The sequence below is a fragment of the Manis pentadactyla genome, chromosome 1, assembly GCF_030020395.1.
Source record: "Manis pentadactyla isolate mManPen7 chromosome 1, mManPen7.hap1, whole genome shotgun sequence".
Taxonomy (NCBI): Eukaryota; Metazoa; Chordata; class Mammalia; order Pholidota; family Manidae; genus Manis; species Manis pentadactyla.
In genome coordinates, this window is record NC_080019.1 from 131,823,627 (window position 1) to 132,977,059 (window position 1,153,433).

General features: G+C 34.8%; 1 protein-coding gene, 1 long non-coding RNA gene and 1 other non-coding gene across 5 annotated transcripts; 1 reads left to right on the forward strand and 2 right to left on the reverse strand.

The window, feature by feature from the left end:
• Positions 1-245,064: 245,064 nt before the first annotated feature.
• Positions 245,065-247,047, forward strand: LOC130683595 (uncharacterized). The gene is made up of 2 exons (XR_008997420.1): positions 245,065-245,557; positions 246,760-247,047. It is a non-coding gene; the product is annotated as an uncharacterized LOC130683595 (long non-coding RNA).
• Positions 247,048-278,299: 31,252 nt separating this feature from the next.
• NCAM2 (neural cell adhesion molecule 2) lies at positions 278,300-783,252 on the reverse strand. Of its 3 annotated transcripts, XM_057501625.1 has the most exons (19): positions 783,049-783,200; positions 490,716-490,807; positions 468,529-468,603; positions 465,082-465,288; positions 463,019-463,162; positions 456,303-456,440; positions 434,123-434,240; positions 427,528-427,688; positions 425,217-425,362; positions 402,530-402,680; positions 380,797-380,984; positions 376,330-376,426; positions 357,639-357,812; positions 334,758-334,877; positions 331,200-331,321; positions 321,932-322,112; positions 297,893-298,097; positions 286,370-286,489; positions 278,300-283,658 (listed from the first exon to the last, which is right to left on the reverse strand). In XM_057501625.1, exons 2-19 carry the CDS (start codon positions 490,744-490,746, stop codon positions 283,547-283,549), a joined length of 2,490 nt encoding a protein of 829 aa, XP_057357608.1. In that variant the 5' UTR covers positions 490,747-490,807; positions 783,049-783,200; the 3' UTR covers positions 278,300-283,546. The 3 variants fall into 3 exon arrangements, with proteins under 3 accessions (XP_057357608.1, XP_036737422.1, XP_036737424.1); XM_036881527.2 differs by lacking the exon at positions 490,716-490,807 and having other exon boundaries at positions 783,049-783,248; XM_036881529.2 differs by lacking the exons at positions 278,300-283,658; positions 286,370-286,489; positions 297,893-298,097; positions 490,716-490,807 and adding an exon at positions 311,813-316,026 and having other exon boundaries at positions 783,049-783,252.
• LOC118910443 (U1 spliceosomal RNA) lies at positions 550,137-550,300 on the reverse strand. Its single transcript, XR_005023975.2, has one exon. It is a non-coding gene; the product is annotated as a U1 spliceosomal RNA (small nuclear RNA).
• Positions 783,253-1,153,433: the final 370,181 nt, after the last annotated feature.

Here is a 1,153,433-nt window from a genome sequence, read left to right on the forward strand (position 1 = left end):
GGAACCCAACATCTGAAGAGGGGGGAACAGTGGTCAGGGTGTGGTATGCGTTTTTGTGTATGTGTGTGCTAGAAGGGTTAGGGCTAGTAGCCCTAAGACAGAGATCAGAGGCTGACCATACTCGCTGTTCCATCCCCATCCCTAGGCTGAAGCAGTGCAAGCTGGGGGATGGGAAATGGTCTAGTCTCTGACTCACAACAGGTGGTCAGTTCTATTTCTGGAAGAGTTGATAATACCAGTGAGAGTGTAGACTCTTCGATGAAAGGAGAGGGAAAAACAGTATGTGCTATAGTTTAGAAAAATATTGATCAGCATTAGCTGAAATGTGAGACAGGTTTAGTAGGAAAAGTAGATAAAATTGTCATTGATAATCTAGATAGGAAGATAGAGGTTTGGAGTTCACAGAAGAGCTGTGGGGACTAAAAGACTGGACCAGTTACTCTAAAGGAACAGGAACAGAAGGAAGAAAAATGTTTCGTGCTAGGCTGAGAATTGATGCATTGGCTCTAAATTTCTGACTATGCTCAACTGCTTTGTAAATAGGAAACCCAAGGGTTTGTGGTTGTCATTTGAAATTAAAGAAAAATAAGTAAACCAATGTTAAATTCACAACTCCAACACTGTTAGTAGTTCTGGTGAAAAGAGTCTCTACTGATTTATGAGTTGGTCTGTGTGCTGAGGCCAGGTAGCCATTATATGCTTCTTATGTTCATCCGGCTTTTGATTTGTAAAACATGATTTAGTCGCAGTTTCATCACCAATGGTAAAAATGTGTGTGTGTTTTTTTAAATGACATGGTCTACTTAAACTTTTTGCTTTTAAAACTAGCCTCTGAATTAGAGCAATAAGAATATTTGCAAAAGATTAGCCCATAATTTGTAACCAAAGTTAATGGTCTTTATGATCATTCACAAAATAATCAAGTGATCAATAATGCTTTCTTTTTTATGATCCTATGTGCCAGAGTATAACTAATCCTGTTATAATTCCTGTTACTTTACTCAGGAAACATAGCAGATTTCTATAAAGAACAAGATTAATCTCTGACTTAGGTCATGAGAAAAGGAAGTATACAAACTAAAAATAAATCAGATATTTTAGTTTTCTGTTTCCATTAAAAAGTCCTACAATACTATCCCGTTTAAAAATGCTAAAAGTTGGAGATTGGAGAGCCCTTTTTGCAGAACAATAGAAATGAGCTAGTTGCCTAACTTTATGAAGATCGCCATAAATTATTAATGTACCTTGAAATAAGTTGAACGCCTTTTTATGTTTATGGTAAAGTGTCCTTTTGCATTTTTACTCATGGCTATGGGTTGTTAAGCACATATTGTACATAGAAATCTTGATAAAAATTTTAAGAGAAACTCATATTGTGTGCTAGCGATTCAACCGAAAAGTGGCTACTTCTGTCACGTCCCACAATAACGCCTTCAAAGTTGTCAGGGAAGAAGCTGTGAAAGCCTGAGATATTGCGGCTATGGAATATTGCTCTCACATCTGTATGCTAATAATAAAAAGTAGAACTGCAAAATTTGAATTTGCAAATATAACTCTCAAAATTATAATAGAATTAAACATGAAGACTTTATGTTTCATGCATATTTCACATCAAGCACTAGGTATGTGCTGTATCCTCGATTGTGCTGGCATATTTGCATATTAAATTCTTAGAACTGGTTCACAAAGACATCATAGGATGTGATATAGCAGTTGCTGTATGATGACAAATCATATTACCACGGAACATCTTGACAGAGAGCATTATGACATTCTAAATTTCTGTTACTTTGCATCTTTGTTAATGATCTTGACTATCTTATTCTTCAGCAGCTGTACTGGTTTGATTACCAGTACAAGCAATAGCATGTTATGAATGGCAAATGTTCAAGTCCTCTCTGCTGTTGTATCTCTGAGGAATGCACATGTATTCTTGGGTTTACATTGAGGGCAGTGAGTTATTTTCTGTGCCCAGCTCCTGTCAGTTCTCATGACCAGCAGGCAGATGGTGAGCTCAGTTGTGGGTCCCGAATCCTAAGCAGAAAGCACGTTTCTGTACTCATTGCTGAGTCTGACAAATATTTTCATTTTTTTAAAACACAATAGATGTCCTTCTATAATTAGTTCAGGGATCCAGCAGACACAACACAGTTGTAGTCCTACCCTAGTTGGAGTTCTACATCCTTCTTAAGTTAACCATCGTTAAAATTAATTCATGCTTATAAATTGGACTTTATATCCTTTGGGAATTGCATTATTGATTTCATTTTTAAAAATCTATATAATATCTTAAAATTTTGAATGCCACTTATCAATTATTAAGGTAGTGTGAGGTCAGTTTGGAGTTTTTGGAGAAAATATGCTGAACTGGTTAGGATAATTAGAAATAGATTTTAAAATTCTTGGAAACTACTAATGCTCATCCTAGATATGTTCATAAGTTTTAATCTATGAGAAACATATCTCTGAGACTGAAAATACATATCGTATACAAAATTTCTTATTTTTAAAATGAGATTTTGAAGTTTTAAAATAGCTATATTAAACCATAGGGTTTGTTTTTAATGTAGAAGATGCAAAGATGCCCAGATCTTGAAATACTAAAAAAGTTCCTTATGTATTTAGCATTGTCTCTCAAATAACTAAGGACAACTGGAAGTGATTTTTTTTTTAATTAAAAAATTTTGGTTGTCACCTTTAAATATGCTTATATGGCTAAGTCGAAGGAAATGTCCGGGAATCTGAATTTTTCACTTCAGGGGATTAATACTCAGTTGATTCCAGTTAAAAACACCAATGGAAATTATACTCCAGAACATTCTATATCTCCTTTAAGTTAAAGAAAATGGACAATGTGATTATTTTGCATTAAAAAATTAGAAAATTGTAAGCAAGAAATTTGCAATACTAGCTAATGCCCAGGATAGATATAAATTGATATTTATTTGCTTACATGTTTTTATTAGCATACTTTTGTCTACAGGTAATAGAAACCCCTAGCTGTCTGGCTTAAAAAATTAGAAATCATCTTGCTATTAAACAAGAGGGCTGGAGATAGAAGGCTCCAGAACTATAAATTTATCAGCTAAATTATTTCATAAGGACCAGTGGATTTTTTAAAAATCCACACTGCCACTCTTAGCATGTTGGCTTGTTTATTGGTTAGCTCTTCACACAGCCACAGGAAACCTGCAGCAGTTTTAGCCAATACACCCAGAAAGGAAAAGGGCCAGTGAATGAGAAGGAAAGATTCTTTTTTAAGATGATAGAAACCTATGCAGGAGGTTCCTGGGAAACATGCCTTTTTTACCTAATTGGCTGGAAATGCTTCACAAGCCAATGCCTAAATCCATCATTGGAAATAAGAATGGCACCTGAATGACTGGTTCAAACTGATCAGGTATGAAACCTGGAGCTGGAGAAGGGTGACTATTTATTGAGTTGGTGAAGGATGAACACAAAAACATGATTCCTCTAACAAATAAATAAATATCTGTTGGTCAGGCAACCAAAAGTTTTCTGCTAATGGGTTACTAAACTTTTCTTTAAATATTTTATGAAAGTTGTACTTTTTTTCACCTGGATCCTCTAAATCATTAATAAACCAGCTCTCTGTTCAGTTTTGTTTGACTTTTTGAATGAATAAGGCAAATATGCTTGCAGTGTGATTTGAATTTCTTGAGTTCCTCTGTTCAGTTTGAATATTTTTATAATACCATCATTTGCAAAGTTGAAGTTAAGGGATTTTAGATGTTCCTTAAAAGTAAAGCTTGCATTTGCCCAAGAGTATGTAATGTAAGTCCAGCAAGTACTCTTTTTTTTCTTTTTTTGGGGGGATCATTGATTATTGTGCTGGGAAGGGGAGATAACTGATAAAGGTTAAGAATGATGAATTACATAAGATAAGTCAATCAGGTATTTTATTTTTAATACAATGTTTCTCAGTTCCAACTAGATCACCCATTTGTCACTATTTTCTATATGCTGTTGATCTCAAAGGATATAAAACACTAGTTAATCACATTGTTTTTATTACTCCCAAATATATCAGCAAGCATTTCACACTGTGCTAGGCCAACATGATAGGAATATAGAATCAAGGGACTTTAGGATGCTGTGCTTTCTCCTTTCTCAGGTGGTACCTGTGATTGATGCTGCAGTTGCTAACATGGAATTCATGCTTGTTCTACCAGCATAAGACAATTGGAACAGAAAACTGAAGTAATATTTAAGTGATAAACCAGATCATCTAATATTAAAGTGATAAAGCCTGTCATCTAAAAACCACTCCTTTCTTTAAATTCTATCCCTAGTTTAACACATATAATTGTTAAGCTACAATTATAAGGCTCAGCATGGTATATTCAGATTTCTTCCCCTGAAAATGTACACATTGCCCATGATGGTATCAAGTCTGCATGGTCAGATTGACCAAAATTGGTTCAAGAATACATTGAAATAATTTTATCAGTTAATTGAATTTGGTCAAGAGAAGCAATAAGCTCCAAAACAATGGTTTAAACAAATTAATTTTTTTCATTTCTAGGAACTTTAAAAAAAAAGAAATCTTGGATTGGTGCTGTGGCTCCAACATGTTTTCAAAACAAACCAATCCCTTCTGACATTATTTGTTTCCATCCTTTTGATATGATCCCATTTTTATACTTGTAAGATGGCTGCCAGGTATCCTGCCATTAAGCTGGTATTTCCTGAAGGAAAAAGATAAAACACAAACTGGGTTCATGCTGAATTGATAATCTCCTTCTGAAGGGCTCGCGGTAACTTCTGCCTTCATCTCACTGATGAAAGCTGTATTATGTAACCACAAGGGCTGCAAAGGAAGTTGGAGATATTTTAGAGGGGGAGAAGGAGAAATTTATTAAAGTCACAAGTAAAGTAAATTGTATACTTAGGAGAAAGATGAGAATGGATATTGGGGAGCACCTAGCTATTTCGTCACATTTATGAGAATAAGAGAAGTATGCTTTTACTATCTTGCTTAACTGCAAAAGGGAAACAATTGCATAGACAGAAGAAATAAAGTTCACAATCAAGCAGATTATTGACTGATATTGGGGATACTTTGCTTGTCTTAATTTTTAATCTCCTATCATGTAATATATTCCATGTTACAGGGACTGATTACTTATTCACCAAAAAATTCCTTTCTCCCATCTGGACTTATGCTCACACTCTAACCGTTAGTCTGGGAAATAAGTTCCTAGCTCTATCTGTTGACATTTTATTCATGTTCAATTTCAAAATTTTTTTTTCTAGCTGGTTGTAATTTTTCCTTTTTCCTTGTTTGACCCTAATAGTACTTTTTGTAACCTTTTTAAAGGAATTTTACTTAGTAACTCTGTTTCTCAAGTTATTAGGTATAGTTTTTGGCTATTTTCTTGATTATATAGCCCAGAATACATAGTATTAATAATATTAATGAATAATGTATTAACTTACATGTCCACAAAAATATAGACAATTACAAATTGTGAATCAGGTCAGTAGCATAGTTCAATATCAGGAACTAGATTCAACAGAAGAGATCAATATTTGTCTTCAGACCACATGAAGATTACCTCTGCTACAACGTGAAGGTAGTCTAAATATCAGTGGTATTCAAACTTTTATGTCCACTTGAATCACTTAGGAATGCTAGTTAAAATGCAGTTTCTAACTCAGGAAGTCTTTGACAAGGCCCATAAGTTTATATTTATAACAAGCTCCCCAGTGAAGGTGATCCTGAGAACCCTCTAACCACATTTGAACAGCTGTGGTGGTGAATAAAGAATAGTTTAGGAGAAAGACATTTGAAAGTTGTTTTTTTTTCTCTAAATCTACACAGCTATAAATGGTACACAAATAAAGATAGTATTTACTTACAAGTATTAAATTAGCTTATGGCTAAAAATGTGTTTTAGAGACATCGTTGTGTTACTCTTTTAATCAAAATATCATATCAATTGTAAAAATAGGTAAAATTGTTCTTTTGAAATTGCATGTTAAGAATGTAAACATGAAAATAATTGATTTGTTGATAAACAAATGATATATATTTTTAATTGTACCAATTTAAAAGCAATGTCCTATTGTAACATATAAGACGTCCAAGGTCTTTCCACTTTGAGTTTTTGATCCTTTCTTTGCATGTCAAGTCCCTACAAAGATATGATCAAATTGTCTTAGAAGTGTGGACCATATACACTAAGTTCCTAAAACTATTCTAAATTACTCTGTAAGGCTCTATCTTGTTTAAGTCTTAGAACAACTTGGAAAACTCACACTCATATAGAATAAGACATGTATATCTAAGAAAAGAAGTTACATACACTGAAGCATTGTCAGCGTGTGACACCAGCTTAACCGTTTAGCAATTAGCACCCATAGTCACAAAACGCAAACTAAATCCAGAAGCTTGTTTCCTTCATCAAACAGTACAGTTGTTTGTATTTATGCACGGTTTAGTCATAGACCAGGTGCTTTGAGCTATAAATATGAATTCATTTTCTGAAATTAAGTCTGAAACTTAATGAAAAAAGCTGACTGTAATTGCAAATGACACATTACATCATGACAATCGCCAGTTGTAAATGATTCAAACAGCAATTGAATATGCCTCTAACTTGTTTGACAAAGATAGTGGGAAGACATTCCTTTAGCTCAATTTACTTTTAGTCTTTTACAGCTTCATTTCTCAGAGATATAGAGCCCATTTTCATAACTAAAAGGCCAATGGATTTTTTTCTCTGTATAACACTCAATTGCACTGCCCAACCCCTGCAGGGATACACATTTATCCTATTAAAAATAAAAGTTATTTCAAAAAACCTATCCAACATTACAGTGAAAATTGCAGTAATTGTTGGTGAAGATGATTTCTGTTTTGCTTTTTCACTAAATTAAATGTTTCTTTGTGGCCCAGCATGGTGGCTTTTGTAACCTTTTCAACATAAAATAAGCTGTTTACCATTTTCTAGAGTGTATCATTTTTTAAATAAAATAATCTAATGGATTGAATTCTTGTAAACAATGAATTCATGCAAAAGAGTAAGAAGTTTGTCTGTTTTGAATCTCAAAAGAAATTTTATGCTTTGAAAACTATTGGCTGTCAAATACTTTGTGTGTGCTTAAAAAACGTCATATACAATAGGCTCTTTAATTATGAAATGGCATAGTTAGAAACTTGTATGGGAAAAAATTCTAACAGCACTAAGTTCAAATTGGTATATTAATATTGGGGAACAAAGTCCAAGTGGTAAGAATTTTGTAAACTTATTACGTATTATTCCTTTTCTATACTTTGATACAGTTAAAAATAACTAATTTATCTTAATATTATTACACACATACCTGTTCAGTCATTCTCTTGTAAATTTACTAGACATTTCCAGCAAAACTGCCAATTTAATTGCCATGTAAATTCCAGAATGTGTTAGGAAAAAAGTGATTAATTAGACATTTTTGGTCCTGAAAATTAAAAGTATATGCTTTAAAGCAACACATTGATTATAATTTCCAATTGTATGGTTTTTGAGAATGTGATCAACAGATATGACTAAAATATTTAACACTACATCCATAATATCTGCATTTAATATCAAATTGTATTACTATGTAAGCCCAAGAATAGTTTGGGAGCTAAGATAAATTAGTTGTGTTACTTAATTTAATCTTCAATATCTTACAAATTTGTTGAAAAAAATGATTTCCTGTGATTTGTTGTGATTATAACATAAAATCATACGTTGAAAACAATATATTCTGTGTGTACATTTTGTTTTCCAAAAGAGTAAGAAGGGGTCTTAAACCTTTCATGGGCATGCTATTAGTTTAATTGGATCTCTAATCAGAGAGCAGTGCTAGCTGCTATTTCAGCAAAGCAGTAAAGCTGGAGAGCATAACTTCAACTCTCTCTGCAAGCCTTATTATTTTTTTAAAATTTCATGATACCAGTGTTTTAGAGTCTCAATGACAATCATGAACACTATGTTATGCACATGTGTGAAAAAATAGGAGGATTAGGAACTATATAAAATACTGTTATAGACAGTGGCATTCTTCATTCTACTTGCCATTATTCTGGTTAGTATACACCAGTTTAATAAAACATACACAGTTTTTTTGAATTCAGAGAAATAAGATGGAGCATTTGTATAATTTAAGGTCACCTTACTCCAGGAACAACTGAAATTTTCCCAGGAAGCCTGCAGGAAAATGTAAATGATAATGGCCTGAGAGTGAATGATGAGAACAGTAATTTTATTAGCTTGCCTTGAGGAGAGCAGTGAACTCCCACACTACCAGTGTGAAAGTTCCCTGACATTGGAATTCACACTAATAAAAGAATGAGTCTGTATTAAAAACTGTAATTCCTGACAGAGAGGAAATGGTAGTAGAGAGAGGGACAGGAAAATCAATTCAGTTATAGGTAGGACATTTGAAAATGAAATAATGAAAATAATTGCAAGTTGCCCAATGATGAAAACAAATAATATTTATTAAACAAATGTTATGTGCTAAGAATCTTTATGTGACAGAAACCAGGAAAACCAGGCATGACTCTGCTGTTAGATGAGCTCAGGCAAGTGATGCATTGACAGTGTACAGACAATGGAATAGTTTTGAAGGATAGAAAAGATGGACTCTAATAAATCAAAGTTTTAATAGCCTCCTGTCTTAGTCAATTTAGGCTACCGTAACAAAAATCCCACAGACTGGGTGGATGAAACATCAGGCATTTATTTTTCAGTTCTGGAAGCTGTAAAGCCCAAATCAGAAAGCCTGCAGATCTGGTTATGGCTTTCAGATGGCCAACCTCTTACTGTTTACTCACAGAGAGCTGTAGTCAGTTCCTGTTCTAGGGACACTGATCTCAATGGAGGCCCACTCCTATGACCTCATCAAAATGTTATTTCTTCCCGCCTCCATATACTATCACATTGGGGATTGGGGCTTCAGCATATGCAATTCAGGAGGTGGAGGGACACAAATATTCATTCTTTATCAGTTCTCTTCATGGTCAATCCCCTGATCCCCCACATTGTTCAAGGGTCAACTGTAATAACATCTGTAATTCTGGTTCATCACCTTCTTCTTGATCTTAATTAGAATTTGGAGTTAATGCTTATAATGGCAACATGGAAATTAAAATAATGTGATTATATTAAGCCTTTTGGTAAATAGGCATTTTATAAACATAGTAGGCACTGAAAATGTGAAAGAAGCATAGTAAATATTGCTTTTCTTCATTATTATAAATTGAAAATTTTGGTCAACTAATTAAAAATACAAGGGTGTTGAAAAGTAAAATGTATAGTAATAACTGTGTTTCCTATTTGCATAACATCTTATTACTAGCATGAATCTTAACACTCAAGCTATGAATTCTTCTTTATTTGTTTAATCTAATGGCTCTTTAAAAAAGATTGGTCTAAGAAACGTTTTCTATGTTTGGACATAATAATGCAGATTTAATAACTATTAATCACTTCTACAATCATTTAATAAATGATTTAAAGTCATTTTTTTTCCAGGAATTTATTAAAGTCATTTTTATAATGATGGAATAATTGAAACATCACAGGGCTTTATGAGGTACATTATTACACTGTGTGTGAAAACTGACAGATTTTGTAACAACTTTGGGTCTCAATTCCGTCATTTATAAGATGAGGATTAAGATACATGTATCAAAACTCAAATGGCTTTTTATCAAATTACTACTTCGTTTAAACTACTTAGTATAGTTTTTAACACATAATAGGCATCCAATTTACAATTCCATGGATGTATTCATTCACTTATTAAAAATATATTTATTGAGTACTTCTAATTGCCAAGCACTTTTCTAGGTGCTAGTAAGATGCAATATGAACAAAACAGAGAATGCCTGTACTTCATAGTCGTATTTCACACATTATACATATAGATATGTATATTGCAGGAAACAATATTATAAAAGTAGAATATTACCTTAGAGGTTTATTTGGAGTATATCTCAGTTCTATTATAATTTATTGATGTAACCAATTAAAGTCATCAGAAATCAATGTCATGATATTTATATATTTGCTTGAATTGAAGAGAGGTGACTTCTCTGTAGCCATCCATAAATGGAACATTCTTTATTACTTAATTCACAGTATTTGTAAGATGAAAGCAAAACAATTTCTGGGGAGAAAAATGCTAAAGATTGAGCTAATTTTTCTAAAGAGTGCATATTAAGGCTGTAAGGAATAACTTTTAATTGTTCCAATAGGCACATAGTGAATTTCACATATGAATTCTTATAATTTCTTTCAAAATAATGTGTATTTAGGTAAAAATGATTCTAAAAGGACCTAAGAATGATGAATAGCATGGTTAAAAATAGATGACCTGTGTCCTCTTCAAACATTTTTTTGGGCCTAATTAAAAGTTTTAAATTATCTCCTCAAACTTGGATATCTAAGGACATTAAATTGATATCCAGGTTTCAAACTTCTTTCCCAAAACTGGAAGCTATGGATGGCAGCACCTATGCATAAAACCTTCATTCCTACCTTGCAACCAGACACTCCTTCCTGGAACACCTGCTGCCTCTTTAAGCAAGGTGTATGTTTCCTGTTTGCACTGCATGCCTTTGCCTTACACCTTGCCTACTCCATGTATTTATTTTTTGTGTCGGAATCCAGTAGAAACTGAAGTTAAGTTTCCTCACTTTGCCTAAGGAAAAACTTTAGCATTGTAAGAGATAGGCTTGGCTTTAATATTTTCCAAAATATTGTTCTTACGTAATTCTTTAAACTTTTGAATAACATGAAGAAGCACATATTTGGAGCTTATAGTTTCAGTCAGATAACTTGTTCACATTATCAAATAATTCAAATGGATTTTTGATGGGATGATTTCCATTCTGGATTGCTATCAGTCTCTGAAATTGAAACACATGTGACTTAACACAGGCCAATTCATCTCATAAGGAAGTTTTTTATGTTATGGTTTGAATGTTTGTGTCCTCCCCAAAATTAATGTGTTGAAATCTGAATCCCCAAAGATGGTGGTATCAGGAGGTAGAACTTTTGGGAGGTACTAAATAGTGGAGGGAAGCCATCCTAAATAGGATTAGTGCCTCATTAAAGAGACTCAAGAGAGAACGCTCACCTCTCAGCCATGTGAGGACACAGTGAGGAGGTGACAGCTATGAATTAGAAAGAGAGCTCTCACCATAACCTGACCATGGCAGTATCATTGCAGCCTCCAGAGCTTTGATAATAAAATTTTGTTGTTTACAAACTACCCAGAATGTGGTGTTCTATTATAGCAGCCTGATCTGACTCAGACAAACCATGTCAGGGCATTAGTGTAGACATAAAGGATAGAAGAATTCATGTCTTACGTAGTTTACATTTTGGTAGAGAAACAAAAAACAAATCAGTAAAAAAATGGTTTTGCTCTAATTTAAGATAACAAATGCTATGTAAAAAATCAAATGTAGTAATAGAAAGTGATGAGACATGTAAAAGGATGGTTGCAGAAATCTCTCTGAGGACATAACATGCCAGCAGTGACATGGAGGTATGTGAGGAATAAGGCTTGTTGCAGGAGGAATCCTGAGCATTGGAGGTATTGCTCTTAGGACAATTTAATATTACCCCAATAAACATCCAGTCGTGCTAGAAACTATCTTATTATTGTCTGATAGCCTTCTCCACAATGTGATAAGTTGATAACAAAATGAGTGATGGAAATGGTGTGCCTGAAACCTGTCTAATACTTATGCAGAATATGTAGAGTTATTATTCAGGGAGAAAACTGGCATATTATTTTATAGGGCTATTCAGTAAGTTAATACACTACTATATAATTTGGGAGAAGATGTCACCCTTGAAAACTGGTTACATCACACTCTGGAAAGGGCAGTAATTGATATAAAACAAACAGAATGGCAGATGGAAAATAATAGACATTAAGGACTGTAACCCCAAATTATTTCACATGTGGTCAAATGGAGTCTAGATGTCAGGATCATAGTATGAAATCAGGGTTATATTTATTCATTGTTTCAATGAATATTAATTGAGTGATTTTTATATGTTATAGCCCCAAATTTTGGAGGGCACAGAAAAAGGAGCGATAGCGATTATGTCTAAGTTTTTGATTTTGGTAATTTGAAAATGCCAATCAAGGCATTCAAGTGAAGAAACAGCCTTGGGAAGGTGGGAGGAGGCAAGGGGGAAAACGTGTAACCAAACCACAACCAGGCTTTGCTGTACACACTTTTACTGCTACTGATCTGGTGGAAGACAGAGGGACAGCATTCTCATAAGGTAAGAGCTTACACGTTCTGCAGATAGTTCAGTTGCTGTTCCCTTCACAAAGGATTAGGGGAGGAGAAAATGAACTGGCAAAGTGTTTAAGGTGGATATTTGGCTTTAATATTTTCCAAAATATTGTTACATAATTCTTTAAACTTTTGAATAACATGAAGAAGCACATCAGTATTAAGTGGCAACAGGGATTGGTCCTTGGAGATTCCAGATTGGATACAGGGTACTGTAACATAACAGCCAGTAACATCAGCCATTGCTGATGTTGACATGTCTTCAGGTATTTCTTTTAATCACTTTAGAAATTATGAGAATTAAAAAATTGTATAATTTTTTCTTACATTATAATTTCAAGTCCATTTCAAAGCTCAAAGAAAACAATGTATTACATTATAATAATGCCTTTGGCACATTCAACAGTCATGGCCTGAAACACAATTGTGATATTAACAAAATATTACTTAATAGTTTATAGTGTATTTTTTACACAATAAGAAAATATAGTAATAGGAAACATGTAATTGGCCTATTAGATTTTAAAGTCTAACTGTAACTGTATGATAAATAAATGAGATGTATTTCTTATTATTTAAATCTCTTTAAAAGATAAATGACTATTTAAAATAATGTATTGTGGCATTTATAACATTCACACATATATACACACATGCATATAAATACATACACACATGTATAACATAAAAATCCACAACTTTTTGACAATTTTATGAAGACTAGTAAGGATAAAATTCTTATTTTTTCTTTAAATAAGGTGGAGCAGAATAATAACTAGAAATTAGACTGTGGATACTAATAGCAATCACTAACATAGCAAAACAAAGAGATAAAACTAAATAGGCTATCAAGATGATAAAATATATGCATAACAATACTCAGTTGTTTCAAAAAAGTCACAGAAAGGAAAAAAGTGAAGAAAAGATGAAGTAAGTAAAACATAGTGTGATATAAGACATAAACCTTACTGTACTGATAACATATTAAGTTTGATGGTCTAAATACTTCAATTAAAAGGCAGAGATTTTCAGATTGGAATATAAAGCAAGCTCTGACTATAGTTTGCCCATGAGAAAAAAAACTATAAATGTAAAACTATATATACGTTAAAAGAAAAAGGATTGAAAAAGGTAAAGAACACAAATACCAGTCAAAAAAAAGATAGAATTATTATGTTAATATCAAAAATATCAAATTCAGATAAAAATTATTACTGGGTATTAAGAAGCTCATCTAATAATAACAAAAGGGCTACTCCTTTAGAGGATATAATAATCCAGAATATTTATGCACCTAATAACAAACCTTCAAAGTACATGAAAGTGAAACCAACATATTACAAGGAGAAATGGAAGAAGTGACAATTACAATTAAAAGAATTTAATCCCCTCTTTCAACAACTGAAAGAACAAGTAGATTTAAAATCAGTGAGGATATAGAAGACTGGAATAGCACTGATCACCAACTTGACCTGACTGATAATTACAGAACATCCCAACTAACAGCAGAACACGTACTCTAAGTGTACATGAAACATACAACAATTCGGATCATAAGTCAAGGCTCAATAAATTGAAGAGGATTGTAACCATAAGAACCATATGAACCATATGTAACCATATGAATTAGACTTAAAAATAAAATAGATCTCTCTGACTAGAGTAGAATTAAGTTAAAAGCAAATACCACTAACAGCCAAGGAAAATCCCCAAAATGTATGTGTGAAAAAAGAACATTTCTAAATAACATCAAAGAAGTCAAAAGTGACATTAAAAAGTTTTTAGCAGGATGAAAATAAAAGCACATGTATCTTCTGAATTAGTAGGGTGGTACTAAAGCAATCATGGCAATAAAGAAAAGTAATCTCAAATCAAGGCTTTTAGTTTTGACTTTAAGATACCAAAATAAGAAGAAAAATGAAACCAAAAATAAAGCAATAAGGAAATATTATAAAGAAGATAAATCAATGAAATAGAAAAGAGATAAAACAATGGAGAAATATCTGTAAAACAAGACTGGCTCTATGAGAAAACAAATAAAATTGATCAAACTCTAGCCACACTGCTCAGGAATAAAAAGAGAAGTTAAAAACTATCATTATAAGGAATCAGAAAGGTAACAAATTTCTATGTGCTTACAGATAATTAGGGAATATTATGAACAATTGTACTCTAATAAATTAAAATTAAGTTCAACATTTCAAATTCCTTGCATAACCAACATGATGAAAGTCCACTGAAGTAGAAATAGACTTAAAAATAAAGTAGACCTGAAAAATGTTACCTTCATATAACCTGAATAGTCTATAAATTAAAGACACTGAAATTTTAGTTTAAAAATTTCCTATAAAGATAACTCTAAGGCTAAACTGTAATTCTGGAGAATTACATCCTACTTTTAAGGAAGAAATAATAGCACTTCTACAAAAACACAGAAATTTAGGGAGGGTGGAGCAGTCATTCTATGAGACCAACATTACCCTAAAAACAAAAACAAACACATTATAAGGAAAGAAAACTATCTATATAGTTTAGTATCTCTCTTGAGTACAGACGCAAAGAAAATGTTTACCAAAATTTTAGCAAATGAATCCAGCAATATATAAAAAGGATATTTCACCACAATCATTATTTTGAAAATGTAAAGTTGGTTTCACATTTACAGTCATTTAAAATAACCATATTGAATGATTGGTTCAACATTCAACACACTAAACAAACAAGCAAAAACTAACAAAAATAAGATCATCTCAATAAAGTCAGAAAAAAAACTTTGGAAATAATCCAATATTTATTCATAACAAAGATTCATAAAGCTAGGAATAGAAAGAACCTAATCTAATATCCCTCTCCCCTAAATTGCCCATGTCCTAAAGATATCAGAACTAAAGAACTAATAAGTGAGTTTAGAAAGTTTACAGGAGATAAAACCAACATACTAGAATCAATTGTATTTCTATATACTGGCAATGAAAAAGCAGAATTAATTAATAAAATACATTGATAAAATCTTCAAAATATGAACTGTCTAGGGATAAGTCTGGCGAAATATGTTCATGTCCTGTCCACTGAAATCTATGAAGCATTAATGAGAAATTAAAGGAGACCCAAAGAAATGGAGAGATATACCTTATCCTAGATAAGAAACCTTGATTATGTTAGCCTTTAATCCACCTTCCTTTAATTGGTTGATCAATTCAGTACAATCTCCAAATCCCATCAGATTTTTTTTTTTTTGGTAGAAATTACCAAACTAATTCTAAAATTCACTTGGAAATCATAAGAATTTGGAATGCCCATTTTAACTTTGAATAAGAAGCTGTGCTAAAAACACATCTTGGAAGTTAAAGGGTGACTGAATAGCAACTTCCAGGGACACAGAAAGTGTTATCTTCCTGGAAGCATATGTTCACGTTTCAAAGAGAGAGGAAACATGGAGCAAATTGTTATAAACCGTGGTTGATTCAGTACTGTAGATTACACAGACGATCATGAGCCGCAGAATAAAATTTCTTGAAAACAGAAATACAGGGATGTTCCTTCTACCTATGTAGATTTGCCTCCCTTTTGCCTATTAGAAAAAGAGGTATGTGCTCACGGCAATTAATGATTTGAAGGAGATAGATGTAGTGAACTTCCCAGCATCCCCTCCCCACAGAAAGGAGAGAGTCAGCAGCGATAGTACAGTATAATGGGCAAGCACCACAAACTGGTAAAGTAGAATAAAATGAGGGATGTGTCCTCAATGATGATGACCAAATTCGAATAGGGACAGGATATCACAGTGGTAAAACAGCAAACTGCTAGAATGCCCTAACTATTCCAAGAAGAACTTTTAGTACTGCTGACCTGCTTTATGTAAAATTTTACTTCCCAGAACTGTAAAATCAACAAGGGATATTGTTGTACTAGGCTAATTTTGAATAAGAAACATGAATTTTCTGGTAAAAATCAAACATAAAATGAAAACACTATAACCTGATATTAGTGATATCTAAGGGAAACATCTTTGAAATATTTGGTTGGACAGATATCTAAAACTTAAATGAGAGAAAATATAGTTATTAAATAAATATTTGAACTTAAAAAAAGACTTAAGTATCTCCAAAAATTATACTCCAAAATCATAAATGGCCCAATGAGAATGCAAAAGGAAATGATTTCATGATATTAATATATTTGACATAAAATTCCAAAATCAACATGTCTAAACATGTCTAAGGGTTAAGAAAAGTGTAAAGACAGTTCATATCCAAGAAAAAATGCATATGTCAGGAGTTCATAATTATAGTGTTAGGGGACCTAAAGTCTAAAATGCAATTACTACTTACAAAAAAGCAAAGGATGGGAATGGAGTGTCTTAGCTATGTCTGGAGGGGAAAAGCAGAAAGCCATAGGTCTGATGCTCAGAAGGAATCGTCAAAAAACAAACTGAAACATGAAAAGATAATGTCCCCAAATGTTCAAATCCATTTTCTCTATAATTTGGGAATGAGATTAAGATTATATTGATTAGAAAAACACTGATTAACAAAATAAATCAAAATATTGAGACAAAAGGTAAGAGAACCCCTCCTAATATTAAATGAGTTTAAGATTCCTGGCTCCCACCACTTCTGTCTCTAGGCACTGGGTGAACTAATACCAAATATCCATGAGAATAATGAGAAAACAAGGAGGTGAGGATGATAGGAAAATGCAGACTGAATGTTCTAGAGAGGAAGAAGATCAAGTTTCAACTTCAGATTGGATAGAGCTTGACACTGATCATGTCCAAGATGGCAGAACTCAGCATCAGCTGGTTAATTTGAGCACACTGAGGAAAAGAAAATAAAAAACCTGGAATGCTATCAAATAGGGAGTATTTGGAAAGGTCATGGATTGAGTTTAATAAATTACAGTGTTTAGAGTAAGGAAGATAATAGGTACATTATTTTCCTTGCTGGTTATACACATTTGGAATATTGGGTTAAATTCTTCATGAAATACATTTAAGAAAAATGCTGACTCTAGAGCAGTTTATATCTAGAATTATAAGAAGAATGATATGGACAATTAAAATAATATATTTTATAAGGTAGTGGGGGGGCAATGAAGACGTTTAATAAGAAGAGACAACAGTGACAATTGCAGGCATATATTTGAATGGATGGTGTTTGGACATGGTTTTGGAGATATTCCACCAAGTTTCATGAATACAAACAAACACAAAAGCCACAGCAAGAAAACACTTTCTAGTAATTATCCCACCTCCCCTTAAGGATCAGTGGTGTGATTTTATTTAGAAATGTGGATGCTGAAGTTAGTTGCCATTTATTGGAGATGTTTTAAGAAGGATGCTAGAAATATGAAAGCAATGGAAGTGCTGATATTCAGACTTTCTTCCAAATCTGAAGTTATGAGTGAGTGATTGTGTGCTAATAGGCATAACTATTTGCTAATCTGTGCAATTTTGAGAGAAGAAAGTGCAATCTGTATGTATGAGTATATACTCATAACCAGATTTGGAAGAAAGTATTCCCACCAAAACATTCTTCACTGCGGTGCATTATCCCTCATAAATGAGAACAAAGTAAAGGCATTTTTTAAATATATCACTGTATGAATGCTCACACACAACAGACCTTCATTTTAAAGTATACTAAATTTAAAGAATAGTAATGTACTCTGTCAGATGTGAAAATACAAAAGGAGTAAGGTAAAAAAAAAAGGTGAACATTAAAAAGAGCTAAATATATTATTAATTTCACTATTATGTGTGAAAACAATAATTGTGACTAATATTTATCATTAAAACATTAGAAATTAATTTCTAGGCAGAAATAATAAGGATAATGTGAAAAAAATGTATGTTTCTTGGGTCTTTAATATTTGCTAAGGTTTTCCCCTTTTACAGCCAAAGCTTAGAGGCACTGATTAGAGAAAACTTTACTTAAATGTACACATTAAAGGTGACCACTAAGAGAGTACAAAGGCAATTTTTAAATTCCAAACCATCAAAGGAATATGAGATTCTGAGTTTGGCATAATTTGGCATGGTGGTGGAGAGAAACAAAACGTTCAAGGAAGATAATGAAGAATTAAATAGTCAGCAAGATTAATCCCACCAAAATTACATTGGGATTTGGAGAATTTAAGGTCACTGGCAAAAAAGTATATGCTTTAATCAAGCCTCACTATGCAACTGACTCATCTATGATTTTTATAAATCAAATATTTAGCACAAATCTTCCCAATACAACCAGTACAATATTTATGTACACATAATCTTGTAATATATCTGGAATCCTGTGCTCTTAATTAAGATTCATTTTCTTCTTGAAAAATTTTAGGTAACTAGTTTATTGACTTAGTAGTTATATGTTAGAATATAAAACACTGTTGATAGAGGCTACCTCTAAAGCAGGGAACTGGAATGCCAGTCATGGGGACAGAACATAGACTTTCTTTGAATTTATCATGTTGGTTGTGTTACTTGCTGTGCAGTAAGTATATCTTCCCTTTACTGTTTTCGAGTCATTCTCCAACCTTCTCTGCCCTGTTGCCTGCTACATTAGGCTGACCTATGTTATCTACATCAGCCAGCTTCCTTGTGCTCTGGAGTTCTATTTAGGCTCAGTCAATAAAGTGCTCTGACCGGAAGCAGAGAGAGGTCAGGGTATTCACCCCTGGTTCTCTCCCTCTGAGGTTGCTTTGAACTGGCTGTGCATATTAATTGAATGTCACTGCTTCTCTCAAGGGAGGCTTTATTGGACAATTCTGTAATCAAGTCATTGTCTTTGCTTTCCATCTTCCTCTCCTTCAGGGCTGTGGTTTGGTGGTTGCTCCATGTTACCAAACCCAGGGCACTGTGCAGTCACTTACGCTTCATCCACAGCTCGGTTAACAAACTCTCTTGATGGCAACTGTGCCTTTTGGTTCCTACAGAAATCCTCACAGGTACACTGTCCCTATACCAACATTTTTCATAATTTCATTTTGCCAACTTCATAAGATAAATACATAATTTTTTAAATGGCCATAATTTTCATGTACTAAAGGAAAATACTTTATCCTTTTCATGTAAGGAGATGGAAGCTTCAGGGAATTAGAGATGAGTCATCATCGTCCCTGTTTAAATTCTTTCCCTTTCAACATCTTAACTATAAAAGACTTCTTACAACATAGTATACTGACATATAATGGCAGATACTTGTCTGCCTAGCAACCATTTTCATCTTCATTCTTTCTTGCAAAACAATTTTCCATGATAGAGGCTGAAGATCGTTGAAGTTTGTCTTCCCAAACTTTCTGTGGATAATAGTAGCCAAGCAGCTCAGTTTTCATCAATGAGCTATGAGAGAGGACTATTTGGGGTGAGTGGGACTTGTAGATGATATTCACTCTAATAAATGCAGGTGTTAAAAAGAGAAAACTTTTGCTGTCCACTTACCTCCTTCCTGCTTGTAACACTGCCATGTTTAGATCAGATACTTACAGGCACAACACTTGTCTTTCAGCACTGAGGGAAGATATTGCCCCATATGGAGGATGGAAGAGTAGAGAACAAGAACCTGGGTGATTTAGGACTTACTGAGGCTCTAAATCAGTTCTGGAACAGCCAATGTTCAGACTTATCATGTGTAATTGAATGCTGCTGTTTTTTAAAGCCACCATGAATTGTTCATTCTTTTTAGCCAAACCCATGTTTTATTAATATAGAAAGTGAGTTGCAAGTGTCACAATTCAACTTAAAATATGTAAGTCAAAAGGAAGAATTTTGAGTGAAGATATTAGCAACTTCCTCAGGACTTAATTGTATAAAAATAGCATGATCTCAGGAACAGTTGGAAGAAACTTCCAAAGCTTTTCTCTCATAGTGTGAGCCACCCAAAAGATATTCTCAGTTCTACTTTTGAAATTCCATGGAGAAAGCATATTCTATCAACATGCATCACTATTCCAACTTGGAACATCTAAAATGACTAGTGGAAGGACGGTGGAGAGGGATGGGAGAGAGCGGTGGCATTTTGCCCTGAGTGCAATAAATAGGATTTTGCATTAAAGAGAATTTACAAGTGATAATAAAACAGACCAAAAGTTCTGCTTTATATTGTCACTATATGCTAACAATTCTAAATAATGTTAATAGCCCTCTCTGTTGAGGGAACTACCACTAAGTCACTGGTGTGTCACTGGGTGGTGCTAGAAAAGCAGTGAAAAGCATTCAACCCCAGAAGCAACTATAGCATATAGCAACACCATCAGTATTGAAGGTCTACTATCTCTACTATATAGGCATGGTGCTGGCCACTAAGAAAAGAGTAGCATTTAAGATGAGAATGTCACCTGCTCTATGGAGCTTATAATTTAGTGGCAGACAGACATTAACTACATGAACACATGCTTACATTGTATTACATTTATATTACATATATTTATATTTATTTGCATTATATTATAATTATACATTATAATACATATTATAATCTATATATTTACAATTTATAATATAATCTATTATAATACATACATATTATACTTTTTATTATACTTGTACTTAATACACAAGAAATAATTACTAACACAAATTACTATATTTATGGTCTATTTGTGTATAATACATTATCACTAACTATAAGAAGTGCTCTGGGATAAAAGTAAAAAACTAAGACATCTTGACATACATTGAGATTTCAAGAAGGAAATGAGTAAGAGACTTTTAAGATAAAAACTAAATTGCAAGCCAGGTGAAGACTAAGGTAGGAATGTTACAAATTGTAAGTGAAGAACTTGAAGTAAGGAAAACCTTGTTTTTACTATGTACCACAATGGAGTCTTTAGAAAAATGGGAACAGATTAAAAACAAAAACCCTCCTCCATTTCCTTCAGAATCTACCATCAATTATTTGCTTTATTTTCCCTGCTTGAAAAATGGGAATCACAACTTTATATAAGTTGTTAAGTTGTGATAGTTGAATGTGTTAGTATTTGCACTTAGGACAATGTTTGCACAGATGCATTCTGCAAGTATTTGTTTATAAATGAAAATGATGGGTATATAGTGTTCTTAGGGTAAATTCCTAGGAGTGGAATTGCTGGGTCAAATGGTAAGTTTATTTTGAGCATTTTGAGGAACCTCCATACTGCTTTCCACAATGGTTGAACTAACTTACATTCCCACCAGCAGTGTAGCAGGGTTCCCCTTTCTCCACAGCCTCGCCAACATTTGATGTTGTTAGTCTTTTGGATGGTAGCCATCCTTACTGGTGTGAGGTGATATCTCATTGTAGTTTTAATTTGCATTTCTCTGATAATTAGCGATGTGGAACATCTTTTCATGTGTCTGTTGGCCATCTGTATTTCTTTTTTGGAGAACTGTTCAGTTCCTCTGTCCATTTTTTAAGTGGATTGTTTGCTTTTTGTTTGTTGAGGTGGGTGAGCTCTTTATATATTTTGGACGTCAAGCCTTTATCAGATATGTCATTTTCAAATATATTCTCCCATACTGTAGGGTTCCTTTTTGTTCTATTGATGGTGTCTTTTTTGTACAGAAGCTTTTCAGCTTAATATAGTCCCACTTGTTCATTTTTGCTGTTGTTTTCCTTGCCCGGGGAGATATGTTCAAGAAGAGGTCACTCATGTTTATGTCTAAGAGGTTTTTGCCTATGTTTTTTTCTAAGAGTTTTATGGTTTCATGACTTACATTCAGGTCTTTGATCCATTTTGAATTTACTTTTGTGTATGGGGTTAGACAATGGTCCAGTTTCATTCTCCTACATGTAGCTGTCCAGTTTTGCCAGCACCATCTGTTGAAGAGACTGTCATTTTGCCATTGTATGTCCCTGGCTCCTTTATCAAATATTAATTGACCATATATGTTTGGGTTAATGTCTGGAGTCTCTAATCTGTTCCACTGGTCTGTGGCTCTGTTCTTGTGCCTGAGACCATTTTTTCTTGAAACACTGTCCAGCTCATTCTACAATTTGTTCTAAGACCAGGTTTCCATAATCACACTGATGATACTGTTCCAGAGATGCTAATGAATAAAATGAGAATATGTTTTTTTCTCAGTCAAGATACAATTCTGCTGATTACAACTTGGGAATATATTGGTCTGATCCATGAACTTTCAGCCCAATGTTCCATAAGATTTTTTTTAACTGTAATTTCATTTGATATTAACTATAAATGCTTGGGATGGGTCTCAAATATGATAAACAGAGTTAAATATCTTATGGGATTCCTTTGATTCAGAAGTCTCATTGAATTACAAAAGTATATGAAATACTTTTTATTAACTGATTTTGGAAGTTTGGTAAGACAAAGTCTTGCTTTATACACTTTTATTTTTTGTGGTTTTATAAATTAACTATATCCATTGTTTATATTTACTTTTCCCCTCAAACTCTTTAGACCTCCAACACATGGCATGACTCAGCCTGAATCAGTATTGTCTTCTTCTCAACTCAATTCCAAATAGTTAATAGAAAAAAGCATAGTGCTTAAAACATTACATACATACTCTTCTTTACTCTTCTTCATGATCTTGGGGCTATACACTGTTATCTCTGTTTTACAGACAAAGAACCTGAAGTTTTCACACATTCAGTAAGTTGACCACATCACAGACGGAAAGTGTTCAAGTCATTCTGAAGCATATGATATAAATAGCAGAAAAATTAAAGCATGTCAGAGGGGGATAAATTTGAAACTATTTTCTGAAGCAGATAAGACAAAATGTTTTTGGGTATTTAATACTATTCTGCAACATAATGTTCTATCTCCTATAGCACTGTAATAAAGATACTAGAATATTAAAAAGCATCTGCCTTCTCAGCTTTAAAAATAATGATAATAAAGAGAGAAATGTGGTATCCACATATAAATCAAGTATAAAAACCAAATGAGTATTCATATTTGAACTGACTGTTTATAGTTCATAATGCATGAGCAAAACCGAAAGTTTCTGTGATGACTGCCCTTGTACTGTTCACTATGTAACTTATTCATTATGTAAGAATTTGTTCTACATGTAAGAACTTGTTTGTTATGCCTCAGAAGATTGGAGACTGACAAAAATTAGGCTTGGGGTGGAATAATGATTGTGCATTGAGCATTGACTCCCCTATACAGAATTTTATTGTCGTTAACAACCATTTGATCAATAAATATGAGAGATGCCCTCACAAAAAAAAAAAAAAAAAAAAAAAAAAAAGGACAGACTTCCAATGGTAAAATAAATTAGTAACCGGGATGTAAGGTATAGCATAAGGAATATAGTCAAGATATTGTAACAGCCTGGTAGGGTGATAGCTGGAACCTAGAATTATGTATATAAATGTTCTACCACTGTGTTGTACACTTGAAACTCATGTAATGTAATACTGTGTGTCAACTACCCTTCAATAAAAAATAATTATTAAAAAAAAAAAAAAATTAATTATAAAATTTCAAAAGAGCATTTTCATTACTTCATAAATTTCCCCCTCAACCTAGATTCTAGATGCATTTTTCATATCTATCTATCATCTATCATCTGCCAAAATTTATTCTGCTCTATCATGTAATCTTTATGAGTGAATATGCTCTCTGGAATATTTGTAATAATTGTCTTGGAATATCAAAACTATTTCTAATGCCCTAGTATGTTTTATTTGACCACCACTAACTCTATGAGCTTGAGGTCAAGGTGCTATAAAATATAAACAAATATTGACAAAAAATGAAATAGGTATATTGTTTCAGAGCAAAGATAAATACATTTACTCAGAAAACTTTTGGGCTTTTATTAAATAGTCATAAGCTTTTGATCTAGATTTTAACATCTCAAGGCCTCATTTGTTTCCTCTATAAGCATAACACTGTTGTCACATTCTTCACAAAGTTCCTCTAAGGGTCAAATTAAATCAGGATAAAATGCTGCAGAAACTGTCAAGTACTATTTAGAGAAAAAAATCTTAAGGTGTAATTGTTAATAAAATAACTACTTAACAGGAATTTCCCATTTATATTCACCTCTAACTACTCTCTGATGGCATGTTTTGCCTCTGAGTTAAACTCTGCCCACCATAGATTGTCTCTACTTTTACCTCTACTTTTTCTGATGCCAAAATCATAAAAATCCTGTTCACTACCTATTAAAATTGTTGGAAAATAACCCAATCCACCAGACCTGACTTTATTTCCCTGATGGCTGCTGTATGAAGATATAGCACCTGTCACACTATCTCCCCAGTAGGGTTCTTGCTAAAATTTTTGTTGATTTCAGTGTTATCATTCAAGATCCTTCCAGTCCCTTAACCCCAGAAGTTCTTTAATTACTTTACCTCCAATGATCTCACCCATGCACCATCTGCTCTGTGGTCATGCCCTGGTCTTGCTGTTTCCAGTAGTTATACCCCTTCCTTGATAGAAACTTCAACCATTCTGTTCTCCAATCACTACTTTCTATCTTTTCAGTCCCATGTTTTATCACTACACAGTTCCAACATCTTTCATCCATGCAAACTTTTTTTCCTTCAATCCAATGAGCTACAGTCCATCATGTCTTTATTTTTCTCATTACTTACCTTGGTTTCTATGATCTATCCATCATAGTCACTCTGTTTCATGAATTTGCAATTCTCTTCTTTTTCTCTTTTCTTTCTGCATTTTACTACCTTGGAAAAATCCCAGCCTTAATTAAGTCTAACCCTGTACATGTTCTGTGCCCACATCTGAGCAACTCAAAGTGGCTGGAAGAAAACACAGAGTCATACTGACTGATCTCACTTTTAACTCATAGCCAGTAACCTCAACTTCCTTCCTGCCAGAGAACCTCCTCAGTGTTACTTGCATATTTACTTTCCAATTCTAATCTCAACGACTGTATCTCACTTTTGTCTTTCTTCTCAAACAATTTTTTTTTAAACTGGGAAATCATATGAATCAGAAATAAAATATAATGTATTTCTATGACCTACCTACCTATATACATTTATTTATTCTCACATTCTGGTTTTCCTTCTGGTTTAAAGTTTTTTATTACCTGGATTATGAGCCAAGGCCAAAGGCCACATCCTACACTTACGCAGTGGAATGATTCCCTTTCAAACTATCTTCTCGAATAATTTCTTTGTGTTTTAAAATGTAAATTTATTATTAGTTTAATAAAATGAGTGTAGAATCTATTAAAAAACTTAATTACACATTTTCTCTGCTGTCACCAACTACACTGCTTTTTCCTCTTCACAGTAAAACTCCCAAAAGTTGACTATATTTTATGTACCCAATGCTTGTCTTTTCATTCTCTCTTAAACTCCATCAGATCACCTAATTCAATAACTACAGCTAAAATCCCCAATGAAATTTGGTTGTTCAGTTAACTGGACAATTATTTACCCTCATGTTACTTGATTTATCAGAGGCTATTGACATGGTAGATCACTTCCTTTGGATAAACAGATATTTTATTTGGTCCCCAAGACCCATAGCCTCCTAACTCTCCTCTTACCTAATCTTTCAGTCACTTTTGCTTATTTGTTTTTTACTTTTTGTAATGCACAAAGCTCAGTCTTCTTTTCCTCAACTATATCACTCTCAGTGATTATATGCAGATTTAGAACTTTAAAAATCCTATGACTTTGAAAACTTCATTTTTTTCCTTAGTTTGTATCTCTCATCTGAAATATACCTATTCAAAATATTCACTTTTGTGTTTCTGGGTCATCACAAACTTAGCATATCTGAATCTTCCTGATCTTACTTCTTCAGTTATACCCATTTCAGTAAATAACAACCCCATTCTTCCTGTTGTGCATACCAAAACCTTGGATTCATCATGGACTCATCTCTTTCTCTTTCATCTCATACAGCAAAACTAACAATGATTACTATGTGATTATGCTGCTCTAGCTGATACACACACACACAAACAATTTTTTATAATAACTAAGATAACACAATCATCAGTTTTTTTCAGATAAGATATCAGAATAAATTTAAATAGCACCTAGCTGTATAACATTAAACAGACAGTTCTGGAATTTAAACCAAATACTCTGGCTAAATTTACCTGCTCTTAACTAGTCTGTAATGCTTTCAAAATATAGCCAGAATCCAATCATCAATTTGCAAGGCCTTCACAATCACTGATTTGCTCTAAGTTGTCATTGTCCCTTAACTCCAGTACTGTAGTGTCTTGCTAACTAACTTCTCCAGGCTTCTACTCTTACCCTCTATAGTTCAAATTCAGAATGATTTGTTCTTTAAACATCTATATAATATCATTATCTCTTTTCTCAAATACCTTTAGTTCCTTCTCATTATCCCTCAAAAAAGTTTTTTTTTATTCCTAGAAAAGTACCAGATATTAGTAGATACTCATCAAATATTTATTGGATAAACTAATAGTCCATTCATATACTGAAAGTATTCTAACTTGACCAAATACCTTTGTGGTTAAGTTAAAGTTCAAACTAGGCATAAATCATGTTGTACATATTATTCTTCTTTTAGATGAAAATTGACAACATTAGTTGCTTATCTTACTGACAAAATGTTGTTACCTATTATTGCATAATTTGATGTGACATTTTCTGGAACTGGTTTGCCATGTTCTATTCAATGACAGAGGCAGAACAGAATAACTAATCCCCATCCATCCATAGCAAGTCTGGAATTAGACAATTTCCTAATTACCAATAGCTAATTTACTAGATCTACTGCTAAGGCAGTTTTTAAGTCTCCAGACACCATTCCAAAGGCTTGACCTATTTTCCTGGTCAGCTGTTGTAAACTTGTTCTCTGTATTCCATAAATTAGTTGTCCCCAAACTGAGATGTATGTATTATCACAGAAAGTGAGCAAGATAATCCAGTAGGGTGCAAGAAGAAAACATTTTAATAAATAATATTTAACCTTAGAGAAAGAAATTAATTCTAGTAATATTGAATATATGGATGAATACTGATCTTCTTACTCCATCCTAACAACAGACAGAAGATAGTTCCACGTGGTGTAAGATGTTCCTTGAAGGAAAGAGAGGGAGTTCGACCAGGAAAAGGGATTTACAGTTAAAACTACTTTTTTTCCCCTAACAGGTTTTCATGTGTTGTGATGTACCTATTTCAGGTTCATGAAATTTCTGGACAGTATTTTCTAGTTTTAACAAAACTAAGTCTAAAATGACAAACAGCTGAGAATATCCCTGCAAAGAACCATGGGTTGAAAGTATTTCTAGCAGAGTGTACACTTTCTTACTTAGAACATAGGTACTTTATCAACAATTATGGAAGAAAAACAGTGCCAGTATAATAAGGTTTAAAGGGAAGATGAGAAAAATTGAAATGATCAGAAAGCAGTTGGAAAAGTGCATTTAATTTTCATCTAAATATGTGCTATGTCTTGAGATCATGGTCAATGAATGTTAAGTCATCATGTTAGCAAAACTGTTAAGCACTCAGTGCTGAGAAAAGTACCAATTTTTATTGAGAAATATATACCAATAATTATTTTATTGGTAGTTCTTTTGTGTCAGTAATAAACGATATCAAATAAGATAAAAAATCATAGAATTGTTGCTTGTTTATCATTATTCCAACTTTGAAAATTTTTTCTTCTCTTTTTTATTTTGTGGATGTTTTATAGCACACACATATACATATCAGTAAAGCAGCTTAAATACATAAGCTATAAAGAAATAATATACATATATCAGGACTTATCACAGATTTTGATAATAGATGTGCATGATTAAAATGAATTGTCAATAACTATCTTAGAATATTTCTCAAATTATAAATTCTGCAGACTAAGCTCATAGTTTACACAATGTAGCCATACAAATCTAAAGCCACTACGGAATTTGTTTGTTCAAGCAACTGGTTAATTTGGTAAGTATTTAAAATCCATTAAATGGACTGTTTAGTATCATGCAGAAAAAGAAAGTGATTGAATTAATGCTAACAGGCATGTATTAAAAAATGTGAATTTTGATAATGTTTTAGCTAGTTTTCTTATAACATAGAAAACATGGCCTATTACAAAAGGCTAATTCATCATATTACAAAAAGTAGTGTGTGCATAAATGAACTTACATTAATTTGCAACTCAAAAGTTTGTTTTATTTATGATAAACTGGTATCTGTGACATAAACACAGTATATAATTGATACTAAACATCATTAAACATCAAATATTTTAAATACAAATGCTTATACTAATGGTTAACAGAAAATACAAACATTTTTACAGAACTGCAACCACTAATGTTGTTTTTAAATGTATAGTATAAATTTGTAATAATGCATATTTTAAAATTTATGCACATGCCAATGACTCATAGGTTTTAAATATAAAAATTATAAATGCAGCAAAATCAGCTATTTTGGATTAAAGTTACATATTCAAAATTCATTTAAATGTGTTTTTGAGAATGCCTTATTATTATATGTTTATTAATTAGAAAATAGTTGAAAAATAATTTGAAGAAAAAAGTTTAAGAGAACCTAGGAAATAGCCACAAAAATCATAAATCATGATGCCACACATTTTAAATTGTAGTTGCCTAAAATAAACTTATATTTCTCAATTAGAATTAATTAATTTATTATGTTTTAAAATGTTTAAATGAAAAGAATAAAACATAACTATTATATTATAGAAATATCAAACATTTCTAAAAGTCCTGGAAAAATTCTGATTTCATGTTAACATATAATATCTAAATTATGATTTTAATCTTCAATTGGAAACAGTTATTTACATTGTATTTGCAAAGTGTGGTTTTACTTTGATGCTTGGGCAGTTTTGGGAAAGACTTTAGGGGGAAAAAGGAGTCTCCTGGGTATTTGTAGAATTTTACTGAATCCCACCCAATTTTTGTCTTCTAATAAAGAAACTAAAAAGCAAGAGAAAAAAAAAAAAGAACAAAACAATTTGCCAATTTAAAAACATGCTTCAAACAGAGAAAAAGCAAAATAGTTCTATTTCCAACTCCCAGTCTCAATTGGTATTTCAATTAAATATGAGGTAGCCAAGTAGAGTAGTCAAATAAATGTAAGATAATGAAAGACGAAGTGCTCTTAATATAATCATCCGCAATTTAGTGTGCAAATAATAAATTGAGCTAACTGATGGCAAACCAAATGCAAAGCAGTCCGGACATTAATATTTATCATGTTCAAGGGAGTTCCCCACTTGAAACAACATGTAAGTAGAGTGAAATTTTTTAATACCTTAGAGAGACAAATTGCACTTTGGCAAAAGTGTTTGCCCTAACAATCAGGAACAATTTTAATTCACATTTGCAAGTATTACAGGAAACTTCTTAGCAAAATAGCAATGCTGTGCTTTGGATATTAAGACATGGCACCTCCCGCGCCTAATATGTCTACTAAACAGGTCAGTTTTACTTTCCAAGTATCTGTCTCCGTAACCCCACCTTTCCTTCCCACCCACAGTACACTGTAGCCCCATTCAGGTGAGTTGCTAACACTTATCAGCTTCTATATTAAAACATCCCTCCTATTTTTACCCTTGCATTCCCATTAGCCACCACTGACACAAACTAAGTTTTATTCCTTGAAAACAAATGTATTACTGGGATTCTCTGTTTAAAATAAGAAAAAGCATCAAGAGCAAGCAAACAAGTATAACCAACGAACATTGTTCACAACCTGTTGCCTACCAGAGATGGAGCTCAATTCTCTTCCTATGACTTTGGCTAATGTGTCCAGTTCGTGCACAGACAACTTTCAAAGTTTATGGACATGTATAGGAAGGTTGGATGTATTTGTAAACAGACATAAAATTAATCAGACCTTGAACTTCCTTCAATGTTCTGAAAATATCTACTGTACTCTGAACACATTCAGATTTTTCTGTATGATTTATAAAAGGCAAAATCATAAAGTGAGTTAGAAAAATACTAGAAAATTAATTGAAAACCCACTTGATTAATGATATATCTTTAAGGGCTGGATTTTGAATTTTTCTTTGTAGTAAGATATAAATGTAAAGTAATTACAGACATTTTTTCTTTTCTCTCAGATTTAAATCTCATTTTATGGAGAGGCTCTTAACTTTAAAAGAGCCTAGTGGGAGAAAGAGTTACATTATTTTAAATTGGGTTTCAGAGATAATCTATGAAATCAAGTGAAGGAACTGTTGCAAATTTGTTTAAATCACTGACCCAGGAGCACACCCATTTCCCCTCATTAAACTTATAAGTAACCAATCAGCACAGACAGATACTAATGGACTTGAAAGACATAGTAAGCCATATAATAGCTTATTTGTAGTATATTTCAAAAAGTTTTTTTAAAATTTTATCTGAAAATAAAATTATTCCTGTATTAAAGTCCATTTCCTATTGTTTAGTCATCTGGGAACATGGAAAACTGCATCTCCTTCCTAACTCAATGTATGACTCATTTCTATAATCAAATCACCCTTGTCCTTTCTTTCTCTAAGCTAAACAAATCTAATTCATTTAATTTCAATTTGCTAAAAGGTTAATTATCTTTGCTTCTCTTCTCTGACCATCTCCTGTTCTTCCACCCTTTTTAAATGTTTTAAAGTTCAGTCTAAAACTAGACACAATTACAGAAAACTGATTGATGTAGAACAGAAGGAAGATTACTTTCTATCCCTTCCATAATTATTTTATTCAATACTTTCTAAGTATCTGATTGGATTGTTTTTTATCATGACATTTCACTGTGGATTTCCCCATGCTCATGGACTTCATCTTCAGTAATCCTTTTTGTCCCCCTAAACCTTACAGCATTTCCCCTGCCTCAGTTCTCTTCTCAATTCATTCACACATCAACAATTTTGAGGTTCTGACAGTGTCATCTACCTCTGTCTCTATTCTCTCCAATCCATCTATTTTCCACTATTAGAATAATTGTCCTAAAGGGCATTGTTTCACTGCATTCTTTGGAAAGCAACTCCCTGTGAACCGTCACATTAAGCCATAGCCCTTGTGGTTTCTTGCAAGATGTTCTTTATTTCATCCCCGAATATGAAGGTAGCTGGCTCTACTTGGCTATATATCCCTGACAACTTCTCCTATAACAGTCTCTTTCTCTTCTATCGTAGCATTTGTAGTACTCCTTTGTAATTTTTTATTTAATTCTTTGTCTTCTCTGCCCTACTCTAAACTCAGTAGGAAGAGAGGCTATTTAATTCAATGTTATCTTGATGGCTTAGCGTTTTGTACTAGCACTAAGACTTTCAATACATTCTTGTCATCAGAATAAATACATGAATTAATTAACAACCAAATAGTATTGGGAAAATATTAAATTAATGTATTTTAAGTGATATCATAATTCAAATTTCTCTTCAGCCCAGTAGACATGTCTGACTCTTTTGTCTATCCTACAAAAGGGACAAAGGTGAATGTTATCTTAAAGGAGGGCACTCTGACAAAGCAGTAGCTCCTACGTGAAGATACTCTTGGTTTAGAGAAAGAGAAGAAGCAAGAGGGCACATAGACTTGAGGGTCCTGAACACTCATCTGGCTTATGATTTCATGGAGGACGGAGCCACAAAACTACAAGTGTAAATAGATGAGAAAGTTGAGTCTAGCAGGGTTTTAGTTTATGTTCTCCTGAGGAAATTTGGACCACTTTGAAGACAGGCTTATACCTATACAATTTTAGAAGAGAGAAGGTGCTTGATTTATTTAGGCCTACAAGGGCATTTAAGAGTATTCTTCCTGCACTCTGGAGAGACAGTTGAGAGCTAAGAGGTCTACTGTATTGAGAGAGAGTGAGGACCTCATGATTGGGGCTATAGCTTCAAGAGTCCAGGACAAGTACTGAGTAGAGCACATGACTGAGGCCTGAAGGTTCAGCATTTTTAGCAAGAGCTGTGGTGGTGTGGATCCACAGGAGCATCCAGCAGGCTCTGACTGTGGCAGGGCACAGATGAACTTTCCAGCCACCATTTGCACCATAAATGACAGGTGCCTGATGCTATGGAGTGCCAATGCATGGGCCAGTGAGGACCCAGAGGACGGGAGAAGGATCTAAGTTAGAGTTTACGCTCATGGCTTTGTCACGATGAGGACAGACAAGCATTTTTCTACATCTCAGGTAAACTGAGGAGCAGAAGAATTTCTGGAAGACTGAATCTCCTCAAAGGATACTATTTTAAAATGAAAATAGGTTTTTTTTTTAAGTTCAGTTTTCAAAGCTCCCCTCTCCTCAGCAGAAATGGAAACTTTTGAGCTTAATGAAAAGGTTCATAGGAAATAATAATAATACATTTTCTAGAATACTTGAGGGATGCTATGAGAAAATTGAACCCAGCAACAGATTAATGAAAGGGCCATTTACCCCACTGGCACTGGGGTGGATGTACGGAAATTTTCTGCCCTTTTACAAACTCTGTATATCCATTTTAAAACTGTATGCAGATCAGAATGTAATGACTTCCCACAAAAGCCAGATACAGTATACTGGTAGAAGTCTATCATCCACTTGGCCTTAATATCTATATCCCACTCTTATGGGATGAACTGTATCCTCCCAAAATTCATATGCTGAGTTCATACTCCCACCGTAACTGTATTTGGTAGTAGGGCCTTTGAAGAGGTAATCAAGGCTAAATTAGATCAATTAGCTCATAAGGACAAGTCTCTAATCTGATAGGATATCATCATGAAAAGAGTTAGTTGATATCTTTATTAAAAGACAGAGACACCAAAGCTCCCTCTCCCCTTGTGCACAGAGAAAAGGTCATGCGAAGACACAAGAAGATGATGGCTCTTCGTAAGTCAGGAGGAGAGGCCTCATCAGGAGCCAAGTGTTCCAGTATACCTTGGTCTTTAACTTCTTCTTCCATTACTCCAAGAAAATTAATTCCTGTTGTGGAAGCCACTCAACAAGTAGTATTTTGTTTTGCAGCCTGAACAGACTAATACACCCTCCTGAATAAATTTTCTACAGTCATTTCAATCTCTTCACTGAGTGCCATCATTTCCAATTTTGTGCCTTTTTTCATGAAACACCACACCTTCTTCATTGTTTCTAATCCTGCTACTACTGATCTTCAAGAATTAGTCAGCTTCTACCTTCCAGATACTAGCAGACATTCTTTTTCTAGGCTAAGACCTTAGAACTGAATGATTTAGCTCTTAATTGAAACTCTGTTCCTCATGTTTATTAGACTTTGAATTTCTTAGGAATGTGGGCAACGTTCATACTTCATGAGTAAATCCTACCACACCCAGTGGGAAATTTGATTACTGAATAGATTCTTTCAAGCTATGGTTAGTGTTGAACTTCCAGGTCTATTTCATTTGTTGTTTCAAGAGGTTATTATACATTTTAATCCCATTCTAATGATTAATTTCCATTATAATTGTACCTTTTTAATTCATTTTTTACTTTGTATAGTTTTTCAGATAAATTTATATTTTTAGTTTGTTTATGTTTGATTATTCTCTTATTGTTGTTCTTTTAAAATTTTACTAGGTGGCCTTAAATCTGAATATCATAACGCAGCTAAAATATTGTAGAAAAAACAGAAGGCATGGAGTTGGAGCCATTAAATAATGATCTCTTTTTTTCTCTGAACTTCTTAGAGCCCTCTTAAAATATAGGGAAAATCCATTCTCTGTTGTAAAGAGCAACTAGAAAAATATATGAAAGTGATTTTAAACCATGGAGGATGATAAAAGTACATACTGTTTGAAAAGATCAGAATTTAAAAAATTAAGTTCCAAATAATTGAAAATACTTTAAGAATAATTTAAAGCAGAATGCCACATCATATTTTGTGCACTACTGGAAAGGCCAATGATTACCAAATTCATTTATCATTTGATTATTAGTTAAAATATAATTGAACTTTTAAATGCCTAAATCAGCATGACTACTATGTTTATCACCTTGATGCAATTATCCTCAGGCAAATTTGCTGTGCAGGCTATAACCAGTTTATGGTGCTAACATAGGTCAAAGACCATCATGGTCAACTTTTTACTGCCACTAACTCTATGAATTTAATTTTATTGCTTTTCTGTACCTTCCCTTAAAATAAAATCAGTGAATGAGATTGAAAAAGAAAAAAAAAGAAAAGAAGAAAATGATGTTAGAAGATGTCTGGTAATGGAATTAAGAGCAAAATCAAGTTTAAATAACAGTGGTTTATGTTCTAAGGGAAGATACTTTCAAATGGGGCAGAAGGATAGCAAGGAGTCAGGAGAGCCGCCACTGCCTCTGGAGTATGGGAGAGTGTGAGCATGCACATGCGCATGGATATGCACAAGCGCACACACACAAGTGTCCTTTTCTCCCCATATACAATGTGTACTCTATCTTGCTCAAAGTGAGGTCTCTTGGAGATGATTTACTCTGCTGTATGTTACTAATCATCACCCTGTATCAACTTGTGGTTGTGACAAATTATTACAATTGTTACCCACAAAGTTCGTGGTATCTCAAGCCTGATTCACATATTTCCATTTCTTAAACACCCAAACATAAAGTATTGCCATAGCAAAACAGAAGAAACACTGTACAATGTTGCTTTTCCTATTTTTAAAAAAATCATCTCTAGAATATCTACTTTTCATGACGTAGGATATTTTCAATGAAAATAAAATACTACTATGTTGTTCATAGAATACAAAAAAGCATCATTATTAAAGGCAATTACAAAGTGTCAGTATCATTTCTATCTGGCTATTAAGTCTCTAATCAATATGAAAGTAGGCAGGAAGCAGAGGAGGTAATCTGTTCACTAATAAACTGTAAATGAAACCCTGTGATTTATTATATTTTTAGAATGTAACGTGACATAAATATTTCATTTCTCTCATTTCAAATATATTCAGAAACATACTAATGGATGTTTGGATAACACCAAAGTCATGAAGTCTGAGGTTTTAAAATTGAATTATGCTAAATTGAAAAACTAATGGGTTACTGAAACACTATTTTTCTCATAAAGAATCATACTCCTTGATTTTAATCATCTTTCACTCATACAGACTTTCCCCACTCTCCACTATCCAAAATTTTACAAATCCAGAATAAAGCACTTTTTTGTACCTCTAATTTCCCATTGTACTTCACTTTTTTCTCTTCTGGGGCACACTGCTTTCTATCTGAATTATACTCATATACCCACATATCTAGTTTTCCATATTAGGTTTTATAAAAGGTGTTTGAGGATATATGTTTTCTACAGAACCTGGTACAGTGTCTTAGAGTAAATATTCAACAAATATATCCTGAATCAGCAAATCTGTAATGGATTGTTCAAGGGAAGTTTCCTAACTCACTTTTCATCTGAGACATAAAATGAATAGATGCTACATTCCAAAATAGCTTGTAAGACATAATTCCAAGCAGACATTTTATACTAGGTAGTTAAGAACCAGAGGATTCGCCTACATCTAACATATAAAAGGATCAGATTTATTTGTAGAATTTTGTGAGGAGGGTGTAATTAGACAGACTTGTACTAAAATACCAATCTCTGACAAGGCAGAAAACGTAGGCTCCTATCTTCAAGTTCAAGAGGTGCAGTACCACTTGACAAGCTTACTATTAGTCTCCTGCCATTAGCGATTCAGGAGGCTAATGTCTGACCCATGCTTGACAAGGTTGAGAACGGGGATCTGAATAGAGCAGGACTGTGTCTGGGAGTGAGCGACACTCTTCTCCCAAACTGGTCAAAGGTGTGTGAATCCCAGCCACCTCTTTAAAAACTTTCCAGCTGCCAAGGAGTTCTGCCAGACAGTGAGATGTTCTCAGAAGAAAGAGGTGGAGAATATCTTCCACCAAAGCAGAAAGGGGAATTGGGAGTGTGCAGATGACAGATAGGCATGGTCTGCGTTGAGAGAGCTGTAGTTGAAGAGGCTCAACATAGGACAATGTGACCACAGACTTAAGAGCACAAAGGCACTTTGAGATAATACCTGTTCAGTCACACTTTCTGGCTTTATCTTTCCTTCCACTCCTCTCAGACCATCTTTGGAAAGGCCAGGAATCTTATACTGGAAGGGAAATACCATAGAGAAGAGATCAAAAGGACACCTATCTACTTCCAAAATTGCAAGTTCTCACCTGAAGCTCTCCTCAGCTGGAGGTGAGGGACATTTTTAATTGTTTTTGATTTTTTAAAGAACTTTCTTGATATATAACTGATGTGCAATAAACTACACAAATTGAAGGTACAAAACTTAGTAAATTTGACATATGCATGCATCTAAAACCCACTGCACAATCAGGATAGTGAACATATAATCACTCCCCTAAATTTCCTCATGCAGTTTTGTAATCCCATTCTCCCTTTCATCCCCACTCCACCTTTTCCATCCCCAAACAACCACTGATCTAGTCTATCATTAGAGATTAGCTTGCATTTTCATGAGTTTTATGTAAATGGAATCATACAGTATAAATTCTTTTTTGAGGGAGGAAAGGTCTGGTTTCTTTTATTCAGCAGAGTTATTTTGAAGTTCATCCATTGTTTTGATTGTAACGCTAATTCACTCATTTTTATTGCTAATAATCCTTTTTTTGTGCATACACAATTTATCTGTTTACCTGGTAATGACATTTAGATAGTTTCTTTTCTATTACAAATTATTTCTTCTATGAATAAATGTGTAAGTCTTTGCAAGGATACATATTTCCTTTTTTTAAAATTTGGATGAATATCTAGTAGGAGTAGAACAGCTATGTCATATAGCTGATATATGCTTAACTTAAAAACAAAAATAGAAACAGAAAAACTCCCAAAGTGGTTGTATCATTTTCTATTCATACCAGCAATGTATAGAAGAGTTCAAGTTCCTTTCTCTCCTCTTCAGTACTTGATATGGTCTGTCTTATTTAATATTAGCCATTTGAATAGGTATAAAGTATCTCATTGTGATTTTAGTTTTCATTTCATCAAAAAATGTTGAGCATATTTTATTGTACATATTGCAATTTACCTAAAACTAAACATTTCAAATTGGAGAAATTAGATCATTTTTATGACTTAAGTGACTCTAGGTATGTCTGTTCCCTGCTTAAACAGCTTACCAGTCATAATTAAAAGAACTTTTTTCAGCTTATTCTTTCAGTAAATCTCTCCTCTCTTAGTAGCTTAATAAATCTGTAATATATTGTGTAATAAGTTAAAAGTTGTATAGTTGTTAAAGTGGCAGATTCTTACTTAATTAAAGAAAGCTGCTTTTAGGAAACAGTAAGACAATTATTTACAGTTCTAGTACAAAGCAAGGCATTTGTGAGAAGTGAAGCATTTTGCCAAAATTAAATGGCAAAACTGAAGGATGATGTGGGGTTCACTGGATATTTTTAAATGTTTCAAAACAGGTTTTAGACAACTGTTTCAGACTAGAGGCTGCACACTCAGTATCACCTAGTTAATGAATAAAAATTAAATGAAAAATCAACAAAATATGACCTTCAGTGTATATTAAACACCAATGTTATATGTAGTAAACTATGATGTAGTGGAGGCTTCAAATTCTTCATATGTGTGTTTTGAAGAGTCTTATATATGTTCAATTTTTAATCTAGGACAGAAAGGAGCTTATGTTACATAACCTTATATTTATTATGTTTTATTCTATTTACCAATTATCCATACATTTCCCCAATCTATTTGCTAACTAGTTTATAAAGTCTCCTAAAATTATTCATTGATTCAATAAAATTTCTTTGGTAATGTTTTAAGAAAAGGTGTGTGTGTGGCAGGGGTGACCCTGACAAGTAGCCATGAGATATTTCCAGTTTGATAAATGCAAGTCCTTTGACATTGCATTAGACCTTTTGTATTATTGATCTGATGAGGAAAGGGAATATAAGAATGGTGATTTAATACTAACCCTCAAAGTGAGACTGCAGCAGCAGCCATGATCTCAGTCCACTAGGATGATTGCAAAAATCTGGGAAAAAAGTCATTTTAATACCTCACCTTATAATAAAGGACAAAATGATCACAAACTCCAAGAAGTTTCTTTTTCTGATGTCTGCATATTCTGAGAAAGCATGATTAATTTTTAATGTAATTTTTTACTCAATTTTTACTTTGGGAAATGGAAATTCTGGAAATGAAAAAAATGAGCTCCATTGCTTAGAATATTTTCAGAATTGTTCAATATATTTTATCAGCAGTGCTTAAAATGGAGAATAAGATGAATTACTCTTTTGGGTAGACATTTCAGACATTGTCCTCAGATTATATGTAGTAAGGTGATACTTTCCATTCCAGTTCCACACTAGAGGATCTGTTCTCTCTCCGACCCCTTTCCATATTATTACTCCCTTTCCCGACAGTGAAATACCTTGCTACAATATTCCACTATGTATACATACATACATACATATATATATATATATATATATATATATATAGTGACAAGGTTCAGTATATATATATATATACACACACATTCTCATTTGTCAGTCTTGGAATACATGGAAAGCATTTTCGAATTTACTAATCTGTATCAATATAGAAATCTTCCCAAATAGATTTCAGAATCCCTAAAAAAAATCTTTTTGTCTTTACACTGAAGACATTGCAGTCAAAATGCTATGATAATGTGCTGACAAGTAACTGGGGTCATTTCTTTGTTCCACCCTTCAGTTTAATTGTGCTTTTCATTTGAAGTACAGTTAGGCTAATTTATTTTCCATTTTGAAGATTGTTCCCCAACCTCACTTATTTTATTTTATTGACTATATAAAACCTTCATGTGAACCTGAATGTCAAAACGACACCAAAAAATGAGAGACATCTGAGAAGTTTTAGAACCATCATTCTTAGGTTTTGTTTTTAAGACGTAAGTAAATATATATATCCTATTTCTCCTTTCTTAAGCAAATGGAAGATACAATATGTACTTTGTTTCCTTGTTTTTGCCTAGCATTATATGGAAATTACTCCATATTAGTTAATATAGATTTTCCTCAGTTTCTCTAATAACTTGTAGTATAATTATACTAATTTATTTAGCCAGTATCCCATATTTGTGAATGTATTTTCCTCCAGTATCTTGCGCTTATAAATGATGCAGCAATGACTAACATGTTACTCACTTATTTCCATATAATTAGAGATAAGTCTTCACTCAAAAACGTGACATTTCTGGATCCAAATGTAAGTGCACATATTATTTTAATACAGAAATAATCTCTTCCTTAACAGTTGTAGCAACTTATATTCTTAACAGCAATGTTTGAGTGTTCATATTTCTGAGAAAGAGATTTGTTTCAGAGACTTGACTTTTGCAGTAATTTCAGATATTTGACTTTATCTAGCATTGGTTAAGCAGTATGTATAAATATACTTTCTTTGTGTCTGATGCTGGATCTTGAGGTATGCAAGTAGCAAGGAAGGGAGAAAAGGTGTCAGGGTGAGAGAAAAAAGCAGTGGAACCCAAAGTACAAGCTGTAGCCCATGAGGAGAGGCTGAAGTCTGGGTCACTGCAGATGCAGCTGCCCTTGGTGGTGTGGGTCTCCAACAGGTGCTGGATTCCCCATTGCAGAGCAAACACATGTCCAACTTAGGAGCTGGTGAAGCCAAAGAAGGAACAAGGGGAAGGTTAAGCAGTTGCAGGCCTTGCCACTGCCATTCAGGAAGAGGAGGGAAAGGACAGATCAGCAACAAGGTGTGAGAGCTGTTGAATGGCTGAGGCCTCACCTTCACTCTCCGAATCTCCCACAAGAGTTTCTCCTGTAACCCCCAGAACCCTAAAGATACAGGAAAGGAAATCATGGATAATGTCTTTCAACATAGCCAAGTTGACACATAACAAAGCCAAAAATGGATCCTCTACCAGATTTTTCTATTTTCACCACTTAAGTTCTCCAGTTGAGTGCTATGTGATTGTCATGGAAAGATTAGAGACTTCATTGCATGGTTTCTAAGTACAACTGTAGAAGCTGTCCATGTCCAGGCAACTGAGGAAAATGCATTTTCAAATAAATTAATCTAACCAGAATTAGTAATATATGGTACTGTGCTTGGCACAAGTATCTGGCAAAAAGTAGGCCCTCAGTGAGTATATAAGTGAGTAACTAGACTACTGAAGGTGAAGAAAGGAGGGAGAAACACAATATAAATGGACATGAAGCAGGGAATGAGGTGCCAGAAGTTTGATGGGTCTGGGGAAGCAAAAGAATGTCTGAAAAACCAAATATTTTGAAATGATAGCTAAAAGACTGGTAAACCAAACTCTGTATTTTCACATAGTACTTGTAACCCAATAAGTAGATGATGTTTATGTTTATTTTAAACTTCCTTGTACACCTTTACATTAATAAGAGTATTACAAATGTTTGGTGGATTTAGTGTTTTCAGGACTATGCACTAGAAAAATACTTGCCTTTTGCCTTTGCTTTCTACCATCAGCCACTTGCACAGATTTATAAAATACTCAAATCAGTCAAGAAATTAAATCTCTTTCATTCAGTAAATACCATGAAGCAAGCAATTGTTCTTTAGAACTGTTGCTTTGATAGCAGACAAAATATTTTATGAAGAATTTGAATGAACTTTTAAACCTGTGATTATTTTCTTAGAAAGGATTTTTTGGAAATGACCCAAACATCATAGATTACTAGTACACCTGAAAGTTGATAACTCTTAAAATTTTATTTTTGATATTAGATTAGCACAATAGACTACTGGATATAATCAGAGACCATTAATTGCTCTAACAGAAAAGACCATGAAATATCCCTTTGACCTGGATTCCTGTCTTGATGAAGCATTAAAGCAACCTGTATCAGAGCAAACTTATTTTAAAAATCAATAGTGATAAGTGATGGATGAAAAGTGCAGATCTATAACTTTGTGTGCAATAGAGTTTTTAATGGAACTAACCTATATGGTGAAAAGAGTATCATGTGCTCCAGTTAGAGTTCATGCAGGTGAAGGGTGGGAATTAGTTTAGCAAAAAGCAGAGAGAAAAAAATGAAAAGCTAGTCATTTTTTATCTTAAATACCATAGAGTATTCTATTCATTAGCTTTTGAAGTTTCCTGTTTTTCCATTGATTATGCAGTGTAATTATAACCATGCATTAAACAAGGTCACCTAGGACATTACTGAATATAGTAAGCTTGAAATTTAGTTCTGGAACCTCACTCCAAAATGGAAATGAATGTGGTTACTTAGCAAAATAATTCTCAAACGAATTAACATATTTCCATTTTTCCCTTTATGATGCAAATTGCCAATAAAGAGCTGTGCAAAATTTTACTGCACCACACTTAATGATATGGAAGTTCTTACCACCTAACTTTAAGATGTAGAAGGATTATCATAATTATTTCCAGCATTCTGAATTGTACCTTAAACATTTCTCACCAAATGAAACATAAACCAGTTGTAATTGCTAAGGCATTCTATTATATCTAAATACTAATATTCCATGAGGTGGAATAGAAGCACGGTTACTCTTACACATGCATGCACACCCCATATCTATTTGTCAACTTTTTGGTCCTACTTCTTTTTTCACTGAAAACTTAAATGTCCGATTAAAAGACTTTCTCCCTTCAATAGTCCTTACTCTGGAATACCAAACTCCAAATGTGTTGCCTGTCCAATACTGGTGTCTCAATTTTATATCAATGGTGAAAACCCATTTCACACTTTAAATCTTATTATCATGTGGAAGGTTTCAGCCTCAAAAATCTCACTTTTTTTTCTCCACATCCTAAAGAATATATTCAATGGCTTGATCTACTCTCTCTACCAGCTTCATTCTCTGTATTGTTTTCTTTCTACTATCTTCTCCCTAATAAACCCGCGTCTCCTGTAAGATCATTCTCCCTTCTACATTTCTGCATCCTGCACAAAATATTGAATTTTGCTGGAGGGAAAAACAATACCTTAAAATGAATATATTGTTGCAATTTCAAGTACACTGTTGTCAAATACTGGCAAATCTAATGGATCCATGCCTCTTATTATCTTATTTTATTTCTCAGCTGCATTTCCTATTGTTGATCACTCATTTTTCTTGAAACATTTTCTCTTAAGTCCACAGCAGAACCTTTCTTAGTTATCTTCCTGTTACATTGGCTATTACTTCCCAGTCACATTTGTTGGCTCCTCCTCTGCTTCTCTCTCCCCAAATACTGAAGAACTCTCCAATCTTTTCCGGGTTTTCCCTCTCTTCTAAATCTCCATTTTTCTTAAGTTATTTCATTTATTTCCATAGCTTCAAATGTAATGGCATTGCCAGTTGTACCTGTGGTGGAAGGACATATTGCTCCCAATTATTCACTGACCTTCTCTGTGGGAGGATTATGTTCTCCCACAACATCTAGAATATTGTGACTTGCTTTGACAAAAGGGTGAGCAGAAGTGACATATGCCATGTCTAAGTAGTCTAAGTATTTCAGCCATCACATGGTACTCCAAGTGTTCTTTTCTTTCTTCTCTTTTCTTTCCTTTTCCTTTCTTTTTCCTCCCTCCTTTACCATGAGAATCTCTTCCAGACTGAAGTTTTCATTTGACCTGGATTCCTAAGTAAAGACAGATGACAGGATCATACAGAACTTCAGCTGACATCTCATTGAGGAAGAAATTAAATTCCCTATTTGTATGTCACTGAGATGTGGGATTGATTATAAGTATCCTGCTTAGAATTTTCCAAAGACATTGCACACAGAATAAAATCCAAACTATTAAGCCTCTTTTAAAAAGTTCTACATCTCCTGGGTTTTGCCTAATTTTCCACTCTGTTTTATCAGTCTCCTCCCCTTCTTCAGTATGCTCAAGCATCTTGGCCCATTCTTATTTTTCCCTGGGTCTTTACACTGTGCCTGAAACAGTTTGTCCTGATCTTTGTATTTATGTCTCCTTCATTTTCTCTTAGACTCAGCTTAAATGGCATCTAAGGTAGATTGTATTAAAAGAGTCATAGTAATTCTCCTCCCTCCCTGTCTTTCTTTTTAAAAATAGAATTGGGATTATATTGAAACTTTGTGACCAGAGCACTATAAAAAACAGTAATAGCCCTAAAAAACAATCTTAGCAAAGTTAAATCTCTTCTACACATCATGGTCAGAATTTTTTTGCAATATTCCAGGTGTACTGGATTATAATTGACAAATAAAATTGTAATCTATTTAAAATATACAATGACATGATTTGATATACATTATGAAAGGATTATCACAAGTTAACACATCTATAACCTCACATAGTTACCCTTTTTCTGTTTTCTTTATGAGAACACTTAAGATCTCTCTTAGTAAATTGCAATTATACAGTATTATTAATTATAGTCACCATGCTATGTATCAGATCCACAGAACTTATGCATCTAATAACTGAAAATTCCTATGGTTTTACTAAACTCTCCCAATTTCCCCCATTGCTCAGCCCCTGGAAATTATCATTTGCCTCTCTTTTTTATGAATTTGATTATTTTTACCACATGTAAGTGATACCAAACAATATTTGTCTTTCTCATGGCTTATATTACTTAGCATAATTAATGCCCACTAGGTTCATCTGTGTTTTCTTAAGTGGAAGAAATTCCATTTTTAAGACTGAAAATATTCATATATAGGTCATCCTGCCCAAAGAAATGTAAGCAATTGTAATCCCTATCAAAATATCAATAATATTTTTCAAAGAACTAGAGCAAATAATCCTAAAATTTATATGGAACCACAAAAGATCCCAAAGCGCCTAAACAATCTTGGGAAAGAAGAACAAAGATGGGGCTATTATGCTCCCTGACTTCAAACTATACTACAAAGCTACAGTAATCAAAACAGTATGGTACTGGCACAAGAAAGACCTGTAGATCGATGGAACAGAATAGAGAGCCCAGATATAAACCCTTGCATATATGGTCAATTATTATATAATAAAGGAGCCATGACTATACAATGAGGAAAAGTTTACAAAAGTAAACTTGAAATGGTTTAAAGACCTAAATATAAGGCATGAAACCATAAACGTCTTAGAAGAAAACATAGTGAAAAATCTCTTGAACAAAAGCATGAGTACTTTCTTTTCTGGACACATTTCCCTAGGCAACGGAAACAATATAAAAAATGAACAAGTGGAACTACATCAAGCTACAATGTTTCTGTAGAGCAAAGAACACCACCAACAAAAAAAAAAGCAACCTACAGTATGGGGAGAATATATTTGCAAATGATATACCTGACAGGCGACTAACATCCAAGATATATAAATAACTCATACAATTCAACATCAAAAAACCAAATAACCCAATTAAAAATGGGCAGAAGACTTAAATAGATATTTTTCCAAAGAAGACATAGAGATGGCCAACAGGCACATGAAAAGATGATCCACATCACTGATCATCAGGGAAATTAATATCAAAACCACAATAAGATATCACCTCACACCAATCAGAATGGCAACTATCCAAAAGACAAGAAATAAGAAGTGTTGGCGAGGATGTGAAGAAAAGGGAGCCCTCTTACTCTGTTGGTGTGAATGTAGATTGATGCAGACACTATGGAAGCAGTATGGAGGTTTCTCAAAAAACTGAAAACAAAAATACCATGCTACCCATAGCTTCACTTCTAAGAATTTACCTAAAGAAAACAAAGTCTCTGATTGAAAAAATATATACACCCTTATGGTTATTGTGTCATTATTTACAATAGTCAATATATGGAAGCAACCTAAGTGTCCAACAGTAAATGAATGGATAAAGAAGTGGTACATATGCACAATGGAATATTATTCAAACATGAGAAAGAAAGAATTTGGGACAACATGGATGGACTTAGGGGGTATTATCCTAAGTGTAATAAGCCAGGTAGAGAAAGACAAATAACATAAAATTTCACTTATATGTGGAATCTGAAAGCACAAAAAAACACAAAATGAACAAAATAGCAGTAGACATACAGACACTTATAAGTGACTAGTGATTTTCATGAGGAGGAGGAAGGGTGGGTGGGTGAAATAGGTGAAGGGGATGAAGAAGCACAAAATCTCAATCATAATGTAAAATAGTTAATGGGATTAAAGTATAGCATAGAGAATATAGTCAATAATTCTGTAGCATCTTTCTGTTGATAGAAAGTACACGTGTTGGGGTGAGGATTTAATAATGTAATAATTGTTGAACTACTATGTTGTATACTTGAAACCAATATAATATTGTATATAAGTTATACTTAAATAAAAAGAAATTAAAAAAGAAAATATTCATGATATGCATGAATATATATGTAAAATAAATATTCATGTATATCATAAATATATGATATGTGTATATACAATATACATATACATATATATCAACATTTTTATCCATTCATCTGTTGATGAACACTTAGGTTGTTTTCTTATATTGGCTACTGTGAATACTGCTGCTTGAATATGGGTGTACCGGTATCTCTTCAAGACAGTGATTTCATTTCTTTCAGATATAAACTCAGAGGTGGGATTGCTGGATCATATGGGAGTTCTTTTTTTAATTTTTTAAGGAAACTCTATAATGCTTTCCATAGTGGCTCTACCAGTAAACATTCCCATCAGCAGCATACATGTGTTCCCTTTATTCTATATCCTAGACAACACTTGTTATTTATTGTCCTTTTGATAACAGACACTAAATGAGATAACTCATTTTTTGCGGTATTGATTTGTGTTTCCCTGATGAGTAGTGATGTTGAGCATTTTTTCAATATATATTGGCCATTTGCATGTCTTTAGAAAAAATATGTATTCAAGTTTTAGCCCATTTTTAATTGAGTTTTTGTTTGTTTTTTGCTATTGAATTGTACAGATTCCTTTTTCTAGATATTTAGCCTTATTGGATATATGGTTTGCACACATTTTCTTCCATTGCATAGGTTGCCTTTTTATTGATGGTTTCCTTTACTGTGCAGAAGCTTTTTAGTTTGATGTAGTCCCCCTAGCTTATTATTGCTCTTGTTTCTGTTCCAATGATCTATGTGTCTATTTGTGTTTCATTATATAGTTTGAATTCAGGCAGTGTGATGCCTCCAGCTTTGCACTTTTGCTCAGGATGGCTTCAGCTATTGGGATCTTTTGTGGTTCCACACAAATATTAAGACTTTTTTCTATTTATGTGGAAAGTGCCTTTGGAATTTTGATAGAGATTGCATTGAATCTGTTAATCAGCTTGAGTAATATGGGCATTTTAACAATATTAGCGCTTCCAATCCATTAACATAGAATATCTCTTAATTTATTTGTATCTCCAGTTTTTTTAAATCAGTGTTTTCTAGTTTTCAGTGTACAGAACACTCACTTCCTCACTTATTTATTGCTACATATTTCCTTGTTTTTGATGCTTTTGCAAATGCACTTGCTTTCTTAATTACTCTTTTTGATAGCTTGTTGTTAGTGTATAAAAAGGCTGATATTTTTATGCAAATTTTGTCTCACAACATTACTGAAGTTAAAGGTGTTTTTGGTGGAATCTTTGGGCTTATCCTTATATATGATCATGTTGTCTGCAAAGAGAAATAATTTTCTTGTGTTCTGGTTTGAATGCCTTTAGTTATTTTGCTTCTCTAATTATTCTGCTGGACTTCTAGTATTACGTTGACTAGAGGTGGTAAGAATGGGTATTCTTGTCACATTTCTGATCTTAGAAAATAATCTTTCATGTTTTCACCTTTAGGTATGATGATAAGTATGGGCTTGTCATATATGACCCTTATTATATTGAGGTATATTTCCTCTATACCCAATTTTTTGAGAGTTTTTATCATGAGATAATGAATTTTGTCAAATGCTTTTTCTGCATCTATTGGGATCATCATATATTTTTACCTTTTTTTTTTAATGTGAAGTATCACATTTATTGACTTGCTTGTGTTGAACTATCTTTGTTTTCCAGGAATGAATCCCACTTGATCATGGTATGTGATCCTTTTAATGTGCTGTTGAATTCAGTTTGTTAATATTTTTTGAGGATTTTTTGCATGCATGTTTATCAGGGATATTGACGTCTAGTTCTGTTTCTTATAATGTCCTTCTCTGGCCTTGCAAAGTATGTTGGAAGTGTTCCCTTTTTTTTCAGTGTTTTTGGAAGACTTGAGAAGGATTGGTATTAAGTCTTCTTGAAATGTTTGGTGGAAACCAGTTGGTCCTAGCCTTCTCTTTTTGGGGGAAATTTTTGATTACTGATTCATGCTCTTCACTAGTAATCAATCTATACAGATTTTCTATTTCTTTATGATTCAGTCTTGGTAGGTTGTATGTTTCTAGGAGGGTATCCATTTTCTTGTAGGTTGTCCAATTTGTTGGTATATAATTGTTCATACTAGTTTCTTAGGATCCTTATTTCTGTGGTATCAGTTGTAATGTCTCATCTTTTATTTCTTATTTTATTTATTAGATCCTTATCTGAAGAAAATTAAATCACTAACTCAAAATAGTATATGCATCCCTATGTTCATTGCAGCATTATTTGCAATAGTAAAGATATTAGAAATAATCTAAGTGTCCATTGATAGATAAATGGATAAGGAATATGTGGTAGATACATATTATAGAATATTACTCAGCCATAAAAAGGATGAAATTTTGCCATTTGCAACAAGGCCCTAGAGGATATTATGTCATGTGAAATAAGCCAAAAATAAATACTGTAAGACAGTACTTATATGTAGAATTTAAAAAAACAACACAAATGAACAAAAGAAACAGAAACAGACTCATATATGCAGATAATAATCTGGTGGTTGTTAGAGGGTAGAGGGTTGGGGAGATAGATGAAATCCATGTTAGCGGAAAAGATTAAAAGGTACAAACTTCCAGTTACAAAATAAATAACACAAAGAGATGTAATGTACTGAGCTAATTATTTTGTAACAAGTTTCTATGAAATGAAAAAATGACAAGAATAAAAAAGGATGCAAGACTACACAGTACAGATATGCAGTGAATCTTCTCAGAAATGAATCAGGTACTTGAACATAACTTTCTTAATTACTCTTTCTGATAGCTTGAATAGTAGTTGTAAGAATGGGCATTTTTGTCACATTTCTGATCTTAGAAGAAAATCTTTCATGTTTTCACTGTTGGATAACAAGATAGCAGTATCATGTGGCTATTGTTCTAAAGGAACTGGAAATTTCAGACAATAATAATTATATCTAAATAATTCAGTTTAGCTAAGATGAAAATTCCTTTATACCTACTTGGTTAGCTTAAATATATTGACTTCAGTTTACTTCTATGGACTTCAATTTTTAGAAACAGATTTAACTCATAAACTTATTCCAAACAAGCCTGCCACTGAAGTAACCTTTAAAATGTTTAAATAACTATTCATTTTCCTTAAACTAATTCAGTTAAATTATCTACTGAGATTAACAAATGTTCACTATTTTAAAATGGATTTTTATATAATTTCTAGACAAGAATAGACTTTTAAGAGTCTTATAACTTCATGTTTTTTTCCATTTCAGTTAAGTCATTTGCAATGATTAAGACATTGTTGTAGAATGCAGCTAATCATAATACTCTGCTAGTGCAATTATTTGTGCTTTTGTATCAATTACAAACAGATATGTATATTCAATACGTCTCTGCAAAATTGACCTTAAGCATTATTTTATTTTTGGAATTGTCTTAAAAACATGAAACTGAGACAAACGACTTGGAGTAAAAGTAGACAGAGCAATTAGAAAATGCTTATTGAGCTTACAATAGTAATTATTTATCCCCTATTACAGTTTCCAGTCTAAAGCCAACCAACACAAGCTGTTAGGAAATGGGTTCTGGATTCAGACTCCCTGGTTATAGACTTTAGACATATCACAATATTAAACTTCTCCGTCTCTATGTCCTTATATAGATGGTTTAAGGAGAAAATGAGTTATTAGTGAAATGCACAGTTAACGACCACTCAAATAAAGCTGGAGGTTTTTTCTTAGTCATATTCTTTATGTATTTCAAAGAATCTAAATTATTTTTTTAATGTGAACACTTCTAACTCTGACATTGTATATGTGTCATACACATATCTGAGCTTAGTTTCATTGCTTATGTTCCCTTCATTTGGTGTAATAAAAAATCAAAATGATGGAGCTGTAAAGATTTTTCCAAGGACAGAGAAGACTCTTACATAAGTCTGTGATATCAAGTTTTTTAAGGACACAATGATTATTATTTGAAATATGTTTCATTTAGAATTATTCAGTATTTTAAAACACCTAAACAAACCCTCACCTCTGTTTTGGTTCCCATTTTACTAATGAATGCCTTAGCAAACAATCTGTATCTTTCATAAGCATGTGGTGACTCTGATCGTCAGAACCGCAGAGCTGACAGATACAGCAGCTAGTTTATTACCATGTTATGTGCCTATGCAGGTGTAAAAAGGTAGAGTTCATCTACCCCATTCTCAAGTGATTGTATAGTATAATCAAGGAAGAAGAACATGAGAAAGAACTGTGGAACATCAATCATTTTATTAACTACATTAAACAGAGAGAAGTATAACTCAAGTAACACGAGGAGAAATATGATATTCTGCAGTGAATTTGTGTAAAAAGTAATACTGCTTATTACAATGTGAGTGAGATAGGTTTTTAAAAAACAAAGAAAATGTAGACTTTTAGTTTTGTAACCTGTGACTTAATGTAAAAGAAATCCTATTTTTCATTTTCCTCAAGCTATTCCAACTAACTTCTTCATCTAATTTACCAGCCAAATTGGTTTCCCAAATTCTAATATCTGCCTATGCTAATAAAATCTATAGAGTAATGTAATTACCTAATCCATTCATTATATGGGATAAAGATAGTACATTTAAAATGTCAAATAGAATCAAGGCTATCTGAATGAGAAATATTTTCAATTGTAATTTTTCCTTTCCCAAAAGAGATATGAAGGTATAATTTTCTGCATGCATGAAATGTTTTATATTAATCTTCTGAAAATAAAAGTCTCAAGAACCATTTCAAAGGTTAAAAAACTTCATATTTGTGACCTTGGACAGGTTTCCTAATCTTTCAGGGCCTCAGTTTCCTCATCCCTAAAGTGATAATTTGAGCAAAATTGTCCACTCACTATATCAATTACTAAGAATTTTATGAGTCCAGAAAATAATCAATTCTTTGGTTAGAAAATAATTTAGTGGGAGATAGCAATTTATTGAAGCAATTGAAATATTTGATCGACACTGAAAGCTGAAATTTAATTGAAAAGTTTTTTACAGGAAAAAGGTAAAACTACAGTTCAGTTCAGTATACCTAAATTTCTCCTTCGTATGCTTTGAGAAACTCTTCTTTTGTCTCTCACTGAAACAATGCTTCTCAGGAAAAGGAAGTGACCCACAAGAAAGGCAGAATCAAAGGACAGCTTATCCAGAGTCCATTATAATGCTTTGGTGAGACTGTTCAATATCAGGATGGAGAGTGGGAAAGAGAAATATAAGTCAATCAACATTTTATCTCCAGATCACACCTCCACACACACTTGAAAATAGATGTGATTTTAAAGTCTCAGTGGGTCCAAAACAAAACAATTTTTTGCAAAGCCCGTATACAGAGTGGCGTGTTTTATTGCATTTCCAGATATTGAATTTTTTACAAACTGAAGGTTTGCAGCAACCCTGAATCGAAAGAGTATCTATCAGCGCCATTTTTCCCACGATATTGCTCACTTCCTTTCTCTGTGTCACATTTTGGCAATTCTCTGAATATTTCAAACTTTTTCATTATTATTTATATTTGTTATGGTGATCTGTGATCAGAAATTATAACTTCTGCAAGCTCAGAAAGCTTAGCATTTTATAGCAATAAGCATTCTTTAATTAAAGTATGTACATTGTTTTTTCAGACATAAATGCTATTGCACATTTAATAGACTTAGTGTAAATGTAACTTTTATACATACTGGGAAACCAGAAAATTCATTTGACTTGCTTTGTTGCAACACTAGCTTTATTGCAGTGTGCTGGAACCAAACCTGCAATATCTCCAAGGCATGCCTTAAGGGTGGAGAATTTGAAGATGACAATCTAAATTTGAAAGGACATGTAGTAGATATCTCACAAAAAATATCTTTGAATGCTTAATATATTAGACACATAATATATATCTGTGAACAAAACATCAGAAATACAAGCCCTTTTAAGGATGTACATTCTAGGAAAGTAGATGTAGCTAACAGATAGTAGCCACGATATGCAAATTATATAACATGTTGAAAGTAAATGAGTGTTTTGAGAATACTAAAGAGAGAGAGAATGAGTAGATAAAGGGAATGAAAACGTGTTTGCAAATGGCTTTGCAGCCATGTTTAGCTGCATGCAGTACAGCCATAGAACAGCCAGGGAAATAACCATAATCAGGCTTTTCAAACTGAGCATGTAAATCAGGAAAAGGAGAAGTGATATGGGTATGAAGGCAAGGGAGGATTACTGTGACTGACTATAGCATTAAACTTAGCAAGCAAGAGAGAGAAATCATCAAATTGTTGAACAGTTGAAAAAAATGGTATATAGGATCAATGAAATGTATGTTTGGTGGGTCAAAGAATGGATTTAAATAAAGGATGAAGAGAGAATGCATTTATTTTAAACTTGATCCTTACACAAAATGAAGATTACTACAGATGATAGTAATGTAAAACATAAGGATTCTTGTGAAGAAAAAATAAAATTGTTGGCATTTCTATAAAAACATAAAGGAATGATATAATAATAATATGTTACAACAAATCATTGAGTATTTTTTATTAAGAAAAATAAAATAACTAAAAATCATGTCAGATTGAATTCATCAAATTATATAAACATTTTAGTATTTTATTTTCAATGTTATGCATCACTAAGATGACATTGGAAGTTTGAATTTGTTTTAATCATATTGGCAGACATTTTACAGATATGGAAACAAAGGCACAGATAAACAAATGACTTGTATGAAAATTCTAGGACTTGGACTGAGACTCAGAGATTCACTTCTACCACTACCTTCTAGAAAACAAAACACAAGTTGTCCTTAGTAGAAATGCTCAGTCACATCTTGTATTATTCAGTGAGAAGAGCAACAAGCATAGGAAATATTAATGGTAATGTCAAATGATAGGACTTATCCTATGCAGACTATTTAAACTATTATTTACATTATTATTTTATGTAACATTATGATAATTATATGTAATAAACAATATTTAGAGACATAAGAAATAATATAGAATTGATAACTTCAGAGGATAAAATTGTGAATATTCTTTTTTTCTTGCTGTTACTTTGGAAGAGAGGGGAAATCTCAATTGACTTTCGGTTAATTGCATTTTTGCCCATTTCCATAGTAATAAGAGCATTTTTTCTTATAGCAAAGATGCCAATGATTATTTTCCTAACAGATGCAATGGTGTCCAACTTCAGCAATCCTAATGCTCTCCCTGAATATATAACACAATTTATCATTTTGGAATTTTACTATAATGAAAATCCTTCAATGTCATTTTTCTCTTTGTATGGTACTAAATAGAGGTGAGACTATATTATTTCCTACTGTGTAGTGAGTCTGCATTTAAAAGAATAAAGAATAATATTAGACCTTCTGATTGAAATGCAGTTTAACCTTAATGTCATATTTTAAAAACATACTAAAATCTTCAGCTAGAATTGATGTAACTAAATATTGTTTTTCAGCCCAATAATTTTAAAAAGAAAAAAATCTTTTTTAGTGCATTTCAAAAAAATACTAAAATCATCAGTGACAAGGCTAACATTTCAGGACATTCAATCCGTCTTTTGAATATGCATTGTCAGACAAGCCCTAGATACCACCAAAATATGTTTCCTTTACTGTAAATCATCACCATGATTGCCATTATTGATCTGTAGAGTCAGTAACTGAATCTATCCATGGGATTCAACACCATCTATCTTGATATTATATAGCCCCATCCTCCTGCCTAAATCCATTAAACTGTCATCCATGGGTTTACATCATTTTTATTTGAGGGGCCTAGCGAAACTTTGCACTTCACTTGTTTTCTAAAACACTTCTAAGACCAAACTATCTCATCAGGAAAATTCCATTGTTTCCTGTTAACATCTGACACTAAGAATGGAGACCATAAAAACTTTAAATGGGAAGATAACCATCATCACTGAACATAATGTGACATATACAGTGCGTATGTTTATTTTCATGTTTATACATGTGCTTATATGAATGTAAAATATGATAATTTAAATATGCTGAAACATGGGAAATATATAACAATATCTGTCTTGGAGTACATTCAGAATCATTTAAGAATTGTTGAATACTATTTAAATACTGTCATCCATCTCCTCAAAATAATAAAATAGTATTAAAAGATGTTACTTATTAATTATATAGTTGATACAATTTTCTTGTAGTTAAGCTGAAGATATTTTGGACGTTCATGTCCAAGGACTTTCAAAGATTCATTAATGGATTTCAGTGTGCACATGGATATCCTGACAATGAATGCAAAGAGTTGTATCTATGTAAGTTTCTGCTAATTCGTGAGGAATAGATCAATAATTTTCAATAGACTCTGAGGAGATATCATGACTCATAAATTATTGAGAGATATGGGGTAACTAGGAAACATTGCTTTTTAATTTAAAGGATAATTATGAGAGTCATCTTGCTGAAAATAAAATGTGGCATAGTGTAATTGGTTTCTACTCAAAGCACTGAAAGTAAGCATTAAATATTGTTTTAATACCAAAATGAAACACTAAACACTGCACATCTGAAAAAAGTATGTTAAAAGTTTTAGAGAACAACAAATACATGTTGCATGCAAAGAAGATTATATATATATATATATACACACACACACACACAAGTTAAGAGTAACTTACATTCTGGTCTATATTTTCTCTATTCCATGGTTACAAATTACTTTTATACTTACAAATATAAAGTATAAAAACTGTTGTTACAATATAGTGTATTTGTCAATTATATTTCACAGGTCATGAAAATTTGAATTTAAATCATAGAAGTTGTGTGCAATTGAACATATTCTTTCTAACCACTATTTTAATTGTAAGGTAAGAAAATAAACTACAGCTAATTGAAAAATAATCACTCCCAGTTTTGTTCCACATTTTTTCCCCACATCAATATCTTAAATGAAAATTGAGAACAAATAAAATAAACAATTTCTTTTAACTTGATAGGAATGTCAATGCTCAATTAGAGGGAAAACAAAATCTTTCCTGCTCATGGTCCCAAAGTTTCCCTTTGGTTTCTCAAAGCCCTGAGAACAAAGAAGTAAAGCTTTAACGAATCTTTTCTTTTTTTAATTTGTTTTGGAAAATGCAACCCTTTACATTATGGTAAATTTTCTAAAATTTGTGAGAGCACTAACGAAAGCAAAGCTTGTTGAAATTCAAACACACACATTACATCTTCTCCAGAAAAATCATGTAACATAGGGTGCTTACCATATAATTATAAATATATTCAACAATAATGTAATGAATATACAGTGTACTTGATTCTGTATCTACTATCTATCTCTTCAAGGAGCTCACACTCTGGTGAATTATATAATTATAATACAACTATAACACAATGAATTAATGGTAGTGATAGAGATATACCCTAGGGAGTATGTTAGCACATCAAATGATGCTTTTTCTTACAGGATGGGTGGGTTGCTAAAAGTTTTCCAGGGAAAGTGACAGCAGGACTACACTGTCAATAGCTGCATATTGATCTTCAACTTCACTATTCTGTGAGCTCCTTGATCATGGCCACGTTATTTTGTATAACTGAATGTAACACACAACAAATATATCACATGGCAAATTGCAATGCATGCATTGGGTACCTTATAAATACTTGATAATGAATATACTTAAGTATATATATTCATCCAAATTTTATCATTTTCCACCCTAATTAGATCTGTTGTTTTACTAAAAACTGGATTTAGCTTAAGCATGTCTTGAAAACAGAAGTTAAACATTAATGACAAAGAATACATCTATATTTTTTAGGATTTATAAATATTGGCCATTGAAGCAGTTCTAGCCTTGATGAATTTTACAGTCATAGGTACAATTCTACCCACAAAGACATACACTCTCTATTCTCTCATTATATTTAAATAACCTATGTTATGTAGGTTATATAAGGCATGTTTAAGTAATACAGTACGATATAGATGGTCAAAGGGATTACATATGATTTGCTATAACAAGAATATGCAAATAAACTTTTCAAGATAGGTGAGTTTTATATATATTGGAACATCTATAAAGATATAAGTAAACATAGTTTATTTTCATGTTTAAATCATCATTGCAAATTTTCATAACAAATCTAAATTTGTTTTTCCATTCCATACGTTTTTAAACAAAAACCATTTACTGAACATATAGTGGGTGCATCCTTCACACTACAGATTTAAAGAGGAATAAGAAATAGTTCTAAAGCTATGGATCCGGAAAAATGTATTCTGTGTGATAGGTGTCAGGAATATTTTCAGATGAGTAGATATTTTATTTGGCTCTAACATATAAAAAATCTTATCTTAACCTCCTGCCCCCAAAATGACTAAGCCCTTCCTAATTAAAAAAGAAAAAGAGAAAAAGAAAAGAAAAGGAGTAACATGTACAAAGGCTATTGGTGTCAAGAAACTTGGCATACTTTCTCTGAGTGTGGGTAAGTAGGGGCTCAAGGTGGAGGGAGAATCAGGGATAGATTTTGCACCAGTTTAAGGAGTTCTAAGCATTATTCCACAAGCAGAAGGAACAACTGAAGGACTTGTAAACCGATTTGTTTTACAAAGTCTAGGTTAAGTGTGAGAAGTGGACTAAGTGCAGGAGAGATTTCAGACAGCAGCATGGATTTTGCAAGGGCTAAACAAGAGAGATGCTAGCTACCCTAATTCAACCTTTCTAATTTCCCACAGTAAAAAGAAGTGAAGGCTTATGTATCCTCACTCAGTCATATGCTAAGAGTCAGGTAGTGGAAACAATCTACTCTGGGGAAAGGCATTAAGTGTCTGGGTACACTGTAGAGAGATTTCAAACAATAATAACACAGACTAAGTGCTTTTTATTATGTCCAGGAGCCAGCAATGCTAAACAATATCAGGAAATATTGTTTGTTAGCTCAAGTTCTAAACAATTGTTCCAGTTAACATTAGGTTTCCATAATGTTTCTGAAACCTTCAGCTTATTGCATTTCTATTACTTATCTTTTAATAAACATTAATAGAGAGAATTTCTATGTGGAATTTCTAGTTATATAAATATTACCCAATGCTCTGAGATTCAGCTACACATATTCATCTTGAGTGTATGTCTACAAGAATTCAAAACTGTTCTACCTGCTTTCAGAGCATTTTGTCTTCAATCTCAAAAGTATGAAATTCTTTTTGCAAGAACTGTATAAAACTTTTCTTTTATGGGTTATCTTTTTCCCCCAATGTGAGGTTTTAAATGAGGTTAATCAGAAACGAAATATATTAACAAGCAACCAGAATCAGCCTTGAAAAATTTACAGTAAAGCACTATGGTTTGAAATCATACTTTGAAAATTAGTGCATGAAAATTATGTAGTAGTCAATTAATTATGCAATGGCAGAAGTGAGGAAATGGAAACTTACAAAGAACAGTAGAATCAAATTTCAAAGAATGCTCAGAGAAATGACAAAGGATGCTTATCGTATATTGCCAAAGACATCAAAAGAAATATTTTGTTGCTTTGATAATTTTCATCAAAAACTGGATAAGCTACATAAATTAATGAATCTATAATGTCAATGTTTTCTATCATTTAGCCATTTAAAAATAATTTTTGTGGAAGAAAAACAACCATATGTGTTTTTTTGTTTTGTTCTTTTTTTAATTTTTATTTTGGTATCATTAATCTACAATTACATGAAGGACATTATGTTTACTAGGCTCCCCCCTTCACCAAGTCCCCCCCACATCTCCATTCGCAGTCACTGTCCATCAACATAGTAAGATGCTGTAAAATCACTACTTGTCTTCTCTGTGTTGCACAGCCCTCCCCGTGCCCCCCTACACAATACATGCTAATCGTAATGCCCCCTTTCTTTTTTCCCACCCTTATCCCTCCCTTCCCACCCATCCTCCCCAGTCCCTTTCCCTTTGGTAACTAGTAGTCCATTCTTGGGTTCTGTGCTTCTGCTGCTGTTTTGCTCCTTCAGTTTTCTTTTGTTCTTATGCTCCACATATGAGTGAAATCATTTGGTACTTGTCTTTCTCTGCCTGGCTTATTTCACTGAGCATAATACCCTCTAGCTCCATCCATGTTGTTGCAAATGGTAGGATCTGTTTTTTTCTTATGGCTGCATAATATTCCATTGTGTATATGTTCCACTTCTTTATCCATTCATCTACTGATGGACATTTAGGTTCCTTCCAAATTTTGGCTACTGTAAATAGTGCAGCGATAATCATAGGGGTGCATCTGTCTTTGTCAAACTGGAGTGCTGCATTCTTGGGGTAAATTCCTAGAAGTGGAATTCCTGGGTCAAAAGATAAGTCTATTTTGAGAATTTGAGGAACCTCCGTACTGCTTTCCACAATGGTTGAACTAATTTACATTCCCACCAGCAGCATAGGAGGGTTCCCCTTTCTCCACAACATCGCCAACATTTGTTGTTGTTTGTCTTTTGGATGGTAGCCATCCTTACTGGTGTGAGGTGATATATCATTGCAGTTTTAATTTGCATTTCTCTGATGACAAGCGATGTGCAGCATCTTTTCATGTGTCTGTTGGCCATCTGAATTTCTTCTTTAGAGAACTGTCTATTCAGCTCCTCTGCCCATTTTTTAATTGGATTATTTGGTTTTTGTTTGTTGAGGTGTGTGAGCTCTTTATATATTTTGGATGTCAACCCTTTGTCGGATCTGTCATTTACAAATATATTCTCCCATACTGTAGGGTTCCTTTTTGTTCTATTGATGGTGTCTTTTGCTGTACAGAAGCTTTTCAGCTTGATATAGTCCCATTTGTTCATTTTTGCGTTTCTTTCCCTTGCCCGGAGAGATATGTTCTAGAAGAGGTCACTCGTGTTTATGTCTAAGAGATTTTTGCCTATGTTTTTTTCCAAGAGTTTTATGGTTTCATGACTTACATTCAAGTCTTTGATCCATTTCGAATTTACTTTTATGTATGGGGTTAGACAGTGATCCAGTTTCATTCTCTTACATGTAGCTGTCCAGTTTTGCCAGCACCATCTGTTGAAGAGACTGTCATTTCCCCATTGTATGTCCATGGCCCCTTTATCGAATATTAGTTGACCATATATATTTGGGTTAATGTTTTGTGTCTCTATTCTGTTCCATTGGTCTGTTTCTCTGTTCTTGTGCCAGTAACAAATTGTCTTGATTACTGTGGCTTTGTAGTATAGCTTGAAGTTGGGGAGTGAGATCCTCCCCAATTTATTCTTCCTTCTCAGGATTGCTTTAGCTATTCGGGGTCTTTGGTGTTTCCATATGAATTCTTGAACTATTTGTTCCAGTTCATTGAAGAATGCTGTTGGTAGTTTGATAGGGATTGCATTGAATCTCTATATTGCTTTGGGCAGGATGGCTATTTTGACGATATTAATTTTTCCTAGCCAGGAGCATGGGATGAGTTTCCATTTGTTAGTGAACTCTTTAATTTCTCTTAAGAGTGTGTTATAGTTTTCAGGGTATAGGTCTTTCACCTCCTTGGTTAGGTTTATTCCTAGGTATTTTATTCTTTTTGATGCTATTGTGAATGGAATTGTCTTCCTGATTTCTCTATTAGTTTATTGTTAGTGTGTAGGAAAGTCACAGATTTCTGTGTGTTAATTTTGTATCCTGCAACTTTGCTGAATTCCGATATTAGCTCTAGTAGTTTCAGAGTGGAGTCTTTAGGGTTTTTTATGTACAATATCATATCATCTGCAAACAGTGACAGTTTGACCTCTTCTTTACCAATCTGGATTCCTTGTATTTCTTTGTTTTGTCTAATTGCCGTGACTAGGACCTCCAGTACTATGTTAAATAACAGTGGGGATAGTGGGCATGCCTGTCTTGTTCCCGATCGCAGACAAAAAGCTTTCAGCTTCTCGCTGTTCAGTATGATGTTGGCTGTGGGTTTATCATATATGGCCTTTATTTTGTTGAGGTACTTGCCCTCTATACCCATTTTGTTGAGAGTTTTTATCATGAATGGATGTTGAATTTTATCGAATGCTTTTTCAGCATCTATGGAGATGATCATGTGGTTTTTGTCCTTCTTTTTGCTTCTGTGGTGATGATGTTGATGGATTTTCGAATGTTGTACCATCCTTGCATCGCTGGGATGAATTCCACTTGGTCATGGTGTACAATCCTTTTGATGTATTTTTTAATTTGGTTTGCTAATATTTTGTTGAGTATTTTTGCATCTGTGTTCATCAGGGATATTGGTCTGTAGTTTTCTTTTTTGGTGAGGCCTTTGCCTGGATTTGGTATTAGGGTAATGTTGGCTTCATAGAATGAGTTTGGGAGTATTCCCTCCTCTTCTATTTTTTGGAAAACTTTAAGGAGAATGGGTATTATGTCTTCTCTGTATGTCTGATAAAATTCTGAGGTAAATCCATCTGGCGCGGGGATTTTGTTCTAGGGTAGTTTTTTGATACCGCTTCAATTTCGTTGCTGGTAATTGGTCTGTTTAGATTTTCTGTTTCTTTCTGGGTCAGTCTTGGAAGGTTGCATTTTTCTAGGAAGTTGTCCATTTCTCCTAGGTTTCCCAGCTTGTTAGCATATAGGTTTTCATAGTAGTCTCTAATAATTCTTTGTATTTCTGTGGGGTCCGTCGTGATTTTTCTTTCTCGTTTCTGATACTGTTGATTTGTGTTGACTCTCTTTTCCTCTTAATAAGTCTGGCTAGAGGCTTATCTATTTTATTTTCTCAAAGAACCAGCTCTTGGTTTCATTGATTTTTGCTATTGTTTTATTTTTCTCAATTTTATTTATTTCTTCTCTGATCTTTATTATGTCCCTCCTTCTGCTGACCTTAGACCTCATTTGTTCTTCTTTTTCCAATTTTGATAATTGTGACATTAGGTGGTTCATTTGGGATTGTTCTTCCTTCTTTAAATATGCCTGGATTGCTATATACTTTCCACTTAAGACTGCTTTTGCTGTATCCCACAGTAGTTGGGGCTTTGTGTTGTTGTTGTCATTTGTTTCCATATATTGCTGGATCTCCATTTTTATTTGGTCATTGATCCATTGATTATTTAGGAGCATGTTGTTAAGCCTCCATGTGTTTGTGAGCCTTTTTGCTTTCTTTGTACAGTTTATTTCTAGTTTTATGCCTTTGTGGTCAGAAAAGTTGGTTGTAGGATTTCAATCTTTTGGAATTTACTGAGGCTCTTTTTGTGGCCTAGTATGTGGTCTATACTGGAGAATATTCCATGTGCACTTGAGAAGAATGTGTATCCTGTTGCTTTTGGATGTAGAGTTCTGTAGATGTCTATTAGGTCCATCTGTTCTAGTGTGTTGTTTAGTGCCTCTGTGTCTTTACCTATTTTCTGTCTGGTGGATCTGTCCTTTGGGGTGAGTGGTGTGTTGACGTCTCCCAGAATGAATGAATTGCATTCTATTTCCTCCTTTAATTCTGTTAGTATTTGTTTCACGTATGTTGATGCTCCTGTATTGGGTGCATATATATTTAGAATGGTTATATCCTCTTGATGGACTGAGCCCTTTATCATTATGCAATGTCCTTCTTTATCTTTTGTTACTTTCTTTATTTTGAAGTCTATTTTGTCTGATTCTAGTATTGAAACTCCTGCTTTTTTCTCTCTGTTGTTTGCATGAAATATCTTTTTCCATCCCTTGACTTTAAGTCTGTGCATGTCTTTGGGTTTGAGGTGAGTGTCTTGTAAGCAGAATATGGATGGGTCTTGCTTTTTCATCCATTCTATTACTCTGTGTCTTTTGATTGGTGCATTCAGTCCATTTACATTTAGGGTGATTATTGAAAGGTATGTACTTATTGCCATTGCAGGCTTTAAGTTTGTGGTTACCAAAGGGTCAGGGTTAGCTTCTTTACTATCTTCCTGTCTAACTTAACTCGCTTGTTGAGCTATTATAAATGCGGTCTGATGATTCTTTATTTCTCTCTCTTCTTATTCCTCCTCCTCCCTTCTTCATATGTTGGGTGTTTTGTTCTGTGTTCTTTTTAGGAGTGCTCCCATCTAGAGCAGTCCCTGTAAGATGCCCTGTAGAGGTGGTTTGTGGGAGGCAAATTCCCTCAACTTTTACTTGTCTGGGAATTGTTTGATCCCTCCTTCATATTTAAATGATAATTGTGATGGATACAGTAATCTTGGTTCGAGGCCCTTCTGTTCATTGCATTAAGTATATTATGCCATTCTCTTCTGGCCTGTAAGGTTTCTCTTGAGAAGTCTGATGATAGCCTGATGGGTTTTCCTTTGTAGGTGACCTTTTTTTCTCTCTGGCTGCCCTTAATACTTTGTCCTTGTCTTTGATCTTTGCCATTTTAATTATTATGTGTCTTGGTGTTGCCCTCCTTGGATCCCTTGTCATGGGAGTTCTGTGTACCTCTGTGATCTGAGAGGCCATTTCCTCCCCTAGTTTGGGGAAGTTTTCAGCAATTATTTCTTCAAAGACACTTTCTATCCCTTTTTCTCTCTCTTCTTCTTCTGGTACCCCTATAATGCAGATATTGTTCTGTTTTAATTGGTCACTCAGCTCTGTTAGAATTCTTTCATTCCTGGAGATCCTTTTATCTCTCTCTGCATCAGCTTCTCTGCGTTCCTGTTCTCTGTTTTCTAGTCCATTAATGGTCTCTTGCATCTCGTCCATTCTGCTTTGAAGTCCTTCCAGAGCTTGTTTAATTTCTGTATTCTCCCTCCTTAGTTCTTGCATATTTCTCTGCAAGTCCATCAGCATGGTCATGACTTTTGTTTTGAATTCTTTTTCAGGAAGACTGGTTTAATCTATCTCCCCAGGTTCCTTCTCAGGGGAAGATGTAGAAGATGTCGAAGCTGTCTGGGTTAGTCTTGTTTGGATCAAATTTTTTTGCCTTTTCATGTTGATAGGTGCAATGGTGAGCTATTGACTTTCTGTCATCTGGGAGAGCCAACGCTTTCCACTTGCTCCTGGCCTTTCTTTACTGGGACAACTGTGACCCCAAGTGGCTTGTGTTGGTCAATTGCATGTAGACTGGGTCTCTGTATCTTGCCGGGCTGGTATGGAGGAAGCTGCCTTGCTCTGGGTGTGGCCAGCCTCAGGCTGCTGCTCTGCTATGGCTGGGCCCCCGAGGGGTAATGGGCGGGTGGCTGTTTGTCTGTTTACCTCTGTGAGGGGTCTCAGAGCTGTTTCCCAGGAGGTTAGTGCACCCAGAGTTCCCTGGAATTTCAGCCGCTGGACTGTGCCCCTGGATGCTTCCATCCAGCTTTGGGGTCCCTGTCCCTTTAAGACTTTCAAAAAGCACTCGCTTTTCTTTGTCACAGGGGTGCCGGCTTTGGGGCCCGCTCACAGGTCTTACTGTCCTGCTTCCCTAGTTTCTGGCACTCCATGCATGGACTATGTGTCTGCGCTCTGGTGCGGATGGCTGGGGCTGGGTGATTAGCAGTCCTGGGCTCCCTCTCCCTCCCTGCTCCGACTCCTCTCCTCCCGCTGGGAGCTGGGGTGAGGGGCCTAGAGTCCCGCCAGGTTGCCGCTTGTATCTTACCTCTTTCACCAGGTGCTGGGTTCTTGCAGGTGTGGATGTAGTCTGGCTGTTGTCCTGTGTCTTCCGGTCTCTCTTTTAGGATTAGTTGTATTTGTTATATTTTCAAAAATATATATGTTTTTGGGAGGAGATTCCCACTGTCCTACTCACGCCACCATCTTGGCTCTGCCTCCATAACCATATGTTTTTAATAAACACAATTGAAATTTATGATGTATTTTTTGTCTAATGTATTTAGCTGGGAAATTTGTGAGAAGAGGAAAATAAAACATACTGTAATAGATTCCCAAAATGAATTTTTATGAATTTTTTCAAAGCTCATGTTTAAGAGTTTTCTAACAATTTGTATGCATTATTTCATGTGAAAGAATACTTTTGAAAAGTAAAATGTTTTTCAAAATTAAAATTAATAATATTAAACATTCTTTAACCAACAAGGAGAAAACAAAGGTTGATAAATCCACCTATAATACCTGTTGGACATGAAGATGATCAATTTTAAATAAGTCATTGACAAATTCATATAAGTTAAGGTTCAAAACAAATGTTGTAGTGTTATTTATTAATGCAACAGATCAATATTTAGGTGTATATTTTCTTATTTTTTCAAAAATTTGCTTAATGCAATTTTAAAAAGTATTAATACATTATTTTTCTGTCATTTTGTACACATGAAGTTTGATAAAATTCTCACTCTGAATTTTTCTAGCTATTATTGCCATTTGTTTCATCTTATTATTATTCCTGAAAATAATTGCATCATGTTGATAAGGGGGATATTAAAAAATAATCCACTCTGGCTGTCAGGCATGCAACTGCATTCATTAGATCTCCAAGATCTCTTGTTCTAAATCTAACCATGTGCCAACTTCAGAGATCATTTAAATAAATTCTATCCAAAATTCATTGTATGTATTGGATACTAAGGACACTAAGAAATTATTATAAATTTTGTTAGGTATGATAATACTGAGATTTTATAAGAAAATGACTATATCTATTATAGTCACACAATAACTGAAGGGCTGTGAAGGTCTGAGATTTGCTTAGAAAAAGTCCACCGTAGAAAAGAAAAGAATAGAATAAGAAAGAAATCAAGTTTAGAAATATATTATTCATTTTTTAATCTGAATGATGTGTGTTTACAGGGGTTATTATCTTATTCTCTCTATACTTGTTAAACAAACAGAATTTTTCTTGTTAATGTGGATCTAAACTGAAACGTTATGTCAGTCTGTTTCTGAGAGAAGCTGATGTCTAGCATGACTGAATAAAAGAAAAGAAGTTTGACTTTCTTATACTTGACTCAAAGACCTGAGAACTACACCAAAAATGAGTATAGAACAGAGCTACAGAGATACTTTTTGTGCTGGGGTTATAATATTTTGCTCAGTCTACCTGTCTTAATACTTCTCTCCCTCATCAGTACATCTTAATCTGCCTCCATTCAGACATTTCAGATTGAAAATAAGCAGATCTAGAAGTAGAAAAAATATAATAAGGGTTGTCACAAAAAGCAAATGATGGAAATAGCTCCTGTTGTAATGCATAATGGGAATTAGGAACCAGTTTATTCATCAGAGCAGTGATTCAGTGGGAAGAGAAGAATCCAACTCAATATAGTAATAGGACACAAATAATATTAATAGACTCAGTTTATCCTTTTTTACAGGATCTCTTCTAGTTGATTTATACAATGGAAAAAAAATAACTAGAGGCTCACTAATCTAAAGAAAGTAGCTTTTTTTTTTAAAGTTAGGACCAACAGATAGGAAAACATTTGCAACAAGTGTGGCTATGTGTCTGGGAAAAAACAGTGAGGACCCTGCAATGAGGAGGCTGTCCCAAACATCTCATCTCTCACCCACGAAACATTAGGTCTGGCAGGGCAGCAACTCCCAAATAGAAAATATGTGGAGTTAATGAAGCAATCAGTTGAGTCTTATAAGGACAAAGACCATACAAAAGCATAAAACAAGGTGTGAGAACTTGTGTGTATATAACCATTCAAGGACTGATCTGTGTTTGGAAAGGTAGAAAAGGAAAAGAGAAGACTTAGTCTGAAATTATTTAACTAGTAGAGACCTCTGGAGAATATCCATGAATACACTGCAGACTGTTATTTTTTTCCTTAAATTAAAAGTAAAATCCTAAGTGCAGGTCATTTTTCTGAAGAGAGGAGATATGAGTTTCATCAAATTTTCAACATATCCTTGACTTAAAAACAGTCAAAAGCCCCTATTATAGTCCAGCTTTATCCCTTTTCAAATGAGGCATATGAAATTCAGACCAATGAAATGTCTTACATAAAGTCACAAAGGTAGTTAAAAAATTAAGACTAAAACATATGTTTTTTCATTTGCATTCTTTTATTCTTTTCCATATATTCTTTCCAGTATCTGTACTATTCTCTGAAAAATTCTAAGAAATAGTAAAAATTTTCAACTCCAATAACTTAGTTATATACTGAGAGCAGTGAGGCTACGTTCTGTCCTTCAGGCTCCTAAAGCTGTTATTTTCTGTTGCTTCCTCTCTAAAGATGTTTGGAAGCCATTATAATAAGCCTAACCTTTTATATGTTCAAGGGTATTTATTAAATCTGTCTAGGCCTTTCAAGATATTCCCAATTCTTCTACTATTTCTTTACATACCATATTTCCCATCACTCTTCTATTTGTTTTCTTATGAAAACCCTCCATGTCTTTTCCATGCGTTTTTATGTTAGATAACCACAAATAGAAGATAAGGTAAATACTCATGTAAAATATGCAATTCATGAAGCATTTTCTATTATTTACTCACTACTTCTGTAGATATTTCACTTATGCAATTATTTAAGTCTCTCTACTGTTCAAATAACATACAAGTATTCATATAACTAAATACAATACTAAAAAATGTTTTAACACAAGTTTTTGAGATTTTTATGAAATTTCATATCAGTGTGGTATAAAGAGATGGGGCTATGGAACATTTTTAAACTTATTTGAAATCCTCTCTCAAAAATTAATTAAATTTGTAACATTAGGTATGTTATTTTACTTCGATGAGCCCCTAATTTATTCTTTTATTATTGAGATATAGGTGTATATAACATTATATTAGTTTCAGGTGTATAACACAGTGATTTAACAACTATATACAGTACTAATGCTCACCATGACAAATTTAGCTACCATCTATCAACACACAAAGATACTACACTCTTATTGAGTATATTCCCTATTCTGTACTTTCATCACCATGAGTAATTTATTCTATAATTGGGAGTTTGTAACTCTTTATCCCCTTCACCTATTTCACCTATGTCCCCACCCCCACTCTGCTACAGTAATCACCTGTCTGTTCTCTGTGTTTATGAGTCTATTTCTGTTTTGTTTGTTTGCTTGTTTGTTCATTTGTTTTGTTTTTCATATTCCACATATAAGTGAAATCATATGATATTTGTCTTTCTCTGCATGACTTATTTCACATAGCACAATGCCCTCTAGTTTAATATATGTTGTCACAAATGGCAAGATTTCATTCTCTTTTATGGCTGACTAATATTCAATTATGTGTACGTACCATCTCTTCTTTATCCATCATCTATCAGTGGACACTTAGGTTGCTTTCATATCTTGGCTATTGCAAATAATGTTGCGATAAATAGGAGTGCATTTATCTTTTCAAATTGGTGACTTTATTTTCTTCAAGAAAATTCCCAGAAGTGGAATTGCTGGGTCATGTGGCATTTCTGTTTTTAGTTTTTTGAAAAACCTCCAGTACTGCTTTCCATAGTGGCTGCACCAATTTGCATTCCCATGACTGTTCCCTTTCCTCTACATCTTCACCAACACTTGTTATTTCTTGTCTTTTGGTTAGTGGCCACTTTGATTGGTATGAGGTGGTACCTCATTGTATCTCATTGTGGTTTTGATTTGCATTTCGCCTATGATTAGTGATGTTGAACATCTTTTCATGTGTCTATTGGCCATCTGTGTGTGTTCTTTGGAAAAATGCCTATTCAGGTCAGAGGATTTATTTTTAAAACCAGTCATGTGGGGTTATATTTATAGAACTATAGTGGAACTCTCCAAATTTTCCTGGGTATAGATTTTGTTTTCTATAACATTTTATTTTTGTAAATAATATGTGCATGAATGTGTGTGTCTGTGGTACTGGTGGTGATGGATGGAGTTGATACTATACGTCCATCTTCAACGTTAGCATACAGAAATGATAATATTGATGAATTCTATACAAAGAAAAAATCTTTAGGAAAAAAATCCCACAACTCCTTATTGTCCCATTTTTTTTACCTAATAATTTATCTCTAAGAATAAGTTATTTGATAGTTTGGAAAAACAGCAAAACAGTGTTCCATGATTATGCCATTGTGAACCTTTCCCTGACAAGCCTGAAGAACATAGATAAAAGAGAACTGAAACACTATTGTACAATCAGTGCTTTATTAAGTAGCATATTCACATCTCCCAGAATTTCATTAACTTTCAAGTCTTTGCTTATTTTATTTATGCATTTGCTTATTTTCACAAGTTAATTTAAAATATGCTTACTAATATAAAGAATCCCAATAAATAATTGAAACTACTACTACTGAAATAGATATATTTTGTAGTCTGTAATATGCATATTATGGCTTTTGGTAGAAATGAGAATACTATCTTTTCTAGATAAAGAATAGCAGTACATACATTAATGTCTGAATTACAGTATGAAATAGCATAAGGTAGCATAATATCTCACAATAATAACACGGTACAATGTACCACTGTGCCAAAACTTTTAATTGTTTTATTAATAGCCTGGCAATATAAGTGCACATGTATGGTTATAATTCAACATGAACAATGTTTCTGCAGGCATTTTAACAGTGGATATTTTTACTGTTAGTCAAATCTAGGTTTATTATGTAAGGCAGGTAAATATGAAACAACACAGACATCTTACTGCATAGCTTAGTGACCAATGTATTAAAAAACATCTTTTCCAAATGTAAATAACCTTTGTATTTATTATGCCAAAAGAAATATAAATATTTGTCAATACTGAATTTAGTGAATGCTGTGTTTCATATGTGATATTTTTACTATTCTGTAAGTACATTAATGTTAACAAACAACTCTTCATTTTAGGTATACAAACTTAAAACAACTGAATTAATCAAAGAAAATATTTCATGACTCTTGGAGGATTATGTGAGCTGAAATATATATATTAAGTACCTATCATAGTGCCTGTTACTCAATATAAACTTGTTTCTTAAATTTCCTTTCTTCATTAATTTAAAGTTTGATTTAGTTTCTATAATTGTTTAATTCTGAGGACATTATTCTATTGAGGTCACCTGCCTGTTATTGATCACAGTCTCCTTTGTGAACCCACTTACCATATTATGCTCTTGTTTCTCTTTGGTTTTTTGATTGCAAGAAATTGTGGTCAATGATGACAGAGATGAGCATTATAAGAATAAAGAAGATACAAATAAGGAAGATATTTAAAGACCTGATTCACAGAGATCCAGCCTTCATGAAGATTCACTTTACAACTGGTTCTAGATTGAAGGTCACTATGGGATGCTAAGCAGTATGAATTTGTGTTTAATTATTCTCCTTTGCTCTGTATGACCCATGCATATCTAAAGTTCTCTTATTATTCCTGTTTCTCTTTCTCCTCTTCATAAAGCCCTCACAACTTTGATATGTATAAAACTTAGTATGTTCTCCAGACCCAATGCCTCTTGTGCAACCAACAGATCATGTATGTTTATTAGCTCAAATCTTGGAAAGATAATCTGAATAATCTATATTAATAATCTTAATATTAACCATGTTACAAAGTCTATAAGAAGATTTTGGATTCCTTGCATTTTGTTGTTTGTTCTGGATATATAGCTACGTGGTATAAACCAAAGCTGCTTAGTTAAAATGGGCTATGAATCAAAACGTTTCCATGATAAGGAAGTATGGATGAAATGTACACCAATCCCAAATCTGTCATCCTCTAATTATTATGCATGTTTTCATTTATCTGATACTCCCAGCATTGGTTACAAAGATACTGTTTGCTAAATGTGGTCTAACCATCATATGTAACTATTTATATACCCATCTAACAAAAAGTCTGATCAGAAATACAACCTGATACTAAATCCAGAGGTAAAGACACAAGACCTATTAAAAGGTGCTTGCCAGTCTTCCAACTTGTTTAATTAATTATAGAATTCATTTACTAGTTCAATCACAACCCCATTCTGATATTTCCAATTCTTATGAATCATATGGAATAAATAGTGAATATAAACACCATTGACACAACATAAGAACTTCAATAGTAAACCCCGTTTGTAAAAAAAAGAATAAAAAAAAAGATTAGGAACAACACAATATATTAGTGGCTGGTTGTATCATTTATCCATTGCTGCATTAAAAATATCACAAAACTTTGTGGACTAAAAGATAAACAGTTGTTTATGTTGTTCATGTGTCTGTATTTTGGGCAGGACTTGGGACAGTTTCAGCAGAGCACTTGTCTTTAAGAGGTTTATCTAAAGCAGTTCAGCTGGAGCTGAAGGATCTACTTTCAGAATGGCTAACTCACAGAGGTGCTATTTTATTTCTAGCTATCTGCTGAGACCTCACCTATACTGCAGCCAAAACTCATACGAGCAGCCATTCCATGGAGTCTCCCTGCCTTTCCAAGAACAAACACCCCCAAAGACCACGGTGATGGGTGTGGCATTTTTATGCAATATGTTGGGGCAGTGGTAAGGAGCCATTCACTCAAGGGCAAAGGACATAGGCCCAGTTATAAGTCACATTGTAAAAAGAACATATGGAACAGTGATATTGTTGTGCTCATCATTGGAAACTCAATCCACAGCAGTACTGGTTTGACTATATACCCCACACTCCAAATACATCACATTTCTGGCTATTGTTCTAAAGCAACCAAATATTTGTTTGTGATAGTGGATTTGATCAACTACTTAATCACATTGTAAATAATATTTCCCCCATTTGTTTCCTCATGAATATATGTTGTACTTTATACATGCCTAGAAAAGACAAGGTGGGAAGAGGCTCACTTTACTGCTCAAATGAATCACGCACAAAATAATGATTATCAGGCTTGGAATATTTTGATTAATTCAACTTATTCACAGAATAAGCCCACATCCACCAGAATTATGAAGTCTTCCAACTCTGTTTACTTGAATAATTACATTAAGGAGAATCTTTCACTTAAAATAGTCCCAGGCCAGCTAACCCTAGCTAACCTACCATAGTCCTCAAAGTATCCAATGTAGCTCCAGTACTAATGGAAAGTAATGTGCTCTTTCAGTGTAGGACAACAGCTCATAACAGCTTCTCCAGATGATTCAATCTAGTGAGCTTTCAGAAACTTCTACACTACTCAGTCTGTTCATGGTGTTAGTTTGAATTTTTGTGAAAGAAACTGTCTTTAGATATTACATCCTTCTAATCCCATTTTGCATAGACCACAGGTGAATGTAAATTAAATAGCCGGGCACCTCCATGATTGAGTCACCACGACCATGAAGTGGAAGGTCTGGGTCACAAAGGATGGAGCTTGACCACTGAGGCAGATGTAGCTGGACACTGCAGGGTGGAGATGAGGCAGGAAAAGGAAGCTTTCATTACAGCAGCATGTAGGAGAGCAGGCATACAGATTACCATATTCAGAATGACAACGGAACTTTTGTTTTCAATATCTGGTTTCTTATTACATTGCATCTCTTTTGCATTCAGAGTACATACCTGATTCATACTCTATGCACTACAGCTTGCACACAGTAATACTCCACTAATGTTATGTATATTAATAAAATATAGATTGTTTTGTAATGTATTAATTATATTAGTAAATTATAGAATAAAGGAATCAGTGGGTTATAGTGTTTATTATGGTCACTATGACATTGGGAGATTATGTAAGTAGAGTTCATGTCAACTCGTATTTACAATAATATGAAACAATTTTCAAGCCCTGAGTCAGGCACTTTCTACACAATGGGAAAGAAATGACCTATGAAGCAATTTGCTTGTATGTTTAGTTAATCAATTATTTAAATCTATCTTAGTAAACATATTATCAGGAAATATGTGTGCTCTAACTTGCCTATTAAAGGAAAATATTTCAAGCTTAATACCTAATCAGCAACCAGACACAATACCATTCACTTAAGTGCATTCTTATGAATTGACACTATGAATTCTCCTGCATTAGACACTGAAAGACTAAAGTAGGAAATCAAAGAGTTAGTAACAAGTTAGGGAAACATATTTTTTTCAAATATATTCTCTAAACATTTTAAACAGTGAGGTAACATGGTTATCTAAGCTATATATGAAATTGTGGACACAGAAGAGTGAGAATGTCAGGATGGGAGAAGCTGACCATGACCAAATCATATGGACAAGTTAGGAGCATTTATTTTGTGTAGCTGGGTCCTCAAAGGGGAAAGAAGTCATATCAGAATACAAAGAAATAACAAAATATTTCCTGACAGAATGATGCAAAACACACTGCATATATTTTTTCTCTGTTATTTTTTCATTAAATAAAGTTCCCTAAGTGGAACAAAAAAGGGGCCATTGTATAGGAATCACAAAGAAATAGTTCACATCAATGCTTCCTGTAAAGATTGGAATTCTGTCCAAAATTAAGATTTACATTATTGGATGGTGAACATGAGATGGAAATCCTGCCCCACAGAAACAACACGAGAGATGCATTTCTGGAAGAAGGTATGGAGAACTTTAATTTGTTAGTTTTAGTTTTGCAGATATTTAATGAGAGTTACCTTTAGCAACACAGTATTTCCACTGATGCAAAACTCTCATAAGTCCCAGGATTATCTAATTCCATTCCAAAGCCTTGCACAGCATTGTTACCTTCTGCTGTGGACCTTTTCTCATTGGGAAGTGACACATTGTGTTTTAGGGGCTCCAGCATATGAACTGTTAGCTGTCAGATATGCCTGTGAATGTGGCCATTCTGCTGAAATTAAGTTATCCCTAGACAGACTTGGAGAGGTGGAAACACTTCAAGGATTTTGAGCTGGATGCATTATACACATGTAGCAAAAATGCAAAGTGAAGGATGGTTATATATACCTTTCTCTGCATTTTCATATGTTTAATGTGAATCTATGACAGTAAATGATTCAACATAAAAATACCTATTTACCAACAAGATTTCCATTTCAGTGCTTTTAGACATTAAAAATATATAAGTATAAATATGCACACCTACATATATATTTGTGTGTATATTTTTAAATTACATGTATTTTACATATATATGTATATATGTATACATTAGATATATCTTTTCTAATATATGCATTACTTTCAAGCTATGCAAACTAAAAAGCTATGCATGTCTTAGGAAATATATCTAATGTAAAATAGACTAGATATGACTCAGGAAGAACAATTGTTAATTAAATTGATTGTTAGAATCCCCTTTGATTACTAATCCCTATTAAGCTTATAATAAAGTTACATTTCTTCCTTTTCTTAGCAATGTAATGAATTTAATGTTTTGGACATTTTTTTAAAGAAAACATTGCTCTATTAATGCGTTCTGAAAATAATTTTTACATGTTGATCCAGAATGTTTCAAGAGTGGAAACTTCCAAAAGACTCAGACATGACCTATCTGTACATTTCATTGTGGAAGACATGGCCAGGGAGCCCCAATAATTCTCACCTTTGTGTATTCCTTTCTCCTGGCAGTGGGACCTGTGACTTGTTTCCAACAAACAGAATATCAAAAGTAATGGAATGTCACTCCTGTGATTAGATTATACAGTATGGCAAAGATAATGGGATATCTCTCCAAGGTTTTTAGCAGCCTGAAAAGAAAGATTCTCCTTCCCTGGTTTTGAAAGTAAGCTGCCATTTATGGGAGGGCCTATGAAAAGGGCCATGTGGCAAGAAACTACAGAGAGCCTCTAGTAGCTAAGAGCCATCCCCAGCTGGAAGGCAGCTAGAAAACAAGGTCAGTTTGACAGGTGCAAGAAGATGGATTCTGCCAAAACCTGAGAGAGCTTGGAAGTGGATCTTGTCCCAGTAGAGCTTCTGATGAAAATGCAGCCATGGCCAATACCTGGATTGTAAGCCTGGAGAAACCCTGATCCAGTTCATTTGTAGCAGGATTTCTGATTTTTACAGAAACTGTGAGATATTACGTGTGTATTGTTTTAATACACTAAGTTTGTGGTAATTTGTTATAAAGCATAGAAATTATATACTCATACATTAATATGCCTGCAGTTAATTGAACACTTCAATATATCTGAAACTTATGAAATCAGGCATGCTTAAAAAGACCTTCATCTTTCATAATCATTTAACATTTTATGGAGAGATATTTAACAAGGAAATTATTCCATTTCTATATTTTGTGACCTGGGTCCATTAGAGTGAACATCAAAGCAGACAAAGAAAAGAAGGTGCCATTTTTCTCCCCTCATTTATGGTCCTAAAATGTTTAAAAGCAGCACTGTAAATCAGAATCATCCATGAAAGTTATTAAAAACTTACAACAATTAAATAATTAAATAATAATCAAAACTTTTCCACAACCCCTTAATATTTGAGCAACTGAATGAGTATCTTCATGTTATTTTTAGATATATTGGGGAGGGAGAAAAGAAGAAGTGTCTTTCCTCAAATGGAAGTAGCCCTTTTAAGAACTATAATGGCACATCTGATGTATTCCTCTAATTAATAGCCACAAACTTATGGCCCTCTAGTTCCTGCAAAACAAAATGTGGTCTGATATTCAAGGCTTTTTCACATTATGACTCCACTTACCTTCTTAACATCTTGCCCTCTACTCAAGATAGAGCAAAATGTTCAACTCTCTAAATAGGCAATGCTCTGCCTGTAATGCCCTTTTTTTGTCCACCTTCCAGTTTCATCAGTTCCCTCAAACATGACTCCCTAGTCCTCTGTCCTTGGGCACTCCTTCCATGCTGCAAGCATGCTAATGAATTCATTCTTCTTTTAGTACCAGCGATGTTGTGCTGGGATAATTTGTATATATATTTATCATTTTAATTAGACAACAATTTTCTTGAGGTCAGAGTCAGTGTCTTACTCATCCTTATAAGGCCAGTGCTTAGCTGATATCTATGCATAGATATATAGATACGCATGCGTATTTAAATATATAAAATGTGTATAGTAAATATCTATGTATGAAGCACTCGACATTTTTGAATCAATAGATATAAGAATATATTTAATTTTAAAATGCTTTCACAAAAAATAACGAGTCCTTTGGATGAAGCTTTTATTCCATAATCATTTCTGTAAATGTGTAAGTTAACTTTATCTGTCAGTATTTGGTCAGGCTCTGATGCCCAGTTGTTTAGTTGTATACTAGTCTAGATTTTGTTGTAAGGTAGATGTGAAATTGCTACATTTGCACTCAGTTGACATAAAGCAAAATAGACTACCCTCCATAATATAAGAGGGCCTCATCCAATTAGTCAAAGGCCTTAAAAGGAAACACTGAGGTGTCCTGAAGAAGAAGCAATTCTTCCTCACATGTGTAACATGCAAACCATGTCTGAGTTTCCAGGGTGCTGGATCACCTGTAGATTTTGCATATAAAACTGCGATAACAACTCTAAACCTGCATTTCCAGCCTGCGAGATAAGGACATAAATTTCAGATATACTAACCTCTACAATAGCATGAGCCATTACTTATAATAAATCTTTACATAGATAGATTGATAGATGATAGATAATAGGTGATAGGATGATAGTAGGTAGAGGTGAGTAGAGATATATCTCTTAATGGTTCTGTTTCTCTGGAGAACTTTGGCTAATACAGTGAACAAATTTTAATTGATGATGGATTAATATTTACCCTGTTCTAAAAATTTATCAACTCAACAAGAGAGGTAAAGGAGTCTTCCTGATCCCTTTATTTTTAATCTTAAATGTGATGCTGAGTATTAAATATGATTTACTCTTAGGAATTTTTTAAAAACTCACTTTTGCCATGAAAGCAAAGTGAAAATGCTGGATTTATAAAATCTGTCGTGATAAAAAAAGAAAAATATAAAGGTAAATTTCACTTTTTAACAACTTGTCTTGTGTATCCAAGTTGATGTGTAAACCAGGCCCTTGGTTTGAATAGAAGCTTACATGACTTAAAGATGTCATAATGAGATAACTTAAAAAGGATTTTGGTTGTTACATGAGCAGGGATATTTTTTGCACCATTGCAATTTTTTTTTGCTGAATTCCTATGCAAAATGAAAGGAAAATAATTATTGCTTTTAATAGGCACATATCCTGTGGAAATACTCAGAGCAATAGAGGTTGTGGTAAGCAGAGCAATGCCCCCTTCAAAAAAGATGTCCACATTCTTATCACCAGAATCTGTTAATATGTTCCCCTCTCTCATAAAAGGAATGTTGAAAATAAGACTAAGTTAAGGCTCTTGAGGAATGTTGATCATCCTGAGCCCAATACAATCACATGAATCCTTAAAGTGAAGAACCTTTCCCAGATGTGACAGAAGGAGATGTAACTGAGAAGAACAGCTGGACAAATACAAAGGCACAGGCTTTGAAAGTGAAGGAAGCTAACCCCCGGGCTAAGGAATGTGAGTGGCCTTTAGTGAGGAAACAGATTCTTTCCAGAACTTCCAGAACACAGTGCAGTAGGTGCCGGGATCTTGGTTTCAGTCCAGTGAGCCCCATGTCAGATTTGTGAGGGACAGAAATGCAAGATAATGAATATGTGTTTGAAGCTGTCAAGTTTGTGGTAATGTATTTTGGCATCATTAGAAAACCAATACAGAGGTTTTCTAACTAATTATGATATGTGGACATAGACATAATGTTATAAATACAAAAGAAAGAAACATAAGGTCAGTTTTGATAGTGTTTTTCCCATGTTCTGCAACATTGATATCCCAAAGTGTGCAACTTATCTGTTACATTAATAGTGCACCTAGAACTAATCTTTCTCAGTACAGTTCAAATGAAGTTACCTGGCACATGAAAAAGCGTTTGTTCACATTATTGAACTCTTATGACCAGTAGGCAGTTGTGAGCATACCTCAGATGGCTTAGTTGATGGCTGTTTGCCATTGCAACTTTCATATGATTCTTAGGAAGGACCTCAGTTTAGAGCTGCAGCCAACTTATGTGAAGTGTGAGGCCTAAGTTAAGGAAAAATAGGAATTTTGGACTTTATAATACTATCTTCCTTTTTAGTCTAGCATGGGCTGAAATTATTTTCTTCAGTTTTCTAAGGAGTAGTTTTGCAATGGCACTGTCTCCAATGGGTCACAGATGCAATATCCGAAGTGAAATCATAGGTTAAGAAGGTGTAGCAAATTCACATCGATTTTTTGCACAGCTTATTTTTCAAAAGTGTATGAATTTTCTGGAAATAAGAAGAGATTTCTTGACTAGGAAATGCTAAATGAATGAGTAAACTACAAGTTATGTAATGAAGAAATGTTTCTCTTAGCTGTTCTGTTCCCTATATAGAGGCAAATTAGTAAAGAAAAGGTTAAAATAAAAGGGAGATAATTTTTATCCTATCACACAGGATTATTATAAGGAAAAAAATTAGATGAAGAAAAAACATGTTTGAAATGATATACATATGGAAAGATAAGACTTCATTAAAAATAACAAAGCTACTGAAGAGAAATAGTGATAAAAGAAAAGTATTGTATCCTTTGTGTTGGTACTTTTTAAAATTTTTGAAAGGACTCAATAGTAGTGATAGCTTTAAAGCATTTCCTTTTAGAAATAAACTTTTGTTCAGTCTTCAAAAAATTGAGAATTTGAAAACTAATTGCCAGCATGCTCTATGCATTGTTTCTTTGATGTTCTTAAATACCCAAGTGCTTTGAAACCATCACTGTCCATTAAAACAAAAATACGAGACATATATTTACATGTATTAATGTTAAATTTCTGGTACTGTATTTAAAAAGTAATAAAAGGCAAAATTAATGCTAATATTTCACTTAATCTAGCATATCCAAAATAGTATTACTTCAACATGTAATCAATATTAAAAATTACTATTAATGTATTGTACTTTTTCTTTTAAATATATCTGTAAAATACAGTGTGCAGATTTTATTTTGGATGAGCCACATTTCAAGGACTTAATAACCTCATGTGGATAGTGGTTACTATATTAGAAAAAATAATTGTAAATTTAATGCTTTTACCATCCTTGGTAAAGACAAAAACAAACTAAAAACTGAACATCTGGGGCAAAGACTTAGCCATCTGATTTCTCAGAAAACAACTTGGTATACTGTCAGCCAGTGACCTTCAATCTGTGATGGAGGAATGGGCAGTTGGGAGCATTGGCCTCCCTTTATAGTGTCAACTAGAGTCGTTCTAGTTTATTCTAATTTTTTGTTTTATGTTTTCATGTTTCTTTGTTTTAAAAAAAAATCTCAACAATGCTTTAAGGAAGTGATCACAAAATAGAACCCATAAGCAAAAGGAAATCCATGGACATTATATATCTTTGGCCTGTACAATATTTTTATTATCATTTTTAACATGGAAAGCTACGCTTGTAGCTTCTTTCAGAAAAAGACTTACCTGTTCAGATATTCCTTGCATACCCATTCCTCAGTCATCCACAGACTGCTCTGCACACAGTATCTTATACTAGTTCTCAATATTTCTTTGTGTCACCTATCAGGTTTTGGCAGAAAATGAAATTTTCAATTTGTGCTCTAGCATCAGAGGTAACATCCAAGACAAGACACACAGGATATCTGCCCAGATACAGAGAAAGTCTACTATTAGTTTTCTTCCAGATGCTTAAACAACATTAAACACTGTAATTTGTCAGGAAATCTCAACATTTATCACAGGCAAACACAAATTCCCTTAATAAGCAATTCTGACAGATATGACATAAATAGTAATTCAGGTATTTATCAGGTTTTCAAGAACACAAATAAAATTATGTCATTATCATCTAGTAGTACTTGAAAAATTGAACTGATAAAAATCAAAGAAATAATTGTTAAACCAAGATTGAAGTAAAAGGCTCTGTATAAATGAAAAGTTCCTAGGTGGCTGATAAGTAAGGGGAACTTTTACTTCTGTTTGAGAGAATAGCAAAGAAAGGTTTTGCTCTCTCCTCTGAAAAACCTAAACCTCAGAACAAAATACCTGAAAAGGTGTTTTATGAAACAGTGGGCATGGGCAGTGAAGACTAGCTATCCATATATGGAAACAAACCAGAAGAGCATGTAATTGTCCTCAGTCACTACCTGGAGCAGGGCTGGATTCATGGCCATGAAAGCTGTGCAGCTGCAGAGTCCAGCACTTGGTGCAGTGCCTGCTGACACTGTCTGGGAATTTTTAATAATATTTGAACAAAGGATCTAGCCTCTTCCTTTTGCACTGGGCATACAAAAGCTCTGATTCAGGTTTTGAGACTTTCTACAGCACAGCAAAAAGCAGGGACTCTGAGGTGGAGTCCAGTGGATTCCCTGAATTGTGAAATGGAGCTAGAAAGGGTAGGGAGGCAGAGGCAACTAGAATTGACAAAGCAGAGCACCAGAAAGGAAAGGAATATGCAGAGAGAGGACTCTAGAAGACCTCAGATGGTCATCGAGGAGTATTCATCAGAAACATGAAAAGATGAGAGAAGGCTCAGGAAAAAAAGCCTGAAGGGAACAAAAGAGATGGTAAGCTGAGAATAGTGACTGTTCTCTCACACACCATGGTTGAAATAATCACAATTCATCAGGCATTGGGTTGAATCCTCAGATAAATGCTGTCTCAGCCAACAAAACTTAAAAGCAAATCCCAAAAGGATCAGACTGTTTTCAGGTAACTTCAATGTATCTCAGAACAAAGCACAAAATTATTTATAGAGTACACACATGCACACACACACACAAATATCCAGCATCTGTAAACTTTAAAGTGTCTGGTATTCAATTGAAAATTACCATGTATGCAAAGAGGTAGGAAAATTCTATCCATAATGAAGAGAACAATTTATCAATTGAAACATGAATTTGACATATATGCCATTATCAGAAGACATGACATTAAATACAATTATTATAACTGTTTATAAGATATTATAGCAGCTAGAGGAAAAATGAACATTTTTAGAGAGATATAGAAGGTATAAAAAAAGCAAAAATCAGGTAGGAGCCAAGATGGCGGTGTGAGTAGAGCAGCGGATATATCCTCCCAAAACCACATTTATTTTTGAAAATACAACAAAGAAAACTCTTCCTAAAAGAGAGACCAGAAGACACAGGACAACAGCCAGACCACATCCACACCTTCGAGAACCCAGCGCCTCGCAAAGGGGGTAAGATACAAGCCCCGGCCCGGCAGGACCCAAGTGCCCCACACCCAAGCTCCAGGTGGGAGGAGAGTAGTCTGAGCAGGGAGGGAGAGGGAGCCCAGGACTGCTGAACACCCAGCCCCAGCCATCCGCACCGGGAGCGCAGACACAGTGCATGCGTGAGGTGCTGGAAACTAGGGAAACAAGATAGTAAGACCTGTGAGTGGGTCCCTGCAGACATTGCACCCGGGACAAAGAAAAGCGAGTGCTTTTTGGAAGTCTTAAAGGGACAGGGACCCCAAAACTGGACGGAAGCGTCCTGAGACACTTAGTCCAGCCACAGGGAATCTGGGGATCTCTGGGCACTCTAATCCCCTGAGCAGCAGGGAGTATGGAGGCCCCTCACACAGATAAATAGCACCCGGCTGTTCCCCCTCCAATGCGGCTCCACCATATGGGAGCAGTGGCCCAAGGTAGGCCATGCCCACAACAAAAGCAGAGATAAACTCCATAGCAGCCGGGCAAGAATCAGAAGCCCTGTCTGCGTGCAGCTACCCAGAACAAGCCACTAGAGGTCGCTGTTCTCCTGGAGAGGAAGGCCATAAACGAACAAGAAGGGAAGTTCTTCCAGCCGTCACTCGTGCCAACTCTGGAAACTACATCTATCACCATGAAAAGGCAAAATTACAGGCAGACAAAGATCACAGAGACAACACCAGAGAAGGAGACAGACCTAACCAGTCTTCATGGAAAAGAATTCAAAATAAAAATCATAAACATGCTGACAAAGAAGCAGAGAAATATACAAGAGCTAAGGGATGAAGTCCGGAGGGAGATCACAGATGCCAGGAAGGAGATTACAGAAGTGAAACAAACTCTGGAAGGATTTATAAGCAGAATGGATAAGATACAAGAGGCCATTGATGGAATTGAAACCAGAGAACAGAAACACATAGAAGCTGACATAGAGAGAGATAAAAGGATCTCCAGGAATGAAACAATATTAAGAGAACTGTGTGACCAATCCAAAAGGAATGTATTATAGGGGTACCAGAAGAAGAAGACAGAGAAAAAGGGATAGAAAGTGTCTTTGAAGAAATAATTTCTGAAAACTTCCCCAAACTGGGGGAGGAAATAATTGAACGGACCATGGAAATACACAGAACTCCCAACGAAAGGACTGGAGGACAACACCAAGACACATAATAATTAAAATGGCAATAATCAAGGACAAAGAAAGAGTTTTAAAGGTAGCTAGAGAGAAAAAGGTCACCTATAAAGGAAAACCCATCAGGCTATCATCAGACTTCTCAACAGAAACCTTACAGGCCAGAAGAGAATGGCATGATATATTTAATGCAATTGAACAGAAGGGCTTTGAACCAAGGATACTGTATCCAGCACGATTATCATTTAGCAAGCTAAGATAGGCAGTAAGATACTAAAGAAGATAACTTTGAACCTTTGGTAACCAAGAATCTAAAGTCTGCAATGGCAATAAGTACATATCTTTCAATAGTCACCCTAAATGTAAATGGACTGAATGCACCAATCAAAAGACACAGAGTAACAGAATGAATAAAAAAGCAAGACCCATCTATATGCTGCAAGAGGATATAACCAATCTAAATATATATGCACCCAACACAGGAGCACCAGCATATGTGAAACAAATACTAACAGAAATAAAAGAGGAAATATAATGCAATGCATTCATTTTAGGAGACGTCAACACGCCACTCACCCCAAAGGATAGACCCACTGGGCAGAAAATAAGTAAGGACATGGAGGCACTGAACAACACATTAGAAAAGATGGATCTAATAGACATCTATAGAATTCTACATCCAAAAGAAACAGGATACACATTCTTCTCAAGTGCACATGGAACATTCTCCAGAATAGACTACATACAAGCTCACAAAAAGAGCCTCAGTAAATTCCAAAAGATTGAAATTCTACCAACCAACTTTTCAGAACACAAAGGTATAAAACTAGAAATAAATTCTACAAAGAAAACAAAAAGGTTCACAAACACATGGAGGCTTAACAATATGTTCCTAAATAATCAATGGACAAACGACCAATTTAAAATGGAGATCCAGCAATATATAGAAACAAATGACAACAACAACACAAAGCCCCAACTTCTGTGGGATGCAGCAAAAGCAGTCTTAAGAGGAAAGTATATAGCGATCCAGACACACTTAAATAAGGAAGAAAAATCCCAAATGAATAGTCTAACATCATAATTATCGAAACTGGAAAAAGAAGAACAAATGAGACCTAAAGTCAGCAGAAGGAGGGACATAATAAAGATTAGAGAAGAAATAAACAAAATTGAGAAGAATAAAACAATAGAAAAAAATCAATGAAACCAAGATCTGGTCCTTTGAGAAAACAAACAATATAGATAAGCCTCTAGGCAAACTTATTAAGAGAAAAAGAGAATCAACACACATCAACAGAATCAGAAATGAGAATGGAAAAATCACAAGACACTCCATAGACATACAAAGAATTATTAAAGACTACTATGAAAACCTATATGCTAACAAGCTGGAAAACCTAGAAGAAATGAACAGCTTCCTAGAAAAAGACAACCTTCCAAGACTGACCAAGCAAGAAACACAAAAGTTAAACAAACCAATTACGAGCAAAGAAATTGAAACGGTAATCAAAAAACTACCCAAGAACAAAACCCCTGGGCCAGAAGGACTTACCTCGGAATTTTATCAGACATACAGAGAAGACATAATACCTATTCTCCTTAAAGTTTTCCAAAAAATAGAAGAGGAAGGAATACTCCCAAACTCATTCTATGAAGCCAACATCACCCGAATACCAAAACCAGGCAAAGATCCCACCACAAAAGAAAATTACAGAACAATATCCCTGATGAATGTAGATGCGAAAATACTCAATAAAATATTAGCAAACTAAATTCAAAAATATATCAAAAGGATCATACACCATGACAAAGTGGGATTCATCTCAGGGATGCAAGGATGGTAAATCATTAAAAAATCCATCAACATCATCCATCACATCAACAAAAAGAAGGACAAAAACCACATGATCATCTCCATAGATGCTGAAAAAGCATTTGACAAAATTCAACATCCTTTCATGATAAAAACTTTCAGCAAAATGGGTATAGAGGACAAGTACCTCAACATAATAAAGGCCATATATGATAAACCCACAACAACATCATACTGAACAGCGAGAAGCTGAAAGCTTTTCCTCTGAGATCAGGAACAAGACAGGGATGCCCACTCTCCTCACTGTTATTTAACATAGTACTGGAGGTCCTAGCCATGGCAATCAGACAAAACAAAGAAATACAAGGAATCCAGATTGGTAAAGAAGAAGTTAAACTGTCACTATTTGCAGATGACATGATATTGTACATAAAAAACCCTAAAGACTCCACTCCAAAACTACTAGAACTGATATCGGAATACAGCAAAGTTGCAAGATACAAAATTAACACACAGAAATCTGTGGCTTTCCTATACACTATTAATGAACCAATAGAAAGAGAAATCAGGAAAACAACTCCATTCACAATTGCATCAAAAAGAATAAAATACCTAGGAATAAAACTAACCAAAGAAGTGAAAGACCTATACCCTGAAAACTACAAGTTACTCTTAAGAGAAATTAAAGGGGACACTAACAAATGGAAACTCATCCCATGCTCTTGGCTAGGAAGAATTAATATCATCAAAATGGCCATCCTGCCTAAAGCAATATATAGATTTGATGCAATCCCTATCAAATTACCAGCAACACTCTTCAACAAACTCGATCAAATAGTTCAAAATTTCATGTGGAAAAACCAAAAACCCCGAATAGCCAAAGCAATCCTGAGAAGGAAGAATAAAGTGGGGAGGATCTGGCTCCCCAATTCAAGCTCTACTACAAAGCCATAGTAATCAAGACAATTTGGTACTGGCATAAGAACAGAGCCACAGACCAGTGGAACAGATTAGAGACTCCAGACATTAATCCAAACATATATGGTCAATTAATATTTGATAAAGGAGCCATGGACATACAATGGGGAAATGAGAGTCTGTTCAACAGATGGTGCTGGCAAAACTGGACAGCTACATGTAAGAGAATGAAACTAGATCATTGTCTAACCCCATACACAAAAGTAAATTCGAAATGGATCAAAGACCTGAATGTAAGTAATGAAACCATAAAACTCTTAGAAAAAAACATAGGCAAAAATCTCTTGGACATAAACATGAGTGACCTCTTCTTGAACATATCTCCCTGGGAAAGGAAAACAAAAGCAAAAATGAACAAGTGGGACTATATTAAGCTGAAAAGCTTCTGTACAGCAAAGGACACCATCAAAAGAACAAAAAGGAACCCTACAGTTTGGGAGAATATATTTATAAATGAAAGATCCGATAAAGGTTTGACATCCAAAATATATAAAGAGCTCACCCACCTCACCAAACAGAAAACTAATAATCCCATTAAAAAATGGGCAGAGGAACTGAACAGACAGTTCTTCAAAAAAGAAATTCAGATGGCCAACAGACACAGGAGAAGATGCTCCACATCGCTAATTATCAGAAAAATGCAAATTAAAACCACAGTGAGATATCACCTCACACCAGTAAGGATGGCTACCATCCAAAAGGCAAACAACAACAAATGTTGGCGAGGTTGTGGAGAAAGGGGAACCCTCCTACACTGCTGGTGGGAATGTAAATTAGTTCAACCATTGTGGAAAGCAGTATGGAGGTTCCTCAAAATGCTCAAAATAGACTTACCATTTGACCCAGGAATTCCACTCCTAGGAATTTACCCTAAGAATGCAGCACTCCAGTTTGAAAAAGACAGGTGAACCCCTATGTTTTTCGCATTACTATTTACAATAGCCAAGAATTGGATACAACCTAAGTGTCCATCAGTAGATGAATGGATAAAGAATAGGTGGTATATATATATGCAATGGAACATTATTCAGCCATAAGAAGAAAACAAATCCTACCATTTGCAACAACATGGATGGAGCTAGAGGGTATTATGCTCAGTGAAATAAGCCAGGCAGAGAAAGACAAGTACCAAATGATTTCACTCATCTGTGGAGTATAAGAACAAAGGAAAAACTGAAGGAACAAAACAGCAGCAGAGTCACAGAATCCAAGAATGGACTCACAGGTACCAAAGGGAAAGGGACTGGGGAGGATGGGTGGGTAGGGACAGATAAGGGGGGCTGGGAGAAGAAAGGGGATATTATGATTAGCATGCATAATGTGAGGGGTGGGAGAAAGGGGAGGGCTGTGCAACACGGAGAAGACAAGTCGTGATTCTACAACATTTTGCTATGCTGATGGACAGTGACTGTAATGGCGTTTGTGGGGGGGACCTGGTATAGGGGAGAGCCTAGTATACATAATATTCTTCATGTAATTGTAGATTAATGATAACAAAAAAGAAAAAAAGAAAGAAAAGGGGGATTAGTCCCTGATAGGATAAAACTAAGTGCAATCAATGATTAATGCATGCGTTACATATCCTTAAGTTTGATCTTTCAATGGGTGTCAGATGATCAGCTATGGAAGTACATTTATCTGATAATATTCCTTTCTCTTAAAAAAAAAAGCAGTTCCTGTGTGGTGATCTCCAATAGGTTCTTCACAATGGTATAAAGGTCATATCAAAATGTGGGCAAAGGGTTTGTTTGTGTTTATACAGAGGATCAAAGCCTAATTGGGCTACCCAGAAAACGAATTAAGATATGATATGAAGAAGAACTTCCAACATCAACACCCTTTGGAAGAGTCATTCCAGAAGATGAACATCGAAAAACTTCAACAAAGATCCTGACGCTGCTGCAGTTGTAGCTGCATTCATCCCACTGGTTCCTGGACTTGCCATTGGAATGAAGAAGGAGATATCTAAGCTGGCCTGTGCATACAGTAAAACAACAAATTTGACTGGATCTATACTGTTGGAACTCAACCAAGAATTAGGAGAAGTGCAAGTTGCAGTGCTCCAAAATCGTGCGACTATAGACTATCTACTGTTAAAAGAACACATGGGATGTGAACAGTTCCCAGGAATGTGTTGTTTTAATCTGTCTGATTTTTCTCAAACTATTAAAATCCAGTTAGACAATATCCAACATATCATTGATAAGTTTTCACAAATGCTTAGGGTACCTAACTGGTTTTCTTGGTTTCACTGGATATGGCTGGTAATTGTAGGTCTGCTTTTGTTATGTAGCTGTATTCCTATTATGTTAATGTATGTGTGCAATTTAATTAGTAGTTTAAAACCTATACATGCTTATGTTACTCTACAAGAAGATATGTCAAAGAAATAATCAATCTTCCCATGTTTTCTTCCGCCTGCTACTTCTATAGCTTTTCTTCTTCCTAATTACAACCCTTTAGTAGAATTCGTGCCTCATATAGAAAATTACCGAGTATCATAATTCTTCCAAGTGGTAAAGATACTCAAGACACATGCTGGGCATAGAAGCCACAGGGCATAAATCTGCAAAGAAGTAAAAAGCTAACCTTTTCAAAGAATATTGCTTCTCTCTCACTTACAACTTTACATTTCCCTGTATGGCCCCAGGAGATGACTGGTTAGCCAGAGACGGGTAAGATTCCTCAAGGGAGGAACAACCTCAGACAGGCACAGTCGCAGGGGGGCCATCAGGAGAGAAATTGGGAACCAACAGAGGGGAGGCTTAAAACCTCACCCCCACTGTTTTGAGAAATCTTCTGCATCTGTGAATGTTTTGTTGCCCTTGTCTAGCTTAGATTAATACTTAGTCTATAGGCACAGACCTGATCATCTACATTTGCCCTCTTACAGCACTAAATTATGTTTTCTACCTTTATCTTGCATCTACCTACCACTTCAGCATTTTAATTAAAAAAATAGTAATAATAATAATAAGGGAGACATGTGAGATTCACATATAAATCAAGTATAAAAATCAAATGAATAATCGTATTTGACCTGATTGTTTATAGTTCATGATGCGTGATCAAAACCAAAAGTTTCTGTGTTGACTGCCCTTGCACTGTTCACCATGTGAGAACTTATTCACTATGTAAGACCTTGTTCACCATATAAGAACTTATTTGTTATGCTTCAGAAGATTGGAGACTATTGAGATATAGGCTTGGGGTTGATTAATGACTGTGCATTGAATCCCCTATACAGAATTTTATTGTTGTTAACAACCGTTTGATCAATAAATATGAGAGATGCCGTCTAAAAAAAAACAAACAAAACAAAAATCAAACTTTAAGCACTGAAAACTATAATGTATAAAATGAACAATATGTGGATGGGATTATCAGATTAGACACTGCAGAAAAAAGATTAGTGAATCTGAAGACACACCAAAAGAAACTTTCTAATACAAAACACTGAGACCAAAAACAAGTAATATAACAAAGAGATGTTTAACAGCCTCTAGAGATCAATTATATATGCAAGTAGAATCATCAAAGGAAGGGAGGAATAGTGGGTAAAAAGAAAAAGATCAATCATGTTTCACACTACAGAGATGTAATATGTTTATTCTGCTGACAGCACTTGACCAAAACTGTTCACATGGTCCCACAAGGGAACCCATTAGAGTATGATATTTCCTAAAGATTGCTAATACTTGGCAAAGAAGACAATGACTACCACACTTGATAGTTTGTTATCATGCATTTAAGTCCAAATCAAACTTTATTAGTGCATTATTTAGGGAGTCACAGTAACACTAGATGCTATAACAAATGTTACAGTTTCAGTAGCTTAACACGATCACACTTATTTTTTTATCATGTAAAAATTCATTGCAGGTGTTGCTTACATTTAACTTTTTATACATTTAAAATTTCAGGAATTTAGGCTATTTTCTTATTGTACTTCTATATTTTCCAATGGTCTTAGATTCTTTTTCTTTCAGATTTAAAGACAAAAAGATTTCGGAATAATGCTCACACTTCTTGATTCACTTGGCTCAAAAAACATTTCCAATTATATTCCACTAAACCTGGCCCCAACTTATTGCAAGAGGATTGGGAAGTGTAGTTTTCAAATGACAATTTTATAGGGTTCACACATTTTTTTGTTGTTGAAAGGCTATCTTTTCAAAAATCAGAAACAAAAGGAATTATTTTTTACACATCAGGATACAACAGTATACTTCCATCTTAGAGGAAAGATTGGATAACCACAATACAGTAGGTTCAGGGGTGGAGCTAGAATGATTGTCTTCCTGTCTCTTTTTCTCTTTTCTGTTTTTCTCTCCTTGGTACATTCTTCTGCTCCGACTTCAGAACATCAGTTCCACATGGTCTCACAGAAAGAGCAGTCTCACAGAGTCCTGGTCTCACATTTGATAGCTCCCCACACTAAAGAGAGAGTTAACTCATGCTTATTCTTTTCCCTTATTACAGAAGTCTTGCAGAAGGACTCAGATTGGTCCATAGAGGTCAGGTAATTACTTCTGAATCACATAACTTGACTGAAAGAAGAAGGCATATAAGAATATGAGAGATCTCTTATGAATTATATTTTTTAATGTGGTGCTTAAAAAGGCAGGGATGTTTCCAAAAGAAAAAAGTTCATGGTCAGAGCAAACAACAGCAAACAGTCCCTTTCTTTTGGTGATCTTTTCTCTCCTTTTAAAATTATTTCTACCGCTAAGAAACTCTTGCTAATTTCTACCAGCTCCCCACTATTGATCATTCCTATTAGGTAATTCCATAACTGTAAATGTTTTCCTTAAGCTCTCTACCCCAATTTCCTTATTCCCGTCTGTCATTGAGGATAGATAGACACTCCTTAACAGACAAAATTGAGGCTCTCAGGCATAAACATTCCAGATTCTCACTATTTTAGCTGAGACAGTAATTGTGTATAAATCATTTATTATCTCCTTTCCTTTAGTCTCAGAAACTGAGGCATAACCCCTTAAGTTTGAAGTTTATAATTTCTACCTTCTCTTCATCTGAAACTCTCTCATCACCTCCTGACCATTAATTCTATTATTGTCTCATTACTTTACTTTTAATTTTCAAATTCTTTTACTCTCCATGTTCCTTTTGATACAATCTAATACACATTAAATATCTGTTCACTATCTAGGAACTTGTACTGTTATGAATAAACGTGGTGGATACCCAACTGGTCTGTACACTGGGCTTGTTTGAGGATTACAAATGCTACCAAAGCTTATAGATTAGTTGTAAGGCACGTGGTGTGTGTATCAGGATTCTTAAAAGTTGTTCTCACATGATTCTTTTTTTTTTGGTAACATTAATCTACAATTACATGAAGAACATTATGTTTACTAGGCTCCCCCCTTCACCAAGTTCCCCCCCCCACATACCCCTTCAGAGTCACTGTCCATCTGTGTAGTAAGATGCTATAAAACAACTACTTGTCTTCTCTGTGTTGCACAGCCCTCCTCATGCCCCCCACGCACTATACATGCTAATCGTAATGCCCTCTTTCTTTTCTCCCACCCTTATCCCTCCCTTCCCACCCATTCTCCCCAGTCCCTTTCCCTGTGGTAACTGTTAGTCCATTCTTGGGTTCTGTGCTTCTGCTGCTGTTTTGTTCCTTCAGTTTTCCTTAGCTCTTATACTCCACATATGAGTGAAATCATTTGGTACTTGTCTTTCTCTGCCTGGCTTATTTCACTGAGCATAATACCCTCTAGCTCCATCCATGTTTTTGCGAATGGTAGGATCTGTTTTTTCCTTATGGCTGAGTAATATTCCATTGTGTATATGTACCACATCTTCTTTATCCATTCATCTACTAATGGACATTTAGGTAGTTTCCATATCTTGGCTATTGTAAATAGTACAGCGATAAGCATAGGGGTGCATCTGTCTTTTTCTAACTGGAGTGCTGCATTCTTAGGGTAAATTCCTAGAAGTGGAATTCCTGGGTCAAATGGTATTTCTATTTTGAGCATTCTGAGGAACCTCCATACTGCTTTCCACAATGGTTGAACTAATTTACATTCCCACCAGCAGTGTAGGAAGGTTCCCCTTTCTCCACAACCTCGCCAACATTTGTGGTTGTTTGTCTTTTTGATGATGGCCATCCTTACTGGTGTGAGGTGATATCTCATTGCGGTTTTAATTTGCATTTTTCTGATGATTAGCGATGTGGAGCATCTTTTCATGTGCCTGTTGGCCATCTGGATTTCTTCTTTAGAGAACTGTCTATTCAGCTCCTCTGCCCATTTTTTAATTGGATTATTTGCTTTTTGTTTGTTGAGGTGTGTGAGCTCTTTATATATTTTAGATGTCAATCGTTTATTGGATCTGTCGTTTACAAATATATTCTCCCATGCCGTAGGATACCTTTTTGTTCTATTGATGGTGTCCTTGCTGTACAGAAGCTTTTTAGCTTTATATAGTTCCACTTGTTCTTTTTTGCCTTTGTTTCCCTTGCCCGGGGAAATATATTCATGAAGAAGTAACTCATGTTTATGTCCATGAGACTTTTGCCTGTTTTTTTCTAAGAGTTTTATGGTTTCATGACTTACATTCAAGTCTTTGATCCATTTTGAATTTACTTTTGTGTATGGAGTTAGACAGTGATCCAGTTTCATTCTCTTACATGTAGCTCTCTAGTTTTGCCAGCACCATCTGTTGAATAGACTGTCATTTCCCCATATTATGTCCATGGTTCCTTTATTGTATATTAATTGGACATATATGTTTGGGTTAATGTCTGGAGTCTCTATTCTGTTCCACTGGTTTGTGGCTCTGTTCTTGTGCCAGTGCCAAATTGTCTTGATTACTGTGGCTTTGTAGTAGAGCTTGAAGTTGGGGAGTGAGATCCCCCCCACTTTAATTTTCTTTCTCAGGATTGCTTTGGCTATTTGGGGTCTTAGGCGGTCCATATGAATTTTTAAACTATTTGTTCCAGTTCATTGAAGAATGCTGTTGGTACTTTGATAGGGATTGCACCAAATCTGTATATTGCTTTGGGCAGGTTGGCCAATTTGACTATATTAATTCTTCCTAGCCACGAGCATGGGATGAGTTTCCATTTATTAGTGACCTCTTTAATTTCTCTTAAGAGTGTCTTGTAGTTTTCAGGGTACAGGTCTTTCACTTCCTTGGTCAGGTTTATTCCTAGGTATTTTATTCTTTTTGATGCTATTGTGAATGGGATTGTTTTCCTGATTTCTCTTTCTATCAGTTCATTGTTACTGTATAGGAAGGCTACAGATTTCTGTGTGTTAATTTTGTATCCTGCAACTTTGCTGAATTCCAATATTAGTTCTAGTAGTTTTGCAGTGAAGTATTTAGGGTTTTTTATGTACAATATCATGTCATCTGCAAATAGTGACAGTTTTACTTCTTCTCTACCAATCTGGATTCCTTGCATTTCTTTGTTTTCTCTGATTGCCATGGCTAGGACCTCCAGTACTATGTTGAACAACAGTGGGGAGAGTGGGCATCCCTGTCTTGTTCCCAATCTCAGAGGAAAAGCTTTCAGCCTCTCGCTGTTCAGTATAATGTTAGCTGTGGGTTTATCATATATGGCCTTTATTGTGTTGAGGTACTTCCACTCTATGCCCATTTTGTTGAGAGTTTTTACCGCGAATGGATGTTGAATTTTGTCAACTGCTTTTACAGCATCTATGGAGACGATCATGTGGTTTTTGTCCTTCTTTTTGTTTATGTGGTGGATGATGTTGATGGATTTTCAAATGTTGTGCCATCCTTGCATCCCTGGGATGAATCCCACTTGGTCATGGTGTATGATCCTCTTGATGTGTTTTTGAATTCAGTTTGCTGATATTTTGTTTTTGTATTTTTGCATCTATGTTCATCAGGGATACTGGTCTGTAGTTTTCTTTTTTGGTGGGGTCTTTGCCTGGTTTTGGTATTAGGGTGATGTTGGATTCATAGAATGAGTTTGAGAGTATTCCCTCCTCTTCTATTTTTTGGAAAACTTTAAGGAGAATGGGTATTTTGTCTTCTCTGTATGTCTGATAAAATTCTGAGGTAATCTTACAGCACTAAACTATGTTTTCTACCTTTATCTTGCATCTACCTACCACTTCAGCATTTTATTAATAATAATAATAATAAGGGAGAAATGTGGGATTCACATATAAATCAAGTATAAAAATCAAACGAATATTCATATTTGAGCTGATTGTTTATAGTTCATAATGTGTGATCAAAACTGAAAGTTTCTGTGATGACTGCCCTTGCACTGTTCACCATGTAAGAACTTATTCACTATTTAAGAACTTGTTCATTATGCTTCAGAATATTAGAGACTGTTGAGAATTAGGCTTGGGGTTGATTAATGATTGTGCATTGAGTCCCCAGTACAGAATTTTATTGTTGTTAACAACCATTTGATCAATAAATATGAGAGATGCCCTCTCAAAAAAAAAAAAAATTCCAAGGTAAATCCATCCGGCCCAGGGGTTTTGTTCTTGGGTAGTTTCTTGATTACCAATTCAGTTTCATTACTGGTAATTGGTCTGTTTAGATTTCCTGTTTCTTTCTGGGTCAGTCTTGGAAGGTTTTATTTTTCTAGGAAGTTGTCCATTTCTCCTAGGTTTCCCAGCTTGTTAGCATATAGGTTTTCATAGTACTCTCTAATAACTCCTTGTATTTCTGTTGGGTCTGTCGTGATTTTTCCTTTCTCATTTCTGATTCTGTTGATGTGTGTTGACTCTCTTCTTCTCTTATTAAGTCTGGCTAGAGGCTTATCTATTTTGTTCATTTTCTCAAAGAACCAGCTTTTGGTTTCATTGATTTTTGGTATTGTTTTATTCTTCTCAATTTTATTTATTTCTTCTCTGATCTTTATTATGTCCTTCTGTCTGCTGACCTTAGGCCTCATTTGTTCTTCTTTTTCCATTTTCAATAATTGTGACATTAGACTATTCATTTGGGATTGTTCTTCCTTCTTTAAATGTGCCTGGATTGCTATATACTTTCCTCTTAAGACTGCTTTTGCTGCGTCCCACAGAAGTTGGGGCTTTGTGTTGTTGTTGTCATTTGTTTCTATATATTGCTGGATCTCCATTTTCATTTGGTCATTGATCCATTGATTATTTAGCAGCATGTTGTTAAGCCTCCATGTGTTTGTGAGCCTTTGTACTTTCTTTGTACAATTTATTTCTAGTTTTGTATTTTTGTGGTCTGAAAAGTTGGTTGGTAAGATTTCAATCTTTTGGAATTTACTGAGGCTCTTTTTGTGGCCTTGTATGTGGTCTATTCTGGAGAATGTTCCATGTGCACTTGAGAAGAATGTGTATCCTGTTGCTTTTGGATGTAGAGTTCTATAGATGTCTATTAGGTCCATCTGTTCTAGTGTGTTGTTCAGTGCCTCTGTGTCCTTACTTATTTTCAGCCTGGTGGATCTGTCCTTTGGAGTGAGTGGTGTGTTAAAGTCTCCCAGAATGAATGAATTTCATTCTATTTCCTCCTTTAATTCTGTTAGTGTTTGTTTCACGTATATTGGTGCTCCTGTATGGGGTGCATATATGTTTATAATGGTTATATCCTCTTGTTGGACTGAGCCCTTTATCATTATGTAATGTCCTTCTTTATCTCTTGTTACTTTCTTTATTTTGAAGTCTATTTTGTCTGATACTAGTATTGCAACACTTGCTTTTTTCTCTCTGTTGTTAGCCTGAAATATGTTTTTCCATCCCTTGTCTTTTAGTCTGTGTATGTCTTTGGGTTTGAGGTGAGTCTCTTGTAAGCAGCATATAGATGGATCTTGCTTTTTTATCCATTCTATTATTCTGTGTCTTTTGATTGGTGCATTCAGTCCATTTACATTTAGGGTGATTATTGAAAGATATGTACTTATTGCCATTGCAGGCTTTAGATTCGTGGTTACCAAAGGTTCAAGGTTAGCTTTTTTACTACCTTACTGTGTAACTTAACTCACTTATTGAGCTATTATAAGCACAATCTGATGATTATTTCTCTCCCTTCTTATTCCTCCTCCTCCATTCTTCATATGTTGGGTGTTTTGTTCTGTGCTCATTTTAGAAATGCTCCCATCTAGAGCACTCCCTCTAAGATACCCTGTACAGGTGCTTTGTGGGATGGAAATTCCCTCAACTTTTGCTTGTCTGGGAATTGTTTAATCCCTCCTTCATATTTAAATGATAATCATGCTGCATACAGTATCCGTGGTTCAAGGCCCTTCTGTTTCATTGCATTAAATATTTCATGCCATTCTCTTCTGGCCTGTAAGGTTTCTGTTGAGAAGTCTGATGATAGCCTGATGGATTTTCCTTTGTGGGTGACCTTTTTTCTCTCTCTGGCTACCTTTAATACTCTGTCCTTGTCTTTGATCTTTGCCATTTTAATTATTATGTGTCTTGGTGTTGTCCTCTTTGAGTCCTATCTCTCGGGAGTTCTGTGTGCCTCTGTAGTTTGAGTGACTATTTCCTCCCTCAGTTTGGGGAACTTCTCAGCAATTATTTCTTCAAAGACACTTTCTATCCCTTTTTCTCTCTCTTCTTCTGGTACCCCTATAATGCAGATATTGTTCCTTTGGATTGGTCACACAGTTTTCTTAATATTGTTTCATTCCTGTAGATCCTTTTATCTCTCTCTGAGTCAGCTTCTATGTGTTCCTGTTCTCTGTTTTCTATTCCATCAACCACCTCAGCATCTTATCCATTTTGCTTATAAATCCTTCCAGAGTTTTTTTCACTTCTGTAATCTCCCTCCGGACATCTGTAATCTCCTCCGGACTTCATCCCTTAGCTCTTGCATATCTCTCTGCAGCTCTGTCAGCATGTTTATGATTTTTATTTTGAATTATTTTTCATGGAGACTGGTTAGGTCTGTCTCTGCAGATCTTCTCTCAGGTGTTGTCTGAACTATCTCAGACTGGACTAAAATTTTTTTTGCCTTTTCATTGTGATAGCGGTGGCTGTAGGCAGGTTGCAGGTGTGTCAGCTGGGAGAAGAAAGTCCTTTCCTGCTTGCTGGATGCCTTGCCCTTCTCCACTGCCTGTGTCCATTACGTGCACTCCTGGAGCAGCCACCAGGTTAGTCCCCTAAGCTGCTGTGTGCAGGGCCTCTGTCAGAGCAGTGCGGAGCCCTGCGGGGAGTGGCAGGCACACCAGGTGAGCTCCTCTGTGATAGCGGCGCCCCTGCCAGGCAGCTGTGTGGCAGCAGCGGCCTTTGTGTCTGGCCCAGGTGGCTGTGCATTGGGCTGAGATTCCGGTCAGCTGCTGGGAGTGTGCCTGCTCCCTCTGGCTCTGCTGCAGGTGCGTGTGGGGCTCTCCCTTGCGGGCCTCTACCAGGCTCCTCTGGCTCCACTTCTGCTGGTGCACGTGAGCCACACCCGGGATGTTTGGTCGCCACTGCTGCGGGCTCACACAAGCCTCTCCTGGTCCCCTCTGGCGCCGTTGGTGCACGCAATCTGCTCCTGGTCCCTTCCAGCCCCACCACCCCTGGCACGCACTGCCACTCTCCTGCTACTGGGCGGGTGTGTCGGGATCCATGCCAGTTGGAGGAATGACTGGCAGGCTGCCTAGTGACTTGAGGGGCTTCAGAGCTGCGCTGCCTCCCCAGGGTTTAGGGCACCTAAGGTTCCCCAGGATTCCCAGCTGCTGGCTAAGTGTGCTGGGACGACTTAGTCCAGCTATGGGGTCCCTGTCTTTTTAAGACTTGCAGAAAGCACTCACTTTTCTTTTGTCTCAGGGGCGCCAGTTGCAGGGACCTGCCACAGGTTTTGCTTTTCCGTTTCTCTAATATCCAGCACCCCATGTACCTTGTGTCTGCGCTCCGGGTGCGGATTTATAGAGCTGGTTGTTTAGCAGTCCTGGGCTTTCACTCCCTCCCCATTCCGACTCCTTTCTTCCCACTGGGTTTTGGGGTGGGGGAATGTTTGGGTCCCGCCTGGCCGCAGCTTGTATCTTACCCCCTTTGTGTGATGTTGAGTTCTTACAGATGTAGATGTATCCTGGCTGTTGTACTGCATCCACTGGTGTCTCTTTTAGGAATAGTTGTATTTATTGTATTTTCATAAATATATATGTTTTCAGGAGGAGATTTCCTCTGAACTACTCATGCCGCCATCTTCCCATGATCCTTCAGATAATTCTAATATGTAAAAGTTTGAGAATCACAGATTTATGTAATTTCTTAGCCAGAACCTGATTCACCATTTATTTAGCCTCTGCTACACCAGTCACATGCATTTAACAATGGCAGCATAAGTCCTATCTCACTTTTTATGACTGTCAAATTCATTCCCTTTGTATATACACATTATCACCTCTTTATTTAAGGAATTTATATTTTTTCAGTATTATTTCATAGATAAAATTGATTTTACTAACCTCGTACTTCCTCTTGGTCAGTAATTCCTGCAAACTGTCACCAGATATTCTTTGTAAATCAGAAAGCAGATATTTCATACCTGCTAAATCCAAGTGCTTTAGTTAGATTTATGAGACTATACTTAATCTGATACCTGCTTGGTTCTTCATTCACCTACTATACCACTTGCCCTCTATCCCAAGGTCTACTACATAAGCCCTATGCTCTGATTAGTGTAAACCTTCTTGGATTTCAACATTTAGCTAAGTCATCAACTCTTCTGTCCAACTTTACTGCTTTTCACCATTTCAACTCCCACTGCATACTCCCATTCAATTAGAATTGTTACTCTTTTTTTATGCCATAAATGGATTTTTAACCTTTTTCTATGAGATCTATAAGCTTTGCTGCATTATTTGTTTGTAGGTTTAGTTTCATTCCCTAGAGTTTAAGTGTTTGAAAGTCGAAGATTAATAACCATATATTATTCATCTTTGTATTATACTGTGTGCACTGAAGTGGTCATAACTGGGGGAATAGAAAGTCTACCTTCCAAATACTAATTCCATTTAATTAAGTCCATTTAATATTAATTCCATTCCATTCCATGGAAAGTAATATTTTCTAATGATGAAACTTTAGACATCAGGAAATATTTTGTCAATGATTTCCTTATTTAGATGCTAGCTACCATATCCAAGGGTAAGTAGCACTCGCACTACCTTCAATAAGGCTACACTGTCACCTGCATGGGTCCCTACCCTCATCTGATCCAGAAGTGCTTCTCCAAATATGAGCCTTGGACCAGAAGCATTAATGCCACCTGGGAATATGTTAGAAATATACATTTTAGTACCTTCCCCCTAGAACTACTTAATCAGAAACTCAAGAAAAAGATGTGAAAGTCCATGTTTCAAGTAATCTTTCAGATATTTCTGATGACCCAAAGTTTGCAAACCACTGTAAAGGTCAGAGAAAAAGCTAACATTTGCTGCCTGACTAATTTTTCCCTTTTCCATCATATATGATGACTGGGAAAGCAAGCTCTGAATGGGAATTATAGCCAACGTGCATCACCTGGGTAGCATGAAGAAGTGGCTTAATCTTTTGAACCTACATTTCCTCATTTATATAATGGGGCAAAATATTGCCTACCTTATGAATTGCTGTGAATATGAAATGAGTTAATACATAGAAAGTGCCTAACACAATACATGGAAAAGGGCTTTGCACAATGACCCTTCAAATTTTTAAATTTTTTTTCCTTCTCCTTTTGATATTATTGGGGCTTTCTACCATTACTATTATAACTATATACTATTTTAATATCATTACTTCTATTATTATTAGTTTTATAGTTCTTTAAAAAATAGCTGTAAGGTGTATTTATTCTCAGAGAAGTGGAAATAGGTGGAAGCAGATTGATAAGATCACATAGCGATTATGAAGTAAAACCAGGATTAAACTATGAGTCAGACTAACCACACCAGAGAATACAATCTTCATAGTAAATATTACTCCTTAAGTAATTTACATTTCAAGTGAAGTCAAAATTATTACTTTTAGAAATGTTTAGTACCTAAATGAAATGGAAGTTTTGTCATTTCATAAAAACTGCAGATACTATCATATCATGCCAGATTAGTGTCTTTTCAAAGAGTGGTAACTCAGAATGTCAAAGTGGAAGTACAATAAAAATAGGGTAATAAATGTATGATCTTTATGTGCCTGTTGATTTGCTTTTTAATTTGTAAGTATGAACATCAACTCAAACTGAAGTGTGTAAAAGAAATAACATATATTTCCTAATGATTCCATTTTTTTTCTATTTTTACTGCCCATTAACACTGAGGTTGAAAATTGTAATTTACCCAATCTGGGATTCTTACCCAGTGCCAACATGTTGCTGGGATCACTTAACTCTTAAAATATCTCTCGATTTGGGAATCCTGAGATTTTCTTCATCTCATTTGGTCTTCAGTCATGAAACCATTCAGGTTGTCATTGAAATGTTACCGTCTCCTGTCTGCTAATTTCATTCAGATTCTATTATTATTATTGCTGCCACTTTCATACCAATCCTAATGTCATGGGCATCTTCTCTGGCTTCTTTGTCACCTTGGGTATGGAAATCTCTGGAAGGTTATTTGTGGACCTCATCTGCTTAATGATGAAAACATCCATTCCCAGATTTGGTGGATACAGAATAGCCTAAGTATTTTGGTGTAAGAGATTGTGAACTACCGAGAGGATGGAAAAAAAAAATCAGTATCACAGACAAAAAAAGTTCAACCACATTTATAAACAAAGCATGTTTTCTGTAACACTGTAAGGCTTAAATCACATGTCCTTTTTAAATTCACCTTCAGTCTGCAGTCACCTGTGCCCTTGAACTTTCCTTCATTAAATAAATGAATAAATAACCACTCAGCTAATAAACTAATTCAATTCACTGGAACATGAACCATACACAATTCTAATAACTGTAATGTGTTGGCAGTGATGAGAAAGTTTATATGCACAAGCACTGACATTACAATTTTTATCCTAGAGAATCATGTAGAGAAACATATGGCATTCGCAATGTTAGTGATTAAATCTCAAGAAGCAGAAAAAAACAATCAAGCATTCCTGCAAAATTCAATGAAAGAATATTAATAATCGTTCATACATTAGTGGGGAATCAGGGGGAATAAATAGGGTTAACAAGAAAATGTAAGTTGAAATTGATAAATTTACTCTAAAGGGCAGAAATAAGTTCAAAATGCCATTAAGGCCAAGACTCAGTTTTTAGGAAGAATTGACTTATAATACAATAATTGGCTTTGTGTCCATTCACAATCACCAACCCCCCTCACCCCTACACACACCCATGCACACAGACTTTACTTTTTGATATGTGATTGTAGTAAATTTTAGGCCATAGATAGTTTTGATTATATAAGCTTATCTGCTGCATGAAATAATTCATACATTTATTTCAAATTTGCCTTAATAATAAGTTGATATTTCCATCATCTATGTAAATGAAGTGGTGGCTTATCAGATTAAACAAGCTGACTGCACGATGGGAAAGTCAAATACCTAATCCCTGTGTTCAACTAACTCTTAAGATTGCTATTGACCCAGAAAGAAAACAAAAATATCCACAAAATAGATGCTTAATGAGTATTTTTTTAATGGATAAATTTAAAAATAGTTGTCAAGGGAGAATGGAAGAGAAGGGGGAAAAATGGAAATGAAGAAAGACAGAGGAGGGAGGGAGGGGATAGGGAGAAAGAGAAAGAAGGAATGAAAAAGAGTTTTCAGAAGCTCCTCTGATGAGCATGTAAAATTCCTCCTTGATACTGTTCTTCCTATTACCATTCATTATTTCTTCCTTCAATTTAAACAAAACTTTGTGCTGTGGTATCAGCCAATTTTTCACAATAGAGATGGAGAAGCAGGCTCCATACTGTTCCACTTAGCTTAATCTCAGAAACTCTTTCAAAACTCACCTTCCTTTAACCCAGATTTTAATAGTTATTTCTGAACTATTGATAACTTTTTCTAAAGCATCCATGTTTCTTTGAAATGTCTGCTTCTACCACTGTATTTACATTGTTATAATCTTCATGTCAATTAATTCCAGGCACTAGACTCTCCCTAAAGGTACTACCCAAAAGGCACTCAAAAACTGTCAGATTAATTTCCCTAAATACTTCTTATTTGCTATTACTCCTTTCAACAGTTCTCCATTTTCTAAAATACCATATCCAAATTTATACCCTGACACCGTTCACAATCTGTTTGTCAACCATTTCCAAACTTGTCGCCTACAATTTCTGGACATAAAATCCCATCTCTCTACCCAGGTTTATTCCTAAATACCGTGTTCACATTCCTACTTTGGCATCTTTGTTTCTGGAGTTCCCTAAATAGGACACCCCAGGGGCCCTTCCCTGTCCCCTTCACTTTATGGATTTACTCCTGATCCAAAGCTCCAACACCCTTCCTGCTGGAAGCTTTCTGCAGCCAGCCCAGCCTGTAGTGCTCTTAGGCTCATCGGCGTGCTGACCGCAGCTGCTCTCAGCACACTTACCTAGTACATGCATTGCAGTGTTCAGTGTTTTTAGTTGACATTTCCCAAAGGACAGTAACCACATCATTACAGGTGACAGTGGCAAACAGGTTTGGCAGACCTGTATAGCATAGTGGGGAGGTGCATGGCTACTGAAACCAAATGGAAATGTACGTACTCTGGCTTAAGCCCTTACTCCTTTGGGCAAATTACTTAGCAACTCTGGGTCTTTTTTTTTAATCTGTTAAATGGAGATTACTTTATTAACCTGATAGTTATGTTGTGAAGAGCAAATGAGTTAACATATGTAAAGCTCTGAACAGGGCATAATAAATGATATTTCAAGCTTGGTTATAATAATAGTAATAACCATTAGCATTACTGTTATTTGAAAATAACCAACATTTTCAGAATTTAGGCATGATACTAACCACATTACATATTGTGGCATTTATTACACATAACCCCATTTTATTGAAAAAGCAAACGGATCTCAGGGAAGTGAGTCACATGTTGTAGGACACATAACTGTGAGGGTGAAATTCAAATTCATCTCTGTCTCACTCTCAAGTTCTGTTAATAACCCCTACCTACACTATGTAGATTTGCCACCAATTCCTCATGAGTGTTTTTTTTAATTGACTTTATCATATTTTGAAAAATAACACTTAATATAGCAGAAAAAAATCTTTAAGGCTCATCTCAATCTTTTGATTTCCATAGCCCAACAATTAATCTAGTCTTTACTTTGATTTTCCAAATTATTTCTGTGACTTGCCACAATATAATTTCCAGTTTTTAAGGTATTTCAAGGTTTGTAAATACTGTATGTGTTAATCTCACTATATGTTGAATTAATCTTTGTAAAGTAAGAGTTTCCTTTACCTTTTGGTGGGTTTGAATAATTTATTGTATGTATAATGACAGTTTTATTAAAATCCAAAGGCTTATTAACATAAGCTCGCATAGGATCACACTTCATCACACTAGAATCTAAGATAAGGTCTAGATGAATAAGAAGAGTTAACTTCATTTATGATAAACTTCTAGTTCTATTTGGTTCCTTAATAAAGAGCAGTCAATATTATAGATATAAAATGGTTTCCCATGTTCTCACAGCATTATATTTTCCCTTCCCCATATGTCCTTATTTGTACATTTTTTTGTAAATATATCTAATGAAAGATTATAAGATGAATATATGCCTGCCCTTCACCTACATAAATCCATTAGTTTTTCATTTTTTGCAATATTTTTCTTATCACCCTGTACCCAAATGCATAAAACAAGCATATACATACACATTTACTCACACAATAACATATGTGATGAAATATTTGAAAATAACTTGCACAGTTTACCCCGTAATAATCTATGGATATATTATGAAATAAAACTACTATTTTCTTCTTTCTTTAAGATATTGATATTTTTTAAGAGTTCAGGCCAGATGTCTTCTATGTAGAAATAAATAAAGACCACATAAATGAGAATAAGCAAAGTCTGTTTATTCGGAGCTTGTTGTACAAGGTTATCAGTCACCATCATCTGTGTTTTGGAAGATTCAAAGGCAAGCAGAGAACTGGGAAAGCATTAAATCAGAAATAAAAAAGAGAGAAGGCTTCAGGTATGCCCTTATTGGAGGCTGTTAGCATGAGGAAGCTGTTTGATTGGCTAACGAGAAGTGCAGCATCCTATATGATTTATTAGAAGTATGTTCTTGGCTTTCTCTTCTTGGTCCTAAATTAAAAGTGGGATCAAAAATCAGGGAAGCTGTCAGCTGTTAATTAAGTCTGGCCATTTGGAGCCAATTGTTACAGAGGATTATTTTGGGCTTCCCTAATTGGTTGCTATTGAAATGTTCTGATATATTACAAGTATTATAGAAAGGTTGTAGTTTGGCTTCCTGGGCCGGTTCTGTAATGAATGGGTTGACTTCCTGGGCAGGGTGTTCCAAATTTTGGTGTAAAGTTCTATTTCTATATATGGCTAGGCAACATCTATTTAAATATCTAGCCTCTCATATGGAATATCATACAATCTGGATATGTGTGGTCTCTCCTCATCATTATACCTACCTTAAACGTTATTGCAAAAAGCATTACGGTGGTTTAAATTCTCATAGCATGTCATATGAAGGTACATAGAGTCAGTGTGTCCCAATATTTGTGTGCTAAGTTGAATCACTTAGATAAGGTATTGTCCATCAATTTTCTCCATTGTAAAGGAAATTTGTACTTTTTGCAGCCAATAAGTAATTTGTAAGATCATGCTTTGAAATGCTATAAATGGCTGATGAATATCCTGTTCTCCAACAGTGTTTTACCCAATCCTTTAGCTTCACTGATAATTATTACATTAATGGTGGCAAGGTAGTGATCTTTCTGTCACTCTGCATATTAGTTTTCATTGTTCAGTAAATAAGAGCTTTCTCTTTACCCTCCTACATTTATTATTTAAAAAGTTTAAGGAATCTACAGAAACTTTTATTATTCAAATTTTTAAAACCATTATAATCAATCATATTTTTATTTCATTTTTTCTCTGTGTGTGTGCGTGTAATTCACAATCTGTCCTAAATTTGGCCCATGAAACACCTTTTAACCAAATTTTTGCCTTTCATACATTCACATCAGATTTGAATACCTCCTTGCTTTCAAGAGCAACATACATGCTCCTCTTCTACTTTGCCTGTCTCAAATATGGGATTAGCCATTTCTCCAAAGAACATTGGTTCTTTTTTATTTGGAACATATTATTACTTTATTTTTAGGACAGAGAAAACTGAGATAATATTTCCCACCTTGCTGGGGGTATTTGTAAAGAAAGAGCTGTATTGCAAATATAATAATCTAAATATTTAAAAAAATTATGCAGTGACCAAATACTCATTATCAAAATAATATATACTTCCAAATGACTTAATTTTCTAAGCAGTCACTGGCTTATTGAACCACTTTGAGCTATGTACTTTTCTTGAGTATTCATGGACTCTATTGGTAAAACAAAGTAGTTAAGACTTACACGAGACAAAATTCAAAATGTCTATTAGGTCAGGTATTTCTTTGACAGGGACTTTCCTTTTGTAATATAATAGTAAATAAAAATGACAATATCCAATTTTCTTTAAATTTTGGGGTATGGGAGAAAATGATTGCAGGGTAAGAAAGAAAAACTATTTTATGTAAATGTTTAAACTACTCCAGGCCAAGAAAATATTTGCTAGTAGTCATAATAGGAAAATTTGGGGATTTAATAAGTTAAAAAAAAGTTTAAAATTTTTCATACTAAGCAAAAATTGGAAAGTAATTAGATTAATTTGTTTCATTACTCTATATGAGAAGATGCAGGATGACCTAAATAGTTTTTTTTAAACTTTGACTGATACATGGTAAATGAGATATAATTTAAATAATATACACTTAATAGACTTGTAAAAGAAAAGAAAGATCATATTTAGAAATCAATTAAAAATTGAATAATTTATAAATAATTTTCAAACTAAATGTGACCTTTTCTATCATGTATTTCAAACAGATCACATATTTCCAGCACATTGAACTATCAATAACTCATGTAATAGTCTTCCTAAACACAGAAAAAAAATACTGCTCAAGCAATAAATTACTGGGTTCCTGTGAAATGATTTTATAATAGTTTCATTTATGTTAAAACAATTGACTTTTCATTTATATTAAAAGTAAATTATTTATTATGAGAGTTTTCTTCAGTATTTCCAAGTTTTCAATCAGTTTTAAAAGAGGGACTTAAAAAAAATTCAAAATGTTGAGGGCAGTCATCAATATGGAATTGACTAATAATTAAATTCATGTATTTGTTTTATTTATTTGCATCAACCCTGATCTTACTGGAAAACTTACTGAAAATATTATATTACATTAAAATATAAAATCGAATAAAATAGGTGATCTTCAAATTGGTTAAAGACAAAAAATTAGAAAATGTAGAAATTCCACCTACCTTGTTTTGATTTCTATCTGGCACATGTTTATTATTGTAACAAACCTCCATTTAGCATACCCTAAAAATGGACTAGAAGAAGGAACAGAGAAGTGTGTTAATAAGAAGAATTGAACTGCATTATTTACTATATACCTGATACCACTATAAGTGTTTGGCTAATTCACCTTTCCTTCTGACCACCTACCAGAGAGATATTACAGGCACCATTTTATAGAAGGAGATACTGAAACTTGGGTAAATTAAATAATTTACCTGCAATTGCTTAATATTGTGGATGGAGCTAAATCCCAAACCAAGCAGTAGTATTCCATAGTCTCTTGTCCTAATCATGAGGTAATAAACTTTGAAAAAAGGTTAAGAACAATATTAATTTAAAAAGTATTCTGCTTGGAAGTTAAAAGACAAGGATGAGATAAACACTGTTTTCAGATATATATATATTTTTTGCCATCTTATATATAAAATAAAACTCTCTTTAAAGTTAAGTGATTTTCCAAAAAAGTCCAGGAAATATTAGAACTGAGACCAGATTCAGATTTTCAAAAATTAAATTCAGGTTTTTTTTTGTAAGAACCTAAATCCTACTAATGAAAGTTACCAGGATGTGGCTAATTAAATAAGAGGAAAAAGGGGGCAATAATAATGATATCACATGTAATGATTACTCTGTGCTGCACTCTTCCCTAAATTTTATATATTTCAACACATTTAATACACAGAGCTATCATGAGGTAAGTCTTATGACTAACCCCACTTCTGAGATGAAGAAACTAAGGAATAAAGAGAATAAATAAATTTCTCTATGTCACAAAACTAATAACGACCCAAATCAGGATTCCAGTTCATGCAGTTCAGGTTGAGAGTTCTTGCTTTTAACTCCAAGGAAAAGTCAACATTTCAGTTTTGTGTTTGAGAGGATTTCTATTGGTAGAAATGGAGAAAAGAGGGAAAGCAAATGCTGTCTCATAATTTTCCCGCTGTTTGAGATACCAAAAAGGTATGATATCCAAACGGGAATACAGCTTAAAACAAAAATAGTATATGACATTAAAGCCTAGCACAGAATCAGAACAGGCATTTGTAAATCATCTACTAGAAGAAATATTTAAACAGAGTAGAAATAATAATATTGTTAACAATAATATTAATACAAATATATACTAAAATAATTAATTACTTTTATATTCATTTTGTAGTTTATAGAGTTATTGTCACATATATAACCTTACATATGAATATATATACCTAAATGTTGTTTACTTCAGTCTCAGAGATAAAATTCTATATGAAACAGAAAATAATTCTAAGAAAACCAAGGAAGAAACATCAGTCAAGAAATGGCTATAGACATAGGAAACAGTTCAAATATAAACCAAATTTCAGGGTTTTATAATGGATGATGAGCCAGTGAAAAGGACTGGTATTTCTCCACTTTCATGAAGTTTTCAAAGAAAAAAAGAGATAAAGAGAATTTAAAGAGGTGATTATAGCTAAAGAAAAAGTATCTTTTAGGATAGGACAAATATATTTAGAAACAAGGGAAAGAACTAATGGAGAAAAAGAATTTAAAGAATAGAAGTGGGGAAGGGATGGTGTTCCTTGAGACATGAGTCAATAAGGTGAGAATTCCCCTCCTTCCCCATAGAGATTATGAACAAACTACTAGATAAGGGAAGGTTCTGTAGAAAATACTGGACAAAAATCTAAGATTTTGTTTCAGAAAGTAGCCAGTAAATTACTCTGTTGAGAATGTGAAATGAAGGTAGAGATGTGTAAGGAAGTACATTTTGGGATCATGAAGAAAACCATTTTCAGTGAAGACTGTGGCATCTATTTTGGTCAACTTCCCATCTAAAGTACTTTTAGGAAGAATACAATATTTAATCACTTCTGTCTTCTAAACTTAAAAAATGAAGCTCATATTTTACTACCATAATCCAATTATTAGACATTCCTTTAACTGTTTTGCTAAGTAGACAGTCAGTGGTAACATCTAAGGAAGACTGAATGGATTCTGAAATGGGCTAACAAAGGATTTCTGTCATCATAAAATGTTAAATGCAAAAAGATTTTTAAGAATAATTGCCATGATTTATATTAGAACTCAGAGAAGGCAGAAAAGCCAATCGCTAGATGATTTGTCATCAATTGTTGTTTCAGCGTCCACAGGGACCTCACTGTTACTCTATTGTATACTGAAACTTACATGTGCAACAAATTAATTTCTAACAACTCATTTTTATACTGCGTTTAGTTCTATTTATTTTAATCTTCAGCTTCTGAAGATATTTTCCACGTGCTTGAGAGTCCAAAATATGCTACACAGCTCTTGTGGAAAAACAAAAGGAAATCATTAAAAGGTAGAAAAAAACAACAAATGAACTTTGCTTCTTATAACATCTAATTTCTTTATGACATGTGGATTCCAAAATATACCTAGAAAATTAAGGCCCAAGATTTTTTAGATTTCAAATGAATCTAGACTTACTACAGTGCTTTAGCAAAATACGTTATGGAATTCCTGGGGAGTTCTTGGAATATCTATACACAAGTCATGTGGAAGAGTCAGAGAGATGAGATGAAGGGAAATAGCATCCAATTTGTGTGTGAGAACCACAGATGCATTGTCCTTGTGAAATAATGATTATTTTGTTTATTGCTTCAGTGTAGAATTGTTATGTATACTGGTCAGATGTCTGGAGTACATATGAGTGATCTTTATCAAAGTTTTAGTAGCATCTGAAAAACTAAAGCAGCAGATAAAAGCCAAATGAAAATTGGTTTTTGTTTAAAACCAAAATGAAATTTCATTCTCTAAATATACTATAATTTGCAAGGGCAAAGTTCACAGTGGTCCATCTGGATATAACATGTTACAGATTCTTATGGTTGCTATAACAAACTATTGCAAACTTCATGGCTTAATATAATACAAATTTATTGTTTTACAAAATTCTGGAGGCCAGAAGTCAAAAATCAGTTTCACTGGGCTGAAACCAAACTGTCCACTGGGTCACACTCTCTCTGGAGCCAATAGAGAAGAATTTGTTTCCTTGCCTTCTCCAGTTTCTGGGGTTGTAATTCCTTGACTCATGGACTCTTCCTCCATTCTTTAAAGTCATTGGCAAAGCTTATTCTCTCAGACTCTATTCCCCTCTTCTTCCTTCACATGGCTTTGTTCTTTTGTAGCCTGTAGTAAATACCTCTTTTATAAGGATGTGTGATGGCATTTTAGAGCCAACTGGATAATTCAAAATAATCTTCCTATCTCAAGATCCTTACCATAATTTCATATGCAAAGTCCTTTTTAGCCATATAAGGTAACATTCACAGGTTCCACAGATTAGGACGTAGATATTCTGAGAGGATCTGTTATTCAACTAACCACAGCATATAAGGCACACAATGATCTGCAATATAGTATGTAATGTAGTTTTCCCCTTATCTGGTGTTATAAAAGGATATTGTCAGGAAAACTCTAAATAGTTGAGGATTTACATACTGAAAGCATATAGTGTCATAAAATCACATTTTCACAAATCCTTGGAAAACTGGCTGAGTGCCAACCCTAAGAGCCATCACTTCTTTCACTTACAAATCCTTAAGAATTTATAACTGTGTAGGTATCTCCAGGCCACAGCCCTATTCTGTCAAGGACACTGTTTGGCAAGTGTTTGCCCATGAACAAAAGTGTAGAAATATAACAATGAAAGCAGAATATCATGAGATAAAATAAAAATCAAGAACTAGGTGGATCCAAATGGCAATGAGAATAAAGCTTGGAAAGCTTACCAAGGATCTTGAGAGTTGATAGAGAAAAGAAAAGAAAAAAAATTATATATATAAATTTGGTGGATTGGTATGTGTGATATGTCAGTCTGGATTAAGGGTGCTGACCTAATGGTATCTGTCAAACAGCAATGACAGAAAATGTAAATGCATTTTTAAATAGTTTATTAAAATCACAATTCAGTAAGAGCAGCTAGCAAATACTTAACTTTATTTCAGATGAGTGGACGGACAGTCAAGCTTTGAAAAGCAGAGACCTACACATATTTTGACATGGCCTTATTTTGGCACAAGTATGCAAATTCATATCTTCACAAGTTCCTAATCAAGACATGAGACACAGTATCTATGTAACACCAATTGAGCTATTATATGCTGTCATCTTTGATAGTTAACTGTTTATATATTTATATAATAGCTCTTCAACTAGAACTTTTGCCCCTCATGGGATATAACATAGCATAGGTATAAGATATAAGAATGCATAGCAATAAATATTCTGAGAAAAATACTGTTTTCCTTCTGACAATGGCAAACCCAAGAGTTCAAAGTAAATCATGTTCTAAAGTCATTCAAGCAAATCTTTCTCATTTATTGTAATGCCTAGCATAACACCTGATGCATAGTGTGATCAGTAAAAGTATATTAACTAGAACTGGTTAATGTAACTTGTAAAAATAATCTGTGCCCAGCTAAATAATTTATTTGAAAGCAAGGAAAGAAAAAAAAGTTCCCAACATCAGGAAATTCTTAGCGAAATAAGACATTGTCATGTTTTTCTGGCAGAAAATAACAGGGCTCAGCCATGATTTAAAGAAGCTACCCTCCTCATTTTTCATCTACCTTTTAGATTCATGACTTGAATTTGCAGACATTTCTCAGATGACTAACTCGGGCTTAAGGCCGCTTGTCATAATGAAGGAAGGAAGGAAGGAAGGAAGGAAGGAAGGGAGGAAGATGTTACAGAGACAGTTCTATCTGGGCACATGGCCAACAAAAATAAAAATTAAATTTCAGAGTCCAATTTTCAGTGAGGTATAGTTGAAACTAAGTTCTGGAACCTGGTATATGTATACGTAGGCATACCCTTTGAAGTTACTGAAATATATAAAGAAAGAGTCAAACTCTTCTTTTTTTCCTTACTTTCTGCTGGTTGGAATTTGTACATAGCAGTTGCAGCAGGAGAGGTCCTTGTGGACTATGAACAATGCTTGTGAATGAAGGCTATCACAGGTTGAGCTCCCCAGTGCAGACACTGAAATGGAATTTAACATGCTCTATTTATTACTAGTGCCTTGTGGATCATCCATAGTAGAAGGTCAGAGAAGGAAACAGGATTGGACAGTGGGAGAAGTTGAACTGAGATGGAAGTCTCACAAGAGCTATAGAGCCAGAGCTGTCCTTCAGAAATAGTCTTGAAGTCGGTTGAAGTCATCAGGGCTTCACAGTCCTACGTTGACCAGTAACACTGTCTGTGGGAAAGCATGGGACCTTGGAAGAGGCAGTTCTTCCAGCCGAACCAACACCTTAGGAGAGAGACAACTGTGTGCTAATAGCTCACCAACAACTTGGAAAACAAATTCTTCAGTGATAGGGATATGACGGTGTATCACAGTGTCCGGTGCGTTGGCCATGTTCAACGGGTAATAAAGTAGAGAAGTGTCATTGGTCCTGGACCCCTGACAGAACTTTCCAGTCTGGACTGCCAAACTCCAGACTTTGAAATGACAGAAAAATCTCAAACACACTCACTGTGACATCTCCTTCACTTGCCCGGCTTCTCAGACTGTCTTATGACTGTGAGTGTCAAAACCTTATTTCTAATCTAAATCAAGTCCCAGCATTTTATAGTTAATAAAGTACATGGCATTTCCAGTTGAAGGAATGACTACATTTTTATTTCAACTTGATCTAATTAAAGTAAACATCATCCCCCACCAAAAAAGATATCCATTTTGTATTACCAAAAAGTCCATGTAGATGCTTTTACTTCATAATCTAAAATCTTAGCTCATAAAGCAATTCATGAGAGGATCTTTCCTATGCCATCTCATGATACTCTCTACATACATTCAAAATTCCTTTTCATTTCAATAGACTATTTTCTCTTTTTCTCTAATCTTTTGCCCATGTCATTAATTCTTTCTATATTCTATTATACTCTTCTCCAAGTAAATTTTATTCACATTTAGAATCCCAAGTTAGATTTTTCTGCTCACTCTCTCTACACTGTAACACAAGTGCATTTGAAATTACTCATCTCCAAAACATAACAACAGAACTTCATTACATTATTGTCTCCAGCTCCTCCAAAGTGTCTGGCCCATTGCAGATCTGCATTAATTTGAGCAGATGAATGAATGATGCATGAATGAAAGAAACCCCTGATTCCATTTATTCCAGTTTTCTCCCCTTTGCAGTTCAGTTTTCACAGGTTATAAAAGTAATGAAAAATAAACCTGAAAAACTTATTAGAATCAAATAACACACAATAACAAATATTAGAAAAAGTATATTGGGCTTAATTTGTTAGACATGGTGGAACCACTGAAAAAATTTTAAGGAGTTTTTAGGCAAAACCTTGAGTGTAAGTTCCAGGCTCTAGTCAATTAAAGATAATCAGAATGATTATTGTATTAATTGAAATCTTACCAGAAATGTGTGGTCAGGGTTCAGCTGTGAATCATCTAACAGGAGGAACTCTGAAATCAAGATAATGGAATATCAACTGTGTTCATTAGCTCTTCAGATAACATTAAACAGCAAGGAGGAATCAATTTAAAGTGACCTCCAGGAGGATAAACACAAACAGAACAAAATGCAGTTAAGATAAGATAAAGGAAATATAACTGGAGGAGATTTTTTCAATTTTTTAATTTTGATATCATTAATGTACAATTACTTGAACAACATAATAGTTACTAGACTTCCCCCATTATCAAGTCCACCCCACATACCCCATTCCAGTCACTGTGCATCAGCATAGTAAGATGCTATAGAAGCAGTACTTGTCTTCTCTGTATATACTGCCTCTCCCGTGTCCCACCCCTACATTATGTGTGCTAATCATAATGCCTAATTTTCCCCATTATCCCTCCCTTCCCACACAGCCTCCCCTGTCCCATTCCCCTTGGTAACTGTTAGTCCATTATTGGGTTCTGTGAGTCGGCTATTGTTTTGTTCCCACAGTTTTTTCTTTGTTCTTATGCTCCACAGATCAGTGAAATCATTTGGTACTTCTCTTCCTCTGCCTGGCTTATTTCACTGAGAATAATACCCTCTAGCTCCATCCATGTTGTTGCAAATGGTAGGATTTGTTTTCTTTTTATGGCTGAATAATATTCCATTGTATATATGTACCACATCTTCTTTATCCATTCATCTACTTATGGGTTTTGTACTTAGGTAGTATTTTGATTATCAATTCTACTCTTTTGCTGGTAATTGGTCTATTCAGATTTTCTGTTTGTTTCTTTGTCAGCGTTGGAAGTTTGTATTTTTCTAGGAAGTTGTCCATTTCTTCTAGGTTATCCAGTTTGTTACGATATAATTTTTCATAGTATTCTCTCATAATTCTTTGTATTTCTGTGGTGTCTGTAGTGATTTTTCCTTCCTCATTTCTAATTCTGTTTATGTATGTAGACTGTCTTTTTTTCTTGATAAGTCTGGCTAGGGGTTTATCTATTTTCTTTATTTTCTCAAAGAACCAGCTTCTGCTTACATTAATTCTTACTATTGTTTTATTCTTCTCAATTTTATTTATTTCTGCTTTAATCTTCATTATGTCCCTCCTTATACTGACTGTGGGCCTCATTTGTTCTTCCTTTCATAGTTTCATTAATTGTGAGTTTAGACTGTTCATTTGGGATTGTTCTTCTTTTGTGAGGTAGGCCTGTATTGCAATATATTTCCCTCTTAGCACGGCCTTCGCTGTGTCCCCCAGATTTTGTGTTGTTGAATCATTATCATTTGTCTCCATATATTGTTTGATCTCTGTTTTTGTTTGGTCATTGATCCATTGATAATTTAGGAGCATGTTATTAAGCCTCCATGTGTTTGTGGGCTTTTTTGTTTTCTTTGTGTAATTTATTTCTAGTTTCATGCTTTTCTGACCTGAGAAGCTGGTTGGTACAATCTGAATCTTTTTGAATTTACTGAGGTTCTTTTTGTGGCCTAGTAGATGATTTATTCTTGAAAATGTTCCATGTGCACTTGAGATGAAAGTGTATCCTGTTGCTTTTGGATGGAATGTTTGGTAGATGTCCATTAGGTCCATCTGTTCTAATACATTGTACAGTGTCTCTGTCTCTTTACTTATTTTCTGTCTGGTTGATCTGTCCTTTGGAGTGAGTGGTATGTTGAAGTCTCCTAAAATGAATGCATTGCATTATATTTCCTCCTTTAATTCTGTTAGTATTTGTTTTACATATGTAGGGGATCCTGTGTTGGGTACATAGATATTTATAATAGTTATATCCTCTTGTTGGACTGACCCCTTTATCATTATGTAATGTCCTTCTTTGTCTCTTGTTACTTTCTTTGTTTTGAAGTCTATTTTCTCTGATACAAGTATTGCATCTTCTGCTTTTTTCTCCCTGTTAGTTGCATGAAATATCTTTTTCCATCCCTTTGCATTCAGTCTGTGTATGTCTTTGAGTTTAAAGTGAGTCTCTTGTAGGCAGCATATAGATGGGTCTTGTTTTTTAATCCATTCAGTGACTCTATGTCTTTTTATTGGTGCATTCAGACCATTTGCATTTAGGGTGATTATCAATAGGTATGTACTTATTTCCATTACAGGCTTTAGATTCATAGTTAACAAAGATTCAAGGGTAATTCCCTTACTATCTAACAGTCTAATTTAACTCACTTTGTGTGCTATTACAAACACAATCTAAAGGTTCTGTCTCTCTTTTATTTTCCTCCTTTTTCTTCTTCCTCCATTCTTTGTATGTTATGAAACGTATTCTGTACTCTTTGTGTATCCCTTGGGTGATATCTGTTTAGCCTTAGGAACACTTTCATCTATAGAAGTCCCTCCAAAATGCACTGTAGAGGTGGTTTGTGGGAGGTAAATTCTCTCAACTTTTTCTTATCTGAAAATTGTTTAATCCTTCCTTCAAATTTAAATGATAACCTTACCAGGTATAGTATTCTTGGTTCAAGGCCCTTCTGCATCATTGCATTTAATATATCTTGCCACTCCCTTCTGGCCTGTAAGGTTTCTGTTGAGAAGTCTGATGATAGCCTGATGGATTTTCCTTTATATATGATCTTTTTTCTCTCTTTAGCTGCTTTTAAAAGTCTGTGTTTATCCTTGAAATTTGTTATTTTAATTATTATATGTCTTGATGTTGTCTTCCTTGGGTCCCTTGTGTTGGTAGATTTGTGCACCTCCATGGCTTGTGAGAGACTATGTCCTTCTCCAGATTGGGGAAGTTTTCAGCAATTACCTCATCAATGACACTTTCTATCCTCTTTTCTCTCTCTTCTTCTGGTACCCCTATAATACGAATATTATTCCATTTCAATTCATCACACAATTCTCTCAATATTCTTTCATTCTTAGAAATTCTTTTTTTTCTTTGTGGCTCAGTTTCTTTGTATTCCTCTTCTCTAATTTCTATTCCATTTACCATCTCTTCTACTACATCTAGTCTGCTTTTAAATCCCTCCATTGTATGTCTTATTTCAGATATGGAATTTCTTAATAATTGAATCTCTGACTTAAATTCATTCCCGAGTTCTTGAATATTTTTTGGTATCTCTATAAGCATGTTTATGATTTTTATTTTGAACTCTCTTTCAGGCAGATTCATGATTTCAATTTCATTAGGTCCGTTTTCTGGAGTTTGTGAGATTTTGGTCTGAATCATGTTCTTTTGACATTCTCCCAAAGCAGACCTCCAGGGCTGGTTGTTCAGCAGTTCTAGGCTTCCACCCCCTTCCCTGCTCCATTTCTCTTCCTCCCACAGGTGAGCTGGGGTTGGGGAAGGGCTTGGGTCCCACCTGATTAAGGCTTTCATAGTTACCCTGTTTTGTGAGTTCCGCTCTGTTCGTGAGGTCTGTGTGCAGTCTGGTTCAGCCTTCTTGTTGTTTTAGGGTTAATTGTATCAACTAACTACATTTCATACTATCTGTGGTTTGGGGAGGAGTTCTCAGTCTCTCCTCTCACACTGCCATCTTGTACATTAGTGCAGTTTTTATACTCTGTAATCCAGGATCTTTGAGGAAAATGAAAAGCAAATTCACAGGAGGGAAATGTAATATGTTAAATGGTTAATTAAGAAGTTCAATGAAGGAATAGTAAGTAAGAGGTGACCACAGTGAGAGGAGACCAAGAGTTCTATCCTGCAGAGAACGGGGTCCAGGCCATGTTCTGCGAGCTTTACAGTTTGGAAGGAAGTGGAAACAAACAGCAACATGGCAGGAGGCGTGTGAGGGAGGATGATCCCCTGCTGGATGTTTAAAGATATCAATGTGAGGTGCTATAGAGACAAACATAAAAAGCTGATTAAAATTTTCTTTGAATGACTTGAGTAAATTCTATTAAATAGGAAATGATGAATTAAATACCTTTTTGAGTCTGAGATGCTGATAAAAATATATATATTTATTGTCTAGTGTTCTTATCAAGAGGAAAAATGATAATAGTATGAAGTAAGAAAGTGGCTAACACTCAGGCAGAGATGGTATAGCAGGATGAGTGCTAGACTCATTGGTGATCTTGAAAATGGAGGTGATGAGTTTTACCAGTGATTCACTGGGTTTTCTGCTCAGAATCATGCTGATCACATTAAACAGCTGGTCACACTGAATTCTCCTGATTTTCCTATGGATAGATATTATCATCATTCTCAATTTTATAAAGGAGAAAAGGTTTAACTAGACTAAGCAACTTGCTTATCCTCATGTACTTGGGTATATATATATCTCCAAACCCATGTTTGTTGGGCACCAAAATACATATTCTTAAACATAATAAATATGAAAGTATCAGTTTCAAGAAAACATAAGAGACTGGCTTATTTTTTTTATCTATATATCTAATGTTAAACACATGGTATTTACTTAAATATTTGTTGAAATAATATAATAAATGAAAAATTTTGGAAACTAAGCTGGAAGATGCTGATATGTTCATGTAAAGATTATAATATGTTCCCTAGGGATTTCAAATTGGGTGATACATAAACAGAATTGTGTTCCCTCTAAATTTATATGTTGAAGCCATAACCCCTGATTTTACTGTGTTTGGAGGCAGGATCTTTAGGGGAAGGTATTTAAAGTAAAATGAGGTCATGAAGTTGGGACCCTGACCTGATCGAATTTGTGTCCTTAGAAGATTAAGTAAAATGTGACTGTATTTACTCTTACAACAGAGGCGCCAGAGAACTGTCTCTCTCTCCCTACCATGTGAGCACACAGTGAGAAGGTGGCCATCTGTATTCCAGGAAGAGAGCCTTCACCAGAACTGAATACTGCAGGAACCATGTTATTAGATTTTCGAGCCTCTGAAACTAGGAGAAAACAAATTATTTTGCTTAAGTCACATTTTGTGGCATTTTGTCATGCAGCTGGAATAGACTAAGACAATACCATTTATTTTAAAATACTGTAGTAAAAATTATATATTTTTTAATCAAGTTAATAGAAAGAGAGCTCAACTACAGACCTTTACACCACAAAGAATAAAGTCAGAGAACAAGTGATGAGGACACTGTAAGAACACAACTTTAAAGGCATTCCCCATTTTGTTATTCACTGGTTAAAGGAATATACAGGGAGATCTGTTGTTATTATTGTTATATTTTGCTTGTTCAAATCTGGGGCAGACACATAATTCTCTCTTTGTGATTTTGTTTTTGATACTTTGCCTTCTGCTGCTATCAAACAGATCTGATTTTTTTAATCTTATAGTAACACTTACTATAATTGCATATTTGTAGGATAAAAATAACATAGAAGTAGTACTATAGAATACCTGTGTAGATGGGACCACTAAGAAAATCATCTTATAAAAGTTTCTTCAGCATTATTTTTAATACTCTCTTTCTTTTCATTATTAACATCATTTCATAGCTTATGGCCTTGGTTTAGAGAAAGCAGCCTTAGCTTTAAGAGATCTAACCCAGTATCTTATTTTTCTTTAAGTCAATGTTCAAGTAGGAATTTGAGTAATAGAGAATTTTTTAAGTATGAATTGCTTTGTCTTTACTTAAAACTTTACAGTGACCTAAAAAGTGAGAAACACAAATCCACCCACCATAATAGCATTTCCTTGATTAACCTTTCGAGTTACATTTACTTGCAAAAGGTTTAAATGGGAAAACTAAAAAACAAACCACATTGAATTTCCTTGAAAAAGCACTGACAGCTTAGAAGTGAAAGAGACAAAAGCGTGGTAATTAATTTAAAAAATTTAACTTTCTTCAAAATATGAATTTGTTGACACAGTTTTGGTTTTATATTCTAAGCTGTAATTTGATCTTCTGTGTCCCTCATGTATTCTGCAAGAGAAAGTCTTTCTGTTACGATGGTATAACTGTGGGGGTAAAATATGTTCCCAGTCCAGGACAAATAACCTTTAAAGTCAAAAGCAGTCAAAGGCAGAAATAAAGCGGGAGAAACACATGTATTGCTCACAAGCAGTCGTCCACTCCTGCACCATGTGACTCATGACTCAGCTGCAAAGGGACCGCACCCAACCTCCCAGTTCCCGATATGCCCTTGCTCCCCGCCCCTTGTAATCATCTGTTGATATGGGCATGGACTACTTCTTTACACCACTTAGAAACACCTATTGAAATGGAGATGCACTAAGGCCAAGCAAGAGATTCTGGAAATTGCAATTTTACCCACAGAAGTGTTATCTGTTCCAATATTATTGAACTGTTCTATATCATCACCTGCAGAAATCATCAAAGTATCATTGGAAATGTTGGCTTTGCTAATTATAACTACAGCAAAGAGTATTTGATCATTACTTTTAAAAATGTAACCCCCCTGCAATATATCATTTGTTTTAATTCTTATTTACTTAGCAATATCGGAAAATTTTACTGATTTCTTCCTTTAAGTTTTAAACTTTCCTGAAACTGTTTTCCTTAAACACATTTTGAAAGGAAAATTCGTATCAGTATGGCAGACAAAACTGACATGAGAAGTTGACCTTCTACTCCAAATGCATAAAAATACTTCAAAAAATTACATTTTAATTTGACAAAGTTTTTAACACATAGCAACACAATATTTAGAATTTTGTTCCAAGAGTAATAAAGCATGTGCTATTTAATCTTATATATAACATTAATTATTGTTTCAACTTCTTGGTCTAAAATATTTACATGTATTCAATAAGTGAGTAGTGGCTTGTAGATAAGGATTGAAACATAATGCAAAGTAAATTCATTAAAAAATAAAATACATATTCTGTTCTAAAAAAAAAAATTTCAATAGGTGGGATTATCCAGAGATTTCATAGTTCATCACAAATATATTACAGAGAAATAAAGCCTGAAATATCATTTTTATATCTCAAATAAATATCTTATTGTAAAATAATTTTAAATTGCATGTCATTCTACACTCATGAATGAAACAAGACAATTTTAATTTCTTATTAGCTATATAACCGATGCAAATCAGGGGCCATTTTGCAAACATTATTTTCAAAACGAAAATCTTTTTTACTTTTTTAAAACTACCACAACAAAATTGTTACTCAGAAACTAATCATATTTGTAGCAAATTCTGTTTTTGAATTGTGCACCTGATAAATCCTTGCAGTTGAATCTCACGATAGGCTTCAAACTCAGGTTGCATCATTTGAGCCTCTGAATCTTAATAAGCTTTTACTGACACATTTTTTGCTGTTTGAGTCACACTCTCTATAAATGTTAATGTGTATTTTTATAGCATAATGTGTAAAGAACTGTTCTGTCCACTAAATTAGATGAAACTTTTAACATCATCTTGAAAAAAAGATGTATCAGCTGTTTCCAAACACTTTTAAATATGAGATATATAACTTCTCTAGACTACAAAATGAAGTTGGCAGAACTCATATAAAAATACTCTTGATATTCATGCAGACTTTTCTAAGACTAGTGTCAATAGAGAAAGCAAAAGATTAGATAAAAAAGAAGAAAATGTTGAAAAATCTGAGGAAAATAAAGAAGCAGCAATTGGTAAATATGTTTGCAACCAAAATATGTGGAGAACAATCTTGAATGCATCTGTTTAAAGGAAAAAGAAAGTTTTAACATAAATACAATAACCTTGAGGCAAATGTATGCAAAGATAGATTTAAAATATGTATTAATGCACATCTTTGATAGAGTTTTGCATTGCCTTTTCTTCCAAGGTACTTAGGAATATTAGGAAGAGTTTTAAACATGACTAAATTTGAGACTTCTTGTTGAAAATTTTTTTCTTGCTTGATAGCTTATGGAAATACATTTATCTAATAGGAAGAAAAATATCTGTTAATCATTCCTGTTATATAAGACAATGCCCTTTTCCTTTTCTGCATTTTTTACAAAAATGTGTAAAGGAAAGGAAATTTGTGTTGAATGTTTTCACTGCTAACAATACTAATGAAAATACTGTAATTGAAAAGTAAAAATAATTGAAAATACTCAAGATTTACCAAATTAAACTGGCAAAAAATATTAATAGAATAAATGTTTTATTACACCATATTATATAGGTCTGCCTTCTGAATATTTAATTTAATAACAATATAGCCCAGAACATATAACACTGAACACATGTAATAGGCAGCTTCTTTGCCTCAATAAATCTAATGGAAAATGAATTATGTTTCATCAAAGCAACTGAAGGTTCTCTGTTTCAGAGGCTTTGGAATAATACATCAGAAAAGTGATGGAAAACAAGTGTCTCCCATGCCATAAAATTATGGCAACATAAAATACATTGTGAAGTCCTCCATTGAACATCAATAAAAAATATATATCAAAATGTCTGTATTTATGTTTCTCATTCTGTAAGAAACACACCCTTCTATAAACTACCAAATTGTGAACAAGCTTCAGTTAAGCATGTCTTATATTTTATGTACATTTCATCATTCAATGGTCACTGAAATGCACATTAGGGATTGTAATATATTCTTCCCAACACTGTCAGTTTTAAAATTTAGATCAGATAAAAATCTGAGAATTTAGGCTTTTGTACATAGTCTCATATTAGATTTGACAACTAAATCTCCAGTCTCTTCAAGTATTTCTAGTCTAAAAATCTTTAAATTGCTTTCTAGTTCATAATGGCAACCTGTTTCAACAGATGTCGAGACAGCACATATCATCGGGCATTAATTTAAGGCCTTACATCACAAAGTACATTTGAATTATTTAAGCTGTTATTAGATTAAGTGACTGTATATTTGCAGCAACTAAGACAAAATATATGATAAATACAAATACACTATTCCGTGATTACAAATCCAAAAACCTCTGAAAACTCAAAGTATGTTCATAACTAATGGGCAGTAATATTTGACCCGCCCTATATTCACATAGGAAGTGAGGATATTTATAGTTTTTCTTCCCCACTTAGTGTGAATACTCATATGATTTTCTGTGAACATAACACTATGTTGATGATAGATCCTACTAGGACTGTGATATGCACAATATATGTACATATTGGTCTCCCAAAATCTCCAAAATTCTAATTTCTAAAACAGAACTATTTTGGTGCATTTCAAAAAAGAGATTATGGATATGTATAAAGAGTTACAGACATGGATTGATTTGTATATGTCAAGTTATCCTTGCATTCCAGGTATAAAACCCACTTGGTCACAGTGTATGATCATTTTAATGTGCAATTGGATTCAGTTTGCTAGTTTTTTATTGAAGACTTTAATGCCTACATTCATTGGGGATACTGGCCCATAGTGTCTTTTCTTGGAATATCTTTGGTTTTAGTATCAGGGTGATTCTGACCACATAAAATGAGTTTGAAAGTGTTCCCTCTTGAATGGTTTGAAAGAGTTTAAGAAGGATTGGTGTTAATTTTTTAATTAATGATGCAGCTTATCCATGAAGTTATTTGGTCCTTGGCTTTTCTTTGGTAGGAGGTTTTTGACAACTTATTCAACCTCTTTATTTGTTCATACAATAGACATCTTACTAAATATTTGCTGTATGAATGCATGAATGATTAAAATAATGAGGTCAGTATTGGCTTACTTCAGCATGAATTTAAGAATTATTGGATTATTGGAAAAAATCACTGGATGAAGAATTTAGATATTTGAGGTTCTATTTATTGTTTGATTTGTGACTAACTGCTCACTTTGGGTAAGGGCTTCAGTGATATAACAGCAAAAAAGAGGGAATTTACTACTTAATTTCTAATTTTCCTTTCCTTCTCACTTCCTATCCTCTCACTTTATGAGTGTTTTATCATTTCCCATAAAAATTATGGGGAAAAAGTGCCCAGTGGTCAACTTACAAATATCTGGAAAGCATGGCACATAGTGGGGATTGAATACTTTTGTTGAATAAATGAATGTATGAATAGATGAAAAATTTTAAGTATATCACTTTAAATATTCAAGTGATTAGCTTACAGATGTATTTTAAAAAATAATTCTGGGACTAAATAGAAATTAGATAAGCACTGCCAACTCTTCCCTAGTTTGTGCATTGAAAAGAGGGTAACAACAGTAGGAAAGCTATTGGAGGCTCACGTTCCAAGTGCGATGAGGAATGATGCTTGAGGGGCTATAGAAAGAATGCTATGGAATTGTGCCATGCTGGGAACTCTGTCGTCTTAGTCTTAAAAATGCATCTCTAGTTGGAAATGGATAATGACCTTCAGGAAATAAAGGATGACCTAAGCTTTCACAATATTGTTCTGATGAGGGGAATATATTAATCCAAGAAGAAATGTTGCCAACAATTAGTTCATTTGCTGAATTTCTGAAAATGCTATAGTCTCTGTCCTCAGAAAAGTTGATGACATAGTAGTATATTAATTTGTCTTGCACTAACAAGCTGAAAAATAATTGGATTCCACAGGCCAGCAATTCATAACTCCTATGAAAAGTTAGGCAAAGGTTAATTTAGTCATATTGATATATACTTCTCAAAATTAATTGCATTTGTCCAAGTATTGTAATCAGAAATATCTTGACTCATAATTAGTGTTTTTGTGTGAAGAGTTATGAATGTTACAATGAAAAACAATACTAGAGATAAGTACACTTAAATGTATTAAATCCACTCACACAGGAGCAATATGCTGCACTGAAAAAAAATCAGGAAGATCTTTGAAAGTTTCTTTTTGTTTTTTTTTTATCTCAAATGGGTAATAGATTATGAGTCTTTCCCAAAAGTTCAGAGTAAGCCAGGAAAGAGTACGATCCACAGCACACAGGATGGACAGCACGAGAGTAAGAAGGTCTGTTAACAGTGTCAGATCAGAGGAGGAAAAATTTTAGGCAACCTGAGGTGATAAAAAGGCAGTAGAAATTTTAAACAAAATGTTGAGAATGCCAAGTCCATAATTCATGATTTGAAGTGCTTTTCACATCAAAGGGAGAGCAAGTAGTAGAGGACAGAACAATTAAGTGGAGACAGAATGTCTGGGTTTCAGATGTTCAGAAAGGGCAGCAAAAGAAGAAAACCATAAAATAGACATGAGCGACCTGAACATAAATTGTAAGTGAAGTAGGTAGCCCTTAAAGGGTGTCTGTCACATGCTGCCATACATGGCAGCCCTAAAGCACCCAGGGAGAGCTGTCCACACCTCCCACCACACAAGGTGATAGAAAACCAGTCGGAGTGAAACATCAGTCTTGAGGGAAAATGTATTCAAAGTCAGGAAACCTGGATTCTAGGTTTAAGTATGTCTCATACAAAATATATCATCAAATAAGTAACCTAAGAATTCAGTTTCATTTCTAAACTAAAAAAAATTAGATATTAATTTAATAGTTATTATAGCTGTCAATATTGTGTTTTATTTATAAACAGTGGTCGACCTGACTGATGTGTGTTCCTAAAAGCATTAGGTATAAATAGAGATGTTGTATTTGAATTTTCTCCATTGAGGTAAATGATCAGTTAATGATAATTAACTTACAGTGCTATTTTTTTTCCACCTCTCCACACTTTCTAGCATGTCCACTAGTCACCTTTTACATCCTGTCTTCTTTCTCAGGTGTTTGAAAGCATAATCTCTTCTATCTTTGTTCTTTCCACACCTAGGAAAGTGCCAGACACCTGGGAGAAACCCAGTAAATATGAACTGAACTAAATTTTGACTACCCTTGAAAGATCCCATGATAAAACATCAAAAGCGTTGCTGCAAAATATCCAAGCACTCCATTTGTATTTTAAAAATGGCAAAAATTTAATAAGTTTGGATGAATATATTTTTTTATCATGTTTATTAGTTTGGGTTCCCAAGAGTCACCAGAAATAATGACTTGAGTGCAAGTAGTTGTTGAGGTGACCCTTAAGAAGCAGTGAGGGCAGGCAGACTAAGATAGGAAAGGAGGAAAACTATAACAAAGAAGGAATAATTGATATGTTATTACTTTGAGCCCCAGAGGCTCAGTCCCTCTGGGAACCCTCCAAAGAACTGGGAATTGTCCTGTGCAGGACAGGAGGCTGGGACAATTATCCATTGACTCTCATCTCCAGTGGACAAGGTTGTTTCTGGCTCCTAATGTCCCTGAACTTTTTATGGTACCTTCAGGAGAACTGAGTGACCCTGTTCAGTTTTAGAAAAAGGCTTTGGGAAGAAAGAGTAATGACACACAGCACTTTTCAGGTGAGACAGTCAGCCTGTAAGATATTTCCATCAAGGCTGTACTGAAATTAGAGATATGTAGAGGTGATATGTTACAGGACATAAAAGTACATGCTACACTAGCCTAGCTTAATATCCTATTTTTAAAAATTTATAAATTATGTTAGTGAAAACATGATCTCAGTGTACTAAATTGTCAATAATATATTACAGAAAGGCTAATATGTCAGTTCTATAAATGATTGTCTACCAAGTGTACTGCATGTGTCCTTTTACACATGTTTCATATGAAATGCAGTGCATTCGTTCATTATTTATTTATTCAATACATGTATTGAGGGATAACTATAGGTAGGCACTCTTCAGGCAAAGAGGAGGCATTTATGAACAGACAAATATGAAGCTGTTCCTCTTTTTTTTTTATGGAGAAGATGTTGCCAGGTCTTATATGATGTGACAACTTAGGAAAGTTGGTTTCTAACCATAAATATAATCTTGTGAATATTTGCAGACTGGCAAGGCCATGGGAAATCTGTTTTCCTAAATAAAAGTTAACATATGTCATGTTAAATGTTCTGTTTTTACCTATAAAGCACAGTGAGTGAGCAGGTCATGAGAATACATTTGATAGGTTGCAACTCCATTTAATTTTTAGCTCTCTCATACAGTATATTGAATTGAGTGCTTAAATACATCTTATGCCAATAATTTGAAGGCAATTAAATAAAAGCTTCTTGAGTTACGTTTGGATACTGACTGTACCAGTGATAGTAAAAATAGCAGCACCACTGACTGACACTTATTCAACAGACAGCTAGGATAGGGTACTTTATATACATTGAGAACTTCGGAAGAGGTTAGACAAAATGAGAGCAGAAAAAATTTAATAAGTTAAAAAAATCTGTAAAGAATAACACTATAAATTAACTTGCTATATATCAGAGTCTCTACATAGAGTCTTAGTATATTGTCCAAAAATCATTTCATTTGCAAAGAACTTAGTGCAATAGTGAGACACTATGAAATCTGGGGTGCAGGGGGTTCTGTCACTCCAGATGTCATGTCCATGGATGAGTCATTTGTAATGCTTCAGTTGTTTCATAAAGCAACTCTTTACACTCAAAATGTTCTCAAAAGTTTCACAGTTAAGATGTTTTCCAGAAACTCAACTTCTGTGAATAATTCTTAAAAAAAAAAAAGTCTGGTCAAAACATGGTTTATTTTGGTAGGAATCTGTTGCCTTGGACATAAGCTAAAAAATAAGTTTCAGTGTGCATAGATCGCATAAATTTTAAAGCTAAAAATGTCACTTTAAACTTTTCATATTTATTTTCACAATGCTTCCAGGTCAAGATTTATATAGAGGTGATATAAGAAATAGTTGTGATGTGCACATTAGAACTGGCCAATCAATTTGGCTTCTATTAAAATACATAATTTTAGTCAGATGAACAGCCATGTGCAATTTTTAAAAATTGGAAAAGACGAACATGATAAATCACACTTTAAAAATAGTTTCAATGTCTTTTCTTTACAGTTGTGAAGGGAAAAAAACCACATCTAAGTGCATACATAGATTATATGACAAATGAAATGTTTTGAAAAATGCAATGTACAGTTTAGTGTCATATGGAACTTTAATAATTCTTCATCTTGGAAGAACTTTTTGACCTTTAATCTCAGTAATGAAGTATTATGTTTCAATGTTTGAACTACTAAAAGATGGCTCCATTCTTTCAGCTAGTGTCTTTTAACTCCAAACATAGATCATTCTGTGCTTTGTTTTTATGATATTGGGACTGCTTCTCAGCAAGTCCTTTCCTTTCTTTCTGGCTTTCTAATATTTCTTTTCTCAGGGGAAACCTGAGAGTGATCAGAAGACAGGAGGGTCAGGAAAGAATCAACTTGTTTTATTTGCCAGTGTTTCTAACTTCTTCCCACAAATTAACATTCAGCCTGGCAGCGGCAGAGCAGCTGATGGCTCCAGTTCCAGGTTCTTTAACCTCCCAAGGTTAGCCTCCTGTGCCCTTGCTCCCAGCGACACAGCAACAGCGAGGCAAACTTCCTCCTGAGACATCTCAGCCCATCTTCAGAGAGTTCCTTCTCCAGTTGTCTAGGTTTCCATGATCACCATCTCCTCTGGCCTGTTATCTGTGCACTTGAGTGTTCTTTTGCTTTTCTGGCTTTCCAGCAACCATATAACAAATTACCTTATACTAAATTACCTCTGCTGAAATGCTTAATTTGATATTTCTGTTTTCTTGACTAAATTTTACTGATAGAAAAATATGTTCAGTAACTTACTTCCCTAGAACATTCTGTCTACATCAGTGAGTTTGACAAACCTAAAGAATTTTCAGAATTGAGTTAAAATAAAAAAGGCAAGTCAAATCCTGTGTTGATCTTTAATATTTTTTAGTTTTACATTTCTCAATGTGGGAAAAATATCAGACTAGAAATATTATAGAAAGAGATAAAAAAATTCCAAATATTTTAGTTGTTTTGGCATCTTTGTGACTATTGAGTGTCAGGTTACTTGTGAACAAATGTGCGCACACACACACATAGACATACTTACATATATATGTTAAAGTAATTTCTGTATTGTTTTGAAAACTGATTGAGTTATAATAATCACAAGTATCCTGGTAACTGCTTGTAAAGCTGTTTGATACAAATAATTCACCTATTCAAGTATTTTATCAATTACTTTTTAGTAGTTTAATATAAGAAAACTCCATTTTCAGAAGAGTATAAATTTCAAACTTCAAAAATAACACAGAAAGTACTATTATAGTACAGGTGCTATTTTTCTTTGATGCATACTTAAATGTCTTTTAAGTAAGGCCAGATAATTTTGAATTCCCAGTTGAAATCTGTAGAGTTGATGTTTTTCAACAACCATTGTAAGTTCTTCTATAAAGAATACGAGGAATGAATGAATGTGGATTGTGCTCTTTACTTCTCAAAATAAAAAAAACTGAATACTTATGTCAATGTGTAAGGGAGAAGGAAGAACTAAAAACAGAGACCATATTAACATATTAATATTATTATATTAACATTCTAATATGATATAAATATGAGTTACACCAACTCTGAAAACCAAACCAAATTAGATAAAGTATCACATTTTAATGCTATTTGGCCATCTTTTATCAACCACTACAGGAAAAGAATTGCAAAAGAAATAATATGGATATTATATAAGAAAATTATTATAGGAAACTCCTTTATGGTATATGGAAATAATATTGAAATTATAACACAAATTTGCAGCAAAACAATTAGAAGTGTTACGGGAATGTATGCAAGTGGTTGAATAATCTTGAAATACTATGGTTTTTTTTTTAAAGTACTGAGTTAATGTATTATGTGTGTTACAAGAAAGAATCTTTTCCAAAATTTCTTAAGAAGGTTTTAGATGAGCAGAATCTTATTGTAAATATCTGTAGGATGGGCAGTGGACACAAGATGCCATTATCTGTGAACACAGAATGGTATAAATAGAATATAGTTGCTACTTATAAAAGTGTATGAGGGGAGAATAAAATTCAACCTAGCCTCCTGTTAAGTTTTCTGACTTGTAGTTTCAAAGTGGAATTTGGGCCATAATATTTTTTCCACACATATTCAACTTGGTTTGGGCTTGGAGAATAATCTATATACACTAATCAGCTAATTCAAAGAATTAAAAATATGTTTTATAAGTAACAAATTGATAATGCTTTACTTAGTTCAGCCATGCCCTTTCCTTAAAAGAAAGTTCTAGTTAGGATGATATATTCATCAAACACATTTCACACAATGTTTTTACAAAATATTTGGACATCTGGATTTTAGTAATTGTAGTTCATGAAAAAATAACATTTGCAACTTTTCATTATATCTTGTTGACAACATTTTCATCTTATTAATTAGTTAAACTCATTGTTTGTTATATTATATATGCTCAAAATTAAGATATTTAAAACAAAAATCTTCAAATACTGTTATTCAAAGTCCCAGCTCAATGCAGTTAGACAGGAGGAGTTTCTTCCTACTTGTGTAGGAAGACTGGCATTTTTTTTTTTGTTCCATTCAGGCCCTTAACTGATTGTATGAGGCCCACTCACAATGGGGAGAGTAATCAGTCTATCAATTCATATGCTGGGTCAAGTTGACACACAAAATTAACTATCACACTTTTTATTAATTCTTCATTCTTAAAATATATTAAAGTGAAATACAGCTTTTTCTGCACCCTGCTTTCTTATCCAACTCTCTCGATTAAACTTGGGACAATGTATATTTCTTATCTTTAATGGATACATAATTTTCCATGGTGTATTTTTCCATGGCATGTTTATGACATATTTTGTCTATTTTCTTATGATAACAAACAATTTACCTGGCCTGGGTACAGAGGTGAGGAAGAATACAACCATGGCTGCTGTGTGTGGGTTTGAAGGAAAAATAGAAAAAATCAGTTTTATAGAAAAAATTATATTGAAAGTCAATGCTTTACTCTAACAGAGTGATTCTTCTATAAAGGCAAAATAAAATAGACTGGGGCAATGGATGGTAATAAGATAGAATCCTGGGAAAACAAAATAAACATGGCAGGTAGAATGTAAAGTTTATAGGAATGCCATGAGTTCCATGAAAAAATTCACATCTATTGTATATGTGTGTTTATATGCATGTATGCACTTATGTCAGTTTAAACAGAGAAGCTATTTGCTCACACAATGTGTTAGATGAAGCTAAGAAGACAAACTCAGCTCTACTAAAAGAGCTTAAAGAAAGTAGAAAATGATTTAAAAGCACACTTTGAATTATGTATAACAGATGATAATTTAAATGAGTAAAACTTAACAGTGAGGAATCATCTAAGGTTGGATGACCAGAATTTAAGTAGACAGCATTCTTTTTATGACTTTCCCTTATAACTTTGGTAATGATACAGTGGTATCATGATGGGCTATCATATCTAAATATAGGAAATTTTAAGATTATACAATTAAAAGTCAGAAAAATCAAGGGTTACCATGGCTAAGGTGACAGACATGGCTCAATATGGACAAAATAAGAATACAAAATAAGACTAAAAGGAGATCAGTGAACTCTGATAAATGGAACATATTGAAGAATACATGGTCATGACAAAGGAAAAAGCTGACTGCATTAAATATGAAGGTATTATAAAGGAGAAAGATGGGATATAATAAATAGAGACAAAAATTTCAAACCATGACATTTAGAAATGGTGTGATTCTGTGTACAAATCACTGTGTTATTTACCTGGGCTGCCATAACAAAACACTACAGACTTGGTGACTTAAATAACAGGGCATTTACTCTTCATTATTATACAAAATAACTATATTGATTTTTTAACTTCATTAGACTCAAAGATTTACATAACAGTGAAGATTTTACTTGCTATTTGAGTTATAAATAATTTTTACTAGTGTTTTAATCATTTGCAAAAATACCTACAGCCTACGATTTCCTACTTGCTACATAACTGGTCCATACAAACTTCAAATATGAATTAAGTAGGTCAAGGGTTTTTTGCCTTATGTTTCTCTTCTCCTACCAAGTCAGTTCTTTCATAGCTAACTTTCATGCTGTCTATGTTTTTTGTTCTATATCATAATAAAATTTAACAAAGTTTAAACATTCCCCATATGATTTTTAAAATCTTACCTCACAGAAACCGTGACCTGAGGACCTGCCAATACTGTGCATTTAGGTATCCATAAAACTGAATAGCATTGTATCCATATATATATATCCATATATATCCAATATATAATATATATAATTATATATTTTTATGTGTATTTTATATATTAATTAATTTATGTACATAAATTAAGGAATTCATATTAGGAAAAAAATCTTTAAGGTGTTCACACTTTCAAAGACCTTTAAGTTTTTTTTAGGCCTTTAAGTTATATTTGTAGTATTTTGAAATATATTCTTAGTATATACCATACATTTTGTATACATGATTTATTTTAAGATAAAATAAGAACTGAGAAGTTCCACAGTCACCATCTGTAAGCTGGGGGCCTAGGAAAGCTGGAGGTATGATGTGAAGGCCTGAGAGCCATGAGCAGATGGTATAGATCCAGTCCAAGTCTAAAGGCCTGAGCCCCGAGAGCACGGACAGCAAGAGAAGACAAAGGCCCTGGCTCAGTCAGGCAGAAAGCAAACTCAACCTTTCCTCCATGTTTTTGTTCTATTTAGGCCCTTAATAGATTGCATGATGTCCACCCACACTGGGGAAGGCCATCTATTTTACTGAGTTCACCAATTCAAATGTTCATTTTTTCCAGAAACACTCTCACAGATTCATCCTAAAGTAATGTTTCACCATACATCTGAGCATTCTGTAGCCCTGTCAAGTTGATACATAAAATGAACCATTACAGGTCCCATAAACATATTTTACCAGCCCAAGATCATTCAGTGAAGGTCTTAACTTATTCAGAATTCTGAATCCTAATAAGGACACTTAATATTTTAACTTTCTGATATTTCTGAATTGGCAGATAATTGAACTCCTATTTTTTTTTCTTTTATATTCTAAATTCTATTTTTTAAAAACCTTATAATCAAAGTCTATTTCGAAGCACAAAATGTATCACATTTCATTTCTGAACTGTACTTCTACCTGTTGAAATTTCAACATAGCCTTAAATCCTTGAAGAGTTGATACAGATCAAAGTGATTCAGTATACTACTGTTAGGATCTTATTTAACTACCCAAGAAAAGAGTGATTTAATCCACCTTTGAGTTTTCAACTCTTTATAAACATAATTTAAGAATTTGTTTAAAGGCTCATGGATTTGTTCTTATGGTTAAATTTTAAACAACTCACAAAAAAAGATCATATTATTGATATATTTTAATCTTTATTTTCCCATTCAAGCCTTAACACATTTAATGTTACTTTTTTTTATCCACAATGGGACCAGATACATTTGCTGAAAAAGGAACTATTTTCTATCTTAAGAAATTGAAATTTTATTAATACTTATTAGAATGACTATATTGCTTCTACTTTCCAATATGTTTTTTATGAAGTAAAGATTTTTTTATTCCCTTAGTACAATATTAATAGAAGCTTAACCCAAACTGATTCAAAACTGTCCAATGGGCTTGTGGGATAGGCACCTAGAACTTTATTAAGACACTGAGTAAACTCCTGGGATGAACTCATTTTAGATAAGGACACTGGACATAATGAAACTGATCCAACTAAACCATTAGAGGAAATGGTCTTTTCCTCAATTCTCTTTACTAGGCTGTGGGGCAAATTTAACTAAATTCAGAAAGAACTGTTTCTCTAAAACTATTCTGAGATATTGAGACAGAAATAGCAATACTTTAGTATGTTTTAAGACAGAATAAATGGTCTGTTCTGTCAAAGGCAGATGAGATTTCTAATACAGCATGCTAAAAAATACCCTTTGGATTTAGAGACCAGAGGGTTTACTTTCGACCCTGCCACAAGACCCTTTGAAGAGAGTTAGGACACAGTGGGAATTAACGGAGACAACTCTGACAAAAAAATTTTGTGGTGGAATATAGGAGATAAACAGGGTTATATCTTCATGGATATTGGATGGGTAAAACTTTTGCTCTGCTTTTTCAAGGTGTTTCTGTTCATTTTAACAATGGGAAAACTGAGCCATGATATATGAATGGAGAACTAAATAGTAGAAAGGAAGAAATCACAAATCTTAGGTAAATGTTAAGTGACATGACAAGGTGCCAAGAAGGAAATCCATACCACATGTGGAGGGTTTCATCTTTGCCAGGAGCAGATGCTTCCTCATTGTGAGAGGAAAGAAAAAGTAGGAGATGAGTTCAAATGCAGAAATCCCTACAGAATTTTTTAAGTAAAATGAAATTTTTATGACCCCCCAAACAAGGAAAGCTGTACAAGCTATAAAGCCCCTAAATCAGCCAGAACAACTTATGCTGTGCTGTGAAGATGCCATACAGCCATTCTCATCTGTATCAGGATTTGTACAGCTCTTTACCCATGGCTGAGAAGAGAAACAACCTTGAATATTCAAAGACAAGACTGAACAGTAACCTGGTTGCCATATCCTTGATGGAATTCTTTATGAAAATGAATAACAATCTTAAACATTGCCTCCTCTCAAATATATAGCACTGGAATGTGCATAGTATATTGTTTTAAGACACTAACAAAATGTAGCCTTGACAAACTGCTCTGATGAGTTGATTAATGTATCCTTATTGTAAAAAGGTATAAGGTATATAAACTGTTCTTAAACAAAGGGCGGACAACTGTCTGATCAGAACTCTTCCTATGATTAACTGTTTTACAGACATGGTCCTCAATAAGACTCTTAAACTCTGTCTTTCTTAATATAATAACCATGTTGATTTCTACCGACAAATTGAAATCTGAGATTGTATCTACCTATGTCTTCAATAGTCTCTGTAATATAAATGAGAGGATTTACAAGAGTTACAGTATACAGATGAGGAAAAAGCAGGGGTGAGAGTCATAAAAATGAGAATAGTGAATAGATGGTATAGTTGGTTAAAGAGGGACACTGCAGTATTTCCTACCTCACATGCTCTGTGGCTCTGTGGCATTACCACTTTGCCATCAAGAACTGAAATCTACTTTCCAACCTTCCTGAATCTGAGCAGACCCTCGGAATGCTTTCACCAGTATGTTTTGCCAAAACGATTCTCTGCCAGTTCTGGATGTAGCCTCTAACTGGGCATTAAGTTTCTGGTTTCTGTTCTTGGAATCCAGCTTCATTTAAGATGTGCAGCTGTCCTGAGATGTGTTATGAGAAGGCAAAGCCATGATGGGGGGCCACAGGGAATGAGATACCATGGAAAGAGAGATAGGGAAAGAAGCACCAAAGTACAAAACATCTGAGTAAGAAACCCACTTTGAATGTCCAGCACAACTTAAGAACTCAGACTGCTCTGTCCTCAGACAACCAAAAGAGCTTACTCTAGCCAAGCAGAATCAATCCAGAGAACAATGAGACATATTAATGATATGACTTAATGATTCAATGATTTAATTTAATGATTGACTTAAAACATTAAAGTTTGGGGTGGTTTGGTACACAGGAATAGATCATTAGATAATATTAAATACATTGTTTTGGAGGGTGCTAGTGTGAGCTAACCAGGGCTCACAGTAGGAGGAAATGCAAAGCAGTGTTGAATGCCTAAACAAGGTGTTCACCTTAACTTTGGCAAACTCTATGTGCAGTTTGAGTAAATCCATCCAGCAGTACTTATGAGCTGAGCATGAGCACCGAACATGAAGAAACTGTGTGTCCTTCATCTCAGGTTAGTGTTTAGCCAGGACAGGTACAAGAAAGGGGAAATCAGTCAAGAGAGTAGAAGATTACAGTAAAAAATTATTTAAGTTGTTATTTCTACCCAAAATGAGTGTTTCATTGTCTTTGATTGCTTTTACCATTTTTATTCAAACTCTTCTGGAGTTCTCTGAGTCTCTTCATCATCAGCAGTAGCATCCTTATCCTCCCAAAATATGCTTTTTCATTAAATCTACTCACAGTTTCTCTCCATAAAAATAATGGGTGGAAATCACTATACTTTTCCTTTGGGCTGCTGTATATAGTTTCTAATCTTCCTCAAGTGATTGGCATTAATTATAGATCATCATTCTCAGGAGGAAATGTCTTTTCAATGGTCTGATTTAGCACTGAGCTTCTCTTTGTTCCTCAAGTTGATGCTTATAATTTAAAATCTAGAAAATTGTATTGATTCTTGAAAGAGCAGGCACTCCCTTCTATGCAACATTTTCCCCCTAAATAAAGTTCCCTTTTTTAAAAGTTGTTTCATATTTTAAAAAACATGTCCTGTATTGTGTTACCTTTGATTATACCTGAAGACTTTATCAAAGATTAGAGAATCTATCTAGAACAAGAAATAACCTTCTTCCAGTTTTGCTCTATTTTTTTTTAAAGCTGTCTTGAGCTCATGAAATTGTTGATGTTCTTAAGCAACAAGTTAGCAATGATATATCACATATATGTCACACCTACATCTTCACCACACTCTTGAACTGTGAGTCACGGGTACAACTGCCAAGAAAAAAAAGAGCACTTGAAATTTTAATGACTGTGTTTTCTGTCTTACTGGCTGTCAGAGAGGGACTGCTAGTCCTTTTTTATGCCAAAAAACAAATAAAATGAGACTCATTTACACTGATTGTGCCAAAGGAAAAGGATGTGAGAAACTGATATAAAGAAGTTGAAATGTTCTTTCTAGTTTTTCTTCTTAGGAAGAGAACTTTACTAAGAAAATAAAAGAATCACATAACAGTAATCATTCTGAATTAACTTCTTAAATTAAAAATTGAATTGGCCATAATATGTTCCCTGTGTATTTCAGCAATGCACAGGAGTAGATAATTGATGGGAAAAATTTGACAGAGCCATTCAAAGTATGTAAAACCATGGGCTACAACTCACCAGACAAAAAAATGCATCCCCACTTTTTCCATACAGTCATGAAGCCTATGCATTATTTTCTAGTTCAGCCATTTCAAGTTGTGTAATCATGTCCAACAAAGAAGAAAATACAAGGCAGGCAATTTGTCTTCTGAGGTAGCTGAGCCACTCGCTAACCATTTATCCCCCTTTATTTTTAACACTCTTCACAGATATTCAAATTTAGTTTTATTTACATAACTGGGGAAAAGATAAGTCCACGTTTATATTCTATTTACAAATGCCCTTTTCAGTGAAGACTTTACATTCATAGATGGAAAACAAGAGATCCATATTATCTATGCTGTAAAACCAGATGACCAATGTTTTTTTCCTGTTAGTAAATTAGCTCTGAAAAATTTTAGACAAAGAGATGGCATACACACTCACATAGATTATAGCAGTCCCCCATTGTCTTTAGGTTTGCTTTCTGCAGTCTGGGAGCAGGTGATCTTCCTTCTGACATGCTGTCAGGAGGTCCATAGCAGCCTAATGCTAAGTCACAGTCCAGTGTCATCACAAAGGCATTTTTTCATCTCCCATCATCACAGGAAGAAGGGTGACTACAGTATCATAAAATATTTTAAGATAAAGACCATGTACACAAAGCTTTTTAATACAGTATATTGTTGTAAGTGTTCTAGTTTATTATTATTGTTGTTAATCTCCTATTATGCCTAATTTATGAATTAAATTTTATCATAGATATGTATATAGGAAAAAACATAATGCATATAGGGTCTGGGACTATTTGGGGTTTCAGGTATCTACTGGGGGTCATGGAACCTATACCCTGCAGATAAATGAGGACTACTGTGTCTTTATTTTGGCAGTGTGTTTATTCATTAAGACTTTGATTGTTGTCCATTGACTGTGCTTGAGCTTCTATTTAAATAATAAACTCATAGGTCTAGGACGTTGCTCAACTAGGAGTTGTCAACCTCTGGCAATTGAATACTAGTCTCATGTGCCACATGTAATTTTTTTCCATTCCACAGTCCAGACACAGAGCAGAGCAGGGCTGACTGAGCTGTCACTGTGATTCCTAAAGAGTTTCCCTCTAGCTACTCAAAATGACCATCACCTACTTCAAAATAGCTGTTTGGGGATTCAGCTATTCCCTTTCATTCTTCATACAAGATTATCTGCACATTGTTGAGTGAGCACAGTTCATATTTTGGCAGAATTGCCACATATCTATCAGTGACTTTTACCTCCTGTTGAAGTGCCAGACTCCGAAGTAAAGCTCCTGACAGTGTGGAAAAAGTCAAGGTCTTAAAGTCTGAAAGTTGGTTAGAATAGAACTGTCTTAAATATCTCAATTTTGTATGGAGTTAGATGTCACATTGGCAAACTATTCTGTCTCTCAGATTCACATATTTCCAACAAAACACAATAGGTAATATGATTCCCATGTCTGACAGCTTCACGACACCTGGTGCAGAGGTTAGAGAACTTGCATTGAGCAGATAAATAATAGCATTAGGATTCAAACTCAGCCAAGACCATACCGAATGTGACCTCTCTGCTAGATAAATAGAATGGGAGAAGGAGTGTAATAAAAAGGAAGAGGAATTTTATCCTTTTTGAGAGAAAGGAATTAGGATTAATTTTAAATAGCTACATATGATAATGTAGTTAAATATGAGGTGCTAAGTTTTAGTCCATTCAAGGAATTTCTTTCATGTGAATTATCTGTAGTATACCTTCTAAAAGTTCCTTTGAACAGTTAGATAAATTGATATGGCTAAGGCATCTTTTCTATCTAAGCCTGTATGTGTTGCTTTATTCCTTTTCCAAATTATCTTTGAAATTTTTATGAGAATAAAACTTACTGATTAACAAAATCTCATTTTAAATGATGTACTACTTCTGTCAGATGAAACTTATGAGAAAATATTAAACATGTAATAATTTATTTTAATGATTCAATACTAAATATTTAAACATCACCCTGTAGCTTTTGAAAATTACAATTCTCAGTGATTCTCTATAATAAAAGTTTCCTATTTGAAATTATGATTATGCACAATAACCATCAAATATTGTATAAGTAATAGTTAACAAAAGTATTTTTTATTGTTCTATACTTAATTAAATGACAACATTCAGGAAATTACCTATACTTGGAGCATTTTATTTTGGACTTCTGAATTTTCTTTTGAATTTCTCTGTTGTACATCATGCTAGCTGAATAAGTAATTTGTTATTGTTGTTTCCCTGATGGTCTAAATGCCTTAACCAGTTCTAATCTTCTATGTATTTAAAATAAACTATATTTCTACATTAAAGCTAATTTTAAAGGGACCCCTGTTAGTATTACATGGCTTGCCTTCCTTTATTTTCTAGAAGCACTATACAATAGCAATGCATGCAATTTCCAATTTTCTGGTAGCCATTGTAAGAAAGTTAAAAGAACAAGGAAATTTTGCTTAGTAAGATATTTTACATAAATTAATATATTCAAAATATTGTAATTTCAATGTGTAATCGATATTCAAATTACAAATGAGCTATTTTGCATTTTATACTACATATGAAATTCATTGTGTTTATATCTCAGTTTGAACTAGCCACGCTTTAAGGGCTCAGTATTCACATGTGACTACCATATTGGATAGTGCAGTTCCAGAAATCAGAAAAACTATCTCTGAATTACTTCAAATAAATGTATAAAAGTTGCTTAACAATAAAACTAAGTGCTCAAGTACTCACACTTTCTCTTAATGTTGACATTGTTTTTAAATTTTATGACAGAAAATTTCCCAACCAATTGAAAAGAAGACTCAGTAATATAATGGAACCATTGTGCTCATCATTCAGCTGCCAAAGGTATCAACTGATGGTGGTATTTCACCTCAATTCACATTTCATCTGTATCTCCACCAACTTCTACCCATATTTTTATTATAAAGGAAGTTAGAGACATCATAACATTTCATTCATATAAGTATGTATCTCTAAAAGGTAAGCCTTTAAAAAAAATATAACCACAATATCACTCATACATTTTGAATATGTGTAAATACTTTAATATTAACCAATATTCAGTGTCAGATGCTCAAATTCTAATCATTTCATAAGTGTCACAATTTTAACAGTAATTTAGAGACATTTAAAATGCTATTATACATTTTCTAAAGTTTCTTATCCTCTACAGACTTCCATTCTCTTTCTCTCCATCTCTCTCTTTTTCCCTTTCTCTCCTTTTCATTCATTTGAATAAGCTGCTTTTGTTTTTGTGTTATTTCCATTTTGTTTTGTTTTATTTAAAAATATTTGTTCCTGTAGCCTTTCCCACATTCTGAATTTTACTGATTGTATTACTATGAAGTCTTGAAATAACTCTCTTTGTTTACTGTATTCCCTATATATTGGTAGGTGAATCTAGATTTTTGGCAAAATTACCTTAGAACATATATGCGTGCTATTGTGCTTTTTTTCAATCTGAAGCACGTATTTTCCATTAAGCAGCACATATTGTCTTGTCTTCCTATGATGTTATGAGCTACTGGTGATTAATGCATCAATTTATTGCATCATTGAGTACTGCAATAAGAAAATATTCTAATCTAATTGTTCATTTTTCCATATAATACCCAGAAAATTTATATAAAAGGAAATTTCTGTAAAAGGTAATTTCTCATCATTTCATGCTTTATTACCCAGTAGTACCTATAATTCCTAAGGGAAAGATTTAGATACTTCTTTCCTTTGACTTTTTCAGCTTTCAACCTAGTTTTTTCTGAAGCTTCAAAATGGATTTTTTACAAATATAATTAACCTATGGGTATAAGTACATGTGATATATTTATTTTTTTTGTGATGTCAAATATGTGTTATCTTTGGGCAATGAAAGCTCCTGTTTGCATCCTTCTGCCATGATCCTAGCGCCCTTCTGCAGTTTTCTTTCTGTCTGTTACTAGGATATCACAGACTCACCTTGGGCATTACCTTGTTCATAGCTAAAATAAGACATTTCTCCTCCATATTCTGCCACATTTCTGTGGAAAGCCTATCTGGGCACAAGCTAGAGATGCTGTTGCAAGGTCTTTTTATACAAAGTGCTAGTACATGTTTGGTGTTGTTTGCTGGTTGTCAAGATAAAGGACATAATGAATTCATAATCATTTTTCTAATTCAAAATGTAAATTATAAGAGTTTTACTTAACTTGTTTTACCTCATATTTGTATCTTCTTTACCCATGCTGAAATCATTTCTCTGGGACACTGGGGAAGAAAGAATTAAAATATTATATAATTACTCAATTTTTATGTGTTATAATACATATAGCCATCTCAGAATAAAAATATCAGCATTATATCAAGCAACATGATTTTGAAGAAAAATGTAATACTTTTACAATATTTATTTTGTTCTGCAATGGACTGATAGCTGAATTACTGATTTTAAATCCATTTGGCAAATTCTCACCTGTGTGAATATGACCGTGTGTTTATTTATATGCATTTGTTATATTTTACTTTTGATTGTATTATTTTGGATTTTTTAGTTTATTTACTAATCATATGATGTATTTGCATGACTCTAAACTAAGCTTTACAAAGCAAGGACTATTTAAAGGAAGCCAAGTTTTTATAGAAGTCCCCTTCATCTTATTTCTTCAATTACAAGTCAATTTTTATTTCATTTCATATTCTTTTATGTTTTATTTATTGTAAGCAGATTTTTTTGTATTCTCCATCTTCCTTAGATAAAATGAGCCAAGCTATAAGTTACTTCATAATATATAGACATGAAATGCTATAACTTTTAAAATTCAGAAATATTTTAACAAAAATATTTAACCTTTTTGTATATAATGAAGGAATAAGAGACTATGTTTTGTTTTGTTGCAATATTGCCTCTTGTAAATTTTCTGAGGTAGAACTTCACAGATATTCAAAAAGATAAAAACTTTATTGTCTCCTTATGAAAGGGAGGTTGCATAGTTTTTCATATACTTCTAGACTTTTTGTTGGGATATGCATTTGAATTCAGAGCAATCTTTTAGAGAAGGGAACAAAGATAAGTTAGAGTGGTTGTCACTTAGAGGTGGAAAAAACAGTCATTGGGTCTGCTTCATCTAGGAAATTGGAGCATGACTTCAAAAAACTTTATTTCCTCTGAGTTAAATGATGTAACTTTCCCAGCAGGCAGTAACAATTACCCTCAGCAAGATAAACATATCTTCTGCAAGTATTTTGTATTCAATTTAAACTTTGCTTTTTAAAATAATATTTATTAATATGTCATTTAATGGATGATAAATCCAAGTAAGAACATTTTACTTTAAGTAATGTAAACCAATTCAGAATTGCTGTTAAGTTGTGATTTTGAATTGCTCCAGTCATGGCTAATTACCAAAGAAATGGTTCTAAATTATTTCCATTTGTCTTCTCTCTTAAATTTCAAAAAGAGAAAAGATGTTGATGGCTGAGGTAGTGCGTGATTTTCTCCAATCAGAGATTTTTGTCAGGTGTTATATTACCCTCTCCAATGAAAATTCACGTGCCCCAAATGCCTGGAAACAAGCTTACTAGAAATCATGATTATCACATTGCCTTGAATACACATCTGGGACTTTTAAGTGTTTTCTTTAACTAAAAATAGTATTAAAAGAAACCACACAAAATTCCTATAGTTACACATTATGAGAAGGTCAGAAATAGCTTGATCTTTTGCATAGATGTATTGTATATGAGTTTAAAATAAAATACCCTGCCAACTAAACTATACATACTTTTAACATAAACACCAAGAAATCAATTCTCTCTCTATTTCATAGTCTTTTATTCATATTTTAGTGCTCAGTAATGTGAGCCTGGACTTACTGGTTAAAAATAAAGGAAGAACTACCAACAGCCTGGAGTGTGGCATGCATGTGGTAAGAGCACATGTGAGCAAAGTCTCTATAATGTGGGAGAGGAAAATGTTCTGAGAGATGGAAGGCATAAGAATTGCAGTTTTTCTTTTAAGTACAGATACTATTGATCTCCAGTGAGTATTCATCATCTAGTTACAGAGATACAGAGATACACATTTCATTTAGTAAGCCGTTTTCACAAAACATTAGCATGTTCACACAGGGACCGAAGGACGTCAAAGTGATGATGATGAATCATGTTTTGGAAAATGATGAGCTTATGTTGCTTTTGAGATAAGCTTCTTTTTCAACTACTTGAATTTGGGGAATCCAACTAACGGGATGAGGTTAAAGGAAGGTAGAAGCCAAGTAGAAAAGAAAACCAATGATTAACTGCAAGTGTATACATAGGGTAGGCAAATGAATGTTGGACAGTCTCTGTATATGACTTTATTGCACAAAATATTTACCAATTCCTCCATATTATAACTTTCAAATTATATGTGACTATTTTCTACTATTACTATGGATGATTCAGAACTGAATCTAATTCATTTCATTTTTATATGCACCAGCAAATGATTAATTAAAGATTTTATGATAGGCAAGGGAAAAATACCTCAAGGCTGAAAGATAAGCATAACAAAAGAAATCCATTGTAACCAGGGGAAAATGCATGAGTCAAATATCTTACTCCTTTCCATTCCCTCTCCTCCTACATTGCCCTTCTAGCAATTAAGCTTCTTTTCATTCAGCTCTTGCAGATATTGAATTCTAAATATTGAAGAAACCATATTTCATTGAAAAATGCAAAACTTCCATTTTGGAATAAAAGATTTACTTTTAAGAGATGAAATTTTAATCTGAATTTCTCTTTTAAGGGTATTGCATTTCATTATTTGGAAGCCCTACATATAAAGAGGATGATAGATTATTTTTTTCCAAACTCAGGGTGTTTAGAGATCCTTTCAAAAAATGTTAATTTACTTTTAGATATGGAGATTTGGTTTTCGAATTGATGGACTGTTATTTTAAGGCTGAAAATTGTGTATCAGTCAACCTAACGTTTCATTCCACATCTTCAAATGAGTCATCTCCTTCTTTCTTAGCTATTATTTCCAGATGTGTGGTAGATGGCTGAATTACTGTTTTTAGGAGCTCTACTGTGTTTTTTCCAAGGAACATGGGAGCACTGACAATTGTCTTCATTGTTTCGGCTCCTAGCCTTGTCTACTAAAGTAACTAAGAATTGCATGGGGTTCATTGGTGACCCCATCTACCTTATGGACATTGTCTTAGAAGTTCTAAGATTAGTGGAAAATGTAGTTTCCAGTCAAATCACTCCATAAAACCCATAGTTGTGTAACTTTGAATTAAGTGCGTAGATACAATATAAATAACCCTACTTTTTAAATTACTGCTTTTACAGGACAGTTATTATTTTCACCTTACAAAGAAGGAAACTTAAGTCCAAGAAGAGCTTTAAATTATGCCGAAAAAGAAGCACCTAGTAAAACCGAAAAAAGACCTACAATCTCTGGCTCCAAATCCAGGGTTCTTTGTACCACCTTGTCCCTGTACAACATGTGAGGACCAGGCTTAGTAAATAGTTAATGCCTTGAAATACATACAGATGCTTAATTTCTCACTCCAGTTTTACCTTCTAGGTTTGAGAATTGTGGGATTAACTTCAACTCATTTTTTTCATGCCTATTTATGTTTATTCCCTCAGGCATTTCACACCCCACCCCAGTGATATCAATAAGGACTTTAAATTCATGATAAACTAATCTGTACCTCTGTCCTGTTCTCTCATTTGCTGTTTTTTAATCACATGTGTCCACTCTTATCGGCTACCACCTTAAAGATGTTCCACTAATATCTCAAAAATAAATTCTTAATTTTTACTCTGCTTTCCAGTTTCCCTACAATGCCCATTTGTTCTGCCACTGCCATTCAATCTTTGTGATTGTCCTTTTCTCTGAACATTTTAGATATTCTAATTTCTTGGGTTATGTGCATTGTTGATCTCTTCTCACCATTGCCGTCTTCAGGAACTATGAAATATGAAATAGCAACATTAAACAAAGTGATAAAAATGCACATACCAAAAGTAACTTTAAGTAAACAACTTCAATATTTCCTTACAAAAGTTTCGCCAAAAAGGTCATGATAAAAGTGTCTTGTGCTACAAAAAAAACAAAAACAAAACTATATCCACTGAGCACATTGCTGAAGATACTGTGCTTCTTGAGAGATCACCATCCTTAAGATACCATCCCTAGGTCTTCCCGATTCCTCATATGGCTCAATTCCTCATGAATTCTTTTCAGAAGAGATCTGAACTCCTATGACCTTATGTAACACAGCTACTCTTTTTTTTTTTTTTTAGGAAAATCCAAGGACGTAAAAAGAATGTTAGCAACATATTACATTTTTGGTACCTTTACAATTTTCAGCTCTCATTTTGTGGATTTTACTATTCCAATTAGAATCATCACTTATCACCATCACTGCTATCTTAGTAATTTTTGCAATGCCACCTAGGAAAAGCAGGTATCTGTTGTATCCCTTTACTATATCCCTGAGTGTTTTTATCTCATACAGAAAATTTCCTCAACTCATGCTGTATATATTCTTCTATTTTACTTAGGTTATTGTTATTATTTTCTTAATTTGCTTTTACTTTTTCTTTTCTTGTTCACTATATATTGATTTCCTAGCCATTTCTTCTTGCTTCCATGATTGGCAAATGAATGACAACTTCTTCCAGGAGAGGCTGGTTGTTAATATTTTTGATAAATCAATCTATCACTATAATGGAAGATCACACATAAACCAGATAGAGGAAATTATTTATCTTTAGGTATTATTGTCTATAAGCCATGTTGTTAAGACATTGATATTGAACACAATTTTCCTGTTTTCCTTTTTTTCTTCCTCCTATAGCAAAATACTGTGTAGTAAACAAGAATTTGATTTAGAGACATAATTGAGTTTTAATCCTAGTTCTGCCACTGAATAGGTTTGTGTCTACTTTTACACAAGACATCTTTGGGCTTTAGTTTTCTTAATCATGAAATGATAATGTAAAGGTGGCAATTAATTTTTCTTAGCTCCAAAACCATGTGGCACACTGTGTTTGGCCTAGAGTAAGTCAGTCAAAAGCAGAACAAATCCCACTCTTTTTTTCCTGCTCACATGTGATACATGGTGCTAGATGATACTTGCCATTTTCTTGAAATTCTTAAATAATTGAAAAATTAAGGAAAATGTTTCTTCTTGCTATTTGTTAAAGTAAGTTTATTTAGCTAATTATTTTTGATGTCTGAAGAATATGCAGAAAGATCAGCAGATTTCATCTGACCTAAGTAGACTAATGGTTTGAACACTTATGAATAAAATGTATTAGATTTTCTCATTATAATATTAGTTTCTAGAAATTACGTAAGTATTTTTGGTTATATATTTGTTTATTGCCTCTAATACCTAGCACATAGTCTATTCTCATTAAGTAGTTAGGTAATACTGTATTTAAAGAATATATGATATTTTATGACTTATTACACAGATTTTCTTTGTATTGTTTTTTCAAAATATGTAGAACCTGTATGAGTAATATAGACTTTGCCTAACATGGCAAAATCTTTGACCAGGTAGGAATATTAGAATTTTAAAGATTCCTTGTTACAGTAATGAATTTTAGGAATGGTCACATTTATCTGTGTGGGTTTTTTGTGTTTTTGTTTGTTTTTCAAATCCAAAGTATTTTACTGTGTTATTTATAAATTTAAACTGAGTGTTACTGAGAGACAAAATAAATATGTAGCCTTCCTAATTCTGTGTTCATATATTTGCATGATCTGCTACTAATTTTTGGAAATACATTTAACTTTAAATGTATTTAAATACATTTAATAAGTTCTGTTTCACAAATCTTGTTTAGTAAATCCAAATAGAAATCAGGACTTCCAGGATTGAATTCTGTGAAAATGGTATTTATTTCATTTCCTGAAAATAGAACTTTATGAAAAACCTGAAATTCAAAAGAAGCTATGTTTTCCTGAATGCTACTAGAAACCCAGGCAATCTTGTTAAAATGCCATGTTTTAATTTGTTTTATGGGCCAAAAGTAGGGCAAAAACTTGCATAAGTGTGTGTGAAAGATCTTCCTTACTCACATAAAATGTAAATCCAGTTATTCTGCTGTCAGAGTATAATTTCAAAACGTTAAAAATGTAACTATTTTCCAAGTATAGATTTAAAACATATCAAAGATTTATAAACTTATAAATGTGGGAGCTAGTAAGATACTAAAGCTGCTCTGAGAGCACTTGAAGAACAGATTATGTTTAGATCATTTTGTTTAATATTGTAGTTTAGAAACAAAATTGGTTAATGTGTATAATAGTGGTCAGTCAAACCACATCTTTTGAATTACTTTTTCTTACAGAAATATATATCTTATTACATAACTTCACAGCTTCTACATAAATTTCAAAGTCAAACTAGGTATAGTCTCCTACAGCTGGAGATTTTAGAATGTTGTTTTCTATAACCCTTTATGATATTAAAAGTTATTGAAACTTAAACAAAAAGAAAACTATTCAAGATAGTGAAATATTGTTGTTGTAGGTTATATACACTGAAATTCACCATGTTAGAAATTAAACCTAACAGATCTTCAAAAACGTTTGTTACTTCATTTAAAAATAAGTTCATTGAGCATTAACATATATAGCACACATTTTTTAACAATTAATGTATTTCCATAAAAAATAAAACCTAGTAAAAATTGCAACAGAATTTTTATATTTGTTTGCAAATCTCTTTGATATGTGGCATAAAGCTGCATTCAATAGGATGCAATATTTTGTTTCATTTGAAGTATATGAAAAAATTCAACCTCACACAGTTATGTTGTAGGAAAAGGTAAGATCTCATAGATGCTTGTAAGGGTTTTATGGATACCATGGGGCCCTCAGATCATATTTTGACAACCACCATCATTGAGAATCATATAATCCTTAGTTAGACCTGTACTCAGAATTAAAGTTCTTGAATAAATATGTGAATGAACAGATCAGGAAATATTCATCCTTTTTGAAAGAAAAAAAAAATTTAAGACATGTAATAACCAAATATTTTAAACTTCATTTTATAATATTTATTAAAGACTGACTACTATAAATGAACTAATAAGGGTCTTTGAATTTTAAAGACAGCATTTATAAGAGAGAGGTGCCCTATGTATATTAAATCTTCATAACCTATATGTAAAAATAATATTGTTACAAGGAAAGGAGCACTCTAAAAATTAACTTCCAAGCAACCACCAAGTCAGTTCCATACAAAATGTGTACATTAAAGTTTTTTGAAAACTCTTTATTGCATAATAATAAAAAAATAGGCCCTTTATGATGCATACTAAATAATTTCAAATACCGATCTCTCCTTTTTGATGCTATTTTGAGAATTGAGTTCTAAAGTTCATCTTTCCATTTTAATATCATGTTAATTAACATCTTAAAATGTAGAGCATTCAAATTATCACTTCTTCAATACTAATTTTTCCTCCAGTAGACTTTCTAATAAAAAAAGTTCTAATATTCCTATTTCATTCTTTGACATGACTTAGTCTGTCAAATGTATGTGAAATGTCAGGTCTCACTTCGGCTCCCCTAAGCTGTGTAACAGCCGTCATTTTGAGCTTCAGATTTTGGCAACCAATGAGGATGTAAGGATGAATGAGGCTCATTCTGTAACTTAAAGTAATTTATACTCAAATAGAATTCCAGAAAAGTAAAAGGAAAATTGTAATACAATTTGCTAAATGTGATAAAATGGATATTTGGAATCAGAAGAGGAACACCTATCCAAACTTTGGAAATAAAGGGTAGAATCTTCCTCAAAAATTACTAGAAAACTACATATGGTTTGAATATTTTGTATCATATGGTAGTCTATGTAGTTGACTACTGCAATGTTTTCTGGCTTCCCAGTAATAAAAGGAAACCTCCCATCCATATCAAACAGAACATTATATCTTTGACTAAACCATTAAAACACATCTTTAGCAATTTTTACTTCTTCAGTATTGTATTTCCTTTTCTCTCCTGAACAACTACTGTGAGTCACTTGTTTTCAAATATGTCCATAAATATCTCTGGTATGTGCTTTACCTTTATTGAACTTTGTCTTTTTTTTTTTTTTTTTTTTAAATAATTATTTTTTATTGAAGGGTAGTTGACGCACAGTATTACATTACATTAGTTTCAAGTGTACAACACAGTGGTAGAACATTTATATACATAATTCTAGGTTCCAGCTATCACCCTAACAAGCTGTTACAATATCTTGACTATATTCCTTATGCTATACATTACATCCCGGTTACTTATTTATTTTACCATTGGAAGTCTGTCCTTTTTTTTTTTTTTTTTTGTGAGGGCATCTCTCATATTTATTGATCAAATGGTTGTTAACGACAATAAAATTCTGTATAGGGGAGTCAATGCTCAATGCACAATCATTAATCCACCCCAAGCCTAATTTTCGTCAGTCTCCAGTCTTCTGAGGCATAACAAACAAGTTCTTACATGGAGAACAAATTCTTACATAATGAATAAGTTACATAGTGAACAATACAAGGGCAGTCATCACAGAAACTTTCAGTTTTGCTCATGCATTATGAACTCTAAACAGTCAGTTCAAATATGAATACTCATTTGGTTTTTATACTTGATTTATATGTGGATACCACATTTCTCTCTTTATTATTATTGTTTTTAATAAAATGCTGAAGTGGTAGGTAGATACAAGATAAAGGTAGAAAACATACTTTAGTGTTGTAAGAGAGCAAATGTAGATGATCAGGTGTGTGCCTGTAGACTATGTGTTAATCCAAGCTAGACCAGGGCAATAAAACATCCATGTATGCAGAAGATTTCTCTCAGAACAGGGGGGGCGAGGTTCTAAGCCTCACCTCTGTTGATCCCCAATTTCTCACCTGATGGCCCCCCTGCGACTGTGCCTGTCTTAGGTTGTTCCTCCCTTGAGGAATCTTACCCGTCTCTGGCTAACCAGTCATCTTCCGGGGCCATACAGGGAAATGTGAAGTTGGTAAGTGAGAGGGAAGCCTTATTGTTTGAAAAGGTTAGCTTTTTACATCTTTGCATATTTATGCCCTGTGGCTTCTATGCCCAGCATTTGTCTTGAGGTATCTTTACCACTTGGAAGAATTATGATACTCGGTAAATTTGATACGAGGCACGAATTCTATTTAAGGGTTGTAATTAGGAAGGAAGAAGAAAAGCTATAGAAGTAGCAGGTGGAAGAAAACATGGGAAGATTGATTATTTCTTTGGTATATCTTCTTGTAGAGTACTTCAGCATGAATAGGTTTTAAGCTACTACTTAAATTGCGCACACACATTAACATAATAGGAGTATAGTTACATAACCAAAGCATATCTGTAATTACCAGCCATCTCCAGTGAAACCAAGTAAACCAGTTAGGCACCTTAGGCATTTGTGAAAACTTATCTATGACATGGTGGATATTGTCCAACTGAACTTGAACAGTCTGAGAGAAATCAGACAAATTAAAACAACCCATTCCTGGGGACTGTTCACATGCCATATGTTCTTTTAACAGTAAATAGTCTGTAGTTGTAAGAGTTTGGAGCGCTACAATTTGCACTTCTCCAAATTCTTGGTTGAGTTCCAACAGTATAGATCCAGTCAAATTTGTTGTTTTACTGTATGCACAGGCCAGCTTAGATATCTCCTTCCTCATTCCCATGGCAAGTCCAGGAACGGGTGGGATGAGTGCATCTACAGCTGTAGCAGTGCGTGGATCTTTGTTGGGGTTTTTTGATGATCATCTTCTGGCATGAGTCTTCCAGAGAGTGCAGATGTTGGAAGTTCTTTTTCATATCGTATCTTAGTTCATTTTCGGGGTAGCCCAATTAGGCTTTGATCGTCTGTATAAACACAAACAGACCCTTTGCCTACACTTTTATATGCCCTTTATACCCTTGTGTAGAACTCGTTGGAGGTTACCACACAGGAACTGCCCTTTTTTTTTTTTTTCTTTGTTTTTGGTATCACTAATCTACACTTACATGACGAATATTATGCTTACTAGGCTCTCCCCTATACCAGGTCTCCCCTATAAACCCCTTTACAGTCATTGTCCATCAGCATAGCAAAATGTTATAGAATCACTACTTGCCTTCTCTGTGTTGTACAGCCTACCCTTTTGTCCTACCCCCCCATGCATGCTAAACTTAATACCCCCCTGCTTCTCCCCCCCCTTATCCCTCCCTACCCACCCATCCTCCCCAGTCCCTTTCCCTTTGGTACCTGTTAGTCCATTCTTGAGTTCTGTGATTCTGCTGCTGTTTTGTTCCTTCAGTTTTTCCTTTGTTCTTATATTCCACAGATAAGTGAAATCATTTGGTATTTATCTTTCTCCGCTTGGCTTGTTTCACTGAGCATAATACCCTCCAGCTCCATCCATGTTGCTGCAAATGATTGGATTTGTCCTTTTCTTATGGCTGAGTAGTATTCCATTGTGTATATGTACCACATCTCTTTATCCATTCATCTATTGATGGACATTTAGGTTGCTTCCAATTCTTGGCTATTGTAAATAGTGCTGCAATAAATATAGTGGTGCATCTGTCTTTCTCAAACTTGATTGCTGCGTTCTTAGGGTAAATTCCTAGGAGTGAAATTCCTGGGTCAAATGGTAAGTCTGTTTTGAGCATTTTGATGTACCTCCATACTGTTTTCCACAATGGTTGAACTAACTTACATTCCCACCAGCAGTGTAGGAGGGTTCCCCTTTCTCCACAGCCTCGCCAACATTTGTTGTTGTTTGTCTTTTGGATGGCAGCCATCCTTACTGGTGTGAGGTGATACCTCATTGTAGTTTTAATTTGCATTTCTCTGATAATTAGCGATGTGGAGCATCTTTTCATGTGTCTGTTGGCCATCTGTATTTCTTTTTTGGAGAACTGTCTGTTCAGTTCCTCTGCCCATTTTTTAATTGGGTTATTTGTTTTTTGTTTGTTGAGGTGTGTGAGCTCCTTATATATTCTGGAAGTCAAGCCTTTATCGGATGTGTAATTTTCAAATATATTCTCCCATACTGTAGGGATCCTTCTTGTTCTATTGATGTTGTCTTTTGCTGTACAGAAGCTTTTCAGCTTAATATAGTCCCACTTACTCATTTTTGCTGTTGTTTTCCTTGCCTGGGGAGATATGTTCAAGAAGAGGTCACTCATGTTTAAGTCTAAGAGGTTTTTGCCTATGTTTTCTTCCAAGAGTTTAATGGTTTCATGGCTTACATTCAGGTCTTTGATCCATTTTGAGTTTACTTTTGTATATGGGGTTAGACAATGGTCCAGTTTCATTCTCCTACATGTAGCTGTCCAGTTTTGCCAGCACCACCTGTTGAAGAGACTGTCATTTCGCCATTGTATGTCCATGGCTCCTTTATCAAATATTAATTGACCATATATGTCTGGGTTAATGTCTGGATTCTCTAGTCTGTTCCATTGGTCTGTGGCTCTGCTCTTGTGCCAGTACCAAATTTTCTTGATTACTATGGCTTTATAGTAGAGCTTGAAGTTGGGGAGTGAGATCCCCCCTACTTTATTCTTCTTTCTCAGGACTGCTTTGGCTATTCGGGGTCTTTGGTGTTTCCATATGAATTTTTGAATTATTTGTTCCAGTTCATTGAAAAATGTTGCTGGTAGTTTCATAGGGATTGCATCAAATCTGTATATTGCTTTGGGCAGGATGGCCATTTTGACGAAATTAATTCTTCCTAGCCATGAGCATGGGATGAGTTTCCATCTGTTAGTGTCCCCTTTAATTTCTCTTAAGAGTGACTTGTAGTTTTCAGAGTATAAGTCTTTCCCTTCTTTGGTTAGGTTTATTCCTAGGTATTTTATTTTTTTTGATGCAATTGTGAATGGAGTTGTTTTCCTGATTTCTCTTTCTGTTGGTTCATTGTTAGTATACAGGAAAGACACAGATTTATGTGTGTTGATTTTGTATCCTGCAACTTTGCTGTATTCCGATATCAGTTCTAGTAGTTTTGGGGTGGATTCTTTAGGGTTTTTTATGTACAATATCATGTCATCTGCAAATAGTGACAGTTTAACTTCTTCTTTACCAATCTGGATTCCTTGTATTTCTTTATTTTGTCTGATTGCCGTGGCTAGGACCTCCAGTACTATGTTAAATAACAGTGAAGAGAGTGGGCATCCATGTCTAGTTCCCGATCTCAGAGGAAAAGCTTTCAGCTTCTCGCTGTTCAATATAATGTTGGCTGTGGGTTTTTCATAGATGGCCTTTATTATGTTGAGGTACTTGCCCTCTATTCCCATTTTGCTGAGAGTTTTTAACATGAATGGATGTTGAACTTTGTCAAATGCTTTTTCAGCATCTATGGAGATGATCATGTGGTTTTTGTCTTTCTTTTTGTTGATGTGGTGGATGATGTTGATGGACTTTCGAATGTTGTACCATCCTTGCATCCCTGGGATGAATCCCACTTGGTCATGGTGTATGATCCTTTTGATGTATTTTTGAATTCGGTTTGCTAATATTTTGTTGAGTATTTTTGCATCTACGTTCATCAGGGATATTGGTCTGTAGTTTTTTTTTGGTGGGGTCTTTGCCTGGTTTTGGTATTAGGGTGATGTTAGCTTCATAGAATGAGTTTGGGAGTATCCCCTCCTCCTCTATTTTTTGGAAAACTCTAAGGAGAATTGGTATTATGTCTTCCCTGTATGTCTGATAAAATTCCGAGGTAAATCCATCTGGCCCGGGGGTTTTGTTCTTTGTTAGTTTTTTGATTACCGCTTCTATTTCGTTGCTGGTAATTGGTCTGTTTAGATTTTCTGTTTCTTCCTGGGTCAATCTTGGAAGGTTATATTTTTCTAGGAAGTTGTCCATTTCTCCTAGGTTTCCCAGCTTGTTAGCATATAGGTTTCCATAGTATTCTCCAATAATTCTTTGCATTTCCGTGGGGTCCGTCGTGATTTTTCCTTTCTCGTTTCTGATACTGTTGATTTGTGTTGACTCTCTTTTCTTCTTAATAAGTCTGGCTAGAGGCTTATCTATTTTGTTTATTTTCTCAAAGAACCAGCTCTTGGTTTCATTGATTTTTGCTATTGTTTTATTCTTCTCAATTTTATTTATTTCTTCTCTGATCTTTATTATGTCCCTCCTTCTGCTGACCTTAGGCCTCATCTGTTCTTCTTTTTCCAATTTCGATAATTGTGACATTAGACCATTCATTTGGGATTGCTCTTCCTTTTTTAAATATGCTTGGATTGCTATATATTTTCCTCTTAAGACTGCTTTTGCTGCGTCCCACAGAAGTTGGGGCTTAGTGTTGTTGTTGTCATTTGTTTCCATATATTGCTGGATCTCCTTTTTGATTTGGTCATTGATCCATTGATTATTTAGGAGCGTGTTGTTAAGCCTCCATGTGTTTGTGAGCCTCTTTGCTTTCTTTGTACAGTTTATTTCTAGTTTTATGCCTTTGTGGTCTGAAAAGTTGGTTGTTAGGATTTCAATCTTTTGGAATTTTCTGAGGCTCTTTTTGTGGCCTTGTATGTGGTCTATTCTGGAGAATGTTCCATGTGCACTTGAGAAGAATGTATATCCCGCTGCTTTTGGATGTAGAGTTCTATAGATGTCTATTAGGTCCATCTGCTCTACTGTGTTGTTCAGTGCTTCCGTGTCCTTACTTATTTTCTGCCCAGTGGATCTATCCTTTGGGGCGAGTGGTGTGTTGAAGTCTCCTAGAATGAATGCATTGCAGTCTATATCCCCCTTTAGTTCTGTTAGTATTTGTTTCACATATGCTGGTGCTCCTGTGTTGGGTGCATATATATTTAGAATGGTTATATCCTCTTGTTTGACTGAGCCCTTTATCATTATATAGTGTCCTTCTTTATCTCTTGTTACTTTCTTTGTTTTGAAGTCTATTTTGTCTGATATTAGTACTGCAACCCCTGCTTTCTTCTCACTGTTGTTTGCTTGAAATATGTTTTTCCATCCCTTGACTTTTAGTCTGTACATGTCTTTGGGTTTGAGGTGAGTTTCTTGTAAGCAGCATATAGATGGGTCTTGCTTTTTTATCCATTCTGTTACTCTGTGTCTTTTGATTGGTGCATTCAACCCATTAACATTTAGGGTGACTATTGAAAGATATGTACTTATTGCCATTGCAGGCTTTAAATTCGTGGTTACCAAAGGTTCAAGGTTAGCCTCTTTAGTATCTTACTGCCTAACTTAGCTCGCTTATTGAGCTGTTATATACACTGTCTGGAGATTCTTTTCTTCTCTCCCTTCTTGTTCCTCCTCCTCGATTCTTCATATGTTGGGTGTTTTGTGCTGTGCTCTTTCTAGGAGTGCTCCCATCTAGAGCAGTCCCTGTAAGATGTTCTGTAGTGGTGGTTTGTGGAAAGCAAATTCCCTCAGCTTTTGTTTGTCTGGGAATTGTTTAATCCCACCGTCATATTTGAATGATAGTCGTACTGGATACAGTATCCTTGGTTCAAGGCCCTTCTGTTTCATTGTATTAAATATATCATGCCATTCTCTTCTGGCCTGTAGAGTTTCTGTTGAGAAATCTGACGTTAGCCTGATGGGTTCCCTTTATAGGTGACCTTTTTCTCTCTAGCTGCCTTTAAAACTCTTTCCTTGTCCTTGATCTTTGCCATTTTAATTATTATGTGTCTTGGTGTTGTCCTTCTTGGATCCTTTCTGTTGGGGGTTCTGTGTATTTCCATGGTCTGTTCGATTACTTCCTCCCCCAGTGTGGGGAAGTTTTCAGCAATTATTTCTTCTAAGATACTTTCCATCTCTTTTCCTCTCTCTTCTTCTTCTGGGACCCCTATAATACGGATATTGTTCCTTTTGGATTGGTCACACAGTTCTCTTAATATTGTTTCATTCCTGGAGATCCTTTTGTCTCTCTCTATGTCAGCTTCTATGCGTTCCTGTTCTCTGATTTCAATTCCATCAATGGCCTCTTGCATTCTATCCATTCTGCTTATAAACCCTTCCAGAGTTTGTTTCATTTCTGCGATCTCCTTTCTGGCATCTGTGATCTCCTTCCGGACTTCATCCCATTTCTCTTGCGTATTTCTCTGCATCTCTGTCAGCATGTTTATGATTCTTATTTTGAATTCTTTTTCAGGAAGACTGGTTAGGTCTGTCTCCTTCTCTGGTGTTGTCTCTGTGATCTTTGTCTGCCTGTAGCTTTGCCTTTTCATGGTGATAGGAATAGTCTGCAGAACTGGGACGAGTGATGGCTGGAAGGACTTCCTTTCTTGTTGGTTTGTGGCCCTCCTCTCCTGGGAAAACAGCGACCTCTAGTGGCTTGTGCTGTGCAGCTGCGTGCAGACAGGGTTTCTGCTTCCTGCCCAGCTGCTATGGAGTTAATCTCCGCTGTTGCTGTGGGCGTGGCCTGGCTCGGGCAGCTGCTCCTAAATGGTGGAGTCGCGTTGGAGCAGGAGCTGCTGGGAGGCTATTTATCTCCGTAAGGGTCCTCCCTGCTCCCTGCAGCCCAGGGGTTAGGGTGCCCAGAGATCCTGGATTCCCTACCTCTGGATTAAGTGACCCGCCCTGCCCCTTTAAGACTTCCAAAAAGCACCCGCCAAAACAAAACAACGACCACCAAAAAAAAAAAAAGAAAAATAAATTTTTAAATTAAAAAAATAATAGTTCTTAAAAAAAAAAAAAAAAAAAAAACGGGGTGGTCGTTCGTTTTTCTTTATTCTCCGGTGCCAGCCTCAGGCCTCTGCTCACTGGTCTTTCTGCCCTGTTTCCCTAGTATTGGGGTCCCTATCCCTTTAAGACTTCCAAAAAGTGCTCGCCAAAACAAAACAGCAAAAAAGCAAAAAAAAAAATGGTCGCGCGCTTTTCTTATGTCCTCTGTCGCCCAGCCTCCAGTGCCTGCTCACTGTTCTTGCTGCCCTGTTTTCCTAGTATCAAGCGCCCTGCACTCTGGCCCGGATGGCTGGGGCTGGGTGTTCGGCAGTCCTGGGCTCCGTCTCCCTCCCGCTCTGCCTGCTCTTCTCCGGGCCGGGGCTTGTATCTTACCCCCTTCGCAAGGCGCTGGGTTCTCTCAGGTGCGGATGTGGTCTGGATATTGTCCTGTGTCCTCTGGTCTTTATTCTAGGAAGGGTTGTCTTTGTTATATTTTCATATATATATGTTGTTTTGGGAGATTTCCGCTGCTCTACTCACGCCGCCATCTTCCGCCCCTCCCCCTGAACTTTGTCTTTTAAGAAAGGATTCTTTGTTTGCAGATGTAGATTTATTTTGTTGCTTCCTTCCTCCTCTTTCCAAAATGTATAGTTAAATCATTTTCCAAATGTATCTTATTAGGCAGTGGGGTTTTATTTACCTTTAAGGGCAAGGTCTTTTCCTCCCTCTTTCAATCTCAAAATAATAATTGGAAATGTGGGCAATTTTGAGTTACACTCATTAACATTGATGTGTTATAAGTGGTGTGATAATCTGTTTCTGGCTTTTGGCAACCTATCTTATTTCTTCCCACAGCAGATTCCCTTCAAAAAACAAAATACATGCTTCAAGATTTGTGCTTTTACTTCTTTAAATCCTGGCTATGCCGGGGTCATCTTCAGCTTCTCAAATCCCATCAACAGAAGGTGCATCTAAAGAAGCTGACAATATTAGCCTCTGTTGGAGTCAAGATTCAGATATGTACTCCTGGTCTGCCAGTCAGATGAATTCATAAGGGACATCCATTAGGAAGGAAACATTGGGGAAAAAAGAAGCACATATCCAACTTTCAGAAGTGGTAGTGATTGTAAGGTCAACTCGTTTCCCATTTCAACTTCTGTGTTTGTGAAATCTTGTCTCTAGAGCTGAGAGGGGCAGCAGGAAATGGAGTGGTGCCCTTAGCCGCCTGTTCTGTATTTTAAGGCAGCTTTGTTTCAGTCCTGGCTCTCTAGTCTCCTCAGCAGCTCATAAACTATCAAAACAAAAACAAATAGTTATATTTGTCATAAACAAAACTGATTACTATGCCTTCCAAATAGATAAATCATAAAACCTATGATACATCCAGCATATTTTTAAACCTTCCTTGCAGGAAGCATATAAATTGAGGGCTATCAAGAAATAACCATAAAAGAAAGAAGTTCTAATTGACAAATTATTAGAATATGTGTATTCTACTGATTATAAATGGCTGAATAACATAATACCCCAAATTCTATAGATAACACAAACTTAACTATATTACAGTTTCTGGAGACCAGCCATCCAGGTTAGGCATAGCTGGGCCCATTGCTTTACCATTTCCAGGAGGCTGTCGTCAGGGTCCAGGCCCAGGTGTGTGCTCTCTCCTGGACACTCAGCTCAGGAACACAGTGTTTACAAGCTCACTCAGTGGCTGTGTTAGCTTTCAGTTCCTCACACAATGTTGGATAGCAGCCTCAATTTGTTGCTGGCTATTGGTCTGTGGCTGTTCAGACTTCCTTGCCATGTGGGCCTTTCTCACATGATTGTTTGCTTCATCAAAGCATGAAAATTGAGAAGGTAACTGGGAGAGCATACTAGCAATACAGAACTCGTAGTCTCTTGTACATTATTCTGGGAAGTGACAGCTCCTCAACTTTGCTCATTCTGATAGTTAGAAGCAAGTGACTCAAGGGGAGGATATTACTCAAGGCTGTGAATATCAGGATGAGGGACCACTGGTGGCCCTCTTCCAGTTTGCCTAACACAGTTTAAATTTGAATCATCCTGCATATGATAGCCAGAAAACAGCTTAAAAATAAGTTCTTATTTGTAAAAGTGTAATTTCTCACACTTTAAATGAGGGAAAAATGAGCTTTAAAGAGGTTTAGTAAGTTTCTGCCAAGTGTTTTAGAATAAGACCAAAGGAAAACAGACAGTGAGGTAAAGCAATTGCATTTGTTAAGGTACTAACACAGCCTTCTCCTGGGAGAAGATTTAGACTTCAACTACGTGTGGATTTTGCAATTAGAACTAAACAACTTAAGAGATATAACATGAAAGAAAAAAAAATTTAATTTATGTTGTAATAGGCAGAGAGAGTTTATAAAATGAGATTTAGAAACTTCAGAAGATATCCATAGACTAATTGTTTTTAATTACTGTTTCAACACTGATAAAATGAAATCAGTATTCAATATGGATTACTGTGAGTATTTGGCTAAAAAATAGTAAAATTCACATTGTAAATATGAGACCAAAAGAGTAAATGCTAGACAATAAAAAAAGAAAACACTATAGCCTGGTGAAGGATTTGATCACAACCAGGAAAAATTTTAATTTTAGACTTTATTGTTTAACTTAGAAAGATTTGGTGTTTTTTTAAACATTAATGGTAAGCTTGTGACATAGACAACATAGATTTTTTTACTCCTCAGAAGACCATCAGAATAGCCTGATAATCAACCAAAGCTGAGTTTATTACCTGCTGTATAAAAGAAAGTATTTATCTGGCAGAATTTTCCCTGGGAAAAGGGAAAACAGAGACAAATAGGGGTGTCATCATTAATAGGACATATTTCTACCAAGGATAAAAATATACAAATCTTATTAAATAATCAAAGCCTTGCTAGAAAGGGTTTCTTATTCTTGGAAGAAAAAATAAACTCAGAATTTGAGAAATGGATGAGAGGCAATTAAAACTCAACTCAGTGAAAGTCTTAGGTCACCATTACTTTTACATACACTGCTGAGTGGATTGCCAAGGGACCTAAAAGCAACAAGCCATTTCTGAAATGGGAGTATTGAGCACAAGTGGTAGAGATCTCAATTCTGCTTGGCTGGGATTTCTAGGACGGTGTCTATAGAGCTCCCAAAATCACCAGAGTTGATTATGCACAGTTGAGTTTATTGTCTACTACTACAAGGTATCAATTTGATAAAGTCTTCATGGTGTGGCCATGCAGCAAATATCAATAGATTTTTGTTGTCTTGAAGAGGGTAGTTTAAGGTGGGCCTTTCACTGTGAGGATCTGATTGGAATGAACAAATTTCATGAAATAACTTTTTAGGAATAATGGACACAGGGAAGTCTTAAAAATGAGTGTGAAACAGGGAAGTCTTAAAAATGAGTGTGAATAGATATAGGGTTTTTACAAATTAAATGGTTCCCTCATTTGAACAAGTTACTACCTTGAAATGGGGGCTTTTGGTTCAGATGGGAAAGCTACTGTCCTGATGATGTGGTTAGTTGAGCAGATTAGTTTCCAGGTAAATTAATTTCTGGGAAGTTCCAGAAGCAAATGTTGAAATTATTTACTGATTTACATAATTGTCTTCAAGGGAAAGAACTTCCTGGAACAAATGATAAAAATGGAGGCAGCTTTAATTCTTAGTACTAGTAGTTATGCTATGTGTCAGCAGGCAGTATTAGTTCTCAGTACTATTGTTTCTCACACTTTAAATGAAGGAAAAATGAGCTGTAAAGAGGTTTAGTAAGTTTCTGCCAAGTGTTTTAGAATAAGACCAAAGGAAAACAGATGAGAAATAAAGAAAGCTTTAATTACTGCTGGCAGAAATATTATTCTGAAAAAAGACTACAACTGTTTTCTGGTTGTGAGTAAACATTGTATGGTATTACACACATTTAGGTTGGTCATAAGAAAAGGGACAACAAAGCAAGAATTTGTGTTGCTGGGAGATGGTGGTGAGGTAAAATGAACAATCCCCAGTCTTCAGATGCACATATCCTGAGGGGAAAATACAAATAAATTGGGGATAAGAACACTCAGAGGATTGTATTTATCAGTAAAATGGATGGTTTAGTCATCATGCTTGCAACTTTGGCAACATAAGATTTTCAGGAAACATTTTAACTATGTACATCACCCAGTTATACAATTACAAAATGGAAAAAGCTATATTGGAATCCAAGACTGTCTTATTTTGAAAAACTGTGCTTTTAAGCAGGTGCTTGAGTGATAAATGGTGAGTAAATAAATAAATATACTATGATGTAGTCAGCATCATACTTTGATGACTCTTCACTCTTTTAGTTGTTATATCCATCTTTTATGTATATGTTCATACATGTGTGAGGAGGTAAATACATGGCAACTTATTTTATATCTCATGATACTTGATATAAGGCAGTATGAATACATTTTCTGATGATATAAAATTATTTCCTATTTCTAATCCTTTTTCCCCAGAGGGAGAAATGAATTTATTATTTTCCTTAAAGAAGAGTACACTGAACACCTGTTCTAATTAACCTTATTCAACTTTATTTAAATGTTACTCTTTATGTACATCAATTGAAAAATTTTGTAACCATAAACAAGAGTGAAGTACTACAACGCTGTCAGAAGTGACAGACATGACACATTCATCTATTGGTTTATTTATTCAATATATATTTATTAATGATTTTTAAGTACCAGATGCTATTGAAAATGACAAAATTTTGAATTCAGGACTCTTATACTGACCTAATGCCAATAACATATTGTTAGATAAAACAAGTTGTAGGAAAATCATTTATAAATACACATGCCATAATTACATATATCTATATATTTATATTATGTATATATACATATGCATATATAACCTGTCATATAAAAGTATGGAAAATACCCTTCTGAGCACTACCATTTGAAAAATATGAGAAATTATTTAAATTTTTTTGTTAATTGAGTATATTTTGATTATTTTTACTTTTACAACAAGCATATATTACTTCATAATGAAAAATAAAATTAAACATTATCATTGAGCAAAGTTCTTATTAGGCAAGCAAATCCTTTGTAAAGGTGTGAGAAATAACACTAATGTAAGTGTCATTAGACCTAGTCTTAATACTAGATTAAGTATTATTATTTTTAATTAAATGATCTTAAATAAGTGATTGCTTTTTAAAGTAAAAAGCATATGTTTTCCAGATAGAGTCTTCATCTGTAGAATGAGGCATTTATTTACTTTATTACAAATAGTTCTTCCTGTTCTAATGTCTTCTGATTCTAAATAATAATCAGAATACCCATGACAGAAAAATATGAGGAGTAGGGAAGATGCAAAATAAACTGAAAACATTATGATCACTAATTAAAGTTTACATACAAAAACAAGGATCCTCAAATTTAAAAGTATGCCTCATTTTTCTCCATGAATGTACAAGATTTACTGGATATGTCTACTGATTGCAATTCACATCAGGATAGGGAAAGGGACAATCTCTCAGGTGAGGTACTCAACTTAAATTCTTACATAGTTTTTCTAAAACTGGGATCTTTGGAAAACTAGAAGCAAAATAATTATGGGGAGTTTACAAACATGCAGATCCCTGGGTTGCAGAGAGAATCTATTAGAAATTTGAGGTAGATCCCAATATTTGCCATTTTTAAGAAGTTGCTACAAGTTTATTAGTCTTATAAGTGGTAACATCTGAGTACTACCTAGAATTAGAATTAGGAAAAAATGGTAGCCATTAATAATCACAAAATAAAAATAACAGGTGAATTGCTGACTTCATCATATCTGATTTAATTTGTTTTTTAATGACCCTGCAGTGTACGTGGATGACTGCTGGTTCCAAGTTATAGGAAGTCAAATTGAAAACCTTAGAAAAAATGTAGCATTAATATCATTATAGTGAAGTTAATGAGAGATATCCAGGGTAAGATAGAGCTAGGTTTTAAACAATGGTAGCCAATCAATAGCAAGGTAGTATGTTCACGTAGTTCAATTGAACCATAAGATATCTTCACAAGTTACAATCATTTCCACAACAACTGATATGAATCTCTCAAAAGACAGTCGGCAATTATACATACTGAATTTTTGAGCATTGAGTCTGGTGGGGAAATTTGGCTACACTACCACATTTCCAAAGGTGTTAAAAGACAAAATGGGTACCCCAAGTGCTCCCACAATGAGCCCAATGAAGTCATGACTTATGATCCTCTTAAGCACAAATGACACATGTTCAAGTGCAGAACTTAAAACTTATCAAGACTTTTGCTCAGCAGCCCATTTAAAGTAAACCATTTCAAAAGGCTTCATGTTGATAAAAACACAGCCAACAATCTTAAAAGATGCAAGTTAGTTAAGGAATTATATTTTGGGGGAAAAAATTGAGAAGAATATTCCTATTTGATTCTTTCATAGGAGCAATATATTTACAATATGTTTGTGGTAGAGTCATTTTATTTGCTTCACAAATGCTTTAAATGTCAGTTAAAGTAGTGACTGTAACTTTACTGAGATCATAGACAAACTTGACAATATGATGAAAATTTTGGACTTGTCACACGCAGAGTGCCTACCTACAGGAAATGTCCATGTTTTCCTGAATCTCTTGGAATCTCATTAGAGGATGTTTCTGTGAAAATGCTGTAATAAAGTAACCAATACAAATAGATCTTATTAAAGATTTACCTTTTCAAAGTTTGAAAAATGAAAGATGCTTTATGATTTTTTAACTGTCAATCATGCTGTAACATCAGGTAGGTTGTTCTACATATTAGTCATTTAATTGTGTCTGTCAAAATGGAAAATATGTGGGAAGTCACTTGAAAGTTCAAGCAAATTTAAATGAATTAAAGGTTCAAGTAAGTAATTACTGTCATTGGATAAAAGGTTACTTAGGATTAAACCTGACCACTCCATCTATTTTATAGTCTCCAGTCAAAGTTAGGTGGCTGTATATCATTGCCACTCTTTTAAAAGAGCTGACACAGGCATTAGTATGCTGACATTGAAACTAATTTTACAAGATATTTTGAATGTAACTAAGTATGTGACCTGAGGTCTAAAGATATCCTACTTTTCTTTAATTTTAAGGACAAATCTCTGACAAATTAAGTGCTATAAATCTCTTACAGATGCTGTCATGAGTGCCTTCAAATGCCACTCAATGTCCCCAGAATGTGGTCAAGAAAGAAAGATCAATTATGGGTAAACATAACGGAAGAGTAGCAAGAAAATAAAATTTTTCAAAGAATGCAATACTGATTCAAACTTCATAAAGTATTAGTCAAAATCCTCAAACACAATTAATGATATTTGAGAAGGTCAATTATAATCTCTAAAGCTTTAGCAGCAAAATATTTAAAAAGAGAAAAATAAAACACAGTTAAGGGAAAGTACAAATAAATTACAGTAAGCCTAAATAATGACAGGTAATTAATAATAATAATAGTTTGTTGAGCATCTACTATGTGCTGGGTATATTTTATTCATCAAGTTTATCTCCCAAATTGGCGAGATTTAATTTGTGTTCTCATTTTCTCTGGCCAAACTAAGAAGCAGTGAAGTTAAATAAAAGACTGAGGATCATATAAACAGAATGTGTCAGGGTCCAGATACAAAACCAGGTTCTGCTCATTTCAAAGCTGGTCTTCTCCAGTTAAATAGAGTGTAAGTAATCATTCAAATTATGTTATCATTGTTGTTATTAAATTAGGGAGGATAGAATTTATCAGTTAACCCTTGCTACATCACAGTGTGTGGCCTCTTAAAAATCTAGTGGCTTAAAACAATTTTTCCCTTGATTCTATTATTGTCCAGCTGGTTTGTTTGGTCTGGGCTGCAGGGTGGTCTAGGGTGGCTTTACTCTCATGCTGAGGCATCAGTTGGGACTGGGACCCGCAGGCTCTCTCTCCAAGTGGCCTCTCACACTATAAAATGTTAGCCTGGGCTTGTTCACTCAATGACAAAAGGGCTCAAAGAGAAGGATGGGCAAGTTCTAATGGGAAAGAACTGTTCAAACCTTTGGTTACTTTACCTTTGCTTCCACTAGCCAAAGCAAGTTACATGACCAAGCCCAGGTCCAAATGGTTAAGAAATAGACTCCATCTCTTCATAAGAAGTGATGCAAATGCTGTAGCCTTTGAAATACCTTCAACCTACCTAAGAATTGTCTATTTACTTATTTTTTAGCTCTGCCTGGGTTGTGATTCAAAATTTAAGTTTGTTTAATTTTTTTCTATTCTTCTATTCTCACTACTCTCACCAGACCTTGATGGCAGTTTTCAAACATGGCTCCAAATTCTCTGATATTCATTCCATTAAGAGAAGTACCTGTATCCCCTTCCATTAATATTATCATGGACTGTGTCATCCTCAATAAATAGAGTATAGAGAAAGTGATGCTATACGCTTCTGAGGTTAGTTTATGTAACTACCACATGGTTTTCTTGTATCACTTCCCTTCTGGATGGTCTCCTTTTTGAGATGCTTTCTCTCATAGTCCAAATCCCATTTTGGGAAGAGTCCCAGCCTCAATGAAAGGTATCTGTAGGTACTTTGGTTAAGAGTCCTGGTTTTGCTCGATAATCCTTTGAATCACCCCCATTCAGGCATTAGCCATGTGAATCAAGAAGTCTCCAGATACTCAATTTCCCCCAGCTATTGAATTTTTTCCATTAGAAATAACCCTTTCCTTGCATGTCTGTGACTGATTCCAGATGTAGAGAATAAGCAATCATAATGAAACGGGGGTTATGTAAGCTATTAAGTTCTAGGTGGTTTGTGATACCTCAATAAATAAGTTGAACACCTAATAGCTACTCTCAACCCTGACTGAATGGCTAATGTAACCTATCTGTTCTTCTTTAATCCAGATGCATTTACATGAACAACTCAAAGTTTTAGATAGAGTTACCACTGATTATTATATCATGAAAAGGAAAATACTGTAGATACTGGTAATCTACCAAGGAAAAAACCTACAAAATTAGCAGATTTCCTAAAGCTCTCCACTAAACATGGTCTCCATAGCTGACCAGAAGAAAACTTTTCTAGATCAGCTAACTTGTCAGGAACAAAATAGCTGTACCAATGCATTCAATAGATACAACTGTACACCTCTGCAGTAAGAGCGACCAGGCAAACCTGAGCTGGCCCTATGGCTATCAGGGCATGGCAAGATAATCTCTTCTTAATCAAAGTGAAAAGAAAGAAGGAAGACAACAATACTGCTACCACCAATAGATACAGTGAGAGCTGACCTGGTTTAGTTGGTAATCTCCAAATCATGATTTTCACTTTAAAAAATATTTTGTGATCTTATAAATGTAATTCACATTGCTATCCATAAACACAGAAGAGAAACTAAGTTGTTCAGTTAAGACACAAATTCACAATTTTTCTAATAACTGTTAAGCTAATCCACAAATTAGAAAAATAAATCTGAATTCTGTGCTGTATAGATCTTTCACAAAAATTTATTTGATCTAAATACCTATAACTCTCTTTTAACTAGCAAAGCAAGTCATCATGCTAATAATTTAATAGATGACCTACAGATATTTTAATTTTCCTAGACACTTAGTTGCCCAATGATTATCTTTTTTTAATAATGCATTCCAATAATATTCATCTGCTTATAATTCCATTTTAACCTATCATTTATTAAAGCTGCCATATATATATATATATGTATATAACTACATATATATAATTATGCACTTAAGAAATATATATATAATTGTGTATGATAGGCATTAAAGCCTGTCGAAAATCACAATTTTAAAAAGGAGTATTACATTAAAATACATTATATTCTCACGTTCACATTTGTTATCAGAAAGGCTTTTTCATTTATCTATGTTCTGTGATGGCTAATGTGAAAAAGCACATATGAATATGGCAATATTTCTGTAAAAATGTGTCATCAGTGAAGATAGTTATTTACAAAAAATTAGGTAAAATCAAAGATTTTTGTTGTAAATTTTTCATTACCCATAAATATTACAATTATCTTACTTCATTCTCAAGTTCAGCTCATTATATATTCTCCCCCCTGAGGGCTTGTTAAAAGTTGTCTTGGTAGGCTGGATTGATAGACCATCTGAGCAGGGTCGCTCAGGGCTACTTCAAAATCCCCTATCAGCCTTCATAAGTGGTCTCTGTCCCATTTTACTCTAATGATTTTTTCTGGGGTGGGGAGTCATTGAGGAAAAGGGATTCCTTCCAAATTCAATATACTGCCCAGGGTATTAAGAGAGGGGCCTTGTTTTCCACATATTCCTGGGATTCTAGGCCTTCGGTGTGACAATCAGTCTTAAAAACTCTAGACATGTGTTTCCCATGAGCTTCATCAGCCTCCCAAGTAAACTGAACCAAGACCTATGTAGATTTGTCTGAAATTACAAAAGGTCTACAAATTGAGCTTCTTCTGGGGGCTCTCACCATCTAAGTTATCCTTAGAAAATGGACATCAGGCTATTAAAGTGTTTTATTTAAATGCTTTTTAGTTTTACATGTATTTATAGAGTGTGCATTATAAAAAAAAACTAAAAAACCTTTTTAGGACATGTTCCTGCTGAAGGACAAAGGTTGGTGAGGCAGCTTTTGAGTTGTGATGTACATGCAGATTGTGAATAACATCGGCAGAATAGCTAGAGTGACACAACCAAGTTCGGGAGTCTGATTCTCATGTGGGTCAGGTGGCATCGTTCTGTGCTGTCCTCCAGCTGAAACACTCATGTCGAGAAGACATTTTATGAATGTGTGTTCATTGCTTATTGGAGGCTGGGCCAGGTAACACGGATGATTTCATGCCAACTATCCAACCTGCAAGGGACAAATCTTCAAAGCCTTGATTTACTAATAGAGGGTATTCTGCCATATTTTCATACATGGCATTCATGCTAGAGATACTAACCCATAGATACTATAGACACTACATTTACAAAGCAGCTTAATGGGTATTCCACATGGCAGTTGAGAGCAAGAAAATACTATGACAAATGATTTCATCAAATGTCCCTTTTGGCCTAAAAATTATATTAAATATATTGAGCTTGGATGCACACATACACACACACACACATACACACACACACACAGTGAGTTTATTAAACTTGGAAAGAATTCAGTATTTTGAGTGATTGGATGGATGGCCAAATTTGATCTCTAGTTTTAAGCAGTGGAATTCACTTTTATCCTAGATTACCTAATTTAATCCTTATTAAATATGAGAAAGGGAAGGAAAATCAGGTATCTTACAAAGATATATGATATATATATCCTGCCACTTGAAGAAATTACAACATAAACTAAGCAAGATGAATGAATATATTAAAATCTATATGTATGTCAATAATATTACAACCCCACTGAGCCCTGGAAAATATGTTCACTGTTCACATAACTGAGGAATAAACATTAGGCATTCATTGGAAAAATTAAAATTAATCTTTGCATTTATAAGAATAAAGCAGTTTTCTCTAACTGTAGAAATGCCAAAAGTTAATCAAATTTGAAAAGCTTCAAATGGCAACACTGTTATAATATTATAGTCATTTGTTCCACATTATACAGTGGAAATTACATTTTCAAACATGTATAGCCTAGATGAGTATAAATCCTCCATTTTTGATTTGCAAAGAGACTAACAATGCTGTTGAATGCATAAAGATTGGGAGGAAGGGAACAAGAAGTAGATGAAACACAATACTGGTTAATACATCCAAATGCTATCTCATAACACGTGATGTCTTTTGAGAAGTGACTTGAATTTACAATTGTACCTTAAAATATATCCATTCCACTAGGGATATAAACCAAAAGATGATACCTCACATTTTAAGTGGCTGAAAATTTTTAGTCACATGCTTCTGTACACAGGAAAAGAGAAAGGGAGACAATGAGTGCCACCTTAGCACAGGCACTTGCAGGACTGTGGCAGGTCTCTTTGGAGCGTGCTCATGTTCACATGCTTGAGCTAGGATAGCATGTCCCAGGCTTGTAGACTGTTTGAATGAACCATGTGACATGGCAAAAACAGGACACTCACTCTTAAAAGTCACGTAAATGAAGTTGATATTCCCGAGATTAAGATGAATTTAAAATATTCTGGTGGATGTGCATGTTTGTGTCTTGACACTCGTTCTGAGATTAAAAGTCACACAGCATCAAATCTGAGCTCTTCAATGAAGAACATTAGCAAGCCTCACCCTACTATTAATTCTCACTTCTTTTACTACTCTTAAACCTTGATTAGTCATCTTTTTTAATTCAAGAGAAATTAGCCATATTTAATGGTCTGTTGGAAGGCAGAGTAGATATATATTAAGAAGAAAGTGGAAATTCCAGACACACAGGCAAAAAACAGCTTTATAAGTCTTCGTACATTCAACATGTGTCTAGCAAGGCTTCTTTCCACTAGTTCCAGCTAATCGATATTATCAGTTAGTTAAATCCCTGCTCTCATAGAACTTGCATTCAACTGGGATGGGACAGATAATAACACAAGGTAATACTATAAAAGTTAGCTGGTGATAGTTTTGTTGAAAAAAAATAGTAGAGGAAGAAAGGAATATTGGAATGGAGAAGGAAGGAACATGGTTAACTATCTGATACACATGTGAGAAAAGGCGTTTTAATAAGGTGAAAGTGAGTGTGTGGATGAGACCTCAGTCTGATGTGTGTTCAAGTTAATTGAAGGCAGAGAGGAAATCAAGGGCAAAGATTCTGAGGCAGGAACAAATTTGATATAGCTGAGAAAAAACAGAGGAGCTAGTGAGACAGAGCAGAGTGGGTCAGGGAAAAGTCAAAGAAGAGGAGACAAGTTTGCACCCAACACGATGGCACTTAGAGCAAGAATGCAAACTGGGCTCAGGAACTTTGTGCCGAAATATGTAAGAGGTGTAAATCAATCTAGCTGAGTCCCAAATAAAATTCACTCTAACTTGTTATATTAACAGTTTTATTTTCCTACCAAGAAAACTGTTTGAACTTAGAATTTTTGGGCTCCGTAGTGTTTTCACAGAAGTACAGTGACAGAGTGAGCCTGCTAGGGAGACTGTTTAGAATCTACTGCAATAATCTACATGAGATGATGATCTGTGCATGGATTATACTGATGAATAGTAAGATGTGATAAGAGTCTGGATGTGTTTCAGAGGTAAATGAGATAGAATTTATTTGCTAATGGACAAAATGTGTGCTGTGAGATAAAAAGAGGGGCCATGGATAGATGCCAGAATTGTAACATAAGGAATTGGAAGAACAAAAGTGCTCCTCCCACTTTTTTAGGATGAGAATTAAGCTTTTTGACACACTAATATTTAGATGTCTCTTAAACATCTAAATGGATCCTGCAAGTAAGCTTCCAGATATATTAGTGTGGCGTTCAGGGGAAAGTTCAGGGCCAGGATCCAGCATACAGCAGTGCTCAGTGAGCTCGTGGCACTTGAACATGGTGTGCTCACCCTGTGAGCAGGAGGGGGAACTTGGTGGTCAGAGCATGTGGCAGTTGTCCTCCAATCGCTCAATTCTCCCAGTGAAAAATGGAAGAAGACCACTTCCTATGAGTAAGGATTGGATCATCTCTGTGGAGGTCCACAGAAGTGATTCTAGGAGAGAAAGCTCAACATTTTGTCAAAGGTTTCTCCCTGTGATTGCTATGCTGTCTCAATCCCTGCAACAATTTCTATCACTCCACTTTCTCTTTCCTCTTTAAAAGTGCTTCCTCTTCAGATATCCTTGAAAATGAAAATGTCTCTCTTCTGTAGACTATTTCAGTTGAGAGAAAGCAAAGGAATAAAGAAAAGCCCCTACCTTTCTGTCTCTTCTCTTCTGCTTCTCCCTCATCACCTCAGGGTTCATTTCGTGGTGCCAGAAACCTAAAAGCAGCTTGCCCAGGGCTCAGGGTATAGTAATTATCCTTTATATGTACCCCTGTTTTTTATTCTGAGCACCCCTAATGATGCTAGTTCATGACCATTGAATCAAACTGAATTGCAGTTTTAAATGTCACACTGAGCTTAATTTGATACATTAATTAAAATGACTTGTAGCTCAATCATTTATCACTGTTTAATTTAGATACCCTCCTTTGCTCTCTTTGTTCTTTACTGAACACCTCACATACTGCACTGAGCTTAGCTCAGTATCATATGAGATGCTATTCCTTGGGACATTTACAATGTTAATAGGGAGACAAGAAATGTATGCTTAAGATTTTTCAAACCACTGTCAAATTTCTGTATAATAATGAAATCCAGAGAATTACATTTTTGGTGTAGATTAGTTTAGTTTAAATGGTGTCACTTAAATGGTGTCAGATGGTAGAAATGCATTCAAGTGGAAAAGTCCTGCAGGCAGTTGAAAATGCAGGACTGATGCTCAGAAAATGGTGAAAAGGAGAGATGAAGATGAATTATTCTATCACATAGAAGTAGGTGTGTTTTGAAAGAAGTGCATTTGTAGAGAAAAAACAGTAGAAGATTGAGGTGGTTGCACACATTTGAGAACGTTGAGGCATCCATGAATTAGGACATGGCTCCACATCTTGTGTGTTACAGTACAAACCACTTGCCTTCTCTGAGACTCCATTTCTTCATTAAGTGATAGTGTAATATTTATTCATTGGCAGTGTATAAAATAGGTGCAAGTTGTCAAGCTACAAAACAAGTGTTGATGGTTGACTGCTAGCACCTCATCAAAAGCAGCAGAATAATCTAATGGACTATTAATAACCTATCTAATAAACTAAGGCCTATTAAACAAAATAATTATTAAGTTTTACTGGTTCCACTGGTGTCTTATTAAGAGTTCTAACAGAGTCTTTGCAGTGTCTCAGAAGGGGATGGTCAGAGGAGTATATTTGTAGGATGTTGGGGTCTGAGATAAAGCAGACTACTTCAGTCCTTCAAAGAGGGATACAAATACGTTTGGGCAAAGACTGTGATGTGACATAGTTATTTAAGACTAATGGACATGGTGAGCTGAAAATCTTAATAAGTAAACTACTGTTTAATAAGTAAGGTTTTTGGCCAGATTACCAATCTAATGTCCTTAGGGAGATTAATTTGCCCAAATGAGTTAGCTCTTTGCTGGGGAAAAAACAGCTTATAAAAATTTCTTAAATAAAAGTGAAGTTGTTTGTTGATTTATAGATTTTTCTTTCCTGGGCAAAAATTCCTGGAGCAAATAGGTAAGGTATGCACCTTGACTTTAGTTCAGGGAGACCGATTTTGGACTTCTGATCTCCAGCAATGTATAATACATTTGTGGTTTTTTTAAGCCACTATGTGTTGTGGAAACTTGTTAGAGCATCAGTGGGAAGGTAATACAACTTCTAAGCTCTTTATATGTTGGAACTGGAAACAAAAGTCCCAGAGAGAGTTTTTGTTTTTCTCCATATTATATATACTTGGCTCTTGTAGAGGGATGGAAGTGTTTGGAATTAGGGAGGAGGATTAGGTGGGATGCATTCCTACAAGTATTTTTCGACCTTGATTACACATTGGTATTACTCAGGGCACCTAAAACAAAAAGCAGGAGGCAGAATTCTAAAGCTATCCCTACAAAATTCCTCTCCCCTGGTTATCTAGGAACTGCTGTGAAGGGACATTACAGATGAAAGTAAGGTGATTCATTAGCTCACCTTTAAATAAGGAGAAGGACTTGGATTATCTAGTCCAATGAATCACATGGGCCATCTGATTAAAAGAAGGAAAAGAGTCAGTTTGATGTGGAGGAACAGGCAGAAGAGATGAGACAGAGTGCGAGACAGAGATATTTGGTCCACGGGAGGGACTCCATCCAGAACTGTAAGCTTTGCCCTTGGAGTATATGGGTCATACAAGCCAGGGAATGTGGGTCACTCTAGGATCCGAGAACAGCCAGCAGAAACACAAGGACTCCAGTCCTACTTCTGCAAGGACCTGAATTCTGCCAACAACCTGAACAACAGAGGAATTTGTCCCCCAAACCTCCAGATATGATCACATACTTGCTACACCTCGTTTTTGGCCTCATGAAACAGAGACCAGCCAAGTCATGCTGTACCTGCATTTCTAACCTACAGAACTGTGAGATAATAGACTTACTTGTATTTTTTAAACCACTAAGTTTGTAGTTTTCTGTTATGACAGAAATAAAAACAAAACAATACCTAATTTCTATCCTAGATCAATTCAAATAGAATCTGTTTGTGGGAGCTTGGGCATACATTTATTTTTTTGCAAAAGTCCCCAGATAGTTTGTCTAATGCAGAGAACCATGGCTGGGGTTACCAGGTAGCCCTGGCTTGCCATGGATTCCCTGGTTTGAGCACTGTAAGCCTTCTGTCTTGGGAAAACCTTTAGTGTTGGACAGACATTCAGTCAACTCAACTGCCTTTGTTACATGAAGCTGAAGGCACATAGAATATACAGTTGACCCTCAACTGAGAGAGATTTGAACTGTGCAAGTCCACTTATACATGGATTTTTTCAATAAATATATTGAAAATATTTTTATAGATCTGTGACAATTAAAAATTTTTTCTTTTCTCCATCTTATTTTATTACAAGAATATAGTATATAATACATATAACATACAAAATATGTGTTAATTAATTACTTATGTTATTAGTAAGGCTTCCATCAACAGTAGAACGTTAGATTTTTGGAAAGTCAAAAGTTTTCGACTGGGCAGGACATGGATCAGTGTCCTTTACCTCCTTCATGTTGTTCAAGGGTCAACTGCGTAACAGATCTTTTGGAATTGTACTTTTAAAATCACTGCAAATTTCTGTGCAAATGGTGTTTTTCCCCTCAGAACCTGTCTTTTGCTCTGTCTCCCTGGACAATGGTCATATGCATGTTCAATTTTTGTTTCTTCTAACACTTTCACACAGGGGCCTGGAGTCTAAAACTTTCACCAAATACATTTTGTATTCTTGCAGAAAATTCAATATTGTCATTTGGACACTTTTCATCATCCATTATGGGTTGCAACTGCTTTATTGAAACTTTATTATAAGTGTAACACATTGGGCATTTCCACATATAACATCTCAATTAAGGTAAGGAGCATTATGTTTTCACATATCATAGAATCCCAGTTCATACATTTGTGAATTGTTTTCACATGATCTGAAAAGAAATCAATATTCAATTTTACTATACACATGTATGTAATATTTGTACAATATAATGTGAATGTGTTTTCATTTCTTGGTGACCAAATGCTTATTGTAGTTTATCATAAACATAAGCATTTATTCATTTGTATTCTATTGTCCTCAAAAATCATTTGCTATAATGAACAATATATTATAAAAACAACTATTTCCAGCTCTCCATGCCATAAATACTCCCCTCTATAATATTATTCTTCACATTTTCTATGAACTTTTTCATGCTAACTCTATTGAAAGAGGCAAAAAATTTGCTTAACTTCACTGCAGCTTTTTCAGAGGAAAAAATGCACACACACACACACACACACACACACAGACTGTAAGGCAAAGTCACCTGATACTTTATGCATCCTTAGCATGGAAATGACAAATATACTGATTTGTAAGTTTACACGTTTACATGCTGAAATAAAATTCATGGGAAAAATAACAAATTGAAATAATTAGTAGGTCAAATTGTGGACTGAGCTATATAATCTAAATAAAACAAAAAAAATAATAAAAGTAAGCTCTACAAGAATGTATTGTTAGAATTTTTCCATTTAAAAATGACAATAGCTAAGTAAGGAATTTAGAAAGTCAAGATGTTTTCACTAAAGCCAATAAACAGAACTTGATTAGAGGAATTATAGTCATTAAAATTAATATATCAAAGCTTCATTTTTCTTTGAGTATACCTTCACCTATCCTTGCTTTAACATGTTCTCAGCTATGAGCCAAAAGTTACTAAGTTTTGTATTTTACACAAAATGCTGTAAGACAGAATATCTGCTTTAAAATTATTTTTCTTTTTCAATATTAATTTTTGCAAATTTATGTTGTATTTGTATATTTTATGCTTACTCTTTGAAAAAAACATGAGGTCAAAAATTATCTTTGACTTTATGTTATATCCTTCTTCGTGTATAAATAAACATGATCATTTTGGCTAAATTGATTTTTAGCTCAGGGAAATATAAATATAGAATGGATATGAATATCCTGTATTATTTTAACCTAAATCTCCCTCTTGCCTCAAGCTGGATTGATTGAATCTTGTCTTTTTTAAAACTACTTCCAAAAATACCTTGAAATTTCTGTTTTGAAGGACATTTATTTATTCACTCAAATCAAGTATCTTCTGAATAATTTAAGAGGTTTTCTTTTTTTTTCTACCTTAGGCAGGATCCTGTAAAACTAATATCATCTGATCAAGATGATTCACACTTTTGACGATTATCTAAATTTAGTATTTTATATTAAGTTGGAGTCCCCATGAGTGTTTCCACAATGACATAGTCAAATGACCTGGAAATACTTAATTTGTTCATTGTGATCAGCTTTGTTGAATTGCAAAACTGAAACTAATATTAATAAATTAGACTTTGTTAACCTGATAGTCCAGTTTGGTTATTTTAAAAGCAGGGTTGGTGAGATGTAGAAGCAAGGAATTAGAGAGTAACTCTTTGCTATGGATATAGACAAAGTGACTATATGTTACCTCTTTGAATAATTCCCTCACCTTGAGTGTGGTGAGAACTCTGACTTGATTCTGCCAATAGAATATGGCAAAGATGATAAGATAGTCGCTCCTGTGACTCTATTATGTTATATAAGACCCTGCTTTGGCAGAGAAGGGCTGGAGGTCCTGCTAGTCTTGCGGAAGCAAACTGTCGTGATGTCAGAGGTCTGTGAGAAGACCTGAGAGAGGGCCATGTGACAGACTGTGGGTAGCCCCTGGGAGCTAAGGGCAGCTGACAGCTGACGGGGAAAACAGGACCATACTTGTACAGCAGTGAGGAAATAAATTTTTATCAATAATCATGTGAGCTTGGAAGAGGATCCCAAGCTATAGAAAGGAATTCAGCTATTGACACCTAGATTGTAGTCTTGTGGCCATGAGCAGAGTACTCAGCTCCATCATGCATCATGCATGAATCACTGACACAGAGAACCTAAAATAGTGTACCCTCACCAACTGTAGGTTTCAAATATTATTATTTTGTTAATCTATAATGTATAGCATGGTGCTTTACTTCCTAATTTACATTTCTCTATTTATAAATGAGGTCATACATCCTTTATATTCTTAGAGCATTTTAATTAACATTTGTATTAAGATAATTGTAGATTCAAATGCAATTATTGGAACTTTAATTTCTAATATCTATTATGTTTCAAACTAAACATAATAAACGTATGTTACCATTATTTGGATTGTATTTTATTAGTTAATATTAATAAAATATATGCTTGTTTATTTGAACAGCAAACACACTGAAAAGAAAAAAAATAAAAATTATAATCATGTAGTACTAAATATGTTGTGTGAGGTTTCTTTTTATAATCACCGATATTTGGTGACCATCTCTCCTCAGTAAATATATACATAAATTATTTCAAACTCACTGGCAAGCAACAGAAACCAATGTAGAGTACATTACAAGCAGACAATCTGAATACTGAGAAGCAGAAACTCTAAAGAACCATGCCATATTCAGAACAGAACCTCAGTGAGCTCCAAGGATGTAGCTAACAGAGACCAAGGGACAGTTAATTCTAGTTGTCCCCTTGGGATTAATAAGTTCTAAATGTTAAGAGTGCTCATGTTACACCACTCAGGATCCAGGGAACTGTAGAACACCTTGACAGTTACCATCAGGACTCTGTCCAGTATATGTGTAGTGGGGAAAAGGGATGGCAGTTTGCAAAGGCTTATTAGTATGAGTACCCAGAGAAAACGTCAAATTGATGCAGTTCCAGAAGCTCTATCAGATGTCCACTACATATGCAATGTTATTTTAATGGTTTATTAGTATACCACTTAATAGATTACTTAATCAATCACTTTCTACTGAACATAAACTGCTTTCTAATTTTTGTCATTGTAATCATTATTCTAGTAGCCAAGGCTTCTAGGACACCTCCTACATTCTTGTTTAATGCAGTGTAAACTTCTTTCAGCAAACTGCCCATCAGAAAGTTTATTCCTATTTAAACTTTAACTGCTAGTTCAGGGGGCTATTTTCTTAACACAAGATATATGTTTTTCTGTTTTATTTCCTTGCTATTTTATTTACAGTTCTTGAATCTTCAAAGAGATGCAGAATTCAGATGTGCTATTCATGATGAATTTTTTTTGTGTGTGTGTATCGTCTGGCCTAATTATAGCTCAATTTTTCCACTAAAAAGCTTGTCTTTTATGTATTAATTAATAAGAGGTCTTTAAATGTTTTGTTTGTTAACTCTTTGCGTCTCTCATATATGTTACAATTAGTTTTTAAAATTGGTTGCTTCTTGTTTAATACTTATAACAATTGCATTATATAGAAGTTTCACATTTATAGAGCATCAGACTATTTAGTTTTGCTTTTATGATTTCTGCCTTTTTGTTGCTTAGTATGGTTTCTCAATGAAATAGTTTGTCTTTTTTAATTAATTGGTTGTTCCTGTGTGGTGTAGTAATCTAGTCTTAAAATATTCAGCTAAATCTTATATTCATCATATTTTTTTAATGGATATGCTTGGTGCTGTTAATGAAAATGATCAGGTAGCTGAACACACATAGGATCTGAAATATTCACCTTGGAAAGTTCTCTTCTGTCTGATTTGTTCAAAAAGAGGGCTTTCCCTCAGGAATGTATTTGTGTTTAACTGCCCTCCACTGCCATGGCTGTAGATGCTTCCTATCACATTGAAATGCAGGGAAAAGTTGGTTCTTTACCTGCTTTCTAGCTTCTTGCCTGAAATATAGGGACATTTGTAATCATTTAGCAAGAAAAAACTGACAGTATTTTGGCATTTATTCCCCTTAAACTCTTACCTGAATATAGATATGCTACAAGGAAGTTCTGCAAAATTGCCTGTTTACCTGTAGATGAGATACTAACAGAGTATTATTAGCAAGGCAAACTGCATCCTGAAGCTGATCTACAAAGATTTAAAAGTACTTGAAGCCCAACAGCCATAGTCAAAGCAATGTATGAACTCCTTTGAATGGTACTTATTTAAAAAAATATGGATGTGACAGTTTTTATTGTGAAATAAAGTAGAAATCCTAACATTTAAATGCTAACAAAAAATACAGAGTTTAGGAACAACTTATGCAGTAGCAGGTATCACAGAATGAACAGTTTTATTTAAAAAATTTTTCTTGATATTATTTATACAGATATGATAAGCAGCATTTTAAAATCTACTCCTAAAAGATAAGTTTAAAATTACTAAGATTGTGGATTATTCACAAAATTCATTTCCTTATATTTTCACAAATAAGAAAATAAGAGGTTACAGAAGTTAATAAAAAATATGTACTGTTTCATATTGTTTTTGGATGAACAAAAAAGTGTAATGCTTATTTCACAAATCCACATTAATGCCACATACATTTTTCTTTAAATTTTTTATTAAGGTATGATTGATATACACTCTTATGAAGGTTTCACATGAAAAAACAATGTGGTTACTACATTTACCCATATTAATAAGTCCCCACCCATACTCCAATGCAGTCACTGTCCATCAGTGCAGCAAGGTGCCACAGATCCACTATGTCCCTTCTCTGTGATACACTGTTCTCCCCGTGATCCCCCACACCATGTATACTAAACATAATACCCTTTAGTCCCCTTCTCCCCACCCGCCCTTCCCCACCCCTCCCCTTTGGTAACCACTAGTCCCTTCTTGGAGTCTCTGAGTCTGCTGTCATTTTGTTCCTTCAGTTTTGCTTCATTGTTATACTCCACAAATGAGGGAAATCATTTGGCATTTGTCTTCTCCACCTGGCTAATTTCACTGAGCATAATGTCCTCCAGCTCCATGCATATTGTTGCAAATGGTAGGATTTGTTCCTTTCTTGTGGCCGAATAATATTCCATTGTATATATGTACCACATCTTCTTTATCCATTATTCTACAGATGGACACTTAGGTTGCTTCCATATCTTGACTATTGTAAAAAGTGCTGCCATGAACATAGGGGTGCATATGTCTTTTTGAAAGTGAGAAGTTGTATTCTTTGGGTATATTCCAAGAAGTGGGATTCTGGGGTCAAATGGTATTTCTATTTTTAGTTTTTTGAGGAACCTCCATATTGCTTTCCACAATGGTTGAACTAGCTTACATTTCCACCAGCAGTGTAGAAGGGTTCCCCTTTCCCGCATTCTCACCAGCATTTTGTTGCTCTTAGTCTTTTCGATGCTGGCCATCCTTACTGGTGTGAGGTGATACCTCATTGTGGTTTTAATTTGCATTTGCCTGATTATTAGTGAGGTGGAGCATCTTTTCATGTGTCTGTTGGCCACCTGAATTTCTTCTTTGGAGAACTGTCTCTTCATATCCTCTGCCCATTTTTTTTTCCCCCACGCAAGAGATTTTATTATCTGAAAGAGAAAGTGGATGCCCCAGAGGTGGAGGGGGGGAGAGAGAGAGAGAGAGAGAGAGAGAGAGAGAGAGAGAGAGAGAGAGCAGGGAGAGCAGGGGAACAGAGAGACAAAGATAAAAAGAGAGAGGGCAGCAGCATGGTGCAGAAAGAGAAAGTGACTGCCCCAGAGGGAGGGTGGGGGGAGAGGGAGAGAGAGAGAGAGAGAGAGGGCAGCGGCAGCCACCTCTGCCCATTTTTTTATCAGGTTATTTGCTTTTTGGGTGTTGAGGCGTGTAAATTCTTTATATATTTTGGATGTTAACCCCTTGTTGGATATGTCATTTACATATATATATTCTCCCATATTTTAGGATGCCTTTTTGTTTTGTTGATGATGTCCTTTGCCGTACAAAACCTTTTTAGTTTGATGTAGTCCCATGAGTTCATTTTTGCTTTTGTTTCCCTTTCTCGAGGAGATGGGTTCAGAAAGAAGATGCTCATGCTTATTATATTCAGGAGATGTTTGCCTATGTTGTCTTCTAAGAGTTTTATGATTTCATGACTTACATTCAGGTCTTTAATCCATTTCTAGTTTACTTTTGTGTATGGGGTTAAACAAAAATCCAGTTTCATTCTCTTGCATGTAGCTGTCCAGTTTTGCCAACACCAGCTGTTGAAGAGGCTGTCATTTCCCCATTGTATGTCCCTGGCTGCTTTATCATATATTAATTGACCATATATGATTGGGTTTATATCAGGGCTCTCTGGTCTGTTCCATTGGTCTATGGGTCTGTTCTTGTGCCAGTACCAAATTGTCTTGATTACTGTGCCACATACATTTTTAAAAGGAAATATTTTTTCAATTTTTTCTCTAGACTGATCGGAGATCTCCATTGTTGTACTGGAAGTTTGTTATACAAGTCAGGGTTTTACTCCAGTTAATAGTTGACTTTGGCTTCTGCGATTTTATATAGTTGTATTTATATAACAGTGGTATTTTTTCAGGCTACACTCCAGAGTCTTGATAACAAGAATGAACTGTTTTTTTAGGCCTTGATTATTATTTTCTTCTTTACTGTCACAGGACCCAACAGCACTTGATTCAGAGTGTGAACTGTGAAGCAACAAGGAAACCAGCTCTGGAATCAGGTCGTTTTATACCCAGTGTCTTTTTACCAAAGGAGTGGCCTCTGGTGAAAGGAGTGTTCACAGTAGATTGAGTACAGGCTTTAGATGTGGTAGAAATGCATTCAAACCCACATCACATCTTCTTGTAGCTGCATAAACTTGGCAGGTTACTTAATCTCCTTGAAACTTGGTTATTTACTGTAAAACAGAGATTGATGTTTTATGCACATCATTGCTCTGCATCTTAACCAGGAAAACTTTCTAAAAGGCCAGACCCCTAAAAAGTTCTCAAAAATGTTAAGTATTTGCCTCTTCCCTGACTCCCTACACTTCAATTATTCATGTACACATAACCCTTTTCAATTGCCCCCTTGACATACCCTCAAGATTGTAGCCCTCATCATCAACTCTGCTACAGGTCCCTCTTTAATTGTCATTTTTTAAGAAGGAGACATTTGTGTTTCATTTGTCTCCTCTACAAATGTCTCCAAATTAGAGCTCTTGCTCTCGGCTGGCAGTGCTCTCATTTCTATCCCATCAAGTTTGGTAAGATTTACATTCTGTACTAAAACCATAGTTATGTTTACTAGCTGTGCCCATGAAGTGATTCTAAAAACATGTAGCAACAGAAAACACTCATTTGTCCTGTGATGAATATTCTTCAAAACTGAGCAGAGAATGAGCAAGGATTTTATTAGTCACACTGTGGATCCAATGTCACAGCTCCTGTGTCACTCATGGAGAACACTGATGACACCAAGTTTAAGTTATATCACTACTTTTAACACCCTGCACAGGCCTTTAATCTATCTTCAAGGTGTTCAGAGTGCTCAGCCTTGTATCATTTCCATCAATGCCTCGTTTTTATCAGGAAACACACCTTCTCCTGAAACTTAGTTGGAAACAAAACAACCAATTAATTTTCTGCTCTAATTCCCTGGTTGTTCTTTATTTTCCTGGATTCATTATTTCCATTTCTTCATAAAATGTCTGCTTCTCGCCTATTAGTTTTTCCTGTCCTTACAGTGGATTAATTATCTAGAGGACTATGGAACGCAGATGAATAGTCATTTTTTTTCAGAGAGCTTGAGAGGCTTAGCTCCAGTCTCTTCTGGTCTCTGGTGTTACTGGTAAAATACCTGGAACTCGGTTGACCATTGTCACTATTTACAGGCTTTTGGTTCACGGCTTGTAAGTCTTCTCTTGGTTGTAAGTAGTTAGGGAATTCACAATGTTACATGTTTCCCAGGTCTTTGTGTTGTTGTTCCAGTAATGGTTTTGGATAATCCATAGGCTGTTTCAATCAGGGGCATGTATCTTTATTCAGCAAAGGAAAAAAAATATTCTGTTAATGCTTATTGTTTTTCTCTGTTTTCTAATTCTCTGCTTTAGGAAATTTCTGCAGTCTGGTATTGAAACTCCTTATGTCTTTGCCTCTTAATTGTGTATTTCTTATTTCTTTATTTTTGTGTTTCTGAATCTAGGTGTTCTTGTTTCTCTTCCAACCCTACTGCTATTGTTTATTTTAGTAAATTCAAAATGGTCTTTGTTTCATGGATGCAATCTCTCCTTTTAACCTCTTCGAGGATTGAATTAAGCTTTTTTTCCTACTTATATTTTGTCCCTCAATTCTTCCTAATAACAGGAAGATAAAAGTCCTCCTCTTTATTCTTAGTGTTTCTCTTTCATGTTATAAAATATTCATGCCTTTTACACACCAACTTACACTTTGTAAGATTACAGAAGGTCTGTTTTGGTGGCAGGTTAGGTGAATGGATAGAGAGCCACTCGTTTTGCTGACTGACCTTTATCCTTTTCTTCTGAAAGGTTAAACTGAAAATAAAGAAGGAGATAAATACTCATTTACATTTTTCCCATTAATTCTTATAAATTTGGCTTCAGTTATCACTTCTGCCATACATAGTATTTGCTTCCACTTAATCCAGAACTTCCCCAGGTTTTATTGGCAAGATTGTTTCCCTCCTCTAAACAGACCTCTCATGTCTGAACATATTCAGGCTATGGCTTCATTTTTCTCTTTCATTTTTATTTTCAGTCAACATTCTTCTATCCTCTTTTAATTTCACTGGTGTGTTTAAAATCTCTCATGTCCTCCCCATACCATACAGTGACTTCACAGCTCCATTGTACCTATTCTTTCCATCCTTTTAGTGAGTCTTAATAAGAAGAGATAAATGCATTTTTTTCCAATGTAACATCCTGACTTAGCTATCTGAGAATGTACAAATAAGTGGGGTGAAAATGGGCTGATGTTTGTATTTGGACCCAGAATCCCACAGTTCGGTACTCTGCAGTGATAAATGGTGAAAGGCAGGGTTCTATCACAACTATCAGGAAAGCTTCCAAAACAGACAGGTGGCTAGCTCCCCCCTTGCTTTTACCATGCCATCAGAGGGAGGACACACTATCATTTCCAGGAAGAGGAGCCTGAGCAAGTATTAAAACAAAACACAAGACTTGTCCAGAAGCCTCAAGTAACACTCGTCAAACTAGTGAAAAAAGTCACTGAATACAAAGACTGTCTTTGTCTTTTTGCTCAGCCAAATCCCCCACTGCTTTCTGCAATATTTAGTCTGTTGGCACTTTTTCAGAGTTCTACTATAAAGCCAAATGGAAAGGGCTCTGTTGAAAAGCAGGTGTGTACTATCCCTGCTGCTTCCCTCGCAGGGTTCCCTTACCTAGACCTGTGGGAGTGAAGGTGGCCTGCTGTGTCTGTTTGCCTTTAGAGCTAATCTGTCCCCCGTCCTGCCCCCCTTGCTTACATTCTGAGTCTGCATTTCTTAACTGTGATCAGCTCACTATGTGGAGACAGTAACCACTTCCAGGGCACGCTTTAATTATTGATATAAGAAAGTCATTTCAAATAGGCTCTCTTCTTGTATATTAGCTGGTTTTGCTATTAAGAAATTAATGTTTATGAACCGCTTTTTTTACTCTAAAATATTACATGAAACCTCACTTAACTATCTGATATCAAAATGGCTGAGAAGGAGCCTATGGAAACTTCATATGTGGTGGAAATTCACGGAAGACCAAACCAGCAGTGAGTTGCCGTCTGCCATCTTAACACTTAATGTTAAACGGAGATTGTTTACAGACTTGAAAATAACCAACTGGTGACTCCGGAAACCTGGACCCATGTTAAGCTATATTGCTAAACCTTGAATGAGAACCAAATAGGAGGCCCAAAGAAGTTGAAGAGAGGTTCAATGTATGAGCAATGACATGCAAAAGTATTACTGTAAAATATCGTTTAGTTTTACTTTCTCAGTATTTCAGTAGATGAGTATTTGACATCATGATTAAATTATAAGACCAGTCTCGATTCTGAAACGCTGTTTTTAATGCTTTCTTTATTCATCTCTATTATAATCTTTTCTTATTAACCCTATTGGTTAAGGCCTGTTTAATCTCCTTTTTTTCTAAAAAATTATTTAGAAATAATTATTTCTACTGTATTATTTTATTATAATGCACAATTTTATTGTTATAATGCACAATTATTATAATACACAATTAAATACATGTCATCTGAATTTGATAATTCTTAAGTCCTTAGTGAAAGTTAGCTATTTTTTGTATGTTTCATATTTTTAGAATCATATAGGTTGATTCTTCCAACCTGAGTTATAGCTTCACTAAAGAGAGGTCTTTTTCAATGTGGTTTTTGTAGTTAATATGTTTAGTATGGAATGCTAAGTATCAAACACTCATAAATGCATCAAATCTGAGGCCTGCTACTCTTACAATCCAGAATAATATTAAGTGCTTGATAAGCTTTACTTGTTATAAAGAGTTAAAATTCAACTTCAGAGCTCTTCCTTTTGTCTTCCTGTATACTTCTTTAATGTTTAATGTTTATATTCAATGCCTCACTTCATAGAATGTCAAAATTGCTCTCTATATGCCCAGTCTAGACTAATATAGTGACAAGTGAAAAAGAATATGGCTTTGGAAAAGTATATAGGGTAAGAGAAATGCCTGGTGAAGCCTAAATTATGATCATTTTTTGGACTCTGTCCATTTCTCTTTGTGCTCAGTGCAGGAGAGAACAAAAAGTTTTTGATCTTCAGCTCTGATTTCTTGGCTTATATATACCCAATTCTATATCTGTATCACTTCTTCCTCCAAACCGATTCCATATTCCCAGCTACTTCAAGTTATTATATGCATTATCTCAGAGTCATATAAATGTAAAATTAAATTCACTATCTCCACATATTAATTTCCTAAATTCCATCTTTTGTTTGTTTATTTGAAATAGGGCTATGTAATTAAAATCAGGGATGTACAATTTGAATCATATATGTTTAATCCTTTATCTTGTATTTTTTCAAATAAGATTCTTCACATACTTTTTTGTAAATTACCATATAATCTGGAAATATTCAGCATGCAACCAAATGGAAAGAAGAGCAAAATTAATAGTACAATAAACTCTCTTATTTGTCAATTTTGGTTTTTAATTCCTCCTCCTTTGCTGGCTCATGGACAATGTGAGTATATGGTTTATGACTAATTACCACGAATCCCAGGGTGAGCCACCATATCTCTCAGCATTCATAAATTTTTCATGTCTAATTTTCCTATGAGTGAAAACCTACATAGATTAGAATAGCAGGCCAGCATTCCACTTATCATATCCAATACTGACAAAGTGGGGTTTGGAAATAAGCAGAGAACCAATTAAAACAAGTATGTGGGCATACATAGCCTAAATAAACCAGTAAGGAACTAAGCATGAAAGTAGAGCATTCATCACATTCCTTACACATTCTACTAGTTTCCAACGCTAGTCTCCTTATACTGCTCTCATTATTGTCCATTCTCTCCTATTCTACTCATTCACTGTCAAAATATTTCTACCCAAATGTCAAAGCCTTGAGATTCTAATCCTAATTTTATTATATATCATATTTTTGCTATTATCAAGTAAGCTTTAGGCAGACTAGAACTTTCCCATGACACACATACACAGGAAGTAGCAAAGAGAAGACTGGCAGCTTCACATTTATTCTAAATTTATTAGGAAGGTGCTGAATTATTTAAGAATTGTATGAAGAATCTTTACATGAAATATATTATGTAAGTGTAACAATGGAAATTTATTAGCAAGGAAAATTATTAGCAAGATTTGATTTCGCCTTATTGGACGCTATAACCAAAAATGCACTGTGGAAAGCAAATATTTTAGAACAATTTGTAACTGTCTGAAAAAGATGATCTTTTCACAAATTTCATATAATCTCACTTTATTTTTATGATTCTTGCCAAAAAAATATTTATCTGAGTATGCCAACACCTTTATTTCATCTCATTTTTTTTCATCCAGATGTGCTTGTTACATTGGTAACTACAACAATTAAACAATAATGGTAATTATATAAATGTGTAAAAAAAAACCCATATTTTAATAAATCACCAATAAATAGATGCTTAAATGTTCTAAACAATTAGTAAATGCTTAATAACTCACCTACATTTAGATTGTTTTCAGGGAAAAAAAATCACATCATTAATCTAAATTATGTAAAGATTTTGCACATCAATTTAAACAAATTCTGGAAAAAGATCTAGTTAAGTCTCTTCCAACACAATTATAGACTCACAGCATTTTTCCCTTGCAGGAATGATCTGCAGTTTATAGATAGAGTATCCAGACCAAATTTATCTTTTGGTTTGTTCTCTTGTCCCAGAGATAGCTGCTGAAAAACTGCTCTGCCCTCAGAAGTCGGCCTATGTAATTGGAGACAAGTGATGTCAACAATTTGCCCTGCATAAGTAAAACTTAAAGACAGGATGTTAAATCTTTTTAGTTCCAATTACTAGGTAACACTGCTATTAAATTATTGAGCTCGAGGTTTCTGGAAAAATTTAGAATTATACTTGGTACCCAATACCATTTTTGATATGTGAAATCTACATCATTATTCTGTCAAGATACAAGTCTAGTGATTGAACATGACCAATTGCTTGCTCTGGTTCAACTTCAATTTTATGGGAACTATGGTATTGACTCAGATTTCTCCTAGAAATACAGCATGAGAATTCAGGCCAAAATTCATAATAAGTCTAATTTTTAACTTCTCCACAGAGCCATCCATCTCATCTTTGCATGAAAACACCCTCAAATTTGAAGGGAAACACAAAGTTCGGAAAAGATATATGGATGAACAAAAAAGGATTACAGAGGACGTAATGGCATGCTGCGTTAATGCAGTGTTCTAAAATAAAATAACTTTTCTTTTTTTCCTTTTCAATACTATATTGACTTATTCATGGTTATTTTAAGAAATTGTAGGGTATGATAAACCAATGAATGTAGGTTTTATATACAATGGTTGCATGGGCATAAAAATCAGGTAGATGCAAACCTACATAGTTATATGTTGTTATTTATCAGTATACAGAGAGAATGCTTACTTGGAAAAATAATATTCCAATATACTATATTTCTAAATTAGAGATGAATTAACAAGATAGTAAAGTATAAGAATAGAAGAGGATGAGAGAATCATGGATGCGATCCTGGGATCCATCAATACTAGCATTTTATATAACTTAAGAAGCTTGTAATTAAATTGTTAAAGGTGGCATTAAATCCACATACATCTTAGACAACAGGGAAATCTTCAGTATAATTTATGTTTATTTCTTGCTAAACCCTCATTAGTGAATAATGATTTTCAGTTACCATTAAGGCACCTTGGCTAATGATTCATTTAAAAACCAGTTGTAGAGTCCTACTCTGTCTCTGGTTTTAAATCACATATGATATGGTCTGATCTTGGACACTGCCAGTCCCTACTATGTGTCTGGTCTTGAATTAAATATGAACATTACTTGATTTTTGGCACTAAAGCTGTTAACATTTTATCAGAGCATCCCTGGAATGGTATAATGAACAAAGAACAAGGTGTTTTGGGAAAGAAACATTGGATATCTTTCACTAGAAATCTTTATTTCACTGTGTTAAATGTTGTTATGCAGACAGTTTTATTTTAAAGGTTTTGAAGGACAATGAAATAGCTGTGGGTAAAAAGATGTCTTCAGAAATAGAGAAAGGTGGTCATATGTCTAAGAGAGCAGTGGCTTTGCTTGTATTTTTGTCTTACATGTCATTCAACAAAGGTTGGTGTGTGGTTGACTGCCTTGGATCAAGAACTAAAATGGAGACAGATTCTTTTGATGAGCAAGCGGTCCTGGCATCATACTTTTCTGATTGTATTATTAGTGTTAATGAATTTCCACGGTGTCTGTCTCTATTAGTCATTTTTCATTATCAGACACAACACCATGTTAAAGTCCTGTAAACTCTTTCTTGTGCCCTGAGCTTCTCTCACATGCTCACAAAGTTGTGACCCTGCAGCCATCATGATTCTGCTGACCCAACAAGTTTATCCCGGGCAGGTAAGATTATGGCTTCTTTAGTATAAGAGAAGGTGCCCCAAATCCAAACACAACCAAGGGGATAAGTTTGACTAACTTTCAAGAAAAATGTGAAAAATAATCGTCATTGCTGCAAATTAAGAAATCATTGGAGAGAAGTGATTCTTAAGGAATAGAGGCAGTCATTACTTTCTCTCTACTGTTGGTTTTATTTTCAGAGATAATACAACTTTTTCCTCTTTAACCTGGCTGATCTAAACTTTCAAAAGTGTACCATATTACTGAATCACTACAACACTGAATCTGTAATGAAGCAACTGCTGCACAATCCCTCCTGCCCTGCTGCTAGATACCAGTTAGCAGCTCAAAGAGGAACTATTGTCCCCAACAAAAAGCACAGCAAGTAAAATACTGAACACACTCATTTTACTTACCCTTCCTTTTTATTTATATACCTTTTGCATATTAGGCAATCAAAAAAGAAAAAAACCTTGTCTCCTTTTCAGAGAGGTAGTGAAGTATTATGCGCACAGATCTTAGGGTCATGTAGGTCAAAGGTTTAAATCCTGAATTTATCTGTATTTTCTTAGCCTCAGTTTACACCTTTGTCAAATGCCAATAAGAAATACAAACCTCATGAACTAGTGATGATTAAATGGTATTATGTAGGTAAAGTTCTTAGCCCAGAGCCTAGTATATAATAAGTGCTTGGTAAATCCTTCATATTAATTTTTATTCCACAATACATATGAAAATTGAAAGTTCAGTTATTCAGATTGCCACTGATAGGAGTGTTTCCTTTATGATGGGACATGACTTGGACTTTTTCATGATCAAGGTATTATGATTTTAAGCTAACTAAGAGATGATTGCTTAAAATTTTTCCTTTTCAATAGCAATAATGAAAATACAGAATGTATGTTTTAAAACACAAAGCATTAGAATGTAGTCCCTGAAAACAGTAAGACACCCTTTGGATTTTATCTTTAGTGGAGGCCTTGGACTAGAGCAAGTCAGTTGCTACCTGCCTCTGCTGATGGATACCCATTCAAATGGAGACCTAATCTGTCTGTAAGTACATTATAGACCAGAGGGTAGGGTAACTACTTCTTTTAGAAATGGACTATGGATCTGTGCTTTTATCAGCTCTATGCAACTATCACTTGATGGTAAAGAATGCACCTGATGTTTAAAAATTGCCCTAAATGAAAGGCTTTAGGGTGGGTAAGATGAAAATCAAGAGCTTGTGAATACATTATAGGCTGAAAGAATTTTTGGAAACTATTTCCAAGTATGTATAATGCACAAATTCCATAGTGAATAAAAGTTTGAAATAAGCTTTAAATAAGATGTTGAGAAGATGTAAGAAGTGTAGCTACTTTAATCTTAATCAATGCAACTTGTGATGAGGTAATGAAGAGCAGGCAATCAGTCAGAACCCAATCTATCCAAATGAAATCTCAAACAACAACAGAGGTTATTTTTTTCCTTTAGTTTGTGTTAAGAGAAATGGGCAATGTAAGTGCTGTGCAGATTTAATGTGCTAATGAAATCAATTCATCAAGTTTTAAATTATGTAGGAAATTAAAATAAGAAACTGTTCTGTACACAAAAGAGACTATGCCCCCAGAGAATACCTTGCCTTGATAAAGAACAACCCTAACAAATTTTAGATAAGATTTTTAAAATGTTATATATCAGGTGCTTTTAAATACTTTTCTATTTTTATTCTAAAAGTTTCCCTGTGAGTCTCCAGAATTTCTCTTTTAGGAAGGATTTTAGGAATGGAAATCTGGAAGTAGCAGCCAAAAAGATCCACTGCGAAGCTATTTGGCTAGCCAGAATATTGTTGCTCCTCAAATCGGATCAGTGGTCTACCACGTGGCTGTTGGGCACCTATCTAAGGAGTCCTAAGACATCCAAGGGTGTGTGGGAAGTAGTTTAAGAGAAGTAATTTTCAAATGAATAAATTAAATCTTTTATAGTAAATCTTTAATGGAGTTTCAGGTCCTAATTTTCCACCACCGTGTAATAAACTTCTCCTACATTTAAAAATAAAATACCTTTCACCAGTACTAAACTTACAGTGATGATTTTTCCAGAATATGACAAATCTGCAAGACATCAATAGAGGTGTCAATCAAAATATTGTTATTGGTTTTGAGAAAATAAGGAATTCCAATGAAAACATAAAAATAAATTTGAAAAACCAATGGTTTTCAACTATCTGTCTTCAACAGAAATTGAAAGAGTATCTGCTTGAATTGTGAATTGATAGGTCATTAAAGAAAGGATACTTGTGACAACACAGATGGACCTAGAGGGTGTTATGTTAAGTGAAATAAGTCAGAAAGGGAAAGGCAAATACAATATGATTCACTTATAAGTGGAATCTAAAAAAAACAAAACAAATGAACAGCAAAACAGAAAAAGGCTCATAGACTCAGAGAACAGATCAGTAGCTGCTGTAGGACAAAGGCTGTGGGGAGATAAGCCAAACAGATGAAGGGGATAAAGGACTCCAAACTTTCTATTATAAAATAAATTAGTCATGGGGATGAAAGTATAGATAGGATATATTGTAAATATTATTGTAATATCTTTGTATGTTGACTGAATGTGTCCCCCAGAAGTTCATATGTTGAAATCCTGACCTCCGTTATGATCATATTTTGGAGCCTTTAGGAGGTGATTAGGTCATGAGGGTGTAGTCTTTCTGCTGAATGGGATTAGTACCCTTATAGAAGGAACCTCTGTGACCTTTCTTGCTCTTTCTGCCATGTGAGGATCTGATGACAAGATGGTCAATCTGCAATCAGGAAGAGAGTTCTCACCAGAAACTGGATCATGCTGACACGCTGATCTTGGACTTCCAGCCTCCAGGACTATGGGAAACAAATTTCTGTTATTTATAAGCCACCCAGTCTGTGGTACTTTGCTATAGCAGCCTGAACTAAGACAGTTGCAATATGAAAATTAATGAAACAGAACAATCAAAATCTGTGATTTTCAGTCTTTAGCATAGTAATCGACTATGTCATAAATCTATAGTTTGTCTTCATTGTTTCATAGTACTAGATATGCAATCAGAATTTTTTTTAAACAAATGTGGATGTTCAGAGTTCTAATTTGAGTCAAATAACTTATTGAAGATGACTTAGCAAGTTTTGAGCCTAGGAAATTCATTAAACTCATAATTTCTGACCAACCATCTATAATTTCAACCATCAACAGACACAGAAACATATGAATAAATTAATAAATTTTGGTTTAGTTTAGCAGTTCATAGCTTTTTAAAGGAAATTATTTCTAAATAATGCTGTCTGGTATATCAGAAACTATTAACCAATTTATCTCCCAATTATATTTCTTAGCTTTTATTTCCTAGCTTCCTAACTGCTAAAAAGTATTATATCATTGAGAAAAACCATGAGAAACAAGTTTCCCTGTCATAACCTATACATTAGGAATATAGATATATGTACATACATACATGTTGTGGGTTAAATTGCAGTATTTCCAGAATCTCTCACCTGGTCTTAGTGCATCTGTATATCAATAGGTGTTTCCAAGGTGGGGAGAGAAGAAGTCCATCTCCATATCAGTAGGTGATTATATAAGGGGGTGGGAGGGAGCATACATGGGGATCAGAGAGGTCTGGTGGGGTCCTTTTTCAGCTGGGTTGCAAGAGACACAGGTGAGCAGAAATAGATGACTGCTTGTAGGCAATATAATGGATTTTTCCCACTTTATTTCTCCCATTGACTTATTTCCTCTTCAAAGATTTTTTGCCCTGAGGTGGAAACAAATTTTACCCCCAGAGTTACACATGTAAATATATATATGTATATACATGTACATATACATGTATAAATATGTATATACATACCAATACACATATGTGTATATTCAAATATATACACATATACGTTCACATACCTACAAAATTTCACATATACAAGTGCACACAGTGCCTAATTGGTGACAAGTAGTGCAAGTTTAGTGACAATGCATTAAATCTAATCAGAAATAATATCTTTAGTAGGAAATAGCTGAGCTCACCACTTGCTCAGACTGCCTGGCCTCTTACTCACCACCATGTCCGATTAGCCACTAAACACCATACTTACAAATATTCACTTATTCAACTCCCTTTTTCATTTCTATTACCATTTACTAATCCAAGGCCCTTAACATTAGCTCAATGCCCCTAAACCCAGACTTTATACTACTTCCAGATATCTGTCTGGCTTAGGTAGGATAATATCATTCAACTTTATGTCTTTTACTGACTCCCCATTGCCTTTGGCATCATATTGTATAATATTAACTCTACATGATAGCATAAAAATTTAATTTGAAGGAAGGAATTAAAAGTTGATTTAGGGAAACCAGTTAATGAGTTACTGCTATAATCTAGGTAATAAGTGATAACATGAACCAGGAAAGGAGTGAAACATAGGAAACAGTGTATTCTAACAATACTTGGTGAAGAAAGTAAACATGGATTGGTCATCAATTTGATAAGGAAAGTAAGGAAGAGGAGCGCTAGAAAATTCTAGCTTTTCTGAACTTGAACACTGGAAGGTAGTGATGATGGAAAGTCAATCTGGGTTATGACAAGCAGATGGGGATTCATGAGTTCCCTTGTGATGGGTTTAATTCAAGATGCTTTTGGAAAAAACATGGAGATGTAGAGTGGGTCCTTGAATATAAGAATATGGATATTCAAGAAGTCAGTGCTAGAAGTCATAAAAATAGAAGAAGAAAAGGAAAACAGTTGATATGGAGAAATTGCTTTGAAAATAGTGCAGAATTTATAGGTTAAGTGACAAAGTTTTTAGAAACATGGACATTTGAAGTCCAGATAGAGATGTATGAGACTTGATATGGTGGGACAGTGGAGAAAAATCAGAAGAAATATGTTGTTATAAAAGACAAGAAAAAAGAGTGGTTCAAGAAAGAGGACTTAAGCAAAAATGGGACCCTTTCTCCAATATTTCCTAACAATTGTGATAGTACTTTCGGCAGAGCAGTGAGAATGCAATCCAGACTGAAACAGATTGTTTAGAATAGAGATAATTTGCATATATACACTCTCAAGTGTTTGACTTAAAGAATGAGACAAAGAGGATGAGAAAGAACAGGGCATATATATACATGTCAATAGTAAAGAGTAGGTTAGGATGGATAAATTGCTCAGGACCTCATAATTAAAATTAAAAGAAGTAATTGACCAGCTTTGGGCAGTGGGTCAAACTTTACTTTCCCTACATTTTACTTCTTTTTACTTCCACTTTTCTATTTTAGTTGAAGCTTTTGGAATACATCTGCATGTCCTTAAAATGTGTAAGCACTCTCTGTGTCCCATTCTAAGAGGGAAAGACAATTTGAAAAGCATCAGTGAGTTAAATGCAGATACCCCAAGGCAAATAGTAGCAGAAACACAAGGTTTGGAAACATTCTGCATCATTTTATAGATTGTCAAAATGTTAACACAGGTAAATAAGGAAGGTTGTTTATTTATGTTAACCACAGGTAGTTAGCTCACCCATTAAGTACACACACACATACACACACACACACACATACTCACAGGCCTGCTTCTACAGCAATAAAATAGTAAAACCATGCAAGGGATACATAAGCACTTTATGAAACAGTTTTCAGTAATGACTGACATTCATATTCTAACTTTCATTCTAAATGATTAGTATGTTCTTTATATAATACATGCATAGCAGGTGTTTCAACCTCCAAAAAGAAGCTCCACTGAGGCAGAAATTAAGTAATTTTTCTGCTTCAGCAAATGGGAATTTTTTTAAGTGGAAAAGAAAAATTTCTGCTACCAAAGTAGAAATGAGGGAAGCAAAATAAGGTCAGTCTTATTTTAATTATTGATATTAGACTTGTGAGGCTAACTTTCAAGAGCCTGTGTAATGAACAAGAGTCATTTAATCAAATATTTGCACGTACAGTTTAAACAAAAGAGACTCTGATTTGAATGTACCCAAGTACCTATATATTTAAACAAACATAAAATAATCCACATGAGTGTATAAATCACCAACTTATTATCTATATATCAGCCTATAGGAAAAAAGTCAGAACTTGGCAAAATAATATGAAACATTCAGTTATAGGCTTATTTTATTTTAACCATAAAACTTAAAACTAAGATTTTAGAATTTGTCAAGAAAAGGACAGAAATATTACATTGGTTCATTTGGTTTTACCAGGCAGGTAATTTAGAAACCTTTACTGAAACAGATAAACAACATAATATTTGGGGCTTAGGAGTTCAGATATTGCTATAATTACAAGTATCAAGAAAACAGGTGAAACAAAACTTTAAAGTAAATAAATAAAGATGATTTTAATATTATGTACACACTCATGCTACCAATAAGAACAAAGCAGTTTACTTGTACAATGAAACTTGAGTCATTTTCTTACAGACTGAATTCATTCTCCTTGGTCCTTGAATTGAAAAGTAGAGACACAGTAGTGAAGCAGAATTTATTTGTGTAAACTCCAAGGGAGGAGTGGGCCAGAGTCAGGATAAACAAAGGCAAGAAAGGGAAGCTTATTGAACTCCTGCTTGGCTTTTGGCAAATCTCTTGCCAACTCCTAAAGCCAGTGTCACCTGGTGCCCAGTGTCCACTTGGATCTGCACGGCGTAAGAACTAAGTTCCAACTACCCCAGGATTTGGGGGAGCCTCAGAGCACTGGATGGAGTGAAATGATGTTCTGAGAACCTCCCAAAGGCAAAGAAAGGAGATTTTCAGGCAGGCTACTAAGGAGCATGATCATGCAACTGCTGTCCTGTCTGGATGACCCAGGTGACGGGAATTTGAAAGCCAAATCAGAGTTCTCAGTAACCCCTCCCTGCTCATGTAGAGTAGAACAGGGAGCGTGACCCACTCAAAGAAAGGGGAGTGTGGGCAGCCTCAGAGAGGAGGTGCACTTGAGGGTTAGGATCTGGGGTTTTATGGGGTCTTTTTAGGTAAGAGTCAGCATGAGGCATGATGTATACAGGTGACTCATAATTCCTTTGAAGTTTTGTTTTAAGAATGGGATTATTTAGATAACTGTGTTTGTTCAGATCTCAACATTCTTTGTACACATAGGTTTATTTACACTTTAGAGGTCTGTTTCCTGCCCTGGCTACAAAGTTACTTAATTAAGGGACTGGTAGAAGAGGAAGAACAGCATATAAATTAAGTTAAAGAATAAACTGGGACTCTTTTTGCAAGCTAAGTAGATTTTACAATGGCATGATTCTTGTCCTATTTCCCTGCTCTACCTCACGAGGTAAGGCAGAGAAGTCCTTGGTTGACTTTTCTTTATCTGGGGAATATCCAGACATTTCAAGGGTCACTCCTGGCCTTTGAAACTTCAACTAATTAACTCTAACTCTGTGGGTCGTTTCTGGCTTTCTGGTTTTATCTGGTTAACTCTTTGAGTCCTTCTAGTGGGCTTTGCTGGCCTTATTCTCCTTCCACCTGTTCATATCTTGTCTTTCTACCTAACAATTCCCTCTTTTTTATAGTCCATGAAAGTGTTGAGATAAATTTCTAGGCCCAAGATGGAACTGCTCCTGCATGGAGTGCCAACTCAGCAAAACAAAATTTGGATAACTTTCTTGTCTGTGTAAATTCTTCTCTTCACCAGAAATAATGTGTATCTAGTCAGCCAATATCCAAAAGTCCAGCCAAGTCTGGGCTCTATACTTATTTTCCTCTGCATTCTCGCCTCAACAAGACGATGGCTCCAGCCAATCAGATATTATCTGTCTCTTCATTGTTCTTTATTCTTCATCCTATAAAAGCTTTCTACCATTCCCCTCATTTTACAGTTCTCTGAGTAGAGACTGCTACCTTCCCAAAGTGTTAAATAAAGTTTGTTTAATTCTTGTCAATTGTCTTCTTTAATCATGTTTTAACAAAAAATGAACAAATATAAATGCAAAATAGGACATGTAACTTAGTTACCTTGCACTTTAATATAATAATAGTTTTTTACAATAATATTTATTTACTGAGAGCAACCTTTTTATCCATCGTTGACTTGAAATCATAAATCTACACAATAGGTTTTACCCTAAGATCTTCAAATTAGAATAGGCAACCATGTGGTTAATATGTAAATTATTCACAGTGGTTGTGTTTTATAAAATTCCTGTGAACACTAATGCAGTGAGTGCTGGCCCGTTTCATCTCAGGCAAATGCAGAATCAGGATGCTGCAAGACTCTGGTCACATTTTCATCAGCTTAGTACACGACCTTGTTTTATGTATGTCTCTGTTTAAATACACTGTATTTCTTGTATATTGATGATTCGTTAACATTGAGCTCACAGCCAACAGCGGTATATTTCATGACAGAATTAAACTTACACAACACATGTATTTTATTAGCAAAGCACATCACAGTCTTGTTGAATTTAGGAAAATTACACCTCCCTTTAGCACTAAACTAGGGGCCATCTTAAACATCAATGACAATAAACAAAAAATGTAGAAAACATGGCACTGAATAGTCCAGAGGGTGGTCTTTTTCCAAGTCATCGGGGAAGGTATGCATTGGGCAACTCAAATTTCGCTGCACTTGAAAGTGCTAAGAATATTGATTTTTGGGGTTCCCTGTAACTTTAAGAAGTCAGGCAAATTTACAAGTACAAAATCTATGAATAATGAAGATTTACTTTCTCTCTCCCTTTACGCTGCCAGTCCCTGATGATAGAGCTCCAGTGGGCATGGTCAGCTGGAATTGATGTAATTGTCAAAAGCACTTGAAAGACTTGAAAATTTGAAAGAAAAAAAAAGAAATATATAGAGGTTAAGAATAAATTCCTCAGAGCTATATCATTTAATAAATATATATACCATCATGGTTAGCAACTAAAAAGAAGTTATGTATGTATAAACTTTTTCCCTAGTTAAATTACACATGAAATTTTTGTTTCTTTTCTTTTGCTTTTGTTTTTATGAGGGGTAAGTGTATGGAAGGATTAATCTAAAATGGCCCATAGCAGACCCATGGGTGAAATCAATAGCTATGTATTGAATTGGACCTGCCATCTCTAGCTGACGGGCAGTGAATCTATCTGGTAGAGTAGGACCATTTGGGGGATTGCTAACAAGCTTTGAAACCTCTAATTACTCAAGTTTTCATTGTTTCAAACTACCAGTATATCAGTTTTCTGGGGTGAGTGTTTTCGAAGACCAATGCCTATTAATTTATTAAGATACCTGTGTGTATTTGTCAGGTACTGATTTTAAGATTCTTAAAATATAGGCATCATTCTAGAATTAGTTTTCAAAGTGATTAATGTACCCCAATATGTGACTATAAAGCAAGTCAGGGTCATTACTAAAACCTGTTAGCAGAAACATAGGGAAATCACCTCTGAGTTATTTGTAATACTTAATAAAAATTTAGAAAATGTGGCACTCTGGGAAATATAAATGGTGAATTTAAGAAACAGAAATGAGTCTATTTGGGGATAACATTAAATACCAAGAAGTAACTTTAAAAAATAAAAGAATCTTTTAAACAAATTTCAAAGATTCTTTGAAAAAAAAATCTTTTCATATTCCAAAAAGAAAACAGAATAAAAAATTCAGAGATACTGTGGCAGGAACAAAAGAGATTAAAATGAGAGAGAGAATTTAAAGATAGGTAGTTTAACCATATGTGGTTATCTCCCTTCCTATTCAAAACTAAATTATAGAAAAAAGTTTTTAAAAAAATGAAAGTCAATATGTACAAACACTAATGAGATTTCAGCAAGATTTGGGAAGTCAGCAGATTCAGTAGCTGACTTGGAGAAAGAGAAGGCAAGACCTGAGAGCAAACTGACCCCACCAAAGCCCACAGAGACACAGCACTGGGGACATGAGGGGACTTGAAGACAGAACTGAAGAAATGGAGCTTGAAGTTGACACTGAAAAAAGAAGAAGGAAGTCACCAGGAAGATCAAGAAACAAAATTGAAAAGGATAGGTTGTTTGATATATTCAAGCATTTAGAAAATAATATTCCTAAAATTATTTGACATGTTGATAGAGTACATAAGTGAACCCTATTTGATTAAAACAATGAATCACAATCATAACTCTATATGACTCAATGGTAGAGAGTATTAACATCATCTAAATATTACATAGTTCAAATAAAAACTGACTCATAATTTGACCAAAAATCAAGATTTTATTTGAAGAGGTGTCAATAGGTGGTAAGGAGCCATCCTCAGCTCACTTGACAGGAAGGCAATAATTATCTATTGAAAATTTAAGACGAAACAGTAAAAACTTTATTTAGAAGGATGAGGCAAATATATGAGGGAAAGGCTGAAAGATTTGGAAGCATTTCTCTCTAGAATTGTAAATCTGCGGTGGAGACAAGCAAGCTAAAAACAGGCATAAAAGCGCAAGTTAGCCATGAAACTTAGTGACATTTATTTTTCAAGACATTCACTTGAATGTGTTACTTTTGCCAAAATAAATATGAAACAAAAACAATAACTAGTGTTAGGAGGGGATTGGGCCAATTGCCTGTAGTAGCTGGTTTGTTGTGTCAGTCACACCACTTTGTAGAGTCAATGGTAGCACAAAACACATACTCTTGATATATTTATGTTCTCCCTCCTCTGTATTTTACCTGACTTCTTCTTTGTAGGTGTCTTTCATTAATTTCAGTTCCGTATTCCATTGCTTAAAGTATGAGTGCCCCCTAAAGCCATCTACCAACTGCTACCTTGCTAAACTGAGTACTTTTCCTATTGTAAAACGTTTGTACAATGTATTTCCATACTTCAAGTCAGCCAACATTACACAGCATTGGACTTTAACCTTCCCACTATGGATTTTTTCCGTCTGTATTTTCCCTGTTTAAATATAATTTTTCATCCTTCCCTATTAATTGAGTCTTAAACAGCATTCAAATTCTGCACAAATTATTCCAAGAAGCACACTCAGACCATTTCAGTCCTTAAATGACTATTCCTCCGGTGCAAATCAGCATTTGTTTAATGGCTAGTGACATGAATTAAATTCACACTGATTTAAGAATAAATAGGATTACCATTAGTAGAACAAAAAGACATCCTACAGTATTGGAGAATATATCCATAAATGACATATCCGATAAAGGGTAGATATCCAATTTATATAAAGAGCACACACACCTCAACAAACAAAAAGCTAATAATCCAATTAAAAAATTGGCAGAGGATCTGAACAGACACTTCTCCAAAGAAGAAACTCAGATGGCCAACAGGCACATGAAAAGATGCTCCACATCACTAATCATCAGAAAAATGCAAATTAAAACCACAATGAGATAGTACCTCACACCAGTTAGGATGGCCAACATCCAAAAGACAAACAACAACAAATGCTGATGAGGATGCAGAGAAAGGGGAACCCTCCCACATTGTGGAGAGCAGTATGGAAGTTCCTCAAAAAACTCAAAATAGAAATACCATTTGACCCAGGAATTCTACTCCTGGGAATTTACCCTAAGAATGCAGGAGCCCAGTTTGAAAAAGACATATGCACCCCTATGTTTATTGCAGCACTATTTACAATAGCCAAGAAATGGAAGCAACCTAGGTGTCCATCAGTTGATGAATGGATAAAGAAGATGTGATACATACACACAATGGAATATTATTCAGCCATAAGAAGAAAACAAACCCTTCCATTTGCACCAATATGAATGAAGCTAGAGGGTATTATGCTCATTGAAATAAGTCAGGAGGAGAAAGACTAGTATCAAATGATTTCACTCATATGTGAAATATAAGAACAAAGAAAAAGCTGAAGGAACAAAACATCAGCAGGCTCACAGAACTCAAGAATGGACTAACAGTTACCAAAGGGAAAGGGACTGGGGAGAGTGGGTGGGAAGGGAGGGATAAGGGGGAAAAAGGGGCATTACGATTAGCATGTATAATGTAGGGGGGAGGGACACGGAAAAGACAATATAACACAGAGAAGACAAGTAGTGATTCTATAGCATCTTACTACACTGATGGACACTGACTGTAATGGGGTATGTGGTGGGGACTTGATGATAGGGAGAGTCTAGTAACCATAATGTTGTTCATGTAATTGTACATTAATGATAGCAAAATGAAAAAATATATTAAAAAAAGAAGGGTTTATCAGCTGACATCCCTGGACAAGTGCAGGGGTAGAAGAGACTGTAGGCATAGCTGGGCCCAGGAATACCTCTCTCTGCATCTCTTAATACTGCTTTATTCAGTCTTGGCTTCATTACCTGAAAGCTCCTCCAACTGAGTGGTAAAGGGGGCCAGGAGGTCTCCCACAGTTTCATCCTACCAGTTTATAACCTGAACAGAAATAGTTCCACTACATTGTTCCAGCAAATCAGGAAGCAGATTTCCATTGGTCCAGCTTGAGGTAGTGTAGCTAGAGAGAAAATTATGCCAATTAACCAGGCAGGAGTCATGTTCATGCCATTCAATTTGATAGTTCATTGTGCTCATCGAATCACATGGTCTGTGACAGGAAGAGGTGCATTCCTAAAGGAAAACTGAACTAACAAAAACAGATTTCCACCATAGATCTCCTCTCTAGCCTCCTATACTTCTGGTCTACAGCACCTGACATTTAACATTTACCATGTATCACTGTAACTTCACTGGATTCATTCATGTATGTTTATGAATGCATATGTGTTTCCTCATCTAGACCATAATAAACCTTTATAGAAGGTTACATTTTATAGTTATTTTTTATATCCAGCAACCAGTTCAGTGATCCATACATAACAGAAGTTCAATAAACATTTGTGTATTATGTATAATTAGAGGGAAAGATGTCTAATAATTAATCAGCATATTTTATGCCAACTTGTGTGTGAAAGCCTATGATAAGGAGATGCTTGAATACATACCACATCACTCACTACAAGCATTTGTTATGGAGAAATGTTATGGACAGAAAGTTGAATCTATTAGCCGTGGTTCTTTCTCAAGACTAAAAATTGATTTAGTTTGTCAAACTGCATATAAACAGGCAGAAAATAATTCTGACCTTATGCAACAACAGAGTGTGGTATTTGTGAAACCAAAAGTTTTAAAGAAACACATCATTTAATAAACTGAAAATGGTTGTGACATTTTATAGCTTAAATGTGAATGAAAGGGCATTTCATCGACATTCATGATGTTCTAAAAACAAAGGAAATTACATTGTATAAACTGCATTAAGTAGCCAGCCAGTGTTTCTCCACACTGTTGATCATTGATGAAGACTGTGGATGGGTCTCAGGTGGCTCATGCACTGCCCTGCCCTGCTCAGTCCTGTACCCCACTGTGTGGCCTCCTTTCACTTGATCACATCAAAGCAGACACCTCGTCCTGCAGACTCAACTGAGCTGCTTCTGTGGCTTCTGAAGTCTGCTCGAAGCACAGAGGTTTGGTATAGGCAGGAAGCTTTTAGAATCCATGGCCTGCTCTCTCCTATTTAAATCCAAGCTAAGACATGCCTGCAGGAATGGTATCAATGGACCTGGGGTACAGAGCCCCAGAAGCTTTCTGGAGTACAATGATGATCAAGCTGAAAGATGATGGGGAAATGTGGAAAAGCCGTTGAAGAGCAGGAAGACTGAGGAAGCAGAGAAGGATGGAGGGCAATCATGGGTGAAGTGATCTCACAACATATGGTACATTGTAGATGTCCTCAGAGTGTGGTCAGGGTGTTCTAAGGCATTTTCATTAGCATTTAAGAGGTTGAATCTACTTATTTTTACATTAATTTTAAGATGTTATTTGCTGTTCACTCCTTTTCTCTCAGGAATATACAGTGTAATTTTCTCAATGTCATCAATTTAAGAACTAATGCATTATATGCTTATGTGTCTTGGGTTTTAAAATTTTCTCAGTTTATCTAATCCAATGAACATCCAGAGACATAAACCACATAAACAAAAGCTCTTTGGATTCCTCAATGCAGGCGTTCCTTGCTCTGTATTGTTCTGATATGCATGAGTTTTCTCTTAACAATACTGTGCAAATGAGAGTTGACACTAATTTTAAGTGTGTAAATTTGTCCTTAGACTAAGTGTGTAATAGAGAAAGCATTGTTCTAAGAGACAGAAGGCCTATTTCCAGTTCTGACTATATGATTCTACAGGATTTATTTGAATGCTTACTCTTTCTATCCTAATGTAAAGAAGAGCTAAAAATATCTCTTCAGGGTATCTCATAGATTAATTGTGGGTGTTTGATGACTTAAGACCAAAGACTATTAAGATCACAGAAACTGGGAAAAAATGATAAACCTTAATGATATACTACCACTACTAACAGCTGACGCATGGATACTCCTTATATGAAAAGCACCTTATGTGTTCTAAGCAAATGTCTGCTGATTTAGTCTTATAACTTCTTTATGAGATATATATAATCATTACACACATTTTCCATTTGATGAGACTGAGGTTAAGAGAGGTTAACTTTTTTTAATTAATAAACTTTACTTTTTTTTAGTTTTATTTATTGATTGCAAAAAAAAGACAATGCCTTTGAGAATATTTGGGCTCAAATAGATGCACATTTTAATAAGAGACAAAAATTTCAGAATATCCATTTTTAGTAGAATTTTTTCTGAACTTACCCATTACATCAGTAACTTCAGACACAGCTTCTCTCAATTGAAAACACAACGATCTACAGAAAGTAACCATACATCAATTACCTTTTGCAGCATAATAATAAGCTGCATTTCCATCTCCAGAATTCAGGGTTTTCCACATAATTATTTTGTTTAGCTTGAGATTCTGTCTTGCGCTGGCTCAGCTAATCTCTGAGATGTGCTCATACAGTTACTATTAGCTAATAATGTGACTGAGGCTAGGTGGTCTATGACAACTTCTTGTATATGTCTGTAGGCTGGCTCACAGTCAGCTGGATCAATGAGGCAGATGTGGTCATGAATCTCACAGCATTCAACAGGCTAGTGGGGGCTCATAAAAATGGTTTCTAAAGTAACTTTCTGTTAGTCCATTGGGGCTGCTATAACAAAATTCCACAGACTGTGTAGCTTAAAAACAGCAGAAATTTGCTTGTCACAATTCTGGAGTCTGGGAAGTCCAAGATAAGGTGCCAGCATAGTCCTGTTCTGTTGATAACTCTGTTACTGATTCATGGTTAGCACCTTCCCACTGTGTCCTCACTTGGTAAAAAGGGTTGAGGGATCTCTGTGGAGCGTCACTTAGAATATGCTAATCTCACTCATGAAATATCCAACCTAAGCAACTTTGAAAGTCCCTGCCTAATACTATCATCATCTTTGGGGTTAGGATTGCAAAATATTAGTTTTGAATATTCAGACCATAGAACTTTTCTTATATATGATCAAGTGAGATCACTCTTCTGAAGGACCCCATTCCTCCAGTGGCAGGAGTCACGTACGTAAGTCAGTAATCTGTGTGTCTCTTGAAAAACTTCCAAACACACCCTTCCGCTCCTACTGCTTTCCCTCCATTCACCTTCCTGCCTTTCAATCATATTAGTACCGCTAATTATTAGTAAGATGTTTTTACCCTATTTGTTTTGGTCTACTGAGAAGCCCAGGTTTCTCAGATCACTCTTTGTTCCTTGTACAGTAAACCTCAAAATTATAACCAAAAAATTAGTTCTTTATACCACCTTAGTAGTGTAATTTCCAAACATTTCCAAATTATGATACACTTACATAACTCCAGAACTCAATGCCCTGTATCCTACAAATATGTCCATCACCTTCTTGGTTAAATAAAGCTGGCTTATTCTGGAAGGCATGACTTTTTCTGTAGCCTTCTCATTTTTTTTCTTCCAAATCTTAATTTCACTGAATTTGTTAGTCTGTGTAGATACTCCACCTTTCTCCTCATTACTGTTTCTGATCTACTCTTGCTCTTCACTTAAAGAAGGAAAGAAAGAAAAAGAAAGAATGTAGGCAAGGAAGGAAGGAAGGAAGGAAGGAAGGAAGGAAGGAAGGAAGGAAGGAAAGAGAGGAAGGAGGGAGTGAGGGAGGGAGAAGGAAAAAAGGAAAAAAATAAAATTGTTTAAGTTTTTGAATTTTACATCATTAAACTATTCAAACCATCACCCCCCTTTTTAGAGTCATTTCCTCACCCACTGCTAATCTACCCAAGGCAATTCCTGTTAGAACTTTAGATGATTTTGGTACCTACAATGACCCTTCCAAGAGCCCTGGCCTCAGACTTCCTGGATCTTTTTTTCTCAAATGAACTTGTCCTTATACAGTCCACTCTCATGATTATGCCTGATTTCATCATTACTATAGATCTGAAATCCCTATAATTTGATTACTTATTTGCATAGCCAATCAATCTGCTTACCTTTCTTTTGCTCTGTTGTATTGTTTAAGTCACAACCTTAATGAAATGCAACTTTTTGCTTCGCTTTATTTGGCCCCTTGAACTTGAGCCTGGTTAGAAGAAAAAAAAAGTGTGTTGACTGGTCTCGATTTAAAATCATAATTAATTAATTCATGCATATAGTAGGCACAAATACTTCCCTTAATTCCTTACTATAATATCTGAGAACAGGATGTATGTTTACCAAAACAGAATGGATATGTGTTTAACAAAATTGAAGACCTGTGCTTTTATTTACTGTGGCCATCTTAATTTTTGTAACAACTTTATTGAGGTACAATTCACCTCGAATACAATTCACCCATTTAAATGTACAATTCAATGGTTTTTAGTATATTCATAGTGTTGTATGACCATCCTCACAGTTGTTTTGGAACATATCCTCACCTCAAAATGAATTTCCACACCCTTTGGCTACACTCCACATCCCTTAATCCCTAGAAAGCCATTTACTTTCTGTCTTTATAGTTTTGCCTATTCTGTACATTTCATATGAGTAGAATCATATTTTTAAGTAATGTTTAAATGTAATATAAGCTATAAAAATAAAAATCTGCATAACATGCTCTGAGTTATATTTTAAATAATATATGAGTTTCTAAAATTTCTAATAAGCCTATTTCTAGGTACAACACTCTTCAGTGAGCCACCTTTTTCACCAGTTTTATATGCTACCTGTTAGAACCTTAAAAGCATTTGAGTTTGGGTTTCTGGGAAGGAAGCAGAATATGATTTATATAAATGTATTTACATAAACTTATGCAGACATTTGTAATAGGTACTGAAATCCTAAATAGAAGTTATTTTTAAGGGAATAAGTTACTTAACTTTTTTCTAGATCAAATTTCTTCTCTCTTAAGAAGCATAATTATATATAACTCATAGAATTCTTTTTTAATTATTAAGTGAAAATAACTATGTTATGAGACCAACACAATTCATGTACCTTAAAAGCCTCAACAAACTTAGTTATTTTCTGTAAGCCTATTTTACATACACACTTTTCCAAGCCTTTTTGGTTGATTTTTCTTTATTTAGGTAAGAGGAACATTCAAAAAATTTTTGATGATATTATATCTGAATTCCATTTCTTTTTAACAGAGAATAACTTGACTTTCTCTGTGAAAGAGAAAAAAGAGTTTTGATGAGTCAAAAGACCTCATACTGACTTTGAAGTTATTTGAAAAGCGGTCATCAAATTGGAAATGTTGGACCATAGCTTTATTATAGAATCTTGTTCAGGAAGAGATTGAAGGGTGTATTCATCTGTTGAGTGTAGTGACTGTCACAAGAAGATTCTATGCATTTGAAGAGTGCTTCATGTATGTATTTTAAACAATGGGACAGATAATAATAGACTAAGTACACTTTTGAGCAAAGATCCCAATATGCATTTGAAAACAGGGAGAGTTATTATATACAAGAAAGTTTACAACTGAAAGGGGAATCAGATAGCTAGATATCAAATTATATATGTAATATATAGATAATGTATTTTTTCATTCCTCATAGTACTATTGCAAGAAAAAGGCCAAGTAAAAGTCATACAGACTATATTGTTGACATAACATTAGAATTAATGGATTCCTTATCATCAAAGGATAAAAGAAAGTTCAATAATTGTCAGAGCATGATGACAAAACTAGTTAACTCTTAGGTTGTGAAATGGTATTCTTCTAACTATCTATCAGGCTCAAATTTTCTGTGGGAGGGATCACTTAGTTGAGTATTGCTCCCACTGACTCCAAGGTCTTCAAAGTTCCTGAAGGTAGCTTTTAGGGAAACTTATGTAATTTGTATCATTTCTGTTATTCAAAAGCCCAGCCATGGGACCAGCCAGGTATGACTGAGTCATTAAGACACTTCACCACTTTAAAAGGGTAATGGGTCTCCTGGGAAACAGAGTTGAAGGATCATCAAAATGTCATGTCTATAGTTAGTAAATCATCAATGGCAATGTATGCCCTTGAATCCACTTTAGATTCTTCTGAAGATTTTTTTCCACATAAAAATGCACATTCAAACATTTATATTCAAGTACAAATTTAATGAGCACAGGCAATGTTGAAATATGACTTTGATAACTAAACTGATAAGTATACAGAAAGGGATCACTAATGTGTGTGTGTTTTCCTAGAAAATGTTCACTTGGGGTATTGATCAGTAACAACTTTCAAAAATGTCTTCTTCTCTCTGTTGAAACTACATACCTCCAGCCTCTTGAATGAAAGAAATAATGAGTTTGCAAGAGGTCTGTATTGTTCCTTTTCTATACCCTTGTCAGTTTAATAGTGCTTGACACAGTTTCAGCACATAAAACTCATGCCTTGCACTTATGTAATGAGATAGTGAGTCTAAAGCTCAAATTGTATGCTCAGCAATGTTTACCAATATTCTAAGACTGTTCAATGATGAAATAGTTCGTTGAGCTCCTGTTAATGGCATTGTGTCTGAGCCATTTCTAATTCCAATAAAGTGAAACAGGTCAGTATTGTACACTTAGTTCTAATGAAACAATTTTATGCAACCATACATGAGGTCATGGCAATAGCCTGAAAATTGATATTAAGAAATGTGTTATATTTCCTCAATAAACTCAAAGCTGCCATAATAATATTTTAGAAACTATACCTCACATAATGGTACACTTTACAATCTGCTATGTTCTATATTCAGATAAAAGATAAAGATTCTAACACTCAATACATTGCAAGCTTCTGGAAAACCTGCTGTGTTTAGTTTACCTTTTTATATAAAGCATCCAAGAACAGTACAGTTTTTAAGTCGCATTCAATACACATGTTTCGTTAGTCCCAAAATAAAATGTTTTGGTTCTGAATATTAACAAGCTTTCACTTACCTTTAATTTTTCCCATAGCCTTGGCCTTCATAGTGATTTTCAGTTTTGTTTTTTTTTTGTTTTTACCTCCTACGTGGACTCTTTAGTGTTGCCTCACTGTCCCTAAACGCCCCTCCGCACCTCTGTGTACAGAGGAAACCAGACCTTCCTTTTCTTTCAACCCACAATGGAACAAGACCAGCTCTACTTCTATCACCTTCAGAGGTTGGGTTTTTGCCTAAAATTTCATTAGGAAAAAAAAAGAATCTGGGGTTTACTGCTAAAATAAAGTTAAAGTACAATTTTCTAGATCATAGTACACAAACTGCTAATTCAGGGAACTTGAAATACAGAAACTTTACCTAATTGATTTATATCAGTCACCTTTAGGAGCCAAAATCTCTTGACTTATTCTAAACTATGAAACCACAGGCATTTCAAAATGAAATGAAATGAAATTGCAAGCTTCCCTGGTTCAGAAATTACTAATAAATTCAAGACAGTGATAGTTGAAGATATAAACCATGGAAAGGGCCCTTCTAACATGAGGCCCTATGTGATTACATGGGTTGCAAACCCAGGAAGTAAGTCCACCCACCCTGCCCAGAGGAAGAAAGCCTATATATTGCCATTTTAAATTATAAATATTTAAAACTGTTCGAAATAGTCTTTTCCTACTTGATGAATTATAAAAGAGATAATCTTTGGTAAACAAATAAAATCAGCCATTCAAGCACACTTCTTTATTGAGAGCTGTGCCCCTGAAACTCGTACAGAAAAACATGTACCACGTTGTGTGTCTTGAAATGCCAGCACAGCACCGTGTTGACAGTTAATCTGAAGGAGAATTAGGTCATTTAACAGCAGCATTAGTAAATTACTTCTTTAAAATTCTTAGTTCTTTAAATGCAGTAAATACCCACGTTTCCAATCTCTAGAACTTTAAGAGAGAGTTGTAGTCCACTGGAGGTAATTTCTTTATTGAAAGTGCAGTACTTTGTACAGAAAGAACAGTAGACAGCTCTATCAGGAATAAAACCCCTGCTATTAAAATAAGTAGGATGGCTACTGCCTGTTCCACAAGGGTCACCCTATAATTTGGAAGCTATTATATCAATAGACATATTAATTAAATGAAGGTCATTTCTACTCCAGCAGATGTCCAGCTAGGGAGATCATTATCCCTTGAAGATTCTGAATATGTTTAACATCCAGAAAGGGGATAAAAACGTTTCTCCTGAGCTTATGCATATGGAGTTTTATACATTTATCTTCTTTGTTCTTGTAAGTTACATAGGGTCATAATTAATAAGAAATTCTATAAACATATATAGTTATAAGAAATAACATGGAAACTATAATACACTTAACTATAGTATACTTTCCTTTATTGTTACATTTACATTAAATCAAAGAATACCTGTATGGACTAATAGCAAGCTATAGCTATAATTAAACTGAGTTCAGATCATGAAAGTTTTAGACTCCCAGACAAGTTTCCCTGAGCAGTAAATTAATATTGTGGAACATCATATTCAATTAAGTCAACAATTTTATGCAGTTATTATGCTCAAGGCATTTTACTATCTCCAAAAAAATACAAAATTGCTAACATTCTGGTTTCTGACCTCAATGACCTAACACTATTAAGTGAGGAAGGGAATATTAGTGGATAAATGGGGTATATACGAGTGTTTATAATTAGTTGTAATGCACATTGATACTGATATATGTAATGGCATTATAAATAAAGTGTTATGGAAAGAACATACAGAAGTGAGCCAAGATCAGTCATAATTTAGGTGTTGAAAGATGAAAATTTAAACATGGAAAGAGGAAAGCAAATTCTAAACATAGAGAGCAACTGACACAAAAGTGTTTGACATATGAAGAAATTATACACAGAACTTTAAGGATCTAGGTAGTTTTGCTACAGACGTGTGCGGGTTATTGCAAGATTCTTCCTATATCACTCCTTTCTTAATTTCTCATAGCCATCAGTTGATTCATTCTGTATGAAAAGACTAAAGACATCTAAGGGGAGAGAGAAAAAAATGGTAATCTATTCATAAAATGGATGGCTTTAGGATAAGTATGTGAATTTCTAATCTGATTTATATTGTTTAAAGCTGAACCCCCCTTTATCAAGTGCCCAAAGGGTAAAGGTCATTTAACATGTAGTAGTTAGCTCCAGTGACTTTTTAAATTATTCATTAATCAAACCATTTAAGATGTTTAAAATATGTTATTTGGCAGTTATATGGTTCATAAATGCTTTTGCTCTTTTAAAAATCTTATTATTTCCATTTATTCATTTCTCCCTAGGTCCATTTTAAAACAATATAATGAGGCCTCAGGAAAATCACTTAAGAATTGTTTCCAGAAGTTCAAACACATTGTCTTTTTATGAATAAATTTTTGTTTAATTTGTTTGTACTTAGTTATCCTATCACACTCTATAATAACTTCTTAGTAAGCACTCTAAAATCAAGATATTTGAACTACCTAATGAAACCTTTGGAAACAAATCAACCTTCATTTATTCAGGTGTGAATTTTGAACTCAAACTATATAAATGTTTAGAAATATCTTCATGACTCAGTTTTTTTGTGCCTTAGTGATTCAATTAATTTACTTGGTTACTTCTTTTTCCTTTCAACTACTAAGACCAGTTATGAATGAAAGTGCCTGAGATGAATACTTAAGCCATATCAACATTGATTCAACTTGGATGGGAAAAAAGAGGAAATTAGAGTTTTATGTTGAACAGCTCATGAGGATATTGATCATATATAAGGAAAACTAGGAGAGTGAATTGGAAGTACAGAGAATGAGGTCACAATGGGACTCATTGAATTTATGTTTCTTGAAGACCTCAAACTGGAAATACTAAAGAGATGTAGTTGGAAAGGATCCTGGATGAATAAATTTTAAATGAGTGTATATATGAAAACATGTGTGAATGAATAACAATTTTAGAGTCTGGAAAGACTTTGTAAACTTTAGTATGTGAGGCTCATGGTTGAAACTACAGGACTAGATCACTGGGCAGATATGAAAAAAGAAGACTAACAAAATTAAGCCTGAAGAATATCAACAAATTCTGGTGTATGAGAGGAGTAAGAGTCAGCAATTGATCCTAAGAATGAGCAACCAGAAAGGAAGGAGAATCAAAGTAAAGGGAGGCTCAGCAACCAAGAGGCATCAAAGAAAAAGAGATTATACAAGCTACTGACTTTAAAGAGATTGATATGATTGATCTTAGTCCTAGAATATCGGAAATGAAAATCATTTTACATTGAAGCACATTAATTCATATTAATGTTGTGATGTGTAGGAGACAAATGATATGCCATGTCATGTTGTTTAATTGAAGTTTTTGTTTATTATATTTGGTCTAATCATCTCTTGCTCCATCCAAATTCACCTTTTCTCAAGCAAAATCTAACCCACTATTCCATCTGTCTGTGGTCCTGGTCATGGCCCAAATCTGACAGTTGACTTTTAGCTATAAATGAGCAGAGACGTGGGGAAGTGCTTAACTTTGAGTAGATGTAAGCACCTGGAACTTAATTTCTAACTATGCACCACCTATATTCATGTTTCCATAACTTATTAAGGGCTCACAAAGACCAAGAGAACTGTATAGTTAATACTGACAGGTTTTACATACACCCTATGGCTACTGTCATAACAATTACTGAAAAAGTTTTGATTAAACATTTGAGTGTGCAAATTCAAATAGATATATCCAAATAGAGGAGGCTGCTAAGAAGTGTTCTGACAATGAGAAATCACACAGTTTGTGCGGAAGTTTTCCGTTCACCAACTTAGGAGTTATGTAGATCATGTTTAAGTCTGCAAGCCTAGTTCCATGATGAGTGATCTACCTCACACAGTTGCTGAAAAACAAAATACATGGTATTATTTCAGAATACTGGTATATAAACAATCTACTAAATTCATATCTGTGCACCATGAATATTATGAACATTTAATATATTTTTTAAATGCAAAATAAATTTTCAGCAGATTTCCATTTTTGAACCAAAAAAAAATCGTTGAGACAATTCTGGTTAAAGGTTTCTCTTGCAGTCAATAAATGCTTAGTGTTTGAAATGCATGCCTTTATTTTCTATTGATTGTAGCCTCTGTTTTGTGTAATATGATGTGCCTGTGTCCCTTTGAGTTGTCCAATTAATCCTGGTCCTACCTAAGTGTTGAAAGTGAGGATTGCTAAAATTTGTATTTTTAATTCCAGTTCTGTATTTGAGAATGTTTGACTACATTTAGGATTATTCCTAAAACTTTTAATTGTTTTGGAAATAAGTCTCTTTTGAAATTTAATTTTCTTTTAAATTTAAGATGTACTGTGTATTTTGAGGTAAAGGCAAAATTACGAACCAATGTTCAAAAATCCTGAAATCTTGCCTTGAAATCTCTGTAGAGGGAGATCTTAGAATAACATTACAAATATTTGATTACTGAGTTTGGGCAATTAAAAAGCATTAAGGTAGCCAAGCTGGAATTATTGGATCAAGAAAACCTCAGACTTGGACACAACCAGCAGGCTTTCAGGAAACATTTTTCAACACATATTTATGGGAAAAATGATTATTGGTTTTCCTTCCACTGTAGTTCTAGACCTTGTCTAGTGGACCCTCAAGGGTTATCTGAGTTTATGTGTATTTTCACTTTTGATGACTCTTCTTTTGAATAGGTTATTTTACTACTTCATAGGGTTAGAAATTAAATTGTAGGAAATTGATAAAAATGCATTAATTGTTATTCATAGCAAAGTGAGTAGTTTTTTTAGTGGAAATATAATGGACTTCTGCTCTGTAGAAAATATGACCCTAATTATTACATTTTCATTTTATAGCCCTATAAAATATAAACAAATTTTATGTATATACACACATACCCACATACAGAATATGTAATTTCAAAAATTAGAATTGTCATTTTTCATTACTTGATATCTTAAATGATTCATTTTCCATATAATTAGTTTCTTACCAACACAAATCTTTTCTTACCCTTTTACAACACAGTATAAAGTATCTTTTGTTATGTTCCATGTTCTTCTATACTAGATTAATTTTTAAAAGACTCCTAGAATGTATTCATTTCTCTAATATAATGACTTCATAATACAACATCAGGATGGCTTACTGATGAAAGCTCTTCATATTTTGAAGGAATCCCTAAGATATTCTCAAACTTTTACTAAAAAGAAACACTAGGGAGCCATTTCATTTATTAATAACTTCAGGGCAAATGGCAATATGGAAGACTAGCCTTATGAGAGTCAATATGCAATGTTCATATTTTAATATAAATGTGTTTTGAATCTTTTACTAATGAGCATTGTACCTGATACTATATTTATTTTGGATTCTAATATACTCAGACCTCTGAATAGTCATAACTTTTAAAACATATACACAGATGAATAAGTCCTATAAGTCTACTGTATAGCATAACACCTATAGTTAATATTATATTCAATATTTATAAATATGTTAAGTAGGTAGATCTTATGTTGTTTTAACACAAATAAAATAAAATATAGAGGGTATGAGGAAACTTTTTTAGTGATGGATATGTTTATAGCTTTCACTATGGTGATGATTTCATATAACCAAACTCATCAAGTTGTGTACATTAAATGTGTACACATTTTTGTACACATTTTTTTGTCAGTAATACCTCAATAAAGTGTTCTTTTATAAAGAACATAGTATACAAAAATGAATTATTGGAAACATTCTATTTAAGCCAAGCAAGCATTAGAATATAATAGTTTTAACTGCTCACACTGGTTGGATGAAAACAAACTTAATAATACACACAAACAATGGACTGAAAAATTTTCTATTGGTTTCCATGGAAATGTTACTAATCCATGAAAATTTGGCAATTTAACTATATCAGCAAAAATATTGATCAACCAAACTGAAAATTAAGAACAGAAATACATGGGCATTCACCTACATGTAGCTTGTTTAAAGAATAAAGAAAATGTTTTCAATTGTCTAATATTAGTAAGTAACCAAAAACATATTCTTTATTCATTCATCTAGTCAGCAAGCATGTCATAATTAAACTAATAAATTAATAACAGTAAGATAAGACTCATAATATTCCATGTTCAGTGATTCACTGGAAAGTAGTTAACACTTGTAATGCCTGAACATTCCTAAGATTATATGTTACTCCATTTAATGCCATGACAAAAAAATCCTAGAGGATTTTTGATTTTTTAATTTTATTAATAGTAAAGATGGTAATGACAATGCATTTTGCAACAGGATGAGAATTAAATATACAGGATTTTAAAAATATGACTTTAGAGACCATGAGATATGGGTCTGGCAATGAGTTCTGAACCACTCTTGCTCTACACAAATCACCAGTGAAGATAAGAAGCAAGCCTGTATTGGGCTGTTAAATTACTGGGTTTATTTGAATTGGGCTGGAGGAAGAGTATGTGAAGCCTTTGTTTGCCCCCAGATTTTATGTTTTTGTCAGTTCTAGTTGCTTTTGGGGAGATAATGACACTTTTGTGTCTTTCATGAACTAAAGATTACTTTAAAACACATCTGAAAAGCCACTGGGGAACTATGGCCACCAGTTGAGTTTGGAGTGGAATTACTCAGGCCAGCCTTTCACATTGCCCTTCCTATTCCACATTACACTGTGCTCTGGCTTTACAGACCTATTTTATTACGTGCAGAGAAAACATACTAAATTATCTTTCTCATCTAATTTTTTAAGTAATAATAATATGAGGAGTATGAGTTAAGGATGAACATTAATTTCTCAGAGGAGATGGTGAGTAACCTTTCTTAACTATTTCTTCAGTAGCCTGAAGTTTTCATAAAACATTTATTTCTCAGTTTTATTTTTTTACCTTTCCTAATCCAATAGGGTTTTAATCTTAACTTCTCGTTCAGTGATTCTTCTAATTTTCAATACTGTTGTAATTCTGTGCAGTGTTGACATGACAGGGCCTCCACTTTGAGTTCTAAAATTTATAAAGCTCTAAAAACAGAAAATTTTAATAACTCATCTGGAAACGAAACTTTACCTGAACTCATATGAATTTTATAGTCTCTTTGTTGTACTTAATGTGAATATTTATTTGTTTTGCTTCAGAATAATGTATTATGAGGCATTGTCCTAGAGCCTGTTAATAAAAACTACAAAATATACCATTTGGGTATTTTAGTAGTTTTATATGGCCTGAAAACTTCTATATTCTATTACATCTGGCCCCAAGAGTTTGGATTACAAATGTGTGGAACTCTACTGGTTATCCCTTAACTTTTTATCTCAATAATTACTTAAGTTAAAAATTCATCTCCTTCTCTTGCATCTTTTCTGTTTTTCCGATTACTCTTTGTGTCATCCATTGGCATCCTTTTCTGCATCAACACTACTTCTGGTGTCTGTACTCCTTCCCCTGTCAGTGTTAGCTATTGCTGCACTGGCTTTAAGAAGCAAGCATTTATTATCATTCACATGTGTGCAAGTTGGCTAGGTGCTCATTGTAGTTTAAATGGTGTATGCTTCTCCCTGCAGCTCTGTGAGTAGGCTGAGGAGGCACAGATTCTGCCTGCACTGGATGGGTAACTAGGTTCCCAGGTCCTTCATTTTCCTCCTGGAACCTAATCCTGCGTGGGTTAGTTGACCAACATCTTTTATGGTAATGCAGAGCTTCAAAAGAGCAGAGACTTGGGGGCGCATAGGAAGGAAGGATAGAGAAGAAAGGAGAGTAAAAAATGACAGGAAGGAATGACTGGATCTAATATATATTTTTAATACTAAATTTCTTCTATTTGGTTCCCTCCCATCTACCATTATATCTCCTTGAGTGTAGAGATCATAATTGAGGCAGGAGGTAGCCGGTGGGATAGGTAGAGTAGGACATGTCTTGGTGGAGATCAGCCAAGCAGGACATTGACATCAGACACTGTGGTCAGGCTGCCAAGCAGGACATGTAAGAAACCACTCCCTAGAATGACCAGCCTGGGAAACAAGGAGGGTTTCTGATTCCAGCCCAGCCCTTGCAACAAGTCCAGGCAACCAGGTGGACTTCCTCCTTTCCAGTGCTTATAATCCCCCAGAAACCACCACACAAAATTCTTCCACCCTTGGATCCCCTACTGATTAGTGGAAACTCTCTTCTTTCCATTCCTCATTAAAAGCTTTGCTGGTTGCTCCACACTCTTGCCTGCTGGCTTCATTCTTTGTCGCCTCCAAGACATCTGGGAAAAACAATATCTCAGCCAGTAACAGTAATGACTTATATGGCCACTTGTTATGGGAATAGGAGCATGGAAAATTAGAACATAAAAAGCTGAAGAATAAACTACCTTATTTTATTATAACCAATCCCCACTTTTGGAAATAAAGAAATATTAGATTTTTACCATCTAAATAAATACTTCCCAATATGACCATTGTAAGGATTACTCCCAAGATTTCATTTTCAGTATTTTTCATCAAAAACATTCCAAGCAGGGAACAAATATTGATTGCATTTTGATAGTCAACTTGGTATATTATACACAAATTTTATGTCAGAACATAGCCATTGAACATATGAAATAAGCCCTCTATTTTAAATATCACATTTAAATATTCCCTCTAATTAAATGTATTTAAATATTTTATTTACATAAATGCTACTCAATTAGCAATTTTTCACAGGTCTATGAAAATTAATCTTTGTATTTGGAAGTGCAGAGTGATGAACACTTTCAATTAGAATTATTCAGAAATTGTTGGTAACAAGGTTATTTAGAATGAGAAAAAAAAATGGCATCTGTTTCCAGTAATGGAAGAGTTACTTCAGGTTTTGAAAAATAAAGTTCTATCTCAGCTCACTGGTTTCAAAACCTGTATTTCCCTTGTTCGGGAGGAAATACTTTACTCTTTAAGGTTCTTCTAGCTGGTCTAAGAATTAAATTGACATGAGAGATTAACAGGAGAGAACCAAATTTAATTTTTATGTGCAATAACTCACATATATGAAATGTTCATGAGAAAGGTAAAATGAAGTATATGTACCATCCTGAGCTAAGGAATGGGGTAGAGGCTTGGGGCTCCAAAGTGATGGAGAGCAATTTCCTAGGCAATAAAGAGTAGATGTTTGGTAATTAGATGTTTGCCCTGCCCTATAGATGGGTCACTCAGATAAAATTTATCTCTGTTGTAATAATAGTTATCTTTGGAAAGACCCCAGTTTACATTTTTCTAGATAGTTAAGGGAGGGGGCAAAAAGAGCTCCTCTTGAGCCAAGGGCCTTGATTATCTTCAGCTCAAAATAGTCTGCATGAGAATGGCACATTTTGGGGCAGCCTGCCCTTGGCCACTACACTCCAAAAGCAATTTCCAAAACCATCAGCTGGGGCATTTGTTAGAAGTTCAGATGCCCAGTTTCATCTGCAACATGGTAAAAGAAATTCTAATGGTAGGAACTAGGAATCTTCATTTCCTCAGCATTTTGGTGACTCTTAATTTCATTAATGTTAAAGGGCTCTGGAAACTACATAATGCAAAGTGTTTTGGGTTAATACAGCATTTTTGCTGGCTGGAATAAATACATCACTGATGTTTCAAAATAAAATGGTGATTAAATCAATGAAAGAATGAATGATTTATCTTTATGAAAATTGCCTTTCTCCAAATATATTTATAATTGTAATAGGAATAAAATGAAAATTAAGTAATCAATTCTACCATCATAATACACTACAGCTGTTTCTACAGAAGTTGTCAGTCATTCAGAAAGAGTTTTGCTTTTAGTTGAGAGCAGCTAGTCCAGTATTGGCCAAAATACAAAGATGCTAAAAACTCTGCAAGGAAAAAACAATACTCTTTTTTTCTGAATATTTTTAAATTTTATCGATAAAACATCTCTATAGCAAAAAAAAGGAAATTAGTTCAGTAATTAAATTGGCACCTCTGAGGGTTTTTTTAATGTAAGATTATATGTAAGATTATTATGCTAGTTCAGACAGACAAATGGTGTTTGACTCTGATTTGGAACAATAGATAATATTTAAAATGTAGGTAAATAATTGTGCTGAAACATTTCCATTTAGGTCACATGGACCAGTCTATTTCCACAATAATGGCAAAATGATTAAGAACAATTGTATTAAGAAAATGAGTTTAACACATGGTATAGCCTTGAGGGCAACTATAAATAATGGTTTCTACTGTGGTTAATTACAGTAGAACATGACCATCAATTTTTGTTTTCACCATCTCTTCAGAGGAAAATCAAGAGTAATCCTTTTCCTTATAATTGCCTTTTTTATTTTCTTTTCCACTTGAAACAGCAAAAATTGCTATCACAAAATCTTTAATAATTGTCAAATATGATATTAAAGGTTTACTATGAAAATTTGTTTTAGGTTTGCTAATGTTACTGCACTATGGACATTATGTGTGCATGTTTGAATCACTTTCTGAGAGAGCAACTAAAATATTTATAAATTGAAAAAAGAATATTCATATTAATCACTGTCAATGTATATAAAATTAAAGGGGCTACTTTGTGATAGGCTGAGGGATTTGCGGAGGGACATTTATTGTTCTCTCTCATCAGTAACTTCCTTTTCCCTTAACTGAAGTCCCTCTTCCCAGACTGGGTCTTCTGAAATTCTGGAACCCAACGTGACTGCCGGTGGAACACGGAAACAAAGGCAAAGGAGCTCCGGGAATGTATTTAAGGTTACTGAACAGCACTGATCCTTCTGAAAAGACTCAGTGACCTGGAAATTGGTTTCACTCATTCTACAGAAGCTGGAAGTGAAAAGTAGGAAAGAGAATTTGAGACGTCCCTGAAGTTTGTGAACTTTTAAGATAGCTCTTTCCTTTTTCTGCTATTGAATTTTCACAAAGACACATTAGTATTTACTGCAGTGTTTTCATGTGGCTTCTAGGGTGTGAAAAACTGAACGAATCACTGGAATTTAGATTCTAAGGTTTTTGTTGTTATCTTAGTGTGTGACTATGGGTATGTGTTTGGATGTGACAGAGGCGACTACTTTGAGGTAAATGCAGCCTAAAATGCACATCTTCACAAATGTGGTGATAAGAGAAGAGGAGACATCTACTGTCAGGCACATGGTGACTTCTAAACTTGCAGGAGAAATTTGGATGTGGTGGTGGCAGATTGTGAGTCTCTTTATTGTGAATAACAGTTGGACATAAAATCTTTAAGAGATTCCAAGTTATTTCTTAAGGATATAGATTAGCAACTAGGGACCAGAAAGGATGACTTTAAGGACTTTGCAAGATTTTCTTATATTTTAAATTTTATCATGTCAATTACTTTTTATTTCCTACTTTTCCATAATGATTAACAAAAATATTCTAAACTAATTCAATCTGAAGACTTCCTTCCTTTAATAGAAGCAAACCGCAGCTGGAAGTCTTGGGCCTAAAAGAACACCCATAACTGGGTGACAGCAACTATCAGGTAAAAGTGGTACACTGCTCCGACTTGGTGGCCAGCTGCAAAGAAAGTGAAATCTAAGCGCAGCAGATTAAGGCCAAGACAGGCTCAGACCTGAGGAAGAGAAAGTGCCCTGTGAACAATCTCTGCCACACATGGCACATGAATCTCATATGATAGGACTTAACCATTCCTCTCTTTTTTTATCAAGCAAATGATTGAGAAGAGTTTTTTAGTACTTAAAACCAAGGAAGGAGGGAAGGAAAGAAGGAAGGAAAGGAAGGATGGAGGGATGAAGGGAGTGGGGGAGAAAGTAGATAAACATTAATGTGATGATTAGCATTAATGTCTTGTGCTATGAGGATATTACCCCAACTCTGTTAAGACTCTGGAGTCATAACCTACTTGCCCTGAGGATAAGCCATTTCATTTTATTTGGAACTACATGTTCTTGTTTTTATGTGAGGTAGACTAGATTATTTCTATGTTTTTTGAATTTGAACATTCTCTATCATCCTTTAGTTCTAGTGCCCACACTGCTTCTACCTAGCTACCTAGTCTCAGAGACAAAGGATGAACCCACTTCAGATGTCTCTCTTCTATAACAAAAGGCTGAGCAGCTAGTTATCAAGCTTCTTAGATCACCAGAATCACTTGAGGTATGAGTTAGAAATACTGATTCCTTGACTCCATACTATATCTGAATCAGTCTTCTGGAACTCTAGATGGCTTGAGATTCAACTTTTTCTCTGGATACAAATGCTAGTCTCCACACAGCTACATCAGAAACCCACTGGAAGAGATATCCATTTGAAACTTGGACCTATTTTATTCTTAGATCTACTCAATCTCGATCCCATGAAGTTATAGCAAAGGTCTATCTTTAACAAATGCTCCAAGTAATTTCCAAAGGAAGTCAGGAATGGAAACTACTGGGTTGATTCCTTCTTAGTTACAGTCATGACAAAAAAAGGAATTTCCAGCATGCCCAGGGGTGTGATATTTGGAAGTGGCGTTGGTCTTTAGTGAATAAGGGTGAAGTAATCAGAAATGAACAAGTATTTTCAGTGGTCAGACTGGGCTAATACCAAATGCTCACACCTTGTCTTTTTCCCTTCTCTGCTGTTAATGCAAGAAACATTTAAGGTTGTGGGTGAAGGAAGGAAAAAAGGAGATCAGGGAATTAGCTAAGCATATGCCTTTGGAAGTAGTGTTCCCAGAAGAATGGATGTCTAGAACAAATGTCCAAAGGCATTCCACATTTCTGATAGTAGTGGATTAGTGAAAGAAGTCAAGAAAATTAATGGGGGTCTTTTGGCCACTGTCTGTAATATGTTTGGTACTCTGACTGAAATGGGAATTGATTGCAAGCTTTTGAGCAGAAAAATGACATAATCGAACTTAAATATTTGAAGAACTAATGGTGATTTTCACAGCAAAATAGATTATATAAACGAAAAGTAGGAAAAGGGAGACCATTTGTCATGTAGTTGCAATAATACAGACACAAGATTGTGGTGGCTCAGACCAGGGAGGGCACAGTGGAATGGAGTTTGGCACAGCCACATTCTTTTTTCTATACCTTGGAAGAAAAAAGTTAAAGATCAGAAAGTGAAATAGCAATCATCTATATGTAATCCATACTTTTTAATCATAGAAATATTTCTTAGCTGGAAAGCTATATAGAAAAATTAAACACTTGAGTGCCCACCTGTGAGATTAAGTATTCTAGAATCAAATGAAGTCTGTGTTTTCTTCCACAGTGATAGCGCCCAGTCACGGTTTCCAAAAGCAACCATTTTTGCAATTCATAAATTCATCCACAAACTATATATAGGCTTGATTTTCCTGCTTTTAGATTTTATGTAAGCAGTATCTTACTATCTATTGAGTAGGATATATACATATATATGCCTTTTTAAACCAACATTTTAACTTTTAAGAATTATCCATGTTGATAATGTAGCTCTAGTTCCTTTGTTTTAATTATAGTTTTACTTGATTGTATGAATAAAATGTATCTATTTCTTGTGATTATAGAATTTTAAGAAATGTCACTGCTATTCAGGGGAATTAAAACTGTAGTGAAATACTTAGTATCACATTTTGTGAAATGTCTTTGAGCTTAGGATGTTTAAAAATTCAGCAGTGAATAAAATATAGCAATACTAAACATTGACTATTAAGCTGTAGTAACTATCATTACTGTTGGGTGGAAATATAAATTGCAGAAACTACTTAAGACCAAATTTGTAATAATTTGTAAAATTGAAGACTTCCACACTATAACTCCATATACATATATATGGTTCATTTTAAGAGGTACCAACATTTTTAAGCTCAAATTATCCCTTTGTCTTTATACTGTGATAAATTAAAAACCCAAACCAGTATCCATGGCACAGGTCAAAAGGGACTGATCTGAGGCACGTTCCCATCAAAACCAGCTCCTTGACAGGGCTCACACTGGCTTGGTGTCAGGGTGTTCAGTCATCTTTTCTTAAAACCTAATGATCTGGAATAAAATAACCCTTGTGCTGCGCTTTCCCCCTTCAGTCCTGGAGAGTAGTCAATTCTGGAGCCAGTGCCCCTGCCCAGGCCCAGATCCAGCTCCTGTCCCTTGGGAGGAGGCTCACATGAGTCTCCCTTGAAAGAAATTTGCAGGAGTTTCTGCCCCAATTCTCTCTGCCTCCCACCAGAACAGAACCAGCTGACACCTCACTGAAGCTGGTGCACACGTGGCGGGCCTTGATGCATCTGTGTTGGATGGCAGGCATCCATGGTGCTGCCAGGTCCAAATGAGTGCAAGCAGAGAGTGGTGGGGCCTGGGGAAGGCTGCCTCCACCTTCTGGCACAGGACAGACCTGCTGGGGCCATCACACCTTCTGCCAAGGCCTCCAGTGAGCCAGATGGAGGTAGGCAGTAGCAGAGCAACATATACACATGTGTGGATGTATTATATATATGTGTATAATATATATACACATTATATATATTATACACACATACACACAAATACTTTCTCAATGAAACTCTTTTACATACACACATGAACATGTAGACGGGATTGTCCATGGCAGCTTGTTTGTTATAGTAAAATATCAGTACTCTCCTAAATTTCCATTGACAGGATTCCATTTACACTGACTTTAAAGGTGGAGCTTACAGAAATATAGGCAAAAGGTATCTATCATCAGGATAAGAAACAGAGTAAGCAAAGGCATACAGGTAGGAAAATGCAGGCTTGACTTGGAATAAAGCACATCAGCTAGAATGTGAGATTTATAAAGGGTAAAATATGTGGTATATTCCTAAAAGGCTAACATCAAATCATGGAAACCTTTGCATAACATGGCAAGAAATACATACCTTTGTCTATAGACAGTGGATAATAAAAAGAGTGATTCCATAAACAATCACAGACAATAAGAAGATATATATGTGTGTGTATATATATATATATATACACACATACACACACACGTCTTAAAGCAAGAAGAGCCATAACCTGTTTGTGACAAGTACATTTGCAATCAACTATCTCATCGAGAGCAATAGTGTAAAATGAAGAAAGTATTAGTATTAAATAACAACTAAATTGCATTGAAGGTTTTATGCAGGGACCAATACGGTAGAAGAAAAGAAAGCAATTTTAAAGGAGCACATGGCCAGCATGGTTGATGAGAAGATGAAATCTCAGGGTAATAATTAAAATGCTGGGGCTGCTGATCATGCAATTAGCACATTGTTCTTGGTACGATGGACTTGTGTCTACAGTTTGATCATCCTTTGCTTAAAAAGAAGTAAAGGGTCTCAAATTGGAGACATCTGCTGAAATCATGAATACCTTGTTTACCAAATTCAGTAGCAGGAGCTATGCTAAGCTGTTATTGTGCTGCCATAATTAGAAAATAATATTTGAATTCATAGGAAATCAAGAAAACAAGGGTGGCATTAAATGCCAAAATGGAAAGCTTCAATAAAGAGTGATTTCAAGCATAATTGTCCCAGTCCTCTCTCTTTTATTCAAATAAGTAACAAAAGGGTCATAATCAGAGAGGTGGATACAGTTTTTATTTTCTCAGGAACAAAGAGTTTAGATCTGAATGAAAATATTATGCCAACACTAAGCTTCACCAAAAACAATATTAAACATTGGGAAACATCTGCTAACATATTCCCAGTGCGTTTTGAAATATTTTCTTTGACATTTAGCCAAATATGTCTTTTTCCCATTTGCTATTTTTTGAAAGCTAGGTCAAAGTCAACATTCATATAAGCAACAAATACATTCCGTATGTTTCTCGAAAGGCTATGCTTCTTTAGTAGAATGTAATGTGAACCCAGTAATATTAAACATGACTTAAGAGGGTGTAATCCACTATCATGACTATTGTTAAAAGTCATTTATTAAGCTTCTCCTTGTGCAGCTGCTCTCCTGTGCACTGCCTTAAATAAATTGGCAGCATGCTCCTTTGCCATCTGATATTTAACAATCGAAGAACAATAATTGTAAAAACAAACAGATGAATAGAAAAGAGGCTATTCTTTTTGGCAAAAAGATATATAAAGTAGTGAAGCTAAACTTCATTGAAAATTTGTACCTCTACAGTTAATTATCAACCCTCATCATCTTCTAATGTGTTTGGTGTCACTGTCCTTTACGTCAAGGTGGGGAAACTGTAGCTTGCAAAACTAACACAGCCAGTGTAGTCAGTAGAGGATTCAAATCCGGATCTCTTTGGCACTTTACATTAATATCAAAATACAATCTAAAGATACTTGAGGCTATCTGTACCTTTCCGTCCTTTGGCCTTGGACACTAATCATTTGACTGTTCTTTTACTCCTGAGACTTTGAACAGATCCATTCCCTTCCCCTACCCAATTTATATTCCTGGGATGCAGATTCCTGAATAAAATGCTAAAAATCTCATACAGTAGATTTAGAGCAGGACAAGTAGTGTAGCATGTTCATCCACCAGCTGGTAACTCTAATGCAAATGATCTATGAATCAAACTTTGGAAAACACTCCTTTTTTTAGAAGTGTTTTTTTATCTCTCCAGTTTAGCAAAAGCATACCTTTTGTACCCTTATATATCACTCTCTGAGCATTTATTTATAATGCTTATCACACTATTACTGTGATTGTCCATTGACTTATCAGTCTCCTAGACTAGATTTAAATATTCTTGAGGCAAAGCGTTATGTTGTTAGCGTTTGATTGCTCTGCTTCCAACTCGGTTCTCGTAATATTGTTTTTACGGAATAAATGGTTGTAAGAATGACTGACTTACTGAATAACAAATGCCATAGATATATGACAGACTGCTGAAAACATGCTTCTACTAATGTTATCAGTTAGCTTCCTATTTGTAAACAATACAATCAATTCTCATGTGTTGAAGCAGAAATATAATTAATTTAAAATGTGTTTGTTGGCATTTGGAATCATTATGATGTCTAGAAAAACAGGACTAAGGCTCTGCTTCTAGGAAAGAATGTGAAGGAATGAAAAAAAAAGTTGTATTGTTAAAACATTGTTGATGTTGCCACTACCCAAGTTCCCTCGCAGTTCCTGGGAGAAACATGACTGCTGTGCAGCCAAAATCAGCTCCAAGAATGGGTCAAAACTCAACTTTTACTGTCCCGCAACATCAGACACGTCTATCATTGCTTGCTCCAGCAAAAGGATGGCTTTCTATCTGTGTTTGCATGTTGCTACTTAAATTCTCACACAGGTACATCTGATTGAGGAAACATAGGTTACATGCCCATATTCTGGCTATAAGGAAAGCTGGGACTTTGTATTACTTTTCTTCTATGTTGAATAATCTGAGAACTTAGCCAAATATAAAAAAAAGCCAATCAAAAGATGACAGGCAGATGACACGTATCTACTATATTAGCCAAGTCTTTTTCTTCACCTATTTTGTGTAAACCATTGTGCCAGACTGGGGCTGGATGGAGAAATCCTCTTTATATTCAGAATTCACTCAGTTCAATAGCATTGGCTTTAATGCAGTCCTGCTGGTGCTAGACTTTTAGAAGACCTATATGCTACTGAATTGACACGTTTGGATAACTATAAGAGAAAATAAATCCTCCAAAACTTTTTGATTAACTTTAGGGAATAAATTTGAGTGGCACATTGGTATATAAGGGTAAAGCTCTTTCTTGTCTCCTGATAGTATTCATAAAAAGGTGAAAATAAAAACTTGGAAAGACTGACAATAAAATTTTATTGCTAGAATGAACTTATTGGTATGGAAATGAAAGTCAGGTGAAAGTTATTTAAAATGAGGAAAAGTGGAGCACCAGATCTTAACAGGAACAAGACAATGTCTAAAACCTGGCACAGAGAGCCTACAAAACATTTTCAGAGCATTTCTGAATAATATTCAAAATGCAGCCAAAATTATGCATAATTTCTTACATTATGCTTTAGTTCACATATACAATGATATGTTAAGCATTAAATTGATATGCAATACATTCTTAAATATACATGCCAGTTTTCATGAATTCATTCAAGTAAGAACATGAATTGTCTTGATGAGTTCAATATTTTTTTCAATTTTTTTATTGTGGTAAAATATATGTAACATAAAATGTACCATCTTAACCATTTTTAAGTGTAAAGTTCAGTGCACATTAAGTACATCCATATTGTTTTGCAGCTATTACCACTATCCATCTCTCAAACACTTTCATCTTCCGCAACTGAAACTCTGTATCCAGAGTATGGTTTCCCCATTCCATCTTCCCCCAGACCCCGGCAACCACCATTCTACTTTCAGTCTCTATTAATTTGACTACTCTAGACACCTCGTATAAGTAGAATCATACAATAGTAGTCACTTTTGCAACTGGCTTATTTCACTTAGTATGATTTCTTCATCTTCAAGTTTTATCCATGTAGCATTTGTCCTGAGTTGAATTCTCACTAAATCCCCTCTTCCTTGGAATCCTGGAAATATTCAAGATAAAAGACATATTTCATTTTCCACACAGAAAGCTTCAAGTCATACTTGAAATATACATGTTTTTTCAACTTGCATATGCAATCAATCACCTTGTGTCATCTTGTTCCCCAAATAATTAAAAACTGTGTATATTTCATCTCATCTTCATTGGCCCCACATAAGTACTACTCAACAAAATCTCTTGCCTCTGCTACTATGATAACTTTTCTACATCGTTTTCCCATTTCTACTCTCCTCAATCATCTCCACACAACAGCCATGGTCATCTTTTAAAAACAAATTATATCATGTCATTCTTCAATTTAAAATCTGAGATTCTCCATCTTCTCAGAATAAAACCGAGCTCCTTACCTTGGTTTTCAAGGCCCTGTATGACCTAACTTTTCCATCCCTCCTAAAATTTAGCTCTTAGGACTGTTGTATTCACTCACTTCTCTCTTCTCTCCAGCAACCCCACAGGGGCCCAAGCCAGCTCTTGGACTTTGCTCTTCTATTTCTGTGGTATGCTCATCCTTCAGTTCTCTCTAAATTCATACCCTCTTTGTTTCCTTATAGAGTACCTGTTGTTCTTTCCACCATCACATATTACAATTTCGAATTTCCTACTTGTGTGCTCATTTGTTGAAAGAGGTGTTTCCCACTGGAGTGTGGCCTCCATGAGGCCGGGCATCATGACAATTTTGTTTACTGTTATAGAGTCGGGATTTAGCATGGCAACTGGAAGATAATAGGCTGCATGAATTTTGGTTAAATGCATGAATGAGTGATATTATGTGATGAAATCGAAGAATTATTTTTCTCTGACACATATATCTGACAACAAGTGAGTAAAATTTCATGTAGTTACTGAAAATTCCAGAGCCACTCTGGGCTGCAAACCTGTTTAATTTACTTGAGAATCCAAGAGGTGTGTGTTCTTCATGATCCTTGCCTTAAAGTTGTTTACAGTCAAGGGGAATGACTTCTTACAGTGCAAAGCTGCTCTCATTGGAAACCAGTTTTGAAGTGTCCATGGCTCTCTTTGGTACACAAAGAAGACCATGAGTCAAATAAGTAACCTGTTGCTCAAGGGGAGAAGGAAGTGGAGGGAAGGGATATTTCAAAGGTTTGTATTTAAAAAAAAAAAATCAGGTAAAGTCAATTTTGTTCAAAAAAGGACAATGATTTTGAAGTAAGAATTGTTTATAATCCTTCTTAATACTTTATAAAATTTAATACATTAATTCTTTGTGATTTTGCTGCCTCTAAGAGTAAATGAAACTGGTAATTTTTTCTGAAGTTACCTCCCTGTATTGTTAATGTCATTAAAACAAAAGGACACTTAAAACGGCTTTACAAATATATGAAGATAGTATATCTGTGTGGATGTAGTTCAGTGCTGACTTCTTATATGATGATGCACAAATATAATGCACAATATACTCAAATCATAATTTTTAACACCTAGGAACCTTAAAGAAAGAATGAATACATTTTGATTTTTTAAAAGAGTAATATTGCCAAATAATGGAATCCTTACAGGTTTGTTAAAGAGATAAATTGGTCAGTTCATCTATTTTGCTGTTGAATTATTCCAGAGAAAAATAGCTGAGAGCAAGGGCCACATTGTGTTTGACATGCTCTGTTTCACAATATAATTCACAGTTTTCCACTTCTACCTAGCAATATATGAACTGTTTTTCATTAAAACCATGGCATATTTTGATTTTCCACTTCAGTTTTCCCAGGGAGAGAATGTCTGAGACCAGTCATTTGTGCTGAACTCCCCTTGAGAAGCACCACTATTAATTGGAACAAAAATGTTTGGATAGCAAATGTCACTGAATCTCTCAGGATGTTTCAAGCCTCTGCAGCAATGAGAAAACATAAAGCAAGTCAAGGAAATTAGAAAAATCTTATAGTTTGCCATCGTGTTACAAATTGCCTCAGAAATTTGACTGAATTGATCAGTTAATAGCATTTACTACATATCTATTACATATCAGGCATTTAACCTAGTCAGAGGTTCTAAAAACGAACAAAAAATGTCCCTGGACCCTGAAGAAAAACAATATCAAGTCAAAGATCAACATGATGAATGGCAAATGAAGGAGTACAATGTATTCCTGGCACATCAGAAGATATAAATCCTTGTTAGGGAATTAGGACTCTGGACTAGCTATTGCTGTGAAATTAATTATTCTAAAACATAGGGGTTTAAAACAATGAGCATTTATTTAGTTCTCAAGTTTTTTTAATGGCTAACAATGGACCTTGCTCATGTGTCTATGGCGGGGTATGCTGATCTTGACTGTGCTGTCACATACCTAGGGATGCAGTTGAGAAACTGAGCTAATTCAATTCTAGTCCATGTGGTCACTCATCCTTCAGTGTGTTAGCCCAGAATTTTTTACATGGCGGTCACAGAGGACAAAGGAGAAAACACAGAAATATGAAAAGATTTTTGAAACCTAAACATCGAACTGGCATTATGTTATGTTCACAACATTTGATCCTATTAATCAAAGCAAGTTTCAGGTGCAGCTCAGATTCAAGGGGTAGGAAAATGGACTCTTATTTCTTGATCGAAACAGTTACAAAGACATGATGCATAGGAATATGGATAGAAGGAAGAAAATAATTTTTAAAACAATTTACTGTAGCAGACAATTAAAAAGAGTGACTTACAACTTGAATTTTGACAATAAATTAGAGGAAAGTGGGACATTCCTTGGCAATATTGACAGGGATGATTCTGAATTTAATATATTTTATAGAGTCTTTCACTCTATCCTCATACCAACTTTATTCATACAAATTAAAATTTTACATCTAAGGAAACTGAAACTCAGAGAAATAATAAGTTATTCAAGAAAAACTGTATAGATTAATAAATGGTAAATAGTAAATTGACTCAAGTTGTTTTGACTCCAAAAGTGATATCATTTCAGTTTTACTGTACCATATGTTTGTAAGCAATACAAAAAATAAAAAATCTCCCAAAGTATATTATGGTCAGTGTAGTTTGTTTTGAACCTTCTGATATTCTTTACTAATTTCCTTATTATTTATTTTTAGTCATTTTTCATTTGTCAGTCATGTATATTTATTCATTTCATATATTTGTTATTGCACGTGACATATATATTTGTTGTATTGGGAATGTTGATTGCATTCCTGTATCTTGTTTTTTCCTTACAGAGGTAATTAATTTACCAACCGACATCCCATGTGACTTAAGGCTTCCATTAGCTGCAGAACTGCATCCTGTTTTCTCTAAGCCAATTAATACATGATATTCCGATGGTGACTCTCTTCAGTCCAAGGGTTGTCATGTGACCTCAACTGAACAAATCTGGCTGAAGGCATGAACTTTTGGAACTTGCCTATTGAGTAGGAACAAGGAAATATGTAGTTATGATTGTTATAAGCATTCATTTTGGGACAAGAAAGGAAACTAAACATGCACAATTGCTCCCTTATAGGATGGGCAAAGGGATGTGAATGATCTGATCCTTAATGATATTATTAAGCAATTGATCTCACTTCTACTTTCCTTTTGGATTTCCAATTACAAGACATAATGATTTTATAAATATTGTGTAGACCAGTTTTGTTGTTATTTATTTGTTATTACTTGCAGCCAAAGTAAAGATCTGCTAACCTAGATCTCATAATGTTTACTGTATCATCTCCTATCCCCCACCTCTGCCACTACAATCATTGCTCTTTTGTTTGGGCTCTTAAGTTACTTCTGTGTGAAAAAACTTGACTCCTGTTTACTCAATTACAGATTCAAATTTACTTAGGGTCACTGCTTTTTGTTTACCTTATTCAAGGCTTTGATAATCACCTTAGCTCTGCCTGGCAATTTGATTTCTTACATAGTTCAGAGTTGATAATTTCTCAAGACACAATACAGAGGTCAATACTTGTAGAATTACATTAAAGGGATAGTAAGATCGTCAGGAAGGGACATCAAAGGAGATTAGATTAATAAAGTAAATTCAAACTAACTTGTGAAGGGATTCGTTCACCATTCTAAGGAATTTTGAACTTCTTTGTGAAAGAGAATTTAACATTATTATCATTAATATGAATACAAAGAAGAAAAGTGGTCTGACAATAGAATACAAATTATGATACCTGGAAAATCAGGAGGAAAAAAAGTAATGTTATTGAACTGGATAGCTGTTTATTTGTTTTATGCTGATGGGTATCCTCTAGAATGTAGATGATATTCAAGTCTGATGTAAGATGAATAGGAAGTAAAATATAGCAATGAAGATGGACATAAGGGAAAAGATTGGATAAGTGCTTGCTATCAATTTCTTATAAAATGAAATAAATAAGTAAAAATGAAACAATACATACATATCACTTAGCTCACTTTCCATACATCAAAAGTATATCAAAACAAAATTTTTCCAATTATATTTCATTGGATATTTTAGGTCAAATGTGAGATGGTAACAAAGCTTAGATTCATGATTCATATCCTATAAAAACTACTTCTCTTTACATAAATTGTCATTCAAATAAAAGTTCTACCTGGCATGACAAAATGATCGTTTACTGGTATGTCTATGACTTTGTGTTTCATATATTTGTTTTCTACAATTGAGGATCAAACTAAACATCTAATTCATTTTAACGAAGATACAATTTGACCTTGTAATTTCTTTTTTTTAAATTGAAGTTTAGTCATACAATATTATATTGGTTTCAAGTGCATAACATGGTGATTTGACAATTGTGCAGTTCCCAAATGCTCACCATGATGAGTACAGTCATCAACTGTCACCATACAAAGGTGTTATGATATTATTAACTATATTCCTCATCTGTTTGACTAATTTATTTTTACTATAGAAGTTTGTATCTCTTAATCCATTCCCCTATTTTGCCAATCCCCCTATCACCTTTCCCTATGACAACCACCACTTTTTTTCTCTGTATTTATGAGTCTATTTCTGTTTAGTTTGCTTGTTTTTTTAGATTCCATATATAAGTGAGATCATATGGTATTTGTTTTTCTGTATGACTTATTTCACTTTGCATAATACCTTCTAGGTCCATCCATTCTTGCCATTAGACATTGTAATTTCTAAATAAAATATAATAATGTTTCTTACACTTTGATCCACAATAATCAATAAATGTTCTTATATATAAAACTTCAGAGATTGTGTTATATAGTTAATGAACCAGGAAAATATTTTTTTCTAAAACAAACATGCATAAATCTAACTTTCCTTAAAAAATTAAAAAAACAGTATAGTTTGTAATAGTTTATATTCATAAAATAGATGAAAAATGATTAGAATTATAAGAATTAATATGATCATCACAAATTTTAAGTACCATAGTTTAAATATTTTGGAGATTTATGATTGTTTTAATTTCATATTACATTAATGTATTTAGTCAAACTAGGTTTCAAAGTAAATAAACTGACTTAAAAACAAAATAAAATAAAAAAACAATAGAATCCTTGGAATCAAAGATCTCAGAAAGAAAGCTGTTTTATAGCGGCTTCAAATGTCACTATGTTTTACAAATTTGCTTTGAAAAAAGAACTTACCTGGAATTCTCTACTTTAATTAAACTTGTACGCACTGATAAAGCATATTCCAGTGTAATACATCATTTTCAGAAACAAGACTTCTACTTTGGGGCAAAGAAAGTAATTAAAAACTAGAAGAATTGATTACAACTTAAGAAATTTAAGATTACTTCAGAAAGTGCAGTATATTTCAGTGGGAAGGGGACAAATTAAACAAGAATGATTAGCATAAATCAGTATTTGAATATATGGATATCTGAAAAGAGGCTTATTAGGCTTATTTAGAGAACAGAAAATTAACATCAGAATGCACAGGCAACTAAATCAATGATTTATTAAATAAGTATTTCTTGAACATCTATTATGCCGCAACCCACAACCAACTTCCAGAGGTTTTTTTTAATATTGGAAAGTCAGATACATTTTACTCTTCTTACAGAAAATAAATGTTCTGAAAAATAATAGAAAAAAAAAGTGATGGAACAGGAATATTGAACAGGGCCAGGTCAATGTAACACATCAGTGAGAACAATGATTGAATTAAATAAAATAGGAGTTACCATAACTGACACATATAAAAATAATAAAATAGCTTTGTTTTGGGATCAAATTAAAAAGCACATTTTAATAGCTTAATTGGATCATCTTTAAGGTTAAACAAGTTAGTTGTTGGAATTATTCTCAATTCCCATTGCATGCTTAAGAAACACAAATTTAAATGTTGGCCTGGTTAAATTCTCTGATAGGCATTCACCTTAAGAAGATGGTTCTTTAGCTTTCAGAAGACAGAGTAATTATTATTCAGTATTGGTCAATGAATGCTTTTGACTGTATTTGAAATAGGTAAAGGAATGAATGAATAAATACATTATGACACTCTGTCTTATATGGCAAGAAGAGGAAGGCATCTAACTTCTTGAAACAACAAACCATCAACGTATTGACTTCTCAGCTACAATGCCACTTTTAATAGTAAATCACTTTAAAATTCTTCAAGGAGGGCAAATACTTAGAGTATCACATATACACATATCCACATAATACTTATATACAATATATATACACATATAATATAAATACTTCTGTATAACATCTATATCTGTATCTATATCTATATCTATATCTATATCTATATTTGTATCTATATATATATAGCTTTTGGTAATAACTAGAAAGAGAAATCCCTGTAGGCAAGGAGAAGCATGGTAGACATTAAATAACCAAAAGACAGGAGGCTACTTCACATCATTTCTTAACACACTACTGTCACAGGTTGTCATTTTATACATAGAAAAAAGCCAAAATACCTTCAATCACCTCCTACTTAGTCAAATAAATTTGGGGCCCACAGAGAAAAGAGGCACTTTTACTCAGAAATTCACAAACTTTAAAGAATTTGATTTTTAATGTATATTTAATGGATAAAGAATATATATTACATACACACAATAGAATATTATTTAGCCATAATAAAGAAACCCTGCCATTTGCAACAACATGCATGGATCTAGAGGATATTATATTCAGTGAAATAAGCCAGAAGAGAAGGCATATACCATTTTATTTCATTTATTTGTGGAGCATAAAAACAAAGCAAAACAATGAATAAAACAGCAGTAGACTTATAGACCCTGAGAAGTGACTGGTAGTTACCAAGGGGAAGGGTTGGGGTGGACCGGTGGGGAGGGTGAGGGGGATAAAGGGGCCCCAAAATTCTCAATCATAATTTTACTTGGTCATGGAGTTAATAGTACAGCATGGAGAATATAGTCCATGATTCTGTAACATCTTTCTATGTTGACAGATAGTATCTATACTAGTGAGGGTAAGGATTTAATTATATGGGTAGCTGTTGAGCCACTGTGTTGTATACTAGAAACAAATGTAAGATTGTATATCAATGATACTTCAACAAAAAAAAGTGAATAAAGTATATACAGTTTGACAACATGAGAAGCACCAGGAAATGAAGTCAAATTCAAAGGGATTTTAAAAGGTATTTAAAATATATAGTTTGAAAACAAAGGGAGGCATAATCAAGGTCAAATATTAAATATTATAGTTAAATATTATGAAGTTAAATATTGTAAAGCTTACTTTTGTTTAAAAAAGAGATTCATATACATGTAAAAAGAAGGAGATTTGCAACATTTATTCAGAAGAATAAATGAGAGTTTGACATTCAGGGAGAAAAACAGTACTTTGAGGTTATATCAATCCATATATTTGTAGCACATATTCTTTAGGCTATAATAACATTGACTTGGACTAAATTGCACCACTGTCTTTCCTGGGTCTCCAGTTTGCAGATGACAGATTACAGGATTTCTCAGCCTCCATAAATGTGTGAGCCAGCATCTATATCTCTATATATTTCTATGTAAGTATATAGATACATAAGGAATTTAATAATAAATCTCTTCCAGTATATATATATATATCCTATTGGTTCTGTTTTTCTAGAGAACCCCAGCTAATACAGGGAATAAGCATTATGCCACCTCCATTGATCCAGGGTATTCCATCTAGTTTTTCTAAATAAAAGACTTCAGCTCCTAAGTTGATAATTTAACAGCTTCCCCTTTTAACCATGAAATTTTTCACTTAGAGGGATCCTAAAAATATATACTTTAAAAAACAGCTTTAAAGTTTTAATGAGATATATTTCACATAACGTACAATTCACCCATTTGTTTAAAGGGTATAATTCAATCAATATTTTTTAGTATATTCATAGAGTTGTATGAGCATCACAAAAATCTCATTTTAGAAAATATTTCTCACCCTAACATGAAACCTCATTTTCAGTAATAGTTGCTCCCTATCTCCACTCTGCCCCCTACAAACTTCTCACTCTAGGAAATCTGTCTCTATAGATTTACTTATTCTGGACATTTCAGATAAATGCAATCAGGCAGTCTGTGATCTTTTGTTACTGGATTCATTATTCATTAGCATTATGCTTTAAAGTTCATCCATTTCTATAGCCTATAACAGTACTTTATTTCTTTATTGATAAATGATACTCTTTGTAGGAATATACCACTTTTATTTATCTAGTCATAAATTGATGGATTTGGGTGGGTTTTTTTTCAACTTTTGGGCCATTATGAGTAATGTTATGAATATTCACATACCAAGTTTTGTATGGATATGTTTTCATGTCTCTTGGGTCTACCGAGAAGTGGAATTGCTAGGTCATATAGTAACTCCATGTTTAAATATTTGAGAAAATTCCAAGCTGTTTTCCAAAACCCTATGATTTCCCAAGACTTTTTACATTCCCACCAGGAATATATAGTGATAACAACTCTCCACATACTCACCAACACTTGTTATCTTAGATTATAGCCACCTTGGAAGGCCTGAAATGCCATCTCAAGGTAATTTGACTGACGTTTCCCTATCAACCGACAATGTTGAGTGGTTTTCATGTATTCATTGGCTATTTACATGCCTTCTTTGGGGACATTTCTATTGAGATCTTTTGTCCCTACTTAATTGGATTGTTTATATTTCTATTACTGAATTGTAAGTATTCTTTTTATTCTGGATACAAATTCCCTATCAGATAGATGAATTTCAAATATTTACTCCTGTTCTGTGTGTTGTCTTTTCAATTCCCTGAGAGTATCATTTGCAGCACCAAAGTTTGTAGCTATGATGAAGTACAATTTATCTTTCTTTTTCCTTTTGATGTCATACATAAGAAACAATAGCTTAACTTAAAGTTGTGAACATTTACTCCTGTTTTTCCAAATGTTCTGTAATTTTAGCTCTTACATTTGCAACATATTTTTAATCAGTTTTAGTAAATAGTATGTAAAAGGACTTCAATATTATTATTTTCCATGTATACATCCAATTGTTCCAACATTATTTGTTGAAAAGATTATTATTTCTCTATTGAATTGGTGTATTTTATGGTCAGTAAGCCCTAAATATAAGAGCTTGCTTCTGTATTCTCAATTCTATGTCATTAAGCTGCATGTCTAGTCTACACTATTACTACACTGTCTTGGTTACTATAGCTTTGTAGTAAGTTATGAAATCCAGGAGTGTAAGTTTTCCAACTTCTTCTCTTTAAAGGTAGTTTGAGCTGTCCATGTCTTTTGCTATATTAATTAATTTGCTAGGGCTGCTATAACAAATACCACAGACTGCATACCTTAACACCAGAAATGTATTTTCTCAAAATTTTGGAAGCTAGAATTCTGAGATGAGGGGGTGAGCAGGGTGAATCTCTTCAGAGGCTTCGCTCCTTTGTTAGTAGAAGGTCATCTTCTCTCTGTATCTCCACATGGTCTCCCCTATGTCTGTCTATGTCCAGATTCATTCTGCTGACAAGGACACCATTCATAATGGATTAGGGCCCACCTTAATGATCTCATATTAACTTAATTACCTCTTTAGAGACCCTACCTCTAAATACAGTCTTATTCGTAGGTACTGGGTGTTAGAACTTCAATATATGAGTTTGATGGGGAGGGCAACTCATCCTATAACATTTGCATAACCATGTGACTTTGAGGATCAAATTTTCATAAGATAAAAAGACACCTTGGACTATAATTTCCATAACATTTGAAGTTCTCAAGGTAAGTCTTGAGCTTGTTTTGCTGATTTTATTTCAAATAATTAATTTTTTTATGCTACTATAAATGACATTGGTATCTAATTTCATTTTTATAACTTTTATTGACAGTTTATAGAAATACAATTGACTTCTGTCTTATAACTTTACTGAAATCATTTATTAGCTCTAATTTGCATGCACGTGTATATAAGTGAAAGTTTGTATGTACTTATTCTTTATAATTTCCTATATATAACATGTCACATAGAAGTAGGAATAATTTTAAAGCCTCCTTTTCAATTCGATGTCTTTTTTTCCCATCATCCTGCCTAATTTCTCTGGGTTGAACTTCCTGTACAGTGGTGAATAAAATGGTGAAAGTCCTTGTCTTGTTTTCTATCTTAAGGGGAACATCGCCTTGGAACCTTCATCCTAAGTGTGAGCTATGTCAGGGCAACTGGAGTCCAGTCCTGTTGGCCTGCCCTGTTATTGTGGGCATTGTGGGGAAGGTGAGCCCCAGTGGTCTTGAGTGTATTTGCAGAGTAGAACTTCTGGAATACATAGCTGTGTGGTATAAAAGTTTCTACTGTCCTGTCACTCTCTGGTTGAAACTGCCCTAATACTGAGGAGCTGTGTGGACAGGTGGACAGGAATCCTACCTTCCCGGCTGTATGTGTGTGGAGTAGAACTTCATCATGCTAAGCTGTGTGTAAGGGGGCAAGTTGTGGTCAAATGCCACAGACACTCTCTGCTTTAACTATGACATAACTAGTTATATCATAGTTAAAATGACATAAATGACAAAATCTGAGTATATTTTTTTGAGTGTTTCTCCATTTAATGTATGTCCTTAGTACCATTTCCAGAAACTTCAAAGGATTGCTTATGATTTTTCCATTAAATGATTGTTTAGCTGAGAGAACATTGACTGAGCTCTTCATACTGCCATTGTCCCATTGTGCAAGTTCTGGCCCCTAAAAAATGTAATTTTAAATGCCTTTGAACTTGATAAAATGTCACCATTCTCCTATACTCTTAGGATCATAAAATTATTAAAGATACTCAAAATTATATCCAATTGAATTCAGGATGCCTTGAATGCCTTTTTCATGGTCCAAGATGTTTATCTAGAGGATCATTTCAAGTTAGTAATTAGCCCATGCATTCTATCTTCTTCATCTTCATCAGTACTGTTGGTTAACATTTCTGTGTATATGTTTCATTATGGATTCATCATTTTTTAATAGTAAGTGTAAATTAGAAAATTTCAATCAATATTCATTGATCTAAAATCCTCCCCACTTTGCCACTATGATGGTCTGTTAATTTGGTCTCTGAGTCTTTGACATGAACCAATTAAACTTGAAACCTGTCTTGTTTTCTGACATAGCAATGCATTCCAAGTATATGTATCTTTAACTCCAAAGATGATAAATTCATTTCTCCAAGGGGCCATGAATCCATTTAGTGGAAGTATATTATAGAAGAACAAGAGTCTGGCTGCTTGGATAAATCATGGATTTGTAAGTGTTCATGGAACATTTCAATGGATCTAACTAGAATAATATTATTTTGAATTTAATACTATTTTTGTAATATATTAATATTCACAATACAGTGAGAGGACATGGCTGTAATTTAACTCTTGATTCATTAATTCTACTTCTGATAGTTTTAAAAATTGATAAGGGAAAGCATGAAACAGCTTTTTTACTTTGGATCTGTTTATTAAGCAAAATCATTTTTTCATGTTGTAGAGGTTCATTATCCCGTATTATTTCATTGTAAGTCATAGAAATAAAAGGCTGAAATGGGAGTTTAAGCAGTTGCAGATTCCGGATGAGAGCAAGGAACAAATACAGGTGGAAGAAACTATGACATGAATGTCAGTTCATATTATTTCTATTCTTTCCCGGTCTTAAGCCTTGCATGAAATGAGATCCAAACAGGCTTCCCTAAACCTTTTTCTATTGGGATCTCCACCTACTCTGTCTTTAACAGAAGCAAGAAAGGGGTACATCATGCAGAATTTAGGAGGTTGAATTCTGGTTCCAGACAGACCAAGGTCAATCTTTGCTTTGTAACTTTTTAACTGGATGATCTGGGCTAATTTCTTAGTCAGTCTTTGCCAGAGTTTCCTTTTTATGTGAAAGGAAGCAGATTATAATTGTTCCTACTTCAGATGGTTGCCATGAGGATTAAATGAGTTAAAGTTTACAAATATTTAATATTAAATGAGTATTACAAAACACAATAGTGTCTGGCACAGATGGTTAAATAAACCTTATATGATCCTTAAAGAATTCTTCTTAATGATAATTATTAGATCATAGTATTTTTCTTTATAATGAGCATACAATTTTGTCCAATATTTTTCTGAGTAATTGATAACTTTCCTAAAAAAATGACTAAAGACATTTACAAGTATTAAAAAAAAATAACTGCATGAAAAGCAAAAGCATAGGCAAACTATTTGGCCAAAAAATGTTATCAATCTTAAATATCTATTACTAATGTATAATAGTTTGAATCAGTATAACTTATGATTTAGGCAAAGAACACTTAAAAATCAAATTAAATTGTGGCTATTTACTGTGAATATTCATATAAGACATATACCACTTCAAAGGAAGATTTATAGCAGCACAGGAAATGATTATTAAGGTCACTGCTCTTTTTTCTACTTGTCTTTTATAAAAATTTGCCTCAATTGTTGTCTCTGATGGAGGCTGTATCAGATGTGCTCCTGAAGGTTCTTAATACATATGAGGTTCCTGGGGGTTAATTTCTGCTTCCATGGAAACTACCCTGGTGTGCACCAGTTTTAAATGACTTCCTGCAGGCTGACACCTGGAGGCATCTGCTCAAACAAACATCTTTCTTAGGACTGGAGCCACACACTAAATGAGAAAAAAGTTTAATGTTTGCCTCTGCATTAAATATACCAGTTAACATCTGCAATTTTAGGAAATTATTAGGCATTATCTTTGTAATACTTGTAGCTTAGCAATACTAGTCATTTAAGAACATCTTTTCTGACATGAAAGCAGTGAGTTATACGCACTGATAGAAGTCTCATCAATGTGTCATTTCTTCACTAATTTATTTGAAAATGTTGATTTGAAGTGCTGGCAAGATGAGGTAATTAAGACGCAGAGACTGACCTCAAGGATCTTACAATCAATTTGGGAAACAGACCCGTGAAAACGATTATTCTAAACAATCTGGAAAGTGCAACAAATACTGAGTATACAGGGTAAACTCTCTGTGTTTAGAAGGTACACTACCAAGCGTGGAGAAGGACTGATCATGGAGCTCTCTTTAGAATTGGCTCAGAACCTAAGGAATTGGGCAGGAAAGAATAAGAATGGCATGGAGAAGAGATACATTTTTGTATCTAGATATACATAGGATACAGTGAGTTATTTGTGAATATGGAAATAGAAAATACAAAAGAGGAAATTTTAAAAGTTCCTGAATATATAACATGGAGGTCACATTGTTATATTGTGGCTCCTAGTGCATATTTTCTAGGTGAAGGGAAGCCACTGAAAGCTTAACAGCAAAGAAGCATACCCAAATCTGATTTTTAGATACATCTCCCTGGTGGCCATGCAGCAAATGGGACGTTAGGAAAGACTAAAAGCAGGAGATGTTGGAGAAGGTGCTACAGTATGGCTCTAGACCAGAAAACATGAAAGTCTAAGATAACACAATAAATGGAGGAATATAGGGAAGCAAAGATTAAATGTTTGCATAGGAAAAAAAGTAAAAAGAACTTGATGAAGGATTGATTGTGTGGGAGAGGTATCAACTAAGACTACGTGTTCTCTTAGGTCACTGGTGGTTCCAACAAATGAGAGAGCCATTGGAGTGTGTGAGAACCAGGACTGTGTGTGAGTAGGAGGTGTCTGTGGGATACCCAGGTACAGATGACCAGCAGGAAGCTCTGCACCTGAGTTTGAAGTGCAGGGAAACCACTGAGTTCAACATAGAGACATAAACACATATCAGCCATTCTTAAATTCAAGCAATGGAAACTTATCCACCATAAATGAGTAAACAAAACCAGGGAATGTTGAAATATCCATGCTGAGCCTCCTTATGAATGGTGTCAACATAAAAGTGAAAACACATCTCAAACTTCTGGTAAAAACACATGGAGGGACTGAGAGTTCAGTGGGAACAAGAGGGTTGGGATCAAGAGGATTGGGATTATCATAGTTTATACATACCACATACCATATACCTGAAATTAAAAGTCTTTCTGTCCCCATTCTATCTTTAACCCCAATTCACGGAAGTTACATTAATTATATTGGTTTTTATTAATTCTGGTGGATAGTTTTATGAGTGTGCTTCTATATCTTAACATATAATGTTGAGTTAGGATATACTAACACATCTCCTCCCCTATAAAAGATGATTAAATTAGCATCTTTTTTTCTGTTTTATATTTCCCATTTTATACTTTGTGTTATCAAAGAATATAGTATTTATATTATGTTCTAAAACTGTAATTAAATTTCTGTTCCTATCTATAGATTTTTTCTAACCTTAAAACACATTGCTGGCAAGATGTGGTACATATACACAATGGAATATTATTTAGCCATAAGAAGAAAACAATTCCTACCATTTGCAGCAACATGGTTGGAGCTAGAGGGTATTATGCTCAGAAATAAGCCAGGCAGAGAAAGACAAGTACAAAATGATTTTACTGATTTATAGAGTATAACAATAAAGCAAAACTTAAGAAACAAAACAACAGTAGACTCACAGACCCCAAGAAGGGACTAGTGGTCACCAGAGGAAAGGAGTGAGGAGGGTGAGTGGTGAGGGAGTGAGATGGGGATTAAGGGACATTATGAATAGCACACATAAAGTATCAGGGACACGGGGAAGGCAGTACAGCATGGAGAAGACAAGTAGTGACTCTATAGCATCTCACTACGCTGATGGACAGTGACTGCAATGGGGTGTGGGGAGGACTTGATAATATGGGTGAATGTAGTAACACAATGTTGCTCATGTGAAACCTTCATAAGATTGTATAGCAATGATACCTTAATAAAAAAAAACCACATTGCTGGCATTTACAATACTGTGATGATGTAAATATTGATTGTTTTAGAATCAAACTGTAGGATTGGATCTTCAGTAACGGAAATGTAAACTTTGAACTTATATCTGTGTCCCTTAGAGGAAAATATTACAGGCAATTTTCAATATAGAATCAGCTTCATTTTAAGAGCTGAGGAAGGGGTAACATAAGTCAGAATTGTCAATCAATTTTTAATTAAGTAATTTAAAAAACATTTCTCATGTCATACTCCTACTTTTTAATATTTACCTTGTATTTATATGTTTTCTAGTTCTACCTAGAAAATAATTATTATTTCTTTTGGTCTTCTGTGCTACAATTGGTCTGCCTGTCTGGTCCCTTTTAATTCCCATTTTCCCCCAATATTCCAATTATATGGGTCAGCACCTTGTGTCAGCAGTTGAGATCGGATCACAAAACACAGAAGCCAGTATCGTTATTGTGTTTTCTTGTGTTGCAGAAGCTGGGAAGTTAAAGAAAAAAAACAAAGCAAAGCAAAAGCCTAAATTTCCTAAATTCTCTTGCAATCTAGGTTCTACAAACAGCGTTCAAAGTGAATTGTTGTGGAAAGACAGGCTGGGTGCTCGAGCCATTCATATTGTTGGAGAGAACTGAGGCCAACAGACTTACTCTAGAGCCATAGTTCTGGTGGCAGCCCCCAAGTCCTGGGGTCACAGCAAGGAAGTGGGCTCCTGGGGTAAACATGCAACGTTCTTATGCTGAATTCAATTATGATTTCAGGAGTCATTACTGACCTACCATCAGCTTTTCTAGTAGACCTTCCAACATTTTTGTGTATGCTGAATTCCCTGCACTAGATACTTTCTGCTTCAAGTATTTAACATGCTTTTTGTTACCTGCGAAGAAAAAATAATAACTTTTGTCTGGTATACATTCCTTACTTTTTCAATAAAGTAAAAATATTGTTAAAATATCTTAACATATATTTTTTAATGTATTTAATATAAATCTTTTTTAATCTCCATGAAACCTTAGAAATTCTGACATTTAATGGGACCTTATATAAGGGAGTAGAAGATATGTATTCAGTCTGATATCTAGTCAACAAATATTCAGGTTTTTATTAATAACTATAAAACATATAGAGCTAAAAGTATACATATTATTGATAAATTATACCTTTTGTGCATTCTTTGAATCATAAGTACTTATATACTTCTTTTTTTAAATTCTGTTCTATGTATTTCTCTATATGAAATAGATGTTAGAATTGTGCTAGAATTTGACAGAAATATTAACATCACACACACATAACTCTAGGACTAATGGTTTATACTCGGTTCTAAATTTGACACTTCAAACTATGAAGAACCTAGGTATCCATGTCACTTTATTCATCATTTAAATATAGTAGCTTGACAGTTGCTGGAGGCATGTTCAAGGCCTAGGACTGTCTTGATTAAATACTAATCAGTAATAATGCCTAGAAACTTGTGTCAGAACTGAGTGGTTTGAAAGGCATTCTTTGCTACAATGTTTCATTGGATACTATCAATCTCATTCTTCTAAAAGCATTGCCCACTCTATGGTATATTTGTTTACTTTTTTCCTTTTTTTGCCAACATGAAAATCAAGTTTAAAAAGTATACTTCAAACATGAAAATATTATCCCCAGGAAGATAAACAAATAAGCAGTTTCTTGGGTTGTACATAGTGTCACACTTAATTTTGAGGCATAAACTCATCTCTTAATAAATATTAGATGTAATAATAAGGGAATTAGAGTCCTAACAATGAATTTTATAAAAACTTGAAATAGAAGCTAATTCATCTTAAAAACTGACTCTAGTGCTCATTGCTACAGATGCAGTTTAACATACCAAGGTGATGAAATAGAACTGATAAGTTATGAATGAAACACGTGTGCACAAACATGCAAACATGATAAAGTAGCATCTAGGAGCCTCAATTTTCTTCCTAAATAAAAATTAAGTTCTTTATATTAAAATAACATTTACTAAGCTTTATGAAGTTTTCAATTTCTAATTACATGCTAGGAAAATACTGCTTCAAAATGTTTTATGCTCAAAGGGATATAGCTTCATAGGTGAAGACATTGTAAAATCTGTGTCAGATAACTAGAGCCACATTCAACATTTTAAAAATTTATCTCTTTCTGAAGTTAAGATATGCTAAGAGTTACTAAATGTGGGGTAGGAGAACTGGAGATAGAAGCTTATTGAAAATGGGATTGCTAAAAGTAGAATTAATCAATTAAAAGGTGATCTTTCTGCATTAAACTTTGCTTATTCTTTGTACTGTTTTAACCTCAAACTAGTTAGGAATGAAAGAAAGGTGGCTGCAGTCATAATAACAGAGGCACTTTAGGAGAATATGCATGTCCAAACCAGGATTGTGACTGTCTCCATTCTAAGAGTAACATTAAGGAAATGTAAAAAAAAAAACCAGAAAGGAATAGGAACTGGGGTGTGTGCATGTGTAAGCGGACTGTGGACATTGGAGAACTGACCTGGTGGAAAAAGGAAGGAATGTCAGAGTGACTCCACGATAACTCTCCTTAGCTTCTACAGCACAGTGATGAAATAGAACATTGGTCCAACAGTTTTAGTGTCAAAAACTAGGGTGAGCTTCTCTGCTTTTGTCTTTCATTCATGTGAAGGGATGTAACCAGTTTGCAGATGAACCATCATTAAAATGAAGGGCACTAATCAAGCATAGTAGATTGAATACTAGTTGGAATCTGATTATACACAATTAAATAAAAACACACATGGCATTTTCTTACCGAAATCATGAAAAAAAGCCATTTCCAAGGTCACATATCCTCTAACATAAGAATGCACAATTTAAGTCTGCCAGGGAGCAGCTGAAACTTGCCCTCTAGCTATATAAACATATTTTCATTCTAATATTTACTCAAACATTCATTATACATTGTTAATACCCCATTTAATTCCCCCTAAAATTCCCCACACCATATCTGAGAACACTGCATAAAAATGTATGCAGATTTATGAAATTTGTATTACTGAAAGAGAATAAGGAGCAAAAATTATTTTACCAAGAGATTGAATTTATGTATTTTTTTCTATTTTTATATGCATTTCTATATTAAATCAGTTACCAAGTAGGTATGCTATTAGATAACAAATGTTTGGTATCAATATATATTCTAAAACAATTATGTTTCATATTTCCTTTAATTTTTGTCACTAAATAATCTTCCCATCTTATTAGGAAAAATTTGCAAACTAGTCCCAAGTGAAATTGAAAGTAGATAATACTGTATTGCACACATTTAAACTGGCTGCCAGAGGAGAAAACTCAGCATCAGCAATGAACAATTACCTAAAAAAGCAACGGCTAACCTTTATTGAGCATTTACTATGAGCTGGATTCTGTGCTATGCATTTCCATAACATTATACTATTTAATCCTCACAATACTTCTGTGAGATCAGTTCTAACTCCTCTGTTTTAAAGGAATGAAGAAACTGGAAACTAGAGCGTCTAACTTGCAACCATGGTCACTCAGAGAAAATACAGAGCAATAATGATTACTTCTGCTCTTGTTATCTGCTGTCATCTGGACTCTGGGAAGACTCCCAAGCCTCCAGAGGCTGGTTGGAGCCACATGACTATTCTAATGGGTTGTGAGGAAGCAAATGTGTCACTTTGGGTGGGAGTCAATCAGGAGCCCTGTGCATTACCCACATTTTCTTTCACCCATACTGTAGCCATCGAGGCCATGAGATGACACAGCAAAGCTGTAAGATTGAGTGGCCTCTGTCCCTAAGGCAGAACTGAGGGCTATAGACATCCATCAAGTAACATTGGCCTGAGACTGAGAAATCAAACACTTGTTCTGTTATGCCACTAGAAATTCAGGGTATACTGATTAAATGGACAGCCTAGTTTATCCTGACTGAACTATGAAAAGGAAAGTGGTACCTCTTCTGGGATTATTAAATAGCAAGAGAAAGATCACCTTACAGAGCGAATATATTTTAAATGCTACATGCATGCTGCACTGAATAATAGGGTAGCAACTAGCTTCCTGTGGTATTTTGAGTTTAATTAAAATTACAAAACTTAAATGTTACTTAGCCATATTAGTCACAGCACAACTGTTCAGTAGTCACAGGTGACTAGTGGTTCCCATTCTGGACAGCACACAGTATTTCCAACGTCACAGATGACATCAAATATTATGAAAGACTAATTCCTACTTTGCTCCAAGCATCCTTCATATAAGCAATGATTCCAATATTACATGGATGCAGATGCAAAAGGCTTCTGAAATTCTTTCATGCCATGAATCCTTTGAGAAAACACTATATTCCATCGGTAAAAACAAAGTTGTTGGGGGGAAAATTTTTTAAAGATGGTCTTGGGTTTTTCCTCCAGAAATGTCTTTGCCTTTATGAAAATATAAATATATATTTAAAAAATTGAATATTCCTATATTATGCCCAATTGTGCCGGGGAATATTATAGTTTATAGGCCCTCCCATGTAATACAAAATAACTAAGTTAATAATTGTTCTTGTTCATGTACCCACACGTATTCTAATGCACAGGTCCCACTTCTCTGCCCATTGGCATCCATGGCAATAAAATTTCACTGCATGTAGAAAGGAAAAAATTGTAAGCAGACACGGCTCTTTTTAATTAAAGTAAAATCTCGGAATATTTATTTCTTATTACTGCTCCTAAATCTAAGTATGTAATTTTTTTTCTCATGTGAAAGAAAAGGAGAAAATAAATTGATCAGGCGAAAGGGGTTAACATAAGTGGAGAATGAGAAACTTCCTGAGCTAAAGCCAAAGCCCAACTAAAGCATAAATACATTTGAACATCCAGCACCTTGAAAAGTTATCTCAGCAAAGACTCAGGCATTTTTCTTTTCTTTTCTTCTTTACCCAATTCTCCATCTCAGTAACAAACTAAGAAGTAAACTTTAAGATAAAAATACCTCAAGAAATTACCAGGAACAAACTTCTCAGTGTTCCAGTTTTGCTTGAAGTATTGTGCCTATCTGTCCTTATCAAGAAAAAATGGACTATTATAAAATCCATTTAAGCAATGCCTGGGGAAATACCAGCAGCTCTTCCTTGTCAACTATGAGAGCAGAAAGGAGAAACAAATGACCACGGGGTCCCCCAGATTCCACTTTCATCCTACAATCAAATGCACTTTTGTAGCACACATGACGGGCTCCATTTTTGGCCCCTGATCAGTGACACTCCTAAAGCGAGAGGCTATGGGAGCAATCCGCCCTGTCTCGAGGAGCATTTTATCACTGACATTGTCAGGATATAATGGCAGTAAAAAGCAGAACAAATTTTAGTTGTCTTTCTTACTATATACTTTTTCAACTACTTACTTTTTCTTCAGCTACTTACTTTAGTCGGCTTTTGTATTATCCATGGAAAACTTGTCCCCTAATTGCCTGCACTGTGGGTGGGTCACTCTCACCAATTCACCCCATTTTGGTAGCCTCTCAAACTGATCACATGGACATGCTAGTGACATGAGCATAGGACTGTGTCTGGTCGAAAATGTGGAGGAGGTCAAATATTTACTTTTTCTGCAGGAAATTCAGGATCCTATGAAAATTCAGCAGCACATTTCCATTATATTAAGACTCATTTCTCAAGCTATACATGGTAGAATAACTTCTTTCCATTTTGAATTGACTGCCAATCTCAAATATCTTCTCAAATATTTTCACTTATTATGTCTATTCAATACTTCCTTTGTTGTTTTGTAGTTTAAATTATCTTAATATTCTATAGGGCATGGTTTATATAAACTATGCCAGCAAAAGTAAGGTTACATTATTTTATGAGTCAGTGCCAATTAATTTTAAAGGAATGGGATGTCTAACTCTTAGAAATGGCTCACAGTAAAGTGTGAAATAAAAACAAAACTAAACTAAAACCTTTGAAACTTGAACATTTACCCTGAGGCTATTAAAAATTACCATGTTAAATAGTTATAGAAAAAAAATAGTTAATAATACCCACATTCTGGCAGAATATATGCTGAGATTCAGAAAGATAAGATTTTCATTTAAGTCAATTATTTTTCCTTGAGAAAAAAATAGATAAGAGGACAAATCAATGGTGGAAAATATACAACAAGAATTCACTTTTAAATGAAATGGTTAGAGGTAGGAATGTTCAGTTATTTTCCATTAATACCAAATATCAAATTGACTGCCATCAAGATCAAGTGATACCACATAATTTTCTTCTGCCTTTTCTACAGCTTTCCCTTTTTAGATTCACCATAGTAGTTTGCAATCTAATGGTGCAAAATGCAGAGAAAAGTACAATTAAAATAAAGACACAGATGGTAGTATAGTCTGATAAACTCACTGATTAAAGAAGAATAACTCAAAGAATACAATGTTGCATTCTTTGAAAATGGAAAAGATGGGTACAATGACTATAAAACATGTTAAGATGACAAATCAAAAATTTGTGATTAGCAATCATCTTCCAATTTCAAACTTTCCTTCCCCCACCCTTTCTGCTGTCAGGAACTCACAGTCCTAATCATAACACATCTACAAAGCATAGACATTTCAATGGCCTTTTTCTTTATCTCAGACTTTCTTCGGGGTTCAACTCAAAGGGGCGATAAACTGGGACCCTGTGGATTTAAAAGAGAAGTATGTGACCTAGTTGGACAGTATTGTTGAATTAAATTTTTTCTTGAGAGGTTACTGCAGACATTTCAGTGGCATTTAGAAGTATTTTAACCAATTTTATCTTACAGCCTTAATATAATATTTGCTAATGTTTTATGGCATGTGCACAGGGCTGAGTTGCATTTACTACAGTACTGAAATAAGTATTACTGACTATACAGCAAAATACATAACAGGAGAAACTGATCAGAAAAACACAATGATAGAGAGAATAAAAACCATAGTATCAGATAGACCTGACTCTGAAACCTAACTTTGCAGGCATTATAGTGTGATGTTGTTCATATTTAATTTATCCAAATCTTTATTTCAGAAACTATAAAGTGAGGGTGTCACTATATGTCTTATGAGATTCTACTGAAGACTTGCCTTATTAATGCACACAAAGCACTTGGAACAGGTTTCCAAAATGTTTCTTAAAAGTTCTAGCATATTTTTAGTTATGGGATTTGAATTGTATGGTAATCTTGAAAAAAAATCCATGTCAAAATATTCTGCATCAACTAGATATAAACTTCATAAACTAACATGGCCATGTGATTTTTTTAAATTTATTTGCTCTTAAGTATGAACCTATCTGTAGCAGGTAAAATATTATTATGATTCAGAGTTTAAGAAAAGATTTCACTGTACTTTAAACTGAGAAAGGAAAAGTAGAAGAAGTAAGAGATTTAAGTTATCCTAAAGCACAAACTAGTACAAGTATATTGGACTAAAGAAAAACAGAACTGAACAAACAAAAGTGGAGGCCACAGAACATTTATATTTCAGGTAGACTATTTCCTGACTGTAGTCCTTTTACTCACTAACTTGTAACTGTTCTTTAAAACTAGTAAATAATATATAATCACTGCATTTGAATGCATAATTGAATTGACTGGTTCTGCAAAATCTTGGGAACTTATAAAAAGATTAGTTGCTTTATGGTGAAAGGGCAAGCTCCCAGATTCTATTTCAGCCAATTGGGACCCGGATCCTACTTCAGCCAATCAGGACCTGGATCCTATTTCACCCAATCGGAGCTCGGTCTCTCTCCTCTCCATTTAGTAAAGAGCTCACCCACCACCCTTAGACCCTGCCAACTGACCAGAGCCAAGACCTATCACCCCACCAACTACCCCTAGATCCAGCCAATCAGCCAGAGCCACAACCATCACCCCACCAACTGCCCTAGAACCCCTTAAAACCTTTGTGGTATTGAAACTTGCTCTCTTTCTCTGGCATCTTGCCACTGCGTTTCTGTAGATGAGAAATTGAGCTTGAGCTAGCTCAAATAAAGGCTCTTTGCTTTGGCATCTGTGTTGGCTCCTTGGTGGTCTTCTGGGATTCGTGACATTGGGCACAACATTTGGGGGCTCATCTGGGATCCCAGAGACCCCCAGGACTCCTGACCCAGAGGGCCCTGTGCTAGCTGGTGAGTGCACTCAGTTATCTGTCTGTCCTTGTCTACTTGTGTCTCATTCTGTTTTTATCTGTGTCTCACTGTTTTTGTTCATGAACAAGCCTGTATAAGCCTGTAGGAGCTCCAATCTGTATCTGGGTCAGCATTGACTTAGGCAGACACACTGGCGGGTCGCCGGCCAGGGGTCTTGGGAGATGTCCCTTGCCCCCGTCTGGAGGACGAGGTCCTCATGTGTGAGGAAAGTCGGCTGCTGCTTCAGTCCGACAGGCCCTCAACTTACTTTCAGTTTTGACTCGCGGCCATGGCAGATTCTTCTCTGCAGGTGCCTGTTTGTTGTTTGTCATGTTTGTCTTAGTCTTGTTGACAGAAGAAATGGGACAGACGCAGACAACCCCCTCGTCTCTCATGACAGACCATTTTTTTCAGACGTTAGGGAGAGAGACTCACAATTTGAGCACGGACGTCAGGAAGGGAAAATTTCATGTTTTCTGCACCTCCGAGAGGCCGTCCTTTATGTTGGCTGGCTGCTGGAGGGAACATTTAATCCAACCACTCTCTTACAGGTTAAAGATATTAGGGGAAGAGCTAACAACCTCAGTGTGGAAGTCCAGAAGGGTTGGTGGCAGACTTTTTGTTCTAGTGAGTAGCCAGTTTTCAATGTTGGATGGCTGCCAGAGGGAACCTTATCATTATGTCTCAGTCTGTATGTTTGTGTGTCTAAGTGTGTAAATGAAAATATCTTTCTACCTCCAGATGGTATTAATGAAATTGATTTAAAGACAAGCGCTTGTGAAAATTGGGCATTCTAAAACTTCCAGAAAATCTGATAAAAAATGTTAAGCATTAATGCTAATTTGGGTTTGCCTGAGGTGGGCATGTCCTTGTAGTTATCAGCTGCCTAAGTTTACCTAAGGTCATTTAAGTCGATGTTATCTGCTAAATCTTTTAAGAATAAAATGCTTAAAGGCTTGGCTTTGTCTAATATTCAGTAAAGGTCTTGTAAGTAATCTAGCATAGTTGTTACAAATGAGTGAACTAAATGAGTGTGGCAAGTGAACACCTCTTTAATTGTGTGTTACAGTGTGTATACCTACCTGCACCCTGAGAATCTTTGTAGTAACCTAAAATCTTCAAGTTTTGCTAAGTTGATATACTTTATGTTTAGTGAGAGATTGTGCTGTAAAGCTCATAGTTACAGAAATTATAAAATGTTCATAAATTTGTCAATCTAAAGAATGCTAGTGTAACAGTTTGCAATAGCCTGCTTCTCAGTGTTCACTAGAAATTAAGGTACCTAATGGTTTTAAGTTCTAATTAAAACTACTTAAAGTAATACGGGAAACATTTCTGCATGCTAAAGAATGTGTCTTTTGATAATAGAAAGTAACTTTGTTCTAAAGTACAGCTGTTTATTTAGAGGGAGAACTCTAAATATAAGAAGAAGGTTGTAGAAAGTTTTGGAATAATTTAATATAGTCATGCTATATAAAATTAAAGCAAATGAATCTTGGTATCAAGTACACAGCAAAACTAGAATTTTGTTTTCAGTTAAAAAGACAAAGTTTTCTTAAACTGTTGGTCTGCTCTTAATGTTGAAAGATTGCAAAAGGCTTTCTAATTGTTTTATCAAAGAAGTTTCTCATGCTTAAAGTCTCAATGAGTTGTCTGAGTATTTAAGAAAATGACATCAATATTAAAAAGACTAAAAGCTAAAGTTTGCTAACAACTGTGTAAACTTCTTTATTTGCCTTTGAGGTATTTTGTCATTCTGGTTAAATAGATAAGTATTGCTTCATAGCAACCTATAATACTATTTAAGCAAGTGCCAAATAAACTTTCTTCTGACAACGTCCCAAAATCAAATTCAAAAAGGTACTTTTACCTCTGGTTAACTCTGATATTTTCCAGAGGGCTCCTGGAACATGTCAGAGGAATTTTTTTTTCTCATTGGAGAAAGTATTTGACTAATTTGGCTTATTTATCTGATATATACTTACCTGCTTAATTACCTGGAAAGCACTGTCAAAGGAAATGATGCTAAACTTTGTTACTGTTTTTTTGTTACAGAAATATCCGAATTTCCTTATGTCTACTGTCTTGCAGTAAGCTCTCATCAGATCTTTAGCCATTGTCATTTGTAAGTCTTTTGCCATTTATAGTCACTGTTTTATTACTCCTACACTAGTAAAGAACTAGATTTCAGCAGAACAGGTATTAGTTACATAGGATTAAGTGAACTAAGGAAGATGGTTTTGTGACTTTTTGTTTCAGATGTTGCTGATAAAGTGTTTTAAGCTTTTTCTCTTAAGCTGACAACAGTTTCATGAATGACAATACCTTTATAAGCAGAATTGAAACATTTATCTTTCTCTCTACCTGACCCCTCAAGAATTTAAAAGCTTTCAGTATTTTTATGTTTCATGGCAGTATGTTTATTTGCATAAGTTCAATAAGAACCTGCATTCCTTGTAAGAGGACCAATTAAAAACACAGGTTATACTACCAAGGCTTTGACTGGAATGTCATACCTGAGAGACACGTGCATAAACTCAGATATGAACAGCTTTAAGGAACTAAGGTTGACTTTATAAGGCCTACAAAGCCTCTTGGAAGAACTGGCCTGGTACCTTGCTTACAGGGTTCCCAGCAGACTTACCAGGTGAGTAAGGAAGGTCACTTCCTGGCAGGTTCAGGAACCTCAAGATGTCTCGGGGACCTCGAGAAGAGAGGAATTCACCCAAATCTACAGATACTGCAGGCAAAACCTGATGGCAAGTCTGGCTTGGCTGTCTGGCCTCAAGAGGCCTTTAAAAGTTCAATCTGAAATTCCTTACAAAAAGTTCTAGCAAGGCACATTTAAAAAGAGCCTATGTAATCAATTGCTCTTCTTGATGCACTTATGCAAATAATCAAGCCAACTGTTAATTGTTTTCTTAATCTGGCTAATTCTAATAAAAATAAGGGTGATTTTAGAGAAAAGTGTTGTTTCAATAATGCTGTCTTATCTATACTAAATCCTAATATCCAGAATTCTAGTTTCCCCATAATACCTGACTATGATTCTCAATTAGAGTCTTCATATTTCTAGTTCTCATATTCAGGCATGCATTCTTAATCTCGTCAAGTTTGTCCTTCCAGAATAGAAAATCCAACTCCAGATGTTGCTACTTAATCTAATAACACAATTTGTTTTATCTTGCCTAGAAGCCACAAAACTGCAAATAGTAATAGGAATGAAACCCAGAATAGAAGCGCCAACTTCTGAGGCCCTCTCAGCTGACCAGTAATAGAGACCTTGCTGCTCCCTTTACTGCGCCCCCTTCTCAGCATGAAGCAGCCAGAGCGGTCATTGCCCCTTTTCCCTAGCAGCAGCTAGGGTCTCTATCTGTAGAGGGGAGAATGAGACAGGGACCATAGGCTTAGACAGAATAAGGTGAGAGCCTCTGGAGGGGGCAGGGCAGGATATTTGCAATCAGAGCAATGTAACTACATGCTGGAAACCCCCCCTTTACTAAAACCATGTTGAACATTAAGCTCTAGAATCATTCTTCAGTGAGATCAGTTAATGTTCCCCAGATAAAGAAGAGTAGCACATGTTTTATTATGTCAATCATTTGTAATCATGTATAAGATTCACTTTAGCATACTAAAAGGCCCAGCCCTTTGTGCTGTCTTTCCTCCTTCAGATCTGACTAGGTAATTTTGCAAGCTGAGCAACTGACTTAGCATGCAGACCCAGCTGTAGATGGCATAGTAAAAGGCAGGTTTCTTTAGCAAATAGACAATATCTCAGCCCACCTTAGAGGCTGGGCACGCAGTCTTTTGATGTGCTCCCGAACCAAGGCGCCAGTGTCCCAGAGAGAAATCAAGGCAGGAAATTATCTTTAATATTCAAGGACCCCTTGCCATCCTACTCCTTTTACTAACCCTTGGGCCTTGTGTCATCAACAGGCTGGTCCAGATTCTCAGAGACCACGTGGGGGCCGTCCAACTGATAGTCCTCCATGCTCAATACAAGGCCCTAGTAATCTTGTTACCTTTAGACCATGTATCCTCAATAAACTGATAACTTTTATTAAAGATAGAATTAATACAGTCCAGCTAATGGTGCTAAGACAACAGTATCAGCCTTTATCTCCTTACAACTGCAAAACCTTATTAGACCCATGATTGTGTCCCTTAGGATCCAGAGAAAGGGGGGAATGAAAGGGCAAGTTCCCAGATTCTATTTCAGCCAATTGGAACCCAGATCCTACCTCAGCCAATCAGGACCTGGATCCTATTTCACCCAATCGGAGCTTGGTCTCTCTCCTCTCCATTTAGTAAAGAGCTCACCCACCACCCTTAGACCCTGCCAACTGACCAGAGCCAAGACCTATCACCCCACCAACTACCCCTAGATCCAGCCAATCAGCCAGAACCACAACCATCACCCCACCAACTGCCCTAGAACCCCTTAAAACCTTTGTGATATTGAAACTCGCTCTCTTTCTCTGGCATCTTGCCACTGCGTTGGTGTAGATGAGAGATTGAGCTTGAGCTAGCTTGAATAAAGGCTCTTTGCTTTTGCATCGGTGTTGGCTCCTTGGTGGTCTTCTGGGATTCACTTTGGGCACCACAATGGAATACATAATCGTAGCCATAATAGAGACATCTCAAGGGGGAATATATTATATCTGAATAGCATGGCTCAAGGAAAAAAGTGAAATGCAGAACCTGCATTTTATTGCCCAACATCAACATTACAATTTCAATAAATCAACAGCATCCATTACATGAAGGTAGTGTTGCTAATTCAAATTTTACTGTAAGTGTGCTTTTGTTTGTAATTAATGCATTTATTTCATTTTATATGTGGTGAAGAGCCTTAAACCTAAGATTTTGTTTTATTTTCTATGTATTTAACACTGTTAAAAATATTAACTTAGTAATTGTGAAGATGTTGAGCATTCAGAAAAATATAAATATATTTTAAAATTTGGGTTATACAGAAAATATTGAGTATACTAATAAATGAAGCAACTATGCAATAATGTAACTGATTTTTAGCACAATGAGAAACAATGAAAAATTATTTAATGCAAAGGTAGGTGTTTATGTTTGTTAGTTGTTGCTTAAGTTGATAAGATCCATCCCTGTCAGTAATGTTTTTCTCAGCCTATATGTCTGTGACAGGCTGTTTTTATGTCAAAGATTTCCAAACCCACAGGATAAAAATCTAGAACCAAGTAAAATAAATAAGAAAAAGGAAGCATATATCCTGCCTTTTAAGGAATTAAAAATAAACATTTATAACATTTATCTTACCTTTTAAATTATTCAGAAGAGGGACAAAATAACATTGCAAATTAAATTGCATGATATGATGTTTATTGTATATCCTGTTTTTAAGAGAAAGCAGCAGAGCCTCTTTTACAATTGCTGCATGAAGCACAGTTTAGGAAAGGTGTGCATTGATAGGAAGGAATGAAAATTCTGAGGAAGGGAAAAAAAGAAAGACATAGGAAATAGAGAACAGAGTGCAGAGGATGTGTCAAGATTTGCTGGATAAGAGGAAATTACAGAAGACAGAGGCACATGGTGGGTAGGAAGCCCAGAAGGACCAGAAAAGGCGAAAAAGAGCCATTCATTCATTCAGTTCATCATTCACAAAGCAAATGATAAGCTGATTTATCAAGAACATAATCGAGCTCTGGTTTGTGCCAGACTCAGCTGGATTCTGGGTATGTCGTAGGCAATAAAATGAACACTTTGCTTGCACTCTGGTAGGAGAGATAATCAATCAAATGAAAAAACAAGCAAATATGTCATTAATTTTACTCACTATAAAAGAAAACAGGGAAACAGAGGGCATTTGCTTTCTTATAACTCCTGCTCACTAAAGACACATAGGCACCAACAGGCAAGAAAAGAATGTACAGAAGCTTATGCCTTAGGGTTTGTGTAAGTTTATTCTGTGACCACACAAGTAGAGCAGTTTGTTATTGTTTACACCCACTCTGTGAGGTTTCTGTTTTATGTTCTATTTTCAGTTTATTTTCAGTTTGGGACAGAAACATCTGGGCAATGATTTAATTAAAGATATCTGTGTTTCAAATGCTGATATTCCCTTGCATTGTCCTTGGAATCATTCACTAATTGCAGAGCAGAGCATTATGCAAAATGCACTGAATGACCACTTTTATTTTAAAATGTCAAAGTCCACAGGTTTTTTTTGAGACTACTAATTGATGCCAATATTTCTGAAATCATATATGGGGTTAGTGGTAATTTAATTGTATGGGCATTGTCTTATCAAATTAAATAAAAGTAGTATGATCTAGTTTAATCTTTGTAGAAATGTTACCCAATAAAATACTTAAGATGCACAACAATGTGAATGTTTTTCATGCCACAGGACTATATACTTTAAAAGGTTAGAATGATAAATGTAATGTTATGCATGTTTTACCACAGTAGGAAAAAGAAACAACAAAGAAATCCTTAGAAATATCTAAAAAATACATGCATAGCAAGGAGGAGTTCCCTACTGCTCCTTATACTCAGCTCTCTTTCCTTACCCTATGTAGAGCCATGGTCCTCAACCTCTGCTATGTATGGGACACATTTGAGATCTGTCTGATCAAATGGTGTTTACTCTGTGTATGTAAGCAAACACACACAATATTTTTAAATAATTTCATAGACCTCCTTTAGTTTATCTTTGAACCTTACAAAGGGCTTACCCCCTAGAATAATCTCCCAGTCATTTTTAATTCCTTGAATCAATTAAGAAAGATATTTTGTGAAAACCAACTCATCAGACAAACTATGCCATTCAAAATGAACAACTTCTCTTGCCCAGTTCATTTTGTGGAGAAATCAGAACAAAATATAGAAAATAAGGGTTGCTGTGTGAGAAGAGGGGAGGGAAGGCTGAGTCAGGACAGGAAGTACACAGAAGCTAAGATACGACACAGACAATAGAAAACGGGAAAGAGCTTTTCAGAGCAAGAGGAGAGGAAGAGCATTTTGGCCAGAAGAACCACCACAGGCAAGGCTGTGACAGAGTCTGTGGTGGGCAGGTTTACCAGGGGTTCTCTTGTGAACAGGACATACAGAGAGCAGGACAGCAGGTAGAGGCTGGGAGGGTAGGTTTCAAGAGCTTTGTGTATAGCAGCCTGTGGTGTACAAGCTGATCATGGAGGCCGCCACACAGTGGGACTGAACTGGAGGGCTGAACAAAGAAGGTTCTTGTCCTTGGCATAGAGTTGAATCTCTTCCAAATGAGTTCACTGCGGGCAATACAAATAATGCATTTAGTTTGCTACTGAGCACATCTGCAGGATTACTGCTATGGAACATAAGAGTGGTCATTTAATTCCTCCATGGAATAAAAGCCTGTCTCAGGACTTGATACTGCTTTGGCTCTGTGACAGTATGGAGACACATACAGTGTGAGAAACCATCAGGAATAGGGTTTTATTGGTGACCTATCTAATAATCTACAAGTAATGTCCATTTGAAATCATGTAACTGGAGCCAAAAAACAGCTATATGATAGTTTTAAAAAATCTTTTAGTTATTTTATTATTGCAAACCTGGAAAAGCTAATAATTTAAACAGCATAATTATCTTTTAAACACTTCAATTTCGTTACAATGAATGTTGTTGAGGCAAAAATTTTTAGGGTTCATAGGACAAAAACATTCTTCTTCAATCTCACTTCCATCTTCAGATGTCCTTCATTTAGCGTAAAATTTCAAATAGCAAAACCTTAATGACTCATTCATGTTCATGATCATTTATGGCCATTACAGCATAGGTCACTCACAGCTTCTGCTATCAAAACATTTAAAACCCTGCTGGGGCTTCTCATTGTTATTTGCTTGACATCCACTAATGATTTACCTTTGGGAACACTGCAGATGGCCCAATTTCCTTCTGATACTCATAATGAAGAGTTATCATTATTATTTTCTGTCCTCCTGGGGTACCCTATCTGTAAGCAAATAGCCAGTGGAAAGAGATAAATTACAGAGAGTTACACCGATAGACCACACCTCACAAAGAAACCTATGCAGTTACATTGGACCCAGACTCTTTAAACTTTAATATATCAGGAAAGAAGAGGGTAAAGATAATGAGTTAAATAAATGTGAAAGCACATTGTAATTGTTATATTATTTAGGGATATTTAGGATACAGATGATAAAAAGAAAAGACCTTCTCAAACTGGATTAAGCTAGGGAATGTGTTAACTTCAATAATTTAAAATTCCAGAGGAAGTGGTAGTTTCAACACAGCCTTTTTTAGAGGTTAAAATAATGTTATTAAATTTGGTTTCTCTTCATCATTTGACTCTGTTTCTCTAAGTTACTTCATTTTTGGACAGGAAACTCCATGTGGTTGGAAGATTGCTACCCAATTTTTGTAATTACATCCATGTTTAATAGGAAAGCATAGTTATCCTAACATTCCTTGCCAAAATCCAAGTACATCTCTTTGAGTAGGATTGTATCTCATGCCCAGCCCTGAACACAGAACAATGTTCTGGCGGTGTGGAAGCTGGTGGTTTTATTCCTGGCTCACAAAGTGCATATGTGGGAAAGGAAGAGAAAATGGAAAGGAGAATAGAGTCAGCCAAGGAAACAAGTCACCACAACAATACAAAACAGGTAAATGTGACCCTGGTATCCATAACGGATAGTTTAATCATCAAAGTCAAAGCTAGTGCCTTTAGAAATTGTAAGACCATATATGTTTTTAAATAGTAAACCTTACAAAGGCCTATTTTTGACTAATATTTTGATGTAGGCCCAAGGCATCTCTTAAAGCATTATGTTCTCAAGAGCAACTTTCTTTTGTAAAGCGTGCCCACAATACATATTCTAATATCCATTTTTTATTTTGTAAAGTAAATATATAAAGATCCTTTCAAAATAATCTGACAGCACAATACTTGTTTTAAACAATGTTTCTGTCTATTTTTCAGTTGCCTCCCATACTGTGTCAGCACTGATTTCTGTAGACACTCATAGAGCATGGTGTTACACTTTGTCTTCTTTTCCTAAAGCACACCAAAGCACAGATCTTAGATCTCCATTTCTGTTTCCTTTGACACACAGTGAGGGACTTCCAGTCCAGATAAGGTAGTGCAGACCTGCTTCTCCCTGTTTGTTGCTGTCCTTCTCCACTACATACAACTAAACACATCTTGTAAAACACTTGAAATAACCCGAGACAACCAACAAGGGTGCTGATAGTTAGTAGGAGGGTGACTGGGTCAGAGATTCCAAGACCTGTAAGACAGTGCAGAGGCAGCGTGGCTGCACCCTGTCACCCCCAACCCCTAAAAGAAAGTCCACGCAGACCTGTTGTCTTCCAGCCTCAAGGCCAGCACCCTGAGGCAGCCCAGTTAGGTTCCTATCTCCCTAAATCAAAGGAGAATCCCTCTGACAACATCAGGGATAGGGGGTCAACTGGGAACCCTATAAACAAGTGGCCAGCAGGGGAAGCATTCTCCTTTCCCACCAAATGCGAGCCAAGCCTCCTGGCTGCCTCTTTATTCCCCACTCGCCCACCCAGAGACCCTGGCCAGCCTGGGGTAGGAGAGTGTGAGAGTAGCCAGGGAAATCCCACCACAGCTCTCTTCTCACCTGCCAGGTTGGGAAAGACCTCTGCCTCTCATGCAGCCCCAGCAAGGGGAAGGAGAGAGCAATTCCAACAGATAAACCAAGCAGAGCAAAATAGAATTACAAGGGCTCTGAAAAGCCTTCTGAAACCTAAAAAAAGTAGGCTAAGGCCTGCAGGCTAAACCTATACAAGGTGCCTGCCTGCTAAAATAATAAATGAAAATGAGCATAAATAGCCCCCGAGTCTCCTAATTGTGGGGAAATAGAGTTTCCCTGGATTTCTCAGTATTCCTATAAAAAGATCATTGTTTCCCACCACTCTCCCACACCATGAAAATTAGATTTGTAGCCATTTGTCTACTTAATTGTCCTGATCCAAAATTGTAGTAAAATTTCATCCCTCTCTGTGAGGGATCCAGTGATTACACTCCCACTAGGTTTCTAGATTAAACCACCAAGTAGCCCTGAAGCCTGGGGCAATCTTCCTCAATATTTACATTTCATGAAAGAATAAGGACCTGGATCTTGGAAAGAACTATTGGTTATAATTTTGAGACACAGGGCTATCTAGAGCCCATCAAGTATTTTATTTACACAAGAAGTGGCCAGAATAAAGAGACCTTTTCAGGAAAGTAAGGACACCAGCCTCTTTCCTCTTCTTATAAGCAGAGAAAAAATTTTCCTTTATCACCTATGACACGTCCATCTACTCTCATAGGAAAACTTCCTGTCAGCTCCCGCCTTGTCACCCTGAAATAAGATAAAGTGCCTTAGAGAGGCCAACCACCTACTCACTGTGAAGTATTTAATAAGAAATCTGTCTTTGTTTCAGAATACCTTGAATATGAATTCAATATAAAATTATCAAGAATGAATATTAAGGGTATTAACTATCATCTCTCAACCATCAGTATTATAACCTTGAACATTAGGAGTCAATACTAACATAATCGACAAAATGCCCAGGATTCTATTGAAAATCACCCACAATGCTAAGAACACAAAAAAATAGTGGTTTGAATGAGGGAAAACGTTCAGCTGTTACCAAACACTGGAATGATTAGCTGTTGGATTATCTCACGAGGATCTTAAAGCAGCTATCATAAAATGTTTCACTGATCAATTACAGATTCTGTTGACACTAGTTTTAAAAAGGAAAATCCCAGCAAAGGATTGAAAGTTACAAAAAGAATCAAATGGGTATTATAGGACCAAAAACTGGAAACAAATTGATATTATACAACTGAAAAATAGAATAAAATAAAATTTAAAAACTCACTAGCTGGACCCCAGCTGGCCACTTGTTGTTTACGGGGCTCCCAGTTGACCCCCTATGCCTGACTCAATCTTTAGATCCCTTAGAGAGAGAGAGACTCAACCAAGTGTGGCTATTCTGATTCAGAGAGGGGTTTTTTTTAAGTATTTACAGAAAGAGTATAAAAGTTTTTCCAAATTTAATATGTTTCCAGTCTTCACTTCCCAAATATTTGATTTACACATTTGACTTTTTCACATATTTGCCTTTTTCATATCAAGATTTGTCAATTCTATCTTCAAAACACATCATTTTTTTAATTGTAGGAGGTATTCAACACAAATGACTAAAGATAAACTCCGTAAACTTGAAGACAGAGCAATCATATTCTACTACTATGAACAATAGAGAAAAAAATAGCTGCAGGGACTTTTAAAACAATAATAAAAAATCCCACATTTAAATCTTTAGAATCCTACAGGAGAGGAGAGAATAGGGCTAAATGAGTATTTGAGTAAATAATGGATGAAAACTTTCCAAGATTGGCCAAATATACAAACCTACAGATCCAAGAAGCCGAGTGTATTCCTAAGAGATTTAACCCAAAAAAATCCAGAACAAAGATATCATAATGTTGGAAAAACAAAGATAAAATAACCTAAATGGAAAATACTTCATACCAAGTCACAAAATACTGGTATTACTAGATTGCTATACATCAAATATGCATTTTATAATACCCAGAGCAACCACTGGAAAACTATACAAAGAGATACATCAAAAAGTTCTGTAAATAATGTAAGAACTTAAAAGTACTCCCAAAGCAATTTGGTTAAAATATTTTTTCTTTATTTTGACACTCCCTCCCTCACTTTTGCCAATGCCTTTCATGTCTTCACATATTTTGACATAAATTTTTTAAACCCTAAGGTCCCATTAAGGAGCCTCAATAATTCATTACTGAAAACATACCTGTTCAGGGCTGAGGTATTTGGGCCTTTAATTTTTTTTTCCGCTAAGATGCATTGTAGTTCTCAATCAATGATCTCTAAATCTTGCTGTTTACAGCATCACTTTAAGAGCTTCTAATTGGATAGGGGCCATACCCCATACTAAGTTAGTCAGAATTTCTGGGGGTAAAAGTCAAGTGAGAGTCGTTACTACTTTTAAATTTTCCAGGTGATTCTAACTTGTGGATGCCTAAGAACCAGTGATACAAGTGGTTACTTACGGTCTTTTTATTACTTACAGTATCTTTTGTTGAAGAATTATATGTATTGATTTAGTTTATGAGCACTTGGAACTGGAGGAAGATATGTTCATAGAAGAAAAAAGAATTATCAATAAGGCAAGTGGTCATTTATTTTAAGAATGAGCATTTCTAAATTTTGGAGATTTAAACTTTGTCATCATAATCATTTCCCAAACAACTGCTACCTCTCAGCAATCAGTATTTTAACCTTGAACATTCAAGTCAAATTAATCTGAGGCATTAAAATAAACCTTAAAAATGAAATTACCTAGAAAATCATAGTCAGAATCAGATGTCGTAGTCTTGGACAGTGACTGCCTGAATTCCTTCAGTTTCTGCTTTGTGTTGACATTTCCTCTTTAGGTTCAACAATAATTAAAAATTTGATGAGAATCTGTTGAATTCTGCTTTTGATACTAGTTTTCTTTGGCTGAGTTCTTTCCTTCTTTTTTAATTCAAAAACCTGTATGTTTCTACTTTTATTGATGTAAAATATATAGAGAGTAAGGAACACATAGCTCTTAGGTGTACAATTCAATGAGTAATGACAAGGGTAACATTGGCATCCTTTTGTTTCCTTTCAGTGACTTCAATAAGCAACCTGTTTTCACTTTTTTCACATTACATTATTTTACCTGTTATTGAACTTCATGTAAATTAAATTATATACTATGTACTAGTTTATGTCTTTTTTCTCTTTTTTTCTTTTCGCTTTCAGCCATTTCTTTTTATTTACAGTTTGTGTTAAATGCAAATCGATTACATAACACGAGAAATTACTATGAATCAAAACATAAATACACAAACACAATATGCAATCCAAATTAAGACGTACAGCATTTAGGTGTGAAACAAAAGTGAATGTTCATTCACACACACAGTAGCTTGAGATCTGTTGGGTATGGTTGTTCCAGTGTATGTTTCTAAAGATGGAAAAAATGACTTTGTAAATTAAGACTACCATGGCCATATTAGATTGGAACATCTGAGCATCCGTGTGTGACCGTGCAAACAAAAGACTAGGGAGTGCCTATTTTTAAAAAGCTTTCTGTGCATCAAGGCAGTTGTAGGAAGATTTACATTCCAGAATTAAGCCTATTTTAGACTTAAGACCAGGTTCTAACATCTAAAAATATTGATTAATAACAGAAGTGTTACAAGTGTGGCTATTCGGATTCATAGAGGGCGTTTTCTTAAGTATTTATAGAAAGAGTATAAAAGTTTTTCCAAATTTAATGTAAGTTTCCAGTCTCCACTTCCCAAATATTTGATTTACAGGTTTGACTTATTCACATATTTGCCTTTTTCATATCAAGATTTGTCAATTCTACCTTCAAAACACATCATTTTTTTTCGGGGGGTGGGAGCGGTTTACCACATTTATTCTCACATCTTTGTACACATGGCTGGTTCAGATGTGCTCCCCAGGCAGGTTACAGGTTCTGCTCCCCAACACAAGCCTCAGTAGGTCCCAGTCTCCTTGCTCCCTGAGCCCCAAGCTCCCTGCTCCCATACTCAGGCTTAATTCTCCAGGAGCACCAGGGCTCGACGGCTTGCTGTCTGCGCCCCCAGTGGTGACCCACTCCCTGCTCCCATGTTCCAGGAGCAACTCCGTGGGCAGGTCCCTGGTGACTGGTGGATGCCTGACCAGGAACTAGGAACACAGGTAGTGTTTCCTTTCTACCCCTCCCCTGGTTCTTAGGGTAAATTCCTAGGAGTGGAATTCCTGGGTCAAATGGTAAGTCTATTTTGAGCATTTTGAGAAATCTCCATATGGATTTCCACATTGGTTGAACTACTTTACATTCAAACCAGCAGTGTAGGAGGGATCTCCTTTCTCCACAACCTCGCCAACATTTGTTGTTGTTTGTCTTTTGGATGGCAGCCATCCTTACTGGTGTGAGGTGATACCTCATTGTGTTTTTAATTTGCATTTCTCTGATGACAAGCGATGTGCAGCATCTTTTCATGTGTCTGTTGGCCATCTGTACTTCTTTTTTGGAGAACTATCTGTTCAGTTCCTCTGCCCATTTTTAATTGGATTATATGTTTTTTGTTTGTTGAGGTGGGTGAGCTCTTTATGCATTTTGGACATCAAGCCTTTATCGGATCTGTCATTTACAAATATATTCAACCATACTGCAGGGTACCTTTTTGTTCTATTGATGGTGTCTTTTGCTGTACAGAAGCTTTTCAGCTTAATATAGTCCCACTTGTTCATTTTTGCTGTTGTTTTCCTTGCTGGGGAGATATGTTTAAGAAGAGGTCACTCAAGCTTATGTCTAAGAGGTTTTTGCCTATGTTTTTTCCAAGAGTTTTATGGTTTCATGACTTACATTCAGGTCCTTGATCCATTCTGAATTTACGTTTGTGTATGGGGTTAGACAGTGATCCAGTTTTATTCTCCTATATGCAGCTGTCCAGTTTTGCCAGTACCATCTGTTGAAGAGACTGTCATTTCACCATTGTATGTCCATGGCTCCTTTATCAAATATTAATTGACCATATATGTTTGGGTTAATGTCTGGAGTCTCTAATCTGTTCCACTGGTCTGTGGCTCTGTTCTTGTGCCACTATCAAATTGTCTTGATTACTATGGCTTTGTAGTACAGCTTGAAGATGGGGAGTGAGATCCCCCCTACTTTATTCTTCTTTCTCAGGATTACTTTGGCTATTCAGGTCTTTGGTGTTTCCATATGAATTTTTGAACTATTTGTTCCAGTTCATTGAAGAATGTTGCTGGTAATTTGATAGGGACTGCATGAAATCTGTATATTGCTTTGGGGAGGATGGCTATTTTGATGATATTAATTCTTCCTAGCCAGGAGCATGGGATGAGATTCCATTTGTTAGTGTCCCCTTTAATTTATCTTAAGAGTGACTTGTAGTTTTCAGGGTATAGGTCTTTCACTTCTTTGGTTAGATTTTTTCCTAGGTATTTTATTCTTTTGATGCAATTGTGCATGGAGTTGTTTTCCGGATTTCTCTTTCTATTGGTTCATTGTTAGTATATAGGAAAGCCACAAATTTATGTTTGTTAATTTTGTATCCTGCAACTTTGCTGTATTCCAATATCAGTTCTAGTAGTTTTGGAGTGGAGTCTTTAGGGTTTTTTATGTACAATATCACGTCATCTGCAAATAGTGACAGTTTAACTTCTTTACCAATCTGGATTCCTTGTATTTCTTTGTTTTGTCTGATTGCCATGGCTAGGACCTCCAGTACTATGTTAAATAACAGTGGGGAGAGTGGGCATCCCTGTCTTGTTCTGTTCTCAGAGGAAAAGCTTTCAGCTTCTTGCTGTTCAGTATAATGTTGGCTGTGGGTTTATCATATATGGCCTTTATTATGTTGAGGTACTTGCCCTCTATACCCATTTTGCTGAGAGTTTTTATCATGAATGGATGTTGAATTTCATTGAATGCTTTTTCAGCATCTATGGAGATGATCATGTGGTTTTTGTCTTTCTTTTTGTTGATGTGGTGGATGATGTTGATGGATTTTCTAATGTACCATCCTTGCATCCCTGGGATGAATCCCACTTGGTCATGGTGTATGATCCTTTTGATATATTTTTGAATTTTGTTTGCTAATATTTTATTGAGTATTTTTGCATCTACATTCATCAGGCATATTGGTCTGTAATTTTATTTTTTGGTGGGGTGTTTGTCTGGTTTTGGTATTAGGGTGATGTTGGCTTCATAGAAAGAGTTTGGGAGTATTCCCTCCTCTTCTATTTTTGGGAAAACTTTAAGGAGAATGGGTATTATGTCTTCTCTGTGTGTCTCATAAAATTCCGAGGTAAATACGTCTGGCCCCGGGGGTTTTGTTCTTGGGTAGTTTTTTGATTACCGTTTCAGTTTCTTTGCTTCTAATTGGTTTGTTTAACTTTTGTGTTTCTTCCTTGGTCAGTCTTGGAAGGTTGTATTTTTCTAGGAAGTTGCCCATTTCTTCTATGTTTTCCAGCTTGTTGGCATATAGGTTTTCATAGTAGTCTTTAATAATTCTTTGTATTTCTGTGGAGTCTGTCGTGATTTCTCCATTCTCATTTCTGATTCTGTTGATTTGTGTTGATTCTCTTTTTCTCTTAATAAGTTTGGCTAGAGGCTTATCTATTTTGTTTATTTTGTCAAAGAACCAGCTCTTGGTTTCATTGATTTTTACTATTGTTTTATTCTTCTCAATTTTGTTTATTTCTTCTCTTATCTTTATTATGCCCCTCCTTCTGCTGACTTTAGGCCTCATTTGTTCTTCTTTTTCCAGTTTCGATAATTGTGATGTTAGACTATTCATTTGGGATTGTTCTTCCTTCTTCAAGTGTGCCCAGATTGCTATATACTTTCCTCTTAAGACTCCTTTCGCTACATCCCACAGAAGTTGGGGCTTTGTGTTTTGTTGTCAATTGTTTCCATATATTCCTTGATCTCTATTTTAATTTGTTCGTTGATCCATTGATTATTTAGGAGCATGTTGTTAAGCCTCCATGTGTTTGTGAGCCTTTATACTTCCTTTGTACAATTTATTTCTAGTTTTATACCTTTGTGGTCTGAAAAGTTGGTTGGTAGAATTTCAATGTTTTGGAATTTACTCAGGCTCTTTTTGTGGGCTACTATGTGGTCTATTCTGGAGAATGTTCCATGTGCACTTGAGAAGAATGTTTTTTCTGTTGCTTTTGGAAGTAGAGTTCTATAAATGTCTATAATTTCCATCTGTTCTACTGTGTTGTTCAGTGCCTCTGTGTCCTTACTTATTTTCTGTCTGGTGGATCTACCCTTTGGGATGAGTGGTGTGTTGAAGTCTCCTAAAATGAATGCATTGCAGTCTATTTCCCCCTTTAGTTCTCTTAGTATTTGTTTCACATATGCTGGTGCTCCTGTGTTGGGTGCATATATATTTAGAATGGTTATATCCTCTTGTTGGACTGAGCCCTTTATCATTATGTAGTGTCCTTCTTTATCTCTTGTTACTTTCTTTGTTTTGAAGTCTATTTTGTCTGATATTAGTACTGCAACCCCTGCTTTCTTCTCTCTGTTGTTTGCCTGAAATATGTTTTTCCATCCCTTGACTTTTAGTCTGTGCATATCTTTGGGTTTGAGGTGAGTTTCTTGTAAGCAGCATATAGATGGGTCTTGCTTTTTTATCCGTTCTATTACTCTGTGTCTTTTGATTGGTTCATTCAGTCCATTTACATTTAGGGTGACTATTGAAAGATATGTACTTATTGCCATTGCAGGCTTTAAATTTGTGGTTACCAAAGGTTCAAGGTTAACCTCTTTAGTATCTTACTGCCTAACTTAGCTCACTTACTGAGCTGTTATATACACCGTCTGGAAATTCTTTTCTTCTCTCCCTTTTTATTCCTCCTCCTCCATTCTTCATATGTTGTGTGTTTTGTTCTGTGCTCTTTCTAGGAATGCTCCCATCTACAGCAGTCCCTGTAAGATGCCCTGTAGAGGTGGTTTGTGGGAGGCAAATTTCCTCAATGCTTGCTTGTCTGGGAATTGTTTAATCCCTCAATCATATTTAAATGATAATTGTGCTGGATACAGTATCCTTGGTTCAAGGCCCTTCTGTTTCATTGCATTAAATACATCATGCCGTTCTCTTCTGGCCTGTAAGGTTTCTGTCAAGAAGTCTGATGATAGCCTGATGGGTTTTCCTTTATAGGTGACCTTTTTCTCTCTAGCTGCCTTTAAAACTCTTTCCTTGTCCTTGATCTTTGCCATTTTAATTATTACGTGTCTCGGTGTTGTCCTCCTTGGGTCCCTTCTGTTGGGAGTTCTGTGTACTTCCGTGGTCTGAATGACTATTTCCTCCCCCAGTTTGGGGGAGTTTCAGCAATTATTTCTTCAAAGACACTTTCTATCCCTTTTTCTTACTCTTCTTCTGGTACCCCTATAATACGGATATTGTTCCTTTTGGATTGGTCACACAGTTCTCTTAATATTGTTTCATTCCTGGAGATCCTTTTATCTCTGTCTATGTCAGCTTCTATGCGTTCCTGTTCTCTGGTTTCTATTCCATCAATGGCGTCTTGCATCTTATCCATTCTGCTTATAAATCCTTCCAGAGTTTGTTTCTCTTCTGTAATCTCCTTCCTGGCATCTATGATCTCCCTCCGGACTTCATCCCTTAGCTCATGCATATTTCTCTGCATCTCCATCAGCATGTTTATGATATTTATTTTGAGTTCTTTCTCAGGAAGACTGGTTAGGTCTGTCTCCTTCTCTGTTGTTGTCTCTGTGATCTTGGTTTGCCTGTAATTTTGCCTTTTCATGGTGATAGAAATAGTTTGTAGAGCTGGGACGAGTGACGGCTGGAAGAACTTCCCTTCCTGTTGGTTTGTGGCCTTCCTCTCCTGGGAGAACAGCGACCTCTAGTGGCTTTTGCTGGGTAGCTGCACGCAGACAGGGTTTCTGCTTCCTGCCCGGCTGCTATGGAGTTTATCTCCGCTGTTGCTGTGGGCGTGGCCTGGCTCGGACTGCTGCTCCAAAATGGTGGAGCCACGTTGGAGTGGGAGCGGCCGGGAGGCTATTTATCTCCATGAGGACCTCCGTGCTCCCTGCTGTCCAGGGGGTTAAAGTGCCCAGAGATCCCCGGATTCCCTGCCTCTGGACAAGTGTCCTGGGACGTTTCCGTCCAGTTTTGGGGTCCCTGTCCCTTTAAGACTCTAAAAAGCACTCGCCAAAAAAAAAAAGAAAAGCCGCTCGCTTTTCTTTTTCTTTGGGCACCGGCCTCAGGGACCTGCTCACCGGTCTTGCTGCCCTGTTTCCCTAGATCCAGGACCCCTGCATGCACTGTGTCTGCGCTCTGGTGTGGATGGCTAGAGCTGGGTGTTCAGCAGCCCTGGGCTCCCTCTCCCTCCCCGCTCCGACACCTCTCCTCCCGGGAACTGCGGGGAGGGGCGCTAGGGTCCCGCCGGGCTGAGGCTTGTATCTTACCCCCTTCACTAGGCGCTGGGTTCTCACAGGTGTGGATGTGGTCTGGATGTTGTCCTGTGTCCTCTGGTCTCTATTCTAGGAAGAGTCGTCTTTGTTATATTTTCAAAAATATATGTGGTTTTGGGAGGAGATTTCCACTGCTCTACTCACACCACCATCTTTGCTCCACCTCCAACACATCATTTTTTTTAATTGTAGAAGGTATTCAACACATGCAGAAATAAAAAGCAGTCTGAAATAAGTCAAGGTCAATGTACTTCTACTCTTTAGAACCAGTTTAGCTAAATGATTCTGGTGCTCTTGTTGAACAGGAAAGGGTGATAAGTCTATAAGCAAAATGTACTCATTATGCTTGGATTTGGTGTAGATTCAATCCATCATTGCCCTGGCAAATATCAATTACTGTATAAAAAAGTCAAATGCACATGCCAATTACTACATAAAATGTGAAATGTAATGTCAAAGAATTCAGTTCCCAACAAAACAGTGATAGCTTATCAATGAAAAACTTTATCATGAGTACATTAGCATTAAATTGGTTCTGCTGAAACAATGCTTTGAGGGTGTATAGTAACACCTACAAGTTCCTTCTAATGTACATATAAATAGGATCATGGAAACTTTTTTGTGTTACCTGCTTTATGGTCTTATAGATTTCTTTTTTTTTTATTAAGGTATGATTGATATACACTCTCATGAAGGTTTCACATGAAAAAACAAAGTGGTTACTACATTTACCCACATTGTTAATTCCCCACTCATTCCCCAATGCATTCACTGTCCATTAGTGAAGCAAGATGCCAAAAATTCACTATGTTCCTTCTCTGTGCTACATTGTTCTCCCAGTGATCCCCCACACCACGTGTACTAAACATAATACCCCTCAATCCCCTTCTCCCTCCCTCCCTCCCCACCTGCCCTCCCACACCCCTTCCCTTTGGTAACCACTAGTTCATTCTTGTAGTCTCTGAGTCAGCTGCCATTTTGTTCCTTTGGTTTTCCTTAATTATGATACTCCACAAGTGAGCAAAATCATTTGGCACTTGTCTTTCTCCACCTGGCTTATTTCACTGAGGATAATGTCTTCCAGCTCCATCCATGTTGCTGCAAATGGTAGGATTTGTTTCATTCCTATGGCTGAATAGTATTCCATTCTCTATATGTACCACCTCTTCTTTATCCATTCATCTACTGATGGACACTTAGGTTGCTTCCATATCTTCGCTATTGTAAAAAGTACTGCAATAAACATAGGGGTGCATATGTCTTTTTGAATCTGAAAAGTTATATTCTTTGGGTAAATTCCAAGGAGTGGGATTCCCAAGTCAAATGGTATTTCTATTTTTAGTTTTTTGAGGAACCTCCATATTGCTTTCCACAATGGTTGAACTAGCTTACATTCCCACCAGCAGTGTAAGAGGGTTCCCCCTTTCTCCACTTCCTCAGCAGCATTTGTTGTTCTTAGTCTTTTCGATGATGGCGATCCTTACTGGTGTGAGGTGATATCTCATTGTGGTTTTAATTTGCATTTCCCTGATGATTAGTGATGTGGAGCATCTTTTCATGTGTCTGTTGGCCATCTGGATTTCTTCTTTGGAGAACTGTCTCTTCATATTCTCTGCCCATTTGTTAATCAGTTTATTTCCTTTTTGGGTGTTGAGGTGTGTAATAAATTCTTTATATATTTTGGATGTTAACCCCTTGTTGGATATGTCATTTATAAATATATTCTTCCATGCTGTAGGATGCCCTTTTTTTCTGTTGATGGTGACCTTTGTCATACAAAAACTTTTTAGTTTGATGTAATCCCATGAGTCCATTTTGCTTTTGTTTCCCTTGCCCAGGGAGATATGTTCATGAAGAAGTTGCTCATTTTAATGTCCAAGAGATTTTTGCCCATGTTTTTTTCTAAGAGTTTTATGGTTTCATGACTTACATTCAGGTCTTTGATCCATATAGAATTTACTTCTGTGTGTGGGGTTAGACAGTGATCCAGTTTCAGTCTCTTACATGTAGCTGTCTAGTTTTGCCAACACCAGCTGTTGAAGAGGCTGTCATTTCCCCCACTCTATGTCCATGGCTCCTTTATCATATATTAATTGACCATATATGTTTGGATTAATATCTGGACTCCCTATCCTGTTCCACTGGTCTGTGGGTCTGTTCTTCTGCCAGTACCAAATTGTCTTGATTACTGTGGCTTTGTAGTAGAGCTTGAAGTTGGGGAGCATAATTCCCCCTGCTTTATTCTTCCTTCTCAAGATTGCTTTGGCTATTTGTGGTCTTTTTGGTTCCATGTGAATTTTAGGACAATTTTCTCCAGTTTTGGAAAATGCTTTTGGTATTTTGATAGAAATTCCATTGAATCTATAGATTGCTTTAGGCAGGATGGCCATTTTGACAATATTAATTCTTCCTATCCATGTGCAAGGGATGTGTTTCCATTTATTGGTATCTTCTTTAATTTCTCTCATGAGTGTCTTGTAGTTTTCAGAGTATAGGTCTTTTACTTCCTTGGTTTGGTTTATTCCTAGGTATTTTATTCTTTTTGATGCAATTGTGAATGGAATTGTTTTCCTGATTTCTCTCTCTGCTACATTGTTAGTTTATAGGAATGCCACAGATTTCTGTGTATTAATTTTGTATCCTGCAACTTTGCTGAATTCAGATATTAGATCTAATAGTTTTGGAGTGGATTCTTTAGAGTTTTGTATGTACAATATCATGTCATGTGCAAACAGAGATAGTTTAACTTTTCCTTACCAATCTGGATGCCTTTTATTTATTTGTGTTGTCTGAATGCTGTGGCTAGGACCTCCAGAACTACGTTGAATAGAAATGGAGAGAGTGGGCATCCTTGTCTTCTTCCCAATCTTAAAGGAAAAGCTTTCAGCTTCTTGCTGTTAAGTATAATGTTGGCTGTGAATTTCTCATATATGGCCTTTATTATGTTGAGGTACTTGCCCTCTATATCCATTTTGTTGAGAGTTTTATCATGAATGGATTTTGAATTTTGTCAAATGCTTTTTCAGCATCTATGTAGATGATCATGTGGTTTTTGTCCTTCTTTTTGTTGATGTGGTGGATGATGTTGATGGATTTTCTAATGTTGTACCAACCTTCCATCCCTGGAATAATCCTACTTGATCATGATGTATGATCTTTTTTATGTATTTTTGAATTCAGTTTGCTAATTTTTTTTGAGTATTTTTCATCTATGCTCGTCAGGGATATTGGTCTGTAATTTTTTTGTGTGTGGTGTCTTTGCCTGGTTTTGGTATTAGAGTGATGCTAGCCTCATAGAATGAGTTTGGGAGTATTCCCTCCTCTTCTATTTTTTGGAAATCTAAGGAAAATGGGTATTAGGTCTTCACTAAATGTTTCATAAATTTCAGTGGTGAAGCAATCTGGCCCAGGAGTTTTGTTCTTAGGTAGGTTTTTGATTACCAGTTCAATTTCCTTGATGGTAATTAGTCTGTTCATATTTTCTGTTTCTTCCTTGGTTAGCCTTGGAAGGTTGTATTTTTCTTGAAAGTTGTCCATTTCTTCTAGGTTATCCAGTTTGTTAGCATGTAATTTTTCCTAGTATTCCCTAATAATTCTTTGTATTTCTGTGGTCTCTGTAGTGATTTTTCATTTCTCACTTCTGATTCTGTTAATGTGTGTAAACTCTCTTTTTTTCTTGATAAGTCTGTTTAGGGGTTTATATGTTGTGTTTATTTTTCTCAAAGAACCAGCTCTTGCTTCAGTTAATTCTTTCTATTGTCTTATTCTCCTCGATTCTATTTATTTCTGCTCTAATCTTTATTATGTCCCTTCTTCTACTGACTTTGGGCCTCATTTGTTCTTTCTTTTATAGTTTCATTAATTGTGAGTTTAGACTGCTTACATGGGATTGTTATTCTTTCCTGAGGTAGGCCTGTATTGCAATATACTTTCCTCCTAGCACGGCCTTGGCTGTGTCCCACAGATTTTGTGTTGTTGAATTATTGTTGTCATTTGTCTCCATATATTGCTGGATCTCTGTTTTTATTTGGTCATTGATCCATTGGTTATTTAGGAGCATGTTTTGAAGCCTCCATGTGTTTCTGGGATTTTTAATTTTCTTTGCATAATTTATTTCTAGTTTCATATCTTTATGGTCTGAGAAACTGGTTGGTACAATTCCAATCTTTTTGAATTTACTGAAGCTCTTTTTGTGGCCTAGTATATGATCTATTCTTGAAAATGTTCCATGTGCACTTGAGAAGAATGTGTGTGTATTCTGCTGCTTTTGGGTGTAGAGTTCTGTAGATGTCTTCTAGGTCCATCTGTTCTAATGTATTGTTCAGTGCCTCTTTTTCCTTACTTATTTTCTCTCTGGTTGATATGTCCTTTGGAGTGAGTGGTGTGTTGAAGTCTCCTAGAATGAATGCATTGCATTATATTTCCCCTTTTAATTCAGTTAGTATTTGTTTCACATATGTCTGTACTTCTGTGTTGGGAGCGTAGATATTTATAATGGTTATATCTTCTTGTTGGATTGACCCCTTTATCATTATGTAATGTCCTTCTTTGTCTCTTGATCCTTTCTTTCTTTTGAAGTCTATTGTGTCTGATACAAATGCTGCAACTCCTGCTTTTTTCTCTGAATTAGTTGCATGAAATATCTTTTTCCATCCCTTGACTTTTAGTCTGTGTATATATTTGGGTTTAAAGTGATTCTCTTGTAGGCAGCATGTAGATGGGTATTCTTTTTTTACCCATTCAGTGATTCTATGTCTTTTGATTGGTGCATTCATTCCATTTACATTTAGGGTGATTATCAATAGGTATGTACTTATTGCCGTTGCAGGTTTTAGATTCATGGTTACCAAAGATTCAGGGTTAACTTCCTTACTATCTAAGAGTCTAACTTAACTCACTTAATATGCTATTACAAACACAATCTAAAGGTTCTTTTCTTTTTCTCCTCCTTTTCTTCCTCCTCCATTCTTTATATATTAGGTATCTTATTCTGTACCCATTGTCTATTCCTTGGTTGACTTTGGGGACAGTTAATTTAATTTTGCGTATGCTTAGTAATTACCTGTTATACTTTCCTTACTGTGGTTTTATTACCTCTGGTGACAGCTATTAAACCTTAGGAAAATTTCCATCTATAGTAGTCCCTCTGAAATAGACTGTAGAGTTGGTTTGTGGGAGGTAAATTCTCTCAGCTTTTGCTTATCTGGAAATTGTTTAATCCCTCCTTCAAATTGGAATGATAATCTTGCCAGAAAAAAGTAATCTTGGTTCCAGGCCCTTCTGCTTCATTGCCTTAAATACATCATGCCACTCCCTTTTGGCCTGTAAGGTTTCTGCTGAGAAGTCTGGTGTTATCCTGATGGGATTTCCTTTGTATGTGATCTTATTTCTCTCTCTGGCTGCTTTTAATAGTTTGTCCTTATCCTTGATCTTTGCCATTTTAATTGCTATATGTCTTGGTGTTGTTTTCCTTGGGTCCCTTGTGTTTGGAGATCTGTGGATCTCCATGGCCTGAGAGACTATGTCCTTCCCCAGATTGGGGAAGTTCTCAGCAATTACCTTCTCAATAACACTTTCTATCCCCTCCTCTCTCTCTTCTTCTTCTGGTACCCCTATAATGCAAATATTGTTCCATTTGGATTGGTCACACAGTTCTCTCAATATTCTTTCATTCTTAGAAATCCTTTTTTCTCTCCTTGCCTCAGCTTCTTTATATCCCTTTTCTCTAGTTTCTTTTTCATTTATCATCTCCTCCACCATGTCCACTCTGCTTTTAATACCCTTCATTGTGCTCTTCAACAATTGGATCTCTGACCAGAATTCATTCCTGAGTTCTTGAATATCTTTCCATCCTCCATGAACATGTTAATGATTTTTATTTTGAACTCCCTTTCAGGAAGATTCATGAGGTTCATGTCATCTTTCTCAGGAGTTATATTAATTTTACTGTGTACCAGGTTCCTCTTGCATTTCATATTTGTATATGGTGCCCTCTATTGTCCAGAAGCTCTACTCTCTCAAGCTGCTCAGCCCCTGAAGCAATGTGGGGGGTCACAGGGGAGTGGTATTGGTTCCTGGGGGGGAGGAAAGAACTTTTTCCTGCTTCTTGGCCACTGTGCCTGTCTCCACTGCCTGAACCAGTGCTGGGAGCACACAGGTATAAGCCTCTATGCTTTGTGTTTGTGGTTGCTGTAGACAGATCTTCCCTCTGGCTTACCTAACACCAGGGTAGGTTTTGCCCATTTGTGAGCCAGTGGGGCTGGCTGGGAGAAAGGTGCAGTAGGCTGCCTATCACAGAGGGGGTCCTTGGAGCTGTGTAGCCAGCCAGGGAGCTGGAGCACCTGGAAATCGTGAAAGCTCCCCACTTGTTGGATAGTCACCCAGAAAATTTTGTCTATCTGTCCTTTCTCCTGAGCAGTAAGCTCTGTGCAATCCTTGCTCCTTTAGCAGCCCTCTTGGTAAGGGCTTCCTTGTTAGGAAGTCACTCAGACTGCCCACCTTTATTTTGTCCTAGAGCAGCCAGAAAGGGATCCCTGCTTTCCACAAGCAGCTGGAATCTCAGTCTCTCCATGAAATCTGCCTGTCTTAGCTTTCCAATCCCCTAATCACGAGAGTATCAGGAAAGCACCGTGAAATGTAGGTTTGTGCTCCCAGAGCAGATCTCTGGAGTTAGGTATTCAGCAGTCCCAGACCTCCACTCCCTCTCTGCTTGGTTTCTCTTCCTCCCACCAGTGAGCAGGGGTGGGGGAAGGGCTTGGGTCCTGCCAGGCCACAGCTTTGGTATGTTACCCTGTTCCATGAGGTCTGCTCTTTTCTCCAGGTGTATGCTGTCTGGTGCAGTCTTCTTTCCTGCTGCTGTTTCAGGATTGGTTGTATTAATTATATTTTTGTATTATATGTGGTTTTAGAAGGAAGCCTCTGTTTCACCTCTCATGCTGCCATTTTTAATGCAGTCTTATAGATTTCATGAACCAAATGAAAACTGAATCTCGATTCCACATCCTTTATTGGCAAAATCTATTCTTATTTCCAGGGTACCAGTTTTATGTGTCCATATTTAAGCCACATTAAGGAAATTCTCTCTTAATTAATTTGGATGTTGTCTCTCTTCATCTTGTACATGAAACTCCTGTATATTTAATATTGGCATGCATCATATACATAAACCCTTCACATGCTCTTCAATCAAATTTGGGATTATCAAAATTTTCTGTGTCAAAAAAGTATGGTGTGGAGTTATCAGATTCAAAGAAAATTTTTTCCTGTCACAGTGGATGCCTAGACGTTCTTTGGATTAGCTTTAGAAGAGGAGGAAGTATAGACATTTCTTGACTTGAGTCTCTTAACAGTAGAGATAGAAGGGAGAGTAAGAGCTAAGCGACTGGCTGTTGACTGCAGGGCACCAACAGCTGCCTTGCTGGGAGCATTTGCTGTGTCTGCGGCAGTGGAGGTATTCTGGGAGGGGTCATTTGAAAATGTAACAGTTCTTCAATTTGAGTAAATCTGCCTGGATAGGAGCAACACCAGAGCGCAGGGCCAGTCTGACCCTGTCCCAGGTCTGCTCGGACGGCACACAGTGCACCTGCGCAGGTGCTCGGTTCACTAGGACTGCGGGCTCCTAGGCGTAGCCAGGCGGTGTGTGTGTGTTGTTTTAGCTCAGCATCATGTCTGTGGGATTCATCCCTGTTATGGCATATCTCAGCAGCTTACTTTTTGTATTGCTGAACAGTGTTCCACTACTTGAATGTAACAATGATTTTATGCATTTTATGTTGATTTACACTTGAGTTATTTTTAGGCTTTGGTTATTAATAAAGCTGCTATGAAAACTTGCACAAGTCTTTCTGTGGACTTACATCTTTGTTTCTCTTGGGTGCATTTTCTCCCAAGAGTAGAACTGCTGAGTCATACCTTAAATGTTTAACTTTTAAAGTGACTTTTTTAGATGTTGACTATACCCTTTTTTAACACCAAACTGTGCTGTACACAAGTTCTAGAAGCAGTACATACTCAACAATGTTTGGTGTGGTCAGTCTTTCTCATTTTAACTACTCTAGTGGGTTTCAGGTGGTAAAGGTTTGCTGTTTTTACATATATATATATATTAGTTTATGGTGCCCTGAAGCTGTCCATATTTGAGCTGACAGATAGGAACTACACTAGATGGAGTGAGCATTTAAAAATATAGATAACTGTCAAATTACTGTGTTCTATACTTGAAAGCAATATAATACTTTAAAACAATTATAATTCAATAAAAACATATTAAAAATAAGAATTTGCTACAGATGAGAATTACCTTTTGAGCTGAAATCCTATAATATGACCAAAGTCATTTGTTTTTAATTATTTATATCATATAAATGATTAAAAATGTTATGGAAATAAGTAACTTTTAAATAAAAATAATCTAATTATCAGAAAAAAATATGAGCTAGAACAGAAACTTGGAATATAAAATGTGGATGGACTTGATTCATGGTTAAAACTTAAATAGAAAGACTAAATAAAGGAATTATGATATTCTATATCAGTATTTAATAAGCCATTATTGTGAGAATAACTTGCAGGTGTTCCATGAGCATTTGGTATATAATTCAATTGTAACAATTTGTACATTAAAACAAAATGAAATATTACCTCTTTGTTAAACTAATACTTAGATTGTTTCTATTGTTTTTGCAATATATTCTTTTGACCTTTTAATTTGTGTTGTTGTTCTGTTTTATTTTTGTTTTAAAGACATTTTTTAGAATAGTTTTAGGTTCCTAATAAAATTGAGAGATTTCCCATATATTGCCTTTCCCCACACATCTCTAACCTCCCCTATTATCAATATCACTCACCAGAGTGGTATATTTGTTACCAGGGATGAACCTAGAGTGACACATCATAGTCAACCAAAATCCGTAGTTTGTTTACCTTAGGGTTCACTTGTGGTGGTGTACATTCTATGGGATTAGACAAATATATAATGACATATACTCATCATTATATTATCATACAGAGTATTTGCAATGCCCTAAAAATTCTCTATGCTCTGCCTGTTCATCTTTCTCCCACCCCCATAGATGGCAACCACTAATTGTTGTATTGTTTCCATAGTTTTGCCTTTTCCAGAATGTCATATACTAGTTGGAATCATGCACTATGTAGCCTTTACATATTAGCTTCTTTCACTTAGTAATATGTATTCAGGTCTCTTCCAAAGAGTGTGTTTAAAGAAACAACTAAACTGTCATTCAAAATGGTTATACAGTGGTTGAACAATTTTGCATTCTCATCAGTGGTGTATGAGAGCTTGTGTTGTTTCACCTTCTCCAGCATATGATGTTTCAGTGTTCTGGAAAAATTTTAAGAATTCTGTATATTGCTGTGTCAATATCTCACTCTTTTATTTTTATTCACATGTTATTAGCATATGATATTGTTTAAGTTTGAGATATGCAATATGTTATTTAGTATTTTAGCAACTTTGAAGTATTTGATCCAGTATTGTTGACTATAACTAGAATGTTGTGCATTAGATCTCCAGAACTTATTCATTTAAGTGCAAGTTTGTACCCTTTGACCAACATATTCCAAATTTTTTCACTTTGCAGCCCCTAGTAACCATCATTCTACTGTCTGTTTCTACAGGTTCACCTTTTTTAGATTTTACATATAAGTAATACCCTACAGCCTGTGCCTTTCTCTGTCTGATTTATTTCAGCAAAATGCCCTGAAGGCTTATCCATGTCTCATGCTGAATAATAGTCGTGTGTGTGTGTGTGTGTGTGTGTGTGTGTGTGTGTGTGTGTGTGTATCACATCTTTTCATCCATTGACAGATGTTATGTTTTTTCCATATTTTGGCACATAAACTCAAAAAAACAAAAAATTAAACAATCCAATTAAAAATAGGCAGAGGAACTGAGCAGACATTTCTTGAAAGAAGACATACAAATGGCAAAAAAATACATGAAAAGTTCCTCAGCAAAACTAATCATCATGCAGATGCACATCAAAAACACAATGAGATATCACCTTACACGTTTTAGGGTGGCCATCACCAAGAAGACAAGAGATAACGCATGTCAGCAAGGATGCAGAGGAAAGGGAGGTCCTGGGTGCTTCTGCTGGGAAGGTAAATCGACGCAGCCACGGTGGAAAGCAGCATGGAGGTTCCTGAAAAAATTAAAAAGAGAACTACCACATGATCCAGCAATGCCACTTCTGGGTCATCCAAAGGAAATGATGACAGAGCATCAAAAAAAATATCTGCACTCCCATGTTTATTGCAGCATTATTCACAATAGCTCAGTCCTTTTATTGGTAGGTAATATAGTGCTGTCTTAATATCAGACAAGGTAGATTTCTGAACAGAGAATTATACCAATGGTATTGGATCTTTTCATAATGATGAAAAGGCCAGTTTGTCAAGAGGGCATAACAATTCTAAATATTTCTATATAGAATAATGAGCTTCAAAACAAATGCAGCAAAAACTGATAGAACTGCAAGGAGACATAGACAAATGCACAATTGTAGTTGCAGATTTCAACACCACTCTCTGAATAATTGATTCAACCCAGAGACAGAAAATCATTAAGAATATAGAACACTTAAATAGCATTATCCACCAAATTGACATAACTGACATTCATAGAACACTCCACAAAACTGCAGCAGCAAATACATTTTCTTCTCAAGTTTAGATGGAACGTTTGCCAAGATAGATGATATACTGGGTCATAAAATATGTCTAAATTAATTTAAAAGTATTCAAGTCATACAGAGTGTATTCTCTGAACATAATTTGATTTTTCACTCACCTGTTGATGTGCAATTGAAAATCAAAAATATTTCTCAGCTTATAAGGTACATGGTATTTAGAAATCTGGATAAATGATAAAAAGGCTAATTTGGAATTTCCAAGAAACATGGATTATTACACACTTGTTTATTTAAAATCAGTGACCTACATAACCTGTTGCTAATAGGAGATAGAACAGAGATCATTAAAAAAGTAGCCAGTTCTCTCCTTTAAAAAATTACTGATTTTCTCTTTAAAAACAATCAGTTTTTCCAACATTATCTTTGATAAACAATTAGACTTTGAAGGTTCTTTACCACTAGGGAATGAAAGCAAAGTAGGCAATTGTCCAAATGAATTTCACTTGAGGTTGATAAATTTTTCTCTCAGTTTTAAATAGCAATGCTTAACACATATTCTATAATGTTGTTCCTTATGTTTTTTAGACTATACCTATTTTATTTCATATACTTTAATATATCATAAAGATATGCAATTGATTATAACAATATTGCTTTAGTGTCAATCTAATGTGTGTGTGGATAGTATAACTAAAGACCTTGAGCTGTTAAACTAGTTGTATTCTGAGACTAAACTTGAATATTTTATTCATATTTGTTGTTTCTTGATATGTGATGCTTATTAGAAAAAAATCTCAATAGGGGTTGAGTGACCTGAATTTGAATCTTGCCTCTGTCACTTTCCAGATATATAAACCAATACACATCATTTCATCTTTCTGCTTATCAAAATGTTATACAAGTGCTGAGGTATCTAGTATCTATGTACTCTTTTATTCATTTTATTCTATTCCATGATTTCCTAAGTGTAGAACCTATGCTTATGTATTACAATTTTAATATTTAAAATATTTTACTGATCAGGTAGGATATGTGTTATTTAGTGCTGCTAATAAATCTTGCCCTGCGGAAAAGTCCTCTCTCACAGTGACTGCGTGTCTACAAAGTTTAGAGGCCTCTGCACTGAAGAAGTGCAACCAAGACATATTACCTAACAAGCCTTATTGGCACCTCAAATTTATTTAGTTAAATTCTGAAATTTAAGCTTGATCCTGATAACCTAATGGGATAAGACTTTGGAAGCCTCAGGAAGGTAAGGAGTGAATTTTGTATGTGGAAAAGATGTGAAAAGTTAGGAGAAGAAACGAAGTTGTTGCTCTTGGTTACGCCTCCTAGACTCTCAATTTAACTTTGTGTTTATTCATATGACTTCAGTTTAGCAGCTGGACATTCCTGTGTGATGCAGACAGATCTTGGTAAACACCTACATGCTGGGGCTTTCATTTGTAAGGTTCCTTCTTAGAAGCCAGTGGCCAAATAAGTGAGCTCAGTTACACCCACCGTATGGAGCAAAAGAACTGCCAAGCTGAGTCAGGTTTACACATATAGTCATGAAAAACATATTATTGCTCTTTTAAGCCATTACATTTTTGTTTGATTTGTTATTCAGCAAAAGATAACTGAAACAGAAGTAGAAAAACTAATGAAATGGAAAGCCATGCTTTCAACTTTTTTAATGAGTCAAATTTAGCTTAGTAAATAATTTAATGAATTATGAAACAATTGAATTTATTTATGGTCTGTCTCTAAAGAATATGAAGTAGATGCTTAGCACAAATTATCGGAATCAGTGTTGAATTGCGGCAGAAACAGAGGTAATCATGGCTGTCACTTATTGATGTTTTGTGCATAAAGAACTTCTAGATATTATCTCAATAAATCTTTTACTTCATGCCTTAAAGATGAATATTATTCACTTTACAACCACTGTTTTAAAGATGGAGAAACTAAGGTTCAAAACTTTATATAAATTGTTCAAGTCCAGAGCTAGCAATAGTTAGATAGAATTGGATCGTAAGCCTGCTCTATTCTAACTCTAGCATCTGGGTTCTTATCTATTTCTAATATTACTTCAATGATCCCCTTTCTATCCCCACTGCAACTTTGCAGGAAACTCTTCCCACATCTTTTTTCCCATGAGTAAAGATGTGGATCTCTTGGTTTTGGGGTTAGTGAAAATTTCATTCATGCTGTCAGGATGTTTCCACTAGAATTGGTAGGAGAGCTTCACTTAGTCAAACCTGGTGATAAATCTTCTCCAACCCCCACTGTTTGATCTTTAGCATATAGTCCACTCCCTTAAAAGGGTTCAGGTCCTTGCTTACGAGTTAGATGCCTATACCTTCTCTCAGCCAATGCCCCCAAGTACAAAGAAAATTGTGACTTCATTCAACAAACCCTCTATTTATGAAATGACTCCATAAAAGAATTTGTAATTATTTGATCTTGAGATGATAGTTTACAAATGTTTTGGATTGATTTGGCTATCATTCTTTCTTTTATATGTCTCAATCTTGCCAGTCAGTTTCATTGATCATGCTTGTGATAGATGAAAATAAGATAAGGTGATCCAGGGGGGAATGTGGAAATTGGAAGAAGAAGAAGAGACTGATGAGAAGTGAATTATCGGGTTATTTTTTTCCCCGAATACTAAGACACTTAATATTAGAAACATTTGCCTTATAGTCTCCTGGATTAATAAAAAGTCAGAGTAGATAATATTATGATTGAGTTTGAGATTATTCTAATACAGAGTACAGCTGCCTCCAACATACCTACCTCCTAAAAAAGTTTGTGTATGAAGGATGGCTTAAGTTATCCCGGAAGTTAAAATATCCAGATATATACATGTTGTTTTGCAGAGCAAAGTTATGCCTAGGGTATCTCTTTCTTTCTCTCTTTCTCCACACACACACACACACACACACACATGACATATATATATACATATATATATATATATATATGTATATATATATATGATACTTTACATAAAATAGAAATATTTATGTTTTGAGAACATCCTAACATGTGCATTGAAAATTCAGAGAAAATTGTATTTAAAAAGAAATTTGACAGACTTCGATATATGACATGAATCTTAGGAGATATACATTCATTACCTATACTACAAGTAAAGAGAATTTATAGTAGACAATGGCTTGGGTCAGAAAAAATGAGAAATTCTCTAGAATGTTTACAAAGTTTTACCCGATGCATCTCCATCATATATCAGGGATTTAATTTTAGCCTCTTTCTCATGATATAGTTTGCATTTCATTATAATAGTTTTTTAAATTAAATATAGGATAATGAGAAAACAATGCCTTTTTTGCACCTTTCAATGACTATTTAATGTTATTTTTATTCTTTTTTGTATGTCAATTGTAATGTTTGTAAGGCTCATATCCGCAGTTGCTCCCTTGTGAAAATCCAGCATTTTACTTTATTTTTTAAAGAATAAGTTACACTTTACATTGGTTTAAAAAAAAACGAAAACACCTTGTAGCATGTAAGGAATGATTAGCTTCTCTTCTTTTCTAAGTCAAATGAAGCCCTATAAGAAGGTAATCTATGTAATAATGAAAAATAAAATTTCAGCTGAACTAGATGTTAGTACTAGCTTATTCAAAATGTGTCTCTTAGCCAGTAAATGTCAAATTTCTGTGTGCATCAGGATTACCAGAAAGGCTTGTCAAGACACAGCTACTGGCCCCTCTCCCAGATTCTTCTGCCTTCATAGGTCTGTGGTGGGGATTCAGAAATTTACATTTCTAACAAGCCCCAGGGGGTGCTGATGTTTATGACCTGGGACCACATTTTGAGAACCACTGTTCTTACCAACTGTTTATTAATTAAACTTTGTGACCTGGGTACTGTGGAGAAGCCAAGAGATTGTGACTCAGGGTGAAGCAAGATGGCTGAAAGCACTCTCTTCTTTTGCATATATAGAGATGGGTTTGAAAATTGTTTTTAAAAATGAAAAATATCAAATCATAAGCTCACTTATTATTCAAAATAAACATAAAGTGCAACACTTTATTAAAGTAAAAGTATCTTTACTATTAATATACAAATGGTGAAGAGTGACAATTTTGATATACTGTAAGCCATACTTTCATGTCTCTCATAAATACAAAACTTCAACATTTGCAGTATAATTTTTACAGTTTAGACATATATATATGTACAGCATTTCATAGGGACATACTATATTGAAACAATAAGAAAACTCGGTGGTAGCTAACTTAAGAATATAGAATTTGAATGGAATATATAAGTTAAAGAAAATAAAAAAACGTATGTTTTAATGTATACTGAACACAGCATAGAATTCACATACCAAAAAAATATATTTAAAAAGGTTTTTTTAACCTTTATTTCTCAGAAGTTCACATATTCCTAACAGAGTGTAGAGGCAAATACTAAACCATAAACATTCCTTTAAGAATTTGAATATGTTGGCTCTCAACAGTGCTATTTATTTTATATAATGCACACTGTTCTTTAAAAAACCCTATTTGTGAAATTGAGTCATTGGTTCTATCTTTTTTAACTTTCTCTTCTGGATTTCACTAAGGTTGCTCCTTTGCATCAGTATAAATGGCCTAAACTTTTATCTAAGCAATGTTCCTAGTCTCTGATCCTGCACTTCTCAGAATAAGGCCCCTCTTAGCTATTCCAAATGGAGAATTCCATTTGCCTTTCTGGATTCCTTCAGTTCTTTGTTGCTCTATTTTCCTATGCCTGCCTGTGAGTTGAAATGCTCCAACACCCATTGCTTTGCTTACTCTTTTCTAAGGAAGGCTAAAACCAGATGCTATAGGTAAGTGTTTTCATTTTAGGAAAATAAGTGGAAATATTAAGGTTATATGGACAACTTTTATATTAATAATTATGAACATCATGTGACAAAATCCATAAAATTTATTTAAAAAATTAAAATACTAATGTATTTCAGTTATTGATTAAACCCTATAGTGAATAATAAAGTATTTTTTAAGAGTATTAAATGTGTTATTAAATAAATATGAAGCATTATATATAACATAGAAGTCTAAGAAGGGAAAAATTAATCCAGCAGCATGCTTGTATAATGTTAAATAGCTGCCTCTACATGGGTAAATGCAATTTTTTAAAAAGGTGAGGACAGACCTGCAAGGAAATAATATGTGTTCAGCAACTACTGTCTAGGCCCTTTTAAAACTTTCACATTTACACATATAATTGTTTCATTTCAGAACACAGTCCATGAGTATAACATTTTCTTGAAGTATTTTCACTTTAGGATTTAAGTTTTTCATTTCTGTGACCTTCCACAGGTTAGTTTTAGCATATGCTAATATATCCATATACAATTTCAATGTGAGACAATGCAATAATGATTCAAAGTGTTAATAAGAAGATGCAAATCTTTTTTCTCTAAAAATAAATAATGCAAATAATCTCATTAAAAAATATCTTCACTTATTCATAAACTTTGTTGAATAAGCACTCTGGAAATTGTTTTGAAAAAAGAACTCCATGAGCAATTGAAATTGAGGGTTTACATTATTCTCCACAAAAAGAACATTACAAATTTAATAAGTAATTATAATATGTTATTCCAATATTTCTTAAATTAAGAAATGAAGATCATTCTATCACTTCATATGTACATATTTTCATCAATGATTATCTTATCATCAACAAGAAAGGATGATTTATGATAACAAATAAATACAAAACAGGAATAACGTAGACCCAAGTGACACCATAATAATTCACCCAATCTTGAAAAGGTCATCTATTGTCTTTGTCTTATAACTGGTAAACTCAATTTCAACAATATCTAGAATGTATTTATTATCTATAACAATAATATAGAAAAAATAAATATATTTAGTGTGTGCATCAAATAATTGTTTTCTTATGAGTGGAAATAAGTTACACAGTATAATTTATTATAGTTAGATTTTGTATTCAAGGTAAAGTAGTTTGAATTGAGCTTATTCACTGAAGGTAAATAAGACAGTATTATTCAAGTGTCACAGATGTGAGTGATGCATATCAATAAAGACTGCAGTTACATTTTTTATTTTAATAAAGCAGAATGTCATGCTAATCCAAAGGCACAAATAGATCTTAGTAATTTAAAGTAAGCATAAAATGAAGGAATGATTATGAAGTTACAATTAATTGTTGGCACTCAAATAAATAATTCGATTAATAAAACCCTCTCCTTATATAAGTGTCTAATTCAAAGACTAAGACTCATATACACTTTGCTGGATCAAATAGTCTTTGAAAAATGCTTTTATAGGTATTAACATTAAAAATAAAGGAAAACTTTTAAAGATTAATGTTAGACATTAGTACCAATAGAATGGCAATAAATCAACCCACAAAAATAATAAATAAATCTTTAGAAACCACAATTCTTAAATTCCTTTACAGACCACTGTAAAATATGTTGACACATTAATTTGTGCCAGTTTTAAAAACAAAATATGTGCTAAAATGCTGATATTACTGCTTCCTCTTACATGTTGAATATAGATTGTCATTGCCTAATTGCACATAACTTATCAGGAAATATCAATATTTTCAGTGATATTTTCATTCTTTTGTTTAAAGTAGCATAGGGTTTTGATATTTGACACTACTTATATTCAGTCAACTCTTCTGACATTTTATACTAACATTTAAGAGTACTCTGACAGTAAAAATATCATTTGTATAGTTAAATGCATATATTTAGTCTAGAATAAAATGAAAAAAAGAGACACATTATTTTAGTTCTACTCGTATTTTACAATTTACTACAAGTATCTCTTATTTGGAAACTTTTACAGAGAGCAATTTGGAGCATTCCATTGAAATGTGAAAGAAAAAAAAAAAACTTTATCACAGTATTGCCTTGCTCCTGCATGGCACAGATTTCAAGGACACGAGAGAAGGACCACTCAGACAATTCAAACAGTCTGTGTACAATTAGTCCCAGATTAGCTGTTAACTCCAGGTCATTACTCCACATCAGTGGTAAGATATTTAACAGCATACATATATTTATATATAAAGCAAATATAAAAAGTAAATTACATGGGAAGTCCAAAGAAATGAGGGAAATAGAAGTTTTAAATCTAGAAAACAAAAATATTTGTTCTTTATTATGATTTCTCTGCTCTTGAAGTATAGCACAAATGTAACAATAGCAAACATGTTAAATTGCTTTCTCCATTTTCCCAATTCTTTCACTATCATTAATTGAAAACCATATAGCCCTATCCAAGAAAAACTAGCTTTCATGGCTATTGCTTCATGGACACTTTACTAAGCCCATTTACTTTGCACAAACTAATTCAAATGTTTTGACTAATTTTAGCACATTGGTACAAAGAGGGAAAAATAGTAAAATAAAGCAAACAGATGATCAGACAAATATAACTTAAATAGCAACAGTCAAACCTGTCAAAAGACGACTTGGATAATTCCTACTTAAGTTCTTAGGTAGGCATTGGAATTCTTTTTCTTCAGAATACGCCAGAAAGGATAGCAAGGAGAGATTCCTGCACTGTAACTCTGTAAATTATGGCAAGGACATTATGGAGACTTAGTACCTGGACATGCATATGAGCACATTCTCTTCTGCTGATGACTAAAAGTTTTATAGAATTAGTTAACTCTCTTGGCTGACAGTTTCAAACACTTTGTAAATAAAACTGTTCATGAGTGGCATTAATATTACATTTAATATTCATCAAATTATCTCCAGAGAGACACCCTTCAGCAGGTAGTTCTGAATTGTTTAAATGTTCTTCCAATGTTCTATTGGTATGCATTTCACAACCAGTCAGTATTTGACCTATAATACCACCTGAAATACTAAAGGTATGGATGCAATGAGGTCTAAAGAAACCTTTGGCTCTCTAGGGTAAGAAAGAATCTAAAACCTGCTCCCAACTGGTGTGTATACTTATAATCATAAATACTTTTTTTTAGCATTACATATACGTGAAAGCCAGTCTCTTACCTCTGGGAGCTTGCATAGCTTGGAAGTCTGGTATAGGCCCTAACAAGCAATATTAGAAAGTTTGTGTTGAATAGTTAAGGAATTTCTTTAACTAAAGTTTATCAAAATCTTAAAATGACTTCTAGCTACAACATCCAGAATACAAACAGATAGTGGAAATTCAATTGTTTATCACTGACACTTTATGACATGTTTAAATGTTAATTTCTCTTAAACCAAGAGTTTTAATTCCATTAGCCAATTACATTTAATGATTGACCTATAACACCAGGAAAATGAATTTTTAAGCAAAAATTATCTAAAGCAATGGGCAAAAAAATGTATCTGAGGATATGGTTTGAAGTATTTGAACATTAAGGACTTGTTTCTTGATAAAATATTTAAAAAGTAAATGATAATCACATATTTATAAATATATCAAGACAACATTGATATTGTTCCCATTTCAATTTACTTTATTTGAAGCTGAGGGCAGAAATCAATATTATATATTTCACTTGCAATACATTTGTTTTTTTGTGTAATCTACTGTGAGTGAATATGGCATATATAAAGAGAGAGATATTTATGGAATCTTTCTTATCTAATTTTACACACAACTAATATTCATTCAAATGGGTAACTATTTTGATCTGGCACTTCCGTCTATCAAAAGTCAACATTGAAAGAGCACTGTAATTATAACTTAAAAAGAGTTTTCCAAAGTTTCTTCAATTTTTAATATCTGCTAAAGATAACTGGCTCACTTAAGACTGGGTTCCCTGAAATTCTCCAGATAAAAAGTAAGACCTTTATTAAGTGTTTTCATTGTAAACTGAAATCCACTTTGATCATCTATTTGCCCAAGATAAGATTAATAGCATTCAGGGCTTTCTTAAACATTTAGTTTCCAAAGCTTTTATTTTGTTTTGCTTTTTCTTAAACCCCAATTTGTTGGAGAGGCTGTGGACTGAAATTCAGTTGTTGAGAAATAGAGCACATTAGCCATATTATGAATTGCAGTACTTCAATCAAAGAGTCAAATCAATAACCAAGAGTTGGTGCCAGTCAGGTCTTTATATTGAAATTCATAACAAAATTATCAACAACAATAACAGCAATAAAAGGAAATGGACTATGGGCAGGAGTATTTGACCATATGTATATGTGTACAAGCTATTCCAAGCTAGAAGTTTCCCATGAAATTAAGGTCAGTGGAATAGTTTTGGTCAGAGGGTCACTGCAATCCAAATGCTCTTTGTAGAGTTGTTCAAGCTTCTATAATCTCGGTGTTAGGCTTTGCTGTCATCTTCTTTTGATTGTATGATGTCATTAGAAACCTTAATTTCTATAGTTTCAGGATTTAGGACTTCTTTCCCATTTTCTTCTTTTAAAGGCAATTTTCTGGATGGAAATATAAAAATAATAAACTTCATTTGCTAAGACACTTTAAATGGTATTCCTTAACATCTAAGTTATTGTTTTATAGAAGGAAATATGCTACAGCTATTATAATGAAAAAAGAAATCAGATTTGTTAAAATAATATTAGACTGAAAGAAAAATAGTCTAAAAGAGAATAAGACAATATTGTCTATTGTAAAAATGCAATGTAATGAAGAATGATAAATGAAACAATGTATTTGTAAATTTAGATGCACCAGATCATTTGTTATGGGGTAGCTTAGATTTGATATGCAGTTGTTGTTATTAAAAACATAATTTAGTGTTTTGAAATGTAAAAAAGTCAAAATAGTTTTATATATCAACTAGATAATTTATTAGTGCCCAAGTTGTCAAGTGAAAAGAATTGAAAGTTGCTGCCATATTCTGTTACATAAACTTTAAAGGCTGGATAATTTTGTCATATTCTTTGGAACTCAGTGCAAATGAATATATTTCAAGAATTTCTCATGTTTTTTATATTTGCCTAATATGTTTAGTTGGTTTCCTTTTCACTGTCATTTTTTCTTGTAACTTTTGTATCATTTATGAACAATTTTTTAAACTGTTTCTCGTAATCTATGAAGCAATAATAATCTTTATTTCTTAATATCAAGATAGCTTCACAAATCTTACTATGATGACAATGAATCAAGATTTTTAGTTTTTTTCTATCAGTCTTAAATTCAGTGGTTTACTATAACATCTTGTGTATGTGGCTTTGGGGGTAGTTTTGCTTTCTTTTTCCATATTAAAAAAATTTAAGTTGCAAATAGAACTCCACTTTAACTCTATGACTTTAATCTCACCATTTTATTGGGCAGTGAAGGCTACTATGCTAGCTCCTCTGGGGTTTATTGAATATACAAGACTCCTCTGGGTCTTTTATATTTTTGAATGAGAAAAGTAAATCATTGTAGTCTGAAGATCAAAACCTTTATGTGAAAACTAACCAAACAAAAGTAAGTCATGGGCAAAAACTACTATGATCTATTGCTGGGAATAAAGTAGCATCTACTTTGCACCTACTAGGGCAAGCTCTTTTATGGGCATTATAAATAGTGAATTCACAGTTTTTCCTTTCTACCATTCCGAAGTACTGAAAACAATGACAATAAAATATTATTAAAATACTTAAATTTATTAAAATTGGGTCATTTCCATGTGTAGAGAAATTTAGAGTTTGGATGGAAGGTTGGCATAACGCTTAATTTCTCTCTTACTCAAATAACTATGTATTGAGTTTACAATGAAACATGTTTCCAACTAACTCTTAGATGTATTTTTGCATATGTGTCACTGATTATGTTTATGTTAAATTATCATTTGAAAAGATTACAATGAATTCTATTACTTTTATGGTAAGCATTTCTCTTTTATAAATGAAGACCAGAGCATTCATTAAATTATCTTTTCAGTTTTTGTTTTGTGATGTTTTTTAATATACAGCTGTTTCGTGAGGATATTTTCTTAACTAGTTTTCACAGACACCAATATATCATTTTGTGTTAATTAATCGAAGGAATGAGTTTTGTTGTGTAATGTTTTGCTTCATTGAAAAGACTTTTGATTTCTAAAGGGGAAACAACCCACCTTGTGAAAGCTGCCACTGCAAGTGTAAACGTCAACTTAGAATGCAATAATGTCTAAATGTAGTCACTAAAAATGGCCTGAGGATTTTATACTGAAATTTTAGCTACAGAGTAGTACTTTGGATTTGTCTAAATATTAATCATTTCAGGCCCTTGAGAGCAGAGAGAGGGGTTTTCTGAAACAAGTTACGTTCTTCACTTATGACTACACCTTGGATTTAGGATAAGATGCCTGAATCAAATTTACTTCAAAGGTCATGCTTGCTGGGAAATAGTGATATTTGGTTTGAGAAAGAATAAAATTTAAAAATCATTTTGGTAAGTAGTATTTAAAAAATAATATGATAGCCATGGTTTTGTTAGTATCAAATACATTCAGCAGAATACAACAATTACTAGCACTTCTCGATGACATCTTGGTTTTTTCATTTTAACTTTAATGTGCCTGAACACTATCTTTGCACACGTTCAACACCATTTCAGGTTTAGCTGAAATATGTACTATGGTTTTAATGGAGCTCTGATGGACACAGAAAGAAGTAAATAACATAATCTTGAATGGAGACCAAGAACCATTGACAATATAGATATTAAAATGATAGCTTAACAAACAGCATTACTTCCTCTTCACAACAAACATTATTTCTTTTTAAAATAGACTTGTGTATATTTAACACTATTCATATTTTAGACTTTCATGTTCTTGTTCAAAGTGGTGACTAATTTCCTGACCCATTTTTATTACAGTAAAAATCAATCACATTTTGAAAGTTTCACTTTCTTATAGAGTGAGATTAGTGTAGGAAAATCTAACTTTGCAACATGCTTCTATCTTTTTGATTTTCTGCGTAAAATTACAGATATATGTTTGAACAGTAGATTTTTCTCTGACACCGACTCAAATCTTCATGAGAAATGTCTCAGTAGAAAGTGGATTTTAGATTTTCATTTGTCCTTTCATTGAAAAAGAAACACTTTCTACAACTGACATTATTTGTAAATATATGCTACAAATAATGATAATGTGGTATCACTTTACAAATACTTAACTAAAAATAATTGAGCCTTTCAAGCTACATACTCAGGTTCTGTTAATGGTGTTGTTTCATTTGGCTCATTTACTGGACTCCCATCTTCATGATTAGTGATTCTTTCATCCTCTGTTCTCATCTCCACTATTGGTTCTTTTGATCCATCTTTCCTAGAAAAATAAAGAAAAATAAAAGTTTTACCTACTTAACGTAAAAGTGGATGCATCATGGAACATGGTTTAAAATCTCTATCTGCCCCCATTTCCTACCAAGTAAATCCAACAGTCAAAATAAAAATACCACTAATATTTTTTTTTTCATTTAAATTCATCTTGCCATGTATTTCCCACACAGAAAAAATAAAATTAATAAATTCCATTTTATCTAGAATTCTTTTTTCTCATGAAAATTTTTAATTTTTTGGCAAAAGTAGTTCAAATTTATAATTTTTAAATCTGAAGTTTATTTTGGGAAATAAATGAAAAATATTTTGTTAAATAAAATTTATGACAGGGAGTAGCTTTTCCTCCTAACTAGCCATATGCTTTACAAAAACTTTTTTGAAAAATAAATGGAAAAAATAAATATAGAAAACACTAAAGACTCCACAAGAAACTGTTAGAACTAATAATTGGATTCAACAAAGTTGCAGGATACAAAATTAATACCAAGAAATCTGTTGCATTCCTATACACTAACAATGAACTAGCAGAAAGGGAATGAGGTAAACAATTCCATTTATAATTGCATCAAAAAGAATACAACACCTAGAAATAAAACCATCCAAGAAGGTGAAAGACCTATACCCTGAAAACTACAAGACACTAATGAGAAAAACTGAAGAAGACACCAATGAATAGAGCAATTTTTTTCTGGACACATCTGTTGCAAGGGAAACAAAATAAAAAATTAACAGGTGGGACTACATCAAACAAAAGCTTCTGTAAAGCAAAGGACACCATCAGCAGAATAAAGGGACAACATACAGTATGGGAGAATATATTCAGAAATTATTTATCTGATAAGGGTTTAACATCCAAAATATGTAAAGAACTCATATACCTCAACACCAAAAAAACTGATTAAAAAAATGGGTGAAGGACCTATATAGACATTTTTCCAATCAAGAAATACAGATGACCAACAGGCATATAAGAAGATGCTCCACCACATAATGTGGGGTGGGGGGGTGCACAGGGAAGGCAGTATAATACGGAGAAGACAAGTAGTGACTCTATAGTATCTTACTATGCTGATGGACAGTGACTGTAATGGGATGTGGGGTGGGGATGTGATAAAGGGGGGAGTCTAGCAACCATAAATGTTGCTCATGTAATCATACATTAATGATACCAAAAGAAAAAGAAAAACAGAAGATGCTCTACATTGCTAATTATTGGAAATGCAAATCAAAAACACAGTGCGATATCACCTCATGACAGGCACAATGGTCACTATCTAAAAGACAAGACATAACAAGTGTTGGTGAGGATGTGGAGAAAAAGAGGACCTTTCGACACTGTTGTAGGGAATATAAATGGTGCAGCTACTGTGGAAAGCAGTATGTAGGTTCCTCAAAGAACTAAAAATGAAAACGCCATTTGACCCAGTAATTTCACTTCTAGGAATTTATCCAAAGAAAACAAAATCCTTGATTTGAAAAGATATATGAACCTCTATGTTTATTGCCATATTATTTACAATAATAATCAATATATGGAAGCAACCAAAGTGCCTGTCAATGGATAAAGAAGATGGAGTACATATACAATATGGAATATTATTCAGCAACAAAAAAAGAAATCCTGCCATTTGCCACAACATGGATGAGCCTAAAGGGTATTATGCTAAGTCAAATAAGCCAGGCAGAGAAATACAAATACCATACGATTTAACTTATTTGTGGATTCTGAAAACAAAATGAGTAAAATAGCAGTAGACTCATAGACACTGAGAAGTGACTTGTGGTCACCATGGGGGAGGGGTTGGGGTGGATGGGTGGGGAGGGTAAGGGGAATAAAGGGAAACAAAAATTTTCAATAATAATACAACTTGGTCAGTCATGGGGATGGAGAATACAGCAAATGATTCTGTAAGACCTTTCTATATTGACAGATGGTAACTGAAATAGTTGGGATGAGGATTTAAGAATATGCGTAACTGCTGAACCAGTGTGTTGTATCTGTGAAGCCAATATAAGATTCTATATCAACTAGACTTCAATAAAAAATTGCTTTTTGTAAAAATTTGAAATACAGAATCAGAAATATTGCTTCTATTCTGAATTTGGAAGATAAAATTTATGTGTTCTATTGCTTTATATATCTCCATGAATTTATATGAATAATTTTTATTATAATGTGATCACTGATTTATATTCATATTTTAAGAAAATAGCTTAAATAACAGCAATATTATAACATATATCCATGATATTTTCATTTATAATTTCATATACATGTCATTTTTATTGGACTTATAAGATATGAGAGTAATTAATTTATCATAATCATGAAAAATAGAAAGTTTGCTTCCAAGTTTCATACCTAAGAAACAATAAAAAAGAAAGAAAAACAAGGAATCCACTTGGTAATGATAAATTATAATGGTTGGAAATGATGCACTCATAATACAGAGTAGAAATATGGTACACACACAAAAGAAAAATAGGAAAGGAATGGTAACCTTCAACTACCCAGAGACGTAGTCTTATTTTACATTCCTGCAAATGTGCTCTTAAGTACTTACCTGAATAAGTTGTAAATTTGTGAGCAAACAAAAATCTGTACATAAATGTTTAGAGAAACACTGTTCATAATTGCCCAAATCTGGAACTAACTGAGATGTATTTCAACAGATAAATGGATTAACAAACTACTCTACATGTATACAACTGGATATTACTCATAATTTAAGCTATCAAGCCACAAAAAGACATGAAAGAGCTTTTAATGCATATTGCCAAGGATAATAACCTAGTTTGAAAGGCCACTTACTGTGTAATTCCAACTACATGACATTGTGGAAAAGGCAAAACTATAGAGACAGTAAATAAAAGCAGTGGTTGCCAGGGTCTCAGAGTGAGAAGGGAGGGATCTAATGGTAGAGCACTGAGCATCATAGGCACTGCAACTGTTATGTTTGATACTGTAAAAGTAGATACCTGACATTGAAATTACTTCTTGAAAATCAAGTTAACTAGGGTTACATGCAAAACAAAGCAGACAACAAAAAACCAACAATGGCCCACATATTTAACAGACCTCACAAATGTTGAGACTTAAATAGGAAAATGTCAAGGATCATAATCACTTTTGATCAGGTGGAAGGTTTGGTTGTTGCTTTGATCTGACTATGTAGGTAACTCACACATCAAAAAGTGAAGAATATTTATTGTCAGTAGGTAGAGAAAAAAATTTAGACGTCAATAATAAAGAGCTCTTTATACCTCTAAAATTTGTGGAGCATGCTTAGCAACATTCCCTGATCAGGGAGTCCAAGTAAGCAAGATCTTTGTATTAGTAAAGATGATTAAAGAGCCCATCACCATTAGATTTTAGTTTTATGTTGTTTTGTTCTCTTATTTTGTTGCTGTTGTTATTCTTCAATTAATTCTTTAAAAAAATTCTTCATGCCATCAATTTTCTTGATTAAATAAAGGATGATACTGTTTGGAGAAACATGGTTACTGTTGATTTTGAGCAGAAAAGTGATTCAGAAGGTTGTATTTTATTTTTTATTATAATTAATAATATGTATAGATCTGTGATTAAATAAAACAGAATGCAAAGAAAGGATAGAAAGTAGTGAATTTATATTTTAATTGTGTGTACCTTGCCAAAAATAAACATTTAAGCAAACAACTTTAAACTAGAAAGGATAAAATAAACATTACTCAAAGGAAAGAAAGAGTAATTAGAGAAAAAGGTGAGGTGGCTTAAAATCCTTATTTTTTTTTTAATGATCTGTTTTAATTTTTAACTAGCTGATATATTTATATAGTACAGACTACTACAGAAGTTTATAGAGGGAAAAGTGAATCTCCCAACAATTTCCTGTTTGTAGGATACTTAGTTATCTATCAGAAATACAATTGTTACATATATACATATGTATATATATATATCAGCATATATATGTGAAAATGCACATAGTTATTTTTACACAAGTGGTAACATACTAAGTGTGTGTAATTTTGCCTTTTCAATTAACACTGGGTATTTCCTGGAGCGTGTAAAAGAGCATTTAGATCTGCAGTTTTCCTTTTCATGGTGCACTACCTGTTGTATGTAGGAACTGACAGACATTTAGGCTGTTTCTAATAACCTTTCTTACTACAATACATACTATAAGGAATATAAAGTGCATATTTTATTTACCGTTTGGTAAATATACCTGAAGCACACACATATATTTTAGATGTGACATCACAATGATTATCAGCATTTTCTGTGGAACTATAAAGAGTTGACAGGCAATATTTTGTTTAAATTGGCTTAAAAATGTACATTGCAATTTATAGGCAATTTCACAATTTACAGGCTGGTAAACATTATACAAGTTCGGGCCAGATTTCTAGAAGTGATTATTAAGCAGAAAATGATGACAAGTACAGCAGATCAGTTCGGAGGATGTGCCCTGAAAACGAAGTAGCTGTCTCTAACATTCTCTGCAAACACATCTCTGTTCTCTGTTGCTTGGTTAGTAAACTGAGGTGAAAACAATACCAAACTAATTTCTGCAGAAGATAAGTGTCCGACATACATGCAGCACTCAATCAGTGTTAAATGTCATCAGTATCCTAGGAATACAAGGAGGATTTCTGTTGTGAAATATAGTAAAAGTTGTAACTTGAACAAATTAAAGAAAAACAAAATGAAAAATTCTTGATGTACACCAAAAACCATTTTATAAAATTCATTATTTTTTAAAAATATAAATGGAATGATCCATACAATAGCATCAAATCCTAATTTTGGGATAGGTTTGGATAAATATTTACAACAAATACAACATAAAATGATTAAGGGCCATGTCATGTGATCAGAAAGTAAAAGAAATGTTAAAAAACTATGAAAATGTCTAAAGTATATGGGCAGGAAAATCCAAGAAGAAATAAAGTGACCAAAACAAAATCATAAAACGAATAAACTCAAACTAAACCCAAATCACAAAAATGAAATTTTAAATGATATTTTTGCTTATTATATTGGCAAACTAAAAATAAATTTACAATATTCAATGTTTGAGAAGCATAGAGAAATATGTATTCTCTGACTTTATTGAAAGTGTGAAGTGGTATAGACTTCTGTAGGCAATTCACCAGGATTTTTCAGATTTGGTCTCCTACTCCACATCTAGGAGCCTAGTGTACATTTACAGCAGGACTTATGTAAGAATGAAGTTCAAAAGAGCATATTGTATTTCAATATCATAAACATATTAAAGGCTCATCAAAATTATAACAAAAAGAAATACATCATAGTATCTAGTACTATGGGATACTACTTACTTTATGAAAAGGATGAGTCAGAAATTTAAGTGCTAAAATGAAATATTAATGAAACTGCCTTGGTATATGAGAAAAAATTCAATAATAGAGATATATATGTATGTGCATATACAGATCAGCTGTGTGTGTGTGTGTGTGTGTGTGTGTGTGTGTGAAAGCAGATGTAATTCTTACATTTGCTTCTCAGGTGTTTATTTTTTCTAGCTTCTTTAAGGATTTTCCTTTATCTTTAAATTTCTGTAGTTCGAAAATGGTATGGCTATGTGTAGCTTTGTTTTTGTTTTGTTTTGGGCATTTACCCTCCGTGAACTTCCTGGATTTATGTCTTTATGTCTGATTTTAATATGGGGAAGTGCTTAGTCATTACCATTCCAAATATTTCTTCTGTTCCTTTCTCTATTTCTTCTCCTTCTGGTATTCCTATTATACACATGTTTTGCCATTTGTAGTTGTCCCACAGTTCTTAGATAATTGGGTTTTTTTCCAGTCTTTTTTGTTTGTTTGTTTCTTTTTAGTATTGGCATTTCCTATTATGATCTTGTCAAGCTCAGAGATTCTTTCCTCAGACATGTCCTAACTCCTAGTAATTTCATCAAAGGCATTCTTTATTTCCATTATGGTGTTTTGAACTCAAGTATTTCTTTGGGTTCTTTCTTAGAATATCCATCTCTCTGCTTACATTGCTCACTTCTTCTTGCTTGTTAGATAAATATGTATTTTTAATTACATATTTTAATTCTTGGTCTGATAATTCCAATGTCCCTGCCTTATTGCAATCTGGTCCTGATACATGCTCTGCTTCTGCAAACTGTTTTATATCTTTATATGCTTTGTAATATTTTCTTGATGGTGGAACATGATGTACTGGTTACAAGGAACTGTTAAATATAGGCCTTTGGTAATATCTGGTAAGGTGTGCTGTGGAAGGCATGTATTCGTAGTATTGTGCTAGGTATCAGTCTCTTAGTGAGTCTGTGCCACTGGACTGTGAACTCACACCTGCTTCTCAGTTTTTTCCCCCTTAAGTGGGACAGGATGACTGAGTGCACAGGAGATGTGTATTTCTCTTCTCCCGTATGGTGGCAGTAAAGAGGGCAGGAGTTGGGTGCTTCTCGTTCTGAACATTGAAAAGCCATTTACACACACACTCACACATACACACACATACACACTTTGGCCAGTTATTATTCCTTTATATTTCAGTTTTTCACAGCTTGCTCAGATATGTCTATCTGATAAGTCTTTCTTTTTTTTAAAAAAAAAAAAAGCATTTATGATAGAAATTACTAGTTTTTTACCCATTGGATTGCTTTTTTAACTGAAATGTGCTTTCAGTTAACAGAACTGGGAAAGTAGAGTAAAAGCTACATGATGGCAGAGACTAATTTGCTTTTCTTCATAATTGTGTCTTAGAAACTTAGACTAGTGCCTGACTGTGTATGTGTTCAATGAATATTTGTTATTATAAGTTAATGCTTGGGTAAATAAGAGTATAATTGTAGTTGCATGAAACAGGAATCATTATCTATTTTTATAAGTTAAGCTATGAAAACTTAAAATAAATGTAAATTTAAATTTGTAAGAGCCAAATAATGGAATTTTCTGAGGCTTTACCTGAATGCTATCCTTTATGCCATTGATTTTAGTTTCTCTTTTCTTCTGCAACATGACACTCTTTATGCAAGAATGCTCTAAATGTGTGATTTAAAGTGTTCCATAATAAATCAACATAGTCTTATAATTTGTGATAACATGAAAGGACTAGTCTCAGAATGCCTACAATCATGTTTAGAAACTAGCATAAATCCAATTAGTCAAGTCACTTTATCTTATTTCTCATTGAGACTGTATATAATCTTTTTCCAGTTTGAACACTGACATTTCGGAAAAACAACAGTTGAAAACTGTTTTCCCAAAACAGGGAAAAATCGTGATATAAAAAGTTCTGATGAAAAACAACCATGGAATTAACCATGTTTTTTCATCTTCCAAAGACTTTAAGGTTAATTAAACTCAGCAGGATTTACAAATAGAAGGGTTGGTGGATAAAATAACAATTAATAGAGTGAAATAAAAATAAACAACAGAACTTGAATGTTCCTCCTTTTGGACATGTTCATCAACATCCGTCTGGCTAAATAAGACAAAAACACAAAGGTCCTTTTTAGCTTCTCTTTTTTCACCCCAAAATAGTTGACTATACCTCAACTCTATCTAGACTCTTCACACTTTTATCTACTTATGGTATTACTACCTTGGTCCAAAAGACCATCATTTTTATGTGGAGTATTTCAAGATCCCCCTACCTAGATTTCCTTATTTTAAATCTTTCTTCTATATCCCCAGGAATCCATTCTTCACAAGAAGTTAATCTTTAAAAACTTCCAGAAGCTTTCTATTAATAAAAAAATTTCCTTATTTTGACCCAAGAAGATGTAACACTTTGGTACCTGGACAATTCTCCTCCCTGATATTATATCAGTTTCTCTCTGCTTCACACCACTCATGTTCATTTGGGTTTTAACATAAAAAGTTTAACTCTGTCTTAACAGTTATACCTGGACTGAATGTTACACCTGGATAGAATGCTCCTCCCTGCTCATTATATTGCTGGGTCCTTAGCACACACTCTTCAGTTTACATTTCACTACCCATGAAATGTCTTTGATAACCTAATCCCTAGTAGTAATTTATCATTCTGTATTTAATTTTTCTTAGTGCTTATCACTCCCAGATATTTTCATTTTTAGTATTTATTATCTGTCTTCCTACATTAGAACATGAGTTCCATGTAAACAAAGTTCTTGTTTTGTTCACCACTTTATTGCTAGGTATACAGCAGTGCTTGCTACCTAATATTTATTCCATGAATATTTTATATTTTCTCAATGGCTGAGAAAGAATGAAGATACATAAAATTCATCCTGGAGTTATATAGTTATATGTATGTTTATAGGTAGATAGATGTGCATCATATGTGTGTATATATATATATATATATATATATGTAATTATGTTATAGAATACATTGTTTTCTCAATATGTGGAAAAGAAACTAAACTAAATTTGGTGATATGTTCATTTAGTTAAGACAATGTGAAAACACATCAAGTTATTAGAAAGTAGAGTATGTTCTTATGTTCTTATGAGGAAAGCAAAAGAGATACTGGATAGTGAACTGACCCCACTATGCTTCAGTACAACACACATCAATATCTCATTCAAGTGTGGGGTATGGCCTAATTGCTGTTTGTTCTTTGTTATGTTCTGTGTCCTACAAGTAAGCAGGTGGTATTTTGATTGTGAATTAAATCTAAATTTTCAAGTTGAAACTGTATGCTATCTAATTTAGCATTCCACAAAGTGAAAATGTCCCTTACAGAGTATCTATGAGAATGGACATAGACAAATTACATCATAGGATTGAAATAGGCTTAGAGATAAAATAACAATGCAGCCATGCAGAGTATTACATTCTTCTATATCCCCGAGACTGGAAAATAGTGTATGAGACCACATCTATGTAAGAATGGGAAAACAAACAGAAATGACTCAACAATAAAAAGGGATGAATTACTGGTTAACAGAACACTGCAAATGAATCCTAAAACATCATGCTGAGTGAAAGAAGACAGTCAAAAGAGTACTCACTGTAAGAATCTATTTATATCAAGTTTTATAACAAATAAAAATTATCTATGGTGAAAAAAACTCAGTGGTTGCCTGGGAGGTCATGTGGGTTGACTGGGGTGGAGCATGAAGGAAATGTCAAGGGTAATGCTAAGGTTCTGAATTTTGATAGGGCTTGAGTTAACACCGATAGAAAGGTTTTTCCAAACTCATAAAATGCAACAATTTGTGCATTTTGCGGTAAGTGAGTTTTACCTAAAGAAATCACAAACAAATTTTCAGCTCTATATAATGATATGCAAGTTGAATTGCATAGGGGTTAAGTATACTGATATTTTTGGAAATGCAGAAGAGTTATGATGGATTGAGAGATGGATAAATATGTGATAAGGGAAATATAATAAAATATTTATAGTAAAATCCAAGTGGTTGATAAATGGGTGTTTGTTATAAAATTCTTTCAGCTCATTTATATGTGTGGTGTCTTTCATACTGAAATGTTAGATTCTATGTAATAGAAATACTCTAAGATTAAAAAATAAAGGAAGTATCCTTAATTCTTAAGAATCTCTATTTTAGTTGCAGGGTTTAAAATACACACATGTATATACAGGTATCACCTCATTTTTTTGCTCTTCGCTTTACTGTACTTCACAGATACTGTGCTTTTTTTGTTTTTCTTTTTTTAAAAAATTGAAGGTTTATGACAACCCTGTGCGAGCAAGTCTTTTGGTCCCATTTGTCCAATAGCATTTGCTCACTTCATGTCTGTGTGTCACGTTTTGGTAATTCCCACAATATTTCAAACTTTTCATTATTATTATTATTATATTTGTTATGGTAATCTGTGATCAGTGATCTTTGATTCCTCTACCGTATTTGTTTCGGCATGCCGCGAACTGCACCCATATAAGACAGCACATTTAGCCAGTAAATGTGTGTGTTCTGACTGTCCCACCAATGGCCATTCCACTGTCTCTCTCCCCCTCCTGGGGCCTCTCTATTCCCTGAGACAAAACTGCAGATGTGGTAAAAATAGGAAGAAACCAAGAATTAGAAGTGGTTTCTTGAGATAGCATTTACTCCAGGTAAAGATGCTATGAAGATTGTTGAAATGATAACAAAGGATTTAGAATACTACATAAACTTAATTGATAAAACGGTGACAGGGTTTGAGAGGATTGACTCTAATTTTGAAAGAAATTCTACTGTGTGCAAAATGCTATCCAACAGCATCTCATGCTGCAGAAAAATCATCAGTTAAGGGAGCAGTCAATCAATCCAGCACACTGTTCGTTGTATTATTTTAAGAAATTGCCACAGCCACCCTAACCTTCAGCAAACACAATTCTGATCAGTCAGCAGCTGTCAACATAGAGTCAGGATCCTCCCCCGAAAAAGGTTATGACTCACTCACTGAAGGCTCAGACACTGTTTAACATTTTTTAGCAATAAACTATTTTTAATTAAAATACGTACATTGTTTGATAGACATATGTTATTGTACATTTGAAAGACTAAAGTATAGTGTACACAAAATTTTTACATGCACTGGGGAACCAGAAAATTCATTTGTCTCACTTCATTGCAATATCTGTTTTACTGTGGTGGTCTGGAACCAGCCACATTGGCAGTGTCTCTGGGGTTTGCCTGTATGTGTACAAACACTCACGCACGTACACACAAACTTTATATGAGTATCTGAGTGCTTACGTTTTCCTGGGCTGTCTAATTATTTTTCACTGGTTTACTCTATTTTTGAAATTAGACTGAAATCTATCTAAAGACAAACAAAAGAGAAGTATTAAAGCTTCTTAATTACTTTTTTACATGACAATGGAGTTTTCCTCAAAATTCATCTCTGCATATTTTCTTGGAATTTCATGTTCTAATTAAATGAAATACCACAAAGAGCTCCAAATTCTAATATAGAGTCATCTTTTGATCAAAAATTGGAATAATAAATTCAGAATCTACAATAATGGATTGCATAGCACATATAATGTTACTATACAATCTTGAAAACGATATGTAGTTATTTCCTATATGTGTAGGAATTGGCATAATTTATGTTTTTAACCCAGTTCAACCAAGTTTTTAGCTTCAATTGCTGTTGATAGCCTTCTTTTATCCAATATAAACTGAAAAATGGTGGGAGAAATTATACATATGTGATTATCTGTCTATATTTAAATCATGACAGCAACTATTTTTGGTGTGGATACAATTTTGAGGTTTATTTCTTTCATAGTTTTGAAATCATTTGGCTCTATAATATGTCATACTTAAGGTCAGATAGACTTAAGATCAGAAACAGTGCAGCCTCACAGTTGAGCTGTTGACTGAGCTCAGAAAACAAAGCCCCTCTAAGTGCTCAAGAGTGACTGAGACACTTGTTTCGTGTAACATGATGCACGTGTTTGATACTCACAGGTATGCAGCTTTTCCTTCTTCGAGTTCTTTGCTTTTCCCACTGGAACCGCTCTTCTTCCCACACATTCTCCTGGTGATGCACATCAACAACCCACATTGCCGAATGAAGAAGCAGCTGACGTCTGTTACCACAAGGATTAACAGGAGTGCAGCAACTCCCAGGCCGATGACTGCTCCAAGCCCAAGACCGTTAAAAAGTGTATCTTAAAAACATACAAGAAGGTAATTTTATTAAACCCCAAATGAGAAAAGATTAGACAGTTCTTTTGAAAATAAACCTTAACTGAAAAGACAGGAAAACAGTGCTATTCACTGGCAGGCTTCAATTTCATCATTGTTGGGAGCCATTCCTGCACTTGCAAATAATATTTTAGGCAGATGGCATATTAATGATTTGAACTATTTTTATAAGAGTTTCTTTTTACTTTTACAGTTTAGTTCTTTAGAAAAAACCTTTTAAGTAACTCTTCTTTCCAATAGACTTTCTGATTCCCTGAGGGAAAGATAATGAACATTATCTTATCCCTGACTGCACTCATCAGAAAGTTGTAGCCATTAATAGATCATCACATGGTTAAAAGGAAAATGCAGTTAAAATTCCTGTGAGAGGAGGATTAAATAAATGTTCTGTATGGAATTATTTTACTTTTAAGTCTCAAACTTGCACATGGTGGCTCCAAACACTTTGTGTTGACAGAAAATACATTTTAAAAACACCTATTTTGAAAATCATTTTAGAATAAATGGTTTATTTGCAATTTTTCAGTTCATATTTTAACAAATCATATTAGAGGTGAACTTTTACAGGGTTATGGCACTTATGGTCTTTCTGAAGCTTATCATATAAGAGGATGGGATAAATGGGAGCTACTTTTACTTGGCATGTGTTTCCAAGAATTTCCAAAAGGAAAAAGAAAGTATCTCTGGAAGAGGTGATTGGATAGGCTGGAATATGCTGATTGACAAAGCAGAAACAGCAGAGGGTCTAGTGGTTGTGAAAATTAATCAAGTCTTATATGCCTGTAGTACAGTTGAATAGAAGAGTCGACTACACAGTTATAACATATATAGATAAGCAAATAAGTACAACAGAAAGAAACTAATGATATTGTATTATCTGCAGGGAAAAAGAGGAATACATAAGAAAATTTCATAGGATTAAAGTAACTATTAACATAATTATGTTAAAATTTGCTTACAAAGCATTTTTAATTATAAAATATATTTATTATTCAGCATCATAATGGCATACTAAATATATAGCTGATGTATAATATTAAGTGACAGGTATAGGGACAGATGTAAATTAAAACCACCTCTGAAATAAATGTATATGTAGAACAAAGTCATATTTTTAAAATTAGGTGTAATATTTTAATAAAGACCTGAAAAATTGTAATCCAAAGGTAATTATATAACTGTTCTTATTTTGAATCTACCACCACCAAGTCAGTCTTGATTAGGTTGCACCTTTCTGAATCCCAGATTATTTTATGGCAGAATGACTGAGTCTTGTCTCTAGATTTATTTTTTCCCAGGAAATACATGTTATTTATATTTCTCAACACTCTCAGAGCTTGCAGATAGATTCATAAAAATCATTCTATCTGTGACATAGTTCCCAGCACTTTGCCCAGGTGACACTGTGGCTCATCCGTGCAGTCTCCATGATACTGCAAATGAGAATTTCGTTGACACTGAATCAGTGATCTTTGAACGCTCATGCCCAAGCAAAGTACAATTTTTATTCTTATCCTTTTATTTCAGTTAAAAAAAAAACAGGTAACAAACATACACTAGTGTTGGAGGGAAAATATTTTTGTCATGTCCTTTTCAGAATCTCCTTCCTTTCACATTTTAATATAGTACTTACATGGTGATAATTTAGGAAAACTGTCTAAGATCCAGAGAAATGATTAGTTTACACAGAACAGTTCTTTTACCACATGAACCTACATGGAAACCAGACTGGAAAAATAAGAGTATTTTTCAGCCATGGGAATTTAGGTTTTTTTTGTGTTTGTGTGAAGTTCAAATATACAGGTGGAAAATGAGATTCCAAATATTATTTATCAATTTTCAAAGATATATCTATATATAAATCGCAAAAAACAACTAGTTGCTCATACTATAAAAATAATATATCAAGCAAGCTAGGATTTTTTCTAGCAGTTCAAAACATTATTTAATACATTTTCCCACATTATCCATTTTTAAATATAAATGATTCTCATCTGAATCTACTATTACAACCTAATGAAAACAACTCAACTATGAAATTTACTTGATTTTTTTTTTTCAAAATTCACAGGTAACCATTTTGAATATACTGCACATGATTTGAGAGCCCAAACATAGGAAAGATAGTTGAAAAATATGTATCTGATAAGGCTTTAGCTTAATTGACTCACCGATCCTCATGCTTTAAACTAGTCAACATCCCCCACCACACACACAGCACACACACTTCATATAGGGTCCTGTCACAAGAAAACATGGTTCTAGGCAAAAACTCCCACAGATCAGTGATAATATACCTGGTCTGGTATATAAGTCCCCATTTATTTTTTTTATACTTGAAGAGTCTTGCTTTGTACTTAAATGCACTAGACCTGGTGTCAGAAAATCCTGGTTCCATCACTTACTGTAGTATATCCTTGGGTGAGCCAGCTAACTTCTCTAAGGCTGAGATGCCTCTTTATTGAAATGGAACATTTATGAAAACAGAAACAGCTACAAACTAGGTCATGGGATTTTTGGAAAGATCATTGTAGATGTAATGACATACATAACACCTCTAGCACTTATTGTCCAGCACTAAGTAAACATTTAACAACTACTGGCTATTTATTATTATCATTATTATTTTTGTTGTTATTATCTTACTGTTACAAAATTCTGGATAAATGAAGCTTTGGTGAAAAAAAATAGACATCTAAAGTTAAACTAGTCTGTAAATAGATTTCTTTCATCAGAAACCTAAGGTGGACATTATCTTTTATTACATATTGATTATTCTCTTGAGAATACAACTTACTATTTTTTTAATAACTTAGGTTTAGCTAGTTAGTTTTTAAATGGTAAATATTTTATTTCTGAGCTTTTTAGCCAGTATATTGATCTGTTTCATTTCCATCTTTAGGGAAAGCTCTTATAAATATTTTATTTGTAAAGCACCTTATGGTGAAGGAATATTGATGCTAAAATAGCTTTTACTTTTTTCTAGAGAAACAAAATTATGCCTTGTAAACTTATATACCAAACATCTATAGTTTGGTACATAACTAATTTTTGAAGATTATGTGCAGTTTTTTCATGAAAAACATTTATTTTTATCATTGCAGATGATAAGATGGACTTCAAATAGGTTGTCATAAATATTTAAGGTTAGTTTTGCAAGTTGTTTTTTAAAAGCATTCATCTTAAGAGTACATCTAAATGCTTATATTTTCTCACATCTTATAAGGTTAAGCTACAGAAAGTTAAAATTTCTAATGTCTTCATTTTTGTTCTGCCATGAGTTTACACTGATGTGAAAGTTTACTTATTTACCTTTGGATTTTTCACAAACAAAACCATAAACATCTGTAAAAAACACATCACTAGGATTCAGAGACTGACAATGATTTATTCTCAGTAATGACAGTAATGACAGCAAACATTTAAAGGATTTAAAATTTTTCTTTTAGCTTTCCAGATTATTTACACATGTTTTTATGATATAACTATTATAACAACTCCATTACATATCAAGTCTCCTTTACAGATAAGAAAACTGAGGTCCAGAGAGGATAGTGACATAGGTCACATGTTAACCCTTGATGTTAGATCAGTACCAGTGAGGACTTCTTAGCTTCAGGTTTTTTATTGTTGATACCTATGTTAGGGTCAACATTTTATATTGGATAATCATCATCAAATCATCGAGAATAATAATATACAGTGAATAAATTAAAATGTGTAGTTTCCTTTCAAAAAAATGTCAATATCCATTTTTCCCTACATTACTGGAGAAGGGACAACTATTTAAATGAGATACAACCATCTAAGTTATTTCTCTGTATTCTTGTTTTTAGCTTCCTTTTTGGTGATCATTTTGTCTGTTCTTTGAAATGGATTTTCTATTCAAACTGAATAAGAATAAAAAATTTAGGAGTCATAAAGATCAAACACCTATAGTTTGGTACATGCTTTTTTCATTATTCTCAAATATGAGAAACAGTCCGAGTTTTTATACCCTCCCCCCAGTCTGCACTTTCCACCCAATGAAATTTAGAAATTAGTCACCTAAATCAATATATGTCCCCAGACCTTTATGTAATTGCATTCTAATAGTCATACAAACATATAATTAAGCATTAATATCAGAAAAAAACAACTTCATTTCAAATCTGTTATATACATGCCTATTAATTTTTCTGTTGTAGAAATTAACTCACTCGTGAAACACTGAATTCTCTGTGAAATGCATTATATTTGATAATATTAGTTTTTCAAAAACTACCACTATATTCATAAAACCAGCCTTGCTTTTCAACGTCTTCAATAGCCTAGTATTTAATTTCATTCTCTTTCTGTGTGTATGTGGAATCTTTTCTAAATGGATTGAGAATAACTTTCAGACTTGGAAATATGAATTTATGGGGAATTTTTTTTTTTATTTAAAAGTTCTCAAAATGGAGATTTCTTTGTTCCTCCCAGAATTAAAGTAGCTATTTTCATTTGAGATATTGCTAAATATAGTAAGTAAGCAGTTTAAGTGTACGAAAGACAAGAACACATTCAAAATCCCTTTTTTCATGACATTCATGACATTACTAGATACTATATCCTCCCACAGTGGAGGTAAGAACTTCTCTCCTGTTTATATGTTCTTCCTTCATCCTTCCCAGGGTAAAACATTTCAAACATCAACTGATCTATGGAAAATCCAGGTATAAATCTCTACACACAGACGTGTACATATATATATATATATACATATATATATATGTATATATATATATATGTTCTCAGTGGAAAGAGGCTGAGTAGGCAGTTTTCTGTAGTTGGGCTTCATCTAAGCCACAACGGTCAGTACTTTAAAATCAGACAGTTGGATTATCTAAAGACTTTTATGGCTACATGGTTAAAAAAATTAAAATGACCATGAATCCATTTCTGCCTCACAAACTTTCACCGAGTGCCTACTAAATTAGTGTAGATCTAGAGGGCCTTCCTGATATGTACTAAAATAGAACTAATATAAATTAATGTAAATCTTTAGGCATATTACACATCCATTTAAGTCCATTTATACTTATGAAGCCTAAGTTCTCCAAATTTAATTTCATTCACTGGATCCCAAAAAATGGAACAGAGGAACAAAAGGATAAGGTTTTTATATTAACATGGGCATACAGTTAACAGTAAGAGCTTTCACCAGAATTATGGTAATCTCATTGCATTATGGAGAAACACTCTAGCATAATACATACTTTTAAAAGAAAACACATTGCAATAATTTAAAAGTCAAGAACCATCCCTAAGGACTTCACATAGTTTCTTGTTGTGTTATGTTAGACAAGCTATTTTTCAAAATCACCTGTCACTTACAGACTTGGAAATTATCTTAAATTGATAAATTTACATTCTGTGATATTTTTCCTGGGATCCCTCAAATCAACAAAGAATAGGAAAGTGTAGTAGAAAGAGCTAAGGTACAAAAATGAGATGAGGGTTTAGACTGGGTCAGCAAAATAATAATTTTAAAGAAGATTTACAAATTTTCATTACTTTCAAACTTTAAAAACAGTGGGGATATTCAAAATAAAATACAATCACAATATTCCCCCAGTATAAATGAAGCTGCAGCCTTTATATTTCTTGATATAACCACTTGTCAAGAAAGAAAATAATTTTCTTCAACACTACAGACGTGTGTTGAGAAACGTCTTATTAAACATTTACAAGACTTCCTATTCCCTTTAGCGAATACAGGACCTGCTAAACAGAACCTAAATTGAATAAGAATTGTCTTTGGACTCGATCTTCTTTCAGTTCAACTAAACAGGGAATTATGTATAAATGTCATATTTATATATTTTAGGTATTCAGAAAAAAAGTATTCCAAATAAATAAATATTTATTTATTTATATATTTGAAATGACATGACTTTCAGATCACCTTTGCATGTGTAATCACACACACAAACTTTGATTCACTCATGTTTTAAGAGTCACTGTTAAAGGTAAATGTTGAAACCACCGATATTAGCAATCTGAGCACAATGTCACACCATTTCCATTTCTACAAATACAACATTTATGTTCTGTTTCATGACTATAGGCCTCCTCATTTATGGTGCCTGATGTTCATCTCTGAACTGATAGATCCATTCAATTCTGATTCATAATTTCCAGGTTTGAAATAAATATTTGAACTTCTGTGGTTTCCAATGTCTGGTCAATACCCCTTTAACTGTATTAGTTAGAAAGGAGAATAATTGCAGATTGCATCAGCAAGGATGATACCGTTTTCCATTAACTCAAAAAAAATTGTAAAAATTAAACAGCAAAATCAAGAGCAACTAAATTGTATTTTATATTTTCCCTCCTCTCTAGGCTACTTTCTTATTGCTTCTGCATACCCCCCATGAAAAATTGAATATACCCTCCCTTCTTGCACATTGCATTATTCTTTCACATTATAAGCAGGCAATACTTTGAAGTATACTTACACTTTGCAAATTGAACTGTACAATTACAAAACATAAAAAATAAATTAGAAGATGATATAAAATAAACATTTGTGGCAATTCTAATGCTTTTAATATCCACAGTGTCTTTATTGACCCATTTTTATGACCCACACACTACCAGTGAATATATCTAAATTACAAGTCATAATTATAATTTTATTATTATTGATAAAATGTGGATAATAATTCCCCTGTATCTTAGATGAAATATTTTTTGAGCATCATATTAAGAAATCAGTTTTAGAATTCCAAAACACTACAAATTATCATTTCATTTGTCATATCTATTAACCTATGCTCACCTTGTTTACCGACACATCTCTCTACTAATTACTTGTTTATAGGATCTTCCTTTAAAAAATTAGAACTTTTCCACTTTTACCGAAAACCTTCCTAGATTTTGGCAAATACAAACATTTATATTGCTAACATTCACCAGCTCTGATGCATAAAAAATTGTTAATGCATATTTACATTTAATAAGTGTTTTTTTATTTTTTTAATTTTTTTGACAAACTCTTCATCAATACCTAAGGTTTAAGATCATTTTCATTCTTCTATTTTAAATATGCATTTAATGTGACCAGAACTCAACAACTTTCTTAGTTTGGTGTCATTCTTTTTTCATTTACTTTTTATTTATATAGCAAATCTTTTTGGTCATTCCCTTATTTTGATATGTCAAATTAAAGTTCCTAAGCTTCATAAGCCTAGTGATAAAATGAATGAAAACAAGATAATTATTAATAATGTTCTTAATATCTTTGACAGGCGACATTGCCTTTTGTTCAGTTTGGGGACAGTGATATATGGTTTTCTGTATTTTCTCCTGTAATTTCACTTGCTGTCTTTTGTTCCCTCTAAGTTTTTTGTTATCATTATTTTACTTTTATTATTATGGTTATTTTACACAGTATTTTAGACACATTCATCTTCACTGAATAAGAAACAAGTTCAAAACTCTCATAAGATCATTACAAAGTGGATCAAAGTCTCCTCCCTTAAAGAAAGACTGCACTTTTATTTTCCCATCTTTATTTCCCTCCCATCTTCGTTTCCTTTTGGATAGCTCATAGCATCCGAGCGATAAAAAAGCATCTACATAATTGTTTCCTGTCAAACTGCACTTCATTAGAAACTTTTCAGGTTCGTTTGAGTTCATATTATTCAAACAGTTTGCTGCTTTTCGAAGTAGCTGAATGAAAACTGTGGGTACACCATGGAATCTCATGCATTTTTCAATGAACAACTTGAAGGAAAAAGGATGCAATGCTAGTAATATCTATGATGGCTGTGAAAAAGCATTGTCATCAGTAATGAGAAAACTGCAGAGTCCTTTACAGGGGATTGTATTTTTGAAAAAGGAATCTTGGAATTTTAGAATTAAAAATTGAGTAAAATTCAAAATTGAACTATAGTCATAAGAAATGTACATAATTGTATGAAATTGGTTCATAAGTGCTTTGTGACTAATCTGAGGGATTTTATAATTTTTAGAATCAAACAAAAGTAACTGCTATTATATAAATGAACATACAAAGAGTTCATGGGAGTTCTTTATAGATCTAGTAACAAATTATAAAAGTTCATGTCAGAGATTAATACAGATGTCAAAGTACATTTTATAGGATTTTCCAGTATTTTTGTCCTTAGTACTATTTGTAGGATCTATACCTTAATTTAGAAATTTTAAAATTTCAAATTGAAAATTCAAAATAAAATTCACCTACAATTTAATTATTACTCAATTTATTAATAAAACCTAGTGTTATTTATATATGTTTTAAATCCTCATACTATTTTCAGTACATTTTAATAAGGGGGTCATGTCCTTTCTGTGTACACAGTTAAATGATATTGACATAGACAGTTTTTTTCTTACTAAATTTCTTCATATAAAGTCCTTCTTTTGGGGGGCTGAAGATTGTATTTTGCATCACTATTCCCTACTACTGTGTCTCCATTCTTTAATCATATTGATTCTTCTGTCAGAATGTTCTGCTACATGTATAACTGTTTTTTTTTATATAAACTCAATGACAATCTAAAATTGTCCTTCAGATCACTTCTTCCTACTTAAAAGTATTATTTGGGAGAAGGTGGGGAAAGCAGCACTCAAAAACCAGATATTTTAAGAATAAACATCTGATTTAGGAAAGGAAAATGTGACTAACTGAAGAAATCTGGTTTAGTGATAGGAAAGGAATTGTAAATATGTATATTACATAAGTGGCATTTCTAATTGTAAAATTCTATACATTTTCTAAATGTCTCTTCCTATATGTGTTCTCTCACAAAGACAGAATTGTAAATTAAATATTTTTTCAAAATATCTTCTAGTCTTTTGATATCACAAAATGATATTTTTACCTAGGGATTACTTGGCCAAAAATATGTGATCACCCTTTAATTTATCACAGTGTTATCAAACAACTCTATTAAGCAGTTTTGAGGATAAAATAATAAGAAAAGTAGTGGACTTTCTTCTTTGGAGGCTGATAATATATTGGGAGGCTTGGAAAAGTCATGTAACCAAGAAACTGAAATGTAGTGCAATTAATTGCTTTCCTAGTGGTAATAGATGATGTGACCTAAGCAGATAGGTGGCGGAAGCATGTAAATTAGTGGTTAGTGGTCAAGGAGGGCATGACAGACATGATAATGTCTGAGTTGGTGCCGAAGAAGACGAAGAAGCTTTCTATGTGATGAACGGAGTCCAATTCAGTCAAAACAAGGAGTAAACAAATATAGAGACATGTAAAAATATGTGGTATATTCTGAAATTAGCAGATATTCATGGACATTATAGATAAGGTATTGGGGTGACTGGTGGGGGCTGGGGTTAAGTGATACATGATAGGGAGCTAGTGAGGCCTGAACTGTGGCTGTTGGAATATCTCCCTAGTCTCCCCTCTCTATGCCTGTTTCCATAATGCATGCAGACATGTTAACCCCAGCTCGATATTTGCATTGAAGAAGTGAAGCAATAGTTTGATTCAGCATCTTGTGTGTGATTAGTGATTGAATTAACAGATAGTTTGCGTTTATTAATACAGTTTAAAAATGGACACTGCATAAGTTAAATTATACTATACATTATATAAGACCTATGCTTGTAATTATGTATGAGTATTCCATATACTTTTAAATGGAATGACATTTCAAGTGATCCATAACTTTCACCCTTTTCTTTTTAAAAATATCTAACCAATCCCACTTAAGGTTTTAGTATCTATCTTTTTAAACAACTCCCTGTAATAAGTGAATCTAAATATAAAGCCAATCTATACATTATATAAGAATATAAAGTCATTATTCTTCCCTGGAAGTGTTGATGGAAACTTGTCAAATTATCAGTCTGAGTTGAAGTTACCCTTTTTAACATAAGAAAGAAAACTAAAGAACAGAAGTGCTAATTTAAAAAAGAAATGTTGGCTAAGAACTAATAGAATGTCTTCTGATTAATGTTTCAAATAATTGAAAACTCTAGCAATAATTATTTTTTAAATGTTACAAATCTGATGCAACTATAAACCATAAGAAATTGTGAATAATCTGAAGTCCTTACACAAGAGAATATCTATGATCTTATGAACACTGACATTTCAAGTTGCTATATATTGGAATGGGGATATTTGCTGTAAAACCCTCTAAAAAAATGGAACAAGGAAACAAAATATTTTATATGTCATAGTTTATTGTTCTCTCGCTAACTCTACATTGTCTCCATATGCAGTTTAAGTGTTATGATATGTGTTTGTTTGCTTTGCTGGAGGTAATTTAGTTATTTCCCAAAAGATAAAGTTTTCATTGGCTTGTAGGAAAGGGAGCTTCTTAGATTGGAATGAATATGATCGAAAGAGATACTGGCCCATGTTAAAGAAGAAAATAATTTAGATTTTTATTCCTTGGTTCAACCATTAACTGGGCAATTTCATTTTTCTGTTAATATTAAAAGGCTATTTCATACATAGAAATTACAAAATAAATTTTCTTTGCACAAACAGAAAATAATTTTTTAAAGACTATATTAAAAAATTGACTAATAATACCCATATAAGATTAAACTACAATTGGTATTGTACCAATGTTTATTAAGATTCCAAACTGTTTAATCTATTTGTTACAAAATCCTTAAATTTATATACGTTTGAATTTTCTAAATGTATAAGAAAATACATAATAATGAACAAGTATATGGGTGGCATTTTTATTTTTCAAAGAATTTATAACATATTCAGTTTTGCAGTTTTAGAAACTTACTGTATTATGTTTTAGAGACTTCAATTTTTGCACTAGGGTTATATAAAAAAATCAAGTTATGTTATTAAAGCTAAACATTCTAAACATACAGGGCCACTTACAAAGTATATTATTACATAGTGCATCTGAAATAATACCAAGATATCTTTCACTAGGTGAATAGATAAACTGTGTACATCCAGACAATGGAATATTATACAGTGCTAAAAAGAAATGAGCTGTTACATCATGAAAAGACACCAACGAACCTTAAATCCATATTACTAAGTGAAAGAAGCCAACTTGAATAGGCTACACACTGTATTATTCAAGCTATATGACATTCTGGAAAAGGCAAAACTATGAATACGGTAAAAACATCAATTGTTACCAGGGGTTAGGAGAGGAAAAAGGGATGCATAGGCAGAGCACAGAGGATTTTGGGGGCAATGAAACTATTTTGTTGGATATTACAATGGTGGCTACATTTCATTATTCATTCATCAAAACCCATAGGCTTTACAACACTGAGAGTGGAGCCCAATGTAAACTATGGATTCTGCATAAGAATGATTTGTCAATGTAGGTTCACAATTGGAACACATGTACCACTCTGCATGTTGATAATGGGGGAAGCTATGGATATATCAGAGCAGGGGTATATGGGAACTTGGACATTCCTCTCAGTTTTGGTGTGAACCAAAAACTTTTCTAAAAAGTGAAATTTATTTAAAAGCAGAAAAATTACAATGTTAACATCTTTAAAATCTTCATGGCAATGGCTAACAACCCTGGATCAACTGAAAATGTCTGTACATACAATATGCAATCTTTTATGCCCTTTAACTACTAAAAAAACAAAATGACATATTAAAAGTGATAAGTAACACAGAGAAAAGTTAAATATTTCCAGCTTCCAGTGTTTGTACGATGTAGCCCACCAGTGAGCCACGCCAGACCCTGCAATAGAGAAATTCATCTCTGTTCCCTTCAGTGAACTTTTCTTTGTGTCTGAGCCATTTGATGGTACAGTAAGTCTCGATCTAGTATATAAAAAACCGAGTATTTTTCCTGTTTTCTATCAACAAGTACTGAGAAACAAACTAGTTTTCCTGTCATTTTTCAAGAATTCATCAGGAAGTTGTGCATTTGACTCTCCATGTAACATACATGTATATCCAGTTTAGTCTTGGTGAAATTATATAGAAACAAGAGTAAATTGAAGGTGGTTGTTCATAGATTTCTCAAAACAGAAATGTAATTTGAAGAGATAATTTTAACTATTTTTTAAACCATCTTTAAAAAGGAAAAAAATAAATTCTATATTTTAATACAAATTTTTTATATTTTAGTATTTCTCTTTGTAATGATGAATGAGGAATCAGTAGAGAAGCAAGTATATAGATACTGTATGAATTATATGTTGAAGCTATTTATTTTGATTTCTTGAAAAGGATAAATGCTGAGATGGAAATATCTATTTTAATTTTTATTAGATAATAAGTTAAAATGTTATTTTATATTAATAGAAAATTATTATAAATTTCTACCAACATTGTAAAGAAGTAATTTTATAAGGCAATTTCAGAAAACATATAAAAATCAAAGTAATAAAATTTAACTTTTTATTCTTTTAAGAGTATAAACTCAGTGTGAGTTTAGTATACTGATTATAGGAAAGCAGCTATATACACAAGTTGAAGTGAGAAAAGCAGGAGCTGACTAACAGAAGTTCCATGATTAGTGGAAGGAAATATAGTTGGTTAGCACATGGACTTTCCTTTGCCACATAGTTTTTTCTATGGGCAGCTGAGAAAAGAAATCAAAGGCAATAGGTCAAAGACATCAGACATTTTAAGTTATAGACTAGAGATTTAGTTATGCCATCTTTGACTCAGTGTAACTTGACAAAAAAGATAGGAGGAAAAGTGAGAGTTCAAATTGCTTGTCCATGATAATAACTATAGTTATTTGGCTTCTCTGATCCCTTATTTGTTGATAAAATAATGGTGTTCGGTTTGAATACTAGAATAGATTTCCTCAAATCTCTGTAGTTTCTTCACAGTGGCCTGAAACAATAAAGTAATGGAAAGCTAATAAAGTAATATAAAGTTACAGTGACAGTTACTATAAAAATGTCCAACAATTCCCAGATACTCTGTTACCATTTCATTGTCAAGGGGCTTCAAGAAAAATAAAAGAACAAAGCAAATAACTCTCTCTCTCTCTCCCAATGTACAAAATTTCTATAAAATTGCATTAGTTTAAAAAAAAATTGCATCAGTTTAACAAAACATAGACATTATTTAAAATTCACTTCAAAATGTATAAAATATGTCTTTAAGTGGCATATGTATTAAGATAAACATTTGGGAGTGGGCTGTTGTGAATTAAAAAAGATTAAGTGAGCCTTAAAATAATGCAAGGTTTGGACATTTTCTTTGTAACTTCTATACTCTTTCAAGTTATCTGTCAATGCAGCATTTCACTATGTACAAGAGAAGTGTATACACTAATGTTTAAGCCAGCTGAAACTGAATTTTAGTAATTCATTAACCAAATAAATTAAAGAAGAATCACTTTAAGCATTTACATCTGGTTTTATAAATGTTGCCAGCAATGGAGGCTACTCAACAATCCTTACATTATTGAAATTAACTATATTCCTGTATTTTACTGACATAGTATCTGGTTATTTTGTTTTCCTACTAGTTCAAAGTTTCTAAGACTGTAGAAATAGTCTACAATGCAAAGTAACAGTATTTGGCATTATTTCTAAAGTATTTTTACAATATAAGCCGGCCAATGTTGTATTATTTATCCCAAAAGAAAAATCACTCAATGAGTGCATGTTTATTACATTGAGGTACTGGATTTGATCAGATTAGAAATGAAAACACACAACAAGGACAGGAAAGGTTTGTACCAGTAATAAAGAAAACACATATAACGAAGCTTTTCCTCAGTTTTCTTTATTACAACAATGAAGACACAGAGGTACAGAAAATAAAATGACATTTACTATATTATGAAACACATGCATAGGATTACACAGAGTGCTGGATATTATGTCAGGGGTTTTAAATAAGAGATGATACTGAGGACAAATACATTTATAATATGTACATATTTTTTCCAAGAAAATAAGCCATGATGAAAACAACTGCAACCAAAATGATCAGAAATAGTCACTTTAAAACAGAAGTGTTGTATATAAAATCAATGTAAGATGTGAGATAAAAGTATTCTTGAAAGAAGTTCATGAATTGTGGATGTTATTTAAAAAACAGTAATGTTTAATTGATTCCTTTTAGAAAAAAAAGAATAGTTATATTTATTTCATACCACTCTTAGTGTAGGTATACCATATTAATAAATGCTTTTCAACTATCTAAAAGAGTTCATCCAGATCCAAAAAAAAGATTCTCTCTTGCATAGTACACTTTGTTGAATATGAATGAATAATCATAAATCCAACTATACAGAGATGAATCTATTGTGAAATATTCTTTATTTTAGTTTCAATTTAAATTAAATACAATAAATGGTCATTCTTATGTAGAAAATATCTGAGTTAAATTATAATGGTTTCCAAATTGACTTAAGTTGCAAAACCAATGAACTACTGAGAATATTTCCAATTTTAATTTTTAATTTTAAAAGAACTTCTAAATATCTGAAAAGTCAAAATTTTTTTCAATGAAATTATTTGTGCACATACTTACTTTATATATACAACTGAAATTATACATATAAAGTGTTAATCCAATGTCAAAATATATATATATTATATTTATTTATTTAAATTTTTAAACACTTGAGATACTTTCAAAACAATTGAAAGAAAGTTTAAAAAAAAGGAAAAAAGAAACCATTAAATATTTCAATCTTACACATGTCTACCATAATGAATGCATGTATGTGTACATGCATAATGCTTTTGGAAATGATGAGTGTATAATTTATAAACCTACTTATTCCCAATGACTAATATAATTAGGAGAGAGAGGGATTAACAGAAATTACAATTTACCTAAAGTTCTCACATGTAAGAAGAAATTTCATAGAAAGAAGAATTTACTGCTACCTCCTATGCATACTGAATTTGCATATTTGAAGTATGTTATTGATGAGCTTTATAGTAATCTGATATAATTATAGAGTTTGGATTAGAGTAGAGAAACCAGTAAGGCTGAGTGATAAAAGGAGATACTAGTAAAGGGTGGGAAGTAGAAAAAGAAGATACCCATGTTTATATAAGAAATTAATCCTGATACTCCACAAGCAGATATGGCAGTCATTCATAAGCAAATCAGCTTAGCTTTACAACAGGTATTATATGGTCAAAACAAACTTTTGAAATGATTTAACATTTGGAGATATGATATACACATCAATAGACACAGACAAATATTTCTGAATATATAATGATTAACATAAAACTCACCTTAACATACAAGTTCATATTTTATACATTTCGGACATAGAATTTTATTTGGAAATCCATTGGACGAAAAAAATCATTTGATGATACCAGGGAGAGACTTACTATAGGCTGAATTTTTGTCTTCTTTAACAATAATCACATTTATTTAGACCCATAAACAGATACTAATTAAACCAAAAAGAACTGTCAGATTTTATGGTTGCATATAATAAAACTAAAAGTTGGGTAATAAAAAAATTAATTCAGCAACACTTCATATTTTTAATATTTTTTTAATCTGAAAAGATAATTTACAATCTCTAAGGGATTATTTATTGAAATATTAGCAATGTATTGTGTACAGTTTTGTGCTTTCCTATTATAGAAGGAAGGCAAAGCACAGAGTCTATAGTTTTAAGCTGTCTGAGAGTATTTTTTAAGGATTTATGCATATTACAGGACTGTAAAGAAACCATTCATCTAAGAATAAACATTTGGCCAAATGATAGATTTCTTGCTAACTTCAGGATTAAAAACTTGATTAGTACTTAAATGTTACAAAATCTAAAAAGAGGAACAAGTCATTAAATACAAATCATTCTGCTAAGATAATAGAATTTTAATTTTAGATTTTTTTCTGAACTGTCAAAATGTCAGTCTCTGTAGCATGCAAACCTGACTTTGAGTGTTCTTTATATCACTGTTGATGACATTGAGTTACAGAACATAATTTTTCAAAAAAAAATCAACTATTACCTCACTACAGACATATTACATGTTCTCCAAAAATAACTATTTTGTAATCATATACTAAGTCAAGATAATTTCTACATGACTTTCTTGTGAAAATCTATAACTTATTGGAAAGAACCAGTCAAGTTAAAAATGAATGGAAAAAATGGTTCCTGGAAGTGTAATTGTAACTCCTTTTTTTCCCAGAACTTTCTACATATTAGTAACCAACATATCTACATATTTGATAGAATATAATATGCATGATAGAATATAATATGCAATTACAATGACCTATTTAATAAAAAGAACATTGGCTATGGTGAACTTAAAAACAGAACATTCCCCATAAATAAGTTAGATTCCCATACTGCACGAATCAGGAAATCCCTTTGCTTCAGTAGTGGAGAAAGGAGGAAAGCAGAAGTGGGCTTAACTTATGGGTGGGTCACTTCTGCATATTATAGGCTTGTTGCTAGGTCAGAAGAAAGAAGGTTAGCAGTGGACAGCAATGACTTTGGAAAAGATAAATTAAAGAAAACAGACTATTAAAGAAAAGACTAGTCTTTGATCTTACATAAAGGATCCTGTAGGTATTTCTTTAAAAAGAGATAGAGAATACTTGCATGAAACAAAATAACTTTTTGATGAATGAATTTCAAAGCCCAGAATCCAATCATCTGATTTATCAGGCAAGTATGATCACTCTTGTGCATTTATTAAATCTTATTTCTTCCTAATTGTCCTGAATAAGTAGTAAGAATCTCTTATTTTGTGTTGATCACTTACCACTGGGTGTGGTTGGGAGTGAAAATACAAAACACTCTTTTCTCACTTTATAATGCATGAAAATGTGAAAACATCAGCTTTCTTTGAAAAGCTAAAATCTAGAAACACCTCTTTCTAATCTTCATTTCACCTTCTTGAAAACAGTAGCCAAAATATTTACTTCTCTCTGTGATCCTTGCAAAGAGACTGACTCTTAGATGTCCAGGAAAATGTAGTAAGTATATATGTTATTAGAATATCAATACTCGATGCCAGTGCAAAACAACAGTCTAAATGCATTGAATAGTGTTGCCGCTTTTTAAGAATATTCGAATTTAATTATTATTTATTTGGGGTATTGCAGAGATTTATTTTCCCTTAATGAAATCAGAAGTCAATATTTTTAAAATTGGTATTAACATTTAAAAGAAGAAACTGTTTCACTTTTATTCCTTATGACATTTTAAGTCAAAAGAAAATGGGCAGCACAATAGGGATGCACATCTAGTCAAAGTTGTTAGGCATATATTTATATAGTGGTAAAGACCATGAAATATTGTAACTGTTTATAAAGTTGTAAATTTACATTGTAAAGAATAGCAATTAAAACCAAGATAGAAGATCCACAATTCTACATAATAAAATGACTATTTATACAATGTACAACCATGAATATTGAGTTATATTTGCAAAATAATCAAATGGAAGAAGATTAGATGTAGCAAATGCTTAAATTCCAAGTAAAAGTGACATGATATTTAACAAGGTCAACTTTAGAAATTAAAGAAACATTTAGAATGAAGCAAATTATGTAGCAAACTAGTACCTGGAAGAAACAATCCTGATTCTAGTTCCTTGATCTTACATATAGGCATTGACAATTTGGGGAAAGGAAAAAGGCTATTATTGTTCGTGGATGAAGATACATGCATAATTAGTTGGACCAAAGAAAATACTTTGGCGTTGACAATTTGGGAAAGGAAAAAAGGCTAATTGTTCATGGATGAAGATACATGCATAATTAGTTGGACCAAAGAAAATACTTCATTATAAGTTTAGGTTAACTTTGTAAATTTGCAGGGCATAAAAGGAAATATCACGTGATATGACAACAATATTAAAATATGCAAGACAAACTTATGGCTATAATGAAAGAAAACCCAGCAGCATTCAGCTGCCATGACTGGCTTCCATTTTCGCTTTTATTCGCTTCACAGCATTTATCTGCATGATGAAAATTGTTTGTGAAAATAGAATAAGAATAACATAATTAAGGAAAAAAAAAAGGAGTAGAGTTACGAACATGAAAATAAAGGAAAAGAAGAAAGCGACATAGGAAAGAAAAAAAAGAGAAAATAATTAATGCAAGATTTGCATAAAGCCATTACCAATTTTCTATAAAAAATTACTTCGATACAAGACAAAGAATTGCTAACATCTGTATAAAACATTTCTGAATGGTGTCACATATTAAAAACAAAGTTGAGGCAATATTAATAATGTTTATTTCACATAATTCAGATATTAGTTCTGTCGTTGACTATTTAAATGCAAACATCTTCATTACTCCTTAATGAAGATACAACTTAAAAAGAAAAGTCATTGATCATTCCAATTTAGTGGTAATCCAACACTGCCACTTTAAATTTTCATATCATATTATGCAGTGTTTACTTATAATTTTTCTTGCCAAAATTATTTCTTAGAAAACATATTTTATAAACATATAATTTTAATAATAAACTACCAAGAAATGTAAATGAAAATTACATGTTTACATATGCACATATTTTAAAAGGGAACACAACTGTGATTTTGCACACTCAATGAAAATTTGCAACAATAGAAGCAAGAACATAGGCACACTCTGGACATATGTCATTCTCTCTCTTTTAAAATAATTTTGAGAACCAAAGATCAGGAAAGTAATTTATAGACTTACTTTTTCATTATGGACTAAACCAAATAAATATATTTTTGGGTGTAATATTTCACTTAGGTTTGAGATTCCCAGAATTCCTAGATAGTTAAAATGAAGTTCTCCCCAGTTAATAGAACTTCAACTTCATCCTTGTTTTAGAATTTCTCTAATTTATATTTTTAAAAGATAATAAATTTAACTTAAGAAAACACTTTGGTGTTTCCATGCAATTGAATGTTGTACTTTCTGTTCATGCTGAGTTATTCAGAGATGCCAAGGCATACTTGTATTTCTTGAAACTAGTACAGTGAATGTCATCAAAATAATTTTACTCTACAGTACAACAGAAGTGTAATAAAAAAGATTATGAAAATTTTTGCTGATACATTTTTTGGGTGATTTGTATCATTTCTTTGTTAGTCTTAAGTTTAATGAAGTCTCATGGAAGTAATACATAACGTGATTTCAGATGGTAGAATTATTTTGCCATTGGATTTTATAATATAGGAATGAAATTATTTGTCCTGAAGCTGTACTGATAGTCAATATGAAAGTTAGACATGTCTTCAATGCATAGTAATAAGGGTAGAGAAAGGAAGCAATTACTAAAAGATACTAAGGTCTTTCTTTGGTTAAAACAAACAATATAAAAACATGATCTAAGACAAAAATTAGTGGGAAATGTTTTTCAAAATAAATTTATTTATCTCCAAGGATGTTTTAAAACATTAGATTATATTCAATCCACTGTTAGTAGCATTTTTAGTCATTAAAATTACTGAACAAATAAAAACACATACTTTATCAGCCTCTAGCTCCATGGTTTTATAATCATTTTTTTAGAATTAATTTGTCATAACTCCCCAATATTCTCATTGCTTATAAAATGAGATGGAATTATGCTGTATGAATAATCTAAACAGGAATGTGATTGTGATTTTGCACATTCAATTTCTATGTAAATCAAGAAAAATATCTTTTGAGAGAAACATATCTTTCATAAGTGAAATTAAGAAAATACTATTAATCACAAAATACTTCTTTAAAATCAGAATCATAAACTATGGAGAAATGTGTTATCCAGTAAGATGTTTAGTGATAATTTTTCTTGCCAAAATTATTTTTTAGAAAACATATTTTATAAACACACAATTTTAATATACACAGAAAAGGCATTATTATCAATAGAATATATTATATTTAAATGCAAGGTGAGTATATTGTTAAAAAAGTTCTTCAGCTCAACAAATACATGTACTCTATATTTAGTACACTGCTTACAAAAAGTTAAGTAGATCTGAATGCACATAAATAATGGGATTCTTGATTCAAATATCCATAGACTTTATTTGGACGGTCTATAGTGCATGGTATATAAAAATAAATTAAAACTAAATTAACTTATAAAATGGAATATGAAGTCTTCAATGTGGCTTTCTATGAGGCTTTAGTAGTCAGTGGGTTCAGTCACAGCAACCTAGACATTATTTCGTGCCTTTTTATAGATAAATCTTTTATTTGTTCCCCTTTTCCACAAGGCTGCTCCAGTTTTGTATTAGCTGCACAGTTTAGAGGGAATGCATTCTATCTCCTATCTTCTCAGATAGCTTTGTCTGTACAGCTGTATTTCTGATTTCTCCTTGACTGCTTTATCTGTTTCATCAGCTGTGAAACACGTTCTAAGTCTTTTTCATCATAAAGGTCCTTCTAATACTGACTGCTTCTTTTTATTTTTCTTTTTTTTTCTGGACTCACCTTCACAGAAAATCTTCTTAAAATAATTTAATAAACATGAAGTCTAGACCTCCTAACCTCACATAAATCCTTACTTGATTCCTACCTAATTTATCTCTCCACCATGACAGCCAAGCTGTATGTAGTAAGGATGCTTCATATCTCTTTTTATTGAGTTCTATTGACCTGTCAGGAGCATTTGAAATGTCTAATGTGATTTGCATATTTTCTTCTTGAAGTATGATTCTATCTTAACTTCCAAGAGATTACCTATAAAGTTGTGTTTATCCAGGAGTTCTACAATATCTTAGTCTCCGGGAGGGATGTCCTCAGGATTCACTTCTCAGCTCTTCTTCAGTAACTCAAGAAATACTCCTTGAACATCTGTGCTGGGCCAATCACCCTTCTAAGCATTTGGGAGACATCTAAGGGTACCACAGACATCAGCACCTTTTCCTAGAGCTTACTCACTGTGGGGTTTTATCCTCACCCAGGTTTCGAATACCATTAACTTGGTGAGATTGATAAGATCAAAATGTGTTTCCAACATGACTATCTTCTCATCTTCATTCATACATATCTAACTACTGTTTGACATTTCAAACTAGTAAATATAAAACTGATCTTATGTTTGATCCTCATTCTCCAAATCCTGCTCTCTTATGAGATTCTTCTTCCCGAGAAATGGTATCAACTGTGCTCCAGTTGCCTAAGCAAGAAAGTCAAAAGTCATTAATATCTACAGATTCTGATCTGTTAGACAGGTGTGGTTAGTCTTTATCTACCATGTGTCTGCAATTTATTTATTCTTTTCTTTTCCTACTGCCATCACTTTTTTTCATTCTTGTTTACCCATCTCTTGCTTTTGCCTCTATGGGAAAGATTAACCTGTCTATAATGTCTGCCTATTTATATAACGTCTTACTGCTTTTGGGATCAGTTCTATAATTACTTTTGTGGTTTTTGGAAGACCATGGATTGTCTGGTTTTGGATCCCTTTCTATCTTCATTTTTGTTCACATACCTCCAGTCTCTCTTCCAGACATGATTTTTCTAGTTTCTACTGCAAATCAACTTCTTTCACTCAAAGACTTCTCCCATATATGACTTTTTCCTGGAAGATTTACTTCCTGTAAATTTTTTCTGGAACATAACTTTCTAAGGAAACCCTTCCCTAACCTTGCCAGGCCCCCTCATGGCAGTAAACCACACCAGCCCATCTATTAGTGTAATTATTTGGTGTTTCTTTCAACTCTTATTTAATGTCTCTCTTCTTTACTAGATCGTAAAATCTTTTGGGGCAGGGGCCAGTTCTGTACTTTACATACATAATTCCTCTATATTTATCTTAGTACTTGTCACAAAGCAAGACCCCAATAAATAACTGGAATAAATGAACGGATGAATCTTATAGTAGAACTAGAAGAAACTAGCTTAGAGATGAGGACATGCATATTAAACGAAATTAAGTCACAAGAGCAAAGTTGAAACTATAAACCAAAACTCTGCCCATTTTCCTTTAAGATACTGTCCACACACTGACTCTCCAAAATGGAAACAAAATGTTTTTATAGTAAATGCATCATAGCATATCTTAGCTCATTTTGTGCCTTTATTTATATTCTCTTTTTAAATTTATCTTTCTGTCTATACTTATTGTTAATTTTTATTAACAACAATTTCTTATAAAAATATCAGGGACTCTGGGAGTACAACATAAAATAACCTGTCTGAAATCTATTTTTTACAGCTTGTGTTTTTAATCTATAAAATATTATTAAAATGTTGCCATCTACTATATAAAATATTAACTTTTATCTCGATAAAAATAATTTCCTCTAAACATATGAGCTTCCTATAAATAATAAAATATTAAGATTTATGAGAATGGTGTACACTGTTGTAGTCCTCTTTTGAAGATTGTGACTCAGATTAAGAATCATATTTATATCATGTTCCTGATACCTGCATAGAAGACAATTACTACAAGAATAATACATTACAATTCTAGAGGCACTTACTGATGTTTCAAAACCACAGGGCAATGAACTTGATAGAACATTCATCTATCAAGTTAGGTATATCATCTTATAAGGATATTGGATTTGTCATATGACATAAAGTAGCTCCAATCTTGAACAGATCCTTTAGCCTCCCAAAGTCATATTTGTAAATGAGGATAACTCTTCCTTGTTCAGCTCAGATTCAAGAATACTTTTTAAATTTCTAAAAATTACACTACAGTATAAAATATCCATGTTATTTCTAGATGCTCTCAACGGCCTAATTTCCAATAATAATTTGAAGCACTATTATTTATTATTAGCAATTCAAATCTACGATATTCATTACCTTTATACCATACAAGCAATAGTAATTACTTTTTAATAGAAATATTAATTGTATAAAGCTGCTTTCAATTTTTAAAGATTGATGTATAACATAACAAAATCATAACATAATTAATATCAATTTGAAATTATGAGAGGGTTAAAGAGCATGACAGAATTGACAAATTTTTTTTCCAGACTCCAAAATGTTCTGTAACAATATTGACACCCTATTATAATATGACTTAGGTAAGCCATGCTTATGAATATGCTGCTCTCATCTATGTATATATAAAGAGAATATGGGTGTATGTGTATATATATATATATATGTATGTATGTGTATATATATGTGTCTGTGTATATATATATACATGTATGTATAAAATTTACCACTAAAGATTAAATGTGATAGCTAAAGGAACAGTAAGTGTTAAAATACGACCAATTTGACCATTTTACAGAGCTAAATATGACTATGAACCAGGATCATTCTTGCTTCTTGTTCTCCTCTATAGCATGTTTCTGAAAAAAAATTAATATTTCCTGTTGACTCTGATAATCTCACTAGTATGTAATGATGCAGGCCCTGTTACCTAACACAGGCAGTATCCACTAGGGGGCTGTGAATACCGACGTGGAGGGTCCTGCAACGCTGGGAGCCTTGTTGAGACTCTAGTACAGTTCTTTCTGGGGCTACGTCTGTGGCTCTTTCTGCCTCACTGTGCGGCTGATTTTCTTTCCAAAAGCAACTCACTTGGTCGGGCACAGAAGGGTTCATCATTAACCAGAAGCCCCTGTGCATTTGCGAGTGAGTTGTCTTTCTTGAAAAAGTTTCTAATCTCCACAGAGGTTTTTCATGTTGATTTTGAAGAGTCAACTTACCTTTTGTTCCTCTGCTCCTTCTACCTCAGCACTTCAACCACTAACACTGTCATAATGAACGTACAAATTAACCAATACTCCATGGCAAGACAGACTGAGAAATCTGGAGTGGGATATGCCACAGAATCACGGTTAGAACCTAGAATTTACACTTCCTTCTATAAAATTATGATTTCAATATGAAGAAAAAATCCGGAGGGGTTAGAAAAAGATGATGTCATATTAATTTTCAGCCTAAGAAAGCATATCATTTTCTTACCTTTAATAATGTTGGGCTTTGGTGGCATGCTGAACTCATAGACTGTAGGTTCTGAATATCCCAATCTATTGGCAGCTGTAATTTGAACTTCATATCCCATTGTCCACTGTAGATGCTCCAGAATAATGTGATCCTTATTTCCCTGCACTTTTTTCTCTAACCACTGGTCTTCTTTATCTTTCTATGAAGGCATTAAAAATACGTTTTGTAAATACCCAGACACTAAAGTTGTGATTTTTCAAAAATTTCATTAATATTGAGATGGAAGAAGGTTAAAAAAGGGTATTTTCTTATTTGAAGGGATAAATGAGTTGCCATATCAATAAAGTCATTTCTAAGACTTTTCTAGATAAATATAATGTCTTTTATATTAGTCAGAGGGATGATTTCATAATTAATTTTTGATAATTCAGCAATTGATAATTCACCTCCATTATGATTTTACTTTTACTTCACATATACCAGTTTGTTGTTTGGCTGCTTTGTTGATAATTAACATTCATGTGAACATGAAAAATGAAACATTACTAGTAGAAAAAACCCTAACAGCCATTAAAATAATTGCCACACTACTGTTTAAGGTTTGAGGTGGGGGAAAAAATATATTTTGCAAATAAAGTCTGGATTTTTAATGAATTTAAATTACTATAAGCATTTTTTATTACTATCATGTTTAGGTTCATAATGAAGAAGCATACAGGAGAAATTATTACCTGTTAAACAGGTTATTATCAAAAGAAAATTTAAAATGTTATCCTATCCTTGAGTATACTACAAATAAATTTGAATTATTTTTTCTAAATTAAATATTTTGGACCACATGATATTTGAATTATCCTTTATTGAAAAGAAAACACTATGGTTTCAATTAACACAGGACAATACATTTATATGGATTTATGAATTAAGCCATCTTAATGTGAACATTCAGTTGTGCTAATGGTTAAATGGTAAATGTTAACCATTTTAACGCAGGCAAGTTCCTTGACCTCTCTGCCTTGTTTCTCTCATTATTACAAAAATGACGGTAGCAGCAGCCTCTGTCAACTTTATGAAAGGAACAATGAGGAAAACCAAGTAGTTTATTATTCCAGGGCCTTAGGAATCAAAACCACTTAACAACTGACAATTCTTATTAAGGAAGCTATTTTCATAACAAGGAATTGAAATGATATTTTTCTCTGGATCCATGTATCTAATAATTTATCACTTCAATCACAAATCCCAATTCTCCAGAGGTATAACTGTAAATAAATTGTAGCCTGGCCATAGTTTCAGATAGATAATAAATGATAGGTAGACAGATCAACCTTTTTTAACCTCAGAGTTTATCCCAGTATTACTATATGTTGAGTCAATATTTTACAATGTTTCTTTGTCTATGAAGAATTTCATTGTTTTTTGAATTAACAGTGGAAATTGAGGATTTATTCTCTAAAATCATATTGTGGAAGTTAAACTCACAATTGCATTAAAAAATTGATTGTACTACAAACATGACATGTCCTTCAAAAGGAGACAAGCAGACATTATAGTTTTGATATCATACTATTATGTTCCTTTCTTCATTATTCTTAGTTATAGAGAATTTCTATTAGAAGGAATTGATAGGTGTATTTTGTTATTTCACCGAAAACTGAATATGCTATCACCTCTAACATAGCCATGAAGAAATTAGCACCCTGTATGTAAGTAAGACAATTAAAATTATCATATAAAAAAGAGACATTTCCCTTACTTTTTGAAACTTATAAATAGATTAATTTCTTAGACTGTTGTCTAGTATTATTCAAGGTGTTATAAGGTGTCCTGCAAAGGCCATGGAAAACTGAATAGTATGGGCCAGAATGCTTGTAACTTGTCTAAGAAGCTAAATGACTAGTAAAGTTAAGGAGGGAATCTAAGTTGCTTTTGAAATTTTTAGGGCAGCTGTACCAAACAGCCACAATTTTCCCAACACCCCTTTTCTTAGTCAATTCATTCATCAGTTTTTCATTCAGCCTCCAAGGGGTAATGAGGCTGTTCTAGAAATATAAACACAATAGTGGACAAGACATGTGTAATATGCTCATCTTGAAATTTACAAAACAATATGGAAGAAAGATGCCAGCTCTTTAAAAAAACAGAGGGTGCATTGGGAGCATGTAAGAAGGAAATGTAATCCAATCCAGGGGCAAGAAAGGTCTCCTCTGGGGAAGTGATGTCACCCACTCTGAAATAATAAACCCCGGTTTATTTTTTTCTTTTTTCATTCATCCTACCCTAGTCAAAGAAAAGGAAGTGTGATTCTTTCACAAAGGTTTGGATACAAAAATAAGTGCAATGATGAAAAACCTCAGAAAGATGTACAACACTAGAAGATGTAAAAGCAGACACTGTAGGCTTATTGTTTTAAGTCAGTATAAAAACACTCAGAATTATTGACCCAAAAAATTAAGTTTTAAAAAAATCTTCATTCAGAAGTAATTTTAGATGATACTTGATACAATATAAATGTATCTAGATACACATGTACATATATAGACACAATAAAATGAATACAACATAAATATTTGATAGGGTATAAATCGTGCATATACACTCAGATTCAGGAAGGAGAGGGAAGCGCAGGGAAGGCTGCAGGGGTAGATGAGGACAAAGGATGCACACAGAGCAGTGGAGAGTTGCTCCTGTAGCCTTCTTTTTGGCCCAGTAATTCAATAAGTTCTCTGCAACTATGAAGTACTTGGTGAGAATGAATATCTTTGTGGAAATCCACAACTGAGTTTTGCTTGGTATCTGAGTGGAGATATGGGTGAAAGAATCAGAAAATAAGCCAAAACTGAGATCTGGATTACCCCAGGATACAATTTATTCTTCAGAGTGATAGATAGACTTCATGTCATTCAGTAATCTTTCAAAAATACTATTTCTGGGAATCGAACATTTGAGGTGAAATTTCCTGACAAGCACAAGACATGCAGAAAGTCTTCTGAATTATATATCATTTAACTCTTAATTGATGAAGTTCTTGCTATGATAATTTAAAAGCCCTTCCTTCATTTTAGATAGTTGGACTGATGGCATACGGAACCAAAGGGAGTTTTAATATCTTCCCTAAATTAAATCAATTTCATCTTCCATTCAACATTAGACAAGGATGCTTTTTAATCCCCTAATTGTTATTCCTAGGGAATAGGAAAAAAATTAAAGTGGGTGTTACCAAATACTTCCCTAGACATCAAAATCTCAATTATGCATTTGTAGAGGGTCTGATTTACAGAATTTAAATGCCTAGGGAACAATTTAAGACAATCTAGTTGCAAAACGTTCCCCTAGGTAACTTAATGAGATGATTTGCTGAATAAGGTTATTATTAATAAGCCTATTAGATATTGAAGGGCAGCTGCTGAAAGAAAAATAATAATTTTGCTATGATATAGCTTTTCTTAAGCAACACTTTTGTCAGAAAAATAGATAGCAAGACTACGTGACAATTAAGAGCACTTCATAATAGTTAATCTAAAATAATAATATCAGTATATAGGGAAATATGTGCTATCATCTGCGCAGGGAAAAGATTAGAGGTCTTGATTTTCTTATTTTTCTTATTTGTCTCCTTGACTCATTTTGATCATAAGAAGAAGTAATCCACTAACTTTTTTTTTAAAGTCTCAGGGAATATATGGACAACATTACCTTAAATGGAAACTGTATTATTATAAAAAGAGAAGACAATAGAGGATGTGAATTTTAAGGTTCTTGTGGCTCCTGTGTGTCATGATTTAAGATTTTGTGTTTCTATGGAAGGCAGTTTCTGGTTTCTGAATTTCCTGGTAATATGGTTCAGCCAGTCACTACATGTACGACCTTAAAGAAGGCACCAGAATTCTTTAAAGCTCTCTTTGTTACTCTGAAATAAGAAAGGTGGTTAGCAATCTGGATAATTTAAACATACACACACATTCTACTGTGACTTGGAAAGATACAAGGTTTGGAGGTTTTCAAAAGTTTTAAATTCTAAGCTCTATTTTTTTCTGTCATAATGGATTCAAACTGCCTTTGTTCCATGTTCTGAAGCTTGGTAAAATTTTGTAAATGGGACCCTACTTAATCTATTCTAATCTCCATCACCCACATACTTCTTTAGAGAAAAATAAAATCTAATTATTCCTATTCATCACCTTCTGTGTTTTTACAAAACCCATAAAAATTCACACAGTGCAAGATTTTTCCCCCATGTAGTCATTATTTCTTGCATTTATGAATGTAGTTATAGGATTATTTATAATTACATAGACAAACTAGAGAGAGACTAACTTATTTATTCATTGATTCATTGATGCATTTATTCATTCATACAACAAATAGCCTATTTGATGCTATCAATGCAAGGATGAATAAAACTCACTCTCTCCATTAATAGCAAAGAAAACTTGCCAAAAACCTCAGGACTTTTCAATGTCCATACCTATTCATTTGAAAATATTTCAAAAATTAAACAAATTTCAACATACACACCTAAACATAATTAAAATAGAAAGCATCATTAATGTTATTAATTAGAAAATAAGTTCTCTTAACAACAAAAACTCAATTTTACATATTTATTATCATAATGCCCTTTTCAAAATCACCTTTGCTTTTTCTTTGGCAATTGAGATACAACCTTCCAGACTCCAAATAGCTTAAGAAGGTCAGTTAAGACTTACAGAACTAACCTAGAGCACCATTGCTGGTCCCTAAAGTACCTTCCTCACAATTGATTTTTTAAGCTACCAATTTTCTTGAGCCCTTCTTAGCTCAGGAAAAGTATTTAATGTGCCACACTAAGTGACAGTTATGGTTCCATAGCTATCATCAAATTAGAGAGAAAACAGTGAAAAATTCATGGAAGCATATAAAAACTACTTATTAAATTATATGAGTTATAATGACACTACAATACAAAGTAGATATAAAATAATCTGTATATAAAATAACTTCTTTCATTTTTCCATACACACTGTAAGATTAATAACCTTGTCTTCATTCTCAAAAATACAGTTTAATTTACTGACTTATTGTTAAAGATGTTAACTTTCACAAAGGGTCCGTTTAGAAATCTAATTCTGCTTTTATTGCTCTAGTTCTGTTGTAATAAATTCTCTCTTCTTACTGGGTAACTGAACAGAGTCATGTGCTCTAGCTACTACAGCATAACAGAATAATGTGTTTCCTAGTTCACAATCCATGGGAAGATATATTCTCTATATTAGGATATGGTTAGTCTCGTACTTCTCCCAGCAAAATGCACATTTAAATACTTAGGTTCCATGTCTGCTAGAAATGAACAAACACTTAAGGAATATATTTTCTTAATTTTTTCCCCTTAGACTATAACATATAAAACATACAGTCCTGTGTACATGGGGAGTTGAAAGATAGGGTCAAAGAAACAATCAAATGAAAATTATAAGGGTATTCCTTACTTTTGAATTACTGTATTTTCTTTCCATAGAAATTATCCAATTAAAAAATGCACTACATATGGCTAAATAATTTCCCAAATTATTCAGTTGCACTTTAATCCACTGTGGAATTCACTCAGTTTGAGAAAATAATAGATTAAGTGGGTTGGAATCATACAAAGAGAATAGATGATAAGGAACCTTTTTGAAATGGCAATTTTTTTGACGAAAGTGCAAATATCAAGGCAAATGCTGCTGTAAATCTTTAGCCACCAAATCTTGAACATAAAAGTTTTTAAGTGTGAGGAAGTTATCTGTTGAGAAAGAAATGCAGAGGAAGTTCTTTCCCAAGATTGGCTACTGATAGACCACATCAATACAACTTTACATTGAATCATAGTATTTCCAGTTAGACTGCAGAATGTGTTATTTCCAAGATGGAGGAGGTAGAGAAGGAAGGGAAAGAAAAAATAAGATACAGAGATAGTGTTAGTGTGTTGGAGAGGAAAGCATACTATTAAATGATAGGGTAAAGACCGAGTGGATCAGAACTGCTGGATATGGAGACCCAGGAGCAATGCAGCTGAGAGGAGACAAGGCTCTGGTTGGCGAGCTGACAGAATCTCACAGGCAGATCTCAGTTCAGCCCTCACTGCTGCAATATGGTTTAACTGTAAAGCCTCATGTTCTGGTATCTGATCTACCCATCAAGTCACCCAAATTCTGTAAGGTTCAGTTTACCCATGAAGAATGTAAAAGCATATTGCTTTATGTTTGATTAGTTACATATCTATATATTTAAGTCTCTAAGAGTGAGTAGTACCTTCTTTGAAGTACAAAGTAGAGTGAGGAATTACTTTCACAAACCTTACCAGAGGGTCCTAAAGTCCTACTATTAAAGCAACGTTCCCTGCTAATTGGTGGCATTATTTTAACATGTTTAACAATTTGAGGCACACACATAACTTCTCTTAAAAGATTAACTGTAATCCACAGTAAGGAAGCCAATATGAATTTGGTCAGCTTTTTAAATGATAATTTCTGTTTTAAAAAAATAAATAAATAGGCATAATTTCTCCTTGAAAAAATAACATTATCTCCATTTTTTGAGTCTGACTCTAACAGATGCAATATTGCTCTAGGGAATATTTTTAGTTTCTACAGTGACTGGAGCCCTACTGGCAATATAGAGAGTGAGGATGGGGATACAAACATTCTTCAATGGGTGGTAGAGCTCTGGAGGCCCAATACTGAGTAGCCAAAAATGCCAATTGTGCACCCTTTTAGATACACAGGATTCATGGCAAACTGCCATTGTTATGAGCTGAATTGTCTCAACTTAAAATTCATATGGTATAGCCCTAACCTCCAACATGACTCTACTTGGAGATGTGGCCTTTAAAGAGGTAATTATGGTTACAAGCTGTCATTAAAATGGGGCCCTAACCCCCTAGGACTGATATTCTTTTAAGAAAATGAAGAGACACACGCCCAGTGAGGACACAACAGAAGGGCAGGCTTCTGCAAGCCAAGGGGAGATTCTGAGGGGAAATCAAACATGCCGGCACCTTGATCTTGGAAATCCAGCCTCCACAACTGTTTAAGCTCCCCAGTTTCTATTTCTTTAAATGGTAGTCCTAGTAAACTAAGTCAGCCATTGCGATAATAAAGATAATTACTTTAACAATTGGTGGCAGACTCCACTGTTTTGTGGATCCAGTTCCCAACAATAACCACCTTTCCATTTAGTGTTAGTCATGAGATGTATTTCTAACAGGAGATAATTTTAAGTCTGCTTGGTGGGTTTTTTAGAAAATGTGTATGTGAATTACTGGGAGAGAAGACAAATTCAGCTTCAACAGTCTATTGCCTATTTTGTTCTTTCTGCTCTCTTCATATTCTGAATGTGGATGTGCAGTCACTGTCTTAGGAACATAAGCTAAAATGCTAAGGATGAAAGAACATTAAGAAAAATAATTTGGATTCCTGATTGTGTAGCTGAAAAAAGTCAGAGCATTCCTAAAAATATAATGCTGTGCTAATAAAAGTCACTAATAGATGAAGAAAAATGTAATAGGAAATAATAAATATTTACCATTACCAATTGAAATCAATGATTCTGGTTGAACTTACTATATAGCTTTTGTGTTATTTCCAATATCAACTCCTTAGAAAAGAGAAGTCAAGCATAGTTTTCAGCTTGAGGTAGAAATTATATATGTAGAGAACATGTTAGACATACTTTTTTACAACTTATTCTTGCATTTTATTGTTTACAAGGGGATTTTATTGGGGTTACCTGTAAATTCTACCATCCACGTCTATTTTGCACCATAAATTCCTCTAGGTGCAACTATAGGCCACAATCTGCATGCAAATTCTGTTTTTCCGATTCAATTCATGACTGTGGTTCAGGCCTATGACTCTTAGAGAGAGAGACTCATTTTCCTGCCAAAGAATTGTCGGATGATCACATCAGAATGGTAAAGAAACCTGGCTTGAGTAGCATGACACTATCAGATTCATAGGGGGGCCAGAGAGCCACTCAGAGCTGTTTTGTGGTACAGCCATGAAGCCTCCACAGATCAGCCACAAAACACAGCTGTTCATCATTCTCAGCATGATGACTGCAACAAAGAGGGGTCCTAGGAAATGGATATGAATTTTAAGTTTAAAATACTGAACTGATTGATGTCTAAAGTGGAATTGAAATATGCTATTCAAACTCCCCCTTTTTACTACCTTTCAAAATTCAGAAATCTGAATTTAAAAGGAACAGTATTATGATTTAGAAAATTATAGATTTGTGGGAAAATAGTTGAAATTAATCTACAAACTATTATGGAGCAATCACTTAAAACACTATTTGCTAATATAACTATATAGTAATATAACTAACTTGGAAAGTGTTAAGAAGTGTTCAATAAACACAAACATAAACTCGACACTGCATTATGGAGATTATAATAAAGCTTAGGAAGTAACATTAACAAAATTTAATGTAAAGTTGTGTTTCACTTTTGACATACTCCACAGTAGACACAAATACTTAATGATGCTTATAGCAAAGTATTTAGGAAAAATCACTTTTAGTGGCTTTTCACATCATTTTCAGCCAATGGCAAATTCCACTGGCCACTTTCTTCATTACTCTTCAACGAGAGGACATCCTTCATTTCATACAGGTACAAAAAAGTTCCAAGGCAGCTCCTAGCTGCCCAAAATCCCATACTAGCTAGTGCTAATTAAACTTGAAGAAAATTATTCCCTCTTCCTCAAGTTCAATTAGGCCATTCATGTTAAATGTTGATTAATTTATTGTTAAATAATCAACATTAAATATTTAATACCTTCATTTTAAGTTATTAGTAAGTTTATTAATAATTATTAAAAAATAAAAAATAATTAAACTAGGTAATTTTTGAGGTGTAATTTGTTAATAATCCTACCTATAGTAGCTAAACTTGAGAAGAGGGTTTAGCCTGAAGTTACTAATGTCAAGCAGGATGGAAGATGAAAATATCCTGCTAAACTTGCAGGGAAAACAGTATCTCATTTTGGAAATGTTGCTAAGTTTATTAATCACAAACTGAAAACTATGGCATTATTTTGATGATGTGTGCTTAGATTTTACCAAAAAAAACCCCCAAAAAACAGCAATCATTTTACGATTTGTAATGGTGAATTTCAGCAAGGACAAATAGCATTGAATTCCTGTGAGAACGATATATCATTGTTGCTACTTAATATGCACTCACTCCTGAAATGTCTATGAATTCAATATAAATTTAATACGACTTGAAAACACCATAGAAAATGATAATGGACAGGGTACTTACACTTCTGTATTTCACAATGTATTCCAAAATAGGGGCTCCTCCATCATCCTGTTTGGTGATACTGAGTTTAAAGCTCTTCCCACTGCTTGGCTGCCCATGGATTGATGGAGGACTTGGTTCACCTAAATATGCAATACAACATTCTTGATATTTGCACACACCTCAGATACCTAGAGAAACTGCATTTTAATAAAAATACCACTGTCTTGTCATAAAAATATACGATGTTATCCTGAATTTACCATTTGCTATTTGCTTTTCATTGCTATACAACTTCTGATCCTCTTTTCCTATCCAAGAAACAGCAACATTCATAAATCTAGAAGTATGCCAAAATAGTGAAACCTGAGGACTGAGTATATTATTTACAGTGATGTGCAAATGCTATGAGAATAGTACTGAATTATACAAGTGTACATTGTTTCTTGTGTTATTAATAGCATGCAAACCTATTTATTTTATTTACGTAAATTTATTTTGTAAATATTTTATATTAATGTATTATATATTGATTTAACATGTTAAGTCATCACACTATATGGAATATATATCTACCAGGAAAGATACGGCTTAGCAATTAGTTATCTGATTCAATGAACATTTTTTAACTAGATGCAGATTTGAATAAAGGAATTTTGCAGTGTTCAATCTATAGACATGTGTTTCAATATCTTTTTTCTTATAACTTCATGAATATACTTGCCTTTAATGTTATTTTTCCCCTTAAGATGGTCTTATTACAAAGATGCTACAATATTTTTAATAGTAACAGGGCTCTACTAAAGTGTAAGAATTTTCTACATGAAGGATGCAATCGCTGCTTGACAACTTAGACTGGGAACTCTCTGCTGTGTGTCACTTATGCGATGTTCTGGGCATGTACTGGCATCTTCTGCCTTGTTTTCTCCAATCCCCTGTGGATATGAGTCTGGTAATACTAAGGAAGTCTTGAGGCATGTGGGTAAAATTGCAACATTTCCAGAATTTTTCACCTGGCCTTAGTGTATCTCCGTATCAATAGGTGTTTCCAAGGGGTGGAGAGAAGTAGTCCATCTCCATATTATCAGGTAATTACAAGGGGGATGAGGGCAGAGCTGGACTGGAGAGGTTGGTTGGGGTCCCTTTTTGCAGCCAGTTGGGAGAGACACCGGAGAAAGTGGACAACTGCTTGTAAGCAATAAATGGGTTTCTCCCACTTTATTTCTCCCTTTGACTGATTTCTGTTCAAAGGTATTTTGCCCTGGGTTGAGAAGGTGTTATTCCCCCTAGAGTTACAAGGGACATGCTCTAGTTTGCAAGGCTACACAGACACTTGTAGTACCTGGCCTTCTCAAAGGAATGACAGGACAGACAAATTAAACAGAACAAAGAGCACTGTATATCTTCAAACCTGGAGAACCTGGGGTTTTTCTCATATTATTTTTATTTCTAATATAGTGTTTATAACCTTAAGTGAGTAAGTAGTTTTTTTGAGAAAGTCAAATCATTAAAGAAATATGACAGTTGGGTGTGTGGACATGCAAGTAAATAGTAATAATAATAATGATAAGTAGCCTTGTAAGGTACAGTCATTTAGAAACAAAGTATATAGAAGAATTGTAGTGATTGTCAGTTCATTAAAATGAACTAAATTAGTGTGCAGATATTATGATATGACTTGCATGTGAATGTTATGCATATTGTCTGTATGCAATATATTTCAATAAATGAATGAAAACTTTTGTAAAACCAGTACAACAATTTCTGAAAAGAATTTAGTAAGAGAGTATGGAAATCTAAATATTGTGAAATGGATTTTATACTCAAGTGTTTTAGTATTATTTATAAATTGAATTTTAGAATTTCCAGATGGAATAATTTCACTTAATAATAAATTGTAATCATATTGTTTTTAATAATAGCATTTTTAGGTAATTATAAGCAGACACTATATTTTAGCAACATTTAAACATATATGCTTAAAATATTTATGCCTATATTTAACCTTTAAAATATACCAAATTTGTGATTTCATCTACTTCTTTTAAAAATAAAGTTCAAAGCAAATGTACATTCTATCAGACAGAAATTGATTAAAATAACTGTTTCTATGAACTGTTAGAATGTTTATGCAAAAGAATATAAATAATTATCAAAAAGTAATAATGGATAATGACATATTAAGTACTTTGCACTTATTACCCAATTTAAACTTTAAAAAATACTGTGCAGCAGCTAAATATATATGTTTATTATTAAAAACCTAATGACAAACTAACTGTCAGGGTCTCAATGTCTAGAACAGAAGTCTACCAAGTCAACAGCAGTACACTAAGAAATCAGAAGTGTTATAATTTAAAAGGAAAATATTTTCTTAAAAAGGGAGAGGTGTTTTTATGTTTGAAATACCTAGAATGGTGTTTCATGAGTGAAGGAAAATGTGTCTAAATGAAGAAGGAAAGAAAGTTGGAGGTTAGCCAGCATCTTACTGAAGAGATTATGCCTTCACTGGGGACTGCGCAGTGACCCAGGAGATGATAAAAAGGAGAGGAAGCAAGACAAAATACACAGTACTTTGGGGAAAGTAAACAGCATGACCAGACTTTAGTTCAACCTACCAGCACCAAGAGTACTGTGGTAGTGGGAGGAGGAAGTGTGAGCAAGGCAGGCAGAAGTGTATGGACGGAAGGTGGGAATGGGAAGGTTGGTGCTGTTGAGGACTGTTAAGTAAAAATGTTAACACCTTTGTAAAGTCACTCTAAAATCATTTTAGTCTGAAAGTATGATTGTGAATCGTCCTGGTCAGAAAATAATGAGGGACTGAGAAAGATGCTGGCATCAGGAGTGGAGAAAAGAGAATGCATCTGAGATTTTATGAGAACCAACAGAGAAGAACTGGTCACCAATTAGGGTAAGATAATTTACTGTGGCCATTTTGACTATACTGCTATGTGTGTACAACAGTAGGGTTATGCACAGATTTTATGACAGATTTGTTGCATCACAGTCAAGTTTTCTAAATTTTTAAACAATGTGTTCAACATAAAAGAAACGGAATTCTTTTGAAATTTATCTTGACTGATTTACAACACCCTAAACAGGGTAGTAATGAGAACAGGGCTAGCGCAGTCTTACAGTCACCACTGTAACAGGTTTATTTAGTGGAGCCTTTTTCTCACATGTATGGCCAACATAATTTATAGGATAAAAACATTAGTCATGACTCATCAAAAGATCAGAATATTGGACATGTTACATAGACACTTTTTCTACTTCCTCACATAATATAGTCTGAGCACTTAATCCAAATAATCAGACTTTGAAGAAGTAGAATACCTTCTTGATCAGGAGAATTTCCTGAGAGCAATTTTACTGTCTATATGACAATGTGCCTTTTCTTTTCTTGCCTTGCTCCAGAGCAAAGGTATTTTTATAAATCTGAGATGCCACTATGTTCAGAAACCACTTGAACAAAGACATAATTCACTTCCCCAAAGTGCTCCCTGCATTCTAAAATCCCATTTAAATTTGCAAGTGAAAAGAATAGCAACAGAGAGCAAAAAAGAGATGATTACTTACGAACTGGCAATGTTTGGAAGATTTCTATTTTACTGTAATCTCCTTGCCCTTTTCCATTTACAGCTGCAACCCTGATTTCATAAGTTGTATTTGGTTCCAGGTTGGTCAAAACAACCATTGCTAGAAGAGAGATTAATGCATTTTAATAAGTAAACAAATCAACCTATTACAAAGCTGAGTATTTCGATTTAAATCTCTCCATAAAATACCCAAAAATGTGGGAAATACATACAGAAAGAGAATTTGTGAACAGTCCTCTTTTTCACCTCCATTTTAACTTTCTAACATCATTAAGTCACTTTCAAAAAAGAATATTAATAGTTTCTCCTGTGATGCTTACATGCACAAAGTAGAAAGCAAAATCTGTGCTTTCATTTTTTAAATATTTAAGAAATAAGAATGATTTAAATAAAATATCTTTACCATATCCATCCCAAATGTATATTCTAAATAGAATCTTCCTATAGAATTTGATGGAGATAGGGAATTCACCATACAGAACTCTGGCCTCTGGTATAAGGTTCTCAGTTCTAGAGCCAAAGTGGATCATTTATTTGATTATCTCAAATCAAATCAAATTATTTTTAATGCTAGTTTTAAGGCTGTAGTCTCTTGAATTTTCTTCTCCTTTTGTCATGTACCGGACTTGAATTCAACATGACACAAAGGAAGAAGAAAGAATCTGAAAACAGTAGAGGGGATGAAAAGGTTGTCAGAAACATCTCCTGGTTATGTCAACCTCTTTAATTTGCCATAAAATTTTAGATACAATTGCAGATTTCAAAATATTACATCTTTAAAAATTCCTATGATGTAGCTAACAAACTTCCATTAGATAAAACAGCCTTTGCTAAAGAGCAAAAATTAACCAGTAGAAATGGCAAAGCTTTGATAAACAAAAAAGAGAGAGTTATGTCTGGATTACATAATAACTCCAAGTCAAATAATCTGCTCATAATAGGAGATATAATCAATCAAAATAAATGTTTCAATCATAGTTACCCAGGATCATATTTGTAGAGCTATTGATTTATGTGAACCAAGACTGAAGTTGGTATACATTTCAATGAAATTCCAATATAAATTATTAGTATATTTCTGATAATGAATTACATTATAATACAGGTTCCCTAGATAACCTTTTTCATTCTACACTGTATAAATATAGTTAATGAATTTGGTTTGATACTTCCTTTATACCATTATTTTCCCTGCTACTATCATGACATAGCTCTTATACTATAATTATTTACTTTTCATTGAATTACTTATTAAAATAAACTATAGAAAGAAAAAAAGTTGCCAGAAGCACAGTAGAAATATTTTTGGTCTATGAAATGCAGAATTTAAAATATGAGAATTGTATACATATATATTTGCACACATAAATATGTGTATATGTATATGTATATATATATATATATATATACACATACATATTTTTTACATTTATCTGGTATATCTCACCATATATACCAGATAACTATTACCACAAAAATACAGAGTCCATATATCAACCAGGCTTTATTTATTCCAGGACAAGTGTCCTAAAAACAGCAGAAAGGATAAATTTCCAACTGGAAAAATTTATATTTGTATTTCTCAATTTCTCTAACTTTTAAGAAAACAGAACTTACTTTGAGAGTTTATTACCTCAGATTATAACACTTGGTGTCAGAGTTAAGGGATGCCACCTGGGAAAAGACTGACTGGTAGGGAAAATCCAACTGATTAGAAGCTGCAAGGATAAATGGGAAAACCAAGGCTTGAATTCTCACATTTCCGATGGCTAACAGTCTGCGAGCTTTTGGAGGAAATCCAAACCCAGTTGGTTGATGACCTGGAGTCAATGTACATATATTATCAGTCCAAGAAAAAGAATATAGCTACAATGGAGAGGTGAGTGCACAGATGGATCTGGTCATGCACATTATGGATAGGGAGGAAGGAATCCAACTAAGAGTTCGGAGGCTAAAATGCTAAGAAGTTGGAATCTTGTGCTTAGAAAGTTTTTGCTGAAGGTCAGCACAAGAAAGAATTCAAAAGTTTAAAATCCATCATATTTTATCCATTTAGTCAGTATATTAATAAATAAATTTAAAACTGTTCTGCAAAAGTTAAACTTTATAAAAGACTATATATTCTACAGGACTTATAATAAAAATGTTTAGGCCCTTGGACTATCAGTGATGTGGAGCTGCCGAAGTTCAATCCAATGTCATGGAGCAGTCAGTGTTGATTATCCTCCTCTTTTTTACCCTAATGGAGAATGACTTGATGTGGCATGGGGACATATACAAGCCTCATGCAGGAGCTTGTTGACTACAATAGTCTTTGTAAAAAGACACTGTTGTGATGTGTGCCTTAGACGCATGAAAGAAGTTATGTGACTCTAGGCCTGATTCCACTTCCGCCACTGACTGAGTTTAACCAAGTGTTAGGGCGGAGTTCATCTCTCAATTTTTAAATACAGTTTTATTAAATGACATAGAAACAAAAACACAAAAGTTGTGGATAAAAGAATTTGTGATCTGTGAAATAATCACCACCATACATTAATTATCTGTGTCCATGGAGATATTACCTATAGACTGTGAGATAATGCAAAACAATGGATAGTCCAAAGTTACTCATCTTGGATTCTATGTTTAATGGCAAAATACTTTGTTTATTAGTAAAAGCAGTCAGTGATATTTACTTATAACTATTAACATTTACCCAGATAATCTATGTAGAAAGTATTGTACACAACAATATATGAGAGATTCCTACAGAAGCTTTTACTGCTGCAGACAACTTTGGTATGTGAAATGTCTCTCCATTTTCCTGTGATGTAGAGGTGCAGCTGATACATACCATCACTTTAAGATCAAGTGCTGGACTGTAACTCAGCTGTGTCGATGAGAACTGGTTGTGCTTATATTTATTTGTTTGCCTTGATACAATTAAGCAAGAAAGTGATACTTAAAGTACCCATATTCAATTGTAAATAAATCTCTTCCTAATTCAGACTTGTAGAGATTGGACTGTTCATCTCTCTAGGTTAAAAGTGGTAACAATAGAGATTTCAAGTATCAGAGCATACCAAATAAGGGAAACGGAGGTTATTAAACAATTTCAACTATCCCCAACCCCAAAAAACACCCAACTTCACATTTTACTTCAATTATCTGAATATTTCTCATAAAAGCTCTTTCTGGTTAGAATTGTCAGCATTTCTTGAACATTTCAAAGGGGTTGTGAGTTTGCTTAGAGTGTCCCTCTGTCTCTGCTAAAAGGAAACTTAATTCTTTAATTACATTATGATTAATTCAGAAACTTGTTTCCTCATATTCTTTCTCTCCTTTATTCATTGAGTTTCACAGCAGAGCAGTTTGTGGAGGAGAGAAGCAAAGGTAAATACTGGCTGAACTGTTACTACAATGCTGGGCTACAACACTTAAAGGTGAAGTGGATGGAGGGAGCCCTTATAGAGGTCTTCAAAATTATAAGGGGGAGGCATGGAAAGAAACCTATTGATGCAAGTTTTACAAAGCATATATACATGAGGAAATCAGTCTGTTTTTGAGTTCTAACTCTGAAGGTTTGGGTACAATAACCTTTATTATGAGACTTATTAACATTGTGTGAACATAAAGATTATTGTGTGAAATAAAAAGAACTCCATAAATTGGGACCAATTTAAAGAGAAGGAAAGGAAAAGATTCGGGGGAGGCAAAGCCCGAATCTGTAATTTGACTTGCCTTTCTTAAATGAGAGGATATATACATTAAATCATCATCCATAATTTGCTGCCATATTACCAAACATAGGGTTTTTGAATATACAAGGTAGGACTTGAATGCAAACTACCACTTGGAAAACAAAGGGCTGGGGACTCTGTAATGGGGCCACACCTCAGTCGGGGGAGTCAGTTAATGTAAGACTCACTTTCCCCAAATATGACCATACAATAGAACAAAAGGACCACAAACAGAGGTGTGGGATGGGTTCTTTTCCTGTAATTATTAGAAATTCAAACTAAAATATTAGGTGAAAGTGGATTTAGATTACAAACTATGAAAAGTTCTCTAAAGACAGATGACATAAATTAAGGTCTTTTATAGTTATATTCAGTCAGCATGATTTGGAAATCAATGTTGTTCTGAAAATGATAATCACAAATCTTTCTTTGATATGGCAACAAGGTTAGGTTCCATAAAGAAATCTAGTTTCTTTCACTCATGTAATGTTTCTGCTTAATTTAAATATAATTGAGTTTCATAAATGACCATTTGTCACCCAGCTATACATGCAAAAAGCACAGCAAAATATTGAAATGCATGAAAAAAAATGGCATTTAAATTGGCAAACAGTAGGAGAAGAGACACATTTTTAAATTTTTTAACAAGTATGGGAATGATATTGCTAGAGAGACAAATTTGAAATTGTATTCTCCCTTTAAGAAGGGAATCAAACTTTTTTAAAGGAAGTTGGACAAAGTAAGTTTTCATTTGTTCAGATGATGTATTTTAAATCCCTTCCCTTTGGCTGTCAAGAGAAGCAAAGACTACAACATACTTACCAACCTTAGAACAAAATAAATTACACATTTGCTAACTAATTAGGCTGATCAAAGTTCTATGGCAAGATTAAGTTTAGCCATGCTCTTTTTGCTCTTTAAAACTCCTGGATCTTTTCATGGGGTTTTCCTGACATCAGTGTAAGCAGATAAGGACTCCCTAGATGTAGAACTGCTGTATCACCCTTGTTCAGGTTCTCAAGAACTGTGAACCAAACATGTCAAGATAGCCATGAGAAGTCGCAAAGTTTAGCTAGGATAAAACTGATCATTCAAAATTGTATTTGCTATTATCTCTTCAGGTAAATATGAAACTATAATGAAATCCCCTAAGTTTCTCACCTAAAGCTCAGTTTTTGTTCTCTAAACAACTAAAACAAGCCAATAAATTTTTTTGAGAGAATTCTGACTCCCTTCTGCAGAAGTGTATAAGTGTTGAACAAAAATAAAGATACTATAATATTTTGCCTTTTTTAATCTATTATGTAGAATTTTTAAATACTTTGACTCCAGTTATTCTTTATCTACATAAGAATGATTTGAGGGATAATTCCATTACTAACACAAAGCACCTTTAGTTTCTTAAGTTTATGTAAGTAATCATCTTAGTTAACTTATATTTTTATTTGCTTTTGACAATTTAAATTTGCATTTTTATACAAATTATACTGTCCCAAGATTCCACTAGTTGCAAGAAAACATAATCTCATCTTCTTAAAAGTACCTTATAGACTTTTATGAATCATAATATATAGTTTACGTGTATATGTGCTTTAATATAAATAACATTTACAAATGGATTGTTTGTAATAAATAATTCATATGGATATACATTTTGATGAATGGTAGAAAAGCAAAATTAATCAAATGAGTATGTTATTTCTGTGGGACGTTTGCTAAAAAAATATGTTGATAGGACTATTTTAATATCACAGCTCGCCACTTCTAAATTTTCATAATTTTTATTGTATTGCTTTTTATGTTCTTTTCATTATGAGTATAAACTATGCATTAAAATAAACAATTTGACAATTGAGTTTTAACTAACATAAATTTTATACAATACATATTGTCTCTTCCAGTCTAAGGGCTTCCCTTGAAATACGCTCTATAAAAATCTTGATTGAAAAACAGAACAGTTCCATCAAAAATATTTTTTCATAAACAATTCATACCTTTTTTATTTCAAATGTGATGTTTCTTAGCATATAAAAATTATTCACACAAAGAGAGTTCAATTGGTTTTTTTCCAGGACCTGCTTAGTATGTAAAATATGATAGCTGTATAATTACCAAACATTTACTTCTATACTCTAAAACAACAGGTTTTTATAAAATATTCATGAAATCTCTTGATGATTAAAAATAATCAGAATATTGCTTTACACTCACAAATATGTTAACTTCCCAAAATGCCTATACCCACAAAACTCTTTTTATACTACAAGGTTTGTTTGTTTTTTTGTTTGTTTGTTTGTTTATGGCAGGAGTTGGGAGCATAAATTAGGCTTTTGCAATTAAATGCCCCTCCCTCTACCACGCCTATAGAAAAGCTAAGTCTCACTGTAGCTGTTAACCTTGTAATAATATTTATACATATTTTTCTCCATTATTGATTACACCTTCTGTTCTTATATTTGGCTGCTTTATTGTAAGAAACTTTTTATTTTAAGGGATCTGGTGAGCAGGACACATATCATGCACATCATGTATATTGTTTTCAGTACTAACAGAGCCTTTAAGTTTGAATGCAAAATAAGAATTCAATAAAGACTTTTTGAAAGGCATTTAAAAAAATATGCCAAGCAAACCATTGCTTTGAAAGAAATGAACCCAAACAGGTCACATGCTAAATCTATGGTTGTCCTTTATAGTTTATTGACTCTTCTCTTGTGTTACTAAACATCTAAACCACGTTTTACTTCTCCAAGTGAAACTTTTGTTTGTAGGAAAAATTCACTATTCAAATCCCATTTGATGGTATTTCACTTAATAATTCACAGGAACACATTATAATCAGTAAAAATGCAGTGATGAGAGATTCATAGCAAAGTCAGATCAGACTGTGATTATTAAGACTTCTGATTCTTAGATCTCTCATTGTAGACTTAACAGTAAGTCACAGTTTGTTTTATGTACCCATTCAGGGTCCCTAGCCACATTTCCAAATACTAAGGAATGAACAGTTCTTACTCTGTCATTTATGCTATTATGTAAAACCCCAAATCATACGGAGTCCAAAATCAGATTCACAACCAACACACCAAGTGCAACTTGGCCCGTTTTTTCCCCCATAGTTTCTTTGAAAAGTTTTCTTCCTCTGTTTACAAAAAAGTTATATACTATTAAACAAACAAACAAACAAACTTGTAACAGTACTTAAAATTTAGAGAGGCCATGATTTTTCATAGTTAACTCAAATATCTCCATTAGTTCTAATCAATTGTTTGCTGTTTTTCAATGAATTTCAAGACATAGCAACTTTTTACTTTCCCTAGATATTTGGAAATGTGTTCCTTTCTGGGCCTTATTGTTTAATATGGATTTATTTCATTTTCTATCTAACTTTGTTTCAAATAAATTAATACAAATATTTGCCATTGATATTTTAGGGATTACCATATCCCTAAAAAAATTGTGACAAAAGTTTATCTGTGAATAATATTTTGCACATTTTATGAAAATGGGCAGGTATTGCTGTTACACCTCCCCTTACTGTTCCACTCCCCTTTCCCTCTGGTTGAACTGATTTCCCTGGAGATGTAAAGGACTGGAACCCTAAGAGGACCCTAAATTTACACCTCAGTCTGATCCTTGGACATACACAGCTTGCAACATCAGTTTAAAAGATAAATAGATAAAAAAGGATAACAGAAAATAATTAAACCTGGGGAAGGGAAGAATCGGATTTCCAGAGTCACCACACTATAAGATTCAAATGTCTAGTTGTCAACATAAAATCATAAGGCATGCAAAGAAACAGGAAATATGGCCCATTCAAAGGAAAAAAAATCAACAGAAAATGTCCCTGAAAAAGATTTCGTTGCACATATACTAGACAAAGATTGTGAATGAACTGTCTTAAAGATGCTCAAAGAACAGAAAATGATATAGACAAAGTTAAGGAAAAAATATATGACCAAAATAAAAAAAGAAAGAAATATAAAAGACAAAAAAAAGAAATTCTGGAGCTTAAATGTTCGTAGCTGAAATAAAAAATTAGAGGGATTCACAGGTAGATATGAGAACATTGAAAAAAGAATCAATGATCTTGAAGATAGCACAGTGGAAATTACTGAAACGAGAAAAGAAAAAGAAGAGATTGAAGGAAATTGAGCAAAGCCTAAGGAACCTGTGGGACATGATCATGTAGATCAACAATCTCACTTCTGGGGAAGAAGAAGAGAGAGAGAGAGAGAATATTTGAAGAATTAATACCTGAAAACTTCAGCCATGAATATAAACATTCAAGAAGCTAAGCGAATTTCAAGGTTGATGAACTCAAAAAAGCCTGCATCAAGACACATTATAATCAAACTTTCAGAAGTCAAGGACAGAGAATCTTGAAAGTAGCATGAAAGAAGTGACTCACCACATGTAAGGGATCCTCAATTGTGTTAGCAGCAGATTCCTCATCAGAAACTGGCAGTCTAAAGAAAGTGGGGTGACTTATTCAAAGCACTAAAAAGAAAAAATACTATCCTAAAACTGTCAAAGAATGTGGGAGAAATTAAGACATTCAGACAAACAAAAGTTGAGGGAGTCCATTGCCATTATATTTATCCTGCAAGAAATGGTAAAGGGAGTCCTAGAGGGTGAAATGAAAGGACACCAGCAGTAACTCACAACCAAAGGAAGAAATAAAGATCTCACTGAGATAAATACATGGGCAATTATAAAAGTTAGTAGTACTATAACAACAGTTTACAACTGCACTGGTGGTTTTCTATATAATTTAGTAGACTAATATATCTTTGAAAATTATCGTTTTAAAAGCTAACATTACTGTAACTTTGGTTGTAACTTCAAATTCTCTTTTCTATATAATTTAAGGACTCTAATGAATTAAGAAGAATTATCAGTTCATGTTTTAGGGGACACATTGTGTAAAGATATCATTTTGTGATAAGAACAACTAATAGAGATGGGATATAAAGGAGCAGAGTTTTTATATCTTATTGAAGTTCAGCTAGTATAGATTCAAATTAGAGTATTAAAAATTTAGGATGTTAAATTAAATCCTCATGGTAACCACAAAGAAAATAGCTATAGGTTATACACAAAAGGAAATAAGAAAGCAATTTAAACATTTCACTATAAAAATTGACTAAATAGAAAAGAAGTCAGTAATGCAGAAAATGAGGGGCATAAAAAGCTATAAGGCTATATGCCAAAAACAAATAGCAAAATAACAGAAGTCCCCCTTCTTGGTAATTATTTAAAGGTAGGTAAATGGTTTAAACTCTCCAATCAGAAGGCAGAGATGGACAGATTGGCTAAAATCATATGCAAATATCCACAGTATATCCATATTATGCTATAGATAATAGACTCACATTAGATGTAAAGACATCGAAAGATTGAAAGAGAGAGGATGGAAAAAATTATCCATGCAAATAACAACCAAAAGAGAGCAAAAGTGGCTATAAATATCAGACAAAATAAACTCTAAGTAAAAAATGTTATAAAAGACAAAGGAGATTCTATGTTAATAAAAGTTTCAATACAGCAAGAAGATACAGCAATTATAAATATTTATCCACTACTGACAGACGATCACAATATGGGAAGCAAAAGTTGACTGAAATGAAAAAAGATACAGTTCCACAATAATAGCTAGAGACATCAATACCCTAATCACAATAATGGATAGAACAATCAGACAGAAAGTAAGGTAATAGAGGATTTAAACAACAAAATAAACCCATTGTATCTAACAGAAATATAAAGAACACTACTTAAAAGCAAGAGTAAACACATTATTTTCAACTGCACATTGGACATTTTCCAAGATAGACCATATTTTTTCCACGAATTAAATCTCAACAGATTTAAGAAAGCAGATTTCATGCAAAGTACCTTCTCTGACCACAATGGGATGAAGTTAGAGATCAACAACAAAAGGGAAACTCTAAGACTCACAGAATAGTGGAAATCAAACATTATATTCTTGACCAATGAGTCAAAGAAGAAATCACTAGGGTAGCTAGAAAATAACTTAGAGATGAGTGAGAATGAAAACACCAATACCAAAAACTTATGGGACATAGCAAAAGCAGGGCTAAGGGTTAATTTATAGCTATCAATGCTTACATTAAAAAACAAGGAAGATCTCAAATCAACAATCTAGCTTTACAACTTAAGGAACTGGAAACTGAAGAACTGACTAGACCCAAAAGCTAGCAAAATTAAGGAAATAATAAATACTAGAACAGGGATAAATTAAATAGAAAATAGAAAAACAAAAGAGAAAAACTGATGCAACTAAAAGCTGATTCTCCAGAGAGATCAAAGAAATTGAAAATCCTTTAGCTATATAGACAAAGACAAGAAAGAGAATATTCTGATTACTATAAAACAATAATTAAAGTCAAAACATTGCTACCAATTCTACAGAAATAAAGAGAATTATAAGACAGTGTTATGAATAACTATTTGCCAACAAATTGAATAACCTAAATGAATTGGACAAATTTCAGGAAATGCAAAACCTACAAACACTAAATCATTAAGCAAAAGGAAATCTGAATAAACCTGTAGCTAGTAAGAAGGTTAAATCAATTATCAAAAATCTCCTAACAAAGAAGATCCCAGGACTAAATGGCTTTCTTTACTGATGAATTCTATCAAACACATAAAGAACAATACCAATTCCTCTAAAATTTTTCAAATAAAAAATAAAAAGGAAGAGTCAAGAACAATTCTTAATTCATTCTATGAGGCTAACATTAACCTGATACCAAAACCAGAGAAAGACACTAAGAAAGAGGAGGACTACTAGTATATTTTATGAACACTGATGCAAAAATGCTCAATGAAATACCAGCAAACTAATTTCAACAGCATAATAAGAGGATTATATATCATGGCCAAGTAGAATTTATTCCTGCAACATGAGGATGTTTCAAACACACAAAAATTAATTAATGTAATAATACAATTTTATAATTGTAGAATGTAACTACAATTATAGAATGAAGGAAAAAAAAAACACGACCATCTCAATTGATGCAGTAAAGGTATTTGACAAAATTCAACACTCTTTTGTGATTAAAAACAACTAAAAATACTAGGGATAGAAAGAAACTGTCTCGATATGATGTAAACCATACATTAGAAACCTAAAGTGGAACATACTCAATGGTGAAAGGTTAGAGATTTTTCTTCTAGGATCAGGAACAAGGCAAGCATGCCTGCTTTCACCACTTCTGTATAACAGTACTGGGAGTTTCAGCCACAGTAATTCAGAAAGAAAAATAATAAAAGATATCCAAATTAGAAGAAAGAAGTAAATTTTTCTCTGTTCACAGATGGTATTATCTTTTATGTAGAAAACACTTAAGATCACACAAAGAAAACTTTACAAATTAAAAAAATGAATCCATCAAAGTAAAAGGGTACAAAGTCAACACTCCAAAATCTATTACATTTCTATTTATTCTAAGAATGATTAATTTGAAAATGAAAATTTTAAAAATCAATATTAATAGCATTAAAAAGAATAAAGTACTTAAGAATTAACAGAGGAAATTGAAGATTACACAATGAAACCTACAAAATATTGATGAAAAGAATTAAAAGAGACATTAAATAAACAGAAACACATCCCATGTTCATGGATTGGAATACTTAATTTTGTTAAAATGTCAATAGTACCTAAAGCAGTAATGTATACAATGTAGGATGAATGGCCCCTGAAAAGATAGGAGGATAAGACAATGCTTCCCATCAAATGCCTTGAACCCCAAATCCAAAGCTCTTGCTATGTGCTCCTGCATCACAACAATATCCATTTGTGCAGGTAAAGACCTTTTTCGCAAAACATCCAAAATTGAGCAGCTTTACAGAGCACACTCATTTTCTGAGAAATACCCTGTCATTGACATGCCTAAGTCACCAGAACTACATAAGCAAATCACGTAAGGAGATATCCTTCCTTCTCTAATCTTAGGTGAGCTGGTAGCATATATCACACAGTGGTCAAACGCTGCCTTTTGGTCTGAAGAGCAGAGAAAATAAGTAGGAGTAATTAAGACTGCTTTTTGAAGAAGAATAACTGCTATCTCCATTTTCTCAATAGTGTACTTATATCTAAGATGAGAATATAAAAAAATGCTACAATAATTGTTTTAATCTTAGGTTGAATCAAGGCTTATTCAGATACAATAGAATTAGTTTTTCTAGAACAGCTACTTATATTAGTTCCTAGAAAAGCTTGTTGAGAAGAAAAATTTAGAGTAGAGCGAAACTAGAGAAGAAAAAGAAAACACATGAAAAATGGTGGATTAATTGAGGAAAGTCAATATTTGGTGAAGTTTGAATGGAAAAAACTACAAAATAACCTGTACCAAATTTACCTTACTTCCAGAGGGTGCTGATGTCTAGTTTTAAACCTTAAACTATTCTCTGATGCAAATAATGTAAGAGAACCCTGTGTGGGCCATACATAAGCCTGCTGCATGAAGACAGAGAGACTGGGGGATGGCCTGAGGGAGGGGGATTGGAGTGCATGGAAATAAGTCTTAGGAAAAACTAAAACATGGAAGGAACTAGATTCTGTAACAGTGGTGTTTGCAGGGAATTCCATACAACATATAATAAATAAACTATTATTGTTGGTGTGGAGCCCTCAGCCTAAAGTCATATAAAAGATAGGCAGCTTGCATTTTTGGAGTATTCAAGCCAGATTCTTCATTCCAAGAGGGCTGTTGATGCCATTGAATTTAGGGACAAAAGAGGGCACTGGAAAGTAGCAAGTCTTTAGTTTCATCAAAACGTTTCTCAGGGTTTCATCTATTAATCGTCACTATATTCCAATTTATACTTTTCAAAATGAGTTTGCTGACCTATCAGGCACAGGCATATATTTTATAAATCCAACTCTGTACTTCAAAATAATCTTGGAAATATTAATATTGCATGCTACTTCTTCACAAGTCTGAAAATGGCTATTTCAACTACATAAACTGATGTTTCCTCCAGATTCTATTCTAATTAAAACTTCTGTTAAATTTAAAACCTGGATAACATGTTTGGAATTGTATGTAATATGAAGTATGCTCATAACCTTAATTACAGCGTTTATAAACTAAATACTATAATGTTAAAATTACCTTCTATAGAATTAAAATATACTTAGCAATTGCACCTGCAATCACATTGTAGGCTTACTGGAATTGTGAAATGAAAGAAATGAAAAATACAATTGTGTATTTATTTCTAAATTGTAGTGAGTTATTAATTCTTTCGATTAGTGCAAATGGCAAGGATTTGAAAAAGTAAAAGGTTCTAATGAATGTCCCATTTAGAAAATGCCACTATTTTCAAATAAAGATTATTTTATTTTCAGGAGTAAAGAGAAATTCTACTATAACCTTAGACACAAATAAAGCCCAGCATATAATAATTTTGGTTGAGATTGAAAGGACTTTTATGTGTAATTCTAGCTGCTAACCAGTGTACAAATCAAAAGAAATAGATCATGATATTTGTTTTATACTCTGTTAAAAGGACCTTGATACTTTAAAATACTAATTTTTATTTTTATTTTGAAGACTGCAAAATGAGTAGCTGTTTTGCAAGATTATTATTTTCTCTTCATGTGTGCCCAATGAAGTATATAGAATAGACTTTTAGAGTGTTAAATGAGAGGATAATGATTATGTCATGTAGCCCTCCCAAATAAAAAGTCTTGCTACACCTGTGATACATGTTTTTCACTCAAAATTTAGTGTCAGGATGACTCACATTCTATATTTGAATAGTTCAAGTTGTTGACATCTAATTTGTTCAAAATTTTCATGTTTTGAAAATTAATTTTCTGTCACATCAGTGACTGGGATGATCACAAAGTCTTCAGCTAAAACTTAAAAGAAGAATATAATAATAGGTCCAGGCCTCAGTTGCACCCTAAACCTATGACCATGTGCAGAGTGAACAGATCAATTTTCATAGAAAATTAATTTATGAGTTATTTAGAATCAGAATCTACTAATAGGTTTTTTTTTTTTTGCTAAAATTTTCCTGCTAAATGACATTGCAATCAAATGAGGGCTGATATTTATTTCTAGGTAGTGATATCAGTAATTAGAAGTAAATACATGAATAGTTTATAATTAATTATAAACTTTTATGAACATGGAAAACTTAACATAAATTAAATTCATTAAATCAGAATAAATAAAGCCACTCTAAGGGCAAAAACCAGTAGTAGCTGAGATGTTCTTGACCATATAAACCTGTCTTTTCATAGATAAATCTATTTTTTAATGAATTCCTCAAAGGCATTGAGTATACTTATGTTTACAAAGATCTCTAAAACATTATAATAAATAATTAGCACAAACTACAAAACAAAGGCACAAAATGAGCATTTCCTATTCAAAATATTATGTATGCTTTAAAACATTTCTTCAGACTTTTAGCAATAGGGTCACCTACATAGCCAGAAAACTTAAAACATTACAAACACCACTTCCAAGAAGTCTTAAAGGCACATATTATTTCACAGAAAGGAAGGCAGGTTCAGAAACATAAAAAATGGCATAGATAAGGAGACCTGAAGCTAGAAGACCAATCATGTAATTGTTTTCTAATCAATTATTGCAGTCCTGTTGAAAACATCACTGGTACTCAGGCAAGGCAGAGCTTTACATGGATCTCTGCTACAGAAAAGTGGCTCTAAGTGTCCTGACCCAGGGAAGAAGATGAAAGAGGGAGATTTGTTACAGCTGGGACCCTGCATGTATTCAGGAAACTCAAAATTATTGGAAGGAACCCTACAGTATGGGAGAATATTTTTGTAAATGACAGATCCGATAAAGGCTTGACATCCAAGATATATAAAGAGCTCACGCTCCTCAACAAACAAAAAGCAAATAATCCAATTAAAAAATGGGCAGAGGAACCGAACAGTTCTCCAAAGAAGAAATTCGGATGGCCAACAGACACATGAAAAGATGCTCCACATCACTAGTTATCAGAGAAATGCAAATTAAAACCACAATGAGATATCACCTCACACCAGTAAGGATGGCTACCATCCAAAAGACAAACAACAACAAAAGTTGGCGAGGTTGCAGAGAAAGGGAAACCCTCCTACACTGCTGGTGGGAATGTAAATTAGTTCAACCATTGTGGAAAGCAATATGGAGGTTCCTCAAAATGCTCAAAATAGACTTACCATTTTACCCAGGAATTCCACTCCTAGGAATTTACCCTAAGGATGCAGCACTCCAGTTTGAAAAAGACAGATGCACCCTTATGTTTATCGCAGCACTATTTACAATAGCCAAGAAATGGAAGCAACCTAAGTGTCCATCAGTAGATGAATGGATAAAGAAGATGTGGTACATATACACAATGGAGTATTACTCAGCCATAAGAAGAAAACAAATCCTACCATTTGCAACAACATGGATGGAGCTAGAGGGTATTATGCTCAGTGAAATAAGCCAAGCAGAGAAACAAATACCAAATGATTTCACTCATCTGTGGAGTATAAGAACAAAAGAAAAACGGAAGGAACAAAACAGCAGCAGAATCACAGAACCTAAGAATGGACTAACAGTTACCAAAGGGAAAGAGACTGGGGAGAATGGGAAGGTAGGGAGGGATAAGGGTGGGGAAGAAGAAAGGGGGTATTATGATTAGCATGTATAATGTGGGGGGTGGGGGAAAGGGGAGGGCTTTGCAACACAGAGAAGACAAGTAGTGATTCTACAACATCTTACTATGCTGATGGACAGTGACTGTAATGGGGTTTGTGGGGGGGACTTGGGGTTGGGGAGAGCCTAGTAAACAATGTTCTTCAAAAAAATAAATAAATAAATAAAATTTATTGGAAGGAAGTAAATGTGTGGTTAGAAAACACACACACACACACACACACACACACACACACACACACACAGAAGACTGTTAGCAACTAAAATTGGATTGGTTTGTCCTTGAAGCAAATCCCAGTTTGGTAGGGGGGTTGGATAAATACTTCTTCGAAAATTAGTAACTTTAAACCTGCTCTCACAGTACAGAAAATCTCAAATTAAGAAATTAATTTAGGGTGCTCTGGTGCTTCCAGCTTTGCTATGCTCCACAGCTACAGAAGCAAAAGAGTATCTTCTACAGATGACTGCACCCAACCCCTAGGCCTTGCGTGATTCCCAGTAAACTAGAAAAAACAAAATATGAGATCACAATTTAAAAATCACAAAATATACTAGTAAACAAGCCACCATGAGTGAAATTCTGCTGAAACAAATCAATGAACTAAGAATTTATATAATTAAAATGTGATCATGAAATTAAAAACTTAATAGGTTTAATGGCAGATTAAACATAAATGAACAAAGAATTAGTGAACTTGTAAACAGTACTCAATAATAATAAAATAATATATATAGATATATTCTAAGTTCTGAAATAACTAGTTTAGTGTATAACTTGGATTTTCAGAATAAAGAAATAGCAAGAGTGGAGGAAGAGACAGTATTCAAGAAGGTAATTATAGAACATTTTCCAGGATTGATGAGACATGGATCTTCAGATTTGGAACACACTGAACTCCAAGCAGAACAAGTGATTGAAATACACATTAAGACATGGAATTAAATCTCAGGGCCAGGTTAAAGTAGATTTCATAAAAATAGCCAAAGAGAAAAGTCAAAATAGTTACAAAGTAATGACAATTGACAACAGACTTTGAAACAGTAACAATGGAAGACAGCAGAGGTAAAATATTCTCTTTACATTACAAAAGGAACGTAGCTACTAAACTTGAATTATATACTCAGCTAAAGTACAATTTGAAAACAAAGTTGAAATTAAAAAACATTTTTAAGTCTTTTGAGAAATGAATGAAAGCTATTGATGTCCTTTCTAGAATATGTACATACAGACAATTATGAAGTTAAAAATAAGTTTTGATATTTTCACTAACACTGAATCCTGTGCTCTGCTGCAGATCATCTAACCTTTACGATAAATCAAGCTACATTGCAGAGCCTGTGGACTTGGGGCACATTGTTTAGATTCCTTTTAATAATTATTTTACTAAATTAACCTGATTCTTATCAGGGTATTCTTAGCATGATGGAAAGAGCAACTTTATAATTACTTTTCTCACAATTCACATATATATAGTATTTATCATGTATGTTCCAGATTTTACATTCTTCATACAGTCTAGTCAATCATCCATACATGGGGTGGAGTGAATAAACATGTTTAAAATATATGACCTCTTCTTCCTTTCTCCCTCACCATTTTTCCCTTCTGCTTTCTTCCTTCTAGTAAGAAACTCCTAAGTAACAATAATATTTCAACTTCTAATTCATATTTAACTTGATTAGGTAAATTACCCCTTAAATTCTGTATACAACTACCTCTCACTACTCCCACTATATCTGAAACACATTGCAAGTCTCACACACTATACATTATACATATATATACATATATGTGTGTGTATGTATATACATATATATGTACATGCTCAGATATTCAGGAACACACCGAACCCCTATATAATGTCATACTCAATCTCTAACGGGCAGTAATTTGGTTCCATTTTCTCAACTCTTAACTGAATAGAGGGTAAAAAGTGCATAATCAATAGTACGAGATTTGGAATCAGATTTCCTGTCTGGGTTTGAATTTTAGTTTCAGTATCATTTATCCAAATGACCTTAAGGATAAGATGCTAAGCTTTATAATTTTAGTTTACTTCTTTACACAGATTGCCCTCAGCTTCATCCTATGCAAAACAGAGGATATTGATGCTACCACAGTTTGTGGTCAAAATCTATTTACTGAATTTATTTTTCAGTTCCTAACACAATGACTGAAATAGAATGAATATTTAGTACATTTCTATATATTGAATTGTGTCCCCCCAAAATCCAAACGTTGAAGCCCTACCCCCTAATGTGACTGTATTTAGAGGGGGAGCCTTTAGGAAGTAAATAGGTTTAAAAGAATGAGGTCATGTGGGTGGACCCCTCTGATGAGACCAGTGTTCCTGTGAGACGAGGAGGAGATGCCAGAGCACACTCTCCTCTCACCCTTCACCCTCCTTCTCTCTGCCATGTGAGGACATGGTGAGAAGTCTGCTATCTACAAGCTAGGAAAAGGGTCCTCACAGGAACCAAACGAAGTAGTACCTAGATATTGGACTTTTCAGTCTCCAGAACTGTGAGAAATAAACGTCTACTGTTTAAGCCACAAGTCTAAGAAATTTTGCCATAGCAGCTTGAACTAAGACAGAAATGTTAGCTATCTTCAATGTTATGTTAATTGCCTGATCACTGATATGCCTCAGCAGAAAAAGAACATGGTCATTAAAGAAGACTATTGATATAGAATATAGGGTGGAATGAATGAATTTTAAGAGTAACTTCACTCAAAACACAATACATAATCAGCAAATCTTCATGTGCTGAATGAGAATTTGCTCACTTATTACTATTTGCCAATTTTGTTTTTTGGATCAGCTAATAGAAGACTTGGAAAATATTCTAGAAAGCATTTTGAGGAGAAAAGAACAATATATTTAAATATGCATTGATAATTTACTTAATAGAAATCCTTTGCAATGGAAAAATCTGAGTAATAGTGCTAAATAAAGATCATAAATTTATGATCATAAAATATATTCATAACTATACATAGACACATGCATTGCAGAGTTTATTATTTCTCAACTCAAACTTTAACATAAGTTTTATGTCTATGTAATCAGGTCAGCTTTCTGCACTTTATTTAAATACATATGTACTAGAAAGGATATGGTAAATATGGAGATTTCAGCAAAGCTCCCGTTTGCTTCCCAGCTGCAGATAATTCAGCCAGCAGACAGTTAGGGTCTGCCTCAGGTGCTCTAGTTTGTGATCAAGGTAATACCTCATGCAGGGCAGAATTGCATATCTTTTAAAAAAGTAACTTCTGTCACACTACTGAGGAAGAAGAAATGACTGGCCAAGGGATCATGAACAGCCCATGTGGCCATGTAAGCAGAGCCGCCCATCATGACCCGGCTACTGACCCACCATATCATGAGGTCATGCTACTCAGTAACAGTCTATTACTAGTGAAGTGGTCCATCCAAGAAGTTCTCTTGAAACTTCCTCATCCAATTGGCTGAGGTTTAGTGGAACCCGTATTGCGGTTCAATTACTCCATTTTCCCAATTTTGATGCTTCCTTGCCCCCTTCAAAGGTATTGATCCCTAATAAATACCTTAAACCTTGGTCTTTTTTAAAAGTTGCTTCTGTAGGCACAGATGTAGCAAAAGGGGATATATGATAGATTCACCTTATAAAGAAAGACCCAGTTACTAGGGGCTATAAAATAATCTTTTCCATTCTCCCACCTCGACCAAATTTCATCATTCCCTCTGTTATTATATGCTTTTGGCACTTGAAAAACTGAAGTGAATAGGCATACTAGGTACCTTCACGGAGTTTATAAGCTAAGAGAGAAGATAAATGAGATTTATAACATATTATGTTATATAATATATTAAATATATAAATACAATATAATCTAAGAAATATTGTTGCTTGCTGGTCACTCATTCTGGGGGAAGAGACAATTTTAGTGTGAGAGCACTTGCAAGAAGGAGTGACTGCAAGAGCACCCCAGGGTAAAGGAGAACCTCAGGCAGTGCTAAAAGGACCTAAGCTTGTCTGATGGGAAGAATGTGAACAAGGTTCAACTGTCACTTTTAAAAGAAACCATGGTGCCTCAGTGAAAATGTGTGCTTAAGGTAGAGAGTTTAAGTCAAAATTATGTTATGTTCTCACAATCAAATTACTGATATAATTTTGCAGTAAACATAACCATGATTATGCACTTCTCATTTTATATTTTATAAGTATAAAGGATTTGTTATTCTAATGAATATCTTTACTATATCTTTAAAAAAAATGGTACATCTCTTTGCTAAAGGAAGAGCAAATGCTGGACACAAATAAATACCATGTTAGGAGTGGTCCCAATAGGGTTATTCAGCTTGTGTCCTCACTACCTTTTGTTTATGCTTTTACATTTACGTTTTCCTCTTAGTCACATATTTGCATTCATGCCTGCTATCCAAATATGAAGGTTACACTATGGAACACTTAAAGACTTGGGTTTTCATACATAAAATGAGATTACATTGTCGTTTGACAGATAAAATGTAAATTCAGCATTTAGGTACACTTTATCTCAAGGAGAGCGAATGGCATCAGCCCAGCAACAGGAAGTTGTATGGAAAAGGAGTGGGTGTGTTCCTATTGTCCTGGAATTTTCAACTGTGATAATTCATAAAGCAAAAAGTTGGCAAATACTAACCAATCTGGAAGGAGCCAGGCATCCCCTGAAAGGTTGAATAAGAGGCTGAGCTGGCTCTGCAACGTCACCACTGTCCAACCCCATTCCATATAAGAGGAAAAGCCCAGCAGAACATTGTATTACTGGAGTAGTGTGACTTCCTTCTAGGAGAATCCCTCTTAACTTGTGGCAAGTGAAAATAGCTCAAAGGGATAAACAGATCCTTCGGATTGGACAGCATAAACAGAAGGTTGGGGATATATGGCATTTCCATACCCCTTTGGAATTTTTGTTTTTATAGAAGTATAGTCTGTCTTCTAAAAGAGGAAAAACTGAGAGGCAGTCTAGGTTCTTAACATTGCAGCTTAAGAAGGATGTGCCATTTTTCTCCAGATTGGCGAGCTATAGTTATACACAAAACAAAACCTACTGAAGGCAAGCTGGGGTGATGTCTAAGGGGGTCAAGCTGAGCAGTGTCCCATCTAAATAAACTGTCTCCAAAAAGCCTTCTGGGGTGCTTGTACCCCACAGAAAAATCCCCGAGGGGCAGGTCCTTAGATGTCTGCCCTACAGAGAGCATAAGTGGCAGAGACAGCTCAAGGAGAAAACAGTATTAGAAAAATAAGAGGTATTTCACTTCTTTCCTCTTCCCAAGAGATAGTGTAGTTCATGGTACCTCCCCACTTTCAGCTCTCCAGGGTAGGATCCATCTGTCAGGGGGTCAGAGAAAATCTGAATGCTAAGTTGGATGTTATAAGTTTTAAACTGCAGGACTTTACTGAATATATTTGTACTTGAGGAAGACATAAATCTACAGTGTCTGCTAAGATGTTAAGTAATAAAAAGGGAGATTCAAAAAGAATGGATGAAAGCAGTGACTGGATTGAAAGTGGTGTTCGTACTACACTGAGTGGAGATCATGTAGTGGTTTGGTTACAAGACTGTAACCTGAATTAAGGGACTCAATAACACATGTATGAAAGATGAGTAAGCCATGGAAACCAGAAAGATGGTATCAATGGAGATATTTTCCTCATATAAAAGTAAAAAACAAGCTCCTTGGCAGGCTTAAGCCCCCCCAGTCTCAGGGCATCAGCATCAAATATTCCAATGAAGTGATTCCCCTTCCTGATATCACTGAAGTCACCAGACCGGTTTCTGACTCATGCTTTCTTTCCCACATAATACACCCACAGGTGAAAAATAATATCTATCATATAAACTCTGAATATCTAATTTCTGGGACAATAATTTCTCATTGTAAATGAACAAATCTTCTTTATTACATGTCAGTCTTACAAGTAGCTACTTAGAGATGTATACAAAGGGTACAAAATCAGGTTTTTGAGCTTTAACAACCTGGCCAGACTAGGGCCACCATAAATTCTCCATGGTGTTGCAACTTTGTAAGAAGTCAGGAGAATCTATTAACCTTCTCCTCCAGGGTGGAATGTGGCAGTATCATTCTGCTAAGTTTAATTTCTATTATGTTCAGACTTAACTTGTCTTTATAGTCATGCTCAGGCACCCAATTTGAATGTTCTTCAGTGTCAGAAATAATTTTCTCTGTTTCACCTTTTACCTTCTCATGTGATTTCTCTCTTAAAAAAAGTTCTTACATCTAGGGTAATGATTTCTTTTATGAGGATCCTTGAACTCACTCATCATTTGGGGGCACTCTCTTTATAAATCTTCTCTTCTGAACTATGCAGCCTGTGCACAAGGAGCATTACCAATCCAGTTTCTCATCATGAGAGAAATTATGAGAGCTGATGTGTTTGAGAGCATTATTTGAAGTATGCGGTAAATGACTGATGATTGATTGATAATATTTCTGACACTTAAATCAAAAACATGTGGTTACTTTCAGTAAAAACTGAACAAGAAGATGCCAACACAGGTGAGATTAGAATGGCTTTACCTGCTCTGTCTCAATTGTCCACTAGGACAATTCTCCATGGGAGGGAGGCTCATGCCTTTCATCTGCAGGAGGATCACGCCTCGTAGAACACTGAGGCCTCATGTGTTAGGATCAAGCCAGAGCCGGGGGAGCAGGGACACTAAACAGTAACAGTTCCCTACTTTATGCTACCCTTGTGGCCACTCAAAGTACTTCTATATCCTAACTAATAAGAGTCCAGCTCTGGTAATTTATGAGTATTTCCTGATTTAGTTTCTTCTCCTAATAATGGGAAAACAAATCGTATTTTCACAACATGATGAACTTCTAAACAGGGGAAAACAAATGCTCTAAATAGTTTTAGCTTCTCAGAATCAGAAAAGTCTATTACTCAAAATGCCATGATTAGTAGTAAAAATATGAATTTTCAAAATGCAATTTTGAAATAAATTTTAGTAGACAGATGAATTTTTATAGATGGCTTCATGAATACATACATGATGTAGATTTTATAGTATAATTTCACACCTACTTATGGAAAAAGTATTGTTAATAGATGAAAATGAAACAAACATTTCAGAATATTCAGCCATCAGATCTAACATGCCAGCACTTACTTCTCCACCACCAAAATTTTAAATGCTAATTTTTTTCCTCAGTACTGAACTTCTGTAATTTTATTAAACACTTCCATCTTTACTGAAGATGGAAATTTTCCACTGTCTATTACAATTATTCTCAAGAATAATAGGGCAGTGGAAATGTCTTTCCAACCTTACCCTATAAAAAGAAAAAAATGAGTAAATTTTGAAGGCAAATAAAAACTAATCACACAGGTATATTGAGGTCAGCTTGAATTAACCAACATGCTTTGAAATTACTGACTCACTTTGAACTCCATGGGAGCGTACTATTTTCCAGGTCTCTGATGCCACTTCTTTGACATCCACTTGATAGTGATGAATAGGCACACCTCCATGGGAGTCCGGCTTGTTGAAAGACACCTTGGCTGTGATCTGTGACAGCTCTATAATCTTCACACCATAGGGACTGGATGGCACATCTATGAAGGAACAAAGACCCAGGTAAGGTGGATGGGCATTAAGTCTTAGGGGGTTATGAGAATTAGGAATAAAGGAAAATTGCTGCCTATATCACAATATATCTGAATTACAAAGCTTGCATAAACTGCTGAATGATGTCTTTAATTATAGGAAAATACACACTAGTCAATCTTTATTACCGTAGCAAATAAAGAGTAAACTATCAATATCAAATTTCACTTACTGAGGGAATAATTTTGCTTTTGCCTTTTCTATGCAATATAAGCATTTTATTGCCATTCAAGGAGAATAAGCTTGTGTGTGTGTGTGTGTGTGTGTGTGTGTGTGTGTGTGTGTGTGTGTGTGTGAGAGAGAGAGAGAGAGAGAGAGAATGCAGGTACAATTAAAATATAAGAAGTAATAAAGATTTTATTCAATCATTAGCATAAATGATTATCTCTTGTGAAAATGTGAGATTTATTTCTTTTTGTTTATAAAATATATTAATAATTTGGGGGCAAATATTAAGTTTAGAGAAAATGTTAGTATGAGCTACAATAACACTGCAAACTGTTTAATTTCATTTATATATTATTCAATTAAAATAAACCTTCAGTTGAGATATTTAAGTTTTTATGCCTGTATTTTTAAAAAATGGCTATTAAAATCTTTCTTGTATGTGTTTTTATATCAACCCATTATTCACATTATTTCAAGCTCAATATGGTACTTTGGGTGGAACTTTATTTTACTTTCTAGTATACAAAACTTTTTAAGTAACTATATGAAAGGCTGAACAGGCAAGAGGAGAAAAATATGAGAGAAAAAAGTCACAAAGACAAAATTAATGAAACCTCTACTCCAGAAACATGAGGAATTAGAAGTACATTTAACATTAAAGGAATCTCTTGTGCCTCTCTCATCTCTCACTTTCTCTTTTCAATATCACATTTTAAATAGTCATAAAGCTTGGAAATTTACATATAATTTATCTAAATTATATGCATATATTATAATACATAATTTTATTCCTGGAATTGACATTACAAAAACAAAAAGGAAAAACTTAATCAAACATAATGCAGCAAATGTAAATTTCTGTTCTAATAACAATCAAACGTTCATATAAAAATCTCTAATGGCTGTCCAAAGTGAAGTGTGCCTTATTTGCTGGAGTTAAAAGAAAGCAATGAAGATCACATAAAAATATGCCTTATAAATGGTACTGGGCAAGAACCAGGAGGGTAGGTTTACAGCCTTTTAGATTTGAATATTGTACAGAAATGCAACAGTGTACATTTCAGTTCTAATTAGCAGCTCTAATTTATTTGAAGAGCATATGAAGTGCATTGTTATTAACTCTCAGGTAATGAAATAAGTATGCAGAATACTGATGCATCCTAAAATCATAGTTAAAATCTTAAAATCTTTTGTGTAAATAAATTTTTAAATTAAATAATCTATTCAAGCTGTTATAAACATTATTGTTGATTTCACGTCTCTTTCATCTCTGGGTTATAACTGTAAGTTCTTTTCATCTGTAGGTTGATCTAAAGTTTACAGAGGAGGAAAAAATATACACATACACAATAATTGTTCTTAATTTAAGACTGCCTATTATTCACTCCATGCTGAAGGACTCTCTAATGTCAACTAAGTCTAAGTTGGGCATCACAGCAATTATAACCTTCAGTTTAAGGATATACTTCAAAAGGAAAGGTACCTAGTACAGAGGAAGAAAGAAGAGATGTTATTCTTCTTGAGCTCCTACCTTTGACCATACATGCACCATATACATGATCCTTGGTTCTTTGACCACAGAGGTACCCACCACTACCTAAGCTGTGTTCTTTCACAAGATACAACTACAGAGAGAGAAGAGGCTTCTATTCTTAACACAAGGATACCATCACCAAAACATGAGCCACTCAGTGTCTTTTTCTAGCCATAGAGTCTACTTTCAGATTTGCTGACTTGACTTTTACTTAGTTTTTGGTGGCTTCTTCTTTTTGCTACCTGACTGAAAGGAACAGCATGCTTATGACTTGCAGCTCTAGTATCTTCCTAAACATTTTTTTCTACATTCTGATTTTATATGTCCAACCATATACTGACTACTAAATATTTATACATGCATACATACATATGTACATGTAATACTGAGTAAAAGTGACTGAAACATATTCAGTACTCAGGGAATACATGATGAATTAAAGGTTTCAGTAACTAAAAATTGTATTCAAAGATAGAGAACATGTCCAAGTCAATAGAGTTGGATATACCTAGAACCCATATGTAATTCTTCACTCCACTCTCTCAATTGTTTCATTATCATATTCATCCTTGAGTCTCTCTCTTATATATATCACAACTATTCACTGAGTTACTTTCACCATTGTTGCATCATAATTCTTTCCTCACTTCTTCCTTCATGTCTGCCTCTACCTGCAATGCCATTAGTGACTCCCAGCTTCCTTTTCCATTTGCCATCCACCAAATTTCAACCCAAATGGTGCGTAAATGCAAAATCAATCTTTCTAAAGCACCACTCTAATCACGTCACTTTCCTGAAGAGGGTATTCAGGAGCTTCCTCCTCTTTAAAACATCAAGCTTAGATTTTTCAGTCTGGTTTTCAAGATCCTGAATTATCTAACCTCATGAGGGATGTATGCATACAGAGGGTCATGTTACATCAAAGACCATCAAACCGCCCAATGTTTCAAATGAGTCTTGTAGCTTTTGAATTCCATACACAATGCCCCCATCATTAGGGCTTTAGTTACATATTTTCTAAATTACTTCCTAGCACCTTCCATCTCAATAATTAATAAGTGCCACTCATCACTGAGTGAATAAATAGAACAATTGGAACAATTGTGAAAATGCTTGTTTCTTTATTGACTCATTTCATCTTTTATGACCAGTATAGAATTGAGTGAAGAACCTGGATATATGTCATCAGAACCTGTGGATCCGAGTCTGTCCTTGCTAATTTATCAACTGCAATTTTGGACAAGTCCCTTCAGCTTTTCATCTATTAGTTGTTGTTGTTGTTGTAGTTTTAAATGGAGATTGGAATAATACCTACTGCAGGGTTGCTATGAATGTCAAGTAATGTATAGCACTTAAAACAGAACCTGGTACACACTAAACACTTGGTAAATGTCAGTCATTGTAATTTTGCTATCACTCCCTGCTAACCACACTCCTTCTATATGGTATTATAGTGTATCCATTGACATCTATCTATAGTTTAGTCAAATGAAAGGTAATAGATACAACACTGAAGCTCATCTTAGAAATATAAGCTATGTATAGTAACAAAGAGTTGGTGTCATGATCTAGGAGTCAGAAAAGACAATCTCTAAGAAACTGTGGAAGGAATTGCTGTATGACCCTGAGCAAAATAGATGCACTGGCTATTAGTTTCCTCATAAGCAAAAATGCAACAATACCAACATTAAAGTTGCTGTTGTGAGGATAAGTTGATGGATATAAATCACTTGGAATTCACAGATATTATTTTCACTTACCCTTTCTTTGAAAATGCTGTCAGTGTATAAATAATGTTGATAATTATTTGATAGTTTTACATATGCCTGAAGCCATAGTTTGATCAAAGTATAAATGTTAAAACTTATGAAAAGTCTGCCTTGGTGATCATTTTATCTTGTAACAGGTAGAGAAACAATGTGAGGGGATGCACCTCTGACTTTAACCCTGGAAAAATAAAAGTATGCAATTAAAATAAGAGGAACTAATAAGTTACATAGAAGTACAAGATGCCTTGTGAAAAATGAAGATGACAATAATCAGACACATATATAGATGTATGGAAACAGATTCAAAGCAGTTCATTAAATATTATGTTCCTCTATCTAACAAGAAAAAGCACCCTAAAGTGAAGATATACTGTATAAAGCAAAACTCTAAAAGTATATGCCCAAAGGTACTTGTATGGAAGAACAGAAAGGGAGCTAATGAATATAAATGACTACAAAAGAGATCTTGGATGAGTAATTTTTTAATAATAGTTTCAAAATGAAGATGAATCATGGGATCACAAAACAGTATTTCCTCATGCTTCAGAAAAAGCTGAAAGTATATAGTGAAGACAACAAAAATAAAAGAGTTTAGTTGTGTATGTATGTGTGTGCCTGAGTGTATGTTTTAGCTCTTCACACTCTTTTTCAATTGCATCCTCAATTCTCAGCAAATAAACCTCCATATCAAAAGTGAAAATAGAAGCCATCAAACAAGTTCATCCCCACTGTATCCTATCCCTTCTGCATGACCTATAACGGAAGACTGGCCCACTCTTCTCAAGGCTAAACCGTCCTTCTCTGAATGAAGGACATTTCCTTAGCTTTTCTCCAGCACACCAGATAATTCCTCTCTTTTCTTTTCTTCTCCTTTGTATTGTTAGTCTTTCTTCTCTGTCTTACTACCTCAAACTATAAAGATCTCCCAAATGACCAACTTTCTTCAGTCCTACTCTCTTCTCAGGCAATAAATTCTTCTGTTTCCCTGTCACATTGTTCTAACAGGTTGTTCTTAATTTCTGACATCCTTACTTCTGGGAATTTGGTTTCCTAGAATGCTGGGAGGCTGAGGCTAAGTATGGTTCAGTGAGTGACTCAGCTCTTTCCCCATGGACAAGGATCCGGTATTGCTAAACTTAGCTCAGTCAGAAGACTTTGATATTTGTCAACCGTTCCTGTTCTTCCAGAATGGTGTTTTCAACCTTACCCTGGATATGTTCCATTGCCACTCTGCACTCATTTCTATCATCTTAGCTATTCCCAAGAATGGAAAGCAAGAATCTTATTCACTGTTATGTTTCTAGGTGCCCTGAAGGATCTAAGGCACTTAGGATGAGATGCACTTGTAAGCACTGTAGAATGCTAAAGGACAGTGAATGCTATTCTCACTTCTCTGAGGAGGTGCCCATGGATAAGAGAGCTGCAGATGTAGATACTGACAGAAGCTGGATTCTCTATACCATAGTCTGTTCACACAGTTTCTTGTGAAGGGTGGCCATAGCATCAGCAGAGGGGTAGCTTGGCGGCAGGGCTTCCTGACCTCTGGTTAATGGGTGCAGACTTGACATCTGGACCTCACTTGTGATAGTTTATGACCTTGAAACCAGAAAGATGGGTGGCTATCTCTTGTCTTCCCTTTCCTCTGCCTTTCCAGTGGTCTTTATGAACATCTGACTCTTTACATTAAATTCTTTTCTGCTTGGTTTCTTCACCAGTCTCCATCTGATGAAAGTCCAAAATATTAAAGGAATTGTCACATAAAGGACTGAAATTCCTGGATTTAGCAAGACTCTAATATGCAGCATCACTATCAACTGCAGGCACCTCAGGGCGTGTGCTGAGACAGATTCCATCTGCTTGTGCTCTGAGTGACAACTTATTTCCAATAAGATTTTATGTTTTTTTCCTATTTCAACTGTGAGCTAACTCTAAGATTATAGCCAATCTGCAATACATCTGAAGCTCTGTAAATTCTTTCCCATTTCACTACCCACCTGGTTTTCTCCATTCACCACATACAAATAATTATTCTACTTTTCACAACTTTAATAATTATTTTACATCCAAATAATTATTTACCTTTTAGCAATGTTTGATCACTTATGTTTATATTTTTCTCCTGGTAAGTAGTTGTACTAACTTTCTGAATAACTGAATAAATGTTTCCAATTGTGCTTGTTAATATCCTTTTAACTCCATTGATTCCAGGGAACCATCTCTATTATGTTGATTTACTTCTAATATTCTCCATTGAAGTGCTCATTTACTCCTGAGGTATCAATGGAAATTATTGCATCTGATTATACCCCAGCCTTGACCCTTCTAACAAGTCACAGGCTCCCATATCCCATTAATAATAGGGCATTTCAACTCTGACTCATAAACAAATCAAATATAACACACTGAGCTCTTCATACATATAGTAATTCATCTGACCCTACTATGAGCTATGCTCTGGGGTAAAAAGGAGATAGGGTTCACTTCTCTTATGGAGGTTACGTTGGGATTACATAAAAGTAATTGTAATAAATAAATTATCTCTTATAAATACTGTGTTCCTATAAATACTAAGCAGGTAAGGGAGACAATTTAGGCAAACATGGTGGGAGAGCTGGAGTACTGCAATTTTAAACTGATTGGACAAAAATCTTTCCTAAAAATGTATATTTAAACAGACTTAAAAGAGAAGAAAACTACTCATATGAAAATGCTAGTGAAAGATCTAATTAAGTACACATTTGAGAGCTATGTCTTGGTGTTCGCAGAAGGGGGACAGTCTAGAGAGAAGCATGATTGAGGTAGAGGAAAAGCAGAGGGTGTGGAGAAGAATGTGTGGGGCCTGACTGTAATCACCACGGCTCTATCTCTGAGCAAAATATTATGCCACTGAAATGCTATGATAGAAGAGAACTTTGAATTAATACTTTTTAATAATCAGAAACTCTCTTGACCTTTTATTTAAACTACAGTCAAGGGGGATATGTGGCAAAGCAGGAAGACTAGTTTGTGAATTTATGCATTCCTCATTCAAAGGGAAAGCAAACCAATCATGCAGCCAAACAGACAAAAACAACTAAAATATGGAGCTTGATTTCATGAGAAGAATGAGGTTTTGGAAACACTTTCCAGTAGAGTCAAAAAGACTTGTCAAGGGGTTGGGTTGGAGTAAACAGGTAGATTTAAGGAAGACTATGAGTTTCTCGACCTGAACAACTGGAAAAAGTTGCCATTTGCTAAGATGTGAAAGAATGCCAAATGAAGATATGTAATAAAGGAGAATGAATAAAGGAGATTAGCTTTTAATTTCTGGGCACCTGGATATCTGCTTGCCTATAGAATGATTAGGAGAAGAGGGATTTTAGTAGTTGTTTAGAAAACTATAGCATTCAGGGGAAAGATTCAAGCTGAAGATATATTTTAGACTTCTTAGAATGTAAGTGATATTTAAATTCGTGAGAATTTAGAAGAATACCAAGGGAGTGAGTGTATATGAAACAAAAGAGATTCAAAACAGAAGGCACAGTGATTTTTAAAAGGTCAGTGAGAAGTGGAACAACGTGCCAAGGAGACAAGGAGAGGCCAGTGCGGTAGGAGGAAAAGTAGGAAAGCATGGGGACGTGCTAGCTAAGCTGGGGGCTGGGGAGATGATTCAAGAGGAAAGAACTGTGTAATATTCTCCTGTTAGATCAAGAAATACGAGGATTGAGAATTGACCACTGGATTGAGCAAAAGAAGGTCAGATACCTTGGTAACAGCAGGTTTTACAGAGCAGTAGAAGTAAAAACCTGACTGAAAGGATATGTGACAGAATGAAAGGAAAGTTATTAGGTATGGAAATTACAGTCAAATTTTTTTAATGAAGTGTATTTATTAAGAAAGGATAGGGGATGAAGAAATAAATGATAAAGTAGCTGAAGAATTCATATTCTCAAGATTTTTTTCCACTGTGGAAAAAATTTTTTTACACTGAAACCCACTAGACCAAAAGAAAAGCAACCCACTTGCCCAATATACGTACATACAAAAATATTACATATATATATATATATATATATATACATATATATATATATACACACACACACATACACACACACAAATATACATATTTTATATATTTGGGGCTACTTAGAGAAACATGGAAACTGGCAATTGCCCCTCCCTGTGCTATACTGAAATAAGTCTCTACATTGCTACCAGGACAGATGTTTCATGATAAATGGGCCATGCTATTTCATGACTAAAAATTCCAAACTTCCATTGCTGTACACATGATGTGACAGAATGCAAACACAGTGAATGTTTTTAAGGAGATCCATAATTTGATTTCTGACTACCTTTCTATTCATATTTCCATTGACCCCTTCACGAGGTGTGGCTCTCCAGTCCTCCATGAAATGCTCATTTCTTTATAGTGCCCACCTTTTCCCAGCAGGTATCTTTGTACAGTCATCTCGGTTCTTTCTATCTCCCCTTTTCTTCTTCACTGGACCTACTTCTAATACTGTCAGACTCAGCTCAAAAGTTGAGACCTTTTTGAAGCATTCCCCAAGAATTCCAAATGCAATTCCCTTTTGCATTCCCAAGCATTTGATTCACACTTAGATTGCAACCTTTATCTTCTGTACTCTAACTTTTTTGTAAATATTACATGCCATATATTATTCACTTTCAGGTTCCCAAGATCTGGAACAGTGCCAGGCACCCATTAGAAAACATATATATAGTGAGTGAATTAAATGATTAAGAACTGATGCAAGCATGGACTTCTCCTAAATAATATCTAACATCTGATTTCTTTTTTTTCAAAGGAGTATGAGAATTAGAAAATTAAGGGGATGCCATAATAGTTTCTTAAGACACACAGGTTTTCCTGATGGTTTTTGAAAAAAAGAGCAAGATGTAGACTTTTCCAGGCTAGATAATAAAACTGATCATTTAGAAACCCTTCTATTCAGTTGAAGAAAGTGCATTTCCCAATTAACTAACTTTAAACTGTTTTTAAGTTTTGTGTAATAAGAGTCTTGGTAAAATGAAGTCCAGGTATGAAGGTGAGTAGAATGACTATAGTTCCATATCTGCAGATCTGTTCGGTTGATCCATCTTAACCTGTAAGCAGGTCTTTATCCTCAAAAAGTCTTTGTATAGACTTATCTATTATTTAGGTGAAGTACAGATGACTATTTCATGATATTTTTAAATTAAATGATCTTGAAAGAGGGCTAAAAAATTGGATTTGACAGGGTCATCTCAGTAGGTTAAAAAAAATGAGCCCAAATAGGCACAATGAAATTTAACAGGGGTAAGTATAATGTCTTGAACTGAGGTTAAAAGAAATTGATTGTGAAGCACATCATGGGAGACCTCACTTAATAACAGTTGGTGTGTAAAAGGTGTAGGACTAGATGACAAAGTAGTAAAATCAAATGAAATTTTGTATTACCTAATAGAAATACAGTGTCCAGAATAAGTGAGGCCATTGTTCCAATATCCAGTTTTACTATGTATTGGTCTATGAGGCCTAGATCCATGTATTTTTTCCCTAGTTCTCTGAGTTATATCTAAAGAGGCATCAATAAACTGACTTCTACACAAAAGAAAAGAGAAAATACCAGCTATAATTTGGCTGTAATAGTAGCTTGCTTATGTTCATTTAGTACATGGCCTGTGAAGGTGCATTGAATTCCTGTCCTAAATTAGGTCACACCAGTCGTATCAAGTTGATCTTGGAATAGATGCTGTGAACCCCCTTCAGGACTAAGGTGTCTGTTCCCCAATGCTGGATGTGTTGTCTGCTGACAGCTTTACAGCAGAGTCTCTCCCCTAAAATTGCCCAGGATTAAGTGACTTTATCAGAAAAGTGTGTGAATTAATGCAAAAGTGAGGTGATCATACTAAGGCTTAACATGAAAAAATTACATTTAAAAGTAAAATATAACACTGATGAACTAATTAAGAAAGTTAAGAAAACTATGAATGAAATCATCCATTTAAATTTTGCAAGTAAAAGTCTGAAGAAAAACTTTTCAAAAAACCACATACAAATACACACACTGCCTTGTCAGATCATAATTGATTGGAAGCAGAAAACTAATAAAAGAATGATAATTGTTATTAACTACATGATTGCAATTTGATTTACCCTTATGTGCTCTATATTTTTTAAAATTTTGTTATCAATTAATCTACAATTACATGAAGAGCATTATGTTTACTAGGCTCCCCCCTTCACCAAGTCCCCCCCATACACCCCATTAGAGTCACTGTACATCAGCTTAGTAAGATGTTGTAGAATCACTACTTGTCTTCACTATGCTGCACAGCCCTCCCCATGCCCCTCCCTATATGCTAATTATACATGCTAATCATAATACCCCCCTTTCTTTTTTCCCCGCCCTTATCCCTTCCTTCCCACCCATTCTCCCTAGTCCCTTTCCCCTTAGTAACTGTTGGTCCATTCTTGGGCTCTGTGATTCTGCTGCTGTTTTGTTCCTACAGTTTTTCTTTATTCTTATACTCCACATATGAGGGAACTCATTTGATACTTGTCTTTCTCTGCCTGGCTTATTTCACTGAGCATAATACCCTCTAGCTCCATCCATGTTGTTGCAAATGGTAGGATTTGTTTTCTTCTTATGGCTGAATAATATTCTATTGTGTGTATGTACCACATCTTCTTGATCCATTCATCTACTGATGGACATATAGGTTGCTTCCATATCTTGGCTATTGCAAAAAGTGCTGTGATAAACATAGGGGAGCAAATGTCTTTTTCAAACTGGGCTGCTGCATTCTTAGGGCAAATTCTAAGAAGTGGAATGCCTGGGTCAAATGGTATGTCTATTTAGAGCTTTTTGAGGAACCTCCATATTGCTTTCCACAATGGTTGAACTAATTTATATTCCCACCAGCAGTGTAGTAGGGTTCCCCTTTCTCCACAACCTCGCCAACATGTGTTGTTATCTGTCTTTTGGATGGTAGCGATCCTTACTGATGTAAGATGATATAACATTGTGGTTTTAATTTGCATTTCTCTGATGACGAGTGATGTGGAGCATCTTTTCATGTGTGTGTTCGCCATTTGAATTTTTTCTTGGAGAACTGTCTGTTCAGCTCCTCTGCCAATTTTTTAATTGGATTATTTGCTTTTTGTTTATTGAGGTTCATGAGCTCTTTATATATTTTGGATGTCAAGCCTTTATCAGATCTGCCATTTAATAATATATTCTCCCATAATGTAGGGTACCTTTTTGTTCTATTGATGGTATGCTTTGTTCCATTTGTTCATTTTTGCTTTTGTTTCCCTTGCCCGGTGAGATATGTTCATGAAGAAGTCACTCATGTTTATGTCCAAGAAATTTTATGGGTTTTTTTGGGGAGTTTTATGTTTTCATGACTTACATTCAGGTCTTTGATCCATTTCGAATTTACTTTTGTGTATGGGGTTAGACAGTGATCCAGTTTCATTCTCTTACATGTAGCTGTCCAGTTTTGCCAGCACCATCTGCTAAAGAGACTGTCATTTCCCCATTGTATGTCCATGGATTCTTTATCATATACTAATTGACCATATATGTTTGGGTTAATGTTTGGAGTCTCTATTCTGTTCCACTGGTCTGTGGCTCTGTTCTTGTGCCAGTACCAAATTGTCTTGATTACTGGGGCTTTGTAGTAGAGCTTGAAGTTGGGGAGCCAGATTCCACCCCACTGTATTCTTCCTTCTCAGGATTGCTTTGGGTATTTGGGGTCTTTGGTGGTTACATATGAACTTTTGAACTATTTTTTCCAGTTCGTTGAAGATGTTGTTGGTAATTTGATAGGGATTGCATCAAATCTGTATATTGCTTTGGACAGGATGGCCATTTTGATGATATTAATTCTTCCTAGCCAAGAGCATGGGATGAGTTTCCATTTACTAGTGTCCTCTTTGATTTCTCTTAAGAGTGTCTTGTAGTTTTCAGGGTATAGGTCTTTCACTTCCTTGGTTAGCTTTATTCCTAGGTATTTTATTCTTTTTGATGCAATTGAGAATGGAATTGCTTTCCTGATTTCTCTATTAGTTCATTGTTAGTGTATAGGAAAACCACAGATTTCTGTGTGTTAATTTTGTATCCTGCAACTTTCCTGTATTCCAATATTAGTTCTAGTAGTTTTGGAGTGGAGTCTTTAGGGTTTTTTATGTACAATATCATGTCATCTGCAAATAGTGACAGTTTAACTTCTTCTTTACCAATCTGGATTCCTTGTATTTCTTTGTTTTGTCTAATTGCCATGGCTAGGACCTCCAGCACTATGTTGAATAACAGTGTGGAAAGTGGGCATCCCTGTCTTGTTCCCGATCTCAGAGGAAAAGCTTTCAGCTTCTCACTGTTCAGTATGATGTTGACTGTGGGATTATCATATATATGGCCTTTATTACGTTGAGGTACATGCCCTGTATACCCATTTTGCTGAGAGCTTTTATCATGAATAGATGTTGAATTTTGTCGAATGCTTTTTCAGCATCTATGGAGATGATCATGTGGTTTTTTGTCTTTCTTTTTGCTTCTGTGGTGGATGATGTTGATGGATTTTCGAATGTTGTACCATCCTTTCATCCCTGAGATGAATCCCACTTGGTCATGGTGTATGATCCTCTTGATGTATCTTTGAATTCAGTTTGCTAATATTTTGTTGAGTAATTTTGCATCCACATTCATCAGGGATATTGGTCTGTAGTTTTCTTTTTTGGTGGGGTCTTTGCCTGGTTTTGGTATTAGGGTAATGTTGGCTTCATAGAATGAGTTTGGGAGTATTCCCTCCTGTTCTATTTTTTGGAAAACATTAAGGAGAATAGGTATTATGTCTTCTCTGTATGTCTGATAAAATTCCGAGGTAAATCCATCTGGCCAAAGGATTTCATTCTTGGGTAGTTTTTTGATAACTGCTTCAATTTCTTTGCTGGTAATTGGTTTGTTTAGATTTGTATTTCTTCCTTGGTCAGTCTTGGAAGGTTGTATTTTCCTAAGAAGTTGTCCATTTCTTCTAGGTTTTCCAGCTTATTAGCATATAGGTTTTCATAGTAGTCTCTAATAATTCTTTTTATTTTTATGGGGTCCATCATGATTTTTCCTTTCTCGTTTCTGATTCTGTTGATGTGTGTTGATTCTCTTTTCCTCTTAATAAGTCTGGCTAGAAGCCTATCTACTTTGTTTATTTTCTCAAAGAACCAGGTCTTGGTTTCATTGAATTTTTCTATTGTTTTATTCATCTCTTTTTATTTATTTCTTCTCTGATCTTTATTATGTCCCTCCTTCTGCTGACTTTAGTCCTCATTTGTTCTTCTTTTTCCAATTTCGATAATTGTGACATTTGACTATTCATTTGAGATTGTTCTTCCTTCTTTAAATATTCCTGGATTGCTATATACTTTCCTCTTAAGACTGCTTTTGCTACATCCCACAGAAGTTGAGGCTTTGTGTTGTTGTTGTCATTTGTTTCCATATATTGCTGGATCTCCATTTTAATTTGGTTGTTGATCCACTGATTATTTAGGAGCATGTTGTTAAGCCTCCATAGTGTTTGTGAGCTTTTGTGATTTCTTTGTAAAATTTATTTCTAGTTTTATGCCTTTGTGGTCTGAAAAGTCAGTTGGTAGGATTTCGTTCTTTTCGAATTTACTGAGGCTCTTTTTGTGTCCTAGTATGTTGTCTCTTCTGGAGAATGATCCATGTGCATTTGAGAAGAATGTGTATCCTGTTGCTTTTGGATGTAGAGTTCTATAGATGTCTATTAGGTCCATCTGTTCTAGTGTGTTGTTCAGTGCCTCTGTGTCCTTACTTATTTTCTGCCCAGTGGATCTATCCTTTGGGGTGAGTGGCATGTTGAAGTCTCCTAAAATGAATGCATTGCATTCTAGTTCCTCCTTTAGTTCTGTTAGTATTTGTTTCACATATGTTGGTGCTCCTGTGTTGGGTGCATATATATTTATAATGGTTATATCCTCTTGTTGGACTGAGCCCTTTATCATTATGTAATGTCCTTCTTTATCTCTTGTTACTTTCTTTGTTTTGAAGTCTATTTTGTCTGATACTAGTACTGCAACACCTGCTTTTTTCTCCCTGTTGTTTGCATGGAATATCTTTTTCCATCCCTTGACTTTTAGTCTGTGCATGTCTTTGGGTTTGAGGTGGGTCTCTTGTAAGCAGTATATAGATGGGTCTTGCTTTTTTATCCGTTCTATTACTCTGTGTCTTTTGGTTGGTGAATTCAATCCATTTACATTTAGGGTGATCATTGAAAGATATGTACTTATTGCCATTGGAGGCTTTAGATTCGTGGTTACCAAAGGTTCAAGGTTAGCTTCTTTAGTATCTTACTGCCTAATTTAACTTGCTTATTGAGCTATTATAGACACTGTCTGGTGATTCTTTATTTCTCCCCTTTCTTATTCCTCCTCCTCCATTCTTTATATGTTGGTTATTTTATTCTGTGCTCTTTTGGGTTTCCTTTAACTGCTTTTGTGGGTAGTTGATTTTATTTTTTGCTTTTAGTTAGCATTTGGTTGGTCTGCTTTCTTTGCTGTGATTTCATTTTCTCTGGTGATATTTGTTTAGCCTTAGGAGTGCTCCCATCTAGAGCAATCCCTCTACAATACCCTGTAGAGGTGGGTTTTGGGAGACAAATTCCTTCAACTTTTGCTTGTCTGGGAATTGTTTAATCCATCCTTCATATTTAAATGATAATTGTGCTGGATACAGTATCCTTGGTTCAAGGCCCTTCTGTTTCATTGCATTAAATATATTGTGCCATTCTCTTCTGGCCTGTAAGTTTTCTGTTGAGAAGTCTGATGATAGCCTGATGGGTTTCCCTTTGTAGGTGACCTTTTTCCTCTCTCTAGCTGCCTTTAAAAGTCTGTCCTTGTCCTTGATCTTTGCCATTTTAATTATTATGTGTCTCGGTGTTGTCCTCCTTGGGTCCCTTCTGTTGGGAGTTCTGTGTACTTCCGTGGTCTGAATGATTATTTCCTCCCTTAGTTTGGGGAAGTTTTCAGCAATTATTTCTTCAAAGACACTTTCTATCCCTTTATCTCCCTCTTCTTCTTCTGGCACCCCTATAATGTGAATATTGTTCTGTTTGGATTGGTCACACAGTTCTCTTATTATTGATCCATTCCTGGAGATCCTTTTATCTCTCTTTGCATCAGCTTCTATGTGTTCCTGTTCTCTGGTCTCTAATCCATCAATGGCCTCTTGCATCTTATCCCTTCTGCTTATAAATCCTTCCAGAGATTCTTTCATTTCTGTAATCTCCTCCCGGACGTTATCCCTTAGCTCTTGCATATTTTTCTGCAGCTCCATCAGCATGGTTATGACCTTTATTTTGATTTCTTTTTCAGGGAGATTGGTTATGTCTATCTCCCCAGATTCTTTCTCAGGGGAGGATGTCTGGGTTAGTCTGGTCTGTATCAAATTCTTCTGCCTTTTCATGGCAATAGAGATAGTTTTGGGGAGCTGGAGCATGCGTTGGCTGGGAGAACATCCCTTCTTGCTAGTTGTGGCCTTTCTCTCCTGGGAGAACAGCGACCCCTAGCGGCTTTGCTGGGCAGCTGTGTATAGCTGGTGTTTCTAATTCTTGCCCGGCCTCTGTGGAAGAAGCTCTGCCCTACTGCCTCAGGCTGCTGATCCGCTATGGTGGAGTGGCTTCGGAAGGGAAATGGCGGGAGGCTGTTTATCTCCATGAGAGGCCTCTGAGCTGCACTGCCGCCCAGGGGGTCAGGGTGCCTGGGATTCCCAGCTGCTAGGTTAAGTGTCCCGGGAGGTTTTCATCCAGCTGTGGGGTCCCTGTCCCTTTAAATCTTTCAAAAAGCACTTGCTTTTCTTTCTCCCAGGGGTGCCAGCTGTGCAGACCCACTCACAGGTCTTACTGTCCTGTTTCCCTAGTATCCAGCACCTCACGCACTGTGTGTCTGCACTCTGGTGTGGATGGCTAGGGCTGGGTGTTTAGCAGTCCTGGGCTCCCTCTCCCTCCCAGCTCTGATTCTTCTCCTCCTGCCGGGGAGCTGGGGTGAGGGGCGCTTGGGTCCCGCTGGGCTGGGGCTTGTGTCTTACCCCTTTCTTGAGGCCCCGGGTTCTCGCAGGTGTAGATGTAGCCTGGCTGTATTTTCTGGTCTCTCTTTCAGGGATAGTTGTATTTGTTGAATTTTCAGAAATATATATGATTTTGGGAGGAGATTTCTGCGGCTCTACTCATGCCACCAACTTGGCTCCAGTGTTCTACATTTTTCATTTGCTCCAAGATAGGTATTTAAAGTGAAAAAGAATGTATGCTCCCTAGCTAGAAAGCAAAATATCACCTAGTAGGTGCATTTAAAAAGAAAAAAAAATTCTTGATGCAGTCTTTAAAAAAATCTGTCCCTGTCTCTATCTAATTATATTTTTATTTGACATTCTGGTAAAAAGTTAATATAACAAAGTTGGTTATCAAACATATGTGTGAAATATCTTGTTTGCCATAAAATTACCGATAAAAGGGTATTTATTTCAGTTTTCCAAATACAAAATAGAGCAAAGTTCACTGGACTAATTTATGCTCATGAATATGAAGCCAAGGTTGAATAGAAAGCCCTTGTTCCCATTCTGCCCGGGTTTAGAGGGAGCACACCTCAACATAATAAAGGCCGTACATGACAAACACACAGATAACATACTCGATGGTGAAAAGCTGAAGGCTTTTCTAAGATCAGGAACAAGAAAAGGATGTCTACTTTCACCACTTTTATTCAGCATGGCACTGGAAGTCCTTGCTAAAGCAATCAGACAAGATACAGAGATAAAAAGCATTCCAATTGGTAAGGAAGAAATAAAACTGTCACTATTTGCAGATGATATGGTACTATATATAAAAATCCCTGAAAACTCTAACAAAAAACTATTAGAACTAATAACTGTATTCAACAAAGTTGCAGGATACAAAATTAAAGAAAGAAATCTGTCTCTTTCCTATATACTAACAAAGAACAAGCAGAAAGAGAAATAAGGAAAAACAATTCTATATACAATTCCATCAAAAAGAATAAAATACCTAGGAATAAACTTAACCAAAGAAGTGAAAGACTTGTATTCAGAAAACTGTAAGACAAGGTAAGTTTTCTCATTACTGGAGATTTTAACTTTGATCACGTAATTGAAGTGGGATCTGCTAGGTTTATCAACTGTAAAGTTACTACTTTTCCTTTGGTAACTAATTAATAATCTGGATATAGGTAAACTTGAAGACTGTATTTATTTTTTCTCATGTAATTTTCCCACAACTGCTTTAGCAACCATTGGTTCTTTTTTGCTGAATTAATTTGTATTACAATATTTGTTAAAGTTGCTTTGTGGATATTTTTAACATCTCCCTATATTAAAAAAAAAGTTTTTTTCCTTTCTTTCTGGTACAGTACATTGTTCCAGGTACTTTCTCTATCCCACTGGTAGAATTGGCCATTTCTACAAGGAGACTTGGTTACTTTTAGTGAAGAATGGTATTTAGAAACCAAGATGTTGCCAGGTATGCTCTTTGCTTAGTGTGCTGCACTCTCAATTTCTCAGTGGGTAGGCCTCACAAACTGCTTTCTAAGTAACATTCCTAGCAAAAAGGAGCTCCTTGTAGAAGTGGTTGATTCTAAAACATACAGACACACTTTAACTTCTTTTCTCCTTTCCATAAACATCTACATACATTTTAATGTAGATGTACAACTTAATGTACACCAATACCCAACTATTACCCTAGGGTCATTCCAGTTTTTGCCCCTTTGGTATCTGTAACTTCTCCAAAGGTGAGATAATTATCTGCTATTATACTTTATATATTTACTGATGTTATCCCCACCCTTGCAGAAATTAATCATCCATCAGAGCCCTCCCACCACCTCTTATTTAGACCCCTTGCTACACTGGTCAAGTTCCAACACTCCTATCTTAACTTCATCTAATTTTAATTTTACCTTCCTGCTTCTTTCCCAGAAATCTTTCACAGAATCCTTTCTTTCCTTTTCCTCCAGTGTAGTAAAACTTGAATTGGAGAATAACAGGTTTTTTAGTTACATAGTAATTTGAGTATTATTAGCCTTATAAACTTTAAAATTTTCCTTTTGGTCTTTACAACTAATGACATTACTTTTGAGATATATACTTACATAGCAACAGAAATAAATATCTTTTTAAACTTAATATAAAATTACAGTTATGTATTAGAACTCTACTTGTGAAATGTTTTAAAATATTTTCAAGGAAACCACTTATTTTATCAAAACATACATTATAATAATTTTCTGATAATTCTCTAGTTTTAGAAGACAATAAATCACATTATTCACATTATTCATCATCAGAGCTATGCAAAGTATAAAAAATATAAATTTCCAGATTTCTGGAAATATATATATGTTTTATACCCTCCACGCACACACAAGTACAGAAACAGCTGGATTTCTAGTTAAAATGAATTTTATTCTACATGCTATTATTTATATTCCTTTAAGCTTTAGCAGAAGAACTAGAATGTTTTCATATACATTAAGATGAAACAGTTTTCAACAGAAGTTATATAACCCTAAATTTTCTACTTTCCTTAAAATAAGCTTACTATTTGTATTTTCAAGTTTAGAATTTTAAAATAGATTAATTTTAGTTTACTTTCTCTCAAGATGTATTTTATTTTTAACTCTTTTGACAAGATTCTTTCTTTACATAAAATAAGTTAATTTCTTAACACATGCTTCCTACTTCTTCCATAGGGGGAATTTGTAAAAATGGGGGAATTAGAATCCATGTTTTAAAACAATCTTGATTGTTAAACATATTCTAAGCTTCAGTGTGTATCCGATACAACTATCCAAATTCTGAAGCACTTCATTCTTTCTAATAATAACTTTTATCATGATTTATTAAAATGTAAAAGTTATTTGCTTACAGAAGTATTTCATGGGATCTCAGAAATTATTTTAATTAATTCTGCTACACTTACCAGCCAAAGCAAGAATATACTCTTGAAATCTTGTTCCTATACGGTTTGTGGCTGTGCAATTATATCGTCCAAAGTCACTGTCAGACGTAGGTGCAATCTAAAATTATTATAATAATAAAAATTTTACAATCTTAAAACAATATCATAGGAGTTTAAAAATAGACACTAGTATGCCTAATATCTCCACACATGTTCAATTATTCACAACTCTTTGACATAAATTTTTTTTTCTATGTCAAGTGAGTATTAGATCCTTTTCAAGTGTAATCTATAGACTTATATTTTCTATAGGACTAGGTGATAAGTAGTTTAACCATTAACTTATTAAGTGGGTAAATACCACCATTTTGTTACATCTACTAAATAGAAAAATCATTATACACATACAGAAAGTAGTACACAGTTTGAAAAATATATATCCTGCAATCACTGCTGACATGAACTTGTGAAAAAAAATTTGTACTAAAAGCGTTGTTAACTCTGTTTTCTGTTTTAGCCTAAGAACAGAAAGATCTAAAGTTCAAGAAAGGCTGGAAATATGTCTTTTTTCTCTCTCACTTGTGAGTTTATTAAGCATAAAATATTAAAGAAAAATGAGGACCCATTCTAAAAAAAATATCTTTCCAGGAAGCATTTTGCAAGAAAGTGTTGCCCTTGTGTGGCAATTGCTGTAGACAGGCACATTATCTTGATATCTAATAACAGTATCTTGCTTCCATTTCTGTTCAATTCCTATCATTCTCTTTCAGTTCAGGTGGAAAATAGCTGATCTCAACCCTTACACATTTGAAATCCATAATTAAGTTAACCTTCCAGGATTATATTGCTGAATGTTGGGACTAAACCTGTAATTCTAATGTATCAAAATTCTGAAGTATCGATTCAGAAAAGAGATTTGATGATAGTAATAAATATAATTTTCAATCTCAGTGACTATTATTAAGAGAGAATATGCTTACAACAAGAGTTGCTGTTAATTTCAACTCTATCCCAAAAGGGGAAAAGTGATTTTGTTGTAATGGAACGCTATTAACTAAAAGTGCAATTTTGAGGTCCATTGAAGTTGGTAATTCTGAAAGAGTACAAAAAAGCTGTGTCATTCATTCTCTACTTAGCTGTCCATCTAGGGATAGATCATAAATTTAAGGATTAGAAGCTTGAATAGCTCTTATATAAGTACTCCTAAGTGATTAAATTTTTCATTTTTCCTGCATTCATCTTTTAATAAAACTAATTTAACTTTAAAATAAGTTTACTAGCTAGAAACGAATTTGACAAAAAATATTTCCTTATTCTACAGGCATATGAGAAAGCTATTTGTATATCCCATAGGGAAGAATGTGTGCTGAATCAAAACAATGCAGAGATAGAATGGCCACAACAAATAAATGTCACTATTGCACAACTCCTGAAGATTAATAAAGTAATTTAAGTATAGCCATTTTCATTGGAATGATTTTTAAAAGGCTCAGCTAAGTTTTACTTTTTACTTGTTTCTATTTCTGGGAGTTCACCTATCAGAAGATGAAAGCTATACTATTGTATCTGAAATAAATAATTCTTTAATTATGTTGTATTAAGTACAGAAAATACCCCTAATAGCACAGATAATTTTAAAAAAAGAACAAATCTAGTTATAACCTAGTCAAACCGTGTGTCCTGCAGCATATTTTGTATATTCCAGGAAAGCAAAATGAAAGTAAAATCCAATAGTGGTTTTATACCCAATCCCAATACAAGGAAATAGCAGACAATTTTATCAAAATATGAAATAACATACAACATAGGTATATGATAAAATATTAATTTAAAAATACTTAAATGTTTCAAATATGCCAGTTATTGCTGATTATTAGGAAGTGCTAGGAGTAGCTACTTATGATACCACTTCTTTATATTTTAATATACAGTTAAAATAATACAAGTTTACTTAAGATGCAGGGTTTTGATAGACTATAACAGATCTACAAATGTAATTTTGAACATCAAAATATAAGCTGAAAGTACAATGTTAATAAAGGAGTTTGTTAGTGTTTTTTCTAAAACTTCAAATCTTGATTTCCTCTTTCCATGCATTCATTCCGTTGTGAGAAAATCATTTAACAGTTCACATCTTTACTTAAGACAAGGAACAACAATGCAGATGATCCAAAGCAGAATATTATCCAATCAACCTATTAGAAACTTCCTGCATCATTATTGAAAACTTGGCTGATTACCTCAGGGTAGTGCACAGGAAAAAAAAAGAAAAGTTTGGATGACCTTTACAGATTCATTTATTGGCAGCAACTATAGAGGATTCCCAGAATATTTTGTTAGGTATTAAAATTCATAAACTTAAAAGATTTAATGTATATACTTAATCCAACAAAAAAGAAAATCTTTAAAAATAAAAAAAATCTATTTGTTGATCAATTTGTTAATAATTGTAAACATGACATTTCTGTATTTTATTATCTGTTCTTAAGCATTAGCAATTATGTGACTATTAAAGTTATTTTAAACAGAAAGTAACCATAATTAGTATCCCAAGCAACTATGTATTCTACTAATTCAAAATCAGTAATGTTTATTATTGCCTTTTCTTTCTTTGTTGCTATTGTTATTTTGTTTTACTTTGTCTTTAAGTCGTGTTAATTAACACATCTATATTACTTATTCCGGATTTTAATTTAAAAATAGTATACACAAAAAAAAATGTATGTTCAAGGTCAATGCTTTAACCAACAGGTCACTTGGCTCTGTGAAAACAAAAATTGCTTAATTTTCACTTTGAGGTGGGAAAGAAAGTCATTTAGGCAGAAAATTAAAGAACATGAGAGCTTCATATGAATAAAATATTTATATGTCAGATTTATAGACTCTTGCTTGACATAGAATGGAGAATTATGAGCTATCCCAAGAAGCTGAAAAGTGCAAATGAAATAAAGCAAGGGTTATAAATCAGTCTGTCAATCAAACATGAAGTTAACTACACTGTTATGAACTGAACTGTGTCTTCCCATATAGGTTTTGGTTTCATGTGTTGAAACCCTAACCTTTAATGTGATTATATTTGGAGATAGGGTCTTTAAGGTGGTAATTAAGATTAAGTGAGATCATAAAAGCGGGGCCTGATGTCCTCATAAGATAAGACACCAAAGCTATCTCTGTCTCTCTCTGCAAAGGAAAGACTGTGTGGGTACTCAGCCAGAGGGCACTATCTACAAACCAAGGAGAGAGGTTTCATCAGAAACCAAAGTTTCTGGCACCTTGATCAAGTACTTCTAGCCTCCAGAACTATATGAAAAAAAAAAAAAAAAAGGATTCTGTTGTTTAAGCCACCCAGTCCAAAGTATTTCATTCCAGCAGCCAAAACACACTAATACACTCTCTACAAGTGAAGTAAAGTGTAGCCTCAGTATTTTACTCTGGCTAAGTACCTAAAATTTAGGTAAAGTCTTCCCAGACATCTTTGTGAAACTGACCTCCTGTCAACTTGTCAATAGCTAGTTCTTCTAATACAGTTACAAAGAAACCAATTTAAATTGAAATAGATTAGACAAAGTGGCTTAATTATCAGTTAGCCATCCAAACATTTGGGAGTGATGGCTAAATCTTTCTATCAACCAAATGTTTTACTAAGTCCGATTACCAGGTAGAAGAATCAGTATGGAACCAATGAGACTATCTTTAAGTTAATGCAGTATGGATATCAGATTTTACTTTAAAATACTCATTTAAAAAATGTATGTAAATTGAATTAGTGAGAAAAATGTAGCATCTTTCAGCTACTTTTGAGGAAGAGTCTCAATTGTTCTGAAAGCATCATAAATTGGAGGAGCTGATGATCATTGCCCTGGACACATAAACTTTGGTAATTGATGTACACATGCATAATCTGCCATTATAAATATAAGGCATTGTATTCAAAAACAATTTAAAACCCAGGCCTGTGGCAGTATAAAAATAATCATCTATAATCTTAATTTTATAAAGCAAAATTAAGTGAGGCATTGAACAAGCAAGTCTTGTTTATTCAGGGACTTGTAAATATGTAGCCAGCAGATAGCATTTACACATACCTGCCCAAGGAGAAGGGAACTGTAATCACAGAATCAATGGCTAGTATCAACACTGAAATTAAACTTTTGGTCCTCAATAACTCAAATATTTCTCCTTCCTTCTCCCTATTTTTGTCCTGATATCATCATTTCTTTTGCCAAAAGTAAATTCATGAAAAATAGACTTACTATACATCCACATTTATAAGTAAATAATGAGATGTTAATCATTAATGGACTATAATCCAAATGCACAGAATTTCCCTTGAAGTAAATAAACATGAAATATATATAGTAAGATTTATATGTGCATATATGTTATATAACATGACTATGTTATATTTATATATTAAGATCTTTGAACTATTTTAAATAGTAGATAACTGTAAAAATAATATAATTTACTCACATGCACATGACTTACCTCTAGAATCACCTTCCTCCCTGCACTATACATCTTTAAATTAGTGGTGTTTTTAGCTGGCAAGACTAATTTTTCTCTTCTCCAATGGACTGAGGCTGGTGGATTCGATTTCACATCACAGCTTATATTGATTGGATTTCCTTCCCATGAGTAATAAATTGTTTGGTTTGATACAAACTTGGGAGCATCTGTAAAGCAAGGTAATATAACATTTATAGACCTTTAAGATAATTACTTAATTAGCATAAACTACACTAATTATTACTTGACTATAAAAAGAAGCAATAACAATTGTAATTTCATAAACTTAATATGTAATATCAGAACTCAAGAAACTATGTCATTTGTTTCATCATATAGTTTTACGTTTCAAAGTTGGCCAGTTACTAAAACATGATTCATTAATGCATTAAAGTACAGCATTAGTTATCTTTAATAATCTGGCAAAAATACCCACCCAGTAAATTAATAACTATGTACATATGTATAATGTCTTTCTGAAACAACCCACATTAAAAAGTGAGAGTTAAGGAAAAAAGTGAACAAAATCAGTAGTCTTGTGTCATTTTTAAATCTTGTCTTAGTCATGTAAGTTCTTCTATAACATATTTTGAAGCAAATATGAAATCTAAATTGAAATGGTAGTATCATAGCTAAACAGTTTTTTTACCGAAATAGTTTTTCCAAATTTTTATTAAACCAGAGATGATTTCATTTAAACAAAAATAATCTGAAAATTAATCAGGTCCTATGATGCTCTTTTAATTTTCATACACCTACACTAGACCTCTATAAAAATAGTTGAGAAAATAAACAACACATTTTATAATTAAATTAAGATAACCTAATTGTAAAGACACAAACATGGTTTTATTCTTGCTCTACTCTAGAACTATAATGTAGCCCAAATGTTACTCAATAAAACTCTTTGAGTCTCAATATCTTGACTGTATAATTATTTGAGAGGATTGTTCTACATAAAAGTGTAATCCTAAATTAAGTGGTAGCTAAAGTATTTACTGCTGTTTATACTGATCATTGTTTTTACTATTAGCTATTTGAAACAATATCATTTCATAAATCATCAATTTCAGTTGTCAAACATTTTGTTATACTACACTTAATAAAAATGACATACGAATTTTGTTATATCAATGGATTATATTTTAGATATATAAGAATCATCTGTGACACAAATGAGCAATCATTTAAAATTCTTGTCAAGTTTTACAATGTATGTTTTTAATGCCAATCTCACACAGAAGTATGAAATATTTTTTGAATTATTTCTATATGACAGTAAACTTATGCATTATATTCTAGTTAATCTTTTAGTAACCTTTTGAGGACAGTGTTACCCTATTTTAAACATGAAGGACCTGAACAAGAGATATCAAGCTTATTCTAGTTGTAGGTCTAGGATGTGAACTACCAGGGTCCATTCTATATCCATGCAACCCAGGGACAAAATTGTAATATTCAGTGCTAGCAATATTTCGTTGATGTGGATGGACCCTATCATCTATTATGGAGGGGGATATAATTGGAGCAATTCTTCAGGAAGATAAAGAGCCTTAAAAGGTTTATAATCTTGATTCTTCAATCCAGTCTCCAGAAAAAGTAAATAGAAATATTATCAAAGGTTTATATAAAGACTTTCAGTGCATTGTTATTTTAATAACAAAAACTCAAAATAACTTAGTGTCCCACAAAAGAAGATTGTCTAAATAATACAGACACATGTTGGCACTTAGGTGTGTTAAATATTACACACACAAATCTACCTGTAGTTTTTTTCTCAGCTTGCAGTGTGCCTGCCTTTCTCTTTACCTAGCTGTGTTCAAAACTAAGCTCTGTGCTTCCTAAACACGGCCTTTCTACAACCTTCAATTGTGGTGAGTTTCCCCACTTTGTGCTCCCACAGATTCTATATTCCCCTCAGCATGGTCATAGGCATTGGAAGAATCTATTTGATTGTTTCTCCACCAAGTGATCTGAACCTTATGGGTTAAGATGTGTGGTCACAATATACACCTGATGACTTACACAGTATAAAATGCTTACTTGGTCCTCAAAAATGGTACATCCAATTTACTAGAAATTAAACAGTCAACTAATTTTTCAATCTAACATTTCAGTTAAATTGAACAGAAGGTATTTTCAAGGAGAAAAGAAAAAAAAATTTTTTCAAGGCCCGAAAAGAGTAAGTGAAAAATATGAGAGTATAATTAATTCAGGGAGCAACTATAAGAGAAGCAAAACTTTCCTATATTCAGTCAAAATCTGTTTATATCTCTATGTATTTCCAGCTCTATCTAAAAAAATATCTTATTACTGTTTAATACATGTGACATATAATCAGAGCCTTATACTATTCTAGAAAGATGCTTATGGACAATTCATTTGTATATAAACATAGCCCAATATAAAATCATACATGCTAATAGAATTATTAATAGTTGACTCACAGTGTACTCTGTCCACAATATGGCATCTGTGTGTGTATTATATTATTATAATTTAAATACAAACTTAGGGCAAGATTTGGTTTTTCTATAAAAGCAAGCAATCGCCACTAATTGCTGCCTGATGATCTCAGTGGGAATTTAATTCGGAATCACTAATGTTGAATACAAATGCGCTACTGGCAATACGAGGAATCCTGAAAGCCACATTAAAAAATGTATTTGTGGCATGAGGTAAGAAAATATTACTAATTCCCAACTACAATAAAAAAGAATCTAATTTCCTCAACATTATATTCTTTGTAAATATAAAAACAGTAGCAAGGCCGCAATATAACGGTCACAAGATAAGCATGTTAATGAAATCAGATAATTGGTGTTGGGCTATTGTTTGAAGAAAGATGTAATCTAACCTAACAGAGGCAAAATGTGAAGACTTCAGGGTAAAAAAAAGTAGTCATATTTCATGTTGATGAATAAAATATTGTAGTTTTCAGAAAATTAAGCCTTTTTGAAAAATAAGCCTTTCACATCATAAAGGCTTCAAAAATTGTACAAAGGAAATAAATTTGACAGAAAGAGAGAAAGGAAAGCAGGGGAAGGAGAAAGAGAAAGTCATATTGCATAAGCAGAACTGAGGGAAGACCAGAATTGATTATATATATTTATATATGTACTAAAATATAAATATTTATATAAAAAGATAGGCATGGACAAATTTTCACCTTGAAGTTGCATTCTTTGCCCAGGTTTTGTGCCCCATATTCCATGCAAGGGGAAAATGAATTCCCAACTACATGGATTATAAAGTTATATGGAAACATTTCTTAATGCATCATGTTCCTCAAATCCTAGTAAATTCCAAATTAAAATATTATTCCACAGATTACAATGAACAGACATAACTTTATTGGGAGAACAAATTTTTACCTGAGTGGAGTAGAGAAAAAAATTCAGAGCAACCCAAATACTAACAAGATGGAAATATGTCATTCACTGGATGGAAAGGTGCAGCTATCCTTTCCTAGAGTGTGTGGTAACATGAGAACCAGCAAAAGTGGCAAAAATGCTCTCCTTGACCAAACTGTAGTCAGGCTTCTAGAAACCTTTTTTCAGACTAGGCCTTGTCCTGAAGCCCTCACTGTCCCTGGTCTGCCTTGAATAAAGAATCCTACAAAGTCAGTTTAATGAGAATACTTCCGCCCTTGATATATGATTATCTTTGATATCTGATCAAGTTCCTTATTACCCACCCTTAATATCTATGTCCATGGCCTGCTTTTAGGAAGAATTCTATTAGGCCAATTTAGCAAGATTCACATTATCCTTGTAATTTAATCAAGTTCCTCGTAGTGATTTTCCATCCACTGACTCATGTCACTCTGCTCATTGGCTATAAATCCCCACTTGTCCTTGTATTCAGAGTTGAGTTCAATCTTTTTCCCCTATTGCAACAGTCTTGACCCCTATTGCAATAGACTTGAATGAAGTCTTCCTTACCATTTTAAACAAATATCAAAATAATTTCTGTTTGATGAAAGAAAGGGTACTCCCAAAAAATATTTAAGAGGAATACTCATTTCTCTTTCTTTAAGAGGGAATGGCAAAGATAGATCTGAAGCAAATATAGATAAGAACTATTGGATTATTTTCTGTAGTCTTGTATATTGAAGTGTTAGAGTTAAACATTTTAAAAACATCAATCACAGACAAATTAAATTTATCACAATCAGACTTTCAGAAAGTGAAGGATATGAGATTTAAACCCAACTGTGTGACTTCACCAAGTTTTCATTACATTAAGAGGCAATCTTTGCATTTATAGTATTTACCTATGAACAAAATTAAACTTGCAACATTTTTATGCCCGTGGTCATTTTAAGGTCTGCAGAACTAGAGAGATTTCACTAGAATCTAATATCTGGAAAGAAACATGAGAGTCATCTACAAATCTTTATTCTATATATGAGAAACCTTGTTTTGGGATATTTGGGAAGGTGGTAGCAGAGTCAAGACCACAATTTCTGGCTCTTTATGTCCATCTCATGAAACCATACTGCTCTGCCAGTCCTTCTATTAATAACTATAAATACATTCTCAGGCAGTTGTTCCTACATATCACTAACAGTGCCACTCCACACTGGAATTAATGTTTGAAATAATTATACCAAGTAATCAAGGAAGTATATTCTATACATGGTATTTAAACAATAAATTAATATATAATACATATATAATACAGGTTAGAAGGAATTCGTTGAAAAGGAGTGCAAATTTGTACACTGATTTATTTCCAGGTGATGCCAATAAAAAGAGATATTTAAAATCAGCACCACCTTTCCAATTTCTATCCTGATGTATAAGCAACTAAGATGTAAGAAGAAATGTGTTCTGGGGCATGCCAGTCATTTTCACACTAAGGAGTTCACAGCCAGAACCATGCCTTAGCAACATATCCTTGCATAAAGAGATAAAAACTCAGGAAAATAAATCTCACATGAGGAAAAGAACTAAAACTGGAGGGCCAAGGAAGAGAAAGAAGGAGAAGGAAAGGGAGGAGACGTGGGAAGAAATAGGAAGAAAAGAAGGAAAACAAGAATAAGGACAAGAAGACAATAACACATATTTTGCTTTGTGGCAGAATTTACAGCTTACAGGTATTTCCTGATTTCATCCTTTGTTATCCGCTGGGTATTAGGGATCAAATGTTGTACATGAAAAACAAGATGTCTCCACCATCTTGGAGTTTTACTCTATTGTATATTTCCTTTCAAGTTTACTTATTTTATAACTCAAGGTAACTTGGGACAACTCACAAATAAACTTTCATCATTTTCAGCATCAAGACACAAAACACTAAAATAATAAACTATAGGTTTATCTAATATTTTAAACAGAGAGATAAGTTAACCCATTGTTTCAATATCAGAAAGTCAAAGATAATCCCCTAGATTCTGGTCTGAAACTTCAGTACACCTTCCATTTTGAATTAATAAGAAATACTAATGTTGTATATAAAATTTATTTGGTTACTATTTATTTATAAGATTTTTGTTTCAAAAGTAATTTCAGAATTGTGCTGTCTAGCTCTCTGGTGACTAAGAAATTATGAATATGCTCATAGAACTTTTGCTCTTGATCATGACAAAGTGAACTATTACATTTAAAAATGTAACCCTTTGATAAAGGTTGAATCACGATTCCACCTATCAATAAAGAATAAATTTAATCCCTAAGTGGCATATTTATTAATAACTTAAAATATAATAATTGCATTTTAAAACACTTTTTAAATTATATTTTTTATTTAAAAATACATTTACCATATAACTTTTACTTCAGGAAAATTCCTAGGAATTTCTCAAATTGAGCCTAGTATTCAACCTCTTATTAGGATATTTATGAAGAAATTAGGTTGTTATCTGTTTTCAAATCACTGTTGAAACACTGAGACAAAAACATGTTACAGTGTTTCCACCATTGTTAATCCTAACATGCTAGGCATTCACTATTTGAGTATGGTATTTTCATATCTGAAACTAGTCATCATAATTCACAGATTTTTTTAATATTAATATATATATTTTGAGTATGTATGCTTCTAATATAAGAATATTCCAGAAAATAAGTGAAGACTAAGAGGGTTTTCTTTCTAAAAATATTCATGGGAGATAGAAAAAATACTAAACATAACTGCACAAATATCTATATTTGTTAAATACTGGTACCTTTCAGGGAATTGCCAGTTACCTTTTTTATTTGTTGAGAGACATTAATTATTTGGAATTAAAGCCTAAGTGGCTTCATTTACCTTTTTAAAAAATTAAGTCACTTAATATGAGGTAATATGCTTGACAGTTAAAAAAAAACAGCTTATGCTTTTTTCTTGTGTAAAGAGCAAAAATCATTTTCAATTCTGACAGCATTGTGGTATATATATTGTACTTAATCCCTTAAACAGTGATTTGATTTTCATTTGAATTTCTAAATTAAATCCAAGTTACCATGAAAAAGGTGATATAGTCTATTTTATTTATATACTTCACTTCTGCAATAACTTTTTTAAGAATTATGTTCTACAAAATATTGTGAATAATTAACATTTTGATTATGTATTCATTATATTTGGTTTGATATTTTAGCTAATGCTTATTTATTTTTCCATTTATTCATCATATCCAATCATGAATATTCCATCATCCATTCCAATCACTGCCATCATAGGGCACTTTACCAAGCAAAATATCACTATTTCCAGAACCATAATGATTGAATCAATTGCGCATCTCTAGTCAAAATATTATCAAAGTTCATGTCTACTGACACTAAGCCATTAGCAAATGCTGAATATAATTGTTTAGGTATAAAAGTTTCACCACCTTGACTACACATCAAAGTCATATGTTGAGTTTGTGATGGAAAAAATCAGACATCTAAGGCCTCCTTTTAAAGTTTTATATAAACCCCTTGGGGTAATGTTAATTATTGCATGTTTACAAAAGTCTCTGCTTGATAATTTACTATACACACACATGTATTTAAATGCAAATATATGTATTATTACATATATACACATACACAATGAAAATGAAGAATAATCTTTAATAAATATCATTTTAATAGTTTAATATCTTTAAAAGTGGAGAATGTATGAGAGAAAACAATATGAGGTCTTGGTGGTGAAAATAGTAGGCTTCTATATTTTCTATCTAATGGTCTTATGATTAAAAATGTGTATATTACCGCATAGACTGTAAGAAGTGAAATATATAAAACTGCACATAAAGTGAATACCGACAGTAAAAACCAAGGAACTATATTCTCTTAGCTCTTATCTCAACAGAAAGAACTTCAAAGAGAAATTACTTAGATTTAATTAAGAGTCAGATGCATATGCAGAAGGCTGAAATAGATCATTTCAACAGTACTTATATCCACGACTTTGAGTAAATCTCTGATTTAAAGAAGAAACAGACTAGTGTGCCAGGATCTGAGTTTGTCAGTTCCTCAAAGTTAGGATCAGGAAAAGCATATTCCAGGCATACCAGGAGACTTTAAAGAAACTTTTTAAACTGCCCTTAGACTTGGTTCCAAGTTACTCCTGATTTGATAAGTGCCCTTTTTTATTTCTTTCCTTATTGCCGAGCCAGAATTGAATGTGCAGCTGGCACTTATCATTGCGTTTCTGTCACTGCGCAAGACTCCCCGAGTTGATTATTTGCTTAATACAAGCTTTTCACTTCCTCTTGTCATATCCTCTCAGGTTCTGAAGTCTTTTTTCTAAACGTGGTTCATTTGTGGATGGCACCTGTTACCCGAGTAAAGTCTTACTTCTTGCTGAGTGCTGACCTGGATTCTGAATTCTGCCTGCTCATGAGCAAGCCGACGCTAATCACAAAACACAGAATAGACTCTGGGAACCAAGGTATACAAATTTTTTATCTGAATTTCCACAGGTTCATGAATAACAGAATCAGGCAATTCGCTGTACAAACTCACTATATTCTACCCATTTTGTGAATGACATTGAAAAGCATTATTAGGTAAAATATATCATCAATGAAAAATAAGTTTCAGTTTTTTAAAAGCATATTGATAATATAATATGTATTGTGCTTGTAAAATATAATTAGGATTACAGCATATTTCTCTTGCACACTCTCCAAATAATTTACACACTACCAGGAAATAGTCCTCTTTTCTAGTCAGCATAGTCTGTGGTATCAAATTTTCAAATTTTTTTCTTTAATATTAGATTTTAAAAACCCACAATTAATGGCAATAATTGCTTTAATGTATAACAGAATATTCTGTTATAAAAGCTCTGTCATTCATTCCTCACCAACAAATTCCAGTATATTTATAACATTCACTTCTCTTGATTACCACTATTATATTGCTGTGCAGGCCATCATCATTACATGGTCAATTTTAGAAGCCTTGTCTTTATTGGCCTACCAGTGTTTAATTTGTTCAGTCCATTCTAAAAGATTCTCTTCACACCTCTTAAAAAAAAAAAAACTTTTATGATGATTTATAAAGTTCTGCATTAGCTGTGACCGTGTCCCCATTTGGGTGAACTTTGCTCCTTAAACCCTAACCATCCCTAACCCTTTGCTGATTTCAGCCTTTTGCACTTAGCTGTCCCATCTGCCTAATCACTTTTTTATATACTTCATCTTAACATAGCTGTGTGTTTCCATCACCTTAATTAAAACATATTTCATGAGAGCAGGGAAGAAGCTGCCTTTCTCACAATTCTGTACAACACCTGAATTTATATTTGACACTCAGTAAATAACAGTTAAGGAATGAATGAAAGAAAACACAGGATAAGTAAATATTCTTGATATTGTCACAACACTAACAGGGTAGGAAAGGTATATTGGCATTGTTCGACTTTCATAAATTCACAGAATTTAGGAACTTCAATCTGGCGTCAATTCCACAGAAATACACTGCCTCTTATAGACATTATTTTGCCTCTGATTATTGCCTCTGATTATTTTGCTAAGAAGCCAGCCCCTACATTATAATTAGCACTCACAGTATAGGCAGGCCACAGAGAAGGCAGTATAGCGTGGAGAATACAAGCAATGACTCTATAGCACCTTACTACGCTGACGGACAGTGACTGCAATGGGGTCGGGGGGGTACTTGATAATATGGGTGAATATTGCTCAAGTGAAAATTTCATAAGATTGTATATCAATGATATCTTAATTAAAAAAAAAAAGAAGCCAGCCCCTTAAATTAGCTAGGAATTGACCGCACATTTTTAAAAATATGTAAAATACCTTGATACTTCTTTTCAGTTGTTGAATTTTCTCATTTGATTTTTGCTGAGGGAAGCTACCAAGGGAGTAAAAACTAATATGTCCTTTGGCACCTTTGGAGGATAATTCAATTAATAATTTCATAGATCCATTTCTACTGTATGTTCACTCATACACAGAATCAGCTATGGCAATTAACAGGATTCAGTTAATGTGTCCTGGGAATTCTAATGGTTACATGGAATACTAAATTACATGTGTGCTCACTGCCAATTAATCATATCACTGGATGTGTATTTTCTGTACTAAATTTGAACAGCCAAGTTATGCATAAATCTTAGCATATTTTATGACTCTGGAGTCATAAAATCATTTATTTTGAGATATGCCAATGTGTGTCTCCTTAGCACACACTGGCTTTCTCTTTAATTTGACTTTTATTAGTGATGCTAGTATTACTGATCATAAGAGATGTTTGATTATAAGTAAGGTGAATCATTCTTCTTTCTCTTGTCCTAATATCTCTCCTCCTTGAATCATACAGATACTAATAGAAGAATTGTACTACTTATGGTTATTTTTGCCTCTATTGTTGCCTTATTTAATTGAATTTTCAATAAATAGTTATAGTATTTTAAAGATCGCATCATTATTATTATTATTATGCCCAATTTTACACATAAATTTAAGAAACAAAGCCTAAGTGAATCTTGTTCATAACAATTTCTGAGTTATCAAAAGAATTATTGATCATACAGATATAGCATTGATATAATTGTTTTATAAGAACACTGTTAGTATTTTCAGAACCTGAATTATCAGTAGCACATTATGTAACTTATGTAATTTCTGCTTATTGATGTCAAGCAACTTTCACTATGATTAAAATTGAAAACTACATCAGGTAAAATGTAATTTTTTTAAGTCTAGTGATTTAGTTTGAGGTCCAGATCATTAATTTTACATATGATAAAAATACGTTCACAAATTTTATTCATTTCTTAAACTTCCCAGGTCTATCAAACATGATGACTTTAAAAAAAGTAAATTAAAACATTTCCACTATTATATCTTAAAGTGCATGGTTGTGCATTCTACAAGGTTGCTTATTAGATGCATGGGGCACCATATGGGTCACAGTTATGGGAAACAAACAAGAAAATTCTATTACATATGCCTAACAGCAACAACAATATTAGTAATGATAATAATGCTGATAGCTAACATGCTGCTTAGAACCTGTCAGTATTTAAATTAAGCACGTTGGGTAAATAGCAAATGTAAATGAAACTGAATTACATTTGATAATATTATTATCAGTATTTTACCTCTATATATATTGCCTCTTAATTGAAAGTCTGAAATGTAGGGAACTTTTCTATACCCTTTTAAGTTCCTTGACTGAAAAGTGGTAACAAATAGTCACATACTGATAACTTTCAAGTAACCATAGTATTATTTCACTGGACTTAGATCACAGTTTCTCTAATTATTGTTTATGTTGGCATATATATTATATTTTAATGTGCATTGATTAGAATAATTTTTTAATTTAAAAGGTGACAAACTATCATCAAAATTTAATTATTTTAATATAAAAGAGCAAAATAATTTTAACCAGATGGAATAAACAAACAATGCAAATTATAATTAGAAATGAATGATATGAAGAACATTTTGAAATCCTTGCAGCATTGTAAACCAAAACAGAAAATGCAGAACTTCTCCTGAAATAATAGTTTATTGACGTGGGTCTCCCCTTTTAGACAGCAATATTTTAATCTAAAAATGTGTATTCTTTATTTTTCTTTTCCCTGCCTCGCATATCTAGCATATAGAAAGCATTAAATAAATAATTACTTAATTAATGAATATGACAATAAATATAAAGACTGTCTCTATACTATTATTTACAACATTTGTACTACAAATAATCAAATTTTATAATAATATTAATGGGTTTAAAAATCAGAGAAATTAAAAGTAAGAAATGTAGTCTGAATGAAAAACTCCATATAACAAAAGCTTAATCAAGAATGCCTTCTTTTTGTGTTTATTTTAAAATGTTTGATTATCAATTTGATTAAATATGTAATCAAGAGTTTCTCAGTCACCTACTATTTTAATTCAGCCAAGTGGAATAATCTATGAAAGTACTTTTGATTTTGCTGTCCCTAATTAAAACTCTAGAAAAAACAAAATAAAGATTTAAGGATATGAATTACATACAAAATATCTTTGCAATTTCCTAGGGAGCTTTTGGAAAATCACAAGTATATTTTCTGTTTTTTTTTTTAAATTTTCACTTCAGAGAAAAAAAGAGATATTAGAAATAATTAGGTTTTCTCTGTGGTTATTACATTATAGTGGAAAAGTTTCTACTCATACAGGAAAATACATTTAATTGTGCAAAATCAAAGAAAGTTAAATAAAATTAAAAAATAAATGTTCACATATGCAAATGAAGTTATTACCTTGACATATTTGGATATGATGTGGAATTTCTACATATCTGATTCTTATTACTGGATAAAGATCAGAATTCAAGTTCTTTTAAAAATAACATAAGTAACATAATGAGAAATGTTGCTCAGGGCAAGAAAAATGTTTCAATCAATTGTTTTAGCACTGATAATTCTAGAGTATTGGGAACAAAAATTATTCACATTATGAAGTTTGAGAAAATCACGGAAAAAAATACAAGTATGAAAACATAAGATACGGTTTATGGTCTTGGGCTTTTATCATATTGGGTAGTGGTAACTGCTCTTAGAAGATTTTTTTACAGGCCCAAGAAAAATCAAAGATTTTCTTAACAAATAGGATTATCATTGAATTACTTATATCTAACAGGTAATATTTGAAATCCTCCTACCTATGAAATTTTAAGAAAGCAAGAGTGCTAAAAATAGCGTTTAAAGAAGTGAATTGCTCTTATCAAGCCTTCATCTTCATCACAGGGACAGAAACAGTTTCTCTTGTCAGCAGTGTTACAGCAGAGAAGACATTTTATTCTACATGACCCTATAAATATGAAATAAAGAGGACTACATGAACAAATATAGTTAAATCAAATGATTCATATGTTTTAAAATTGTATGGACACAGAATCAATATTATCTGATTCTTAAGTTCACTTCTTTCAAATACTGTGATAATACATTTCTAAGAGGACTTTTTCTGACTGCTCATTTGTATAGTCTCCGTGACACATATTTAACTATAAGTGCATTAAGTTATGTATTTTATGATAGTTTTGAAGCCATTCCACATAAGTAGATTCCAGCTTCCTAGATATAGTGCAATGTTTGTATGTCCCTTCAATCATTTTGCATCTTTGAAAAGCACAAATGCACTATTTTTGGAGTGATACAAAAAATATTATTAAACTATATATTATGAAGGTTCTTAAGTGAAGATACAAAGCTACCATTTGCTTTGTTAATGTCTTTAAAACAACATATTGACAATTATGTTGGTTTTTCTTATTCAACATGTGATTATACAAGTTGGTTGAAGCAACTTAGAGAAAATCCATGTATTTTCACATACCTGGATATTATTTTTAAATTAACTCTCTGAAATTTTACTTGCAGGCTTTTCCTTCTGATACAGTTTATTTTATTCAGAAAGTATTCATTCTAAATCCTTCCCAGGAAAAGAGTTGTGCATTACCCTGCTGGATTGACATTAGGCTTAACCACATGACTTTTGGGATGTGACATGATCAAACACTTGAAATTTGCTTCAGTTACTGGGCTTGTTCTCTCGTGCTACTGCCATTACCATGAGAAGGCTTCTTCCCCTCCTTGTGGTCGCCACCTCTGCAGCCTGATTGAAGTGTTACTGGACCCATAACATGGAGTCAAGCATTGCTGCTTGGAACTGAGCTCCCTATTCTAGGTCAGCCTGAGTCAGCTATTTCCAGTAGAGTGTGAGAATCATCGCTGTACACTGAGTTCTGGGGTGTGTTATGTATCATGTACAATGATTGTGTCATTAGTTGTTGATGAATCTCACTGCACTGCTTTACTTTTTCTACTTAGCCCTTTCCACTGCTTCCCTTATTATATATTTTGTTTATTATTGGTTTTCCTTGCTAGAATGTAAAGTTCACAAAATTGGGTGTTCTTGCTTCCTTTATTCAATTCTATGTACTCAACACCTGGAAAAGTGGTTGATGTGTAGTATATACCTGATAAATACTGAATGAAAAAAAAGTAAAATAAGTCCAGAAAAAAAAGATTTATTAAAATCTAAGGATAGCTGCTAATCTATGATATCTACATGTTATTTTAGTAAAGCCCAATACATTAGAAAACTGCTATGTAGTTCAAATCACCATAAACTATGAGCTGAGTTGAGTTAGTGGATAGGTATCAACAATAATATGTAGATGATATTAGGAAAACTTGTCTGCTTCGGCTCCACTGAAATAAGGTAATAGGATTCAGAGGATTTAAGGGTTTATGGCCACAGAGTTCTGGATGATTGAATTCAAATTGTTGAACTGGTCTTTTTTAAGAATTAAGTGCTTTAACTTTTGTTGGCCATGTTATTCTGGATTAAGGTATAATAAGATAAATCTTTGTGCACATATCCTGGGGAAGTGGAGGAAGGTAGATGAGCATTGTCAATGCTTGTGTTTCCTCCAAATTCCTATGTTGCAGTAACCTTAGTCCCCAAACTGATGGTATTAGGAGGTGTGACCTTTGGGAGACAGTTAGGATTAGATGAGGTCATGAATGGGATCACTGCCCTCAGAAAAGTCAGGAGAAAGCTCTGTCCCTCTGCTCTGTTCTCCATTGTATAAAGGCAGAACTAGAAGACATCAGTCCACAACTGGAAAAGGATGTCCCCAGAGCCCAGCCATACTGGCTCCCTGATGGTGGAATTCCAGTTCCTGAACTGTAAGAGATAAATGTCTTGTTTATAATACCCCAAATCTATGGCACTTTGTTACAGCAGCCCAAACAAATAGGCTGCAAGCATCTGGCCACAAGGTCTTAGCAATATCTCTGAGAATCTTCAAGATGACAAAACTCAGTGAAGTCAGTGAAGGCTTGGCATGATGTGATCGCAGTGGGTAGGCTTACCGCTTCTGTGCCAGTCCCACATGTACGGTGTTCTTCTCTGTCAAATCCAGAAAGCTCACTGCTATGGACTGAATGCTGTGTTTCCCCAAATTCAAATGCTAAACCCTAATCATCAGTATATGGAAGTAGGTTCTTTGGGAGGTAATTCATTTTAGGTGAAATATGAGGGTAGAATCCCCATCACGGGATTTATATCCTTAAAGAAAAAATGAAGAGGTAGGAAGAGAGTCTCTTTCCGTGTGGCTGCACCACAGAGAGGCCAGGGAGGACATAACCAGCAGAAGGGCCTGCGCCAAGGACCTGCCCACGCTGGTGTCCTCACCCTCGTCTTGGACTTGCAGCCTTCACACTGAGAGAAGTAAATGCTAACGTGCAAGCCACCCTCTGTGGTATTTTGTTATAGCTGCCCAAACTAGTGAGAATTGAGGGCTCTGGGGCACAGTCTTCCTTCCAGAGGAAGGCAGAAGCTATGGCAAATTAGAGGCAGGATTCAGTATTTCTGGACAATTAAGTTAAGCAGGTGCCAAGAGGCAGTGATAAATCCAGCAGTTACACAAAATGACAGATTTTATTTATTTGTTTATATTTGTTTGTTCATATCTAAGCATTCTCCTTTCAAGGGTTGGATGTTTCCTAAAATTCCTTAGCAATTTTTCATCATCATAATCTCTGAAGTATTTTAACAAGATTTGGTATTTGAATCAAATGATCCCGGTTAGTGATCAATAAAAATGTAGTAACTGAAATAATTGGTAATACCTATGCATACGGGGATTGTGATTTCAGATCTTCCCAGAGGGTTCATGTAAAGACTGGGTTAAAACAATACAGCTGAGCAGTGAAAGGTTTTCACCTTTCTCTTTTAATGTTCTGATCTCCCTATCTTCTGGATGTAGAGATAAGCTATATATTTCTCTCAGATACTATCCTTGAAACTATCATACTGGGTGTAAAACCTAAGTGGTTGCTGGTATTAAAACAAATTTACTTATGAGCCATCTTCTTTAAAGTTTGAAAGCTTACATGTATAATGGTGAGTATAAAAGTCAGGGTCATAAGACAAGATCTTAATCAGACATAAATGTGTGTCTTCTGTGACTAAGGAGATTTTTCTAATGTGGAGGTGTTTATTAATATAAATTTCCTTAACTGTTTAATCCAGGTCACATCTTATTGATCTCATCCTGTACATGCAGCAGATCATGCTACTAGAATGACTGTTTTCTTGAAGAACTGGAAAAGTTGAGGAAAAAGTTGTGTGGTAACACAAAGACTTATTAATTCTATGGAGTGAATGTATATATGGGAGTAATGTGAGTCTATATCATTAAGATTAATTAATATCCCTATATCCTTACAAGTTTTCTGATATTGCTAGCAACTTTTATACCAAAGGGGAAATTTATTTAAATATCATTATTTTATCTAATAAGAAATAAAAGCAGGTGCAGAGACCTTGATGAAAAAAGAGTAAGTGAAAAATTCAGTATTTCTTAACATGCATTGTTACCATGTAACTATTAAATTAAATTTATCATGGAAAGTAATTAAGTCTAATTAATAGGTAATATGTTCTGAGAACCTCGTCACAAAACTTAATGATATTCTAATTGTAATCAAACGTACTATGTAATCGATGCTTATTGCATTAAACCACGTATCACATGCCTGTTATCTCCTTTGTTTTATAAATTGGAACTTTACTTCAACTCGTTCTTCTTAGTAAGGGTAATGCCTTTGAAATGTTGAAAATGAACTGGCAAGATGCCAAGGAATGTGTTTAAGCTGAAACACAGAAGAGGTTTGAACAGACAACAAAAAAAGGCTTAATCTCCTAAACACCTTAGGTTTAGTCCTATTACAGTAAATGTGGTTGGTATCAAATTATAAATGGCTTGATGTTTTTCCAATCATTTTTAGCAATATTATACCATAAGTGCTTGAATCAGGCAATAAAGATTGTTTTGATAAGTTTTGTGACATTGAATACAATGTCTTTGTTATTTTCATAGTTTCTTCACTGTTTGACTTGAAGATGCAGAATAAAAATATTCTTACCATTTCTAACTTGTAAATATATTTTTTCAACAATAACTTTGCATGGGATTACATGTAAGGTTCCCAAAGTCTTCCTGATGGCATAAATTTATCACTGAATAAAATATTTTATAACAACACAGGTTTTAATTACCAAGAAATTATCTTCAGTACTTATCATGGTTGTTATATTGCAATATCCAACCAAAATTTCTACTAATATTCATATGAAAGAATATATTACAAATAGTGATATAGATTTTAATAAAGATTCAACTTTCACAATATGATTATACTAATTTACAAGTAAGATAACTGAAAAAAAAGAGGAGGCTAACTAAATTTTAAATTATGACCATGGTTACATATGACAAATAATTATTTAACACCCTCCTCCAAAATAATGCTGACTCTACATAAATGATGACATTGAGGCATTTTTTTCCTATATCTACCACAATAAAATATGAACTTAAGCATTTAATGAAATTAAGATTATTATGTTAATTTCTACTTAGAGTAATCCTTCACTAGCATAATTACATGACTTATTGTAAGTGAATTTTCCACAATTAAACTCATCAACTTTAAACATTTTAATATGATTTAGTTTTAATAAATTATAGTAAGTACCTATAAGGTAGTAATCTCATAGGTATCACAGCAAAGAGGTTGGGTGCATAGATAGGTAAGTTTATATTATGCTAAAAGTGAAATTTATTCTTAACTATGGTATAAGGTTGGAAAAGTGAGCTAGGTTCCCAACATATTTACTATTGGAATTCGTGAGTAAATTTAATTGTGAAAAATAGAGAATTTCCCTTAATGCATAGAAAGAAATATCATAAGAATCTGGATTAATCAAGGAGGAAGCTAGACTTCTAGAGACTTATAGGTAATTTGTAATGTATATTTAAGAGGTTCATCATGGGAAGAAACAAGAGGAGACACTTTAAATACATTTATGTGAAGGTTAGAAGCACAGGAAAAATTCCAGTTGGAGATTAAAAAAGAAGACAGTGTGATTCAATACTAATTAATGAATGATTAAAGCTTGGCTATGTGTTTATTAATCTTAAAATGTAAGAAGTTTTCTCTTGCTTTACATGAAATTCACCCTATATGAGTAGAATTAACTCTTTATATATAAAGGATACTATTAAAAACTCTAAGCATCAAACTCTGTACCTCAACTGTAGCTACCCTACCTCTCATTTCAATTTGAAATGACTTACATATTTAGAACTTAATACACTTTCCAGGATGATTAGGGTTCATGTATACATAAGTAAAATTGACTATACAGATTGATAAATTGAATGGGAAAAAGAAATTTAACATCTTTTTAGGGCTTTGCAATATAACAACCTTTTGGTTGGTATAATGATTTGCTTGGGGACATACAACATATAAAAAACAAACTTAAAAAATAATTTGACAAAAAAATGAAAGAGGTGAGACTACAACCCAACATTTCTTGACATTCAATGAGCCAGAAGAATATGACCAATTCTAAAGGAAAAACAATAAAAATATATACATCCCAAGATAGCCGAGATATCGAATCTATTAGATTTTAAATTTATAGATTTTAGAGTAGATATTTTAATTATGTTCCATGAGGTAAAGGAAAACATATATACAATAAATGAGTATAAGAGAAATATCATCAGAAAAAACAGAATATAAAACTGAACAAATTTAGGAAATTAGAACTAAAAAAAAAATCAATATCTTAAATAAAATGAAAAACAATGGGTTTAGGAGCAGAAAAGAGATGATGGAGTAAAGAGTCTGTTAAGTAGAAGAGGAAACAGCAGAAATTATCTAATCTGAGAAACAGTATAAGATATGTAAACCTGAACAGTATCTCAGGGATCTTTGAGATAATTTCAAAAGGCCTATGTGTACATAATGCTCTGTAGATCAGAAAGAGATGAAAAGAGGACAAATAATTGAAGAAATAATTGTAGAAATGACCTAATATGTTGACAAAAAAGATATTACAGATTCAAGGAGCTTAGTACCTCTCAAACAGAATAAACTCAAAGAAAACCACACACAGAGCTTCCTAATCAAAGTGATAAATAACAAAGATAAAGAAAATAACTTTAGCAGGTAAAGAAAAATGACATGTGGCATACAAGGGATCCTAAATTCAAATTATCATGGATTTCGCACCAGAAACCAAGGACACTAGAAGATAATGGGAGATAAAGGTATCAAATATTTGAAGATATCTCAACCCAGAATTCTTTTCAGAAAAAAAAAATCCTTTAGGAATGAAGAACATTTTCAAGTGAAAATTTTAATAGAATTTATCAGAAACATATGCTCTATAATAAATGGAGAAAATTTCTTCAGGATAAAGGACAATAATATTAGAGGGAAATTTGGATCTTTAAGAATAAAGGAAGGGCAAAAATGATCACAGAAGTTTTTTCATCACAGCGCAAAACTGAGAACTACCAAATGCCTGTCAACAGAGAGCTAAACAAACTCTGTTTTACCTACACAATGCAAAAACAGGAACAAATTATTATAAATTACAGATTCACACATATGTATATCAATGTTATGCTGACTGAAAGTGCTTTGCAAAAAATAAAAATAATATTGTGTGATGCCATACATATGTAAAATTCAGGAAATGCAAAATAAACTACAGTGATAAAAAGTAAATAAATAATTCCTGGGGAGGAGGGGTAAGAAGGAATACATTACAAAAGGACTTGGGAAAATTCTTAGGGGAGGTGGACATGTTTATCTAGATTATTGTGAGAGATTTATGGGTGTATTCATATGTCAAAACCAATGACACTTTGCACTTTATATAGGGGCATTGTACCATTCTCTATGCTTCAATAACATTGTAAACAGAGTATGTTTATTTCTCAAATTATTTCCACTACAGTAGAATAAAATTAAATACTTAACTTTTAAAAAGAAAAAAATGATCAAGTGCTCTAAGAGCTGTCAAACTCAGTTGCTTAAAATGAAAAAAGGTGATTTTTTAAACATTGATTTAATAGTGGAAAAACACTATTTTATTATTTTTGAAATACATTCAGCCTCTAATCAACATGGTGGTAGCAACAAATTCTCAGGGAATGTTCAAAGTATTCTTGTAACATTTTTTTACAAAACAAGTGCTTTTAATCCTGTCTAAATAAGAGATATATAATTTACTGGTGAACTTTATTCTAAACATTTACTCAAGAAAAATTAAACAGGCTGACCATAAATCTCTAATGCAAAACAGGAATACACCTGTGATCAAAAGCAACTGGTACTCTGTGAGCAATCAGTCCCTGAAAATTGGAGTATCCTAAATATGTTTTTTGTATTAAAATATTCATGTTATTAAAAGATCACAAGAGCAAACAATCTGTAATGCAATATACAATCATTTATACAATCTGTTTATCCCATTATTTTCTACAGAGCTGAAATCAATTATAACTAGAACCTTGTGTCATTATATATCAACATTTCACATTTCCTTGATATTTTCTCATTGATTACTTTGACATTTTAATTCATGTTGAGGTTTGATATAAATCTGTCAATCCTGGTGTTCTAAGAAAGCAGGAGCTATGTTTTATTCATCCCTGTGTCCACAATCATGCAGCACTGAACCTGAATCTTGAAAGAGTTTAATAAAGACACCCTAGTTTTTGACTCGGTATGACTTTTAAAATTCTTCTCAATGAGGTTTTAAAATATAGATAGACAGAGATTGTAGGTCTTAGTTTAATTTGTAATTTTTTTCATAGTCCAGCACATTATATATATATATATATATATATATATATATATATAGAGAGAGAGAGAGAGAGAGAGAGAGAGAAAGAGAGGAGAGAGAGAGAGAGAGAAATTGAGAAATTGAGGTCCCAGGGATGCAGGTCACACAACTAATTAGCACCATTTCTAAGACTAGCATATTAGACTTATATTGATTGATCCCTGTATGAGCCAGCCTGCCTTCCTGTGATTTGGGAATACCAACACTGCTCATTTCTCATGAGCTCCACAAGAACTCATAAGTTTTTGAGAAATTACAGCAGTAATTTAGTAATAATCCTATGATATATCAAATACATTTATAAATATTTACAAGTGCAAATATATATATATATATATATAAAAATGGAAAAAAAGCAGAAAACAGTAAAACAGTATTAGGGAAAAAGAAAACACACTAAATAAGTTATTAGCATCACTTCTTCCGTGTGTCCTGAATAATATTAAGGCAATAATATTTTGTCTGTTTGTTATTTAACATGAATAATGGCAATAAAAAGAGTTTTATGGAAGTTCCAAACTTTACTGAAGAAAGCAATAACTTGTGATGGAATCAAAGTACCTTCTGTTTTTGAGTATCTTTCACAATTTCTTTTGTAGAATTATTTACTTGGACTTTCCATGAATTACCTGACAAGCAGTTTATGAATATGCAAATTAATAGATTCTTTCAGTCTGATCGTGAGAAATTATTTGCTTTCTAAGGGCATTCTCAATAAGAAAATGAGGATTCTTTCATAGCCACCATCATATTCCGTCAATATTAATGCACTAGAAATTCTGCAATCAAATTTAGACATTCCTATTGATAGCTTTGCCCTTTCAAACAACAGGCAGACTCTAATGCTGATGATCCCTGAATATTTCCAGAGAATAATGCTAATTTTTTTCCTCCTTATGAACATATATATACCAAATTATTCTAAAACACCATGCAATAACTTAAGGTGGATTTTGCAGGTTCCATTTACACATTAGCCCTCAAACTTCCCAAATTTTATATAAAAAACTTCATATTTACTTAATGACTTTCCTTGTCAATAGTTCCCACTTCCAGACAGTAAACACTATTTTGATAAAATATAACTGCTGATATATTCAACCACTTTAAAAATGCCATATCATATCTTATTAGGAAGAGAAATAATTCAACAAAAATAACTTGAATAAGAAATGAAAACACTACATACTGAGACACAGGTCCATTAATATTGTAAGCAGATAAAAATTGAAGGAGATACTGATCAGTTACTGATAACTAATGCAGTTCAGTTTATATTGTGTTTTGGGTTAAACACTGCAAAAACAAAAAGTTAACAATTTTCAAGATAAGCAGTATTAAGACTATTACAAATATGGAACTGGGAAATGTCCCATAACATCCACTAGATGTCTCCAATAACTGACTTTGAATGGTTACATTTGTTCTGACGCTATGCTTTCATTGAACACTAAAACATAAACTACAAACATATTTTCACTTTCCTACAAAAGTTCATATTTTTCAAAGCAGATTAAGTTGTTTGAATAAACATACAAAACGAAAATAACTTACATTCAATATCAAGGTACATGCTCTTTTGGTGTCCTCCGATTCTACTTGCAGCTTCACAGTCATATCGCCCTGAATCTGACAACTTCACATTTTTAATTTGCAGTGATGAGCTTCCGTGCTGCCCTTTGACTTCGATACGGCCATCTGGGCTCTGTTAATACCAAGATTCGGGAAAAGAGAAAGATTTTATGCTTGTTTTTTGTAAAATAATGAGCAAACACGGCATTTATCAGGTACACGATAAATGAAAATAATCTGCATTCATTTTTTATTTAAAGCACTGTTTCTAAATTTATGACTTACCATTTTTAGCTTATCCATTTTTCCTGCCTGCTTGCTAACAGGGACGCTAACAAGTAGTAAAAACTGAAACACATGTTTTAGCAACCTTTTTTTATTTAGTAAGTTCTTTGTATTTTAAATGTTTGCATATTCTTCTAGGAAGAGTTTTGTTGGCTTCCCATTATGTTCCTTACAAACATAACAAAACAGTAATAGTGCCCATCCAATTCTGGCTAAAAACTACCAGTGAGAAGAATGTACTGGTGTACTATAGTTTCGTATTTCACCATGTAAGAAAAATGTATCAATATGTATGACAATTAAAGACTTCAGAGTTTTTATTTTTGAATAAATGCAATAGTACTGTTTCTAAGCATAATTGGTACCATATTCATCATGGATAAATCATTAAAAACATAGCACTTATGTCATTCTTAGGCAGTAAATAGAAACAACATGGAAAGGATTCACTTACTCCAGGAACATTGACTCACATCAAGGAGTTATTTACAATCTAATAATGTGTAGATTATGCTTCAAATGAGAATTCTTGTGTACAATATAATTAGCACACCTATATGTTTTCCTAAGTTATTTAAATGCCTTTACAGAACACATATTAAAACAGAGATAGACATTTGATTTTATTTTGAGCAATCAGGAAATATACTGAACTTTAAGCATTTCATAATTCATTTGGACCATATACTTTATTATTGAATTGATTCTTCTGAATATTTGAGGTTCCAGTGCATCAATAAAATATTGTATGCCATACATTTATTTATGTATGTTACTATATAACAATATAATGGTTGTTTAATATTCTATATAACCAAAATTCAAATAAATTTCAATATGGGTGTATACTTTGTATTATTAAAATGGTATTTATTTTCTCTTACTAATATCCAAAGCCTATTTTAAAGTTTATTGGGGCACAACATGATTACTTTTTTTGCCTTATAATTTTATATACAAATGCAGTTATTACATAATCTTATCAATCACTCATTATTTACTATCAGAAAAATGATCTTCAAAAACAAAGAAATAAACATGTGCTAGAGATGTATTATGTAATTTAGATAAGGACTTCTAAGGTAAAAGTAGGTTCCCCATTTCCCAAGTATTGCTAAAATAGTAAGATGAAGTTTTCAAGCAGAAGGACATTCTTCTGCCAATTTTTAAGATGTTCAGCTGCCAAGCTAATTATGTAATTGAGAGAAAAATAAAAAAATGCAGGAATTCACAGAAGTTAAAATCAGAACGAATAAACCCAAAAGCAGAATGGTCAATTTGCTACACAAGGGAGCTAACTACTTTTCCACAACTAAGTAGGTATGCTTTGCTTTTTACCTTACTGCACCTCTGCTTATCATTGGACCTTACTGCACTATCTTTTCTTCCACATGCACTGACTTCCCTCGGTTCTCAGGGCACCCACACGCCAGGTGTTCTTACCAGTGTCACTTCTCTGACTAGCCTTCGGTGTGGGCTGCAGTCTCCTCCCACCTTAGAGCACCCTGTATTCTGTCCTGGACTCTGGTCACTTCAGTCAAGAGCTTAGGCTCTCAGCCCCGCCCACATCTGCACTGATGATCTGTAGTTACTATTCTCCAGCCAGGATCCCTCTTTTCTTGGAGCTTCAGAACCAGGTGTCTCACCTGCAGGGCATTTCATGTGATGTTTCTCAAACCAGCTTGCACAGATCAAACACATCACTCCTTCACCCAGCATAACCTATTTTCCTCTGTGGTCTTTCTTTCCATGAATAGAAATTCTCTCCCATGCTCCATGTTATTCCATAGTCTTAGTCTTAGATCAGTTTCTGAATCTTTATTCATCTATTTTTATTCTAAATAATTACTCAACATTATCTTGCTTAACATTATCATTTTCAATTCCCAGCAACTGTATGTCTGTAGACCTAGCTGCTCTCTGCCTCTCCAATTTACACTCTCAGTTGTGCTGATGAGTTGGAAGAATACTGTTGGGCATCTCTGAATTTAAGAGAGAACAACCACACTCAGGCTGCACGTGACTCAGAAAGACTCCCAACTCTGCAAAATCCATTAGCATTCTTTCCTATGTTTCTCTAGCAAGAAAAAAATCATTCCAGGTGCAAGAATTAGTTCTTGTATAGCTTAGAATAAGTTTGTTAAAAGGCAAACTTCTAATACTTATGACAGCTTCAGGAAGGTTTTACATCCTCTAAGCTTTATAACCAGAATGACGTTGCATCATTGCATCGACATGCATACAAATCCCTAGTGCCTCAGCCTGATATTTAAGGACTTCCACCAAATGTATCAGCTTTCTGTCCAAGCACACTTTACAATTTGGATATTGTTATTTTGGATTCCAATTAATTTGGGTGACTTGTGCTGTCATGAATTTCCTGTGGTTTCCAAAAGCACCCTTTACAGACCTGTCTCAAATCTTTCCCCCTTTATCTCTTCCATTTTTACATGGCAGGATTCTACCGTCATTCCTTTAATTTCTTGAACAAATATCAATTTGTACTCAGAATAGTATATGGTTGACTATTTTTTATGTATCTTTACTATTTAATTATGTTATATAAAAATAATTTCATATAAACTACATTATATTTAGTTACTATTATATAATGTCACATATGTAATTATATATACACTACATTTAGTAATTATATAAATTATAATTATTTAGATTTGTATGTCTATATAAACATAAAAAATAGTAATTATTTATAATTACTACTTTGAAATTGTATTATGCACAGGGCACACTGCTTTGTCTACGTTTGTTGGAACTACAGAATTAATCATGTAGGGTGATATTATAGTTGAACAAGTATGAGAACACTTATTTTTATAACACTTCATGTAAAAGTCATTTGGACTAATATCTAAGACAGAATTATTATACTCTAATATTTTTACAAAGCAAGTTACAGTAAAATTTACATTTAGTTGAGTAAAAGATAGGTAGCCCTCCAGTGATGGTTTATTGTAGGTTTAAAAACTTGCATTTGCTATCTTTATTTGGATGTGACAATATACCTTATTAATGATGCAAAGCAATTTCTTCATTTTTCCATTAGGGAAAACGTTGTTCTTTCAAAGAATTGAGAAGTAAATACACTTCCCTTGAAAATAAACAGTTCTTATTATTATTACCTATTGTATATTACATATGGTTTTTGATTTGTGAAAAACTGTTAGTGTGTGTAAAATTAGCATAGTAATAAAATATTGGCATTTAAAAGTTATTATCAATGTATCTAAAATTATTAACAGAAATTCTAGGAGAATAAAATTTATTTGGGATGGTATGTGATTTCCTGGGAAATTTAAGTCATTTTTCATAATTGACTTTGTAATAATGCACAATACCATTCGTTTCAAAGACTGATATGACAGGATCAAAGTCATTCCTTCTCATATCTGACATTCCAGAGGACATCTTTCTCTTTGTGCTACAAAAAGGCATTACATAGTTTTGAAAGAAAATTCATTTATATCTTGGCTTTGATTCACCACTTACTAAAGATTCATTTAAGACATCTGATATTTGATTGAGACAGGATAACGTGCATATTAGCTGTCCATCTATAATTTTCAGATAGACATATCACTGCATAAGCAAGGTGGTTAGGAAGTAAAGTACCTAACTGCAGATTACTATTCCGATCTTTTATCATTAAGTCCTTTATTATTAAAGGAACTTTCTGAAATTTGATTTGATGTTATATTCTTTGCCTTTCCAGGTCAGTTTAAGAACTGCTTATTTGGATAGTAGTTTAATATTTTTATAAAATATTTATAGAGTTTACTGTCCTTTCAAGGACAGTAACTTTCAAGAATAGTTAATGACATATCTATGCCTTCCTGGGTTCCAACAAACAGATTTTATCAGTTTTAACTGTCAGACATTTGAACTTATATAATGTGTCTTGTTTATAGGTTATTTTTGTGCCCTTACCTGACTAGACCTCTATTGCCATATTTAGAACCTGATAATAGTGCACAACACATCTGAGATGGCCAATCTTCCCTACCTCTCTTCTTCTTCACTCTCATGTGTTTGAACATTTTTGGAGTCATTAGACCCCTTTGGCCTTTTTAGAGAATCGTGAATCATAGCACTTAACTGTTTTTTGTTGTTATTGTTGTTGTTGTTGCTGTTTGTTCAATTATTCTACAATAAGCACCCAGGCCCTGGGAATACATGATGAGCAAAACAGAACAACTTTTATTCTTAGGGGAATGAAAGTTTAACAGACATTAATTTAAAGATATAATACAAGTAAACTGAAAAGCACCATACAGGCATGCCACAATTCCATTTCAGAGGCAAGTAAAGCGAGGGGTGGGGCAAGTAAGAAGTCAGAGTTCCCTGAGAAACCAAAGTGTGGATTATGATCTGAAAATGGTGAAAGAGAAGTGGTGTAGACAGGATCCCAGGCATGTTACCCCACAGGCATATGAAAGAATTGAGAGAAGCCAGCAGGGGCAGAGAGGAGAATGAGGGTATGTGGGATCTCTGCATGCTGAGTGGGTAGAGACAGCATGCAGACCCCAAGACAAATGCAGACATACAAAAAATTTGCACCCTGCATTACATGTTATTTGCATTATTTGTAATGGTGTTATATCTCTACTGACTATAAATTAACTCAACTTCAAACACTTAGAGGTAATATCAGAGCATAAATGATAAATATGTAAATAAGGAAACAGACACCCTCCAAAGGTTACTGGCATTGGTTCACCTAAATGAACTTCTCAAAAGTGTGTACCATTGTGTTAAGTTGAATAATTTCTGCAAAGAATTTTAAATTGAAAGACTGTCTTATCTTCTTACAAGTCCTATATTCACTCTTAGCATTCTCTCTCCTCTGGGCTTGCTGTCTTCCTGTTTTGATTTCATACACTGAACTTTATTACAATTACTCATAGCAGTGTAAATTGATGTAAGAAAGAGTAACGTGCAATACAACCTAACGTACATGGTTTCATTAGGTTCTAGTGCCCGTTTCTCCTCTTTGCATATAGAGTTAATACCTTATTCAACAAATAGAAAATGAATAAACAGTAACAGCTAACACATAATAAATGGTAGTTAGACACTATTCCAAATGTTTTACATTTATTAGTCCACTAATCCCCATCATTCTGCTATAGATTGGGACTACACTTTAAATCATCTACACTTTGAAGAAGAAGAAATCAAGGCACAGAAACATTAAATAGCCCAGTTCCCATTCAGCTTATAAGTGATAGTGACCAGGTCCCACATGGCTTATCAACTGGATGTCCAGGCTGACTGTTTGAAATTACTTTTATTACATGGCTCACCATCTGAGCTACAACAATGTGGTTAAACTACATATTGTACCGCAGTTATGTAATGGGGACTATGATCGGTTCTGACGACAGAAAAATAAATAAAAAGACAAAGCCATTAGTCTCATAGGTCAAAAGACTTCGGGGGAAAGAAAAAGACAAATCACAATACATGATGGTATAGATGAAATTTAGTAAGAGCAACTAATACAGTCTACAGAGGTGAAGAAAAAATTCTTACAGATTTTTCTGTCTAAAATGGGACCTGAAGGATAACTAAAAATGAAAAGCCAGGCACCAGACTGGATACATGATTTGCAGGGCACACTGCAAAATAAAATATGAGACCTACTGAGAAGTCAAGGCGACCACAGCACCACACTGAGCTGACGCCGGGCCTTCCTGAGCCTCAGGCTCTGTGCAGCTGCACACATCACACACTGAAGAAGCCAGCAAAAAGGAGGCAGAAATGGGAAGGAAAAGGAACTATACAGGTCTGGACTAGAGGGGAAAGTGACACATTCAAAGACTTGAAAGAAGCTCACTGAAGGTGGCATACTCAATATTCATGCTCAGTGGTAGAGATGGGTGAGAGATGCAGTGACTGCAGACACATAAGACTGATACAAAGAACTCTGAAAATCAAGGAAAGGCCAATAAAAACATGTAAAGATGCTCATCATCACTAGCCATCATGAATATGCAAATCAAAACCACAAAGCCACTTTAACCTCTCTGGGGTGACTGTAATAAAAAAGATAACAAATGTTGGCAAGGACTTGGAGAAATTGGAACCTTCATGCACTGTTGGTGTGGGGGGATAAAAAGTGGTGCAGGTGTTTGGATAAAAAGTCTGACAGTTACTTAAATGTTAAATAGAGTTATTATATGACTCAATAGTTACACTCCTAAGAAAATTAAAGATCCATGTCCACACAAAACATGTACCTGCATGTCCATAACAGAATTATTAATAATACCAAAAGTCCAAAAGTTAAAGCAACACAAATGTCCATCTAGTAATACATAAATAAAATTTGATCTATTCAAAGTGTGAGATAGTTATGGCAATAAAAATAAATGAAGTACTTCTAAAGGCTATGTAAAAGTTCATGGATGAACCTTGAAAACTTCAAGGTAAAAAAAAAATAAAGGGCTAATAACAAAGGCCACATATGGAATGCTTCCATTTATATGAAATTTCCAGACTAGACAAATCTATAAATTAAAAAAAAGTGCATAGTGGCTGCCCAGGACTGACAGGGACTGGTGAGGAGATTGTGAAGAGCTAGCCTAGAGGGGAGGAATTTCTTGTTGAGGTAAAGAAAATGTCCTAAAATTAATTTTTTTTATTGTATAACTGAAAATAGGCAAAAAGGCATTTAACTGTACACTTTAATGGGTGAATTGCATGCTATGTGAATTGTATGTAAACAAAGTTGTTAAAATTAAAGCCATGGGAGAAAATGTTCATTTTCTATGAGCAACTGGAAAAGAATACAAAAGGTTTCAGGCCTACAGTGTAAATACATTTGTTATTGGAAAAGACCACTCATGCTGTAGGTTGCAGAATGAATTTGGGAGGACCCATGGGAAAATTACTGCACTGATAATGTGCTGAGGAAGGGTAATGGAGATTTAGAGAAGTGGGTGAACCCTAGACATACATTCAGAAGGAATTGACAGTGTTTGGTGGATGACTAGCTGAGAGGTGGTGATTAAACAAAGGAGGAAAATAGTATTTCCAGGTTTCCATCACACAGACCTGAGTAGGAAATGTTATCTACCACCAGCAGATTGCTATACATTTGTATATAAAATTATACATATGTATGAATATATTCATATTTTACTATAACCATATTTAAACAATGGATATACATTCTGTTGCATATCATACATTTGGTACTTTAAAACTAATATTCAAAATTGAAATGTTAATAAACAAATTGTGAACAATAAAACAAAAGTAGAATTTAATTAAAATTTTTAATTTATTTTTAGATTTTAATTTTTAAAAATTCTATTAGGTGGATTCCAACTGCAATTGTCAAAATTATTTTTCAGGATGTGATCTGAATATTTTGTATTACTGCCTGGGTATACTGCCAACTTTAGCATAACATAGCAGCTGACACCATAGACTGCAGAACCGGACTGCGAAGTTTACATCCTGGTTGTGTCACCTACAAGCTTTGTGACCTGCAGTTAAATAATACTTAGCTATACTTGTTTCCTTCTCTGTATAATGGGATAGCATTCACAGTATTGCCATGCAGATTAACTGGGTTAATATTTGTAAAGACCTTAGTACCTGTTAAGTAAATAATAAATAAACTAGTACAAAACAACTGATGTCCAAATCTAAGTGATAAATATATGAGTTTATACATCCACTTTACTGTGCTGTCCAAAGACATTCTATTTTAAAGGGAAATAATAACTCTCCTATGTTTTTACTTAAAGTGCACTATTGCTGCTAGACTTTTCTCATGACTGCATGAATCACATGCCAATTGTTTATATTTTGTCAGTGAAAAATATGTATGATATTCAGTAAAAATAGAAAATTAGGACAGAGAACTACTATAGGAGAACAAAACTGCCGCTGATAAATAATAAGACATTCAACATATAAATGATTAAATAACTGAATAATGGGACTTATATTTTATTATATCCATAATACTAATAAAATCTGAGATACTGAATTTGTTTGTAATTGCCATTACATTTGTGAATGGCTTGAATGTATCCTTCACCCTGCTGTTCATCAGGACGACCTTTCTGCTCAAATGCCATGACTTCGGTGTCAAAGACCAGTCCGGTAGACTTTACATAGACATGAACTCTGTGTTACCATTCAGCGGTTTTACGTTTTTAGTATTCTAATGATTATGCATCACCATTCCCCAAAATTTATACTAGTCAATGCCATATAAAGTATTCTGACCCCATGTCTATAATATCACTATTTTTTACAATAGTCATCGTTGTGACTGGAACACTAAGAAAGTAAATCAGAATAAGGGCAATGCACTTATAGTATGGCTGACCATAACTTTGGTATAACTATTGGCTACCCTGACTGACAGGATATTTATTTTTTGTTTGTGTATAATTTTAATCTCATCTGAAGTAATGAAACTGAATATTTACATCAGGGTTCTTCAGAAAATGCTGAAGATGTTTGGAGCTCTCCTATGAATTTCTCCACCAGGGAGCTCTCTCCTCTCTAGCAGCCCATCTATGAATTCTTGGTCACTCAAACTCAGCACTGTCTCTTCAACTAAGAGAAACAGACTCTTCACCTCTTTGCTGTAGCCTGGAAACTCTCACTGCACAGTTGGCCCAACCAATCACAGGTGATCAGTGTGCTGCCCATCATGCCATAAACTCTGATTTTTGTTGTCATCAATGTTTAAAGGCAAAGTGTAAATCAAGACCCTCTTTATTCATTATAAAAGAAATGTTCTAATAAGTATTTCAAGTTGTTATTAGTTCCACACTTAATGTCAGAAAATATAAGCATTTACCACCTAGTGACCACTTTTTAATCACAGAAATGAGAATTCTTATAGTATGCAACATCACTATTAACAGCATTACTTTTATCAGACTTATGCCATAATTTAGAAAAGAAACTGGCAATATATGTGCATATTTTTATTTTTTTTTAAAAAGTCACACTGATGCCAATGTCAAAGATCTACAGTATTGGCTATACCAGAAACTTCATATAACTAATGTGTATCATTATTATAATATGTAGTGATAGTATCATAGCAAACACATGCTCTTTTTTGAATACAGAGCTATGTTGAGTGATTCACATATTTTGATTCAATGTCTTATAACGATACATTTGATGGAAGGCTCAAGGAGGTAAAAATCATATCCAAACAGTGTTATTTATTTTTTTACCTAAATCTAGAAGGTTTATTAAAACACTTCCCAAGTATGGGATAAATGAATCAATAATACAACCTAAACCATAGAAAGGAGAAGATACAGTGTGGACTTTGTCAAAAACACTAAGTAAAGACAAAGCTTCTGATATTTTATAATATATTTTCTTTTCTAAAACAACCAAAGAAAATTAGAGATTAGACAGATCTGTGATGACTCTTTACAGTGATATGTATCAATTATTACAGGCTTAAAAAATTGTGAATATTATCATTAAAAGGAAATATGATGGAACTAGAGACCCAGAAAGCAGAGATGATCTGAAAAGTTGTATTACCTTTGCTGCAAGACACAAAAATGATGAGAAGCAGCTTTCATCAAGCTTCTTGATGTGTTGGAATATGTGGGTATGAGAAGTGCTCAAATAATTATACTGCAGGTCAGATTGTTGTAATTTTTATGAGAAGGCATCTAAAAATAACACTATTGGTAATAAATATGTAACATTCTATCTCAAGACATTGATCAAAACAGTCAGGCACAATTCCTATAACTTAGGAAGAGGTGCATAAAGCCACAATAAACCTCTAACATTTTCCTATGATACACACAGGAAAAGTGGACAGTTCTGTTGCTTCCTAATCTACTGCTTCTTTGTAACTTGTGTGTGGGATCCCCTTAATTATCAGCTTTTCTACTATTTGGCCCTTAAGAAGATTTTAACTTAAAGACAAACAAATTAATTCATTAAAGAATCACAGGATTATATCAATCCATTCTAACTATTTATCAATAGATAGTGTCATGTGCTTGTGTTTTATAAATTTGTTCCAGTATCATCACAGCCCCTGTGACTCTGCTGAACCCAGTGAACTTCAGAAGTGAATGCAAAATTCCATATAAGAAATCAACTCAATTTCTTCTACATAGTTAATTCTTGACTAGCTTCAGGTTTTGTAATTGAAAGGACAATGGTCTACAGTTTATCCTTAGTTTACTTAAAGAACTCAACAATTAACTGAAACATACACATAATTAATACATATTAAAAATCAATAGTCCATCTTTAGACTTCAGTTTGGCAGTCAAATACTCTATTAGCAAACTCAAAGATACTGAGTTTGCAGTCAGTACATCAAATATTTGTGATAGTTTTACTACAGTTATGTCTTGCACTATGTATGCAGTGTTCTAGATGGATAAAGTGTACACACCATTGAAAAGCTCACAATGTGCAAGGACTGATGGAAGAATGTTAAATCTTATTTGGTGAAATTAACTGATCTTAACACTAGGATATGAGGGTAAAGAGGAGGTAACAAAGATTGGAAGAATAGCCTATCATGTGAAGTCAAGGAGGCAATAGAAGGGATTTCCAAATGATATGAGAATCTATTAGAGGCTTCTGAACAAGAGTGATATTTTCTGGCTTATTTCAAATAGACCAATCTAATTTTAATGAGAATAATGAGGGATAAGGGTAGATACATTAGACTTCTTGAGAAGTTATTACAATAACCTAGGCAAGTAATTATGATGGTTTGGACCAGAGCAGTAATATTTGGGTGTTGGGAAATTATCAAATTTTGTATATATTTAAAATAGGGCTAAGAGAATTTGCTAAAAGTTGAGTGTAGGTATAATAATAGGAGTCAAAGATAACTATACGAATTTTAGCTTATGTAGCTGGAAGGAACAAGTCACCATTTAATAAGTTTGGAAGACTGAGGGAGAAGCAAATATAGAGATAATGTACAGAGTTGGACTGAATGTTATCACTTTGAGATTTTTATGTAATACCCAAATGGAGGTGACTGGTAGACCATTAGATAAAGAAGACTAGGGTTCAGTGGAAGGGTCACGATTGCAATTTAGTTTATTGAATCCAGTTGTTAATTAAAGCCATGAGACTAAAGTAAATCAAGAGAATAGCATAGTTAGAAAAGGGAATCAGAGAATGGACCCCCATCCTGGGGCTTTCAATCACTTAAAGGCCAACTGGAGGACAAAGACTGATAAAAGGAGAATGAAAGATGTGAGAAGCTTGACCAGAGAAAAATCGGGAGAGTTTACTGTAAACCATGAAGAGCATGCTTCAGGCAAAAGTGCCATGAGTTAATGATTATAATAATAGACAATGAAATTTAAACTGGGGACTAAAACAAGTAAGCAAGGTGGGAGGTTTGGGCCAAGTAAAAGATGGTAGGACCCATAAAAATTAGAATTACATTGCTTCTACATATTTGATAGAGTAAAAATAATAAATAGCATTTTCTTCTAAGAAGATCCACTATTAAACATGCATGTAAAAATAATCTGGCATCCAAGAATGAAAGACATAGGAAGCTAGACAAGAATTTTTGGGGATTATAAAACAACAGTAATGGCACTGCTCCCAAGATAGGTCACAGAAATACACTGTAGCCAAGGAAGATTCTCATCTATGTCTTTTGTTTTGTCCCCCCTCTCATACATAGAATTACTCAGAAGGTGGCTGAATAGAGTTATTACTGAAGATGTTTGATTAATATATCATTTGAATTTATTATCTGTTAATCCATGAGTTAAGAACAATGGAAGGCATTGCAGTAACTATACTAATTTTCATTAAAATGCATTCAATTGTTTTGTTGCATGCTTAAGGTTGAAAATAGAACTCATCGAATATATTATTTTGTGCAAGTTGTTTGTAGAATGCTTGCTGAAATACTTTCAGAACTATACTGTGTCTATCAATTCATCTTTCAATTCATAGAATTTAATTTTTCACATATATCATTTAAAGTTGTACCAAAATATCTACATTGTTGGCATGCATTCATTAAAACTTATTTTATCTTGTTTCTTAAATTTAGTAAATATTACTCACTAAAATATCATCTAAGTAACTCAAAGTTACATTTACCAGAACATTTGTTATTTTTGCTATCTATAATATTCACTGACATTTCTGTATTTCTTGATATCTATATGATATCATATTTTTTCCAGGGTTAGTAGTAGCTTACTTCATAAGAAGAAATAAGTATCAACTGAAGTCTTCATGTAGGGTAAAGAATTTACAAGAAAAAAATAATTTATTTTCTGCTACAAAGCCATACTAAAATCACTCAGTGTATAAATAACATTTTTCCCCAGAAATTATTGTAGAATTGTGAACTACTATCATATTTTACAAATCTCATGAGACTTTTTTTCAAGTGAGAATTCTTATAATATATTTAGAAGTAATAGTTCACTAACTAGTGATGTTTTAAAAAGGAATAATGACATTTTTATTTTAAAAATATTTCCCAGAAATTTCTCAAATATATTTTAAAAAGGACATGTTGAACTCATGACTCAGCTTCCTTGATTAACTGTTATTCAAGCTGAGGGCTGGAAAAGAAATTTTGGAAAGTTATAAATGATTGAAAACCAACCTCTCAGCTAGCTCAGAAGCATCCAAGAAGATTTCCAAAATACCTAATTATATTCTACCACCTACATCAGATGGGGAATAGAAGTATCCATTTTGCCTATTGCCCAGCAGGGACCAAAAGTATTGTTCTCAGAGCACTGGTATGAAAAGATGCATTAGGTAGACCTTAAAAATGTCCTCAAATACAAAATCCCTCAGAAAAGCCCACTATATCTAGAAAGGGGAAAACATACAAGCATTAAAATCTACAGGTGCCAGAAGTATCCTCATTAGCATTTTTCTCTACAATCAGAAATTGATCTTTTTTTCAATGTAAAGATACTGTCAAAGTAATCTCAGTTTTTCTTATAATCAAATTACGTGGCAAAACTATATAGAAGGAATTGCAAACACACTGCCTCATTATACTAAGTTATTAGATAATCACAAATTAAAAATTAGAAAATATCTGATTTTTAAAAGGGCTAGTTTTGGAATTAAAAACTCTATCTTAATATGTGTAATTATCTACTGAGTCAATAGAGAGATTTATAGAATACGGAAATGTTAGCACTTGATGGGGACTTACTTTATAAACAATAGAACTGTACTTCTGAAAAATTTACCTAATATCTGAGAGCAACTAAAGGGGAAATCTAGGAACTGAAACAAAGAATCAGCATTACAACTATTACATAACACTACTTCATTAAGCTTTACTTTATATGAATTGGCAATACCGAAGCTCACATGGTTAGGAACTATGATTATACAAATGGATTCCTTTAAATACCTTATTCTGTGAACAGGCCCTCAAAATCTCCTAATGCACATCAAATGAAAAGATTTCTTTTAGATGCTGAGGATTTTTCAGAATATGCTTGAGAAATTCAAAGGACTGAACATTTGGAATTTAAATACATTCCATTATCTGTAGTCTCTGATTCTTGGAAAGTCCAGGCATTTTTGTAAATTCTACTCTTTTGTCATTAAGATCACTCACAGTAAGCAATATATATTGTTCAGCTGTGCATATGATCGTCTATAAAGTCCTGTAACAAACGTACCATTACTGTTCCTTCAGTTACTTATTAAAACATTTATTGAATCTATTTATTTATTTTTTGCATTGTAGTTCACTCCTTGACCTCTGTTCCTGATTGTTTTATTTTCTGTTTTTTTTTAATTGGTCTTAGGATCATGTACAAAGAATTCCCTGTAATTGCATTTCAGAATGCAACTTCTAGGTTTGGTAAAGAGATACAAATAAAACTTCTCATAAAAATAATAAAAATACAGCTATACAAAATTTGCCCAGAAGTATACTACTTGCAAAGATACATAAAAAGTACGTGTATACTATGCCTCACACCTAAAGTCAATGATATAAGTATGTCATCATAGTTTTTCATTTGACTGGAGTCTTTATAAATGAAGTACAGATATTTGAAACTCTATAGTCTCTTTTTTAAATCAACAATTGTGCATTTTGTTAATCTCATCTTGGTACTTTCTATTTAAGGAGAAAAGGGAAGAGGAAAATGTTAAATTCTTCCCCTATAATATAAAGGTGCTGCCAACTATACCTTTGTTTGTTTCTGTTTTTAACATCAGAGTCTAAGCAATTTTCATCAGCCTGGAGCAAACTGAGAGGAGATACTCTGATGAGAGTAGTTAGGCTTTCCAATATGCACTGATACAGAGGCCTGAAAAAACAAGTTTAACTGGGTCTGTCATAGCACAAAGAAATTTCCCAAAGATATATTTGTGGCCTTGTAAAAGTTCACTTACACACTCAAAATTGGTGTTGTGAATATGAAATTGCATATTCATAAAGAAAAGACTGGTGATTTTAAATATGCCTTGATTCCAGCTACCCTCCTAAACTGTCTGCACCAGAAAGCAGGAGACTCTTTTTCTTTTAACTTCTGCATTATTTTTGCCTAGCATAGTACTGTAAATGTAACAGCCTCAATAATATTTGTTGATAATTATTCATAAATTTAGGCAAGTGGGAAAGGAAATGCTAATTATATAAAATGCAATCATTTCAATGATTATTTTACTGCTATGTTTTATGAAATTTATCTTTCAATAAATCATATTTGCTATAGAACTAAGAAAAGAGAAACAAAAGGTTAATATAACCTTAATATTTCATATATGTGTATATATATATGAAAGATGTAAGAATTTTCAGTGGATATTTTCATATGATGTGAAAATATCACTCCATTATCTCCTGCCTTTCATTAAGTGGTTTAAGTAAGTCATTTTTAAAAAACAGTGTTTCCTTAGATCCAGAGCTCTACATACACAGTAAGGAATCACATCCTAGAGCATAAAACACTAACATAATAATGAATGAAATAGTGTAATAATAAAGTACTAATGTTAATATTGAATCAGTTAAGTTGCTTTCTTTCATAAGGGAAGACATGTTTCCCAAATGAATGGAAAAGAACAGAAAGCCCTATTATTTTAATCATGAAATTTTGAATTCATCTAAACTTAGACCAATATTAGAGTTTCTTATTTCAGCAAAAATAGGAAGAAATTATTTTTTGAAGTTAATCACTATACTTTATTTATTAAGCTTATTGGCATCATTTTGATAGCTCCATTTGGTAATAAGGACTGAAATTAAATGAGTTTCTCCTACTATGATTTGTGAACTCTTTACCATTAATTAACAATGCAGCATATTTATTTATTGGAGGGAAATGCTTGGCCCCACATAAAGGAGGATGGAGAATGGGTTCTGCCCTAACTGAAATAAATGTGCTCCACTTCTGAAAATTTCATAGCTAAACCTTGTATCACATTAACTTAAAGTGTGTTTGATACAAAAGAAGTATTTAAAAAGTATGGTTTGCACTGTATAAGACCATACACAAAAATACACTTGAAATGGATTCAAGACCTAAATAGAAGACATAAAGCAATAAGACTCCTAAAAGAGAAGATAGGCAATAAGCTCTTGAACATCAACATTTGTAATTTATTTTTGGACTTATCTCCCTATCCAAGGGAAACAAAAGCAAAAATAAGCAAGTAGGACTATATCAAATTAAAAAGCATCTGTACAGCAAAGGAAATCATCAAAATGAAAAGGCAACTTACTGAATGGGAAAATATATTTGCAAATGATGTATTCTACAAGGGGTTAATATCTGAAATATATAAAACTCATGCAACTCAACTCCAAAATAGCAATATGATAAAAAATAGGTAGAGAACCTGAATAGAAATTTTCTAAAGAAGGCATACAGATGGCCGACAAACAATTGAAAAGATGCTCAACACCACTAATCATCAGAGAAATGCAAATCTGAACTACAATGAGATATTACCACACACCAGTCAGAATGGCTACTTTCCAAAACACAAGAATTAACAAATGTTGGCAAGGATGCAGAGAAAAGGAGCCCTTGTGCACTGTTCATGGGAATGTAAATTGGTTCACTATGGAAAACAACATGGGGCTCCTCAAAATATTGAAAATAGAAATACCATATGACCAAGTAGTTCTACTCCTGGGTATTTACCTCTGATAAAAATCCAAATCTCTGATTGGATAAAATATATTTATCCCTATGTTTGTTTTAGTATTATTACAATAACCAAGATTTGGAAGTAACCTATGTGTTCATTGGTAGATTAATGGATACAGAAGATGTGTAACATAATGGAATATTATGCAGCCATAAAAAAGAATGAAATCTTGCCATTTTTTACAACATGGATGGACCTATAGGGTATTATGCTAAATGAAATAAGTCATACAAAGAAAGGCAAATACTAAGATTTCACTTATGTGTAGAATTTTTTTAAATGAACAAGTAAAACAAATATAGACTTATAACTACAGAGAACTGGTAGTTGCTATATGAGGGCAGGTGGGGGTATGAGCAAAATAGGTGAAGGGGATAAAGATGTAGAAACTTCCAAGTAAAATAAATAAATCAAGGGGATGCAATGTACAGCATAAGGAATATAGTCAATGTAATATCTTTATATGATGAGAGATGGTAACTACACCTATCTTGATGAGCATTTTGTAATGTATGTAATTGTTGAATCACTATGTTGTACATCTGACACCAATATAATATTGTTCACCAATACAATTGAGTAAAAAGGTATTGTCTGTGTACCAGTGAAGGGCACATGCTAAATTCAGGTATTACTTTGAATAACAATTTATATTTTGTGGTTTTATATTTATTTTAATTAGTATTAAAAATAAAACTGGTGTATAATCATACTTTTGATTACATTGACATTTTTGGCTAGAATTAGAGTAGATGAAAAGCTAATTCAATTTAACATAAATTAAATGTATAAAAGTCCAGGAAGCACAAGAATATAGAAATGAGAGAAGCTGATAGTCAAATGGCATTTGAAAAATTCTGCTTGAAGTTGGTTATAACTTTTTGTTCTACATTTCAAACACTTATTCAATGTAGAGTGTTATTAATTTCTAGTGTAGATAGGTCTATAATTTACTATCTAGGACAAGTATAACAGGATTAAAATAATTATAGATTCTGAATCTTAACAGTAGATAAATGACACATGTGAGATGTTATCCACCAGACAATATTATAAGCACTCTACAATTATTATATAAAATATTCTATTCATATAGATGGGACTACATACTGTTATATTTACTATTTAATAGGAAATTATGGGAGTAAAAAGCACCTCCTGTAGATCTTTTTACTCCCACTTAATCCTAAAATGACAAGTAACAATATTTCAAAAAATTGTTTAAAAGAAACCTGTTTTATCATGTGAATATGAAATCACATTTTCAAAATTTATGAAGAACAAGGTATTCTTAAGCAATTTTGCTTTCTGGAGTGTAGCATTTCTTCTTCCTACCTTAATGACATGTTTAGGTACTTCTTAGAATGTGGAAGAGTCTATTCTAAATCACTATTTATTGTTATATAATATGGGAGGTGTAAACGGAATGAAAAGGAGGCAAAAACATGACCCACTTCCTAAAGAGGAATAATTTAGGAGGAGTGGGGGAAGACAAACCTGGCAGAGAGGGAAGAAGAAGATAACAATGTAAGAAATCGGTGCTATTTCTGGTTCTGAGATTGTGTTTCACAGGAAGAAAGATCAGCCTTTACTACCTCCAAGTAACCTGAGAATCTATCTTCCTCTTGGATGGGATGTTAGAGCCCTTAACTGCTCTACCCTGCAGACATGGAGACTGACACCAAACATACAGTGACTAAGATGAAATTCAAATGCAGATCCTGACACTGTCAACTTCCATAAGAAATGTGATATATAGTTATGAGAACTGGAATTTAGTGAAGTAAAATAAGTTCATATCTGAGTCACTGAATTAAAATTTTAGAGATTATTTTATAGTAAACTATATATAGCTCTGCCAAGGAAGCACAATCTACAACTGTTAACAGTATCCAACTATTCTTGTGGATGATATTATTCATACAATAGGTAAGACCATGCTCATGCAAGTTCTACCTGGTTCCTTTTGTGGCAACATTTACTGATGTAGAATTAACATGATCATTATCTCAAGAATAAAATATCTAAAAACTGGATACCTCCAAAGATACAGAAATAACACTTTCAGTTATTCAGTTTGTGTCTGGGATATGTGCACTTTCATTTTCAGAAACTTTTGCCAAGTAGGTCTTATTATTATCCCTATTTAGACATGCAGAAACTGAAATCAGACATGGTAAATTAAAAAAAGTAAAGATTTTTAATGTAGAAAAATTAGATTGTTTAGTTTGTAAAATGCAGAGCACTTTACAACTTTAATTCATGGCTGTTTCTTTTTTCACAGTAGGTTCAGTGCTGTCTTGAACTTTATACATTTAAATATTTTATAATTAAGTATATAACATGATTTGTTTTAAATGAAGAGGCCAGGAATTTCTAATTTTTATAAGCAAATTATCTTAAGATGACCCCAAAATAATTTTCTAGAATTAAGATCTCAATTTAATGAATGTTTTAATAAACCTAGCAAATTAATATTTTAATGGAAAATCATCAATAATACTTAAGTCACACTAAAATAAGTTGCCTAGATATTTTCACCAAGTAGATAACTAAAAGTGAATGAAAGAAAACTGTGAAATTTCTTTAAAATAAAATAACAAAATATTATCATGAAATAACAGTGGACATTAGGAAAATATTTCTAAAGGAAGTGGATATTCTTTTCTGATATATTCCTATATTTTTAAAATTTTCTGAAGTTTCTACAATTACATATATTATTCCAAATACAGGTAAAATGGATGAAAGTAGATTATAGAGAAAAGAGCTCTGTGTTTAAGCACCATATGTTTTCTTGTTGTTTCTGAAGGACACCATATGCAATAATGTTTTATGGTATATTAATATGCATAGTTCCATAGTTCAACAAACTACAGCTTTGGTAAACATCTGCATGTGAGTACATGTGAGACTCCTTGTGATATCTACTCAGATAACCCTTCCCAAATTCCTGATACACAAAATCATGAGCAAAATAAAATGGTTGTTTTATGCCACTATGTTTTAGGGTTATTTACAATGCAGCAAGAATAAACTGAGACTATATATATATATATATATATACAATGCTTATTAAAATGTTATTAACAGAATGTTTGTTTGGCAATGAATACTTCTCATGGGCTTCTAATATTTATTCCACTGGAAGGGAGCCCTGCTAACATCCTGGCCTTTCCCAATGAGAACTAGGAAAATGTTTGATTGGGTTGCTTTGGGAATACCATAATGGATATGCTTTTCCTAGTCACTCCCTTTTTTATTTTCAGAAAGGACCTTCCTGCAGAGACCACAGGTTGTCCTTTGTTCTCGGCCATGATGGTAATCTCAGCAGTGCTGTCTCTTCTCCCACAGGGAGGGTTACAAAGTCTAATGCTGCTCAGGACTATGTTGGGTAAATTTATCTAATTCTTTAGTTCAGTATAAGAACATTCACTGACCTACATATTTAAGCCATATTTTATCCTCATTTATTTCTTTTTTCTTATCTAGTGATTGAGAATTTAGGCATGGAAAAGGAATGCTACTAATTGAGAATGCTAATTAATTTCTTCCTTGAAAATCAACAATGATGAATAAGTTTGCTAAATGCACATTGTCATATTTCAGATGAAGCTTTGAGTTTGAACCATATTAAGTTGATAATATTTCACTGTCTGTGACCTACATAATTAGCAATTACATCAAAACCTTGAAAGTGTATACATGAAGAGAAGTTTGGATATCTTTTGTTCTGTATTGCTCTTAAGTCCTGTGTAAGACATACTAAATCAACCTTGGAGAGTAGGATTCCAGAATCTGCATTTTAACAGGAACTGCAAATGATTTGTATGACAAATACAATGCTGTTCTCTATGACAAGAGAGAGATGATTTCAACATATTTTGTAATATTGTTTAATCAAACCTGAGGTTTCAGACTTTACAGAGTCTATTAAAAACCAAAATTTACTCAAAATAAGAGAAACAAAAGAAACTATATTTTAAAAATTATGTAATATGATGTAATATGACCAAAAAAAGGTTGAGTATTTACAAAATGTCAAGACACTAATATGCATTTTACGATGTACTTTTCATTTTTCTTATACCAGTAAGGGAAATAGTTATTATTATCCAAATTTAGAGATGAAGAAACTCATATTGAAAAAGTTCAAATAATATTGCCAAAGCTGAAGCATCATAAATGGCAGAGCTGAGATTCAAAATTACATCTTTTACTTCAAAGCACAGCTCTACCATTTGGTTGCTGAATTTTGGCTGTTGTAGAAACTAGGAATGTTAGGAGAAAAGAGGGTTTACCATCCAGAGAATAAGACAAGGATCTTAGACTAATTTTGGAGAAATGTCATGCCAAAATGTGAATAGTCTTAATTTCTCTATCCATGGGATAGAAGTTGTATTTGGAAAAATAAAAGCATATTTGGTTCTCTAGAATTGTTCTGTAACAAACAAATGAAATAAAAACTGAAAAGGTATGTGTGTACTTTAATAGAGATAGTTCCTAGCAAATCAATAGTTTTTTCACAGCTAGTATAGATGACATTTCTGTATATGATTTTGGGTGGACTGGGGTGTAGAATGAAGAATAAAATATCATGGCCTTAAGGCTACTTGAAGTTACTTGAAAATTTTAAAATCGATTGATAAATCAATTTTATTGATAAAATAACTGAATATAATGTATCTCTCATCCTTAGTATATATATATAAGGAAACATCTATTAAATATACAGTAAATGTTATATTTAAGAACAGAACTTTTAGGAAATTTATAGTGGGAGAAAAATAATGAAAGCATGAGTTAGGAATATAAAGGCACAATTAATAAAGCCTTATGGACATGAAAATCATACTCTTGAGTGATATATACTATCAATCTTGAGTGATAAGTATTAGATATGTACTAAATTGATATGAAAACAATTACATACAGCTTCATATATCTATTATTTTTGACAACTTGAAACAAACTTATGGAAATAAAGATTCTTTGAGACTTAGCAACTGTACCATAGTAATATCTAGATTTTCTGTTAGGAAAATATTAAAGATACTCTGTATCATTTCTCTGGGTTGTGAAAGACTACAAATGTAATTCAGATTTTATAATTTGATTTTCAATTTTCATATAGAAGTATGTAAAAATACAATATCTATTACCAAAAGAAATATGCTCTCTTAAAAATGCCATCCTGAGGCAGAAACAGGGCAAAGAAAGGTGATATGTAATGGAATATATGCTTTCAAAAGAATAGTAAATAGACAGGGAGATACCTGCTTCATCAATTTATAGACTTAGGATGTTCTTAAAAATTATATAAAGAGGTGGGGCAATAGAAAGTGTGTTTTGGATAAACAGAATTTGAATTTTTCTGGTGAGTAAAAGGTACTTATATTTTAGAAATCTCTGTCTTTTGCCGAAATCAATTTAAATTAATAAAAGAGATTTAAAGGGGGTTACTTTTTCACATTAGGAAGAGAAAAGCAATCTATAAACTTAATCTTAAAATCTTTATGCATGTGAAAATGTCAATTTCATCATACCATTAATTCACTACCTTTTCTGTTGAACTGTACTTAGAGTTTTATATGAATAGTTATAAAAAAATAATAATGAAAACCTCTGAAGTATAGCAAAATGTATGATAATGTTTAATTGATTTCTAATTAACTTCAATGCATTCTGGTGAAAGGTCACCAATTTACATGGGAGTGACATTTGCTACTAAAATGCTGTATTTGTTGTGTTTGAACTTACTTCTCTTTATTAGATTCTAAATTATATGAAAGAAGAAACCTATTATTCCACTGCACAAAGACAACTTCTAAAGAGTAGATTTAAATGACAGGTAGAATTTTGTGAATTTGAATTATTTTCATTTTCACAGCGCCGGGTGAGATTAAAACTGCAGTGATATTTTATAGATTCCAAGTATACCAAAAGCCCAGGTAACCAAATTAAGAATACCAACAACCTAAGATTTTTGTGGTTAAATGAAAAATATCTTTAAATAACATACTTTGACATTTTTTCTTCTGAATTTATTTTTAGGGTGACTGTGATAGTCATCTTTTAAAAAATTAAACCATTTATTTCATTCCTACAAGTTACTAGATAAGCTTGAGTTCAATGTGAGAATTAATAATATACCAAATTCTGAAAATACAATGGTAGTGAAAACCACTATGTATTGAGTTGCTGTTACCTTATCGCCTTCAGAAAATGTAATGCCATCCATTGCTCTTTTCCAAGTGATTTCTGGAATAGGTTCCCCTTCTGCTTCACATATGAGTGTGACTTGACCATTCTCATATGTAGTCTCATTTTTGAGCTGTATTATGTGAGGCTGTACTGTAAAGAATATATATATTACTCAATCTGTATTGGAAGAAAATAATATTATTCAGACTTAAAAGCCATGGTCCATGTTAACATAGCATGGAATTATTAACTGTGTAGCAGTTACAGAAGCATGCTGTGCTTTAAAGGTGGTGACAAGAGAGTTGCAAAGCACAGGAGAAAAAACTGTAGGAAATAACTGTCAGGAATATCATTATAAAAATAATTTGAAGTGGCCTGGAAACCAACATACAAATTATAATTCTTTGAAAAATTTTGCTAACTTAAAAGCCACTTTATTATTTTATCCTCTATTAAAGCTGCAAAATTAAAACTTCCCCTTTTAAAGCCACATGTGTATATGTGTGTAAGTGTGTTTGTGTGTGTATGAGTGTGTTCATAGCATTGGTTTTTTTTTTAGTAATTTCACTTAAGCTTCAAAAATAATTTCACCAAAGAAGAAAAATGATGGCTGTATCCTGAATATGTAGCAACTATAATTATGTTCCTTATTTAAAATATTTATGAACTAAATATATATACAAGTTATTTTCCTATATTATTTAGGTTGATTTTTTTTCACATCAGTTTATCTTAACAATATTATTAGGTCTTGTAGCTAATTATTTCTTTATAACCATGACTTATAAAAAGAAATATGTCTACTAATTTAAATTGTCTTAACATTAAAATTATGCCTATTCACAAATTTACATAATACCATAGAGCTTTATGTTTATAAACTCTTTATTATCTGCATTTATTAAATTTTTACTTGTTAGATCACAAAAGGGGTAAAGTCAACACATTATTTTAGAACAAGCAACTTCTTAAAAATCTTTAAACACAATCATGGAATATAAATAAATTGTTCTTAAAATTAGGAAATTAGATTCCTGATTTCAGAAATATGGAAAATATAATTTTTAACAATTTACTCTTTACTCCATGACTCTAATGGACTTAGCTATATTTCCACTATATATACATGATTTTGTGTTAAATACAATAGAAATGTGTTCAGTGTTACTATACACAAGTGATTACAATAGCGATGTTGCATATAATAGTTCATCAATAATTTTCTATCTGAAAGGATGAACACACTAATGTTTTCTCACAGGGTGAAAACATTAGAAACTTTCTTTTATTTATCTCTTTGTTCTCATTCACTGTCACCCTTAATTTTAAAAAAAAGAAAAGAGCTACAGAGTGCTTCATATGAGCCCAATAAGGTAGACTGAGAATATCTACCCTTTGAAATTATCTCATATACTATCATTTGTAAGTATTTTTATATGAAGACATATTTATTTAGTGTTGAAAATTTTAAAGAGAACAGTCTTTTTAACTGGGGAACACTGTTGGAATAAATTAGGGGCTTTCTATAATTCCTAACATTTTGAATTTTATTCACCCTTCCCTCTTTGTGAACAATTTTCTCCTTTCTCTTAGCTTTGCTGACTTCTCATTGTTAAAGATTTTATGTGTAAACACTACTACCTACTTCGTGTATTACTCTTTTGAGTAACTTTCCAAAACCATGCAATCCAAAATCATAGCGCTCTTTACCCAACACTCCCTGATCTATCCAATTTCACTTTCTTCTTAGAGAATATTATCACAATTTTATTTTTTTAAAATATATTTTAGTAGAGCTGTTCATCACCTATCTCACTTCACTAGAATATAAGCTTAATGAAAACTTCTCTGGTTCAGAAAATATTTTCGTTACAAAAACCACAGGACCAACTGGCAGAGGGCATGTCCAAATGTGTTATCACTATTCATCTTTTGGTCTGTATAAGAAACACCATTTTATTGGACAGCTGACCCATTGGTCCCTCTTTTACAGCATTCTCCCTCCTTCCTTTGTGGCATAAGCATTTTAATAACATTGTTTTTAAAAACGGAGAGAACATAATAGATGTTAGTGATGCAAATGATTTTTAATGTTATGCTTTTTTAAAGATAATAATAACATTCCAAATCACCACCAGCAAAACTGCTTTTCTTCTTACAAACATAATGGAAACAAAGTTAATTTAAAAAAAACTTAGTAGTTCTCAAATTTCCCAAAGTTCCTAAAATAAAACAATAAGCCTCCTGGTAAATATGGAAGATATTTATTTTATATTTCCTAATTATAGTTTTAACTACTATGCTATAATACTTACCAAAGACTTGGAGGAATGCCTGCTTTTCATCTTCCCCTGCTTTATTTGTGGCCCTACAGACATAAGGACCCCCATCACTATTGATAATGTTCCTGACAGTGAGTTCTGTATTGCTTCCTTTCAATATGTACTTTTCATTTTCTTCAATGAACCTGCCATTCCTAAAGAAGAAAACAGAGGTTGATCTTCACAAATCATTCTCAACTTTTTGATCAGTGGTTGTCAATCGTATCATGACTACTCTGATTGATAAACAAGGCTATATTTCAATCAAAAGTATACTTTTCATAGCTCAGTAAAACTTAATGCATATATATTAAAACTATGCCTGAAAATAGCATCTGAGCTATATTGAAATTTTGACACTAAATATTAGATTAGTAAAAATATGGAAAAATAAAAAGTACAAACCACTATATATACACTTATTACTAGTATTTCACAAACACTAATTTTGCATCTACTCTTATGAAATTTTTGCACATTTCATGATATATTTGGAAATGTCAATAGAAAATTGAAAATTAGATGTTTTTAAGTCATAGAAGGATAAGAATTTGTATTAGGATATGTGCCAGTGCTTTCTGGAAAGCAGAGCCAGAGTTCACTGGAAAGATCATCAATGAAATGTTCTGTTTCATTGTAGAGTACAGTTTTTATTATCCATTCGAGATTTATTTTTAAATTTAAATTTGTATGGACAAGTAAATAACTCTCCCCTGTACTATTCAAGCATCTGCTGAAGACAGCAGGCTCATAGTACCCATGTACTCTTTCCTCTAACATGAATAAATCAGGTTGCTTAGACAATCACAAAGACAAATAAGTAGGCAAGGTTGAACATTAATGTTCATTGCCTACACAAGGCCAGTCCTTAAGACTGGAAGAGGTAGTTGTTTCATCTAATGCACAGAAACAAACACAGAAGGGAAAGCAAAGTAAGGAAACAGGAAAAAAAAACCCACAATAAAACCCCAGGAAAAAATCTTAAAGAAAAGGATATCATTTATTTACCTGACAAACAGTTCAAAATAATAGACATAAAGATGTTCATCAAACTTGTAAGACTGCATCAACACAGTGAGAACCTCAACAAAGAGACAGCAAATATAAGAAAGTGCCAAACAGAAGTCACAACTAAAGAACACAATAAATAAACTGAAAAACACACTACAATGGTTCAGCTGCCAACCAGATGAAGCAGAACAGAATAGCAACCTGGAAGACAGGGCAGTAGAATGCACCCAAAAGGGCAAAAATAAGGGAAGAAAAATTTAAAAAGTGAAGATAGCTTAAGGGAATATGGGAAATCAAGTGTAATAACTTTTGCATTATGGGGTCCCAGAAGGAGAAGAAAGAGAAAGGGGTGGAAAACATTTCAAGAAATAATGGCTGATTACTTCCCTAATCTAGGATACAGATACAGATCACAGGAACCCAATAAGAGTTCCAAATAAGATCAACCCAGAGATCTACACCATGACATATAATAATTAAAATGTCAAAATCTAAGGAGAGCAGAAAGGTAAAAAACATAGAAGGAAAGATTATTATGACTGTCAGCTGATTTTCAGATGAAATTCTGCAGGACACTAGGTAGTGACATGACATATTCAAAGTGCTGAATGCAAATAACTTCCAATCAAGAATACTCTACCCAGCAAAACTATCACTCAGAATTGAAGGACAGATAGTTTTCCAGCAAGCAAAAATTAATGGAGTTCATTAGCACTAAACTAGCCTTACAAGAAGTTTTAGCAGGTCTTCTTTAAGCTAGTGTGAAGGTTAAAAGACAAAAAGAGTAAAATTAATTATAACTACAATAATAGAGTATACACAAAAGAAAAAATATATCAAATATGATATCAAAAACATAAAACATGAATGAGGCATACAGATGTAGTATTCAGAGTGTATTCAAATTTAAGTTGTTTTCAACTTAAAATGTACTGCTATATATATATAGGCTGTCCTGTAAGAACCTCATTGTAATCACAAACAAAAAATCATAAGAAATGAATCAAAACAAAGCACTAAAAAGTAATCAAACTACAAGGGAGGACAACAAGAGAAGAAGAAAGGAAAAGAGAGGAACTACAAAAACACCCAGATAACAATGAACAGAATGGCAATAAGTACATACCTGTAAATAAAACTTAAATGTAAATGGGACAAAATTATTTAATCAAAAGACATAATAAAGTGGCTAAAAGGATAAGAAAACAAGACCCATCTATATTTTGCCTGTAAGAAAATATTTTCAGATATAAGGATACACACAGACTGAAAGGGATGGAAAAGGCTATTCCATGCAAATGAAAACAAAAAGAAAGCTGTTGTAGCTATACTTTTATCAGAAAAAACATACTTTGAAACAAAGACTGTAATAAAAGTCAAAGGAATGCATTATATAATGGCAAAAGTTCATTCCAACAAGATGATATAATATTTGTAAATATTTATGTAACCAACATAGGAGAATCTAAATATAGAAAGCAAATATTAACACACCTAAAGGAAGAAACTGACAGCAATACAATAACATTAAGGGACTTTAATACCCTACTTACACCAATGGATAGATCATTTAGGCAGAAAATCAATATAGAAACATCAGCCTTAAACAACATATTACACCAGATGGACATATATAGATATATACAGAACAATCCATCCAACTGCAGCAGAATACACATTCTTCACAAGTGCACATCAAATATTCTCCAGAATAGGTCACATAGGGTCACAACAAGTCCCAACAAATTTAAGAACATTGAAATCATATCATACTTTCTGTGTGAAATCAAATCATATCTTTTCTGACAACAATGTACTGAAACTAGAAATCAGTAGCAGGAAGAAACAAAAAACTCACAAATATGTAGAGATTAAACAAAATGCTACTGAATGGCTAATGGATCAATGAAGAACTCAAATGGAAAATTGAAAAAAATTTCTTGAAACAAATGAAAATGGAAATGCAGTATTCCAAAATCTAGGGGATGCATCAAAAATAGTTCTGAGCAAGGGAAGTTTGTAGCAATACAGATTTACAAAAAACAAGGAAAATCTCAAATAAACAATCTAACTTTACACCTGAAGGAACTAGAAAAAGATAATATGAAGCCCAAAATTAGCAGAAGGGAAGAAATAAGATCAAAGCAGAAATAAATGAAATAGAAACAACAACAAAAAAAGGAAAAGACTAATGAAACTAAGGCCTGGTTCTTTGAAAGTATGAACAAAATTGACAAACTTTCAGCAAAGAAAAAAGATAGAGGGCTCAAATAGATAGAATCAAGACTGAAAGAGAAGTTACAACTGGTGACACTGAAATACAAAGGATTATGAAAGACTACTGTGAACAATTATATGTCAACAAATTGTAAAACCCAGAAGGAATGGGTAAATTCCTAGAAACATACAATCATCCAAGATTGTAACAAAAGGGAATAGAAAATGTGAATAATTAATTACTAGTAAGGAGATTGAATTAGTAATAAAAAAGATCCCAAAAATCTAAAGTTCAGAACCAGATGACTATCCTGTATAATTCACTGGTGAAGTCAATTTTACTTCAAATTCTGAACATTCAAAGAAGATTTAATATCTTTCCCTCTCAAATTCATCCAAAAACTTAAGAGGATGGAATGCTCCCAAATTAATTTTATGAGGCTCACATTACCTGATAAAATCAGACACATACAAGATGAAGAAAGAATATGACAGGCCACTATCCTTGATGGACATAAATGTTAAAACCCTCAACAAAATATTAGCAAACCAAGTTCAACAATACATTAAAAGGATTATATACTATGATCAAATGGGATTTATTCTAGGAATGCAAGGAGGGTTCTTTTAGGCTGGAGGAAGGAAAAACAAGGACATGCAAACAGAACAGAGAGATGCCATAGGGGGAGAACAGACCAGACCCCAAGGTCCATGCCTTATATGGAAAGGGGACAGCTCTTCTGAATTCCATCCTTCTGATGAGCCAACTAAGACCCGGATGTCAGCCTCCTCCCTCTTGGAAGGAAAAAAAGTTTCTAGTTGTCTATTATGTCACCTTTAGCCAATCATACCTCTCCACACCCCCTAGGATAGCTTGCCCACTCCTCCCTCTCCTAATCCCTTATAAGGCCCCACCTCCCTGACCGTGTGTGACTTCCCTGGCCTGTAATACCCAGACCACGGAACATCACCCGGGAGTTGCACTCAAATAAACTACCTGGCCCTTTGTTGCCTCTCTTTGCCTGCTTATTTCAGCTAAAATTTATCTTACAGGTTCAACTGGCACAAATCAATCAATGTGATGCACCACATTAATACTAATAAAAGTTAAAAAAAATCATATGAACTCAATAGAATTATCTGACAAAAAACAACATCCCTTCATGATTAAAAATCTCATCAAATTGGGTATAGAGGGAAAGTATATCAACATTACAAAGGCCCTATGTGACAATCCCACAGCTAGCATCATACAAGCTGAAAACTTTTCCTCTGACATCAGGAACAAGACAAGCATGTCCATTCTTACCATTTTTGTTCAACAGAGTGTTGGAAGTCTGAGCCACAGAAATTAGGCAAGAAAAAAAAATAAGAGACACTCACATTGGTAAGAAAAAGTAAAACTGTCATTATTTCCCATGATTCTTTATACAGAAAGCCCTAAAGACTCCACCAAAAACAATTAGAACCAATAAATTAATTCAGTAAAGTTTCAAGATACAAAACCAATATACAGAAATGTATTTCCATGCACTAACAATGAACTGATAGAAAGAAAAATTAAGAAAACAATCACATTTACAATTGCATCAAAAAGAACAACATACCTAGGGTAAATTTAACCAAGGAGGTGGAAGACCTGTACACTGAAAACCCTAAGACATTGAAGAAATACATTGAAGAAGACATAAAGAAATGGAAGCTATTCCATGCTCATTGACTGGAAGAATATTGTTAAAATTCCCAAAGCAATTAACAGCCCAAATCAAATCTACCCAAAGAAAATATAACTCAAAGCCAATCAATTTGGGGCCATATTATCAACTGCAAATCAATTCAATGCAATTCCTATCAAAATCCCAATGTCATTTTCACAAAACTAGGTAGAACAAATAATTCTAAAATTTGTGTGGAACCACAAAAGACTCCAAATAGCCAAAGCAATCTTGAGAAAGAAGAACAGAGTTGGATGTATCATGAGCCCTGATTTCAAACTGTAGTGGAAAGCTTCAGTAATCAAAACCATATGGTATTGTCATAAAAACAAACAGAGAGATCAATGGAACCGAATAAAAAGACCAGATATAAACCCACATATATAAGATCAATATACAAGAAAGGAACCTAGAATATACAATGGAGAAGGGCAGTCTCTTCAATAAATGGTGTTAAGAAAACTATACATCTACATGCAAATGAGTGCACCTAGACCATTATCTTATACCATGCACAAAAACCATCTCAAAATCTTGTTTAAAGATGTGAATGTAAGACATGAAACCATCAAACTCCTAGAAGAAAATAAGTGGTAAGCTAGTTGACATTGGTTTGGTGTTGAATTTTTGAATCTGACTCCAAAAGCAAAGGCAACATAAGCAAAAATAAATGGGATTACATCAAAGTAAAAAGCTTTTGCATGGCAAAAAACTAATGACAAAATGTAAAGGGCAAGACATTTCTGGGCAAAAAATATCTGCAAATCACATATCTAATTAGGGTTAATATCTAATATTTATAAAGAATTCAACTCAACCACAAAAGCAAACAACACAAAACACAAAACAACAACAAAAAACATTCTGATCAAATAATGCACAGAGTATTGACACAGACATTTTCACAAAGAAGACATACAGATTGCCAAAAGGCACATGAATATGTTTAACATCACTAACTCTCTGGGAAATGTAAATCAGAACCTGCTTTATTAAATGGTTTGGAACTTGAAGAGTATCAGTAAATGCTCAGAAAGTAGTGAAAAAAATAGTTTTGAGTAACAAAACTATTTTAAAAAGTAGTTTGAGGTAGGTAACATTTATAAATTCTAAAATAACATAAAAGTGAATTGTAAAAGAATGGACATAGAAAAGAGTATTTATTAATTTGATTAAGAAAACTCTGAAGAATGACATTAAATTTATGGAAATTTTATTTTACAAAATTAGCTTTTTCTTGAGTAATATGGTACACAAATAAAACATACAATTGCATTGTAATGCAATATGGTATTGTACACATACAACAGAGGTGCCATTAACACTAGGAATTCTATTTCTAGATACTCTCTAGTAATAGCAATGAAATGGTTGCATCAGTTAAAGGGCTCCTGGGCCCATTTTGGCCAGAAACATGCCTTATAGACAGAATGCCCAGGCGTATGGTCACAGCCTTCGCTTGGGTTAAATTACTCTGATCTCTTTAACAATTTAATGTAATCAATTTAACTGAACACAAAAGCATAATTACTTTTGAATCAAATTAAAAAATAATGCTTTTCTTTTTGACAAAGTGGTAAGATTGCAAATACTTTTCTCTGAATTTGATATAGACACAAGGCAGGGGATGTGGATGGATAGCCTACCTGTACCAGGAGATGGTCGGCTCAGGAGAGCCTGAGGCCCTGCATGATAATGTCATCTCTTCTCCTCTCTCTGCTGTGGCGTTAAAGGATTTCTGAGGCATTGTAATTGCTGGCGGCACTGAAAAAGAGATGAATATAGATTAAATAGAGATGAAAAACATAGCACTAACACTACTAGGACTTTTTCACCACTGCTAAACTTTAAAACTTGGTAGTTTGATTGTATAGTTACATCAACAGGACTGACTTGGCTGCACATTAAAATGACTTTCAGCTCACTGATCTGCCATCTAATGGACAATAATTAGATAATTTGTTCTAATCCTATTCTAATATTTTTACTCTATTAAACCAAACTAAACAATAAACTAGACATTTTAGTACACAGACACACACACACACACACACACATATATATACTTTAATGAAATATTCCTAAAATATTTCTAAAGACAGACAATACCACCCAAACTTACATCGATACTGAGATCTACTTGGAGCATAAATTTCCTATTTAGGTTCTCACTGGTATATGTAATTCTATAAGTAATCATTCACTGTTTCAAGACAGGACTTTCAAATTAGGTGTCAAACCATATTGTTCTTTCTGATTAACTGCATTTAATTTCTTCAAACAACTATATAACATTTTATGAAGAGAAAATGCTCATGTCATGGAGACTATGAAAAAGATTTTCATAAACAATTCAATTTTAAAATTAAGATTATCCAATTTCTAATTAATTACATTGCAACAACTGTATATCCTGCACATTTTGGACATGTTGAAATTGTTACTGAAATGCTCTGTCTGCAATGAATAAATCAATAACATCCATAAAGACGCTAAATTTCCAAATATAGCACAGATTTTTATTTCATGCACACTTTTATGATTTGCAATTGAATATGACAAAATGACTTTCTTAACATTTATTATATTAATAGATTTGTTTTTCACATTCTAAACAACATGACCAGACAGGCATTTAGAAGTGTGATTATAAGTTAATATCTCTATAGTAACATTCAGGTCAGTATTGAGGCTGCATTATTCCCATTGATGTTGGGAATAGCAATTGATACACATCTTAGCAATTAAGCACAATAAATCAAGTTTCTGACTTTATTAATTTAGATATAAGGGGCCTGATCTGCCATGCTCTCTCTAACGTAACTAATTATTACTAATATTACAACAGGATGGGCTTTTTTTCAGATATTAACTGTGCATTTTAAGTACATATAAATTTGTCTTTCTGTATCATTTTCTTTCTCTTGTAATTATGGAAAAGAACATTTAATCAAAATGTATTGCTTTACCTTTAGTTATTTTAAATGGATTTGCAAGAACACTATGGCTATTTTATTACAATAAGGATTCATAATTAATTAGAACATTATAATAAAAATGAATTCATTAATAGAAATTCTTTCTATATAAAATATCTGTGTAAATAGAAGCACTTTCAAATGGAAAATCGTATGCTCCAGTTCTTATCCTGTTACTATTATTAACATAAAAAAGTTATTTCTTCTTTATCATAATTATTTTTCTTTTAAGGAAACAACATATTCTGGATGATCTCTAAGAACTGACAAATCTTCATGATTTTTGATACACTGACTCTGCTAATGAAATGTGTTAATTACAGCACTGAGTAGCAAAACAATATTGATATTGTATTTATACCTAGCATTTTGAAGAGTAATTCCAGAAGAATTCTGAAAAATAGTAGCATCAAAATCTGCAGAGGTGTTCACTAGTTCAGAGGCCAACATATTCAGGGAGTTCATCCGCTGCTGTTACAGTCTACAGAGCATTTTTACATATATAACCTCATTGTTTCTGAAATCACTATTTGGATTTAAAAATTTTTTAAGGGATTACAAATAAATTTCATCCAGATTTATTTATTTCATAAGACCCACACCTACTTTATTTTAACTTTTCAAAAATATTTTTTTTTACATTTAATTATATTTGAAACGTCAACTTTTAATAACTTTACAAAGATTTATATTTGTATGTGTTAAGCAGCCAATGCTTTTTCATTGTTTGTTTTCATTTTTTTATCTTGAAGAAACATGACTATGTGTAGGGAAGTTGCTCCATAATTCTCACCTATACGGAGACTTTGGTCCACCTTCATGCTATAATTCCCATCATTGGCTTTTGAGAGACCAAAGATACACTAATTTGACAGCTTAATGCCCTTTCATCAACAAGGACATCAAGCAATTCCACATGTCTCTGTGTCTTATGATCTTCTTCCACCCTTTTCCCCTCAAATATTTCTCTGATGAAGAACATGGTACTAAGGATGGAATACTAGTGTGGTTCAGATTAGCCCACACCAATAATCTCTCTAAATTCATTCATGGTAAGAATAATAAATCCTCTTTTACCATTGTGAAGAAAGCTACTCTTTGTAACTCACTGAATATTCAGATATGGCCGAAATATATATTATCAAACAAATTCACAGGTAAATCCTCTATCTAATAGAGGGTTGCTAAATTTAATACTCAGTCCTGCCTTGTTTACCTTTGTTTTCACTTCAAAGGCTTTGTGATTTTAGAAATTAACCTCTGGGAGGATTTGGGGAAGAAGGCAGGGTGGAATGCACCAGGCATCATGTAACTGTCTTGGAACTCTCCACTGAAAACTTGTAGCTTCCAGGGGAAGGCATGGAAGGTAAACTGCAAGCAAGGCCTCAGAGAGATATTTATAGATTCATGTTCATAGCAGCATCATTCACAATATTTAAAAAGTAAAAGCAACCCAAATGTCCACTGAAGAAGGAATGAATAAGCAAAATATGGATACAATGGAATATTATTCAGATTTAAGATGAAAGGAAATTCTAACATATATTACAAAATCAATGAACCTTGAGGACATTAGGATAATGAAATGAAATAATCACAGAAAGACAAATACTCTATGATTTCCATATTATGTACTTAAGAGTAGTCAAAATTAGAGACAGAAAGTAGAATGGTGGTTGCTAGCAGCTAGTGGGAGAGAATAGGGAGTTATTGTTAAATGGGTATAGAGCCCTGGTTTTGCAAGATGCAAAGGGTTATGGAGATGAATGGTGATAAATATTGTACAACATTATGAATGCATTTAGTAACACCTAACTGTATGCTTAAAAATGATTAAGATGGTAAAATTTATATTATGTGTATTTTACTTCAATCAAAAAAACAAAGAAAAGTCATATGAACTGTCTTAGTCCCTGGGCAAGATAATAGATGGACCAGGCTAACATTAATACATTGTAGATTTAACACTTTACATTGTTATTCTCAGTGTATCTGGAAAGTAGTTTAGTTTCTTTCCTCAGTTCTTTCAGTGACCTAACTAAAACATGGTCCTTTCCATTTCATTTACCTTGATAGCATCAGATTACAAGACAGTGAGGATCAATTGGCTCATTACATTGTTTAAAAAAAAATCCAAGGGAAAAGTTTCCATTGGCATCTCAAATTCCATTCTTAGTGAACTACAATTAATATGAAAAGCAATTTAGAAATTTAGGCAAATAAATATTGTCTTTAGTGGACAAATATAAAAACAATGAGAAAATGTTAACTGAAGCTTTGTCATATTAACATCATTAAGTTTTTCTGTGTTTTCCAAGTTTTTGCCAAAAAATCTGATTTTTATGTTCTTTTAATCTGACTTTTAAAACAGAACATTATTCATAGGTTCACAAAGAGAAAGAAATATAGACACAGAATTTTTGACCTTACTCCTTTCCTCCTTAACTACTGTATTCATTATTTGTATTTCTTTATGCAATATTAACAAATTTTCATGTTTTCTTCACCTTTCATATAATAGACGCTTTTCTGTAACATGTTTCTTTTCTCAAATTTATAACACATGTAAGGGATATATTCATGTTACTATGTAAATAACTTATTCATTCTTATTCAAACTGCACAGCCTTCTACCCTGTGGATAAACTTGGCATGTATTAAGTCACTTGTGAATGTCCAAATATTTATCTATTACCAACTTTAACTACTATAATCAATGCTACAGTTAATTATTTGGAAGTAAAATTGATATGCCAAAGTTTTAAAAAAATCTGAAAGTTTTAAACATCTTGAGGAGTCATTTTACCATTAAGTATGGCCATTTTATGCTTTTTCAGAGTACATTTTATGAATTAATGATATTTTATAGCGGAAGTCCTCAAAGTATGTTTCAAAGAGCCCAGAGGTCCCCACAATCCATTCAAAAGGTCTATGAAGCCCTCCCTTTTCCAGCCCATATCTGTGTGAGGATGGATTACTCCTGCAAAAGTAACATACTACATGCAGTGTGCTAATGGAGGAAAAGTTCAACAACCTCCTTATCTAAGAGAGTTATTTTCTCAGGTTCAAAATATTTCATAGAAGATTGAATGTGGCAACAGAAATGGAAAATCTGCCTATCTTTTGTTAACACATAGATTAACTTCCAAAAATTTAAAAAGGAAGAAGCTACTCTTTCACATTTTTTCCAAATGCAATTATTTTTCATAAATATTTTATTTAGATTAATATGCTTATTATTTCCAACACATTAATAAACATCTTTAAATCTAAATGAATTAATAAAATACTTTTAAAACTCACTTTCAATATCTAATGTGACATTGACTTTTGAGAGTAGCGTATTTAAAATCATACATATCTAAGTTAAATAATGGGGCAAAATTATAAGGGAAAGAAGAAAAGAGGCAGCAAAACCTCTTTCTTTCTAACTATTTATCACAGATGAGAATCATGTTAGTCTTTAAAATTTTTTTATGTCAGAAAGCATGTAATAATAGCTTCCAAAATAATGAACCATATGATCAGCAGATTATATATAAATTATACATATATGTGAATAGATATGACTTACATATACAAATATTTGGGGGATCCTCAATAATTTTACAAATAAAGGGTTTCTAAGGAAAAAAGTTGTAGGATTACCTGGGACACAAAATGAGGTAGAACACAATTTGGTAATTCAAATTAGTATTTAAAGAGAAGTCTTATTAAATGGCCAAAAAATAATTCAAAATAAAAGCCATAGTGTTTAAAATTAATCTAAATGTAAAAGGTTTAGGAACATATTCCTAGAGAGTTAGCACTTTTGAGAAATTCTGGAGAAATGAATCTGTTGAGGAGTGTGGTGAGTTGAAAGATTTCAGGACAAATCAAGGGAAAAATGATAAGATGGCAGCAGAACACATAGGTGCTTAAAAAGGTTGCCTAAGAAGGCAAGTTTTCACACCATCTGGGGAATGATCCAGAGCAAGTGTGTCTGTGTTGGAGAGCAGCTGCAGCCCACCCTGAAGGGGAGAAGGCAACTAACTGCAGGGAGAGGAGAATTTGAGAGGGAGGCTTATAATATCACTTAGCAGCACAGCGGGGGGACGCTGAGCGATCAGCAGCTTGGAGCCTTGTACAGGTCCAGAGTCTGTTTTATCCACGGCTAACAGAAGTATTTTGCACAGGGTGGAAAGCTGACTGATTTTAAATGTTTAAAAATATGCGTATTTGGTTTGTATTTAAAACGATTGGATGTGTAAATTTTGCATTTGCTGCTACTGAGGTTTTGAGTTAATGGTCCCAGCCTGCTGTAAAGAGGGAAACCTAAGGACTGGTAGATAAGAGCCCTCTTCTATGCATTCATATAACAGGAATGAATGGATGATGATGGAAGTGCTGTTGAGAAAAAGTCATCTTAGTATTAAAAACTGGTCGGTTTACTATAGTATCTGAATAGATATAAAAACACATCACAAAATGATCATATAGTTCATAATTCAGGGAAGCTGTTAACCATGTTTTTTAAAATAAAAGTTTAAGACCAACATGATACTGGTCTGTGATAGATGTTGGAAAGAAAGAGGAGTTGCAGCATCTTTTTTCCCCTATAATTTTGCCCCATTTACATAACTCAGATATGTATGGTTTTAAATACAGTACTGTTAAAAGTCAATAAGTAACCTGACCTTATCCTAAAGTGTGAGCTAAATGTTCAGAGTCACACTAGTTTGATAAATCACGTATCAATCAAAAGTGAGGTGCTATAAATCATTTCAGTTAATATATTCATTAATTCCCTCCAGTTAAAAAAAGAAAACAAAATTTGGTCAAAACATGTCAACAAGTTTAAAAATAATACACAGAGTTCTGCTTCTGAGTAAATTGGAGCAACCCTACTGCAACCTGTCTCTGTCACTTAATTTGCCTATAACACTTGGACAGAATGCATGGATGATCTGTTTGAGGTTTCTAAAATGTAAATAGTAGCAGGCATATTGCTACTAGAAAAATATCAGAATTTGAAATACTATAAGACCATCTGTGAGAGAATACATTATTTTCATCAGAACCCCTTGGCCTGAATTGAAGAGAGCTCAAATCCCAAGATGGGAATCAACATGACTTTAGAGAGGTCCAGAGAAGGCTTCTAGTTCAGGTGCAGGGGTCAGAAAAGAGAACTCCTGGCAGTGACATGGAAGTAGTGGAGAGCCTGCAAGTGTCTAAGTCCTTAAGAGAGGGTTTAAGAGAGGGAATCAGTCAGAAGAGTTGTGGTCCCAAAAGGGAAAGGCAACCTCTCTTTGCTTTCTCCCGTCTTTCCTCCAATCAGTTGGTCCTTATTAAGGACACATTTGTAGTAATGAGGGGGTAAATAAGACCCCAGTTTTCTGGCCATAGGACTGAAAATTGGAGACTCAAAGGAATAGGGAAGTATGGGAGAGATCATAGAGTAGGAAGAGGTTAGGGAAACAACCACAACAAGTTGTTTATGAATCCTGAGTTCAGCCCTGAGCTGTGCATGTGTGGATCTGATCTTAAACAATATCAAGATTTTGGAATTGAACTGAGGTCCTGGAATGACTGTTAGTGCACATACAAGATGAACCTAAAAAATACTACAAAGGTTTTGAAAATGAAAGTGGTTTTGAATCCACACTCCACAAAGGCTCGTCACAATATGTGGCCTGAATTTAAACAAACCAATTGTGAAAATAAAAAATATCAACATCCTCCACAGTGCTGAAATAAAACCCAAAGTATCATAAAGATAAATTTCAAAATCCAGGATAGAATCTAAATGTTTTTTGCCTTATGTTTGAGAACTGCCAAAGGCATCTTGACTCATTTTGGATTATCTAAAAACTATAGCAAGTCTTTTAAACACTTTCCATGAGGAAGGGATAACCATCTTGAAATAAATGGAAATGGAAACAGTCTCTGCAAAGACATGCAGTAAATTTTTAAATAAATAATTTAATATTAGAGCTAAGTTTTAATAACCAAAACAGCCCTGGATATGCTGAATGGGTATGATGGAGAAAAGACTTTCTAAACTTGAAAAATATACAACAGAAATTATGCAGTCTTCAAAACAGAAAGAAAAATGATTAAAGATAAGGAAACAAGCAACACTTCAGGGAGCTGTGAGACATATCAAAATGTCATCAAGTCTAAGAAGAAATGGGGGAAAAACACTATAAAATAGAAAATATAAAAATGTATGTACAAATATATGCATTTGTATTTGTATCTATAAATACATGGGTATTAGTATCTATAAAGCCAGCATCTGAAAACTCACCAAATTGACAAAAGACATCAAACTACAGATTCAAAACCAGCTGTGGTCTTGAATGCCAAACAGAATAAACCCAAAGAAGTTCATATCCAGGAACATTATACACTGCTAAAAACCAAAGATATACAAACACAAAAAAAATTCATTACTTGTAGAACAATAATTCCAATAACTGTACATTTCTTATCAGAAACCATGGAGGAAAAAGGGAGATGAAAGAATATTTTCAAAGTGTCAAAATAAAGTTCCATGTTCAACAAAAATACCTTTAGAAATGACGTAAAATAAAGACATGACTTTCAGATGAAGAGCAACTAACACAATTTCTGCCAGGAGACCTGATCTAAGAGAATTGGTAAAGGAACTTCTTCAGATAATAGAGAAATTCAGACAAGAAAATTTCTATCAGAGGAAACTTCAGGGGTGATGAAAGAACAAGAGAAATAATAAATACTTAGGTAAATATAATAGAGTATTCTCCTCTTCAGTTCTTTAAAACATGCTTAATGATTGAAATGAAAAGGCTTAACATTGTCTTTGGAGTTTTCAATGAATGCAGATACAACACAGAATAAACTAAGACAAAGAAGACAGGGTAATAATGGATCTGTATGGTGCTACAGTTTCGACATTCCAATTCAAATGGTAAAAATATTGATTTTAAGTTAAAGAAGTATATTGTAATCAAGAAAATAAAAACAGATACAGCCAGAAACATAATAGGCAAAATAAAATAGAACACTAAATAATATTCACATAATCCAGAGGGCAGGGAGGGAAAACATAACAATGGAAAACTGAGAACAAAATGAAAAGAAATCAAGACAAAAATTGCAGATCTAAATTACGTATAAATAGTTTAATCTCATGAAGAAAAACATATACACTGTCAGAAGAGATAAAAGTAAGTCATCAACTATATGTTGTCTATAAGAAAACCACTTGCAGTGTAATAATATATGTGGGCTAAAAGTAAAAGAAAAAAACGAAATTTATATACCATTCAACACTAATCAAAAGAAAGCTGGAGGGGCTATGCTAATATCAAACAAAGTAGGTATCAGAGAAAAAAAGTTACATGACATAAAGGGGGACATTATATAATGATGAAAGAGTCAACTCATGATAAAGATATAATCATACATATGAATTCAGGTCACAAAAAACTTTCAAAATATACAAAGCATAAAATGACACAGAGGACAACTAGACCTATTCATAATTACTCTTTGTGGCTTCAAAGCTAAGAATCTAGAAAAAGAAAGGCAAAATACACCAATATCCAGCAGAAGGAAAAAATAATACAAAGAACAACATATACCAATGAAATAAAAAAACAGAAAAAAATAGAGAATATAAAGATCTCAACAGAAGATAGTTTGAAAGGTCACATGACAAATTTCTAGCAAGACTCACCAGGAAAAAAAGAGAGATGACACAGATTGCCAAAATCAGGAGTAAAAAAAGGGATTTCACTACAGATTCCATATACAGGAAAAGGATTTTAAGGAATAAATAGTACAGGCAAGTCTACGCAAACAAATTCAATAATGTTAAAAAAATGGACCAGTTCCTTAAAAAAACACAAATCACTGAAACTCATTCAAGATGAAAAAGGTAATTCAAATAGTCTTGTAACTATCAAAGAAATATAAAATGTGGTTAGAAGGAAATTTCTAGACCTAGATGCTTTATCTGTTAAACTTTACCAAAAACTTAAAGAAATAATTCCATAACTACACAACCTCCTTTTAAAAAATAAGATGAAGTACTATTTCTTGAGTCATTTTATGAGGCCAGAGTTATAATAATTTAACCAAGTCAATGAAAGTATAGTGAAAGAAAACTGCAAACTAATATTCCTTATTTAAATAAATACAAAAGCATCAATGAAATTTTAGAAATTAAAACCTAGCAATACATGTACATATAAAAAGTACACCACAATCAAGTGAGTTTTATCCTGTGAATGGAAAGCTAGCACAATCTTGAAAAATCAATTAGTATGATCAACTATTAACAGCTTAAGAAAAATCATTCAATTAAATCAATGGGTGCAACAAAAGCATTCAACAAAAGTCAAAATGCATTCAACATCAAAGCACTCATAAAATTATGAATGTAAGGAGATTTCCTTATCCTAATAAAAGACATTTTACAACTTCCAGATAACATGAAATATTCAGAGAATGAATACTTTATTTCTAAGATTGGGAATAAGTAAAGAAGTCCTCACTCGACACCCTTATTTAACATGCTGGAAGGCCAATGCAACTAAGCAAGAAATAAGAATAAAAAGCAGACAACTGGAAAAGAAGAAATAACTTTGTTTCAATTATCAGATGCATTGTCATCTTCACTGAAGATCCAAGAATCTACAAAAATACTGCTAGAACTAATAAATGCATGCAATACAGGCATAGGATACAAAAAACACACAAAAATAATCAAGTTTTATATACAGACTTGGAATGAACAATTTAAAGTAAATTAAAAAAAATAAAACATGGACAGAAGCCTTAAAAATACAATACTTAGGTGTTAATCAAACAAAACTCATGTATGGCATCTGAGTACTGAACACTACAAAAAGTTAATTAAGTTAGTGAAAAAATACCTTGGTAAGTGGAGAGATATGCCCTGTTCATATCATAAACTTACGGACGCAACATAGAAAGAAAGTGTCAAATTTTCCAAAATTGCTCTATATAATTGTAATTAAAATTGCAGCAGTATATTATTTAGCAGACAGACTAATTCTAAAGTTTAAGTAGAAGGTGAAGAAACTAGAATTTCCAAAATGTTTTTGTAAAAGAATTGTTGTAGAAATCATACTACTTAATTTTAAAGTATGTGTAAGCTACAGTAACTAGGGCAGTATGATAATGATGCAATGATAGACATACAGATCAGTGGAACACAAAAAAGAGTCAAGAAATAATTCCTGTAATACAACCAGTTTTTAAATTTATTTTACAATGTGCAAAGGCAATCCACTGAAGAAAGGACAGTCTTATAACAATGGTTTTTAAGCTATTGAATATACATAGGCAAATACATGAACCTGAAGATGGAACTCACTTCTCATAAAAAAAAAAAATGGATCAAAGATCTAAATTTAAAACATAAAAGTATAAAACTTTTAGAAGAAAACTTGAGAGAAAACTCTTTGTGTCTCAGTCATGACATAAAAGAAAGAAAGAATACTTGGACTACTTAAAAATCAGAGTTAAAATTCTTTGCTTTCTGAATTACATTAAGAGAATAAAAAGATAGGCCACAGAATGTGGAAAAAACAATTGCAGATCCCATATGTGAACAAGGAATTGTATCTAAAATATATAAAGACAGTCTAAATTCAACAGTAAGAAAATATGTAAATGATTTGGAACAGAAACATCACTAAAGAGTCTGTTTGGAAGGCAAAAGTGCGCTTTTAAATAAGGATCTCTCAAACTCTAAGAGTGAAAAAACAAGGTCTGGCACAGCCACAACACTGACCCAGTGGGAGAAATATTGTGGGGGCCTTGCTCCAAGTAATAGGGGCTGTGAGAGCACCTTAGTTATTCCTAGCCCATAGCAACACTATCAATAGGCTGAAACCTACACAAAATCAACACTGTACTGGAGGTTCTAGCAGAACAGTAAGGGAAGGGAGGGAAAAGACATCTAGATCAGAAAGGAGGAAGTAAAACTGTCTATTCACAGATGACATGATTATCTATAAAGGGTATCTTATGGAACCTAACAATATAAGTGAATTTAATAATATTTTAGAATACAACAAAAGTGTACAAAATTTGTGTATGTAAACAAATATGTATGCATATATATAAGCACAAAAGTTAGAAATGAAAATTAATAGTGTGGTTTACAGTAGCACCAAAGCATATAAAATATTTAGTGACAAATCTGACAAAAGATTTGTTAGGGCTCTAAACAAAACTCTTCATAACATTTCTGAGAAAAGTTAAAGACGACACTTCTGTAAAAAGTAAGAACTGAATAAAGTATTCCAAAAGTTGCTGAGTGCTTTCTACATCCAAGTCTCTAGATATTCCTTCATGCTATAAATATTACCTTTGTTCTAGAAGCACAAATGGTCTAGTCTGTGAGATAATGTCATACATAAATGGATAATTTCTAATTGGTATAGAAGGTCCACAGATGGACTGCAGAGATGCAGTTCATTTATAGCTCAGCAGGAAAAGCTGTGAAATATTTCAGGGAATACACTGATATCTGTTGTTTGACTTTTGGTAAAGAAAAAAGGCTTTGAAGTTTTTGATGGACCAGGGATTTCCCTAGCAATCCCCAAAGCATTTTCTGCACTGAGAGTTTGCACCTGGACTAACCAATTTGTGACACCTGCTTTAATTACTTCAGGGAGCTCACTGAGTGCTTCTTTGAGAACTCTCACTCAGATCTTGGTAGCTCAAGTGTGCAAATACTATCCTTGAAAATCTGTCACATGGGATTGTCTCTTGAAGGCCTGCCTGATGCCTTCTGTATTTTCTTCTTCCTGTAAGCCCTTACATGAGTATAATATGTGGAATCTGGTGAGTTCTTTCAAATACCTGAACTTGGGAAAATGTTATAGAGATGAACCTATGGCATTGATCTTTATATCAATATCTTGAGACCTCAAGGAGAGGAAATCATATGTAAGGCAGATAAAGAAAAAATTAAGTCTTATAAAACAAACATATTGGTCTGTTGAAAAAGAGTGAACAGTGAACCATGTTTTAGATAGTTATTATATACTCATTCATCCTAGTAAAATTAAGTGTTCTTCCATGAAGGAAAAAAAACATACTGTATTTCAAAATATAGTAGAGAAACTAGGTTTACTAGTTTGTAAAGCTGGGTGTATTTAATTTGTACCTGTCTTGCCTGAGGGTTTCTGCCTATGGATTCAGTGAGACTGAGAAGTGAAAAAAGAACATTCTTGGTGTAAAAGGATTCATACATGGCTTTATTCTCAACGGTGGTAGGTTGAGCACTAGGATCATGTCCGCATCTGCCCATCTGCAGGTCTGTAATCCACCTCCATTTCTGCCTCACCCAGCTCTGCCCACCACGGGGCAGAGTTTTTCATATAGTGATTCAGTCAATAATAGCTTATTGCCTATGGGTGTGGAAGTCTTAGCCCAGCAGTAGGTCAGTTACATCATCAAGTAGTTTAGGGTCAGGTGAGGATCCTGGCCATAGGAAATTCCATTTTTCCATAGTACCTGACTTAAGTTGAATTCTCTCTTCTTTTTAACTATTTTCACTATTAAAAATATGCATGGTCTGGTTACCCACACTTTAATTAAAAGCCATAGGATATGATGTCAAAAAAATAAAAAAGTGAAGACAAGAAATACAGGTCATAAGTAGCTTGTGGTGTGAATAAAATACTGACATTGCTTCCTAAGCTATCCTGTAGTGCAGCACATTTTAAGAACAGAACTTACAAATGATTTAGACATTAATTGTTCAAAGTGATTTAGATATTAATTGTTCTTAACCTTATTGATCTCCTTAATGTCAGGTAGTTCCTTAATGGTATTTTACTTTACTGATTGAGCCTATGAAATGTAAAACATTTGCATTATTGCAGTATCTTGTGGTCCCCTATATATTTCTTTAAGTTTTTATTGTTATAATGTCTATTGTTTTCACAAATGATAGGATTCACTTCTGTACTTAATCAACCAAATGTTAGAGAAAAAACATAAAGATCAATCCCTACATCAATGTAGCAGGAGACTGCCACACAGGAGATAGGTGAGTTCAGAGCAGGGATCTGATTCAAACAATAACTTGCTCACTACATACGTGTGGGCAATACACTGTTATTGACTCTATATAAAGACCTTTGCCCAGAGCTGTGGGTGGAGGCACAGATGAAGGAGGATTACAAATCTGCAGAATGTTGGATGCAGACGTACTTCTAGTACTTGACCAATCACCAGGAGAACAAAGCCAGGTAATAAATCCTTTTGCCCCAAGAACATTCCAGTCATACTTCAGTCTCACTGAATCCATAGTAAACTTGCTCAGGACTGAAACCCATTGGAAAGACAACTGGTGACATAGGCAGGATTCACTGTTGACCAAAGAACAGAATAGGCTGCCCTATGGTTAAGAACAATTAATATCTAAATCACTTTGAACAATTAATGTCTAAATCATTTGTAAGTTCTGTTCTTAAAATGTGCTGCACTACAGGATAGCTTAGGAAGCAAGAACAGAATAGGGTGCTTCAGCAGGATGCCTCCCTGAATGGGGAGACAGTTGAGTGTCCCACAATGGGCATGTGATCTGAAGTGGCTTGCCTCTTAGAGGGCTGAGCCCCACGCCAGGACTGGAGGCAGGGGGAGGTGACACCTGAGGCAGTGGAGGTGGCCCTTGGTATAATAAGGAGTTCCTTTGAGAAACAGAGTGCCCATAGGCAGTGGGGACCTTGGGTTGGCTGTTTCTCACAGTATTAAAAAAAAGTCTACAGATGAAAAGAACATGTTCCTGAGATACAAAAATGACAGCTTGATAATGTGAGCTGAAAACTGCTGTGGATTCATTGACGAATGAAATGGCATTGATACAAGAGGAGGCAACACAAGAACGACAGCTGTGAGTTGATGTGGAGGAAGTAAAAAGTTTGTTAAAAAATGATATGATGTTGCTGGGAGGTGCTGTAGAGGAGGGAAAAAAATTTGTTGATGACTGAAATGCATCACTACGAGGTGCTGTGGAAATGGGAAAGGATGTAATGGTAGCCCAAGAAGGAGCTGCCTGGGAATAGGCAGCACGACAGTGTGGGCCACAAAGTGCCATGGGTTAGGTGAAGGATGTAGTAGTGTTGGCCCCAGAAATTAAGGAGGAATCGTTGAAACTCAGGTTTGGCCACCAGAATAATATCTTCTTCCCAGCTCCAACTGCACTAAACCCTGGAGACTCCACTGAGTGGACATGGCCTTGGACATTTTGACACATGGACCAATGATGGCTGGCCCTCCTGGCACCTTGGGGAAAAGACCTGGAAGCTGGTCTTCTGAGTATACCTGGAGTAACAGCAGAGTGGTTCCCAAAGATCACAGTAATATATCCTAAATGGCCATAAGGTAGGAGCATCTTACTGGGAAGTTGTGTTTTATTATTAAGGACAGTGCATGCACTTCCAGTAGTACTATATATAGACCCCCTCAGAAACCCCCATGGGGAGAGGAATGAAGGTACTGTATACTAGACCTGGATGGGACCCCCTTCCTGCTACAGTCCTATCATAGGACCACTCTCTTGCATGCTTCCTACCTGATGGACAAGATTTGCTTATGTTGGTGTCATGAAAACATGTGTCTTATTGCCCCTAAGGTCTATTGTGGATTGGGCACACACCCTAGCAAAAACTGCTACTGCTATGGTGCTTGGAGCTCCTGATGAGTGCCACTGCTAAGCGTAAGGCATGAACTCATCTGAGTAGAACTGGTTTTGAATATAGCCGTAATAACCTCCTCAAGCTTAAAGATTATTGTAATTTTTGTTACCTGTATCAAAATTTTGTTATATCCTAATTTTTGTTATTATCTCTATGTTGTTGTTATCCTCTGTTGCTGTTTGGAATCTGGTTACAATACTCCAGCTTTTTCTCACAGGAACCATTGGAGAAGATAGAAAGTGTGAAGACTGTGAGGCAAGAATCCTGGAGGGCTGGAGTGTAGGGAAGTTGGGGTTCTTATGGCCAGGATCCTCACTGAACCTAAACTACTTGATGAGGTAACTGGCCTGCTAGGCTACTACTTTCACACCCGTAGGCAATGAGCTATTATTGACTGAGTCACTATATAAAGGGCTCTGCCCAGTGCTCTGGGTGGAGGCAGAGACGGAGGAGGATTACAGACCTGCAGACTGCTGGATGCAGATGGAATTCTAGTGCCTGACCTATTGCTGGGAGAACAAAGCTAGGGTAATAAACCTTTTTACCCCAAGAATGTTCCATTGTCATTCCTTGGTCTCACTGAATCCATAGTGATCTTGCCCAGGGTTGAACGCAGTGGCAAGACAAACAGGCTACTTTAAGTGTACCTAGGAATTCTGAGCGAAAAAGAAACACAGATTGAAGGAAAGGTAATAACTCTATTACCTACTATAAAAAGGTATACCTAAAAAGTATATTAACTATACCCATTATTTATGTTGAGGAAGAAGGCAAAAAGGTTTGCCTAGATATTTGTAGGTAATCTATCCATTATCTATCATCTCTTTATCTATCTATCTATCTATCTACTGAATTTTCAATATTATGGAAATTTTTAAAATAATGGCTGGATAAGAGTTAAGGAGAAAAAATATTATTTTTTCTTTGTATTCTCAGACTGCTAATCTTTGAATTTTAAGGGGTCATTAGGGAGAATATATTTAGTAAAATTAGAAAATTTCTGGTTTTGACAAATGCTTACTTAATGATACTTCAGTGAATTATACATTGAATCTTATTGTTAAAAATTACAAATTCCCTCATGATTTGCCATTATTAAACTGACTTAAAATCTCTGAATGATTGATTCAACTATACTTTTTATATATAAGAGGCTATTTCACTGTCTTTTATATGTTTATATATGCTTTATATCATATAACATTGTATAAAATTTATGGAGACAAATTCTGACTTCACTTTTTTTAATTAAAAAAAAAAATAACCTGAAGAGATGGCGAGAAACAGTTAGGAATACAAAAACACCGCCTGAAGGTCACTGCAGTAACAAAGTGAACAATACATTCAGATACCTATTTGCACAGATATCTCTGACCATTGTCATTTACTGTTGATTTGAATATTCAAAGGAAGACTAAAAAACACACAATTACTCTAAAATTTTACTATGTGGTGTTTTTCATTTGCTCTTGATTATTCCTGCCCCCATATCCCAAGTTTGAACTGGCAATTGATTAATGGATCATTCTTCACAAATTTACAAAAGATTCCAAATATAATGAATCATTATAACTTAAAAGAACACATAAGAATAACTCTCCATTAGCTATATTTTAAATTTTAAAGTTATTTCTAGGTCTTTCATCTATATGAACATTTTTTTAGGAGTTCTGGAGAACATTCTGTTTGAGGGCTAGAAACTTTATGGTGGGATGATGAGCAAGGGTTGAATCAAGAGAAACTGTTTTGACCCTCTTTTAGAGAATGTACCCATGTTTTGTGTGTTTCTTTGTAAATGTGTGTGTGTATGTGTGTGTGTAGTATAATGAGCCCTTAAAAAGAATCCAGGGATTTACAAAAAACATGGCCAGACAGTTCAGCAAATATCTAATAATACAATAAGGTATAATAACAAGAGGAAGGGAGCCAATGGGAGATTAGTGAAAAGAAAATTTTTAGGCATGTTGAAAAGCTTTCTTGAAGATCCAGTAAAGAGCAGGTATAAACACACAAAAATGTGGAACAGTATTTGAGCAATATGGAGAGCACATTAATGCTTGCTAGAGGAGTGAAGTCAGGTTATTAGAAATAGAATATTGAAGTCATGTGGCAAAATTTCTCTGCAATTATCAACCAGCCATATCTGTGAATTTAGGCACATTCACTACTCAATCATTTATAACTCATTTCCTTCAGATTCAGCATAAAAGATATCCTTATGTTTGAAGTAAATTTTCTTTACAAATGTTCTAAAATTCCAACCACTTCCTCTGGTCTTCAACTCAGCTTGGTAAAGTTTCCCATTTAATAGTTGATTCCAACAAGATGAGGGAACAGGTGTTGTGCCTTCAGTACATTTATTCATCAATGAATGGACATGTACATTTATTCTTCAAGTCATTACAGTCTGAATTTTGTCCAGGCTACTCAAACGATATTGTTAACCCTAATATCTCTTGTAAACTCATAATTGCCAAATTCAGCAGATATATTTCAGTTCACACCTTATGACGACTTTTGTTTGTATTTACTATACTGGAAGCCTAGAACCCACATTACAAATCTTCAAACTACCCTTGATTGTGTTTGCCTCTGTGACACATGTATAACAATAAAGTTTTGCTTCAAATAATATCTAATTATAGACCTTCTGTTTCATTTCTTTGTCTTTTAGAACAGGCCCTAATTATCTATTACTTGAACTCATTTCCTCTCCCTGCCTCCATCTTTCTAGCTATTTCCCTGCTCTCTATAGTTTCTCTGCTCTTCAGTGTCAGCTCATCTTTGTCTCACAGAAGACTCCGTAGGCCTCCATGATTGGGCCCCACCTGCTTTCCTGCTTTCCAGGTGCATCTCCACCTAACATCATCATCACTCATTCCTCCGGATATTATATTCCAGTAATAGTTGAATTATTGGATCCTTTTTCACATCCTACACTCTCTGCTTTTGCAGCTGCTGTTCTCTGTCTGCAATATATTTCCCCTTTCTTTATTCTATGAAATAATTCCTTGTCATCAGTAGATTTCATCCCAAATACCAGCTAAGTCTCCTCTTGAGCTACATGACAACTTCTTATTATAAAACAGTCTGTATCTATGAATATTGCACCTACCATATGCTTTTGTATCCAGCTGTCCTATAAACAATAAGGGAGTTAGTAAAGTTGATTATTTTAAGTTACTGAGATAAAACTCTAAGTGCCTTGAGGGAAATGATGCTGTATTAGGCTTGTTAGTATTCTGAGCATGACATAGGGTAAAACATATAGCCAGGACTTTCCCTATACAAGTTGAATAAATGTACATATGCAATATAAATTAATATTGAAACTATAGTCAAAAAACTTCAGTTGAATTTCCAATATGTTGACAAGGTGATCAAAAATTCACAAGAAATGGTCACCTTCAGGGAAAAATGAGATTATAAAATGTCTGAGACACACTCAGGGAAGCACTTTCAGAAGTACTCCTAGATCAGACAGTGTTTAAATTGCTTAAGTAGGAAATAGTTACAGGCATTTCTTTTGTTTGTTTTTCTGTGATAACAAATGACTGTAAAATCTCAGGGTTTAAAAAATGTACTTTACTTTTTATGTTACATGTCTGCACCTGCAGATCAGCAGTGCCTCTGCTCCACATGTCTTTATCATGGTGTCCAAGGTGAAGGAGAATCTCTATTTGGATCATGCTAGTTTCATGGCAGATGGAAAGAGCAAAAGAAGAAATAAGTGATTCTTCTAGAAGACTGATTTCAGCCATAGAAGATATTATGTTTGCTTACATGCTATTGGTCAGAGAAAGTCACATAATCAACTGAGTGGGGATGAATAATCCTCCCAGTGGAAGCATCAAAATCCACTTGGCAATGAGAAGTGCTATACAATCTCTTAAAGAAAGGAGAAATAGATATTCATGAAAAACTATTCACAGGTTTTCAGAAATATATTAAGAAAGTCATAGAAGGAGTTAAGAGAGAAAAAAAGAAAGATTCTTAATGTTTAGTATTGCTGGTATCACAGAGGAACCTAGCAAGAATATCTTTCAACTAGTCATTCAAAGAAACAGGGAAGAAAGGGAATATGAGGGGAAAGTTTGCAAAGAGCAGAGCTTCTTCCAGAACCAGGATTTGACAATACAGTATTGAATGTGAATAAACAATTTAGTGGAGCCCTGGATCAGGACTTCAGTATATGTGAGGGGTAAGGAGATGAATGGAAAGGTCCAGGATGAAATCCAAATCAGTTAGGATAAAAATCAGTAGTGACTAAGAGAAGAGGACTTGCAATATAAGTTGAGGAGCAGGGCATAGAATGAGTCAAAATTTGTAACTGCAGAAAGATAAGGCAATGTGGATAAAGGTACTGCTTTTATTATATTTTTATTTTTTGCATTCTCACACTTACTATTGAAAGTATCTTCAAGAGGTTTTATAAGAAAGAAAAAATAAGGTGATACTTTTAAAGAGAGCTCAAAATTTAAAAGGAGCCAGTAAGCAAGGCATGAGTCAATAAGACTGGAGCAGAATGATTTTTCTGGCTGAAATGAAGGCAAAATGTGAGAGAAAAGCACAGATGTCCGGTGGCATTAGTCAATGCATTCCCTTGACAGGGTCCGACTGCTTCATTCACAGGGGGAATAAATTGATGGTTGATTTAGCGAACACTGTTATTTTGAAGAAAAGCCCTTCCAGGAATTCTAAGATATGAGAGTTTGTGACCATAAAGAGAAAATGTGACTAATTAGAAGAACTCAAGATAAAGTGGTATTCAAGCAAAAGAGGTTAGATTACAATCTGTAGTTGAATTTGTTAGAGGAAAGTGCAGTGTGGAGGAGGACGATTTGCTTTTGGAAGGGTCAATGTCATGCAGACAGAACAGGACGTTACCTACATGATTGATTTGAGTGGCATAGAAGAACACATTCAAGTGTTTATCTCCTTATGAACCCTGAAATAATGATTATAGACATACAGACCTAAATATTCCAATTTGAATGCAGACCATGATGGGGTTGAAGATTTAAACTTTGTTAACTGAGCACACTCATACCTGAATAATCCTTCCTTCAAAGTAAATGTCATAATTTTAAACACAGATAATCTAGTATGGAAACAGATTAAAACATGTTATAAATGTACTAAAGCAGAGATTACAATAAAAGAATTTATAATGAAGGGTTAACATGCTATATGGGCCAGAGGCCATTTCCTTTTTCATATCAGATCTGAGTTAATGTTTTAGTATAAAAAATGTGTATTTTACATATACATACATATAACATAAATAGTAAATATTTGTATAATGCTTCCTATAAGCTTAGCACTTTTTAAAAAACTTTACATACATTAACTAGTATTATAATTCCCATTATTAGGAGCAAATACTGAACACAAGGGCTTTCCCATGACAAAATACATACATCCCTTAAGTTCTTTTGGAAACAAAGCACAAAGACAGCTAAGTCAACACTAACAAAAGGTTAGAGCGCTTGTAGATGTAGATAGAGATATACGTATAGATACACATATATGTATTTAAAACCATTCTTCATTTCATGTACTTTTCATGTCTTTTTCTTGTGTTGAAGGTCATAACCTCCACTGACTATAGCATTCCTAAACACCAGACTCTGCACTCCTAAAAGACTGAAAAGCTTGTTTCCTGGGGGCCTGGCACTTTGCCCACCTCAAACCCCCACACCATGAGCACATGCAGTTTGTATGAACCTGCAGCTTTCCATGGCATACCACCTGGTCTAGTTCATTATTTTATCTACCAATCCCAATTAATTATAGACTTTGAGAAGGAGAGGAATAAATAGCAGTGATTTAATATTCCCTTTCTCTTTCAGCATGCCCTTTGCAGTTAAACTACCTTTGCTTCAAGTAAAAAAGACTAAATAACTCTTTTAGATCTACATGATCTATATGACACTCCTACTGTTCTCCAATCTCTTCAAGAAACTGGAGAGATGGCTTACGGTGGCAGTGGGACAGGATATGAAAAAAGACAGATTTTTATTTCCTTGTCCCTGCCCTAACTCATAGGAAACCTCGGCTAACTCTTTAACTTCATATTTTGTCTATTCTAAAAAAGAGCAAATTACATTCTGATTATAGAATTCTATGATTGTGGTTATTGCTAACTAGTTATTTTAATGTAGTTATATTTAATGTAGTTATTTAATGTATTTATTGCTAACTAGTTATTTTAATGTAGAAGAAAAAAAATAAAGTGCATTTGTGTAATGTTGCTACTAGTGTTTCCATATGGATAAAGCATGGGCTCCTCATGGCTGAATGCTAGGGAAGGGTGGCTGGTGGTCATAAGTTTCCCACACCATGAAAAATATTACTGATTTTATTTTGAAGGTAATGGGAATCATTGACAATTTAAAGGATTGTAAAGTTTGATGGAGAGAGTGTTGGAACTGTGAGATTGAAAGTAAAGAAAACAACTTGCAGAAATTCAAGAAAAAAGCAAAAAATTGTCTGAAAGGGCAACACTCTTAATGGTAGGTGTGATGATAAAGAAAATAAGAGTACACCTGAGTCATGTTAAAGGAATTCAAATGGCATGTCCATAACATATCATATTACCAGAAGGAGGCAAATAGGATAACTTCAGTCTATCCTCCAGCCTCACAGAATGTCATGTTCACACAGGCAGGAAACAGAGCAGATGAAGCCAAGTTTGGAGGGAGAGATGTCATTGAGATGCCATAAATTTAGTTCTTAATGTCCTTATAGATTCAATTATTAAATTTAATTTGAGAAAACCTACAAATACCGTTAAATAGATTAAGTAACAAGTAATTCACATAATTTAAAGGTAAAGTCTAGTATAATACTTTACTACATTTCATTTGGCATTCTTTCAACAACCACAAAGCCAGCAAAAGGCAGCTACTCCCTTTCAGACTCTGTAAAAGAGGATGATAGTGTTAAATAAGACACAGATCCTGCCCTTGAGGCTGTTGTGTTGTAATAGATGCTGTCATAGAGGTGGGGAGATTTCATGCAGGGACAGAAGAGGTTTACTAAGGATGCCTTGAGTACTGAGCTTATACAGTTGCCCTGTCAATAAGCGTATTGCTAAACTGCAATAATAAATTATGTACAAATTATTCTCTGCTTACCATTAACAATAACAATGATATCACGGAAGTCAATTTCTCCCCTAGCCTCCACTCTTCCTTCACACCTGTATATTCCTTCATCACTTTTGTTGATGTTGAGAATCTGCAGATTATTGCTGGCTAACACAGCAAACCGATCTGGAAAGCAAGCAAAGGGGAGGAAACGATATCAGTACTGGGAGGCAGAGTCCAGAGTGCTCCAAACTGCTAAGAGTAAAAATACAATTTTTTATATTTTCAAATTTTTCATAAACAAATTCAAATTAGGTAAAATGTAATTTCATGACTTCAGTTTTTCCATTGCACACTGCCTTGTTACAACTTTTCTCTAAGATACCTTCAATACTTTATTTCCACATTAAATGGTTAGGCTATGATTACCCCCTTGGTGCTCTGAATGCAGAAACGATGCACAAAAGAACAATGCTGAGAAATTAGGCAGTGCAAACATGAGGACATTTTTACTGCAAATATGTAGCAATGTGGATATGGAAAAGAGTCAGAAATTGATTGAATATCTTTCCTCACATAAAAATTAAGCTAATAATTTGGAAACCCTGAGAAGGCAGCTAAATGATAAAGTAATATTCAAGTCACATAGGGACATATAAAAATGGTCATATCTCAAAATTTATTTGCAGGATTCTTTTTCTAAATACTAGATAATCCATTTTGGGAGGTAACAGATGAGACTTCATTAATTTTATTTCAAGATTCCATCTTATGTGAGTGTATGCACATGCACACATACAAAAATAAGCTTTACAAGGCATGCATTAGCTGATTGCTTAAAATAATCTGGCTAGCCTAAGCAGCATCTCAGCCTGACAATATTTCCTATAATATCTGGCCTTAGTTCTTAATCATCAAAATTTTGTTGCAATGTTAAAACCTTTTCTCTTCTTATCAAGTAAAAGAATATTCTGTCATGTAGTCCTGTTCTGAAATACATTGTGAAAGCAATATACTAAATTTCATTAATTAATACATTCATAGAAATAACTGAACATTATCTATTTGCTAGGTATTATATTTGAGATTCTTTGAAAAAGAGAGGCACATCCTCAACCCCTTTGAGTCCTTTGGTAAAGTAGAAATGCCATTATTTTAAGCTGACCATCTCTGAGATATTTACTGTTATACTGTTACAGGTTATGTTTCATGTTTGTTCCAATGTTTAGTGCCCTTCCCCTATCTGCTGGTTTGATAGAGAAGCTAAGGGAAATGTAGAAGCCACATGAGAAACCAGAACAAGCCCCTCAGCCCAGATCACTGGGTAGATGCATGGGGTAGAATATTCCTTCTACCCCTCCTGTCAATTGGACTTTGAATGGGTGAGAAATAATCTGCAGTTGTATTAGGCACCTTTGGGCTCAGTTCATGAGGTTCATTAGCCATAGTAACTCCTTAATGCAAAGGGAGAAGTTTGGGCCAGACATGTAAATGGGAAAGTGATCAGACTATTAAGAGGTTATTTAAAAGGTAAGCAAGAGATAATTAATTGAAAGGGGAAATGTGTAGATTCAGAGGATCTTTCAGAAAATACTAATTATAAAGCTACAGACTGCTTTTCAGGGCAGGATATCCAATTCACATAGGGATCCCCTGATCTGTGGCTTTGCTTTCCACAGTTTCAGTTACCTAAGGTCAAACATGGTCTGGAAATAGATGATCCGAGTTTTGATGTATGGCCAGGAGGTCAATAGTAGCCTAAACATAAAAGTATGTCACAATGCCTACATCATTCATCTCACTTCATCTCCTCACATAGGCATTTTGTCATCTCACATCATCAAAAGAAGAGTGACTACAGTACAAGATATTTTGAAAAAGAGAGATACCACATTCACATAACTTTTATTACAGTATCTTATTATCTTTGAACTATTTATTTGCACTGTTATTGTTAATCTTGTACTATGCCTAATTTGTAAATTGAACTTTGTCATAGGTATAAACATATAGGAAAAAAACATAGTTTATATAGGGTTTGGTACTATCCTCAGTTTCAGGCATCTACTGGGGTCTAGGAACATATCCCCCACAGGGAAGGGGGGACTACTACGTAAACTTTCCACTGAGGTTTATTTTTCTTTCAGTTGACTCTAAGAAGAGAGACAAAAGTGTTTATGCTGATGCTTTCTTCTGGTAAGTTTCCTCACCAAAGGGAAGACAAAGCGAGTAAGAAAGGCAACCGGCAAGAGATTTTAAAGTACAACTCACAGTAAGACCTGGAGAAACTCAGAATTTCGAACAATTCATAATGTTTTAAAGTCAATAGGAAAGATCTTCTATTCAAGTGCGTGACTAGAAATTAGAATGAGAAGCAACTAAAATTTTAAAAGTTCAAATTTAGAGATTCACTTAATCATACCTAGAAAATTGTAACATTATATGCTAAAATCTGTATCATCCTTTAACTATAATGGTTATAGTTCTTTAACTGTAATGGTTATATAATGTTTTTTAATATAGTTTATTAAATTTGGAAAAATAGTAAGGGGAAGAACTATTTTAGGCAGGAGGGCAACACTTGATATAAAAAGAGAGAACCTATATAATATATAATTTAATATAAATAAATCAGTGTTTCTTCTAATAGCAAAATTTTAGTTTCAAATGGCTATTTTAATACATAACTTTTCCTGTGTCAAACTATTAGAAGATTACAAAAACAGCAATTACCTGCTAAATCTAAATTACACAATGATATATTTTAAGTATTCAAAATTTTTCTACATGCAAAGCAGACTATATGAAAAATGGCTATCAAATTCTAAATATCTGTATATAGTTCATGGAATGATGTTAGCAAAATATCAAACCAAAGTATATCAATATGTGTTTGCAAGAAACATTCAAAGAAAGCACTGCTTAAATCACACATGACAATGGGTATTAAAGCTATTTAACAATTAGAGATTACCTGTTTCTCTCAATTATACAGAAACCCAAATTTTCATTATTGCAGGAAGAAAAATAAATGAAATTAAATAATACCCAATAAGGTATCTGCTTTATGCTTCTTTAACCAGATTACTTTCTAAGTCCTCTTTCTTCCCATTTCACAGCCACTGTGTGGTTTGTCTCATTTATTCTTATGATCATAATTACCATCTCTATTTTAAGACTCACAGTGTTTCTTCAGACAGACCATTATATAAACTCCAGCACTGTTTCACCGTCTACCAGATGTACCTACTGAGAAGGGTTGCTATCTACTTCAATCCCAGTATGTTTAAATTTAGCTCAACATCTCCACATGTAATTGATCATATGATACTCTCCAATTCAGTCTTCATGTGTATTTACATGGAGCTCATTGCCCAAGACAAACTCTGTAAGACATGGAACTCTTTGCCCAAGTCAAATTCCTTGACTCATCTTGATTTTTCCATCTCCATCAACCTGCATATCCAACCAAATTCCATGTCCTATAACTTCTCCCTTTATCATTACTTAGTCTAAATCTCCTTCTCCCTCAGCAATTATTCATTAGGATTTGAACTGTTCTCAGTGCCTGGAGTTTTGCTTTGACTCCTATCTGATTCATTCTCTTCACTGAAGCACTAATATCCCTCTCAAATACATAGAGGTCATATTACTTCTTTGATTAAAATCCTTCAGTGATGTCTCTTTGGATAGATTTCAAATTCCTTAGGGGAGATGTCAAGGCCATGTTGACTTGGCTCAACCTTCCTTTCAGTTTCCTTTCTTATTAGTCTTTCATTAAGAAATCCCAGTTTATATTTATCTACTAGTATAAGTATTCTGTAGTTGTAGTTATTCATCCATTCTAGTTACAGTGGCCGTATTCCAGTTCCTGAAAAGTGCCATTCATGCTATCTGTTCCCTCTGGGGTACTGTACAGTGTTCTCTCCTCCTGAATGTCTCCATTGCTTTTTGCCTGGCTAATCCCTTTTCATATTTAAAGTTCCCGTCTCTCTCCAGCAATCGTCCTGGATGCCCTCCTCTGCCCTAACTAGTTCAGGTGTTCTATTTTTATCATCTTCTATCACTACACTTTCCTTATCATAGACTTCAGCATACCTGTTTTTGATGAGTTATCTATCTTTCTGCGACAGGTTACACATCTTCTCGGTAACCCTAGCTTTTTAGTATTTTAGATTATTAGTATTTTGAAGACATTGAACTTGTTTCCCTTATTATCCATGAATAACCACCATCTAACATACCATAAGGCATATACTAGGCATTTGAAAACTATTGAATTAATTTTTACACTGGAAGGTGATTACATAAAATTTCCATTAAACAAGATGATTTTATCTAGTTTTTGATGCTGAAATGGTACTTCATTAGGCAATGACCAAAGAATTTACAAAGTTTCAGAGATAAGTTTCAAACTGGCTGAAGTTGAATGGGCATCTGCCATAGTATAGCCCTCCAACAAGTGGCACTAAGTCAGTATATTCAAGTTTTACAATAAAATATCATCTTTACTCCCTGAATGCTTGGATTCTTTAGCAGGTGAATCTCCTTCCAACAAGCAACATTGAAAACCTTCACTTCAAATATTCTTTTGGAATTTTAATTACCTGCCACACAGCTGCTACCAAAGCCTGGCTAAAAAGGTGGACATTTCTAAACCTTCAACTGATTTCATCTGGAGATTCTACAGTTTACTCCTGTACCACATTAAGGCTTCAGAAAGTTAACTGAACACGCTACATTATTTTAAATCCCCAATACGTTCCTTTAATAGTTATAAAACTAAGCTTATTGCATCAGCTTTAATAAGAGACTATATAAGATGTAATCAGATGAAGAATACTGTTTCCTATAAATCCATTATGAATATACAGATTGTTCGATAATGAATGACATGGCAAGCTACCCCAATATAAAAAGTTAGAAATGTTTGCCCTTACACCTACATCCTTTATATCCCAGAGTTAAAAAGTAAAATAATAATAATTGTTGTTGTTTTGCCTGCCATGTAGCTCAGTGTTACATTCATGATTAACTCCAATATAATCACTTCCCCTCCACTGGATTTTCTAGTTCTAGATACAGCCTAAATGCATATAATATTGATAAAACTGATTCCCAAGATTTAAAAACTCACTGAAAAGGAATGAGAAAGATGAACTCTTATTTAAGAACCCTATATAGAGCTAAATATTCTATTTATTCAACAGATATTTATTATACAACTAATGTCTTTTTTAAAAGTCACAACCATTTTTTAAATGGATATAATAATAAATTTTTTACAGATGAAGACTCCAAATTAAGTACAGAACAGTTAGAAAAGTTGTTCAAAGCTTCAGGGACAAGGGGAGGAGCAGAGCCATAATTGGATTCAGCTTCACATCATCTCAGCCAGGGTTACTGAGAAGACGTGTAAGCTGTCGCAGAGAACGTCGCTCCTCTGTCAACATTACCCTTGCCCATCAAGCTTTGCTTTCCTTTGTGGCTTTTGTTCTGTGCGTATTTTTAAAAACATAATTCATTTCAAAACCTTTGTGATTAAGACTTACAATAAACCAGATGTACATTTGAAGCCTAAGATTGGGCACTCTGAAAATGTTTAGACATTGTCATTTAACTGCTATAAAAGAACTGCCTTTCCTTTATTATTGAGGGGAAAAATGCTGAAAATACATCGCACAATTTATTCATGAAATTTTTAAATAAAATCTAAAGCAGTTACCTAAAATAAAATAAGAGGATAAACTATTATTTCTCACTTACTTATTATAATAGAGAAAAAGGGTTTTAGTCAATAACTGACAAGCATTGAAATTGCCAAGTCCAAAAGCCTTTTCCAAAATAAAAAAAATGACTTACAGATGATTATGATATGTTCTCTGTATATATTAAAAAATAGATACTTTCTGCTTTCTCTCCTTTATGCTGTAGAAGTTTCATCTCTTAGAAGCGCACAATGGAATCATCCAAGATGGAAAGTATTTAAGAAGATTCAATTATTTTGTACCTCTATGCAATGCAGGTGCACTGAAAAATACTCTAAATGGAAAATGCTCCCAATGCACATTGGTAAAATAGCATAATATAAGCAAATTATGCTTTCTATTTCTGATGTCATATTATTCTGGAATTTTAGCTCAGTCTGAATCAAAATCATGAAGACAATTTGAATGAATGTACTTATCTGTCTATTATCCATATGCATTTTACAATAATATTTAGAACACGTAGTGCCTTTGAAAGAACTGTGCCAGAATAATAAATAGGATTCATATAGACATTACTTTAAGTTTACATGGAGTGACCCTGTGGTATCATGTTTGAGTTATAACATGTAGACATTTAATGCATCGGGATTGATTGCTTCATTTACTTAGTATCCTTGTAACATTTGTATGAAATTTTTTCCTTGAATAGAGAGTAGGGGTCAGCAAACTTTTTCTGTAAATCTCCCTAAGATAACTATTATAGACCATATAGGCCAACTCGTCTGTGTCACAACCGCTCAGCCATACACAACATGCAATGACACGGTGGGGCTGTATTCTCATAACACCTTAGAAAAACAGCAGAGGGGCTCAGTTTGGCCTGAGGTCCATAGTTTACCAACCCCTAGTTTACAGCTTTAAGGTTCTGAAAATTGTTTGGTGTTTAGCGTCAAAAATTCTAATTTCTATATTTAGTCAGGTAGATTCTGTGTTTTAAAGAACTGCAGTATCATTATTAAAACATATAACTTAGGGAGTTACCAAAATACTAACTGTCGGAAATAGCGGTGACTTCCTCATTATGATACAACCAGCTGACAACAGGTGCAGGGGAACTGCTAACTCGGCAAACCACTTCTGCATCCTCTCCTTGTTTGAATTCTTGAGGAGATACCACTTCTCTGAAAGTGAGTTTTTCTGTATCAAGAAAGTAAAACAAACCACAGAAGTATTATTGTTTATTTCTCCCAGTAACACTTTACAGAATCTGTGTTGATTGGTGCTGTTTTACAATAGTTAAATCTGGATCCTTCAAAACCTTAAACCAGATAATCTCATTTTTTCTCTGAGAGTGTCTCACCTTACTGAGAACATCCAAGTTCTTACAATGTCCTATTAGGCCCCACATCAACTGGAGCCCGCCTCAGAACCCTCATAAACAATTTCTCCTCTCTCTTCCTAGTTTCTATGCTACAGACCAACTGTCTTCTTTGAAATTCCTTGAATACTCTAGATGTTCATCCTGAGGGATGTGCACTCTCTTGAGTTCCCTTGGATTTGTACCTGACCCCCACATAATAGGCACCTCCCTTAAAACTTCAACTGTGTGTTTCTACCCCACCTAATTTCTTTACTTCTATGCTGTAGTATGTTTAGCTTCTACATCTTTCTCAAGCTTATTGTCTGTCCCTACTCACTAAAACATAAGCACAAAGTGGCCAGTGACATTTTGTTTTAGTCACCACTGAGTTTCTAGGTCTTAGAATATTGTCTGCCATTTGGTAGACACCTAACAAGTGTGTTGAATAAATTAATGAAATTTATTAAGTGACATGGATATTTATGTTTGTTGAGAAATTTTCATTCAACTATGTCATTGCTTTTGCCAAGAAAAAAATATTTATGAAAGATTTTCCAGGTACCATACCTCTGAAATGACTGCTTCAATTTAGTTTTTTGCCTATTAAGTTTTTGCAATGTAGTTTTCTTGCTATTTAAAATAGGTACAGTAAGGGTCACATAAAGAGGGAAAATATCTTTCCTTGAAGAGTTTAGAAATGATGGGTGAGGGGAGGACAAACCAGGAAAAGTAAGGGCAGCAACGTGTCAACAAACTGCCCTGGTCAACCAGAGGAAGTCAGGCCATGGGAAAGCTTTGCCTTTTTTTCCATATATTTCTAGAATTATAGAACAAAGCCATGAGGAAGAGATGCCTTATGAGTTAGTATTTTTAAAATGTTTATAATTTAGTTCAGAGAAATTCTAACTACCAACACTACATATCAAAGGTAAGGCATTGTTCTAAGCACTTCACACAATACTAAAGTAGGCCTCAGAACGACACTATGCGTTCTCCGTGTGTGAGACAGGTATTGCTATTGTAGGCATTTTATAGATGAGGGAACTGGAGACAGGGTGAGCAACTGCTCAAGGCCACACACACAAGTGAGTGAGAGAGGCTGGTCTCAAACCTAGGGAGACAACGGGCTTCACAAACAGTGTTCCCAAGCAGGTCAACGATCCCTAAATGTGAGAAGAGAAAGGAATGTAGGAAGCAATCAATGTCAAGTCTTAAGAGTAAATGTAAGTATGGAAAATCTTGTTAATGAAAATCCCCAGAATGAAGGATCTGGCTAGATATTACTCCCCACTAATGAGTTTTTGGCATTTTCTCTGTCAATTCCTACTCACTGATCCTTTTCCAGTTCTCATATTGGACTGGTCCCTGTTATCACACATGTAAATTCATTTGTCCTAATCACGACCTTTTATTTTAAAATGAAAAAGTACTCCCAATAAATTTCATACCATTAAATAAACTATTTTCTATTTATATCAGATTCTAATGACCTTGGAAAATTAAAACATTTCATCTACATCATTTAACCAACAGAATTGGCTACATCTATATTTTTATAGCCAACCATTACCTACTATCTATTCTACTTTAAAAATGCCCTATGGTAAAATATAAATAAGCTGGTATCTGTAATGGTCTCAGAACATTGCTTAGCACATAGTTCTTAATAAATTTTAGCATTTAGTTAAATAGATTTTATTTTGCTTGAATTTTTATTCAGTTACAATTTCAATCAACTAATAAAATCATTGCTTACGGTAAATTTCCAGAACAACTGTAGCTTCTTGAGTCTGTCCTTTGGCATCTGTTGCTTGACAACGATATATTCCTGCATCTTCTATATTTGCGTTGTAGATGGTTAATCTTGACCTAACACCTTCTTTTTGCACCACTACCCTCTGTGTTGAAATTATCTTCTCTCCTTGAGGATTATACCAGTCTATACTCTCAGGTTCACCAATTGCTGCAGAAACCCATGGAAAAGAAGTGTTTAGAAACATGTTTGCAGTGTTTGTTTTGGCATTGGCATTTACTATTATGTAACAACTTCTAACAATTTAGAAAAAATATATAAATATGAAAAGACTGGAAATCTGAAAATCTTAGAAAATTGAAAACAAACACAAATGTTAGCACATATGTTCATTCTTCCTTATCCAACGCTGAGGCTTCCATCGCATTTGAATAAGCAAAACCCAAAAGTTCCATAGGAAACTTCCAGTACAGTATTTGAGCTCTACTAGCTGAAATTTTAGCATAGTAATCTTAGGATTATTACCACACTTAATTTATGAAACTGCGTTGGCCACTGTGTCAGGCATAAATTATATCTGGTTAGATATATCTGAACTGAAACATAATTACTAATACGATTTCGTCAACTCAATTCCCTTTGCTCGGATCAGGAGAAAGCACTTTTTTCCCCTGATAAAGCAGAGCTCATAAAAATGTAAATCTTATATGAAATAAACTTTGACTTTTGATAATACTGAATTCTGAATTGATTTCTAAGTTGTTAAACTTATACAGATAAGGCTAATGACTATTTCTTAAATGGAGCCCTGATCTCTTTTCCCAACAAAAATGAGTAGTTTCATCATCTTAATCTAAAACTGTTAACTATTTAATCCTATGATAATTAGAATGCATTGAAATAGTACTTATACTGCTAGGCAATTACAACCAAAACATTACAGGGTAAACATTTATTTAAGTTTTCCAATTCAGAATCTAGGTTATTATCCCCTTCATAAAAGCTGAAGTCTTTTAGTCACCAGAAGGATGCATTTCACCTAATTACTTGAGAGATAATTTGTGGATGCAGCCTACACTATTAACTCAAAAGTACCAGGGGAAAATGCATAGATTTAACTAACATCTGCAAGACCTCTTTGAAGAAAATCGTTCCTTGTTTTTTCCCAAGAAATGCCTTTAGATACATATTATTCTCCTTTTGGTATCAAATTAGAAGTGTTTGAGCAAAAAGAATGAAAGAAAGTTCAGTTATATCTTAATGGAGTTTAGTTATGTTATCTTCAGTTTTTCTGAATAGGACCATGAAACCATAGTGGTTATAGGATAACTCACTTAGGGAAGTATTGGTTTTAATTCCTCCATCCATTGAGAAGTTACAAAACAGCGATTTAAATGAACATCACTCTAAATCTGAACAATACAAAATCTCATTTTATACAGAATATTATAAAGAATATTCTATGATATATTCTGGATATTTTCATTCTTAATGTTATGGCATAAAATTTTGTTATCAAGTAGAGTTTATTTTGGGTTTTCATAGAGCAATCACTATTCTCTTTTTTCTAGCATCTCTAATAAATAATAATTTGCAATAAAGCTTTTCATGTTATTTTATAAAGACTGGATTATTGGACAAATTAATTAATTAGATTACAATTTTTATTCTCTTAAAAATGTAGAATAAAAATTCATTTGCTGTATATAACACATTCTTATTTAGCTCTCTGAGGGTTTGAAACCTTTCAGTTTAATTTAAGACATTTATTTCATTAAGTTTCGAATGTCTATGCTTCAGGGTGTCAAACTTTAGAGTCATGTCAACACTGTAGTAGAAGAAAAACCTATAGAAGCATTGTGATTTAAATGATTTCTCATGTTTTCATTTTTAGATTATTGTTTTACTACTGTATTTATCGTAAGTAAGGTCACTTCCAAGACAACAGTAGAGCTCTTGATTACTTATCTTTATATAAAATAAAAAAATAATAATTATTTGACATTATTAAGAGTAAAACTAAATACCACTGAATGATGTTAATTCATTCTTTTAAATTATATCTTAATTTGACCTTATGTAATACATGCAGATGCAATTACATTATATATACTTTATATCATTGTGATATGCAAATGCAAGAAAATAATACAACTCATTATATTTTCAAAATTTATCTTTAGACTATTTCATTATTCTGTGATTATGTGATACAACTGAAATGTATGAGCGAAATGCATGAATTTGTGTAAATAAAGTATAGATGAGATTTAGAAACAATGACTTACATTATTATGCCAAACTCTGCTAACATAATAAATGATATTAAACTTATCTCTCCCCTGCTCTCTGTTTTTCCATTTGTCAATATGCAAAAATATGCATCGATAGAGCTATAAATTCAGAGCTTTATGAAGGCAAACACATGAAGATTCATGGTCCCTATCATTTTTTCATGAGGTGTGATAGTGTGCATATATTTATATACATATATATATATATATATGTTTATATATATGCTATTAAATATGATTAATAAAATACTGTTATAACTGCTTCTATTTTCATTAATTTTAATAATAATTTTAAAAAGCCATGCTGATCTTAAGATAACTTTTATTACGCATTTTATGACAGAAATAGTTATGCTAAACCAGTTTTGAATTGCTCAGGTATAATCAGGAACAGAAACAATTTTAAAAACTCTAAAAAGCAATTTTGGAACTAAATAAGTATTTTTTAAAAGTTTAGGTATGAAGACTTGTATGCATAAAAGTGAATATGATATAGGTAAATATAAGTAGAAAGTGTTCATTTGTGAGTGGTACAGTACTTTGAACTTGATGCTTAAGTATTTAAATGTCCTCTGAAAAATTCTGTATGTGCGTGATCAAATTGAATGAGATCTAAATAATTTCCCACAGGCATCATGTGGGATTCTCTTCATTAATAGTCACAGAAATCCTGCAAAAGTTTTTCAGATTAAAGAACTTATTTTGCACTTTCAAAAAAAATCATTTTTGTAAAGAAGAATTTAATGTTTTGTCCTAAAATTTTCATTCAGGTGTAACTATAGTGCAGTGTGCCATATATAATTTATTCATTGAATATTTACAAAGATGGTTCAGTTATAATGTTTACATTCATCCTAATATTACTATTGAGACTGGAATAATATTTGAATTAAGTTACTGTGAATACATTATACTTGTTAATAAGTATATGAGCTAGTTTTATAGTCAAAATTAATAACTTGAAAATAATAGAAATAAAATTCATAGTGTTGAATATGCAAAATATGGTTGCTAGTACTTTCCAATCATTATAAATCCAGTGATAATATTTTATTTTTAGAGAATTAAGTTTTTCATGACTTTAATTTTGCCAATAAATTATATTGAATAATTAAAGCATAAAACAGGTTAAATGAAAAATTTGTAGAATACATACCTGTACATGTGAAGAACTTAGATTCACCCACACTAAGCTCTACTTTGCTAAGTGAAATTGTCACTTGAAGAAGAGCTGAAAAAAATTTTGAGTAACAATTAATTACAGTTTAAAATATGAATTCTAAGATTTTTACATGATCTATAAACTGCACAATCCAAAGAGTAATAATCCCCCCCATTTTTGCTACCTGTAAAGAGAAATGAAATTTTATAAAATACATTAAAAAGCAACAACATTATGTCTGTTACATTATTACCCGTTCACAACCAGACCAATTACAGGACTTACTCAAGTGAATATGTTGAAATATGTTTGTTAAGTAAATGAACAAATTCATACTCAGACAGCTGTTTTGTATTTAGATGCTAGTCTTACATGTGCTTCAAGATTGAACAATAGCTAAAGAAAATTTTTGTTCAACATTTGGAACCTTGCTTGAAAGAGTAAATCCTACACTGTCATTACAACAATAACAAATATAAATTAACTACATTTTGACTACCTACTGAAGTATTTCCATAAAAGGAGGCATCCATAGAAGGGAGGGAGCAATGCATAGAGAGAGGGGAATGAACATTCATTTTAACAAGATAACTTAAGTGAAGGAACCAGGACAATGGCAATAAAATAGAAGAGCTGTTCAGTAAATCTGTTGTCAAATTTGAAATAGAACAGCTGAATATTCTAGAGTTTGGAAAATAATTATAATTATGCTCAATATTTAATAAATATTGTATTTATATTTAATATATATATTTCTACTAATATGGTAGACAAGATAGTATGACCACTCCCCCAAACCTTTCCTACCATACCTTGCTTCCAGAAATGCACAACTAGTGAGAATTCAGTAAAGTAATGGAGACTCAAGGGAAAACAATGGAGAAAAAATTAGAACTAGAGTATAAGTCGACACTGGGAATTTCTGGATCATAGTCACCAAAAGGTGCAAGGTGCACAGACTTCAAAGAGATAGGATCCAATCTTGTTCAAAAAGTGGATGCTATAGAACACCAGATAATACTAGACTAGAGTAAGGTTCACCCTTAGTATGAGAAGGATGTAGAATACATCAGCCCATTGGGAAAAAAAATAAAAAGTGCGATGACAAATCTCTCCTGGCCTGTATGGAAGACAATGTTTCCCCCTAAATATATTAATCACAGTTCTGCCATATCCCAGGGTTGGGGGGTTGGGGTTTTAAATATAAACATATGTTCTTTGGAAACCCCAAGCTGAGAAGTTTAACTGAAAAACAATGTCACATGTAGGGCTCATAGCTAAGTGGCAGAAGCAAAGATAAATCCCCTGCAGAAGTACATCATCAGCCCAGACTAGTTAAGCTTTTTATAAATAAAGCTTTCTTTAACCTAAAATCACATTCTGACATTATAAAATACATAATAAATTATGGCACTGTAAGCAAGAGTTAGTTGAAACAACCAATAGGATAAATAGGTACACAAAATTTCAAAAAATGGAATTAGACTAAGAATGTAACATAACTATGTTGAAAATGTTTAAAGACATAAAATGTGGAGTCAAAAACTTGAGAAAGGATTAAAATATCAAGAAACTTGTCAAACATGTTAAACTCTTAAAAATGTGCTTCCTTATACTCTCTATCATTGATAAATTCCTTCTTTTTTAGGAAAACTGGGAAACTTGGCATGGGCTGCGTGGATTTCTTCTCCCTCTATATTTGGATCCTATGTTTATTAATAATCCTTGATATTCAGAGAGTGCTTGTCACATTACAGAGGCTCAACAAAGTGTTCAAGCAAGTCTAGTATTTCAGAAAGAATGGATTAAAAAAAGTACAAAAGTTAGAAATAATAGGAAGAAAACTAGTAGGACTAAGGGACAAACAAGTATCTAAAAGCTATAAAAAAATGCCAAATACAGTGAGAATTCACGAAAGAGGAGTTTTCCTTTTGAGAAGTAACAAGTAAACACCTTGGTGAACTTAGTTTAAGTATAATGGGGTCAACAGAGGTAAACTGCTTAAGTCAAGGAATTTGAGATTGCCCTTATAACAAGCTTGAATCTGAAGATAGATTCAAGAGTTTTGGGGATCCACAATTCTGGGAATGTGGTCAGGGGTTTTATAAACTGGGGAAGGTTTGGGCATACCTATGGAAAAAAGGGAATAGGTAGAAAAGAATTATATAATTGAAAGAAAAAAGGAAGTTGTTGACTCTGTTCATCTTTTCCTTTTCTTTCCTCCCTTTACTTTCTCCATTAAGAAGTCATCCTATTTCACGACATCATTTCCTTTTCTCCTTGGTACTTCAGTTTGTGCTTTGCTAAAATCCAGCCATGCAATTTCCAACTCTCAGCTAATATTCAGTTGAATAACATAATTTAATCCAAACTTCCTATGAACAAACTGAACCCATTCTCCTTCTAACAATAATTGCTCACTGTTCATATTCCATTTTTGGTCACCATCAATCAATTTTCATCTTGGAGATATGACCTCTGCTAACAGTACTTGAATGCATTCTTGTTCATTCCCTAATGAACATTCTTTCCCTAAAACTTGCACTCATTAATTTTAAAGTAAGATGTTTGAGACAGTGGTATATCAGATTCTATATTTATTTTTCTGACTTCTATCTCTTCAGTCTCTCTTCCCATGGAAGTATTTCTCAAACTGTTGCATGCATAAGTTTCTAGAACTATTTAAATTCACTTGCCTGTTTAAAAGTCTTTAAAATGGATTTGCTTTGTTCAATTACTAATTACACAAATTTTAATTGAAAGAAAACTTACTTTTCCCAGTTCATATCCATTTATTCCTTCCCAGGGTTTCTGTATTTACGGACAACTAGGATTAGTTACTCATACCCTTTTTCCACTTACTCACACTTTTCCACCACTGTGCATTTGCTCAAACTATTTCTTCTACCTTTGTGTCCCTTTTACACATGTCCACAGTATGGCTATATTCTGTCCTCAAAGCAAAACTAAAATATCAATAACTTTGCAAAACATTCTTTGATAGCCACATCCATGGTATCAATAATATATTTGATCAGTAGGCATTCTTACTAAACAAATGAAACATTGTTAATAATTATATTCATTTTTCTACCTTATTTAAACATAAATTTCTAGAAGTGAAGGTACATGAGTCTCTTTTCTGTTTCTCCTAAACTGATACTATATGAATATATGGCAGAATAACAGACACATATTTACCAAAAGCTTACACTAGGTACAGAATATTGACAGTATTGATAATATAAAATTTTGGAATGATTTCATTGTCTTAGCTGGAATTTAAGGATGTCAGAAGGAGTTTCAGAAATGTCTGCCAATTATTACTTAAATAATTTCCACCTTTGATGTCTGGAATACATTTGCTTTTCTAAGGAAGAGTTTATAGAAAAGACAAAACTTGAAAGATGGGCACTTTAAATGTCAAGTACAGTTCTGTACAATTTTAAGCTGATTTGCTGATAGGTGTAATAAATAACATATTCATTGTAATAAAATAAAATAGAGCTTGAAATTAATTCATTAATTTTTATTAAAATACTTGGTAAGTTTTCATTCAGTACAAACTATTAATTTACCCATTAAACAAGACCATATTTTTCATGTATATTTTGGTGACCAGACAATACTGTATTTCAGGTATTAAAAGCATATAAAGAAAATGCATATATTTTTTAATATAATACATTCCTAAAAGACTGGATTTGCTCTAACTGACCAATATACTAAAACATGGGCATATTGAAAAATCTGGAGAAGTAAAATTTAAAGTCATGCCTTAAACAAAGCTCTTGTGATTTAACAAGAGTTTCTTGTGATCATACTTGACCTGTGACTACTGCAAGAGACTCATTTTGGACCAAATGTCAGAAGAAAATTAAAGCTTTCTAATGCCAAAAGTTGTGTTCAGGGAAAACTGTACAGAACTGATGTATTTGATATCTATTCAGTAAACCTTTCCTTAATTTCTGGTGTTCCAATTTAGTCACAAAGAAATGAAGGTGAATAGTAATATGGAGCATTTATTTCATTGAGAAGAAATTATAGTAAGCATTTATAATAAAAATTTGTATTTAGGACTGGGGTTTGAAAATATAATGACATTCAGTGATGCTGGAAAATACAATTTCAATGTTTTACTATTCTTATGTGTCTGGAATAGATAAAACAATGTTGAAGAAAAGTATGAAGGGTGCAGTGTGACAGAGATTCACTTCATATAATGAGCATTATTGATTAAATGGTGGCATTCCTTACCAATCAATCAATAAATCATACTTTTGTATCAGAGTAGGAGTGGATAGTAAAAAATGCCAGTATCTTCACAAGAGATTCTTAAAAGTAAGAAAAAGCTTGAAACTTACAAACTGAAAAGTGGGGCCAGGAAAAATCTATGTCCTCTGTGAGTTATTCTCAAAGAATGAATTTATTATACATCTGAAAAGTAGAGTTGGGTAAATTTGAATAGTTTAAAAAAATCATTAAGTATTTATTGACTATATGCATTTAGCAAATCGCTTTTAGATGCTATGATATACAAAAATAATAAGCCACAGATACTAATATCAGAGGATTTACAATTTATTGGAAAGGACACATAAAAAGAGGAATGATAAAACAAGATGATGTATATCAGTTATGGCCATCACAAGGGTTATGGTCAAGAAGGCTGCACAGAGGGTAGGTAGTAAGACTTGACAAAAACAAAAGAGATGGGATAAATACTGTAAAAAATGGACAGGAAAAGGGTGGACATTCCGGCTAAGGAAAATATGTTGGTGAATATTCCAGATAAGGCAAAAGTGTTCAAGGAACATTCAAGGAATAATTAGTAGATCAATACAGATAAGGCTGACCTCATGTAGAGTTTTGGTAATATATTATCATTGGAGGAATAGTTTTTAAAAGACATTGGAGGATCTCAAAAGCCTTGGTAGAATGTCTGGACTTGTATTTTTGTCCATTAATTATTTATAAGTAGACAGTAAGAGGACAAAATTGGCATTTAGTAAAGATTAACTAGAAGATAAAATGACTGACATATTGAATTAAGGGGACAAGCACTTTAGGGTATATTATGATGAGTATCTGGGTTGGCTGTTGGCAAAGAATATGGAAAAGCAGGAATGGATGTAACAAAAAATCAAAATAGAAGTTATCTCTATAATCAATTAGAACATTAGTGGAAAAGGGAAAAAGTCAAAGATGTTAAGGTTTTCTGCTTCAGTGAAATAAGTGTCATCAATGTGAAAAAGAATTTCTGAAAAGAGCTAATGGAGGAGAATATGTGAAGCTGCAATTTATATCATAAATGAAAATGATATCTCAAAATAGAACATAGGCAGCAGTTTAACAAAGATAACTGCTATCATAACAAAGGTTTAGTAATATTTATAATTTAAGTAAGTATGCAGATTAAATAGCAGATATCCAAATGGGACTTTCTTAATTTACAGGAATATAAATATAATGAAGTCATTGGCATTTCCCAGGTCCATCAGAAGAACAAGAGACTGCTGCAATTTGATACAACTTTTAACAATGGCATTTCAAATGGCCAGATTATCACCTATGGAGATTTAAAAACTGACAACTTAATCATCTACTACATGCCTGACACAAAGGAGAGGTGGAATAATTTAAAATTCCAACAAACATGCAGAGATAACTTAAGGCAAGGATTTATCTTGGTACAGTGACTTACAACATTTTTCAAGCAAGCATTTTTCCTTAGCCTCCACATCAACGGAGTTAGAGAACTAAGGCCCTTACCTAGTAATTATAGAAATTCTCAAGAAGTCTTATACATAGATGGTCCTTATTGACTATAATAAATGAATATTATTTTCTCATATTTTTTCATTGAAAATATACTAAAATTGTATCTGCTTCAAGAGAATTATTACATAATTTATTTAATTATTCACATTTTATTATTGAATTTTCATATCAATATATTACAATAGTGTATATGGTAGTGGGTTATTGGATTTCAAAAACTGCTACAATGTCCAAGAAAGTTCAGGACTTTTGGAGTATTTAAGAAATATTCTATCATCAAACATTTTAGGATATCTGTTGGCTGAAAATGTTTTCTCAGAACTGTTTTTCAAATTGTTTCACCTAAGTTTACCAAGACAAGTTTTTTGTGTAATTCCTCTCAAACTCCATGCTTTTTTATATTTGAACTCAATTGTTCAATAACCCCATCTTATATTAGGAAAATGAATGTCTCAATGGCTAGAACCAGGTTCTTTTAAGAGCAACTAGTCTACCTCCATAATACTTCTCTTTCATATCAGGCCCTTATAATCATTCTATAGACACTGTTTAATTGCTTCCATCATTTAAGAAAAATAAATAAATGAAAAACAAAACAAAATAACCAAATAATATGTTTAAAAAAAGATCATCCTTGCTCTGTTTCTCTTTCAAATTAGTATGGTATATCCATCCTACTTACCCTACTTTGTCTTCATTGTATGGCCCCACCCAATCACGCTATAGACACTTTTGGAAAAAAAGAACTCTCCAAGTTTCAATTATTCTTTATTCTATTACATTTTTTTTTGTCTTCTCCATTCAACTAATAAGCTTGCTGTTCCTAAGGTCAACTGCAATCTTCTAATTTTCAAATCCAGTAACAAGGTTTAGCTGTCCTTTTTATTTGATTTAATGAAAGATGAGATAGTGCTGGCTGTTTTGTTCTTTCAATGTCTATTCCTTGTCCCCTACATATGTATTCTTTGCTCACTTTTCTGATAACTCTTATTTTAGCCTTTTTTGTTGTATCTTCTTCCATATATGCCTTAAATATTTATGTTTCTTAGTAACCTCATCTTTTCCTCTGTTGCAAACGTTTTACTGCAAACACAGATATGACATTTTCTATGTGCTGTGCACTGTTTTAAGCAGTGTACCTAAAATAATTCATTTAATCCTTAAACAGTACTATAAAATGGGTACTATTTTCATTCCTATTTTAAAGATGAGAAAGTTGTCAAAAGATCGTGTCATGACTTGCTGAAGGTCACTCACCCAATATATAGTGAAGGCATATTTGAATCCAGCCATTTGTGCTGTGTCTGTGATCTTAATTACTTCACTATGCCCTTCATATATATAAAAAAATTCCCAGTATAATCTGCTTCATAATAAACACTCAAAACTCAGTCTCCATTTGCTCATGATCCCCTCTTCTATATATTAATTATAGATAGAATGTGTGTATATTTCCCTATAATCATTTCTGAGGTCTAGAAACATATTTGCTAATACATACTATACTTCTTAAAAATTGTATTTTCAAAGTCAGCATATCAAAACTCAAGAGCCTTCTTATTTTTAATTCTTTAAGTTTTGCCACTGTTATCTATTGAATCTATTTTGCCAGATAAACAGTCTCTTCTCTGACTAATATAAAACTCATAAAATCCAGCTCACTCTTCCTTTAAATGTCTCTCTCAAATCTCCTTTTCTTTAGCATCCTTAATTACCTTAATTTTATTTTTCTCCATTGCCAGCCTGGTCCAGTGAGAAGTCTGCAAAACTGAACAAGGTCAGGCATTGAGTTCATCAGAAACATCTGAGGAAGTCTCCATGGGTGTGTATTTTGTTTTTTGTTTGGCTATGGGTCAATCCTTGGGTATTGTGATTCAATCTATCTAGCTTTTTTCTATTTTAAGTAGGCCCGGGATTCTCTATTTTAAGTAGCTTCCAGGTGCTAACCGTTGCTACTTAGAAAGTGGTCCCCAGTCCAATATCACTTGACCTTAATTAGGAGATACTTTGTGATATAGAATGTCCCATTTCATACTGAATGTCCCATTTCATACTGAATCACAATCTATAATTTACCAAGACCCTCAGGTGAGCCATGTGTACATTAAAATGTAGTCAGCACTGCTCTGTGGCAGTCCAATATGTTTACCATTCTTTAGTACAAATATACAGGCAAACCTTGCTTTATTGCTTCATTGTGGTTTGCAGATACTGTTTTTTTCAGCTTGAAGGTTTGTAGCAACTCTGTGTCCAGCAAATCTGTTGGTGCCATTTTTCTAAACAGCATTTGTGATTCTGTGTCACATTTTAGTAATTCTCATAATATTTCAACTTTCTCACTATTATTATATTTGTTATGGTGATATTATGGTAATCAGTGATCTTTATTGTTACTACTGTAATTGTTTGGGGATGTCATGAACCATACCCATAAACTTAATAAATGCTGTGTGTGTTCGGACTGCTCCACTGACTGGCTGTTTCCATGTCTCTCTGCCTCTCCTATAGCCTCTCTATTCCCTGAGACACAATAAATTAGACCAGTTAATAACCCAAAAGAGGCCCCTAAGTATTCGAGTGAAGAGAAGGGTCAACTGGTATGGCAAACCTGATTGTTGACTTACTTGAAGAAATTGCCACAGCTCCCACAACTTTCAGCAATCACCACTCTGTTCAGTTAGTAGCCATCAAGACTGAAACAAGACCCTCCACCAGTAAAAACATTATCACTCGCTGAAAGCTCAGATGATGGTCATTATTTTTTAGCAACAAAATAGTTTTTAATTAAATTATTTTTAATAATTTATTTTTTAATTAGTACATTTTTAAGACATAATGCTATTGCACACTTAATAGACTACAGTATAGTGTAAACATAACTTTTCTGTGCACTGGAGAACCAGAATATTCATTTGCCTCATTTTATTGAGATAATCTATTTCAGTAGTCTGTAACTGCTGTACTTCTGGGGTATGCCTATACTTCCCATCATATATAGATAAAACCCCAATCTTTCACACTTGACATAGAAGATCTTTCACAAACTGGCCATGACCTGACTTTATTCAACTTTAATCTGCCATTTTCCAGGTATGGGAGAAAAATAAAATAAAAATAAAACATGCATAGTAGTTAAAATATTTTGCAAGAAATTTCCCAAGAAGGCAACAATTTCCTATTTTTCTGTTGCTTTTTGCATTATTTTCCTTATTCAATGGAGCCCTTTTCATTAAAGACTTACTTGGGTCCTCCTTCAAGCAATAAATATTTTAAGATCTTCTAAAATACTGCAGTATTTTCTTTTAGAGCACTTAAAACATTACACTGAAGTATGTTGATAAGAATTTTATGATTTTTAATAATCAGAAAACATATGTACGTCAACTTAAAGGCATTATATTCCCTTCTTCAAGTTCACTAAGTACTCTTTTATTTAAATTTAATCTAAAACTGAGGACAGTTGTTGGTTTTGAGTTTCTGTACTATTCCCCAATAGCCATTAACATATACTCAATTTTGTTCACACACCTGCTCCTCCACTGGACTATACACTCTTGGAAAAAATGAGCATATCTTATTCATCTCTGTCCATCCAGCATACAGTCTGGAAGAGAGCCCATGCTAAAATATGTGTTCATAAATGAAGTGATACCAGAGTAAAACAAAAACAAATGGAAGGTACCTTACTAATCTCTCTTCAAGAATGTTTTTGTTGGTTGAATCTTATAAAAAGCAGTTTTAAATATTTTTATTCTTTGTAGACTATTCTAATTTTGAGAATGCATATCTTACTAAATATATAAAAAATGCATAAAATAAATTAATGACATGCTGATTTCAAGCAGAAACTTTCAGTACCATGGATTTTTCAGTAGTTTTGTGTGTGGTGCTTGTGTTTCTATTCATACATGCATTTCACATGTGAACATGAAATGTATAAAAGTGTCATCCAAATGACTGGTCCTCTAACTAACCTGTTCAAAATAGGTTATGTGAATGAGAAAAGGCAAATAAAGGTAAAAGAACTAGAAGTGAAGTGGAAAGGTCTATAAGGAAATGTCAAGAAATGATGAACTCAGGAAGACCGAAACAGTGAGGCAATGTATTTTCTGATGATTACACTCTCATTTGTCATTGAACCACAGCAAAGATTCATTACTGTGATCCAAACATTTTTGTTTCAAAAACACACAAAATAACTTTTTACATAAAGTACATTGTTTGAAATTAAATAACATGTAGTCAGTTTAAAGAGGAGATAAAGAAGTTAAAACCCCACACATTATTTAAATAAATTTTGTATAGAAATATTCAGCAAAATAGTTTCTTATAAAAGTAAAATAATTATATATGATACATTTATTAATATAAATAATGTTTATAAGACAGGAAGCAAAAAGACCATCTGCCCCATATTTTCAAGTCAATCCTTTCTCTTAAATCACTTAATATAAATAAAAGTAGAAAATACTCCTCTACGCCAGTTAGGTTGGGGGATGTCATCTGCATGATGAGTGACGCAATCTGTGCTTACATGGTAGTTAGGTCTGGAGCCCATTATAAGACCAGGAACAGCTCACTCATCACTTATTTTGAGTGTGACATTTAATTAAAACTAAAATATTGTGAAGTGGCTGCTAAGTTCAAGTTTTATATCCAATCCAAGTTCATTTCAACAGACACCACTTAGACATGTAAGTTATTAGCTGCTTTGATGAAATCAGCATAGAACCTACTGTGAAATTTTTATCACTGTTAATACAATGCAGTAATAAATTAAATTAAACAGGAGTGTTTGCTTTGGTTCTAATTCCTAAGTCTCTGGAAGCCTATGTAACTGCTTTTCCTACTCCAAGTGTATGGAGTTTCTCTCCACATTAACATCAGCCCAAATCTTATTTATAAGCCTGACAAATCAGAAATCAAATACCTGTCGCACAACTTTTCAGCCAGAATGTTTTTGCCTGCCTTCCTTTTCTGAGTGGTATTATAGTACTAGCTGTTCAACACTTACATTGCCTACCAGCACATTCTAACATACATTGCCAGAAAATATGAAACCTGTCAGCATACTGCAAATGCTGCCATGAAATAGTGCAGATAGAAGGAACACATCTTGCTCAGCTCTAGGAACAAAAATGTTTTAAATCAGAAGAACTAAAATGAGGGACCAATGAAAGATGCCCCCCCTTAATGTAAGAGTATACTAATTTCCTCTGCTTAGTGCAAGTCATCAAATTATTATAACATAAACACATTATGTTATAGAATTGAAAATATTCCTATAGGAATATACTCCTTTTAAGTAAACAATTTTGAAGAAGTTTATAAGGCCTAAGTCATAATATTCTTAAGGTTTTCAGTAGTACATGGTAACAATGATTACCAGAATAAAACTGGCATTTATAATTCAAAGATACATGCAATTATTTACTCACTAATTGAGTGGTTTACTCCGTAACCATGTGTGGAATCGCTGGGAAGATTTTCTTGAGAATACAGATACAGTAGGCTGGTATGTAACCATGGGAAAAATATTTCACCAGCCTGAAAAATTCTCACTTTCATGAAATTAATAATTTATACATTTTAAGAACTCTACAGCAGTTCTATTTTTTATGTCTCCAAATCAATAGGATAATTTTATATTATGGCCAGGGGCATTTATGTTTATTACTAAGATTAAGTATTTAAGAAGAAAGCATATTTGATCAATGATTTATTCGAATGTGTTCATAAAAACATGGAGGAAACCCAGAGAAATTTTAAAAGACCAAATTGGTTTGGATGATTAAATATAGAGAAACCTTTAATTTTTCCAACAGTGAAAGAATTTTAGGCATTTCAAAATATTAGAGTATTATAGCCTAAAGGTCCTACAGGATCTCTAGTGATCTCAGATTAGTGCAGAAAGGGGTCCAGAAGGTTCAGCTGCTTCTAAAGGTCCCAGGACAATGCCTAAGTGCATCTCTGTTTAGACTACTAATCCCCAGCCTGAATTAACTTTGGATACCCAAAATATTGGTGTTATTTTGTTGCAGAATTGTAGTAAAGGAGCAGACTGGGTACCTCCTCAGAATGAAGGAAAAGTTAACTTGGGGGGATTCTCTCCTAGAAAGGAAGAGAGCAGACAGCCTACTACCCCTTCTCCATGGAGCTGAGTGAATCAGAAGACAGATGAGAATTACGGAGTTTTCAGGACTCATTCTTCTATAGCATGGCTTCCAAGTTTGGGATAACACAATAGAATGAGAGGTTTTCCACAAGTTGAGAAAAAGGCTGAAATCAGAGAAGATGGACCTCAGAATTCTGTGTGGTTCTGAGTGTATACAAGGTGAAGGCCGAGTAATATTCAACATTCTCTACCCAAGTTCATTTTCAGTATTTTTAAATTTATGTGAATCTGCCTATGATTGTGATTTTCACCTTCATCAGTTAGTCTCTTTAGATATATTTCAAGGGGTCAAGAAACTGACCAGAGCCCAAACATGCCACTAAACCAAGAACAAGAGGATGCAAAATCTGTGGTTGCCCCCAATAACTGAACCTTCACACAGCAGGTTCCCCCTCTCAGCCTACAAATGTGGGTGTAGCTGGCTCATAAATATCAGCAGTTACATGTTCTTTCTCTTCTATCTTGGGATCTTCTATTCCTGATTTTATTTCCTGTGCATTTTGCAAAAACTTAGACAATACAGTCAGATTTCCTAGGCCCTTACAGTCTCAGATGGCAAACGATCTTCTCCAGCGACAGTCATGAAGAGCCCATAGGACATTTCCTCTGTCTTCAAAGTGTCCTGAAGCTTGTTTCCCACACAGGACAAGGGAGAAAATCATGTGAAGAGTTTACCTTACTCTCCACTTAACCAACAGAAAAGAGTGCTTGGCTGTCGATTCTGTGATTGCGCCAGGGACCAGCCTCTGTTCCTAGACTCCAGAGAAATTGGTTGTATTCTAACTCCATCTATTACTTCATTTTACAAGCCAAATGAATTTAGAGTTTAAGAACAATCCCAGACAAGTGGTTTCTTTGTTTTTCATGGCTTGTTTATCTGGAAGACGGTAACTGTGCAAAGTTCTCTTCCTACGTACGGAAAGCATACAAGAGTGTCCCCTGGGAATGGACGTCCTAAATCACTGCAGGGTCCCATTAGCAGCTTGATTAAAAAGATGAATGGCTGCAGGTTCAATTCAGGAAAGCCAGAAGGGGAAACATACAATGACATCTTCAAGGATGCCTCTAGGAAAGAACAGAGGACTATTCTTTCTCTAGTGTTACTGAGAAATACACCATTTTGTCATTACCATTTCTGTAATGGTTCATGAAGGTGGAATTTCAGGATATACAGAATCTCATCTGGATGGTGATCATAGGCATTTCCAACACAGAAATAACTTCTCAAGGTTCATTAACAGGTTAGTACTTGAACCTCTAGGCTGAGGAACTATAATATAATTGAAATACATTGTAAATTGCTTTGTAGATTGGACTTGTGTGAGCCTCTGGTCTCTGCATTTGGATCTATGGCACTCTTTATGAAGTGTGATTGTATAGAGTGGAACTTTATGTCATCAACAAGTACAGGAGGGCTCAATTTCACTATGCAAGTGTGAGACAGTCCAAAAATCAATGGTGTCCAATAGTTCATTGTGTTTGCAAGAAGAATAAGCAGTCCATCACCTGAATTTGCATCATCAAGGTAAAATAACTGACCTCTCTATGCAAGGAAAGGGACTGGTCTAGCCCCTAGAAGCATGTATGGTATTCTAGTAATGGAAATTATTATTGTTTCTGACCCCATCCTGGTCTATCCTTCAGTGGAATGAATGTGTGTGTCTTCCTAATATTTATATGTTGAAATACTAACTTCCATTTTGATGGGAATAGGAAGTGGGAGCCTTTGGGAGATAATTTGGTCAGAAGAGTAGAGCTTCATGATGGGATTAGAGCCCTTTTAAAGGGACCCCGAAGAGCTCCTCACTTTCTTTCCACTATATGATGATACAACAAAAAGCAGGCAGTCTGCAGTCTGTACCTGGGTATTCACCAGACCTGACCAGGCTGAGTGACATCCTGATGTCAGACTTTGAGCATCAAAAACTGTGAGTAATAAACGTTTGTTGTTTAAGGCACCCAGAAGTTATAGCAGCCCAAACTGAGAAATAACCTGACTCAGTCTGCCCTACAGTATTGAAAATTTGTCCTCAAATACGGGCCTTAGTGGGGTTATATGCCTCTAATAAGGAGGGAGTTACCTCAGTGCTTATTTATCTGCAGTGTCAGTCATAGTCAGGGGCCATGTCTGAAGGTAGACTTTTCAAAAAAGCTATATCCTGAGGAGAAGGGCGATTACTGAAGGAATGTAGTGCCTGGAGACTCAGTCCTCATTACTGCAGCCTAGAGCTGGTAGGGCATAGCTCAGCCTATGCCTGATATGCTGGGCCACATGCATTCATCAAACATTTATGGGAACCTACTACCTGCTGACTGCTATTCTATGCTGTTGTTTCCTCTGTGAATAAAACAGAGAGATTCTTGCCCTTATAAAGTTTACATTACAACATATGGGAGACAAACAAAACATGAGAAATAAGTAAATTATATGTTAGAAAGTGATTAGTGTTATGGAAACAAAGAAGAAGAAAACAAGAGTATTCTTCATAAACAGTAACAGTGGTTTTAGTAAAATACTCCCAAAGGCATCCTATCACATAAGCTGAAACACTATCAGCTGAAAGAATCAGTATGATGTTAGCAGCAGATTACTCCCTTCCAGCCATAGTGCCAGAGATGCAGAATTAAGCAGAGATAGCTTAGTGGGTTCATGGCATGGCAAAGTCCTGCTTGATTAAAACAGCTGGCCGTAGATCCCAGAAGGGAAAGTCTTTAACAAAGTTCAACACAAGAGGCACTTTTAAGCTTCTTCAAAAATAGGGCACACCTCACAGGGAAGTCTGGAATCTATGATAAGCTATAACATGCTGTGGCATAGGAAAACATCTGATACCAGCACTAAGGCCAAAAACAGTCCCAGGATGCATAAATAGATATTATGATCTCAACCTTCAAATGACTACAGGATTCTAACACTTTAGCTGCTCCTAGCTATATTGTCAATGTCATTCTGTTAGCTTAGAGTTTATTCTAGCCAGCATTTTACTTGGAACAACTCATTCTGATGCAAAAAATTCTTAAAATCTCCAAATGTAATATGCATGCTAACTACAAAAAACAGGGATAGATTGAGGATAGACACATTGAGAATAGGGTCTGTCTCTTCTCACAAAAGAAACTGCAATGAACCTTGTCACCACAGGAAGAATTGGCACCCTGGGTCACATAAAATCACTGAAGTGGTCCTCTCATCCTAACACGCCTACCCTATTCCACACACACACCCCTGCCTTAGAAGTATCTTGCTTGGTTACAGCTCTTTACTCCAAATCCAGACTGCACAACTATACTGCATAGAATAATAAGAATGACTTCAGCAATCTGCATGGAGAAGGTTATGCTCCAAATGACATGTTATGATCTAGTCCTTTTTTTATTGAAGTATCATTGACATACAATCTTATGTTGGTTTCAAACATACAGTGGTTCAACCTATATTATGTTATGGTCTAGTCTTTAAACCCAACTCTTTCCAAAAGATGCTCCAGAGGGGAGAACTTGAGCAAAACGTATGTCAATTGATCACCATGCCATTTTCTGAACATTCACAAATATGACCTGTCAAATAAAAATTCAAGCTACCAAAAACAGCTTTGATTACAGGCAGTTGACCCAGATTTCTGAGGAAGGATAGTGACTGGGAGCTCAGCTTTTGGCATAAGACTTAAGTAACATATCCTGGCTTTGCCACATAATAGCTGTGCGATATAGTTAGCTTTCTTGATTTCTTGAAGTTTCAGGTTCTTCCTTTCAGAAGGGGCAGATGAATAACATGTATCTCATAGACTCTTTCTGAGAATTAAAATGAATAGTAATGTAATAGGCCTAATGCAGCTTTTGACACAAAGTTAAGGAAAAATGAATCAGTAAGACAAACATACAAAAGTAAATGAAATGAACATTTGGACAGCCTTGGTATTCAGATTCTTGCAGTTGAAGCCTTGTTTTGTTTGCTGTTCTGATCAGTGCTTTTTCTCTGACTAATCTTTACATTCTCCTTTTTTTGATTCTTGGACTTGGACATTCTGAAGGTCTTGGATTTTATAATCCCCCTGTGTTTTGAAATTTCTTGTATCACCAGATGAAAGTCAAGATATCTCACTGAGTTCTGGTGTCAAAACCTGAGCTCATAATCACTAGCAATCCTGTCTCAGAAATTTTGGCCAGTTGTGTACTGGGCTCTAGAATTCCAGTGTCTAAGCTGGTTCCCTGATCTGTAAAAGGTCAAAAGTGCAGGCATTTTAAGTTTTCATAATTGTCTAGGGTACAAACATAATAGTTTTCTAAAAATGTGTTGATTTTAAGAAGATTCAGTTGAATACATTTCTTGAAGGCTTACCATGTAAAGGAGGAATGGTTTTAGTGACTGGTTAGGATCACAAAAGTAAATCAGCTTCAGTTCGAATTAACTAATTGCATGAGTTCATCCACCTCATCATTAAATGAAAGATATATCAGAAAATGAAATATTTATGCTTCATTAGGAACTTTTATAAAACAATGCCATAGACAGATTTTTTAGTACTCAATGTCTCTGGACATTCTTTTTAATAAAATAAATTTTAAAAAGCAAACAAAAAGAGGAGAGAAAATGATGAGATGAAGCTTAATATAATTCAGTAGGGAACATCAGACATACCCACCCAGACTGACATTCATGAAAGACTATAAGACAAGTACATAAGCAAAGAGGGATAGTAGTAAAAGGAAGCAACATTAATACTAACAGTGTGTTGCAGGACTTTAGAATCAGCAGTCCCATGATCTAAGTTATTGAGCAATCAGAACTGGAGAGAAAGGAAAAATACCCTTAGAACAAAGGAAGAATATCAAGGAAGGGGAAAAAAGACCATTTTTCCAGTGATTTTTGGTATTGGAAGATTTAGCAATTAGAGCCAGATTGTTGTGTTGTTCCTAATGCCATGAAAATAGGATGAGCATCAGTATATACATGTGAGAGCTTAAACTGAAGTCTTGGACCTGACTGAATAGTAGGAAAAGGATGCCCCTTAAGGATAGAGAAGGGAGGAGTGGGAAGGAGAGAAGAAAAATAAATGTTTTGAAAGACTGACAAAAGGTGATTTCGTTTCCACTTTGATTTGTGCTTCTAGTTTACCCAGTATAATTTCTCATGTGTTTAAAAAATATAATACTACATGGGTTCAGGAATATTTTATTTGTTTAATTGCTTGATATGAAATAGCATGATTACTTAACTCATTAAGCAATTCTATTTATGTCACTTTCCCTTATTTATTCTGATTTCATTTTTGAAAAATTTTCCTGCACAGGTCTCTTGTGTTTTGGTATCTTCCATAATCGTAAGTTTTTTTTTCTTTAAAGAACATGTTTGGAAAGCCTGTAAAGCAAAGATCTGTTAAGAATAATTCTAGCTAATGCATGTTAGAGAGAAAGAGAGGAAATACAACTTTTTAAATGACATCCTCAAAAAGAAAAAAACAAAACAAACTGTTTAATTCTTTCTCCATGAGAGAGGAGAGATAAGTCAGGTACTAAAAAGAATCATGTACTGAGTTTAATCTAGTTCTGCATAGTGGAGGACATATAATAAACAATAAGTAGTTTTAATCATGCAATAATACAATAGCTATACAGAAAAATCTACAATTAGCATGCTATTTTTGATATAATATAACCAGACTAGAAAGGGAGTTTATTAAATAGATATTCATATGTCTTCTAAAATAATACTTACAATTAGCCTGGATGAAATTCAATACACTTGGTAACATATTTACAAATTAACTGAACATTTCGAGTTCAAATTATCTGTCAGAGGTTAGAAACTGGAACTCTGTGGATATAGCATGGTCAGTATAAATGTTTTATTTGTTCCACAGTACTGTTTGAAAAATGAGTTTGAATGTCTTCTGAGAAGTCATTCACATTCAGGTTTGTGGAGGTCTCTACTTTCTTCCCTTCATTAATACAGTTACCTGCCAGGGTCTATACAATTATCAGAGTTGTTGACCCATGGGTTGCATATCTTGATAATGTTTGCTTATTTCTTTTTTCACTTTTAGGAAAAAGAAATGTTAGAAAGAAAAAAGACCAATCGCAATTTTTATATACTTTTAAAATCAGTCTTTCCATCAAATGCAAATTTTTGAAACATGTGGCACATGAGGTTGTATTATATGAGAAGACAACTGGCATTTTTTTCCAATTTGCCACTGAGCAATGGAGGTAAAACTTCTAGGTAAAGCAAGCAGCTCCCTTGGCAGTATGCACTGAACAGGCCCAAAGTGCTTGTATCAAATGGGATGCAAATATAATTTTTCCTAGCATCCATTTAGAATTGGCGACTCCAAGTATACTTTCTTCCTGATAAGCTTTGTCTTGCCCAATTAGCTTCCAGTGATGCTTGAAATTCCCACTTGAAAATGCCTTATGTTGACCTGTCCATTTTAATCAAGTTAAATACTACCTGGGAGGAAGATATATTAGCTATCACTTAGGCACAAATTAGTCTATCTGAACCTATTACTGCACATTATCAACCAGCAGAAAAGGAGGCCTTAGGGCACTGGTTCCTGAAACATTCAAATGCCAGATCACGGAGGGGCCTGGTGCACTTGGTAGAAAACCATGCAATATTAATCCATTACTCTTACAATCTTCATTTGGTTGTGTTAAATCCATTGTCATTTTATTCTAAAGGCCAATGCAGAAGGACAACTCACAGATTTAAGAATTTAATGGTAGAAAAAATTCAATTATGAACATTCTATCTTATATAAATTTTAACCATTTATATAATATTTTATTTTCAAAAAAATTTTTGTTTGCTGAAGGAATGATATATTTTAGTCCTGATGTCTCATGTAAATCTGGAAGGGGGTACTGATGGAATGCTAAAAGAAGTACTCAATTTTATTGACCCTAAAAAGGCTTTTATTGTAAGGCAAGTCACCATCTTCATAAACATTTATCAAGAAACAAAGAAAATGTTACTTTATTGAATGTACACATGGCTATAAAACACATAGAAATTTAAGAAATGGGAAACATGTTTATAATGTAACTGAAAATGGAGCTCCCAGTGAGGAGATTCAATTATTTTTCCTGGTTGCCTGAACAAATTGGGAGGTGTAGTGGGTGGGCACTTTTTTGGGGATTTGTGCATAGCGCAGCTTTTCTGAACCACAGTTCTTCAAGAGAATTAAGTATCAGCGCCCTAAGCCATTGCATGCAGTGTATTAACTACCCTCATATGCATCAAGAAAGGTATTAGCTACACACCATGCTAGAGAAAACTACTCGAATTACTTATTATAGAACTTAATTTTCTAGCAGCAACCCAGCTGAAAAGGATCGAGTATGGGGCTATTGAAGGACGGATTGATTCAGATGTAGAAAAACCTATACTCTCTTTTTACTTTAAGTGACATTACTTTATCAACTTGATGTAGTAGTATTCTTACTATTATTATTATTACTGTTACTCCTAGGTAAAATTACTTTATTATTAGGTAATATCACTTTCTTACCTTGATGTTTTGTTTTTGTCACTATTATTGTTATTAATAATACTATTTTTACTGCATAATTGGAAAAGATAAAGACAACTAAGAGATCAAGGAAATGAAGGCTTTTTTGGAAATTAGCATTATCTGAACTTCAAGATAGTTGTCTGACTCACAGAGTCAACCAACCCAATAGATATCTGGACATTTTAGTATTTGAAAAGCTTAATCTAAGTCTTATGTTTCTAATTTGAGCAAAGCAACTCAGTAAGTGAACAAAGTCATAAATCTTAATGGAATCTAAACATTCATAAAAAGAGCAAGGACTCAATTGTGATACTCACTGTCTTGTGAGTCAAGAAACCTTTAGAAGAAGAGCACTGAAAGATTATAAAGGGAAAAAGTTAATTATTTAATGATAATCAAGATGATATTTTTTAAAGGCAAAAGATATCAATAGTTAACTGATTAAATGAACAGAAAGCAAAAGAGTGACACAGAGATCATACTTTGGGTTACCACTGTAGAACTGCATAGTCTAAAGAAAGATTGCTGTTTAATGAGCTGTGGAAGTCAAAGCTCAGGGAAAAACTAAGTGTATGGACCAGCAAGTCAGTTAAACTCTCCCTTCCTGTGGGTTTATATCCTAAATGGAGATAATAGTGTTTTTCTTCATCTCAGGTAACTCCACATAAATGTGTGCATGTAAATATATAGAGAGAGAAAGAATGATTTATATTAATTGCATTGATATAAACTCCAAGATCTCTCCTCTCTTAGTCTTTCTCTTTCTCTCATACATACCACCTACACACACAAATGCCTTTCCCCTCTTATTCTCCCATGCTGTCACTCCTCTCTCTATCCTATCCTCCCAATTTCAGGATTTTAAAGTCAGTTTAAATTTGTATTTAAAAAAAAATGAAGAGAGAGAGAGAGAAAACAAGCCTATTGTGCAGTAATGAGCAATAATAGAAAAAATTCTCCTTTGAGTTAATCAAATTGAAGTGGACAATCGAAGAAAAGCAGGTGTGAAGAGGAATGAATGTGCATCTTTCCTACTTTATACTTTAATACTATAATTACATGGCAGTAAGAATCTACATAGAGCCAGCACTAGTTATGATAAACAATATGATTATATGGTGACTCATTCATTCAACACAGAGTTTTTCAGGAGATAAAAAAATAATTCATCATAAATTATAGGTTAGTTATATTTCACTTTCACAGTAATTATTGTAGGAATACCTAGATAGATTTTTATTCTTCAAAGGACAGTTACTGAAATTCATATGTTCCAGAATGAGATGGATTTTAACTTTTAAAATCGAATTCAAAGATTTTTTTGAATTTTTCTTCTTGTCTTTAATAGATTTCTCAGAAATAGTCAACCAAAATCTCTCTGTTCAATTAACATTGTTTAACATTTTACACCCTGCTATAGAGACACCATAATGGAAAGAAGGCCCATAATTCACATACAAGCTATAGAATTCTGTGTCTCAATTCACAAATAAATTTTGCATCCATTGTTCTCCAAAAGGTGAATCAAGGTGATGATTTATAGCTTTCTATTCTATAAATTTGAATACATATGATTAATGTCTAAATCAGTGGTAGTCATAAATACCATAGGAAGTTTGAATGTAGGGTGCAAAACAAAATAGGTATCTTGGACAATTTAATCACAGAAATGCTAACATTAGGCAGATCGGCTAAATTGGCTCAAATGAGTGGTAATAATGATGATGTCACCAAATGGATAAGCTACTAAAAGTGCTGGAAGTATCAGTCAACACCAGTCATTTACCAGAAGTTTAAAAAATTTGTTTTTGAAATTTAAAAATTTGAACCAAACATTGAGTAAAGAAACTTCTCATTGACTCACTTTGTTTCGTTTAATTCAATGTGCTATTGTAATATACAGAAAATGCAGTAAATATGAAACAGGTGAGAAGAAAATCTTGCAGATTTATGTACAATTGGTTATTACCAAAGAAAAGAAAAAAAAACAGTTGTGACCAAAACTAATTTATAAAAATGACAGGTTAGTTCTTTCATGACATGTATTTATGAAGTTTTAAAAGTACTTCCAAAATAATATATTTTTCTATATAAAAGCTATCTGTATCTTTCTATATTTCTACCTCTCCCTGATTTATCATTCATCTATCTATCTCTTATCTATTGTATTATTTATTGATATATATCAAATCACCCCAAACATAATAGCTTAAAACAAGAAATACTCATTTAACATCATTTAACAGTTTTGGGATCAAGACATCACGAGTGGCTTAGCTGGGTGGTTTGGGCCAGGGGTTTTCTTGTGCGTGTAGTCAGGACATCACCTGGATGATTCCCTTCCACGAACACTTACTCCCATGGCTGCTGGCAGGAAACTCACTCAGTCATTGGCTGCATGAGCCTGGCTGTACACACATGTATGCTCTTATGACATCGCTGTTAATTTCCCCCAAAGTGAGGGATCCAAGAGAGAGAAAGTGAGGAGGGAGTCTCAGTGCCTTTTATCATTTAGTCTCAAAAATAGCACATCGTCATTTCAGCTCTATTTGCCAGAAATGAGTCATTAAGTACAATCCACTCTAAAAGGGAGTGAATTAGGCTCCCATCACTTTAAAGGAGAAATATCAAAGAATTTATGGGCTCATTTAAAACCACCACATCTACCATCTATCTACTCACATCTCACCTCTGACCATGTATCTACCTACCTACTTTCTTTCCATCCTTCCTTTGTTCCATTATGTACCTTGCTTCCCACTCTCTTTCTCGGGAGAAAAAGAGGTTTTCATAGGAAAAATACCTGAGAAATAATGGCATAAGATAAACAAATTAATTATGAACTTTGATATCTACAACATCATTTTGGGGTAGTGCTGCAGTGAAACACTGAGGAACATGTTTAAAGAATCAACTTCTGGTAACTTGGGTCCACAGAAGAGATACCCTGACCCATATTTTCTTCATGTCTCATCCTAACAATGTTACTGAAGAGGTGATAATATATTGGGCTACTGGAACTTTCTGCCTTTTACATGTCTTTCTGGGTGATGAAGCAACTTCTCACATACACTCAACAATGGGGAAAAACTTACTCTATGGCAAAGTAAAAAGACACAGTCATGTTCTCAAATAACTTACAAAAATAGCCCCCAAGGTCATATATTTAACAAATACAAAATCACACTGATATAAGCATATGGTGTGATAAAACTGCAAAAGTTCATGGAAGCACAGAGGAGTCAGTCATTGATTATTTGGCTATGGAAGTGAGTGCAACATACAAAAAAAACAGTTCACAGAGTTTATAATATTTGATCCCTGAATGAAGAATGAGTGACACAGGGAGGGGGAGGAAATGTAGGCAGAGAAAATGGCAAAAGCTTGGAGAAATGCGTGTGCCTGGAAGGCGGTGATGAGGTAATACTCCTGGCCCATAGAACAGTCGAGACATATGTAAGGAGCGGTCCAAGATGTTTCTCAACCCTCTTTCAATCTGCATTTCATTTCCCTTATAGGTTGTATTCTTCTTGGATATTGGGTGGTCTCAACTTATTTTAAAAGGTGATTTGAAGAATTTTGACTTTTTCTGGCTCTGCCTGTCTCTGGAGAGGCATATCATTTGTCATGGATTCAATACAAGGGAGAGGTTGGAAAAACAATTAATCAATGAAGTTAACAGATAGCACAATGAAGTACTGTAAAGGAGCATGTCCTAACTTTTTGTTGTTGTTTATATATAAGTTTGGCATTTAAAATGTAGGTTACATGTAAATTCAATCCAAAACAAAAATTATAAAGGGTGGTATTTTTCCTTGAAAACTTCATATAGTTCATAGCAACATTTCCTCTTCTAAGAAGATAAAGCAGAAAGACTCCTGAGAGTTTACAGTGGGGTGCTGGGACCCATGTAGATTGTGTACTTGACCTCAGTTTGCCAAATATAAATTAAGTAAACATTTCTAATCACTCTGATTTTTCCTGTTCCTATTGTTTCTACTCAGGTTTTGTTTTATTTTATTTTGCCTCTAGGGATAAATAAAATGTTTCCTTTCATATTGATGGGAATTTATTCTTTTGATTGGCTATCTGAGACTTTCAGGAGATGCAGAAATAGGATATTATGTGTCCTTTCAGGAATTCCCAACAGATTTGACCTGGTCTTACCTAGGATAGGTAGTCATAAAAACATACTTTCTAATCTAGACCAATAGTTATTAACTCTGGTTGTACATTAGATCACACAGGAAACTTTCAAAATATACCAATGCTTTGGGTTCCACCCTTAATCAATTAAAATAGAATTTGGGGAGAAGACATAGACATTAAAAAACATTCCCCAGATGTTTCAAAGGTGCATCTTGGAAAAACAGAAGCATTGCTCTCCATTTTCCTCTTACTGTTTTATGTACAAGATAGGCTCTATCGCACTTTCCTTGAATAGGACCCATCACTACTTCCCTATTCTCTCTTGTCATAAGTCTCCCAGGCAAAGATGTGCTTTATGACCCATTTCAGTGGTCAAGCTGGGGTGTTTGCAAGACATTTCCAAGTCCATTCTCTAATCAATGTCTGAGTGCTGGTAAATGGCCTAGACTTCTTTTTTGAAAAAATAGCCTCAGGTATTTCTTAAGCTAGGTGATCATATGACCATACCACTGTGGTCGACAATATCAGGACTAGGTGACAGCACCAAAGCCAAACCTAGCCAATTATACTACTGAAAGCAGCTCTGAAAACTTAACTTTTCAACATATTTTAATAATAAAATATATTCTCTTCAGCTGGTTAGCCTGAGCATGTCGGTGCTTCCTAAAACCCGAAGAAAGGGTAATACAGCACCAGACACATTTTAATCAGTAATAACTGAACCTCTGCTAAACTTTATGAGCTGTAATATTTCCCTACAAAGTACTAATAGTATTTTATGATTTTTTTCAAGGTGTAACTCTCTTTTTCAGATGGCCTGGAACATATCTATGCATTCCAAATTATTTCTTCTTATAGTTCTAAGACTTTTGCTCTTTATTAATAGAAACATTGAACCTCTGGGACACTGAGTTTCATGAAAACATTGTCTACACTGAAATTAAACTGTTTCTTTGGTTTTAAAACCTTGCAAGCATCTGCCTTATGGGTGTTTTGTATCTCTTTTAAGATTCCCTGCTTTCTCTCCAAATGATCTCTAAACACGAAGTAGGAATTTACATATTTATGGTACCTTAGCTTACAGTTCATCTGGTTTTATTTGAAATAAGAGGGTCTAAAATACACAGGGAATGATTATACATTCTCATTTCTTCTCTGATTAGCAAAGTTTCATTCACCTCTTTTGTATACATTTATTTCTCTTGGTGGCAATTCCAAAAGCCTTTCCTCCACTTAGAGGATTAAGAACAAATAATCAGTAAACATTTGTCAATATATCCCCTACATACTGTCTTCGTATTCATACCACTCAATATAATTCCAGAAATTTAAAGGATAGTCAACAATTGTATTGTAAGACTGACTGGATGACTGATTAATTTCTCATCTTTTCCTGAGACCCATTATTTTAATAATTACCGAATTTTACTTAATAGTCTTCAAGCTCTTAACCTAGATTTCTAAATAGACCCTCTTTTTACAATTAGCAGTGTTTTTCCTTCTTCCTTGGATCATCAATTACTGGGGAAGCTAACCAAGTAACGAAAACTGTTTTTAAACTCTCAGGACCAAATTTTACTGACCAGAAGCACAGCATGCTCTAAGCAGACATTGGTCAACAAGCTGCTTAGAAGTTAGCAAGTTTTTGTACCAAATAGTGGATTATGCTTAAAAAATTAGATAAGAGCCTCTACTGCAGTTCCTTAAATCACCTGGAACAAACCCTTTACAACCTGGCAAGTGCTTCACATGAATGGAGTTGGCAGGATTTCCCAGACAGCTTGTCATTAGAGCGCTCTCCACCATCTGCCCTGACGTACAGGGATACAGCACATGCCACTCGGCCTGAATAAATCTGGGTTACAGCTTAAACGTCATCACACACCGTTGGTGAGCTGGCAAGTTAACTGGCATATACATGCTTTAATTCCATATGAAAAATAAGTTATATGCTAAGAACTTCATAGGATAACTTATAAATTTAATAGGACCAACCTATATAAACTGTGAACATATTATACAATATTTTTACCATCATTTAGAATGATGTAGGTAAGGTCTTTTTTCATAGGAAATCTGTCAGGAACCTTTAACTGTTTTAAGGTCAGTAGAAATAATTCCCCAAAACACAACATATTTTTAAAAAGCCATTTTTGTTGTGTTGTCATTTCTTTTCTGACACTTTAAAAGTCAAGGTGAGCTTTTTGCTTATACTTGAAGACGTTGGGACACATAATGGTCCAAAATGTGTTTTGAATTTTTATTAATACTAAATAAAGAGAGAATGCTACAGTCCTCAAAATCCTTCCAGACTCTTTCTACAGTTTATTTTTATCTAATCATTGTAATATAGGCATATATAATTTCTGGTCCTAGTAATTTTAACTGTATAATGGTAATGTTAATGATGCTGTTATAACCACAACAATAATCATTGTGACATTTATTTGGTACTTACTTGTGTCACAGATTGTTCAAAAAATTTTATAAATATTAACTCAATCCTCACAACCCTGTGAAATGGATATAGTTATCCCCATTTCTAAGATAAAACCAGATACACTGAAGATTTTAATAACTTGCCCAAGGTATTCATTTACCATAAAGCCTTAACAAGTCTTCATATTCTACTTGGTCAGAGATTTATCTTAAGTGATACGAGAATTCCCCAATGCCTCACCGGATTGATGAGGCAAACTGACAAAGAAAAATATGAGATGGCAGATATAAAAATATAAATTTATTAACTATTATAGCACAGTTTTCCAGAATAATAAATTGTCACTCAAGTAAAAGGGGATTTCCTCAGAGACAATTTAGATAATTAGTAACACAACCAGAACAAGAATCCAGGTTAAGTGTACTCTCTACCACATCAATTGGGCTCTCAGGGTAAAAAAGTAGAAAAAAATGAAGTAGTCTTGTCATTAGCTGGATATGCATCAGTGAGGTCCAAAAATAAATTTTCTTCTGGGAAGGAATTTACACAGAACTATAGGTTTTTGCTTTTTAAAACGATTTTAACAAATTAATCTGATGTATTTTTGCATTCTAATATTATTTCAACAGCCCAAACCTCCTATACTTCTGGGAGAAAACATTTATGCATTTGCATATTACTTTTTAAGTATGTATGCCACCAGCAATGGGAATGGCTTACAATTTATAAATAGCTAAAAGAAATCTGTTGGGTACTTGACTTAGTTACATTTAAACAGCCTTCATTTTAATTTTGCTTTTAGCACTTCTTCAGTAGAATCATTTTGAAACATTAAAATATATATTTAGCAAAAAAACACAACTTCTACAAGAAACAGAAGGTAGGCAATGGTATCATTGTGTAGAGATGGTGTCATTTCTGTGTGTATGAATGTGTGTATAAGAGACAAAAAAAAGGAGAAAGAAAATTAGTCACAGATTTTCCTGAGGGAATTTTTGCTTGGAAGAAAAAAAAATGTGAGATTACCTAATGTAAGTTAGATATTATAATTTATAAGCTATATAAATAAATTATATATATATATATACACTTTAATATTTAATGTGCTATTCTATAAATTGTATTTATATTGAACATATAATTTATATATAAAGATATTTTCACTTTAAGTCTAACATGTTCTGTATGTATAGACTAATCAATGAAACAATGGGCTTTCAGAGCAGAAAAAAATTCACCATTTTGATTTATATAGAAGGGTCTGAATTTAATTCCTGACAGACCACTAGTTGTGTGACCATGATCACAGCACATACAAGCTGTAAAGAGGGTTTGATAATTAAATGATCAATGTGATAACCTGCAAATTCAATGCTTAAAGATAGAAAGTCTCACATTTTACTAATATCACCCTAACACTGAACAATCATAACACTGAACCATTATCAAGAATATCCAATAATTTCTTTAAAAGGAGATAATTTTTATGAATACTTATTGTTTGAAAAGCATAATATTATAGATAGATAGATAGATAGATAGATAGATAGATAGATAGATAGATAGATAGATAGATAGATAGAAGGATTACAGGTAACTGGCTGCTTTCCTACTGTTTCTGCTGTCAACTACATTTTTTCCCTCTTAAAATATTCTACTCCAAATGTCTCCTTGAAGGGTATTGTCTTGGTAGCAGGCACTCTCTCCCTGTTCATACAGAATACTTTTTTTAATATGGGTTGCAAATGCCTCAGGGAAAAATTTCTCACCACACCTTTAGCACTGGGCTTGCACAACATCTGAATTTACAGCTTGCATAAATGTTTAATTTAAGGAATAAACATTGTAGAGGTAAAGCTAAAGGAGATGAGGGAGCTCTATGTATCTCTCTTTTGCACAGTGTCAACCTCCAGTTTATTGCTCAATGAATGCTGACAACATTAGGAAATATTCTCATACGAAGGATATTAGGAATGTAATTTGATTTAGTCCAATTGTATCTAGAGATAACAAATGCTTCCATTATCTGCTGTAATGACCCACCCAGGCAAATTGCTCAGAGAAGATTATGACACGCGATTGAAACCTTTATCAGTAATATAATACATATCTGAGGAGCTTTCACTTTGCAACCCTAGGAAATTGAGGTAAACAGCTCTCTGAACTTTGAGCTGATTATGGCAGGGGAAAATGGACATCTTATTATAACTCTTAAGGAGAAAGACCTAATGTTTGCCCTAATATTTGTTGTTGAAATGACTGAAGGTTCCATTTTTATATGTTTCACACTCTTGAAAAGTGGTTTGTGGTTTTGATGTCGGCCTGAGTTAAAAAATGCTAATGTTAACAGAAAAAAAATATTGAAACACCCTAATTAAAAATAAAAACTTATTTTTGTGTGTGTGTGTGTGTTTTTAAGTACTGTTTATTTTTCTGATTATGAAAGTAACACATGCTCAGAATTAAAAGTGAAAAATGAAGAAAAAATCATAAACCTACAACCTAGAACTAACATTATTAATATGTCAGGGCTTTTTTTGGTCTTTCTATATTATATATATATATATATATATATTCATACATATTTCTTACACAATGGGGGTCAACAATATTTTTTTTGCTAACAGCTTTCTTGAGATATAATTTGCATACCATACAGTTTACCCATTTAAAGTATATATTAAAATCCAATGATTTTTAATACAGTCTCAGAGTTGTGCAACTATCACCACAATCAATTTTATAACATTTTTATTACTCCAAAAGAAACTCAGACCCTTTAGCTGTCAATCTCCAGTCCCTCCCATCTCCCCAGCCCTAGGTAACCTCTAATCTACTTTCTTTCTCTGTAGATTTGCCAATTCTGGACATTTTGCATAAACAGAATCATACAATATGTGGTCTTTTGTGACTGACTCTTTTCACTTAGTATGTTTTCAAGCTTCATCCACGTTGTAGCATGATACAGTCCTCCTGATACATGATACATTCTGAAATACAATTCACATACTGTACAATTCACCTAAAGTATGCAATTCAATTACTTTTAATATATTCACAGTTGTGCAACCATTATCATAATAAGTTTTTAGAACATTTTCATTACCCCAAATTTCATTCCTTTTTATGGCCAAATAATATTCCTTTGTAGGGACATACCACATTATTTACCCATTCATCAGTTGGTAGACATTTGCGCTTTGTGGCTATTGTGAATAATGCTGCTATGAATATCTGTGTACATGTTTCTGTGTGGACATATGCTTACATTTCTCTAGGAGTGGAATTACTGTATCATATGGTCAACTCCTTGTTTAACCTGTTGAGGACCTTGCCAGATGAAGCATGTGATTTCTTTATCCTGATTTTCTTACTTAATACTAATTATGTGTCTTTTCACAAACTGTTAAATGTTCTGTGAACACTTGGCTTTTAATGTTTGTGGAATTCCAAATCTTAGTTAATTGATCTCCCTGTTAATAGGCATTTAGGTTATTTCTGATTTTAATATTATAAACAGCATGTTAATATAATATTATAAACAGTGAACATGTTTGGAGATCAATCTTTTTGTGCATTTCTACTTATTTCTGCAGAGCACATTACTCAGACCACTGGATCAAAGCGGACAGGTATTTTCTAAGGCTCTAGGTGCATAATGATAAATTGCCTTCCAAAAAAGTTGTATTGGTTTGCATCTTGGCAAGTTGAGTTTGGGAATGTCAGTTGCACACCACTTAATTTTTTCATTGTCTCCTGAGGTCACAGAGGCAGGGACCTTGGGAATCTTTGATCCCATACCCAGCTCAACGTGCAACTCACAGTACAAGTTCATGTTACACAAATGAGTGAAAGCAAAGGAAAGCCAAGAGTAGTGAGAGGCCATGGAGAGCAGAGGAGGCTACAGGTGTCTCAGCCACTGTGGACGCCTGCTTTGTAGAACTTACCACCCGGTTGACTTGAGGACTCAGTGCAGACTCAAATGGCAATCAGGCATTGAGAAGCCAATAACATTCAACGTGGAAGTTGAAGTGGCCAGTGGGAGAGAAGGACTCCGTAGTCATTTAGGGGTAGACCCCCGTGGGGATGGTCTGAAGGCTGGCAGCAACTCTTTCTTGTACTCCACTCTGTGGCTGTGGTCTTTTTTTTTTTGTAGATAATTATTTTTTTATTGAAGGGTAGTTGACACACAGTATTACATTACATTAGTTTCAGGTGTACAACATAGTGATTCAACATTTATATACATGACACTTCTAGGTACCAGCTATCACCATACCAAGCTGTTACAATATCTTGACTATATTCATTACATCCCGGTTACTTATTATTTTACCATTGGAAGTGTATACTTTTTGTTTTGTTTTGTTTTGTTTTGTTTTGTTTTTTGTTTTTGTTTTTTTTTTGTGAGGGCATCTCTCATATTTATTGATCAAATGGTTGTTAACAACAATAAAATTCTGTATAGGGGAGTCAATGCTCAATGTACAATCATTAATCCACCCCAAGCCTAATTTTCGTCAGTCCCCAATCTTCTGAGGCATAACAAACAAGTTCTTACATGGAGAACAAACTCTTACATAGTGAATAAGTTCTTACATGGTGAACAGTACAAGGGCAGCCATCACAGAAACCTTCGGTTTTGCTCATGCATTATGAATTATAAACAGTCAGTTTAAATATGAATACTCATTTGATTTTTATACTTGATTTATATGTGGATACCACATTTCTCTCTTTATTATTATTATTTTTAATAAAATGCTGAAGTGGTAGGTAGATACAAGATAAAGGTAGAAAACATAGTTTAGTGTTGTAAGAGAGCAAATGTAGATGATCAAGTGTGTGCCTATAGACTATGTATTAATCCAAGCTAGACATGGGCAATAAAACTAAAAACTTATTTTTAAAATTAAATTTACAACATAATTAAAATGTTCATGGTTATAAATATTTCTATGATGTTATCATGAACTGCTTTCTTATTGTTATATTTAATAACACATTTGTCTTCTGCAATCTTTGTTAAAAAAAAATGAAAATCAATGTGCAAAACCTCCAATGTACAGTGTCAGAGGAATACTGTTTGACTAAGAAAAAAAATGAACTTTTAGTATCATTTTAAAGGACACAAAATGGTGTAAATCAAACAGTCTCCTATGTTTTTTCTAAGGATCAATTTGTATGGCAAACTTTTATAGCAAACGAAGTAACTGATACCCATCTTGTAAATTTATCATGATGATGTGATTTTTAGTTTTAAGGACCAAATGCATTGAATAAAGTATTTAAAAGGAATGGAAGGCCCTTCAAAGGTCCTTTCCTATTGTTTTAGTATCCTCAATTAAGCATTTAATGTCTTAAAACTTCAAAGAAACATTGAATAAGAACATCATTTTAAAAATTCGACTTAAACTATAACTATATTGCATGATTTTATGAATTAAGTTTAACTATTTTTGCATTAAAGAGTATTAGGATAATGACTATGGGGATAATAAACTGTACAGCAAATTAAATTTACTTAAGTAAAATTTCTTAAAAGACAAAACTCAAATTAATCTGGACAACAGTAAACTTCGACTGATTACTGTCCAGTAGAACATGTGCTTTGATGAGGGGGATAAAAATATGCAAAACAGATATTTTTAATCTGGGAGAAAAATCTTATTTAAACATAACCTTGGGGCTATAAGGTAAGCTAAAAGGTCATTTAAATGGAGTTTTTGCCAAAGATTAAGATATTGGGGTTTTGATTCATACAGGAATTGAAAATGCTACTTCTGAGTTGAAATGTTAGAAAAAGAAAATTGTAATTACTATGTCCACAATAACACCATAATTTTCCAGGAAATATTTAAATATGCCCAAAGGTTTAAATTCCACCTAACTGTTGCTGTAGGTTATGATAGAAAGTAGTTAGGCAGACCTTTTCTTTAGAAGATGTAGTGATATGAGACCTGTAACCTGAAACCACAGTAACAACAGGAGCTGATCCCTCAGGGGCTCTCTGCAGGGTCAAATCCTCTGTTAAATGGATTACCTGACTAATGAAAGGATTATGCAATTGGGTAGTCGTGCCCCTTACAGCTGTATTATTTCTGTCTGTTCTCCGGAAAATACCAACTATGTGCCTCCAGAAATAGGATTTAATATCAATCAGCAATTAATGACTTGGAAAGCACAGAAACCAGAGATAGAAACTTAAATAATGATCAGATTTCTAAAGTTTACAGCTTTGGCTTTAAGGAAAAAAAAAAAAAGGAAAGAAAGAAACATTGAAAATAGATAAATGTGATAGAGAAAGTGTGCTAAATGAGTATTTTGTACTTAACTGTAGTTTTCTTTCCTAAGTTTCCAATTCTGCCAAAGTGAAGAGGTTAAAGATTCTGCTATTCCTAATGACAGTGTGTGTAGTAGGGAAAACACAGACTCCAAATTTTATTTGTAAAACACACACACACACACACACACACACACACACACACACATAGTGATCTCTGTGAATATTGATTGAAACTTTCCTATTATTGTGTATGTTTATTAGGTAATCTTATATGGTGTGGCCCAAAACAATCCTGAATTAAAAGTTTTATAAATACCAGTGTTATAGCTAAAATCCAGATTTTTTTTGAGAGATTTTATTGTGAAAATGCCTACAAAAGTAGGAAACAATTATCTTTCAATAGTTTATATTAATGATTATTTAATCTGATCACTGTACCTATGTTTAAACAGTTATATAGAAATTATTAAGTTTCATAAAAGTAAAACTACTGAGTATAAACATAAAGGTATAAATTATTTTGAGAGCCCTTTTCTCTCATTTATCAAAGTCAATACTTTCCCTATTAATGGCGATACATATTCCTCAGATGTTAAAAACCTCCCACAAAATAATTTTTTTAAAGGAGCATTGTTAAAAACATAGAGAAGCATTTTCATTTCATACCTTATTGGGTTTGCATTTCTACCTGATGCTGAATTTCTATTTCATGTGAAAGAGAACCTATGAAGTTGCCTAGTACATATATTTTTTTACACTTTAAAAATGTGCAATTTATTGTATGTAAATTACATCTCAATAAACTTTTCTTTTTGCTTTTTCTATTGAAGTATAACTGATATACAACCTTATATTGGTTTCAAATATGCCACACAGTGGTTCAACAGTTACCCATATTATTAAATCCTCACCCCCTCTAGTGCGGTTACTATCTGTCAACATAGATGTTACAGAATCACTGACTATATTTTCCATGCTGTACTACTATCCCCTCGACCAACTTATTATGATTGAGAATTTTGTGCCCACTCACACTCCCCACCTGTCCACCTCAACACCTCCTCCACTGTAAGAGAAAATAAAAATAAAACACATCTCAAATAACTGATATGACTTTAATCAATGCCAAAAGAGAAATAGTATCTTGTAAGGTTTCAAAGACAAAGGAGGTGTGCGCACGTGTATGTGTGTGTGTGTGTGTGTGTGTGTGCACTCTGATTATTAGGGAAATTTGATGAAGGGCAGAGTTTCAGCAGAGAGCATTGAAATGACAAACACTGAACAAAGATGAGGAGAAAGTAACATTTAGAGTATTAATGTTGATGGTCATTTTATGTGTTAAGCATTGTGATGGATACTTGACTTCATTTTAAGAATTCATTAACTCAGTAAGTACAGATTACATACATATAATATTTTAGGGAAGGAAATAATTGATTACAAACCTTAAGTTTATTACTACTACTATAACTACTAACAAAGACAATGATAAAACAATAGAGTCTGCTATTAGAACATATAGTAAGGGGACCTGGTCTGGTCCAGTAAAGACAGAGGTTGACAACAGGTGATCTTCAGTGGTATGGATCTGAGCTAAGATCTGAATGTGGACTAGGTACAAACCAAGCAAGCAGTAATGGGCAGATGGAAGACTGCATTTCTTCTGAATTTAAGCTGCTAAATGATGCTGCATCGACAGTCAGGCATATCTCTATATTTTTTAACCAGGTGAGTCAGTTAGTTCCATTCCTTATATAAAACAGTTTTTTCTGAACTTCTGTTACATTTAATACAAAGGGTCCTAATTAATTTGACATTGATCACTTGTGCTCATACTACTTTCACTTTATAATTTTATATATCTCTGAAGTTTCATGATTAGTGAATTTAATTAATAGACTTATTGATCACTTGTGCTCACACTATTTTCACTTTATAATTTTATATATCTCTGAAGAGTTTCATGATTAGTGAATTTAATTAATAGAGTTTTTAGAAATAATGAAGTGGAGTAGGTCTATCTACCGATGTAATTTTTTCAATGCTGGCCAGTTTAACTTACATATAAAATAATAATTATGATATTATTCAATCAGAGAAGACATAAATAAAACTATGTGTTGCATTTCTGTGCAAACTTCTCAAAATGTTTTTATCCCAGGTACTTACTTGCCAAAACGTAAAATGTAAAATATAAAACATTTATATTTCTTTAAGTTCTAATTAAAATTTAAATTGGTTAAAAAAAGGGTATTTTGATTTCTGTAAACAAAGAATCTCAATATTGTTGCTTTATGCTAATATTAGTAAAACCTCTATAAATATCTTAACCAAGTATTCCTCAATACTCCCTTCTCTTTACCTAGGGTGTATGTCAATGGAATAGTCTTAATTCGCATCAAATAAATTATATCTTAATGTGAAATAATTAAGGATATTTAACATAATTCTCTAAAATATTAAACCTACACATCAACTTAATCACAATTCCATTTTTCAATGTGTGTAAAATTATGAGCCTATATATGCTACTAAATACAGTGTATACTTTCCATTATATTATGAAGATATATCTTCTTTTAGAACATAAAAATGCAGATTGATGATGTTATTTGGTATGGTCCCCAAACTTAACTTCCATTTCTGAATACCAAAAAAGAAATCGCACCTTATCTTTTCTGGTTGCTATTTCTATATGGCAAGGAGAATATGTATGACAATGAAAATTACTAATTTCATGAAGAAATGAAAACATATATAACTTCTTATGGATTCTTCCTTTGCATTTCTGGAGCTAATAACTAAAGTTTGTAAGAGTGCAGAATGAAAAACTCTGAAATGCTGAATTGTCTTAATAGAAGAAAATAAATCTGAACAGAGAAAAAAAGAAATTTGTCCACAGCTGGTGATGCGAAAATTTCATTTGCACACACAAAGTACATGAAAAGAATTCCAGTTTAAATTTAAATGATCCCACTATCAGTGTCCTGAGAGCATTTAATATGCTTGATTTTTATTCAAACAGTGTAAGTTCTGTGTAAATATAGTACCCTATATGAGTTGATCATTGTGGAAATTAATTCCAATAAATTCTCTATGTAGAAAGAAAATTACAGGTCAAATTAAAATGTTTGTACTGATACATGAGGAGCTAAGAAAACATATATACTTGACTAGTAAAATAAAAATTTGAAAACCATATTCTGGGAATGGTACCTTGTTTGAATGAGTTTAAACTGAGAAGGAATGCACAACTGAAACTTTATGGGAAACAGAAGAATGGTAGAATGCCTTAATTAATGAAACTAGAGGTAGGAAGTTTCCATGATAATAAAAGTTAGCTTCAATCCTGACTGAGGAATATGTCATGGAGATTACACACATGATAAGAAAGAGTGGATAAAAAAAGAAACTCGTAAGGTTATATTCATCTTCTCTTTCTGTCAAGAAAAATGAGAAAACAAAAACTAAATCTAAAAGTAAGTCACAAACAACACCAACTACTTCTCCACTTTATCTGAGACCAGAAAAAGAGACGCAGGTAAGAAAATTGATTACAATTTTATGATTAGCATCCAAATAAGTCTTTTACCTAAATGGGAAAGTAGGAATATGAGAATTTTCAGCAAAATTCCAGTTGTCCTAAGAGTATGGAACTTTTTAGGTTTTCAAGACCCAACATATGAGAAATCACTTAATCATCAAAGTCACCAAAACACTTCTCAATTGTTCCAAATCTGGGTTGAATGTAGCACAAGAGTGAATGGACTGGAGGGTTAAGGATGAAAAGGGTCTTATGTAAAATTGAAAATTATTACAATCAGGGTATTACATCAGGGAGTGATTTTGTAGGCTAAAAATCTCTTTTAAAGTCTTATGAAAAATAATGTTTATATCTCACTTAAAATAGTGCAACCTACAGATGGGAGAAAATTTTTTCCAAACCACATATCTGATGAGGCATTAATATCTACACTATATTGTAATATATAAAGAACTCATACAACTCAGTATCAAACCACCCAACACAAATAACCCAACTGAAAATGGGTAATGGATCTGAATTAATATTTTTCCGAAGACACACAAAGGGACAACAGGTGTTCGAAAAGGTGCTGAACATCACTACTCATCAAGGAAATGCAATTGAAACCACACTGAGATATCACCTCACATCTGTCAGGATGGTTGTCATCAAAAAGACAAGAAAGAAAAAGTATTGCAAAGAATGTAGAAAGAAGGGAACATTTGCACACTGTTTTGGGGAATGTAAATTAGTAGTCACAATGGGAAAAATTATGTAGGTTCCTCAAGAAGTTAAAAATAGAACAACCAAATGATCCAGCAATTCCACATCTAAGTATATATCTAAAGAAAACAAAATCATTATCTCAAAGAGATAACTGTATGCCCATGTTCATAGCACTATTATTCACAATAGGTAGGATATGGAAACAACCTAAGTGTCCATTAACTGATGAATGGATAAATAAAATGTGTTATATATACAAAATGGAATACTATGCAGTCTTAAAAGTAAGGAAATACTGACATTTGCTACTATATAGATAAACCAGGAGGGCAGAGTGCTAAGTGAAATAAGCCAGACAGAGAATAGAAGCATGGTATACTCTATATGTGGAATTTTTTTAAAAAGTTGAACTCACAGAAACAGTATAAAAGTGACTTCCAGGGGTTTGGAGGAGAGGAAAATTAAGAGTTTGGTGAAAGGGTAAAAACTTTCAATTGTAAGTTAAATAAGGTCTGAGGACCTAATGAATGGTGATATAGCTGCTAACACTGTATTGAATAATTGACATTTGCTAAGAATGTAGAACTTAAGTGTCCTCACCATAAAAGCAAAAAAAAAAAAATAAAGAATAATAATGTGAGGTGATGGATGGATGAATTAACTAACTTGATGGGTGGAATCCTTTTACAATGTATGTCAAATCATCACACTGTAAACTTTAAATATCTTATAATTTTATTGTCAATGATACCACAGTAAAGTTGGAGAACACATGCATGTAGTATATCCTTACATATCTAGCAAAATTAGACCTGTTAATGGACATTTTTCTCCTCATAAGAAGTTTAATTTTCCTAAGATCATTGACTATTTCTAAATCATCTAAACCCCTTTCACCAGAAGAAAAGCAAAATGCCCTTCTTATACCAAACACAGGACCACCATGCCATAGCAACTCAAGCAATATTCAAATATAGCTGTACAATTTATGCACTACAATTATTAACTGATTCCTTCAACAAGGGATACAAAAACATTTAGTTCACAGGCTTTGTAATTAGACTAAAATTAATCCTTTAAATTAATATATTTCTTGTTTTTAGGTCATTAATCTTAGTTTGTGTTTTAGTATAACTAAATATGAATGTGTGTCCATATATATTTTCTTTTCACAAATAACTTTCTTAAATTTCATCATATAATTTAAGTGTGATAAAAATTACAATTTGATAACTGGCTTATACGTCAGTAATACTAGTATTGCTTGGATGACAGGAATCTTATACTTTTATCATCTGAAGGCTCCTTATGAATCTCTCTATGAATCAAATATCATCATAGAGTTTGCACTCCAATGCAAGGTAAGTGTAGAGAAAGGTCTTAAAACTATCTTTAAAATTATGCATATAAAAAGGATGAGGATAATATGCAGAGAAGAATTTCTGAAATAGAAGCTAAAAAACCTGACATCGCTGAGGGAAAGTCAGTTATAAGAGAACAAAATTTCATCAAAATAAACACAGTTGCCCTTCATTAAAATTTCATTAAAATAAAAAATTTCATTAAAATAAACACAGTTGACACAAGAAGAGTCATCATCAATGTTCAGAGTATGCTGTTTAGGTGGGCATAAAATGTGCAAATGCATTTAAAATATTTATTAAAAATGGTAATTATATACCCTCCCAATTAAAATGAAATGCTTAAAGAGACAGAGAGCAGATTTTGTAAATATTAGCCTCACAACAGATGGAAAAGTGACACATTAAGGTAAGATACTTTTGTTGCAAACAGTATGAACCACATAATACACAGAAATAATTTTTCTAATGATTGGTCCTCAAATCAAACAAAATGATTTTAAATGAGATTTACTTCTGTGAGTACATGGTCTCAAGTTTTCAGAAACAAGGTATGTTCAAATTTTCTCCTAAATTTTGTTCTTTTAATAATAACTTCATGGTTTATGAAAACTATCCATGAAACATAGTAAAGTAGGTAACAAGTTATTAAATAGCAGTAGCCCACAATATTATGAATTCATGCTGTGGTATAAATTAGTTAAAGTAAGCCAAGTCTTTTGGCTCTCACATTTATTTTTATTTTTTTTATTAAGGTATCATTGATATACAGTCTTACACTCAGGTTTCATATGAGCAACATTGTGGTTACTACATTTCCCCCTATTATCAACTCCCCATCACATATATATATACCATTACAATCATTGTCCATCAGCATAGTAAGATGTTATAGAGTCACTACTTGTCTTCTCTGTGCTATACTTCTTTCCCTGTGCTCCCCCCTATATTATGTGCTCTCACATTTAATTTTATAGTCTGTTCCTTTCTCCAAAAGTGCATATCTCATACTGTTTTCCCAGGAAGTATGTGATAATGATACATATATTCCTGTAAGTTTTTTGTCAAAACTTTGCCGATTAAATTATAAAAGGTAGAACTGTCATATAAATTCTACAGTAGTTCAATTTATTAGGTAATATTTTGGATGTTCCATGCACATCTCTGTTTTATTAAAAGTTCTGTTAAATTTACTGTCCCCTCATCTACTAAATCAACTCTAGAGCTGCAGAAGTTAGACAACTAGGTACTTTGGGCATTGTAGTTTTAATTTTTCCTTAGTGCAAATCAATATACCACTTCTACATTTTTAGCAATGATTCATTTCTAATCACTACCCTTGACATCATTCTTAATTGCTTGGCAATTTTGTGAGGATGTAAAAAATTTAGCATACAGAACACACTGGAGTAATGTCTTAAAAATATTTTATAATTACACAAATTATTACTACACATGTCTCTCCTTTCTTTTGCTGTAATGAAATATTCTCACCTATAAGTATGGTCATGAAGAGGAAAAGCAAAACCTTTCCATAGTTCTGAACTTAATAGGTATGATCGGTGGTGTTACTGAACCAAGAACTAAATATATTATGTGCAACATTTATGTTCTTAAATTACAAACCCCCAAACAAAGCTTTTGTTAAAGATGTGATTTTCCAATTTTCTGGTTCTAACATCACCTGGGAACATTTTGAAGGATAGCATGATTGAACTTTGATAAAATATTGAAATTACGGATGAGCAGTTTGCTAGCATCAAAACTTTTACAAAGATGAGTAAGATGAATTTGCTATTTTTCATTATCATGAAGTGAGGAGGGAAAGAAAAGGATACAGTGGAAAAAAGAAATATCACAGAATAATATTCATATATTTAGGATCAAAGCACATTGTGATTAGAAGGTGACACTTCAATATCTAAAGTCCCTGAGCTTGGACTTCATGGTCCACCGGAATCACATAAATCGAACAAAATAAAATACTTTGGGGGAATGTAGGGTTTCCAATTTTTATGTTTTTAAGCAAGGACAAATCAAGCAAACTTGAACCTAACTTTAACCATCCACAATTTCATAAAAATAACAAAAGAGAGACATAGTCATTTAAGAAAATCTTTAAAAAGTTATAAGGAAAGGAGGAGAAACAAATAGACACTATGGAACCAAGACAGTGATGGTGTCAAAGTGAGAGAGCAGGGAGTGTCTGCTGCAGCAGTGTTGCCTGGAGATCAAGAAAGAAATCAACTAAATCATGTTTACTGAAAAATATTTTTAATATAAAAAGTATATAGACTAAATAACCATAAATGATTAATTTTATTAAAACTGGCTTAAAGTAAAAGAAAATGCCTTTCATTATCATTTTTATTACCTTTTTCTTTTTTTTTTTTTTGCAAAAGGATAGCATTTGGTGACTACTAAGAAAGTCCAGTCCAGTTACCCAAATCTGGCAATTCAGAGCTGTGAGCCTTTAGACAAATTACCTAAGGTATTTGTGCCTCAGATTATTCACTGGTAAATGGGGATTATGATAATTATGTCATGTGTGTGTGTGTGTCTGTGTATGTGTGTGTTGTGTGTTTCAAATAAATCAATGTATACAAAGTTTTTGGATCAGATCCCTGGCAAATAATACATGCTCAATAATGTTAAATATATCATTTTTTTTTGTTATACAGATTTAATTTCATATGGTTTCCAAAAACCCAATCAAGGGATAATTCAGTTAAGCTTCAATCCCTTGGCTTGCAAACATGTCTGAAATAGTTCATTTAATTTTAGGAACATTAAAAATCCATACTATTTCCATATTCACAACCCAAAAACAATGACATGAGGAATGTATTCACTAAATCTTTTTGGACCAGTTATGAATTGGAATCATATACAGTATGAAAAAAATGATCTTGTACAGTAGGAACACAAGGTATTCATACACATAATGAATGAGATAATGAGATGAGTTTATCTCTGAAGACAAACAAGTACAAATGCCAGTGTACCACTTTCTAGCTCTGTGAACCTGAGCAAGGTCACTCTTGATTCTATTTTTACTTGACACTCTTGTTTCATTTTATCATTGGTAGGAGTTGTGGCATAAAAAACAGAACTTTATGAAGATAAAATAAATTTATGTATGCAAAGTACCAAGAAATGAGCATAGAATAGTCAAACCAAGTAGAAATGAAATTATTAATATCATGTTTAAAATTTCAACCAATAAATTAAGTTTTTGGTAAAACTGATAAATTTTTACAAAAAATTTTATAATTAGTTAAATATTACTCATGGTATTCCAAGTAAATTTGTTTTGTTTTGTTTTTTTGTTGCCTTCACTGCCTTCTTTTTTTGTTTTTATTGAAATATTCAAGTAAACTTTTGACATGAACAGAGTCAGTACATTACATAGAAAGTGTGTCTAGAACTTTATAGGACCAATAGTAACCAACCTAGCAAATCAAACATAGATTCTTAGGACAGCAAAATTTTAAGTATTTGAGAATGCATTTGAGTATAATTTATTCCCTTTAAATTAACTTGATAATTTTAAATCCTTCAAATACCACACTAACCCCTTTAAGCAAGTTCAAGGTATATTGTAGTCAGCAAGTGTGACTGAAGAAGTAAATTTCCACTTCTGTATATGATTCCTCATCACATTATTAACTCAAGACTTTTCACAAGAATCCACATATACAAGTGCATGCACACACACACACACTTTGAAATACTAAAAGTACAATTTAAATCATATATACTTTTAATATACAATGTACTTTAAAACACTTAAATCTATGATGAAAATTTACTTGCTTTAAATTTTTAAAAACATTAATAGAATGTTTCAATCATAAAGGAAAGTATAGAATGAAAATAGAACATGTAATTATAACCCAGTAGTAAAATATAATGTTCTCCATATATTCTCTGAAATGTTCCCTTTAAAAATCTAAGTGTTGGTACAGGGGCAGAGCCAAGATGGCGGCATGAGTAGGACAGTGGAAATCTCCTCCCAAAACTACAAATATTTATGAAAATATAACAAAGACAACTCTTCCTAGAATAGAGACCAGAGGACACAGGACAACATCCAGAACACATCCAGACCTGCGAGAACCCAGCGCCTCAGAAGGGGGTAAGATACAAGCCCCGGCCCGGCGGGACTGGAGCGCCCCTTCCCCCAGCTCACAGCAAGAGGAGAGGAGTCGGAGCGGGGAGGTGGAGGGAGCCCAGGACTGCTAAACACCCAGCCCCAGCCATCCACACCAGAGCGCAGACACAGTGCATGCGTGGAGTCGTAGATACCAGGGAAACAGGGCAGCAAGACCAGTGAGCGGGTGCCTGAGGCCGGTGACAGAGAACAAAGAAAAGCGAGTGGTTTTCTTTTTTTTTTAAATATTTATTTAATTTAATTTTTTTATTTTTTTGGCGAGTGCTTTTTGGAAGTCTTAAAGGGACAGGGACCCCAATACTAGGGAAAAAGGGCAGCAACACCGGTGAGCGGGTCACTGAGGCTGGCACCTGAGGACAAAGAAAAGCACGTGGCTTTTTTGTTGTTGTTGTTGTTGTTGTTGTTGTTTTATTTTGGCGAGTGCTTTTTCGAAATCTTAAAGGGACAGGGCAGGACACTTAGTCCAGAGGCACAGAATCTGGGGATCTCTGGGCACTCTAACCCCATGGGCAGCAGGGAGCATGGAGGACCCTCACAGGGACAAATAGCCTCCCAGCCGCTCCCTCTCCAATGCGGCCACACCATTTTGGAAAAATAGCCCAAGCCAGGCCACACCCACAGCAACAGCGGAGATAAACTCCATAGCAGCCCAGCAGGAATCAGAAGCCCTGTCTGCGAGCAGCTGCCCAGCACAAGCCACTAGAGGGCGCTGTTCTCCCAGGAGAGGAAGGCCACAAACCAACAAGAAGGGAAGTCCTTCCAGCCATCACTTGTCCCAGCTCTGCAAACTATTTCTATCACCATGAAAAGGCAAAATTACAGGCAAACCAAGATCACAGAGACAACACCAGAGAAGGAGACAGACCTAACCAGTCTTCCTGAAAAAGAATTCAAAATAAATATCATAAACATGCTGACAGAGATGCAGAGAAATATGCAAGAGCAATGGGATGAAGTACGGAGGGAGATCACATATGCCAGGTAGGAGATTACAGAAGTGAAACAAACTCTGGAAGGATTTGTAAGCAGAATGGATAAGATGCAAGAGGCCATTGATGGAATAGAAACCAGAGAACAGGAACGCATAGAAGCTGACATAGAGAGAGATAAAAGGATCTCCAGGAATGAAACAATATTAAGAGAAATGTGTGACCAATCCAAAAGGAACAATATCTGTATTATAAGGGTAGCAGAAGAAGAAGAAAGAGAAAAAAGGATAGAAAGTGTCTTTGAAGAAATAATTGCTGAGAACTTCCCCAAACTGGGGGAGGAAATAATCGAACAGACCACAGAAAAACATAGAACTCCCAACACAAAGGAACCAAGGAGGACAACACCAAGACACATAATAATTAAAATGGCAAAGATCAAGGACAAGGAAAGAGTTTTAAAGGCAGCTAGAGAGAAAAAGGTCACCTATAAAGGAAAACCCGTCAGGCTATCATCAGACTTCTTGACAGAAACCTTACAGGCCAGAAGAGAATGGCATGATATATTTAATGCAATGAAACAGAAGGGCCTTGAACCAAGGATACTGTATCCAGCACGATTATCATTTAAATATGATGGACGGATTAAACAATTCCCAGACAAGAAAAAGCTAAGGGAATTTGCCTCATACAACCCACCTCTACAGGTCATCTTACAGGGACTGCTCTAGGTGGGAGCACTCCTAAAAAGAGCACAGAACAAAACACCCAACATATGAAGAAAGGAGGAGGAGGAATAAGAAGGGAGAGAAGAAAAGAATTTCCCGACAGTGTATATAACAGCTCAATAAGCGAGCTAAGTTAGGCAGTAAGATTCTAAAGAGGCTAACCTTGAACCTTTGGTAACCACGAATCTAAAGCCTGCAATGGCAATAACTACATATCTTTCAATAGTCACCCTAAATGTAAATAGACTTAATGCACCTATCAAAAGACACAGAGTAAGAATGGATAAAAAAGCAAGACCCATCTATATGCTGCTTACAAGAAACTCACATCAAACCCAAAGACATGCACAGACTAAAAGTCAAGGGATGGAAAAACATATTTCAGGCAAACAACAGCGAGAAGAAAGTAGGGGTTGAAGTACTAATATCACACAAAATAAACTTCAAAACAAAGAAAGTAACAAGAGATAAAGAAGGACACTATATAATGATAAAGGGCTCAGTCCAACAAGAGGATATAATCATTCTAAATATATATATGCACCCAACACAGGAGCACCAGCATATGTGAAACAAATACTAACAGAACTAAAGGGGGAAATAGACTGCAATGCATTCATTTTAGGAGACTTCAACACGCCACTCACCCCAAAGGACAGATCCACCGGACAGAAAATAAGTAAGGACACGGAGGCACTGAACAACACAGTAGAACAGATGGACCTTATAGACATTTATAGAACTCTACATCCAAAAGCAACAGGATATACATTCTTCTCAAGTGCACATGGAACATTCTCCAGAATAGACCACATACTAGGCCACAAAAAGAGCCTCAGTGAATTCCAAAATATTGAAATGCTACCAACTAACTTTTCAGACCAAAAAGGTATAAAACTAGAAATAAATTCTAGAAAGAAAACAAAAAGGCTCACAAACACATGGAGGCTTAACAACATGCTCCTAAATAATCAATAGATCAAAGAACAAATTAAAATAGAGATCAAGGAATATATGGAAGCAAATGACAACAACAACACAAAGTCGCAACCTTTGTGGAAAGCAGTGAATGCAGTCTTAAGAGAAAAGGATATAGCGATCCAGGCACACTTGAAGAAGGAAGAACAATCCCAAATGAATAGTCTAACATCACAATTATCAAAACTGGAAAAAGAAGAACAAATGAGGCCTAAAGTCAGCAGAAGGAGGAACATAATAAAGATCAGAGAAGAAATAAAATTGAGAAGAATAAAACAATAGCAAAAATCAATGAAACCAAGAGCTGGTTCTTTGAGAAAATTAAAAAAATAGATAAGCCACTAGCCAAATTTATTAAGAGAAAAAGAGAAGCAACACAAATCAACAGAATCAGAAATGAGAACAGAAAAATCATGACAGACTCCACAGAAATACAAAGAATTATTAAAGACTACTATGAAAACCTATATGCTAACAAGCTGGAAAACCTAGAAGAAATGAACAACTTCCTAGAAAAATACAACCTTCCAAGACTGACCAAGGAAGAAACAGAAAACTTAAACAAACCAATTACAAGCAAAGAAATTGAAACGGTAATCAAAAAACTACCAAGAACAAAACCCCCCGGGCTGGACAGATTTACGTCGGAATTTTATCAGACATACAGGGAAGATATAATACCCATTCTCCTTAAAGTTTTCCAAAAAATACAAGAGGAGGGAATACTCCCAAACTCATTCTATGAAGCCAACATCACCCTAAAACCAAAACCAGGCAAAGACACCACCAAAAACGAAAATAAAAAGATAAATATCCCTGATGAATGTAGATGCAAAAATACTCAATAAAATATTAGCAAACTGAATTCAAAAATATATCAAAAGGAACATAAACCATGACCAAGTGGGATTCATCCCACGGATGCAAGGAGCGTAAAACATTTGAAAATCCATCAACATCATCCACCACATCAACAAAAAGAGAGACAAAAACCACATGACCATCTCCATAGATGCTGAAAAAGCATTTGACAAAATTCAACATCCATTCATGATAAAAACTCTCAGCAAAATGGGTATACAGGGCATGTACCTCAACGTAATAAAGGCCATATATGATAATCCCACAGTCAACATCATACTGAACAGCGAGAAGCTGAAAGCTTTTCCTCTGAGATAGGGAACAAGACAGGGATGCCCACTCTCCCCACTGTTACTTAACATATTACTGGAGGTCCTAGCCACGGCAATCAGACAAAACAAAGAAACACAAGTAATCCAGATTGGTAAAGAAGAAGGTAAAGTGTCACTATTTGCAGATGACATGATATTCTACATAAAAAACCCTAAAGACTCCACTCCAAAACTACTAGAACTGAAACTGGAATACAGCAAATTTGCAGGATACAAAATTAACACAAAGAAATCTGTGGCTTTCCTATATACTAACAATGAACCAATAGAAAGAGAAATCATTAAAACAATTCCAGTCACAATTGCATCAAAAAGAATAGAATACCGAGGAATAAACCTAACCAAAGATGTGAAAGACCTATACCCTGAAAACTATAAGACACTCTTAAGAGAAGTTAAAGAGGACACTAACAAAAGGAAAATCATCCCATGCTCGTGGCTAGGAAGAATTAATATCCTCAAAATTGCCATGCTGCCCAAAGCAATATACAGATTAGATGCAATCCCTATCAAATTACGAGCAACATTCTTCAATGAACTGGAACAAATAATTCCAAAATTCATATGAAACACCAAAGACCCCGAATAGCCAAAGAAATCCTGAGAAAGAAGAATAAAGTAGGGGGGATCTCACTCCCCAACTTCAAGCTCTACTACAAAACCATAGTAATCAAGACAATTTGGTAGTGGCACAAGAACAGAGTCACAGACCAGTGGAACAGATTAGAGACTCCAGACATTAACCCAAACATATATGGTCAATTAATATTTGATAAAGGAGCCATGGACATACAATGGCGAAATGACAGTCTCTTCAACAGATGGTGCTGGCAAAACTGGACAGCTACATGTAGGAGAATGAAACTGGATCACTGTCGAACCCCATACACAAAAGTAAATTCATGATGGATCAAAGACCTGAATGTAAGTCATGAAACCATAAAACTCTTAGAAAAAAACATAGGCAAAAACCTCTTAGACATAAACATGAGTGACCTCTTCTTGAACACATCTCCCTGGGAAAGGAAAACAACAGCAAAAATGAACAAGTGGGACTATATTAAGGTGAAAAGCTTCTGTAGAGCAAAAGACACCATCAATAGAACAAAAAGGTACCCTACAGTATGGGAGAATATATTTGAAAATGACAGATCCGATAAAGGCTTGACGTCCAAAATATATAAACAGCTCACACACCTCAACAAACAAAAAACAAATAACCCAATTAAAAAATGGGCAGAGGAACTGAACAGACAGTTCTCCAAAAAAGAAATACAGATGGCCAACAGACACATGAAAAGATGCTCCACATCGCTAATTATCAGTGAAATGCAAATTAAAACCACAATGAGATATCACCTCACACCAGTAAGGATGGCTGCCATCCAAAAGACAAACAACAAATGTTGGTGAGGTTGTGGAGAAAGGGGAACCCTCCTACACTGCTGGTGGGAATGTAAATTAGTTCAACCATTGTGGAAAGCAGTATGGAGGTTCATCAAAATGCTCAAAATAGACTTACCATTTGACCCAGGAATACCACTCCTAGGAATTTACCCTAAGAATGCAGCACTCAAGTTTAAAAAAGACAGATGCACCCCTATGTTTATCGCAGCACTATTTACAATAGCCAAGAAATGGAAGCAACCTAAGTGTCCATGAGTAGATGAATGGCTAAAGAAGATGTGGTACATACACACAATGGAATATTATTCAGCCATAAGAAGAAAACAAATCCTACCATTTGCAGCAACATGGATGGAGCTAGAGGGTATTATGCTCAGTGAAATAAGCCAGGCAGAGAAAGACAAGTACCAAATGATTTCACTCATATGTGGAGTATAAGAACAAAGCAAAAACTGAAGGAACAAAACAGCAGCAGACTCACAGAACCCTAGAATGGACTAACAGTTACCAAAGGGAAAGGGACTGAGGAGGATGGGTGGGAAAGGAGTGATAGTGTTGGGGGGGGAGCAAGGGGGCATTATGATTAGCATGTATAATGGGGAGGCACAGGGAGGGCTTTGCAACACAGAGATGACAAGTAGTGATTCTACAGCATCTTACTACGCTGATGGACAGTGACTGTAGTGGGGTTTGTGGGGGGGACCTGGTATAGGGGAGAGCCTAGTAAACATAATATTCTTCCTGTAATTGTAGATTAATGATAACAAAAAATTTTTAAAAAAAGGAAAGAAAAGGGGGATTACTCTCTGATAGGATAAAACTAACTATAAATCAACAATTAAAGCATACTTTTAATATCCTTAATTTTGATCATTTAAAGGGTGTTAGATGATCAGCTATGGAAGTACATTTTTCTGATAATATTCCTTTCTCTTAAAAAAAAAAATCAGTTCCTGTGTGGTGATCTCCAATAAGTTCTTCACAATGATATAAAGGGCATATCAAAGTGTGGGCAAAGGGTTTGTTTGTGTTTATACAGAGGATCAAAGCCTAATTTGGCTACCCAGAAAACGAATTAAGATACGATATGAAGAAGAACTATCAACATCAACATTCTCTGGAACAGTCAGTCATTCCAGAAGATGAACATCAAAAAAAACTTCAACAAAGATTCTGGCGCCGTTGCAGTTGTAGCTGCATTCATCCCACCAGTTCCTGGACTTGCCATTGGAACGAAGAAGGAGATATCTAAGCTGGCCTGTGCATACAGTAAAACAACAAATTTGACTGGATCTATACTGTCGGAACTCAACCAAGAATTATTAGAAGTGCAAGTTTCAGCACTCCAAAATCTTGTGACTACAGACTATCTGCTGTTAAAAGAACATATGGGATGTGAACAGTTCCCAGGAATGGGTTGTTTGAATTTGTCTGATTTTTCTCAAACTATTCAAATTCAGTTAGACAATATCCATCATATCATTTATAAGTTTTCACAAATGCCTAGGCTGCCTAACTGGTTTTCTTGGTTTCACTGGATATGGCTGGTAATTGTAGTTCTGCTTTGGTTATGTAGCTGTATTCCTATTATGTTAATGTGTGTGCACAATTTAATTAGTAGTTTAAAACCTATACGTGCTTATGTTACTTTACAAGAAGGTATGTCAAAGAAATAATCAATCTTCCCCTGTTTTCTTTCGTATGCTACTTCTATAGCTTTTCTTCTTCCTTCCTAATTACAACCCTTAAGTAGAATTCGTGCCTCATAACGAAATTACCGAGTATCAGAATTCTTCCAAGTGGTAAAGATACCTCAAGACAAATGCTGGGCATAGAAGCCACAGGGCATAAATATGCAAAGAAGTAAAAAGCTAACCTTTTCAAACAATATTGCTTTTCTCTCATTTACAAACTTTACATTTCCCTGTATGGCCCCGGAAGATGACTGGTTAGCCAGAGATGGGTAAGATTCCTCAAGGGAAGAACAACCTAAGACAGGCACAGTCGCAGGGGGGCCATCAGGTGAGAAATTGGGGATCAACAGAAGTGAGGCTTAGAACCTCACCCCCCCTGTTTTGAGAGAAATCTTCTGCATCCGTGGATGCTTTGTTGCCCTTGTCTAGCTTGGATTAATACTTAGTCTATAGGCACAGACCTGATCATCTACATTTGTCCTCTTACAGCACTAAATTATGTTTTCTACCTTTATCTTGCATCTACCTACCACTTCAGCATTTTATTTAAAAAATAATAATAATAATAGTAAGGGAGAAATGTGGGATTCACATATAAATCAAGTATAAATATCAAATGAATATTCATATTTGACCTGATTGTTTATAGTTCATAATGCGTGATCACAACCGAAAGTTTCTGTGATGACTGCCCTTGCACTGTTCACCATGTTAAGAACTTATTCACTATGTAAGAATTTGTTCACCATGTAAGAACTTGTTCGTTATGCTTCAGAAGACTGGAGACTGTTGAGAACCAGCCTTGGTGTTGATTAATGATTGTGCATTGAGTTCCCTATACAGAATTTTATTGTTGTTAACAACCATTTGATCAATAAATATGAGAGATGCCCTCTAAAAAAAAAAAATCTAAGTGTTAAGAGTTGTAGCTCATATTATTTTCAACCTCTATGTCTTCTCCTTTCTTCCTTCCCAGGAGTAAAAATTATCCTCCAGGTAGGGTAGTGGCTCCCAGGAACAGTTCTCTCTTTAGGCTACATATATATTATTTGAACACACCCCACTTACTATCTTGTGTGTTTTAAAGTTTTATATGACTTGTGCCCTCTTTAAATACAGCTTTGAAATTTTAGTATTTCACTAAAACTTAGATTTTAAAATCTTTATTCATCATGATTCATGAGGATGTACTTCAGTCATATCCAGTGGTATATATTATTGCACTGTGAGAAAAAATCACAGTTCTTTATTTTCTAAGAGAATGATACTTATTTGACTTGTTGGGTTTTCTGTCACCAATTATATCATCTGCAAATAATATTTCTCTCTCTTTTCCCGTCCTTTAAACTCTGTTATTTGTTATTTTGCTTACTTAACATCTGTCTAATACCTTTAATGCAATGCTCACTAAAAAAAGTTGTGGCAGGAGCCTTGCCTTATTTCTTACTTAGAGAAAATTTGATCTAAATTTCTCCATTAATTATGTTTTCCCTATATGCTATCAGTAGATACATTTTATCATATTAAGAAAGTTATCTTTTAGCCCCACTTTGCTAATAGTCACTGTAAATGAATTTTAAATTCTTCCATTTCTTATATCAATTGAGATAATCATAAGCAGTTTTTTATTCTCTGATCTATTAATGTAAAAAACTGTATTAACAGGCTTTGCAATATTAAAGTACCCATGCATTCTGGGTTAAGATGTGTTGTATGACTGTATATGTATTTGTATGTTAATATTTTCTTTTCTTTCTTTCTATAGGTTTGGAAGATAGGCCAATGATTTAATTTTCTTGAGCTACCCTTGTCCAGTTTTGGTTTCAAGATTACAAGTGAGGTGGTGAAATTTTCTCCTGTTTGTGTGTCCATGTGTATCATCCAAAAAAAAAAAAAGCAAGCTTTTTTTACATTAAGAAGTTCATTGCACTTTACTTCACTATTTCGTATATATCAACAAAACAGATATATTCCAATCATGCATGACTAGATACAGAATTTGTTACAGAATATATTTCACCTGCTCAATCTAAGTGTTTTTCTTTATAAATAAAAAATGTCCTCCTTTTAAAAATGCAAAGTTCCCTCTATATGAATATAAAGTTATGTCACACACCATTCTTATTGTTATGTCTGTCTTTGGAAAGGTATCTCTCTATAAAAAAGAGAAGAAGAATCTCTATTCTGGAAAACTAAAAAAAAAAAAAAAATTACGATCAGAATGACAAATATTTACCCTAAGATAGGCCCTTAAAATAGGAGAAAAATATGAAGCTTTGCTGAATTCAACTCAAATTTAAGAAAATATCTTTAGAAATTTATTTATCCAAACTAAACTGCTACAAAGTTAGAGGAGCAGGACAAAGACTGTATGGTATTCCTACAGAACAAATGTTGAAAGAAAATCTAGAAACAAATGTTGGGATAAAAAAAGTCTGACAATAAAATTCAGTTTGGCATAAGGGCCTTCAAGACCAAAATGCCTTGAAGACGGTAATGCCTTTAACACTAAAACAGATCAAGGAAACAAGTCAGTTGGAGTAAGTGGAATACGGTGACTCAAACACTTTTGGAGGGTTGTTTTGGGAATCAGCAGGGATGTGATAAATCTGCATATACCCTGTGTTTGTTTAAGGAGATAAGAATAAGACAGACATTTCACTTTAGGCTCCATCTCTAGTGTAGGGAATAGGATGATTTCATTCACTCTACAGTTAAAATTTCATTATGTGTTTTGAGTCCTTCTTGAAAAGGAATGAAGCTTCTCAATTTTATTCTCAAGTACTGCAAAACACATACAGAGAACTATAGAATATTTAACATCCGGAGTATGAAATAAATTCTTACAAATACAGGTGAATCTTCCTGTGTATACTTCCTGATGTTATTCCGCTCTCTTCCCCACAAACAAGAAACCATTGTCCTGAATAGTGCTATGTCTATGTGTTTTCTTTAAATCAATTATCAATCAATGTACCTATTATATTATTTAAGATAAACTTTATAGAAATGGCAGTATACTGCATGTATCTTTCTGCAATTTGTCATTTTTATTCAACAGCAGCATGATGTGTTTAGCACTTATGCACAGAGTGGTATATGCAGCATGAGGTTATAGGTTTTAATTGTTCTATATTGTAATTGCTTTTGAAGCTGTGGTAGACAGTTTCTAATATATACCACAATGATCCCAGCTTCCTACTGATTTGTTTTGAAACCAAAAGCAGTAAGATGTCACTTCTGAAGTTAGGTTACGGAAAGGTGCTGGCTTCCGTTTTGCTCACCTTCTCTTGCTCTCTCACTTGTTTGCTGGGATGGAAGCCAGCTGCTATGTTGTGAGCCACTGTACAGAGAATCCCATGTGACAGAAAAGTGGGGGAGGCCTCTGACCAACAGCCGGTGAGGATCTGAATCTTTCAGCCAACAGCTCACAAGGAACTGAATCCTGCCCATTGAGTGAGCCAGGAAGCAGATCCTCCCAAGTTGAGTCTTGAGATTGGACAACAGCTCCGCTAATACTTTGACCACAGTCTGAAGAGAAGACTCAGCTAAGTCATGCCTGGATTCCTGACCCACAGAAACTGTTAGATAATTAAATGCATGTTGTGTTAAGCAGCCACATTTTGGGATTGTTATATAGCAATAAATAAATAATGAAAGTCTCCTCTACAAATATAACAAAATATATTCATATGTTGATAAACGTCAAGTTTTTATTTGCTTTTATGAAGTATTATGCTAACCACATTCTTGTTGGTATCTTAAGAACATGTGCAATGGAATCTGTGGTATGTATACCTAGGTGAAGACCTACCAGGTTAAATGTATGACTTCATCTTTGCTGAGTATTACCAAACTTTTTATCAGATTGTTTTTTGCAGTTTTGCATTCCCATAAAAAAATATATGAGTTATTCCTTCTTCATATACCTACCAACATTTCTTATTAACATATTTTTATTTCTTTGCCAAACTGATGGGCTTGAGAATGTCTTATTGATGTTTTAATCTGCACATCTTTGATCACAATGAAGCTGATTATCTTTTCATATATTTATTGACTAATGGCTATTATATGGTCATGGTGAGCATGCCACACCTCCTTCATCATGTGCTTCAGTTCCTTTTAATAATAAAATAGTACAGCTGGAAAAATGGGCAGTACCAATTTGGGGGATTAGGAGTGCTTGGAATGGTGGAACATATGTTGGTTCCTTAAGGAATAAGGAAACTGGTGGGTAAACAGCATTGTCTGATAGTTTTCAGGGTCTTTACTCTGCTTTTTCCTTCACAACTGACACATAATACATCAGAAAATCCTAATGGGTTTACCTTGAAGTGCTTATAAGAATCTGAGCACTGTACACCATTGCTACAGCTACAATTCTCTCATGAGACAGTTTTCTCTCACCCCGAGATATTTGCCATAACATCTGACTTGTTTTTCCTCTTTCAGGCTTTCATTCCATTATCAAAGGAGTAGTAAATTTAAGCACTTAAAAACAAAAGTCAGATCAATACAAGAGCATGATTGTTTATTTTAAAAATGATCTCTTAAAAAGATAAGTTAAATCTTACATATCTGGTCAAAATTTATCAATGACTCGAATTTTCACTTAGAGTAAAAATCAAAGACCTATTCGCAGTCCAGCAGCAAGGCTGATTACTCTCTTATCTCTGTGTGTTGCAACTGTTTAGCCTAACCCTGGCACACTCCGTTTTGCTTTATTTGTTGTTTTTATTTCAGTAATCCTTACCAGCTTCTAACATATTGTACAACTTACTTGTTTATCTTTATTATCACTTTAAAATTAGCAGAATAGGTGCCCCATGGTTACAGGCATTTTATCTGTTTGTTCACCAAGATATACCCAAAATAGTATGCACTCAATGAACATCTACTGAATGCATGTATGATTATAAATGATTTTAACTAGCAATCCACTAATTTTTGGTAGGACAGTATATGTATATGTCCTACCAAGTATATGATCAGGAGATAAAAGAACATCTCCTAATTGGATTGACTCTCTGTACTCAGGGAATGCCATGCTATAATTTGCATAGCTCCTGGAGTGCTTGCAAATAGCAGCTGGTATCCAGAGACAGCAGCTATCATGCAAGGTTTAAAAATTTGAAAAGAGTTGTAACTCCTGGGAAAAGAAATTGCAAAAAGTTGCCCCATCCTTCAAACTAATGCAATGCTGATCCAAGGTCCTAACTTTGGGGAGCAAAAGAAGATCTAAGTTTTATCCCCCACTGGCTTTCCATGGCCAAGGTGACTTGTGATGGACAAAATGTGTACAAATGGCCCAGCAGAGCTCTTTGAGACACTGGCTGGCTACTGATAGCCAGTGATGATATCACTGGTAGTGATGTTATTTGGAAATGTTCTAGTTTTGGAGATAGAAGTTTTAGATACTAGGAATAGTTTATTCTTGGTGGGAAGTGTAAAGTCTTTTCTTTTTCAATGTCACTCAGGTAAAGGAAGGATGTTCTTGAATCTGCAAATTAATGTGAACATGTCCAAATCTATCTAACAAAAAAGTATCATTCAGCTACTGAATTATAAGAGGGCCCTTTCTGAAGTGATTTAACTAAAAGTTGCAGCGTTCCAAATGCTCTATTCTTTATTATTTTTATATATGAATAAAATGCTTGTTTTTAAGTAGGTGTGCCTTTCTGAGTAACAATCACAAATCTGTATCTCTAGATGCTCTTAGGCAAATCCACAGTGACCCCATCAGGGCGTTTTGGCCTCTTGCCATTGCAGTTCTCAAGGTTGTGTTAGAACTTTGCACATCTTTATCTCTGGAAAAGGCACAGAAAACCTTGTAGCAGTTAGCACAGAAAAACTAAATTCTCATAATTCTTATCTTTGGATATTTGCAGTTAGAATTATATCAGGAATTTCTAATTACTCTGAATTTTATTTACTCAAAAGTAAGTCTGAAGCAATGTATGTTAACATATTTTATGGACAACTGTTTCTCAGTTTCTCTTTTCATTGCCTATTCTGAAATCCTAAAGTTATTTAAATGTTACTATCGATAATAGTAGATATCCCTGTAAATTGTTTAGTGTGTTGGCATCATTGAAAATCAACATTGGAATGTTGAAAATAAAAATACTGCAAATTCAATTCCATTTTGACTTCCTGTATATTTTTAAATTTTAGTTTAAGGTAAAGTTTAAGGATAAAGAATAAGAAATTAAACAGAACGTGATGTGAAAGCAAATTTAAAACAATAAATGGGCCCAGATCTAGTATTAGTGTTATAATATGCATACATATTATGACACCTGTAATAAATTATTTAGCATCATTTTAATTAACACACTACAGTGGAAAGACCCAACTTTGATTTTAACTAACAACGTGAGCTTGAGTCAAAAAACTTTCTTACATGTGAATTTCATCACCTTCAAAATAAGTAATGCATGCGAGATGACTAAATATCTTCTAGGATTTTTCAGTTGATTTGCCTGACTTTCAAAATGAGCCAGCCTCTCATAGATGTCATTTAAGTATATAGTGAAGCAGAGATATTCTTGTATTTCTATTGTAATGGATGTATTATTATTTTAACTTAAAGATAATGTGCAAGGAATTTTCTATTTGATCATTAGTTTTAATCACTTTAAAAATACTTAAATGAAATGATACTATTGACAGTGGTAGTTCCATAAGTAAGAGTAAAAATCTGTCAATTTTCCAAAAGGCTATCCAGGATAAGGGCAGCTGCCCAGGTTCAATATTTGCCTGCCAGCAGTAAGTTAAAAATAGGATCTTTCCAAATGTTGCCTCTTGTAAATGCTAATCTCCTTATTTTAATATTCTTTAGGATTTAATGACAATTCAAAATATAAAATATAAGAACTGTTAGGTGAATTTTATGGACACAATTATATATTACTTCTAAAAACATATTTAATATATATTTATGTGCTTCTCTAAAGATTACAAGTATTTGTGCAAGAAATTAACTTATTAAAAAATTTCTTGGTGAAGGATGTCTACTTAAAGATATGAGCTATAGATAAAAATAACAGTATCTAAACATTCTCTTATATTTTACCCAGATTATCTTTAAATGTCCTATATATACCAGGTACAGCTAAGACAACTAAAGTACAGTGGAAATTCAGTAACACCTGAAGCAAAATGGAAGGGATCATTTGATGCCAGTTATAGGAAATAATATCGCTTTTCTCTTTTGAAGAAACTCATTTCCTAGTCAAAGATGAGTACAAATGTGAAAAACCTTCATGCCTTAAAGATTTTGCAGTATTTCATAACACCCATGGGGAAGGGATTTTGTCTTTGACTTTCTGTGCTGACTCTCAAATTGCTGCATATTTTTGCAGCTGGATTGAAAATTCAGTGTCAGTGGCTTCATAAGAAAGCACTTACACATCTCCACTATGATAGTAGGTATGCTAGAGAGCTCTGAACTTCCCACTCCCTCACCCTGTCATGTAGCATTCAGTGATTGCTTTCTTCTTTACAGATTTTATTTCGGATCTATCCAATTGTGCTTGAAATGTGATGACTGCAAACGTTTTTCCTACTTTATTTTCTGTTTCTAGATTATGCTTTATTCTTGTTAAGCATGTCACTTCATCTCTGTTTACATTGTATTAGCTTGGCAATGTTTTGAGATAAAGCATTAATTTCTGAATCTCATTAATAAAACTATTTTCTCTTTCAATCGTGTGTCTTCCTCAAACTCTAGTCTAAAGAGAACTTTCAAAGCAAGGTTGTTTTAACAGTACTGACAAAATTTGTTATGTATCATATAACAATGCATGGTGCATTAATTCAAGCTTTATGTCCTCCTATGTTATGAATTATTTAGAGGCAATATACGGTTCACAAAAATCTAATACTCGTAGTACTCTCTAAGCTGACTGTTACTGATCTGAAGACAGGTACACTTGGAAGGGCAATGTTTTCCTCTCCAGTTCACCATTTCCTTTATATGACCTAAAAATTGGGACCTTTGTTGACAGATGGGAAAATAAGTGTGTCCTTTTAGAGAATACAACTGGATGATCATGATTTGAAAAGCATGATACTGATCATGTCGAACGGTTCTAACAGATGTGGGATAAAACAAATTATGACCGTAAGAATGTTTTTAAATTAATAAATGTTATTGAATATGTATTTACTGCTTGGGTATTTTTATGATTACAGAAATTTGCTAATTAATTTTCAATGTCATTTATAGAATAAAAATCCACATATGAAGTTATAAAAGGTTATTGACCACAATGTGATGGATAGTAAAGGTAGTTTAGTGAGTAGCATAGGACCTAAGAGTGTGTATGGCTATGTACCCATGTGTGTTGTGTAAAATGAAAAGAAAATTAGGATAAGTGTTCTAGGAAAGTTATTAACAGAATATATAACAAATGAAAATGTTTGATGGAAGACATGTCTTTAGAAGACATCATATCCCAACTTTAGTTATGGGCAAGCATATGATTTAGTTTTTGAAGAATGAGTTTGATTTCAAGAATAGGCAAAATAAACAATGTTTACTAAGCACAGAGATTTCAGAGACTTTCTTAAATAACTTTAATTTCTTGATAGATAATTTTCAGATTTTTGGATAGCAATGAGTAGCCACTGACTATTTTGGAATTTGTGTGTTAAGGTAAAATGCATTTATTAGCAAGGATATTTTGAGAACAGAGCACAGAGTGACACAAAATGAGTGACACAAAATGAGCAAAGACTAATGCAACAGCCAAGTAGCAATAAGAAAGTGAGAGTAGAATCTATAGCATAAACACAGAGTAACTAAAGGGAGTCAAGGTAATAAAATAATATTTAGAAACATAAGTGTGGATGCAATTTGCAACAGAAATACAATATATAGGGCGAAGAGTGTTCAACAGCAGAAATTTAGAAAACCCATTTGTTACATGACCACAATCTCAAAAATAAATTGGTAAGATAATGCAGTCAAACTTGAAAGTGATATGAACTGTTAAGTGTGATATGAACAAATGTTATCCACTTAATCTTCATAATATCTCTGCAAGATAGTTATCATTACTATCCACTGCAAGAATACAGTGTTCAGAAATAAGTGACTTTCCTAATACCACAGGATTGTAAATCAGGTCTGTGTCCTCAGTCCATCCCCCTCCTCCACAGCATGCTGCAAGTGGACAAGACTGCCAGTGAACAAAGAAGCCAAGGGGACGCAGGACAGCAGAAAGCTAAAAATAGAAAAGGGCTTCCAGAGAGTCAGTGTCTTTATTACTTAAAGTAAGATCACACACAAAAAACTTGGATTTTGTGAACTTTTGGATATTGGCAATATTTGAATGAAACAGCAGAAGCAAATGTTACGCTGAAGAGGAACAGACAGATAGCATATAAAAAATAAAGTACTGTGTGATGCTGCGATGCAGATTCTATATTCAGACAGTCACGTGTAAGTTGTGTCTACCTTTTAAAGGGATTAGAATTGCTTAGTGTCTTTGTACATCAGTTACTTTATCTATAATGGGGAGAATAATGCCTCCCTCATTGAGGTTGCTATGCAAATTGAGCTAATATATATAAAGCACTAAGCATAGGTAATTACCTGATAGCTAACTTGATGTACCAGGATATAAGGGATACTCTTTAAAATAATAATCTGAGCAAAGGGTATGTAAATGTGTATATGTGTGTGTGTGTGTATATATATATATTTGTATGTATGTGTGGGGAAGTTGGGGTTCCTATGGTCAGGATCCTCACTGAACTTAAACCACCTGATGATGTAACTGGCCTGTTGCTAGGTTACCACTTCCACACCTTTAGGCAATAAGCTATTATTGCGCTATATAGAGAGCTCCGCCCAGTGCTCTGGGTGGAGGCAGAGATGCTACTGCTCGACCTAGCAACGGGAGAACAAGCCAGGTAGTAAACTCTTTCACCCCAAAGAACGTTTTGCTGTCAATTTCTTTGGTCACAGTGAATCTATAGCGAACTTGCCCGGGGTTGAATCCCATTGGCAAGACAGTATGTATGTATGAATGTATGTATTTATGCTATATCAACAATACAAAAGTGGCAATTATTTATCTATTAGTATAGGCACTACAGAGTGAATATTTATCATAGGAAAACAATTATTCAGTCATCATATTTAATGACAACCAAGTAGAAAATACACTTTCCCTATTTTATAGGTTAGACTTCTTAAAGTTTGAAAGAGATTGTTACAGTCATTAACTATTAAAAGAAGGACTTAAATTCACATTTACCAGGCTGTTTTTTTTTCTTGCTTAATCAGTATTCCAACAGTGACATCAAAATTTAATAACTTTAAAAGCTTATTGCTCAGGTCAATAGACTGCAGTCAAAGCTACAAGGGCAGTAAAGTGTTCATACATTTAAAAACATAACACTGTTTCTCCCATTTTTTGTGTTGTTATCAAATATACATGGGATTCTGCCTGAATTGTTATAATGAAGTGCTGCTTTAAAAAACTGTGAAGCTATTCCACTTTAAAATCTTTTAGCTTTATTTTGCTAATGATTTTCATACCAACTAGTTCATTATGTTTTCCTTCCACTATATTCATTCAATTAGTTTTTGTGAAATTGGCATTAATGTAAATCATTTTATGATGTGTTCTAATAGGCATTATTACCAACACATAAGGAAATTCAATGCTTTAGTGGATAAAATTATATAGCTGTTCAGAACTATCTCTAACTAATTCACTGGTATAAAATCCAACTTCATGAACCCAAAAGCTGAAAAAGATGAATGAGGCTAAAGAAATAAGCCAAAATGGATAGAAACATTCAAATATGTAAGGGAAACATACAAAGCTGTAAATGAAATGCACTTAATATGTTGATAAGACCAAATACATGAAGGGCTAGTTGACATTTTATATCCCACAACTAAATAAAAAGTAAATACATTACACTTGTTCTATAATCCAGTGAATATTACATAATGTAATCACAATGTTTGAATGAGGAGACAAGTGATTTGAAGCCAGAACATTCAGATTTGTTTAGTGAACTGAAATTATACTGTGTGGTTTTACCCCAAGCTAATACGGAAGCCCTCACCTGAACTATAATACTTTCTGTAACTACAGAGTATTCCAAAATACACCTTCTTGAGTAGTTGCCCTTATTCTATACTTCCTAATAAGTTACTCCAAATATGTGATTTTTTGCCAACAATTCTGCAGTTACATTAAATATTAAATGTTACTTATTATTTTTATTTTGGTATCATTAATCTACAATTACATGAGGAACATTATGTTTACTAGACTCCCCCATCACCAAGTCCCCCCAACATACCCCATTACAGTCTCTGTCCATCAGTGTAGGAAGATGCTGTATTCACTACTTGTCTTCTCTGTGTTGTACAGTCCTCCCTGTGCCCCCCCCATTGTACATGCTAACCATAATGCCCCCTTTCTCCCCCAACCTTATTCCTCCCTTCCCACCCATCCTCCCCAGTCCCTTTCTCTTTGGAAACCGTTAGTCCATTCTTGGGTACTGTGAGTCTGCTGCTGCTTTGCTCCTTCAGTTCTTTCTTTGTTCTTATACTCCACAGATGAGTGAAATGATCTGATACTTGTCTTTCTCCACCTGGCTTATTTCACTGAGCATAATACCCTCTAGCTCCATCCGTGTTGTGCAAATGGTAGGATTTGTTTTCTTCTTATGGCTGAATAATATTCCATTGTGTATATGTACCACATCTTCTTTATCCATTCATCTACTGATGGACACTTAGGTTGCTTCCAATTCTTGGATATTGTAAATCGTGGTGTGATAAGCATCTGTTTTTTTTTCAAATTGGGCTGCTGCATCCTTAGGGTAAATTCCTAGGAGTGGAATTCCTGGGTCAAATGGTATTTCTATTTTGAGCTTTTTGAGGAACCTCCATACTGCTTTTCACAATGGTTGAACTAATTTACATTCCCACCAGCAGTGTAGGAGTGTTCCCCTTTCTTCACAACCTTGCCAAAATTTGTTGTTGTTTGTCTTTTGGATGTGGTGATACTTACTGGTGTGAGATGATATATCATTGTGGTTTTAATTTGCATTTCTCTGATGACTAGCGATGTGGAGCATCTTTTCATGTGTCTGTTGGCCATCTGAATTTCTTCTTTGGAGAACTGTCTGTTCCGCTTCTCTGACCATGTTTTTATTGGATTATTTGCTTTTTGTTCATTGAGTTGTGTAAGCTCTTTATATATTTTGAATGTCAACCCTTTATCGGATCTGTCATTTATGAATATATTCTTCCATACTGTAGGATGATTTTTTGTTCTATCACTGGTGTCCTTTGCTGTATAGAAGTTTTATGCTTGATAGAGTCCCACTGTTCATTTTTGCTTTTGTTTCCCTTGTCCGGGGAGATATGTTCATGAAGAATTTGTTCACGTTTATGTCCAAGAGATTTTTGCCCATGTTTTTTTCTAAGAGTTTTATGGTTTCATGACTTACATTCAGGTCTTTGATCTATTTCAAATTTAGTTTTTTGTATGGGGTTAGACAATGATCCAGTTTCATTCTCTTATATGTAGCTGTCCAGTTTTGCCAACACCAGCTGCTGAAGAGGCTGTCATTTCCCCATTGTATGTCCAGGGATCCTTTATCATATATTAATTGACTATATATGTTTGGGTTAATATCTGGACTCTCTATCCTGTTCCACTGGTCTGTGGGTCTGTTCTTGTGCCAGTACCAAATTTTCTTGATTACTGTGGCTTTGTAGTAGAGCTTGAAGTTGGGAAGCAAGATCCCCCCTGCTTTATTCTTCCTTCTCAGGATTGCTTTGGCTATGCGGGGCCTTTTGTGGTTAAATGTTATTTATTTTAATAAGAATACTTCTAAATGACCTGTGTTTTTGGATTACATCTAATGATCTCACTTACAAATGTATAATACTGATTTTATAATATATGTTAATCATGACTGAGTTTTGTTTTGCTGTATTCTCTTACAGACCCCATGATTCAGTAAATGGGAGGATAAAATTATGTATTCTCCATATAAACTTGGTATTTCTATGATTCTGAGATTTAATAGAATCTGAAAGATTTGTGTGTGTGTGTGTGTAGATTTTGGTGTGATTTAAGACACCTAACTATTTAGATATCTTTACCATTTCAGGCTTTTAATCACCTCAGAATATAGTCACTCTATTATAAACCTTTATATGTATATATATACATACACACTTCATGTGTTTACTTCTCTAGATAGCCACGGTGCTGGCTGTTTGATCAAACACTAGGTTAAATGTTGCTCTGAAGGCCCTTTGTAGATTTGAGCAATGTTTACAATTAGTTGGTTTAAGTAAAGGATATTGCCCTCCATATGGATGGGCTTCATCCAATAAGTAGAAGGTATTATGGTCCTCAAAAATATAATTTTCAAGACTGTAACACAGAATTTTATTTGAGCTCCCAACCTGACAGCCTGTCCTACAAATTTCAGACTTGCAAGCCCCAAATGTATGAGCTAATTCTTTAGAATAAATCTATTTCATTCATATACATGCATATATCCTATTTTTTTGAGGACTAAGTGTCATATCATATTACATTAGTTTCAGGTGTATAACATAATGATTTGATATTTGTATATACTCTGAAATAATCACCACAATAAGCTAGTTTCCTCCATCACCACATAAGTTTTTTATATGCAATATAATATTGACTATAGTAACCATGCTGTATGTTGCATCCCTATGACATTGATTTCATGACTGAAAGTTTGTACCTCTTGATAACATTATCCTATTTCACCTACTCTCTTCTGCAAACCATCAGTCTGTTATTTATCCCTATCTATCAGTCTGGTTTTATTTTATTTGTTCATTTTTTAAAAGTATATATTCCACATGTAAGTTAGATCATAGTATTTTTCTTTCTCTATCTGACTTATTTAACTTAACCCCCTCAAAATTGATCAGTGTTGTCACAAATAGTAAGACTATATTATTTTTTATGGCTGAGTAGTATTCCATTACACACACACACACACACACACACACACACACACACAAAATCTTTATTATCCATTCATCTATTGAGGGATGCTTAAGTTTTTTCCAAATCTTGGCTATCACAAATAATGCTGCAATGAACATAGGAGTGCATATATGTTTTCAAATTAGTGCTTTCATTTTCTTTGAATACCCAAAAGTAGAAATTCTGATCATATGGTAGTTATATTTTTAACTTTTTGAGGAACCTCCACACTGTTTTACATAGTGGCTATACCAGTCTACATTCCCAACACCAATGCAAAAGGGATCTCTTTTTTTTCCATATACTTACCAACATTTAATATTTCTTGTCTTTTTGATAATAGCCATTCTGACAGGTAACTCATTGTGGTTTTGCTTTATAATTCCTTGATTATTAGGGACTACATGTGCTTGCTGGCCATCTGCATGCCTTCTTTGGAAAAATATCTATTCAGATCTTCTGCCCATTTTTAAATCACTTTTGTTTGTTATTGAGTTATATTCATTCTTTATATATTTTGGATATTAACCTCTTATTAAATATATGATTTGAAAACATCTCCCATTCAGTAGGTTGTCTTTTTGCTTATGTTTTCTTTTGCAATGTAGAAGCTTTCTAATTTGCTATAGCCCAGTTTTCTTATTTTTGCTTTTGTTGCCATTGCCTATGTAGTCAGATCCAAAAATATATTGTCAAGGAGCTTACTACCTGTTTTTTTCTTGGAGTTTTATGGTAAGTGGCATTATATTCAGATCATTAATTCATTTTGAGTTAATTTTTGTGTATGATGTAAGATAGTGGTCCAGTTTCAGTCTTTACCATGGAGCTGCTCAGGTTTCCAGACACCATTAAATAAAAAAGACTTGTTATCTTCCACTGGATTTTCTTGCCACCTTTGTTGTAAATTAATTGAGCATATATGCATGAGTTTATTTCTGGGCTCTATATTCTGTAACATTGATCTGTGTGTGTGTCTTTAATGCCATATTATTCTGATTACTATAATTTGTACTATAGTTTAAAATCAGGAAGTGTGACGATTCCAGCTTTGTTCTTCTCTGTTAAGACTGCTTTGGCTATCTGGGATTTTATGGTTCCATATATATTTCCACTTCGATCTTTATTATTTCCTTCCTTCTACTAAGTTGGGCTTCATTTATTCTACTTTTTTTAGTTCCTTTAGGTATAAAGTTAGATTGTTTATTTGAGATCTTCCTTGTTTCCTGAGGTAGGACTTTTTCACTATGAATTTCCCTTATAAGACTGCTTTGGATGCAACTGTGGTATATTTTCAATTTAATTTGTTCTAAGGTATTTTTTTATTCTCTTTTGATTTTTTTGTTGTGGTTCCTCTCTTACTTTGTGGTTTGATATCTCACTTTAGTGCTATGTTTAGACTCCATTCTCATTATCTTTTGTGTATCTACTATAGTTGTTGCTTTGTGGTTACTACAAGACTTATGCATACCAGCCAACACATATACTAGTTTATTTTAAGCTGAGAGCAAGTTTAAACACATTCTAAAACCCTACATTTTCACTCCCTCTTCCTATGTTTTATATTTTTGATGTCACATTTTACATTTTTTATTTTATATATTCCTTAATTATTGTAGTTATAGTATTTTTTTAAATTTTACTTTGTTATCATTAATCTACAATTACATGAAGGACATTATGTTTACTAGGCTCCCCCCTTCACCAAGTCCCCCCCACATCCCCATTCACAGTCACTGTCCATCAACATAGTAAGATGCTGTAAAATCACTACTTATCTTCTCTGTGTTGCACAGCCCTCCCTGTGCCCCCACCCTGCACTATTCATGTTAATCGTAATGCCCCCTTTCTTTTTCCCCACCCTTATCCCTCCCTTCCCACCCATCCTCCCCAGTCCCTTTCCCTTTGGTAACTGTTAGTCCATTCTTGGGTTCTGTGCTTCTGCTGCTGTTTTGTTCCTTCAGTTTTCTTTTGTTCTTATACTCCACATATGAGTGAAATCATTTGGTTGTAGTTATAGTATTTTTAACATTTTTATCTTTTAACCTTCATGCTGGCTTTACAAGTGATTAGTGCAATAGCTTTACATATATTTACCTTTACTAGTGAGATATTTATGTTTAGATTTTTTTTTATTACTTATTAGTGCAATTTCTTTTCAGCTTAAAGAAGTCTCTTTAACATTTCTTGTAAGGCCAGTGTAGTGGTGGGGAACTCCTCTAGCTTTTGATTATCTAGAAATATCTTTCTCTCTCTAATTCTGATTGATAACCTTGCTGGATAGAGTATTCTTCACTGGGATTATTTTCCTTTCAGTACTTTGAATATATTATACCATGAATATATCATCCCTTCTGGTTTGCAAAATTTTTGCTGAAAAATCTGATTATCTTGTATGGGTTCTCTTGTATGTAACATGTTGCTTTCCTCCTGTTGCTTTTAAGATTCTCTCTTTATCTTTACTTTTTGACATTTTTGTTATAATGTGCCTTCATGTGGATCTCCTTTGGTTGATTTTATTTGGAACTTTTGGGATACCTGAATTTGGATATCTATTTCCTTCTCCAGATTATGGAAAATTCCAGCCATATTTCTTCAAATAAATTTTTTCACCCTTTCTCGTTCTCTTTTCCTTATGGGACCACATTATATGAATATTGTTCAAGATTTTAATTTTGTCCTACATGTCCTTTAAAATATCTTTACTTTTTAAAATTACTTTTTCTTTTTTCTGTTCTGTTTGGGTGAGTTCAACTGCCACATCTTCCAGAACATTGATCCCTTCTTCTGTTTCATCTAGTCTGCTGTTGAGCCCCTCTAGTTTATTTTTTAGTCCAGTTATTGTATTCTTTCTCTCTATTCCTTGTGTTTTGGACTTTCATATATATTTTATCTCTTTGTTGAAGTTTTCTCTGTATTTATCCATTCTTCCAAAATCAGTGAGCATCATTATTTCCATTACTTTGAACTCTTTATTAGGTAAATTTCTTGTCTTGGCTTCATTAAGGTTTGACTTTTCAGAGTTTTATTTAGAATGTATTCCTGTGTTTCACCATTTTGCTTGACTCTGTATTTCTATATATCAGATGAAACAGCAATCTCTTCCAGTCTTTAAGGAGTGGTTACAGGAAGACTGGGGGTATGTTTCGATCTGCTGTTTGTATGGTGCCCTAGGGGTGGTAGTCTTCCAAGAACTGTTCTTATGATTACTTCATCCCATGGAGCCCAGAACCACAGCAGCTCAGGCCACCAGAGAAAGGCATTCAAGGGGTGTCCCCTGTGCAGATTTCACTCAACCACCAGCTTTGGCAGAGCCTTGGGAGAGTGCCCAGCTGAGGCCAGCCTGCCCACTGGCTTTGGAAGGGTGGGTCCATGAGGCAGCCAGGCCAGGTAACATCTGGCTGCCAGGTTTAGTGCCATGGGGCTATGGGAGAGTACAGTGCAGGGCAAGCAGTACTAGCAAGGTAGGACAGTGCAGAAATTGCTTGCACAGACACCTCTGTCCCTGGAGTGAGTTCCAACAGTTCCCTGACTCTCCAACAGATGCTTCAATATAAGCCAGTGAATATCCTTCACATATGTTCTAGCACTACTCAACCTGCTGTTTTTGTGCTAAGTTCCAGGGCAAGTGAGCTTGTGCATGACACCCTTAAAAGTGGAGTCTTGGTTTCCTGCAACCCCTTCTGTCTGCTGGATAAAAAAGACAGACGTTTTGGGTGCTCATCTGTCTGGTGCAAGGCCCAAGAGTCAGGGCTCAAACCCCTCACTCCTTAGAGACATGATCCATATTTGTGAGATGCCCCCCACTTATGGATCACTGTGCTGGAAATGTGGTTTTCGAGAAGTTCACTTCTCTCCCTCTCCTTTCTATCTTGATGTGGCCTTTTTATCCTATTTTTGTGGATGAGCTGTTCAGGCAGTTTCAAGTCTTTTTCAGAGAAACATTTTTCTATATGTAGATGTAGATTTGGTGTGTCTACGGGAGCCACTGTGTTGAGAGACCTCCCTTGCCACCATATTGAACAATACTGATATATATATATGTGTGTGTGTGTATCTTACTGAGTCTGATTGTGTAGAAAATATCATGACTAATACAATAAATGTGTGTATGTTATAAATGTACGTAAGCATACATATACTCCCAGATGTGGATGATTTTGGTTCTTAGCAGAAATATGAAAAGAAACTCAATTTCATGTATTAGTTGGAAAATATTACTTTTCTAAAAAAAAAAATAGAAGTAATGAACAATACAGAATATAACAGCCAGGCTTCACATGGATCAATAAAGCATCATGTCCCAAAAGAAAGAGTATAAGAAAAAATGAAAGAGAGAATTAAAGATTACATAATATTTTCCTTGGGTTTTTCTCATAAAAGGAGACTAAGAGGGAATTAGAGGAAGAATAATATAATCTGTCTAGCTCACCTGATTATAATCTTAAAGGTTTATGTTCTCCCACTCCTCAATAAATATGAGTGGAATTAAGGATAGAGAAGAAAATAAAAGCAGATAAAGAGAATACCAAAAACACAAGTAGTTACTGTATAAATAATCCCAGGTCACCATATTCCTTTCAAATACATGAAGCTATGATCATTTTCCTTAAAAGAGAGAGATTTTCCAATATTACTTCATCAGTATGTAATAATCAGTGTTTCTTCAATTATTATATTTGGAGGGAGGATTTGTCTTACAATTGTTCTTTGTAGAATATTGCTGTATATCACACTCAAGTATGCACTGAAACTCTAATGACTAAAACCAATTAAATCATGACCCCATAATTTTTGGAGTTCACCTATTACTTGAGGAACAGGAAGAAGAGAAGTTTTATAGGGAAGCCTAAAGATGTCTGTAATAAATGACTGGACTTAATCAATGTCTACTAAAGTAGCTGTAGGATGGCTTGAGCATGTAGCAGTTTGAAATACATTAAAAAGGAAGAGTGAAATAACAGCAGAAGAGAGAGGTGCTCTGTGGGCCAACAATTTAGAACAGTATATGACTTGCTAGACCATCATTGAATGGAAGTATTAGGCAAGTCACAAGCATGAGCCACATAAATAATTTTAAAGTTTCTAGCAGCTACAGTAATAAAAATGAAAATAATCAAATGCTATTTTTAACACATTTTGTTTTACCCAATATGTCCAAATCATTATTTCAACATGTAATCATTATAAAAATTACTGAGGTATTTTACATTCATTTTTCATATTAAGCCTACAAAATTTGTGTGTTTTTATGGTTATAGAACATCTTAATTCAAACTACATATATGTCAAGTGCTTAATATCACATGCAGACAGTGCCACTCCAGATCAATGGAATGCAGCCCTAAACTGGAGGACTGCTAGAAACACCTGGAAAGCTTTTAAAAAACTACTAATTCTTTAGGCTTACTAACAGAGATTCTACTTTACTTGATCTAGGAGGAGGTCTAAATACTGGTTTTTAAACAGCCCCTTGATGACTGAAACCATGATGTGACACATCCTGCTGTATTTAGATCACCTCTTGGAACTGCTGGGCAGTTATTACTTCTTTCACCACCATCTAACTACAGACCTCCTTCGAGGTAATGACTATTTGTGAAGATGAATGCTGACTTTCAAAGGGAAGTGGTGGTCTTTGCGCTTGGTCATGATAGCAGACACAGTCAGTTGATTTTGATAATCTGTAATGCATTCTGCAGAGCATGTCAGTTGAAAAGGTATACTGCAAGAGAAATTTCATGTTCCAGTACCCATCTCTAAAGACTAATCACTAGTTGTCAAAGTTTTGTTTTATAAACCATGCACAAATGTACCCAGACTTTTGTTGTTGTTTTTAATAAGTACTATGGTACTTTGTAGCACAATGTTTTGGAGATTTTCACATTCAACTCTAATTCTGATGATGTTACTTAATTTCTCAAGTACATTTATTCCCTCAGTATGGAGTTAGAGCTTTAGAATTCCTAGCACATAAAAGAATTTTCCAAAAATGTGGCTTTGTTTCTTATATGTAATATATATTAGTTTATTAACCAGTCATTTTAAAGTAAACAATATATATAAGCCTATTAACCAGTTCTTTAAAAATAATAATAATTATATATGGCTCAGCTAGAAGTTTGAAAGTAGTTCCATCTGTGGCAAACTGATTCATGCTGGGTAGCAAAGTATGATCTGTAGACCAGCAGCTTGTAACAAATGCAGAATACAAGGCCCCACCCTGACTGAAACAGAACCTACATTTTAACATATAAGATGGGGATTTCTGTGCATATTACATTGTGAGATTCACGAAGGGTGCGTGTCAAAGGATCAGTTAATGAAAATAGATATGGGAGGTAGAGAAGAAGAGAATCAATGAAAGGGTGGGATGAGGAGATAAAGTTCCTTCGAAGGGACTTCAGTAAATCAACATTTTAAACTGAGTGGAACCAAATTAATAACATGAGACTTACTTTTGTTTTAATTTTCTATTTGCTGCTGTAATAAAATTATCACAAATTTGGTGTTCTTTAAATAAAAATGCATAGTCTGTAAGTCAGAAGTCTGATACAGGTCTTACTGTGCTAAAATTAAGGTGTCAGCAGGGGTGTTTCTTTCTGAAGGTTCTAGGGGAGAATTTGTATTTTAAGGCTAGCCGATTAGCAGCCTTAATTTTACCTACAACTTTATTTCCCATTTGCCGTGTAATATAACATATCCACCACTTCCAGGCACAGAGACGGTTTGGGGGAAGACACTATTCTGCCTACAAAACCTTTAACACAACAATTCACTATCTAGTTTGCAACACCTGTTGCCCAATAAAAGAGGGGACATCTGCTGCCTCTTACAGGAGAAGAAAAAGTGGAAGATCATGTGTGTTCTAGAAGAGTGGTTTGATTTCTAATGGGAGAAATTTAAATTATTAGATATTAGCTAAAGAGGTTTCCATTTAGAAGCTATTATGTAAAAATTTTCACTTTTACCATAGATTGGATTTGAAAGAGGCATATTTTGCTCATTAAATATCCACATATATGCTATTTTTCCTCTTCTTTTTAAGATAATATATAGATGAATTTAGTGAGCATTGCAGTGGCAAAAATATGAAAAAGAAAACACTGAGGCTGCTGATCTTGAGCAAAACATTCATAATCTTTGGGTCTCCATGTCTCACCTGTAACTGGTAGCTTATAAGAGGATCTTCAAAGATTTCAACCCACTCTATGCTCTAAAAACTTAGGATATATGGTAGCAAAAACAATGTTTTCCTATAAAGATCTTGTCTCATTTTCTTTACATATCAATACATCTAAGTCCTCCAAATGTCCAAAATGCAGGATACTGACATGCTGGTATATGTCTGGGAAAGGGAAGATAATGGTAGCTTGGTTCACAGAAACAACACAAAACATGAATCTTACTGTTGTCTGTTGTTTTTGAGCTTTCCCTCATCAAAAGAATCTCAAAACTCTGGAAAAAAATTTACTTTAAAAAATATACTAGATATTTTAGGTAGTATAAGGATAGTTTTCTGTCATTCTTTAAAAACAAATTAAGTTATGCATTGAGTGAAACAACACAGCTGAGCTAGCTTACCCCACACACTAGGATTAGGCCACATCTTTGGTTTATTTCCTCACAACTTCTAAACTCTGAATATTTTTCCAAAGTGCAAATCATCAATGGGAAAGTCTAAAAAGCAATGAACTATAACTCCAAGAGGGCTGAAAGTGTACTTGGTCATGAACCTTTAAAGTAAAAATAATTCTTCTATTGCTATTTCAGTATATGCTCTATAGAATCTGGTAACTAAGTTTTCTCTGCACTGGACTGCTCTTGGTTCAGCAGCTTGGTCACGCTTACAAACACAAGTATATCCTGTGTAAAAGAATGTTGTAAATGCGTTTGTCAAATGTCTTAGGTTTCTACTGAACAAACTTAGTGGCTTCAACAACACCTATTTATTACCTCACAGTTTCTGCGGCTCAGAAGTTTTAGCAAGTATCTGCACAGAGCTAGCCAAGGTGCTAACAGGGATGTGCTCCTTCCATGAGGTTCTAGGATTGTTTCTAGAATTCAGTTTCATGTGGTGGTAAGACTGAGTTTTCCATTCAGTAAAGCCTAAAGCAACAACTCTTGACATTTCTAGAGGAAAGAAATTCTCATTCCAGTGCTCAGCCAGATCATGTGCTGAAAGGACAAGTCTACCTTTTGTCTCCATCCCCTTATTCATCATAACCAAGAAAAGAATGGTGTAATAAGATTGACAAGCTAGTGAGAAAGAAATGGACATGTGTGGCTCAACTCCTTGCTGGGTAGGACAATGCATTCTGCTGTATTCTACAGTCCAATCCTTGGGCAGGCTTACAATTCTGGATAAAGTTCATCTCAAAGAACAAGTATTAGGAAGCCAGACTGTGGCCACAGAACAAGGTCATGTCCTCCAAACCAGTTTTAGCAGAAATAAAGCTGAAGTTTTGTTCTCCATCTGTCCAACTCCATGTCCATTTTCAGTTGTTTTGTAACTCACAGGGGAGGAAAAAAGGTGATAAATTACAACCCTACAAAAACACAGCAGTATCTTACATGTGTTCTGATTTTTTATTCACCCTTCCTCAACATACTCCATTTATTCAGTTTGTGCTGTTTATGCTTCTGTTCTTGGTTGTTTTTTCTTTCCCAGGTGTTACAAACTCCTAAGCCTGATAATTAAGTGTCTGGCTTTTTGACTACCTGATATTTTACTGATGCCTAGCACAGTGGCTGGCACACAGGCAAAACTTACTGAATAATTCTAGACTATCTCTGCTAAAATCGCAAGCCAAAAATTGTCTTGGGTAGAGTAGGCCTAAGACCCAAAGGTATGGGAAATGGATAGTACCTGCTTATGTTATCAAAATAACTATTTTATCAGCCTTCTACCACTTACATTTCTCCCCATCCACATGGAAAGTGGCAGGAAAAAGAGATCAAAGATTTTGTTATCAGACTGACTTTTTTTCCCTCCATGGCCTCTTTATCAAATACCTAACAACCCTGGATACATGCACACATATATATGTATACATGCATACATATAGAGATACACATATATATACATACATGTATATTTATATATACACATATATATTTGTATCCTTTTACATATATATCTATATCCTTTTATATAAGCAATCTTTTATTTATTTATCAGAGCAATCTTTAAGAAAAACTTTTTAATGAATTGTTGGCACTGAAAATAATCCTTACATGTCTTTTTCAAACACTTCCTAACAGTGTTTCTACTTTAATATAAATGTCTCTATAGCTCATTGTCAAAATCATTTTATCCTGAAAGTTCTTGATACAGTATGTATTATTCTGCAGAAAAGTGAACACATACATGTATAGAACTTCTTAAGCACATAAGTTCACTAGATTCATGGCACTTCTCTTAAAATACCCTTAACTTCTGGGGTTGGTTCTATATAAGTTCCCTATACTCCACAGTCATCATAGTTTTCATTTTCTTTTCTGTTTTTAGGCTTTGATCATCACAAATATAATGATCAGTAAAACTTCAATATTAGCTTCTCATTTTCAATGTTTCATATTGTTAAACGTATTCAAAAGACTACTGAAATTAACATATTTCCAGAATTACAACACTCCTCCTGCCAAGAGTTTTTCTAGTGCTACTTCAAGCTAAAATTGATATCAGAGTTTAAGTCATTCTAATAAACCAATCCTAATTTCATTTTTCTTTTTTCTTTACAAACTTGTTTGATTTATTTGAAGCAATCATCATTTTGTTGATACCTCTAATGCTCATATCGAAGTATATTTCAAGGTCTAAAGCTTGATTCCAAATATTCCTCCTTCCTTATAATGCCTTGGCTGATAGCATAGCCAGTTGTATCAAGAAATAACACTTTTTAGTAATTTCTCAGGAGCTAAAGATAATCATTTGGGATGGGAAGAAGAAATTTAAATCTTAAGATAGTACAGTTAAATAGCCAATTGTCCTGACTTCCATATTAAAAGAGGACTTTACTCGAATTAATTTTTCATTACATGTTGCATAATTTAATAAGTACTTCACAGAAATGAGATATCATGGAAAGAAAATTGGAGGTGGCTATGTAGAAATACTGACATTACCAAAGAATGCAAAGTATGGATAATTACCATACTTATTTCAACAATCTGGACCCCACTAACATTTTTCATAAAGTGCTTTACTTGGAAAGCTGTAATTCTCAAAAATTGGAAAGTTGCACAAAAGTAAGTGGAAAGCACAAAAACCCACACAGCCCAATGAGCTTCACTTCCTACACATCTTTAGTATAAGTGAAATTCATTCACAAAAGGAAGGAAAATGAAGGCAAACACTTAGAATTTAGCTTTGGTATATTCTAGCAGGTTGAGCTTAAAGTAGAAATTGATTTTCAGGTACTGTCCTCCAAAACTGAATCACAAAGATTTCAGGTGCATATGTGTATTTAGTAGCAGCTGTCAAAATTACTCAGTTCTGTTGATCTAAGAGGTCTATTTGTAGAATAATTGAAATGTCCTTCAAACAATCACCCTAACATTGTGTGTATGTGTTTATTACATCAGGCAGTTTTTTTCCAAATAAAATATATCAAAAAAAAGGATATGTACCGCTTGACTGCATTTGGAGTCCAACTATGTTTTCTGTCAGCTGATGTTATATCTGTACATTCATATGACATTTTAACATCATGGGCAGCCACGTTCATATAAAACCTGAAGATTTACAGGATGTTTTTTCAAATGGGAATGAACCTGTGATGAACCCCATATTCTGACACTCCTTATAGATTCTTCCTAGGTAAAAGGAGTAAAAATGCTGTAATGTGAGCACACCTCAAGAACACTCTTCCTAATAGAGTTGCCTCAATGTTTTTATCTTGAAAATTCTTGATAAAGCATGAATTACTCCAAGTGTGAGCAATATGGTTTCCTAGTATATAAGAGATTATGAACTTCATAATTTAATGAAGTTAACAGTATAAGAATGTTGTTTATGTATCAGTAGAAGACTGGGAAGCCTTTAGCAAAAATTGCAACTTTAGCTTTAAAGTATTTAAAACTCTAGCATAACTTTTGGTAAATAATTCACAACTCAGAACTTAGTACTAAAGTTACAAGTTAGACACACTAAATCAATTAACAGTAGAGGAATGCTTACCTTTCTATTCACTATCACTGTCATGAAGGCTTCTAGTAAATCTAATAGTGATTTTAGGTCATTAATAAGCAAGTAAAAAAAAGGCAAGTCATAAGTCATTATAGATTCACACACAGCTAAAAGTTATTAACTAATTTATTCATTTATGGGATAACTATTTAGTCGTCTACATTTTAAGTTGAGATTTTAATTGAGATTATTGAAGATTCACATGAAGATGTAAGAACTAATACAGATACCCATGTACACGTTGTGCCATCTTCCCCAATGATAACGTTTTGCAAAACTATAGTATAATATCACAAATGGATATTATCCTTGATACAGTCGACCTATCTTACTCATTCTCCCTCAATTTAGCTTGTAGTCATTTGTGTATATGTATATGTGTGTGCCTGTATGTATTACATGTGTGTTTATTAAGCTTTGTACAGTTTTGTCATCTGTATAATTTTGCATTTCCACTACTACAGTCATGATGACAGTACTGATGCTTCCAACACCACAAGGATCTGCCCTCTTGACTTTTGTACTCACACACACACTTTCCTCTATCCTTCCCCACCAATATCCCTAATCCTGGCAACCGATAATCTGTTCTCCATTTCTGAATTAAGCCATTTCAAGAATTTTAGATAATATAATTCAATATACCTTTATTTTGCCTTTTTTTAAAAATTCAGCACAATTCCCTGAAATGCATTGAACTTGTTCAAAGTTTATTCATTCCTTTTGATTACTGAGTAGTATTCCCATGCATATGTATTCCACAGTTTAATTGCTCACCTATTGAAAGACAGTTGAGCTGAATCCGGTTTTTGGCTAGTACAAAAAAGCTGCTACAAGCATTACACACATGTTTTATATGAATGTAAGTTTTCATTTCTCTGGAATACATAACCAAGGATGCAAATTGTTGGGTCATATGGTCAGCTGCTTGCTTACTCTTAAAAGAGACAACATTTCCAAAGTAGCTGTTATCATCATTCAAAAATGTACAATTGATTCAGTTTCTCTGAATCTTCACCAGTATTTATTGTAAAGAATTGGGGCTCATGGGAGAAGAGGACTTAGGAAGGCTCTCTCCTCAAGGGTTTATAATCTAGCAAGGCCAGCACCTTTCAGGCTGAAGTTGATGTATTTTTCTACTATGTGGAGTATAGAGCAAAGGAAGTCCATTTTCAGAGAGAGAACACACTGAAAGGGAGAATGAGGAGAGAAGCAGTGACTACAGAAGACAGGAAATGAACAACACTTCATTTGTATTCTTTCAGAAAATGTGTGCTCTCTCCTTTCTGAAATATGCACTCTGTAAGATATTTCAGTTTCTTTTCCCCTCTTTATCTAGTTAGCTTCTGTAGCTAAAAACAAAGCAAAACAAAATAATCCTTCCTCAAGCGTAACTATGGTTTATGACACTTAAAGTAAAGCTTTTTCCTGAAATACATGGAAAATGCCAAGGTGCCAAGGCCTCTAGGGTTGGCCAGATTTGAAATGAAGTCAAATCCTAGTTCTTAACATATGTAAGTCACCTATAGTTGTAAGGAATAAATGAGGCTTCTTCCTTATGGATTATCACAATGCCTGGTGAATATGACAGCATGCTGTTTTTAATAATTAAAATACTTTGCAAGAAATTACATATGCTATTATTAAACAAGAAGTTTTTATACATTGTGGATGAAATTGCCAATCAACTACTAAGCCTATATTTGGGGAAAAGATGGTGTTGACCTTGAAGCTGAACTAAAAAAAGTCATAGTTTTTACTATAGTATTCAGTATTTAGGTTTATTTAGTGAAGAGTTTAACATTATTAAGAATTATTTAGTGATTTAGGAAAGAAGGATGGGAAAGAACTGCTGAACTGCTGGTAGCATTGTGCATGTGTGTGTGTGTGTGTATGTGTGTGTGCTTGGGGAAAGTGATTAAATAGCTCTGTATCTCTCCTACATAGAAGGCCCCTTAGTGTCCAGTGGGTGGCTTCTCCCCATCTCCCACTTTCCTCAGTCTCCCCAACCTCTACCTTACCCCAGCATCACTAGTGACTTACCAAAGGATTACCTTCAACTACAGAACATACTCTCTCTCTCAAGGGAAATTGGGTAAATAAGATGTTCTCTCCACCTCATTGCCCTTCAATGATATTCTGACACTCCTTATAGATTATAGCCCTGGGCAACTGTCCAGCTGACCTCTATAATATGTCTCTGGTTGCCCTTTTTCAAGATAGAATGCTTCATTCTGTTTCCAGTAAACAAAGAGAACCTGCCTGTTGAATTATACAAGTAAACGTATTCTAATCAATCAAAGAGAAAAAAAAGAAACAAAAACCTCCTTTAGGTCTCTTATTCTCCTTGAATTGTTAGGAATTTGTATTTCATGAAGGATTCCTACAGTAAGTAAGTCATGGAGTGGACTGGTGCTCTTAAATATCCACTATTTGAAAGAGTGTTAAAGAAATTAATTCCTCAGCTGGTAAAACCTAGGTGACTAAAGCTTTAAGTTATGACCATCAAATGATAAGATAGCTTAGCATGATCACAATTGGTAAATAAACACTACAGTTAAACATTTTATATGTTTATAATCTATTACCTATTCTAAGTACAGTAAACACAAAAATGGCAATGTCCAGCAACTGATAAAATTCTTACCAAGTTAATCCATTTTCCTAATAAAATTTTTCAAGGAAAAATGGACTTGATTGGAGATGAGGGAAAACAATGAATGCACGGTCAATTCGAACTATTGCAGCATTTCCACTATTTTATGGCAGAAGGTGCAAATTTTCTATCTTCTCATCTAAACCCATTACAGTGACATGAGCTCTTGAATTTATAATTGAAAATTAGCAGAGACTTCCAACCCCAGCTACTTTCAGATATTGCTGAGCAATTCCCCAGAGGCTATGGTCTGAACAGATTCCTCAGGATCTTCTATTTGCATATTGATCTACTTCTCTATGCCATAATACCATGCTATTTTTTCCCTTTGATGGGGAAAGAGAGAAAATTGTGGCAGGCACCACTTTTTTGGAGCATAGAGGTATGCTAGTGTCTGTCATTGCTCCTTATTCTCAGTCTTCCTGTGAAGAGACACACCAGCCCTCACTATTTTATCTTATGTGTAGAACACACACTGTCTTTTATTTTTCAATATAGAGCAGAGATTCAGAGCATTTATGATAGCATGCTATAACACAATGGAATTAAAAGGCAGACAACTTCTGCCATGACTCCATGCATTTGTAGGTGGATCCACTTCCATGACTGGCTGAAAGTCTCCCTATTCTGTCAGCCTGCTTCAGGTCATCAAGACGAGCTCCCCATTGCCAGGTGCATCACCATGCTTTAAAATGCAAGCTAAACCCATCATCAATTGACATCCGATACTGGTAATCAATTCTTAAACTTTCCCATTACCATTTCATGTTCTTAAATTTATCTCTTAATAGGATTTTGGGAGTGGAAATGTCAAAGTATCAATAGAGCAATCACATGGAAGTACAACATTTGTACATTCAGAGTCACAATTATTTTTATTTGAAACCACAGCATAGATGAGACACCAATGTACCAGTCCGACTTTGAAAAAAAAAATCTAGTTTAACCCATTACCTTTATAGGTCAATCTCAACAAGTTTTACCTTACTAAACATAAACTGTAGGAAAAGAAAACATGTTTATAAATTAAGTAGGAAATTATAGTTGAATATAAAACCTCATTGAATATGAGATGAAATGATGCAATGATAAAATTTATGTTGGGAATTTTAAGAACTGAATAGCCACTTATTTTTCTATGGTTATCTTCACGCATAAACGAAGTAGCTACAGGGTAAAAATATTCAAGATTTTTTTCCTTAAGGTCTCTGCTATAATAATCTCCACAACATAGTACTACTTTTCAAGCATTCATATTATTTTGTAATCAAAATATGGATCTTTCATAAAATATATCTATTAAAGATGAGCTGAAAATTATGTATTTTCCATACAAAAACTAAGATTATACAGATGCTAAGTATTTTACCAAAGGTCATCCTAATTTAAAAATAGACTGTGAATAAAATTCTTAATATTACAAAATCTTCTAATTAGTATTAATATTACAACAGAGACAATTCTATCCTCCTTTGCTACCTCGTACAGACTGCATTTTATTAATATGAAGACATTAAAATGGTTTAAAGTAATAATTAAAACGTTTCTTTATTATGTTCTATTTTATTCATTGTCAGTTGATTCAAGGTCACATATCATTGTCCAGTGTTACATTTCACATTTTACACAATCCTCTACTCAAATTTTTACCTTGGAAATATTTATAAATTGTTATATCTTCAATATATCTTGGGAAAGTTCTTTCTAGCAACTAATTGTAATTAACTTCAAAAGGGACTTATGGTCTAACACAATATTTCTAATAATTCAGTTCCTCAAGCTCACAGTCACAAAAAGTTAATAATGTATTAAAAAGAGCTATTCCAGAGTTCAAAGACATGGCTTTACTTATTTAACTTGAAAAATGAGAACAATATCTTTCTTAAGGAAGACTTTAAATGGCGCAACAAGATTTTGGTTTAATTCTTGACATAGTATATTAAAAAGAGGATACTTAAGCATTTGCATCCCCTTGATGATATACAGTTTACCTTTAACAGAAGTAGTTTTGCAGTCACCCACTTTCTATGCAGATGAGTTATCTGATATTTTGTCATTTGGGGAGGTCTTCTTGTATTGATTAGCTTAACTCTCTGAATCATATAAGTATCTGGAATAGGTACCAAATAAGCCTACAGAATCCATAACTCAAGTGACCGATGCAGGTTAGAGTAATTTGTGGATTCATAATGACTTTATGTACTGCTTCTAGCAATCAGGTTCTCATTTGATTTCCTGTGGGCAAACCCTACCTGATGACAACCTAGTTCAGATAACTAGGTTCTGATTTTGCTCACTGGTGTTGGAGTCCCAGCCTTGATCCCCACTTGGCACAACAAATTCAACAGAATGGCCTTAGTTTCCATCAAGCACTGCAGTTCCACCTTTCAACCCTTATCCTACTGCCTGATCAGAGGAAAACTGGGCAAAGACATAGACAAACTAGATGACACTCTGCTTCTTCCTGACTGCCAGAATTCACTATTGTACACATTCCTTCCTACTCTTTAAATTAAAACTCAACTTTGCTAAAGATCTCCCCAGTTAATAGGACAATTTGTGTTTTAATGTAATATTCTGATTCATCTGTGCTATATGTTATATGCATACAAATAAGTTTATAGGATCTATAAGGTGTCTTCTTTCTGTTTCCCTTATTTTATATCTTAAAAAATTATAGGACAATTTATTTTCATTACAGAAATATTTACATTCCACTTCCAATGGGTCCTTAACCAATAGGATTCTGATGTTATGTAAAACATGATTTAATTTACGAAAAATCCGTATGCACACAACGGAACTATAAAAGTTCAGGTTACATTCTAGTGCTTTTTGCTTTTGTTGGATTCATACAGACAACATCTGAAATCCAAGTTCCCTTAGCACAAAAGGCATTTAGCATTTATCTACATTTCTATCACTCCTTCACATGGCTTTTTGTCTTTCTAGATGTCTTAATGTCCTTATCCTTTCCTTTGCCCTGTCTTTGCCTACCATACATGTACTCATCTTCCAAGATGAAGCTCAAATGGCAACACCTTGGTAAATCTTTCCAGCACTCCCTTATGTAGAATAAAGTGCCTCATTCCTTTGGCTACAGGGTCTGTATCTGGATTATAGTATGGTATGTTATAGTATGACTGCAAAGAGAAATATTTCTTAGGTCCCTGCTGGTAAAGTCTAATACTTAAAAACATACAAATATTAAGTCTAGACTTTACAAATTAAATACAGAAAACTAAAACATGATGAAATTCAACTACCAGTAGTAATTTAATATACAGCCAAATCACAGTTCACAGTGCACTCATGCTACCTACTACTGTGGTCCATGTTTTTTTGAATCTTAAGAAGAGTCAGTTGTCCCAGAACTTTACTTTGTCAAATAGCTAAAACTCAGTTCATTAAGTGCATCAAACATTATTTGAACTTTGCTTGACATAAAAAAAAAACCCTATTTTATTTTAATATTTAATGGAGCATAGCTTTCATACTTCAAAAAAATTCTAATGACAGGGTTAAAATTCTGAAATGTCCATTAATATGATGTTTGCTTATTTAGATATCATTAAATACCTTGTATATTCAAAAGAAAGATACTGGCTATCTCTTCATCCATATGCAAATTTTCCTTCATATTACTACAAAGACATTATTTAATATCTATAATAATCTGTTGACTGTTAAATATTACAGACACCAAACCAACCAGTACTTTTATGTTATTCCACTAGGTTCCTCCTGAATGAATCAGTGCTTTTATCCTTTTATTTAATGATCATTACAAAAATAATTACATTATCTCCAATTTATATGCTGAGACATTAAAGTATAAATTTAAAATAACCTGAATTCCAAATTGTGGCAAAATCAAGTAAGTTATTAAGCATGACGTTGTAGGTTGCAGAAGCATATAATAACACCTATAACATGAAGTAATAAAAGTCAGTATCCTAGAAATGGATTATTAAAAAAAAATTTGTCATAAGAATTTACTGGATATTCTTCTGATGCACAGAAATGTTCAAACTTAGTAGGATGCTGTGATATTTTACCATGTTTCAAGAGTCTGTCTAAAGTCACAGCAGCACTGTGAAGCATAAATAGTTTTAAAGAATTAGGCGAATGAACTATAAAGTAGGCTGACTTTTATACTGGTCCATATATAGCTATAATTTAAATAGTTGTTGAATATTGTTTGAAGAGTTTAGTAATAACAGAAGTTTCCAAGACCCCACATACAACTTTATATTATGAAAACCTATCCTATCAAGAAGTCAAACTGAGTTTATTAATACATAAATAAGAATTTACAACTACAATGGGAAATATAATGCACTGCAAATTAAAACATTATGAAACAAGATAACCATCATTCTATCATCCATTTACTCTTCTAAACACCATTCATTCATTCAACCAATAGTTGATAATTATCTACTGTTTCCAAAAGAGCATAGTGTTTTATGTGATGTGAAACTGGGTAAGTTGTTAATTGTGCTCTTAAAGTTTATTAAAACGGTAAAGTTTCTCTAAAACCTAAGGATTTTGGAAATTCCTTTAGAGTGGTCAAACATATAAATAAGGGTACTTTATAGAGTTGATTATATTTCACAGTTTTCTATTTTAAATTTAAAAAGTGTAGTCTTTTTCTTTCTTTCTTCGCCCAGTGTAAAGCACAAACGCAGTCCCCCACTGCCACAAATTATGCAGTCTGGTTTCCTGCATTTGGGGAAATTGCACAGGTCAGCACATCCGGAGTGTGATAGATGAGTCTCACCCTGGAAAAACCACCTTCCTGATCATGGTTTCTCCTCTGCCAGGTAAGTATAAAAGCATAGTCTTCGAACTTCATCATTTACTAAAAATTCTCTAAACTTGAAACAATATTTCAACAAGATGTAATTTACATAAAAAGCGGTAGGTCTCAAGAAAGTTAAGGCACATCAGAATGATGTGAGAAACTTGAAAGAAAGTACATGTCTAGAACATATTAGAGCATATTCTAATTCAATCAGTGTGTCAGACACTAATAAATTGAAATATAATTTTAAAGGTCCACAGTTGATTAGTCCACAGTTCTGACATGCTGAAGATGAGCAACACTGAGTTGTAAACTACTGAACACTGTTTTTTAAGAAAATTATGATTAAAAAGCCTGAAGGCATATGAAGGAAATAAAATAATGTTCAGTTTTAGTATTAAATTATATTTGAGTTTTTATCACTTGGTGAAATACTACCAATTTGACATCATTAAAGTAGATTACATGAACAAGAAATGGATGTTTCCCATTAGATACAGGGTATGTATGTGCAATCATATAGATAGATACAAACACATACATATCCACATATGTATATATATAAATTTAAATACATAATTTTATACAAACCTCCATCAAATATCATACATGTCTATCATTACAAAGAATGATATATGTGCTTATAAAAAGGAAAGTTAGAATTTAAAGTAGATAAAAGAAAGATGGGATGTGCAGGTAACTATTATCAAAGGATAAGTCCTATATGAATGTAGAAATTACAGTCAGGAGAGCTTCAGCAGTTCCTTGCTTCATGTAACAACCCAAAAAGCAATTAAGAAAAATGTTTACCAGATGGTTGTATGCAGTGATATGAATAAACTGGCAATATGACACTTTTCCTAAAATCTTTTGCTTTATGTTACAGAGCACTAGTCTAATAAAGGTTATTTCAAGTAAAGTGGACAGTTTCATCCAGTCTATGCAAATATGCATGGCAGACCTAAGAGGTCCATTTTAACCTTAGTGCCGCAGTTAGAGGACTCCATCAGATTACTGGCTAGAATCCACATCTGATATCCAGTGTGGCCTTTCCTCCAACTGTAAAAGTTACCTCAGGGTTTAAAATGTTATTTCAGAAAAAAAGAAGTGAACAAAAGAAGGTTCCAAATAAATCCCTTTGTTCTAACTGATTTATATAAATTATGTAGCACAAGGTTATAGAGTGTGTGTTTATTATCAAATATAACAAAGCTATTGGAAATTTCAAAGATAAAATATGGCTATATCTGCAGTAGCCACTTTCTATATATTTTTTGTTTGCACGGTTCTCTATGAATAACTATCATGCTCAGATGTTAGTAGTAGTAGATGTAAAAGTCAGAGATTAAAGGTAAAATGTAAGAAACAAAGAAGACAATAGTAGATTCACTTTTAAAGAATAATTATGACTCAGTAAGTACACACATTTCAAAAATGATGATGGCACATATGTAGTAACCAAGTATATCAGGAGATACTTGTTGAAACGCAATAGACACTTATTGAATGAATAAACTTTCAGAGTTAAAACATGGCAAATATTCTTTGACAGCATCAAAATCTTTTGTTAATTAATAAGAAGTAACACAAACAAAAGTAATGGGTGTAAGTAATTTTAAATTGGTATGGTCCAAAGGGAGAACTCATAGAAAATAAACACTAGTAAACTTAATTCCAAAACAAGCTTCTACCTTTATAAATCAACCAAATTTGAATCTCACTGACAGAACAAAAATCAATTAATCAGGAAAACCCTTAAATTCCATTTGTTTCAAATTCCAAGAATTATTCCAGGCAATAACCAGTCACCTGTGAAGCCCTCACAGTCCTGCCTTGCCCAGGACCTCTGCAGTAGAACACCATCACTTCAAGTTTTTTATTCCTTTATTCATCAAATATCGATTGAGCATCTACCATGTGTTAGGAAATGCTCTAGACTCTGAAGATTCAGGAATATATAATGCCAAATTTTTACCCAGAAAGGAGTCATATTACTAGGGGATTTATGAGCAATTTGAAACTACTATGAGGTTATTATTGTTTTTATGAAACAATATCCCCAAACAACTTGAGACTGGCAAAATTACTGTCACTAAATCCATGAATAAGAAGTTTGAGCACCTAACACAAGCTTTCAGAAAATTTTTCTAGAGTATGGAGGCTAGTTCTTTAGATTTCCTAAGTGAAATATGCAAGAACAAGTAAATAAATAAATAAGCAGATATTCAGCTAGTTATTAACAAGAAATATAAGAAAACAAACAACAAACAAAGAAACAAAAACCATAGCAGTGAGGAGCCAATTAACTTAAAAGTAAAACTACTCTTACACAGGAGTCCTTAATATTGCTACTTTAAAAAAAATTTTTGTGTCAATGACTCACTGGACACCATGATAACTGTTTCATAATTATAATTTAAATAAATATAAACATTAAATACATGTAATATGTATAATACAATTAAATTTTACATATAACATGCATTTACATATTATATATAAATACAAATAAACGAATAAATGCAATATTAACTATAAATAAAAGAGTTCCAAAATATCAATAATATTTAAATAAAGTTCAATACATGAAATCCTTAGTGTTCTTGGACACCAGGTTAAAGTCTGCACCCTTCAGTAGCCTCCGTTAATCAGAGACAAAGAGTTGGCACTTGTGATCACCACAGAATCAAATAATTAGATCCAATATTAATCTGATAAGAAAGATGGAAGAATGTAATATACATTTCAGAATGTTACCTTTTAGAAACCGATCAAAAGCTGTTGGCTTCAACCAATGGAAACAGAAATCTGAGGGTGGGTATATCTCCTCAAGGGATTAACATGGGCATCCAGGGATGAGAAGCACTGCTTTACATTATCTACTTCACTGCAGTTTGGGAGATTAAAATAATGTATATTAAAAATTACTAGGTGAACTACATTGTGTATACAGTTTAAGGATCACAGATATCCACTTAGTGGATATTTAAACTGCCTGAGTCTTCCAGCTTCTCTTTCTTCTCAATAATGCTTCCTTTCAATCAATTAATCATACAAAGATACCACTATTGTCTTTTTCTATCATAAAAATGCCTGTGGTCATTCGTTATTATTGAGATCACTGAGCAGGATATCTGATTATTGAGCAGGATCCTTAGGTTTTAAACCTGCTGTTCTAGAATTTTGGCCTTCACCTGCTCATCACAGGAAATGTCATCTGTCTCATTAAGAGGCCTTCCTTGCTAAAAGGGAAAGGGAGCCGCATAATTAGATGTCATGAACTTTGGGGTAATCTTGTCTTTAGGTATTGATCAACTATTTCAGTTAGTCTAAAAACAAGTTCTTTGGAACTGGGGACCATATCACATTCAGAGTCTTATTTCTCACATCTTCTAATATCAACTTATAAATCATAAACATGTATGGTAAATAAATAGGATAAAAATGGAAAAACTGCTTTCTTATAGAGGTGGACCTAATTATTTCCACTTACAGTATATCAGCAAGTATCAATGAAATCCAATTATACTCCACTTTCATTATGTTCTTCCAAAAAACTGCTTAGTAGGTAAAAATTACATTAGAATAATAAAAATGTATTCTACAATCATTTACTCATTACTATGCACTCTGATATAGTTGGAGAATAAAGATATATGGACACATTATCACTGGACTTGGAATTTGTAGTCTAAAGCTAGAAGAGCATAGGATAACACACACACACACACGAATTTGAAAGACTGATTTTATTCCTCAAAGATGGGTTCAAAATGTTGCTGGGAAGATTGAGGTTGAAAGAAGTTAAGGACTGCATTGATTAGAAGATTTTTTTTAGAACAATCACATTTTGAGTCTTGTCACCAATTTAGCCAAATCATAGCCTGATAAATGGGATACAGCATTACAAGTTAAAGAGCATATATATACATTGCTTAAAGATGTAATCTGCACTTACTGTGTATCTGACTTCCTGTTCCAGAAATTTCTAAGGCTTCACAAATTGTACTTGACAGTTTTATCTGGCCACTTATTGTTTTCTTTTTTATCTCTTAGAACTGGAAAAAATATAGCTAGAAAATCTACTGATGGAAAATAATGAAGATTTCAAATTTCTTACTGGTATGGTGGTGCCTCATTTGGCATTCCCAGAACCTACTCCTAAGGGTTGATGGACTACGTGAGTCATGCGGCTTCTGAGAACCATCATGCAGTGTTTTCTGGTATGTAATAAGTGTTGACCCAATGTAAGTTCATTTCATTGTTATCCAAAGCAAAGCACCCCTCTTCAAAGTACATTTTCTATTTATCCTTTCAAGGCACTGTTATTAGGGGTTAAGCCAGGATTTCATAGAGACAGTTATTGGATCTGTCAGCTAAGTTAGTCCAGTCTCAACTCTGCCTTTGTTATTCTTTCCTGTCTTTTAAGGTCTACTTTCTTGAAGATAAGAAAAAAAGAAAAAAATTGAGACATTATATTACATACCCCTTAGATTTGGGGGAGCTGCCTTGATGTAGTAGCAAACCAAGATATTGAGCTAATACATATACAATGAAACTATGAAAAATTGAATTACCCTAGAGTTTTATAGGGTACCCTAGAGTTTTCTCTTTAATGGATACTTATTACAGTATATAAGTCATTGTACAAATACTGAGGAATATTCAATGGGCCAGACTCTAATTATGAAGTGTTTTGTCTAACAGAAGACATGAAATGTGACATTAAATAGCTCACATAACATAAGCATTTATAGGAATTTTAGACAATGATACAACAAAAAGACAAGTTTGTAGAATAAAACTTTACACACTATCTGACATATATTTTATCCTATTATACTGAAAATAATTCCTATGAAGTAGTGTATGTGTGTTTCTTGTATATATGTTAGTTTTATTCTACAATTATTTTGTTTTCTATTGAGGCAGTGTTGGTTAGGTCCATCTTCCGAATGAGGCCACCAAACTCAAGGTTAAAGGTGGAATGTCAGCTTTCTATGTTTGCAATTCCTTTTGTTTTATCCCTGATATGATAGGTAAAAACATTTTTAATGTTCCGTTCTGGCCTCTAACATTTATATTCACTAGGAAATTAGCTATCAAATATCTGTTATGTGTCAAGCTTTGTGCTGCTGATCTGGGGTATATTGTATACCATATACAGAAGAGCACAGGCAAGCTTATAGCCACACTGGACAGGAACCTTAAAGAACACAGTGCCTTTTTCTGCTCCCATGTCTTCAGATCTGTAGTTATTATTAACAGAACCTTGACAAGAAAGATAATTGAGGACAAAAGTCAGAGTAGTAAAAATCATTTTCTCCCCATTGCTATCCTTGAATGGCCAACATTTGATTTTATTAAGTGAACTAATAGATTTACTTACAACTTCCAAAGCATTTTAATTCATCTTTCTATAAGGTCACTCTCTATTCATGGTATGAAAGCACTAATTCAATGCATTTTTGATATAGTTTTCTTCCCAGTAAAATGCATTCTGACTAAATTGAAACATATTCTTTTTCTTTGTATTATGTATGATTATTCTAAATCAAAGTAAATAGGAAAGAGAAACTTACACTAACTTTAATTGTATCAAAATGCAAATAGAATAAATGATATTAAAAATCTAAAAGAGAACAGGTGTCCACAGGGAAATACATATTTTTTAAAAATTAAGTAAATTCTCCTTGAGAGGTAGGAAGCAGTTGAAAAAAACTCTAAAGAATATATATATTCCTTATTTATACTCTCTATATAAAGTATATATACTTTATAGTATATATGTGTTATACTACATGCATTCATATATATTATAATCTTATCTATAATACATATACTTTATATAAAATCTAAAGGATATATATATATGTTATATATATAATATATATTTTATATATATATACATAAAACTGATAAAGTGTTTCCACATACATTAATCCCCACAATCCTCACAGGAGTGATATGAACCAGGTAACGTGGGCACTATTAGTACTAACATAATTTAACAGAAAAAAAGACCAAAGTATGGAAAATATCAGTTATATTTCTAGTCACAGTAACCATGGAGACAACATTCAGAGCCATCTTCTGTCACCAAATGTGCAATGCTTGTCATTTTACCATGCCTAACCGATATTTCAGTTGTATCTGAGTTCAAGAGAGCTTTTTACTTTTCCCTCAGAATTTTCCTGGCAAATTCCTCCACACAGCCTACTGTGAGATCCTTACTGACTTCAGTCATTTTTATACTAACAAGTATTTAGCCATAGAGTTGGAAGGAACTCAGCAAAATGTGTCCCTCATACAAAAATAGTGCAGAAATAATTTACATTAGACCTTACACAGTCATATTTTTGTTAGAAAATGTAGCATGTTAATCAGTTTAAGATTTGAAATTCCTGAATATTGCTTTATTTCTTTTCTTCCCCCACCACCCATAGCTTTATGCTTTGAAGATTTAACAGCAGTGAGCCTTCCTTTTTGGTTCTAAAACATATTTTGTTTGTCTCACATTTTATTTTGATTGAATTTGAGTTTTTGAGGGGGCTTGTGCTCTCATGTTTCTGGTCCCTACACTGTCACTGCCACACTCATATTATCTTGTCCTTAGTCTGATTCACTCAGTAAGTTGCCCACTGAGCTCCTGCTATAGTCTGAATGTTTGTGTCCCCCTAAAATGCACATACTGAAATTCCAGCACCCAGCATGATGGTATCAGATGGTGAAGCTTTTGGGAGGTGAATAGATCATAAGGTGGAGCCCTGCTGAATGTGATTATGTTAGACGAGAGATCCTAGGAGCATCCTGCCCTCCTGCCCCATCAGGATGAAGGAAGTCTGCTGCCCACAGAGGGTCCCCACGTGACCAAGGGGCCGCCCTGATCTCGGACTTCCAGTTTCTGACAGTGTACCCAGTAAATCTGCTGCGTAGATGTCACTCCATCTATGGTATTTTGTATAGCAGCCCAAATGGACTCAGACAGCTCCTAAAGAATTTACTCTTACAATCCTAGGCTCTAGATGGTAAATTTGCTATGAGTGCCATACTTCTTACGTCATAACTTGGATTTTCTGTGAGGCAGACTGCAAAACATACTTAGTCCAAAGGAAGACTCCTGTGGAAGAGAAGGGAGGAATGTGGGATTGGGTGGAGGAAAAACTCAACTGCAAGGCCGGGTGACGGCCCAGTGGGTTCAGCAAGCCTTGTGGGAGCTGTGGAACCAAAATGGCCTGTCAGAGTCATCCTGCGCTGGACTTCAGCACTCAGGTCTCTTATTCCCACCTAGGTCAGTCATTAGATGCTGGCTGCCTCCAGAACATGCCTGGGGCTGCAGTGACTCTCTGGAGCTGAGCAATACCTAAGCAGCTCTGACGGCTGAAGTCTATCATCTGACAAAGTCCCTAAAGCCAGAGCAGCAAGTCCTATGGGGGTGGGAGACAGTTCTCTATGTCCAATGTGCCAAATGGCCTTATTCAAGCCAAAGTGTTTCTAGTTAGAATTCACATCACATAGGTTCGCACAAGGTTCATGCTCTGATCCAGTTGAAGATCTTCACACTCTGATCCAGTTGAAGATGGCTGAGAATGCGAACTAGATTTTTAGAAGCCAGATTATTTTACTAATTTAAACACAGATATTAATGAGTTCTACCAAAATTTTAGTCTTTCCATCCCCACTGGAAATATGTAAGGTCTATTTAGATCACACAGTTTTACTTCACATTCAGTCATGTCCTTTCTATCTGAAGTATAAAACTGAGAAACATTGCTGGAGTCTGACAAACATTTCGTCTTCACACTCTGAACTGTTCATTACAGCTACAGCAATAATATGTGCAACGCCACACAGCCTGTCACATACACGTTGAAGAGTTAGTTGATCAAACATCAGAATAATTTTTATTTAATATCTTTTAAGTCATTTTGTCTGAAACAGAAAGTGTTTTCCAGATTCTAGATTTTGTTCTTTACTTCTTCTATAAAAAAATATATGCTAATGATGTATTAATGTTAATATTTAGAATTTCATGTCTCCAGGATGATTTACTACAGACAGAATCCCATGTTGTAAAAGAAAGGAAAGCATAATGATTTTGAAAAGAATGTATGCACCATCAACTAATTACTTTTCCTTTTGAGTCTGTTTTTTAACTGAATATTTTAGGTTCTTATGCATGTGTTTCTGTATAGACATTTAAGAATAGGATAAAATACCTGAAGCTTTCCTATAGGACAATTTTTCTTAAAGGCAAAAACACAGAATACTTCTTAATTCAGATTTATTCTTTTTTCTTGTATTCTATACTTTAGGACACTAAGTTAAGTATTACAGTTCCAGCATCTCAACAATTTTATACATTCATTCACATTTATTTCCTTCTGTCTCTATTTGTTTTTCTACTGAAATACGGCAATAAAAATGAACGATGCTTGTTACTGCTCTCTCTCCCTTTATTGCCTCAGTGGTTTCTGTGAAATGTGTTCTCTCACCCTAAACTAACAATATCACTTCTCTCCTTTCATTATCGTCAAGGACACCTCGAGTCTCAGTTTTCTCACTTTCAAAATGGGGTTCAGCTCTCATTCATTATTCATATTCTAAAATGCTGAATTAAATTATATATAAGCTTGCATTTATTATTTTAATTTTGCAAATTCTCAATACCATAATGACTAATAAAGTTTATTACTGCTATTAGGCTCTGCAGAGATACCTGAGTATGTAACAGAGTAGTGAGGATGACACTGAGTCTGCTCCTTTCTAGCTAAACAACTTTGGACAAGTTAACTAAACTTTGTTTCTCTGTCTCAGTTCTCTCATATTTAAAATGGGAGATATACTTACCCATTAAGAAAATTAATGAATAATGGATGTAAAGAGCTTCAGTCAAGTCCTAGTACACTATTAGAACTCAGCAACTCTGATTATAAATGGTGCCATATGTATATATGCCAAAATGTATGTGTGTATGCATTTATATCCATACATTAAAGTAATTGTAGCCTGGAATGTTTTTCTGATAAATTAGAGAAATGACCAATGGTATGATAAAGTAAGGGAAAACCATATGCTAATTACAATTATGGTTTTAATAAAAGAAAAGTTAGAGCTATTCACTAAAGTCAGAATCTGATCTATTAAAGGCTAAATACAACTGTGATATTAACTGATATCATGAAAATATATATTTTTACTTGTTTTCAGTCATTCATTGAGGTTTCTCATATTTTGGTTTGTCTTCACTGCCATAATGATCCCCAAGACCGGCTGTACTCTACCTAACCTTTCTGCCAGTGATGAGTGAAAAAGCCTTATCTTTTCTTCCTCCTGGCATAGCTCAAATAGGGCATATTTTACAGGAAATTTTATTAAATAAAAAGGAAAAAAATAACTTAATAAAATATAGGTATTATACATCTAAAATCCATTCATTTATCCAGTTAAAATTGGAACGTCCATTATGGACATAGATCAGCCTACACACAAATGGTACAGAGACATAACCGTTTAGATGAACTGGGATAGAGAGATGGGGATAGAATTACTACATCAGACAACTTGCATAGTCAAGGAAAGGAGCTTATGTTTAAGGCCAATATCTGTTTGTTTAGTTCAAAGCTCAGTATTTCAAACAGACAAACTATTCTGAAGAAACTGCAATAGCCCATTATTTATAAGTATATAAAACAATTATTTTATCTTCCCTTAGCTGTGTACCTTCGCCTAGTCCATCACTATTTCAATGGCCTCACAGCAATAAGACACAGATAAAACCTTGAGGCTGGTGCTCCGGCCTGTGGATCTCTTCCCTTTCAAGCTTCTCCTCATTAGTAATCATTTTTAGATTTGTATTGCTGATCTCAAACTGCAGTTTCATCATGTCCTCCCATGCTAGAACCATCTCTTGCTCATTTGGGGTTTTGTCACCTTCACCATCATTTCAGCCTTCCACAGGTCATTATTTCATGCTGATGTCTGTCTCCTTTAACCCACATCCCCTCCTCGAACAGCCCAACGCTCTGCATCCTGTTCAGTGAAGGCTTTGTTAGGAATGTCTGTGTGTACTGTCTCCACTTTCTTTTCCAATTCACTCCTACATCCTCTTCAGTTGCATTTCAACTCCCACTATTGCAATGAATAGGCTTTGTCAACATTCCCAACAACCTACATTTTTCTACATCATACATGACGTATCGGTGGCATTTTATGGACTTTACCACCGCCTCCTTTGGAAAGACTCCTCTAGTGTGCTTTAGAGCACTCTCATGATTTTCATATCACCACACTTGTTTCTCTTTCTCACTCTTACTGGCTTCTACTCTCCTCAGGTGTTAAAATCAATCTTCTTCTCTATTTATCCCCAGTGATCTCATTTATGTCTTCTAAATGCCACCAAGTCACAAATGTAAGATTGTTGATGGTCTGTTCCCACACTAAGTTATAGGTGTCATGAGGACAGTAACTGGCTCTGTTTTGTTTGCATTTGTATCTCCAGTGCCCGGTTTTATGCCTGCAGCACAACAGAAACTCAATAAACACTGGGAATGTACTAATGAAAATAATTTTAAAATAATGAAAAAAAATGCCAATGTATTTTGTAGAAAGTGTATGTAAAGTGTCTCTGATTTGGAGCTTCATTAATCTTACCAGAGACAGAGAAAGCAGGTCATTCTTAAAACTGCTTTTATCATACATTTGTTTAAATAAATAAATTAAGGGCATACTGTAAGGATTAAGGCATATAGAGGATTGATTTAAAATAAAGAATGTTAAGTTTATACTAATAAAGTAAATATACATTTAAATATGTAATTACAAAACTTTTAGTTGTTTCTGAAAACATTTGCTACATGCTTGAATATGGAAAGGTCACCACAGGCTTTGAAAACATTAAGAAGTCAAGGAAATCCATCATTGGTCTTATAGCCTATAATCAGAACATCATTACAAGCCAAATGAGCATAATTTGTCACTTTGAAAATTCTCAGGTTGAAAATTGGGTCATTTCAAATAACAATTTTCACAGGGCAAACAGGTCGTACAGTCCACCTGTTCTGTATATTTCTCCTAAATAACTTTCAAAGCAGCTGACTCTGTAAATTACCATTCATTGCTAATGGGACCTCCTGAAGTTTCCCTTCACATAGCCTCTTTCTCTCTCACCCTCTCTCTCTCTCTGTATGTGTATATGTGTATGTATATATATATATATATATATATATATATATATATATACACACATATAACTTTTTCCTTTAAATCTAGAGGGAGAATTATTTGTAAGGAGTTTTTTAGAGCATAGTTTCTTTTTAGTAAATATGTAAATATGCATGACCTTTGATCTAACACTGTCAGTAACAAGATACCCAGTTAACCAAAACTCTCTTTATAACAAGATCAGCAATAATAATTTTATGGAGCTTCACAGGTACTGAGAATTGTTCAACTCATTCATTTCTTTTAAGAGCCTTATCAGGTAGGTACCAGTCTTATGTACATTTTACAGATAAGCAAATTAAAACACCAAGAAGTTAAGTAAGTTGCCAGAGTTGGTAAGTGGTAGAGCTGGAACTTGATCCCAGCCAGTCTTGATGGGGAGCTGTTCTCTTAACTCCCTGCACTAGGCTGTCACAGGACCACACACACACACACACACACACACACACACACACACACACACACACGAACACACACTGAATTCAGTCAATGGAAGATTCAGGAAGCTTTGTAATTTTAACTAATAGTATGGGTTTAATCCTACTACCAAATATATTGTTAGCATCAACGGCATATTCTTACATCAATAACCAGAATTCTGAAGTAGGATTCAGAGTCTCATCATGAGCACAAATATACTTTTCTCCCACTGCATCATTTCAAATTTGTTCAGTGGGGAATTTTCTTCCCTTGTTCTTAGAAGAAACCTTAGGTGTTGGAGGTGGGTGGGTAGATAAGAGAGATAAACCATGTTCTCATTTGACTGGTAATGTCTGAAGATGGTCCTGTGTTTTCTGGAACTAGGAGATATTTAAAAGTAATTTATTTCTTCAGAGAACACTTTTGCAGGTATTTGATGACCTCCCTTGCTATAATTTTTCCAGCTGCTGCTTGCTCACTTTTTAACACTGAGGAATCCAGTGGTCTCTTCCAGCTTCCGTCTAGCGAACTTTCATTACACAATTGGAGGAAGACTAGATCAGTCCCTGTCTTCCCCAGTGTACTTCTTCTGCATGGCCCAAATACGGTCAGTATAAACACATAGGCTTTCTTCTCATGGACAACTCTAGAAATCAAGAACATCTGCAGTTTAGCAGTGACTTTATTCCACCACCAATACAACCAGCTTGCCCATCTCTCTTTCTGTAGACCACTCAGCTACCAGGCAGACATCATTTCACTGTGATCTTCTGACTGTTGGAGATATTTCTCTAAGAGGCCTGGTAAAAATCTGATCAGAGAAGACAGGAGCAAGAACCCACATCCTTGTCAATGGCTCAGAGAGGAGAAAATTCCCAGGTGCTCACTTTTTGAATATGGAAAGGTCACCACCTTTCCACCGAATACCTTTCCACCAAAACATGGAGAAGGCCATCACTTTTATACCTTCTGGTGGATGAGAATTGAAGAATAATCCAAAAGTAACCAGGTTTAGAATAACAATTGAAAATGTGAATCTTGCTTAACTTTGGTTTATGATACCTTTAAAATTTGGGGGCTTCAGTCATGTCTGGAAACTGTATCATACCATTACTAATCCTTGATATTTTCATTTATCTCAATTTCAAATCCTATCAAGATGTAAAGGAGTTTTATATTTTCAGTCATTATTAACTTCACAGTCACTTTTTAAGATATGACCCACTTTTATTCTTATTTTTACCACATGTTTAAACTCATCTTTAAAAAAAAGTATTTGCCAATTGAACAAACTTTTGAGAACTGAGTGGTTTTAATACCCTCAATTTGGTTTCAGAAGACAGAGTTTCTAGGTACTTTCTGTAGGATTAAAGACAAACCCCCAAGCCTGCTGAACTTTAATACCTCATTTGTACAATAAAGGAATGGGATTAAATAAATGCTAGAGTTTTATTGGGTCTAGCACTGTATAATCTAAAATGCACATGTGTTCTGCTGAATGCTTGAGATCCCTGGAGATTTCTCATAAGTTTCTGGGCTGGTTGCCAAGACACCTGCCCAATTTTAATCAGTCCTTTTTTTACTTTCTGTACCATGAGACCTTACATAAAATTGCACTTGACTAAAAGGTTCTGTAGTTTGAAGATTTTTTTTTAACTTGCTCAAGGCATAAAGAATGTATCTGGCTCTTTATATGCTATTGTTTTTCAAAAATGGACAGAACTATTCACCACTGGACAAAACCTTTTATCTCCTGTCATGTGTCACTTGTGATCCACAAGACTTATGATGTAATCTGCTCTGCCCTTTCCTGCACTTCACTGGCTTTATTTATTTTTGCCATCAGCAAAGAACATAAGTGTGGGTACTGGTTCACGACTGGAAAATCCAAGGGGTCTTATGAAATTATTTATCAAATATTTATTTTAATCCAGAGACTTGCTGATTGTTAATAAGGCATCTCTAGTCAGAATTATATCCTGTTTTATTTTAACTAGAGCTTCTTTTAAAGACAAACAATGAAATGAGAATACTGTTTTTTTAAAACCACAGTCAGTTACAGAAATTTTTCAATCTCCCATGTGAAATAACCCATTTTTTATTTTAAAATATATTTGTTAAAGAACCTTAATGGGTAGTAATTATATCTTTATACTATCATTGAACATGAAGAGTAATTTCCAGACTTTGTTCTGATTCCATACACTAGTGAGTATTTGCTAAAACTCACAAGTGTTTATTATCTATTAACAGCTACACTGGCCAATATTTGGAAAGTTATTTTCTTCATATTTTGCTTTTTTTTCATTATAAATATAGTACTCACTTTCCACTCTTATTTGTACTTCCTTATGGGAAATCTTCTTGTACTACTTCATATATGTGATATGAAAATTAAAAAAAAAAAAGCAAAGAGGAAGGCTATTTAAATCACTTGTAACCAAACTGTGCAAAGCTATAATCATTTCATTTTAACCATGTAATGCACACAGAACTTGTCAGGTAAATTAATATCCTCCATATTTGGAAAAGCATTTTTTCTTAATAACTGAGTATTATATGTATCACATGTACTGGTTTTAAGTAATGATAGGATTGTCTAGAAATATATTTTTACCAAGTTTGAAATCTAGAATTTCAGAGATATTACTATCTGAACTTGTTGACATAAACTCTACAGAGTTCAAGTCTCATGACAATGGGATGTGTTATCTCACTAATGTGTTCATTCAGCAGGGAGCCACGTTTAATAAATACCCAAGACACAACAATTATATAAACTCATATGCTGTAATCCTAAGAAAGGAATAAAGTTTTAATAACTAGAGCCACTTGTGTTATGATGTTCTATTTTGTTGGTTTATGTTATATAATAGTTCTAATTGGCTTAATATAATTTATTTAACTTATGACTTGATAATGACATCATTAAAAAAGAGAAAGGAGTAGAGAGTAAATGATGATCTCTCCTTTCAAAGCCCTCTGATACCTACAACCTACTTATTCCTGGGGATGGATGTTTGGCAAAATGCAACTGATTTAGAATTTCCTTTTATTTTTTTCTTTGGTGGTCACATAAGTACAATATGGGTTGGAAATCTTATTTAATTAGGACAATAAATATTATAAAGACATATGGTACAGTATGACTACTTGAAGTAAGTATAACTTTAAAATGCTGTTAACTGGTAAAATTAAAGTGTTTCCATTTAATCAATTCTAACCACAAAAATTGTAGGTATAAAACATTCAAGTAAGTAAAAAAGGTATATTTTACAAATTTGTTTCCCTTTCCAAACTTTAAAATAACTTTTACTTATCTTTTATAATCAAAAGAACCAATCTGTATGCCTAGGATTAAAATAGTTATGTCATTTGCACTTTAGCTTCTGGGAAGAAATTTCATAGAAAATTATATTTCTCTATTTTCTCTTTGATTTTATTTTAGAAAGGTACCCAAATTCATAAGCCTTATTCCTAACCATTACACAGATAGTCTTTAAATATGAAGGGATGAAAAACATAAGAAATTACAGGTATAGCATATATAGAAAAGATTTATTTCTAAGTAATAATTCTTTTCCTATTTTAAACTTACAGTAGAGATCAAGTCATATTCAAAATTCTTACAACATAATATCTTGAAGTTCACATGTATTGCTGCTTTGTATAGGTGGAAAATGGGACAAAATGAATTAGTGCCACTAATTAAATAATTTCTTACATTTAGCAGTGTTAGATATTTGGTCTTATGTATTTTTTTAAACTTACTGAAATTATCCCGGAAATTGTCAGTTGAATTAGATGTCATTAGAGACAGAAAATTCATTTTTCCTTTTATTTTGTTGAACTAACTTAAAATATACTTCTGAAATCTTTTTAACAGCCCCCATGCCCTATAAACTCCTGGCCAATGTGGGCAAAGGTTTCAAGTTAATTAGAGAAAAAGAGACTAAAATATTAGAAGACACAAATTCCAGTCCTTACTCAAACAACTATTACCCTTGTGACCTTTAGAAAGTCATTTAAACCATCTGGGTCCTAATTCATCTCTCTCTATAATGGGATTCATAATAATTTGTTTTGTCTACTTCTTAAAGTTTTCCTAAAAGGAATACATTTGAGGATAACAAAAGAGAAAAAATGGTAAGCACCTTGAAAACTAAACTCATTATGTACATTATGTACTGTTTCATGTAGCTGTCCTTAAAGAGTACAGCATTTACAGTTTTTCACAAATATTTAATCAGTCTTAGCACACACTTATAAACACACAATATATGATAATGCTTACACTTATTGAATAACATTGTTCCTCACTTTAAGGGCAATTAGAAATAAACTGCCCCTCCCACTCCCATCATCTGGTTACTCAACCTGATCTGTTCCAGGATGATGAGGTTAATATTAAAGAAATTATATTTAAATATTGCCCACATGTGCAGGGATTGGTGCCACTGCTTTCCAAATATTGTTCATATAGCTTTGCTAATAAAAAATGTTGACAGTACATTAAAAAAAGTAAATATCTGCAAACTGTTTTCAAAACTATTATATGAATTCTTCTTAAAATAGGTATTTGTTGGGGGTAAAATTTAGGAGTAAGAATAGACAGAAGTTCATTTTTTTACAGTAAGTGTTCTATACAAAATATAAGGTATTTTAGGAAAGCATCTAAATAAAAGAGGAATTAGTGAAAAACAAAGATAAGGCAATGTTAGAAGATAAATTGAGCTCGATTTTATTTTCATCATGATGACTTGAAACACAATCATCAAAAGAAAGATAAAGATCTCAAGTAAATAGATGTATCTTAAATGTATATATTTTAATAGTATTTAAAATTTATTTGTACAATATCATTTAAGTTGGCAATTCACACACACACACACACAAACACTCACATACTTTTCTAATGTTATGCTCCCAAATTATGAAAATATGTTGGGATAAATTATAATACAAGAACTATGGTATACTTGAAACAAGAGAATAGATGAATTTCCAGGAAAGACTTTGAAAACAAAGTTTCTAATCATAATATTATTTATGTGCATAGTTAGCACATTTAAGAATCTCTTCAATTGTCACTTGTTCTTTAAAAATTACACTTAAATAGTACTACATCCTTATAAGGTTGCCACAAATCTCTTTAAAAAATATGTTTTGCATACAGTAAAACAACAAATTTGACTGGATCTATACTGTTGGAACTCAACCAAGAATTAGGAGAAGTGCAAATTGTAGCACTCCAAAATCTTACAACCACAGACTATTTACTGTTAAAAGAACATATGGGATGTGAACAGTCCCCAGGAATGGGTTGTTTTAATTTATCTGAATTCTCTCAGACTGTTCAAGTTCAGTTGGACAATATCCACCATATCATAAATAAGTTTTCACAAATGCCTAAGGTGCCTAACTGGTTTTCTTGGTTTCACTGGAGATGGCTGGTAATTACAGGTATGCTTTGGTTACATAACTGTACTCCTATTATGTTAATGTGTGTGCACAATTTAATTAGTAGTTAAAAACCTATCCATGCTGAAGTTACTCTACAAGAAGATATGTCAAAGAAATAATCAATCTTCCCAGGTTTTCTTCCGCCTGCTACTTCTATAGCTTTTCTTCTTCCTACCTAATTACAACCCTTAAATAGAATTCGTGCCACATGTCGAATTTACAGAGTATCATAATTCTTCCAAGTGGTAAAGACACCTCAAGACAAATGCTAGGCATAGAAGCCACAGGGCATAAATATGCAAAGAAGTAAAAAGCTAACCTTTTCAAACAATAAGGCTTCTCTCTCACTGATCAACTTAACATTTTCCTGTATGGCCCCAGAAGATGACTAGCCCCGGAAGGTTAGCCAGAGATGGGTAAGATTCCTCAAGGGAGGAACAACCTAAGACAGGCACAGTCGCAGGGGGGCCATCAGGTGATAAAATGGGGATAAACAGAGGTGAGGCTTAGAAACTCCCCCCTCCTGTTCTGAGAGAAATCTTCTGCATACGTGGATGTTTTATTGCCCTTGTCTAGCTCGGATTAGCACATAGTCTACAGGCACACACCTGATCATCTACATTTGCTCTCTTACAACACTAAACTATGTTTTCTACCTTTATCTCGTATCTACCTACCACTTCAGCATTATATTAAAAATAATAATAGTAAAGAGAGAAATGTGGTATCCACATATAAATCAAGTATAAAAATCAAATGAATATTCATATTTGAACTGACTGTTTATAGTTCATAATGCATGAACAAAACCAAAAGCTTCTGTGATGACTGCCCTTGTAATGTTCACCATGTAACTTATTCACTATGTAAGAATTTGTACTCCATGTAAGAACTTGTTCGTTATGCATCAGAAGATTGGAGACTGATGAAAATTAGGCTTGGGTGGATTAATGATTGTGCATTGAGCATTGACCCCCCTATACAGAATTTTATTGTTGTTAACAACCATTTGATCAATAAATATGAGAGATGCCCTCACAAAAAGAAAATATATATATATATGTGTGTGTGTGTGTATGTATATATATATATATATATATATATATATATATATATATATAAACACATTTCCAATTGTAAAATAAATAAGTAACCGGGATATGTAATGTATAGCATAAGGAATATAGTCAAAATATTGTAACAACTTGGCATGGTGATAGCTGGTACCTAGAATTTTCATGTATATAAATGTTGAATCACTGTGTTGTACACCTGAAACTAATGTAATACTGTGTGTCAACTACCCTTCAATAAAAAATAATTATCCAGGAAAAAAAATAAATAAATAAATAATAAAAAATAAAAATAATAAAGGTGCTGTGCCACATCGGGGCTGCAGCCATTGTCTGTCTGTCTGTCTGTGTTGTCTGTGTTTTTTGTTCTCTCATTTCACCCAAAGAAGATGAGTGGCACATTACATCAGGCGCCCAAACGTGGAGTGTCCTCTCAGAGTGAGTTGTACATATATTCAGTTCTATGCCTCCCCTTTGGACTGTTCGACTTCGACGGCAGGCACCATCACCCCTCTTCTGTCTCCTCTGTGGCAACCACCAGTATGTTCTTTCTGTTATGAGCCTATTTCTGTTTTGTTTGTCATTTGCTTCCTTAAGATGCATATGGGTGAAGTCATGAGGTGTTTGTCTTTATCTGACTTGTTTCACTTAGCATGGTGCCCTCTGGTTCCGGTCGGGTTGTCGTAAGTGGCAGTGTTTCAGTTTTTGTGGCTGAGTAGTATTCCACTGTGTGGGTGTGTCATGTCTTCTTTATCTATTCGTCTATCAACGGACATGGGTTGTTTCCATATTTTGGCTATTGTGGGTAGTGCTTCAATAAACATAGGAGTTTATTTTTTCAAAAAAAAAATATGTTTTGCTAGTATTAGCTTGTTTCTGGGCAATTCTGCAAACAAATATATAAATAAAAAATAAGCAATTCTGTGATGCATGAAAAGCAAGTAATAACCTAACTAGTTGAATTAATTAGCATGATTTACCCTTTTAAAGGACAATGATAATAATACATTTAAAAATCAGGAACACATCTATTTTCTCACACTAATGATTCCTAAATTGTACTAATCCTAATTTCCATTTACTACTTTTTTTTATAATTTCTTGATTAGGTAACATAAAGACAACTTGAATTTGTTTCTAAGTTGACAATGAGTTTGAAGTAGAAGAAAGCACTACAATTCCCCCTAAGAAAACTTATATTCCATAATTTACAACCAATTCCAAAAGTCAGCTTTGTAATTTATTACAAAGGTTATCCTTGTTATTTAGTATTCTTAGAATTATAGTTCAGGTTCTGGCAGAATTTTGGATTTTTCTTTTAAATTTTATTTAAGGATAACAGGCATGGAGAAAAATACATGCATTGTAAAGTAACCTATTTATGAAAATTCACAAATGAAAATAACTGAAGTCTAAGTCAAAAAAGACCTGTGATCCAGGTACATCTTTTATGTGGTCCTATTATTACTACTATTGGAATGTGTTCCACACCACCATTATCCTGTCTTCTAAAATAACATATCAGTCTGAACAGTATTTTTACTGTATATAAGTATAATTAAATATCATACTTTTATTTTATCTCATTCCTTTTCCTCAGCATGATATGTTGAAAATTCACCCATGTATATATAACTTTAGATCTTTATTTCTCATGGTGGCATAATAATTATTGTGTGAATATACCACAATGTATTTTTTCTATTTTAATACTGATTGGCAATGACACAGTTTACAGTTTGGAGCTAACTGAAATAGTGACCCTATGAACATATTTTTTTCATTTCTACTGCCAATATATATAATAGAAAAGCTGGGGGAGAGTACAACACAAGTAAAGCTGTCAAAGATATGGCCAAACAATTTTCCAAAGTGGCTGTATGACAAATTTATACAGATAAAAACAAATAATTGACTTTGAGAATTATATTCCCATAAAGGGTTAGAAAAGGTAATTTTCTAAAAGTTAAGTAGAAACAATCCTACAGGAAAGACAGCAATTTTAAGAGTCAAAAAGTATATGCTTGAAATTAAATATGATGAACAATTTAGTCAATGATGAAGTTGCTGAGTGAGTAGCTGAAAGAATATGGCTCATGACCATGTGGCACATGAGTTTAAAGACCCTCCCACATGAGACTTAGCTAACCCTCATCTACTCTCAAAAGTCACAGGAGTAGAACAATGCCACATCCAGCACATATTGGACAAGTATGATATTTGGAAGACACTGATTTATAGGCATAGACCTAAAAACAAACAATAATGGTGAATATCTGTATGTATAAGAGTGTGTTAAGTGTTAGAATTCATAACTATAGAACATTAAGCTGCCATTTTAACTTGCTTTGTGGTACCATCCACTTTCCAGAAAAATGCATTATTACTTTGCATATGCATATCATTCTCCTCCAACTGAGACGAGGGTGTCATTTGTCCATATGGACTAAATTAGTGCTGACTCCCACTGCCACTGACAAAGGAGTCTGTAAGTGTGGTCTATTTATATTTATCCCTTCCACTTGAAATCAAAAGCCGCTTTAGTATAAGTAGGCTACAGAAGTGCTAAAATAACATTTGGTGAAGAGTTTCCCAAACAATACATTCCATTTGCTCTTCCTAGAAACAGCCTAGGCTTTTTCAATATTAATTCATTTTATTAGAACTTCCTCAGGAGCAAGGGACAGTTCTTTCATTGTTAACACTGTTGGTATTTACCAGAATGAAAAACTGACAGAAAATTGAGACATGATGTATGGACACTGTCATTCGAATATTAACTCTTCCCAAAAAATAATCCTCCAAACTTTAATTGGCTGTAGAGCCCTGGATTATTTGCTGTCAATAATGGTTGTGCATGAGAATCACCTGAGACCTGAAAAAAAAAAACAATTACCCCCAGGTCTGCATTCAGAACCAATTAAATCTTAACGTAAAAGGGAAGCCCAGACATCAGTATTTTTAAGAATTTCTATGGTGAGTCTAAGCAGCAGCCCATTTTGAGAACCACTGCATGATGTCATCAGTCTTGCAAGTGCCAAAATCTACCCTATGGTTAAAGCCGAGATTGTTCAAATACTCCTTCAGTTAGTATAATATGAACTACTTTCTTGTTTTGCTTCTGTCTCTGTCTCTCTTTTTATAACAAATCCCAGCTTTAAAGTATTCCTTTATGCTTTGGCATATGGCAGATAAAGCCATTAGCATTTCCTAGATCTCATAGAAACTGATTTCCTAGTTTTATTCTTTTCTCTACAAATTCTTAATCTTAACTGTATGTTTTTGTCAGCATTATGACCTCAATAAATTAATACCTCTCATAAAAGGATTTAAAATGAAACAGATGAAAATAGTACAGTAATAGAAAAACCCCTCCAGAGCAATGAAAAAAAAGTGGTGAAACATATTCTCCTTGCTTTAGTTTTATGGGTATATATGCATTGGAGAATGAATATGTTTTTCCTTTCTCATATTTTAGTATCTTAGCTAATAAATATTCTGATGAGTCCCTCATATGATCATAAACTTTAAAATTTAGTGATCAACATTCAGTTCTGTAACTCCATGAAATGGCTGCATCATTAAAATGAAAATGTAAGATTTAGGAGTTGGTTGAATTTACTTTGGTTTTTATTTACTTTTTTGTTTTTTTCAACTTAGATTCATTATAAAAAACTGAACTTTGACACTTAGTCTTCTTGGTCAGTAAAGACTGGTATTCTTTAGACAGAGCAGATTAAGAATCTCACATGTCTAGAACAAGTGCTCTCAGCTCATCTACATTTGATTCACATGAAATTCTCCAAAGAGAATCCTCCAGATTTTCACACTTTGAGGTTTATAAGACTTTTGCTTAGATGTCACAGCTGTTGAGTGCATTCTCCTGAAAAGTCCTCTCATGGCCAGCCTGGGAAATGTAACAGTGAGAAGCCAAACAAGGTCTCCACTTTTACCAAGCTTCCTCACCTCATTTCCTTACCTCCCAAAGCTCCTTCAACTGGCTGCTCCAATGTGTTCTCACAGCACCCTTCACCTACCCTTCCCTTAAAATTCATTGCACATTAAAGATAGATCTCTTTGTCTCTCTCTCTCATAGACAATAGCTGTAGTGACTCTGTTATTCACAGTTATGTGGAAAGCCACGCAGCACTGCGATTAAAAGACTGGCTTCTGAAGTCAAACCACAAACATTTTAATCCTGGATTCATAATTTATCAATTGTATGACCCAGGCAAATTATTTAACTTTGGTGCCCCTGCATTTCCTCTCCTGTAAAATAGGAATAATAAATTAATGCCTGCCTCATAAGGTTGGAGTATAGACTACATAAAATAATTTATGTAAACAGAACAGTGCCTAAGATACAGTAATTTCTCAAGAACCACTAACTATTATTATGCCCTGTTTTTAGTACCATGTGTGTCATAGAATACATGCATAGTTGATGCTGGTTGAAGGAATTATCATCTGTAGTACACTATTTAATATAAATATCATGAAGTACACTTACAAAAGTCTAATTTTAAAAATTATTATAAAAATTATCTTACTTTTCCGAGACTACTGAATATCACAGAAGAGCAAATGCTCTACAGAACACTGTGAGCAAGTGATTAAAATGATATGGTCAAGGCATACATACATCTTAATAGGAATAATACTGCCCAGCCTGTCAAGTTGTCAAGTCCCAATCTACATCAAAATCATAACTAAAGTATATTTTTACAAAAATATTGGCTTTCCAGTGCATTAGGGGTATGATAGCAATTGTGTGTGAAGTAATTTTCTAAATTGAACAGCTAAAATAAAACTGGGTTGGTGATGATTGCTAATATAAATTTTATCAAAGCCAATTCAACTGGAGCAAAACACTAATGAATATTTTAAAACAGACACATGTCAAAATTTAAAGATGTTATTCAGGATCATGAAACACATTAATAGCTGGCAAAATGGAAATTAATATCAAAGTTGAAGCGACTGTCTTTACAATCCAAGACCTGAGTAAACTATAGGGATTCATGTCATCTGAAAATATGTATTCTAGGCTTACTACAAAGATAGTTACCATGCTAAATCTTAATAAGATGTTAAAACATTTTTATAATGTTCTGAGGTTGCACCTTAAAAAGATTTGGTTCTTAACATTTAGTGAGATGCATCAAGTGAAAACTAAAATATATTTCCTATTGCTATTGGAAATTCCACCTTGTCATAAAGTTACTAAATAATCCTCTAAAGAATCAACCTGGGAAGGTATATATCATCATCAGGTAAAATATACTTGTTAAATATTTCATTAATATTAATGCTGATTTATCATTTCCTCAACAATGATCCATTCATTCATTCAAAAAGATTTCTAAGGGACTACTATGAATCAGTGGCTATTCTAAATCCTGGGGATATTATGAATAATATTAAAATAAGTACTTCCTGTGTTCACAAAAGTTACATCTAAAGGGGCTAAGGGACAGCATAATGATAAATCAATACAATATATGATCTGTCTAATGGTGATAAATATTGTGCAAAAACATTGGAAGGAGATAAGAAATACTAAAAAACTGAGGGGTTGTCACCAAGAAGGTAACATTTCTGTAAAAATCTGAGGGAAGGATAAAGAAGTCAACTTTTGAAATTATTTGGAGAAAAGCATTCTGGAAGAAGTTTCAGAAAGTGCAGAGGCCCAAATATAGGAATGCATTTAACTAGTGAGCAGTCCTACAAAGGGTGTGTGGCCATCACATTCATCAGCATACTCATAAAATGTACATTTTAAAATAATTATTTTATTTTTATTCATTACAATGCACACAGCAATAAGGTTTAAGAAGGGTTAGGTGAGTATTAAAACAAAATCAGTTATTGCAAATTATATATTTCTCTGCAGCAACATTGCTTATTCCACTTCCTCTACCAAATAAAATGTGTAAGATAAGAAAAGAATGGGTTTTTACTTTCATAAAATGCTGAGATTATGTCAACAAAGTGGTAATTCGATGAGGACACATTCAACTACTACTTATTTGTAGAAGAAACTATACAGTTGTACCCATAAAAGACAATATGAAATTAGAGCTCAAATAAAAGTTTGCTTTTTTTTCTATCAGCACAATCCCATATTTCATTAAAATGCAACACTGGAGGACGATAACCTAGAAAAGACATACAAAGCTGAGTTTGCATCTTTATAAAATGTAACTCAATCAGATCTTTTTTTCTAATGTAGAAATGTATAGCTGTATCAAAGTGGGGTTTGAGATTACAGCTTGTTTTCCATAAAATTGAAAGTTAAAGCACCCATGAAGAGGACATGTAAGAAAAACAATGTCACTCTTACATACTTTGCATGATTACAGAATACTACATTGCTTTAAAACATGTATGTTTATACCCACCACAAACTTCTAAGAAAGATTACACTGATAGCTGTATAACAGAATGTTCCTGAGCCACTCTTAGATCTGTTACAGTTTGAGGCTTGAGACATCAAGGCAATGTATGTATTTCTCTACACGACCTTCCTCCTTCTTCCTAGCATAATGGCTTCCTATTTTGTATTGCTCTATTTATAATACTGTTTTAGAGTGTTTTATCACAAGCCTCAATAAATGTTCATCTTTTGAGAAATGAAGCAAAGAATTGAGTGAATGAATGACTGAACAAAAACCCAGTTCTAAGCGCTCAACATCAATGAGCTTTTCAACATAGCCAGCAATGAATTAACATTTGTTGAATTAATAAACTGCATTTATTCAAATCTATTTACTTCCTCTTCTATACTCTTTTCCCACAAACTCTTTTGAAAAGTTGAATGTGGCAAGAATGACACTGTGCATCTTTGAGATCTGGGTCTTAACGTGGTACAGCTTTGCCAACACTCAATCAGAACACTGCTTGGTGGAACCCAGCCATCATTCTGCAAGGAGGCCCAAGTAGTGATGAGGAGAAGCCACTGAGGAGGACAAATGAAGTCCCTGACCAAAATCTCCAGATGCTCTCTCTTGTAGCAGTGTCACCAACAGTCAGGGGACTTAAAGGGAGGCTATTTGGACCTTGTAGGTATCCCAGGGCCCCACTTGACAACGAAAAAGAAAAATTCCCAATCAACCAATATAATTATGAAGAATAATACATTGTTTTTCTTATTAGCCATAAAGTTTGAGTCTGTTTTACTATACACCAATAGACAACTGAAACAACAGATGAGCAGTCCCTCTGTAGGAGACACTATGCTGCTTTCTGGGGACACCAGAGTTAGTTCATAATGTCCTACATCTTCACAAGCAAAACTGACTGCACAATAATTACCTATTCCTCATGAAGATGACATATGCAACACGGAGAGATATTTATTTCCATGATGAAGTAAATATACTTCCTAATTTGAATAAAACAGCCCAGATACACCTTAATAAGCAGAAATAGGAGGATGGCTTTATGACATATGTCACACAAAAAGAAGATAACAGCTGTTGGGATTAATTATGGTTAACACCTATAGCACGTTGGGAGAATGTCATTTTAGAATTGACTGGGACTTCTCATTAGTATTTTCATGCAAAAACATAATTTCTTAAGGCAAAGCAGTTCATGAGGGGACAAAAAAACAAATCTACATGATAACTTGAGTCTGTTTCAGAAACACATGATTTTGCACTGCTTTCAAATGTACAATCTGAGAAATATACCAAGTAAACTATCAGAAAACATTAATTTAATAATACAATCACCAACCGTAATCAGTACATATTCGAAGTAGCCATGTAAGAATATCAAGTCAAAGCTGTTAATGATTGTTTCTATTTAAGACACAAAAGCTCTTTAGTTCATTAGAAGGAAAAAATATTTCAAACCTTAATTTCACAAAAATACTACATAAAAACCCAGATGCATTCCTGAAAAGCACCTATCAGACCATGAGTGAGCCTCCCAGGACTAAGCAAAGGTCCGTTTTGTGCTCCTTCACCTCTGAATGTGCACCATCACCAATTCTAAGACAACTAGTAAACCTTTGCGAGGTAGGCACTACCTTTGTGACAAATTCTCACCCTGCTTTATGCACATAGCTAACAGTTGTTGGCACAAAAATGTGTGGTCTCTTCAAGCCTGAGCCCTAAGCATAAGGGGGCCATTTCACAGGTAGGACTATTGCTAATCATTTTTTAAAATAAAATTTAAAATAGTAAAAATATGTCATTTGAAACAACATAAGCATAAAGTTATTTATTTTAAGCATAACATTAGTTTTAAGTGATTTCTACCACTATCAAGGAGTTATGTAAGACCAGATTAAGAGTTTCAACTAAATGATTATATGATATAATGCAGGTAATGGTAGATTATCAATCATAAAACATTTTAAAAATACACATTTGAAAATCTTAAGAGTATGAGGTCATGAAGCACATCTAATCTATCCTTCTAAGCCCAGTGATCAGCTCACAGAGCTGACTCAAAATACAGTATTATCTTGTTTAAAAAAGACTTTCTTAGAAAATGCTTATTGCTGACAAAAACTCAGAAAATTAAAGTTTTTGCTAAACTGAAGTTTATATAAGAATTTAAAATTGTATAAGGAGTGATGGAGCAATCAGAAATTAACTGAATAAATCTAAATCTTTAAATTAAAATGAAAAGAGAGGAGAGCCTGCCATATTTGGTGATTGCCATAACAGAACTAGTGTGCTCACACCAGCTCCCTGTCTCCCACCTTCCTCTCTCACGCTCGGTCCGTTCTGTCTCTGTCTCACTTTCTCAAAACAAAAACCAGGGGTACCAACCAAATTCAGGATAATTGTTCTAGTAGAAATTAAAATAAGCACGGAATATTTATTTATTTGGAATATTTATGGAATACTTTTTCCTTAAACTGATGGAATATTTACTGTATTTCCAGACTCGATGGTTTGGTGAGAAAAAATGTTATGTGAATTGCTTATCATTGTAAGAATAAAACAGTGATAATATGTCTTTTGTTTAGTTATGCATTAGCTAATATACTTATGTCCAAAATAATCAGCTACAAAAGATTGAGGCCCAACTTAAATTAATAGTTTCAAAGCAATGACCTTAAAATTGTTAGAGCTTAATTATTATCAAATTAAAATACAATATAAACATGTATAAAATGTTTTCCAAAAAAATATGCCAGGCATTATCAAGCAAAATATTCCTATTTTTATATTATAAACTTACCTATCGGTAATATTATCCCATGGCAAATGCAGTGATGGTCAATATGACAAGGAAGATGGAGTACAATTCATTTCATTGAGGGGAAATTGTTCCATTCATTGTTGGAAGGGAGGGAGGGAGGGAGGGAGGAGGTGGTAAGTAAGGGCCAGCAAGAGAAAGAGAAAGATAGAGAGACAGAAAGATAGAGAGAAAGAAAAAGAAAGAAATATATGTTAATATGTTACATTAATTATGATGTACAAAATAAGTTATTAACAAAATATAAAGTAATATATGGTTTACTTCCACTTTATTCACTATATATATATGTTATATATAATATGCATGATAAATAATTTTGACGGAATAGGAAATAAAAAGCTACACAATCTACATTATTATTATGAATATTGTTATTTGTTGTTCATGTGAAATGGTAAACATTTCAAAGGTGTTCATTATTCCAAATGAATAAACAGTTTTAAAACTGACCATCATAACCCTGTGAAGGATATAATGAGTTTCTAGATATTCTCTAAAGTCATTTAGAAATATCATGACTAAATACAGATTTTGAGTCAGAAGTATATGATAGGTTAAACCTTTAAGGAAGCATATAACATACTTAGAATTATTTTATGGCAATTCAAAGTAAATAGGCCTTAACAGTGCTTTTTTGTAGGAAATAAACCACGAACAGCCAAATTAGTGAACATAGGTTCTGCACACAGTCATCCCCCTGCTAAAGTTAAAGATGATTTCTTTAAAAAAAAAAAGAAAGAAAAGCAAAATTGTTTGTGAGATAACTTTCATAACAGCTCCTACAAATATTTATTCTCTTTCTTCCTCTTTCTCTAGCTGGCACTGTCTTACCAGAATACATTAAAATTGTGCCAATAAAGTAACTAGAAATACACTATGTAAATAGGCAGTGACATTTAATACAGGTTAGGTATTTCTATATATATGCAATTTTTGGTTATAAATTTGGACGGAAAGATTTTGATTTCTAAGGCTTATTAAGGTTTCTTTCTTTAGTTGTTTTCTTTTTTATCATTTTATCATTCCACCAACAAATAGCTCTATAATCCTGAGCCAAAATTAACTTCTACAGCAATTATCTAGTACAGATAAATGTTGATTATATAAAGAAAAATATATCATGTAATCTTCCTACTTTAACAAAACCATGGTTCAATACAATTTCTTGATTATATGAAACCTGGGAAAAAAAGTACATAACATTTTCATTCACCAGAGAATTTATCACAAAAGCCATAAATATATATTTAATATACAATATTTCAAGCCTTCCTCATGGAAAATGAAATTCTGAAAATACATTCTAAAATACTTATTTAACTTTTAAAATATTTTAAATATAATTTGTCTTAAATTTGTTATTATATTCTTCCTCTAAACAAGTTTGCTTATATTTTGACCATGTTCCAGTTTTCTGCTGTTAAAAACAAGCTTACAGGTTCAAAATTCAGTCACTTATGCTAAGCTCACATCACCAAACTGAGACTTAGAGTTTCAGCTCTCCCAGAAACATCACCTTAAACCGCAATCAGGAATCACCTGATAAGAACTAGTGATGAGTATGTCTGATGCCATCCCCTAAAGGAAAGCAACCTTGCAATAACAACACACTTTTCTGGGAGAAGTCTTTCATTTTGTGCAGTTCTTATGAGCTCATTTCTATCTGGCGAGATTGGATGCTGCCCAATCCAAGTCAATTTTTCCTCAAGCTCTTAAAATTTTTAATATGCCTCAGTTAATCTCTTAATACTATCATGTCCATTTATATTTCCATAGAAAGATTCTAGGTTCAGTATGTTTCTAAAGACCAGATCAATTTTGGTCATGAATTTATTAGGAACCAAATTAGTAAATGTATGTGAAAGACAGATGGTTAATAATGAAATTCAATTTTGATTATCCATCACCATTAGAAGAACATTTCAATTATATACAGATGTTTGAAATGACATACTCATTTCTTAATATTTATGATTACAGAACTTTCTGAATTATTCTGATAATAACTTTTACTCAAAAAAAACCCTGGAAATGGCACTGGAGTTATCAATACAGACTTGTAATGAGTGATTGATTTGATCTAAGAGCTCCAGTTAAATGATACGGAAAAGGTAACAGAGTAATACAAAAAAATCCCAGATCTTCAAAATCAAATTATGTACAGGTTTTATCTTTTAATTAAGAGATCTGAATATTTCAGAAAGATTTCACAGCTACCTCAATGCACTTTTTCTTTTCTTTTTAGAATGTATGTCCAAACATGCTGTGTGTTTCTGAAATATAAGGGAAACTTAAGTCTTAAATATTTCTGATTTTAACCAAACTTTCTACAGAGTATTAATCTTCTAGGAAATTAGATAAACAACAAAAAGTTAAATAAAGTGAGTTCTTTTCACTATTAGATGGAAATGCTGGGCTACTCCATTCTAGGAATCAACCAAAATATAATTAGGATAACTACCGTTGCACATATTTGTTTGTCAATAAACCAACTGACACTTGAGTTTACTTCACAAACCTCTTCTTCCCAGGACCTCCCTTCTCAGAGTAAATGCACCACCACTACTCCTGGCTAAAATGGGATTCATCCTTCATTCTCCTTTTCGGCTAGTCCCAACAGCTAAGTATTTAGCAGGTCATGTATGCTCTTATCACTACTTCCAAAGCAAACCTCACACTTCTCCACTTTTTGCCATCTTTATTGCTACAACTCTGGTTTTTCAAGTCTGCCATCACCTCACCCCCACCCACACCCCAGACTATCGTATTTTCCTTTTGTCTCCCTGTTTGTATTCTTGCTCTTCTGCTATCTATTCTTTGTATGTTAGTCTAACTCATTTTCTGAAAATACAATCAAAGGTATGCTTTAAGCTATCCAATGGCTTTCCAGCTAGAAAAAAAGGAAAAAAAAAATCCAATTCTTACTATGACTTACAAGGACCTATTTAATTTTTCCATAAAAATTTTCAGTATTCCAGAGACAGTGTTCCTTTACTTTCCACATTAAGTTCTTTCTTGAATTGGGGCATTGGTATGTGTAGATTCCACTCCCTAGAAAGCTCTTACCTCTGGTTGTGGTAGGACCAGTTCAGATCACTCACACTCTTCAGTTCTCAGGTCCCCACTCAAACTCTTTACTTCCCTTAGCCAGTCTTTCCCTGGCATGTTTAAAGATGGTCTTGCTCTCTCTCACATTACTACTTTATTATTTTATAACATCTTTCTCCATTTATAATTATTTTATTGATGTATTTTATTATGTCTTCTAGCTAAACTGTGCTCTCCCTAAAGGCAATGATCTATTTTTTCATTGCCAAGCACCTTATAGAATTTCTCACAACTAGTAGGCACTCAATAATCTTTTTTGGCTTGAATTAAATTAAAATGAAATGAAATTCTGCTTATTGACTTCCGGAAATATAGAAATCTTGTGTGAACTTCATTTTCCCTCAAACTGTGCTGTCATGTGGCAAAAATGATGCTAATCACCATCTGCCCCTGGATGTCTCAGGGTTGCCAGATTAAATATAGATACCCAGTTATACTTAATTGCCAGATAAAAACTGATTTTTTTAAGTAAAATAGGCCCTAAATATTGCATGAGAAATACACATACTGAGAAATTATTCATTGTTCACCTGAAACTCATATTTAACCAGGTACCCTGTATTTTTATTTGCTAAATATGGCTATCTTAACACAGAATATACTATATACAGGGGGTGAATGGCTGATTCTATAAGGAAAAGCTTTGTTTAAACCTCTAATGCTCAGAATCATACATCAGCCCTAGGTCTGGTGGCTTTAAAGTGTGTGGATATGAGGCTAATCAGCCACACGGATCCTTATAAGCTAGGCTTGCTACAGCATATGACTGTGACCAGATCCCTGCCTCATTTTCATCAGAGGTCTCACTGATAAAACGGACAGTATGGCAGATAGTTTGAAGGCATTCAAACTCTGCTTCAGGCATTGTGTTACATTAATTATTTATATTACTCTGCACTCTCAAATCCCTATGCAAGAAAGCAAAGGAAGATACATTTCTACACTGTAACCATTAGTCAAGCCCACTATTACTGGCTCTCATAAATAATATTACAGGGTAGAAATTGAAGGGAGCAAAAGTTCATAGGGATACTTATTTATCTAAGCTACTAATTATTATTTTAAGGATGCAGAAAATGTAGGATTTTAGTTTATTTGTGTCAAATTGTCTAGACTTCCTACAAAAGAGGTTTCAAATCATTGACTCTAGATTTATGCTCTTGACTTACTCTAAGAAAACCTAAAGAAACAAGTATAGAAAGCTCTCTTATAATGCTTCATAGTGATATTCTGCAGGTCATCCTCTCCTGCAGCTCTCAGTGTTTACTAAATGAAGGTTCATGTAATGCATTATTTCTGACTTCACTGCCATGGTGCACATCTAATTGGATACCAGGCTCACTTCACTGACACACTTAGAAATGGAAAGAAAAAAATCCTATTAACATGCCCTTACCCAAGTCCGTGTTACTCTTGGTATGTAACCACTCTGAAATTTAGTACTATATATGTAACAGCTCTTCATTACAATGCCACATTTAATTCCATTTTAACTTTGTCCACTTTCTTTTCAATGAGTAGCAAAGAATTAGCACCTAAATACAAGTAATTCTCCTCTGAGATAAATTTCTATATCAACAGAGAATTTTTCTTGTAGGTCAATAAATAAAAAATACAATATGTCATCATTTTTATAATTTGTTTGTACAACTTTTGAATACCCTCTCTGCTTCAGGCATTGTGTTATATTAATTATTTATATTACTCTGCATTCTCAAATCCCTATGCAAGAAAGCAAAGAAGATACATTTTTTACACTGTAACCATTAGTCAAGCCCACTATTACTGACCCTCATAAATAATATTCAAGGGTAAAAATTGAAGGCAGCAGAAGATCAAATAGGAGATGTGAATTAAATACATTTTAGTTTTAATGTTTATTTCTTCTGTATTCTTTATAAAAGATGCACTTGGAAAATAATCTACAATATGATACATATATATTTATAAAGAGACTTCAAATGTCTGTAAATATTAAGGAAAATCTCAGCCAACAGCATGCTTGATGTAGTTTATGTCTTCAGTTTTCAGTTAGATAAATATTTCAAATGTCATACATTCATCTGCTAAAGAATTAATGAATTGCCTAGAGCTCTAGATAAAATTGATGGTGTCATTTAATTTGTGAGAGGAAAGACAATATTCACTTAAATGTTCAAGTACTTTTAAACCAATGCATTTGTTTCTCCTATGTAACTATGTCAATCTTTATAAATGGCAGCCAACTGATTATGCATTTATATGTGACTACTATTGTACAACATGCAATGTGTATGTAAACTATATACTAAGAAGGAATTATTTTAATGTATCTTTGTACAGAACAATTTTCCATGCTTAAAAATAGATATGACTAGGAATACAAAGTTTTAAAAAACACATTATTCTTAAATTATTTTCCTAAATATTAAAATTAAGTTAGGTCAAAATGACTTAGATATATCAAATAGGAACATTATTTCATTATTGGGTGATTTGTGTAACTTCACAAAATATTATGATATTCTTAAATAAGGGTGTTATTGGTGTCTAATAGTTTTTTTTAAATTTTAGCCTGAGGCTCCAGCCTGTGGAAATCTGTTGTTTTTCCTCCTAATTTACCAAACTGATGACTCTGTCACTATTCTGTCAGGAAACAATTGGAAAACAAATGCAAGCTTGCTAAAACAGTTTAAATGAACACTACACTAGAAATTAGGAAAAGATCATCTATATCTGGTGAGACAAAAAAATAAGTAAATAAAAATGTGGAAAATCCACATTCTGTGTTAAGCTCACTTATTAAGGTTACCAGGGAATAATAGACATTAATATTGATTCATTTGCATATAATTTGAAGGCTTTTAAAAATATAAGGAACAGAAGTTCTTGCAATTTGGAAATACAAACAGTATATAAACATGTTACTACACTAATTAGCAAAATTCCAATTACAACTACCAAAATAATATTCTGCTGATTTAATATTGACCTTTCTGCCCCCTGACATTTAGCTTTCTCAGGTAAAATAGTTTATGTGTTTTAATTAAGCCAAATGTACTCCACAGTTTTTAAGTTATAGAAAATATTTCTGAGAAATTCCTGTTTTGTTTTATCTTTACCCATCAATTTTCTCAGATCGCTACTAACCTAGATAATGGCAAAACCCAATATTTTCTTTAAAACTCACTTCTGCATTTCCAGTCAGAGATAGTCAAGAGTGCTCACAAGAGATAACAGAGGAAGGTGGGAGATACTATAGTGAAATAGCAACAAGGCACATGCTGGAGGCAAGACTGCTATCACCTGACTTGAATAGTTTCTATCTGTGTGACTTTGAGCAATTTATTCTATGTCTGGTGTCCCACAGTTTCCTCAGTTGCCAAAATGTGACACAATGTACCTTACAAAACAGGGATTATTGAATGACAAAATAAGATTAGTCATAGGTTGTCTCTCACCACCAGTGTTAGGCACACAAGGAGTGCTCACTGGTTTAGATTTCATTGTTATATTATTATTATTAATGCCTCAACATTTTAGTAGGCATTGTAGTGCAGGCATTTGTAATTTGAAATAGTTCCCTAAGAAAACATGCTACAAGTCTGTCTTCCTCCAGTTTAGAATCTTGTTCTAATAATAATAATCCCAGGATCATTACCAAGTGTGGTTTGTCAGCCAATGTTTAATGCATGGTAATTAATCACACCAGAGGTTGAAAGTGTCACATTATTAATGTATTAACACACCCCTGTCTAATTGACCATGTAATCTATTACAATATCAAAATGTAAAACTGAAATATGTGCCCAAGTACCCTTAAAAAGAAGAGGTTTGAAACTGATGTCATAAGATTTTTAAAAAAATAAATACACTTTTAGATTACTGTTAGGTTCAAAGTGAAATTGAGTGGAAAACATGGAGAACTTCCCTAAAACCCCAGTTCTCAAACTCACACAACCTCCCCCAATGTCAGCATGCCCCCCACAGCAGTATGTTTGTATCAATGAATCTCCACTGGCAATCATCACCCAAAATTCATAGTTTACATTATAGTTCACTCTTGGCATTTGACAAATGCATTACAACACGTATCCACTATTGTAGTATTAGGTGGAATAATTATTTTTCACTGCCCTAAAAATATCTGTGTTTTGTCTATTCTTCCCTCTCTCTTGCCTATTGCCTGACAACTACTGACTTTTTACTGTCTCCATAGTTTTGCTCTTTCCAGAATATCATACAGTTGGAGTAATACTGTATGTGGCCCCTTCAGATTGCCTCCATTCACTTAGTAATACCCATTTATGCTGCCTCCATGTCTTTTCATGTCTTGATAGCTCATTTATTTTTATCACTGAATAATATTCCATTATTATTATGTACCACAGTTTACTCATCCATTCACCTGCCAAAGGACATTTCGGTTGTTTTCAAGTTTGGGGAATTAAAAAAAGCTGCTATAAAAATCCATGTGCAGGCTTTTGTGTGGACTAAGTTTTCAATTCATTTGGATATGTATCAAGGAGTGTGACTGATGAATCATATAGCATAGCAAGACTATGTTTAGTTTTAGAAGAAATTGCTTAACTTTCTTCCATAATGCCTGTATCATTTTTACATTCCCGCCAGGAATGAATGAGAATTCCTTTTGCTTCACATCCTCACCAGCATTTGGTGTTATCAGTATTCTGTAGTTTGGCCACCCTAATAGGTGTGCAGTATTATTTTGTGTTTTACTTTTCAATTCCCTAGTGACATATGAATTTGAACATTTTTTCACATATGTACTTTACATTTATATACTTTCTCAGGTGAGGTTTCTGTTCAGGTCTCCTGTTCACTTTTTAATCAGGTTGATTTTGTCTTATTGTTGAGCTTTAAGAGGGTTTTGCGGGTTTTGTATATTTTGGACAACTGTCCTTTGTCAATTGTGTCTTCTGGGAATATTTTCTCCCAGTCTGTGGCTTGTCTTCTCACCTTCATGATGGTATCTTTTGAAAGGCAAGAGTATTTTTTTATTTTTAATGATGTCTAGGTTATTAATTATTTCTTTCCCAGATCACGCCTTTGGTGGTGTATGTAAAAAGTCATTGTCATACCCAAAATCATAGGTTTTCTGCTATTTTATCTTCTAGGAGTTTTATGGTTTTACATTTTACATTTAAGTCTGTTATCTATTTTGAGTTAACTTTTTTGCAGTGTGTAAGGTTTGTGTCTAGATTCATTTTTTTTTTTCACATTGATGGCAGGTTGTTCCACCATTTACGGGAAAGGCTATATTTCTTCCTAAGTCAAAGAAAAGTTGATTGTATTTATGTGGATCTATTTCTGGTCACTCTATTCTGTTGCACTGACCTATTTGCCTATTCTTTCACCAACACCACAAGGCCTTGATTATGGTATCTTTATGATAGGTCTTGGAATTTGAGTTGTTTTAGTTGTTTTTTCTTCTCCTTCAATATATTGAGTTGGCTATTTCAGGCCTTTGGTTCACCATATAAACTTTAGAATCAGTTTGTCAATATTCCCAAAATAACTTGCTGGAGTTTTGATTGGGTTTGCATTACATCTATTAATCAAGTTGGGAAGATATGACATCTTGACAAATTGAATCTTATCACCCACAAACAGAATTATCTCTCGATTTATTTGGTTCTTCTTTGATATCTTTCATTGGAGTTTTCCAGTTTTCGTCAGAACTTGTAAATATTTTGTTAGATTTATACCTAAGTATCTCATTTTTTTATTACTATGTAAATATTAATCTGTTTTTAATTTCAAATTCAATTTATTCATTGCTGGTATATAGGAAAGCAATTGACTTTTGTGCTTTATCCCACAACAGTGCTATTATTACTTATTATTAGTTCCAAGAAGTTTGTTTGTCTGTTTTTGGTTTCTTTCTCTTTTTTGTCAGCTCTTTTGGATATTTTAGATAGATAATCATGTAATTGGAAAACAAAGTTTTGTTTTTTCCTTCCCAAACTGTATACCTTTTTACTTCCTTTTCTTGTTTACTGCATTAGATAGGACTTCCAGTACAATTTCAAGTAGTGGTGAGAAGGGGTATACCTACCTTTTCCTGATCTCACTGGGAAAGCTTCAAGTTTCTCACCATTCATCTTGGTGTTAGTTCTAAGTTTCCTACACTTCTTCTTTATCAAGTTGAAGAAGTTTCCCTCTATTACTAGTTTATTGAGAGTTTTAAATCATGAATGGGTGCTGAATACTGTCAAATAATTTTCTGAATCTATTGGTATGATCATGTAATAGTCTTCATTAGCCTGTGATGTGATAAGTCATATCCATTAATTTTTAAATATTGAACCAGACTTGCATATCTAGGATAAATCCTGCTTAGTAATGGTGTATAATTCTGTTTAAATGTTGTTGGATTCAATTTGCTAATATTTTATTGAGAAGTTTTGCATCTGTTAACAAAAGTTATTGTTCGATGGTTTTCTTCTCTTGCACTGACTTTGTCTGGTTTTAGTAATGTAATTCTAATAGAATGTGTTAGGAGGCATTGCCTCTGCTTCTATATTCTTGAAGAAATTGTTGAGAATTGGCATAATTTCTTCCTTAAATGACTGGTAGAATTAACTAGTGAACTGGGTCTCGTGGTTTCTATTCTGGAAGGTTACTAATTATTGATTCAATAACTTTCATAGCTATAAATAGATTTAAATTGTCTATTTGACCTTGTGTGAGTTTGGGGAGATTTTGCCTTTCAAGGGCTTTGTCCATTTCATCTAGGCTATCAAATTTGTAATTATAGAGGTGTTCATAGTACTACTTTCTTATCCTTTTTTTATTTTTTATTTTGGTATCATTAATCTACAATTACATGTTCATTAGACTCCCCCCATCACAAAGTCCCCACACACACACACCTCATTACAGTCACTGTTCATCAGCGTAGTAAGATGCTAGAGAATCACTACTTGCCTTCTCTGTGTTGCACAGCCCTTCCATTGTCCACCCACTACATTATGTCTGCTAATAGTAATGCCCCTTTTATCCCCTTCTCCCTACCTACCTGCCCATCCTCCCAAGTCCCATTCCCTTTGGTAACTGTTAGTCCATTCTTGGGTTCTGTGAATCTGCTGCTGTTTTGTTCCTTTAGTTTTTTTCTTTGTTCTTATATTCCACAGATGAGTGAAATCATTTGGTACTTGTCTTTCTCTGCCTGGCTTATTTCACTGAGCATAATACCCTCTAGCTCCATCCATGCTGTTGCAAATGCTAGGATCTGTTTTCTTCTTATGGCTGAATAATATTCCATTTATGTATATGTACCATATCTTCTTTAACCATTCATCTACTGATGGACACTTAGGTTGCTTCCATTTCCTGGCTACTGTAAATAGTGCTGTGATAAACATAGGGGTGCATATGTCTTTTTTCAAACTGGGCTGCTGCATTCTTAGGGTAAATTCCTAAGAGTGGAATTCCTGAATCAAATGGTATTTCTATTTTGAACTTTTTGAGGAACCTCCATACTGCTTTCCACAATGGCTGAACTAATTTACATTCCCACCAGCAGTGTAGGAGGGTTCACCTTTCTCCACAACCTTGCCAACATCTGTTGTTGTTTGTCTTTTGGATGGTGGCGATCCTTACTGGTATGAGGTGATATCTCATTGTGGTTTTCATTGGCATTTCTCTGATGATTAGTGATGTGGAACATTTTTTCATGTATCTGTTAGCCATCTGAATTTCTTCTTTGGAGAAGTGTCGGTTCAGATTCTGTGCCTATTTGTTAATTGGATTATTTGCTTTTTGTTTGTTGAGGTGCGTGAGCTCTTCATATAATTTGGATGTCAACTCTTTATCAGATCTGCCATTTATGAATATATTCTCCCATACTGTAGGATGACTTTTTGTTCTATTGGTGGTGTCCTTTGCTGTACAGAAGCTTTTCAGCTTAATATAGTCCCACTTGTTCATTTTTGCTTTTTTTTCCCTTACCCAGGGAGATATGTTCATGAAGAAGTCACTCATGTTTATGTCCAAGAGATTTTTGCCTAAGTTTTTTTCTAAGAGTTTTATGGTTTCATGACTTACATTCAGGTCTTTGATCCATTTCAAATTTACTTTTGTTTATGGTGTTAGACAATGATCAAGTTTCATTCCCTTACATGTAGCTGTTCAGTTTTGCCAACACTAGCTGTTGAAAAGGCTGTCATTTCCCCATTGTATGCCCATGGCTCCTTTATCATATATTAATTGACCATATATGTTTCGGTTAATATCTGGACTCTCTGTGGGTCTGCTCTTGTGCTAGTACCAAATTGTCTTGATTACTGTGGCTTTGTAGTAGAGCTTGAAGTAGGGAAGCAAGATCCCCCCCCCCCAGCTTTATTCTTCCTTCTCAGGGTTGCTTTGGCTATTCAGGGTCTTTTATGGTTCCATATAATTTTAAAACTATTTTTTACAGTACGTTGAAGAATGCTGTTGGTATTTTGATAAGGATTGTGCTGAAACTGTAGATTGCTTTAGGCAGGATGGCCATTTTGTCAATATTAATTCTTCCTAGCCAAGAGCATGGGATGAGTTTCCATTTGTTAGTGTCCTCTTTAATTTCTCTTAAAAGTGTCTTGCAGTTTTCAGGGTATAGATCTTCCACTTCCTTGGTTAGGTTTATTCCTAGGTATTTTATTCTTTTTGATGCAATTGTAACTGGAATTGTTTTCCTGATTTCTCTTTCTGCTAGTTCATCTTTAGTGTATAGGAAAGCAACAGATTTCTGTGTATTAATTTTGTATCCTACAACATTGCTGAATTCAGATATTAGTTCTAATAGTTTTGGAATGGAGTCCTTAGGGTTTTTTATGTGCAATATCATGTCATCTGCAAATACTGACAGTTTGACTTCTTCTTTACTGATCTGGATGCCTTGTATTTCTCTGTTTTGTCTGATTGCCATGGATAGGACCTCCAGTACTAAGTTGAATAACAGTGGGGAGAGTGGGCATCCCTGTCTTGTTCCCGATCTTAGAGGAAAAGCTTTCAGCTTCTCGCTGTTCAGTATGATGTTGGCTGTGGGTTTGTTATATATGGCCTTTATTATGTTGAGGTACTTGCCCTCTATACCCATTTTGTTGAGAGTTTTTATCAGGAATGGATATTGAATTTTGTCGAATGCTTTTTCGGCATCTATGGAGATGATCATGTGGTTTTTGTCTTCTTTTTGTTGATGTGGTGGATGAAATTGATGGATTTTCGAATGTTGTACCATTCTTGCATCGCTGAGATGAATCCCACTTGATCATGGTGTATGATCCTCTTGATGTATTTTTGAATTTGGTTTGCTAATATTTTGTTCAGTATTTTTGTATCTATGTTCATCAGGGATATTGGTCTGTGATTTTCTTTTTTGGTGGGGTCTTTGCCTGGTTTTGGTATTAGGGTGATGCTTGTTTCATAGAATGAGTTTGGAAGTATCCTCTCCTCTTCTATTTATTGGAAAACTTTAAGGAGAATGGGTATTATGTCTTCTCTATATGTCTGACAAAATTCTGAGGTAAATCCATCTGGCCTGGGGGTTTTGTTCTTAGGTAGTTCTTTGATTACCGATTCAATTTCATTGCTGGTAGTCTTGGAAGGTTGTATTTTTCCAGGAAGTTGTCCATTTCTTCTAGGTTTTCTAGCTTGTTAGCATATACATTTTAAAATTATTCTCTAATAATTCTTTGTGTTTCTGTGGGGTCCATTGTGATTTTCCTCTCCATTTCTGATTATGTTGATGTGTGTAGATTCTCTTTTTCTCTTAATAAATCTGGCTAGGCGCTTAGCTATTCTGTTTATTTTCTCAAAGAACCAGCTTTTAGTTTCATTGATTTTTTTCCATTGTTTTTTTCTTCCAATTTTATTTATTTTTCCTCTGATCTTTATTATGTCCCTCCTTCTGCTGACTTTGGGCCTCATTTCTTCTTCTTTTTCCAGTTTCAATAATTGTGACTTTATACTATTCATTTGGGATTGTTCTTCCTTCTTTATATAGGCCTGGATTGCTATATACTTTCCTCTTAAAACTGCCTTCACGGCATCCCACAGTAGTTGGGGCTTAGTGCTGTTATTGTCATTGGTCTCCATATATTCCTTGATCTCTGTTTTAATTTGGTCATTGATCCATTGATTATGTAGGAGTATGTTGTTAAGCCTCCATGTGTTTGTGAGCCTTTTTGTTTTCTTTGTACAATTATTTCTAGTTTTATACCTTTGTAGTCTGAAAAGTTGGTTGGTAGAATTTTAATCCTTTTGAATTTACTGAGGCTCTTTTTGTGGCCTAGTATGTGGTCTGTTCTGGAAAATGTTCTGCACTTGAGAAGAACATGTATCCTACTGCTTTTGAGTGTAGAGTTCTTTAGATGTCTGTTAGGTGCATCTGTTCTAGTGTGTTGTTCAGTGCCTCTGTGTCCTTACTTATTTTCTGTCTAGTGGATCTGTCCTTTGGAGTGAGTGGTGTGTTGACGCCTCCTAGAACGAAAGCATTACATTCTATTTCCTCCTTGAATTCTGTTAGTATATGTTTCACATAAGTTGGTGTTCCTGTAGTGGGTGCATGTTTATTTATAATGGTTATATCCTCTTGTTGGACTGAGCCCTTTATCATTATGTAATGTCCTTCTTTATCTCTTGTTACTTTCTTTGTTTTGAAGTCTATTTTGTCTGATACTGGTACTGCAACATCTGCTTTTTTCTCCCTGTTCTTTGCATGAAATATATTTTTCCATCCCTTGAATTTTAGTCTGTGTATGTCTTTGGATTTAAAGTGAGTCTCTTGTAAGCAGCATATAGATGGGTCTTGTTTTTTTATCCATTCTATTACTTTGTGTCTTTTCATTGGTGCATTCACTCCATTTACATTTAGGGTGATTATTGAAAGATATGTACTTATTGCCATTGCAGGCTTTAGATTCATGGTTACCAAAGCTTCAACAGTAGCTTCTTTACTATCTAACCATCTAACTTAACTCACTTATTAAGCTATTATAAACACAGTGTGATGATTCTTTATTTTTTTCCCTTCTTATTCCTACTCCTCCATTCTTTATATGTTAGGTGTTTTATTCTGTACTCTTTTGTGTTTCCTTTCACTGCTTTTTGAATAGCTGATTTTATTTTTTGCCTTTAGTTAGTATTTGGTTGGTCCTCTTTCTTTGGTGTGTTTTTATTTTCTCTGTTGACATCTATTTAGCCTTAGGAATACTCCCATCTAGAGCAGTTTCTTTAAAATATCCTGTAGTGGTGGTTTATGGGAGGTAAATTTCCTCAACGTTTGCTAGTCTGGGAATTGTTTAATCCCTTCTTCATATTTAAATGATAATCGTGCTGGATACAGTATTCTTGGTTCAAGGCCCTTCTGTTTCACTGTGTTAAATACATCATACCATTCTCTTCTGGCCTGTAAGGTTTCTATTGAGAAGTCTGATGATAGCCTGATGGTTTTCCTTTGTAGGTGATATTTTTTTTCTCTCTGGCTGCCTTTAATACTCTGTACTTTTCCTTGATGTTTGCCATTTTAATGATGATATTTCTTGGTGTTGTCCTCTTTGTGTCCCTTGTGTTGGGAGATCTGTGGGCTTCCATGGTCTGTGAGAATATTTCCTCCCCCAGTTTGGGGAAGTTTTCAGCAATTATTTCTTCAAAGACACTTTCTATCCCTTTTTCTCTCTCTTCTCCTTCTTGTACCCCTATACTGCAAATATTGTTCCGTTTGGATTGGTCACACAGTTCTCTTAATATTCTTTCATTCCTAGAGATCCTTTTATCTCTCTCTGCCTCAGTTTCTCTGTGTTCCTGTTCTCTGATTTCTGTTTCATTAACAGTCTCTTGCACCTCATCCAGTCTGCTCTTAAGTCCTTCCAGAGATTGTTTCATTTCTGTAATCTTCCTCTTGACTTCATCCCTTAGCTCCTGCATATTTCTCTGCAGGTCCATCAGCATGGTTATGACCTTTGTTTTGAATTCATTTTCAGGAAGATTGGTTATATCTATCTCTAGGACCTCTCTCGTGGGTTGTCTGGGTGATTCTCCACTGGACCAAATTCTTCTGCCTTTTCATGGTGATAGAGGTAGTCGTAGGCAGGTCGCGCATGTGTCAGCTAGTGGAACAAAGTACCTTCCTGCTTGCTGGTCACCTTGCCCTTCTCTGCTGCCTCAGTTGGTTACCTGCACACTGGGAGCAGTCTCTGGGTTAATCCCCTGAGTTGCAATGGGCAGGGAAGCCCTCTGGGTAGCCCAGAGCCCTGTGAGCAGTGGCAGGCGTGCTGGGTGTCCTCTCCTGTGGGAACAGTGCCCCTTTGCACCTTGTCCTCACCTCCTCTGTCTGTGCCAGGCAGCTGTGCACCAGTGACAGTCCTCGGTTCTGGCCTGGGTAGCTGCGCGCTGGGAAGAGACTCTGGGTGGTTGCTGTGGGCAGGGCCACTCTCTGGCTGCTCAGCTGCTGTGGTGAGCTGGGGGGAATGACTGGCAGGCTGTTTATCGCCGTGAGGGGCTTCCGCATTCCCAGCTAGCTGGGCTGAGTGTGCAGGGATGATTCCATCCAGCTGTTAAGCCCCTGTCCCTTTAAGACTTTCAAAAATCACTCACTTTCCTATTGTCCAAGGGGAGTTGGCTGCGGGGACCCACTCGCATGTTTTTCTTTCCCATTTCCGTAGTATCCATAGCACCATGCAATATGTGTTTGTGCTCCCAGTGCCGGTTACTAGGGCTGGGTATTCCGCAGTCCCGAGCTCCCACTCCCTCCCCACTCCAACTCCTCTCCTCCCGCCATTGAGCTGGGGTGGGGGGAGTGCTCGGTCCCACCGGGCCACGGCTTGTATCTTATCCCCTTCGTGAGATGCTGAGTTCTCGCAGATGTAGATGCAGCCTGGCTGTTGTACTGTATCTTCTGGTCTCTCTGTTAGGCTTAGTTGTGTTTGTTGTATTTTCAAAAATATATATTGTTTTGGTAGAAGATTTCCACTGTCCTACTCACGCCACCATCTTGGCTCCTCCCCTTTCTTTCTTATCCTTTTAAGGTCCTTGGGATCTGCAGTGATGGCCCCTCTTAAATTGCTGATATTAATAATTTTTGTTTTCTTTTTTTTTTGTCTGGCTACAGGCTTATCAATTTATTTGATCTTTCAAAAACAGCTTTTGATTTGGTTATCTTTATTGTTTCCTGTTTTCTGTTTCACTGATTTCTGCTCAATTTTTTTATTATTTCTGTTCTTCTGCTTATTGGATTCATTTGGTTTTCTAGTTTTCAAAACTGGAAGCTCATAAGACTTTTAAGGACAATATATTGTGAATGTGTTATCTTTCTTTTAAATTACTCAAATTAAAAACAAAAATCATGTAAATTAAAGCCTATCTCCTGTGGGATATGCATTTCCTCCATTTCAAAATATGTATCTAATCATGCACAAAGTTTTTTGATGATCTGATATAAAGCAAAATAAATTTCAAGAGAAGAGTAAGAGAATGTCATTGCTTTCCTAGGTCAAACTTACTGATCTCTATGGAAATTGGAAACAAACTTCCACTTTAATTCCCATCTGTTCATTCACAAGTCCCCCCTTTCCCATTCTCCTCCCACAAAATATTCAAAACCATTTCTATAAAGATTAGTGATATTGGAAAAGGAGAAAGAGAGAGAGAAAAAGTAAAACAATGAAACTGAGAACACCATTAAGAGGTAAGGCAAAAGAGCAGAGTACTGAACCATTTATGCCAAAGGATGTCAATGTTTTTTACACTGGTATCAATACAATTTGATGAAATAGAACTCACGTCGAATATTGTAACTAACCAGAATGATTCTCTTCCACCAAACAAATATTTTAGGAAGAGATGCAGTATGGGAATAATAAACAACTGTTTGGACATGCATGAAGCATTAAAGAAGGGCAAAAAAACAGAATGTTGTTTTATGGAATATGACAACTAGAAAACCACCAGATGAAAAATATTGATATTTTTATTGAAACACATCAAAAAAAGATGCAGAGTTAAGAGGATCAAATTATCTAAAGAAATAATGAAGTATTGGATCCCATGTCATCTTTTCAATGAGACCATACTGACCACTCTAGTTAATGTAGTGCATCTTTCTCATCCTCTATGCCTAATATCTCTTAACCTGATATATATTTTCCACATTACTTACAGATATAATATATAATTTGTTTATTTGTTATATTTAATGTCAGTTTCTCTCAAACAGAATTTAAGCCCAGTAAGGACAGAGTTTATATGCCTGATATTTTACTGATGCATCCTAATCATCTCCATGTGCTCTGGGTTTACCTTCAAAATTTAATTCAAACTCATCCCTTGCTGCACTGGTAACCAGCATCCTATCTAGACTACTTCACCCTACTTCCATGAATCATCTCCTCTTTCTCTACCATAATCCACCTCTTATCAGAAAGAGTGATTCTTTTTAAAAGGAAGTATATTATACTACAATTCCTTATTCATAAAAGCTTACGAAGCTTTACTTAATCTAGTCCTGTCTATTTCCTGAATTTCAACTCCTGCCATGTTGCCCCTCACTCACCCCTGACGAGCCTCACTTAATTTTCCATAATTTCCTGAGTATTCAGGGCTTTCTCCTATCTCAAGGATTGTACAGCAGTTCCCCCTACAGTGGAATGCCTTCCATTTCCATTCTTTCTATGGTTAGCTCCTTCTCATTCTTCAAGCTTTATTTACATGTCACCTCTATGTAGTGCTCTTTGGCAAACTTTTCTAAAGTTGGACTTTGAGTAGGTTATTAACCTCATGTCTAAGTTTCTTGAACTGTCATCTGGGGATACAAATAGTAGCTACCTGGGCAGTAAAGGGCCTGGGTTGCTCAAACTGTGCACATTCCAAAGAAAATCATCTTAGCACAATTGTACCAGATGCCTAGAACAAAAAAGGTGAAGCCATATGTTTGCCAATATAGTCCCTATATTTGGTACCTGACAAGTTGTTCTGGAAGACATTTTGGTCATATAATTTGATGATGACCTGGACCAATTTTGATGACTGAGTGGAATTCTAGTAATATACCGGTATCTTCTGACACTGTTTTTTCTGATTACATATACTACCCAATATACTACCATTTGAGAAGAAATTTCTAGAAACTATTCCCCACTAGGCCATGAGACAATTTCTGGAAAAATAATTACTATGTAACTCTAAACACTGATGACTAAATGTCTAAATAGGTCCCTGGTTGCCATGGACAAAAAAGGCAACTGCATGCTCAATATCCCAGAGTGTCCTGCACACAAACATATCACACCTGGAAAACTATTAAACAGAAGTAAAAGACAATGTTTTTCTGGTGAAATTAAAACATAGGCATCAGAAAAGGATCTAAAGTGCCATAGGGAATGACCCTATCTTAAGACAAGGAAGGTTATGGGAAGTCTATGGAATATTGATACTAAAATATATATAAGTATGATTACCATCAACTAGTCTCAGGACAAGCCTGTTACTAAGATAGTGACTGGATTTGTTCCCAACTGACTTGGAGCCCAGAAATAACTCAATTATAGCTAATTTTAATGAAGTACTATCTGGTATATGTGCAAGAGTTAATTCTGTTTGGCAGGCATCACAAACACATCTGTAATTCTTACCAATTTGTTGTGTGATGTAAATATAAAATCCTCTACTAAATGTAGATACTCAGAAAAATATGATTGTTTTATAGTAAAAGAGCCTAGGCCAGGACCAGGCAAGTGGACTGAAAAATTAAAGTGAACTCAGCAGGACTGGGTTGTTCCAAACTTTACATTCCAAAGAGAGAGTGTGGCTGGTTCTTGGGAGATAACTTTCTAGCTCTTGGAATAATCTGCCTGATAAGAGTGTTTTTGTATTCCTGCCTTTGGCCACATGGCAGCAGTTTGGGTACACTATGTGATTTATAGCGAATATCTGTTTCTGCTTTGGGAGGGAGCTGGAGTCTGAGTAGTTGAGGTCAGTCATGAGGACACTGCACGCCTCTGGACTGACCCTAATATCCTACCTAGACACCAAGGCATGGGTGTCTTACATGTATAGCCACACATCGTTGCTGGAAAAATTGTGTCCCAGTGTGGCTCCACTGGGAAGAGACACTTTGAAGCTTATGCCTAGCTTCTCCTGGATTTTGTCTCATGCACCATTTCTCTTTTCCAATTTCAGGCTGTGTCCTTTCACTTTAATGAACAGTGAAACAAACATAAGAGCTTTTCTGGGTCTTCTGAGTTCTTCTAGTGAAGTATAAAGGGTGGTTTAGGGGAAACACAGAACACTAACTTAAAGGTTGTGAAAATTAAATAGTGCCTAGAAGAGTACTTAAAACAGTGCCTGGCACATGATAAGGCCTGGATCCTTTGACTTTCCTTATTATTATCTCTCATCTTTATCTTTCGCATTCAGCAAACAGCACAATCTATAATCATAATGTTTATCTATCTGAGAATTGTCCATTTCTCCCATTAGAGTATAAACCCCACAATTACAGGGCTTTTGTCTGTTTGACTCACCGATTGTCTCTAATGTCTCACACAGTGTCAAGCATAATCACCCAATATTCCTTCAGTAAGTGGACTAATAAATATAGCCATAAAAAAAAAGCTAAGGAATTGTGATAAATTAGCTTGGTGGCTCTAAAAGAGTACCATAATAGTTCTATTTAAATATCTAAAGAAAAGTTAGATTGGAAAGTCCCCATTTGGCTTTATAAAAAACCCCAAATTAAAACTAAAAACAGGAAAAAGTATATTTTATTTAAATATAAAGAGTACTTTGTCATTTGACCAAAGATAGCACAGGTAGTCTTCAGGGACTGTGTTTCTCATTAGAGAAGTTCAGGCAATATCTCTACTTTTTTTAACAGATATTGAGGATAATTCAATCATTCCATGTTTTTAGAAGTACTAGCTTTTAAACTTCCTTGTAAGTTTCAGAATCTGTTTCTAAAAGCTAATAGTTTCCCCTGAAAGTATTTGCAATCATCCATGAAATTTTTATATTCTCCTTTCAAGATTTTGCTTTCAATTCAAATCAAAACATACAAAACTCCACCATAATAAGACATGTGAAGTCCAAAAATTCTTAATACTGTAAATTACAGAAATGCCAAAACGATTAAGGCTGACTTACCTAGAGGACTATCGGGGATGCTAGCCCATCCGTTTCTGATTGTATTTGGTGCCACCTGGTGGCAACTGTCCACTCTAGCATAAATACAGAGAACTTTCTGGGTCCTGGTGTATTGGCCAATTCCTAGTATACCACAGTTATTACAGGTATCGCTTTTAGTTTTGTTAATTGTATTAGTCCGGTCCATGGAAATTAACTTAGGAGAAACATGGGGTCATCAAGTTCCTGTCTGGCTCCACAGCAATAATTAAAATCTAGAACACAAGACTCTGGGAAGAAGTTGTCAGATTCTTATCTTGGTCCTACCATTCACTAGATATGAAACCCATTACGTGAATTTGGTTGTCCTCAGTTTATCTGTAAAATTGGACTAATAATAGTAAGTTCTCCATAAGATTTTTGTAATGATCAACTAATCTATTTAAGTCCTTAGAAGTGTTGCTGAAATTGCACAAACAAAAAACAAACAAAAAAGCTATTATTATGTCATGTTGGTATCTCTACATAAATCTACTCTAAAAACACTAAATGCACTGATGCTTAATGCATGTGTGTTTTATCAAGTAACACATGCATAATGAATAAAAATGAAATTAGTATAAGAATAAACAATAATGGGTGGGTAGGGAGGGATAAGGGGGGGGAGAAAAAGGGGGGTATTAAGATTAGCATCCATAGGGGAGTAGGAGAAAGGGGAGGGCTGTACAACACAGAGAAGACAAGTAGTGATTCTGCAACATTTTGCTATGCTGATGGACAGTTACTGTAAAGGGGTATATAGGGGGGACCTGGTATAGGGGTGAGCCTACTAAACAAAGTATTCATCATGTAAGTGTAGATTAATGTTAAAAAAAAAAGCAGTTCCTGTGTGGTGACCTCCAATGAGCTCTATACAATGATATAAAGGGCATATAAAAGTGTAGGCAAAGGGTCTGTTTGTGTTTATACAGAAGATCAAAGCCTAATTTCGCTACCCCGAAAATGAACTAAGATACGATATGAAAAAGAACTTTCAACATCAGCACTCTCGGGAGGACTCATGCCAGAAGATGATCATCAAAAAAACACCAACAAAGATCCACGCACTGCTACAGGTGTAGATGCACCCATCCCACCAATTCCTGGACTTGCCATGGGAATGAAGAAGGAGATATCTAAGCTGGCCTGTGCATACAGTAAAACAACAAATTTGACTAGATCTATATGGTTGGAACTCAACGAAGAATTAGGAGAAGTGCAAATTGTAGCCCTCCAAAATCTTACAACTACAGACTATTTACTGTTAAAAGAACATATGGGATATGAACAGTCCCCAGGAATGGGTTGTTTTAATTTATCTGAATTCTCTCAGACTGTTCAAGTTCAGTTGGACAATATCCACCATATCATAGATAAGTTTTCACAAATGCCTAAGGTGCCTAACTGGTTTTCTTGGTTTCACTGGAGATGGCTGGTAATTACAGGTATGCTTTGGTTACGTAACTGTACTCCTATTATGTTAATGTGTGTGCACAATTTACTTAGTAGTTTAAAAACTATACATGCTGAAGTTACTCTACAAGAAGATATGTCAAAGAAATCATCAATCTCCCCAGGTTTTCTTCCGCCTGCTACTTCTATAGCTTTTCTTCTTCCTTCCTAATTACAACCCTTAAATAGAATTCGTGCCTCGTATCAAATTTACCGAGTATCATAATTCTTCCAAGGGGTAAAGACACCTCAAGACAAATGCTGGGCATAGAAGCCACAGGGCATAAATATGCAAAGAAGTAAAAAGCTAACCTTTTCAAACAATAAGGCTTCTCTCTCACTGATCAACTTTACATTTCCCTGTATGGCCCCGGAAGATGACTGGTTAGCCAGAGACGGGTAAGATTCCTCAAGGGAGGAACAACCTAAGACAGGCACAGTCGCAGGGGGGCCATCAGGTGAGAAAATGGGGATCAACAGAGGTGAGGCTTAGAAACTCCTCCCCCCCCCGTTCTGAGAGAAATCTTCTGCATACGTGGATGTTTTATTGCCCTGGTCTAGCTTGGATTAACACATAGTCTACAGGCACACACCTGATCATCTACATCTGCTCTCTTACAACACTAAACTATGTTTTCTACCTTTATCTTGTATCTACCTACCACTTCAGCATTTTATTAAAAATAATAATAGTAAAGAGAGAAATGTGGTATCCACATATAAATCAAGTATAAAAATCAAATGAATATTCATATTTGAACTGACTGTTTATAGTTCATAATGCATGAGCAAAACCGAAAGCTTCTGTGATGACTGCCCCTGTAAAATTCACCATGTAACTTATTCACTATGTAAGAATTTGTACTCCATGTAAGAACTTGTTCATTAAGCTTCAAAAGATTGGAGACTGATGAAAATTAGGCTTGGGGTGGATTAATGATTGTGCATTGAGCATTGACCCCCCTATAGAGAATTTTATTGTTGTCAACAACCATTTGATCAATAAATATGAGAGATGCCCTCACAAAAAAGAATATATATATATATATATATATATATATATATATATATACACGCACTTCCAATTGTAAAATAAATAAGTAACCGGGATGTAATGTATAGCATAAGGAATATAGTCAAAATATTGTAACAACTTGGTATGGTGATAGCTGGTACCTAGAATTATCATGTATATAAATGTTGAATCACTGTGTTGTACACCTGAAACTAATGTAATACTGTGTGTCAACTACCCTTCAATAAAAAAAAAGAAAAAAAAGAATAAACAATAAACTAAGCAAAGGAAAAATAAAGCCTACTACAACTATGTGAGGATGCTGGGTTTGTGGAACGTATGTGTGTGTGTGTGTACTGATAATTGTGAGTGTGTAATAGAAAGGAATTAAAACCATAAAATCTAATTTTTCAAAACAAAATGCAAAAGGTATTGAAGAGGAAAGATGCTAATTAACCCAAAAGATTTAGTAAAATACAGGGAGCCAGACAGACAGACTGCATTCTAAACAATGGAAAAGCTTTTATTCTTAACCTTTCTACCTTCCTATGTCACTCTTTAGTAAACTGCCTTTGAACAACTTCAATCACACTCTCTCCTATAGGTAATCACTGACCTTGATCTTGGCTGTCATCACTAAAAATAATGCATTTATCTTTATTTTTACAGTAATGTAAGCTTCTTCAGGGGAATTGCTGAGTTTATTTCTTAGTCTGTATCCCTGACATCATAAATTTGATGCCATACATCAAGGACAGATATATATGATTACATAAATGTCTCTTTTTGCTTCAGTTTAACTATTTAAGAGAGGGGATGAAAGAATATGCTAATTGGACATTTCATTATTTTAAGCGCAAGGACTGAGTAAGCAATTGGGACTTCCCTTTTCTATCTATTGATAAAAGCAGTTTAATCTCCTCACGGGAACTGCTAATTTCCTCAGGATACTTTTGGACAGATTAAATGTTAACCTGGTTTTTCACCAGTAAATGATGTATTTAAGCTCAGTACTGATGCAGGTAGCATTTAGAAGTAACAATTACTTGCTTTCTAGAGTTTTGGGTAACCCGACAGGTTTTCTAAGGACTTTTGTCTATATCTTCATACATGCCAATCATTAGCAAGAACATTTTTCTTCTCTTTCCATGCCTGTAATCATTTACTTACATATGTCAAATGTAAGACTGGGATGGAGTAATGCAGTATTTGGGCTTTTTCATTAAATGTGAAGGGTGAAAGAATGTGAACTTGAGAGGACCTTTCTTTTTCAAACAGATTTTTTGCTGATCTAAATATACTCCAATCCCCTTAACAGCCTATAGTCACATGTAAAGTGTGATATTTTATGCTAGTAATTTGCTAAACTGGTATTTAAACGTTTTAAGCAAAACTGTTCATGAAAATGTACAATCTGGAGAATCAGCAAACATCCATCTCCATGTTTTATGTATATTTCTCAGACATATGACCCATTTATTTTTCTATTTCACAGGAAGAATATTTCTCTAATTTAAATGTAGAGTTGTTCATTCTATGAAATAGTTCTGAAATTGTGTCCCAGAATTCTATTTTGTGAAAATATTTTTTAACTTTCAAGTGTATTACAGATGAACACCTGTGTTAAATAAATCATTCTCTGAATTTGCTTCTGAGTTGAATGTGGAATAACAGAGTTTTCCTTAAGTGGGATAAGAAATTATCTGAATATGTAAATATGAATATTATAATAAATGCTTCTAAATATATTATTGTACACATATTCTTTATTTTTTTAAAGACTCAAGACTGTCACATTTGTCAGACAATTAAAATGGAGTTGAGTGGACTTGGTTGAGACATCCTCACTCCAATACAAATTTGAACTTTAAACGGAGCTCAGCCATAATGTCTTAAGGACCAATGTGACTAAATTCTGCTGACTGCAGCCTTGTAGTTTTTCAAAATACCAGCTACAAATGTAAACTTGGTGGTTCTTAGATTTCCCCCATCAATCCTACTTAATAAGCATCCTTACTACTTGCCAGCACAAGTCATATTTGTAGACAAACAACTTATGTGATTTTCCTTAACCTGTGGTTTTGCCTTTAAAAGCTTCCGCCATTTTGTAGTTTGGCGGAGCAGAATTCAAGTGCTTTATGAGGCCGTGTTCCCAGGGTTGCAGTCCTGACAAACCCTGAATACAACTTACTCTGTCTAATATGACCAGGATCTTTGCTTCATTTCTTGGCTGACCTTATCATCAATTCAGTGAGACATACAAGGGGACTCTAGTCATAAAATTCCTTCTGCCAAAATCCCAATCATTTTGGGGATATAATGCATAAAGTGAATAAGAAACAAATGAGAAATGAAATATTTTTAATTTGTTATATTCCATCATGATATCTCATAAATCAATTTTTTCCAAAATTGTCTAAACTGTACCCAAGTAGCACATACATGTAATCCTCATAACATGGCTTTGAATTCAAATATGAAAAAAATGGTAGCTGTTATATAATGAAGAATGTGACTGGTCTTCATCTCTGGTTTCTGGGAGGGAGATTCAAGCCCTTGGAATTTCACACTAGGAATGTCTTTGTTATTCATGACTTCCTTACATTTCACCTAATGTTTATTTCCAATGAAGTTACTCATGGTGGGTCCCTAGAAAGCTGTAGGACAGGGGCTGGTCATGTCAAGAACCCCAGCCATGTGATTAGAGAAGCAGGACTTTGAGCCAGCCCAATCTCCAGCAAAGGGAGAGAGACCGAAGATTGAATTCAATCACATCACCAGTGATTTAATCAATCATGCTTATGTAACAAACACCAGTCGAAACACTGGACCTTCTACAGTGGAGTTTCCTGGTTAGTGAACACATTGATGTGATGGGAGGGTGGCATGCAGTGATTCTACTAGAAGAGGGCACCAAAATACTGTATTTGGGAGTCTCCCAAACCACACCCTATTTGTCCTTTCATTAGCTCCTCCTGAGTTATATTAATAAAATTCTTTCTAATAAAATTGTAAACATTAAGTAGAGTGCTTTTTTCCAAATTCTCTGAATTATTCTACCAAAATATTGAAACTGAGGGAATCATATGAACACTTATATTTAAATTCAGTCACTCAGAAGTGTGGGTGGACTGGGGGCATAAAAGATTACATTCACCCAGTTACCATACTTGGTAAAAACTTCTCAAACAGTTATTAACTGAGTATAAAATCCAAGTTAATATAAAAGTATTATTTACAGAACAAACTAATGTAATTAATCATACTATTGGGATAAATGTTTTTGCATCTGTCATAGATCTATAATAATTGTGTTAATTTGCACTAATACTGCAATATTCCTAATACTTCTATTAAAATATATTTAAGTACTTTTTAAATATCTATATAAAATATTTTTTCAGAAGGTAAAAATTTACATTGTAAAACTTAAATAGAGAGAGTGGAGCCAAGATGGCGGCATGAGTAGAGCAGTGGAAATCTCCTCCCAAAATCACATATATTTTTGAAAATACAACAAAGACAACTCTTCCTAAAAGAGAGACCAGAAGACACAGGACAACATCCAGACCACATCCACTCCTGCGAGAACCCAGCGCCTCGTGAAGGGGGTAAGATACAAGTCCAAGCCCGGCAGAACCCGAGATCCCCTCACCCCAGCTCCGGGCGAGGGAGCCCAGGACTGCTAACCACCTAGCCATAGCCATCCACACCAGAGTGCACAGTGTATGCGTGGGGTCCTGGATATTAGGGAAACAGGACAGTAAGACCTGTGAGTGGGTCCCTGCAGCCGGCGCCCCGGAGACAAAGAAAAACGGGTGCTTTTTGGAAGTCTTAAAGGGATAGGGAACCAGAAGGAAGCATCCTGGGACACTTAGTCCAGCAGCAGCAGGGACCTCTGGACACGCTAAACCCCTGGATAGCAGGGCAGCTCAGAGGCCCCTCACAGAGATAAACAGCCTCCTGGCCGTTCCCCCTCCAATGCAGCTCCACCATATTGGAGCATCACCACGAGGCAGTTCACACCCACAGCAACAGTGGAGATAAACTCCATAGCAGCCAGGCAAGAATCAGAAACCCTGTCTGCACACAGCTGCCCAGCACAAGCCCCTAGAGGTCACTGCTCTCCCAGGAGAGGAAGGCCACAAACCAACAAGAAGGGAAGTTCCTCCAGCCGTCACTCGTGCCAGCTCTGCAAACTATCTCTATCGCAATGAAAAGGCAAAATTTCAGGCAGACAAAGACACAGAGACAACACCTGAGAAGGAGACAGACCTAACCAGTCTTCCTGACAAAGAATTCAAAATAAAAATCATAAACATGCTGACGGAGATGCAGAGAAATATACAAGAGCTAAGGGATGAAGTCCGGAGACAGATTAAAGATGCCCAGAGGGAGATTACAGATGTCTGGAAGGAGATTACAGAAGTGAAACAAATTCTGGAAGGATTTATAAGCAGAATGGATAAGACGCAAGAGGCCATTGATGGAATAGAAACCAGAGAACAGGAACACATAGAAACTGACACACAGAGAGATAAAAGGATTTCCAGGAATGAAACAATATTAAGAGAACTGTGGGACCAATCCAAAAGGAACAATATCCGTATTATAGGGGTACCAGAAGAAGAAGAGAGAGAAAAAGGGATAGAAAGTGTATTTGAAGAAATAATTGCTAAAAACTTCCACAAACTGAGGAGGAAATAATCGATCAGACCAAGGAAATATACAGAACTTCCAACAGAAAGGAACGAAGGAGGACAACACCAAAACACATAATAATTAAAATAGCAAAGATCAAGGACAAGGACAGAGTTTTAAAGGCAGCTAGAGAGAAAAAGGTCACCTATAAAGGAAAACCCATCAGGCTATCATCAGACTTCTCAACAGAAACCGTACAGGCCAGAAGAGAATGGCACAATATATTTAATGCAATGAAACAGAAGGGCCTTGAAGCAAGGATACTGTATCCAGCACGATTATCATTTAAATATGAAGAAGGGATTAAACAATTCCCAGACAAGCAAAAGTTGAGGGAATTTGCCTCCCACAAAACACCTCTACAGGATATTCTAGAGGGACTATTCCAGACGGGAGCACTCCTAAGACTAAACAGAGGTCACCAGAGAAAATAAAATCAAGGCAAAGGAAGCAGATCGACCAAATACTAACTAAAGGCAAAAAATAAAACCAAGACCCACTAATAGCAGTTAAAGGAAACATGAAAGAGCACAGAATAAAAGAACCAACATATAAAGAATGGAGGAGGAGGAATAAGAAGGGAGAGAAGAAAAGAATCTCCAGACAGTGTATATAACAGCTCAATAAGCGAGCTAAGTTAGGCAGTAAGATACTAAAGAAGCAAACCTTGAACCTTTGGTAACCACGAATCTAAAGCCTGCAATGGCAATAAGTACATATCTTTCAATAGTCACCCTAAATGTAAATGGACTGAATGCACCAACCAAAAGACACAGAGTAACAGAATGGATAAAAAAGCAAGACACATCTATATGCTGCTTACAAGAAACTCACCTCAAACCCAAAGACATGCACAAACTAAAAGTCAAGGGATGGAAAACATATTTCAGGCAAAAAACAGAGAGAAGAAAGCAGGGGTTGCAGTACTAGTATCAGACAAAATAGACTTCAAAACAAAGAAAGTAACAAGAGATAAAGAAGGACATTACATAATGATAAAGGGCTCAGTCCAACAAGAAGATATAACCATTCTAAATATATATGCACCCAACACAGGAGCACCAGCATATGTGAAAGAAATAGTAAAAGAACTAAAGGGGAAAATAGAATGCAATGCATTCATTTTAGGAGACTTCAACATGCCACTCACCCTAAAGGACAGATTCACTGGACAGAAAATAAGTAAGGACATGGAGGCACTGAATAACACACTAGAACAGATGGACCTAATAGACATCCATAGAACTCTACATCCAAAAGCAACAGGATATACATTCTTCTCAAGTGCACAAGGAACATTCTCCAGAATAGAAAACATACTAACTCACAAAACGAGCCTCAGAAAATTCCAAAAGATTGAAATTTTACCAATCAACTTTTCAGAACACGAAGGTATAAAACTAAAAATAAATTTTACAAAGAAAACAAAAAGGCTCACAAACACATGGAGGCTTAACAACATGCTCCTAAATAATCAATGGATCAACGAACAAATAAAAATAGAGATCAAAGAATATAAGGAAACAAATGACAACAACAACAAAAAGCCCCAATTTTTGTGGGACGCAGCAAAAGCAGTCTTAAGAGGAAAGTATATAGCGAACCTGGCACACTTAAAGAAGGAAGAACAATGCCAAATGAATATTCTAACATCACAATAATCGAAATTGGAAAAAGAAGAACAAATGAGGCCTAAAGTCAGCAGAAGGAGGGACATATAAAGATCAGAGAAGAAATAAACAAAATTGAGAAGAATAAAACAATAGAAAAAAATCAATGAAACCAAGAGCTGGTTCTTTGAGAAAATTAACAAAATAGATAAGCCCCTAGCCAAACTTATTAAGAGAAAAAGAGAATCAACATACATCAACAGAAACTGACATGAGAATGGAAAAATCACGGCAGACTCCACAGAAATACAAAGAATTATTAAAGACTACTATGAAAATCTATATGCCAACAAGCTGGAAAATCTAGAAGAAATGGACAACTTCCTAGAAAAATACAACCTTCCAAGATTGACCAAGGAAGAAACACAAAAGTTAAACAAACCAATTACGAGCAAAGAAATTGAAATGGTAATCAAAAAACTACCCAAGAACAAAACCCCGGGCCAGACGGATTTACCTCAGAATCCTATCAGACATACAGAAAAGACATAATACCCATTCTCCTTAAAGTTTTCCAAAAAACAGAAGAGGAGGGAATACTCCCAATCTCACTCTATGAAGCCAACATCACCCTAATACCAAAACCAGGCAAAGACCCCACCAAAAAAGAAAATTACAGACCAATATCCCTGATGAATGTAGATGCAAAAATACTCAATGAAATATTAGCAAACCGAATTAAAAAATATATCAAAAGGATCATACACCATGACGAAGTGGGATTCATCCCAAGGATGCAAGGATGGTATAACATTCGAAAATCTATCAACACCATCCACCACATCAACAAAAAGAAGGACAAAAACCACATGATCATCTCCATAGATGCTGAAAAAGCATTTGACAAAATTCAACATCCATTCATGATAAAAACTCTCAATAAAATGGGTATAGAGGGCAAGTACCTCAACATAATAAAGGCCATATATGATAAACCCACAGCCAACATCATACCGAACAGTGAGAAGCTGAAAGCTTTTCTTCTGATATCAGGAACAAGAAAGGGATGCCCACTCTCCCCACAGTTATTTAACATAGTACTGGAGGTCCTAGCCACAGCAATTAGACAAAACAAAGAAATACAAGGAATCCAGATTGGTAAAGAAGAAGTTAAACTGTCACTATTTGCAGATGACATGATATTGTACATAAAAAACCCTAAAGACTCCACCCCAAAACTACTAGAACTGATATCGGAATACAGCAAAAGTTGTAGGATACAAAATTAACACACAGAAATCTGTAGCTTTCCTATACACTAACAATGAACCAACAGAAAGAGAAATCAGGAAAACAACTCCATTCACAGTTGCATCAAAACAAATAAAATACCTAGGAATAAACCTAACCAAAGAATTGAAAGACCTATACCGTGAAAACTACAAGTCACCCTTAAGAGAAATTAAAGGGGACACTAACAAATGGAAACTCATCCCATGCTCTTGGCTAGGAAGAATTAATATCGTCAAAATGGCCATCCTGCCCAAAGCAATATACAGATTTGATGCAATCCCTATTAAATTACCAGCAACATTCTTCAACGAAATGGAACAAATAGTTCAAAAATTCATATGGAAACACCAAAGAACCTGAATACCCAAAGCAATCCTGAGAAAGAAGAATAAAATGGGGAGGATCTCACTCCCCAACTTCAAGCTCTACTACAAAGCCATAGCAATCAAGACAGTTTGGTACTGGCAGAAGAACAGAGCCACAGACCAGTGGAACAGATTAGAGACTCCAGATATTAACCCAAACATATACTGTCAATTAATATTTGATAAAGGAGCCATAGACATACAATGAGGAAATGACAGTCTCTTCAACAGATGGTGCTGGCAAAACTGGACAGGTACATGTAAGAGAATGAAACTGGACCATGGTCTAACCCCATACACAAAAGTAAATTAGAAATGGATCAAAGACTTTAATGTAAGTCATGAAACCATAAAACTCTTAGAAAAAAACATAGGCAAAAATCTCTTAGACATAAACATGAGTGACCTCTTCTTGAGCATATCTCCCTGGGCAAGGAAAACAAAATAAAAAATGAACAGGTGGGACTATATTAAGCTGAAGAGCTTCTGTACAGCAAAAGACACCATCAATAGAACAAAAAGGTACCCTACAGTATGGGAGAATATATTTGTAAATAACAGATCCGATAAAGGCTTGACATCCAAAATATGTAAAGAACTCACCCACCTCAACAAACAAAAAACAAATAATCCAATTAAAAAATGGGCAGAGGAACTGAACAGACAGTTCTCCAAAAAAGATATTCAGATGGCCAACAGACACATGAAAAGATGCTCCATATCGCTAGTTATCAGAGAAATGAAAATTAAAACCACAATGAGATATCACCTCACACTAGTAAGGATTGCTACCATCCAAAAGACAAACAACAACAAATGTTGGCGAGATTGTGGAGAAAGGAGAACCCTCCTACACTGTTGGAGGGAATGTAAATTAGTTCAACCATTGTGGAAAGCAATATGGAGGTTCCTCAAAATGCTCAAAATAGACTTACCATTTGTTCCAGGAATTCCACTCCTAAGAATTCACCCTAAGAATGCAGCACTCCAGTTTGAAGAATACTTATACACCCCTTTGTTTATTGCAGCACTATTTACAATAGCCAGGAATTGGAAGCAACCTAAGTGTCCATCAGTAGATGACTGGATAAAGAAGATGTGCTGCATATACAGAATGGAATATTATTCAGCCATGAGAAGAAAACAAATCCTACGATTTGCAACAACATGAATGGAGCTAGAGGGTGTTATGCTCAGTGAAATAAGCCAAGCAGAGAAAGACAAATATCAAATGATTTCACTCATCTGTGGAGTATAAGAACAAAGGAAAAACTGAAGGAACAAACAGCAGCAGAATCACAGAACCCAAGAATTGACTAACAGGTACCAAAGGGAAAGGGACTGGGGAGGACGGGTGGGTAGGGAGGGATAAGGCGGGGGAAGAAGAAAGGAAGTATTATGATTAGCATGCATAATGTGGGGGTTGGGAGAAAGGGGAGGGCTGTGCAACACAGAGAAGACAAGTAGTGACTCTACAACATTTTGCCATGCTGATGGAATGTGACTGTAATGGGGTTTGTGGGGGGGGCTTGGTGTAGGGGAGAGTCTAGTAAACATAATATTCTTCATGTAATGGTAGATTAATGATAAGAAAAAAAAAAAAGAAAGAAAAGGGGGATTACTCCCTGATGGGATAAAACTAACTGCAAATCAACCATTAATGCATGCTTTACGTACCCTTAATTTTGATCTTTTAAAGGGTGTCAGATGATCAGCTATGGAAGTACATTTTTCTGATAATATTCCTTTCTCTTAAAAAAAAAAAAAAGCAGTTCCTGTGTGGTGATCTCCAATAGGTTCTTTACAATGGTTTAAAGGTCATATGAAAGTGTGGGCAAAGGGTTTTTTTGTGTTTATACAGAGGATTAAAGCCTAATTTGGCTATCCAGAAAATGAATTAAGATATGATATGAAGAACTTCCAACATCAACATTCTCTTGAAGAGTCATTCCAGAAGATGATCATCAAAAAACTTCAAAAAGATCCCGGTGCTGTTGCAGTTGTAGCTGCATTCATCCAACCGGTTCCTGGACTCGCCATTGGAACGAAGAAGGAGATATCTAAGCTGGCCTGTGCATACAGTAAAACAACAAACTTGACTGGATCTACAATGTCGGAACTCAACTAAGAATTAGGAGAAGAGCAAGTTGCAGTGCTCCAAAATCGTGCGACTATAGACTATCTGCTGTTAAAAGAACACATGGTATGTGAACAGTTCCCAGGAATGTGTTGTTTTAATTTGTCTGATTTTTCTCAAACTGTTCAAATTCAGTTAGACAATATCCATCATATCATTGATAAGTTTTCACAAATGCCTAGGGTACCTAACTGGTTTTCTTGGTTTCACTGGATATGGCTGGTAATTGTAGGTCTGCTTTTGTTATGTAGCTGTATTCCTATTATGTTAATGTGTGTACGCAATTTAATTAGTAGTTTGTTAAAATCTATACATGCTTATGTTACTCTACAAGAAGATATGTCAAAGAAATAATCAATCTTCCCATGTTTTCTTCCATCTGCTACTTCTGTAGCTTTCTTCTTCCTTCCTAATTACAACCCTTTAGTAGAATTCGTGCCTCATATAGAAATTACCGAGTATCATAATTCTTCCAAGTGGCAAAGATACCTCAAGACAAATGCTGGGCATAGAAGCCACAGAGCATAAATCTGCAAAGTAAAAAATAACCTTTTCAAAGAATATTGCTTCTCTCTCACTTACCAACTTTACATTTCCCTGTATGGCCCCGGAAGATGACTGGTTAGCCAGAGACGGGTAAGATTCCTCAAGAGAGGAACAAACTAAGACAGGCACAGTCGCAGGGGGCCATCAGGTGAGAAATTGGGGATCAACAGAGGTGAGGCTTAGAACCTCAGCCCCCTGTTTTGAGAGAAATCTTCTGCATCCATGGATGTTTTGTTGCGCTTGTCTAGCTTGGATTAATACTTAGTCTATAGGCACAGACCTGATCATCTACATTTGCCCTCTTCCAGCACTAAATTATGTTTTCTACCTTTATCTTGCATCTACCTACCACTTCAGCATTTTATTTAAAAAAATAATAATAATAATAAGTGAGAAATGTGGGATTCACGTATAAATCAAGTATAAAAATCAAACCAATAATCATATCTGACTTGATTGCTTATAGTTCATGATGCGTGATCAAAACTGAAAGTTTCTGTGATATGACTGGCCTTGCACTGTTCACCATCTAAGAACTTATTCACTATGTAAGAATTTGCTCACCATGTAAGAACTTGTTCATTATGCTTCAGAAGATTGGAGACTGTTGAAAATTAGGCTTGTGGTTGATTAATGATTGTGCATTGAGTCCCCTATACAGAATTTTATTGTTGTTCACTGTTAACAACCATTTGATCAATAAATAAGAGATGCCCTCTCAAAAAAAAAATTAAATAGAATATAATTACATACACAATATGTATATACTCACACAATATACACACATATCTATATGTGTGTGCAAGATGTGAGTTTTAATATGTAATTAATTTTATATTAATATAGAAGAGAAGAAAATCTATATAATATAAGCATCCATTTTATTTCACATATTTTATTCATTGTTGTAAATTAATTATTATATTTAATTCTTACAGCCAAAAAACTAGGCTTGCCAGAATTTCATACTACAGCTAGCACAGCTCAATAGGTTTTTTTTGAGCAAACAAATATGTGAGAAAACACTGAGGTGAAATTTCAAAAGATTACATGACTAATAAGTTTCAGAGGTGTGATTCAAAGCCAGATCAAGCTGATTTCAGAATCCAGATGTTTCATCTAAATGACTCCCTTCTATTAAGCACAAATATGTTCTATGTGAGAAAGAATGAGGAGCATATCCAGGGTTCTACATTCTTCAATTAGAGAAAGAAGTTGCTTTAAAGTATGTTCAGTTTAGCTAAGAAATCAGGCAAAAATAAAACTTCAGAGACCTCATTGTTCTGCCTAGACAGGGTCTTTCTAACCTTCACCTGCTGTGGTATAAACAGAAGCTGTGAACTGGGATATTTCTGTCTGGCAGCTGCAAGAACAGTCAGCTGTTCTTTGCATGTTTTATGAAGATCCTTTTTAAAAACACAGATGATTCCAGATAAAGGAAATTCTCACTCTGGATATTTTATAACAGGGCACACATTAGACATTGTAATGCACTTAATCCTCTCCCTTCGTTTACTTGACAATGTACAAATATGGTTACAGCACAAATACAAAGACATAGGAATACTTTCTAAAATTTTGAAATTTTGAATATACAATTACTTTGGAATATAAATCTACATGATATCCTAGAGATTACCAACTATTTTATGTCCAAAATAACTTGTGAGGGCAACCAAAGCAGAATTTTCACCAATTGTTAGAGCTACTGCAATCCGTAACATTGAATGTGAAATACAGTTAAGACTAAAACCCACAGGCATCCAGGGAAGATTGTTCAATGGCATTGCATAGGACATAAGAATGTCTTCATATTTCTAACCAATGTGGAAGGTAATTTTAGTTCAGATTCAAGTGGTGAATTACTCTTCCTGCCAAAACTCAGGGCAGGATATAATTCCTTTCTATTAATGCAGCAGTGAGTAACACATCAGTTGAATGAAAAATACAGCCATGAGTCCACAGATGAATAGAGAAGCCATTCCATGGGAATAAGAAACACGTGGCAGGCATGTTACAGAGTCTGTTAGAGAAAAGTGGAAAAAAAATCTGTATTAATACAGCTGTTCCTCTGTGGTGAACTGAAAACCTGTGGGTACAGAAACTTGGAAATTTCTACCAGCACCATTTTGGATTTTGATACAAAGAACAGATATTAGGCAACCACAAAGAGGTGGAATTTAGACAATGAATGAAAAGAGATTAAGTCCTAATTAGAACAGATGCAGTTTTCTTAGCCAACCCTGGATCAGATTTTCTCCAGTGTCTTTGTTAGGAGATAATTTACAACTTCATCATACTCAGCTTTGCACACAGTTAAGATTGTGGTCTCTGGAAGAAGTTTTTCCTTCTTTTTATAAGGTCATTTTCTCTCAACTCAGTTTCTTTGTTGTTTCTGGAAAAATATCAATAAAAGAATACCATCTAAGTAATATGAAATATATCTATAACTGTAGTCATATCTATACTTATACCTAAATCTATGTATCTATCTTCTATCTATCTACAGCTGAGTTCCATAGTTGCAATTTGTATTTATTATAGGCAAAGAAAAAACCAACTGAATAGCACCACTTTCATAGGATTATCAAGCAATTCCTGACCAGCTATACTACATTTGAATTGTTATATATACTCCACATAGCCAGACCAAATATGGAAGGTAAACACTTGTTATGAAATGATTTACACCAACATATTGTTTTTCCTGCTTGCTGAATATATTACTATCTACTCAAAGATGTTTGGGTGTGTCCAGAATACATTTTTTCCTTTGAAATTCAATAGTTAGAAACTGCAATTAATTTTGGTTTGTTTCTGTTGTTAAACAGAGTAAAAATGTTTCATTCTTTATAGAAAGAGACAGAAATATTACAGAACCAGAATGCCAGAGTAGCAAGTCCATTTTTATTTTGGCATTCTTGTGTATGGGTGCCTAAAAAGACTGAAGGAGACTGAATATGGGTAGCAGTGGTCCCTGAACATTTTCCTGATACTGAGTCAAGGGCAGGAAGCAGAGTGTCCTACCACGGCCTCACTAATAAGAACTTAACTAAAACAAGAAGGACCTTTTTTTTCACAGATGAAACAAAAGTTTAAGATGGTGGCTCCACATACCGAATTAGACTAGACTAATCATTAAATGTTTACAAACAATTTTTAAAGAGTGTTTCCCAAAGTTTTCAGGGTATATCATGCATCTTCACTTTTTTCTCCTCTAAATTTGAATTTAATTATTCACACTTATGGGACTGAAATATTTCATACTTTTCTATTAAAATGCCTTAGGCATGGATTGGATTAAAGATGGCGGCGTGAGAGGAGAGACAAAGAGGCTTCCTCCTAAAACTGTATACAATTAGAAAATTTAATTGGCACAACTAATCCTGAGAGAGCAACAGGAAAGAGGACGCGTCAGACTGCACACACCTGGAGAAAAGAGCAGACCTCAGCGAACGGGGTAACATACCGGAACTGTGGCTCCCCAGGACCCGAGCCCCTATCCCCACCCCAGTTCACCGGCAGGAGGAAGACAAATAGAGCAGGGAGGGAGTGGAAGGCTTGGGACTGCTGAATACCTAGCTCCAGAGATCTGCTCTGGGAGCACAAACTGGCATTTCATGGTGCTTTCATGAGACTCGCATGACTACTGGGTTGGAAAGTTAATACATGCAGAGCTCCTGGGGAGACTGGGATTCCGGCCACTTGTGGAAAGCAGGGATCCATATCCGGCTGCTCTGGGACAAAAGCTTATACCTGTGTGACTGGCCCACTGGCTCAGGCAGTAGAGACAGGCACAGGAGCCAGGAGGCGGGGAATAGCTCTTTCCTACGCCCAGGTACCGCTCCCCTGCGACCCCCGACATTGCTTCAGGGGCAGAGCAGCTCCATAATAGAGCTTCTGGACACTAGAGGGTGCCATATACAAACATGAAACGCCAAAGGAACCTGGTCCAGAGTAAAATTAATACAACTCCAGAGAAAGATTTAAATGACATGGGCCTTACGACTCTTCCTGAAAATGCCTTAGGCATACTCCCCAGTTATGTATATAAACAAGTCAATGGCAAGTGAACATGGTATAGCAAAATAAATGTGCTGATGGAGAAAGCAGAGGATACAGTCACAATAAACAAAGACAATATATGGGAATGCAGATCCCAGAGAGCTTCCTGGGGGGAAAAAATGCCATTTAAATCAAGAGTTGATGGAGTCATACAAAGTAATAAGGGAACAGAGTTAAAGATTAAAACCATAAGGTCTTGTATATGCTTCCAGTAAGAAATATATTGTTGAAAAGAAAAAAAGTTACCATATTTTCCATTGCTGGCCATGGTGGAATTGGCTCCAGACAAGTCCTCTCATCAAAACAACTTATAAATTGAAAAAAAATTAAATATACTTCCACAATTAGACAACAGGCCATATAAAACACCAATCCTTGAGAAGTGGGAAATAATTAGATGACATTAAGATCACCCTGACTTTCTGCCCAGAGGCATACCCAAGACAACAGTACAGGTTGGGGGCAGAGCACAGTGTTTTCTACGATCTATAGCAACCAAAAGTCAAGTTCAGAGTAGTTAATGTGGATAAAATTTGTGTCAGATTATTAATGAAGAGCAGGCTACACAGATAGGGAACTCCAGGAATATATGTAAGTCCCTTTGAGCCTTTTGTTGAGTACTAAGTTTTCAGAGGAAAAGAACTACTGGGGAATGATAAGCTTAAAATCACCACAACTCACAAGGTTGAGAAATATCCAAATTTGAATGAAGCCCAGTAAAATTATATGTTGAATAGATGGGTCATTCAGTAGAGACTTAAAAAAGACCAAGACTTTGAAGTTGAGCTATATTAGTTCTAAAGTATTGTCTTTTCAAAGTCTCCCCTAAAAATTCTTTAAATGGAAGCATGCACAGATCAACTTAATCCTCAAATAAATCAATTGTCAGCACAGCCAAATACAATCCTCTTTAGAGGAAAACACCAACATCTAGAAACACAACAATGTGATAATCACAATGACCAGTATACAACAAAAAATAGTAGACAAATGATGAATCCTGGATCCTTAATTAGGAGTAAAAGATATCAATAGAAATAGATACAAATGACTGTTCACTATGTAACTTATTCACTATGTAAGAATTTGTTCTCCATGTAAGAACTTGTTTGTTATGCCTCAGAAGATTGGAGACTGACGAAGATTAGGCTTGGGGTGGATTAATGATTGTGCATTGAGCATTGACTCCCCTATACAGAATTTTATTGTTGTTAACAACCATTTGATCAATAAATATGAGAGATGCCCTCACAAAAAAAAAAAAGTACACACTTCCAATGGTAAAATAAATAAGTAACTGGGATGTAATGTATAGCATAAGGAATATAGTCAAAATATTATAACAACTTGGTATGGTGATAGCTGGTACCTAGAATTGTCATGTATATAAATGTTGAATCACTGTGTTGTACACCTGAAACTAATGTAATGTAATACTGTGTGTCAACTACCCTTCAATAAAAAATAATTATCTACAAAAAAAAAAAAAAAAAAAAGAAATAGACACAAATGACAAAGTGGAATTAGCAGATATATTTAAGAATTCCAAGGAAAATATGAATTACAATAGAGAACTGGAATCAGAGAAAAAATAAAACAAGAAATCAAATGGAACTTTAGAACTATAAATACAATATCTAGAATAAAATATTCACTGGGTGAGCTTAACAGCAGATTAGAAACAGCAGGAAAAAAGAGTAATGAACTTAAAAAAAAAAAGAGTAATGAACTTGAAGATATGGCAATAGAGATTATCTAAAATGAATCACTGAGAGAAAAATAAATAAATGAATGGGCAAATTATCAGTACTTTGTCTGTTAACATCACAAAGCTAATATACAGGAAGTGAGTCCCAGAGACAGGGGACAACATATTTGAAGAAATAGTGGAAATTTCCACAATTTATGAAAAGATACAAATCAACTAATTCAAAAATATGAACAAACTAATTAGGATAAACATTCAAAAACTACACTGTGATACATCATAACAATATTTTTGAAAATCAGAGATAAACATAAGATATTAAGAGCAGCTAGAGAAAAATGTCACTTTATGCACAAAATAACAAATATTAGAAAATCATTGATTTTGCATTGAAAAAATGCAAACCAGAAAACAGAAGACTCACATAGTTAAAAAATATAAGCATGGAAAAAAATATGATTAATAATAAGGAAGAGAAGGCTATATTAGCATTAGCAAAACTAAGTTTATTACAATATGACCAGATATAAAGACAGTTGTTTCAATATAATAAGAGGGCAATTTCATAAGAAAGACAGAAAAATGTTTTTTGTATATGCTTCTAGTAACAGAACTTCAATATAGATAATTGAAAAGAAGTACCTGACACAACTGAAAAAAACAAATCATCAATTATTGTAGAGATTTCAGTATTCCTCTTTGAATAATTTAAATAAGCAGACCAAAATAGGAAAGAATTTGGAAGATGTAAATGACACTTCTAACAAAGTTAACACAAAAAACATTAATAATACTCCATAACTAACCATTGTTGAATAGATATTCTTCTCAAATACACACTGAATATTCCCCGAGATAGATGATATTCTGGGCCATAAAACAATCTTAGTAAGTTTAATATAACTAAATCATCCGAAGTATATTCTTTAAACACAAGGTAATCAAATTAGAAATAAATAATGATATGTTTGTCATATTCCAAATAACCCAACGTTCAATAAGGAGACTAGAAAATATTCTGAGCTAATGAAAAATATCAAAAGTTGTCAGATGCAGATGTATTTCCAAAATTACTTTTGGTATAAATAATAATATTAGAAAATAAAGATGTAAACTTAATTATCCTTTTTTCCTAAAGACAAAACCTGCCAAAACTGGCACAAAATACTACCAGTTAAAAAATATGTAACTATTTCTTCTTCTTTAAAAATCTTTCCACAATAAAAAGTCCAGATCAAGATGACTTTGCTAGTGTATATTATCAACTACTCAAGAAAGCATCAAACTTACATGAACTCTTTCAGAAAACAAAGAGAACACATCCCAAATAATGTATAAGAGTATTACTCATACCAAATGCAAAAAAACAGGTACTACTGGAAAATAATGGTACAGTTATGACCATAAACATGGCAATCGCAAAGAAAACATTAGCAAATGTAATCCAACAATGCATAAAAAGATATAAAAATATATCATGACCAAATTGGATTTACCCCAGGAATGGAAAGAAACAATATTAAGTTGCCACATGTATAACATAAAAGAAAAAATGATATGATCATCTGTATAGAAGCCAAAAACATTTGATGAAATTCAACATCCATTACTGATAAAGTGTCTCACCAAACTAGGGATAGAAGAACGTTTCCTGAATGTGATAAAGGATATCTACAAAATAACTACATTTAACATTGTATTTAATGGTGAATATCTGAATGCTTTCTCCACAAAGTCAGGAACTTCTATTGGATATTGTCCTGGAGTTCCCAAGCAGTGGAATAGGCAAAAAAAAAAAACTGTAAAGACTGGCAAGGAGTAATAAATCTAGGAAGACAGACTTTCAGTCAGTGTTTCTGGAGGAACTGGATACAAATTTGAAAAAAAAACAAAGATAGCTATGCATGCACTACTAGCAAAATAAATATAGTAAATATTTTATGATATACAACTTTAGAATAACAACTTTATTTCTGCTCTAATAATTATTCACAGATTAGTAAATAAATTCAAGTCAGCTTTATGAAAATATTTTAACACCACCTAAATGTACCAGAAAGTCTAGGGGAAATTCTCAGAACTGTTAATAACTATGACAACTTAAGCACATGTGACTACTTCTCACTGCAGTTACAAAAAAAGCATCCTACAGGGAAATTCACAGGCCTGAAATCACCTCTATTCTTCTAAAGGAAAAATGAAGGTTATGATGGTTTTTGGAGTTAAATATTATGTATTTGCTTTCTTCTACATTTGTTTAAAATCTCCAGTCTCCATTTCAGCAGTACCTTCTCCATACAGGGGAAATGATTTTTTTCCAGAGAGTCTGATTAGAAAGCAATCAAAGAAAGTGGACACTGAAGTATCTCCCTTTCTTAGCAAACTATAATGTACATCAGTTATTGTTTAACAATATTTAAAATAGAGAAAGCCTTCATTTCTGTGGTCCCTAATATTTAAGCACAAACCCTTCAAGTAAGATCACCACAGAAGACTTAAACATCTTCTCAAAGAATCAGATTAAATTCATGTCAGAAAGACAATTAGCCCTTTGAAGCATTTATTAGTCAGTACAAAAAAGAAGAAACTTGACTATAAACTAAATGTAAAGTAACGCTGTTGACATTACCTATAGAAATAGCTTATCTACCTAAAATATTTTTTCACAAATGTTATATTTAAAAATATTTTATTCAGTAAAAATACTATGAATATTTTAGATAACCACATATTTTAAATCTTACATTTTGAAATATTTATATAACAGCTTATAGATAGAAATTATCCAATTTATATTCTTACTTTATTAGTTTTTATTGAAGTATAGTTGATATTCAATCTATGTCAATTTCAAGTATACAACACAGTGGTTCAACAGTTAGCCATATTATTAAATCCTCACCCCAACTAGTGTAGTTGCTATCTGTCAAAATAGGAAGATGTTACAGAATCATTGGCTCTGTCTTCCATGCTGTACTACCATCCCCTTGACCAACTTACATTATGATTGAGAATTTTTATGCCCCCTTATACATTATTATTTTGAAGACTGTAGAAAAATGTGCTTTGTTTGCAAAAGTTTGCAGGCATACCTGCTATTGAAGATATTGCCATCTTTACTGTCTATGTGCCAGTTCCTCTGTGAAGCCTTACTGGCTCTCCTGCTTCCCTGAGGCAAATTTAGTCACAGTCCTCACTATTTTCCCAAGCTCTTTAAGTACACTTCTATTGTTAAATGTGCCACACTCCACCTGAGTCATTGTCTATATTTCCCATTATACTGTGAAATCCTTAGGTTAGAAAAAGAATCTTACTTATTCATCTTTTTATCCTCGGTGACTTGAATTGTTCCATGCATACTGGAGATCATAAACATCTTATGCATAAATCTTTAAAGATTCTCTTGTGCTGGCCATATGTTATTACCTATATTTCCCTTTTGCAATAATCTTCTTATCCTCTGTTATTTTCGCTTCATCTTGTTGTTTGTAGCATAGAGATTTACCCTAAAATCTTGGTACCCTAAACTATTGGAGAATAACAAAAGACTAAAATTACATTACATAACAAAAGCATTATTCTTGGTCATCTGTCACTGAGCACCTAATAGTTTTCATCAATATTTAATTCTGTATAAGATACATTGCATGATTACATGGAAAAAAAAGTCATAGAGATTTTCTTATTCTGATTATACAAATAAATTTCATTAAGTTGTTAATAATTTATACTCAATTTTATATTAATTATTCAATTTAAAAACATCTAAATAGTGGTCAAGATGGTGAAAAACATTAGATATAAAAGAAAATAAACACAATTTAAAACTTTTGTTGTTGCCATTTTTCTTGTTATATCGAATGAAGCCACTGTAAAAATAATTTGTAGTTCATATTAACACGAGTTTCAAATCCTTCCATATTGCGTTTGCTTCAACATATCAAAGATTTTGTTTCTCACTGATATGAAACTGAAAAAATTAGGTGGAGTAATCAAAAAATAAAATGACTTTGGTGTATCAAACTGCATTGCCTATCAACTTGAATTATCTACTTGGAATTTATTATTGTAGAGAATAATATTGCTTGATGGATATTCGTATCAGTGGCAATAAAGCTTTTCAACCCTTGGTAAGATCATTTTTTCTTCTCAATTTTTCATATATTAGTTTGCTTTTCATGTGCATACTGATCCCTGACTCTTCAAAGATATGTCCCATTACTATATGGCATGTTTTCTGCTTTTGTTTCTCTATATTTCCATATATTACATTTACTTATTAAGCATTTCATTAATCAAGAGGTCTTAGGTTTCCTAGTCTGGTTTCTTGTGTCTCTAGTTAAGTCTATGAATGTAAAAGAAGGAAGAAGGAATGATGGAAGCAGGTATTGAGCATTTGGGAACAGGGTGTTTGGTCTAAGCTGGGGAGGATTTTTGTGTCATATGATGATAGGAAAAGAGAAATTCAAAGATGTGTCATGGATGAAATCCTAAATTAAAAATGATGTGTGTGTGTGTGTGTTGATATGTGTGTGTGTCTATCAGTTGATAGATAGTTATAGATAGATAGATAGATAGATAGATAGATAGATAGATAGATAGATAGACCAAATGGATATATCTAATTGCCACCTTGATACTGTTGACTTTTTCAATCCATGATCACAGTGTGTATTTCCAGGTGTTTGGGTCTTGTTGGACTCACCTAAACAATGTCCTTTGATTTTCAGTATACAGATCTTGAACTCATTTGTTAGTATGTCATTTTTTTAACATTATTTTAAATGCCTTTTAAGTTTGTTCATTTTTTTAATTCTGACTTTTATTTGCTTTTCAATTGTGTGATATTGACATATAATAAAACAAATTTACTTCAAAACACTGAAAAAAGCAATCAGTGTAAGACATAAAAGTAAATAAAGAAAACTAGAAAGTAAATACTATAGGCTTGGGTAGAAAGACTCTCATGTCATAAAGATGTGACTTCTCTGCAAGTTAAAGTGTTTATGCTTAAATGCTTTATACACCAAAAAAATCACAAATTTGTTATTGTTTGAGCCATGGTAATATGATTAAAAAGCTTATTTGAAAAAACAAAAAAGTACAAGTGATTAATAGCCAAAACATCCTGGAGAAAATAAAAGAGAAATGAATGAGAAATGTTCTACAATACACTAAACATTTTAAATACTCTCAACTGTGTTTTTGATGCAAAAATACATAGATAAAGCAAGGGAACAAAATAGAAAAAGGGTATATTAGAAAACTGAGGAAAAATATAGTTTTAAAAAGTGTTGTTAAGATAACTGGAGACCATATGGAAAAGAGATAAAGTTGTATCTGTTCATTATATCATGCTAAGGATAAATTCCAAAATGGCTAGAAATTTAATTGTAATAGGTAAAATCATAAGCATAACAGAATACTTGGTTGCCTTTTCTGTAAGTCGGAGAGGCAAAATCTTTTTAAGCTATAATACAAACACCAGAATAAGGAAAAAAAAAAAAGAATTAGGTAAATTTGATTACATTTAAAAATTTCAAGGCAAAAGACACCATCAGTAAATAGAAAAACGTCAAACTGGGAAAAATGTTTGTAACTTAAAATATCAAAGGGTTAATATGCTTAATAAAAAGCAGCTAAAATTATAGAACATTTTTAGGAATGCTAAACATAGAAAAAGAAAACACAATTCACAGAGAAAGAAATGGAAATTGTCCAGAAACTGAAATGCCATTTCCCACCTCTCTCACTGGCCAAAAACCAAAAGTTTAACAGCATATTCAGCTAACAAGAGGGCAGCTAAGTATCAACCTTCATGCATTACTAGTGAGATGAAAAAATGATAAAATCACTATGTAGATTATCTTGATATATGTGACACATTTTTTTATCATTTACCCCTTGACACAGCATTATAACTTCTAGGAATATATTTATATTACACACAGACAAAAATATTTTTAAAAGAATATATTTGGACCTAAGCAAATAATTGCAGCACTCTATGTGATGGAGTAAGATCCCCCAAAACAGACAACAATCCAAATTTCTGCCCATGAAGATCTTGTTAAATAAAGTGTGCTACATCTACAAAATCTTAAATCTACAAAGGAATAAGGAATGCCCCTGTGACTATTATTTATCCATATGTATCATAAGTGAAAAAATGGGGGAAATTATGCATGGTATAGATGTTTGTATACATGTATGTATGTGAGTGTACAAACCTACATCTGTAGTATATACACTTTTCTCTACATTGTTTTTTGACCTGAAAACTCATGCCAAATATTTTACATAAATATAATGGAAAGGAAAAATATGAAAAAGTGAACTATTATGTGTCTAGATATTAAAGGCATAGACACACACAGCTGAACAATTCCAAGTGACTATAAAATACAACAATTAGACTATATGCTTATAGCAAGATATAACCTAAGGACAGAAAGAACTACCAAAAATTAATCTTTGACTATTTACAGTACTCAGTATTGGTTGTTCTTTTATGTTGCTGAGATTGTCTTATGTGCTTTGTGGAGTAAAGTAAATGCTAATGTAATGAAAGTATTTCCAATATTGTTGAAAAGCAGAAGAAAGGAGGTGAAAGATGTAAAATGAATAGACTGTGCAAAACCCTTAACAGCTGAATTTGAATTGGAAATTAGGTATGACTTGACTTATTTAATCTATGTAAGTACATATGTATGTATATCTATCTGTCCAACTATCTATCATCTATATCTATTTCCCTAACTCTGTTCTCTGAAATACTTAAAAACAAGGTTCAGTGTAGTAATAAGCATACCTAACACCCAAATTATGGTGTCCAGATACAATTTTCCACTAAAAGTAATCAGTTCACTAATTCCTGGTCTGTGGCAGGAGCTATACCTAAGCCCACATCACTACTTTGCCAGATAGAATGGAAGCTACCAGTGACCACAAGGGCTGTGTCAAAGGACTTAGCTAAATGGAAAAGGCTCCCATAAATAAAAATTGAGTAAACTTGAGTATCAATAAAGAGAATAAATTTGAGTGGGATGAAATCCATAAATTTATCTATGTCTACAAGTTAGTGATGATGTTTATAAGAACTATTAATTGTTCATTGATGGTAGTTCTAGGGAGGCAAATCTTTATTTTGAAAACTGTTTTTTAATGGGTGGGAAAGAATCAAGCATTTATCCTGCCTTCCTGTGCCAATGGTAATCATATAGTTGATGAGGGCATTTTTTCTTTATAAAAACATCAGCTAATAAGTTAGGAAAGAATGATGTTATTAAAATAGCACCATTTTTAATTGCTGGTGAATTAATGGAGCTAGACAAACAACAGCTGTTGACATCATGAAAGAAGATGCCAGACAACCTATGCACCCTGATGCAAAAACAATTTACAGGAAATACAGAAGAATGTTAAACTATCATTTATGTACACACACTTGTAACCACTATTCAAATTTTCTAGCAACAAAACCTGAAAAATAAGTTTTGAAATTATGCAATATTATGTCCTCTAATTTTATCAGGATCAAAGAATCAACATTACAAAAATGTCCAAAGATGGGAAGATATTCATTTTCTGAGATATTATCTTTCCCTCAGTGGAGAGAATCTACTGCCTCTGGGACTATGTTTAAATAGTCCATTTTGGTAGTTATAGAGGCCTTCAGGGAAGGGTACCTCTCAAAGCAGGATTAATTTAAGAAACTAGTTACTCTCTTTTCTTGCTGATCACTAAATCTTCCCAGAGCAACCTCTACATTCTGTTCTCTAACAATATGCACAGATTTTTATTAACAAATTATTCTGACTTCTCAAATTGGATTTAGGGTATTTTGCATTTAGGGACTTTCTTAGAAAGTAATCTGTAGACTCAGGAATTGTGACATGTTAAAAATATTGAAAAACAGGTAATTTTTCAAGATTTTGTAGATAACAGTTTGAACAAAAGTGAGAAAAAAAAAGAACACTAGAGCATGATGCTGGCTCTTGCTGAGCACCTCTGATAACAGCTGTAATCAGAGCAGAAGGTCTGGGCCCTGATGACCCTACTAAAAAGCAGTTGGTGAGACTTAGATGGAAGAAAAATCTGTCAACCTCATGTAATTTTTATTCTGTAATTTTGAAATTAGAATACACCTTGCTTGTTAACATCAGTAGAATAATTTACTGAAGCCCAAAAGGAAAATAGCACTAAAGGTGGGATGAATATTCTCATGTTTCTGTTAGTAGTTTTATTTTCACTGAGAATCATTTACTAAACGAATGGCTTACTGGATGTGTTTGCTGTGCCCATAGGCCCCAGGGGAATTTTCAGATGCTCTAGCTAACATTACTGAAATAGAAACTTGTGCTTCAATGGATAGCATATGTGATAATTTGTCTTTATATCCCACAAAACTGTGTTTAAATTTTCAGTACCCTTTATATTTCAAGACTTGTTCCTTGTAGTTATTATTCTATGACCTCTGAAGTTAATACAAAGCAATAACATTTACCAATTCTAATGATTTAAGGTTTGATTTTAACATTTTATCACTTTTTAAATTGTAACCTGACAATTTATTCTAGCCATAGGGAAATACTCTTTTAAAAAAATTCTGGATAAATCTTAAAAACCAACATTACTTTTTTATGTTCCAAATTCTTGGAGCCATCTTCTTTAGTAAGTATTCTTGGTAAATACCTATTTAATATAGAAGTTACCACAGAAGTATATTTCCAAAAAAGCAAGGCTTTGTAACAAAAATTACAAGTAATTTTAGATTTACTTATACCAGATTCATGAATTCTAGTAATTAACAGTCTTATAAAATAGAGTCTAACAACAAAGGCATCTAGTATTTTTCACATGTAGAACTAAATATTCACTTATCCACTGACATTTTAAATATTTTGATATACAAAAACATGCATATATATATATATATATATTATTGGAACGCCATGTATTTTTATATTATAGACTTCTTCTCTGAACACATACTTTCAAACAATCTCTATTTTCTCTAGCATCTCAAAATTCTAAAAATGTACTTGAATGTTTATCCTACATGAAAAGTAAACACAGAAAATGGAAAACATCTAGATTGTTGCAATTATATATATATGTATGCATGTGTGTATATATTTATATACATATATATATATATGAATATACATTCTTTACTATGTATCTTGTATATTAATTTATTTTTTGTATTCTACAATAAAAACTATATGGGTCAAGAGTGTTTATGAAAAATCATTCTAAATCTTCAGGAACAGATGCCAAGTACTAGAGATATGAACAAATCTGCATTATTTTTCTGAGGCTGCCACAGAAAAATTAGCACAGGCCTGGTAGCTTGAAATGACAGAAATGTATTCTATTAGTGTGCAATCTGTTCCTCACCTCTTCCAGCTTCTGGTGGATGTTTGCATTCCTTGACTTGTGAGCACATCGCACCAATCTCTGCCACTTTGATCACATTGTCTCCATTCTTTTCTGTCAGCCTGAAAGCCCCCTCTCAACTTTTTTTTTTTTGAAGAACCCTTATTATTGGACTTGGAGCATATCCATATAATCTTCATATCAAGATCCTTCACTAATTTACATCTGCTGTTATGGGATGATTTGTATCCCCACAAAATTCATATGTTGAAAGCTTAGTACCTCCGAACGTGGTTGTCCTTGGAGATAGGGTTTTTGAAGAAGTAATTAAGGTACAATGAGGCCATATGTTTGGGTGATAAAGTGTTACTGGTGTCCTTATAAGGTGAAGAAATGTGCACAAAGAGACACCAGGCATGTGCACGTGCAGAGGGAGGACCATATGAGAAAAGCTGACCATCTGCAAGCCAAGGAGGGTGGCCTCTGAGGAAACCAAACCTGTTGAAACCTTGATCTTGAACTTCTAGCCTCCAGAACCATGAGAAGAAAAACTTCTGTAGATGGAGTCAATCTAATCTGTGCCATTTTGTAATGGCAGGCCTAGCAACCGAATAAATCTGCAAAGACCTTTTTCCCAAAGAGGGTAACTTTTACTGGTTCTGAGGGAGGCCAACATACAAATCACTACATTATGTAACTATCCGGTATTGTGAAGATATCATAGCATGATAAAAAGTGATGAACAAGTAGGAAAAAAATCACTACAATGTTGGAAATGCAGAAGTATTTAACATCACCCAAATCAACAACCACAATATCAAATGCATAACCACTCAAATATTGAAATAACGAAACATCTTTTTGCCATGAAAATGCTTAGTTTAAAATTGTTATTTAGTTATCGGGAATATTCTTCATCATTATCAAAATCAAAATTACAAATGTTTTCATCTGAATATGCCACTGCTGAAAGGAGTTATCTGTTAGAGTCTAACAATAACATCCATTTTACAATATTGCTGATGTTTTGGGAAACGAGAATATGAAAAAAATGCAACCCTCACTCTAAGACGCAGATCATAAAATGGTGTGGAAGACAGTTGCTTTTAAATGATTCTTACTGTGTGGCAGGCAAATAAAGACACTAAACAGAAGATACAGCTTAAGATTTGGGAACTGTGATTATCACTCTTATCTTCAATTTACAGATAACGGTAACAAAGCATAGAAAAGACACATCAAACACATCTGTCTGGCTTTAAAGTCCCCGGAGGTTGGTTGGTTGATTTTATGTTGTGTTACTATCACATCAAGGGTTAGAGAGCTATCACGGCAGTCTGCAGAGTGGACTGGAGATACTGGCATAACTGGGTACGCTCAAGGTAAACTAGTAGAGAAACTTTGCTCCTATGATTCAGCCCAACAACTGATAAACTTTGCTCCTATGATTCAGCCCAACAACTGATAAAATCTGTGCTTGTTCACACATAGTGAATGTGAAACGCAGGTGTTTCCAAGACAAACATTATTAGCATGTGCCAAAACTTCCTCTTTGAAAGGCCTTGATTAGAGCCTGAAAGTGGGACAAAAGATAGGTTTCTTTCTTTGAGGGCTGTTGACCCTGGAGGAGATAAAAATAAGCTGGTACCTGACCTTAAGGTAACACTGTTATTAAAGTTTTTGCCAAGTATGCCAACAACCAAATTATTAGTGTCACTTTCCTGCTAAGAACCTAGACCCATGAAGGGAAACAACAAAGCCATCCCATGCAGCATGGAGAAGAATCTCAGCACTAAAAAATAACAAACAGAAAAACTGATTACTGTCTTCAAAGGATATCCTCTAGGCTTGGAAGCAACTAAAGGAACTCATCTTTATGCTGTCATCATTTTCCTAAATCATACAGAATGTCACAAAAGTCTCCCCTCATAAAAACATTTTATAGGCATTTTTCAGACAAGCATTAAAAAAAATGCTATAATGTAAAATGTCACAATGTACAAAAGAATTCTTCGTTCCAATGTTCTAACTTTGTAGTTGATTTTTTAAAGATAATTTTTATGATATTCTAGCATAAGCAGTCATATTTTTAGCACAAATTGGTAATGTAATTTTCTACTTTTTAAATTTTACTATACAAGCAGCATGCTTTAACCACATTTTAAAATAAGTTCACAAAATTTTAACTTGTTAAATAAATTTTCCCAATATTATTATCTGCTTAATAATGTATAATACGACTATGTACTTGAGGATTATTTAGTGGGCAAAAAGGATATTAAATTGAGTGTTTGATGACTAATACTGCAGCTGGTGAACTGGTTAGTGCAGTTCATCATATATTTCCAGGTACACAGAGTGACTATACTTCCTTGCTCCCTTGAGATCAGGTGTGGACAAGTGATACCTTGGTGATGAGTTAGGAGTGGAAGTTCTGTGTCAGTTCTGGAAAGAACCTTTATAGGACAGAACACAATTCAACCCACTTACTTGTTCCCTTTCCTGTGGAAATTGTAAATATACCAGACATAGCTGCTGTTTCAGATGGCGTCTTAGACTAAAGGCCATCTTCTGAAGACTTGTGATATGTAATCAGATAGAGAAACCAACATATTTCTTTACTATTATCATTATTATTATATCTTATTATTTCAGTTTGTACTGCTTAATGTCACAGCCTAAAACAATTGCATTATTAATGAAATCAGTGGAATGTTGTACAGAAATCTAAGTAAATAAGCCAGTCACATACAAAATTAGTGATGGGTCTTACAAGTAAAATATGAGCAAACGAAGGCAGACACATAATAATATATTAAAAAAGTGATTTGACTAACATTATAAAAAAAGATATGAATAGGCTGTCTAAGGACATATGCATAAATGTTAAAAACATCAAGAAAGAGAGAGAAGCCAAGATGGTGGTGTGAGTAGGGGACCAGAAATCTCCTCCCAAAACCATATATATTTTCGAAAATACAACAAATACAAATATTCCTAAAAGAGAGACCAGTGGATACAGTACAACATCCAGGCTACATCTATATCTGTGAGAACTCAGCATCTCATGAAGGGGGTAAGATAAAAGCCGAGGCCTGGCGGGACCCAAGCACTCCCTGCCTCAGCTCCCTGGTGGGAGGAAAGGAGTTGGAGCGGGGAGGGAGTGAAAGCCCAGGACTGCTAAACAACCAGATCTAGAAATCCGCACTGGGAGCGCAGACACACATTGCATAGTGGGCTGGATATTAGAGAAAGAGAAAAGCAAATTCCTCGAGCGGGTCACCCCAGTCGGCTCCCATGGGACAAAAGAAGAGCGAATCCTTTTTGAAAGTCTTAAAGGGACGGGGACATCACAGCAGGACAGAAACGTTTTGGCACACTCAACCTAGCAGCTGGGAATCCCGGGGAACTCCAGGCGCCCTAACCCCCTGGGAGGCAGCGCAACTCTGAAGCCCCTCACAGCAATAAGCAGCCAGCCAGTCGTTCCCCCGGATGGCGCGGCCCCCGACACAGTGGCCCAGTAACCTGAGAGCGGCTGTACGAGCCCGCAGCAGTGGCGGCCGAGCAGCCTGGGAGCGGCCACACGTGCCTGCAGCTGCAGCGGAGTGGCACAGGAGTGGCAGTGCCCCTGGAAGCTGCTCAGAATCTCCTCCCAGCCCGCAGCCGCCCGGGCCAGACCCAAAGGCAGCCAACAGCACATAGTGGGCCGGAGCAGACAGTTAGGGGCGCCACTCTAGCAGGAGAGCACACTTGCTCACCTGCCCCTCTCTGAAGGGCTCTGGGCTACCTTGAAGGCAACCCTGCCCACAGCAGCTTAGGGGATTAATCTGGAGGCTGCTCCAGGAGTGCGGGTAAATGACACAGGCAGCGGAGAAGAGCAAGGTGACCAGCAAACAGGAAAGGACGTTGTTCCTCCAGCTTACACATGCGCTACCTGCCTACAGCTACCTCTATCACCATGAAAAGCCAGAAGAATTTGGTCCAGTCTAAAACTACCCAGACAACCCCTGAGAGAGGGACTGGGGAGAAAGATTTAACCAATCTTCCTGAAAAAAAATTCAAAATAAATGTCATAACCATGTTGATGGACCTGTAGAGAAATATGAAAGAGCTAAAGGAGCAAGTAGGGAGGGAGAATACGGAAATAAAACAATCTCTGAAAGGACATAAGAGCAGAATAGATGAGGTGCAAAAGGACGTTAATGGAATAGAAATCAGAGAACAGGAATACAGAGAAGGGGAGGCAGAGAGAGATAAAAGGATCTATAGGAATGAAGGAATATTAAGAAAACTGTGTGATCAATCCAAATTAAAAAATATTAACATTATAGGAGTACGAGAAGAAGAAGAGAGAGAAAAAGAGATAGATAGTGTCTTTGAAGAAATAATTGCTGAAAACTTCCCCAAACTAGGGGAGGAAATGGCCTCTCAGACCACAGAGGTACACAGAACTCCAATGACAAGGGATCCAAGGAGGGCAACACCAAGACACATAATAATTAAAATGGCAAAGATCAAAGACAAGGACAAAGTATTAAGGGCAGCCAGAGAGAAAAAAAAGGTCACCTACAAAGGAAAACCCATCAGGCTATCATCAGACTTCTCAAAAGAAACCCTATGGGCCAGAAGAGAATGGCATGATATATTTAATGCAATGAAACAGAAGGGCCTTGAACCAAGAATACTGTATTCAGCAGGATTGTCATTTAAATATGAAGGATAGATTAAACAATAGCCAGACAAAAAAAAAGTTGAGTGAATTTGCCTCCCACAAAAAACCTCTACAGGATATTTTAAAGGGACAGCTCTAGATTGAAGCACTCTGAAGGCTAAATAGATGTCAAAAGAGAAAATAAAACCACACCAAAGAAAGCACACCAACCAAATACTAACTAAAGGCAAAAAATAAAATCAACTACACACAAAAGCAGTTAAAGGAAAAACAAAAGAGTACAGAATAAAACACCTAACATATAAAGAATGGAGGAGGAGGAATAAAAAAGGAGAGAAATAAAGAATCATCAGACTGTGTTTATAACAGCTTAATAAAAGAGTTAAGTTAGAAGGCTACATAGAAAAGAAGCTACCATTGAACCTTTGGTAACCACAAATCTAAAGCCTGCAATGGCAAAAAGTAAATATCCCTCAATATTTACCCTAAATGTAAATGGACTGAATGTACCAATCAAAAGACACAGAATAATAGCTTGGATAAAAAAGCAAGACTTATCTATATGCTGCTTACAAGAGACTCACTTCAAAACCAAAGATATACAAAAACTAAAAGCTAAGGAATGGAAAAAGATATTTCATGCAAACAATAGAGAGAAAAAAGCAGGTGTTGCAGTACTAGTATCAGACAAAGTAGACTTCAAAACAAAGAAAGTAACAAGAGATAAAGAAGGACATTATATAATGATAAAGGGGTCACTCCAACAAGAGGATATAACCATTATAAATATATATATGCACCCAATACAGAAGCCCCAACATATGTGAAAAAAATACTAACAGAATTAAAGGAGGAAATAGAATGCAATGCATTCGTTCTAGGAGACTTCAACACACCACTTACTCCAAAGGACAGAACCACCAGACAGAGAATAAGTAAGGACACAGAGGTATTGAACAACACATTAGAATAGATGGACTTAACAGACATCTACAGAACTCTACACCCAAAAGTGGCAAGATACACATTCTTCTCAAGTGCACATGGAACATTTTCCAGAACAGACCACATACTAGGCCACAAAAAGAGCCTCAGTAAATTCCAAAAGATTGAAATTCTACCAACCAACTTATCAGACCACAAAGGCATAAAACTAGAAATAAATTGTACAAAGAAAACAAAAAGGCTCACAAACACATGGAGGATTAACAACATGCTCCTACATAATCAATGGATAAATGAACAAATTAAAACAGAGATCAAGGAATATATGGAGACAAATGACAATGACAGCATAAAGCCCCACCTTCTGCACGATGCAGTGAAGGTAGTTCTAAGAGGAAAATATGTAGCAATCCAGGCCTATTTGAAGAAGGAAGAACAATCCCAAATAAATAGTATAAAGTCACAATTATTGAAACTGGAAAAAGAAGAACAAATGAGGCCCAAAGTCAGCAGAAGGAGGGACATAATAAAGATCAGAGAAGAAATAAATAAAATTGAGAAGAATAAAACGATAGAAAAAAAATCAATGAAACTAAGTGCTGGTTCTTTGAGAAAATAAACAAAATAGCTAAGCCTTAGCCAGACTTATTAAGAGAAAAAGAGAATCTACACACATCAACAGAATCACAAATGAGAAAGGAAAAATCATGACGGACCCCACAGAAATACAAAAAATTATTAGAGAATACTATGAAAATCTACATGCTAACAAGCTGGAAAACCTAGAAGAAATGGACAACTTCCTAGAAAAATACAACCTACCAAGACTGACCAAAGAAGAAACAGAAAATCTATACAGATCAAATACCAGCGAAGAAATTGAATCAGTAATGAAAAAACTACCCAAGAACAAAACCCCTGGGACAGATGGGTTCACCACTGAATTTTATCAGACATATAGAGAAGATATAATACCCATTCTCCTTAAAGTTTTCCCAAAAAAAGAAGAGGAAGGAATACTTCCAAACTCATTCTATGAAGACAGCATCACTCTAATATCAAAACCAGGCAAAGGCCCCGCCAAAAAGAAAATTACAGACCAATATCCCTGATGAACAAAGATGCAAAAATACTCAATAAAGTATTAGCAAATGGAATTCAAAAATACATCAAGAGGATCATGCACCATGATCAAGTGGGACTCATGTCAGGGATGCAAGGATGGTACAACATTCAAAAATCGATCAACATTGTCCACCACATCAACAAAAAGGACAGAAACCATATGATCATTTCCATAGACACTGAAAAAGCATTCGACAAAATTCAACATCCATTCATGATAAAAACTCTCAAGAAAATGGGTATAGAGGGCAAGTACCTCAACATAATAAAGGCCATACATGACAAATCCACAGCCAACATCATACTTAACAGTGAGAAGCTGAAAGCGTTACCTCTAAAATGGGGAACAAAACAAGGATGCCCACTCTCCCCACTGTTATTCAACATAGTACTGGAGGTCCTAGCCATGGCAATCAGGCAAAACAAATAAATACAAGGCAACCAAATTAGTAAAGAAAAAGTCAAACTGTCACTATTTGCAAATGACATGATATTGCACACAAAAAACCCTAAGACTCCATTCCAAAACTATTAGAACTAATATCTGAATTCAGCAAAGTTGCAGGATACAAAATTAATACACAGAAATCTGTTGCTTTCCTATACACTAATGATGAACTAATAGAAAGAGAAAGCAGGAAAACAATTCTATTCACAATTGCATCAAAAAGAATAAAATACCTAGGAATAAACCTAACCAAGTGAAAGACCTATACCCTGAAAACTATAAGTCATTCTTAAGAGAAATTAAAGATAACACTAACAAATGGAAACTCATTCCATGCTCTTGGCTAGGAAGAATTAATATTGACAAAATGGCCATCCTTCCTAAAGCAATCTACAGATTCAATGCAATGCCTATCAAAATACCAACAACATTCTTCAATAAACTGAAACACATAGTTTTAAAATTCAGATGGAACCACAAAAGACCCCGAATAGCCAAAGCAATCCTGAAAAGGAAGAAAAAAGAAGGGGGCATCTTGCTTCCCAACTTCAAGCTCTACTACAAAGCCACAGCAATCAAGACAATTTGTTAATGGCACAAGAACAGAGCCACAGACCAGTGGAACAGAATAGAGTCCAGATATTAACCCAAACATATATGGTCAATTAATATATGATAAAGGAGCCATGGACATACAATGGGGAAATGACAGTCTCTTCAACAGCTGGTGTTAGCAAAACTGGACAGCTACATGTAAGAGAATGAAACTGGATCACTGACTACTCCATACACAAAAGTAAATTCGAAATGGATCAAAGACATGAATGTAAGCCATGAAACCATAAAACTCGTAAAAAAAAACATAGGCAAAAATTTCTTGGACATAAACATGAGCGACTTCCTCATGAACATATCTCCCTGGGCAAGGGGAAAAAAAGCAAAAATGAGTAAGTGGGACTATATCAAGTTGAAAAACTTCTGTACAAAAAGGAAACCACCAATAGAACAAAAAGGAATCCTACAGTATGGGAGAATATATTCATAAATGACAGATCTGATAAAGGGTTGACATCCAGAATAAATAAAGGGCTCATGAACGTCAACAAACAAAAGGCAAATAATCCAATTAAAAATTGGGCAGAGGAGCCGAACAGACACTTCTCCAAAGAAGAAATTCAGATGGCCAACAGACACATGAAAAGATGCTCCACATTGCTAGTTACCAGAGAAATGCAAATTAAAACCACAGTTTGATATCACCTCACACCAGTAAGTATAGCCACCATTCAAAAGACAAACAACAACAAATGTTGGTGAGGTTGTGGAGAAAGGGGAACCCTCCTACACTGCTGGTGGGAATGTAAATTAGTTCAACCATTATGGAAAGCAGGATGGAGGTTCCTCAAAATGAGCAAAATAGAAATACCATTTGACCCAGGAATTCCACTTCTAGGAATTTACCCTAAGAACGCAGCAGCCCAGTTTGAAAAAGACAGATGTACCCCTATGTTTATCGCAGCACTATTTACAATAGCCAAGAAATGGAAGCAACCTAAGTGTCCATGAGTAGATGAATGGTTAAAGAAGATGTGGTACATACACACAATGGAATATTATTCAGCCATAAGAAGAAAACAAATCCTACCATTTGCAGCAACATGGATGGAGCTAGAGGGTATTATGCTCAGTGAAATAAGCCAGGCAGAGAAAGACAAGTACCAAATGATTTCACTCATCTGTGGAGTATAAGAACAAAGCAAAAACTGAAGGAACAAAACAGCAGCAGACTCACAGAACCCTAGAATGGACTAACAGTTACCAAAGGGAAAGGGACTGAGGAGGATGGGTGGGAAAGGAGTGATAGTGTGGGGGGGGAGCAAGGGGGCATTATGATTAGCATGTATAATGGGGGGGCACGGGGAGGGCTTTGCAACACAGAGATGACAAGTAGTGATTCTACAGCATCTTACTATGCTGATGGACAGTGACTGTAGTGGGGTTTGTGGGGATACTTGGTGATGGGAGGAGTCTAGTAAACAATGTTCCTCATGTAATTGTAGCTTAATGATAACAAAATTTTTAAAAAATCAAGAAAGTGATTACTAGAAGTTAGGGTAGGAGTTATCACTAAAGATTGTGCCCTCAAAGAAATACTCATAAATTTCTAGAGAGCTTGCAGGGTTCTTTGTTGTTGAGTGGTTATATGGGTATTTGCTTTTAATATTAATTATGGTACAGATTTATGCTTTATGTACTTGTCTGTTTTATATTCCATAATAAGATGTTTTCATAAAAATAAACTGATTTCTCTATGCTGATAATACAAAACTAAAATCTGTGTTTGTAGTATAAAGAATCTTATATTCAAATCTATGCATGGTTTATGGAATTAATAGTTACTTTAATGTGCATATGTATTATGCCAAATCTCATATTAGAATACTGATCACTGTTTCTCCCATTCAATATATAAACAGATTTTATTAAACACAAGTTTTCATAAAAATATAGATATATCTGCAGAGGTAAACAGTATATATTTTCCTACCACACATGTCCATTTATAATACTTGTGAATTAGAACATAACCTGTGAGAGTCTTGCATGGAAGAAAAGAGGGTTTTGCTGATGAGATTAACTTAAGATTTTTGAGATAAAATGGGGTGATTATTGCATATTATCCATGTGGACCCAAGGTGATCACAAGATTCCTTATAAGGTAAAGGGGAGTCAAACAATGATATGAGACTATGGAATCAGAGGTTAGAGAATAAAAAGAGTGAGGGAGAAAGCAAGACTGAGTGTGAGAGAACAAGGGAATGATTTGAAGATGCTATTCAGGAGGCTTGGAAGATGAAGGAAAGAGCTATGTGCAAATGCATGCAGCCAGCCTCTAGAAGCCAGAAATAGTGGACAGTTTCTCACTATATCCTCAAGTAGGAAAATATGACAACACCTCGATTTTAGCTCTATATCATTAATTTAAATTTCTGACTTCATGTACTTTACATGATATATTTGTGTTGTTTTAAATCATTAACTCTGGGGAAATTTGTTACAGTATCAAGAGGAAACATATAACTGTAGCTATTTATATAAATATGTACTTTACATTTTTGATTTCTAGCTATCCAGAATATTTCATAGTATCTTGGACATTAAAGAAGTTCAATATATATTGAGAAATAAATGAATAAAATAAGAAAAAGACAAAGAAGACTGTGAAGTTACTATAGGAGATAAGCCATTTCTGGTTAATCCTTTAAGAATATTTTTAAATACTGTTTTTATTACACTTTTTAAGTTAAAATCTTTTGAATGAAGTATAAACATTAAATTGTATAATGCACAATTTTCATACATCACTGTTACTTAGTGTCACTTATATAGAGAACAACAGTAATAGACAGATATCCAATTAGAGGAAAATATAGGACAATTTTACACAGATTATAAATCAATAGTTTAAAAGACTAAAGCACAAAGCCCAATTTGGATCTGTGAATTATTCTCTAGAGATGAAGATGCTAATCTGACATTGCTTCTATACATGATTATTGGAGGATGATACCTCTGTCGATATCAATACTCATACCACTTTTCCAAAAAAATTAATCAGTAGTGCCTACATTAGCTACTATTTTCATAGGCATTAGTATGACTTCAAATTTTTAAATGAAGATTCCAAATTATTGTCTTTTTTTCTGATATAATTATTTTACTGATATAATTCTAATCTTTTTTTTAAGATAATTATTTTTTTATTGAAGGGTAGTTGACACACGGTATTACATTACATTAGTTTCAGGTGTACAACATAGTGATTCAACATTTACATACTTGACAATTCTAGGTACCAGCTATCACCATACCAAGCTGTTACAATATCTTGACTATATTCATTACATCCCGGTTACTTATTATTTTACCATTGGAAGTGTATACTATTTTTTTTTTTTTTTGTGAGGGCATCTCTCATATTTATTGATCAAATGGTTGTTAACAACAATAAAATTCTGTATAGGGGAGTCAATGCTCAATGCACAATCATTAATCCACCCCAAGCCTAATTTTCGTCAGTCTCCAATCTTCTGAGGCATAACAAACAAGTTCTTACATGGAGAACAAATTCTTCCATAGTGAATAAGTTCTTACATGGTGAACAGTACAAGGGCAGCCATCACAGAAACCTTCGGTTTTGCTCATGCATTATGAACTATAAACAGTCAGTTCAAATATGAATACTCATTTGATTTTTATACTTGATTTATATGTGGATACCACATTTCTCTCTTTATTATTATTATTTTTAATAAAATGCTGAAGTGGTAGGTAGATACAAGATAAAGGTAGAAAACATAGTTTAGTGTTGTAAGAGAGCAAATGTAGATGATCAAGTGTGTGCCTGTAGACTATGTGTTAATCTAAGCTAGACAAGGGCAATAAAACATCCACGTATGCAGAAGATTTCTCTCAGAACGGGGGGGGGAGGAGTTTCTAAGCCTCACCTCTGTTGATCCCCATTTTCTCACCTGATGGCACCCCTGCGACTGTGCCTGTCTTAGGTTGTTCCTCCCTTGAGGAATCTTACCCATCTCTGGCTAAGCAGTCATCTTCCGGGGCCATACAGGGAAATGTAAAGTTGGTAACTAAGAGAGAACCCTTATTGTTTGAAATGGTTAGCTTTTTATTTCTTTGCATATTTATGCCCTGTAGCTTCTATGCCCAGCATTTGTCTTGAGGTACCTTTACTATTTGGAAGAATTATGATACTCGGTAAATTTGATATGAGGAACGAATTATATTTAAGGGTTGTAATTAGGAAGGAAGAAGAAAAGCTATAGAAGTAGCAGGCAGCAGAAAACATGGGAAGATTGATTATTTCTTTGACATATCTTCTTGTAGAGTAACTTCAGCATGTATAGGTTTTAAGCTACTACTTGAATTGCGCACACACATTAACATAATAGGAGTATAGTTACATAACCAAAGCATACCTGTAATTACCAGCCATCTGCAGTGAAACCAAGAAAACCAGTTAGGCACCTTAGGCATTTGTGAAAACTTATCTATGATATGGTGGATATTGTCCAACTGAACTTGAACAGTCTGAGAGAAATCAGCCAAATTAAAACAACCCATTCCTGGGGAATGTTCACATCCTTAATGTTCTTTTAACAGTAAATAGTCTGTAGTTGTAAGATTTTGGAGCACTACAATTTGCACTTCTCCTAATTCTTCATTGAGTTCCAACAGAATAGACCCAGTCAAATTTGTTGTTTTACTGTATACACAGACCAGCTTAGATATCTCCTTCATTCCCATGGCAAGTCCAGGAAATGGTGGGATGAGTGCATCTACAGCTGTAGCAGTGCATGGATCTTTGTTGGGGTTTTTTGATGATCATCTTCTGGCATGAGTCTTCCAGAGAGTGCTGATGTTGGAAGTTCTTTTTCATATCGTATCTTAGTTCATTTTCGGGGTAGCCCAATTAGGCTTTGATCCTCTGTATAAACACAAACAGACCCTTTGCCTACACTTTTATATGCCCTTTATACTCCTGTGTAGAACTCATTGGAGGTTACCACAGAGGAACTGCCCTTTCTTTTTTTATTGGTATCATTAATCTACACTTACATGATGAATATTATGTTTACTAGGCTCTCCCCTATACCAGGTCCCCCCTATAAACCCCTTCACAGTCACTGTCCATCAGCATAGCAAAATGTTGTAGAATCCCTACTTGCCTTCTCTGTGTTCTACAGCCCTCCCTTTTCTCCTACCCCCCATGCATGCTAATCTTAATACCCCCCTACTTCTCCCCCTCCCTTATTCCACCCTACCCACCCATCTTCCCCAGTCCCTTTCCCTTTGGTACCTGTTAGTCCATTCTTAAGTTCTGTGATTCTGCTGCTGTTTTGTTCCTTCAGTTTTTCCTTTGTTCTTATATTCCACAGATAAGTGAAATCATTTGGTATTTCTCTTTCTCCGCTTGGCTTGTTTCACTTAGCATAATACCCTCCAACTCCATCCATGTTGCTGCAAATGGTTGGATTTGCCCTTTTCTTATGGATGAGTAGTATTCCATTGTGTATATGTACCACTTCTTCTTTATCCATTCATCTATCGATGGACATTTAGGTTGCTTCCAATTCTTGGCTATTGTAAATAGTGCTGCAATAAACATAGGGGTGCACTGATCTTTCTCATACTTGATTGCTGCATTCTTAGGGTAAATTCCTAGGAGTGCAATTCCTGGGTCAAATGGTAGGTCTGTTTTGAGCATTTTGATGTACCTCCATACTGCTTTCCACAATGGTTGAACTAATTTACATTCCCACCAGCAGTGTAGGAGGGTTCCCCTTTCTCCACAGCCTCGCCAACATTTGTTGTTCTCTGTCTTTTGGATGGCAGCCATCCTTACTGGTGTGAGGTGATACCTCATTGGAGTTTTAATTTGCATTTCTCTGATAATTAGCGATGTGGATCATCTTTTCATGTGTCTGTTGGCCATCTGTATTTCTTTTTTGGAGAACTGTCTGTTCAGTTCCTCTGCCTATTTTTTAATTGGGTTATTTGTTTTTCGTTTGTTGAGGCGTGTGAGCTCTTTATATATTCTGGACGTCAAGCCTTTATCGGATGTGTCATTTTCAAATATATTCTCCCATACTGTGGGGTTCCTTTTTGTTCTATTGATGGTGTCTTTTGCTGTACAGAAGCTTTTCAGCTTAATATAGTCCCACTTATTCATTTTTGCTGTTGTTTTCCTTGCCCGGGGAGATATGTTCAAGAAGAGGTCACTCATGTTTATGTCTAAGAGGTTTTTGCCTATGTTTTCTTCCAAGAGTTTAATGGTTTCATGACTTACATTCAGGTCTTTGATCCATTTTGAGTTTATTTTTGTATATGGGGTTAGAAAATGGTCCAGTTTCATTCTCCTACATGTAGCTGTCCAGTTTTGCCAGCACCATCTGTTGAAGAGACTGTCATTTCGCCGTTGTATGTCCATGGCTCCTTTATCAAATATTAATTGACCATATATGTCTGGGTTAATGTCTGGATTGTCTAGTCTGTTCCATTGGTCTGTGGCTCTGTTCTTGTGCCAGTACCAAATTGTCTTGATTACTATGGCTTTATAGTAGAGATTGAAGTTGGGGAGTGAGATCCCCCCTACTTTATTCTTCTTTCTCAGGATTGCTTTGTCTATTCGGGGTCTTTGGTGTTTCCATATGAATTTTTGAATTATTTGTTCCAGTTCATTGAAGAATGTTGCTGGTAGTTTCATAGGGATTGCATCAAATCTGTATATTGCTTTGGGCAGGATGGCCATTTTTGACGATATTAATTCTTCCTAGCCACGAGCATGGGATGAGTTTCCATCTGTTAGTGACCCCTTTAATTTCTCTTAAGAGTGACTTGTAGTTTTCAGAGTAAAGTCTTTCACTTCCTTGGTTAGGTTTATTCCTAGGTATTTTATTTTTTTTGATGCAATTGTGAATGGAGTTGTTTTCCTGATTTCTCTTTCTGTTGGTTCATTGTTAGTGTATAGGAGAGCCACAGATTTCTGTGTGTTGATTTTGTATCCTGCAACTTTGCTGTATTCCGATATCAGTTCTAGTAGTTTTGGGGTGGAGTCTTTAGGGTTTTTTATGTACAATATCATGTCATCTGCAAATAGTGACAGTTTAACTTCTTCTTTACCAATCTGGATGCTTTTATTTATTTGTTTTGTCTGATTGCCGTGGCTAGGACCTCCAGTACTATGTTAAATAACAGTGGAGAGAGTGGGCATCCCTGTCTAGTTCCCGATCTCAGAGGAAAAGCTTTCAGCTTCTCGCTGTTCAATATAATGTTGGCTGTGGGTTTATCATAGATGGCCTTTATTATGTTGAGGTACTTGCCCTCTATCCCCATTTTGCTGAGAGTTTTTAACATGAATGGATGATGAACTTTGTCAAATGCTTTTTCAGCACCTATGGAGATGATCATGTGGTTTTTGTCTTTCTTTTTGTTGCTGTGGTGGATGATGTTGATGGACTTTCGAATGTTGTACCATCCTTGCGTCCCTGGGATGAATCCCACTTGGTCATGGTGTATGATTCTTTTGATGTATTTTTGAAATCGGTTTGCTAATATTTTGTTGAGTATTTTTGCATCTACATTCATCAGGGATATTGGTCTGTAGTTTTCTTTTTTGGTGGGGTCTTTGCCTGGTTTTGGCATTAGGGTGATGTTAGCCTCATAGAATGAGTTTGGGAGTATTCCCTCCTCCTCTATTTTTTGGAAAACTCTAAGGAGAATGGGTATTATGTCTTCCCTGTGTGTCTGATAAAATTCCGAGGTAAATCCATCCTGCCTGGGGGTTTTGTTCTTTGGTAGTTTTTTGATTACTGCTTCAATTTCGTTGCTGGTAATTGGTCTGTTTAGATTTTCTGTTTCTTTCTGTGTCAATCGTGGAAGGTTGTATTTTTCTAGGAAGTTGTCCATTTCTCCTAGGTTTCCCAGCTTGTTAGCTTATAGGTTTTCATAGTATTCTCCAATAATTCTTTTCATTTCCGTGGGGTCCATCGTGATTTTTCCTTTCTCGTTTCTGATACTGTTGATTTGTGTTGACTCTCTTTTCTTTTTAATAAGTCTGCCTAGAGGCTTATCTATTTTGTTTATTTTCTCGAAGAACCAGATCTTGGTTTCATTGATTTTTGCAATTGTTTTATTCTTCTCAATTTTATTTATTTCTTCTCTGATCTTTATTATGTCCCTCCTTCTGCTGACCTTAGGCCTAATCTGTTCTTCTTTTTCCAATTTCGATAATTGTGACATTAGACCATTCATTTGGGATTGCTCTTCCTTTTTTAAATATGCTTGGATTGCTATAGACTTTCCTCTTAAGACTGCTTTTGCTGTGTTCCACAGAAGTTGGGGCTTAGTGTTGTTGTTGTCATTTGTTTCCATATATTGCTGGATCTCCATTTTGATTTGGTCATTGATCCATTGATTATTTAGGAGTGTGTTGTTAAGCCTCCATGTGTTTGTGAGCCTCTTTGCTTTCTTTGTACAGTTTATTTCTAGTTTTATGCCTTTGTGGTCTGAAAAGTTGGTTGGTAGGATTTCAATCTTTTGGAATTTTCTGAGGCTCTTTTTGTGGCCTAGTATGTGGTCTATTCTCGAGAATGTTCCATGTGCACTTGAGAAGAATGTATATCCAGCTGCTTTTGGATGTAGAGTTCTATAGATGTCTATTAGGTCCATCTGCTCTACTGTGTTGTTCAGTGCTTCCATGTCCTTATTTATTTTCCGCCCGGTGGATCTATCCTTTGGGGTGAGTGGTGTGTTGAAGTCTCCTAGAATGAATGCATTGCAGTCTATTTCCCCCTTTAGTTCTGTTAGTATTTGTTTCACATATGCTGGTGCTCCTGTGTTGGGTGCATATATATTTAGAATGGTTATATCCTCTTGTTGGACTGAGCCCTTTATCATTATGTAGTGTCCTTCTTTATCTCTTGCTACTTTCTTTGTTTTGAAGTCTATTTTGTCTGATATTAGTACTGCAACCCCTGCTTTCTTCTCGCTGTTGTTTGCTTGAAATATGTTTTTCCATCCCTTGACTTTTAGTGTGTACATGTCTTTGGGTTTGAGGTGAGTTTCTTGTAAGCTGCATATAGATGGGTCTTGCTTTTTTATCCATTCTATTACTCTATGTCTTTTGATTGGTGCATTCAGCCCATTAACATTTAGGGTGACTATTGAAAGATATGTACTTATTGCCATTGCAGGCTTTAAATTTGTGGTTACCAAAGGTTCAAGGTTAGCCTCTTTAGTATCTTACTGCCTAACTTAGCTCACTTATTGAGCTGTTATATACACTGTCTGGAGATTCTTTTCTTCTCTCCCTTCTTATTCCTCCTCCTCGATTCTTCATATGTTGGGTGTTTTGTGCTGTGCTCTTTCTAGGAGTGCTCCCATCTAGAGCAGTCCCTGTAAGATGTTCTGTAGAGGTGGTTTGTGGGAAGCAAATTCCCTCAGCTCTTGTTTGTCTGGGAATTGTTTAATCCCACTGTCATATTTGAATGATAGTCGTGCTGGATACAGTATCCTTGGTTCAAGGCCCTTCTGTTTCATTGTATTAAATATATCATGCCATTCTCTTCTGGCCTGTAGGGTTTCTGTCGAGAAATCTGATGTTAGCCTGATGGGTTTTCCTTTATAGGTGACCTTTTTCTCTCTAGCTGCCTTTAAAACTCCTTCTCTGTCCTTGATCTTTGCCATTTTAATTATTATGTGTCTTGGTGTTGTCCTCCTTGGATCCTTTCTGTTGGGGGTTCTGTGTATTTCCGTGGTCTGTTCTATTATTTCCTGCCCCAGTTTGTGGAAGTTTTCTGCAATTATTTCTTCTAAGATACTTTCCATCTCTTTTCCTCTCTCTTCTTCTTCTGGAACCCCTATAATATGGTATTGTTCCTTTTGGATTGGTCACACAGTTCTCTTAACATTGTTTCATTCCTGGAGATTCTTTTATCTCTCTCTATGTCACCTTCTATGCCTTCCTGTTCTCTGGTTTCAGTTCCATCAATGGCCTCTTGCATCCTATCCATTCTGCTTATAAACCCTTCCAGAGTTTGTTTCATTTCTGCGATCTCCTTTCTGGCATCTGTGATCTCCCTCCGGACTTCATCCCATTTCTCTTGCATATTTCTCTGCATCTCTTTCAGCATGTTTATGATTCTTATTTTGAATTCTTTGTCAGGAAGACTAGTTAGGTCTGTCTCCTTCTCTGGTGTTTTCTCTGTGATCTTTGTCTGCCTGTAGCTTTAACTTTTCATGGTGATAGGAATAGTTTGCAGAGCTGGGACGAGTGATGGCTGGAAGAACTTCCCTTCTTGTTGGTTTGTGGCCCTCCTCTCCTGAGAGAACAGCGACCTCTAGTGGCTTGTGCTGGGCAGCTGCATGCAGACAGGGTTTCTGCTTCCTGCCGGGCTGCTATGGAGTTTATCTCTGCTGTTGCTGTGGGTGTGGCCTGGTTCGGGCCTCTGCTCCAAAGTGGTGGAGTCGCGTTGGAGGGGGAGCAGCCTGGAGGCTATTTATCTCCATAAGGGGCCTCCCTGCTCCCTGCAGCCCAGGGGTTAGGGTGCCCAGAGATCCCCGTATTCCCTACCTCTGGATTAAGTGTCCCACCCTGCCCCTTTAAGACTTCCAAAAAGCACCCGCCAAAACAAAACGCCGACCACAAAAAAAAGAAAATTTTTTTTTTATTAAAAAAAAAAAATTGGCTGCCCGTTTTTCTTTATTCTCCGGTGCCAGCCTCATGCATCTGCTCACCGGTCTTGCTGCTCTGTTTCCCTAGTATTGGGGGCCCTATCCCTTTAAGATTTCCAAAAAGCGCTCGCCAGAACAAAACAGCAAAAAAAAAAAAAAAAAAGATCACGCGTTTTTCTGGTGTCCTCTGGCGCCAGGACACCGGTGCCCGCTCACTGTTCTTGCTGCCCTGTTTCCCTAGTATTGGGGGACCTATCCCTTTAAGACTTCCAAAAAGCACTCACCAAAACATAACAGCAAAAAAAAAAAAAAAAAAAATCGTCGTGCGCTTTTCTTATGTCCTTCGGCACCCGGCCTCTGGTGCCCGCTCACTGTTCTTGCTGCCCTGTTTCCCTAGCATCCAGGGCCCCCTGGGCACATACTGTGTCTGCACTCTGGCCCGGATGGCTGGGGTTGGGTGTTCGGCAGCCCTGTGCTCCATCTCCCTCCTGCTCTGCCTATTCTTCTCCCGCCGGGAGCTGGGGGGAGGGGCGCTCGGCTCCCGCGGGGCCGGGGCTTGTATCTTACCCCCTTCACGAGGCGCTGGGTTCTCTCAGGTGCGGATGTGGTCTGGATATTGTCCTGTGTCCTCTGGTCTTTATTCTAGGAAGGGTTGTCTTTGTTATATTTTCATAGATATATGTGGTTTTGGGAGGAGATTTCCGCTGCTCTGCTCACGCCGCCATCTTCCGCCCCTCCCTCCAAAATCTAATTCTAATTTTTTGATAGAATTTTTTTCCTGAATAATTTTATAGTTCCATAGAGGATATTAATATGCCCCTACAATCCTTCTGTGGATCAGAGGCAAGTAAAAGTAATTTAAGGAATATCAAAATAAAATTCTAAATATATTGTCCTATGGTTTCATATAATGTCAAGAGTACTCACTTTATACCTGAAATACCTAGTTTAATTAAATATTATTATTTTTACATGCTAATGTATATAACAGAACTAAAATATTAATAAATTTCTGGCTTACAGTTTTAAACATATGCCATCACTTTAATATTCAAATATATCACATGTTTAACTGTTTTTGATTTAGTAAATTAATAATTTTTAAATACCACAACAATTTGGTAATTTATACAGAGGCAAAAATTACAGCATACTTTCTTTGTTCTCAGATGACATGATTATCTATGTAGAAAACTACAAAAGAATCAGAAAAAAAAACTGGTAGAACCAATGATCTGTGATAGCAAAGTTATATAAAATAAGGTTAATATACAAGTCAATTACTTTCCTATAGATCATCCATGAACCGGTAGAATTTGAAATTAAAAATACAGCACCAATTTCATTGGTATGCTAGAAGTTGAAATACTTAAACCTGAAAAATATATATATGTACAAGCTCTATATGAAGAAAACTACAAAACTTTGATGAATTAAATTAAAAACACTAGACAACTGGGGACAATTTCATGTCCTAGAAGATAATATGGGAGAAATCCTAGATGACCTTGGGTATGATGATGCCTTTTTAGATAAAGCATAATCTATGAAAGAAAACATTGACAAGCTAGGTACACTTAAAATTAAAAACCACTATGCTATCAAAGACGCTATCAAAAGAATGAGAAAATTTGCAGAGACACAATTAATAAAGAATTTTGCTTCAAAATGCATAAAGAACTCTCAAAACTAAACAATCAGAAAACAAACAACACAATTTAAAAATGGGACAAAGACTTTAAGAGACACCTCACCAAAGAAGATACACAGATCGCAAATAAGCATATGAAAAGATGCTCCTCATCTTATGTCATGAGGGAAAAGCAAACTAAAATAATAATGAAATATCACTATATAATTATTAGAATGGCCAAAATCCAGAACACTGACATCAAATGTTGACAAAGATATGGATCAACAGTAACTCTCATACATTTCTGGTGGGAATGCAAAATGGTATGGCCAGTTTAGCAGATAGTTTGGGTTTTATTTTAATAAAACTAAATAAACTATTACCAAATAATCCAGCAATCATGCTTCTTGATATTTACATACGGATTGGAAACCTTATGTCCAAACAAAAACCTGCACACTCATATTTATAGCAGCTTTATTCATAATTGCCATAACTTGGAAGCGCCCATGATGCCCTCCAGTAAGAGAAAGGATATATAAACTGTGTTGCATCCAGAAAATAGAATATTATGCAGCGTTAAACAGAAATGGACTATCAAGCCATGAAAAGACATGAAGAAACCTAAAATACATGTTACTAAGTGAAAGAGGTCAATCTAAAAAGACTACACATTGTCTGATTCTAACTGTATGACATTCTGGAAATGACAAAACATTGGAGAGAATAAAAAGTTCAGTAGTTTCCATGAGTTAGGGAGTAAGGTGGGTGGAGGGATGAACAGATGGCACATAGAACAATGAAACTATTCTGTATTATAATAATAGACACATCATTACACATTTTCCAAACCCATAGAATATACAACAGAAAGAGTGAACCCTAAAATAAACTACAGGCTTTGGATGATAATGATGTGAGTAGAACTTCATCTAAAGAACAAATGTACCACTCTGGAAAGTGATGTTGATAATGGGGGAGACTACTCATGTGTGGGGGTCAGGGGAATATGGGAAATTGCTATAACTTCCTTTCAATTTTGCTGTGAATCTCAAACTGCTCTAAGAAAACTGCTGTGAATCTCAAACTGCTCTAATCAGAATACACTTCAAACAGTTCTGATTTAACAAGTTAGTATTTTTTTTAATTCATAAAAATTTGGTAAAAAACATAGAAGCAAAGTTATAACAGAGAGAAAGTCAATCAAATTAAAAGTATTTCTTCAGGTATGGATAATATCTAATAGCAAAAATGTTTTAAAATTTTCTCATCCCTACTGATTACCCCTGCAGGTTATCAATAAATAATTATTTGGGCTAGTTATAATTAGATATTTCCTTTTCATTATGTTGAAGATTTTACATTAATGAAAATATTATGAAGGAGGATTCAAGATTGCGGCATAACAGGTAAGACAGAGAACTCCTCCCAAAATCATATATAGCACAAAAATACACTTAGTACAATTAATACTAAAAAGGCAACAGGAAAGAAGGCTACACCAGGTTACATACATCTGGAGAACAGAGCACACCTCATGAAACAGGGCAACGAATGAAAACCTTGAACTGGCGGAACCAAGCCCTTCCCCCACACCAGTTCAATGGGGGGAAGAAGAGAAATGGAGCAGAGAAGGGGTGGAAGCCTAGGACTGCTGAACACCCAGCCCTGGAGATTTATTTTTGGAGCACAAATGAACATTGCATGGTGCTCTGGAGATTAGTGGGGTTGGAAAGCTAAGACAGGTGGAATACTTGGAGGGGCTGAGATTCCAGCCATTTGTGGAGGACAGGGATATACATCCAGCTGCAATGGGACAAAGGTAAGGTGGGCAGTCTGAGAGGCATCCTAGCAGCAAGAGGGCTGTTGAAGGGATGAGGTTAGCATGGAGCTTGCTACGCAGGAGAAGGGATAAGAGGACAAGATTGTCTGGGTATGCTCTGCCCAGCAGGTTGTGAATTTTCAGGAGCTTCAGGCACTCCATCCCCCTGGCTGGTTACTCAGCTCCAAGGCCCCCCAATGTGATACACAGCCTGCTGCACCTTCCTCCTACCTTGCTGGCACCGGCTTGCACACCAGCAGTCCCTGCTCTGGCATCGGGCCAACCAGAAGGAGACCCCACCTAGAGCAGCTACAGATATAAAGCAAAGAGGATAACACCTGTGTGCTCAGCCCACTGGCTCTGACAGTGGAGACAGGCACTGTAACTGGGAAGCAGGAAACAGCCCTTTCCTCCCCCCAAGCACCAGTATCACCTTTGACCCCTGACATCACTCCAGGGGCTGAACAGCTCCAGAGACTAGAGCTTCTGGGAACTAGAGGGAGCCACATACAAATATGAAATGACAAAGGACCCTGGTTCAAACCAAAATCTCACAAACACCAGAAGAAAGGCTAAATGAAACTGAACTCACCAATCTTCCTGAAAATAAAAATAAAACATATGCTTATGAAGATACAGAAAAATATTCAAGAACTCAGAAATGAATTTAGGATGGAGATTCAATCATTAAGAAATTCCATATCTGAAATGAAACATATAATGGAGGGATTTAAATGCAAATTAGATATAGTAGAAGATACAGGAAATGGAATAGAAATTAGAAAAGGGGAATACAAAGAAACTGAGGCACAGAGAGATAAAAGGATCTAGGACTGAAAAAACATTGAAAGAACTATGTGACCAATCAAAACAGAACAATATTCACATTAAAGGAGTACCAGAGAAGAAGAGACAGAAAAAGGGATAGAAAGTGTCTTTGAAGAGGTAATTGCTGAAAACTTCCCCAATATGGGAATGGGATATTCTCTCAGGCCATGGAGGTGCACAGATCTCCCAACACAAGGGACCCAAGGAAGACAACACCAAGAAATATAATAATTAAAATAGCAAAGAACAAGGATAAGGACAGACATTTAAAAGCAGCAAGAAAGAGAAAAAAGATAACATACAAAGGAAAACCCATCAGGCTATCATCAGACTTCTCAACAAAAACCTTACAGGCCAGAAAGGAGTGGCATGATATATTTAATGCAATGAAGCAGAAGGGCTTCGAACCAAGAATACTCTACCCGGAAAGTTTATCATTTAAATTTGAAGGAGGGATTAAACAATTTTCAGATAAGCAAAAGCTGAGAGAATTTACCTCCCACAAAACACCTCTACAGTGCATTTTGGAAGGACTACTATAGACGAAAGTGTTCCTAAGTCTAAATAGATGTCACCAGGGGAAATAAAACCACAGTAAAGAAAATAGAACAACTAATTACTAAGCAGATGCAAAATCAAATCAACTATGCTCAAAGTCAATCAAAGGATAAACAAAGAGTACAGACTATGACATCTAATATATAAAGAATGGAGGAGGAAGAAAAAGGGAGGAAAAATAACCTCTAGGTTTTGTTTGTAGTATCATACTAAGTGAGTTAAGTGAGTTAATTAAACTGTTAGATAGTGAGGGAATTACCCTTGAACCTTTGGTAACCACAGATCTAAAGCCTGTAATGTCAATAAGTAGATACCTATCAATAATCACGATAAATGTAAATGGTCTGAATGCACCAATCAAAAGACATAGAGTCACTGAATGGATAAAGAAACAAGACCTGCCCATATGCAGCCTATAAGAAACTCACTTCAAACCCAAAGAAATACACAGACTGAAAGTAAAGGGATGGAAAAAGATATTTCATGAAACTAAAAGGGAGAAAAAGCAGGAGTTGCAGTACTTGTATCGGATAAAATAGACTTCAAAACAAGAGACAAAGAAGGACATAATGATAAAGAGGTCAGTCCAACAAGAGGATAAAACTATTATAAATATCTATGAACCCAATACAGGATCACCTACATATGTGAAACACATACTAACAGAATTAAAGGGGGAAATAGAATGTAATGCATTCATTCTAGGAGACTTCAACACACCACTCACTCCAAAGGACAGATCGACCAGACAGAAAAGAAGTAAAGAGACAGAGGCACTGAACAATCAATTAGAATAGATGGAACTAACGGACATCTACAGAACATTCCATCCAAAAGCAACAGGATACACATTCTTCTCAAGTGCACATGGAACATTTTCCAGAATAGACCACATACTAGGCCAGAAAAAGAGCCTCAGTAAATTCAAAAAGATTGAAATTGTACCAACCAGCTTCCCAGACCACAAAGGTATGATGCTAGAAATATATTACACAAATAAAATGAAAAACCATAAACATATGGAGGCTTAATAACATGCTCCTAAATAATCAATCAATCAATGACCAAATAAAAGCAGAGATCAAACAATATATGGAGTTAAATGACAGCAATGATTTAACACCACAAAATCCGTGGGACGCAGCCAAGGCTGTGCTAAGAGGAAAGTATATTGCAATACAGGCCTACCTCAGGAAAGAAGAACAATCCCATATGAACAGTCTAAACTCACAATTAATGAAACTAGAAAGAGAACAAATGAAGCCAAAGGCAGTAGAAGGAGGGACATAATAAAGATTAGAGAAGAAATAAATAAAATTGAGAATAAAACAATAGAAAGAATCAATAAAAGCAGGATCTGGTTCTTCAAGAAAATAAACAAAATAGATAAACCGGTAGCCATACATATCAAGAAAAAAAGAGAGTCTACACACATAAACAGAATCAGAAATGAAAAGGAAAAATCACTATGGATACCACAGAAATACAAAGAATTATGAAAGGATATTATGAAAAATTATATGCTAACAAACTAGATAACCTAGAAAAAATAGACAACTTTCTAGAAAAATACAAACTTCCAAGGCTGAGCCAGGAAGAAAGAGAAAATCTGAATAGACCAATAAGCAGAATTAAACTGAATTGGTACTTAAAAAACTACCTAAGAACAAAACTCCTGGAAGAGATGGTTTCACTGCTGAATTTTATCAAACATTTAGTCAAGACCTAATACCCATCCTCCTTAAATTTTTCCAAAAAGTAGAAGGGGAGGGAATACTTCCAAACTCATTCTATGAGACCAACATCACTCTAATACCAAAACCAGGCAAAGATACCACAAAAAAAGAAAATTACAGACCAATATCCCTGAAGAACATAGATGCAAAAATACTCAACAAAATATTAGCAAACCAAATTAAAAAATACATCAAAAAGATAATCCATCATGATTAAGTAGGATTTATTCCACTGATGCAAGGATGGTACAACATTGAAAAATCCATCAACATCATCCACCACATTAACCAAAAGGACAGGAACACATGATCATCTCCATAGATGCTGAAACAGCCTTCAGCAAAATTCAACATCCATTCATGATAAAAACTCTCAATGAAATGGAGACAGAGGCAAGTACCTCAACATAATAAAGGCTATATACAACAAACCCACAGTTAACACACACTTTAAAGTGAGAAGCTGAAAGCTTTTCCCTTAAAATCGGGCAAAAGACAAGGATGCCCACTCTCCCTGCTTTTATTCAACATAGTACTGGAGGTCCTAGCCACAGCAATCAGACAACACAAAGAAATAAAAGGCATCCAGATTGGCAAGAAAGATGTTAAACTGTCCCTGTTTGCAGATGACATGATATGGTACATAAAAAACCCTAAAAAATCCACTCCAAATCTACTACATCTAATATCTGAATTCAACAAAGTTGCAGGATACAAAATTAATACACAGAAATCTGTTGCATACCTATATACTAACAATGAGCTAGCAGAAAGAGAAATCAGGAAAACAATTGCACTCACAATTGCATCAAAAAGAATAAAACACCTAGGAACAAACCTAACCAAGGAAGTGAAACACCTATACTCTGAAAACTGCAAGACACTCATGAAAGAAATTAAAGAAGATACCAATAAATGAAAACACATCCCGTGCTCATGGATAGGAAGAATTAATATTGTCAAAATGGCCATTCTGCCTAAAGAAATCTACAGATTCAATGCAATTCCTATCAAAATATTAACAGCATTTTTCACCAAACTAGAGCAAATAGTTCTAAAATTTATATGGAACCAAAAAAGACCCTGAATAACCAAAGCAATCCTGAGAAGGAAGAATATAGCAGGGGGGATTACGCTCCCCAACTTCCAACCCTACTACAAAGCCACAGTAATCAAGACAATTTGGTACTGGCATAAGAACAGACCCACAGACCATTGGAACAGACTAAAGAGCCCAGATATAAACCCAACCATATATGGTCAATTAATATACTATAAAGGAGCCATCGATATACAATGGGGGAAATGACAGCCTCTTCAACAACTGGTGTTGACAAAACTGGACAGCTGCATGCAAGAGAATGAAACTAGATTACTGTCTAAGCCCATACACAAATGTAAACTCAAAATGGATCAAAGACCTGGATGTAAATCATGAAACCATAAAACTCTTAGAAGAAAACATAGGCAAAAATCTCTTGAATATAAACATGAGTAACTTTTTCCCAAACGCACCTTCTTGGATAAAGGAAACAAAATCACAAATGAACAAATGGGGCTACAACATGTTAAAAACCTTCTGTACAGCAAAGGACACAGTCAGCAGAACAAAAAGGCATCCTACAGTGTAGGAGAATATATTCGTAAATGACACATCCGACAATGGATTAACATCCAAAATACATAAAGAACTCACATGCCTCAACACCCAAAAAGCAAATAACCCTATTAAAAAATGGGCAGAGGATATGAACAGACACTTCTCCAAATAAGAAATTCAGATAGCCAACAGGCACAACAAAAGGTGTTCCACATCACTAATTACCAGGGAAATGCAAATTAAAACCACAATGAGGTAACACCTCACACCAGGTAGGATGGCCAACATAGGAAAGACTAGGAACAACAAATGCTGGTGAGGATGTGGAGAAAGGGGAAACCTCCTACACTGCTGGTGAGAATGTTCAAATAATTCAACCACTTTGGAAAGCAATATGGAGGTTCCTCAAAAAAGTAAAAATAGAAATACCATTTGACTCAGGAATTCCACTCCTAGGAATTTACCCAAAGAATAAAACTTCTCAGATTCAAAAAGACTTATGCACCCCTATGTTTATTGCAGCACTATTTACAATAGCCAAGAAATGGAAGCAACCTAAGTGTCCATCAGTAGATGAATGAATAAAGAAGATGTGGTGCATATACACAATTTAGTACTATTCAGCCATGGAAAGAAACAAATCCTACCATTTTCAACACATGGATGGAGCTCAAGGGTATTATGCTCAGTGACATAAGTCAGGCAAAGAAAGACAAATATCAAATGATTTGCCCCATTTGTGGAGTATAACAGTGAGGCAAAACTGAAGGAACAAAATAGCAGCAGACTCACAGAGTCCAAGAAGGGACTCGTGGTTACCAAAGGGGAGGGGTGTGGGAGGGCAGGTGTGGAGGGAGGAAGAAGGGGATCATGGGGTATCATGATTGGTGCACATGGTGTGTGGGGGGTCACGGGGAAGAGAGTGTAGCTCAGAGAAGCAAATAGGGACTCTGTGGCATCTTACTACACTGATGGACAGTGACTGCAATGGGGTATAGGGAAGGACAAGATAATAAGGGTGAATGCAATACCACATTGTTTTTCACGTGAAACCTTCATAATAGTGTATATCAATGATATCTTAATAAAAAATAAAAATAAAAATAAAATAAATATTATGAGGAATAATTATACAGCCAAATAAGAGTTTGGGATATTGATGCATATAAAGTAATGCTTTATTCAACATTTTAGAAGGCTCCCAGTATTAACTCAAAATCCTTTAAAATAAAAGGTTTTCCACTAAATATATTATTAAGCATTTTTAATAAAATCCTGTCGATATACTTATTTCCCTAGACAAACAGGGTAGTTTTTGCATGATTTCCATTGTAAAAAGGTTTGAGTTACAAAGAGCTAGATAATGGCAAATTATAATGTTACCATTATTCCAAAGAGCACAACATTGTAAGAAACAATCTAAAAGATACTTCATGCAGAATTTTCTTGTTTAAATACATTTAGACAATATTAAACATCCTAATTACTTTTTATTTTATGTTTTTTTTATTATTCCTTAAAGTTTTGAAGTGTGCATACATGACAACATAACAGAATAAGTAGAGAGGTTCTTATCTTCCATAACATAATCGTTCTTCTCAGGACATTAGTTCCATGTTCCTAGTAAATTAAATGATGCTCCTTCAAGTTATATCAGAGGAAAAGACTCACTTATTCTTGCACAATGATTATATTTTCTAAGTCCAAAATCCACCTTCTATTCCCAACATCTCTAACCACTAGAAACCTCATAATAGATTTTTGTAAAAATATGCACTCATCATACAATAAATTATCATGATTAAGATAATTTCTTATGTTAAATTTTCTAGTGTCTGAAGAATTCATAGGCAGTTTCAAGGTTGAAAGGATTAGTTAAAACATTATTTAAACCTTCTTTCTTTTGCTCTAATTAAATTATTAAGGCATCCGGTAAGGGAAAATCTATATAGTAACTGGTCAAAATTATTTCTAGTCCACTAATTCTAAAATATTGTTAAAATGGTGATATTATAAAGATTCACATGGTCAATAAATTTGACAGAAATGTGAATATGTAAATGCATATTTTTTAGATTTACCAGAAAAATTGATAATTGTGATTCAAAAAGCAACCTAAACATATTTTAAATTTTAATATATGTCACACACATTTGTGGCATTTGTTTTAAATCATTTCTATGCATTATTAGTTCTTTGGTTATTTTTTACATTGATCTTGCACATGTATAATCTATTAAAGCATCTTAAATCATTTTAAGATTTTCTTATTTCCTTTATTGTTCCTCATGAGTTCTGATCCAATTTTGTACAGTAATAATTATGCACTTTAAGAACTCAAATAGACTTAATTTAAATATTGACCTTTTTTCATTATTTTCTTTTGTCAACTTCTTCTTACTTGACATATGCTTTCAACCCTTTTTTATTTTTTGCCTCACAAGGTCCAAATATTTTATATTTATATTTTATTTTATATTTAATTCATAAATCAAATGTTTAAAAGGGCTCTATGAATCATTAGCATATACTACTTCTGCTCTGCTCCTACAGGATCTTATAAATCTCAACTATTGTAAATAGTAATAGTGGAATGTGCAATTTTTATTTCCCCTCATCCTCTATTTTTCATTTGTCTTAAATTATTGTTCAGTAAGAAGAGATCTTGATCTTTTCAGTGCATGTTATGTGGAAAATTCACTAAATCAGTCACTCTGTCTTTCTATTTCTGTACTGATGAAATTCCCCTACCAGATGCTACATTGCAAGTCAAGGTGATATGTACAACACTTAAATTTCCTGTGAATATCAGACATGCACTTGTTTTATTCTGAAATAAAGAGCGATTTTATTTTACTCTGTGGCCTTGTCCTTAAATATAAGAAAATAATTATTCCTGCATAAATCTGATTTAGTATGTTTTTCATCCTTGACCAATACAAACAAATAAACCCAGTTTAACCATAATCTGTCATTCACAGTACATTTCTGTCTGATTTAACCTTCTTTGAAGCTCTCACCCCAGATACAATATGTAGTAGTGTGGTCACTCCATTTCTTTCCTGGCATACAGTTCTTGTTTTTGATTAAAAGGAAAAGAATACATAGTAATATGAGGTAACAAATATACACACTTGACATTACAAAATACCAATCCCACCCATGAGCTGAATACCAGCCAAATTTTCAGTTGTTGATATCATTTATTCATTCTCTACTGGAGGTAGCATATAAAATATATGTTTAGGTAGATACATATTTCTGTTTAAATGTGTTTAAATAAAAACATAATCAACTATTTGACTATATTTGCAAATGTAAGCCTTTTTCTTCTATTTGAAAATAGATGTTTCCTGATGTTTGTTTCTAAATACATATTATTCATCTTATACATATGCCAACTTTATTATTTATATGATAATTTACTTAAGGATTATTTGAAAACTACTGATAAAACAAAATCATGTAAAAATTATAAAGGTGATGTATTTATATAATGATGACTAATTCTTATTCTTTTTTAATAATGTGAAATATACAATGATACATCAGAGTAAAGATGTATATGTATAATTTATTTTTGAAAGTTCTTGTGATAGAAATACTTGAAAGAGTGAAATTTAGTTGTAATTCTAAATATATATGTATTTTTTTACTTCTAGAAGGCAAAAATACTATTACATTGGACAGTTTATGTACTTAGCTTTAAAATGTTTCTTTTAATTCACAAAAAAAATGACAATGACTTTTTTAAATGCATACCTATGCCTGTTAAAAAAATCAAATTAGTAGTGTAAAAGTATGTTTTTGGTTTTCTTCTTCAATATGACTGTTAAGCAAATAACTTTGTTTTATTTAACTGCTGAAATTTTAACAGGTCATTAATTTTTGTAAGGCTAATAATATATACTATTCTCAATGAGCTGCTCTTTCCACAGAAACTGCCATTGAAATTTTACTTTCATTTTAAGATTGCATGCTTCAGCTAGTATATCAAATGTATTAAATCCCACAAATTATATTCACATACAACTACAACGCACATACACACACACACACACACACACAGTGTGCATTTGGGGTTGATATTGAACACACTTAATACTACAGATATTTTGGTTATTGTGTTACTATGATAAGAATATAAACATATAGATGAAAGAATAGAAAAGAGCCCTTCTACTTAAAGACCATATACATATGTACATATGTGACTGCATATATGGTATATATGTTTAGTCCTACTGAATAAACAAATCTATTCAGATACGTTACCCTTTTATACAATTTGAAAAGGGTATTATACTAATTAAAAAATATTTTCAATAAGTTACATCAATTCAAAGAATTTTTTTCTCTATAAATATTTTTACTGTTCCATGATAGCATCAGAAACGGAACTCAAGTTGAAGAAAAACACCCTTTACAGATGAAACTAATAGCATACTCTTATTAGGAAACATAATTGGATATAACTATTTTTGAAAGTGTGTTATATAAATATTACAACATTGAGAGAGGCTTATGGATTCCCTAGCACAAACAAAATAAGTGCTAAAGTGAAAGCACTGCAGAGAATTTTTGTTGATAAATTTAATATACTGGCAAAGAAAAGAATGAGATATCTGCTTAGCTTCCTTTCCATCAAATCTGAAAATGAATAGAATATGCAGTTCATTCGAGTTCAATTTAGAGACTATTGTGCTGCTGATTTCATGCCAGCTCAGTTTTTGAAAACTAGGTTTGTTTGGAGTTCAAGGGGTTCACAAAGGAAAGAATAAGTGGTTTCTACTTTGGTTGATCTACCTTGATCTGCTTTTTTTTTAGTATTATTATCTCCATGCAGAAATTTCAAAATAGGTTTCCAAGGAACAGTCAGATGAACTAGATCCCACATATCAGTATGATATAGTGGAAGGAAGATTCTGAGCGGAGGGTGACAAAGAACTCATTTGGATAAAATCGCATGGCAGGTCCCGCACAAAAGTGCTTTAACCACCACCAACGTGAAACTGCTGAAAGCGGTATTTTAAAAAGATGTGGAATAATATTAAATTATATAGTATTTCCATCATAAATACACTATACTATAATGCAAACAACCCAGAGAGCATAGATAGCAGTGATATGTTACAAAATAATTAGAAAGTGTTGAGTTTTGAGTATATATTATACTTGCTTTAATATAATTTATATTTTTAGGTTATATCATTTAATTCACAATAGTGTGTGCTTAACAACCAGCTTGCCAGCATATTTCAGCAGCAAACAAATGCAGGAGGGTGGGAGAGGAGTGTTGCCCTTAGTTGGCTGGCACTGTTGCAATTTGATGTTTCAGTATTTCTGAGGGGCAGATGCCCACACACACCATGTGTTATTTCAGAGAGAGAATGCCCAAGATGTCCTCATGCTGGCTTCGTGTATCAAAGACCTTCTGGTTATAGAGCTGTGCCCAGGATTTCTGTGTATGAGCCCTACTCAGCAAAATTCGTCTAATGGAGCAAGTTGGCCCAGGCTCCCACATGGCCTTGCTCTCTAGTTTTATATATTTCATACTTTGTGTGAAAGTAAAAATGGTGGCATTAATAGTCCACTGAGATCATTCATAAGAAGCAGAATCTAACTTTATTCTTAATTCTCTTAGATGGCGCTAGAACTAAGGGTAGGAACTCAGGTAACTGAAGGAATGGTGTCACAGCCTAAGGAAAGGAAGCCTAGGAGGAGAAAAAAGTGTACGTCAAATGGTTATGACCTGACTCAAGTTGTAAACTACTTCTTAGGTTTAATTGATGGCTTAGAAATTCAATACAATGTTTACTTTTAAGTATCAAAGTTTTCCTAACCGTCAGTTTTCTTTCCCCTATTTCTTTTCCTCCATATCTTCCCCCTTTCTGTTTTTCTAGTTGAATTAGCAAATAAAACCTTCAAAAATGGATGGGTAGTTACTATTTTAGAAACCCACACTAACAACTGAAAGGCCAAAGCAGCTCATGCAACAAATGCTGACTCGATATTGCTTTCTTCCTGTATGCCATACAAAAGCCAAGTTGTCAAATAATTATAGTATAGCTAGACATGTAGAGAGTGTTAAACTCTAAGCACTGTATGCAAATCCATCATAACCTCACTGTAAGTGACTGAGAAGCATTGTGTTCAACAGCAAAAGTCTGGGCAACGTAACCTGGTGTGCAGTTATTGGTTATTCTTTGAAATGAAGATTATCAACTTGAATGTAATTTGAAAACTATCAGGAATGAATTTAAATGTTAACTCTTACTTTTCTGTGCCTCTGATTCATTATCTGTAAAATGAGATAATAATTACATCCAAATCATAAGGTTATTATAAAGAATGAAATAGTAATTAATATATAGATGTGATACATTCCAGCTTTCCTAATTTATATACATCATCAAATATGCACATCAAAACATATTATTTGCATTATCCACTATAGATATTTGCTAAAGAAATGAGGTGACAAGAGAAAAATATCCCAAGACATTTATGACATCAGACAATAGCACAGCTAGTGCAGTTTGGTAACCAGTGTGTTATAATTCCAGATCATGTTGTATAGGATTTAGAGTGAAGAAAGGTAGAAGATAAAATCAAATAGGTATTAAAAGAGGACTAATGTGGCAGCATTTATTATTTTTAAAAGACATGTTTCAGAGCAGTTTTAAGTTCACAGCAATATTGAGCAGGAGGTAGAGAGATAAATTTGTTACAATTGATGAACCTACATCAATACATCATACTATCCAAAATCCACATATAATAGACTATTGAAAGTATAATATCAATTGTCTATTATGTATCCAAAGTATAATATATAATGACATGTATGTACCACTATAGTACCATACAGAAGTTTTTTGCTGCCTAAAAAAATCCTCCTCTGTCCTTCACCTATTCATCCTCTTCTTCCTCCTAACCTCTGGCAAACATAAATCTTTTTATTGTCTTCAAAGTTTTGTCTTTTCCTTAATATCATATATACGACATGAAACATATATGCAGTCTTCATTTCTCCTCTACTTTTGAAGGATAATTTTGCAGGAATCCTGGATTTATTTTTCCTCTCTCACCACTTTAAATACTTCATTCCATGGTCTTCATGTTTGCATGGCTTCTGAAGAGAAAAGTCTGATACAGTTTTTATCTTTGTTACTTATAGGTCGGGTGTTCCCCCCCACTTCCTTCTGACTTCTTTCAGATTTTTTCTTTGATTTGTTTTAGTTTGAATATGCCTAGGTAGTTTTTCTGTCATTTTTCCTGCTTGGTGTTCTCTGAGCTTCCTGGTTTAATGTTTGACATTAATGTGGGGGAAAATCTCAGTCATTGTTTTAAATTATTTATTTTGTTTTTTCTCTATTCTCCTGAAATTTCTATATACACATGTTACACCTTCAGTAGGCCCACAGTTCTTAAGTATCTGCTCTTTTTTTCAGTCATTTCTTCTTTGGCATTCAAATTTTGGAGGTTTCTCTTGAGCTCATGTATACTCCAGCAATGTCCAGTCTACTAATAAGACCATCAAAGGCTTCATGACTGTTACAGTGTTATTGTTGCTGTTGTTTTATCTCTATCATTTCTTTTTTAGTTCTTTCTTGGGATTTCTCTCTCTCTATTTACATTGCCCATCTATTTCTGCATGCTGTTTACTTGATTCACTAGAACCCTTAGAATATTAATCAGTTATTTTAAATATACAGTCTGATAATTCAACACCTCCTTCATAAATGAGTCTGTTTCTGATGCTTACTAAATCTTTTTAAATTGTGTTTTTTGACTCGTAATTTTCTTCTCAATGGTGAGGCATGATGCACTGGCTGAAATGAACTGCTGTAAATTGGCCATTAGTAATGTGATGGTAAGGTGTAAAGGGAGGGGAAGCATTCTGAAGTCCTATAATTAAAACTAAGCCTTTCAGTCATCTTGTACTTTTAGACTACGAAATTCACATGTGCTTCTCAGTCCTCCCTGACTTAGTTGAGACAGAATAGCTAGATGGGCTGGAGCTGGGTATTTGCCTTCCCCCAGGACAGCTGGGTGCTGATAAAAACCCCAAAACGGTAGGTTGTGTACAAATAATTTCTCCTGAGGGCCAGCTTGTTAAGAAGTTGCTCTTAACTATTTCAACAGAATGCTCTTAACTATTTCAAAATTATCTCCTTTGACCTCTCTTTGGTGAAAACAAAAGGGTTTCATTCTCTGATATTCACTATGAGACTATGTGAAGGAGAACTGGTGGAACTCCAGGAAGTAAAACTCACAAAAGCACAGAGGCTCCCTGATGACCAGGTTCCCCTCAAGAATTTCTCTCTCAGACTTGTCCACACTGAGGCTCCAGGAATTCTTCAATTACAATTCAGGTTTCCCTATCCAAACATTGGTTTCCAAGGAAGTTTCAGCTCTGTTTAGGTAAGTTGTGATTCTGTGTTCACCTTCACTCTCTCCAACTTGGGGGGCAGTGGTTTACCCTGTGACCTTACTTCTCTTGTGGACCTAAGAACTGTTTGGGATTTTTTTTTGTATTTTTTTTAGCTTACTCAGTTTTTACTTGTTGTTAGGATGGAATGACAACTTCGAAGTTCCTTACACGCCACACTTAGGACCAGATAATTGTTTTGTTTTTGCTTTTCAATTTTGTACTGTGCATAGCAAAATTTTCAAATATTTGCTCAATTAATATTTTTAAATGCACTTATATTTACATAATTTTATTGACAAGGATAGTATATATCCTTCTTAGAGATGTGCTTATTTGAAACTGAGTTTATACTTTAATATGAGACTAGCCAGTTGAGGAAAAACTGAAGACAGTGATCTTGCTTGATTTGCTTCTCGAAAGTACAAAAGAGCATGGCCGATGGTTGCAAAGCAGCTTTGCAACATTTCCTATAAAAAGTTGTAACTTATTTATCTCTTAATTCTGGGATTATCTATAATAACTTGCTTAGACTCCTAGAATGTGGCTGAAGTCACCATGTGTCAGCTCTGATCCTAGGGCTCAACAGGTTTGGCATGACTCCAAAAACTCATGGCTTGAGAACACAGGTCTGTCTTGCTGGAAGATGTGAGACCATGTGATGGACAACTGAAAAGACTCAGCTAAGACCCAGCCAGTTTCCAATCAACTGACCAAATGACCGCAGATACCGGAGCAAGCCCAGCCCAGGTTAACCAAAGCATGCTCAGATCAGAGAAGCACTCAACCAAACCACAGAACTGTGAGAAATAAAAAATAGTTGATGTTTTAAATCAGTAATTATTGACTTCCCCCAGGTCAGCTGGGCTCTGATAAAACCCCAGCAGGTTAAGTTCTGTATAAATAATTTTTTCATACTATTATTACAGAAATTCACAACTGATATAAGGAGAAATAATGCATTATAGGACAAAATATTCAAAACTATATTTTTTCAAGCTGATACTAAAATTATGACTTTAGATTGCAGTTCTTATGAAGCTCAAGCTTTATGTGGTATATAGAGTTACCTGGGCCTTTTTCCCATCTTGAACCATGTATCATTTCATATAATCACCCTACCAAATTGTGTTTAGAAGTTTAATAAAAAGTATTATCATGCATTAAATTATTGGATTATTATTGAATTATACATAGACAATTATAGGACAGAATTTCTATGAATAAAAGATAAACTTTAGTTTCTTTTCCTAGCCTAGCACTGCCACTTCTAATATCTTACTTCATAGCTTCCAAGCATTACCAGACCTCCACTAATAATACTGATTAGTGTGATCCACTAATAACACTAATAATAATAATGCTCATCAGAATGCACTATCTTCAAAGCTTCTACTCTTAGATTCCACAGTTGTTTTTGGAAACAGGTATAATAACTCTTAGATTTAGCTCAATGATTGTCATTTCTCCTCAACCTGTCTCATCACTTCTTCCAAAGCAATGTGTATCTGCAGCCGGCAGCTGTGTATTAGCTTCCTAATTTAGCTTATACCCCATCATGACAGAGCAGCATACCCTCCGGTGAGCCACCTGAACAGCATGGCTCTGACAGGCACTCCTGGAGGCTCAGCCTATATACAGCCCTTCTCCATTAGCTCTCCAGACACTTCAGTGAACAAGCTATGATCCACAATAAATAATCCACGATAAATCCTTTTCTGTTTAAACTGGCTAGAATGGATTCTCTTACCTTTAACTAAGCACTCTGGACTTAAAAAAACGATCTTGATTATTTTGTATCCTTTATCATATTTGAAAATAGCTTAATAGCTCACTAAATAAACTCTCATAACTTTATCATTCATAATTAGAACCCAATTGAAAGTTACTCAAATTTCTAGCTATGATATGCAAATAAATGAAAAATTTGAACAAAAGAATTTCTTCAATTATTTAGAGTTTATATCAAAGAGAAAATATCAAGTAAGAGTACTAATTTCATCCACTCTCTCCTTGATATCAGTTAATGACTTGGAAGATTATATATAGCACTACCTTAAATAAAATTTAAAGAATAAAATTTAAAGAGCTTGAAGACAAAAAAAGGGGAAGGTCAGAGAAAAGGAGTCAGAATCTGTGACGTTCATGGTACTCAAGAGCTATAGAAATTAGTATTGTCAGAGTGTAATTATTCATATTTTTATGAAAATAAATTTCTATATGAGAAATTTGTGAATTATTAAAAACAATATTATAAATCATTCATAAGAAATCAATGAACTAAAGAAAAATCCAACAGGCATAGAAAGAAAAAAGTTACTATTAGTAAAGTACTTCACAGGATACAAATAAGCACCAATTTCTTTTAAAACTTTCATTGCCTTTACAAACACCATTACATTCCCTTTCCATATTGGAACAATCTGGACTTTCCCCTATCCTGTCCAACATGAGCTCCATTGTATTGCAGGGGCTTTTTGTGAATAAGGACCTTGCACAGTCTGTAAACAAACAACTCCTATCTAACACCTACCTGCACCTTTTGTTTCCAATATCATCTTAAAACCATATCCTAGGGAGATACACACATACACACACAATGCCCCTAGAGAAATTCATTTTCTACCCCCAAATAAATGTTATTTTCTTCTTCATTGAAAATCACTTGACTTTTTCATTATGTCATGACTGTCAACAGTAAAGTGACAGCCTTTTCTTTTCTAACTTTTCATTTTAAACAAAACTCTGGAAATTCTAGAATTTATCTGTCATTATCCTTGCAAATGATTGATAAAGCTGTTCATGGGAACAAAATCCATATATTTAGAAAATATATTATTATTCCCCTTAATATAATGAACCCTAAGAAAGTAACTCTCATCCTCTAGAGCATACAGGGAACAATAAAACAGGGAAAACTTTCTAACTAGAGACAGCATCTTAAAGCAATTACCAAAACAATGATGGTGCTTCAGTGTAATCATCACTACTAACTGGGCAACAAATCAAACACTAAGGTAATGGAGAAAACTCAGTGCTTAGGGACCAGTGCAGGTTAAGGTCACAGTGGGGTTTTGAAAAAAGTTTAAATCAAAGTAGAATAATTATACCTAAACACATACAATAGAGTTTATTTTAATATGCAACTGTTTATGTTGTTAGATTCTAAATTTTCAGCGGGTCTAACATAAAATACTAATTTCTATGTTTCTAAGTTTCATTTAGAATTACTTATATTTTCCTAAAAGTTAAGATGTAATGTTAATAAGATGTCTCTAGAGAATTTCTTTTTCTTTTGTTCCTAAGATGTTATTATCAAAGAAAAAATTGAATTTGTAAACAAATCTTCTTAAGGTTTCTATGAAACTTGCTTTATTTTCTATGTTGGCTTATTAAATAGGATAATAATAAAATAAAAGTTATTTTTAAACACATCTGATTAGATTTTGAAAATTTCCTGCCATTTTATAAACTATGAATGATTCTAGTAATAACAAAAATATATTAGCTGCAGAGTAATTACTGCTTAATATGCAACTTAAGGCCATGACAAAATACTACAGTTCTTTTAAAATAAAATACCTAGCAAAACAGCAGAAAATCCTTTATTAGAACACTAATTTCTCCTTATTGATGGGGACACAGAATAGCTATATGACTACCATAACCACCAGAAATCTGAGCTTATAGTCAGCTAATTTAAGAAATAAGATATGAAATTAGTACCTTGGGGCTGAAAACAAGCACTTAGAATTGAGATGTGACATTAATTAAAATAAGAAAAGGACTATTATATTACTGCAAAGTAATCATTATGCTAAGGAGAACATATAAAAAGGGAATAGAACTGAAGGAAAATGCTCCATTATCTTGCTCTGAATGAAGTTCAAATGTATTATCATGATCTTCCAAATGAAAAATTACAGTTGAACTTCTCAAAAATAATCTATAGTATGCTCAAAACAAAATAAAATGAAAAACAGACAACAAAAACAGAACCCATAATGCAAAACAAAGCAAAAACAAAGAAGCAGAGATGAGAATGATCACTGTCGGCCATATATAAGTGCTCACTAGTCCAAAAAGCTAGGAGTGGGCATAAAATTAAGAACCAATATGTTAAACATAATTGTGCTCTTGCCAAAACTGTTGTATAGAAACAGGGAAGGGGCACTGATCTTTTTATGTCAGAAAATAAGGAGTGTGAGGAGAGTGCATGTGAGCCATCTCAAACATCCTAAATCCACTGGTGCAAAAGAGTATGTGTGTTGGGTGTGGAGATGGAGAAGAGGATAATAATCAGTGGAAATGCTGGGAAGGGATGAATCAGAATGATATGGAAGAAGAAAGAAGAAACATGAAAGAAGAGGGAGGAGGGAAAGAGGAAAACAAAGAAGCAAAAGGGAAATAAAAACAACGAAGAAAAATAAAGCAAAAGGCTTTGTTTTGTTATGCTAATTAGCAGGCTGCTGATCAGTTCAGGCTGCACATAGTAATTGAATATGGAGCATTCTTTCTTACTGTATCCTCTCCACCTACAGTGTCCCTTTACCCCTTCCTCTTAGCTTGTCTGAATTAACCTAGTCTTCAGGGCCCAGTCAGATCACCCATCTCACAGGAAGACCAGATCACCTTTCCCATTCCTGGACTGCTGAAGCACTTGTTCTTCAATTTATTTTGAGATTGATTCAATATTCTGCTTCCTTAAGTCTTGGTGGTTGCTTGTAATACAGCAATTTGTTAGCATAGATGGTTAGGTACATGCAATGGTGATCTGAACTCCTTTCTGGCAGATGAAGTAATCCATTTAACTTATCTACTATACTGAGCAAGTCAAAAGAAGGTGATGAATTTTCATTTTGAACATCCAAAGGCATCAAATAGCATCAACACAAGAACTCACTGGTTATTATTTGTTGAGAGTCTTGGTAGCGGCTCTTAAAAGGTAAGCATTTTAACAAGGGGAAATCGAGTATTTTTTTCCAATTTATCATTCACCAAGAGATATTTTTTTTCATTAGGATTTCAAAAGTCCAATCATTGAACAGAATTAGATTAATACTAATTCGGCCTAATACAGTCCTTATTTAAACTGTCAATCAAATGAGACACAAGCTCCAACTTCACAGAACTTATTTAAAGGTGGGCTCACCCACTGTGATACATTCTTTAAGGAATAAGGACCAGCTCTATTAATCCTCTTTAAGTATTCATAGGCTAAGTAAATCAAATGATGAAAGCAGTGTCTGTATAAAAAATAGCATTGGTTATTTTCTCCTTTTCTTCAAAAACTACTGCCTTGAAGTTTTAATTATTTCTGTGATTCATTCATTTATGCATGTATTTGTTTCGTACTATATGTATACATAAAATATGATACATATTTCATATAATTGACAATAAACTTTTAAAGTACTTAAGGATAGATTTTCTGTATTATATATCATCTCCCACACAATCTAACAATGTGCTAAAAAATAATTATTTTCGCTTCAATACTGTACTAGTCACAGAGGTGGTTTCCCCAGATGATTCATATAAGCAAACATTATAATCTGTTCATACAGGGCATGCAACTCATTCTGACCAATGAGATGTCTGCTGGAAGCATCTGAAAATTAATTGATACTTGGGTGAAAAATGTAAGAAAACAAAGTCTATTTTATTGTGTCTAGATACAATGCCTGGAGCTGCTACATTCAAACTGGAAACAATATTAGGAAAACCCCAACCCATGAAAAAAGACAAAAAAGAATCTCAGAAAAATAGAGCTGGAACCCTGAGCTCTAGCTCTACTCATGAGCTTCTTGTTTTCTCAGGAAATACATTTCAACATTTTTGAGTCAATCAATTTTATTCCTCTCCATAGACGACACTGAAATACACACACAGACACTCATACACACACACATATACACACAATTTCTTTGGCTCCGAACTTACAATTTTATTTTAACCAGGAAAATACAATTGTTGGGAAGGAGATCTTTAGATTCATGAGTACCCCAAGAATAAAGGCAATTAAAGTAGAATATCAAGTACATAAGTGATTTTGGAAAAATCATGTTAGGGAAGATTTCTTAAAAGACTCTGTAACCAGAAGAGAAACAATATAGGAACATTCCAGGAACTACCCACAGGAGCTGGTAACAGGACTTATCTGTGAAAACAGCAGTTTAAAACACCAACCTGACCATTAGAAGCAGAATGCACCTAGTATTTTAACTGCCAAGAAGAGATGCAGTCCTACCATTTGCAGTAACATGGATGGACCTGGGGAGTATTATACTAAGTGAAATAAACCAGGTGGAGAAAGACAAATACTACATGATTTCAGTTATTTGTGGAATCTAAAAACAAAATAAAACAAAATGAACAAAACAGCAATAGACTCATAGACACTGAGAAGTGACTGGTGGTTAACATGGGGGAGGGGTTGAGAGGGGGAGATGGGTGAGGTGGATACAAGGGCACAAAAATCTCAATTAGAATATAAATTGGTCATGGGAATGGCAATGTAGCATGGGGAATATGGCCAATGGTTCCGTAAAGCCTTTTTATTTTTACAGAAAGTAACTGCACTAGTTGGGGTGAGGATTTAATAATCTGTGTAAATGTTGAACCACTGTGTTGTGTACTTGAAACCAATATAATATTGTACATCGACTATGTTTCAATAAAAATAACAAAAATTGAAATTAAAAAATTAAAATTGAAAATATAAGAAGAGATGTAGTCGCATCAGGGAAATGCAAATTAAAACCACAATGAGATATCACCTCACACCAGTTAGGAAGGCCAACATCCAAAAGACAAACAACAAATGTTGGTGAGGATGTGGAGAAAGGGGAACCTTCCTACACTGTTGTGGGAATGCAAACTAATTCAACCATTGTAGAAAGCAGTATGGAAGTTCCTCAAAATCTCAAAATAGAAATACCATTTGACCCAGGAATTCCACTCTTAGGAATTTACCCTAAGAATGCAGCAGCCCAGTTTGAAAAAGACAGATGCACCCCTATGTTTATCACAGCACTATTTACAATAGCCAAGAAATGGAAGCAACCTAAGTAAGTGTCCATCAGTAGATGAATGGATAAAGAAGATTTGGTACATATACACAATGGAATATTATTCAGCCATAAGAAAGAAACAAATCCTACCATTTGCAACCCCATGGATGGAGGTAGAGGGTATTATGCTCAGAGAAATAAGCCAGGCCAAGAAAGACAAGTATCAAATGATTTCACTCATCTGTGGGGTATAACAACAAAGAAAAAACTGAAGGAACAAAACAGCAGCAGACTCATAGAACCCAAGAATGGACTAACAGTTACCAAAGGGAAAGTGACTGGGGAGGATGGGTGGGAAGGGAGGAATAAGGGGGAAAACGGGGCAATACAATTAGCACACATAATGTAGAAGGGTGGGGACAAGGGGAAGGCAGTATATACAGAGAAGACAAGTCATGATTCTATATCATCTTACTATGCTGATGGACAGTGACTATAATGGGGTATATGGGGGGAACTTGATAATAGGGGGAGTCTAGTAACCATAACGTTGTTCAAGTAATTCTACATTAACTATATCAAAAAGAAGAGATGTGGTCAAGAATTTTACAAGGAGGGCAACTGAGAATAAATTTGAAATTTTTAATGTTTTCATTTAACTTGATTAATTATTTTAGAATCTGCACCTTGAGACTGCATTGTATGACAATAAAACAGTAAGGACACTAGAAGGCAACTCAGCATTTAGGACTGGGGCAGACACTAAAAGAGCAGCGCTGCAAATATGGACGAGGAAAAGCTCTAACAAAATTTATTTTTTGTGTGCTAGTTAATAATAATGGAAGTTTTCCCAAACTAATGTAAAGTTAATTTGCAGGAATCATTACGTGGGACTCCCTTATTTCTCAAAGGTTTTCATAAAGGAAAATTTGTCTTCAAATGAAAGCAACAGACAAATGAGTAAACCAGTTTATTAAAAAACAAACAAAAACTGAGATGTTCTGGTGAAGACGGTGAAGAAGCCCTGGGAAGCTCTGAGCTGTATGGTCTGCCATTTTTTCTCCCCCTCCTGCCCTAAGAAGCCACTGTCTAGTGGTTCATCATAACCCCTTTCAATAAAACACCTTTCCAATACTCTTGGGCATAACTAAAATAGCCTAAGACAGATCTTCTGCCATGCTTTTTATATTTAAGAAACAGCTTGTGTTACAGATCATCTCTCTACCCTTGTTACAACCTGTTCCTATGGCAGATCATTAACACCGACCCTTATAAACAAAGGGTTATATCCCAGGAGATCCATTAGGACATGATCACACTTGTATTCCCAATTTTAGAAACACATGCATAAGAAAACACTTGCAATTTGCCAATGATAATTTTAAATACACTTTATAGGAAAATGATATACTTGCTTATACAGCCCACATCTGTTTTAAAGAATAAGGTTTTATACAGAACAAAATACTTCTAAAACATAATGTCAGAAGAATAAGATATCAGATGTTGTATGTTACTTTCAAGAGTGTATATGCCTGGAGATTCTCAAGGAAGCTTGCCACACTCTTCTCCCAAAACCTGAGTGGAGAATCAGGATCTTGGGGAGTTGGGTGTAACTGAAAAGGCATTCTCGTATTGTTGATCATTTTTCTAATAAACACTGCTAGAATATAAATTGGGAAGGGTTTTCTTGATTCATAGGTATCCACAGACTATATAGTAAGAAAATATTATAAAAGTATATATTGAAAGAGGAAGAGAAATGGGGGCTAATGATGACATAGTTAAATTAGCTAGCTCACAATACAGATTAACACAATGTTCAAGTCAGAGAATGATACAGCACTTTCGGACAGTCTGAACTCCAAAATTAAGTAATTAGTACGAAACTGAGGACACACAAATTGAAACAAAAACTATCTAACAATATTATTATCCATGGTAAAAAAAAAAGCTTTCATAATGAGTTACTAGGAGGTCAACTGAAGCAAAAAAGGCATTAATTTGAGTCCTAAAATCTTAGATAAATAACTGGAGAAAAAATTCCACATCAAATATTCACAGTGCAGTGCAGTACGCACTATTTAGGATCAACTGATTAAAAGCACACATTTTATGAATGACAATACTGCTAGTAGTTTCCCTGAAGTGACAGGCTCGCTTTGTGCATTTGGGGGTAAAAAAATGTCAGTTCAATACCCAAATCTAAATAATGTTCCATGTTAAAAAAAAAAAAAAAAAGAACTAGTTTAGCTCACAAATCAAATAATCCACATTTCCTCTTTCAAGATACTGTATCTTTGCAGCAGAAATTCTATGTAGGGTCAATTTTGTCATACTAAATATTGAAAACATGTGGAGTTGAGATGTAAAACATTACCATATTTCAGTGCTTCTTAAAGGACATTCCTAAAAGAAACGGTCTTTCTTCTCCCTATGAGTGTCTGAAAGTGAAAAATAAAATGGACACCAGAAGATCTCATGCCCCTATTTAGTTCTGGCTAAGGGGCAGCATTTTGATCAGCACTGCCTTTGCCCTGCCAGTACCGAAGTCAACACATTGAAAAAGTCCAATTACTGCTTTAGTATCACTATGAAAATATTCATTTAATTTACATAGCCCCTGAGTTTTAGTCAATGGGTTAGGAAGATATTCTCACTTTGAGAAACTGGTATAGTTCTTAAATTCCAAAAGCCCCAATAAATTAAGCTAATTCTTTGTCAAGAAGTTTTGCAGAAAATGCCCATGTGCAGGAGAGCAAAACTGTCCCATGTTCACCACGGTGAAGAACATTTACAATAAAGCAACAATATACTGCATTCTTTCTGAGCCTATGAAGCCAATTCTAAAGGTAGGTAGCTTAAAGAGGCCCCAAGATATATTTTTACTAATATCGGTATTGATTCAAGAGTGAAAAGATGAATCTTATGTTCAATCTTACTGGGAAACCTCCTACAATAACCTGCTTTGGGGCATTCTTTATGATCTGCACTATTCTTTCAGCTTGACCACTGGTTTGTGAGTGATAAGGCCTGATGGTAAGAAACTGATAGTTTTCTCTTCATATATTTCTTAAATGGAGTTATCAGGACTGATACCATCTGGCAATCAGTGTGACACAAAACAACTGCCCGAGAGCAGTGATTGCAGCCCTTGAAGCAGGAGAAGGAACTAAGGCATTTCAATTCACTGTAAGGTGTATCTAAAGTACATTTAGGCTGCTTGTTATGGTTCAACTTTATTTCAAATAGGAAATCAACATGTTGATAAGGAGGTATGATAGAAACAGGTTAAGTAAGAGAAAAAATAAGAAGGATGGATCAGGCCTTTAGAGAAATAGTCACTTTTTCCAAACTGCCTCTTTACTCTCCTCAGGCAAAAATATTTCTAAACATAAATTCAGAATTCAGAGCAGAATGTAAGAAAAAAACGAATATATTTTAAGGACAAAGAGGCAAATAAATGGAGAGAGGAAGAAAATGGTCACAAGATAACAATGAATCATTATAGAACATTAGTCTTTTAAAAAAGCAAAAGAAACTTCAAATGTTAAAAATAGAGTATTTTGTTTTAATAGAGAGGTAAGAAAATTAAATTTTTCTATGACAGAATTATAGTAAATAAAATAAGGTAATGTCTATACTAAATTAAAATTGTTCAACTATTCAAAATATTAATGGTACAGGTTTTATTGCAACTATTATGTGATCCATTAAATTAATGGTTCAGTCATTCACAAAATAAACATTAATCTACTACACCAAAAGTCATCTATCACACTTTAAACCAATGATTGTGAGACTCAGTTATGCTTTGAGAAACAACAGGCCAATGAGAAAACAGAATCTCCTTAGTCAATTTGAGCTCTGAGTCTCCTAGCAGAGTGGAGGGTTCCACACCTTCACCTTCCTCAAAATTCAGACATCCCCTCCCACCGACTCACATTCATTAGATGAATAAGACTCTAATGTTGACAAAAGAAATAGTGAAATCAGAAGAGAATTTTCATCTTCCCTTCCACCCAATCTACCAAGTTTCTGGTTTCTGTAACCACGTACTATGCCTTTGTTCTTATTCCAGTGAGTGGATTATCCCTGCTCTGTATCAGATCTGCCCTGATCTGTAACATGATTCACAGTCAATTTTTCCATCCTTGACTCACTTTTCTGCATTTGGCTTGTGTAGCAATTCTCTCTTGCTTCTCCCCCATCTGTCCTCAGTCCCCTTTTGAGATTAACCTCATATTCCAGATTTCTGAATACTGGAATGTTCCTGAGCTTAGCCTGGGATCTCTTCTGCCAACCATTTTGTAGTGGATCACATTCAATCCTATAGCTTTAAATAACACATCCCTGTGCTTTCAATTGTCAGTGAACAATTCTAGTTCTAATCTATTGAAATATGGATTTATATTTTAAAAGAACAGTAGTGTATGAATAGTAGAATAAAATAGAATCAACACTTGTAAATCATGGTTACTGCAATTTAATATTTAATTATTTTAAGTTTCTTCAAAATGTAGGGAGACTCATTAGAAACATAATGGATATTATCATTTCCTTTTTCATATGAAAGTAAGCATACTCTTCTGTTTGGAGAATCATCCTTTGCTGGAACTGTATTCTACAAAGAATTAATTTGTTGCCTTTTAAACAAAGGATAGTACACAAAGAATATGTTTCCTAAAATAATATATGCATGATGATTTTCTTTTTCTGTAGCATTTTGATATACCCCTTTGTTCAACTGTTGTTATTAAACACACACTATATCCAGACAGTTTTCCTTTCAACTTTAATATAATCTCACCAATTTTGTGATTATCTGTATTTAATTGAACAAGAGCTGAAGCTACTTGTTTTAAGGACTGTTTGCTCCATCTGGAAGTAGTAGAGACAGTACTCAGTAACATATTCCTTCCCCTCCCACAAAAGACAGTGTTTAACACACTAAATTATTACTGATCTGAACTTTTTTTGAAAGTGCTAGAGAATGCCTTTTGTGAGTTACTTTTTGAAAATATTTCTATCCTGAGGTTTTATTAAAATATTCATTTGGAGACTGCTGTTTCTCTGCTACAAAACTATGATTGTGTATGCCATAGTTTATAAAACATAGAGGAAATTATTTTTCATTGTATACCTGAATTTAAAGAATTATTGTGCATGATGTGTCACATTTTTTTGAATTTAGAAAATATGTATCCTGTTTCTCCTTTACCTAGCCTAACTGGCACTTTGTGTTTAGGGTATTTTCTTTGACTATTAAGTGAGAAGCAGAACAGGCTAAGCTCATTATAAAATACATGCTAAGTATTGTACTAACAGCTAGGGAGGAAATAGATTAATTAGAAACTGTTCCTTTCCTCAAAAAGTTAATAGAAATGAAAAATGAAATAATATGGTTTTTATCAACAAACTGACTATGTATTTATAAGTAAGTTACAAATATAAGTTAAAAGTTAAAAAATAAGCTTTTAGCAGTTCAATAAATCATCAAAGTCCTACAGCTATGTAAAATTATTACATGAAAGAAAAAATTCAGTGGGAATTTTAATTGAACTTTAACAACCGTTTTTATTGCAATTAACAGTAAAGTGAATGTAAAAAAAGACAAGAAATAGAATATTAGGAATAATACAAATAGAGTTATTTTAATTTGCCTCTGCAGGAAAAAAATGTTCACTTTATCTTGTGAAAGTTAATTCATTCATTTAGCTAATCATTATTTTTAAAATATTTATGATGTGTGTATGTATATATATGCAAAACAATGCACCTCAAATACTTGAATTGCTTTCTTCAAGATTTTCAGTGCAGAACTGTATTTAAATTGACCTTTCATATTATTAATTTTAAATAAAATCACACCTCACTTCTACCAGGCTTATCCTTTGAAAGGCGTTTTAAAGACAAGATGCTTCCTTTCCAATTAAATCTATATATCTCAGCCCCTGCAAAAAGTAATTTTCATAATATTTTCATAGTATCAACTGTGACCCTAGCAACTAAACAATGTTCGAATATGTGTTATTTTAATAATTATTTACCAGAAATACACAATAAAAATACTAGAAACCATTGCCATAAGGGTAGTCAAAGATATTCAATGGTTATCCCAAACTTAAGCTTTGGTGATATCTGTGAGTTAGTAAATAGTGAAGTTGGTTTATCCTGTATTTCTTGATCTATCATATGATTTGGAAAACAAAAGTGTATGGTTTCTGAGTTTGATCGCAAATTTCTGAAATTCAATATTTCATATTACTAGAGAGTCTCCAAATCCAACAGAAAGCAAGATGACTCATGAGCTATACCATAAAGGAATTTTTAGATCTAGGTAGAAATGTCCTTATTCCAAATTTTATGCAGTCTTTTCAACAAATTAGAAGTTGAAAAATCCATCTACTATAGGATTTTCTCATTGTGGCCCATTCTTACAATTTGATAATTCAATCCACTTTAAAAATCCATGTTTTATATAAAGTTCTCATTTCTGTTTAATAAAATTGCAACAGTTAATTTCAGGGCCAGAGCTCTTCAGTTTGCATACTAATTTCTTATGTATGAAAAATAGAATTAATTCAATTCACAATAGCATCAGCAAAAAATTTTGGACTCAAAGCCAAAATAAACAAAAAGGGATGGTCTCATTTTTAAGGGATAATTGATATTCACACCGGCATAACTGACAGAGACAATGGTCAGTTCTCACAGCCAGTCTTATGTGAACTATCAGCAGAATTTGACAGAGTTGGTGGGTCCCTTTTTCTCAAACACTCTGTTCCCTTGGCTTCTAGTATTACTTTGTTGTTCTTCTCTTTCTTCTCTTCCCTCACTAGTACTCCTTCAGGCACCTTTGCTGGATCCTCCACATTCCTGAGACCTCTAACCTTTGCACATCCCAGGGCTTACTCAGTCCTCAAACCTCCTTTTCTTTATTTATATTTGCTTCCAAGGTGATCTCCTTGGGTCTCATGGCTTCAAATACATTGTGTTTACAACACTTAATTTATATATTCAGCCTAGATCTGAGCTACAGACCCATATATCCAACTGCTTGCCTAACACCCTGTGCTTGGATATTTGACAGACATGCAAACCAACCTGCCGTAACCCACTCCTGGTTCCACCAACCACCCTAACCCCCAACCTACTCCACCCACAGTCTTCCCATTCAGTAAATGATGGCTCCAACATGCCTACTGATCAGGCCCCAAACCTTGGATTGCACTCTGTCTCTCACACTGTGAGAGTTTCAGCAAATCCTACTGGCTCTGTCTTCAAAGTATATCCAGGATCTGACCATTTCTCACCAGCACCATCACTTGTCCAAGCCACAACCATCTCCTTCCTGAATTGCACTAACTTCCTAAATGGTCTCCCTGCTTTTTCCCTTTACCCCCCTATCTAATATTCCCAACAGAGCAGCCAGAGTGAGATTGTTAAACTGAAAGTCAGATTGGGTCACATCTCTCTCACAATCCACTAATGACTTCCTTTCTCACTCAGAAAATATGCAATGACCAAAAAACCCCATATGATCTGGCCCTCTGACCCCAGCTGCCACTATTATTCTGTTCTCACTCTGCTCCTAGCCACATGGCTTCCTCACTGTTCTCGCTTGGCAACACTCCCCGTCAGTGCTTTTGCATTTATTATGCCCTCTCCCTGAAATCCTTTGCCAAGATTTCTGGCTAGCTCATTTTCTTTATGTTTTTATTTAAACATCACCTTATTAGGCCTTCCCTCAGCTTTACAAAAGAGCATTACCTCCCCGCCTCTCCACCTTTGCCTCCAGCTCTAACATATACCCTTTTCTAGTCTATGGTTTCTCCTTTATGCGAGTCACTGGGTGATGTACTCTGCACTTAGTTGTTTATTGTCAGTCTCTGTGCATTGAAATGAGAGAATTCATATTCTCCCTGGGAACAGGCACTTTGTATGTTTTGCCTCTGTTATAATCCCAGACCCTGAAATGGTGCTGGTACTTAGGACATAATCAATAGGTATTTATCAAATAACTGAAAATTACCTGTAATATTCCTGAGTAATTCATAACCTGCCTATCACACAAATAATCACAATGAGGAAGCTTGACTTGTATCTCTCATTGTTTGTTCTCCAATTAAAGCCTTATTTCCTCTAAGGAACCTCCTCTAAAGAACCTCATTTGTATCAACCAGCATTTCATTTTTGTGCTCCACATACTGTGGAAAGAGATAAAGTTTTGGCCTTATGTTGGCCATTGTCTGTGTAGGGGGATAACACTGACGGAAACTGTAAAAAAAAGTGTGTAGTTAGCACACTCATTTTTGACAACCATTTGGATGGTAGTGTGACACTTCAGAGTAGCTTCAAAATTAAAAGTGCCATCAGTGATGGCCAACTGTATTCCAGACTGCCGTTTTTCAACTTTTACAACAGAAATTACCTCCAAAAGAAATTCAGTTCTGTGAAGATATGTCTTCACTTTGCAAAATTCCTGAGTGAGACTTAAGGCCTGGCACACAGTACATTAATAAGTGTTGATAGTAAAAAAATTCAGAATTTATAAGTCAAATTACTTCTTTAAAATATTGGATTATAATTGAGTTGAACAGTTTAACTCTCCAAACATAAGGACATTTTTTGAGACGTAATACACACGCACTAAAAAAAAATGATGAACAAAATAAAAATAGGGAATTTAAATAATTAAACTGCATGGTTATTCATATACTGCAGGGGCTTTATTAGGGGAAATATATTTCCACTCTCCATGTACAATTTAGGTATTCTAATCTATATAATATATACTGAGAGCATTCAAATGTTTATTAAAATAATAATAAACTGTTGAACAATAATAGATTATACTCAAGATGTATATTATGAATAAACTTCTGAAGTGATCAGATTAAAAAAGAGAAATAAATAATTGTTACTCCAACAAACATATTTAAAATTTTAGCAATGACATCAAGGTCAAGGCTGTCAGTTTATATCATACCACTGGGTAGTTAGTGCTAAAGATATAAAAACCCAAATAGATAATAATGAATGCAATTGATTATATGTTGCTCTATTTTTCTGCTCACTGAGTTCTCTTATAGCATGCCTTATATTCTCAATACCTTTGTAATTTCCTTTAGGACTACAGAACTGTCTTGAAAGCTTATATGCAGTAAATAAGATATATCAGGACTGATAAAGTAAACATGATTTACTTTTTGAGGCTGTTATTTCATTGTGGGCTCTGGAGTTATTTTCTTGCTCTACTACACAGCAGATGTATAACAGTGAACAAGTTATTTAACCTCTCTGAGCTTCCATTATATTATTTCTCAAGGAGAAGCAATTAATCAGAGCTACTTCAAGTTGCAGTAATGATAAAATGGAATAGTGCATGTACAGTACAAGTAAGACTATTGATTACAAGAGTAGTACATTATTATTCTGATTATTATTGCCAGATTTTTTAAGATCTCCAGTAAACCCTAAAGAAGATAAATTAATTTCAAATAAATACAGAAGGCAGAAATTTTTACTGATTTTTTGTTTCGTCCTTGGTCTCTCTCCAAAGCAGAGACTACAAAGCAGTATTTCAATGGATAAGACTCTCATACCACTACTACCTCAGATCTTGACTCAAGTAAAATTGAATGTGAGAATAACTTATGAAAAAATATTTTACCCAACCAATTGTTTTACAAAAATTGACTTAGAACAAAAATATCACTTCAGCAATCTCTATGAAACATTTGTGAATGGCCCATGATTTACTTGAAAACCAGGGAATTTGGTATCTTAACAAATCTGCTGTAGATATATATCTTTATTCTTTTCTTGACTTTTATTACATGTATTATATTTTTCCCCCAATGATCAATCCTGTTTTACTTTTCTTACTTTTATGACATTTTTTTGTTCTAATTAAAATCAATAAGTGTAAAGAAAGTTTTTTTTAAGTTCCAAAAAGTAACTAGAAATGGACTATTAAGGATCCAAATCAGCACTATAAAGAAAATATTTGAATGGAGAAAATAATGAATGAAAGAGAGTTATTTTTGTAGTTATTTGTTATAATAGAAAATCATGATAGGTAAGGTTTTAAAATGTTATTTTGTTCAGGTAGTTTTTTTACTTTTTACATTTTCGTGAATAGTTTTGAGTTTTTTAATTTGTAAATTAAATTAACATGTCTAGCAAATGACACAATCCATGAAAGAATGAATAATCTGGACTTTATTAAAATTAAAACTGTTCTGCCAAAGACACTGTCAAGGAAATGAAAACAAAGCAAAGACACATCTAACAAAGCACTGTTATCAACACTACACAAAAAACTCATAAAAGATAAAATAAGAAAATAAATAACCCAACTAAAAAATGAGACAAACACCTTACCAAACAGTTCACCAAATAAGATATACAGATGGCAAATAAGCATATGAAAAGATGTTCAACATCATCTTTCATCAGAGAAATGCAACTTAAAACAATGAGTTACCAATACACACCTATTAGGACAGTCAAATCCAGAACAAGAAAAATACAAAGTGCCGATGAGGATAATTGAGGGGCAGCAGGGGCTCTCATTCACTACTGGTGCCACTATAAAATGGTACAGCTACTTTGGAAGACATTTTGGCAGTTTTTGGAGAACAAAACAGACTCTTACCATATGATGTTACAATTAAACTCTTTCATATTTATTCAAAGGGTCTTAAATTTAATGTCCACCCAAAAACCTGAACACTAATGTTTATAGTAGCTGTGTTCATAAATGACAAAACTTGGAAGTGACCGAGATGTTCTTCAGTGAATGCATAAACAAACTGTAGCACACCTAGACAATGGAATATTATTCAGTTTTAAAAAGAAATGAGATATCTAGCTGAGAAAAGTCATAGAGGAACATTAAATACTTATTACTACATGAAAGAAGGCAATATGAAAAGGGTACCTACTGTATGTTTCCAACTATATGATATTTGGATACATGTCATTATATATTTGTCTAAACTTATAAAATGTATGATACCAAAAGTGAACCGTAAGGTAAACCATGGACCTTGGGTGATAATAATGTGTCTGTGTAGGTTTATCAACTGTAAAAAAATGCATCACTCTAGTAGGGAATGTCGATAACGAGCGAGGTTAGGCATGGATAGGAACGGGAGGCATGTGGGAAATCTCTACCTTCTACTCAATATTTATGTAAAACTAAAACTTCTCAAAAAAAATTAAATCTATGTAAAAAAAATAGAAAACATGTCAACAAGAAGAACCTCTTAATAGAGAAAAATCTAAAGACAGTAAAAAATCCCCAATCCCCTATTCATTATATTTGCTGAACATTCTTTCATATAGACCTTTTCTCACACACACACACACACACACACACACACACACACACACACATCATAGGAATATGGCATTGATATACATAGTTTTATACAGAGAGAGATTTGTGATAAACATACCATCTTGAAACCTTTATTTTACTCAATATTATGCCGTAGGCACAATTCACTACATAAAAAATAAGCCTATCAATTACTTCCAAATTTCCACCAATATAAATAACTTACAATGAACAATGAGTATTCATTAATATGCAAACATTTCACTGGGATAAATTCCTAGAAGTAGAATCTCTGGAACAAGTGTATGTACTTCGCAGACTAGCTTCAGAGAGTTTATATCAATTTAGACTCCTATTTATAATAAATGAGAGTGAATAGTTTTCCAGTCTTGCCAATGGAAAGTACTATCAATCTTTTTAAATCTGCAGGATAAAAAATGTGTCATTATTATTGATTTATTTTGCCCAGAATAATGAGATGAAGCATCTTTTGAGATGCATTTTTTTCATTTGTAAATTCATTAGTTACTTGGTTTTTAATTTTCTCATTGATCTTAAGCACTCATGTATATTAAGAATATCCCATTTTTAGCATTTCCTGCCAGTTCTATCTCCATTTGTATTCCAAATAGCCCCACTCATCTGTTTTTTATGTCCAATTCTAATCAGTGCCTGAAGCACATCTGGATTATTCCTATTAACTCAACATATTGATTAATTTTTATGTCCCTCCAAAATACCGTGTCCTCAAAAGTCAGTTCATTTTTACTTATAACAAAGTCCAACAATGTTAGTGTATATTTCATTATTTCAAACTACTTAATAACTTAAGTTTAATAACTAAACAAAATTCCACCAATGTCTGTTAAGTCCTAAATCATGTTGCTTCATTTCTAACCACTCTCTTTCTATGTATTCATTATTTGTTGCTGCATAAAAATTATCCCCAAATGTGGGCACTTGAGAGAATAAGCAGTTATTATTCTATACTATTTCTGAGGGCCACGAATCTGGGAGGAGCTTAGCTAAGCAGTTCCAGCTTTAATGAAATGGCAGTTAAGTTCTTAGCTAGGGCTACAATCTTGGAAGACTTGTTTGGAGCTGGAGGATCCATTCCAAGCCCCCTCACGTGGTTGTTGGCAGGAGGCTCATTCCTTTCCACCAGAGCATCTCCATGAGACTGCTCACAATATGGTTTCCCCCAAGGTAAGGGATCCAATAGAAAGAAAAAACAACAATCAAGAAGGAAGTCACACTGTCTCTTACAACTTAATCTCAGAAGAAGCATAGCATCAATTCTGCTGTTTTCTACTGGACATATAAGCCAACCCCAGAACAATGTGGGAACACATTCAAAGATGACACAATCAAAGATTATTAAGGACCAGCTGGTAGCATGTTACCACACCATACTAACTATACTCCAGTCACAAGACTTTCTTTCTTTTCCTTACATATTCTAAGCTCATTCTCTCCTTGTGAACTTTGCATCACTGTTCTCTTGGTCTGGAACAATTTTTCCAGATTGTAGCATGGTTGATTATAACATGTCATTCAGTTCACAGTTCAATGCAACCACCTTGAAGAAAAAAAATTTAACCTCTATAATTTTTATTACTTATTAACTTTCTCATTTTTTGTTCTTCACTTGAATATATGCTCCCTAAGAGCAAAGAATATCTATCTGCCTTGTATACTGCCATACTTAAAACAAATGCTTATTTAGTATTTCATATAAGCAACTATCTATGAGACAAAATAGATGATAGGATACCTTTTTTACGTAGCATGCATGTTAAATACTTCCTCTTTTTATTTTTCCATCTTATTTGTTTTGCATTTGACATGCAGATACACACAGCTCACTAATATATACTTAATACCAGAAAAATATCTTATATATATTATATATATATATATATGCAAATAAGATATATATATTTATATTGATTATAACTACTGCAGGGAAAAAACTTGCTTAAATTTCCATAGAAAGGGGGAGGAAAAAGGATAGTAACATTTATTAAAAACTTAAGATAGTATCTCACTTAAAATAAACTTCCTTAAACTGTTCTGAGATCATTGTAATAACCTATATTTCTGAAATAAAGAAACTAAGTTTCAAAGAAGCGAATTAACTTTCACCAAATCTCAGAAACAATATTGAAAAAAACATATTTTGACTCAGAGCTGCTGGATGTCAATACCATTCCTCTTTGTTGTTCTACTCCACTGGGGCAAACATGAGTCAACACGCTTGAAATTCCACAAGCACATTTATTTCCTCAGTTTTTTTTTTTGCCAGGGAAATGGTTCTAAAATTTTACTTTTCATTCTTAATCCTAGCTTGTTCCTCATCAAGATCCACTGATAATAAAGGAGTTATTAACACATACAAATAAAATGACTAACATCAGGCAGTGCTCACCTAATTACAAAAGCTTGATTTTCCAAAGCAAAATGCATGAGCATCTTCTATAGCAGCATGACAATATAAAACAGAGGTACAAAGAGCAACAGTCCATTGTTCTGCTTTTAGCATACACAAAAGAACATAACTAACACACTGAGTATCCTAAACACTTAGAAAAGTATAATAGCATCATAGAATTTTTTTCTTGATAGTAATTTTGAAGCTCATTTAGCTCAAAGCTCTTAATTTCACAGAAGGAAATTGGCTATTTCAAGTATTGTTAATTTTTATATTTTATATTTTCAAATACATATTTCTCAGGAAGTATATACATTTCTCCTAATTAATTGCTATTACACTGCCTCATTAATTATTCTGTTTGTGCTTACTGGATTTTTTTTCAGTGTTTGTTTGATGACCATTCCCTTCAAATAATCAGCCTTTTGTTAAGTTTCCTGAGTTTAACTGCAGTTCCACACAGATCAAGGAATGGAAAGTGTCCAAATGTGGGTTTTGTTCATTTTTTCTTCTTATAACAAATGGCTAACTATAAACACTATTTGAGTATTTCTTAGACTTAATTTAAAAATAAGGTGAGATTGCAGGGAGTGATTCCTTCAAAGATTTTACCCCCAATAATAGCTGTTTTGTAAAACTTGGACTTTCTACAGCTGCTGAATTTTTGAGTTTCCTAGGAGACTGTAAGCTAGCGTCACTTTCTTAAAAACGATGAAAGCTCTCTTTAGTCTGGGTCTATGCCTTGTTGATTCACAAGAATGAATCCTTTGATAAAAAGACTAGACAAGAATGCATGCATGAGATGATGGGACTTAAAACTATTTATGACAGATTTTTATAAAGAATGGTAAAATCACATAAGTATGATAATACATGAGGATATATCATGTAATTATATATGAAGCTTTTTTCATTTTGCCCTAGTCAGCATCTTTCAGTAAAATAATAACAGAGAATGGTGTCTTTCTCTCTTTTCTTCCTTCCTTTCTTTCTTTTCCTTTCTGTCCCTTTCTCCCTCTCTTTCTCTCTCACTCTCATTTTAAATCCCAAAACGAAAGACTGGTTGATTCACAGAAAGGCCTTTCCAGACTGTTTCACGACACATTAATGATAGATTCTATTGGAATTTTTATAACTCAGTATCATTAATTTAGAAATATCACATCTCATTCAACTGTTTTCATTTATTTTTTTCCTTCAAAAACTTATCATAGAGCCTTTCACATACTTGGCATTTTACAAATGTTCCTGAATTTCACCAATTTTTTTCATAATTGCTTTTGATGCATATCCGTGAGTTATTAGTTAAGTGACAAAAGAACCTTATTAAATGTCCAATTTACCTCCCGGAACATGCAGCTCTGCTTAAAGCTTTCTGAACTACACCAGAACTGCACTGTACATGAACTACCACCTGAAAAGTATTCGGGGGAGTTTTGGGGAATTAGAAAACTAAATTAGATTAAATTGTCAAGTTGTCACATTTTAAATTGAGAAGTACAGGTAAATAGTGTTTTTAATGGTATTTTATATCATATATTACACATTTTTATATTTTTAAAAAGAAAAATAAACTGTGGTTCAAAATCTCAATAAATGTTGTGACAGTCAGGACAGATAAGGCTACGTTGCAGTTTCCTGCAACTCCCAAGTGTCACTTTAATGACAGGGCTTGTTTTGCTCTGGTTTCATTTCCAGTAAACGTCAGCAGGGGGCTCTCTCATCATGGTTACACAGGGACTCAGGCTGATGGAAGCTTCCCCTTGACTGGGGCTTCCAGAGTCGTCAAGAGTAGGGCAAAAAAAAGTGACAATTGTCACCTCCCACGCTTTGCTGGCCAAAGATTGTCACATGCCAGGTGTAACTTCAGAAACAGGAAAATACAGTCCAGAGCGCATTCCCTAAGAAGGGGAGAGCTGTAAATGTTTGGTCAGCACCACTGGTAATTGTCAAAGCTGTGGTTTCAGGTAGCAGGCTTATGAAAACTCAAAAAATAAAAGTGGGATTGCAAAATTCATGTGAAATTAATTTTCTTTCTTTTGTTCATTCAATTATTTGTGCAAGAACCTAAATTCATCATTTCCCAGCACTTTTATTCTTCTGGTTACCTCAGAAATCACAAAACACTATTCTGACTTTTTTGAAAAATGACTACATTTAAATATATCAGAATTAGCTAGAGAATCATAGCTAACTTTTCTTTTACCTGTCCAATAATTATGTCATGTTTTACTCTACTAAGTGAAAATTATAGATTAGAAATAAAAACATTAAAAATATGAGTATTTGTAATAAGAATCATAAATGATATTTAGTGTTCACAAGGTGCTCCACATTAGTCTGTTTAAACATCACAACATTATAAATTATGTATGTTATCATTTTTCTGTAGGAAACTGAGGCACAGACAGGCTCAGTGACTTTCCTAGATCAAACAGCTAATAACCAGTAAGGATGGCATTTAGAAATGGGCAGTGTGACTCTGGAGGCAGAAAACCAGTTAATTAAACTGAGTCGCACTTGATTCCTTGAAACATGCATTTGTCAATATATTTGGGATAGTGTACAGTACTTATGTTTCCAAAAATAAAATGTGGTATCTAAGCAATCATAATCACTGAATGAAAAACACAAAGGAAATAAAACATGCTTTCTAGTGTATAATTAGATATGATTATGTGTTTGTTATATTTTCATACATATTTTTCTCATGTTCAACCAACATGTATTTGTTGTCTATCATCAGTACAGTCTATGGGTATGTTTGCTTCTACATATTGTATTTTAAGAAACACCAACACGTTATTCATTAATTATTTGTATAATTCTAAGGTTAAAATGAGATGTGGCGAAAGTACTTTTTAAAGAGTAAATACTATAGAATCACAGGAGATAACTATTCTCTTTGCAATTTGTCAGAAAATGGATAATATGACACATTTCATACAAGATTGTTCTTACATATCACCATGTTACTTAGATTCTATTGAAAGACACTGCTGGGACATTTAAGGCTTAGTCAGTAAGTCAATGCCACAGATCAAATTCATTAAAATCTAAGGGACTAGCAAATTGGAACCTAGCTAAGAGCATCTATTACATTAAAACAAATGAAGTGGCAAAGAAAGCCCTGGAAGAAAGTGCGCCCAAGAAAATGGACACTCATCTTTGTGTGTGCAGGAGGTGAGGGGAAGAGATCAGAGTTACTAGAAGTCAGAGGCCAGAGACAGTAAACAGGAAAAGAGAAAAGAGCAGTGTAGGTGGAACTCGGGACCAAGCATATCGAAAGTCCGTATGTGGGGACTAGACCCAAGTATGAACAAAAATATTTTCTAATTCTAAATGTATTCTCTTTTGTGAGATTCCATTCTGCCTGATAAAGCCAACTTTATACAGGTAACTCAGTTTGAACTGGTCACTTCACTTATATCAGAAATTTTTCTTCTGTTTCTACAGGGCATGAGGATTTTGGGGGTAAACACTTTGTTCTCCTGTCTTTGTCATTCCAGGCTCACATCCACTGAGGCACGGTCTGTCCTGATTTCTGGAGGGTCACAGACATCCACCTACCTTCGCTGCTTCTACTGACATGCCTACAGCTCCAGCACGGCTTCTGGTCTTCACTGATGCATTCTGAGAACTCCCATCTCTCCTGATGGTATCTCATAAACCTAATGCCTAGATTTCTTCAGGGATTCTCTTTTCTTGATCAAATATAAAATGTACAAACTTTTCCTCTCTAAGAAACATGATCTTATAACTCAAACACCTTTTAAAGCAACTGTGGTCCCTGTCAAGAATTTTAGAAAACCTATTTTACACTTGAAATCTAAAAATTTAATATTTGGTTCTTTGTATTTGGCTGTATGGGGCCCTACCCTGAGGCAAAAAAAAATGGTCAGTTTTGATGTGGGAAAGGCTGAAAGTTTCAAATGAAGGAAATAAGGTAAGAGGGAAAAAGTAAGGAACAAGAGAAGGAGGGAGAAGGAAAGAAAGCTATACATTAAAAATAAAATAATGAACAAAACATTACTTAATTCTTAATCTGTTCTGGTCAATAGAAGGCACAGGGTGCTAAAAATCATGGGAAGTTAAAGCCAAGGCAAAGGAATCAATTGAAATACAGGTGGCTAGAGGCTAGATAGAATTCTTTTAGAAAGACAGTAAAGAAAACAAGATAAAAAAAAAATGACAAGAAAAGCAGAAATGTCATGAGTAAGTTATGGTTAGTGGTGTGGAAGTAAAGATGGTTGAGCAGGAGCAGGGTGGGTTGGGAGAGCTGGGATGTCTGCTATGCATTTAGTTTCATGCGAAGGGAAATGGAGGAACACCGCCAATATTGCTTCTGGCACTGGAAAATTATCAAAAGCTAGCCACCTGGCCTTTTTTTAGAGCCCATTTAATTCTTCTTACCTTATACATTTAATGTAATTGGCTGACCTAGGTTATCTCAAACGGATGATCAGTAAAGGCAAAATATATCTACTTTCCCACCACTGAAGGCATCATCCAGGATTTACCTTTCTATGCTGTAGACTTCTGTCTGAGTACTTGCTACTCTGGGGGGAATACATCTTCCCAGCCCAGGGCAAAATACCTTTGAAACCAAAATCAGTCAAAGGGAGAAATAAAGTGGGAGAAACCCATTTATTGCTTACAAGCAGTTATCCACCTCTGCTCACCCACGTCTCTCCCAACTCCACTGCAAAAAGGGGCCCCATACAACCTCTTTGGTCCAGATATGCCCTCCTTCCCCCTTGTAATTACCTATTGATCTGGAGATGGCTACTTCTCTCCACCCCTTGGAAACACCTTATTGATATGGAGATAAACTACAGCCAGTCAAGAGATTCTGGAAGTGTTGCAATTTTACCCACAGTACTGATCCTCAGTTTGACTTTCTCACTCACTTTGTTTCATCTTTTCCCCCACTATGGTCCTTTGGATAATGTCTAACACATTGTCTAGAAGATCGTAGCTCATCAATCGTATCTATTTGACACACAAGTGAACAAATGAATTCATAGGTGGTAACTCCACCTAGGCTTGTGCTCCCCATTTGATTCTTATCAACCTCTAAGTTCTGTCATCAAACATCATCATCTAGCTGTCCCTACACCCAGACATCTCAGCAGAATAATTTCCTTTATCAGCATCTAGCAGTTGCTTGCTTAAAATTAATGCCCTAGATGAGCCCACTTTAGGCCTCTGAGCAACACTGAAGTTTTTAAAAAATCACTTCAACATTGATACAAAATTTAAAGGCACTTTTTGTCAATCTCTGAATGAAAATTCAGAAAAAGTTATAAAATACAATCCTTCACATTTCAGTGCACATCACATATAATACTTCAGCTTTGGAATTTAATGGAACAAATCCTCAACTCAGCCCATGTAGCCTCAGTTTAGTCATCGGTAAAATGGGGATAATAAACCCTCCCTTAACAGAGCTAACATGAGCAATAGATGTGCTAATAGGTTTAAAGTATTTAGCAAGATGTCTAACATATGGTAAGACACTGAAAACGGATCATGCCCTTCTGTTCTGGAATCCATTTCAGTATTTTTAATATATCATATGTGACTAAGAATAATAAGACTAGTTCTACAAGATACATAAATTCATCATATTACCAAATAGGCTTATTATGAAGACAGATATAAAGAAAAGCTAATAAGCTCTAATAGTTGGGAGAAATGATATTATTGAAATCATGACAATATATGTCTTAAATTTGCATTTACATAATAGTATCAATGCACATTTCACAAATACTAGGTTTCCAAAGATAGAACTCAATAGTACAAAAGCCAGAGAAACTACAAAAAAACAAAAAAATCAAAATGAAATATTTAGCAAAGAATTTATTCTCAAAATACTAACAAATTAATGATAGTTTAGAATCTGATACTATGTGCACTTTCAATTTTATAAAATTAAACTCTAAAGGTTTATATCATAGAAATCAAACCCCTTTTGTTATATTAATAATCACTTAGATCTGCAATACCTAAAAGGGATATCAGGCTAACTGAACATAATTTTTTCATTGCATTTTGCCATAGTAAGAAGGAAACTTAAACTAGTTCAATTAATATTTACTTGTTCTTTGTCATTTGAACAAATTAGAATTAAAATATTATAACTCCAATAAATGCAAAAATATGAGTATAAATTTATATAAATTATAACCATTTCTAACTGAATATTTGTATAGTATATGTTTATGTAAGACAAATATAATAGACAAAAAAAGATTAATGTTGGGCTTAGAAAAAATACAGTTATGATTCCAATCAAGAGAACTGAATTCCATCTTTAATCATGAAAAATATCTATTGAATAATGTCTACCATTATGCATTCAGTTGATAAAGTATTATTGCCTCCAACAAATATATAAGAAATTAACAAAACTGAAGATTTCACAACTGTCAGAGAAATAAACATGTTGACATTACCTTTTTTCATTAAGAATTTCTCTTCAGCTTATATTTAAAATATAACATTGACTTATACAATATCTAATTAATTAACTCTTCATGAAAATGAAATAATGGCAATACAAATTCTGATCTGTCAGAAATAATTTGCATGCTTTTTAAAGTTTTTACTTTTATTTACTTTTATCAGAGTGTTATGGGATGAATTGGGTCCCCAAAAATTCATGTCATAGTCTTAATACCCACTACCTCAAAATGTGACCATATTTGGAGATTGGATCTTTACAAGGGTAATTAAGTTACGGTGAGGTTATCAGTGTAGGCTCTGCTCCAATATAACTGGTGTCCTAATGAGAAGGGGAAATTTGGGCACAGATACATAGGGAAGAAAGATGATGTGAAGACACAAGGAAAAGGCAGAGATCTACAAGCCAACGAGAGGTGTCTTGGAAGGAGTTGACCCTGCCAACACCTTGATCTCAGACTTCCAGCCTCCAGAACTATGAGAAAGTAAATTTCTGTTGTTTAAGACACCCAGTCTGTGGCGTTTGTTATTTGTCTCTTTATTTTTAAGGCTGCTCTTTTCATTTCATCATTTGTACCTGCACCAAGTTAACAATTTTAAACAGACAAGATATTTTGCATTTCATTTAAAATTACCAAGAAAAGGGAATATTGGTTTTTGTACTCTTAACTCTTTCCATGCAGCAAAACCAAATAACAGTAATTTATAATAATGTTAAAAACTGATGGCATATGTCATAGTGCCATCTGTCTAGCAGATGACATTATTTTCTTTACTTTTTCTTCTTTTTCTTAATTGAAGTATGATAGATATACAGTCTTACATTGGTTTCAAATATACAGCACAGTGGTTTAACAGTTACCCCTATTAATAAATCCACCGCCCCCACTAGTGTGGTTACAATCTGTCAACATAGAAAGATGTTACAGAATCATTGACTATATTCTCCATGCTGTATTCCTATCCCCATGACCAACTTATATTACGATTGAAAATTTTTGTGCCCTTTTATTTCCCTCCCCCATGGTAACCACGAGTATTTACTTTGAGAATTGGGCACATTTTAAGATTAGTTACAACTGTAATAATTTCCCATTACCTGCAGACCCCAATGCAGAGTTCAGTGATAAAGTTTCTTCTTCCTGGGATTAGTTGTGTTCTCTCTCCATTTGGATAAATAATACTACAGAGACTCTCATTTTGTTTGCCACATGATCAAAAATTTAAAGTTGAAAAGAACTGTAAAATGGACTTTTAAAACTTGAAATATACTATATTTTATAATAATTATTTACCACATATTTGTTGATTATAAAAATGTATAGTTTAAAGGTACAGTTAATATTAAATCCTTTTGGGAATTATAACAACTAGTAAGTTCAACTGTAATAACTTACCTATTCTTCTGTTATTTAATGAGTATTATTTGATCACTAAATGGATACTTAAACCACAGAATGTAGCATAAAATGAACAATAGAAGATGAATCAAGAGTGACAAAGGTTAACATCTGCTGTAGAATTATACTCATGGACATGTAATCAGGGAACATGGCAAGTGCACACCTGGTAAAGCGTAATTTGATTAATTACAGCCCACATGAAGTCAGGCAGGGGAAGTCATGCCTAACAAGACTATTCTGATACTTTGAAGTTATTACTGTCGCAATACTCAAATTCAATTAATATAGTTAGACTTTACAAAATCTCTAGGTAAAGTTTATCACACAGTATTAATAGGTTAAACTAAATAACCAATAACCATAGAACTGGAAATAAAATGAGTTGGGATAGGAGGGTATCCTGACCAGAGAAAGCAGTAACATCAGGATGGAAATATTGTAAACTGGAAAAAACACCTAACTGTGATAAAATCTGCTAAAACCTCATGGTCTCATTGACCATAATGAAAATGAACATGGTTAACTCTGAGTAATATATTGTTATGACTATATTTTAAGCTGAGACATTGGGAAAATAAGAGGATATAAACACACTAGAGTTATATACTTTGAAGCCTGTATTTTAAGGAAAAGTTATTTTGGATTATGATTATTCCAGCTGAAGGAGTACTGCTCATTAAACAAAGCTCAGAGAAGAAAATTCATATATAGTCCATTACTTACGCTGAAAAATGAAAAATTATAGTACAGATGTCTAAAAGAATATTCTCAAGATACCTAAACAATAGAATATTAGCAAAGCAGAAATGCATGCAATTTATCCTTCACTTACTACAGATGTCTAGTTAATCCAACTACATTTAGAAATTATTTCCATACCAAAAATGATTTCTCAAAAATATATCTAAAAGTTAAATTCATCCATCAGTGAACCTATAACCTGTAATCTATAAACCTATGTGGTTTATAGAACATGTATATTTATTTGGCTCTGTAATAGGTATCCTAGGGCCCCTACTAGTATTAACCTTAATCTTTACATATGAAATTCCACTTAATACTTACATATTATAATTTAATTTTATGTTGAATGGGGGTTCTGAATTACTTTTTATACTAAATAATATAATCATATCTTAGCTGAGAAAAGAGACCCCATTGTTTGGCCACAAATAGAGAAATGAGGAAAAAACCCACCCTTTAGTGAACAAAGTAATAATTAAAATATGTGCATACACAGAGATGGAATTACCCATTTATAAAGGTAAACTAAAATAATATAGGGTGTAAATATGTTTGTGATGAAATGTAAACAAGTTGGTGATGAAATGGGGCTGTGTTTCAAGTCTCTGTCAACAGTCCTATGTGTATTCTTAGGAAAACATGCTTTGATTTAGCTGATGTAAAGGAAGTGTAATATGATCCAATTATATGGCAATATGTCTGGGAAGATAAATAGTGTTTACTAGAAGAAAAGAAAAATACAAAAGGAGTTTAAGAGACAGAATATATTTAATGCATGTCCTATATTGGTCAACACTCAATAATAAAAAGGAACATACAGGGCCTAACTGAGTATCAGGCAATTATCTTAAGTGATAATACTTATTACTTAATGTATTTAAACTTAGCTTTAACCTTACATTCTAGAAGTTGTTATTTTCTCTATTTGACAGATAAGAAAACTGAGGAACAATGGGGTAAGAGCCAATGCCCAGTATCACACAAGTATTGGGAAGCTGGGATTTAGACCTAGGCATTATGGTTGTATAGCAGGGCTGCCTAATAATACAGTGTGAGTCACATAATGCAATTTTAAGCTCTCTGTAGCCACACTGAAGAAAATAAAAAGGAGTTGGAATAACTATTAGTAACATATTTTATTTAAACCAATATTTCTAAATGACATTTCAACATACGATCAATGCCAAAATTATTGAGAGTTTTATATTATTTTTCCATAGTAGTCTTCAAAATTCAGTGTGTATTTTATACTTAGAACACATCTCAATTTGGACTAGCCACATTTTGAATAGGTAGCTAACAGCTACCATATTGGGACACACTACTCTAGAATATGTGCTTCTAGGTATTAGGCATATTGCCTCTCAATTGGCCTAGGCAATTGGAATGTGTACACACCCTCTTTGAAGGCAGAGCTCTTTAATTCTAGCTCTTGGTCCAAGACCACAAAGTGACCCAATGAAAGTAGGATTGGGATTGCTATTTGGGAAAGAATGTATTGTAAAGGCACTGTGACAATTTCCATCCAGTTCATGGTTATATTTGTGATCATCAATTTAAACTTTTTATTTAGCATATCAGCTGCTTTCTTGCTCTTTTGGTTAAAATGCGTCAACCCCAGAAGTCTAGTAAACAATGAGTATCCGGTGTAACAGTTTCTGGACCTACACAGCAGCAGACTCTTCCTTGCAGATGTGGGCCTTGGCATGCTTCAAACAGCCAGGCAGGCTTTTTGCTATTTACTCAACAGGTACCTATTATATGTCCAAGTTAGTGCACTGTAAACAGGACGATCTATTGAAAAATACATGCAGTTTAAAATCAGAAAGTTTAATTTAACATAGAAAACATATGAGAGGTTACATGTGACATCTCACTGTTAAAAATGGGTAATTTTACACATATGTCCAAGCAAATAATAAAATAATCAATATTCATAACAAAATAAAAACACAAGTAAACCTCATTTTGTATATTCCCAAGGTACACAAATTTAGGTGACCACAGCTTAGTTAAATATTAGCCCCCACAACATGGTTCATATATTGTTACTACGGTATAATTATATATTGTAATTGCGTTAAGTACAACTTGGCGGCTAGCTCAACAGTTAATAAATTACAATGCAAATAACAGCTGTTCATCATGACCAATGACCAATAATGTCACTTCTTTCATAGTCTGTTGGTGATTAATCACTGCCAATTTATTCAAGTCATGCACCAAAAGTACAACCAAATCCAGTAATTGTATTTCCTCCTTGTCTCCTAGTGATAAACACACCTGGCATTTAACAAAAATGGATAATGAATGAGGGAATTTACTAACAAAAATGAAAATTTAAGGAACCAACTAAAGGTGATGATGCAGGAAGTGAAATTTAAGTCAAAGGTAAATGTAGTAGACAAAGAAATAACTGACATGGGAATGCTAATATTGGTGCCAGTGAGGAGGCTCTATATATGCAGCCAGAGAAACAGTTAAGGCAAAAATGGGCATAAATGAAGAAACTGATTTCGACAAAAAGGATGAATATATTCCAAAGGAAATGATGCCAACAAAAACTTCCCATTAAAGGAACTCTCAGAGATATTTCATGATATGGAAAGAGCAAAGAATAAAGTGCTGGAAGCTGCTCCAAACTTAGAAGAAATATGACAATCCACCAAGGCATAGAAAAGATGCTCACTTCTGATACTAACCATAAATTATACAATGAAAAGGCAAGTACTGTTCAAATAACTCTGGATAACTATTTTTCAAAGAAATAAATCACTTTAATTCTCAATATGCCTAATATTTTAAACTATAGTGTACTAAATATTACTTTTACTGTTTTTTAATATCTCTTTAAACTTATGAATAAGTTGTTTTACAAAAAATTTTAAATGTCACAGAAGGATCATAACTTTGCCAGTGACTTGTTTACACAGTTTCAGTCTGCATTGTTTTTATGATCCTGGACTACCATGCAAAGTGAGTGCTGCCATACTATATGCACTATAGGAAATCATTAAAATTGGATCCAGTGAAAATATGAAAGGAAATTCACTCTAAGTCCTTGGGAAATTAAAAAGTAAAAAGGAGAGCATTAAAACATTTAAAGTCAACATTTTTTCTATACTGTCTGAGAAAAAGAACACTGGAATAACTTGGCAAGCACCCTTGTTAATAAGAATATGGGGCATTGCTATCAAATGTATTAAATAAAATTAACAGTAATAGGTAAGGGATTTTATGTACGGCAAAGACAAAATGCAAAAGTAAATAAAAAATCTCCATGGATATTCCCATTGGATAATTAAGGACTTTTCTCTTTCTCATAAACAGATGTTCTGCTCATATTTCCTTTGATACCTATCTGTCTCATTAGTTTCTTCTCTCTTGCCTCTCATTTCCCACTTATTTTAAAAAGTACATCTGTGAATTTCTGATGGGAAAGTGCAATATGCAACAGCCCACCCTTGAGTTCCACTGTATGTTAGATACAGTGCTAGCTTATCAATATAAAGAAAAGATAAATCATAGCTCTCTGTAAGATACTTGTGTGAAATATGAAACAGGATAACTAACATGATTTTATTTAATAGGCAATACTCAAGTATTTGATATTTTCTTATTTAATAGTATTTTTCTTAAAACACTCACATTCCATTGGTTTTATTTATATTTGCATAGGTATACACTACTTTATTCTTTATAGCAATAGGCTTATTTGAAAACTCTTAATCAGCCTTTCTCTCTTAAAGAACTTACTCATTTAGCATCATTTTTAATTTTTATTCCATATTTAGTTTTTGAACTTGCACTTGCCCATATGTTTATTTTTTGATTGTTTTTGTCCACATGGCTTTTCCTTTTCTTTTCTACCTTTTTTTTAAAGGTGAAGTAAGCTGTGTCTTCAGTCAGATAAATAGTTAATCAGTGGATAATGGACAGATAGGTAAATAGCTATGTGACTTTGAACAACTTTTAGAATATTTTGTATACTTAACAACAATAATTAGCTACACTAGTGCTTCAATTTTATCAACAGTCTTATGTATATATGTGTGCATTCAATATTTTTTCCTATGACTAGGAAGTCACTCATGAGATTTGGACCAAAAATGCATCCCCAAATGAAATAATTAAACTAGAGCATACAAGCCTTGAAGGAATCTATTCTTTGATGTATATTATTTAACAATTAAGTTGAATTCTCATTTTAGCACTGGTGCACACTTCACTTTCTGAAACACAAACATACCCTGAATTGACTTTACATTTCTCAAAAAATGCAAAACATTACTACTTCAAGATAGTGATCATGTTTAACTAATCAACTGTTTATAAATCTGTCTAGAGAAAGTTAGTAAACTAATTCCTTTTTAGTGGTGAAGATCAATGTTTAGAAAAACATAAAACTCAATTAGAAGTCAACAATTATGCTTCTAATATGCACCAATATTTTTCATTATTCACTGATTATGATTAATGTCCCTGTGGAAATTTTACCAATTGGAAGTGTTTAATTTGAATTTTCTTAAATATTTATAATTAAATCTTTGAGAATTGTCTTTGAACTGTTCATTTACATCTACATATAAGTCTTCAAATAAAGCCATATCTACTATACCTGCAGAAAGAAACCTTTTAATAAACATGATTTTCAAAGTTCAAAGCAAAACACTGTATTAATTCATTCTAAAAACATATTTTAAAACCATGAAGTAAAATTCATTAAGCCACATTAAATATATTTTCATCCAAGCAAATCTCAACTTCTTGAAATATACTTTATATTTTAAGTTACAGTTTATCTAGAAAAGTTATAGTTAATGACTGAGAATATTATTTACCTTTCAGTTAACAAAAAATGGTCAGTAAACTGTCTTTACATTACCCTTCTTGAAGACTTTTTAAGGTCATATTATTTCCATCTCTTTCCTAAGCACATTTTCTTTTTGATTTAGCTAATTGTTTTATTTGTTGTTTGTATTCTTTTAAAACAATTTGGTTTCTCTCTAAGTTAACTTCAAATGTACAATTGTGTCTAAGTTTGACAGTGAAAATTTGAACTTCATTGTTATCAATACATTCCAATTTTGAAATTGTGATTTTTTTTTCCAATATTCCACCTACTCAGTCACAACGCTGGGATCAAATATACAATTTATAGCACCATGAGGCACTGGATCTCTTCTCATGCAATTGACAAACACAGTGGGGGACATAAAAGGAGTGTGACCTGAGGTTCTGCATTTCCAACGACATCCCAGAGCCTGCTGCTGGGCTGCTCAGACCTTGAGTAGGAAGTGCTGGAGGTCAGCCGCAGTTCACACCCCCTCACATCCCCACCCACAGGTTTTGTGGATGTTGGAGTTACTGCATTGATGTTTGCAGGCTTTTCCGTGTTTATTCTTTGTGTCAAAATGTGGTTTCTTGGATAAAATAAGTAAATAGGATGGCTATTTTTAAACTAGGAGTCGAAATTTAAGGCACACAGGGGATACAGTTATAAACTCAAAAGAAAAAAAAAAGAATATTAGCATGTTTACCATTGAAATATAATCAGCTTTCAGAAACACCTAGCAGACAGCTTAAACATGCCATCTAAAGAGCAATGACAGCTCTCAGTGAAGGATGCAATAGGATCAGGGAGGGGCACAGTAACTGCACAGCATAAACAGAGAAGAAAGAAGAGAAGGCAGAAAACAGTAGTTTTGGATGTTATGGGTATCCATGTTCAGACCACAGTTTCAGACAAACTCATTCTTCATAGGCACCTAGTTTCAGTTAGAAATGAATGTTCAGAGATATATTCAGTCTTGCTGCATTATATCTGTAGGGAAAGAATCTCAGGGAACTAACAGGAAAAAAAGGATGTTTAATGTGATTCTTTATTGTAGGTTTGATTGCCACTAATAGCCAGCAGATGGGATAGATATATTAGGGAGAGAAAAAGCACATAGAAGTTTTCTGACCAAAATAAGCAGTTATACACTAAATTGCATCATAACTTTGAGAATGACAAAATTCGGTTAGGGAAAGTTTCTCAGAAAACAGAATTACCATAAAAGGTAAGGCTTCTCTATTAAAAGAAATTGTTCCCAGATACTTCTATTAGGGAATGTTTTGCTGTATTTTCAAATAAAGATTCTATTTTCTTGAAAGGCTTAACTTCTCTCATTCTAAAATACTTGTTTTGAATGAAAGGTTTCCAATGGACAGTTTTTGCTAAAAAGCAAAACAGAACAAATAAAAAAACTCACAAAAGATTGCCATAATATGACAAGCTACCCAAATTGTAAACCTATGTCCTTGAAGCCTAAAAAACATGACCAATAAATATGGCTGTCAATGGATGTGCTCAGAAAACAGTTTTGCCAAACACTGATTATTAAAAACGTAAGTTCTAGAGATCTAATGACACCACAGTGATTATAGTCAATGATACTATAAACTTCAAAGTTGCTAAGAGACTAGATCTTAATTGTTCACACTATAAAAAAGAAATGATATTTATGTGAAATGATAGAGGTGTTAGCTAATTATGGTGGTAATCAAATTTCAATATATAAATATATCAAATCAACACATGTACACACTAAACTTACATAATGTTATGTCAGTGATATCTCAACTAAATAAAAAATGACTCTACAAAGCCAATCATGGAAGAAAAACAGTCACAAAATGAACCTCTGGAATGTAAGACTATCCAAAATTTGGCTGTATGCAACATGATTGTTTATGGGGGTCATTATATGATTTGGAGCTTTCCTCTCATAATAAAGTTTGAGACAACAACATTGACCCTCTGTTTTTAATTCAGACTCAAAATGTAAAATTCCAACACAACTTTTTCTTGAAAATGCACAGTCCCTAAATACAATTACATACATTTAAGTATAATTGTTGAAGATGATTTTATTTGATATCATGGATATCAGTACATTAATTCAATACAAATCATAACTTTGGCATAATTTATGTTATTCTGGCTCTGCATTATTTAAATTTTTATTGACATTTGCTTGGCTTAAAAAGGATGTAATACTCCTCTTAAAGTTATCTAGGTAATGTGCTTTCTTAATATTTGCGACTGCTTATCTGTATCATGCTTATTTGAAAGCTATTAATTTCACATACAAATTAAAAACCTTTTATTATTATGTAATCAGTGTCCTGTTCTTGCTAAACTACAATTATAGGTCTATGTCACTTTACAGAATTTCAACATATAGAATAAGTGAGGACACATTTATTTCAAGATAAATTAGAGAGCTTACATATATTTGAAAGGTGATAGATAGTAAGGATATATTTGATGGCAAGACTAATTCCTAACATATTACTCTTAGTTATATTGAGTCTTTATGTGATCATACAATTATTGATCACATACAAGAGCAGGTTTGCCAGAAACGATGCGAAAGCACATCATCGTTTCAGCCTTCCAAAGACCAATGTAAAGCCAAATGGAAGACTCTCATCAGAATTCTCAGGCCAGAATCCAAATGGGATGTGCTCTTAGCACCTTATGCAATAACCTCACAATTTCCTGTCTCACTGGATTCTAAGTTCTGTCTGTGCTCCCAGAATGGTGTATCTCCACATGGTCCCATAGGATACAGAAGGTATATATACTCAAATTAAGATACCACATTATTTACAAAGAGACTAATAACAAAGTTGTGTGTGATGTCTAGGGGAACAATAAGGGAGAGTTCAGAGGCCAGGGCTAGCTGCAGAACTGCTATTTCCCCCTATATAGGAGGAGACATTACTGGAATCCAGGAGAACAGACAGTTTTATGGACTGAAGTGCCTTTACAGAAACAGGACATTAGGGCAGGACAATCTGAGGGGGAAAGTCAGGAGAATAAATACCCAGACCTCATTCTTTATGATCTCTTGACAGGGCTCCTCATTGGCCATTCTCAAGTTAGTCTGGCAACTGACAGCATACAATTATTGATCACTGGCCAAATACAACTTAGTTTCTGGGACAAGAGCAGGGTGCAGAAGAGTGTAAAGGGGATCCAAAGGGGCAAATAAAAGCGAACATAAATCCTCAACTATATGGAAAGGATTCTTTGATTCTTTTCAAACCTGAAATTTCCTTTCTAATGCTAGCGATTATGAAGAAATGGATAATTAAGGGGAAAAACAACAATACATGATCTAAATCTTAGAGACAACCTAAATTCTTATGTAATTTTTGCCATCTTTCTGGGAAGACATGTTATAATTCTACATGTGTCCAAAATGGTAAATATCATTTTAGTAAAGAAATGGATTCATTTATTATTTTGAAAAAAAATAAAGAACAAAATCATTGGAAATCATTGAAATTTAAAAACAATTAGTAAGACATAAGCACACTGAATAAAACTGTAAAGACTAGAAGTAGGAAGAACATTACACATGCACACACACACATTTCAACTGGGAACATCTTGAAGCATAAATTGTGAAGCTTTAACAGAAATAAAATTGTTCTACTCACATATTCTAGTTAAATTAACTGTCCATTTCACTTAGGACTTACATTTAAGCACCACCACAATGAGTGTAACACATCTTGTTATTGAAAATATTTCAAAATGTCTAATTACAGTTTCTGAGGTGGTGACATTTTGCTACAATAAAGCCACCTACATTGTTCTTGGATGGTCCTGATCCTTGCAGCACCTCAGAATCAACACTATGATTCCCAAGCCTTATATTACATACAAATGAAGCAGTGGGGGAAGATGACAAAAGGCTCCCCTGACCATATTAAGATATAATACATTTTGAGAACCTGTCTACCTTGTGCATACAATTCTGCCAATTATGTTTCCTTACAGGTAGAATGCAAAATGTGTAATTGTATATATCTTCTGGTTTACAAATAGGCCCTCATATATACAAAATGAGCTCTTAAGTCAAAAGAGAAAATAGGTATAAACAACGTATTCTTTGGTTTTCCTTCCATATCACCAAGGTCCCCTTCTACTCTGTTTTAAGATTCTCTTGTGCATGTCATGATCATGCAAAGCATCTTCTGGTATTCCAGCACCAGTAACACAACGTGTACTTCAACTTCCATACCTTCATGCATCTTTTGTCTCATCTATAGTAAATGTGTTGACTGACTGCAAACAACATTCTATCTCAGTTAAAGAAAGTGTTCTCACATCTTACCCTTCTCATATGAGAAAGCCTTTGAAGGATTCCTGTAAGATAGTTAATCTATGAGTGAAATGTTAAACCCCCCTTAATATTTTCCTTTAAATAAATGTAGGCACATTAAAGTAAATTTGAAGACTTCATATAGGTTCCATACACTGCAAGGTAAATTAATTTCCTTCTATGAATTTCTATAATTAACTACATATATGGAGTAATAGATCTCTTCTCAGATTTAAAGCAATAAGCTGATATGAACTTACAAGGAAATAGCAATAAACAACTAGAAACTAACCTTTATTCAGTCTTCAGAGCTGCCTTCAGGTGCCTATAATCCCATCTCCAGAAATACATCCACAAGCACACCCTGGCAGAGAAAGCACAAGTGTGTCCTGCATCACATAAGCCCATTTCTCCTGCCATAGCAGCTCAACTAGTGCTGAAAATTTGATGAGAAAGGAGCTCCTCCAGTAGTTGGCCAGAAGTCTGTGAGTTTTAAGCTTAGCTGATAGTGGAAGAAGTCAAATAAAAAGAACATGACAGAGATACTGGGTTGGAATTGGCATGTGACAGGCCAATGGAAGCTGAGGAATCCAGCCAGTGAGATAACCAGAGCAGATAGGCAAAGGGAGAAACTTGTTACAGAGAGGGTGGAGAGGAAAGTATCTGGTCCTGAAAATACCCAGATACTAAGCTCTTTACTTCTCCCCACATTACTTTTCACATAAATTCAAATTAGCAGACTATCCATTCTTTGTAAATAAAAGATAATAATTCCTAGCTCGAACATCCTTAATGTTTAATACAACAATAGCAATAATAGTAGCAATGATAGTAATAATAATAAAAGATTTTTGTGTAATAGGCTTTAACTTAACCAAGAAATTTTTAAATAAAAATATTAAGATTAGGGAGGGCTTCCACAAGATGCCAGCATAGGAAGATCCTGCATTCACCTCCTCCCATGGGAAGACTAAATCTATCACTATCTAAGGAACATTTCCATCCAAAAATATCTGAAAACTAGGTGAACCACTTATCCACCATAAAAGATAAAAAGAACACATCAAGATGGGTAGGATAGGCAGAGACACAGTCTTGCAAAAACCCCAATTGTAGTGCAATGCCGTAGAAAGGAATTTCACCAGTCCAGAGCTCCTCCTGGAGGAGTAAGTTGTTGGTGCCCCACATAGGGCACCCCAGTCTCTGGGATCTGCACCAGAGAAACAAGCCCATAAAGAAAACAAGCCCAACAACATATAAGGTACAAAAAGTGCTATAAGAAACTGAAATTCCCATTTTAAAAAGCCCACATACAGTCTTATCCAGAGACACATCGAAAAAGCAGCAGGTTGAAAAGCACCTAGATTATATGTGAAGGAAATCCATTTGCTGATCTAAAAGCATCTGCTAGAGGCCAAGGGACAGCTTAAACTCTCTCCAGAAACAGAGGCACTGGAAGACACCAATTTGGCATTTTCTACCCACCCTGCTAGCTCAGGTGGGTGAACTCAGACAAAGCACCCTCTTGCCACCTTGCTAACAGTGGTGCAAAGTAAGTAGTCATTGTATTCTCCCACTGCATTCCAGAAGCCCATTGGCATGTGCAATCAACATATTTTCCCACTGCCTTTATGAAGCCTGCAAGTGTGTCCACCCCTATAGGCCCCAGCTGCCCAACTAAAGCCAGCAGTGGTTCACAATCCACATTGCGGCTTCCCCTTGATCACTTGGCCCTGTTGGTCAAGAGAGCTGGTGTTCCTGAGCTCCACAGGAATGGAACATTCAGAAAACAGTTCTTAGCAGGCCCCCATCCCTAGGGCACTGGACAGATAGGAAACTGAAAAACAATCCTAGTCTCCATGTGAAAAAGGCCTATATTCTTAGCCAGGAGCTACAGGCTGAGAGACAGGTTTCAAGTTTCTCACACATCTACAGGCTAAGGAGGCATTCCTAGGGAAGATAAGCAAGGAGACACGATCTTTGCACACCCCCTTGGTCTCACTACAGCTCAGTAAGACATCCAAGAAAGGAGCTTGGGGTATGGAGTCCCAATTTTTGCAACTGCCACCCAAGAAATACCTCCAGATCTCCTGGTCTAGAAGCCAATAGGAATTATGACTGTAGCCCCTTAGGATTGCACATATTTGCATGCTTTAAAAGCTGCTGCCTAAGGACCTGGCTTTTAATCAGCCTGAAGCTAGGTAGTAAATGAAATTCTTCTCCTTGGAACACTGACAGGTTTTGGCACACTTTCAACAGCAGAGACATATCAAGAATAAATCAAGAAGTTTGGACAACTACAAAAGTTTGAGAAACAACTAAAAGCCCAGGCAAGGTTGAACAAGAATATTCATTACCTACACAAGTATACTCCTTTAAAACTAAGATAGTTCTTTCACCTAATACATAGAAACAAAAGAAGTGTTAAGCAAATGAGGAAACAAGAAATATGTTCCCAACAAAAGAACAAGACAAAACCTCAGAAAAGGACCATAATAACGTGGAAATAAGTATTATACCTCATAACATATTCAAAGTAATGGTCATAAATAGCTCACAGAGCTCTAGAGAAAAGTAAACATAGTGAAACTTCAACAAAGACATAAGAAATTCAAGAAAGTACCAAACAGAAGGAACAGATCTGAAGAATACAATAACTAAACTGAGAAAATACACTAGAGGGGTTGAAAAGAAAACTGATTAAACAGAAGAAAGGTTTACTAACCTGGAATGCAATGGAACTCACCCAAACAGAGCAGCAAAAAGAAAAAAGTAATTACAAAAAATAAATCTTATTGAAAGGACCTAAAGGACAACAGCAAGTGGAATAACATTTGCATTATAGGAGCCCCACAAGGAGAAGAGACAGAGAGAAAGGGGCAGAAAACATATTTGAAGATATAATGAGTAAAATTGTGACATATTTGAAGAGCTGAAGGGAAAAAAATTTCCAACCAAGAATACTCAGCAAGTTTAGTATTTGAAATTGAAAGAAAAACAGTATTCCAGACAAACAAAAGCTAAAGGAGTTTGTTACCACAAAATCAGCCTTACAAGAAATGCTAAAGATGCTTCTTTAAGCTGAAGAACAATGATACTAATTAATCATAAGAAAGCATACAAAAGTAAAAATCTTACTGGAGAAAGGAAATATACAGTAAAGTTAGTGGATTAATCACATAAAGCTACAATGAAGGTCAAAAGACAAAAGTAGTAAAGTTAACAAAAACCACAATAATTAACTAAGGGACAAATAAAACATAAAATGCGACAACAAAAACATAAAATATAGGGAGGAAGTAAAAATGTAGAGTTTTGGAATGTGTTCAGATTTAAGTTGCTAAACAAAATCTTTAGCTAGAATCACCAAGAAAAGTGAAAGAGCTCAAATAAATAAAACCAGAAATGAAAGAAAAATTACAAATGATACCACAGAAATACAAAGGACCATAAGAAACTACTGTGAATAATTATCCACCAACTTACTGGACAACCTAGAAGAAATGGATAAATTTCTAGGAATATGGACTCTTCCAAGACTGAAAAAATAAAAAATAAAAAATCTGAATAGAACAATTACTGCTAAGGAGATTCAATCATAGTAAAAAACCTCCCAACAAACAAATTTTCAGAGCCAGATGGCTTCACTGGTGAACTCTACAAAACATTCAAAGAAGATTTAATACTTTTCATTCTCAAATTTCCAAAAAATCAAGAAGGATGAAATGCTTCCAAACTAATTTTACAAGGCCATCATTATCCTGAAAACAAAACCAAACAAGGACATCACAAATATGGAAAATTATAAACCAATATCCTTCGTGAACATAGATGCAAACATCACCAACAAATATTATCAAACTGAATTCAATAACACATTAAAGGGATAAACACCATGATCAAATGGGATTTATTCCAGGTATGCAAGGATGGTTCAACATCTGCATTCTATCAGCATGATACACTGCACTAACAAAATGGAAGAAAAAATTATATGATTATTCAACAGATGCAGAATAAGCATTTGACAAAATTCAATATCCATTTCATGTTAAAAACTCTCAACAAAGTGTGTATATAGGAAATATACCTCATCATAATGAGGCCATATATAACAAACCCACAACTAATGTCATACTCAAGGGGAAAAGATGACAGCTTTTTCGCTCAGATCAGAAACAAGACAAGGAGGCCCACTCTCCACATGTTTATTCAACATAGCATTGGAAATCTTAATGCAGCAATTAGACAAGAAAACTAAACACACGGAAAGAAAGAAGTAAAGCAGTCACTATTTGTAGATGACATGATACTATAAGAGAACACTCTAAAGACTCCATAAAAAAACTGTTAGAACTAATAAATGAATTCAATAAAGTTACCAGATAAAAAATTGATATACAAATATCTGTTGTTTGTCTATATACTAATAATAAAATGTCAGAAAGAGAAGTCAAGGAAACAATCCCATTTATAATTGCATCAAAAAGAATAAATTACCTAGGAATAAAATTAACCTAGGAGGTGAAAGACCTGTAAACTGTGAACTCTAGGAATCCAAAAATGAAAATTGAAGAATAGATAAATAAATGGAAAGATATTCCTTGTGTATGGGCCAGAAGAATCAGTATTGTTAAAAATGTCCATATTACACACAGCATCTACAGATTCAGTGGGATTTCCACCAAAATACTGATTTAATCTTTCACAGAACTAGAGTAATCCTCAAATTTGTATGGAACTACAAAAGACCCTGAATAGCCAAAATGATCTTGAAAAAGAAGAAAGCTAGAGGTATCATGCTTTCTGATTTCAAACTATACTACAGAGTAATAAAAATGTCATGGTATTGGCACAAAAACAGACCAGGGACCAATGGAACAGAAAAGAGAGCCCAGCAATAAACCTGCTTATATGGTCCATTAATTTTGGCAAAGAAGACAATATTATACAATACAGAAAGGACAGTCTCTTAAATAAATTGTGTTGAGAAAACTGGAGAGCCACATGCTAAATAATGAAACTGAGGCACTCTCCTAAGCCATACCCAAAAAAGTAACTCAAATGGATTAAACTCTTGAATGTAAGACCTGAAACAATAAAACTCCTAGAAGAAAACATTAACCAATAAGCTTGACATTGATCTTAGCAATGATTTTTTTTATCTGATTCCAAAGATGAGGGAAACAAAAGTAAAATACATAAAAGGGACTACATCAAATAAAAAACCTTCTGAACAGTGAAGAAAACCAAGAACTCAACAAAAAGCAAGCCTACTGAATGGGAAAATATATTTGCAAGTCATATCTCCAACAAGGGGATACTATCAAAAGGGATACAATCACACAGCTCCATATCAAAAACAAACTGTCCAATTAAAAAATGGGCAGAGGATCTGATGACATTTTTCAAAAGAAGGCATACAGATAGCCAGCAGGCATGTGAAAAGATGCCCAATCTCACTAATCATCAGGGAAATATAAATCCAAACCATAATGAGATATTATCTTTACCTGTCAGAATGGCTATTAACAAAAAAAGACAAGAAATAACAAGTGTTGGGGAGGATGCAGAGAAAAGGAAGCCCTCCCGCACCCTTGGTGAGAATGTACATTGGTGCGGCTACTGTGGAAAGCAGTATGGAAGTTCCTTAAAAAATTAAAATTAAGCTACCATAAGATCTAGCAATTCTAATATTAGTATCTACCTGAAAAAAATGAAAATACTAATTTGAAAGACATGCACCACTATGTTAGTTGCATCATTATTTACAATAGCCAAGATACGGAAGCAACCTAAATGTCCATCAATGGATAAATGGATAAAGAAGTTGTGGTGTGTGTGTGTATGTGTGCACTTTGAATGCCAGTAATATATATAATTATATATATAATGGAATACTACTCAGCCATAAAATATATGTGAAATCTAAAAATCAAAAAAAAAAAAACAAAAGCAACCAAAACCCAGATATAGATACGAAGAAAAGATTGTGTTGCTAGAAGGTGGGGTGGAGGGGGCAAAAGAGTAAAGGAGATCAAGAAGTAAAAATTTTCCTTTATAAAATATATGTTGGGACTCTCTTGTCCCCTCCTGGTGTAAGCCAGGAGCTCTGTCCTTTCACTTTACCTCTAAATAAAAGCCTGTACCTTGCTCTCCTAAAAAAAAAAAAAATGTCATAAGTGGTCATTATAAAACATGAAATGGTGCTATTTTTTACTCTAAGCCCAGAGTATAAAGTTCTATAATTTTAAGTACAAAAATAATTTATTCATTCATTTAGATTAATATTTTTTGAATGCCAACCTTTATGGAAGGGAGAAGTATCCAAACTGGACGGACAGTCTCTTGATTCATAAGGAACACATGCACAGAAGAAAGTAATTATTAATATAGATTATCACAACACTTTACATTGAAGAAATGTAAAGATTACATGCTGTATAATTCCATTTAGACTGCATTTTTTTAAATTAAAAAAATTTAGAAATGGAAGGCAGATTAGTGATTGCCAGGAGTTAGAGACTGGGGATAGCAGGAAGGGAAGTTGTCATGGATATAAAGGACAACATAAGAGATCCTTGTGGTTTTGGAACTGTTCAGTATCTTGACTACACTGGTTGACACAGAAACCTAAATTGGTGATAAAATTGTATAGAACTAACAACACCCCAACACACACAAAAGTGAGTATACAGACCTGGGATACATTTGAATAGGAGAGATGTATTAATGTCAGTATGTGACATTATACATAATTTTGCAAAATCTTACCACCAAGGTAAACTGGACAAAGTTGTACAAGGAATTTCTCTGTATAATTTCTTACATGCATGATAATTAATTTTACATGTGAACTTGACTGGCCCAAGGGATGCCCAGACGGCTAGTTAAAGATTATTTCTGGGTGTGTTTTCAAGGCTGTTTCTAGAAGGGATTAGCACGTAAAATGGTAGCCTGAGTAAAGTAAATGGCCCCCCTCAATGTGGGTGGGCATAACCCAATTCTTTGAGAACCTGAAAAGAAAAAAGCAGACAAAAGTAGAATTCACTTCTGATTTAAGTGATCTTGTTCATCTCCTGCCCCGGGAATTCCTTGTTCTTAGGCCTTCAACTTGGACTGGAATCTACCACTTTGGCTCCTGGCTCTCAGGACTTCAAATAACACCACTGGCTCTCTTGTCTCTAGGCTGCAGTATACAGATCTTGGGGCTTCTCAGCTTTCATAACTGTGTGAGCCAGTACTTGGCAAGAAATCTCCTTCTAGATATACCTGTATCTATCCATCCATTTATTCATCTATCCTTGTTCGATTGGTTCTGTTTCTTCGGAAAACTCTAATACAATACATGAATCTACACTTATCTCAATAAAAAATCCAATTAATGGAAGAAAACAGATTTAGCATTCATTAGAGTCTAGATCCCAAGTTCAGCTTATCTCTCTGCAAAGAAAGAGTATCAAGTATCTCCACTTCAGATTTCTCCCCTTAAATGGAGATAATATAACTATTACAAAGATGCTACTTTACTCCTTCATTCATTTAGACATGCAAATGCCAGGCCTGCAGAGTCCAGGTGCCACATTAACAAGCTGGGAAAACAAACGCGATGACTGTTAAAACGACCAATGTTGCTGCTGCTTGTATCACTACTAATCATAATGGGGATTCCTGACCTCAAGGTATAAACAACAGAGAAAAGAGCCAAATCTATTTTGTTTTGACAAACACCATGGTAGAAGGAAGAGGCTGCCAAAGGATCAAACAGCAGGCCTCCCATACAGATTTTCAGAGGCTAGCGAGACTTCTAGAGCTTAACAGCGTTTGAATATTTGTCCTCAGTGCTGAAATGGCATAGAATTCCAGGAAGAGTGGAAGGGCTTTTCAAGCAGTGGAAGCAGAAGTGCAAAGGTTCAGATACCTAAGAGGCAAATTATTAAAAATGTATGGCATCCAGTGTAGATGCAATATGGAGTAGAGGAGACGGACGAGCTGCAGTTCCTCTATGATCAAACATGAGACAGAAGGATGACCATACTAATTATCTAATAACTCCTTCAGCTGCTCAAAGACTCAGATAAGATCCAAAAGTACACCTCTATAGTTCAGGGCAAATATAGAGCACTTTTGCTATTAGTTGTTGTATTGTCAGAGGTAACAGCAGTAGCAATAATAGCAAAAGCAGTAGTAATATTTAATACCACTTTTAATGAAATCTGTAGGAAAACCTAATTTTTATTGAGCTAGCTACTTTCCAAACTAAATGTAAATTACCATCATGGTAGAAAGATTAAATATTCTTTGAAATAGGACACTAAAGTTAAGTGCCACTTATGTCAATGACCAAATGATGATCCACTTTTTTCAAGAAACAATCGAATTATAATCGATTCTTCATTATGAAAGTAGGCTGAATCTATATAGAACCATACTCCTTATTACCATCAAGTGGTTTTTAGTTCCAACAGGTAAAAAACATGGAGACGTTTTCCTAAGGAATACACTGCCATTTGAGTTCCAGGAGTTCACATATAGAGAGACAGATAGAAATTTATCTAAATAACTCCAAAATAATTCAAAGAGTAATAAATGTGATCAATCTGATTCAATGCTTAATAATGAAGTTATCAATTCTGATTTAGGAAGTTTGAAACTTAGACGTCTGAGGTGAAATTTCAGTGGCCTCTTTAAAAATAAGTATTTTTCCAGGAAGGGGCCACAAGGGAAGGATACTCTAAGCACAAGGCACAGAAAATGGATGAAATTAGGAACTGGATGTTTTTTTAGGGGAAACAGTGAATAATACTGGATGCTTGAAAAATGCAATAAACACAGTATACTCGGATGAAGAAGGTACGTTTGTGGAAAGCCAAGGAGCATGTTCTTAATGTCATAAAGTTGAGAGGTCTTCAATATTTTTAAGCAGATGAATCTTTTAAAAAAATATGCTATTGAGAATGTGGGGGATAGATTAGTTCAGTAGGAGGAAGAAACAAAGGTGAAGTAATGTAAACTAGAACAGTAACTCAGGAGAGATAGTGATGGCCCGAAAGAGCAAAGAATGCCATGACTGAAGAAACAGGGCAGAAGAATTTCTACAAAAGCAAAATTGATGACATGGTAATCTTTTCCTCATCAATTACTGTAATATTTTGTCTATGCTCATTAAAGTGCTCATAATAAATAATCCTTATAGCATATGTTTTTGACGCATCAGTCTTAGTTGCCTCTGAATACAAATTTCTTGAGGTCAAAGATATATTTCTATCTTTGAAATATCCATAAATTCTGTCACAGTTTCTCACTCATGTTAATGGATTTCTAAAAGTCAAAGGAAAAAATGAAATTCTCTATTAAAAAGAGGAAAGTGAAAATCACCTCTAAGATGAAAAAAGAATTCAAAGTAATGAGTTTATATGCAATTAGATCCAAAAGAAATACCACTTTTCCATATTTCTAAATTAATACAACAGCTTGGTTTCATTCTATAACCAAAGGAAAATCACCAATAAATTGCAAGTTTTGTAACTTTCCACCTCTTCATTTCCTTTGCCTACATCTAGAAAAAAACAGGGGGACAAAATAATCAATACAATAAACTCATTTATCTACTAATCATTATAGTACTTACATGTTAAAACGCATATATACTAAAGCCTTCACACACAAGCACTCAAATATACAAACTCACTATATTTTGATGGGAGTCTAAGTCTAAGCTAGAGTTAATAAAAATACTTCTATTTTATTGTATGTTAACATGGGATAAAATCAAATATACATGTGCGATAACATCTTTTACTGGAAATTAAGCCTATTTATAGTAAGATATGAATTAGAAATTTACTGACTTCAATTTATTATCACTCTAAGATATTCTGCTACCATTCCTGTACACTTAAAACCAAAATTTGATTGCAGGATTTCATAAATGAAACAACTTTCAAAATGCACTGTCATAAAGATCTGTAAATTAAAAACAAAATTAACCACATCAAGGAACATTAGACACAGAGAATAATATGTTGATTCTGAGCTTGCATGCTGGAATTTCAGTAAAAAGATAAGAGAAGGGCAGGAGGCAAAGGGAAGTAGTTCACTTATTTTTCCCAAAAATGCTGAACCGACTCTCTTTGTCTTTCTCTTTGTCCTCCTCCCGCCTGTGGGGACTGGACTCTGAGGTGATGGTGATGACACTGGTGAGCAAGGTCCTATCTTAGCAATACCTTATTTGGAAGAAGGTGCAATGGGCCTGTGAAAGTAACAAGACGAATTTCTCCCTAGATCAAGTTGAAGAGTAAAATTGTGTGCCAATAAATAAATAAAACTGTGTTGACATATATTTCCCTGTAGGCTATTATTAAAAGTTAGTTAAAACAAACCTGTAACTCTTTTGCAATGGAGTCAGTAAACTTAATCTCGAATTCATCTCAAGATTCTGAGCTACTGCTTCTTTTATGTGTTTGAAGCATTTTCTTTCCTCTTACAGGAGAAATGGAATTTTTTTGTGTAATTCTTTTCAGTTTTTACATCCAAATTTGCATCGTAAATATGAAAGTAAAGGTGCTACATTTCTTTTTAATTCATATAAAATTGGTTACATAAAAAATTAGGTTATATACAAATGATACAAGTATTATCATTTACAAAATGTTACAGCCTCACAATGAAATAAGCCTCATTAATCTGAAATTAAGAAACATGATAAAGTTTGTTTTTATTTTTGTGCAATGACCAGATGAGTCTTTATCAATAATCCTTCAATTATCCTTCAAAGGCAATTGAGGACCTATCCTATTAAGGAAAAAACCCAAAACTGAAATCTATAACAGAAGGCAGAATGTTTTCTTTTTTAGGTTTAATCATCTAACATGGAGATATTGGGATGAAGTAAAACTCTCAGTCAATTCTAATACTACATGTCATCTACCTTAAATATTCAACACCTGAGTTATAATTTATGGAACAAGTAATCTCTGATATGCACTTCATCTAAAATATCTTGTCATAAGGTTTTCTTGTAAGTTCAGTGTTATCCCTTTTTCCTAAATAAAAATCTGCAACTAAAAGAAGTTGATTAACTTTCTCCAGATCACAGAATTTATATACAATAGAAAATGATTCAAAATCTCATCTTTTTGACCACTCTGCTTGATACACTTCCTCCTTTTTTCTGATGAACAATCTCTGATGATGGAAAGAAATAAGCCTCAAGAATCTGGCCAAGGTTACAGTCACCTCACACTCCATGTCAAATGTATTCAGCTCTGCAAAGGACAGTCCTCTGTTGTTTCCCTGACCAATCCTGGCCAAATGAAAGAGGAAAGCTGAGAATGGCATTGTGCCTTAGGGGATTCTGCCCATTTTGTTCCAGGAAAAAGGGACAGTTTGAGCAGAATGATGTTTTTTTTTCACTAGATATGAAAAAGTTAATAAAGAACCTGTACAGCTTACCATATACATAGAGTTAGTCATGAGGATTCTAAAAGCTGCATTTTGTTGATCATACATAATAGTGAATGTCAGGGAGCTTATTTCGGATTCAATACTCTTCAGAAAACAAAAAATGAAATTAAAGTTGTCTGACCCACTTTTAAAACAAATGATGGGGGAGAAACAAAAGAAAGTAGAGGGAATGACATGCCTCAAACTTAACTGACAGAGCTATAAAATCTTTAAAAGAGAAGACTAGACAAAGCAAAATGTGCACAAAAGAAAAAAAGTGAAAAAAATTAAATGGCTCTAATTTTCTAACAAATTTTTGGAAGTATAAGCCTGAAATAATTATTTAGCAAAAGCATTCAGAGATCAGAATAGAAACTAAAGACATCCTTTCTGTTTAAGTTTTGTGTTTCTTTTTTTTTTAGTAAATTATAAGGGTCCACATTTCATTATGTGCTGCATTAAATGCATAGTCAGCTTTCTTAAATCCCATAAAAGCACCATAGAAGAATGCTTTCAGTTAATTTTCCTTGTAATACAAATTAAAATTTTATCAAACTTCTTTTAAAACTGCTGATCTTCATGATCATATTCTTAAACAACACCATCAAAAACACTATAAAGTTTTTCATTTTTTAAACCTAAGTTTCTCAGTTTCTCTTAAGAAAGGGTTTCTTTCTTCAAAACTAAATTTCTCTCCTTTTATATTTCTGTATGAAATGATGTTCACATGGGACTGTAAAGGTTGAATACTCCAAAATAAGAAATTCAACAAATATTTAAAACATGAGCAATTATACCAGGGATTATAACTGTGGGACAAAGTAGAGGTTTACTTGAACAGCATGTTGAAGACTCACAGAATTTCCATGTATATCTACCCAAACCTCTCTACCTTGAAGTAAAGCCAGGCTTATCTGTAAGCCCAGATTTCAGTTTAGCTTTAAAAACACAGATAGATCCAAAGGCACCACACTCAGAACTGATTATGAATTAATGAAGTTGTCACTGAGTAAATTCTTGCTTCTGTCACTTCCTTGCCATCATGACTGATACAGAATTATTGTCTCTTTTGGGCTTTAAACCTACCCATGTAATGTTATAGTGACAATTATGGAGTGTAATTATATCAAACCAAGGCTAAGCAAACAAACTTTTAATAAAAATAATACATTAAAAGCTACAAAGAACACTACTGTGGAAAGGACCATGGCTAGGGAATTAGGAAATCTTAGTTCTGTTTCTGACTTCAACAAAACTATTTGGTCCACAGCAAGTGACTCAAATCCTCAATGAGAGTTTCAGGTCCCCCTTCTATAAAACAAGAGAGATGAAGTGGCCTAACACACCTTGTGGCCATAAAGATTAGAAATATAAGCACATATTTGACTTAATGGTCATAACAAGTGACCTACAACTGTCTGCACTTGACAGGCTAGGGGAAGGTCATCTGGAGTGGTTCCAACAAAATGGCATACCATTTCCATTATGTATGTGTGGTGAGGGAACTATTGAATGATAATTTCCAAAACTCAATTATGCAACATGGTTATATAGAGTGGGCTTCCAGCTCCTAAATTTGAACCCTTTAATTACTTCATCTCAGATATCCTAAAGGCGCAGGGAAAATCACAACTGTTCTGTGGTGCAGGAGAAAGCAAGTGTAGGGTCTTGCTGGAAATGCTGGGTTATTTGAACACATTCATTGAAATTTTGCATGATATGTTGCATTTGCATTTGATTGAGGAACAACACATTGGACATAGCACACTGCAATGCAATGTAAAAGAATTTAAAATTTTATGCATAACATTTGAATGAATAAACAAAATATGTATATATATGTATAACGAAATATTACTCAGTGTGTAAAAAATGGAAGATATTCTGACACATGCTACAACATGGATGAACCTTGTAGACATTAAGCTAAGTGAAATAAACAATTCATAAAGAGTAAAAATGCATGATTCCATTTCTTTGAGTTATATACAAGTCAAATTCAGCTTTGCCAAATAGTCAAAGACCTGGAAATCTGAAAAGTCAAGAGTTACTTTCTCAAACACAAAATTGGATCCTTCTCATAGTTATCTTGAGCTCTGCTTGTTCCCCCACTGTCCGCGTTCTATTATTCTAAGAAATTCCCAATTTACAAGGAAGATGGGAAATTAGTTGATCAATGTCCCCACAAACTTTGCCTATTTTTACCAACTTGCTTCATTTGCTCTAAATTAAAAGCTAGCATATCTCTTCCTCCTTTTACCCCTTCATTAATCATATCCCTTCCTTTCCTCTTAGCATGTGTTCTCTAAAGCGGAACACCATGCATAAAGTTCTTCACCTTTTACATACTCATTTTTGAATATCTCATTCACTCATGTGAATTTATACATCATCTTTCTGGTGAAAATGTTTAAGCCTCCATCTTAAGCAGAGATTGCTCAGAAGCTTTGATTATGTATTTCTAATCTGCAGGCACACACTTCCTCTTCAATAACTCTCATTTCAATTCACTATGTTCAGAAATGTATTCTCAAAACTTTATTTCCCACTTGCTTTGTTCATGATTATCCTTCCAATTTTCCAAGCTGAAAGCATCAGAGGCATTTCAGATTCTCTGTGTTCTTCAAATTTAGTAAGTAACTACTTTTCATTGTCCCATCAGAATACTTTTTGTATATCCTTTTCCTGTTCAGACACACTACCACCAACATGGTGTGGGTCCCTACCAATTCAGCATTAGAAATGGGAAGGGCTACTGGAATATCCTACATTATTTCAATCTTCTCACTTTTTGCTCATCTGGCACACTGCTGTATTCTACTCTTCAGAAAATCCACCTTGACCATATCATCTCCCTATTTAAAAACTTTTAATAACTTATTTTCATCCAACATGAAGACCACATTTATTACTACACAATTTTAGATCAAAATATGGTCCTACCTCCCTTTTTAGGCTCTAACGGCTCGCTACATAATGACGCACATTGTCTCATTTTCTTTTCCCAATTCACCATTCTCTTACTCTACTCAATTCCACTGTCATCTCCACACCCCCATATCACTGTTGACTTCTACTCCCTCAGTAGTTACCGTACTGCTATTTAACAAATTATGTGCTTACATCTCCTATCCTCACCAGGATTTTTCATAGCTTTATTATATATGAATACATAAATGTATATTAATACATAAATTGGATTATATAGATATGCATATACAGATAATCTCTACACTCTCAAAGCTCTTAGTGTGGGTCATTCTATTGCTCAATATTATTGGTCTGAATTGCTAATAGGGTGTCTATTCTTAAAGACAACTGAAACTCAGGAACCAGGGAAATGGTATTGAAATTAACAGAGACTGGTAAGTTTAGGAGGGTAACTAGAATCCAAAGCATAAAATGAAGTAAAAATAATTATATTTTAGCATTGTGAACTATCACAATCCCAACATCCTTTTCCTATCTCACTGGTTTTACATTCACTTAGAGGAACACATATAAAATGGCTTTTAGTATTTTTCTTCTGAAAACTTCTATAACCAGGTTTTTCTTTTTCTGTCTCATTGTTTGCTATTTGGCCTTCAAAGAAATGTGTTTGGAGTTGGATTTTGTATAAGTTTTCCCAGTTTCCATGAAATTTAATGTCACTATATTTTCTTGTACTGGGAAAATATAATTACTGTTCACTTTGCCAGTTGAGGTTCTGTGATATTTTTAGCATCTAAAGAACCTATTTATGTCCCTTAATACACACAGACACACACAGACACACACAGACACACACAGACACACATAGACACACACACACACACAAACACACACACTTAACTGCCAGAGTTCACAGCATATGCGAAGAAGAAAATTTCAGGATAATGTGTTTCAAGAGCAATAATAAAAAGATAAGGAAGATATAGGACAATACAAAAAATAAGAGTGGTGAACACTGTCTTGGGATAAGAAAAGGTTCCCAGAGCAAGTAGTCATTGGACTTTTTAAAGATCAGAAACTTTTCCAGGTAGACATAGAGAGGGGCTCAAAATAAGAAACTACTCAGTTATTTTCTTTCCTATGTCCCATTTCTAGAGTTCTTCAAAGCGTGTTGAAAAGATGTATGTGTAGAGAAGTGTTTGGGAAGATAGGTAGAGAATTATCACCAGATATTAGACCTTACTGTTAGCAAAGAAGAACCTGCCATTACACCATAGCTGGCTAAGAAAGAGAACATTTTATTTGCTATGGGGAAGAGAATAGAACCACTTTTGGGTTTGCAATTATTATTCTGGTAAATGTTTCAGTTAAGAAAGAAGACAATGTTTATAGCTAAAGCATTTTAACCTTAAGTATCTTTCTATATTGTCCAGGTTAAATACTTTATTCATATATAATTTATATTATCTTCGCTACCAGAGAATGATCTGTTATAGCACACAGTAAAGGCACATCATTATTGATTAAATCACCCATTTTTGTTTTTAGATATGAATTAATGAATTGAACTGGTTTCAGGTGAAACTGGTATATGAGGACATAGGAAACAAATCATGAAAAACTCTCCTGCATTTTAATGAGTTTCTGACTATCTTGATAGTGAATATTATTACAATTGTATTTTAATCATATGCAATTTATTTAGAGCATATGTCTTCTGATGAGATCGGTTTTTGAAAAGATAAACTTGCATCCTTTTTAAATTACTAAGTATCTATTTAGTAGAATGATCTTAGGATGGCATTTAGACATGGAAATATAGTAGTATTTTCATATTGTATTATGTGCTACAGGTTTAAACTAATAATGAAGAAAAATATGATGGCAGTATGAAAATGAAAATGTTTTAGAAACCCATAAAACAGTACTTCACAAAATGAAATATTAACAACTTTAAGGATAATATTTGTAGCACCTATTACCCAGATAATGATACAAAAAAGGAGTATAAGAAAATTAAGATACTAAATGTAATACTGTGCATATTACAGGACACTCTTTAGTTATTTTGGAAGTAAATAATGATTTCATCTTTATCATGTATTGTCTTTCTTAGTTTATACACCTTTATGATGAGAACTATGTCCTATTCATTTTTGCATATCCTCCCTGGAAAATAATGCACTGCACTGTGATTGCCAAATGAAAAAGCAATAAAACAATATCTGTTACATCAAAGTGAAATCTCACAAATATTTTAAATATCTTGGAAGACCGCATCTTTTTATTTCTTTTTCCCAACAATTCCTTTTTAGGACTAGTTCAACTCCAGTGTGTATCTGTCTTAGCTTAAATTTGGTACCTAATACCTATTACAATACTTTTAAAATCTGCAATTTTATAGGATATGTTCTATTCTTAGTTGAAATAGCTGAAAGGAAATTAGCATTTATAGATGAAGTTATTTAAAGTGAAAATAAAATAAATAGACATAAGTCTCATATATTTGTCTGCCTGTTTCTCACACATTTACTCTAGCTTAGTACCATTGATCCTTTCATCTACAGATAATTGAATGCCTATTCTCTAGCATACATTATGTCACACAGATAATTCAAGAGTGTGGAGTGGAATATTTCTATACACTTTTGGGAAACATGCTTAATCAATTCATTCCATTGAACAGCAGTCATCCAAATTGCCTTCATAAAGAGTCAATTTTAAACCTAATTTTTAAAAATTTGAATAGAAGTACATCATACTTGTTACAACTATTCAATTACTTAGTTCTCATATTTTATACAAAAATATGGTACACCATTTCTTTCTTGATATATAGAAGAGTGTTCTTTTCCAATAAGAGTGCTTTTCAGTAACGTATTTTTAATTGAAGTATTATTCTCCCTCTCATGCCAACTTTAAAGAGAGAATATCTGATAATTAGTTTTCACATTTATACATATTGCCTACATATTTTCATATTTAAATAATATTTGAGTTGATAAATATAATATTAAAGAATTTTACTTACAGGTTGTTTATGCAGACAGCTCCATTCATAATAATTTATACTTCAAGTGTGCATAAACCACTTAACTGGATGCACATATTTTTAAAGATTTCCAGTAGCAAGGTAACTTTAAAGTAACATCTTCAATTGATGGGGCATCTATAACATATGTCATAGTTATATTGTGGTACTCTAAAAATGCTAAGATAAAATGAGCACTTGAAATCAATAACAGAGTAATTTGAGATTTCCAAAGAAACATTAAGACTACCTAACAACACCGTGGGTACATTAAAGACTTATCATCAAACTTTAGCTTCCATTTCATACATGTTACAGCTTTCAGTGTGGATATACTTATAATACTTTCAAAATGTAATTGATTCTAAAGTCATACTAAATTTCTGTTGGATTTTTAAGAAATAGAACAGAAATGCCCAACAACTGAAAATACACCATCAGAAAAATTAATTTTACAATGTTACTTATATTTATATTAAAAATTTTCCTGTGCATAGAGGCACCATCAGTAGCATGACACAGGTCAAGTATTGGTTTAATGACTATTTCTTACTGACAGAAACCTATACCACCAATAATAATAGCAGAACCAACAACCACAGTAACAACAAATAAATTATGGTTTGAATTAGACACCACTAAGGGTGTATGTATGTTATGGAAAACAACGCATTTGTAGTCATGAATATGGAATAATTCATACAGGTATTACTCAGAAATGTTCTAATGTTCACAAAAATGAACTTATCCCCATTGCCTGTGAAGGGTAACCTAATGAAAACATATATCTAAAGAGTAAAATCTGATTATAAAATCAAGCACTTACTGACTTCTAAAAAGAAGACAATAAATTCATCAGCAAAAGATGAATCTTGCTTAATGTTTTGAATTTTGCCAAACTGCATAGAGAACATCCCATGAGGAAATATTGTCCTTGTGTCTCTAATTTGAAATTCACTCACTGATCCCAGGGACACTAAAACAAGGACACTCCCTCCTCAGTAAATCTGCAGACAGGTCATGGAGGCATCTGTTCTCCATATACCTGTTTAATGAGGTCATTTGGTACAGATGCCATGCATTGGGGAGCACTTAATTTTTATTAGGAGCATTAATCTAACAAAGAGTTAGTGAATTAAAATTATCTTTGAAGTGAAATAGAACACTCCTTTGTCTAATTTGCTTAAATTTATTGACATATAGCTCTCAAATATAAACCATGACTAAGAACAAATATATTAGTCATAGTACATATTCCCATCAAATAACTAACTTTCATGACCTTGAACAGTAAGCAGAACTCAACCGATTTTAAACTGTGAATATTTGAATTGCCTACTAATAGCCATCCTCAGTAATTTGGGACTCAGGACACCCCATTGTATGTTGATTACAGAAATCTTTCAAGACATTTTTAATAATGAAGGATATTTACATGAGTACATTCTGTAAAGAAGATGTACCTATACAAAAATGATGATAATAAAAAGTGTTCATGCAATACCACCATGCCTACTGTTTATGATATTTTGACTACAGACATAATTAAAGTACTTTTTGTTTATATTGTTGCTGTTTAGGGGGCCTTCCTAATGATCCTCAGATTCTCAGGTATAAAATAGAAGCAGTAAGGCTTGAGTTCTTTAAGGCTGGTGTTCATATGATGAAATTGAAAAAAAAACAGGGCACATATGACTTGGGATTTTCAAGTTACTTTTATTTGTATTAAATGGAACTCAAGGAACAGATACTGTTGGTAATTTCCATGTACTCCCCTATTTGTGAGACTCTTAACCCTACCAAAGAGGTGATGTGTAGTAACCAAGCAGTCCACTGACCAAGTTTTTATCTGATTTGACGTCTAGGTTAACAATGGGAAAACAACAGTACCAGCCCCAGAACTGTATACAAAGTTACAATAAGCTAAAAAACATGTATGGGGATGTGGTGAGATTCATGTTTCTCAGTTTGCTGGAACACAATGTAGAATTTTACTACCAGAAATTCCCATATGAATATCTAGAAAACAAACAAAGTGACAGAAAAACTACACTTCTCAGAGGGTTCTGAAACTACAGCAATTCCTAGAATGACTAGCATGGTTTGTGATCACTTGGCAAGTGGGAAGCAGGTGCTTTTGGTGGAGAAAAAGGACAGAAATGACAAGAACCTTTAACAAGGAACTGCACCAACATATCAATGACAGAAAATAAGTGCTATTTTAAATAGTGCTGTGATTGAGAAACTTTGGAGAAAATATATCTAAGAAGATTTCTGCATAGCACATTCCATAAAAGTGCTAGGTCTGTCTTTTTAAGAACATCCAGAATAAACATGAACTTTGTTATAAACAGCTGCACGGGGTCTCCTTTTATTACAGAAGCTGACACTGAGAACTCAAGGATGATTCAAGTTATGTACTTGGATTGATGTTATAATTCTTAACGTATCCTTCAGGGGCTGCTGTAGTCTTACCCTGTCTCCATTTCCAGCCTCACAGCCTCCCACATTCACTATGCTGTAGCCACAATGACTTACTTGATTTCCAGCATGAATTAAAATTTCATAACTCAGGGTTTTCACATGTTTGGTTCCACTACCAATATTTGTGCTCCCCCAATTCTTTGCTAGGAATCTGCTAGCATCCCTCAAGGTCTAAGACAACATGTCAATTTCCACATATCTAAACTCAAACAATTGCCCCTGTTATTTCTCCTTATATCCTTAAATTGTACTTTCTTCATGGCTGTTATCAAACAGTAATTATTCATGCAAATATCTCATGCCTATTCCAGGGCCCAAACTCCACTGATGTAAGAAGGCTTTGTTTGAATTACCATTTTATTCCCAGAATTTAACAATGTGCCTCATAATTAATAAACTCTTAATAAATCTGTTGCAAAAAATGAAAGTATATATCAATTACAATGAATAATACCACTAACAAACACTATAAAAACATTGCTAATAGCTTACTAAACACTTTATTGCATGACTTTTATTTTTGTTTTGTTTGTTTCTGTTTTGTATTATTTTATATCATTTTTCCTTTTCTTTTAGTCTCACACATACTAGGAGGGATAGTCTATTAACTGGGGAATGTATTCTTTCCTCTGACACTTAAATTCATATATGTTTTTTTGAAAAGACTAAGAACAACAAATGCTGGTGAGGATACAGAGAAAGGGGGACCCTCTTACACTGCTGGTAGGAATGTAAGCTAGTTCAACCATTGTGGAAAGAAATATGGAAGTTCCTCAAAAAACCAAAAATAGAAATACCATTTGACCCAGAAATCCCACTCCTTGGAATTTACCCAAAGAATGCAACTTCTCAGATTCAAAAAGACATATGCACCCCTAGGTTTATTGCAGCACTTTTTACATTAGCCAAGATATGGAAGCAACCTAAGTGTCTCACAGTAGATGAACGGATAAAGATGTGATACATATACACAATGGAATACTATTCAGCCATAAGAAAGAAACAAATCCTACCATTTGCAATAACACGGATGGAGCTGGAAGACATTATGCTTAGTGAAATAAGCCAGGTGGAGAAAGACAAGTGCCAAATGATGTCCCTCATTTGTGGAGTATAGCAACGAAGCAGAAGTGAAGGAACAAAATAGCAGCAGCCTCAGAGACTCCAAGAAGGAACTAGTAGTTACCAAAAGGGAGGGATGTGGGAGGGCAGGTGGGGAGGGAGGGAGAAGGAGATTGAGGGGTATTATGTTTAATACACATGGTGTGGGGGATCATGGTGAAAACAGTAATGCACAGAGAAGGCAATTAGTGAATCTGTAGCATCTTACTACACTGATGGACAGTAACTGCATTGGGGTATGGGTGGGAACTTGATAATATGGACGAATGTAGTAACCACATTGTTTTTTCATGTGAAACCTTCATAAGAGTGTATATCAATAATACCTTAATAAAAATTTTTTTAAATTCATATATGTTTTTTTAAACTTCACAATTATAAATTTCATCTTTTCCATGGTGCTAAAACTGTAAAGAATAGTTTTCTGACTTGAAGGGCAAGTGAAAGATTCAGCACTGATTCACAGAGATTTTAAACATTTGCCTATACTACAGGAATGGTAAATGGTTGTGCCTAAAGTAGGTAAAAGAAAATGGTTAAGTAAGATGGACTTTGGACTAGGAGAGAGCTACTAAGGCAAAATAAGGATTTTATTTTATGCTAATGTTCATATTCTCCTTTCACAGTGTAGATTTCATTATGGTAAATTACTTTCAATATATCTATATATATGAGGCCTTTCTTTTCTAGGCAAACTAAAATTGACTTCTTTATCAGTATAAAATTAAAAACAAATACATTTTGTCTTATAAACACTTGCTTACTAGTTGCTGTATTAATTTGCTATGGCTGCCATTACAAACTACCACTAACTGGGAGGTTTCTCAAAGAGATCAAGATGTCAGTAGGGTTGATTCTTTCTGAAGACTCTGTGGGAAAATCCTTCCTAGGTTCTGGTGTTTTGCTAGGAATCTTTGATGTCCCTTGGCTTCTAGTGAACTATGTCTATCTCTGCCTTCATCTTCACAAGGCATTCTCCTTGGGATCCAGGATGTCTCCAAATCCTTCCTTTTTGAAAGCCAATCACCATTCACACTGGATTAGGGCCTACCCCAGTGACCTCATTTTAACCTGATATCTCTGTAAAGACCTTACCTCCAAACCACATCACATTCTGAGATACTGATGGTTAGAACTTCAACATATGAAATTTGGGAGGGCATAAATCAGTCACTCACAGTTGGTTTAGGATAGCAACAGACTGTTTCATTTGAGGACATCACATAACTTCACAAGACCATCAATCAGAATGTACAGAAAAAAATAATCAATGAAAATACATTCTAAGTAAATTAATTTACAATAAATTTAAAAGATATTGGAAGATAACATCATCATATGAGGTAATCCTGATCAGTGTCAAAAAATTTTGAAGAAATGTTCTCTATTGATATGCCTTTCCCTCTCCCTCTCCATCGCTCTCTCTCTCTCTCTCTCTCTCTCTTTCTCTTGACATATATATCAAATGTTACTACATTGGGTAAAATATGTTAAAACATAGTCAAATAACTACAAGTACTATGAAAGTTCCAAAAGAGTACTGCCTGTGAAACCAGAATTGAAGTGCTTGATCTCCAATCCTACTTTTCATCAGCCTAATAACTTAAGTGAAGCCATTTTCTCTGAGTCTCAGTTTCCTTATACATAAAATAATAATAATATGATCCCTGCACAAATATATAACAATGCTCTAATTATTAAGTATTGATTTGTCTCCCTCCAGCTTCCTCTCTAGTTATTGAGTCCTGAAAGGGCAGGCATGCTGTCCCCTGATGCCCTTATCCATGGTCCTGAGATGCCAAGTGTTTGCTGGTTGTATAAATGCAATGGGATCATGAAATTGTGTAAGTCATGATTACCATTCAAATGTTATTTTCTGTGATGTGATTACTGTGATTAAAGTAGATGTTCTATGACTATGACATTCTGGATGGGGATAATGATTTCTGTAAACTTACAGAAATAACAAAAAAAAAATATTTTCAGTTTTTGCAGATGGAGGTAATTTTTTATATACCAACTACTATACTTCATCTTTCTTTACACTTACCTATACACCAATAATTAAAAATAAAAAAAACTCTCTCCTTCAAGACATTTCCTTACTTAAAATAAAGCACTCCATCCAAATGAAATAATTTAACTTTACAGTTGACCACATCTAATAAACAAGTAAATATATGAGTGATATTTCACTTTATCATTGAAGTGAGAAGAGCTGGAATATCTGGATTAAATGTGCCTGGACAATACATATTTTGTACCTCATCTTCTCTATTATGCCGACTTTCCAATATGGAATACACAATTCAATGATTATTATTGTATTGAAGTACTAGTCATATTTCTTTGGTATTAGGGTAATATTTAAACTATTATTTTATATGTTATATATGCATAATATGAATTATAAGATAAATTACATATAAATATATAATTTTATAATTATATAAATATTTTAATGTATCATGAGTATTTAATAGCAAATTAACATAAATAATAGCATCCAGACCCAAATAGAGGACTGTAAATAGGTAGATCTTTAAGACATCATAACATGTCAAACCTAATTTATATTTTGGACAACCAATCAACCCCAATAATTATGTGATTTCTATTATTTTGCCATATTTATTAACATTTCAAAAGAAATACAATGTTTAAAGATAAATTTTGTTTCTTAAACATAGGTATCATCTGTTTAAAATCTAACTCAACTGGATGGATTCATTAAATGTTTCTATTCAGATTATCTATTAAGAGTTTTTTTTTAATGTAGAAAGCTCTCTCTCCTTCAGTTCAGGTAAGAAAGTTACAATGAATACTTATCAAGTCTAATACTATTAAATGCACATAAATTTAAATGGTTTTATCTTTAAAATGAGAAAAAAACAAAGTACACCTTACAACAGACAGAATAATGTGTTCAGCATCTATAACTGTGGTTGTTAACATCAGCCAACTAATCATGAAGCCAAGCCTTAGCAATATCTTGAAATGACACTAAGACTGTTTTTTAAGAACACTTTGAAAGGGACTGTTTAATATTTAATAAGGCCTTTAACACTATTTTAGAATAGAAATATCAAAGTAACTGCAGATTATGTAGATTGGTACCATTCAGCTCAACCCCCAATCTCCAGCTAATATATAAGGCTGTTTTCTTTGCTATGAACAGCTGTTCTGAACCTTCACATCTTTTCAAACCTTATACTATCCTTACTCCCTTTCCACTCATCATCTTTATACCTTAGAAAGAAAAGAAAGATGTCAGCAGAGAAGATTACTTACACACAAACTTTCATAAAATGGTGTGACATGAACTTTCAAAAAAGGGGGATACCTGTATACACATATGCACATACACATACATACAAATATATACACTGCTCAGCCTTCCTTTCAGCTATGGTTATTGAAAAAGAGACATATCTCACTATCCCAATGTTGTCACTTCTTACCTCAGTTAATATGGTGTAAGAGATGTATACCTTGTCATGATAGACAATTTTAATTAGCATTTAGTATTATTAATGTTCCTATATTTAAACTCTTCTTTTTGATAATTTTTTGATTCCTAAAATTGTCTGCTTAGGAATAAATTTTAAATATCTGGTTAGAAAACTGAAAGGAACAATTGAACATATAAAAACTGACATATTTTCTTCAGATAAAAATATATTTTTAAAGAAATGTTCCCAAATCTAGAGGATTTAGACTAAGGAAATACATGGACATATAAACACAGATATGATTATGCATTTACAACATAATGCACTTATATATCATTGAACACCAGAATGGATATTAAAATGGTTCAACTTCTGGTCATTATTTTCACTGACGGCATAATCATTTTATTGTTTTCAGTGATACAGTAAGTTGAAATGCATCAAAAATACTACTACATTAAAATGGGTATTATAAGAAATCCTATTCAAAATGTAGTAGCAAAGGAACAAATATATTGTTATTAGTGTATCTATAATAGCCACTCATTTACAAATACATGTCAAGCTTGTATGAATATAACCTTTACCTTATAATCAGATTAGCTCAAACATATGAACAGCATATTTCATATAATTATAATTATAGAATCCATAAAGGTGGTCATTTACATATCTGAACAAGCATATTGTTAAAAGTAATTGTTCAGACATTACAATGTTTTAACTTCTAGAGCAGAATTTCTCAACCTCAGCACTGCAGACAATTTGCATTGTATAATTCTTTCCGACAGCAGTGGTGCTCTGCATATATAGACACGTATGCAGCATCTTTGGTCTCCACCCACCAGATATTAGTAGCATCCTCATATCCATGTGCAGTTGTGACAAAAATATCTCCAGACACTGTCTAATGTCTTTGGGAAACAAAACATCCCCATTAAGAACCACTTTTTTGAAGACTGAGAATGTGTGTTAATTTAAAATCAAAGACGATACTGTGAGAAATTATTTTTAACTTATCAATAAAATGTGGCTAGTGAGAGAAATGTTATATAAAAGATGAAAAATACATTAATATGCAAGCTATTGCATACAAAATATAATACAACAAGCTATTGTATTCTAAATGTAAAAAGGTTCTTAGTTTGAAAGGGTCCCAAACAGTACGATCATTTAAGCCATTGTTCCTCTTGATAAAACACTGGGCATATACAATTTATGAGAAAAAATGTCTAGAATGAAATATAAATTTCATTTAAATTAACTTTTTTAAAAAAATTTTACTTTATAAGAACCCTTTACATGAAATCTACCGTATGGCTGACTACAGGTATAATATTGTACAGCAAATCTTTGTAACTTACTATCTTACTTAACTGAAACTTGATGTTCGTTGATAAGTAACTCCCCATTGCCCCCTAACCCCAGCTCCTGGCAACCACCATTTCATCTTTTTGATTCAATGAATTTGACTATTTAAATACCTCATAAAATTGGAATCATGCAGTATTTTTCTTTCCAGGACTGGCTTATTTCACTTAGCATCATAATGTCCTCACAGTTCATCCATGTTGTATATTGCAGGACTTGCTTCTTTATTAAAGGCTGAAAAATATCACACTGTATGTATATACTACATTTTCTTTATCCAATTCATTGTTCAATGGATATTTAGGTCATTTCTACATCTTCAAGATAGCACTATAAAGAACAGGGGTGCTAACATCTTTTTGAGATCCTGATGGCAGTCTTTTGAATAATTACACAGAAGTAAGATTTCTGGATCATACGGTAGTTTTATTTTTATTTTTTGAGAAACCTCCAAGCTGTTTTGCATAACAGCTGCACCATTCTGCAGGCCCACCAATGGTGTATGACAGTTCCAATCTCTCCACATCCTTACCAAAAATGATTGCCTTTTATTTTTTTAAGATAGCCACCCAGATAGGTATGCAGTGATACCTCATTGTACTTTTAAATTAAACTAACAAAATTACACCCTCTGAAATTCGAAAACACTCTATCTCTGCCCCTACTATTTTCTTCCAATTACTGTCCCAAGATCTCTAACTTATTTAGCTTCAAACCTTGGCTTTAAATACTCTCTTCTGAATCAAGTAATACAGTATAGCCATATTCCTGGCTTAGATCTGGCACTCTCCATGCCTTCATGTAGATTTACATTTAAAATACTATATATACATTAGGATAAAAAAATACAAAAATGCACAGAAGTTGACATATATATACAATAAAGGGAAAATCATCTCAAGCATAAAAAGAGCCAAATGTGTGTGCGACATGGTAGATGAAATAGCTAATGAAAACTGAAGTTGCTTTAAAAGAAATAATGTCCATGCCATAGGAAGAGAGCAAGAAATTGAAATATACTCACCTACAGTCAAAGAACATCTGGGATATTAAACTCAGTTTTGAGTGTCATATTTTAAGCAACTATCAGAAAGTGATGACCATGGATGGTCCTTCAAACAAGGCACTAGAATGTCTGAAAACAGTGTAATGAAAATGAACACGGACAAAACTGTTTTTGGTTGGCTGTGGTAAGGAATGCAGTGGAGAATGGAAAGACCATTTTCAAATACTGTAAAGAAAATGTACTGTAGAGAAAAACCTATTTCCCTTTTTTAGCCACATGGAAAAACATGACCTAATGGGTCAATGTCTAAATGAAATTTAAAAAAAAAATAAAAATTACTGTATGAATTTAAATGTAAAGCTGCTTGCTTCCATAAATACCTGAATGCATAGTTGACAAAATAAGTGTTTCAAAATCTATGTAAACCTTATCCTTGAGATAACATATTTCTGACTCTGTAGCCAAATACTACGTTTCTTTTTATTTTTCTTTGAGCGTTTCAACAAATATTTGGTGATGCCTTTAACATAAATTGACACTAAAATGTTTTGCTTTATTACAGAGTAAATGTGTATTAAAGGTGTTCCCAACATAATAATATGAAAACTGCTCTTAAGTATCCATGAATACAATGAAATACCGTCACTCATGTACAAACACATACACACAGCAACAGGGTCCCCTGGTATTTCTAAATTTAATCTACTGTTAGTGGGAACAAACTGCTATGAAATTTTTTGTTTTTTCTTTTCCTTCGGTTCTAAATGTGAAAACTATTTTTTTTTGGCCCAGTGGAAGCTACTTGGTGGGCACTTTGGTATACTCATTTTGTTAAGCAGATGTAATCTATCCACCAGAGTTCCTGTACATTACTGATCACTGGTGCAGATGGTTCTTTATGAAGTATTGAGCACTATATTCAATTACACAGAAGTCACTTGATTGGGAGCAGGAAATTCTTTGCAGGAATAACATGTTCTTCTATTCCCAGTGGCTGAAGTCTAAACAATAGAAGAGTTGGAGTTTCTGGTCTTGGATAGGAAAGTATCCCATAAAGGTACCTGAAGGATATCCCATAAACAAGATGAGGGTCTAATGGAAGAAAGAACTCCTAGGGAAAGTGAAAGACCTGTGAAGTCTCTAGGAGCAGAGGCAAATGATATGTAGTCTTAGCTTGTCAATGTTATCATTGAATTATATTATTTTTAATGTTCAGGAAAAGACTTTTTAAAATGTCAACTCTAAAACACGTTGGTAAAATGTAAGAGCGTCAGTTGCATGGAAGGGATCCCAAGAAGGCCAGTTATAACTGGGGAGAAATCAGGAGAGAGATCAGATGAGAGATGACAAATCAGGAAGGATGTGAAGAGTGTTTAAGTAATTTATCCCAATGGGGATAATTATACTACTGTAATATGTGTTCAGACATTGGATAATCAAAGTAGGGATACTCCCTTGAAATATGGAAACCTTGAGAATAATAGGGACATATATATTTATACATGTTAGTTTAAACACTGAATTGCCATTATGTGGAAACCACTTCAAGCTATGAAAGTGGAATATATAACTGGTATATACATTGACAAATAATTGCATGTTTATTACATCTCAATAGTTTCTTTGTACTTGTTGCAATAACTCTCTCTGCTTCTTCCCAATAATTTTTTGACCTTCATTTAACTGCTTTTGTGAATTCTCTATAAAATGTTCATTAATGTTTAAAAGAAGGTTCAAAAGAAGTTTAAAGAAAGCATTTTAACTCCTTCTAGAAGTGCGCCTTTAAATTGAGTTTTGGACACCTGGATTTTTCATTCAATATTATAAGTTGATTATAAGTTTAAAATGTAAGTTTTGCTCTAAAGTATTCTTTGGGGAAAAAAGCTGTAATAGAAATGAAACACTCCTAAAGAATAGCTAACACCCATCCTTCTTATAGTATTCCTAGAAGTAGGAGAGGAGAATATTTCTAAACTCATATGAGGCCAGCATCATTCTAATACCAAACCAGACAAAGACACTACAAAAAAAAAGAAAAGTATAGAACAACATTCCCAATGATGCAAAAATCCTCAACAAAATATTAGTAAACCAAATTCAAAAATACTTCAAAGGATCATCCATCATGACCAAATAGGATTTATTCTAGGGATGCAAAGATGGTACAATATTTGTAAATCAATCAGTGTGATACACCACATTAATAAAAAGGAAGTATAAAAAGTGTATGATCATCTCAATAGATGCTGAAAAAGCATTTCACAAAATTCAACATCCATTCATGATAAAAATTCTCAGCTAAATAGATATGGAGGGTATGTACCTCAACATAACAAAAGCTATATATGACAAACTCACAGCTAACACACACTCAATAGCAAAAGCTGAAAGCATTTCCTCTAAGACCAGGAATGAGACAGTGATGTCCACTCTTACCACTTTTATTCAACATAGTATTGGAGGTCCTAGCCACAGCAATCAGAGAATATAAAGAGAGAAAAGGCATCCAAATTGGTAAGAAAGAAATAAAACTGTCCTGTTTGTAGATGTAATGATACTATATAGAGAAAACCCTAAAGACTCCACCAAAAAAACTATTAGAACTGATATCTGGATTCACCAAAGTTGCAGGATTCAAGAAGTTAATACACAGAAATCTGTGGCATTCTTACATACAGCAATCTAGCACAAAGAGAAATCAGGAAAACAATTCAATTTACAATTGCATCAAAAAGAATAAAATACGCAGGAAAAAACTGAACCAAGAAGGTGAAATCTGTACTCTGAAAACTATGACATTGATGAGAGAAATTAAAGAGGACACTAATGAGTAGAAACAGATCCCATGCTCATGGATAGGAAGTATTAATATTGTCAAGATGAGCATTTATTCTGCCCAAAGCAATTTACAGATTCAATGGAATCCCTATCAAAATGCCAATGGCATTTGTCAATGAACTAGAACAAATAATCCTAGAATTCCTATGGAACCACAAAAGACCCGAAATAGCCAAAGCAATCATGAAAGAAAAACAAAGCTGGGGGTATTAAACTCCATGACTTCAAGCTATACTATGAAGCTACAGTAATCAAAACAGTGTGGTACTGGCACAAAAACAGACCCAAGGCTCAATGGAACAGAATAGAGAGCCCAGATATAAACCTATACATAAATCGTCAACTAATATATGATAAAAGAGCCATGAATATATAATGAGGGAAAGACAGTCTCTTCAATAACTAGTGTTGGGAAAATTGGACACCTCCATACAAGAGAATGGAATTATTGTCAACTCCATACACAAAAGTAAACTTGAAATGGATCAAGAACTTGAATGTAAGTCATAAAAACATAAAATGCTTAGAAGAAGACAGACAAAACTCTCTTGAACATAAACATGAGAAATTTTTTCAGAAGACATCTCCCTGAGCAAGGGAAACAAAATAAAAAATGAACAACAGGGGCTACATCAAACTAAAAAAGCTTCTGTACAGTAAAGAACACCATCAACAGAATAACAGACAACCTATAGTATGGGAGAATATATTCATACATGATATATTCAAAGAAAGGTTGGCATCCAAAATATATAGAAAATTCATATGCCTCAACCCCAAAATAAACCAATTAAAAAATGAGTGGAAGACCTGAAGAGACATTTTTCAAAGAAGACATACAGATGGCCAACAGGCACATAAAAAGATGCTTCACATCACTGTATGGAAATGCAAATCAAAACCACAGTAAGTTATCACCTCGTACCAGTCAGAATGTCCACTATCCAAAAGACAAGAAATACTAAGTATTAGCACAGGTGTGGGGAAAAGAGAACTCTTGTACACTGTTGGAAGGAACGTAAACTGATTCACTCACTGTGGAAAGCAGTATCTAAAAATAGAATTCTCATATGACCTAGTAATTCCACTTCTAGAAATTTACCAAAGAAAACAAAATCCCTGATTCAAAAAGACATAGGCACCCGTATGTTTGTTGCTACATTATTTACAAAAGCCAAGATAGGGAAGCAATCAAAAGGTCCAGCAATAGATGAGTGGATAAAGAAAATGTGAAACACATATACAATGGAATATGATTAAGCCATAAAAAGAAATAAATACTGCCATTTGCAACAACATGGATGGACCTAAAGGGTATTATGCTAAATGAAATAAGCCAGGCAGAGAAAGACAAATACCATATGATTTCACTTACTTGTGGAATCTAAAAACAGCACTAAGCAAAATGAACAATTAATAATAGATTCACAGATACTGAGAAGTGACTAATGGTTATCATGGGGGAGGACAAGGGAGATAAAGAGGCATGAAAATTCTCAACCACTATATAGTGGTCACGGCGATAGCAGCGCAGCATGGAGAATATAGCCAATGATTCTGTGACATCTTTCTATGTTGACAGATAGTAACCGCACTAGTCGAGGTGAATATTTAATTTAATAATGTGGGCAACTGTTGAACCATTGCGTTGTATACTTGAAACGAATATAAGATTGTATATCAACTATACTTCAATTTTAAAAAAACTCCTTAAAAGGGTATTTTACAAAGAAGTAGGATTATGTACAATAAAACAGAAATATTAATTCTAATACATTATGAAAAAGGCTATATAATGCCCAAAGAACAGATGAGGGAGAATGAAAAAATACAAAGAGTCAACAATTTGGTTTCTTTACTGCTACATGATTCCAGCTCTAATTACTGAAAGGAATCCTCAAATCTGTAGGTTGCCCTTGACCTTTCCATTATGATACCCTTATCTACCTCCTATTTATTCTCAACTTTAAAATGTTTAAGTCAAAACTGCACTCTGACTTTCTACAGAAGCAACAATTCAGTGAGTTAAGTAACCTTGCACAGGACTGACCCTTCTTTTTCTTTGCAGATCAGTTTTGTCTTTAGAAGAATAGGTCATTTATAATAAAAACAACACATATTTCTGTCACTTGGTCTCCAATGGCAATTATCCATTTATTTTAAGAGGTACCTCTTGAGGAATTCTTGCACTTAACAAGGGACCTTGAAGAATGGAAACATAACCCTACAAATGTAAAATATAATTATACCATAGGAGAAAAAGGAAAAAAATATATATTTCCTCATTAATTTCAATTGGAATTACACAATGTTTCTGCCACTTTTCCTCAAAATTATATTCAATACACATTGCTCATCAAGGTATTTGTTATTGGAAACTTTCATGAATAAATATGACAATCTGACTCCATGTATTGATCTTAAAATGAATCATCTCAGCACCTTTTATCATTTCCATACACACTGGCTTCTGTTGTCCAATTTTTTTTTTTGCTATGGATACAATAGTTGATTCAGTGCAAATAAAAACACTTAAGACAGAATTTCTCTTTCCAGAGAGAAGACAGTTTATTGGATATAAAGCTATTGTTAAAAAAGGGTACTTTAAAAACAGGTGTACTATTTTATCTTTTATTCATCCTAATGGATTTCTGTTCCCATAGAAATGAATAATATATATTTAAGAACATATAAGCATAATAATAATGGTGATGAGAGCTAATAATGACTGAGCATTGGATGTGCCAGGCCTTGTGTTAACATGGATTTTTCTCTTTCACTTCTTATAAAAAGTCTCTGAGTTCAGCTCATTATTATGACTTTACAAATGAGGAAATTAAGGCTTAGAAAGTGTAAATAACAGCTACAGAGCAAAGAGGTTATTAGTCTAATCCCACAGTCAGTGTTCTTGAGCCTCGTAGTATCAACCAACCTCTACTGGCACTTCCCCCAGTGCTTTGTGTTGTGTTTAAGATACGATATGCTTTTGTACTTCCACATTACTAAGGAACTGTTTGTCCTAAGAGTTCTTATACTTGAAGTTAATGAGCACAGACAGGAAGACAGGGGCCAAATATGACTGCTCTTCAAGTATTTTAGACTCTAAGTCATTATCTTCTACCTAAAAAGTATCTTAATCCATTAAAACTATCATTATTTTTAGTAAAGGGAATTATGTTTATGACCTGCTAGCTAATACCTTGCTAGGTCAAGAGAGATGATAAAGTTATTTTAAAACTATCCTTCTATATTACCCAGTGAGAATAATCACACATACACACACACACACACACACACACACACACACACACACACTTCACAGGACAATCACATAGTCAATGTCCAAGTGTTTTTGAGATAATTTAGGTTATTTTAGTGGCTTCTCTGTTTTAACCCCTTTCAATTTATCTAGGAATATCCAATATACACCAAACTTAATAGGTAACAAAGTTTGGTTATCCGAAAATTAAGAGATGTTAGGAAAAGAAATACCATACATGCATTTCTTTCCTATAGTTGATATTATTATGTCTCATTTTCCATTAAGGTGATATGCATATTTCCTTTGAATCTCAAAATTAAAAAAAATGAGATAAAATAAAAGACACAATTTAGGGTCTTAAGAGATAACTTCTTTATTTCTGCATTTAAAAAGTTCACTGTAAGAAAGTGTTTAACTGTAAAGATTTATGAGGCAGAAACAATATCATGGGTTATTTCCTCAGGGCTAGAAGAAAAAAATCAAAACAGCTGAAAGTCAGTTTCAAGTAAGTTGCAGACCATTCAGGTTAGGTCTTGCTTTTCCCACTCTCATAGTTCTGTCAAGATAAATATTCAGAGTCTAAACTTTCCAGGCTGATTTCAATTAATTTTTACAAAAATGTATTATTTAAGTCAAAATTTCAATTCATTTTTCTTCTCTAACAATTTAAAGTGGAGCTTGATATCACTTCTTTTCAAACCAATTGCTTTTTGAATTACAACTGCTGAGTTGCTAGCTATAAACTAACCTGGAGATAATCTTTTCTCTCATGTTTTGAAACTTATCAATGGTATTTGTTTCTAATTATGTATATATTTCTAGGTGGAACTGCCAAATATGTCTAATAATTACATGTCTAAAAATTATAAATTATGACCATTTGAGGTATTAATATCTATTCATTTTATATGCATATGTGTTAGTATTGTTATTAGGTAATTACTCTTTGGCAGTATATCTTAATAGATCTTACCAAGTCTGTGATTATAAATCATGTCTCCAAACTGCATTATAATCATCATGGCCTGACATATGAGTAGTATATCTTCATGTATTGGTCAAATTTACAACCTTAACATGTGACATTAATCTATGAAGTTGGGCCACAGCAATGCATTAGTAGTAAGACTTACAAATTAACGTGAGTTAAAAAGAATTTTTAAACACAAATAATCTTTCTGAATACCTTACATCTTGCACAGTATGGCAATGTTTTCCAAAATATATTCAACAATGAATTTATATTTATGTCTAAACTTTTAACCTGTAATATTATTGAAAATATTTGGGATTAAAGACGGTGGTGTGAGAGGTGAGACAGAAGCCTCCTTCTAGACCACATATAATATAAAAATATAATTAATACAACTAATCCTGAAAGAGCAACAGGAAAGAAGGCTGTGTCAGACTGAATACACCTGGAGAAAAGAACAGATCTCAAGGAACAGGGTAACGCACCAAAGCCATGACCCAGCAGAACCCAAATGCTTCCCCCACCCCAGCTCACTGGCAAGAGAAAGAGAAATGCAGCGGGGAGGGAGTGGAGGTGTAGGACTGCTGAACACGCAGCCCTGGAGATCTGCTCTGGGAGCAAGAACCTACATTGCATGGTGCTCTGGAGATTAGTGGGGTTAGAAAGCTAAGATGGGTAGAATAACTGAAGAAACTGAGATTCCAGCTGCTTGCGGAAAACAGGGATACAAATCTGGCTGCTCTGGGACAAAAGAAAGGCAGGTAGTCTGAGAGTCCTCCTAACAGCAAGAGGGCTGCTAAAGGGGCAAGGATTGCACAGAACTTACTGCTCAGGGAAAAAGACAGGTAGACAAAATTGTCCAGGTGCACTCTGCCTAGCAGGTTGGGAACTTTTACAATCTTCAGGTGCTCCAGCTCCCTGGCTGGCTATGCAGTTCCAAGGCCCCCCACCATGATACCCAGTCTGCTGTGCCTTCCAGCTGACCAAGCTGCACATGGCTCACAAACCAGCAAAACCTACCCTTGCATCAGGCCAGCCAGAGGGAAACCCCACCTACAGCAGCTACAAATGCAAAGCATAGAGGCTTATAACTGTGTGTTTGACCCACTGGTTCTGGCAGTGGAGACAGTAATCACAGTTGGGAAGCAGGAAACAGCTGTTTCTTTACCCCAGGAACCAACACCGCTCGCCCCCCTGCAACACCCAACATTGCTCCAGAGGATGAGCAGCTCCAGAGAATACAGCTTCTGGGCACAAGAGGGCGCAATATAAAAATATGAAACGTCAAAGGAACCTGGCTTAAAGCAAAATCCTACATACACCAGAAAAAGAGTCAAATGAAATTGATCTCATCAATATTCCTGAAAGAGATTTCAAAATAAAAATCATAAACATGCTCATGGAAGTACAGAAAATATTCAAAAACTCAGGAAAAAATTCCAGTCAGAGATCCAATCATTAAGGAACACAATGGAAGGTTTTAAAGGCAGATTAGATACGGTGGAGGAGACAATAAATGAAATAGAAATTAGAGAAGAGGAATACAAAGAAGCTGAGGCACAGAGAGAAAAAGAAGGATCTCTAAAAATGAAAGAATATTGAGAGAACTGTGTCACCAAACCAAACAGAACAATATTCATATTATAGGGGAACCAGAAGAAGAAGAGAGAGAAAAAGGGATAGAAAGTGTCTTTGAGGAGTTAATTGCTGAAAACCTCCCCAATCTCGGGAAAGAGATAGTCTCCAGGCCACAGAGGTGTACAGAACTCCCAACAAAAATGACCCACAAAAAACAACACCAAGACATGTAATAATTAAAATAGCAAAGATCAACGATAAGGACAGACTATTAAAAGCACCAGAGAGAGAAATAAGATCACATACAAAGGAAAACCTATCAGGCTATCATCAGACTTCTTGGAAGAAACCTTACAGGCCAGAAGGGAGTGGCATGATATATTTAATGCAATGAAGCAGAAGGAACCCAAACCAAGAATACTTTCTCTGGCAATATTATCATTTAAATTTAAAGGAGGGATTAAACAATTTCCATATAAGCAAAAGCTGAGAGAATTTATCTCCCACAAACTGTCTCTACACTGTATTTTGGTTTGAGGGACTGCTATAGATGGAAGTGTTCCTAAGGTTTAATAGCTGTCACCAAAGGTAATTATATCACAGTAAAGAAAGTAGAAAAGTTAATTACTAAGCAAGTGCAAAATTAATTTAACTACCCCCAAAGTCAGTCAAGGGATAGACAAACAGTACAGAATATGATACCTAATATATAAAGAATGGAGGAGAAAGAAAAAGAAAGAGAAAATAAGAACCTTTAAATGTATTTGTAATAGCATAATAAGTGGGTTAAGTTATACTCTAAGATAGTAAGGAAGCTAACCTTGGCTTTGGTAACCACAAAAATAAAGCCAGCAATGGCAATAAGTACATACCTATCAATAATCACCCTAATTTAAATGGACTGAATGCACCAATCAAAAGACATAGAGTCAATGAAAGGATAGAAAAACAAGAGCCATCTATATGCTGCCTACAAGAGACTCACTTCAAACCAAAGACACACACAGAATAAAAGTAAAGGAAGAGAAAAACATATTTCATGCTACTAAAAGAGAGAAAAAAGTAGGAGTTGCAGTACTTGTATCAAACAAAATAGAATTCAAAACAAAGTCACAAGAGACAAAGAAGTACATTACATAATGATAAAGGGGTCAAGCCCACAGGAATAAATAACCATTATAAATGTGTATGCACCCAACACAGGAGCACCCAAGTATGGGAAACAAATACTAATAGAATTAAAAGGCTGTGCTAAGAGTGAAGTATATTGCAATACAGGCCTACCTCAGGAAAGAACAACAATACCAGATGAACAGTCTAAATTCACAATTATTGAAACTACAAAAAGAAGAACAAATGAGGCCCAAAGTCATCAGAAGGAGGGACATAATAAAGATCAGAGAAGAAATAAATAAAACCAAGAAGAATAAAACAATAGAAAGAATCAATGAAACCAAGAGCTGGTTCTTTGAGAAAATAAAATAGATAAACCTCTAGCCAGACTTATCAAGAAAAAAGAGAGTCCACAAACAGAATCAGAAATGAGAAAGGAAAAATCACTAAGGACACCACAGAAATACAAAGAATTATGAGAGAATACTATGAAAAAATTATATGCTAACAAACTGGATAACCTAAAAGAAATAGACAATTTTCTAGAAAAATACAACCTTCCAAGGCTGACCCAGAAAAAACAGAAAATCTAAACAGACCAATTACCAGCAATGAAATTGAATTGGTAATCAAAAAACTACCTAAGAACAAAACACCTGAACCAGATGGATTCACCACTGATTTTTCTCAAACATTTAGTGAAGACCTAATACCCTTCCTTCTTAAAGTTTTCCAAAAAGTAGAAGAAGAGGTAATACTTCCAAACTCATTCTAGGAGGCCAGCATCATACTAATACCAAAACGAGGCAAAGATAACACAAAAAAAGAAAATTAAAGACCAATATCCCTGATAAACATAGATGCAAAGTTAACTTAACAAAATATTACCATACTAAATTCAAAAATATATCAAAAAGATCATCCATCATGATCAAGTAGGATTTATTTCAGGGATGCAAAGATGGTACAATATTAGAAAATCCATCAACATAATCCAACACATCAACAAAAAGAAGGACAAAAACCACATGATAATCTCCAGAGATATGGAAAAAGCATTCAACAAAATTTAATATCCATTCATGACAAAACTTTCAACAAAATGGGTGTACAAAGCAAGTACCTCAACATAATAAAGGCCATATATGACAAACACACAGCCAACAGCATACTTAACAGCAAGAAGCTGAAGGCTTTCCCTTTAAGATGGGGAACAAGACCAGGATGCCCACTCTCTCAACTTTTATTCAACATAGTTCTAGAGGTCCTCGCCACAGCAATCAGACAAAACAAAGAAATAAAGGTAATCCAGATTGGTAAGGAAAAAGTTAAACCATCACTGTTTGCAGATGACATGATATTATACATAAAAAACCCTATAGAATCCACTCCAAAACTACTAGATCTAACATCTGAATTCAGCAAAGTGCAGGATATAAGATTAATACACAGAAATCTGTGGCATCCCTACACACTAATGATGAACTAGCAGGAAGAGAAATCAAGAAAACAATTCCATTCACAATTGCATCAAAAAGAATAAAATACCTAGGAATAAACCTAACCAAAGAATTGAAAGACTTATACTATGAAAACTACAAGACATTCATGAGAGAACTTAAAGAAGATACCAATAAATGGAAATATATCCTATGCATATAGATAGGAAGAATTAATATTGTCAAAATGGCCATCCTGCCTAAAGTAATCTACAGTTTCAATGCAATTCCTATCAAAATAACAACAGCATTCTTCAATGAACTAGGGAAAATAGTTTTAAAATTCACATGGAGCCATAAAAGATTCCAAATAGCCAAAGCAATCCTGAAAAGGAAGAATAAAGTGGGGGGGGATTATGCTCCCCAACTTCAAGCTCTATGACAAAGCCACAGTAAGCAAGACAATTTGGTACTGGCAAGAGAACAGACCCATAGACCAATGGAAGAGACTAGAGAGCCCAGATATAAGCCCATTCATACATGGTCAATTAATATATGATAAAGGAGACAGGGTCATACAATGGGGAAATGACACCCTCTTCAACAACTGGTGTTCACAAACTGGGCAGCTACATGCAAGAGAATGAAACTGGATTATTGTTTAACCCCATACACAAAAGTAAACTCGAATGGATCAAAGACCTGAATGTAAGTCATGAAACTATAAAACTCTTAGAAGTCAACATAGGCAAAAATCTCCTGAATATAAACATGAGTAACTTCTTCTTGAATGCATATCCTCAAGCAAGGAAAACAAAAGCAAAAATGAACACATGGAACTACATCAAACTAAAACTAAAAAGCTTCTGTATAGCAAAAGACACCATTAATGGAACAAAAAGGCATCCTACAGTATGGGAGAATATATTTGTAAATGACATATCCAAGAAGGAATTAACATCCAAAACATATAAAGAACTCACACACCTCAACACCTAAAATGCAAATAACCCTATTAAAGAATGGGTGGAGGATATGATGAGACAATTCTCCAAAGAAGAATTTCAGATGGCCAACAAGCACATGAAAAGATGCTCCACATCACTAATCATCAGGGAAATGCAAATTAAAACCACAATGAGATATCATTTCACACCAATTAGGATGGCCAGCATCGAAAAGACTAGAAACAACTAATGCTGGCGAGGATGTGGAGAAAGGGGAACCCTCCTACACTGCTGGTGATACTGTAAGTTAGGTCAACCATTGTGGAAAGCAATATGGAGGTTCCTCAAAAAACTAAAAATAGAAATACCATTTGACCCAGGAATCCCACTCCTAGGAATTTACCCAAAGAAAATAACTTCTCAGATTCAAAAAGACATATGCACCCCTATGTTTATCACACCACTATTTACAATAGCCAAGATATGGAAGCAACCTAAGTGTCCATCAGTAGATGAATGTATAAAGAAGATGTGGTACATATAAACAATGTAACACTATTTAGCAATAAGAAAGAAACAAATCCTACCATTTACAACAATATGGATGGAGCTGGAGTGAAATAAGTCAGGCAGAGAAAGACAAATACCAAAATATTTCCCTCATTTGTGGAGTATAACAATGAAGCAAAACTGAGGGAAGAAAACAGCAGCAGACTTACAGACTCCAAGAAGGGACTAGCGGTTACCAAAGGGGAGGGGTGTGGGAGGGTGGGTGGGGAGGGAGGGAGAAGGGGAATGAGGGGGTATTATGTTTAGTACACATGGTGTGAGGGGTCACAGGGAAGACAGTGTAGCACATAGACAGCAAATAGTGACTCTGTGGCATCTTACTACACTGATGGACATTGACTGCAATGGGGTATGCGGGGACTCCATAATATGGGTAAATGTAGTAACCACATTGTTTTTACATGTGAAACCTTCATAAGAGTGTATATACCTTAATAAAAAGTAAATAAATAATAAAAATAAAAAGCCTAGTACCATCAGAGGAAAAAAAAAAGAAAATACTTTAATTCAGATTATACAAAAGCACAAAATGACAGAAAGCTTCTGTAATGATGATTGGCCAGGTAAGAATCACCTGTGGTTTATAATGCTCACTTTATCAAAATCAGAGTTTCTAATTCTGAAGTCAACCAAAGGAAATATCATTCTAAAAATTGGGTCACACTAAGTAACTAGTGTTTTTATGGGTCATATTCTAACATTACCTGGAAATCAACACTGAGATTCCAAATTAAATAAAGATGCAGAGTTGAAAAAAAGAATTGTTTAAATACAAATTTATAGGAATAGTTACAGCTTTTACTCTTAAGAATTTTTCAAACAGTAAGTCTTTTATAATTAGAAAGGAATACAACACACTCAAAAGAAAATGGGCAACAAAATAAGTGAAAAAATTTAGAAGTGCAATATGGATAAAAATTAATATAACAGAAAAGAAAATGCAAAAATGATAACAATAGGGTGAATAAAAATAAAAGCTAGTTCCTGAAAATGAATGTACTTAGGACAAAAAAGCAGAAAAATATATAGCATTAGAAATAATATAATGGGACATGAACATGTATATGGAAATTAGTAGTTTTGTAACAATATATGCAAAAATTTAGAGAAAATAATTTTTTTACAAAATATAGTCAGTCTAGAGAGTTGACGACCAGAGTTCAGAAATAAAAACATAAAAAGAACTGGAAGTTAATAAAGTTAATAAAAGTTAACTGTTTAAAATGGTATCTGGTCCATATGCTTCACAGATTAATTTCATTAGAATTTATAATAAAGAAAAACTTTTTAATATAAGTAAGTAGAGAATAGCTTGCCATAGTCACTTAAGAATGTAGATGCAAGTTTTCAAACTAAAATATTATTGGAAATACAGAAAACTTAAAAGAATGAGAAAGTTATCAACCATACTCTGATTCCTATCCCCAATTTTTATATTGCAAATTAATTTCCCTTTCCACACACATATATATATGTATATTTATGTAGTTATATATATAATATATATATATATTTCCACACAAAAATATTTATATATTTGCTTCTGAGTATATATAAATTTTAAAATTCTACATAAAGCCGATTACCAAAAAATTTGTTAGTTTTGTAGAAGTGTAACAATCTCAAGGTCTTAACAACAGAAAACCAAAAAGAAATCACTTTTGTGGCTCAGTTTGTTTTTTTGTATTTTTTGATGTTGCTTGTGTGTGTGTGTGTGTGTGTGTGTGTGTGTGTGTGTGCGCGCGCATACGTGTTTGCACTATTCAATAAAGTGGTCTGCTCTAAGTAAAAGAAATTATATATACACACCCCTAAAGGGTGAGCAAATGGTGATAAATGGTAATGAGAGTAGTGAAGCATAGCAAAATCCAAAAAAGAAAATTTGTAGAATTCAATATCTGAGGCTTATGAACCCTTTCTTTTCTCTACATTTCCTTAAAAGACCAAGAGTTCTGTGCTAAAGAGTCTAATATCTATTTTTATTTTAATTTGAGGATAAGAATAAAGCAGGAATCTACACAAACTTTCTAATTTTACTGGAAACTCCAGCTGGGGCCTAAATTGAGTTCATTATAGTTTTTCAACCTGTCTGAACTTGTCTGGATGGCAGGATTACAGTGTGGATCACCAGAGGTCGTTTTCCTAAGGGACTCAAAGTCTTCTGGGCAAGGAATTCATTCTAAGGGAGATGGAGTTTATGGGTTTAAGAGAGGGAATATTTTTTAATGCTCAGTGAGTGTTGCGGTCAATTTCTTAGATTCTTGTCCAACACAGGCCCTAGAAAATCTTTACTTTGTACTAGGTGAAAACATTCTACAAGTGACACCTGAAGTCGAGCTTGGATGGAAAATCTCTGGAATGCACTGAAGAAGAAGCATGAGCTTGGGTCCCTAGTTATAGAGCTTTCAAGGAACATGGTTAAAAGCTTCTCTCCTTTCAATGGAGAATCTACCTTGAAGCTAACAATAACAATGGTGGAGAATTTCTTTGAAGTTGATTTACATGAGTCAGTATTGCTGTTATGACCTTGGCCATGAACAGTAAGAAAGCAGGAAATTAATACTTGTATTGCAGTAACCCAGATGAGGATGTTCCTACATTTACCTAACAATCCAAAAAGTTAAAAAGGAAGAGTGGGCAACAGAAGTTGGAACAAAGTTACAGAAACATTCTGCCTGCTTTTTCACACAACTGTCTTGAGCCTTTTATGGCATCAGACACTGTGCTAGAGGCAGAAGTGACAATGTTGCATCAAAACACCTTCTATCATAACAAATTTTATCCCAGCCTAATGTAGCCTAGGCAACCTGGGTTGCAAATAATTTGGATTCTAGCAATACAGCTCTTTATATTTTGTTCTTCACTCAATTCTGATACCCATTTATTAACAATTTCCTATGTGAAACATTATAGTGCTAGGTGAATATCTCAGGCTGCTTTTCCTGGAAATAGCCTCTGAGGTGCTTCATCATGCAAGATGCTTTTTGAGAGTTACCTTGGGATCACACCTGTGAATGGGGAGGGCGAAAACAGGATTGGGAAGAGGAAAAGTCAGGCTGCAATACAGACCCAGTGACAGCCTCAGCTAACTCTATGTGCACCTCTGGAGTTGAAAAGATGCTTTAAGCAATTGTTCTGAGATGGGCAGTGAGAGTCAGGCCTTTATACCGCATCTCTACTGGCTACGGGCTGTGGACTGACACAGGGAGAGGCAGTAGCCTTAAGTATGGGACCATCTAGAGTAGAAGCAATTCCTGAAGAGACCAATATCTACTGTTGACAGCCCTTGCTGAAGCTCATACAAACATCTTTTATCTGCACCACATGTAACAGTAGACATCAAGTGACACTGGGACTAGACTACTTGGTCTGAAGAGTTCCAAGTTTAAAGTACCTTGGTGAAAAGAAAAAAAGATTTTCATAGTGTTGCCAAACAAATATTTAACAATTTCCACAGCCTAATTCATTTTTGAAAGTGTAATCAGGGTTCCTACAACTTCAAGAAAAGAATAGTAACGATAACAATAGCTAATATTTTCAATGCCTATGTGTGCCAACCACTGACTTAGGGACAATGCATATATTAACTCATTTAACTCTTACAATCAGACACCGATCTGGGTAATGGTTCATTTTCATTTCCCAGATCAAGAGAGCAAAGTACCAAAAAGATAATACCCACAACACTGACTCATCTTTCAGCGTTTTGCTAGACCAGTGATGGACTCCATGAGGAATCCAAAGATGAATGGGACACAGTCTCTGACCTTGATATCTTGCATTCTAATAGGATAAAAAAAAAAGTTACACACCAAAATTGAAGTGTTAGACTAAGTTGTCATAACACAGAGCTCATAACAAAGAAAGAACCAAAAGGGATCAATGAGGAACACAAAAAGCAGTATGAATCAAAGCATCTTCTTTATTTTGGCCAAACTGGTAGTATTTGAGATTCCATAGAGTTCTGTGGAAACTCATAAATCCTCCCCTAAAAATAATATGAGTGGCACGTAATCTCTGACTTAATTCCTGCTAAAAGCAGGTTTTGGCATCATTAAACTACATGGATTCTAAAATGATCATTTCTCCAATACATCCTTAAAGAAATTTATACCTTACTCTTTCCATCTCTGTTATAAATTTGGACAGTTTGTGAAATACAAATTAAGGAGTGATCATATTAAAATGGATTCATGAAAAATAAAACCATTTTTTGCATTTTACAGTATTCAGTGTGAATTGGATAAACATCCACATTTTAAGTTCTAGTTATTCAGCTCGAGTATTCATTTTATCAGTCACTTGATCTGAGACAGAATGTAGGATTACAGTGCATCTAATAATCTAATGTAATGAATGAGGTTGGCTTCAACTGCTCCTATCCCAACAATACCTCCACTTATAATACTATTTATATTTTCAAAAACTAATTTATATGCATGATCTTATGCACTATTAAGAACAATATTAAATGGAAACTTTAGTGTATAAATTCCTTATGGTAACACACAGAAAAAGAAGTAGGTCTGATAGCCAGTAGCTGATTCTAATTCTCATGCTCTTTTTATTAGACAATTTAAAGGGTCTCAGATACTAATTATGAATTCATTAAAAACAATCAAACATATAATTAGAAGCCTAATGTAGTGGCATTTTATGGACATGAAAAATTCAAATATGATTATATAATATTTAGATTAGAGTTTAGTTGCATTCATGTATAAATTAAAGATAAAAATAAAAGAATTTATATACAAACATAATATTGTATAATTTCTTTAATGACTAGAGAAGAAAAATGTGGAATAAATAATGATTAATTCAACTCCATTACTCCCAAAATGTGCTCCAAATTTAGATGGGGTTGAGGGCTAAGATAAAATAATTTGATTTCATCAGCAAGCATGAGGTTAATTTCAGAGAAAAGCTTTGATTTTGTTTTGGTGATAACTGCAGGAAGACAAAGTAAAATTAAAACTGATCATTAATAAAATGTAGTGCTAAAGGGTCCATAAAAAGAAAACATATGCACAGATAGACCAGTAAAATACTTCACTAAGGCAGAACCTAACAACTTGCTTCTTTGAAAATTGTCACTCAGAAGACTGAAACTTAAGAGTCTTGCATCTGAAAATTAGTTTTAAATAAAAAACGAATAGAAGGAATTGAAGAAATAGCAGTTTCAAAATGGAAAAGGCATCTGATGATTGAAATTAACCCTTTTGATATAAGGCAAACTAATTTATTTTTCCAAATGTTGTTAAAGATGTATATAAAATACTAAAATTCATATGGAACCACAAAAGACCCTGAATAGCCAAAGCAATCCTGAGAAGGAAGAATAAAGTCGGGGGGATTATGCTCCCCAGCTTCAAGCTCTACTACAAAGCCACAATATCAAGACAATTTGGTACTGGCGCAAGAACAGATCCATAGACCAATGGAACAGATTAGACAGCCCGGGTATAAACCCAACCATATATGGTCAATTAATATACGATAAGGGAGCCATGGACATACAATGGGGAAATGACAGCCTCTCCAACAACTGCTGTAAGCAAAACTGGGCAGCTAGATGCAAGAAAATGAAGCTGGACAATTGTTTAACCCCATACACAAAAGTAAACTTGAAATGGATCCAAGACCTGAATGTAAGTTGTGAAACCATAAAACTCTTAGAAGAAAACATAGGCAAAAATCTCTTGAATATATAAACATGAGCAACTTTTTCCTGAATGCATCTCCTCAGGCAAGGGAAACAATATCAAAATGAACAAATGGGCATAATACCCTCTAGCTCCATCCATGTTGTCGCAAATGGCAGGATTTGTTTTCTTCTTATGGCTGGATAATATTCCAGTGTGTATATGTACCACATCTTCTTTATCCATTCATCTATTGATGGACACTTAGGTTGTTTCCATTTCTTGGCTATTGTAAATAGTGATGTGATAAACATAGGGATGCATATGTCTTTTTTCAAATTGGAGTGCTGCATTCTTAGGGTAAATTCCTAGAAGTAGAATTCCTGGGTCAAATGGTATTTCTATTCTGAGTTTTTTGAGGAACCTCCATACTGCTTTCCACAATGGTTGAACTAATTTACATTCCCACCAGCAGTGTAGGAGGGTTCCCCTTTCTCTACAACCTCACCAACATTTGTTGTTGTTTGTCTTTTGGATGGTGGTGATCCTTACTGGTGTGAGGTGCTATCTCATTGTGGTCTTAATTTGCATTTCTCTGATGACTAGCGATGTGGAACATCTTTTCATCTTACTACGCTGATGGACAGTGACTGTAATGGGGATTGTGGGGGGAAACTTGGTGAAGGGGAGAGCCTACTAAACATAATGTTCTGCATGTAACTGTAGTTTAATGATAACAACAACAACAAAATTATAATTAAGTTTCTATTAGAAAACATTGAACAAACTGAACTATCCATTCATTATATCCTTCAACATACAATAAATAAAAATTGAGATTAAAAAAATGAACAAATGGGACTACATCATGCTAAAAATCTCTTGTACTGCAAAGAACACCATCAGCAGAACAAAAAGGCATCCTACAGTATGGGAGAATATATTTGTAAATGACATATCTGGCAAGGGGTTAACATCCAAAATATAAGGAACTCATAGGCCTCAACACCCAAAAAGCAAATAACCCATTTAAAAAATGGGCGGAGGATATGAACAGACACTTCTCTAAAGAAGAAATTCAGATGACCAACAGACACATGAACAGATGCTCTACATCACTAATTATGAGGGAAATGCAAATTAAAACCACAATGAGATATCACCTCACACCAGTTAGGATGGCCATCATAGAAAAGACTAGTAACAACAAATCCTGGTGAGTATGCAGAGAAAGGGGAACCCTTTTCCACTGCTGTGGGAAGGTAAACCACCTCAACCATTGTGGAAAATAGAATGGAGGTTCTTCAAAAAACTAAAAATAGAAATACCATTTGACCTGGGAATTCCACTCCTAGGAATTTACCCAAAGAAAACAACTTCTCAGATTCAAAAAGACATATGCACCCCTATGTTTATCGCAGCACTATTTACAAGAGCCAAGAAATGGAAGCAACCTAGGTGTCCATCAGTAGATGAATGGATAAAGAAGAGGTGGTACATACACACACTGGAATATTATTCAGCCATAAGAAGAAAATAAATCCTACCATTTGCAACAACATGGATGGAGCTAGAGGGTATTATGCTCAGTGAAATAAGCCAGGTAGAGAAAGACAAGTACCAAATGATTTCACTCATCTGTGGAGCATAAGAACAAAGCAAAAACTGAAGGAACAAAACAGCAGCAGACACAGAACCCAAGAATGGACTAACAGTCACCAAAGGGAAAGGGACTGGGGAGGGTGGGTGGGAAAGGAGGGAGAAGGAGAATAAGGGGCATTGTGATTAGCACACATAACGTAGTGGGGAGGGGAGGGCAAGGGGAAGGCAGTATAGCACAGAGAAGACCAGTAGTGACTTGTTAGCATCTTACTACACTGATGGACAATGACTGTAATGGTATATGTGGTGGGGACTTGATAATGGGGAGAATCTAGTAACCACAATGTTGTTCATGTGGTTTTATATTAATGATACCGAAATAAAAAATAAAAAGGTTTATGAAAAAAATAGATGTATATAAAATACTAATGTTATTTTAGTGCTTTGTGATTATTTTAAGATATGTATAGCATATATGAGAAATCTCAGGTCAGTAAAACTGAACCAACATAGAATAATACAAGGATATAGAGAGTTTGAAAAATGAAAACAGAAAAGCCACGGAATTTCCTATCCTAGTAAATGAGCAGTAAAATGAACATTAGCAAGGTAATGAGATGTAAAAGTGGATAGTGGCCATTCTGGCTGGTGTGAGGTGATATCTCACTAAATCACATCAAATAGGGTACTTTCTAGTTTTCTTTATTTTATCAACCACACCTATGCCTTCAGTCTTTGTGAAACAATAAGAAAAATAAAACTTTCTATTCATTTTTGTTACTCATTAAACATCTGCTCATTAGCCACCTTCTGGTTAATGAATATTTAGAATCTAAATGACAACCCTTAGCAAAACTAGTTTTGTTTTCAAACATACTTTTCTCTTTTACAAATAACTGTTATTTTTTTTAAAATATATATATTTAGTCAAAATTCACTTAGTCATATCAATGAAATCACTGAATAATTACAAGTATTTTCTTAAATACTTGAGTAAAATTGAAATATCCTTAGTTCATTTTCATGTATATAATTATTTAAAGCAAATATAAACTAGTTTTAAGCTGCATTGTTTCTCTAACTTAAACAAACCATTGATACCTCAAAATCCTTACAGTAAGGATATAAGCTGTTTCATAAAGTGGCTATACAGATTTAGATTCTCTTTGTTTCAAATGGTGTTTAGGTAGTTGCAATATATTCTAGCAGCAAATACTAACTTTACTCTTTAGAGATTAGTTTAATAAAATTTTAAAAATATATTTAAGTTAGGAAGAAGAAAAACACTAAAAAAGTGCCATTTCAAGAAAAAATTTAATTCCAACAAAATAATTAGTATATTTTCTTAGATATTTTGCTATTATTCTTTGGGTTTTGCTCTTGTTTTCCCTCACACTTTCTTCTTAGTGACACAGCAGAAACTAGTTTAGTTTCTTTACTTTGCTTATGCCCATGTAAGCATTGTCTCTAATTAAGTTGAAAAAAAATTAATATACAATAAAGCATCCCTGAACTGAAGTACTGATGTAGACATGTAACTGAGAAATGAGTTACAGGCACTTCGTGGTGTTAGCAAGAAAATCTAAACCAAGGATGAAGCAGAAACGGTTAGAAAGGAAAATCTGTTTAATACCAGATTGGAGTACATTAATAAAGGTTATTAGTAGGAAGGAAAAGTAAAGGATTTATTTTTAAAGTTGTTATAAGAGAAAAAATATACATATGATGACATAAGGAAAATTCAAGATTTAAATGTTTGGATTTGTGAAAAGATAATTCAATAACATTTTGAATAAAATTTGGTCCTGGTCATCTAGGGGGCCACAACTTTAAGACATTAAAAACACTTCTTAATATGGTATCTAAATTTAAGGAAACTTAAAATTCAGTATAACCACAACTAAAATCCCCTGACATGTGCTTAAAACTAGGATAGACTTTAAATATAGAAACCTAAATAACAGCATTTTCCTTACCATCAGGGAGTTTATAGTCTCCTGTAGAAGACAGACGTATAAAACTAGTACCATGAGATATTCCTATATATGATATAGAAAACAATAGGTAAAATCTACTGAGATCTGAATTTTTCTGAGGGCTTTACACACTACATATCACACTTCATCCTTGTACCCAACCTAGGATTGAATAAATAATATAGCCAGCATCCTTTTCTAGGCAAGAAACTGAGCCAAAAACAAGTTAAGTAATTTGCCCAAAGTCCAACAAATATTAAGTGATGTCAGCAAAATGTAAACCCAGGCAATGTGAATCCAGCAGAGACAAAGATTACATTTCTGGCATAAACCTGCTTTATCTAATACACCTGACAGGTCAGACAGAATGGCTTGGAAAGAAGGCAACACTTCTGCAGACAGACAAGAAAGAAGGGACCATGGCTGGCATCATGACATATATGTTACCATGCTAAATTGAAATAAGTTGAAGGCTCAGATTATTATTTCCATTTTAAGTAGACATAGTTCAATTTTCAATACAAGCATATCTGATTAAAGAAATACTCATTCATTCATTGCCACTAACATTTAGTTTCTATCTACCATGAGAGAGGTCTTATACATTGACTTTGACTTCTATTAATTCAGTTAATATCTATAATAATTCCGTGAAAAGTATCACTACATTCATTTTACAGAAAAGAAAACACTCTGACCCTATGGTATTTCTACTATTTCACCATTGTCTGTATTTTAAAGGTATAAAAATTTAATGAGATGGAAGTGGCATTCACAGTGAGATGGAGTGGGCTTGCATTTCTTCACTATGATCGGCATTTGAAGTTAACATACCTTACATTTAATACTGAAGTATAAATACAGTAGCAGAGTAATAGGAACCATCTATTACAAATTCTGCTCTTCTGTTGCTATTTCAGGATATTCCACAGCCTTAAAAATGCAGATCAACTCCTTCTAGCATAAATCTACAGTAAAATTATATTTTGAAACATCATGGTAGCTATACCCTTAGGACATACTGACTGAAATTAGTATTTTGGTAGGTAAAATGTGCTGATATGTTTTTCAGTAAAATTTTGCATTAATAAGCATATTCCCCTTCTCTTAATCTCTCTCTTCCTCCCTCCCTCTTTGTCTCTCTCACACTGAAAAAAAATACAAATACACACACATATACTCAGTCTTTAAAATATTTGAAAAAATACTTTCTGTGGTCAAAATATCAATTATTCAAAGTACTTGCTAAATGCATCCCAGAAAAGCCTGCAGCAAGTCACATAACCCATATTTTTTGGATTGTTTTCATTATCTCAAAGACTCATGTGCATATTGTTCTTTTTAAGTTAAAACATAATTTGACAGCATGTTCTAATAAAATGACAAATTACATTGTATACAATGTTATCTCTTCATAAATACTTTAAAACAAAAGGTACTTACTAAGTACCAGATATGATACCATCATATTTATCTATACTATCTCACTTAATTCTCAAAATAACCCCTGATAGATATTATTTTTATCATTCTTATCTTATAGGTGATTAAATTATTCATCCTTGATTCTACCCTGTGTTACTAAATTCTATATTAGGCGTATTGAGTCCACAGCCCCTGGTTCTTAACCTCTAACATATATTTCCTATATAAACCTAATTATTACCATGTTTGTGATATTGGCATGGTTTTTAAAATAGTCCCTTGTATTAGACATGGGACAGGAAAAGGAATAATCACTTCCCTTAAATCCAACTGTGGTTTCATATATACATATTTACTTGCATGAAATTCACATTTTTAAGTTACAGTTTGAAATATTTTTAAATATTAAAGAAATTAAACAAGAATACAGTAAACTGAGGTGGCTCTAATGCTCTGGTAGCCTACATATTCAGTCAATGAACTCATATCCAAGAAAATTAAACTTAAGAAAACCAATCACAAATGACCAACTAGGCTTTTCCAGTAAGACAACCACTTAAGCTGTAGCCAATCAAATAATGTCCTGGCTTTGCTTCTGCACCGTCTCTACAAAAACCTCTCTCCTATTTCCTGTTAGTTGACTGCTCCTTACTACTTTTTGTTTGGCACTGTCCAATTAAATCAATGTATGTTCTAATTCTTGAAAATGTGATGTGCCTCAATTTATCTTTTATCAAAAATGAAGCCACCCATTTAGATCACCATGATCTAAATAACATAATTTGTGGATAAGTTATGCTGATGGTACATGTTACAATAAAATTGAATATTGATATTGATGTTTGGATTTCAGCTATTTTATTTTGTTTTTCTCACCTTCTTGCAAAGAGATAAAATGCAGTAATGTGATCTCTAAAACATGAAGTTTGTTGTTATTTAAGCCTATTGGTCAAGGACCGCTCTTGCAGAAAATAAGATCTATATAAAGTTTGCATTCCATTTACTGAGCCAACTCAATTCTTTATTATTTTAGAACCTCTAGTTCATTTTAGATACCTAACACCAGCCCTGTATAACAGCCAGTATGGGAAATGAAGGATCTGAACGAAGTAATTCACACCTCATTTTTAGTTGGCAACATTCCCCATTTATAGATAGAAAATTCAAGCTCAAAGAATTTAAGATACAAGAAGAGTCCCAGAAATTTTTGCATATTAGCACTTACTTCTAAATTTAGAAATGTGAATCTTACTTCCTTGTTATATTAATTCCTAGAAATATAAAATGCTTGCCCAGAAAGCAAGCAGAGCTTTATGTCTACTCTTCCCACAGAACAGTCTATTCACAGTCATGTTGGGCAATCTTAAGACACCTTCCAAATTTTAGATTCTTAATTCTGTTTAAATAGCATAATCCTTTTCTTTGTGTATGTTATCGCTTAAGAAAAAATGTGGAAATATGTTAAAAAGTGTGCTACTGTGTTTAAAATTAAAGTTGACACAGTCATTTAACCTGTTACAAATAGATTATTTCATCCACATTTCTCCATGCTACCCACAAGAGAAGTTTCTATTAAATGCCGAGCTCAAATTCAGATACACCAGGTGAACAGAATTTCCCTACGTATCAACCCAGTGACCAGTCGCAGAGTCAAGCAAGAACTGAACAAATATTTCTTCTGCCTTTCCACCTCAAGTGTTTATGAGTACACACACACACACCCACACAATCTCATATAACACACATACACACATATGCACACTATCTCATATATTTTGAAGTCTCCCAGAATCAAAGTCAAGTTCACAAATCTAATAGTTTGTTGTATCTACTTTGTGAACACTGTAAAAGCTCATATTTTTACAGCAACTTTTGCTATTTCAAAGACTGCAGCATAAAATATTCTCACCTGGTTCAGTATTATTCTGGGATATAATCTGTTAGGATAAGGAAAATGAAAAGCATTTAGAAGAAGTACTATTTTCTTAAAGACTCCTCACCTAACTCTACTTTAAGAGCTCCTAAACTATAACATCTGAAAATCATCTTCAAAGAATTGAAAAAGAATTATATATCCACCATCTCTTTGTCATCATCTAACCATATAGTTGTTTTATTTAACACCATCTATTTACACAATTGATCTGTGACAGCATCTTTCTACAACACACCACATCTTCCCCAAGTGACTTTTTATTGTTATCAGCATTTTCCAAAAGCCTCATCTTATTCTTGGCTGTAATAGTGTAATATTCTTATAAAGAAAAGCATTGTTTTGTGTTCTTCATTCTATGCAACCCTTACAGCCCTTTGTAAATGTGAGCTTATCAGAAAACCCTTTTTCAATTGATACCTCTTTCTTTACTTTTGTTTTTTTTAACTCAGATAATCACATTAATATTTGTGAGATACTTGCTATAGAATACCGCACTACTTCTATAATACACGTTTTCATTGGTTTATGCAAAACAATACATTAAGACTAAAAAAGGAATTTTTTGGGTAACAGTGAATTGAGAGAAACCAGGGAAGAGAATGAATGAACAGGATGCTAGAATAGAACAAGTCAGTTGTACAATTTTAAGTAAGCAAGTTAAACACCTTCTCTGGGCCAGAGCATAGTATGTCCTCAGTAATGAAAAGGCATCAATATCTTCAACAAGAAAATGATGATTCAGATAAGATATTCTGTAAAGTAGTCTCCCCCAACCTTTCTAAAATTCTATAACTCCATAAAAATGTACTTGGCTGGCAGCTGTTAGCTTGGTAAAGGGAGTAAATAACTTTGTGGTGTGACAGGAATTAAAATGGAGGACTGCAGAGAGAATTACGACGTGCTAGGGGAGGTTACCCTTAACGGTAATAATGTGTAGCCTCCTCACCGGTGTGAAATATCTACAGCTACTCATCACAGAATCCCCTCTCTGGGAAGCTGTCAGAATAAAAAACAATCTTAACTGTTTTGAAATATAATAACTCTACTTAATATGCTCCCCTGATCTGACAAGTGCTGATTTATGACATTAACAGGATTAGATATCAACAAGCAATCCTAACATTTAGTGCTGCACTTGAGAAAGAATCACATAAGTGACCCTCCAGCAACTTCAGTGATTCGCATACATCCAAGGCAGAGAGTTATGGGATTGCTGGGAAAGTGTTCTCATTTTAATTTTTAATGTTTAAACACATCAAAAATCAAAACGCTTACTAAATATTTATTTAAAATATGCATACATGTTAATATAGTGCTACTTTTTTTCTTGTCACATTATTTTTCTACAAGATTTGCTGTTCCCTCTGAAAAAAGACATTGCTTATTAGTCCATACTGTCAAAGAACAAATTTATATTAATGCACCTTTTACATCTGCTTTCTTAATTAACTGACTTGTCAGAAACTGTAAAGAGTAAGTGAGGGGTCATATTTCTTTATGGAGATTATTAATGGGATAAACAAACTTCATAGTTATGAGTCTTAGTTCATTGGCCAAGAATTGTATCTGTTGGTGATGTAGTTGAAAAAGTGAACCATCTGGCGAGCATTCTAAGATGATGAATATTGAAAGAATATCGTCCAGTAAAAGAAAATGGTTGTACATTGTCAGCGTGTCCCCTATGTGCAGTCATGCTGATTGAAACCTACTGAGCATGAAGACTTCTTGTGCCATTCAGTCTACAGTCAAAATGGGGTTAAATAAATCAGTAAGTTTCAGGAGGGAGCAGAAAATCAGGATTTGGGTTTTTAGAAAAAGTTGCACTTTTAGGAGCCATGTGCAACTTGTAGTTTTTATTTCTTTCAAAGAATAAAACCATTTAAAATAGCTAATTAATCTGTGGATTTTCTTTTATGTAAAAATTTCAGCTGAAACAGTATTTCTGTATATCTGTTTGTATTCTTTTCTTGGGGAAAATGACTAAATTCTTCAAATGCCTACCAATCTCTTCTTAATCTCTATATTCTCAATAAAAATCAATCTTATCAGCCATTAAAAAATGTAGACTTGGATTATGCTGATTGGTAAACTGACAGCAGGAAAATTCTTGGGACAATTATGAACAGAAGCAACAACTCAAAGTAAACTATAAATTAAGGTTAGAAAATAGGTGGGACCATCTTTAATATCTTTTCCTCTGATTTATCACAATCTCATGAGCAGATAAAGCATAATAATTAACAAGATATGCCACCACAAATGATATTATCTGCACTATGTCTTTTTAAATGGACATTCTTTCCATCAAATGGAAGTTTTTATTATCATGATATCAAATTATAAGAAATTGACTCACTCTATATTATAGTTTCTGATTTTAATCAAGTAAGCCTAAAATATCAATTTCAAGTATATGAAATATAAAAGAATTATACGTCTAAATAAATCAGTCCACATACCAAACTTAGTCTTCTCCACCCACCCTACTTTTAGGTTTGAAATTTTTTTCTTAAAATATCTGAATTCCAGTAATAACTCCATAATATTCTGTTATGCTTTCACTTACGGTAATCACAGGCCTTAACAATTAGTCTTAGGCTGCAAATTAGCAAATTAGTGCTTACCTGTAGTCTCTTATTGAACATGTAGCTTAACATCTACCCTATAAATACAGTAAATGCTTTGCCCTCCTTATTATTAAGAAGTACATTGAACAGAAATAACTTTAAGTGAATAATCACTTATAAATCTTGCAGTCTCACTCTCACATGGAAGAGTTTAAATATCACCCATAAAATCATTTGTTGCCTTATGGATCCTTAACTGGCTTAGCAGCTTTTAGGAAAATAACATGAAACAAAATAAGAGTAAAACATGGACTACTACTGAAAATGTTTTATAATCAATATCACCCATGTGTAAGAAAGATGTGAACATTTTTTTCTGACACCATGATCTTAGCCACAGTCATTTATCACTTTATTATCCCAGGTGTCTGAACACAATGTGTTGTATATTATGAATTTTGTATAAAAACGATAAAACGTGTGCTCTTAGGAATTAAAGATACCACCCAAAACAAAACAAAACATAATTTTGCTAAGGAGTGTGGATAAATTTCTCAGTGTATTTTATGAAAGAGAGATTCAGGTAACAGAAAAGTACTGATGAGTTTCTTTTTAGCTACCAATAACCATTAATTTACCTTATGAAACAAGGTAGTAATTGTGTCTCCCCCTCTTCTATTGTTTGACTAAATTAGTATTTGAACACTTCAGTGAAATAACATTTTATTATAGTTTCATAATGAACTATAATTACATTCCTTTAAAAAAACACTAAGAGCTAATCCATACTTTAAAACTAAGTCAAAATGAATAATGTAGATGTGAAATACTGAGGGATTTATTTTGATTTGCTACAGTCAACACATACTTTTCTTTTCACACTGAGGTAATGCAAACTTTAGAATTATTTGCTGATAGTGTTTCTGGCAATTACAATAACATTTTCTGGTGTTAATGCATAAGCACCCTGTAATTTATAGACTAATGCCTGGGATTTTCTGGAAGAAGGAATCATTGACACTTATTAGACCACAGTGACAAGGAAAATCAGATGGAAAATTTTAAATTTCTTAAATGGCCATGTCACATATTATGCTTATGTAAATGTAATGTAATTTAATTTCCTTTAAATAACAAATAAAAATATTTTAACTGCTATAGCTCTATTTCCATTTCCATAATCACTAGCTATAGCATGCTTCCACTAGGTGGAAATCACCTCCTACAGAAAATTATGGAGTTACTCTGAATGGAAACAATTTTTCAGTTAATTATTTTAAAAGGGTCAAAAATAACTAGACATGTTTCCTAAAATTAGTATGTTTACTGTTACACTGATACTATATCAGAGACAGTGACAATTTTTGCTAAGTTTAAAAATATTCAGTCAATATAGAAATCTATTAAACCATTTTTGCCTTAGTGTTCCTTTACTATAAAGTATGCTCTCTCTATACGAGGATTAAAAAGCAAATAATATACCAGAGCCATAGAAAAAATATATGACAACATTCAACTTGTATTTTTACAAATAAAGACAATGAAATTGTATGTTAAGGTGGGGCTAGGACAAAGCAGGGAGGGAAGAGAAAGAGGGAGGGGGAATACATTTAATAAATGTTAACAAGTATTAAGGGAAAAGTGTTCAGTTAACTTAGCAATGGCTTATTTTAGAACATTAAATGTGGCTCTAGTTTCCTTGCCATTTCCAGTGACCGTCACTGCCTGCTCCCACACTGGAAGACCTACTTTAAGAATTGTATGTGATGTAGATTTCATCCACAATATCAAGATGATCTAGATCACACCAAAGTGGACTATTTGTTGGTTATTACATATTACATAAATTAACCTGCAGGAGTAGTAAAGTCAGAAGGCCAAGGGCTCATTAAGTTCTTAGAATTTGGGAAGTGGTAGGAACAGCAGCAATCACTTCAGAGTGAGAGTCCAGTGAACAAATGGCAGGTGAGGCTGTATTACTAATTAGTTGTGTGACTCTGGGGAATTTACAAAAAGTGTCCATGTCTGTAGATGGAATTACAGGATTAATATCCTTTTTAATCTTTAAAAATAATTATTGCAGGTTATAAACTAACAGTATAAAATGGCAAATACAAAATTTAAAATGGCAGAAACAATAAATAGCAAAACTAATGATACATGTTAGTTAACAGGCCTCAAGAGATGTAATATATTTATAAAGCAGTTTTAGCACAAGTTCTATTACCTCTAAGATTAATGTGGAATCAAATGGGAATGCAGATCAGAAAAAAATTTGTCAATGTTTTTAGCAAAGAATAAAGTGCTATACAGTTAAAATATTTCTTAATGTAGGTATTCCTTTTATTCCAGAGAAAATGAAACACTGAAAATGAAAATCTTTCTCTATTCACCTTAATCCTTGTCATTTTTAGATTATTAAATTCATAATTATATTAATATTTTTATTTATAGCTATTTTTGATGAGTTCCTTGTACAACTTATACAGCTTTTAAAATCCACTATATCTTTATGTTTCTGCATTATTTAACTTTAAAACATCAGTTGCTGAGTTTAAATGTGTCATCATTTGCCTGACTCATCTGAATACTTTTGAGCCCTTCACAGATGGGAGTAATAAATTCTTCAACTTCTCTTCCTCAACACCACACATTCTGAACAAAAACGATTTACCAAGAATCGGTGTTAGAGTATGTTTGTGGTAGGAAGAAAGCCCCCCCTGAAGACCTCATTCTAATCCCCAGAACCTGTGAATGTTGTCTTATAGGGCAAAAGGGACTTTGCTGAAATGATTAAGAATCTTGAGATGGGGAGATTATCCTGAGTCATCTACGTGTGCTCATGAAAATGGCAAAGGGCCTCATAAAGAAAAGGGGAGGCAGTTGATTCAGACCAAGATGTTGCAGAAGACAAGACAGAAGCAGAGAGAGAGGCAGAGAAGCTGAAGATTCTACACTGCTGGTTTTGAATATGGGGAAGGGGCCACGCACCAAGGAAATGCCAATGGCCTTCAAGAGCTAGAAGAGGGAGGAACACAGATTCTCAGTTAGAACCTCTTAAAAGAACACAGTTCTGCTGACATTTTGATTTGATCCCAGTGAGGTTCTGACCTTCAAAACAGTAAGATAATAAATCTTACTTATTTTTGTTTAAGACACAAATTATGTGGTAATTTGTTACAGCAATAATAGGAAACTAATATGGTAGTCATCAAGTAGACAAGTAGCACTTCGTCTTGAAACCAAGAAAAGTCACTTCAAGTTTTTAAGCATTGCTTTTGTCATCTGTACAATGTCTCAGAAGTAGTGGTTATGTTATAAGATTATGCTTAGGTGCAAGTGAGGTAATCATGTCTAATGCTTAGCACAGCGCCTGGGGTAGTAAATGCTCAAGTAACATGACTATATTTTCACAGACCTTTTGCCAAATATTCAATATCACTCCCTCGACTTCAGCATCATGAGGATGGGATATCAAGAAATGGGAGTCAAGGCTGTAGCCAATGGTACACAGAGTCAATCAAGGCTGTGTGCAGTCATGTGGCCAAGAATTTTGATAGACTACTGTGATTTTTGAATTCCAGATTCTTCACTTATCAGCTGGACAGATTTGGACAAGTGATTCACCTTCTCTGAGACTTACTTTCTTAATTGGTAATTTTTATAAAATAAATATTCTTCATAGATTTGCTGCTAGGATTCATTCAAAGTGTCTAACACAACCTGGACACAGTTGTGTTTACTTACTGTGAATTTTCTTACCTTCAATTCCTACTCTGTCCTAATGATTTGGATACTCCAAAGTATAGTACATTTATATAGATGAAAATACAGAAGCCCAGAGAAATTAAGTCAATGCTGAATTTGAATCCAGGAATTTTGTTGTCAAGCCATGGGCTGTTTTTCACTAAATCACATTTGTCTAGAATATTAACCAATTATCCAAAAAAATTAAGCAAATCAGGAAACTCGTGCTCTTGAATGTTACTTTCACCTCCAGATAAAAATCAAGGAGTTATTGATATGGTTAATACAACTTTAACAGATGGAATTTGAAAATTCCATCAATTTTATATGAAGTTTATTGAAAAGTCGGACTGAAAGTATGGAACAATTTAAAACAGCAAATAAGATGCAAAGCAAAACTTTAATCTATGAAGACGATTATTTGTTTTCTAATTCTTCAAGCGAAATCTATTGTTAAGTATGCATTAAGTACAAATCCACTGTCCTAAGTTCTCCTGCCCCTACATTTGTTTCAAGCTGACAACCTCAAATCGCAGACATAGATTTGGCAGGCATCCCAGCACAGAAAAAAGGATGTATGGATTAAAACTACTTTGCATTCTAGTCACAAACAGCACACTAGCAACATAACAACTAAGAATTTTACATCAGAAAGAATCTACTGTTCTCTGAATTGCATTAAATGCTTGTGATTAAGTCAAAGTATACATTGACCACTGTCAAAGATTTCATCTGAAAAATATAACAAAGTTTGGGGCAATGTAGAAAGTCAAATAGAAGAAAGGTCTAAATATTTATGTAAAATTGTACTTTTGTTAATGAACAATTTATGCTTTGAAAATTAAAAACTGTGTATTTGTACTTAGGGCTTATGACCTAACCTTTATACAAAAGTTACATTTTACTCATTTTGCTGTATTTCTAAGTCCACACTTCAAGATAGCCAAAGAAGAGCTAATTTTCATTTAAACAAATGCTCTCACAAATTAGCTTCCTCCATGCTGAATTTTAATACTAAAAGTAATTTTAAACATCCATGCTTAGGAAAAACATGGATTACATATTCTAATGGTAGGTTACATAATTTAAAATGTTACTATAACATTAAACACCCACCATGCACACCCACACACACAATCGTTTTTGTTTCTCTATGCTCCAATAGAACATTAAGTATAGTCAGGTAGATTCACAGGAAACATTGACTTTCATATAACAATATTAGTATATTATAGATATGCCATACATGTGTTATATATTGCAAAAACATGGAAGATTATTTGGATATTTTGTGTACAAGTTTAATCTGTTCATCTTTCATAAGCCTGCACATTGGATTGCACTATCTCATTTTAATTCAGGTAAGGTAGTCTATGCTGCAGTTGTCTGTCCCTGATTACATTCAGGCTGCACACCAAAGTTTTCTGGCAATAACGATGAGATGCTGGGAAGATTAAGTACAACGACAATAACAAAGTGACCTCAAGTATGACTCAAAATCACTTAGACTGTAGGTCTGTTTGGAAAATGTGAATCACTATGCTTGGTTTTTGCTTAAAAGAGCTGGCCAGGCCTCATTAAAGAATCTAATAAGTAAATATGTTTCACAGAACATAAATTTCTGAATTGGATTGTGATTTTCATGTTATTTGTTCAATAACAAAATGTAGAATTGGGAGACTTGCATCATTTCTAACGAGAGCCAAAACAACAAATTTGGCATATGAAAAATGTCAAAGTCACAAAAAAGTCTAAAAACTTAAGAAATAAATATAATTGAAAGACAATGGCATCATAAAGAAACTATTCCATATTCAGAAATCACTTTGATGTATTAAAAATCACTGAAATGACTAGGGAAGTAAGTACATAACACAGGCTGTGCTCTGATTAACTAAAAGGAAATGCAGACAGCTCAAACAATGTGTTCATTATTTGACCCATTTGACGCACCTGCGAGTAAACTCACTATATATGTTAAACTAGAAAAAGTATTTTTATTCATAGTTCTTCCTTTGAGATAAAGCAAGCTTCCTAGAGAGCTACATTGTCATTTTCACATTTGAAGAAGTAATTACAAAACTGGAAGCAGACTAGTCAAATAATATGATGAAATTGTGTTTCACTATTATTTCATGTTTACAAATTATTTCCATCTATGAGAGTTTGGTTATAATTAGAACATTTTATTGGAGGAGTCTGCTTCAGTGTTTTCTCCAGGGAAGTAAAGTTCCTTGAGGGGAAATGACAGACTTTTACCAATCTCTGTGAACCAATTTACATCACAGTGCTTATCAAAATGACTGGTAAACAGTTGATTATCCAAAGATACCTTAAAATAAGTAAATATATAGTGAACTCCCTTTATCTAGCAATGGAAAATATAAAGTCATACTTATCCCATACTGCCTGTGGTCAACTGCCAAATTAGGACTCACTGAGAAAACAAGAAAGAAGTCATGGTTAAACACTGCTATAGCATGAATGTTTGTGTGTCCCCCCTCAAATTCATATTTTGAAATTCTGACCCTCATATTCTGATATTAGGAAGTAGGGCCTTTGCATAGTGATTAGATCATGAAGGTAGAGCCCTCATTAAGGGAATTGGTGCCCTTATAAAAGAGGCTCCAGTGGGCGTCCTAGAGCCTGCTCAAGTAGAAAGACACTGCAAGAAGATGTCTGTCTATGAGCCAGGAAGCAGGCTCTCATCAGATGCTGAATCTGCAGGCAACTTGATCCTGGATTTCTTGAGATTTCAAGAGAACTTTCCATTCTGAGCATTTACTCTCAACTTTAAAATGCTTTTTACATGGTCTTCTCTAACCTCTTCCTTTTCTCACAGATCCTAGCAATCTCTAGGTAATTATTCTTCTATTTGCCATTAACATAATGTTAGAAAATGGTCAGCTTGAACCTTGCTTAATTCCAGGCACCATGTCTACCTCTTTTCTTTACCACCATCACCAAGCTTTCAGGATAAGTCTATGATACATCAACACTGTCCAAGTTTTCAATACTCTCACCAAACTTATTTCTTAAATTTAAACTTTTATATGACTCTAGATAGAAAATGGCTTAGGTTATTCTTTACCTGTCTCCTGTTATCATTCACAATTCAATTAAAAACACTGACTATCCTTAAACTTACTTCTATCTTCACATCATTTGCCTTCACAAAGGCATTATCAGTTTATTCAACACTGTTTGGCCAAGACTTCGCATATACCTGTAGATATGCTTCACGAATCAGTTTCTCTGGACCTACTCTGTCACTGCAAGTACCATCTCACACCTCCAGTATACCCAGTTCACAATGCTGCATTCTTTGCCCTGGAAGTGTAGCAGTAGTTCCATTGGTTTGTTTTTAAAATGTTCCCCATTTGTGAGAAAATAAACATTTACATAGTAGAATAAACTCCTGGAAAATAAAATATATTGGTTTGATTCCAAGTAAAATTAACACAATTCAGATGCATTACAGACTCTTTATTAAGTGATTTCAGTATTTAAAAAGATAGAAATTAAATTCCTCCAGTTAATCACAAAATATTAAGGAAATAGTGGGACATGCTGTATCTTGAAAATGTCCCCTCTTATATAAAGGTATTGCTGCTCTTAGAGAGAGAGAATATATTAAAACAGCTTCATTCTTTAATTTTTAAATCCTTTCCCTTTAGAATAAAAGACAATAAGGGATATTTGGATAAAATATTCAAAACAACTATTTGACATATTTAAAATAACTTAGAAAAGCACATGAAATTTTGGCCTAACGCAAAACTTTTTTCTTTCCCTAGTAGGAACTATTTAAGATTTTTTTCTACTTAAGTGCAAAAGTTGATTTAGACCAAACCATGCTACTTGCTACCTGTGAATAACTGAACAAATAATTTATCCCTTTAAGATATTTTTTCTTTTCATTTGTAAAATCAGGATGTTGATTAAAATAATTTGCAAGTCCTTCTCTTGTAAGCAAATAGTTCAATTCCTTTGTTTCTTACAGGGATTCTTGGAAAACATAAAGCCTAACCATCTTCTTTGCTCCAGGGGAGAAGTACCAGAGCAAAAGCAAGGTATCTGACCATAGCAGGCATGGCATCATAAAAGAGTTGATACACTGTAGGTGGCAAAACAAAACTGGTCGATTTTCTAGTTCTTCCTGAGTCAGAGAGTCATTTTCACTGTGTTGTTACAATCAAATTATCAGCCCTTCATGCACACCTATACAATCAAATTGCATTCACCAGCGATAACACATTTTGTCACTTATATGGAAATATCACATATTCTTCATATTATTGCTTTGGGAATAAGTGTATTATTACTGATGCTAGATGTTAAATCCTTTGAGAAATGATCTGGGGCTTGTACTTTTTTTTATATTTTTTTATTACCCATAGGGTTCAATGGCTGCACGATGCAAGGATTTGACAAATAGGAATGAGCAAAACAGAAGCCCAAATTCTCAAAGATACATTTGTGAGTTTTTCTTTTTATTATTCATCACTCCAAATTCTGTTTTAACACCCTGCTTTAATGTAAAAATTTCTATAATCACTGAGCTATCTAAAAAAATATAAACTAAACAAACACTAAACAACAATGCTTACATCTTTGACTTATATTTATAAATATGAATAAATGGCATTATAGATTAATACAATCTGCTATGCCTTGGGCTCTTTCCAAGGATGGCCAATATGAAAGAGAACTATTAAAACATTTCTGGATATTTTCTAAAACTAGTACGGTAGTCATTATCTGTTAAGCTGTTTAAAATGATCTAACTTCAAAAGCCACGTAATAAATTAATTTTAATCTTCCTTCTGGATAAATAGTATGGTTTCCTCATTTTATAATAAAAATTACATATCCCATCATCTTTTTCTCCTTGACCGAGAAAACTGAATTAAATGTAACTTTAAATAGAATAACATAGCTAGTATAGACTTCTATGTCCTTATGTTACCTGTCTCCCATGTTCTTATTTAGGTTTTTAAGAGTACTGTTTATATATATATATATATATATATATATATATATTCCACAATGTAAACACAAACAAATTTTCACATTTGCAGACTACAAATCTTAACACATTCTAAAGTAAATACTTGGGAATATTTTACTTTAAGTCATAGACATTTTTATGATGGTTGACTTCTATTTAACTTTCACTGTGCTCTGTTATTGCTGTTTTGTTTATTTAATTATTTTAAGATATATATATATTCATATACAAATCATTTGTGACTATTTTGACCTTTTCCTTGTTAAAGTGAGAAGAGACTATGAGTTTTAACATTTGTTTCATCAGTATGACACATTAAAAATGATCAACAATAGATTACTCAGAAATTATTAATACTCTATAATAAACGACGAACACAAATGGAGTATTTAAAATAATTGATTTTATTTCAAAATATACATATGTTACAGAGCAGTCTTTAGACAGAGTAATCAGAATGAATAAACTATGTAAGTACTTACTAATAGCTGTAGTAACAAAATAATTAAACTAATATTTATCTGGATAGTGGCATTTGAAAAGTCATTCTGTATTTTATAACTGTAAACAATTTTACTACAGAACATTCAGAGCATGGGAAAAATTGACCTAATTGAGTAGACAGGACATATACATAATTAACTAAAATATATACAGGAAAATTAACTTCTGTGTTTTTGACTTTTACATTATTCATTATATTCTCCAAAAATTTGTAAGATTATTGAGATGTCAAAGTGTAAATACTCCTTAATTAAGTTGCCAAAAAAACTATTAAGTTAATATAAATAAAAAAGAAAAACATGAGTTTAATATTTAAGTATGTATTTTTAAAGAACTTGGAGGCAACTATGATTATTTATATTTCCACCAAAACTGATAGGATGAAAGTATTTATATTTAAAGACATTAACAGAGTAAATATTTTATAGCATTTATCAGCAAAATATGCTAACTTACAACAGCCCTCACAGATAGATAATTCTCTATTATATTTAACTCAAATCCCTTTTGTTATAGTTTTAAATCTCTGCTTCTATTCTAAATTTAAATAGCAATATGAGAGCATCACTCATTTTTTTCAACAACTGTTTACTGAGCATCCACCATGTACATCACTTAATATAAAACCTTTGTCTATAAACTTGGAATCTGATTTTAGAAGACAAAATTAATGAAATTAAAACATTTAGAATAACCCAGGACTGCATGACATTATAAATGAGCAGTACTAATCTGTGTTCTAGTGGTTTATAAGACACAGATCAAGGCAGTTTTAATTATCAAGAAATGTTTCAAAAATGAAATGGGCTTGAGCTTCATTTTATACAATGAACTGGAATAAATGGAGAGAATTCAAAAATACCATCTTGTGAAGGGTCTACAAATCTACCTCTAGAAAATTATTCTGGAATTTTAAGTGGGGGATCAAATGAATCCTTCTAATTTTTCTAAGTATAATAATCACTATTTGTTCAATTTTCTCTCCTCTTTTGTATTTCCATTTCTTTCTTACATGTCTACACATTGAGTCTTTATCACCTTGCAGCGATCTAAACCTCACTGCCTGTGGCATTCCACTGGGAGAGCTGAGCCCTCCAACCTTTTACAGGCCTCAAGGGTGGAGAAACCAGCAAGTCATTACAGTTTTGATTCTCAAACACACTTTTAAGTAGAACATGACAGAAAGCATAGCCTTGAATGCTGATACTTAACAGTCAAAATCCAGATACTTGAAAGAAAGTATTTTCATAGGAAGTGTCCTTTAAAATATCAATAACTAATGACTAAGGTCAGGGAGTTCATAAAAACTGATCCCCAGAAAAAGAAAAGGGCACTGCTGTAAGAATAGTTTCCCATGTCCTAACATGAGAAGAATGCAACTCTTTGCTGAGAAGGATGAAAATGGGATTGCCAAGTGTCTCTTGGAGGGTGGCCTTCTCCTTCCTTGTATTGTAATTCTCAGTGGGATGCAGAAGAAAACTGGTCAGTTTGCCTTACCCTACCTCCCACCATAATCTCTATGACCACCACTACTGACAGATTTCAAATCAGAATGGACTTTGTCTTTGTTTACCATCTGCAAGCATGGGAAGGGCACCAGAATATGCGCATACAGTAGGAAACAAACACAGGGGTGTCCAGCTGGCCCCAAGGGGCCCGAGTTGTGCCCCTCCCCAAGTCTTAGTGATTCTACTGTGATGTGGAGGCAAGTAAAGAGTTCCTAAAATTCCTTTATTATGATACAGCTATTAGAGGAGAGTAAATCCTCACTAATCCACCTTGGCTCGGGAAAGGAGATTTTGAAGGTCACTAAAACTTAAACCAGGAAAAACAGCAGCATAGGCTATGTGGGGAATACCACCAACCAGGTCATAGGGGAGGAACTGCTAAGCCTTTGAGCAAAATCAAAGCTAGTGGAAGCCAAGATGGGTCTTATTCAGTGTGCATCAATCATGCTGGAGAAATGGGCCCTGTGGCATGACAGTGGTGGAGGAGGTCACTGAGAGAATGTGACCACCAGCGGTCCCTCGAGCTGGACACAGATAATTGAAAGCTCCTCACCCTGCCTCCTGTTCTTGGAATGTGTGCTCTGCCACTGTTTCCACAATGGAACCATTTTCAAGGATGCAGCCTTAAAAGAGCAATACGTTGTTGAGACCACCTAGGCAGTATACATGAATGAACCCAGTTAAGGTTTCTATATAAACTTTTAAGATTCTGGTGGGCAGGTGCATAGATCCACTCACTTGTCTTTCAGCAGCCCAGGAGAAGTCTTGTGAGTGTCCTTGCTTATTAAACCTATCACCTATCAATCTGGAGTGGAGTGCCTCTTTCTTTCATCTCTCCTTGCTCTCTGGCTATTGGGGCCAGTTTGTGAACACCAACAGCCAGTAGTATAGATACTGCCCAAATTCCAGGCAGAACCAAGAGCTATGCTTGAGCTGAATAGTGGAGCAAAAACAAGAACAATAAGTTTCTACCTAAACCCAGACAGGTGTCTGAGTAAGGATTAGGGGAAGAGGAGCAAAGTCCCTGAGAATGGAGGAGAACCCTGAGTCCTTGAGAGGGAGTTAGAACTTCCCACTAGATTTAGGATTTAGATAGTTCTGAGTTGGTTAAGTATAAAACTGAGTATTTCTCATTCTGTCTCAGCTGTGAGCCCTGTACCACAATGGCAAACAGCTAACAAAGAGCAGAGAACCTAGGTACCGAAGGTCCAACCAAAATGCTGAACTTACCAGCTGCTGTTTACACTTAGCAAAATGTGGGAAAACTAAACAGAATGTAATCAATGGTGCAGTGATCACATAGCTTTTCAAAACTAATAACTACTTTAAAATAAACACTCTGACATCTTATCTTCCAGACCATTGTTTTTCATAGAGCCAAACTCTCTTTGGAAGCCTTTCAAGGAAGTTTGGTCAATAAATCATCAAAAAATAAGTAAGTTTCTTTGGCTCCATAATAATGACAGCAATGAGCACATACTATGTGAGTAGAGCCATTAGTATCTCCATCTTACAGATAAGAATATTAAAGAATAGAGAAGGAGATTGCTTGTTCAAGATTGCTCAGAAAGCAAGTGGCTGAGCAGGATTTAAACTAAAATCTGCCATATGTTATTACTGTGCTCTTATCTATCACACAGCCTCAGGCATGGAAGAATATTATAAAGGCTCAAACTATTTACATGCCCACAAACCAAAATAAAAAATTTTCCAAGTAAAATTACCAAGATTTTGCTTTGAATCTAAAGGGAATGTAAAAATATTTAGATAGCCCTAAGTAGAGATCTGTGCTCCACTGAGTACGGAACAGAGATGGAAATAAAACAGATGCTATTTCCTGAAGATATCATTTGGGCCACAGGATCCAAATTTATTTGCAGGAAACCACTATCAACTTGTTCATGGGAAAGAGTTTTGCACAGCACTAAGCAGCCACTGGCCTCAATGCCTGGAACTGCCATGTGCTGGCACAAATCCATCTAGGATCCAACCATTCAGCCAAAACACTTCAACAACCAGCCTCGTGATGTGAATTCTGAAACCTTAGAAACAATTTTGACTGGTGTCACCAAACCATAAGGACTAAAGGAAAATCAAAGAAATCTTTAAAAATGGGAAGATGTGATGACATTTATAGAAAAAGGAAAGCTTCTCTCAAAATAACCTTTTATTTCCATAAAACCATAAGCCAGTCTTTGATACAGTTAACAGAAACTATCTAATTTGAACACTATTACTTTACTTCAAATAAGTGAACTGTGTTGTCTTGAATTTCATCTGCAAATACAGAAATGCTTTATATGAAAAACATTACCAACATACCTCACAAAAGCTCTTTACACAAATGAATTTGTTCTCTGTCACCAGAAATAGAAGCAGATTATTTACTTAGTAATCCTCAAAAGGGACAGGGCAATCAACCCCTGAGATATAAGAGGCTGTGTATCTAGAATTTTATGATCCAATACTTATTGTAATATTACAAATATATTAAACACTTAGTTTCAGCAGCTTTGAAACACAAAATGTTATAACTCAGTTGTGCAATGCAATGTAAAAGAGAGTACACCACTGTTAGAAATTTAGCAGCCTTTATCCCTTCAATTACAAACTGTGGAAAATGAAAATGAAGAATTTAAGCATGTGTATGCATTTCAATCACAGCCTCTGAGCTGGAACCAAAGCATCCATGCTCCAAATGCTGATTTTATCTATATTCAGGGAATACGTTTTGATGGAAAACATCATAAATTATGAATGCTTATGTTCTGGGAGTTTGTTTTAAAAAATAAGGTGGGAAAGCTGTTTAGCTGTTCACTTTGTGTAACAGAGAGACAACAGATATTGTTTTGTATTCTTGAGAAATTAAACACTAGCTAATTAGTCTTCAGTTATACAAAGTGTGAATAATAAGTACAATGTTTTATCATAGAGTACATTTTCTTCTTAGAAGCAAAAAGCAGCAAAAAACAAATCCATTTAAAATATTCATGAATTTCAGCACTAATAAAAGTAATGAAACAAATATTGCAAACATTTTAGCACAGCATAGAATGATGGAATGGCTTTCTAAAGTTTTTATATACATATGTATATGAGTGTGTGTATACACATACACAAAATATATATTTTAAAACTTTATATGTAACTTTACATATTTTGTCTTTCAGAAAAAAACTTGCTCTTCGTGAGAACACCTGTCATAGAAAACAAAAAAATAAAGCAGAATGGCCATCTATGAAACAGTAATTACAGAGCAGGTACATAGTTTTATATCCTAAGCACCTTCGTCTCTATCCTGCCTTTTAATTCACAGTGTAGTCTCAGGAAGAAACCACCCAGAAGTTAGCAACTGGTAGAGTTCACATCTTGTTCTAGTCCTGCATTAGATTAGAACCCTGATCAGTGAGTCTACTCATTTCAATATTTAACCTCTGTCTGCTGTCAATTTCAAACCAACAGTCAGTTTCAACTTCTCCTTCTACAGAAGATTGAATCCCCAAAAAGATCCCTTTCAACATCTTGTGGCAGATGGTTTTGACTACCTATCACAAACTATTTCTAGAATGGCCCTCATTTTTCCTTACTAAATTAACACTCAATTTGACTGGCCAATCACATGCTTCAAGGGAGGCACTTCACCCCAGGAGCAACAGGAAGGAGTTGATTAGTCAAAGGATATCATGGTAGTGTCATTCTCCTCACCACTGATTGGCTTAGGGGAGTTCATATGACACAATTCTAGCCAATGAGAATTAAGGGAAGTCTGGAGGATGAACTGCAGGGACTTTTCTTTTATTACTATTATCTTTTTTATTAAGGTATGATTGATACACACTCTTATGAAGGTTTCACATGAAAAAACAATGTGGTTACCATATTTACCCATATTATCAAGTCCCCACCCATACCCCAATGCAGTCACTGTCCATCAGTGCAGCAAGTTGCCAGAGATCCACTATATCCCTTCTCTGTGATACACTGTTCTCCCTGTGATCCCCCACACCATGTGTACTAAACATAATACCCCTCAGTCCCCTTCTCCCTCCCTCCCCACCCACCCTCCCTCACCCCTCCCCTTTGGTAACCACTAGTCCCTTCTTGGAGTCTGTGAGACTGCTGCTGTTTGGTTTCTTCAGTTTTTTCATTGCTGCTATACTCCACAAAGGAGGGAAATCATTCGGCACTTGTCTTTCTCTGCCTGGCTTATTTCACTGAGCATAATATCCTCCAGATCCATCCATGTAGTTGCAAGTGGTAGGATTTGTTTCTTTCTTATGGCTGAATAGTATTCCATTGTGTATATGTACCACACCTTCTTTGTCCATTCATCTACTGATGGACACTTAGGTTGCTTCCATATCTTGGCTATTGCAAATAGTGGTGCAATAAACATAGGGGTGCATATGTCTTTTTGAATCTGAGAAGTTGTATTCTTTGGGTAAATTCCAAGGAGTGAGATTCCCGGGTCAAATGGCATTTCTATTTTTAGTTTTTTGAGGAACCTCCATACTGCTTTCCACAATGGTTGAACTAGCTTACATTTCCACCAGCAGTGTAGGAAGGTTCCCCTTTCTCCACATCCTCGCCAACATTTGTTGTTCTTAGTCTTTTGGACGCTGGCCATCCTCACTGGTGTGAGGTGATATCTCATTGTGGTTTTAATTTGCATTTCCCTGATGATTAGTGATGTGGAGCATCTTTTCATGTGTCTGTTGACCATCTGAATTTCTTCTTTGGAGAACAGTCTCTTCATATCCTCTGCCCATTTGTTAATTGGGTTATTTGCTTTTTGGGTGCTGAGGTGTGTAAGGTCTTTATATACTTTGTATGTTAATTTTCCTTTATTATTAAAATGAGCCCAGTGAAAGAAATATTTATTTATCTTACCTAACTTCAGATTTTATTGCCTAAGAAGGTGATACATGAAACTGTTGCAGCTACGTTCCTTCCATGAAGCCAGGGAAAAACTGCCAAAACTGACACAGAAACATGAAATCTAAACCTCCCTCCAGATGGTTTCTTGTATTGTATAATAGATTTTTATTTTAAGTCATTTTAAAATTATTTTTCTCTTCCTTGCCCCTAAAAGCATGCTAAACTGATGCAATTTCATTAGGAAAGCATTCAGTAAGTCAACCACAACTGATAACTTACTGAATTATTAATTATTGCAGTGTTTCACAATGAGAGAAACCATTTAAAAACATGGCTTATATTTAAATATTAATGTCATATAGTCCTTATAGAATTATACTAACCTGAACAATCAAACTTCCCAACTTTGCAAATATGCTGAACCCAGTATCTCTGAATCCTGTTGGTTCTCCTTGCTCATTAATCTTTTAGACCACTAAAAGATTCACTTGTTTACTAATTGGTATTCATTCACCTCAGTCTGTCCATTCAAAAGAAATAGTCAAAAAGAATAGTAAAAACCTGAAAACAGAGCTACTTCTAATATTTCCTTTCTCCCATCACCAAAAAAAAACATGCTTTAGTTAGAGATAAGAGTAATTTTAAAACCAAATATTAACTGAATTTAAATTTCAAGTCCTTTAGTCATTAGATGCTACTTAATTTTTATGAAATTCATTTTCCTTATCTGTAAAATAATAGTCCAGGACCACTCTATATATATTATGAATATAAAAATGAGGTGATCTGCAGGGTCACTGACAGATTTTCTTCTGAAAAAGATTCTCTTCTTTGCCAAACTGTAACCAGGCTCTGCTGAGCTCTCATCTCAACTTGGCCTCAACCTCGGCCTATAAATATTCTAACAAAACACTAACAGTTTTTAACATCTCAGGACTGCTTCCCTAAGATGACTATAAACCCCCCATAAAGTGCCTGCCTGAGAAAACCCAAGGCTGCCAAAAGAATTTACTGCTTCTTCCAGCCAGCACCTAAAGATAGGGCCCCTGTCTCCCAGCCTCCAGTGACAGGGTTGGAGCTTAACTTCGATAATTCCCAGTTAACAAACCCAGATGGATTTCACAGGGACTGAACCCCCACCTTCCTGCTTTTTGTGATTTTTCACTTCTCTAACTCTACTGAGCTCCTACTCAGCCTCCTCCCCATTTCCTCCCTCTCCCTTTAAAACGTCCAGTCACCTATGTACAAATAGGAGTTCAGTCCATTGAATATAGTAATATACCATATTACCAATATAATACATTACTGATTAAAATCTGTCCTAACCCCTTTAACTGGTGTCAGTTTTTAATTTCAGTACTTACTCATTCAATTAATTCACCAAATACTTACAAATAGACACTGTGGATTGAGGAAACCTATCCTGTTCATTGGGCAGTTCCCCCTCCTCTCACATACATGAAACGCCAGACTTTATCCCAGCTTTTCAAACTCTGACCCCACCACCCACTTTCCCACTCTTTTAGCTGATGAATTACCCTCCTTGAAATAAAACAGTGATTGATCTTTGCTATTAGTATTTACTGTCCTTTCTCAGTCTCAGATCCCTGCAGGTATTTCTGCTCAGTGATTAGAATTAGTAGTGTCACAATTACTAAAAGGCACTCACTTTTCTTATGACAAATTCTCTTCTCCCACCACACCTCAAACCACATACGTCACCTGAGACATGGAAACTTCTCAATGAGGTATAGGAGTGAGAGGAGGCCAAACAGGGAGAGACAAGTGAAAGTTAACTCAGAAATAAGTCCCCTTCTCCACCTTAGTTAGTAAGGTTAATCCTTTGATTTTCCAAGCAAGAAGGAGATACATTGTTAAAGAAGTCATCATTCACCAAACAATCTCTGTATTAACACAGAGTGTAGAAAGGAAGGTATTTTTAGTAAAATGTTTACTTACAGTAGAACTAATACAGGAACTTGAAAGAGAAAATATATTAGCAATTTGGGGTATTTCATAATTATCAGGATCTGCACTGTTATTTTAATATCCTAAGACTATTAAGGTTGAATACTTCATATTCATTGTGGATATGCCTGTGAAAGTCAGTATAAGCATAAAGGATGGTACAATATCATTTAATAACCTATGTTGGGTTTTGTTTCTAAATTGCAGACCACATGTGGTCCACAGAAGTAAAACACATTAACTGGGGCCTATGAGGGGGCTTTGAAATAAAATGACTCAGGTAGATAACCAATTAAAGTGATTATAAATTATTTGAAAATTTAGGGAGAAAATCAGTGGATGAATTGAATGGATGAATTAAAAATGGATGAATTAGAAGCAGTATTATTATCTTTAGTTGCAAACTGTTTTTCAAATTTAAAGTGACATACACAATACTGGTGATAATAGTGGATAAATGGTAGGCAGACAAATAAATAGGTGATACAAATAAATAGGTGATAAAAATATTCTAGGGTATCTGAAAATGTATTCTGTTCAATTAACTCAAATACTTTTATCACTGAAGTCAGACTTAGAGAATACCATTCAATTATGACAAAACATGGCTACAAAATAAGATAATTTTTTGAGGTTAAATTGAATTTCATTCTTTAAAAAAGAGACAAAATCAAAGTGCCTATGGAAAAAATAAGGTAAAACAAATCTCTTGTCTTTCTATACATACAGTTTAGAATTGGTGTTTAATAATCATTGATTGAATAATCAACTTTTAATTGACTTTTAAGGGGATTATCTTGGTTTTGAGGACTTTATATCCCACCTCTACTGACATATCAGACATTTGCTATTGACAATATCTAATCTCTTTAATTATCAACATATTGTATCTCTCTCATTTATTCCTGTATTTATTGAAGACTGAAATCTCAACTACATAACTATCTTCTGTGCCTCATATAAGGCTTCAAAAGAACAAATCTTATAGCAAGGTTTAAATTTGGTTTATTCCAAGTCTATTTCATTTTCAGTATAGGAAATAAGACAGGTCATCTTTGCTATTCCTCCTGAAATAAACAATCACTGTGAGTTGATTATTTTATAAATATGTACATATTTATTGAAGGCCCATCAAATGCACAACAATGATATAAACAAAAATTTTAAAATAAAAACTCAAATTGACATGTAGTATATTCCCAACAAACCAAATCATTATACAAAGTCAAGAGTAAACATATTTTTAAATAGTCAGTCACTTTGTTTTACTCCTGCTAGGTAATATTTAAATATTCATTGAGCACATATTTGCTAAGCATCTACACTGTTTCGGTAATATATGTTAATATACAGAGAACCCTCTAACCTAGTGTATTTCATGTGAAACTGCCATGGAAAGACTTTCTTGCTCTCATGGAGTTCACATGGAAGGTCACAGCAGAGTACGGTGAAGTTTGACATGCAGAAGTTAGGTATATTACCCTCTTTGACTGACTCTCCAAATGCCTTGCACATTGACTAACAGGTAATAGGCAATTAATGAAAAAAAGAAAGGTATCTTCAGTGATGAGATGATTTAGCTCAGTCCTGAAGAAAAATAACAGGAATTTCCTAGACAAAGAAAGTCAGGAAAAGTGTAAAATCTTGGGCTATGTAGACACAGGGTCCAAGTCTGGGAATTCCAGGAATGGTGCAATAATGTTTGGTGTACATAGCAACAGACACGAGGTTGAGGAAAACAGCATTGTGCAAATGAATAAAAGGTAAGTCTTAACAGTTCTACATCAGGAATGCCCAAATAATTCAAATGAAAGGCAGACCTCTAATTAAAATTAACAGCATGTGTCTAATAAACACAGTCCAAAAGTGACTTTGAAGAACATGGTGACATAAAGTATGTACTGTAGTACAAAGTTATTTCTGAGAATTACTCCATGGATATGAGAAAAACATATTTAATAGTAAAAGTAGAAACATTATAATAAGAAAATGTGCTGTATTCTAAAGTAAAATATTTATATCAAGTCCTAGGCCTACCATTTTTTTGTGTCTTCCTTCTTAGGCAAGTAATTACACCTCTTTGAGATTCGTTTTCCTCTTTTCTAAATCAGGCATAATATCTACCTTTCAGAATAATTGTGGAACTTTAAGTAGGTAAATTAAGTTCACTAAAAAAGTTTTTGTCAATTACTATGTCTCAGTGTACAATACATTCATTTTAAAACACTAAATTTTATACTGTAACTCTAATACTCTGAAAATTCAAATAATTTAACCTAATTTGAAGCAGTAGTATATAATCTATAGATTAGGTACTGTGATGCCTGCTACTCTATGGTAAAGAATATGAAAAAGGAGTGAATAGGATGGAAAATTTACCTAATTTCAGTTGGTTTTAAGTTGTAAGTGGTTTATCTAAGTAAACAAATCAAAAAAATCAAAAACAGGTAAGTATTGGCCAGACTTCAACAAAGATACACAATATTTCATGTTATATTTTAACCTTCACATAATGCGTGTTTAACATTTCTTTCATGGAGAACACAAAGTTTTCACTATAATATAAAGAGCAAGTGCTCTGCTCAGACAATATGTTTAATATTTCTGACTGGTAGATAATAATAATAGAGAGAAATTAAGTAGGGCAATAAATATAAAAATAATCAGAAAGACTACAATTATAGTTACTAGAAAACTAATTGAAATGGACAAGTTACAGTAATAGAAATACTGTCCACAAACCATCTTACTAATACTTAGAACAAAGTACAACTGTGCTTATTTTCTTAAATTGGGGCTTACTGTATACCATAATAGGTCTTATACTATATATACTATATAATAGGTCTTAGCCAAATTACATTGGCTTATTTTATTAGTAGTGACATGTGTTTCTGCTCTAGCATTGTATTTGCATCACTGAAATACTCTAGTGTCTACAAAATTGTGCAGTAAAAATATATGATGGCTTATGAGAAAAGACAAGATTAAAGGTCAGAACATTGAAAACCTACAGAAATGTGTGATCAAATGCTAACAAAAACCATAGCATTCTTAATTAAAATACTAGCATAATTAAATCTCTACTGGTATTTGTACCTATCTTTTGCATCTTCTTTCAAGATGCAAGGCCTGAAGGGCATTAACTTTAAAATGAAAACTTATGATCCAGGGTGTAGCCTTCAAAAAAAAAAGAAAAAACAAACAAACAAACAAAAAAGTAAACAGCAAGCACATCATATTAACACAGAAAAAAGTGACTTCCCAATTTCTTCAGCAGCTCTCTCAAAATTGCCGGATAATATAACATGGTGGAAAACAAGATACTTTTTAAAACTAAACAAACACTTGCAATAAAGGAAGCCACTTGAGTTGATTGTTTTCATGTTTTTCTTAACATCTTCATAGATTGCTAAGGCTTTCTCTTATGTAATTATGAGATTCTTCTTGATTACTTAAAAATTAACGAGCTAAAGAAATCTTACGTGGATCCACACAATTCTTGTATCATATCCCTTTTTACCAACAGTTACATGGTAACATTCATCAAAGAAACACACACTGAAGCAGAAAAGACTGAACTGTATTTTAAATCAATTTGGTGTTTTTTAGCTATAAATTTGGATGTCAGCAGTAGAACATACTTACGAGCTCTAGGCAAATTAGACACTCTCGAGCTCAAAACATCATCTATCAAACGTGATTTTTATGAGGATTAAATGAGGTAAGTGAAAATTCCCAGCACAGTTCCCTGGCACAGAGTAGGTACTCAAAAGTATTAGCTTCTTCAGACACAAATAGGAAATTTTTCAACTCTACATATTCAATATCAAATTTACTTTTTGTTTTGTTTTTAGTTCAGTTTAGCTTTTTTGGTGTTTTTTTTGTTTCTCTTTTTTTTTTTTTTTGTCATGTTTTGTTTTTAGTTACAACATAAAAAAAATTATAGATAAACAGAGAAAATGAATACGTAACAAAAGCAGATTTAACCTACATGCTTCTGAGATTTTACCTAAAATTCCAAACATATACTAAATAATATTAGATACAAAGAGTGGTGGAAGAATAAAATAAACATGTAAGTTAAGTGGAGAAAGATTCTGAAGAAATGACAAAGATCAACAGTCTGCCTTTCCAAATTTATTGATGACATATCTATCTAGATGTTCCACAGATAACAATGTATCATTTTAGAAAATTACAAACAACAAAAAAATTAAAAATAAAAACAAAAAATAAAAAAACCAACTGTTACCTAAATTAAATGATTTTCTATTTTATTTTCCTATGTCTATTAAAATAACCATTGTTTCTGTCAAATTGGCTTAAAAGTTCAAAAGCCTCCTTCTTCCCCACTTCCTAAACTGAATGTGTTGTTAAGATTCATTTATTCTTCCACAGAAACATGTTTCTTGCCTACCTCTTTCTTCATTTTCCTCTGGCCTACCCCACACATGGCCAGTAGACTTAAAAACAAATCAAAACTTTAATCATTCCGATTAAATGGCACCCACAAACAATGGCTTCCAAAGATCTACACAGGAGTCCAATTTAGCTTGACCTCAAGGCCTTTTTGTCTTCCAGCCTCACCGATATATCCAAAATTGAGTCCAACAGCTCACATTTCAAAACCCTTAACTTAATTTGGACTATTTCTGTCCTTTGACCATTGCCTCCTTTCCTTACTTGCTAACCCATGTTTTCAATCCTTGTATTATTTTCTCCACTTACTCTCACCACGTAGAAGCCCTTTCTGCTTCAGTGAGTGGCAAGGTGGTGTCCTAGTGAACAGGCAAGTCTTTGTAAGATGCCCTAAATTCAAATGTTTGTTTCCTAGCTTTGTTTTAAATTTTCTATGCCTCATAGCCCTCAAGTGTGAAAGGGGAATAAAATAATATGATAATTAGAGCATTGTTGTTATACATTAAGCTGTTAATACATATGAAGTGCTTACAGTAGAGTTTGGCAGATAGTAAACACTCAACACGTTTTAGCTATTTCTAGGTGCTGAGTTCCTAGGAACTTATTTAGACCACTTAATTTTTAATTAATTATATGATCTCTTTTGTCATTTTACAACAGTTTGTTGAGCAATGTATTGATCTCTCATATACTTACCTGGTTTTTTAATTTCTATTTTTTGTTTTCTCAACTATCAATGTTGAATTCTGTGTTCTACCCCACCCCTCACACATGCAAATTTTCAAACAAATACATTAATACGTTAAAAAAATAGGTACTGAACTAGAAGTGATAAAAGCTAACCCTAAATCTAGACAACTACTAACTATAACTGATACAAGTAAATCATATAATTTCTCAGTACCTCAATTTCTTCATCCATAAAATAAAGTTAATAGTCCCTTGGAGTATTAATGATCGTTAATTATAAGGTGGTCAAAAGCACTTTGAACACCTGTTCTATATTGTTATAAGATACTGGCATTATATTCATTTTAAGGCCTGAACAAGTATTTGTTACCTGATTAACTGACAAAACAACACAGAATTTAAGTTATTACCATTGCTTTAGGCTGAAGTGTTCATTTTTTTTAAATCAGTGCAGAAGTTTGGTGTTTGGAGAATCGAAAAAGTTTAAAGATCAGAGCTCTAGTTATTAACCCTTTTACTCTCCTACTTGACCTTTATTAAGTAGCTAATCCTATATACCCATGCTAAGCATCTTGGTGACTAACAGCAGCCTAGTGTTGGCTCACAGAAAGGATTCACAATACAAAAAAGAAACCCATTCCTCAGGACCCTGTATTGCCATCTGCTGGAAAATTGTTAAAATAAATAAGTATTCTATCACCATGACTATGAGAGGTGCTCCCTGAAGTTGTCTGTCATACAATCTGTGCAGCAATTCTCAGAATGCTGCCTAAAAAGGTGTTTGAGATACCATAGGCAATTAATGTTTGATGAATGAATAAATGAATATGCCACCCTTATCAATCAGTTAGATTATCTCTGCCCCCTCAATATTTTTTTCTAATCATGGAACAGCTTATGATAATTTTAAAAAATTGAATGAATGAGATGTTTTTAAACCACAGACTGATTTATCTATATGCATATTATACCAAAAAATATAAACAATGTCTAGCATAATACAGCTGACATTTGCATGTCTGCACATATCTATTATCACAATTGGTCCTCATGGCGGTACAGCAAAGCCAACTAACCAGATATGTTTATATCTTATTTCAAAATAAAAAAATGATAGTTCTGAGAGTTTAAGTTGCCTCTTCAAAGTCAAGAGACTCTTTATGTTCTTGGTCTTCTGATTTCAAATCCAGTGTTCTTTTTCCTTCCTTGCTAGTTTTGACAACAAAAAAAACCAAAATCTTATTTTATTCAGTCAAATCTGATTCATTACATCATAGCTTCCTAAAATGTCCTATAATGTAGGATAAATTGTTAGTGGTACAAGTGAATATGTGAAACTAGGAAGTACACTGATAGCTACTTGGGATCACCATTATTATTATCATTGTAAATAGTTAAAAGTTATTAAAATATTTAAGAGTGCCATATAAAAGCACTTTTATTGGCTGAACAATTAAAAATACCTTGGCTCTATGAAGTCCAGGAATATTACATTTAATAAAAGCATTAAAGCACTGGTTACATCTTCAAGTGTTCTCATAATTATATCATTTGTAAAATTAAAACTAATTTAGAATCCCCTTAATAGGGCTATCTTTAATATAATTAGGATAGTATAAAGGGTACAAGGAAGTGAGAATATAAGTAAATAAAATTTGAAAAATAATGATATTCCTTTTATAAGAATATTAAAACTAGTAAATTAGTTTTGCATATACCAACACCCAGAGGATTAATTTTATTTTGGTCCCAAAAAACATAAGCAATTCAGATCCATTCTACCATTTATTAAGCACTTTCGTCATGCTCTCACAAGTCCACTGCTATGAGAGATGACCTGAAAACAGATAAATTAAAATTATTTCCCAAATGTCAAAAGCAGAGAAAGCAGCAGGACTAGCTCCAGGGCCGTCAGATTGACAACCCTGTTTCCATTCCCACTGCTCTCTCACAAGGAAACAGACAAAAACAAATTACACTGTTCAGCTTGGTTACTACCTCAACTTCTTTATGTAACTAATTTCTCAGTTCCATTACAAACTAGTTCTACGTTTGAAAGAAAGCCATTTATTAAATTTTATTAAGTTTGACTTTCTTGTACTGAATGAACTTCTTTTGTTCCATTAATTGCTTCTCTAATAAGACATTACCTCTGAGAGAACATTAGCCCCCCTGTGTCATTGAAAAGAATCACTGGACACTCAGGACCCACCAACTTCCCTTCTTGCTCTGTGGGCGCCAATTCAGCATCAGAAATTAAAGTGACCAAATGCTCTGTTTAACTCCTTTGGCAGAAAGCAGGGAAGGAAATCCTCTGGGTTATTCATTGACAGTAACAGTATTAATTTGCACAGCCTATCTATTTTTAAGTGCAAATGAATATAGAGTCTATTCAACAGAAACCTTGCAAAAGAGCTTAACATCAAAGAATTAGAGTAGGGAGACAGAAAAAGGATATGAGAGGGGCTGTAACCGTGTTAAGAGCTTACAAGGAAGACCGGTTTGTGAAGACCTTCCTTGGACCTGAAACTAGTAAACACCCACACACCTGCACTTTATTTTTGGAAGGTACACTTCTCTAATGAACATGACTTACTAACACTTCACCAGAAAGAGTAAATGTGAACAGGTACCTGTAAGTTGAACGAATTAATTGGACAATTCACTCCATATCCCCATGATTTTGGCTTAGTAAGTGTTCTGTGTATGGCTGAACTGGATTGCAAGAGATGTGAATAGCTCTATTTTTACCTTACATTTCCATACAACAATGCTTCTATATTATATATGTGAACATCCAGTAATAGTATTTATTAATCATAGTTGAGTAATTTTTAAAGAAGAAAGTGATTTTAGAAATTTAAAAAGCTTCAGGAAAGCAACCCATATTTACTACAATTTGGGTACATAAAATTACATAGATCTAAACAACAAACGCACTGGGAATCACAGATTCAAGTGATCACTTGAGATTTAACATGACAGAGGCTATAACCAAATTTTGAAGACAAAGGAAAAATAATCGCAGAAGTTAGAGTTACAGAACCTCCTTTCCTTTGACAACTAAATTCAGACTCGTCAATTAAGTCCCAATCTTACTTCATTAGATACTAATCTTGCAGTGGAAATGAGAGGCTCTTAAAGGAGCATTTCTGCTACAATAAAAAAGGCTCTCACTACAGCAGAACAATAACCTTGTGTTGAAAGTTAGAACTATTAGGCCTTGTTAGCTAATTACGGTATTGGCATCCACTTAGGTTAGTCAGTTCATTTCTGTCATTTTCTTCTATTCAACTGCTGCAGTTCAAAACGTTTTGACTACTTAAAAGGGAATGCATCATCGATGCCTTCCCCAGTCTAACTGCACACTGCTTTCCAAAGCAATAGCTTCAATCATGCTTCGTAAAATCCCCTGCAAGTATATTGTGGGACACATAAATCAGCAAGCTAGGATTTTAGTATTCCAGAGGCAAACCCCTGGATCATTGACTGGAGGTTTTCCGTGGCCCCATTTATAAAAGAATAAACAAAATTATGAGTTACACAAGATCCATTTTTTAAAAATTGCTCCAGCCATGTGTCTGATAGTTGCTGCTGCATCCTTAATTGGAGAACAAAACACTAGCATAGAATTGGACACAGGATCAGGATTGCTGTTTCCGAGCATCTCCGACTTCATTAAGACATGGCCCAGAAGTACTACATATTCCATTTCACAAAAGCTAAGTCTACCTGATATGCATCTATGCCTCTATGACTGCCATGCATTTTTAAATTGCACTCCATAGAGTGCCTTTAGAATGATATTCTCCTCCTTCCCTGTTTTGTTACAGTGAAGATGGGCTCCCCTTCAGGCATGCTTCAGTCTTAAAGCCCCTCTGTGTAATTACCCTGCATTCTTAGCTATAAATTAGGTGAATCACAATTTCAGATATATTACAGACATAGACCAAATTATATATGTCTGTGTGTATGATTTAAACATCCCTAGATTTCCCTTATATCCCCCAAATTCCAACATGTTAGACACATTAATGTCTACAATGGTAAATTCAGACTCACTACTGAAACATTTTTCTTCTCCAAACCAGTCACAGTGTAATCATAAGTTTGCATAAACTTGCTTCCTATTAAGTCCCCATGTTGCTCCACACTATCTACACTTGGTCACTTGCAGTGGTATTTGAACTGCAGTTTTCAGGAACTGCTTCTTAGTATTCAGAAATACCTGACCACATTGTAAAAGAACAGTTAAACATAATCAGCAGCTCTGCAAAAATTAAAATAGCATACATGTAGGGAATAAAGTGTATGTTGATCTCTGCTATAATAGCAATTAAATTAACTGACAGGGTAATAGTAGCTTCAGATGGCCATATCTGCAATTTTTCTCTCACTGAAATTTTGCATACTCTATGTTATTAAGGGAAAATGAACAGCATCTTACCAAGACACTTTACAAACTATAGCAACATCTAGGGTTTGCTTTCTGATTTCTGAACATAAAATCTGCATCCAATCATGTTTCACAAGCCACTAACACTACAGCTTTAGAGAGGAGAAGGGCAGAGAAAGGAAAGCTTCATATCCAAAATGTCAAGCCCTGCTGAAGAATGATAGAAGGACCCAGTGAGTGTCGAAAGAGCAGAAACAACCATTTTTGGGCTTAAAATGGAGTTCTACCACCCCCTGCTGGACCAAATGAGCAATACAGAGGAGGCAAAAAAGGTTAGAATTGAATATAGTGGAGATATTTTAACTAGTCTTGTAATTTATTTTTTTCTCAAAAAAATATTCATGCTACACTAATAATATAACATTCTCTGTTATTAAAACACGTCACATAACCACTGCCATTTTCTTTTTCTTTCACCAATGCATGTTTCAGCATTTTTTTTTTTGTCCCCAATTAAATGTCCAAACTTGTCTGGACAGTTGAAAATGCCTCCATTTATTATAAATATATTTTATGTGAATGAAGTATCTAAACAAAGCAAGATAAATTCACATCTATACAGATAAACAGAGGTGGCTTCCACAAATTCTCTCAGTTTATTCTAGTAAACTAATAATTTTTTTAAGAGATAATAATCCCACCAGTTCTGCAAAAACTAAACACCCTTTACAGATATAAATTACCAGCTGATGTTATAAAAATTTTCAACCTTGATGTATTAGGGGGGGCGGGGAGTTGAAAATGAATGACTGCAACACATCCCTAGTTTTATCCATTTGCTTTCTTACACACAATATCCATGGCCCCCCTCTTGGTTTCCAATAGAAATAAACCATCATCGTTCACTTAATAGTCAGAAAAAAGGGGTCTTGGTAAAAAAAGAGTCTCTAGGAATTGAATTTTTTTGCACGCAACAGAGATATTTCACAACCGAGTTTAATACTGATAGTTTTTGCTGCTTCTGTAAAACACCATCGTCCCTTTTTCCTTCCATAATCTCAGATATTTAACTGTTAACACATACCAACATTCTCATCCAATTTTTGATGATAAAAATCAGAAAAAGCCAAAATCTCAGAAAAAGAAGCAGTTTGCCTTGATCTCCTGCTTACCAATGCCCATCTCCAATTCTGTATTTTGTCTTATTTAAGGGTCTCCACAGAACAAATAACAATTTTGAAGCGGCAGCTAAAAGAATGGGGCGAAAATAGTAATAACAACAATAACTGTAACTTTAGTTCTTTCATTTAATTCTTCTTGTGCTTCCCTCTGCCTCTTTTGGATGGGTGGAAGGGGGAGGGAAAGTAAATGCAATAAAGCACCACACTCCTACCTTGCCCGCTACTGACAAGCAACCCGAGCAGGTAGAAGGAGAGGAGGCTCATGTTCAGGACGTGACACTGGTGGACAGTTCCAAAGTTATTGAGTCCAGCCCTGGAGAGAGAACCTTCCGCTGCCACGGCCGCCTGTGCTAGCGCCGCTGCCGCTCCGGGTGCCCCAGCCGCCCGCAGCCCGCGCGCTCCTCCTCGCAAAGTGACTGCAAGCTCCGCTCCTTGCCGCACTATATCCAGGCGGCGGCGGCGGCGGCGGCACTAGCCCGCCGCGGCGGCAGCAGGGCCGGGCGGGAAGGGAGGGGGCGGGGGCGGGGGCGCGGGCGCGGAGAGGGGCGGCGCGGCGTGGCAGAGGCGTATCCCTCCGCGCCGCACGGCGGCCACTTTCCTCGGAAAGTGCGGCCCCAGGATTCGTCCGCAGTCGAGCTCGGAGACGTGGGTTCGGCTCCCGACGCCTCCGGCCCGCGGGGCCGCCGTGATCTGGCTGGCACTAACCCGTGTGCGAGCGGCGGCGGTGCGCTCGGCCTGACGGCGAAGCGCGCGGACGGGCGCCCCGGACCGAGGAGGAGGGGCGGGAGGGCAGTCTCAGCTCCGGCGACGCCGCCGACCGGGGCGCGGAGGCGGGCGGCTGGGGCTGCGGCAGCTGAGGCGGTGCGGCCCCGCGCTCCGGTCGCGCCCGCTGTAGCAGGAGCCGGGGAGCTGGGCGCGCGGCGTCTGCTGCAGCTCGCCTCCAAGGGCGTGGGGGGGGGGGGATTCTCTGCGACTCTCCCTCCCTCGCGCTCAAGCCTTCGGCAGGCTGCCCCCTTCTCACGCTTCCCGCTCTGCCGCGGCAGGACGGAAGCAGTTGTCCTCTAGTGTCTACAGTGCCTGTGGCCTCGGGCTCTAGACGGAAAGCTCGGGGTTTCTAATCCCGGCCGACCCGCCGCTGTTGAGAACAGGTAGTTAAGGGAAAGAGACAAGGGAGAGGACGAGACGTCGGAGGGGCTGCGCGCCCCGGCACTGTCCGCGTTGGCCGCGTCCTTGGACAAGTCCAGAGTCTCCCCTCACACTTGGCGGCCCCTGCGCTCGGTCCCCGCCGCGCAGCACTAGGCAGGCGGGGCGCACCGTGGGAGGTCCTGGAAATGTACTGAGGAGTTGTACTCCACCCCACGCACACACCTGCGTGTCCGCGCGCGTGTAAACTGAAGTGATGGAGTCGTGACACGCGCCCAGAGCTAACACTTATCTGCCCTTTGGGGCATAGTATTTCTGCTGGATGGTAGAAAAAGGTTTGTCATTTTGATGTCAGCTTCTATCGGGCGTCTGGGTCAGCGCAACCCGCTGGAACTGACAATGGATCCTTTCCGCCGCACATCCGTTCTCGTTCCTTAGGGAACTCAGCCACCCCACCTCAGACACAGTGAGGCCGTTGCCTTCTGTGAGGACACGGAAGTGAATTGCAGGGCTCAGAATCCAGCCCTCCAGCCCCAGCCCACGCACAGGCACACGCCCCGATTCGGTGCTGAAACAGAGGTTTTGTCGCTTCGGGGAGGGCAAGGGGAGAGACTAGAAACAAGCTGACAGGCATAGGGGAGATACTGTTCGGGATTCCTGTTCCCCAGGCAGAACATAATCTTTATACAGAAGATCCATTTACTTGGCCTGGCGGGATGGGATTATTGCAGAGTGGAGGGGCAAAGCCCGCTCTCAGCATTCACATGGCTGACCTCTAAGCAATGGCCCTCTCATCTGAGGCCCTCTTCTTCCCTTTTGATTTTATAGTTGTATATTTAGGACAATATATTTAGGAAGTTGTCTTGCCTAGGCTGCCTACACCATTTCCCCATTTTGGGAAGAAGCAACTATACTAAGTAAGCTCACAGTCAGCTCTTTTCAGGAAAAAGTGGAAACGGCACATTTATAGATGTGAAAGAAAAATGACTAGTTCTATTTTCATCAGTTCTTGGTTAGGGAATCAAGAAATGCCATATACACAACACAAAGTCACGGAAGAAAGATGAAAGGTTAACTACCTGTGGCAAATAGTCTTTTCACCACAAACCTGCAATTTTACAATGTGATACCAAGAGTGGCCAAGTGCGTATCACACACACACACACACACACACACAGAACACAGAGTCCTGGTAATCTTGACAGTTTGATTCTCCTCTTTAGTGTTGGAAGTTGAATTACTTATATCTCAGGCTAAGGGTTGAACTACGCAGCAGGAAAATTTGGTACCCTTTGGTGTAATTTAGATATTAAATCTTAGGGTGAGGTGGAGGAAGGAGAGAGGATATCAGTGATCCATCAGACATCAATGAAATTTGTGAGCAGAGGTTATCGTAAGACTGTGTACAAACTGTGTGTGTGTGTGTACCTTTGTGTATGGGAACAGAACAAAAAAACATTGGTACTCAGGAATATACAAAGGTGATAAAGCTATTGATCCTGCCCTCAATTTGTTCATAGTCTTGTTAGAGAGATCAGGCACAAACACAAAATTTGGTCATATAAGTCAGATTGTAAAGAAGTCATTAGAAAAGTGGAAACAAACTGCTATTGTGACATAACAGGAGGGGATTGTTTCTGAATAGGGAATTAAGAAAAGACTTAGGAAGCTTTGAAGAAAAAGGAGAAATTAGGTAGGTAGAGATGTGGGCAGGACAGAGAGGGGCTTAAGCAAAGCCTGGAGGTGTGAAAGCACACACCTGTGTAGAGAACAGAAGTCTAATTTGAAAAAAGTATAGAGTATAAAACAGAAAGGTTGGATGGAATTGGAAAGGGCTGTAGGCCCATATTTTACTAATATTTGCAAACTTTCAGGCATGCATGATCAAGAAGCGCCAAAATGGTTGTCTCCATCTCCAGACTTGAATTGTAGCCCACAGGAAAATTATCAGGAGGCTTTCATGGGTTTTTCCCATAGTTAGCCTAAATTCATGTTGCTCTGAGGTCTCAGTAGCAAGGTGGCACATAGAGAAAACCTTCCTACACTTTAGCCTAAACTGCTTCTTAGCCAAGGTAGAAGTGCCTCTCCAGAGCTCCATCGGAAGTACATTCATTCCCCACTGCAGTGATGAAGTGATGTACAGCCTGACATTTGCCTTGGTCATTTCTGCTTTGTAACAGATTGGCAGTGTGAGAACAACATGTAGATAAATGCCTTTGCCCACTGTACCTCTCTCCACTCCAAAGTCATGCTTTCCATTGTGCAGACATTGAGTGTCATTACCAAATGTAACAGATCTCTGAACATGACTAAGCCATGTGTTGGGTAGGATATAAAAAGGTATAGAAATGCATCCTACCTCCTATGTGACTTGCAAATTACATTTAAGACAATATGTCATAGTCTCCATCTACCTGAGACAGTGTTTCAAAGGCTTGGTTGGGGCTCTAGTTATTTCATTTATAAAAATGAGAAAGTTGAACAGAAATCAGGAATCTATGAAAAGCTTAGTAGTAGGAAATACCAACAGGCCTGGATGCATGGTTAAATGAAAGTAGATAAATTTGTTTTAAAAGAATCAATGAAATGAACATGAAGGAGTAGCAAAGAGATTTAAAAAACGCTAAGGTGCATTATATGTAGAAATTATCTTCCCAGAAAATTCCTCCTCTTCCATCTGCAATCTGTTCTTGCAAAAAGCATGCAGGGATACTATCCCCACATAGATCGTAGGCATGAATGGTGTGCTGCAGGCAGGATTCAAACGTTCTTTCTGTGTTTGTGTATTTCTGATACTATTTTTGTTAAGTCTCTTTGTTGATAGAATTCATGTGTGTTAAGATCATACATACCATTAGGAAATGGGATATTCTGTGTTTTCATTTATATTTTTAAAATGTCACAACCATTATACCTATTCATTTACTTGTCTAGAAAATTGCCTGTTTTGACATTTTTTATTACCACAAAGGAAGAAAAACATCCACTGTGTGTATAGGCAGATCGCCTGAAACCTGTTTAAATAGATGATCCTGCTACTGCCTTTCCCTCTCCATTAACGCCACTTTTCCTAATGATCATGTCTTTGAAAATAATTTCAACTTTCTTAATACAACACTTAAGATATTTTACCAGGCTATTTGTGAATATCTGACAGTAGCTACATTAGTGGTAGAATTTAGATTTTAACACCTTCCCTTGCAAACGCTTTACTTCTTAGCAGTTCTGGATAAAATTTAAGAAACAGAGAGATTTATGGCACTGAAGCACCCTAATTGTCACAGATTCTTACTTCTTCATTTCCTTCAAGATACATGGTGTCATTTTCCTTCATGGCTACTTCATGTTCCCTCTGGGCAAATAACTGCTCACTTCGCTCTGAAATTATGCAAAAACTGCCTCTAATTTGCCACTTGCCAGAATAATATTTTCTTAACTATAAGGGGTATTATATTTTTCTTCACTGAGACGTCCTTGGCAAATATAATGACACAGCAGAAACTGTAACAAACATATACAAACTTGTCAAAGCAGTGATGGACACCACTTTGAGAATCTATTCGGGACAAAGTGGGAAGGAAAAAGGAATCAAGCAGTGGCTGGCAATGAACCTATTTGATATGACAAAAGGATCATGATGTGAAGTGCTGGTTGCCCAAATATTGATCACAGCACTCAGAAATCATATTTTTTGTCCATGGGTAGTATCGACCAGAGTTGTGTCTGCACAAATCCTCGCATGGAGGCAGTTATTACATACAAGACAACAAATCCTTCATGTCTGACAAGTGATTCCAGACAGATAAAGGTTTGAGAGAGAACAGACTTCAACCAAATGTGTATTTGCAGAGCAGTACTGTTTGTAATTAAATCTGAAAGTCTCTTATTGCACAGGATGACTTGGTTTTTTTTCCTTAACGGAATTATGTGTCTGTTAATTTTCATGTTACATAAGCAGTTCTATTACTAATAGGCAAGCAGCTGGTAGCAATGGGATTCCCTCATCTATATCCACAAATCATTAATATTCTACTTAACAACCATAGCACATTATTTGAATATACACATTATTTTATTTTAATGTGAATTATTTAGGTTAAGGGCACAGATATTTTACATTTACATGAGATGATCCTCATTTATTTTAAGGAAAATAACACATTTTCCCTGCCACCATGTTAAATTACTGGTCTTCATATTTAAATAAATATGTATTTAATACCTGTTACTAGATTTGATGACCTTCCTAAAGCCAAGGAACTCAACACTTGTGGAAAAAATTGACTGAAAATAAATACATCGCTGAGCTATGTAAAATGTATTAGAATAAACAAATAAAATATCTATATATGTTTTATTATACATTAGTATTTACTATTCCCAAGTTATTGGATTCTAGTAATAAGAAAAAAATTAGAACTGTCTACCTTATTAAAGAGACAGAAACTACTCTTGAATATTTTGGCACATTTTCTTCAGTATTTCATAATTTTTTTCTTAATATGGCTTGAATAATATTATTTGTCATATTTTACCTTGTTTTATACTAGAAATTATTTTACATTGTCATTAATTTTTGAAAAAATAGACTTAATAACTTCATTTGATTACATGGACTGCACCCTAATACGCTTAACAAGTTTCCTACACTAACACATTAAATGTTTTCCTGCAATTTTTATTATTATGAATAACACTGCAATTTGAATATGTTTGTCCATACATAGAGCTTTGAAAATATTACAGAATATATTCGTAGGCTACTATAAGTTAAATAACTTGGTTAAAAAATATGACCATTTGCAGGTACTGGATTCTTACTGCCTAAGTAATTTGCCCTCTAATCAGGAAGACCAAAAAATACTTCACTCACATTAGCATTGACTGCTTATTTTATTTTTATTTTATATTTAATGTATGAATTTCCTGAGGGTTTTTATCCTATGACTTCTTCCTTTAATCACCTTCAGTTGAATTATCAGACTCAAGAAAAGTGTATGTATAAATATTTGTCAAATTTAAGGTATACTGAAAAACTCATGCTCTTCAATCTCTTATTTTCTTTTAACCCTATTCTTCTGCCTGGGATCCAGAAATTTCTCATTATACTTATTAGGATAACATGTTGAAAAGTCCTGTAATTATATTGTCAGTAACCAAATATTCATAATTTCTGTAATCTGCCAGTATCAACCTTTCACTTTTCTTTCCACACTACATCTACTCAAAAAGTAGTCTAATTAACCCAACTTAACATTTGCTGTTAGGAATATCTGAAGATGCTTGAGAAGTGCTGGCATGTTGCACACATAAAACCTGGTACTTGTTTGTCATCTCCCCCCATCTTTGCTTTACCCTGTAAGTTACCTTTTCACGCTCTTTTAAACAATTCTCCAGGACTGTACTTTCTGTATCATTTTACTTGTAGCCTAAAACATAGCCTTAATTTCTGAGAGGTCAAGCAGAGATGTTCAATGAAGTCTTATGAAAACTTGAGAAAACAGAGACACAACAAAACATAAATGGAGAAGCCACATTTGAATAATGGATGTCATAATAGAGCCACTTTGAAAGACAGTTTGGTGGTTTCTTACAAAACTAAGCATATTCTTAACCATATGATCTAGCAACTATGTTCCTTGGTATTTACCCAAAAGATATGGAAACTTATGTCCACATTAAAAACTTGCAAACAGATGTTTATAGCAGCTTTTTCATAATTATCAAAACTGCAAACAAACAACTAAGATGTCCTTCAATAAGTGAATAGATAAACTGGCATATCCAGACAATGGGATAGTATTCAGTGCTAAAAAGGAGTGAGCTATCAAGCCATAAAAAGACGTGGAGAAACTTCACATGAATATTACTAAGTGAAGAAAGCCAATCAGAGAAGTCTACATACTGTATGATTCCAACTGTATGACATCTGCGAAAGGCAAAATTATGGAGATGATAAAATGATCAGTGGTTGCCAGGAGTGGGGAGCATATAGGCAGAGCACAGAGAACTTCTAAAGAAGGGAAATAGTTTGTATGATAATATAATGATGGATATATATCATTATGCACTGTCTAAATCCATTGAATATACAATACCAAGAATGAACCCTCAGGTAAAGTAGGTTCATCCTTGATTAAAAGTGTACCATTCTTGGTGAGTGATGTTTACAACAGGGGAGACTATGCTTGTATAGGAACAGGACACATATGGGAAATCTCTGTACCCCCATCTTAATTTTGTTGTCAACTCAAAATTTCTCTAAAAAAGAAATAAATCTTCTCTAAAAAAGAGAGAGACCAGCTCTATGGACTATTGGCTGCTTCTCCACTTCCCTACATAGTCCTATTGATGGATTCTCTTCCTCAGTGCCATCAATTTTTTTTGGCACCAATTACCTTCTCAAGAAGAATTTCCCCAGCTCAGTCCTTCACAACTGAGGACTCTTTTGTCCTCCAAGAAACATTTGACAACATCTGTAGACTTTCTGATTGTCATGATTGGGGGATTGTAGTGCTGGCATTCAGTGGATGGAGGCCAGGATACTATAAGCATCCTATAGTGCACGGGGCTGCCCTCCACAATGAAGAATTACCCCAGATGTTAGGTTGAAAGGTCCTGCTCTACACTGCCTTTCTCTGAGTCTGTGAACAACTCCCTAGGTCCCCAGAAAAGGAGCAATTTGTTTGCCTCTCTAAAAACCAAAGCCTATCCCATTTCCTTCTCAGGATTTTTAATAGTACAATCTTTAACTTCCAGAACAAAATTTGACCCTACATAGAGAATGGTGTGACCTCTTGTGGTCCAAAATAGGCAATAATTATAATGGAAAACTAATTTTTCAATATTTGTTCCCTCAGTTTAAATGGTATCAGGTACCAGACCCCCAAAGGAAAAAATGCAAGAGATAGAGCAACCCCAAAGCATCTGGCATCCTTTACACAAAATATATTCATTTAATTGTAAATGTATGAGTATAACAACCTATTAGAAGGCCAGTCTGAGCAGTCCTGCTAACCTGACACATTTTCTCTCAGTCTCCTTATAAATGAATGTTTGAGAATGGCATGATTTGAGGGCAGAGTATGGAAGGTAAATTTTAAGAACCACCTGTTCTTTTAAAGCCAATATGGTCTGTATACATTAAGATAAAAATGACAAACATTCTATTTCTGGAAAGGCCTAGTCTTGCTAAACGTACATGCAATTATGGTTCAAAATAACGTATTTAACATTTAAAGTGGAACAAGCTGCATTCAGATAACTTCATTAGGTCGGAAATATGAAAATGGATGAATAAAATGCCTCATCTCTCCATACGGAAGTGTCTCCCCAATGGAACCCCACCAAGAACGAAAACATGTCTGACCCAAGCTCAAAAAGTTCATAAATTGCTAACAGTTTCTGAAATGACTGTTTACAAAACATTCACCCAGTCTCCATTCAGCAAACTGCTACATGTCCAGAATGCTAAAATAATTTTATCAGTTTATTCTACCTCAACTAGTAAGTTGTTGAAGAAGTACTTCATAGATAAGAGAAAACATAAAGTGTGAAAACATACTTCATTTCTAGGAGGACTTGTCAGAGACATTTCTGTGGACAAAAGCATGGAGAAATAATTTTGTTCCTGCTTTATTTCCAGGGCCTAGAAGAATCCCTGGAGAATGACAAAGATTCAGTAAATACCTATTGAATGACTGTGTAGAACTACAAACAGTGGAAGAGGCTGGTAACTGACAGGAAGGATGAGAAAGATAAGCACTGTTCCTTTTGGTTGCTTTTGGATTGAAATCCACTTTCAAGATCATACCAGAATTAAAAAGTTCATTTTAATCATCTTTTGGATAAATTTTCATTTTTCTACAAAGAGTTTTTATTTAAATAATATCTTACCATTTAATGATGTGATCCCTGTTTCAGTACACTTAATATTCTGCCACATACAAAATAAAACCAAGGATGATGTCACTCATACTGACTTGAAGACAACCAGGTACATCAGCAATGTAGGTGTCTTGTCTGCATTCAAAACGTACCCAGGTGAACCAGAATGGAGGCATGCATGGAGGCCTCTGATCCATGTATGGAATTTCTACAGACTCACCTAAAACCTTGGTCTCTTAGTATCTCTACTCCATTTTGGCTTTATATCTTGGTTGCCCATTTCCTTTTCATACATCAGACTTGCAGCCAGCTTTATATTGTCTTTCCCAGCTGTGACATTGGCCCTGTCCCTTTCTCACCACTTCAAATTATGTCTTCTGATGTTTCACAATGATCTCAGGCCTACTGCCGTGAAAACTGCCCTCTGTCTGGATCCCACACCTGTTTAGGGCTTGATCCCTCCATTGCTATCATAACTGTTCTCATAATAACACTAATGAATAGCCATCAAGACCAGCTCCCAGAAATAGGAATGTGGCAGGGCTCCTACTTAAGCTAAAGCATTAGTACCGAAGGTCTGGAATCATTCCAGAATGAATTGTAGAGTTATTTAATCAAAGTTAAAGCAGCCATTGTCTTAAAACACCTGAGGAACTGTTCTTTAACTTTTCCTTGAAATAAAGCAGTTTTATTTAAGAAAGTTTTGGTGTTGAAAAACTAGTGCTGATACTGGTTGCAAAGTGGGGATGGAAAATGCTGTGGGGAAGAACCAGGAATGTGACAACTTCCATGAAGCCTGCTATGTGACACACATTTTACTGCTGCCCTTATTAAAAGAATAATTATACCTAATACACCTTGAAATTAGCAAATGGCAATATTAAGGATTGGTTACAAAGTGTAACTTCAAAATTCATTGTTCATACAAGAAAGTCAATGTTCAGAAAATTTCACCTTTAAGCATATCTTCTTCAAATTACAGGTGGTACTGAGTATGGTAAAATTAGCTTCATTCAATATTAGAAAGGCCAAAGTGTTGTCGAATTCAATGTTTCTGTCTTAACTCCTTTCACTTAAATTTATTATTTGGTAGATTTGAAAGAAGACATTTTTCTTATTTGAAATCTAAAGTCATAATAATCATAATTGCTTATAAACTTCCTATGCATGGATTTCCTTTTACTTGCAATCAAACATACAGTGGTACACTAAACGTTTTGTTCTCCTTACAATCATCATTTGTATTCCATAGCCTGTTAGTCAAAGGGATGAGAAATTTTAGATATAACATATGAGTCTGATTCTCTAAATTTACAAATGAAAAAAAATTGACAGAGAAAGATTAATTGACCTGCCCAATTTCAAGCTTCAAGAGCAAAAGTTTACCTTGAATCCAGAGTAATAATTTTTCTGCTACAGAATGCTTAAAAATGGGAAAATGCAAGATCAATTTCCTAATCACTACATAATGTAATTCTGTAATTTATTTCTTAAATAAAGTGTGAGAGTATTGCCTGTTCAGATATTTTTTGAAAGTTAAATTCTATTCTAATGATTTCAGAGAAGCAGTTTTATTTATTGGTGACTCTGATGCCATTATTATATATTAATAGATTTCTATCTTCTTAATTCAGCTTTTATCTCTAATTACCAAAGTGACTATAGCTACCAATGCCAAAAACTGATTTAAAAGTGCAAAACCAAGCCAAGTCATCACAGGCTGACAACTTATTGGCTAAGATTTCCAAATAACTAATTTATATTTTTTTCTAAATATGTCTGATCAACAAAATAGATGCCTAATAAATAACAGGTAATTGTCTGTAATCAACTCTTCAAGCCTAATGCAAAAAAGAAAATAAAAGTTAGGGTCAGATTTAATGTAGTTAGGTAGTTCAGAAAGCATTATACTATCAGTTCTTTATAATAGGCCCCCTTTTCTGTGTTGCTTGTAACATAGAAGTGCTTTCTTGATTATAGTTACTTACTAGCTGTCAATTGAAAAAAAATTAATTTGAGTTGCTTATAAGTAAAATGACTAAACTCTTAGCAGGAGGGCTATTATATGAAAAAATGGCATGGAGTAAAAGATAATTATAGAAGGAAACATCTTTTAAAAACATGCATTTTATAGTATTACATAAAGCATGTTTCATGTCTAAAGCCAGAGAACATGCTAACATTCACATTTCTTTGTTTGAAAACTCAGGAGCTTCCCGGGTGAAATCTGAAACTGACCCCCATACACACAGGGCAAGGAGAAGCTGAAGAATGAGGCAGGCCACCCAGAGGGGTAGGAGGCAGTTTTAATATGGGAACTTATGAGGTTTCTTTTGGATGAACTCAAGAGAAGTAGGTCTCTGCACCCACCTGAAAAAATCTTAAATGCAAGGCTTAAATGGGTACATACCATCCAGATAGTCTCAACAACACTTTATCCTCTTAAGGCTAAGTCCTTGGAGAGGCTGCTAGTATGGGAACAGTATGCAGAACATACAGTCTAAAGATAAGGGCGGGGAGGAGCCTCTGATTGCCAAGGCCCAGCTCAAGGGTCAACCAGGTGGTCAAGTCCTCTATGTGAACTTTGTCAGCTACATTTATTAACAATTTGGTAAATTTTAAATAGCTAATGTATGCTATATACTGAGTTAAGCCCTTTATGCACATCATCCTATTTATTTCTTACAGATGCTTTCTGAGATACATTATTATTTCCATTTCATAGTTGAGAAAGCTAGAAGACAGAAAGCTCTAGCAACTGGATAACACCGCAGAGTCATGAAGTCTCAGAGTTTGGACCCAGGCATCCTTGACTGCAAGTGCCCATATTTCAATTTAAAACATCTCTTTAAAATATGATGCACTTGTAAGTGACTTAAAGGCACTTAGGACAACAGAGATGTTTTAAAAAGAAAAAAGTGGAAACATTTCAACATTTTCCACACAGAGTGTAATTTTGATATATTTAGATCACCTAAATAAGAAAACCATCAATTAAATTAGCAAGTTTAGGTAGATTACATGAAAAAGATTGACAATGGTAATCGGTTAATCTCTGATACTTATCAACTGGTTGTGAAAAAGTTAACATACACAATAGATATAAAATATATATTTACTAGACATAAACATGAGTGACCTCTTCTTGAACATATCTCCCCGGGCAAGGAAAACAAAAGCAAAAATGAACAAGTGGGACTTTTTAAGCTGAAAAGCTTCTGTACAGCAAAAGACACCATCAATAGAACAAAAAGGCACCCTACAGTATGGGAGAATATATTTGTAAATGACAGATCTGATAAAGGCTTGACATCCAAAATATATAAAGAGCTCACCCACCTCAACAAACAAAAAACAAATAATCCAATTAAAAAATGGGCAGAGGAACTGAACAGACAATTCTCCAAAAAAGAAATTCAGATGGCCAACAGACACATGAAAAGATGCTCCACATTGCTAATTATCAGAGAAATGCAAATTAAAACCACAATGAGATATCACCTCACACCAGTAAGGATGGCTACCATCCGAAAGACAAACAACAACAAATGTTGGCGAGGTTGTGGAGAAAGAGGAACCCTCCTACACTGCTGGTGGGAATGTAAATTAGTTCAACCATTGTGGAAAGCAGTATGGAGGTTCCTCAAAATGCTCAAAATAGACTTACCATTTGACCCAGGAATTCCACTCCTAGGAATTTACCCTAAGGATGCAGCACTCCAGTTTGAAAAAGACAGATGCACCCCTATGTTTATCGCAGCACTATTTACAATAGCCAAGAATTGGAAGCAACCTAAGTGTCCATCAGTAGATGACTGGATAAAGAAGATGTGGTACATATACACATGAAATATTATTCAGCCATAAGAAGAAAACAAATCCTACCATTTGCAACAACATGGATGGAGCTAGAAGGTATTATGCTCAGTGAAATAAGCCAAGCAGAGAAGGACAAATACCAAATGATTTCACTCATCTGTGGAGTATAAGAACAAAGGAAAAACTGAAGGAACAAAACAGCAGCAGAATCACAGAACCCAAGAATGGACTAACAGGTACCAAAGGGAAAGGGACTGAGGAGGATGGGTGGGTAGGGAAGGATAAGGAGGGGGGAGAAGAAAGGGAGTATTATGATTAGCATGCATAATGTGGGAGGTGGGAGAAAGGGAAGGGCTTTGTAACACAGAGAAGACAAGTAGTGATTCTACAACATTTTGCTATGCTGATGGACAGTGACTGTAATGGGGTTTGTGGGGGGGACTTGGTGTAGGGGAGAGCCTAGTAAACATAATATTCTTCATGTAACTGCAGATTAATGATAACGAAAAAAAAAAGAGAGAGAAAGAAAAGGGGGATTACTCCCTGATAGGATAAAACTAACTGCAAATCAACAATTAATGCATGCTTTACATATCCTTAATTTTGATCTTTTAAACGGTGTCAGATGATCAGCTATGGAAGTACATTTTTCTGATAATATTCCTTTCTCTTAAAAAAAGAAAAGCAGTTCCTTTGTGGTGACCTCCATTAGGTTCTTCACAATGGTATAAAGGCGATATCAAAGTGTGGGCAAAGGGTTTGTTTGTGTTTATACAGAGGATCAAAGCCTAATTTGCCTACACAGAAAACGAATTAAGATACAATATGAAGAAGAACTTCCAACATCAACATCCTGTGAAAGAGTCATTCCAGAAGATGATCATCAAAAAACTTCAACAAAGATCCTGGCGCTGCTGCAGTTGTAGCTGCAGTCATCCCACTGGTTCCTGGACTTGCCATTGGAATGAAGAAGGAGATATCTAAGCTGGCCTGTGCATACAGTAAAACAACAAATTTGACTGGATCTATACTGTCGGAACTCAACCAAGAATTAGGAGAAGTGCAAGTTGCAGTGCTCCAAAATCATGTGACTATAGACTATCTACTGTTAAAAGAGCATATGGGATGTGAACAGTTCCCAGGAATGTGTTGTTTTAATTTGTCTGATTTTTCTCAAACTATTCAAATTCAGTTAGACAATATCCATCATATCATTGATAAGTTTTCACAAATGCCTAGGGTACCTAACTGGTTTTCTTGGTTTCACTGGATATGGCTGGTAATTGTAGGTCTGCTTTTGTTATGTAGCCATATTCCTATTATGTTAATGTGTGTGCACAATTTAATTAGTAGTTTAAAACCTATACATGCTTATGTTACTCTACAAGAAGATATGTCAAAGAAATAATCAATCTTCCCATGTTTTCTTCCGTCTGCTACTTCTATAGCTTTTCTTCTTCCTTCCTAATTACAACCTTTTAGTAGAATTAGTGCCTCATATCGAAAATTACCGAGTATCATAATTCTTCCAAGTGGTAAAGATACCTCAAGACAAATGCTGGGCACAGAAGCCACAGGGCATAAATCTGCAAAGAAGTAAAAAGCTAACCTTTTCAAAGAATATTGCTTCTCTCTCACTTACCAACTTTACACTTCCCTGTATGGCCCCAGAAGATGACTGGTTAGCCAGCGATGGGTAAGATTCCTCAAGGGAGGAACAACCTAAGGCAGGCACAGTCGCAGGGGGGCCATCAGGAGAGAAATTGGGGACCAACAGAGGGGAGACTTAGAACCTCACCCCCCCTGTTTTGAGAGAAATCTTCTGCATCCGTGGATATTTTGTTGCCCTTGTCTAGCTTGGATTAATCCTTAGTCTATAGGCACAGACCTGATCATCTACATTTGCCCTCTTCCAGCATTAAATTATGTTTTCTACCTTTATCTTGCATCTACCTACCACTTCAGCATTTAATTTAAAAAAATAATAATAATAATAATAAGGGAGAAATGTGGGATTCACGCATGAATCAAGTATAAAAATCAAACGAATAATCATATCTGACTTGATTGTTTATAGTTCATGATGCGTGATCAAAACCGAAAGTTTCTGTGATATCACTGCCCTTGCACTGTTCACCCTGTAAGAACTTATTCACTATGTAAGAACTTGTTCACCATGTAAGAACTTGTTCGTTATGCTTCAGAAGACTGGAGACTGTTGAGAAATAGGCTTGGGGAAAAAATACATATATATATGTACATATATATATATGTATATATATATTTACATTAAGTCATATGAAATCCAAATTTTAGAACTATTATTTTATTGGTTGTCAACAGTTAGAAAGAACAAAAATAATTCACAAATAAATATCCAGTGTGCTTAAATACATATTAATGACAGAATATTGTTGGGGAAGAAAAATTTCCCTGTACCCTTTAATGTTCTTCCAGCTAGTCTAGTAATCAATTGCTTTGAGACAGATTAACAGAAGAAAAATACCAAAAGTTTTATTACAAGTGTACTGAGGCCCAATAATGAAATTGGGACCTAAAGAAATGACCAAGGCAGGCAGTTTTCATACTCTTTACCCAAAGAGACCCTAAATCTGTGAGGACTAGACAGGCAAAGAAACTTACCTTCAGGAACTTCAATTAGCAAGGAATTCTAAACAGAATTTGGGCTCAGGTAATAACTTTGTAAAAGTAAGATTTGTTTACATAAATTTTTAGGCTCCAAATTCCCTGTCTGATGATAAGGATGTATCCTTACCTCCTGGTACAGGGCGGGTACCCTTCACATGGGAGATTTATGTCCTGATTTCTGAAGACAAAAGGAAGTGATATTGGAGGTGGGGAACAGAGTATTCTTGCACTGCCTGTTTCTCAAGTAATTTTTAATTTAAAATAATCAATTTTGTCAAAGTAGCATGTTGTGTAACAGCCTGCCTGTGACCCCTTCAACATTTTTATGTAGAGATATGACATTTAGTATTTTCTTATTAAGCATGTTGCATATATTTATCACCTATAAGTATCTTAGCCCTGTTAAAGGACAAAAATTTAACTCAGTAGATTTGAGGATATAATTGGCTTTATTCAATGATTCATGAATCAGGCAGCACACCATCTAGCAAATAGATGAGCTCCCAGCTGTTGTAGAAAATGGAAGGTTTTCTAGGCAGGAGAGTGGGGAAAAGACGTTATTAGCAAAAGAAAAGAAAGGATTGTTTCAAGCCGGATGTCTTCCTATTGGGGGCCAGGGGACTGCAAAATTTTAATCATACAGATTACCTCACTGGTGTTGATAAAGAAATTTCAGATTGACTGCAAAGGTTACATAGAGTGAAACTGTAATTAAGTCTCTACCTCTTGTAGGGAGAGGCAAATCACTCCATTTGAGGCTTGTCTCTTTTTTAACAGCATATATTTAATTTCCCTTAAATTGTAACATTTCTAATTTTTTTATTGTATGGCACAATAAATTGCACACATGAAAAAAAGGAGAATAACTGGCCCTCTCTTTACCAAAAAAGACACACACAAATGCTTAGAAAATTTTCTTAAAATATTCTGGTGGAGAGGATGAAAAAAGCACTCATTTATACTTTGTAGGTCGGAGTGTTTGTGGGAAATTCTCTTCTTGCAAGATTTTGAGTAATTTTCTGAAGTGTTCAGGAGCCAAATTACTGATCTTCAGGAAGATAAGTAATTATCCAAACAGAATGCTTCCTTGCGAATACTGCAAACACAATTAAAGAAGCACTAACATAAATTATGCTAGCCTGTACCACTATATTATTCATGTTTTCAATTGGCCACAGACTTATTGGTCCTATTTAGTTCTAACATCTTTAAGAAGCAGTTGCATTTGAGGTAAACTTGGCCTGATAATAAAGAGACAGAAGCTGTCGTGCTCGATACAGTCACCTTAAGGCTTCGTTCACACTCACAGATGACCACTGTGTTTGCAAAAGTTGTCAGTGCTTGTGTCGGTTTGATTTACCTGTCTCATGTGGATCGTAATTATGCCCACTGGGTGAGGATGTGACTAACTTTGTGTTCCTACAGCACCTGGTGCACAGTTGGATTTTTCACTGAGTATTGAATAGTAATCTACAGAAATCAATTTAAGAATAGCAAAATAGGCCTTTATACAGTAAAACTACTTTTTAACTCTAGAAACTATTGGGAAAATCTCCAGTTTAGGAAAGAATGTGGCATACTTGGAGCCATACTGTCCTACAGGAAAACGCCACGAGTCTCCTGAGTGTGTTTTCTGTCCATAACACACAGGAACAGAGCAGTGAACTCTGAAATAAATGGCATGCATATGGAAAAGGGAAAGAGCATGGTTTACATGCCATACTCTTTTGGTATGTTTTTGTAAACGCTGGCATGGATACTCATAAAGCAGATGCAGCCCTCTAGGCAATCCACGTGCTATGTGCAGGCCTCTTAAACCATGCAGCCATGGAGAGTACATAAAGTGCATGCCCTAAGATCATGGAATCCTATACCTGCAAGACCTTTCTGCTGAGCCCGTCTAAGCCCATAAGCTTGAAACTGAAGCACAGCGGTGTTAAATGGCACACTCAGACTCATGCGTATATTGAGCAGTGACTTTTTCACTATGCTACCTTATATCAAACCAAAAATAATAAACATATTTTTGTCACAAGCATAAACAGAAAGTTCTGTGGCTTAGAATGATATTTTATATAATGCTCTTAAAAAAGGAAACTTTAGCTCTTTCCATATTTCTATTTAGTTGGATAGAAAGTAGTCAAACATATACTGCTTTACCACTGTTAAGTGGGAAAATTAATGTAATGATATGATTAATTGCTGGATACCATTCAGTTACTTGTTAGAAAATTTTGTTGTGACTTCTGTGCACTTGTCTTTTCTCCTTTGCTATTTTGAACTCTTGGTTGAAGCAATTTCTATCCTGCATTCTTCCCAGTGAGATTTTGATTGCCCATCCAAAGCTCATAATTGGCTTGGTTCTCCAGACCCATTACTCTGATATGAAATATCAGGATGATAGTAGTATTGGATACATTAACAACTGCATTTCAACATTTTTTCTTTGGGTAATGAATTCAGAGTAAAGTACCTTGTGTTATATTACATTATGGCCAATAGGAATAGGTTTGGGGTTTTGTTTTTTGTTTTTTTAATGGTGCAAATGAAATAATATATTTAAAAAGTCTTGGGGATCATACACACTGAAAGCTATTCCTTTTGGGTTATTTGCTATGTATAATAAAAGTCCTCTACAACCAGTGCTGATTGCTAGATTATAGTTAAAACCTTTTAAGAAACAATTGAACATGATTTTATGATTTGGGATCACATATAACTTTAACTTTTTAAGATTGTAGGGAGAAGAGAGGTTATCTACTTAGAAATAAAAATGCATGCTGGTTTACCATTAACTTGCTTTATACATTGTACTGGACCTTTTCTTATGCTCCTTTGAAATAAAATAATTAGAATAATTAGTGATGGCTTTATTTTGCCTCTATGCTATAGCCACATACTGTAGTTATGCATACCTTCCTCTAAATGGACATGCCCTCACTTGGTTAATACCTGAGGACTTACTGAACTTAACATGCATTATTTTACTTTTTTGCAGTTTTTTTTCTTTTCTTGAACTTAGAGAAAACACCATGACAAAGTTTATATTAAAATTTTTATCTCTACCTTAAACTATGTTTGATAAAAGCAATAAGCTTTTGACTAAATAGAATTACAAAGTACAAAAATTTAAGGTAGAAATACAAGGCAATATTATAATGATAGACAACTAATAAAAATAATACAACTAAATTGGTATATTTTAAATTCATAATTTATGTTTATTCAGAGAAACTAAAATAAGTGCCAACTTATGGTAATGTCTAGATGGACTGGAGTGTGATAAAGTCCTTTGCTTTCTGCCCAAACGGTGATTTCTTGCTAATAGGGAAACCTCTTTCAGTATTTGTATTCCTGTCTCTCACACCTGAAATGGGAGAAGTATCATTAAGATAAAAGATCATCGCCACTCTTTGCTTTGCTGCAGTGGCCTCTGGTGACTCAACATGGTAACCTGGAGTGAAAGCAGAAAGAGCTGATCTGGGGTCCATGAAGATGAATAAATTGCCTCCCTTTCCTTTTCTCTCCCTGAGAACAGAATGCCCTATAAAACTTTTCTAGTCTAAAAACATGCAAAAATTGAGTCCAGGTACCTAAACTTATTTACTGAAGTATCAGATAGATTCCAAATGAGCAAAAGAATATGTGGGAATTACAGATTAGAGTTTGCAGCTCCATCTAACTAAGTAGTTCCTTAAACTTGGAAAGGGTAAAGCTTTTAGAGCTAGGCTTTTAAAAAGATTGCTTCACCAACTAGGCTCTTCCTCCTCCCAAAACTTTTTTTTTTTTTCCCACATCTCTCCCTATAATCTCCCTGTCAGCTGGAGCACCTCATACTTCCTCCTGATGCTAAAAGGGGCTCCACTTTGTTCAACCTGTGCTGCTATTCCTAGAGAGACTTGGTGGCCTGAGTCAGGAAGAAGGAAGACCAAAGTAGACATTTGGCTCTGGTCTTCCCACTAGAGAGAGCTGGAGATGATTTTCTCACTATCTGACCTAAGCAGCAAACATATCTTACTGAAGAAACTTGTTGTTGTTTTTTTCATAGATAGTACATTATATTCTCAAAGGAAGAAGGACACGCCTCCTGTTTTTTTCAACAGGGTTCCTTAAAGGCCACAAGGAACTACAAAAATGGCAATGTGTTATAAAAGAGCTTTAGATTTCTGTCTTAGCCAGACATATTTTAAAAGGATTGGCACAAGTTCAGATTCTCGTTTTGTTCTTTAATTTTTAATTTATCTCACCTAGCCTTAGACAATTTGTGGACTGTTTCTATTATAGCAAACAATTTTTGCATGTGTTTGAGCCTTGTTTCAGGAAGATTTCCTACATATTTAATATGGCAATCAAGTAAGTTATCCAGCATTATATGACTTACTGTGAAATAATAGGAGGCATGTACTTATAAATACATATGGAGGACATGTCTTTATTAGGGTCTGTGGGTGTAGTGTTTTAGGGTTTCCACGTTAAGCCCAGACTGGTCAATTCTAACCAAAAGAGTGATGTTTTGGTAAATTACATGGGAGGGGGAGCTTATCTAAGGGGTGGAGAAGGAGAAGGTACTGGGAGGCAGGAAAGACTGTTGATCACAAAGGCTGTTGGAGAGTCATGTCAGGAACTTACGATAGCTTGTGACTGGGGGTAGCTATCTAGAGCGGGCACTTTGATGAGAGGACTAGCATTAGTTTAAGATCCCTGCAGGCTACTTGGCTAAACAAAATCAAAGAAGAGGCAACAATACCATGGCATAACTCAACTAACCTTCAGAGAGTCATTATCCAATTGCTGTTTACCTGTTGTTGTTTTTTTTTAATGTTTATCTTCTATATACTTCACTTTGTAGATGGATTATTATGGGAGCTAATGATGGCCTGATTCTTACAAGAGTATTATATTTGATTCTAGAGAAGTATATTTGTATTTAGAAAACTATATTTTGTTACCTTCATATTTTATCCACCTTTGATTATTTACCTTTAAAGTAGTGCTACATGGATTATAATCTGTGGTATTGTGAATTATAATAAGAAATATGTTATGGTCTTTGTCCCATTTCTGACAGAGAACTCCCAAAACCACTGGGATTTCCTAAATGTTGAGACTGATAAAGGAGTCTCATATTATGTTAAAGTTACCTCATTATCATAACATGTGTGGGTAAAATTGCAATATTTCCAGAATCTCTCACCTGGCTTTAGTGCATCTGCATATCAATAGGTGTTTCCAAGGAGTGGGGAGGTTTATCCATCTACATATCAATAGGTAATTACAAGGGCATGGGAGGATTTATCTGGCTAGAGAGGTAGAGTGGAGCTCTCTTCTGCTTCAGACTAGTCAATACTGGATGAATGCTTGTAAGAAATAAATGGGTTTCTTGTACTTTATTTCTTCCTTTGACTGATTTCAGTTTTAGAGGTATTTTGCCCTGAGATTTTCCTCCCAGAGTTACACCTGGCAGTAGTCAGCAGGACCGCTGAACCTGAAATCTGTCTAAATGGGTGCAACCCTTAGGCAGGCTGCCTCTAGGGATAATGGGGAGGGCCCAATGGCTGAAGAGGTGGAGGTGGAAGCTTTACTCTGGAACCCTCTATATGTGGGGTTTCCAACTGGGGAGCCCCTAATAGGGAATTGGCCTAGGGTAAAGCACCTCCTAGAAGGGTGGGGCCTTCCCCAAAATTGGGAAAGAGTGGAGACATGGGAAGCTGCAGAATTAGCCCTCCCATCAGATGGAAGACTGCTTAGAGGCCCTGAGTGGTGGGTGGCATAGCAGCTAACATTGTAGGATCTCTTTTTGTCCAGATAGTGGAGAGGGTTATCAGGGAAAGAGAGAGGATTATCAAGGAGAGAGAGAGACTTTGGCAGGAGTGAGACACACTTCAGCATCACTTGGAGTAGCTGGGTGATGACCTATGTGATGCCCTTAAGGAAGAGACACAGTTATTGAGAGGACAGGTCATGCTCCTGGAAAATTCCTTAGCAGTGGCTAGGGGGTAGGCAGCAGGAAAGTCCGCTTTGCAGGAGGTCATGGAGTAGGGGGAGGAAATAGTGGTGCCTTCCGCTCCAGACATGGTAAAGAAGGTGTTAGGAGACCATGTGGGGCTAGGGCCAAGGGGAGGTCTGTTGCTGAGCCCACCAGCCTAGGCACCATCCTCTCCTGTATTAAAGGCCTACCCTGTTGTAATTAAGAAAGTAAAAACACAACAACAGTGGGGTCCTGAGGGAGAGGAGCTGCCAGCACCCCAGGTTGTGGAGCACTCCATCCCTATACCTAGGATGAGCTGGTGGACATGAGCGTCAGGTATCAGCGGAAGTCATCAGAACCTCTGCCTACATGGCTTTTGCATCTCTGGCATATAGGGGTGGAAAACCTTGTTATGTCGGGTTCTGAAATGAGTAGACTGGCTTCCCTGACCACTCACCCTTCTCTCCAGCAGTGGTTGCAAAGTGTCCGTCACACCTCAGGGAATCAGGTGCTTGCAGATTGGCTGACAGCTGCCATCAAGGCATTTTGGCCTAATCAGGGTGATTTACCATACTTACCCACTAGTTGGAAAATATATGCAGAGCTCCAACAGGTGCTGCAGGAACTTAGAATGAAAAATATCTATAAAATGGAATCCCAAGACCCCGTTGAGGAATTGTTCACCATACGAATGAGAAATCTGATGCTCCATATAGCTCCCCCATCTCTTTTTGGGTTCCTAGTGGCTGTTCTTGTCCCCCACATAGGATTACCCATAAATGAGGCTACTCGTACTTTAGCAGATCTGGGGGAAATTGAAACAGTAAGAGCCTGGAATGAAGTACAGGCTACAACTGAAAGGAGAGGTGCAAAGGGCCCCATGAAGGTCTTGAGGCCCCATATGTGGGTTGATTTGATAAAAGCTGGGGTAGTGAAAGAAAAACTTGATGGGCAGCCCTATAAGATCTTGTTAGAACTGTGGCACCAATTGAAGCCAGAGCAGTAGTTCCAGCTGCTGAGGTCCAGGTGAAGCCCCTTGTCCAATCTGTGTCCCTACAACACTTCCTTGGGTACAGTACTCAGGCTCCACCTGGGCCCTCACCCCTACAGGACAATAATTGGGCATTGAGGTTTGACTGAAGGCAGGGTCAAGGCCCTCACCTTGGGGCCTTGGTGGGGACCAGATGCCACATGATTTATTACTCCCCAGTTAATGTGCAGTGTGTTCTGGCCCTGGTGGACACAGGAGCTGAATGCTCCATGATTTATTGTGACCCAGAGGGTTTTCCAGGGACCCCCCCACACACCTACTGTTTGCAGGGTGGGGCTGAGTGGAACAAGCCTGAATCCCCTTGGGAATAGGGCATCTAATACTGTGTGATGTTATACTCATGTCTGGTTACCTTACAGATAAATGTAGCATTTTTGCAAGAGGTTTTGGGTCTTGTAGGCTGCTGGACAGTGTTTATTCCACACTTGGCACAAATTCTGAAGCCCTTATGCTATTTGGTATGAAAGGGCATCAGGTGGGGCTGTCATGAAATGTGTGCATTTACCTCTGCTGTTGCAAAATGGACAGTCAAGGCCCTGAAGGTCTTGAGTGAGACAGACCCATCAAGGCCCTATGAACTAGATGTCCATGTAATTGAAGACAGCTGTGGCTGGGGCCTTGGCAGCACCTTGTAGATCATTTTCCTTTTGCATTAGCCCAGGTGCATTGGCTATCAGCACAACCTGCCTCGGGCAGAAGACAATGTAGGCTGTAGCCTGTCAGTGGGGACTGCCTTTGATTTTTGAAGAGGTCAGCAGAGCCCCGTCAGAAGTGCCCTATGTGACTAAGTCCCACAGCAACCTGGAGACTACGTGGCCTTGGACATTTTGACACATGGACCAATGATGGCTGGCCCTTCTCTCTCCTTGGGGACAAGGCCTGGAAGCTGGCCTCCTGTGTGTAACAGCAGAGTGGCCCCCAAAGATGATGGTAGTGTAAACAAAAAGGCTGGAAGGTAAGAACATCTTACCGGGGTGTTTTGTCTTACCACTGTGGCCTGTGCATGAGCCTCCCAAAGCCCTACATACAGACCCATCAATAACCTCCATGGGGAGAGGGGTGAAATTCTGGTATACTAGACCAGGATGAGATCCCATTCCTGCCACTGTCCTATCACAGCACCACTGTCTTGCATGCATTCTACCTGATGGACAAGTTTTGCCTATGCTGGTGTCATTAAAACATGTATCTTACCGCCCTTACGGTTATATTCTTCTGCAGTACTTGAGGCCTGGATGTGTTCCCTGGCTGCAGCTGCTGCATGATGATTGCTCTGAACTCCCTACCTGTTCAGCTACTGCCTGTCTGTGGAATGGGCAAGCTATGGACTTAAACTGCCTAGGACTTTGAACCTAGCTGAATCCTCCAACTTGAGGATTACCAGGATTTAATTGCTGTTGCTATTTTATGTTATTAGCCTGATTACAATGCTCCAGTTTTCTCACAAAGGGGACATTACAGAAGATGGAAAATGTGTAGATTGTGAAGCGAGATTTCTGGTTGGGTGGGTTGTGGGTAGAATTGCAATATTTCCAGAACTTGTTGCCTGGCTTTGGTGCATCTGTCTATCAATAGGTGTTTCAAGGGGTGGAGAGAATTAGAACATCTACATATCAATAGGTAATTACAAGGGCATGTGAGGGTTTATTTGAACTGGAGAGGTTGGGTGTAGCTCTCTTCTGCTGCACCCTGGTTAAGAGATAGACGGGATGACCGCTTGTAAGAAATAAATGGTTTTTTTTAACTTTATTTCCCCCTTTGACTGATTTCAGTTTCAAATATATTTTGCCCTGGGATTTTCCCCCCAGAGTTACAACATGATAAATGGATATTGGATTGATAAAATAAAGTTACATAATTTATGTAAATATATGATCATATAGATACATGTCATATATGTAATATACATTTTTAATTATATGCTTACAGATGGAGCAGAGAGTCCTAGCACTATGTAACTATGTAGTAAATTTAGATAGCAAACACTTCTTAAATATGATTTTATGGAAACAATGAAAGGAGTGGAATTTTATATTCCTTTACTGGACACTACAAAAATATTTTACAATAAATATTAAGCATTTCCTTGTTTCAGGATTGGGAAAACAAAACCTGTTGAAATGTTCAGAACTAATTCCACAACATAAAATAACAAAGTCTGATAGGTTTAAATATACTTATTCACACCACAGAGTTTAAGGAAACAAGATAAAATATCAAAACATATAGTGTCTTTCATAAAGTTTATAGAACTTATAAACCTTGTGAACTTTTTCTAGTGTTTCCTAAAATTAGCTCTATACTTAAATGAAGGCATTTTTTGGGGGCGAGGGGGAGCATAAATACCACTGGTGAAACATAATATGTTTTTTGTACAAATAGCTTTAATTTAATATAGTTAATAATGATACTAATGAGCTCACCTATTACAAACTTACAGATTTAAGCACTGCCTCTTTTAGCAATGAACAACCTATTTCTACAGAGTGTAGAGATTTTTATGGCAAAATGTCTAAGGATCATTCCTAAACTGAATGTGTTTTATGTTCTCATTTCTGATAAACAGTCTCTAGATAGTAAATATCTGTCATAAGAATGCCCATTTCCTTGTTTCAAAGTAATTAAAAAGTCATCCTCACTTCTTATAGAAGTGTATTTAAAAATGTAAATTGTTCTTGCTATTTTTATGATAACTTTTATTATAGAAGTTAAGTATTTTAAAAACTGATTTTTTTTGTTTCCTGACCCTTTTAGCTATTGGAAAAAGGACCAGACAGACACCAGAGGGAGCCCAAGTTACCTAACCCTTTTCTCAGGAGCTAAAGTGACATCATCTGTCATCCTATTCATAGCAATAGATTTAATATTCAGACTCAGTCCAACCCACTGAAGAATGGAAGAAAGCAACAGATAGTTTAACTTACTGCAGTTTATTGAAAAAAAACCTGAAACATAGATTTTTCACTACTTACTACTATAACTTTTTCAATTAATATTTCTATTAAAATGCAAAGGCATGAGAAATATCTAAAGAACATGGAATCTAGAGCAAGAGAACGAAACATGAAGGGTAAAGTAGGTTCCTTTAGGATTTGAATTTCAGCACAGTGGGAACCAAGGCCTATGTCCCTGCGCTGTGGTAAGGACATATCAGTGTATCGTATTCACAGTCTATCATTTTGCTTTATTGTTTTATAAGTGATGAAACCCCTTGCTAAGCCCCTTTTCCATTTCTGCCTCCTCACCACCCAGACTTTCTTTTTCCTAAAAGGAATGCATGTAAACAACAATACCTAGTGCTATGGTAATTCACTTATCAGTGCCTTCAGCAACAACGGAGAGATTGCAACATTTTGCCATACTCATAATTTAGTGATGGAGGCTCTCTTTAAAACAAGCACACCAGGCAAAAGACAGGAAGAGCCTGTGTTCGGGTTAATGCTTGCTGGCTGTCATTCAGTTCAGCTATTTGGAGCTTCAGCCTTTGAACAACAAAAAGAATTTCCAAATTCCCTTTAACAGCTTCTGAAAAGTGCTTATTGATTTCATGTTTTTAGAAATAATTCTAATGCCATATTATGTGAAAATAATATTCTCTTTGCCATGAAAGCTTCATGCTCTTTGGTTTTTTTGCACTTGTTTTCATTTTGTTTTTTTGGTATATTCTGTCAGAGCAAATGGACAGTGTGCTTCACAGCAGTGGAGTTAAATAAAACAAACTGGCTTACTTACAACTAATCCTGGTAGGAGACTCTCAGAACCTCTTTTGGAAATCGTTATTCCAAATACCTAAGTAAGTTTCAATTCCTTTTGTTAAATCCTTATTTAAAATAATTTTGCAAGTTATTTTTATACTTATATTATTGGAATATATCTTTCAAGAATCAACTTTATTTAATTGTAAAACATATCTATGTGTAAAATTATAATGCTTATCTCTCAATCTTTTCATTTGTCCATCTTCAGGTCTTTCTGTCCATGATAAAATATATCCTAATTACCAAGAGCTTTCTTAACTTCCATCATATTCATTTCATAATGTGGTAAGTTTCTGCCAAACTCCACTTCTTCAACATCACTAATCCTCTTTTCTGTTCTTAAAATCTTCTGCAAGGAAAAAAAAATAGATTCCAGCTATTGCACTGAATAGTAAACTAAATCCATGTGTTTGCAATCTAGGGACTACATCTTGATTTCTCAAATGGCCACATTTGAAAACTAAGTCAGGCATTATCAAGGAGGAAGAGAAGATCTGTAGGGGTGAAGATGTTACTTCTTGACTGTACATGATGTTTGATTGTGGACAAATATTTGTCCATCTGGAAGAAGCAATACCTTAAAAAAATTTCTACACTTACTATCAATATGGCACTATATATAAAAATGTGTATGTTCCTCCTAGAATCATTCACTTGGGGAATATTTCCAAGAAGTTAAAAGAACTTTTTGTTAAAAAATAGAACAATATACAAATATTTTGATGTTTTCTTAGGCTAATGGCAAGTGGGATTGTATTCATAAACAAAAAGATCATATCTACAGGCATCACTCACTGCTAATCATGTGATCTTGATCTCATTTCTTAGTTCCTCTTAATGTCAGTTTCCTTGTTTGTAAAATTCTAAAAATGTTATGTCTGTCATTAAAATGTTGCCAGAATGTAATGGATAATCTATATGAAACACTTAGTATGCTATATTTCATAGTAGCCCATGAATCCATTTGAGATACCTTTAAACTTTTCTCCAAATGTATAATGTTATTATATTGAAAATAAATTTTCACCTTCATGTTTTTCCTCCAGAATAATGTATTACATTTTTACTAAAATAAGTGATAGATAAAATAGGTAGATAAATAGATAGGAGCATTGTACTGAAGTCATTGGTATACTAAAGAGGATATTATGCATTAGTCAGAAATGTGTTTTACATATCTCTCTCCTCCCAAAATTTGTTTTTCCTTGGCAATGTGAGAATAGGGAGAGGATGTCTCTGTAAATTACTGGAGATATTAAGTTCACTTATACTTTGACTTTCTGTTAACTTAAATCCTGAGTTTCTATTTAGCATCTGTAACTATAGTTGACTTACCATGCCTCATGCTGGCCTGTCCTGGACCCTCACATCCCTCTGTGACTCACGTACAACAACCTTGCCTGGATTCTACAGTTTCTCTCTTCATTATACTAAAGCTTTCTATTGAAAATAAAAACAAAACATAAAAAACTAAAAAAATCTAATTGAAAGTGTTTCCATTTGTGCTGTATTTTTTGTATTCCACCCCTTCTGAGGAGGAAAGAAAAGCCCTAATCTGGGACTGAGTTTCAGCAAGCTGCAGTGACACAATTGGTCTGTCTTGCTTTTGGTTTAGCTCAAGGCAGCACACAGCTAGTGTGGCATCTGAGCATTCCTTTCTCAGCTCGAAGCACCTTTCCCAGTATATCCAGTCTAAATTCATACGCATTTTCTGATTACCTGTTTGGGGTTTAAAACTGTATATATAAAAATATTACGTGAATTCTCGAAAACATGTCACAGAATTGATTCAAAGAGGATTACTAGTTTCTTGTGACAGCATATGTTTTAGTTTAATTTAAATACTTGATATATAAGTATGTCCCTTAAGCACCATGAGTGTTGAAAACAAAGCCAAAATGAAAAACGTCATATTCTTAAATATTGTCTGGGAAAAAATCCTAGGTACATAGTGGGTATGCAATAAGTATAAAAAATCATTGATAGTAGGTGTAATGTACTGAAAGTAATATTTATTCACCCTAACTCAGATACTCAGATACAAAAAAGCTGAAATAAGAAGTATACCTTTGATTTTAAAAATACATTAGCTTCCTCTTATATTAACCATTGTGCATACTTTCAAAAAGAAAAACAGAAATCTTTCCAAATACAATGAGCTGCCTACATCAAGCATTAAGGGAGTATTTCCATAATTTGAACATTATTTTGATGACACTCTCTTTTTAAATCCTGTTGAAAAATTATATTGTGCATTATTGTCATTTTACAAAATGTCTAACAAACTCCTAGTGAAGAGGCGTTTGTTTTTGTGACATTCAGGTGGTGTGTTTGCTACGTACTGATTTAGAAGCAGGGCATTCCATTATAGTAAAAGGAGCTATATATTCAATTCCCTCTGCATAGGCTGGGTTTGGGAGTTGCCCCTTCATGCTCCTGGACTCTCTTAATCATTCAAATGGAACAGGTGGTTGCCATGGGCAGCAAAACATGAAGGGAAGCGGTTTAGTTTAGTGAGTGCTGATGGTATGAAGCACTGCAGTCCATGAGGGACTTAAGTCTCTGTGTTTACTATCAGAATGAAAATCCTAGAACTATTTACACCTGGACAACTGGTCAGAGCTCTTTTCAAAAGATCCTTTTATTTTTAAATCACCTTGCAAAAGTTAAGGCAGCTTTTCTCTGTGTTTTGGGGATGGGTGAACCTAATTTGGAAGCTATCTTTAGCACTGTGAAATCATCACATAGAAACTAAATGGAGTTTTTCTCTGTCTCTCTTTAATTTCTTTTGTGATTTTATTTCTTTTTGTGGTTTTATTATATTATGCTTTCAATATTCCTATATGAAATTATTTGTCAAAAAATAGCTAATTCATCTCTCCGTGTAATAGATTAAATTCCTTTTCAATTATTTTGACTGATAACTCCAAAATTCAGTATTCAGTAAAATTTTGTTTATCAGAAGGAGTGGAATGTAGCCAGAATATAGGTAATCCAAAATGATGAATGATACAAAAATCTTTTTACTTTTAAATTAAACCTTGCATTTGCATTCAAAAAATTAAAGCTAGCATAGTTTTGCCTGTTGTTTACATCTTACAAGATAAAGCTGTTTTCAATAACTTTAAAATTTTCTAACTATGAAATTTTATACATTTTGTATTTTAGACACATATAAATACACACGTATACATTTACTTGCATTTTCCTAAAATAATTTCCAACAACATTAGACCTTCTTCAATCATTTTTTTTGTCCCACCTAACTCAATAAGTAAGCCTCAGGCAATAATTTAAAAAATTTTAAAAAGCTTCCTATGCCTCACTATTCAACAACCTTAATTCAGAAGTAAAATACATCTGTATGAAAAAAAAAAAAACTTAAAAAGGATAATGAAGGTATACCAAATACAGCCTGGAGCAATTTATTAGAAAAGGTCAGTTCTTTGGATATAGAGTTGTTCAGTCACTTTGATGGGAATTTGGAACCACACTGAACATTTGTGTCCAGGAGCTCTCAGTAGTAGACATGCTTAGAATTGTTAGATAATAATAGAGATAATTATCCAGTACTGATTATTGAATATGATATATGTTTTCCATTGGAGTGCTTTCCCATTTTGAAATGATGGGCCCAAACTTAAACATGTAGCATCTGTGGGGTTTTCTTTGAGGCATTTTCATCCTGCAATCCAGTGATTGAAGCTGATTATGAGCTTGCATTTGACATATCTGAAAAATGCAGACTTATACAAATAAGATAACACATTTTTATGGGAATAACAGAAAATTATAGGAGGAAGTAAGTTAACTTTGATGAATTAACTTAAGGGTAAAATATTTATATATATACATATATATTACATATTGACCCATATATATATATACATTAGAAAGGGTGATAAAATACATAAAGAATTAAAGAGCTTAAACAGCAAAATTGAGTTTACTAGAGTTATACTTTAGGTATAAAATTCTGTACCAATGAAGCATTCTAAACTCTGAATCTGAAAAGTGGAGTGTCTACATTTCATAATATAATCTCTCTATCTTTTCATGACTAAAACTCACATGCCAAGAGCTCCAGTTTCTTTGGTTTGCAAACAAACATGGAGATAATTACACAGGTTTCTTCTCACGAAAAAAAGGATGTCTTAGTTTGCTTTTAAGTGCCCAGACTCCAAAAGAAAAACATTGTGGAGCAGACTTAAATATACAAGACCATAATCCTTTATGATATGTTTGGATTAAGGGATAAATTGACAGCAAAACTAAGAAAATAAAGAAATTAACTTTATCAAAAACATGATAAATCATAGGACAAAAATGAAGAGAATTAGCTGAAAAGAGAAAAGAGCATGTGTGTTGAAAGAAATAATGTAAAAATGAAACATTTTCTTAAGAAGTATGTGATCATGAGTTATGATAGCCATCCAAAAACAAGCTAAATTTGAAGAGCATATAAGGAAAAAACAAAAGCAAAAGTTTTAAATGATTCAGACTATATTAAGAAGAAGCAAAATTCATTAAAACATAAAACTTGGAAACACAAAATAAAGTGTATAGAATAATGAAAACAATTGATGATGGAAAAACTTGCAATAAAAGTCCACAAGATTCAAGATTATGAAAAAGTATATTCCTCTTTGTGTGAGAAAGTCTGTGAGTTTCAAATGGAAAAAAGGATTTCTAATTTGAAGACTTAGGTTTTATGATGTTACAGTCTACTTTCTAGAAATGTGCACCCAGATGTTATGGGAAACATGATATATACTGGATTCAATCTGTCAAACATACAGTATTAAATTAGATACCAAATTTTATTCACTGTAATAGATGTCCCTGTAGACCCTAGAGCTGTCCTCTGGTCATTAATTTTGTGTAGATCTCAGAGGTCCCATGTTTATGGGATTTCTAGGATATATTATTACACTTTCATTCAGGTCATCACAAATCTCAGAAATTCCATTAAAAATTAGTCAACAGTGACACCCAAGCTCTTAATAGTTTATTTGGGAAATGACTTCACACTAGATAACACAGTGTAGGCTCCCTTTCTATTATACGCTTTGGCCAAGAGCTTGGATATCCTCCACTGTATCAAACGCTTCTCAGTGTTCTGTGCCCGACAGGCAAGCAGATCCCTATTCACCACCTTGTAAAAGGAACAGAGGTTAAAGATGGGCTAGACTCCTCGTAGGCGGTTAGATTTAGAGGTTTCACATCATTGTTTTGGTATGAGGAATTTATGCTTTCAAAGCTCAATTTTAGGACTAAAAGTGAAAGGATTTCAGAAATTTGTCAACTCTCTTTATAAAGGCTAGATAGCAATAGGAACTGATCACTCCCTCTGTAATTTCTCTTATTATTTATAAGAAACATTTTGGCTCTTTACTCTAGAGTTTACACTTTTTAGTTCTTAGTGAATGTACTGTATATCCATGGCTTCAGATAACTGCCCTAAGATTTTTGAATCTTAATTTTGTCAAACTTCATATCAACTATTTATCCAACTGTAATAGGGTGCCTTTCAACAGAGATTAAACACCGTGCCCTCTCGTAAGTCTTTAAAACGCTAGCTTCTCAAAGTGCCTGGAGCTGACTAGATTTAGGAAGTAAATAAATGAAGTGATAATTTATAGAGCAACATGTGTTTTGAATTTAGCTTTGTGCCAGTTATTGTGTTTTATGTGGATTACCCATTCAATTGTCACAACAAATCTTTAAAGCAAGTACTGTTTTAATCTCCTTTTACATATGCAGAATCTAAATCTTATATAAATGAAATGTCTTGCTTAGAGGAACATGATATTAAATTGTAGAAGCAAAATTATATGGACTGTATTCTTTGCTACAATTCCACTATCACAATAAAATTAATAGATGGTTTTCATGACAAGTGAGTCACTGTACTAGACCTTCATTAGTCTAAGATTTGCTGCGTTCATGCTAGTTGTCATCAATTGGAGAAGTGACTTAGTAGTCTCCATTGATAAAAAACTTGAAGTTATATATATATACAATCTTAGCTTTTCCCTTACATGCCAAGAATGTGTTAAAATTTTTCATTATAATGTTAATTGCGTTCAAATCAAATCAAACTTTCATAAGTTAAGAATTTAAAATTAACAAGAAATAACATGCTTATATTAAAGAAGTCTTTGTGAAGTTGAATTGTCTACCATTTAAAAATAGAAAAGCTGCAAATAAAGAGAAGTATTACATATATGAAGGCACAGATTTGAGGTCACCATTGGCTTTATCTCTGGTGTCCTCCCACCTCCATTCTCAACTCTTATTCTCCGCCCCTCCAGTTGTACACTGTGCTGCTTGGGCATCTGGAACCCACAGCCTTCTCACATCTCCACAGGCCTCTTTTTAGAAAAACAGAATCAAGTGTTGCAATTAGATGTTGAAAAAATATGTTAGGATTGAGCATGTTCTTAGTCCCAGATGCACATGACATCAAGTTTTGTATTTTCTTACACCTCAGCTCTTGCTTCTTTGAGGTCACTGTTTGAAATGTAAATGAGGCTGCTGATGACTAGCAGTGACCAGTTCATTATCCCTGGCTGCCCAAGTTCTACCAGAACTTGTTGGCCAAGAGGATCAATTCCTCCTGCTGCACCTTTTGTGCACTGGGGACACATCAGGATGCCATGTATCATTTAGACATAGCATATCATTTAGAAAGCTCTTTCTCTTAGCGTTTACTAGAGCCCCATTATTATTCTGACTTCTGTTAATGAAAAAATTAAATAAAATTTAAAGTACAGGGTAATGAATACCTGCTTTGTACCTAAAATTAGGATAAAATTTATGATATTCTAGCAGTTGTTCTGATTAATACCCATGTGTGTTCAATTGGAAGTTACTATTATTATCATATATTGTTATTTAATTAATGAAAACTGTAGGGTAAAAAATGTTTATATTCTAGTGGAAAACTGTGCACTGTCTAAAGCACACCCTTATGAGTTATTTGATTCTATTATTTATCTTTGAGCTATTTTACAACTGTAATTTTTCAAAATATAGCTGTAATTAAGCCAAGTACAACATTGTCTGGACTCTTCATTAAATAGTTAAATAAATTGTTAACAATCATTCGATTTTATATTGTTTTCTGAGAATTATCTTTTAATAAAACTGACAAGATATCTTTTGCTACTGTCTTATAATCCATATAAGAAGTTTACATTTAAATGACATATGTATGTGAAAATGTTCTGCCAACTCTGAAACCCTTTACAAACAAAACATTGAATTATTATAATACATTAGAGGGATATAGAAAATGTTTTATTGGATAAAAAAGTAGTATTTCCACTAGGAAGGAAACTGAAAATTACTTTCTGTCGGAATAAATTTAGGCACACTAAAAGTAACAGGAGATGCTGATCAGAGTTGAGAAAACAGAGCATGCAGGAAGTGATGGATTGTTTAAAGAAAATCAGCCTGGATCACAGGAAGACAACCACACCTGACAAACCTGATAGCATTTTGCGTGATAAAATAATACAGTTGTCAGAGAAAATTAGGGACATAATTTTCCTACAGTACAAATTGTTCTCTAAATGAACAGAGAGAAACTCAATCTACAAGGTCAACCATATTGGAAGGATGTGTAAGACAGCCACTTGGATAAAGAACTGTCTTGAAGAATGAAGACAAATGATAACAAGCAAATACCTCAGTATGGACAGAGGTGACAAGTACGATATATCAAAGACCCACATTATTTCCAATTGTAGAAAGTTAGATACCAGTGATGTGAGAGGTAGAACACTCAACAAGATAAACAAGTATTCATTTGAAAAACCTTTGAGTCTAAAGTCAGCACTTCATCCAAGCATTAAGATCTTTGAATTAAGAGGGAGGCGGAGACAACATGGCGGCGTGAGTAGGACAGTGGGAATCTCCTCCCAAAAACATATATACTTTTGAAAATACAACAAACACAACTAGCCCTAAAAGAGAGACCAGAAGACGCAGGACAGTGGCCAGACTGCAGCTACACCAGCGAGAACCCAGCGACTGGTGAAAGGGGTAAGATACAAGCCCCGGCCCGGCAAGACCCAAGCGCCCCTCCCCCCAGCTCCCAGTGGGAGGAGAATAGGCAGAGCGGGAGGGAGACGGAGCCCAGGACTGCTGAACACCCAGCCCCAGCCACCCCCACCAGAGCGCAGACACAGTGCGTGGGCAGGGGTCCCTGGATACTGGGGAAACAGGGCAGCAAGACCTCTGAGCAGGTGCCGAAGCTGATGCCCCTGTGACAAAGAAAAGCGGGGGCTTTTTGAAAGTCTTAAAGGGACAGGGACTTTACAGCTTGACGGAAACAACACAGGTCATAGTCCAGCAGCTGGAAATTACAGGGAAAACCGGGCGCACTAACCCCCTGGGCAACAGCTCTGAGACCCCTCACGGAGGTAAACAGCCAAGCAGCTCCCCCATCCATTACCCCTCCGAGCGCTGCGAAAGCAGAGAAGCAGCCTGAGACAAACAGAAAGGGGAATTCCTCCATTCCGGCCAGGCAAGACACAAAGACCCAGTCTACACGCAATTACCCAACACAAGCCACTAGGGGTCGCAGTCATCCCAATAAAGAAAGGCCAGTAGCAAGTGAAAATTTTGGCCCTCCCAGCTGACAGTCAATAGCACCCATCAACATGAAAAGGCAAAAAAATATGATCCAGACAAGACTAACCCAGACAGCTTCGGCATCTGCTACATCTTCCACTGAGAAGGAACCTGGGGAGATAGATTTAGCCAGTCTTCCTGAAAAAGAATTCAAAACAAAAGTCATAACCATGCTGATGGACTTGCAGAGAAATTTGCAAGAACTAAGGAAGGAGAATACAGAAATAAAACAAGCTCTGGAAGGACTTCAAAACAGAATGGACGAGATGCAAGAGACCATTAATGGACTAGAAAACAGAGAACAGGAACGCAGAGAAGCTGATGCAGAGAGAGATAAAAGGATCTCCAGGAATGAAAGAATTTTAAGAGAGCTGAGTGACCAATTGAAAAGGAACAATATATGAATTATAGGTATACCAGAAGAAGTAGAGAGAGAAAAGGGGATAGAAAATGTCTTTGAAGAAATAATTGCCAAAAAATTCCCCAAACTAGGGGAAGAAATGGCCTCTCAGAACCCAGAGGTACACAGAACTCCCATGACAAGGGATCCAAGGAGGGTAACACCAAGACACATAATAATTAAAATGGCAAAGATCAAAGACAAGGACAAAGTATTAAAGGCAGCCAGAGAGAAAAAAAAAGGTTACCTACAAAAGATCTTTGAATAACAAATCCAGGCATCCTTTAGACAGTTTAGACACAAACTTTTCAAAGATTAGCCAAAACTTTGTGGGACAATGATTTCGGTAGACTAATGACTTAAATTATATTCATTGTAGTAAGACTAGAGAAAGTAAGCCACTAACAGGAAAGGAAAAGATAATGTCAGATTTTTTCAAGGTTATTATATATATATATATATATATTTAAAGATGTTAAAGTGTGTGTGTGTGTGTGTGTGTGCGCGCGTGCACATGCACAAGATGGAATCATCTTTATGCCTTTATGTGTCCTTTCTCTTTTCACTTAAACCAGAAGGGCTGAAAGCATGTCATCATCTCAAATCTCAGGAAAAAGTTGCCTATTCATTTTAGCAAATCAGCACATAGTAATAAAAAATGGTGTTGAAACCATCAATGTGGCAATAGGCAGCCAAACTGAAACTTCTGTGCAAATTCAGTGTCTGGGATTTTGAAGAGAGAATTTCTGAGAATGAAAGTGTCTTTAGTTAGCTGATTATTGTGCTACTTCAAACAGTTTGATGATTGAACAGACACTAGTTGAAGAGAAATGCTAAAACTAATAAAAATCTCTTTTCTGTAAGGAGGAAGTAGAGGACAGAAAATAAACTGTAGGAGAGATATTACATAACCCTTTCAAATGTACTTATTTTGTTTTCCTAAGTATACATTTAATGCATGCAAATTATGAAAATAGAGCAAAGCATATAGAAGAAAAGACTTTTGAAGAATGAACATTCGATATTTAACCTTTCATGTATAATCCTAATTTCATTAAATTTTGTTGTTTGCTTTAAAATTAAAGAGAAAGAATAATTTATTTACTTTTTCCCAGCACAATGCACAATACATAGCATCAATAAATGAGTAGAAAAGCAAATGATTAATATTTTAAAAACCAAAGCTCTGTATAAGAATATTAAAATTTTATCAGCTGAGTATGAATTGATGTACAGTGTGTATTTGTTTACCTCTTTTTGTCTAACTTGACCAACATGGTCTACCAGAACTTACTGCCATGATAGAACTGTTCTCTACTCAGTGCTGTCCAATATAGAATAAATAGCCACATGTGGCAATTGGGTACTTGAAAATGAGGAATTAGTTTGTACATTTTACTTAATTTTCAATACTTTCAATTGCCACATGTGACTATTGGCTACTATAATGGACAACATGTATCTAGACAATTGTATTTTTCCCTTAGGTAAGGACATATATATATTATGTGTGTTTTGATAAAGCTATCCACATGGAGATGATAGAACAACACCTTGGATACTGTTATGACACCCAGGAAGTGATCAGATCCTCAATATCTATGTTATCAAAAACAGTCTTGCTCCCTATATGCAAACTCTCACACTTACACACATTAATAACTTTAAAATGACAAAACATTTATAAATGTTTATTCCTTTGATGAGACCTGTAAAAATGGAAAAAACAAAATAGGTGATCTGAAATTAAAAGAGTGTAGGAGATATCAAAAAGAAAAGCTAAGTCACTCAAATTGTTAATATCACACTACTTTCAAAGCATGTCTTCCTTCCACAGTTCAGTTTAACTTAAATTCATTGATACTCTCTAATGGATATATGCTTGGTTCTTGGTAGAAATACAAGTATTAATAAGACATATTTCTTTTCTAGTGTGTGTGTACTGGAAAATGTACTTTAATCACTTTTCTTGTTTCATTTCTAACTCACTTTGGTTGGTCTTTTGAATATCTCTTTCAGATTCTGATGACAAAATATGAAATATATGTTGTTCAAAATAGAACTTTTCTCAACATATTCACAACATATAGAAGGGCCATATAAATATAGAACTATAATGAAAATGTTAATTTAAGTTTGTAGAGTATTTTGGGTTTTAGAAAGAATTTTTGTATATCTGTCCTGTTTGAAATTCATGACAATGAGTCTGGTAAAGCATTAACCAGGAAGAAAACTGAGGCCCTAAGTCATTAACTGATGATTGACTAAGCAAGAACTTGAATCCCCATGTCATGATTTTAAATCTCCTATTCATTCCACTGCACCAAAATAGGAATAAGGCAGAAGTAATATAATTATCACTACACCAGAGGACCTGTATTTGAATGATATGGAATTATTACCAAGTGATCTCAGAGACACTTAAAAATACTAGGTAACTGTACCAGGTTAAAATAAACTAAATATTAATGGTTCAGATGGAAAATACATTTTTAAAACTAGTAAAGATTAGATTTATGGGTTAGCCTGGAGGTTCCAAACATTTATAGGTCCCCATAGACTTGCTTTAAAATATTGCCTCTAAATATAATATACAAATCACCATACATATGCTTTAGGGTTGACTTGTTAAATGATTTCAAGAAGCTGTATTTTATTCATAATAGACATGTGAATTTGTAATAAAAGTATTTCAATAAATAAAATTTTAAAAATACAGGGCCTTAATCTTCTACTTTATAGAATTTGATCAAATATCAAGGGTGGGGATTCTTACTAAATAGTCTTAGCAGGATTCTTGCCAGAAATGGACTCTATTTGGAATGACACGGAAGCCCAAGGTCAGGCCTAGTCAAAAAGAGAGCTCAAAATAACCTGCCTAAAATTTGGTCAAGGGGGAAAGTCTTGTCGGGATAAACTGTGTTTGCTAAATTTTTGTATGCCAAAGATGTTGTCATTGTTTGCCATTAAACCTGTCATAGGACATACTGTCATTTAGAACATACTTGAGAAATCATTAATGTAACGTCACTTCAGTATATATTTTTCAGAGTTGGGTTCTCCAGCTCTAGCAGTAACTCCAGTAATTTCAAGGCTTAATGGCTTTTGCTGTTAGTGTCATGATGGGGTAGCAAAGAAAAAAGCAATGCATTAAAAGAACTGAATTATAGATCTAGTCTGATATCATCTGCTTGTAATTACAATTAAATTGTAATGGCAAACAATTTAAACTCTTTAATCATCAGTTTGATCTGTAAAATATAGGGTAGAATTTGTTGATAGCAAATTTATTTCCTCCAGGACTTAATAGCTGACTCTCTTTTGCTCATTTTTAAAATTTTTATTTGACTGAGCCACTTCTCTGATATTACTTTAGAAACTATTTCTATTAACTTTTCTTACTTCTTCCTTGCCCATCTAGTTCTTCATGCAACTCTGTACACACTACCAAGATAGAATAAAGGCAACTGAATCCTCTGTATTCTTCTGGTATCACTGTTCCCATCTTTTTAAAAATTGGCAAAATTGTATCTTACCAACAATCTGATCTTTAATTTAAAAGCACTTTTCTAAACGGCTAAAGAATATCTTGCAGCTAAGAAATTTAAATTGCTATCTCCTGCAATTAACTGAAAAATCTGCCAGTCATTCCAGAACAATCCAGAAGCCAAGTCTCTGAATGTCAAAACTTTACTACAAGTAATTGTCTAAAATTTAAAAAAATTCTCTGTTACCATATTTCATACCATTTCATTACAGTCCTGAAATGACTGATCGACTAGAGACCCAAGATTCAAACAATGTCTTCCAGAGTCCACATACATTAAATGCAGAATTTAATACCTTCCTGGAAAACAAGAACAAACACAGGTAACACTGAAAAAGTTGGAGCAGAAGGGGATGTGGCTAGGAAAGACAGAGAAGAGTTGAATGAATTTTAATAATCTGGAAAGTAAATTCAGGGATGTAACAATAACACACATATGTGAGAGGGTCTCTGCAGAAGTGTTATCAGACATTCCAACTAAACTGATTTTTTTTCTTTTAACTAGGCCATCTTTGAAGGGATGTAAATGATAACCCTATGTTGGTGAATAGAAGGCCCAGTGCCCCAGTTATACCCTGAACTTCTACATCAGTTCAAAATAAAGGCAGCAACTTAATTTGTCATTCTCAAATCATGATTACACATATTGTATTTCTCTAAATCAAGATCATAAAACATCCTAATTGTGAAATATGTTATGCAATAAACAGACCAATACCCATCCTTCCTTGATTACTCCCTTGAATAACCAAGACAATAATAAAGAAACGAAAAAACCAAGGCATTGTGATTAAGCAAATGCTACAATAATTCTGGAATCTTAATAGCCCTTTAAAAAGTAGTAAGTATAACATCCCCAATAATAACACACTGCACCTTTTTTCTTGTCTCTATATTAATTGGAATAAAGAGAGGAAGACAGAAAATTCATATGTAGCTTTTGGACAGCTTTGCATTATAAAACAGAAGGACAACATAATTTTGTTGTAAACATTTACAAATTTACAGGGGAACATATTACCTTTTCATCTGTTATGAAACACACAGCTTCCCTGTGATAATTTCAAATATCTCTGAAGGCATAAGTAAAGGGATACTCTTTGTGTCAAAAGATGTTAGCTCACATTTTTATTGTTTGTAAAAGTTTAGGCAATGGTATTTTTCATTTGTGTCCAAAATTACAAAAAATAAATAATCCCATAGATCATGAAGAAGACAAATTTATCCGGAGTTGCATGCAAATCTAACCTCAAAATACAATCAGAGACTCAATGAAACTGAAGAAATTAGACCTGGAGCATGAGATACTGTTATTTTCCAACATTTCACTTTTTCTAGAGAGGATCTAGATTTCTTCCCCCAAATTGAATGACATTTAGAGCAAATAAGAATAATTGATCTAGGTCAAAATTAGTACAATTAGTGAATTGGGGCCTAGAGTAAAAATTAGTATAAGTCTAAAGAATTTTCTTGAGAATAATTTCCCTTGCTAATATATAGGCTAACCAAATGCCTTTTACATGAGAATAAATAAGAAACAAATACTATCTTTGTAGAGAATATTATCCTAGTTACTTTTATTTTAATAATCAGGGTAAGTTTTTGGTCTCATGAAATATATTTGATCATGTCAGTGATGTGCTATGAATTTTAACTGCCATTTTAGCTAATAACTCTTAATACTTTTATTTTACAAGGGTTATGAAAAACTTGAAGCAATTCTTAAAGAGAGAAATAGAATTTTTCAAACAATAATTTATTAAAGTCGGGAGAAACTGAGGATTTATATATAAATGTGCTGGCAAAACTTTTATCATCTTTATAGGCTTTATGGTCTTTTCAAATTAAATATAATAGTTGCATAACTGTCATGTAAAAGCAAATTGAAATGTCTTTCACAGTCAGTGCAATCTTCAGTTCTGTTGCTATAAGATGTTGTTTATCATTTCACCATGGGAAGCCATTTTTAATTTATAATAGGATAAGAAAAATGGCTTTAATTTGCTCTACATGCCAATTACAGATATTCTGTTAAAATTTCACCTTAACTTACTAAAGATTCAAAATGCACACAAATTCTATTTGAAAAAAAAGTTTATAGAAATATTATGTTGTATGAATGTTTTATCCAATTTTTCTATAGATTCCTAATAACTAGAGAGATAATTGGCACAGTTAGGTACCTAGGTTAAAAGATAAAATTAGTACCTGATACAAATCCAAATATTCTCAAGCTTTAAGCTAAGGTAGCATTTAGAATATTGAGTATTTTCTCCCCAGTTTGTTAGAAAGTCAGCTTGAAATCTTAGTGCAGCTGATTGTGTGAGATCCTAAATCTATTAGTAACCAGTTTTTGATCTCCAACCAAATTTTTATTTTAAAAGGAACCATTTAGATTTTTTTAAATGTGAGGTAGGTCAAACTTCAAAATATAAGGAGTCAGTTTTGCAATACTAAACTATAGAAAATCACAACTATTAGGGGGATCATCTCCTTTGATGTATTGCAAAATTTTCGTATTTCCATCTTTCAAGATAGTCACTCAAATAATTTAAAATCAACAAGTTACATTGCTTATCAATAAGGCACATGCACTTACAAGTTTGTAATATTTGATTAAAGTAGATACTACATATGAATTAGATATTTTTACAGGAATACAAAAATGGTTACTGTTAGAAATACTATTGGCTAAATCAGTAGAAATGAGAAAGACATCATTAAGCAAGCAGTGTCCAACCCTTGATTGGTGAGAGGGGTAACTTGAATAAGGGGTAACTTGAAACTACTTTGAGGAGCTCTGAATTAACCAAGAATAAGAGAATAAAGATAAGAATAAAATTTCTGATTTATTTTGCTGGATAGTCTCTTTTTAGACTATAAATTTTATAGTTTATTTGACTTTAAACTTCAAAGCTAACTGGACATTAGGTATGCCTTAATTTCAAAATAAATGCATTTCTTGGATCTTGTTTGTCCCTCTTGGCCTTTCTTCTCTTATCTTTTGTTTGACTGTCATTTTCTAGTAAACAATTATTTCTCTTCTGAGCTTCTGAAAGTAGGTTAAGAAGGAAGCTTGATCACTGGTCCCTGGTGATCATTGACTTTGGACAGCAATCATTCAATCTTAAGTTAAAGCACTTGTGAAGTGAAAATAAATTCTAGAAACAAAATTTTATTAAAAGCAAATAGGAATTATCATAATTAAGTTATAGGTTAATTTTCAGAAGTAAATCATCGTGTACAAACAATAATAAATCAAGAACATGTGTAATCTCTAGTTTCACCAATAAAAAACTAAATGCTTTATAGCCAGTTTGTAAAGAAAAAAACAAAATTAATTTGTTAGTGCAAAAAGTTGAAAAATACAAAGAGGTGAGTAAAATCGAAAAAATGCATTAAAAAGGAAGACATAAATGGCAAATATATCATAATTTAATTATCTAAATATGAACTAAATACTCAGAATAAAGTTTCAAGATTGTCAGCCTTGACCAAAAATAAATAAAACCATAAATTGCTTATAAGAGCTGCACATTAAGTTAAGAACACAAACATAAGTAAAAGGCTAGAAAAGATATACAACAAAAAAGACCCTGTGTATCTATATATAAACAGGATAATGTAAAGACCAAGTGGTATTTCAGTTATGAAAAATGGATTCATATTTAAAACTCTAATCCTTCTTACTAACAAAATGGTAGAAAAATATCATCATACCATCTCAATAGGTACAGAAAAATTTATGACAAAATTCACCACACATTCATAATACAAATAACCAGCAAACTGGAATTAGAAAGAACCTTCCTTAATTTGTTAAAAAAAAACCCATGCCCACAAATTTAGAGAAAAATAATACATAATTAATGAAAAATTATTACAAGTATTTCTTGGAAATTAGGCATGAAGGAAAAATCCTTCTATCTGTTCAAGACTTTACTAGTGCTCATACCAGAAAACATGAAAAAGAAATAAAAATCAAACAATTAGAATGGAATAATAAACAGCAATTAATGGCAGTGCACACAACTTTGTTCATAGAAAATTTAGAATTTATAGACAAACATTTAGAATTAATAAGAGTTTACCAAGGTGACCAGATATGGGGAAACTTACACCAACTAACAATTAATTGTATTCCTATCTTCTGGCAAAAAAAAAATATGTAATTAAAAAATATGATTTCCAGTTACTACAGCATCCAAAACATCAAATGTCTAGAAATAATGAAAGATGTATAGGGCATATATAATAAAAGCTACAAAATAGTGTAAAGTAAAATTAAATTAAAGTATTAAAAAATGGAGATATGGTCAGATATGAATAGGTGTAACACAGAGGATTTTTATTTCAGTGAAATTTTTCTGTATGATATGATAATGGATACATGTCATTGTACATTTAGCCAACTTATAGAGTAGACAGCATCAAGAGTGAACCACAAAATAATCTATGGACTTTGAATGGTGATGATTTGTCAACACAGGCTCAATTGTAATAAAAGTGCCAGTCTGGTGGGAGCTATTGATAATGGGGAAGGCTATGCATATGTGGGAGCAGAGGGTAAACGGGAAATCTCTATTTTCCTCTTAATTTTGCTGTAAACATAACACTGCTCTAAAATTTGTCTTTAAAGTAAAAAAAAAAAAAGGAAGGATTGTGAAGCTCAGTAATGTTAACATGTCCTTTTGCCATATTAGTAAATAGATTCAGTGATAGTCCAATAAATATTCCAGCAGATTTTGCATTGTTTGTGTTTTTGTTTACATGAATCTGTCAAGGCCAAGAAGAGACAAGATAATACTGAAGGAGAAGTAAATAAGAAATTACTTATTATAAAATTATGGTGAATAAGAACAGCATAGTAGTAGATGCAGATGTAGACAAATGGACTAGGCTATACCAAGAACACTATGCAGAATCATACCACTAAAAGGCCATCTGGCTGTTAGGGTCCAGGACTCCGGGGCTTCTCCAGAGAACAAACCACACGGGCACGGAGATGTAAATCCAAGCAAAGTCTTTATTCAGCCAGCTAGCTGGGGCTGACAGCACCTCCCCTGACACGCAGGTCGAGTCCGAGCTGCCGACCCCCAAGCAACTTTAGGTAGGGATTATATAGGATTTTTACAGCCGTTGCACCGAAGCCCGCGCATTTCTACAACCAATAGTTTTAAAACACATTCTATATTGTAACCAATGGAAAACATTGTAACCTTTTAGGGAGCGTGTCAGTTGCCTGACCACTCCAGATGTTATCTTTTGCTTACACAAGCCTGTCTACGTGATTTATCACGGATTACGTCCCCAGGTTTAGCCCGCTTTTAGTTATCTAATTGAGGGCCGGGGCATTCCTTAACTTAGCCTCGGGTAGTTTATACAAAGACTGGGTGGCTCTTGCTCCGGGCATTCAGGTTAAGTGTGACTCTCGATGCTCTCTGCCCTCCTTTACACTGACCCCGCACTGCTGACACTGTGGCAGACTGAGCTAGATATTCTCTCTCAATAAATGGAAAATTATATATTGTATATTCATACAGAAAATAAAAATTTTCCTGAACTCTACTTCCTACCACACTAACTCCTCCTGAGTCCAAAAAATATTTGGTGAATTTTAGATCTAAATGTAAATACAAAAAATTGAGAATGACTGTATGAGAATATCTTTCTGACCTTCAGTAGGAAAAGGATAGTTAAATAGGACACAAAAAGGGCTGAATTTGAAGAGAAAAGGTTAAGGGACCTACAGTAAAATTAATAACTTCTACTTATCAAAAGTCAACTTTAAAAGAGTGAAGTGAAAGCTACTGAGAGAATGTACTCATAATACATATATTCAATACAATATGCATATTAAAATGTATAAGGAACTATAATTCAATGAGAAAAATGTTTAATGGATATAAATTGGTATTACCTTTTGGAAAATTGTTTGGCATAATCTACTAAAGCTAAAAAATGTGCAAACTCTATGACCCAGACTATTTACTCTTACATATACACCAGAAATGCACACAAATGTTCACAGAAAGCCATGTGAAAGAATGTGATGCCTAAAAACCCCAAACTGGAAACTACTGAAGTTCCCCTCAATCAAACTGATAAATTGTGATGTATTCATAAAATGAAATACCACAAAACATTGAGAATGAATAAACCACTGTTACTTGGAAAATGAATGCATTCCATCAGTACCATGCTGAGTGAAAGAAGTTTAACATAAAAAGTATATAGTGAATGACTATGATCATATACAGTTCAAAGATAGGCAGAATTCCTTCCATTGTGTTAATCATGATCATTATCACATTGTTTCAGGGTATAGTCACTGGAATGGAACTCCTGTAATTTTGGAGCTATTGTGTTGCTTGATGAGAATATTTGTCATATGGGTTTTGTATTTGTTTTCTGTGCAATAAGTTTTATGCAATAAATTCCCACAAATTTTTTGGTTTAAAACAAGAGACATGTGTTATCACACAGTTTCTGTGGATCAGGGGCCCAGCATGGCTTAGCAGGGTCCATACACAGGGTCTTACAAGATGTTGGTGGGCCTGTGTTACTTTCCAAAGCTCAGGGTCCTATTCACAGGTAAGGTGGATGTGGGTGGCATTCAGTTCCTTGGAGATGTAATACTGAGTCTCTGCTTTCTTGACTGTCCTGGAGGCTGGCCGCAGGCCTTGTAACAATATGGCTATTTGATTGTTTATGTCTGACTTTAAATCCTTCCCTTCAAGGCAGACCTGGACCTTCTTTCAAGGCTCACTTGATTAGATTAGCTCACCAACATAGTCTCCTTTTGGATTAACTCAGAATCAATTGATTTTGGACCTTAATCACATCAACTAAGGTAACCTAATCACATGAGTGAATTCCATCAAATTCACAAGTCTTGTTCATACTCAAGGGCAAGGAATGATACAAGGCATGCTCATTAGAGGTTAGAATCTTGGGGACAAATTTACATTCTGCCCATTTGTGGGTAAAATTGTAATATTTCCAGAATCTCTCACCTAGCTCTCATCTGCATATCAATAGGTGTCTCAAGGGGTGGAGAGAAATGGACACATACCAATAGGTAATTAAAAAGGCATGCAAGTGTTGATCTGGACTGGAGAGGTTGAGGTGGAGCTCTCTTCTGCTACAGACTGGTCAAGAGAGAGACTGCACAAATGCTTGTAAGAAATAAACTGGTTTCTTAACTTTATTTTTCCCTTTGATTAATTTCAGTTTTAGAAGTATTTTGCCCTGAGATTTTCCTCCCAGAGTTATACCTGCAGTAGTCAGCAGGACCTCTGAACCTGAAATCTGTCTAAATGGGTGCAACCCCTGGGTAGGCTGCCTTTAGGGATGATGGGGAGGCCCCAATGGCTGCAGAGGTGGAGGTGGCAGCTTTACTCTGGAACTTCCTATATGTGGGATTTCCAGTTGAGGAGCCCCTAGTGGGGAATTGGCTTAGGCTAAAGCACCTCCTAGAATTGGGAAAGAGTGGACACATGGGAAGCTGCAGAATTAGTCCTCCATCAGATGGAAGACTGCTTAGAAGCCCTGAGTGGCCATGTACCAGCTGGCATTGTAGGATCTCTTTTCGTTGAGATAGTGGAAAGTGTTATTGAGGGAAGAGAGAGAGTTATCAAAAGAGAGATAGGGTTATCAAGAAGAGAGAGAGACTTTGGCAGGAGAGAGATACACTTCAGCATCTCTTTGAGTAGCTGGGTGATGACCTATGGGATGACCTTAAGGAAGAGACACAGTTATTGAGAGGTCAGGTCAGGCTCCTGGAAAATTCCTTAGCAGCAGTGAAGAGGGAGGTAGCAGGAAAGTCCGCTTTGCAGAAGGTTGTAGGGAAGGGAGAGGAAAGAGTTGTGCCTTCAGCGCCAGAGATGGTGGAGGAGGTGTCAGGAGAAGATAAGTGGGTGGGGCCAAGGGCAGATCTATTGCCGAGGCCACCATTCGAAGCACCAGACTTTGCTGTATTAAAGGCCCACCCTGTTGTAATTAAGAAAGAAAAACACAACAACTGAGGGTTCCTGAGGGGGAGGAGCCACCCCGCCCCAGGATGTGGAGCACTCCATGCTACACCCCTACACCTATAATGAGCTGGTGGACATGAGCATCTGGTATCAGCAGAAGCCATCAGAACCTCTGCCTACATGGCTTTTGTGTCTCTGGCATATGGGGGTGGAAAACATTGTTATGTCCAGTTCTGAAATTAGTAGACTGGCTTCCCTGATGACACACCCTTCCCTCTGGCAGTGGTTGCAAAGTGCCCATCACACCTCAGGGAATCAGGTGCTTCTGGATTGGTTGACAGCTGCTATCACGGCATTTTGGCCTAATCAGGGTGATTTACCATACTTACCCACTAGCTGGAAAACATGCAGAGCTCTAACAGGTGTTGTGGAAATTGGGCATAAAAAAATATCATCTATATTATGGATGCCCAGGGCTCCAGTGAGGAGTTGTTCACCATAGGAATGAGAAATCTGGTGCTCCATACAGCTCCCCCATCTCTCTTTGGGTCTGTAGTGACTATTCTTACCTCCCACCCATATAGGGCAACCCATAAGTGAGGCTACTCATACTTTAGCAGATCAGGGGGAGGTTGAAACAATAAGAGCCTGGAAGAAAGTATGGGCTATGACTGAAAGGAGAGGTGCAAAGGGCCCTGTGAAGGTCTTGAGGCCCCAGTGTGGGTTGATTTGATAAAAGCTGGGGTAGTAAAAGAAAACTTGATGGGCAGCCCAATAAGATCTTGTTAGAACTGTGGCACCAATTGAAGCCAGAGCAGCAGTTCCAGCAGCTGAGGTCCAGGACACGGAAGCCAGAGGCAAAATCTCATGTCTAACCTGTGTACTGCAAGACTTCCTGGGGGACAGTACTCAGGCTCCACCTGGGCCTTAACCCCCACAGAAGGATGATTGGCCATCATGGTTCGACGGAAGGGAGGGTCAAGGCCCCCACCTAGTGGGGCAGAGTGGGGATTGGAGGCCACATGTAGAATTAGCCATTGTTAGTCCCCTGTGAATATACAATGTGTCCTGGCTCTGGTGGACACAGGAGCTGAATGTTCTTTAAGTCATGACAACCCTGTTTGTTTTCCTGGGACCCCTGCTGTGACAGATGGCTATGGGGGTAAGGCAATTAGAGTGAAAAAAGGCCAAATCCCATTGGGGATAGGGTGTTTACCCCCAAAGGAGTATACTGTGTACACTTCTCCCATCCCTGAATATATTTTAGGGATGGCCTGTGGTTACAGACCACTGCAGGTGAGTTCAGACTAAGGGTACCTGTGGTAAAGGCAGTTCTGAGGAGACATACTAAGCACTCACCTGTAGCTCTGCCTGTATCTCAGTGAGTGACAAATACTAAGCAGTATAAATTGCCTGGGGGTGCAGAAGGAAATTGTATAAACTCTTTAGGAGTTGGAGAAGTTGGGCATCATAAAGCCCACTCATAGTCCTTTTAATTCCCCAGTGTGGCCAGTGAAAAAGCCAGATGGCTCCTGGCACATGACTGTGGACTACAGGAAATTGAATAAAGTCACACCCCCTTTGCATGCTACTCTCCCCTCAATAGCAGCCCTTATGGACACACAAAGTCATGAACTGGGGACATATCATTATGTTGTGGACCTTGCTAATGCCTTCTTGTCTATTGACATAGCACAGGAAAGTCAGGAACAGTTTGCCTTCACATGGGAAGGCCAGCAGTGGACATTCACTGTCCTTCCGCAGAGGTACCTCCACAGTCCCAACCATTTGTCATGGACTTGTAGCCCAGGACTTGGCCACATGGAAGAAACCACAAATACTGCGGCTCTATCACTATATTGATAATATTATGCTCACGTCTAATTCTCTTGCATATTTAGAAGGGGCAGTTCCTAGGCTGCTACAACATCTACAGGAGAAGGGATGGGCTGTGAACAACACCAAGGTTCAGGGACCTGGTTTGTCTGTAAAATTCTTGGGGATTGCCTGGTTGGGTTAAACTAAAGTTATTCCTGAAGCAGTCATAGACAAGGCCCAGGCTTTCCCTACCCCTACCACTGTGGCAGTTTTACAAAAGTTTTTGAGTCTTTGGGACCACTGGAGAGTGCTTTTCCCATACTTGTAAAATTCTGAAGCCCTTTTACCAGTTGGTACGAAAAATCATGTGGGACTGGGATGAGACATGTGCAACTGCTTTTACTGCTGCTAAGTGGGCAGTCAAAACCATGCACACCTTGAGTATAGAGGACTCATTAAAGCCCTGTGAGCTAGATGTTCATGTGACCGAGGATGGTTATGAATGGGGTCTTTGGCATGGGCTTGAATGGACACACAAACCCATTGGATTCTGGTCACAACTATGGGAAGGACCAGAGGTCTGGTATACATTGATAGAGAAGCAACTGGCTGCTGTTTACTATACCTTGCTTGATATGGAGCCCATCACCAGAACAGTTCCGACCAAGGTGATAACCACCTATTCCATCACGGGGTGGGTACAAGACTGGATCCAAAGGCCACAGGGTGGCATGGCACAGACACCTACACTAGCCATAAGGGATGCATATTTATAGCAGTGTAGCACCCTCTCTACTAGCCCTTTATGTGGAAAATTCCAATACTTACTTGGGTCAGTGACACATACCAGTGGAAAGCAGGAAGCACTTGCTTTTGAAACATTGGTAGCCAAGAGTCCTTATCAGGAGGGAAAAGCCGCTATACCTGAAGATGCTTGGTATACAGATGGCTCCAGTCATGGGCAGCCCCAAAAGTGGAGGGCTGTGGCTTTCCATCCTAAGGCTGAGACAATATGGATGGAAGATGGAGAGGGGAAGAGCAACCAATGGGCTGAGTTGTGGGCTGTATGGCTTATGATCACCCAGGAGCCCTCCCCTTTAGTTGTCTGCACTGACAGCTGGGCCATCTATCGGAGCTTGACCTTGTGGCTACTGACATGGTACCATGCCAGGTGAGTGGTTGGTTGGTCACTGGCCTCTTTGGGGCAAGAGCTGTGGCAAGACCTATGGGACACTGGTCAGACCAATACTGTTATCATATATCATATGACTGGTCATTTGCCTGTGGCATCCCCAGGGAATGATGAAGCAGATACACTGGATCAGGTGTGTTGGCTAGAAGGAAAGCCTGCCTCTGATGTAGCCCAATGGTTACATCAGCATTTGTGGTACACTGGGGAAAAGACAGTGTGGGCTGTAGCCTGTCAGTGGGGCTTGCCATTTACCTTTGGGGAAGTCAGCAAAGCCTAGAGGGAGTGCCTTGTGTGCTCAAAGAGGGACTTACTTCTAGCCCTGCAGCAACATGGGACAATAGTAAAGGGACCAATACACCTTGTGAGTTGGCAGATAGGTTATTTTGGGCCTCTGCCCATATCAGAAGGATATCAGTATGCCATGACTTGTGTGGACACAGCTACTGGTCTGTTGGTTGCTTTTCCTGCATGTCATGCAGATCAGCAAACCACCAAGAGGGGCCTAGAGCATCTCTTTGCAGCCTATGTCTGGCTACAGGTGAGAAAGATCAAGGCACCCACTTCACTGGACATGTGTTATAAGAATGGATGCAACTATTAGGAATAACATGGAAGTTTCATGTACCATAAAACCCCACTGGGGCAGGAATGATAGAGAGGTAAAAATGGCTTGTTGGAATCTGATCTGAAATCAGACACCAATACTCTGCAGGGCTAGTCAGTTCACTTATGGACAGTATTACAGAATTTGAATGAGAAGCCCCAAAAAAGGAGCTTTGAGCCCTGTGGATGTGCTAACACACATTGCTACCTCTCCTATACAACTGTATGTGCAAACTAAAGAGGAGTTACTCAAGCCAGGGTATAGCCAGCAGAGCAACATCCTGTTGCCAAACACAATTGTGTAAAACCCTGGAGACACTGTTGAGTGGATGTGGCCCTGGACATTTCAACACAGGGATTGTCTTTGTCTGGCTCTTCTGGCACCTTGAGGAAAAGGCCTGAATCCAGGCCTCCTGTGTAGTCCTGGAGTAACAGCAGAGTGACCCCCAAAGATCACGGTAGTGTACCCAAAACATCTGGGAGGTAAGAGCATCTTACAGGGAAGTTTGTTTTTATCTTTATGGCCAGTACATGTTTCTCCTGTAGCACTATATATTGACCTGTCTGTAAATCCCAGAGGGAAGGGGGTGAAGGTCTGGTATACTAGACCAGGATGAGATCCCATTCCTGCCACTGTCCTATCACAGGACCACTCTCTTGCATGTATGCTACCTGATGGACAAGATTTGCTTATGCATTAAAGCATGTATCTTATCACCCTTAAGTTTGTTTTCTTTAACAGTCCCTGTGTCCTGGATGTGCTCCCTGGCTGCAGCTGCCATGTGATGATTGCTCTGTACTTCCTACCTGTTCAGCCACTAACTGCCTGTGGAATGGATGAGCTATGGACTTAATCTGCCTAGGACTTTGAACCCAGCTGAAGCCTCCATCTTGAGAATTATCATGATTTTATTGCTTTTTAAATTTTATGTTATTAGCCTGATTACAATGCTCCAGTTTTCTTACACAGGGGCTGTTGCAGAAGATGGGGAAGGTGTAGATTGTAAGGTGAGGTTTCTGGAGAAGTGGGCTGTGGGTAAAATTGTAACATTTCCAGAATCTCTTGTCTAGCTTTAGGGCATCTGCACTAAAGGGGGGGTGTCTCAAGGGATGGAGAGAATTAGTTCATCTACATATCAATAGGTAATTACAAGGGCATGCAAGGGTTTATCTGGACTGGAGATGTTGCATGGAGCTCTGTCCTGCTGCAACGTGGTCAACAGAGAGACAGGATGACTGCTTGTAAGAAATTAATGAGTTTCTTAACTTTCTTTCTCCCTTTGACTGATTTCAGTTCTAGAGGTATTTTGCCCCAGAATTTCCCCCCCAGAGTTACACTGCACAGGTGTGTTCTCTGTGAAAATTCATCAAGCTATATGTTTATGATATGTATACATTTCTGCCTATGTTTTAGGAAAAATTAAATGAACAAAACAGAAGATAAAGAATAAAGCAGATATCATTGGATAATAGTGAGTAGACATTCCTAAGACTATACAAGAGATACTTGATTCTAGAGATACTGAAATGTGGAGAATGAGAGGAAAATTAGTAGTTGTGGGTAAAATTGCAATATTTCCAGAATCTCTCGCCTGGCTTTAGTGCATCTGCATATCAAAAGGTGTTTCAAGGGGTGGACAGAGGTGGTCCATCTACATATCAATGGGATGGTTTATCTGGACTGGACAGGTTGGATGGAGCTCTCTTCTGCTACAGCCTGGTCAAGAGAGAGACAGGACGATTGCTTGTAAGAAATAAATGAGTACCTTAAACTTTATCTCTCCCTTTGACTAATTCCTGTTTCAAAGGTTTTTTCCACCCCAGGATTTTTCCTCCCAGAGTTACAGCAGGAAAGAAGTAGTTTGAGAGTGACAAAATTTTGAGACAGTATTTTATCACAGTAATATTCTTTGCTTTCTTTTAAAACAGAAAGCAACCTCAGAGTTTAAGAGATGAAAAGAAATATGTGGTTGTATATACATGTGCTTAAATGAACTATTCATATTTACTTAGAGCAAATATTAACTACTGAGTATTCTCATAGGAGCCAAAAGAATAGGGACATTCAAAAAGGCAAATTAAGTGAGTGGAATCATTTCCTCAGAAAAACCAGTTAAATTGGGTTTTCAAGAAATGATGCTTAATTTGTCTGAAATAATTCTCTTATAATCTTTGCAATGGCAGATTTAATGAAGTGGTGAAAGAATAAACTAATTTAAAATAAATTTTATAGGTAATATTTGGAAAAGTATATGAAGATTCAGACAGTTCATATTTCTACCATTTTATAAATGCAAAAACTGAAAAAAAAAGGGGGGGAAATCCTCCAACAACAAAAAAATGGTACCTTGAAACAATGGTTCATCTGTAGATTGAAATACTATGCAGCAAATTTAGAAAGTTATCTTTTCAGCCATGTAACTGTCATAGAAACAGAAGTGATGAATATAGTTCAGGGATTTAAGAACTAAAATTATTAAGAAAGATAAATTGCACAGAACACAAGAGAAATATTTTTATTTTGTATTTTAATTTTTTTTAATTGTTTTAAAATAATAGGTAAGTAATTTAAGGGAAAAATATGTAACTATAAAAATAAAGCTACAGACATCAAATGATAGACTGTAAAGCTCTTAGGAATTGAGAGAAGAGTAAGAACAAAAATTAATTCAGAGAACAGGCTAAACAAACATTATCAAAACACTGTCAAAAGCCTGCAAGGACATTTCTCTAGTCTTCAAAAAAAGAATAGAGGAAGCCCGAACAAATGAGAGAAGTGAAGCAGTCTTTTGGACACCTCATGTTTTTAGCTGACATTTTCCAAATTACAGAGATTAATTTTTAAAAAACTTTCCATAAATCTTTATGCTTTTTTATACTTCACCTGTTGTTGCCTGCTTTGTAACAATTTGAATCATAATGCTGTTTTTGAAAGTGATCTTCTTGTTAATATTTTAACAGAAATGTGGACCATTGTCACTCTGATTTTCTTCTTTGATCTTTTTTGCTAATATTAGGGTCACATTCCCACACATTTGATTATCTCAGTACCCTGCTCATAGGATGAATCCAACTCTCCACAAAGGGATTTCTCACAATGTTTCAAAGAATGGCTTAAGAATTCCTTTGAAGAATAATGTAGTCATGGATTATTTTTAACTTTCCCTGGGCTTTATTTTATTCCTTATCCTCTGGATACAAAATATTGAGGATGAACCGAAGCTGCATATGAAAAAAAAAGTCAGATGCCGAATTTGGTTTAAATTAGTAGTGGTACTAATTTATGGTACCACTAATTATGGATTAGTGGATTGAGCAGTGAGCGTGGTATTAAACACGTGGATAAAAGTGATTAATTTATCTAGCTAATCAAACAATATGTTAAAGATTGCATGGACTTACATCTCCCTAGGGAATTGCTGTAACTTTGAATACTTATATACATGTAACTATTAAAAATAAGGAAAGTCCATCAAATGCCTATTATTTAATAAATGTTAGGAAATAGAATTCCTAATGAAGAGCCATCAGAAAATATAATTCAAGTAAGTAGCATAATTGTCAATATTTCCTTAATTTGCTAAAACAATAATGACTTTAATTGACCTAATTATGCAGGAAGAAACTGTTCAAAGGGAAAGCTAGGTTTCCTTTAGCCTTCATTTGGTACCTAAAATCAACTCAGGAATTAAATATGAACTGACCAAAAAACAATGCTTACTTAAATCAGAATCATTTGATTGATTAGGGACTTGTAATGAGTTATAAAACCCTTCATCTCTAGGTCACTAGTCCAAACACCATCAAGATTAGTTGTGACTAACAGTTGCTGTAATTTGATGGATATTAAGTGACCCATGTGATCTGATTTCAAGTCTTGGAAGGCAAACTGCCATATCTCAAACCCATGCTCACAATAGTTATAATTCAATGCATCAGTCTTTAATAGAGTCCTTGTAGTGAACTCTCTGGCCCCAATAAGGTAAATCCCACAGAAAATTATATTAGGAATTTATGCATTTGTACATCTTATTGCATGAATAAGCATATCATTCTATGATTTGCTTTGATTTGAATAGTTTTTAAAGGGGTTTTCTTTTTTTAGAAAATATTAATCAAATAAAATGGGGCCAATGCATTATTAAAAGCAATAGATGAGTGTTTTCATTAATTCTTTTTCACATGCTAAGATTAAAAGATAGCTTAGTGCCTAAGTTTGACACCATTTATTCTTCAGGTAAATGTAGCAGGGCAAGCTAAGCATCTTGACATATACATTTAACCTCTGCTTTGAATCTAAAAGCTGAACATTTATCAAACTCCACAGCCTTGGCTCTTTGAATTGCTTAGAGAGAGCATCTGTATTCAAACATATGCTGTGGATAACTACTAAGATACTTTAGCCAGTTTGGTTTAGCAGCTGTTCTGTAAAAGTGAGATGAGTAATTTAATAAGCAACTCTCCTTGACTAAGATACTCTTTCCCAAGTGTATGCCAGCCTCAGCCAAAAATGAAGCCTAAAAGGGGTTCACTGCTTGTGAGACATAAAGGCAGGATAATGATTTATGCAGAGGACCATCTTCCAGGCTCTGACAAGCACTCACTGTCCTACACAAGTCATCGCCACTGCTCTAAAGAGAACAGATGGCTTTGCACACACCCCTAACAAAGAAGGAATTCTTCACAAATAGCATGAAACTTTGCTACTTTTCTGCACACATTTTGTTATAACCAAGTAATAAAACGGCCTTGCCAAAATACAACAAACATGAGCCTTGGTCTTGCTCTTAGAAAAACAACTTAGTTAAAAAATATTTTAAGAAATGAATGAAGGCAAACTACCATATTTGTTATTCCCTGTATTAAGCCAAGTAGTCTCACAACATGAAACCAAAGCAAATGCTTTGATGTATTTGAAAGATTGTGCCTTTGAAACTATTAATACAAGACATAATTCTGGATTAAATAATATGATGCCCAATATTGATTCATAAAGTATTTGAAATGCTTCAGAATTTTGTAAGAAATATACCCTAGTTGTGTATTTTAGAAACTATTTCAGAAAAAAGGAAACAATACCACATCCTGATTGACAATATGTTTTGATGTTTCATGGAATGATTATCCAGGGAGTGTACTCCCCAACAGTGCCCCTAGGGACTGTGTTCCTGCTGTGATATGTCAATCAGGTTTCATATATTATTACCTTATAACATATTCAGCATATTGGGCCTTATAATATATTCCAAATGTATAGGTAATGTAATGTTATTCAGCATATTTGTTGACAATTGGATCCTAGGAACACGGATGTAGATAACATAACCATTTGTGGACAAATTCGGCAAAGCATCATAAATCTCCATTGGAAAAAAAGCAAAGAAAAAATTTGCTACAGGAAAATTTGAGGTTTCTGTATAACATTGCTAAAAAGGAGATTGGGCATTGTAGTCATTGTGTTAAAGGCGGCGTGTGGCTGAGTTTGTGGTTCCAGCTCCCTCATCTCCTGGTCCCTGGCTATGCAACATGTACGTGCGGTACTTGCATCAGCATCCTCCAGGAACTTTGCAGAAATACTTTTAAGACCAAATCAACTACTAATTCAGGATCTGCAAGTACAAGATATCTAGGGGGCTCACATGTGTGTTACAGTTTTGGAAGCTTTGCTCTAGCCCAATGGTTCTCAACCTTGACGCCACATTAGAAGAATCTGAGGAGCTTTGAACACGTAGGCATGCCTGTGAGTAAACCCAGGCTGATTACATCAGCCTGGGGGATACGTGGGAACAATACAGTCCAGGTCCCTTCTGGTTTGAGACTACATTTTAGTATTTTTACACTTGGGAGCACATAGGTCCATACTCAGGGCGTGGCCAGAAGATGACAATCACTGGACAATGCCAGTAAATACAGTTAACACTAGCATTTCAAAAGCCGAGCAGCTTTGTTGAAATATGAGGTATTGCTTGATAGGGGTCATGATCCTTTTTTATTGTGCCAAGCATTCGGAAAAGCTCGCTATTCTCTGCCTGCTTGACAAATAGAAAGAAACACGATTTCAGATTTCTGAGCCACAAATTGATCTGTATGCCATTGTTTCTCCAGTCTGTATCCTTAACAGTATATAAAAACATGCTTTCTCCTCCCTCTTTGCCGTTGCTCAGCTTCAGGTCAGTTTAGAGTAAGCATATGGAAGCCTTCATGAACTGCATAAGTAAGGTAGCCATGAAAACAAAACAGAGCAAAACAGGGCAGAACTCCACAAACAGCAAGGGAACCAGAGAGGAGTCCTGAATATATTTGGAAAACTCTGAAATTACCTGATTTCTAACTGCATTACATTGTATAGATTCATAGCAGTCTGAACTGGGGTGCTTGATTAAATGAAAACACCTCTACTATGAAAATAATGACATAACATTTGAAATTCAAGTGTAATTATTTATGTAGAATTAACTAAATTATAAATCCCGTTTTTGGAATTCTGGGATATTGGTGCAAATAATGTATTTTAAATATATGAATTGCTACATATGAATGCATCTATGTACCTATAAATAGATATGTTTGTGTAAATATATATGTACATATGTGTAAATATTTATAAAAACAGAATGCAGGAGCAGCATAATCTGTAACTTGGCACATAAATTACACAATCTAAGCAATTGTCTGTGCAGTAGTCCTTAATGTTTATGTACAGAACTGCAGTTCATTCTTTTCCTACTTTAATCAGTGGCTTATATAACCTCAAATCACTTTAAGCAGATGTTAATATTGGAACTCTTCCTCTGAAAAGAAGAAACTGGTTTTAAGCTTCTCAGTGCTGCTGAAATCTTCCAGAGCAGGACTTACTTTCAGTCCTGACAACTTCAAGCATCCTGCCATCACCTCTTCACTGTTAATGGAGTGCCTCATCACCTGCTCTTCATTTCACACTAACACCACTATCCCAGAACTTCCATTCCTTCCTTCCCGGGTCCTATGGGATATGTGGTGATTTAATTTCTGCTTGTAAATATACCCTCACCTGGGATGAATGTTCCCTTCTGGTAGATAAGCTGAGGACGTATATTCACCTCTGAGTGGGTTAGGTCAGACAAATTGCTGACAAGGCTCATCTCGCCTCTGTTGCAAAACAAGTGTGTAGGAGCTGACAAAGCTTTCCAACCCCAGAATTTATTTATTCCCTTGTCAGGAAGTGTCGTTTTAGCACAGGGCCAAACTTTCTCATGTATCGTTAAACAGATTTGAGTCACAAGATGGAAAGATGACAGATACTGAACTCCCAATGCTAGAGTTTGGGTGATGTATTTGTGACAGGAAAGGCCTTTGGTGTTTAGATTTAAGTAACCCCTAAGTGGTAGACAGAAGTGGAGCAATCAAGTTCAAAGGCCTAGAAAGGGCATGAGATTTACTGAATAAAAGAGAGGACTGTTTGATTTAGGATTATTCTAAACTTGACATTGTAAAAGATAATTTTGTTCAAAACAATGAATGAAAGGGTGACTAATGCAGAATTGTCAACTCCTGAGAATATGATTATGCTTGTGGTCTCTGTCAATTCAATTCAATTTGTTTCATTAGAGAAAATGCATGGAAAGGTGCTAACCTTCTCAAAGCCATTTCTTACTCTAGGCCACATTTCATCTGGGTCCTAGCATTGTGTCTGGAGCCAAATAGGCTCTCACTGAACATTTATTGAATAATATGGCCTTAGGTCTAATTATGGGTTTTCTATTGGCTTGAAGCACATCCTTCAAATAAAATTATAATGTTTATTATCTCCTGGACTTTAGGAGAACATAGGGAATTTAAATATTTGGAATTCTGTAAGAGATGCAGCGTTTACTTGTAAGTGGCACTATCAGGCTTGATCTCGTCATAAATGGTGCTGGGTCTCAATTTACCCTCCAAAAGGAGAACAAGGTGCCTGAGTTCACAAACAACATTTAATCTGCTGCCAGCCTACAAGGCTGTCCTTGACAATTTGAATTTCAATACTCAATACTCTTCCAGGCAAATGCAAGCCTCTTTATATGGGTAACTAGACAAATCCCAACCCTTTGGCATCGTTCTAGTTCACAAAGAAAAGAAAAGACAAACTAGAAGTAAATGATGGAGATTAATAAAAAACAGAAGAAACTACTGTTGCCTCTTGAACAGATGCACGGGTTAAGAGCACCATCCCCCACCCCTCACTTAGTTGAAAACCAGAGTATAACTTTGGACTTGTCCCAAATTTAACTACCACTAGCCTACTGTCAACCTTGCTATTTGGTGGTCTTACCAATAATATAAACAGTCATTTAACACATATTTTGTATGAAAAATATATATTGTATACCATATCCTTACAATAAAGTAAGCTATGGAAAAGAAAATGTTTCTTTGCACTGTCAGAAATCTCCAAAAAATCATCCACATATTTATTGAAAAAAATCTGCATCTAAGTGGACCTGCACAGTTCAAGTCCATGTTGAATGTTGAAAGATCAACTATATAGGAAGCTGAGAGGCCCTAGCAAGAGAGCACACAGTACTTAGAAACTTTTTGTTTGGGTTGTTTACTCTACTTTGAAATTGCCATCAGTTAAAAGCACAGCTGCAAAGAATATTTATTATTTTAACTCTTACAATATTTGTTATTTTGCATACATGTTGTTATAAAATATAGCTCTTGGCAAAAATGTTTAAAATCTGTCAGAATCAATGTTTTTTTTTCACTCCCAGTTATACTTCTGTGGTGGAATAAACAAGGGTAACAGTACCCAAGAAAAAACACATTTTTTACTTGAAAGCTCATTTCACATTCTTTGAAGAAATGGTACTATTAGAATCTTGGGTGAAATCTAAGTCTTTATACCATTCTGAAGAGAGCAATAAATAATATGTTACACTTGGCTTTATACTTGCCAATTTGTTTCTCAGTTTAATATTATGTATAACAGAAGACAAAGTGCTCTGGTTTTCAGGTCAATAACTTAAAAAATATAGGTGTTTCAATGCTTAAATGCCATATATGCATATGGAGATAGAATGTGTGTGTGTGTGTGTGTGTGTGTGTGTGAAAACATTGGAATTGTACTCTGATGTATATTAATAGCTTCCGAGCATAACCCTAGTGATCCATATAATGAAGTGTGCACTGTGCTGTGTAAGAAGTTCCTTTGCAATATTAATTTTTACTTTGGTGCTCCTTGAAGAATACCTGCTATGTTTTGCTCATCTACAGAGTCACCCAATCACATACACAGTGGAACCAGGGAACAAGCCTTCATGTCATTTTCTTCTAAGAGGTTTTATTGCCTCTTAGTTGAGATCCTTGCTGAGCTATTTGGTGAGTATAAGAAATGTCAAAAGATGATGAGTTACAGTTTGTTACAATGCCTCCATCTTTGTCATATCTCAGATATGTAGGACATCAGTCTGATAATGTATTTTCTCTGAAGGCTACTTTTACTAAGAAATAAATAAGTGTTTAGACAATAGGTTAATCAGTGTACATTTGTTTAGAGAACAACTGCTTAACATCATCACCAGTTATTCTTCAGAAAACCATACATTATAGTTTCTTTAAACCCAATTCTATATTCTTTTGTATTACAGCAAGACATTATTTCACATGTATTTTTTACTAGTTCATATATCTATCTGAGGCCTCATATAGGTCTTAGATGATTTATGATTTTTCACAATTACATGTAAGACTTTTCTCTATAGTTGGTAAGTTATAGCACCTGAAATCCCAGATACATCTCTGTGCAGTAATGTCTGTAGTGCACTCAGCATCCTCTTCATCCTCTTCTATGCTTGCCCTTGGTAACATGGGCCAATCATTTTGGGAAGGTTCTCAGACTCTGCTGATGAGCAGTGTTGAAAAGCTGTTATTCTTCAGTGGGTTCTGCAGTAGACTTATGGAAATCCTCAGACGTTTGATATAATTTTACTGTCTATTCCCAGATGAGTGAATTATCCATTTTTGTCCTACAGGAAGGTGAGATATTATGCCGGAGTGTTTTTTCAGATCTTGGAACCTCTAGCTCTTCTGAATTAATGAGGAAGTTTAAAATTCTCTGCATTATTTTGTCTCCTATTAAATATATCCAGAATGTTCTTTGTTTTCCTGAACTACAAACTGTTTTAATATTTATGCGTGCTTTTGAGATCTAATATCTAATTATCATTAACATTAATATGAAGCAGGCATCATATGTGTTTACTACCTGCTTTTCCTATTTATGACCCAAATTTCTATGGCTAGCTGTGGTAACTCAACAAATAGGAAAATAAGCAAATGCTTGTAGTATAATGCTTAAATTTAATCCTTAAAACCTGAGTTTTAACAGAGGAGCTATATCAGTTAAAATAGTCTAAAATGAGTAAATCAAAATGCGTAGAGTTTTAAAGGAACTCTATAAGAACTTATTTCATGACTGTTGAATACCCTTCTCTCATTCAGATAGCACTTTACAAATTGGAAGGCTGAGTGTTTTGAGGAGGGTATTTTGCAGACAGAGAGATGCTATTCTTTCCTGCCAATTTCCCATGAAAGAAGTGTCACTCCCTCCTTCAGCTCAGGGTTAAAGCATGAGGGGCTTCTCCAGTGCACCAGTTGCTCTACCTGCATTGGAGTCACCCCAGTCTATGGGGTTCTGTAGGGCAGAGCCAAGAGGGTGCTAGTGACCTGGGACTGGCTTGAAACTCCAGAGTACTGGGACAAAGGATATGCCTTCCCCATGACTCAGATGCACCCCATGCTGGGGAGAGTGATGTGGTGGGCAGCTGCTTTGTGTCCTGTCCAAGCCTGCTCTAACACTGTCCAAATGGGTTAGAGATCTCAGCCAAAAGGAACTGCGACTACTAGATACCTAGAGCTGAGGAAACGGTTTCAAACAACCACCTTTATTAAAGAGTCAGAGACGCCTCCATCTAAAATGAGATAACTATAGGAGAGAGGAATGTAAGCAGGCAACTTCTGGAGAAACCTTTGCCAGATCCAGAGAAGGAGAGGCCACCTTATGATGGCATCTATTCAAATGTGATCTTTCCTACCCTCTTGCCTGTACCTGCCCACACACACCCAGCACTGATGAACAGCTGAACAAGCTAGTTAGTTTTCGTGGGGAAGAAGCAAAAAGGAAGATCAATGCATGAAAGCTGAACACAAAAACCTGAGAGCCAGGTCTGCCTATGTCATTCAGCAGTCTCTCCCTTGTTCAGTCCCTAATTTCAAAAAGAGGAAGATTTGAAAGTAAATCAGGTTCATAGTATTGATTGACATCTTGGACTGTGAACATTCCATTTCCTGAATTGCAATGTGTTGAGGCAATGAGAAATCATACGTGTGTCTGTTTCCAATGAGAGAGCAGAAATGCCATGGACTCTGTAAAAGTTTTCATGCAGGGCAAGTCAGATTATACCCAACAAACACTGCTTAAAGAGATGATGGGAGATGAGAGTTTGAGTTAGGATTAAGTCATTATTTATGTGTTATGCATGTACAGCTTAACTCCATATTTAATACCTGTAATGACAGACAAGAGCATATTGACAAAGATTGGGCAAGTAAAAAATCTAAATAAGTATCAGAATTCCCTGTTGTATCTTGATATAGTGCATTTGCTTTGTCTTCCTAAGAGGAGAATTTAATCAGTTATATTTGAGGGGGTGACTCCTTCAAAGCACATTGGACAATTTCTATCGTGTAAGGAGAAACTCCCAGAACAGTGGTATGCGTAACAACATGAAATCTCTTGTTTTTTAAATAAAGAAAAATAAAGCAGTACCTTTAGAATCAGACAAAGCTCTGAGGAATGACTGACACAATAATGAAATTTTTAGAGTTTCACTTCCATAAACCTCCACTAAAAGAGTGGGTTGTGGGGACACAGAATATCAATATCTGTCTCATATGGCATTTGTAAAATTCTCAAAAATCAAAACAGATTTTAAGTTTTCTTTCTATCCAGTCTTCACATAGACACAAACTGACAATGGAATTTCTTCCAACTTGAACTGAATCAATCAACTCCTGTTGCAATTTAACATTTAGCTAGAGGTAGCTCCCCATTCATCCAAATGCAAGATAAGATACTTCAAGTAACTGGATGTTAAATTTATTGTACGAGAATTGGACTGGGCTACAGACCATTCCATATTTTCTTAAAAGGATGACACAATATATAAAATAAAGTTATTGTTAAAATTAGTGATTATAAATTAATAATTTTAATGTGTCAAAAGAAATTTAATTCTTGATCTGAAAGTTATAATTTCCCATATGCAGGTCATATTAATGTAACTACTAGATTTTATGTCAATTTCAATTATTTTCTGTGTCTCCTAATTACTGAAGAGTTAACCCTCTTTTTTTTTTCCCTAAACAATAGAACTGGAAAAGAAATGCACCCTATTGTTTTTTTCCTAATTATCAGCACAACAAGCTACCAAATGCCAAAAGCCTTAAAATGCTACATTTAAAATACAACTTCTTCTTATACACCTCAAACCCCTTTCTAAAAACTTTGATAAGAAGAATCCAGCTTAAAGCTTAACTAAATGGTTTACTCTTCTTCAGAAAGTTATTGATTAGCTCACACAATATAGTATTCTTTTCATCTTGAGGTTTCCACTAAGACTGCTGTTTCTCCTTGCCAGGCTGAAGCAGCATTTTGAAATTGGGAGGGTGTGGACATTGATTTTTGGAGCTGGCAGCTAGGTCAGCTCTTAATTTTTCTTACTTTGGCCTTTCACTATTAGAATATAATCCATAGTCCTTGTGGGGTTAGGATTGGGTACTGGGTTTTGCAGAGCCATCTTCTAAACCTCAAAGCACTTGTTCATTTTATCTGTGATCTTAAAGTTGCTCCCATATGAATTTACAAGTTCCTAAGAGTACCTTTGGGTTCCAGCTTTAAGAGTTTAGCAGGTTATTCCTTCAGCCATGGTAGGGCATATATTTGGTTATCATTTTATTGGAGGTAAGAGGACAAAGCACCATAAGAAGCTCTGAATAGGCAAATGACTGAAGTACTGAGGGGAGCTCCCCATCTGAGGAGTTCAGTGCTATTGCTCAAGAGGATGGATGTGAAATCAGAAGACATGGGAGAAATCTTTTCTTATTTAGTCTTCATTTAGTTACCTCTTCAAAGAATGCCTTTCAGGGATTTTTTGTTTAACAGGCACAGAAGGAAGGATCGAGTCTACCTTGAGGAGTAAAATTTTTCTAGAGCAGGCTCAGAGTGGTGGCCTCCTGACTTTTTTTCCTAACCTGTCAGCTAGGGAGAATCATCAGCATTCTCAGGCCCTAGACTGGTGATGAGGATTCAACTAGCTGACTCAAGCAAAATGCCCTCTGTCCTCCCAAGCACTCTAAATATTTGATGTCTATTTCAGTATTGTGGTAAGACACCTTCAACTGTTTTCTGAGTGATCAGTGTGTGAGGGGGTCTTAAGTATTAAGACCTGTATTATGTATTAAGCTCTATATATTTTATGTAGGCCTTAGTATCTAAAAATAATATTTGGTGCATTCGACTTAACGTTTCCATGATTTGGCACTAAAATAACATCTTGGCCAAGGGTTAAGCATCTTGTGCCTTCTCACAGCCATTGCTATGAATGTCAGTAAGCACTAGTCACACTGTATTGCAGATACAGGCACTGAGGAAGCTGAGCCAAATTTGTGTTGAATTGATGTTCCTTTTAAAAATATATCACAGTCAGGATTTTTTCTTATAATGCATTTCTTTCTTATAAAATGAACTGCAAAAATGGGTGGGGATCCATTTACTCTATTTGATAATTAATGGGAAATACAAACAACCTGACCCATTTTTGCATGCACACACACACGCACACACACTTTCATACCTTTTGTTTCCAGGTATACTTTATACTTATGACTCTAACAGTAAGCTGTATTCATCAGATAGATGAGTTTCTGAGCTCTATAAGAGCCTATACCAAATATCAATGGATTAACATTATTTATATTTATTTCTCAGTCCAATTTCTGTGTTCTTGGTCAGGTGACTCTCCTGAGCCACTCTCCATCAAGGGGTAAAATAGGGAAGGAAATTCCTTCAACTTATTGGGTCTACAGGCACTTTGGCTCTTGCCATCCTGGCACTGAAAACAAAGGGATAATATGAAAGAATTTGTGGTATTTTAGAATTGTACTACAGTACATCTGCCATTATTCCATTGCCCAGAATTGCCATTTGGCCCCATCTAGTTGATAGGGGACTGATGAAATGGAGTCTTTTCATGTACACAAGAGAAAACTAAAATAGTCCTATCAAATTATAGCATTGCCTTCCATCATGGAAGTCCATTACTATGACTATATACAGATTTCTAGAAAAGAACACACAATCTGTCATTATCAATAACAGAGATATTCTCTAAATAAATACCTACATTTGCTTACTATGTGGTTATGAAAGTAATGGAAGGGATAACTAGAATTTCTGATTATGAGATTCCTTTGCCAGATGTTAATCTTAGGCTTTAACAAGAAGTGGGCAGTTCATATTACTAAAGATAAATTGCTGCATATTTCTTCATTCACAATTTTTGGTAGAGTGCATGAGACAATGATATTCTCTAAATAACTTCCCACCTACACATAAGCTTGAAAACAAGACTCGTATACTAGAACTCAGGTGTTTTCATATAACTAATATAATCCCATTTTGTTTTACTGAAATTGAAAAAATACAACTGCATAGAAATCCTCTTTCCTTTTCTTTTCAGCCATAAAAAATTTGAATAAACATAACATTTAAGCTGTTTAGTGGTGATTTCTTCTTCTGACATGGTGAATAAAATACACTTTATTGTGATCTGAGTAAAATTTCATGGAATGAAGCTTACAATAGACACACACACTTAAATATTGAGTCTTTTAAGTTGTTATAGATCTCTATACCTGAGAGAGTCCATAAAAGAGCAATATGGCAAATCACTTATAATTTTATATTTATCTTAAAGTTGATAATTGATGAACTTTTGGAGAAGAGTTTAAGTCTCTGTTAGATAAGGTCTCTTATCTTAACATCAAAATTAGAGCAATGATGCCATGTATCAGCATGTTATGGGTCTTAGAGTCTACTTCACATGTGATACAATAAAATCTACTCCATGCTCTTAAAAAACAATGTTATCATGATGGATAATTATTTCACCAATGATGCTCGAATCTTTAATAATTTTAAATAAAGAATAATCAAGTATATTTTATATGTAATAGACATAGAGTCTGAAAGCATCATGATGCAGATGTCTAGTTCCTTGAAAAGTTTTTGGCAGAAGTGAATTTAATACATTTTCCTTTAGATTTTCAGCTTTGCGGTTAGTCACAGAAGAATTCTAATTATCCCCAATTAGTAAATCTGTTAATCTTGTCAAGAAATTAGAATACTTACTTTATATTAGAATAGAAGTATGCATAAAAAAGGATTGAAAGATAAACAATTCATCCCTAATCTTTATCATAATTTAATTTAATTTTTTATTGAAGAATAACTGACATATGACATTATCTTAATTTCCGGCATATAATATAATGATTTGAGATCTATATATATTATGAAATGGTCTCCACAATAATCTAGTTACCATCTGTCACCATACAAAGTTGTTACAATACTATTGACTATAGTCTTTATGATGTATATTACACCTCTGTGCCCTATTTATTTCATAACTGTAAGATTGTACATAACTTTATTTTAATAATCTCCTCTAAGAGGATATGACTAACTTTATATGTTAGTAGCAGTGTCAGTACAATATTTTTCTTTTTGTTTTAATGTAGTTTCAAACTTAATAAAACATTGTAAGTACAGTTCAGTGTAGTCTCATAAACCTTTAGCAAGATATTCCATTCAAGCTCACTAAATGTCCAATAGTACCCTTGGGCAAAAAAATCTAATTGTTGATCATATTTTGCATCATTTTGCTAGTATGCCTCATTCTGAAATAATTTATCAGGGCTCCTTTGATCTTCATGGCCTTAAATTTTTGAAGAATATAGGCCAGTCATTTTGTAAAATGTTCCTCTGAGTGGTCTGATGTTTACTCATGATTAGATTCAGATTATTCATTTTTGGCAGGAATATTGGAGAAATGATGCTGTGTTCTTCTCTTTGCATGTCAATCTCACATTTCCAGGAATATTAACTTTGATTATTAAGTCAAGGTTCTGGGATAGCTTTACCCACTGTAATATTACTCTTTCCCCCTTTAAAGTTAGTAAAAATTCTGTTGGGAAGTACTTTGAGACTATGCAAATATCCCAGTGCTCATCTAACTTTTGCATACTCTTTTTAGCATCCATTGATGTTTGAGTGAATGATTACTATGTTATGGCTAAATGGAGATCTACTATTTCCTTCTACACTTATTACTTATTATTCTACTGTGAGAAAGAATTTTGCTCTCTTTCCAAGTACATTTAACTTGTATATTTACATCAGTGTAGACTCATAGATTCCTATTTTATTTAGAAGAATGTATTTTGTTACTACCGATATATTGATATTTAATTTATCCCCAAACACATGCTCTTTGGAGGTGAGTATGATGGGGAGATGTCCAGAAGTGGTGAATTCAGGGGGCAGTTGAATAGAGATCATTCTGGATTTTTGGAAGACAGTATCTTTTTGAATGAGTAACATCTGAAAAAAAATTTTTTGAAAAGTTTTTTGACCATATTGTACTTCCTAGCTTATATCACTAAACATTTACTTTTGATATTCCTAGGGTTATTAGTATAACCATTCTTCTTATTCTAATCATTCAAGGAGACTAAAAACAAGACTCCAAAGATCAACATTTCTGAATTTCCTAAGGCAAAACTACTATATGCTTGTACCACATGGGATGTATTATTAAAACGTGTTAACATACAACAGATAATGTGTAGAGGCTCATTAAAATAGCTAATATCCATATACCTGTCCCTGTGACCAAATAATAAGTCTCCCTATGCCACTCATGCCTCTGCATATTTCATACAGTTTCCTGAATGTGTATGACATTTGTGATACTTTAGCCATGAAACAGTTTTCCATAAACATACAAGACTGGCATGGTTGATAATCATCATGTTGCAAGAATGCTACTCCTTGACTTAGTTATGAGTCACTCTGTAAAACCAACCTAGATTTCTACTTTGATGAATCTAGAGATAATTACCAATAAATGGCTATACCAAAATAAGTTCCTGAGCATCAATGTGCTTAAAATATAGCTACTCAGAAGTAGCAAAAATTAGCCATTAAGTAGACATTTAAGCTCTTTATTTTGCAGCCTTACTCATTTTGGCCATTGAATTTACTAAAAATCTTTAAAAGAGATTTTCATAAGTACTCTTAAATAATTTCAAATTAAAATTCAATACTCAGCATTGTTGAATCACAGATTTTAAAGGATATTTTAGGTAAAATATGAACCATTTATTAAGGTAACTGGGAAACTAAAGTTTTATTTTTAAATGTACAGAAATTCAAAATGGACACTAAGTTTTACATTGGTATGTATTTTTATAATCAAAACTATAGATTAGCTAGAAATTTTTATTTCACTATTTTTTTTATTATATTGATTTATTTTATTGTTATAATTAAATGGGTTGTAAATGTTTTTATTAAGGAACTCCCTTTTTTGTTGGATGGAATCCTCAGAAGAGAAGGGAACCCTTGTGACATAGCTAGTGTAGTCATGGGCATTCTATCAACTGTTTACCAAAAAGGGCATCTCACAGAAAAGCAACATCAGCTTGGGAGAAGTAAAGACAACTTGGAAAAGACTGTCAAATTTGAGTGAGAAATAAGCAGTGATAACCTAGGCCTTGTATCAGAATAAGTTTAGTATTAGAACCATTTCATGTTTATCTCCATCTCCAAAATTAGTTTTGAAAATAACCCAATGGGTATTAAAGTGTGAAATTTGTAGTTATGAATGTACACTTATCTAAAGATTGAGAAATGTAAAATATGTTATTTCATTCCACATATAGACTTACCAGTTATATATTCTTCATTTGGAGAATATTTTTCATTGATTATAACCTCAGAAGGAAGATTTCCAAGAGCTTAATCTGAAGGATATTTTCTACTTAAATTTACATCAAGATAATTTCCTAACTACTTCTGGAAACAGAATCTTTATAAGTATCAAGTGTTATGTTATTGTGTTATGCTATGTGAATTAGACAAAACATTTGTTTGTACTTACTGATGAAAATAAAGAAATGTTTATACACACATGCACACACACATACCATGTGCACATATGCAGTATGCCAGTGTTTTATTTTTTATGTATTTTCACTATGTAAAATAGTTTTTAAATATTCAACATGTAAATTTTTGTGTATTTTTATGTATTGTCTTTTTAAAATTTTTTCACTAGTAAGATGGTGATTAAGTTACTTAAAATTTGTTCCATTAAGTTTAACATATTTTGTGGTGAAGAAAATCATTGATATTTTACTTCACATTCTTCCTTTAGGCTACTTCATTTAATCAATGGGAAATGCCATCCTTTCTTGACAAATATCTGTGTAGGTGGTTATGTGGTTATAGCTTCCTAAACTTATTACTGTTAAGTCTGCACATATATTGAAACTGCCCATCATATCAAATTCCTTCAAAAACACTGAAACTTACCTATTGTTCCTCTCTATTCTCAATTCTTTTAACAGTATTTAAAGGAGATGCATTGCTTCAAGCATTATTTCCCATAATAGGCATCTCAGCCCCACCTGCATTTGCTGCCCATTTCTTTAATAACTGCTGTCCTTGCCACATCTGATTTGCCCTTTCCTTCCATTTTATCTTTTCTGGAATGATTACAATTCAACCAATCCTTAAACCTCTAGTACATTACCTTGAACTGTAATACTTTAGAAGTTTTATTTACCTAAAAAAGTTTATCTGTAAGAATCCTCAACAAAGTAAATTCCCCAGTTCGTCCTAAGGGAAAGTTTCAACGACATTACTTTTTAAATTTGCTTACTAAGTATTTGACATTGAGATGTGTGTGTATATATATACACACACACACACACACACAATATATATGTTGATATGTATGTATGTATATATATGTATATATATATATGCTGAGAAGCTTAGAACTCAATTTATAAAATGAACTCAATTTTTTGTTCTCAGCTTTAACCATATCCAGTTGATCTTCATCTGATATGGATCTTGAATTCCTTTTTATCTGTACAAGTAAATCACTGATATGAAGAGAACTCGATCATAGGGAGAAAACATTTTCACAGCTGTCTGCCTCTCAGTAATTAACACTTGTTTCTAAGTATACAAAATACTAGGCTCACACATGCACATGTTTATAAACTATTTCTTAGGTAAATAATAAATATAATTCTGAAAGGTTACATCACAGATTGGTATATTTTATATTATTTCACATGATTTAGAAAGCAAAGAACATAGTTTTCAAACCCATTCTCCAAAACAACTAATTTCTTACTATAGAACAATATGTTTATAACAAGAATGGAAATAAATAGTGGAAAAAATACATGCATTGGGAAAAAATGTCATGTGATTTAAGAAAGATTTAGTGATTTTTCTTCCATTTCAGTACTAAATAATAGCATCAATCGAGGAAACTTATAGCTAAAATGGCAGGGGGACCTATTTTAAGGGCTAACTCTGAAAACCAATGGAATGTCAAGCTATTAAAAACACTTTAAAAAACATTTTTTAAACGTCATTTTTACCTTGAATTAGCCAGAATGTAAAATCTGGTTGGTGCTCTAGTGTTTGCTCAAAGAATGGAATGAATTAGTGGTTGGTCACTACAAAAAACCATTTCTTAGGAATATGGCTTTTATACCTGATTAGTATTGTCCGTCAGGTGACCAAGAGTGTCAGATTGTTTCTCAAAATCTGGCTCTAATTTATCTTAAACTGCCTAAAGGATTCCTGAACTCGCAGGTTAGCTCTTCTCTGCTCCTTTTTGCCTCCTGTCTCAGAGCCTCTGCTAGCTCACTGGGGCGCGGGTGCAGCAGGCTTGGCTCCACCCTCCATGTGGTGAGTCAGCTCTGAGATCTGAAGGTCAGCACACCTACCCTTAGCCTCACCTGTCTCAAAGTCATCCTGTAGCTGCTCTTTTTTCCTTGTTCTCCAATTGGTGGTTTCATTTCTAAGCAAAAGAAATTAAAACAAGACAAATGTTAGGCCCATATTCATATCAAAATTGAATGCATCACATACATCTAGTGATAACCTTTACTGTCACTGAAATGAGAATCATCTATATTACATTTCAGTAGCAGTCCATCTAGAAAAAACGGAAGTGATGATAGATAAAATCTTTTGACAACTCTTGTGGATCCTTTTTTTTGATTTTGAGTAGCACTGTAAAATTAAATGTTAAAAAGAGATACACATCACAGTGCTTCCTCCCACCTCAGTGAAGGCTAGTGTGAGGGTCCTGCCTCACACCCCAGCCACTCAGTTTTCCCATACTAACTACTAAACCCATCCTATTACTCTTTCACGTTTTTTTCCCAGAGATATTTTATGTGCATGCATATTTCTATTTTTACATAGAACAAAGCATACATGTGGAGTAGTCTTCAAGTTGCCATTTCCTTTAGCAATAATTTTCAAGTTCATTTCTTGTGATTTTCTTTTCATTTCCCTTCATTTTTTTCTGGGGCTATATGCAACTTGCCCTAAATCGCTCCTACTTTGTCTTGACTCTCTTTATACGTTCATGAATCATTTCAAAGTTTGTAAATATACTGGACCTAAACATTCCACAATGGGGTATTGCTGATTTAAAGGATGGATCTCTTATTTTGAAGAAAAGTTATTAAAGAGTGTATCTGTTAATTTGCCCACTGCATTTTTAGTACTTTGCAATCCCACCAGCTGCGTATGTGAGTGCTTCTTATTCTGCATCCTTCTGACATAATGTCATCTAACATTTGTGTTTCTGCCCATGTGATGGGTGGGAAATCAGAATTTAGTGATATTTTTTCATTTATTTATTTGATATCAGAAGGTTCAACATCTTTTATCATGTTTAAGAGTTACCTATATCTGCTTTCTTGTGAGTTTTTTACCCTTTTGCCTATTTTTTTCTATCAGGCTGTTGTTCATCTTTGTAATTTGAAGGAACTTTTTATGTTATATGTTTGTCTATTATGTTGTAAATATTTTTTCCCACTGGACAAACTGTCTTTCAATTTGTGGTTTGTTTTCTCATCTAGACGATTTTGATTTTTGTGAGGTCAAAAATACTTCTTTGCATGTATGTATAACTCCAGAGTGAATGTGTTCCCAGGCCAGGGCAAATAAACCAGGGAAACCTGTGAAGTCAAAGTCAGTCAAAAGGAAAAATAAAGTGGGAGAAACCAATTTGCTGCTTACAAGAATCCTCGCTCTGTTCGTCTACTCCTGCCCGCCTGTGTCTCTCCCTGTCCTGGCTGGAGTAAGGGGAGAACAGCTTGTCTCCACCCCTTATAAACAACTACTGATATGGAGTTGGATTAAGCCAGGTGAGAGATTCTGGAAAAATTGTAATTTTACCCACAGTAGGTAAACACGTTTTTTTCAGTTTCATACAGTCTGGTTATTGTTAGGAAGGTCTCACCCACTATATGATTTTAAAACAATCATTACATGGTTTATTCTGTCAGTTTTATGAATCTCTTTTCTGCCTTTAAAGTTTTTTTCCACTTTGAATGGATATTCATTCAAAGTTTTGCTTTTTCTTCCCAGATGCCTTTTTCATTAATTTACCAAATGATCTGTTTTCTGACCTCTACCATATACTAAATTTGTAAAGGTATTTAAGTATATTTCTGAACACTCTGCTATTTTACATTTATCTTTCTGTTATAAAATACTATCATATTTCTTCCTAATAATTTTATATTTTTACAGAACTATTTACCTATTCATTTTTAACTAATAATTTTATTTCCTTATGAATTGTTATTATATATATTTAACATCTATTCATATATGCAGAATATATGTTTAACATCTATTCATAACAATATTACAGAGAATAATATATGAGCTCTTCACCAAATGTCAAATGATTTTGCTTCCCTGAGGATGGAAAAATTGCTCCTGGTCATGTTCATTATTCTCTTAATATGTTCCTGGTTTATTAATACATGGCATTTCTGCTTACATATTAATAAATTAGATTGGTTTATTGTTTTCTTTTTTTTGCAACATCTTTGATGAGTTGGGGCATCATGCTATGCAGACTTCAGGAAACAATGGAAGAGAAATCTTTTTCTTTTCTGAAACATTTTAATAGTCGTGGAAATACCTGTTACTCAAAATTTGAATTCACACTTAATATTATGTGGGCCTCGGGGGATTTTAGAGTTTGGCGACAAATTTCTCTCTTTTTTCAGCAAACTGTTTATTTGTTTTTTCTGCACTAGGAGTATTCATACTAAATTGTCTGTTTCATTCAGGACCTCATTTATTTCCATAGTTTTCAGCAAAGTTGGTCCTCCATTTCTTTACAATCCAAAGAACCAATGGTTATTTTCCCATTATAACATTGTATGTATGCTATGTGTTGCTCCTGATTTCTGATTATTATTACTGTTTATGTATTTTAATTTTTGTTTTCAGAGAATTGGCTTAAAAATTTAATTACCAAGTGTAACATTATTTTGCTGCTGGTCTATTAATTTCTGCTATTTAATTTTTTCTTCTGTTTCTTTAATTCGTATAAGCCTTTGATATGTGGTAAAGATGTTAAATTTTATTTTTTTAAAATTTAGTATAAAAATTTAGAACTATCACTTGCTCTTACGATAATAACTTTAGATGTATCCCTGTTGAAAGTTGCAGTTTGATTTCCAAAACATTGGAAATCAAAACATTGTTTGAAGAAAGTTTTGCTGTTGTGGTTTTGTTTTTAAAATTTTTGTGTCTGGTAGGCTTTTTAATCTGATTTATTATCAATGTGTAGTTTTAATCCATAGAGATTGGAGAATGTTTTCTGTGCTATTTTTTTCCTTTCATAATTTGTTCACATTTTTTGTAGGGAAATAATCAGTGTTTAAATATTCCATATACAAGTAAAAAGAATGTTTAATCTTTGTCTTCCAGAATTACAATACAATATAATGGAATTAGATCTGAGTTGCTGTTAAGTGTTTATATCCCTTTTTATTATGCTTGGTTTACCATAAAATTATGAGGCTCTATTAAAATGTTGTTTTGACCCTCTCTTTCCATCTATTCTCTTTATTTTGTCCCCTGTGACTGTTATGGATGCAGATGCTATGTTAGCAATTCACAGACATTTGTGTGATACTTTAATATAAGTTGCAAGTGTTTGGGTAAAAACTTTATTTTTGAAAAATGTGTTATTTTTCAGTTATTTAGTATAGTTCCCAGCTCCATCCCCACCATCTCTGCCACATTATAAATTATTATACCATTTACTTTTTGGTAAACAGCTGAATGCACAGGAAATTAAATTTTCATTTCCTTGACCATTAAGATTGAGATACCATTTGACACCATATGTTAACTGGTCATCTATTTCTCTATTTGTAATTTTTTCATATAACTTTTCTGTTTATATGTTCTGTTGGGCTTAATTTTGTTATCAATATGCATATGCATTTATACAGTAGAGCCATTAACCTATTTGCTGAGTTTCAAACATTCTTCCTGTTTACTTTTGTATCCTGGGTTTGTCATATATTTTGTCTTACAAAAGTTTAAAATTTTACATAGCCAAATATATTTTCTTCTTCTTTATAGCTTCTAAATTTCCTGTGTTGATTAGAAAAATCAAACCCTAGATTACATATGTGACCTCCTAATGTGTCTTTAATAAATCATACCTCTATTTCCATCATACATCAAAAAAATTGAAAGTAAGCCGAACATTTTATTTCTGCCCCTTCTAGAGTATTTATGGCCTTTAGCTGGTGTTGTTGTTCCAAATAAATTTTAGAATTATCAAGTACTGTGATGAACAATAAATGACTTCTATTAAGTTTCATTTAATATTTATGATTCTTATTTAAGAATGTACTATATATCACCATTGACTCAAATTCTCCTTTAATGTGTATACACTTCTCATCTTTTTGTTTCTATTCTAAACTGTCTCTTTTAAAACTATTATAGTAGAACCTTGAATATGACCTTTTTAAAAATATTTGTTCTAATTGTACTTGAGAAGAATATGTATTCTCAAATTGTTGGAAGCAATAATTGACACACATTCAAAAATAATTTCTAATTGTTTTCTAATTATGTTGGTTTTGTTATAAATGCCTCTTTTAGTTTTTTCATATGCTTAACCAGTAAAAATCTGTTTTAAAAAGGCTGAGATTATTTACTTTACCTTTCATATTATGCTAAATTTTCATTCTATATTTTGGAACTATGTGATCTTTTTCATAGAAGTTTTTTATGCTTATCTCATCTATCTATCCAGAAACTATTCTATTCATTGATCTATTTAAATAAACTGCATCTTAGATTGGCATATCAAAGACATTATGATATATTTATTAAGAGCATGTGTTCAAGTAGAACAAATTTAAATTCCATAGCCACAGTTTATTTTTTGTTTGACCTTGGCACTTCCTTCCTGTCTCTACATCTTAGTTCCTTAGGTAAAATGCAGATAAGTGTCAGCCTCATAGGAGGATGGTTATGAGGACTTCATGCAATAAGGTATTCAGATCACTGAACACAAGATCTGACACCAAGAAGAGTTCAAGAACTTGTTGATAATGCCATTCTTCAATTTTTCTGTTTGTAACTTCATTAAACTATACATTTAAAAAATTGAATCTTGACCACTGCCTCCTTACTATTGCTTTTATTGTCTTTCTTGAGACAAATGCCCCTGATATTTCCTTTTTATAAATGATAAGGTATTTTAAGGATAATTGTTCTATTTTTGCATAGCTGGTTACACCCCTTATTTTTTTATTGGTAATATTTTCACTTTTGCTATTCCTTCAATATATTTTATTTTTAGAGCAGTTTTGGGTTCGCAGCAAAGTTGAATGGAAGGTGCAGAGGTTTCCCATATGCCCCTCCTCCCACACATGCATAGCTTTCCCATTATAAACTTTGTCCACCAGAGTCTTACATTTAGACTATTGATAAATTTCCAATGACACCTCATTATCACCCAAAGTCCATATTTACATTAGACTTCACTCTTGGTGTTGTGCATCCACTTTTCTTAGTTATCCACAATTGTGATTTTTGCACAATGTTACAGGAAGATTATCACTCTGAATATAAATGCTTAATGTTTACCAATGCCACCTCAAAGTTATAATAATGAATACAGTCAACAATTCAGCTCTCAGGTTCATAAGAGCTTTATTTTTTTATAGCATCAGCTGGACACTAACTAAATCTCCAATGATTCTGAACTGGTTTGAAAAAAGTCATTTAAAATATTCATACAATGACTCAGATGACTCAACTTGAAATTACATTGTAATAGGTATTCGAGCCTTATTGCTGTTGTAATATTTTTCATATTTGTTTTTATGAAAAACATACTATATTTGTAATATTTATGTACATATGTGCATGTATACATGCTTATAATATTGAAATAAAGCAAACTGAAAGCTGGGAATGAAGGCTACAGCCCCTGGAATTCTAATGTTGCCCCTGTGGCACCTCTGAAGGAGTTTTGGACCAGTGACAGTGGAAAACCACAATTGTACCAAGTATTTGCAAAAAATGATAAATATTTGTGATATATTGCCCTAATTCAAACCAGTAAGTAAAGTAGAAAAAAAAATTCTATCTAAAAAATACAAATATATTTGTTTTTAGAGGATTATGCATTGTTTGATTAACAGTTTTTAGAAACTTTTGTTAAGTAAGCCCAGCTAATAGCGCCCTTTCTGCAACCCAAGCCCTGGAGGAGTATTGATGGGAACTCTGGGTTCTGGGGATCATTCGTGTGTGTGCTTGTGATAAGACAGCCTCAGCATTGCCTCTTTACATATACCCTTATGTATATTATTAATTTGGGGCTTGGAAGATGGAAAATTTTAAATATGATATATAGACATTTTTGAAACAAATATTATGTGGGCAGTATTTTAATTTTAAAAAAAGCTTTACAGACTCTTATTTTTTTAAATCAGAATGTATATAGTAAATAACATACCTAGCATATAATCACAGTATATAAGACGCCAAAATGGAAATATTGGATGAGAGAAATTTACATGGATATCTATAATAAGGGAAGGTTATCTATAGTCTCCTTTTGGAAAAGTGAACAGATGCTCCTGTTTTTCAGCATAAACACCTAACTTGCTAACTGTCAAGTAAGTTCTATAAGAAAAAGTTAGTTCTCTTTGTGGCAAAAGAAAAAGAATAGATAATTAGAAATTGCAATATTAATGGACATAGACTTTTTGAACTTATGTCTTATGAGAAAATTGGAAAGCATAAAAATGACAAACAACTGTCTTGTATTGAATATTCCTTCTGCCATAAATTGAACTTTATTTGACTCTTTCTGGATATACTACTCAAATGCTATTTGCTGCTACACAGCAGTTTGATCTAAAAGGCATGTGGGACATTCCGAAATATGTCAGCACATTTTTCCACCATTTATTGTGTGCCTAGTACCATATCTGACACCCAGTAAGCAATTAAATAATAAATGAATAAATGCATTAATGAATGAATGGATGAAATAAAAATATTCAATATGTCCATAATTCATATCACAGCTATTTTATATAGCATTATTTCTTAAATCCCACAGGAGGGTGTACAAATCTTTATGAATTTATCTTCTTTCTTTCTTTCTCTCACATTATGTATGTGCAAAACCATTCATCTCCATACACAACCTTATATAATCTTCAATAAAAATGAATATTGCTTTGACAGCAGAAGTTCAAGAATTATTACCACATCCAAATGCCTCCCTCCCTCAGATCCAAACATTTCTTAGGAGACGCTGTAAGCAGACAGGGGAATTGGAGGAACTGGTATCAATCTTATGTCTCACTCTCTAAACTTTTCCAGAAATTTTTCATTCTTATCCACTCATTGGACACTTCAAATATATACTGCTTTATGCTGATATAAATTATTTTATTTCTATTAGCCATATTTCTCCTTCTACAAGGGAAAATAAATCTAATTGCAAGAGATGAAACTTCATCTTATACTTAGTGAGTACACAATTTTGATTGCTTAAAAGACCCACAAGTGTAACAAGAGCAAATTCCTAAGTTAAAGGCTAGAAATATATAGAATTATAAGATATTTACTGCATCTCCTATAGCTATGTATGCTCTCCTGTCATATGGGGGGCACTTAAAACTCCCAAGAACTCTCTGGTCATGTGTTGAAAGGTGTCCTGAGCTATTTCATACACTGCAGCAATGGTCTCCCACCTCAGGTCTCAACTTTTATCTACCACACTGACATCCAAACACTTTGAAATCAGAATTTCTATAATTCATTTAAATGACAAAATATGGTAGGAATGATCATGAGACTACTTACAAGATTTAATATGCGTTATGCTGCTGTTTTTAGTTCCAATTAACATGTCTTATATACATTTTATTTCCAAAATATTACTGTGTTTGTCAAGACCCTACTGAACTGTTAAGTGATGTATCAAATCTGTGACAATCTATCTACTAAAATATGGAAAATATGAATTCTGAAACACGTATGTCCCCCAAAATTTAAGGAAAGGAACTGAGAATATGTATGATATTGAGCACATACTTTGTGCTATGCAATCTCAAAAGTGTACATATGCAAAAAATTGATTTAAAAATAACAAGTAAAATCTGCAATAAATTGGGTCAAAATAATTCTTAGCATTGTCAGTCTGGACCTCCTTTATAGGAACAAAAAATAATTTTTCAGATTAGTTAGTTTAATAAGAATCCTAATGATAAAAATATTCTAAATAATTCAGATTATCTAGAGTGTATTCCAGTAATGCAGAGAAAATATGCAGTGAGAGAATAACCCATGTACTATTTCCTACATCCTGAATATGTTCTCATACTGGTAATTCACTTAGAGATTTGGCACAGTTTATTTTTTATTTTTTATTTTTTTTAAATAATTATTTTTTATTGAAGGGTAGTTGATGCACAGTATTACATTACATTAGTTTCAAGTGTACAACACAGTGGTAAAACATTTATATACATAATTCTAGGTTCCAGCTATCACCCTACCAAGCTGTTACAATATCTTGACTATATTCCTTATGCTATACATTACATCCCGGTTACTTATTTATTTTACCATTGGAAGTCTGTCCTTTTCTTTTTTTGTGAGGGCATCTCTCATATTTATTGATCAAATGGTTGTTAACGACAATAAAATTCTGTATAGGGGAGTCAATGCTCAATGCACAATCATTAATCCACCCCAAGCCTAATTTTCGTCAGTCTCCAATCTTCTGAGGCATAACAAACAAGTTCTTACATGGAGAACAAATTCTTACATAGTGAATAAGTTCTTACATGGTGAACAGTACAAGGGCAGCCATCACAGAAACGGCACAGTTTATTAATAATAAGTGCACCTAATTCAGTGCTTTGTACATTAACTTGAAAATATGTGTTTGGGAAATAAATTTAAATGACATTTTTAAATTAAAACCAGTTTAAAAAATGTTTTAAAAGTTACAAAGAATAAAAATAATTTTATAATGCCTATTAAACAGAGAATATTGAAAAAATTTTTTTCTGATAGCTAAAATATAAATGTTTAGGTTTAAATTGGCAGATTTTTGTTGGTATATCCAAATTTTTAATATTTATTATCTCACCATTCATGCCCTCTTCATTATTCTCTGCAATGAACATGCTATCCTTGGGAAAGAGAGGAGGTAGTGGGAGAAGGAACGAGAGAGAAAAAAGGGAGAGACAGAGAGAGGAGGATTACAGTCACTCTGTAGGGGTGTGGATGCAGATGCAATTAATTTCTGATATGTTCTGTTTTTCCTCCTTTTAGCCACACACAGATAATTTTAAGAAACAGAACACCAAAACCTTATAAGCTTAAGCTGAGCTGCATTTTCAGCAAAACCAGAAGGCAGAGAATATCCTTATAATTCACATTACTTTTATGTCATGACATGTGAGCTCATAGTAGCAGAGCCCTGTGGGAAGACAGTCAGAAGTTGTGACCAAAGCAGTGAGAAGGAATAAGAAGGTCAGGGAGCCTTAGCAGTGGCATCTCAGACAAAGCCATGAAAACATATTTCCAGACGGTAAGTGCCTTGTCCTTAGAAGACCCACAAGTGTAACAAGGCATATTTCCAGAAGGAAAGTGCCTGTCCTACCCTGTGCACACAGTAGGAGCACTGGACAAGGTAGAGCGAGAAGGCTCATAAAATACACAGGGAGCCTGAAAACGGAAAATCCCAGAACATAGCAGCAAATCTTCTCATCCTAAAACACAGGCATGGCCTGTGCTTTGGAGTCAGTAGCAAGTGACTTCATGGGTAACTCAGAGCTAGACAAGAAGCCCTCCTTAAAAAAGTAAGGTATGAACAGAGGAAGAAGAACTGTAGAGAGGCATGATAATTTACTGAAACAGCACATCAGAGCAGAAAAAGAAAAGGAGGCATTAGTTTGCAAATCCTTGTCTATTTGGCCCCTTTCCAATCCCCACTTCTCCACATATCCTGCAAAAAGAAATACAAGTAAAATCCAACTAACTGGAAGCATGAATTTTTTAAAAGGAATTGTCACATCATCCAAAAGTTTGAGGGTGAGATGCAGCCAAGTTTTTCCACAAGTGAAACAACAACAAAACCAAAACAGGAAGGAAGTAGATTTGGGCACAGGTAGGGGGACATTTAAAAATATTGAAGAGGAACTTAGGGAGTTATGCAATTGTCATTTGAAGAGTAGGAATATGGACAGACTAGAGCAAATAAAACAGGATTGCTGGGTGATAAGAAAGGCTCACTTGAGTTTTATGGCCATTAATTGGAAACAAGATCAGTGGGCCTGGTTTATGCTGAAAATCCATTTTTTTTCTCAAGTCCAGAGATTGATTCGAACTATTCCATATTAAGTCCTGCAACCTCTTCTGTTAAAGGATCAAGGTTGCACTATGAAATAAAACAAAACCTAAATATTTAGACCATTTGATAGTTAACAATTTACAGTTACATAAAGGACCACAAAAAAACTAGTATTGTCGCTATTTAAATTTTATTAACAAGGATTCAAAACATAAAAACCCTATTGCTCCAAAAACAAATATAGCAGTAATCAGAACAAGCATATTTTTAGCATAAACTGTAGTATGATAAAACAGAAAAAATAAGTTAAAATTATCACAAACTAAAAATAATTTTATTACTATGATCAAAACAGTTCTTTTGTAATAGAAATCACAATAATCCTCTAAGAAATATTTTTTTCATTGGTATTAATGTAAATTATTAATACAACTTTAGACAAAAGAACAATGCCACACAATTTTTTTCTTACTGGTGAAAACCTAAGGCTTGTCACCCTTGTGTGTGAACCAGGAACTTGAATGAATTCTGGGTGTGTCTTGTGATACCCTCAGGTCCTGTGGTACTAGAAGGGCTTCTACAAGTTCATACCAAGACTTTGAAGACTATTTCCTGTTAATTTCCCTAACTTTCCAATGCATTGTAACTAAAGCAGGCACAGGAACACTTTGAAATTCAAACTAGACCCACCTACTCAATTTTTGGTCATAATGGAATATGGGCATAAACTGCTCCTTTTACTCAGTCTGCACTTAGGTGAGGCACTCTGCTTCAGGGCAAAAGCCTTTCTCAGGCCATCTGTGGTTGTATTTGGCTTATAGGTAATGTGAGGAATTTTCCCCATAGGCAACACAGTATTGGTTTGAATCTGTTTTCCCAGTGTAATTATTATTGGTAACATCCTTTCTAAGTCTAATAATTGATTTGGTTCAGATAATCAATTGCAAAACTACTTACTTACAAAGAGGGTAGGGAGTCTACTGTGTACCTGGTCTGGGATGGGAAGTGGAGTTGAAGGGTCTTGTATCCCAGAAGGCAGCCCCCAAGGGGCAATTGGCAATGCTGGCTATTTTTGTCTTTGGTTATTACACTTTGGGTGTTGAGAAAGAGGCTGTTGCTACTTTGATCAAGTGGGAAAAGGCCAGGGATGTTTCCAAACATCCTACAATGTTCAGGACTGCTCCCTCGACAAGGAAATTTCTCACCTAAATTGTCAATAGCTGAGGTTAAGCAGCCTCACTGCCACTGGGATGCAGACTTCTCCATATGCGAACCTCTCTCCTAGTGTCTGCCCAAGAGGGCAAAGCCAGCTCTCCACTGGTTCCTTCTCCCCAAGGATGGCCCATAGGACTGGCTCCATAAACGTGCAGGCTCTGACAGAAAGTGAAGCTGCAGGCCCCCGTGATGAGAAATCAATCATTACAAATGTCAGAACAGTGACAGTGGAGTATTAAAGAAGCTCAGAGTCCCCTGTGACTGCACAGGTTGCATAACCCATGAATTGGGCCCTGATGACCCAACAGAAGTAGAAGATTAATTCATAAAGAGTTAATTTTATGAAGATGCAATCAGAAGGTTGAATGCTTAATTAGCTTCATTTCCACAATAGTGTATTTTTGAGAGAGAACTTTGTAAATTTAAAATATTCTGCTAATGGGTTGACTTGACCAGTTCTATATTATTTTTTGATAAAAAAAGAAAGAGTTGACATTTTTGAAAGCTAAAAGCACTAATGAGAGCTTTCCTTCTTCTTTGAAGGGATGGAAAGCCCATAAAAATATTTAGCCTAAAAAATACCTAATATACAAACGGGCACTTGTTTTGGTATCTCATCTAGTTCATCAAGGTTAGAGCAACTCGTGCAGACTTAAGTACATCCTTTGATAATTTACAATAGTGCTCCCCAGAGGTGTGGTTAGAATATTGATAGAAATCATTGGTGTATTCATTCTCCTTCACAACCCAAAACATATGTATATTAGCTAGTAGATTAAAGTTTTTTACTACTTAGAATATTAAGGTTTAAGATATTGGGACATGGAATCAGCAACTTTTAAAAACATCTTCACAGTATTTCCAGATGGGTCATTGTAGACTGGCATTCATGCCATTCTTGCCATCTGTTTCAAAATGTTAAGGATATGCCCCTCAAATGCATTGTGCTATCTACTTTTTTTTCCTTCTCCTGCTTACATTATTACATTGCATTAATCATCCTACCTTATCTGATCATAAATCATGGCCTTTTTATAAGTCAATTTTCTTTACATTTGGATGCTAACAATATTTCAGGATTTTTCAATCTTATTACTAAATAATAATTTGGTCACAAACCAAAAGTCATGGAATCATTTGTGTTCTCAGCACAGATCTGTAGAGATTTGTCAGAGACACAGTTTTGATTTAGGAGTGATATAGATATCCAAGCACATTGACAACAAGGGTTCTGAGAGGAGACAAGATTTCATATTCCACACAGCAACTTTTCTTCTTGAAAAGGTAGGCAACATATCCATTTTTAAAATTCCTTTAATAGGGCTTCTCAACCTCATGGGCTGAATAATTATGGGAAGACTGTTCGTGCACTGTAGGGTGTTGATTAGCGTCTCTGGCTGCTACCCACTAAATGACAGCAACACCTCTCAGTCGTGAAAATCGAAAATATTTCAGACATGGCAAAATGTCCCCTGGAGGGAAAAATCACCCCTGGTGGAGAACCAGTGCTTTGAACAAATCTAAAACAAATATATCAGTTTTTCAGGTTGAATTTCCTTTTATATTTCCCAGAGGACCTCAGTGAATTTTCATGCAGTACTCTATAAAGCTACCCTAACAAAGCATATTAGACAAATGAAAGTGAGATTCTATTTTATTGATATAATAACAAATCTTCCCAATACAAATGTGTTTATTTTTTTGGATTAAATTTAAAAGGAGTTACTTTTAAGATGATGTGGCCTGGAGTTGTGCCTTGACATGTTATGCAGGAATATTACTTCTTCTGTCATTATACTAATATTACAAATTGTACTCAGGTCAAAATGTGCTCTTCTCATATGCCAAAACAGGGTGAGAAAGGCAGCTCTGTCTCTGGAGCTGAACTTTTGTTCCCTTCTCACAGGTATTCATATAATCATGTCATCGTAGGCTGTGTCTACTTAACAATACAACCATCTGAACAAAGAAAAAAATCAAGCAGCTGCATAAAAGATGAACCATAACTGTTTTCACTGATTGTTTCTTGCTGTCTGCTTGCACAGATTCACTGGATCTTTTATTTTTATGATTGTCTTTACCTTCAAAGGGTGAAGCAATCATACTGTTGTACTTGAAGAGAAAATAAAGGATGAATTAACTGGTCATTTGGATGGATTCAATTCAATTGACTGACCTAGAAATGTGCTTAGATACATTCAGTGAAGGTTGAATTATATATACTTCCAAATGTATTTATAGTCCTCATCTTAAAGAAAAAAATCTCCTTATAATTAGTTTTTATTTAAAATGTCCTTGTTCTTTGTAATTCCAGATAAATTCATCTGAAAACTGAATTCCAGAAAACTCAAAAGCAGATCCATTCAGACAGAAAATGCAGGCTGGAGCAGGGCAGGTGATTATTATGGATTTAAGATTATTTCTACACATTATCCATTAATAGGAACAAAGAAAATGACTAGGAAAGAATAGTCATGTACTTCAACCACAGACACTTAACTTACTGAACCAGGTAATACTGGATTATAGAAAACTTATTTTTTAAAAATCAGTTACTCTAAAATCCATCCTACTTATATTTTTAGATTGATTTGCTTGGTTGTTTTTCCCTTTAAGTTAAAAATTGGAAGTGAAACATGTTTAAACTATGAATGAAAATATTATTTCTCTTTTTTGACTTTTATTGCATGGTTATTTATCTGCATCACAATGTAATTAAAATTTGAGAGGAGGTAATGATAATTTACTAAGCAGGATTAATAGTTTACTAAGCACCAACTTTGCTTTTAAATGATGTTTACATTCCAGGGAGGGTCTTAAGTAAGTTTTAGTAAAAGCATTTGCTTTCTAGTTTTCCTGGAAGAAGGCCCTGAAGCTTTGTTGGAAAAGGGGCTCCATTAATGTCTTAATCATATAGCATCTAGAAATGGCTCTACTTTGTAATATGAAATGAAAAAGGATTGGGGTATGCAAATATGAAAAACTTCTAGCATATAGATTTCTGAGTCATTTTTGGTATTATAGTTCTACCACTTAAAAGTGAATTATTTCAGAAAAATATTGCAATCAAGACATAAAATATAATAGACAATCAATATGCAGGATGCCAGGAAAACATCACATAAACTATGCATTTTTCCTTGTTAAAGTCTTATGTGAGCCATGAATTATGCAAAACAACCAAGAGATCCTATTAAAAAGGTGATACATCTTCAGGATCCAAAGACATGAAACGCCATTTGAGCTTTCCTTTCAAGGTTATTATTACAGAGTTATCAGAAATCTTCAGTCTAAAAGTTTTAAGTGGAAGTAGGATAGTGAGGATATACTGCAAATTATATGCTGGTGGAAGAAAAACACTACAGGAAAAAAAAGTATTTTCGATGAAGTCATCAAAAATTATTTATTCAGTAGGCCACTCTTGTGTTCAAAAACACTGACTCTGGCAGTGATGTCATTGTTTAGAGCGTGTACCTTGAAGAAGTTTCCATTAATATGCACAACATATCCCCTAATAAGTATTTGTATTTACTTATCTGGCAGAACTCAGTGTATTTTTTAGAAGTCTCATTTAATACTTTAAAGTATGATTGCCAAATTATTGGAATTATTAGTAATAATACTGCCATTCAAGCATAAATTGGGAACTCCTGATTAATTATGAGAAATCACAAAAGAGTAGGTCCGGATGATCTGTTATGAACAAGATCATAGATTTAAGACTTAAAACTGGTTCCCTGTCTGTAAGCCACCCAAACTCTTGGATCAGTTATAAAGAAGCTGGGTAGTCAGCTAGTTGCTTTCATTACATATATGTCACCAGTGTATGAGTTTTCCTCTTAGTAACAAATTATTTTGACAAAAATTATGGTTGATGAGTTTCAGTCACATGTGTTTACAAAAGCAAGAGATAATCTGGATAGTCAATGAAAGGAATGATAGAATGCCTTTTGTCACAATTTAAACAATATAGTTCTTAGCCCACAGGATTTCTAATTCCAATAATCTTATTATGGGCTGCTACTAAATCCTCTCAAACATATGCATGCTTAAACACACACACAGTTTCAATTTAAATAGATGTGTACTACCATAGCACTTACAAAATAACGGATTAGAAAGAAACAAAGCAGAGTTTTAAATGCGATGCTATTTCAAACCCTTGATATAATTGAGTCAGTTGGGAATACATTCTGGAGGGTTTATATATAAACACATGCGCGCACACACACACACACACACACACACACACAAAGGACCTTGATGTTCTATATTACCATTAGTATTCTGTAATTACCATATTCCTTGTGTTTGACAAATTTTCACTGAAAATGGTGAAAGGAGTAGCAAAAGAGGCCTGTTACCGTGTCATCCTCAACAATCCTGGAGTGTATTCATAGAGAGCCAGCACAGCTACTGGTTCAGGCTGGGGCTTTGGAGCCGTAATTGGTTGTGAGTGAGTGCCTTGGTCTCCCTGAGGCTCCTAGTTGGTACCTCTTCAAAACAGAGACAAGAAGATAGCACAACACACAGGGCTGTTATGAAGCATGCTGCCCTGTGGTTTCAGTTGTTCTGCTTTACATCCCAAGGGGCTCTACTGCAGGCTGCATGCTCAGGCTTCAGGGCTTCAGGCCGATGGCAGTGTTTGCCAATGGGAGACAAAGATGGAGGAGAATTGGAGTCAGAGTGTACCCCCAGCTTCTCTGTACTGGTTTTCTAGGGCTGCTGTAACAACATACCACAGACTGCATAGCTTAAACAGAAGTTTCTTTTATCCCAGTTCTGGAGGCTGGAAGTCTAAGATAAAGGAGTCATCATGTTTATTTTCCATGAGTCTTTGCTCCCTCCCTTGCTGATGGCCACATTTTCCCCCTGTCCCACATGACCTTTGCTCCACACGTATGTCACTGGTGTCTCCTTGTGTGTCCAAATATCTTCTTTGTGTAGCACCACCAGTCAGATGGAATAGGGCTCATCCTTAAGACTTCATTTTACACTTAAGTACCTCTCTAAAGGCCCTGTGTCCAAATACAGTCACATTCCAAGGTACTGGGAGCCAGGACATCAACATATGAACTTGGAGGGCACAGTTCAGTTCACAGCACTCTCCCTCTGCCTGTGGCGGCTTCCCAGCAACTGTGTGTCTTCGTGGTTTCTGGACATGTCTGCAACTCTTCAGGGACAGTGGCTCTAGCTGCTACTGAACAGATGCTTTGCTATTCCAGCTTCTGTTGGGTGACCTGGGCCCTGAACTCTGACCATCCCTGTTCCTCCCCACATGGAAGCTGGGACAGGTTTATGTCATTGTTAATTGGGATGCTTCACCTCCCCTTGTTCAGGTGCCTAGCTCTTTGGTTCAAAACCAGTTCCCTGGATTACATTCCCTTTGTTTTAATACAGTAGAGTCTCTTTTCCTGTAAAAGAAAGTAAATTGATACAGATACAGATAAGGAATAAATGAATCAATATTTGCAAAGTCAGGATAACATAGTGGAGTAAGCACCATGCATGTGTTAAAATAAATGAACAACACTTCTTTATTCTGTGAACAATCTCTGAACAACTGCTTTGCTTCACTCATTAATTACTTTATAAACAGTTTCAAAATTCCTCTACTCAGGCTACTTGTTATTTGTTATTACTTTTCTATTTCACCAAATTGTTGTTCCTGAAAAGTGAAGATTTGGAATAAAACCTGGGAGTTTTCAGAGATATGCAAAATTTTGTTTTGTTTCTCAAAAATAAGGAAAAAAAAGGAAAAAGGCAACAGACAGTATGGGAGAATATATTCACAAATGATATATATGATAAAGAGCTAGCATCCAAAATATATAAGTAATTTACATGATCCAAACCCAAAATACAAATAACCCAATTAAAAAATGGGCAGAAGACCTGAATAGACATTTTTCCAAAGAAGACATACAGATGGCCAACAGGCACATGAAAAGATGCTCCACATCGCTAATTATCAGGGAAATGCAAATCAAAACCACAAGGATATGTCACCTCAAACCAGTCAGAATGGCCAGTATACAAAAGACAAGAAATAACAAGTGTTGGAGAGGATGTGGGGAAAGGGAACCCTCCTACAATATTGGTGAGAATGTAAATTGGTACAGCCACTCTGGAAACCAGTATGGAGATTCCCCAAGAAACTAAAAGTGGAAATACTCTATATGACCCAGTAATTCCACTTCTAGGAATTTCCCCAAAGAAAACAAAATCTCTGATTCAAGAAGATATATGCACACCTATGTCTATTGCACATTATATACAATAACCAAGATTTGGAAGCAACCAAAGTGTCCTTCAATAGATGAATGGATAAAGAAGAGGTGGGACATATACATAATGAAATATTATTCAGCCATAGAAATGAAAGAAATCTTGTCATTTGTGACAACATGAATGTACCTACAGGGTATTATGCTAAGTGAAATAAGTCAGGCAGAGAAAGACAAGTAGCATATGAGTTCACTTATATGTTGAATCTAAAAACAAAACATATAAACCCAAACAAAACAGCAACAGACTCTCAGATACTGAGAAGTGACTGGTGGTTGCCATGGGGGAGGCACTGGGGTGGGTGGGTGAATGGGTGAAGAGGATAAAGGGGCATAAAATCTCAATCATAATAAAAATTAGTAACAGGGATGAAAGTACAGCATAGAAAATATAGCTAATAGTCTCTAACATCTTTCTATGTTGACTGATAGTAACTATACTAAGTGGGGTAAGCATTTAAAAATTAAAAAAAAAGAAGAGGTTTTCTAGACTCGGAGTCATTTCTAAAAATGCTTTCTTACTTTTACAGTTATAAAGAATATATATGAGGGAGTTTTAACTTCAGTTTACATTCTTAAAATCTGTGTTTTAATCCTGACTGTCCTAGTGTAAGCCAGGCGAGACATTCTGGAAAGGTTTCAATTTTACCCACAATCCACCCTTCCAGAAATCTCGCCTTACAATTTACTCAATTCCTCTCTTCTGACCAATCTCGTAACATGCAATAGCAACAGAAATAAAATCTTGATAATCCTCAAGCCAGAGGATTCAGCCTATATAGATTAAGCAAATGTACTTAACAGCACAATCTCTCACTAAGCACAAAAATACGTTTCTACATTTGTTTACTCATTCCTAACGATCATGCTAGATTGCTCACAAAACTTTTACCAAACATTAGACAAAGTTAAGCCTCTCTTTAAACATTATTTTCTTAACAACAGCAACACAATCATAATTCTCAAGCCAGAGGATTCAGCTAGGTTCAAAGTCCCGTTCAGATTAAGTCCAAAGCTCGTCCATTCCAGCCATCACGCAGCAGCTGCAGCCAGGGGGCGCATCCAGGAAACAAAGACCATAGAAGCAAATAAGGCCAGCTTCCAGGCCTTTTGCCCAAGGTGCCAGAAGAGCCAGCCATCGCCGATTCATGTGTTGAAATGTCCAGGGCCACGTCCATTTTACTCCTAATTGCTGCACCCATCCTTGCAATGCATGTCCAATAAAGTGGGTGGTCCAGTATCGCACCCACCCCGTGATGGAATAGGTGGTTATTACCTTGGTTGGAGCTGTTCCGACAATGGGCTCTGTAGCCAGCAAAGAGTGGTACACAGCAGTCAGTTGCTTCAAGGTGACCCGGACCTCTGCTCCTTTCCATGGTTGTGGCCAGGCTCCTGCCAGCAGCAAGAGCAGCAGCAGCAGTGGCAGAAGCAGTAGCCTTAGGCTCGGGCCACGGGCCGGGATTGGCGTGGCCAGCAGTGGTGGTGGTGCCTCCACGAGCACACGAGCGTAGACACATGTTCCTCGGTGCAAGCGCCACTTCTCTCCATCATTTCTAGGGGCGGCCCTCCCAAAGGTTGCAACCATTATGACAGATTTCAGGTTCACAGGAATCCTGCCAATACTACACCAATTGTAAGTCCGGGGAAAGGAAATCCAGGGGCAAAATACCCATAAAAACCAAAATCAGTCAAAGGGAGAAATAAAGTTTAAAACCCGTTTATTGCTCACAAACTGCAGTCCCAGGCCGTCTTTCTTCTCTGCTCAAGCAGCAACCACACGGGCCCTCCCCCTCACCTCTCAGGTACAGATAACCCTCTGTTGCCCAGGTAATCACCCATTGATATGGAGATGAACTCCACCCCTGAGGAAAGATGCAAATGCACTAAAGTCATACTTCTTTCCACCTCTTAATGCCTATTGATATGCAGATATACTAAAGCCAGGAGAGATACTCTGGAAATGTTTCAGTTTTACCCACATCTAGTCACCATTTTCTTATCTCTGGTTTACAGAGGACCATGTCACCTGAAGCTTTGTGTGTAAAGATTATGTGGGAGTTAATTCTTTAATCTCACTCCTTTCTTGCCTTTTCCCCATCTTCAAATTCCTAAAACTTGGCTAAATTTTGGCTCTACTTAGAATAATCTCATTATGCCATCTTTTAAAATACAGATAAAACCTTACCCTAAATACTTAAAAATTTGGCAAAAGGAGGATTATACCAGATATATTTTATTTATATATTTTTGATACTTCATATCAGAATTTTTACTGTATAACCTGACTCCTGCCTCCCTCCCCACAAAATAAAATTATTAAAGTTGCAGCATCTATTCATTCTCCCTTCCCTTGCCTGTGAGTCTTACAATGACTTTATCTTAGTCCATTCTCCAGTGAAAATCAACTGTTTAGATCATCCTCCTTCTCCAAGATTTTTCTCTCAACTCATGATCATCCCAAATATGAATCCAGAAATAAAGCAGCATCAACCTAGCAAGGCACACAATGACAAACATACTTTATAACCTTTTTGTCCATATGGTGTAAGTATACTCATTTTCTTCCAGCCTAACAAACAAACAAGCAAAGGAAACATACACATGACTTTTGCTTCTGTGATTCAGGACTTTAACCTGCCATCACCAAACATCTCTTTTGCTTTGTTTCCAAATGTGGGTAAAAATGCAGTATTTCCAGAATCTTTCACCTGGCCTTAGTCTATCTCCTTATCAAAGGATAATACAAGGTAGGTGGAGAGTGAGCACACACCTGGACCAGAGAGGTTTGGTGGGGTCTTTTTGCAGCTGGGTCATGAGAGACAAAGCAAGCAGGGGTAGATGACCACTGGTAAGCAGTAAACAGGCATTTCCCACTTTATTTCTCCCTTTGACTAATTTTGGCTTCACATGTTTATTTGCCTTGGGCTGAGGACATATTTTCCCCCCAGAGTTACACCAAACTTTTGGGGGGAGTTATTTTCACTGTTCCTTTTCTTTTACTAATTATTCCATTCTCAACTCCATGAATTTAGGTTTCTTCCCTTGTCATTTTATTCTAACTACTTTTGCCATTGTTTCCAGTGACTTAGGGAATTATCCCCATGACTATTTTGTCAATATTGTCTTCTTTGACCTCTCCATAACCTTTAGCATTATCAGCCACTGAACAATTCCTTTTTTCTACATTTTCTGACACAGCTTTGGTCATATCTTCCCAGTCTTTTGGAGGCTCCTTTTTATTGGACTGAAAAGCTGGCCTTCTGGAAGGTTCTATCTCCTGGTTTTCTCCCTCTACACAACTTGATATGTAATACCTTTCCTACAACCATGAAAGTATTTATTGTATATAAAGGTTAACAAATATTTATGTTTAAAGCAGACTTTTCCCTCATGAACCCCTTCTTGTCCATATAATTAACGCCATGTGAATTATCTCCTAATGAAAGACCTTCAGACAGGTCAATATATTACATATGTGAAGTTGAACTCAACTGTTTTCCCCAAACCTGTGCGCACAGCTATGAATGGTTCCACAGTCCAAAATTTTTTCAAACCTAAATTCATTTAATTCCTATATTCTCTTCAAGTGTTTATAGGCATACATATAACTATAGCTCCTAACTATATAAACTCTTCTCTTTCCATTAACATTGCCATAATCTTTCCTCATATTCTCATCAGTTTTTCTTTAGCAATTTGAAAATACCTACCTCATCTCCCTACCCCTTATCTTGCCTACCCTATGCCTGGAGCACCCAATCTCACCCCAAACCACTGTTTATACAGCTGTGGACTGTTCTTCTACAAATGCAAACATGACTAGTTGCTCTCTACTTAACATAATTCCAATAGTTCCCTAATGACTACAGGATGAAAGTCATGTTCTTACATACGGCTGTAAGGCTTGCTGTACCTTGGTCTCTTCACACAATTCCAAGCTTAGCTCTGTTAGGGTCCAGGACTCCGGGGTTTCAAGAGAACAAGCCACACGGACACGGAGATGTAAATCCAAGCAAAGTCTTTATTCAGCCAGCTAGCTGGGGCCGACAGCACCTCCCCTGACACGCAGGCCGAGTCTGAACTGTTGACCCCCAGGCAACTTTAGGTAGGGATTATATAGGGTTTTCACAGCCGTTGCACCGAAGCCCGCGCATTTCTACAACCAATAATTTTTAAAACACATTCTATATTTTAACCAATGGAGTTGAAACGAGAACGCCCCGGTTACCCAACCGCTTCCCGTAATCTCTAGCTCACACAAGCGTGTCTTCGTGACTTATCACGGGTTATGTCCCGAGGCTACTGCCCACCTCTGGTTATCTAACTTAGGGCAGGCGTGTTAGCTTCGGGTAGTTTCTACGAAAACTGGGTGGCTCTTGCTCTGGGGTTTAGCTAGGTTTTATTAGTTCTTTTTCCTGACTTTTGATGCACTTTGCACTTCTTTACATTTCCCCCCTTTTCTTGATCAGACTGAGGAATCTTCCACAGCGGCACCTAGGGCCTGATACTTTTGACGAAGGACCAGAAGTTGGACGGTGTTAATCCTCTCCCATACAAACCTAAGCAGCCTGTTTATTATGCACGGACCAATTGTAAGCAACAACAACAGGATGACTAATGGCCCCGCAACGGCCGAGAGGAGGGTAGCGAACCAAGGCTTGTATTTGAACCAAGACTCAAACCAGCTTTCGTTACTTTCATATTCTTTACGCCTCTTCTCTAGATCCGTTTTAAGTTTGGCTAAGGAATCTCTGACTGCACCTGTCTTATCTATATAGAAACAGCACTCTTCCTTTAGGGCTGCACACAGTTCACCTTCCTTTAAGAACAAGAGGTCCAGGCCCCTTCAGTTTTGTAGGACCACCTCTGACAAGGAGGTGAGGGATTGCTCCAGGTCTGATATTGACTGTCGGAGTTGTTCTAGGTCCCTGTTGACTGCCAGCCTCAGGGCTGTGAGCCCTTTTTCCTGAGTTACAAGGGCTGTGACCCCAGTGCCTGCCCCTGCTATCCCTAGAGAGAAGAGAGTCCCAATGGTCAGGGCGGTAACAACCTCCCTCTTGCTCTGGTGGGGGCTCGGCCTTTCTTCCCAATAAGAAAGGAGAGATTCATGAGAATGATACATTAGGTGAGGTAGAATGGCCACCAGCACACAAAACTCACTGTTAGCATTGAACACAGAGGTGGATAGGGCCAGAGTGAGGCCTGTCTTTGAGCAGAGCCACCAGCCCGAGGAGGATATAATCCACTTTTCCTGCTCCCACGTGGTGCTAGCATAGGAAGAGCATAACTGGCCCTGGGCCATCGAGACTGTGCCTGCACACGTACCAGCGACTGAAACCTGAGCGATCGTAAGTCCCCACAGTTTTCCTTCCCAGTAAGTGAGATGGGAGTTGCTGATAGTATAGGAGCCATTTATCCCAATTGCCTCATAGAAGGGGGGTGAACCTGGGTAGCATAGCCAACAGGGATCGGTGAGGGAGGGAGTGGTGTGGTTAAGAGTCTCTACTACTGCCTGCACCATTTCCCACATGGGGTTATCTGACCCGGAGGGACCCAGACCCAGTCCTCTTGTGGGCTCTGGAATCAGGGCTATAGCACCTACTGGAACCAGGGCTACAGCTACCAGCAGGGCTACGGGCCAGGCTATGGCGGCTCTGACGACTCGCTCCATGGCTATTATGGCTACGGCCCCGGCTACTACTACAGGTGGGTCCAGGGCATGCGTTCCGGCGGTTGGCTGGTGGATGTGGCCGTTGGTGCCCACCAGGGTGCCCCTCGGGGAGCTGAGCCGGGTGTGAGGTGCAGGCGTACGTCCAGTCGACATTTTCTCATCCCTTTGGCCCAGGTCCTTGTTCTGATTTGGAGGTTTCTGGGGATGTATAACTGGTTGCCGGAGACATACAACCGGGTTGGGCCCTGTGAAGATGCTGCTGGGAGTTGACACGGCTAATTTGATGGTGAGGGTTGAGCCTTCATGCCCCCCATATTTATAGTACGCTAACCCCCATGTTAGTCCGTTTATCCAGCGCGATACCTCAGTCTTTTTGCCCATCTCGGTGAATTGAACTCTTACCCAATCCTGGTCCCTTCTGTCACAAGCCTTGTCCTTGTAAAGGGCCATAGGCGCATGACGAGGGATGCCCTGGTTGACATAAGAAAATTTGACAGCATCCTTTTATGTAACTGGCCATCTCCAATCCCCATCGTTCGAGGTTACACAGTCCCATTTGGCACACCAGAAGTCTCTCTCCCACCCACATGACTTTCCTTTACCTGTTTCTGGGCAAGCATAAAATCCGTGGGAGTGAGCCAAGTTTGGAGGGACGGTTCGGTAACCGTGGTTGATCTGTCGAAGGCAGAAAAACAAGTCAGGCCACCAGGTTCCGAGTGGCGCAGTGTGTTCTGTGGTGCTGATGACCTCCCCAGTTCCGCCGTTAACCAGCATCCAGGTCAGGTCCCATGACTGATGGGGGTTGGTGCCTTCGAGCCGGGGAATGATGCCTGCCCCTAGCTCCACAGATGTGGTTCCCTTGAAGGTTCACATTAAGGCGCTTATCAGCAGGATCTCCTTCATCTTCGTCTTAGGTGTAGTTTTAGGGGATTCACAGGATGCTGCAGCACCTTCCACTCTGAGGTACTCTGAGGTAGAGCCTTCCGAACGTGGGTGTAGTGCACCCATGGAGCGATACCATCAACCTTGAGAGCAGTGGGGGTGGTAAACAATACAACATAAGGTCCCTTCCACCTGGGTTCGAGAGTCCTTACTTGGTGTCTCTTGATCCATACCATATCCCCTGGGACTATGCCATGTTCCAGGCTCAGAATTTTCCCGCCCTTGTAATATGCTCTGATCAGGGGCCAGATTTCCTGCTGCACTTTAGCAAGAGCTTGCAACACATTCAGATAGTCAGGGGCCGGGTCCTCTGCACCGGGAAGCTGCAGTAGCTGAGTTATGGGTGGAGGGGCCCCATACATTATCTCAAATGGAGTTAAACCATGTACATAGGGGAAGTTCCGAGCACGGAAGATGGCTAAGGGAAGGAGGGTCACCCAGTCCCCGCCAGTCTCCTATACCAATTTAGAAAGGGTCTCCTTCAAGGTCCGATTCATTCTCTCTACCTGCCCAGAGCTTTGTGGGTTGTAAGCACAGTGTAACTTCCAATCTACCCCCAAAGCCAGGGCTAGTCCCTGCAGGACTTTGCTAATGAAAGCCGGGCCGTTATCGGAACCTATGGCTTCAGGGACCCCATATCTGGGGACGATCTCTTCAATTATTTTTTTTGCTACCACCTGGCTGGTCTCATGCTCGGTTGGAAAAGCCTCCACCCACCCTGAGAAGGTATCCACCATAACCAGCAAATACTTATATCCATACTTCCCTGGTTTTACTTCAGTGAAGTCTATTTCCCAATTCCTCCCTGGAGTCCTCCCCCTTTCCCGAGTACCTGCTGTGTGCGGCCCTGTTGGGGCTGGTCTTAGCATTGCACAGCTACTGCATTCTTTCGTGATCTGACGAGCTGCCTCATTCTGGTGGGGAAACACCAACTGAGCAGACTGGAAAAGGCTGAGCAGCTTTTTCCAGCCTAGATGAGTGGACTAATGCAGGTTAGCAAGCATGTACTGTCCTAATGCTTCTGGCAGAATCAATCTACCTTCTTGGTCCCTACCCCAATTTCTTTCCCCAAACACTTTCCCCGAGACTTGTCTCCTAATCCACTCGAAGTCCTGAGGGGAATACTCAGGTTTGGGTGGCAGGGCAGGCAGTTCAGGTATGGGTATCTTGAGGGCTGCAAGTACAAGGGAGTCTGAGAGGGCTGCCCTCCTAGCTTCCGCATCAGCATGGTTGTTGCCGATGGCCTCAGGTGTTTTCTTTGGTTGGTGGCCCGGTACATGTATAACTGCTACCGCCTTTGGTTTTTCGATAGCGGCTAGTAGTCTTTGGACTTCTTGTAGATTCCTCAGTTCCTTTCCTTCCGCGGAATGGAATCCTCTTTCTCGGTAGATGGCACCGTGGACATGGACAGTGCCAAAGGCATACCTGCTATCTGTGTAGATGTTGGCCCGCTTGCCTTCTGCTCTTTCCAGGGCCTCAGTGAGAGCAATAAGTTCCGCCTTCTGTGCTGAGGTTCCAGGGGGCAGAGCTGTGCTCCAGACAACTTCCCCTTCGTGGGTCACTACCACTGCCCCTGCTCTTCTGACCCCTTCCTGAACAAAGTTGCTCCCATCTGTGTACCAATTTAGCTCACAGTTCGATAGCGGTGTGTCTTTCAGGTCTGCTCGCACCTGGATAATTCCGGAAAGGATGTCTCTACAGTCATGGATGGGGGTCAACAGATCTGGTTCCAGCAGAAGGGTGGCAGGATTTAGGGTCACTGGGTCAGAGAAGGCAATTCGTGGAGAATCTAGTAGGAGCCCTTGGTAGTGGGTGAGTCTTGCATTCATCATCCATTTTCCTGGAGGGTGCCTGAGGATCCCCTCTGCAGTATTTGGGGCTGTTATCCTCAGGTTCTGGCCAAAAGTCAGCTTGTCTGCCTCTTTTAGTAGTAGAGTGATGGCTGCTAGGATACACAGACAAGGTGGCCACCCAGAGGCCACTGGGTCTAGCTGCTTAGACAAACAGGCCACAGGTCTTTTCCACGGGCCCAGCTGCTGAGCCAGGACTCCTTTAGCTACTCCCTTCTTTTCATCTACAAACAGGATGAAGGGTTTTTCTGGGTCTGGCAGAGATAGGGCGGGGGCCCGGAGGAGGGCTTCTTTTAGTCTGTCAAAAGCCTCTTGTTGTTCCTGATTCCATTGCCAGCCCGGCCCTTTTTTGGTCGCCTCATATAGCGGTCGGGCTATTTCTGCGTACCCTGGAATCCAGAGCCTGTAGAACCCAGCTGAGCCAAGAAATTCCCTCACTCCCCGGGGTGAGGAAGGGACGGGGATAGTCAGGATAGTTTGTTTCATGGCCTGCGTTAGCCACCTGGCTCCATTAGATATTTTGTACCCCAGGTAGACCACTGACCTCTGACAGATGTGGGCTTTCTTGGCGCTGGCTTGATATCCCAGTTTGCCTAGTTCAGCCAGCAAGTTCCCCGTGGCTTCTTCGCACTCCTCATGGGTCTCTGTGGCCAGCAATAGGTCATCCACATACTGCAGCAGTGTCACGCAGGGGTGGCTCCTGCGAAAGGGCTCCAGGTCCTGGCTTAGGGCTTCATTGAATAAGGTGGGAGAGTTCTTGAAGCCCTGTGGCAGTCTAGTCCAGGTAAGCTGCCCATTTCTTCCTCCCCCTGGCTCCTGTCACTCAAAGGCAAACAAAGGCTGACTAACTTCAGAGAGTGGGATACTGAAGAAGGCATCTTTCAGGTCCAGAGTAGTATACCACACATGTGAGGGTGGCAGGTGGCTGAGTAGGGTGTAAGTGTTGGGCACTGTAGGGTGGATGTCTTCTATCCTCTCATTGACCTTTCGCAAGTCCTGCACCGGTCTGTAATCTCCACTGCCAGGCTTCCTTACTGGAAGCAGGGGCATATTCCATGCAGATCGGCAGGGTTTAAGGATTCCTGTTTCTAACAGTTTGTGGATATAGGGTGCTATCCCTTTCCTAGCCTCTTCCGGTATTGGATACTGCCGGACCCGGATGGGTAGGGCCACGGCTTTGAGTTGAACAACAACCGGGGGCAGATATTTGGCGAGACCAATTCCTCCGGTTTCGGCCCATGCGGAAGGGAACCTCTGCAACCAAGAGTCCATTTCTCCCTGGCCCCCCTCTTCTTGATCCACCTGAAACAGACGATGTTCATCGGCCAGGGATAGAGTCAACACATGCACTGGTTGTAGGGGCTGCCCTTCTTTGTCCATGATCTTTATCCCCTCGGGTTCAAAATGGATGCGCGCCCCGACCTTGGTTAGTAAGTCTCTGCCCAGCAATGGTGCGGGGCTCTCGGGTACAACTAGAAATGAGTGAGCGACCTGATGCCTTCCTAGGTCCACTTTTCTGTTAGTAGTCCAGGCACATCTCTTGGACCCTGTCGCTTCCTGGACTATACTTGTGCGTCCTGGGTTTAGGGGACCATGGGCTTGGTTGAGAACTGAATATTGTGCCCCAGTATCTACCATGAACCCAATGGGAGTCCCCTCCATGCACAGGGTTACCCAGGACTCAGGGAGGGGTTCCGAGCCCCGTGCCCGTCAATTCTCCTCTCCTAGGTGTAGGGTCTTAATGGGGTTCCCTCCTCCTTGCTCCCTCCTTTTGGGGCACTCCCTCTTCCAATGCCCATATCTCTTACACAGGGCACATTGATCTTGTCCTAGTTGGGATTGGCGGGGCCCCGTTCTTCGAGGTGATCTAGGGCCCTCTTTCACCCTGGCCAGGAATATCCTGGCCATCTCCTCCCTCTGCTTCTTATTCTCCCTCCTCTGAAATTCTCTGTCTTCTTTCCTATTTTTCTCCTGCATTACCCATTTCTCTTTCCTCAGCCTTTCCTCTCTGTCTTCCGGAGTTTCCCTAGCATTGAAGACCTTCTCCGCTTGCTGCAGCATTTCTCTAATAGATATTTCCCCCAGGTCATCCCACTTGTGGAGTTTCCTCCAGATATCGGGGCTGCCTGGTTGATGAATGAGAGGACTACAGCTGATCTATGTTCCTCTGCTTCTGGGTTTATGAGGGTATATTGCCTGTAAGCATCAAACAGCCTTTCCAGATAAGCGGCCGGGCTTTCCATTTCCCCTTGAACAATAGTTTTTACCTTAGCCAGGTTAGTGGGCCACCTGGCGGCCACCTGGAGACCGGTCATCAGAGTCTGGCGGTAGACCCGGGGACGCTCCCTACCTTCTGCAGTCCCGAAGTCCCAATTCGGGTGCGCAAGTGGGAACGCCTCGTCGATGATGGGCTGGAGGGTAGTGGGTCTTCCATTTTCTCCGAGGACATTTTTCCTGGCCTCATTGAGGATACGCTCTCGCTCTTCTATTGTGAAGAGGGTGCGGAGCAATTGCTGGCAGTCGTCCCATGTGGGACAATGGGTAAACATAATGGACTCCACCAGACCTATAAGACACTTGGGGTCCTCCAAAAAGGGAGGGTTCTGAGTCCTCCAATTATAGAGGTCACTAGATGAAAAGGGCCAGTACTGATATTGTTGAGCTCCGTCCGGACTGCCTGCACCGATGGCACGCACAGGCAGGACCGGCACTGCTCCTTCTGAGGTGGAGGAGGGAGCCTCCCCTTCTTGTTCCCTGGCCCCCCGAGGCCTTAACTGCATTCCTCCTGCTATCCCTGGCCTCCTGCCCTCTCTTGCTGGAGAGCCTGGAAAAGCTGCAGCCATTCCTCCTGCTCTCCCTGGCTTCCTGTCTTCTCTTGCTGAAGAATCTGGAGAAGCTGCGGCCGCCTGGTCCCTGCTGGGCTCCCCAACCCTGTTTTCTACTCCCTCGGCAGCTTCACCCCCTCCCTCCCATGCAGCCGCATATGGGGGTGGTCACTCAATCATCAGAGGTGGGTAGAGGGGAGAACTGTCAGGGAGAACAGGCTGCGCACTTGGGCCTACAGGGTTTCTGGCCCTGCGATCAGAGGTTGTTAATTCTTCCTGGGCAACTAGGACGGAGGTCTTTAGTGGGTCAGTGTGAGGTTTCCCCACCACAAGGGGCCTCAGCCAGGAAGGAGGATTCTCAGCCAGGTTTTCCCAGACAAGGATATAGGGAAATTGGTCAGGGTGGCCCTCAGGGTTTGGCCAGGAGATAATGGCCTTGACTTTGCCGATAAGGTCCAGGGAAAGAGACCCCTGGGTCGGCCAGCCCTCTCCAAAGGAAGGCCACTCGGTCGAGCAAAAGGTGTCGAGCTTGCCTTTCTTGATGCCAAGGCCCATATTTAAGGCCCGTTCCTTGACCTTCGGGAAATGGGAAAGGATCAGACCTTTAGGAGTAGCCTGAGTCTGGCCCAGAGTGAAAAATACGAGGAAGACAAAGGCGAAGGATAGAGATGCCACTTAAAACAAGATGACTGATGTATGTGCTTGTGAACGGGTGCCTGTCGTTGCACAGTTTTTTTCTTCTGTGGGGGATGCGAATTTATCTGGGATTTGCGGCTGTGACCCCCTTATCCTGTCACGGGAGTCTTCTAGCGGCGGGTGCCCTAATGGCTCTTAGTTGCCCGACCCGTGCCCGTGGAGAATGATTTAGTGGCAGAAAGGAGGAACGAAAAGAACAGGAGAACCTCAGAATAGGAGAAACTTAAAATGAAAAGTGCAGAAAGAAATATAAACTGAAACCAAAACACAATAAAACAACCAACGATAACACTAAACACACACACCACATCTGATCGCACTCGCTCGGACCGGTCCTTCTCTCACTCTGGTGCGCACCACACTCACCACTTTCAGGATCCTCAGAAACTCTCGTGACTCTCCCGAAAGGCGTCCACTCGGACTGCCGCAGGGTGACGAGCTCGATCTTTTCCTCCTTGGGCGCCAGGTTCCTGCCGATCAGACTTGCCTTCCTAAGGCCGAGTCACTCGGACCCTAGGGCCAGGATTGGTTACCTGGGCTTCACCCAGGGTCGCTAACCTGGGGGCCGGGACTACCAACCCGGACTTCCTCACTCGGGATCACTAACCCGAGACCAGACACGGGATGGCGACTCCCGCTTTACAGTGGATTTATGCAGACACGAGGGGGCGACCCTCGAATTACACTGCCCCGTCGGACAATTAGACCTTGCCTCCAGCCATCCTTTGTTCTCAGGGAAGCCGCTCGAATCCCGGACGAGCCCCCAAAATGTTAGGGTCCAGGACTCTGGGTTTTCCCCAAAGAACAAACCACATGGACACGGAGATGTAAATCCAAGCAAAGTCTTTATTCAGCCAGCTAGCTGGGGCTGACAGCACCTCCCCTGACATGCAGGCCGAGTCCGAGCTGCCGACCCCCAGGCAACTTTAGGTAGGGATTATATAGGGTTTTCACAGCCATTGCACCGAAGCCCGCGCATTTCTACAACCAATAATTTTTAAAACACATTCTATATTTTAACCAATGGAGTTGAAACGAGAACGCCCCAGTTACCCAACCGCTTCCCGTAATCTCTAGCTCACACAAGCATGTCTTCGTGACTTATCACGGGTTATGTCCCGAGGCTACTGCTCACCTCTGGTTATCTAACTTAGGGCAGGCGTGTTAGCTTCGGGTAGTTTCTACGAAAACTGGGTGGCTCTTGCTCTATGGTTTAGCTAGATTTTATTAGTTCTTTTTCCTGACTTTTGATGCTCTTTGCACTTCTTTACAAGCTCATGATTTCATGTTTCCAATTCTGCTATCTAGCCATACCAACACAACTAGCTCAGATATTTTTAAAAAGAAGATAGAAGGGTTTCATCTACTACAGTAGATTGGCATACTCAAGCTATGTCTTGCTTCCTGTGCTAAAGTCTGGGAAGCTATATTTCCTTCCCCAAACTCCCTGGTGACTGGGGTTATGGCTATATTGAGGTCAATCAGGTGCAAATGCACAAAATCTGAATTTGGAGCCCATTTTTGCCAACACTTCTTACTACATAAAGTAGGTATTCCATCCATTTATAATTAATGACACAACATAGAGGGTATAGTTTCTAAAATGAAATATGGAAGCTGTGGGTGCCTGACCCATGGACATTCATGTTAATGGTGGATTTCTGGAGACTACGACTGCAACAATGGTTTGTTAATTCCCCAACTTCCAGATTGTGACACAGAGGGACCCATTCTTGGAATTTCTGAAAGTTTTAACGAGCTTTCAGAACATGTTGCTCTGAGTTTATCAATACTTGTGTAAACACTGTTCCCTATCTTAAACCCTATTCTGTTTAAAATAGCTGAATATCTTCACAATGATTCTATCAGGTAAATAACATGGTTGTTTCCAGTTTATAGGTAAATAAACTAAAACACAGAAAGCAAACTTTTCAAGGTTACACAGACAGCAAGCAGTTAATCCAGGGAGTGAGCTCAGGCATTTGCTACCAAATTCTGCCTAAAATCTCTGCCATCTAGAATCTCTTCTCTTTTGTCAAATTTACTACCATCTTCAGTCATATGGACCCTGGAACTTGATTTCTTCAAACGTTTGGATCAATTTACATTAAAGGAGTTCACTTTAGATCGCCTGTTTATACAAAAAGAGGTGTGATACTCATAAAAATGCAAATGTTTATCTTGGCCTAACCAGCACCATGTTTTTGTCCCATAGGAGATCTGTAAGGAAAGCAACACCATAATTAAAGTTTGCTTGTCTTTCAGAGAATAATAATGAATAAAATTAAGGAAATAAAATATTTAACAACTTCTATTAAAAAGCTTGTGGTCTTAAATTTGGTAGTGAGTTCCTGGAAGTTATTTGGCTTTAATTCTTTGCACAATTCTCAATGATACAATTAAAACTAGAAGTCGGTTACATGAATGTATACACATGTCACAGTTCATCAAGCTGTACACTAAGATTTATGTATTTTATTGTGTGTACCTCAGTATAAAAGTTTAAACAAAATTCTTTCACCCTCATAAAAATAAAATTAAATTAACATAGCAGTACAAGTAGAATAATTAAAAGCAATTTGGCTAAAATGGGTGTGGGTAAAATTGTAACATTTCCAGAATATCTCACCTGAGTTTAGTACATCTGCATATCAACAGGCATTCAGAGGTGTAAACAAGTAGGCTTTAGTGCATTTGCATCTTTCCTCAGGGGTGGAGAAGTTCATCTACTTATCAATGGATAATTACCTGGGCAACAGAGGGCTTATCTGTACCTGAGAGGTGAGGGGGAGGGCTGGTGTTGTGGCTGCTTGAACAGAAGGGAGAGATGGGCTAGACTGCAGTGTTGTAAGCAATAAATGGGTTTTAAACTTCATTTCTCCCCTTGACTGATTTTGGTTTTTAGAGATATTTTGTCCTGGGTTTCCTTTCCCCAGACTTACAGTGGGTCTTTAATTAAAACTGTTTATATTTGCTTCTAGATCCCTTTTTATCTAAAAAACTTTTTTTTCCATTGGATGACCTCTTTTCTGAGTAGCTACTCCATTCTTTAGCTCTGACACTTACATTCAGTAAATCATTACTCTTATCTTCAGTCTTTGGGACCATCGTTTCTTTGTGAATTTGTTTCTCACTCAAAAAGTTTACCTTACCATAAATTTCTTAAGGAAACCTTAGTGCCACCTAGATAATCCCAATATAAGCCCAGCTACCCTCCATTCTAATCATCCCTTTCCTGTGTCTCCAAAGAGAGTGAAAGTTCCACGGGAGAAGAGACTGTGTCACATTAATTTTTGCAGCCCTAGTTCATAGCATAGCACAGGGCAAGATTTCCCAAATATCCTAAGTATTATTCTGAATATAATAGTAATATATTTGAAGGGACTTTGTCAATTGCAAAATGCATGCTGATATAAGATAGTAAAATATTTTAATATTTTGAGGTTTGTTGTTCAAAATATACTTATAGGATTTAAAGATAGTTTAAGCTTTACTTGCCAAAGAGCAAATTATTAGGAAAACTTTTATGTGCTTCTATTTCATACATTTTCATAGTGCTAGCTCCCAAGAACTCAAGATGGTAAATTATCATTTTTGAGCTCTGAGAGAAAAGGGAAAAGATAAGTGTACATTATGTCAGCACTTCACACTTTAAAATTGCTCCCAAAATTCATACTGAAAAATGTGAGTACTCAATTGCCTTATTTGGTATATCTAAGGATGAACAAACTAAAAAAAATATAAGATTAGTTTGAAATATCTCTACTGGGGTAATAACTTATTCCCATTATTGTACCATAAATATGCCACGGCAATCTTATGAACTGATTCAATCTAATTAGTGACAAAGGCAAGGTGGATGCTCTGAATGTAAGACTGTACTCAACAATAACCATTAGAGCCAAGGTATACACAATGAGACACATTTTTCAAAGAAATATTTTCATTGTGGGGGGTTCTGCAAAGATTTTATGGGCACCAGCTTAGTTTACTCCAGCAAATATTTCCTGAGAATTTATCATGTATTCAGTGTCCTAAATTCAAGGCAGGCACAGGCACAAAAAATTAAAAACAATCTCCTCAAGTTTACAATAGGAAAATTAGATATTCACAAAGAAATTCTAATTACATGTGAAAACTATAATGGCAAAAGTTTCAAAGGGCTTTAGGGCATAAAAGAGGAAGAAAATTAACCCTGCCTTGAGGATTAGAACTGGGAAAGTGACAAGAAATATGAGGCTTCCTGGTTATGGTGATATTGAGCTAAATTCTAAAAAATGAGAAGTCTGAATCCAAGAGAACAGGAAGGGAACAATTTTTTTTTCAGAACAAGGGACTTGTGAAGTTGCAGAGACATAAAATTACTTGGTGAGTCTGGGAGCTAAAAACAGATCATCAAAATTGGAGTATAAACTGAAATGGGGACTAGTGGAAGATTACATCTTTTTTCCAGTGACAGAAAGCATTCATGTCATAGAAGCCCTTGTCTGCAAGGATTAAGAGTAGGTGGTGGAAGTTTCCCAAAATATCCCTGCAGATACAGTGTTTCACACAAAGATGTTCTATGCATTCTATTGCCTTATCATACACCATGCAACTGATTAGTAATTGAGACATAAAGTTAGAACCCATTTAATTTGCTTTTCATTAGTTATCTAATGTGAACCCCCTTCAATATTTAAATAATATTGAATTTAGTGAAGCACTGTAGGCAATATTTAAACCTGGTGTAGATTGAGTGGCACTTTCTGCATTCTCCATGAGGCAAACTTCCACTGGTTGGCTACATTTGCATCCTTTTATTTTATAAATGTGTCCTTCTGAACCTGGTCATACTATAACTGGTCTAGCATCTAGGCTGCTAAGCAGTCTAAAAACTAAAGATGGAATAGTGAAGTTACAAGCTATATTGTAAAGCTGAAAGATCTTTCTAAACTCACTGTAGTTGTAACAAATCTGGCATGGAATATTACAATTGTCTCCTAAATTTATCATCTATTTTTATATGCTTCTCCCCACAAAATTTTTTTCCAAGCTGTAGCCAAAACATTAGTTTTATCCTCCACTTTTACCCTCAGTTTAGAACCCTCTAGTGGATTAACATTGCATTTAAAATTAAAAGTTAAATCTTTAACACCGCTTGCCAGGCCCTTCATAATCTGTTCTGTTTAAGAATCTCCACCCTCACATTTTGCTCCCAGTAGCCCTTTCTCAACATCAGTCCCTTTGGGCCTGACTTTGCCTGTCATACCATTAAACCATTTGTATGAGAAGTGCTCTCTGCCCAGTGTGTTTTTCCTAGCTTGCCTCAAACACTGCTCTCTTTCATGAAGTTCACTTTTACTCAATTTTCAGATCTCAACTAAATGGTCCCTTACCTAGAGAAACCTGTGTAACCTCTTTGCTGGGCCAACTGACCTTAGCATGTGGCTACAGAACAACATTTACTTTCCCTTCCAAGCACTTACCATAATTGTAATTTCACATTATTTTGTTATTATTATTATCATTTGAATATCAATAATTTCCCTTCTAAATTCTAATTCCTCTGTCCATGAGGACAGACGGTAACTCTTTTCTTTGTCGTTGCATCTTCATGGCAATACCTAATACATAGAAGCTAGGATGAAAGTTAAACTCAGACTTTCAACTGAATGATCAAAGTACAAAATTTTTTGTGTCTCTCTAGATTTGCTGGAGCTTTAAAGCTGATGCCTGATAAGTGGTTCCCTTACTCATATCTATGATGTGAAGTGTTTGAAGGGGTAGATATTGAAGGGAGATTTTTGAGCCAGATTTATAAGAATTGTTTTGAGTCTTAATCCATGCTCCACCAAAATATGTAGTGATTTTAGGATGGGTTTTTTCCTCTAACATGAGGCTTAGTCAAAGGGTTTTCAACTAGGTCAACCCTAGAGCTTATTGTATATTTTATGCTGTTGGAAAGGCACAGAGAATAAGACTCTAACTCACACTTGAGGAAAGTAGTGACCAATGGCATCAGGAAGGAGGGCTAAAATTCAAAAGTAATTACCCACTAGTAATGGACCAAAGGTGGGTGATTCCTGGGGCCACGTTAGGCAACTACCATAGGGAAGTCAGCAGAAGAGACAGTCAACCAGGTTTATAGGACACAACAGTGGGAGGTTGTAGGCTGTACTCCAGGGAATTGATGCTAATGTGTGTAAATCTGGTGAGGCTGGTTACAAAAGTAAAGCAGAGAACATGTCATATCAATTGAAGGAACCAGCAGAGAGCTCAGAAAATATCTGTGAAGTAGAAGTTTTAAACATTTATGACTTCAGAGAATACAAAGTCATCTATCATAGTACCAAAAATTAAATCCTTCTGATGTCTTCACCTATTATTTCCAACTTCTTTGCCTCTGATGAAGTGAAAATCACAGAAAAAGAAAGTAAACTGGTGAGTAATGAGAGTCAAGGGCCTGTAGCCCTACTTCAAGAAAGTTGGCCACCCTCTACCCTGTTGTTAGCTGGGGAGAAAGAAATCTCATCATTGAATGATGATTGCAGTATGGATTAAAACATTGGATTTCTCTAATTACTGAATTTCAGCCATTTTTTCATTAAGAAGTGACTATTGGACTTTCTATTATTTAATAATGATAAAAAATATCATGGAGTTATTCAAGCTTTTCAAGCAAGATTAAGGGGAGAACTATCCATACTGAGAAGGCTTACAAAGATAGAAGAAAAAATAGTTAATTTTATGATTATACCCAATGAGGACCACCAATTCCAGTTACCTGTTGCATAGTATTTAATGCACATTTGTTGAGTGCATAAGTTATGTTTTCATCTTGTCTTCTAATAACAAGCTTTTAAACCTGAGAAAATGTCTGATAAAATTGGCCTCATGTGCAAGAGTAAGAAATTCCTCTGGATCTCAAAGTCCATTTCCACTCCTGAATACCTACTATTCTTCAGTAATCTTAAGTGCTGGGAAAACACTTTGTAGAAAGTTTAGAATATTTTAATGCTCCCAAATAATATCTATTTTGCATTTTTAATATAGAGATAGCAAGCAAATAGATATAGACCTGACAACATGGAGCTGAACATTTAGCTGAGGAAAAAGAAAATAAATAATTGCAAAATATTTTATATGTAATGATAGAGCACAAAATATGATTATCATAGGAGACATATTTAACACCTTTTAAAAAATAGATCTTGGTTCTTTGTATTGTAATACCTTGGTTCGGTGTTAACCTTAACAGTGAAATTATAATCAGATTATCAAAAACTTCAAAATCAGCCTAAATTTGAAGACAAAACAAACACCTATTATTTAAAATCAGGAAATTCTATTTTTAGCAGCATGTTTTATGTGATAGATTTGTTTGATTGCATGAGTTTGTTTGTGTAGATAATTGTAGTTTACTGACATGTTTTACCAAGCATCTTTGAATCTTGACCAATTTAATCTCTAGGAACATGGATTCAACCTACAAAATGATGTGAAATGCTTAATTAGTTGTCCAAGGAAGCATTTTATCAGTATGTAGTGTCAATCTTAAAAGTAAAAAAGCTATTCTCATGGAAAAAGATGGCGGCATGAGAAGTGAAGCAGAAACTTTCTCCAAAAACCACATATAACACAAAAATACAGCAAATACAACTAATCCAGAAAGAGCGACCCAAAGACTGAAAGACTGCCTACATCTGGGGAAAAGAGAAGACCTCACAGGAGAGGGTAAAGTAGCAAAGCCACAATCTGGCAGGTCCCAAGCCCTCCCCCAACCCAAACTCACAGTTGGGAGGAAGAGAAATGGAGCAGGGATAGAGTAGAAGCCCAGGACTGCTAAACAGTCCCAACCCTTGAGATCTACTCCAGGAACATGAACCCACATTACATGGTGCTGTGGAGATTAGAGGGGTTGGAGGGCAAAGACAGGTGGAATACTTGGAGAGACTGAGATTCCATTAGCTTGTGGAGAACAGGTATACACAACCAGCTGCTCTGCAACAAAAGAAAGGTAGGCAATTTGAAAGAATATCCAACAGTGGGAGAGGTGCTAAAAGGGCAAAGATAACACAAAGCATGCTGCTCAGGAGAAATGGCAGGTGGACAAAATTATCCCAACACATTCAACCCAGCAGTTTGGGAACTTTCAGGAGCTTCAGATGCTGCATCCCACTGGCTGGCAATGCAGCCCTGAGGCCCCCCACTACAATACACAGCTTGCCACTGCTTCCTCTGGACAGGCACTGGTCTGCACACCTACTGCCCTGGCCATTGAGCTAGGCCAGCCTGAGGTGGCCCCAATTTTGGCAGCTACAGGGGTATAATGCAGAAATTCCTCCCTGTGCACTTGGCCCACTGGATCTGGCAGTGGAAGCAGGCATTGAAGCAGGGAAGCAGGAAAGAGCTCTTTCTTCCCAGCAGTTGTTGGCAGCGCATGCCTGTGACCCCACCATTGCTCCTGGGGCTGGGCACTAGAGGGTGCTGCCTACAAAAAGTTATTATTCGATAATAATTATTAGGAATATGAAATGGCAAAAGAATTTTGTATAAACATGGATCCCACAAACACCAGACAGAAGGCTAAGTGAAACTGAAACCAATTTTCTTGATGAAGATTTCAACATAAAAATCATAAACATACTATGGAGCTACAGAAAAATATTCAAAATCTCAGGGAGGACTTCAAGAAAGAGATAAAAGAAGTACAGAGATCTCCCAACAAAAGGAACCCTAGGAAGACAACACTAAGACATATAATAATTAAAATGGCAAAGATCAAGGACAAGAAGAGAGTATTAAAAGCAGCCAGAGAGAGAAAAAAGATCACATACAAAGGAAAGCTCATCAGGCTATCATCAAATTTCTCAGCAGAAACCTAAAAGGCCAGAAGGGAGTGGCATGATATTTTCAATGCAATGAAACAGAAGGGCCTCCAACAGAGAATACTCTACTAAGCAAGCTAATCATTTAAATTTGAAGCAGGACTTAAGCAATTTCCAGATAGGCAAAGGTTGAGGGAATTTACCTCCCACAAACAATCTCTGCAGTGTATTTTGGAGGCACTGCTTTAGATGGAAGTGCTCCTAAGGTTAAATAGCTGTAATCAGAGAAAATAAAATCACAGTAAAGAAAGTAGACCAATTAATTACTAAGCAAATGCAAAATTAAATCAACTACCAGCAAAGTCAGTCAAGGGACACACAAAGAGTAGTGAATATGACATCCAATATATAAAGAGTGGAAGAAGAAGAACAAGAAGGGAGAAAAAAAAGAACCTTGAAATTGTGTTTGAAATAGCATAATAAGCTAGTTAAGTTAGAGTGTTAGATAATAAAGAAGCTCCCCTTGAATCTTTGGTAACCACAAATCTATAGCCTGCAATGGCAATAAGTACATATCTATCGATAATTGCCCTAAATATAAATGGACTGAATGCACCAATCAAAAGACATAGAGTTACAGAATGGAAAAAAAAGAGACTCATCTATATGCTACCTACAAGAGATTCATTTCAAACCAAACATACACAGGCTAAAATTGAAGGAATGGAAAAAGATATTTCATGCAAATAATCGGGAGAAAAAAGGAAGAGTTGTAATACTAATATCAGACAAAATAGATTTCAAAACAAAGAAAGTAACAAGCAAAAAAGAAGGACATTACATAATGATAAAGGGGTCAATCCAACAAGATGATATAACCATTATAAATATGTATGCATCCAACACAGGCTCACCTAAATTTGTGAAATAAAGACTAACAGAATTAAAGGGGGAAATAGAATGCCAACCACTCATTTTAGGAGATTTTAATACACCACTCACTCCAAAGGACAGATCAACCTGACAGAAAGAAAGGAGACAGAAGCACTGAACAACACACTAGAACAGATGAGCCTAACAGACCTCTGTAGACCACCCCACCCAAAAGCACAGGATACACAGTCTATTCAAGTGCACAATGAACATTTTTCAGAATAGCTCACACACTAGGCCACAAAAAGAGCCTATGAAAATTCAGAAGTATTGAAATTGTGCCAACCAGCTTCTTAGACCACAAAGGTATGAAACTAGAAATAAATTATGCAAAGAAAATGAAAAAGTCCACAAACACATGGAAGCTTAACAACAAGCTCCTAAAAAAACAATGGATCAATGATCAAATAAAAACAGAGATCAAGCAATATATGGAGACAAATGAAAACAACAATTCAACACCCCAAAAACCTGTGAGATTTAGTGAAGGCATTTCTAAGATGAAAATGTATAGCAATACAGGCTTACCTCAGGAAACAAGAACAATCCCAAATCTAAACTCACAATTTAGAAAAATAACAAATGAGTTTTGTTGGCCCACAGTTAATAGAAGGGACATAATAAAGATCAGAGCAGAAATTAATAAAATTGAGAAGAATAAAACAATAGGAAGAATCAATGAAAGCCAGTGCTGGTTCTTCAAGAATATAAACAAAATAGATAAACCCCTAGTCAGACTTACCAAGAAAAAAGGAGAGTCTACATACATAAACAGAGTCAGAAATGAGAAAGGTAAAATCATTATGGACACCACAGAAATACAAACAATTATGAGAGAATACTATGAAGAATTATGTGCTAACAAATTGGATAACCTGGAAGAAATGGACAACTTTCTCGAGAAATACAACCTTCCAAGGCTGACTCAGGAAGAAACAGAAAAATCTGAACAGAACAATTGCCAGCAATGAAATTGAATTGGTAATTAAAAAACTACACAAGAACAAAATCCCTTGACCAGATGGCTTCACGGCTGAATTTTGTCTGACATTTAAAGAAGACCTAATGCTCATCCTCCTTAAAGTTTTCCAAAAAGTAGAAGAGGAGGAAATACTTCCCAACTCATTTTATGAGACCAGAATCACTCTAATATCAGAACCAGGCAAAAACACCACACACACAAAAGAGAAAATTACAGACCAGTATCCATTATGGACATAAATGCAAAAACCATCAATAAAATTTTAACAAACTGAAATAAAAAATACATCAAAAAGATCATCCATCATGATCAAGTAGGATTTCTTCCAGGGGTGCAAGGATGGCACAATATTAAAAAATACATCAACATCATTTACCACTCCAACAAACAGTAGGACAAAAATCACATGAGCATCTCAATAGATGCTGAAAAAGCATTCAACAAAATTCAGCATCTATTCATGATAAAAACTCTCAACAAAATGGGTATAGAGGCCAAGTACCTCAACATAATAAAGGCCATATATGACAAACCCACAGCCAACATTATACTTAACAGTGAGAAGCTGAAAGCTTTTCCGTCAAGACTGGCAACAAGACAAGGATGCCCACTCTCCCCACTGTTATTCAGCATAGTTCTGGAAGTCCTAGCCACAGCAATCAGAAAACACAAAGAAATAAAAGGCATACAGATTGGCAATGAGGAAGTTAAAATGTCCCTGTTTGCAGATGACGTGATATTGTACATAAAAAACCCTAAAGAATCCACCCCAAAACTACTAGAACTAATATCTGAATTCAGCAAAGTTGAAAGCTACAAAATTAATACACAGAAATTTGTTGCATTTCTGTATACTTATAATGGACTAGCAGAAGGAGAAATCAGGAAAACAAGTCCATTTACAATGGCATTAAAAAGAATAAAATACCTAAGAATAAACCTAACCAAGGAAATAAAAGAACTATACCCTGAAAACTCCAAGATATTCTTAAGAGAAATTAAAGAAGATACGAATAAATGGAAATATATCCCAGGCTCACAGACAGGAAGAATTAATATTGTCAAAATGGCCATCCTGCCTAAAGCAATCTATAAATTCAGTGCAATCCCTATCAAAATACCAACAGCATTCTTCAACAAACTAGAACAAATAGTTCTAAAATTCATATGGAACCACAAAAGATCCCAAATAGCCAAAAGCAAACCTGCAAAGGAAGAATAAATCTGTGGGGATTATATTCCCCAACTTCAAGCTCTACAACAAGCCACAGTAATCAAGACACACTGGACAGTGGAATATTATTCAGTCATAAGAAGAAAACAAATCCTACCATTTGCAACAACATGATGGATCTAGAGGGTATTATGCTAAGTGATATAAGCCAGGTGGAGAAAGACAAGTATCGAATGATTTCTTTCATTTGTGGTATAATAACAAAGCAAAACTGAAGGAGCAAAACAGGAGCAGACTCACAGACTCCAAGAAGGGACTAGTAGTTACCAAAGGGGAGGTATGGGGAAGAGCCAGCAGTGGGGGAGCAAGGGAGAAGGGGATTAAGAGGCAGTATAATTAGTACACATAATGTATGGGGCTCACAGGCAAGGCAGTATAGCACGGAGAAGACAAGTGTTGACTCTATAACATTATAGTTGCTGATGGACAGTGACTGGAATGTGGTGCATGGGGGGACTTGATAACATGAGTGAATGTTGTAACAACAATGTTGCTCATGTGAAACCTTCATAAGATTGTATATCAATGATACTTTAAATCAAAAAAGGAGTGAAACAGTCAGTTATTTTACCAGCAAAATGGTTTATTCAAGTATAGCAGAGGAATTGCAATTCAGGACATGCAAGCTTTGGCAAACCACAGGCCTGTCTAGAGATCAAAGGAGAAAGAAGTTACTTTATAGAGAAAAGGAGGAAATTGGGAGGGGCTGCCTTGAAAGAAAATCTGGTGGAGAAAAGTGAGAGTTCCATATGGTGACAGTTTCTCATTGGCTGAGTTTTGGCATCTTCTTATTGGGTAATAGCAACTTTGTTGATGGACTAAGAGAAATTCTTTCTTCCTGCTGGAGTAGTAAAGTAGGTTTCTTCCTATTGGGAATGCAAGGTATATCTTGTTGGGGTCTGAAAGTGATGACAAGTGCTAGGGTGTGAGAGTGCCCCTTTTGGACTCTTCACTCCATTTTTATTGAGGTTTCATTTATTCACTTTCACAATAAAGAATGATAGAAAGTTCCTATCTTGTATTTGCTTCTGAAAAAATAGAAACATTTGGTCCCTTCATGTAATTTGAACAGTTTTATTTTGATTACTAATAGTGTATGAGGTACACATCATAAAATTTTAACTGTAAGAATTGAGGTAAACTGTTAAATAATTTTATATCATAAGTGAATTTTATTTAAAAAAATCTGTGAGAAAAATTCCAACAAGATTAAACTTTTAAAAATGCAATATAGTCACTACCTTGGGAAAATAATATGAGAACAGATTTTCAGTGGGAGGAAAAAACCTGGACTATTATAGTGCCAGAAGATACCTAATAGTCACAGACAATGAATTAGACATTAGACGTAACGAGAAAGTTAAAAAAATAAAGTCTTAAACATTCATGTTTTCTATTTACATTTATTTTGAAGCATGTAAAATCGTAAGTTCAACTATATTAACTTGTGAGGAGCTAAGATACATGTCATTAATTTCCTACGTAAAACTGACAATTCACACAGAACTTTGACCCAAATGAAAGTACTCATCCGAACCAAGAAAACAAAAAGATACAACTAGTTCAGATGATCTGTTTTACTTCAACATAGCTATTTTGGGTTTAGTTACCAGTTTTGAAGTAGGACAGTACCCCATTCCAGCAAGCAATGCTTGAGACGCAAGTTGGATGTCTTACAATTCAAGTCAATTTTAACACTATCTACCCAGAGACAGCATTAGATTTCTAGGTTTAGGGCTGAGGACCACAAGTCATGCTGCTAACTTCAGAAGTCAATTCCAAGTCCAGTTGGTCACCTCTGGTTCTGATCAACTGCTGTAGATTGCAGATTTCCTCCACAACACACTCTTTGGGTTTGATTTATTTGCTACAGTGGCTCACAGAACTCAGAGAAACATTTTACTCACTAGATCATCATTTATCATAAAGTGATGTAACTTAGGATCAGCTGAATGAAAGAGATACATAGGACAAGACATGGGGTAAGGGCACAAAGCTTCTGTGCTCTCTGCAATGCCTCTCCCTGAATCTCCACATTTTCACCAACCCAGAAACTTTCCAAATTCTGAAATTATGTTTTTTTTATGGAGGTGTCATTAATAGGCATGGTTGATTAAATCATTAGCCATGCAATTGATTTTTCCTCCAGCCTTTTTCACTTCCCTGGAGGTAGAGGAGATAGGACTGAGAATTCCAATGTTTTAATCAAATGGTTGGTTCCTCTGATGACCAGCTCCCATCCTTAGATTCATTCCAAAAGTTGTCTCATTAACATAACAAAAGACACCTTGATCTCTCCTTCCACTTAAGAACTATCCAAAGACATATATTGGCCAGATATGTATTTCTTATTATAAATTATAATATCACAACAGCTCAAAATATTTTTTATTATTAGAAACATAAGAACTGCATTTTTTAACATTAGTGAAATTAAGGACATATGATTGACTTTAAAAATAATTACAGTTGTTCAGAACATTTACTCTTAAACACTTCAAGACACAAGTGAGAACAGTTTTAAGAACAGTATGTATTATATTAGGCATAAGTTGGGGTATAAGTTTAAATATTGGTTAACTATGTAGAGCAATATTCTCACTAAAAACTCAAAATGATATTAACAAATCAAAGTTGTAAGAAGTTTGACAACAGAGAATTAAAATGAAATGCATAAGAGGCTTTTCTAATAGACACCATTGGCACTGGGTAGAGAAGAAAAAGTTGAGTCAATGGAACTCAGTAGGAAAAGTAATACCTAAGTTACACAGTATATAAAAAAGATAAAAATGACAGGTAAATACTGGTGAGGTAGAGGGTTAGCCAAATGCTTCTCTATCCAACACACTTTCATCAAAGGTTCTCTATACATTGAGAAGAAAATTATTTTTAAAATACACCACACATCACACAATGTTCTTTAATGTCTCTCTTCACTGTGTTTTAGAAGAATCTATGTAATTCTTTGGACATTGACCAAAGTATAAATACAAGATGGATACCATCTAATGAATGGTCATATATTTAGGCTCTACCAGAATTTAGTATTCCTTTAGTGAAAACATCTGCCAGGGACTGAAGATAGCAATAGTAGCATGAGCACTCACTGTGTATGAGGAAGGCTTGGGTTTCTGTCAGTTTGTTATATAACCTGCCAACATCCATAAAATACAGGAAGAATATATCACCAATTTGATCTCCATATTGGTTAAATTAGCTCTACTGAACATTCTTTGGTTGAGAGGTCATGTCCTTGATAAGGAAAATAATTAAATCCTATAATTAATACATATTAGTACTATGTTAGAGTTGTCAAATTGTTCAAAATATGTCCAATTTGACTACCACAACTGCACAATCAAGTAGGTGTGAAAGAAAAATGATGCCTAGAGAAATTAGTAATCTCATATACTGTCATAAAACTACACACTTTATTCTATTTGGCCTGTCCCGTCATTCCTCTGTCAATCAATGAAAATGCTTTACAGGTCTTAAAAATGTCTTAAGATCTTTACATTAGTTGCATGAACACTTGCAAGGCTTCCTGATTGCTGTGGTCACCAGCATCCAGTACTTTTACCAGTGATTCTCATGTTGTGGTGTTTAGGCCCTGATAGAGTCTCTTCCAGTGTGACATGTAGCTGACCAGAGTAACCAATAAAATATTATGGAAATTACAGAATGTGACTTCAAGGTTGGATAATAAAAGACATGCAGACATCTGTGTTCTATTGGGTGACTTACTTTCAAAGTATTCAGTTGCTTTGTTATAAGTTATATCCAACACCTCTAAGAATAAGTTTATGTGGTGAAAACCTGAGGGCTCCTTACAATAGCCATATCATTTGCCAAAACAGGGAGTGAGTCTATCATGGAAATAGATTCTTCAGCCATACCCAAGACTTCAGATGTCTGTAGCCACAGTCAAAATCTTAGCAGGAACCTTATGAGAGGTTCAGATTCAGAAGCATTCAGCCATTCCAGGATTCTCTACTCAAAACAACTGTGTGAGATTATGTTTATTGTTTTAAACCATTAAATTTTTGAGTAATTCCCTGTGTAGCTAGATAACTATTACAACTGCTAATTATATTGGCAATATATTCTCTATGGTCACATTTCTATTTTTTCTCTAGATATTTAAGAAAAAAAGTTCAATTCATAGATGTTAAAAAAGAAAAAACAAACAAACTACTCCTTCCACATAATGGAGAATTTCCACAAGAGAAAAACAGTGAAAGGTGATAATAATTTTTTCCAAATTTTATACCCTCTAAAATATTTTTAAGGGTATCATGTGCAGACAGAGGAAATAACATATACAATCTTTTCCTTGACATAGATTACATTCCAGAGTAGGGAGGCAGAAAACAAGTAAATCAGACTGTGGTATTTTGGAGAATAATAAATCCTCTGGCAGGAGGCGAAAGCTTGGGAGTTACGTGAATGGACTTGGGTTTTATTTGACCAGGCTGATGGTGCCATTAGGCACAGCTCAAGCAGCTTGGACTGTTGACCCAACTACCTATGGATGCTGGAAAATGCAACCACTGTGTCTAGAAATTCAGCATTGTAAGGGGCAAGTGTAGCCATTTGTTGGATTCAGTTATGTGACTACAGTCTAGTCATAAGATGCCAAGGGTCAAACTGTGAAAAGTCTGTGATTTTACCCTGCTTGCAAACTAGCAAGTTTGCCCGCCATAGAAAGTCAGGGACCATGCTGCGATGCTGAGTCCATTCTGCTGAGTGTTGGGACAGAAGCTGCTTTGTTGAATACCTACCTTTGGAAGGCTAGTAAAATACATATGACTCCTTGTTCAGAGACAAAGACTATTTATCACTCTGATAGTAGTTCCCTACATACTTCAGTTCCCTAAGGGCAACATAATGAGAGCCACAAGTTATCTACACATGCAATTGGGTGCACAACAGAAGAGAGAGTTCAGAATTAAGAATTTGATCTTACGTAGGGCTGCTGCTCATGATTTGTTTCTCCTCCCCTCCAGAAAGAGAAAGAGCAACAGGAACATTATCTTTACTCTGGATTGTAAACAAATATCTCTGGGGGTAAAAGGGAAGCTGTCTCTATGTTTATTACCCTAAGATATAAACAAATCCCCTCCAAAAAAGGGAAAAAAATATCCTGGAATGTCTCCATACACAAAATTGGCAGTAAATGCCTTTGCTCAAGGGACTCCAGCTGTGCAGGATTGTAAGAAATCCATGGGAAAATGTCTCCCAACACAAGAAAGGCAATGAATAAGAATACAAGGCACTTTCAGATTTGGTAATAAGTTTCAGGCTCTTCTTCAAAGGACAGAAGATTCTGCAAACATGTACATCAAGTCAGATGCTGGAATACTAAATGGCTGCTAAAATAGACCTCAAAGGTGGTTGATTCATCAACACCACAATATGGAGAGAAACTGAATATGTTCTCACATCTTCATTCCTCCATATTTCATTGATTTCAACCTCAAGCTGCTAAAGATACAACAGTGAAAGTCCCAGGAATCATGTAAAAAAAAAATCATCAACAGTGGCAGGAGCAACAATAATTGCAATACACTTTAAAAATAAAAGAGACGCTATAGCTTCCTGTGTCTCTATTTGGTGAATGAGGAAACTTAGAGGTCTTCCAACAGAATTTACTTCTGGTTCTATTGTCTAGAATTGGAGAGCCTATTTTTTTCTTAAACTGACGCTAGTGTAAAAAGTATGGAATTATTAGAATTGGCAACATCAACAAAGGTGGATATGGGAATGACCAGCAGAGGGTGCAATGGGAATGACAGCTGACCCGGATTCGAAGAATCAGAAAACAGCCTGAAATACCAGCCAGTAGGTTTAGAAGGAACTAAATGCCTGAATCAGTGAAAGAAAGTGTTCCAGGTAGAAAACATGGTCTAAGAAAAGGGTGGGGCAGGCATAGAGTTTTTCTAGGAATAGAATGAAGTTCAATTTAAATAGAACTTTGATCTTAAGAGTGTAGTTACCAGAAATTAGACCAAAAAGGCAAATAAGGCCTAATCACAGAAAGTCAAGTATAAGAGTGTTTCAACTTTCCTATGGCTATGTTTGTATATTATGCTATATAAAAATTCCCGCCCAATTGATTTTATAACTCCATACAACACATATCCTACACGAACATTAATTTCAAAATTTGAATCTACTTTCATAAAATATATTCATATTTATTTATTGGAAAGTAAGCCTTCTGTCTCCTTAAGAAACAATAAGTTTTTATATTGCATACTACCTTACAGGAGTCAAATACTCAAGATAAGACCAATATTTATAGGTAATGAGGGAATGGCAAATAATAATCATGGCAAAAGAAATTTTTGAAAGGGTTGATAAATTCACAATTTTTCAATAAATTTGTGATATGATGGTTTTACTACCTTTATAGAACATTTTGTGCCCCTTTCTATTTCAAATACTTCTAAAGCACATTAGGAGAAATTATTTCTTGATTTACCAAGCATTTTATTCCGAGTTTTTTATTTTCTTTACTCTATTTGGAATCACACTGCATTAGTACAACAGGCAAGACATTGCAGAAGAATTTTAAGGATAAAGAGGGTGACTCTGGTTATACTTTCAAGATGACTTTAGTTGACCACTCTAGAATTGAGGTTCTCTGATGTTTGTTTTTATGAGTGGTAAACACATGGAATATTCAGTCCAGATTATAAGATATTTTGTTCTTCTTTCATTTTTATCCTATCATGATGCAGTCGAACATTATGTGTCACAATAGATCTGATCTCACTGACATTATCGAAATGCAAAATAGTTTTCAGAAGAAATCCCTAAATCAAAATGATTAACAGAATAGTATCTTAAAACACACAGTAAAATTAAAATTTATTTTCATCACTATCCAGTACACACTATGAAATGGAAAAAAATAATTTTGCAAAAACACACACACATTTTTTGTGACTACATTAAACTAAAAACTTCTTTACAGCAAAGGACACTATCAGCAGAACAAAAGGCATCTTACAGTATGGAAGAATATATTCATAGACAACTCATTTGATAAAGGGTTAACATCTAAAATATATAAAGAACTCAAATGCCTCAGCACCCGAAAAACAAATAAAATGATTAAAAAATGGGCAAAGGATCTGAACAGACATTTCAGCAAAGAAGAAATACAATGACCAACAGACACATAAAAAGATGTTTCACATCACTAATCATCAGGAAAATGCAGATCAAAACCATAGTGAGATATCACCTCACACCAGTTAGAATGGCTACTGCCCAAAAGACAAGAAATAACAAATATTGGCAAGGATGTGAAGAAATGGAAACACTCCTTTGCTGTTGGTGGGAATGTAAATTAGTTTCAACCATTGTGGAAAACAGTATGGAAGTTCCTCAAAAAACTAAAAATAGAAATACCATTTGATCCAGTAATTCCACTTCTAGGAATTTACCAGAAGAAAATAAAATCCCTTATTCAAAATGACATATGCAACCCTATGTTTATAGCTGCATTATTTACAATAGCCAAGATACTGAAGCAACCTAAGTTTCTGTCAATAGATGAATAGATAAAGAGATATGGTACATATACACAATGGAATATTATTCAGCCATAAAAAGAAAAGAAATCCTGCCATTTGCAACAATATGGATGGGTCTAGAGGGTATTATGCTCAGTGAAATAAGCCAGATGGAGAATGACAAATATGATTTGATTTCACTTATTTGTGGAGTATGAAAACAAAACAAATCAGAATGAACAAAACAGCAGTAGACTCATAGACTTTGAGAAGTGACTAGTGGTTACCAGAGGAGAAGGTTAGGATGGAATGGAGAGGGTGAGGGGGATAGAAGGGCACAATAATTCTCAATCACAATATAAGTTGGTCATGAGGATGGTAGTACAGCATGGAGAATATACTCAAAGATTTTGTAACATCTTTCTGTATTGATAGATAGTAACCATGCTACAGGGGATGAGGATTTAATAATATGGATAACTGTTAAATGACTGTGTTGTACATATGAAACCAGTATAAGATTGTATACCAATGATATTTCAATTAAAAAAAGAAAGTTACAAAGTCTTTATTTGAGGCATAATTCAGACCTTCAATAATGTAAATTGTAGACTTTTATTTTTTGACTGTATATCATGAGACTTTTCTGTAAATTAGTAGGGGTTTATTTTAGAGATTTGGGCAGAATACTGTGTAACCACAATAGAATGATGAAATAATAAAAGCTGTAGAAGTTACTAGGATATTCTAAAAAATCTATAAAGATTTTACTCTTCTTCTTCTTTAAGAAAAAAACATACATTTTTTCACATTCTAAAATAAGATGAACTTGTAATTGACATACTAGGCAATGAGACATGTTGTATGACATGTTGCTTTTTTGAAAGTGAGTTATTTATTGCCTTGTCTGATTATAAGAGATCTTCACTGTTCCATGTTTCCCCTTGAATGCAATCCTGTTAAATGCTGGTCATAAAAGCACAAATATCATATGAAGGAGGAATATATGGTAAGAAATACAAAGCTTTCATAGAACTGTCTAAAGGACTAAAATATGATAAATTAGGTACACATCTTAGAAGGCAATTATTGTCCAGAACTAAAACAACCTTACTGTGGGTTAGAAGGAAAAGAAAAGCAGATGTCTTTTTGCATTTTGTTTCCCATTCTACGTTTGGGGAAGATGATCTACAAAACTGTAGATGAGGATTTTGAGAGAGAAGAAAATACTTTGTTTTTCCAAAAAAAAGTTAGTTTTACAGGTTCAGGAGAATTTTTATCTTGAAAATATTTCCCTGGTGGTGCTTCAATATCCAGCAATTGAATTAGCTCCAAAAGAGTAAGAGGAAAAACATCATTTTAATGTCTTTGGTTTAAGGAAATAACATGAATTCACTATCCTGATCTTTACCCTCAGTTGGCTGTCCTGCTCACTGTAGTACTACAGAAGTTAAGTAATCATGGCAGAAATTCCAAGCAAGAATAAAAATCATAATTTTTGAACTGGATCATTCAGAACCCAAGTGAAGGAAAATTAGAAGGTAAAGGATACAGCCACAAAGTATAAAGACACAGGAACTGAAAATAAGCCACTGCCACATTGTCATCACCTCTGCTATGTCATTTGGCATCAGAAATGAGTGTTGGGACTACGGGAGGAAGAGCCGGCAGAGACAACTCCCAGGGCATTTATAAGACATTAGAATAAAATCAAGTTATAATTAGAAAGTAGTGAGAACATTTCACTAACATTTTACCAAAATTAAAGTTCTTTTTTTCCCACTAAAAATGAGCATCAGACACAAAAAATGACAACTAGATTATGTATATTTTGGAAATGAAAATAACGAGTTCTGTTTTCCTATTTTCTGGCTTTTATTCCTTTGATGACTTCATAATACTTTCACCACTACTACAGTTTTCTTTCTTACACACTTTATACTTTTTATTACTACAAATTTCTTTCTTTCTTTACCTCTGAAACTAGGCTTCTGAAGTAGTGTCTGGCAGATAGGTAGGAAGGGATAACTAGATTAGGGAGGTGTGGAGTATGTTAATGGTTGATAAGGGAAATAATTTTTCTTCCTGTCCATATCCATCTCTCTCTTTTTCATAAAATGATGCTGAAAACAGCATTATACTTAAGTATTTATGGCATATGAATCCTTCTTGTCTTAGAAGAAAATATGTGAAATTTGTTCAGCAATGTCCAGCTTGTTCAAATATATGCAGTGTAATAATTCAGAGATGCATAGAAGAACCACTAAAAACAGATATCATGAAAATTTTGAATGCCTTGTGCATTTTATTATCTTCAATTTCCCTCCCTTGTAAAGTTCCATTCAATTACCCATTCCTTTATTCTTAGTACATATGTTCTCAGTTTGCACTGTATCAATTTGCATTTATTTGTAGATTGCTGTTGGTAAAACATTTCCTATTGTTGTATGAATGCATGTTTATTTTTCTAACTCCACAACTGGACTGAAATTTCATTCAGGACAAGCACTTAACTGACTCTCTCTCCCCCAAGCTAGGACATATGCTCAATAAAACTTCACTGAAAATGAAAACTCTTGCTTCAAAACCACTTTTCACCACCAAGCACAGAAACCACAAAGGTAAAAATCGACTAATTAGATCATACAAACATATAACTTCTGTGGTTTAAATAATGATGAGAGAGCACAATTGAAAAGTAAATAAAAGAAGAGAAAACATGGGCAGCATTGATAACATACAAAACTTTAATCACTAATAAAGGTCATTTAAATCAATAGTAAAAGAAGGAATAGGGGTTAACATCCAAAATTTATAAAGAACTCACACACCTCAACACCCAAAAAGCAAATAACCCCATTAAAAAATGGGCGGAGGATATGAAGAGAAAATTCTCCAAAGAAGAAATTCAGATGGCCAACAGACACATGAAAAAATGCTCCACATCACTAATCATCAGAGAAATGCAAATTAAAACCACAATGAGATATCACCTCATACCAGTAAGGATGGCCATTATCCAAAAGACTAAGAACAACAAATGCTGGTGAGGTTGAGGAGAAAGGAGAACCCTCCTACACTGCTGGTGGGAATGTAAGCTAGTTCAGCCATTGTGGAAAGCAGTATGGAGGTTCCTCAGAAAACTAAAAATAGAAATACCATTTGACCGGGGAATCCCACTCCTTGGAATTTACCTAAAGAATACAAGTTCTCAGATTAAAAAAGACATATGCACCCCTATGTTTATTGCACCACTATTTACAATAGTCAAGATTTGGAAGCAACCTAAGTGTCCATCAGTAGATGACTGGATAAAGATGTGGTACATATACATAATGAAATACTATTCAGCCATAAGAAGGAAACAAATCCTACCATTTGCAACAACATGGATGGAGCTAGAGGGTATTATGCTCAGTGAAATAAGCCAGGCAGAGAAAGACAAGTGCCAAATGATTTCCCTCATTTGTGGAGTAGAACAACAAAGAAAAAAACTGAAGAAACAAAACAGCAGCAGACTCACAGATTCCAAGAAGGGACTAGTGGTTACCAAAGGGGAGGGGTGAGGGAGGGTGGGTCAGGAGGGAGGGAGAAGGGGACTGAGGGGTATTATGTTTAATACACATGGTGTGGGGGATCATGGGGAGAACAGTGTAGCATGGAGAAGGCACACAGTGACTCTGTGGCATCTTACTACACTGAAGGACATTGACTGCAATGGGGTATGGAGGGGGACTTGATAATACGGGTAAATGTAGTAACCACACTGTTTTTTCATGTGAAATCTTCATAAGAGTGTATATCAATAATACCTTAATAAAAAATTTTTTAAAAAATGAATACTCCCAATACGTAAGTGAAAAGGGGTAAACTGACACCAATACCAATTGAAGAAAATACAATTTAAATAAACGTTAAAGTGCTAACTTCTTAAATTGGCACCGAATCTAGGGATAATAACATTAAATATCAGTATGTTTGTGGAGGATTCAGGAGCTCTTTTAGACCCTTGGGACTGGTGCCACATGCTGTATACTTAATGGAGAGAAATCGTATATTTAAAACATCAAATATATAATACATATTATAATTTTGACCTATAATTCTACTTCTAAGAACTTATCATAAGAAAACATTGAGTGTATTTAGTAATATAAACTTATAGCCAGTTAAATTTATTATCTGAAAAGAGTATTGTTTTCAGAAAATAATGATAAGCATAAAAAGAGTACTTTTCCACAGTTTGATGGTTGGCACATTGTATAAACATTTTGCTTATGATGGACTTGGATTTCCTTTAAAAAGACAAGAATATATCCTGTCAAAATTAGCTTATTTTCATACTTGAAGGTTATATTAAAATAATTACTTAACAATATTTCCTTTATCAGTAACTTAGACCTTACTAGCCTTAGCCCTTAATCTTGCATCCTAACACACAATTATTATCTGAAGCAATCTAAATGAGATAGACAATAATTAATCCCCTACTGAGATTCATATTTGTGGCTACTTCTACCAGTTTGTTTTTTTTTAAGAAAATTGTGTTTGGGATTATTTTAAATTCAGCCAACTTCAGAAATTAGGTAATGTCAAATGCAGTGTGTATCTTTTTTTTTCTTGAGAGAATAACTGCTAATACTCTTTAGAATAACTGAATTCCAAATGACATACTATTCCATATTAGCTTAAGTATCACAGAAAGTCAGTCATTGATTTAAAACTGGTGCTTTGTGAGACTTCAGCATGACAAAGAAGAAGCAATTTTCTAGATGGTAAGTAATCAATCAGCAACTGCCCTAGAAAAAATAGGAGTTGAATAAACAGGTCCCTTTCTGGGTAATCGCCTATAGTGGATTAGAGAAAATGGTGCTAACTGCACATTGCGTTTATTGTTGCTTTTCTTGCACATTTTCAAAATGTTTTTGTAGCATAAACATCTGTTTGCTTTGCTTGTGGTTATAATACCAACAGAAAGAATTGAGACAGAGGTATGCAATTAGTTGGTTATATTTTTCAAATGCAAAGATAAAGTAATAAATAAAAATAGTAATCATGTTTTTAAGTAGCACAACATATAACCCCATAAAAAATTAAAGTGCTTCATTTGTAGCAGAATGACTATGGCCAAATCAAGTGGTTGGTTTCAGGGTATATTGTAGAATAGCTCCCAAAAATATTCATGGAGCATACCTTTTGGAAAAAATGTTATGCTTGATCATAATATTTAACTTACATACTTTTGAAAAGGATGAATTTGAAAGCAAACCTAATGGCTTGATTTGCTTTTGTGCAGTGGATCTATCCCTCCTTCTGTAACTCTGACTCTCAATTGTGATTTTTCACTTATAATTTTGGTTAGATTTATGACTATTTAATTTGTTTTTCAAGTTTTCTTCTTTTTGGGGCAAGCTGCTTATGTTTTCAACTGCACTTGAAATATCTCTTCAAGGTACACAGGAACAGGTGAAAAGCTGTGAAAAACTCATTTGCTGGAGGTAAAGGAAGAGTTCTCCTTCCTATTGTACTTTTCTACAATGGCTCATTCCAAGATTTCAAAGACTTCCTGCTGGGCTATGTCTGCAGCCCAAGATGAACTGTAGCACTTGGCAAGTCCCTGAGCTCACTGTGGTAGCAACCTCAGCAGTTACCAAAGGGGTGGGGTCCAACCATGTGGCACTGTGGAAAAAGCAGACCTACAGAGACAGGAAAATCAGTGGCTGTCAAGGGTTCAGGGGGCAGCAGGAGCAGACATGGGTGAGGAGGTAGAGCAGGGGATTTCTAGGGCAGTGAAACTAGTCTGCGTGACACTGCAGTGGTGAGTACATGTCATTATACATTTGTCAGAACTGATAGAATGTACAGTACAACATGTAATGTGAGTTATGTTCTTTACTTAAAGATGTATCAGTATTGGTTCATCAACTGTAATAAATGCACCACATAAATGGAGGTGTGCTGGCAGGATCTGTATAAGGTCATCCCTTATACCACTCAGACTGACTTGTGTCTCACATAAAATTCCTTTTGTGCAGACATTGCTTCTTCATGGTTGTGGCAAGGAATAATTTCTGAAGAAGAAAAAAGCTTCCAAGAGGAAAAGCAGTGGAACAATCTATGGCAGTTGCTGCTGCAGTTAGTAGGCATTGAGGTACTGAGTATTTTTACTCATCATATGCTTCCCCTACCATTTGGTCAGGTCTAGGCTACTCGTCTGATAACCCAGACCTTCATTCTTAAAGGACTGAGACCCTGTAATCTATGGTTACTTATAGTTACATGCCCTTGCAAAGTATGGTACTGATGATTGTTTCCCAACATGGATGTACTAAGAAGTGACCCAAATAATCAACTCAGGTCAAACCATACTCCTTCCTTTTCCTACTGTGTTGCAACTACCCACCCTTCCGGGAAAACTGGAGTCAATTATCTTGTAAGACGGTAGCTCTCTTTGGCACCTGTTGGTTTACAGTTAGGTGGAGGCCAGCTGGCAAATAGCAACATTAATGTTAGACTTAGTGGAACCCTAAAAAAGGGTTTCAACTGGCCTAGGATAATGGGCTTGTGTGGGCACTTCTGCTTGGCTAGACTCTGAAGTTGGGTTCAGTTCTTTTCTTAATGTGTTCATTCTGGAACCCAGGCTAAAGGGATAGTGCCTAATAAATCATAAGAGTGTAAGAGGCAAGCTAAAACATGCAAGCACATTTAAGATGTCTGCTCATATTAAATATGTTTAGATTTTTGTAAGTAAATAGACCCATCCATGGGACAAACCTTGAGTTGGGCAAGGTAATAAACCAACTCACAATGGGTAGAGGAGGGAATGAATAGCTGCTGAACAAAATTAATCCAATTTATCTCAGAGCCTTCAAGAATCATTTGTTGATTAAATTAATTAATGTTTAAATCACTTGGGACAGTTCCTGGTCCAAAACACATACTACGTAAGAATTTACTAAATGAAAACACATGAATAAGTAATCAAGTGATAAGTTGCAAAATCAAATAATTTTTCCAGTAATATATATCGCTAGTATTAAAACAAATAATGAATCTACTTCTCTAACACTTTCTTTAGACTATCAGAAATAACTAAGAGGATAACAACTTGATAGACCTGGAAAAGATAAACCTTGTATGTATGCATTATGAATATTATACCATGGTAGGAATATATCTTTTCCAAAATACTGAATGTTTATACTTATTTCTCTTAAATTAAAATTCTTAAGGCTAAGGTAATTCTTCAAGTTCAATTCAGCTTCCCTAAAATAATGTAAGTTCACTATAGAAAAAGATCATTGAGGCAAAAGGCTCCAATACAGCAACTAAAAAAGCAATTGTCTATATGAGAGAGTGTTGGCAAGGAATTCAAATCAGAGGGCTGCACGGCTATCAATTATATTGAGAGATACTACATCAAAACATCATTTATGTTTTAAGATAATATGTAGAGTTTATATTTGGAATTCAAAGTTAACATGCTGAGACTAATAAAAAAGGGAACCAGGTATCCCTCCAAATCTCGCACTCTTCCTGTGATAACAATCTTTAGTTGGAAAATGTATACTTTAAATATTTATGTCTATGATAGAGTGTTTTTTCTTTTTAATCATTTTTATGGAGCCTGTCATTCGATCCATACACAACTATGGCTCATATCTATAAATAAAGTGTCTATCCCTGAGATGAGTCATAAATGGCTTTCTAATGTACAACTATGCACAAATTGTTTGCTTTGTGTGACACAGCAATGAGATTGAAAAACCCTTAGTTTTTCTCCAGGTGTGAAATTAAACTAGAACTGTTAAAGAAATTTCCACCCAGGCCCTTTTTATTATTTATTATTTGTCTCCACATTATCCAACCCTCCAGCTGAAGGCCACACCCCAGAGTGATGTTTAGATCCTACAAAAACAGCAGGAATCCAACCCACACACAGTCAGCGGTGAACTTTGTAGCCAGTGGGTGCAGCTGTTGAATGGTTTGCATGGGACTCATTTCCCAGCAGCAGAATAGCAGGTTGAACACTTTGATCTTATTGGTCCATGAGTTAAGAAAGTATGCCTGGAATTTGAACCAAGTTTTAGCAAGTAAGACTTCCATTATATATTATCACATTTTATACTATCACAACAAATCCCATGGTAACCCATATGTTATTAAAATAATTTCCATAGATTTATTAGACAAATGTGTTATTCTGCTTAAAAGAATTAGGATTTGATGCTCCATTTTGCTGTTTTCCCACGTGTACCACTGGGAAGAATGGAAAGCTCTTAAATGAATATATTTTTGTTCTTCTACATTTTTAACTGAGACAAATATGCAAGTTGACAACATCTGCTCTTTCTAATATTAAGCTATAAATAATGAAAAATAAGAAAATGACTGACTTTAACTGGAAAATATCTGGAGTCAGTCACATTCATCTAAAATCTATTTTCTTTCAACTTCAGAGTTACTTAAAGGAATTTGTGTTTTCTTTTGGATGTTATTGGATCAATAAAAATATCACTATGCATAATGTCATTTCAGTATGCCTACATTATGATGATAATGGATTCTTCTGTTTGCTCCATTTTAGAATATGCTACAAGATTGAAAAAGGGCATGGGGACCTATGACATCATTATGTATAAAATGAAATCAGGTAAACTAACTTCAAATATAAGTTGATCATGTAAAGTGCTATGTTCTGAGTAACTACTTAATTACTAACCACTAGTGTGAAAAAAAGCAGAAAAAACTTTCATGCAGACTAGAAAGTTTATAACTTTGTGCTATGATATGTATGCATATGTACACATACATACTCATATATACTCACATATAATTTATAATTTATACAAATTTATATAAATTAATATATGTATACACATATACATAAAATCACATGCTATTTATATGCACATACATTGGACATACATGAATTTAGGACTTATATAAATGTTTGATGTGTATGATATGTACGACATGCATAATATGAGAAGTATAATAAATATATCTACAACTATGAGCATAAATCACAAATCCAAACACTGTTATGGGTTACCTAGTACTCCCTTCCCAAAACTTTATTGAATTCCTAATCATTAGAACTTCAGAATGTGGTGACTTTATTTGCAAATAGGATCTTTACAGAGGTAATTAAGTTAAAACGAAGTCAGTAGCACTGGCCCTCATCTAATAGGTCAGGTATCATACTTATAAAAGAGGAGAAATTTGGACAGGGGAACAGACATACCAACAGAAGACAAAGTGGAGCCATGAGGGGAAGAGGAGGGCCATGTGCTTGGAGGGGACATATCTACAAGCCAGCAGATAACAAGGACTGCAGACAAACACCAGGCATTGGAAGAGACAAGGAAGGATTCTCTGCTAGAGTCATCAAAGAGAGCAAGTCCTTGCTAATACTTTGATTTCAGACTTTTAAATTCCAGAACTATGAAGGAATCAATTTCTGTTGTTTAAGCCACCCAGTTCTTAGTGTTTTGGTGCAGCAGCCTGAGAAAACTAATATACTTTCTTGGATATTAAAAAAATATACCTGTATTGGCTAATGAAAATGTTTATGTGAATCAAATTTAGCCCTTAAGACTTTGTTTTGCATCCTTAAGCATAAATGCATTAATCAAATTTGTGGTAAGCACAAATATGAAATTGCTATTTAATATCATTGGTGTCAGTATTAAGATTTAGAATCATCTCAATACTCTGGAAACGTGCATTGAAATCAACAGTTAAAATCTTAATGGGGATAAACAAAATGTGAAAATGCAAAGACTTTAATTGATATTAAGATTTGTGAAGCATTTGCTAGCCACAAATGTAAGGTAACAAGGACATACATTGTTAAAAAAAGTGACACAATTTTAGAAAATGACATTAAAAATAATTAAATAATACTAACTGTTATTAATCCAGCTGTATGCAAAAATGTATGGAAATCATGTCTAATTGGAAATGTCACATTTTAACAGAGATTATGAAGATTCCAGTTATCAGGGAAAGGTTGGGTGGTATAATAGTAATTAGCCCTGGAAAGAATTAACTGATCTGCATTTCAGTACAAACCTAGCTACAAACTATCTAAATGATTTAAAGTAATTCCCTTGTCCTCTTGTAGCTCATTATCATATACCAAATAAGAGGTTTATAGGAAGAACTTGTTCCCTAGGATCATTCAGAGTTACAAAATGTGTCCATTTATTCATTCATGTAACAGGCATTTATTGAATACCATTATTGAACACGTGCCAAGAATTGTATATTCTAGGGCTTCCATGATGAAAAAGACAGATAAATTTCATTTTACAGGAAACTTTATTTCAGTGTATGAAAGGAGTAAGTGAAGAAGCAGTAAGTGAAACAAATTAGTTAATATGGCTGTAAAGAGAGGGATAAAGCATGAGGAAATGAAGAATACATTTGTTATAAGAAATTACTAATTCATTGAGCTGTATGGAAAATATTTCATGAGCAAGGTTTACTGAATCGTGGATATCATCTTGAAAAGAAAATATTAATACAATTGAGCCTTGACCAGTGCAAGGTTTAGGGTTGCCAACCTCCAGCATAGTCAAAAATCCATGTATAATATTTGACTCCTTCCAAAAATTAACTGTTGATAAATGGTCTACTGTTGACTGGCCTTATCAATAACATAAACAGTGATTAACACATATTACATATATGTATTATATACTGTATTCTTATAGTAAAGTAAGCTAGAGGAAAAAAAGTGTTTTTCAAATTGTTGCAAATCTCCAATAAAGTTTTTCCAGTATATTTATTGAAAAAATCCACATATAAGTGGATCTGAGCAGTTCATACCTGTGCTGTTCAAGGGTCAACTGTATAAGAAATAATAGTACTTTAAAATATTTGAAAGATATCATTTTTCTGAAGGAGACTTCTTTTGTGTGTCCCATAAGGTACAAAATGTACCAGTAGGTGGAAGATAATAGTCCCAGTTAAGATTCAATATAAAGATCTTTCTGAAAATGAAAAATAAAAATGGGATAGATTCTTTTAATACTACAAGTTCCCTGATAATTTAATAGAATATTATCAGAATTCCAACACTGAGCATAGTACTTCTATCTCTCACATTTAGTATGATTCTTTTTTTTTTTGTAGATAATTATTTTTTATTGAAGGGTAGTTGACACACAGTATTACATTACATTAGTTTCAGGTGTCCAATACAGTGATTCAACATTTATATACATGATAATTCTAGGTACCAGCTATCACCATAGCAAGTCGTTATAATATTTTGACTATATTCCTTATGCTATACATTACATCCCGTTTACTTATTTATTTTACAATTGGAAGTGTGTACTTTTTTTTTTGTTGTTGTTGTTGTTGTGAGGGCATCTCTCATATTTATTGATCAAATGGTTGTTAACAACAATAAAATTCTGTATAGGGGAGTCAATGCTCAATGCACAATCATTAATCCACCCCAAGCCTAATTTTCGTCAGTCTCCAATCTGCTGAAGTATAACGAACAAGTTCTTACATGGAGAACAAATTCTTACATAGTGAATAAGTTACATGGTGAGCAGTACAAGGGCAGTCATCACAGAAACTTTTGGTTTTGCTCATGCATTATGAACTATAAACAGTCAGTTCAAATATGAATACTCATTTGATTTTTATACTTGATTTATATGTGGATACCACATTTCTCTCTTTATTATTATTATTTTTAATAAAATGCTGAAGTGGTAGGTAGATACAAGATAAAGGTAGAAAACATAGTTTAGTGTTGTAAGAGAGCAAATGTAGATGATCAGGTGTGTGCCTGTAGAGTATGATTCTTATTACATAAATAATATCAAGTATATAAATTTGAATGATAAGCTAATCACTCTGGAAAAATTCTGAGAAAGGATATCAAACCAATAGAGATTTTCATTTCAATTTTACAACCTGAGAGAATAACCTAATTACTCCAAATGTTTGCATTACCTAAAGGTGTTAGTGTGTGTGTGTGTGTGTGTGTGTGTGTGTGGTTTCCTTGAAGCCATACTTAGCTGTTCAAACTTTTGTGGCTAGATAATTAAGAAAAGTGTGGGAAGTGAATTTGGAGAAATAGAGCATCAACCGTTTCAGAATGAAGACATTACAAACAGGGGATTTGGTAATGAAATGTGCCTGAAGGATGGGCAAGCAGAGTACCAAGTTTATTAGCATTGTGTTGAAAGTAGACTTTCTTCTGTCTCCTTGCTGCTCTGTTACTTTAAATCATTCTCCCTCCAGAAATGTCAGACTCAGAAATTTAAGTGTGCAATGGAAAGGCTGGTGAGAAAAAAAAATCCAGGTGTAACTCTGGGGGAAAATCCCGGGGCAAAATACATTTGAAACTAAAATCAGTCAAAGGGGGAAATAAAATGTCAGAAACCCTTTTATTTCTTACAAGCAGTCATTCCGTCTCTCTCTTGACCAGGCTGCAGCAGAAGGGAGCTCCACCCAACCTCTCTGGTCCAGATATGCTCTCACTCTCCCTTGTAATTACCTATTGATATGGAGATGGACCACTTTCTCCACCCCTTGGAAACACCTAGTGATATGCAGATGCACTAAAGCCAGGTGAGAGATTCTGGAAACATTACAATTTTACCCACACCAAGTAATAATGTATCTGTTACATTCTAATTTTAGGCTTACCCAAAACATGGGTTCAACACAAATCCAAAGACAAACTCTGAATATCCGATGGAAAATCTTCAAAACAATTGTTTTTCACATTGAATTTTTAAATTATTTTGATGTCATCACCTATTTTTTAACTAAGACTGCTGAGTTTTATTCTTGGTTCTATGTCTGAATGCCTGAAAGGCTATTTCTTATTCCCTGATCAGCTCAGTAACCCATTTACAAATGGATATAATACTTAAAAGAGATTCAAAGGGCCATGTTAAAATTAATACATTTTTTACAAGCTACACTAAGATTTTTGCTTACTGCCTCATTTAAGAAAAAAAAAAATCTCAGCCTAAGAATATCTTAATGATATAATGTAATGGTTCAAGAAAATTTAAGTGCCAGCTCTGTCTCATAATTTTTCAGAACTAAATAGATACCTGAGTTTGGGGCCAGATATTTTAAAGCAAGGACCTCCAGTATTCTTTGATGAGTCATAATCCAAAGGAGACAAGTAATAGTTTACAGCTGTAAAGGAGTGCAAAGAGCATCAAAAGTCAGGAAAAAGAACTAATAAAACCTAGCTAAACCCTAGAGCAAGAGCCACCCAGTTTTCGTAGAAACTGCCCGAAGCTAACACACCTGCCCTAAGTTAGATAACCAGAGGTGGGCAGTAGCCTCGGGACATAACCCGTGATAAGTCACGTAGACACGCTTGTGTGAGCTAGAGAGTACGGGAAGCGGTTGGGTAACCGGGGCGTTCTCGTTTCAACTCCATTGGTTAAAATATAGAATGTGTTTAAAAATTATTGGTGGTAGAAATGCGCGAGCTTCGGTGCAACGGCTGTGAAAACCCTATATAATCCCTACCTAAAGTTGCCTGGGGGTCGGCAGCTCGGACTCGGCCTGCGTGTCAGGGGAGGTGCTGTTGGCCCCAGCTAGCTGGCTGAATAAAGACTTTGCTTAGATTTACATCTCCATGTCCGTGTGGTTTGTTCTCTGGGGAAACCCCGGAGTCCTGGACCCTAACACAGCGTGCTACAGCTAATGTGAGCTGTAGTATGTTCTTCTCGGGCTTCTTGAGCAAAGTCACACTCAAGTCCATTTTTCACTGACAGAGTGTGCACAACAGTATTTAAAAAAGAAGAAAGAAAGAGGAAGCAGTTGATAGTTCGGTGTGGAGCAATGAAATGTTCAGGAAGGTATGTGACTCATATCCATGGCAAACTAGGTGGCTTTATAATTGACATGAACCTGCCTCTGTGATGCAGAGTTGAGGTATGAAAAATCATTACATTTCAGACTGCAAGACTATAATTAGGGTGACAGATAATACAAAGGGCATCCTAATAGAGTTAGGGTTTTTCCTTTTTTTAATGTCCCTGGAAAATCTGCTTAAAGAAGGAGGTATATTCCACAGTTGAATTTAAAGGAAGGAGAAAGGAGAGTGATAGCACTGAGATGGTGATACAATGGCTCCTGAATTTCCTTCCTCCCATGGATGCACAGAGCATACAGCTACCCACGGAGAAATTCCTTCTGAGAGAAATCCAGAAACCATATTTGAGGGACTCCTACACTTTGAGCTAATGAGAAAACACCCACATCAAAACAAGTAGGATCAGCTATGGGCATAAATCTCACCCCAGGCATAGTCTTGCAATTGGGAGGGAACCTCCAACTCCATCTTCTCCCCTCCCAGAGGAACAAAGGATTTGTCCACACATACAGCATCTCAGCTTTTCTGCCACCCAAGTGATGGGTCCTTAAATGCCCTAGCTCTGATAGCCAATGAGGCTGACATTCTTGAGTCCAAGAGGACATAACAAACAAAGGAGCAGTTGTTAAATAGGCACATGAGAAAGCCCCACGGTTATTTCCCCCAGGCTCAGTACTAAGAAAGCAAACAAAAATGACCAACTCTGAGTTTTTCCCTGGAAGGATTTGACTGCCTACTTTACCAACTACTTCCTGAGGGTCTAGCTTCTAATTAGCTTGCCTTAGGTGTGACTGGCAGGAGCCTGAAACAGCAGTGGGAACTTCCCCACATCTTCCCTTTGTCTTGCCCCAACAATAATACCAAATCTCCAGCTTCACCCAAAGGAAACTTGTACACACATCTAAGGCCCCAACATTTATAGCTTTCACCCAAAGGATGGACCCCAAAATCACCTATCTCTGATAGACAATGTGGCACTATGGGTAAAATTGCAATATTTCCAGAATCTCTTTCCTGGCCTTAGTGCATCTCCATATCAATAGGTATTTTCAAGGAAGGGAGAGAAGTAGTCCATCTCTATATTAGTAGGTGATTACAGCAGGGAGTGAGGGCATATCTGGACCACAGAGGTTGGATGAGGTCCCTTTTGCAGCCAGGTTGTGAAAGACACAGGCAAGCAGAGTGGACAACTGCTCATAAGCAATAAACGGGTTTCTCCCACTTTATTTCTCTCTTTGGCTGATTTTGGCTTCAAAGATAAATTGCCTGGGGCTGGGAACATATTTTCTGCCTCCAGTTACAGGTTTGCATTCATGAGTCACACAGAAGTAGTTTTTATATGGGTGCATGAACACTCCCTAAGGCTGCACACCTGGGCTCAGTGCAGAGGGCAAAATGCCCACCTCCTAGTTTTTCTCTGGAAAGAAGTTGACTTTATGCATTCCCAGCTGCTGCCAAAGGTTCGGGTTTCTAATCTGCCTGCATGTGAGACCTGACTGGGATCCTTCCCAGAGCCTGAAGGAATTGGTGGCCACATCCCCAACTATCTCCCTGTATATTTCTCCACTAGCAAAATCAAGTATCCTGTAAAGGAACTTTACAGCTTCCACCAGAGGGACTGGCTCCCAAATAACCAGCTCTGGGAGCTGAAGGGGCTCAGCAAGCACAAGTCTCCTGGGGTCACCCAAAACAAAGAGATGTCTCTATTAGGTGCATACACATTTCAGTGGTTATTCTCCTGACTCAGCACAGAGTGAGTGAACAGACACCCAGGCCAAGTTACTTCCTGATAGAGGTGTTATCTCCAGGGGGGAAAATCCTGGGGCAAAATACCTTTGAAACCGAAATCAGTCAAAGGGAGAAATAAAGTGGGAGAAATCCATTTATTTCTTACAGGCAGTTGTCCTGTGTCTCTCTCAACCGGGCTGCAGAAGAGAGAGCTCCACCCAACCTCTCTGGTCCATATATGCCCTTGCTTACCCTTCTAATTACCTATTTATATGGAGACAGACTACTTCTCTCCACCCCTTGGAAACACCTATTCATATGTAGATGCACTAAGGCCAGGAGAGAGATTCTAGAAATATTGCAGTTTTACCCAGGAAAGGCTCGATTGCATATCTAAGGCTCGATTGCATATCTAACATCCTGATTTCCAGCTACTGCCTAACGGTTAGGCTTCCAGTTAACTGTGTTGGGCAGATGAAGGAGCAGGCAATTAGTAGTCTTCTGGGATTTTCCATACTTTTGTAACCTTGATGTGTTTCTTGGTACAATCTTAATTACCTGAAGCCACTAACAACAAAGATGGAGACTTGGACAATCACAAAGGTTTGAAAGGCAACCAGGAGCTCAGGCCAAGCTGATTGTCAAGATTTAACTCCTGTACAAGACCACTCTGTCAAGAGTAGAAGAGGTGGTTGTTTTATCTAATGCATAGAAGCCAACACACAGTCAAGGAGAATAAACATGTTCCAAACAATGTAACAAAATAAGTATCCAGAAGCTGACCTTAGTGAGATGGAGATAAGTAATATATCCAATAGAGAGTTCAAAATAATGATCATAAAGACATTCGCTGAGGTCAGGAGAGCAATGCATGTACAAAATAAGAATTTCAACAAAGAAATAGGAAATATATTTAAAAAATATATATATATATAAAAGAAATCATAGAGCTAAAGAATACAAGAATACAAGAATAAGAAATTCAACAGAATAATTCAACACAGATTAGATTAAACAGGAGAAAGGACCAGTTAACTCCAACACATGCCAGCAGAAATCATGTTATACTATTATTAACATGATGGAGGAGCAGGAGTTCAGGTTTGTTTGTTTATTGCCTATTTGTTACCAATATGCATTGATCAACATGAAATAAATAAGTATTAAACAACTGTAATAATTTTTGTATCCATACCTTGCTGTTTTATCATCTATCCATTAGCACATCTAGACTCCTCTATTATTCTAAGAGAATATGCAAAACCTCTTGAAGCAATAGGATTTTCCTATCCCAAACAATTTCCTCCTATTGGAATATTCCTTTCTCAGTGTGTTCTTAATGGCCTTCATGAGCAAGTACAAATTCTTTTTAATGGACCATTGAAAGCCATTTATGTTGTTGCTTCTAACATCCACACAGGATGTTCTTTTACCACTTGCTATGTAGATGGGTCCTCCAGTCATTTTCTCAACTACTAGATAATGCTAGAATTCTTCACTGTTTCCCACCCCCATATTCTTATATATGGTGTTGCAGATGCCTTTCATCTTAATTCCCACCTTGTCCCTAACACATTCACATGTACACATGTATATGTGTAAAAACACATACTGATTTAGGCTTGAGTTTCCCAGAGGAAAAGTTTTAGTATAAGTAGTTTATTTGTGTCCCTAAGAGGTAATACAATACTTATGATATAGTAAATGCTGTAATCTATGTATTTATGAACCAAAGAATGATATAGTTCATGATGACAAATAGTAACTTACTAATATTTGCTTAGAATATTTAACATTACTAAAATGTTTTTATATCCAACATATTAATTAAGCCATTTGGAGTCAGTTTCCACCTTTTACTAAAACAAAACTAATAAACCACAAACAAAAATACAGACAACATTTTGGAAATTTCTGGCTCTGTGATTTTGTTCAAGAAAGCTGGAGTTCCTTGGCAAGCTTATAAGATAAACATATTTAGCATTAGTTTTTATACTCTCCAAGCTTGATTTTACGAAACCAGCTGGTTCCCATCTCCACACAGGCCCAAGTTGTCTAGGTGAGAAAATCATATCCCTAAGACCCTGCAGTGTCTGCTCTCAATTTCCATATTAATGGTTGATACTGTATCTTCTAACCCAGTGGCTGAGTTGTGATATTCTCAAAAATTTGCTCTCTGGCATTCTCACTCTGTATCTTGACACCTGTTCACTGTGTGTATAGTTAGACCCCAAATGATAGACCATAATTGTTGAAAGGGACAAGGGACACTATAAAGCTTAAATTTCTTGTTTCACAACCAAAGCTGAGAGAGGATTAATTTGCCAAGGTCACCAGTAAATGAGGGGAGATATTGAAAATATTTAACAACTTGTACAGCTGGGTGTCAACCAACCAGACTGGACCATCAATCAGTCAGGACAGGCAGTGGTCACTGAGCACAGCCACACTAGCATGTGGAACAAATATGAATCCTTAAGCAGAGACTGTACCACATCTCAGCAGCTCATGCTGCTGCTGACCATACCACCAGCTTGTTCTCTGACTATCCCTCTTGTGCAAACCTATATAGTAAATAGAACAAGTCTTTTGCATGGGGCATACATTATTTTATACCTCTTTTCTTCTTAGCCAGAAACCACTTGTATAGAAGTTTGTGTATACAGGTTAGAAGTGCTGTAATGTGTCATGTGGAAAGGTATTTGTTTTTCTGAGTTGTAGCTCTCTGGCTAATTTCCAAACTGCACAGAACATTCCTAATGGAAGGAAGGGATGAAGCGGGGAAGGGAGGAAAGGGGGAAGGGAGGAAGGAAGAAAAGAAAGACATAAAGAGAAAACAGTGGCATTTAAAATGAAGAAAAAGTAAGTTGCCAGCACATGATGGGTCCGTTATAATCAAAATATTATAATGGTATGAAAGCTCAAATTCAAAATATATGAAATAATAAACAATAGTAAAAGGGGTTGTCTGGTATCAGTCATGGGAGTTAAATACTATTTCTAAAATTCTTCATTTTATTTGCTTTAAATACCTCTGAAAGTTTCTGAGAAATGAGTCTCACTGTGATCTTAATCTTGGTATAGTTAATTTCTCTAAACATCTTCCAACATGTTAAAAAAAGTTTAAAAGGAAAAAATAAGGTAAGTACATAATAAGGCATCACAGCCTATTTTTGCATTAATGCTATGAGAGTTTTAACTTGAAACTTAATGTGCAATTCTTTATTTTAATGCACTAATGTTATTTTTTTGAGGAGATCATTTTTGGAGCTTTCACTGGAACATTAATTTTCATAGAGTTCTATATTAACAGATTTGTTAACAGGAAATCCAGCCCACTGTAGCTTGGAAATAGTGATTACTTTCTGACTGTAAATAAGGATGGTTGCATTTTGAAATGACTCCCAATAGTGATTCTTCATCTTAGCAACCCGTTATAGACTCTGAATGCTGGTGCCTTATTTTCTCTAAGAAAGTTATATGGAATTTTTAACTTTAATATTGAATTTGATTGAGTTCTCATTTTTCCTCTTAGGTTTATATAGTTCATCTGTTGATTTTATTAGAAGTGCTTTTAAGTTTGTGTATAAATTTCTGCACATACACACATCATATAAATTGCTTATTTTGACAAATAAAAGTGAAATGATTATCTAGGAGGCTACTAAATTATTTAAAGCATCATAAGGAAAGAAACTTTGAGTTGGTAGACATCCTTTTTGTCTGTAATCTAGCTAGATGATAGGCTCTTTGAGGTCACAGAGCTCTGAAATGATTTTACTATCACTTGGTTTCTCCTATACCTGACACAATGGCTTGCATATTGATGATACTATTGTAATAATATCATGACTGAAATAATTGAACTTGTTTAGCAGTCATTTCTTCTGTGGAAATTAGAGATTGTGTGTGTTAAATGCTTGCACAATGATGTGACTTATAGTACTGACTATTATAATAAAAAACAATGAGATGCATTCTCTATTATAGATATCTCGTTGCGATTCTGATACATGTAAGAAGGGTAAGAATACTCCACAAAGAAATTCTAAGTGTATTCTGTGATAGAGATCTATATTTTTAATAGATCATTTTATAACCTTTTCTTCATGTAATAGTGGACATAGTGCATGAATTTTATGCAAAATATATTAGCATTTTCAGAATAATGGCATGTATCATTAAAGGATTCTTAACAAATTTTTTGTATTACTATACCTATTAAAGTATAGCCATTTAGAGCAATAATCAATAGTATTGTTTATCATAAAATATTTATTTTTTATGCTCCATGCATTTATTGTTTTCTTTTAATCAGTAAAATAAAGAGTAATGAAAAGTAGAAACATGAAAATAAACTTGTGATTATTAAGAAAAAATTCTTAAGTGAATCACACGCAAGCATAATTGGTGGAACGGGTCAGCTTAAGGTTTGTCAAAGGTCTATCAGTCCTCATAGATGATTAACATGTTGTCTGCTTTAAAATATTCAACAGCACTTAAACAATTTAATATTTAAAATCTAAAGCACCCTTCAGAGTAGGTGGGGAAAGTAAAAGAAAAATAAAATGATAAATGGAAAGCTTGATGAAACAATTATAAACTACACAAGGTGAATTTCTGTAAGTGAACTTAATGTTTAAGGGAAGTGATGTCACAAAAAGAAAGGCTTCTGGTAAAAACCAAAAAATTAGAATTAATAGTCCACAGAAATGGATGACTGGTGATTAACTGAGCTTCTTGAAGTTTTCACATCAAATGACCTTTTGAAGCTTTATATTAAAAAATAATTATTTTTCTTCCTTTTTCTAAAAAAATATATAAACACACATACATAGAGAGAGAAATACACACATATAGGTAGACACACACACATAGATACATAGAGAGGGTGTACCTTTTTACCCAAGGTATCCATTTAGAAACTAAAATTTCTTAGGCTTCACCTGTGCACTTAATTTCAACTTTGAGCAAAATTATATGACTGAGCAAGAAAGACTGGGCTTTATAATAGGAAACCTGACAGAACTTTAATTATCCTGGTGCTATTTGAGTGCTACTATAGTTAATTCTTTCATATACTGGTAACAAAAGCAACGGCAACTTGTAACCTGCAGCTAGCAAGTTTTTATTAACTCCTACAATTTTGATCTTTCATTATAGATTTTGACACCTTATTTTGCCTGAGTCCCCTTCTGTACTCAATCTTGATTTACTTGAATACATTGAGAAAGGATATTTTCTATTTAATTTATATCCCTTATTCCTACTTCCCCCATAAAGGCATTACACTTTCAGTTAACTCAGTGCATTGTGTTTTAGCTCAGTGAATGACTTCTTTAGATAGGACTCTCACATCAATCCAGTTGGTTGTGTTTATGTCACATGACTACTTTTGGAGGCTTGTGAGATAAACCAGCTATCTCTAGGTATTTCCCCACAATATTATCCTCTCTAACACCATTAGTAGTGAGTCAAAAAACTGAACAAAGTATTAACTACATACCAAATGTTGACTAGACCTCTATTAAAAATCTCTCTTTAGTTCAGGCTTATAAATTTCAAGGAGTGCATACCATATTTAAACCCCAATTTGTATCACAGATTGTATCCTAGCTTGATGAGGACAAGGCTCTGCTATATTTTAATATTCATGGATCTATTACAGTTCTGATTTGTTAAAAGTAGGAGCAAGAGTGCCTGTGAATTTATGCAAAGACTCAGGGGGCAGGGTTTGATGGGAGCTGCAAGTAACTATTTTGCTTTAGTTTTGGAAGTTAACATATATGAGGATGTTCAGTTCAGTTGATCCCTACCTTTCTCTCCATTCATGTACTGTTAACTTGTTAACCCTCACCAAACTCTGACCATACCATTCCATCGTTCGTTCATCTTCCTGCTACTTCCAGGAGAGCACCTGCATTTCCAAGCATTAATTTTATGCTTAGAGCCTAAGATCTGGCCCCTCACCCTTTTCTAATTCTATTTCCAACTGTCTATCCCAGCCAAACTCATCCAAAGGTCATATTCGGATCTCTTTCCCTTGGGAAAATGCAATGGACTGCAGCCCTAACAGTTCGGTGGTGCCAGCCCCAGCTCAGCCTAATTTACTTGGTGAGGAAAAGCACAGAATAAGTAACACACATAAAAATCCAACAGAGGAAAATTCAAATGCCACTTCCTCCATCCAGGACACCTTCCTCACCCATCGGAGAGCAGAATTTCTCTGGCTCTTTTACACATTTCACTGAGATGCTGTAATGAATCTACACTGCCAGGATTTGAATCATCAGGTACCAGTGTGGAACCCTGAACATGCTCCTTTACTCTCTGTGCCTAGGTTTCTTCTTGGGTTGTGAAGATATTGCAGGTCCTAACCCCTTATTCAGTTCTGAAATCCAAAACTCTCTGAAAAATAAAAACTTCTGCTTACTTGGGTGGCAAATTCAACCTGACCTAAGCTCTTTTGGAAACAAAATCTGACTTGATCTTACTTATTATAAGTATTCATATTTTACTGCAGAAGTACTAGTGTATTTTATTGCAGATTGCTTTCCCAGGTATTCCTCGACATGTTAAAAAAAAATACCTGTTGAATCCTCAATAGTGGTGTGTAAACGCAGTGTTTAGAAACCAATGAACTGCAGCCCTAACAGTTCGGTGGTGCCAGCCCCAGCTCAGCCTAATTGTGTATATGTAGTACAAGCCTTCCAATCCCTCTTCCCTGCAATTTCCATAACTTATACATTAAATTTAAAATAAGTGCCTAGATTAAGTAGTCACTATCTTGGTAAATACGCCTTAATAACAAACTTGATGGAAAGCAAATCTAATCTAGCTCTAAGGAATTTAACCTGAGGTTCTCTGTTTATTTAAAGATGAATAGAGAGTACGGGAACTGATGTTCTCCAACTAAAAGGCTTTTCAAGTGGGAGGGAAAACAGTAAGTAGTAGTAGGTACATTAGGACAAACTTTAGGAAACCAGAAATTGAGTTTAGGTTTAAAATGCATCCTTCTTTCAAATTTGCACCATGAATTTCACTATAATTCTGATTAAACCTTCCTCTTTTAAGCTCTCCTTAATATTCTTTCATCTTATATTAAACATTTCTCTGTTTTTTTTTCCTCGTACAAGCCAGATGGAATTTATATTGAGCCCATCCCAGTTACCATACATCAGTCAATCCATAAGTGGGGCATAGGGTAAGTCCAAAACGTGTCACAATTATCCAAGAATACATACATAGCATATGGCATTTTAAAAGCTTGGGGACTGAGGGGCAGTTGCACATTCAGCCTCTTCATCCAAAGAGTTGAAAGCTTAGTTCCATAATTAGAGAACCAGAGAATCCTAAATGCAGAAGCAGATGGAATGGAAAAAAATAAAAAAGAAGAGCCTATATTCCCCCTAAGAATTCACAATTTAAAGTGCCCAGCATCATGAATAAACTCCCATATACTTATTTGAAAGAAATACAGCAAATCTGTTAATCTGCTTTGGCTACCATAACAAAATACCATAGAGTGGGTGGCATACACAAAAATTTATTTTCTCACAGTTCTGGAGGCTGTAAGTCCAAGATCAAGGTGTCATCAGGGCTGGCTTCTGGTGAGCGCTGTCTTGCCGGCTTGCAATCAGCCACCTTCTTGTTGCATTCTCAGAGCTGTGCATAGAGAGAGGTGGATTTCTGGTGTCTCTTCTTTTTTGTATAAGGATACCAGTTCTAACAGATTAAAGTCCCACTCTCATGTCTTCCCTTAACCTTTATTACCTCCTTAGCAGCCCTCTTCCCAAATACAGTCACACGGGGGGTTAGGGTTTCAACACATCAGTTCAGAGAGGCACACAATTCAACCCACAACATAAGGAAAATACACCTTGCAGAACATTGTTTATTTCTTACCGATAGCCATTTTCTTTCTCTTTATAAAGAATTCTGATCTCATTCAGGTATTCCCCATTTTTCATCTTACACATATACCCCCAAAAAGCTGACCCACGCCAAATTTCAGGGTTTAACTATATCGACTTTGGGTAGGATAGCAATATCATTTATTATACAAAATGCAACAATTTTAAGAGTGAAAGGGGATGCTAATTATGACAGAATAACTGGTAACAACACTTTAGGGAAACTGAAATGTAAAGTCAGTATTTGTCACATGGCTCAGGAGTGGGCCTACAGTCCAGTTTGTGACAGTGCACTGCAAGGTATTGGGAGATTTAGGAAAGTCCTGCCTTGTACCTTGCTTTGGATGGTGTCTTTCTCCCATATAAACATTTTAACAGCTGCTATTATTTTGTTGCCACATGGAGAGAATCTTGGAGAAAAGGGCTGGATATTCCAGAGGACTGAATAAGTCAATCCTCAATCCACAAATTATCCCAACACAAACAGTTGTACTTATAGGTATAAGAAAAATTTCCTAGAGTTTAAGTTAGTATGGGAAGCATCGTAAATGGTTTGGATTTGCTTTAGACAATATGTGAAAACAATTTCTCTATTATTTTTCTCGGTCAGTTGTAGAATCCTGGTTTCTCTGAACCTTTCTCTGTGCATTCTTTCTTCCTTTTTTTTCTTCCCTTTTCTTGCCACTATTATTCCTTACTGGCTTGGTTCAAGTGGTTCCAATGATGGACCCATTTTCTGTCAGCTTCCTTGGACCTTAGAGTTTGTTTTGCTGACCACATTCACAAGCCTTCTTCAAATGTCAGCTTTCTAGAATGTTGGGGGCTTTTAGTTAAAAATAATAAAGAGGTTTGACCATAAAACACCAAGACATACAAAATTCTCTGGGGAATTCAGAATGTAGAAAAATGATTCCCTGTAAGAGTAACACAGAGTAACCCAAACTGGTAGTTTCATTTGAATGAACAAGTTTAAGAGAATGTTTACAAAGGTATTTTTTTCAAGATATTTAGGGTTAGTTGAGATATTTTTAATCTGACTCCAATTTCACAGATACGTCTATTTCTGTGTCTGAATCTGTAAGTGTATCTCTCTCAATCTCATTTTCTCCATATATACATAACAAATAATATATCCTCTATGTCACTTTATCTCTTCTGTGAATCCTCAATATAATATTCTTGGGGAGGAAAAATTTTCCTTTACCCTTCAAAGGTTCTTTCGGCTGGTCTAAGAAATAAATTGGCACAACAAAGATTAACAGGAGAAAAAAAAACCACAACAAGTTTAATTTCATACATACAGAAACCCCACATACACGAGAGATCCAAAGATAGAAAGATAAAATGAGGCATAGGGTCATCCTGAGCTAAGGAATGGGATAAGGGCCTGCGGCTTCCAAGGGGAGGAGGACAGCACACAGGGCAAGATTTTCTAGGTCACTGAAGGAAGAACAAAAGTTTCTCTTGAGTCTGCAGGGTCTCTGTTGCCATCAGCTCAAAATAATCCACAAGCCAAAGTGGCACATTTTGAGGAGACTTGATCTGAACTCCTTCAAAACTAACTATCAAAGCATAATAGGTAGTATATCAGGGTCATTTTGGAAAATGTGCCTAACATTGCAACTGGTAACTCTCCAAAAGGCAATTTCCTGTAGCCAGTCCTCAGATTTCAATCACAAAAGACAACATAGGCATAGTTAGAAACACACTATTTTGCAGTACACACTGTGGCACAATGAAATGGTAACATTCTGAATTGAATTCATAGTGATATTCTTTAATCTCTTCCAAGTAATTCTGAGTGGGAACAGACTAACAGTAAAAAACAAAAAACATAGAGAATTTTAAAACCTGCCAAATACACACTCCTATCTCTCAGTAAGCATTCTCCATTTCTTCTTTTTAATCAGTGACTCTCCACCGTACACACAGAGTTTAAACTGAACAGATAGCCAGAAACTGCATTTCACAAATTTCCTTATAAACAGTTATATAAATGAGCTCAGGACAACTGGAGTGGACAGAAATGAAATGTTCTACTTCCAGGCCTTGGTGTTAAAATATTATGTATGAGTATGATATTGTGATTTATAGTATTTGTATATTAATATTGTATATATATATAAAATTTATACATATTTGGTCCTTATCCTTATTCCTGGCACAGGACTCTTAAAACCCTTGGAATTTGCTAAGTGACGAGAGCAATGAAAAAACCTCTTGTTATGTTGATGAGCTGATTTTTGGACCCCTTTACAAGTGGGGCTGATTTCCAGGAGACCAACCCTGCCATCAGAGGGCTACAACTTCAGTCCCATCTCCTGACCTTCTGGGAAAGGGAGGTGGGCTGGAGGTTGGATCAATAGACAATGGCCAATGATTTAATCAATCATGCCTGTGTAATGACACCCCCTAGAAATCCAAAGGTTTGGAATTTGGAGAGCTCCTGGGCTGGTGAACATGTAGAGGTGCTGAGAGGGGTTTTCACTGAAGAGTGTGTAAGCTCTGTGTCCTTTCCCCAAACCTTCCCTATTCATCTTTTCCATCTGACTCCTCTTGAGTTCTATCCTTTCATAATAAACTTGTTATCTAGTAAGTAAATTGCTTCTCCTCTGAGCTATTCTAACAAATTAATCAAATCCAAGGAAGGGGTCATGGAAATTTGCCATCTATAGCCAGTTGGTGGAAGCACAGGAAAAATTTAGACTTTTCAGGTGAAAAATTGTTGTTTGAGGGCAGGGGTTGGGGGAGAAGACTTGTAGGATAGAGCTCTTGACCTGTGGGATTTGATGCTCTTTCCAGGTAGATAGTATCAGAATGGAGTTGAATTGTAGGACATCCACTCAGTGTCCAAGAATTGCTTGGTAGCCTGGGGGTAAAACCCACACATTGGAAATGAGTGCCGAATATTAATACGGTAACCCATCTCTCTTTTCCTGCTTTCAGTCTTCCTTATATACGCAGTACAATGCATTGCCACTTTACTGCAAATATCCAAATATTTGCATATGGTAAATCATGCCTTTATCCTTATGCTTTAATTTTGTGAGTTCAACATAAGATGAAATGCAGTCTTTTCTAAAACATATTAGTCCTAAAAATTAAAGAAGACACACACACACATGCACACACACACTCCCACACAAAGGAAAAGAGTACAATAAATTGATCTTAAATATTTTCATGCATGTAAGAAAATATTACTTTATTGAATATGTCTAATGATAATTTCTCCTCAAAAACTACTTGTAAGTCTTCAGTTGTCACAGTCCCAAGGCAAAGAGCACTAACAGGGACCTCTTTTACCATGGGATTTAAGATCTGATTTATTTATTTCCAGGATAAGCTTTCTGAAATCCAAATTGTAATGAAGTTTTAGAAAGCATTTAACCTTCATGACGCTTCTGGAAATAAATGACCACGAGAATGAAAAGCTTGGCACCTTCCAGAGGTACTGTATCAACCCTGTATTCATTCTCTCTTTTTTCATGTTCACATGAAATTCCCAATAATAGTGTAGGTAACAAAATTTTCAGTTACTGATGGGCAACAGTGATGTATGCATGCTGAAACTTGATCAAGCTACACTTGATAAAACTTGAATCTCAATATCTCTGTTGAGTTTTAAAAAAAGCATTAGATTGCAAAGGGAAATTTTTTCTGTTTCATTAATTTTATACTGAATGGCAATTTCCCACACATCTCATCCTACTGAATAAATTTGTTCATTAGCACAAAAATAATAATTCATATAATGCTCATCTAGGTGAGTACTCAATTTTTATGTGCACTCATGGTACATTTAAAAAATAATTTTAAGATTTTAAAAGTGAGCTTCAAGCATACCTTTGATTTCTTCTGTCAAGTAGGGTCTATTCAAAGATCAAGGATATGCTAAGTACTCGGATTTAACAAGAACAAATAAGAAATGTACAGCTTGGAAGAAACATATTCACATATGCTTTTATATAAATACAAACACATATGTATGTGTATGCATGTATATGTATGTAACTATATATGCAGATGTGTATATGTGTGCATATAATGCACATATATATCGCTTATACAGTTGGTGATATACAAATAGGTATCTATCGACTAATATACTGTTTGTATATTACCAAATACATGGCCATGAAACATTCATGGCATAAAACAAAAACGTCATAAATAATCCTAAAATTCCAAACATCTTCAAAATGTCAACTACTGTGATAGACTGTTAGTGGTTCTGACAATAAAAAAAAATACCCCTTCATATTCAAGAAGTTTTTCATTTTAGAGGGCTTTTCATTTTAGTTCAGAAATTAATGAAAGATAATTGTTTATAATTGTATATATCAGGGTGATAACTTTTACCATACCCATAAATACTAGGTTTTATGACATTTCCAATAAGAAACACTTAACCAAGTCTGACGTGGGGAAAGTGGAAGAGGTAATATTTTTAAAGTGGATAATTTTGAGACTGTCTTGAATTGTAAAGAGGAGACAGATTCAGACACACCTCAACTATTTCAACATATAAAAACAAATGCCTGTGAAAAGACAGCAAGTGGGGGCATGCATGTAGATCAAAAGGTATGGAGAATACTGTTCACATAACATTATGGTCATTCTTGGAACCAGGTGCTCCTACTCCACACCCAGCACCTCAGTGTCCATCCTCACACCCAGGTGTTTGATCATATGAACAACTATCATAATGAAGAGGGTAATTTTGTATTAAAACAAAAATGGTGAAGAAAAATCACTTTAAACTGATATCTAATTTGAGGGGGGACAGGTGTGAGGAGAATGGAATAATAATTATTTATCTGCTCAATAAACATTTTACTTGTTTTGTGTTTCATAACTACTAATGATAGTGCCAGGATAAGGAGGTAAATGTGTCTTTTTTTGAAGACAGTTTGTGGACTCAAAGAAAACTTATTTGCAAAATTATGCATTTAAAAATTTTCTGTGATTTTTATTTTAGTTTCTTCTTCACATTCTGGTGTTTAAAACACAGGGACTTCTATAAAATGTTTATGCTGAAAGTATTTGAAATTCACTACAGTCCACCCTGCAAACTATAAATACAATTTCCACTTTAAATTGAAAAGTATTTTTCTTAAGGAAAGGTTTCCCCAGCTCTGCTTTGCCATTCACTCTTCTAAATTTTGCTTTCAATGGTATCCAGGGAATTGCCTTCATCCTAAAAATCTGGTTGCACTTTAAATGTAATTTAAGTTTTATATTTATAGACTGAATATCATATGGCAGTGCTATAACCAAAATGAGTGGTTTTCAATTTAATTGCTCCTATTTGTAAATACTATTTGTCTTGCAATTCAACCCACCTGGAGCAAATTGTGTTTTAATGGTCCACCTTACAAACAAGTGTAGTGTTTAGAGGTACAGAGATTTTTTAATAGCTTTGCCTGTGGCATCTTTTTGCAAAGGATGAATTGCAGCTGCTGCCTTGTTTAAAAAAATAAAAACAGATATTACAGGTACTCAGGTTTTCTCTAAGCCTAAAAGAATTACAAACAAGAGTCAAAAGAGTAATTTATCATTACTTCCATTAAAGGAGTAACAACCAAGGCTATGTCTAAAAATTAAATGATCTTGAGTCAAATATACCAAAATAAGGTCACATTCAGGGAGTAATGTTTGGGGAAGTTACATGACCAGATTGCTTAGCTACACCTAGGCACATTCTACCACTTTTCTTTTACTCTCTTTGAATTCTACTTCTGTCAAGGGCAATGTTTGATCATCAGCTGATGACCCTGGCCAGTAAGGTGAGGCAGTAACTCTTGTCCACTTTCAGAACTATAAGCACCATACCCTTAAAATTGAAAGTTCATACTTAGTTTTCTTGAACATTCATTTATTTTTGTAAGTTTTTAATAATAAAATTTTATCTTATTTTATTGTTTTGGTTCCTCAGACTGAAGCTGGGAACATTGATTAAAATTACTAATTTTTTAAAAATTTCAAAATTCAAAACTATCTGTTCTTATCTTTCACAACCTGTAGACCTTGGTTCAGATATTAATTCTGGTATTATTTGTAGGAATTGGAAAATATCTCAGTTATCTCAGATGAAAAAAATTGAACCATGTGAGTAGAATTGCAATATTTCCAGAATCTCTTGCCTGGCCTTAGTCCATCTCCATATCAATAGGTGATTACAGTGGGCAGCAAGGGCGTATCTGGACTGGAGAGGCTGGGTGGGGCCCCTTTCTTATCAGCTGGGACACGAGAGATGTGGGCAAGCAGAGGTGGATCACTGCTCGTAACAAGAAATGGGTTTCTACCACTTTATTTCTCCCTTTGACTGATTTTACCTTCAAAGGTAGTTTGCTCTGGGCTGGGAACTTATTTTCCTCTCAGAGTTACAGACCAATAACACTGTCTGGTGGGGTTCTATGGAATATTAGTAAAAATATCTATGCAATTTCTACAATGGGACCTGAAACTTGGTAGGTGCTACTTCACTCTAGGTATTATAATTATTTTTTACAAGTTATTAATTTTGTTTTCTTTTATTTAAAACACCCTAGATAGTTATGAGCAGTGGAGAAAATAGTAACGTGTAAGTAGAACCCACAGTGAAAGATATTATTCAATTAATATGATTTTTCTAATTACAGACCACACTAAGATCTTTAAGCACAGCCCATCTTCTGATAAGCAAAATAATACTGAGGCCATCAATTTAACTTCCACTGTATTCCTCATCTGAATTCCTCAGCTGAATATAGTATAGCAAGGTAATTAAGATCCTGTCTGGGGATCAGGCAAAACTGGATTGCATTCTTTGATCTAACACTTAATAACTGCATGTCCATGGGCAAATTTCTTTATCCACAATCACCAAATCTCAATTCCCTTATCTGTAATATATGTGCAACCTAAACCCAACCCAAATCCACTTATATAATCTAGATCTTTATAATTTAGAAGAAAATGACCCAATCTGCCTAATCCATATTCCAGGTCATTTCTAGAGTTTCCACATATTTCCAGAATGCAAGATGGCACCCATCTTCTGTTTCAGGAAAATCTGTGGCTTTTGCCACCAGATCATTAGCACTCAGAAAGCACTGTTTTTTTCCTGCTCTGTTGGCTATAGTATTTCTAGTGCCCCAAACACTGTAAATCAATAATACAATTTTTTGTTGAATGATTAATTAATACACTTACTCTTCTTATACATCTAGGTTATTTAAACTCTCTGCTGTTCAAAATAAAACTAATCACTACTACAGTTCTTACCTTTTAACAGTATAACTAGCATATGATATAAAACCACAATGTCTTCTCCTGATCTTCCACACCGGAGCATCAGCAGCACAGATTTAATTTCTCAGTTACAGTTGTCCTCCCGGTTGTTAAAGTGCAAGGGCATGTGTAGACCCTTTTAGAATGAAAAAACATACTGTCTTCTTCTTAGATTTGTTACTGAAAGTTGGGGGGAGACAATATTTATAAAATGCTAAACATAGTGCCTAGATGCATAGTAAGTTCTCCTTAAAAAGAGTTCCCATAAAACAAATAGAGTCCCATACACATACATCAGTCTTTTTGTCATTTAGAGATACAAGACTCTATGTGATCTTGGAGTTCATGACCTCAGCCATCATTTCATAGATGAAGGAGTTGAGAATTGGAGAGGTTAATTAACTTGCCCATAGACACACAGCCTATAATGGATAGAGAGATCAAGACTGAAAATCAGGCCTAGCTATTCTGGCAATGACTAATGGCTATAAAAGTTAGTAAATGTTCACTCTCAATCTGTTGTTTATCATAACAGAGACTGGAAACCATTTACACAATGGTGGTGAACCATGATTAGAGAAGCATGGCTTGCTCAGTTGTTTCTTAGAGTCCTTTTTTATTTTTGGGGGAACAGTAGAAGATATGATTGTCCTTTATGAAATGTGTTTAAAATATCAATATGAAAAGCTTACCATTTGCTGGTCCTATACATGTAGAAATTTTCTTAACTTCTATCCTACCTGTTTTCTCCCTTTTTCCACTTCAAAGTCAAAGTTAAATGCAGTTGTTGATATGAAGAATCATCTTTGAACAGAGAAGACTGGATTTAGGTTAAAGAATAAGATAGCTCATTGCTCCCTCACATACCTTTGAAGAGCTTTCCTCAGGGCTGGGTACTGACTGTTGTGGGACTGCTGCTCAGTGCCCTGTAGGTTGGTTAGTGACATCCCTGGCCTCTGTCCACTAGGTGCCAGAAGCACCTTCTCATTTGTGACAACAAAAAATGTCTCTAAAAATCTTAGCAAATGTCCCATGAAAAACAAAATGGTGAACAAATGCTTTAGACATAAATTAAGACATAATCCTGGAGTGACTTTCAAAATTTGGTGAGCGTCAGAATAATCAGAAAAACTTGTTCAAACACCCCTAGCTGGTCCCCACATTGGGAGCGTCTGACTGAGCAGGTCTGCCGTGGGTCTAGGCAGTCACGCTGTACTAAATTTCCAGGTGATTTGGGCACCCACAGAAGACCGGGCATCACCATCCACAAAGACCAGGGTACATACAGCTCTGCTGTGAGTGGGGCACTACAATAGACTCTGCATAGTGAAGGCACCACAGAAAGGCTGGCTTGGTTGCTCCACACCTGAACCAGGGAGATACTTGTGTCACCAGAGTCATCTGGGGTCTACTGACATACACTAATGAGGGCAGAGGGGCAAAGCTGCTAGCTCATGCACTCTCAGCAAGCCCACATGAGCCTAGACCCAGTGTTGTGACAGAATCTGTTAAGAAATGAGGGTTAGCATGAATCAGCCAAGGTTTCAGTTTCAGGGCTTTATTCCCATTGAATTAGCATAAAGGCAGAATGACACTGTCCAGAGCTTGAGACTTAGTGTATTTGGTTTCAGGCTCTACCATTTCATTAGCTGTAAACGTCATGCAAGATATTTGAGCTCTTTCTAAACCTCAGTTTTCTCATCTTTTCATAGTATGGGGATGATTTAGTTATCTGTGGTAGACAGAATAATGCTGTATGTTGATGTCTGAATCCCCAGAATTAGGATTACTTGTATGGATCTAGTGCAAGGAAACAGAGATGTAATGTTGGAAAGGTCATAGGGCTTTAGCAGTGCAGTCAACAATTGCAAGCTTTAAACTTGACTTCACAAAGCACCAGGGAAGCTCTTCAGCATTGTGTCTGATGAAAGCCCACACTGACTGAATACACCATCTTGCCTTGTGTATGTTCTTTACATGGAGAATTTCCAGTGACTTTTCCTGGTGCTATTTATTATGAGCTGCATATCCACCAAGCAATGGCCTGAGAAAGCACTGATCGGATGGTGCTCAGCTTTTTCCAGCTTGTCACCTCTGGCTTTTTCCAAGTCTCTAGGACAAACTGCTGTGGCTCTGGCAATACATGGCCTCTTTTTCAGAGCTCTAGTTCTATTAAAACTCTAATGAGGGCCGCTATCCAAGGGTGAAAACACACGGGTTCGTTCTGCCAGAGCTCAGCAGGCACTCAGGGTGAATGCACATTGACTTCACTCTGTTCAGATCTTTACCACATGCCACTCTGCCACTGATTTATGGCACATAAATATTTTCATTTTTAGATCAAGTAAAAATGAGAAAGCTTTTGTTCTGTTGTAGAACATGTATTATTAGTCATTTAAACATGATTAAGTAGTATATTTTTAAAACTCTTGATACAAATGAACTTTAAAAATGGGGTGAAAATACTCTTAGTATTCCAATGAGGATATCAAATTTAACACATAACCTTCCTGACTTCTTAATAAGTATGTCATGTCTACTGCTGGTAATTATATAATAAAGTGAAGACCTTACTTAACCTTCCTAATGTAATCATGGAAACAGAGTGGCGCCTATGCCAGTGGATCTATTTTCTGGTAGTTCACAACCTCACATGTTTTCAAGCAAGTATCAGATGGAAATTTGATGTACCTTTTTTTGTGTGTTTCTTACTTATTGGTTTAATCGTAACTATATACATCAGAAGGATTTTGCATGTTAAGAGAAATATTAAATATTCATTGAGTTTTGTTCATTTATGAAAGCTTACTCAATATAGCGTCACGATAATTTCACAGAATGAAAGACATTGCTTAAATAGAACATAGTCACCCATATTAGGTCCAAGAAATTTAGATTTTACATCCCTTTATTTCATCAGTTCTTACTCATTCTTCTCTTTTTTCCTATTATTCCTTTAAAAATATTATCCAGAAGCATGGGTTCTGGATGGTAACGCCTGCTCTGGGAAATTCTGCCCTTAACTTTTTTTCCCTCTCTTATATTTTTAATCCCTTGTTCCATTGCTTTCCTACTCTAAATTAAAGGAAATATGTCACCCTTTGGCTTTATCTGTTTCTCAAGGGACACACCTCCAAACCATTTGTGGAATTCAGAATAAAGTCTTCAGCTATGGACATACCCACTAACTAAACCTTATGGATATCACTGATCTTTCCCTCATTCTTACACTTCATTTAACATTTAGTTCATTTTAAAGTCTACCTGAAAGAGAAAAGACAAAATGTACTTGATATTTTCTCTGTTTTAGATGGATCCTTATTATGCCTCTCATATTTTCTGAGCTCTTGAGTTTTCCACCATAAAAAGAAATATATTTCACCTGCTGCACACATAGGTTTTATAAAATCTGTAACGGTACTATAAAACCAAACCGTACTTTGATACTTTAGTTATACATGCTGAAAACTTTGCACCTTTGTTTCTCACATCCATCTGTGCACCAGAGGCAGTGCTACACAGTGACTCAGAGCATGGACTCTGGGGTGAGATAACTGTGTTCATGAACTTCCTTTGATGATGTATAAGCTGCATGGCCTTGAGCAGCTTGCTTGAGAGATCAGAGGTTATATTTGTATCTTAGAGCTAATGTCTACAGTTTAATTGAGCAAATACTACACCTTAAAAAAGAAGCAGCAATGTACCCCAATCAAGTGAATATTGGTTTAAGTAAGGTTGACTTAATAAAAATTTGCTTAAATGAGAGCTGTAGATCTATGACATTTGGGTGTAAAATAACAAGTTTGAATTTCCTGTGAGACTTTCAATGCTTTAGAATCCAAATTCACATGAAATATTTAGAATTATAAATGTCATAAATGATATTATAAAGAACTTAGCAGCTTTATATTTCAATACAAGTCTATAAAATTAGCATTTGGCACCTCTTTTTATATTAGATACATTATATATTCAGTCATTTTTCAAGGAACTAGAAGTACTTACTTGCTTAAAGCATCCCATTCTCAGTTTTTCAACTAAAAGTGGTCTCCAAAGATTTTTTGACACTTGATATTTAAAACATGAACCAAACAAACATCCTTTAGATTCTATGGTACTAAAAGTGTTGCAAAAAATACTAGTCTTTGCTTTTTATTAACGAATTCTTGGGGCACTACTTTCCCATGGATGCCTGAAAGTATGTGCAAGCTAACTTTGAGAATCCACTATAAGAAATGTATTTCTTTAAGCAAAGGGAGTTAACAATTTATATTATTCCCAATGATGAATCAGGATCAACTCAAATTCTGCTGGAAGTATTCCTGAAATTAAAGATTTTCTTTGAGTTGGAAGAATTTTTGCTAATTAGCAGATCTGACGTCTTTGTTCTAAAGATGGAAATAGAAAAACTTAGAATTAGAATTTCCTACAGCCAACCTCTATTCTAGACTTAGTCTGAGATCTGAATGAATCATTTTCTCTTTTTCTCCCTCTTCTTTTTTTTTTTTTACCATTTTGCTCCAATATTTTTACATGTTCTTCCAACCTAAATAATTAATTTCCTCTAGAGAATAATACTTAGTTTCTGCTGTTTGAGTACATTGCAAGTTATCTGTTGTGAAAATAGATTTAAGAAAACTCTGTTCTCAACAAAAGTACTTAATGAATGCAGTCTTCCAAGTCCCTTTAACACTAGCAGTCTAAAACTGACATCAACCAGATTTACAGTTACTCAGAAGGAAGGGGAGGGGGGAAGCCTCTAAAATTTAAAGTGCTGCTCTTGTAGATTTTAAAAATGCTGTCTCTGCTGTCAAGAAGTTTTAGATTTCAGATGATTTACCTTTGAGAACGTCTAAGGATCAATATGAGGCCTGAAGGAATAGAGAACGAGTGAAATAGAGGAAAAAAGAAACCTGAAAAAAAACATTATAGAAAAACAGAAAGATCTGTAGTACGGGGAAAAAAAATCATGGAGCAATAAAAGAGAGAGGCTTTAAATACCAAAGGTGAGAGACCTGTTCCCTTGGATTAAAGAAAAATAGACAAATATGAATTAAGGGACCAATTCACATATTTTTTTTCACTGTATAAAACAAGTCATGACATTTTCAGGCGGATTTTGAAGTGAACACATTTTCCAAATGATCATATAAGCATATCAGTCATCCTGATAGTGGATCTAGTAAATAAATAATAAATGTAATAAACAAATAAATAATAAAAAATAAATAGCTGTATCTAGTGAGCGGTAGGCAGCTACTTGTGCCCCAGCAATACATCTTTGCTCGCCATGCTCTCAACCACTTTCTCAGAAGGACCATTTCAAATTTGCTCTGTTTCATGAAAACCGCAAAGGGAAACTCTTGTCCATCTTCTATAATATCTACATCCTAACATCTTGCAGAAATCTTTCCAGACACATAATACTAATTTCTTGATACAATAATGACGTTTAATCTCAACTATCAGGTGCATTTACTTTGCCCATTTCCTAGTGAGTGGCCAGACCTTTACATACTTGGGTCTATAGAACTTGGATCAAGATCATATTTGATTTTTTATTTGTGCAAATCTCTGAGACACTATTGCTCATTCAATAGAATTCCCCACCACCAACTTTTGCTGATAGTGATTCCTGCTATTAAATCCTGAACTTTCAACACTTATTTTTTTATTGATATGTAGTTGACATGCAATATTATATTGGTTTCAAGTATACAACACATTGGTTCAATGGTTACCCACATTACTAAATCCTCACCCCCTCTAGTGCAGTTACTGTCAACACAGAAACCTGCTGCAGAACCATCAGCACTTATTTTGACGATCAGCTCCCAAAAGCTCAAGATCTATTATCTTCTTGTAAAAATGCCTTACATGGACAGTTGTGTTCAAAATTGAATTGCCAGTTACAATTAGCTAAAAATTGCAATTATCTAAATTTCATCTATGATGAACCCTACTACCATGGCTGAAAATTTTGAATTATTCTGTATCTACACAGTATTAATTTGATAAAATTAAAATTTATTATTTTATTTAAAGTGTGTAGCATGGACTTATCATCTGGAAGCAGAGTATATAATTTTACCTTATAAAAACATTTTTTAATGAAGCTATTTATCTATATGCAACTATTCCAGATTTCATCACCACCCTGAAGTTATAATATTGGGTAAATCTGACATATGGAAAAGTTTACAAGAATTTTTGTGACTTTAAAACCATAATACTCACAGCATTAGAACAAGGCTTAAAGTGACTATGATATTGTCTCCTTTCAAATATGGGAAATCACCTTTAAGATTCCTGACAAAAATTTATCCTGCTCCTTGCTAAGTCCAATGAACAGATCAGAAATATTAAGGCAGCTGAAATTGTTTAAAATTAATATTCCTAGAATCATTTCATTTTTATTTCCATTAATCTAATCTTCTTTGAAACTTAATGACCATTGGCCTTAGTTCACTTCTTTGAAGGAATTCTGAAATATCTACTCCCTTTTTGATCTGCCTGTCACAAAAATGTTTGGCACCTCTACCCTGCTTCAAGTGCCATCTACTCTTCATAATGATTTGCAAATATATTTAACATTAATTAAAGCATCAGGATTTTTCTTTTTTTTTTTTATTAAGGTATGATTGATATACACTCTTATGAAGGTTTCACATGAAAAAAGTGTGGTTACTACATTTACCCAAATTATCAAGTCCCCACCCATACCCCAATGCAGTCACTGTCCATTAGTTTAGCAAGATGCCACAGATCCACTATGTGCCTTCTCTGTGCTACACTGTCCTCCCTGTGATCCCCCACACCATGTGTACTAAACATAATACCTCTCAATCCCCTTCTCCCTCTCTCCCCATTCGCCCTCCCACACCCCTCCCCTTTGGTAACCATTAGTTCATTCTTGGAGTCTTCGAGTCTGCTGCTAATTTGTTCCTTCATTGTTATACTCTGCAAATGAGGGAAATCATTTGGCATTTGTCTTTCTCCACCTGGCTTATTTCACTGAGCATAATGTCCTCCAGCTCCATCCATGTTGTTGCAAATGGTAGGATTTGTTTCTTTCTTTTGGCTGAATAGCGTTCCATTATGTAGATGTAACACTTCTTCTTTATCCATCTACTGATGGACACTTAGTGGATTCCGTATCTTGGCTATTGTAAACAGGGCTGCTATAAACATAAGGGTGCATATGTCTTCTGAATCTTAGAACGTGTATTCTTTGGGTAAATTCCAAGGAGTAGGATTCCCGGGTCAAATGGTATTTCTATTTTTAGTTTTTTGAGGAACCTCCATATTACTTTCCACAATGGTTGAACTAGCTTACATTCCCACCAGCAGTGTAGGAGGGTTTCTCTTTCTCCACATCCTCGTCAGCATTTGTTGGTCTTAGTCTTTTGGATGCTGGCCATCCTTACTGGTGTGAGGTGATATCTCATTGTGGTTTTAATTTGCATTTCCCTGATGATTAGTGATGATGAGCATCTTTTCATGTGTCTGTTGGCCATCTGAATTTCTTCTTTGGAGAACTGTCTTTTCATATCCTCTGCCCATTTTTTAATCAGGTTATTTGCTTTTTGGGTGTTGATTGAGGCGTGTAAGTTCTTTATATATTTTCGATGTTAACCCCTTGTCAGATATGTCATTTACAAATATATTCTCTCATACTGTAGGATGCCTTTTTGTTCTGTTGATGATGTCCTTTGCTGTACAGAAACTTTTTAGTTTGATGTAGTCCCATGAGTTGATTTTTGCTATTGTTTCCCTTGCTCGAGGAGATGCATTCAGGAAGAAGTTGCTCATGCTTATATTCAGTATTCAGGAGATGTTTGCCTATGCTGACTTCTAAAAGTTTTATGGTTTCATGACTTACATTCAAGTCTTTGATCCATTTCGAGTTTACTTTTGTGTATGAGGTTAAACAATAATCCAGTTTCATTCTCTCGCATGTAGCTGTCCAGTTTTGCCAACACTAACTGTTGAACTGTTGAAGAGGCTGTCATTTCCCCATTGTATATCCATGGCTTCTTTATTGTATATTAATTGACCATATATGGTTGGGTTTATATCAGGGCACTCTAGGCTGTTCCATTGGTCTGTGGGTCTGTTCTTGTGCCTGTACCAAATTGTCTTGATTACTATGGCTTTGTAGTAGAGCTTGAAGTTGGGGAGCATAATGTCCACAGCTTTATTCTTCCTTCTCAGAATTGCTTTGGCTATTTGAGGTCTTTTGTGGTTTCATATGAATTTTAGGATGATTTTCTCTAGTTCATTGAATAATGCTGTTGGTATTTTGATAAGAATTGTATTGAATCTATAGATTGCTTTAGGCAGGATGGCCATTTTGGCAATATTAATTCTTCCTATCCATGAGCATGGGATGTGTTTCAATTTATCAGTATCTTCTTTAATTTCTCTTAAGAGTGTCTTGTAGTTTTCAGGGTATAGATCTTTCACTTGGTTAGGTTTGTTCCTATTTTATTCTTTTTTATGCAATTGTGAATGGAATTGTTTTCCTGACTTCTCTCTCTGTTAGTTCATTGTTAGTGCATAGGAAAGCCACAGATTTCTGTGTATTAATTTTGTATCCTGCAACGTTGCTGAATTCACATATAGATCTAGTAGTTTTGGAGTGGATTCTTTAGGGTATTTTAAGTACAATTTCATGTCATCTGCAAACAGGGACAGTTTAACTTTTTCCTTGCCTATCTGGGTGCCTTTTGTTTCTTTGTGCTGTCTGATTGCCGTGGCTAGGACCTCCATTACTATGTTGAATAGAAGTGGGGAAAGTGGGCATCCTTGCCTTGTTCCCGATCTTAAATGAACAGCTTTCAGCTTCTTGCTGTTAAGTATGATGTTGGCTGTGGGTTTGTCATATATGGCCTTTATTATGTTGAGTTACCTACCTGTCCTCTATACCCATTTTGTTGAGAGTTTTTGTCATGAATGGAAGTTGAATTTTGTCAAATGCTTTTTCAGCATCTATGGAGATGATCATGTGGTTTTTGTCCTTTTTTTTTGATGCAGTGGATGATGTTGATGGATTTTCGAATGTTATACCATCTTAGCATCTGTGAAATAAATCCTACTTGATCATGATGGATGATCTTTTTGATGTTTTTTCGAATTCAGTTTGCTAATATTTTGTTGAGTATCTTGCATCTATGTTCTTCAGGGACATTGGTCTGTAATGATCTTTTTTTTTTTGGTGTCTTTCCCTGGTTTTGGTATTAGAGTGATGCTGGCCTTATAGAATGAGTTTGAAAGTATTCCATCTTCTTCTACTCTTTGGAAAACTTTAAGGAGGATGGGTATTAGGTCTTCAATAAATGTTTGATAGATTTCAGTGGTGAAGCCATATGGACCAGGGGTTTTGCTCTTAGGTAGTTTTTTGATTTCCAGTTCAATTTCTTTGCTGGTAATTGGTCTGTTCAGATATTTTGTTTCTTCCTTGGTCAGCCTTGGAAGGTTGTATTTTTCTTGAAAGTTGTCCATTTCTTCTAGGTTATCCAGTTTGTTAGCATGTAATTTTTCCTAGTATTCTCTAATAATTCTTTGTATTTCTGTGGTGTCCATAGTGATTTTTCCTTTCTCATTTCTGATTCTGTTTATGTGCGTAGACTCTCTTTTTCTTGATAAGTCTGGCTAGGGGTTTATCTATTTTTTTTATTTTGTCAAAGAACCAGCTCTTGCTTTCATTGATTCTTTCTCTTGTTTTATTCTTCTCGATTTTATTTATTTCTGTTCTAATCTTTATTATGTCCCTCCTTCTACTGACTTTGGGCCTCTTTTGTTCTTCTTTTTCTAGTTTCATTAATTGTGAGTTTAGACCGCTTATATGGGATTGCTCTTCTTTCCTGAGGTAGGCCTGTACTGCAATATACTTTCCTCTTAGCATAGCGTTGGTGGTGTCCCACAGATTTTGTGTTGTTGAATTATTGTTGTCATTTGTCTCCATATTTTGCTTGATCTCTGTTTTTGTTTGGTCATTGATCCATTGGTTATTTAGGAGCATGTTGTGAAGCTTCCAAGTGTTTGTGGGATTTTTCATTTTCTTTGTGTAATTTATTTCTAGTTTCATACCTTTGTGGTCTTAGATACTGGTTGGTACAATTTCAATCTTTTTGAATTTACTGAGGCTCTTTTAGTGGCCTAGTATATGATCTATTCTTGAAAATGTTCCATGTGCACTTGAGAAGAATGTGTATTCTGCTGCATTTGGGTGTAGAGTTCTGTAGATGTCTGTTAGGTCCATTTTTCTAATGTGTTGTTCAATGCCTCTGTGTCCTTACTTATTTTCTGTCTGGTTGATCTGTCCTTCAGAGTTAGTGGAGTGTTGAAGTCTCCTAAAATGAATGCACTGTATTCTATTTCCCCTTTTAATTCAGTTAGTATTTGTTTCACATATGTAGGTGCTCCTGTGTTGGGGGCATAGATATTTATAATGGTTATATCATCTTGTTGGATTGACCTCTTTATCATTATGTACTGTCCTTTTTTGTCTCTTGTGACTTTCTTTGTTTTGAAGTCTATTTTGTCTGATACAAGTACTGCAACTCCTGCTTTTTTATCTCTGTTGTATGAAATATCTTTTTCCATCCCTTCACTTTTAGTCTGTGCATGTCTTTGGCTTTAAAGTAAGTCTCTTGTAGGCAGCATATAGATGGTTCTTGTTTTTTAATCTATTCATTGACTCTATGTCTTTTGATTGGTGCTTTCAGTCCATTATATTTAGGGTGACTATCGATAGGTATGTATTTATTGCCATCGCAGATTTTAGATTCGTGGTTACCAGACGTTCAAGGTTAGCTTCCTTACTATCTAAGAGTCTAACTTACCTCACTTAATATGCTATTACAAACACAATCTAAAGGTTCTTTTCTTTTTCTCCTCCTTTTTCTTCCTCCTCCATTCTTTATATATTAAGTATTGTATTCTGTACTCTTTGTCTATCCCTTCATTGACTTTGGGGGTAGTTAATTTAATTTTGCATTTGCTTAGTAATTAGCTGTTCTACTTTCTTTACTGTGGTTTTATTTCCTCTTGTGACAGCTATTAAACCTTAGCAACACTTCCATCTATAGCAGTCCCTCCAAAATATACTGTAGAGATGGTTTGTGGGAGGTAAATTCTCTCAGCTTTTGCTTATCTGGAAATTGTTTAATCCCCCCTTCAAATTAAATGATATTCTTCCTGGGTAAAGTAATTTTGGTTCCAGGCCCTTCTGTTTCATGGCATTAAATATATCATGCCACTCCCTTCTGGCTTGTAAGGTTTCTGTTGAGAAGTCTGATGTTAGCCTGATGGACTTTCCTTTGTATGTGATATTATTTCTCCCTCTGGTTGCTTTTAATAGTCTTTATCTTTGATATTTGCCATTTTAATTTCTATATGTCTTGGTGGTGTCCTCCTTCGGTCCCTTGTGTTGGGAAATCTGTGCACCTCCATGGCCTGAGAGACTATCTCCTTCCCCAGATTGGGGAAGTTTTCAGCAATTACCTCCTCAAAGATACTTTCTATCCCTTTCTCTCTCTTCCTCTTCTTCTGGTACCCCTATAATATGAATATTGTTCCATTTGGATTGGTCACACAGTTCTCTCAATATTCTTTCATTCTTAGAGATCCTTTTTTCTCTCTGTGCCTCAGCTTCTTTATATTCCTCTTCTCTGGTTTCTATTTCATTTAATGTCTCCTCCACTGTATCCAACCTGCTTTTAATACCCTCCATCGTGTTCTTCAACAAGTGGATATCTGACCAAAATTAATTCCTGAGTTCTTGCATATCTTTCCGTACATCCATTAGCATGCTAATGATTTTTATTTTGAACTCGCTTTCAGGAAATTCAACCAGGTTCCTTTGGCATTTCTTATTTGTATATGGCGCCCTCTAGTGTCCAGAATCTCTATGCTTTGGAGCTGCTCAGCCCCTGAAGCAATGTTGGCAGTCTCAGGGGAGTGGTATTGGTGCCTGGGGGTAGGAAAGAGTTCTGCTTCCTGGCTGCTATGCCTGCCTCCACTGCCTGAACCAGTGGGCCGGGCACACAGGTATAAGCTTTTGTCCCACAGCAGCCAGATATGTATCCCTGCTTTCCACAAGTGCAGGAATCCCAGTCTCCACAGGAACTCCACCTGTCCCAGCTTTCCAACCCTGTAATCACGAGAGTAAGATGAAAGCACCATGAAGTGTAGGTTTGTGCTCCCAGAGCAGATCTTCAGAGCTAGGTATTCAGCAGTCCCAGCCTTCCACTCCCTCCCTGCTCAGTTTCTCTTCTTCCCTCTGGTGAGCTGGGGTGGGAGAAGGGCTTGGGTCCTGCCGGGCCACAGCTTTGGTATGTTACCCTGTCCCGTGAGGTCTGCTCTTTTCTCCAGGTGGATGCAGTCTGGTGCAGTCCTCTTTCCTGTTGCTCTCTCAGGGTTAGTTGTATTAATTATATTTTCGTATTATATGTGGTTTTAGGAGGAAGCCTCTGTCTCACCTGTCATGCTGCCATCTTTAATCTTCTTCTGCAAGAACCAGAATTTTTCATATTATTCCTTTCCTTCTTCCCTCTAAATCTAAAACATAAGTTCTTATAAATGCACATTTTATCATTGAAGCTGAGCTTTAGAGGAATCACACAGCCCTTAAAGGAGCTTGCTTATGACTCCACATTTACTTGACTTCTGGTATTAAACTCAGTGTCACATTATTATCTTCAGAAACTGACTGAACATTGTGATAACAGTAATAAAATGAAAACTTTAGATGTCAAATAACATCTTAGGACATGGTGAAAAGACAGTGAAAGTACAGAAAGACTTTTACCTACTTGGGATGCTTGCCTTTTGCTTCTAGGATTTCATTTCCCTACCACTGCTCTACATTATATGAACCTTCATTTGAATAGAAGCTAAGAATATAATGGTTAAAGGTATAATTTTATAATTTATAACAATGTTGAGGTCCAATTGTTCTGTTGTGTTGTAAACACTTTTTAAATATAGTTACTGTCAGTGTCTTGTGAGCTTAAACTGTGTCTTGTGTCAAAACCTGCTGGTGGACAAACTGGTAGGCTTTTCTGGATTTTTTATCTCTGATACATTAACTTCATTAGAATGTTTTCACCAAACTTTTGTGTAGATACCTAAGTCTTCTAATGCTTCAGTTCTATACACTGGTGCTGTAAATGCACAGATTGATGGGGAAAAAATATATCTTTGTTAGACTTAAAAATAAAATAGACATTTCCAGAGGTTAGAAATGGGACTAAAATGTAGGACTATCAGTGAAACTAGGATTGCACACCTGCTTGAGTCAGAAGTTGAAACAGTACTGGCAGCTAGGAATGGTACAGAAAAGAAATAGCCATGGAAGAGACAAAAATAAGTTTCTATCAGGAAGTGCTGTAAAGAGAACAGTTGGCAGCAACCAGGCCTCTTGTTGACTGTAGGCATCTTTAATTAGGTCCATTTCATAAGTTTAAGTGTGACATATTAAAGCAAAAGCATATTAAAGTAAAAGCTCCCCTTTTATTTCCTGGCAAAGAGGGGCTAAAAAGCTATTTACCTTAGTTAAAACTCCCAAACTTTTATTTTAGTTTACAAACATTTAAATTCAGAGCAACATGCTGAGAGAGCATTTGTTGTCTTCAAAAGTAAAACAGATGAAATACAGAATCAATTTATACCTTACCACATTTAGCATTTATGTCAGTCATGTTTAAATTATTACCTCTTGTTATTGTCTCCCTCCAAAAAATTAAAAATGCACCTTTTAACTGGAGCCTACTAATTCAAAAACTAGACAACACAAAAACTCTTAAGACAGGAAATGTAATCAGTTCAGCAACAACATATAAACAGAATTCTAGATCAGTGATTTCAGGAGATTCACTAATGGTGTGCTGCTATATCCACGATACTTATTAATCCTTCATAGACTTATTATTTAGTGACTTATGTAATAGACATGAGAACACATTAAGTTTAACTCAAGGAATGTTTACACTTCCAATTTGAGAAGTACCATAACACTTGATTCAAACGAGAGCATGTTAGTAAAGAAATGCAATCCTTATTGAAAAGAACATCCCCTGAAGACAACACACATTTTATTAAGCAATTAGATTTCACTAATAATAAAAATGAAGATGTTTGTTAAAAAAAATGAAACTCTGGTATAGATGAATATGTTCTAGAGAGGACTTTGTAAAGAGGTATTTTTCTATCATTACAGGTAATGTTTTAAGGAACCTAATGTTCCAGTTAAATGATGGCCAAGCAATATTTGAATTGTAGAGAAAAAGCATCTACAGTAAATAGAAAAAATATTCCTATACTACACGTTATATTTTTTCTTATTATTTTATATGGCATTTCAAGTTAGTTTGTCAACATAATAAATGTTTCATTTTTTTTCCAAACCGCTGCTACATAATTTATGAAAAGAGGAAAGTGAAATAAAATAAAAGGTGGCTAAAATAATGCTTTTCAATTTTAACCCATTAAAACAGTGACACTAATATTTTGAACTCTGTGTTATAGCATTTGTATATCCATATAGTTTAAAGAGTAAAATAACTCCACAAGAGTTTTTTAATGAAAAACAGTGGTCTCTGCCACCCACCACCTTTTTCCCTCTCTTCCAAAGTTTCTTAATTTTCAGTTAGCTCTATTTTTAGCTCTTTATGGCTAACTCACATGATTGGTGTTTCAGGTTTGCATATTATGATTTTTTCAATAGAGAAGAACTGAAGAGTTAACTCTCTCTGCTTCCCTTCCCATCACCTACTTGAATGCCCTCATCCTCTCAATCCGGTCACATGATAATTTGGGTTAGATCAATGTTTACTTTACGAAGATAGAGTATGTTCAGAGGTAGCTATGTAGAAAATTATGATTGCTTTTAATTTTTACTACTTTTTTTCTGTTGTTTCTGTAATAGTTGCCTTTTGTGATGGTGGTGGTTTATTGCTCAGTTTTCAACGTTCTATTACACTCTTTGTTGTCTAAATTTCTTCGTGAAACATGGACACCCCAGGCACTTCATCAGTTTCACCTTTCTGAAGCTGTCTCACAGCACGTGGGGCTGGTCTGTTGCCTTCTGTCCCAGTTGCACAGTTGTCACCTTGAGATTTCTATTAGCAGCTTCCTGGGGATTCCCACTAGATCTCTAGTTTATGGGTCCTGAGGCAGCTTCTTCCTTCTCTTGCTCCTTTGTTTCAGTGGAGAACACCCATCAGCACCATCTAAAGAGGGCAAATGGGAGAAAAATTTATTCCTTCCTCACACTTTGACTGGTTTTGAATAATATTCAAAGTTGTAAATAATTTTTATTCAACATTTGAAGGCATTTTTCATTGCTTTGGGATCCCAGCGTCAGCACTGAGAAATATAAGCCATTATGTTTCCTTATTATTTGTATGTGACTATTTTCTCCCCCTCAAATCATGTAGAATTTTCTCTTTGTCCACAGTGTTCTGGGATTTCACATACCCTGATGTGGTTCAACTTTCGAACGTTATGCTGGGCATGTTGAACTATGTTCTTATCTTTGGAGACAGTTTGTTTTAATTATTTTATGTATGATCTTCTCCTCTCTGTTGTATCTTTTCTTTTTTCAGAAATAGCATGTATTCACATATTAGGTTGTCTGGAGCTGACCTCTGATTATCATATCGTCTGTCTTTACTTTTTATATTTTTAAAATCATTTTGCTCTCTTTCAAGGAGATTTCTCCAACTCTGTATTCCAATATCGCTGTTAAATTTATTAATTCTGTCATTGATGCTTTAATTTCCTATGGTTCAGTTGCCAAAGTGTCTTCATATAGTAACCATTTTTCATGGATGCAATGTAATACCTTTTAATTCTGATGTTATTATTGCTCTTTTTTATAATGTAATACTCATTACATAATTTCTGCTTCGTTTAAGTTGTTTTCTAATTTTGTTCTCTTTGTTTTAGAAGTTTTCCTCCAAAGTCTGGAAATCCTTTATTGTCTGCTTGTATTTAAAGCAGGGAGTGAAAAGCTAACTCAACTTTGGGCTCTTGGATGTGACTTATTTTTTATGAGCTTCACTTTAGGATAGTATGATTGGCCAATTTAGTTGGGAAAACTTGGATGGATCTAAAACCATTAGATTTCCCAGTAGAGAATCCAACAATTTCTTATCTTTAGAAAAATGATGTGTTTTCTGGCAATTGGGGAATCATGAAGAACTGTTTCTAGATATCTCAGAAAACAGAATACTTCATTAGATACTTAACCCTACTATGTTAGTGAGAGTATAATTAGGAGATAAAAACCATATAGTCATTTGAACAGGGGAAGTGATACGTAGAGAATTATTAACTCATAAAGGGTAAAGAAAAGTCTGAAGAACATTCTTTAGTAGAGGGAGGGTCCCAGAGGAAGTAATAAACTTGAAAGGAGTTCCCTTGTCAAGGCTGGAGCCCAGAAGTTGGTGGGCAAGGTGCGGTGGCAGCCCCACCGGGCAATGGAGAGGCCGAGTTTCTCCAGACCAGAGCTAGTTCACAGCTGCTGGACAAACAGAGAACTTATCTCTGAAGTGTAGATGGCTGAGGCTTGTGTGCAGGCACCACAGCCACATCGGGCAAGCCAGTAATATTTCTTCTCTCTTTAGATGGTCAGCAAACTGAGTCCTGAATGGGCAAAGAGGTAAAAACACACCGCTAAGGTGCAGATGGGTGAAGCAGTGAAAATGATTCATGGACACAGGTGGGGTGGACTTACTAGGAAGTCCCTAGGGGCTGCAGCTGCAGTTTTCTGGGGGTGAGCATCTCTGGATGTCTGCCCTGTGAGCCACTGACGACTGAGTCACAGGAGATAAAAAGACGCTATCAGAAGCACAAGACCAGAAAAGGACCTGAAAAGAAGCCCTTTCCTCCTCCTGTGTCCCTGCAATGCCCTCTACTGATAAGTTTAACACTGCCTGCTGCAAAGGATAAATATTTATAATAGAGTTTGACTCCTTTTTTGCAGAATAAAGCGTGAAGGATGGATTTAGAGCTGAAGGTAATAAATTGAAAAGTGGCACACCTACTCTCGCAATTTGGTGCTTCTACCTTCTACCTAACCTTGCTGGTTCTCTTAGTCCAGAGGTCTTCTGTTTCTTTACTTCCCAGAAAATAAACCTACAGTCATTTGCTAGGTTAGGAAGGGGTATTTTCCTGGAGTGACTGCACCGTGTGGAAGTGGGGAACTAACTAGCATTCTGGCTTCTGCTTTACCAGACCTCCTACACATTTTCACTAATTTAGAACACCCTAAGTCTCTGTTGATCCTGATACTTGAGTTTCTTGTAGGTATATACAACATAAATTTATTTGGTTCTCATTTTCCCTTACTTTTGGCTTTTGATTCAGTTTTCTTAGATTTGCCAAAATATGTGCTCAGTTCCAGTTTCACAATTTTCAAGTCACAGTACAAAATGAAAATCTGGGACAACTTGTTCAAAATCACTAAGAATTTCAGGACAGCGACCGCACTTGCCCTTGCAGTACATCCTGAGAGCTGGAGCCAGTGTGACTACACTGGATGTGCTCCCACAGAGCTGGCCCTGCATTTAACACTCCTCTGTTTCCAAAGTTCAAGAGTGTTTTTAGTACTTTTTACCTTTCAATTGTTTTATGTCCTTATAATGTTATGTCTAAAAAATGCATTTCTCTACGTGCTTTTTTCTTGGGATTCCAAAGGATGTGAGAATAGATTTATTTGTTTACTCTGCCATCTATTCCTGAAATTTTGGCCTATTCATGCCTAATATAAGGAAAGATTTGATATTTCTCTCTTCAACCAGACCTCTCAAGTTCTGATTTCATATTCAGGGGCATGAAAGTACAAATGTTTACATTTTATATTTACAAAGTAAGGAAATATCAACCACGCACTGCCTTCAATTTAGAATAGAAACTTCCCTTAATTAATTTCTCTGCCTGTAGAAGTGACTGATAAGTCATGATGAAAAGAATGAAAAAGAAATGAGAAGCTCTATTTTCCTTAATTTCCCTTCTTTACTTTTTTTTCCCTTCTTGTCTTTCTTCCATTCTTAGGTATTGATGGTAGTAGAAAATATTCAATAGTAATGAAATGCAACATTCTACAAAATGGAATTCAATAAATCTGTGTTCTCAAACTCATGTGTGAAATAAATAATACTTTATTTTGTTTCTAGAATTCAACTTAATTTCCATTTTGATAGTCACCTCTTTTCCAGGCTCATAGAGATTGTAATCTTAGTAATTATTAAAGTTTTCCTCCATTCTTAAGCCTTTCCAACTCCTCTTTCTGAGTATTTTAATTTAGATTAAACTTGCTGTTTTAATTTTTTTCAAAATCTCATTGGCTTAAAATAGTGTACACTGTTATTCATGAAAAGTTCAAAATAAATGTTTTTCATTTGTAGGTGGGTTAAGTACGAGTAACAATAAAGGGCTTGAATTTTTCCTATATTTTTGTCTTGGTCATCTTTAAAACCTGGCTTTCAATGTAATAACATAAGGGATGGCGGTGGGTGCATGGATGACACTTTGTAGCAAGTTTATTGGTGTGTATCATATCAGATCTCATTTCACTGGCTAGAACTTAACCATTATTATTCCTCTTAACTTCAAGACAAGCTGGGAAACAGTGTAACTACAGGCCTTGAATGAAGAAAGAATGGTTATAATTAGCTAGGAATCTTTGCCATCCAGGATTATATAAAAGTTCTTGGTCTTATTTAATATCAAACTAATTGCTTAAAATGGCTCAATTTTAAATGATATATAGTGACTCTGTAACACTTCTTGATTCAACTTTATGAAGTGTTATTATCTAGAAATAAAGAAAATGTTATCACTATATCTTTTAAAACGTATAGTTGACATCGAAACAAATTATTACATTGTCAATAGACCTTTGACTCTGAATACACATACAGTGTTATGACAAAGTCAGTTTTATATTAAACTCTGTCTTTCAATACTGTGACATACTTTAAGGGAAATCATTGGGTTAAATGAGAAAAATAAACTGCAAATCTTATTATATTGCTTCTCATAGCCACTTCATTACCAAACCCATTCATTTTTCCATGAAGAGAAAATTGATGCTGAGTATCCAATTACTACAGGTCTGATTAATTGATTTATTTCCATGGACACTCGCCAGTACTCTTGCTGTGTGAAGTTTCAAGTGGCTAACATCAATGGCAAACCAAAGAAAGAGCAGTGTTACTGAAAGGACCAGAGCACTGGTGCCTATGAACCCATCAAATAAAAATGAGAGTTAATGACACCGCAAATTGGGATTCCCTGGAAATCGGATCTCTATGATTTTGTGTTAGGGCAAGAAGAAAGTTAGTGTCAGTCACAGCTACTTCAGTAAAGAAAAAGGAGTATTTTCATTTGCCATTTTGGAACAACATGGTTGCATTTCTGCATCTCATTAGAGGAAGAGCGCTGTGGTCTCTCTTAATGTTCTAGTAGAGTGAATATTTCATCTTTTAATGAAAGAGAGTTACTGAAATTGTCCTAAAATCTCATTGCAGATTAGATGTTCTAGAGACAAAGTTACATTAGAAAACCATACTTCTTAAAATCTGCTTTACAAAGTTCTACAGGATAAATTCTTCATCTGCAGCAACAAAGCAGCATAAAGGTACTAAGTCTAAGTTTGGGTATTACATTTTTAACAAGCTTCTTCCACTTACGATGAGATATTGGAATAATTAAAGGCTGCCAAATATATTTTTCATAGTTTTCCCTTCTATGAATATACTCTTAGAGTAATTCTTGCACTTTTTATTGGGAAATAGAAACATCATAATCATACAGTGATAATCTCAAGATGTGGTCATTTCTGATGGTTTTGGGACTTGGTTCTCGGAAGAGATCCATTTTACTGTTTTATATGTGTATTATGGGGCCACTCAAACAGCAATTCTATAAATAGTTTTTTTGCTACCTTTTATTCATCACTGGTGTCTCTGTTTTCTATTTCACTCTTTTCCAGTGCAAACTACATACATATCACGGGCTTTTGGAAACACTTGTTTAATCACGTTTCTCCTTGCTGACCTGAGAATCTCCAATGAGCTCTCCTTGCTCAAACATTATATATTCAAGGTCTTCACAATGCAATGTCATTCACCAACATGTTTAACAGATGTCAGACTAGTCTCCTCATTGATCCACATGCACAACCTATTTATCCCTACAGTCTTGGTTTTCCTTATGCAATTCCTACAATCAGAAATGCCCTATTTTCTTTTTCCTGATCATTTAATGCCTTTCTCCAAAGTCATGGTTGAATTTTTATAAGTTTTGAGGGGCTTCCAAGGCTTCTGCCAGCCACAGTCCTCCATTCACCCTCATTTCTTCTTCTTGTATTGATTTGTCATCTGATGATATTTAAGCTTTAGTTCTGGCCTTAGATACTTTAAGAGCTGTTAAATTGTTAAATATTTTTAATGTTAAAAATCAGAGTATGGAAAAGATTATGGTGTGGTAAAAATTTCATGCAAGTTGTTGGAGATAATTTAAATTGATGAGACTTTCTACAGTGTAAATTGGACAGTTTCTGTCCTAAGCTGAATAATATCCACGAACCAATCAATTTCTTAAAACCCATCTTATTTTTCTGCACATTATTACAACTGAAACTCAAAATACTTGAATGAATTTCATTAAATTCCTCTTATATAACAAATATTTTATTTCTTCAATATGTAATTAATAAGGAACAGATAAAAATGTGATTTTTTTAAATTGGAAATTACGTGAATGAATAGGTCATAGAGAAGCAAAGAAAATGACTCAGACTTCTTTTTTAAAAAAAATGATTAATGAAATTACTGACAAGCAAAATAAGTAAAATAGTATTTTTCAGTTATTAAATTAGCAAATATATGAAATACATTATAAAATATTTTACATGGGAAAATGTGTGCGAATGATGAACATATTCCTGGTAAGAGTATATAGTCATTTGTGAAATTAAAAATGGACATAATTACAGCTTTTGTAGGAAAAGACATATCAATAAGGATAACATAGAAGATAGTTTCAATGCATATTCACATCTTCTCTACAGCTGTACAAAAAGAAGTCTATTTACTATGTATCTTATGTCTCAGGTTTTTTTTTCTTTTTTTGGTATTTTCCTTGCTATCAGAGCATGTTCTGATACACAAGAGGAAATCCAAAAGTGCTAGAAAGCTAAGAACTTTGTAAGCTGCCCAAAAGTAGGTGATGGATGGATGAGGAGTTGTTGGATAACTTCTATAGCTTCCTAGTCCCGCAACTGGAATAACCAGAGTTCCCCACCAGTGTCCCCACTGAGCTCCAGTGTCCCACAGTGGTAAGTTTCTTACAACTGCCCTCTTTCTTGGATTCTCTTCTTTCCCTGTGCCTCTTTCCATTCCTGTTTCTGAAATTACTATAAAACAGAGTATTTGTACCCAAGACCTTTGATCAGGTTCTACTCTGGTGGAACCCAGACTGAGACAGACATCCATTGCAACTTTGTCTGTAAAAGGAAAAGATGTGGGAAAGACTTTTACATGCTCATCTGTAAAGACTGGCTGAATCCACTGACATGTGTACTTTCAATGGAGTAACATGTTTGTTTTAAAACAAATGAGATACTGTCCATATACTGATAACAAATGATATCCAAACTATGATACTAGGTTTAAAAAGGCATGTAAAGTAAGAAGGAAACTAGGTGTGTGTTTATATAATCATATAGTTCAGGTAAAATCATAAGAACTGATACTAAAAGTTATCTCTGATTTAGAACCTGGAGGTTGTAGGATATAGATGAAGGAATTTAACATTTTCCTATAGACCTTTTCATGGCTTTTGATTTTTATTCCATGAGCCTTTGTACCTGTTCAAACATTGATTAATAGAATTTTGGAAAATGCTATAGATAACTTTCTGTCTGGGCAGTTATAGATTAAATTTCACTTGTTAGGCCTTGAGAAAATTGACATTGATAGAAAGTGAGTATGTATTCCATGCCTACTGTGTTAAGATTCTATTATTCCTCAGTAAACCTCAATCTGGTTTTAAATATAAGAGTATTTCATACACAAGTTAGTCTGCATAACTGGCCATGAAAACAAACAAAAAATAAAACAACAAAAACAACTGACTTTCTAATATGCTAAACTCGTATTAGGAATTACATATATGAAGATCTTCAAGGATCTTGAGATTTATTTTCCAAGAATGGGACATAAATTGAATGAGAGTATGAAGAACATTCATTGAAAGTCTAGAAAGGTCAGATTTGCTTGTATGTAATATATATATAAAATAAATATATAAAAAATATATATATTATATATATATATATATATAATATATATATATATTCAATTCTTGTGTGTGAAAGGTTCTGGAATCTGCCTGTAAAACTGGAATGTTATTTTCATTTGTTCTTATTTTTTATATAGGTATTATGTCCATGTTTTCCAGTCAGGAAAAAAATCCCAATTGTTATAAGTAAACACTATTGTAATAGAATTATTCCTTATTTGAAAAAAGCAGATATATCATTTATTACTTCCAAATTAAAACTCTCCATTAGATCCTTCTCTGTCAAGTTCTTAATTTGTTTTCCTCCCACTTTCTGCCATACATTTCTGAGTGTTGTTCACATTGTTCAACAATTAAGGATTTTTCCCAAACACAATTGAACCTTTACCATTTTGGCCCATCTGAAGATCTTCAGGCATATCAAATAAGAAACTACTTCTTCCCCACAAAGAACTGTAAATAGTGTTTGAAAATGACATTTAATTGTGATAAATATTTCGTAGACTGCTACTGTTAACACTCTTCTCACTTTACAAACATGACAAGAGTACCTGGGTGAGGATTCATAAGGCAGGATTTCTCTATATGCTGTTCTTTAGTATGAAAGAAACTGATGCTGTTAAGTGGGAGATTATGGAGAGCAACCATTATTTTTAATGTGACAATTGCAAATTAAACCAGAGATAAAATTATTTAAAGATTCTTTTTTTGGTTTACTCATATATTAATACCAGTAATAACTAAATACATATAACTTTAAACTAAGATGCTTAGTTTTAATTTTTATGAAGTATGTTTATTTGATATTTTTCTAGATATGTTCAGTTAATCTGATGTCTTCTTTACTTAACCTGGCAGAGAAGGCAGTAAATACTCTTTTAATTCTGAATTAGAGTGAGGTAAACAGAAGGTAATATAAACAGTGAGACATTCAGCAAATAATTTTCTAAGAAAGAGTTGCAAGGGTACCCCACTAAAATGAAAACCATCAGCTCTGTATTTGACAATTTTGACTGAGCATACATTGTCAAGCCCCTTCAACCTGTGCTTGTTCAAAAAAAGCTCCACTTCTGAGAGGTCTGCCCTGATTTAGTGCATCAATGTCAATACCTTAGAATTCAAAAGGAGAAGTTATGACCCCTCTTTAAGATAAAAAAGAATTTCTAAGTAGCCAGTAAGATGCTGCTCAAAATACAACTGTTATGGATCTCTTTTAAGATAAGAAAGAAAACTAACATGGACCGTGATGTAAACACCTGGCCTGCAATGTTTTCGACATTAAAAAAACTATAACAAATTTTCATGGCATTTCCTTTGCTAAAATTATACAAGACAGCAACAACTAAAACTAAATCTAAAACTAGGATGTATTGGAGCAAGTTAAAAATGTACCTGTTGAAGAAATTATCACAACATGTACATTCTTTATATTTTCAGAATAATTGCAAAACATTTCAAGGGAAACAGTATCTGATGAGTGTCACAAATATACCATCTATAGCGTCGTTGAAGGTATTCTAATTCTTGGTTGAATTATGCTTAGTCTTCAGTTGCATTTTTCTATCTGGGACTTTCATTGAGTGCTGCTTTGTCAGGGGCTACACATATAAAAGCAATTTAAAAAATAAAAATAACAGATCATTTGTTAAGTGTGGAGATACAAGAATTTCAAATGTGTCTGTGAGTCTGTTTGAATGAGTATATCAGTCAGGATTATGCAGAGGAATGGAACTAAAAAGAGAGAGATGTGTCATGAAGAACCGGCTCACGTAACTACCGAAGCTGAAAAGTCCCGTGAACTGCCGTGTGTAACCCGGAGACCCAGGCTGGCCTGTGAGCTGTAACTCAGGCTGAGTCTGAATCTGCAGGCCTGAGAATCATGGGAGCAATAGTGGAAATTTCAGTGAGGACAGGAGAAAATAAAAAAAGATGAAAGGAAATGCCTCATCTGAAGCAGTGAGGCTGGGGGAAAACATGGAGTGAATCCCTCCTTCCTTTGCCTTTTATTCTATTCAGGCCCACAGTGGATTGAATGATGCTCACCTACCTCGGGAAGTTCACCCCTTCAAATGCAACTCTCATCTTGAAAGACCCTCTGACGCAATAGAAATAACGTTTAATCTCATCCTGTGGTCAGTCAAGCTGACACATAAAATTAACCATCACCGCGAGTGAGCGAGTGAGTGAGCATGTGTGTGTGTGTGTTTGAGTGGGAACGTTGTTTGGAAGAATTTCCTCAAACTTTTGGCAATAGTCTATTTCTCTAGAATTCAGTAAGTTCTTGAATTCTTTTCTTTATTCACTTGAGAAAATATTACCTTTTATATTATTTCAGACATACATATAAAGGCTATTGGTGCCAAAAATGTGATGGAAACAGAAATTGTCCCTAGCTGAGATCAATATTCTGTCAAAATAAATAAATAAACAGAGCTAAATCTACTAGATACTTTTGTCACTTACTGAAAATGTGATTTTGGGCAACTTACACATATTTTCTCCATTTTATCATCTGTGAGTTTCATGAAGTTTTTAGTAAGGATTAGGTAAAAATTAAGTTGAATGTTTTAGGTAAGTGTTTAGAAAAAGGCCTAGTAAGTGCTTAACAGATGTTAACTAATATTATTCCCATCACTACTATTAGTCTTGATGTTAATATTGTGTTAGTTGACTATTACTATACTTACTAAAATGTAAATAATTCTTAATCACTTACCTTCATACATCATAATCATGCACTATCTTCATCTACTGATATGCAAGCTTTCTGAAAGAAAGTCCATTTTCTTACTCATCTCAATAAAGTGGTTAAGAACAAGGGCTCTAGTCAGACTGTCCAGTTTGACATTTTCATTGTAATATTTTATTCTTAGAATATTTCAGTGTGTACTTTCCTTAAGGTTCTCTCATTAATATTTTATCTCAATTCTTTTCTGGATTTCAGTGAGAGATACTTTATACCTATGTTAGAAAAAAAAATTACATGAGAATTTCCTTAGTAAATATTCATCAGCTTGCTGTAGGCTTAAAAAACCTGTTGCTGTTCACTATAGTAGCAAGAGGAATAAATTGAGTTATTCTGGAAAATAATTGTATTGATCTAAGGACATAAAGTAGTTAAGAGAAAAATATTTTTATAGCACTGTGAAATAAATTATAATTTGATGTTCTTATCATTTTAGGAAGCATGGTTGCTACTGAAAGTAAAATAAATAGACAAACACCCTCAAAACTATATACATATATATATGCATTGAAGATTTTTTTTTTTTCCCTTTGGGCAACTCTATGACATCTGCAGGGTGCATGGAGCCAAATTCTCCATCAGTATTAACATCAGAATACAATGTGTCCTGCAGTTGAAAAGAGAAAAAGAAATCCTAGATGTAACCCTATTTTATAAACATTGTAGGGTAGGGAAGGGAGAAAAGGTCCACATAGGACAGGCTAGTTTGTTGAAACGAAACACTGGGCAAGTCTCTAATTTCAAAAACAATTGAATATAGGTACCCTATTATCAACAGCATAGAACAAGGCAGGGTTGATACTATGCAACAATTCACATTAACTGACGAGATCAGCTAATCACTGATAGCTAGGCTGTAATACTTGATGTACATGACCTTAGTTACAGCTTACATTTCATCAGTTTTCAAATGTCCTGTGAGAATTTAGTGCAGATAATTTATATTAATTGATGTATTTATTACTTTATTACTTTCTTATTATCTTTTATTGTATTTCTCAATCTCAATCTTTAAATGTCAACAATTTAGTAAAACTTCAGACTGTTAGAATGAATTAGCACCCTCCCAAAGAAGCCATCATTGTCATGATTATTATACATCCTAGCTCAAGCATTTTTAGGTTATCAAAGAAAATTGCACCAGATAATGTTAAATAGGCAGGGGCAAATTTATTCAAGACTATTGCAATAGGGGAAAGAGGCCATAACTAAGTCAGAATTCAACTCTACTGAAACAAAGGATGGTAGAATTTTAATGGCTGGGATGAGCTAGTGGAATAACACTGGAGGATGTTGTGGCGAGATTGATCAATGGCTTGTGTTGAGTGTATTGAGTAATTTCTTGAGTTTATGATTAGGGCCAGTTGGCATGGAATACTTTTCTCTGTGACTAGGCTACCTGGATTCTGTAGGGTTTTGGGTGAGAGGGAGGTCAGGGGTCTAGAGGCAAGAAGAAGCTTGTCTAAATTTTAGTCAAGCTGAGAATATTAAGGCTGTCTTGGATAATTCCATGTATCTTAAATTGCCCTCAGAGAGAGCAGAAAAGCCTTTCTAGAATAAAGTAAAGATACATCAAGGGCTCTTTAGAAAGTACCCTCCAGCATTGTCCTCAAATAAAAACTGTACTTTTCTATATGGGATAAGGTATTCTGAAAGCTTATGGCAGGTAGAGCTCTTGGAAATAAATGCCAATTCCATGTCTTTCTTGGATTTGTCAACGTTATATTATTGGGTTCCTTAAGGCAGAATGGAATACATGGTGAAGTATGGATTTGAAAGATTATATCATTCATACCAACATAAATTTTTCACGAACTAGCATTCAGGCAAAGGCCATTATATCCAGTCAAAACCTAAAAAAGAAAATAAGAAGAAACAAAAGCCAGAAGCTTACCAGCTCAAAGACTGGCAAGGAATGGACCATGTTGAGAGAACCATGAGAACTAATGTTTGGTTGGGTACTTTGAAGCTATGATATTTATGGCATAGATTTATCCTTTTGTCTTCCTTGACTCAGGGTATTAAAAAGTGGGGGAGGGGATGGTGGTATCAATTGTTCATGGGATATTTAAAACTCCCTCCCCCAAGCCATTAATCCAATAAAGGAGAGAGATAACAAGCTGGAAAATATGGCAGTTAACAACGATGTATGTTATTTGACAAGTTGGAGCATTTTATGCTTTCAAAGTTGATACCATATGGCATTTATTGTGGACAAACTAGTTACCTTGGAAAATTTGCAGTTAAGCTTTAAGAAAAAACCAAGATTGCAATCTAGAATTCTAGTTGGTTCATTTTTAGGACAGACTGACTTCAATCTGAAATACCAGACACTGTTAGTAGTAGACTGATTTCATCACTAAGAACACAGATAGTAGGGAATGCAGCTTTCGTTGCAATATGAGAACAATGTAGATGATGAAGAAGGTCATCAGCACCTTTCAAATAAACTGAAAGGCCTCTTTTAGTTTCACAAGTTCTAGAAAATATTTACTTAAATTTGATAGTGGTAAAATACTAACAAAAAAATTTGGAAAGGTGATCACTAATGAAGCTGTTCTGTTGTTCGGTCTCACTCATAGCTGAGATTCCCTGTGTTAATCACCCCTAAAGAGAGATGGGTGTGTGGACATTGGCAGTGTCCTTTAACACATTTGATGTCTTCACTTACAAATGTACTCCACTTACTGGTGTGAATGTGAAAAAAAATTAAGATACTAATTTTGGTATGCTTAAATAATTAACATGCATTTCCAACTGAAAGTAATGTGTGCACTTGGAAACAATTTGGGTTTGCCTGTGTGTTTGAACCAAGTTGCCATCTGAGAGTTGTGAAATTAATTAAGTTTGAATGTTCCTTAAAAACATAATTTAATTGATTAAAAGATTACTCATCTAGAGTTTATAATATGAAAATACTTACTGAGAATATGATATGGGGGACTACAAGCTTAGAGAGAACAAATTGATGGTAGCAGTATTTTACAAAATACCGATAGAAAATCAGGGGTGGTCTTTTTTGTTATTTTTATATATTTTAGGTATGTTTACATTCATAGAATGTAAGAAAGGTTTATCTAGAGATTCTTGAAAAGTCATTGCTTCTACATTTCTGAGATTACTTTTTAATTAACAGCTAAAATAAAATGTATGACTGTGTTAATAGTTCTCTCACTTCATGGCATCTAGCAAGCAAGCATGTGCTAATTTATGTAACCTATTATCCTTAGCATCTTTCTGTTTGTGGCTTCTACTTTAATAAGAATTGGCATTAATTATAACAGTAGAAGTGATTTGAAATGTCAGTTCCAAACTACAGCTTGAAACAGCTCATCCTTCAATAATTAAGTCAATAAAACTAACTTAATTTAATTTAACAGTAATGCTGTTTTTTAGGCCTTGTGGAATCATTACAATTAGTAATTCATAATTAGTACTTTATTGATGTCCACACACAATGTTGCCAAGCGTCACCAAGAAACTATGATGATTGGTGATGATTTGATAAACATTCAGAACCATTGCATTAATTATGTGCTTTCCAATTACATCTGAAGTTAATGAATGTATGTGAATATTGTGGAGATGAATTTAAAGGACAGCTCAGCCTTAATAAGAAACAGTTTTTTTCTAATATTCTAATTATAACTTTCCTAGTTATCAGCTTTTAGGACAAAATGAGGCTTATCTAAAGTATTACATTTGAATATTGTTCATACATAACAATCTGTTTTCTAAAATTGTAGTGATTGATTCAAAACAGCACTTGATATAATTTCTGCACAATATGATGCATAAAAAAACTATAAAACATCTTTAGACTGAACCAAGAGCAGAAAAATCATTCACAAATATGGTGATTAGAAAACTTTTTAAAATTAAAGTAAGTGATTGCACTAACTTTGCCTCTGTTTTTACTATAACACCTTCATAGAAGCTATGGCAAATTTTATTTTATTTAAAAATGCATATTTTCATAGATTAAAATCCCCTATCAGTAAAGGTCATAAATATCTTTTTCTATATTGATTGGCCTGAAGGAGGAGGGTAGGGTCACTGTTACTTGGCTCCATTTAAACTCAATTAGCAAAATGTTTTGAATAGCCATTTTAATAACCAATAGCTGTAAAGTAAATATGTACACGTTTCAATTTGAATGAGAATGGAAATTTATAACAATGTCTATAGAACTTAGATGTTGTGCCTCTTCAGACACTTTCTATAGCATATCAGGGAAGCAGGAAGTCTAGTTAAGGCCCCCGGCTCGCTGGTCACTATCCAACAAGCAGCTGATATCCTTACTTTTGACTACTTCTTGCTGCTACTTTATTCTGCCCAAATCTCTGAGATTGAAAGGGCACTAACCAGGCAAGCTAACACAATGGTCTTAATAGTCTTGAAAATTTGGGGAATATTGTTTGCATCGAGTAGAGAAAGAAAGCTAAAATGAGAGCAAGAGAAAGGGCAATGCAGAGAGGGAGAACAAGCAACAATACACTGAAAAGAAAAATTTCCATGAAATTTATCTTTCCAAAAGTTAAAAAAAGCTGTACAAATAGAATCATCAGTGGCTACCTGGACTTCAGTGACTTTTCAACTTTATTTTAATTGTTTGGTGAGGTTACAGGCCTGGGAATTGGGGGATGTGGATTCATAAACATATAGTATAACTATTTAGATGTGTGATTTTTAAACAATTCATTGAACCTTCTCCAAATGTAAGGGTTTGAAATAGATAAACTACTAAGTGCCTTACAAACTCCAAAATTCAATGCCTATGAAAATATAACTATTGTCAAACAGTATGGTTTATATTTTGAAATAACTTGTTATTCTTGTACTTAATCTTACTTAAGGAATATATCCCAAATGGTTAGTGTTACAATGAGAAAACAAACAACAGATAAAATTTTACTAAATTTCTGAGTCATGGGTTTTGATGATCAATTTTATTTTTTTAAGGTTTATGTTATTTACTTAATATTTATATTATTTACTTAATTTATTTCTTAGATTTGTTCTTTTTTAAACTTAATCTTGCTTACATTGTATTAGTTTCCTAGGGCTGCCATAACAAATTGCCACAAACTGGGTGACCTATACAAAGGAAATTGGTTCTGTCACAATTCAGGGTGCCGGAAGTCTGAAGAAAGCAAGGCACTGGCAAGAACGGTTCTTATTAGCATTTATCCCATAAGAAGGTTATGAGAATTAAATAGGAACATAATAGTAAAATGCCTAAAACTGTACCTGAAAATACTACACAAGTATATGATAAACTAAAAAGAAAATGAGTGTATCTGTATTCATTAAACAGCTGTACATTGAGTGCCTATTAAAAGTCAGATGGTGTTCTAGGTAGTAGGCATAAAGCAGTTGGTAAAAGACTATATAGAAACTAGATTCTTATTGTTAATTGATAATATGGACAATACAAGATGTTACATCAAGAGATTATCTCAACAGACCTCTCAGTGTGTCAAATTTTGCAATTTGTATCTTCATACACTTTTATTCCAACAAGATCCACATAAATGGAAAAGAACCTTCAAGATACTTCTTTATTTCTGTATTTCTATCATTTGTGATAAACGTGTATACACATACATAAATGTAGAAAAACAAATTCAGTACGACCATCTCAAAAAAGTTTGCCTAATCTAAAAGCAGTCAGATCTGGTGCACTGGAAGCCTAGAAAGATAAGGTAAGTCAAAGGAGAAGCCACAGATATGAGATCTAAATGGTCATCTAAAATTTCATGGAAAACTTCAAAGTCTTCAAGGTTCCTCCTTTTATTGTCATTTCAGACTCTTTGCTAGCTCACTCCAATCACAACCAGCTCCCGAGTGCTTAATAATTCAGATACTAATGTTCACTCTGAGGGAACTTAGTATAAGATGTTAAGAATATTTGAATATTGAGACATTCTCATGTTTATCAAATAAAGGGCTTAATCTGCTTATGGAAATTTCTTCGATTTGGTGGTGGTGGGATAGAAATGACCTCTGTAATGGTGATACTGATGGAAATACTTGCTCAGAGTTGTCATCACTATGCATTTCGTTGTGGCCGCTATTATTCCTACTACTACATAGGCAGCCACAAACTCTCTGCATCAACTCCACCCAATAACTTGGCCTTTACATCAGCTTCAATATCCAAAATTATATGACTTACTGTTTGTTCTTTCTCATACTTTGCATCACCAGAAAAATATTCATTCATTCATACTAAGTAGTACGCAGCTTCTTCATTTCCATGTATTCTTGTACCATAGTTACTGTCTCCATAAATTTCTCTGATTTGACAGGGTGTGGAAATGGTTCTCTGGTCTCAAAGAACCTACGAGAAATCCTTAATACAGTCAATGTTTATATAGCACTAGGTTGACAGGCAGTCCCCTCATGTCCAAAAGTCTTAGAGAATTCTTCTGTTGCAGGGGAAAAACCCCAGAGACTTGGGTAGCCAGCCTTTGGAGTGCAGGAGGGGGCTTCTGTCATTCTGGAAAATCCTGAGTGAATCCATAAGGAAACATGTTAGGTAGATTTGTGTAAAGAGGGCTAACCCTCTTACCCTAGCAGAATGAGGAATTTGATTATATCTATTAATTCAAGATTATGTATTCAACCCTGTGAGGAAAATCTGATGAGCCTTCAGGTCACAGGCTTGTGTGGCAGGGAAGTAGCAGAGACCTTCTCTTAGTCACTCAGGCTTATGTGTGAGGTTGTACTGCCGTAGGTGGACTGAAAAAGGTTTATATGAATGTGTTTAATATGATGTCCATAAAAGGCTACATTATTGAGAAGCTTTGCTAATAGTATATTTGGAAACAGCTGTTTAAAAGCAGTTCCTGTATTTATGTAATCCAAAAAATGTGTATGTAATACAACATCTAGAAAATTCTATTACCCTAATTGCTAATTGTGAGGTAAATGGTTTTTAAGACCAGTACTGCATGTTTTTTTCTATTGTATTCAGCTAAAAACACAACTTTAAGTGTTTCTTTCAATTTCAAATGCTTGGGACACAGTGCTGACTTTTCTATGACATATTCTCTGTAGGAAAATCTGTGTTAAGAGTAATATTTTAAACTAAAACAATAACATTTTGTAGGACTCAGAGTATTTTTTAAAAGCTCAGAACAAAAATTTCAGTGACAACTTTTCTTTAATCTCAAAATATAGCCTTAAGATTATCACTTGGACAAAAGCCTGAGAAAAATACAAATGCCTTCTGTGCAAGTGGGCCACAATCCCTCAAATTGCTGAATTGTAGTCTGACATAATGGGGGCAGGAAGCTTCCAAGAAGTTGCCCCCTGGAGGAAGGCTTTTTATTCAGCCCAACTATGAAAGTGATTGTGTCATCCCTGATGCCAGTGAAAGATGCTTCCCACACAGAGTGGGAGCTTTGAAGTCTTAGTATTTCAGTCCTTGAGTTTCCATGTGTCAGTTCTGAAAACAAAATGTAGAAAAATCACAGCTGCTCAAGAATCTCCAGGAATAGCCTGAGTCAGTAGCAAATGAACAGGCATTCTGTTGGACATATTGATTTAGTTTGTAGTTTTCCTGTTGCTTGTTAAAAACCAGAATGTACTTAAAACCTTTCTCTGTGTACAGCATAATATGTCATTGATCTTTTCATAAAAAAAGTGTTTGTTGGGGAATATCTATCCACTTGAGCTTTCACATGGGTTATTGTTTGTTCCAAGTGCAAAGCTTAATCGAGATGTATGCCCAGTTTTATTGAGTGGCTACATGAATGAAGGGGAGGCAATGCATAGGAAATGATCCCTATCAAATTTCCAGGGTCATGAATGCAAATGCAAATCTGACCATATCAGTTGGAAACTGCTACTTGTAAATCCATCTCCGTTTGATGGAGATAATGTACTCCTTTCAGCTTACTGGCTCTGAAACTTTCACATTAATGGTTAGTACTCTTCTTATGAAGACTCCCTAATTCATTTGTGTTGCTAGAAATGGCATTTATATAAAAAGATACATATATATATATATATATAGTGATTGAACAAGAGGAAATAAAAGAAAGCAGTGCAGAAAATAAACAACATAAAGGAACTGTCATTTTCATCTGTAAATGAAAACAACAAATACTTATGTGTGACTACTGTGTGCACTATATGCTTGAGTTTCGTATGGATGGGGGTGGGTGGGTGTATGAAGATGTTTGAAATGTTTCCAGCTCTGCAATAACTTAACATATTTAAAAAAATATTAAACATTCAAACTGGAGATTTAAATTGGGAAAGAATACAGGCAATGCAATAAGGATATGTGAGGTTACAATTATAATCAGAGTTAAGATATTTGTTAGGACATATAAGCATGAAGTGCTCAGAAGAGGCCTAACAGGGAGGACACAGACACTAAACACAACAAGACAGGGATGGGAGGATGGCAGAGCTTTTGGGAGACACAGTATTTCCAGCAGATGAAGCATTGTATTCATGAAAATAGAGGAATAAAAGTAGTAGAAATTTTGGAAACTTTAATATACTACCTTGGCTAGAAAGAAGAGTTCAAGAAGCATTTGGGAAAATCAGTCATTGGGTAGTAACTTTATTGTGCTATGTGAGATTTCTGTGGTCAAGGGAGAAAATACAGTTTCAAGGCAATATTCTTTACAGATATGCTGGATCTCTGTCTCAGATAGTGCCCTATGATTACTTGGACTATCTTTATATTTTTTTAAGCAAACTTTTTAGGAAAAATGAGTCATTTTTATTTTGGTTAAAAAAAACAACCTCATTGCAAAGTTCAGTGAAAATTATTAATTCCAATGAACTGAAAACTCTACCTCCATGCATCTTCAGTTCTTAATTTCTTAACGTCAGAAGAAAGGAGAGCTTTGCCAGGATTAATAACACTCCATAACTTTCCACTTTCCAAGCACACTGAACATCATCCAGGCAAACCCTCTTGGATTTCCTTATCCTGGGAGACCTCATAAAAGAGAGAGGACGTGGTTTCCATGTTTTTTTGGTAAACTTTTCATATTAGTTCTCAAATGAGGCATGCCTTTTACATTTTTAATAACTTTAAATGAACTGCTCTTCTTTTATTTATAAGTTAATTCTCAATAAATTTATATATTTAAGTAGGTAGACTTAAGACTCCTATTAAAGGCCTGGAACTTGGATAGGTTTGAATTGAGATATTATAAATTTCTCACAGCCACCCAGTAAGTATTTTTAAAGACTATGCAAATCCATGCAATTTGAGTTTTCTATCCTTCATGTTAGACATCTATTAACTGTATATTGAATGACTAAAGCTTTAGTCATTCATATTTTAAGAAATGATCATTATTATAAAAGTAATATGTATTGTTAAAACTGTACTTAATAAAAATCAAATATTTTTTCTATGACAAACATGTCATTTAAAAATCTGAAAGCTATAAACTTCTGTGAGTTTTCACTGAACTAATATTGCAGCATATGGATGTCGAAAGACCAGTTCTGAAGGGGTGTATTGACTATATATATATATCTCCGTTAGTAGTCAAATTTTTTAATTCTCTGGATTAGAAAGAAAAAAAGAATTTAAAACCTTGAAACCTTATAAAAGGATAAGCCACGTATTGAGAGGCATTAAATACAAAAGCAAGTGAAAAAAATCCTAGTTAAAGATCTTAGTTTTCTGTTTGTTTGTTTGTTTAGGGTATAAACTGAATAAACATAAAATGTCCAAATACATGCTGCAGATTTGATGTGCACATGCTATACAATTCAGCCAATATCATTTCTCATAGCCTGTCTCCATGGTTCTTTGGACAGCAAGAAATGTAAATAGTCTAATACTGCTCCTGATGAAGCCATATAAGACTTATAAATGGACAAAACTTTATTTTTCTCATACTTGGGATGGTAACTATGTTAACATTTGTAAATTACTCAGTGTGAATTTCCTTCTTGTTGACTGTTGAGATTGAGGAAGAACTCAGTGTACCAGCGATGGCAAACCTGGGCTGCTCATGCTGTTATGGTGAAGTTATCAGTGTTTATTGCTGGGAGCCATGCTACTCAAGCTGTGTAGCAAAGCTCAGGCTGGAGGAAGACCCCCACAAATTAGGGGCCTTTGCAGCTGGCTCCCTCTATTACCCACCTTGATTTTGTTATTCTCCATTATACTATTGGCTTTGTTTTTGCTTGCATTGTTTCCAAGGGCTAAGCTAATCTTTGCTGAGCAGTGTGGAAAAGATGAGAACGTAAGTTTCCCAGGAACTTTTCAGGACAGTGCTCCTGAAGAATAGAACACGCAGGGCCAAATGGCGATCTTGTCATAAAGTACCGAAACCTACTGTTAGTTAGTCAAACATTGACCACCCCATTTCCTCTGAGAATGCCCTCCTTGTTTACAATGCTAGTGAAACTAGTGATGGAAAGTTTTCTAGAAATAGAGTTATGAGAGAATGTTGAATGGAATAACCCTGTTGACACTTAATTAATCCTCTCATGTTTTCTTCCCTCTACTACTTCTATAGTTTGTTTTTCTTCTTTCCTAATTACAGCCCTTTACTAAAATTTGTGCCTCATACGTGAAATTACCAAGTACCATAATTTTCCAGGAAGTAAAGATACCTCAAAACAAGTGCTGGACATAGAAGCCGCAGAGCATAAATCTGCAAATAAGTGAAAAACAAACCTTTTCAAAGAGTATTATTTCTCTCTCACAGCTTTACATTTCCCTGTATGGCCCCATAAGATGGCTGGTTAGCCAGAGACGGGTAAGATTCCTCAAGGGAGGAACAACCTAAGACAGGCACAGTCACAGGGGGGCCATCAGGTGAGAAAATTGGGGTCAACAGAGGTGAGGCTTAGAACCTCACCCCCCTAGTTTTGAGAGAAATTGTCTACACCTGTGGATGTTTTGTTGCCCTTGTTCAGCTTAGACTAATACCTGGTCTGTAGGCACAAACCTGATCATCTACACCTGTCTTCTTACAGTTCTAAATCATGCTTTCTATCTATATCTTGCATTTACCTACTATATCAACATTTTATTAAATTCATATATAAAGTATAAAAATCAAATGACTAATCATACATTATATTTGACTTGATTGTTTATAGTTTAAAGTTTGTAGTTAAAACAGAAACAGTTTCTGTGATATGAATGCCCTTGCATTGTTCACCATGTAAGAACTTGTTTAGGCCTTGCAGTAGTGGAGTCATGGAGACCTGTGTAGCATATGTCAGGGAGATTTTGGTATCCACACAGAAGAAAGAGAAATGTAGATAAAAAGTGAAAATTTAGTTTGCTGCCTACTGTGCCCTATAAAGGGGTATAAGGTGAAAATATGAGTTTATGATTTTAGATTGATTATAAATTTATTAAAGCTTCTAAGAATATTTTTGTGGGAAAGAATCCTAGCTAACTGTGGCACTAGGTGACCTGTATTACACCCTGAGCTGATAGACTCCATAGTCGTTGCTACATACTGCATGCTCCTATGGTCACATGCACTACTTAGAAACTGCGTTGCATAGAAACGTAAAACACAATAGAGTACATGTTGATAGGAAAAATTTCGGTCAAAGAACGGAAAAACAATCACCTAACGCTTGACCAACCATGAATAGATTAAAAAAAGCTTGCCTATACTTATTAACCAACTGCCTATACTAATTAATCATCAGAACAATAAAAAATAATCATATCCTTGTGCAAAATGGTATAAATAAAGCTGTCATCCACACTTTGTCAAGAGACCACCTCCATCTGACTCCGTGTCCTGTCTCTAAATACGCCGACTCCGTCTCATCCTTTTGGGCTTTACAACCTCCTGCTGAAGCGGGACTCCGGCAGTTTATGTAATAGGATCAGGATATTCAGAGTGCCAGGAGAGAGCTGAGCTTTAGGAGGGATCAGTTTTTCTGGGACCACTCTGTCCTGTGGAGTCAATCTATGCTGTAAACACATCTGGACAATCAGTTTATCCAGAACTAACATTGTCTCTGAGCTGTTAGTCCCTCCAGAGAGGTCTCTGTACCCAGGCTTTGAATGAAAATAGACTATTCAAAAACTGTACATAGTTCTGAGGGGGAGAACTAGCCTTATGTTTTTCTGCACCTTCTTCTAGACGTGTGTTGAAAGTGTGTGAACATAACTGATAGGAGGTTTAAAAGAGCCTCCCAAGAACCAAAGAGAGGGAATCTGCTCTTATCCCAGCTCTGTCAAAGACCAAAATCCACCTCCTCTGTCAGGCTGATCCATAGACAGAGACAGGGATACTGGTAAGAAATGTTTGCTTGGGTAAAATCTAAGATGAGCCTTAGGTTCTAGATGATGGATTCTAACTCCCTCAAACTCTTCTCCACCAGCCCCTGACCTACAAGTCCCTGTTTACGTCTTACTGCTCCCAAAGTCCCCCTCTCAGGATCCTTGAAGGATAGTAAGGGCTGATGTGATGTAAAAAGTTAATTGAGTGTATGGTTTGAGTTCCCTGCCATACCTTAGTGTCTAGGTGAACTTGGGCAATTTAATACTCTAACTAGTTATATTTCCTGATAAGTGAAAAGAAGCTAATAAGAGAATGAATCTGTATCATAGGTTCTTATGAAAACTAAGTGAGAAAAATCCATGTAACAAAGCATCTATTAACACAATTAAAGCTACCAAAAAAATTAGCTCTTATATTCCTTATAAAAAAATGATCGAACATTTCTAAGGTTTACCAGATATGACTTTCAAGTGCTTCTTGGATGTTCATCTTTTTATTGAGTGACATGTTACTAAAAAACCCCTCTGGAATTTGGGAATCAGTAAAACCAAACCCATATGGTACTTGGGGAAATGGAGCAACAGCTTTTCTACAGAAATGTGTACTAAGCACGTAATATGTGTCAACCAATGGGCTACAGTGGCAGAAAAACGCCTGCAAGTAAAAATGTTTATGGTTTAGCTTTCATGGAGGTCATTATCCAGGAGGTGAGACAGGCAATAAGCAAATACAAACACATAAATATGAAACTTTGACTTGCCCTAGTGCTGTGAATGAGGAGCACATAGCACTACGAGGGCACGTTCTAGGGCAATCTGACTTGGACTTGGGGCACCAAAGGCTTGCCAAAGGAAATGTTGTTTGGGCAGCACAGGATAACCACTGCATGTATGGAATCAGGAGCCAGACTGCTGGGTTCAGATCATGACTCTGCTACATACTATCAGAATGACCTGCATAGTTACTTAATATCACTGACCCTCAGGTGCCTCTTTCATCAAATGGGGAGAAATAGTGGGACCTGCCAATGGGTTATAATGAGGATCTCATGCACTAATATTTGTAAAGTACTGAGACTGGCATGTAGTAGACACTGTACAAACATTACTATTATTAATAATCTCAGTGCTATAATTATTAGTTGCTGTGACTTGTATATTATCAAGGGTTAACTAATAAAAAGAAGGACTTGGGTGGGAACATATGAGAGAAGAGAGAGAGAGTCCTGGGGCATGGAGAACAAGGGAAGCATAGTAAGAGAGATTGAAAGGGAGGGCCCAGAGAGGGCACTGCAGGCCAGCATTAAGGGTTCCCAGCCCAGCTGCTCTGCGGAGAAGATACTGTAGAGGGTAAGGGTGAGGGAAGGAGAATGGGGAGGGGGCTGCTGAAGTGGTCCAGGTGAGAAACAATACTCGCCTTCTATGAAGGCAGTGGTTGAAATAGTCACACAGCTAATCTACTTGTTTTAGCCTTACATGAAGTTAAGTGTGGGGAATGGAGAAACAAGTGTGACACAGGTCAGATCACAAACCCCTACCCCCACCCACCTTTATTCTCAGTTCAAATTACGGGTTGTATGGGAAGGGATTCAAGGACTCTAAGAAGGAAATAAAAACACGAATGGAATAATCCTAAATTACTAAATGATTGTGTGGAACAGAGTCTTGTTCCATCTCCCAGTTGCTGCTAATTGGCATCAGGGGTCAAAAAAGAGTGATTGGGGAATATCCTCACCTACTCTGAGTCCTGAAGCACTAGGACCCACTCTGACATTTCCCACTCCCGGAGCACCTGTCTACCTGCCAAAGTGTCTTTACTTTGGAAACAAATGAATGTGACTAAGCCCCTCTTTGCTCATGGAACAATAGGCTATCTTCCTATAAATAGTTTTTATTTTCTATTTATTTATTTTTAGCTATTGTTGTGGCTTAAAGTACAGTATCAAACTTAAATTACTTAAAAAATTTAAGCATACATTAATGTTAAAAAAAAAGCCAGTAAATAGCTGTTTACCCCTCATGTAGATTCAGCAACTGTTGACATTTTGTCATCTACTCGGCCTTTTTCTGTGTGTGTGTGTGTGTGTGTGTGTGTGTGTCATACGGGAGGCGCTCATCAGGGTGCTTCATCCCTAGAACTTCAGCGTGGTTTTCCCAGGTACAAGATTTCCTTTATAAACAGAACATCAGTGTAACACTTAAAAAATACAACTACCCAGAGTCCACATCTAATTCCCCCCAATTTTCTTCAAGATGCCCTTTATGTTTTCTCTATCCTCTCCCCTAAAAAAAATAAAATCCAGGCTCATGCATGGGATTTGTCTTTGCTTTTTGAATGTCCCCCACTCCAGAGCAGTTTTTCCCGTCTTGTTTCTATTGATTATGGCATGGAATTTGTAAGTAAGTTTCAGCTGACTCCTTTGCTAGAATTCGGGTCATAGAACACAGTGGTGACTTGAACTGTGGGTTAATAGCAACCTAGATTCTGAACTATACCACTTCCTGGCCTGTATCACATTTGTCAATCTTTTATTTCTGTACGCCACTGTTTCCTTCCCTGGAAAATGAGAAAAAACAATAAGGATAATGCCTAACTCACAGGGTAGTTATTAAGAATAAGCTATAAACAGGCAACAGAGATTACTTGAATCAAAGAAATATAAACTATGGTGAGGAGGAGGAGGAGGAGGAGGATATTATGAAAATACTATGGTTAGTGCAGCTATCATTATTAACACTACTGCTGAAGACTCGATGCTTTGCCCTCTAAGATTCCCGTTTGCACAGGCAGTTCTGGATTCCTTTCCTACTCTTAACGTCTAGCACGCTCTTTACTCTAAAAAATGTCCTAGTTTGAACAATACATTATATAATCATGTTCCCTACTGAACTACTGGGGATAATCCCCTCAACAATTGCCTAATCCTTGTTTTAATAACAACCTTTCTCTCCCCGCTAAAATGGAGCTCCTGCTTGATTTGCTTAATACCTTGCTCTTTTGCTCGAATTCCCCACATTTCCCATTACCAATGTAGCAGAATTGACGACGTCCCTGCACTTTTCCACCCACATATCTTCTTTTAATCCCCTTCACCTGTTCACCAATCCCTTTACTCCCCTCCCCTATGGCAACCATCGACTTGTTCTCCATGTTTATGAGTCTATTTCTGTTTCATTTGCTTGTTTGTTCACTTGCTTTATTTTTTCAATTCCACACATAAGTAAATCATATGGCATTTTTAAAATTTGACTTAGTTCATTTAATATACTACCTTGGAGGTCCATCCAGGTTGTCACAAATGGCAATATATCACTCTTTTTTCTTTTTTGGCTGAGTAATAATATCCCATTGTACATAAGTAGCACATCTTTATCCATTCATCTATTCATGGACACTTAGGTTGCTTCCGTATCTTGGCTCTTTTGTAGATAATGCTTCAGTGAACATGGGGGTGCACATACTTTTTGGAATTAGTCTTTTTGTTTTCTCCAAGCAAATTCCCAGAAGTGGGATTCCTGAATCATATGGTAGCTCTATTTTTAATTTTTGAGGAAACTCCATACTGTTTTCCAACCTGGCTGCATCAATTTACATTCCCACCAGCAGTGTATGGGATTCCATTTTCTCCACATCCTTGCCAAATCTTGTTATTTCTTGTCTTTTTGATGCTAGTCATTCTGATTGGTGTGAGGTGATATCTCATTGTGGTTTTGATTTGCATTTCCCTAATGATTAGTGATGTGAAGCATCTTTTCATGTGTTTGTTGGCCATCTGTATGTGTATTTTGGAAGAATGTCATTTCAGCCTTCTGCCCATGTTTAAATTAGATTGTTTATTTTTCAGTGTAGAGTTATATGAGTTTTTTAATATATTTTGGGTATTAGTCCCTTATCAGATATATCATTTGCAAATATAATCTCCCATTCAGTAGGTTGTCTTTTGTTTTGATGGTTTCTTTTGCTGTGCTGAACTGTGCATTTTTTACTCTTCCTCCCCAGTATGACAATTCTTTGGAGACAGAGTCCATGTGTTCTCTTTTTTTTTTCTTTACTGCTTTATGTATTCATTTTATTATTGTTATTGTTGTAACTTTGATATCACAGATCACTTGACACAGTAAGTTCAAACACTTTTATTTATTTAATAATATCCTAATATCCTTATAAATCCTAATAGGTGTTTCCTAACTATCTCTCTACCTAACTCTATCTCTGCTCCTCCCCAAACACTCTGCTTTCTTGTTACATTCTCTCTGTGCCTCCCCCTTTTCCATACCCTCAGGGTCAAATGAAGAGAGAAGAACGTTATGTAGACAGAAACGAACAACAGCTAACATTGTGGCTACACTTCTACATGTCCACCATTACAATCACAGAGGAAGAACATTGAACTTGGTCCGACTCAGTCTTAACAAGGTACCACCATGTAACTATGTACAGCCCATGGCAACTCAACTTAGAACTTTACAGTTAAATCTTGTTTTGAGCTACATTTCTTCCCTTTCCCTCTCATGGCTAACTCTCAAATGCTTTACAGCAAAATTAGCAATTCCTATTTGTATAATTAACTTGTTCCAGGAAATTGAGAACACCTGTATGTATGATGGTCTAGCTTCCCATAGCTTTAAGGTTTTCTGCTGGTTTGCTTTCATTTCTCTTTCTTTTCCTTATGTGCCTAGATGGTGGTGGTAAAATCAGGTGAAGGGACCTGTGCACAATGAAGTCACAAAAGTAGCATGGAATGCTTATTCCTAGGTCTAAGTCATTGTAATGAAAGGTATATTTTTCTTCCTGTAGGAGAAGTTATAATTAATATGTTGTATTCCTAATAATTATTCTTGGCAATGTGGTAACTGACAAGTACAAGCTTACAGAAGCTGCATTTGTTTTCAACCTTCCTCAGCATACAACTGATGTCAGCACACTGGGCGGCACTGTTAGGAGTCGGCCTAGTTTGACAGTAGCCACATTGCCCACATTCATGACCCTTGCTGTATTCTACCCCTGTGTTCTCACCCCAGGGCCTTAAATTTCCTACCACTTACCCAAATATACTGATAGAGTACCTGTTCTTTTAAGAATGAGACAATAACTACATGATCATTAGATTTATACAGGTAAATACTCTTGGGGAATGAGAGGACTAGAAATATTATGCCCTTTCCATTAATTCCAACATTTTTTTTGTTACCATATCAGAAAATAATAAATTTATCCATATAAATTTGTCTGTACACATATTTAGTCAGATGATTGGATTTACTGTGTTAGCATGCAAACATCAAACATTCAGATTTTTGCCTAATTCGAGCCACACCTAAGACTAAGTGGGCAAGACAAATAACATCTCAGGATTTTAATTTGTTTGTTTTGTAAAATGAGACCATTGGATTTAGAAACTTCCTTCTCATTTAGCTTTAATAGACAGTAAGCATAAGTAGCCAAGGGAAAGGATAATGAACAGAGGACAGAAACTTTCCTAATATCCTCTCATATATTCTTATACTCATTTGTTCATTTTTATTCAGGTTAGTATCATTAAATCAAATATCAAGGAATTTAAAATAAGTAATTTTTTCTTCCATTTAACCATTTCAATATATGTGTAGCTCAACTAAAGGGTAAAAACAAAAATAGCTAATGAAGTCAAAGGTTTATAGTGATTTTTAAAGGGGCAAACAACAGGTTTGACAAGGGGAGATGTAGAGACCTGAGTTTCTTGGCAGGAGAGGTCATTAAGTATGTGAACAAGCTCCTAAAGGATTCTGTAGAACTGGATGACTTTAGAAACATGAAATATCTTCCTTCTATAGTGCAGGTGATGGTTTGGGGGACTTTATAACTAAAGACAAAATCACAGACCTGAGGGATACAAATAAAATTTGCAAGCTCTGTAGGTTTTAGATTTATTTTGGAGGCTATCATAAAATCAGATTTAAAACTCATTGCTCGTTGTAAAATCCAACTAAAGAAGAAATTTGATTTTGAGAGTTTTGTTCTTTTTTGTTTTCAGAGTCAGCTGAGGCTTTATTCTGAAGAAACAAAAACTTGATTTGGCTTAAAGTTGAAGGCATTGGCAAGAAGGGGTACTCCAGACAGGAGACGCCCCCCAGGGTGGGCTAAGTACTACAGCTGAACCTCAGGTAGGTCTCCTGATCTCGAGCTCATCTTTACAGCTGCTTCCCCCACAAACTTTGGGGCAGCCCCAGGAAGGGTGAGGTTGGGAGGGGCTGCAGCAGCTGTTCACTTGGGCAGGATATCAGACGAGCTGCATACCAGCTTCCCATCTCAGGTCTCAGTCTTCTTCACAACCACTGCTGTGGTGGAGCTGGTGCAGACGAAGGAGCTGGAGTTCCTGCCAGAGCCAAACCTGTATGGGAAGGCGCACAGGCCATACCTGAGGCCAGGGCTCAGCCCTGATGAATAGGAAACTTGATTTTGAGATATTTCTGAAGATGGGAAATGAGGGGAAATTACTGTCTGCTTCACATTAGCACAGTCAGTCTCTACCACATACAAAACAAGAAGGCTATATTCCCGTGACACTTTTGAAATGTTCCAGGGGACATTCAAGTGTACGGAGCCAGCATATAAAAATAGGAAGTGACGGTAGAAATCCACTTATGCAGGAATACTCTTTGTTTAGTAAAATATATTGATGGTCCATTTGGTTATAGAAAGTTAACACACAGAATGTTCCTTGATGGACCAGGAATGAGGCAAGTACACAGATTGTCAGGAAGACATTTGTGGCATGGATTTCAAAGGAGCAAGAAAAGGGAAGGGTACAGGAAAGAAGTGAGTTAGAAGCATTTACAGTCCCAGGACCAGGGCATGTGCTCTGCCCCTGTCCTGGCCTCAGCCTTTAGTCCCTTCCTGGGAGTGTCGTAGGGCTGCCTCCACTGCTTAGGACCTGCCACAATCTACAGGTGTCTCTGGCACACCAGGAGCCTTGAGAAGGATCTCCACAGGTCCAGGGTCCTTGCGTCCCCTTGAAGGTCTCTCTGACACCTTTATATGCCTCAGTGGGAATCACCAGATGCCCAGAGGAGCTCCAGGGCTCCCTCCTATGGGGCCATGTGAAGTCCTATGAATGGCTGGGTTCCAAGAGAATGGCGCATGGGAGCCAATCACTCCCACTTCTCAAAATGTAATTTTGCACAGGATCACTGGAGATGTGGGCATTCAGAATGGGTAACTTTGATCATGTAGGTGACTTAGAATGCAGGGCTCTGGGCTAATGAGGTTTGGCTTGAAATGTAAGTGAGGGAGTGAGGACACGTGTTCACATGACACTGCCTCCAGCCTACAACACTGGAGGGCTGCAGGCATGGTGGTAAGCATCCCATACCCAGTGTGCCATCGTCCTCTGTGGACACCCAGGCAGTCACCTCCTACAGCTGCAAACTCCTGGCCACATATCCAATAATCCTCCAGATGGGGCTACACCTATGTCTGCTGAGTTTTTGAGACATTGCTTCAATGCAAAGGGGATCTAACATGTGATAGATGTGGGCAAGGGTCCGATAAACTTCTCCTATCCTATCCTCCCCACCAGTGGTTGTATGTGGGAGACAGACACATGGTCAATATTAAAAGGGATCAAATTCTAGAAATATATTGGTTACAGTTGAAAGAGTTCGAAAGAAGATATAGATGAAAAAAGTGCTCTTTAGATTTACTGCTATAAAAATCAGAATGGCATATTTAACATGACCAAAAAATGAACTACTATTTACATTTTTCTGCATAATCTTAGTGAGACTTCTATTTTTGGTCATTATTAACAAAGCCCAGTAAGAACCTTGAAGGTATCATTCAGGCAAGTATTCATGGGTGACACAGCAGATGATGCAATGTCATACATACTAATGAAGCCAACATTAAGTAAATGGCTTTAGGGAACTGCAGGGGTAAGAAGATAAATACTGTTTTCATTTACAAATCACTTCTAATGAGTCACATGCAAGTGAGTGATAGCAGTGCTGGTGCATGTTTGCCCTACACTTTTCTTACTGTGGTAGATATAAAGTTAGGCAGTGTTGTAGGGAGAATAAGATGGACCCCCATGACTCTTGATTTTGTACCATTTTGAGTGGAGGTGGAACCTGTGAAAATAAGGAGATATCATGCCTGTGATGATACTACTTTACATAGCAAAAGGGAAATTGGCCTGGGTGGGCCTGGCACAATCAGGTAAGCCTTTTACAAGCTGAATGTTTTATCTGGCTGGTTGAAGAAAAGGATGTTAGAGAGAAGTGCTATGACTGCCCTCAAAGAAACAACACATCCATTTTGTAAACTGTCTATGGGAGCCATATGGTAATGAACTCCATCCAAGTGGTCTCCAAGAACTAAAAGCAGTCTGTGGCCAAGAGTTGGCAGGAAAACAGGGATCTCAGTCCTTTAGCTATGAAGAAATGATTCTGCTATCATCATCTAGTGAGCTTGAAAGAGGATTTGGAGACCAGATGAGAACCACATTCCCTGCTCACACCTTTATTTCTGCCCATCCAGACTTTCAGCAGAGAATCCAATCATACTGTGCCTTGACTTCTGATCTTTGGAAACTGAGAGGTAAAAAATTTGAGTTGGTCTAAGATGCTAGGTTTGTGGCAATTTTTCAGCCATAGAAAACTATATACCAAGAATACAACAAATGACACTAAAATGCATGAAGAGATAGTTCATGGCCTTGCATAAGAAAGGACAGTGCCAGGACACTAAAATAAATCTTCAGATGTACCGTTTGGACAATGAAACAATATCTATGGCCCTTTTCTCTGCCACTGGTAAAAAAATGCACCAAAAAATCACGATACCACACGTGAACCATGATACTTCCACACATCTAAAAAAAAATCAAACTGTTCGTGTTGAATGGCTCCCTGACAACACCGTTTGCCCAGGACCATGAATAGCCCTTGGGTGTCACTGCACTCTGACTATTTCTTTTTCTGATAATAAATATTTTCATTAAGACACAATTTAAACTGAGTTTTTTGTTATTTGCTGTCAAAAGATTAAATGATAAAGCAATATTATTTAAGTTATGTTATCATAGATGATTTAACTTTTAGTTTTGCATATGAATATTTAATCAGTGATCAGTTGTATTTTTGTTCTGATTCTTTTTTCTGCATAGCAGAAATGAATGAATTTATGATAAAATCAGGGGTACTGACCTAACCCCTAACTCTACAGAATCATGGATAAATGTAATGAGTGAATTATTTGTGTTGTCAGCTAGGTACTTGCAGGGACCATGGTTCTATTCATATATCATCTGAAACATTTGAAAAAAAAATCTTATTTAGCCAAGACATTTCATCTTTCCTAAAATCATCTAATAGTATCTTAGAATCAATACTACATAATTCAGACAATATATTTCTGTCAAATTTTCAGGACAAGGGGGCCCAGTAGACTTAGGCCATCATTGTCAAAGACGAGTGAGTGAAAGAAAAGGTCAAATTCTTAAGAATTCTTTTCATTCAGTTGTATTTCTAAATACTAGATTTTTCTTCAAGATCTGTACATTAGAAATAGTGAAAAATCTTTCTTTTAAGATCACACTTACCCTGGTTTAGATCCTTTTGTAGCCAGTAATAATATAAGTAGGTTTTAAAAAAAAAACTGCTGGAAAAACTTTGGTAAAGGAGTACTTGATGCCTGGAAGTCTTCAAGATTCTGGGTCACTTTACACTGAGCCAAACCAGGTGTAAAACGAAGTGAAAATAAATGTTTTCTTCAGATTTGTTTATCTTGGTCATATAAAACCATACACTTTGTGGACATGAAATTATCTTCCATTATACTCAGGGATATGCAAAACTTATTTTCAGAATATGGACAATTGATGAGCATCTCTGGAGTCCATTGTGTGGTTATACATGTATTTAACATAACTTTTTATTATATACAATAGTTCCCCCACCCGGGGTTTTGTTTTCTTCGGTTTCAGTTACCTGTGGCCAACCACAGTCTATAAGCAGATGATCCTCCTTCGGGCTTATTGTCCGGTTGTCAGTACCCTACTGCTAAGTCACAATGCCTGTGTCATTCCCTCATTTCAACCCATCACATAGGCATTTCATCATCTCATGTCATCACGAGAAGAGGGATGAGCACAGAGCAACAAGTAATTCTGAGAGAGAGGCCACATTTGCATAGTCTTTATAACAATATATTATTATAATTGTTCTTTTTTAAAATTATTGTTGTTAATCTTATACTGTGCCTTATTTATAAAGCAAACTTTATCATAGGTGTATATGTATAGGAAAAATTAGTATGTATAGAGTTTGGTACTTATGCTGTTTCAGGCCTCCACTGGGTGTCTTGGAACATATCCCCCATGGATAAGGGGGACTACTGTACTTGTAAATGTGAAAGAGAATAAAAATTAAAATGTAAAAGAACCAGATCAAGATAAAACACACTAGGTCAAGATGAAATGCACTTGCTTCAAAATATTTAACTATTAATGTGACAGAACAGCTTGTTCTTCTAAATGTTAATGTATAACTAAGTTATATTAATATTTAATTGGCTGATTAATGAATGAATGAAAATCTGCTTTGTGAGAACTAGCATACTTTATTATCTAGATTTTAAAAAGTTGTTTAAGAATTTGTGATGCTGAGTAAAAATCAGGTTCTAAGTTCAGATTATTTGGGTGCTTTATCTTAGTGGTTATGGTAGTTTAAAAATTAGATGTTAGAAGTACAAATGAGGATAAATAAACAATTTATTACTGGTCACCCATGGTAAAGCAAGGCATTAATTTTAAGCCATAAAAATTTTAACAAAAATTTTAGTTGTAATTTAACTATGAAATTTCCATCTTCCCTAATGTCTATCAGTTATTTTAATAACTAATGGCATCAATTATTTTACTATTTCATATTCATATGCCACATCTATAATTCTATATATTTTATAAATACATGCAAAACACACTGAAACTCTTAAGATACTAGAATTTTCAGCAGGCTATATAATGTAGTTTTTAAAAGTATGCTCTTCATAAATGAGAATTTGAGTAAGTGATAAATTTTCCATGCACATCATTTTCAGTAATAAAATACACATAATGAAGCATTTCCAAACTCTGTTTTCAAAATGCTCTCTCTCATAGCATAAGTCTCTTTCAGAGATATTTCTTTTTCACTTATTATTAAAGTATATATGCTTTTATATTGAAGAAATATATAACTTAAAATATATAACAATGTTATATATTATATAAAACATATATAAGAATATATAACTATATATTAAAGAAAACATTTTAAAATAAAATTGCTATTTACCATACCTCAAACACCTCTGTCCTCATACAAAAAGTCATCAAATTTGGCAACAATTTGTTTTTTCAAAAAAGCATGTTATTCATATTTACATTTGTCATGTCTTATAAATGCTTCATAGTCCATAGCCTCAGATTCCAGGGGAACACAATGCCGTTACACACAGAAAAAAAAAAAAATGGCACAAGGCAGTAACTACAGACTCTTCTTACTGTGGAGGGGGGAGGGAAATATTTTGTTTCTAGTGTCTCTAGACATTCCTTGGGATTTGTAGAAACGATGGCTACATATTTCTCCTAAGGGCCTCAAGCTCTAAATTCCTCCTGCTCCTCTCTTCTCTAAATTTCTTTTTCTTTTCTGTGAAATTAGTCTAAGGGAATATGTGGTTGAAGATGTAGTGTTTATTGCTTAAGATGCCTACAGTCACTTTTTGCATGTTGTCCACCCTCTAGAAGTCACTCTTTCCATATTGTGACATTTCCTACAAGCCATCTCCTTTCAGGGACCATGGACTCAAGGCTGTGTGTACAACAGATTTTACTGAACATTTAGGGAAGTAGAGAAGTTTTACTAGAGTTTGGCAAAGCAACAATCTAATAGTAAATATTTAAGAATTAGTTCTTAAAATTTCTTCAAATTTTTCTGCCTCCAGGAAATTTTCCATGATCATCTCTTTAATTTGAGCTTCAATCCCCTTCCCATACTATTAGTAATCCTGCTACTAGTCCATATTTATGGAGCACCAGACTAGTAGTAATAGTAATAATAGCCAACAATTACTAGCACTTTATATGGGTAATTATTGTCACACCATACTAATGATGTAAGTACTATTATATCTGCAATTTGGAGTGAGGAAAAAAGAAATACTAAAAGATTAATTTCCCCAGATCTCATAGCAGCAGACCATGGGGTAGAAATTAGAAAGAAGATTCCAGATCACCTGATTGTGTTGACTATACTGTTCCATTACCATATTTCTGGGCAGCTCTTGTCCAAAAGTACTTGGAACTGTAAGCAAATAATTTATGAGGTACTCTATGTATCTATAAACAATTTAAGTTTTAAAAAATATATCAAAATGCATGGGCCCATGTGATGTAGAGTGATTTACTAATAGAAATTTAAAATAATGGGCAGAAAAGAGGTATTTATGTATTTGTTTATTTTTCTATAAAGGCAAAGGAAGATTCTTTGTAGTTTACTAAACCATCTTTTCTTATTCAGGCTCAGAGACCATCTATTTTCATTCTTTCATATCAGATGTGCCATTTATTGCTAATTTCATAATTTCCACTATGAGGAAAAGATAGTAATAATATTGCTACTACACATAATGACATGGTTCTTCTCAGCCTATTTAAATCGAAACAATGTGGACTTTTTTGACTCTACAGTTCCCTAATGCCATTTAATGCTGCCTACATTGTGACTCATGATACTGAATCACTCATTGTGCCCCACACCAATACTAACTTCAAATGACTCCCTCAGAGATCGTGACTATGCTCCATCAGTAATGACACAAATGGGATCTTATCTGGAGCAGGGAAACTTGAATGATTGTTTTTTGGTCATATTGTATTTACTGCTGTGAGTTTACAGTGTAAATATAGAAAAATACATCTTCAATCACATTCTCTTAGACTCTTCAGGCAATAATCGCTGAATTTTCAAACAGTAGCCTCTTCTAATCCCATACTAGTTTTCTAAAATTGTCATGGAGGAAGCGGGATGGGGACTACAAGCAGGCCTGCGATGGAACTAGAAGAATGGTCCCAAGTAAAGTCCATCTTTTCTGTAGCTTATCTACGACCTACCTGGGAAACCATGACATCACACTGACCACAGTCAAGGTATATGATGCTGTTTGGAAGAGCCCATAGGTGATGTGGAGCAGCAAGGTCTGAATAGCCTTCAGAGAGTTAGGTATGGCCATACTCAGAAGACTGCATGAAAGGGCTCAGGATGCCCCCTGGTGGAAGAAGGTGAACTGTCCTCAGGGAAGGTGTTGGGGAACCCACAGGTTAAACAATAGGTGCTGCCTCCCCCTCACCCCTGGTGACATAGTCAGAGGCTGCACCTCACTTGGAACACAGATGGGAAAGAACTGTCACGAAACCCTACATGTGCAACTCAACCCTAGAGGTCAGTGGTGGGCAATCAGCAATCCAGAGCCCTGCATTCCTTCTGTGACTGAAAGTCACTGAAAATTAGTGCATCAGAAACATCCTCTACTGTCAGGGAAGACGCATTGTGGTTAGGAAACAAGGTTCCCAAAAAAGGTTCCTAAAGCAGATCTATTGTTATTCTTTGACAGCATCAGAATTTTGTTATCCTGTGAATATATTGTTAAAAATAAATAAAATAATAAAGAAAAAAATCGCACCTGAAAAAAATAACTGAAAATTAAATTAAACATATTCCATCATAAAAATGTTATTAATCACTATCTACTTATGAAAAATAATTAGATAAATTGATAAAAGATGGGTAGGAAATTAATAAATGAATAGATGTTCCAGGATTCAAAACAGTTCTCTAATTCCTGCTCCAAATCTCTTGGGAGTAATCCACATTGCTCACATCATTGTTTCTTCTAATGTTCAGTGAAATAAAACATAAGACAAATAATGAATCTGTCTACCAATTTTAATGGAATCCCATCTAGGCTCAACTGTCTACCACATTCAGCATATTTCAGTCACACTGTAACCAATTATTCTACACTATATTAATATCTCTTATTTTTAATTACCATAATAAAATGCCACTTCTTATGTAAATTTGGATTTGTATCAGTGAATGCTCCTGACTTTATATCAACCACCATTAAACTTTGTTGTGAGTGGGGTAAATGGAGGAAGGAAACTAAGGTCCTTGAGGGCCTCTTTGATGATAACAAATACACCTTGTTAGTGTATGTATTTCTAAAAGTAGACATACAATGGCAATGAGACAGCATCCTTGCCTTCTATTAAATAGAACATAGGTCTTCTAAATTCATCTCATTTATTTAGACAATGTGTGGCTAGTGGGTTTTGGCCAAAACAAGATTTGTGTGTTTCATCAATCAATATTTTTCCCTTAGATTTTGAGAGCAATGGCTAAAAAAAATGCTTCAAAAAGAACCCCCAACTCATTAAATAAATAATAATCATCCTATTAAATAAAACAGAATGCTCTCCTAAAATAAATATTTAAATGGCTAGGGGATTTGGGAAAAAGGTATATAAATCTTTCAGCTGATACACTAGTTTGGCAAATAGTAAGTATAAATGGGTACTCAGGCATGGTTGCAGAATGAGTAAATTAGTAAATTAGTAGAATGTTCATATGCTTTTTGTAATACTTTGAGCTTTCTGTTTTAAATATCCTTTTCTGAGGAAAAAATAAAGGCAAAAATATCTACATTTTTGATATTTCCTCCTCTCCCTCCTTTCTTTCTCTCTTCCCTCCCTCCCTCCCTCCCTCCCTCCCTTCCTCTCTTCCTTCCTTCCTTCCTTCCTTTATAAAAGCATTTGTGATGATTCACTTTAAGTTCATACATTGTTATGAGAAGTTGATAGGAACATTGATGTGCTTAATTCAGGAAAGCTACAAATTGGTCTTCATAATCTAGAAACTTGGATGTAGGTTAAAAATTAAACATATTTTTTTCTTATTTTTGAAAATACTCTGCTTTAGATAACCACAAATCAAGTGGACATAGAGAAGTAGCATTAGAAGTATGGATATATTTTCAAAAGACAGGCTGGATCTGATTATAGTAAAAAAAATGATTGTGACTTTTGCCATTCTATGAAAATTAAAGTAACTTTCTTACTCAATACAATGAAGATATGCAGCAAAGTCTTTCAGTTATGTTCCATGCAAAAAGATTTTCATCTTACTACTTTTTGTTTCAGCCAATATCATGTTCCAAGCTCTGGAATCAATCATGATTGGTGGTCTCAGGGATAAGACATGTCACGGCAATTTACACATTAGAATGTAAGTATGTATTACCTGGAGATGCTGCAGCCCTCTAGTATCCATGATGTATTCCAGAATAACACCAGGAATGTCAGAGCAGAAAGACTACATGGACTCTGGGCTTTAGTTATGTCATTGAGGCAGAAATTAACCAATATAAAAGCCACTCTTTCCTGGACCCTTATTGTCACTTCATATAATAAATCTCCTTACTGTTTTATTCATTTTTTCCCTGTAACATATCTGAAAACATCCTTATTGATAAAGCATATCTATTAGGAAGATTTATTGTTTCCACTGCCGAAATCTTATATGAATGGCTTTTTAATAATAGATGTTTTAATCAAATAATAGAGTAAAACAGAGCGATTTAAGACTTATTTAACACTTATATATTCAAATACAATCCATTAAATGTAATATACATTTGAAGTACTGTAAATCAGAAAAGATTAAAAAAGAAATTGTATATTCTCAAAAAACATGATCAAATGAGGTTGGAAAATAACAACCAAGAAGTATTTGAACCATGGGTAAACTTTGTTTCAAGATTGGTAATTCAAAGAACTTGCACATTTATTTTCTGAAAATGGATTCTTTTCAAGCTTTGTCTACAGTCAGTTGTTTGACTGAATTGAATATTCAGTAATTTATTTTTCAGATAGCATCTATTTCCTCACCTGTAACTTGGGAAATCTACAAGCAGCTTTTGAAGAATAACAAAAAATAAACATTCCAAAGCAAACAATCTATCAGAGACTATGCTGAGAAATAAATGTATAAAGAAAAATTGAAGAGAAATCAGACTGAATCCACACAGTTGTCAAAGAAATTACCAATTACATATAAAATTTATTACTGGAGATATCATTACTTATGACTCCAGAGATCTGGCTTAGTCCTCAAATAGCTGCGTGGCCTTGATCAAATAATCATTTTGCTAGGTAATTGTAATTTTACTCTTAAAGTAAATCAGACAATTAGAGGCCTGATAAGTGATTTGGTCCCTTGGAAAGCTGTCTTTCACTGAGAAAAGTTATAAAAATAGGTAATTGGAACTCACTAGCATATTCTGAGAACACATAAGGGATCTTATATGTCTACATCATAAGGGATCCCTAAAGGCATTTAATTCTGGTATTAGTACCAGGAAAACAAACAAGAAACAAACAAACAAATTTTGTTCCCCTTATATGAGTGCGTTCTTTTTAGCTTAAGTAAATTAAGAATCTCAATATCAAACATGTTTACCCTTTCAATTTACTCACCAAGAACCTAAAGAGAGAAATTTGAACATGACATATGACATTGTGTAACTAGTATACAATGTGATGATTTGACACACCTGTATATTGTGAAATGTTTACTATAATAAGTTTAATTAATAGTTCATCATTTCATATAATGAACATTTTGTTGTTATTGTTATGTAATGAACATTTGAGAACATTTAAGTTTTACACTCACGGCATCTTTCCATTATGCAATACAGTATTGTTTGTCATAACTACCATGCTTTACCTTAGATGTCCAGAATTCAGTCACCTTATAACTGGAAGTTTGCACTCTTTGACAATCATCTGCCCCTTTCCTCAACCCGTGAGCTTCTGACAACTACCATTCTACTCTCTGAACAGTGATAGTAGATAAGTACTTCTGACTTTGATGTACCTCTGACATTCATATTTTTACTTCTACACCTCAGCTCCCTCACTTACATAATTTAAACTCATGTACTTTATCTATTTTTGTTATTATTTGTGAGTTGAGAGTAGATAGAGCCAGAGTACATTGAGAAAATGTACATAGATAAACTAGATGATATCTTTGAATTTTTATAGTTCCTTTTCTTGTTTCTTTTTAATTTAATTTGATGCTAATAAGTTGTGACATATATTTATTGTTATTGATACTTCCAAGGAAGCTACTTCATCTCTAGACTTAAAAAAATAACATCAATTAAAGAAAATAATTTGAAATAAAAGATTAGTTTTACTAATCCAAACTTATCATTAATAAAGGTAATTAAGAAAATATCTAGTTAGAAAAACACCTGCAATCATAGATTTTATTAGCCTTAGTTTTTCTTTCTTGTCTGAGAAACAAATGGCTATTTCAGCATGATATATTTATTTTTCTAAATATGGTGATATTTTATAAAAAGGTAATGATTACGACTTATCGGGTTCTGATTTTCCTAATGGCATACTTTAAAAAATTATTTAGGCATGGGCAATTTAATTTCCTTAATAAGGTTCATATGCCAGTGATGCATACAATATATATATCTCTTAGAGTTTTAAAGGAGAATATTCTGAAATGTATTCCACATAGATAAAATACAATGCCAGCTCTCAAGTGAAATACAGACAAATACAACTAGGTTCAGGAAATCCTTCAATATAAAATTAAAATGCAGAAGTCTATTGGGCAGAGTATCTTCCACATCTTCATTCTTCTTTGCTATCCCTTGGAATCCATTTCACATGTGGATATCAAGTCCCATATAATACAGAACTGTATTGGTCTAATTGTATAAAATACCATTCAAATGTAAAATAAAAACTGTGTATTTCTAATCTATTCAAACTTTTATTTACAGGACTAAGAATAAGAATTAGAAAGATAGAAACATATTTTATGTAACACTAATCCTAGTGCTTTTTGACTGAATGCTTTTTTTCTGATAAACCAAAGCAGAAATTGATTAGTTTAGGCTCAGGGAAATTGGAACATGTGGCATAACATTTCTATTACACAGTTATTCCCCCTTATCTGCGCGGAAACTCATGCAAACTTTAGCATCTGAGACTATTTTCATTTTGCTATAACTATATCTTATCTATTTTTGCTAATCAGTCTATTATCTAAATTTCCACTTAACCCTTTATAATATTTTAGAATTTGTAGAATATTTGTATAGACTTCCCATGGCTTTCTCAGTTTCAAATATTTTAAGATTCTAATTATTAAATGTTTTTGTGTAAATTTTATGTATTAAAATATTTTTGTAGAATTTTTTTAACTTAACACAAGAGAAAAAACCATTGTTGTTACCTTGATGTTTGTCTAATGTTAACACATCTTTGTAATAGAGATAATTAAATTATTAATTTCCCTTTTAAATCATATCCCACTGGAGACTGAATCATGAGGCTATCATCCCAGAGAACATGGGGTACTTGACCCCTTTAGTAGGCTTGGAATCCAGGTTTAGACAGCAGAAGAGATATTTCAAATTCCGGAAGAACCAGTCTGAAGGATTCAAAGCAGAGAATTCCAACAGAGAATTTGGTTCATGCCAGTTGGGCTTATATGTAATGTTTGTTACTGAGTAAAGGATAATGTGACATGGCAGAAATAATTCCTTTCACTTCTAGTGTGGATTAAGAAAAAAGAAAACAGAGCAAAGGTAAGTGACAAAATTGTTAGTTCTGTTTTCTCATCTCTTGTTTTGGTGTTAGCTGAGGATAAGTTTAGCTGAGGATAAAGGCACAGGGACTGTGGCTATATGGTACAGTTGTGTATATGAATGGGATGGCCACTCATGCTAGTTCCGCAGAGGCTCAGCACCACATCCTGGGGCCGAGAGTTAGATGAAGCGTGTAGCAGAGATTCAGGAGTTCTTGAGCAGGGGACACGAAACAAAGGTCTGGAGGCCTACTGCCTGTTTTATAAATAAAGTTTTATTGAAACACAGACATGTCCATTGTTTTACATGTTGTCTATGCCTGTATTTGAGTTTCAGCGATTGAGTTAAGTTGCAATAGAGGCCAAATGGCCCACAAGTCTAAAAATATTTACTTTCTGTTACTTTAAGAAAAAGTCTGCCAACTCCTAAGAAAAAGTTTGCCAACTTTAGTTTGAATGTTTCAGGCCAATACATTGAGGCTTGAAATATTGGTTCTGAGCAAGCCTAGAGAGAAGAGATCATGTCACATCAGCGTCTAAGGAGTACCCAATATTGAAGTGGTGCCCAGGAGATCATAGGACTGTCTCAGAAACAGTCTCGTATGTAACAGGCTCTCACTGCTTCCTAGGGCCAATCATCCACAGCCCTTTCCAACACATTGGTAGTTTGCAAAGTAGTCAGTGGAATATTTAGACCATGGAAATTGGCAAATACCATAGATCAGGGCATTGATTCATTTATTGTCCAGGGATCTTGTTTTTAACATTTGTCAGCATACTACTTGCTCAGAAAATTGAGGAGTCAGAGTTTATTGCCAGCATTTAAGGTTATATAGGCTCATCCTCATCCCCCAAAATCCATCTTACTAGGAGGAATGGAAGAAATCCAAGAGACCAAGAAATTGTATTTAAAAAAGTAAGAATTACTTATGGTTTTATTATTCCAGCCTCGTTTTTAAAATAGACACATTTAAAATTAATTTATTTAATCATTTATTCATTCTTTCATTCCTAAGTTTGTGTGTCCTATTACCCTGCAGGTTGACTCCTTAGCAAAACCAAATCAGTTAGCAAATTTGTTTCTACACATTGAATTTTAGTGTAAGAAAATTTACAAATGTATAATGTTCACTACATGTATATATGCATAAAATTTTATTAAATGGGGAATATTATATACACAAATTTTTACATCATTTTAAAGTTTGAATGTTTCTCATAACATTAAATGCTCTTAGAAATGTCATTTAAAAATAAATCCATAAATTTCTTTTACTTTCTTTTTTTTAAATTGTTAAATATGACTTTTTCTTATTTATGTATGATATTTATGCAGGAAGAAATTAGAAGAATTCACTAACACCCAGAAACTGGAGACTTTCCTACCTTAATTTTTAATACATTAATTTTATAGTTTCTCTTTCATATGTTAATATAATCCACAGCCCCCAAACATACACAAAAATGTACATATACATGGTGTCTCTTTCTCTTTTTCTCTCTCTCTCACACACACACACACACACACACACACACACACACACACACACACACACACACTTTTAGGACTTTTGGAATACTTTTGGGAAGAAAACCCTGTAGTTAAAAGGAGACAGACTTCAAAAGGCTGATAATACCCAATTTTGGGGTATCCATTCATCTATTGATGAATACTTGGGTTGTTTCCACATTTTGGCTATTGTGAATAATGCTGCTAGAAACATCATATACAAATATCTCTTTGAGACCCTGATTTCAATGATTTTGGGTATATACCCAGAAGTGGAATTGCTGGATCCTTCTGACATACGCTACAACACAGATGAACTTGGATAACATCATGCTAAGTGAAATAAGTCAGTCAGGAAAAGACAAATATTGTATGACTCCATTTATATGAGGTACAGAAAGCACTCAAATTCAGAGACTGAATGTAGAACTGTGGTTGCCAGTGGCTGGAGGAGGGAAAAGGAGAATGCAGAGTTGCTGAATGAATGAATGCATAATAGCTTTTTTAGGCTTTTAATTTATTAATAACCTATGGATAGTTTCACTTAACTTCAGAGTATGTTTTTGCAGTTCAATGTTGACAGGTTCCTTAAAATTTAAGTATCAAGAGAAATAAAGTCATATTAAATTTCAAAAAAAAGGCCAATAATATATATTAGAAAAAGCAAAAGTATAGATTTTAAAACTATAACAGTAAGTTCATCATGTAAAGTATATGTTTTTAAATTGTTAAATGCAAGAATGTCACATCAAATAAGGTTATCATCTGAGAGGCAATTCAAATACGTACTTGCAAAACAAGGAAAGGGTTTCTTCAGAAGGACAAACAAGACTATGGCAATAAAGGTGAAACACACTAAGGACATTTTTTGCTAGTTGACTTATTATGTTTTATCATATGTGACTAAAAAATCTTGTTGATTATGAAAGGACAGATACTTCTTCCTCATATTCCTACCTGGAGAAGGATAACATTATTTCAACTGTTTTCATTTGCTTTTAATTAGAAGACATTGGCATTCCTTAAATTTTTTAAAAGCTGAGAGTCCTAAGTTAGGAGGAGTTAACTCTCCAACACAAAGTTTTTCTCGGTGAGCATTTTCAGCCACCTAGAGAAGGAAGATTCAAAATTGTGCACACTTACCAATTTATAATTAAGTAACTCATAGGTTTTTGTGTAAGTTACATATATATATATATATGTATATATGTGATTCAGTTAACCAATTTGCCTCTTATTTCAAAACCAATGTATTTCCATGTATTCACTTCTTTAAACTCTTAAATCTTCTGAACATTTGACTTGAATTTATATTGTTCTTTTGTCTAAACTACAAATTTTTCTTCATTATTTTATATATAGCTTTCCCATATTAACCTAATACATCATGCTATGATTTTTATAACATTTGCAAATTATACATCAAAATGATTCTTCCAAATGCTGTTATCTTGACTTGTATTAATTAAAATCTTCAGGTCAAGGAGATACCTATAGGGCTTTAGAATTCCCTATAATTAGCAAACAATGAGTACATGTAAATCTAAGTTCTTGAGGTTTTGCTTAAAATCCTCCTTACTCATGTTTCAAAACTCAGAATTTTCTTCATATAGTTTAGTGATTTTACATTCTATGTTTTACATGTTTGTTCGAAGGTCTTCTTGTCAGACAAAAGGTTTTAAAAACCTTGATGTCTATGATCATCATTGTAGTCCAAAAAGCTGACAATAGAGTTGTAAATAAAAAAGGTTTAACGTGAACATAAACATAAAGATTACTTAAGGTCTTTCTTTCATTGAGGAGGCTTTTCTAAGGTACCTGAGATTATTTCTGAGTTTTTTTTTCTTTTATTTTTTTCCCTTCTCTAGGTTCTTATTAAGATTTTCAGACTCTCCTCATTTGTGGGAAAATCAATTCATGATGGTATTTGTCTTTTATAAGCTTCATCTTCCCAAAAATACGGTGTTCCATCTGTTCATGGTATTTTTCCAAGTTTTCTCTTAGATGATTGATGATACAGTATCACAGGAGCCATCAAAGGAACACTGAAACATTGGGTAATCATTGGAGTGCCAGACCCCCTCTCATTACAAAATAAGAGATCAAAAGGTTGAACCTAAACTGAGCAGGCAAACGTGTTCTTCTGAATCTTTTAGACTGTGGAGCATGCACAGAAAGTTAGTCCAGCATAGGGTACAAACTAGGGCTTAAAGGGAAATTACATATATATATGTAATTTATCCTATATAATATAAATATATATATAATTCACCTTTTAAATATAAATATATGTTTATGTTTATAGATATACATGTGTGTATGTTTATAAAATTATTTTTCTCTTTTTCTTTGTTACCTATCATCTAGCACCATCTATCTCTACCTATGCATCTTCCAAGAGGATGTTACGGTAACACAGAGACTGGGCAGGCAAACAGGCTCAGACTCTACTCCCTACCTGAAATTACCAAATGGCAGCATAATTTCTGAACAGAAACAACACAGAAATAGAACTTTGCAATGGAATGGTTCGGCTTCTGACAAGACAGGAGGAGGAACAGTGAGAGTAGAATGTTCAGCAAGCGATCGTACAATTTGAACATTCCCTCCTTCCTGTAGCCTACCCCTTCTGTCCCAGAGATACAGGCTTCTCCAGATATCTGGAGAAATATCACATACTGTCTAGAATCCGCCTAACTGTTGCAAAAACAAAACAAAACAAAACAAAACTACAATAAAACGTTTTCAGAGTGTGAATTTTGTTATTTAGTAAAATCTCTAAAGTGAAAGGTATGAGTGGGGGTAATCACCAGCCAGAACAAAGGATCATTTCTCTCAATTTTGAAAAATGTAAATATTCTAAGCAAGTTGTCTTGTCTGAACACTTACTTCATATCAAAGTTTTAAGTACTTTAAAAATTGCTTATGAAAATACCTTCTATATACATCTTTATAATTCCTCTATTCTTTCAAGTAAGATTACTACAAGAAATAAACACAATATTTATGCGAATGAACTCTTGAGACAGACATCATGGTTTTGAAATTTGGTTCCAACACTTCCCAGCTATGTCCACTGAGTTTATTTCACCTTCAGTACTGCAGTGTTCTCACTGTTAAACAGAATAATAATGAGTGCTACTTCATAGATTTGTTGTAAGAATGATGCTGAATATACTATATACAGTATATACTATATATAGTATGTATGTATGTGTATATGTATATATTATACACTACATATTGATTTGTAATAGTACATAAAGTATGCAGAATAGTACTTTTACCACAGTGTCACTCAATGCCTATGGGCTATATAATAAGTCAAACACATATTTTAGTATTGTTGTCTATATTAACAAATCATCTTCTAGAAATGAGGTATGTTTTCATTTTTTGCTTCATCAAACAAGATAAAAAAGGCCAGTTTTCCAACATATTGTTAATATCTCTTGTACATTCATTTTTATTCTTCTTTGTTGATATGGTAGAAGATGTTATTATGCTCAAATTAGCAATCCTTGATTATTAGTAACTTTCTTTTCACAATTTTAAAACTATTTTTTCTTCTCTTTATCCATTTAAGGAACATCTATGGGTGCTTTTAAAAATCATTCTGTAAATGCTTTATAAATTAACAATAATATATAAGCATTCATTTAAAAATGGCAAATATTTTGAAAGCATTTTCATCTACCTTTTTTTCTGATGCTTTCTTTCAGTTATGTGGTTTATATTGTACATATTTTCTTTTGTGATAACACTTTTATGCTTTGATATAATCTGACCTCAAAATCAAAAATATATTCTCTTATATCTAGGTTACAGTTTCTTTTTTATGATTAATTATATTGCTTTTTCTGGAATTTATGCCATAGTATGACATAAGGCTCGGGTAAACCTTGATTGTTTTCTAATTAGTTAACCTATAATCATAACCCTTCTGACATTTTATCATTTATTTCTATCTTACCTTGACTATCTCATTAAGTTGTCTGCCAATTTGGTCTGTCAGTTTTTGAAGTAAAATGGCATTTTCTTACATTTTTGCTGCTTAGTATAATTTGATAATTGTAGGAGATGTTCTTTTCCCCACTCTTTTTTCTTTCCACTTACTTTCATATTCCCTCCCTTCCAGTGAGAGCCTGAGCATGTGTTTCAATCTTGTCCATTGTGTGATGTCAACTTTTCTGAGGAATGAAAGTTATGCCTCCCTGATGACATAGAGGCAGAGATGAACAGACAGAGAGCCACCTTCTTACATAGGATTGTACATGGCATATGAGTATGTGAAGCTGGACTGTAGGACAGCCATTTTACGGACAAGGTAAGAGTATGAAGCTGACCTAGAATCCTGGCACTACTGAACAGCTTAAGTACATAACGTTTGATCCACCAGTTCCAGATAGCTTTTGATATTGATAATTTAAGTTAATAATCATCTATCACTCCTAAAACATTCTAGCTGGTGATATTACAGAACTGAAATAACTTGTTGATTGGATTCCTCCACTGTATTGCACCCCTGATTTCTACCAAGTTCAAAGTTCTAAGGTTACCCAGAATTCTTCAGAAACTCTCCCCTATCTTTTCTAACCTCAATTCTGGCTTCTTTTCAATAGAGTTACATATTGAGATTCACCTCCTCTTCCCTGATTATAGCTTCATGTGCTATTCAATCAATTCTATCTAGAACATCTCTCCTACTCATGCCTTCCTATTGAAATTTTTTCTTGTCTTCAAGAACAGTCATGAATTCCAACAGTATATGAACATCCTTTCTCTCATCATAACTGAAATTAGAAGCCTCTTTACTCTGAACACCAACAACATTTGACTCATATCTTTTAAATGGCAATTTTCCATGAGGATTGAAGCCATGTGCAGCCTCACAGCTTGTTGTCAACGTTAACATGAATTTAATATTCTGTTGCCTACAGTTAGCATGAATTTAATACTCCAGAAATCTTTTATCCAGGGAGATGAAGTTGTAATAACTTTATTAATTGTTTCAGGAACTTATTGGATATCCATTTAGCTGAACAACAGATTAGTCTACTTTCCCTCATGAGGGTAAATAGCTCCTCTCAGAATAATAATGCTTAATTCAGCTGAACAAATATATCTTTCTCTTCAAGACTTGCTTAAATTCCTTCTCTTACTGTGCCCTTCAAACCTAAATGATTCTATCACCAGTCCCAAACAAGCCCCCAGCTTTGGATTTGGGCAAATATAATTAGAAATAAAATCTCCCAACCCAGAAATCACTTCCACAAAGGTATTAGGGAAAAAGAAAACTTTCATTATTGAAAAAGCATTAATTAAACCAGAATGTGATGTGCATCACAAGCAGTTTGCTAATAGATTACAAAGACAAAAATAAATCTCACTCTTTTATGTAGCTATGTGGATACAACTCATTACTTAAACTTCTTTTCAAAATAAACAATAACCATTCCCCAAGTCAGAGGACTTAACAGCACCGTATGTCACACATAGTTCATCTTTACGTTGTCTTATTATTGGGATGACCGTCTGTGTGAGTTTATTGGCTTTATCCAGAGGAAAAATAAACTCCTCTTATCTTTATAACAGGAGGTAGTTTTGTAACTTGGAGCAAGATGGCCACAGAAGTTAGGCTCCTACCCTCCCAAGATCCTGGGAATTAGGGGTACTATGTCCCTTGACGATTTCATTTTAAAGAGATAGTTCCCAAGTCTTCCAGAAAGGCATTCCTAGGACATAAACTAACAAAATGCCAATCTAATCTTTGAAAGGATTTACATTCATTTCCAACAGAGGAGAAAGTACTTACAACTAAGTAAATGCTCAAAGAAAAAGAAGGAGAGAAAAATCTCTTGTTTTCATCTGGGAGAATTAAACCTCTTATTTTTCATTTACATGTGATTTTACCCATCATTTAAGAAGACCCATCTTAAATGAAATCTCTGAAACCCTCTAGACATACTGCCATTGATGTCTCAGTTTGGAGATTCTACCAAGAATCTGTCAAAACAGTGCCTTCCCCTACTGCAGTAGTAATAGTCTTGGGTTTGCTTTATCCACAAGTTATTTTGGTGGCATTTTCTGGGGCCTGGAACTGTATATCCACTATCTCTTACTCTTTTTTGAAACTGCCATATATCTGTTACTAAATTATAAGCAACTAGAATGTAAGAAAATATTCCTTATGTAAATTTATATTTTCTCTTTTATTTTCTCTGTGGTTAGCATAACACCCTATGTTCATTTGAATATTCAATGAATCAACACATTTTCTTTTATAGTCTTAGTAATATCTTGTCCGTATTTTGTGATGTGAGTAGGACAAAATTAACTGATCATCCCTGGCAGACACTTTGTGTATTTCTATCATTACTCTGACCACAATTCAATCAGATAAAAATGTAGTAATACCATCTCTGTTTAATATAAACTGAGAAAAGTGACTAAACAATCAATCACAAAATGCCTTCCAGAAATTAGTATTATTTTGTCTTGTCTGATGTAAAATAAACACAAATAGCACTATTTTAACAGACATAAATTAGTAGATTTCCCAATGGACTTTTGAAATTACTTCTTATTCATTAGAGGATCCCTTGTTCTGAACCTCCTAATTTTTTTGCTGGCTCTTCATTTGTTAGTTTAAAAAAAAAAACATTTCAAAGTAGCATGGAAAACATAGTCAGTGGTTCTGTAACATCTTTCTATGTTGACATACAGTAAAAGTACTAGTTGAGGTGAAGATTAATAACGTATGTAACTGTTGAGTCACTGTGTTGTATACTTGAAACCAGTATATATTGTATATCAACTATACTTCAATAAAAAAGAAACACTTCAGAGATAAATAAATCTGCATCCCTTTGAAAATGACCTCCCCAAAGAGATCTGCTTTGAGAGAGATTTTAAGCTCTTTGATTCCTAATTAGCCCTATACCCAGGCATTTTACAGTTTCTCGAACATCATAAAAGCCAAAGATTTTTTTCTGAACATTCCAGAGAGTAATGACTCCTTCTGTAACTAGACAAAGGCAAGATGCCAATACAAAGTTAACCATGACCTTTTTCCCTCTACCACAGTCATCAGACAGTAGCTACTTCAAGATCACAGATGAAATAGCAATACTCAAAGTGGTAATAAAAAGCTCTCTTCTAATTAGGAAAAAATCCCTGATATTGCAATTCCTTATTTCATACTTTCATTTAACTTGCAAGGAGGTTGCTGAAAGTACCAAAAAATGTATTAGGGGTTGTTTTGACTTATACATTGCAATTATCAAATATCTGCCAAGATAGGCAATTAAAGTGGGCTAGTGAAGAGCTTGTGTTCAGTGAAAATATCATTCTCAAATGAAGTAAGATGTTTACATAACTCTAAATATACTCGTGAGGGTTAATCCCATATTTCTTTTCTATCTGCTAGACCTCTCCTGAGTCATGCTTGGTTTTGAATATTAGAATTTAGCAGTCTTCTCATTTCTGTCATAGACCCCTTTTCTCCAACTAAGGTAACTACTACCAGATTAATTAATCATGCATGCTATTATTCCCAGATTTAAATATTTCATAAAGAATTGGCAAATATAATATGCTATCCCACATTATAGTGTTAAAGATAAATACACAAATTAAGATCAGAATATAACTATTAGAAAGAAAAACATACTCTTTTTGAGAGTGTATCTAAGGAGGGCATCTAACCTAGTTTGGGACTTCAGAAAAAAGTAAAATGACTTAAGTTGTGAGAAATGAAGATTGAGGTGATATTAGTGAGCAAAGACGGATGGAGGAATAATATTCCACTACTTGGAGGCTTTTTGACCTATCAGAATGTAGAGAAACCAAAGATCAAAGGGACTGGCTGGAGGTGTGTGGTGGGGAACACAACTGGAGAGCCATACAAGGACCAGTTCTGTAAAGGAAGTTGAAATTAAATGGAGGATATAATACATCCTACAGAAAGAAAAACCTCGAAGGGTCTAAGCACCACTTGAGAAGTACTAAAATATCAGATTGTGTTTTATTTTTAATTAATTAATTTTTTATTAAGGCATTATTGGTATATACTCTTCTGAAGGTTTCACAAGAAAAACAATATGGTTACTACGTTCACCCTTATTGTCAAGTCCCTCCACATACCCCATTGCAGTCACTGTCCATCAGTGTAGTAAGATGCCACAGAGTCCCTATGTGGCTTCTATGTGCTACACTGTCTTCCCTGTGAACACCACAGACCATGTGCACCAGTCATAATACCCCATAATCCCCTTCTCCCTCCCTCTGATAGCTGCTAGTCCCTTCTTGGAGACTGTAAGTCTGATACTATTTTATTCCTTCAGTTTTGCTTCATTGTTATGCTCTGCAAATGAGGGAAATCATTTGGTATTTGTCTTTCTCTGCCTGACTTATTTCACTGAGCACAATACCCTCTAGCTCCATCCATGTTGTTGCAAATGGTAGGATTTGTTTCTTATGGCTCAATAGTGTTCCATTGTGTATATGTACCACATCTTCGTTATCCATTCATCTATGGATGGACACTTAAGTTACTTCCATTTCTTGGCTCTTGTAAATAGTGCTGTGAAAAACATAGGGGTGCATATGTGTTTTTGAATCTGAGAAGTTGTTTTCTTTGCATAAATTCCTAGGAGTGGAATTCCTGGGTCAAATGGTATTTCTATTTTTAGTTTTTTGAGGAACCTCCATACTGCCTCCCACAATGGTTGAACTATTTTACAATCCCACCAACAGTGTAGGAGGGTTCCCCTTTCTCTGCATCCTCACCAGCATTTATTGTTTGTAGTCTTTTTGATGTTGGCCATCCTAACTGGTGTGAGATGATTTCTCAGTGTGGTTTTAATTTGCATTTCCTTGATAGTTAGCAATGTGGAGCATCTTTTCATGTGTCTGTTGGCCATCTGAATTTCTTCTTTGGAGAATTGTCTCTTTATATCCTCCATCCATTTTTTAATAGGGTTATTTGCCTTCTGGGTGTTGAGGTGTGTGAGTTCTTTAAATATTTTGGTTGTCAACCTCTTGTCAGATATGTCATTTTCAAACATATTCTCCCATACTGTAGGATGCCTTTTTGTTCTGCTGATCATGTCCTTTGCTGTACAGAAGCTTTTTAGCTTGATCTAGCCCCATTTGTTCATTTTTGCTTTTGTTTCCCTTGCTCAAGGAGATGCATTCAGGAAAATGTTGCTCATATTTATATTCAAGAGATTTTTGCTTATGTTTTCTTCTAAGAGTTTTATGATTTCATGACTTACATTCAGGTCTTTGATCCATTCTGAGTTTACTTTTGTTTATGGGGTTAGACATAATCCAGTTTCATTCTCTGACATGCAGCTGTCCAGTTTTGCCAACACCAGTTGTTGAAGAGGGTGTCATTTCCTTATTATATATCTATGGCTACTTTATCGTATATTAATTGACCATATATAGTTGGGTTTATATCTGGGCTGTCAAGTCTGTTCCATTGGTCTATGGGTCTATTCTTGTGCCAGTACCAAATTGTCTTGATTACTGTGGCTTTGTAGTAGAGCTTGAACTTGGGGAGCATAATCCCCCCTGCTTTATTCTTCCTTCTCAAGATTGCTTTGGCTATTTGGGGTCTTTTGTGGTAGATACCAATAAATGGAAACATCCCGTGCTCATGGATAGGAAGAATTAATATTGTCAAAATGGTCATCCTGCCTAAAGCAATCTACAGATTCAATGCAATCCCTATCAAAATACCAACAACATTCTTCATTGAATTAGAGAAAATAGTTCTAAAGTTCAGATATGTTTTAATATGGTTATAATTTAAAAATTCACAAGCATCAGATGCTAACTCGAAATAATAATACTTGAAGTTCCAATACTTCCTCTCAGGAAACAGAAACAGGATAAAGAAGAGTGAGTGGGTATCAGAGAGATTAAGAATGGATTTTTCTTAGGCAGATGGCTAACTTTTTGAGCTAGGAGCTACCATTTGTAGGATATCTCTTACGCTTTAATGTCACTTCGTCCATTGTGCTATTATGGAATGAAAATCTTCAATTATATTACTAGGTCAATTAAACCAATGAGGTTATATTTCAATTTTCAGTGTCTAGGTAAATGCTCTAAAAGAAACTTATAATGCATAACTATGTAAATAGGAGATTTAATGTTAAAATAATATAATTGGTTTTTAAATGTGGCTTGGTAAATCAATATCAAATTTACAGTGAACAGGAAAAGAAAATATGAATGACTCATTTTTCCTGTAAAGTAGCATCTTAATCAAAGAATGAATGCCACTGATTTGGGACTAAAAAAATGAAATAACTAAGTCAAACTGAATCACTGGATTACTGAATTTAGTCACATTGTCATGTATCTGCTCATGTTAAAATCCTTCTTTATGGCAATAAAGTTGCCTTTTTTTGGAAAAGGAGTTCAATCACCTAATGACATAGGGAATTCATAGGTTAAATAAAAACAAACATAAATTTTATTATTGCAGACTACCATTTAAAGATAAGGAAATATTAACTCTATTGAAAGTCATCATTCCTCAGAAAGAGAAAATGAAAAATTGCTACAAAGCTAACCATCTGAAATAAATCCATATTCCCAAAACATTGGCTTTGATGATGTTAAGATTGAAAGAAATGTCACTAATGGCTCTACCCTCTGGACCACAGGGCAGTAGGTCATCTAATTCAAAGATAACCTTTCTCAGTAGCCGATAGTGCTGTTCTTTTGATGAATAAAATACTACTAACTGTTGTTATGCAAACAAATATATATTCGTATTTAGCAGTAAAAATCCAGTTAAACAATGGAGATAACTGAAATGATGGTTTTTGTTATTTTATTACCTTTTTCTGCAGATTCATATTTCCTAAGGAGGTGAACTCAGAGTCAGTGAAAGCTTAAAATATTTCACATTAACAAATTAACATTTAAACATGTTCCAACAAATCATAGTATGGAAATAACATGACCCTGAAAATATACTTGCCTGTCTAGATCCTTTCTGGGACGATTCGGAGCACTTAGAAGAAAGCACGTCACTGCATATACACATGTCATGACAACAGAAACTAGGAACACATTCCTACAGGCTGGCTGTGTTAAATTGCTCGGCTCTTCATAAAGACCTGGAGCTGGTGAATCTCACCAACTTGCTTAGAGTTTTTGTCCATATTTTATTGTTCTTCATCCTGCAGTTTGTTCTGTAATTAGAATTATATTCCCATTATCTTGTCTTTGCAATTGCTTTTACCTTTGCTCCAAATATATTTTGCTTCATTCTGTTATTATCCAGATGACAAATCTTCACAATATGGCTTAAATTCTGCCTGTTTATATATGTTTTTTCCTGATTATTCTTTCTTTATTGCAATAGGAAACATTCATTTTTCTACTACTGTGAAATGACTCTATGATCTGCTGAAAGGAGGCTATTGGTCAGCTGTAAGTTAACTGAGTTCTGCTGGATTAGGTTGGCCTTCACTAGGCTTAGACTGCCTCCGTGCATCTTGCAGCTCCAGAACACAGTGTGAAGGATTGACCAACTGGGATATATTAATCTTAAGGCAAGAGTCTGAAATAAATTACAAAGACAAACTGAAGATTCAGCTCAAACTGTCTTCTTATGTATGTCATGTCTACTCTCATCCCATTGGCTAAAACAAATCACTTACCCATGCCTGACATTAGAGTAGGAAATTATGCTTCACTTTCTAGGAGACAGGGTTATACAATATTCTTAGAAGGCAGAGAGCCGATATTCAAACAGTAACATCATCTATTCCAATCTGCCCTTTTGATGGCATATAATTGGCTTTCCTTCTGGATGGAAAATTTATTCAATACTCCCCCTGATGGCTTTAATTAAGGCACAAGATTATTCATAAAATAAATGATGAGATTATGAGATGTAGGATTTATAATGTCAATGAGGTCCTGATCCATTCCTTCTGATTTGAAAACATATATGACTTAATAATATGAGTAAATCCCTATCCACACCTAATATTTTATGGTGTAACAGGGATACTCTAATCAAATAAATGTACCCATTCAGATAGAGAAAGAAGAGGAGCCAGTCACTGCTCCATGGCAATCAATCTCTGTGTCACAATATTGAAGGTCTACCATTACTGACTGTAAGGATGCTCCAGGTTTAGGCCCCACTTCCATTCCTCCCATGAAGTAAACTACCTCTCTCTGTTTCCCATCATTTTCACTCTGGCCTATGGAGGTTCTTCTCTTTCCATCACTCTCACTGGCCACATCAGAAAGGCACTCGGGCGAATTATGTTCAACACAGAAGTTGAGTAATTTTACCTGTTTATCTGCCATTAGAAAATTGAGAGCCTAAGGATTGTTTTGTCTTTTACTCACAGTCTCTTTAAATCCAGCTGGTGGCAGTTTTGGCAACATAACTGTCACAATCTTGATGGCATTTAGCTATTTGATTTCAGTCAGCAACTTGTGCCAATAGTCACATCCATAATACGTCTTTTTGAGACACACCTCTTGTCTAAACTTCTGGATAGCACTTTGGTCTTATCATGCTTCTTGGGACAACACGTTTGGTCTCTTTTCCCCAATCATAAGTCAAGAGAAGTTTCGGCAAACAGCTTGACGGCCACTTCTCTCTTCCTGCCGTGATTTGGTGTTTTCCTCAAGCTTTCGTCTTCATTGGCTTTCGTGGCTCACACCTTTTCTCAAGTTTATGTTTTACTGATCAAAGTTCAGTGCATCTTTCAAACCTACAAGTCCTGAATTTGATAAATTCTCTTGTCTGATTCATCTCTGTTTGCCAAGAACTTACTTTTTCCCAAATTTATCTTTTTCCTGTGGCACCATATTAAATGCAGCTAACAAAACAAGGGGTACATATTCTCCAGGTACATTACCTAATTTTATAATAGGCAACAGTTGTACCAAATATTTCAGTTGGAACTACATAGATTGCCATTTATCTAACTTCATGAATGGTGTCCACACTGCAAGACAGTTGGACTCAAAGTTTGTGGCACATTATTTTAGTTTTATGTATGCTATGGTAGAACGCTTACTCTAGTATTAATTTCTGTATTAGTCCTATAATAACAACAATGTCAAAATATCAGCACTTAACAACATTTACGTCTTAGTCAAGCTACAATGAGGACAGTAGGCTGGCAGCTGTGCTACTTGGCTCTGTTCCCTATGTCTTCCATTCCGGGGCTGGGTGAAGCAGCCGCTATCTGGGACATGGCATTCTTTCCTGGAAGAGTACCAAAATGAGAGCAGCTGAGACATTCAATAATACTAAAGTTTCTGTTTTGACATAATGAACATCACATTCATTTACATTTCCATTGGTCAGAGCACACCGCTTGGTCAAGCTCAAAATCAATGAAATAAGGGAATAATTTCTACCCACACAACCCCTGAGGAAGTCATATGATAATGCGTGGGGATGTATGAATCCATTATGAAGGAGAACTAGTTGGGACAACAGTCTATTCTCATACTGCTTCCTTTAATATTTCTCCTTATACTCCTCAAAATTATATACTCTTCTTACTATAAACCTTATTTCAGGTTACTAAATGTTGACTCTCCAAATAGATTATAACTAAGTTGATGCAGTTTCTGTATCTTCCACAAATTTACTATATTTCTGAGGATACAACACTTATTTTTTGGCCACATCAGTTTTAGCCCATCCCATATTTGTGAATGATGAGTTCAACCTCCATGTAGGATCTCTCTTACATGGGAGAGTATCAATTGTTTCTCAAATAGTCAGGTTCTTAAACTATTATAATCATTTATATTCTTATTAGTTCCATAGGGATAGAGATGAAATAAAAGCCAACTCATCTTTTTCATCAGTTCTATGTCTGTTTCTTAAAAAGGAAAAAAGGTTACACTTAAAAATAGTCTATTTTTATTTTAGGAAATGTAAACTACATTCACTAAATAATTTGAAAATACACATAAGAAGCAAAATATATTGGAGAATTCAGGGAAACAAAACATTAAGTATTCATTGTATACCAAAAAAAAAAAATGTACCCTTAATGTCAATGCTTTGCATTCCTCTTACAAAGGGACATTGCTTTGGAATTTCAAAAAAACTTCAAGCAGGGGAAAAGTCTATTACAGAGATTGAGTTATAGAAGATTCTCTGAGCAGCTCTTTCACCCTGGGGATATTTTAGAACTCCTAAAATTCCAGAATTTGGGAGACTGTGTGGGTTTTTTCAGTGATATAGCTGTATTCCAACTCCAAATGTTTGTGGGTTTGTCACATATTTGTTATTTTTAGTAAACATTTGTTTATTAATTCAATGTAAATTATTATATACATAACTTTATGCAGGAGATATTTGGTCAGACATGGATAAAGAGAGCATATCAATGGTTTAATTATCTATAAAAGGAGCCATATATATCAAAAATCATAAATGATAAAATAGTTTGTTAAATATAGGATTAAAGAATTACAAAGTAATGTGTAAGACCCAGGAGATTTTGCTTAACATTACCTGCCTGAGTCTATAAGAGAAAGTTTATTCGAGGAATTCATTTCTAAGATATACTTTAGAAGATGAATAAATTCTAAAGAGAGATTTAAGCAAAGAGAAATTCCAAGGAAGAGAAAATTTTATATATATATATGCATATATATATTTCTGTATGAAAATATACATATATAGGGAAATAAATGTAAAATATTGTAGTGGTTCTAAGAACTAGAATCAATTTGAATTGCTAGAATATAAAGAATAAAATGGAATATAGAAGAAATGAGTTTGAAAAACAAAGAAAAAAACAGATCATTATGGGTTTGGAATACCATGTTACAGAACTTGAAGTCAACTATGTGTTATATAAAGCCTTTATTCTTTGAAATGTAGATGGAACCTTTAGCAGTGATATAGTTTTAGGCCTACTAGTAATTATTGTTAGGTTTTTTGTTAAGTCAGTGAGAATAAAGCACTTTCCACTATGTTTAATAATGAGTCTGAATTGTTAAGAATCTGTTGAATTTTAAATCATATATTTTTGACTTCTACTTATATGATCAGTGGTTGAACAGTGAAGAGGCCCAAATTAGACCAGAAATGTTGATAAAAATTTCCAGATAGCTCTTGAGTTCATAAGTTTGTCCTTCAAACCTTAAGGGTATGCCATTAATTTTGAGTCAAAACTTTTCTTTTAGTTTAATTAGCTCCACTTGAATTTTAAGTACACATATAGGATAGAAGCTTTATAATTTATATGCATTTTAATGAGTTTTTATCACCTAAATCAGTAAAAATTGTGACTTAATAATCAACAAATGGCTCAGCAATTTGTGAAATCATGATTTATTGAATTGAAGGCATTTCAGCTATGGAGAATTAGTACAATCGTAATCTATCTACAGCATAATTGAGTAAAGGTTGAAAATAGTCTCGTAAACAAAATCAGCAAAGCAGCTTTTTTCTCTGCAGTTATGAACTCATTGAGTTCATGGCTCTTGTCCCATAAGAGAGAAATTGCAGTTGAGGAGTATATTTAGTTAATTAACAAATTAATTAATTTGAAATATCACATCAGTAAAATTTTCAAAAATCTATATAGAAATAAACAAATCTCCATAATCCTCTTCAAATTCTCCCTAAAATTGTTTCTTAAGAGTGTGAATGTCAAAACATATGTTGATTCAAATTTCTTCATCACATCTACAGTGACTCTGATGTAGAAACGTAGAGCACAGATGTCCATAATAAAGCACGTAGTGGAAGCCTGGTACATGACCCCTTTTGTCTTGAACTCTCTTTTCTGGCACATTTCAGTTGCCCAAATCTGAGCTGCTTTTTTTTTTCCTTTTTTTTTTTCTTACTTAATTTTATATTCCTTACTTAAAAGTGGTTAATATATACCCTATTACATACTCTAGTTATCAGATAAAACACACTTACTAAAAATTAGAAGCGTTCCAACAAGGGGTTAACATCCAAAATATATAAAGAGCTCACATACCTCAATACCTAAAAAGCAAATAACCCTATTAAAAAATGGGTGGATGATATGAACAGACAATTCTCCAAAGAAGAAATTCACATGGCCAACAGGCACATGAAAAGATGCTTCACATTGGTAACTATCAGGGAAATGCAAATTAAAATCACAGTGAGATATCACCTCACACCAGTTAGGATGGCCAACATCAAAAAGACTAGGAACAACAAATGCTGGCGAGGATGCGGAGAAAGGGGAACCCTCCTACACTACTGGTGTGAATGTAAGCTAGTTCAACCATTGTGGAAAGCAGTATGGAGGTTCCTCAAAAACCTCAAAATAGAAATACCATTTGACCCAGGAATTTCACTCTTAGGAATTTACCGTAAGAATGCAGGATCCCAGTTTCAAAAAGACATATGCACCCCTATGTTTATTCCAGCACTAAGTGTCTGGAAGCAACCTAAGTGTCCATCCATAGATGAATGGATAAAGAAGATGTGGTACATTTACACAATGGAATATTATTCAGTCATAAGAAAGAAACAAATCCTACCATTTGTAACAACATCGATAGAGCTGGAGGATATTACGCTCAGTGAAATAAGCCAGGCAGAGAAAGACAAGTACCAAATGATTTCACTAATTTGTGGAGTATAAGAGCAAAGCAAAAACTGAAGGAACAAAACAGCATCAGACTCACAGAACCCAAGAATGGACTAACAGTTACCAAAGGGAAAGGGACCGGAGAGGGTGGGTGGGAAGGGAGGGAGAAGGGGAATAAGGGGCATTATGATAAGCACACATAAAGTAGAGGCAGGGTGCGGGGAAGGCAGTATAGCACAGAGAAGACAAGTAGTGACTCTAAAGCATCTTACTACACTGATAGACAGGGACTGTAATGGGGTATGTGGTGGGGACTTGATAATGGGGGTAGTCTAGTAACCACGATGTTGCTCATGTGATTATATATTAATAATACCAAAAAAAATAATAATAATTGGAAGCATTATTGGTAATTCAGATTAAATTTCTTCACAGATAACCTCATCTTGAGTTTGGAAGTACAAGAGGTTTACCCAGGGGGTCCCTCACTGCCAACAAAAACCTTATGGTGGATTGATTATTGGAGGTAAATAGACTGTGACTTGAATGTGGTTGTTCTCTAAAAAACCAGGATGATTTTTATTCATTGTTTTGTTCTTTTACTATTAGTTTCAGAAATCTTTTCTGGAGATCCTTTCTGTATATCAATAAAACATATCCTTTCTTATATTATTTATAGGGGAAGTTGTAATCTTTTAATTTAAAATATACTACTTCTTTTTCATGCTATGGCAAAAGGTTGGTCCTTTATAAGTTGCTTAATTCAAAACCTTTTATTTTTAGAGTTGACTTTTTAATTGGTCATATGAAATATACAACAGATATGTTTATTGTATAACTCAGGTTGATCTAATCAGCAAGGAGTTCATTAAAAGTAAAGATGGAGAAAATGATGCTTTTAAATTACAGGAAATTAAGAAAAGGTATGTGATGAATTACGTGATTTAAAAGTTTTATTTCCTCAAGTTACCATTTACTGGGTCAGAAAACAATCGTATCACTATCTTCTCTAATAGTTTTTCATTCTAATCCCTTAGTCGAATAGATCTATTTTTTAAAATAATCACCTACTCAACAATTCTGCTATATAAAACACAAAGGCAAAAGCCTCAACACTATAACAAATCTTTAGCAATGGAATCATACACACAATTCCGGCAATTTCTCCAGTCCAACATCTAATTATGTACATACCCATTACTTATTTCATAGAAGTGAATGTCCAACTAATTAGGATTTTTATTAGCTTTTCATTTCTATAGACAATAAAATAAACTCTGGTTAGATTTTCTAGTCCACTGGAAGTCTACCCTACATGAAACACTAAATACACCCCAATATTTTATTACCTGAATTTGTTGCTCCTATTGTGCAAATCTTTTGGCTTCCCAACACACATACACATGACAGTGAAGTTGGTACAAATTAGAGGCGGTCAATGAGATCTCTGTGCTCCTGGCAAGAATCTCTTTCTTCTCTCTTCTCACAATGTCACCACTGTAGTGAGTCTTAGAGAGAATGGAAACAAATCTCATGACTCCCTTTTGTCTTTGTGTATCAGTTTATCTTAAGATGCCCAGAGCTCCTACATCATACGCCATCCTCTGGAAACACATCCCTATACGCCTCGGGATCTTCCTTAATCTGGCCCCTCTGCCATCCTCCCCAACATTCGAAATCCTCCCCTCTTGTCCTCTATAGCACATGATCCACTTTCCCTAAAATCCCTCTAACCCCAAGTTTTCCCCTCATCATTTTACATACTGCCTTGCTTTAAATGATACCTGGCTTTCATGTGAAACCACTGTGTTTACTTGCATTTCTCATAAAACTGAACCTGAAGGTGGAAGATTACTTTTTTGCTCCTCATTTCCTGGGACTGAACTCATCCCTTCATCTCTGCTTTAAAACACTTACCAGAGTTCACTGCCCGATCTCCATATTTTGTAAACTAATTTATAGATTCTGTGATCATCTACCCTTTGTTTATTGCAGATTTCTACTCTTCATTCACTGAAACTCATACTTCATTGATCCTTTCACACTTTTTCTTGGCATCAGTACATATACAGATGATTCTCCCACTTGTGAAGTGTGGCAAGCATTGGTGCTGTTCCCAAATATTGGTTCTTTTTCAGGTATGATTGCGCTTTCTAGTCCCCTTGTTGCTGTGTGGGACCATTGACCTAGTTCTGGCCAATGAGTTCTAAGTAGGAATGATTTAAGTGTCCTTTAAAGCTGGATCATTTAACTGTCAAGTTAAGGCCCTCCAGAGCTTGAATACAACTAGCAATCCCTCTGCTTCCACTGACCATGATGGACCTGTAAGAGGAGCAGGAAATACAACTTGGATTGCTTTAAGCTGCTGAGTACTATTTATTTCACTTTTGACTCATGATCTATCTTCTCTTAACCTATACCTGTGGTCTCTCTTTGCTTTGTACCCTATTAGTAAAGGCCCTATCTTGGTTAAATTCTACCTTTTATTATTACTTTATGTGTTCAGCTGAATCTGGCTGAAAAAGAATAAACAGCCTTGCTGACTGGTCTTACTTTAAATTCAGGACTGCTGACAGCATGTGACCACTGCAGTCCAGCTATATTTTCCTAATTCCTTTGACTTCCCACTCACAATTTATATACCTTGTCCTCTGTTTTTAAATATCTTCTATGCTCCATAAGTAGTAATAGTAGTAGAACAATGTAATGTTAATCCACTGAAACTAGATATCAACCATAGTCTCTGATCATTGCTTCCATAGTGATTCAGTAAATATGTTTGGGTAATGGAAATATGAAAGTTGAAACACACACTCCTCAGTGTCTTTTTTATTTTCTGATAATTACAATGCATTGACTTATGCATTGCATATTTTTTGAATTTAAAATAACTATATTTTTTTAGTGCCTTCTTAGTGCCAGGCAATGTTTTGCATTCTTGATAGGTAATATCTCATTTATTTTTCAAACGACTGCTATTAGATGACAATTATCATCTTTATCAGATAAGAAAATGAGGGCAAAGATGTTAAATACTTTACCTCAAAGTATACATTTAGTAGTAGATGTGGGCTTTGGAGAGGGACTGATTGTGGATTCCAGAGACCATGGATCTAACAACCACATACCTTGCCTCCCACAAAATATTGGGAGGAGTTTGAACAGGTTGGGTAAGAGGCAGGAGGAATAAAGAAGTTTATATTGACCCTTGAGTTCCAAAATTAAGAGATGTTATGTTGATGTTCACCCAGGAAAGAATACTCTCTGACTTGAATTTATTTGATAGCATCTGCCCATGGACCAGAACCACAAAGGAAAAAGGCTATGTTGCACTGTATTATGCTTGGTACTCAACCAATGGTTGTGATAATGCCAATTATACATATTTTGGGGTTCAAGTGTATCTTGTTTTACTCCAGCTTTGCCACTTCTTATTTGACTTCAGTTAGCCTTGGTTTCTTTTATTATAAAATATAAAATAGTGAGTGTAAATAGCATCACTGAGTTTTAGTGGAATTAGAGTTGTGATATATATGAGAGGGACTGTGGAACACGTTGCCCTTTTTGGGCTGTCATTGAGTTTGGGTTTTGCTGGCTGGGCCAACCAGTGTGATTAGACTGTCTCCTAAGGAATATCAAATGAATTTCTGGGCAAGCACAAACTCTTTAATCATTACCAAATGTTTTATATTTTTCTAAGCTTGAATCTAACTACTCCCCCAGATTGACAGTCACAGATCCTCAGGGAATACAGAAGACTCAAAATCCATGTGATAGAATGGATGGGAATAGAATGCCATAGAACACAGATTAGACAAAACATAATAAGATATTTAGAGAAAAATATGCCTACTAGAGAGAAAAGACTGGTATGGGGGGCCAGACCAAGCAGAGGGCCAACATGGTAGAATGGAGCAGTCGTTTGAGGTAGAATGTAAGGCTGCTCATTAACCTGTCAGCATTCTCATCCCAGGCATCTTGGAAAGGAGAAGCCTGTGGGATAACATGGGTAGTAGGCAAATAATCTCATTTTATAAGTCAGGTTTGCTGAAGGGAATATATTTTTCTATCTACTAGAGAGAGAAGTAAAACTTTGGAATTTAGAATCAGGCAGAGATGATAACAATAAACTCAGAGTAGTGGCTGCAGAGGGAACAGTTTACCCCAAAGTTGTCAGAGGTCAAATGACACAAAAAAGTCTGCTCAAGGAAAGCCACTATCCACAAAACAAACCACTGCAGATGGACTGATGAACAGAAGCGACACTGACAAAAGATAGTGGAAAGTAAGGAAACAAGAAGGTCAGAGAATTATAAGCAGGTAGTTATATATTTGTGAGACCCTTCTCCTTAGGGGATTTCTAGAATTACAAGCAAAGTGAAGGCCTGAGACTTTTATTTTTGGTGGGTGATGTTCGATAATCCTAGAATTTGAGGGCCAACTACTGAAGTGACCTTCCTACAATCCTTAAGCTAATAGAATTTAGGGCACATTTGTGAACACCAAGCAAAATATCTGGAAAATATTGATTTTTTCAATATATTGAAACTTTCAATATATTGAATTTTCAAAATATTGAAAATAAAATATTAATTCCTTCCCTGACAATTTTATACATCATTCTGAATTTATAGGAAAATAGTTTTAGTGTACAAATTTTTATTAAGATAGAAGTTTCCATATTGTACAGAGGTATACGGGTAAGAAGCAGAAATGAATCTTGGATGTTTAATATAATTTCTACTTTTTCCCTCACTAAAAGCCAAAGACCCCTTCAACTAATCAAACTACTTAAATTTCCATGATGTCTCTGTTTGTTTACAGTTAGTCTAAATGTGCTAAAAATTGACAACTGTCTACTTTCTTTTGTAACATATAATCTTGTCCTGGAAAGTGAATTTAGGGATTAGTATACTTTTTCCATTACAAGTTGTTTGTGTAAACCTTTCGACATTGTCAAAACAAAGACTTTATTGAAGGAAAGTGAAATAGAGAGAGACTAAAAAAATAAAGTTGATGGATTAACTCAGTACTTCCCAGCAGAATTTTTTTCTCTAGTGTTTGGTAGTTTCTTATCTCAGTGGACTATACAGCGAGTTTTTATCAATTACCTAAGGGCACTTCTCTGCAAATACTTTCCTGCTGTAAAGTCACTGGCAGACCTCCTCATTACCTTTGGCTCTTTATCTCTGCATTCTATCAGATGCTTTCAAGAGAACTATTCTGCATCCAGATCTCAGAACCTAAGCACTAGACTGTTTCAGATCTTTTTTTTTCTGTGAAATAGCTAAGAATCCCAAGATGCCTATTTAAAACAACGTTTTGTAAAGGCAGAAAACATTCTTTGATTCATTCATGGTAAGAAAATTTTCAATAAATTGTGGTTTTGTTAATTAGTGTTCTTTTGCAAAACTCCTATGGAGTGTAATATAGACCGGTGATGATAGATGATAGATGATAGATAGATGATAGATAGATAGATAGAAGATAGAGATAAAAAAAATGTAAATACATAGAGTCAGGTCATCTACTCACTATTGTTGACCAAATTTTTAGGGACAATATTTTCTACTACTAAAAATGAACAGCATTTGAAAAAAATATCTATTTCTGTTAAGTAAAGTTCCTTAACTTGGTGTCTTTGGTAACTGAGGAGCTTCATGCACAGAATATAAAGAATCCATGAACTCAGGGGGAAAAAAATACACATTTGTATTCAGCAGTCCCTAAAATTTAGTTTTTTTTTTTTTTTGGTTTTAGTTATAAGTGTGGATAACAAATTAGAGCAGTTTTTGCAGTACTTTTTTACCAGTAGAAATCATGCATATTTTTATTTTCCTGTCCATTAGAGATACTGTGTATGTGTTCAATTTTACCCTCCACTGTTTTGTAATCATAATTATTAGACTTCTTCCTGCTAAAATATTCCATTCTGCTAAGATATAGGCACTCATATTAATACATCACACAATTTTAAAATTATTTTGTAACTTTATTTCAATTTTGTGTTCTTTTTTCTTAATGTTTTAGTTTAAGGATTATAAAACATTTTGAAAAGGAAATCAGAGGTGTCATACAACTGCTGAAAGAGTCCTTAAAAGAATAAATAAATAAAAGTTTAGGAACACCCAGTGCAAAACTTCAGAAGTCTAAGAAATCTTAGATTCTTGAGATTCTTAGAAAACTATAATGGTAATAAAAATCTTCATTCATATGGTGATTCTAGTTAAAGATTTCATATGTTATTGTTCATTCAACAAATATTCATTGAGCATCTGCTATTTGCCTAGCATTATTCTAGTGACTAGAAAAAAATGGGGTGATCAAAGTAGATACAAATAGACTATATTTAACTGAATTCATGGATTTTATATTTGAAGATAAAATAAGTAAGATTTAAAAACAAATACTATAATAAAGAAAGGACTCCTACTAATTGATTTCAACACTTATGAAGCTGCCATAATCAAGACAATGTGGTTTTAACAAAAAGATTGAAACTTAGATTAATGGAACAGAATAATGATTATAGAAACAGACTCATCATATATGGTCAATGATTTTGCAAAAATAGTTCAAATGGTGAACAATAGTCTTTCTTCAACAGATAGTTCTAAGGCAATTTGACAGTCTTATGCAAAAAAAACAAAAACAAAAAAACTCCCAATAATATAAAACAATTAACTCAAAACAGATCATACACTTAATTTAAAAGTTGAAATTATAAAATTTCTGGAAGAAAGCATGGGACAAAAATCTTTGCACACTTGCATGTGGTACCAATGAGATATCAGAGATATTGTGATATCTCATGGAAATTTTACATTGCCATTTCCTACAAGTTACTGGTATTGCATTTCTCTTCATGAATGTATTTGCAATTCATATATCTTCTTTCACCAATTGTCCAAATATTTTACCCACTTACATTGGATCATTTTGTGACTTACTGAGTTTTGAGAATATTTTACATATTTTGGGAATAAGTCCATTATGAGATATGCTTTGTAATTATTCTGCCAGTCAATGGCTTTTTATTTTATTTTCTTAGCAGTCTTTGGAAAATACAATTATTAATATTTATTCTTTTCAAATTATTTTATTTGTTCTAGTTCCCTTTCCTTTTCTGGATAAAATTTAGAACAGTTTTTTGATTTCTTAAAACAAAAAGCAAAGAAGTGAACAAAAAACCCTGTTGTAATTTTTACTGAATTTGCATTGAGTAGAACTGCCATCTTAACATTATCGTCTCTTCCAATCCACAATTATGCTTTATTTAGATATTTTTTTATTTCTTTTCTTAGTATTTTGTATTGTGTAATTTTAAAAAGGAGTGGTAAGAATAAACATCTTTGCTGTTTTTGATCTTTGTAGAGAAAGATTTAGTCCTTCAACATTAGATTAATGATAGCTGTATGTTTTTGGCAGAATCACTTGTGTTTTTTATTAGGGCAATTTTGGCTATATGAGGTAATTTGAGCAGTGGTCCCTCTATTTTCTGGAAGAGTTTCTGTGTAAACTTATGTTATTTCTACTTAAAATTTGATGGAATGTGCTAGTGACACGGTTTGGGCCTGCAGTTACATTAAAAATATTTTAATGATGAATTCCATTTCTGTAATAGATTTAGGAACTACTCAGCATATCTATTTCTTGTTGAATCAGCTCTTGAATACTTTGTATCTTTCAATTAATTTGTCATTCCACTTAGTTGTCAAATTTAGGAGCCTAAAATTATTCTAATAGTGTAGTTATTCTTTCAATGCCATGATGATCTGTGATAATGGCTACTTTTTCATTCCTAGTATTGGTCACTCCTATAGTATTTCCCTTTTTCTTCATAGGTTGGGCTAGAGGATCAGTTTCATTGGTCTTTTCAAATACCCAGTTTTTGTTTTCATTTTTCTATTATTTTTTTTGTTTCCAATCTCACTGGTTTCTTCTCTTGTTTTATCATTTGAGTCTTTCCTCCTGGTTTGGCTTAATTTTTTCTTCTTTTTTGAGTTTCTTAAGGTAGGCATAAAAATCCTTTGATAACTTCTATAAGCCTTCAATGCTGTAAATTTCTAAGCACTCAGTATTGTCATACAAATTTGATATGTTGTTTTTCATTTTCATTGAAATAAAATACTTTTTTTGTCTTTTTGTTATTTCTTTCTGACCCAGGTATGATTTAAGAATAAATTGCTCAGTTTATGAATTTTTCAGGATTTTCTGGATCTTCCTGTTTTTGATTTCGAGTTTAATTCTGCTGTAGTTAGAGTACTACTTGGTATTATTTTAATTATTTTGGAATTTTTGAGACTTGTGTTATTTTTTGCCAAGAATACATCTATCTTGTTGAAAGTTATCTGTGCACATAAAAGGATACATATTCTGATGTTTGGATGAGTGTTGTATAAAAATTAATTTCAAATTGGTTGAGAGATCAAATGTTAATAAGGTCAAAAATACATATTTTTTGCTTGATTGCAGATGCATTTGTGTGTGTGTGTGTATGAATGTGTATTTTTATTGCAGTTTGTCTCCATATTTCTTTATTATTTGTACCTTTATAAAAAGAAAATTAGAAATTACCTTAGGGTTTGCAATAGCATCTTTAATATATCACAGTCTTCTTTCAAATAATATTATATTATATTGGCTTATCTTTAATGAACTTAACAGCTCTCTACTTTTAATCTTACTCTCCCAATTTTTGTGCTATTATAGTCATGCATTGTAATTCTACCTACGCTATAAGGTCACAGAACATTACTATCACTATCCTTTAGAATATCAACTATCTATTAATAGGGTTTCTCAATATTGTTACTAGTAAGAGTGTGGATCAGGGAATGCCTTGCTATTGGGGCTGGCCTGTTTCACAGTATGTTTGGCAGCATCTCTGGTCTCTATCTACTAGATTCCTGTATCATGCCACCCTACTCTTCCAGTCATTATAATAAAAAGTGTCTGGAAAAATTGCCAAATGTACCCTGGAAGGGGACAAAATTGCCCTTGAATGGGCTTACATAATATAAGAAAAGCAAATATTTGTATATTTACATTTATTATAAGAGTTTCCAGAGCCTTTTAGTTTTGTGTGTAGATATAATTTTGGTCTGGAATCATATTTGTCTGGCCCACTCTCTCTTTTCTCTGCCTGAAATTTGAATCACATGAAGTTAGACTATATATTCTTATCCCATAGCTCTCTCTTCAATGGATGATGTGTTTCTTCTGACTCCCAGTGTTTCCATTTTACCTTTTCTTATAGCATTCACTTCTCTGTTGAAATCCTCCATTTTTCCATGCTTTGCTAGGTATTTTATCATATTAATCATGGTTATTATAAATCATCTGTGAATTACTACATATGAGTTATCTCTGAGTCTAGTCCAGTTGATTGATTATCTATTGGTTAACACTTGTTATCTTGCTTCTTTTGTGAGTTTCATATTTTGTGATTGAATCTTGAACTCTCCATGTAGAATAGTAGAAACTGAGTTACAGATTAAAGAAAACTTTAATTTTGTAGTTTATCTGACTTTTAATGTTGTTTAAGTGGGAGTGATGTTCTTTCCAGCCTTCCATATGCCTGGCAGATGTTGATTTTGAGCATAATAGTGACATGATCTAATCTGTATCTTTCTTAAAAGATAACTCTCAGCTGCTGTATGGAAACTGACAAGTAGAAACTGAAGAAATAAATCAGAAGGATATTACAGTAGTTCAGTAATTGGGTGAATGTGTGAAAAGTTGTCAAATTCATAATATAATTTAAAGGTAGAACTGAGAGGATTTTCTTATGGATGATATAGGATGTCATAGAATGGAGTAAAGAAAGTTCCCAGGTACACGCACTGCATAATTGGATGAATTGTAGTGACATACATTAAGATAGAAGATAGTAGTTAAGGAGCAAGTATTTCCCAGTAGCAGGAGAAGAGAAAGAGTGAATCATTCATTCATTTATTCACCAAATAATTATTGAAGTTTTATTTTACGTGTAATGTTAGGGACCACAGATCATAAATATGGCCCTTAACCTTGAAACATAGTGTTGTAAGACTATAAGCAGGAAATCACAATTCTGTATAATAAATTCTGACAGATCTTATTTTATACATTATGAGAAACCTTAGAAGGAAGTGTTCTTATTTGACTCTAATTTTTAGAGTCAGTCTTACTTGGCTCTAAATTTTTTTCCTGCAAAGTGTAAGGAATCTAACTACAAAAAACAAAATTAAAGATGTTATTCAAGCATTTAAAATTTAAAATTTGAAACTAAAATTAAGAATGATATTTATCTGCTTCATTTTTTCAATACTTTCTGATTGTTAAAGATTTAACAACCTTTAATGTTAAAGTTACAAACTTTGTTAACATACAAAACTCTTCCTAATATGACCTATTTTTACTTTCATATTTCAAATCTATGAAATTCTTCCCTTCTCTTTTCTATACTTTATCATATGACTTTCTCTGATAGAAGTGGCTTCTCCTCCTACATTTCCAATTCCAAGTCCCATCTGGTAAAATCCAACTCAACTTAAACAATTTTGATCTTACAGAAGCTTTCTTATAACACTGCAGGAAGAACTAGCATGACTTCTTCATGTTCTTTTGTTTTCTTAGCTGTTTTTATAAACTTTTCTTCTTATATTTTTTCTAACCTTTTTTCTTTGTATTTTACTTGTTTGTTTAATTTTTTCTGCTTAAGACTCTCAGTTTCTTTTCATTTTTAAACTCATAACACAGTGTGTTTTATATATATATATATATTGTTATGTGTGTATATACATATAAGCCATATATATACTGTATATAATTTTTCTGAAGTGAATAAATTCATGGATGAATAAATCAATTCCTGAAACACAGTTTTTGAACTATAAACTGTAAAAGACACATTAGCTAAAACATTTTTGATTCTTATAAATGAATTACCTTGATTACTTGGAACTTAAAGGGAGTACCATGGAAGTATTGACTTTGACATGCTTGATACAATCAGCATTGCTCTACAGGAATCCTATACTGTCACGTGTATGAGTGTGTATGAGTGTGTGTGTGTGTGTGTGTGTGTTTGTTGCCAGGAAAGGGATTGAAAAGTGCTGGTAAGTAAGGAAAAAATGTTTGTAAGGGAAGGACAAGAAAATAGAGAATATGACAGTAAGACTAAATTTCTTGAGGTAAGAAATATGTCTTGATGATTTTTCTATTTCCAGTGTCTGACACAGGAAATAGCTAAAGATAAGTGATTCTCTAAGAAGATCTTTATTGTCTTTCTCATCTCTAGTATTTCCAAGCTAAAATATTCTCCCTTCACCATCTATCAAACCTATAATTTTAAGTTTTTAGTTTATATTCTTTATATATCACTAGATAAGATGCTATAGAGAGAAGTATAAGACAGTTTTATAGCAATAATACATTTACTTATAGTATATCATTGATGCTCAATTCTGAATTGTTAATAGAGTTATCAGTGACTTTATTAGTTGGTTAAAGGTGGGAAATACATCACCATTTTCTTACACTACCTAGATCACAGTATCCAAGTATAATTTTTTGAAAGAAAATCTAATACAATTTTAATGTGAAAATTATGGCATAAAATTCCTTAAACAAAATTCCACAGGAAATTTAAACCCTGAATGAAGTGTGAGTATATACATATTTACTATATATGTATACTAGTGTTATCAAGAATAACTACTTGCACACTGAAAAAATTTAAAGGTCAACTGTAACTTCCTAAAATATTACAGAGATTTAAATAATTATTTAGTCATACTGAGTCTAAGACTGACAGAAAGCCTGCCCAGATTTTTTTTCTGTTGTCTCTCTGGTAGCCACCAAGCTCAAGAGAAGTTTCCATCAATTACTGGGAAACTGTAGTGTTACATTCTATTAAAGAATATTGAATTTTCCTTTGAAAACTGGTGCTTTGAGTTAATTTTTTAACCTTCATTTAAAATACTAATTTTTAAAATAGGAATTCAAAAATACTACATGAATTATATTTTTAGACTAATTTTGTATATGTGAGAATTTAAACTGTAGGCCAACTACACCAGTTAACACCTTCATCTCAAAGAAACATAATAGAAACTCTACAAATCTTGATTGAACAAGTTATTCTGTCTTTATTTGATGTCCTAGGGTTTCCCTATAACATTTTCTGTCAATATCTGTTATATTCTTTTTTAAGAAACAATGAGGTCTTGAAGGAATTTCCATAATTTGCCTTGATTACTTGTGGGGAAAAATTCTGTGTGTAGTGTGCATGTATGAGAACGACTGAGAGACAGGAGACAGAGAATATGTATCAAATCCTGAGCTGGGCGCCAGAGTTCATTTATAACGGACAAGCTTTTTTGATTTATTACACATTTTCAAGTTCTGTAAAGCATCCAAATTTTAGCCAATTCTGACTATGCCAAACTCCTCACAATCAAAATGATTCATTTCTTGATAGCAGTGGGCATATTGTTATATTCTTTCTCTCTTTTTTTATTTTGTGTGTGTGTATGCATGTGTGTGTATTAAATGGGATGGTTTTCCTTGTTAAAACTGAAGCAAACAAAATGATAATTTGCTGTGTAATCCAGGTAAATATGTTACAATTTTCTGTTTTCTCATAGTTATCATTACTTTGAATTTGGGAATGGATAAGGGAAATTTAAAAATTAGCAAGCATTTGTTGCTTCAATTAAATATAATTATATCAGATGCTTGTTATTTAATGAGAATTGTTCACTCACACTTAGCTGTGTATGTGTGTTGCTGGTTTATGTGTCTTGTGCATCATTTTTGCTGTAGCTATCAATTTTTCTTTTCATGATATAGACATATCTGAACAGTATTTTGACATCTGACAGAAAAATGTTCTTAATAGGAGGATTAAGTATATATTTGTTTAAAATCAGCAGCAGCAGCAACAAAATCTTCAGGGAAGTATAGTTTCTACAGGGCATTAACCTTGTTCAGAGTGTTATAGTGCATGGTAAATTTTGTCCCTTTGCTGAACTGAACTGTTATTGAAATACCATTTTCATGATTCTCAATTTTTCAAACTTATGCAGCTGTTGTGCTGCATGAGAAAGTCTGCAGTTAGTATGTGAACTGGAATTGGCAAAGGAGGATGGCTGCTCTCCTGCTAACTTTAAGTCATGTCACAGATTGTATGTAAGCCTTATAAAATATTAACATCAGGAGACACTGAAACATCAGTATTACTATTAACCTGGGAAAATATCTTCCAAATGTACATCCAAACTAAATAAAACAAATGTTAAAAAAAGTTTTAGTTTTAAAACCAGATTTATGAAATATTGTTCTAAAATTTGTATGATTATTAGGAAGGTGACTCAAACAGTAGAGAAGAGCTGGAAGCATGTGTGTTCCCAGATAGCTCCTCCCACACTTTGCTTCCCTATTTCCAGGGACTGGCAAATCAAACATCTAAATTAAAAAATGGAAAAGTCATATTATGCACATTTATTTCAAGCTTCCTTCTTCCTTTTGAAGCTTATTTTGTGCACATTAATTAGTGGGACTTACACAAAAAACTGTAGGCCAACCACAACAATTAACACCTTCATCTCAAAAAACAAAATAGAAATTACAACTCTTGATTGAACAAGTTGTTTTATATTTATTTGATGTCCTAGGGTTTCCCTATAAGATTTTCTGTCAAAATCTGTTATGTTCTTTGTTAAGAAATGATGAGGTCTTTATGACTGTGTAGCTGCCTTTTTGAAGGAGGTGCTGTTTATATTGTAAGAAAAAGTAGGGACTAAACCACAGAGTGGCAATTAGTTGTTTTATTTTTGTTTGTTTATTTTCTATAATGAAAAGGATAAGTTGTCAGGAAAAGATGGATAACTGTAAATAACACAAATCAGTGTCTAGACTCAGTCTTCTTTCTTTGCTGATTAGTAGAAAAATGGGGAAAGGAATAACAATACAGGGAATTCTGTTTTATTGACCACACATAATATGTGTGGAAGAGAGGATGGATCAAGGAGGGATAGAGAGACAGAGAGAAAGAGAGAAGGAAAGAAAGACTGGTAAGTGTCAGACTGATAATTTAAACTATAATCAATCCAGCTTATTAACAACGTAGGCTTTTTAAAAGATATGTATGTGTGATAGATACACACATACATAAATATAGATAAACAATAAAATAACTTATGATAAAAAATTGATTTATTGGCAACCTACTACATTTTTAGGACTAAGTACATATTATAGCAGATAGAAAAGAGATAGTGTCTGTCCTCAAAGAAAATATAATCTTTTCAAGGAGGTAAGCCATATTCATAGGTGTTAAATTGAATGGCTTATGGGAGAATCTAGAACGCTAGGCCTACAATATTTAACTTGATTCTGAGTACAAAGGAGAACCACCAACTTTGATGAATTTTATTTGGCCACTGATATGGTACATTTTAGGAAAAGGAATCCATCAACATACATTTCCAAATGTAAGTATCCTTTTTCATTCTTATTTTACCTAATACAATTGATACTGCCAAAAATTTCCTCTTTGAAATACTCTTACCTCTTAACTGTGGTCTCTAGAATTCTACTGATTCTCCTCAAATTTCTCTAATCATCATTTATTATTCACCTTTATGAGCTTATCTTTTTCTCTGCAGTGTTGATATTTCTTTGCAATGTTAATATTTCACAGTATTCTTCCCTCAGTTAAAGGCTCTTCTTATTCATCCTGCTCTCGATGGTGACCACATAAAATTACCTGAACTGAAATATAAGTGCTGACACCTCTCAACTACATCTCTGGCCTTTCTCATTTAAGCTTCAAACTCACATATTAAGCTGTGTGTACATGTCTTCACTTAGATGTCACAAAAATGTTCCTGGGCTCAATACTGAATTCTTCAGACAGTGAATATTCATTGTATCTTGACTACCCATTTGTCCTTCTTGATAGCATGTCAGTCTTATTTTGGAGAAATACCTGGTTCTCATTTGAGTGCATTCTTGCCAGTCTGGGGGCTTTACCTTCTCACTACAGAAACCAAAGGAATTTCTGGAGAATATAAAAGGCTGCCTTTGGTAGATCCTTTCTATCACCACCCTATGTGGTCTAAGGGGAATATATGACTGAAATCACAAATAGATGGATTCTCTGTTTTCCAATTTGAAAGTCGTGATGCAAGGACTGAAAAATGCAAGTCTACTATTCCCATGGTGGCATCCTTCCTGTGTTATTGAATACCTCGGCCAGTCTCAGTTCCTTCCCTGGTTTCTGTCCTATTGTCATGGCTATTATTCTACATGTGACCAACCTGATATCTTCTTGTATTAGTTATTTGTTGTTGTATGACAAATTACACAAAATGTGGCGGCCTAAAATGACAAATGTTTATTTTTTCTTGTAGTTTCTGTGGCACCTGAGAGTGGCGAAGCTGGGTGCCTGTAGCTCAAGGGTTCATGTCATCGCCAGGCTCAGCTGGGGCAGGCAAATCCACCACCCAGCTCACTCATGAGGCTGTTAGCCGCCCTCACAGGTGCTGTGTCCAAGAAGGCTCCCCAGCTGCTCCACATACATGCCTCTACTCACAACATGGCAGCTAGTTTTCACCAGCGTGGGTTGTCCCAGAGGAGCAAAAGAGAGCAGAACCCAAGGGGGATGCCACAGTTTCTTTTATAGCCTAATCTCTGCAATGACATCCTATCAATTCTTTGGTATTCTACTTAGTACAAGTGAGTGAATAAATCCAGCCCAAGGTCAAGGGGAGGAGATTATGCAAGGCTGTTCACCCCAGTGGGAGGAGATGACTGGGGACATTGTAGGGGCTGCCCACAATACATTTCAATAAATTCTCTTTCTGCTCAAGAAAGCCGGGGTTGCCTTCTGTTGCTGTTAGTCCTATGTCTCCAACTAGTAAACTACACCAGCATTTCCCTTCCCCTGAATGGCTGCATCTTTTGCTGCCACTCTGAGACACCCAGCCACCCCACGTGCAAGTGTTGGATTACTGTTTGCCATGTCACTCTCCCTAATTCCCCACATCAAGCATCTTAATCTTCTGCCTCTGGAATTTATTCCTCTATATCTGCTTTTGAATTCCTTGAAAACTTTACAGTGTGCTGATTTTTTTGTTATTGTTGTTTATGTGGTTTTCTCAAACAGTTTTTCCCTACCCCCCCCAACTTTACACTAGATTAACATCCTAGTTCATGCTTTTAAACCCAGCTTATGGGTACCTTACCTAGAAAAACACCTCTTACCTCTGACATCTGTGTAAAGTATTTTCACATGAACTCACAATGCTAGGTAAATATCTCTGTTACTGCACTTTTCACAGGTTATTAAAACAATCTGATACATGCCTGTCTTCCCTGTAAGACTATGGATAGTAACTCTAGTTTTGCATTCATTCTGGAATCTTCATGTCTTGTACATGTCTCTCTCATATAAGAGTCTCAAAAGATGATAAATTGTAAACAAACTCGACATCAACACTCTAGATGATTAAATAAAGATAATTTAACTGAATCATAACTAAAATAAAGTGAGTGTGTAGAAAATAAATCATTGAAATGTCACCATGTTAAGTTTAAAGTACACATTGAATGAGCAATCAGAAATCCATCAGAAAATACAAATGGAGATTTAAAGCAATGTCATATATATTTTGTCATAATTGCAAATTTTTCCCTGTATTACATATGCAACTTGTTAAATGAAGTAGTTTTATATGAACCAACATACCTAGTACTAGTGAAGACCTAAATGAAACTTACAGAGCAAAATAAAGAGCTTGCAATTTTTGATGATTAGTGATAATGTTGACATTCAATGTGTAAAGCCATTTTCAAAACCCAGATTTTAGAAATGATTCATATAAAACAACACAGACAAGATGCACAGACAGAAGAGTTTGTGACAATAAAAGAGATATGTATCATTATAAGGGATTATGATTATAGAGTATGACACCTAAGTGACACAATAGCCACGAGACTTGACTTTTCTTTCTTTTCTTTCATTTAAACACCTACCTTCCCTGACTATCCACTTTTGTTATTTGCCACCAACAAATTACATATTAGTCTCAACTGAAATATAAGATACTGGGAAGTCATACTGTAGTGGCATCATTTCTGTAAAGGCTAGCTTTCTGTCAAATTTTTGAGAATTGATGTTTACATATGCAACTTTGCCTAAACATATCTTCTTCCTGAGAAAAAAAGGCTTTCATATTAAAATCTGAAAATCACATTTATCCAATCAGAATAGGAGATTTTATTGGTATACATATTTAGACTACATCTTTCTTAAAAAAATAATCTACAAATAAAATTTCTTTTTTACTTAACCCCTTATTTTAAATTAAATTAAATTTAAAATAAAATAAGAAATGATCCCTGATCATTGTCCTCCCAAGAGTGTTTTAGCATGCTTTGTGAAAGGAATGAACACAAAAAAAATGTTTTTTCATTTAATATTTAAAATATTTATATGCATATAATATTTATTTCATTAGGGTGAGAACAACTTTTTAAAAATGGCAGTAGGTTTTTCTCATCTGAGAACATATATCATTAAAAAAGAATCACATTTATGCTTAATCAATATTTGTTCAAATTTTTATTTGAGCTATTAAGGAGATTCCACTTCATGTTTATAGATATTGGTCCATTTTCACTGAATATACCTTCTTGGTTTTGAAAAAGAAAAATAGTTTATTTATGGAATAAAGTTGAACTTCCCGTCCCTACTTATTGTCATCACTTGAAACATTGGCTATTTTTATGGGAGTCTGCAGCATAAAAATGGACTACACTTTTATTCTTAGAATTTCCAAAATACCTTTGAAACTGATAATGTTATTCAACCATGCATCCAGATTTTCATACTAGTTGGTATATTCTTCCAAGAGTTATAAAAAACTGCTCTTTGCATAATGAGTTTTCCTTTAATATCCATTTAAATACCAAAGAGATCATATTCTGTAGATAGGTGAGCAACTCAGGGACATTTATAGCTTTAAGAACACCTAGAACACTTAAGGTGTGTGTGTGTGAACTGATTTCCAGCCTAATAGTCTGCTGTTGTTAAGCCATTTTTAATAGATTTCTGATTAGATATTTGTTTCAGTGGTCTTGTTCTCAAGTTTCCCACAGCTGTAAATTAAACTGTCTTCAACACGTTTGTTCAAATTCTGATAGTAACATTTAAAGTATATAAAAAATAATGTTGAGAATGTTTTCTGTTTAAAGTAACATTGTGTAGAAAATAAGAAAAAATATTTTTACATAAATTTTATCCTTCATGCATATGAAGATCATTGGATCCTCTGGTTAAAGACAAAGGAATCAATTTTGGTAGCATTAACTTAAAGGGAAATATTGTGTATTCTGACAATTTATTATGTATTAGAGCATGTTTCAGTAAAGCAAATTTAAAACATAGCTATTCTTGAAAACTTTAAATGCGCACGTAAGACACTTATCTGTTTTCCACTAACTTTTCTATCCTCACCTTTGTTTCTATTTTCACCTCTCTTATTCTTTGTTATCCTTACATTCCAAAATTCTAAGATTTATATCCTACAACATAGGAATTAGACAGGGAAAAGAGTAAACTGATATTTTAGTTCAAGGGTTGGCAGACATTTTTTGCGAAGGGAGGGCCAGATAGTAGTAAATATCATAGGATCTGAACGTCACACAGACTCTATTAGAGCCACTCAGCTGCCACATTGTCCGCACTTGTTTGCAGAGGGATCTAGAAACTGCTCATAATTCATGGTAAGTACTAGGGAAGTTTAAGAATTAATGAGAGTTAAAATAAAAGTTCCACAAGAAGGGAGAACAAGATAAGCTTTGTCACTTAAAGCAGTTTGGACTTTTGCCAATAAATCAGGGTGGAGATAGTGATGATGTTTGAAGCTAAAGCACTAAGGAGGATTTTAGTGGAGTAACTTCTAACCCCATGTTATAGAATAATGGGGGATGGAGTGGGGTGGAGTGATTCACAAGTGTTAAAAAAGTTTCTCTATCTAAGCTTTTCAGTTTGAGAGTCACCACAATGTATGCCAGGGTGAGACAAGAAGTTTAAATCAGGCTTATGGAAAGGTCTTATTTCTTTTCAGGTGTATCATTCTTGTGGCCTAATGGAAATATATTTAAGGGGTCAAATGGAGAAAGGAAAATTCTGAGATGGTCCAAGTAAAAGAGGATGAGAAATTTTTTGGTGAATGAATACTAAGGATGGTGAGAAAAAGCAAAACTGTTCATGCTTTAGAGTTAAATTTTTCTGAATAGGTATTTTATCATCACCAGGGAATAGTGAAATAAACTGCATGGGCTCTGTATTTTAGCTTGAGATATTACTGGATATTCAAGAGGTAAAAAACTCAGGAATAGAGCAAATAGGTATATGTGTGTACAGGGAACTCAATGACTTCATTTTTGAAAATGTTAATTATTTTCATATCAATTAGGTAAATCATAAATTGATGACAATAAAGTTAATGTTTCTCAATAAGAAAAAGGTGATTGATAATTTTCAGAAACTGCATATTTGATTTTCCTGTGAACTGTTGTTCCTTCAAGTAAGAATTAAGACTGGGGATACATTATACTCATATATTTGTTTTGTTTTTTTCTGATGAAATTGTAGACTCCACTTGGGACAACATCCATGTTATCAGTCTCTTTCCTTGCAAAGATAAACATTGCATTGCATCTAAATTATGGTGCTTTTTTTTTCTCACAGGAGAGAAAAATGAGAGAGAGAGAGAGAAGGTACAGCACTACAAGGGAATTAGTCAAAAGGGTTTGAAAAATGACTTTGTTTTTCCATGTGGCTAATTATAAATTTTCAGAGGCAGAAATTTGACAATGACTTTAATAAACTGTGATTTTGTACATTTCTATTTTGACATATGCCTCTAGGTTGATGCCACTAAAATATTTGGTTTCTTTCTTCCTTGGCAGCACAGAGCTATTCAGTGCTAAGTATGACAAGAGTAATTGCTGGAGAGTCTTTCAAAGGATTTAGAACCATCACTGAGGGAAGACTGAGGAGGAAATGCCATTTGTAAGATCCAAAGAACAAAGTCCCCATTAAGAATTGAGACCTGAACATCACTTAACAGTGTCTCCTATCTGTTATCATACATCACTTGGAATTATTGAAACTTCAAGCATAAAAGATAAGTTTAAATGTCTAATAACTTTACATATCCTTTCTAGAGTGAGTTTCCAGGGAGTATAGCTAAGATCATGACTCATCTTAATTTTTCTTTGCAGTTATTATTTTGGGGACATGAAAATCATACAAGTATTTTCCTTTACTTATTATGTGTAAGCATCATGCTTATATTTGCATTTTACAAAGTTGCTTGAAGGCATGATCGAGACTGGGTATAGCTCTAAAGTCACAGGATAGCATCAGAGATCAGGACTGGAAAACTTTTCTATGTTCTTCAGGCATTGAAAGCACAAAGAAAAGTTGGATACATTCTGCATAGCATATTATCATTACTGAGGAATTTTTCAGGGTCTAGGTAATAGGCACTTACAGGTCCCCCTTTTCCTTTAGTATATTTGTCTGGAAGATTTTTAAAAGTTGTTTTCCATATTCATAATTGTGAGGTCACTTGAATTACAAGTTTTTTCTATCCTTTTTATATATTTAGTAACACTCTAACTTTATTCTTCAAATTTTTGAAATAACATATAATTACATACAATTTAAAAAACTTCTTTCAACAATATAATATCATGTTATTTGAAAATTCATAAAGCAAGGCTAACATAGATTTAAGTCTATCAATCTAGGGCACCATGATCAGCTACAGGAAAAATAAAGAAAGAATATGGCACAGAATAAAACATATGATTAATTTAGTGAGGATGACATGGTTCAAATTCCTGACATTCCGAGCTGTGAACTTGACTATACTGTGAACTTGAATAAGTTATTTTACCTCTCTCTGCTCTGTGTTACTCATTTATAAAATAAGCTACTTCCTGTGAATGTAATGTAGATTTAATGAGCTATTAAATATAAATCACTTAGAAAACTGTACAGCACAAGTTAAGTAATGTATAAATGTTAGCTATTTTCAACTATAGCTATTAATATACTTTTTCTCATAAAAAATAATTTTGAGATTAATCTATTTCCTATATTTCTTTCATTGTTTTCCATGGCATACAGTAGGTATCCTGATTGTGCCTCCATATTCAGTTTATAAAAGTGACTAGGATATGCACAGATATTAAATTTCAAATTTAATGCTCTAATATAGAAAATACTCTGTTTCAGAGAGAGATTAACCTAGACTGTTTTCATGTAACTTCCTATGTAATGATTGATGTTGCTATTCAAAATAAAATGAAGAGTCGACATGTTTTCTTGGCTAATACATTCCCAAATCTTTACACTGAAAGTTGAGAGCTTTATACTGCCCCTAGCTTTTGTTCTTGCTAGAGGTTTATCTAGATTTATAGTAGTCACTATGTTAAAAAAAGAAATATAATGAACATTGTGATAGATATTTAGGCACATATCTATCTGTAATTATGTATATGTTTGGAAGCTTCTGTTCCCAGTTCAAATTAAGTATATACACATTTCTCTCCCTCTTACTCTCTATGTGTGTAAGACACACATATTTACATAGTATATATGTTACTATATATACATATATGCTTTATATATAATTGATGAATAGATACACTAATTATGCCTTAGCATTCAGGGATAATATAATAGAAAATTACTGAAAACAACTCTTTTTCTCAAGACAAAGAAATAACCTAAAATTGCCCAAATTTAATGGGAGCAGTTGTTTGCTTGTTTTTTGCTTTAACACTGAAACACCTATAGCAGCTGTGTTGTTCTTGCTACATTTTCAATTCTATAGATAAGGTTACATCAGTGTAGTTTAGTTGGATTCTTTCCTCTCTGTGTTGGCTTTATTTCCTCGGTTTTTGGCAGTGTGGCTGGACATATCTCCTGGTATACAAGCAATTCTAAACAGAACTCTTAACAGATCATGCTTCATAAAGACAGAGTTGGAGCCATCATTCTGTGCAAACTGGGGGATCAGCTCTGCCTGTGGATGGGAATGAGACATTACTTTGATATTAGCTTATTTTAAAATCTAAGATTTACCAACCTTCCCAGAAGAAGCTCTCATCCCTCTGGTTCAGTCAAAAGATAGAGACATAACTCTCCTCTCAAATATTTTACATTGTCTTTACTACCACGTGACATGAGAAGGAAGGACCCAGATATTGAAATGTATAATGTGAATTTTTCTGTACATCATTTAAATAGGTACCTTTCTGATATATTTCCCATCTTATTAGAAATACCTGACTTGAGGGGTTGCTATGGCTTTCTTTATTTTTAATTCTTAGGGATGAAAGGAACTAGCCTAAGGACCTACAACCAAGTAAAGTCCCTTTTAACAGAGTACAATTTAGGGATGCTCCTGAGAAAGGGATTAGAATAGACAGCTGGAAAGTTAAGGTGACAGATTTACAATAGGATAACAGCCTCAATATTTTTGGTTCCTCTCCAGTAAAGATGATGAACAATATTGCTAAATCATTAAAACACCTTTGCAATAACCTAGGTGCTTACAGCTTTATACCAGTGTAGCTCAGTTACTAAACTGGAGTAAAGCATTTCTCCTGTATAGAAAAATTGGATGATGGTGGTTTTATAGCAGATTTGCAGTTATTAATATATATGCCAAATAGTTTAACAGTGCATCTATCAATACATATGGAAAGAAATGCATATTGACAGGTGTATAAAATTGGAAAATAAACATATAACGAAAGAGATACATCTGTTGAACAGATAGCACATATATGCATGTCAAATACAGCAATAGTTTTAGTGACCATAATATTTATTTCTCATTTTAAAATTTGCTACATTAGTGAAACTGGAAATGGCAATGGGCAATGCAACTAAAGGGAAACACTTTCAATACAAAGTCTAAAAATAAAGACTATGTACAAAGTGTATTTCTTTCTGCTTTTGTGATCTTAAATTGCAGAAATTTACACACGTAAGTAGCCATCTGTTTTCCTGAAGTAGAAATCATTCTCTTTCTTCCCTTTCTTATCCTGAAAACAGCTGTCAGCCAGGAAGCCAGAGCTGAAATTTGTTGCTCACAGCACATGAAACATGGGACAAACCCCACTAGTCCTTAAGACTCAAAACTTTTCCTCTTACAAAGTCTAGCTCTTCGTCACCTTCTCCATTTTCTATTATGTTTTTTTCTTTTTTCTGATAATAATCAAATCTGTGGATGAATGTATTCTGTCTTAGTTATGAGAACTCTCTAAAGAAATACTTCAATGTTGAGGGATTGACTTTAAAAAAAATTTTGTACTCCATTTTTAAGATTTTATTAAGGCAGTTTTATATATGTCTACACACATACATATATATAATGCATGTTACATATACATGATATGTACAACTCAATTAATTTTCACAAACTAAACATATCCATGGAACAAGCATCCAAATTAAGAATACAAAAATGTCCAGCATCCCCGTCCTGTTTCATCTAGGTTACTAGTTTCCTATTCAAAATGTAACCAGTATTTTGAATTTTAAAATCATAGGTTAATTTTCAGCCTACTGTTTTTCATTTTGTTTTTCTTTTGTGGGGTTGGGAGGAGGTTGAATAACTATGACTCAGCTTTTTTCTTAGCCCTGAATCAGTTCTTTCATGTATTTTAAAAATTGAGTTAAAATATGTACATAATTAAATGTACAAATATCAAGTGTACTTAAGTTTTGACAAGTGTACATACCTGTGTAACCAACATCTCAATAGAGAGAGAATCATGTAAGGAAATTTTTATGCCCTCTTCTAGTCAGTCCACACACACCACAAGTAAAGGCTATTCTGATTTCTGTCACCTGAAATTTACTTTGTCTGGCTGTAGCATTTCATATGTAAGTGAGATCATACAGTGTGCATTTTTTTATTGTGTGCCTGGCTTGTTTCTCAATAAACATTTCGTAAGTTAAGTTTGTACATGGTGCCAGCTAGCCAACTGAGAAATATGGTTTCTAGACTTTCATCCTTAGCATTACAAACCTTAATGTAGAAAGTTAAGTTTGAAGCAGATTCATAACAGCTTGATCAATGGCATAAATAAGAGGCAAATATGAAGCCGTTGTAATCACTGAGAGTGCATGCTCAGGAATGAAGAAAATGAAAAGAAAAACAAGTGTGGATTATACAAATACAAAGCAATGCATGACTTAAAAATAATTGTGGTAGACTCAGAGCAGAAGCTAGCTGATAAAAATAATAATTAAAAAAAATCACTAAAGTAGAAACTCTAAGATATCGATACCAAAATTTGGAGGATATTTTCACTGACTACAGTTGTTCAACTATAATTAAACTAGATTGAGAAAACTAATTATGGACTTACCCATACTTTACTCAGGAAAATGAGAAGACACACCAGTAGAAACACTGAATGAAGTTTCATTTATTTTCTGACTTTAAAGTCTGACCCAGAGACCTAGGTCTCTTAACTGGAAAACCAGATAATTATCATTATGCTGTACAGTTGGCACATTTTGAAGAGGTTTTTTGTATTCTTGCCCATAATTTTATAGCCATTTGGGGAATGCAATTCTAAGAAATCAATGCAGCAAGGAGTCAGGAAGACTGAAAGTGGTGAAGTATACAGTATTGCAACCTAGAAGCATATTTATCCAAAATAAAGCACTTTCAGTGGGGTGGATATGGGACTATTCCTGGAAATAGTGCGCTCTTAACACCCTCTTGTCCTTTATTTTAGACTAACAGAAAGTCAAACAGTGGTCTCAGAGGCCAGTACAGGAAACCTGTGTTCTATGAATACAGTTGGCTTATGGGAACAGAACAGAATACTACATTCTAGGAGACGACTTTCAGGTCTAGATGTGGGGAGCAGATCTAGCCCATTTTTATGTGAAAAGTATGCCCAGATAAAGGCCAGTATCACATATTGATTAATGAAAATAATGGATATAAGTAAGTTTATTCTTGAACAATCTATAACAAAGAAAAAGCAAAAGTTCCTATGAAATTTTAAGTAAAATGAAGTAAGGGAAGCATTACCATAAAGATGCAAGAGAAAAGCAAATATCTGAGTATTACCTATTGCAAAATCTCAAAGAAAATCATGGACTTTTTTTAATAGAAAAAAGCGGTTTTATGAAAAAACATAAATTAGAAGCAGAAAATAGGTAGTACAAGAACTTTTGGTGGTAAGAAATAGAAATCCACTTCCACCAAGAAGAAAGAAGATTTTATGGAAGGATCCAGGCAGGGCTAGGGAATTGAAGGGCAGCAAGACCTCAGAAGAGACTCTGTCTGGACAATATGGTCATGGGCTTATTTATGTGCTGAAAACTGTGTCTTTTATCCAGGTGATATTAGGTGGCATCCAGGTCAGTAGATCACTCTGCAAACCCTCGAGTAGATGCTTGTTAAAGCCATCAGGCCAAGGAAGGCAAACTCATACCCAGAATAAGTGTCTGTTTCTATGAGACCAAATTACTGGCCATTCCAATATGGAAAAGCCTAATGTAGGTATTTTTACAGTGATTGGCTGGTTTGTCTCCTAGAAAAATGTGCCATAATGGGGACCCAGCATTGATCTTTATTTCTAGTAGCTGGATTTGGCAATGGCAGTAACTATATCAGCCTTGATAAGTGAAAGTCCATTCTGTTGGGCCCATGCATATTCTCCACCTCTGCCATAGTGACCACTTCTTTCTTGTGTCCATTGTACCAGCTCTGAGTGGTCAATTGGAAGAGGTTGGGAGATGTCAATCTACTCAGTAATTTGTTCCCTTGATTGTTTAATTCAACGTATATGGCGAATGTCTTCTGGTGGTTGTTAACATGTCATAGAAAGATCTTCACACTTCATGTCAACTTTGATGTGCCCATCTTCATCCTCTCCCCCTAAATTCCTTGCTTCAGCTTCTTATAATCCTTTTCCTCTTAGGCCCTGACCAGCTGAGTAGGCCATTTTCACTTGCCCATTTGACCATCTATTTGATAACCTGGGGCTCCCTTTTTTTCACATAAAGTAGATGATGAAATACTGCTCCTGAAACTCTGCTCACTGGGAGCATTTTGACTAAACTCCATCTTTCTAGATCACCCCTGAAAGATACATAATGCAACCATCATCCAGTTTTGACTTTCAGTCACACAGTAAGCCAGAACATCTATAACCAAACAGACACTTTTTTCATTTCTGTCTTCTTAAACTGGTCCTATGACCCTATGTTTGGGCATAAATTGAAGGAAGAGCACTGGTATAACAACATTAGAAGCTATGGAGTTCTGGTCTACCTGATTGTTTATCTTCCTTCTGCCTTACAGTTATTCTCAAGCCATATCTCAAATGTACCATTTCCTTGTTAAAATGGATAGTGATGGGTCCATCTGGCCATATGTCTTGGTGAATCTCATAGGATGTGCCTAATAATGGGCTGCTGTGGTCTCAGGGTCACAGTGCATTCCATGATCAGGTATTCCTTCTCTACCTAAGTCTAGCACATATCCAGTACATTTCACAAGATGCTAATAACATCATCTTGTTCCAGAACTTAAGGGGCCTGCATTATGATTCCCCACTGAGTCTTAAAACAAATTTCTTATTTACACTGACACCTCTTATATTATAAGATCTGTTGTATCAGATGGGCCATGTGGCAGGGCTGCTTCTTCTGAAGCTTAGATTGGCCACAGACCCTTTTTCTACTCTGAGCCCCACTTAAAGCTGCATCCTTCCCAAAGCGTATGAACCACAGCTATATTCATACATATGAATTGTGTTGCTTCCAGAACACAAAAACCTAATAGATGTATACTTCCTTCTTAAGGTAGGTTATTTATCTTTTGTATTCAAAGGGATGCCCTTTACCATGTCTAAAAGTTTAACTGACATGGCAGACCTATGAAAATCATAGAGCTTTTCTCCTAGCCTATGTGGCACATGTGTCCAGCCAAGCCCATTCATGTATGAGCTGTATCTCGCTCACCCAGACCAATCAGTAAGCATGATTTCATCAATATAAAGGATCAGTGTGATATTCTGCAAGATTTCCAAATGGTCTAGGTCTTTTCAAAGAATATTACGATAGAGGTAGGCCAAATTCTAAATGTATACTGTTTGTATTACAGGATGATTCTTCTTGACTATGTAAATTGACACACAATTTAATTGAATATTAGGCATCAATACTTTTGAAAGGAAAGAAGAGGAAGTAGGATTGTGAAGAGGGATGAATTAAACTACATTGCAGGTTCACAAAAGCTTTCACAATTGCTGAAGTGAACATTGTTCGTGAGGTTTTTCCACCTTTGGGTTGATATACTAGACATTTATACTCATGTTGCACACTATCACCAGGTGTGAGTTGTCTCAGAAAAATCATGACCTGAGGCAAGACAGATTTTTTGCAGTTGAAGCTTACCCTCAAGTAATTGACAGCTGAGGCTGACTGATAGCTGCCTTCCCTGCTGGTGAACAGTATGTTCACCCTTGAAATTTGATCTAATTGGCATATCTCATTGTCTACCACAAAATAGCTATATCTTCATGAAAGAAGGTACTTGAAAATTGTGCAGCCCTGTAGAAATGTATTTAATAGAGGAATAAAATAAAAACAGACAAGATGAGACAAAAAGGAAGATGGGTAAAATAGAACTGCAAAAGAGAAATTGCCAAAACATTAAAATATTGGACACATGGAAGCACTCTACCCATATTTACAGGAAATCAAAAGAGATGAAGAAAAGAGAAAGACTGCCATAAATACCAAGTCAAGCAAACAGACAGCCAAAGTAGGAACTATAACTATTTTAGTTAGAAAAAACAAAAATTAGAACAAAGTGATAATTCAAGAAATACCATATTTAATCAATTTAAATTCCCTATTTTTTCCCAGATGACAATATTCTTGAAATAAGGAAGAGGCTTACAAAAAATGTCATTGTTTAATTGGGAGGACTTTTATGTTCGTAGGAAAATATAAATCATAGTCTGTTGCACCACTGATGGGGATATAGAGGTGATAAAACTTGTCAAGTGAAGAAACTATCAAAAGAGCAAAAGGAAAGAAACAAAGATAAAGTTTATTTGTAAACAAAACTGAGTATTCTATTTATATTGAGGGTTCTAAAGGAACCCTCACAATGAGAAGAGATTGGTGCCTAGAATTTAAGGCCCGTGAAGTCATGGACTTTGTTTACTACAGTATTGAGAGCTCCAAGAACATTGCCAGGCATAGAGTAGATACAAATATTTTCAATTAATTGCATATGTCCTGATAACAGTGTAAATTATAAAAATAAAGAAAACCTACACATGCTTCCAAGCATTTTAGCATATGGTTCAGGAGTCCTCTGGAGCTAGACCACCTGGGCTGAGAACTCTGATTCTGCCATCGTCACAGACCCTTGGGAAGATTACTCATAGCTAATTTTCTTCTTCCCCAGACTATGTGATAATATTATATTTCCCTATCACTATATTTTCAGTTAGATAAGGCCAGGTGCCTAGTTCTGGCCTCTGAGTCTGGTCAGAGAATGTCACTTTGGTTTGAGTCATTTAATTGCCAGAGCAAGAGCCTTCTGCTCTTTGTCTCTACAGCGTTGGACATGGAAGCACAGGTTGGGCCCTCAGATCAAAGCAGCCAAATGCTGAACCAAAACAGGGAGCACAGCTGCCTTGAAAAGTTGGCTGACTCTACACCAGACTTAAAATAAGTCCTTTTATTTAGCTTTCTGGAGTTGTTAGTTACTACAGTGTAATTTAGCCATCTTGACTAATAAGGAATTTATATGTTGAATACTATTGTGTAAGATATTTATTCTCCTACAACTCAGTTTTCTTATTTTCAAATGGCCAATGATTATTCATACCTCAAAGATTTTCAAGGATATGTGCTAATCTAAGTAAAGTAGATCTGAAAGTTCCTGGCTCATATTCAGAGCTTATTAGGCAAAGGAAAAATTTAAAAGTACATGAAAGTTATCCACATGGGAGGGAAATTAGATTGGCCATAATTTCAGAATGTAATGGAGAATTGTGTTCAGAATTCAGAAAGAAATGATCTGCACCCTCAGTAATTTTATAACTAGTGAAATTGCCTTTTATATATGAGAGCAACAAAAGTATTCTCATATATTATAACAGAAATTACAGACACTTTGAAAAATTACTTGATGACAGATACTAGACAAAAGCAGAGAGATTAATCAAGATTAATAACAAGATTGAGATAATTATAATAAAAATAGCTTATCTGGACTTATCTGGACTTTGCACACAATTTCTGCCTCCTTCTCTTCCTCCACCTCCTTCAAGGATAAATATAAAGAAGAGAGTAAAGACGTATTTTTGAATGGGTATAGGACTAAGTGAAAATATTGTTGACAGGAAGACTGTAGAAAGCTAACAATGTTTTGTGTTGCAGGTTGAATAATAGCCTCCCAAGATGTCCATGTCCTAATACTCAGGTTCTGTGACCGCTGCCTTTGTAGCAAAAAAGGCTGCAGATGTGATCAGGCTAAAGGTTTTGAGGGGAGAAGAGTGCCCCGGATTACTCAGGTGGTTGCTGTAACCACAACAATCCACAGGAGAGGGGCGCATAAGGCATCCAAGCCAGACAGAGGCAATTTCACTACTGAAGCAGAGGGATTGAGAAGGGGATTTGAAGATGTTATACTTCTAGGGTTGAAAATGTAGGAAGAAGGCAATGAGCCAAAGCATATAGGTGGCCTCTGGAAGCCAGAAAGGCAAGGAAATGGAACCTCCCCTAGAGCCCCAGAGAATACAGACTGTTGGCCCATTTTAGACTTCTAACCTCCACAAATGAAGCTGCTAAGGTTATGGTAATTTGCTATAGTAGCAACAGGAAACAAATACATGCTATTTTGAAAGATGATTTATGCAAAGTCATTGAGCTGTTTCTTTTAAGCAATTGGTTTTTGAGCTTGTTAGTTGTTATCAATATCTTGTGTCATTGGAATATCTTTGAATATTCATTTGTCAGTAATATAAGTTGTATAATACTTTTTCCTTTTTTACCCCAAGCACAAAATGAAGAATAACTTATTGATTTGCCTAAAAGTAGAATATTTTCTCTAGAAAATAAGTCCTAGACTTATTCATTTTTCATTTTCATGAGCAAAAATAATCATATGCAGCCAACATATTTGTATTTCTTTAGTTATATGCATGTATATAACTTACAATCATATTCATGTAACATTAACAAACAAATTTAAAAGATCAAGAATGAAATCAAAATGGAAGAGATAGAACACATGTGAATGGAATATCTAATACATTATTTCAGCACCTCCCTGGACCATATGGTAGGTCTCCTGGAATGTTCCTGGAACATTAGGAAATGCTGTATTAGATAACCAATACGTATCACTTCTTACTGTTTAATGATTCTCTCCTTTTTCTACTGTGAGCTGTTAATGCCAAATATAGTACAGATTTTGTTAGATGCTATGGGGTATGATACTGAATAAGCAATGTGAATAATCCTCATTGAGTATTCCCAAGCTGACTCTTAGTACTCTATTTTCATGTCTCTTGAGCACTATAGCTTATTAAAACTGTCTATTTCTGCAATGTTTCAGTGAAAGGTATTATGATGCAGTGTATTTTCTTTCTCAGCTTGCAAAGATGATGAACTAAAATTATATGATCATTCAGATAATGACATTAATTTATCTGTGTGAGTATATTTTTTAAAAATCACATGCTGTTATGGTAGGAAATAAGATTAAGTTTCTCACATTTTGAAAAATCAGATAATATACATGCCACAACTAAAAGGACATTTTGTTGAATGAGTCTATTTTAATTTCAGTATGATGATGCCAATCTCATAGTTTTTTCATATTAGAATGAAATGTAGAACAGAGCTTTATTATTTCTAAAAAATCCTTGTTTCTTTCAAAGTTTCTGGCTTCCAGACACCCCAAGTGACCTAACCCATCATTATAATGGGCCATAATTTACATGAAAGAGGAAAAACAACCCATAGATACTGCCATTAATGAGATGGCTCCAACTATCTGCCAACATTAAATAATTTAAGTGCAAAATGACTTTAAAAGGGCTGTGCTGTTTTAAAATTTAAAACATCTGCTAGAACTAGTTTTTCACAAAAGACCCTAGTAACCTCCCATAGCCTGACCAAAGTCTTGTCAGTAATAGAAAGGTCAGTGAGATCAAAAAGAGAAATAATAGGCAATCTCCATTAATGCATCTTTGCCTTCAATTCTAAACCTGACTTTTTTTTATTAAAATGAGTTATTTTGCTACCCTGGGATCAAAGTATGCCCACAGAATATATAATCATACTAACTGAAATCAAACCAATATCCAGAAATAATTTTTCTTGCATATGATTCAGGTAGATGTTGATTATCACAAAGTAATTAAGGTAATTAAGGTAAAATGAAGTCATATGGGTGGGCCTAATCCAGTCTGACTGGTGTTCATATGAGAAGAGGAAATTCGGACACACAGAAAGACACGAGAGGGGCATGTGCACAGGGCACCAACATGTGAAAAGGCAGCAAGAAGGTAGCCATCTTCAAGCCAAGGACAGAGGCATCAGACGGAATCAACCCTGGCAACTCCTGATTTGGAATTTCTAGCATTTTGAACTGTGAGAAATTAAAGTTTCACTGTTTAAGCCTCCTAGTCTGCGGTATTTTGTTCCAACAGTTGTAGATAGTACATTCGCTAGGTAGGAAAGAACATGATGGAGCTGAAATTACCAGTGTACTGGAATAGAGAAGTCATGGCCATAGGAACTCTTCATATGATAGCTGCAAGCTTGCATCTGCCTTTGAGCTTAGAAGACCCGAACATATGGTATAGGAGACCTCAGCAGCTAGAAACGTCATGGCTTACCACTCTTGATACTTCTTTAGGTTAGAGATTGCCACTCTAGTTCAATCTGCTGACTCTGGTCCTTGAATATAATATTTGCTATGTTTTCAACTTTCTGGACTGCTCGAAATCTGACAATGGTGAGCTTTTTGTCACAAAAAGCACTCAACAATAAATGATTTTCAGGATAGTCAATGGATCTTCCATGCTCCTTACCTTCCACAGATATCTAGTGTTTTCTGGCATTAAAAAGTGTCTTTGAAAATGGATATGAAAATTTTGTGATTATCACCCTTACTTCTTCTTCATTTACAAATTTTAGTAAGGAAATTTATGACCATTCAATGGTCACTGAATGTGATTGCAACCAGAAAGGGATAATCCAGTCTCAGTTGCTTCCTGGGTAATGATTAGGATGGACAAGCTGTGAGTTATATATATGCATTTCAGGTTTCTGATCTCACCATTCATGGGGGGATGCTTCATTCTTTCCCCTAAAGACAACCTGAGGTCAGCCTGATTGGTATATACTCTGAGTGGAAGCCTGAACAAAAGAGATTTTAGGGAATTCACATTTAATTTCAACTCAGTTGTCCAGGTTCTCATGTTAAATAAGCATTGTCTCAGATCATAAAGATAATGACCACTTGGTTGAATATACTGCTGTCTGCCATACAGACCCTAGTGGGGAACACAGTAGGTCTCTGTTAGTTCTATAAAAATGTCCTTGTCCTTCATGTTCTGACCCTTCTAGACAAGGGGCCTGAGTACAAGAAGGAGATCATTAGAAAATATGTAAAGCTACAGTTATTACAACAGGACACACTAATCTTGTAGTAGCAGAGAGAAAGCAACAACTCAGGTACCTGTGTACCAGGGAACAGGCATACCAGGCCCTGAGAAGTGTCAGGGTGGGAGTGACATTAGTGATCTTTGTCCTTCAGAATTGTCCTTGGCACCTTGCACGTGAAAGAACACCCTGGTGAAGTTCTCTCAAACTATTGCAAGAACTTTCAATTTCACTGACTGCTGGGTTAGCTATACCCACCAGATGTTTCTGTCCACAATTTGATCACTATTATCTTTAAACTTACAGATAAGCCTATGGAAAACAGCAGAGGGTGGCTCCTAATCTTGCATCTTCCAAGTAAAACACCTGTCAACACAGTTGCACTATCTCCCCCAAGCCCATTTCCACAGCTATCACTTGGTCATTACATGTGGAGAGGAATGCTACCTGGCTTAAAGTAAAGGCAGACAGTATAAAATAAACTTAATGCCATCAGCAGGCCCTCCAAAACAGGGTCTAACTAACTGTTCATACTAAACTAGGAAATCCTGGGTTATAGTTCTTGAGTGGAAGCCAGATATTAACCTGCCTCTTTTCCAGAAACATGGTGATTTGATTAGATACAGTCATAAGGGACCTTTATGAATTTAAGGAAATGTTCCTCTGGCTCTGGAAGATGATCAAGCCATCCTCAACTCACTGGCCTATTTGGATTTAGATATGCTCTAGAATTCTTTCTTGCATGCAAAGATGGAGTCTATGTAATTGGAGCCTATCTTGTAGAACAGCACGGATGCCTAAGGCCACATGGAAAGGCCATTTCAAAACCCTAAAGAGAACAGCACATGGCTTTCTAAGGTAGACTGTGATTGTTTATGTGTTTGTTCAGCTGGTTGGGACCAGGATACAAGGCATGTTTGAAATCTTTAGGCTGGCTTCATTCTGCTGCTTGGAGTCATGTTGATAACAGCCTACATAAAATGTTGAAGGAGCAGATTGAACAGACTTGGTCCCAGCCACTGACTGTTAAGATTAACCACATAAGTCAATGGAGAGGTATACTTATGAAGAAATTTCCCAAAAGTCAAGATTATAAAAAATGAGGGGCAGATATTGTTGGGAGACAGTCTTCTATGGATCTCTTTATTTCTGCCTGTCTTGGGCTAGATTCCTTTCAATACTGTTTACATAGAGAAGAGTCTTGGAAGATAGAAATAATATGTCCCTTCAACATAAAAGGCAGATTTGTTAATTGCCCAGTACAGTAAAATAGTGTTTATGTCTGAAGAAAAGGGAAATTACCCTTAGTATATGTGGTAAAAGATCAGGTCCCTAGGCCCAGATTTTCTCTCCTGTGAAACTACTCCCTCATGTGCAAGCTTCACCTGGTTATCTTTGTCATGCCCTATGGTGCTTGAGTGACATACTCAAGAAAATGATGATATTCTGGCTACTGGAATCATTGTGACTAAAAAAGTCATTTGTGCCTCATCAGGAGTGTCATGTTTTCGGCTAGCATCTGTCAAACAGTGTTAAGCTAACTTGTTAGCAGGCAAGAAGGATAAACTAAAAGTATCTGACACTTCATATAGTATTATATTTTCAACATTCTGGACCATTTATAATCTGATGATGGACTTTTGTCACAAAAACCACTCTTAGTACTTGACACTTTCAGACATGCTGTGAGCATAGATATCCCAGTTCTTATTCTTAAAAAGAGAAGAAAAAATGACAATGAAACCAACATAAATGATATCTAGTCATTACTTAATATTATCCCAAGCAGAAAATTAAAGAAACTTGCTTAAATCTCCCTCTGAATATATATATTTTTAATAGTCTTTCTTAAACTTTTATATAAAAGAACCATTTAATTAATTTAGCGCAAAGCATACAGAAAGGAATATCCCCTGTTCTTTGGGAAATATACCTAATAGAAATTGAGTAAGAGCATAATGGAATAATACAATAAACAGAGTAGGAAGTCTATTCAGACAAAGGACTCTCATAAACGGTGCAAAGAGAAAAGACTCTCAAATCTCTTTGTCAAATACAGATTGCTCTCCTAATCTTCAAGTGCACGTATCCAATGCTGATATTCATCCTGGTGCACTGGTACATTTGCAAACATATGAAATACACGATATGCTAGTTAAAGCTGCTGTCTCATATCCTTAAGTATGATCTGTTTGGGCAGGTGATCCTTACACCACCATTGGTATGATGGACCTTTTACCATTCAGCAATCAGAACCCTCCTCCCTTTTCTGGTTTTCCTAGCATGTCAAAGAGTTACTGGGACTCTACCCCAGGGAATCAGCCGACATCTACCCTATTAATGACTGCTTGTGCTGTATAATTTATTAAATAGTTTTAATATCACAACTAATTACTAATGTGGGGATCACCCTGAAATCTCAATTAATATATCCCAAAGCAGGATCTTTTTCTTCCCTTTAACCACTAACCCAATGAGCCTATTGCCCAAGAAATCTTTTATATTCCTATCTCTATTCTCCAAAACCAAATCCTTTCTGCTCTACTTGTTATACCAATAATGTATTTCTAACTTCCTCCTTATCCCTTTTATCACTGCCTTACTTCTCTTTGCCTATTGTTTCTCCCTCTTCCAATCCATCCTTGCTCAAGGAAACTGCCAGAATAATCTTTCTAAAACACAGTCTTACTTGGTTTCCCTCATTTAAATTCTTCTGTAGCTTCAATACAAAATTTTTCACCTGGCATTTTGAGATCTGGTCTCAGATGGCCTAGTTAACCTGTCTGTCACCAGTGTAGCACTCACACCCTTGCTCCAGCCATCAGCCTGCTGCTTGTTACTCTCTCTGATTGTGTTCTCTTACTGCCTCTATGCCTTTATCACCAGGAACCGTACCTCCACCTCTTTCCTGTGTTAATTTCCATTCATCTTTAAAAAAGTAGATGAACCTAACACCTCTTCTTACCTGTATTATACCATTTGTATTTTAATTTTGTATTTTTGTTTGGTTACTTTTCCAGCACTTCCAGTTCTTTTTAGTGTTGTCATAACATATAAGATCTCAATATATGGTTGATGAATACATTTATTCCTATGAAATCTTTTAAAAGTTAACTGTGGGCATGCGCCAATTTTCAAAACTGTACATGAGAAAGTGCTATGTACCAAAAAGTTCTAAGATCTTGATATAGGGAAGAGCCATCAAATTTTCATCATGTTAATGTGATACAAATAGAAATCAATTAAAACCAAATACTTTAGGAAACTTTAGGAAAATATTATAATAAAGGACCCTTTGAACTGTTATAGGCACATTAACCTAAGCTCCACATCCTTTCCCCAAAATGTTCATATATATCAGGCCCAGAAAAGCTAATGAAAACTTTTAACATAAAAATGAAGCTGTGTTCCAATAGATTATTTTCCTTAGAGTTAGGTTAAGGGATCTTCACTCATTTTGTAACTGCTTCTAGTGTTTATTTAACAATAAAAAATTAAAACAGGGAGACCTAAGAAAACTGTCTTAGAATGAGAAAGTCCTTGACTAAGCCAATAGAAACTGGTTGATGATTTCTCTTAAATGCCTCAAAGTATGTAATTTGCCTTTATTTGGTACTAGTTTTAAACTTTAGTGTATATTGAATTCAATGGGCTAGAAATAAAACTATAAAGTGGGTTATGAATAACCAGCCCTCCATTCCCCCATCCAGAACTGTTCCTTTTTCTGGGTGGGGGGAGGAAATCCAAATTATATATTTAAGTTTCAAGGCCATCTGTGTGTGATCTCATATTTTTTTCCCAGGGAATAGTTTCAAGGTGAATAAAATTCTGACATTTATGGAAACCTCCATTAGTTCATCCAGAGAATCTGTGGATGAGCAAATTCAGTCCTGGAAGATTATAAAAACTTTTCCTATCTAGATGTGTTGGTGAATTATATGAAATTAAGGTAGAGGAAACTCTGTACTCCAGTGAATTTTTAAGCTACAACAATGCTGTTTTCCAAAGATTGCTATAGTGTTGTTCAAATGTCATATTAGGCATTTTTTATTCTTTTCTTTCCTGGGACTAAATTTATTGTATTGAGTTAGGAAACAAATTCTTCACCTATAAGATTTGAAAAGATGCACCCTCTTCCATGTTTCAGCTTTCTGTCTAGTTATCTAAACTTTATACTCTTTTCAATTGAGCTTCTGTGTCTTTTATTTAAACCATGACTTGGTCTCACCCATTTTTCCTAGTGGAAGAGAGAGCTGTTGATATTAACATATTGCTCTTCATTTTGTTTGGTCAAAACACATCCTAGAATCTACACAGACTTAGAGAAATCAGGCAACTGATTTTCTTTCAGTTTGAAGTGCACCCAAATTCTGTTGTCCTGGGTATGTCTCTGGATGTAAAGAAGCAAATAGCTCCTCCCAGGGAGAATTATTTCTTTCAACTTAAAAAATGTGAACAACTATTTAATCTGCCACAACTTCTGGCAGTTTAACTCCTTCCTCTCTGAACATCTATCTCTATCTTAGACAGATGGACTAACAATATTCCCAGGCAGAATGATGTCATAACCTCTGATTCTACATGGCTCAGAGACATGATTGAGTCAGCTTTCTTTCAGGTTCCCTCCATACTAATGTTCTGATTCTAGGAAATGGTACTTTTAAAAAATGATAGTCATCATTCCAGAAGCTATCCATTAACTCTTATTAACGTTAAATGGTGTTATGGAGTATAAACCCTGGATTTTGAACACTGAATTTCCTGACCACTGCAGGCAACCTATCTAATATGTAAAAAGTGTTGCTTATTGCGGGAAATTCTTTCTTGTTCTCTACTTCAAACACCTGGAGTTTGGGGAAGAAAAGAAGAGTCCCTTCAGGACAATTAGATCTTAGTCTCTTTTTCTAGGTCTGTTTACCATTGCCACTACATTTCAGAGGCCATATCACTAGTATTAGGGTTGTGTTACTGAGCTGCATCTAATCTTGTTTAATTAAAAATCCTCAGATATAACTTCAACCTAACTAAAATTCCACTAACAACTTTGTTAGAATGATCTCCAAGCATATTGCTTCATTTATTATTTGCCAGTTGTTCCTCACAACCCAGATTGACCTACAATATTTTCCATTCACTCAATATCCCAGACATACTCCATATGAAAAAATATGGAATGAATTATTAGGATTATTAGTAGGATGCTTAAGATCATAGAACTTACTTGTGGTAGGACTTGCAAACACAACACCTTTCTACATTTCCCAGGCAGGAAACTTAAGTGTGTAAACCTACCAGGACACAGATGCTTGTTCCAACTCTGGAGGTTATCTAGTGATGAGAAAATTATGACACTAGTCTTGTCAAATTTCTAATATTTCAAAAGAATCAACATCATTTTTATATAACATCTCTCAATTTAAAAATATTTACTATTATTTTTTAAATTCTGTGATCACACAAGAAATGTCTGAGGGCCAAACTGGCCCTTAAGCTACCAGGTTTCCATGTCTACTTCAGGTACTTTGTTTTGATCTTTGTTTTTGCTCTCTCTCTCTTTTTTTTAATGAGTTGCTACTTCCAAATATAATCTGAGAATATTTAGTGAAAAAATAATTCATAATAATTTAATCATTCTTTAATTGATAGGATAACTATCAAAGGAAAGTTTTTGAATATTTTTTAATGAATTCTAAAGATAGATCTTATTGAAGTAGTACTTATCACTTTAATCATATACATTTATGAAATGCTATAATGATAAATAAAACAATAGTATTTATTTATGAAAAAAACATGTTTCACTTGACTGCATTTACTGGAAAAATTTTCTTATTTAAAAAAAAAGTGTTAATGGGTTATTCTGCAGAGCTTCCCAAGATGTGTATTTAGTAAAAACTTGTGCCACCAATGGAATCCTGTCATCCTTTTAAAGGATTTCTTCAATAGACAAGATATTGATCTCTCAACTGAATTTTCTTAAAGATGGATGCAAATTAGATCACCTGAGGAACTATTAAAAATTCATTAGAATGGAACCCACCTGAAAGAATTTTGACTTCAGTTACCTGGAATCTGACGGATAATCATAGTAGATAGAAAATCACTCCAAAATAAGGGAGGCAAAAAAGTCCTGAACATCATAACTAACACAGTTGAGCTAATCAACTTATGCATAACATGCACCCAATAACAACTTAGCTTCTTTTCAAACACAAATGTAAGAATGTAAGGGCTCATCAAAATCAACCATGTGGTAAGACATAACAGCCTAAACCAAATTAAAATATTGAAATAATTCAAATTTATGGTATTTGAAGGAATTAAAAGTATATTTTCTAATTATGGGATTAAGATGTAAATCAGCAACAAAACTATACTAGAAAAATTGTACTACCTGGAAATTAAATAATACATTCCTACACAACTCATGGATGAAGGAATAAATCAGCATGGAAACTAGAAAATTATTGAATTTCATTATAATAAAATATGACAGATCAAAACTTGTGCAATACAGTTAAAGCAATGCTTAAAGGGAAAGTTTTTTTATGTGTATATATAAGAAAGAAGAAAGAATGAAAATCCAATTTGACTTTTTATGTTAAGGAAGAAAAATATAAAAAAAGAAATGAATAATAAAGGTGAACACAATTAAATTTTTTAAATACTGTAGAATAGAGAAAATAATGAAGCAAATGGTTGGAACTTTGAAAAGATTAAAAATGTTAATTTAATAATAAGTCCTTAACAAAACTGGTCAATGAAAAAATAAAACAGTAACAAAAATAAAAATGGAAAAAGGGTCATGAATATAGATCTATAATATTAAAAAAAAGAATATCTTGAACCATTTTGAGCAAAATAATTTAATAATTTAATTAAAATGAACAAATGTCTCCACAAATACAATTGATTGAAATTAAAAGATGACATATAAAATTGCAGTAGTGAAGCATCTGTTAAAGTAATTAAATTTGTTATTTTAATAAAGTTTCCACAGGAAACTCTAGAACCAGATGGCTTTAATAGTGAATTTCTTCCAACTATTAAAAAAAATATAATTTCAGTGTTGTACAAACTGTAAGCAGAAATAAAATGAAGGTAATCTTTCCTAACTACTTTTATGAGTAACGAAGTCATGAATTCTAAATCCCATCAAGAACATTCAAGAAAGAAAAAGAACATATCAACAGAAGCCAAAAAAGAAGCATTTGACTAAACTTCAACACCCTTTCATGAAAAAACTTTTAGTAAACTAGGACAAAAAGTGAAAAAACTTAAATGACAAAGAGTATCTACAGAAAATCTAAAGGGGGTATATGTTCAGTGACTTTAAAATAAAGTTGAAAACTTTACCCTGTAAAAGGGAAAGATGAAAACACTCAACTATTTCCACCTGAATACAGCAGTGGAAGGTGAACATTGCAATAAAGAGCACTGTAATTTCTTGAAATAGCTGAAAACATTGCAAGAAAAAAAAGAGACAAACATTGAACATTAAGAATTGAAAAGAAATAAATAAACTTATTTTCTTGGAGATAACATGACAACAAAACATTCTCAAATAGAGTATAAATTATTTTATTAGATTAATTAATGAAGATACTGGAGTTATTGCTATATCTAAAATCAATAAGAAAAAAGTATATTTCTAAGGAAATAGGACAACACAGTTGCAAATTTAAGAAGTGATACCATTTACAAAGTAATAAAAATAATCAGATATCTAAGAATAAATTAAACAAAAGGTTTGTAATGATTTGATGTTAAAATCTATAAAATATTATTGAAAGAAATTACTGACAACCAAAATAAATGGCATGTTCATTCATAAAGACTCAAGACTGTAGATATGTCAGTTTCCCTCAAAGTTATTTCTATACTGGAAATACCAATCAAAATATTTACAGGATTTTTTTCCCTTAGAAGTTGAAAAGCAGATTATAAATTAATATGGATACGCAAATTGCCAAGAAAAGGCAAGGCAAACTTCAAGTAGAAAAGATCTAAGGATATTATAGCACCAAATGTGATTTTGTTAGAAAGCTAGAAAGCTATGCTAAGACACTGTGTTCTAACAAAAGAATAAAAGAAAAAAATATGGAACAGAGTATAAATTCTGGGAGTACACTAAACCAAATAATATTACCTAATTTGCAAGAGTGGTGATACTTCAGTGAAGTGGAAAAATGGCTGTTATCAATACATGTCAATTGAACACTATTGTGTGAAAAGAAAATATCTTCCCTGTTATCTCACCCTATAGACAGAAATGAAATCCAGATGGATTGCAGATCTAAATATAAAAAGAAAAAATGAAAAGTTTCAGAAGCAGATATCAAAGAAAACTTTTTGATCTTGGGGCAAACAATAGTTTCTTAAAAAGGATGTAAAAGTATCAAAAAAAGCCAATTAAACTACAACAAAATAAAAATTTAGTTTATCAAAAGGCACCACTAAGACAGTGAAAATATAATTATAAAGTGGAAAACAATATTTATAATTCATATATCCACAAAATATCTCATAGACAAAATAAATTAGTAACTCTTACAAATCAAAGAAAACTAGATGTTTTTTAAAAATGGGCAATAGAGGTGGAGAAAGACAAGTACCACATGATTTCACTTATATGTGGAATCTAAAAACAAAAAAAACAAATGAACAAAACAGCAATATACTCACAGGCACTAAGCGACTGGTGGTTACCACAAGATAGGGGTTGGGGTGGGTGGGTAAAATACATGAAGGTGATAAAGAGACACAAAACCTTAATCATAATATAAATTAGTCACAGGGATGAAAGTATAGCATAGAGAATGTATGTAGTCAAGAGTTCTATAACATCTTTCTATTGGCAGTAATAGCACTAGCTGGGGTGAGGATTAATAGCATAGATAACTGTAGAATTATATATTGTCCACTTGAAACAAATATAATATTATATATCAAACATACTTCAATTTTAAAGATGTATCAAAACATTGGAAAGAAAGAAAAATAAATCTTAAAAAATGGGCAAAAAACTGAAAAAGATTAAAAAAGCCAATTAACATTAGAAATGTAGTTCAAACGTATTAGTCATTAGGAAAATACACATTAAAGCCATAAGGTACTATTCACTCACTAAATGGCTAAAATGAAAAAGGCAGTATCATGTACCAGTGTGAATGTGGAGCAACAAGAACTCAAAAGCAATGCTAATGGGGGATATATTTTTAAGGCCATTTTAGGTAACTCTATGATAGAATGAGTATTATCTATCTATCTAGCTATCTAATCTATCTGCGATGTATGTTCCACATAGTTATTTTATGTATATTTACAAATATGAATAACATATACCTATGTGTACACTCACATAAATACAAAAATATGCATACACACATTTATATGTATGAGTGCGTGTGTGTGTGTAACATGGATCCCACAAGTTAAGGGCTCAGTCCCTCAAGACCTTCCCTACTTCACATGCTAGCTGCAAACGGGGTTTGCGGTGTACACACTTCTATTTGGCCAACTACAAACTTTAGGGTCCCCGCGATCCACCCCTCAGGTTTGATAATTCTCTAGAGTGGCTTAGAGAACTCAGGAAAGTGCTCTCCTTAGAACTATTGGTTTGTTATAAGTACAACTCAGGAACAACCAAATGAAAGAGTTGCATGGGACAAAGTATGGGGCTTGGGGTGATACAGAGCTTCCAACTCGCTCTCCACCTTCCCAGCACATTGATGTGCTCACCGACCTGGAAGCTCTTCAGATCTCACTGTTCAGTTTTCACAGGCCAGTGTCTAGTCCACCTTCCCTCTCCACAGGTCAGAGGCTGAGGCTGGAAATACCAACCCTCTAACCATCTGTTTGTTTCCTTGGTGACGAGCCTCCATCCTGAAACCATCTAGGGGATCTATAGGGAGTTAACCCTTATAGCATAAACTCAGGTGTGGTGTAAAGGGGCTCTTTATGAATAAAAAAGACTCTTTCAGTCAGGGAATTCCAAGGGTTTGAGGGCCTCTGTGTCAGGAACAAGGAGAAAGAACAAATACATATCTTTGTTACACCACAGCACCCTAGAAAGGACATTCTACAGAATGAAAAGGTAGCAAAGCTCTCCTGAGATTTGCATTCTCCCAAATGTCTTCTCCCTGAATCTGAATCAGATTTCACTTTTAAATCACTTTGGAAAATGAAGTATCATCTATTTTTTGCAGATTATATGCACAATAATATATTACAGCTTTTTCCATAGTTGTATTAAGGAAATCTGTGTAACTTTGTCTGACCTTGTGTTTTCCACATATTTAAACATAACATCTTTTTTGAGGGCTTGTGAAATACCCATTAAATAGCCCAAGGAAACTAAGGTTTCAAGGAACATACTTTTGGAAATCTGCCATTTTCATTTTTTTATCTCCTTTCCATATATGTTAGGAAGCATTTTTCAGGAAAAAAAACAGTAAAGTTTTCAATTGAATATTGCATGTGAAAGCCACAAGATGATCAAATCTAAATCCTAAATGCCTTTTAAGTTTTCTATGAATCGATAATATATTTATCTACTTAAATTTAAATTTCACGAACTCAACCCCAATTTAAATGTAAGTCACAGTGTGGATACTTAGGTATTTTTATTTTTTGATCGTGTTTTGGAAATACTTACCCCTACATTTATCTCTGTGTCAGTAATTTAGGGTAGTTGTTCCTCTGCTTCTCTGAGATTCTACCTCCTTCATTCAAATAATCAAACTGTCCATTCTTTTGTTTAACTTAGACAAAGTAACTCTCCTAACAGACTTGATCATTATATCTTCGGCATTCTATCAGGTTACTAGGTCTGTAGAAGAGATTTATCACTCCTGAAGTAGCAGATGTGTGATATACACACTTACCCTGGACATTGCTCATTGCTTCCACATCCATTTCTCAAAGTTTGACTCCCAGGTGCAATCTTTGAAGGGCAGGGCATCTGGTAAGCTGACCATAACTGTCATCATGAGTACTCCAAGGCCTAAGAGATTTCCTCCCAGGCAGTCCATTAGTTCATTAAATTCACATAGTAATTACTTAAAACTCCAACTATGACTGGCTCTAGTTATACTTTTTCTGGGGTCCATAATTATGTGAAAATTTACCTTTCAGCAGAAGCTGCCAGTTTATATCTACCTGTGACTCTTAGAATTCATATCAAGACTGGACATCCACTTTTAATTCACTGGCAGAGAATATGTGTGTGTATTTATATAAAAATGTGTGTATGCATATTTTTATATTTATGTGAGTGCACATATAAATCAACCCCATGCCGCCAAAGCTGTTAACTAGCATGCCACTTGGAAGAGGTTCCTGAATTTGTCATTTATGTCTGTATGGGCATTAGAGAACTCTTCCTCCTGAATATCAAGAAATAGAATATGAAACTGGTGTTTCCAATTGTTATGATTTTGAATGATCAGAGAAGAAAATACACATGGGAGCTTCACTGACTTCTGTGTTCTGTACAGGAAATTTTCTGCTTGCTTACTAAGTTTCTTTTGAATATCTTATTTAGAATCATCTTTGATAATGAATGGAGATCATCCTTGAATTTTTTATTTCCATTAGTTTGAATACTTCCAAAAATAACAATCTCAACATTGTTTTCTTTGTTTGGAACGCACTAGAAAAGAGAATCATATACTACAGAATATCTTTTTTTCCCCACTGTTTTCAGTCTTTATTCTCAGTCTTTATCATGAAGTGTCCCTGAGGCTATGGGGCCCTGCCTCAAGTACATGGCACTGTACTATCCTAAAATATCTACTAATTAGTGACCATTCCAAGACCAGGATGCTCAGAATATAAAAGTTTATAAAGCGCCATCAGAATGGCATCTTCTATCATCTCCTTGTTCTGTTGCATCTTTCAACATTCTCACTGAGTTCTGGACCAATTTTCTGTATACTTCTGTGATGGTTGCAGAGGGTGAAGTTAGCAATGTTCCAATTTCTTCTTACTTTAATGTGGCTACCAATATAACAATCTGCTTTGGTCTGTGACCATCTGTGTTACCCAGTATAATATGAACTTGAGACAAGACACGATCTTAAACTCATGCTGTGAATGGTGTACGTGTCTGGGTGGGTAGTGTAGGGTGAGTGTGTGTTATGACTTTCTCCTTTTCCATCTGAAGTAATTCTAACAATAGAGGAGACTGTTAGTTGGAGGGAAGTTCTCAGGCTCCTTGAGAGCTGGGGCGGAGGCTGAAATAACGCTAAGTATGGCATCCTACCTCTATGTTCTTAATCATTGTCTAGCTTTCTAAGTCTCATTCTTGGTATCCCTGTGCATGGCTTTATTCCAAATTATATTTTCATATTATTACAAAGCTGAAATTCTTTTCAACTTCTATGCCAGATGGTCTCACACTCTACATATGTTTCCTTGGCAATTTCTCTGCTGTCAAACTTCATCTAATGCCAGTAACTAGTCAAGTATAGGTAATGTCGCAGTTCTGGCTTTCACCCCAGGCACAACTGCAGGCATAGGCCACCAAAGCTTGCATCAACTGTTAGTGTTTCTCAGTCTTTCAGAAAATTTTATGCTGCAGTGTTTCTTTCTTATATTCAATGTACCATTCAAATGATTCATCTTCAACACTCACTCTTATTCCCCTGTAGAATTCCTTTGTTTTCTGTACCTGGTACAGTCCAGATTGTACTATCTGCAGAAAACAGTTAATACAGCAGGCCTGAGATTGCTATAGTTGGAAATGCCTGCTTACAAGATTGTCCCATGGCTGGCATATGAGATTTAGGGAGAGGCTCCAGCATTCCTTAAACTAGTAAGAGTGTCTGAGCATTCCTAGACTATTTGTACAAACAAAAGGTTTATGCTGAACACCTGTTCTGTGTTTCCCTCTGGGAGTCTGGAATTTTGGAATATGCTAGGCAGAGGGTGCCTACGTGAGCAGACCCAAATTAAAACCCTGGATACTGAGATTATAATGAATTTCTCTGGTAGACATTTTACTCCGTAAAAGCCTCATCTCCAAACACATCATATTGTAATTGGGGCATCAACATCGGAATTTGGGGGGAACACAAACGTTCTGTCCATAATAGCCACATGCATTTTTTCCCTTTGCTAATTTTGCTATATCCTTTTGCTATAATAAGTTATAGCCTTAAGAATGACTTAATGCCAAGTATTCCTAGTGAACAACAACCAAACCTGTAGTTGGTACTATAGACCCATGACAAAAGGGGCATCACTGATGTAGCCTTGATTCCAGGCACCATTCAGACACCTAGTGCTTCCTGTGCCATATCTCTTGCTTTGGGTGCTCCCACTGACTTCATGATAATGATCGAGAATCTGCCTTCCTTTACCAGAAGCAAGCCCACTTTTTAAGTAGATATGTATTGAATAAAACATATATATGGGCCATTGTTCTTGAGCTGCTTTGCTTTGGATGTCTCATATAGGGTCTATTTGAGAAAATCACACTAAAAAAATTCGCTTCGGTTCAATGATCCAGCTTTAAAATATAACCCACCAATGACCAAAGTTCTAGAGCTGAAATGACCGTCCTTCTTTATGATATCCCTTTCCTGAGAGATTTATTTCCAAGACCCTATGGCTTTGCCAGGTGCCTTTTTAGCTTTGACATAACAGTTTAGTTGGCATGACAGCCTGCTAATTGATTTAATTCTAAAATGTGCTTTGATTCAAATTCAGTGCTATAATATGCTTGGATACAAGCTTAAATTTACACTGCATTTAAGGCCAGTTTCACTATAAGTACCATGAAAGACTTACTATTAAAGTTTAGAGGAAAACAAAGTATAGATCATAGGTCTTATTAGATGATCAAGTTGTCCTCCACTCTCTCTGACTTAAAGATGGTGCAAAAAGTATTCTTCAGGTTTTTTCCTTGCTCTTATTTGTCCACATCTACCTAAACCCAACTCAGATAGATATAAGGCAGTTCTTTCTCTATGATCTCTTTCTCTCTTCCTCCATTGTTTCAAAACTTTCTGCATAGCTTTTACAATGGGATCTGCTTCTTCTTCCTTTAACACTCTGATTCAGGGTCTTCTTCATTTAGCTTTGTCACCTTTTTCTCTCATGGAGCTCGAGAATCAGGGTTCAAAGTGAATTATATTTCTGGTTAAGGAAACAGAGTTAAGCCACAATGTCTTTCCTGGTTGTTGTTCCAGGGGAAAGGGTGTTCCTGGCCTCGTAGAGGTCCACTATGAAACCAGTGAAACGGAAATAAGTCAGAGGAAAGAGTAGGTTGGGCGAAGGGCTTTTTATTGCTCACTGCTTGCCCAAATTTGCTAGTGAGGCCCAGCCCCATCCATCTCCTCTGGCCTCAGCTCACATTCTGCCACCTCAGCGTGCTCTCTCCTTCCTGCTCACCCCTGCCAGGAGGAACTCCATTGGCAGGTCCTTGGTGACTGGCAAATGCCAGACTAATCATGTGCTAAGAATGGAGGAGAGGAGAGAATGGCTGTTTCTCTCCACTCCTTGCCCCAGAGGCTGCGGGAGGCTACAGTAGTAAAAACATATTGATATGCATATGGTTAAGGCCAGGCAGGAGATTCTGGAAATTCTGCAATTTACCCCACACTGGTCTTTCACAAAAATCCATATTTGCCATACTTTATATTGACCAAGTCATAGTATTAAAGCACAGGGCTTAAATTATCATCTATATCCATGAAACTCACTTTGAGAAAATCTCTGCATCTGACCACTATTTTCATCTCATAATTTGCATATCAATTATGTACTTGTTAACTCTGCTTAATTTGAATAAATGTAACTTAAACTCAAATTGTCCCGAGTTGAAATCATGATTGTTTTCTTTATCTATAATATGGCCTTTCATCAGTGTACCTCCATTTTTCTTATTAAACAAATTAAAAGTCTAGAAATTTTCCTTGACACCTTCCTTTCTCAGACCCCTTAATAATCAACTCTTCACCAAGCCCTGTAAATTTTACCTTACAAGTGTATGTCAAGTTATCTTCTCCTTTTCTTTCTCTACCACCATTTTCTTCATCTGCAATATTGCAATATTCCCCTAATCACTTTAATTTAACCTTGCCTTTGCATAAAATCCATTCTCCACACATGAAACAGTTGTTCATCTTGAAATACAAATCTGATCATGTCACCAACCTCAGTGAGATATTCTCCAGCTTCCTACTGGCTTCAGAACACAAGCCATACCTTAGAAAAATGAACCCCAAGCCATTTGAGATCATTTGTATTGTTGTTCTGCTTTCTTTTTGCTCTCCACCATGACAAGTCTTTTTTTAGTTCCACAAACATGTCATCTTTCTTCTGAGGCCAGACCTTTATTTGCACACAAATACATATGTATGCAAGAAAAACTTTCTCCAACTGTCTCTTGTTGATGCCTATTATTTCATCATTTCCGGTCTGGTCACCGTTTCATCTGTGATGGCTCCCATCATCGCTATGGTCAAGTGAAATCCCACTGTGGAGTACTAAGGTTCGAAAGGCACAATTCATCACTCTCTTACAGAGAGAACTATAGTTTGTAATATTATATTTATTTTTGTGTTATTAGCTGAGTACTGTTTTACTCACTAAAACTCTGGGCTCCGTAGGGGCAGGAAACACCTGTGATTATTTATCACTGAATCCCCAATGCCTAGTATATACCCAGCTCATAATTGGATCTCTATAAATATTTCATGAATAAATGAATGCATGGACTACCCTTCTGTATGATTATTCAAAAAATATATTTTTTTTTAATTTTAGCTTTTCTAAAGACCTTATTCTATTAACATATACTGGGATTTCCCAGGTACCAGATGTAGAAACGAGTATGGACAACATCTTGCAAAAATGTGTATGAGAAGGGAGGGAGGAAAGGGAAAGAGAAAGAGAAGGGCAGAGATAAAAAGTGAAAATAAAAAAAAATTTAATATATTTTACATTAAAAACAATCTCAAGTTCAGAAAAGGCAGTTTATTGACATGTTTATTTTTTTAATGAATTCTAGAATTCAGATCAACCTTCTGAAAAATATTCATTTGATAACTCTTCCTAACTGTCTGGACACAGTATGTACTTGAGTACTATTTTCAGTCTTTTTAGAAGACACTTCTCTGAAGGAATAGTTAACTTGTTTTCCTCTCTTTGGAAGGCAGTGAATGAAGCTTAATGTTATCAAAGTAAGAAATCCAAATCTAAAGACCTGTTATGTCAGATTGCCTTTGAGATTTGATAACTGTTCCATCAGTTTAGAACACTTTCTTTTTTGTTTCCCTGTATAATCCTGAAAATAAAAACTTTATACAATATCACAGCCTCCACTGCCCTCTTATCCTTCTCTTCTCTCCACTTCACTGTGAAGCAGGATTTCCTTTTTCAGTTTTGCTTCATGAAGGATTTTACGGCTCCTTTACAGATCTGAACAATTTTACGCTCTTGTCTTTGAGGTGGAATCTGCTGCCAAAGCATCATTTATCAATAGACTCTATGACCACTTCAGTAATGATCCTTACTTTAGGGACTCACTCAGAATTCCACACATAAATCAATTGAGTGACTGGTTGCTTTCTCTAACTTATGGCACCTGCCCCCCTCATTATTATTATTAGTTTTGAATTATAGTGTCTTTGATGGAAGAAATTGTGCCTAAGCTCTCTGTTTTCCTGAGTTGTGAGGTTTAAAGTTTTCTGGATAGGCCCATTTGTAAACTTCCTTACATATATATATATATATATATATATATATATATATATATATATATATATTTTAATGGATTCCTTTTTACATAGATTTAGTCCTTCTCTGAAGTACAACAAAATGCTAAACATTTTCATAACAACTCAAAATACTGGCTGAAGCCCCAAAGTGAGGGACAATGGATGATATTCTGAACAGAGGTTCTAAAAGCATTATCAGCAGGGTTTGCTCAGCAGGGACCAAAAACAGGTACTCTGACTCTTATCCAGCAATCACTTTTATCCAATATATACAAGCAGAATAGAGGTTTGTGAGAGAAGGAATTACTTCTTTAAAGATAATACTAGCCAGTGCTGTGCACTTACCCTTTCTGTACCTTCAAGCCCTGTGTGTATAGTATGAATGAACTGCAGTACTTGTGGGGTATGGGCGTGTCTCCCAGGGAGGAGGAAGCTGGATGCTCATAGTCACGTGTAGATCCAGTGTGGCTACGGGACAGAAGCAGAGCAAAGTAAGAATCTTTGGGGGTGGGGGGATGGGAGCAGTTGGAACTGCTGGAATTTTTGGAGCATGAAAACTGTGCCTGACTTTTTCCTGGATAAATCAAAGGGTGAGAAGCTGCTTGGAGCTGCCTATGATGATAGTAAAATCTATTTACTAGTCTACAATGAAAGCCATTTTAGTTTCCAAAGTACAATTTGACAACAATAAGGAGTACTTTACTGAGTTAAGTGGACATGGTAGTAGGAAACTTATCAGAGAGGGGTCCCCAACGGTAAAAGATGGTGGTAAATGGGAACTCTCCAGATATCATACTGACATCTAGCATGACCCTCTCTCTGGGAAGCAGGGAGCAGCATGTGAAAACACACCGGAGAGAAATAGCCAAGGACTCGGAGGGACAGCAGTGCCAATCAACAACTGTTTCAGTCAAGCAAGATCTTCTCTACCCTTGTCTCTCTCAGTACTGGTCCCCTTTCTTTAACCAAATGTCTAGCATGTTTAAGTTGCTAAACATTAAGTACATTGGAATTTAGTCTAATCCCTTTTGCTTTTCTCTTGGAATCCAGCAGGATCATGAATACTCAGAGTGGGCACTTTCTTTCCTCTCTTTCTTAAATATTTTTGTTCCAGATCATATATTCTGTTATGAGTCTAGACAAGCCTACTGCCAGAGAAAATATGAATAAATTCTGTTCTATGAAAATTATTAGTTGGGGGAACAGGTTTATTTTTTCAAATACTTAAATCTTGTCTTACTGATATGGCTGTTGGTACTATTTCTACAATGCCCTAAAAGAAAAAAAAAAATTGTTTTGAAGATAAATGAAGGAAGGAATAAGAGCTGTTCAAATCTCTAAGAATTAATTAATGTTATTAATTCTTAAGCCAATGTGATTTCATTATGTACAACACATTAGGTGAAAAAGATGGCAATATTCAGAATATCTTCCTTAAAGGTAAAATTCTGGGACTGAAGCACATTCGTTCAGAAAACAGTAAGTGTTGTATTAAGTTGCTCTGTATGTTTTTTTCTTTTTTCCTCTTTTCTGTAAATACTTAAGCACAAGGCAATTGGCGTTTTTACCTGAGGCTTTATTTTAAAGCAAATGATTCCATTTACTTTCTTTTCTGCTCTTGCTTCTGCCGCCACCATATCACCTGTTATCTGAGGGAGCAACTGGACCCTCATTTAAGCCATGGGAGAATTACCTCTTTACCAAGGGCACTTTCTCTCTAGAACAGGGAAAATCTCTCAACTCGTACAAGAATGTTGAAAAATTTTAGTTTATCAAAGCACAAGCAAGTTTCCCTGGGGTTGGGACACAGCCTGAACATCATGGTAAATTAGCAGTGGTAGTTTGAAATCAGGGAATTAGCCTCACGCGTAACACAGTCCACGGAGGTGAAGCAACCTTAATATTCACGAGTGGTTAGCAAAATATAAATGCTAAAACTTTGATTGGTTGTGTCTTTTCTTAAATAAAGTTGTATAAAAATTAATCTGTAGACAGGTCAACTTTGTCATTTTTATTTTTCTGAGTTAGTCAGAAAGAGTAATGACAGTGCAATGTTGAATCAGTAGCTTCCTTTCTCATACCAATGATAGAGCAGCTGTCTGTTCACTTAGGAATTCACAGAGGAAGCAGAGAAGTCTGTGATTACCTGTGTACTTATCCATGTGCTCTAAGACCAAACCATTTGCCACGTTTAGCTCTAGGGGACTGGGAGGCAGCCAGGTATCTGAGAAGGAACTGGCAGCCACTCCTCAATCACAGTAAAAGGCTGTGGTACATGATGGAAGGTGGGTGCTCTTTCCTTTAGGCTACCATGTGAATGGTGGCCCCTGGAGCAGGCAAGGGGGTGACCTTGTAACCACATAGGTAGCCCCCTTTTGGAGAAGCCTCTCTGACTTCTCATTAACAAATCAAAGAGAATCCTGAATCCCTCAGTTATGACCCAGAGTGTGGGATTTAGACTGGGTACTTAGAGATGAAAGAAAATGGGACTTTGCAAACCAAGGTAAAGCAAATTAGATAAGGCACAAGACTCTTAGTTCTCCCTCAAAGCCATAGATAAACTCTTCATTTACGTAGCCTGAAGATATTTTACAGGAACTTACGCCCCTATCAAATGAGCCACCAGCTGACTACAAGCACTCTAGACCCCAGACTGGGTGGAGACAGAAGAGAGGTAACTAAGATTCCTGAAACAATCCCCTGTCCCCTCACCAATGACCAATCAGGAGAAAGTGCATGAGCTGATTACATACCTGAAACCCTTTTCCATAACTTTGCCTTTAAAACACTTGCTTCTAAGCCAATAGTCAGTTTTGGACTTTGAGAATTAGCCACCCATCCACCCATTCTCTGTGCTTGGCATCCCACAATAAATAACACTTTCTTTCACTACATCCAATGTCAGTGTTTGGCTTTGCTGCTTGTTGGGTGATAGGACCCAGGTCTGTTAGGCTTGGGAACAACCCAGGGGAAGACATGGCGTCTGAGTTTTGATTCTGTTGTTTACTTGTATGTGACCTTGGGCAACTTACTGCAATGAAATCTATCTTAATTTTTTTTACCTTAAAACTGGGTTAATTAAACCCAACATGTGGTACTTGTGACAAATAGGAATACTGTTCCTGGTACACAAAAAACATTGAGTTACAGTCATATACATGCCTGTTTACAGAGACAGGTACCAAAGGGAGAGCCCAACCATGTAAAACGGGCAGGGTGATGATAGAATCATGACATTAAAAGGTGACAAAGTAGTGAAGGTTCTTAGTGAGTACCTAAATGAGAAAATCGAGACCCTGGGAGATGACTGATACCTCTCTATTAATGTTTATTTCTTAAAGTATAAGTAATCTGGTAGTTCTTACTTCTTACATTTTCTACATACCTCTCCTCCCAGATACTCTGAGTTGGACTATATTTTTTCATACATGTTGTTAATAATACATCATGAAAAAGCCTTTTCATAACTGTTCAGATACACCCTTTGGATTTTTAAGGCATTTTAAAAATGTTCTTGAATAATAAATAGTCATTTAAAATAATTAGAAACTGCAATCAATAGAAAGATAATAAAAGTCACCTATAATATCCCTTCTCAGAGATAACCACTGTTATATTTCCCTCTTATGTAACTAGACAACTTAAATGCATATAAAGATCAATTGCATATTAAAAATAAACTAGTAATGAAAACTTCATGGTGAACTGAAGAGTACAGAAATGTAGTATCATAAATATATTATAAAACTGTAAATTCAGTTCTAGTTTTCTGTTCTTACTACTTTGGGTAATATTCTTTACCTAGAAATTAGGTTATAATATAGAAAATATGTCTATAAAAGATAATAACAAAGTAGTAAAATAGTGAAATTTACACAGGTTATTATAGGAGTGGTAATAATGATAAAAATTTGAAATAAGTATTTTTAAATAAGATGAAGCGTCTTCTTAAGGTGGAAATGATGACACATTTTATAAATGGCATTTGTTAAAAATGTTTATTAATGGTACTTAAGTGTCCCAATGAAAAGTAACAGAATGCTCTATGATTTGATGAAAGAACTTTTCAAAAATATCTGGAAGTTCTCCCTAAAGTAAGAATTGTTATTTCAGGTTAATTAAGCCTCTATTTCTAGAGGAACTAGGTAAATAAGAGGAATTAGTAGCTTAAGAGAGAAATGAGGAGATGTGCAAGTTTTATACTTAAACTAGTAAAAATATACTAGTAAAATATCAGAAGGTAAGATGAACATTTCATGCAAATTGCTTCTGAGTTGCTCACTCTGCCTAAATGTTTACCTGATTATTTGCTCTGTGCACAGCCTGCACTGTGCAACATGGGTTTCTTCTGGATCTCTAACCTTCCTCTGTCAGACTTCTTGATGAATTCAACAAAGGCCTATTTGCAAGGCCAGGTCAGCAAGGCATGAGAAAGCTGAGGTTTCCCCGGTCCCTCAAAGAGAGGACTGCCCAGGCCAGGGTGATCACGGGCACACAGGGCTGTTTGTGTTCTAAAGGACATCGTCCTCTCTTATTGTTCGTTACATGGAGCAAGTATGAGAAAGTAACCTTGTGAATGGGGAAAACAAAGGGAGTTTGGTCTCAGGCAGTCTGGAATTTTAATGCCAGCTATTGACAGAAGTTGTTTGGAAGGCCAGCGGCAGAGCACCTGGAGAGCTTGGCACCATGAGATGTTACATCCTCTCTTGTCAAGGAACAGCAACAAGGTGTCCCGTGGGAAGCTAAGATTCATTGCAGCCCCTTCTGGTGAGAGAATGTGAAACTGGGAGGGTGGGGTGCCAACTATCTCAGCTAACTTAATGACCAGGAAATTCATAGTGAATGCCCATAGTCATTTTTAGACAGTTCTATCCATTTCACCACAAAATGACTGCTTGGGGATATTTAAACTTAATCAAGCAAGGTTTCAACGGAAAAGTTCACAATAAGATAATCTCCCTCCTTTGAAGTATAATCAGAGCAACTAAAGAAAGCCAATCATTTAAAGACATGATGCTTTCCTGAGGAAGTAATGGAATAGATGAGATTTCAAGTATTTATGCTGCTTCTGTATCTTGAAAAAATGGAAACAATTCATCTCCAATAAATAAACAAAAGGATTAAGCAGAACATTTTTATTATAGGTATAGAGGAACTGAAGCAAATGTGAAACCGTCATAGATAACCAGTCAAAGCCTTCTCAAACTAAGCAAAGAATCAAGGGCTTAATTCTGGCCACATTCTAGAGAGCCATGGCTGTATACTGAGGATGACCTTAAGTGGACCACAATGTGAGAGGGTATGCGTAATGCAGTTTACATCCGGGTGAGGGAAATACATGAGACAGCTTTGGCAATCATTGGTATGAGGAATCAGATTAACTGTGATACTACTCCCACACCACAGCTGGCTCCCAGGAGTAGGTCAGTGATCTCACCCCTAACTTGCTCTTCTAAGAGGTGATCATGGAAATGATGCAAATTTGGGAAGGCCATACAGCTTGATTCCTGTACTTGTCAGTTATGATTTAACTTAAGTCCTGGCTTCTTTATTTGTGAAATATTATAACTTTTGTGTTAACTTAAAGACTGGAGTAAAAATCTAGTATGGGGCATAATATATGTGAAGGCACACTGAAAAGCATACACTCGTGTTGTTTTAATTATTATTAGATAGGATCTTTATCTGTTGTCAGACCTTGAAGAACATGATTGTACACAATCTTATAATACCTCCAGAAAACCTGTTTTTCAGTAAAAATTTTAGAAGTGTTAATTGATTTGAGTGAGACCAATGTATCAGGAATCAAATAGGTCATCTACATAATTTCTTATATGATCCAGGATATCTTTGACTTGCATAGTTTTATGTTTTTAGAAATCTTTACTTTTTCTCACTTGCACTGGGTAGTCATTCACACTTCACCATCATTTTCATTCTTACCCATCTACTAAAAATGAAATATCCCTTTCTGTTCTAAAAGGACATATTCTTCAGTAAAAATGAAAATGACAATTGACTTTTAATTTTACCCTGGTTTAGCCTGATCAGCAGGAATTATTTACTGAGAGGCAGATGTTTTTCAATATGACTTCCCTGAAGAAGTTGTCCATCTATAATAAAATCTCATATTTTATTCAGGAGAAGTGGACATAAGATCCATTCACTCATTCATGCCTTCTATGAATATTCTGCACCTACAATGTGTAACTATTTGTCTTAGCTTACATGATGAATAACCTTGGACACTATGGCTTGAAGATTTCTCCCATCAACTGTGACCCCAGAAGACTTCCTTAAGTTGTCAGTAAAAATTGGTACATAAGACTCTTTCTGAAACCATTTCATTTTGGGGACCTATTTGTTAAAGTAGTAAGCAATGCCTTAGCTGATACAGTTGTGCACAGAACATGAAAGAATTTGTGGGCTGAAGAACAGAGAAGTAATTTGACATGACTGGAATACTTCAGTGTGTGTACTTGATGGTACTAGGTTAGCAGCTAGAGAAGTATAGCAGAAACTATGGGCATTTAGATTGAGGCAACTCTATTTTAAACTCCCATATTTTTCCCTTCAAAATATTGAATATGCAAATGCATATGTGAAATAGGTCTAAGTAAAAGTTCTCAAGAGTGTGGGTTATCGTGTCTGATGGCCTTTTTTTGAATCCTAGCTTGATCATTTACTAACTGTGTATCTTTGGATCTGATATTTGTTTGCTCTGAGTTTAACACCTTTGACATCAATATGCGTCTTATAATTAATATTGTCTTTAAATTGATGTCAGCTGGGAAGTAATCATGACATAATTATCACTACCTGTACATTCTGGAAAAATGAATATCCATCTTGAAAATTTATAGAACGGATGGCAAAGGCAAGAAAGATAATCTGAATGACAACATTGGAGTGTTCTTTTTATCCTCAGGATTGACTTAGTTTGGGGTGTGGGTCGAGGAGTTGGTAAATCAAACATATAGAGCAATAATCTCCAAGTGGTGTTTTTATGAAGTTAGTTTAACAGTATACCATCAGTGGCTTTTGGTTGACTCATAAATTCTTTTAAGGAATGTTGCAAATTCTAAATCACACAGAGGACAATATTGTTAATACTGTCTACGATGTACTTGGTTGAAAAGTGGTTAACAATTGGATTCTGAATGTAAATACCTTTGAAAGGTATACCTGAACTATGTTTACTTCTATGCATCTACTTAGATGTTGTACAGTGGTGAAGGCTGAATAAATCTATGTCTGATTTGTCTGAATATTTCCAAGTGATAAAAAGGAATTGTGTCAGATTAATCAGCATTTTATTCTTTTTTGCTTGTGTTTTTGGGACCTTATTTTTCATGAAAAATGGTAACAATACATGCCTAAGAACGGAGATTAAATCAATTAACCTATAAAAAATGGCCTAATGAATAGAAAGAGTTCTTATTATTACTATTATTATTTAGTGTCAATAGGAAACTATGCACATAGACCATGAGTCTACTATACAATAATAATCTGATGATGCAAATTATTTTAAAGTAGTTCTTGTATTAGCCAGTGTTTATTAGGATTTTTTAAAAAACTGTTAATAACCCAAATTATAAGTGTCCTCCTCTGAGGCAACATTTGGAAAAAATTAAAGGTATGACTATTTTAAAGCAATCTGAAAGAAGAAAATGATGCACTCTTGATTATCTGAAAAACAAGACCACCACCGTGGAGCAGAGTAAGTTATTTATTCTATCTGCTGAAGGAGCTCTGACTTCTTTCTGACAGACCTCCAGGCTCGGCTTTTCCCCTGGGACCCTATTAGTTCTTTGCACTTGACCTTCCCCGATCTGGCAGTTTCATTGGCCAGTTCTTCTGGGAAACTTGGTGCATTTGCGAAGTAAAAGAAGCACTAAAATATCCACAAGTCCCACAATCATTTTGTTCAAAAGGCAGTGCTTTGTTACCACAGTGCTGCCCATTAGCCATTAGACATCACAGCCTTGTGAAAACCGGTCACAGGCAGACCCAGCTCAGCTTCTAAGTGCAGACAGATCTCTACAGAAACCGGGATGAGGCAGAGAAGGCTTGTCATCCTCGGGGACTCCTACTTAAATTTTATTTTTGAATGACTAGAACAGCTCTCATGAACAGTACCGTTTTCAATTTACAACATTTTTCTTCCCTTTAGATAACAGAGCCTATTATTTTAAGGCCAATCAATTTTATTCTATTTACAGGCTTAAATAATAAATCAAATAAGCTTTCCGATTGAGGAAATATGGTTACTACTAAATATTCATTGGGAGTGAATGCAGCAGTATGTCTTTGCTAATGTGGTCTTCTGGGTTTAGTTTTGTGACTTATTTAGCTAAATCCAATTGAACTTAATTGATTTAGCAAAGCCAGGCATAAAATACAGAGAAACAGAGTGCCTATGAAAGAACAAGGCAGTTATGAATTCACAAATAGAGACAGATACAAGAGTTATAAATAAGATCCAGGATGTAGCGCATAAAACTTAAGGAGATAAACACAGAAGAGTTTATGACATGTTTGCCTGAATCAATCTATTATTTCTCTAAAAATATTTAACATGTGCTTCTCAGCAGAAGATTAATTTTGAGCCCTTCCCCTACACTCTGCCCTTAATTGCATCGTTTTGCTTCTAGAAGCAGTGCTAATGTTTCATGATGCTCATCTGGAGATACAGGCCTTCTTTAGCATCATTCAAACATTCATCCTATTTTCAGGAGCTGAATTCTTTACTTTGTTCATTTACTCAAAAATATATTTTGAAGTTCTACTACCTGCCAGATGCAGATTGGATATGACTGAATGTAGGGAAAGAGAGAGAAAGAAAACAAGCATAGTATCTAAAATTCTGGCTTGAAAAACTGACCCTGCTATCTGAGAAAAGGAACAAAGAATGAAAATCAAGTTTGTGCTGGAGGTGACAGAGATTATGATTTCTGTTATGAATATAATGAATTCAAATAAAACCTGTGGAACATATCAGTGAAAATAGTATTTGGATATGTGGGTGAGAGGCTCAGAAAAACTTTTTGACCTGGACATACATTTCTAAAGCACGTGGATTTGAAAACTTTCTCTCACCAGGACAGCAGGTGAATATAAAACAAGGAGCTGTTACTTTTTTTGTAGGTGATAATAATTATTCAGTGATACTCGCTTTTTAATCAGGATTATTGAAGCATGATATACATACAATGAGATTTACCCCTTTTAGATACACAGTTCTATTAATTTTGAAAATATTTGTAGTTGTATAACCTCCACTGCAGTCAATGTATAAAGGATTTCCATCACTTCAAAAGTTTCTTTGTGTCTCTTCCTGGTCATCTCCTCTCCCCAACCCCAGTCTCTGGCATCCTCTAAACTTTTTTCTGTCCCTTGAATTTTATCTTTTACAGAATGTTACATAAATGCAGTCATACACTATGCAACATTTTGTGAGTGGATTCTTTCACTTATTATAATGGCCTTGATTCATTAATGTGTGTATCAACTGTTCATTCCTTTTAATTGCTGAGTAGGATTCCATTGCAAAGATGTACAACATTTTGTTAACTTATGCCTGATTCGGTGGACAATGGTGCTCTGTCCAAGTATTGGGTGATCATGAACACTGTTGCTGCTTTTGGTTCTCTTGGGTAAATACCTAGAATTGGGATTGCTGGGTCACATAGTTAGTGTATGTTTTAAACTTATAAGAAACTGCTAAACTTTCCAAATTGGCCATGCCAGTTTTAATTCTTATTGGTAATGTATGAGCATTCCATCTGTTCTGAATCCTTGTTAGCACTTGATATTGTATTACTTTTTATTAATGAATTCAAATAGTCTGGTAGTGGTATCCTATTTTGATTTTAATTTGCATCATTAACTACATTTTGCATTTTATCATGCGTTTATCATCCATTAGGGTATTTTTTTCACTAAAATATACTCTGTAGCTCTTAGTATATAAGTCTTACAATATTCTATTAAATATATTTTATGTTCTTTGATGATATAAGTAGAATTGTTTCCTTAATTTCATTTTTACCTTGTTCCCGACTAGTATATAGAAATACAACTGATTTTGTATGTTGATCTTGAATCCTCCAACTTTACTGAAATCATTTATTAGCTCTAATTGTGTGTGTATGTATGTGCTTACATGTATTCTTCAAGGTCATGTCATCTGCAAAAAGAGATAGTTTTACTTCTTCCTTTCTAATCTGGGTGTCTTTTATTTCATTTTCTTGCCCAGTTGCCCTGAAAAGAACCTCTAGTACAATATTGAATGTAAGTGGCAAAAGCAGACATCCTGGTCTCTTGATCTTAGGTGGAAAACTTTCAGTATTTCACAATTAACTCTAATGCTAGCTGCAGGTTTTTTTTGCAGACGTCCTTTATCAGATCAAGGAAGTTTCCTTCTAATCCTAGTTTGTTGAGTGTTGTTATCATGAATAAATTTGGATTTTATCAAATGCTTTTTCTGCATCTATTGAAATGATGACTTTTTACTTTGTTCTATTAATATGGTATTTTTCATAGATTGATTAACGTATGTTGAAACAACCTTGCATTCTTGTAATAAATCCAATATGGTTGTGGTATATAATCCTTTCTGTAGGCTCCTAGTTTTGGTTTGCTAAATGTATAAGGCATGCTAAAATTTTTAATCAAAATTTGGGAAGGTTTTGACCATTTCTTCAAATATTCTTTCTTTCCTTTTCTCTCTCTCCTTTCCTTCTGTGACTCCCATTATGCATATGTTGATGTGCTCCATGGTGTCCCACACATATCAGACTGTGTTCATTTTTCTTCATTTTATTTTCCATCTCAGACTGGCTAATCTCATTTGGCCCATTTTTGTAAGTTTTCTGATTCTTTCCACTGAAATCTGCTGTTGAGCCCCTTCCTGAATTTTTTATTTCAGTTATTTATACCTTTCAACTCCAAATTTCCATTTGGTTCCTTTTTATAATTTCTATATTCTCATTGATACTCTCTGCTAAAGTGAGATATCATTTTCATATTTTCCTTTAGCTCTTTAGACATGGTATTCTTTATCTTATTGAATGTACTTAATATAGCTGATTTAAAATATTTGCATATGAATTCCTATGTCTGGACTTCCCCAAGTACAGTTTTTATCAATGACTTTTTCCCCCTGCATATGGGCAATATTTTCTTGTTACTTTGCAACCACTTCATTATTTTTGTTGAAAACTGGACATTTTATGTATTACATTGTGGTAACTCTGGAAATATGACACACTTCTCTGCTGTTGGTTTTTGTTGCTGTTTAATGTTGTTGTTTCTGGTTGTTTAGACTTTTCTGAACTAATTCTGTGTTTGTATTTTTTGTTCTGTTTGGCCACTAAAGTTTGTTCCAGTAACTTAGTGGCTAAGCAATGGTTAGACAGAATTTCCTAAACTCCTGGAACCAAAAATATCATCCAGTATTTGCTGATGAGTAGTCTATGTTGGGATTCACCTTTAACACTCAGGCAGTTCATAACTTTGCCTTAGACTTCACATCTTGCTTTCACATAGGTTCGAGGTTAATCAAAGTTGAGCCCTGAAAACCTGCTCAGGTCATTCTGGGGCATGCACACAACTCTGGGCATGTATGTGACCTTCTGGTGTCCCAGGAATATGTTGGGCCTTTCAAAGCCCTTATGAACATCTCATTAACCACTCACTTTCCCCAAGCTTTTTAGTTAGTTAATCATTTGCTACAATCATTACCTATTGCTTCTGGAGGCTGTGAATAAAACATTGTCCAGTCCAGTGAATGTTTTTCACAAATGACCCATGGAAGTGGCTTTAACACTGGGCCATTTCTAAGTCAGGTGAAATAAAAGCAAAATGTTGAGCTGGTTTTCCAAGGAATGATTAGTCAGTTCAAAAAAATAATAGTGATAATTACAATTATTTGTAAATGAGGTCTGTTTTGTTTCCTCAAGTAGTGGGAATGTGGACTGTTATTTTCACTGTTACTACTGGACTAGGGAATGTAGTGTCAAACTGGTGTGAGTTAAAATACCACACAGCCTGCTGCGCTTATTGACATTCAGTTATTTTTCTTGACTAAGCACTCTCTGCTTTGCTGCAAGTCTTTAGTGAATATCTAGACTTCAAAAAAAATTGATTCTGACCCTTTTTGTCCAGTTTTTTACTTTTTATAAAGGGGTGATGTTTTGAATATCTTATTACTCCATTTTTGCTGCTACCAGCCCCTGTGCAATAAAGTGAATTTCTTAGGTGTGGAATATATTTGGGGCATGTTTTTTTTTATCCAATCAATCTGGGTAATACTGCTTTTTAATTGGAATGTTAAAGCATTTACATTTAATGTGATTATTGATATTGTAGTATTTATGTCTGTTATACTACAGTTTGTTTTCTGTTAGGCCCATATGTTCTTTATTCTCATCTTTTCTTTTAAATAGTATTATCAGAACTTCTTTATCCTCACTGATTTTCTGTCCAATTGTTCTATCAATCCCTTCTTAATCTTGGACTCTAATTATATGATGTTAGACTATTTGATATTGCTCTATAGATATTTTTGATATTTTTTCCAATATTTTTTCTGTTTCAGTTTGAATAATTTCCACTTACATATTTTCAAGGCTACTTTTGAGACCTTTGGGTAAATTCTTTACTTCTGATAGCATGATTCTTAATTGTACCATTTCAGTCTTACATTTTCTTATAAATACCCCTTTTTGCTGAAATACTCACCTTTTCCCATATGTTATCTATCTTTTCTACTAAGTTTTTTAACAAATTAATCATGGTAAACTTATTTCCCAGTTTTTCCTTTAACATATTCATCTATCAGTTTATCTAGTTTATTATTTTGGACTCTTTATTTTATTTTGTTTATTACAGTACTCTTCAAGTAGACTAGTTCTTTCAGGGTAATAACTCTATTTTGCTCAAAAACTGTTTACACTATACCTCTTACCATGTCTGACACAAAGTAATTTATAAAAATATATATATAAATAATAACAAAATACATTAACACTGACCTTTTTATACTGTCTTAATATATGTTCAGTTACTTTCAAATGTATGACATCTTTCTCTGAATAAACTTTTGTGAGTTTCATGGTTAAGAAAGTCTCATGTTAGGAGGACTCCACAAAACACAGCTCATTCTCATGAAATGGTTTGGTATCTTGAAGGGAGCTGTATGAAGACTGCAGATTATCTACACTTACCTTAAGATTTTGCTTTAAGTTTAGCATGGTTTGGTATCTGATTTTTTATCATTGTTCCTATAAACTCCTAAAGATTCCCACTGTATATAGCTTAACCCAAATTATAAGTTTTAAAGGTATTTATCATTTTTTTAGGGGAAATTTTCTGCCCATTTGGTGGGACACAGAATAGCACATAGGAAGGGGCATATGACCTTGGTCTAATTTGTGATTTTACCCCATGCAAACTATATGAATTTGAGCAGATTACTTAATCTAGTATCTTGCCTATAAAATGAAAAAACAAAAAAAAACAAAACTAATACTACATACCTCACTGTGATACTCTATGAATAAAATGAGATAATCTATGTTATAAAGAATTCTTTAAACATTGTTAAATAGTTTTAGTTGTTGTTATTATTATTGTAAATGTTATCTTTCTTAGAGTTTTGCCTTATTTGCATAAAGGTTACTTTCAGGAACTCTTCAATATAGATTTTTTTTTTAATTGTAATTTTTTTATATGCAGAAAGTATTTGGCCATGAACTTTTTCTCTTAATTGGTCTTTTTCTATAAAATGCATTAGTATGTGAGTTTTCCTTAGGTACTCTTCCAATTCAATCCTTCTTATTGTTTACACAGCAGTGTCTGATTTATAGGAGGCTCTCATTAAATACATCTTGAGTAACTAGACATTGAATTTTTCAATAAGCTACTCATTTCAAAGTGTAGTCTGGAAAGAGAAAAATAGACATTTCTTTCCTAATATGCATTAAATTTCTCAAATTTTAGTATGCAAATAGCCACTGAGGAGTCTTCAAAAAGGAGACTTCTGGGCTCCATCTGAAACCAGTTGGACCTGAACCTCTTAAGTGGATCCTTATCCACAGAGCCAATAACCCCTGAACCTGCTCCTTTATAAATACTGCTACTAGATTGTTATTCTGCTAGTTTTCAAACACCAAAAGGAGAATAAAGCCCTTTCTAACTTAATTAATAAAAAGCACAGACAAGTTATTACATTAATCTCTTTTCATAAGCTTAACAACAGCATGAGTAGCAAGTCATGAAATGAATGAATCTGGAAGAGTACCATATATACCTAATGACACAATGGTAATTGAAATACGTGCTTAAAATTTTCGGTAAAAGATGCAGTCTCAAACTTAGTCATGAGGAAGTTGAAACAGAATGACGTACAGTGATTCTCAAAGGTTAGAAATGGCTATTAGTGGAAATAGCATATAATTTGTGTCTGAAAATATGTTTAAAAGTACTTTGTGTCCTTTTAGAGTATTTTTGATGGATTAATCCTGAAGTTCAAAAAATAATGCTGAACAATCATGGGAATGAACAAAAAGAACAGACATCTATACTTTACTTGTAATATGCATAATACATACTGATCCTGGTGCAAATTATAAACATGTATATCAGTTTCATAATTGAGTATTATTAGTCCTTTCCATCTTGAGTCACAACTCTTATTTTGATGTCAAATAAATTATTTTAAAAGCATGAAATACCATTCAATTAATGATAAAGAGTAAGCAAAAACATAGCTGTCCATAATACCAAAGCAGTTTTCAAGTAACAAATATGTTTTTATTTCTTTGTATTTATATAATTAGAGTTTTGATAACTCACATTCATATCTTAAAATTTGTCAAAACCCCAAATTATTATAAATATTAATTTTTCATTCACTACTCACATTTGAAAATTCTTTTTCATACACACACACACTCAAACAACCAGCTCCAGTAACAAAAGCAGTGCTTTTGCATTACTTCAAAAAGATGAATTTACCACATGGGTTTTAGTAAACTAATCATGCTGCTCTCAAGCTAAAAACATTCTCTAATCGAATAAAAGTGCAAAAAAGCAATAACATAGTTAAAACAAAAACCAGGCTAAATAATTACTTAAATAAATTGATCATATCAACATACAGCTTTAAAAATGGATGACTGAACAGCTTTTGTTGCCTGAATGTCCTGGAAGTCACACTCCTCTAACGGGTGGAAGAAAGGCTCAAATCTATGGCTCCCTCATATTTCAATAATTTGCTTTGTAAGACCCTTCTGACTCTGTCAAGGAATCTGGCAGCTGAAGTTGTGATTAATGGGAGCATGGAAACATTTGTGCTTCTCTTTTGGTTTGTTTTTCCCTTTAATTAATGAACTTTAATCCTTTAAGCAGTTTAGGTTCACAGAAAATGAGCAGAAAGTAGAGAGGGCTGTCATGCACTCCATCTCCCCAGGCCCAGTTTTCCTATTATTAACATCTTGCATTAGTGTAGTGCATTGTTACAACTAATGATCCAATGTTGATACATTATTATTAACTAAATTCCATAGTTTACATTAGGATTCACTCCTTGTGCTGTATAGTATATGTTTTGACAAGTGCATAATGTCATATATTCACCATGACAATAACATACAGAATAATTTCACTGCCCTAAAATTATTCTACACTCCAGTTACTCATCCATATCCTTGCTTCCTCCAACCTTCAGTAATCACTGATCTTTTTATTCTCTTTACAGTTTTGTCTATTTCAGAATGTCATACAGTTGGAATAATTTATTTTGTAGCCTTTTCAGACTGGCTTTTTCACTTAGCAACATGCATGTATGTTTTCTCCAGGTCTTTTCCTAGATTGTTAGTTCATTTCTTTTCATCTCTGAATCCTATTCCATTGTGTCTATGTAGCACAATTTGTTTATTCGTTCAGCCATTGCAGGATATATTGCTGCATCACTTTGGGCAATTATAAATAAACATGGCTATAAACATTTGGGTGCAGGGTTTTGTATGGATATATGTGTTCAACTCGGCAAATACCTGAGATTGGGATTTCTGGATTTATGCTAATAATGTATTTATTTTTATAAGTAGCCACTGATCTTTCTTCCATAGTGACTAGATGATTTGCATTACCACCAGCAATCAACGAGAGTTTCTTTTGCTCCACCTTCTCACCAGCATTTGGTGTTGTTTGGATTTGAGTCATTAGAAGGTGTGTCATGGCATCTCATTGTTTTAGTTCAGATTTCCCTAATGACATGTGATGTTCATCCTGTTTTCACTTTCATGTGCTTCTCTGCCATCTGATATCTTCTTTGGTAAGGTATCTGTTCAGATGTTTTGCCACTCTACTCCAGTTTTATAAAATTATATTTCAGAAAACCAGACATGAATTGAATTAAAATGACCCCTTTTATAAGAGTCTTTGCTTTACAAAAAAATTGACATAAATATACTTTAGTGAAGTGTTTTAGAATAGTGTAGATAGAATAAGTATTATCAAATTTATACAAATTTAAAACATCAGTAGCACAAAATAAGATATAGTGATATTTTGAATTCAGAGAATGATCAGAAAATGCAATATTTCCTCCTATATCCTTCAAAGAATACATGGTTACTAATTTTTGTTTGATATTTGATATCATAATATAATTATTGATTTGATATTTACAAAGAAAGCCACTTTGACTAACTGTCCTCCTCTGGAGGGAGTATCTCCCTAGAAGGAAACATGGAAAGAAGGAGCTAGCCTTTCTTCAAGCTTATCCTCAGTGACAAAGAGCATTTCTTTTTCTTTTGTGAAGACCATAGCTCAGGCAAGTACAAACAGGAAGCTTAAGAATGGGCGGGTGGAGAAATACCACCCATCCCAAGAGAATTCCAAGAGCATTCCTGGGAAGCACAGAGCAGTGCCCAAGAGCTGAATATTGAGCTCACAGTCAGAAGGCCAAGTTCAGCTTCTGCCATGTGTTCATTATATAACTGGGTTTAATTCATTTTGATGCTCTGGCTACCATTGTTAGATCAGTTAAACTAGCAGGTACTTTCAATGCTTTCTAAGGTTTTGCTACCTGATATTCTGAGGTTCTAAATTTTTGGAGATCTGCCCATATATAAGCTAAACCTTTTACTCTTGCTGCAGAGAACAAAAATATTTAGAAATGTGCAAAATCTATCTTACTACATAGTATTTTTTATATTATAATTTAAAAATATGATTAAATTCAATGCAAATCCTGATAACACTTTTTCTGAGAAAAGAAAATATAAAGATCAAGGAAAATGAACTTATGAAATATATAATTATCATGAGATTATTAACAATGTGATCAGCAAATTGAGATGTTTTAAATACAGACAAAATAATTTTCAAACCACACACACACACACACACACACACACACACACACACACAAGTGATACCAACATTGACCAGTCTAATGGACTATATCAAAACTGAACACAATAGCTAAAACATGGAAGCAATTTAAATTTTATCAACAAATAAATGGATAAGCAAAAGATGGTATATACATACAATGGAATATTATTATAAAGGAAGGTCTGACACATGCTACCACATGGATGAGCCTGAAGGACATTATCCTAAGCTAAATAAGCCAGTCACAAAAAGACAGGTACTGCATGATTTCATTTACATGGGATATTTAAAGTAGTCAGAATCATACAGACAGAAAGCAGATGGTGGTTGCCAGGGGCTGGTAGGAGGGAGAAATGGGCAGTTATTATTTAATGCATATAGAGGTTCAGTTTTATAAAATAAAAGAGTTATGGAAATGGATGGTAGTTGTACATACTATGAATATACTTAACACCACTGAACTGTTAACTTAAAAATGTTTAAAATAATAAATTTTATATTATGTGTATTCTACCACAATAAAAAAATTGGGGAACTCTTACAGCACTAAACTATGTTTTCTACCTTTATCTTGCATCTACCTACCACTTCAGCATTTTATTAAAAAAAATAAATAATAATAATAATAATAAGGGAGAAATGTGGGATTCACATATAAATCAAGTATAAAAATCAAACGAATATTCATATTTGACCTGATTGTTTATAGTTCATAATGTGTGATCAAAACCGAAAGTTTCTGTGATGACTGCCCTTGTACTGTTCACCATGTAAGAACTTATTCACTATGTAAGAATTTGTTCACCATGTAAGAACTTGTTCGTTATGCTTCAGAAGATTGGAGACTGTTGAGAATTAGGCTTGGGGTTGATTAATGATTGTGCATTGAGTCCCCTATACAGAATTTTATTGTTGTTAACAACCATTTGATCAATAAATATGAGATGCCCTCTCAAAAAAAAAAAAAAGATTGGGGAAAAAACAACGAATATATCCATTGAATTACCACACAGATCAAAAACACCAGAAACCCAGAATTTGAGTTTATGTTCACAGATTAGTTTGGAGTTTACATAAATTAAGCTGTGCATTAAGTTCCCTTTCTTTTCTGCTTTTTTCACTCATTAGGTTTGTGGTACTCATGCATGCTGTTGTGCATGCCTACAGTTTGCTCATTTCATGGCTATAAAGTAATCTGCTTTATGATAATATACACCACTGTTTTCCCACTTTACTTTTTAAGGAAATGAATTTCCACTATTTGGTTATTGTGAGTATTGTTGTTATTAGTGTTTAAGTTCATGATTTTGTACACATTTCTGTTGGTTGTACACCCAGGAATAAAATTACTATTTCATAAAGTATGTCTATGTTCAGGTTTTGTAGTTAATACCAATGAGATTTCCAAAGTGGCTGTACCAATATGTTCTCCTATTGGCAGATATGAGAGTTTCAATTGCTGTTCATCTTCAGCAGTACTAAATATTATCAGGTTTAAATTTTTTCAGATATTTGGGTAGGTAGGTAGTACTGTCTCATATTTGTAATTTATTTCCTATGAAAACTAATAATATTTTGTACTTGTTCATATACTTATGTAATATGTGAATGCATTCTAGTGAAATGCCTGCTCAAGGGCTTTTGTCCCTTGAAACTAGATTTTGATGATTAAATAGGTGGGAAATGTATACTACCTCTATGTCCAGCATTTCACATATTCATGACAGCTATGATGAATAAAATTTCCTAATTTAAACATTGTATAATATCTTCATGCTTAGCACTTTTTATCTTGGTCAAGAAATGTTACCCTATTCCAAGTTCATGACAATTTTTTAGTAAATTGTCTGCTGGAAGCTTTATGGCTTATTTTGTCGAGTTACATCCTCCACTTTTACCCTCTACCTTGAATGGATTTTATGTATAATGTAAGATGGAGTTAAGATCCATTATTCATTGGTCTACAGTGCACTTTGTGTTATAATTACAGGGTCTATATGAGTGTAGGATTATTTCTGGACTATTCAATTCCATTTCATCCTATTCTGTTTTTTAATCCTTGTGCTCAAAGGACACTGTCTTAACCATGCTATTTAAATTAGTGTAAATTTATAATAAATCATGTCATCCCACAGCATGAGTCTTTCAAATTTGGCTACCCTTTGCATTTGCAAATCGATGTAGATCAATTTGTATAATTTTGCACACATACACATGCATATATACATTCAGACAATACTGGAAGTTTGTCTGAGATCATAATGAATTTATGAAGATTCGGGTAGAAATATGATCTTAAAATGCTGAGTATAACAATACATGAACAAAATATATGTCAAATTACTTGAAACTTCACTTTCAATTATTTCTTTGCATTTTTCTGAAGAGAGATTTTGGGTACTTTTTAGAGTAATTTTAAGTCTTTATATGATCATTGTAAATAATTTTATTTTCTGATTTTTTTGCTGTGATAACATGAAAACAAGAATAATGCCAATAAATTGATGATGGAACCAAAGATTTCACTGTTATTTTAATAATTCCAATTGTTTATCTTCAGATTATTTTTAAACTTCCATGTAATATTTCCATCTGGTAAAATGGAAATTAATAAACAGGATTATCTATTTTCACCATTATTATTTAATAATATCTTGAAATCAGTAAAACCTGTCATAGGAAAAGAATATTAATATATTTTATAAACATTAAAAAATATAAACTAAAAAATTCTCTTTACTGGTAATATATTTGTCCAACTAGAAAACCCAAGTGGCATTAGTAAATAACTTCTAGAATTAATATGATATAGGAATAAAAAAATTAAGTGTGTAAGTAATAGATTTCCTGTACTTTGGCAATAAGTACTTAAAATTAATATGGCTATCAATAATTGCTTTACCCTAAAAGTGACAAAAAATTTAAAATGCTCATCACTAAAAATAAAAACAAAACTTTCAGGTCCTATATGAACAAATCTATAAAGTATTATAGAACTGTATAAAATAAGACATAAACAAATGCAAAATTAATATGTTTCTGATTAAGAAGAAATGCAAAGACATAATATGCTCCAAGTGGGAAGACACAGTATCTTACTATTATTAACAATATATAATTCTTCAAGATGAATGCAGTATTTAAAGACATTCTAATTAGAAATACAGCTACATTTTCTTCGGAACATTCCTTACAAGTGTGATCTGCGGAGTTAAATTACCTGAGTCCAAATATTTGCTTTCACAAATATATGACTCGTGACCATTTTCTTGGTATTTCCATGCCCCATTTTCCTTATATGTAAAACAGATATAATAAGAGCTTCTTCTACTTAAATAGGTGTGAGGACTAAATGAGATAATAAACTTAAACTGTATTTCCTATCTCAGACACAGTGCTCAGTGAATGTCTTGTTTTAAATAAGCCGTATATTCAGGTTTTATGCCTTGAGGTTTTCACACATGCCTAATGTGCTCTTTGTCTGGCTTGAGGATCAGCCGATGGCCCAAAAGTCTGCTGCTTATTTCACAAGAAAACAGTGGTGTTCATTTGTTGGTCATGTTTATTGTCTGTGTCTGTGATATCTCTGCAACAGAGATTATATGGTCTGCAAAGCTGGAAATATTTACTACATGACTTCTTAAATAGAAGAGTTTGTTGTCCCTGGCTTAGACTGGTCTACCTCCAATTTTCTTAGCCAACTGTTCTATTCCTCTGGTCTCATCTTGCATGCTACCTCCTCAGATTTTATATTGCAAACTAATTTATGGTTTTTCTCCATATCAAAATTTGTAGTTCTTTATGAATTTGTATAATGTTTTCCTCCTTGATTAACTGTATACTTCACAAGGGCAAAGTTTCTATTGAAGTACACTATGTAGTTGCTAACACAGCCTTTAAAATATAGCTGTTATACTATAAATATGTATTGTTAATACATGAATAAGAGAATGAGTGAATGAATAATCCAAAGCAGTATATTCTCTTTTCTTTTATAATTAGCTTTTCAATTATTTATTTTATTAAAATATGAAAGTGTGATGTGAAAACAAGAATACTCATTCAGTCTCATAAACCAAATTAATCAGTTGCCATTTGTGTATATATATATAATATACATAAATACAAAGGTACATATATACATTAAAAGTGTTATTGTATTCCATAATACTGCAGTGAATTTTTCTATATCTTTTTACCATCTTAAAATTTAATTTCTACTTTAGCAGTATTTCTGTTTTGTGAGTCTTGGTGGGAACATAGGTCTTGCCATCCTATAAAGAATCCCAAGGGACCAGATAATGCCCAGATAACTTAGACATGTGACCAAGACTTAGTAAATCTGATATTTCTATTAGAGATGGTGGCACCATGAGGTCAGTGATGGTGAGCCCAAAGATCCACAGTAATGCCACCAATATGATATTTCAGCCAATTCTGTGGGGTGTCTGGATTTGCTTCTTACTGTGTGGCTACCCTCCTCATAGCTTTTATCTCTAAGTTCTCTAAGATTTCCATCCATTCTGTGATCTTTCTATTATCTTTCCTATGATTTTATTTTCTTCTTACGTTAGCTGGAGTCCATTAATCTTTATTTGCAGTAAGATAGTTTGATGGAAAATAGTGTTTACTTATTCATTCATTTCATTTATCCATCTTTTTTATTTTTTTTATTTTTATTTTTTTTATTGAAGGGTAGTTGACACACAGTATTACATTACATTAGTTTCAGGTGTACAACACAGTGATTCAACATTTATATACATGATAATTCTAGGTACCAGCTATCACCATACCAAGCTGTTACAATATCTTGACTATATTCATTACATCCCGGTTACTTATTATTTTACCATTGGAAGTGTATACTATTTTTTTTTTTTTTGTGTGAGGGCATCTCTCATATTTATTGATCAAATGGTTGTTAACAACAATAAAATTCTGTATAGGGGAGTCAATGCTCAATGCACAATCATTAATCCACCCCAAGCCTAATTTTCGTCTGTCTCCAATCTTCTGATGCATAACGAACAAGTTCTTACATGGAGTACAAATTCTTACATAGTGAATAAGTTACATGGTGAACAGTACAAGGGCAGTCATCACAGAAGCTTTCGGTTTTGTTCATGCATTATGAACTATACACAGTCAGTTCAAATATGAATATTCATTTGATTTTTATACTTGATTTATATGTGGATACCACATTTCTCTCTTTATTATTATTATTTTTAATAAAATGCTGAAGTGGTAGGTAGATACGAGATAAAGGTAGAAAACATAGTTTAGTGTTGTAAGAGAGCAAATGTAGATGATCAGGTGTGTGCCTGTAGACTATGTGTTAATCCAAGCTAGACAAGGGCAATAAACATCCAAGTATGCAGAAGATTTCTCTCAGAACATGAGGGGGGAGGTTCTAAGCCTCACCTCTGCTGCTCCCCATTTTCTCACCAGATGACCCCCTGCAACTGTGCCTGTCTTAGGTTGTTCCTCCCTTGAGGAATCTTACCCGTCTCTGGCTAACCAGTCATCATCCGGGGCCATACAGGGAAATGTTAAGTTGGTAAGTGAGAGAGAAGCCTTATTGTTTGAAAAGGTTAGCTTTTTATTTCTTTGCATATTTATTCCCTGTAGCTTCTATGCCCAGCATTTGTCTTGAGGTGTCTTTACCACTTGGAAGAATTATGATACTCGGTAAATCCGACATGTGGCACGAGTTCTATTTAAAGGTTGTAATTAGGTAGGAAGAAGAAAAGCTATAGAAGAAGCAGGCAGAAGAAAACCTAGAAAGATTAATTATTTCTTTGACATATCTTCTTGTAGAGTAACTTAAGCATGGATAGGTTTTAAACTATTAATTAAATTGTGCGCACACATTAACATAATAGGAGTATAGTTACATAACCAAAGCATACCTGTAATTACCAGCCATCTCCAGTGAAACCAAGAAAACCAGTTAGGCACCTTAGGCATTTGTGAAAACTTATCTATGATATGGTGGATATTGTCCAGCTGAACTTGAACAGTCTGAGAGAATTCAGATAAATTAGAACAACCCATTTCTGGGGACTGTTCACATCCCATATGTTCTTTTAACAGTAAATAGTCTGTGGTTGTAAGATTTTGGAGTGCTACAATTTTCACTTCTCCTAATTCTTGGTTGAGTTCCAACAGTATAGATCCAGTCAAATTTGTTGTTTTACTGTATGCACAGGCCAGCTTAGATATCTCCTTCATTCCCATGGCAAGTCCAGGAACTGGTGGGATGAGTGCATCTACACCTGTGACAGTGTGTGGATATTTGTTGGGGTTTTTTTTTTTTTTTTTTGCTGATCATCTTCTGTTGTGAGTTTTCCCGAGAGTGCTGATGTTGGAAGTTCTTTTTCATATCGTGTCTTAGTTCATTTTTGGGGTAGCCAAATTAGGCTTTGATCCTCTGTATAAACACAAACAGACCCTTTGCCTACACTTTTATATGCCCTTTATATCAGTGTGTAGAACTCATGGGAGGTCACCACACAGGAACTGCTTTTTTTTTTTTTTTATCATTAATCTACACTTACATGACGAATACTTTGTTTACTAGGCTCTCCCCTATACCAGGTACCCCCTATATACTCCTTTACAGTCACTGTCCATCAGCGTAGCAAAATGTTGTAGAATCACTACTTGTCTTCTCTGTGTTGTACAGCCCTCCCCTTTCTCCCACCCCGCTATGGATGCTAATCTTAATACCCCTCTTTTTCTCCCCCGCCTTATCCCTCCCTACCCACCCATCCTCCCCAGTCCCTTTCCCTTTGGTACCTGTTAGTCCATTCTTGAGTTCTGTGATTCTGCTGCTGTTTTGTTCTTTCAGTTTTTCCTTTGTTCTTATATTCCACAGATGAGTGATATCATTTGGTATTTCTCTTTCTCTGCTTGGCTTGTTTCACAGAGCATAATACCTTCCAGCTCCATCCATGTTGCTGCAAATGATTGGATTTGCCCTTTTCCGATGGCTGAGTAGTATTCCATTGTGTATATGTACCACATCTTCTTTATCCATTCATCTATTGATGGACATTTAGGTTGCTTCCAATTCTTGGCTATTGTAAATAGTGCTGCAATAAACACAGGGGTGCATCTGTCTTTCTCAAACTTGATTGCTGTGTTCTTAGGGTAAATTCCTAGGAGTGGAATTCCTGGGTCAAATGGTAAGTCTGTTTTGAGCATTTTGATGTACCTCCATACTGCTTTCCACAATGGTTGAACTAACTTACATTCCCACCAGCAGTGTAGGAGGGTTCCCCTTTCTCCACAGCCTCGCCAACATTTGTTGTTGTTTGTCTTTTGGATGGCAGCCATCCTTACTGGTGTGAGGTGATACCTCATTGTAGTTTTAATTTGCATTTCTCTGATAATTAGCGATGTGGAGCATCTTTTCATGTGTCTGTTGGCCATCTGTATTTCTTTTTTGGAGAACCGTCTGTTCAGTTCCTTTGCCCATTTTTTAATTGGGTTATTTGTTTTTTGTTTGTTGAGGCGTGTGAGCTCTTTATATATTCTGGACGTCAAGCCTTTATCGGATGTGTCATTTTCAAAGATATTCTCCCATACTGTAGGGTTCCTTTTTGTTCTATTGATGGTGTCTTTTGCTGTACAGAAGCTTTTCAGCTTAATATAGTCCCACTTGTTCATTTTTGCTGTTGTTTTCCTTGCCCGGGGAGATATGTTCAAGAAGAGGTCACTCATGTTTATGTCTAAGAGGTTTTTGCCTATGTTTTCTTCCAAGAGTTTAATGGTTTCATGACTTACATTCAGGTCTTTGATCCATTTTGAGTTTACTTTTGTATATGGGGTTAGACAATGGTCCAGTTTCATTCTCCTACATGTAGCTGTTCAGTTTTGCCAGCACCACCTGTTGAAGAGACTGTCATTTTGCCATTGTATGTCCATGGCTTCTTTATCAAATATTAATTGACCATATATGTCTGGGTTAATGTCTGGATTGTCTAGTCTGTTCCATTGGTCTGTTGCTCTGTTCTTGTGCCAGTACCAAATTGTCTTGATTACTGTGGCTTTATAACAGAACTTGAAGTTGGGGAGTGAGATCCCCCCTACTTTATTCTTCTTTCTCAGGATTGCTTTAGCTATTCGGGGTCTTTGGTGGTTCCATATGAATTTTTGAATTATTTGTTCCAGTTCATTGAAGAATGTTGCTGGTAGTTTCATAGGGATTGCATCAAATCTGTATATTGCTTTGGGCAGGATGGCCATTTTGACGATAGTAATTCTTCCTAGCCATGAGCATGGGATGATGAGTTTCCATCTGTTAGTGTCCCCTTTAATTTTTATTAAGAGTGACTTGTAGTTTTCAGAGTATAAGTCTTTCACTTCTTTGGTTAGGTTTATTCCTAGGTATTTTATTTATTTTGATGCAATTGTGAATGGAGTTGTTTTCCTGATTTCTCTTTCTGTTGGTTCATTGTTGGTGTATAGGAAAACCACAGATTTCTGTGTGTTGATTTTGTATCCTGCAACTTTCTTGTATTCCGATATCAGTTCTAGTAGTTCTCGGGTGGAGTCTTTAGGGTTTTTTATGTACAGTATCATGTCATCTGCAAATAGTGACAGTTTAACTTCTTCTTTGCTAATCTGGATTCCTTGTATTTTTTTGTTTTGTCTCGTTGCCATGGCTAGGACCTCCAGTACTATGTTAAATAACAGTGGGGAGAGTGGGCATCCCTGTCTAGTTCCTGATGTCAGCGGAAATGCTTTCAGTTTCTCGCTGTTTAATATAATGTTGGCTGTGGGTTTTTCATAGATGGCCTTTATTATGTTGAGGTACTTGCCCTCTATTCCCATTTTGCTGAGAGTTTTTATCATGAATGGATGTTGAACTTTGTCAAATGCTTTTTCAGCATCTATGGAGATGATCATGTGGTTTTTGTCTTTCTTTTTGTTGATGTGGTGGATGATGTTGATGGACTTTCGAATGTTGTACCATCCTTGCATCCCTGGGATGAATCCCACTTGGTCATGGTGTACGATCGTTTTGATGTATTTTTGAATTCGGTTTGCTAAAATTTTGTTGAGTATTTTTGCGTCTACGTTCATCAGGGATATTGGTCTGTAGTTTTCTTTTTTGGTGGTGTCTTTGCCTGGTTTTGGTATTAGGGTGATGTTAGCTTAATAGAATGAGTTTGGGAGTATCCCCTCCTCCTCTATTTTTTGGAAAACTTTAAGGAGAATGGATATAATGTCTTCCCTGTATGTCTGATAAAATTCCGAGGTAAATCCATCTGGCCCGGGGGTTTTGTTCTTTGGTAGTTTTTTGATTACCGCTTCAATTTCGTTGCTGGTAATTGGTCTGTTTAGATTTTCTGTTTGTTTTTGGGTCAGTCTTGGAAGGTTGTATTTTTCTAGGAAGTTGTCCATTTCTCCTAGGTTTCCCAACTTCTTAGCATATAGGTTTTCATAGTATTCTCTAATAATTCTTTGTATTTCTGTGGGGTCCGTCATGATTTTTCCTTTCTCATTTCTGATACTGTTGATTTGTGTTGACTCTCTTTTCCTCTTAATAAGTCTGGCTAGAGGCTTATCTATTTTGTTTATTTTCTCGAAGAACCAGCTCTTGGTTTCATTGATTTTTGCTATTGTTTTATTCTTCTCAATTTTATTTATTTCTTCTCTGATCTTTATTATGTCCCTCCTTCTGCTGACCTTAGGCCTCATCTGTTCTTCTTTTTCCAATTTCGATAATTGTGACATTAGACCATTCATTTGGGATTGCTCTTCCTTTTTTAAATATGCTTGGATTGCTATATACTTTCCTCTTAAGACTGCTTTTGCTGTGTCCCACAGAAGTTGGGGCTTAGTGTTGTTGTTGTCATTTGTTTCCATATATTGCTGGATCTCCATTTTGATTTGGTCATTGATCCATTGATTATTTAGGAGCGTGTGGTTAAGCCTCCATGTGTTTTTGAGCCTTTTTGCTTTCTTTGTATAGTTTATTTCTAGTTTTATGCCTTTTTGGTCTGAAAAGTTGGTTGGTAGGATTTCAATATTTTGGAATTTTCTGAGGCTCTTTTTGTGGCCTAGTATGTGGTCTATTCTGGAGAATGTTTCATGTGCACTTTAGAAGAATGTATATCCCGCTGCTTTTGGATGTAGAGTTCTGTAGATGTCTATTAGGTCCATCTGTTCTAGTGTGTTGTTCAGTGCCTCTGTGTCCTTACTTATTTTCTGTCTGGTGGATCTGTCCTTTGGAGTGAGTGGTGTGTTGAAGTCTCCTAAAATGAATGCATTGCATTCTATTTCCTCCTTTAGTTCTGTTAATATTTGTTTCAGGTATGTTGGTGCTCCTGTATTGGGTGCATATATATTTATAATGGTTATATCCTCTTGATGGACTGAGCCCTTTATCGTTATGTAATGTCCTTCTTTATCTTTTGTTACTTTCTTTATTTTGAAGTCTGTTTTTTCTGATACCAGAATTGCAACACCTGCTTTCTTCTCTCTGTTGTTTGCTTGAAATATCTTTTTCCATCCCTTGACTTTAAGTCTGTGCGTGTCTTTGGGTTTGAGGTGAGTCTCTTGTAAGCAGCATATGGATGGATCTTGCTTTTTTATCCATTCTATTACTCTGTGTCTTTTGATTGGTGCATTCAGTCCATTTACATTTAGGGTGATTATTGAAAGGTATGAACTTATTGCCATTGCAGGCTTTAAGTTTGTGGTTACCAAAGGTTTAGGGTTAGCTTCTTTACTATCTTACTGTCTAACTTAACTCGCTTGTTGAGCTATTATAAACACTGTCTGATGATTCTTTATTTCTCTCCCTTCTTATTCCTCCTCCTCCCTTCTTCGTATGTTGGGTGTTTTGTTCTGTGCTCTTTTTAGGAGTGCTCCCATCTAGAGCAGTCCCTGTAGGATGCCCTGTAGAGGTGGTTTGTAGGAGGCAAATTCCCTCAACTTTTGCTTGTCTGGGAATTCTTTAATCCCTCCTTCATATTTAAATGATATTCGTGCTGGATACAGTAGTCTTGGTTCGAAGCCCTTTTGTTTCATTGCATTAAGTATATCATGCCATTCTCTTCTGGCCTTTAGGGTTTCTGTTGAGAAGTCTGATGATAGCCTGATGGGTTTTCCTTTGTAGGTAACCTTTTTTTTCTCTCTGGCTGTCTTTAATACTTTGTCCTTGTCTTTGATCTTTGCCATTTTAATTATTATGTGTCTTGTTGTTGCCCTCCTTGGATCCCTTGTCATGGGAGTTCTGTGTACCTCTGTGGTCTGAGAGGCCATTTCTTCCCCTAGTTTGGGGAAGTTTTCAGCAATTATTTCTTCAAAGACATTTTCTATCCCCTTTTCTCTCTCTACTTCTTCTGGAATACCTATAATTCATATATTGTTCCTTTTCGTTTGGTCACTCAGCTCTCTTAAAATTCTTTCATTCCTGGAGATCCTTTTATCTCTCTCTGCATCAGCTTCTCTGTGTTCCTGTTCTCTGTTTTCTAGTCCATTAATGGTCTCTTGCATCTCGTCCATTCTGTTTTGAAGTCCTTCCTGAGCTTGTTTTATTTCTGTATTCTCCTTCCTTAGTTCTTGCATATTTCTCTGCAAGTCCATCAGCATGGTTATGACTTTTGTTTTGAATTCTTTTTCAGGAAGACTGGCTAAATCTATCTCCCCAGATTCCTTCTCAGGGGAAGATGTAGCAGATGCCGAAGCTGTCTGGGTTAGTCTTGTCTGGATCAAATTTTTTTGCCTTTTCATGTTAACAGGTGTTATTGACTGTCAGCTGGGAGGGCCAAAATTTTCACTTGCTACTGGCCTTTCTTTACTGGGACAACTGCGACCCCTAGTGGCTTGTGTTGGGTAATTGCGTGTAGAGTGGGTCTTTGTGTCTTGCCTGGCTGGAAGGGAGAAATTCCCCTTTCTGTGGGCGGAGTTTGTCTCAGGCTGCTTCTCTGCTTTCGCAGCGCCCGGTGGGGTAATGGATGGGGGGGCTGCTTGGCTGTTTACCTCCGTGAGGGGTCTCAGAGCTGTTGCTCAGGGGGTTAGTGCGCACGGTTTTCCCTGTAATTTCCAGCTGCTGTACTGTGACCTGGTTTGTCTCCGTCAAGCTGTTAACTCCCTGTCCCTTTAAGACTTTCAAAAAGCCCCCGCTTTTCTTCGTCGCAGGGGCATCAGCTTCAGCACCCACTCAGAGGTCTTGCTGCCCTGTTTCCCCAGTATCCAGGGCCCCCAGGCCATGCACTGTGTCTGTGCTCTGGTGGGGGTGGCTGGGGCTGGGTGTTCAGCAGTCCTGGTTTCCCTCTCCCTCCTGCTCTGTCTATTCTTCTCCGGCCGGGAGCTGGGGGGAGGGGCGCTCGGGTCCCGCCGGGCCGGGGCTTGTATCTTACCCCTTTCACCAGTCGCTGGGTTCTCGCTGGTGTAGCTGCAGTCTGGCCACTGTCCTGCGTCTTCTGGTCTCTCTTTTTGGGCTAGTTGTGTTTGTTGTATTTTCAAAAGTATATATGTTTTTGGAAGGAGATTCCCACTGTCCTACTCACGCCGCCATGTTGGCTCCGCCCCCTATCCATCCTTTTTAAGGAGCTTTAACCATGTGCCAGGCACTGTACCAGATACTTGGCATCTATTTTAGGTTATTGGATATAATGCTAATTAATTTTTTTTCTGCTTCTTTTGTTTGGGTGAGGTCTCTGTTTGCGAATGTGTCTCCTCCAGAGTTTGTGAGAGTGATACACGAAACTTTGTTGCAGACTTCTGCATGCTTGACATTTCTGTGACACTACCTGATTTTATTATTGCTAAATTTACAATAATAACTATGTTTTTAAGCCTATATTTCATTCATTGTCTGAACTTCTGACTCTCACCTGTGACATCTTTAAAGAAAAAAGGAAGTAATGTGTTTTTATGAAGGAGTTTTGCTCCTGTCACGGTTGGTATTTTTGAGGTGAGTGCTTGGATTGAAAGCTAATGGTTACTGAAAGTCAATTAGAGGGCAAAGGATATAATCAAGGTTTCTTGGCCATAAAAAAAAAATTAAAAAAAAAACACCAAATGGCTTCATTGCTACATGCCACCTACTTTATGACTCCTTAAAAATATCCTTTCAAACTATGAACAACCACTTCCCCTAGAAGGTTTATGCCACAGGAATAGATTGTATCAAAAGAGAGCACCAATGTCAGGAGCTGAAGAGTTACCTTAACACAGAGAATCTTTTGATTTGCTGATCCTGCCTAGTTGTCTCTGATTAGTCCACTGCTTTAGAGTTACACTAAATAGATGGAAACATAGCCAAAATTGCTCACATTAAAAGAGCAGGGCCAAAATGCACACTTAGCATTCCCCTCACCCCCAGTTCTTTCCCAGCCTCCCTCTCAGACCAAGAGAACTCTTTTTCACTCATGTTGAATGCAACCGTAAAAGTGCCAAGTTTTTCAGTATTTCTCACTTATATCTAATCTTTTTAGTTCCTACTAGCTTCTGAAATATTTCTAAAATTTAAAGTAGTCTTGAAAACATAACACCTTTGAAAATGTTGTCACAAAATTAGTTCGCATAAATAAATAAATAAATAAATAAAAATAAATAAATTTAAACTAAGAGTGGTTTTACTGGCAGAGATAGAAACTGTGGGAGATTGAAGTCCACCACACATCCACTTAAGCCAGCATCGGCAGCAGCACTGTCACCCCAGTGCTCACCTAGCACGTACATCGTCCCACTACTACCCCTAGTGCTGCTACCAAATTTAACCATTTCTCATTCTTTTTGCTGGATGAGACTGTTTTCTGATTGAAGCACCCACTTATCGGCACTCTGGGTTTGGCTGCAGCAGATTTCCACATGTGGACTGTTGTATTTGAAGTAGTGTTTTTACAAAATTGAATTAATTGCCTACATTGGAAATGTGGAGAATTTGCAGTGACATTAGGATTTCCAGGCCTTCATAAACTATTAGGAGAACTGGACATGCCGGTTTGATTTCCTGATGCAATCAGTTGGCTTGAGCTCAGTAGCAGTTGGCTCCTTTAGAAAGGCAAGTACTCTTCAGCTCCCTGCTCACTCCGCCCAGCCCAGGACTCGGCTTGTATTACTTGTTTGGCCCTTTGGAGTTGACTTTTTCAGTCCCTCAAGCTCAGAATATTAATGAAAGCCTCTAGACTCAGACTGCCTGGATTCCAGACCTGAGAGTTTTATAGTTTTAGTATTACAACTCCATTTTTTTTAAGAGGAGCAAGATTGGACATGATATTGGGGGTGATGTGTGAATTTGTTCCTTCTTAATGTTTCTTTTTACATTGTCAATTTTTAATAAAGATATCTGCCCTTCATCCTTAACAGGTGAATTAATAAGATCATATATTCATATTTTGGAAAGAGTTTTTGTAAATGCCAAAAGACTACAAAGCTAAGTTGTTTTAGGAATAAAAATGTAGCATGATTAGAGTTGCCTCTGTTCTATCACTTTTAACTTAAGGAATTTGTAAACTTGGACTCAGGTGTTGGAGCCAACTTTTGTGTTTTGCTGTTAGGAATGTTAAACTGAGTCAGGTGTTCTTTGGAGCCATCCTCCCAACCCCAGGGTGTCCCACCACTGCCTGGGACACCCATTGGTTGGACCTTTGCCTTCCTCATCCTAATTATACTCTCAAGTGTAGGGCAAATTGCAACCACATTCCTTCAGGTGTTTCTGGGGTTTAGACGCTCTTGACTTTGCATCATGCTGTACCTCATTATCTTTTATGAGCATTGCTTTTGTGACCACCATCACTCCAGGAAATCAGAAGGCCCTGGATAAAAAGGGAGTCCTGGCATGTTTCCAGTTTCTGTAAAAGGGCACTTGATGTTTTAGTAGTAGACGACATTTTAAACTTTGTAATACAAGATGAAAAATTCAACATTTCAAAAACGGGTCAAAACAATAGCAAACACTTCTATAGTACTTTCTATGTCCAGGCACCATTTAAAATTATTGTTAAGTCCTATATATTTGGCTAATTTATAGTAAAACCCTACAAAGTAGGTACTTCTAATTGTTGCAACTCTAAGAATTCTATTACCTTCTTTAAATCTTGGTATACTAATCTGAAAAAATGACAATAAGTTGGGGTATTATTGTGAGGACATATAAATTACATTACTGAAGAGAAAAAATCCATTATGTATTTGTGTATGTGCATGTTTTAAGAATCAGAGAAACATATTTAGGCTTAACATATAAGGGTTTGGTGTTGACTCTTTCATTTTTCAAATTCACAAAGTATACTGTAAACAAACCTCTTATAGACGTGTATATATGGCAACTGACAAGTAGGTGTCCACTGACTATACATTATTTGATAAAGAAAAAAGACATTGGAGAAACTACTTTAAGTGCATTTTCTTTCATTTTTTAAAATGTTTTCACACCCTCTTTAGTAGACCGGGTAGAAAATAACAGAATAGCTAAAACAACAAATATTAAGGGCTCTAAATTACAAGTGTGTTACTTTGTCTCATACACTTTTAACAGAGATTTTGATCTGTTAGACTTTGTGGCTTTGTGCAGGTTAAATGCAGGGTAAGCTCAGGTTACAGAGTGGATACTGTATTAAAATGTTTGTCCATACCACTGGCTTGATTTTTCACTGCATGTAGGCATCAATTGCTGATTCTTTCCTTCACAGCAGATGCTCCACTTCTTTCTCCTTAGGGCCCTAAAATAATTGCATACAGCTCTTGAATGGTCCTATTTTCTCTGGGTGTTATTGTCCAATTTACTTTAACAGACTCATATCATTGCTGCCAAAAAGATGTGCTATACTCCAGTAGTGAAATCTCCCTGACAAAAGTAGACATACCAGGAAGAAGGTACAAAAATTTTCTTAATTTTCTTGCTATTAAATGATTATAGGTTCACTTCATTGCTCCCTGACACTTGAAGTAAAAACAGTGTAATAACATTATCCAGGATACTCATAAAGACCAAAAATTCCCCAGCATTGAATCATAGTGCCCCTTACACAATTAATACTCTTAAAGATTCCTCTAGATTTTTCTTGCAGGCTCAGTTATGGAATATTCACAATTCTCTAGAGACAATGCAACAAAAAGGAATCATGCACAGTACATATAAAGGTATATTAAAATTACATGGCAGAACAAAAGGTGAATTTGGTAAGTAAATGTGACATTTAAAAGTCCTTTGTTATTATGGCTTTTAAAAACTCAATTATTTATGAACATTCATTATTCAGTTCTCAGAGGAATAATGACCCAGTTATTATTAAGCTAGCTGAGGAAACTCTATGGGTATGACAGGAAAATGATTTGCTTTTAAAACTGTGTGTATATGTCATAATTTTTAGTGTTAGTAGGAAAAATATTTCAAAAAGTTTAAAAAACATGAGGATGGAATGCCTTTGGGTTTTGTTCTAGGAAAAAGAAAAGAATCAAGAGTAAGAATTGTTTATGTAGTATGTAGGGTGACCAAAAGGAAAGTTCAGTAGGGAAACAAATTTAGAATTGTAACACTTTCGCTCTGTGAACTCAGTCGGTTGTCCTATTTAGATATCATGTACTGACAGTCCTTACTGTGAGGATTTACTCATAAGGGTATTTATTAGCTCAAATTTAGTCCTGCCATTTCTATCAGTGGATGGACCTTGAGGGCAGTATCCTAAGGGAAATAAGTCAGACAGGGAAAGACAAATACCACATGATCTCACTTACACCTGGACCTAAAACAAACAAACAAGAAGAACAGCAGCAACAAAAACACAGAAAAGGAGATCAGACTGCAGTTTCCAGAGGCTGGTTCAGAGAAGAGAACTGGACAGTGGTCAAAAGGTACAAACTTGCAGTTATAAAGTCAGTAATACCAGAGGTAACAGTGTACAGCTGGAGGACTCTAGTGAGCACTGTTGTACAGTATATAGGAACGTTTTGAGGAGAGTAAGTCCTAAGCTCTCATTCCATGGAAAATTTTTTTTCTGTTTTTTCTTTTTCTTTCTTTTTTTGTTTTTATCTACATGAAAGGATGGATGCTAACTAAACTTATTGTGGTAAACGTTTCACAATATATGTAAACCAAACCCTGATGTTGTTAAAAAAAAAGTTTACCCCTCATATTTTCAGCTCCTTTGTTTCACTGGGACTTTGGTCCACATGTAGTGAATGGACTTTACATACCTAGTCCATTTAGTAGGTACTGGTGTAATAAATTTGCCATGTAGGAAACAAGAAACCAAGGACTTAATAACTTACAAGTGGGACAAAACAAATACAATAAATTGCAGAATTAGTGCTGGAAAACAGGTTGGACTCAAAATCTATAGTTCAGTACTTTGCATTTTTTCTTACAATTTTATATTATTATATAGGTTATATTCTATATTTAACTGTGGAATAATTATCTTCTCATTTGCTCTGAGTGAGAAAATAGAAACCCAGGCCATTTATTCTAGGTGTTCTCTAAGAAAATAATATAAAAATATTCCATTCTGTGTTGACAAAACTCATCTTACATACAATCCATTAAAACATCACTGATTTTAGAGATAGCAGTCTTAACAGCTTTATGGTGTTTAAATACTGACAAACACAATTCTTTTTTTTTAATAAAGTTATCATTGATATACGATCTTATTAAGGTTTCACATGAGCAACATTGTAGTTACTACATTCACCCATATTATCAAGTCCGCCCCCAATGCCCTATTGCACTCACTGTCCATCAGAGTACTAAGATGCAGTAAGATTCTATAGTGTAACAGACACAATTCTTACATTTTTGTATGCATACATGTACCAGTTAGGACAAGCAATATATGCAACAGCCAGATTTAGGCCTTGCACAAACCTTCCTTTATATAAAGAAGAACCTCTAAATGTTTTACTTCTAACCTCCCTGGATGGTTGTAAGTGACTTATGGAATTGTCCTTTGAAGTTGCAAGACATTTTTTTTTTTTAAATAATTATTTTTTATTGAAGGGTAGTTGACGCACAGTATTACATTACATTAGTTTCAAGTGTACAACACAGTGATAAAACATTTATATACATAATTCTAGGTTCCAGCTATCACCCTACGAAGCTGTTACAATATCTTGACTATATTCCTTATGCTATACATTACATCCCGGTTACTTATTTATTTTACCATTGGAAGTCTGTCCTTTTTTTTTTTTATTTATATTTTTATTTTTTTGTGAGGGCATCTCTCATATTTATTGAACAAATGGTTGCTAACGACAATAAAATTCTGTATAGGGGAGTCAATGCTCAATGCACAATCATTAATCCACCCCAAGCCTAATTTTCGTCAGTCTCCAATCTTCTGAGGCATAACAAACAAGTTCTTACATGTAGAACAAATTCTTACATAATGAATAAGTTACATAGTGAACAGTACAAGGGCAATCATCACAGAAACTTTCAGTTTTGCTCATGCATTATGAACTATAAACAGTCAGTTCAAATATTAATACTCATTTGGTTTTTATACTTGATTTATATGTGGATACCACATTTCTCTCTTTATTATTATTATTTTTAATAAATGCTGAAGTGGTAGGTAGATACAAGATAAAGGTAGAAAACATAGTTTAGTGTTGTAAGAGAGCAAATGTAGATGATCAGGTGTGTGCCTGTAGACTATGTGTTAATCCAAGCTAGACAAGGGCAATAAAATATCCACGTATGCAGAAGATTTCTCTCAGAACAGGGGGGGTGAGGTTCTAAGCCTCACCTCTGTTGATCCCCAATTTCTAACCTGATGGCCCCCCTGCGACTGTGCCTGTCTTAGGTTGTTCCTCTCTTGAGGAATCTTACCCGTCTCTGGCTAACCAGTCATCTTCCGGGGCCATACAGGGAAATGTGAAGTTGGTAAGTGAGAGGGAAGCCTTATTGTTTGAAAAGGTTAGCTTTTTACTTCTTTGCATATTTATGCCCTGTGGCTTCTATGCCCAGCATTTATCTTGAGGTATCTTTACCACTTGGAAGAATTGTGATACTCGGTAAATTTGATATGAGGCACGAATTCTATTTAAGGGTTGTAATTAGGAAGGAAGAAGAAAAGCTATAGAAGTAGCAGGCGGAAGAAAACATGGGAAGATTGATTATTTCTTTGGCATATCTTCTTGTAGAGTACTTCAGCATGAATAGGTTTTAAGCTACTACTTAAATTGCACACACACATTAACATAATAGGAGTATAGTTACATAACCAAAGCATATCTGTAATTACCAGCCATCTCCAGTGAAACCAAGTAAACCAGTTAGGCACCTTAGGCATTTGTGAAAACTTATCTATGATATGGTGGATATTGTCCAACTGAACTTGAACAGTCTGAGAGAAATCAGACAAATTAAAACAACCCATTCCTGGGGAATGTTCACATCCCTTATGTTCTTTTAACAGTAAATAGTCTGTAGTTGTAAGATTTTGGAGCGCTACAATTTGCACTTCTCGTAATTCTTGGTTGAGTTCCAACAGTATAGATCCAGTCAAATTTGTTGTTTTACTGTATGCACAGGCCAGCTTAGATATCTCCTTCTTCATTCCCATGGCAAGTCCAGGAACTGGTGGGATGAGTGCATCTACAGCTGTAGCAGTGTGTGGATCTTTGTTGGGGTTTTTTGATGATCATCTTCTGGCATGAGTCTTCCAGAGAGTGCTGATGTTGGAAGTTGTCTTTCATATCGTATCTTATTTCATTTTTGGGATAGCCCAATTAGGCTTTGATCTGTATAGACGCAAACAGACCCTTTGCCTACACTTTTATATGCCCTTTATACCCTTGTGTAGAACTCATTGGAGGTTACCACACAGGAACTGCACTTTTTTTTTTGGTTTTTGCTTTTGTTTTTGTTTTTGTTTTTGGTATCACTAATCTACACTTACATGACGAATATTATGTTTACAAGGCTCACCCCTATACCAGGTCTCCCCTATAAACCCCTTTACAGTCACTGCCCATCAGCATAGCAAAATGTTGTAGAATTACTACTTGCCTTCTCTGTGTTGTACAGCCCTCCCTTTTCTCCTACCCCCCCATACATGTTAATCTTAATACCCCCTACTTCTCTCCCCCCTTATCCCTCCCTACCCACCCATCTTCCCCAGTCCCTTTCCCTTTGGTACCTGTTAGTCCATTCTTGAGTTCTGTGATTCTGGTGCTGTTTTGGTCCTTCAGTTTTTCCTTTTTTCTTATATTCCACAGATAAGTGAAATAATTTGGTATTTCTCTTTGTCCACTTGGCTTGTTTCACTGAGCATAATACCTTCCAGCTCCATCCATGTTGCTGCAAATGATTGGATTTGCCCTTTTCTGATGGCTGTGTAGTATTCCATTGTGTATATGTACCACATCTTCTTTATCCATTCATCTATTGATGGACATTTAGGTTGCTTCCAATTCTTGGCTATTGTAAATAGTGCTGCAATAAACACAGGGGTGCATCTGTCTTTCTCAAACTTGATTGCTGTGTTCTTAGGGTAAATTCCTAGGAGTGGAATTCCTGGGTCAAATGGTAAGTCTGTTTTGAGCATTTTGATGTATCTCCATACTGCTTTCCACAATGGTTGAACTAACTTACATTCCCACCAGCAGTGTAGGAGGGTTCCCCTTTCTCCACAGCCTCACCAACATTTGTTGTTGTTTGTCTTTTGGATGGCAGCCATCCTCACTGGTGTGAGGTGATACCTCATTGTAGTTTTAATTTGCATTTCTCTGATAATTAGCGATGTGGAGCATCTTTTCATGTGTCTGTTGGCAATCTGAATTTCTTTTTTGGAGAACTGTCTGTTCAGTTCCTCTGCCCATTTTTTAATTGGGTTATTTGTTTTTTGTTTGTTGAGGCGTGTGAGCTCTTATATATATTCTGGATGTCAAGCCTTTATCGGATGTGTCATTTTCAAATATATTCTCCCATACTGTAGGGATCCTTTTTGTTCTATTGATGGTGTCTTTTGCTGTACGGAAGCTTTTCAGCTTAATATAGTCCCACTTACTCATTTTTGCTGTTGTTTTCCTTGCCCGGGGAGATATGTTCAAGAAGAGGTCACTCATGTTTATGTCTAAGAGGTTTTTGCCTATGTTTTCTTCCAAGAGTTTAATGGTTTCATGGGTTACATTCAGGTCTTTGATCCATTTTGAGTTTACTTTTGTATATGGGGTTAGACAATGGTCCAGTTTCATTCTCCTACATGTAGCTTTCCAGTTTTGCCAGCACCACCTGTTGAAGAGACTGTCATTTTGCCATTGTATGTCCATGGCTCCTTTATCAAATATTAATTGACCATATATGTCTGGGTTAATGTCTGGATTCTCTAGTCTGTTCCATTGGTCTGTGGCTCTGTTCTTGTGCCAGTACCAAATTGTCTTGATTACTATGGCTTTATAGTAGAGCTTGAAGTTGGGGAGTGAGATCCCCTCTACTTTATTATTCTTTCTCAGGATGGCTTTGGCTATTCGGGGTCTTTGGTGTTTCCATATGAATTGTTGAATTATTTGTTCCAGTTCATTGAAGAATGTGGCTGGTAGTTTCATAGGGATTGCATCAAAACTGTATATTGCTTTGGGCAGGATGGCCATTTTGACGATATTAATTCTTCCTAGCCACGAGCATGGGATGAGTTTCCATCTGTTAGTGTCCCCTTTAATTTCTATTAAGAGCGACTTGTAGTTTTCAGAGTATAAGTCTTTCAGTTATTTGGTTAGGTTTATTCCTAGGTATTTTATTCTTTTTGATGCAATTGTGAATGGAGTTGTTTTCCTGATTTCTCTTTCTGTTGGTTCATTGTTAGTATATAGGAAAGCCACAGATTTCTGTGTGTTGATTTTGTATCCTGCAACTTTGCTGTCTTCCGATATCAGTTCTAGTAGTTTTGGGGTGGAGTCTTTAGGGTTTTTTATGTACAGTATCATGTCATCTGCAAATAGTGACAGTTTACCTTCTTCTTTACCAATCTGGATTCCTTGTATTTCTTTGTTTTGTCTGATTGCCATGGCTAGGACCTCCAGTACTATGTTAAATAACAGTGGGGAGAGTGGGCATCCCTGTCTAGTTCCCGATCACAGAGGAAAAGCTTTCAGCTTCTCGCTGTTCAGTATAATGTTGGCTGTGGGTTTATCTCAGATGGCCTCTAGTATGTTGAGGTACTTGCCCTCTATTCCCATTTTGCTGAGAGTTTTTATCATGAATGGATGTTGAACTTTGTCAAATGCTTTTTCAGCATCTATGGAGATGATCATGTGGTTTTTGTCTTTCTTTTTGTTGATGTGGTGGATGATGTTGATGGACTTTCGAATGTTGTACCATCCTTGCATCCCTGGGATGAATCCCACTTGGTCATGATGTACGATCCTTATGATGTAATTTTGAATTCGGTTTGCTAATATTTTGTTGAGTATTTTTGCATCTATGTTCATCAGGGATATTGGTCTGTAGTTTTCTTTCTTGGTGGTGTCTTTGCCTGGTTTTGGTATTAGGGTGATGTTAGCTTAATAGAATGAGTTTGGGAGTATCCCCTCCTCTTCTATTTTTTGGAAAACTTTCATGAGAATGGGTATTATGTCTTCCCTGTATGTCTGATAAAATTCCGAGGTAAATCCATCTGGCCCGGGGGTTTTGTTCTTTGGTAGTTTTTTGATTACCGCTTCAATTTCGTTGCTGGTAATTGGTCTGTTTAGATTTTCTGTTTCTTTCTGGGTCAGTCTTGGAAGGTTGTATTTCTCTAGGAAGTTGTCCATTTCTCCTAGGTTTCCCAGCTTGTTAGCATATAGGTTTTCATAGTATTCTCTAATAATTCTTTGTATTTCTGTGGGGTCCATCGTGATTTTTCCTTTCTCATTTCTGATACTGTTGATTTGTGTTGACTCTCTTTTCCTCTTATTAAGTCTGGCTAGAGGCTTATCTATTTTGTTTATTTTCTCGAAGAACCAGCTCTTGGTTTCATTGATTTTTGCTATTGTTTTATTCTTCTCAATTTTATTTATTTCTTCTCTGGTCTTTATTATGTCCCTCCTTCTGCTGACCTTAGGCCTCATCTGTTCTTCTTTTTCCAATTTCGATAATTGTGACATTAGACCATTCATTTGGGATTGCTCTTCCTTTTTTAAATATGCTTGGATTGCTATATACTTTCCTCTTAAGACTGCTTTTGCTGTGTCCCACAGAAGTTGGGGCTTAGTGTTGTTGTTGTCGTTTGTTTCCATATATTGCTGGATCTCCATTTTGATTTGGTCATTGATCCATTGATTATTTAGGAGCGTGTTTTTAAGCCTCCATGTGTTTGTGAGCCTCTTTGCTTTCTTTGTACAGTTTATTTCTAGTTTTATGCCTTTGTGGTCTGAAAAGTTGGTTGGTAGGATTTCAATCTTTTGGAATTTTCTGAGGCTCTTTTTGTGGCCTAGTATGTGGTCTATTCTCGAGAATGTTCCATGTGCACTTGAGAAGAATGTATATCCCGCTGCTTTTGGATGTAGATTTCTATAGATGTCTATTAGGTCCATCTGCTCTACTGTGTTGTTCAGTGCTTCCGTGTCCTTACTTATTTTCTTCCCGGTGGATCTATCCTTTGGGGTGAGTGGTGTGTTGAAGTCTTCTAGAATGAATGCATTGCAGTCTATATCCCCCTTTAGTTCTGTTAGTATTTGTTTCACATATGCTGGTGCTCCTGTGTTGGGTGCATATATATTTAGAATCTTTATATCCTCTTGTTGGACTGAGCCCTTTATCATTATGTAGTGTCCTTCATATATCTTGTTACTTTCTTTGTTTTGAAGTCTATTTTGTCTGATATTAGTACTGCAACCCCTGTTTTCTTCTCACTGTTGTTTGCTTGAAATATGTTTTTCCATCCCTTGACTTTTAGTCTGTACATGTCTTTGGGTTTGAGGTGAGTTTCTTGTAAGCAGGATATAGATGGGTCTTGCTTTTTTATCCATTCTGTTAGTCTGTGTCTTTTGATTTTTGCATTCAACCCATTAACATTTAGGGTGACTATTGAAAGATATGTACTTATTGCCATTGCAGGCTTTAATTTCGTGGTTACCAAAGGTTCAAGGTTAGCCTCTTTAGTATCTTACTGCCTAACTTAGCTCGCTTATTGAGCTGTTATATACACTGTCTGGATATTCTTTTCTTCTCTCCCTTCTTTTTCGTCCTCCTTGATTCTTCATATGTTGGGTGTTTTGTGCTGTGCTCTTTCTAGGAGTGCTCCCATCTACAGCAGTCCCTGTAAGATTTTCTGTAGAGGTGGTTTGTGGAAAGCAAATTCCCTCAGCTTTTGTTTGTCTGGGAATTGTTTAATCCCACCATCATATTTGAATGATAGTCGTGCTGGATACAGTATACTTGGTTCAAGGCCCTTCTGTTTCATTGTATTAAATATATCATGCCATTCTCTTCTGGCCTGTAGGGTTTCTGTTGAGAAATCTGACGTTAGCCTGATGGGTTTCCCTTTATAGGTGACCTTTTTCTCTCTAGCTGCCTTTAACACTCTTTCGTTGTCCTTGATCTTTGCCATTTTAATTATTATGTGTCTTGGTGTTGTCCTTCTTGGATCCTTTCTGTTGGGGGTTCTGTGTATTTCCGTGGTCTGTTCGATTACTTCCTCCCCCAGTGTGGGGAAGTTTTCAGCAATTATTTCTTCTAAGATACTTTCCATCTCTTTGCCTCTCTCTTCTTATTCTGGGACCCCTATAATACGGATATTGTTCCTTTTGGATTGGTCACACAGTTCTCTTAATATTGTTTCATTCCTGGAGATCCTTTTGTCTCTCTCTATGTCAGCTTCTATGCGTTCCTGTTCTCTGATTTCAATTCCATCAATGGCCTCTTGCATTCTATCCATTCTGCTTATAAACCCTTCCAGAGTTTGTTTCATTTCTGCGATCTCCTTTCTGGCATCTGTGATCTCCTTCCGGACTTCATCCCATTTCTCTTGCGTATTTCTCTGCATCTCTGTCAGGATGTTTATGATTCTTATTTTGAATTCTTTGTCAGGAAGACTGGTTAGGTCTGTCTCCTTCTCTGGTGTTGTCTGTGTGATCTTTGTCTGCCTGTATCTTTGCCTTTTCATGGTGATAGGAATAGTCTGCAGAGCTGGGACGAGTGACGGCTGGAAGGACTTCCTTTCTTGTTGGTTTGTGGCCCTCCTCTCCTGGGAGAACAGCGGCCTCTAGTGGCTTGTGCTGCGCAGCTGCGCGCAGACAGGGTTTCTGCTTCCTGCCCGGCTGCTATGGAGTTAATCTCCGCTGTTGCTGTGGGCGTGGCCTGGCTCGGGCAGCTACTCCAAAATGGTGGAGTCGCGTTGGAGCAGGAGCTGCTGGGAGGCTATTTATCTCCGTAAGGGGCCTCCCTGCTCCCTGCAGCCCAGGGGTTAGGGTGCCCAGAGATCCCCGGATTCCCTACCTCTGGATTAAGTGACCCGCCCTGCCCCTTTAAGACTTCCAAAAAGCACCTGCCAAAACAAAACAACGACCACCAAAAAAAAAAAAAAAAGAAAAAAATTTTAAGTTTAAAAAAAAAAAAAGTTTTATATTTAAAAAAAAAAAGGTGGTCGTTCGTTTTTCTTTATTCTCCGGTGCCAGCCTCAGGCCTCTGCTCACTGGTCTTTCTGCCCTGTTTCCCTAGTATTGGGGTCCCTATCCCTTTAAGACTTCCAAAAAGCAGTCGCCAAAACAAAACAGCAAAAAAAGCAACAACAAAAAAAAATGGTTGCGCGCTTTTCTTATGTCCTCTGGCGCCCAGCCTCCCATGCCCGCTCACTGTTCTTGCTGTCCTGTTTTCCTAGTATCCAGGGCCCTGCACTCTGGCCCAGATGGCTGGGGCTGGGTGTTCGGCAGTCCTGGGCTCCCTCTTCCTCCCGCTCTGCCTATTCTTCTCCCGCCGGTAGCTAGGGGGAGGGGCGCTCGGCTCCCGCGGGGCCGGAGCTTGTATCTTACCCCCTTCGTGAGGCGCTGGGTTCTCTCAGGTGTGTATGTGGTCTGGATATTGTCCTGTGTCCTCTGGTCTTTATTCTAAGAAGGGTTGTCTTTGTTATATTTTCATAGATATATGTTGTTTTGGGAGGAGATTTCCTCTGCTCTACTCACGCCGCCATCTTCCGCCCCTCTCTGCAAGACATTTTTTAAGCATTCCTGATGTCTATCTACAATTCCCTTTATGATAACAATATTGAATTTTACCAGAGCCCTGTGATCCTGGAAAATAGAACAAGCCAAGAAACACCCTACCATTTTACATTCTGGCAAAAGTCCTACTGCAATGAGCTACCCTACCCTGCATGACTTAAGTAAGAATCATGAACATTCCCTTATTTTCATATAACAAACCAGACAGACCCTCCAAATTCCCACTCTTTGCTTCATAAATCAGTAGCTGAACTACTTCTCACCACTGATTAATTGGAACAAAAGGCTGGTTATGACAAATGAAACAAAACAAAACAATTTGGGTCAAGTTATTCTCCGTCCCAAGGTCCCTAGCTTTGGCCAGCATGCAACGCTTCTTTACTAGCCCTTCCTACGAATAGGCTGACCTCAAAGTAAAAAGTTCTCTGATCTCCTTCTCAGTCCCACATTCCCATGTGTATTTCCTTTCAGCCTTGTCCATTCCTGTCTATAAAAGAAGAAGTCTTTTTGCCTAACCCTTGAGATGCTCAAAGGCCTTATGAGCAGTGTTCTCCTAATAATTCTCTGTCCTTGTTGCAAGATTCCTTCTCACCCTTGCAATAATCCTTTCAAAAAAGTGTCTCCACACTAAATTTAGATTTGTTTTTTGTTCAACAATGAAGAAAAAATGGAAACACAGTGCCTCTATTCCCATTAGTATGTAGTCTCTATGATAAAATGTATAAAGAGAGGTATTATGTCAGTGCTGAAAAGTAAAATGAATGAGATGAGATACTTTTATTCAGATCAAAATTAGCAGGTTTCACCTAAGCCTGGCTGTAATGGTAGGGACTGGAGCCAGGCTGGATGCTTTCCCCTCCTCTGTGAATGCCGCTAACAATCCTTATGAATCTAAATTGAGAATAAAGCTTGTAATGAAAGGTAATTTCAGTAAGATTTTGTTCAGTTGCTCAAAGACAAAATTGTGGTTCCTGACCCACAATTACATTATACCTTTCCTGTGTCATCTGTGATGAGTAGTTGACAGGTGGCACTTATTTTTCTGAATAATCACTTTGAAGGAACATGAACATCTTCCTTAATAAAATGGATTCATTTTCATAGTGCTCTTCTGAAGGAATTTTACATACAGATGTAGAAATAAAAGGTATGGGTTAATGTATTTTAAGATAACAGGAAACATGAATCTTGGTAAGAAATTATTATTAAAGTTAACTAAAGTAGTTCTTGCCAAAGACTCAGAAAATCATCTTTCACTGCATCCAGAAATAAAAAGCTAAGTAAAATCTGGAGACAAGTGACCTGCCATCAGTCTGTTTTGTGCTGTCATAGGAGAGAGAATTCCAGGCAACTGAAGAAAGACACAGGCTTTTCCACCCAAAAAATTTCTGGCCAGTCATGACCATTTAGACATCAAGAGTTTCCCAGCACTCATGCCTCAAGGAAATGTTAAAGAAGACTGAGACTTCCATCACAGGGTTAGACCATTTCTGATGCAAGATACTATGTATTGCATAAATAAGGGGCACTTTCTAGAATTGTCACAGTGTGATTTCATGGGCTCTTCAGCAGCTCAAATATTTTTCTGCTTATTTTCATAGCAAAGCATTGCTTTGTGAGGCATAAATTTTGAATTCCATATTAAAAACAAAATATTTAGTTAGCATGGAAATGCTTAACAAATTCTGTTCAGAGACATTCTTAGGTGAAACTGATTTTTGTTCATTGATTTCTTAATAATCTTGGAGTTTTCTCTTTCTGGCACTATTGCAACTGGAATGTGGGAACTTAACATATTTCCCCAAGTTTCTTAATTCCTTCTTTATAATTCAATCCCTTTTCCTTTGAGAGCAATCCTCAATTAACTATGTCTGTATATTAACTTTCCAGCAGTATCTGTTTTGCTTTTTACCCTATGTATTGAGTTATTTTTAATTTCAGAAACCTTATTTTTACTTTATGGTGTTACTGTATTTGTATATGTATGTATGTTTAAAGCCATATATATTTTAAAATTCAGTCATATAGCTTTTTCTCTTTGTGTTTAAATGTTTCTCTTCAGTGAGCTTGCTGTTCTCTGTTCTGGTATCTGCTTTCCTGTCTTGCTTCATCAGTCTTGATACTGTTTTTTTTTGGATTCCCTGCTGAGAATGGAGACTGTATTCACACAGTTTACTGTCTACATTAACATACCTTTATTCCTTTATTGATTCTATCAACTTAACTTTAATATTACAGAAAACTCTTGCCCAAGAAGATATAAATTGTGAATGATTTCATTTTTTATTCAGGGTCTTATTGAAAGCTACATGTCAAGACCCTTTGTATTACCTGCCCCAAATTCTCTCCTTCCTGTGTCCACAGTCCTAAGTAATGCTATTATGATTCTACCCAATCCTAACCAAGACTCCACATTGACTGACCCACCTCAAATCGGACTTTAAAATCTTATTAGACATCTCTTTCCTCTCGGCCAAGGTAGTATTCTCCCCTATAAAGGCAAGAAGTGAATTCAGGTTTGTCTCATCAACTTTTTTTGTGTGTGTGATATTTTAGGCAATCAGTATTCAATATTACTTGTGATTGAACAAAATCCTCTGGGAGCAAGGAAATAGTGAATGTTCTGTGCTGTTTGCAGTGAGAGTAGAGGGAATTTAGCCCTGCTACTGGGTGGATGGCCTGTCACTGAGAAACTCCATTCCTTCTGTGTAATACCAGCCCTGGGACTTGCCTCCCTCCCTCTTCCCCAGCACCCCATACTCACTGTTGTACAACTGAAATTAGGCAGCATTGTCAGGGCTTATTCTAATTAGACTACCCCCTATAAACCAAAAGTTAAAAAGCTATAATAAATATGTACCTAATTGTGGATCAATTCTAACTGAACTTAGACTATTTTTAAAAAGTACAAATAATAAGATATCAGATCATTTTTTGACTTATAGACAGGGGAATGTGACAGACGCAGAAAAGCCCCTGACAATAGTTGCTAACAGAAAGGAAAATGATTGTAGAAAATGATTTTGTCCGAAGATAAGGCTCAAGGAAGTCATAACCTTGATTAAGGTGGGCCCAATTTATTTTAACTCTTTGAGGAAAAAGCTACTGAAGACTTTACACTAAAAAACTACTCATATACAGAACTGTATTCATGATGAAGATTCATTCTATGATGGAATAAAATAATTTGGTTTTAAAGGGCTCTGTTCTTTGATTAATTATATTTATATAATTATTTTTTTGTAAAACATTTTCTACAAATACTACATAGTATGTTTCATAAAATACTAGAGATTTTACTCTCTAATGTATATTGAAAAAAGCAAAATAAAAAATAAAACCAATGTTTTTCTTTCCTACTTCCAATTTTAATCTTGAGTTTGTCAAAAATGTCAGGTTCTAAAGATTTAAGGTGGCTTATACAACTATCCAACAAGAAGATGTTTAGTTTTAATTTTTCTAATCATCATTCTTTCTTAAAACCATTAGTAAATGCTTACATTAATACACTTAATGGTCCACATATTCACCTCCATATAACTCAATTCAATCTTGAAAAGAGACAATTTTTAATAAAGTGCTCTAAAGCTGAAGGACTTGTCTGTTTAGATCTAATTCTAAGAAGGTCAGAACAACCTGACACCATCAATCTTCATAATCTTCATCATTGATAATTCTTATACTTGAAAGCAGTTTTTGATCTTGAACTTGTACTCTGATTTTAATCCATATAATAGCATCATTCAAGTAAAGTTGTGATGCTTTAATGGAAATGAGAATTTAAAAAAAAATTTTCATTCACCCACTACCCACTGTTTTACAATTTTCTTCCCAAAATAACTGCCATCATATTCCAATAATTTTTTGTTTTTATTTTTTCATGTTAACATTTGAATGTTTGAAAGAATAATTAAATGGATGAAAGACAAATAATGGCATCTTGAGATTTCAAATCAGTGATAGAGATAAAGCAGCTTACATTTACATATTACTCTACAGCTTCCTAAGGAACTTCAAAATAGTATGCTTTGTGTTTTGATACCTCATTGATAGAGTTAGGATCAGTGGTATTATTTCCACTTTTAGGATGAGTGAACTAAGGCTGAAAAGATTCTGTTGTTATTGAAGATCAAAATGTCAGTCAGTGCAGCTGACAGTGATTATTAGATGTTAATATGTATCTTAAAATTATTCAATTGTTATAATTCCTGTACATGTATAGAGAAATAAAACATATTACTTTACTCTTGATGTTCTGAAAGTAGAGATTGCTTTAGTTTTCCTACTCAGAATTCATTTTTTAATATTTCTAGAAAAAATTAACTTACTTTCTACTTAAGGCTAGCCTCTCTTCCCTGCCTTTTTTCCTCACTTTTGAGTGTTCCTTTAGACATATATCCAGGTTCGTATTCTGTCTGTTTGGTGCAATCATCATCTTTGCACTCCCTGTGATGTAGTCTTGATATTTTCTTCAGATCTACTGACCAAATAATTAACAAATAACTAATTAATTGATTTATCAGTTTTTAATTTAAATGCTAATATTATTTATTTGTGGAACTTGTGTATTTTAAAAATACTGTAGGTCCATTATGAACTCCACATCTTTTATCTCTGAATAATTGAACTATATTTATTGTAAAATAAATTTCAGATTGTTGTAAATGTCTAGATTTTGAGTGTGAATTTTCCCTTTTATTCTGTTAGTTCACTTTCAGTGGAAAGGATTCATTTTCAAGCTTTTGAATTTTCTTTGTGAGTCCTCCTTCAAAGGAATTGCCTTCAGAAGGAGTGTCGTGTTCCCTGGGTTGTTGAAACGTCTCTGGGGGACAGGAGTGAATTCATCTCTGTTGAGACTGTGTGAGGGTGTCAAGTGTCACCCTGGCACACACCTCACCCCCCTTTTGTGATTTTTTCTTCACTATAGAGGACAAACAGGGAAATTCCTTGGCCAGAACCCCATTTTCTCCAAAATATGGGGCTGTAGTTACCATCCAGAGAGCTCGTGTGCTGTTTAGAAGATATTTGCTTCTCTCAGACTCATGAGCAGACTGAAGAGTCACAGGAGCATCTATTGAGGCTGTGAGAAGCACCAGTTTTGCTGCTGCTGCTGCTGATAGGACAGTTAAAGGAGCTTTCAACCATTCAGGCCAGTCCCTGAGAAGCACCTGATCTAGTGCTTAAGATGAAGACTGATAGTTGCATTCCTTACCTTCCACCTGTAATTGTCTTTGTCTGCTGACAATCCCTCTGACTGTATCTCCCCCCACAATCATTAGTCCCAACACATTTATTAAACCAATTATTTCATTAGAGTGACTTGGTATTCCTGATGGAATGAAGACTGACCCAAGTCCCTACAGGAGCCTTTTATGTATGGACAATTTTTGTGTTAGGTTTTAAACAGAGAATTTGTCACCAGAAACTGGATTTCAGGATTAGGCTTCTGTTTTAACCAGAGTATCAACCATGTTGATACTCCTTCAATTCATAACCTTCACTTCAGTCAGCTGACTGGTAACACTTGGCAGTGTCTATCCCCATTCAGAAAGAAAGATTTCTTTTGGTTTTGTCATTGTCTGTGGCCTTGTGACCATCATTTTATGGGCATTAAATACCCAACACATTTGGATTCCACAGTCCCATATGTATAGTGACCCTATAATTTTCATCCAAACCAGAAAACATTTGAGAGTAGAAGGAGATACTATTCATTAAGCCAGTACAATAGGCACAATGGAACACCCCAGGCAAAGTAAATTACCTTTTACACTTATGCCACACAGAGTTCACTCCAATCTCTCATTTGCTGCTAGGGCATCTAAGCATCTCTCATTACATCTATATCTATATATTTTGTATTACACATGGTATTCTTATATTATATTCAGCATTTGTATGTCTCAGCAGCAGAAACCTAGCATTCTGTCTATTATCCTAGCCATGCTTTCTTTAATAATGTACACTGCTTTTTCCAGGGTAATATTGATAATCAACAAGAGAATTCCTTATGCAATTGCTAATATAACAAAGATTTAAAATAGTCTGCCACATCATATACTGATAACATACTTCAGGAGAAAATCCTGACATATGATAACCATAGAGAAAACTCTAAATGGGATAACCAGAAATGTAAGTCCCAATTCTTACTCTACTTCTAATGAGCTATGTGGCTGAGGCAAGTTCCTATAATTCTCAGCATTTTCCTCACTGTAAAGTGTGAGTTTAATAATTGCTAGTATTGAATATCTCTTCCACTTTAAAAATTTTAGTCTATAATTCAGGTAAGTATATTATTTTTTGTATGTACTGAAGAAAACATATTTCAGAGATAGTCTTTGGACTATAGGAAATTATATTGCCCTTTGGTTATAAAAATATGGCCTCTGAAGGCCTCTTGTTTTTCACAACATCAAATTCTTTCACAGGTGTGGAATAGTTGCCTTTGACAGTTCTGTCAGTTTGTGAACTAGACTACAAAGTCTATTCAGAGTTCAAAGACCAGCAGGAATGAGAAGCCAGACTCCGTGAAAGCTGCCGTCATTTTGGTTTTCCCACTGTCCTGGCAAATAAGGGAGATGAAGGATATACAAGGTAAGGATGCGCATGGGGAGAAGCAGCCCCTGGTGCCTTCCGGGAGCCTTCCCGAGGGACGCTGGACTCAAGTTCACTGCTGAATGCATCCTATGTAGAATGAACAACTAAGCAGATCGGAAGAAGGAAAAAAAAAAAAGAAACAATGGGCTTACTGTCTTTTATAACTTTCAGCTAATGAGAGGAATCTACCTCTACTAGAAAGCAATTCCTTCCTGCCAAAGTTCCATGCTTCCGGGGAGTGCCCCCTTCTCCATTTGGTCTTAATGTGGCCCTGAGTATGACCTACCACTGCATTGCTGACAGTCAGATGCCAGTCTGCAAAGTTACTACACTTAATTTTTTTAATAAACAACTTAAGGAAACACACATTTTAAATTTCAGAAGCAGTGGCATGGTTAGTTTTGAGACTGGCTGGGTGAAAAAGACACAGTAATTATGCTTTAAATTGGATTTTCTTTTGATTTTATTAACCTAAAGATGATATATTAAGTATGTGACAGTCTAGGATGACATAAGGTAAATAGAAGTAATGATAACTGTAAGAGTTAAGTTCTAATATTAGTAAATAATAATTATAATATTTTTAACTATGTAAATGTTAGGTATCATAAACCAAGTTATAAAAATACTAAGTAATTTAGCTATAATTCAATAGATCGACCATAACTATATTAACTATGTTAATTAAATTTTTTATTAACAAAATATAAAGAAGATAAACTGTGTCTTATATATAAAACAATACAGGACTTTTAATAAATATATATAATAAATAATACATATACTATATTACACATATTATATGTATACATATATATGTATATATATATATTTTATATATGACTTTAAATTGTTAAAAATTGTTGAATTTATCCAAAGCCAATTATTCACAGTGATGCTTGTGTAGTTTGGAGACACATAAAGAAAGATATACTTCACATAAAACTGGAGTGTTAAAACTGGGAACACAGTTTGAAGATTAGAAGTCTGAAATTAGTGGGTATTTCAAATCTGGCTCACTGGTTTTCCATACAGTCTGCCTTATGTGGCCTTGTTAACATTTGTGGGAAATTAAAGCTGGCCACAAATTACCTGGCACTTGTCCATCCAGACATGGAGTCGATGTTTCTTCTCCTTGACTATGGGAGCTTTATATGACTGCTCTGACAAATAGCATGTATCAGAAGAATGCTGTAACAGTTTCTAGGCTCATGCCTTTAAAAAGTGGCAATTCTCAATTCCTGCTTCTGGGAATAATCTCTCCTAGAACCCAGCCATATCCCACCTCATAGTTCCAAGGAGATGCCTGCTTGGAAGGGAACTGAGACTCATGGTAACTTTGGCTCAGGTCTCAGCCATACAAACGCATGATCCTGGAAGTGGACGCTCCAGCCACAGTCGTGCCACACCGAGTGACACTCTGTGGAGCCATCCCACCCCAGTCCTGCCAAATTTGCAGACCTGTGATCAAACTAAATAATTGTTGTTTTAAGCCACTGACTCTTGAGGTAGTTGGCTCCACAGCAATAGGTAATGAGAACAGTAACGTTTAAAACTTCTGGTATTGCTTTATGTATGCTTAGTGCAATTCAGTGTTATACAGCATTCCTTTTTTGTTCTCTTTTTGTGATGGAGGTCTGATTAAATAGCTGGGTTTTTTTTTTTTAACAAAATTTTCTATATATGATTTATATGTTTCAAGTGTTTATTATGTGACATAAGTCTGCTGTATGTGTAAGATTCTTTGCTCTGAAATGTGGACAGTTTTGGATATAGTTAAGATGTTTCTAGAAAGGAATTGGTAAGAAATATCATATGATACCAAATAGGCATTTTAGGAAAAGAAAATTACATATGAGACTCAAGGGAATACACAACAAAGTTCATACCTCTTTCTGTTAATCTTCCTTAATCTTTATTATGTGCTATTACAATAAAGGTAGAAGGCTGAACTTGAGATCAATATGACCCTTTTAAAAATATTACTTATTTCATCAGCATTACACATTATTATGCACTGATGAAATATCTCGAGGTCTTAAAGGCCTGCAGGTCAGATTATTTGCCACTATTACAAATTACTCTGGGAAGCCTATGCAGGTGGTTTTGACTAAGAGATAGAAGTCATATAAGTAGAGATAAACAGAGACAGAGACAGACAAACTGTGACAGTGATTGAACTAATTACCTAGCTACAGAAAAGACTTTATGTATAAACAATCCTGAATGATACAGTTTTTGCATGCATAGTTTTATAAAATTCACATGCACATTCAAGCACATTTCTCTCTCTACCTATTCTACACACACACATAACTATGCTGAATCCTTCCAGATTTTCAGATTGGCTTTCAGCCTGAAGAATTGTAAAACTGGTTTCCTACTGAGAAACATAAAGGAATCTGAAACCAAAGAATATTCTGAACAGAAATTCCTCATAAGAATAGCTAAAAACTTGAGTTACGGTAAAGAGTTAATTTTATTTTGAACCCACATCTTTTAGAACTTAATATTAAAGCTGAAAATTTCCTGTGGGCTTAATAGGATATTGATTGATATACATTTGAGTTCCTACAAATTTCCTATCCTGATTTCAGGTTTTTTGTACTCCTTGGAAGAAAATAGCCCTGATTTTTTTCTCAGAATACATTTTCTTCAATAGAACTTTGGAGGACGTTTGGGGTTTCTGAATATTTCTTTTGGAGGACATTTCTTCTAAAGAACATACCTTTTAAAAAATTTGCAAATACTGTGAGTTTCCCCATTTCCAACACTCTTTTCATTTAAATGTATTTGTATTTTTTCTTTCTCTTTGAGCCCTTTTTATATTTTACCAGTATATTATGGACCTAGCTAACACTCTGGTTCTGTTATCTGTTTTTCATTTGCTTCTTAAGCTTGTTTTCAAAAAACTAAGGACAAAAGAAAATAAATGAAAGAACCATTTTCAGTATACAGCTGGGATTTTGCACAGCATGTAACACTAACTGCATCTGTGCAGAAAGTCCACCATATGGGTGGGAGGGGAATCATTTAATTTAGTTCATATGCATGAAGTAAGTGCAAAGTTGACTATATTTTAGATCTTGCCAAAGTCAAGCAACAGCAGAGCTAGGGAGAGAATCCAAAAATTTCATAATCAATCTTATGTTCTTCTTGGTAAATTACTCCATCTTTCAAGGTTGTTCACTTGTACACTACAAGTGATACATCCCTTATTTAAAAATGTGTTTTTGAAAAATGCATTTTTACACATATTAAGCTGTGTAAAGAGTAGGTTGTATTTATTTTATTTTTAAATTTACATCTTTGAATTACTTTATAAAAAATGTCTGAAATATGTAATTTAGAGGAAATTAAAAGTGTGTATAATACTTGAAAAATAACATTTCTGGAGAAAAAAAATCAGTGTGTTTATGTGAATAAGGAAATAATTTTAATCTAACCCCACTAATGTAATTTAGCTGATGTTAAGGCTGTAGAGATTAAAGGAAGTTTATGAGAGTCGATGCTGACAGATGGGACATTGGAGGCATATTTGTCACTCAGAGATAAAGGATAGAGAAGACTGAATGTGGGAAAGGACATCACAGGAGTAGAGACCATGGACCTAAAGAGGAAATTTATATTTAGAAGAAGCTACCAAAATATTCCACTTATTTTATAAGGATGATCTTCCAGCTGCTCACTGCTCAAGCATGCCCACAACCCCCTCCTTGAGTGTGTACTTTTGCCTTATTAAACTACTCTTTGACTGTAAAACAAAAAAAGAAGGATCTTTCTACAATGGGATCTTTGAGCAAAGAAGCCTTCAGTTTTCTCACCTATAACATGGAGATAATGTCTACTAGGTGAAACCATAGTGAATATTAAATGATTGTATGTGTTCTATATCTACTTAGGGAATTAGGGATGGTGAATTCATTATTCCTTTTTTAAAGTTGGATTCTCCAGAAGCAGATAGGAAGATGGAGTTTGGGGAGCAAAATGATTGATAAGAATCAACACCTGTGAAAAGGAGACTGACTGCATCGCACAGGGGAAGGAAGCAAACTGCACTGATAGGCCTGACAAAGCCTGGGCCATTGCCTTGGGACATCTGAGGTAAGGACTTTGACAGAATGCCCACATTGAGCTGAAGTTGCTGATGCTTTACAACCCCAACTTGAAAAAGGCACATACTGCAGGTTATGCAGGAAAGATTTGGCCCTTGGAAAGGCAGCTCTCCACAGTGGAGTTCAGGTCCTAAAGAAGCTGGAGTTTGTCTATTGACTAACTTCCTAGAGTTGACGACAATCTTTCCTTAAAAGGGCATCTGGGTCCCGCATCTCTGCGTCTACCACATTTTGCATCCTGGCCATGACCCTGTCCTCGATTTCTTCACATACATTTTAAGTAAAAACATCTGACTTTCTACTAGCGTGATTTCTTCCCTTGTATTTTGCAATAGCTCATCTCTCTAATGACTCGGTAGGAGCTGGCTCTCCTTAAACCCTTCTCCTTCAGAATGTTCAGAATGTGTTCACAGCACGTGCACATAGTCAGGGCCCTTGAGCAGTACAACCAACCTTACTTACACATGGCAGATCCCTGGAACAGTGCCTTTGCTTTCTGGGACTTCACAATCCTAATGTCCTTCTCCCAACACATTTCCAAAGGTTCTGTTTGTTAGTTAACTCTGAATCCAGGTTCCTACTCAGCCATGTTTCTCAGAAGAATTGTGCCTTTGAGCTCCCCTCATGGTGGCCCATATGGTCCTTTTTAACCCTACCTGAACCCTTATTCATTAGTGCTTGCTCGGCCACAATTTAGCTAAGACTAAAAATTCAATAAACCTAGAGACCTCTGACTAGTATTCCTAAATCTCTTAGTTTAGTGTACATTTTATCCCCTGCAACTTCTCCCAGCTGTATTCAGGGTCACAGCCAAAGTCACTTCATCAAATATCTTACATTCTCACGTCATTTATCCAGGAGGGTGAGTGAGGAGAGCCAGTGAATAAGCCAGTGCTTGGTCTATTATAAGTTATGTACCTTTTGCAAATTAATTAACCTCTTTTAATCTTTTCCTGTTGTTGTTCATGTGTAAAGGGGAGCTAAAATGCCATAATAGAATATTAATGTGAATATTAGTATAACACTCTGTTTAAGTTCTTGACACATGTAATCTCAAACACTTGGATTACCCTTACATTGCGTTCATTTTCATTTTATTATTTATTTTACTTTCCTCTAATTCAAGCATTCCCACTGTCACATCTCCTTATACAAAGACTAACTATAATTTTAAATAGTACTATTAATCTTTTAACATGGGCTGAAAAAGTAGAAAATAAATTAAAATATCCCATTTTATTATACTCATTTAAATTTGGCTCTTTAATGCATACCTGTATCATTTATCTTCAGAGAATGTTCCCTAGAGAAAAACCATCATAATTTTTCTTTTCTTTTTTATCTGCTCTGATGCAGATTTCTCTCCATGTATCTCAACCCTCGTACAGCACACAGTACATTCACTTATGATTTTTTTGACATTTATCATTGATTGGACTTTATAAATAATACAATAATGAAGACTATTACAGTGAAAATGTCATTTTTTTAGACCCAAACTTCTGCCTATTTTTTTAATTTAACTTCCAGTATTTAAGCAACACGGATATCCAGAAAGATAAGAATGTTATAATTCAATTTTATTTGGAGGCAGAAAGCATTACTTCCCATCTTTAAAAAGATTAATCTCTTCAGCTTTTGTCTGAATTTTATTCAGGTAGATAAATAGTAGTAGTTAGGTAAAAAATATATGTATGACAAAAGGCTTGCCAATGTTTTTTGAATTATGTCCCTATTCAACCTACCTATAGAGTGAAACAAATAAGAGAACAGCCAGTTTTCTCTGCCTCTGTCATTTCTGCTTCTTTCATGCTATTTGATAAAGTTGAAGATAATAACTCTTGCTTAAGTTTTGGAGACACAAACACACCCTCATACACAAAAACAGTGCATATAAAGTTACAATGTGGTTTTGGAGTGTACCACATTAAGTATATATTATTAAACAGCTCCCCTGTTTATTGCAAAGCTTCCATGAGGTAGGAAAAAAACAAAACTAAATCTCATTTGCTGCTCTTATTTATCATTGATATAAGTTCTCAGTTTGTTTTTGTGCACAGCAAACAAATATTTTAGTAGTTGCCTAACTTGTGGGTTCAGTTGGAAACGTTCTCCTTGGACCTATGTCTGTGTATATTGGTTTCATTATGGTTGACATCCAATTTTGGTCAGAGAAATAGATGTAGTTTTGAAGTAAAACTTGTAAGGAGATGTAAAACATGAGAAAAATTCTAAAGAGCTTATTTATGCTAGGTGTGACTCACCTAAACTTATACTTGAAATTGATTTAAAAACATTAAAAAACACTAACTTTGCATAATTATTTGCATATGCTGATTGTTTACTTGTAGAAATAAACACACAAGTTAGACGTTTGTGCTCCCTTTTCCCTGAAAAAGTAACAGTGGTTTAAAAAAAAGACAGTGAAGTTCCAGCCTCACAAAGGACTTACCCATCAAAAGCCTTTTTTGAGTGAAAGCTCTACAGAGGAAAACTAATATACAAGATGAACTTACACATGTTTGCAACAAAAGCTTCAAACACATGATTTCAGAGAAGTCACACACGAGCCTTCACATAATGTTAATGCATTAGAAAATCCATTTATTGCTTCCACCAACAAGGTTTTTAAAAAATAATCTCTGGCAATATATACATAATATAAAATTTGGCACTTTTAACATTTTAAGTGTACAGTTCAGTGGCATTAAGTGGATTCACATTTTTGTGTTACTATTACTACCATGGATTTTTACAACTCTTTTTTAATCTTCCCAAACTGAACCTATATACCCATTAAGCAGTAATTTCCCATTACCACTTTTCCTAGCTCCTAACAACCACTGTTCTACCTCTGTCTCTATGAATTTGACAACTCTATGTACCTTAAATGAGTGGACTTCTATGGCATTTGTCTTTTTGTGCCTTGCTTATTTCACTTAGGATCATGCCTTCAAGATTCATCCATGTTTGGTATGTGCCTTCCTTTCCTTCTTTTCAAGAGCTGAATAACATCCTATTGTGCATATGCATACCAAGTTTTGTTTATCCATTAGGCACTGATGGATACACAGGTTGCTTTCACCTTTGGGCTATTGTGAAAAATGCTTCTATGTACATGAGTGTAAAAATATCCATTCATGTCTCTGCTTTCAACTGTTTTGGGTATATTCTCTGGGTATATAGTTCCAGAAGCAGAATTGTTGGATCATATAGTAATTTAAATACTGTGTTGCTCAAGGAATGATGTTAAAAATATTCACTTAGAAGCCAAAGTACTGAATGGGATGACAATGTACAACACTGCTGCTTTTGTAACAGTTCTACTTTAGTTGGAGCAGCCATACTTTCAGCTTCCTGAAATGAATATGAGTCAAGGAGATTGTCCTTCAGTAAGAGAAACAAATAAGAAGTCAGAATAGAAGTCATAAATTTTACTCATGGGAATCCTTGAATGAGAACTTGAAGTCACAGCCATGGAGATGCCTCTTAGTATCCTCAAGGTTCTCTCTTAATTCATTGGACTTAACCAATAAGCCCCATGACTAGGGAGGGTGTGGTGATCTCCCTCTGAGTGCACCAGGAGGATGCCAGGGCACTCAGTTCCTGCTGCCATGAAACTGCTCTCCCAAGAACAGCCACTGTTCCTTTGTACCTCCTGGCGCCACTGCGGGCAGTTTAGTGTCTGCTCCCAAAAGGCTCTAACAAGAATCTAGAAAACCACATTAATTAAGTTGAATTTAATGCTCTCAGATACCTTAGGCTCAAATTTTACTTTCTATTCAGTTTGTCTCCTCTAATTATGTCCAGCTTTGTTGTCTAATATTGCTCACCAGAGGTTATGCATTTAAAATATATGAAGGCACATTAGACTCAAAAAGAATATCAAAAATATAAGAATGTTTCAAATAATAAGTCCCAAATTATTATGCTGAAGTCCAAAATTCTAATTTTGCTCATGTTCAGGCAGTCAAGCCTATTTTCCACGCCTTGGTGGACTGGGGTTAACTCAGCAGTTACAGCACCTCCGGTGTCTTCCTTCAGGCAGTTCTGGCTTCTTCACTAGTTCAGAAGTTCCATTAGTTCAAAACCAAGTTGTTTCTTTTAATGTGCCTCATTTTTCAGCATCCATAAGAGTTAATGCAACACACAAGTTTATCTCAGAATCAATCTGTATGCACTACATTTAAAAAACACTAGCCATTTCAGTTATAATAGATGATTCCCCAAACAAATGGAGGATCACCAAACTCATTGCTCAGTCTTGACCCTCCTGTTTCTTGCCAAAGACGATCGCAGAGGCTCAGTGTTCCGTCAGGGAGTGATAAGTGTAGCTTCCCGAGCGTGCCAGGCTTCCTATGTCAGTTGTTCATCTGGGCCTATGTCCTTGCTCTCTGTAAGAAGGATTTACACAGTGAGTAGTTAATTATGGCAACATCCAATTACCATGTAGGGGAGGGGTGTCTCCGTTTTCAGGGAGAGGCATTTGCTACATTGGTACCTTCTGGAAAAGTCAACAAATCTGCTGCAAATTCAAACCCTTCTAACTTGCCTTTTCTCTTGGATCCCTACTCCTCTGGCCCTTGTTGAGTGACACATCATGGTGGCGTTTAGACTTTGTCTCTGCCTTCTAATATGGAAATCCTCAATCCTAAGGAGCCTATATATTTCAACACATTTACTTCTCACATTTCTCACATATTTCAATACATTTATTATCGTGCACAAGGAACATTCTCCAGAATAGACTGTATAGTAAGCTGTAAAATAAGTCCCCATAAATCTAAGAGGACTGAAATCAAACAAAGTATGTTCTTTGACCATGATGAAATCAAATTAGAGATCAGCAACAGAGAGAAATGTGAAAAATTCACAAATAATGCAGGAACTAAGCAAGGTTGAACAATCTGTCTCTGCAGGTTCCTGAATTGAATTTCTGGAGGCTGAGCCCTGGAAACCTGGAGCAGGAGCAGCTTGTACCTTTGTATGTGCCTTTCCTGAAGCTTGGTCACTCCTGGGTTTTGGATTTTTGAAGCACAGAGCGTATGTCCTTCTATGACAGCAATATCTACCTGAAGTCAGGGGCCATGCTCTGATCTTTCTCTTTTCTTCTATCATTCTCTTAATCAGTTCAGGATTTCATCAAGATTTTAGATTCTTACTTGTTTTTCCATTGTCTCCTGTGGAAGTCCAGCATAATTTGCTGGCTATTAGTATTCTTTTCTTCTACTTTTTGTTTTGTGACTAAGATTTTCTTTTTCATAACACAATCCAGCAGCTGCTATCTTGTTATGATGTATTGGTGAACTGCACACACTCTCTCACTTCCTAGTTCTGTGAACTTTCTATGCCCAGGTTCCCACAGGTAAAAGGGGGCAGGAGATTGCTCTAATGCACATAGCTAGTATCTGACACAGAAACTGTGGTCCGTTTTGCCCATCATTTTTTAGTCAAATGTTGTTCTCTCCCTCTGCAGCATTGCACATGTATTTAATCTTCGATCTTCTGCCCGGCTCACACAGGTTCTTTTCCCTTTTGGTTTATGCACTGGCCCAAACCCTTACCTTCTGAAATTGAAGTGCAAAAACCTGGATTGAAAAAAACAAAACAATACCTGGATTGATCAAAATCTTTGATTTCTTACACACTAACTTCACTGGTACAGGTATCAACAATTATTATTGAATATACTTTCTAAAAAGTTATTTATTTTAATGATAGGTTGAACATCCATAAACACATTGCAAAGATGAGGATTAGTTAATGCCAACATCTCCTGTCTGTTTGGTGCTCTTTCCCTGTGCTATCACTCCTAGGATTTGAATGTGGGGTTTATCAGAGTCCGCTTTACTTTTTAAGCAATATATGTATACCAAAATATTTTATTTATATTTGAACTTTTTATGAAATTGTGTCCTATGACTAGTATCCTGGGACTTGCTTTCTTGACACTATTTGTCACCAATATTCATTTATGTGCTCCCTTCATCTTCATTGCTGTGTGATATTTAACTGTATGAATTTTCTACAATATGTTCACCCATTCTCTGCTGGATTAGTGTCTGGTTGGTTAGGGTATATCATTATGTTCTTTTCTTCAGATGCCTCCAGGTACACAGATATTAAAAACTCTCTTGGATATATATAAGAACAAAATTACTATATCATAAGACATAAATAACTGTTCAATCTAACAATATAAATCCAAGTTGTTTTTTCCAAGTAGTTTTACCAGTTAACACATTCAATAAAAGAAGCCTCTTTTCCACAGCCACTCTAAGTTTGTGTCCTTAGATTTCTTAATTTAAACCAGGTGAATATGCATAAAATAATATTTTATTCTTTCTTCCTTTCCATTCTGATATTAATAATAATATTTTTAATTCAAATCACTCCAACCTTTTCTTGATTTCTGGAGCAAAAATTGATTTCCAGATTATTAGTGATAGATCTTAAAATTTTCCTTTTAAGTCTTTGATTTGCAAAAATTTATTTATTTGTCTGTCTTAACCAAAGAATATCACATATTCTAGATGGGCCTCATTGCCCATCTAAATCTTTTTTTCAAAGAGAGAGTTTTGATGTCTGCTATCTAATGCCTTTTTCAGAATTTACGTAGCTTGTTAACTAGAGACCAAGTGGGTGCTGGAACATTTTACTTACGAAAATTTCAAAGTCATATGAACCAAGCAATGAGCTTACCCATTGTTCCTTCCTTTGGCCCAGAACAACATAGAGATTAAATTTGGGGCTGCTAGTCTGATAGCACTGGCCAGTGCTGTGAGAAACTCCAAAGGGATCCATGGCTCTGCGCTCCAGGCTGAGAAACCAAGCCCACAGATACCTAAATGACTATATACATAAAGACTCTCTCTTCCTTATAACTGAACCACGGTTTTCAATAGTACCTTTTTAGGGCTGGTAAAAATCAAATTTGCAAGTTCTTGACAAAGCAGTTGGTCCTTGCTTACCTAGAAGTTTGGTCAGCAATTAAAACTAGCCAAACATTCATTCAAAACAATAGTCAGTAAAGACTAATCATAAACCACCTAGTCCAAACTGATTTGGCACACATTTATAACCAACTCCTGAGATGGACAAAGATTTTCAGTCTCTGTATGTAACGCTGTTCCCCAAAAGTCATTCCTTATTGATATATCTCATGGTGCCTGGTTAATGCACCAAAATGTGGAAGGCTCAGCAAATCAATTAACTAAGACCTGTTCCTTCACTTCCACACTTCAGAATGAACTGAAAGTAAAGACTTTCCTTAGGGAAAGTCAAAGTCAGGGAAACAGAGGCTTCCTGAAATAGTAGCTAGCAGATTAAATGAATCTATCTGTCTTCAATGTCAATATCTTCTAAGATAAACATGTGGTCTCAAGAAGATCACAACTGTCTTTAAACTCTAAAATTTTGTGAAATCCAGGATTCCTTCATACAAAATAAAGTCAAAGCCTTGGAACTGATTGAATCCTAGAAGACAAATGGAACAATTTGTGGACAAAGTACAAGGAATCATGAATCACATTGTGCACCAGCACAAAATGAGGTCATCTTAGATAAATCACTAAGAAGATACCTATAGTACTTATTTCTGGGGTAAGCTATTCTGACATGAACATTTCCTAAAACAGAGGATGTAAAAACTTTAGCTTTCTAGGCCAAATCGAGATATCAGATCACCTTAGCTCTAGGGAAAACAGAACCTTAGCCCTGGGAAAATATATGTATTAAGTAAAAGGAAAAAAATATATATTAAAAAGTGTTGCTGTGTCACATTCATTTTTTATAACCACTTTTGTTATCAGTTTCTGTTTTTTAGAACTTAAATACATCAAATTAATATCCCTTTTAAGACATTTAAACATAAGAGTTTTTTTCCAAAGTAAAGTTATTCAAATACAAATGTTCTAGTTTAAAAGGAATGCTTTACAACATTAAATACCAATTTCCTTAGAGGTCATGTTTTCTTTTTAAGAAATCCACAAATAGAAAGGTAAAAATAGACCACTGCACTGTATGTAGCTTCTGTGCTGTTTCAGGGGAAGAATAAGTAGGGGAAAGAGGACAAATAGAATGTCCTTGACTTAAAAAGTAGACACTATTTTTTTAATAGGAAGCAAACTCCCTTCATTTCAAAGTTGCTTCCCTAAAATCTTTGTCTTGGAAATTGATACTTTATACTTCTTATAAAATATACTTTTTGCTTCCGTTCATATACAGAAGCCATTCTAACATATCATTCCCTTGCCTGATTTTGAAGACATCATCAGTTACACATAAAATGTTCACTAAGTCAATCAAGTGTTCTTGTCAATTTCTGGCAGTAGCTCTCATCCATAAATGTGCATTTGAATTACCAAGAGTGCTTTAAAAAATACACTGATGTGTGGATATCAGTGTATTTTAATATCTCCCCAGCTTATGAGAATAAGCAGCCAGATTTGAAAAACACAGCTTCAGGGAAACCCTGGAAGAAATATAACACTAAATTTGAAAATGTGGTATAGAAACAAACACATTTTTAACAAGTTTTGTGAGAATTCATACTAATTTATTCTCTTTAGCATATTAAAGTATGTATAGTAGCTAGAATTTGGAATGAGCTTCACTGGAAAAAATGAAAAATGGACATAAATTTACATGTGTATAGAATGAATCAGCAGGTTGAAGAGGTAGAGGGGAGTATGGGCAGCCGTCCAATTCCAGCAAAAATGTTAAACAGTGGATGTTTGTTTTTAGTGATCTCCTTTTTTTCCTCAAACTTCACTAGTTACTTTGCTTCTCCAAATTTCTATTTGACTTTGTCAAATAACTCTACAAGATTCATTCCTTACCCATATTTACATACACTTGAAAAGTTCATTTTCTTTCTTACCATCACCACATGCTTCATTAAGATGCCTATTTTCTTAACTTACAACATGATGTTAGAAGGAAAACAGCTAATTAAACTAACCTGTGCAAAATTCAAAATCCTTTCAACTTCCAGATTATTTATGTTAAAAACTAGGAAAATTGTTAACTCAAATTGAAATATAAATGATATTTGTACTAAGGTAATCAAAGTTAAAATAAAAAGTAGAATTTGGGTGGCTAAGAAACAGTTTGGGTAAGGAATATTTCATAATTAAAAACTTTTTATTGACTATTAACTACATTCCAGGTAGTAAAATAGGTAGTAATGATATAGGGATGAATAAAGTATGGTTCTTGGATTTAAGTAGTTCGTAACTTAATTGGAAAAATATACAAGTATGCAGTTCACTCAAATATAATGTAAAGATTTCTGTATTGAAGATCTGTTAAAAATGTTTCTGGTCACTGTGGGTAAAATTGCAATATTTCCAGAATCTCTCACCTGGACTTAGTGCATTGCTGTATTAGTAGCTGTTTCCAAAGTGTGGAGAGAAGTAGTCCATTTCCATATCAATAAGTGATTACAATATGGGTGGGGCACCTGAACTAGAGAGGTATTTTTGGGGTCCTTTTGCAGCCACGGCATGAGAGACACAGGTGAGCAGAAGTAGATGACTGCTTGTAAACTATAAATGGGTTTCTCCCATGTTACTGCACCCTTTGACTGATTTTGGCTTCAAAGGTAATTTGCCCCAGGCTGGGAACACACTTTCCCCAAGAGTTAGACCTGGAAATAGCAGGACCTCTGAACCCTGAACCTGTCTCCACGGGTGCAATGCTTGGGCAGGCTGCCCCTATAAATGGCAGGGATCTACACGGAAACCCCCCTGCAGATGGTGGGAAGGCCTTGGTGGCTGCTGTGATGGGGTATGATGACTCACTGTGCCCTCCAGCAATGGCGGAGGGTGTGGCTTCACCCAGGAGCCCCCTATCCATGGGGCTTCCACTTGGGGAACTCCTAGTGGAAAAGTGGTCTAGGGTAAAGTATCTTCTACATAAGTAGGCCCTTCTCTAGAATTGGGGAAAGGTGGAGACACCTGAAGCTGTGGAATTAGCCCTCCATGAGATAAAAGACTGCTTGGAGGTCCTGAGTGGCCATGTGGCAGCCGGGATTGAGAGATATTTGTTTCTTGAGATAATGGAAAGGGTTATTGAAGTGAGAGATACACTTCAGGGTCACTTGGAGGAGCTGGGTGATGACTTTGGGGATGACCTCAGGAGTGAGAGACAGTTATTGAGAAGACAGGTCATGCTCCTGGAATATATGTTAGCAGTGAGGGAGGAGGAATCAGGAGAATCCTTGTTACAGAAGGCTATGGGGTGGGGGTGGGGGGAAGGAACAGTGCTTTCAGCCCTGAAGATGGTAGATGAGATGTCAGGGCGAGGAATCAGAAGATGAAGGCAAGGGCCGAACTGTTGCTGAGGCCACTTCCAGGGACACCAGCTCCTCCCATATAAAAGGCCAGTCCAGTTGTAAAATAAAAATGCAACAACTGCGGGCTCCTTAGGGGAAGGAGCAGCCCCCTCCCCCAGTTGTGGAGCACTCTCTTCCACCCCTATAACCAGATAAACTGGTGGACATGAGCGTTCAGTTTTGTCAGAAGCCATCAGAACATCTGCCCATGGCTTTTGTGTCTTTGGGATATGGGGGTAGAAAATATTGTTACGTTGGGTTCTGAAATGGGTAGACTGGTTTCCCTGACTACTCACCTTTCCTTCGACAGTGGTTGCAAAGTGCCCGTCACACTTCAGGGAATCAGACACTCCTGGACTGGCTGACAGCTGCTGTCAGGGCAGTTTGGTCTAATCAGGGTGATTTGCCATACTTACCCACTAGCTGAAAAATGTATGCAGAGTTCCAGCAAGTGTTATGGGAGTTAGGCATCAAAAATATTACCTATAATATGGACCCCAGGGTCCTGATGAGGAGTTGTTCACCATACGAATGAGAAATCTGGTGCTTCATACAGCTACCCCAACTTTCTTTGGGTCCCCAGTGACTATTCTTGTCCCTTACATAAGGCAACCCATAAGTGAGGCTACTCGTACTTTAGAAGATCTTGGAGAGGTTGAAACAATAAGAGCCCAGAAGGAAGTACAGGACACAACTGAAAGGAGAGGTACGAAAGGCCCCACGAATGTTTCAAGGACCCAGATGTGGATTGATTTGATAAAGGCTGGGACAGTGAAAGAAAAACTTGATGGGAAGCCCAATAGAATCTTGTTAGAACTGTGGCACCAATTAAAGCCAGAGCAGTAGTTCCAGCCACATGGAAGCCATAGTCAAAGCCCCATGTCCGACCTGTGTCCCTGCAAGACTTCCTGGGGTCCTGGGCCCTCACCCCCACAGGAGGATGATTGGGTGTTGCAGTTAGACTGAGGGTCGCATCAAGGCCATCACCTTAGGGACAGGAGGCCACATGTAGAATTAGCAATTCATTGGTCCCATGTGAATGCACAACATATCCTGGCATTGGTGGACACAGGAGCTGAGTGTTCTCTGATTTATGGAAATGCTGAGCATTTTCCTGGGACCCCTGCTGTCATAGATGGCTATGGGGGTAAGGCAATTAGAGTGAATAAAGCCCAAATCCCATTGGGGATAGGGTGTACACCCCCGAAGGTGTATACTGTGTTCATTTCTCCTATCCCTGAATATATTTTCGGGGTGGATATCCTAACACTGAGTCCCACAGCAACATGGGACAATAGCAAAGGGGCTGATAGCCTTTGTCAGGTGGCAGGTAGACTATATAAGGCCTCTGGTCATACCAGGATATCAGTATGCTGTGACTTGTTGGACACAGCTACTGGACTGTTGGTTTCTTTTCCAGCACATTGTGCAGATCGCAAATGACAAAAAGGGGCTTAGAGCACATCTTTACAGCCTATGGCTAGTCACAGGTGATTGAGTGCAATCAAGGCACCCACTTTACTGGACATGCATTACAAGGATGGGTGCAGCAATTAGGAATAAAATGGAAGTTGCATGTACCATATAACCCTACTGGACAGGCATGATAAAGAGATACAATGGTTTGTTGAAATCTGACCTGAAGTTGGACCCTAGTAACCTACGGGACTTGTCAGTTCACTTATGGACAGTGCTATGGCATTTGAATGAGAAGCCCTGTAAAAGGAGACTTGAGCCCTGTGGATATGCTAACACACATTGCTGTCTCTCCAATACATCTGTATGTGAAAACCAAAGAGGAGTTATTGAAGCCAGGATATGACCAGCAGAGCAATATCCTGCTGCCAGCCCCGACTGCATTAAACCCTGGAGATTCTCTTGAATGGATATGGCCACGGACATTTCAACACGTGGACCAGCAACAGCTGGCCCTTCTTGCACCTTGGGAAAAAGGCCTGGAAGCTGGTCTCATGTGTATTCCTGGAGTAACAGAAGAGTGGCCCACAAAGATCATAGTAGTGTACCCAAAACATCCAGTAAGACAGGGCATCTTACAGGGAAGTTTTGTTTTATCTTTTTGGCCAGTGAATGTACCTACCATAGCCCTATAAATTGACCCATTTATAACTCCCACAGGGAGGGGGCTGAAGGTCTGGTGTACTAGACCAGAATGAGACCCCATTTCTGCCACTGTCCTATCACAGGACCACTCTCTTGCATGCATCCTACCAGCTGGTTGCTTATTCTTGTATCATTAAAACATGTATTTTATAGCCCTTAAGGTTATTTTCTTCTACAATCCTTGTTGCCTGGACCCCCTCTCTGGCTGCAGCTGCCACATGATGAGTGCTCTGAACTGCCTACCCATTCAGCTACTGACTGCCTATGGATTGGGTGAGCTATGGACTTAAACTGCATAGGACTTTGAACCTAGCTGAATCCTCAAGCTTGAGGATTATCATGATTTTATTTCTGTTTTAATTGTATGTTCTTAGTCTAGTCATAGTGACCCAGTTTTATCACACAGGGGCCATTGCAGAAGATGGGAACTGAATAGATTGTAAGGTGAGATTTCTGGAGGGGTGGGCTGTGGATAACATTACAATATTTTCTGAATCTCTTGCCTGGTCTTAGTGCATCTCCATACCAGTAGTTGTTTCCAAGGGGTGGAGAGAAGTTGTCCATCTTCATATAAATAAATGATTACGAAGTGGGTACTGAGTAAGCATTCACCTGGACTGGAGAGGTTTTTTTGGGTCCTTTTGCAGCCTGGGTGTATGAGACACAGGCCAGCAGAAGTAGATGACTGCTTGTAAGCAGTAACAGGCTTCTCCCACCTTATTTCTCCCTTTTACTGATTTTGGCTTCAAAGGTTATTTGCCCCAGGCTGGGAACTTATTTTCCCCACAGAGTTATAGTCATGTAGGAGCACCACTCAGTGGAAAAATTTCAAATAGCTATGATTCTTTTATCACACCAGTTAGGCACTGGATAAATTTACTTGCAAAGATGGATAAAATAAATGTTATTTTTCTTTAAAGGAAAATGATTAATGATGTAAGAACAAATTTTCTGGATTAAATACTTTTTAAGAATCTGAGGACATGTTTATTTTTACTCTCTTGAAATGAGAAGGTAAAATTAAAATGTCATATATTTAATAAAACCATTAATTAAACAATGTGATTTTGCCATCTTTAAAGTTATGTTTCCCTCTAATTCTCTATCATTTCTTTTAGTTTTCATGCTGACTGTTTGAAGCTGGTAAAGAAATAGAAACAAATGTGGAAATATGTGGTGAGGGGAGGGAAATCATTTGATGACAGTGTATGATATCTAGACTTAAAGTGTGACTTAAGTGGAAAGAACGTGGACTTTTTAATAAGTGCATGCATATTCAGCAAATTAAAAGGCAAGTAGTCATAATGAGAAAGAACACACATTTTACAAGGGGAAAAATCTAAACATTCAATTCAGTAATAATAATAATAGTAAATGGATTCCTTCCTTATTTTCTAAAGTCATCTGAAAATATCATTTCTCAATCAAACATGGTGAACCTTTCTGCTGAGACAGATATATGAATATTATACATATAAAAACACATGTTTCTATAGATACTGCTCATGTAATCTTGCAATTGATTAAGTTTTTGGAGTGAATTGAATTCTCATTTTAAAAATTTTGTTGCTTGAAAAATTTTTCTGTGTAGAAAAATCAAATATCAAAGTAAAAAATTAATTTTTAAGTTGCATTCTACTTTTTTTGGATATAATCACAGAGCTCTCTCAATTGCTTTCCCATCCTATTTACATATTTATGCCTGCAATGTGCACTAATGTGAAATGTCCAATGAATCAGATTTTGTGTATGGACAATAAGATCCAAATAATAAAATGAATTATCAAAATATTTATGAACAAATTTTATCTGTGAGAGCTTTTGTTAGGTCTGATGATGTATTAGTTGAAATGGTGTTGCCATCTTGTGTCTTGATATGTTTCTGGAATATCACTTCAGTTCAAAGTGGCATTTTTCCTCTAGTTTGGAGGAAGAAGTTTTATATCATCCTTTTTCTTTTAGGACTACTAACAACTTTGTTTCACTCTATGCAGCTCGTGGCACTATTATCAACCCAACTTCATCCAATCTTGTCTAATGTAAAGAAAATGCAGACTGTCTTTGGGAAATGATTTTTGTATTAGTATGTTACCTATTTTTTTTTGTAGTCCAAGTAAAATTTACACAAGACATACAGTGTGATGAGTTCTTTTTATTTGCATACATCTGAGTAACCCACCCTGGTTACTACAGAAAATTTACCTTGTCTCAGAATTCCCAGTCCTTGCCCAGTCAATCCTCACCTTCTCAGTTCCTCAACCAGCTACTGTTTGGATTTTTATCCTGTCTGAATTCACATACAGGAAATCATTCAGCATTCCCACTTTTCTCTCTGGCCTGTTTCTCTCAGCATCTTGCTGGGAATCACCTAAATTGTTGCAAGAATAGTTTTTCCCCTTTTGATGATTCAGTTGTATCCCATGGAACTGGTGTATCATGATCAGTTTGGTCATTATCCCTTATCCTGTTGCTGAACATTTGGATTGTCCAGTTTGGGTTATTATGAAAAACATTTTTTTCTATGAATCTTTCTATATAAGACTTTCTTTTATATATATATCTTCACTTCTCATTTTTATAGGGACAAGAGCTCAATGTATTTAATTTGCATTGTTCTGACAACAAATTTAATATTTTAGAGCAATTAAAGGATATGTTTAGTGATGCATAACAATGAAGCCTGGCTAAGAGACGGTCATTAAGCACAACTTTTTGTGTCTTATCAATGCCCTTAAGGTAGATGTCCCTTAGTTGCTGATATTATAAGATTAGATAATATTTGGAACTGTAACACCCAGCCTGTTGATAAGAGGGGAGGGCCAGAACAGTAAATTAAAGTCACCCACAGTGTTGACACTTCCATTCTAATGAATCAGTTATAGGACAAATCACTCCTATACTTCTTATTACACTTTAACATCAATCCCTATTATTTAACTCACTTTCCAATACCTGACATCAAAATATCTTTAAGTTAGGGAGGAAGATGGGGAAGACTGGGACTTGAAGAGTCTTCATAGTTTGAGGTAGGACAGCTGTAGCAAAAAGACTGGTCGTAAGACTTAAAGTAAGAGGCAGACCAAGGACATCTCACCTTATGAAGTGGATTGAGGTAACAATGAAGTAACATGGTGACCCAACCATACATATCTTTTTGGATTTACATGAGGAGATAAGTTCACCATATATCAGAGCCACTCCTGTCAATGTCCTGCCTGTGCATCTGCCTTTCCAACATTGTTCCCTACCCTGGGAAGAAAGGAAGCAGGGAAGGCTAAGTTGACTGAGGAAACTTTTATTTGACTATTTTACACTGAATTAACATACTGGTTAGAGATGATACTCATGGTAGCACTTGGTTCAGGAGAAATTTGCCATTGTATTTTTGTGCACATTTGTGTGCTGAGGTTTATACTTGCTGTGTATATTCTCATTTAGTTTCTTTAAGGCCAACTCAATCAACACTTAAATTTACCTCCTATCTCTAGATCCATCTGTAATTAGATTGACTAAAATTAAATGCATTAGATGTGTTGTTAATTCAGATTTTATTACATTTTTGATGGCATCATAAAAAATATAAACTGTCAAACTTTAGTTCTTGTTTGGAATTGAAAGGACAAATGCTTATATTTTACATAGAAACTATTAATGTAAGCCCCCTTTTTGTTCTCTAATATTGTGCAAAAAAGAATATCCTCCTTCAACTCACCTTTCCACATGTGAATTTCTTGCACTAAAAATGGGAAACAGACTCCCTTTTTTAAGTTTGAAATAGTGATTGCTAAGGATAGGTTCTGACACTTCCCCAGGAGCTCACAGTTTGTTCACGTTTACTGCCGTCCTGCCACTAGACTGCTTGTTACCAAGAAGGAAAGAGAAGATTGTCTAGAGTTATACAACTTTTCCTTTTTTTAGGCACCTTGGGTGATAAGAAATTGCCAGCTGACTCTTGATGCATTCCTGGCTTAGATGCTTTGTTATCCATGAATGATGTCAATCAGCAGAGGATACATACAACCTCTGGACTAAAACCTGAGATAACATGGTTGAAACTAATTTATTCATTATCAAAGATCTGCTTAAACTGAGGTGATGTGAATCTGGAGTTGGGTTTAGATGAATTTGTAATAATAGAGGTCAGTTATTAGCATCAAGAGCAGAAGTCCTGAAGGTCTTATAAAATATGTAATTTCTGTGATTCAACTTTCTTCCTTCCCCTTAGTTAAGATTTCCTTTTTACCTGTTCTCTTACCTACATATCTTCTTATTCTCTCCTTTCTTTCTTTTGATTCCTTTGCAAAGCTTTGTGCTTCATATGCTTTATTTAATATCTGCTCTACTCCCCATTATTTTGTTTTCCTTCTGCAGGTTCCTCTTGCTGCTCAGTGAATCATCCTCAGACAGCTAGAATCCATAGCATACATGTTAGTAAATTAAGATGTGCCATCCTCTGATATAAATGAGTTATTTTGTCATTACAATTAAGAAATGTGCAAGTAGAAAACCCAGTTCATTATATGATGTTAAAATAATACACCTAACACCTATATCCTATGAATAGAAGTCCTGAAACATTTTGTAAATAAGCATGAGAGAGAAAGAGGAAGAGATCTGTTAATAGTTTTTTCACTATTAAATTCACAGTGTTTAAGACCTATTTATAAATGGAGGTTTGATCAGGTCCAAGAATAGGAGAAAAACATGACTCAGAGCTTAAACGTGGAAGTACCTTGAAAAATAATATAGAATGTCAAGGAAAAGATTTACCTCACTGTTTTTGGCATCATTTACAAAGAAATATTGATGTTATGTCAGTAACTGGGAGGTGATGGGGTAGTGCCATAAATAAATTACATAGTAGGTAGAAATCTAAAATGAATAGCAATTTATACATAGAAAGTGAGAAACTTAGAGTTATTTCAAATGCCCTTTCATTCTACTTCTGATATTCTTTGGGATGTCTCTGGTGTTGGCACAGGCTGAAATATTCCACTAGTTGGTTAGTTATCAAACAAAAATATATGGGAGTCAAATTACCAAATATGTATTGAATATCTGTAATTTTCAAGGGTTTTAAGAAATTTTTAAGGTAGGGATATCAAACATAAATAGATAATAAAATAATTTAATAGTAGAGAAATTTTGTAAGTCTGTACATGAGTATTTGTGATGGTGGTAATTCAGAAAAAAGGAGTTTGATTTACAAGCTAAAGAAATCACTGAACTGGTACATGAAGGATATTCTGGTACTGACCAAGCTTATCTTTATTATCAATATTATCTTAATGAAACAAAATGAAAAAGACTGTTTATTGTCCTTTGGGGTATCTCAGTTCAACCAGAAGCTAATTTATATTTGCCAGTTATATAATCTGGCCATCTATAATTGGAGTATATTATTGACAAAAAGAAAGGAAAAAAATTAACATCAACCTAAATATGCTAACCAGGAAGATTTACAATTGTCACTTTTTAGCATTCCAAATAGAAAATTAGACTTTACATGACATGTATTTTATACTGAATTTTGAAAATAAAAATAAAAACCTAAAAGTGGATTGGATGATTTATTTCTTAAGTACTCTATTTTCACTCATGGGAAGGAATTTTCTCTACATTCTCTTGGCTGCTTCCACTGACCAGCATTACTTAACAGTTCTTTAGGAGTAGGATGTGTGACCTCACTGGGGTCAGAGTCTTCGTCTTAATTTCTTACGTAGCCAGAGCTGTCAGGGACACTTTGTTTTCTATCTGGCCCCACCCTTTTCCCCCATCCTTCTGCTCCCTGGAGCACATGCTCCAAAATAGTGGAAGGTAACAACATGGGTAAATAATGTCTATTTTTTACAGTTTCAAACATTCCTCTATGGGCTATTCCAAGCAGAATAAAAAATTATGAAAACTACTTTTCTTCTCTCTCAAATAAGCTAGAACTTTATCAGTGAAACAAAACTAGACCATCTGTTAGTTCTTTTTACATCTGTTAATTCTTTTTTGTTTCTCAATTGATTACAGATTTGATGGTGAACAGTGATTCTCCACATTTATATTTGATTCAAAATCACAGTAAATTTTAATTCGTATATTTAATATCTCACAACTTTAAATGCATTGTAAAAAAGTCTTCACTTTATGACTATCTCTTTTAATTACTGTTTGATTTAGAAATTAAATATTTGCAAAATTGAATTATAAAAGGTCAGTATCAGAAAGTATATGGTTATGGTCTGATCAGAAATCTTTCCAGAACCTACTTGAAAGGCTAAGTTATTTATTTTATACAAAAGGGATAACGTAACTTTATTCATTCCATTAACGTAAGTCACCTAATATCAAATATCATCACAAAGAAAATCTGAACGGACTTAAAATTTGAAAAATAAAAGCAAAGAAAAGGAAATAAAAGAGAAACTTTGAGAAATATTTCATGGTCAATTGAACTGAGGTTAATACAGGGCAGGGTGAGTTGAGAGCTAACATTTACTTATCAGTTACATCAACAACTATCTACTTTTTTTTTTTTTTTTTTTTTTTTGTGAGGGCATCTCTCATATTTATTGATCAAATGGTTGTTAACGACAATAAAATTCTGTATAGGGGAGTCAATGCTCAATGCACAATCATTATTCCACCCCAAGCCTAATTTTTGTCAGTCTCCAATCTTCTGAGGCATAACAAACAAGTTTTTACATGTAGAACAAATTCTTACATAATGAATAAGTTACATAGTGAACAGTACAAGGGCAGTCATCACAGAAACTTTCGGTTTTGCTCATGCATTATGAACTATAAACAGTCAGTTCCAATATGAATACTCATTTGGTTTTTATACTTGATTTATATGTGGATACCACATTTCTCTCTTTATTATTATTATTTTTAATAAAATGTTGAAGTGGTAGGTAGATACAAGATAAAGGTAGAAAACATAGTTTAGTGTTGTAAGAGAGCACATGTAGATGATCAGGTGTGTGCCTGTAGACTATCTGTTAATCCAAGCTAGACAAGGGCAATAAAACATCCACGTATGCAGAAGATTTCTCTCAGAACGGGGGGGTGAGGTTCTAAGCCTCACCTCTGTTGATCCCCAATTTCTCACCTGATGGCCCCCCTGCAACTGTGCCTGTCTTAGGTTGTTCCTCCCTTGAGGAATCTTACCCGTCTCTGGCTAACCAGTCATCTTCCGGGGCCATACAGGGAAATGTGAAGTTGGTAAGTGAGAGAGAAGCCTTATTGTTTGAAAAAGTTAGCTTTTTACTTCTTTGCATATTTATGCCCTGTGGCTTCTGTGCCCAGCATTTGTCTTGAGGTATCTTTACCACTTGGAAGAATTATGATACTCGGTAAATTTGATATGAGGCACGAATTCTATTTAAGGGTTGTAATTAGGAAGGAAGAAGAAAAGCTATAGAAGTAGCAGGCGGAAGAAAACATGGGAAGATTGATTATTTCTTTGATATATCTTCTTGTAGAGTAACTTCAGCATGTATAGGTTTTAAGCTACTACTTAAATTGCACACACACATTAACATAATAGGAGTATAGTTACATAACCAAAGCATATCTGTAATTACCAGCCATCTGCAGTGAAACCAAGAAAACCAGTTAGGCACCTTAGGCATTTGTGAAAACTTATCTATGATATGGTGGATATTGTCCAAATGAACTTGAACAGTCTGAGAGAAATCAGACAAATTAAAACAACCCATTCCTGGGGACTGTTCACATGCCATATGTTCTTTTAACAATAAATAGTTTGTAGTTGTAAGACTTTGGAGCGCTACAATTTGCACTTCTCCAAATTCATGGTTGAGTTCCAACAGTATAGATCCAGTCCAATTTTGTTGTTTTACTGTATGCACAGGCCAGCTTAGATATCTCCTTCCTCATTCCCATGGCAGGTCCAGGAACTGGTGGGATGAGTGCATCTACAGCTGTAGCAGTGCGTGGATCTTTGTTGGGGTTTTTTGATGATCATCTTCTGGCATGAGTCTTCCAGAGGGTGCAGATGTTGGAAGTTCTTTTTCATATCGTATCTTAGTTCATTTTCGGGGTAGCCCAATTAGGCTTTGATCCTCTGTATAAACACAAACAGACCCTTTGCCTACACTTTTATATGCCCTTTATACCCTTGTGTAGAACTCGTTGGAGGTTACCACACAGGAACTGCCCTTTTTTTTTTTGCTATCACTAATCTACACTTACATGACGAATATTATGTTTACTAGGCTCTCCCCTATACCAGGCCTCCCCTATAAACCCCTTTACAGTCACTGTCCATCAGCATAGCAAAATGTTGTAGAATCACTACTTGCCTTCTCTGTGTTGTACAGCCCTCCCTTTTCTCGTACCCCCCCATGCATGTTAATCTTAATACCCCCCTACTTCTCCCCCCCTTATCCCTCCCTACCCACCCATCCTCCCCAATCCCTTTCCCTTTGGTACCTGTTAGTCCATTCTTGAGTTCTGTGATTCTGCTGCTGTTTTGTTCCTTCAGTTTTTCCTTTGTTCTTATATTCCACAGATAAGTGAAATCATTTGGTATTTCTCTTTCTCCGCTTGGCTTGTTTCACTGAGCATAATACCCTCCAGCTCCATCCATGTTGCTGCAAATGATTGGATTTGCCTTTTTCTTATAGCTGAGTAGTATTCCATTGTGTATATGTACCACATCTTCTTTATCCATTCATCTATTGATGGACATTTAGGTTGCTTCCAATTCTTGGCTATTGTAAATAGTGCTGCAATAAACATAGGGGTGCATCTGTCTTTCTCAAACTTGATTGCTGCATTCTTAGGGTAAATTCCTAGGAGTGGAATTCCTGGGTCAAATGGTAAGTCTGTTTTGAGCATTTTGATGTACCTCCATACTGCTTTCCACAATGGTTGAACTAACTTACATTCCCACCGGCAGTGTAGGAGGGTTCCCCTTTCTCCACAGCCTCGCCAACATTTGTTGTTGTTTGTCTTTTGGATGGCAGCCATCCTTACTGGTGTGAGGTGATACCTCATTGTAGTTTTAATTTGCATTTCTCTGATAATTAGCGATGTGGAGCATCTTTTCATGTGTCTGTTGGCCATCTGTATTTCTTTTTTGGAGAACTGTCTGTTCAGTTCCTCTGCCCATTTTTTAATTGGGTTATTTGTTTTTTGTTTGTTGAGGCGTGAGAGCTCCTTATATATTCTGGACGTCAAGCCTTTATCGGATGTGTCATTTTCAAATATATTCTCCCATACTGTAGGGATCCTTCTTGTTCTATTGATGGTGTCTTTTGCTGTACAGAAGCTTTTCAGCTTAATATAGTCCCACTTACTCATTTTTGCTGTTGTTTTCCTTGCCCGGGGAGATATGTTCAAGAAGAGGTCACTCATGTTTATGTCTAAGAGGTTTTCGCCTATGTTTTCTTCCAGGAGTTTAATGGTTTCATGGCTTACATTCAGGTCTTTGATCCATTTTGAGTTTACTTTTGTATATGGGGTTAGACAATGGTCCAGTTTCATTCTCCAACATGTAGCTGTCCAGTTTTGCCAGCACCACCTGTTGAAGAGACTGTCATTTCGCCATTGTATGTCCATGGCTCCTTTATCAAATATTAATTGACCATATATGTCTGGGTTAATGTCTGGATTCTCTAGTCTGTTCCATTGGTCTGTGGCTCTGCTCTTGTGCCAGTACCAAACTGTCTTGATTACTATGGCTTTATAGTAGAGCTTGAAGTTGGGGAGTGAGATCCCCCCTACTTTATTCTTCTTTCTCAGGATTGCTTTGGCTATTTGGGGTCTTTGGTGTTTCCATATGAATTTTTGAATTATTTGTTCCAGTTCATTGAAGAATGTTGCTGGTAGTTTCATAGGGATTGCATCAAATCTGTATATTGCTTTGGGCAGGATGGCCATTTTAACGATATTAATTCTTCCTAGCCACGAGCATGGGATGAGTTTCCATCTGTTAGTGTCCCCTTTAATTTCTCTTAAGAGTGACTTGTAGTTTTCAGAGTATAAGTCTTTCACTTCTTTGGTTAGGTTTATTCCTAGGTATTTTATTTTTTTTTGATGCAATTGTGAATGGAGTTGTTTTCCTGATTTCTCTCTCTGTTGGTTCATTGTTAGTATATAGGAAAGCCACAGATTTCTGTGTGTTGATTTTGTATCCTGCAACTTTGCTGTCTTCCGATATCAGTTCTAGTAGTTTTGGGGTGGAGTCTTTAGGGTTTTTTATGTACAGTATCATGTCATCTGCAAATAGTGACAGTTTAACTTCTTCTTTACCAATCTGGATTCCTTGTATTTCTTTATTTTGTCTGATTGCCGTGGCTAGGACCTCCAGTACTATGTTAAATAACAGTGGAGAGAGTGGGCATCCCTGTCTAGTTCCTGATCTCAGAGGAAATGCTTTCAGCTTCTCGCTGTTCAATATAATGTTGGCTGTGGGTTTATCATAGATGGCCTTTATTATGTTGAGGTACTTGCCCTCTATTCCCATTTTTCTGAGAGTTTTTAACATGAATGGATGTTGAACTTTGTCAAATGCTTTTTCAGCATCTATGGAGATGATCATGTGGTTTTTGTCTTTCTTTTTGTTGATGTGGTGGATGATGTTGATGGACTTTCGAATGTTGTACCATCCTTGCATCCCTGGAATGAATCCCACTTGGTCATGGTGTATGATCCTTTTGATGTATTTTTGAATTCGGTTTGCTAATATTTTGTTGAGTATTTTTGCATCTACGTTCATCAGGGATATTGGTCTGTAGTTTTCTTTTTTGGTGGGGTCTTTGCCTGGTTTTGGTATTAGGGTGATGTTAGCTTCATAGAATGAGTTTGGGAGTATCCCCTCCTCCTCTATTTTTTGGAAAACTTTAAGGAGAATGGGTATTATGTCTTCCCTGTATGTCTGATAAAATTCCGAGGTAAATCCATCTGGCCCGGGGGTTTTGTTCTTTGGTAGTTTTTTGATTACCTCTTCAATTTCGTTGCTGGTAATTGGTCTGTTTAGATTTTCTGTTTCTTCCTGGGTCAATCTTGGAACGTTATATTTTTCTAGGAAGTTGTCCATTTCTCCTAGGTTTCCCAGCTTGTTAGCATATAGGTTTTCATAGTATTCTCCAATAATTCTTTGCATTTCCGTGGGGTCCGTCGTGATTTTTCCTTTCTCGTTTCTGATACTGTTGATTTGTGTTGACTCTCTTTTCTTCTTAATAAGTCTGGCTAGAGGCTTATCTATTTTGTTTATTTTCTCGAAGAACCAGCTCTTGGTTTCATTGATTTTTGCTATTGTTTTATTCTTCTCAATTTTATTTATTTCTTCTCTGATCTTTATTATGTCCCTCCTTCTGCTGACCTTAGGCCTCATCTGTTCTTCTTTTTCCAATTTCAATAATTGTGACATTAGACCATTCATTTGGGATTGCTCTTCCTTTTTTAAATATGCTTGGATTGCTATATACTTTCCTCTTAAGACTGCTTTTGCTGTGTCCCACAGAAGTTGGGGCTTAGTGTTGTTGTTGTCATTTGTTTCCATATATTGCTGGATCTCCATTTTGATTTGGTCATTGATCCATTGATTATTTAGGAGCGTGTTGTTAAGCCTCCATGTGTTCGTGAGCCTCTTTGCTTTCTTTGTACAGTTTATTTCTAGTTTTATGCCTTTGTGGTCTGAAAAGTTGGTTGGTAGGATTTCAATCTTTTGGAATTTTCTGAGGCTCTTTTTGTGGCCTAGTATGTGGTCTATTCTGGAGAATGTTCCATGTGCACTTGAGAAGAATGTATATCCCGCTGCTTTTGGATGTAGAGTTCTATAGATGTCTATTAGGTCCATCTGCTCTACTGTGTTGTTCAGTGCTTCCGTGTCCTTACTTATTTTCTGCCCAGTGGATCTATCCTTTGGGGTGAGTGGTGTGTTGAAGTCTCCTAGAATGAATGCATTGCAGTCTATATCCCCCTTTAGTTCTGTTAGTATTTGTTTCACATATGCTGGTGCTCCTGTGTTGGGTGCATATATATTTAGAATGGTTATATCCTCTTGTTTGACTGAGCCCTTTATCATTATGTAGTGTCCTTCTTTATCTCTTGTTACTTTCTTTGTTTTGAAGTCTATTTTGTCTGATATTAGTACTGCAACCCCTGCTTTCTTCTCACTGTTGTTTGCTTGAAATATGTTTTTCCATCCCTTGACTTTTAGTCTGTACATGTCTTTGGGTTTGAGGTGAGTTTCTTGTAAGCAGCATATAGATGGGTCTTGCTTTTTTATCCATTCTGTTACTCTGTGTCTTTTGATTGGTGCATTCAACCCATTAACATTTAGGGTGACTATTGAAAGATATGTACTTATTGCCATTGCAGGCTTTAATTTCGTGGTTACCAAAGATTCAAGGTTAGCCTCTTTAGTATCTTACTGCCTAACTTAGCTCGCTTATTGAGCTGTTATATACACTGTCTGGAGATTCTTTTCTTCTCTCCCTTCTTGTTCCTCCTCCTCGATTCTTCATATGTTGGGTGTTTTGTGCTGTGCTCTTTCTAGGAGTGCTCCCATCTAGAGCAGTCCCTGTAAGATGTTCTGTAGAGGTGGTTTGTGGAAAGCAAATTCCCTCAGCTTTTGTTTGTCTGGGAATTGTTTAATCCCACCGTCATATTTGAATGATAGTCGTGCTGGATACAGTATCCTTGGTTCAAGGCCCTTCTGTTTCATTGTATTAAATATATCATGCCATTCTCTTCTGGCCTTTAGGGTTTCTGTTGAGAAATCTGACGTTAGCCTGATGGGTTTCCCTTTATAGGTGACCTTTTTCTCTCTAGCTGCCTTTAACACTCTTTCCTTGTCCTTGATCTTTGCCATTTTAATTATTATGTGTCTTGGTGTTGCCCTTCTTGGATCCTTTCTGTTGGGGGTTCTGTGTATTTCCGTGGTCTGTTTGATTACTTCCTCCCCCAGTGTGGGGAAGTTTTCAGCAATTATTTCTTCTAAGATACTTTCCATCTCTTTGCCTCTCTCTTCTTATTCTGGGACCCCTATAATACGGATATTGCTCCTTTTAGATTGGTCACACAGTTCTCTTAATATTGTTTCATTCCTGGAGATCCTTTTGTCTCTCTCTATGTCAGCTTCCATGCGTTCCTGTTCTCTGATTTCAATTCCATCAATGGCCTCTTGCATTCTATCCATTCTGCTTATAAACCCTTCCAGATTTTGTTTCATTTCTGCGATCTCCTTTCTGGCATCTGTGATCTCTTTCCGGACTTCATCCCATTTTTCTTGCGTATTTCTCTGCATCTCTGTCAGCATGTTTATGATTCTTATTTTGAATTCTTTGTCAGGAAGACTGGTTAGGTCTGTCTCCTTCTCTGGTGTTGTCTCTGTGATCTTTGTCTGCCTGTAGCTTTGCCTTTTCATGGTGATAGGAATAGTCTGCAGAACTGGGACGAGTGACGGCTGGAAGGACTTCCTTTCTTGTTGGTTTGTGGCCCTCCTCTCCTGGGAGAACAGCGGCCTCTAGTGGCTTGTGCTGCGCAGCTGCGCGCAGACAGGGCTTCTGCTTCCTGCCCGGCTGCTATGGAGTTAATCTCCGCTGTTGCTGTGGGCGTGGCCTGGCTCGGGCAGCTACTCCAAAATGGTGGAGTCGCGTTGGAGCAGGAGCTGCTGGGAGGCTATTTATCTCCGTAAGGGGCCTCCCTGCTCCCTGCAGCCCAGGGGTTAGGGTGCCCAGAGATCCCGGATTCCCTACCTCTGGATTAAGTGGCCCGCCCTGCCCCTTTAAGACTTCCAAAAAGCACCCACCAAAACCAAACAACGACCACAAAAAAAAACAAGAAAAAAAATTTTTTTTTAATTAAAAAAAAAAAAAATTTTTAATTAAAAAAAAAAAAAGGTGGTCGTTCGTTTTTCTTTATTCTCCGGTGCCAGCCTCAGGCCTCTGCTCACCGGTCTTTCTGCCCTGTTTCCCTAATATTGGGGTCCCTGTCCCTTTAAGACTTCCAAAAAGCGCTCGCCAAAACAAAGCAGCAAAAAAGCAAAAAAAAAAAAATGGTCGCGCGCTTTTCTTATGTCCTCTGGCGCCCAGCCTCCAGTGCCTGCTCACTGTTCTTGCTGCCCTGTTTTCCCAGTATCGAGGGCCCTGCACTCTGGCCCGGATGGCTGGGGCTGGGTGTTCGGCAGCCCTGGGCTCCGTCTCCCTCCCGCTCTGCCTGCTCTTCTCCCGCCGGGAGCTGGGAGGAGGGGCGCTCGGCTCCTGCGGGGCCGGGGCTTGTATCTTACCCCCTTCGCGAGGCGCTGGGTTCTCTCAGGTGTGGATGTGGTCTGGATATTGTCCTGTGTCCTCTGGTCTTTATTCTAGGAAGGGTTGTCTTTGTTATATTTTCATAGATATATGTTGTTTTGGGAGGAGATTTCCGCTGCTCTACTCACGCCGCCATCTTCCGCCCCCCCCAACAACTATCTACTTTTTATTAAAAAAATCAGAATTTTCCAATTAATATTGGGATCTGGGTGATAAGGTGAATATTTTCCTTAAAAATCTGGAAATGATTGTTTGCTTATATTGTGTATTTTAATAAACAGTGATATTTTAAACAACATTGTAACATTGGAAGTTATAGAAACTTAATATAATATTTTGAATAATAAAAAAGATTATATTACAGCTATGTCATTTTTCTTTGGCATGCTGCTAAGCTTATTCTTTCCTTCCTTCCTTTCTTCTATCCCTCCCTCCTTCCTTTCCTTTTAAACATGGGGATAATAATTCCTAGGTTTTAGAGATATTTTGATAATCCAATGAGAAACTGTATACAAATGTAGTACTTATAATACAGTTGACTCACAACAATTACTAGCTTATTACAATTAGTATAGCATGCTTGAATCTGTCATTTCAGTTATAAAAATACAAAAGATGTTTATCTATACAGAAATGAAATTCAGGTAGGATATATCTTATTGACCACACAGCAAGAGTTTATATCCTGTATCACAAGAATTGATAGTCCCTGAAATTTTATTCTAACTTGTAGATTGTAAGTGGTACCATTCAGTTGCCAATCTTTATTTGTCACCTCTGCTTTTAATATACCTGTGGAATATGTTTCTACTAAGTTCTCTTACTACTCGTTCTCTTGCCTGCATACAACCATTTCTCACAAAATCTGAAGATTAAATTTAAAAAAATGAAATGAGATGGCTAAGTTTTTACCATGTTTATATCAAAGTAGTACCATAAACCACAATAAATAATCTATAATGTTTTGTTTTCCTCTTTTTAATCTTGAGTGTATAACAATCTACTGAAACTGTATCAGTAAGCTGTAAAAATTAGCATTCTAACAAAGCTTTGTACTTCAATTTTTGAGCTTATCAAAAGATACTAAAGTGACATAAAACAATAGCATTTAAAATATTTTTCACAAAGTTAAATATATAAGTCCTGAACTATCAAATTATTTTGTCTATGTCAGTAGTTTCTAATGAACTAGTGGTTACTCATAAACTTATAATTAGGTCAGAGAGACAGAGGCTTAGGAGTTTGCACATATTTTAGAGATACATATTTTTCATATTACTGTTTAATATATGAAATGGTGTAGCTAAACCAAGTAATACAATAAAAAATCCTCCAAACCCTATAACACTCCTGAAACAAAACTTTAAATTATATTCTCCCTTTCTTTTTTTCCCCCCATTTGCTTAAAAATCAATTATACCATTTTAGATAAGTTTGAAGCAGGTAGTGTTATTATTCCTATATCAGAAATTGAAAACTTGAGTGGGAAATACATTTTCTTTCCCAAGACACATGGCAAGTTAATGAAATAAAAAATGTAGGAAAAATACTAAAGAATTTGTATTGTTCTTCTAGTGCTATATTCCTTTACTCGTACTGAATCAATTCATAGTTTTAACCACTTGTTAACATAAATGAGTGAATGAAAGAAACTCATGAATATCCCTCGGGACTTAGTAAAGAAAGGACTTAACTGAAAATAAGGAATACTATAAATTGGCACAATTATTATTAATTTGAATGTTAAAATTGCATTATATATACACAAGAGAAAGATTTACTTAAATGACATTTTACGTATCAAACATTTCATATGTGATGAAAATATCTTAGTCAAAAATAAGAGATAATGCTTAAAAATTAATTTGATAATTATACATAAATTAAAATAAATAATTTTAAAACTGTCTTGTGTTCACCTCTATTCATGGCCTCTACCCTTACAAAGTCGAAGGTCACCTATAATTTCTCCCCTAGTGCTAATATTCTTTTGCCACGCTGTGCCTCTGGTCACTCCCCCTTGTCAACACTCTTCCTCTGTATTTAGGGCCCTGTGCTACCTTGAATCCCCTCATTCTCTCCCTGCTTCTCTTTTCCTCTTCTATTTATTCTTAGTGGGTTATTTTCTACAACTTTCTGAAAGTGGGGGTGATTAAACAATAGGATTTTGGAGATCCATTCTTTCATTTTCACTTATCTATTGAAAGTTTATCCTTGAAAGCTTATCCATTCTTACAGATTTAGAAATCAAGCCTCTAGGGCTGATCCTAAATCTTGTCTCACATTTAAATTTCTTCCTAAATTCTAGGACCAAATTTTATACTGTTCCATGAACCCTTTCATTGGAAGTTTTACTATCATCTTGAACTTCAGGTGCCTAAAACGTAAATGTAGTCCCTTCTTAAAATTGTTCCTCACATTCATGTTATCAATTTCTGTATTAATTTTCAAAATCAAAGTTTCAACTTCATGGCTACTCTTTTTTTTCCAGATTCTGTCAACTTCAGCTTAACAATTATTTTTCAAATTTTTTGTTAACCCTTTTTACAATAATTGCTCCAATTGTAGTTAGACCACTTTCTTTGAATACAAGTCATTAAATAACTGTCTCCATCCTCACTGTGATTAATAATTTAAAAATATAAGCTGTTAAGGAGTTACTAGTTGGCTCAAAAATATGTACTAATCAATTCATTTTAGGCTTCAGTCCTACAACACTTACCATTGACCTCAATTAAATAACATTTTTCAAATATATGCTCATTGTGATATTTCACAGGGTGCTTCCTTATATACATTTTACCTTCACTGCTCTAAAATTTTAAGTAAAATTTTGGTTTATAGAAACTCAAACTATTTACAAACTTTATATTTTAATTATTATTTAAAACTTTCTGAATGTCTAGAATACAAGCACGAATATAGCAGAAATTTTGTCTGTTTTGTTCAATTACGTATTCCAATGCCTAAAAAAGTACCTAGCACATAGTAGGTGTCAAGAACTGTGAAGGGGCTCAGATGTATTCTGCTCTCAATCTAACGGATGTTCCCTGCATCAGAGACAAGGTGGTTCTTCCTATCACAGTAAAGCAGGTGCCATAAGCCTCATGTTTGCTCTGATTTTTGGTGCCTTCTGAGTCTCACGGCAGTGATTCAGATGTGCCTAGATGGCTGTAACACATGCAGTGTTTTTGCTCACATCCTAAGAACTCCAGTTTCAGAAAACTCCAGTCTTTTAACAGGTGATGGCAATCAAACCTGTCCAACTTTGCCCAGAGGGAGACATGTTTTGTTATTATGGCCAGCAAACTCATCTCTCTGCACTAGGGAAAGACCCTATCTACATCTTTCATGATCGACAGTTCACCGTACAGACAGCCTTGACAATACAGTTTGAAACAAAAGCTATCAGTACTTTTGTTGGTAAGATGTTCAGAAACATAAGGGGCCCAGAGAGAATTATCTCCCAAAAGGTGGTGCTCTAAAAATATTTTTAGACTGAATAACAGAAACTGATTTTACTGAAGTAGCCATCTTTATCTTGTTTCCCTCTCTTGAATTAATCCTATTTCCTGTGTCTTTGATTTTATTTTTAGCAGTCTCTTCTCCATTTTTGTCTAATACAGAGTCTTCTTTTCATTTTTTAAGGTTGGGTTCAAGTTCAAGTCCCAACCAGCCATAGCCCATTGTTTTCTTCCTCTGAACCTTACAGTGACTAATACACAGTTCAACCCTTTCACCTCTATAATTGTTTTGTGATTTGGGAAAATTGAAAGGGAATCAACTCACTGTGCCTTAAAAGAAATCTTTCCTTAAAATTAAACTTCCCTTGAACAATGTTCTGCTAATACCAGATTTTTCTTTAAATTTTACCTCGGTAGGAAAATTGCTTCTGTATTCAAGTGCTTATAATCATATTCATAGGTAAATGTCTGCTCTAACGCATTAACTAATGTGCAAAGAGAGCTCCAGAAAGCAAGTATTATTCCAAATCAATAAACCATCCAGTATTCTTTGTAGTTTAAGAAAGGACAGTCCATCCCAAATAAGCCACTGCACTTTCCTCAACCCAGAAAGGAAGTGAGGGGTTGGGCCCACCATGAGGGTGGATGAACTAAGAGATCATCCTTCTAACTCAGCGGATGATTTTCCTGAGGCTTGCAATCTAGTTTTTGAATGCTATATAAGAAAAGCGAAATAATATGCTACAATAAAATGAAGCAGGATTGGAATTCTAAATGAGGTTACAGAGATTATCCATGAAAGAATTTAGAGAATGGAGGCATCGATGCTGGGTGAACAGACTGGGAGTTGATGTTGTTATAATTGCACTGAAAAGAAAGGGAGATGCTCGTCTTATTTGAATCTTACACTTACCGCGATGCATTACTCTTTGAAATTTATAAATAAGAGGATTTCTGGCAAAATGCCATTCTTTACCCCTCTATTCCCAGAAAAATAAAATGAAATATATGCATCAAGTTTTAAACAAAAACAAAAATCCTCATCTTCAAGAGGCATTATTTACCTGCGCTAATTTCCCTTTAATAAAGAAAAAAGTATCTCTCAGACTAATATTTTAAGATGTGTTTCTTTGTTTCTTTATAAATTTGTTTGGATTTATAGGCTGCTTGCTAGATCTCCTTTATTTGATCAATTTTTTAAATGGGTTTCATGTAATTAATATCATCTTTGTTAGAGCTTAGAAAGGTTACTCATTTTCACATTTTTCCTGACCTATAATGCAGTCTTAGAAGTAGAAAATGAATAATTAAGCTCAGTATTTCCATGGATCATATACAAATATTAAGTAGTAGTACCTGAAGAAAATAAGGCTGTCAGTGCTAACAAATACAAATATAAAGAAATACAATTAATAATAATAATTTAATCAATTTTACATTTATAAATATTTCTATGTTTCATGATTAGGAAATCAGGCATCAGTACTTCATGCCACAACAGAAATCATTTTCTTTAACTTTCTGTTGTACAATAATCTACTATTGTACAGTTACACCAGATTTGTTTTGAATTTCATTTCAGGAGGAAAATTGCCTCTCTGTAGAGAGCACATAATCACATATTCAGTAAACATATGTTAACAGGTATTATCTGATATGTGGTAGTAAACTCTAGATAAGCATGTATTATTTCAAATAAATAAATGAATCAATAACTTTTACAGTTTAAGAAAGAACAGTCTTGTCACAAATGAGCTTTTGTATATTCCTCCATTTAGGCAAGAAGTCCAGTGATGTGGTCCCTATAAAGGTGGAAGAACTGATTGTCCTTCAATTGAAAGGGTGCTTCTTTATTGACCGGATGGGGAACAAAAATGTTCCACAATAACTATGGTTTCTATTTCTTCTCTTTCCTTTCTATTAATATAGGATACCAAGTGTTTTAATTTTAGTTTTAGGGTATAATTTGATGCATAATCATCTGAAACTGTGAACATATACCTCAAATATATGCTATTCATTTCAGAAATTAAATTTTGTTTATGGGAATCAAACCATAATAATATTTTCCACATAAAAGAATTGATATTTCTCCTCTTTAGCCATTATTTTAATTTGTTCATTAAATTAAAAATTGTATTTGACCTTTTTCATTTTTTAGCTTTTAAAAGAGTTGCTACTCCAGTTTTCATTTTAATTTCTATTTTAGTTTCAATTTGCTTTAGTGCACATCAAATACTGAATGTAATAAGTAAATGCAAAATTTGAAGAAATAAATGCATGTTTCCTGCCCAAATTCCTTAAGAAATGAAAAATTAAGTGCATCTTGATTCACATTTTTGCTCTTTTTTCCTTTTAGTAGAATCTGCTGTTCTGAATTTTGTGTTCTTCAATGCCTTGCTTAATATTATTATTCTCTCTTACTGGTAAATATCCCAGATAACACATTGTTTAATTTTTCATTGTATAACTATACCTAAGTCAATGTCTATTTTACAGATGATAGCTGTGTTTGTTATTTTTAGGTGTGGATAAAATGAAGGTTTCTGCGGCCAGGATTCTCACCTGGCCCCGGTCGGTTAACTCACTACACATGTGTGGGCAATATGTTGTTATTGACTCAATATAAAGAGCTCCGCCCAGTACTCTGGGTGACACGGTGGCATGACTGCAAGGCTGAAGAAGGGCAGAGACTGGAGTGGTGGCAGCGCTGAGGCCCAGAGGCACAGACCAGCTTGCTGCACGCAGACTTGCTCTGAATGGATGAGATTCTAGTGACTGACCTGCCACCTTGGGAATAAAGTTGAGTAGAAACCCTTTCACCCCAAGAACGTTCCAGTGTCATTTATTCTAGTGTCACTGAATGCATAGTGAACTTGTCCGGAGCTGAAACCCATTGGCAAGACACAGGTTTTTTGATGTGGTTGATTTATTATGAACATTATAGTCTCGTGTACAAGACTTCCTTCCTAGAAGTGTGATCGCTAAATAATGACAGTACAAAGTTCAACTTTGTAAGGTAATGTAATGTCAAACTGATTTTCTAAATGGCAGCACCAATTTGTCCTGAGCAGTGTGTGCATATGTCCATTGTTTCATATCTTATCCAAGGTTGAGATTGTGATTCTATATTTTTTTCCAAACTGGTAAAACTTTCCAAACTGGTAGTTTCCTGAGTATCATTGGTGAAGAGTGTATGTTTCCACTGCAATACAAAATGTTATCTTCATCATACATTAGGCATTTATATATGGTAGAGTCTTTGACCATACTCTGTTCTGTTTTTTGGTGTACTTATTCATCCCTGTGTGCACAGTGTCTTGTGCTATATACTGTCCTGATATCTTGTGTAGCAAGTCTCCTATGTGCCTCTTCTCTTCAGGAATGTCTTTCAAAGCTTTTATTTCCTCATGTTTTATCTTCTTGAGGGATTAACCCAAATATTCTATGGGTTAATATTTGGCAAAACAAGTGGAAATTTAAGGTAATAAAGGACTGTTTAGAAACATATTTCTGTATATCTTAATTTGTAGATGTTGATATGTATCTGCATCCCTTGCAATACGCAACTGTCTGAAGTAGCTTACCAATAGTTTGATTTTCCAATATAATAAATCATGCCTGAAAAACTAAATCCTATTTTTCAATACTTTGAACCTAACTTCTTGTTCAATTTATATACCCTTTTACTTTTTCTTTCAAAAATCAACTTTCAGTTGAAAAAATAAATCATTCATTTACTGATGAGCATTGGTTACTTACTTAAGCAGGCATCAATGATGAGAGTAAAGGCTGAAGACTAGAGAGACTATGATCATTAAAATAAACTCATGCAATTCACACTGTAATCAAGTTCAGAACTGTAAAGATCTACTAATTCTAGAGTCTTTTGTGATTCATGACTAATGGGAAATCTTATGAAATTAACCTATTTTGAGTTTCTTCACATGAGACAGTAGCTATAATGCAGTAACACTTCTCATTGTTTCACTGTCTCTCCTTTGGTCTCAATTAAAAAGAAACTGCCCATGACATATATTTTGAACAGGCCAATGTAGAAAAGGTATCAGTTTGTACATAGTTTATCTTATAAAAATAATAATGACAAAATACACAAGATTTGCAAATATAAGAAAGTAAAAATGGAAAAAGGAAACAAAGTTGTCTTTGCTTTCCCTCTTAGAATAAATATAAAATATAAATTCAGATTGTTCTGCCAGTTCAGTTGCTATTCTGAATTTTTAAAAACTTTGATTATACAAATTAATATAACTTTGCATGGTTCCAAATTAAACACAGATATTTATGAGAAAAAATGTTCTTAATATTATAACTCAAGATAGCTTTTGAACTGTCAACTACTGTACTTTTTGAGGCTAATTTAGATTTATATATAATCCTTAATGAATGTGCAAGGACTGAAAGAAGAACTCAGTAATTACTTTCTCTAATTATCTATTTTAATTATATTCTAGCTATATGCAAAGAGGAAGCAATCTAGCAAATCTGCATTTAAGAAAACTAAAATCAAAGGCTTCCTCTATATGGATGTTTTCCTTAAAGGTGGCTTCTGTAAGCTCATTAATTTCCTCAAAAAAAAAGAGATTTAACACATTAATAAGCAAAATCTCATTTTAAAAATAGACCTATTTAATGGAAATATGGTGTGGCACAATTCTGCCATCTTGCCAACTATTTAAGATTATTTTTTAAGAATGGCACAACATATGAGACTCCCATCTTCGATATATGTGTTATTTAATCGATTTTAGAGGAAATCCATAACTGTACACGTTCCCATCAAACTGATATTACACTATAATTATCTTTGAATTTTTCACAAATAATAAAATAGTTAAGTGTTTGAATTTCTTGCTCATAAAGTATTAGGCAAACTCATGAGAATTTGGAATAAATGTTAAAAAGATTTAAGTTACCAGTTCTGTTAACACATGGCTATGTGTATATTTATTATAGCAATGATTGTGTAAAATTATTACACTTATGTAATATGCATACAGGCATAATATGCAGTATCATGCATATTTAAATCCTTTTGTATTGTGGTTTTTCAACTTCTGAATGATATCAAAATAAACTCTATTTGCATTTTTTAAACATTTTAAATTATTTTCTTCTTCAAATTACTTTTCAGAAATCTCTCCTGCAATCTTACATGTTTATAGGAGATAGTCTGAAAAATAAAATTCTTTTAAATCACTGCCAATAACTGAAAGTTTTTAAAACATGTATTCATTATTATAACCAATGCTATACCATGTAACTATTTACATGTCTCTACACAGCTATATGATTTTCAAGGTTAAATTCTTATAAGTGAAAATTTTATAATTTTTATAAATTTTAAAGTGGAATCACCTTGTCCAAGTCACTGTGTTAGTGTCAAATACTAATATATATTATCAATTTAAATGTTCTCAATTTGTATAAAGGTATACTTCCACTGATAATCTATTTATCTTCTTTTATTAATTGAAGTATATTTGGTATATGACATTATATTGGTTTCAGGTGTAAAGCATAGTTATTTGACAATTGTATACATTATGAAGTGCTCATCATAAGTGTAGTAACCAACTGTCACCAAGATTTTACAAATTATTAATTATATTCCCTGTGTTGTACTTTTCATCCCTGTGACATGTTTATTCATAATCCATTTATTTCTTTATCAATCACATAAAAATGGTTCTTATGGTGTCAGACCACAGACCTGGTGATGGAACTCACACACGATATAGTGGAGCAAATGCTAATCTGACACCTCATGTTTCTGGATGATTTTATGGAGCAGAAAAACTGGCAACATTGGACTATTCCCTTCTGGACTTTTGTATGTGAGAAAGAAATAAAGTCCACATTTGAGTGGTTGAGTGCTGTTCCTTATTGGATCTGAGTTAATGAGGGCCTCTCAGGTTTACCTCCCTCACTTTGGAACTTTACATAGGCTCAGACCTGCACTGAGCAAGGGCATTAGATTTGCTTTCATAGCACCATCAATGATGAATTTATATATTCTGAGAATTCCTATACACAGTTTCAGCTGTGTATATATTGGTTTTTTAATCCCTGAATGATAGTCCTTAAATTATTTTGTGCATAACAGTGAATTCAAAAGATTATTTGCTATAGTTCATCTAATAGCCATTTGTAAATATAGTAAAAACCCTTTAGCATATTTGCTCTGCCATGATGACCCTGCCACACTTTTCTCTCATTTGTTCTTAAGTCGTATATTTTTAATTAATGCTACAGAGTTTTTGAAGATTAAGTAAGTTATTTTACTTTATGGGAATTTAAACAATAAAGTATGTAGCTAGTAAAAACAAAAAGAGAGCTATATATTCATACATGGAATAATCATACTAACTGTCTCTAACATGTGTACACATGCATGAACATGTACTCACATATATAAATATACACACTCATCACAGATGCTTAGGTATGCAGCAACTTACAAAAATCAATGTTTAAGGCAGTACATGCCTTATAAATTAAGACAAGTATATGGAAGTTTAAAATTAGAGAATCTTTAATTTACACTTTATTCTGGCCACTTAATTTTTTTAATTGAATATTTATTACTCTTTTTGTTTATAGTAACACAATGTTAGTGTTTTGAAATAAATGTTTTGCTTCAAAACTCAGTTTAATTTCCAAATATGTAATCTTATTTAACGTACTCAAGTTGTTTAAGTATAATACTTTAAAATATTTAAGAATGCTGTTGACTCCCATATGCTAACAGTTTAACATGTAAGTAGTATCATATAACATAAGTTGTGCTTTTAGGGAAATGTATTTTTTCTAATTTCCAAAATGTTTGAAGAACTTGATGCTTGAACAGAAAGGTAGTTTGCTTTATTCCTTCTTTCTAAAATAAAATTCTGTGCATTTTATCTGAAAAGTAAAGAGAAACATTTAACCATATGATAGTTTATAAAGTTGGTAGAGAGTAAGTAATAACATGGATCATAAATTAGTTTAAAATGTAAATTCGTACAGGCTAATGGTGTTTCCCCTTTGGAATATTATGACATTTTGGTGATTTGAGAAGTTTTCATTTAGAAAATGAGTTTATAAAAAGGTTATAGAGGTTATACTTAGGACTTATGTATTATGATATAAATGATTATGAGATACTTTAGTATTCAGTAGTTTCATGCACACAGACACACACACACACACATACACACTTATACCATTTAAATTATATTAATAGGCCTGTCAGAGGTTAATATGCTTCCAACTTTAGAAAACTAAGTATAATTTATAATTACTTAGTTTTGCTTGTGTTATTAATATACAATATCCAGTTACATCCTGGTTTTTGTTGATATGGCTTTTTATATTACTGGTGAGAGACAGATTCATGAATTATGTACAAAAACGAATTTTCTCCAAAATCTGTTTCAAAGAAGGCATAATTTTCTAAATATCCGAATATACTTATAACAATATTTGATGACATGTTTCTGACCATTTTTGTTCCTATAATTTAATATCCTGCTATAATAAAATAACATAAAAAGCCCAAAATATCTTATTAAGTCAGCAAATAGGTTAAAGAGCCCAAATATTGTCCTTTTAATTACAAGGGTATTTTTTCCTGCTGTAATATCATCCTATTCATGTGCTCTTTAGACCCCTCAACTTCCAATAATATCATTATATTTACAGTTAACTTTGTCGTTTAGTGAGGAATTTTAGGACAAAGTGGCCTTTGAAAGCAAAAAGATTAGGGAGTTGAATGAGCTTCATTCTAGTACCATATGAAGCATGCAACCAGAATGAGTTCCTGATCATTAAATGGAAAAATAAATAAAGCCAAATCATGCCCCTCTTTCTCCTTCATTTTCTTTGATGGATTTTTATTTTATTTTATTATTTATTTATTTATTTATTTTTTGAAAATAATAATTTTTATTGAAGGGTAGTTGACACACAGTATTACATTAGTTTCAGGTGTACAACACAGTGATTCAACATTTATATACATTATAATTCTAGGTACCAACTATCAACTTACCAAGCTGTTACAATATTTTGACTATATTTCTTATGCTACACATTACATCCTGGTTACTTATTTATTTTACAATTGGAAGTGTGTACTATTTTTTTTTCTTTTTGTGAGGGCATCTCGCATATTTATTGATCAAATGGTTGTTAACAACAATAAAATTCTGTATAGTGGAGTCAATGCTCAATGCACAATCATTAATCCATCCCAAGCCTAATTTTTGTCAGTCTCCAATCTTCTGAAGCATAACGAACAAGTTCTTACATGGAGAACAAATTCTTACATAGTGAATAAGTTACATAGTGAACTGTACAAGGGCAGTCATCACAGAAACTTTCGGTTTTGTTCATGCATTATGAACTATAAACAGTCAGTTCAAATATGAATACTCATTTGATTTTTATACTTGATTTATATGTGGATACCACATTTCTCTCTTTATTATTATTATTTTTAATAAAATGCTGAAGTGGTAGATATGAGATAAAGGTAGAACACATAGTTTAGTGTTGTAAGAGAGAAAATGTAGATGATCAGGTGTGTGCCTGTAGACTATGTGTTAATCCGAGCTAGACAAGGGCAATAAAACATCCACGTATGCAGAAGATTTCTGTCAGAACAGGGGGGTGAGGTTCCAAGCCTCACCTCTGTTGATCCCCAATTTCTCACCTGATGGCCCCCCTGTGACTGTGCCTGTCTTAGGTTGTTCCTCCCTTGAGGAATCTTACCCGTCTCTGGCTAACCAGTCATCTTCCGGGGCCATACAGGGAAATGTATAGAGTTGGTAAGTGAGAGAGAAGCCTTATTGTTTGAAAAGGTTAGCTTTTTACTTCTTTGCATATTTATGCCTTGTGGCTTCTATGCCCAGCATTTGTCTTGAGGTGTCTTTACCACTTGGAAGAATTACGATACTCGGTAAATTCGATATGAGGCACGTATTCTATTTAAGGGTTGTAATTAGGAAGGAAGAAGAAAAGCTATAGAAGTAGCAGGCAGAAGAAAACATGGGAAGATTGATTATTTCTTTGACATATCTTCTTGTAGAGTAACTTCAGCATGTATAGGTTTTAAACTACTAATTAAATTGCGCACACACATTAACATAATAGGAGTACAGTTGCATAACCAAAGCAGACCTATAATTACCGGCCATCTCCAGTGAAACCAAGAAGACAAGTTAGGCACCTTAGGCATTTCTGAAAACTTATCTATGATATGGTGGATATTGTCCAACTGAACTTGAACAGTCTGAGAGAAATCAGACAAATTAAAACAACCCATTCCTGGGGAATGTTCACATCCCATATGTTCTTTTAACAGTAAATAGTCTGTAGTTGTAAGATTTTGGAGCACTACAATTTGCACTTCTCCTAATTCTTGGTTGAGTTCCAACAGTATAGATCCAGTCAAATTTGTTGTTTTACTGTATGCACAGGCCAGCTTAGATATCTCCTTCTTCATTCCCATGGCAAGTCCAGGAATTGGTGGGATGAGTGCATCTACACCTGTAGCAGTGTGTGGATCTTTGTTGGGGTTTTTTGATGATCATCTTCTGGCATGAGTCTTCCAGAGAGTGCTGATGTTGGAAGTTCTTTTTCATATCATATCTTAGTTCATTTTCGGGGTAGCCCAATTAGGCTTTGATCCTCTGTAAAAACACAAACAGATCCTTTGCCTACACTTTTATATGCCCTTTATACCATTGTGTAGAACTCATTGGTGATAACCACACAGGAACTGCTTTTTTTTGTTGTTGTTGTTATCATTAATCTACACTTACATGATGAACATTATGTTTACTAGGCTCTCCCCTATACCAGGTACCCCCTATAAACCCCTTTACAGTCACTGTCCATCAACATAGCAAAATGCTGTAGAATCACTACTTGCCTTCTCTGTGTTGTACAGCCCTCCCCTTTCTCCCAACCCCCCATGCATGCTAATCTTAATACCGCCCCTTCTTCTTCCCCCCCTCTTATCCCTCCCTATGCACCCATTCTCCCCAGTCCCTTTCCCTTTGGTACTGTTAGTCTATTCTTGAGTTCTGTGATTCTGTTGCTGTTTTGTTCCTTCAGTTTTTCTTTGTTCTTATACTCCACAGATGAGTGAAATCATTTGGTATTTCTCTTTCTCCGCTTGGCTTGTTTCACTGAGCATAATACCCTCCAGCTCCATCCATGTTGCTGCAAATGGTAGGATTTGCCCTTTTCTTATGGCTGAGTAGTATTCCATTGTGTATATGTACCACATCTTCTTTATCCATTCATCTATCGATGGACATTTAGGTTGCTTCCAATTCTTGGCTATTGTAAATAGTGCTGCGATAAACATAGGGGTGCATTGCTCTTTCTCAAACTTGATTGCTGCATTCTTAGGGTAAATTCCTAGGAGTGCAATTCATGGGTCAAATGGTAAGTCTGTTCTGAGCATTTTAATGTACCTTCATACTGCTTTCCACAATGGTTGAACTAATTTACTTTCCCACCAGCAGTGTAGGAGGGTTCCCCTTTCTCCACAGCCTCGCCAACATTTGTTGTTGTTTGTCTTTTGGATGGCAGCCATCCTTACTGGTGGGAGGTGATACCTCATTGTAGTTTTAATTTGCATTTCTCTGATAATTAGCGATGTGGAGCATCTTTTCATGTGTCTGTTGGCCATCTGTATTTCTTTTTTGGAGAACTGTCTGTTCAGTTCCTCTGCCCTTTTTCTATTTAGGTTATTTGTTTTTTGTTTGTTAAGGTGTGTGAGCTCTTTATATATTCTGGACATCAAGCCTTTATCAGATCTGTCATTTTCAAATATATTCTCCCTTTTTGTTTCTATTGATGTAGGGTTCCTTTTTGTTCTATTGATGGTGTCTTTTGCTGTACAGAAGCTTTTCAGCTTAATATAGTTCCACTTGTTCATTTTTGCTGTTGTTTTCCTTGCCCGGGGAGATATGTTCAAGAAGAGGTCACTCATGTTTATGTCTAAGAGGTTTTTGCCTATGTTTTCTTCCAAGAGTTTAATGGTTTCATGACTTACATTCAGGTCTTTGATCCATTTTGAGTTTACTTTTGTATATGGGGTTAGACAATGGTCCAGTTTCATTCTCCTACATGTAGCTGTCCAGTTTTGCCAGCACCATCTGTTGAAGAGACTGTCATTTCACCATTGTACATCCATGGCAACTTTATCAAATACTAATTGACCATATATGTCTGGGTTAATGTCTGGATTGTCTAGTCTGTTCCATTGGTCTGTGGCTCTGTTCTTGTGCCAGTACCAAATTGTCTTGATTACTATGGCTTTATAGTAGAGCTTGAAGTTGGGGAGTGAGATCCCCCATACTTTATTCTTCTTTCTCAGGATTGCCTTGGCTATTCGGGTTCTTTGGTGGTTCCATATGAATTTTTGAATTATTTGTTCCAGTTCATTGAAGAATGTTGCTGGTAGTTTCATAGGGATTGCATCAAATCTGTATATTGCTTTGGGCAGGATGGCCATTTTGACGATATTAATTTTTCCTAGCTACGAGCATGGGATGAGTTTCCATCTGTTAGTGTCCCCTTTAATTTCTCTTAAGAGTGACTTGTAGTTTTCAGAGTATAAGTCTTTCACTTGCTTGGTTAGGTTTATTCCTAGGTATTTTATTTTTTTTGATGCAATTGTGAATGGAGTTGTTTTCCTGATTTCTCTTTCTGTTGGTTCATTGTTAGTGTATAGGAATGTCACAGATTTCTGTGTGTTGATTTTGTATCCTGCAACTTTGCTGTATTCTGATATCAGTTCTTGTAGTTTTGGGGTGGAGTCTTTACGGTTTTTTATGTACAGTATCATGTCATCTGCAAATAGTGACAGTTTAACTTCTTCTTTACCAATCTGGATTCCTTGTATTTCTTTGTTTTGTCTGATTTCCATGGCTAGGACCTCCAGTACTATGTTAAATAACAGTGGGGAGAGTGGGCATCCCTGTCTAGTTCCCAATCTCAGAGGAAAAGCTTTCAGCTTCTCGCTGTTCAGTATAATGTTGGCTGTGGGTTTATCTCAGATGGCCTCTAGTATGTTGAGGTACTTGCCCTCTATTCCCATTTTGCTGAGAGTTTTTATCATGAATGGATGTTGAACTTTGTCAAATGCTTTTTCAGCATCTATGGAGATGATCATGTGGTTTTTGTCTTTCTTTTTGTTGATGTGGTGGATGATGTTGATGGACTTTCGAATGTTGTACCATCCTTGCATCCCTGGGATGAATCC

Bases quoted from the DNA above. Each gene is read 5' to 3' on its own strand.
- NCAM2 (XM_036881527.2), bottom strand. From the start codon at position 783,100: ATGAGCCTCCTCTCCTTCTACCTGCTCGGGTTGCTTGTCAGTAGCGGG. The intron at 456,441-463,018 runs GTTAGTATTTTG...CTTGCTTTCCAG, and splicing joins AGTCACCGCTATTTCCGACA to ATCGGTTTGCTGTGTTAGCC. The intron at 376,427-380,796 runs GTAAGTCATGTG...TAATAATTTTAG, and splicing joins GGAGGAAGGTGATTCTAGAG to ATTGCACCTACGTCTGACAG.